Source organism: Notamacropus eugenii, chromosome 1 (assembly GCF_028372415.1).
Source record: "Notamacropus eugenii isolate mMacEug1 chromosome 1, mMacEug1.pri_v2, whole genome shotgun sequence".
Lineage (NCBI taxonomy): Eukaryota > Metazoa > Chordata > Mammalia > Diprotodontia > Macropodidae > Notamacropus > Notamacropus eugenii.
The window spans coordinates 37,281,406-38,401,715 of NC_092872.1; the positions used below are offsets into that span (position 1 = coordinate 37,281,406).

General features: G+C 38.0%; 3 protein-coding genes and 3 pseudogenes across 25 annotated transcripts; 3 read left to right on the forward strand and 3 right to left on the reverse strand.

Moving 5' to 3' along the window:
- Window positions 1–2,592: 2,592 nt before the first annotated feature.
- On the forward strand, window positions 2,593–8,228 carry LOC140500184 (kallikrein-14 pseudogene; annotated as a pseudogene).
- A 134,251-nt stretch (window positions 8,229–142,479) lies between these two features.
- Window positions 142,480–686,508, reverse strand: KDM4C (lysine demethylase 4C). Of its 22 annotated transcripts, none has more exons than XM_072596740.1 (25): window positions 686,240–686,508; window positions 682,046–682,099; window positions 647,099–647,545; window positions 587,688–587,808; window positions 584,844–585,004; window positions 561,705–561,880; window positions 547,225–547,339; window positions 521,385–521,578; window positions 503,120–503,169; window positions 485,521–485,624; window positions 478,050–478,187; window positions 398,477–398,667; window positions 395,688–395,926; window positions 392,795–393,162; window positions 381,578–381,698; window positions 354,638–354,819; window positions 352,873–353,086; window positions 351,725–351,801; window positions 316,467–316,522; window positions 311,759–311,867; window positions 246,642–246,827; window positions 195,999–196,169; window positions 165,888–166,007; window positions 159,056–159,148; window positions 155,240–156,394 (listed from the first exon to the last, which is right to left on the reverse strand). In XM_072596740.1, exons 3-25 carry the CDS (start codon window positions 647,105–647,107, stop codon window positions 156,218–156,220), a joined length of 3,372 nt encoding a protein of 1,123 aa, XP_072452841.1. In that variant the 5' UTR covers window positions 647,108–647,545; window positions 682,046–682,099; window positions 686,240–686,508; the 3' UTR covers window positions 155,240–156,217. The 22 variants fall into 22 exon arrangements, with proteins under 22 accessions (XP_072452954.1, XP_072452841.1, XP_072452851.1 ...); XM_072596750.1 differs by lacking the exon at window positions 686,240–686,508 and adding an exon at window positions 684,812–684,830; XM_072596853.1 differs by lacking the exons at window positions 155,240–156,394; window positions 682,046–682,099; window positions 686,240–686,508 and adding an exon at window positions 142,480–146,286 and having other exon boundaries at window positions 647,099–649,314.
- A 36,798-nt stretch (window positions 686,509–723,306) lies between these two features.
- GLDC (glycine decarboxylase) lies at window positions 723,307–840,367 on the forward strand. 2 transcript variants are annotated; one of them, XM_072596917.1, is made up of 25 exons: window positions 723,307–723,869; window positions 724,396–724,474; window positions 751,669–751,804; window positions 763,143–763,307; window positions 767,363–767,440; window positions 768,375–768,522; window positions 770,867–771,063; window positions 772,859–772,955; window positions 774,281–774,386; window positions 778,678–778,817; window positions 780,662–780,742; window positions 786,543–786,640; window positions 787,542–787,626; window positions 787,771–787,812; window positions 789,277–789,419; window positions 798,584–798,659; window positions 803,521–803,646; window positions 806,074–806,223; window positions 809,916–810,028; window positions 814,427–814,568; window positions 819,240–819,351; window positions 830,058–830,153; window positions 834,490–834,662; window positions 835,340–835,420; window positions 839,668–840,367. In XM_072596917.1, exons 1-25 carry the CDS (start codon window positions 723,582–723,584, stop codon window positions 839,809–839,811), a joined length of 3,096 nt encoding a protein of 1,031 aa, XP_072453018.1. In that variant the 5' UTR covers window positions 723,307–723,581; the 3' UTR covers window positions 839,812–840,367. The 2 variants fall into 2 exon arrangements, with proteins under 2 accessions (XP_072453018.1, XP_072453028.1); XM_072596927.1 differs by lacking the exons at window positions 723,307–723,869; window positions 724,396–724,474 and adding an exon at window positions 742,971–743,134.
- A 10,933-nt stretch (window positions 840,368–851,300) lies between these two features.
- On the reverse strand, window positions 851,301–1,009,273 carry UHRF2 (ubiquitin like with PHD and ring finger domains 2). Its single transcript, XM_072596937.1, has 16 exons — window positions 1,008,715–1,009,273; window positions 971,626–971,865; window positions 941,144–941,394; window positions 921,422–921,640; window positions 900,587–900,696; window positions 891,898–892,084; window positions 889,860–889,983; window positions 889,219–889,326; window positions 884,549–884,653; window positions 872,592–872,698; window positions 868,067–868,229; window positions 866,911–867,048; window positions 860,725–860,845; window positions 859,979–860,139; window positions 855,807–855,905; window positions 851,301–852,372 (listed from the first exon to the last, which is right to left on the reverse strand). Exons 1-16 carry the CDS (start codon window positions 1,008,865–1,008,867, stop codon window positions 852,226–852,228), a joined length of 2,433 nt encoding a protein of 810 aa, XP_072453038.1. The 5' UTR covers window positions 1,008,868–1,009,273; the 3' UTR covers window positions 851,301–852,225.
- Window positions 1,009,274–1,027,078: 17,805 nt separating this feature from the next.
- LOC140522556 (large ribosomal subunit protein eL32 pseudogene) lies at window positions 1,027,079–1,027,485 on the reverse strand (annotated as a pseudogene).
- Window positions 1,027,486–1,075,108: 47,623 nt separating this feature from the next.
- On the forward strand, window positions 1,075,109–1,076,528 carry LOC140522567 (phosphoglycerate kinase 1-like; annotated as a pseudogene).
- The last annotated feature ends 43,782 nt before the right edge of the window (window positions 1,076,529–1,120,310 follow it).

A 1,120,310-nucleotide genomic window follows, 5' to 3' on the forward strand; every position in this document is an offset into this window, starting at 1 on the left:
GATTTGAGTGAGGGACGGTTGTGCAGGTCACCAGGCTCACTTCTCCTCCAGAGCCATCTGAATCCAGAGACCAGATATTCATCAGGATGACTGGAGATGACCCAGGATGAGGCAATTGGGTTAAGTGACTTGCCCAAGGTCACACAGCTAGTGAGTGTCAAGTGTTTGAGGTGAGATCTGAACTCAGGTACTCCTGACTCCTACGCTGGTGCTCTATCCACTGCACCACCTAGCTGCCCCATCAGAATATGGAATTCTGCCTTGGATAATTAGATCCCTTCCAAAGTTAACATTCTTCCATTTTGAGTGGAGGCTGAATGCACACACTTTGAAGAATGAATTGGTCTGTTTTCCCCTCCAATTCTACATACCTGGTACCGTATAGATGCATGTCCGTAGGTATGTGTCCCTGATTACTCAGAATGCTTACCAGCTCTGATGGGAGCAACTTGCAAAGACCATTCACCATCATCTTATGCATTCCCACAAGACCACAAAACAATTCAAGCGTTTGTTTCCTTTATTTTTCCCTTCAAGCAAGCAGGAAAGGCCGAGGTGACTTTTGTTTTAGATCCTAAAAGCTAAGTCCATGTCATTTTTCAGAAATGCTTCAAATTGCCTTATTTCAAAAAAAATTGACATCTAAAGTGTTTTATCTTTCTTGATTTAAAACTTTATGCGGCAAATAATCCATATTTGCCCTGAGGAAGCCCAGGGCTCTACAGAGAACCGGAATCTTCCAGTCCTCCAGTGTCCTGCTGCTTTAGGAGGAACACAGTGAGCCTTTAAACAGACTGAACTTGGCTGGCACACAGAAAAGGGAAGCTTGAATGGATGGCCTCCATCTCCCTGGACAGCATGGGCTCCACCGCAGACTGGAAGCATTTCTGCTTAATTCCCAAATCCACGGAGAGACAGTTTCTATCAATAGGTTTCTGCTACCCAGCGCACAAGACCATGAGCCCATTCAGTAGAGATGTTAGTGACAGAAGCTTTGAAGTGAGAGCTTAGAAGGTAAGACAGTATTTCAGCCGCTTGACTAACAAGTTACTAGTTTTGTTTTCAAGGACGTCTTTCTACAATGACCCTGCCTCCGACTTTCCACAAATATATACTGGCAAAGCTAAAAGGAATGTCAAGGGAAGGCAAAACCGCCAAATGTTTGGTAAGCACTTACTATATGCCAGGCCCAATGCTCCACACTTCTGATACAAAGAGCCTACATTCTAATATGGGAGACAACACATAGAGACAGACAGATAGACAAATACATAGATAGATAGATAGATAGATAGATAGATAGATAGATAGATAGATAGATAGATAGATAGATAGATGATAGATAGATAGATAGATAGATAGATAGATAGATAGATAGATAGATAGATAGATAGATGGATAGATAGATAGGAAGATAGATACAAATAGAAGGTATGTATAGAGTAGATGGAATGTATTCTTGGGGTAGGTTCTTACAGTGGAGCAGTAATAGTATATATTGTAATATTCAGTGTCTTCAATACCAAAGTGAACATAGGAAAAAATGATAAAAACTATTTTGAAATAATGGCTCAGGATAAAGACATTAAGCAGCAATGGCTCAAGCATTGGACTTCCTAGAGTCAGGAAGTCCTGACTTCAAATTCCTTCTCACCTACTTAATAACTATGTTAATGATGGGCAAGTTACCTAACCTTCGTCCGCCTCAGTTTTCTCAGTATAATATGGGGATAATAAGAGCACCAACTCCCAGGGTGATCATGAGAGTAAAATGAGAAAACCTTTGTAAAGCATTTTGTAAACCTTGACACACTCTATAAATGCTAACTATTATTGAACTGGCTAAAGATGCATAGATTCCACGAGACATTTAGATGTATGCAACATAAATATTTTCTTCAAGAAGAGAATAAGAGAGCTTGGAATTCACGATGCAAAAATCCCAAAATGTGAAATTTATCTTAACTGGTAGGAAACTACTATTTCTGCCTGCATGAGTGATTTTCAAACCAATCCACAAGCATTTGTTAATCACTTATAATATGCCAGGCTCTGTGTTAAGTACTGTGAATACAAAGAAAAAGCAAAAACAATCTCTTCTCTCAAAGAACTTCTCTTCTAATGAGGAAGATGAAGATACACGTAGAATTGATCCAAGGTACCTGAGGGAAGGCAATGGCAGCTGGAGAGACCAGGAAAGTCCTCCTGAGGAAGGTGATATTTGAGCTGAGTCTTGAAGGAAACCAAGGAATCCAAATCATGTAGCTATATGCAGACAAACCATCAACTTTTTAGAACAAAAATAAAACCAGCATTAAAGCAGAAGGATAAAATGAGAAATCAGAGTTCAATCACAAAAACTTCGTCTTCAAACAAGATACTAACACCAAGAAATCTGAAATGGCACAGAGAAAAAACATTGCCATCATAAATTCCTATAGACGATTAACCAAGGTAAAATACTAGATTCTCCGAGGAGTCCAAATAAACTCAGAAACTGCCTCACCTAGCCCATCCTTGATCTTCTTGCCAAGTAGAGACCTGGAAGCCAAGGAAAACACCTGCCTAGAATATAAACGCTGGCAAAACACGATGGAAGACGGTAAAAGATGTGAACAGCACAGAATCACAGAACCACAAGGTGTAGTAAAGGAACAAAAAACCAACAACCAAGTTTCCAGAAATTTTAGCATGAGAATCAATTAGGCTAGATGATTCCTAGACCATTTAAAGATGAAAATGGAATTAGGGCAACAGACAGAAATGGAACAGATCTGTCAGCATTTCTAAGCAACTTTTTTTATCTGTGGAATCACTGGACTCTCAATGAAAAAGTGGAGATGCAACCAGAAAGACAAAGAACAAAAAGTCAGCAGGAGTCGATCAGGAAGATGAAGAAAGCCATGCTGGCAGCTACAAAATTTTTAGAGCGTTGAAGGGCTCGATTCTCAGCATATATGAAAGAAAATATCAAATGATTGTGGAAAAAACCCCCTCTAGCATTATTACCTGCCAAAAAAGCAATTAAGAGGACATCAATAATTACCAACCCTTATGCTTACTTTCTCCTCTCCATGAAATTTTTATGAGAATTCTCTACAAACCTATCCAGGCGATCCTCGAGGAAAATATGAGAAGCTGTTAACAGCAGAGGATCTAAGCTCAGGGATCATGGGGAACATCAAGGCAATGACAGTACATCATAGCAGCAAAAAAACACTTTGTTAAATCGATAGATTTAATGCAAAGATCTTACACTTCAAAAAACAGGGAAGGGGCCTTATCAAATCCATGCAGAGTATGCCAACTGCATGGAGAACTTGTAACATCATGAGTCTGAGCTGGGCAGAAGCCTCACTGAGCTACCTCAGAGCATTACTTTTTATATGAAATTGAGTTCTTTGTCTGGGAACTGGTTCAGTAATTGTATGTTGCAAGACAGGAGCCATCAAATTGCTCAGTACTTCAGAGTTGTGCAACACATAAGGACAAATTAGGGAATTCCATTGGCCAGGCTCAAGCAGAAGTCAATACACGTTTAAAATTCAGGGAGATCTTTTGTTCAACCTGTCACTATGTAAATCCTTTTGCAAATTGCCTGTTTGCAACAGAAGGACCAGGAAGGTTTTTGCATAAAATATTATATACCCAAACACATCTTCCCAGTCATAAGATTGGCCAAAAGATAAAGGAAATACAGCACCTCCCTATGCTTGTTCTGTTGATTGTAACAACAAAAAAACCATTTGTTAGAGCAAGATGCAAACTTCAAGGCTGTCCTCCAACAGGGTGTGTCCATGCACATGTTGGGACTTACATGATTCCCTGAAAGATACAACAGCAGAGGTAACATTTTTCAATGACCCTCTGATTATCCATTTCAAGAGACGCATAAATCAAAGATATGCCAGCTCATCAAATGTGTTTGTCATTGTCATGGACGCTGTCCAGCACAAAATTCAAATGACATGAATTCTCTATGAAATGGGGAAATCTTCCAGATTCTCCTCCTTATGGATGGCATTATGTTGATTGCAGAAAACCTCCTAAATAAGAACCTCAGCTACTCTGAGAGCAACCTAACAACCTATACAGTAAAAATTGCTCTATTATGATATGTAATTCAGTGGACAGCATTTGAGGTGGTACATTAGTATACATAGGTGGCACAGTGGATAGAACACTGGTTCTGGAGTCAGGAAGACTCATCTTTTATCATTCAAATCTGGCTTCAGACACTTACTAGCTGTGTGACCCTAGGCAAGTCTCTTAACCTTTCTTTGCCTCCGTTCTACCTGGAGAAGGAAAAGGCAAACCACTCCAGCAAAACAAAACAAAAAAACACGAATGGGCATCACAGAGTCAGTCACAACTGAAAAACAACTAAAAAACATTAGTATGTACCTTAGACAGGCATTGCATATGGACAATGAAAGGGGTTCAGAAAGGAACAGGAAGAAGGGGAAAAGCTGGATTGCCTTTGGGAAACCATGTAGTATTTTCTATGATCCCAAGCTGCCCTCTGAAACAAATACCCATTTTTTAACACTGGTGTTTCTTTAAGGTAAACCACTTTTTCATTGGACAAAAATCCACTTTCTCTCCTGTCCTCCTTCCCATTCCCCTGTACTATTGAAAAAGAAAGAAAAATAAAATCACTTGTAATAAATATGCATAGTTAAGCAGAAACAAATTCCCACAGAGGTCATGTCAAAAAAAAAAATCAACAGAAATTCAGTCATATATCAGGGAAGACTAAAGCTCTGAACAATCACAATTGCAGGTTACCTAAAGTACAGGGTAAAAATTACGTGGCAAATATAAGTAACCCATGGTAATGCCTATGTGCAAAAAGTTAGATTTTTAAAAATCATCTGAGGTTTCCCAGTCATATAGTCAGAGATAACAGCAAATAGCTGTGTAGCTCTTTAAAGTTCACAAAATTCTTGATCTAAATGTTATATTATCTTCATGGGGGCAGCTAGGTAGTGCAGTGGATAGAGCACCAGTGTGGAGTCAGGAGGACCTGAGTTCAAATCTCACCTCAGACCCTTGACACTCACTAGCTGTGTGACCTTGGGCAAGTCACTTAACCCCAACTGCCTCATCCTGGGTCATCTCCAGTCATCCTGATGAATATCTGGTCTCTGGATTCAGATGGCTCTGGAGGAGAAGTGAGCCTGGTGACCTGCACAACCGTCCCTCACTCAAATCAAAGTCAAGTGCAAGTCATGTCATCATTTCTCTGATGGCATGGTCTTCTTTGGCAACGAAAAACAAACACACATATTATCTTCATGACAACCTTGTGAGGTAAGTGCTGCCAGAATTATTCTCCCTATTTTACAGATGAAGCAATTAAGGATCACAAAGGTTCAGTGACTTACCCATGGTCACAGAGCTAGCAAATGTGAAAAGTGGAATTTGAACTCTGGACTCTTCTGATTCTCAATCTAATAGACTTTCTGCTATACCACACTCCTATTCCAATGGACAGTACGAATTATGCGTTAATACCCACATAGAGAGTGGCCTCCAATACACTATGTGGGTTCCCTGTGGAGGACACACAGATGGATATGCCAAGAATCACACCAGAGAAGGATTCTGACATGGCTTGTTATCTGTGCCATTAGCAGGAGTAATGAAATTGATGGGTCATGTGGTCCATGGAAGTAACCCAATGTATAGCACTATATTTTTAAAAATTGCTTATAAGTGTCTAAGTTGATTTTGCTGAGGACAAATATCTTTGAGTATCTTCCAAATTATGGAGCCCATATTAGTTTGGTCACCTACATATAGCCAAGTCATCCTCTGATCTGGTTGTGACTAACAAACCCTGTTTGCCAGTACTAATCGGCTAGCTTAAAGACATGCTCCCTCCCACTAAACTCTCTACAGAAAACATCTATTAAACACTTTTTCTTCTCAGAAAGCCAGTATGACAGTGTGGACAGAAAGCAATTGCTGGCATCATGAAGACCTACAGGCCTCTGATACATACTGTTTTGTGTAGGCGTGGACAAATCTTTTCTGCCAGAGCTTGGCAACTCTAAAACTACAATGTGCCGAGGAGTTATCTGTCTGCACTGGGAGAGGGATTCTCCCCACCAGAACTATAAAATCATAGGTCTGAACCAAAAGAAAATAGTAATGTTCAAGATGCTATATAATATTCTGGGGATATGAAGGCAAAAATGAAATAGTCTTTCTTCAAGGCACTTGTATTGTATCAGGCCAGTGTATATCCAGGTATACATATACAAAGTAATGAAAAATAATTTAAAGAGAGAGCAAGCACTAACACGAAAATTATCAATTCTTCTTCCTGAAATCCCCCGTAGCCTCATCTATGCCTAGGCCTCTCCTTTGCATTTGTCTCACTCTTTCTAGAGTTTTAGTTATTTGTGTACATCTTTTCTGGGCAGCTAAGTGGTATAGTGAATACAGTACTGGACCTGAAGTCAGGAAGACATCTTCCTGAGTCCAAATCTGGCCTCACATTCTAGCTATGTGACCCTGGGCAAGTCACTTAACCCTGTGTCTCAGTTTCATCATTTGTAAAATGAGCTAGAGAAGGAAATGGCAAACCACTCCAGTATCTTTGCCAAGAAAACCCCAAATGGAGTCCCAGACAGTCAGACATAACCGAACAAGTACATCTTTTCCCCACTTCTTGACTGAAAGGCAAAGTATATGTCATCTCAATGTGGGAGGTCCTGAAAGTCTTAGAGCAGTTTTAAGCTGTTAGTGGCTTAAAACTCTGAGACTTATGAAACACTCCGTATTTTATACCTATCTAGCAAAGGTCCTTGCATAAGCTAAATATTTGATAGATATTTGTTGAATGTTTAAAGGAAATTTGAGTTCTACCATCAGGTCCTGGTATACTGGGATAAATACTGCATTTGAATTCAGAAAATCTAGGTTTCAATTACTGCTGACACTTAAAAGGGAAGGAGTCAGAATGGGTTGAGAAGGATGTAGCTGTTGCTGATACTAAGAAGCAAAGGTATCCCTGTCCAACTCTTCTGTGTAGCCTATAATCTAGGACTTGGAGTATCTTGCAGCACAGCCTAATATATGATCCTTTCCTCAGGGACATAGGCATGATAAAGGGGAACACAAACCCCAACTCACAAGGAAAGCCACCTGGGAGCCAGACTTTCCAGAGACTCACCTGACATCTTTCCTACCCTGACTTCAAAAATGCACAACCCTCAGGAGACAAGAGGAAGAGACCTTCTCCTGGACCAGTCCTTCTGCCCTTTCTCCCTGTGGGGACATCTGGGTCTCGACCACCTCTTATCTGCTTGTATTTCCTTCTTCATTCAGCCCCCACATCCTCTATCCAGTTAGGGGCACTGTCTGTCTGCCTGTGGTACTCTGTCTATCCCACTCCATCCATTTCTGTATCTGCATTTCTGAGTAGAGTTGTTTCTGTTAGCCAATTTTTTTTCATCTACTTGTCCTTGGACCTTCCCAACCCCAATTAGACAACTCTTAAGAAAAGTTCTTTTTCTTCTTAACACGGCCTCTTCTGTGGGTCACTGCCAATGCAGAGAGGAAGGAAGAAAAGATCCTTGGTGGTCATACGTGTATTCCCAACTCCCAACCCTGGCAGGTGCACTCTTAGCCAACCGGCAATTCCACTGTGGGGGTGTCTTGCTGTCCAATCGTTGGGTCCTCACCGCAGCTCACTGGAACCACTGGAGTGGTCTTGGGAAAGCACAGTATTAGACTCCTGGAGCCCTGTCAGCAGTCAGTTGGGGTGGGGTGTGGAGTTCCCCACCCCTCCTACTGCCCCAGAACCAGCAACAATGACCTCATGTTCCTCTCTCTGGAGAAACCAGTGAAGTGGACCAACCAAGTCCAACCCATTCAGCTGGCAAAAAATTGTGCCAATCCCGCCACAGACTGCCTGGTGTCCGACTGGGGTACTGTGTCCAGTCCTTTCGCCAAATATCCCAGCACCCTCCAGTGTCTGAAGATCAGTATCTTTTCTGAGGAAAGCTGCAAAAATGCTTACTGCGGAAAAAGCCATCACTCCTGGTACGGTGTGTGCAGGGGACAAGAAAGGTAGCAAGGATTCCTGCCAGGGTGACTCTGGAGGCCCCTTGGTGTGCAATGGGGTCCTGCAGGGCCTGGTATCTTGGGGCATGGAACACTGCGCCCTGCCTGGGTATCCTGGTGTTTATACCAACCTGTGCCGTTACCGGACCTAGATCTTAAATGAAATGCAGAAGAATTGATGAGCTGCCTCAGCCCCACACCCTTACAAAGTAACCTCCCCCTCCCCCAAGGACAGGACTTAGCCCTCCTGATTTCCCTATCATGGGCCTCTAGAAGACCCAGATTTCCTAGACCCATTTCTAGTCTAGATTTGGATGGATGGGAAGGGAATCAAAAGGATTTAGAGATGTAAAGGACTTTAAACCCTCAAACAGCAGGTCTGAAAAGGACCTTTTAGAAAAACCATATACTTGAATTTTTACAAATGGGGAAACTGAAGGTAAGAGTGACTTCCTAATGTCATATAGCTAGGGTGTAACAATTCAAGACTAGTGTTCTCTGCCAATCCTGGGGTCTGAAGGCAGATCTATCCTCAACTTCCCAGGTATCCTAGCTCCTTTCATGAATCCACTGCCTTGCTCAGGTATCGAGAATGATAGGTAACTTAGCAGGTCCCTCTTGGTCACTCCTCCCCCAACAATTTTAGATTAATAAAACCTATGAGACTTACGTGAAAAAAAAATACACAACCCAACAACCACAACATAATGAGCACCCCTAACACCATCCCAGAAGTCCATTCTCTCCTTGCTTTTAAAAGCAGCCTACAGGCACGATCAGCAAATGGAGTGTGGGGCTTGGAGTCAGGAGAACCTGAGTTCAAATTCAGCCTCAGAAACTAGCTATGTGACCCTGTTTGCCTCAGTTTCCTCCCCTGTAAAATGGGAATCCTGGAGAAGGAAATGGCAAACCGTTCCAGGATCTTTGCCAAGAAAACCCCACAGAAGTCACAAAGAGTCAGACGAAAAACAAAGCTAAATAATTTACAACACGGACAACTTCAGAGAGAAGTTTGGTGCCCTCATTTGGACAATTCGTAGCAACTGCTGCCTTCTTAACCTGCTTCCCAATCGTGATGACTTCATTATGATTATTAGCCCATAGAGGCTACAGGAAATATTTTACGTTCAGGCCATAAAAAAAGGCAGGCAGCATATTTCCAGGGCCCTGCTGGAGAAGATGCTCCAGGGTTTAGTGGCTCACTAAATGAGAGGGGGAAGCTGTCTCTTATTGTCTACTGTCCTCCATAGGCAAATGTTCGAATTTGTAGCTCCTTAAAACCAAGTAGCTGAAGATGAGCCACTTGCATTTTTCAGCAGGATGATCCAAAGGGAAACATTTTTCCAGATAAAAAAGAAAGTGAAGGCACCATGCCATCAGTAACCTTCTCTGAGACATAATATCACAAGATACTTACCCACTGCATTAACCTCCTAAGTCTTTCCATATCCTCCCCCAATAAATACTCACTGTTGACACCTTTCACTTGCCACCTGAGTTAAAACTGAGGAGCTAAGGAGTGCAAGGGAGATGAGGCTTTTAAAATATGCACTGCAGGAGGGTTTATGCTAACCTCTGATAGAGTACAAGAACAGGTTACTCTACTTCAAGAGGGAGGTGTTCTGCTGTAAAAATGCATAATACTGCTAATCACTCTGTTTTCTAATCTGAATAAGATATAAACTGAAACACTGGGTGGGGAGAGGATTAGAGAATTGGATTGTAGTCCATGAGGTCTGCCATCTTTAGATTTCTGGTTCTGATCCCAGCCTCCCAATTCTCCAGCAAGAGAAAACAAAATTGAAAATGATCCCTACTTTTTCAGGGAGTCTGAGTTCCAAAATGGAACAGGGAAAATAGTAATTTAAAAGAATAACAAATGCTAACAATTCATAATACTTTAGAATTTACAGTGTGTTTTCCTCACAGAGGCCCTGTGAAGTAAAGAGTGCAAAGACGATAGGACCTATTTTAAATTGAGGCTCAGAAAGATTAATCTCTCCTCATATAGCTAGTAAGTGATAGAACTGGGACATGACCTCAAGTCACCCTAGAATAGAAAAGTCTAATTCCAAAGGTTGGAAGGATTGAATGACTCATGAATGGGCATTCAAGAATGCAGTCTACAGGTCAAATGCAACCTGCCTCAGTCCCTGTTTGTCACCAGGCTATAATTTTTAGAATTATAGTCTTTATTTTAAGATTCATCTCAGGTGTATGCTAATTGCAGAATAGTGCCAATGATGACTTCTGTGAGGGGGATTTCTTAAAAAATGTGAAGGATACAGAAAAGGACAAAAAGGAAGGGAGCCTGCTGTGTAGGAAAAATGAGGGATAATGGATAGACCATGGAAATACTGTGTTACTGTGTAAGTCGGTCATATCAATGACCCTTGAGCAGATCATAGTCTGTCTATAATATCATTCTTAAAGAGTTGTCTATGTCCATCTGGTCCACTAAGGTGGTAACTGTGTGAGTAGAGAGAAATAACTGGAAGTAAGAGATTTGGAGTTTAAAAATGGCAAAATTTGAAACTGATTGTATATGTGGGGTGAGGAGTCCAGGATAATGCCAAGATTCTGAATCTAGGATGGTGTGTGTTCATCCTTCGTTGCCAAATAAGACCATGCCATCAGAGAAATGATGACATGACTTGCACTTGACTTTGTTTTTGAGTGAGGGAGGGCTGTGCACATCACCAGTCTCACTTCTCCTCCAGAGCCATCTGAATCCAGTGATCAGATATTCATCAGGATGACTGGAGATGACCCAGGATGAGGCAATTGGGGTTAAGTGACTTGCCCAAGGTCACACAACTAGTGAGTGTCAAGTATCTGAGGTGAGATTTGAACTCAGGTCCTCCTGACTCCTGCACTCTATCCACTGCACCACCTAGCTGCCGCCTACGATGGTATCTGTCTTATACCTATGATGGTATAAGACAGATAAACACAGCACACTTGAGGTCTGCTGGCATGTGTTCACTCTCAATTTGGTCAGACAAGAAAGACACTTAGAAGGGGTTAATAATTTTTTTATTCTAGTCTAGTTTTCTCAGAAGAAGATTACTGATAACGGGAGCACAAACTCGTACAGCATGCCCTAATCACCCTTGTTGCACAGGGGCAACCAAGATGGGGGCAACTGCCCGTAGGTCAATCAAGACAGGCACAACTTGTGCTTCTCTTAAATCCCCTCAAGCCTCAATGGGGGCCAATTGATGCAAACACAGACTCACCCCAAGCCTTGATGAGGGCCAATCAAGGCATGCACAGCATTTGTGCATGAGCTCCCCCATTCTCTGTCTAGTGACCACCTGTTTTACAGGCCAACAGACAAGGAAGGCATATTGCCAGCAACAGCCTCACAAGTTTACATCACCTCATCCCTGTATCTCCCTGCGTAGCCACAGTGGATGTCTATATTATTTATCGTTATATAATACTGCACAAGTGTGGTGGAGATGTTTTGAACCATAACTGTGGGAATTCATATCTAGTATCTGGGAACAGGAAATTGTTATGGCTATGGATCCTGGGAAACTGAACTCTGAGAAATAATAATAAAAAATTTACTTTATACACACTAAAATCCACCTTACATAACATATGGATAGTAGTGCCTTGTTTAGAAAAGGGAAAAGTTTAAGGGGAAAGATAATGAGTTCAGTTTTAGTTTTAGTTTTAGAGTTAGATAAGTTGCGGGGATACACCTTTTAAAATGTCCCTTAGTGATGCAGTACTTAAGCTCAGGACAAAGACTGGATTTCTGAATTGTCTGCATAGACATAACTAGAACTTTTGGGAGCTGAGGAGATCACCAAATGAGAGAGTTACAGAGAGAAAAGAGAAAAGCATCCAGGACAGAACCTTTGGTGGCACACATAGTTAGCAGACTTATCTCAAAACCAAGAGACAGAGCAGTGTTATGAAGACATAAAGAGAATATTTAGGAGGAAAAGGTGGGCAACAGTGTCAAATGCTATAAAGGAGTGCTGTCGAACTCAAATGGAAATATTCCTGTAGGTTACATATTGATATAGAAAACCACAAATGAACATTATCTATGCTGTATTTTATTATATTATTTTGTTAAATAGTTCCCAATTACATTTTAATCTGGCTCCAGCAAAGAGTTTAGCAAGCTGCTTGGGGGCCCAGCTGGTGGTACACTTGACACCTCTGCTAGAGAGAATTCAAGAAGGATGGAGATCAATAAAAGACTGTTAGACTTGGCATTTAAGAGATCACTGGCAACTCTGGAGAGAGCAGTTTCAGTTCTGTGATGAGATCAGAAACCAGATTGCTAAGGGTCTATCAGTAAGTGAGAGGAGAGAAAGTGGAGGCACTGAGAGTTGATAGATTTTTTTCAAGTTTACCTGAGAACGAGAGAAGAGATGTAGGATGGCAGCTTGTGGGTATCATAGGATTTAGTAAAGGTTAATAACAGCGAACATTCACATAGTGCTTTCTATGTGCCCAGCACTGTGCTTTAAAATTATGATCTCCATCCTCACCACAACCCTGAGAGGTAGGTGCTATTATCATCCCAATTTTACAGATGAGGAAACTGAGGCAAACAGATTAAATGACAAATGACTTGCCCCAGATCACAGAGCTAGTAAGTAGTTGAGGCTAGATTTGAACCCAATCCAACTCCAGGCCTTTCACTCCATCCATTGTACCTCCTAACTGCCCCTGTTTCTCTCATCTCACTATTCTCTCCACTGCTATCCATCACTCTGCCACTCTCTCTGATTCTTTAGCTCCCTCCTCATTCTCTGTCTAGTTCTTTTTTCTTGATCTTGCTCTCATTTTCTCCCTCAAATCTAAAAAATAATTTGGTCTGTGATACAGATCTTGAATGTCAGGCTCAAGCCCTGCGAGAATATTTTCACAGCAGCCATTTCTAACCCTTGAAAATTAGAATCTACAGAGAAAATGCTGACACAAACCTTAACTACAATGACATAGTTTAGTTCAAGTCTTTGAGGCAGATTTATAATATAGGGCCCATATTCATATTAATTGTGCACTCAGAGGGGCAGTTATAAATAGTTCATGATCTGGGCCCTTCCCCTTTTCCCCCTTTAGAGAACATACATACCTTTTAACAATTGGCTGGGAATGGAGATCCCAGTCTTAGACAGGGAGGGGTCCTTCTCTCCCATGTGACTCCCATTGCCACAAAGAAAGGGAACCCAGGTGACATACAAGCAGAGTAGTCCATAGGTGTTTATGAAAAATAATATTAAATCCAGCAAATGTATTCTTTAATAGGATAAATTTAAGAAAAACACAAATGGAAATAAGACTGAGGCAGAGGAAAGTCAGCCTGTCCTCTCTCAGAAGGCTGATTTCTCTCTGAGCTCCTACTACTGGGGCAGGCATCTGAGACAAAACACGCAAACCACTGACAAACCCCTCTAGTATCTTTGTCAAGAAAATCCCAAATGGAGTCACACAGCGTCGGACATGACTCTGCAACAACAACAAACTTTCCATTTACCCCCCCATGTTCTTACAACCATCTAACACTTTGGGGGAGGTTTGATGGATTTTTTTTAAATGTGAATTCCTCTAAGGAGGTGAATTTAGCACAGTCCAGGAGTATGAGTTGTAGAAGCAGGATAGAGCAAATGCTGTTGAAAGCTCTAAGAATTGTATCAGGCTCACCGATACTCGGAGGCAGCATATAAATGTACAGGGAGTCTAGTTCTCCAAAATGGTGTTCCTAAACTAGACATTAAACTGTGGTTATGAACCTGATTGTGTTGGAAAGAGGAAAGACAAGTGAGTCAGAGGAGCCCTCTTCAAGGAACAGCATAGTGGTCCTAAGGGTTCCGGTGTTGTTGGTGTGGTGTAATAGAGCATAAGATTCCATACTGGGATATTGGGATGAGTCCAAGCCTTGATACTCTTAGCTGTATAGTAATGAACAACACACATATCTTCTCTGAGTCTTGGTTTCTCCCTCTATATTAAGTGGATAAAAATACATTAATAATAATAATAGTTGAGAGAGAATCATGGAAGAACTTACATAATCTAATGCAAAGTGAAGTAAATGGAACCAGGAAAATAAATAAACTATGATGACAGCCATATATTTGGATACAACAACCACAAAATTAGACACTGTAAATTTTAATGACCAAGCTTGACCTGGGACAAAAGATAAGAAAGAAAACCTCTACCTCTTTTTTGCCAGGGTGTATAATGGATATATGTTCAGACTTGATTACCATTTGTTTAGTTTTGCTAAGCTATTTTTTTCCTCATGTATTACAAGGAATGGGTGGGTGTCAGAATTAGGTTTAGGTTATCTTTGCAAACATGATGATGGGAATTATATGTGCCTGATCCTATTATCCCATAATCTTGGTGTTTTCTGCTAGGTCTCTACATTTTGAAGGCTTTTCATTCTGCATGGTTTAGAAATTAATAATATTATACATTTTAATTTAATTGATGATGGTAATTTAATATCCAGTAAAACTTTATTCTTAAGAGCTTATGAATCAATGTTATGTCTGCAAGACTATGGGCAACAGTCCTGTCTGACATAGTGGTCTAGTTTCAGCATAATTTGCATTTAATTCTCAAAGATATTTTGAGGTCTGTATTTGTAGGATGGGGATTTGACATCTGTTAGTTTATGAAAGATAAAATAAGGTTCTGGTGTAGAATTCTAGCCACTCAGGTCATGTCTTATTAGGTACTGAGTAGGCGTTAAATTTTTGTAGCCTGTGATGAATTATTGTGTAGTTTCTATCATTTTCTTGTATAATCCATTTGGATCAATATGTCTGCACTCTTTAACAATAATTCTTCTGTGCTTTCAGGTGGCAATTACCTTATCCTGAATTATTTTCGTAAACATCCTCTGTTTCTATAAAAAAAGACTGCAGGACTTAGCCGTTTGTGGAGCTTTTCTTTGTTGACACATTGCTGGTTAAGTTCATGTGAATGTTTCTCACAGGACAACTTTTTATTTTTCTCTTGGATATCAACCATGTCACAGACTCGATTCACTTTTGATAAACCACTTGTGGCAATATTTAACAAATTCAATGATCAATATTTACCACTACTTTGTGACATGACATCTGCTTCTTCCAAAAGCATTTCTGAATATCTTTGATTTGTTTATCATGTGCTCTGAGAAAATTTATCCACCATCATCCTCATTTTGATGAGAAAATATTCATCATTCCCTGCCTTAGGGTGGCGTGCTTTGTTTTAATAATATTACAAGGGATGTTATTAGAATACTTTCCAAATCTATTATTAGCTCATTTTATAGTGGCCAAAGGGTATGTTAAGACTGGTGATGTTTAGGTATTAATTTCTTTGAATATGTTCTCGTTGAACTTTAATTTGAGAATGCCAGTAAATCTCTTGACACACAGCAATAGTCTTCTCTTTGATAGCTTCATGCTTGATGTGCTTTGCCTAAAGCAAATCAAAATATTTGTACATATTGCATTTATCCATTGGTTGAGTTTGACCTCTAGGATCAAGTCTGAGGCCTTACAATATCTATTTTTTGGCATACATTAAAAATTTTACAGTGAGTTGTGTCTTCCCGAGGAAGTCTTACGTGCTGAACTTTGCTGTATTCTCCCTGAGGTCTTGGGAACAGAATGTCTGTGTCACAAGGGTAGCAGTAGTCCTTAAGAAGAATTTCTGAACCCTCTCTCATTCTATATTCTCTGGTCTGAGTCAGAGAACAGATTAATAGTTCCCTCTCAGATATAAATGAACTGTCCTGCATCCTTGGTAGAAACTGACAATCCACCATTAGTACCTAGTCTTGATTCTACTTTGGGAGCTAGTGAGGAAACTGGAGTGAGGTGCTCAGAAGAGGGAAAAATCCATGTCTGAGATTGAGAGAGAGGGAAACAAAAATGACTCATGAAATAAGATTTTAGAGACTGATTCAAGAACAGAAGTTGAGAAAACTCGGTCCTCACTCATTCAAAAGCCAAAAAGGTTCACCAATGACTGGTGGTAGGAATGAACATAGAGTTAATTTAGCTCCATCTCTTCATTTGACCGAAAAGGTAACTGAGTCTCAGACAAAGAAAATTACTTTCTCTGGATCAGATAGCTAATAAGAGGAGAGGCCTTAGCTTTAGTTCAAGACTTCTCAATCTTTTGTTCCCAAGATTTATTCTTTCCACAACTCTAAGCGTGTAAGACTTCCTTAGAAAGTTACTTGTAACTCCTCTTTTTATTTTTGTTTTTTAATCTCCTTTTTGTTTTCATAAAAACAGAAAACCTAAAGAAGGGTTGAATAGTTGTTTCAAAAAGATCTGAGAAGATACAGTTGAGAAGTAGCTTGTCATTCTGCAGAGAGCCTGGGAAAGAAGAATTCAAGTAACAAAGAACATGGTAGCAGTGAGGGTGTGAGCCAAGTCCCTGATGCCCAGGAAAAAAGAAAACAAGGGTGAATTAGAAGCAGCCCTGGTTAATGTGTTCACAAGTAAAATGAACATTTACTACATATTATGCATGAATAATATTACATTGTATATAAGTATATATTATATTACATATCATACATATAATATTTACTTATATATAAGTGCCTACTGTATACAGAGCATTTTACTAAATACTTGGGGAGATACAAAGCTCATCATATTGTCCTTGCCTGCTCTTGGGAGGTTTGAAGTCTAAATGTAAAAATACATGGAGATAACTGTAATGTGCAGCATTACATGAGAAACGCATTAGACATTTGCAAACAAAATGCTGATGGGAACTCCGAGGTCATTATGGATAGGTGGAATCGTTGTTCATTAGTTCAGTCATGTCCACGTCTTTGTGACCCCATGGACCGCAGCACTCCAGTCTTTCTATCCTCCACTATTTTCTGAAGTCTGTCCAAGCTTATGTTCATTGCTTCCATGACACTGTCTATCCTTCTCCTCCTCTCCCATCCCCTTTTCCTTTTACTTTCAATCTTTCCCAACATTAGGATCTTTTCCAATGAGTCCTGTCTTCTCATTATATGGCCAAAGTATTCAAGCTTCAGCTCCAGTATCTGTCCTTCCAATGAGTAGTCTGAATTAATTTCTTTTTAAGTACTGACTGATTTGATCTCCTTGCTGTCTAAGGGACTCTCAAAAGCCACTAGCACCACAATTTGAAAACATCAGTTCTTTGGCACTCCTCTTTCCTTACAATCCAACTCTCATTATCATACATTACTAATGGGAAAAATTCTAGTTTTGACTATATGGACCTTTCTCAGCAAGCTGATGTCTCTGCTTTTTAGTATGCTGTCCAAATTTGCCATAGCTTTCTTTCCAAGGAGCAAGTATCTTTTCATTTTATGACTGCAGTCATCATCTGCAGTGATCTTTGAACTCCAAAATATAAAATCTGATGCTGCATCCATTTCTTCTCCCTCTATTTTTCAGGTGGGATCAGGGGTTAATGTAAGAAGTGACATTGGAGTTGGCTTTCAAAGGAAGAGGAAAGAGCTCAGTAGAGAGGAGGAGCACATTCCAGGTCTAGGGAAAAAAGTTAGCAGAGGAGGGAGAGCACAATTCATGCTTCTGTGTTAAGTGAGTAGTCTAATTTGGCTGAAACATAAAGAGTGTGGAGGGGAGAACTCTAGCACAAGGCCAGAGACATAGGATGGCACTAGATTATGGAGCACTTTAGATCTCAGTCAAGGTAATCTGACCTTACAAGTGGGTACAATGTGTAGGAAAGGGGGTTGGATTTGGCATCAGAAGACCTGGGTTCTCTACCATATACAAGTCATTTAACCTCTCTGTCTCAGTTTCTCCATCTTTAAAAAAGAGAGGGTTGGAGTAAATGGCCTCTGGGGTCCTATTCAGCTCTGGATCTATGATCGTATGATCTCCCAGATACTTCCAGCACTGATTCTTGTCACATAGGTACACATAGGGCATGGCTCATTTGTGCAGCTAGCGGAGACAAGGAGGAGAAACCTACATGGAAAGTACTAACGTGAGCTCTTCTGCTTCCAGAGCCCAGTGTCTTCTCACACCAAGGCCTACAATACAGACACGATTTTATTAAATCATTGACGTTTTGGAGCAGAGTAGCACACAGAGGCCCTATTGCCCTCAAAGTAATGGAATCAAGATTAGACTCCAGATCTCCTGACTTTCCTGTAAAATCCACTAATCTCCATGGTTGGAAGTAACACATAAAGCAGCCATATCCAGTAATGCTACACTGACAGAATATCAGAGAAATGAAAACAAATGGTTGAACAGTCCCTGGGGCTATAGAGGAGTTCAGTTTTTAAGTTTCCCCACCAGAGACAGTAAGCCTTAGTCATCTAGGATGATTGTATTCCATCTTGTTTCACACAAATCTGTGTCTTATTACTGGAGGGAGACGCGCAAGAATCTCTGTTACTTTTGGCACTGAGCTGGTAGGCTGCTGCGTAGGAAAGCGTTTGAGTAAAATTAGCACCAGTCATACAGTATTAATTACTTTCTTTGAGACTGTTTTCCTGTGCTTTTTTTCCTTCTGTATTTATTTTTTAAAGGCAAAAGTAGCTTACACAAAGCAGGGTATGTGTGGAGGGGGTCATAGTAGGGCTGGAGTAGTCGGGGGAGACTATTGGTGACCTCCTTGGCACAATTAACAAACAGATTATAATGACATGAGCCTGCCTTGGGTGAACCTGTCATCTCCATTTGTATTCTCAGTACTGGAGTCCTGTCCCTCAGGGCAAATTTTGTGCCTAGTGCCAAACTAACAGATGGCTACAGCTAGTCTCAAAATAATGATGATATGATTATATTAGTAACGATGATGATGATGAGAATATTAGTTGTCATTTTAAAAGTGTTTTAGGATCTACAAAGCACTTTACACACATTATCTCATTTATTCTATGTATTGGCCAAATTGGCCTACTTCCCATCGCCACATCGCAGGGACATCTTCCATCTCCTGCTTCCATGCTTTTGCCCAGGTTGTCCTTTCAAGCCTAGAATGCATTTTTTCCCTCTTCCAAATATTATGTACATGCATATGTTGGAGATATTACAGGTTCAGTTCCAGACCACTGGAATAAAGCAGGGTGGTATGTGGAGAGGGTCATAGTAGGGCTAGAGTAGAGAGGGTGAGACTATTAGTGAATATTCAGTAAAGTGAATCACAAGAATTTTTTGGTTTCCCAGTGCATATAAAGTTATGTTAAAACTCCAATATAGTCTGTTAAGTGTGTAATAGCATTATGTCTAAAAAAAAAAAAATCAATGTACATGCCTTGATTAAAAAATACTTTATTGTTAAAAAAAATTTGCAACCATCATCACAGCCTTCAGCGAATTGTGATCTTTTCACTGGTGCAGGTTCTTGCCTTGATGTTGATGGCTGCTGACTGATTAGCATGGTGGCTGCTGAAGTTTGGGGTAGCTATGGCAATTTCTTGGAATAAGACAACAAGGAAGTTTGCCGTATCGATCGACTCTTCCTCTTGCTTGAATGCTTAGAGGCCATTGTAGAGTTATTATTGGCCTAATTTCAGCATTGTTGTATATCACTAAACAGTAAGACCTAAAGAAAGGGAGAAAGATAGAAATGCCGTAGGTGGAGCAGTCAGAATGCAGGTAACCTGTATAGATTGTTCACTGTCTTTTATGGGTGTGGTTTGTGGTATCCCAAAACAATCTCCAGTGTAACATCAAATATCACTGATCAGAATTCACCACAATAGATATAGCAATTATGCGAAAGTTTGAAATATTGCAAAAATTACCAAAATGTGACACAGAGACTTGATGCGAACACTTATTCAAAGAGTGGCACCAATAAACTTGCTCAATGCAGGCTTGCCACAAACTTTCAATTGGCAAAAAACACAAGTCTCTGCAAAGCACAATAAAACAAGATATGCCTGGACGTACTTATCTCTTTACATGTAGAATCCTCCCACCCCGACCCGCAAAACTCTCAGACTGTAAACTCCTTGAAGGGTATAACTGTTCCTTTTTTTTTCAGTTTGTCTTTGTATTCCCAAGGTATAGCTGAATAATCTGCATGTAATAAATGCTTTTGGGATTGAACTGTTGGAACCTCAAAGGAAGCCAGTACAAGAGGCATTTTTATTCTTCTGTAGATGAAGCAATTGAATTTCAGAGAAGTTCAATAACTTGCCCATGGTTACAAAGCTATTAGAGAGCCAAATCGGAACTTAGATCTTTTTTTTACACTTTTAAGTTTAATCATTATTAAGATTTTCTTAGTCACTTTTTTAAGTCTAGACAGTTAACAAAACAATAAATTGAATCTTGATTTGTAACATTTCCTGATTTCCAAGATGTAAGCATTCATGATGAAAGTTTATCAATTGTCTCTTTGAACCAGCATGAGCTGGCTCCAGCACACGTATTCTCCAAGTAATTTACATTCTCAAATGTATTGAAAATTGGGTTTTTAAGTTGAGTTTTGAACCCAAGTTTTAACCACCTCCAAGTCCAGTATGCAGAAACAGACTGCATCATGGAAGCCATTACTTAAAAAATGGGTGAAACAACTAGCAAACTTGAATAGCACTTTATACTCTTCCACTTGGCTTGGAGTCAAAACATGTTCATTCTCATACTTTGGGCACCTCTAGGCTCATCATTTCCCTATCTCTATTTACCTTCATTAAGGGTGGCACAGAATTTATTTACCTCATTAGAAAGGTCGTGTGGGGTAATGGAAAAAGCATTGGATTTCAAAGTCAGAAGGCCCAAGGTCTGAATCCTGCCTCCAATATTTGGTAGGTATGTGACCACAAGCAAGTCTCAAAGGTAATTTTCCTCATCTATAAAATAGTGATAATAAAATACACAATGCCTGTTTCAGAAGATTGTTTAGAGATTCAAATGAGAGAACATATACCTTGCAAACTTCAAAGAGCTACATATATGTTAGCTGTTTTTATTTGTAACATAAGAATAAAATTGACTCACTGGGTTGTTATGACTCCCTTGAGGAATTGTATGGGAAAATATATATTTAAATCTTATGTTTTTATCCATCAATACTAAGCATAAAAGAAGTGGTCCTTGAGCTGAGTTTTGAAGAATGGCCAGGATTTTCATAGGCACAGGGTCAAGGAAAGGGGAACACTAACAAAAGAAGGAAGTTAAGGATGAGTATGGCACTTTATGAAAGAAAAAAGCAACAGGTACTTATAACAAAATAGCAAGAGGGATGCCTGTTACATGCCAGGCACGGTGTTGAGTGCTTTAAAATAGTATACTGTTTGGTCCTCACAACCACCATGAGAAGTAGGTGCTATTACCATCTTCATTTTATAGCTAACAATTCTGAGATAAAGACTAAGTGACTTGCCCATGGTCACACAGTTGGAAAGTCTCTGAATCAAGATTTGAACTCAGGTATTCTTACTAGAGGCCCAGAAGCCTATCCACTGTGCCTTCTAATTGGGAAGTAGCTTGGACAGATAGAGAGGGATCAAATTGTGGAGGGCCTTGAAAAGTAGAGGCATAAGGACTTGATGTGCTAAGACACAAGGGGCAATTGATGGAGACATATTACATTTTCAGTTCTATTCACGGAACATCTATTAAGAACTTGCCATATATACAGCCTTGTGCTAACGCTGATGAGCCAAAGAGACAGAAGCAATATAAATTCTGTTGCTGAAGAGCTTCTTGTCTATGGAGGGAAAGGACAAGGATACAAATAACCACAGTACGTGGAAAAGAGGTCAAAGTGCAAAGGAGACATCAAGGGAACAAGGCATTTCAGAAATGCGATGAAGAAAACCAATCAAACATTGTTATGTCTGATAAAGCCAAGAATACAAACTACTGAGGCCAGGATTCGCCATTAAAAAAGAACTTTTGTCTAATAGGAAATCAGAAAGTAACTTGGCAGAAATTAAATTTACAGCAATTTACACTATATGCCCCCAATAAGCTTCAAATATAAAAAGATGCATTATTTTTAAAAATTAGAGGATAACAAGAGGAGATACCTTTCATATGTATGGCTAAAAGGAGACTTCTTAAGCAAAAGATACTGTGGTACAGCCATTTAGTTGTATCTGACTCTTCATGACTTCTAGAAGGGCAGGCCAGACATTTCTGTCCTCCACTACCTCCCAAAGTCTCTCCAAGCTCATGTTCATTGTCTCCATGACACTATCCATCCAGTTCATCCTCTGCCAACTCCTCCTTTTGCCTTCAATCTTACCCATCATCAGAATCTTTTCCAATGAATGCTATCTTCTTATTATGCTGTCAAAGTATTTAAGCTTCTGCTTCAGTATTTGACCTTCCATGGAAGAACCTGAGTTACTTTCTTTAACTGATTGATGATTTGATCTCCTTGCTGTCCAAGGAATTCTCAGAAGTCTTCACCAGTACCACAATTGGAAAGTGTTGATTTCTGCAGCACTCAGCTGTCCTTATAGTCTAACTCTCGCTACTGGAAAAACCATAACTTTGACTATATGGACCTTGTCAGCAAGGTGTGATCTCTGTTTTTTAGTATGCTGTCCAGGTTTGCCAGAGTTTTCCTTCCATGGAGCAAGTATCTTTTAATTTCATGGTTGCAGTCACCATCAGCAGTGATCTTTGAGCCCAACAACATAAACTCTGACACTGCTTCCATTTCTTCTCCCCCTATTTGCCAGAAAGTGATGGAATCGGGTGCCAAGATCTTAGCTTTTTTGATGTTAAACTTCAAGCCAGCTTTGGCACTTTCTTTCACCCTTCTCAAGAGGTTTCTTAATTCTTCTTCACTTTGTTCCATCGAAAAGCAAAGGACAGAGATTATTATAAAAATTAAAGATAATTTCATTTTGCAAAATTAATAAGTTTGTGCACTAACAAATTCAGTTTTAGCTAGGTTAAGAGAAAATTTCATAGCTAATGTCCCTTACAAGCTTAGATATTCAAGATAAAATGGTATAATCTATCTAAAATACACTTTAAATGTCATCTAATCCAACTTCCTCATTTTATAAATCAGGAAACTAAAGTTCGTGAGGGTTTAATGTCTTACCTGAAGTCATATATAGGTAGTAAGTGGCAGAACTGGAATTCAAACTCAGATTCTGTGACTTCAAGTTCAATACTTTTCCCACTGCCCAATGCTCCATAAAGAATACAAACACATAGGAAGAGCTGTCCACCAAAATATGAGTAAGTAAAGGATTCAGATAGACATTTTTTCAAAAGAAGAAAGGCAAATCCTTAACAATCCTATGGGAAAATGCTTCAAATCACTGTACTAAGATGAATGAAAATTTAAACAGCTATGAGGTTTCATCTCATATTCATCAGGTTGGAAAAGATGACAAAATGAAAATGCTAAATGTTGGAGAGTTTGTGAAAAGACAACATGCTAATGTTCTGTTGATGGATATGGGAGTTACATAAATAAAACAACTTCAGACCATTGTTTAAAAAATTAATAAACATACCAGATAGGAGAAAAATCATTAAACCAACAACATATAGACCCAACATACAATTTCGAGGCATATACTATAAGGAAGCCAAAGACAAGGGGAGGGCTTGTAGATTTAAAAATAGTTTAAAGCAGTGGTCTCAAAAAATTGGGAAAAGAGTGGGTGCTTAGCTACTGGGAAATAGTCAAATTCACTATAGTATATGAATATAATGGAATATTATTTTGCCCATAAGAAGTGATAAATATGAAGAATAAAGAGAAAGCTTTTTAAGACCCAAAAGAAGCAGAACCAAGAGAACAGTTTACACAATGATTGTAATAATAGAGAGGAAAACACTGAAATAAACTGTTAGAGTTATGAATTGGACAAAACAAAACAAAACTGGAACCCTACACAAAAAAATCACTAAATTGTGCATATTCTTTGATGCAGCAATACTACTACTAGCTACATACTGGAAATCAGTCTAAGGGGGATGGAAAGGATTCATGTGTACAAATTTTTTTTGTTTATGTGGGCAGAGAGGTGGCATAGTGTATAAAGCACTGGATTTGGAGTTAAGAAGACCTAAGTTCAAATCTGGCCTCAGACACTTACTAACTATGTGACCCTAGGCAAATCATTTAACCTTTGTTTGCCTCAGTTTTCCCATCTGTAAGGATTCAGAGAAACTAAGAAAGACTCATATGAACAAATGTAGACGGAAAAAGAGCAGACATAGGAGAACAATTGACATGATGATGACAATAATATAAAAGAAAACAACTTTGAAAGGCCAGACCTCTGATCAACACAGTAACTGATTATGATTTGAGAAGACTGATAATGATATATGCCTCAGATCTCTTGGGAGGGAGGTAATGAAGAAATGGAGGCAGACATAGGGGTTAAGTTACTTGCCCAGGGTCATGTAGTTAGTAAGTGTCCAAGGCCAAATTTGACTCTAGGACCAGAGCTCTATCTACTGCATCACCTAATTACCTAGGAATATAAAGAGAGATATAAACAAAAGAGGCTTATTTAATCTTTTTTGGAGGGAAAGAAAGAAAAATAAATTTTCTGAGGAGTATTTCCAGAAAAAGTCTTATGCAGCAGGTAGGATCTGAGTTGTGTCTTAAAAGGAGGGACTTCAGTAGATGGAGTTAGTGAGGATGATGACAGGTGGAAGGCCATTCCAAACATGGGAGATGCCATAAGCAAAGTCATGGAGATGGGAGAGGGCCTGATGAGAATGGGGTGAGAGAGAAGTTCAAGTTGGCAAGAACATGAAATATGTGGAGAAGACTAAAACGAAATAAAGCTGACGGATTACCTACCAACAACCTCAAATGCCAGTCAGTTTCATTTTTGGTAGCAATGGGAACCCACTGAAGGTTTTTGTGTTAGGTATAAAATAATCATATCGATGCATTAGGAAGATTACTCAGGCAGTACTATGAAGGACGCCTTAGAGGAGAAGACACTATAGGCAGAAAGAATGGATAAAAGGCTATTATAATTGTGAGGGGAAAAGCTGCAGGGTCTGAATTAGGGTGGCCATGATGGGAATGGAGCCAAGAGATACTGCAAAACATTTCAAAGAAGCAGCATGTTCTTCTCTCACGATGGAAGAATCTACTCTCCACACTGATTCCAGTGTCAAATACTTTATTAAATAGGAGAGAAAAAAAGCACTGAGTAGAATTCCATATAATCAAAGAGGTCTTTTGGTGAAAGTTCAGTTGAAGTCCAGAAGTTGAAATAGGACCAATGTATTGAGTTTACTGTGATTTCTTTATATGTTATCACTAAGGGAAACCCAGAGTAAATGGCTTGGTGGCCACCTGTTTCCTTGTAAACCTGGGTAATTCAGCTCATCCTCTCCTGTCTGTCTCCCCCTCCCCTTCCTTCTCCTCTCCAAAGGAAAGTAAATTTGGATAGTCAAAGGATGCCCAGTTAACTTGGGGTTCACTGGTTAGATTTCTTCCTTCTCTTCCCTCCCCTTTCCTTTCCCAAAACCTTAAACCTACTGCACTCCGAAGCCCATAGATTGGACAGCCCTAAACCCCTGCCAAAGCTCCACTTAAGGGCTGTTTTCTGGACCCTCCTGGCTTAAGAGTGATTATCAATAGTAACTGTTGCTATTTTCCTCTCAGCTTGATTTAGTTCTTTTTTTTTTTTTTTGCTCATTAAAGGGGCCATCCCCTGACTAGTTCGTAAACAGGCCTATTCACGGAATGGGCCTTACCTCACCCTAAGTGAGTACCTGAATAGGCCTTAGACTAAAGGGGCCAAGGTCTCCCATTGCATGCTGAAGCATCTCCAGTCATCCAGATGAATATCTGATCACTGAATCCAGATGGCTCAGGAGGAGAAAGTGAGGCTGGTGACTTTGCACAGCCCTCCCTCACTCAAAACAAAGTCAAGTGCAAGTCATGTCAACATTTCTCTGATGACAAGATGTTCTTCAAGAACAAAGGACAAGCATGACAACCTATAAACCTAGTATTCAGAGTTCTTGGGAAAAATCATCTCATCAAGAGAGAAGAGCCATCTTTATTAGACCTACAGCTTAAAAAACAGAAGAAATTCTCAATTAGGTCCCTAAAGGCAGTACCCTGAAGACCACTTGGTGCAAATGAAGCTTCCTACTGTATTTATTACTTGACTTGAAATTGTATTATTCTAACTGGATATTCTCTAAAATAATTTATTTGTATATGAGTGTGCTCATTGCCTCGCTTCCCACCCAAGAAAGATCAAGGAACATGCCAATGGATGCTTCCCTAGTTATGGATTGTTGTTGTTCAGTTATCAGTCTTGTCTGACTCTTTGTGAGCCTTTTTGGGGGGGTTCTTGGCAAAGATACTGGAGTGGTTTGTCATTTTACGGATGAGAAAACTGAGGCAAACAGGATTAGATGACTTGCATCATATCTTCACACAGCTAGTAAGTGCCTGAGGCCAGATTTGAACTCAGGAAGATAAGATTTCCTGACTCCAGTCTAGCACTCAATCTACTGTGCCATATATACTTATAGATTATCAATCCATAACTATCCTGTAGACAATAGGATCACAGGGATTTAGAGCTGGAAAGAACCTTAGAAATCTGGTCTAAGTTTCAAAACTTATTTAGAGGAGTGGAAATGCTGCTAAAGGAAACAGCTTCAGGCAGACATCAGCTGTCATCCCCGTAATGGCCCCTGCCATGCTCCCTGTAACCAGGAGTTCCTCAACAAATGTGCAATAGATCCATAGAGATTATTGTACTGGATAGTACAGTTGTGATAGCTGGGATTTATTCTTTATTTTAGAATTATATTCTTATCCTTTGTTTTTATACCATCATCCTTTTCTTTAAGTCCCTTCCCCCACTGAAGCTTCCTATATAACAAAGAAAAATATTTGAGGAAAAACAACAAACACAGAAACCCCAGCTGATAACTCATATTTCACATCTGTAATCTTCACCTCTCTACAGAGGGGACAGAGGTAGATTTCATCTCTAGTTCTCTGAGACCAAGATTATTACAATTAATCATTATGATGGCTTTCGTGTTATTTTCAATTAGATTATTATATAACTGTGCATACATTTATGTTTTGCATCAGTTCATACATATTTTCCTGGGCCTTTCTCAGTTCTTCATATTCATCATTTCTTACAGTGCATTACATTCATATATCTGAGATTGTTCACTAATCCCCCAATCGATGAATACCCATTTTAAGGTCAGTGTTTTGCTCCACAAAAAAATGCTCCTATGAATATTTTGGGTAGATACAGGGCCTTTCTATATGTGACCTCCTTGGGGTGGTGAGATCATTGATTTAAAGGACAGGATGAGTTTAGTGATTTTTTTGAATAAAAATTCTGTAAAACATCAGGAAAATGAATGGAACTTAGGCCTATTTGAGAAAGGCTTACTTGAATTTTACAAGTCAAAAACCTCTTTTTTCTCTCCCTTTCCATATTATAACAAAAATAGTCATTAGAATACCTTAGAATACCACCTGTTTGTTACCAGTCTTTCATTGTAGACTTAAGGGATTTTGGAGCTAGAGAAAGAACCTTACCAACCAGCTCCTCTCCTGTGCAGTATCCTCCTCTGTGGCTTCTCTAGTAGCAGTCTATCTTCTCTCCAAAAATATCTACAGTGATTGGGAGCTTCCAAGAAAGCCTTTTCTAGTTTTGAACAACTTTTGTTGTTTAGAAATCTCCTCCTCTAAAGATCCAGTCTCCTTGTAGTTTCCTTCCTTGGGTTCTAGTTTACCCTTTCCCTGAATTTTGTCAGGTTCATATCCATAATTCTTAGAAAAGTGATTTCTGGGGCTAGGTGGCATAATGAATACAGCACCAGCCCTGCAGTCAGGAGGATCTGAGTTTAAATCGACCTCAGACACTAGTGGTGTTATCCTGGGCAAATTACTTAACCCTGATTGCCTAAAAAAGAAAAGAAAAGCTGCAACAAAAACTAATTTCTTACGTGATCCTTTCAATAAATAGTTAACTAGCACCTATACTAAGCCCTGTGATACAATGAAGTTTAATCCATAGCTTCTGCCCTCAAAAATCATTTGATGGGGAGTCAGGAGGCATATGCTCACGAAAAAAATTACAAATCTTTTACATGATTAGATGACAGACAGTAAGTATTATAACAACTTAGGGAGCAAAATTTTTCTCAGATGGAGTGGTTGCCAAATCTGTCCTTGGAGGCCTTGAAAGAGAAGGGTGATTTGAATATGCTAAGAAGAGGCAAAACCCTTCAGCTGGAAACGGTCTGAGAAGAAGCACACAGGTGGAATGTGCAGGCTGAGCTGGAAGGACAGGTAGACCAGTTTGCCTGGAGTAGAGTTCTTTTCCAGGAATAATGAGAGGTAAGCTTAGAAAGGTAGCTTGGTTTCATTATCTTTCAGGTATGGGGAGTTGTTAAACCATAGCAGCCTGTTATTCTGAGCATCCAACCTTAGGGTGGCTCATGCATATTTACTGGCTCTTGCTTCTGAAGGAAGAACATAAGAGAATTCCATGGTCGAAACAGGCTTTACCTTAGTTTCAACTCCTCTGATTTCCAGCAAATTATTTCTGCTTTCTTGATTTCGGCCCACTGCATCCTCCACATTCAATTCAATTCAATTCACAAACATTTTTTAAGCTCTGTCTCAGTGAAAGGCAACTTCCTAGGCATTGAGGACACACATATGAAATAAAGCAGTCCCCTGAAAGAGTTTATATTCTGTTGGGAAGAGGGTAGGCAAGCATACTCAAACACTCTAATTCAATTTAACATTCAATAAGCATTTATTTAAATGCCTACAATGTGCCAGGCTGGGCTAGTTACAGAAAGATAGAAACAAAACAGTCCTTGCCTTCAAGGAGTTTATACTCCGGGCAGGGAGTGGAATATGTACATAGGTAAGTAAATTTTAAAATGTATACAAAAATCATTTCAGAATGGTAGAGAACCCTCTCGGGGGTTGAGCCAGAAGATGAAGAAAGGTCTGGCATAGCTAAATAGGAGGGAAACTTGAACTGAGTCTTAAAGAGGGCAAGAGATTCGAAGTGGAAAAGATGAGGAGAGTGTTCCAGGAAAGGGAGACAGCTATACAAAGACATGGAGGCAGGAGATGAGCTCAGCCCAGCGGCTGACACACAGTGGGCCCTTAATGAATATGTATTGATTGATTGAAATGCCTTGAACAAGGAACTGCCAACAGGTCAGTTTTCCTGCAGTGAGAGAGAGTGTGTGACAGATGGAAAATCAATCTCAAAAGAGGGCTGGACCCAGACTGGGAAGGGCATTAAATGCTGAGCAGAGGGAGTTTGCATTTTATTGTAGGAGCAAACCAAAGCTTCTTCAACAGAGAAATGCAATGGTCAGATCTGTGTGGTAGAACTATGAATTTGGCAGTTGTGTGAAGGATAGTGTGGAGAGGGAGAGAGATTAAAGACAAGGAGACCAATTAGGAGGCTGTTGGAACAGTCCAGGTGAGATGTGATGAGGGCCTGAAGGAGTCAATGTAAAATGCATTATGAGCAGAGAGGAGAAAAGAGGACTATGGATCTGTATCACCTGAGAATCGCAAGGACTCAGTAACTGATGGGATATGGGGAGTAAGGAGGAGGGAAGACGAGCATCTGATTCTGATAAAGCAGCACAGGTTCACAAAGAAACTTTAGGAAGGAGAAAGCATTAACACCCAGGGAAATCCAGGAAGACTGCCTAAGTTATCTGAGCTGAATCTTGATGCAAGATAAGGTTCTAAGAGAGTTCAGGGATGCAGGAAGGCCCACGTCCAGTGATGTCCAACTCAGTCCACCTGTTGCTTAACCGGAAATCAGAGTGTCTGAAAGGGAGCAAATATGTTGGGACTGGAAGCTCAAATCCGTGTGGACAGTCTCGGGCAGGTAAAAGTGGGACTTCTAAATCTTAGAGTCTTACGAGGCCCTCCATGAACAGCGGGGGTTCGAGAAGGTCAGACCGAGCTAGCTCGGCTAGCTCGGGTATTTCCGCCTCTCCCCCGGAGATACCTGATGGGTGGAGTCTCCCTGCCCTCGAGGTCGTCCCGGATTGGAGCACACCTAGTTACCTAACAGCATGGTATTGAGATGCAAACTGTGTGGCTGAAGATTAAGTAGGATTGAGGAAGCCTAAAAGCTCTCTTAGCACGTGTGGAGCCAAAGAGAAAAGTAGGGCTCCGCTTCTTTTCTTTTCTCTCTCCCCTCCCCCTCTCTCCCCCGCTTGTACTTCTACTTCCATTCCCTTAAGCTTAGCCTTCTTAGGAAATCTCCCCCTCTTCGTCCTAAGAAAGAAGACCCCCTGCACTTGTAACCGAAACCCTGTAATAAAGCTCAACCCCTGTTTGACTCTGGAACGTCCTTTCTCTCATACGTGCATCCGGCGTGGCCAGCCGAAGACCTGGACAGGTAAGAAAGACTCGGGTAGCCCAATACAGGCCTCTAGGCTTGGCACAAATAAGGCTGTGAAAAGGTGGGCTGGAGCTGGTCTGTGGAAGGCCTTAAACTTAAGCTCCAGAGCAAGGAGATTGTATTTTATCCTTAAAGGAATAGGAGGCCGCCCCATCCCCAAGCTGTGACCTTGCACCCTTTGCACCCTAGGCTCTGAGTTTTGCTTTGGCTCCTCCCCTGGCTGCTGGACTTGACCCCGGCTGGCCACTGGGCAGGGCAGGCAGGGCAGGATGAGAAGCTAATGCTGGAGAGAAGCTGGAATTAGGGGAGGGCCATCCAGGCAGCCCGGACTGATGTAGCAGCCTGCCCTGGGTTCAAGGACAGTGTGAGATGGGAGAGATCTGAGCCAGCCCAAAGCAGAAGGGGGAGGGGAGGGTCCGGCTTCTCAGAACCACCTGTTTAACAGTGGTTTTAGATCCCTTTTTTCTTTTCTGGCCTAGCTCGGGATGGGCCTCCCCTGTCCCACCCCATCCTCTTCAGCTCCTTTGCCCTCTAGGCCTGCAGCTCCGCCTCCTTGTTGTTTATTGGCATTAATTAGGTGTTTATGTGTGGACAGGGCCCAAGGGTCACTTTTCACCTTTGAGTAAAGTGCCCCTTCCCCCCTTTGGAGCAGTTCCATATTCCCATGATGCTTTGGGGCCCAGGGAGCCTCTTATTCTCCTAAGGCTTTGCATCAGCGGTCCCAGAATGTTTTGCTGGGGCTTGGCAGGATGCAAGACTTGAGAGATCCAGACAAACAAACAAACAAACAAATGACCCATCACCAGCAACAACAACTACAAATTGTGGTTCTGGATCTAAATCTTTGGACTTAGGCCCAAAGCGGCGATCTCAGAGAGCCCAGAATATGACCCCTACCAGTTTACAGATGAGGAAACTGAGGCCCAGAGAGGCCAGGGACTTGTCTGGGGTCACCCAGCCAGTAAAGCCTCTGAGGGCAAATTAGAAGCCAGGTGTTCCCCACTCTGTGGCCAGTGGCTCTAACCAGTGCACCACACTGCCTGCAAGTCTTGCCAGGGAGTAGATGTTGAAGAGGTCCGAGATCTCCCAAGGAGATAGATCCAAGAGGGGACTGGAGAGAGGTATAGAAGTGGGGAAGGTACGTGTGTGCACACGCATGCATCGGTGGAAAAGAATGGACATAGAGTCTGGACACAGAGAACCTCAAGGTTCCTCTTCACCCCAGGCTGGCTGTGCACCTAGCAGCAGCCAAAAAAAAAAAAAAAGAAAAGAAAAGAAAAGGAAGGAAAAGGCAGCACTTTGCAGACACAGACCTCCCTTACTGTTCAGTGCTGAGGAACAATCCCTTCCCCACCATGTTTGACCCTTGGAGAGGAGATCAGGGACTCCTGGGACGGCCAGCCAAGGAAGAGGTAGGTAGTTGGGAGTGGCATGATTTCCTCGTGGTTGTAACCTGGCTTGTTTATTTTGCATTCCCTTGGATTTCCGCCTTACTCTGATATTGTGTGACTAAATTCTGGCCCATGATGGGGAGGCTCAGAGAGAAAGGAGGAAAACTCATGCATGGGCAGTGGTTTGGAATTGAGGATGAATTTGGACAGGTCCTGAGGACCCTGAATGTGGTTTGGAGCACATTTCTATCCTCACTGGGAACGCAGAGGAAGGGCTTAATAAGCATTTGCTAAATTGAAATGAACTAAGAAGGAACATGCAGGGAGTGCCATGCATATATACTCTTCCAATTATTTTTACATATTATTATTATTTTATCTATTATTTCTGAAATTTTCCCTTAGGGGGCAGTGTAATAAAACAGAAAGAAACCACGGTTTGGATTCACATGACTAGTTTTAGTTCAAGCTTTGCTCTGAGTGACTTCTTACGCTCCCTGAGTCTCAATTTTGTCATCTGTCAAATGAAGGGATTGGTCCACATGATCTCTAAGGTCCTTTCTGAATCTTTTCTCTGTTAGCCAGTCTGCGGAAGTCATCATTAGACAGCTGATACTCTAGAAAACAGAATACAATGAACCCCTTTTCTTTCAGGTTTTCTATTACTCTATTTTAGCATGATGATGCTTGGCCATAGAACGACTTGAAGGTGCCCCAACTGCTAAGAGTGGTGGCTGCCCTGGGGAAGGGTGACCAGGGGAAATGGCAGCTAATTAGCTAATAGCTGGAGTGTTTTCTGTGCTTCCCTCCAATTAACCAGATTAAAGTGTGAATTAAATTAAATTTGTCCCTCACCACTTAGCTTTCTTCAAGGCTTGAGCCAAGGCTAAAAGCTTCCTGCCTTTCCAACAATTGCCTTCTTTCCTTGCTTATGAAGTCAACAGTACTTGAACAGAGGAGATTTGTGAATCATTAGAGAAGGAAGGAGATGTAAAGATCTTGTAGTTTCTACAGAAGTGGAAATTGAGGCCCAGAGAGGTAAAATTATTTTCCTAAGATCACAAATATAATAAAATTTCATAATTAAGATTAAGCATTAGGAAGAAATAATTGGGAATTTGTGAAAAGTCTAGATCTTCAGTCCTGGGTGGTCCTGAAGAGTGCCAAAATTGTTGCAGATCACTGTGTGGTGGTGACACCGTCTTAAAGAATTCAAAGTAAGATCATCTCTAATCCAAGTACAGACATATATTAATTGACACCTTCAGAAGCAGCCTAGGTTCCAAAGGAACCAGCAAAGTAGTAAAATAACACAGGAGAATTTGTAGTGTAATGATGCCAATTGCACAACAGAAAATATGAATATTAAAAAAGGCAGGAAGGATTAGGTTATAGGGAGGGGTCCCTTCTATGGCTCAGTGGTCAAACATCCTAGTCATGCTGCTCCTCTTTGGTCTAGCTTTTGTAGTTCTATCTGGTCAAGATCTGTAGGTATTAAAATCCTGTCTTGAGCTAAATGGATATCTGATTGTGGTTGAGTACAAGATCAAACTTGTTCAAATATGTAAATTGGATTGGGGGCAGTGGCTAGCTAGGGGCAGTGGCTGTATTGAGTCTGGGGATCTGTGGTGTGGTTAAAGTCAGACTGTGTGGTTAAATCTGGACATGCCTGCTGTTCAGTGGGACCCATAAGGAAGTTAGAATATTGGAACTGGGGCAGCTTTATTAGAATTCCATCAAAAATGACCTAGAAACTTAGACCCCAAAGCTTCAGGATCAATTAAACATAGGAAATGATGCCAAAGGGAGGGGATCCTTTGTTTTTGTTTGGGGAAGACTGTCAAACTGAGATACTTTTTAAGGAACATCAAGGCTAAAGGGAATTGAGTTCAAGGGCTCCCATGTCTTGACTCTCCTATTCAATGAATGAGCTGGAAGGAATATACTGTAACATTTTCATGTTAGGGACCAAGAGACATGAAGACTGTGGGTCTTTTCTGTCCTCTCCTTGTGTCTGATCCACTGTTAGAGAAGTACTTTTCCTAGATCGGTCCCATCCTCAGAGGCTTATGAGTATAAAGCTAAGAGAAGAACAACCAAGACAGGAGAAGACTGGAGACCGTAAGGGATCAGTTCAAGGAACTGGAGATACTTGGTATATAGCAAAGAGAAAACTTAGGGTAGAGGGGAGCACAGAGTGAAGCATTTGAAGGGCTGTCACATGGAAGAGGAATGACACTTGTACTTGGCCCAGAGGGAAGAACTAGGAATCATGGGTAGAATTTGTAGATAGACAGATTTTGATTTGATGTAGAGAGAAAATTTCGCAAGTTAGAGCTGTCCAAAAGCAGTGTGGGCTGCTTTGGGAGGTAAAGGGCTCTCTATCACTGAAGGTCTACAGGTAAAGGATAAATGTCAGTATGTGGTAGTACTACTTGCTGTTCCACTGCAAATATGGATGCATATGGATGCAGATAGGATTGACAGATTTAAAATAGAAAGTAGTTTTGATATCAAGACCTGGGTCCAAATGCCATTCTGTGTAGTCTTTGGCAAGTTACTAGGTCTCTAGGTCTCAGTTTTCTCACCTGCAAAATAAGGGAACTAGATCAGAGCTTCCTAAACTTTTTCCACTTGAGACCCCTTCAGAGCTCCTTAAACTGTGAGCGGAGACCTCTGGAAACCAGTTTAAGACCACAGTTTAAGAAGTACTAGTACTGTACTAGATGACCATTAAGTTTCTTTCCTGTTCTAAATCTATAATCTTCTCATCATCTGGTTCAGAGGCATCAAACACACATGGCCAACAACACTCTCAAGTACAGTTTGAACACGATTAAAATTTAACAGAAATATTTAGCAAAATGAAAAAAGAAAATAAAGCAAATAATGCTAATATGTGGTTTCCTAAGTCAGTATGTGGCCCATCAGAATTCTTTTATATTTGGTTTAATGGCCCATGTTTTCATTTGAGTTTGACACCACTGAGCTGGTTTTAACTCTTCATTTTATAAAAGACCGAGAGTGACTAAAGAACTTATTAAAGGTTATAGATATGTCTCTTTCAATCAATATCCCACAATTCTGTGCTTCTCATATTCAAACGAGACAGGAAAAATAGGAAGGGGGATCTTCAATGAAAACATGGTAAATTAAACAGTATAAATGAGAGGAAAACACTTTCTCTGGGCAAGGAGCTGTCCAGAGAGCAGATAGCCCATTTCATAGAAACTCAACCTTGCATTTAGTTTGCTTCAGGAATTTCCAAGTCATTTTGCCAAATATAGATTCACAATTAACGGAAGAAGGGGTGGACAGGACCCTGATGCAGGCCCTTGAGAGTACTGACCATTATACTTAAATATATTTCTCTAAAGAAAGAAACTAATTAAGTGTGTCCATGCTAAAATGATTATATGGCTTTTATCAACACACTCAGGGAACGAGACCCACTAAGTCTGAGAAACAAAAATTGGCCAGTAGTAGTATGCTTAATTGCTGTCTCTAATGAATGCCTTTTCTTTTGCTTTGTCCTCCATCAGAAACGTTAAGTGTTAATGTACACTGTATAATCTATCTGGTGGCTAACTAGTTTAATCCATCACACATCGTGGGAAAAAAATAAAAGCAGGCTATAGTGACAAGTTAATGGTAGATGCAAGAAATAAAGTGGGGAAATGCACTTTGATGGATGATGCAGAACTCTTTGGTGCACATATGGATGGCTGCTGTCTCCCTTTATAGAGTGGCCAATCAAAGCAAAACAGATCCACTAATTTAAAACTTGAAGCATAATCCCTCAATTAAAAATTTAAAACTCAAGTCAAGTCAACAAGCATTTATTAAGCACTTACCATGTGTCAGGCAGCGTGCTAAGGACTGGGAATGTAAATATAAGCAGAAACAAAAGTAGTCCCTGCCTTCAAAGAGCTTACCTGTCCATGGCAGGAGATGGCATCTCAAAGGAAGCTGGAAATCAGAATTGGGGGGAAGGAGAGAAGGTTCTGGGGCACAGTGGAGAAAGTCTGGAAAGTCAAGAATGGAGCTCAGGGAGGAATATAGACATGACTAGACTGGGCAGTCTTCTTAAAATAGAGTTTTGGGGAGGAAATGACCCATCAGAGGAAGGGATCCAAGAATAAAATAAATAATTACATCCAACTCTTAATTTTCTGTAAATAGTTCAGCCCTACTCAATTGGGCTTTCAGCTTCTTCTGCCAAGTTCCTTTGTTGTCATCAACCTCATTATTTTATCATTCTTACTTTTTTTATAAAGTCTGATAACTGCAAGCTAGAAGACTTAAAAAAAAGAAACCTTCTATGAATCATACCATTATCATTTCCCAATATACCCAGCCCCATCAAGTTTTCCTTGGTAAAAAAAAGAAAAAGTCAAACCATTTAACATAGCAATTATTTATTAGACCACGAAACATTTTGTGCCCCACCTCTGCAAAAAGGTTGGAACTGTGCAGTCATTTTCCTGGACTTGTTGGGCATCACTATTAATCACAGTTCATCTATTTTTCAGTGTTTGTGTTTATATTACAGTTGCTGATGGGAAAGTTCTTTCTGCTGATGCAAATCAGCAACTACACCCCAACTTAAACTCTTAGAGAATTGCCAAGTACACTCAGAAGTTAAGTGACTTGTCCAGGTTCACATAGTCTATATGTATCAGAGGTAAGACTTGATCTTCCCAAATCCAAGGCAGTTCTTTGTCTCCATGTTACATCTGAGGTAAGAGAGACCTAAAGAGATAAATTGACTTACCTACAGTTATACAACTGGTAAGTGTCAGAGCCGACCCTTAAACTCAGGTCTTCTGACGATAAGATCTACATGCTTACTACTACACCACACTGCCAGAAATGAAACAAAGAGTACAGAGTTGGCAGCTGGCTAGGTTGTCCACATCCTCACAAAAATTTCCCTAAGTCCTTGGTGACTATTAGACAAACCTTCTGATTCATGGTTGAATTATGGTCCAGGGAAGAGCTAAGTGGCACAGTGGATAGAACGTTAGCCCTGGAGTAAGGAGGACCAGAGTTCAAATCCATCTTCAAACATTTACTAACTATGTGACCCTGGGCAAGTCACTTAATCCTGATTGCCTCAAAATAAAGTTATGGTCCAAAGGACTCATATTTGGTACAAATTTATTTCTGTCCTCCATGAAGGTCTTCCTCCAAACTCTTCTCATTATATGGAAGCTGGGCTGTGCCAGTGGAGTATAAACCTTAGAAGAGCTCACCAAACTGGAAACAATTTGGATTCAGGGACAGACTATGCATCTATTGTCTGGAGTCCCAGCCTGGCTAAGTGAGGACATTTATCACCAAAAGGTTGTTCACCAGGCTATTTTTTTCTTTTTTGTCCCAGCATCCCATGAAAACTATCTACTGAAGCTAACAAGGGTTATGGTCTGTGATGGGGGAAGGAGGACCTACACTCATTAAATCACAACTTCTTAAAGTACTGAAGCAATGATTTCCATTTTGGCTTGCATAGTAAGCTGTTTCAAAGGTCAAATCCACTCTCCTCCAGATACTTACAGAGGGTGCTAGAAGAAGGATTGCAAAATGTACTTGGTGCATTATGCCAGAGTCAGCATCCTCAAATATAAATTCCTTCCTACATGTGCTCAGCTATTCAGTCTTGACAAATGCAAGACATATTGCCTGGAAAATATCCATCCATTTTGCATACACAACTTTTCACATATGAGAAAAACGTGAAAAGAAGGGATTTAGAAGTGCCTCTGACAATGCCCAGGTTTGTAAATAGGAAAGTACCAAATTCCAATTTCCACATTCACTGCACAGACAAATGCTGGATTGGCTATTTTCCCAAACATTTCATTGTTAAACATGGCACATATCTGACAGAGTTTCACATTAGCCTAATACTACAGATGGAGCCAATCCTGCACAAATCAAGAAGGTGCCCAGAGCTCTGCTTATTGCAGGCTTGGTGATTTCCCTTGCCTGTTATGTCACATTTGACATAAGGAGAAAGTTGATTAAGGAGAGCATGTTTTGTATATGCCATACCTGCAAAGAGCTAACAGTATTTTGCATTCCCATTTTGTAATACGTGTGCTGCTCAGCTAACATGTAAAATATTGGCATGTCCTCTCAGATGTTCAATGGTATAAGTCTTAAGACAACAGAAACCCCTAGTCTTCCTTGTTAATATGCATCCATTCAGTTTGTGTTCCAGTCAGAGCACTGTCTGGAAACACAGGCACCAAGGTGTAATGCTGGATAATCTTGGCACCATTGTTTAACCTCTGTGTAGCGCTACTTTCCCTACATGTATAATCAGCAGCCTACCTGCATTACCCGTGGTCTTACCCAGAAAGCCTTTCTCTCTGTATCTCACAAGACAATTTGGAAAAGAGGAAAGAGTAATGGTCTTCCGATCAGAAGGCTGAGTCCTAAATCTGGTTCTGCTTACTATCAAGGCAAGTTACTAAGCCACTTTGGGCCTGTTTCCTCCTTTATGACACAGGAATAAATAGTGCTACCATGTCCTACCTCATAGAATGATTGCAAAGGCCTTAAGGCACTATATATGGAAGGCATTATCATTTTATTTTGAAGAAAGATGTGCAATAATAACTAGCCCTTCTATAGCTCTCAAATCTATAAACATAAAGTGCTTAATATTTATCATCTTATTTGACCCTCACAATAATCCTGCAAGATCACAGTTCCACTGGTGTTAACTATCTCCATTTACAGATGAGGAGACCAGGGTTCAGAGGTTATATGACTTGCCCAAGGTCACATGATAGTAAGAGTCAGAGGTGGAATTCAAACCCATTTCTTGTAAAACCAAGTCTAACACTCCATCTACTACCCTAGGCTGCCTCCCATAATAGCAGACAGGCAATTTACTTCCCTCTGTTGCTCATGGGAGGAGACCAGTACCTCATTAAAGGAACCACTGATTTGGTCCTCAAATTTAGTCACTAGAAAACAACCCTTTAATATGGCTGGTCCCAGGCAAAACTGTAGGAGGGGGGTTGTTTCCTTCTCAGCTCCTTTGATCCCAAGTCCTAATTCCCTCCCTCTATAGCATCAATGTCTGCTGTCTGCTGTCCCCTATTTCTTCAGGGCCTTGATTTTTCAGGATTTCCCAAATTCATTTAAACACAATCATCAGAAAATAATGGTTTCAGGCAGGGGTTGATAAGCTATGGGTCCAAGGACTCACCTGTTTTTATATACCCTGTGAGCTTAGAATAGCTTTGACATTTTAGAATACATATTGTGAAAACCATTCTTGGCTTACAGGGCATACAACAACAGGTGTGTGCAGTTTGCCAGTCCCTGGTTTAAGGTATTATGCCTCTTAGGGTTAGCAGCATTTTAATCAAGAATTTTATGATCACTGAGAAAGATTCAAAGGAATGATGGCCATGGTAGAATTTGACAAATGGGTGAAGGACAGATTTATTGCTGAGGTGCACTCCAGTACTTGGTCAAATTATACCATGTGAGTGACCACCAATTCCACTAATACACAAAGAAGTCTTCCTCTTGAATTTGGTCTACATGGTCTTCCTTGATCCTGAGGTAAGGCCAGTATATTTTAGTGAGCTAGTCAAATCCTTTGAGTCACTTGACTAAGTGATAATAGGCCAGACTTCATGGTTTTAGAAAAGGTAAGGAGTAGGAATAACATAGATTCTGGTGCTCTACCCCATCTGCTAATTTTTAAAGAAATATATGGATGCCATAGAAATAAAAGGAGAATATGAACCACCTTGTTTAGATTCAATTCTGGCAGCTAAGGATTATTTTTTCACTGATCGGTTCTAATAACCTCAGACCCTCGTCCCTTCTCAAAAATGTGCCCAATGCAGCTCAGATCTTAGATATCTAGCATACTCGCCATCTAGAAGGTATTAATGTTACACCTTTTTAACTATAACTGACTACTTTTATTCGTTTATCTTTATTTTTAGTTTTCAACATTCAGTTTTTTTGAGTTCCAAATGTCCCCCCCTCCTTTCCCAAGACAGCATGCAATCTGACATAGGTTATACATATATAATCCTATCGAACCTATTTCCACATTAGTCATGTTGCAAAAGAAGAATTAGAACAAAAGGGGAAAACCAAGAGAAACAAAAAAAAAATTGTATGCTTCAATCTGCATTCAATCAGTTCACTCTCTGGTTATGGATAGCATTTTCCATCATGAGTCTTTTGGAACTGTCTTGGATTGGCTGACAAGAGCTAATTAAAACTGCCCTAAGACTTTTGGGACATCCCATATTTTTAGGATCATTTTCAAGGATTTTCTGTCTTTCTTAGGTAGTAATCGTTTTTCATAAGATTTCATGTTTACTGTTTAATCATCAAACTGGTAATTTCAGCCAATAGCTAGCGTGTCTAGTAATTCCTTTTAGAGTAAATTTATACATTTGTTAACTGAGTGGATCATTCCCCTGATATGGCCTCATTAAATACTTTTCTCTTCAAAGAGCAAAATCATGCCTTCGTTTTGTAGGGTTCCACTTATAAGTGCTCTGTGTTCAATGTCTGGAGATCAAAGAAGTCCTGACCCTCAGAGATTTAGGGTTCAACATACTCAGCAGCTGGAAGTTAATCGTTACTCCTCATTCAGTGTACTTGTTAGTCCATGGACAGTGTCTTTAACCTACAAATGCAGGGAGATATAACCTGTTGTCCTTCCTGATGTCAGAAATCCAATAAGTGACCTCTAACCTTTTATCAGCACCTCACTTCTCTGAAATCCAGTTTCTTCACCTTTAAAGTTGGCATCATGGTTCTAGCACCTTCTTCATGTGGCCATTATAAAAACAAAAAGTGCTCTGTGAACGATAAAATGCTTACTATAGAAATGTAAGTTATTAAAATGTCTTCTTTTTATGGGAATGTAGCATTAGTACACAAACTTCATTGCAAGTAATTTTCTTGTGCTGTTATATCATCTGATGAGACACTAAAGGAGAAAAAAAAGACACCCAACTGCTGACAGGAATTGTAGCTTTGAACTGATGTCATTAGACTCTGTGAAGGGAGAGGAAAATTATGGATTCAGTAAAATTCTTCATCTGCCTTTAGCTGATGACTCTCTAGCCTTATTTTCACACTACAGTCCTTCATGCATACCACATTCCATTCAGGCTAGATTATTGTTTATTTCTCAATTGTATCCTGCCATCTCCCAAATCTACATATTAGAATAGGCTCTCCTCCACCGGGGGAATACATTTCCTCTTCATTTTCCCCTGACAAAATTTTCCCCTTCCAGGATCATCTCAGGTGCTGCCATTTCCATGAAGCCTTCTATTAACCTCTGCCCCAACTGAAATTTTCCAAGAGCACTGGTGTCAAACTTAAATAGAAAGGAGGGTAGAAAAAGAGACTAAATTCTATATAAAGATCCCTGCAGGCTGCACATTAACTTAGTTTTAAAATATGATATTATCTACTGTTTTGTATTTTCATTTACTTTGCTAAATATTTCTCAATTACATTTTAATCTGCTTCAGGTCAGGTGAACCTCGTGTGGTCTTCGACTTAGATACCTCCTTTCTATAGCACTTTGAACCTCTCCTGGTACTTATCTGTGTACATTCCAAACCAGCCCTCTATCTGCCTCCAAAGCAGATGGCAAGCTTCTTGAAAGGAGGAGATGTTCTTCATGTTCTTTGTCTTGGAAGTAGTTGTTGTTCAATGGTTTCAGTCCTATGTGACTCTGGTGACCCTTATATGGTTTTCTTGGCAAAAACATTTGTCATTTCCTTCTCCAGTTCATTTTGGGAGATGAGAAAACTGAAGCAAATAGGTTAAGTGACTTGCCCAGAGTCACACAACTAGTTTCTAAGACCAAGTTTGAACTCACAAAGCTGAATCCTCCAGATTCCAGGCTCATACTCTATCCACTGCACCAGTAACAGCTAGCAGAATGCCCATACATAATAATAATAGCAGACTCTTCCCTAGTGTTTTAAAATTTGTAGTGCTCATAGTAGATGCTTAATATTTGTTGAACTGAGTTGACATTTTTAAGAGTTCACCTACTTTGTTTTCAGTTGTCACCCCAAAAGAAAATAAACCTCATCAGTACTAATTAAGCCCCAAAATATCAGAGAACGCATCACAGGTATAGATTTCTTTTCCCTGAAGTCAGCAGTAGATAATGTTCTTTCCCCTCTCCAAGCCAGAGAGATTAGAAGCAGATTGGAAGGACAAATGATCACATCCTGACAATGGAAAAGAAGCTGATGGATAGGTGGAACTACAGTGGCTTAGCTCTTAGCTTAGAAAAGCAAGAGGGTACATTTTGTACTTCCTACTCCTGATCTCTTCCTCTACCTCACTGTGCTTCCAGAGGCAGCAGATTTTTTCCAGGGTGTACTGCCTTCCTTCAGAAGTCACCTCAGCTGCACTTTTCATCTTCCCCAGGAAGGGCCAGCTTTCAACAGTTTAGAAGCCTCATGGTTTACTTCCTCCTCTGGTAGCCACAACCCAAGTGGCCTTCTCCCCCTAGACATAAAAATGTGCTAGGTACAGCTCAGATGATTGGTCAATTCAATTCAACAAACATTTTTTCAGGCACCTTCCTACTAAATGCTGTGTCCTATGTTCAGGGTTGGGGATGTAAAGAGGAAAAATGACCCAATTCTGGCCCTAAAGAAGCTTCTTATCTAAGAGGAAATGTGACAAATTGCTATATTACAAGGCATGATGAAGAGATCTGGACATGATGTTCTAGTCAAATTTTGGGAGAGAAAGAGGTTACTTTTAGCTAGAGGGATCAGAAACTCTTTACGAAGGAAGTAGAACATGACTTGGACTTTGAAGAGAATGTCGACAAATAGAAATGAAAAGGAAACATTTTTGGAAGTGGATAAGGGTTGGACCATAACACAAAACAGTCCAGTTTGGTTGGAAAATGGGATTCACGAAGAGGGGGGTAATATGAAATAAAACTGAAAAGGTAGGCTCTGGCCAAGTTTAAGGCATATCACATACCTCCCACAAGATTAAAGCAGATCTATACTGTAAGCTCAGGTAGAGTTACTAGCTCCTGACTGCAATACTCAGGAGACTTGTGGCTGGGCATTACAGGCCTGTTTCTGGTAGTAAAAAGATGCCAAGTATGAACTTTTGAGGAGCATCAGAACTCGTCCATGCTGCCCCCTTTCACTGTTTCCAATACCTGAGTCTTGGCTATAGACCATCTATATTTAGAAGAAAGATTGAGATTCTCCTACTTAGCAGGTTCCAAAGTGTTAAAGAGACAGCTTTAAAAATATCTACCTATCCTGGAAAGAGATATGGCAAAAGGTCCTCCAGCTACTCTACTAACTCCTTACAATAACTGGCAAGAGTTTAGCAAAATCAAACAGATGTCCTATTAAAAATGCTGCTGGTGTACTTATATCTAGCTTTCAACCATTATTTATACCCATGTGGAAATCTGAGCCTGAGCCAAGTCATTTTTTTAAAATGCAGGTATCGCCTTCCCTGTCACAGAAAGATGAGAATGGGTGAAACCATTTGACCGAGAAGCTTTTCCCACCCTTCATGGGAAACCTCTGAGCAAACCTCTGAGGGCATGGCCCCCAAATGCCAGCTCAGCTGTTCCTTCTGTAGAGGAGGCACATTTGTCCTCTCTTTTTTGGCTCCAATCCAAGTACAGGGGCCAAATGGCAATTATAAACAAGTGATTGCTAATGATCAGGCCAATATAACATTTGTGGAGAGGTTTTTACATGTTATGGTTCTAAAGCAGGAATTCTTAACCTAGGGTGCACAGACTCCAAAGGGGTTTGTGAATAGATTTGGGGGAGTCTTTGAACTTGAAGGAGGAGGAAATTGCATTTTTATTTTCACTACAATTGGATTCCTTTGTAATCCTGTGTATTTTCTTTTGTGTTTTTTATTTTGAGGAGTCCACCAGCTTTGGGCAACTACGTGGCACAGTGGATAGAGTGCTATGCCTAGAGACAGGAAGATTCATCTTCCTAAATACAAATCTAATTTCAGACACTTACTAGCTGTGTGACCCTGAGCAATTCACTTAACCCTGTTTGCCTTGGTTTCCTCATCTGTAAAATGGGCTGGAATAGGAAATGACAAACTGTTCTAGTTATCTTTTCCAAGAAAATCCCAAAGGGTGTCTCAAAGAGTTGGGCACAGCTAAGATGTCTAAACAACTGTAGGCTTCACCAGACTTCCAAAGGCGTCCATGAGATAAGATTTAGAATCTCTGCTCCAAATAAACAAGTATTTCTATCCCCAGAATCCCCAAAGGTCTATGTTTGGAATAATTCCTAAGAGAGATATGAAGTAGTAATAAAATGTAGAACTTGATCATATAATATTATAGCTAGTAGGGATCTTATACATTAACTTGACCAGCTCCCTCCTTTTACAGAGGAGAAAACTGAGGCCCAGGGAGGTTATATGTCTTACCTAAGGTCACACAGCTTATTGGTAAAGAGTTGAATCTAGGTCTTTTCACTTCAGTTCCAGAAATGAATTCTGGGATTGGCATTTGCCTGCAGAAAATGGAAAAGTTGGAATTTGACATCCATACTGAATTTCATGGGTTTGGGGGTTATCTATAGACAGAGGGGAGGTTTACATCTGACCTTCTAGATTGTGTATCCTTTGGCTCCTGGGTTATGGTTTACCTGTAAACAAAGGGTTTGGGTGTCCCAGTCTTGGTAGAGTTGAGGGTGTCCAATCCATACTAAGCGTTTGCTATACTTGTTTTCATTCATTTTCCCGAGCATTTACATAGTTCTTGAAGGTTTACAAAGCACTTTACAAATGTTGTCTTATTTGATCCTCAAGACAACTCAGAGAAGTAGATGCCATTATTCCCATTTTACAGAGGAAAAAGCTGAGGCAGACAGAGGTTAAGTGACTTGCGCAAGGTCACAGCTAGTAGATATCTGAGGCTAGGTTTGAAATCAAATCTCGTGCTCTATCCACCATGATACCTAAACACCTCTATCATGATTAAAGAGCTTTACACAGGTATAGCATATTTATGTGATTAAATTCTATTAAAATTTAGTAAAGATGGTGGAAGTATGGAGTTTTTTCCTAACAGGTAGGGATTGAGATAGAGTCTGTTGGATCACTCTATGCTCCCTAAACTTTTACTCTAACGAGATTAGCATTACCACCCACAAAAGAAACTGAACAGGTCAAAAGAGCTAGCTAGCTCTCAGAGAGCTAGAAATGTTTTCTGATATTGAATGAAAGGCACAATGTGTAGAGTGAGTATATTGACAGCACCTGACCCCTCTCACTGAATAAGGTCAGACACTTAGTCAGCAGTACTACTTGGTGATCTGTTGGCCTTGCCATGGATTTTCCCCACATTACGGTGATTGTTTTGGTAATTTCTGTGTTCTTGGTTATTATTCATGACCCTTCTCCATATCTTCACAAGAGTCAGAGATCCAGGGCTTTTCCCAGATCCCTTCCCCACTCACCTTATCTCAGTGTGATCTTCTCTCTCATGTGAACTCCTGTGGCACATGATGAGTACCATTTTTTTGGCACTTAGCAAATGTCCCCTTTTATTGTTAGATACTTTTTTAAAAGCCCTATCCCCCTATCTTATCTTATCAGGCAAGCTCTTTGAGGATACTGGCAGACTTTATAGGTTTTGGTTGTCAGATCCCTGTGGGTGACTGATCAAGTGCCAGTTAAGTGGAGAATTTAACAGATCCCGGTGGATCAACTAACCTTTCCTTTTCCTTCTTATGTCAGGCAGTCAGAAAGACATATGGGAGAAGGAAAAGGTGGGTGATAGCTTCAAATATAGTTGGCTTTGCCTCAGGTCACTGACATACTTCTCTCCTGTGACAGTTACACTGTAGAGCATGAGGCTGATAGAGGACTTAGAGAATGTTTAGGGAAAGAAGTATAACCTTTCTCAGACAGCATCAACACCCTCCAAAAAAGAATCAAGTCAGATAAATGTTGGTGCCCTGTGGTGAAGATATGCTTTCCTCCCATCTCTTACCTGGCCCAGTTCACTCCTGGATTCCCATTACATCTTTGTCCTGGCCCCACTTTCTCTAGTGTTCTACTGGTATGATTATACACAGCTGAGGTGGACTGGCCACAGATTGCCTGACTTGGGAACCCTTGTACATAGAACACCTGGGATCAGTAATGGGAATAATAATTATGGTGGTACATACAAGCCTCAGGGCATTCTGAGGTCTGTGTACCAGAATTACCAATTACAATTCTGAAAAGATATTCCAATTTCACCATCCAAGGCAGACTTCTTTTGTAGCAGTGGCATGGTAGCAATGCCCATTCATTCTTTGTTTCACTAAAAGATCACAGATTTAGTGCTGACAGGAATTTTAGAGGCCATCTAATCCCTTCATGTTGCCAGTAGGGTAAGTGACTTGTCATAGCCATTCATCCAACAACTTTCTCATTACTTCTAATAAGTGTCTGAGGGAAGATTCAAACTCAGGTTTTGTTGATTCCAAGTCACTACTCTCCGATGTGCCACCTAGTTGCTTGACACTAGAATTATAGTCATGAAGATGAGTCTGAGTCCCTGAACTGATAATGCCTGGCTGCCTGGCTACGTGACCTTAGTTTAGTTTCCTCATTGATAAGATAAGGATAATAACAGTCTGGCTACTGACTACACTATGAGGAATACCCTTTGTATATCATAAAGCACTAAACAAATATGACTAATTTGTTGATATTGATTGAATATCAGCTCCAATGTTTCTACGGACATCTGGACAAGATACACTAGGGCAAGGATGGGGAACCTGTGACCTCAAGGCCACACATGGCCTTCTAGGTCCTTGGTATAGCCTTTTGACTGAATTCAAGTTTTACAGAACAAATTCTTTTTTTTTTTTTAATTTTAATTAATTAATTTATTTTTAGCTTTCAACATTCATTTCCACAAGATTTTGAGTTCCAAATTTTCTCCCCATCTCTCCCCTACCCCCACCCCAAGACACCATACATTCTGATTAACCCTTCCCCCAATCTGCCCTCCCTTCTCTCACACCGCTCCCTTCCCTTATCCTCATCTTCTCTATTTTCTTGTAGGGCAAGATAGATTTCTATACCCCATTACTGTATTTCTTATTTTCTAGTTGCATGCAAAAACAGTTCTTAATATTTGTTCCTAAAACTTTGAGTTCCAACTTCTCTCCCTTCCTCCCTCCCCACCTATCCCCCCTGAGAAGGCAAGCAATTCAATAAGCTATATATGTGTAGGTATGCAAAAGATGTCCATAATAGTCATGTTGTGAAAGACTAACTATATTTCCCTCCATCCTATCCTGCCCCCCATTTATTCTATTTTCTCTTTTGACCTTGTCCCTCCTGGAAAGGATTTACTTCTAATTACTCCCTCCTCACATTTGCCCTCCCTTCTATCACCCCCCACACCCTACTTATCCCCTTCTGCCTGCTTTCTTGTAGTGTAAGATAGATTTTCATACCAAATTAAGTGTGCATTTTATTCCCTACTTAAGCCAAATTTGATAAGAGTAAGCTTCACTTTTTCCCTCTCATCTCCCCCCTTTTCCCCTCCATTGAAAAAGCTTTTTTTGCCTCTTTTATGAGATAATTTGCCCCATTCCATTTCTCTCTTTCTCCTCCCTATATATTCCTCTCTCATCCCTTAATTTTATTCATCCCTTCCTATTCAATTCACCTTGTGCTCTCTGTCTATATGAATATAATCCCTCCAACTACTCATGTATTGAGAAAAGTCTCAAGAGTTACAAATATTATCTTTCCATGTAGAAATAGAAACAGTTCAACTGTAGTAAGTCCTTTATGATTTCTCTTTCTTTTTACCTTTTCATGCTTCTCTTGATCCTTGGGTTTGAAAGTTACATTTTCTATTCAGCTCTGGTCTTTTCATCAAGAGTGCTTGAAAGTCCTCTATTTCATTGAATGACCATTTTGTTCCCTGAAATATTATTCTCAGTTTTGCTGGGTAGGTGATTCTTGGTTTTAATCCTAGTTCCTTTGACTTCTGGAATATCATATTCCAAGTCCTTTGATCCCTTAATGTAGAAGCTGCCAGATCTTGTGTTATTCTGATTGTATTTCCACAATACTTGAATTGTTTCTTTCTGGCTGCTTGCAGTATTTTCTCCTTGACCCAGGAACTCTTGAATTTGGCTACAGTTCCTAGGAGTTTTTCTTTTCAGATCAGTTTCAGGGAGTGATTGGTGATTTCTTTCGATATTTATTTTACCCTCTGGTTCTAGAATATCAGGGTAGTTTTCCTCAAAAATTTCATGAAAGGTGATGTCCAGGCTCATTTTTTATCGTGGCTTTCAGATAGTCCCATAATTTTTAAATTGTCTCTTCTGGATCTATTTACCAGGTCAGTTGTTTTTCCAATGAGATATTTCACATTGTCCTCTATTTTTTCATTCTTTTGGTTTTGTTTTGTAATTTCTTGGTTTCTCATAAAGTCATTAGCCTCCATCTGTTCCATTCTAATTTTGAAAGAACTATTTTCTTCAGTGAGCTTTTGAACCTCCTTTTCCATTTGGCCCATTCTGCTTTTTAAAGCATTCTTCTCTTCATTGGCTTTTTGGATCTCTTTTGTCAATTGAATTAGCCTATTTTTAAAGATGTTATTTTCTTCAGCATTTTTGGGAGTCTCCTTTAGCAAATTGTTGACTTGCTTTTCATGATTTTCTTGCATTGCTCTCATTTCTCTTCCCAATTTTTCCTCCACCTCTCTTACTTGATTTTCAAAATCCTTTTTGAACTCTTCCATGGCTTGAGACCATTGCATATTTATTTTGGAGGTTTGGGATGCAGAAGCCTTGACTTTGATGTCTTCCTCTGATAGTATGCTTTGTTCTTCCTCATCCAAAAGGATGGAAGAAAATACCTTTTCACCAAGAAAGTAACCTTCTATCATCTTATTTTTTTCCCTTTTGGGGGCATTTTCCCAGCCAGTTACTTGACTTTTGAGTCCTTTGTCAAGTTGAGGGTATACTCTAGGGACATGTAAGTTCTCAGTTCCTCCAAGGTGGCACAATCAAGGGAGAGGAGTCTTCTCCTCTCCTAGCCTGTGCTCTGGTCTTTGAGCAACCACAAGTACTCCTTTCTGCCCAGGATCTGTGAGTAGCATTCCCTCTCCAGATCCTCTACCACCTCCACCACGCCAGTGCTCTTCCTCACCCCAGGACAGCCACTCAGAACTGAGACCCAGATTAGCAGCTCGATCCCCCCAGGTCTTTGGACTGAGGGCTCCAAAAAATGGACCATCACCCTGGGTGATGGGACCTGGGACCATAAACCACTTCCCTTTCACCCAGGTGACCTTTGAAGCTGTCTTTGGCATTTGTGGGGTGAGAAGTAGTCTGAGAACTGCAGCTGCTATCCATGATTCCATGCCTTGAAGCTTGCTCTAGTCCTGTCTGTGCCACACTGCCTGGCCAATGCTGAGCTGTGCTCTACTCTGAGCCCGGTGCAACAGTCCTTTCCTGTAGGCCTTCCAGGCTGTCTTGGGCCGGAAATCTTTTTCACTTTGTCATTTTGTGGCTTCTGCTGCTGTACAATTTGTTTAGAGTCATTTTTTACAGGTATTTTATGGGCTGTGGGGATAGAGCTAGAGCAGGTCCATCTTTCTACTCCCAAACAAATCCTTTTATTAAGGAAATTTGTTCTGTGAAGTTTGGATTCTGTCAAAGGACCACACTTGAGGGCCTAGAAGGCCATATGTAGCCTCAAGGCTGCAAGTTCCCTGCCCTGTACTAGGTTATCACCTAATCACTGGGCTTCAACATGACCCAGCTGGGTTGGTTTCACCAGGGTCTGTGGGTATCTTTTCTAGTAATGCCCTAGCACCATGCTACGAAGGGACTCAATGTTTATTTGATGTTGATTAATCCCGCAGTTTGTGGCCAAGGGAGATTAAATGACACTCTTTTACCCTTTACACTTTGCTTATTCAGTCTCTTTGCTGCACTTACTGTTGCAGCCTCTAATGATCTGTAGACAAGAAGGTAACACTGAGTATTTGAGAAGATGCCGTCTGTCAGTCCTTAATCTCCTAAGGTCACTGTGTACCCTTTATTGCTTTCCAGATGAGCAAGCAGACTCAGTCATGGTAGCACATAAAAGCAATTCATACTTAGTATGTGTCCAGGAGAAGCCCCAACCCAGGTCTCCTGATCCCAAGAGGAGGAAGGGAGAAGAGAATAAGCATTTATATAAAGCTTATTATGTGCCAGGCCTTGGCTAACTGTTTTACAAATACCTCATTTGATCCTCACAATAACACTACTACTATCCCCTTTTTATAGTTGAGGAAATGGAGGCAAAGAGGAGTTAAATCATTTTCCCAAGTCACACAACTAGTCAGTATCTGATTTGAATTCAGATCTTCCTGACTCCATGTCTAATACTCTATCCACTGTGTCACTCAGCTGCCTCAGGATCATGAAAGAATCTTGAAAACATATGTAGTTTACTCACCTAGATAATCCTAGACAGATAAGTGTTTTTTAAAGTATTTTTTTGATGGTTTTTTTTTTGCATAACCATAATTTCCCCTGGTATCATTCCCCTTTTCCCTCCCAGAGAGTCATCTCACATAACAAATCATATTTTTAAGACAAAAAAAGAGGAAAAAATCAGCATAACTAATCAGTCCATTGAAAAAGCCATTTTTAAAAATAGGTGCAAAACAGAACACTTATTGACCTAAACCTCCACAAAGGGATGGGATAAGGGATGTCTCTTCTTTTAAGCTGAACCTGTTCTTTAAAAAAAAATTGTTTTAATATGTTTTATTGATAGACTTCCTTTTTTTCCATCACAATAGTTCTCCCAGTATTCTTCCTCTTCTACTCCCAGAGAGCCAACCTATACACCCACTGGTATTTTTTAAGACAAAAAGGTGGGGGGAAGCGAGGGAGAGGAGAATCTGTATTACTAATTAATACATCAAAAGGTGAGAATATATACAACATATAACACTTGTGGATCTCCCACTTATGCAAAGGAGAAATGTGGAAATGTTTTCTCATATCTCTTCTTTTAAGCCATTCTTATCCTTTATAATCTTACAACATTCAGTTTTGATTTTTTTTATGGTTGTTCTTTCCATTTATAACATTGTAGCAATGTATATATTTTCTTGGTTCTGCTATCTTTATATAAATCAGTTCATGTCAATTTTTTCAATGCTTTTCTGTGTTTATCAAAAATCTTTATTTCTTAAAGGACAATAATATCCCATTACGTTCATGCACCACATTTTGTTTAACCTGTAATCCTTAAATCATCTCTACACATCCTGTCTTCAAGATCAATATGCTTCACTTTATGGAGAGTTTGCTTTATTTTAAGATTATTCCTTTTTCCTTCCCTTCTTCCAGATTGTCTTTCATTTCCATGTATTCACATTCTTAATTGATCATCCTCTCTATTGTTTCTTTGGTGAAGCTTGCCACTGTGGATTCAGTTTTTTTGTTTTGTTAATTATTTCTGCTTTTTTAGCCATAAATTCTTCTCTTACAATTTCTTCTTTTCACAATTTTTCTTTTAAGCAATTCTGAATCATTCTGCTATGGTTCCATGCTTTTGGGGAATCCCCAGGGTGCTCTGCATCATCAGGTGTTGATTAATTTTCTTTTGTCTTGCAATATTCATAAATGTCTGGACTCATTTAGTTATTTTATTATTAATAACTTCCTGATTGGTTTATCTGCTTATGCTCAGGGTCTTTAACTGAGTCTTCTTCTTCTTGAGATCTTTGGTCATTTCATTTCTCTTCTCCCCCACATCCTATATTCCTTTAAAATTCATTTGCTTATTCCTCCCCCTTTGGTCGTTTTACAGAAGGCTAATTTCCATGATGGGAAATTCACATTTCACAGGTCTCTGTCCCAAGACCTGTAAAAGTGACTTTTAGTGAGGACAGAAGTGGCCCACCTGGATGCTGAGCTCTTTCCCTTGGGCTTAGTGAAGTGTCACAGTCATACACTGCTGGCATTGTACCCCAGTTCCCTCCATTTCCTTAGTTTTCTAGTTGAGCTCTATTGTAGCAAAGATCATTGCTCTACCATTATCCCAACTCAGAAAATGTATTCCTTTTGGTTTTTTGTGGCACTGGGAAGAGGCAAAGGTGAGTAGAGTTGAGTTCTGTTGCAAGCCCATGGTTGCAGTCATTAGTAAATGAATATATATATTTGCATTTCCACAAGCCTGATTAAATTTCCAAAGGGTCATATTTCACAGCAGGAGCAAACCTGAGAGTGGATATCTATGGGCTAACAATTTTAATTAAAGGAGGCCTACATTTTGTTCTGTAAGCCATAACTCAAAGGCAATTTAATATATTTCAGGTCTTTCCCATTCAAATTTTCAAAATATTCTTTTTCTCTGAGATTTACTGTCAAAAATATTTTGCAAGCCAGCTTTTCAACAATACCTCTTCTTGACTTAAAAAAAAAAGTTATCCATCCTTCTTGTAAGTGAATTGTAATAGCAAAGTGTTTGAGTCCAACTGTAATCACAGAAATGTCTGATTGGCAAAACAAATCCTCCCAGTGTGTTCTCCGCAGGACAGCAAGAAAGGAAAAACAAAAACCTTTCTGAAAGCTATGTAGTCTAATTGAGACACAATACCTCTCTAGCTTTTTTCATATGACCAATTCCCTCTGGCCTGGATGATCTTCCTTTTGAGTTCAAGAGCTGGGCCCGAGTTGTCTTAGATGCCTCAGAATCTAATCTCCTACCAGCAGAGGAGGAAATATCCAGGGAAATGTGTTGGTTAGGTTCTGCCTCCCGAGGAAATAGTAACCTTTTCTTTTCTGTAGCCTACAAATTGCTCACTGGGCTTTGAGGCCTTTTATTTCTTTTTAATTCTTCCACCCACAACTGATACAATAAAAAAAATAAAACCTTGAAAGAACCACCTCAGAGAGCCACTGAGCATGAAAATAAGCGCGGCAATAGTTTCTGAATTCAAACACTTCATTTTGTTCTTTCAAGTCTGGTTATGCCAGGGTGATGACTGGCAGTGCTGTTTGGAAGCACCCAGCCTGTGACTGAATGCTGCTAGCTTGCCAAAGGGTTAGCTACAAAATTCCCATTGGGGCCACCTAGGAGCCTGAGGAAGGAGAAAAATCCTCAATCTTCTCCAATTAGCTTGACTGCTTGGAATCTGAAATTTTGGTCCTTACATCTTTTGAGATCTTTTCCCTTCCTCATGCCCTTTTCTTCTCCCTAACCCTTCCTTGCCACAAAAATAAAATGAAAAGAGGGACGTGGGTCTGAAAGTCAGTCTGAGTTGTCCTCAGAGCACCAGATAGCCAGAAAGCATTGGATTCTGGGGCTAAATTGTAAATAATCTTGCCACAATCACTGTCATTTTTGAGACTTTGGATGTCTGCTGTATTAATGTACAGGGGAAAGAGTTTGTATATTTGAGACCAAGAGGCTGAAGAAGAATTTATTAATAACATACATTTCTATAGGCTTTAAGGCTTGCAAAGCTCCTTTCTTATTTACCAGAATCCTAAAAAATAGTGCATATGGAAAAGCCTGCCCTTGGAGCCAATGTGTATTCCACTACAAGATGCTGCCCCTCAGTGGTCTGTTAGAGTCACACAATAGTCTGTAAATTCCTTGAGGGCAATGGCCAGGACTTCTATTTTTCTGTGTTCTCTACCCACTCTAGCATAGTATTTGGTAAACTGCTTGAGGGACTATTTGCTTTTTTTTTTAATTTCTAGAGACTAGCACAGTGCCTGACGTATAATAATAATATGTAATGATTGACTAGTGGGGAATTCAAGAGAGCACACATTTTTTAACCAGTGTTCTAGACAGTAAGGATGCATAGGGAGGATACAGGTGCTGCTCTCAAAAATTTTACAATCTAATAGGACGGGAAGAAGGGACGAGTGCACGAATTACTGTGACACAAGAGAAAAGTAAGTGAAAGACAAAGGTTACTACAAATTAGCTATGAGAGACTTTCAACCAGGAGAACGTTCTAAGAGAAGGGAACATTGGATTGAATCTTGAAGGAAAGGGAGAGATGGGGAGGGGAGAGTGGAGAGGGACAGAGGAAAACAGCATGCTCCAAGCATGGAAAACAGTATGAGCAAAGGTAGAAGTTAGAAAGGAGGAAGGACAAAGAATGGAAAGTAATCCAACTTAGCTGAAATATAGAACTCTGAAAGGTGAGGAATAGATGATCAAGGTGGGCAGATCAGTTGGAGCTAGATCATCATAGAGGATAATTATAAAATTTCCAAATTACCCATGAGTTATTCAAAGACCAAAAATTTAGAGGGCCAGTGTCTTGTGGTATGTTACAGTGTACATCCAAAGAAGTGAAAGGTGGTAACTTCTGGAATGTATTTATACTTCATATATATTTCCTTATGATGTAAAACTTCTTTATTGATGCTGTATAGACAAAAAAAATCACATGCACAGTGCAATCACATGGTCCATTTGTAAGCTTACAATAAAGGACACACCATGAGGTGGAGCTGGAACAAGGGTGGGGTGAACAGAGCTTTTCTCCAGGAGAACACAATTTAGAGGGCACTGATATTTATACTCCCAGCGATGTTGAACCAATGGGGCTTAGCCCCTAGTTAGAAAAGATAATTAGTTAAAATTGGAAGCCTGATGATAACCATGTTCTATGTTCAAACCCCAGGTTTGGTTCTCTCATGGCAGCATCAGAGTGCCCTAGGATCTATCAATATCCCCTTCACAGGTCAGTGTACTGCCGTCTCCTCCCACAATCAGCTGATTTTGTCTTAAGAAGTTGACTGGTGGGTACATTCTGTGCTGACTTCCCTGGGAATCCAGAAGACTAATATATAGTTCTGGTTTAAGGTAAATTTTTATTGTATGATCTCTCCTATAACACAGATGGACAAATCTCAGACATTCAACAAGTATTCCTCTGGCAGTCACTAGGTTTTCAATGTGGCTGCACCAAGCAATGGTTGGAGACGTAGAAGTACAAGCATGGTCTCTGCCATCAGGACATGTTCAGGCTCAGTTGGAAAGACAAGACTTATGACTAAGGGCAGGAGACAGGTGTTTCAAGCTGGGTGATTCTGGAAAGTCTACCTCTAACGTTTACTTGGAGATGTTCCCCTGGTCGAGACTCTGAGACTCGCTTCTCCCATTTATGAAACAAAAGTAATAATACCTGCACAGCCCACGGACAGTGTTATTGTGAAGAAATTGCCATGTAAACCTCGAGGAACGTGAGGACATATTGATCGAGGTCTTAAAGGCACCAGTTTATTTTTTAAACCAATGTTAGAATGCAGAGGTAACAATACTAAAAGGCTTCTTTACTTTTCTTGGTGCAAAACCTAGAAATCTGAGTCTGGGAATTTGAATGTGCCCAACTCTGAATCAACACAGAGCCTAAAAGATTCATTTTAAGACTCTATCCCCCAGTCCTTTCACATTCTCATTCTCTGGGCCTTTATGGTGTGTGTGTGTGTGTGTGTGTGTGTGTGTGTGTGTGTGTGGTGCAGCCATCTGTGAATATCTTCATGAAACTAGTTAAAACCTTTTATGAGACCCTAAACTTCTAGTTAAACTAATCTCCCCACTTCCTCCTCCTCCCCCATGGAATTAGGACTTGAGTAAACAAAAGTCAGGCCTGATGATGGAGAGAGATTCAGGGAGTGTTAAATGATCAGTTTAATAGGAACTGCTGCATGTCTCTTGGCTCACAGACATAGCTCTGAAGCCCATATAACGCAGCCTTTATGTGGTAGTTAGTTAGAAAAGCATATTGACAGAGAGTTGCAGTCAGATCATAGCAATGACCCTTCCTTGTAGAAGAAGGTTTTTTCTGGAGTGATTTGATTACACATGCGGCACATCACCTGCCCACATGGCCAGCATGCACAAAGCTCTTTCTGATGCCATCACTCAGGCTGGGCCCAAGTCGTCTCTCCCCTAATATATGGTTGGATGCCTTTCTTGTTTTTATACCCTGTTGTCTAATAAAAAGGATAAATGTCCAGCTGGGTTGAGCTCACAGAAGAGATTGCTTCCTGAGTACCTGCTGCCCAAGGCTACTTTGGAGGATAAATCTGCCCTGGACCTGGCTGGCACCATAATTGGCAATTTTTGCCCCCAAGACAAACAGTATAAAACACTACCTCAATTGGAAGTGGGATGGAGAAAAAAGGTGGGGCAAGGGCTAACTCCAGTCTGCTGTCTGGTAGCTTCCCATTTTAACTGTTCTTACTAACTTGTGCTAAATTCTGATGTTTCAGCACTGCCAGTTTTGAACAAATTTGACATTGTCTTCATTGGACACCCTGAGGGAAACCCTGTTCATTCCAAACTAATTATGGATCTTTGGGGCTTGACTTATTACAGATTAGGTGTTGGGCTTTGAAGCTAAGCCACTTTACCATTTTGTGAGTGATAGCTTTTATAATTATAATTATTACATGTTCCATAATATAAATATTGTTATTAGCTCACCATTATACGGACTGATGGAAGCTGTAGTAGACACTGAATGACATACGGTGGTGTAATGGAAAGAGCGCTGGGTTTGTAATCTGAGGACCTGAGTTCCAGTGCTGCCCTTGCTTTCCATTACATGTGCAAGCACGGGTAAATCGTTGATCTCTATGGACCTTAGTTTCCTTTTCTCTTAATTGAAAGGCTAGAACTAGATGGTCTGTAAGATCCTTGCCTTTTCTAAACCTTATGGTCCTATAATGGTATAGAAGATCACATTTGGGAAGTTATTTATCACTTTCAATGATCGTATGACTTGATGCTTTAAAACACTCCCCATTTTTTAACACCAGTACAAGTCATGAAATGCAGTAATGACAGAAAAATCTAAAATGTTGGCCAGTTTTAATGAGATAATAGGGTCATAAAATGGGAGGTGTAAAGAAGCCATGCCATATCACCAGTGATGATATACTTTAGAAGATACATGTTAAAATAAATTATAATTATCATAAACAGATTGGGTTATATTTGAAGAATAAGAATTGACAATGAGAGTACTGTATTGATATCCCTGAACTGCCAAAAGAAATAGAGGAAAACCTCCCGCCCCCAGGGTGGACTTGCAGAAAGCCAAGGTCAAAAATCATTCAGTATGAGAAGACTTGGATTATATATTATGTATTACGATCTGCATTGATTGAGAGAAAAATCACATCAATAAAATCACAGATATATCAAGGAGAGGTAGATAGCATTCTAAGGATTATGAAGAGCATTAGAAATACTGTGTATTTGGTCCTGACAAGATGTGCAAATATTTTGATCCCATTTTATAGATCAGAAAACTGAGTTCTTCTAATTTGTGAATCAGGTATTGAGGTAGGATTGGGCAGCTAGGTAGCACAATGGACAAAGCACTGGGCCTGGAGTCAGGAAGACTCATCTTCCTCAGTTTAAATCTGACCTCAGACACTAGCTATGTGACCCTGGGCAAGTAACTTAACCCCGTTTGCTTCAGTTTCTTCCTCTGTAAAATGAGAAGGAAACAGAAAGGACAAATGACTGCAGAATCTTTTCCAAGAAAACCCCAAACTGGGTCATGAAGAGTTGAACATCACTGAAAAATGAGCAAATGACAACAAATCGAGGCAGGGCTAGCTTGAGGCAAACTTAGTAAATAGTTCTGTTTTTTTAAAAAACACCTAGTGGCTCAATTTTGGCCATTGTAACTCATGCACCCTGTTTGTTTTCATATATATGGCTCTTTAAGAGGATTGAGATTCACAGTGTTCTCTAGTCTTTACTTGGTTCCATTTGCCCTTATCAAATCTTAATTATCCTATGTCTGTCGAATTTCTTAACTATTTCTTTGGTTTTCTAAGGTGACTAGACTTATCTGAGTGAGCATGTTAGTGACTAATAATGGTTTCCCACTTCTACCCCTTTGCCCAAGCCCTGAGAGTTATTTGAACAGTGAGTGATGAAATTTTCAGGCTGTGGGACTGATATTTTGGAGCAAGAGGACCTTTTATCATGTTAAAGCAGTGTGATACTGTACTAAGTTTGCTGTATTTGGAGTCAGAGAATCTCGATTCAAATCCCTGCTCTGCTACTTACTATCTGTGTGAGTTTGGGCAAACAATCTCTCTAGTTCTCAGGTTCCTCATTTATAAAATGAAGGGATTGGACCAGATGGCCACTGGGGTTCCTTCTAGCTCTGAAATCCTTTGATCCTGTGACATTAAGGACATAGCTTTCCATTTAACATACATGTAAGACTGGGGCATCTAGGTGGTGCAGTAGATAGAGCACAAGTGCAGGAGTCAGGAGGACTTGAGTTCAAATCCCACCTCAGACACTTGACACTCACTAGCTGTGTGACCTTGGGCAAGTCACTTAACCCCAATTGCCTCATCCTGGTCATCTCCAGTCATCCTGATGAATATTGGGTCACTGGATTCAGATGGCTCTGGAGGAGAAGTGAGGTTGGTGATGTGCACAGCCCTCCCTCACTCAAAATAAAGGTAAGTGCAAGTCATGTCATCATGGCATGGTCTTCTTCAGCAACGAAGGACGAACACACACACATGTAAGACTACTCCCAGCGTTGGTTAATGGAGCGATCCAGTTGATAAACCCACTTTTTCCATATTAAGTGCATAATTGCACATGAAGCTAGCAATTATTTATCCAAGAAAATATTGATATGAACACTGTTTTCCTAGATTAGACAACTTCTGAGTTACTTTCAAGTTCTAAATCTGTGTTCCTGTACAGCAGAGTTAAAACAGAATGCTGAGTAATGAATGAACAGTAGGGCATTGCAAAGGCTGTCCCAAGTCACCTTCTTTTCTCTCTCTGTAACTTTGCCCATTCGTAATTTCATCAGCTGAATTCCAGTCCTACATCACTAAATGCCTGTTGGACGCCTACAAATGTATGTAAAAAGAATAACAACAGCATTTACGTAGTAATTGAAGGTTTTTCAAACCTTACACATGCTTTCTCATTTGACTTCTCAGATTCAGCACGTTCACAAAATGGAACCAGTTAACTTCCCTTCCAAACTCATCTCTCCTGTACATCTCCCTCTTTCTTTTGAGGTAACCACCGTCCTCCCAATTACTCTCCAACTTCCAATTTCTCCTTGATGTTTCCTTATTCCTTACCACCATAACCAACCAGATGCCAAGTCTCATCTATTTCAGTTTCATAAAATGTCTCACATGTGCCCCCTTATCTCCACCCACATGGTCACTATCCTACTTTAGGTCCTCACTGTTTCCACCTGGTCTGCTATATCAGACTCCTAGTAAGTTAACTCATCGTGGAGTTGATTTTATTCAGGAGTTCTGCTCCTTATCACTGTCTTGAAGTCACTTCCAGTCCAGTATTAGAAGGACAAGTCATGAACCAGCCAAGCAACACTTGTCCTCAACTATCTGGTTAGCTCTGGGGCTGCTGTTAATACACAGTTGATTTTCAAGAGAGGTCAGAGTGCACAAATGCTTCTCACATAAGGCAGTATCTTTGTGAAGACAATCTTCTCAGGTAACAAGGAATATACTCTATGAGACAGAAATTCTAATCTCTTTTTGACATGACTACTGCATAGGACCTTTGTGCCAACACTAAGATGATGTTAAATAATAATAGACAGGAGAAAAATTAGTTCTATCTTGCTGAAGACCACAGATTAGACCTAAAGTGTCTGTCATCCACATTGACATTATGAAAGAAACAGTGACTTACGAGAAAAATATGTCATTGGCTCCAAATTGTTTTTGATGATGGCGATGATGTGTGTGTTTAAGGATAATTATATGGTGAGTTTCCTCTTCTCTAATCTGTTTGTTTACAAAAAAATATTGAGCATGCATTACACATCAAGCTAAATAATTCTCCCCATATCTTTGTACTCCAAAATTTGCAGTTAATTAAACTAATTTGTCTGTTTTTGTGGGTTGGAAACTCTTACTGTCATCCTTTCCAATCACTACTTATTTAAATTTCATCCTTGGCCAGTTTCATGATAATCTTTATCTGCTCCAGAGGATTTGAAATGAGAGTAATACGCCACGATCCCATTTAATTTCTTCCTTAAAGCTGGAAAAAGCCAAGCATCAACTGGCCAGTTAGATAACACAATTTCCCTTGTAAGTTATTTGCTTAAGATAGCTAGGGGCTCATTTAATTCCAGAGTTGCTTATTTACTGGTTCTGTTAGGGATTCCCTGCAGTTAAGGGTGAACTGTGGACCATTTCTAGCTTTTTGTGAAAATTCTCTCAAGCTGACTTCTTAACTAGGTTTTTCAAAGCAAAGAAACTTGTTTTTGCTTTCTCTCTTCAAAATTCCCTACTCACTCTAGTTCTGGCTGGAAAGTAGTTCCCAATTATTCAGATATTTTTTACCCTGTGGAGAAATAGCACCTAAAGAAGAATAAAGGTAAAAACAAATCTTTGTTCATACTTCCAGTTGGTCCTCTTGTTAATTTCCCATCTGGAAATAAATGGATTCCTTAAATAACATCTTTTCAAGGGTGTTTACTGTCCCTTTCTTTATCTGATACGGACTAAGTTATTTGACAAACAGAATCAGTATACTTCAGTGCAGAGAGTATCTCTGAAGATTTAGTCTTCGTATCTTGATGGACTACCATGTGGAACAGTTGGACTTCTCTTGACTGGTCCAAGAGGACAGAGCTAGGAGCAATGGGTATTGGTTGAAGTGAGGCAGCTATCAGTTTTATGTAAAGAAAGCCTTCCTAACATATTAGGGCTCTCCAAAAATGGAAAGGGCTCTCTCTAGAACTTCTCTCTAGAATTTTTCAAACAAATGTTGGATGACTCCTTATAGGTGATGTTGTAGAGGGGAGGGGATTACTGCCTTGAGTGATTTTGAAATGCTCAGCATTCCCACACCAATAGATACTACAATATATTTAACTGTAATTGAAGTGTGCTCTTTAAGAGCTACAACTTTTGTACATTCCTTGGGGTAGTAATCATTCTTAAAAACCACCAGATTTTTTAAAAACAGCAAGAGAGAAGACTAGAACACATGTGTATAGCACAAAATCCATCACTCAACTGACAAAGAACTAACCAAGGGAGAGGAAGCTAGCTCAATCCAGCTTCACCATGTCAAGTTCAGATGTTCTCTCTCATCGCTACTAACGTACACACATGAGTACTTCATGCCACAAGTATTACTTTCCCCAAATAATTTTCATGTCCCTATAGGGAAAAAACACATTAAAAACTTATGAAGTTTGGAGGGGAAAGCCCTAGCTGGAAAGATGTGATACAGAAGGAGCACTAACGCTGAGCCCTGAAGGAAGCCAAGGCTACTAAGAGGTGAGGAAGTAGAAAGTTCTAGGCATGAGAGACAACCTGAACTAAGCAAAGAGATAGGAGAGAGAGTATCATCTATGAGAAACAACAAATAAGCCAGCGCAGTTGGAGCATGGAAGATATGTAGAAGAGCACTGTTTAAAAAGGCTGGAAAGGTAGGATGGGACATATACATTCTGGTATGAAAATGCCAAATACAGCACTTATATTTGATCCTAAGAAGGAGCCATTAGAGGGTGGTCAGGAGGGCAAAGTGCTGCAGAGAGCTCAAGGAAGATGAAAAGTGAGGATTCCTCATGAGTTTGGCAATTAAGAGATCAATGTTCACTTTGGAGAGAAGAGTTTTCATTCAGAACCCAGATTGCAGGAAGATGGAAGAGAAAAAGAAGAGAAGAGAAGAAGGGAATTTATATAGAAAGATTTTCAAGATGTTGCTTGAGAAGGGAAAAGAGATATATGATGCACTAGTTCATCGGGATAGTAAGATTTAATGAGAGTTTTTAAACACTAGAGAATCTTGGGCATGTTTTTTGAAAATACCCTTTAGGTAGGGGGAGATTGAAGATGCCAAGAGCAGGGATGATGGGGGCAATCTGTTATAGATGATGAGAGGGGAGAAGAGAGAATCAAAGCTACCTATAAAAAGGTTGGCCTTTGCAAGAACATCTTTCATCAAAGCCTGGAGTAAAGAATGAAATATTAAGAGATGAAGTTATTGGGTTGTGAGAAGGAACAAGGAGAGTTCAAACCCAATGGTCTTCATTTGAGAGGTAATAGGGGCTTATTGAGCAGAAGAATGACACGGTCAGACCTGTACTTTAGTCTCTTGTTACAAAGAACTGGAAATAAAATAGGTATTGATTGATTGGGGGACACTATGTAAGTTATTGCATACAAATTATGGTATACTAACGTAATAGAATACTGTTGGGCCATAAGAAATGATAAATGTGCTTGATGCAGAGGAGCATGGGAAGACTTATACAAACTGACACTGTGAAATGAATAGTTCTAAAGTAATTTAAGTGATGACCGCAACAATATGAATAACTGAAAACTTCTGAACTCTGATTCAAGCAACGAATAATGCTGGATTCCCAAGACTGATGATGAAATGTACCGTTTGGTGACAGGCTAGAGATGCAGAATGTGACCGGCATTCTCAGACTTCGGGTGTTTTGTTTTGCGGGACCATCCATATTATTAGAGAGAGCTGGGTGGGGAGTGGGAGTGGGGATTGTAGTAGTGAAGAAGAAAGAAAGGGACAGGTAGATAGTGATGTCTATACAGAAAAAGAGCATAAGTAAAACATTTTTAATGTATAGAAGAAACCAAAAAGAAGTGTAGTAGGGGACATGACCAAGTAGAGTGATTCTGTCACTGTTTGAAAATTTAATATATGCAGCATGTCCCAAAAGTCTTAGTGCAGTTTAAGTTGTTAAAGCTTGGTTTTAAAGCTGAAGAGATAGGTTTTAAAGAAGTATCAATACAGAATATCTCAAAAGTCTCAGTGCGGTTTTAAGCTTTAGTAGCATAAAATTATACCAAGATTTTTTTTGGAATACTCTATATTGATAATTTCTTAAAAATCAAATTATATGTAACATAGGTTCACAGTCTCTTATACAATCCTCTTTCTTGTCCTTTGTGTATTAAAATGCTTAAGTTTGTTGATTAAACTTGCAATAAAGATTTTTTTAAAAGAAAATCACCTTGACAGTTAGAGGGAGCATAGTTTGGAGAAAGATGAGACTTGAGGCAAAGAGACCAGTTGGAGGATGAGGGGTGGATGGAGCCTAAACTAGAATATGGGTGGAGAGAATGGGATAGATACTGGAGATGTGGAGGAAGAACTGGCAACTGATTGAATATGAGGAGTGAGTCACAGGAGAAATAAGGAATTTTGGAGGACAGTTGGGTTTAGGGGCAGAGATCATGAGTTCTGATGTATATACATTGAGTTTGAGATCCTGTGGGAATTATAAACAGGAGTTTGAATATAACAACATTTGAAATAAATAGGCAGATAGTGAAAAAAGATTGGAACTCAGGAGAGAGGCAAGGGCCAGGTAGATACTTCTGGGACCTACGTTTTTCTGTGTCTTTATTTTTAAGTTGTGTCTCTGGTATGGAACAAACTGGGGGATTTCATTTTCTTGTTCATTCTGTTTCATTTTATTAGACTGGTTAATCCATTCACATTTAAGTTTATGATGGTGGGGTCTGTGTTTTCCTCCATTTATTTCTTCTGTGCTGATTTTCTTTTCTACCTCCTTGAAGTCAGCATTCTGTCAGTGCTATTAGTTTTAGTTTTGATGACACTAATTTGATGTAGTCTGTTCCCACAGTCTCTCCCTCTGTTGAGTTACCTGCCCAATCTCAAGTTCGTAGAATTTACTTCTTATTCATTTCTCTGGCTTTTTTATTCATTTTCTTCCTTTTGATCCTTTTTCCCTCCCAGATAAGTGTGTGATTCAAAGTCTTTCCTGCCCCATCTCCATTCTCTTAGCTGAAGTCACTTTTTGCTTGTGGTGCTTTTCCCAAAACACATTAAATTACTTATTATTAATTACTTATTCTCCTCTTCACTTCTGTCTTCTTCTAGTCCATTCTGACTTATTTTCTCCTGTTGGTTTATGTCCCTCACGGGGCATTTGGTACTCTCTCTGGAGTACCAAATTTGAGGCATCTCCTCTATCTCATTTCAGTATTAGTTCATTTGTGGGTACCACACTATGTTCTTCCCCCTGTGTGTGTATGTGTGTGTGTGTGTATGTGTGTGTGTGTACTGTGTACTTGGTTTTGCAGGATCTTGTGCTGAACCTTATTGCTTAGAAATATCACTTCATGAAGGAAACAGTGATGTGTGGCACCAATCACTCTATGTCCCAAGTTATAGTCTCCTGTCCTTACCATGACTACTCATTACTCTTAAGACCAGTAATCCTATCTCTAGATCTCTTATCATCCTCAGTACCCCTGGGGAACTGTATATTTTCTTTTTTGAAACGAGGTCTATTCTTGGCAAATACAGCTCTTATTCAGAAAACGTATTCTCACATTCAGATGAAACCAATTACAAGGTTCCTGTTCCTCACTATTGACATAACACTTCACCATGCCATGGAAATGTTATTTAATTGCATCCATCAATTCTTCTTTCTATTCCTCCATTCCATTTTCTCTCTTTCAAGCTCCCATGCTCAATAAGAAACTGAGGAAGTGATTGCCTCTTCTTACCTTTCAGCTCTCCTCTATACCTTGCCTTCCTTCTCTCTGATCAAGTGGCTTCCCACAGCTATCTGCACTGCCCCCCAAAGGTTTTGAGTCACTTAAAGAGGAACATAAAATTTAGTCCATATAATATTGTACGGATTATAATATTCTATATTACTATTCTACATTATATATTGTATTATATGTAATATGTTATAATAATTATATAATATCAAATGATTATATGTTTATCAATTTAAAAGGGCAACTAGGTGGCACAGTGGATAGAGCACTGGGCTTAGAATTAGGAAAATTCATCTTCACGAGTTCAAATCTGTCCTCAGACGCTTATTACTAGTTATGTGATCTTGGGTAAGTCACTTAACCCTGTTTATCTCAATTCTTCATCTATAAAATGTGCTGGAGAAGGAAATGGCAAATTATTACCTTTGCCAAGAAAAACCAGATGAGGTCACAAAGAGTCAGACACAATTGAAAAATGACTAAACAGCATCCATTTAAAGCAAGAAGGGAGCTTGAAAATCATTTACTCCTTTTCAAATGAGGGACTTGAAGCCCGGGAGGTTAAACAGCTTACTTCAGATCACACTTATTAAATGGCAGAGCTGGATATGAGCCTTCGTCCTCAGCATTCTTTCCACGATAGCAGTTGGTATCAGTTCTTTTTTCTTTCCCTTCTCCTAACTTTAAGGTTCCCTTAAATCTTTAGCCTCCAAGATCCTTTTTGTCTCTTGATCCTAACTCTTTGTTCATCACCCCTCAATCCACTTCCTTCAAATTAGAAAAATGGCCTAGAAACATGAGAAAATTGATTTCATTGCTTAATCTTTTCTTGATAACTCTACTTATCTGTTTTGTTCTCTTGTTTGGAATTTTGCAAGACTAACGTGCTGCTCACTTCTGGGTTGTTTTATGGTGGGTTTTTTGTTTGTTTTTTCTATTTCTGCAGTAATGCCTCAAATGCTTCTTTTTTTGTTGGCAGTCCACCTTTTTTCATTCATAATAAGACTCAACTTTGTAAATTATGTTCTTTTGGGTTGTATCTTGTGCTGCTTTGTTTTTAAGAATGTCTCCTTATTCTTTTTCTCTCATGTGGAGAAATGGAGGAGAAATGTGGAGAGATCCTCTGTTATTCTCGTTGAGATTCCTTCATAGCTGAGGTCTTTCTGTCAGCAGCTTGTCTCTACTTTGGCTCTTCCCCTTTCAGTTGCACAGATAGTCCTGTGCTCCTACATGAATCCCTGAGTATCCTAAGGCTCTTTGAGTTGAGAAAAATAGGGACAGGTCATGTCAGGTTGAAACTCTGTCTCTGTCCCAAGTAAATTCTGTGGGGAGAGCTGAATTTCCAAATTCCAGTGCCTTAGACACAGAAGTCCCTTCCCTTTCAATTGGTTCAATGCTGCCATATCTATCTCTTCCTTTTCCTCCCCTCTTCAAGATGACCAATTGTTATACTCTCTTGTCTTCATGGGGCTGGGTAGAATCAATAATTTTTGGCTTTCAGTGTCAGCCAGTCAAAGCTCCCATAGCTACATGGGCTCAGGGATCCAGCTTTAATTTCTTTAGACTGAGCCCCTGTTTCCTTTTTTTTTTTTTTCTGCTCAGTGACTTATATAGATCTAGCCCTGTGGCTTGCCAGGTAACAATGGGCCACAGAAGCTGCCCACTTTTAACTAATCCCTGACCTTTCCCTGCCCTCAAGGTTCATCCTAAGTTCAGCACTCTGACATTACCTGTTTTCTCAGCAGTGGACCCAGGCTTTCTCTAGCTCTAGTTGCACTCACCTCAGGAACAATTTGGTGTTGTCTTCTGCATTGTTATTGTATATAGATTTTTGTTAATATGATGGATTTGGCTTTCTGGTGTCTGAATAAATGTTTTGGTTCTGTTTTCCATGTGAAGAGTCTGTTGTATTTCACGATTCAGAATTGCACTGGGATATTCATGGCCTCCATGGGCACTGTGAATATCGCATTGGTGTTAGACCAGCTGAGGGAGGAGGGAGGGGAGAGACGGAACAATTGTATTTTTAATTCTAATCTAAGGGGTCTTTGTAGGGGAGGTACTAGAGGGAAGAAAGTGAGTAAAGGTACCCAGAATACCAGCAAGAATCATGTTGGAACAGGTGATTATAATCCTGAATAAAGGGAATGCTGAGCAATAAAGAATCCTAGAGTGATCAGCCTTATTTGAGAGGCTAGTGCACAAGCTTCTTCTCCACACGTGTTGAGACCTTCACAATAAGGCTGCTTCTTAGCTGTTTACATTTATACCAACACCAAGCACAGTCCAATCAACGCCTAGGGGGCTCTTTCCATTGGTGGCTTCTATCACCCTGTGAGCTACTCTGTCCTTTCACCCAGTCTGCCCCTGTTGCTATTGCCATCACATCTCTTTGGCAGTCAGTCAATTAACATTAATTATATACTACAATGTGCCAGACACTGTGCTAAGTGCAAAGAAAGAAAGGCAACAAACTGTCCTTGTACTCGATGAACTCAGAGTCTAATAAGGGAGAGAACATATACAACTCTGTATAGACAAGCCATTTTAGGGATAAATTAGAGGTGATCAAGAGGGGAGGCACTAGCATGAAGTGGGATCAGTTAAGGCAAACGTGAAGAGGGAGGAAATTTCAGGCCTGGAGGATAGGCAGTGAAAATATCTAGAGTTGGGAGATGGAGTATCTTTGCAAGGAAAAGCAAGGAGGTCAGTATCACTGGATTTCAGAGCATTATGGGGGAGGAGAGGAGAATAAGCTGTAAGAAGACCAAAAGTAGGAATGAGCCAGATTATGAGAGACTTTGGATGCCAAAGGGCAGCTGGGTGGTTCAGTGGATGGGGTGATGGGCCTAGAATCAGGAAGACTCTTTTTCTTAAGTTTAAATCTGCTCTCAGAGACTTACTATGTGACCTTGGGCAAATCACTTAACCATTTTTGATTCAGTTTTCTCATCTGCCAAGAAAACCCCAAATGGGGTCACAAAGAATCAGACACAATAAAAAAAAAAACCTGAACAATTGAATGGCAAACAGGATTTTTTTATTTGGTCCTGGAGGTGACAGAGAGTCACTGGAGTTTATTGAATAGAGGGGTAACATGGTTGCTTCTACACTAGGAAGATTAATTTGACAGTTGAGTGAAGAACAGACTGGGGTGGGAAGAGACCTGAGGCAGGAAGACCAACCTGTGGCTATTGAAATAGTCCTGGCATGAGATGATGGGGGTATGGTATCATAGACCATACCCTTGTTGCTTGTGTACCTGGGAATAAGGTTAATGCCAGTTGCCTTTTGAGCTCTCACAAAATCCTATACTGAAGGAAAGAAGACATAAACAGGAGGCCCTCCCCCATACGTGCAGAGGCTTGCCAAGGTGGCCATGTGCCATGGCACACAGGGTGTGATGGAAAGAATGGAATCCACACAACTCCTTTTCCTTTTCACACCTTGAGGTCAGACAGAAGAAGAGAACTTAGGGGCAGGGATGGCTCCTTTAATATAACTGCAGAGATTGAGTGCATCAGACAATAGGAAGGGGCTGACCATCATGTACCCCCAAGAAGGGGGCCACATAGAAAATAACTACTTTGCTATCATGATGATCATGTGGCCTATTCTTTTTCTTCCCTTTTAAATAGTGTCTTATTTTTTCCAATTACATGTAAAAACAATTTTTAGCATTCACTTTTTTAAATGAAATTTTGAGTTCCAAATTTTCTCCCTCCTCCCTAAACTGGTGTAGCACCAATGTGATATTCACAGCAGCCATGGATATCCAGGTACAATTCTGAATCATGAAACACAACAGACTTTCCACATTGAAGACAGAACCAAAACATTTATTCAGACACCATAAAGCCAAATCCATCGTAGTAACAAAACTCTATACCCAATAACAATGCAGAGGGTAACACCAGCCCCAAGCTTTCCCCCTGCTAGGCTTCCCACAAACCAGCTCCATTAAACAAATTACAAGGAGGCTCCCTTAAACAAAATCACAAACAAGCTCGTTCACTCACACTAGCCAGCTGTCTGTGCTTCCCTGCAGTCTTCCTAGCTCTCACTAGACTCTGAACAATTTTTTCTCAGCTATGCTCCTTACCGAGGCAGGTCACATAGGCCTATTAATGGATGGGAAAGATCTTCCCATTAAGAAGCAAAATTACATTAACAATAAAAAAAATACATTATCAATACAGCTGTATATATGTACAAAATGTAAGACATTTTTCGAGATTAGTCATGTTGTGAAAGAAGAAACAGAACAAAAGAAAAAAACTATGAAAAAAATAAAGTGAAAATAGTATGTTTCATTCTGCATTCAAATTCCATTGGTTCTTTCTCTGAATGTGGATAGAATTTTCTGTCATGAGTCTTTTGGGATTGTCTTGGATCATTGTATTGCTGAAAAGAACTAAGTCAATCATGGTTGATCATCACACAATGTTGGTGTTACTGTGTACAATGTTCTCCTGGTTCTGCTTGCTTCAGTCTGCATCAGTTCATGTAAGTCTAGATTTTTCTGAAACACACCTGCTTGTCATTTTTTAGAACATAGTAATATTCCATCACATTCATATGTCACAACTTGTTCAGCCATTCCCCAAATGATGGGCATCCCCTCAGTTTCCAATTCTTTGCCCATGTGACCTAGTCTTAGTTTTAGAGTCACTTGATCCATGGCAATCCCCATTCATTCCTATGCTGCACATGGTTAGATAACTTTGAGTACTGAGGGGAAAATAGCACTTGGAGTAGGAAGAAAAGCTAGTTACCAGGGGCTAACAGAGTGAGATGGGGGAATATAGTCCAACCTATGAACCTCCTTGTCATCCCCACTGGGTTTAGAGTCAAGAACACTTAGATTCCAAACATGCCACAGACAAGTTGTAGCTCTGTAACCATGGGCAAATCACTTAACTTTTGTGATCCTCAGTTTTCTTCTCTGTAAAATGAGAGGGTTGAAATCTGTGGCCTCTAAGGCCCCTTCTACTTCTAAACTACAGGATCTATGAGTGTATCCTAGACATAGGAGACAACCAGTACAATAACAAGGAGAATGGAGATAGCCATTCATGCAAAACAGAATCAATATAATTGGATTGCTGAGTGTAAATATGGGTTGTTGTTCAGTTGTGTCCAACTCTTCGCAACCCCACTTGGAGTTTTCTTGGCAAAGATACTGGAGTGCTTTGCTATTTTTTCCCATAGTACATTTTACAGATGAGGAAATGGAGGCACACAGGGTTGGTTAAGTGACTTGCCCAGGGTCACACAGCTACTAGGTATCTGAGGACAGATTTGAATTCAGGAAGATGAGTCTAACTAACTCCAGACCCAACACTCTATCCATTGTGCCACCTACCTGTCCAATATAAATGGGAGTAAGTATCAAAATGCTGTAAAGGTGGAAAGGGGCCAGGTTGTAAAGAGCTTCATATACTAGATGAGAGTTTATGTTTGGTCCTAGAGATAAGAGGAAGTCACTGGAGTTTGTTGCGGGAAGGGATGGTGAGGGAGGAGGGTGACTTGATTAGACATGTACTTTAGGAGCATCAGTTTGGCAGCTTTGTGGAGGATAGTTTGGCATAGGGAAAAGGCTTTAGGCAGGAAGGCTAAATAGGAGGTTATTTCAGAAGTCCTAACAAGACTTTGAAATGCCCAGTAAGCAGTTGGTGATGTAGAACTGGAGAGAGACTAGACTAGGCTAGATGGATCTGGGAACTATCAGTCACAGAGATACAATCATTGAACCCATGGGAGCTAAGGGGGTCACCACAAGAGAAAATGTAGGAGGAAAATAGAAAAGGACCCAAGACAGAATTTTGGGGTACACCCACAATTAGTGCACCTGAAATGGATGATGAATCAGCAAAGGAGACTGAGAAAGAGCAGTGAGAGAGCAGTGAGACAGGGAGGAGGAAAACCGTAAAAGAGCAGTGTCCAAAAAACAATGGAGACAGTATCCAGGAGGAGAGAGTAGTCAGTAATGTTAAATGCGACAAGGTGAATGATGAAAAAAAGCTATCGGACTGGGAGATAGGAGGTTATTATTGGTACTTTTGAAGACTCATTTCAGTTGTATGACGAAGTTGGAAGCTGAATTGCTGGTGCTGAGGAAGAGAGGAAAAGAAGTGGAGACTAAATATAGATGGCTTTTTTCCAGAAATGTAGTTGCCATGAGACAATAATATATCCCTAATAGGGCAGAGCAATTTAAAAAACATTTATGAGGCAGCTAGGTGGTGCAGTGGATAGAGCACCAGCCCTGCAGTCAGGAGGACCTGAGCCAGCTGTGTGACCCTGGGCAAGTCACTTAACAGCAACTGCCTCAAAATGAATGAATAAATGAGTAGATATGTAAATAAATGAAAACATTTATCCTCTAGTACCTTGGTTGTCAGCACTTGAGCAGGGATTAGGAAGAAGACACAGAATGATACCCCTAGGGTGTTTGCCCAAGATCAGGTCTACATGGAAACCTTGAGGCTGAAAGAAAACCTGTTCTGGAAACAGGCATTCACAGGTTGTGTGTGCAGATGAGTGACACTGATGTGTGATGTTTGAGGAATCTTCATTTGGTATACAGGATAGATTGGAAGAAAGAAAGAGAGAGAGAGCCAGCCAAAGAAGATAGCCAGGAGGTGGTGACAGCCAGGGCTAGGGTCATGGCAGGGTGAATTCAGAAAAGGGGCCACGTAGGAGAGACATTTTGTTGGAAAAAAACAAAACAGGTCTTGGTATTTGATTGAGGAAGAAGGGGAAAGCAGGTTAGCAATGATGATAAGTTGTGAAATGTTTATAAATATGACTTGCAAAATATTGGAAGCCTACCCCATCTTCCCTGTGGTTGAGGAAAATAACTCAGAAAAATAGCCATCATTCCTTCTGAGGCTCTTCCAGGTGCTCTGATGCTTTCCTGTGGACACACAAGTTGTGGGCACTGTCAAAGGCTCTTTGTGGCCTCAGTGAGGGGAGGGGAAGGGAGGGAAAGATATGAGAAGTACAGGTGAGAACACCTTTGCTGGCACTGCAGCCAAGTGGTAATTTACTGCTGGTGGATGCTGTAGCCTCAGCTAGAGTGCTTTGTTAGCCACATAAACTTCTACTGCCATTCCCATACCACACGGAAGGATTCTAGCCATCCATTCTGAGAAGACCAATGTATCTTCGCCAGGCTAGCGGGCAGAATGAAAGCCACCAAAAATAGAGGGATGCTGATGGAGAAAGGAAGCTACAACCTCCTCTGAAATTTAACTTTCTCTGCTTTGGATCATACCCAAAAGTATGAATGGTGTGGGATGTCCTAGTCCAGGCTGATTCACTCTCCAAGGCAGCTGGCTCACATCGAGGGAGGCAGTGGGTGTCATTAAACAACAGAAGGCTTTTCTAGTAGACACACTTCCTTTTTTGGTTCAGTTTTCCTTTCTTGCTTCTGTGATCGCCTTCTTCCCTTTCTCTTTCTCTCTTCATTTCTTATTCTTCCTTCCTCCTCCCCTCTTTCTATTTCTCCTTTTTTTCTTTCTCCATCCAATCCTCTCTCCTTTTTTTCTTTCCTTCTTTCTTCCATCCTCCTTCCCTCCCTCTCTTTTCCCTTTCTCCACCTCTTTCTCTTCATCCTTTTCTTCCTTTTTCTCTCCTTCCCTCTTTTACATGCCTTCTTTCCTTCTGTACTCATTCTTCCCTTTTCACTCCTTTTCTTTTTTTCTTCCTTCCCTCCTCTTTTTCTTCTCTTTCATTTTTGTTTTTGAAAATTGTTATTATTGCTATTCTGTCTCAATGTCTCCCAGCTCAAACGCTCTCTTTCTGGAGTACTACCCAGGAAACTTGTTCATCTGTAATTTTGGTAAACTATGATCTAATTAAACAATTTAGAGTGAACATGCTAATGCAGAAGATCATTAAAAAAAGAATAATTACAAAGGGACTTCAAGAGGATAATTACAAATGGGAAATGAAGAATCTGAATAAAATTCCTATTTTCTTTAATTACTGGAAACCCCGTTTTAGCCAGAGATTGAGAATATCTTTATTTAAGCATTGTGAACCACAAGTGTCTATTCATGCACTGGAGAAAATACGATCTTGATTAAGCTAGCTTGCAAATCTAAGAGACTCTGAACGTCTAAAGCAACACTCAAGCCAGTTCCCTTAACCTGATCTGGGGCAAGTCTAGAAAGTTTGGAGGGAAACAGGGTTAAGTGACTTGCCTAGGGTCAACAGCTAGTAAGTGTCTGAGGCTGCTTCTGAACAGGCTGGTGCTCTATCCAGATGATCTTCTCACTCCCCCAACCCCCCCCCCCCCCACACACACACACACACATCCCAAACTCCCCCTTCTTCCCTTTAAAACCTTTGTGACTAGGGCTGACTCACTTAAAGGAGGAGGGAGCCATAACTTCAGAAATAAAGGTGATATAAAAACAAAAGATACCAATAAAAATATGTAAAAGATAAAGTCTAGTTCTAAGCAGAAATGTTGCCTTTTCAGTTTCCAGATAGGTTTGCATGAAGGCCCTGAACATGGTGGCTTTGGCTTCATGGGGATTTTAACCAAAGTTTCCATCTATTTCAGTTCAGGGCACTTTACCATCTGGGCTTTCAGTTCCTATTCGGTGTCACTCACGCTTTAGGTTGGAACTAACACTACAAGAGGAGAAGGCCCAGCTTAGCAGCTTCCTTCGGTTTCATTTCACCAGGTAACCCAAATGGACTTAGCATGGAGAAAGCTACCTAGAGAGACAGAGCTCTCCATCACTGTGGCTTCTTTGCACTCTTCACCCATGCTAATAGCAGATATTTATATAGCATAGTTTCCATTCTTTTACCATTACCCCCTTAAATTTCATCTTTTAAATATATATATTTATTAACATATTTGAAATCATCAACAAACATGAGTATTTTCACATACAAAGGAAAGAAAGTGAGGATTACATATTGTCATGAATCTAGAAACACAGATTTTGTTTAAAAGTTTACGTATTAAATGTAACATGGTTGTATTAGCACTGTCCTGATTGTCTGCATCTCCTCATTTCCTTCAGCTCTCTTTTTAATTTTTTAATTTTTAGAATTCAAAATTTTTTACTGATGTTCTTTGTAGGGGTTTTTTCTGTATTACCACTTTTCACATATCCCACAATTCCACCCCCAAGTAATTGTTCTTTAAATGTTTGAATGTTTAGTAGAATTCATTTGGAAATCTATGTGGAACTGGAATTTTTTGGTTTGTTTTTCTTTTTTTACTTTGGGAGTTGATATGTAACTCGTTCAATTTCTTTTTCCCAAGAATAGGTTATTCAAACTCTCTATTTCTCATTCTGTTATTTTGTTCTTTTAGTGTTTTTATAAATAGTTGTGCTTTATAAATAGTTGTGCATCTGTTTTGTTGGCATATACTTGGGTAAAATAGTTTCTAATAAATTCCTTTATTTTTTCATCTGTTAAGAAGTGTTTTTTTAAATTTTGGCATTTCACTTTTGTTGTCTCTTCTTTAAATCTAAGTAGCTGATTTATAAATTTTAGTTATTTCTCTCCCACCCCCTCAAAAAGCTCCTAGTTTTATCAATTCAATAACTTTTTTGTTTATCTCTGCTTTGTTTTTTAGAGGCAAACAGGGTTAAGTGACTTGTCCAGGGTCACACAAATAGTAAGTGTCTGAGGTCAGATTTGAACTAGGTCCTCCTGACTCCAGGGCCATTGCCCTTCCTCAGCACCACCTAACTCTCTTATCTCTGTTTTCATTTTAAGAATTTATATTTTTGTTTTAATTGGGAACGTTTAACTTGTTGCTTGTCTCTTTCCTTTGGTTTCATTTCAAGTTTTCTCTTTTACTCATGATAGTGAATAAAAATAGACATTTTTTTTCTCCTGAGGACTGTTTTGGTTACATCCTAAATTTTTTAAATATATTTTTTATTATAGTTATTGTCCTTGATAAAATATATCTACTTTGCTACGATTTGTTCTTTCACTCACATATCTTTCAAGATCTATTCTTCAAATTCCCTTTCTTATAATTTGTTTGTACTGTTTTCAGTAAAATATGTGTTTAATATGTCTACTTTTCTCCATTTGTTTATAGGTTTTTATGCCCTAGCAAAGTAGCGTCAAAGTCAGATAGAAATAGGAGTCGTATGTAAGGATACCTGTAGGCTGCATATTTACTTAGAAAACCACACATTTATTTTATCCATGTTCTATTGCATTTTTATTTCTTTTGTTAAAATATTTCCCAATTACATTTTAATCTGGTTCAGGCTGATTAGGAATTGTTGCCGGCTACATGTTTCATAGCTCTGCCCTAGCACATATCAATTTTTGTAAATGTGCTGGGCACAGCAGAGAAATACATGCATGCATACACATACGCACATACATGCATGCATGCATTCTTTTGATTCTCATTCAGTAATTTCCAGAGATCTGTCCTATCTAGCTTTTCCAAAATTCTCTTTAGAGAATTCTCCTTATTGTTTATCTTTTCATTAGGTCTAGGTCTGAAAGGTGCACTTTTAGGTCATACACACACACACACACACACACACACACATACACACACACACATACATATGCATATTTATGTTAATTTATTAATGTAATTTTATATGTTTTAATATTCCATTTCATGTATATATTAAGCATTGATATTATTTCATTATCCATGGTGCTTTTAAGCATAATGTAGTTTTCTTGCCTTTCTCTTTCAAGCATGTCTGATGTTCCCTGTTGCCTTCTCTGAGGTCATGACTGGCACCCATGATTTTTAGAAATTTGCCTGAATCATAACAAACTGCTCCAACCCCTCATTTTAAATCTGTATGACTATGTATTCCACAAGTTTCTTGTAAACAACATCTTGTTGGATTCTTCTTTCTAATTTATTCTGCCACCTTCCTTTGTTTTATGTGTGAGTTTATTCCATTCACATTCACAGCTATGATTGTTAATTGTGTTTTTCTTAGAATTCTTTGTTTTCTTCAAAACTCACCTTCTACATAAAGAAGACCCCTTTTCTGATCCCTCCCTCCCCCAGCTGTTGGTCCTCTCCAACAACAACAACAAATTGCCTTGTATTTATTTTAAATATTTTTAACATACTTATTTGCATGTTATCTTCCCCAATAGAATACAAAGACAATGTGGTCAGGGAGTCTTTAATTTTTTTCCTTGTAATCCCCAGGACCTACTTTTGGTATCTGATGTACACTCAAATGTTCAAATGGATGTGCCATCTCCAAGATGCAGATTGCGATCCACTGATGGCTGCCCAGAAGGTGCAACTCTTGTCAGTGCCTTCCCATGTCTAGCACACGGATCCACTAAATGTACTTCTTGTATGTTTTCTCCTGAAAAGCATGGTGACGGTCTACCTCTTATCCTTCAGCACCAATACCTGACCCGTCCATTTCTTTTCTATCATCAAACTTCTTAAAAATATCTTCTTTGGTGGTTTTTGTTTGAAGCTCCTTATTAGTTACATGCTGTAACATCCTCCCTCTCACCATGTACCTTTCCAAGCTCTGTGTGATATTCATTTTTAATTCTTTGCTGCTCTACAGCAACATCAATAGAATGCTGATCCTAAAAAGTTGGACCTATGCTTTCGTGGGATGCTTGGAGTCATTGAGGAAGTTTTGCAGTTTCCTGAACATAATCCAGTCCACTTTCCTCCTCTGCTTTAACTTGGATCTAACTCAATGTCCAGCTGTACTGCCTGTGCCAGATACATGTGTGTCTGTATATAAATATATATGCTGATGGATAAGATCTAAAGGTTATCCATAAACATACTTCATCCCCTTGGTTTTTTTCCTGCGTAGACAGTTAGGCTATATTCTTTTGAGTGACTTACATCTTTTTCAGGAGACTCTATACTATCTCTGTGCTTAATTAAATCAGTATAATAACATCTGTAGAACCTCACCATCCACAGAGAATCCCTTTTCAACCCAGACTCTGTACTGGATATTATTCATCACATTTGTGAACACCTTTGGTGAACATCCATCTTCCTGTTTTATTCCTTGCCTGATATTTCTTATCAGAGGGATGTTAAATTGTGATGTTTATATCTTTCAAGAAATTCAAGGTGATTATCATACCTAGATGACACATAATGTAGATAAGATGACAATAAATGTTTGTAGCTTTCTTGCTTGTTTGTATTCATCAGTATCTTAGATTTCACATCTAATTCTGGTTTTTTTAATCTCTCTGTGTGTGCATACATACACATATATTCATATATATTACATATATGTATATATACACACATATTATATGTGTGAGAATAATCATAACATAGAGAATAGAGGCCATCTTTGGAGTCATAAAGACCTGGGTTCAAGTCCTTCCTCAAACACATAATAACTGTATGACAATGAGTAAGGCAATTAATTTCTCAGTCTCTCCCCTTTTCTTCCCAGCCACATCCAGAAAATCCCTTAAGAACTGAAGTTATATGTTAAAGGAATTGGCAACTGATTTGGATGGAAGGAGCTTCTACCAAAGGAGTGCTTTATAGGAATGAAAGAACATATCCAGACCCTTCCTCCTTTCCATCTTCAAATGTTAGTCATGTATGTTTCTTAATTCACTACTAAACTAGAAACTCCATAAGTCCTAAATTTCCTTTCTTAATCAATGGCTATTAATGCTCTATTCACAGTAGGTATTTGGTAAATTTATTGAATTAAATTCTTTATTGTGTCCTAGTATTATCTGTTTTTATGTGTCATCCCCACAAAGTGTTATATAAATATGAGCAATCCTCATTTCAAAAATATATAGAGAACTGAGTCAAATTTACATGAATACAAGTCATTCCCCAACTGATAAATGGTCAAAGGATATGAACAGGCAGCATACGGAGGAAGAAATTAAAACTATCTATCATCATATGAAAAAGTGCTTTAAATCACTATTGATTAGAGAGATATAAATCAAAACAACTCTGAGGAACCACATCACACCTATGAGATTGGCTAACATGACATAACAGGAAGATGATAAATGCTAGAGAAGATGTGGGAGAGTTGGAACATTAGTTCATTGTTAGTAGAGCTGTAAGCAGATATAACCATTCTGGAGAGCAGTCTGGAACTATGCCCAAAGGGCTACAAACATGTGCATACCCTTTGACCCAGCAATATCTCTTCTAGGACTGTATCCCCAAGAGCTCATAAAAATGGGAGAGTCCCACATGTACAAAAATATTTATAGCAGCTTTCTTTGTGGTGGCCAAAAACTGGAAATCAAGGGGATGCCCATCAATTGGGGAATGGCTGAATAAATTATGGTATATGAGTGTAATGGAATACTATTGTGCTCTAAGAAATGATGAACAGGAAGACTTCAGAGAGGCCTGGAAGGATTTATATGAACTGATACTGAGGAAAGAAGCAGAACCAGGAAAACTTTGTTTGTGGGAGGAGTTTTTCTGGTAGACTTAAGTCCTTCGTAGCAATGCAAGGACCTAAAACATTCCCGATGGACTCTTGAGGCAAAACATCTTCCACATCCAGAGAAAGAACTATGGAACTGGATCACAGAATGAAGCAGATCATTTTCTCTTGTATTATGTTTTGTTTTGTTTTATGGTTTCTTCCATTCATTTTAATTCTTCTATACAACATGACTAAGATGAAAATGTATTTAATAGGAATGTATGTGTAGAACCTATATAAGACTGCATGCCGTCTTGGGGAGGGAAAGGGGAAGAAGGGGGGTAGGATGAAAGAGAGGGGAAAAAAATCTAATATATATGGAAGTAATTGTAGAACACTGAAAACAAATAAAATAATTCAAAATTAAATATGAGCAATCATCATGTCATTTGCTAATTTTTTCCATATTGATTCAGTTAATCCTAAGTCCTCTGTGTCTGCCCATGTAAGAGGCAGCATGGTTCTGGACCTGGGTTCAAATCTAAATTTTGTCATTTTACTTAAAGTCACTTAACTTCTTCATGCCTCAGTTTCCTCAACTGTAAAATGAAGGGGTTAGATGACATATACTTATTTTCCCTCATCCACTCCAGTATTTGTCATTTCTGATTGGTATAAGGTGATACCTCAGAGTTGTTTTAATTTGCATTTATCTAACCATTAGTGATTTAGAGCATTTTTTTAATGTAACTGTAGATGGCTTTGACTTCTGAAAACTGCCTGTTCATATCCTTTGACCATTTATCAGACAGTGAACAACTTTTGTTTTGTTTTTTATAAATTTGACTCAGAACCTTATATGTTTGAGAAATTAGGCCTTTATTAGAGAAACTTGCTGTAAAAATGCTGGCAATCATCTTTTCCTTGACATGGAAGCTCTAGAATTTGGCTATAATATTCCTGGGAGTATTCATTTTGAAATCTCTTTCAGGAATTGAATGATGAATTCTTTAAACTTCTGTTTTACCTCTGGATCTAAGATATCAGCCCAGTTTTCCTTTATAATTTCTTGAAATGTTATTTCTAGGCTCTTTTTTTGATCATGTCTTTCGGTTAGTCCAATATTTTATCTCTCTTTGATTTATTTTCAAGGTCAATTGTTTTTGCAATGAAATATTTCAAACTTCTTCCATATTTTTATATTCTTTTGACTTTTTTTGTTTCTTGATGTCTCAAGGAGTCATTAGTTTCCACTTGTCCAATTCTAATTTTTAAGGAATTATTTTCTTCAGTAAGCTTTTGTACCTCTTTTTCCATTTGGCCAATATTGCTTTTTAAGTTCTTTTCTTCAGTGAATTTTTCTGCCTCTTTTACTGTTAATTATCTTTTCATAATCTACTTTCTTCATTTTCATTTCTTTTCCCAGTTTTTCCTCTATCACTTTTATCACTTTCCTTAACTCTTACAGTAATTCTTGCTGACCTTGGGTTCAATTAGCATTTTCCTTTGAGGGTTTTTTTATAGTTGTCTCATGTTGTTTTCTTCTTCTGAGTTTATGTCTTGGTCTTCCCTGTCACTCTAGTAGCTTTTTATGGACAAGTTCTTTTTTCTTATTTGTTCCTTTTTCCATTTTATTTTTTTACTTTGAACTTTATGTTAAAGTTAAGCTTTCCTCATCTCGAGGTGGTACACTAAGCTTCAGGCTTTTTTGTGTTCCTATTGCAGAGCTAGTTCTTAGGATCTGCAAGTTTTTGGTGCTTCCAAGGTGGTGTGAGATGGAAAGATCTGCTCTCCTGGTCTTGTCTTTATCCAGGAAGGGCCCCTACTCCCCTGAAGCTGCAAGTGTTAATGCTCCTCTTGGCCCTGGAACTTTGGCCAGGTCTCCTGCTCTCCTGCAGCTTCAAGCTCTAGTGCTCCTCTTTACCTTGAAATTGTGACTAGAGTCTCATCTTCCCCACCTCACCCCATGATTGACCCCCAAGTGCTACTCTCCACCCTTGGAACTATGTCCCAGAACTGTTTTTGGGCAATAGATCTGTCAATCAGCACTAGTTGCACCTAGTACCAACAGTGTCCCCTGTAATCTCTTTTTGACCAGTGTCCAAGCCCCTTAGTTTCTCTGGGCTGAGAGCTCCCGAAGTTGCTGCTGCTGCTATCACACCTGCCTCCAAGGCCTGTAGCTAGTGCTGCTGCTTCCTGTGCTCCCACCCCACTGTCATAGTCTTCTCCTTCTGGTGTTCTAAATTGTCCTAGGCTAGAAAAATGTCTCTCCTTAATCTTTCCTTGGCCCTGTAGTTCCAAAACTTGATCTGAGGCATTTAAGTTGTTTGGAGAGGAATGTTGGCACAATTCAACTAGGTTGCCCTTTCCTCCTCTCCTGATAGATTGCTTCTTGAGAAGAGGGATTGTTTAACTTTTTGTCTTTGTATCCTTAATAAATTCTTGTTGAATGATTCATCAGTGGATAAGTAGTGCACATTTTATGTGCACAAATCTTTCTATTATCACAATATCCTTTGATGCCAGAGGTCCCTCTGAATCTAAAGCCAGTACCTTTCTCACTACAGAGAGTACCTCCACCTTAGGCTTAATGGGTACTCAGTGATCCCATTCACTGATCACTGAGTATCCATAGACTTTAGTCTCATTATACTCATGCTAAGAAGGTCATTGGGAGCAGCTAGGTGGCACAATAGATAGAGCACTAGACCTGGAGACAGAAGACCCAAGTTCAAATCCAGCCTCAGTCACTCTGTCAGCTCAGACAAGTCACTTAACCCTGTTTGCCTCATTTTCTCATGCGTAAAATAAGCTCGATAATGGCAAACTACTTCAGTATCTTTGTCAAGAAACCCCAAAATGGAGCCATGAAGAATTGGATGTGATTGAAAAACAATAACTAAAGGTGGTCATTGACCCCTGGTGCAGAACTTAGTTGCAAAATGGCATGATCTCTCATCTCACATGCCTTCTTAAAGTAATTCCTCTCATCCGTCCCTCTCTCCCTCTCACTCCTCTGTAACAGCCTTGCAGCATGATTGAAACCTTGCTGTATTCAAACTGGCATTCCAATCAGAGCACAGGATTTTAGTTATGCCTCCCACCCCCAATATCTTCCTAGGGGCAGGCATTCAGGGACCATAGGAGAGCCCATGTAGAATATATGACCCAGGATATGAAAGATCACAGCAGAGAAGTTCAGAAAGCTTTGGAAGGCTTCAGGTTGAAGGTTGAGATTGAGGTTGAGGTTGGTGTTAAGGTTTGATTTTGTTGGGGGTGGGTAGTGCCAGAGCAGTTTCATGGAATCAGGGCTATAGCTCTTGTTCCAGGAGCAGGATTCCACAGCCTGCTTTGCCTTAGATCAGCTGTTGTTTTCCAAATGCTTTTGGGACCACCTGCTGTCTGCACTAATTTAATAGCCACCACAGCACTGGGGAGCCAAATAGTTAGTAAGAGTGGGGAGGAGTCTGAGACAAACAGTCAGGGGAGAGGATGTTGAAATAGCAACACATCCCAGACATTAAGAAAAATAAGCACATAGATTACAAACCCTGGAGGTTCCTCTGCTAACAACCAATTAGCAAACATGCCCCTCTGGGGAAAAATTTTCTCTCATCCCATCCATTCCTATAAAGTAATACATAACATTAGTGAGGAGACTGCAGTTTTGGTTCTGGGTTTTCACTCCTACTACTCTGCATTCTTGACACTCTGTTTGGGGCAGCGGGGAGGAGGAGAAATGAGGGGAAGATATCAGCAAACATATCCTCGCTTCACCTTTGGAACCCTTGCCCTTTGATTCCACATTTGGTGCTCTAGATCCAACATGGCTATCACATATCAGGACTGTCTGATTGACTTAGTTTAGTTTTGTTTTTTTTAAGGGGGGAGCAGTTAAGTTTTTGCATTTTTTTCCTCTGGGATTTTGCCTTTTCAGCAGTCATTCAAGGCTTACATTCTTGTTACTTCCTTTTCCATGGCTTTTTAGACACATAGGCATGTACAGAAGCAGCATGGCTTGCTGACAAGAGCTCTGTGATGGCTAGCAAGTCAAAGATCCAAGGATGTCAAGGGCTTTTATTAGGATTGGAAGGGACCTTAACGATCATTTGGTCCAACCTCCTCATTATCACACATGATGAAACTGAGACTTAGAAGAGTGAACTTACCTACCCAAGGTCACACAGAGAACTTGAGCCCAGGTCTCCTGACCTACTATACAAGACCCTCATCCACTTACATCATGGGCTCCTCCATTTTCCCTCTTTCAGCCTGTTTCCTTATCTATAAAAATGAGGGTAATATTATTTGAACTATTTAGTTCTGAGCTGGGCCCAGAATTGAATGGTGTGAAGAGAACAGGTTGAATTGCCTTCAGAGAACTGCAAAGTTCTGTTAATGTCCTGAAGATTCTCCTTAAAGCAAAAGACATTTTTTAAAAAATGTTTATTTATTTTTAAAAATATTTCCCAATTACATGTAAATTTTTTAACATTCTTTTTTTTTAAATTTTGTGCTTCAAATTCTCTCCCTCCCTCCTGCCTCTCCCCACCCCCACCCCCGCCATTCTTTGAGGAGGCAAAGAATATATCAGTTATATATGTGAAGTCAAGCAAAATATATTTCTATATTAGCCATGCTGCAAAAGAAAATACACACACACAAAGAAAAAAAAGTATAAAAAAGTATATTTCAGCTCAGATTCAATTCAGCTCAGACTCTGTCTAACTGAGATTCTATCTGGCCTGCTTGTGAATACAAGCATCACAAATGCTTAGGCTCCTTAAGAGGCAACCCACTTTGGTAAATCTTTAATAAACTTTGTTTTCTTTGACTTTAAGAAGTCTTGAGTCAAATTCATTCGAGCACGACCCAGACTGTCGGTATCTTGGGGTCCCCATCACCCCTCAACCTCATCAAACATGCTACCTCATTTGATCCTCACAACAACCCTGTGAGCCTGCAGGGAGCTTACAAATTAACAAGAAAGAATATAATGGGATTCAAGGAGAAAAATAAGATTAAATAACATTGAAAGGAAAACAAGTTGAACTAGTGACGAGCAGAGCAGCCAATAATAGGGGGACAGAAAGTATGCTGATATCCAGGCTGCTTGAAAGGTATTGAAGGGGGTGGAACCAAGATGGCAGAATGAGAACAACTACTCACCTAAGCTCTTAGACAAACTCCTTCAGACACCTCTAAAAAGAGAATCTTATCAAATTTTGGAGGTGCAGAATCCAATAGGAGACAGACTGTGGCAGATTCACAGACCATGACAGACTGGAAGGTCCATGGGAAGGAGCTGTTCCACAGGTGTGAGCCCACACCACACAGCACAGTGCATCCAGCTCAGCTGAGCAGGAAACCCATGGGGCGACCTGAGGCAGTGGCAGCACAGAGGAATGGCAGAGTGGCAGCCCAGCTTGGGAGACCAGCAGAGCTGAGCAGTGACAGCTGCTGAGCACCAGGTATCAGCTGCAGCAGCTCCTGAGACTATTAGCCCACAGATTAAACATCTGTAAGTAACCTCCTTGAACCTCCAGGAGCCAAAATGGTGGAGTGATTGGTAAATGCTCTCTCCCGCTCCCCTTGTTGACCTCAAAAGAACCATAAAATATTTCCCTAGAAAAATCCTGGATCATGGGATCAGCAGAAGCGTCAAACAGCCTCATAGCACCTGAGGCTAGGAAAATCACCAAGGGGCATTCCTCTTACTGTGGCAGAGGTGAACTGGAAGGACAGGAGCCCCAGGGGTGGGAGAGGTGTGGAAACTCGCACTAGGACCAGGTGTGCTCACAGCCAGGTGTGAGCAGTGGGATCATCAAGCACTGAGCTTGCTTTTGTTCTAGCTCAGCTGAGGAGATCTCCTATGACCAGACCACCCCTCCCTTACACTTAACAAGCTAGCCCCAGGCCTAATACGGGGAAACACACAGAAAATAAAAAGACATCTGCCCTTTGCTGTCTCACACCAGCCAGTTCAACACCAGGTTGTCTAGCTTCTAGCTGAAACAACCAGAGGCTACAATACACAAAGCATCATCATCATGAGTAAGAAGAAGCAAAGCAAGAGGAAAAGATCAAAGAATCTTTCTATGAGGACACAGACCAAAACACAAATACCAAAGAGGTCAATATAGAGACTATATTCCCATCTGAAACTTCAGAAGGGACTATGAACTGCTCACATGCACAAATAGCTCTCCTGGAACAGCTGAAGAAGGAAGTAGAAGAAAAACTGACCAATGATTTTGAAAGTATGAAAAAAGAATTCACTGAAGAGAACAGCTCTCTAAAAAGGAAAATTGAACAAATGGAAAAGGAAGGCAAAACCTAACTGGGAAAAATGGACAAAAGGAAAAGGAAGTACAAAAACTAACTAGAGAAAATAATTCCTTAAAAGGAATAATTGGGCAGATGGAAAAGGAGATGCAAAGGTTAACTGAAGAAAACAATTTGATAAAAATTGAAAGATATTGAAGAGACACCATTCCATCATGTGCCAATTTCCTAAGCTGGTCTTTTCCTACTCTGAGGTGACCCTTCCTGCTTACAGAGGACAGAGAAACATCATTCTATTCTGCCTCCTCCACCCATCTCCTGGTCAGGCCTGCCACCCAGGAAAAGAGAAAAATGCCCTTCTATCAGTTCCTTTGCCACTGTTCTCCTCAGCTGCCCAATACTCCGAGAGGATACCATACTGAAGCTGAATCCCTAGTGAAATTGATCACTTTCCTGAACTCATTTGGCAATAATTGACACATTCTCACTGAGTTGTACCTTTCTCATTCCAGTGATTCTGAACCTTTCCTCAGCTGCCATTATTCAAATGCTGTTCTTCATTCTTTACTACCCCTCCTTTATTCTCATCCACACCCTAATAATAGCCTACTCTAAAGCTAACCAACCCTTCCACTGTGCTCTCTGGAATGCCTGCTCCATAGTTAACACACTGAATTTCATCTTAAATCTCTTCCTTTCTCACCTCCTCCATCTTCTGACTGTCCTTGAAATCTGGCTCTCTCCTGATGACATAGCCTTCATGGTCACCCTCTCTAGTACTGGTTGTACTTTTGCTCACTCTCCTTCCTCCTCCCCTTCCCCAAACCTCTCCTTACTGGTTATGGTAAGGGAGTTAGAATAGTCTTTATTTTCCGTTGCTCCTTCAAAGTTCACCCTCTACCACCATCAATCATAATTTATCCTTCTTTGAGGTTCACCCAATTCATATCTTCCATCCAATAAAAATTTTGGAAGCTCTTGTCTACTGACCTTCAGGACATTCTTCCTTTCCTCAAAGAATTCAGTGTCTGGCTCAATTCCTGCCCTAATACTAGTGGACTTCAACTTCATATTGATATACCCTCAAATACTCTAACTTCCCCATTCCTCAACTTACTCATTTCCCATGACCTACTCCTCCACCTGTCTCCTATAGACAGAAATGGTCATACCTTTGATTATGTCATCAGTCACAAAGTCACTGCTTTCATGTTCATCAATTCTGAAATTCTCTTATCTAATCACAATCTATTGTCATTCTACTTCTCCCTCTGCCTTGCAAACTCAAACCTTGTTCTTTATTCTTACCATGATTTCCAATTCCTTCATCCCTTAGCTCTTTCCCAGGCCAACACCCCTGTACTGGCTATACTATCCTCCTTTCCCTATAATGACCCTTTGATAAACCAATTCAACTCAATACTGTCCTATTCTCATGTGTCCCTTGTTCCCCTATTCTATTGCCAATCTTGCCCTGCCAAGTCTCATCTCTTAAGTTACTGCTATCATCCATTGTCCTTGGTTGTACTCACATGCCACTAAAATAAAGCTGGAGAAAATTTTTTAAAAAGTATATTTCAGTCTCCAGTCAGAGTTCATCAGGTCTCTCTCTGGAGGTGGACAGAATTTTTCATCATGAATCTTTTGGAACAATCTTAGATCATTGTCTAATCATAGCAACTAAAGATCCATATTTTTACAACCCAGATTCTTCTGATGATATTGTACAGCTCCATCATGGAATTCAATAGTCTCTGAAGAACTAAATGTGGATGCCTTTGATGGAAGCAAGCAGTTTATGACTCATTATAAACAAGGATTTATGCAGGAAAAGTTGCACAATGCAGGTTATATTCAGATATCCTGAAGGGTTGGTCATATAGCAACAGTGAGGGATAATCAACGGATAGACCATGAGCTCCACTGGTATCCATTCAATACCAACAGGATAAGAGGAAAGCCTCAAGCTTTTTGGGTGTACCCTTTGTTGTGAATTTATGGGAGGATATAGATGAGTTTCACAAGATAAGCAGGGACAGGTGGATTGGGCTCAGCATTAGTAGAGAGAGCATCTACCTCAATGAGATTATAGATACATCAGAGAATTAAAGTGGTACCTCTTCCCAGGATTAGTGTGAGGAAATGCTTTTTAAACTTTACACTTTATGCAGTGTATAACCATGGCTCAAGCAGGATCTGCACACAGCAGCAACAGCAACAACCATAACAACAGTTGGCGCTTACACAGTGCTTTAAGATTTATAAAGCACTTTACAAATATTATCCCATTTTATTCTAATAACATCCATGGGAGAGAGGTACTGTGATTATCCCCCAAAATTCAATTCACTGTACCACCTAGATGCCTTTCTTGATCTTAGGTCAACAAGTATCAATCCCAAGATATCCACATCCAGGCTAAGAGGCTGGCTTATGAGACTTTGGGTAGTACTAGAACCTTTGGTCAGAGCTGACTAGCAGCAAGCAGAGGAGTCTCTGGAAACTACACTATTATCCTTGGAGTAAAGGACTTGAAAGAAGACTTCTACCTTGAGGAGGACAATACAAAGCCAAGCTGAAATGTAAAATGTCTACTCATGAGTTCTACACGTTTCATTATGTTCAGATTTAAGTATTAACATCTTAGAAGAGTATAGTTGAAACTATTACTATCACTTTTAGTACCTAAATTCTTCTGGTGAAACTGTATGATTCCATTATGGAATTCCATAATCACTGGAGAACTGAAGAATATGTTTCTGTTAGACGTGCTTATGAATTTTGAATGTTCTGTGTTTGGCATTTCTTTTCCATGTAGTAAATGAATACCTGTCCCATACCTGCTTAATATTGTATAGTGAATAACTTTATTCTCCTGTCTTTGGGGAGACACTAGACATGAGCCAAAATCTTTTAAGTAAATTATTCCCAAGATATTGGGGTAGAGTTTTAACAAGCCAAAGAGTGTGAGAAAAGGGAGCCGGATACCTCTCATTAGAGGTGAGGTTCCTCCAGGACTTAACCCAGAAAGACCATTACTTGGATCCAGAATAGATTCCTGAAGGGAGACTGTCTCAGACCCATCACTCTAGAATTGATTTTTCTCTCTAAATCCAGCAACAGTTATTATTTTAGAAATATCATGAGTTATCATTGCTGTTCATATGCATATGCTAAGGTAAAAACATTAAATACATAACTGACATTTATAAAAAACTCAGAAATTTGCAAAAAAATGTTTATATACATTATTGTCTCCTTTGAACCTCACTAACCACCCTGTAAGGCAGGTACTGTAAGAATTACCATAAGAATTATTACCATTTTACAGATGAGGAAATTGAGCCTTGACGAGAATAAGTAACTTGTATATTTCATCACACAGCAGATAAGTGATAGGATATGAACCCAGGTCCTCCAGATTCCCAGTCCAGCATTTGATTCAAAATGCCAGGTTACCTCTCGTGCATGTGAAAGTGATTCACACTCATCTGAAGAACACTATAGCTAGGGTGGGAGAGCTCGGCTCATCAACAGAAAGGTGGTCTCCAGGTAATGGATTTTGGGGGGCCATAGCTGCTCATGGAAGAATCAGCTTAAGTGGAGAAGCCTTTTGGGCTATAGCAGTGGAATCAGTGTTCAATATAGATGAAATCACAGATTTCTGAAAAATGGACACTAAATTGTTTTCCCCTTTCCTTGTTTTCTCCCAACCCTTCCTCATTAATACCATTCTATATAGAGCCCTGATCTTAAAATTTCACCATCAAACTCTTCCCTTCTTGATTGCATGAAGTTGTGTCACTTCTGACTTGGAAGAGCCCTAGAGATCATTTATTTTAAACTTCTTGCTTTATAGGTAAACTGAGACCTAAAGAGATGATATGACTTTTCCAAGGCCATACATATATCCCCAGGATCCTTGAAAAATGTAGCTGCCAGAGATCTCTCTCTTTTATGTTTATCAAGGGTTTCTGTTGGCATTAAGTCTTCTATGGCTACTTCATTGTTTCTGCCCAACTAGAAGGCAGAAGGCAGCCAAGTTTTATATTCCTTTTGTATCTCACAGGAAAGACAATGGAAAGAGTGATATATTTGAGTTTGGAAATCTAGGTTCAAATGCACTTAGTGACTAGGTGGCCTTGGGTAAGTAACTTCCCTCTCTGAGCCTCAATTCCTTTGGGAAAATGGGGGGGAATACTTCTATGTACCTCACAAAGGCTCTGTGAGGTAAGTGCTTTGTAAACCTTAAAATGGTATAGAATGCAAGTGTTTGTTAATATTATGTCCTATGCCCAGGACTAGAACATAGTAGGTACTCAATAACTATTCATTATTAAAGAAGCTCCAACCCACTGTGACAATAACATGCTTCCTGCCCAATCTTCCAGATTGCCAATATTTTGAGTAAGGTAACTAACAATTCCCTCTTTTCTAGAAATGTTTGCTCACTGACTGTTTGACCTGCTCCACAATGCACCCTCCCTTTCCAGTTCCTTCTGACTCAGTCATAGCAAAGTCCTTCTTGGAGTGGGAATGCATAGGTTGCCAGTTGTCCCACCTTCACAAATTTTTCACCAAAAAAAACCCAAAAAACAAAAAACACTTTAAAATTTTTTTTACTTTATTTTGAGTTGAAAACGTTCCCCAACAGATTCTAATCTGTCTCTGATTTATATTTAAATGTTTTAGTGGTCCCTCTGATACAGACAATTCATTGCTTAAAATAGATGTGAATACCTATATAGAGTATGCATTTACCAAAAAAAAAAAAAAAAAAAGACAAGCCCAGAAAACCAAGTTCTAAAAATCATACAGTTTTCAGTTTGGGGGCTTGGATGTGGCCTCCTGCTTTTACCCCTTTGGGATGGACTCGGTAGGGCAAGTTCAAAGCCTGAACTTTTCCCCCTCATCAGCTCCAGTTCCTGGGTTCTTCCTGGAGCCTGACTCCTTCAGTTCTACAGTGACAAGAGGAACTTAAGGAGGTGATAATGAGGAGAGATTGCCCTGCCCTGTTCTTGGCCCTGTCCACACTGAACTGCTCTGTGCTAAACACTCCAGTGGAAGAGTTTTGTTTAGTTCAATAGGTTTTGTTTGGGGAAAAGGTACCATGGGAGGAAGTCTTAAAAATCATGGGGAGGAGGAATAAAATGGATGTTTTAGTCAGCACAGTTAGAGATGTGGTTGTCTCAGATCATGAGATAACATCAGTTTCTCTACTCAGAGCAACTGCTTTTTTTGGATACCTTAAGAGTTTATCGCTGTTCTTTGCTACCCAGCAACCCCGACTCCATAGTGATGTTTGTTAGCCAAGACTAGAAGAAAAGAAGGTTTCAGGGAGAGAACATATAAAGAGAGACATTTTCATACCCTGTAAGGTACTAATAGAACACAGCCTTAGAATACTAGCTCGCTGCTTCAAGGGGTCATTTTCATAAGAAGTTCAACCCAATAATTCACATATTTATTAGGCACCTACCATGTGCCATGCACTGTGCTACCTGAAAACAAAAACAGCAAACAGTGTTTGTATTCTATCATACTCCATCTCCTCCCTCATGTTCGGAATGTACTTTCTCTTCATCACTTAGAACCGTTAGCTTCCTCAAATTTTTTAGCTCAAATGTCACCTTCTACTTGTTGTGTTTTCTTCCAGTATTAGTGTCTTGCCACCCACCCCCAAAGTACCTTGGATCTATTTTGTTTATACACACACACACACACACACACACACACACACACTCACACAATCACACATACATTGTCTCCCTTATGTAGACTGTAAGCACTTTGAAGACAAGAACTCTTTCGCTTTTGTTTTGGTTTGTCTCTAGCACCTAACACAGTCCCTGGCATGTAGCAGATACTTAATAAGTAAGTACTTGATGAAGAATCAAGTACTGTGGAATACAATATGTAAGAAGAAGAATATCTGTGATCAGGATGCCAGCCCATCATGGGCATATTGGCTTTTGTTTTTCAGAACTGCCATTTGGTTGTTTTCAGGTGTGTCTGACTCTTTGGGAGTCCATTTGGGATTTTCTTGGCAACGAAACTTTAAATTCCCATACAAAGGCACCTCCTTACATCACCTTGGTGCAGAACAGACAGCAACATGTCCCTCCCAACGCCTTTATATTTAGAAATACTTTTTAATGATGATTTTGATAGAAGTGAAGACTAATCACCAAAGCTCTGAGCTGGGAGAGATTCTGAATGCAGTCTTGTCCCCCAACACCAGGACAGAAATCTTCTCAGCAATGTCTGTGACAATGGTCATTCAGCCTGTGTTTGAAGACCCACCTTAATGCGGGAGGTAGACTTCTGGAGGTAGATCGTTCTATTTAGGGATAGAAGGTTCTATGCACTTGTTAGAATTTTTCTTCACTTTAGACCTAAAGCTCCATCCTAATTCTTCTAGGGCTGACTAGACTAGGTCTAATCTCTCTTTCACATGATAACTCTTAAAGTCATAGAACACAGTTATCTTGAAGTCCCAAACCCTTCTTCAAGTTGGTATGACCCCTAGTATCTTTGGTCCATTTTTGTGTGGCACTGTCTCTTCTGCTTGTCATTCTAGTTGTCATCTATACGCTTGACTCATGAGCCAGACTACATCGGGTTATATGTGAGCTAGGGAAAGTAGGCATTATGAAACCCATTTGACAAATGAGGAAATTGAGCTTGTCTAAAGAGATTGTGACTTGCTTCACATCACAAACTGGTGGATCTTCAACTAGAATCCCAACCAACCTTGAATCCTGGCCAAAAGCTGTCTCCACTTTGCAGGTAGCCCACCAGTGGGTTTACACAGGGCACAGAGGGAAGGTATTGGGTATTCAGTAGGACTGGCACCTCTGGTATGAGGACTTGCTGAGCCTTTTCAGGGCTGCTCATTCACTTTGGTGACCACCTAATTCACCCAACTCTCACCTGTGACTCCAAGAAACTCCAGCAAGCACTACAGGCCATTGCCAGTCCTGACTTCTGTCTTGCCACTGGACTTCAATGATCTGTATCTGTAGAAGGAGTAGTCACACTGATGAAGTCATAGATCCTAGAAATATTAAATTATAGGTCACATTCAGGTTTTGTGCAAAGCAGATTTGGGAGGAAAGTACAGGCCAAGAACAACTATACTTGTCATATACTACCCCTTCTGCCACAACGTATCCACCTAGGTGACGTCAGTTCCAAATGAATTTTCAAGAAACATAGAAGGGAACAGGAGTCAGAAAAGGGCCATGTGCAGATTGATGTGAGCATGTAAGGGAAGCTCTGGGGAATGGAAAGGAAGGAGGGCAGCTGACCATGAACATGCAATCTCACCTCTGGTTTCTTTGGTACCAGCTGTGAAAGTCAACCTTTCCTTCCTCAGTTTTCTCCCTGACATGGTTTCGTAATATAAAGAGCACTGTGTCTGACTCCAGTCTTACTAGTTCTTTCATGTTGGATGAGTCAGTTCATTCTCTGTTCCTCAGTTTCTTCATCTGTCAAATGGGGATAATATTTGCACTACCAAGTTCATAGGATGATAGTGTGTAAAGCACTTTGTAAATCTTAAAGCTTATGGCCACATGCATGTTTGCCATTAGCAAGCTGTATATTACTGAGGCCACAGGGGTCCGTTCTTCCTTCCCCCACCCCCAAATATGAGCCTAAAGCAATTGCCCTGACTCGATGATCCCCTAGAGATCTCATAGGTGTTGTCAAAGGTAATCAGTGCCCAAAGCTGAGCGCCAAAGCCCCAAATCTGAGGGTGTTATTTTCCCATTGACAACCCTGAGCAGATATTCAATAATTCCAGACAGATGCTGTCATGATGTGGCAGCAAGTCACCATCAGATGACTTAGGAATGAGGTTACTCCAAACTGTGAGCAAAAGTAACATTTCCTTTCATCTGGAGCCATTCCCCGCATGGTCATATTTCTCTTTACAAATCTTCTGTGGGCAAGAGAAATCAAAGATGACTTCAATGTAGGGGCTATAACCCATTTCAGGGGCTCTGAATAACATTTCAGCCAAGTGTAAATATCGAGAGAATGGAGCCAGATGTACCCAGCCTTCCATGAGCCTCTGGATCTCAGTGAAGAAATTTCAGGCAAGGGCTTTTGTTAATGGCAAAGTAAATCCATCTCTGGGGCTACAGAAGCCACCCCAAACTATGGTTCAGTCAGCGTGCTGTCAAGGAAAGAGCATACTTTGGAGTTAGAGGAAACTGATCCCCATTAGATGACTTACTACCTATGGCTCTTGGGCAATCCTCACTTTGAATTGTATTTTCCTGATCTCTAAAATGAGATGATTGGACTTCTCAGTTGTTTTTCAGCCATTTCCAACTCTCCATAACCCCAGTTGGGGTTTTCTTGGCAAAAATACTACAGTGGTTTGCCATTTGCTTTTGCAGCTCCTTTTGCTGATGAGGAAATCAAGGTAAACTAGGCTAAGTAACTTGCACAGGGGCACAAAGTGTCTGAGATGAGATTTGAACTCAGGAAGATGAGTCTTCCTGACTCCATGCCCAGCACTCTACCAACCATGCCACCTAGCTGCCCATGGTTAAGCTTGGTGATCTCTAAGGTCCCTTTCAGTTCTAAATCCTATGATCTTCCATGATGGTTAAGAACATTTTTGGGTCTGCTCTTTGCTCTTCCATGTATGTTTCTCATTTTTGCATTCATCATCTTCTATAACAAGAGTTTCCATTTCTGTGATCCTTCAAGGTTCACAAAGTACTTTTAGAGCAAATGCTCTAGTCCTGGTCCTTGTTTTACAGATGGAAAAACTGGATCTCAGAGAACTTAAGGACCCGTCCAGGGTCACACCACAAGCATTAGCAAAGCCTTGAATCTACTCCTTTTTCTCAACTTCAAATTCTTGTTCCCACTATATCATTCCTATTCCATACTATATCAAATTACAAATTACAAAATACTGTTCCTTACTATATCACATTGACTTTGCAGGAGAAACTGTTGGGTATCGGGTACTATAGTAGTCTCTGCCCTCAAGTAGAGGGTACTCTATGTATGATAGGACACAAATCACTGCACTATTGGGCAGTATGAGTTAAATGCCATCAAAGTGATACAAATAAAGGCCTATTTCATGAAGTGGGAAATCACTTTTGTATAGAATGTCAAGGGTAGCCAGGTGGCACACAGTGAATACAGTGCCGGGCCTGGAGCGAGGAAGACTCCTCTTTCTAAGCTGAAATCCAGCCTCAGACACTTCCTAGCTGTGTGACCCTAGACAAGTCATTTAACGCTAACCTCAATTTCCTTACCTGTAAAATGAGCTAGAGAAGGAAATGGGAAGCCATTCCCATGTCTTTGCCAGGAAAATCCCAAATGGGGTCACAAAGAGTCAGATACAACTAAACTATTGAACCACAACATGAATGCCAAAAGCCTTCTTGAAGGGAATAACATCTGAGCTGTCCTTTGAAGTAGAGAGTACTTGTCCATGGACAGACTTCATCTCCCACAATGCTTAGAGTCAGGAGAACTTTGCTCACTTGGCAAAATCCTCTGGATGCACTTCCCAAAAGGCTATGTATGAACCCAACATGTGACCACCTTCCATGCTGCACATTTGATGGGGTGAAGAGTATTCTCAGCACAGGAGATTACTTTTTTTTTAAGGCTCAAAGGGTCTTAGAGACTATCATTGGATAGCAGGGTTGGAAAGGGTGAGAAGAAATGTGGAAAGAGACATAGACAGCTCTCTCCCTGGCAGAAAGGGAGCTGGACCAAGGCGCACTAAAATTCTAGCATCCCATTGAGGCTTTCATGATGCCAATGAGATCTGCAGACACAGGCTTTGGTGTTCATCCAGCTTGTGAGGAGTTAGTGCAGTCTAGACTACTGTTCTGAAGCAGAAAGGCAAGTACTTAATGAGTAATACTTTGGACAGTCTTCAAAATCAGTGCCATAAAAGATCTCACTAGTTTCCTTTCCCACTGTGTTGGGGGATAGGAAGATCAGCTGGATTTTGATTAAAGCTGTCCTACAAGATGGCCATCTTTGGTTATGGATGCAGGAGAATGTTTACTACCTCATCTGATTCCTTGTTAGTTGTCTTACTACCTTTTGTTATTATAATGCTTTTTTATTCTGAATTCTTGTATGACCTAGCATGGTTTGGTATAGAGATATATTGTTGGAGGCTCCAAGCTATAGCTTTGAAGAAATGATGATCCAAATAATACTCTTAACTTGGGGGTAGCTGTGAAAGGTGTTATAGAAGGGTGGGGAAGATATCAAATGTTGAAGGTAGGGTATGGCATTCTAGACTTTGGGAAGGGCATGCGCAAAGGCCTGAAGGCAGAAAGTTCAAAGAATATTTGGTAATGGAAAGTCATCCAGTTCGAATTTTACAGTAGTCAATAAACTTTGTATTTGAAATGGAGTAGTGGAAGATCAGGCTAGAAAGGTAGTTAGAATCTGAATACTGAAGGGCATAAATGAAAGACTAAGGAATTTGGACTACATTTGGAAGCAATGGGGAGCCACTGAAGGTTTGTGAATGGAGGTGAGTGAAGTAATATGATACAGCAGAAAGAGTTATAGATTTTGAGATCCCACCTTGGCTACCATTGGGCTCAGCTCACACCCCCTGTGACTTTGAGCAAACCATTTAACATTTCTGAGACTTAATTTCTCCATTTACAAAATAAAGTAGTCTCTAAGGCAGTAGTGTCACAGTCAGCAAAGGGGAGCACTAATCTCTGTATGTGTGTATGTGTGTGTGTATATACACATATGTATGTATACATACACATCCCTGTGAGCCGCATATCGACTTAGTTTTAAAGTGCAATGTTATCTATGTTTTATGGTATTTTTATTTATTATACTAAACATTTCCCCGATTAGATTTTACTTTGGTTCTGGTCATGTCTGACACCTCTGCTCTAAAGTCCCTCCTGGCTTGAGGTCTATCATCCTCTGGTTTCAGGACAATCAGCCAAGCAGTCGTGTATGGGGTTGGGTCAGAAAAAGGAAAAACTAGCAGCAAAAAGAGGTAGATTGCTATAGGTGAGAGGTAAAGTTGTCAGTATTTCTGCAGATAAAGACTTCTCCTCTGTGAACCCCTTTGCATTGCTGCAGGGTCCCGCCCACTCTTCATCTTCCTCAGAGGCTGTTTTAGTCCCCAGGAGATGTAAGGAGAGCCTGAGCTGGAAGAGGCAGTGAGAATGGCATTGTGGGGAAGGACATGAGCAAACACCATCCAACAGTCACCTTAAAGGATATGATGACTGGGTGAATGAGGAGAAGTCAGAGAGGTAAGAGGAGAACTTGGATGATTCAGTGGGGGAGAGAGCTTTAAGAAGTTAAGAGCATTTCAGCAAAGTCAAGGCCACTAGATTTGAAGATGAAATCACCTGTCATCTTTGAGATAGCCATTTCAGTACACTAGTGATGGCAGAAGCCATATTGCTCAGGAGATGCTCAGGCTGTGCCTCACTCTCTGAACTACACCTCCTGGCCAATGGCCTTCTCACCCTAGAGATGCTGCTGCCCTGAGTCCCTCTCTCCCAATTGGTGAATCCTTGGCCTGGGCCACGACTTTAGTAGGTGAACAGAACATGTTCACTTCACTCCTGGCTCCAGTCTTCAGTCTCTTGATTCCTTCACCTCCTGACCAACAGCTTTCTCCCTACCTGTGTATTTCCTCCTTCACTTCCCACTTCTAAGTGTTAGATTTCCCTCCATTCAGAATGTGAGACAGTAGAAACTATGGTTTTTTGCTTGTATTTGTATCCCTAGAGTTAAGCCAGTGCCTGGTCCATAGTAAGTGCTTAGTAAATGTGCATGTTCTCTTTCTCCTCCTCTCCTCTCCTCTTCCTCCCTCCCCCCTTCCTCCCCATCTTTTCGTCTACATACCTTCAGTGATCTGACCTTAAAGAGATTACTGGATATTTCCTAAATCTGGAGAGTTATCAAGGAGGTTCTAGTGAGTGTGTATATGAGGAGAATCAAAGCAAAATGAGAGGGATGACTGTAGAGCTCGCTCTGGGCCAGAAGAAAGCTGCGACATTCTGTGAGAATGAGGGGTGGGGCCACGGGGCTGGAGATGACAGTGAGAACAGGAAAGGTTCTACAGGAGTAAGGAAAATAGGAGGGGGAAAGGAAAGAAACATGCATTTATCCATTCCTACCAATGCTCAGCACTTTTTAAAAAAGCAAATATTATCTGTTTTGATCCTTACAACAATCCTTTGACGTAGGTGCTATCATCCCCATTGTACATTTGAGGAAACTGAGGCAAACAGGTTAAATGGAAGGATATGCAGTTGTGGCAATGGAGAGGGTTTTAGAACTCTTTCTTCTGGGTAAAAATGAAAAATGAACTACACTGATTGGCAGGCAAAATAGTTGGAAAAAGTTCCAAAGCAGAATTATTGGAAGAGTCATCAGTATGAATGTCAGAACCACAGCAGCTCATGGCAGGGAAAGAGTAAGATTGGGAATCAGATGCTTAAGTCCTTTAAGAATGGGGCACAGCGTCTTGGGAAGTCAGCAATCAACTATTCCACAGATAGAGAGAGAATGGTCTAAGCTAAAGGTGGGGGCTTAAGAAAAGGAATTGTTGAGTCATCACATCAGAACAATCATGTCGAGAAAGCACACCACTCTATTCCTCTAACACCTTCCGTAGCTCTTTTTTAAAAGGGTTATTGTATAAAGTTCAAATTCCACAGCTTGTTAATGAGGGCCCTCCATAAGTTGGCACCACCCTACCTTTCCAGCTTCATCTCACACCTCTCTTCACATCCTCATGTTCTCTACTGTCCTCCTCTACACTCCAGGCATGATGAAGTATTCTTCATCCATGAGGACAGGACTCTATTGTCATCACTTTGCTCTCTCTGTCCCCCATTGTCCTTCTCCCTCTTCTTCTTACCTGTTGAAAGTTATGTTGACTCTCTTACCCAGTGTTCCCAGCCCTGCTTATCAATCAGTGTTGGGGGAGGTTCTGATGGGGAAGCAAACACTAAGTCTGCAGATATTTGTATCACCTACTTTTCTATCACAAATTCCTACCTGCAAATTGTCACTATTCTTGGAGAGAAACTGAGATTCAGGGGCCCAACCCTTTTTACTGAGATGGATTGGATTGTCATAAAGTTACCTATAAAAGCTGTCCCCACCTCTGAAACCACTGCTGACTGTCAGTGATCAGCCTGTAAAGGTGTTGCTACCTTGATGTATTTATAATAAAATCCTTTAAATTCTTTTTGTCCTAAGTTTTGCCTCTTTTATCAGGGTAAAAGCCCAAATGAGTCATCATAGCATTTTCCTTTCAACACACTCATCCTTTAAAGACCAACTTCAAATGTCTTTTCTTCTCTAAAACCTTCTTTGATCTCTCCTAATTGGTAATGACCATCAGAATTTGGGTAGCACTTTGGTTATGTCCTTTGTGACACAGCTATCTTATAAAAGTGTGCAACAGGGTTTGAAAGGACATGGCATCATCAAGTGAAGTTGGGTACGTAGAAGGAGTAGGGGTAGAAAGTTCAATTCAGTTTACTAAGCCCATGGCACAAGCTAGGCTCTGGAGTTGGAAGGATGAGAACAATAGTCTCTGCCTTCAGCAAGCTTACGTTCTACTGGAAATGATAGAAGATATATAGGAAGTTGCTGCCAATAAGACCAAGGTTCCAGAAAGAAAACAAAATAGTGAAAAGGATGAATAGAGAGACAGACAAGAATGGATTGAATCTTCCTCTTTATCTCCCTCACTTTCGTCTTTTTTTCTGAAATTTCTTTTTGCTTTCTCCAAACTATACCTTCGAGCTGCCCATGTTATGCCTCATATGCCCATGTTATGCTTCTCAGGCACCTTCCAGGAATGTCGGAGCCAGTTCTGTCTCAGGAGAGCTAGTTGTTAAATTTGCAGCATGAGCATTGCATCTCATGTCACACACTACAAATCAGTTTGATTTAGCATTGTTGTTTGTCTAGACTTAAGAAACTGTTCATGCAAGTTAAACTTTAAAGTGTTTATATACACATTTTTTAGAGAGCCAGTTGTTAAATATATACTAGCATACTATTGCTCTTAGAGCTAAAAGTTTGCAGTCTATTACAAGCAAGGTCTGCGTTCAGCTATAGAACTACCAAAGAAAGGAAGCATTTTTCTGTCCATTTAATTAACTGGAGATGCCAGGGCACAGGCTGGCTGTGTATGGGAGAATTAAAGAATGACAATGAGAGGACATCAGAGATCATCTAGTTCATAGCTTTAGAGGTGAAAGGGACCTCAGAGGTCCAACTCTCTCCTTTTATAAATAAGGAAATTGAGGCCTGGGGAGCTTAAGTGATTTCTTAAGGTCACAAAGGTCATCCCTTTTGATAAAGGATTTGAACCAAGGTCTTCTGACTTGAGAAGCAGGGATTTTTCCAATGTGCCACCCAAAACTAAAGAAACTGAGTCCCAGAGAGGGGAAGGGACTTGATCAGGCTCACCCAGGTAGTTCATGACAGAGCAGGGCCTAGAATCCAGGTCTTCTACCTGCCAATCTGGTGAACTTTCCCCTATACCTCCTTATCCAAGATCAAATTTCATAGACTGCAAAATAAAAATGATGTAAAAATCCAATTCCATCCATCTTGGCGCATGTTACATTTGGGCTTTCCCTCTCTTGACTCTTGGAGCCTATAAACTCCTGCATAGTTTGGCCTAAAATGAAGAAAGAACATTTTTTCCTATTAGCATGCGTGTCTCCTAAGCAAAGAGCTTGAAATCACCTTCTGCACGCTAGACTTGGTCCAACTTTGACACCTGTATTCCCACTGACCAAGCCATAACCCCATCGGACTCCTTGCTAAAGCTCTCATTATAATAAGAACCAGGTTATTCATGAGCCGCTAATAAGGCCAATACATACACATATGCACACTTTCCCCATCCTCTTCCACATGTTCTCTCTCACTCATACCTCATAATGGAACGAGGAAATTTAATAACAAAACCTTTGTTCCAGGTTTCTTCAAGAGAAACTCCCAGAGCCACTATGTACATCAGCAAGCCTGTCTAAATGCTGTGTCTCTTGGTTGTCATGGGCATAACCCTTTGGTCATAGGATTTCAAACTGAAAGAGACTTCAGAGACTATCATTTAATCCAACTTCCCCTTTTTTAAAAAAGTGAAGAAACTGAGGCCCTGAGAGCTATCTTGGGGTCACACATTTTATTCAAGCTCTAAGGCACCTTCGAGGCCATTGGGCCAATCCCCAAGCCCAGAGAGGCTTGGCTTCCACCCCACTAACATCATCCCCACTCCCACCCCCAGTCCATCACCAAAAAAACTCCTAATCATGGAGTTTTGATCAATTTTGATACATCTCATCACAATCCTTGGTTGTCTGTGCTCCTCTGATTGGAGGGCTGAAAGCCCAGCCAAATCTTCCTTTCCTCCCAGCTTCACAGCTTGTTTTCAATTCCATAGTCATCATACCCTCCCCTTCTCCCTTCCAACTTTTCATCTTCCTTTTGTGGGTCATCTTTCCTGATTAGATTATAAATTACTTCAGGACAGGGACTGTCATTCTTTTTCTTATTTGTTTCCCTAAAGTTTAGCACATGTAGAGGAAGGAGACACTTAGTAAATGTGTATTGCATTGCATGGTATCCAAACTACAAGAATTCTCGTCCCCAGGCCTGAGAGTTTAATTGACTTGCCTATAGTCACTCTGCTAGAAGATTTCAAACATGAAATTTGGACCCAAATTTTCCTAGTTCCTGAATCCCAGACCAGAACTCTATCCACTACACCATCTTGCCAAAGGTGAAGGGACTTGCTGAAGGTCTCACAGGTGGTAACTAGCAGTAGCAGAATTTGAACATCATCTGGTTCCACATCTAGTGCCCTTTACACCATACCTTATCCCTGAAGAAAACAGCTGGAGATCAGTGATCCAATCTCTAGTGAAGCAAACTATGGTCAAGGAACTTAAACCCCAAAGACTGTCAGGATGGATCTGGAGCCAGGGGGACCCATTAGCTTAAAAGCTGAACTGCAGTGAGTACCCCTGCCACTCAAGCTGTAAGTTCCCTTCTAGAGATGGAGAAGCCATTTCCCTGTCATTTGGTGCTGGACACGCTTAGATCCTGCTAAACATAATAATTAGCCTGCAAATGGGCAGCCAGCAACCAGTGTAGGGAAATCACACAAGCTGTCTCTTGATGAAGCCTTTGTATAGCTCATCACCCGCCCACCCCCTGCTTTCCCTCCCCACATAGATACATGCACACTCTTCTTCATTACAATAAGTTTTTTTAAGATAATTGAGCCTCTCTTTGCAGAAATGATGACTATACTTATGTATGGCCCTGTAGAAAGTGAAACTGCATGGCTCAGTGAATTCCATCATCATTTCACCCCCTAATGAGGGCGATTGTTTGCAGGCAGATGAAATTAAATTGTAAGCTCTATTGGCTCCAACAACAGGTACCATTTGAGCAAATCCAAAGGGAACCATTGAATTGTCAAAAAAGATTTAACTCTTCCTGCCATGGTGGTATTAGGGATGGGCCTCTCAGTCTCACAGTGTTGATCCCTTCACAAGGCCAAGCTGAGAGAAATTTAGACCTGGTCATTCTGTCACATTCAGTCATGATGTCACTGGAAGGTGGCAGGGGAAGTCTCTGGCCAGGACAGCCCCTTAGAAGAACCAGAGTCAGTTTTCCACGGAAGTGGAATAGGTGACTTTTTACCTGATAGAATCTGAAAGAGAAAAGTAAGTCACCTCAATCAGCTTTGAAATATCTCCCAAACCCAAATGTCACACTGCTTGACATGAAAAGATTTAGGGTCAAAGGACCTGGGTTTAAGTCTTGGTGGTGCCCCTTCCTACCTGTAAGGACTTGGGATAATCACTTCATCTCTCTCAGTTTCAGTATCTTCAGTTGTAAAATGAAGGGGGTGTGACCTCATACCTCTCCTGGTAGACAGTCAGAGGAGACCTTCAAGTAGAAGCTCTGGAAATGGGACAGCAGGTATTCTCTGGTGGGGGGAGTGGGCTTACATCTCTCAGGGGGTCTTTCCAGATTGGATTCCAGCTCTATGATTACTCAGATCCATTCCAGCTCTGAATCCTATGGGACCTCTGCTGTTCATTCCTTTGGGGTTATCTCCCTGAAAGTCCTCTTTTCAACAGAAAATTGTGCTGAATAAAAGCACATGATTGGTCATAGAATGTTCGAGCTAGAAGGAAGCTTGGTGCCTTCATTTTACTGGAACCCAGTTTGCATACGTCTCTTCTCACTGGTGGAGAGAAATGTTGTTTTTGCTGTTAATAGCACCTGCTTTAAAGTTTGCAAGACACTTTACAAATGCCTCATTTCATCCTTACAACAACCCTGGCAGATAGATACTGTTTTTATTCCTATTTTACAGATGTGAAAACTAAGGCAAACAGAGGTTAAGTTGCTCAGCTAGCATCTGAGCTTGGATTCAAATCCAGCTCTTCACAATTCCAGATCCTGCATTCCATCCACTGCTAGCACAGCTACTCTGCACGCCTGTGTGAAGGAGGAGTTTGTGAGAACTTGAAACAAGCCTTCTGGCTTCTCTCTCCTGGTTGAGGAGATATAGTCTTTGCAGTGAAAGAGGGTCTTTCTACTCTCACTCTAGGGAAAATTCTCTGGAAGCTCTAGGGAAGCAGAGCTGGAAATCAGGGGCATGTCAAGTCACCACATCCTCTTTATATCTGCTGTTTCCTGAAGGAAGGAGGAGGATTATGGGAAGAAAATATCTTTATTTTCCCTCCTCAGGGCCTTTGTCCAAGGACTGGGGGCATGGGAAGGGAGATGTTGGAATGAAGACCATGCAAGGAGTGGTGCCATGCATAGAGCTAGATCAGAGTTCAGATCTAGCCTTAGTCACTAACTATAAATAGGCAAACAAAATGTGATACATAAATATAGTGGAATATTACTGTGCAACAAAGTACAACAAATATGACAAATTCAGAGAAGTACAGGAGGACTTAAATAAACTGATAAAGAATGAAGAAGAATCAGGGACATGATATATACAGTGACTAAAATAACATAAATGAAAATTACAAAAAATTTTTTTAAAAAGCAATCTTTAATATTGCATAATAACTAAACTTGGCTCCAGAGAAGGGTTAAGAAAATATATTTATCTTCATCCTTTCCAGAACTGAAGGACTAGGGGTGGAAAATTACCCCTAGTCACAAAGAGACCATATGTTAATTGGTTTGGTTGAGCTGTTTTTTCCTCCTTTCTTTCTAAACATTTGTTAGAGGAGATATCTGGGCAGGGGAAAAGGAAGAATTATGTGCAAAACTGAAGATGATATAAAAACAAAAGATATCAATAAATATAATTTTTTTATAAACTGGAAGCTATCAGATGATAGCTGCCCCACCCTGCCCTGAGCTACTAGTGGCCTTCCCAGAAGCCATGCTATTACATTGAGAACAAGAAGTTGTTTGGTTGTTTTTCAATCATGTCTCACTCTTAGTGATCCCATTTGGCAAAGATACTGAAGCAGTTTGCCATTTCCTTCTCCAGCTCATTTTACAGATGACGAAACTGAGGCAAAGAGGGTTAAGTGACTTGCCCCAGGGTCACATAGCCAGTAATCTGAGGCCATATTTGAATTCAGTTAGATGAGTCTTCTTGACTCCAGGCCCAGTTCTCTCTATTCCCTGTACCAACGAACTACCCCAAAAGCAAAGGGGCTAATGTTTCCAGCTGTAAGGGCTCCTGATAACCCTGGGAGTTGATTTATTCTTGGGGGTTTTATATTTCAAAATCAATATGGACAGAAAAAAATGAGAAGTTGGAATTGGGGGTTCACTGGCTACCCAGTTATTTGAGAACATGAAGCACAGACTGCTGCTTTAAATTCCATGTAGAACTACTCATCTGCCCTGTCAAACTACTTTAAGAAACGTCGCAGTGTTTCGTTCAGTGGTGCCTTGTCCCTGGATGGCTTGGACCACATTCCTCGTCAGACGGCCTGTCAGTCTTCACTATCTTACATCCTCTCCTTTTAGGCTATAATTTGATACTTCGCTGGTGTGAAGGACTAGCGTTATATAACTTCCGAAGTCCCTTTTGAGATGAAAAATATGCAAATGATCATGCCCATTATAGGTCTGCTCAAATTCTCTAATTTCAACTTGAAAGAGGAAAGATCTTGAGACAGCATGACGTTATTTGATCCAATGAAATAATCAAACTAACTTAGTATTGCTTGGATAGAAACTTATCTTCTCTGCCCGGAGCAGAAAGAGATTTCTTCATGGCAGTAATGGATTTATGTCATTTCTTCCAAATCTGTTTCTTTCCATTGGAGGATGGTATTCAAAATGTGAAGTCCTTTTAGTCCAGAGTAGCTCCAGGCGTGGAACAGTTCGGAGACTTTTCACAGATGTCCCCCCTGCTCACTTCAGTGACAAGGTTACAAGAAACAAACAGCTCCCTCCAATTGCTGGGTCTCATTCATTTCCTGAGTCCACAGAAAAGGAAAACGAGAGATACAACAATATAGGAGAATGATGGCACACATATGCATAGATTCCTTAGTTCTCCACCATCATTCTGAAGCCACAGAGCCTATGCAGCATCAAAGCTTTTTTCAGACTGTCCCTCCTCACACACATATGTGCCAATGTTGGGGAGATGTGCATGGGTTTACATGGGTACCTACCAAGTGTCCTTCTTCCTGAGTCCCTACAGCTTCTGTCAGGGACCCAGGAATCACAAAAACAGGCAAGGCACTGTGCAGGAAAGTGTGTTGTGGGGTACCTGGTGGGATAATGCTGATTTTATTCTGCTAAGGAGGAAAATGTGTTAATAAACGCCTGTGACATTTAATGATGTGGCTTTCATTTTGAACACACCATTGCCCTGATATTGAATCCATCCATTGCAGTAATAGACACTAGGCTGAGGAACTCAGTCTTTGTGTGGGTGGCTGAATGCGTAAATAAATAAATAAATTTGGGAGTGACTGAGGAAGGGGAAACTGTATGTGTTAGCATCTTACGAGCTTTGCTCTCATGCGCAGCTTTTCTTTTCCATTCATCTTTCAGGAAATCTAATTTTACTCTTGTGGGTTTCTCTGCCAGTTTTCAAAATTTCTGTTCATATCCCATATTACTCTTTGTCAGATCGGTTATTCAAAAACAAACGTTAAACTCTTAATACCTGTTAGTGGTGTTTTCAATCAAGCTGCAGACAGTCTGGCTCGAGCTTTTCAAAGGACAATAACTATCCCTTTATTCTCCAGCAGTCTTTTCCCCCATAGGCCCATCTGGGGTTGGTAAAGAAGAGGAGGTAAAAATAGGTAAGACAACGTGAATGATCAATGACAGTTGAGGGAAGATTACCCAAATATTAGTGCATGGGTCTTTAAATTTCTATTATTATCTACTGAGGGAAAATATCTAGTCCATATTATCAACCTTAATGTAGAATTCAGCATTTCATTTCCTTTCCTCTACATCACATTTCTCCCTCCAAATTAGACCTAACAGAAATCTATCTCTTTCTGGCCAGTGGCAGTATTCTGAGAAAGAGATGTCACATGGTTAGAACTCAGAGCATATACAAATGCTCACTCATCATCTTCATCTGTAGAACATAAACATATATGTATTTACTTCCATAATTCAATAGATCAAAGATTGTTATGAGAATAATGCTTCACAGTATAGATCGTGGTGCCAACTCGCCCCATACCATTCTTGTTTATGTCTGTCCATAAATTCTCCATAGGGAATTCATCTAACAGACTGGAAGCTTTTTCTCTGGTTAATACTCTGTGATATTAGTGGACTACTCAAGCTGTCGCTTGGTTCTATAGACATGATTCACCGGCTCACGACATGTTCTGGTGATACATCCTCCTTGTCATACTCTGTCTCACGTGCAACTCATCACTGGTTACACTGAAGGTCACAGCCTTTTTCATAAGCGTATTGTATTACTTTACATATAGGTATTCACTGCCCAACATTAATTGATCTCATGAAAATTCATTAAGTGAAACAACATTACAGGGGGGAGTTAGTTCCACAGGAACAATGTTTATGCAGAAGCATTAAGAAATATGGCTGTGGTAAGCACATTGGTGATAAGGGAATTAACACTGTGGAGGCTAAGCGTTCACTTGAACTGTTCATGAACCATCCAAGTCATATCTTGGGCAATTGACTAAATGATGTTACAGCTAGGTTTTCCAACTTACTGTAAGGTTTGGTCATAATACATTCATAATTTTTATTGTAAAATGGTATTAGCTGATACGTTATATAGAGTATGCCCAGACCATTGTTTTATATGTACATATTACACACGCACACACAATCCATAATCTTTTGTTGCTTTTTGTTGCAAACACTATTGTTTAAAAATATTGTTGGACAATCTAACAGTACTAGTAAGTGTACAATTTGGGGGGCAAGGTATTTATATTTAAGGAGAAAGCAAGGTTCTGCCTTTGGAGCAATTGCCCAGTTACCTGGAAGTAGTTTTGCAGCTTCCCCTTCTTCAGGCACTCCAATATTTATTTATTTACTCATTCGTTAGAGGACCAGTGAGGTGGTTTGTAGATCATTTTTTTCCTACATCATCTGTGTTTTTGTGACTTTCTGAAGCTTGTGCTGAATGGGCTAGGAATCCCTTCCTTTGGGATCTTTCTCAATTCACTTTCTTTGATACTATTTGTCAGGGTCCCAGAAACTCTGCTTCAGGCATACCCAAGAAGATGTAGAACGACTTAGAAGCTTCCACTGCCCTGTGGAACCAGACCCCTCAGCAACTCTGTACTTAAGACTTTAGGCAGCTTGGTCACATGATGTGGAAACTGATCACAAAGACACAGAGAGAGGACCACCCAGTAGCACACCTCCATAGCATAACTGTGAAGAGGGTTTACTTGCAAGTATGTATTTGGGGGCTTCTCTTGCCCTCTTTCTTCCTCTTATCTCTCCTCTCTCTCTCTCTTCTCCTCTCTCTCCCTCCCTCCCTTTCCTTCACCTATTGCTCCTGGATCTCTCTGGGGCCAGGCAAACAAGTTTAATCCTTCCATATGACAGCTCTTCCAATAACATGGCTCCCCAAGTCTTCTCTTCTCCAACTAAACATCCCCAGAACTCACAAATTCTGACACCTCCCTTATCTCAGACTGCAAATCAAACTTCTAATATCATTTTCAACACCACTGTTACAAATACTGATTATAATTTTTGTGAGTAATGGTATGACAAGTTGCATGTATTTTCCCAGGTGGCTTGAAAAAGGAAATTTTGGGGGTAGTATCAGCTTTGGAAGGGGTGGGAGGAAGAGAAGAGAAAAGGAAAGGCAACAAGCCTCTATCTAGCACCTGTGCTAAGCACTTTTGGCCAATAGTATCTCGTTTGATCCTCACAACAATCCTATGAAGTAGGTGCTATTATTATCCCCATTTTACACTTGATGAAACTGAGGCAAACAAAGTTAAGTGACTGTCTGAGGTCAAATTTGAACTCATCTTTCTAACTCTCCACCAAGCCATCTGCTGCCTCCAGACTGCCTTGTATGCCATCTCAGATTTGAGAGTCCTTAGATTAGACCCTTTAGAAAGAGGAATTCTGATACATCATGTTCCTTGGAGAAGGAAGAAGATAGTCCAGATAGTTCCTGTGCAGCTGTCACAGGTTCCCTGGGCTCATTTCAAGGCTTGAAGAAGTAAGCAGATCCTTCTCCTTCCCCAACATTTATCAACAAGTGCTTTCTACATGGCTAGTTATGTTGTAAAAGTTATATCTATGATACTAAAAGATGAAAGTCAAAAAATAATGTATGACTCATATATGTTCCAGAGGGGGCTAATGAAGTCTATATAATCTATATAGAGAGACTATAAATGAATGAGGAAAGATTATATAAAAGCTGCTAGTACCCACTCTGTGTATTTAGAGTATCTAGGCACACACTCTAGGACCTGCTGAATTCCTAGTCTTCCACTAGTCTTTGATACACAGATACAAGCCCAGCACTCATGTGAGACTCACAGGACAAGTCTTCAGAAGTAATGCAATTTTACTTTTGACTGCTTTTAATTATAACTTACATATAAGTTTGTCTTGCTTCACAATTGGCCTTGAAGACTGGCAGTGCTAATGGGTCATGGTATATGTGCCTGAGCTTGTGGACAGTCTTTGAGCAACCCAGATTTGGCATATATTTAAGACCTTCAGTGGTCTCATAAATAGATGCCTATTATCTTGCTGGAGGATCCCTATAAGGGACATTCTTCTAATAACTACCTTAAAATGATAATATATTTAGCAACCTTGTGTAATGTTAATGTAAGGTTAATGGTGGATGGGGGAAGGGGCCCCTTAATAGACCTCAATACCCTTTGTTAATTTTTATTGAAGTATATAAATACTGAGGTGAAGTTTTATTTGGGGGCTTACTCATTGGAAGTGTTTGTTTGGCCAGACAAGACTCTGGGTAGCCACTAAGGAGCTCCCCTGGCTTTGAAAACCCAGATGTTGGTACTTCTCTCTCTGGTAACTATGTATGCATGTGTGGCCAGGCAGTGGAATCTGCCTGTTGATCTCTGATGTATGTATTGCTTATGGTCAGACAGTTGAAAGCTGTCTGTTGGTCTTTATTTCTCTGTTTGTATTTTCTGTTGGTATATGTATTTGATTAAAGTGACTGTTGACCCCTCAAAAGTTGCTTTCCTTTTAGAAAAGTAGATCTAAGAACCTGTACAGCAGGCCCTCCTGTGTATGCTGATGTCCTTGCTGTTATACCTTGGGAGACAACAGTTACTTTGGGGTGTATAGTCTGCCCAGTTCAGATGCTAAACTTAATTCTGAGAATAAAGTAGAAGAAGCTACCATGATCTTAGAGCAGAAGAGATTGAGAGAGCAAAGACTTTTTTAAAAATTACAAAGAAAGTAGAAAGTAAAAACCCTGCTTGACTTTTGACATGCAAACTCTGATTTTACAAGTTGCTATATTTCAAGGAAAATCATTAACTCAACATACAAAAAAAGAGTTATAATAAATCGTACTTAATACAAATGTTTCCACTGCTTAGTAAAGGTATCTCCCACAAATGGAAGTCGCAATTACAGATTCAGCAAAAATAGATAGTTAATAGCAATAACAATGATGGGGATAGCTTGGTTTACCACGTAGCCAAACTTCTGCAGGTAGAAATTGAGATATCGGTAGTACCTCAAACCAGCAATCAAAATAAGGTATTGGTTAGTAAAAAAAAACCACCCAGCCCAACGGTTTCCTAACTTGGAGGGCAAATCTGATTTATTACTCGGACAAATCTGAAGGAATGGGGATTGCTTGCTCAAGAGCCCTCAACGTGTGGTTACCGTCTGTTGTCATTGAGGCATTTTGGTTGTGTCCTACTCTTCATGACCCCCATGGGGGTTTTCTTGGCAAAGATACTGAAGCGGCTCTGTCTCTCACTCGTTCTACAGATGAGGAAACTGAGGCAAGCAGTGTTCAGTGATTTGCCTAGGGTCACACAGCTAGTATATGAGGTTGGATTTGAACTCAGGTCTTACTGACTCCAGGCCCAGCACTCTATTAACTGTGCCACTGACTTGCCCAGTTACTGTATAGGGGGAGGCTAAAACAAAGGGTAGCATTATATGTTCAGAAGGACTCTGTGAGAGAAAGAATTTCATGTGAATGCCCACGTGTTGTTGTCCTGATAGCCTCCCCAAGTTCAGTTTTCTCTCCTTGAGCAGAGGAGGGTGGGGAAACTGATGGGTCTTTTACATGCTCTCTAGATTTCCGTATCTCCTTGTGGGCTCCTGTGAGTCCTTTTGTATTTTTTTTTTTTATTTCTGAGGGGTTAAATAAAAGTTGTCCCAGATCCAGTACCCATGTACTTTTTGTGGGAAATAGAGAAGACTTTAGCCCTGGGAAACCTGGATATGAATTATGCTACAAATATACTAAGTGATTTTCTGGTAATAACTTTAGATAGGGTAGTAAACTAAGGAGAAAAACCTGGATCTCTTAGATCAAGACCCCAGATTCTACGCACTCTGTGTAAGTCCAGGGTCTGTGAGTGGGTAGGGGTACACATTAAGGTGTCACTCATAAGTCATTTTGAGTCCTGTCTCTAAACTTTCAGTTTATGCTAAAATACTCAAAGAACTAAATGTGGGTCATAAGCACTCTTGGCCACACTATATCATATGCACCTATGAAATGACTCATATGCCTTTATAAGGTGGACATTACTAATAAGTGTCATAGCAAGAGAGGTTTCTTCCTATCCTCCTCAGACTGGCAGACAGTAAAAACAGATGGCTTCTTTTCAGCAGAAATCATTCAAATGGCACAAGACCTGAGGCAAGTCATTTCATCTCTCTGGGCCTCAGTGCCCTCTTATGAAAAGTGAAAGGTTGGGCTAAAGGGCCTGCAAATTCCCTTCCAGTCTCAGCATTCTTGGATTTGATGGTTCTAGAATGATATATGGCTACAAAAGGAAAAGTTGTCATCTAGCCTGTGTTTTTCAGTTCTAGGCAGAAAATAGTTACCTTCCACCAGACCTGAATTCTATGCTATGTGTAAGAGCAGGGGAAGCGACCTTTCCAAAGGTCATTGAGTACATGTGTGATGGTGTCTAGGCAGCATGGGGGATTAGAAAAAGTAGCAGACATGCAATCAATAGATCTATCTTCAAATCCAATCTTTCTCTCTCTCCTCTCTCTCCCTCCCTCTCTCTCCCTCTCCCTCTCTCTCCCTCCTTCCCTGTTTCTCCCTCTCTCTCTCTCTCTCTCTCTCTCTCTCTCTCTCTCTCTCACACACACACACACACACACACACGCACAAGCTATATGACATATCACTTTCCCTTTGGGAGTCTCAGTTTCCTCATATATAAAATGGGAATAGTGATGCCTGTGTTACGTACTTCACAGTGTCATTGAGAAGAATTTAGTTGAGTCATTTTTCAGTCATGTCTGACTCTTCACGACCCCATTTGGGGTTTTCTCGGCAAAGATATTAGAGTGATTTCCTATTTCATTCCTCAGCTCATTTTATAGATGAGGAACTGGGGCAAATGGAGTTAAGTGACTTGCCCAGGGTCATACAGATAGTAAGTGTCTAAGGTGGGATTTGAACTCAGGAAGATGAGTCCTCCTGCCTCCAGGCCCAGTATTCTGTTTACTTTGCTACTTTTATAAATGGTAAAACACAATAATATTATGAGTTCTTGTTAGGAATAAGTTTATGCAGAACTTTTCAGTGAGGAAAGGAGCAGCAGTAGTGGCCTTCCCTCTAAAACTTTACCCTGGACAACCTTGCTGCTTTCATAACATCTAGAGACCTTCTCTGTGTGATTTGTCCCACTCTGCAGTCGAACATCTGGAGAATTCTGTCCAGTTCTACACGCCATGTTTTTAAGAAAGGCATTGGCCCATCCAAAAGAATATCATCAGCCCCTGCACCGAGCCTGACACATAGTAAGCGCTTAATAAATAAAGGGTTTATCTGTTGATTGATTGATTGGGATTTCTGGTAAGACCATTAGAGGCCAGGTAAAATGCAGATCAGTTGAATGGCCTGAGGATATTTTGCCTGGAGAAAAACAAAAGACAAGGCTTGGAGGGGAAGGTGGCACAGGAACATGCTAGCTGTCTTCCTGTATTTGAAGGGATGTCAGGTGGGAAACTTACATTGCTTGCCCCCAAAAGACAGAATGAGGAATACTGGGTAGAAGTTGCCAGGACATAGATTTCAACCTAATGTGAGGAAACACTTATTAGTCATCCTTTGTTGTTGTCAGTTGTTTCAGTTGGGTCCAACTTTTCATAACCCCCTTTGGGGGTTTTCTTGCCAAAGATACTGGAGAGGTTTCGCCATTTCCTTCTCCAGTTCATTTTACAAATGAGGAAACTGAGGCAAACAGAATTAAGTGACTTGCTCAGGGTCACACAGCTTAGTAAGTATCTAAGGCCACATTTGAACTCAGGTCTTCCTGACTCCAGTGCTCTCTCCAGTGGGTCATCTGGCTACTGTCCTAGCCTTTCTAGAGTTATCCAAAAGTAGAATGGGGAACTGAAGGAAGGGTTGAGTTCCCTCCCTATCGAGACATGTCTTTACGTACAGGATAGATTGGACTACATAAATAACTTGTGAGGTCTTGTCTATCTTTTCAGGTCTTTTTTTTTGTGTTGAGATACTGATGGGAAAAGATGTACAGGCACACTCATATATATATATACGTACATACATGTATATATTACATATATACATTATAGTGTTATTACTATTTTAAACCTCCACTGAAGTCCTACTTGGCCATAACAGATGACAGTTTGGTCATGGATACTCAGGAAGACAGGCCACATATGCAGAGGATTGAGTCTGTATCACTGAAAAGCTTCTCTTTGCCTTCACCATCATAGGAAGCAAGAATATTCAAAGGAGTGTTATTTTTAAACAGCTTTGCTATTACATTCATTCTTCCGGAAATGACCAAGTACTCTGGGGTTTGCTGGGCCTGTTTTCCTGTAAACAATAATGGCTAATGCAGCAAGAGGGAAAGAGGATGAGAGATAATGAGAGAGACACACAGGGAAAGCCGGAGCAAAATTAAGATTCCATTTGCTTCTGCAAGCATTTCGAATGGGCTGGTACCCGTGTCTTTTCATCGATGCCAACCCCCCTTGGTTTGCTCCTAGTCATCTGGCTTCTGCCCTGTCTCATTACATTTCCTCTGCTTGGTTATCAGCTCCTGTGGAGAAAACAATGTTCACCCTTCCCAACAAGCTGCCAGAAGCCCCCTGAGAAAGGTATTTGCTCCCTGGTTCTCTGCCAACCAAAGGAAGTGACTCACAGCATTTTCCCCCCACCCTCCCCTCCCCAGCAGCGAAGCCAGAGCTGCCAGCCCCAGAGCTCCCCTTCGGGCTAATGGTCCCTGCCCGACCCCCCAGAAGGCCTGCCATCTTTGCCAGCCATTTCATTGTGTAGGTAATGAATCCCTGGGGTCATCAGCAGTACTCTGGCACTTTCAGAGCCTGGCATTCCTTCTGAGACGAGTGTGATCAGAAAAATGAGAAGTGAAGGTCTGCTACCTGAGAGGTCATTAAAGCTGGTGGCTCTTTTCATCCTTCCTGTCTTCACCTCTGTGCCTATTGTCACCCCCAGGAGAGACTGAGCTTTCTGGCTGCCCTCTGTTAACATGACTATAACAAAAGTGAGGAGCTTTCCTGCCACTTCAGTTGCTGATGAACTTTGTTAGTCTCATTGCATTTTGACTCCAGCCTCAAACCTCTGTTATTGTTGTGGTTTAGTCATTTCCAATTCTTTGTGAGTCCCTTTTAGGATTTTCTTGACAAGGATACTAGAGTGGTTTGTCATTTCCTTCTCTAGATCATTTTACAGATGAGGAAATTGAGGAAAACAGGGTTAAGTGACTTGCCCAGGGTCACTTTGTCTGAGACTGGATTTGAACCCATTAAGATGAGTCTTTCTGACTCTGGGTCCAGCAGTCCAGCCACTGTGCCTCCCAGCTGCCCTCAAACATCACCCAGAACTTTATTCTCTATCTCCCTAATGCACTTATCAAATGACAGTATATAGCATCTAATTCATTATGTTAATCTCTTATCAACCAACCAGATAGTAAGCCTCTTGAGAACAAGAACTCCCTCTTATCTCCTCCTTGCGTTCTTAAAACAATGTAGAACCCAAGGGACTTGGGACATCATCCAGACCAACATCTCATTTTACAGATAGTAAAACTGAGATTCAGAGAGATAAAGTGATTTTCCCCTGGTCACAAGGGATAGTAAGTAGTAGGGTTAAGATGTGATTCCAAGGTTTCTGACTCAGGAAAAAAAAATATACAACGTAATGAAAAAAGCCCTGGAATCGAAATCAGAGGACCTAGGTTTGTATCCCAGATCTACTATTCAAGTTGCTATCTGACCTTGGGGAGCAAGTCACTTAATTTCTCTAAATTGACCTCAGTTTCTTTCACTGTAAAATGAGGGAATCAGACTAAATTTCTGATGACACTCGCCATTCTCCGTGTTAGACTAGCACGTAGTACAACCCAAAGGTTGGTGAAGCTGCTACAGAGACTCCACTCAGTCCACAGTACCTGTGGTGGGCGCGGCCCCCTCTAAGCCAGCTCAGGCTCTCAGAGGGATTGTAGCTGATGTGTAGCCTTTGACAGGGTTACTGCTGAGGAGCAAAAGAACTGGGCTAGTCAATCTGGCAGACAAGAGAGGGGCTATGAGCTGAGAGGACTTGCTGAGGCAACAGAAAGCAGTATAATATGTTGCAGGCATTTAGCACCCGTTTGTTGAATTAAATTGGACTAGGTGATCTCCAAGGTCTCTTCCAACTTTAAATCTATGATCTTGTGACTCCCAAACCGCTGCTCTTTCCAATCCAATCCAGTACTTGAGCTTGGGCCTATTTGGACACATCTGAAAAGCCAGTAGGTCAGCCAGAAACTTCATGACGTGGAAGATCACTGGCTGTTTGGTTTGCGCCACAGTGTCTGTCACCTCACAGGTCTCTCCTGCACTATAATCGCTGTGGCCTTTGGAACTAGAGTTCCTTGTAGCAAAATGAGCCAAGTACGTTTTATGATTCCTTGTGACTTTGGTCCCATTCAACAGAAGCAGCTCTTACAAACAAAAGCAAGCTAGGAAATCATTTTTGTAAGGAAGGAAAACCATCTTGGAAGCATCTTTTTAAAAATGGACATAGGCCACCTGTAAATGAAAAGATCTGGATAAATCAAAGGTTCTTAGCCCCCCTTTTTTTGGCAGCTAGAAGGCTGGGCCTGGAGTCAGGAAGACTCATCTTCATGAGTTCAAATCTGAATAGCTTTGCCAAGGAAACCTCAAATGGGATCATGAAGAGTCAGACATAACTCAACAACAACAACAAAAAAGTGTTTTTTGTGCCATACCCTCCTTTGGCAATCTGGGGAACCCTACTGATCCCTTCTCAGAATAATGTTCTCAAATTCCTAAAATAAAACACATAGGATTCCAATGGGATATATTGAAATACAGTTATCAAAATACTGTTTTAACAAAATCAATGCATGGATCCCAAGTCAAGAATTCCTGGATGGTCCCTTCTACCTCTTGACCAGTGATGTCTGGTCCCTTTGCACTGTTGTCATTACTGTACATATTATTTTTCCCATTTTGCTTATGGTAGAGTGCTTATGGCACTCTTTTTTGAGTGCGGATGCATATGGCAAGTTAAAAATGAGTCAGCATTGCAATGTTCTGAAAAGGCTAACTTGACCTTTTTTTTTCCTGTTACATCTGTGAAAGGGAACTTCCACTGAGGAAAACCCTTAGATAATAAACAGCAAATCACAGAATTAGCCTTACAAGAGAGAATTCAGAAGTCCAATTCTCTCATTTTACAGATGAGGAAAGTGAGGCCAGAGAGGTAATTTGACTTATCTAACACAAACAATAAGTGACTGACTAGGGATTCAAACCCAGGTCTTCTGACATGAGATACAATTCTCTTTCTACTGTGTCCTCCACCATGGCAGATTAATTAATAATGAATGAAGAAAGTGATAACCTTACTGTCCTCTGGCCTGGTAAGGTGACATAAGGAGTATTCAGTTCTGGGTTCCACATTTTAGGAAGGATATTAATTAGCTAGAGAGTGTCCAGAGGAGGGCAACCAGGATGTCCAAGGGAACAGAGGTCTGGTTATATGAGAACTGGCAGAAGGAACTGGAAATGTTTAGCCTAAAGAAGAAAAGATGCAGGGGGCTATGACAGTTGTTTTCAAGTGCTTAAATGTTGTCATGTGGAAGAAGCTTCATTTTTGCTTGGCTTGGCTTCAGAACATGTGATGAGGAAAGGGGTGGGTTTCTAAGAAGTAGATTTGGATTCGACATAAGGAAAGACTTGTTTAACTGTTAAAACTGTCTAAAAGTGAAATGGCTACCTTGGGAAGTAGGGAGTTCTCTGATACTAGAGGATTTCCTTCGAGTGGAGGTTGGGTGAGCACTTGCTGTGGATGTTGTAGGGAAGATTTCTGTTCAGGTGAAGTTTGACCCAGGTGGTCTCCATACCCTCCCCTCCACAGCTGAGATTCTGAGCTTTCAATTTAATCTAATTCAGTAAATATTTGTTCAAGCCTTACTAGGTGCAAAGCTCCATACATAATAAAGACAAATATGGCATGTTATTGCTTTTCAGGCTACAATTTCATTCAACAAGTGTTTTAAGTACTTACTGTGTACAAAGAGCTGTTCTAGGTGCTAGGGATATGAGCTAAAAAGTGAAATCCAGTCCCTACCCTCAAGGTACTCACATTCTGTTGTGGGGTACAACATGTAAACAGATGCTTTGTTTAAAGCCCACCTGGCCATTCTCCCTTCTCAGTAACAAATTAATTCACAGTCTTCTCCACCCCAATAGCAAACCACTTCTCAGTTCCCTAACCTCCTCAGCGTCCATGATTTCTATCTCCTGTCTGCTTTAATCATGCCTGAATGTGGTCATACCTTAGCCCTCCCCTCACCCCTATCACCAACTGGATTTACCCCATGTGGGTCAGGTCTGATTCAGGTTGACCCAAAGGTCCAACTTCGGATTTAGAATAAATGGGCATGGCGTATTATAGTTAACCAAAGAAAAAGTTACTTAACTCCATCCATCTGTCATGGTGGAGCCCCCCGTGTCAAACCTGCCTCTTCACTTGTCAACCAAAAGGCCTTATATATTGTAGACTATTAAGTATGTACTGAAAGTTGTGTTTTGTGTGTGCTGTTATTTTGTGTGTGTGTGCACACACGTGCACGTACTTTTTGGTCCCTGGGAATTTGAAGAAGAAACAATTATATCTACAAATCTTAATCAGTTTCTGGAAGCAGCTGGGTGGTACAGTGGATGGAGTATTGGACCTACAGTTAGGAAGACCTGAGCCTCAGATACTAGTTGTGTGAACCCGGGCAAGGCACTTAACCTCTGTCTGTGTGCCTCAGTTTCCTGAACTGTAAAATGGAAATAATAGCACCTATTTAATAAATCCAGAAATGTTATTAAGAACAAATATTTGTAAATACTTTTCAAACCCTAAAGTGTTATCTATACAAATTATGTTAACTATATATAAATGCTATCTATAGAAATGCTAACTATTAATCATTATATTGCTTTTCATATGATAACCACAGAAAACAAGCTTTAGATGACCTATATGTTTAATTTTAATCTTTAAGAAATCTTGGTGTTATAAGCTGCTTGCTTACCATTATGTGGACGTTATATATTGATAGTATTTTTGGAGTTAGTTTTGTATTTTGTCTCAGAGGTGTGTTATACAATAGCATGGCACTCTTGGTCAGTGCAGAGTTCTTGGTATTTGAAGTCAGATTTTAATCCTGCCTGACCTAGGGCAAGCGACCTTGCTCTATGGGCCTCGGCTTCATCATTTGGAAACAGAGAGGACTGCATTACAGTAGACAATCTTTCTGGTCACTTCCAGCTCCAGACGCTCTGCCTGCAGTGAGTGAATCTCATTGATATACTAGGCAAGTCCCTGGGCCTCAGGCCCAAGCTAATGGAGAGGGAGAAGGTCAGGGAGAGTTTTTATGTAGTTTTGAGTTTTTACTCTAGATTTAGTGATTCCAGTTGTGGATGGGAAAGACTGAGGAGGCAACTGTACCTTGCTTTGCCTATTAGCAGTTTGTCTCTCACATCTCAGGCTTATAATAACGTACAGGTTTTGGCCTGAGGCCTGAGCCTCTGGTTCGAACCTCTGGCTTCAGTTTCTTGACTTTCTGCGCATAGCTGTCTAAATGCGGACTGTAGTCTACCAACCAGCCCCTTAGGAAGTTCTTCCCCAAAAAGAAATCCAGCTTCCTTGGCTCCTTTGCCCGAGGGTACCTGCTAGCAGTTCTTAGCCTTTTTTAATCTAGACAAAAAGGACTTATCTAGCCCTGAGTGACTTTTTTTTTTTTTTTTACCATTTTTTACCATGTATGTTTTCTTCTATTTTAGTTTGGACATGAGCCTGTCTGAGCTCCCTAAGCCTTTGTGTATTGTATTATACTTCAGCAATGATTTTATTTCCTTATCACTCAAAGAAATCATCTCACCATCAGGAGCCACATTCTTTGGTTGCTTGTGGCATACAGTAAACCTCTTGATAGATTTTTATTTTTATTTTCCATTTTCTGGAAAATCTGAGGCTTGTCTAAAGAAGTCCTAGTTTTCTCAAATTTGTCCACAAGGTGGTGAAGTCCTCTGGCCAAAGAATGTACAGCAGGGGTGGTATATACTTGTATTTTCTTCCTCATAAAGTTGTTGTGAGAAAAACTCTTTGAAAACTTTTGTCTCTGTGGCCATGTGAGTTACCATCACCATTTTAGTTGATACCACTGGAGCCTGAGTAACACTGGGCAGACATGAATATGGGAATATGGGAATATGGACTTGGGATAAAAGACTTAGAGATGAAAGGGAAGACCACCTAGTCTGACACCCTTATTTTACAGTAAGGAAACTGAGGGCCATGGGAGGTAATGAATTTGCCCAAGATCCTATAACTAAAGTGGCAATGCTGGAATCTGAACCCAGGTCCTTTGACTCCCAGTACAATTCGGTTTTCTCCGCATCATGCTGCCCCACTTCTATTAAGTCTCCAGTGCCATCTATCTTAACTCAATGGGTTAGGACATAGCATACTTAGGTGGTTGAGATAATAGGTAGTATGCTTGTATGGGCCAGAAACCTCACAAAATGTACCCGGCCCTGGGCTACAGATTATACTGCTAACTTGAACTGCTCAGCTTCTCTTAAAATTAACCTAAGGAAAATAGCATAGATAATTCAGTTTAACGTTGGACTATTACATTAGCTTCTTAATAGATTTTCCTAATCCTACTCCTCTCCTCCTCTCCTATTTATGCTGCACATGTCTCTGAATAATCTTTCTTACACACAGAGTTCATTCTATAAATGCTCTGCTCAAAAATCCCTTTCATTGTTCCCAACAGTTCCCTAAGTAAAGTTGAAATTCCCTTATTTGATATTCAGGACCTTCTGGAATTCAGCACTGCCTAATCTTCCTAACCTACATGCACTCTATGCTTCAACTAAACTCCCATTTCTATAGCATTTTAAGGTTTACAAATCGAACCCTTGTTCTGAAGGTGTTTGGCTCTCCTAGTCCCACTATAAATGGGTAAGATGTAATCCTGGGTAATTTGCATAACTGCGCAGTTGGAACAGGTAAAGGACAATTTGGGACAAGGGGACTTGGGAACTATTCTGAAACTGTAGACCCATGAGAAGTGAGGATGGCTTTGGAATTACCATGACCCAGCTTCTTGTCAGCGGTATACACCTGCTGGAAATTTATAAGGGACACAGGATTCCCGATCCCTTGAAAAAATCTTGGGTGAGGCCAGAGACTGGGAAAACTTCAGTGGGAGTTGTTTTGATCTAGAGTGCATTTTGAGCTACATTTAAAGGAAAAAAATAACTCAATTTTTCTTTGATTCTTTTTTCTTTATATTTTAGAAATAGCCACATAGAGCAATTAATTTGACAAATTAATTTAAATTAATTTGTTGTGAAAGGGGTTCTATTATAATGGCCTACCTTTATAAGTGACTGGTTTTATATACAGTACTTAACATCTCTGAGTGATATTTGACAACTCAAGTGAAAAGCAAACACTCAAACTGGGGACCAAAGCTGAGCAAGACTGGCTGAAAGGTGTTCAAGCAGGAAAACTTGAATTTAGGGAAGGGCTTGGTTTTAATGTTTTTTAAACGTCCACAATAACATTTGTTGAGGCAACTTGATGTAGCTGAACCAAGGTTTACTCTTTCCTTACTGACTATGTCAAGGGTATTATTGGTGCAAACAGCAGTTACCGTGATTTTTGTACGTGGATGGTACGTGATTATTTACAAAAAGCTTCCAGAAGTGAAGGTTAGTGTGTGCTAACATCCCTCAGGTCTGTATGGAAAGTATGATTTTTTCCAGAGATTTTGCATATTTACCTCTTTATAGTTTACTATCAGAATCAACTCCTATCACCCAGAAAAACAGTAGCAATTTTCTTTACACTATGAATGTTTGGGGACTTTTAAACCATACTGTCTCATTCTGAAACTTCCCTTAGGATCTCAGGCTTTTCTGTCCTGAAATATCTAATTACCCCTGCTGCCTTTTCAACATGGAACTTCCTTCCCTAAGGCTCAACCCTTCTCCCACTGGTGAGTTCTTGGACTCTCCATTTTGTGGAGGGGCACAGACTCGCTTTCATTCCCCCCTCTCAGCCTTGTTCCTGGTTTCTAGACTTCAAAACTGTGAAGTACCTTCTAGTTTTCAGCCCCACCACCCTTAGAATGTAAGTATTCTGAGACCAGAAACTGTCTTTCTTCTTGTTTATATCCCCAGTACTTAGCACAGTGCTTGGCACATAGTAATTACTTAATAAGTTCTTCTTTCCTTCCTAAGGTAACCCAAAGGGCATTGGCAAAAATAAACGGTGGGTATAAGGAGACTGGAGCACATTCCCAAGAAAAATTACACAAAATACATGATTAGGACTCATACGAATGGAAAAAGATGTAGGTTAGTCATTTGGAATTCCAAATGGACATCATGAATAACTACACTGATATACATGAAATATTCAAAGAACTACAGGAAGGTTTCTAGCACACTGTCTGTATGCTCAATGGAGTATTTATGTAACGACAGACAAGACTCACTCAGGATGGGAAGGCATGGACAATTTGTGATCCATATCAGAAGAGAGGTACCTATACAACAAGATTTCACTAGTGCATTGAAATATTAAAGCAAGTCTTTTCTAAACCAATGAGAATTATCTTCTTGAGCTAGATTTTAAATTAGAAATTGGGCAATTCCTGGGGTGCATACCCACACACCAGCCCAGGGAGAAATAGGGCTTTGCTTCACAGCACCAGTGTGGTACTTCCATCCTTTATGAACTGCCATCTCTGCCCCACTCCTCATGGTGCCCCATGACCTTGACCCTAAAGGAGCAACTGCCCATGGACTAACCTTGTATGTGGTTTCACCAGGAGAGGTAACTGAGCAGCTCTAACTCACTTTGCTTTGGGATAACGAGTCTTTTCTCCCTCAAAACTATTATGTCAAGGGTCGTACTGGCACCTTTTCTGGCACAACGTCTCCCCATGGTCAGATAGTCTTGGGTGACTGTCCCTACCCCTAACCCTCTTTCCCATCCTGAGCTTAACTATATTTTCTTTAGGTGAAGTTATTTCCACATATATCCTTGCTGGGGAAAGAAGAGCAAACACTTCCTCTAAGCCCCTTCTTGTTCAAAGATGACTATATGGAACCCTTAGGCTACTCTCCTTTAATGTGATACTTTTCTCCACCCAATCAAGGTACAGGATGGAAAGACTCCACTGGGATGTGTATAATCTTTGTGAAGTGCTTACATATATAACTTGGACAAACAAAGGTAGAATGCATATGCTATGCATATACAATGAGGGGAAAAGTACACCCTTACAAGACCAAAATCTAATTAAACTCTTGGAGATAATTTGGATTAACAACATTAAACCCAAGCTAAATACCATCATAAATGATCTGATACCAGAAGATCAGTTATTGATAAAGCAAAGAATTCTACGTGTTACAACCATATTGAGGCAAAGTGCTTGACTATGTACTCACTTGAGAGCGATTGGGCCAAAAACATTGGGATGCACTGGAGTGAGTCAGGCAATTATGGGGAATGGCCACAGAACTCCACTATGTCATCCCAACTTCTGGCTTCATTTCACAGGTGGCCAGTTGACAAGATGAAGTCACTGATGGCTTCATTCAATTCAGTTCAAAACACTAAGCCACATGCAAAAGGGCCTTGAGCTTCATACTCTGACAGCAATCTTGCACGCAAGAAGTTTGTAATCTAATAGGGGTAAAAGACATGTATAATGATAACTGGAGGTTGTTATCCCAGAGAAAAAGAAACGGGGGAGGGGGGCAGAGCCAAGATGGCGGAGTAGAAAGACACACATACGCTAGCTCCAAACCCACAGCCCATAAAATATCTGTAAAAAAGAACTCCCAACAAATTCTGGAGCAGCAGAAGCCACAGAACAATGGAGCGGAAGAGATTTCTGTTAGAGAGACCTGAAAACCTCTCCCAAAAGGTCCGTTGTGCCCTGGACTCAGAGCCGAGCCCAGCCCTGCCTTGGCTGCCCTGCACAGAGAGGAGCAGATCCAAGTGGGCTTCAGCGATGGAATCTCCAGCGGCCGCCCAGGTCCCTCCACCCACGGGCCCCAAAGGTTGGTGAGAGGGTCTTCTTAGCTTGCCGAGAGAGGAGTGGGGTGCCCCCATAACTCAGGCCCCCTTGGGAGGCAGCAGTGGAGGCGGGAGCAAACCAGGGCTCCCCAAGCAGGCAGGAGCCCAGATCCATTGTTGAAGCTCTCTGCATAAACCCCCTGAGGGAACTGAGCCCCATGAGGCGGCCCTGCCCCTACCTGAGCACCTGAACTTAATCTCACACTGAATAGCAGCCCTGCCCACACCCAAAGCCCTGAGGCTGGGAAGCAGCATTTGAATCTCAGACCCCAAGCACTGGCAGGGCAGATCTGGAGGCAAAGTGGGTGTAAAGAGAATACTCAGAAGTCAAGTCACTAGCTGGGAAAATGCCCAGAAAAGGGGAAAAAAATAAGATTATAGAAGGTTACTTTCTTGGTAAACAGGTATTTCCTCCCTTCCTTTCTGATGAGGAAGAACAATGCTTACCATCAGGGAAAGACACAGAAGTCAAGGCTTCTGTATCCCAGCCTACCCAATGGGCTCAGGCCATGGAAGAGCTCAAAAAGGATTTTGAAAATCAAGTTAGAGAGGTGGAGGAAAAACTGGGAAGAGAAATGAGAGAGATGCAAGAAAAGCATGAAAAGCAGGTCAACACCCTGCTAAAGGAGACCCAAAAAAATGCTGAAGAAAATAACACCTTGAAAAATAGGCTAACTCAATTGGCAAAAGAGGGTCAAAAAGCCAATGAGGAGAAGAATGCTTTCAAAAGCAGAATTAGCCAAATGGAAGAGGAGGTTCAAAAGCTCACTGAAGAAAAGAGTTCTTTCAAAATTAGAATGGAACAGATGGAGGCTAATGACTTTAGGAGAAACTAAGAAATCATAAAACAAAACCAAAAGAATGATAAAATGGAAGATAATGTGAAGTATCTCATTGGAAAAACAACTGACCTGGAAAATAGATCCAGGAGAGATAATTTTAAAATTATGGGACTACCTGAAAGCCATGATCAAAAAAAGAGCCTAGACATCATCTTTCATGAAATGATCAAGGAAAACTGCCCTGAGATTCTAGAACCAGAGGGCAAAATAAGTATTCAAGGAATCCACAGATCACCTCCTGAAAGAGATCCAAAAAGAGAAACTCCTAGGAACATTGTGGCCAAATTCCAGAGTTCCCTGGTCAAGGAGAAAATGTTGCAAGCAGCTAGAAAGAAACAATTCAAGTATTGTGGAAATACAATCAGGATAACACAAGATCTAGCAGCTTCTACATTTAGGGATTGAAGGGCGTGGAATAGGATATTCCAGAAGTCAAAGGAACTAGGACTAAAACCAAGAATCACCTACCCAGCAAAACTGAGTATAATACTTCAGGGGAAAAAAATGGTCTTTCAATGAAATAGAGGACTTTCAAGCATTCTGGATGAAAAGACCAGAGATGAAAAGAAAATTTGACTTTCAAACACAAGAATGAAGAGAAGCATAAAAAGGTAAACAGCAAAGAGAAGTCATAAGGGACTTACTAAAGTTGAACTGTTTACATTCCTACATGGAAAGACAATATTTGTAACTCTTGAAACTTTTCAGTATCTGGGTAGTGGGTGGGATTACACACACACACACGCACATGCACAAACATACACACATAGAGACAGAGTGCACAGAGTGAATTGAAGAGGATGGGATCATATCTTAAAAAAATGAAATCAAGCAGTGAGAGAGAAATATATTGGGAGGAGAAAGGGAGAAATGGAATGGGGCAAATTATCTCTCATAAAAGAAGCAAGCAAAAGACTTTTTAGAGGAGGGAAAAAGAGGGGAGGTGAGAGAAAAACATGAAGTTTACTCTCATCACATTCCACTAAAGGAAGGAATAAAATGCACACTCATTGTGGTATGAAAACCTATCTTACAATACAGGAATCTGGGGGATAAGGGGATAAGCAGGGTGGGGGGGGATGAGGGAAGGGAGGGCATGGGGAGGAGGGAGCAATTTGAGGTCAACACTCATGGGGAGAGACAGGATCAAAAGAGAGAATAGAAGTAATGGGGGACAGGATAGGATGGAGGGAAATATAGTTAGTCTTATACAACACAACTATTATGGAAGTCATTTGCAAAACTACACAGATATGGCCTATATTGAATTGCTTGCCTTCCAAAGGGAAGGGGTGGGGAGGGAGGGAGGAAGAGAAGTTGGAACTCAAAGTTTTAGGAACAACTGTCGAGTATTTTTCTTGCCACTAGGAAATAAGAAATACAGTAAGAAAGACAGGTAAAGGGGTATAGAAAGCTATTTGGCCCTACAGGACAAAAGAGAAGATGGAGACAAGGGCAGAGAGGGATGATAGAAGAGAGAGCAGATTGGTGATAGGGGTAATTAGAATGCTCGGTATTTTGGGGTGGAGGGAGGGGACAAAAGGGAAGAAAATTTGGAACCCAAAATTTTGTGAAAATGAATGTTAAAAGTTTAATAAAAAATAAATAAATTTTAAAAAAAGAAACAGAGGGGAAATGAGAACTACCTTTAAGGATTTGGGAACAGACTTATTCTGGTCGGCCCCACAAATCAGAAGTAGGACGATTGGGTAGAATTTGCTCTCTGTAACTTCTTACCAGTTTTGGCTCAATTTAAGGGGGGAAATTCCTCCTAACAATTAGAGCTAATCCAAAGTAGACGAGGTACAGGCTGAACTTGATGACTTCTAAAAACTCTTTCAAAACTGAAATTCTATGGCTCTGTGAATTATGATTTGAGAAGACAAAATGAGATGAACAGTTAGAATTAGAATGAAAGATGTATTTATTTTTCTCTTAGGGTATATTTTTAGTCAGAAAGACTTGGGTTTGAAATGGCTGATGGAGATGGGAATTATTTGTGACCTCTATTGGCATAGAAAGATCTCTGAACAAATATTTTTCTCCCACCAGGGCTAGAAAGGGTCTAAAATTATACCATTGGAAACATATCACTCACTAATATGTTCATCTGAATTACTTAATAGCACTGTTTTCTTCAGTGACATTAGAAATTCTCATATTCATAGGCCAAGATGAGAATCCCATGAGCCGATATGGGATGATGGAAAGGAGAGGGCAAACATTGGTGAGACTAAAGAGCAGTGGTTGAAAAAGGGGGAAAGAATAAAGAAACAAGATAGGAACAAGATTCGGAACTTTGGTTTGTTCAGTCATGTCTGACTCTTCATGACCCCATACTCTTCATGACTTCATTATGGGGTTTTCTTGGCAAAGATACTAGAGTGGTTTGCCATTTCCTACTCGACTGGATTAAGGGAAATGGAAGTAAAGTGACTTACCCAGGGTCACACAGCTAATAAGTGTCCGAGGCTGAATTAGAACTCAGGTCTTCCTGACTCTGAAAGAGGCCCTAAGGATCATCTAATCCAACTACCTAATTTTACAGCTAAGGAAACTGAAGCTAAGACAAATGTGATAACTTGTCCAAGGCTTGTCCAAGGCTAGGTTGTCCAAGGTTGTTCGTGGCTGTTCTCAGATTCAAAGATCTCCTGGCTCCAAGTCTATTGCTCTTTTCACAATACTATGTCTATTACATTTTTTCCAAGCATTACTTTTGGAGATAGACATGGCTTTTATGGAACCACTCATACATGAGGGAGAAGGGGAAGGTCCTAGGTGTCTCAGCTCCATTGAGCCATGTTAGAGGCAACTCCAAAATCACTGTTCCCCAGCTAATCCCCAACTACATCCACTCATTAAACTCTTAATTTTTTACCACATTTCAAGCACACAAATGTTTAATGGGGTAAAGTTGGCTGTGATAATTTCCATAAATACGGTATATCTTGTTTTTAACTTACCTTCATTTCATTCTGTCATTTACTATTTGTGACCATGAGTCAGTCAGTCAGTCAGTCAGTCAATAAACAAGGGTAGACAGTCCCTGCCCTTGAGGGGTTTTCATTCTAATGGGAGATGACAATAAATAAAAGGGAGCTGAAAATGGACCTTGAGGGACAATATCTGACTCTCAGATGCTCTCCTTGAACAGAAGTTCTAGGAAGAATCGTCCATCAGAGGATGAGGCATGGAGGTACTAGCGCGACCTCCAGAGACAACTGTTAGATTTTCAACATGAGCATTTACAGCTCAGAAATCAGCAGACAGATAAGGGCTTGAATTTTTGTTTTACTGATTATCTTGACCTAAATAATAGAGAAAATGTTAATAATGCAGATTAAACTTCAAATTGCATCATAAGAGCTGGTTGGTAAGCATTTACCCACCTTTCCCTGAATGAGAGGGTACTTCCAGTGTGGGAATTCCACAACTAGAAGGAGGTTTCCAAATGAAGAGCTATTCCATTGTAGAGAAAGTCTGGAGAGCAGGCTAGAAAGGCATGAGAGTCATTTACTAGTTATGTGATTAGAAGCATGGAATCTTTCTCTGTAAATTGGGCATAATAATGGTTGCACCACCTACTTCACACGTTTGTTCTGAAGAACCTTTAAAGGCCTAGGAAAATGAGTTATTATTAATAATAAGTACCTACTATAAAACAATGCACTATGAGATAGGAGGGAGGTAGATACATAAATTCAACTCAGTTTAATTCAACAAATTTTTAAAAGCACTATATCCCAGGCAACTTTGTAGGTACTGGGAATACAAAGCTATTCCTACCTCCAAGGATATTCCTATCCTTTCAATCTAATGGTGAGGACTCTGATGGGGCAGAAGAGTAATTCTGATAACCAACGTACTCCAGGAAAATGCAAGGAACATGAGGTCCATTATAAGAGGAATCATGGATGGTTCATGGAGAAAATGGCACCTGAGTTGGACCCTGAAGGAAGACTTCAACAAAGTTTGGGGAGAGACCGAGTAAGGCACTATCTCTATCACTAAGGATCTTACAATCCAGTACATTGCATGTGGATAGTAAAGAAGGTTGATAGAAAAAGTAACAGTTTTAATGAATATTCAAGATGACAAAATGTAAGTGAAAAGGTCTTTGGGCTGGGAGTCAGGACCTATGGAATCTAAGTCCAATTTAGCTACAGGCTCACCTATGACCTTGGTCCAAATCACCAATCCTCCATATTCATCATCTTTAAGGTTACTAAGCCTATTTCTCCAGACCTCACAAGAATGATGAGAGCATACAGGAACATTATGAAGACCATGCAAACAATACTTGTGAAAGCTCTGTAATGTCTTTGAAAGAAATATTTGGCACAGAGGAAAGAATACTTCATCCGGAGTGGGAGGATCTGCTTTGCTGTTTACTACTTGTGTGACCTTGGGCAAGCCACTGCTCTACTCTGGGCTTCAGTTTTCCCATCTTTAAAAGGAGGGTGCCTAGGTTAGCTATCCTTTATTTCCTAACCAACATCCTACCCACGTGTTCAACTTCTTTTTATGTTTGTCTTTACCTATTAGAATATAAGCTCCGGAGGGCGGAGCCAAGATGGCAAAGTAGAAAGACGCACATACACATAGCTCCGAACCCACAAACCACAGAACGGCAGAGGGGACTAACCCAGGGAGAATTCTGCACCCAGAGACCACGGAATATTGGAGCGAGGGAGATTTCTGTTCCAGAGAGACCTGCAAACCTCTCACGGGGGGTCCTTCGCGCCGTGGACTGGGCGCCAGGGCGGGTAGCAGAGAGCAACCATACCGCGGCAGCGACACCGTGAGAAAAAGATCCGAGAGGGCTAAGGGACAGGATCTCCAGCGGCCACGCGGGTCCCCCCACCCACAGAGGGACCAGCAAACCTCTCGCAAAAGGTCCGTCTTGCTGCAGACGCGGTGCCCAGCCTGGACCTGCGGCGGCGGCGGCCACGGCTCCGAGAGGCACAGATCTGAAAGGGCTTTGGAGGCGGGATCTTCAGCGGCAGCACGGGCCCCCCCCACCAACAGGTGACTGACGGGGGTAGGTGAGAGAGTCTCTTTGGCGGGTTGAGAGGGGAGTGAGGTGCCCCCAAGGCTCAGGCCCCCCCAGGAGGTGGGGGCTGAGAGGCGGCTGCGGACGGGGGCTCCCCAAGCGAGCGGGAGCCTGGATCCATTGTGGAAGGTCTGTGCATAAACCCCCTGAGGGAACTGAGCCAGAGAGGCGGCCCTGCCCCTGACCTCAGCACCTGAGCCTAATTTAACACTGAATAACAGCCCTGCCCCCGCCAAAAATACTAAGGCGGGAAGCAGCATTTGAATCTCAGTCCCCAAATGCTGGCTGGGAGGACCAGGAGGCGAGGTGGGTGTGAGGAGAACATTCAGAGGTCAGGCCACTAGGTGGAAAAAATGCCAAGAAAAGGGAAAAGAAATAAAACTATTGAAGGGTACTTTATCAGAGGAAAAACACTTCCTCCCTTCCTTTCTGATGGGGAGGAACAAGGCTTGCCATCAGGCAAAGACACAGAAATCGAGGACTCTGTGTCCCAGCCCACCCAATGGGCTCGGGCCATGGAAGAGCTCAAGAGGAATTTTGAAAATCAAGTTAGAGAGGTGGAGGAAAGACTGGGAAGGGAAATGAGAGGGATAAGGGAGAAGCATGAAAAACAGATCAGCTCCCTGCTAAAGGAGAACCAAAAAAATCTTGAAGAAATTGGCACCTTGAGAACTAGCCTAACTCAGCTTGCAAGGGAGGTGCAAGGGGCCAATGAGGAGAAGAATGCTTTCAAAAGCAGAATTAACCAAATGGAAAAGGAGATTCAAAAGCTCACTGAAGAAAATAGATCTTTCAAATCTGGAATGGTACAGATTGAAGCTTTGGACTTTTCGAGAAAGACAGATATCTCAGAACATACCGCGCAGATTCAAAAAATGGAAGATAATGTGAAATATCTTATTGGAAAAACAACTGACCTGGAAAATAGAATCAGGAGAGACAATGTAAAAATTCTGGGACTACCTGAAAACCATGATCAAAAGAAGAGCCTAGACATCATCTTCCATGAAATTATCAAGGAAAACTGCCCTGAGATTCTAGAACCAGAAGGCAAAATAAATATTCAAGGAATCCGCAGAACACCGCATGAAAGAGATCCAAAAAGAGAAACTCCTAGGAGCATTGTGGCCAAATTCCAGAATTCCCAGGTGAAAGAGAAAATATTGCAAGCAGCTAGAAAGAAACAATTCAAGTATTGTGGAAATACAATCAGGATAGTACAAGACCTGGCACCTTCTACATTGAGGGATAGAAGGGAATGGAATAGGATATTCCAGAAGTCAAAGGAACTAGGACTGAAGCCAAGAATCACCTACCCAGCAAAACTGACTATAATACTTCAGGAGAAAAAATGGTCTTTCAATGAAAGAGAAGACTTTCAAATTTTCCTGATGAAAAGACCAGAGTTGGAAAGAAAATTTGACTTTCTAACACAAGAATGAAGAGAACCATGAAAAGGCGAACAGCAAAGAGAAATCATAAGGGACTTACTAAAGTTGAACTGTTCACATTCCTACATGGAAAGACAATATTTATAACTCTTGAAACATTTCAGTATCTGGGCACTGGGTGGGAGTACACACACACACACATGCACACACGTACACATACATAGAGACAGAGTGCACAGAGTGAATTGAAGAGGATGGGATCATATACTAAAAAAAAAAAAAAAACGAAATCAAGCAATGAGAGAGAAATATTGGGAGGAGAAAGGGAGAAGTTATATGGGGCAAATTATCTCTCATAAAAGAGGCAAGCAAAAGACTTATTAGTGGTGGGATAAAGAGGGGAGGCAAGAGAAAAACATGAGGTCTACTCTCATCACATTCCACTAAAGGAAAGAATATAATGCACACTCATTTTGATAGGAAAACCTATCTCATAATACAGGAGAGTGGAGAACAGGGGCACAAGCAGGATGGGGGGGAGGACAGAGGGGAGGGCATGGGAGGAGAATGCAATACGAGGTCGACACTCATGGGGAGGGAAAGGACCATAAGAAAATAGAAGTAATGGGGGACAGGACAGGACGGAGGGAAATATAGTTAGGCCTATACAACACAACTAGTATGGAAATCATTTGCAAAACTAAACAGATATGGCCTATATTGAACTGCCTGTCTTCCAAGGGGAAGGGGTAGAGAGGGAGGGAGCTAAAGAAGTCGGAACTCAAAGTGTTAGGACCAAATGTAATGTTCTTACCACTGGGTAACAAGAAATACAGGTTAAGGGGTCAAGAAAGCTATCCGGCCCTACAGGACAAAAGAGAAGACGGAGACAAGGGCAGGGAGGGAGGATAGAGGAGAGAGCAGATAGGTCACAGGGGCAATTAGAAAGCTTGGGTCTGGGGGGGGGAGGGGAAAAAAGGGGAGAAAATAAATGTTAAAAGTTAAATTAAAAAAAAAAAAAGAATATAAGCTCCTTGAGGTTAGGGACTGCTTTATTTGTATCCGCTGTGCTTAACACATAATAAGCACTTAATAAGTGTTTGTTTACTGACTGATTGAGAACTGAACTTGTTGTTCAGTCATTTCAGTTGTGTCTGACTCTTCATGACCCCATTTGAAGTTTCCTTGGCAAATAACTGGAGTGGTTTCCCATTTCCTTCATTAGCTCATTTTATTTTTTTATATTCATTTTATTTATTTTTAATGTTCTACAATCACTATCATAAAACTTAGATTTTTCCCCCTACCTACCCCCGCACACCCCCTCCCTCCCCAAGACAGCATACAATTCTATATAGGATCTACACATACTTTCCTATTGAATACATTTTCACTATAGTCATGCTGTGTAGAAGAACTAAGATAAATGGGAGAAATCATATAACAAACCAAAACATAACACACACACACACAAAATGATCTGCTACATTCTGTGATTGAATTCCATAGTTCTTTCTCTGGATGTGGAAGGCATTTTGCCTTAGAAGACCATTGGGAATTTTTTTTATGTCCTTGCATTGCTATGAAGATCCAAGTCTACCAGAAAAAACTCTCACACACTGTGGTCATTGCTGTGCACAAAGTTCTCCTGGTTCTGCTCCTTTCACTCAGCATCAGTTCATATAAGTCTTTCCAGGCCTCTCTGAAGTCTTCCTGTTCATCATTCCTTAAAGCACAATAGTATTCCATTACATTCATATACCATAATTTATTCTGCCATTCCCCAATCGATAGGCATCCCCTTGATTTCCAGTTTTTGGCCACACTAAGAGCGCTGCTATAAATATTTTTGTACATGTGGGACCCTTTCCCATTTTTATGATCTCTTGGGGATACAGTCCGAGAAGAGATATTGTTGGGTCACGAGCTCATTTTATAGAGGAGGAAACTGATGCAACAAGGGTTAAGTGATATGCCCAGGGTTACACAGATACTAAGTGTCTAAGGCCAGATTTGAACTCATAAAGATGAGTCTTCCTGTCTAGACCAAGTGATCTGTCCTCTGCACTATCTAGTTGCCTCAAGAGCTGGACTAGATAGCACTAAACGATCTCTAAGTTCCCTTCTAGTTCTGTCATACAAAGATACTAGAAATCCAGGTTGTTTTCATTGTTTTTCAATCAATTAATGAACATGCATTTGTATATACTATATGTGAGACGTTGTTACAGTAGGCACCAGGAATGTTAAGACAAGCAAAACAGCTGATACCCTCAAGGAGCTTATATTTTAATAGGAGAAATGACATGTATGCAAGTAAAAGTATATATAATCCACCTACAAATCAAAGAAAAGGCAACCTTACATTGAAAAGACACTGGCAGCTGGGGAGACTGTGGCAATGGTCCATGAAAGAAGTGATAAGGGCCTGAATTAAGGTGGCACTTACATGAGCAGGGAGAAGGGAGCAGATTCAAGAGATATTGTGGAGACAGAAACAGTAAGATTTGGCAACTTACTGGCTATAGGAGATAAAGGAGAATAAGAAAACTACTTACCTCCAAGGTTCTGAACCTGGATTAATGGAAGGATGGTGTTGCCTTTGACAGATGTAAGGGAGTTTGGAAGTGGGGCAAATGTGGGAGTAAAAATTAATGACTTCTGGGTTTGCGGGGGGCATGTGGAGTTTGAAATATTTATAGGACATATGGTTCAAAATGTTCTATCCACAGTTGGTGATATGTATGGGTGATATGTCTCTCAGAAGAGAGACGAGAGCCAAACCATTAATGTAGCAATAATTATTAAGTCTGTGGTAGCTGGTGTCATCGCTAAGAGAGAGTATGAAGAGGAAAAAAGGACCTGGCCAAAGACAGGGTGTTAGGGTTTACCTATAGCGTGGGTTATGACATGGATTGTAATCCTGCAAAGGAGACTGAGAAGGAGGGAGCAATACCATGAAAATTCAACCAGGAGACAATGTCCAAGAGACAGAGGACCTTGGTGGGCAACAGTTTCAGATGATGCAGTGAAATCAGGAAAGGTGAGGACTGAGAAAAGACCATTAGAGTGTAGACTGTTTTTCAGGAGTTTGATTCAGAAAGAGAGGAAAGATATAGGACAATGGCAGGTAGAGATGATGGGGTCAATGACCTGAACCCAGATGCTGTCTCCAAAACCATCACTCTTTCCACTATATCATTTAAATCTCATTTAATTTGTCACATAGTTGGCTGAATATGTTATTCTGTAATATCTGGGACTCTTGGACCCTCCACAAGAGCAAAAAGATAGGACAGAGTCTCAGTTTCCTTTCAGCCTCAGCTATATTTTCATAGACAAATCCTCCTGGTACCTCTACCCTAGTGCAAGGCACGATATACAGCCAAAGACTAAGAGAAGATAATGACTCACAACTGTCCCCACTCCCCTTTCAGTTTAGCACACTTGTTGGATATACCAACAAAAGAGAAAACTGTGATGCCCCCACAGCCAAAGCTTTGCCCTTCTCTGCAGACTGATGGCTTACTTCTATCAGGGCCTTTCTTCTCTCCTAAACCAATTCTGCCAAAGGTAACAGGGTGGTGGCCAGTCTTACATCAACCAGAAGTAGTCACTCACTGGGTTTACTGAGATAACTCACATTTAACTAATTCTTTAAAGTCTGTAAAGTACTGTATACATGTTAACTCATTTGAACCTCACTATGACTCCAGGAAGTAGGTGCTATTGTTATCCCCATTTTATAGATGAGGAAACTGAGGCACAGAGAAGTTAGGTGATTTGCCGGGAATCATTTAGCTAGAAAGTTTCTGAGGCAGGATTTGAACTTGGGTATTCCTGATTCCAAGTCCCAAGAAGCCTTACCTTCTCTTTAAATAGTCCAGCTGATGCCCCTCCATATGGTGTAATGGAGGAGCAATATTTATGAAGCCCCTGACATTTTCCCCTGTAGTTCTCCTGGGATCCCCTAGTTACCTTGCTACCATTTTCCTCCCACCCATGACTTCCCACTATAATAGAAGCTCCTTGAGAGCTAGACCTACGTGATTTTTATCTGTGTCACCAGAACCCAACACAGTGTCTTACACATTGCAGATGCTGAGTTGCTTAGTTTGGTGAATTGAATTTTGTCAAATTAAACCATTCTCTATCTTTCTGGGAATACTAGACACAGTTTGTGGTAAAAATTGGGATCAATTTTGGGACTTACAGATCTGGAACCTCTTGGATTCATAAGGAAGAAAGTCATTTAAACCATAAGATTATCAAGACCCCAAAAAAGAAATTGCTTCTTTGTCTCCTCCATTGGAAGTAGCTTATGATCACAAATTAACATACATAAAGCAAAATCCATGACTTAAGTAAGCAGAGAATGCATGAACTGTGAGGTCATTACTGTTATATCCAGTACTAGTCAACACCTCAATGGTACACTGCATGCAGGGGTGAGCTCCAGCCAAAGGAGGATGTGGCTGATATTGGAAAGAGTCCAAAGAAGAACTACATGGTGGTTAATAGCTAGAGAGTTAACAGACATAAAGAAAGTCTACAGGAATTGGGATTATTCAGTCTGAGCAAAAAAAGGCTGAGGAACCATAGCATATCAGTGATGGAAGGTCCTTAGAAACCACTGCATCTAATCTCATCAGTAGTAGTTTACCAGTAGTTTTCAAATAGATAATGGATGGAAAATACAGATCAAGGGATCTCCATGTTCACAGGAGACAGAAGACAACAAAGATCTGTTATTTCCTTGGAGTGGGTTCTTCCTCCATTGACACAATCTGTCTCTACTTTAGTAGATGATATCATGGGTTCAACCATGCATGACATGGTGGCCAATGCAGCTAGGTTGGGCCTCAGGCAACAATTATACCATTTATTTATTGCCAAGCATGGCCATACTTGAAGTCTTTCCAGCTTCATAGGGCCTGCTTAAAGGCTCCTGGCATAGCCATCAAGAAATCATGACCACTTTCACCTCCACAATATCTAAGGACAACTTGAGTGAAGAAGAACAAGAAAAAATGACTTCAGTGACAAAAGACAGAATAACAGTTAGATAAGACTTCCAGAATGTGAGGTACCTGAGTGAAGCTATGGGATCTTCTTCTCTCAAGGGCTTTAAGAACAAAATTGATTCTCAGATCTAGGACAGTTAAGGAGTGGTTCTGCCTGAAGGCAAGGGAATTGAGTAGAGAGACAGAGTAGTATAGGAGAGACTGATGTATTTGTAATTTTGTTGTTAAGTCATTTCAGTCATATCTGACTCTTCCTGATCCCATTTGGAGTTTTTTGGCAAGGATACTGGAGTGGCTTACCATTTCTTTCTCTAGCTCATTTTACAGATAAGGAAACTCAGCAAACAGGACAAAGTAAGTTGCCTAGGGTCACATAGCTAGTAAGGTTCTGAGGCCAGATTGGAACTCAAGAAGAGGAGTCTTCTTGACTCCAAACCCTGGGCTCTATCCACTGTACCATTTAGCTGCCCCATATTTATAATTATGGAACATATTCAACCCTGACTTTGTTACTTACTAGTTATAAGATAACATCAAGCCTCAACCTCTCTGGACCTCAGTTTCCTTCTTTTGAAAATGAGAGTGTTGTTAGGTGATCACTGAGGGCATTTCTAGCTTTTTATCTATAGTTTGGGTAACTTTTAACTTTAAGAACTCCCTAAAAGAGTCAGACCTCCACTATCTGGCCCCTTGGCCTTGAGAGAGGAAAGTATGCTGAAAGCGCAAGGGGTCTCCAATGGTAGCATAGGGAATTCTACCTTTAATTTTTAGGGGAAAATAGGCAAGGGGAGGGGAGGGGAATGGAGGGACTCCCAAGCCTCAGTGTATTCCCTGTGGGAGCCATGGCAGCCTTGGCCAGCTAGTGGATTAAGCAGAAAGGACTTCAAGGTTTTGGGGGAAGATTGCCATCTACCAGCTGTAGATCATAACCATGGAAGCGCAGCACAATTGTGAGAAGCAGAAAGAAGGCAGAAAGGGGCTTACTTTCCTTTGTACTCCCTGTAGCACCTGCAGCACCTATGCATTCAAAAAATCTTTGATGAATGAATGAATAAATGAACGAAATCCTCACTTTCCCAACACAATCTGCTTTCCTTTTCATCCAACTTCACTTCCTTCCCATTCTGGGGCCTATGTTAATTGTCATGATCAAGCCAAGCTGACCTTCTGAAACTCGCCAAGGTGGCTAAGCAAACTTCTGGCACACTTTGCTCTCCCTCCTCCTGTTGCTCTTGTCCATCCCTTCTCATGCCCATGTAGAAGAAAGAGTCTGGATTTGGAATGAGAAGACGTGGGTTCCAATCCTGCCTCTGCTCACTGTGTGATGAGACTAATCACTTTCCTTCTCCAGGCCTCAGTTTCCTCCTCCGCAAAATGAGGAGTCTGACCAAGATGACAGCTAAGGTTCCTTTCAATTCTAAATCTCATAATCCATCTTATGTCTCATTCCCTCAGGAGTTTGCTGTCAGCTCTATGGCACAGAACATGAATTTCCGATGGTGAAATTTCAGGCACCATGATAGCAAGTGGGAAAGATATTTTGGGCAGGGGATTCTTCCTGGTACCTCTGGAATGACGCCTATTCTTTCTTGGTATGGAGGTAACTTATCTTCCAGCTTGATAAAAACAATTGTGCCACAGGAAGACAAACCACTGACCACCAATGGTCCCAGTTCTCACTGTCTTGTTATTTATTCAGTAATTCCTAGGATGCACTACCTTCCATATGTCTACTTTGCTCACATAAAGCAAGGAAAGAACACACAATGAGATTCGCTGAAGACACCAATTCATGACTGTGCGCCCAAAGTTTCTGCATCACAGGCAGCTTCCTAGCAAAATGAACTATGTGGACTGGGTAGCAAAATTCCTATAGTTAGAGATCCTGGGTTCAAGCCTAGACTTTCTTTTTAGCTTCTGCACTCACAGTGCCAACCTAGCAACTACCTGAATTCACCAAAGCGGAGTCTGGAGCTCTGAAGAGCTGTCATTTTCACAAGGGAAACTAGGCAAGCCCGGCCTGCCTTTCAACTCAGCATTAGCCAAGCAGCCTTCAGCCAAGAACTGGGCCAGATCTAGTTACTAGATTGAGGTTAGACCCTAAACTTCTCTATGCTTTAAGCAGTTCTCTTAGGAGGGATGTTGATACCATATTGACCATAGGTTTATTTCTCTTTAATCAGTGTCACAGTGCCTCTCCCAGTAGCAGGCTGTTTATGCAACAATGGGTTTCTTCACAACAACCCTATCAGGTATTATTTGTACCCATTTTACAGGCAAGGAAACTGAGTTTCAGAGAGGTTGAGTAACCTGCCACCAGTCACGCAAATAATAAGTGGGTGCCAGCAGGGCAATAGCTTATAAATATGTGTTATTTCTTACCCTTGACATGCCTTTCATCAGTGATATGTGTTCTTCCATTACTTGAATATAAATCATCACTGGGAACATGCTGTAGCCTAATTGTAATCGTCATTCATCTCCCTCTTGCCCTTTGCATCAACTACAACTGTGATTCCTCAGAGATGTGGGTAATCGAAGTTTCACAAACATACAGCTTTGCATAGTACCCATCTGCACTGAAAAGACAGATCTTAGCCCTTGGAGTAGCTTGGAATCATTTACACTGCACAATTTCCCCAATGTAACCCAGTTATCTCTCTGTCTACTCCTCAGCTCTGAGCCCAACTCATGGTCCCTCTTTAATTCCTGTCTCAGGTATATTTACTGATGGGCCATTTCGAAGTGCTAGCCATCCAACTGTTACAAGAAAAAAGGAAATAAACAAGCATTTCAAAAACAGCTACTGTTTGCCAGGCACTGTTCTAAGTACCTAAGAAATGTCTCATTGAGTCCTCATAAAGACCCATGGAACGTGGGTGCTAGTATGATCCCCATTTTACTGTTGAAGAAACTGAGATAGAAGTTCAATGATCACACACTGATCATTGAGGCTGGTGGCACAGTGGGTAGAATGCTGGGTCTGGTGTCAGGAAGACTCATCTTCTCGGGTTCAAATATGACCTCAGACACTTACTAGCTGGGTGACCCGGGGCACTGAGAAATTAAGTGACTTGCCTACGGTCACACAACCAGGATATATCAGAGGCAGCAATTGAACTCAAGTCTGTCTGACATTAAGGCCAGCTCTATGTCCACTCTATTCACCATGCTGATTCATAATAATGGTAAAATCAATTTGATGATGATGATGGTGATAATAATATTCATAATGGGAATGAACTTGTAATTCACCAAATAACTAATTCACATGTGGATAATGGGGCATTACAGTGTGGTGCTCAGATAGAAGGCAGTGACTCCACTGGATCTCCACAGGGATAGGAATGAGTGGAAAGAGGCTCATTAAGTCCTCAATGCACGGAGAGCCAGATGGTAGCTCCGAGAGGGTAATGATTTCTTCCTCCAGACAGTAGCCAAAGCTGCTCTATCCAATGCTTGCCTAATTGCTCTGGCTCCTTTGCTGGGTCTCCAGTGGTCCACTGTTGCCTTTGCTTCTACGGTGCTTACCTGACTGCCACTCTGGATGTTCGGAGCCTCTCTCGCTCACTTGCTCCATTTCTATTTGTAGGACTTTAGAGATTCGACTTTCCTTCAAAATTAAATTGAAAAACTTCCTCACCGATAACTCGGTCCCTCTGGTGGAACTCAACTCTCTGAGAAGCTAGCAGGAAAGAATGATGAAGAGTATGGCTGCCTTAGGCACTTCTGCCCCTGACTTTCCTGGAGATAGTTGTCTGTCTGTAGGCTGGACAGCTGGCACCCAGAGGGCAGTGGGTGTCACAAAAACACAAAGGTTGAGATTTCCATTGTCAAAGCGAGTCTCTTCACTTCTCAGAGACTCAGTTTCTTCATCTGTAAAATGGGGGTAATAATACATTTACCACCTACTTCACAGAGTGGCTATGGGAAAAAAAAAAGTATTTTTGTAAACTTTAAAGCCCTATAGAAACTATGGACTGTTGTTATTGTTACTGTTGCTACTAGGAGAACCTTTCCAAGATTATCCAGCTTAACCCCCTCATTTTAGAAATGGAGGAATTATATTCAGTTAACTTTGACATATTTAGTGTCAACTGTTTGACAGGGTTGGATGTCACACAGTCCCTGCCCTTGGGCTTACAGTCAGGTAGAGGGATAAGACACATGGAGAACTATAATATATCATATGACACGAGTGGTTAAAATTCATAGGATCAGAAATTTAGAGCTAAAAGAGACCTTTGGGATCACCTAGTCTAATTGCCTTTTGTTACAGGTGGAGAAACTGAGACCCAGAGAGGGTGAGTTCCCCAGTGTTACAAGGCAGCCTGTGGCAGTCAGGCTTCAAAATCAGGTCCTCTGACTCCACCTCCTGGGCTCTTTCCCCTGCAACACACTCCCTCGATTCAATTGAATTCAAATGAACAAACTTTTTTTACAAGGCACTTGTTTTGGGTATTGAATGTAAAAGATGAAAAAGTTATTCCCTTCCCAGCATTCTACTGGGAATAAAACATTAAGTGAGGTCATAGAAAAGATCAGGAAGATCAGTTTTGCTGGAGAGCTTGGCCTTCAAATCAAATTTTAAAAGAGAAGTGGGTAGGTTTTCCTTCACCTTTATGATAGGGCTGATGAATGGCACATGAAAGCTAGGAAGGATTTCAGCTGTCTGGAAATGCTGCAAAGGTGGTGGATCCTGTTTGCTCCCTTATTTCCATGTCAGAAGTGTTACTTGCCTTTTTTCCAGATTTTTGAGCATGACTCAGGGCAAAAACAGACTGGACTTCAAATCAGAAGACTTGGGGCTCTCCTACTTGACACTGATATATCTCAGCTCTGGCCAAGTCACTTCCCCAAAGCCTCAGTCCTCTCATCTGTAAAATGGCTATAATGATTACTGACTCTATCTCACAGGGATATTATATGGAAAAGTGCTTCCTGAATTTTAAATCCCAAGGGGAGTTAGCATTATTAACGTCATTGTCATCATTACCAGCATTATTAGTATCTCCTTTCAGGAAAAATGACCGAGGAGAGATGAAAGCCGTGGTCAAGAATGAGGGGAAGATGAGACTCTGAGAGCTTTTGTTCCTTCTGCTTCTCTCTTTGCCTTCTAGTTCCGATGCCCTTTAGAAAGCCAGAAATAAAATCTGACAAATCAAAAGATCTCAGCTTCTGGAAAGAGATGGAGAGATCTGGGGGAAAACAGGGGCAGAAAAGCAGCCCAGAGATCGTCTTTAGGAAAATCAAGTCACCCACAATTGCCATCTATTCATTTTCTAATTCAAGTGGTATTCTAATTGCATAAAACAACTAATTTTGTTCATTAGAGTTCAATTAAATGCATCTGAAATTCAGGATAATGGCATTGTTGTTGTACAGCTGTACTAAAGATGAAACATAATCTCTCTTGACTCTTTCCCTTTGACAAAATAAAGTTGAACTGCTAATGAGCTGGAGAGACAAGGCATCTTTTATAACCCAGCAACAAAGGTCGCAAATGTACGAACATCATTTTTATCATTATTATCACCAACCACCATGTCCTTTGTTAGAAAAGCACATGGCTGCGATTATGAGGCCCCTTCCCTATTATGATGCTTTTTATTAGGGAGGGAAAATATCACAGAATAAATAGGCTCACAATCATATCTTGAAAAAGTCATTCATGGGCGGCGGGCAGGTGGTGGCCCCAAAGCTGTACTTGAGGGTACTCTTTTGTCCAGGCAGACACTTCCATTTCCAGCCACCCTGGCAAGGCCTGGTCCCATGACAGACTGGTTCTGAAGATCAAACCCTGCTTTTTACAACAAGCAGAACCTTTACCTTCCTGGGCAGGCCACATGGTAGTGGTCCTTGTATATCTGTGCAGCCTAGAGGCTTATTGGATCCACAGGAGCTAAAGTTTGAAGGGACCTTAAAGACTGAACCCAAGCCCTTCATTTCACACAGGAAGAAACTGCAGCCCAGACAGGCAAAGTAACATAATGGTACAAATCATAAGGAACTGAGCAGAATTTCCAATTCAGGTCCTCATTCTATTTGCTCTTGGGAAGGGTGTAACAAACATAAAAACCTTGGAAGCATTGCTAGATGAACTATGGCGTTTCTTCCCAGGGTCCTCCTCTTCTACTGGCAACCCCAGGACTTGGCTCACTGGTACATACTCCGCCATCTCCTCTCTCTTTATGGGGCTCCCCAAATCACAACTTGTCTACAGGAGACTCAAATCAAGTCAATGAACATTTGTTAAGCAGCTAGATGGAGCAGTGACTAGAGTTCTGGACCTGGAGTCCCAGAGACCTGAGTTCAAATCCTGCCTCAGACAGTGCCACAAGGTTGATACTCAAACCATCCCACCACCCCACATGGAAACTAGATGGCACAGTGGATAGAGTGCTGGGCCTGGAGTCAGAAGGACTCATATTCCTGAGTTCTAGTCTGATCTTAGACCCTCAACAAGTCACTTAACTCTGTTTGCCTCAGTTTCCTCATCTGTAAAATGAGCGGGAGAAGGAAATGGCAGACCACTCCAGTATCTTTGCCAAGAAAACATCAAATGGAGTCACAGAGTCAGATGCAACTGAAACAACTGAACAACGACAACAAAAGGGAAATGATGGTGCTGTAGATGGGCTATCAGTGACAGGGAACATGAAACAGTCAAGGGACTGGGGACAGGAAAATAAATAGCCTATTGTGCGCAATAAGACTGCATTTCCTCCCCTTTGATGGCCAGTTATGTATTGTCTGGCACCACTTTTAAGCCTTATCAGAAACCATTGCTCTTGAGAGGTGATGTTCCAAGAATCACACACAGAAAAAGCTGGTGCCTCTCAAATGATCTCACATTCTCTTATGGGCCTTTTTAAGATACCAAAGACGAGACAGCCTCTGCCCAGCCTACTAACCACTTTTTGACAGGATCTCTGTTCCCGAATATAAGTAACCACTGTAATCCATTCAAGTTGTGTGTGGATGAGTTAGTTGCCTACGGCTCAGAGAGCCACTTTTGTCAGGTCCTAGGAGAATCAGTGCAGTTTTCTGAGATTCAGCTCCTGTGTCAAGCCTCTTAATTCATCAGGTAATGAGCAAATGCTCACTGAGCAAAAGTCCTCTGTAAGCCTCTGTGCTAGCCACTGTTGGGATGGAAAGAAGTAGAGGTGGGGAAGACAGGGCAGGGATCACAGTACCAGGCAATAGAGTCTAAGCACCACATGGACAGCAATCAGAATGATGACTCACATTTGTTTGGTCATAGCATTAGAGGTTTAGAGTCAGAATGGATCTTAAAGCACCATGTAATCAGATCATAAAATTGCAGAATTTGAGGGTTGGCACTAATCTCCCCTGCCATCTGATTCAACCCATTCAGCAAAGGAACAAGGGGTTGTCCAACCCCCTCATTTTACTGAAAAAAAAAACTGAGGCTCAAAGGGAAATTTTTTTAAATTAATTTACTTATTTAACTTTTAACATTCATTATCACAAAATTTTGGGTTCCAAGTTTTCTCCCCCCTTGTCCCCTCACCTCACCTCAAAACACCGAGCATTCCAATTGCCCCCATCACCAATCTGCTCTCTCCTCTATCATCCCACTCTGCCCTTGTCTCCATCCTCTCCTCTGTCCTGTAGGGCCAAATAACTTTCTATGCTCCTTTACCTGTATTTCTTATTTCCTAGTGGCAAGAACAGTACTTGACAGTTGTTCCTAAAACTTTGAGTTCCAACATCTTTTCCTCCCTCCCTCCCCACCCCCTCCCTTTGGAAGGCAAGCAATTCAATATAGGCCAAATCTGTGTACTTTTGCAAATGACGTCCATAACAGTCATGTTATATAAGACTAACTATATTTCCCTCCATCCTATCCTGTCCCCCATTACTTCTATTCTCTCTTTTGATCCTATTCTTCCCCATGAGTGTCGACCTCAAATTTCTTCCCCCTCCCCATGCCCTCCCTTCTATCCTCCCCCTCACCCTAATTATGCCCCTATCCCCCACTTTCCTGTTCTGTAAGATAGGTGTTCATACCAAAATGAGTGTGCATTTTATTCCTTCCTTTAGTGGAATGTGATGAGAGTAAACTTCATGTTTTTCTCTCACCTCCCCTCTTTATCCCTCCTCTAATAAGTCTTTTGCTTGCCTCTTTTATGAGAGATAATTTGCCCCATTCCATTTCTCCCTTTCTCCTCCCAATATATTTCTCTCTCACTGCTTGATTTCATTTTTTTAAGATATGATCCCATCCTCTTCAATTCACTCTGTGCACTCTGTCTCTATGTATGTGTGTGTGTGCATGTGTGTGCATGTAATCCCACCCAGTACCCAGATACTGAAATGTTTCAAGAGTTACAAATATTGTCTTTCCATGTAGGAATGTAAACAGTTCAACTTTAGTAAGTCCCTTATGACTTCTCTTTGCTGTTCACCTTTTCATGCTTCTCTTCATTCTTGTGTTTGAAAGTCAAATTTTCTTTTCAGCTCTGGTCTTTTCATCAAGAGTGCTTGAAAGTCCTCTACTTCATTGAAAGACCAATTTTTCCCCTGAAGTACTATACTCAGTTTTGCTGGGTAGGTGATTCTTGGTTTTAGTCCTAGTTCCTTTGACTTCTGGAATATCCTATTCCACGCCCTTCAATCCCTTAATGTAGAAGCTGCTAGATCTTGTGTTATCCTGATTGTATTTCCACAATACTTGAATTGTTTCTTTCTAGCTGCTTGCAATATTTTCTCCTTGATCTGGGAACTCTGGAATTTGGCCACAATGTTCCTAGGAGTTTCTCTTTTTGGATCTCTTTCAGGCGGTGATCTGTGGATTCCTTGAATACTTATTTTGCCCTCTGGTTCTAGAATCTCAGGGCAGTTTTCCTTGATCATTTCATGAAAGATGATGTCTAGGCTCTTTTTTTGATCATGGCTTTCAGGTAGGCCCATTATTTTTAAATTGTCTCCCCTGGATCTATTTTCCAGGTCAGTTGTTTTTCCAATGAGATATTTCACATTATCTTCCATTTTGTCATTCTTTTGGTTTTGTTTTGGTTTTGATTTCTTATTTTCTCATAAAGTCATTAGCCTCCATCTGTTCCATTCTAATTTTGAAAGAACTCTTTTCTTCAGTGAGCTTTTGAACCTCTTTTTCCATTTGGCTAATTCTGCTTCTGAAAGCATTCTTCTCCTCATTGGCTTTTTGAACCTCTTTTGCCAATTGAGTTAGCCTATTTTTCAAGGTGTTATTTTCTTCAGCATTTTTTTGGGTCTCCTTTAGCAGGGTGTTTATTTGTTTTTCATACTTTGCTTGCTTGTCTCTCATTTCTCTTCCCAGTTTTTCCTCCACCTCTCTAACTTGATTTTCAAAATCCTTTTTGAGCTCTTCCATGGCCTGAGCCCATTGAGTGGGCTGGGATACAGAAGCCTTGACTTCTGTGTCTTTCCCTGATGGTAAGCATTGTTCTTCCTCATCAGAAAGGAAGGGAGGGAATACCTGTTCACCAAGAAAGTAGCCTTCTATAGTCTTATTTTTTTCCCCTTTTCTGGGCATTTTCCCAGCTAGTGACTTGACTTCTGAGTATTCTCTTCACACCCACTTCACCTCCAGATCTGCCCAGCCAGTGCTTGGGGTCTTTCAAATGCAGCTCCCCAGCCTCAGGGCTTTGGGCTGGGGCGGGGCTGCTATTCAGTGTGAGATCAAGTTCAGGTGCTCAGGTGGGGGCAGGGCCGCCTCATGGGGCTCAGTTCCCTCAGGGGGTTTATGCAGAGACCTTCAACAATGGATCAGGGCTCCCGCCTGCTTGGGGAGGCCTGGTCTGCTCCCACCTCCGCTGCTGGCTCCCGAGGGGGCCTGAGTTATGGGGACACCCCACTCCCCTCTCAGCAAGCTGAGAAGACCCTCTCACCAACCTTTGGGGCCCGTGGGTGGAGGGACCCGCGCAGCCGCTGGAGATCCTGTCCCTGAAGCCTGCTCAGATCTGCTCCTCTCGGTGCCCCGCGGCGGAGGCAGGGCTGGGCTCGGCTCCAAGTCCGCAGCGCGATGGACCTTTTACGAGAGGTTTTCAGGCTCTCTGGAACAGAAATCTCCTCTGCTCCGTTGTTTTGTGGCTTCTGCTGCTCCAGAATTTGTTGGGAGTTCTTTTTTTAGAGATATTTTATGGGCTGTGGGTTCCGAGCTAGCGTATATGCGTCCTTCTACTCTGCAATCTTGGCTCCACCCTCCTCAAAGGGAAATTCATTTGTCCAAGGCAGTTAGTGAATGACAAAGGTAGAATCTGAACCTACATCCTCTGACTCCAGGGCCAGCCCATGTACCTTCTACTGTACCATACTGCCTCTCCCAGGTAATATTTCTTCATAAGGACTTTATGAGCCAAGTAGTTCAAATATGGTTTTTGTCCATTTTATAGATGAGTAAACAGAAGCTCAGAGAGGTTAAAAGACTTGCCTAATGGGAAACAATGTGTTAGAATAGAGGTCCAAAGGTATTAAATTCCCTTCTCTTTCAATATACTTTCCCTTGGTAGGTTCCTCTGCCCTCATGGTTTCAACTATCAACTCTTTGCAGATGATTTCCAGATCTAGAGCTCTAACACCAACCTTTTTTGAGAGCTCTGATTCCACTGTTATAACTGGTTGCTAAACATCTCCACCTGAGTGGAAATTAAAAAAAAAATTTTTATAGTTTTATTCAACTGGCATGGTTAGGAGTGACCAAAATCATAGAACCATATCAGCAAACTATTCCCAGCGGTTTTTTCTAATCAGACAGAAATTAAGAGATCTTCCTACTGTGAGATGGGGAAGGAATCTTCCAGGAGATAAGTTTTATCATCACGTCTCTGGATCTCTGGCTCTCTGATCACTGGGAACTATGACTGCTTGTCACACATATGCTCTTCTGTCTTCTCATAGCAGTTTATAGCCATGATACGATTTAAAGAGAGGGTAATTCATTTATAGAAATCTCATGGCATAAGAATAATTTCAATTCTTTCCATGATACAAAGATCCTATAAAGCCTGGACCACCATATTGTGATGGCAATATGGCCATGTGTTGTTTCAAGTGACCTTAGGCTTAGCTTTCCTTCCTTGATTTTAGCATTTACCTAAACTATATTGGTCAGAATGGAATTAAAAGATGAAGATGTTGATTTCCAGAAAAATAATCTCTGCTAATTCCAAATGTCTTCTGTATATTTGATATGAAATATTATCAGTCAAGTGAATGAGTTTCTGGGAATCCAAGAAAGCAAGGTCTAGTATTCTTCCCATAGGAGCCTGGTATGCCACCTCTCAATTCTGTGTGTTCAAAATTGAATTCATAATATCCTGAGCTGTGAGGAGTGGCTTTTGCTGGTGTTACCATTAATGCTTACAACTGCACCAAGATTTTTAGGACACTATAATAATTATTTCATAAATGATTGTTAGGGGCTTTTCCCTCTTTATTACCAAGAAAGGCTAGGAAGAGGAGGTTGGTATATTCATAAATGCCTAGGAAGTAAAAACAAAATACAGTAATAAAACTTTAAATCAATGTTGAATTGAGTTTGTCCAGAACAGAGTTATTTAAATCATAGTGCAAGAAGGAACTTGTTAGTTGGAGAATTGAGAGAGCAAAGAGTGTTTGGTGGAATCCAGAATTGAGTCACAAGTCAGAGCCATTCACTCAGTTCCCACAGGAGGCAGGAAGAAAGAAGAGTTCACATGACGAGATTGAGATGAACTCAATCCCAGGATTCTGAACAATTCAGGGAAGGTCTCTAAACCAGGAAGCCTGAAGGGCTAAGAGGTCAAGAGAGTCCTCAGCCTCCTTTGAAAGGTCTGAAATCCATGAGGTTCAGAAATTAGTAAAGGAAAAAGTCCTTAGGCAAGTCTCTCCTGGGCTAGTTCAGGGGATGAACTAGTAGTAAACCAGAGACCTGATGTATTTCATTAGTGTGTAAGGTTATCCCTTTTAAACTCAACTCCCTCTGATTATCCTGTAGCAGTGGTATTCTCCAGGACAGTGGCATCTGAGTTTACCAAGATCATTCTCTTTCAGAGATTATTATTATTTCTATAGCAATGGGTCATGGCCCAAGGGACCCAGTCCATCCTTCCTCTGGGTCACGCAGTGACAGCATCAATAGTCATCGCCTACAGCCCTCTCTGACCTCATGAGCTGATCTTGTAAAGACACTGGAGGTCAAATAGGTTTATGGGGTGCAGCCACTGCTCATTTCTAATGTTCAGGCCCTTAGTCCATTTGGAACTAAGTCAGAAATGTTCCTGAGTCACTAAAATTCAGACTATAAAAACTTAAAATTTGTATTTTAGAGAGATATAAGGCTATATCATTTTTACAATGGCAATTCTAATCCCCCCCTCTCAAAAAATTCTTCCCCTCTTCCCCATTCCTAGACAACAGAAGAGGGGTGGGTGTAGAGTAGCTTATACCATACCTCCATGTTGTCTCCATGTGTCGTAGGGAGTCTTTCCCTACAGGACTTTATATTTTTCTTCTCTCTCTTCAGCCCTTGAGGTAGGAAAAGATACATAAATCATATTGTGTATATATTTTATATATAAACTATACCTTTCCCCTCATTCATTTGGGTTAGGGAACTGAGTCAAGTCAAGAAGCATTTACATACACCTACTATGTGCCAGGCAGAGTACTAAGCGCTACTACACAAAGAAAGGAAAAAGCAGTCTCTACTTTCAGGGTACTCATAGTTTAATGAACGAGACAACATGCCAACAACTTTGTACAAACAAGATCAGTTGGAGATAATTCACAGGAGAGAATGCTGCAGCATTAAAGGGGATCAGGAAAGGATTCCTGTAGAAGGAGGGATTTTAGCTGGTTCTTGAAGACAGAAATATCCAGAAGGTAGAAATGTTGGAGAAGAGATCCAGGCATGGGGGCAGCCAGTAAACATGAAGAGAGGTAGGAGATTGGGTGCATTGTTAGGAAAACTTCACAGAGGCCAATGTCACTGAATTGTCAAGTCTGTGGGGGAAGGTATGAAGAGACTGGAGAGGTAAGAAGGTACTAGGTTATGAAGCACTTTAAGTCCCAAACTGAAGACTTTATATATGGTCCCGGAGGTGGCAGGGAGCTACCAGACTTTATTGGAAGGCAGCACAAAGGTGAGGCCAGCACCAACGTGGGCATCCAAGGGTTCATTCGTCAAACCTGTGCTTTTAAGAAGATAATTTGACAGCTGAGTGGAGGATGAACTGGAGTCAGGAAGAGACAGGACAGACCTATTACAAGCTATTGCAATAGTCCAGCCTGAGGTGATGAGGGCTTGCACCAGGATGGTAGCAGTGTCAGAGAAAAGAAGGGGGTGTATATGAAAGATGTTAAAGATAGAATCAACAGGATGGGGCAACAGATTGGGTTTCATGTGGAAGGATGAAGAGTCAGATTACACTTAGCTTGAGAGCCTGGTTGCATGAAGCATGGGTGATGGTGAATGGGTATTGATAGCACACTATGGTACCATCATGAGATGCCTAGGAACTATTTTTTGAGTGGCCTTATAATTAAAGATTCAAGGTCAAGCAGGAAAAACTACTTTCCTACTTTCTATCAAGCTAAGGATGAAGGTGATTTGTGGCTCCTAGGGCCAGTGTTCTTTATAGCAAGTTATTGCCTCGTTACGGTGAGGCTTGGCTATTAGGTATTAACAACACTATGGCAAAGAAACATCAGTTGGAGTTTCCTGATGCAGGGTGTATCCCCATATTCTTTTTCTTATAGAGCCAAGCCATTTCTTGATAAGTATTTTGGCTTGGGAATTCAGTTCAGTAAACATTTCTTATGCATATGCTATCTTTCCCCAGCTGAATGTGAGCCTCTTGAGAGCAGGAACTATTTCCTTTTTTGTCTTGGCATTCTCAGCACCTAGCACAGTGCCTGACATGAGAAAGTTTATTGAATGAAGTATGATACCTATTGTACATGTAGTAGTAGTAGCAGTAGTAGTAGTAGTAGTAGTAGTAGCAGTAGTAGTAGTAGTAGTAGTAGTAGTAGTAGTAGTAGTAGTAGCAGCAGCAGCAGCAGCAGCAGCAGCAGCAACAGCAGCAGCTAGCATTTATATGACACTCTTAAGCTTGCAAAGTACTTTATAAATATCTTCTCATTTTGGTCTCACAACAACTCTGGGAGGTAGGTATCATTATTATCCCCATTTTACAGATGAGGAAAACTGAGGCAGACAGAGGCCAAGTGCCTTGTCCAGGGTCACATAGACAGTGAAGTGTCTGAGAACTCTGCATTCATGGGTGTAGGGGTTTATCACTGGTGAGACTTTCCTCTAGCCATTCAAGACAGCAAGTTCTGCAGCTTCCTCAGTGCCAGGCACTGTGCTAAATATTTTACAATTATTCTCTTATTTGATCCTCACAACAACTCTGAGAGGGAAGTGCTATTATTATCCTCATTTTACAGATGAGGAAACTGAGACAAACAGCCATGAAGTGACATGCCCAGGGTCACACAACTAGTAGGTAACTGAGACCAGATTTGAACTCAGGTTTGCTTGACCCCAGGTCCTATTCTCTATCCATTTAGCAATCTAGCTGCCCCACAACAGATAGGACCATATCACTCCCCTGCTCAGAAAGCTGCATGGCTCCTAACTGCTTCTAGGACTAAATAGAAATGCTTGGCATGACTTTTAAAGCCCTTCCCAAGCTGGTTCCACGTTACCTTTTAAGACTTGTTGTATGTTACTCTCCTTCACATACTCTGTATTCCAGCCAAACTGACCTACTTTCCTTCTGGTCCCTGTACAGGAACCAGCGTCCACCTCCCATGGCCAAGGAGAGGTTATTCTCATGCTTGGAATGCACTCCTTCCTTACCTCCACATGGCAGAATCTCAGCTCAAGTATCACCTCTTACATAAAGCCTGCCTGAGTCCCCCCAGGTGCCAATTTTCCCCTCCACCCCCAACCAAGTACTTCTTCTTTTGAGCATCTTTTGGACCAAATTACCAGCATTCATGCTATTTCCCCCAACAGACGCAAGCACCTCGAAGGTAGGGACTGTTTCATTGTCTTTGTAGCTCCACTATCTAGGTGGCCATCCTAGCTTACTGGCTGCTTTACACAGAACTGTCTTCCCCTCTAAGGTTCCCTTCCTTCTACATTCTCTCTGTTAGGGACGTGCCTATTTATTTGCATGTAGTCTTCTCCTTTCACAGCATGTAGGCTCCTAGGGCAGGGACGGTTTTTGCGTTTTTCTTTGTTCTTTATACTACCAGGTGCTTTGCACAGTGCCTGGCACATAGTTGGTGCTTAATACGTGCTTGATGAAGCTCCATATTCCACTGGCCATCCCCATGCCTGGAATGTACTCCCTCCTCACCTCTGCCTCTTTAGGTCAGGACTCAGATCAAGCAGTACCTTCTACACGAACCTTTCCCCCTCCCCCAAACCTCAGCACCTATCCCAGCTTTTAGCGGTCTTCCTTTCCAAACTTTTTATCTTTGTTCAGTCATCAACTCTTTGTGACGCCACTTGGACTTTTCTTCGCAAAGATACTGGAGTGGTTTGCCATTTCTTTCTCCAGCTCACTTTGCAGATGAGGAGACTGAGGCAAGCAGGGTTAAGTGACTTGCCCAGGGTCACATAGCTAGTAAATGTCTGAAGCCAGATTTAAACTCAGGAAGATGAGTCTTCCTGACCCCAAGTCTGGCACTCTATCCACTGTGCCACTTAGCTGCCCTCCTCCCCAAACTACCTTGTATCGATTCTGTATATATCATGTATACTTATATATGAATATTTTGGGATGCACTGTGATGTCATGGCTAGAACTGGACTCTGCAGCAGTAGGACCTGGGTTCAAATTCACTTGTCTGTGTAACCCTAGGCAACCTATTAAACCCCTCAGTTCCCAAGGCAGCTCTCCAAGACTATAAATTGTGGAGAAGACCCTTATCTGCACTAGTGGAGGGACTTTCTTCATATGTAAGTTTCCAGTACCAGTAAAATCACAGGTCCAGTCCCTTTCCACATAATGCTGTTTCCTCCTTTATAACACTGGCTCCTCGAGCATAATTTTTCACTTTTGTCTGTATAAGCTCTTAATAAATGCTTATTGAATGAATGAAATTCATGTTTCCTAACTCCACATCAAGCTCTCTATCTGCTAAACCAGCAGTCAAATTTGTAGCCCAAGGTGAACAAAATTCCCAAGTGTGGTCCCAACCACATTAAAATGTAATGGAGAAATATTTGACAAAATAAGTAAAAACATAATGTTAAATATATCCTTTCACACACCCAAAGATAGCTTCTGGTGACCTGTTAATGTAAAAGTCCTGAATACAACCCTTGTAACTGCTTTCAATAAAAGCCATAAAAAGTGTCCAGCCCAGGGAACAATAAGTTCAGTATCTGTGAGCTATTGAAGCTACTGGTATTTGATTTTTAATAAGCATTTGACTGGAAAGGCCAACTGAAAGCTATAGCCTTGGGCCACTCACTAGTAAGGCTGAGCCCTGCAGGAAAGGCAGGTAAACATATGGTTTCACTCATGTTTCTATTTCTTAGGTATACTATACCCAAGAGGAGAGAGCCATGTTTCCGATCTGTCAGCACCCTCTGGGCTTTGGGAGAGTTTATGCTTTCACAGAGGGTCTGGGAAACATTCTTTCAGTCAGCAAGGACTAAACTTCTTTATCACAGCTGAGTGGATTATGTGTGAGAACATGTGGATCTTCTGAGTCCCTTGGTTTTGAATTCTTAGCACTAAGATCTGACTATGCCCAAACTTTGCAACTTATGTTGCACAATGAAAATATCTTCAGACCACTGGTGTGTAACTAGGATGGGCAGGGTGTCCTAGTAGACCCAGACCAGGCCCTATCCACACCTATGCTCATGTACTCAGGGTTATACTCAGATTTAGAGGTTGATTTAAGATGCCTGAAGACAACATCGTATCACTCTATACCTACTTTAAAGGCAAGACAATGTGACAATATTAGTTTACAGTGGATAAAGCCGCTTCCTATTATTGTTCTGGCCTCTAAGTTTTACTGTAACATTCTCAGTCTTATGTCAGAGCCATATTGAGGGGGAAGCAGCCAGAGGCCAGGACCAGGCTGAAATGGCATTCAATGTCACACAGCTGTCTTAGGTCTTCACATTTTCATTAAGTCTTCATGCCATGTGAAGATCAGTTGAAGGAACTAGGGATATTTAGCCTGGAGAAGTCATGGCTGATGTGATAACTGTCTAATTCCTTTCATGCAGAAGAGGAAGTGGATGTGTTGGCGTTGCACCCCAAAGGTAGCAGTGGCAGTTCCACTTACAATAGCTATGGGAGGAAGTTGCAAAAAAGGCATATCCACTAAGGTTTGGTATGAGGAAAAGTTTTCTATTAAAGAGAGCTATCTAAAAGTGGAATGGACTTTCTAGAGAAGTAGTGGGTTTCCCCTTAGTGGAGGTTTCATGGACTATAGACTTAGAGGTCAAAGGGAAATCAGAGGCCATCTAATCCAACCTTCTCCTTTTACAGAAGAGGAGCCGGAGGCCCTGAGATGCCCAACGTCACAGAGCAAGCTCAGGATTTGAACTTCTATCCAGTTCCGTAACCTGCACATCTCGACACATCCCATTGCATGGTCCCTGGTGGGTTTATGGCTGTTGCTAGAGTCATTCATTTTCAGTTTAGGATGAGCTAATGGAGCACTGATGGAAGTCTTTTTTCTCTTTCTGAAATTCTAAACGCTATTGCAACTCGTTATGAACTTATCAAGAGACATAATTGTTAATTGATCTGTCTTTGATGTTTCTCTGGCTGTGTAAAGAGAGGGAAAAAATCCACTAAGAAGGAAAACAAGATACATTTAAGTTTGCTTTTATTTCAAACATACTTAAAGAAACGGTTTTGATATATGCCAGGCAGATTTTATGAAACCCTCCAACTTCATGACAAAGAAATTGCAATTAGAATTACATTAGAATTGTCACAGCTAAGCAATTTTTTTAAGGCTAAGGGACTTCAACCCATTTTACGGTACAAAAAAAAAAGCAGTCAGTGTAACACCAAGAAATTAAAATTACAATTGAGGTGTCATACAACAAGTGAAAAGCTTTCTGAGAACTAAATAACTACTTCACAAAGAATGCAGTGAAGTAAAGAGATGAGTTTCTCAATAGCAAAGGAGCTCATTTATTCCTAGAACTGTTTTTCTAGCACTGTATACAGCTGTACTCAGTTAGGTATGACCATGAAAAACAGCTGTATTTCAGATTAAACTGGACTCTGCTCATTTTCTTCCTGTGGCAGCCAATCGGAAGTCCCGCTGACAGGCCCACTTGTCCAGAATGGATAATCCCATTTGGATGAAGCCCTCTAATGCCTTACACAGGCTTACATTCCTGGCAAACAACTGGAAGATTCAGGCTGGTTCCATTCAGAATCTGGGAGATTCAAAACCAAAGAAAGCAGACGGAACAGGGAAGCTTAATGTGGTACAAAAATAAAGTGGTAAAAGGTGCGTTCTTTGTTTAGGAACAGAAAAACCCTATTGTTCTGCCATTTGCACAGTTCAAAGGGAAACTTCATGTACGGAAGAAGTCCTGATTGGATTTGCTAGGCTTAAAACTGTAAGGGGCTTTAGAAGTCACCTAATCCAATGCTTTCATGTTATAAGAGAAGAAACTGAGGCCCAGAGAGGCTGAAAGATTTAACCAGGGTCACCAGGGTCATAGGTAGCAAAAGTGGGTTTTGAGCCAAATGTTGACAGTAAATCTAATATTCTTTCCACTAAATCAAAGCTAAGTAAGGAACTGTTCTAATCTGGTCTCTGCCAATAACTTGCCTCTGGCACTTAAAATCATTCAATTCAGTTCAATCCAATACGGATTTCTTAGGTTCCTATCATGTACAAAGCACTATTCAAGGCACTAGGGATACAAAGACAAAAATGAAACAGTCTGTGCCCTCCAGGAGCTTGCATTCTATTGGGAGATAGATGATTAATACAGGATAACTGGAAGTGGGAGAGAGCACTAGTAATACAGGATAACTGGAAGTGGGAGAGAGCACTAGCAACTAGAGTGCTTAGGAAAGACTTTTCTGAGAGACGGCACCTGAGACTAGCCTTAAAGGAAATAAAGGATTCTGAGACAAAGAAGAGGAGGATATGTGTCTCACACATGGAGGAGAGTTGGAACACTGATTTCAAGAAACAACTGGTAGGTCAATTTGGCTGGAACAAAGAACGTGGCGTGAAATAAGTCTGAAAGGGTAGGCCGGAGTCAGTCTGTGCAGTCCTTCAATGACCAGCTCGCTAAGGAATTCGCCTTCTATGCGAGAGGCAAAAGGCAACCACTGAAACTCCTTTAGAAGGCTAACTTTGGAAGCGGTGTGGAATGGGACTGGTGAAGGCAATATGAAAACAAGGAGATCATTTGGGAAGGTATTAACAATAGTTGAGAACAGAGGTGATGAGCATTCTCCCTAGGTGAGAGCTAGGAGGCTGGCTGTATGTTTGCAGAGAAAGGGACCACTGTAAAGGATGATGCAGAGTTTGAATAGACAGAATTTAATAATTTATTGTCATGTGGTGGGTTAACATGGAGTTAAAGGGTTAAAAAACTAAAGTTCTGAACTTGAGTGATTGGAAATACGGCAATGCCCTCAAAAGATAACAGGAAAGTTTGGAGGAAGGCTAGCTTTGTAGTGGAAGAAAATGTGTTCTGTTTTGGATATACTGAATTTGAGATACCTAGAAGGCAGGCAGATAGAGATATCTAGTGGGCAAATGGTGACTGGGGATGGACATATAGATTTGGGAGTCCCCTTTGTAGAGATATAACTGAACCTGTGGAAGCTGATGAGATAATACAGAGAGAAGAGAGTTCAGAACAGTCTTACAGGGACAGCTGCTACATGGTGGTGGGACTTAGGTCTAGCAAAATTGACTGAGGAGTGGTTAGACAGGTTAGAAAAAAAACTAGGGAAGAAGAGGATCACAGAAGTCAAAGGAAGAAAGAGTATATAAGAGGAAGGGGCGGTTAACAGTTTAAAAAGCTATAGAAAGGATATAGAGGATATTGAGAAAAGGCCATTTTATTTAGCAGTTAAATGATTATCAGTCAACTTGGAGACGATAGCTTCAGAGGATTGGACAGGGAAGAAGCTAGACTGGAAGGGGTTGAGTCATAAGAGATATAAAAATGAAAACAGCATGACACAATGGAAATAACAAGGGATCTTGAGTCAAAGGACCCTTGAGTCAAAGGTTCAAGTCCCACTTACTATCTACATGATGTTGGGCAAACCATTTAACTTCTCTCTGCCTCAACTGTCTCATCTGAAAAATGAGGGGGTTAGACCAGAGGGCCTCTGATGCTCCTTACAGCTCTGGCTGTATTCTTATAAGAAGTTTGCTATGAAAGATATCAGATATCTAATAAAATAGTTTGAGGGCATGATAGGATCAAGTGAACATCTGGTGTGTTTTTTTAAAGGACAGAGATATGGCATATACCACATGTCGGTAATTTATAGAGAAGGAAATGGCAAATGAAAGGAGACCGAAAATGAGAGAAGGGACGGCTGAAGGGGCAAGCTCCCCAAAGAGACCAGGGTCAGGGAGACGGCATCAAAGGCACAAGCAGATGGCTTAATATTAGTAAAGGCTCTTTACCAAAAGGTTCTCTTCATCAGAGACTAGAACAAAGTAAGACAAGATGGAGGATTATGTTGAGGGATTTGGATGTGTAGAATAGGAGGGAAAAGGAAGTTTATAACAAATGGCCTTTATTTTGTCAGTAAAGTACAGACAAAGTCCTCTCGAGAAGGAGGAAGGAGGGGATACAGGAGGCTTAAGGAGAGAAGAAAAGTTTTGGAGTAACTGCTATGGGGGAGTGCACTAGAGAGTCAATCATGAAAGAGATGGTAACATAAATATATAGTGGGCCTAGTCAGTGTGGCTGCGTGACCCTGCAGTGGTGCTGAGCAGCACATGAGTGACATCAGACAAGGTTCACTGGATCGTAGACTTAGAGCTGGAGGGACCTCTTGGACGCATTCTAGGCCAACCTCTTTATTTTACAGATTCGGAAACAGGCCCTACAGCATAGGTACCAGAGCTTGGATTGGAACCCCCATATTCCCGAATCCAAGTGCATGCCCTATGCACTACACTAATCAAAAGGAGAAGTCCACTATAAGCAGGGGTTAGGCCTTCAGCTGTTTCTAGGAAAAACCCAAAGTTTGGTTGGTGCTTTGGGAAAACATATTTGCTAACTTTTTCTAGAGTAACATTAAATCCCTAATCACATGCTGATACAAAAAATTTGTGGTAGAGAAGGAAAATCTTCTCAGGTCTGACAGTTGTTAATGCCATCAACCTAGAACCTCTTCCCACGACTGATTCTTTTTTTTTTTCTTTTTTTCTTTATTTACTGTAACAGAGTCAGGGAGGTAACTAACCACACCAGAGGACAGTGGGCTGGAGCAAAATGGAATTGTTTATTTTTAAACACTAGTACATTTGCAGGCTGTTTAAAAAGGAAAATCATATTATATTAGTTCAAAACTAGCCATATAAGCATATATATTTAAACTCTAATTTTACAAACACATAATGAAAGAAACCTGTATTTTACAAATATCTATTTGGAATAAGCATTACGAAAAAAAAGTATTTAAAAATAACTGCCCCAAATTTCCCTCTTTAAATATACAAAAAACCAAAACAAAACAAAAGCCCAGATAATTCATAAGAATTCTTCCTTAAAAGCCAAAAAAAAAAAAAAAAATTCACAAAGGCCAACAACGCAGTCCCCATCAGACACAATCAAGAGCAAGAGTGATATAAAAAAATGTAACAGCTTTTTACAAGTACAGCACAGGTGCATAATGTCTCAGCACCAGACGTGCTGCCTTTGTTTTAAAAATGTTTTATAAAAACTTTCATTTAAAACTAACAAGTTAAAGTCCTTCCCTGACTGTGGAAAATATTCAAATCTCTCTCTTCCTATCTTGTTGTATAAAGACTTCTGGCCCTCAGGGGAGTGAAAGGGAAAGGGAAGGGGGGCAGGGAGAGAGAGTCCAACAAAAGTTTCCTGCCTGAAAGCCCTAAGTCAGGCTTTGTCCAGAGTTCTCCCGTGCTTGGGGTTTCTTTTTAGATGATGTCTGTATTGACTATGATTCCCTCTCACTTGGGAAAATTGATCCGAAATTATACAACATCACTGCTTGTGGGTCAGAGGGAGATTGGGAATGATCTTAAATTGATGTGCCAAGTCCACAGTGTGTATTAAAACTTTCTTTGTGGCCCAAATCTAGAAGTCTGACTCCTTATGCTCAAAAGACACATCCTGACCCTCATCTCACTGAAGCATGTTGTTACGATGGCTGGCCATCCGTGGTCACATCTTTCCTTCCTTGGTGGACATTGTTATGATTCTCTGGATGGCCTAGTTACTCTACAGACCCTTCTGGCTCTTCTTCTGAAATGAACTCTTTAAGAAAGTGCGGTACACAGGGTCATCCACGTATTCGTTTTTAAACCTGGAGCTTAACATGCGCTGCCTCTTCTTTTCTCCTTGAATTATGTCGGCTCCATAAAATGTGTCTTCAAATCGCATATCAGAAGCTGTGGACTAAAAACAGGTTGAAGATTTCATTTTCTAAAAGAACGTGACATTTTGGCAAACACCACCCACAGAAATGGAAATTGATCTGATTTGTGCAGATATAAGTCAGTGTTCATTGGGGACAGCAGAGGAGACATGCTAATGAAGTCCTCGATATTGGGATCACAGAATTTTTGAACTAGAAGGTGCTCCTGCCATATTTTACAGATGAGGAAATTAAGGTCCACAGGGGTGAAGTAGACTGTATGGCTTTTTCCATGATGCTCCAATGGAGTTTCTTGAGGGCTACAAACACATTTTAGGTTTGCTTTCTTAGTCTCCTAAATATGTTTTCCAGGGTTGCTTGCTCAATTGACCTCAGACATTATATTTAATGAGAGCCAAGTACATAAAGGAGCATACGATATAACCCATTATTCAAGGTGACTGAGATGGATGTCCAGTTTAGGGGAACTCAGACAAATGCAGCCAGGACTGACAAAGCCAAAAATAATGGAGAGCCCCTGAGGAATCATTGCTGGCAATTAAATAATAAAATGACGAAAAGAATTAAAAACTCTCCCCTGCTGCGTAATAAGATAATTGTGTTTTGAAAGAGCAATCCACTTCCATGGGAGATTGCCAGATCTTACCAAGATACAAATGCTAGAATCAAACAAAGGGGTTCCATGGCGTGCTTCCCTTCTCTCCTCCCCAAATCAGTAGAAGGCATTTTAATTTTGCTTTGGCAGAATGCTGCTGCTGAACTATCTTTCACTTGTATAAGGGCTAGCGTTATCACAGGAGAAAATGAAACATCTCTGAAAGTGTTGCCACTGTGAAGGCACAGCAAAAGCCCGCTTCTCAAACGCAATAATAAAACCAATTTACCAGCAGCTACAGTTAATTATGCACTGTTGCTATGGTAATTCTCTGAGACAATAAAAAGTAATGGGGCTGTTTCTGAAGTTAGCAGAAAATAACCCGTCACAATCACTGAGGTGGACTGCTGCTTCTTGTGAAAAATGCCTCCTCAGATGAGCTTGTGTTAGAGAGGAGGGAGCAGAAGCATCTCCATACAGCCTGTTAACCCTTTAGGAAGCATGACGTTCCATGTAGTACTTGAGGAGGATCACAGCTTCACTGATTTTGACCTAGAAGGACTTCTAGACCTTAGAAGACCTTAAAAGACATCGAGTCCAATTCCTTCCGTATAAGATGAGGAACTGAAGCTTAGAGAGGTTAAGTGACTTGTTTAAGGTCAGAGAGGAAGGACACAGAGCTAGAATTTGAACTCAAGCCCTCTCATTCCAAATTCAGTTCCCTTCCCACTACATCTGTAACATTTCTAGGGTCCATAATTGATTATTATTATTAATTATTATTTGTGTGTGTGTGGCTCCAAAGTAAATCTGACTCATCATCCTCAAAAAACACATCTCGGTCCTCATCTCACTGAAGCATACTATGATAATGCCAGCTAGTCATTTGTTTGTTAAATACAAAAGAGAAGGAAAAGGAAAGTTCTCAACAATGGGAACATGTAATCACATGGGTCAATAAACTGAACTAAATCCACTTCGGGGATATCTGTTTGGCCACTGGAGATATTCAGTGAACCCCTTTCCATTTCTTTCTGAAGGTCTGCTTTTCTGACTGTGCTCAATTATATAACACAGAATGCATATCCAATAGGTCAGTGACACAACTGACTCAAGCTCTATGTGTGACATTACACAGATTCTCTCTGCCATGTTTTTGTCTTTTTGGAGGTGGATAGGTTTGAAATTGTTCTTTGAGAAGAAGAAATGAAGAGCAAAGGGGAATGTGTGAGCTAACTGCTCCAAATAACTCTTAAAAGCTGATTTGAGATAATGTCGACTATGAAGGGTTCTTGAAGGATCTGAAGTCAAATCTATTATGGAACAAAGCAATTATCATCTAAGTAGGAAAAAAAAAGAAAACATCTCATTTAATAGTATTAGGGGGATGACACTTTACATATTCAGCTCTTGTGACATGTATAGAAATGTGGATTTTTGTAAAGGTCTGGAAAATAATTTCAGAGGTCATCTGCTCCAGTCCTCATCAAATAAACTAGGTCTTTAAAAACAGGTTTTAAAAAAGGCAGTAACACAGAAAATGAGGCAACCATTTCTAGCATCTTAAAAGAGGAGGATTCCTTTCAAGGGCTATAGAAGATTTAGAACACTAAAAGGTCACTGAAGCCTGCTGGACCTTTGATAGAATGATGTCTGGATAATGTCTTAATTGGGGTGCCTGATTTTTTCTTTTCTTGCACCTCCTTCTCTGCAGAGAAGTTTTCTTTCACTCATGCAGATTCTCTATGTTTCCAAGGATGTATTTTTTTTGGGACAAGGTGAACAGCATTACTGTTAATCTCAGTTCTCCTGACTGCACTATTTTTAAAGAAATTCTCCTTAGTTCATAAATGAGGAAGCCTTTTTGCAACTGAGAGTCAAACAGTTAGGAAAATATTTGAATAATGCTCAGTGTTTAAGAAAGCCTTTATTTTACTCCAAGGTAGTTTACAGGAGCTTTTTGGGGGAGGAGAATTTGGTCCAAACTCGTGATTTCATCAGTGTCAGGAATTCTTAGTAGTGAGTGTAAGAAATAAAGGGGGAGAATGAAGACAAGTAGCTACATCAGACATTTTCTAGAACTTACAAAGCGAGCTTTCACTCTTTTGGGCAACTCTTCATCTAAAGTGTAGATGTCCTCTCTCTTCATTGCAATCTGGGATCCATCTTCAAATTCAACCTAACAAAAAACATAGATTAAACAATTACAAATCATAGGATGGAGGAAAGGAAAGGGGAAGGGGAAGGGGAAGGGGAAGGGAAAGGGAAAGGGAAAAGGAAGAAAAAGAAATACAGGCACCAATGAATATGACACAGGAAGTAGAAATCACTATCTTCTTAGTTGACTTTTTCTAACAAAAATTCATTTTCTTATACCAAAATTCTTGAAAATTAGCTTCTTGGGAGAGGAGGTATGAAAATTACATTCCCTAAAGCAAAAACAAAGGCGAAAAGTAGCTGCAACTCCAATTATTTCACAGAGTACATGATTATAGCAGTTCAGCAATCAGACTTGTTGCAAACAGGCTAGGCTGGCCAGTCTGGGTCATTTATTTATTTAATAAACTATGACAGCATAAAAAAGGAGGGCTATTTTTCTTTCAAAAGGAAAAAAATAACGTATATCATGGTATATGAAAATCCACCTAACCCAAATTCTATTTCAATTACAGTCACATTAAAATTTTAGCTTTCAACCTCATGTTAGCCAAGCTCTATCTAAATGGCTGGGAATGATCTAAGAATCTTATCATCATCTACTAAACCAGACTGTATGTGACTTGCTAAATGAATGAATGAACATCATCTAAGATGGAGATGCTGCTACATTGTTTCCAAGTTACTGAGAGCAGAAATTAATTTCAACACACACATGTCAAGATTATGGAAGGCCACTACAGAGAAAGGAAGAATTCACCATAGGGTAAATACCAGTTATTTTGAATCTGATGCATTTTCTTAAAAATGCTTACTGCAGATGAAGAACGTTATCCCACTTAAGTTCTGATTTAATCTAAAGTCATCTCTTTTGCAGAAAATGAGAATAAAAACAGAGCCAGAAGTAGGAATTGCTGTTTGTGGTAGAGAGGATGGGGAGCTGATAATTATGCTGTACTCTGCCCTGGCCAGGTCACATGTGGGTATTCTAGGAAATGACACAGAGCAGAAGACAAGTGACCAGTACGGTGAGAAGACTGGAGGATGTGCGAGGGTAAGACAGTGTTCTTCCTGGCTACGAGAAAACTTAAAAAGGGATAGGACAGCTATTTTCTATACTTGAAAGGCTGTCATGGGAAAGAAGATGAGATTTACTCTGCTCGGGCAGATGCTTGGAAGTCTCAGATCAGCATATTTACATGTGATACACAATCAGAGCCATACCAAAATGGATGAGCTTCTTCAGGAGCTAGGGCTTCCTCATCACCGGAGCTTGTCAGAAGAGGCTGGCTGACCATGATAGGAATGATGTAGAATGGATTCCTGGCCAAGTCTGCACTAAATGAGATGGCCTCTGGGTATCTTTGCAGTTATTTTATACTGTGAATCTTAAAATGATCCATCTTTGAAATAATTATGTCTTTTCAAAAGCTACTGATCTTTCCCCCCTTTGAAGACATCATCTATATGACTTCAATATTTCCTATTATCAGTACTATACAAAAGTTAAGGGATGATGTCATTATAAATAAGAAATGAATTTATTTAGAACAGATACTCCTTACTTGACTTAAAATATGCCGCAGCTTGAATAAACCTTATGGAAAATATTTCACAAACGGCTATACTTCATGCCATCCATACATTACAAAATGTCTTATTACCTTAAGTATGGTGGAATTAGGCCTCCCCAGATTCAGGATTCTGACCCATTTCATATAAATAAAGAGTGTTTGTTTTCACTTCTAAAGTTTTTTGTTTTCCGAAAAGGAAAAGGACTTTATATTTATTTATAGCAAAATATTTGTCGCTCTCTTCTGGTGGCAAAGAATTGGAAATTGAGGGGGTGGCCATCAGCTGGGGAATACTTGGACGAACTGTAGTATGTGATTATGACGGAATACTGTTGTGCTACAAGAAAAACATGAAAGACTTACATGAGCTGACGCAAAATAAAACGTACTGTGTAAAACGCACCAGCAGTGTTGTAGGATGATCAGCTGGGAATGGCTTCGCTATTCTCAGCAACATAATGATCCAAGACAACTCTGAAGGATTTAGGATGAAAAATGCTATCCATCCCCAGAGAAAGAACTGATGGTGTCTGAATACAAACTGAAGTATACTTCCTTTTTAACTTTATTTCTTTCTTGAGTTTTTCTGTCTGTTTTCTTGCACAGCATGACCAATAGGAAAGTGTTTTGCATGACTACACGTGTACCTTATATAGGATTGCTTGCCTTCTCAATGCAGGCTGGGGTGGGGAGGGAGGAAGGGAGAGAATTTGGAACTCAAAGTTTTAAAAATGAACATTAAAAGTTGTTTTTACATGTAACTGAGAAAAAATACAATACTAAATAAAATTTTTTAAAAGGCTTTTTTGTTTCCTTCAGTACAGTCATTCATTTAATTCTCATATAAAATCTAGTTACTCAATTTGATCCAGTTGAATTATTTACTTAGCACTGACTAAATGCAAAGCCCTACACTGCAAAAAGCCAACATTAAATCATACCAAAAAAACATTTACAAGTTCCCTCTCTCAAAGACTTTATTCTACTGGAAACTATGAAACCTAAATCTACTGTTCAGTTTAACAAAACGAATCCTTCTGTTTTGGGTCATTAAGAGATTTCAAAACCTAGAAAACGAGTCATTAAAATGGGGTGCTCTTGTTTGAACTTCTCTTTAATGGCAATGCATTTTTTTTCCATCTTCAAATGCTAAACAGGTCATCTTCAATAATTTTGGAATGGTCTTGTCATATGCTTTTTGCCATTTCATACCCACTTTCTCCCCCACAAAATATGCATATGTTACAGATAATTTTCTATAATGTGGGAAACTATCTAAAATAACATTGGTTAAAATTTGTATTAAAAAAAATTGGCCAAATTAGACCACTCCATCCCCAAAATGGCAGAAAGAATCTACTGCAATGAAAAGAAATGTTTGACTTATTTATGATTTAAAAAAGGAAATTTGAAAAAACAGTTAAAAAACATTAAGTTAATAAAAACCTCATGTAACTTAAAGTGTTAAATTTTTCAAACAACTCAATAAAGGTCTTTTTATGAACTTAAAAAAAAGTAAATTATTCACTCTATACCCTTTTAGTCATTTAAATGAGGTGAAAAAAAAGTCATGATAACAATAGGACAGGATATCTGTATGTGGAATTCAAAACAACTTTTGTAGAAGTGGTAATTCTTATTACTGGGCCACAAACTCCATGAAGGCAGGGAATGTATGCTCTCTAAATTGTGTGGCCACTCCAGGCTCTGCCCAAAGTAGAGATTTCATAAGAAATATCTTTTATGGAGTCACTTTAGTTTAGTTTTTAAACTATCAGTATACCTAAAAAGCCACTTTTGATATGTCACCATCAATGATGCGGATTACTGGTCTTCAATATACAACCTACTTATCTCTCTAACATAAGAGAATGTTCATACGTGATAGCTTTCTCTAGTCAATCACATTTTCATAGTCACATAACTATGTGCGGTGCAGAGATTAGAAGACCTCCAAGTCACTCACTTGCTCAATAAGCTCCAGTAACTCCCTACTATCCCCCAGGATCAACTAAGCAATAAGGAGCTTACATTCTGATTCTATCAAGTGAGACGTTAACATAATAAGGTAATGGTGGGGAGGAGGAGTAACTCCTGTTGGTCCTTGAAAGCTCTTTCCAACCTGGCTCCAGTCTAGCTATAGCGCATACATGCATACATGCATAGACACACACACACGCGCATATATATCCATATGTATATACATAGATATAGATAGATATGGAGTCCTTTTCAAGCATTCTAATATCCAAACACACTGCCTTTCTACTGTTCTCTATACACCACATCCCCTCTCCTCCTTCTGGGCCTTTCCCTTTGTTACCCACCAAACCTGAGAAGTGCTCTCAACGGAACTCTACCTCTTGGAATCACTCCTTCCCTAACAAGCTTAGCTTGAGTGCCAGCTTCAATGCGAGACCTTGTCTGACTCCCCTAGTGGCTAACACGCCCCTGCCGATGGCCTTTTACTCACTCTGTATTTGTTTCGTACGTACTTATAAGTACATGCGTGCTCTTTTCTGATACTAAGTTCTTGGAGGGCAAAAACTGTTTCCTTTTGTTTTTTATCTCCAGTACTTGGCACAGTGCCTGGCATACTACTTATTTATTGATTGATCCTGTCTGCTGTCTGTTGATTTAACATAAAGGATTTGAATCTGTAGAACAAAAGGCAACCTTAAAAGCTCTCGTTAAACAAAAATTCTCCCATGGGATCATCACAGTAATACAAGATTTTATGACAGCTGCTACCACAAAGAGAAATTTGTCTCGTGATCTGCTGAGAATCAATCTAACATATCAAGAGATTAAGATGATCACCCAAAGTGCCAAATATCTGACCATAAGAGTTATTTCCTTTCAATGTGAAGGTTCTCCAAATATCATTCTCAGATGGCCGATTCCTTTATAGCTACAGCGACTCCTCAATGAAATCCCTAGTGATTTAAAAAAATTCAGCTCGACCATTCATACTGGAAAAACAAAGTGAATGACAAATAACCTAATGCCCCAATTGTAATACCAACTGGATGTACAGCCCCCTATATTAATCCAATACTCCAGATATCTCATTATCTGTCTGAGATTCTTTTTTTTAACTTTTCCATTCTGCCTTTCTTCCAAGGTATAATACTAGTAGTTGTGTGTGTGTGTGTGTGTGTGTGTGTGTGTGTGTGTGTGTGTTTGTAGACGGTAAGTATGGAGGGGGAAGGTCTATTCCCCTTCGCCAACCCTAGGTACTTTTTACTGCCCTGTTACAGAAGCACATGAAAACAACATGTGTGAGACCACATAGGTTTTGTAACTATCCTTTGCTTCTAAGACAAGTTAGAGACCAGAGACAGGAGAACGGGCTTTTTCAGTTTCAAAAATGTCCCAAGCAGCTGGGGCAGTAATGGTATTATCTTGAAGAAGCACAAAAGCTACAGATACTTGCCCAAGTGCTCTGCACAATACCACTCCATCATTCCTAGCTGGAGGATGAGAACTTCCTCAACAGCTTAATCCTGACATCTAACTATGTAGTCAGCAAAGAGACTTTCTGAGTAGTCTCAGAATCGAGGATTGCCTCAAGAGTTACCCTAAGTTCAATAGTTCAGAGATCTGGCCTTTTAGAAAGAGAAAGTTGAACCTAAACAGCATACCTCTTAAAGACAGAAGAGGATTAGCCTCATTGCCCCAACAAGTAAAGGAGTAGTGAGGGACCATAGCCATAGTATAAGGGAACAAAAGATTTGTGTTTTGTTTCCTCCTATTACTATAAGTTATCGAGATAACAAAAATTCCAGTGGCAAGGGAGTTTTTGTCTGGGTGTCTGAAAATGTATGTGCCTTATGGGGCAAGTCCAAGTCACAGGATGGTATAATAAGTTGGTAGGAAAGGGGGAGAACTGGGTAATATCATGGAGGATACAGGGATTCACTAGATTGTCAGGAGCCCTCCCTTGTATCCCCCAATTTGAATCTTCTACCAAAGGAAGTTCAAAATACAGGGAGGAAGAGTCCTAGCCTATTGCCTTCATGTCTTTTAGGACCTTGGTGAAAAAGTAGGAGCCAAAGGAAAAGAAGAAGAATTGTGTTCATTTGAAGGGTTTTTTGATAGTTCATACTGTCTGCATTTGTTTATGAATTTCTTTATGTTCTCTACATCTTCTGCATTTTATACAGCGTGAGATAAAGGCAGTTCTGATGCCACTTCTTACCCTGAGTGATTGTATAGGAGAGGAGGACTCTGTTACCCAAATCTATGGAAACCTAGACACAAGTTATATACATTCAGAGATTTCCCAGAGTAAACACTGGATGGAGATGAAGATGATGATATGACCTTTAGAGGGAGACTCTCAAGATCAGAATTCATTTATGTGAGCCCAGGCTTTGGGGACCCTAGGACACAGGTTACACTTCTTGGATTTGATGTCTGTAAAAGAGGCAGCTGCCATATTCCACACATAAGAGCACTGGTTTAAAGTTCAATAGACTTTAGGGATCTAATTCAATTCCATAATTTTTAGATGAGGAAACTGAGTATGAGAGAAGGTAAGTCATTTGCCCCCAGTAGCAGAACCAGAATTCAATCTAGGTCTTCCAACCCCCTTCCACTACACAGTGTTGCTTTGACTTATCACAACTTAAACCAACTTGATTTTCTGCATTATGGACAACTTTATAGTAAGTGGTCCAGCAATATGGTGGAAAGAATGCTGGACCTGGACTCAAGAAACACCTGGGCTGTTGTCCTAGCATTCACTAGTAATGTAACTTTGGACAAGTCATTTGAGGGTCTCTGACCCTTAGTTTCTTCATCTATAAAACACTGACAATAATGCCTATCTCACAGAACAGTTGTGAGAAAAGTGCTAGATCAATTTCAATTAATTACTTTCTATGGCCTTATACCTGCCAATTAAAACATCCTTTCAATTTTCATTGGTGTCTCTGATATGAGAGGGAAAAATCGTTTCTTATTTGGTACATTGGCACCAAATGATAAAGCTCTAGCATTTATCTTCTCACTGTCAACCATTTAGTAATTGCATTTTTATTCTGTGTTTATTGTTTAGTTGTGTTTTCATCAGTACACTAAATTGCACTTTGTTTTTTTATTTTATTTCAGGACAAGGGAGTCCCACCTTGGTGCACAGGATCACACATCAAGTGCACCAGTTCACACAGAGAACTCACCCACCTGATACATGTGAGCCACATTGGTGCCCAGGTATTTGGCTCCATAGAGTTTCCCATCAGGCCACTTCACTTGAACAACTTCTCCCTCAGCAGGCGGGCCCAGCTTCAAGCAATCTCTGCTCTGTTGACAGAAAAAGACAGCAGGATTTTTAAAGTAAGTGACTAAGTTGCTGCCTTTAAAACTTACCACATTATCAACTTCTTGACAATTAGAGGAGTGTTATCTCTGTGCTTCATGCATTATGATCTTGTATGGGTCTTTTGGGGAAGGAGACAGGAGCCACAGGCGCACTTACAGCTATAGTCAGTGCCATAAAGTTTCAAAGAAGCCACAGAAAGACAAGCAAGGGAAAACTATTATTTACTTTTGGTATTTGGGCAAGGAATTATTCAGATGATAGCTAAAATATGCATAAAAATAAAGATCCACTGAAAGACAGACCTGATAGTTCTGTATACCTTTATCCTGGAATGTGCCTTTGATGGGTGTCAACCTGGATTTTCAAAACAACTATATTTCTTTTGGAATACTTTGCAAATGGGTTAAATAAAGAATTATGAAATTAAAAGTATGCAGGGTAACATGAGGAAGCTGAATATAGTGAAATTATACAGTTGACTAGTCTGGTAGATTTTTTTTGCTCGTTTAGCAATTCATATTTTGCTAATAGTGATATTTTTCTGATGAGGCCAATTTTACTGATTGAAAGGCACACTTGACCAGTCAAGCTATAAATGGGGAGATTGTAAGTTAGCTTTGTGGTTTCACTGTGAGGCACACATAAGAAATATTTGGTTATTTACAACTAGAAGTCTGCCATGTATTGCTTTTTATTATTAGCAGAAATTCCACATGATAGAAGAGATCCTATTTATCAGCAAAAAAGGCGACAGTATTATTGTTTGGTTCATGTCATGCATGGAAGGTTTGGCAGTCCATTTATCTGACTGCAGATCAAACACAAGAATGGATTTAGATTACTGTGGGCTGGGGCTATTAAAAAAATGCTGTGTTCAGTGGTCTATAGTCTATAAGACTGAGGAGCCGAGATGACAGCACCCAAGCCCCCAAACAAATACGGCATTTTACTTCACAGTAGTTGACTTCTGGGCAATAGCAATCTGGAGGAAAAAGTGAATGGAAATTTGTCTGTGAATGTTCCGGGGTCTGTCACCCTTTTTCCTTCTTCTCTATCTCATTTCCAAAAGTTTACATAGTAGCAATCAGTCAACAAGGATTTATTACTGTGCCCAAGCATTCTATTAAGACCAGTGGAAATTAGTTTCTAAAGGACACATGCTACAACTTCCCATGTTGGTCACTATCTTGATTTTGGTATGACTGGGCAGATATCTATCTAGTTATTGAGTGGAAAAGTGAAGATTTACACAGTTTGGACAATGGATGTGAGGGCTTTGTTCATCAACTGTTTATTTACCATAGTAGACAGTCTGTTTGAATTGTATAAGTTGGATCATGAAAACTAACTTAGCATGTAATTTTAGGTATTATGTCACCAGGTGGTAGTAGTGTGCCATAGCAAAATGTCTAAGCAATAAAAGGAGAAGTCCTCGATCTGTTTATGTAAAGATATTAACTTTTTATTATCTTTATTTATTATTTTATTTTCCCCAATTATATGTAAAAAACAATTTTTAACTTTTATTTTTTTAAAATTTTGAGTTCCAAAATTCCCTCCCTTCTTAGTCCCCCTCATTGAGAAGGCAAGTAATTTGATATAAGTCATATATGTGGAGTCATGCAAAACACATTTCCATGTTAGTCATGTTGTAAAAGAAAACATAAACCAATAGAAATAAACAAACAAACAAAAAGCAAGAAAAATAAAGTTTAAAAAAAGTCTGCTTTGATCTGCTCAGACACTATCAGTTCTTTCTCAGGGGATGGATAACATTTTTCAAAATAATTAACCTTGTAAAGAAGGGAGGTTGTACGGTACAGACTATAGAGGGTTAGGAGCTGGCCCCAGAGTCAGCAGCACCTAGACTGGAGTCTTGCCTTTGGCATACGTGAACTTTGTCTCCCCAGGAAACATCACATAGCCTCTAAGTGTTAACAAGCAACTCTCCAAGTTTCAGAGAAGGTGACACTCTCTACTGACAGGGGAAGTCCCTCACTAGCAGCTCTTTACGTTGAAAAAAATCACTGTTCTAATCCAAAAAAAGCACGAAAAACAAAAATAAAATCAGTTTCTCTCAATTTATTTTTTAAAGAGAACTTTTAAAGTAGCTAAATGCTTAAGCTTTAACTAGTTAGGAAGAAAATACTTTTAGAAGAAGCCTTAAAAAATGCTTATGATTTAATGTGAAACCTCCCTCCCTAATTCTTACCTTTTCCTTATCAGTTCATCTTGAAAATAAACTTGGAGCCAAATTAGTACTTTGTCCTCAGGATTTCATGGCTTTAAGCACACCTAAAGCTTCTTATCTTTCAGTGCCTGGCTAACCTTTCTCTAGGAGACACAAAGGTCTAAGCACCATATCAAGGTTGTCAAAAAATAAGAATAGTCAACATGTATGATGTATTTTCAGGTTTGCAAAGAGCTTTACATATATTACCTTATTTCATCTTTATAACCTTACGGGGTGGTTAACATAGGTAATGCTGTTCTCATTTTACAGATGAGGAACCTGAGGCTTAGGTTAAACAACTTCCCCACAGTTACAAAGTTTTTAAGTTTTAAAGGTGAGATCTGAATCCAGGTTTAGAGGGTTTTTTTATATTATACCATAATGTTCAAATTAATCACATGAAAGACCATTCTGTCCCTTGGAATTCCTACTTTCTTTCTTTACTAAGGAGGAAGAAGAGAAAGAAAAAAAAATCTATAAAAGAAGTTTTGTTGATTAGAAAATTCTGCCCACTTCCCTACCATGCCTTTTAAAAAAAATCCTAGCAAAAATTGGTATTTTCCCATATCCTCCCTCCTGTAAAAGATTTAGCTACAGTTACATGGAACTTGATTGCTAATAATACTTCTTTACTTGGTTAACAACCAGTTCCTACTAGCAAAAGCTTCAGCTCACACATGGTCTCAAATAGTTTGCTAAAAATTGCTTTTTGAAAGGACCCATATCCCTTTACACAGAACTGAAAATTCTGAGAAAAAAAATGAACAAAACCTTTGAACAGAGATAACCAAATATGAATCATCAATACAGTTATGGCTTTAAAAAATGGCATAAGGAAAGAAAACAAAATAGAAGAGACTGTGGAGTAATCCTTCTAAACTGGTCAGAGCCTTCAAAGAGCACTGACTGACTACAATTCTAGGCTTCTCAAATGAAGAAGGGGTGTCCTTGGCAAGGAGTGAATAGCAAGGTTGTACATAGTCAAAAAACTCAAAGACAGTGAGAAGAATCCAAGAATCCAAAGAACTTGTATCACCAGTGCTAAAGAGAACAGATGGCAGTACTACTTGCACAGGAGCAGCACTGCCTGCTCAAACCAAACACTGCATCAGGAAAATAGGCTTGCCGAGGTCACATCTCTGGCACGGGAAATGTTTATTTCATTACTTCAAGGGTCTGTGGTTTTATTGGTATGGCAGACACACTACCTACATAGATGGCAGCTGATGGTGTTCCACAGTTTCTATGGCAGAAAAAGATCACTTGACAATAAACTGGTGAGAAGCCTCCTGAACTTTGATTTGCTGTGGTATTCAGACAACACCTCTGCTATTGAAGCAGAGCAGCATCCTGAAAGAAGTTCTCAAGGACCCATGAAAATGTTTCGGTCGTGTCAGAGAAAGTTTGTAGAGGAATGTGGATAATAATATTATAAATAACAGAACTGTAGGACTGAGAACTAGAAGAGACCTTAGAAATGATCCCTCCATTCTACATGAGGCGAAGAGTAACTCAAATGTGTATGGTAATTAAGAATGCTATTGAGGTTAGTAGGAAGGACGCAAATAAGCATTTATTAAGTACCTACAATGGACCAGGCTCCTGTATCAAGCACTTTATAACTATCTGATGCTCACAATAACCCTCAGGGGTAGGTTCTATTATCTCCATTTTATAGTTGAGGAAACTGAGGCAAATGGAAGTTAAGTGATTTTTTAGAGAGGCTGGATTTGAATTAGGTTTATCTTGACCCCAGGCCCAACATTTTATCCACTGAGCCATCTACATCCTAATGTAAAATGCTGAATATACTTATTCTACCCAGATCTACTATTTCCCATCACAACAGACAGAGCCACTTCTCATATGGATACCCCCTTTTATGGAGTCTAACTTAGATTTTCCCTATGTAGGTGTGCCATTAAAATATTTGAGGAACTTAAGTGTTTACAATGTTTATCCTGGTGGTTCAAATAGGTACTCCAGGATGCAGTAATCAACTTCAGCCACTTAAAATTCCTTTTCCTCTGGGTCATGCTGGGCTGTAGATTACATACATTACCAGGAGAGGAGAAAGGAGAGTCAACAGAGAAAAAAACTAAATAGGATCACAAACATATAGAAAGTAAAGCAGCTCCAAACAGGAAGTATGGTTATAAAGTACAAAAAAATCAAACTGGTTGCTTAATAAATAACAGAAAGCATCTTCTTCAAAGCCCCCTTTTCCTAACGGTTGCCATTTCAAAAGATTTTTGGAGCTCTTCTTTTAGGAACTGCCTTCAGGGCCTGGAATAGGAAAACAAGTCTCATTGCTTATTAAAGCAATATTAAAGCTGGCATTAATACCCAAACTGGCTTTTCCCAGTGAACAAATCCACTCTAAAAGGAATAAAATTTGTGATCACTGAGGAGATTCCAAAATACATGCCATAGGCTCTAAAAGCATCCCCCAAAGAAAAGGTCTAAAAGTGTTTTCAACAATGGCAACAGATTTGGAATTAGGTAAGAACTTTATTAGGGACAACCCTAATTTGAACTTACTCATATTTTGTCATCCATATCTCACATACACAAAGGGTCAGGAACCTAACAGCTTAAGCTAACTCAGTCACTGGAGTTATTTCTCTCAAGTATCTCTTGAATTACAATAAATCCAGAATACCTAATGTACACTGGTCACATTGAAATGGCTGATAGTTTTTAGGCCACTTTCCTCTCATTTTTATATTTATAATATATACCATTGGAAAAGGGAAATGTGAATTCATCTATTTCCTGCTTTAGTGTCTAAATATATTTGTTACCGTTTATAGGAAATATTGTCTTTTTAGGTTCTAGATTAACGGATAGCAGCCAAAGTGTTTCCACAAAGACATTAATTATCTTTGGAAGAAACCAAGTCTGATTTGCTATTTTCCTTTTAAATAGTTTTTTTAAAAGATCACCATTTAATGTTACTCAAACCAGGTCCCACAAATAGCAATACTATGCTACAATGACTTCTATTTGGTTTCCTAAAGCATTCAGTTGGGGATTTTTAGTTTCTTTTCCAAAAGCATCATTTGGCACTTGACAAAATTCATTTTCTAAAATGTATTTTCTTCCTCGCACAAAGAACTTAGAACTTATTGATCAAATCCCCATGTGCCAATCAGAGAACAATTTTCCTTTAGGTTTCCATGACAAGGAATGAAATGCTTCAGAAATTCAGAACAAGTTTTAAAAATACATATCAGGATGATGGTATATTTTTATGCTGACATATTAATAAAAAACTTACAGAGGTATTGTGAAGTAAGGTCAGTCTCGGGTCTAGTAAAACGTGGGTTTAAGACCTGTCTTTGATACGTTACTACCTCTGTACTAGTAGACTTGCCCACAGGCAGGTCACTGGCCTCTCAGTGAAGTAGGCAGACAATCTGCATTATCATGATGTCATAGACTTGGACCATCAATATTAAAGCAGTAAGCTACAAAAGGTATACTTATAAAAAAAACTGGTAAGCAACCTTACATTATGAAAAACTACTAAGGATGTTACACACTGAATCTTCAAAAAGAATGAATTTGTTAGTTTTTTAAAATTAATTTTGGGCTGCTTCTTTTGAAGTTAGGAGAGAGACAAAAAGAAGAGTTATATTAATAAGCCGACCTAAATGGGTCACTGAAAAAGGGATTTAGAGGGCAGAGTTCACTTCAGGGCAATGAAGAGAAAGAGTTCTAAAAATGTGTTATGAACATGCACCAAATGACAGACTCATGGGGTACAAAGAAAGGAACATCGAGAAGTTCATCTGCTCCAGTTTCCTGCTTCTGAGTAGGCTATTCGGCAGCCTCATCACAACGTGCTACATCCTTCTTTGTAGATTTGGTACAAAGGGGAGCACCATGGGAGAATTTAGCTACCAGAATGCTACAGATTCCTACAGTCTAACATAGTTTCCTAGCATGGATTAAGACAGGGCAAAAATGAGCCACTAGGGTTTCCAGCTCTGGAAGAGCATTCTATATTTAAAAGAATAGCAGAAAAGGTAAGACCACAACTTCTTTTGTGTTTAACAGACTTGTCAAGATATTCTTTCTTCTGAAGCTTACCTAAACCACTCACATTCTAGTTTGAGCAGATAAAAATTTACTTGATCTGTTTTCAGCATGAAAACATCTGTGGTCATGTCACCATGAGAAGCAATGTGACGAAAACACTTTAAGATGGAAGTGTTGTGGTTTAAAAGTGCTGGAGATCACAAAATGCATGGGCAAAAGGCGCAGGTCTGCCTCCAAAGAATTCCACTCAAGCCTCCTTTCCATCAGAGACAAAGTTTATTAAAAGACCAGCTTGTATTGACAAGCAGGCCAGATTTTAAGAATGTGAAAAATCTAATGAGGGGGAGTGCTGAGATGGACCTTTTATATACAAAGACTGTGGAAAGATCTGGATGTGATCTAAGAGTGGCCAATAGCCTGTGGTGACCAGGAGGTAACAGAACAGGGGTCTGGATGGGATTAAGGGTGGAAAATAGCCTGGAATGGTTTAGAGGTAACAGACAATGAAGGGCTGGGTTAAGAAAGAGGTAACCAAGAATTGAAGGTTGGACTGGGTTTGGGTAACAGAGAATGAAAGGTTGGGAAGGGGGCCATAATGAAAGAACAGTTGAAAATATTATTGACTGTGAATGCCAGAAACTTGGTTTAGGGGCTTTAGGGTTCAGGTCCCAAAGAAATGGTTTTTCCTTTTAGGGATCCAGCTTGAACCCCATCATCATTATCAGCACCTAGTACAGCTTTATTCAGCCCTCACCTGTATAGTAAATTCAATGCTTCTGACCCTCAAAGAGTCTATATAAAACTAAATACCATCCACAAGCATATATAATTTCCATATCATCCTTTTCTGTGCCTCTTTTCATATTTTCATAACCCTTTCTACTCTATATTCAATTCAATAAACATCTGTTAAGTGTCTACTATGTGGCAAGCATTGGGCTAAGTGCTGGAGATACAAGTAAGAAAACTCCTGCCTCCCGAGTGCTTACAATCTTGGGGGGGGGAGGTGGGAAGGAGAGGTGTGAGACATACAAAAAGAAGCTGAAAAAGTAAAGTGGAGATGGGGGAGGAAAGCCACCAGGATGATCTACAGAGACCATACAGAGCAGGTGATGGAAGGGAAACTTGGTTAGAAAGTTGAAATCCTAGCTCTCTATAAAGCAAAGCTCTGGGAGAGTTTAGGATTCCACCCTCCAGCCCTACAATAAGTGGGGAGAGGAGGCTGAGAGAGTTGAGAAGGTGTTGAGTATCCAAAACTGAGTCATTCAGCATAATGGTGAGATTTCAGGTGATCAGTTTTATCCTAGGTGAGGCACAATGTTCCCTGGAGTCCAGGGAACATACATATATCTACAAAATTCTCTACCAACACATACACATGAGAAGATCTCCTGTAGATCATAAGGAAGGACTTTTCTTTCCTTCATCAATCAATCAAACATGGGATTATTAAATGCTCACTATATGCGATATAGTGCTAGATGTTAGTAATACAAAGACAAAAATAAAACATTCATTGTTTTCAAATAATTTATAATCACAGGAGATGACAGACTCATACAAATGTATTCGTATATATAGAAGAAATATACAGTGCAGAATCTGGGTATACAAATAAACAATATATACAAGGCAATTTATGGAGAACCGGTAAGAATGAGGAGAAGGAAGAGATCAAGAAAGGCTGCATATATAAGGTGGTACTTGAACTGAGTCCTGAAGGAAACAGGGAATCATCTTACAAGGTGAAGGTGAGAAGGGAGCACATTTTAAGCATGGCCACAGTTGGTGCTCAGCTAGGTTTAGTTCCTTCCTACATATCCTTAAGATCAAATTTTCTTTGAGTTTGCTTATTACGTGTCACTAAAGATTCTGGCAATAGTTTATTTATCAAATTCCAGAACATTTTACCTTCTTTTTTCAAAGAGTTGAGTGCTTATGCTTTATAATTTTGCAATATCCATATTTTGTTATTTTTCGAATTAGTCAATCTTTACATTTGTTGTAGACACACTGTATATGTTGTTTTCTTGGTTCTGCTTATTTTACTTTGCATCAGTTCATATTTATCTTTCTATGCTTCTTGATAGTCAATAGTCTTTTTTCACATTTTTACATTTCTTACAGCTCCATAACATCACTGTACATTCATATCATAATTTGTTTAGTCTTTCCCTAGTCAATAAGCATCTACTTTGTCTCCAGTTCTTTTGCTACCTCAAAAATGGTACTATGAATATTTTGGTGTATATGAAGCTTTATTTCTATAAATTAGCTCCTGAGGGGTATTTGCCTACTTTTGGAACCTCTGGGTCAGAGCATGGATGTTTAATTTTCATAATTCCAATTTGCTTTCTAAAATGGCTTTAAGGATTCACAATTCCACCAGTAACACAGTAATATGCCTATTTTCCCACAAACCTTCCAAAACTGACTATTCACATCTTTGCCAATTTGATGGATATGAAGTGAAACCTTAAGTTGTTTGTTTTTTTAATGGGAACATTTCTATTATTATTAGCGCTCTAGAACACATTTATATGGTTTTTTAATAGTTTTCAATTCTTTTGAGAACTGCTTGCTTATACACTTTTATGACTTATCTACTGGGAATGGCTTTTAGTTTGTTATACAGACATGTATGTATGTACATATATACATATGTATAAAAATTTTAGTTGTCTACATATTTTGGATACCTCACCCTTACCCAAGAAATTGTTACAATTATTTTCCACATTCAACCACTTTGATTTTTGTCTTATATTCATTTAATTTAATTTGTGCAAAAGTTTTTCAGTTTCATAGAATGAAAATTATGTTTTATTTCCTGTAATTGCTTCTATCTCGTTTAGTTAAGAATGCATCCTTATCCATAACTATGAAAGGTATATGATCTGCTTCCCTACTAATATCTGATATGAACTTTAACATTTAGGTTGCATATTCATTTTGGATTTATTTTGGGATATGGTGTAGCAGGTCGAAGTCTCATTTTCATCAGGCTATGCACCAGTTTTCTCAGCTATTTTAATCAAATAGGAAGTTCTTATGAAACTTATAGGGATTTTACTTGCTTATTGAATATTTTGAGCTTCATTGTTTCTGATTCTCCCTTGTCTGAATGATTTATTCATCTATTTTTTACCCAACACCAAATGATTTTCAAGACTGCTACTTTATAATATAGCTTGCGATCTGAAAATGTTAGTCCCTTTTCATTCCTATTCCCCCCCAATTATTTCCCTCCATAGTCTTGATCTTTTGCTTCATCAAATGAATTTTATTATTTTTATCAAGTTCTATAAAGTATTTCTTCGCTAGTTTGATTGACATAGCTTTAAGATCATAAAACAACATTAGAAGTGTTGTCATTTTTATTAAAATGGCACTGCACAGCCATGAGCACTAAGTATTCCTGCAGCTATTTAAGTTGTTCTTTATTTCTTTATGGGGAATTTTGTAAATGAATCTATACAACTACTTTGTGTGCTTTGGTAGACTGATTCCCAGCATTTTTGAGTTATTTAGAATATTTCTCTTCTATTATTTGCTTCTTGCATTTTATTATTATTTTATAATACTGCTACTGATTTGTGAGGGCTTATTTTTTGTAGCCTGCAACTTTGTGGAAGCTACAGGTTATCTGAATTAGTATATAGGCTAGTTCTTTAGGATTTTCTAAATAGACCATCATGTCATCCACAAAGGGTAGTTGTATCTCTTCTTTAGCTATTTTTACACCTTTAACATTTTTCCATGTCTTACAGTGACTTCTAGCATTTTTAGTACAACATCAAATAATGGTAAATAATCCATGGGGCAGGGCGAGGTTGGACAAAGTTAGGTTCTGCTGCCTGTTTCCATGGAATGGTGGGGTGAGGGCAGGAGTAAGGTGTGCTGGCAGAAACCAAAACAGTACCAAAAAAATTGCTGAGCTCAAAATCAAGAGCAGGAACCTGTGGGAATAACTCTATGGCCCTGCCTGAGTCTGGGAGGTGCTGGGGGTCAGGTCCTAAGTACATTAGAGAGTAGCATCCTCTTCAGGTTGCTACCTTGTTAGACTTTTTGAAGATAATTGCAACAGTTGCTTTAGCTCTTGTGCATAATTATGCTGTAAAGCTTTCAGAGGCTGTGAGGATCAGAGACCATGTCAAGTCCTTCATCTTTCTGCTTCTTATCAAGTCAATGCTCTTTAAATTGGCAGTCAGCTGGAGAAGTAGTCACAATGATGGACTTGGAGTTAAGAACACCTGCACTCAAACTGGGCCTCAGACACTAGCTGCAAAACCCTGGGCAAGGCATTGAACACCTGCCTGCCTCAGTTTATGGGGATAATAGTAGCATCTACTTCCTAGGGTGGTGGCGGATATCAAATGAGGCATTTATAAAATGGTTTGTAAATCTTAAAGAGCTATATAAATGCTAGTGTAAAATGAAAGGGATCTGCGGGGCTGTGGTCTCTTGAAGCTCTGTTAGTAAATGATTCTGTAAGATTTTTTCTCTATTGGAGTCCATCTCAGCTCTACCTCAATTTCAGTAAATTCTGAGTCTTCCTTGTGACCTTGGACAAGTCACTTCTCTTCTCTGGAGTCTCAGCTTCTTCCTCCATTAAATCAAAGAATTGAAAGTGATGATTTCTAAAGTCTTTTCCAGCTCTATTATTATGCTCTGATGGTTTTGTTTTGGTGGGGGTAAAGTTAGAGAGGTGGCATTCATTATGTAGAACTAAGGGAACCTAACATAGAGAATGCACCTCCAAAGTCAGAAATAAAATGTGAGCAGGTCCATTCTATTAATGCTCTTAATGCAAGCTGCATCTCTTGATGACAGGCTGGTGGACATTAATTTCAGCTTAAAATATTTAACTTACGAGCCACATTTATAAGTCTCATGAAGAGTAAGACCAGCATAATTATTACTGACATCTTCAGCTGAGGCAAGTTTGTCACATAGAGCAGACAGAAGACAATGAATCCGTTTATTTACTCAACATCACAACCCTTCGAGGGAAGGAAAATCTTTGGAAACTCCCTATTGATTCTTGTTCTGTCAAAAGCCTGTCGAGTGGTGGAAAACGTGATGTGCCATTGAAGAGACTTTTGCTTTTTGTATATTTGAAGGCATCATGAATGAAAATGAGCTGCAGAATAATGTACCACTGTCAGATTTTAGCCAAACGAGAGCTTTTAATCCACAGAGGCTTAAATTTAGCTTTCCCGAACACACTCATGCCTGGAATACATCATGCAAAACCACGTTAAGAATTACATCTTGCCCCTTTCTCTGACAGTTAATAAACCTTTGGAGAATGTTCTCTGCTGTTCTATTTTATGCAGGTAGGACATGAACAAACTATTAACAATGATTTTGCTAAATCTGACCTATTCAATAAACACCGAATAGCCAATCCATTACTATTTTCACAGTAATATGATCTTTTGCCAAACCTGCAGGAATGCAGAAGATATATATTAGAATCAAAAGTTATATAATGTCTTTGAAAAAGGTCCAACAGAACCAAAGAGGCACTGATTTCTGTGCAGACAATTCAAACAAAAGTCAAAGTCTGCCGAACGGAGGTATGAAGTCTAAAGTACAGTGCATCTGTATGCATGTGTTGGTGATTAGAGCTGAAACAACTTAACCTGTATTTAAACTTTTAATCTAAACAAAGGAAGAAACATAACGTCAGTGATTAGGATGTGAGGACAAAGGAGTCCTACAGAAAAAAATGACACCTGATTTACAAGAGGAAGGCAAAAACAGTCGCCATCATCACTGACAATCAGAGTGTAATCTTCAGCTTTCAAAATTTCCTAAGGCCTCCCAACTACACCAAAATATTTTCCCCTTGTTTTAGGTAAAACCTCAATCAAAAAATAAGTGTTTGAATACAAAGTGATAAAGTATTCTTTCTCAAAAAAACCTTTTTTTACAGTATATCCAATGTGCAGAGCATTTTAGTGAGTGAAAGATGAATAGGGGCAGGTGGTGGACCTATGACTTCGTTGTGGAAAAAAACTCCCATGAACAATGCAAATTAGCATCTTCTCAACAACTGAGAGTTGCTTTGAGCATTGAGAGGTTAACTTGACTTGTTCAGGGTCACACAGTATGTCTCAGAGGAGAGACTTAACATCAAGGCCAACTCTGTCTCCTATAACATACTACATCTTGAACTATAGGCATGTTGTATAAAATAATGGTTTCTGTATACACATACACACACACACACACATCTATTGGACCTCATTTTTTTCAATTCATAAAAAGAATAATAAGCTACCTGAATTAAACAAATTCGGGTTTAGGATTCATTAAGAGAAGCATAATTTCCAGGAACAGCAAGGTGATCATTCCAACTGATCTCATGGGACCTGATGTGGAGTACTGTGTTTAGCTGTGAGCACTCTGATTTAAAAAGGACATTGGTAAGCTGGAGAGTGTCCAGAGCAGAAAAACCAGGAGGACTTTAAATCAATGCTATGTAAAGTTTGGTTAAAGGAACTAGGCATTCTTAGCTTAGAGAAGAAAAAGCTCAGGGAGGATACAGTAGCTTTTCCCATGTATGTAAGCTAGCTGTCATGTGCAGTAAGAGTCGCACTGATTCTGCTGGGTCCTGAGGGAAGAGCCAGAAGTAATGGGGAGAAGGTGAAAAGTGAAGATTTCAGATTGACAGCAGGAAAGACTTCCTAATCATTACAGCTGTCCAAAGCTATCACTTCAGGTGGCTGCCTTCAAATACAGGCTGGATGTGCATCTGTAGGCTAGCATATTGGCAAATCACTGTGCAGGCTGGACGAGATGGTTCCTCAGTTCCCTACCAGCACCCAAATAACGTGATTCTGTGACCATTAGATTTTCTGAGTTCCTACAAATCACCAACAGATAAGAGAAGCAACTTGACGGTAGAGAAGAGAACCAGTCTCAAAGACACATAATGGCTTTGTGACCCTGGACAAACCCCTTAAGCTCTCAGTACTCTAGGTAGCTCTCTAAGACTATAGTATCAGAGAAGGTGGCAACCTATCTTAATAGAAGGAGCATGCTCACCTAGGACCTCTCTTTGGCAGCATGATGAAGATATGGGACCCTTTCCATTAAAGTTTAAGGACTTTCTGAAATCTATCAGGTTAAAAATTCCTGGTCAGGTCCAGTCCTGATCACATGTTTCACTCTGTGTGTGTACAAATGTGTGTGTGCAGACATATTTAAAATGTGTGTGCAGACAATTAAGAACACAATTTAAAGAGTAAAATGAACTAATTTTAATGTATTATGAAATGGGTAAGGCAGTATGGCATAATAAATAGATAGGAAGAGAGCCAGTCTCAATGTTAGGAAGACATGAGTATAATCCTACCTCTGATTCATATTGGCTATATAAGCTTGGTCAACTTACTTACTGAAGAAATTGCCATGGACAGCTCTCTAAGTGGCACAGCAAGTGCGTTGGTAGTAGGAGCTTCCCTGTAACAAATGGTCACAGGATCAATTGCCCCCAGCCCTCCCACATCTTGACAAATAAATGGTGCTTTAGAAATAATAAACCAGGGCATATAAAATTGTAAATGAAACGTTATCATCAAATTCCTCAGGCAATTTTTGATGAAAATATACAAGAAGAGGAAAAAAGAAAACTTCTAGATTAATACATATATTTATAGTTGCCCTCAGAGCATTATTTGTATTAGGTCTATTAAACAGTAAGAGCTTCAATTTAAAATGCATCTAATCTCCTTATAGCATCTCTATCATTATAGCTCAGATTCTTTCAATAGTTCTATTAGAGACCTTCTCTTACAGAGTTTTTAACATCTCATTAAAAGCTGAAACTTGACTTATCTTGTCAGTCACTTGTTCTAAGGTTATAAATCGGAATTGTTATTTAAAAGACTTGGTTTCATCTTCTATTCTGGAAAAGAAAGAAGTAAGTCATAAATGAAATGTGGGGCTTCATGCCTCTTTAGTAACAGGCTGAAAAGGGTAAAGATTTGACCTCTGAAAACACGTAACTTTTACAAATGTTCTTTTGGTAACTAGAACATATACTGTACATATATAATTCTCACATTTTTATTTCATAGGTCAAAAAAAATCATATATTTAGAGCTGGAAGGGACTTTTGAGGCCACTGAGTCTAAGTCTTGAACTGTATAGACATTAGAGGTACAGAGTGTTTAAGTGACTTGACCAGAGTTATATATCTCATAAGGTCTAAGGGGGAATCTGAATCCAGATCTTCATGACCACTGCCCTCTCCACTCTATTATGCTTCTGAGTCCACAAAGGGTACCTTAGTATTTTTTTCTCTAAAACACATTATTACATATGCTTATATGGATTGGAGAAAATTATCTTTGCCTAAAATTAAGGGGTCTAAAAGTTTGAAGATGTAGAAATTATCATTATAATACTGTATAATTACACTGTTTAGACTACACAAAGATTCTGTGAATATAAAGTATTTTTATAGAATTAGTTAAAAATCTAAAACACCTGTGATTTTAGGCGAATGCCAAGCATTATCTTCTCCACTGTAAGGACAGGGAAAATACACAGAGGATGAATGATCTGCAGGAACAGACGGACCAAGCTTATGATTACAGCTGAGACAAAAGCTTTTAAGTATTTTACTTTAAGCATTTTTTCTACACTTTGAAACAGGAACTTCTGGAATGTCCAGGAAATAAAAAATAAATACAATTTCTCCTGTCACCTTACCTCCCTTTTTACTACTTTCAACAAAATCCTTTTACTTTGGCATTTGTGCAAGATGAATTATAAAATGAACTGATGGTCCCTCCACTTACTCCATGAAAATCTGCTGACGTCTTTCAAACTAGGCACTCTGGGACATAAAGTGAAGACTTATTTATGAGTCATACTAGTACCAACATCTATTTGACATGTAATTAAACAATAATAATCCAAGTTCAATCTATTTTGAATATAATTATAAGCCTGTCTTTAAATGAAAACAGATATATTCTATTGACTGATAATAATTTGTTGATTATTTATGGACATCGTATCTTCTGGGAAATGTCATTAATTGAGTATAGGCAAAAGCTTTAGTATCTGGGGTTGAGATGAAGTTGGAAGATAACGTAGAATAACTTATAAACAGACTGGTGCCTGCTCACCTCAGGAATTTCATCTCCTTAGCTCAATATTTCAGAAGTCATTGTGCTTTTCTACATCAGAGAAAGAGGAAGCTGAAGAAAGCAGGCATTAAATAAAGGACCCAGCAGCCAGACAGTGATGCTCACTTGTCAAGGGTGGAAATCAGAATGAAGTCATCAGAGTGAGTTTTAAACCACACTTCTCAGACAGCAAATATGCTGCTTCACATTTCAGGAGGAACAAAAGGATCATTGTGACCACTGAGAGTTTCTGATACTACACAAACATGATGTGTCAACGTTTTCTGTCAATGAATTTAGGATGAGGAATAAGTGATTTTCATTCTGCTTTATTTTCCGATAAATGACAACTGACCCACTCTTGGGGCTCTCTTAAGCAGGGATTCATAAAATGATGCCAATGGGTCACAGCTCCACAGTAAATGTTCACAGAGGAGTCTGATGAGGTCACCCAAAAGCCTTTCCCTTGAGCTACTGCCTGAACCTGGGCCATTAGAAGTGAAAGGTAATAGCATTAATTCACTGTTTCATTTAGCCTTCTCTTTCTACTGCTATTATTAATGGCACAAATGGTGGATTTGTCAATGTCATGGAAGTGAAACAGAGCACAACATTAATGAAAAAAGGCCATTGGAGAATTATCTTCTGATTTCGTTTAAATCAATTTTTTCATCTAAAATGAATTTTTAAACAGGAAATGAGACTTTTGAATCTGATTTCACTTTCAGATAGAAATCCAAAAGGAATCTTTATGATCCTGGCTATAATTTTTAAGAGGAGGAAGAAAAAAAGGTGCTGTGGTAGTCTGCTAACATGTGACTTGGATGGATACAGAACAGCAGAGTTTGGCTCCCAGCTGCCACTACACCCTGTGAGATCTCAGTTGCTTTACTTCTAAAATTCCTTATCTGTAAAATTAAGGGGCATTAGTATTATATTCACTCCAAGAGACCTTCCAGCTCTATATATGGTGCACCTGTAATTTATAAATAAATAATTGACACACTGGCTACATGACCTTGTACCTGTGACCCTGAGTCACCAGTGCCCTGTGGTTTGGGCACTGTGAGCTGAAAACTAGCTGCCTATTTCTATTTTCATTTCCTTACAGGGAGTTCAATGAAATCGTAAGTCTGAACTATGTACATCATCGTACATGTATGCATATGTATGTGTGTGTGTGTATAATGTATAAGTATACATACTTTCACATGGAGATTCTATGTAGCAACTATTTGCATTAATTTTTAGATAATTCAGGAATATTATAAAATATAGATATATATTTTTGTTCTTTAGACGACTGAGAGAGTTAACACGTCGGTGTAAGAAGCATATGCCTTGTCACTTGTTAGTTCAGGCCTTTATCACCTCTTTCCAAGCTACTTAAATAATCTGACTCCTAACTCTTCTCTCTGCCTCCAGTCTCTCCCCATTAGATATATCCTCCATACAACTTCCGAAGCGATATAAGGACTACATCACTCCCCAGAACAGAGAAGCTTTAGTGGCCCCCTAGTGTCACCAGGCAAAAATACAAACTCCTCTACTTGACCTTCAAAGTCCTTCCTCCTAGATCTTTTTGGATTTCCTTCCCATCACTATTTTCATTCTGCTCAATGTCGAGTCAATTTAATAAGCAGCTATTGAAAGCCTGCTCTGTGCTGGGCACTGGGCTGAATGCTGGAAATACAAAGGAGGGCACACAGTTCCTGTCCTCAAGGAGCCCCTGATATAATGGGGGCATGGAGGGAGAGGCAACATGCAAACAGAATACACACAGGATAACTGAAAAGAATCTTACAGGGAAGCCGCAAATATTAAGGATCATGGGTCTTAGTTGCTATTAAATGTTAAATGCTGCTTCCCATACACCCCAGTCACATGCCTTTTGCACAGGTCACTATCTGAATGCTCTCATATCACAAACTACTCTTAGAATCCCTGGCTTCCATTTAAGATTCCCACCACACATGTGACCTTTTTCTGATCTGACACAAGGCACTCCAAACCATTTTGTATTTATCTTGTATATTTTTTCTTGTCCACTTACCTATGTAGATGTGGCTTCTTCTAAGTAGAAGGTAAGCTTCTTGTGGCCAGGGACCTTTTTTTGTATTTGTATATTCAGTGCCTAGCACAATACCTGGCAACTAGTAGGTGTTGAATAAATGTGAGTTGAACAAAACAATATGATTGTCACTTATGAGAATAATAATTGCTAAATGATAATGGTGGTTTCTTCCACTTCCTCCTATTTTTAATCCCAATTATTTTCTATGAAGTTTTATCCATTCTCCTTTTCTATAGCAATATATTGTTGTGGTAAAAGACTGCTGATAAAGACATCTGCTGTGCTTCAGCTAAAAAGCTTAAGTCAGGTTGACCTCAGTCACACATCAAGTTACATCATGTTCAGTACACTGCATGTAAATTTCAAATGGAACTAATGACCACAGCAAAATATTAAAGGAAAGCTAGGATATACACTACTCCAGCCTCGGTTATTTCTTGTCATTTACACGCACTGTATGATACAACTTTACCCCATCAATTACTTGTGACCATTCTTACTACTAACTCTCCTGCTGATGAAAACTCAATTCGTTAAATGCTCCTAAGACAGTGAAAGAATACTGAGCTCTTTTATCTCCCAGCTTTCACGCACATCCCATGACAGAAGCAGAGTTCAAACAAATACATACAGTGAATGTAATACAATACTTTATATCCATGCAGAATCATGGAATTCTTATAGCTGGAAGGTTACCCAGTTACACTCTTACCATTTAGAAACATGTTTTGTTTTGTCTTGCAGGGGGAAAGGCAAGGCAATCAAGGTTAAGTGACTTGCCCAAGGTCACACAGCTACTAAGTGTCAAATGTCTGAGGCCAAATTTGAACTCAGGTCTTCCTGACTCCAGGGATGGTGCTCTAGTCACTGAGCTGCCCCACCATTTAGAAGTATGAAACTGAGATGCAAAAAAGTAACTTATCCAAAGTTACAGAGCTAGGTTTGAAGGAGTAAAGAAAAGAATCATCTTCTAAATGAGTAGCCCAGCCCCCGGGGCTGTGTCAAGGGGGAATGTTTGCACCCCAGGGGATGAGACCCCAGGAACCCCAGAGGGTGAGGAGATGAGCTGCATTGTGATACCTAACCATAGAGCTTGTCTCTAATCAAGCACACCCCCTTCACCTACAGAAGTCCAATATACTCCCATCCCCAGTGCAACAGTTGTACAAACATTCAACTTGCCCTAAATTTTTAAAAGAAATTGACAATTAAGCATCTAGGTGGTGCAGTGGATGGAACACTGGGCCTCAAGTCAGAAAGACCTGAGTTCAGGTCTGGCTCAGATACTTACTAGCTGTGTGACCCTGAGGAAAGTCACTTAACTTCTGTCCGTCTCAGTTTTCTCATCAGTAAAATGGAACGGTTGGATTTAATGGTTTCTAATATCCCTTCTGGCTCTAAATCTATTTATTACCCTATGAATTCTGTCAATGCTTCTGGAAAGAATGGGTTATTAACCTACTCTCCAACTCTACCCTCTCTGTGACTACCCAAACCAGCATATCCTGGGCAATAGTCCCTCATTTTCTCAATGCCTCTAGCCACTGGGAAAATCACAATTTTGAGCAGAAGAGAAGCAGGAGTAGTAGATCTCTGTGCAAGAAAGATTAATCAGAGAACAGCAATAGCTGACACTGACGTGCTGCTTTAGCATTTGTGGGCTGCTTTCATACAGCATCTCATTTGATCCTCACAATTGTGCTATTATGAAATGACCTTTTCATGGTCAGACTCCTCCTAAGTGTCAGAGGTGAGATGTGAACAGAGGTCATCCTGATCCCAGCACTTGTATCCACTACCCCAAGCTGCCATGATAATGTGAAAGACAAAGAGGGGAGACGAAACAGAGGTGGTGAAGAGCTGTTAGGAGCTGACTGCTGGCAGGTGGTAATTAGATCCTATAGTAGGGTGGTGGCTATGAGGATACAGAGGAATGAGAAGATCAAGGGATTTGCCACAAATGGAACTGAGAGGATTTGATTTGATAACTAATTCAACGAGAGAGAAAGAAGAGCCAAAAGTACCATAATAAATTTTTCAACATGGGAGACCAGGTGGTGTTACTGACAGAAAGAGTATTTTCCGAAGGAGTAAAAAAGTAAAGTCAGAAGGTTTAAAGGGTAAGTATGGACAAGCTGACTTGGAGACTGATCTTGGCAGAAGTGGAAAAAATCTGGTTCTTAGTGGCAGATATACAACTGTAGTTTAAAAGAAGTTGAGACTGGGGAGAAAGATTTTTTGAATTATCTGTATAGAGCTTGTAAGGAATTGTGGGAACAAATGAGTTTAACAAGGAAAATCATTTAAAGAAAAGGAAAGGGCTGAAGACAGGAGTTTGGGGAACACAAGGAGAAGCCAAAAGAATGGAGCCAAAGTAGCAGAAATGCCCCAGACAGTGCAGTGCCTCAGAATCCAAAGAGATGGGAGTCTTCAGAAGCACTCGTGGGCTGAGTGGCAAATGCAAGAGGTCAAGGAGGTTATGAAATGAGAAAAGGTCAGTGTTTGTCATGAGTGAGTTTTCAGAAGAAAGTTTTAGCAAAGTTGTTAAGAAAAAGGTAGAGAAGGAGCCAGATAAGAGAAAGGAGTGAGTGATGAGGAAGAATACATCAAGATATTGATGACTGTTTTATAAACTATGGCACTGAAGAGGGAAAAGGATGGTAGCTGAATGAAATAGATGGAACAAGGGAAATCCAAATAATGGAAAAAGAAATGCTCTTTTGCTTCTTTTGACTGAAAAATGGATTATTTTGGAAGCTTCAGAAACTCCTTTGTCTTAGAGTAGCATTTGGTAAATTAGCGTATTTTGACGGCATCTCATGGCCTTAATAGTTACTGCAGATTTCCAAAGTACCTAACAACGATATTTTCTAAGGGTGGCTTATACGTTAAAGGAAGGTTTAGCCTAGTCTACTAGCTCATTAATTATCTACAAATTCTATGATTCATTATGGTTCATAAATGTGCATCATAATTCAGTTAAGAGGGATTCTTCATCCACTTGGGTTCTCCTGTTTGAATAAGACATTTAGAACTCCTTTAATGACCCCTCGAACTCCCAGAAACTGAGGGATCTTTTTATTAACAGTATTCTATCAATGTTGTATGACTGTGTAACACCTCACATACTCCCCTTCTCTCCTCTGATAGTGCCATCACTCCGGTGCAGGCCCTCATCATCCATATGTGGATTACTGGATTAGACTGCTGCAGGGTCTGCCTGCCTCAAGTCTTTCCTTACTCTAATCCATCCTCCATTCATTGACTAAAATGATTTTCCAAAAGAGCAGTTCTGACACTTGCCTACTCAGTAAACTCAAATGTCTCCTTATTGCTTCCAGGATCAAATATAAAATCCTGTTCAGCATTCAAAGCCCTTCCTAATCTAGCCTAGGTTCCCTCCCTTTCCAGTCTTCTTACACTTTAATCTCTACCACATACTCTTTGATCCAGACACTGGGTCCCTGGTTGTTCCATGAACAAAAATATGCCATCTCCTGGTTCCTGGCATTTTCTCTGACTGTTCCATGTGCCTGGAATGATATATCTCTTCACCTCTGCCTATTGAATTCCTTGGCTTCCTTTAAGTCCCAACTAAAATCCCACATTTAGAATTCTATCTCCCTTCCAGTTTATCTTTCATATGACTTGGCAGCACGGGGTAATGGATAGAGTACTGGAATCAGGAAGATTTCTGTGCAGATCTCACCAATGACATAGTAGGAGTCTGACAATAGACAAGTCTCTATGAAACTCAGTTTTTTCATCTGAAAATAATACCCATGATACATAGGACAACTGTGAATATCAAATTAGGTGATATATTAAGGCACTCTGCAAATGTTAAAATGCTATATCAATGTGAGCTACTTTCATTCTTTGACTAGCCTTTTTTAAACACAGATCTGGAAATGTCACTCTTCTGCTCAAAAATCTGGTGGGGCCCTATGGCTTACCAAATAAAATTTAATTCCCTTGTATGACTTTCAAGTTACTCCATAGTTTGTCAGCATCCTACCTTTCCAACCTTATTTCATGAAACTATCTTGCATACATAATGGACTTCTGCTAAACTAGATGACTTTGACGGGAACTGCATATTGGCCAACCCCTCTTAACTTTGGTATCTTCACCCTGTCAATTATTTCCTATTGATCCTATATACAACTTGTTTGTACTTATGTTTGCTTGTTGCCTTCCCATCAGATTGTGAGCCCCTTGTGACAGAGATTGTCTTGTCTCTTTTTGTTTCCCCCGTGCTTAGTATAATGCCTGGCACATAATAAGTGCTTAATAAATGTTTACTGACTGCCTGAATGTCCTGGAACACTAAAGTATCACTCAGCAGGCAATGGAGGATCTTATGATGGATGTGAGTGAGATGCAACATGTAAAAAACCATTAATAAGATCACAGGATATCAGAGAAGTATGACTGGAAGAAGATGGGTTGATTACTTGGGAGAGTAAGAGATGATCTACTCTCCGACCATCTATCAGGCACAACAAAGGAAGCAAGAGCGTAATGTGCCTGACTTCAGTGAGGACACTGACAGGAGCCATGCAGGATGGATGTGCAGAGATGGACTGTGACCTTCATCACTAGAAAGAAGACTGACATAGATGAGATCACAGACCCTTAGGAGAGTTGAGAGTCCAAAGAGCATTTCTTCTTATTTAGTTTTGACTGGGTCTGTTATTCCATAGCTATAGGGAGCTCCTGATGAGGAGATTCATGAACATAGACTGGCAGCTGTTCTGCAACTCCAGGTTTTCGAGACTGTCCTGAGGCACTCAGAATGTTAGAGGCAAGACTTCAACCCGGTTCTCCCTGAATTGGAGGCCTGCTTTCTATCACTAAGCACACTGCTTCTCACACTATCACTTCTACTAGAAAAGAAATCCAAAGCCTTTGCCAATTTGTATGAGTTGTCTGTCTGTGTCTGTGTGTGTCTGTATCTGTGTCTGCCCATGTCTGCATCCTTGGGGGTGGAAAGACAGTGCTAGGCAACTAGTCTGCAGTTCAGGTAATCATTTGTATACTTACCTGTTCACAGACACAGACAGACACATAACAGACAGAATCATAACCAACCTTTACTGTAGGCTCTTTCATGTGCAAATGGTAGCAAAACTTGTGAGAAATCACTACAATTAAGTAGAAATGGAATAGGCTGATAACTCCTATTAGGTGAAAAAATCCAAAAACCCAGTTAAATTTATTTTAATGATATTCCTGTAGGAAATCATCAATACAGGGTACAGTGTTGCACCACACTTCAAGAGAGGCTAAAAGTTTTCCTGTCTAAGTTTTGGTAAGACCAGAAGAGGACAGAATTGGTTAGGAGGTAAGGAGGTTCCAAAGCTAGAAGATGATTCCATATCTAACACTTGCACACAAATACAAACAGAAAACCACAGCTGTTTGAAGGGTCTAAAAGTTTGCTTTTTGCCAGTGGACAGTAACTTGACAAAGCTCCAGTCCTGCCCTAGTTCATCACCTGGGTGCTTCTTTTATATTTTAACAGATGTTGAAAACTGCAGCAGGCCACTGTGAAAATTCCAGTGATGGACTCTTGCTGCTGAATTTCTAAATGGCCCTGCTCTTCTCATGGCCAGTGGTGAATTTAATGTGCAGTTAGTCACAGAGTGATGGAGCACTGCCTTCAACATTCTCATCACACTGAATACTCTCTTGGGGCTGGCACTAAAAGGAGGTAGTCACATTAGTGTCAGCATAATCGTACTAAATGCTTCTGGGTTTGTCTGCTGGTTAAAAAAGGAACCCTAGTATTTCTATGCTTACTGAGTTCTTTCAGGTGGAGACACTTTCATTTCAGAGAATAGTGGGAGACACAAAAAATCATCAGTTCCTGTGTCAAAACTTCCAAGACTGACAGGTTGAGTTGTATAGCCATATATCTTTTATTACTTCATCTGACAGCTTCAGATGGCATGCCGAGTTTAACTGAACTGATATTACACATTCTACAGGTTTTTGTTGAGTGGAAAATTTTTAGCCAATTTCTGGATGACACAGAAGTAAAATACCTGGATATTAAATTTTGGCTTGTGTGCTTGTGTCTTGTCTACTTCTGTCTGTTAAATATATTAGGCCTTGCTTCTCAAGACAAATCAGACAACCTAAAGTCCAGGAAAGCAAAAGGAAGTACCTGTAAATCACTGCAATTAGAGTGAGATAGGTGGATCTCATTACAGTCATGTCTTGAAAAGAGTCCGTTTATCACAGTTGGTAGTCACAAAGGTTAGTCAAGAGAGGTACCAAGAAGAAGACACAGGAAACCTGTGGGATTTCTTTCAGGCAAAGACGGAGAGCAAGGAGAATTCTTATGTGACCTGTGGGGCACTATGCTTGTGGTTCTTGTGTCATGTCACACTCATGGATGTACAAAGGGCAAGTTGGCTCGATCCTCGCTAAGAAAGCAAAAAGGTGTGAGGATGCATTCCTACTCTCTAGATTATCCAAGGAAGTATTTTTTTAAAATTAAATTTATTTATTAATTTTCAGTTTTCAACATTCACTTCCATAAGATTTTGAGTTCCAGATTTCCTCCCCATCTCTCCCCTCTCCCTATGCCAAGAAGGCGAGTAATTTGCTATAGGTTCTATACATACATTCATATTAAACCTACTTTCCTATTAGTCATGTTGTAGAGAAGAATCAGAAACCACAAAAATGGAGACACCAAAAAGAGAGAGAGAGAGAGAGCAAATAATATGCTTCGATCTGGATTCAGACTCCATATTTCCTCCTCTGGGTGTAGACAGCATGTTCCATCGTGAGGCTTTTGGAGTTGTCTTAGTTCCTTCCACTGCTAAGAAGGGATGAGTCTATCAAAGTTGGTCATCACAAACTGTGGCTATTACTGTGTACAACGTTCTCCTGGTTCTGCTCACTTCACTTAACATCAGTTCATGTAAGTCTTTCCAGATTTTTCTGAAAGCACTGTGCTCATCATTTCTTACAGCACAACAGTATTCCATCACAGTTATACACCACAGCTTGTTCAGCCATTCCCCAACGGATGGGCATCTCCTCAACTTCCAATGCTTGGCCACCACAAAAAGAGCTCCTATAAATACTTTTGTACATGTGGGTCCTTGCCCTATTTGTATGATCCTTTTGGGATACAGACCTAGGAGTGGTATTGCTGAGTCAAAGGGCATGCAGTTTTACAGCCCTTTGGGCATAGTTCCAAATTGTTCTGCAGAATGGTTGGATCAGTTCACAACTCGAATGAAGTATTTCTTGAAAGAACAGAAGTATGTAAAGAAAAAAATGAGGGAAAAGGATGTAATGAGGTAGAAGGAAATCTTCACCTGTCAGGAAATTAGATGGTAGATAAATGTGACACAGAAGAAAAAAGGGAGAAAGATATCAATGGTTATTGACTATTTGGATCTACATGATAAGTATGATGCTCTCTCTGAAGCAGGGTGATTTGGACCACATCTGTAGGCAGTACAGTACCTGGGACATGGTAGCAGTTTAAGAGGTGTTTGTTAATGGAAGAAGTAGATTCCTGCGTTTCAAGAAATGATGCTGTAGATTTCTAGGGGTCATGAGATGGGAAGATATTCAACAATGATCCAAGAAGAGGAAGGGTAATTGGTGACTCTACTGAGAAGTAGAGGGACAAGTAAGCACAAGTCCACTGTCTCCCTGGGGCATCCATAAAGGACTGACTGAGGGCCTCATGAGATGAAGGCAACCCTTGATGGTCCACTGTGGTGAATAACAGGCAGAAGGAACCTAGAAAGCATTGCTAAAGATTAAGATGTTTAGGGCAAACTTTTCTCCTCCCCAAAGAAAACAAACAAAAACTGAAGATCTTGAGGTCCCAGGTACTATTAACTAAATAAGGCAGATAGGGAAGCAGAATGGCTAGCTAAAACAAGAAAAGGTTAGGATCTGGATGTCTGGATGACTGCTTAAAACACAGGAATAGTGGGCACTTCGCAAGAAATTAAGAACATCAGTAACTAAGCCTGATAAAAAACATAACTGCATGCAGTTTTTAAAATCTAATGAAGGGGACAAGGACAAACAGAAAACTACCCATAGATCTGACAAGTCTGGTAGACAGTATGATACAAAAAGAACAGGAGGAGACAGCACTAGCAATTCACATGAGACAATATCTAAGAAGAGAAAGTCAGCAATAAAGCCCATGGCCTAAGAAAAGATTTCTGTAAGTAAATGTACGTTATATGCAAATAAACAGGGCAGCCAGAGAATCAAACGCAGAGAAGAAAATCTGACTTCATAAGTATCACTGAGACTAGGTGGAACAGGACCCCAACTAGAATTTGGACCGACAAGGGTTTATTTTACTCAAGAAGAAACAGAATAATAAGGAGGTATTCAAACATCATATACCTCTGGCCAGTCAACAAGCATTTATGAAGCACTTACTCTATATATCAAGTACTGTGTTAACCTCTGGAGATATAAAGACCACAAAACCAGCTCCAAAGTAGGATACTGTACTAATAGTGGACTTCATTGATACAGAAATTTGCTGGTACTCTCTCTGTCAAAAACTACAGCATTAACTTATGTTAATTATAATTTCATCTTTCAAAAGGTTGGAGAAATATAGGTAAATGACTATTTAGATCCTGGTTCTCTTTTCCTTCAAGATGCTTTCCTTTTATATTTATCCTGAACATGTAATTATCTATGTTCTTGTGGTCATCCCCATTAAAATATAAACTTGTTGTGAGAAAGGATTGTTTCATTCATTTTATTTGTATCCCTAGCATAATGTCTGGCACATTAGGAAATTTTTATCGATTCATTGATCAAACAAGATGAAGTAGTTGAAGAAGTAAGAGCAGAAACCTGCAGGACAAATGGCCACTCTGACATAAAATTTGTGACAGAAGAGAGGTACATTAAATATAGACCATTTATATCTTAGATTTTAAGAGAGTAAATTTCAAAGGGTTCAGAAAAGCATAGATAGCATGCCTTCTTAAGCCCACCATCTGCCACTCCATTGCCCTATGGGAGATGGACAATTTTAATTCTTTAGAAATTATGATATTCCATACTGAGGCTAAACAGATGGGCCTTTTTTGAGAGAGAATTTTGGAGTCATTAAAAAGCACTGCATAGTTTCCCGAAGGATCTATTGATTTTGCTAAAAATGTGGTATAATATAGTTTTGTTTGTTCTTCATAGCTGATAAATGGTAAATGATTTAGATTTAGGGAATTTTGGTTAGTATAAAATTATCCCATCTTTGAGTTAATTGAAGTTTGTTATAAATGTTGCTTTTATAGTTATAATGATTTAGGCACACAATGTGTACTATTGTGGCAGCCTGGGAAATCAGAGCTATGAGGCCAGGAAGAGGGATGGGAGAAGAGGAGGACACTGGTGAATTTATTAAAAAGGCACCTAGAATGTATAGGAAAGCTCTGATTTACTAATTAAATGTCATTTGCATGTGAGTTTCCTGAGAGCTAGGGTTGTTTTATCCTTTCATCTGCATGCCTAATGATTAGCACAGTAAATTGCATATAGAAAGTACTTACTAAATGCTTTCTCATTCATTCATTCACTTGGGCAGTTTTAGGTGGTTGCCCTCCAATGTATACTTTTTGCATATAATAGAACTGTACTAGAGACAGTAATTTCTATCAATTACTTGAACATACATTCTATGAAACAATAAGCATTTATTAAGCTCCTACAATGGGCCAGGCACCAGGCTAGATAAAAATGAAAAAAGTCTGATTTCAAGGAGCTATTCTACCTGGGCATGCCTATACACACACACACGCACACACATATACATATGTGTACACACATATATGTACACATACACACACACCCTAAATATACAACTGGTAATTTTAATGCTTGGTGCTAGCAGCATAGGGATCAGGGTAATCCTGATGTACAAGGTGGTACTATAAGTGAGTTCTGAGATGGCAAGGGAGCACGTTCCAGGCAGGTGGAAATTCTGAGTAACAAAAAGACATCAGAGAAGGAATACTGTACATGAAGTACAGCATTAAAGGACAGTTTGACTGGACTGAAAAGTGTGTAAATGGGAATAATATGTAATAAAGCTGGAAAGATATGCTGGAGTCAGGTTATGAAATGGTTTAAATACCAAGAGCGCCATTTGTATTTGACACCAAGAGCCACTGGATCTCTCTCTCTCTCTCTCTCTCTCCCTCCCTCCCTCTCTCCCTCTCATACCTTAAAATCTGAACAGTCAGCTCTTTCTTACTGTTTTTGAGATCCAAAAAGGACAACAGACATTTCTTCACAAACTTCCACATGATACTCAACAAAATAATATATTTCTCTCCCCAAACCATGCAAATATTTCCCCTCAGATAGCTGCTCTCCACAATGCCCTAAAACTTTCTAAGTATTTCCTATCACTAAGACAACTCACTTCTGGGTGCTGTTTATGGGCAAACATCTGTTCTATTTTAAGGATGGTACAAATGAATTTAAAAAAGGAATTTCATATCATGATTTATGAAGACAGAGACCTGTGGAAGAAAGTACAAAGAGAACAGAAATATTTTCCCAAAGTGCGAGTCAAAAAATAATTCTTATGGGGTTTTAGGGTTATGTAGAAAGTAAGGGAAAGGTTTATACTGAGGCTGCCCGAAGGAAAAGGATCTGGAGGTTGAAGAAAGAAATCTGAATTTACAGAAATAGTCTTTCACTCAAGTATTCATTGTGCCTCCTTGTGTCTTAGGCTTCCAAAAACCATAGGATTTAAAGTTTGAAGGGACATTTCCGAGAACCTAATCCAACCTACTCCTTTTATTAGGCAGAAAACTATAGCTCAGATAGCTCAATGACTTGCTTGAGGTTGCACAGACAAAGCAAAACAAGTGAAATTCAAACCCACCTCCTCCAATTCCAGTGCTATGGCTTCTTTCACTCCACCATGCAATTCTATTCAATTCACTAAGAAGAAAAATTAGTAGGTGCTTGTCATGTACAAGGCTCTGTTAGTCTGCTAGGGATAAATGTGCCATGAAAAAAGACACATTTATTTTTTATTTTGCTATTGCTTCCTATTGGATTTACAATGAAGGTGACTAAAAAAAAAAATAGTGCTATGATAACTGGATTACATTTTAGTTTCGGTCATATAATTCGATCCTGAGTGAGTGTCTCACCAAAATGGATGGAGTTCTAAAGAACCACTTTTATTTAGGAAGGCAACTTTCTCTATAATGGAACAGCCTTTCCCCCAGGGAGCCCTTGTTCTATCCTTCCTGGCTAATATCTCAGGAACTTTCCCCATGTATTTTATCTGTTGTAGCCTCGGCACTGTCGTCTCTATCTTAGTGTCCAGAGAAAAGCCATCATCTTACTGTTTCTTGAACCATGCTTGTGCTCTGAGCAGTAAACTGCTATGCTGGACTAATAGCTGGACCATGCTTAACTACCACAGCCCCAATCTTGAGTCTAATAAATAGAGAGTAATTTACTGTCCATCAGTAGCTATGATTGTGTAGAAATGGAAAAGCCTAAGGCTTTGAAAAGAAATGCAAATGAAGGACTCTAGTGTATTGTATAGGTTGGTTTTGTTCCCCCATCTTTTAAACAAGGTCATTTGCGTTTATGTCTTTCTTAAAAGTTTAGAAATGTTAGCACAGCCAAGTGAGTAAATCAATTATTTCAAAATCCTAATGAGAGACAAATCATAGAGGTAGACACAAACAACTGTGTACGACCACATTCAACCCTAGCGTGTTATTAAAGAGTCATTAAGAAACTACTTTAAAGTACAGACAACATGAAAACATCAGTAAAGGTCTTTTTTCCCCTTGAGCCTGTTGTCTTGTACTTTTGTGATTACAAGAAAGGTGACTTAAAAAAGAGCAATAAAATGATCACTCTAATAAATTCTGGTTTCTGTTACGCAATTTGATGCTAGTTTCAAAGGTCTTTCATTACAAATATTCTTCTGGTAAATGGCTTGCCAAAATATGACTTCTTCTATTATTAACATACCATGTGTTCGCAGCCATTTTAAAAAAAAAATTTAAAGAGAGGAGGTACAAAATATTGAGGAAACTATGGTCTGCTTTGCATTGAGGGAATCAAATAAACTGCACATTACTTTCCCTTCATAGTTTTATCCTCCTCTTCCAATATTACATGGAACATCTATGTAATGTCAGTAAAGATTAATAAAAGTTGTATCACCCATTACAATAAAAAAATTAAGAAATGTGAATATTCTAAACAAAGAGAATAGGTGAATTCTTATTTCACCTTTTTTGGCTGAACACAATTCTCATTTAACTAATGGAATTTGGAAGATTAGTTTGAATTCTCTTAGTGAAAGAGTGGATACTAATTTCAATAAGAAGTCTGGGAAGACTTAGAAAATAATAATTCTTTGCAGCAGAAAATAACAAACATGAATTGAACGTAAGTCAAAGATCTCAAACATACTCACCACAATGTCTTCAGGGAAAGTATCTCTGCTGAAGGAGCCATCATCAAACACAACTTCATAAAAGGTCTGGGACGTCACCTCTATTACTCTGCAGCTGTAGTATCGTGTGTTCCGATGCTTTGAGATGACCGTCTGACCGACAGTGATTGCCTTTTCACAAGCTTTGGATCTCTTCCATATGGATGAAGGGAGAGCAAGGGAAAGAGAATCAATTAACAAATCTTATTAAGCACTCACTGTGTACAAGGCACTGTGCAAAATACTGAGGAATAACAAAGGCAAAAATTAAATAGTCCCTGCTGTCAAGGAGCTTACATTCTGCCAAATCATTAAAAGTATCTATTTCTATGGTGAAGAGATGTCTGGGGGTTTGTTTGTTTGTTTGAGGACCCTGTCTCCCTATCTCACACGGCTGGAAGTGCTGAAGCTACTCACAATCTCGCTTATGATCGGTAGGAAATGTTGACATGTTCTGTCCTTTACCTGGACTAGTCTGTCTCTTCTTAAGCAGCCTAGCTACCCTAGTTAGCCCTGACCCTGTTCCTGAGGACTCACCACACTACAGCCAGACAGTGCAGATACCTGATCACCATTAGCCCTATTATAGTTAAGAATTTCAGAGCTCATGTGATCCACAGCCTTTTCCTCCCCAGTAACAAGAATTACATGTATGTGTCAGCATATCTGACTAAAGAGATTTTTTTTAAGTTGTTCAGTAGAGCTGGGCTAATAGCATACAGGTTTCATGATCTGGACTAGGAAAACTTTAATCTAGAATGGTTTTACATTGTAATTAATCATTAGTTAAAATAATATTATTCTGTACTAAAATTCTACTTTGATATTTTATCTCAATATGAAAGTGACCCTAGCCCCTCAAGGGGCCACTTATGCCTTTGAAATACAAGGCCTGAAAAGTCATACCAGACTTTTGAGTTTGGGTTGAAAGAGCATCTGTGATCTAGGACCAGTCTACTTAAGGGTGAAATAACTTATCACTCAGAAGGCAGGCCTTAGAATCCCAAGAATATTGCCTAGTATGATGTGGAGGGCATACACACTAGCGAAATCATAGATCTTTGTGGTATTAAAACGAGACGAATACCTAAAAGATAGTTTTCCTAGCGTGGAGAATCTCTCCCTGCTATGCTCCCTGAGATTAGCATTCTCAAGGTAGCAGGGGAGAACAAGTGATCAAGTGCTCACTGCTGAAGACCAAGAGAATACATGATGAAATATATACACATGACTTAAAAAAATGTGTCTGGTATAGCTCAGCAAATGTATCCTCAGTATGTCTCCTACATACAGAGTGGACCGTGTCTCCTGGAGGAATGAAATTCAAAGTGTCTTATTAGGCTAATAAAAGTGTCCCCACTCTGCCCTTCACCTCCTCCCTGAGCTGGGAAAGTGAGCTATAAATCCTTTCCTATTTGTTCCTGAGTTGGTTAGGTAAAATTCAATAGGCTTCTGGCTGGAGCTAGGCATATAAACTTTTTGACATAAGATGTTAATAAGTCTGGAATGATTTAAATATTATGCCTTTTTCAGATCAAATGTTTTGAATTAGAAATCTTTACTGAAACAGCATGAAGATACTGGATGACAGATGCCAAACCAATTACCCAATTTCCTCCTTTCCCCCCTTTAGAATATGTCTAACCTTACAAAGGAAAAAAAAAGACAAGCAAATGCAATAATAAATATGAGCAGATAAAAATGTCTTCAAAATTATAAAATCTTTGCATTTGTATATTTTAAAAATCAATGACTTGGAGTTAGTCCATGTCAGTGCTTCAACTTAGCAGTATTTGTTCCAAACTGATGCTCGTCTTTGGAAGATACTCACATTGACCTCAGAGTTACAGTATAACTGTTGTATCCAGTCTGGGTCATTTCTCCTCCCCAGCACATGCTTTATCAAAACTGCCATCTATTAGACATTTATTGCATCTGAATGTATCTGCTTAGGATCTCGACAAAGCATATGGTAATTTAGTTCTACTTTTATTAAATTATCCTTTCTCTACATTATCTTTTCTTTAAATTCCATGAAACTATGATTGATTCATTAATCTCTACCCTGACTTTGGAAAACCATGGCAACCATATAGTCTAAATCAACTTGATATATTACTGTGTGCATACTTACAATGCTGTAACTTTTAAAAAATCATTAAGAAGTATTATATTAGGCGCTGGGGAAGATACAAAGCTGGGATAAGACACTGCTCTTACTTTCAAAGAGTTGAAAATCTAGTAGTGAAAGATAGAGACAAGCCCACATATACAGCTATAATACACATTGCTATATGGGAGCTATACTATAAAGTTATAAAACAAAGGGCTAACTGAAGACTGAGGATCAGGATCCTTACTGATCTGAGGGATAAGAGAAGATTTTATGAGGAAGGTGGTATTTACTGAATTAGGAACTTCATCCTCTCCTGAGTACAAGCATATTGCATTCCCTTTTTAGTTGTTATTACAACATATTTTGATTCCAGTTTTTTGATATTAAAAACATTGCTGCTACAAACATATCTTTATACATAAGCTCATATATATATATATGTGTGTATACACAAACACACACACACATATATGTATATGTATGCTACTAATTACTTCCTTGTAATGGGTGATTACTTCCATGTGTAGTTTGAGAAGTGAAATTTAAGTTAAAAAAATAAGTAACTTTTCTTGCAAAATTCCAAATTGTTCTCCAGAACAGAAGAATCCAAGTCACCGATCCAACAACAGTGACTTGATCAACCTAGTCTTAATCTTTCAACAACTATAACATTTTCCCATCTTTAAACAGATTTAATGAACATGAAATAATACCTTAGAATATTTTAACTTTAATTTCTGACTATAGCAATTTTAAACATTTTCAAGTGGTTATCAGCAATCTCTTCTTTTGAAAACTGTTCATATCCTTTGACTATACTTGTCTATTGGGGAATGGTTAATAGATTCAAATTTGTGTGAATTTGCCATAAATTTTATGTATCTGACTTTTATCAAATCTATAAGTGAAATGGTTTTTTTCCCCAAACCTCATTTTTCTACTAATGCTTGCTATATTTATTTCCAACAAAAGCATTTTAATATCATATGGTTGAGATGGTATTTTTATGATGTCTGGCTACAGATTTTTTTCCATAACCATAACTACCAAAGTTATAGCCTTCCATTCTTCTCTAATTTTGTTATGTGATGATATTCTATATTAAGGACCATAGAATCACAGGTTTAGAGCTAGTAGGGACGCTGAAAGGCATCTAATTCAATCACATAGTTATTAAGTGTCTCAGGCAAGATCTGAACCTGTTAAATTGATGCTTCTGTAACAACTGTCAAAGTCATATCTGCCTAATAAATTAACTCTGGTTTATAATCAAAGGAGACGACATTAATGGGGCTCGTGAGCTTTAGTACTAGAAACATCAGCCCCTCAGTGTTACCACTAGAACCCCGAGAAGGAGCGTCACCTACCTGCTAGGAACAGAGGCCACCAATGCCTTCAGGTAAGCAGTCCTGTAGGGATTACTACACTCATATAATAAAATCTGTTAATCCATCTAGATCACGTAAATGTTTTTTCTTCCAAAGTTCATTTATGTTGCTTGCTCAGTTTCCTCTTCTGAGGTTAGGTAGTTTAGATTCTCTATTTCCTATTTTGTCAACTTGGGTAATTATACTTTTTTAACTGTTCATTTCATTCTCAGATTTGTTGGCATGCAGCTGGGTATAACAGAGTCTGATCATTTACTTCCTTATTCTTCAGCAATTTTCCCTTCTCTTTTCAGATCTCAGTAATTTACTTTTTTCTGTTTCTTTTTAATTAACTTAGCTAATTGTCAATTTCATTTTTTCTTTTTAGAAAACCAACTTTTTGTTTTACTGGTTCAGTAGTGTTTTTGGTTTCAATTGTCTTAAACTTTTCTTTAATTTTCAAAATATCTTAACTTTGTGTTTATTTATGAACATGTTGATTTTTCCAGTTTTTTAGCTGGATGTTTTCTATTCATTGGTTTTCTCTTTCTCACTTTTGTTAATAAAAGTATGGAAAGACATATATTTCACAATTTATTATAGTATTTTTTGTTTTTCTTAGCTATTTAACAAATATAAAACTGTACCATAATTTTTATCAGATCCCTGCCTCTAGTGTCACTGAGGAAGTATTTGAGTGTTATTTCCCTAACCTCATATATTTCCCATAAGTCATGTTGCTTTTATTGTACAATCTTGAATAGCACAGTCATTTTTAGGGAAACATATTTTGTGTTTGAAAAACTGATTGTACTTAGAAACTTATTTGAAGCGTATATACATGTTTCATTATCTATGGTGCCTTTAAGCATAATGTTGATTCCCTACTTATCTGTCTTGAACATATTTCTTTTTAATATTGATTTAAGATCATGATTTGCATTCCTATCTTTTTGATTCAAATGAAGCATAATAGATTCAACTTCAAATCCTCAAATTTACTCTTTCTGTTTTAAGGTATGTATTAAATATAGCAAATTATTGGATTTTGCTTTAAAATTTATTCTTCCACTCTATGTTTCATGGATAAATTTATACCATTCATATTCATCACGATTATGTTTTCTCCTCCACAAAATCTTGTTATTATATAATCACTGCCCTTTGAAAAAAATAGAAAGAAATTAGCTCCAAGGATTTGCTATTTGCATTCACCATCTCACAGATTTAGAACTGAAAGGGTCACCATCCTTTTACAAATGTGTACGAGGAGGCACAGAGAGGTTACGTGACTTGTAAATTTCCATAATTAGTATGACTTTGAACAATCTGATTCCACTCTCCTCCTTTCCTCTTATCTTCCTAACTGGCCTCACCACTCAACGGAACCTGCCCTTCCCCAAGCTACCAATAATTTCTTAATTGCCAAATCTGATGGTCTTAACCCTAATTCTCTTGACTCGTCTGCTGCATTTGAGCTGCTGGCCTGAGCAAGAGTAATCAGATGAGGAGAAGGAGAACAAGGAGAAAGTAGTCTTTCCTCTGGATATCTGATGACACTATTTTCTCCTGGTTCTCCTCTTCCCCATCTGACTGCTCCTTCTTAGTCTTCTTTACTCAATCATCATTCATTATCATTCCCCCTAACTTCGGAGGTTTTCTAAGACTCTGTCCTAAGCCCTCCTTGGTTACTTCATCAGCTCCCATGGGTTGTATGACTCCTAGAACCTATTTTTCCAGCCCAAGAGCTTAACATCAGCAATTTTAAACTCTGTACTGGAGACATCTTCAACTCAACTTGTCTGAAACTGAATTCATTAGTTTTTACCCCAAATTTATCCCTTTTCTAACTGTGCACATTTCTTTCAAAATCATCACCATCCTTTCAAGGTCTCAGGTTTCTAATCTCAGGATCACTTTGGATTCCTTGCCCTTCCTCCATCCAATTAGTTTCCAAATCTTGCCAATATGACTACTGCTATCCACTCACACAGCTACTACTTTGGCTTGGGCACTCAAGATCTTTTCCCTAGATTACTGCAGTCTCCTAGCTACCATTCTTAATTTGTCAATTTTACATATGCTGTCGAAGTGATTTTCCTTAAGCACAGAGCTATGTGATCCCCCTACTCACTCAACTCCAGTGGTTTCCTCTTGCCCTTAGAATAAAATATAAACTCTTCTGCTTAGTTTTTAAATCCCCATACCTCCTGGCCTCAAACTATCTTTCTAGCCTCATTGGACATTATCCCCTTTTCCTCTACTCTGCAATCCAGCCAAAGTGGCCTGCTCTTTTCTTCTCACTCTGGACACTCCATCCCCTGTCTCCTTTTCTTTGTAATAGTCATTTACCACCCCTGGAATGCATTTCCTCCTTACCTAGACCTCATAATTTCTCTTCCTTTAAGATGCATCTTTTGTATGAAGCCTTTCCTAATCTCCCCAATTACAACTTCCATGCTAATATTTAAATTTACCTTTTATTCACTTTGTATATATTTGTATTTATCTATTTTATAGTTTGTGTATTTTTTGCTTAAAATGCAAGCTCATTAAGCTCATAGAGTGTACGAACTGTTTGAATCCTTAGTGCCTAGCACAGTGCCTGCTATGTAACAGGTGCTTCATCCATTTTGTTATCAGACTTCAGTTTAGGGCTTTTTCTCTCTGACACAACATCCTCTACCTCTACCTTTGTGTCTGAGTGACCTCATCTGAAGAAAAGTCACAATAAGCAGTGCGAAGTTTCTCCCTCCTCTTCTCAATACTTTCTTTTGGACACCCAAATTAAGGATGTGTCCAGCTTTCTCTCACTGACCCTGAGACTAGGTGTAATTTCCAAGGAGCTATGGTTTTTTGTGATAAAAGAATCATCAGTCTGATCCTTTCTCGCTATTTTATCTCTTTTGCCTTCTTTGTCTTTCACAGCTTATGCCCAGCTCTAATGTTCTCAAAAGCAAAGTTTAGAAGTCATTAAATCTTTTGAAGTCCATTTTCCTTTCTTGGAGGATTATGCTTTAATTTTTAGGATTAATTAATCTTCAGTATAAGCCATTTTTTTCTTGTTGGTGATTAGTAGTCCTAGATGATTCTTAGTGGAATTCTATTGTAAATAATTTGCCTTTTCCTGGGCCACTTGCAATATTTTCTCTTTGTTCTAGCATGGCCATTTTATTTGCCAGTATCTTAGTAACTTCTGTCATCTACAACTACTTTTATAACTTCTCAATCAGCTTACTAAATATTTAGCAGTTTTTCTTTTTCTTCATTTAAGCAAAATTATTACTTATCTCCACCCACACCCAACTCCAATGCTTTTCCAAAGTCATTCTCAGAATAATTATAAGAATCTGCCCTGGACAGGCTATTTACCCTGATATAACATCCTCCTCCCAGAGTCACTTAATGTGTGTCATCTTTATGTTAATTATGAGAAACTGCCTAGCACAGGCCTCCTAAGCAGATAACAGTCTTTTATGTCTGAGGCTATAATAATGAATGAAAAACACTTATTTTGTATTTACTGGGGATACAAATACAAAAATGAATAGTCCCTATCCTCAAGGAGATCACACTCTAATGCGGGAGACAACCCACACAGGGGAGTGATGGCCAGGGTGAAAGTTACAAAGATAATGAACAGAATAACAGGGCGGCATGATGTCATTCCCTTTCAAGGAGTGATGGTAATGCTGAACTGATTATAGTTGCGGTGGAAAGCTGGGATAAAGGAAAGCACGGGAGAAGATTCCTGGGGGCAGCATAAAAAAATGGGTCATGTGAATATAAAGATTCCTGGTGCCCAGGAGTGTAGACCTGAGTGTCTAAGTTCTCCCAGATATAGTCCAGTTTATGGTGGTCCAGTTTGGTGGAAAGGGCAATGATCACCAGCAACTGTGGCAACAGCGGGGTGGTAAATGGCTTGGACAAAGATTAGGCTCCCAGGGCTCTAGGGGAGTGTACCGCCAATGAGATACCCAGAGCAGCTGCTGTGAATATGCACAGGTATTACACACGTGATGATAATGGCACTGGCATTATTGGGTGACTGGCTTGAATTCTCCTAAGCATTGTTTCCAGTTATTCACTTTAGAGCTTATTATGGGTGCTGAATGGGTGCCAAGGATGAGTTGCCAAAAATATAAATTATAAATTCTGTCCACTGTTTCCAAAATTCTCAAGGCCAGTGAGACTGAGAAGCAACATTAAAGACAAGTGTTTTTTAAGAATAAGCCAGTTTCATATTCCATTGAATATTCATCCTGTGCATGTAAAGAAGGCCCCGGAAGGATATATTTTCCTTCTATTCAGTCTCCCTGATCTGTCTGACTGAAACATATCCTTCAATAAACCTCACAGAATTATACATGAATTGTGCATTGGGTTTTGCTTTCACTTTTTAGTGGCACGACAGTAATGTTTATCATATAACTATGCATTTAGAGAGCATTTTCATTAGATGTTGGAAATAGAGAGACTGGACTCCAACCCAAAGAATAAATCCCTCAAACATAATACATATTGGGAATTATGGCATCTGGAAACCCTATTTCTGGATGACTTTAAGATGGGGTTCATTTCAGTTGATGACCCAAGGATTCAATTGATCTACATTTTGCCTACTGGTTTCGCTACCTTGTGGTATTTAAATAAATTATTCCCTGAAATATAAGCCATTCATATGCCTTTTTGTTTTCTAGAAGGCAGTGGGGTTCTTTGAACCTTATTCTCCAGGTCAATTTTTGTTACTATAGATATTTCATCTGTTCTTAAAACTTTGCTTCAACTTTCCTCTACTACAGATTGTGTTGTTGAATTCTTGAAATCTTCTCCATTATATTTTTCAGGATGTTCACTGCTTTGCTGAGGTTTCTGATTTTTTTGTTCTATACCACCAATTTTCCTTTCAAGGCTTGTCTATGTAGAGTTCCTATTTCTTTTTATATCCAAATATTAGTAGATAACTCAATTCATGAAAGTTCTCTTGTAACAAAGTAAAACAGTTTTAAAAAACTGACAATAGTTACCTCATCTGAGAGTGCAAATATTTCACACGTTTTAATATGTATAGTAAAGCAAAACAAATGGGGTACACTCTCACTATATGTGTGTGTGTGCGTGTGTGTGTACATATACACACATTTATATAATATGTATATATACATGTGTATGTATGTATGTACACATATACACACATAGAATAAAATATAATATATAACATATTATATATAAAGCATAATAGTAATATAATAAATATAATAAAATAATAAAACATAATAGTAATATAATAAATATAATAAAATCCTATACCTTAAATCTATTGCCTCTTTGTAATGGATAGCCATTGTTCTGATCATGGGTTTTACAGTTTTTGAAGTTATTTGTTTTTAGAGACTTGTATAAACTTTCCTTCTGGTTCTGCTCATCTCCTTTTATGTCCCAAAGTCGTTGTTTTTATCATACTGATGTTTTAGTATAAACTATTCTGGTTTGGCCTACTTTATTCTCCATCAGCTCATATAAGCTTTACCATGTTCTTTCTTGGGTGGGGAGTCTACTTCCTCATTTCTTACAGCATAAGAGTGCTCCATATTCATGTCTGCTATCTTATTCAGTCACTCCTCAACTGATGGGCATCTTCTTGGTTTCCAATTATTTACCACCACGAAAAGTGCTGTTGTAAACATGTATTTTTAACACAAAGGACCTTTCCTTCTTTTTTGATCTCTTTTGTGCATATACCTAACAGTTATATAACTGAATCAAAGGGCATGAAGCATTTAGTAATTTTTTGTGTACAGTTCCAAATTGCTTTCCAGAATGATAGTACCCACAGGTCCAAACAGTGCTTATGACAGAATGTATGAAATACTTAGGAGTTAACCTTCCAAGATACATACAAGATCTATATAAATACAACTACAAACAACTGTTTACAGAGTTACAGACCTGAATAATTAGGAAAATAGTAATTGTTCATGGGTGGAATGATCCAATATAATAAAAATGATAATATTCTTCAATTAATTTGCTCAGTAAATGGCATAATCATCAAACTACCAAAGGTTTACTTTATAGAAATAGGGAAAAAAAGGAAAATTCAATGGAGGGGGGAAAGGTAAAGAATTAATAAGGTAAAGGTAAAGAAATAATAAAAGGAAATGAGAACAAAACAGGCTTAGCAGTGACAGATCTCAAACTACACCAAAAAGCAGTAACTATTAAAAACAATCTGGCACTGTTTAAAAAATTGATCATTGGAACAGCTTAGGTACATACATACAGAAAAAAAGGTATCTAATACTGTAGTATTCTCTTAACACAAAGGCCCAAACAACTGGGATAGGGACTTACTATTCAACAAAAACTTCTCAGAAAATTATACAACAATGGAAGAAATTAAATTTAGAAAAGCCCCCACATCTTGGGTCTGTGACTTCGATAATATAGAAGATCATAACACAAATAAATTAGAGAGTCGTGGAAAAAAATTACCTATCAAATCTATGGCTAGGAGAAAATTCCATGAAGGAAGGAAATAAGTACTTATTTCCATCCTAACAAATAGATGTGTATATATACGTAATATCTTAGAACATGCTATATGCAATAATACAGCATAAAAATATATTAGACAACAAATTAACATAATTGTATACATGTTAAACTATGCACACAACATAAATATGAACTATCATACACACACGCAAACATGGACTAGAGATCACAAAGGGAAAATGCATAATTTTGATTACATAAAATTAAAAAGGTTTATGCAAACAAATCTTATTAGATCTCACTGGCTAAAAAAAAAAATTAACTGGAAAAAAAATCTTTGCAGCAAGCTTCTCTGATAAAGGTCTAATTTCCAAGATATAGAAGGCCCTGATTCAAACTTATTAGAAAAAAGAGCCATTCCCTGATGGATTCATGATGTAGGAAATAAAGGAGAGTTCTCAAGGGAAGAAACCTAGACTATATTCATATGGAAAAAATGCTTCGCATCACCACTAATTAATGAAATGCAAATCAAAACAATTTTGAGATTACTTCTCAAAGAATGCCAAAAATGACCAAAAAAGAGGAATAATCATAAATGTTGGACAGTCTGTGGGGAAATCAGCACAAAAACTTCTTTATCTCTTTACTTCTTTTATGATGCCTTTCAACCACTCTCAGCAGCTAAATAGTACAGTGGAGAAATTTCCAGAGTTGGAGCCAGAAAGATCTGAGTTGGATACCTCAGATACTGACTAGCTCCTGGGCAAGTCATTTAAGCTCTCTCAGTCTCAGTTTCCTCATCTGTAAAACGGGGATAACAACATCTACTTCTAAGGCTGTTGTAAGGATCAAATAATATATGTAAAATACTATATAGATGTTAATTATTTATCATTAATAAATTTTGTTCTGGGATTTTAGTTTTAGTTGCAGAATTATTACCTTCTAGTAATTTTGTATTTCATACTACAAGGTCTGTGACATGCCTGCACTGAACAAGTCTCTCAGCACCATTTTTCCAACAGCATGTGGCTAACACTGTAGTCTCTGTGTCACATTCTGGTAATTTTCACAATATTTAAAACTTCTATTTCATTTCATTATTATTATACCTGTTGTGGTGCTCTATGATCAATGATCTCTGACATTACTGTTGCTATTGCTTTGGGACACCACAAACCACACCCATATAACACAGTGAACTTTAATCAATAACTGTTTCCTGTGCTTAAGTGTTCTATGGACCAACTTTTCTCCACTGTTCTCCCTCTCCTAGAGCCTCCCCTTCCTTGAGAAAAAAACAATATTGAAATTAGACCAATTAATAACTCTATATTGGCCTCTAAGTGTTCAAGTGAAAGGAAGAGTCAATCCATGTGGCATACTTTGTTGTTTTATTTTATGAAATTGCCAAGCCACTCCAACCTTCAGCAACCACCACCCTGATCACTCAAGCAGCAAGACCCTCCACCAGCAAAAAGATGAAGACTCACTGACGACTCAGAAGATTTTCAACATTTTTAGCAATAAAGTATTTATAAATAAAGGTATGTACCTTTTTAGACTTAATACTACTGCATGCTTAATAAGACTACACTAAAGTGTAAAAGTAACTTTTAAATTCACTGGCAAATCAAAATTTTCATGTGACTCTCTTTATTCCAATATTTACTTTACCATGGTGATCTGGGATCAACCAGTGATATCTCTGAGGTTGCTTGCATATCATTATTTTATAAGAAACTTTTCTTTGTTTTGTCTATCCAGCTTTCCTACTAGCCTCTGTTATTTTCTTCTAAGGGGATTTCCTTTGGGACATTCTTTTCTTCTCTCTCTTTTAGCAGCTGTTCCACCTACGAGGTGCATTTCTGCTATTTCTAAAAGATGAAGGGGATCTAGACGCCCAACAACACTCTCTCTGTGTACGTCTCACGGTCTTGCTCTCCTTCTTTCTCTCTGCTATCTTGTGAGAAACCTCCTACAATTTCTTCAAATATATTTGAACTATATGTGAAGCATCAATGAGGGTATACAAAACTTCGAGGTAGGTAAGCTTCTCCTGGTTTTCTGCCTACCCCTCTATTCTCTGAGGGTGAAATTTGTCATGCCTTACTATCACTCTGGTTGTCCATCTTCTAAGATAAATGGTTGTCTCTATAAAGTCTCAGGACCCCTCTTCTATCCATCTGATGCCTGCTCAGAGAACTCAGAATCAATAGATGTTTGAACACATACTGTTGAGGTCTGGAAAAAACTCAAAGTCCTTAAAAGTAATTATAAGAAACCTACGTAAAATAGGTTACTAGTCAAGAACATTGAACTGAACTTTGATAAAGGGAACTTCCTTCCCTTTTCTCCTCATGTTGCATGGTTTTTTGCTGCTTATTTTTTTTTTACGATCCTGTCTCATCTTTTTTAAAAACAGGAATCTGTATCATAGGTTCTATTTGACTTTTGTGTTGGTACTGTGTGTTCATCTTGCTTGAACAAGATCTCTTAGTCACACGCCTCTGGTTAATGTGTGTGGTTTCTCTTTTCTAATAGGTTAAAAATGATCTGCAGATGATTGTGCTGAGGCAGGAAGAAGTTAGGGATCTAGCTAATGCGCTGGAGTGGGAAGAGCAGTGGATTTGGACCCAGATTGGAATCCTACTTTGGCCACCTGCCACCTTCAGTAAGTCACAACCTCTCAAGACCTTATTTTTCTCATTTTGAAAATGAGGGAATTAGACAAGGTGACCTCTAAGCCTAAATTCCATGATGAAAGAGAACTTGAGGGGAGGCAGCATGCAAAGGAATGAGGAAAAACTGTGCTCAGTTTTTACCTAGGAAAGAGCAATGATGCAGCACATAGTACATTAAATGACTTTTCCTGAGTTGAGAAAAGGACACAAAGTCAGAGGGACTGTGTGGGAAAATTCACAAGGTCTTAAAAGGAGGCAAAGGGAGTAGAAAACACAAAGTAGACACAGTCTTGATCAAAAAAAGTTTGTGTTCAGGGCACAAAAATTTTCTTCTTATTGAGGATATGAAATTTATGTGCATTGGTTGATGGGGATGTCCAGAAAAAAAATTAAGTACACAACCTTCATCAAAATCAAAATGCTCATAAGCCTCAAGCATGACCATTTCATAGGGAGCACAAGGGGAAAGGCTGCTCTTCTGATAGGATTCTTGATTTATTTCTGCAGGAAAATTTATTGATAAGCACACCCTGTAACTGATTGTATGTCCTAGAAAATATTTCCTGTCAGAAAAGTCTAAGCGCTTATTGATGTTAAGAATGTCATTTCTGATCAGAAAAGACAGTCATTATGCAAGACATGCTATCAGATAAAAGGGATGGCTATGGTATTTTGAAGATTAGTGTGCAGGCTCTGCTTCTTAAAGGCAGAGTTTTCTTTAGTGCATGCTAAGCAGAGGTGAGCTAACCACAGTAGTAAAATTACTTTTTTAAGAGATTACTTTTTTTAAAAGGAGTTTTCTTGAGGACATCAACAAATTGTAACCAAGAACATTTCTACTGGAAATCTGTGGCTGAAAGAACAAAAGTTTTAGGAAATGAGGAGGCAGAATAGCAAAGCAGAAAGTGCCGAGTGGTTGTGAGGAAAGTGCTTCAAAGCCTTTAGAAATGTAAGCTACTGGTAATTCATCATCAAATCATCATCATTATCAGGATTGATTTACCTGCACTGAGAATATACGCTAAAAGAAATATGGATTAAAAAAGAAAATATGTGGGTCATGTGAAAGCTTTTCTTCCTCTTCTTGTTTTCATGGAATTCCATGTCTGTGGCTAATTTTGAAGACGTGTTATAGGTCAATGAAACTTTGGTGGTGTAAGGAGTACAGTAGCCTCCGGGATCTACTAAATGAAGAAGCCCTAGGAAAACTTTAAAACAAAAACAAAACCCTGACAGGGAAGCTGAGTCACCCAGTCACAGTATAAGACCAGGAGTAAGGGCCCCAAACCCCTTTTGAATATCCACTTTGAGTTTGAATATCCACTAGCCTCCAAATCCCCAGGAGTTTTTTTTCCTCTTATTAGAATGAATCAATACCAGTCTCCAGGTCCAGACTACTAGCACCTTCCCCTGGTCCTGCTAGACCCAGATAAGAACACTATACAAAACTACCAGACTTAACTAGTTTGGGATAGGGCTTCCATTACAATGGACCTATTTACCTTGTTCTCTCTGCACATTCTCTGAAAATATATATTTCTGAGTTTTGTTTTATTTTAGACTTGTTTTACTATCTTGTGAGCTCCATGTTTCATTGTATGGAACTTTGGTATCCCCTGAAGCGGCTTTAGTACATAGACTAGGGGGCCTAAAAGTTTCTCTATTTTGAAGTCTGATAACTTATCTCAAACTTCACTATTTTAAAACTTTAAGATCTATTTGATAGGTGCTCAGCAAATGCTGCTTCCTGAAGGACTAGGAAAGTCTCTGGGTCCTATTGCTTTCTTTAACAGAAAATCACAACAACAATCTTTGTTTTAAAACCTAGAAGTTTAAGGAACTGGGGGGCCTTTTATCAAAGCCTTTAGGCTGTGCTGACGCTGCAAAGAATACAGTACACAGAGAGCGAGGAGCCTTCAAGCCCTTCCCAGCATCTCCTTCCAGTTTGCTGGAATGCGAGATACAACAAACAACCAGAGAAACCACCACTGTCTACACAACTGTTCATAAGAACCAGTGGCTCAGCTGGGTTTGACTCCACCTACATCTTGTCCATGTAGCCCCCCCCTCCCCTTCCCCCCAGGAAAAGCTCATCATCATGGACATTGCTTCAGTTTTGTGACTCCCAATTCTTCTGGACCCTCAACTGCCCCTGCCTCTCTGATTGGAGGGCAAGAGTAAAAAATTCCTCCCAAAGCTTCCCTTTATAAAAGGCTTAGAAGCTCCAGACACCTCTCCCTCTCCCACTGGCTGTTCTGCTTGGTTTCAACTTGACCAATATCATGCGCAATGTGGCTCCCCCTTTTCGGCTCCCTACTATGTACTGCCTTCCTCCCTTAGATTATAAGCTCCTTGAGGGGAACTACTTTTTTCTTGTTTCCCCAGAGCCTGGCACATAGGAGGTGCTTAATAAACGTTTACTGTACTGTAAATGAGGACATAATTTTATGTTTCTCTTTCTTAATGATTATTAATTCTTGAGAACTTCTAGTTAAAATCAAAGACTTTTCATTTTCAAGTTTGGACATTTCTCCCCTTGATCTCTGCTTCCTGTGGAATTAAGTCCTTTTGGGGGTCACACGGAACATAACGTCACAACCCCTCACTCTTTGAATAGACAGAAAATTCACACAGCTCAGCAAAATCGCAGGCTATTTGATCAGATATATATCATTTAAAAAAATAAAGTCATGTTTTCCTGGAACAAACGCATCGTTAAAGGACAGATTTCTAAGATAATGCTGTTGAAACCTTTTACGGTGACAGATGAAATCTGTCCTTTACCCTTACAGGCAAAGAAGTGGATGAATTTAGAGTTTGACAAGTTTGGCGGGTACAGCATCGAGCCGTGCCCTGCCTTTCATGCTATCTATAAAAAAAAAGAAACCACACATAATTTTATCTTTAAGGGGTCAGAGTAACAATTCTAATCATCAAATTGGGTTCTCTATTTGAGTAGGAGCTTAGTGTGGAGTGTAAAAAGTATTAAGATACTTTTTATTTCTCACAAAATCTAACACACTTTAGACACATAGTAGGTAGGGTGGTGGTGGATTAGAAAGAATACTGGTTTTGGAGTCAGAGGAGATGGATTTAAACTATCTAGGTGAATTGGGGGGAGTTTCCTAGTATTTCTTGGCCTATATTCCCTGATCTGTAAAATGAAGCAGTTAAAACATGATCTCTAAGGTCCCTTCCAGCTCTTGGTACTAAAGTACCTAGCACATAAAAATAGGACACAACTATTAAAGAAATACTGTCTGACTTGACCACAGTTATAATTTTAGACCACCTTCAAAATAAGAAGGGCAGCTGATGAACAGTACTAAATGCTAGTTATTTATGTGAGGTCCCAGAGTAGAGAATTCCATAGTGCCACCTCTGCATTTAAGACAGGGGTGAAGGAGGAGACAGTGGGGGAAGAGCTCTGAATGACTGGAAAAGTGGGAGCTACTCCCACCTATGCCAGGTGCTCTAGCCAGTTTACCATAATGTTGGCATTTTTTAATCCTCAAGATACTTTGGAAAATACTTAGCTACGTAGAAAATACTGCTAATGTAAGCAAAACATAAAAACTAGGACATTTAATTTGATTAATTATTTAATTATGTCATTCAACATGAGCCATGTAGGAGCCTACCTGCTATGGATGCCCTAGCTACATAAAGTCTGCTCTAAAGGAACTTAGCAGGCCTACTATTCTGGAAAGAACTTTGAAGACGCCATAAAACTTGTCTGCCACATTTAATTCCATGAGTAACTGAAGCACCAATGGCAGGAGCATCTTGGAATACAGGTATGAAGGACTCACATCTGATATGATAAAGGGAAAATCTCCATCCTCCTTTACCCACCTATACAATCATGTTACTAGTAAAATTTAAAATATAAACAGGCATGCAGAAAGCAAAGATGGGAAAACCATCAGGATGGAAAATGTAGCTTTGGGACTTGCCCACTAAGGACACTAAGAAGAAAATGCTAGATTATAAGTCAAGTAATCAAATCTTGCTGTTTCTTAAATAATTTCTATAAGATAATACAGAACTGTAGGAAATTGTCTAATGTTTCCCCATTTTTCTGTTTCCTCATAAAAATGACTGTTTTAGGGAGTTAAAATATTTTAATTAATAAAATCAACATGTGCTATGCTTTATTTATAAAACTTATGCACAAAAGTCACTGAGTTAATGCTATCAATGAGCTGATTCATCTAAATTTTTGTCACAGAAATGGAAGCTTCATTACCTACCCAGGGCCAGACAAAAATTGTACATCCAGAAAACCTGAAACTTCTGTTATCTGCTAAAGAAATTCTACGGCAAATGAAGATGAACACTCATAAAAATGTCACAAAAAGTGAATTTTCTACATGCTTGTTGACGTATATGTGTCATCCGTTTTTATGGAGTTTTGTTTTAAATAGACAAAAAATATAATGAAGTGGGAAATGTTTGCAACAACTTCTCTACATGACTTCTAGGTCACATGACTTAACAAAATGGACAAGACGCTTTCTTCAAAAATCCTCATCTCTCAAATTAAACAATTTCAGCTGTTTCCACAATTTCTCAAATGACATTAAAAACACAATGAATTAGCAACAGAAAAGGCTAATCCTTACCCCTATAAGTGCTCACTCACCACTCCCTCCCTCACCAACTGCCAAGCTCTAGCAGGGCTACACAAGCTGACCCAAAGGCTTGCAACAGGATTTAACTCTACCTCCATACCCCACCAGCCTTATAGTACAGAAAATCAAAAGGTAAAGACTGCTCTGTCTGGGAATGCACTATGGCACCACTCCTTGCTAAAACAGAAATCAGCTGAAGAAATCAAGATAAAGAAATGAAGAAAACTGGGGAAAGATGCCAGTCACATGTGTAGCATGTCACTAAACATGAGGGACTCTATCCCCTCAGAAGTCAGCTGGGAAGAAACTGAGGATGGAAAAATGATTTACCCAGTATAGGAGAAGGCTGGCATGGCCTTAAGATATAGTCCCTTGGGTTACCATTAAAAGTTAGAAAGTGAGCAATAGGGAACTATGAAAGAAAAAAATGCCATCACATACCTTGAGCAGAAGCAGACAAACCTAAAAGAAGGAAATATGGCCTTCCAAAAAAGCTTAGTGAGTCCAACCATCTATGAATAAATATTGCAAGACAAAGGAAAATGAATACCCAATGAAGCAAAGGACCCTGGGAAATTCCAAGGAGAGCTTAGAATCATAACAGGATGTTCCCAAATGGTTTAAAAGAGAAGAACTGTGGAAGCAGAATTTATGGTCTGCACAGCAGAAATCATTTGCAGAACGGAAAAATTTGGATCCATGGTGGTAGAAGCAAGAGAGAAAATAACCAACTGGTAATGCAAATATATAGAAGTGAAGGGCAAACTGAAGTAGAGAAGCAAAAAGCAATAATTTTAAAGGAAAACATATCCATAAAAGCAAATCTTAAAGACAGGATATGTAAAGATAAATTTAAGGATTACATTTCAGAGTACACACACACACTTGAACACCATAATACAAGAAAACATCACAAAACATCTAAAAACAGAAGAAGTGCCAATCTAATGAATCCATAATTTACCCCTAGGACAATAAATACAACAACCTTTGCTACCAACTCCAAAGTACATTAGTTAAATTTAATAATTCCAATGACAAATAACAAATTCTTCAAGTGAGAAGGAGAAAGACCTTCAAATATAAGGCAAGGAAATCTGAATAACGTAAGACTACCCTTTACCCCCTCCCAAAGGCAGCAAGAAGGAATGAAATAACGTATTCAAAAGAGCAAAGGAGCTTAAGATGCAACTCAGGATGACAAAAGTGAAAGCACAAGTCAACAGAAGAAGTGATGGTGGAGAAAAGGTCCAGAACCATCCCAGACCATGCCTACCTGGGAATCAATATTGGGGAAGATTAAATCACAGAATGGGAGGGCCTTAAAGGGGAGAGGGGAAGAAGAAGAGAGGGAATACATGATGGGTTCTAAGCTGGTTAAAGATTAACAATGAAGGGAAAATAAATCAGGAAGAAGTGGTCAATAGGAGAATGGATAAGGATGCAAAAGGACTGAAACAATGGAAAATAAAGGGGAAGTTTTCATTTCAAAGGCAAGGGATCCCATAAAAAATTTTCTCCAGGACAAAGAGATGCTTTAGAGATGGGTACTTTATAATGGATATAACCTGCAGGGATTTGGTGAGGGTTTTGTTTGTTTATTTTAAAATAATTAAAATTTTTTGGTTACATTTTAAGTTCCTGTCTCCTTCCATCCTAGGAGGTAGGAGCCTCTCACTAAAAAAGGCCACTATTTGACACAGTTATTTACACATACACATATACCCCCCTGTGTATATCCATGTGTGGAACCATGCTATGCATACTTTTATTTTTCAGGTCATTCTCTCAAGGTGGATAGCATCTTCCTTCATACGACCTTTGTAGTAGATTTGAATATTTGTAATACTCAGATAGCTTAGTTATTCAGTTATTCTTCGAACAATGTTGCTGTTACTGCATATAATATTCTCTTATTTCTGTTCATTATTCATTATTTCATCCAAGACTTTCCATGTTTTTTTCTAAAATCAATCAGCTCATCATTTTTGACAACAAAGTGGTATTCAACACAATCAAAAACCAAAACTTGTTTAACCATTCCGTCACTGGGAATGGGCACCCATTCAATCTCCAGTTCTCTACCACTACAAAGAGAGCTGGTATAAATATTTCAGAATGAAAAGGTTTTTTTTTCCTTCTATTTTCTTTGATCACCCTGGGAAACAGATCTAATAGTGGTATTGCTGAGACAAGGGTATACACAGTTTTATAACTCTTTGAGCGTATTCCAGAATGTTCTCTAAAATAGATCAGTTCACAGTTCCACCAAGAGTGTATTACTGTCCCAGTTTTTCTACATCGCCTCCAACATTTGTCATTTTCTCCTTCTATCATTTTAGTCAATCTGACAGGTTGAGATGATATCTCAAAGTTGTTTTAATTTGTATTTTTCTAATCAACACTGATTTAAAGCATTTTTTCATATGACTCTACATAGCTTTGATTTCTTCTTTGAAAAACTGCCTATTCATATCCTTTGGCCATTTATCAATTGGGGAATTTTTCCCCAGGAACCCTGACAGTCTTCTCCCAGTTTGATTCTTTTTTTTTTAATTAAAGGGGCTATCCCTTCACCAACTACTTGAAGCCTATTCACTGAATGAGTATCTCACTCAAATTGAGAATGCTATAGGACCTTAACCTGAAAGTGCCAGGGTCTCACAGTGCATCCTGGGCCATCTCCAGTCTTCCTGATGAATATCAGGCCATTGGATCCAGGTGGCTCAGGAAAAGAAAGTAAGGTTGGTGACCTTGCATAGCCCTCCCTCACTCAAATCAAAGTCAAATGCAAGTCATATCATCTTGATGTTATGGTCACTTTGAGAACTAAGGACAAACCCAACCAACCAATTGGGAAATGACTCATATTCTTAGGAATTTGATGAAGTTCTCTACACAGTTGAGATGAGACATTTATCCAAAAAAATAGTCTATAAGATATTTTCTCCAATTTTCTGCTTTCTTTCTAATATTGACTACAGTGGTTTAATTTATACAAGACTTTTTAAATTTCATGTAATGAAAGTTATCCATTTTATATCTCACAATGCTCTCTATCTCTTGTTTATTCATAAATTCTTCTCCTACCAATAAATCTGATAGGTAATAAGTCCCAGATTCTGTCTATGGTTATTTTAAGTGGGATGTCTCTTACTTACCATCTCTTCTTGCAGGGTTTTGTTGATGACATATATATAGGGGTAAAATACATATATACATATATGATTTACATGGGTTTATTTTATATCTTGCTACTCTGAGAAAATTATTGTTTCAACTAGCTTGTTAGTTGAAACTCAAGGATTTCCCAAGTTTATTATATCATCCTATCCTCTGCAAAAAAGTTTTATTACCTCATTGCCCATTCTGATTCCTTCCATTTTTTGTCTTCTCTTATTGCTACTGCTAGCATTTCTAATACAATATTGAATAATATTGCTGATAATGGGCATCCTTTTTTTCGCTCCTGATTTTATTGGGAAGACTTCTGGCTTATCCCTGATTACAAATAATGCTTGCTGATGGATTGAGGTAGATGCTTCTTATCATTTTAAGGAAAAATCCATTTTTACTTATGCCTTCAAGTGTATTTAATAAGAATGAGTGTTTTATTTTGTCAAAAGCTTTTTTTTTTTGCATCTATCAAGATCATCATATAATTTTTTGCTACTTTTGTTATTAATATAAGAAATTATGTTAATAATTTACCTTATGTTAAAGCACCCCTGCACTCCTTGTATAAATCTCACTTGGTCACAACATATAATCTTTGTGATATATATTGTTGTGGAGTCCTAGAAAGTATTTGATTTAAGATTTTTACATCTACATTCATTAGTAAAATTGATGTAAATTCTTTTTCTTTACTTTTAGCCTTCCTCATTTAAGTCTCAGCACCATATTTCTTTCAAAAAAGAAGTTTGGAAACACTCCTTCTTTGCCTATTATTCCAAATAATTTATTTAATAGTGATCTTTAAATGGTAGGATTCCACAGCAAATCCATCTGGTACTGATGCTTTTTTTCTTGGAAAGCTCATTTATGCCTTGTTCAATTTCTTTTTATTTAGATATTCTATTTCCTCTTCTGCTAATCTAGGCATTTTATATTTTAGTAAGTATTCTTCCATTTCACTTAAATTTTTAAATTTACCGGTATATAATTAGGCAAAATAACTCCTAATAATTGCTTTGATTTCATCTTCACTAGTGGCATATTTATAACTCTTTTCATTTTTGATACCAGCAATTTGGTTTTCCTCTTCTTAAAAAATTACATTAACCAATGGTTTATCTATTTTATTGATGTTTTTTCTTTCAGAAATTCAACTCCTACTTTTATTTATTAATTCAATGGTTTTCTTCCATTCACTTTTATTAATTGCACCTTTAATTTTTGGATTTCCAATTTGGTGTTTAATTGAGGATTTTTAATTTGTTCTTTTCCTAGTTTTTTTTTTTTAATTACACACCCAAGTTACTGATCTACTCTTTCTCTACATTGTGATGTAAGCATTTAGAGGTATATTTTTCCCTCTGATTATTGCTCTTGCTACATCCCATAGGTTTTGGTATGTAGTCTCCTTATTGTCATTTTCTTAAATAAATTATTTGTTGTTTCCATGAATTGTTTTTTAACCCACTCATTCTTCAAGAATAAGTTGTTTCGGGGGCGGAGCCAAGATGGCAGAGTAGAAAGATGCACATACGCTACCTCCGAATCCACTGCCCATAAAATACCTGTGAAGAAAAGAACCACCGGCGAATTCTGGAGCAACAGAAGCCACAGAATGGAGCAGATGAGATTTCTGCTCCAGAAAGCCTGAAAAACCTCTCGTAGAGGGTCCCTTGTGCCCCAGACCCGGAGCAGAGCCCAACCCTGCCTCGGCAGCGCAGCGCCGAAAGGAGCAGATCCCAGCAGGCTTCAGGGATGGAATCTCCAGGAGCTGCGCGGGTCCCTCCACCCACAGGTGACAAGGGTCGGTGAGAGGGTCTCTTTGGCGGGTCGAGAGGGGAGTGGGGTGCCCCCATGACTTGGGCCCCCTTGGGGGGCAGCGGCGGAGGCGGGAGCAGACCAGGGTTCCCCAAGCAGGCAGGACCCTGGATCCACTGTTGAAGGTCTCTGCATAAAACCCTGAGGGAACTGAGCCCGTGAGGCAGCCCTGCCCCGACCTGAGCACCTGAACTTAATCTCACATTGAACAGCAGCCCTGCCCCCGCCCAAAGCCCTGAGGCTGGGAAGCAGCATTTGAATCTCAGACCCCAAGTGCTGGCTGGGCAGATCTGGAGGCGAGGTGGGGGTGGAGAGGACACTCAGAAGTCAAGTCACTGGCTGAGAAAATGCCCGAAAAAGGGAAAACAAATAAGACTATAGAAGGTTACTTTCTTGGTAAACAGGCATTTCCTCCCTTCCTTTCTGATGAGGAAGAACAATGCTTACCATCAGGAAAAAACGCAGAAGTCAAGGCTTCTGTATCCCAGCCTACCCAATGGGCTCAGGCCATGGAAGAGCTCAAAAAGAATTTTGAAAATCAACTTAGAGAGGTGAAGGAAAAACTGGGAAGAGTATTGAGTGACATGGAAGCAAAGCATGAAAAACAAGTCAACACCCTGCTAAAGGAGACCCAAAAAAATGCTGAAGAAAGTAACTCCTTGAAAAATAGGCTAACTCAATTGGCAAAAAGACATTCAAAAAGCCAATGAGGAGAAGAATGCTTTCAAAAGCAGAATTAGCCAAATGGAAAAGGAGGTTCAAAAGCTCACTGAAGAAAAGAGTTCTTTCAAAATTAGAATGGAACAGATGGAGGCTAATGACTTTAGGAGAAACCAAGAAATCACAAAACAAAACCAAAAGAATGAAAAAATGGAAGATAATGTGAAATATCTCATGGGAAAAACACTGACCTGGAGAATAGATCCAGGAGAGACAATTTAAAAATTATGGGCCTACCTGAAAGCCATGATCAAAAAAAGAGCCTAGACATCATCTTTCATGAAATTATCAAGGAAAACTGCCCTGAGATTCTAGAACCAGAGGGCAAAATAAGTATTCAAGGAATCCACAGATCACCGCCTGAAAGAGATCCAAAAAGAGAAACTCCTAGGAACATTGTGGCCAAATTCCAGAGTTCCCTGGTCAAGGAGAAAATGTTGCAAGCAGCTAGAAAGAAACAATTCAAGTATTGTGGAAATACAATCAGGATAACACAAGATCTAGCAGCTTCCACATTAAAGGATCGAAGGGCGTGGAATAGGATATTCCAGAAGCCAAAGGAACTAGGACTAAAACCAAGAATCACCTACCCAGCAAAACTGAGTATAATACTTCAGGGGGAAAATTGGTCTTTCAATGAAATAGAGGACTTTCAAGCATTCTGGATGAAAAGACCAGAGCTGAAAAGAAAATTTGACTTTCAAACACAAGAATGAAGAGAAGCATGAAAAGGTAAATAGCAAAGAGAAGTCATAAGGGACTTTACTAAAGTTGAACTGTTTACATTCCTACATGGAAAGCCAATATTTGTAACTCTTGAAACTATACAGTATCTGGGTACTGGGTGGGATTACACACACACACATGCACACGCACATGCACACACACATAGAGACAGAGTGCACAGAGTGAATTGAAGAGGATGGGATCATATCTTAAAAAAAATGAAATCAAGCAGTGAGAGAGAAATATATTGGGAGGAGAAAGGGAGAAATGGAATGGGGCAAATTATCTCTCATAAAAGAGGTAAGCAAAAGACTTATTAGTGGAGGGATAAAGAGGAGAGGTGAGAGAAAAACATGAAGTTTACTCTCATCACATTCCACTAAAGGAAGGAATAAAATGCACACACATTTTGGTATGAAAACCTATCTTACAATACAGGAAAGTGGGGGATAAGGGGATAAGCAGGGTGGGGGGGATGATGGAAGGGAGAGCATGGTGAGGAGGGAGCAATTTGAGGTCAACACTCATGGGGAGGGACAGGATCAAAAGAGAGAACAGAAGTAATGGGGGACAGGATAGGATGGAGGGAAATATAATTAGTTCTTACAGAACACGACTATTATGGAAGTCATTTGCAAAACTACACAGATTTGGCCTATATTGAATTGCATGCCTTCCAAAAGGAAGGGGTGGGGAGGGAGGGAGAGCAGATTGGCAGACAGGGGCAATTAGAACGCTTGGTGTTTTGGGGTGGGGGGAGGGGACAAAAGGGGAGAAAATTTGGAACCCAAAATTTTGTGAAAATGAATGTTAAAAGTTAAATAAATAAATTAGTTAAAAAAGAAAAAAAAGAATAAGTTGTTTCTCTCCAATTAATTTTTAATTCATGTTTCTAGGGTCCCTTATTAAATATAATTTTTTCTATTATGATCTGACAGGATATATTTAATATTTCTGTTTTACTGCATCTAGCAGTAAAGTTTTTATGCCCTAAATATATGGTCAATTTTTATAAAGGTGCCATGTACTACTGAGAAAACGTTACATCCCATTCTACTCTCATCCCAATCAGTTCTCTTCAGAACCTATCACATCTAGCGTATCTAACATGCTACTCCCCTCCTTGACTTCTTTCTTATTTATTTCTTGGTTTGAATCTGAGCTCCTGGGGACAACTGACAGTCAAAAGAATGGGTGGTGGGGGTGGACCCAAGGAGGAGGTTTCATGACAAACAGAAAAGAAGAACCATGGGAAGGACAAAGGGCAGTAACGACCCAAACAATGAAGGATATAGGAAAACTGCGACCACAGGAGAATATTATCTCTTCTATCACTTAAAAGAATTGCTATTTCCAAGAGTGAGAAACAATAAAACAAAAGAGCAAGAGCTGCAAGGCAGTAACACAGAAGCTGTTTATAAGAAGGAATCCAAACTCGACGCTTTAGAAAAGACAGAAAGGAAAGATAAAAAATGAGATAAAGAAATCCATCTTAGAAAAAGGCAGAGAAGGAAAATTGTTTTAAAAAAAACTAATGAACAAAACAAGTTGAAAGGGAGAAAAGGAAAGAGGTTTTTTATTTTACCCCTTAACAGAGAGCAGAAGGCAAATGGAAAAGAACAGAGAAAACTAAGTAGGAAAAAGGAACTAATGAATGAAGCAATACTAGGTAAATGGGAACAAATGGAGAGGGTTAAGAGGAAATGATTCAGTGGGAACAGACATGCCTCAAAGTAGAGTAAGCTAAAATAAATGAAAAGTAAAGTATAGTCTTTATAGAGAAAGAAAGAAAAATTATTAGGGACAAGTAGATGAAAATATAAACCTAACTTTCAAATAATGTGAATGAATCCAAAAATTTAATAAAGTGAAAAAGGACAACAATTTGGATAAGAAAACTCCCATAGTTTACATGAAACATGCCTAAAAACAAAGATATGAAAGAAAATGGTAATGATGAAACAGCATACTGCAATTTGGAGGACATAGGTCAAGTGAAAGATTATATCCCTAAAAACACACATTAACAAAACAGAAAAGGAAAGAATTAATGAAATGAATATTTTGAAAATATACAAATTCAACAAGCAGATAAACTTAAAATATGCACAAAACTGAAGCTATCAAAAGCTAGAAGAAAACAGAGAAATTGGAACACCTTCACTCTTAAAAATAACTCTATATGAATGACAGAACTAATAGTTGGTCCTCTGAAAACTAATACAATTGAAAGACCTTTCGCCAGCCTAATTAAAAGGCAGGCAGAACACCCACTCAACAAAATAGCAAGTTGAAATCACAACAAAATCCGAAGAAATTTTTTAAAATTATCAAATGTACAATTTATATGCTAATAAAACTGAGAACACAAAGGAAACAGAAAAAACTTCCAAAACATAAAATACTCACACTAACAAAAGACCAAATAGAAATCTTAAAAACTTGAATCTTAGAAAAGGAAATGGAACTACGTCTAAAAGAACTATCAAAGACAAAATTCCTAGACTTGATGGATTCACAGAAGAATACTGTAAAACTTTTAAAGGATAATTCATAACAATATTATACAAATTCTCAAAATTTTAGAAAAAATGCCTTACCAGACTCCTTTTAAGACAAATACAGTCCTAATATGTAAATCAGAGAAAGATAAACCACAGAAGGAGAATTATGGACTAATATCATTAGTAATTTTAAAAGTTTAAATAAGAAATTTAAAATCCAAACAGACTACGGTGGTTCATCTTCATTATCCAGACAGATTTACTCCAAGAAGGCAAGAATGGTTCACCATTAGGAAAACAATCAATCTAATCATGTTAAAAACAAAGATACCCCAAAGAACATGATTATTTCAACAGATGCTGCTGACAAGGTACAATATTTGGTTATGCTACAAACGCTACAACACACAGGCACAGAAGGATTTTTTAAAAAATCATCAAAAGTATCTAAAGGGGGCAGCTAGATGGTGCAGTAGATTAAATCAAGTGCCAGACCTGGAATCAGGAAGACCTGAGTTTAAATCCAGCCTCAGACAGTTACTCAAACACTGTGACCCTGGGCAAGTCACTTAACCTTATGTGCCTCAGATTCCTCATCTGTAAAATGAGCTGCAGAAGGAAATGGCAAACCGCTCCAGTATCTTTGCTAAGAAAATCCCAAATGTGATCATGAAGAGTTGGACACGGCTGAAATAACCGAACGATAACAAATCTATCTAAAACTACAAGCAACTTCTGTATGTAGTGGAGATAGCCCCAAAGCTTTCCAAATAAACATAGGATGCCTACTCACCTGTCCATTGTTTGATATAGTTCTGGAAATGCTGGCAACAGCAGTAAGAGAAAAAAAAGTGGACACAGTGTAAAGTTATCCATGTTTGCTGATGATATAATGATTTACTTAGAAAATTCTATGGAGTCCGCAGAGACACTAATTGGGATAATAGTTTCAGCAATGTTGCAGGCTACAAAATAAACCTTCCAAAATAAACAGCACTTCTATATAATAATAATGAAGTCCAAGAGTCCATAATAGAAAAAGAAATCCTTTTCCAAATAACTATAAAATGCATAAGATGTTTGGGTATCAATTTATCAAAGTCCAATAAATACTTCTATAAATTCAATTACAAAGTACAAAGAAATAAAGAAAAATAAATGTAAAAATTTAAAATAGCTGAAAGAATATTCAGTACTTCCTTCTGTGCCACACCAACATTAAAAAAATGATAATTCTACAAAATTTAATTTATACTTTCAATGGTACACCAATCAAATTATCAAAGGGAAACTTTATAGACCTTGATAAAACAAAATTCACTTGGAAAATTACAATATCTAGCAAAGGAAATAATGAAAAAAAGTATAGATAAAAGTGGAATGACAAAGATTATATACCCTTCACAGCTATAGGCAGGATACAAATTTTTAAACAAAGGATTGAGGACATACATAAAACTGAAGTCTTTATATAATTAAAATTAATGTACCTCAGGTATGAAAGCAAGCAGCTGAATAAGAAAATATCTTTTATCAAATATCTCCTTTAAAGGTTGCTATCCAAGATACATAAAAAATTACTGAAAATATAAGACCAAAAGCCATCCTCAATAGATAAATGTTCAAACGATATGAGTAACCAATTCTCAAAAAATTTTAAACTTATTAACAAACCATATGAAAGGATACTCCAAATCACTAATAATAAGAAATACATATTAAAACAACCTCAAATCATGAAAATAAGCCAAGATGACAAGAGATGGGAGCAGTCAAAGCTGGAGAGATTCTAGGAAGCCAGGCACACTAGTGCAATGTCAGGTGCAACTGTGAAAAGTACAATCATTTTTGAAAGTAAATTAGGATTATGTGAATAAAGTGATAAAATGACCATAGCCTTGGATATAGGGATTCCACTACAAGGCGTATACCTCAAGGATGCCACTGATAAGAAGACAGTCCTCATATACATCAAATTAATCACAGGACACTTTTTATGTTAGCAAAGAATTGGAAACAAAATAAACGCCCATTGATTGAGGAATGACTAAACAAACTGTGGTACACAGATGGGAGGGAGTATCACTGTGCTGTAGGAAATAAAATTTTGATGAAGATAGAAAAACGTGGAAAGATCTATGTGACCTGATACAAAGTGAAGCAAGCAGAGCCAAGTAAGCAATGTACACAATAACCACAATGAAGTAAACTGAAACCACAAAAGGAATTTACAAAATTACAAGGAGCAAGCATGGCTCCAAAGAGGAAATATAAGATACCCCACCCCAGCGCTCAGCAGAGCTAGGAAGTGCACAAGTGTGGAACATTATTCGCACTTTTAAATGTGTTGATCAGTTATGTTTATTTTTTTTCTTTTTTAATTTACAAAAATTGTATTTGTTACATAGGAAAGTTCTCATGGAAGGAAAGGAGGAGTTCCTTGATGGAAGTTACTTTGAAAAGAATTTCATTTCCCAACTGAATTAAGTTGCTGAAAGTGCACTTCTATGTTAACAAGAATCTCTCTCTCTCTCTCTTTCTCTCTCTCTCGCGCACACACACGTTAAACACTAATTTTTGTCCATAAGTGAAAATGTTAGGGAGATGAGTATTATTTGTATCTCTTAGGGAGATGAGTATTATTTGTATCATAAGGACTGAATCCAGAAAGATAACATATATCCACTGTATGCCTCTTACTTTCTCCATCTATAACAGAAACTTTTATGATCTTCCCTTTCTTGCATTAGAATGATAACGAATTAAAAGTTAAGTAGTGCTGATTTCTCCAGCATGAAATGGAACAAATGCCCTCATATTAGTTCATTTAATAATGGAAGGAAGGAGGGGAAGTAGCCAAAAGTCAAGTTCTGCCTTAGTTCTACCACTGACAACTTCTTTGATGAGGTTATCCAAGTACCTGGGAAGTCCTAATCCCAGGAATGTTTTCCTTCCAGTATTATTTCCTCAAATTTTGATGACTGGATTTGTGTGTTATCTCTTCACTAAATTATAAGTTCCATAAAGGTACAGACTCTGACTTATCTAACCTTTGCATCACAGAATCTAGCACAGCCTCTGCATACAGTAGGTGCTTAATAATTATGTACTGAATGAGGGCAAGAATAAGATACTTTACATTCCTTTTAATGGACAATATTTGACTGGAGTTAAGTGGGAGATTCCCAAGGTTGTCCCTGACTCATGGTGTGCCTATCTTTAGAGTTGAAAGGTCAAGCATTTGGAACACCACTAAGAACATTTCTGAGATAATCAGATCAAACTGGCATGAAACAAAATATGTCACTAGGAATATTTCAGAGAAACATGGCAAATGAACTGACCCAGGGAAGAATGCAGAACCAGAGGAACAATACACATAATAATAACTTAGTGTAAATGAACTCACAGTAAAATGCTGCCAAACTCAGGGGAAATAAAATTGACAATGTTAGTTCCAATTTACTGAAGTAAAGGCACACATAAAAAATGTAAATGTTACATGTACTCTCAATTGAAAGCACTGTATCTGATAGTTTTGTTTATCTAGTTTTAATGGCAAGTCACTATGGGGAAAGGAGACTTGTTTGCTGGGAAGTGACTTGGTCAAATCAAAATTATGAAGGGATTTTTTAAAAGAAATTTTCCTATAACATCAAAAAGATAAACCAATTCGAGTACTGGGGTGGAAAGTTGGGGTGGCTGTGGGAGAAGGGAACAAGGATTTATTATGGTGCTTAAAACCTGAGTGAAAGTCTCCAACTGGAAAAATCATTTATACCAACCTCCCATATTGCACTGTTATATTGGTCAGTTGTGGTTTCACTAAAGAAAAGTCAACTTAAATAAAAGGCTAATTTATGGAAAAACAAGTCTTGGTCACTCTCATGAGAGTGGCTGGTTTGTAGGTGTTGTGTTCAATTTCTTAGGTTTCACTGAATATTAATATAAATAACTGAATGGTGAAAGGTTGGAAACTTTCCACTAGTCTTCACAACTATGAAAGGAAATGGGAAAAGAGCAGTTCTGCAGATTTGGGGCTTGGAAATCTGATCAATGCTAAAAGTAAGTATCAGGATGTCATAACAGACATTAGCAGGGTTTTTCAGTGAGGTTTTCATGTACACTGTGGGGAGGAGAATTAAGAAGGATGGGAAAAGAGGGGTATGATGAGAAAAATTTTATAAGATTTGAAGAAGGAAGGGATTTTCGAGATGATTTATTCTAAGTCCTCCAGTTTTACAGATGAGGAAACTAAGGCCTAGAGAAGGGAAGCAACTTTTCCAAGATCATAAAAGTGAGAACTCCATTTTAATCTCTGGCCTTCTAACTCCAAGTCTTCTAACTCTTTCTTCTAAACCACATTAGGTTTCTTTTTAAATAAGTTACCACCTTCATTATTAAGACATAGAGAAGAACCAAACAGGATAAGAATGGTGTTGTTGCCATCTGATCTACTAGAAGGAGTGCCAACATCAATGAGAATATAGGTTCATCAAAATGCAGTATCTAAATAGTTCAATGAAAATTATCTCCTCCTTAGGTTGTGACCCTCTTGATTTCTCCACAGCATTTGTACCGTTGACCACTTTCTTCCTCCTGGATACTCTGCCTTCCCAATATTTTCACAATAATATTCCTCGTAGCTGTCTGACTATTGTTTTTCAGTCTTTTGCAGGATGTCATACATTTAAAATCATGCTGTCTTTGCAAGGGTATGCTTTGGAGCTCTACCCTGTACCTTTTCTCTCTCTGTCTCTCTCTCTCTCCGCTTATGGGTGATTCTCAGCAGTTACCCTCCCACTAGGACCTCCAAAGGGCATGTCAACTGACCACCCTCCAGCTATATTCACCAATTCTGTGAACTCCCAAATTGAAACACTCCTCAAATTTGAAATGTCCAAAAGAGAACTCAAAATCTTCTTAAAATCCCTTCTCCTCCTAACTCCTCTACTTCAGTTGCAAGCATCACCTCCTTCTAGTCACTTACACTTAGGTTCACAACCTCTGCCATCTTTGACTCTTCCCTTTCTTGCATGGCCAACATTCAATAAGTTACCAAGTCTTGTCAATTTTACCTCTACAATATCTTTCCAAGTAATCTCCTTCTCTGCACTTATACTGCTACCTCCATAGTTTAACCCCTTATCACTTCTTGTGTTTTAATAATGTCCTGATTTGATGCTGGCTCTCCAATTCATCCTTCATATAGTTTCCAAATATTCTTCCTAAAACACAAATCTAAGCATGTCACTTGTTTGCTCAAGAACCCTCCATCCCTCCCTATTGCCTTTAGGATAAATGACAAATTCTTCACCTTAGCATTTAAAACCCTGCACAATTTGGCTCTAGCCAGTCTTCTGGATTTCACCACTGTGATGAACACCTGGCAAGGCATGTCCTCTGCCAATGCAAAGCAATGATGTTCTCCTCAACTGACAGTTTACAGAATCATTCCAGGACACAGAAGGATTGAATAAGTGCTCAAGGACACTGAGACATTAGGTTTCAGAGGCAGGACTTGAACCCCAAACCTCCTGATTCCAAGGCAACCTTCCTTTCCACTATGCCATGCTACCTCCCCTTTCCAAGGTTAATTCATATCATTCCCATTTAGATGCACTGCATTCCAACCAAACTGGATTCTTGTTGTTTCCTAAATTTGATATTCCTTCCATCTCCCACTTTGAGGGCTTTGCACAGGCTCTCTGTCCCGTTACCCAGAATGCACTACCTCTTAGAATTCTCAGCTTACTTCGAAGGCTCACATCACGATCATATGCCATCTCCCATAGAAAGTCTGTACCGGTGGACTCAATTGTTAGCACTTGTTAGTCCTCTTCTATGCTTATCTATAGAAACTACATTCCCCCCACCCCCAATTCAGTGAAGGTAGAGATTATCTTTAAATTGTTTTTATGTCCTTAATATCTATTATAGGGTCTGGCATGTAGCAGATGATGCTTACTAAGTGTCTGCTGGACTAGATGAAATTATTTGGAACTCCTCTAGTACCTGGTACAGAAAATACTCTGGTCATGGGGTACTTAGTAGTGGCATAATAGTAAGGGTGAGGAGAATGGCAGTGTTCCAAGAGGTGTCAATATAAAAAAGATCGTTCACAGAAATGACAGCATAGGAAAGTCAAGCATTTGGAGTCAGAAGACACCTGGCTTTGAATCCTGGCCCTGTTACTTACTCTCTGTGACCTTTAGAAGTCATTTCACATCTTGGGTCTCAATTTCCTGAACAGAAAAAGGGGTAAGTAGGCTAGATGATCTCCAGATTCTTTCCAAGATATAAATCCTCTGATTTTAATTAATCATTAGCTACATATTTGGAAGCTCATGAATGTGTTCAAAATATTTTGCATTTCAGTCTACTTTAGGTTTCAACATGATACCAGGTGTTTGTTTTATGGGAAAGGAAAGGAAGGGAATTGCAGAACAAATTTAACTAGAGGTAAATTAGCCACTACAGTATCAAGCAAACTGGGAAATATTTTGATGGTTATCTGTTGCTTGATTAAAAACTGAAGTCTTAAAAGTAGCAAGGCTTGCTTCCCCCTCTGCCTTCTGTTCTGGGTATAAAACCCTTGACTGTAGATCAAGTTGACTGAAAGAAAAATAAAGATTTTTTTTTTAATCGAAAAATGTGGGAGCAAGAATTTCCTAGATTTGTTAGAATAAAACAACCTACAATTTCTGTTGACAGTCAATCCCTATTTTGGAAGGGGACTCAATAGAGAAGTTGCTTAAGAAGTCTCAAAACGAACAGTTTTAAGAATTTCACATAAAAAAATACTAGTCAAACTTCAGAATCTTATAATTTATAATTCATAGAATTTAGAGCTAAAAGGGATCTTATGTATAATTTAATCTACTTGCCAATATGTGGATAAAAAATAACAACAAACAGAACTACAGATAGCGTTTTAAGATTGGAAAAACAACTTATACACAAGTACTGTTGTTATCTTCACTTTACAGATACAGAAACCGAAGTCTAGAGGTTACACAGGTAGCACAGATCTTATTTTAAATGTAGTGGGAAGTATCGTTGCAATGTGGAACATACACCAAAGCCTAAGGTGCGTATTATGATTAATAGCAATATTAGTTTGTGTCTTCTGCTGGTGGCACATTTTAAAGAATGAGATTAGGGAAGGGTGGGATTTGTTTAATTATTTGGCAGAAATATTTTCTACATATTGCATAATGGGTCCCTGACAATCAAAAGAAAAAGATTTTTGAGACCATCATGCAATTATCTGGCTAAGGGGAAAGTGCCCTCAACTCTTTTTTTGAGGACTGGATCAAATATTAAATGTTTCTTTACTTGACTTTATCAAGTAAACTGAACAATTCAACTTAAGAGACATTAAGCAATGAATGTGGGAGAATAGTATACTTTGTGCAAAAGTCAACACAGAGTGAATTAATACATTAAGAATATACTATTTCATATGTAGAAGTCCCTCTCCCCCCAAAGGTCAAGATGGGCAAATCTCTGTATATTTCTTCTATGTGTACTTTCAATTTAATAAGCAATGATGACACATAGTGAGTTTGAGTCTCCAGGAAGCAGAAGATTTCCTAGTGGAATATGCACATGGGCCCACATTTATACAGCATTTTAAGGAAGCTATTTCCTCACAACAAGCCAGTAAAGGAGATTACACAAGAATTGTTATTTCAGTTCTTACATATAAAGAAACTGAGATTCAGATATTATACTATTTTCGGATGTTATTTCCCACACTTATGGAAGTAAGAAAAAGTTAATATATCTCCTGAAATAGTGAGCGCTGTGTTATTTTGGTTCTCTCAAGGTCTAGCCTAACATTCTACATATGCTAAAATATTTCTGAATATTTCAGTGTAAATTAAATTTTGGAAAACTGAAACTTAAATGTGCTTGGTGAACTCATTTTTAAAGAATTACTACTGTAATGGATTTTGTAAAGTGAATAATCACTACCTAATTTATCTTTTATGTAAATTTGGATTTTTTTTTTATGTGTAATACCAAGTAAGTAGCTTTCAAGATTGAAATGTTTCTTCTTCCTTTACAATTCAACTCATTTATTTGTTGTTGTTGGCATTGTTTTCTGGTTGTCTGTAGTGGTGGCCTAAAGGAGAGGCAGTATATTTCATCACACTTTATCGGTATCTATGGACTTCATTATGACTGTGCTATCTAATTACTGCTTTCTCTATGTACAGGAATAACCACATTCTGCCTCTTGTACTTCATAAGATATTGAAATGTCAAATACTCTTTGCTTGTTGTACCTTGGATGACATATTCCAATTCTCTTTCTATCACGTTCATTGCGCTTGACTGCAATACTAATGTTAGAAATGGGAGTACAGAGTCACTACTTACTTTTCTTAAGTAGCAGCCACGAAAGAGCAGAGCTTTCATTAACAACAATAACAGTAGCACTAAGAACATATTTCTGATAAGCATGAGAGTTCATGTAAACAGAGGAATGCTGACTTCATGAGATGAGAATAAAACCTCCTTACAGTAAAATGTAATGCCAGCAGTGGTTTTGTCAGAAGCTTAGAGGGAAGACTTGACTCTTGTAGCACTTCAGTAACTATGACCATTGCATTAACTGTACCTTGACTACACCTTTCAGTAGAACCTTCATGAACCAAGCTTCCTTTCTGGTGGTTCAAGTGTTCCACTTCCTGAAGGGTATGAATAAACTTGGAGTAATATGACAGTGACTATCTTCTGTGGTGTTTTTTGATGATTCTGTTCATGTTACACAGCCAAGATGCAGAGCTTTTATATAAATACATCATGGCACAGTTGGAAAAGAGCTCCAGAAGGAAAGAAAGAATCTAAAGAAGGAAAGTATAACAAAAGACGAAATCACAGAGCACTAGCAGAGACCAGAGAGGTGATAGAAATCTAAGCGCTCCTTTTATGGTTAAGCAAACTTACGTCTAGAAGTTAAGTGACTATCTCAAGGTCATACAGTGAATTGAAAGGTCCTTTCTATAACGTATCCTTTCTAAATCCTCTGACTTCTTAATAGACAGAATATATTGATAATTTAACATTTTATTGATGATTCAGGGGCAGTATTATCAACCTCCATGACTGCTTTATGTTGTACATAATCCAGTGATGTCCTCAGAGGTTCCTGAGGTAGGTTGTACTGTGTTAAATATAGCCTCAGACAGGTGGACTTTTGTAATTCTCTCCCTGGATTTTTATAGTGAGGATTTTTTTTCTTTTTGGGAGAAGGAGGTAGTGAATGTCTTTCCTGACAATCAGGCTATTGTACCACTTTTATCCAACCCTACTCTCTTTCCTGGATTATATACTCTCACATCAACAACTACATTTTGGACTTTTCCCATTGTAGGCACCTCAATTTTAACATGTTCAAAACAGAATTAGTGGCACACCTACAAGTAACACTCAGGTCTCCTGGAGATCAATCCATTTCTCTTTCTACTACATATCATGTTCTGTCTCTCACTGCTTAGCTATGAATTCATATCACTTTACTAGTAATATGGTAGACTTGTAGGTATGGTGTGATAAAAAGTAAACATGCATGGTTCTTTGAGTGTGCTTTCTGACTACTGTCATATCATGTTAATATTATTTTACCTCTTGAAAAAAATAGATCATTTTATGATTGTTTCCTTTCTCCTCTACAAAATATATGCTAATAAAGAATACTGAAAAATAACTATAAATTTTGCATTGATTATAATCTAAGAGGTATTATTTCTCTTAATTGCAGTTAATTGTCAAAAATTTAATGTGAATTTAATTAGTATTTATGAACCTACTTTCCATGTACACAGTTCTTCTTCGTGGTTTTTCTTTAATCTGGGTCACATTGTGGAGGAAAAAAAAGACCTTACCTGAGTTAGTGCAGTGAATACGCATAGTAAAGCATCTGAACAGCATGAGAAGTTGTTGTAACTAACAAAGGATCTCTGTAGAGTGATTTCCAGAGACTTGTGCAATGAAAAATCCTCTACAAAGTCCTTAAGTGAAGTGTTTACACTGGCATACCAACTTCCAAGAAGAAGATAAGATAGACTGAACAGTTCTGTTTCATGTGAAAAAATATGTTGTCTCATCTTAATCCTGTGTGTGAGATAGTTACTATTTAGAGAATGTTGTCAATGATGTTCAGTTCTAAGTCTACCTTTTCTCTTCTTCTGTTATATAAGCAGGAGAGTTAAGCCATTCATTCCTACCATTTGGTGATGAAGATATTTCGTATAAATCAATATGGCAGATAACAGTAATGATAAGAGCTCACATATATAAAATGCTTTAAAGTTTATGAAGCATTTTCATGATAATAATCCTGTGAAGTGGATAGTACAAGTGTTCACAAATTCCAATTTACAGAGGAGAAGTTAAAGGAAGTTCAGTCTTCTCAACGCAACTTCTTTTGCTGTTTTTAAAGCAATTTTTGATGACTATAGGATCACAAACTTAGAGCCAGAAGGACCCTTAGAAGCCATAGATTTTGACTGTCATTTTACAAACTGAGAGCCAAAGAGGTTAAATGACTTACCTGAGGTCAGAAAGGGAATAAGGAACAAAGTTAAGATTTAAACCCATGTCCTCTGATTCTAAATCTGTCATTTTTTGCACTGTATCCCTTCCCCAAATCCTTTCTAAATTGTGTGCCTTCTAAATTCTCTGACCTCTTAATAAATAGAATATATTGGTAATTTAACATTTTCTTGGTGACTCAGGGGCAGCATTATGAACATCCGTTATTGTTTTATGTTAGACATAATCCACAGATGCCCTCAGGAATTCCTGAGGTGAATTGTACTGCATTAAACAGCCTTACACAGCTGGACTTTTGTTGTTCTCTCCCTGGATTTTTATAGTGAGGATTTTATTTGTTTTTGGGAAGGGGGGGGGAGGGACGGGGAACCAGGGTAGGAGTGAGTCTCTTCCCTGACAGTCAGACTATTGGGTGCTACTGCTATCCAGCCCAACTCTTTCCTAAGCTATATACTTTCATACTGATGACTGACTATTGGACTTTTCCCATTGTAGGCATCTCAAATATAACATGTTCAAAATACAACTCACTGTTTCCCCCCTAAGTCTCTAACCTCACCCCCTTGCCACTTCAGAATTTCTCTGCTTATGTCAGATATTACCATCCTTTCAGTTACTCATGTTTATAATTTCAGAGTCACCCTTTATCTCCCTTGCCTTCTACCCAATTCTATATCCAATCAATTGCCAAGCCTTTATAGATCTGGGTCCTCAAGATCTCTCAAACCTGTCCCTTTTATTTTACCCACACCACAATCAACCTAGTTTAAGACTTTATCACTTTTCATTTAGATTCTGAAATAGCTTCCTAATTGGTCTCTCTGCATCCATTTTCTCTCCTCTCTACTCCATCCTCCATACCACTTTCAAAGCAAATTCCTAAAGTACAGCTTTAACTTGTCACTCTTATGTTCAAAAGTTTCCAATGGCTCCCTACTATTTCTGGGATAAAATACAAATACCCCTGTTTGTTATTCACAATCACAATCTGACTGTGCTTTCCCTTTCCAACCTTACTACGCATTATTTCTCTTCCTCCACTTTTTTCCAGACAAACTGGTCTACGTGCTCTTCCTTATACACAAAACTGCTTCCTGAGTCTCCGTGCTTTTGTACAGGCTATTCCCTTGTACCTAGAATGTACTCCCTCCTCACTTCTTAAAATTCCTAGATCTTTGCAACGCTCTCAGTTCAAGTCACCTCCTATAAGACCCTTTCCTGACCCCTCACTGCAGCCTGTAAAAACTGTAAAAACTTGCTCACTTTTGTCTTTGTACTCCTAGCACGTAGCGTAAGTGTACCACACAGTGTAGGCACTACACAAATGACTGTTCATTAACTCTTGCTGCTGCTGAAAACTCTCTTAAAACTCCAGTCCCCATCTTTAGCTTTCTATCTGTAACTTCTAATGTGCTGCTTTAAGATTCCATTTGGGTTTGAAAAACAGAAAAGCTAGCTTAAAGCTGAATTTAAAACAAGACTAGACAGTTTCCAAATAAGGGCTGGAGGAATTCTCCGATGAGTAAAGGTCATGAGATTTAATGCATGGACTTGGGGACATCTATTCTGTCTGCTCAGAACTTTTTAACTTGGTAATAGCTTTTTTAAAAATATAGTCTTAGGAATTAGAGCTGAAAGGAACCTTAGAGAATGTCTAATCTAATGATTTCATCTTAGAGATGAGGAAACTGTGGCTGCAAATAGTTTCTTGTGCCTGACTTTATTCAATTCTGAAAATAATCCTTTGAGTATATACACAGGTAAACCAGCTGTACAGCTGAGGCAGCTAGGGCTCAGAGATGTTAAGTGACTTGCCAAATATTCCAGAGCTAATAAGTGGTAGAGCTAGCATTTAAATTCATGTCTTACTTGAAAGCCAGGAATTTTTATATTACGTTTTGTTGCCTCTCAAGTGAGGGGGAAAAAAAGCTCATCTGAGACTTAAAGATAGGCAGATAGAGTCTGGTTGCTCAGTATGCCAGGAGCAGTAAAATGAGGTAGAGAAGGCAGGCTAAAACAAATGCAGAAAGAAGGGGGTCTAACTAAACAGCAGAAGTGAAAAATTCTCTGAGCATCAGTGAGCCAAGGGAGGGTCCTTCTGAATGGAGAAAGCAACAGGGAAGGTGGATGTAGAGTAATCAGTCCACTTTCCTTCACCGAGTAAAGATTCCCTCTATTGGGATGTAATAATGGAACCTGATACTCTACTAGGGAAGAGAAGAACAAGAGGAATCATTTGAGATGAGGTTAGCACTGGCAAGAATGGACATTTTTTAAAAGGACAAAATAATTTTTCAGGCAAAGGGAAAATTTCTTCCCCTGATATACACAGTTCAGATAAAGACTATATGAACCACACCTAAAATAGACTCCCCAAACACCATATTGTCTTGCAATATGAGATTCCAAGACAAAATGTACTTCATGTGTATCTAAGGAGTCATCAGCACTTCCAAAAGCAGCAACAGAAACATGGCAGCAGACTCTTTGTGGCTTCCACAATAAGCTGCACCATCACTTGGGCTTTCCATAGATACTTTTTCTTACTATCCTGTTTGAAAGCAAGTCAGACCATGTTTGGTAAAAAATATCAGATCTCCCTCTAGTGGTTATAGCTAATAGATAACAATATAAAATCTGCTCTGGGAAATTCATGGATTACCTACTTCTAGGGCACAAATATGGTTTTCAGGTTAACTTTCAAGACTATTTTGATTGGTATACAACTGATTTCTTTTTGAAAAAAATCTATTTTATCTCTTGTAAATGTTTAACACCTCACATAAAAAGTGGATTATGTATATGTATGAATGGAACTCCATATATTGTTTCCACAACTACACTGGAAATGGCTGAAATGGTACAATTAAAGCATACTTATCAATCAATAAATATTTATAAAGTGCCCACTATGTGTAGAGACTGTGCTAGGTGTTGACGCTATGAATCCAATGAATGAAATAATTCCTACTTTCAAGAAACTTACATTTTGACAGGAGAGACAAGTATATGTATAAATATATACAAATAAATATAGAAAGCATATATATAAATGAGTTAAATATAAGTAGTTTGCAAGGTAGGGCACAAGCAAATGAAGGGGACAAGGAAGACTTCATGTAAAAGATGGCATTTCAGCAGCATCTTGAGGGAAAAAAGGAGTTAGCTATAGGGAATGAGGCTAGATTGTAGGGGCAGGAGAGCATTCCAACCACTGAGATCAGTCAGTACAAAGGCTGGGAGAGGGACCGTTGTGGAAGGTCAATTTGGCTGCATAACTGTGAGAGGGGGAGTAGCATACAGTGGCATTAGAAAGATGTTGGGACTAGGTTGCAAAGGTTTAAAAACTAAACAAGGGAGTTTATATTTGATACATAAAGCAACAGGGAACCACTGGACTTGAATGAGTAAGGAGGTAACATGACTTAAGGAAAAAATCAATTTGGCTACAGTGTAGCTTGGGCTAGATTGAAGACATACTCAAAGTAGGGATCCAATTAGTATGCTTTTACAATGATGTAAGTGAGAAATAATTAAGGCCTGAACTAAACCGTGAGAAGAAAGAAGGGGTCAGATCTGAAAAATGTAGTGGGGGTAGAAATGGCAAGATTTGATGCCTGATTGGCTACGGGAGGTATGGGAGAGCAAAGAATCAGGTAAAATTGCAAGATTATAAAACTGGAAGACTAGAAAGATGGTAACCTCTGACAGAAATAGGAAAGTCTAAAAGAAGGGAGACTTGTGGTGGGGATAATAATGAGTTTTCTTTTGGCTCTGTTGAGTTTGAGACATCTCTGGAACATCCAGCTTTACATTTCAAATCGGTAATTGGTGATGGTGGATTGAAGTCCAGGTAGAAACTATGGTCAGGGAGTTATCAGCATAGAGATAATGTCACTAGCAAAGAGAGTTCAGATAGAAGCATAAAGAGCCAAGGACAGAAACTGGAGAATAGTTGGGGAGGTGGGGGGTGGGGGTGGGGGTGATATGGATGGCGATGAGCCAATGAAGAAGAACAGTCAGAGAGGTAGAAGGAGAACCAGGAGAGAATACCGTCACAAGACCCCAGGGAAGAAAGGGTGTTCAGGGGGAGAGTGGTCAGCAGTATCAAATGCAGCAGACATGTTGAAAACAATAAAGACTGAGAAATGATCATCAGATTTGGCAATTAAAAGATCTGTGATAAATTTGGAAAGAACCGTTTCACTTGAGAGAAAAGGTTAGGAACCAAAATGAGGAGTAAGGGAGTAGAGAAGAAATGGAGGCAGGAAATATAAGCAGCTTTTTTCTAGGAGTTTGGCTGACAAAGGGAAAAGAAATATAGAATGAAAGCTTAACTGAGTGGGTGGGATCTAGTGAAGATTTTTTTTTTAAAGAGAAGGGAGAACTGGGCATACCTGAAGGCAATACAGAGGAAATAGACAAGGAGAGGAAAGAGTTAGGTGATGACTGAGGATGCAATATGGAGAGGACATGAGGGGATGGGATTGAGGCAACATAACAACAATAACTAGTACTTATATGATGATTTCCAAATATTATTTCATTTTATCCTTACAACAACACTGGCATACTGTAGGTGACATCCTCATTTTACAGAAGAAAAAACTGGGGCAAACAGGTTAAGGGTTGAGCAGGGTCCACACAGCTAGTGAATGTCTGAAAGTGGATATGAATTCACATATTTCTGACTCCTGTCCAGTGTTCCATTCACTGTGCCATCTAGCAGCTAACAGGTAGAGACATCGACCTTAGGAAGAAAAGCTATCTTATCATCTGAAACTGGAGGAAAGAAGGAAAAGGTGGGGGATACTAAGGTTTTTGAGATTAAGAGAGAGGGGAAAAGAGAAAATTCATATACAATGCCTCAGTTTTTTCAGTAAAGCAAAAGGTGAGAGGAAAGAGAAAGCTAAGAAAAGTTTTTATAAGGAGTGACAGCAAATCTATTAGGAAGGAATAAAAGGATTGTCTTATTTATCCCAGTGAGGACCCAATTGAAGTCAGACAACATACTAAGAATTACCAGAGAAGCAGGTTGGTTTTCAAAGAGATAGAGGAACTAGCAACCAAACTGCCAACATTTACTGGACTATGGAGAAAGCAAGGGAGTTCCAAAGAATACATCTTCTTCTGCTTCATTGACTATCCTAAAACCTTTGATTGCTTGGATCGCAACAAAATGTGGCAAATCCTAAAGGAGATGGGATTATCAGATCATCTTACTTGTCTCCTGAGGGGCTTATATGTGGGTCAAGAAGACCAACAAAGCTGTATTTCGTCATTTTATTTAATTTATATGCAGAGTACATCATGTGAAATGCCAGTCTAGCTAGATAAATCAAAAACCAGAATTTAGGATGCCAGGAGAAATATTTTTTAAAATCTCAGATACTGCAGAATAAGAGCCAGAGTGTGAGAATGTGACCTGTGATTCCACAATTAATGTAAGCTACCTTAAACAAACAAAAGTAGTTCCATCCCACTGCATAACTTGCACATGACCCTGGGCTATCCCTGGCACTATGCCTTCTCGGTTTTGCTGCTATATAATAACTGTCCTGGCTTATGGAGTGGTGTGTATCACCAAGGCAATGTTCGATGGTGTATCACCAACATCGATGGTGACCATGAATATATGTGAATTGCAAAATATAACAGACTCTCCATACAGAAGGCAGAAGAAAAACATTTATTCAGACACCAGAAAGCCAAATCCATCACAGTAGCCAAGAAGTCAATACACATTAGCACTACAGGGAATAACACCATTCCCAAGCCTTCCCCACCCCTGCCCAGGCCTTCCCACAAGCAAACACCCACAAAACCAGCTGGGCCTGCCTGTGTCTTCTCTCTCCTCTGCCCTAACTGCTCTTACCAACTTCCTCCCTGCTCTGTTCCACCCTTCCTGTTCCACCCCTTCAGCAAGCTCCTCCCACATGTAACTTAAGCTTCCATGTGATTTAAGCAGTTCACATGGGCCTATTAATGGGTGCGAAAGATCTTAAATTAAGCAAAAATACATTAACAATATAAGGTGAGGGTGGGGGGTAGGGATCCACCACCCTGTCTAGTTGCTGCCTAGGGCTGGTCTCATGATTAAACTTCTCCAATTATCAAAATGCCATGGGCCCCTCTTTCTTCTGGATCTCAATATCTTCTTAGAGTGTCTGCCACCCTACAACTGGCATAATCAGGGCAGAACAGACCTACCCCCTTACAGATAGATATGCAGACAATACCACTCTAATAGCAGGAAGTGAAGAAGAATTAAGAAGCTCTCAGCTGATCAAACCACTCTGGAGAGCAATTTGGAACTATGCCCAAAGGGCTACAAAAATGTGTATACCTTTTGACCTAGCAATATCGCTTCTGGGACTCTATCTCAAAGAGATCATAGAAATGGGAAAGAGTCCCACATGTACAAAAATATTTATAGCAGCACTCTTTGTGGTAGCCAAAAACTGGAAATCAAGGGGATGCCCATCCATTGGGGAATGGCTGAACAAATTGTGGTATATGAATGTAATGGAATACTATTGTGCTATGAGAAACAATGAACAGGAAGACTTCAGATAAGCCTGGAAAGGCTTATATGAACCGATGCTGAGTGAAAGGAGCAGAACCAGAAGAACTTTGTACACAGCAACAACCACAGTATGTAATTTTTCTGGTAGACTTAGCACTTCATTGTAATACATGAACTTAAAAAATTTCCAATGGACTCTTAAGGCAAAACGTCTTCCGCATCCAGAGAAAGAACTATGGAATTGGATCACAGATACAAACAGACCATTTTCTTTTGTATTATGTTTTGTTTTATGGTTTCTCCCATTCATTTTAATTCTTCTACACAACATGCATTTAATAGGAATGTACATGTACACTGTCTCAGGGAGGGAGTGGGGAAGGAGCGCGGAATGAGGGGGAGAAAGTGGAAAAAAGTCTAAGATATATGGAAATTATTGTTGAACACTGAAAACAAATAAAATATTTCAATTAAAAAAAGAATTTAGAAGCCTCTTGATGAGGGTGAAAGAGAATAGTGCATAAATAAGCTTAAATAACATTTTAAAAAACTAAGATCACGACAACTGGCCCTTTCACTTCCTGGCAAACAGAGAGAGAAGAAATGGAAGCAGTGTCAGATTTCATATTCTTGGGATCAAAGATCACTGCAGACAGCAACTGTAGATATGAAATTAAAAGGTACTTGCTCCTTGCAAAGAAAGATATGGCAAACCTGGACAGTATACTAAAAGGCAGAGATATCACCTGGCCTACTAAACGCCATATAGTCAAAGCTATGGTTTTTCCAGTAGTATGGTGCTGTGAGAATTGGACTATAAAGAAAGCTGACCATCACAGAATCTATCCTTTCAAACTATGGTACTAGAGAAGTCTTTTGAAAAGTTTCTTGGACATCAGGAAGACCAAATCAGTCAATACTTAAGTAATTCAGATAATTCACTGGAAGGACAAATACTGAAGCTGAAGCTTAAATACTTTAGCCATATCATGAGAAGACAGCACTCATTGGAAAAGACCCTGATGTTGGGAAAGATTGATGGAAAAAAGACAAGGAGATGGAAGAAAATTAGATGGATAGATTGTATCATGAAAGCAACATCAATCTGGGCAGATTTCAGGAGACAGTGAACAACAGAAGGGCCTGTGTACTATGGTCCATGGAGTCACAAAGAATCAGACACAACTGAACAACAACAAATGATGCACCCAGTCAGAAGAGCTGTGACTTCTTCCAGCTCCTTTCAATAGGTAAGAGTGAAGAAAACAGATGGAAACAAGTAAAAAACAGGGTTCAGTTTTGGAAAGGGATAAGCAGTGTTAGAAGGGAACAAGAGATTTTAGAGAATAGTATGTAGCTGAACTGGCTAACTATCTGAGGATAGGAAGAGGAAGGAAAATGAAATCTGAGCATGTGTCAAGACTGAGAAAGCCTTCAGATGCAGAAGGTCGGTCTGTTTATCTGTCTGTCTGTGTTAGCCCTTTGTTTTCAAAGACCATGACATCAGAGAAATGATGCTATAACTTGCACTTGGCTCTGTTTTGAGTGAGGGAGGGCTGTGCAGGTCACCAGCTTCACTTTCCCCACCTGAGCCATCTGGATCCAATGACCAGATATTCATCAAGATGACTGGAGAGGGCCCAGCATGCAATGGGAGACCTTGACCTATTCAGGTACTCACTTAAGAGTGAGGTAACACCCAAGAAAGCCTTCAGAGGCAGAAGGACTGAAGTTCTCAATGGGTGGGTTTAGAAGGAATGAGGCAAAGGGAGAGAGAGAATGATAGATTATGGTCAGGTACAGGAATATCAAAGTTTTTAATTAGAGAATTGGAACACTTGTGTGTAATATGAAATCTATATGTGAAAGAACAATCCTGACCAAAACAAAGCCATTAAATGAATGGCCTCAGGCAAAAATAATAGGGATCAACTATATTCTTCTCATATACTAGGATCTCTTTGGGAATTCAACTATTGAGAGAATATGTTAGGATTTCACCTTTGCAACATCTGTCCCATAGGACCCTGTCTCTCTTTTGACACTACCACCACCCTGGTGCAGGTCATCAACTTGCACTTGGACTACCGCAAAAGCCTGCTGGCGTGTCTATCTGCCTTGTATCTCTCCTCTCTCCAATCTATCCTCCATTCAGCCACCAACGTAAATGACCCAGATTCACTTAATGTGGATGGCAAAACTATATCTAGGGATTTTTTGCATCTAGGCCAGACACATACACTCACCCTCAAAGACAAATTCATTTGGGAAGGGATTAGGCTAGATTAGGCAGGAATTGATCTGAAGTACAAAGACTGCACTGATGGAATTCTAGCAGTAAACTTCCTATTTTAATTAATTATTCTTGCTAACTAGGTGCCAAGTTCTATTGATTATGCACTCATACTGTCAGCTGGTCACTTTCTGTCCACCTTCTACTAACACACACCTCACACCTCTATTTATGGTTCTAGTAGACATTCATGAACACAATGAATACTTCTAAACAGTATTCTAGTTACCTTCCCTTAACAAAGTTAAAAGAAGCAATCTATAAGCATCACTTAAGATTTTTTCCCCATCCTCAAAAAGCTACCCTGTGATTTCTTTTCATCCTTTACAAAGCACACTAAGTCTGGGATGGAAATGAAGGGGCAGGGAGCAATCAGGTTTGGGTTTTTTTATTACATCAAAATCAAATATTTTCTTTTTCATCATTTATTAAACTACCAAGTAACCCCCAACGACAAAATCATATATACCAAAACTCCAAAGCAAAAGGATGCTGATTAAATGCTTGGAATGCATCTTACTTGTAAAAGTTCAATCCTAATATCAATAGTCACAGAAAATTTGAATATTAAAATGAAACTCTATAATCCCAAGCAAACTTTTATTTGAAAATCTTTAAAAAAATTCAGTTTTCTGGATTAAAGAACCAAAGGAACGCTGTATTCTAGAAAATGTGAAACTATCTTTAAAAGAAAAAAAAGGTACTCTAATATACTGTTTGTAGAATATAGAACATGCTAAGAAAGCTGAAGTATTTACAAACTATTCAAGTTTCAGAATGTGTTCAACAAACTAAAAAAATTCTAAATAATCTCATACTATGAAGGATCCAATAAGGAAAAAATTAAATGGTTTTGGAACAGTGGGTGACATCATTACATGCATTTTGGTAGCACTCACAAACAAATACACAGAGGCTCCCCAATCGCAAAATTGAAGCATCATTCTCAGATATCACTGATCTTGGGATTTACTGCATATAAGTCACGGGCTGTATAAACCAATATTAACATCCTGGCAATAAGCTTGAAAGACTGTGTAAGAAATATTTCACAAATATGCCGCCATATACATACGCAGCCACATCAGTTATCCGCTATGAGAAGGTCTCCCAGGAATCGAGAAAGAACAGAAAATTAACAAAATAGAACACTCCATATAAACCCTTGGCTGCTCTGGTAGCCAAATAAGACAAAATGGTTTATCAGAAAGCTGCCAAAGGCTTATCAGCCAGCTCAAAGTTGTCAAAATATTTCTCAGCATTTAAAATAGAAGAAAGGCTATAATATACCATATTCTGAGAATAAATAACCCAATTATATTTGAAATCATGTGGCATTTCACCAAAAGCACTTATTTCCCACTGTATGAATGAGCCATTCGTTTTCAGCATGCCTTCACCCCCCTGTAAAGCCCCCAGCCTCCTTTTTAGAGGAATTTCCCTCCTCAACGCCCTCAGTGCCTTCATACTACCTAGATTTTCCAGAATCCTCTAACACTAGGGGCTCTCCCCTAGCCAGCATACTGTGACTTAACCTTTCCTGTTTCTTCCCACCATCGAGTCAACCTTCAAAAATTACTCCTCTCTTTTCTCATCCCCTCTTTGTGATCCTCCTAGGGGACAAGACTCCTATGAGTAAAGATGGAGGGGAATGGAGAACAGAGATTCCCAAATGAGAAGAGTCACCCTTTTTCTGCCCTTCAAATCATAGTAAACAGGCAACCACCGATTTCTACCTAGAACCTATTTTGTCATCTTTTTAAAACTTTTTTCAATAAAGGAAAGTGCTTGCGGATAGAAAGTGGGCAACCAGAAGGCTGTCACTGGGGAAGAGTGAATATGCTTACACGCTTCTGATGGTAAGATGGGCTATGAGCTCATTGTTCCTTTCATCCAAGCCCCTCTAGGTCCCTATTCCCTTCCTCTATAAAACTCCAGCAACATGTAGCCAGACCTGTTTCTTTAAAGGGTGGGGAGTCTTTTCAGGCTAAAGGTCTAATATATAAAAAATGGTGACCAGGGAACACTGTGTATTTTCACTGATCCTGGGCAAATTTAGATCTTATCATGAGTTCCCTGACCTGGTAACTATGGAGGAAGAGGAGAGTAACTTTTTATCCTTTTTAACTCTGAAGTTATCCTTTTAATTCCTATTTAGTAAATTTGATTTTAATTAGATTTTATGGTCCCTAAGTACTTATTATATTTTAAAACTTGAACCTTAATTGTAAACTAAGCCTATGTTACTGCTTTTGCTGACTACATGGTCTCCAGCTTCATTTCAAATCCTGATCTATCCTTTACTAGCTGTGTGACTTTAGACAAGTAACTTAAACTTTCTGGGCCGTGATTTTCCAAAATGTGTAAACTGAGTTATTTGGACTAAATCAACTTTCCCTTTTAGATCTAGGATCCTTTGATTTGTTTTCCACGGTCCCGAAACAGCAGAATTAGAAAGCATTCCTGTTCAAATCATTTTTTAAGATTAACAATCTTCTTTAATGGACCCTATTCTTTAAAGAACTCAAGACAATTAACTAGAAAAAAAATATAACTTTTCCAACTTTTTTACAGGTTCTTTTGCAACCCCTAACTTGAGATGGAATCAGAAGGGATAGCATCAGGCAGGTTTTAATATGGGACTGGGGTTCGGAAGAGATATTAGGGCTAACTATATTGATTTAAGTGTCATCTACATAGATAGCATTTAAATTCTTGGGAGCAGATAAGATCACCAAAAGAAAGAGAGTAAATGAGAAGAGAAGTTGGCTCAGGTCCATTCTAAGGGTTTAGCAGATGGATGATGATCCAGCAAAAAAGAAAGATAAAGCATGGTGAGATGGGGAGGAGAACAAAGAGGGAATAGTGTCATAGAAGCCAATGCAGAAGAGAAAACATCCAAGAGCATGGTGTTATCAACGATGTCAAAAGCTGCCAAGAAGGCAGAGGACAGAGACTGAGAAAAAGCAAACTAGTTAAAAAACTTTGGAGGGAGCAGCTGCAGGCAAGTAGTGGAGACCAAAACTGCAAAAGGTGGAGAAGTCCTTGGGTAATGAAAAAGTGACTATAATATGATTATAATTTGTTACAGGCAAGAAATGAACATAATTCTAAGAATCTGGTAGTAATATACAGGACAATCAATAGCTTAAGGGTTAGGGTTAAGGTCTTACTTGACCCTATTAAGTACTGCATAAGACCAGAACATATTTATAACAACTGGAAAGATGCTGATACACAGGGAAATAATGGAGAGGGTGGGGAAGGGGAAGGCAATGAGGCAGGTATCAAAGAGGTGTGCAGTGATAACTGACGGAGATGGCTCCTGGGTGAGAGAGAGAGCGATGTGACCCAAAGCACAAGCACAGGGGTAGCCAGGAAAAGGATCACCTCTTTTTCACCTCTCCCTCAAAGACAGGCATGAAGGAGGAGGTGACAGGTGAAGAGACAGAGGGATTTTGAGGTATGAAGTAGCAGAGAGGAGGGAACTCACAGAGGATAGTTTTTGATTTTCCAATGAAGTAAGAGACTAGAACATTTGTTGAGAGAGAAGTGGTATTGGGGAACTGAGGTGAGAAAATAAGGTTTGAAACTGCCACTGACATCGTGGGATAAAGAGTCAATCAAGGAAGACTTAAGGGATTGTTGTACAGCAACGAAAGTCCAGTCTAAATCAAATGACATGAATCTGTAGTGGACCCAACACAGTTGTGACTTCCCTCAGTAGAAGGACAATGGTGGGGAGTGACCTAGAGTAAAGGACTGCTAAAGTACAGGAGAGGAGACAGAGTAGAGCTGACCTGGTCAACTCTAGAGTCAACACTGTGAAGAGAGAAAGGCCAGAACAAAGGTGACTGATTAGAACAAAAAGGGATGGAGGTTGTGAATGGTGTTCTGAGATGAAGAATGGATATAGTAAGAATATGAGAGAGGAATAGATGAAAGGAAAGGAGATTCTGATTAGAAAGGGGAGATATCAGAATTCACAAGTATGGAACTTGTCTAGTTACAAATGATACTGAAAGCTAAGATATGATCCTTCCTTTGGGGAACTGAAGTGGAGGGAACATGGAGGTCATGGGAGTTCATGTGAACACAGGATTTTTTTTTAAGATAAATCAGTATATAAACTTAAGCCCCAGATATTAGAGCAGGAGTGAGGGTACAGAATGAGACTGTGAGCCAAGCATGAGATATCATCCCAGAAGAGATTTTATATATATTCTATAACCTATAAGAATATATGGTTTTTTTAATAACTCAGTATACAGGAAAAGCAGTCAGTAGACATGGAGGAAAAGAGGACAGACCTAAAAAAAATATGACTCACAAAGATTAAGGTTACTAGGATGGATTCTTACATACAGAGCTGGAGGAAAATTTCTTCTATTTCTAGTTGAAGAATCTAGTCACTGAAAGTTTTATGTAAATATATCAACTGGACAAAGAAAAAGATAAACTACTGTCTTTTCTGCTCTTGTCTTTGATAATTAAATTAGTCACTGTTTCAGCTGAGCCACTAAATCACTGAGACCAGCCAAGAGATGCAATGATATACCATCACCACCACATCATAAAATATGGATAACAGAGAATTCAAGGCTGTAAGAGACCTCAAAAATCACCTAATTCAACACCCTTATTTGAACAATGAATAAATGAATAATAAATTCATGAATAAACTGAGGCCTGAAATGATATAAGTAATAAGTAGCTCAGCTAGGATTGAACCTGATACCTTCTAATAAAAATACAGTGCTTTTCACCACTAGGTCTCAGACATAGAATGGTGAAAAGCATATTTTGTCCCAGAATGGCAGAAAAAAGTTCCATACTTAGAGCTACACTTAGAGAAGGAACTTGAAAAACCTATCTCTGGGAGTTAGTATGAAGATACTGAAAACAAATAAAATAATTCAATTTAAAAAAAAAAACACAATTATGATCCAATACTAAAAACCCATAAAAGCCACAGATGGAAAGAAGTACTTACCACATTCTGGTTGATCTTGTGTCGAAAGCATGTTATATTAACTACGTAAGGCCAGTCATCAGGTTCCATCAAGACCCCAGTGGCATGAGCACAGGTTACATGAAAGGAAGCTGGGCAGCGTCCATAAGAGCACTGGATGCAAGCCCCAGAAACTTTCTTAACTCTCTGTCTGCAGAAGATGCATTTCTGTAAGAGCAAAACAGAAAATAATGTAAATGGAAGCACAGCAGTTCCACTGATTCCCACATACCACAGGATAAAAGTTATTTTAAAAAAAATAAAAAGGGAAAAGTCTGTTAAACCACCAACAAAGCCTATTCTCCCGGGAATCACAGTAGTGAAAACAGCTGTAACAACATGATCTACCTACTTTAAAGAAAACATCAGTCACACACCATAAGAAGCATGCTTAAACACTTCTGAGGGAGAAGGCCAAACCTGTCTGACCACACTTGCCTAGTTACACAATATAGAAATGAAACCCAAACTCATTTCTATGAATCAGCCTAGAATGCCAAGTCCATCTTTGTTTAACCAGCAGATTTTTATACTAAGAAATGTTCCTGGAGAGTGGGAACAAACACTTTAAATCCTAAGGGAACACTTCAAAAATACTGTAAGAACATATAGATGGCTGGGGATTTTTAAAATTTTATTTTCTTTACATGGAAACTGAGAATGTTAAATGATCTAATGTGGCAACTGAGGACTCAAGTATTTAATAATCCAAATTTGAACTCAAAGTGCCTAATATGAAAACCTGCTTCCTGATGTGAGTAAATTGAAAATCACCCCAAAGGGCATAATTCTGCCAAGTATTTGTAGCTGGCTGTGCCCAAGGAAGCTAGAATGAAAATAAAAACAGCCATAATGATTATCACAATTCCAAAATTAAATTGCAGACAATTAGTCCTACAGCATGTCAGCACATTTCTTATGAGAGCCAGAGAAAATCCAACAGTTTTATGTTATGGAAGCTTTGTAAATGAAACTGGAGGGTTAGTAATCTGGAGAACTACATTAGTGCCCATTAAAACAAGAGAAATGGCTAAGTCAGGTGGTGGGAAGGAGAGAGGGCTGGATCTGGAACAGGAGCACTTGAATTCCCAGCTCTCCCTATCTGACCTCCAGGAAGTCATTTCATATCTCTGGGCTTCAGTTTCTTCACCTATAAAATGAGAGGGTTCAACTATAAGAATCATAGTCACATTTCAACAGCCCCTGCTGTGTACCACACACTGTGGTAAACAAATTTCAAATATCTCACAAGAAACTGGTGAGGGAGGTGATACTATTACACTCATTTTACGATTGAAAAAATTGAGGCAAAAGATGTTAAGTGACTAGCCCATGGTCACACAGCAAATAAGTATCCATGGGTATATCTGAACTTAGGTCTTCCTGACTCCAGGTTCAGTTCTCTATCCAGTGGGCCACCTTCTGACCTCCTTACCTATCTACATAACCCATAAAGCTCTTTCTAACTATGTGTTTTTGAACATCCAGTCATGAAACTGTGATCAACAACAAACCAAGAGACAACTCCTGAAGGGAGGGGGCGTTTGAAAAGGAATTATATGCTGTCAAAAGGTAGACCAGCTGCTACTTTTTTCTTCTGGGGGAGAAAAATAATCCTTGAAACCCACCACCACCTCCGAGAAAAGTCACTTAAGTCAATGATCTTTTTCAAGGTAATAAGATTAATTACTTCAGAAGAGTTCATGCATCTTTTGAAAGGAGAAGTTTCCTTTGGATAACAGTTTTTAAAGACAGGACTTGGACTCTAAAGACAGAGAACAAAGAACAAAGGTTTTGCACCATTGTGGGGGTGGGGAAGAGAAGAAATCTATATATTGGGAAGAAACAGAAACAAAAAACTCCATGCCATACACAGAGAGATGATTTTACTCCAGATACGTACTAGATTCATCTGAATGCCTCAAAGTAATCACAAGTACATAAAAAAGGACAAATGAGTTTCTAAAAGTACAAGTAATATATGCTACATAGACAGTAAGACAGCTGAATGGCTATGTACCACTGGTTTATACCAAAAAGCATAATAACACTATTGAGATTATATAGTTACAATTATCTCTCAAATATGAGTTAATGAAGTAATTCATTAAGCATAGCATAATGTGGCAGAAAAAAGCTTGTATTCGAATTCAAAAGCCTTGGGTTCAGATCCTGTCCCCGCTCTTTATTTAATTTGTGAGACCTTGAGGCAAGTCTTAATTCAATCAATCCAATGTTTACTTAGTACCTACGAATCCTTGCTAGCAATTACAAACATATGCGACTATATATTACTTACCCATTATCTCCCTGGATGCTACTGCTGAAGATTCATTTGTTTTGAAGTGAACTGTACGTGCTCCAAGATCAGACATTCACAATGTCCATAAGAAACCATACCCTAATCTTCCCTTAGAAAGCACACTTGCCCATGCAGGTGCTGCTCTTGGTTATGCAGTTACTTAAACCAGTTAGAACTGAAGGGTACTAACGGGTGTTGGGTCCAGTGGAAGGAGAAGGGAAGACCTGGGAAGTCTGCTCAGGATGAAGCCTAGCTCTGGGACCTTGTGAAAGAATGTCTTCGAAACTTTATTGACATAGAGGTAAAGAGTTCTTAAAGTCAAGTAGTAGATTCAAATCCCTAAAGTGATCAAGAATTCCCTTTCCATGAGTTCTAGTTTTAGAGTTGGAATAATTCTCCTCTTTCTTCATCTCCTTTTACTCTGATGCCTACTCAGGAATGTCCCAATATATATTCTGTGGAATTAATTTCTGAAAGAATTATCCACAGTCATCTCTGGGCCTTGGATCCTCTGTTCTAGCTAAAGTTCATTTGTTCTTAAGGATCCAAGTGCCCTGAATAGCAAACCATTCCTGAAGGAATGAGAGAAAAATGGAGAGTGGCCTCAGTGTAAGCCAGAAGGAAGGAGGAGGAAATGCCTCTGAGAAATTAAGTAAATTAAAATTTAAAAGGCCAAAGGACAGAAATGGGTGGAAGTGAAGATCTTGGCAACTCTAAATCATATGAAAAGGAACTATTTGTAAATGAAATAGCTAACACCATTCTCTGGAATATTTTACATATACAGAAATTATCTTTTTAAAAGCACTAATAAACACATAGTATTCGACGTTTGAAGAATTTTAGACAAAACAGAAGCAAGAAATGAAGATCTGAGTGTCTCTCTAACAGAACTGATTCACAATGAAGTTATAAAATTCCACAGATCTTTAGGGGTAAAGGGATCTGAATACCATCTGAGATTTGCTACAGAATTTTTTTTTTCTCAAGTGGTAGTCATTGTATGCTCAACTCACTGTCAGGCTAATAATTATTCCTTCTAAGTTAGGAGACTCCTTAACTTTAGGAGGAAGAGAAAGTACTCTTAACTCTCCCAAAACTTTTGGATGGACAAGAGAGGAGGTGGGAGGGATGAGGTAAGCATTGGAATATGTCAATCTAGGTCAGGGAAACAGGGTCCTGAAAAACTAGTAAAGCAGTACGAGAGCATGCTGATCAACATGGAAGGTTGCATTTAAGGGGCCTATTTCAGAGAGTAATGTGCTTTTCTCTTTATAGAAGGCTATACCAGTGAACCACAGCAAGGGAAGGCATGGCAATGGCTGTTTTCTATCATTTGCCATTAACTTAGAGTCCCTTAGCTTGAATTGCTTTACTCTATACAGTAAAAAAAGAACGACACCAAGGAAAAGAGGATATGAGAAATAAATTCAGGATAAATACAAATATCAATTAATAATAAATAATATTGATAATGTGTATTGAGGATGTGTTACATGAACTCTCATCTCAGATTTCCCAACAATAAAATAGGAACCTTTTTTTTACCATTTCTACAAGGATGTTTAGGAAGAAAAGTCTTCAAATATTTCAACTATTTCGAGAACCTCCCAAGTTAAAAGACCACAGACCTTCCCCCCCACACACACATACCTATTCTTCCAAAGCCAAGTGCTGTGAAGATTCCTCAGGCAAGTATGATTTATACAGCACTGTGTTGACTCAGGGGACTGTAGATTTCCATATTTATTCTCTTGGCAAAGGCTATTAAGGCTACTAATGGATACAAAAGCTAACAAAGTAGACGGAAGGCAGATGTGTGAATCACCAGATTTCAGGATCCTTGAATGCATAGCGAGGCTGCCATAAGGAGCACTAAAAAATGTTGAGCTGCGAAGGTCTGAGGGCAGGTGTTTTGTTGTTTTCCTATTTTTTAAGTCTATTTGGTAATATATTGTGGTTCTTTTTATCATCTTGTGAGACTATTGCTTTCTTTTCTAAACAAATGACTCCAAACAGGTCCCTCACACTTCAGTGTTAAATTACGGCATGCAACGCTGCTAGCAACAATTAACAGTTCAGTGCGCTGGGTAAGAGAATACATTAAGAAGGAACTCTTGCTTTGCACTGGGGAAGGAAAGCTTCCTTCGCCACTGAATGAAACCACAGGTGCCCACCATCACCTGCACACATATGGATGTACCAAAATGCAAACAAACAACATGAAATTACCTTGTAAAATATAGTTCTATATATTTCTACAATCACTCACAAGGGAAAATCCTCTGCCCCCCCCCCCCAAATTATTTCAACATTTCAAGCTCAAAGCATTAAAAATAAATGGCTCATGATGCATGGAGTGTTGAATCAGACCTCTATTTATGATAAGTGTCACAAGCCATTTATCTTCACGTTTTCTGTTTGGCTAGATTCACTCAGCTTTGAGTGAGAAAACTAGAAACAAGCCAGAGAGGCAGCTAAAGGAGAAAAGGCCAATGAGATGAGCTCAGCGTAGCCAGGAGATGGAGAAGGAAGATCTGGCAGAGATTTTACTTGCAGAATAAAGCTGTGATTTATTAAAAACATGGATGGAGAGTTCTTCTTGTTCATGATCAAATGTGAAATAAGAAAAAAACAAGCAAAAAGACGCTAGAACAAAACTGTGGGCAAGCCAGGTCACAGCATAGCTGCTAACACTATTTTACTTGTGATTATAAACAGAAATGTCACTGGGGAAATCTTTCCATCTGCCTGAAATTTTAAAACATGATGATGGAAAAGCTGCTCTACCTCTTATTACGCTATTTTATTTTTTATATTTAACTTCTGCTTCATTTCCATGTTGCCATTCGTTAACACTCAGACTGTCAGAGCTGGACACTCTAAACTCCCCCTTACTTCTCATTTAAGACGAGGATGTTGCACCTCAGAAGTCCAATTAATGTAATTAATATGACTGTCTATACCCCATTGTTGTGGTGTTTGTCCTTATCAGATGAGAACACCTCTGAGTTAGAGAACCCATCAAGAGAAGGCAGAAATGTGCAAACAACCTAGTTAATCAAGGATGACCACGGATTACACAATATATTACACAATCAGACTAGACTGGAGGTCTCAGCTGACTTTCCAGCCACTGCTTCAAGGGTTAAACGCTGGGAGCACTTTCAGGAGTCAGTGACTTGCACCTGTAACCAGAAGGTGGGGGGTGAGTGATCCCAGAGGGAGCGTCATACTCCCAATTCCCCTTTCCACTGACTGGATCAATGTATAGGGCTAAGAGAAGACAAAGGAGGCACACTGAGGAAAGGAAGCTGTTAGGGATCCTGATCTCTTTGTGGCACTGAGATTTCAGGACACTACAAGGGGTGTTGGGGCCTAGCAGAAAGCTATATTCACTGAAGGGAAACTTTATGACGACCTCAAAAAGCGAGAGAAAAGACTTCTATTCAACTTGGAATCAAGAGATATCCCTTTACCACAAATGTATTTTGAGCCTAATTTTCCTTGGGTTTCATAAATGTTTATGGGTGAATGTGCCCCAGACTTTGGCGGGGTGGTGTTGATGGATGTTTTCTCCTGTTCTTACTCAGCAGGGAGGGACGGGGGCTCATGAATAGCACTACTAGAGAAATTCCACATTCCCTCAGTATTACTTATAGAATCTCTGGGAACCTGACCTACCAAAGTGAACGGCAGTTTGGAATTAGCCCTGGAGGAGATGCTACACAGCATGCGTGCAGAGGGCGGGGGGAGAGAAGAGGGTGCCACCACCATGATCTGTCCAAGGTTTACACAGTGGCAGGGATGGACTTCGAATCTGAATCTTCTGACATTAATTTCCCAATAGTTTGTAACCCTGTAAGTGGCTGCTACTTCACATGTCTAGAATGAAGTGATTTCAGCTTTTTGAGTGCCCAAGGCCTAGAAACCCAGGCAGTAAAGAAAAGAATGTCAACAGTGAGAAAAGAGAAGCAGTAATCACGGTACCACAGAACGATCATTACAATAGACACCAGGAGACCTGGATTCCATTTCTGGCTATACCATTCATTCATTCATGGTGTGAACTTGGGTAAGTAAGTTCTTGAAACTCCATGACCTGTTTCTTTACCTGCAAAATGAGGGAGACTGGAAAAATGTAACAGACAATTCTGACAACTTCTTGATGATTTAGAGGAAGAAAGGCAAACACCAGGAAAATGAACGCTCCATGTCTGTCCTAGAAGATATCTGGCACAGTATCTCAGTCAGAAAGAGATTCTCGATGTATGGTCAGGTCCTCCAAATGCTATTTCCGGAAGACACTGCTCTTACTGCATCTGGCTTTAGTATCATATACTGAGAGCCATAATCATGCAAAAGAGTTTGACTTGACTAGTCACATAAAGGGAAAAAAAGGGAAAGAGGAAAACACCAACTGTCTAGATTACACAACTGCACAGACAGCTCACAGAGCTAGTCCATTATGATAAATCTATAGATGCAGATACATACACATTTTATGTATATATACATGCATTTATACCACACATATGTACATACCATCTCATTTGACCCTCACAACAACCGTGGGATGCAGGTGCTATTATCATCTATTTTACAGATGAGGAAATTGAGGTGAGTGTCTTGCCCAGAGTCATGAAGCTATCAAGTTTCTAAGGCCCAATCTGAATGCAAGTCTTCCTGACTCCAGGTCCAGCGCACTTTCACTACATCACAAGCTGAACCTATAATTGTAAAGTGCTTGGCACAGTCCCTGGCACATTATAAACACTAAATAAATGTCAGCTGTGTGCAGAAGGCACTGAATATGTGTTGAACTGAAATATCTCCCAAACTTTTCCCTGAGCCAAAAGACCATCTTTTTCATATCACTCCTTCTAAAGTGGAGGGAGATAGAAATTGCAGGTGACTAGTCCCCAAAGAACCCAAGTTACATGAACCTGCTACTGGTGCACAAGTGAGCCAACAGATCTTATTAAAGGAAAACTAGGCTTGATGTCCTCAAGTGCTGGAGTCTGATGTCTGCAGTATATGTACCCAGAGGATTTACGGGAGGACATGGGCTAGAGAACTAGAGGGATGCATGGCCCAGCAGTGATCTCTACTTTTGGGTAGAGGAGATAGCTACAGCTTCTGTGAAGCAATAATCATACATATGAGAGGGAGAGGTAGAGAAAGAAAGAAAGAGAGAGAGAGAGAGATAACATGTGCATTAAATGTTTTCTGTAGGAGAGAAAGTCTGTGGCTACTTTTTTAAAAAGAAATGTATTTATACTAATTCAAAACACACACAGTGTCTAAGTCACTATGCTGCTGGTATAAAAATAAGTTTAAAAAAGTTCTTATGAAGCAAAGCAAAATTTGGTGTCCAAAATGCCTCTGAAAAATATCATTTAGGTCCTAAGATTTTGTACATTTTTAGTAAAGAAAAACAAACACAAGATACATACAGAAGTGGCTTTTAATAAGGATTCATCTGTAACAATACTTTTTTCTGGTGAAAAACAACCAGGAATATCAGGAGCACAGAGCATAAGGAGAGCAAGTGACTACATACGCTGAAATGATTAAAGACAAGACTGACCTATATAATGGAGAAATATTCTCCAGCCTCACTACACTACCTCATGGTTCAGTAGAAAGAGCACTGGACATGGAGTCAGGAAACCTGGGTTCAGACTCCAGATTTACCACTAATTCTGTGAACCAACTGAAGTCAGTTCCATTCTCTGTGAGCAGATTCCTCTTCTGCAAAATGTGGCACAGACCGGATGATGGTCCAGGTGTCTTCCAGTTCCAATAATCCATAATTCAATGACATATGACTACAGCAACCTCTCCTACCGAACGGATCCTGTTAGATTCTTTAACTTTTTTTAACCTTTGAGTATCTGTTTTTACCTCTTCCATCTTCTCCTTATAATGATTTTGTAGCTTTCCAGAGAATTTAATATGCTTTTATTTTTTAAAATATAGATTTTTATATTATCTTTTAATCTTTGATTATCTGATTTTGCCTCTTCCATCTTTCTCTTATAATGTTCTGCGTAGGGGAAGCGTGTAGAGACGTTTGTCGTTTTCTGAAGGATTTGTTATGCCTTAATCTTTAAAAATGCACTCTTCTAAAAATGCTGGGGTTTTCAAAGTACTTTCGTCACAAGCACCTACAGCATGGGGCAGTTAGGTGGCATTGGTTAGACATGAAATCTGGAAGACCTGAGTTCAGATTCTGCCTTAGACACTCTCTGCGTGGATTGGGGCAAGGCACTTAACCTTTCTCGGCCTGCATATGATGAGGTAAGAGGGGATGACAGGAGGTGAGCTGAAAACATGCCTAACTATTGCATTCTACCTGGCAGGCACATGAAGTACCCTTGGTCTTTCTCTTTTTTCTTCTTCTCCTACATAAAAAGTAATGAGCTGCAAGAAGAAGAATACCTTCACATCCACAGAACACTAAGACATACAAAGAATGAAGGGGCTCAAAACGAAAAAGGGACAGAGATGTCAGACCAGGCAAAGCATCCTGATGGATTATATGAGTCTACTCTATTTTCATATCAACTACTTGATTTCAGACCTTCTCCCTGAAAAGATTAATATTTGCAACAACAAAAAAAAGTTCAAGTGTCCAGAAGAATGATTTATACAATTACGCTGCTGTAAGATGCTAAGAACTTGAGAAGGATTGTTGCTGAAAACTTGCACTTACACAGAGGGAGGAAACTCACCAGGTATTGAAAGAAGTGCTAATAGAAAAAACAAATTAGATTTACAAAGCTAATGGCATAAAAATAATATATGCCTAATGTTTAGAAACTAGTAAAGTAAAAGTATATTATTCTAAAAGTCACCAAAAACAATAAAACAATAAAAATCTTCCATTCCACTTCACCCCAAGAAAATCTCCCTTGGAAAGTCTGGCTGAGAGAGGCATTTAACAGACCTGTGTCAGCATAGTATTGCTTACCTGGCCCAGGTGCCTTTGCTCAGGGTCAGAGCCACAGTATGACAATACCAGAAGCATCATTTTTTGTACGGAGGAGAGATCCAAATAGATGAACTCATCCTTCACTTCCCACACCACTAAGATTACAGAGTAATTAACTGATAGGCTCTTTCCCCTAAGATTAACATAGCTTTACCTGTAGACATAAGCTCCTCAACCCCTCAAAAAGCAAAGCAAAAAAAAAAAAAAAGGCAAATACATATGTGAAAAATCAAAATTCAAAAGGTTTTTTTGAGGTGACAATTTGTTCTACAAAAGGATTCTTTGATTTACTGAAGACTTCATTAGAGGATTCTTTCATTTAACATTTCCTTAGTAACAAATAATACTGATATCTCTTATAACTATATTCTTTAAAATAATCTTTACACATATCATTTGGTCCTCATAAGTCCTGAGATATAGGTAGTATACCTATTTTACAAATTAAGAGGAAAATTCAAGCTTGGAGACATCAGGTAATTTGCCTTAAATGACAATGCCAGAACTTGAACCCTGGTATACTGATTCCAAATCCAACTATCTCTCTACCACACCTTACATTGGCAAGTATAATTATTGTGTAGAGAAATTCAATTTGCATGCATTCTTTTGTGAATACACTGTTGGACAAAGTAAGGTCCATTTTCTAGCTCTGCACTGTTTGAGGGATGAGTGAAAAAAGGGAGCTCCATGGGAGTGCTCCTTTTTGTGCAGTATCAACAGGAGCCTCAGCGTCCTAATCTTTGCTCAGGTCCTATAGAGCTACAGGAGATCTAGTTCCTCCTGGACAACAACATGGCAAACCTAAAGGAATACTCAAGCTAGCACCATAATCTTTTTCTCCAAACAAGGAGGCACTTTCCTTATAGTTTACAGGGACAAGTGTCTGAATCATAAAATAGGGCTGTAAGAAACATTTTCTATTTTAGAGAATCTGATCACACATCATTTCTGGTTGTCTCCCAGGCTGTTTTGGTTGCAATTCTCATTCCAAATCCCCTGCAAAATTTAAAGGGCAAAGAAGACTACAATTAGTAAGCATGGAGAGATTTAGAACAAATTTTACTTATTAAGAGTCACTAAATATCTTTTGGCTGATATAAGAGAAAAGAAATCTGCCTAAGCCACAAAATAAACATCCTTTAACTACCTTTGCATTTGCATTTTTATCTCTTTTCATTTTAATATTAAGCAGCACCTGTTTCAAAGAAGAATTTTCATTATTTGTAATTGTTGTTTACCAAAGAGTGTACCAAAATGATTACTCTTTCTGAATTTGTATTTATAAAAGCATGTTATGTGTTAAACTCACTATATAATCTTTTCAAAAATACCCTTCTGTCCACCTTAGTATTTAGTTTAATTCTCTGCTCTAGGTAGGAAGTAACAGCTTCCTAAAATCTTTGCAACTTGTCTGTTTTCATCACTTTTGGAAAATAGTGTTAGAAGCCCAAAGGAATAAAGTCACTCACTCAAAGCATTACTTTAATACTTCAAAAAACCATCATTTCCTTGGAATGGAATTCCTGACACAGATCTAAACCGCCTCATGCCACAGTAGTTCTGGGGGAGCTACCATGACCCAAAACATTTATCACATGGTGGCCAGCACAATGACGACAAATCTCTCCAAAGTTATCTAATCTTGTCCTTGGATGACAAAAATACAGTCCATTTCTACACTTGTACTTTAAGCCTTTCTAAATTGGTAGGATGTACTATAGGTTGAACTTAGCTGGAACAGCATTCGAGAGCACAGGGAGATCACCTCCATACCACTTAAGGTAATTCCAGCCTTGGAATTTACACCTTGGAAGTACTCTCCACTCTGTGGTCCCTCTGTCTGGGCTCCTCCCAGAATCTCCATTTAAGGAAGGTGCCCCTGGTCATATTTTTATTTCCCACCAAGTGTACTCTTAGATTTCTTAGTACCCCACCAGAATAACATCTGCTCCTTCAATTCTCTTTTTAGCTTCCTTTTAAGTGTGCTCTTCTCCAGTGGGAAAGTAAGCTCCTTGAAGGGAGGGATTAGTTATCTTTTTTGTTGGAATTTATATTCTTATATCTGTATTTGTATTGCCTCGAAGAGCAAATACAAAATGCTCTGTTTGGCATTCAGAGCCCTTTATAATCTAGTCCCCTCCTACCTTTCCAGTCTTCTTATACCTTACTCCTCCATGTACTCTTAGATCCAATGACACTGGCCTCCTTGCTATTCTATGAACAAGACACTCCATCTCTCAGCTCTGGGTGTTTCGTTTTGTTTTCTTCTGGCTGTCCCCCATGCCTGAAATGCTCTCCTTCCTCAGTTCTACCTAATGGTTTTCCGGGCTTCCTTTAAATCTCAATCAACCAGAATCCCACCTTTCACAGGAAGCCAGTTAGCCTCTTACTTGTAGTGCCTCCCCTCAGTTAATTATTTTCTCTTTATCCCGTATATGATTTGCTCTATATGCATCTGTTTGCATGTTGTCTCACCTCTTAGACTGCAAGCTCCCTGTGGGCAAAGACTGACAAAAAAATAAACCTTGAGTCTTTGCTCTCTAATCAAAGTTGAGGTGATCTGTTCTACAGAAGGGAAACTAAGCCATGGAGATCCTGATTAGGGTAGTTTTCCTTGCACAGGCTGCTAGAGGCAACCAAGTCTCATGTCCACAACGTAGGGTTGCCTTTGACTTGTCAAAGGAGGTCCCAATTGATGTGCTGACAGAAGGAAGACATCTGGATTTAAGGGGACCTGGGATGTTCAGATGGAGTAATTGGTCACCAAGAGAAACCACAGCCTCAATTTATTGGTTATTGCTGGTCTAGCTAATAAATTGGTTTGTCACACCTGGAAGTCTCTCTTGAAATTTCATTAGTGACATTCATTTATGGTAAAAACCATACAAAGCATAATCTGATATAAAAAGGGGAGTGGAGAAAGCTGGGGGGGAAGGGGGTGGTCACCAGGCAGCACACTGGGCCTGCTGGAGTCACCAAGACCTTAGTTCAGATCTAGTCTCAGACACAAGTTGTGGGACTCTAGGCAAGTCACTTCACCTCTGTTAGCCTCACTTTCATCAACTGTCAAATGAGGATAATAACAGCACATACCTAGGAGAGCAGTTGTAAAGATCAAATGAGATAAAATTTATAAAAAACAGCACAGTTCCTGGACTAGTAGGTGCTATATAAAGGCTTATTCCCTTGTCTCCTCTCCCCTCTCTCCCTACATTTGCTGACATGATGCTTTACTTAGGAAGTTATAGAGAATCTGCAAAGAAACTATAATGGCCTATTTTTATCTTTTCTCAAGTCGCAGTATTCAAACTCCTAGAGGCATTTTAATTCAATTCAATTTAGCAGACAGATATAAAGCACTGACTAGGTGTCAGATATTCTGGTAGGAACTAGGAATACAAGGCCAAAACAGTTCCTGCCTTTAAGGAAGCTTATATTTTGCTAGAGAGAAACTGAATGAATACAGATAAAGAAAAACTATATATGTTTCATATTTATTTCATGTATATAATACATATGTGTGTGTATGCATGCATGTATGCATATGCAAACAAAGATACATGAACTAAATCCACCACTAACTGCAGGGTGGTGTGGAGGAAGAAACACTAAAAAGTGGGAAATCACAGAAGGTGGCACTTGAGGTGAGCCGTGAGAGGACCCGGCAAGGCCAAGAGGCAGAGCTTTCTGGGTCTCAGGGGGCAGCTGATGCAGGCACAGAAGTAGGAGAGAGGATAGGTGCTGTGCTCTGGGCTACTGGTGGGACTGGAGAGGTGACCGTGGCCCTCCCCCAACACCAGCTGGAGCTGTTAGGAGGAATAACTCTACAAGACCCACCTGGGGCAGTTTGAGTTAACTATTTTGGGTTGGTTTGGCAGCCAGCTGTAGGACCTTTGGACAAGGAAAATATATAGTGGTGGTTTTAGGACTTTACTGGAAGAACTCCTGAGACTCCTGGGAACTTGTCTGCTGACTGCTTTTAGTGGCCCTGTGGAGCTCTTAGCTGCTTTTTTACATATATGGATTTCATTTTACTGCGCAGTAAACTGATCTTTTACCTAGGAGTTGTTTAATGTTTTTATTAAAAGAATTGTTTATCTGAACCCTTAGACCTTGGATAATTAATTCTCTGTACCAGTGGTTGAACCATACCCGGGCAAGGAGAGGACAGCAAGGTGAGGACAGCAAGATATTTAATTTGACTGGAACATCATATGTAAAAGGGAGGTTAATATGAAATGAGCCTGGATAGGTAGGCTGGAGTCATATTGTAATGGGCTTTAAGAACCAAAACAGTTATACTTTAATTATATCTTAGAAGAAACATGGAACCACTGGAGTTTCCTGAGCAAGGGGGTAACATGGTCTGAGCTTAAGGAATTTCAGTTTGGCCACTGTATCAAAGATGGAGTGGCAAGTGGGTCTTTAGTAAGGTTTCTGAGAGTCTCTTCTCTTGCAACGTACACCAATAATTGGGGCAGCTAGGTGGTGTACCAGTGCAGGAGTCAGGAGGACCTGAGTTCAAATTTCACCTCAGACACTTGACACTCTAGCTGTGTGACCTTGGGCAAGTCACTTAACCCCAACTGCCTCATCCTGGGTCATCTCCAGTCATCCTGATGAATATCTGGTCACTGGATTCAGGTGGTTCTGGAGGAGAAGTGAGGCTGGTGACCTGCACAGCCCTCCCTCACTCAAAACAAAGTCAAGTGCAAGTCATGTTGTTATTTCTCTGATGGCATGGTCTTCTTTAGCAACGAAGGATGAACACAACAACAATAGCACCAATAATAAAGGCAGGGAATTAGAAGAGAAACAAGTCACATGAGCAATTGCTCGTCCCAAGAACAGCTTTCACACAACGAATGGCCTAGGAGATGCTCAAAGGCCCGAGTGTAACCAACCCTTGTTTGAAACAGTTGTTGATGAACTGTTTGGTCTGCATTATTCCTTTTCCAAAACACACCAGCAGTGCCTTACCATGCTGAGAAGTCATACCCCAGGATAAGAAATGTCCACTGTCCCTGTCTGTAAGCCAAACCTTTATTTATTTGGGGAGTAGAAAATTCTGTAAAATGAATTTATTTTAAGCATTTTATCTAGAGTTTTGGCTATAGTACTGGATCTTTCATGAAAGTTTTGCCCCAATGCCTCAGAGTGACACTGAGTTGCACACAGATTCCAGTCTAAGCTATGCCAGCACAGGCCACGCCCTGGCAACTCCTATCAAGCTAGACAGGCTTCAAGTACTGATGTGTTAACAGGTTGTTAGAAGACAGGTTCAGCTGACTGTGGAGAGGCTCTTCAATAGATTTGCCACTAGGGGATGAATTCTTAGCCAAGATAGTTCATGAAACTATATACTATTATGTGAATGGTTTTGGTGTGCATGAGTGGGGGAGCACCTATACTCATTTATCATTACTAATTATATCCACTCAAATATATACAGTGCTTTGAAGTTTACAAAGAACTTTTCTGAAAAAATCCCTGAGTGGACATAAGTATTATGATCCTCACCTTACAGGTGAGAAACTGAAGGTAGAGACCTTGGACTGCTAACTGTACTTTGTTAGACAACAGTGCTACCTGCACTGTCACTACTTTTCAGCTCCCTTATCCCCTGAAAAAACTGTGAAATTTCACTTTACATCCAGAAAATTTGCAAACAGAAATAGCCAATGCTGGATGGGGTGTGAACAAAGAAGCACAAATACCTTGGAGATGAAGCTATGAACTGGTCCAGCCATTCTTGAAAGCAATTTAGAATGGTGTGGAAAAAATAACCAAAATGCCATGCTCTTTGTTCCAAAGATAGTAAGAGTCAAAGGCAAAAAGAAAGATCCTATATTTACATATGCAAATATTCACCCCAGGACTCTTCTGGTAGTAAAGAAGTGGAAACAAATGAAGTGCTCATCAACTGGGTATTAAATAAATTGTGATCTATGGATGTAATCTCTGTACAATGAACACATGTAAAGAATTCAGAGAAACTTGGGAAGGCTCACAGGGACTGATGAAGAGCGAAGGAAATAAAATGAGGAAAACAATGTACTCAATGACCTTAGCAATGTAAACAGAAAAAACAGTAAAGCAAAACAGAATGTTCTGTAACTATAATGGCTAAGTTTGGGGGGGGGGGGGGGGGGGCGGGTGAGGGGGCAAAGAGGAAACAAGTGAGCATTCCTCTCCTCCCTTTATTGCAGAAATGAGGAGCCATAGATCCGGAATACTGTGGGGTGGGGGTGGGGGGGGGAGGAACCTTTGATACTAGAAAAGACAAGGTACAGGAAGGGACAATGACATATTTGGAAATATGTAATATAAAAATCAAAAAACATCCATTAAGCAAAACACACATCCATTCCTGTACTCATAAAAATCCATACAAGGTATCAAAATAATTGTTTCCTTGCTTTATATTCCAAAGGAGGCCAGGTGAGATAAGTAGTTAGATGCCACAAGAGAGCACAGTAGAAAGAAAAGCAGGTATGAGGAACCCTGCAATCCATGGAAGAAAATAAAGGGGGTGTTGATAGAACTGTCCCAAGGTTTTATATCTGCAGTAAGCCCATGACTCCTCACCCCACAGGGTCTCCATTTCTTTCCCTTATCTCACCACCATACCACAGTCCTCTTATCTGAAGTCAAGATGACTTCCAAGAACCACAGTACACAGTATAGAAGTACTAACTCATTTTCTCCACTGAAACACCATTTCACGTACTGTTTGCGCTCTACAGTACACTATTAGTAAAGTCAGTAATGCCAGAAGGCATACTGAGTTAAATAGATTTTATAAGGCTGACCTAAGACTAAACACCAAAGGAGAAAACGTTTACTAGATGAAAATATCTTTTAGGTTTCATACAGCTGATTTAACAAATAAACTTGCAGATTTGTTACTGTTCTTGCTTAGTTATGTCTAACTCTTCATGACCCCATGGACCACAGCACAATAGGCTCTTCCATCCTCTACTATCTCTCAAAAACCTGTCCAAGTTCATGTTCATTGTTTCCATGGAACTATCTATCCATCTAACCTTCTGCTCTCCCCTTCTCCTTTTTGCCTTTAATCTTCCCCAACATCAGGGTTTTTTTCAATGAGTCCCATCTTCTCATAATGTGGCTAAAGTATTTAAGCTTTAGCTTTCATTATTTACCCTTCCAGTGAATGGCCTGAATTAATTTCTCTAAGTATTGACTGATTTGACCTCCTTGCTATCTGTTCAAGGCATTCTTCAAAGTCTTCTCCAGCACCACAATTCAAAAGCATCAATTCTGCAGTGCTCAGCTTTCCTCAAACAGGTGATGGAAAGGTTAAACATGGACATCTTGGGCATCAGTGAACTTAAATGGAAAGAATGGTGAATTTAATTCAGGTATGATTACATATATTACTGTGGGCAAGAATTCCTTAGAAAAAAATGAAGTAACCTTCATAAAAGGTGAGAAAAGTACTACAGGAATATAATCTCAAAAACAACAGAATGGTATCTGCTCAAATCCAAAGCAAATCATTCACCATCCCAGTAACACAATTCTCTTGTACTAGCCACTGATGTAGAAGAGGCCAGACTTGATTCATTTTATGAAGATTTACAACATCTTCTAGAAATAACACCCCCTTCCCCCAAAATATGTCACATTCACCACGAGAATTGGAATGCTAAAGTGGGAAAGCAAAAGATAATTGGAACAATGGGTAAGTTTGGTCTTGGAGTGAGACTAATTGAGCTTTATCAACGTAACTCTCTGGTGACAGGAAACATTCTTTTTCAACAACCCAAAACGCAACTCTACACATGGACATCAGCAGGCAGTCAGCATCGAAATCTAAGTGATTACGTACTTTGCAGCCAAAGGTGGAGAAGCTCTCCACAGTCAGTAAAATCAAGACCTGGTTAGATCATCATCTTCTTACTTAAACTGAAGTAGGAAAACCCCTCAGACCACGTATGTATGACCTAAATAACATTTCTTATGAATATGAAGTAGAAGTGATGAATAGATTCAAGGGATTAGATCTGGTAGATAGAATGTATGAAGATCTATGGACAGAGGTTCTAATAATGTACTGGAGACAACAATAAAAACATTCCAAACATGTAGAACACAACCATTTATATCAAGCTGGACACTGCCTAAATTATTTACAAAAATAATAATTATTTGTATTTCTTAGCCTCAATTTACTGATGAGTATGGTAAAGTTCAAGGGTGGTGAAATGACTTTCCCAGGCAGAACTCAAATCCAAGTCTCTTGAACTTTTTCCCATATACTATGCAGCTAAATTCACACTGTATTTTCCTTTTTTCTCTACTACGGTAAAACTACACATATTTCTAATGCTCATTACTGTCAGTTGATAAGACGCAACAAAGAGAATAAGGGCCAGACAATTGAGAACAGGAATATTCCTGTTAACAAACAGACACATTCACACCTATATAACTCTTATATTTGTTCTTAGTTATACAATTTCTAATTACATAGAGTGAGGTGGTACATAAGGAAATATGTCAGACCACTGACCTTGCACAAAAGTTCATTTAAATTAAAAGGTAAATATGTTTTAGATACCAGGTTGCATCTTGCTTGTTCTTAGCAAAGTAATTTCTTTTTTAAGTTTCTCCCTATTTCTTCAATATTTAAAAATTCCATTTCTGTGAGATCCTTTTCAAACAGGGAAGTGAATTACCCAAGCAGATGTGTGAAAGAATACATTCACACTCAAAGAAAAGTTTACTGCTTGGGTTATGTCTCATTTGCAATCATAAAACTAAATTGTAGTCTTCTATCATGTAGATTACTTTTTACAAATGAAGGTAATCTGCATAGTCCTGTAATTCAAATACCTTTTTTTCCTCTACCAGTATATAAGACTCTGGGTTTTTGATGCTTCAGAATTTCACCAAATATTCTACAAATGTAAACTGCTTGTAATTTGAATATCTGTGTAAGAACATGTATGTTTAGATACATAAAAATATAGAGAGTAGAAAATGGAAAGTTTTCTAGTTTCAAAACTATTTCATTGATAAAACAGAAAACTGGGATTTAAAATGTTATTCTTTGCAATGTTGCATAAATGACCTAGCAATAGGAATGAGAATTAAGGGAATAAAAAATTACAAGGGCCCTGTAATTTCTCAGTGCCATATGATAGGGACAATATTTAAGAGCTGATAAAGTTTGTTGGTGGCCTGAGCAAATTCCCCTAACTGACTAGAAAACCATTCTTCCTCTCTCCTCAAGTCCCCAACAGCAGCATCATTCCAAGTTCTTTTTTTTCATAGCCATTCACCAAAAAAAGAAAAGAAAAAAGAGAAACCAGTGCACTCACTGGTACCAACTGCTACAAAGCCAAGATCCTGGAACCTTCAGGGATAATCCAACTCCATTTGGAGCAATCTGGCTTTCTAAAGAAACTGCTAATACTGTAACACTTCATGGCCAAGGAAAAGATATGCAGTTTTTCATAAATAATCAAAAACTGCCATCAAAACAAACAAACAAACCCAAAAAACCACCACCAACTGGCAAATTAATGAGGTCTTCACATTCTGTGTCAAATATTTTCCTAGAATCATAGAATGCCAGGTCCCCACGTGAACCTCAAAGTCATATAGCATGACCCACAGCCTCTACCATACAAGGCCCGGATTTTAGAACAGGGATTCTGAACCTTATCTAAGTTACAGACCCTTCTGGCAGCTGGAAGGAAGCTTATGGACCCCCTTTCAAAATAATGTTTTTAAAATGCCCAAGATTACAAAGTAAAACAATTATATTGAAATGCTTTTTTTTTAAAAGTTCATAGACACCACATTAAGAACCTTTGTTTCAGAGATAAGGAAACTGAATGCCATGAAGATGAAATGACTTGTGCAGGATCCCAGAGGACGTGAGGTGCACAACACAGACTCAAACACAGATCTTGTGAATCCAAATTCAGTGTACACTTCACTCTACTGCCATGTGCTTTCTTCATGTAACCAGGCTCATCTCTTAGGATTCCTTTATCATAGGTTCTGATATATTAATCCTTGGCTCCAAGGCTTCCCCTGCCATGACAAGTGTTATGACTACAGCTTAACCTTGTATCACTCTTCTGTGCTTTTCAGATTTATTTTTACTAGAAGGGGAATAAAATCTCTTCGCCAGACTCAAGGTTTCATTTGGGTATCTGCAGTATCTTGCTTGCTTGTCCTGGCATTGCTGCAGCACTGAAGTCACATCTAGTAGCCTTTTTTAAAAAGTGAGTGTAACTTTTAAATTTGATTAAAGATCTGAATCTGAACCCAATGTTCGTTTTTAATAGCAAAATCAATGGTACAGCTCAGACAGTGCCTATTTTCCATTTCTTTTTCCTTGGAAAATGTCTTTCTTTTTTGGTTCATTTTCCTGGGGAAGTAATTCTAGGTTCTCAAAGACTTACTATCATCACCATCATTATTATGGTGCTTTTAGATTTCCAAGGTGTTGTACATATCTTAATTTCTTTGATCCTCCCAACAACCCTGTGAAGTAAGTGCTATTATTATCCCCACTTTACAGATGAGGAAACTGAGGCACAAAAAAGTCAAGTCACCTACGAGGTAAGATCCAAACTCCAGCTCCTCAGGTCTCCAAGTTCTGGATGTTATCTATGAGGACCCCTAGACGTGGGTAGGATGGAACTTTCTGAAAGGCAGGAATAAAGTTTTGTCTTGTTGCTCAAGTACACTGCACATAATTCACTCTTAATGCTTGTTGAATAGATGAATGAATCAAGATGAGAGGCCTGATGAGGAAGAAGCCATGAGTAGCTAAGCTTAGGCAGGGTCAGGAACGGCTTGGTCGCAGGATGATGACTTTTTAGCCACAGCCACTCTCAGAGACCACCTACCAAGGCATTTGTAATCTGCCTAGTGGGAGGCTGTGGCTTCACTGATGAAACCACTGAGTATTCAAGTCTCAGAGGGCTAGCTGTCATCCAAACAGAGTCCCCAGAAAGGGGAAGATTGTTGTATTCACCTCGCACAGCTCTATTTTTTTCTGTCACTAGTGGCAGTGTGGAACAGCCATAGTTACCAGCTACATGGCCTAGGGAAAGTCAATTCTGGGCCTCCGTTTGCCCATATATAAAATGGGCATTCAATCTCATTCAGACTGCTGTGAAGACAGCATTTTATACATTTAAAGGTGCTATCAAAATGAGTTATTAGTATTGAGATTTGATGACTTAAATAATTCATGGACCTTTCTTAGAAACCTCAAGTTAAATCAGTAAGAGCCCTCCAATGAAGTTAAAAGCACACTTACAGAACCGCAAAACTTCCCAGTTTTCATTCAGAACCGTAAGTCTCACAGCTTTAGGAAAAGAGTAGTAACCTGATGAACTTCATCTGAAACACTAATGAATCTCAGTTTAGTTTTAGGTTAGAAATAATACGCCAAACTGGATAATTCCTTCCCTGTCCCAATTTTAGATTTTCTTATGGAATTTTCCTGATGGGGCACATTCGCTCTTTTAGTGCTTCTCTCTCCCTGAGCTGGGAATAAGAGGACTTGGATTCAGTCACTTACCTTTCCTAGGCCTCAGGCCCCTCCAAACTCTAACTAATGACTGCATTTTCTGTTTCCACAGAACTCTGCCAATGGAAAAGCAAACGCAGAACAAGCATGAGCTTGCTTTACTTTGGAGTTGTGAGAAAAGCTGCCCAGGCCATGTGCCACTTCTCTTCCATGACACTTTTCCTGCTGTTTTTGGATTAAGGGATCCTTCCCAACTCCAGTGTTCTCAAACCATTGTTTGGATCTCTTCCTTGCCTTTACCACATTTTGACTTCTGCCATATTTACTTGCACATATTTTCCTCCATTTGTCACAATTTCCCTTACTAGACTATAAGTTTCTTGAGGGCAGGAACTGTGCCATTAAAAAAAAAAACTTTGTGTTCTCAGTCTAAACTCAATGCCTCACATCAAACAAGTGGTCTTTAGTAAAGCTTTTTGTTAAATTTGAACATAAGAGAAAGCAGCATGTTGCCTGACAATCAGACACTGTAGTTAATGCTACCTGAGAAAATATGAAATTTAAACTAATGTTGAGGGCCAGGATGGAGTGCAGCTGGCAAGTTCAGGATAGACCTTCGGGGAAACTGTTCTTTGAGACTGTGCTCATTATCATCTGGAATGGCTAAACAAGAGAACTACAGAATACAAGGAATATGTAAAATAGATGCCCTCTAGGCTCACAGTCTTTAAGACAATAAGACTGGCCAAATCACTAGGACAGTAGAATGTCATGTAGACTTGCAGTTTCTGTCTATAAATACCCTGACCCTCAGATCAATAAACAAAGTTGCCTTATCTTCTACCGCCTGCCCGTGTGTCTTTCTTTTTCACCACCACTGTCACCAGCCACATGGGGACGCAGGCCGTCCACCACAAACTAAGACTTTCTCATAAGATCATAAGATTTAGAGTTGGAAGGACAGCTTCACCCAAATGTTTAAAGAAAATAATTAAATAAATCAGAAACATGAATGATAAAACTAGCAATCACCCATAAAATCCTCTGATGATTTATCATGGCATGGGAGTGACCTGTGTCAGACAGGTTCTACTAAGTTGGAAAAACCCAAATGCAGACTCAGAAATAGCATGTGATCAGTCTATGAAGAGGAGGAGCACACAAGCTCCTTCTGAGAGGCTTCTTACCAGAGACCAGCCTCACCGATGCATTTTTCAGCTACAGTGACTGAGGAAAGGTACTGCGGAACTGAGATCTGCATAAGTGGAAGTGTGATCAACATTAATAAAATTAGATGTCTCTGAAGTAAATAACTTGTAAAACTTCATTTTGGAAAAGACTAAGCCCATGGTTTAAGTAAAACAGACACTGATCAGTCAAAAAACATTTATTAATCACTTTCTACGTGCTAGGTACACAGTCTACACCCTCAAGGATTTAATATTCTAATGATACCAGAAAACAGGTTAGATATCCTAAACATTTGATTAGAACTGCAGCCAACTATTTCTTAGATTGCAACAAAATTTCCACCATGGTATTAGGTTTAGACTTACAAGGGATCACAGAGGACATCTAGTTCAAGACATTCATTTTACAGGTGAATAAACTTTGGCCCAAGAAGGCTGACTGATTTCTCCAGTCACAGAGGTACCAAGAGGCAAAGCTATATTCAAAGCCAGGAGTTCTGACCCTGCCCCAGAAGCAATTTCTTCCTGTCAACTTAATGCTCTCCCCTTCACAATCATATACCATATGTTCAGGTAATGCAAACTAATTTTAATGAGACAAAGTAATCCAAAGGAGAGGAGACATACACGCCAAAGTCAGATGGAGTAATTCTGAATTATATGTTATTGTGGATTAGGCCACTCCATTGGTGTAGATAATTGAGAATTAACTGTATATTATAAAAACCTAGTTCCAAAGCTTTTCCCTCACTTCACCATACTTTACTAATGCAAAGGAAGCTTAACCCTTCTGAAAACAGTTTAAACCAGATCGAATTAAAAGCAGCCCCAGAGGGATTATTTTCTTAGTAAGAACCTGCAAGCAATTTACTTGACTAGAGGAAAAAATGCAAAGAAATCCTTTATCACAAAATAGCTTCCTTCATCTCTTCACCCATAAACCTTCCATCCATTTGAGAACAGCTATCCTTTCTGGCGGATATCAACAAGCCACAAAGATAAATATTTTACTTTTCCCATAAAACTCTAAAAAGGTATTTTTAAAGTAAAATAAAATACAGCTAACACAAACCAGTGATGGAAATAGCCCTCAAAGAGGTATATGTCATTTAAAGGTTGCATGCTGAAATATTTAGTAATGGAAATCTACCCGTCAAGTTCTTACAGCAAGCTTGATAAGGATACAGGTTTTCCTATCAAATTTTCATCTACCTTAAGGCTGGCCTCACTGACAAAGCAGCATAATGTTTGCTCTGATGCTATAAAGGATTTGGAAAGGCTAGAGTTTCAGACCTCTGGGATGAAAAAGGGTCATGATCAATTATGAAGACTTTGGCTTTGGAGAGACACCCTGCAAAGACACACGCGTAACGCTGTGTTGGCAGTGTCTAGGCAGGCAGCTGCTTTCCTGCCTAGGCTCTCCTGCAGAGACTCAGCTGATTACAAAAAGCTGGAGTTACAGAAAAAAAAGGGAGAGCAGCATTAAGAATTGAGGCATGTGGTAGGAAAAGGCAAAGTCTCCCTAGGTAGGGAGAACTGAACTCAAACCTCTCATATTATGCTCCAGGACAGTTATTTGTATAAGTATTCATCAAACCACAGAAATCAAAAGGCCAGGAAAAGCAAAGCATAGGGGAAAAATTTTAAAGACAAAGTTAAACAGGCCTTGGAATGCCACCCCTTAGCGAATCATGTTCAGTAATTTTTATTTTAAACAAGGAAAATTTAGTTTTAAAGAGCTTATGGGAACATTTAACTTGTAGAGGTGAAGTCATCTGCTCAATGTTTGGCTAAAAGCCCAAATCCTTTTCACTAGAGATGACTTTAATATTTTACCTCACAGGAGTATTGTGTCATATAATCAGGCAGCAGTGATAAGCTGTATAGTTCCAGTATGACTTCCCCCTCAAAGACACATTCAAATGCATTTTTTAAAAATAAAATAGCAAATTCAGAAAATCTGTAAGGACCCAGTTAGCTTGATCTGATGATCTCAGAAATAGCAAATATGCTTTCATTTTTCTTGCCACAAATTCCAATGGGTAAATATTCAGAAGACTAATTTTATGGCAGCCCAGGGTGACGATTCTCTTAAAGTTATATGCTACTGGTCAAATTACTTCCTGTCTCAAATTTACTCTAACCTGGAATTTTCTACAACGAATCCACATTAAAAGTTGCAATGTGCTAATCACCAGGTAAGGAAATAAATAAAAAGGTCTGAAAAGATTTAATTTAAATGTATCTAATCTTTTTACTCCTTGGCTCCCAGGTAGCACAGACCTATGATTTCAGGACTATAGGGCGTATACCCTGGGTATACCCTCTAGCTATGCACATCACCAACTCATTTATAAATTTAGAATCTTAGAGGGTTGCCTTGGGGAACTAATCAGTCAGTAGCTTTTACTTAGGGTTTAGTACATACCAGGCACTTGCCTAGAGTCAAGCAGCTAGTATACAACAGAGACAAGCCTTGAAACCAGGTACTCCAGAATCCACCCATCCTTCTTACTCACTTTCCTATGCTGCCTCTAAATCTTATGTGAAAAATGACAAAAAAGTGTTAAAAGTGTACAACTGATTCTGAAGAGAGAGGAAGTTATACTTTCATCAGCTAACGTTATGCTGGCTCAGTAATTTTTGTCTTCTAAATCCCAACTTTGTTTACTAGTTCAGTTGCAGTCATGTAATGAGACAAATGTGTTTCATCTTGACCAATGTATGTACTTTCTTGAAGAAGGAAATGGCAATCCACTCTAGTATCTTTGCCAAGAAAAGCCCAAACAGAGTCAGAAAGAGTTGGACACAACAGAAACAACGCAACAACAACATTGTCTTTCTTGCACAAACTTGCCAAAGTGTGTGAAAACTGGCATACGTGGTGAGAGAAGCTCCAGGCCTACCATGAAAACAGCAGTCATTTCAAAATATTACAATTTCTTGCTGTGCACTATTGGCATAAGTGACAGCTTGTGAAGTGGACAAGTGAGGCATGGAAAAAAATTTAAATTAGTTCATTTATCTTACTGAAATCTAGGAAAAGTCTACACATTTCTTACGGATATAAGAAAAGACACCTTTCACCTTCACACACATACACCTAGCAACCAGGGTGGTTCAATAAGCCAAATCCTACATTATTTCATTTTTCCTATTGAAGACCTTACCTTGAGGACATTTTAGCATTATAAGACCCAGGAAGAGGGCAACATATTGCAGATCGATTTAAAATTTATTAAATTTAAATGTAGTCAAATGATTTTAGAAATCAATGTTTCATTTTTTTACAAAAAAAAGTCATCACAGTAAAATTGACTCAGAAATAAACAAAAATTAAACAGAATAATGTGATAATTCTCTGAATAAGATTTTCAAATCTGAACTATTTACACTCCTTTAAGAAAAAATAACTGCACATTTAACCAAAATAAGAAGAGTCTATATCCTTCTACTTGTATTTACTTAAAAACACTTACTTATAAATTACTGTTGTTTCTGTGTGATGTGAAAGTAGTTAGCATTGTTGTTTTCATTCTGCTGACTCTGCTTCAAACCACTTCACATAAGTTTTCAATTTTTCTCCCTTAACAGTAGGCACATAAATCTTAGACTAATATTAATCACAAGAGGAAAAGAACATTGTGGTAAATTCTAATGTTCAGTAAGAGCCTATGCTTAATCTCCACGTTTTAGGATAACATGAAGAGAATCCTCTCATCCCCCAAAACCAAAAATGAAAAAAAAAAATAGCAGAAGTAATATGTGGTGGATCCTGAGATTCTAGAGAAATGATAGGAATGATTCCGTGCAAAAATATGGCTCCTAAGCAGCTGTGGAACTTTAGCTGCTGCTGCCGCCCCTGGCCGTGGCTTGTTCTCACTCCTGTTACCTACTTGCCTGTTAGGAAGATACTCACATTTTTGTAGCATTTAAAGTTTTCAAATCACTTTCCTCCCAACAATCCTATGAGGCAGCTAATGGGAGTGCTATTATGCCCCCTTTTCCAGATGGGGAAACTGAGCTCAGAAAGGTTAAGTGAGTGATTTCCCATTGGTCAGAAAGCCAGTATCAGTCAGTAGCATCTGAATTCAGGCTTCCTGATTCCAAGTCCAGGGCTCTTTCTACAGTCTAAGACTACATCCCGTCCTGTCCTGTCCTGTCCTGTCCTGTCCACAGCCTATCACAGCTGTGAACCATAAGAAAAAACATCAGGTGACTGAAGCAAGGAGAATCCAGGTGCACAAAACATGATGGCAGAAGAACAAAATGGGCTGACAAGCTAAGAGGGAGGGGCTGCTTGTATGCCTACCCACCAGACATGGGGAAGCATGGTCTTCTTAGTAGTGAAGGAGGAGGAGGAGGGTGAAAGTGGCTACCTATGCTGAGGCTGAGCCTTTAACATAGACTGCATTCCTTAAGACTCCTATTTTCAGTGGGATTCAATTACAATTACATTATATTCCATTATAATCCAAGGTCCCCAATGTCTTTATCATTATATTAACTTCTGTGGTTTAACGTATGCTTTCTCACTGGAACAACTACTATTATAAAATGGGTACTGTAACAATCTGTGTCTATGAGGCAGTTAAGTGCTGCAGTGCTGAGAGTGTCCGAATGGGACCTAGGACAACCAGCACTAAAATGCTTCCACAGTCACTCCCGGCGTGACTCTGCGCAGTTTCTTTATCTGTAAAATGGGAATGATGACAGCAGCACCTCCCCCCAGAGATGTTGTGAGTAGCAAACAAGGCCATCCATCCATAGTACTTTGCAAATTTTAAAGTTCTACAGACTTGCTTCTATTAGCTATTATAGAAAAAGGGTTATTTAAAAATATCACAAAACACAATTAGGGTTGATGTGAGGGAAAAATTGAGCTTAAAAATACACAATATCCCTTATAAAACTGTACAAGCTTTTTCTGTCTGCTTTGGGATTCAAACTGAGGAAAAACAAAATTTAGTAAAAGAAAAAAATATAAGCTGGAAAATCAAAAAAAGATTAAGTGACTCCTTTCATCTTCTGTTCACCTCAGAAGGTGTTAACGTCCAAGCCCAGCAGGGAGTACCATTTACTGTAAATGCTAAAATTATCACACTAGGAAGTCTAAGGAAGAGGGGAAAACAAAGAAACAACCATATCTAGACTAGAACAGGGGGAAGGGAATATCCTATGAAACCTAAAATTACACATGTATCTGAGGAAGGCATCTTGAAGCATACTGTCCACCTACAGCCATATCAGATGTGGGACCCCAGGGGGTGAGACATGGGCATGCATTCAAGGGTAGGTCACTGACACATTTAACCCTGCTTGAACACTTTAAAAGTTCCTGTCAGTAACAGCTATTAGGCCGCCAAGGGCCAGATTTGGACAACTTCTTTTCCTCTTACTTTACCAGAAGCTATTCTAATCTATTGAAAATGGACCTTCAGCGCAGCCTCTTAGACTACAAGGCAGAAGCTGAGCTACATGGTTAGATGGCAGATTGAAAGGAAACTAGAAAATTCAAGGCACCTCAAATATACACCAAAGTTTTAGGCCACTTCAGAACTGGCTCGAAATGGTCAGAACCAGTTTTTCTGAGCAAAGAGCAGTTTCCAAAAATACCACAAAAATACCACAGAGGCAGTACATTTTTTACAACAACATTAATGTAAGTTTTTATAAGTATATTATTTTACTGAAAGCCATTGCTCAAGGGAAAAAATCATACTGTATTCAAATGTATTACTCAACAAGAATAACAAAAAAAGATTTATTAATGTTCTCCTTCACGGAGAATAATGCGCTAGGACCTGGAGGAGATAATTTTTAAAAAGACACAGTCCCTAAGTGCAAGGAGCTTACTGTCCAAGAGAGGGTTAAGGCACAAACAGTAACCATAGTAAACACTATCGTATAAGAGCTGTAAGACAAAATGTTATGTGAAGTGCCATCTGAATTGGGTTTTAAGTATGGATGAGAATTCAAAGAGGAAGGAGGCAAAGGAGGTAGAACTCTGCTGGACCTAAGAAGCAGCCTGAACCCAGTCCTGGAGGAGGAAGTGCACAACAAGTGGTGGGAACAAGCTAGACTGCGTGGGGGAGGAGTGCCGAGGAGACTGGCACCATGAGGCTTTATTCTACGTCAGGGCTGGGCCACAGGTGGCCCTCTAGATCCTCAAAGGTGGCCCTCTGACTGAATCCAAACCTCAGATAACAAATACCCTTAGTAAAAGGATTTGTTCTGTAAAACTTGGACTCAGTCAAAAGACTATACCCAAGGACCTAGAAAGCCACATGTAGCCTCAAGGCCACAGGTTCCCCAACCTGGTCTATATCTTGGGATGATTATCTCAAGCATCTCCCATCTCATTTATGGTCCTAGAAATTGTTTTAAAAAAAAAGGCAATGAGACTGAAATAATGTAAGGAGGCAGTTTGCTAGGTTCAAAAAGGGTAAAAGTATTATCTGCCCAATGCAGAAAGAGTAAAAATTCACATCTGTATAAGCACCTTAAAGTTTGCAAAGCTCTTCTATGATAACCCTGGGAAGTAGAAATTCTACTATATCTTTTTTAAAATAACCCCTTATTACTTACAGATCAAAGTTCTGCTTCTGGAGGCAAAAATTTATTGGCAGTAATTCATTATTTCCAAACTATGTATGGAAGGCCTAACTATTTTTACTTTACTAGGAAAATTGAAGACAAAGAAATTAGAGGCAGATTTATAGCAGAAAAGAGGCCACCAAATTTAACACCCTAAAGCACACAGAAGATAAATTATTTGCTCAGAGTCACACAGCTAATTTGAGATATGAACCCAGGTTTTCTTGACTCCAAGACCAGCCTTCTAGCTACTATGCAACACTACTGTGTATCATACAATTAGAACTGCCTAAAATCAAACATCAAGCAGCAGAAGTGTAACTACATATCAGTCTCCCACCTATTAGGAATAAACATAAGCACTTACTTTTGCAAGTCACAGTCTAAGGCCACACAAAACCAGGGTATGCATTACAACACTATGACTAAAAACCTTGCTACGAAAGGCTACCTCTGATATTAATATGGATGAGCTTCAAGTGTACACTTGATGATGGACTGGTGTGCCAGCTGTCTGACGAAGGGCCCAGTTAAGGACAGAGGCACATTGCCAAGAAACTGGCCACCAGATGATAAATTGTTTTGTTCGTGGCACTCATGAAAACTTTCTGTGACCTATTCACAATGAAAAGAACACCAAACTATAATGAGATCAATAGCTAGTAATTCTTAAGAGACCACTTTCTTTGTTAGGGGAGGCGAAAGCGTTAAAATGTAAAGCAAAATAGTCAGGAACCTGTTGAATCAATTGTATGTACATTTATAGTGCTTGGCCTAAAATCTACTACCTATGTGCTCTAAAGTCATTTCATTATACAAATACCCAATCTTTATGCACTCTATGCATCTTTAAAAATCCGTCATTAAAATGCTCCTTATATGTTTGTATTAGCCAATAGCAAGGGTAAAGCTAATTTAGATGAACTGATAAAAAGCTTTTCTGAAATAGCTCCTTTTGAAAATGCATAAATTCCTCCGATTATCAAAAGGGAAAATTACTATATGGAAGGAAAAAGGGTTCTCTCTAAAATTTAATAGGGAGAAATTAACATGCTTTCTAAGCACGCTTTGTAATCACTATGTGAAATGCATGTATTTTTGAAAAATTAAATATTGTGAATATTCCTTCTGAATACAGATATCTAAGTCACTTTTGACTTGAAATCAACACTAACCAAGCAACAGACATTGCTTGAGATCTTAACATTAAGCATGAAAGATAGTTCATAATGTTTGGCATTTAAAAAAAAAATAATTTCTCCTGAATTTGACAAATTCCTTCCTTTATTATGTATAACCTGATCATTCTCTTGAGCAGCAAACATAATGCTACTTTGTCTGCTTTGGGTTTTGCTGCTATAAATTCCTGACAAAAAGGCCAACTTCAATCTTTATTCCCCGTAGGTCCCTTTACCCTCCAGGCAGCAGATTTAAAGCACAGTGAGATCTTAGGGCTCCACATGACAACTGAGTAACGCTGAGAACTGTCAGTCATCAGGCAAACACATGCTGCAGGAGCTATGGCAAATATTTCAGAAACAGCGCGAACAGCAGCTCCATTAGATGGATTCTGGGGATCAGAAGTTAGAAAGGACTTGGTATTTTAGGCTGAAAAATGTCAATAAGAAAAGTCCTAGTTTTGCCCTCTTCATCACCAGGACACACTTGACTAACTTGCTGTAGAAGTCACAGTTCACTCGGACAGTGCCAGTTTAACCTGTGGTGACTGCACTCTCAATAGGTAAATGGCTAGTGCCATCTCCATGCCTATGCTTGTCCTGGGTTTCACAACACTCAATTAAGACCGCAACATTTATATAATACTTCGGGGTTACAAGGTGCTTTCCTTGTCATTATTTAACAGATGAGGAAACGGAGGATCAGTGACATGCCTAAGGTCAAGCAGCCAACAAGAGTCAGAGCTAGAATTGGAACTGCAGTCCTTCAAGGGCCCTAGTTCAATGCTTTTTCTAGTAGACTAGCCTGCCTCTTACCCTTTAATGTGATTAAACGTTTACCTTTAATTGGTCATTTTTCATTATAGTGACTCCAGGCTGACTGCAGGTGAGCTATTTGTTTTGAAATTAGATGTTCAGCCTTAGAGTTCATTTTGGCAGTCCTCTTTTTCATTTCCAGTATTTACAGATATCAGTTATCCTAAAATCATTTAAGTTTTATGTCAAATTTAATAGCGTCACTTTAAGCCAGCAGCTAGTAATTTCAGATTTTGCCTACTAAACTAAACTAATACAGTCACTAAATAAGTTCCAGGATCTCATCAGCTCCTTTCATCTTAACTAACCCACTTCTGATGAAGCACAGTCAAAAGGGATGTGGTGGTGTATATGGAAGTGGTGGTGATTTCATGGATTTTCCATCACTAATCTTTTTGCCTGCAATTTGCTGTTTTAATTTATTAACTTTGAAAGTCATCTCCCTAATTTTTCAGCCGACTTCCTTTGCCAGCTCTTAAAGTTTAACAGAGTAGTCTCTAACCACATTAACAAGCTTGTCCTTCTGCTTCCTACTGAAGTGGGGTGCTTCTGCTCAGGGTTCTACTTCTTGCCTTCCCCACTATTCTTGAAGCCTACAGGAGGTGTCTCCTTTTTTTTTCCAGTAGAAATGCCAGGTGTCTCTCTGGCATTTGTGGGTTTCCAACATGTTGACAATGGAGGAATGCCAGTGGAGCACATTTTTAGTCAAAAAGCATGGCACCACAGTGTGAGATCTGGTAATTTTCCATGACATTTTAGCAGGCTGATAATGAGTGACAATGTCAGTGGCCCCTTTCTGCTGTTTCCCATTTTTCTGGATCTTTCCATGCTGCTGTAGAAGAGACCAGGTATATGTGTAAGAATATGTATACTCAACTAGAATTGTTTAAAACCCTAAGGATGGTAGAAGAGCAAAATTCTAAATTCAGGTAATTACATTCTGTTAGACTCAATCTTTCCTGCAGCATTTTTGTAAGATAAGTTATTCTTCATTTTTTCTCCAAAAACGCTTGTCCTGTTTTTTCCATTCAACCCACGTGAGTATCTCTTTAACATATCCAAAAAATATTCAGAAAAGGCTGAGAATGATGGTATTTCTTATTTACAGGGAGAGGGAGGAGGTGGTTTGAAAAGGGGAGCACAGCAGGAGAGAGTCTTCCACTGCTGAGGAAGCATGTGATATGCTGCTACCCACTCCCTCATCCCAATGCGTTTCCTTTTAAGAGAATATTTGCAATCCTTCTATTCAACTTCTTGATGACAACCTACGAATACTTGAAAGAAAATCAATGAGAAAAGGAAAGTCATGAGAAAGATTTGAGTTCAGGTGTTATTCACTGAAGTTTCACTTATACAAAACCTTTTACCCATTGTTTTAAAAGTGGAAGGAAAAGACCTTTGGTTTTCTTTACTAAGGAGAAAGTAGTACAATTCTGGGAGAGACCCCAGAGGGTCAGTACTCACCAGTCTGAGTTCTTGAAGTAGGAGTCAGATAACAGTATGGGGACAATTAAGAGGGACACCAAGTGAGACTGGCCTAAGAGGTTCCTTATATACAATTTTCTGGGCAGCATTCATAAGCTGTACCATTTAATGAAATAAAGAGAAAAAAGATGGCTATTCAGAAAACACAGGTAGTTATACAGAAATAATATGCAGTCTACTTGTTGAAGAAAAATGTATATGATTAATTACAGGACAGAGATAAGGGCATTCTCATTTTAGTAGAGCTAGTTTCACCAAATCAAAGAAAACTGCCCACTGGAGCAGGAAGAGAGGGGAACATTCCCAAGACTCTGGAATCCTCCATCTTCAGCCGCAGTCTTTTTGTGCCAATAAGAGAAAAGGAGACAGTGAAGGTGATCTTGTAGTTCACTCACTAGTGGTCATTTACAGGAAAATGGCTGACACAATTGACATGACTGAGTCAGCATGACTTGAAGCAGGGCTGCTTCTGAGGAGGGGAGGACCTGTGTGCTACACAAAAATGTCAGGGAAGTTCACTGTGCAGTAACAGGGGGTTTGATGAGAGGTATTAAGGCAACGGCAGTGAAGAAGCTCACTGGAAACTGCCAACTCCAGGATACTTGGCTTGAGGTCAGTTTCTGAGGTTCCTGTCCCTCTCCCTAGAGTAATTCTGACCACTTCTCCCACTAGAACTTAATGAAGGCTCTACTAAGAACAGTATAGTAAACAGCGCCAGGCTACAAACCAGGAAAGCTGCATCTTAATTCTGATTTTTCACAAAATGCCTATTAACCTTGCACAAGTCTCCTAAGCTCTCTGAGCCTCAACTTTCTAATCATTCAAATCCACTGGACACTTATCTATTGAACAAACATTTCTTTAGTGCCTACTACATACAAGGCATTGTGCTAAACAAGGGAGAAGAAACAAGGAAAAGACATGACTGTCCTTATAGAATTTAGAATCTTTTAGATAATTATAATAATTTCAAGGTCCCTTAGGGCTCTAACATGCTATGATTCTATGACACAATATAATATACTAATACAAAGTGAGATTCTTCTAAATAAGCATTCTGTAAAATCTCAGTTTCTGTGTGTGTGCGTGTGTGTGTGTGCGTGCGTGTGTGTGTGTGCGTGTGTGTGTGTGCATGTGCGTGTGTGCGTGTGCAGGCATAAGTATGTAGAAAGAAAAAGAAGGAGGGAGAGAAGAGGTAGGGTGAAGGGATAGGGGGAAAAGAAGGTCTCTAACGCCAAAACACACATACACATAATCACAGTTTATAGCTGGGAGAGGCTTCAGAGAGATCTAGTCCAAAGCACTCATTTTACAGATAAGGAAACTGAGACCTACAGAGGTTACATCACAAGTCCAAAATTATATAGGGTCAGGATTTGAACTCAGGTCCTCTGGTTCCAAATCCCAGCACATTTGCTGCTACACTATGCTGCCTCTCACCTATTCTACTAAAGCAGATTAGCAACTGTTAAGAACTAATGAACAGTTTAAGAATTTTGCTTGGAACACTGAGAGGTTGTATTTTCCCTGGAGTTGCAAAGCCAATGTTCCAGAAGTGGGTCATGAACCAATATTATCTTAACTCCAAGGTGAGCGAACTATCCTGTCATAACAAACAACTCCTATTCTACTAAAATGCCCATCATTAAGCTATTACTGAACATCAGAATAATTCACCACTCCCACAACACAGTCATCACTGACAAGGTCTAATTTCTGAAGGTGGAGTAGAACATCACCCCACTAAGCTGTCCTCACTGTATGCATTAAATGTAAATTTATTTCTTGGTTTTGTATGTATAGCTATCATTTGATCAAAAATCACGGCTCACTTTTTAGTGAGCCAAGAACAAAACGTGTGTAGGAAAGGATGGAAAATCTTATCATGACTTGATTTTAATGGTTTACCTGGTTATGAATTCCACAAGGAAATATATGAGAAACTTATTGAAGTTAAAAAATTGACAGGTAATAACTAAAACCTTCACTGTAATAAAGATCATTTTTATGATGGTGAGCAAAACAGAGAGTCCATGTCAGTTATTTCTAGTGCATTCAAGGAAAAGAATCATCTGTATTTTATCAAATGTGATAATTTGCATAAAGTATTTTGCAAATTTTAGAGGATTATATAAATGATGATTATCATATAAAATAAATACTATACATTTTTCCAATCTATTCCTCATACCATGGCAGAACAGCATTTTTATTTGCAAAACTGGTTACAACAACCCTATTAAAATATCTTCAATGGTTCCCTACTAATAAGTAAAGTTCAAACTCTGGCTAGATATATGTCTTTCCGTGATCTGGCAATATTCTTCTAACTTAACCTTATCTTATTCTTCACCACAAAGTCTATGTTCCTGGGAAGGTGGACATCTTTCTGTTCTGTGAACATAATGAATCTTCAAGTCTCCTTATCTTTGATCAGACTGCTGACCATGACAGAACGGCCTTCCTTCCTATTCTTGACCTACTGAATTCCTACCCTTCTTTAAAAACTCAACTACAACAAGCATATTTTTCAACATGCCTTCTCTGGTCACCCAAGTAAATGATAACTGCCCACCCTCCTAATCTCATGGAGGACTTTTATAACTTTAATGCACCTAGCATAATGTTGTGTAACAGTGGTATCAAATTAAAACCATACATCAGGCTCCCCATGGGCTACATATTCGCATATAAAACTATATATTAGCATTATCTATGTTCTGTTGTACTATATGTGTATCTATTGTATTGTATTTTTACTTATTTTGTCAAACATTCCCCAACTAAATTTTAATCTAGTTTGAGCCCACTGACAACAGCAATGAATACTCAGGCTGTGTATTTAACCTCTGTTGCATAACATACTTGTCTGTCTTGGTGTCTTAATATTATTCTCTCAGTTTAGTCATTTAAATTATTCTTAACCTATCTGTACCATTATCACCAGCATTTTCTATTCCTCTTAGTGAAGTGTCCATCATTTGGCTATCAATGAACATAAAGTAAGATTTATCCAACACTTTCACAATGTTGCCTATCAGTAAACACTATGGAATCCTGAGCAACAGTATCTTCTATTTATTTGGATGGCATGGGGCTAGACATTGGCACTTCATCAGCATACAGAACTCCAACATGCCAAACATCTACTGAGTATCAAAATTCAAAGGAACAAGCACCTTTCATTAACAGATTTCAGGCATTTCATTTTGAGTGCTAATGACCTATCTTCCAGCAACATGTTTGATAACATGAGCTTCAACAACAGGTCCACTCTCAACATGTCAGTCTGGTTTCCACATCTGTTTTCAAAAATACTCATCACACAGACAGAACTCTGATGAATGAGCAATGGTTTCACCTAAACTGAAAAGACGCTCAAATGCTTTGAAGTGCAGCAGGAAACTGATTCAGGCAGAGAGAGACAAAGTAGATTCCCGAGGCAACAGCCCTTCAGGCGTGGGATGTGCTCTAATATTAACAGCGATACTTCTGACAGTCTTAACAAAATGCCTTTATGTTAGGGAAGAGGATCAGATGATGTACAAAATGCATTAATACAATGTTCCTTGGAAAGACTTTGATTTAGAATCACAGTTGCTATGGATCTTAAAGGGATGGCCAAAGGAATTCACATGTGGAGCTCATTCACAAAAAGAAAAGGAAGACAGACAGACAGACAGACAGACAGACACACACACACACACACACACACACACACACACACACACACACACACACACACACACACACACACACACACACACCCCCATCCCTTCATGAAAAGTATAAAATGAGTTACCTGAGAAAAATTTCCAACTCTGGCTTCAGTCTCTCCATCCCAATAAAATAGAGGACTGTATGGGTTTGGAGAGCATTAGACTTGGAACTGAGAGAGAAGAAGTTTGTAATCCTGTCTCTGACACTGAATAGTTGTAAAAGGCATTAGCAATAATTACACCACCTAGAGAGTCAACGAAAAAACTAACTGAAACAATAAAAAACTTCAGCAAAGTTGCAGGCTATCAAATAAACACAAATTATCAGCATTTCCAGGTTACCAACAAAACCCATTAGGAAAAGATAGAGAAATTCCATTTAAACTATGGGTAGACAGCATAAAATACTCAGGAGTCTACTTGCCAAGATACACATAGGAACTACATGTACACAAATAAAAAACAATTCTTCACACAAATAAAGATCTAAATAATTGGAAAAGTATTGGCCATGGGTAGGCTCAGCCAATATAATAAAAATGAAAATGCTACTTAATTTACTTATTCAGTGCCATACCAAACTACAAAAGAATTATTTCATAGAGGCAGGAAAAAAAAATAAGAAAATTCATCCAGAGCATAGATTCTCAAATGGGAGAAACTGCCCTTGGGCTCTTCCCTGCCACCTCTTGCTGGAACTATACAGGGGGTGGTAGAAGCCTCTGGTACAACTGGAGGGCATTGAATAAAAATAAAGGGGAAGTGAAAGCATAAGGAAAGAGAAGAAAATTTTGAAAAACCATTCCTACATGTTTTATCTGTTGTGTAATGGAATCAAAGCAGTAGTGATTTAAACTATTATCGAAATAAACACACAAAATGCAAGTTATAATGGATTAGCGGTCAAGACTGCTGACAGGTCTTACTAAGCCAAGTGTTGGCAGGAAGTTGACCATGCACCAGCAGGAATATGTGTGTGTAATGACTTGTTTACAATATGACACTAGATGGTTACATATTATAATACTGCCTCATTAAAATTTAAATAAAGGAAAAACCCAACAAATTTATAGTGAATTATCAAATTTAAGATACATCATTTTTTCAAAATGTTTTATATTTCTTGAAATGATATATTTTTTTAAAAAAAAAACTATTAAAGGATTAAAGAAAGTAGATTTCGAGGGGGGTACTAAGTAATTTTTTCTTAAAAAGGTGTGGCAAGCCAAATAAGTTTGGGAACCTCTGATCTAAAGGAACCAAAGGTCAAGAATATCAAGAGAATCAATGAAAAAAAAAGGAAGAAAGAAAGCCTATAGCAGTTTCTAATCTCGAACTATACTATAAATTTGTAATCATTCAAATAATTTGGCCCTTGGTAAGAAATTGCAAGATTGAGTAACAGAACTGATCCTGGGGCCAAATGCCATACTAATTATACCTAATACTGTTTAGTATTAATACTTGGTAATAATACATATCTAATCCCAAACTTAGTACACAAAAATAAATGACCACAGTAATCAAGTTTTTTATAAACCCAAATCCCAGTTTTTGAGGCAAGAATTCACTGTGTGACAAAAACTTCTGGGAAAATTGGAAAGTAGTATGGCAAAAACTAAGCACTGAGCAATATTTCATACCATATACCAACATAAACTCAAAATGTATACACAATTTAGATAAAAGGTGATATAAGCAACTTAAAAGAATAGAGAAGAAATTACCTAATTGATCTATGGAGGGAAAGAGTTCATGACCAAACAAGAGATAGTCACTGGAAGCAAAATGGGTAATTTTATATAAATTTATATAATTTTTATATAAAATTATGAAGTCTTTGTAAAAACAAAACCAGGGCAACTAAAATTAGAAAATAAATAGGAAACAGAAAAAAATCATTTTCAGCAAGTTTCTCTGATAAAAGTCTAATTTGTAAAACATATAGCGTACTGATTAAAAATTACAAGAATAAGAGTAATTCCCCAATTGATAAATAGTCAAGGGGTATGAATTGGTAGTTTTTAGATGAAGAAATCAATGTTAGCAGTTATATGAAAAATTGCTTTCAATCAATAATAATTACAGAAATACAAATTAAAACAAATCTGAGATACTACCTTACACCCATTTAACGGTTGTAATGATAAAAAAAGGAAAATGACAAATGCTAGAGCGTTTGTAGGGGAACATTAATGTACTGTTGATGGACCAGTGAACTAGTCCAACTACTGTGAAAAACACTTTGGAACTATGCCCCCAAACCCATCAAACTGTGCATACCTTTTAAACTAGCAACGCTGCACAAGGCCTGTCATACAAAGAAATAAAAGAAAGAAGAAACAGATCCATGTGTACAAAAATATTTGTAGCAGATCTTTCTGTGGTTGTAAAAAACTGGAAATTATTGGGAAGAAACTAGATAACCAACAAGTGGGGAACAGCTGAACGAATTACAGCATATAAACATGACAGAATGTTATTATGTTCTAAGGAATGATTTCAGAAAAATCTAGGAAGAGTTTCACGAGCTGATTCAAAGTGAAGTGAGCGGAACCATTAAATAATTCATGAAGTAAAAGCAACGTTGTAAAGATAATCAACCTTGAAAGACAGTGATGCAAAAACAAAACAGATCAATAAAATATTTTAAAGAAATTTTTTGTAAATCGTTTTGAGAAATTTGGAAGAAAGATGCTGGGCCAGAAGATAATTACGTGTATATGACTTTTTTCTATACAAAATTCTTAGTGGAATACTGAGGTGTTTTTTAATGACATTAAAAAAGCAACAAAGTAAAAAGATCTCAATTATTTTTAAACATTTCAAGGTGTACATAGTAAGAATAATGAGGTGCCTGACTCAAATATGATATTCTACTTTGTTATGAGCAAAGAATGATTTGAAAGTTTATGTTAATACTATCATAAGTGTGAAAGAAAATCTAGTTGCTCTACTACAAGTGTTTATTTTCATTTGTAGGCCTATTGGATGAAAAAAAAATCATGCATGAAAAAAACACTACCAGATCTTAAGGTATATACTGTAAATTATATACATTATAAGAAGCATAAAAATAAAGAAAAATTGCTTTATGATGTCTATCTTGAAGAAAGTTTTTTATTAAAAAAAGTATATTCTGGCCTTTCACCAATGCCTCACTAAAATGTTGAACAAAAAGTACAAAAGGCAGAATGGATTTTGAGTCAAAAGACTGGAATTCAAATTCAGACACAGGAACTTACTAAATACTTGACCCTGGGCAATTCAGTTCATGGAGAATCAGTTTATTCATCTATACCATGGTGCTATTGTAACTTGCACTACTGATCTCACACAACTGATGTGAGGAATGAATGAGGTAAGGGCTACAAAGCCCTATACAGAAATTTACATTGTAATTGGTAGTAATAAAAATACCTTAGCAGTTCAGGTATTCATCATATCATCTGTGTGGGCTCACTCAACCAATACTAGGAATACTCCTTTATACTGAAAAGGAACATTACTCATCTTATGCCCCACGTGGAGATGATGGGCAATTATAATAATATAAGGAATATACGTACCAAGAAGTCATGCTTTTTATACCATATATTTTCTCCAACTAAAAGTCTATGAGTGGATTTCCTCAAATTTGAGGAAAAGCACATATTTCATGGCATTTCACATTCATCGGTTACTAGCAGAGAACCTGCTAGTAATACCAAGAGCCTTTGGTGTGCATCTTCCCTCAGCCTACACAGCTATCACACACAGGGCGCCAGGGACATCATTTGTGGCTTCCAGAGGAGAAGACAACTCAACTGCAGAGATCTCTGACAGTGGTTGGTTGTTGTTTTTAAAATCATGATGGCTGATTTACTGCATTTCAGAACACTCACAATTTTTAGAATTAAATATGGGTCAACAATCACTAGACACATCAACAAGTGACACTCATTAAAATAAATCACATGAAATAGCCTGCACATTATAACATGTTGTGACACTACCACTGCTTTCATAAATAAAGAATGAGAGCTAAACTTTCACAGCGAAGTATTTCACAGTCTAGATGGCAAATTTTGACAGAGTAAATTCATCATTGTAAAAATCAGACAAAGCTCAGCCTGCTCTAGGCAGGAAGCTCATTATTTTATTAAAATTATACCAGAGCAGGGTTTCACTACTCTTTTTATTAAAAAAACAATCACCACCAGGCAAAGGGTAATTGGCAGCCTTATTTATTAATTTTTTTATCCAAAGCTAAAGCCAAAAGTTAATGAACCACAACTCCTAGGACCTCAGAGGACAACTACTCCAACCCATTCCTTAACAAGTATACTCTCTAGAACACCAGTGTTAAACTCAAATAGAAATGGGGCCACTAAAGCATATGTACAAATCTCTATGGATACATACTGACTTAGAAAACCACATATTAACATCATCTATGTTTTAATATATCTTTATTAATTTTGTTAAATATTTCCCAATTACATTTTAATCTGGTTCAGGCCACACTGGGGAGTTTATGGGCTATGTGTCTGACATCTCTGTTCTAGAACATACCTTTAAGTGAAATAGAGAATTCTAGGACCTAATTCACACTGTGGTGCTTTAAGGTTTATAGCCTTTAAAGATAACAATTTAATCCTATCTTCATTTTGCAGATGAGGAAATTGTGGCTTAGAGAAGTAACAGTGAGTAACTTGCTCACCATCACAAAGCAAATCAATATCAGAGCTGAAATCTGGAGTCAAATATGTGACTCCCAACAGAATTTAGAAAGGCCATAAGTTTTAGTTTATCTCCATTTGTGAGGACAACAATCCACGGGTGTGGAGAGAATTTGTAAGGCATGGGTCCTTGGTTTATTGCGAATACAACTGTAAGCTTTGTATGGATTTACAGAAAACATGTGTGAAAAAACAGACTTAAGTGGAATTTAATGGAATTGCCACTTTTTGAAGATGTCACTTCTTCTGACATACTGTATCATTACTAATAAAACCTGCTACTTATGCAGCCGTATGATCCGAAGAGGATGGAAATCCTACCACTGCCTTCAGCGGAACACAGACAAAAACTATTACTTGTTTATTAGAACACATTTGGGTAAGTCTTGGGTTTTAGTAGAGCTTTAGTGCTTTAGTAGAGCAACTATTACTGGTGCCAGCAGTAAGTTTTATGAAACATAAAGAAGCCAATTTTTTCAATTTAATAGTCACTAGATTGAAATGACAAAGACTGATGCACAAGAAATTGCAATAACTATTTCTGCATAGCTCTGGTACACAAAGGAAGAACTATTTGATTCTATGTACTCCAAAAGAAAAAAAAATCCTTATTCTAAAGACTGACCATAGAGACATTTTTCCAGAAAATGAGTAGCAACAGAATTTTTAATGGATGGCTATACATCTCCTAAAATATTTAGATTGTCACTTGCACTAAATGAATTATGGATATGGATAGTCTAGTCAATATGTGAAAAATTAAAGTCTTGGACTTAAAAGACTCAGTATGAGTGAATTTGAGTACAAGCAATAACTTTTATTAGTAACATGATAATTGGCAAATAATTTCCCATCTAGACTAATAAGTCTATAATACCTATTTCATAAGGCTGTTATGAGAAAAGTATTATGCCCATACTAATAAATGCTTGCTGAACTGAACTGATTAAGGTGTAATGGAAATGTAGCCTCTCGGAGTTCTCTATTTTATTGACAGCAAACATATCCTATGTGAACTTGAGGGACAACATAATAGATTCTTAAATTCTTAAAAAAAGTTCAGATACATATGTGTGTATGCATGTGCATGGATACATATATACTTCAGATACACACATATTCAAAAATACTTCTGATATATCACATATTTGCCAATTGCCCAAAATGCAATGTTAGCAGATGGATGACTGACTAATGCAAAAGATTGTGGAAATGCATCATTAGACTTAGACCCTCAATCTGTACCCTGGCTTCATGAAGTCTTGGAAAATGACAGTGATGGTCAAATTAGTTGGTTTTACATTCAGTTATCTGTTAAAATGTCAAGAAGACAAAAAGATGATCCTTGCTACCACAACAGATGTCCAGAATCAGCTGATAGAGAAAAGGAAATGACTCATCCTTTTCTAATTCTTTTATGCAGACTACAATGTCACCTGGAGAAATCAAATACTCATAGATGTGAAACACTATTCACACTCAAAACCATGTCTTAGATGTGTTTATACATTGGTTGGTTGGTTGTTGTCCTTCGTTTTCAGAGGACCAAACTGACATCACTCTGATAAAGTGAAGTTTCAGTGTGTCCCACTGTGGCTGATCAGACCAATAGGAGTTCGGAATGCTCTACCACAGGTTAGGCACAGATTAATGAGTTTTTGGGGTGGATTCTCCAAATTGGTGCATCCTATGTTTACTTTGTGCTGTTTCAATTCTGCTTTGCTCATAGAGCACAGAACCCTTTCTTCTGTGCGCATGCCACGCTGAGTGGTCCTGCGCCAGTGTCTCCCATGTTGCACAGTCAAATTCAAAGTTCTTGAGAGAGCTTGAGAGTGTCCTTGTATCACTTCTTCTGACTACCATGTGATCACCTGCCCCATCTGAGTTCTCCACAATACAGTCTTTTTGGCAAGCGTACATTTTGCATTCAAACAATGTCACCAGTCCATCAGAGTTGTGCTCTCTGCAGCATAGTTTGAATGCTTGGCAGTTCAGCTTGAGCAAGGACTTCAGTGTCTGGTACCTTATCCTGCCAGGTGATTCTCAGAATCTTCCTAAGATAGTTCAAATGCAAGCGGTTCAGTTTTCCTGGCATGGTGCTGGTAAACTGTCCATGTTTCACGAGGACAACACAACGGCCCTGTAGACCTTCAGTTTGGTAGTCAGTCTAATACCTCTTCTGTCCCAAACTTTTCTTCGGAGCTTCCCAAACAGTGAACTAGCTCTCTGGCAATGCGTGCATCAACCTCATTGTCAACATGTACATCCCTGAAAAGTACACTACCAAGGTAAGTGAACTTATCCACAGCATTCAGAACCTCTCCATTTGTTGTAACTGATGGTTCCACGTATATAACTGATGGTGTGGTGGTGGCTGATGAAGCCCCAAAAAGGGCTCGGTAGCCATCACACAAAATTACTGGTCCTCCCTGAACATACTCTACACCCCTATTTATACATTAAATAGACCCTCTTCAACCATATGTCACTCAATTATTTATTAGTCACTAAGATAGCTATAAGTTTCAGATTATAACTTATTGTGGAGGGTGTAAGTTATTGATGAGTTATTGATCTGTATCAGTACATGGAGTTTCTATAATGAGAATTCCCATTCTGAATCAGAAGTCAGAAGGAAAAAAAAGCCAGTTAGAAAAGTTAATCAATTCTTTTTCACTTTGGCAAGAACACCAATTAAGAAACAACAGCAAAACAACTCAGTAATATTCCTTTATAGCAGAGGTTCTTAACATTGTTGTGTGTTCATGGACCCCTTTGGCAGTTTGGTGTAGTCCATGGATCACTTCTAAGAATAATGTTTTTAAATGCATAAAACAAAGTAACAAAGGAAACCAGTTACACTGGAATACAGGGTGTCCCAAAAGTCTTCATTCAGTTTTAATGCTTTAATAACCTAAATAGCTTTGGGGCATCCTCCACAGTTATTAAAATAACTTGGTCATTATACACAGTGTCCAGGGGTTTTGTTGTTACTGTTCCTTTTATCCAAATTGTTACAGTTGTGTATATTGTTTTTCTAGCTCTGCTCATATCTCAATCTCCCTTGCTAGTTCTTCATCAACTGTACTAACCATGGAAGTGTAACTTCTACTAACTGTGGGTGTCCCAAGTGTATCTCTTAGACCTTCTCTCTTCTCTCTAAACTATCTCACTTGGTGATGTCACCAGCTCTCAAGGCTTCAATTATCATCTCTATATAGATTATCCAAAATAGGCATATCGTCCTAATCTCTTTTCTCAGCTACAGTCCCTGTATCGCCATGACTTCTGGATATCTCCAACTGTACGTGCCATTGGCACCTCAAACTCAACATGGACAAAATGGAACTATCTTCCCCTCCTCTCCCTTCCCTCTTCTAAACTCCTTTTTTACTGCTGAAGGAACCACTAGTCACAAGGCTGGCCACCTTGGTGTCATCCTCAGCTCCTCCCTCTCATTAATTCCATAAATCCAGTTTGTTACCAAATCTTGTCTTTTCTACCTTTAGAATCTTCAGTGACACCCTACTACTCTAGTCCCACAACTTTTTCCAGAGAGGAGTAGCCTGACCTCCCTCTAATTGGAGCAGATATAAAGTAAAACTCAAACTGGATCCTTTTCATCTTTTCAGACTTCCTTCCATCTTATTCACCCCCATGTGTTCTCTACACCCCAGTACTGTTAATCCTATTTGCTGTTCCTTGTGCACGACACTCCATCCCCCACGTCTGCAAAGTTCTCTCTCCTTACTTATCTCTCTAAGTCTCCTGGGCTTCCTCCAGTCTCAGCTCAAATCCCATAGTGCCTTCAAGTTCTTCTCTAAGCACTGCAAATTCCTCACACCTTCTTCTCTAAGGTATTTCTAGTATGTACTCAGGTCCTCCTGACTCCTGCACTGGTGCTCTATCCACTGCACCACCTAGCTGCACCTCAGACACTTGACACTCACTACCTGTGTGACCTTGGGCAAGTCACTTAACCCCAACTGCCTCATCCTGGATCATCTCCAGTCATCCTGATGAATATCTGGTCACTGGATTCAGATGGCTCTGGAGGAGAAGTGAGGCTGGTGACCTGCACAGCCCTCCCTCACTCAACACAAAGTCAAGTGCAAGTCATGTCACCATTTCTCTGATGGCATGGTCTTCTTTGGCAACGAAGGATGAACACATACGTACATCAGATACATAGTATGTATCTAATTATTTACATGTCTCTCCCATTAGACTGAGTCCCCTGGGGGCAAGAACTCAATTTTACTTTCTGGGGGTGGGGGAATGTGGAGGGGGTGGTATGCTCACTGTTTGCCATACAGGCAGTTGGTAGCACAGTGGATATCTTGTTTGGTCTGAGATCAGGAAGATGTTAGTTCAAGTCCAGCCTCAGACACTTAATCGCCTGTCTGATGCTGGGCAAGTCACTAAATTTCTGTTTGCCTCAGTTTTCTCAACTGTAAAATGGAAATAATGATAGCACCTACCTCCTAGTGTTGTTATGAGGACCAAATGAAACACTACTTGTAAAAAGTGCTTAGCACAGTACCTGCAGTAGGTGCTGCATAAATGCTTACTCCCTTTTCCCCTTCCCTAATACCTGGTATATTGTAAACACTCACCAGATGTTTTTTGATTGACAGACTGTCTTTAATATTTCAGTTTATATTTCTATCTTTATCTTCTATACCTATATATGCCTAGGAACAGGATGTCAACAAGACACTGACATTTTAGTCACTTTCCAAGCGTAATTCCAAACCGTTTTTCAGAATGACTGGATGGATTCACAGTGTACTGTGTGCCAGTCTTTCCACATCCCTTCCCAGTATCACCTATTGCCATTTTCTGTCATCTTTGCCAATTTTTCTTAGACTGCATTTCTCTTATTGTTCATGATTTGGTGCAGTATTTTTTATGTTTATTGAAATAAATTATTCTCATGTATATTATATATAATGATATATGTGGTCAGAAAAATTTTATTCATTCAAATCCTAATAACATGACATTTAAAATAACTTAGATATACTATATTTATGGAGGAAAAAGTTAGGATTAACATTTTCTTCTAAGAATTTTAGGCTGTTCCCTATGGGCAAAAGAAAGCAAAGCCTAAAATCAATGAACATTTAAAAGAAAGGTTCAGGTTATTAAGAATCCCTCAAGAATGAGACTTCGACTTTCGGCTCAAGCATCTGGTTCATAATGGTAACATAATAATATTAAATAATAGCTACCATTCATGTAGTGCCTTAAGGTTTCCAAGGTGCTTTACAAGTATTTTCATTCTCGTATCTCAACCCTAGGAGGTAGATGCTACTATTATCCCAACTTTACAGATAAGGAAACTGAGGCAGATAGAGGTTAAGTAATTTGCCCAGAGTGACACAGCTAATAAGGATATGAGATTAGGATATGAACTCAGATTTACCTGACTCCAGGTCCCACACTTTATCCACTTCCCAACCAGCTAAAGCATTCAAAGGTTTGTAAAGTACTTTACATATCTTATCTCATTTAATCTTCACAACAATTTTTATGAGGTAGGTGTTGCAGATATTATTATCTCTATTTCACAGATGGTGAAACTGAGACTGGAAGAAGTAACCTGCCCACAGTCACAAAGCATCAGAATCCCATGGTCTATCAACTATAAATCCAACACTGGACCTACCATCTGCGATACGACTTGAAGGGTCTAGGATTTTGGTGTAATGTAATTGACCGTCTTTCCCCATGCCTATTCCAGTTCATGCCTGAGGTTCAGAGAGGGTAAATGATTGTCACATGGTCACAAGCTAGTCAGTGTCAGAAGAATATGAACCCAGATATTCTTGACTTCACTAGATAATGTTGCTTTTCCATGTCTCCCTATGCTGAACAATTTTTTTTTTAATTTTAAAGTTCTCTTGTACTTTATTTTTTTGTAAATAGTATTTTATCTTTTTCAATTACCTGTAAAGATAGTTTTCAACATAAATTTATAAGATTTTGAGTTTCATAATTTTTTCTCCCTCCTTCCCAAGACAGTAAGCAATTTAATATAGGTTATACATGTGCGATCATACTACACATATTCCTACATTAGGTATGTTGTGAAAAAAGAAAAAGAACAAAAGGGAAAAACCACAGAAAAAAACCCCAAAAGTGAAAATAGTGGACTTTATCTGAATTCAGATTCCATAGTTCTTTCTCTGGATGTGGATAGCATTTTCCATCATGAGTCTTTTGAAATGTGTCTTGGATCTCTGAATTGTTGAGAAGGGCTAAGTCTATCAAAGATGTTCATTGCACTATGTTGCTGTTACTATGTAGAATGTTCTCCTGGTTCTGCTCACTTCACTCACCATCAGTTCATGTAAGTTTTTCCACATTTTTCTGAAATCTGCCTGCTCATCAGTTTATGGCACAGTAGTATTCCATTACATCCATGTGCCACAACTTGGGTAGCCATTCCCCCATTGATGAGCATTCCCCCAATTTCCAATTCTTTGCCGCCACAAAAAGAGCTGCTTTAAATATTTTTGTACACGTAGATGAGTCTTTTTCCCTTTTTTAATGATCTCTTTAGGATACAGACCTAGAAGTGGTATTACTGGATCAAAGGGTACACAGCGGTTGATTTCCTTTGGGCAGAGTTCCAAATTGCTCTCCAGAATGGCTGGATCTGTTCACAATTCCACCAACAATACATCAGTGTTCCAATATTGCCACATCTTCTCCAACATTTTTCATTTTCCATATCTGTCATATCAGCCAATCTGATAGGTGTGAGGTGGTGCCTCATAAAATGTTTTAATTTGTATTTCTCTAAACAATAGTGATTTAGAGCATTTTTTCATATGACTATAGGCAGCTTTCATTTCTTCATCTGAAAACTGCCTGTCCTTTGATCATTTATCAATCAGGGAATGACTTGTATTCTTACACATTTGACTCAGTTCTCTATATATTTGAGAAATGAAGTTTTTATCAGAAACACTTGGTGTGAAAATTGTTTCCCATCTTTCTACTTTCCTTCTAATCTTGGTTATGTTCGTTTTGTTTGTGCAAAAACTAATTTAATGGAATCAGAATCATCCATTTTGCATTTTATAATGTTCTCTATTTCTTATTTGGCCATAAATTCTTCCCTTCTCCACTGATCTGACAGCAACCTATACCTTGCTCTCCTAATCTGCTTATGGTTATCACTCTTTATGTCAAAATCATGAACCCATTTTGACCTTATCATAGCATAGGGTGTGAGATGCTGATTCAAGGCGGAGAACCTGCCACCTCCAGGTCCTCAAATGTGCCCCTTTGTCCGAATCCAAACTTCACATGAATTTCATTAATAAAAGCATTTGTTCTATAAAAGTTGGACTCAGTCAAAAGGCTGCACTCAAGGACCTAGGTGACTTGTGGCCTAGAGGCCACCCCTGGATGATGAGCAATTATTTTTAACATACTATTTTGTAATGTTGGTCTATTTTGAAGACATAAACAGAAGCTGTGGCAAAAGCTGCAATTGCAAAAAGGAGGAGGGTGCTGAGCTTGGGAAGCAAAGGCAGTAAAATGCTGTGACTACTGAAAAATAAAGGAAGGAATTATTTTTCCCTCAAATCCATCATTATTATAAAAAAATTCAAGAATTTATGGACTAAAATCACAGAATTATAAAATTTTAGAGCTACAAATTACAAATGAAGAAACTGAGACCTGAAAAGATGAAGGGTTTGACTTAGTCACATTCCTAGTAATAGCACAGACAAATCAAGCACAGAGCTCAGTGTCCTCACTTCCAGTTCAGCACTCTTTCCCATATATCACATTCTACCACCAATACTCTCCTTCCTGTGCCCATGAATAAATGGTCAGATTCAATTCTTCAGTGTGTGGAAGGTAAAACTAAGAATGGAAGGAAAGATGGAGAAAAGGCAGTCCAATTAGCTCAGAACTTAATGACATTCCTAGGCTCCACCCTTTCTATCTCACTTTCCACAGAACCACAGTGTTGTCACAAACAAACAAACAAAAAAAAATGACTTACAATCATTCTGAGCAAGTCCCTTTTCAGTCACTCTTTTAAAATGGTTTGGGAACAAAATTAGACAATGGTCCTCAATAATGATAAGTCTTTTTGCAAAAAGAGGTCAGAACTGATAATCTAATAACAATGCAAATAAAAGAAAGCTATGGGGAAGGGGGTTGGTGACAAAATGGTGAATGTAAAAGGGAAGAAAGCCTATAGAAAGCAGATTCTATTGCTGTGACAGAATACTGCTGTTCCTGCATGTCCCAAGAGATAATCTCAGCATGACTGAAGCTATATTTACCCTCAAGCAAAGGCTATTCAAAATTCAGCCAAATTATTTCTGGTGTTGGAAAGAAATCAAAAGAATCAATTCCATTCGATTTCATATAGCTAAGTGCTCTAGGGTAGCAAGATATGTGAAGGCAAGAAACAGATGTGCTTTGAAATTTAGATCAACATATTCAAACCATCATTAAAAACTGTTACTGGTAAAACCCACATTATGCCTGTGTTTAAAAAGTGTGTTATTAGACAAAGCTACACGGGATCTTGTCTACTCCAAGTCTTAGAGAAGGTTTAAGCTATTAAAGTTATATATTTAAAGGGAAATTATTTAAAAGCAATTGAAAGTACGAAAATGATCTTACCTCAAACTTAAAGTTTGTTATATCTTTTTCATTGAGTTGTACAGCTCTTTTCTAATTTTGCAAGAGGTTAGGTATCATAATCTAGGTTTCCAAATGTTCTAACCATATATCTCTATCACTAACATTTTTTAGGATGTACCTTAATATGTGTAATTTACTTATTTGCAAATTATGTACTGTATTACTAGTACATTATAATAATGACATTTTACAAACAAAAATATAAATTAAATAAAGATCAGAAAAAGGAGAAATAATAGAGAATCTATAGGAATGAGCCACTGGAGTTTAATAGCTATGGGAGTGGCATGGTCATACCTACACTTAAGGAAAAGAGCCTCCTTAACTGTTGGCCAAGGATAGATTAGAGTGGAAAGAGGCTTGAGGCAGAAGGACTAATCAGGAAGCTATTGCAATAATCTAGTGAAAGCTGATAAATATCTGAACTGAACTAATAGTCACATGAATTGAGAAAAGGAGAAGGATGAAAGAAATGTGGATGTAGATTGGACAAGACTTGGCAACTGACTGGATACAAAGGGTTAGGGAAAGTGAAGAGATACAAACTGCCAATAAGTGAGAAGCTAAGTGACCAGCAGGATGCAGTGCCCTTTACAATAACAGAAATGACTGAAGAGGGCTGGGTATGAGGGAAAAATGATGTCACCATCCCTGGGATTCACACCACAATTCATTCATGCCTGTTCATCCTTTCTATTCTACTCAGTGGCCATAGAGCTAGTGAAGGGGATGAAATCTGAACCATGGTGTTTCTTCTTCTGGCAGGTTGGTATCAGATGGCTGACCAACACACTCTGTGGGAAAGGGGAAAGGGACTTTCAGCTGTCACTGCTCCTCTGCTCCCTGAGGAGCACAGCACCAGGAGGCCAGAGGTGAATCCAGTTCGAGGTCCAAGGACATAGGCAGGTCTAGTCCAGTGTACTTTCTAACATTCCCTAGAGACTGTGACCCAGTGACACTGGTCTCCTTGCTTTTCCATGAACAAGACACTCCATCTCTGACCTCCAGGCATTTTTACTGGCTGTCCCCCATTCCTGGAACACTCTCCTTCCTCATCTCTACTTTCTGGCTTTCCTGACTCCCTTCCCTTCAAGTTCCAGATAAAAACTTACCTTCTACAGGATTGCTCACCATCATCGTCATCTGTTGCCAGAATGATGCTCCAGTTTGCTGCCTTGATTTGCCAGCAACAATTCAGTTTGCATAAGAAATCACATCTCCATCACCCCAAGGAAGAGCCAGTTTAACTATGCCATTTTGTTATTGATCAGTCCCCACATATAAACATGTGAAGAAGAGAGCTGAGAGAGATCACAGAGATCTTTTCCAACTCCCTCATTTTACAGACAGGAAATTAAAGCCCAGAAAGTTAAGTGACTTGCCTAAGGTCAAATAGGGAGCAATCAACAGACCCTGTCTTCAAGTTCAGGTACTCTGACTCTAATTTCAATACTATTTTCCACTGAAAAAGATCTTTAGACAGCAAAGTGGCATAAACATCATTATTTTTTATTTTATTGGTTATTCATTAATCACAGACTATCTAAACCACCTACCAAAAAAAGTTTTAAAATGATTAATAAGAAAAAGAGATTCCAAAATTAAAATTTTAAAGTTTAAAATCAATTTCCTTCAGGCAAGAAGTTTTTGCTGGTATATAAGAAAAAATCTATAGTAACAAGATAACACTTTATACATTTGCACAATTTCTCCTATAGAAATCTACAGTCTTCAGAAAGTATTATTTGCTGTTATGTCTATTTGACATTTTCCATTTTACTCAAAAGATTTTATGGTTTGGTATTACAGCAGTATACGAATTTGACAGCTTGCAACAGCATCTCGTCACTGTACCAAATCATTCTGACAGTTAAGTACCATATAGCTGGTAATGTACTTTTTTTTTATACAGCTCTTATCAAAAATCTTACAAAGACAGGAATATGTGTGTGTTTAGAATTTGGACCACATAATCTTAATGAGCTAGGACACTTTTAACGGGTCTTATAAATCATGACAGTAAGCAATCATTTCATCATCTGTACTCTCTTCCTGCTGTTCCTGATTTATTTAGAAAAAAAGGAATCGATGATACCAGCATTTCCTCAACAATGTTGAAACCATGAAGACTGCCTGTGTCTGTCTCTGCTCTTTATTTCTTAGTATTTCTATATATATTTACAAAAAAAGAAAAGAAAAGAAAAGAAAAAAATGTGGATAAATCAGTCCCAGGTAATGGGGAACACAATGACTTTTCTTGATTGCCTGTACAGCATTTTTTACATGGGCTGAAAGGCAATCGATATGTCTACATTTCCAGAAATGCATTAATGGTCATGTTTTCAAATACAGAACTTCATTACTCTGGGAAAACAACTGCAGTTATCCCCTAACATCACTCTAAAATTAACTAAATGAGCTGGATGGTAATATTAAGACTCAAAAGGTAAACCCTATCCTAATCTTTATGTAATTCTAATTTTAGCAAGTCTAACATGTACCAGTTCGCAACTGAACAAGTAATCTTCTTTGTAGAAGTAGAAACCTCACTTTTTTTCTCCTTTGATTCAACGCTTCTCTTGGAATATCACCATGAAACCACTCTATTTTCAGAACTGATGTGCCTTTCAAAACTATAATCTTTGGCTTTCAAGCTCACTATTATTTGCCTTCAGGTACAAATTTTAAAGTGCATAAAGGCTTCCAAACAGAATAGTATTGTTTCAGTCAGATACTGAAAGACTTGTAGATCAGTCATCACAGCAGTGTAAATTCCTTTTCAAAATATTGTTCCTCACTCAAAGTACACTTGTGCTTATACTCTGTTGAATTGTCAAATATAAATTTGAGGTCATCAAATGCCTGGGAGCAACACCAGCTATTCCAAAATTCATTCCTACTTCAATTCTGCAGCAGAAATAGGATTTCAAATGTAAAAAATAATAGGAAATTCTACAGATAAAGAAACAAATGGTACATTATGATCAAGCATGCCATACCTGCCTGAGTGGATAAAGTCAAAATGTAATATTCAGGCCTTGTAGGCACTGGGAGCAACAAAGCTGATACTGAATTGACACATGGTGTTTTAAAAACATTAGTTTTTAATATACTATTTTCAAAAGTCTGTTCCATTAATAGGAAGAAGAATGCCTCTATATAATAGATGTGTTTACAGTACTCAAGAATATTTTGTAGGAAATGTTACATGGTCTTTACACAGGTCTTTCTTATATTAATCTGAACAAGATGGCTGCTTTTGGATTTCCCATTTACCAAATTACCAAGTGTGCAAAGAGAAAACAAGAAGATTAGTGAGCTGTGGCCAAGCCCCTAGAAATGCTACAAAGTGGTTCACTAACGAGTGTGTGCACACAGGCAGCCTTTTGGGTACTCCCTTCAATCAGGCGCTGTGCTATAGACAGATTTACAATTGTTCTTGAATTGTGTGATTTTCTTATGGGTATAATTTTCATTTTTCTCTACTATCATGTTCCCAAAATGCCTTTTCTCCTTTTGACATCCTTCTGTCCTATATATTCCCTCTCTCAGCATTCCATTCTCAATTTTAAGTGCACTTTTTCTCAATGCAAAAAATGAAAAGTAGATATTTCAATGAAATTTCTGTACGTTTGCTCCCCTTTTCTCTACTCTTACTTAAGATTCAGTTTTCATCACAGCTAGGAGACCATGCTAAAAGAGATCAGATATTATATATCAAAGGAAAACTGAATTACTACAAATCAACCCTATTTCCTACTATTCTTTTAACAGTAGTGTGCCCCTTACTTTGCCCACCATGCATCACTGCCGTTTACTTCAGTCTCTAAGACTTCTCTACCCTCCACCTCCTTCAGTGCCGGCAAAGCCAAGCAAGACTTTGAAGTAGGCAGAGTCTGTCTTTACCACATCTCTCTTCACAGAGGGGGAGATATAGAAATAAATATAATCTATATACATACACACACACCTACTCCAAGAATAAAGATCACCTCCATATATATGTAGGTAAGTACACACACATATATATACATACTCATATAGTACGCACACATACAAATAAATCTATACACATATATAATACATCTATGCAAAAATACACGGGGCAGGGAGGTGGCACAGTGGAGAAGCACTGGGCTTGGAGTCAGAAAAACCAAAGCTCAAACCTGACCTCAGATGCTTAACAGCTGTGTGATCCTGGGCAAGTCACTTAACCCCTGCCCACATAAAACTGGAGGAGGAAATGATACAACACTCCAGAATTCTTGCCAAGAAAACCCCACGGACAGTTGGTCTACACAGTCATGAAGAGTCAGCCATGACAAAGACTGAACAATAACAACGTGTGTATATATATATACATATATATATATATATATATATATATCTAGATAGATAGATAGATAGATAGATAGATAAGATAGGTATAGATGTATATATATAGATAAATATATATATTTGTGTGTACGTCTTTCCTTCTCTGTACCCTCATTTATTCAAAGTCCCCCTATTTTCCTACTGTCTCAAGCTCTGACACAGAAAATAGCATTTGCCTCACTCATTCACGTTTAGTTGGCCAAGGGTATTTTATTTAAAAACGGCTGCTTTAATCTCTAATGGTGGAACTTAGGGCATTATGATGCACAATGGTGATGCGTACCCCCTCATAAAAGGGACCAATAACTCTGCACACCTGTAAGGGCAGGACTGCCTCACCTTAATACAGTCTGGGGAGCCACTAGGCTAGCAGTGCCTCACAGCAGAAAGAACTGACTGTGGTCATACGGGTGTGGAACCTACTGCAAAACACACTAGACGATGCATTACTCCATTATGATAATGCTCAGACTGGAGAAACACTGGTCCTTTCCATCCTCTGCACCCTCTGCGTACTCACACGTCAATCTAGACCATCTCCTTTCCCTGGCAAGGTCACCGTGCACAGCGTTAGCCTGTTTACATGGTGATTCCCAGCATTTGTTAGTTACGGGCAGCAATCGCTGCACTTGCCACTGAGATGTAGTGCGTCCCTCAGCGCTCCAGCAATTCTGCACAAGGACTGAATCTTTTTTAAAAACAAAAGAAAGAATAACTTGACTGCATGGAAATTACTGTGGGTACTAAACCAGTCAGTCACCGTATACACGAAAGAGGTGATCGTGAACATCTTTTGATTGTTATTATTCAGTTATCTTTTGTGTTTTAAATTCTAAACATTGTACACTTATTTTTAAAAGTACTGGGGCACAGAAAAATAAAATGAACCACTGATTTAAGTATTTGAAATAATCAACAGCGTGAATAAAACATCAGATTAAAACAGCTTTAAAAGCCCAGTCATATCAGGTTTCCATATCATTAACGTTCACTTTATTCCTAAAAGAGCATGAACTCCAATCTTATTTTATTTATTAGTATCTGAAGTGGTCGCTGGACACCAACAAGCTAGTGAGGATTCAGTCTATTTGTGGAGACTGTCAATTCAGAATCTAACTTCCTGAGAGCCAACAGGCACTGCCTCTACTTTATTTTTGTCATCCTGTAACACACAAATAGTGTATTTGTATTTGGCTCTGTAGATACAGGCAAGAAAAATGTGCCCATGTAAACAAATACTTTTCATCATGTTTATTCCAAATAGGTTCGAGCAGGTAGATAGTTTTCCAGAAAAGCTTTACAAAAACTACATGTTGTATTCCTGAACAAAAGGACAGAAGAAATACTAAAATAATCAAATAGCTCAAGAAACGTTTATTACTACTGGAGTGAACAAGCATTTTAGTTTAGAACTTCATAGTGAGGATGCCCAACCATCTGCAGCAAAAAAGGGAGGACGGTGCTGCTTTTTTGGATGTTTGTGACTTGGGACAGTGTTCTTTTTAACTGACAAATCCAAAGTAAAAACAACCAAAAACTACTGAATCCAGTGCTTTCATATCATCACAGCATTTTTTTAATCACCTTGACACCAAATTAGGGAATATCCTTAACATAACCAGAAGCAGACAAGCTCTGATATTAATCTGGATAAGGGAGCTGGGTTAAGGGTTCCATTCAGAGACTGGTATAGCAGTGCCACCTAGTGAGCAAGACGGAAATACTCTGGGTCACAACAATGCTCGGATTCAGCTGAAAGAACAGCTTGTCCTCATCGTGGAAACGGCCCTGCAACCTAGTTTTCAACATTCATTAAGGCATAAGTAAAATTATTGAAGATTTCAGAATCTGAACTCTCACTCACCAACTCCTTAGCCAATGGAAAACAAGGCGATGCATAGTAGCTCTCAATTTCCAAAAATTATTACTAGGCCTTATAAATCAAACACTTTCTCAGGTATCCACCTCAGACAACTAATTTCCTATTTATTGTACAATTTATGGTTTACTCATCACTATTACTGAGAAATGAAAACTGAATGGTTCACAAAGCCAGTCTTGCAATATAAAATGCATAAAGAATGACCACATAATACTGGACACTCTGCAATATCAATCTGATAATAAATATCCCACTCAACAAAAAATGAGAATGACTATTAGCAAAGCAACTTCAGGCTACAAAGTAGGATAAGCGTACTGCTTTTCTTCATTAGCGTTAAGCAGGTATATTAAGGATTTCAAGTTTATACTGGCATATATTTCATCCCTTGGTCTCAAAATTTTATGAACAAGAATGTCAAACAAATCACATCTAACTAGCTAAAAATCAATTTAAGTATTTTGTCATAATTTAATTATTGAGGACAAATGCTTACTTAAATCTGTTCTTTAGTTATTTCACAATGAGCAAGGTATTAAAGTAGTTAAGGGGTCAAAGAAAAGAAAACACAAACAAAAAATAATAGATTTTACCCCCAAATGAAAGCATTTCTTTTTTTGGCTAATTTCTTTAGCTAATATTGTTCTCTACCCAAACCCAAATTAACATAAAGTACAGACAAACTCTCTACTAAGAACTCATCACATAAGTAGTTCTGCACAAAAATTAAAAAAAAAACCATAAAATATAATCCTCATTTTCAAGGATCCTAAAATACAGCAGGGAGCTGAGACACACACAGATACGCACGTGTATATATACACAAATGTATATACTCACACCCCAATACAAAGAAGTGCCAAAGGAGCAACAGAAAGAATTGTTATTATATGCACAATAACTACCTACCATTAGTCTTTTCATGGACAGTTTTGGTTTCAAGGAAAAATAATCCTAAGGGAGGTTTTACAAAAAGACATTTTTTATCAGATCATGTAACCCAATATTTGGTTCTGAAAATGTGAGTAGCGCAGCTGTTTAGAGATAAGCGATTACTGTGGGCTTCATTAGTCAGAAGACTAGGTAAAGGAGGTGACACCTAACTCTTAAGATCCTACTTTTATCATCTTGTCCATTCCTCTCATTCTATAAATGTGAAAACTTAGGTCCAGAGAAATTAAGTAACAGACACAAAGTCCTGCAGGTAATAGCTTTAATTTTCCCTGAGCTTCTCTGGCTGCGATGCAGTTCTCTTCCACTGAACCACAGGCTTTGCTCATCTGAGAAGTGGGGAAAAGGAGATTTCCTGTAAGTGAGGAGTGGAGGCAGCAACAAAGTGCACTCCGGTAACAAAGGAGCAGAGCAAGCCAGCCAGAGAAAAGGGCTTGTTTTTGGAGCCCTAAAGTGACAAGGCTGGAAAGACAGAATCGTGACTGGAGAGTCACAAGTCATTTTGTACTTCACCGAGTTAACCCCCCTATATCACCTGTCAAGAAATGAGTACTTGGTGATGTTAAATGTTTTGAGAAAGGTAGAAATAACACCAGAGAAAGAACTGGAACCCATGACTCCTGCATCCTAGTCCACTCTTACCTCCATTACACCATACAGGTTAAGTGGTCCAAGGCCTTAAAAGTCATATAACAAACGCTACACTTAATCCTATAGACATCTGAGAGCAACTGATATAGGAACTTTCAATAAATGAAGAGGCATATCATGATCATAGTTATATGCGAGGAAAAACAACCTGAAACATGATTTGCAGAACAACAAAGAATATAGTAGCTCTTCCTATAAACAGTCCACATGCAAAGCAATAAGAACCCTGTACAGAACACAGCAGGCGAAAAGGACATCAAGGGATAGATGTAGAAGACCACGCCCTAAAGTAGACAAAAAACCAAGACTTGCTCAATGATTAGATTTGTGGGCCAAAAGACAGGAAGAAAGAAAAATGGCACCAAGATTCAATTTAGTTGACTAGAAAGATAAAATTCAATTCAATTCCACCATGTCTGCTGAGAATTTAATGACAAAACAATGACAGGATCCCTATCTTGAAGAAAACTATGTTCTATTAAGGGGGTATGACATTTAGATTAGATTAGAATAAGATAGGGTATAATGTGGTAAATGAAATATACAGAGTATTCTAGGAAGATTTGAGTAGAAAAAGAGTATTTGAATTTAACTGAAATAGTTGGGAGAAGAAGTGAGTTTGGTTTTAAACAAAATTTCAAGGTATATCCCAAGAAACATTTTTAGTACTAACTTAAAAATATGAGGCTGGTGTCTGAAGGTGGAATCATGGCTGAAGATAAAATTTTGAATTCATCTTCATAGATGATCCAGTTGAACAGAGGAAGTTCCTGAGGAGGATGGTGTAAAACAGAGCTCCAAAAGCCCTAACCAGATTAAAATGTGAGTGGGAAATGTTTAACAACAATATAAAAATATAATACAAAACAGATGTTAATAGGGGGTTTTCTAAAGTCTTGAAACAGTCTGCAGAGATTTCTTTTTATTTGAGTTTGACAGTGTGAATATAGAAGAAAAGAGAGTTGAGAGGTAACCTTGAAAGAATGTGACGTTATGGAAGCAAAGGAGAGAATTCCAAGAAGAAAACTGTCAACAGTGTCAAATGATAAACTGGAATAGAAGACAATAAGAAAAATTATTTTTCATCCATTCATCAAGATGTATACAAATGTATACAAAATGTATCCAACATTACCACATACTGAGCACTGTGGGAGGCATTGGACAAGATATAAATGTGAATAAGAAAGAATTCCTTGGACTCATGTAGTTTATAACCTAACATGGGAAAACCACAAAGGCAATACTAAAGAAAGTCATAAAATATGATATGACTTTTAGGCACATTAGAGAGCTGCAGAGCCAAGAGCAGTGTAAAGTTCAAACAGGAAAGAAGGTGTGGAGGGCTTCATGGAAGAGTAAATATTAAGCTTCTTAAAGGCGAGAATTGTTTCTTTTTTTGTTTTTGTATCTCTATCTCCCAGCACTTAGCATAGTGATTTGCATACATTAATTACTTAGTAATGTCAGTTGATTTGAGGCATCTGAATTGTTTATCAAAGGACAGAGAAAAACAAAACAGAAAAAGGGAGGACACTTCAGTAACAGGGAACAGTTCATGATTAATGAAAAAGTAATGAGATCAAGGAATGAAAGTGTGTGTACAGTATTCAAGAGAGATATATAAACAGATTATAAGATTAAGGGTTGCTCTGTTTTTTCAAAGGTAGTGGACAAGGTTTTAAATGATTGATGAAATACAATTTTCTTCTTTCTCCTATCTTCCATTTTATCCACAAAAGGACTAAGGATGACTTATATTCACAAAAACTTTAAAAATGTCTTCTTGAATGCTATTTTGGACTGGTAGAGTCATCCTCCTTCCACAGCAAGGGCAAGAGGGTAAGGAGATTTTAACCTTGAGAACTATGCAAAGGATGAATTACAAGGAATGCAATAACATGAATACTTTCAACAAGTTCCTACCAGACGCTGCTTCCCAAGAGTCACTGACTCAGCGGAATGAAGCCAGTACATCTTCACACCTTTAAGTAGCTGCTGTTTAGATACTTAGGTGCTTCTTGGAGCCATTCTCTCTTTCTCTATCCTCTCTTTGCACACTTAAGAACTGAAGAAAAGATTAGCTAAGAAGATAGAGATCCCTACCTTCAAGGAATTACATTCTACTGGACAGATAAAACACAAACACGGATATCTATAATATTTGTTCAAAACAAGACCTAAAAAAGGGCTTCACAAAGGAAGTGCCATTGCAATTGTGTTTAAAGTAACAAGTATTTATTAAGTGCTTACTATGTGCTAAGCACTGGGTATATAAATAATGGCAAAAACATAGTTTGTATCTTCAAGGTTAAGGCCAACTACAAGGTGTAGTGGAATGTAGTGGATAAAGTGCAAGGCCTGGAGTCAGGAAGACTCAGCTTCTTGAGTTCAAATCTGGTTTCATAAACTAAGTGTGACCCTGGGCAAATAACTGAATCCTGTTTACCTCAGTTTCCTCATCTGTAAAATGAGTTAGAGAAGAAAATGGCAAATCACTCCAATATCTCTGCCAAGAAACCCTCAAATGGGATCACGACGAATTAGACACAACGGAAATGACTGAACAACAAAACCCTCACTGACCTCATAGTTCAACAGGTTAAAAAAAGGTGAGTGTGGAACATTCGAGTATAAGCAAAGGCAGAAAAAGGCCAGAAAGCAGAGGGTATATTTCAAGGTAGAGTAGGCCAGTTTGGCTAGAACACAGCTTGTTCCTCCAAAATAGGCGTAAAGTGGAGTAGGAGGAAGCCATGAGGTCTACAACTGCCCATCTATCCCACATGATGTCTGGATATTAGTAAAAACTAGGCACTACTTGAACTGACATCTTCTTCAAAATCTAAAATTAGTCCAACTTCTTTTATGAAATCTTTACTACCTTCTCCAACTCTCAAAGACAGTCACTTTCTCTGACCTTTTAGATAAAGGACTGGACTAAAAGATAATTACTATGGTACTCTCCATTAAGGAAGAATGGAATTCTATCTGTTACCTTTTAGGTATTCTGGCATTCTAAAAGGAAGATGGCTATTTACAAATAATTTCATTTTACCACCAAAATGATATACGAACTAACAGAAGCATGAGAACTAAATTGATTTTTCCCTGTATCCAGCTGCTAGAAATCCTGCAAGCTATCCCCTCAAGTTCAGTCAGAACCTATAAACCTTGAAGACCAAGGAAATTCCATAAAAATGTATGATATATAATAACAATTAAGCAGTGATCAAAATAATGATTCTGAATTTTCAAATGCAACCATTAAATTCCAAGGAAGGGATCAACCACATAATTTGGTTGGCATGTTCCATGTTGAATCTTATTGTCATTCCATGGAGGAAATGTGCTGGACTCAGTGACATCAAATCATTACACAAGCTTTCAAGGAGAATAAGTGCAGTGATGCAACCCCATACAAACGAAACATTAAGAATAACGATTGCTTATTTCAAAATGAATAAATGCAATCAACTAAGACGGGCAGAGGTAAGTTTGAAATTTAAAATTAAGACTACATTATAGTCTTTCTTCATAATAACACTGTGGGCTATAATACTGTCTTTACAACAGCACCCTTTTAGCAACGGCTTCTTTCATTGAATTCAAATTCTTTCACTGAGAAAACCCTTTCACTCCAGCATACAAAATTTTTTTTCTCTCCACAATGAGTATGCTTTTAAACATGCATCCCTTGACAGAAGCACCTAACGGCATACCTGATCTGTCCAGGGAGAGTATGAGATGGCCAAAAAATCAATCAATAAAAAAATGCATTTATTAAGTGCCTGCTATGTGCCCAGAACTAGGTTAAGCACTGGAAATTGAGAGAGTATGATAAAACTTCTCTAGAAAAAAAATGGGAAGATAAAACAAGAACTTAATGGCAGAAAATAGGCAAAAACACCAACAGAGTTCGTCATTTCCTTTTCACCGTAAAACAACAGCTTTCGTATTTTACCCAATGTTCTACTCATTTTCAGCTTTTCTGGTATTCAGCCTTAATCCTGAAATACATTCTTTCAAGATGTAGCAATGAAATAAATGAGATCTCGGGGAAAGGAGCAGAAGTATAAGTAGGAACCTTTACACCTTGGTCTAGCAACACAGAGAGCACCTTGTTTGGCTGGAGGAGGGAAGGACAAAGGATCTATTCCAAAATGGAAGAAATCACTGCTAGGAGATCAAAAGGGACTGGGGAAAGTGCCTCCCACTCCTACTTCCTATCCTAATCACAGGAAGACTGACCATCCAGGAGTGTCCTACTTTAGCTGAGTATTCTTAAAACTTAGGTCATAATATTATTGTGCTATAAGAAATGACAAACAGAATGATCTGAGAAAAACCTGGAAAGACTTACATGAACTGACACAGAGGGAAGTGAACACTGTACACAGTCACAGCAATACTATGCAATGAACTGTGAATGACTTCGCCATCCTCAGCAATACAATGATTCCAGACAATCCCAGAGGACTCATAAGGAAAAATGCTATCCACCTCCGGAGTGGGAACTGATGGCATCTGTATACAGACTGTCCAATACTATTTGTTATTTTCTTTCTTTTTCATTTTTCTTGGACTTTCCTTCCACAACGTTTTACATGATTACATACGTATAACCTATACCAGATTGCTTACTGTGTCAGGGAAAGAGGACAGCAGAAGGAAGGGACAGAATTTGGAACTAAAAACTTTGAAAAAATTAAATATTATTAAAAAAGACTCAGGCCACTGTCCTCAATCTCAGCCAGAAAAAAAAAGAAAATTAGGTCCTACTATCAGTTGTTTATGCACATTTGGTATCTAAGAAGCCTTATTATTAGGGAAAGACGTGAAGTAGTAACCCTTACAGTAGAGGACAGAAAAGAGGACAGAAAAAAACCCCAAAACAACCCCCAGTCAACACCATCAAATTACTATAGTAAAACTAGAAGGGGCCTTGGAGAACATCTACTTCATCTCCTTATTTAGCAGGAGAAGAAATTGAGGCCACAGGGAGAGGAAGTGACTTGCCGTCTCCCTAAAGTAAACAGGAAGGTTCATTTACCTCTTACTAAAATAGAGGCTGAGCTGAGGTAAAGCTAAACAGATCTGGAGGTCATGTGAGCTGCAAGAGACTACAGAGACCTCTTTGTCCAACCCCTTCACTTCACTGATCAGGAAACAGAGGTCAGTGTTAGAACCAGGGCACAGAGTGTACTCAGGTCTCTTGATGCCAGTCCAGCTCTCTTTCAGCCAAATGTTTCAATTCAGCATCCACTGGCAGTGCTGCGTCTTAGTGGACCACTCCTCTCACAACAGAATAAACAACTCAGCAGAGTGGGGGCTTTCAGTCCTCCTAGACACAGGTTTACTCTCCTTTTTTTCCATACTTCTTGCCAACTACAGGTTAGTTTGAACAGCCGAGGAGGGCAAAACTTCAAGAGAAAAGGTATTCCCAGAAAGATATAACCCTATAACCCTGAAGCACAGGTTGGAAGGCCTTCTTCATTTTCTAGCTGATCCAACAATTGGGGAGAACAACTTGGAACCATACCCAAAGGGCAATCCAACTGTGTATATCCTTTGATCCAGCAATGCCACTAGGTCTGTATCCCAAAGAGATAATCAAAAAGGGCAAAGGACCCAAATACACAAAAATATTTATAGCAGTTCTTTTTGTAGTGGCAAAGAATTGGAAATTGAAAGAATGCCCATCAACTGGAGAATGGCTGAACAAGTTGTGATATGTGAATGCAATGGAACACTATTGTGCTACAAGAAATAGTGAGCAGGCAGATTCAGAAGAGCCTGGAAAAACTGAACTGATACGGAGTGCAGTGAGCAGAATCAGGAGAAGCTTGTACACACTAAGAGCAACATCATGCAGTGATCCATTATGACAGACTTAGTGTTTCCCAGCAATATAACCATTCAAGATCATTTCAAAAACCTCATGATGGAAATTGTTATCCATATCCAAAGAAAGAACTATGGAGCCTGAATCCAGACTGAAGCATACTGATCTCATTTTTTTTTGTTTTCTTCTTTCTTATAGTTTTTCCATTTTGTCCTGATTCTTCTTTCACAGCATGACTAATATGGAAATATCTTTAACATGACTGCACATGTATAACCTCTATCAGACTGCCTGGTGCTTTGGGGAGGGAGAAGGAAAGGTAAGGAGGAAGAAAAATTTGGAACTTTTCAAAATCTCACAAAAATGAATACTGGCAACTATCTTTACATATAAAAGGAAAAAATTTTTTAAAAATAGTTGTAAAAATACCTTAAAATTTTTTATTCCATCCACAGGTAAATTTCCTGTCCATAGGCAGGGACCCAAAATAGGTAAATCTCAGCCATCCAATATGGCTTATATCATAGGAAAGGAGCAAGTCTATTTTGATAACCTTTATTAAAAATACAGTGTATTATCTAATCAAAGTATTATCTAAATATTTCCCATTTCCAAAACTGCAAAGATTTTTAATGATTTTTTTAATGATTGCATTAGCATAAGAGTTTACTTGGCTTTTTGGCATTCAGAGCCTTTGAATCGAGATTTCCCACCCAATCAACATTTCCAAATTCTTTTTATTTCCTTCTCTAAGCAGTTCAGTCAAGATTCTGGGAGAATTCCTACCTACCACTCCAGGAGAGAAAATTGCCTTCTTTTCCCTGGACAGTACCTACCCTTCAAAAGGCCTCCATGTCTGTAGTCAAGGTAAATCATTCTATGATGATACTCTATGCACATACATCAAGTATTATTAATTTTCTTGGTACTTAGTGTCCATTCTATAAAGCCAAAATGCAATGTACATTTCATGTTTGAACTTTGTATCTTCACCAGCATTTAGCACAATGCTTTTCTGTACTTAATAATGTCTGCCAAAATTGTACAAAAAGACCCCACTAGCTGATGAGATCTTCACTTCCTATAGTCCTATGAATGTTGCCTCATTACAACACACCCAAAATAACCAGACGAATTTATCAGCTTGAGATATTGTAGGCAAGAGGATGGATAATATAAATAAATCAGATTTTAGTAACAATCTAAAATAATGAGTTATCGTCAAAAAGTTTTAAATGTGCTATACGGCGTAAAGAGTTGAGGCTAAATATGATGATATATATGTGTGCGTATGTATCTATTTCTATACACACACACACACACATATATGTATACACACCTATATACACATACGTATGTAGAAACCCAAAGTATCAAACACACTTCTCAGATAGGCTTCTGCATTTTAAAGTAAGGAAATTCAACATTAGGAAGAATTCTCACTAAATAAAAAGCCTAATGGTCTAAGCTAATGATCTAGTGACTTAAATTGAACAATCTTGGAAGGCTGCCTCAGTGTTAAGTACATCAACGGCCTATCCTCTCAACCAGACTTATATTTATGAAAGGGAATCAGTGAAATGGTTTTCTAAAATAATTTCTAAAGTAGCCAGGTCATCTGCTATACCGTTTGTCAAGTCAAATGAATTCTATCCATCTTAAGCGATGAAATCTTTCAGATACAATAAAAGTCGTTTACTTTGTTTCATAGCAAACTTCTGGTTAAGGAACAAAAGATAATGGAATCAGCTGACTTCCTTATTCTTAAGGTCCAGAATCTGGACAAGAGAAAGGGAACTATAAAAAAAAAGAGGAAAGGAGTGAGTGTGTGTCTGTGTGTGTGCGCGCGCGCGTGTGTGTGTGTGTGTGTGTGTGTGTGAGTGTGTGTGTGTGAGTGTGTGTGTATGTGAGTGTGAGTATGTGTAAGTGTGTGTGAGTGTGTGTGTGCATGTGTGTGCGTGTATGTGTGTGAGTGTGTGTGTATATGTGTGTATGTGTGAGTGTGTGTGCGCGCGCACACATGCATGTGCATTCCTCATAAAATTTTTTTCATACTTATAGACTCTCTAGATTTCATCTAATTTGAAAATTTATAAAGAAGCTGATAAAGTATGTATCAAAATACAAAACACTGAGACAGTGAATATCGTTTGTTAGGAATACATGAGGTTTTTCTACTTACCAATTTTAACCTCTGTAAAGGTATTCTGCTAATGTCTATTGGTGTTCTTTCTGTGACATTAACAAATCGAACTTCTGGGATTGCAACTGCACACATTACATGGGCCCACCTATCAAAAAAAAATGGCATATTAATAACAAAAAGGAATATAGTCATTATATAAAAGTTCAGCTGATTTCTTTACCTGACTAGTTTAGTCAACCAACCCAATTTCTTTTCACAGCCCACACACAAACCATAAGGCCCTTCTTTGTTTACCTTCCAGAGTCCTTGTTCTCTTGGGAACGTAAGAATAAGATGTATCTTAAATTTGAGTTTATACAAAATAATGGCGCACCCTTAATCAAATAATCCCAACTTTGAAATCGAGGTAATAGCAAACATAGAAAAGAAAAAACAAAAACCTGAATTCACTTTTGGCCTGGTATTTTTTGAATTGATAAACCTGATGCTTTTGATATATAAAAAATTTTGATGAAAATTATCTTAAGCAGTAAAGTATTCAGTAATTACGTGGAGAGAGAAGCTGTACAGATGCTCAGTGGCAGAGGCTCCTTTACAACTACAGCTGAAAAAATATTTAAGTCCAATTTTTCTACTTGAATCTTGTACTGTACTACCAATGTTTAACATGTGTGTCCTTCACCATGCTGACCAAGGATTAGTGTAATGAGTAGTACAGTAGCAACTGAGTATATTAATTAGGCAGCACTTAGACATACACACACACACACACACATACACACATACACACATACACACACACACTCTCTCTCTATCACTGGTTTAAGGAAAAATTCTTCAGAGTTCATCAAAGTCTCTGAATTTCCCTAAGATCAAACCACACAAAGATCATTTTAAAGATAATATAATAATATAAATCAACCTTATTCATAAAGATTCAAGGTGTTGGCAACTATCAGGAAATTCTTCCATATCCTCAAGTACAGTGCCTATCACACAAGTAGACACTTAATAAATATTTATTGACTGAACTACTCAGTCTCTAATGTTATAGTAAGCACTATTTTCTCTGGTTTTACTCTAGTGGGAAAAAGATATACAGCTAACTTCCTTTGTGTGGCAAACTGTGATTTTCATAATATTTCTAAGGTTTAAGAAGATAATTTAAAGTTAGAGCTAAATAATTTAAATATATATAAAATTTATACTTTGATGGTCCAAATCTTGTCATTTAAGAAAGGAAATATACTACACAGTGCATAGTATTTTAGATTCATGCACAAAAATGAACTGGGAGAATTGACATACATCCAATTGTAGGTTCACAGTCAATAAAAAGGAATCATTTCATTATTTCAAACACTGACTGTGTTAAGTATAGTTTCTCCTCACATTCACAGGTATTAAACATTGGGACAGAAAGATGGGGAAGTCACACAGAAAGAACGAGAAATGATGTTTTTTTCCTTCCATGACATAATCACATCATGAAATCACCCAGGATTCCCCCCCACATTCTTTATGCTGTTCCATTTAACTCTTAAATACCAATGTACTTTTTTCTATCTTTTTCTTTTAGTGAGAACTATTATTTGGCTTATTAATTTTAAATACATGATATCTATATAAATCATTTTAGTTTTGTGGTCACAATTAAAAACATTTATCTGGGTCTAACAGATTCCTTTACTTTCTTCTGGACTATTTGGTAAGTTCCATAACAAAGGGACAGATACTTGACATCACCATTAATGAAGGGTCTCTTGATGAAACCTGGGCATACTGTGGACTAGATTCAATTTTGAAAAGATCATTGTGCTAAGGATTCTGGGAGGATGGTGGAATAGGTCAGAAAAATCCAAGGTCTCAAGACTTTCTCCCACAAAAGAGATGAAACAGTGTCTTAGGGTGAATATTGAGCAGTAAAAATAAAGAAGAGAACAGGTAGAACAGCGGTCCTCATGGGACAACTGGGGAAGATCTGAAGAAAAGTCACAGGACGAGGTTTAGTCCCCCTGAAGAGCTAATACCTTCAGGTTAGTGCACTCTTCAACAAGTCACAAGCCCTGGGGTTAGCTGGGTCAGGAGGCTGCCTAAACTCCAGCCACAAGTGAGCTCCAGGACAGTGAGGGGTGTTGGGCATCTGAGCCAAGAGACACAGAGGGGACATCTGTTGATAAGGAACACCAGACCCAGTTGTCTGTCGAAACTAAGAACAGGGTGAAAAGAAAGCAGTACATGTCCCTGCAAATGCAGAAGCAGTGGGGTGGGATGCCACTGGCTATGAGCACTTAAAGGAGGCTGGAGGTCTTGGTTCCAGTTCCAAAGGGAGAACTGAAGAAGGATCTACAGTCAGAGGCACCATCTACCATATCCCAGGACTAGAGGTGATTATAAAAACTGAGCTACTACAAATTTTTTTTTTAATGTATAGGCAAAAGAGAAAATAATTGAACCACTGAAAGTAATTATGGGAATAGAGAAGACCAGGGCTCATCTTCAGAGGATACGGAAACAAAAAAACTCTCTTCTGCCCCAAAGAGTAACTCCAAATGGTTATCTGCTCAAAAAGAATTCATAGAAGAACTTTAAAAAGACTTTAAAAATCAAATGAGAGAGATTAAAGAAAAACTAAAAAAAGAAATAAGAACAATCCAAGGAAAACAAGATCATGAAAAGAAAGTCAACAAATTAGAAAAGAAGATTCAGAATTTAAGGGAAAAAACAACTCCTTGAAGACTGGAATTGGGCAAGGCGAAGCCAGTGAAGTTATAAGAGATCAAGAAAAAAATAAAACAAAATAGACAGAATGGGAAAATAGAAGAGAATGTGAAACATCTCACAGGAAAAACAATTGATCTAGAGAACAGATCAAGAAGAAAAAAGATAAGAATAGTTGGACTACTTGAACACTATCATCAAAAAAGAATTTTCATACAATAATAGAAGAAATAAGTAAAGAAAACTGACCTGAAGCATTAGAACAGGAGAATAAAGTAGAAATAGAAAAAAATCTACCAATCACCACCTAAAAGAGAAAACCTACAGGAATATTACAGTCAAATTTCAAAATCCCCAGCTCAAGGATAAAAATACTATAAGCAAAAAGAAAAAAAAAATTTAAATATCACACAAGACCTAGCAGCAGGTCTTAGAAGACTACATACTGGAGGGCAAAAAAAAACTGGGGTTCTGGCTGAGAATACCATACCCAGCAAAGCTAAGCATAAACTTGAATGGAAAAAAAAAATGAACATCTAATGAACTGTCAGACTTTTAGGACTTTGTCCAAAATAAACAAATAAATAAACGAAATAAAACCTGAACTAAATAGAAGATTTGACATACAAGAGTCGAGAGGTATAAGGTACATGCCAAAGACTAATTATAAGGACAGACTATTTACCTTTTAAGTATATAAAATGTAAAACATATGTCTAAGATTGTTATTAGTACCTGGGTAGTTGGTAAGAAAGCTTGGGGTACACCCGACTATGATATGACTTTAAAAAGTAAATACATTTAGGAACAGCTAAAAAGAGTAATTATTTTATACAAATGAGGCGCAAGACGAAGAACTGGCTCAAAGGTATTAGACAGGGCAAGATAGCTGTTAGCTCTGAAAACTTACTTTCATCAGGAATGGTTTAAGAGGGAGAAATACACATATATTTAGAAGAGTAGAAAAGTCTTCTAAATTCAGAAAGAAAGAAATAAAAGGGAAGAGGGAAGGGGGTGGGGACAAGGGAGGGATCTTTAGAGGGGAGGCTGAGGAAACAGGTCAAAAGAGGGTATAGAACAGCAGTTAAATTTAAGGGAATGAGAGGATAAGGGAGAGATGCTTGAATGGTGGCTAGGTTAAGTAACAGGAGGGCAAGGTAAAGAGGAGAAGTAAAGTAGAGGAGTTAGGATAAGAAATAAAGAGATACACAAAAACATAAAAATAAGGATCAGACGTAGAATTTGTTAAGGAAAGTATATGCCTACACATGTATGTATAAATGTATGTATGTGTATATAAGCATATGTTTATCTAAATATCTGTATATACATATATATCCGCACTTAATTGTAGATGGGGGTAGGGGCAGGAAGGGTGAAAAAAAGAGCCAAGTAAAAAGTGTACAGCAGAGAACAAAGGTAACAGAGAAGCAAAGAAAAGATAGACAGTTCTCAACACAATACACAGTACTTATTATATAGGCTTTCTTAAAGGGAGATTTATTGCTACATATTTTGAATCCTCTCCTACATTCCACTGTGTACATGACATGCTTTCTTTTCTTTTCTTATTATGAATCTAAGTTTCAATATTTAAGTTTATGGTTCCTTTTCTTATTGCATATTTAAGTTTCAGTAATAAAAAAATCCCACCAAAATCTAAACAAACAAATAAAAATCACTGTGCTATTAAGTCAAACTCAAAATAACTGAAAATTTGCCTAAATTAAACTGTCAGTACTTGAGTTCAGGATTTTGGGAGGGACTGGTTGGGCAGGTGGCCTATTCTTAAAGTCATTATATGCATTTAACACAGTAGAAAGAATCAGTATTGATTTCAATAGCTGTTACAGGAAAAAGTGCAGACATTTAACTTTCTGGGGGGTGGGGGGGAGGAGCTTTGACACCATTGGTTTAATGATGATAAAGTAAATGGTCAAACAAAAGGCATCCCCAAGTCCTCTTTAAGTTCTTTCTATAAACAAGAAAGAAATTTAGCGTAAGGGTAAGATTTACCACTTACTTCTTGTTCTTAGTTTGCTTGAGTGCACCACCTCTCAAATTACAGAGACAACATTCCTGGGGAGAAAGGAGAGAAAAAAAGGGAAATCCATATTAGACAAATATAAGGTATTATGATATTTAAAGATAATTTGTCAATTTAAATATCTATATACACAGAAAATCTCAGCATTTAAAAAAGATAAAACAGAGGTGGAACCAAGATGGTAGAGAAAAAAGTAGGGACTTGCCTGATATCTCTCCAAAGCCCCTATATAAATCAATTCCTAGAGTGGCAGAAGCCACAAAAGTATGGGATGAAATAATTTTACAGCCTAAGACAACTTAGAAGGTTGGCAGGAAAGATCTGTTACACCAGATCAGAGTAGAGCACAGTCCAGTGCGGGCTGTACAAGCATAGACCCAGCCCCAGCAAACCAGGAACAGGCTTTGAGAGACAATGAATCAGCAGCAGGAACAGCTGCATCCAGAATTCTCAGCCCACAAATGCTAAGGGGGTCAAACACCTGTTCAGAAGGAGATTACAGGGGTCTTTTTGCAGGTACTATGGGCAGGACTCTGCTGCTTTGCCTACAATTGAATACAAGTGACAGTTCTGGGTCGCAGTCCCAGGGCAAGGAGAAGCACTAGCACACCAGAGGTTGTGGCTGCAGTGGAGCAGGAACCTTCATCTCAGTTCCACGACAGAAAAGAATGCTTGGGGTTGCTCACAGGTCAGAACACAGACCAGGAGAGGAATAAAGGCACGTTTCCTCAGATTATAACACCTTGGAAGAACTGAAAACTTACAGTTTCCTAGAAGTATCTCTAAAAGCAGCTGCACACAAAACCTGAAGCTTGAGATGCTGCACCCACCATCCTGAAAGCAGAGCCTCACATTAACAAAGAGTCAAAAAAGTCAAAAAATAGGCTGAAAAATGAGCAAACAGCAGAAAAAATTCTGACCAAACAAAGTTACTATTGTGACAAAGATCAAAACACGATCAGAAGAAGCTAACAAAGTCAAAGCTCCTTCATGCAAAGCCTCCAAGAAAAATATGAACTGGTCTCAGGCCACGGAAGAAAGAAATCACGTAAGAGGCAGAGGAAAAATCAGGAAAAGAAATGAGTGATGCAGGAAAACCATGAAAAAAAGTCAACAGCTTGGTAAAGGAGATGCAAAAAATACTGAAGAAAATCACACCTTCAAACTGTTAAGGAAAACTGCCCTGATGTTCGAGAACCAGAGGGCAAAACAGAAATTGAATGAAACTGATCACCTTGTAAAAGAGATCTCAAAATGAACACTACCAGTAATACTACAGCCAAATTCCAGAGCTTCCAGGTCAAGGAGAAAATACTGCAAGCAGACGGAAAGAAACAATTCACATATCATAAGGCCACAGCCAGGATAACCCCAGATTTAACAGCTTCTACACTAAGGGATCAGAGGCCTTGGAATATGATTTTCCAAAGAAAAAGGAGCTAGGATTACAAAAGTCATTGTAGTAAATCCCATAAACTCTTATGTTGTTTTGTATTCTAAATAAAGGTTATTTTTCCCCATTTTAAATGAAAAAAAGAAAGATGTATAAAAGGATTGATGAGTAACAGTGTGCATGACTTTGGATTTAATAACTTGCTCTAGAATTCTTTCAGAAAAACCCAGAAAAACTCACATAGGCTGAAGCAAAGAGAAATGTACTATGTACAAAGTTAACAACAATAGTATAAGACGATCAGCTGTGAATGACGTAGCTATTCTCAGCAATACAATGATCCAAAGACAACTCTGAAATACTTATGAAAAATGCTATCCATCCCCAGAGAAAGAAGTGATGGTGTCTGAATACAGACTGAAGCATTCTTTCCTTACTTTATTTTTCTTGAGGGTTTCTTGTCTTTGTTTTCTTTTACAACATGACTAATATGGAAAAATTTACATTTACACATACATGACTACACATGTATAACCGATATTGAATTGCTTGCCTTTTCAATGTGGGGTGGATAGGGAAGAATGGAGAGAATTTGGAACTCAGAGTTTTAAAAATGAACGTATACAAGTGGTTTCACATAAAATACCAAAGAGAAAAACATTGAAAAACCTACTTAACTAACAAAAAGCCTTACTAAGTCTAACATTCTTCCTCCTAACCCTTCAATGCACCTGAAATAAGAATGCATTACAGAAAGTACCCTTAAATACCATATCAGAAAGCACAGTGTTTTCTTTATAATTCCAGAAGTACTTAAAATTGTTGGCATTAGGGTAAATGGTGAGACGTACGTATCCTGGAGAGTCTTAATTCAGCTACAATTAAAGAAAGTAGAAGTTGGAGTTCATAACCTGGGTGGGGTCCATAAACTATGAGAACTTGGGATGGAAAAAAAAAACATCATTTTCACTAATCTCTATCTAAAACTTAGCATTTTCTTCAGTTATAATTTAAAAAAACAACAACATTTTCTGAGAAGAGTCATAGGTTACACAAGACTTACAAAAGGGTCTAAGGGGTCCTTGACACAAAAGGATTAAGAACCTCGGCCTGGACCTAAAGGCTCCCTCACCCCTCCACAATCCCTGATACCAGGGCCTCTTTCCCCAGATTTAGCAGACAATAGAAGGATAATGGATCAGGACCCTTCCTCGTGATATACGTGCCCATTTTTGTCAACGGGGGAGACGAGAGGAACTATTTTAAAATGCACCATTATTGTTTAAAGCAACCTTTTGGGTAATGCTATTTTTGTTGGGCAAAATGTTTCTTAGATGACTTTTTATGGCAAGGAAACATAAAGCACCAGCTTGTACTTAAGTCTTGGATTCAAAAAGACCAAAAAGACCAGTCCTGCCTTAGACACATACTATCTATGTTACCCAAGACCTTTCAATTCTCTCAAGGTGTCTTAAATTACAGATATGTGTTGATCTATGGAGTTCTAAGAAGTTCTTGCACTGTGAATTCCTAATGGCAATAAAATCACAGATCTGGGACAGACAACAAATAAACACCATTTTCTAGTCTCAAATAATAATAGAATTTTAATTTCTTTCAAACACACACATCATATATTACTTTGTCTCCTATGTATCTGGGGCTGGTAGTCATCTACTTTTCCACCCCATTACTATGACTATTTGTACTGAACACTGGCTATTTCTTCATCCCTATGAAATAGGCAAATGAAGAAGTACAAACACAGACACCAATTCCTTACTTTCTACTGACCTGGCTGTTTACAAATTAGATGTATAAGCTACTTTTTTCCATCTTTAATTTCAAGCTTGTCTACTCAGTTCTTTGTCTTGCTTACATTTTAAAAGGTTTGCAAGCTTTTAGCACATGTTCCCTGGTCTACTATTCTCTGTGTTGCATACTTTAAAACTCCTTCATACCTCAAGAAAGTCATATCTCTAAAGGATGTTGAATCATTTTATCTGTCTTTGCTAGGTCTCTCTCCAATTTTTCAGCAGTTGATTTATAACGAGTTTTAAAACCACATAGTCTTCCCTTATACTAAGGACTGTGGTGCTAAAGAGACAAAGGAAAAAGGCCACCAAAGGCACAAAAATTAAAAATCCAACAGTGGTGCTATATTTTGAAATCCCCGAAGCTTTCAACTACAATTTTCTGGTAAGTTGTCTAAGGTGACATTAAAGCCACATAGCTACAAAGGTGAATGATTTTGGCTAAAGAAAAAAAAAAGCACCTCAGTTTAAGTAGAGAATTTGGGAAAGTAAAGGAGGCGCTTTCTATCACCAACTCCAAGGGCATATTCAGGAACTATACAGTAGGACTGAGGCTGCTAATTTGATTATGCTAACAGTAAAGCTAAAATAAATTCACCTTACAAATAGGTAGCAAAATAAAAATATATTTGACTAAAGTGTTGAGAAATCTTATGCCATTCTAATTACTAAATAATAAAGGATTAAAAGTAACATTGTTAGTATATGGCATGAAGTAGGGACATGGGGAGCTTAATATTCCAATCTATGAACACATTAAACTGTTACTGTAGGATTCTTTGCAGATACCAGAGTGGCACAAGACAATGATTCTGATAGGCTATTTTTCTTCTTTACATTAGGTCTACTGTGATAAAATGGGGGTAACCAAGTTCCCAGAAGCTATTCCAGTAGAAGACAAATTCTGGCAGATACTATGGAAATTTTCCTGGAAATCTGCATGAATGGAGCCTTCCAGACTTGCTGGCAGACACACAAGTAGCTGAGCGTAAGAAGACATCATGACAAAGTTGAACACAATAACATGTGAAGCCTGTGCACGAAGGCATGAAGAGGACTATAATCTGAATCACCAAAGAAAGTACCCTAACTGAGGAAATCATTGTATCCTTCACATTTTTTTTGTTGGGATAGGCAAAGGATTAAACTAATGAACAAGGTGGTCCAGGAAAGGATATGCTCAAGTTTAAAGTCACAAAGTCTATGAAAGCACTAGACAGCTGACAGCTTAGGATAGGCTGTGAGAACAGTTCTTGCTAACCTTTGGCTGACAGGGGATATGGCAATAATCTAACAATTTCCTCTGATTCCAACTTTTGGGGAAACTGGAAAAATGATACTGATGATGATGATAACTGACATTTAAAGAGTGCTTTAAAGTTTACAAAATGCTTAACATGTAGTAACACTGGATCCTCACAATTCTCTAAAGTACACAGTGCAGATATAATGGCTCCCATTTTTAAGATGAAGGCATAAAAACATAATTGGTGGCTCAAGGTCACATAGCTAGTATGGGGCAAAAGTGGGATATGAACCTAAATTCTTCCAATGCCAAATCGAGTATTCTATCCATTACAAAACAAGTGCTTATCTAGCCCATACTCTGCCAATGGTACCCTATTCTGAGATGTTCATATCAAAATGTGCTGCTGTTGTTTTCCAGTCATGTCTGACTTTCATGACCCCATTTGGGGTTTTCTTAGCAGAGACAGTGTAACAGTTCGCCACTTCCTACTCCAGCTCATTTTACAGATGAGGGAAACAGGGTTAAGTGACTTGTACAGGGTCACATGGCTAAGAAGCATCTGAGGCCAGATCTGAGCTCAGGAAGAGTCTTCCTTCCTGACTCTGAGCCTGGTACTCTTATCTACGGTGCTACCTAGGAGCTTATTAGCAGCTGTAACTGAACCCCCCTTAGGACATGATTCATCATTAGAGAGTCAAACTTGTCAGTAAGTTCATGTTCCTCAAAACAGAGTAAGAAATGGGTATCATCAGAATGAGTTCAGAAATGTGAATACAAGCAATAAAGCTAGAAAAAGAATTAAAGGTATAAACAGAGGGAAAGGAGAACAAATTAATCCCATCTGAACACAACACAACTTTGAAAAACTCAGAGAATCAGCAAAGAAGGTAACTTGGATAATACTTTCAGTAAAGTAATATGATGCAAAACAAGTACACAAAAATTAGCAAGAATTTTCTAGAGTAATAACAAAATTCAGGAGTAAACAAAAGGGAGGGAAATTCCATTCAAAATGTCTACAAAATACATTACAACATATAGGACTAAATTTACAAAAGTACATTAAAGATTTACTTTAAAAAATATAATTATTAAACATTTTTCAAAAATAATGATAAATATTTGTAGGTTAGCCAATGCTCAAGGTTCATCTGTGCCAATAAAATAACAATGTCAACATACACAAGCAAATGTATGAAGTTGGCATAATGCAAATCAAACTAGAGAGAGAGAATACAACTAGAAAAAATAACAGAATTGATTTGGACGATCTAGAATTTCCAGGGAAATAATGGGGAAAAATACAAATAAGGGGGAACAAATCTTTAAGTCCTCAACACATAAAGCAATAATCATTAAAACTATTTACTACTGGTGGAAAAAAATAGGAATATGAATTAGTGAAACAGACTTGGAAAGCCACACTCAGAAACAATTTAACTCAGTTACCCAGTAAGTGAATAAACCCAAAAATAAAAAATTAATAGAGGCAGAAATTCTTAAGTGGAAAAATATCCTGAGAAAACTCCTAAGCAGTTTAGCACAAATTAGTTTTTACCTAATATCTTACACTGTTTACTCCAATAAGCCCAAAGTAAATATTCAATCTGAAAATGACAGATTGTACCTTTTACATAAAATTAATGTTTTGGGGAAGAGCCAAGATGGAGGAGTAGAAAGATACACATATGCTAGCTCCTAACCCACAGCCCATAAAATACCTGTAAAGAAGAACTCCCAACAAATTCTGGAGCAGCAGAAGCCACAGAACAACGAAGTGGAGGAGGTTTCTGTTCCAGAGAGACTTGAAACACACCAGACCTGGAGCAGAGCACAGTCCTGCCTTGGCCACGCCACACCCAGAGGAGCCGATCCCAGCAAGCTTCAGGGACAGAATCTCCAGCCACGGCACAGGTCCCTCCACCCACAGGTGCCAAAGGTCAGTGAGAGGGTCTGCTGAGAGGGGAGCAGGGTGCCCCCATAACCCAGGCCCCCTCGGGAGGCAGCAGCAGAGGCAGCAGCAGTCAGGGGCTCCCAAAGCAGGCAGGAGCCCAGATCCATTGTTGAAGGTCTCCCGTCAACCCCCTGAGGGAACTAAGTTCCATGTGGCGGCCCTGCCCCGACCTGAGCACCTGAACTTAATCTCACACTGAATAGCAGCCCTGCCCCCACCCAAAGCCCTGAGGCTGAGAAGGAGCATTTGAATCTCAGCCCCCAAGCCCTGGCTGGGCAGACAGGGAGGCGAGGTGGGTGAGGAGAGAAAAATCAGAAGTCAAGTCACTGGCTGGGAAAATGCCCAGAAAAGGGGAAAAAAATAAGACCATAGAAGGTTACTTTCTTGGTGAACAGATATCTCCTCCCTTCCTTTCAGAGGAGGAAGAACAATGCTTACCATCAGTGAAAGACAGAAATCAAGGCTTCTGTATCCCAAACATCCAAAATAAATATACCATGGGCTCAGGCCATGGATCTTCCATTTTGAAAATCAAGTTAGAGAGGTGGAGGAAAAACTGGGAAGAGAAATGAGAGAGATGCAAGAAAAGTATGAAAAGCAGGTCAATACCCTGCTAAAGGAGACCCCAAAAAAATGCTGAAGAACATAACACCTTGAAAAATAGGCTAACTCAATTGGCAAAAAGACATTCAAAAAGCCAATGAGAAAAATGCTTTCAAAAGCAGAATTAGCCAGATGGAAAAGGAGGTTCAAAAGCTCACTGAAGAAAAGAGTTCTTTCAAAATTAGAATGGAACAGATGGAGGCTAATGACTTTAGGAGAAACCAAGAAATCACAAAACAAAAGCAAAAGAATGAAAAAATGGAAGGTAATGTGAAATATCTCATTGGAAAAACAACTGTCCTGGAAAATAGATCCAGGAGAGATAATTTAAAAATTATGGGACTGCCTGAAAGCAGTCAAAAAAAGAGCCTAGACATCATCTTTCATGAAATTATCAAGGAAAACTGCCCTGAGATTCTAGAACCAGAGGGCAAAATAAGTATTCAAGGAATCCACAGATCACCTCCTGAAAGAGATCCAAAAAGAGAAACTCCTAGGAACATTGTGGCCAAATTCCAGAGTTCCCAGATCAAGGAGAAAATATTGCAAGCAGCTAGAAAGAAACAATTCAAGTATTGTGGAAATATAATCAGGATAACACAAGATCTAGCAGCTTCCACATTAAGGGATCGAAGGGCGTGGAATAGGATATTCCAGAAGTCAAAGGAACTAGGACTAAAACCAAGAATCACCTACCCAGCAAAACTGAGTATAATACTTCAAGGCAAAAAATGGTCTTTCAATGAAATAGAGGACTTTCAAGCATTCTTGATGAAAAGACCAGAGCTGAAAAGAAAATTTGACTTTCAAACACAAGAATGAAGAGAAGCATGAAAAGGTAAACAGCAAAGGGAAGTCATAAGGGACTTACTAAAGTTGAACTGTTTACATTCCTACATGGAAAGACAATATTTGTAACTCTTCAAACTTTTTTCAGTATCTGGGTAGTTGGTGGGATTACACACACACACACACACACACACACACACACACACACACACACACACACACAGAGACAGAGAGCACAGAGTCAGTTGAATAGGATGGGATCATATCTTAAAAACATGAAATTAAGTGGTGAGAGAGAAATATATTGGGAGGAGAATGGGAGAAATGGAATGGGGCAAATTATCTCTCATAAAAGAGGAAAGCAAATGACTTTTTAGTGGAGGGAAAAAGAAGGGAGGTGAGAGAAAAACATGAAGTTTACTCTCATCACATTCCACTAAAGGAAGGAATAAAATGCACACTCATTTTGGTATGAAAACCTATCTTACAATACAGGAAAGTGGGGTAGAAGGGGATAAGCAGGATAGGGGGGATGATGGAAGGGAGGGCATGGGGAGGAGGGAACAATTTGAAGACAACACTCTTGGGGAGGGACAGGATCAAAAGAGAGAATAGAAGCAATGGGGGGGCAGGATAGGATGGAGGGAAATATAGTTAGTCTTACACAACACGACTATTATGGAAGCCATTTGCAAAACTACACAGATATGGCCTATACTGAATTGCTTGCTTCCCAAAGGGAATGGGTGGGGAGGGAGGGAGGAAGAGAAGTTGGAACTCAAAGTTTTAGGAACAACTGTTGAGTTCTGTTCTTGCCGATAATGGGATATAGAAAGTTATCTGGACCTACAGGAGAAAAGAGAAGATGGGGAAAAGGGAAGGGAGGGATGATAGGAGAGAGGGCAGACTGGTGATAGGGGCAATTAGAATGCTCGGTGTTTTGGGGTGGGGGGAGGGGACAAATGGGGAGAAAATTTGGAACCCAAAGTTTTGTGAAAATTAATGTTAAAAGTTAAATAAATAAATTTAAAAATAAAATAAAATAAAATTGATGTTTTTACATATAACAAGTTAAAGGAGCTAAGAAGAAAACTGGGGAAAATCTTTGCATTAAGTAACCCTGCTAAGAGTATAATATGCAAGATCTATATGGAGTTGCAGCAAATGAAATAGTTCTAAAAAGAAGAATTACAAACAGAAAAAAAATAGCAAAAGGGAGACTGCTTCTAATCACTAAAAGAAAAAAAATTTAAAACAAAACACTGAGGTTTCATCCCACATCCAGGAAACTGGCAGTGTCAGTTTTGAAGAGGTTGTGGAAAAATAGGCACATATTTCTGGCAAAGTCATGAAGTGATTTAATTGTTCTAAAAAGCAAATTATTTAAATATTAAGATTAAAATGCCCATATCCTTTGACCCAGTGATTGCCTTGCTTGATATATGCCTCAAGAAAGATGAAGAGAAAGAAAGGCCTAATATACAACAAAACATTAGCAGCAGCCTTTTCAGTGGTGGCAAGGCCATAGAAGGAAAGTAGATACCAGAAATGGGGAAACGGCTGAGCAATCCAAAAGCACAGAATATTTCTGCACAATGAGAAACAATCTCTGAAGAAATCAGAGAAGCCTGCGAAGACATAAATGAATTCATGTAGAGTAAACTAATCATTACTAGGAAAACAAAAATATATATGACTACCATCATGTAGACAGAAATGACAACAAATATGAAACTGAATAATGAGCAAGCTTGACTCCCTTTCTTTCACTGCAAAGATGGGGGGAAATAGTGTAAAATATTACGTATGTTGTTAGACGTGTTTGCTGTGTTGACTAATTCTATGAAGCTATGTTTTTTTTTCCTTTTTAATCATTGCTACAGTGTAGGCAGAGTCAATGGGAACGGAGAAGCGGTGATACAGATTCAGAAATAAATGGGATATCAAAACAAGAGGCATCAACCTAAAATGAAAATTTTATCAAACAAATACCAATATAAAAGATCTCCATAAAGAGAAGCAAGACAAGAAAGATTGTGGGTATGCTATTTTATAGGAAGGGAGAAGGATACTGGAGAGACAGCCTGAATTTTTTCATTGGAAGGCCTAAGTACTTTCAGTAGATTGTCTGGGGAGAATTCTATTTTAATAATATTTTTCCCAATTACATTTAAAAACACTTGAAACATTAAATTTTTAAAATTTTGTGTTCCAAATTCTATTCTTCCCTCTCTTTCCCCTGCCCCAAGATGGTAAGTAATTTGCAATAAGTTATATATATGCAATCAGGTAAAACATATTTCCATATTAGTCATATTGTAAAAGAAAATACATACAAAAATATGAAAAAATTAAAGAAAGTGAAAAATAGTAGGCTTCAATCTACATTCAGGCTACATCAGTTCTCTCTCGGAAGTGGATAGCATTTTTTATCATGAGTCCTTTGGAAATGTCTTGGACAATCGTATTGCTAAAAATAGCTAAGTCATTCCCAGCTGATCATGACACAATACTGCGTGTCAAATGCTCTCCTGGTTCTGCTCACTTCACTGTGCATCAGCTCATGTAAGTCTTTCCAGGTTTTTCTAAAATCACCCTGCTCCTCATTTCTTATAACACAGTACTATTCACCCATCCCCCAAAAGAAGGGCGTTCCCTCAATGTCCAATTCTACACCACCACAAAAAGACCTGCTATAAATATTTTTGTACAAATACCTCCTGTTCCCTTTTGTTTTTATAACTCTTTTGGGATACAGACTTAACAGTAATATTGTTTGATCAAAGGGCATGCACTGTATTGTTGCACTTTGGGAGTAGTTCCAAATTGCTTTCCAGAATCATTATCATTCATTTCCTTGATATTCTTGACCTTTTGTTCTTCTAGATGAATTTCATTATTGTTTTATCTAGTTCTATGAAATAAATTTTGGTTGTTTGATATGGAAGTGAATAAGTATATTAATTTAGGTAGAATTATCATTTTTATTATATTGGTTCAGTCTACCCATGAGCAACTGCTATTTTTCCAATTGTTCAGATCGGACTTTATTTCTGTGAAAAATAATTTGAAGTTGTGTTCCTGGGTTTGTCTTGGCAGGTAGCCTCCCCAGCATTTTCTATTGTCTACAGTTATTTTAAACATAATTTTTTTCTTATCTCTCACTGATGGACTTTGTTGGTAATATATAGAAATGCTGATGAATTATGTGAATGTATTTTATATCCTGAAACCTTCTTAAAGTTAATTATTTCCACTGGTTTTTGATTGATTCTCTAGGATTCTCTAAGTATACCACCAAATCATCACAAAGAGTGATAGTTTTATTTTTTCTTGCCTATATTGATTACTTCAATTTCTTTTTCTTCTCTTTTTATTGCTATAGCTCACATTTCTAGTACAATATTGAGTAACACTGATGACAATGGGAATCCTTGCTTCACCTCTGATCTTACTGGGAAGGCTTCTAGCTTACCCTAGGGAGAATTTATGTAAAGAAATGAACATGAGTCTCCCAAGATAAGATGAGTGAAATGTTAGAGAGTGCATATGTGTGTGTGTGTCTGTGTGTGTGCATGTGCATGTCTGTGTGTGTTCATGGATCCAATGAAGTATTAAATAAACTCATAAAAGAAAGAATCATAAAACAAGATGAGTGAGTTGAGAAAAGAGTATTCATATTTAAATAAGTGACAACAAATAGTACAAAATTTAAAAAAAAAAGCCAATTAGAGCTATGGCCATGGATTTAGAACCAAGTACGGTACTCAACATTTATTAAGTATTTATAAAGGTTTGTTAAATTGAATTCAACTCTGATGAATGTACCACAGAAACTGTGTGCTACTTATCATGGCAAGGACCTCTGGTCCTGTAATCAACAAAAAGGACAACTAGACATTTTCTCCTAATCAACCCTTAAAAATCCCAAATATAAGAATTATGCAAAAGAGATAAAGTAATTACAACTGTTTCTTTATAAGATGTGAACCTGATAATTAGTCAGTCAACTAGCATTTATTAAGCACCTACTATGTGCCAGGCACTACGCTAAGGGCTGAGGATACAAAGAAATGCAAAAGACGGTCCCTGCGGTCAAGGAGCTCACAGTTTAATGCGGTAGAAGACATGCAAACGACTATGTACAAAGAACATACGTACATGATAAGTTGGAGACAGTCTCAGAAGGAAAAGACAGTAAAATTAAGGAAATAAGGAAGACTGTGAAAGGGTTCTTGAGGTAGGTAGAACTTTCAGCTGAAATTTAAAGTAATCCAAGGAAGCTCAGGGCAGAGGTAAGAAAAATTCCAGACATGCACAGTGAGGTAGATGGGGAAGGCCAGTGAAAATGCTCAAAGCTGGGAATGCAGTGTTACATAGGAGGAAAAGCAGGGAAGTCAGTGTCACTGGACTGGAGAGAATGTGGAAGGGGGTAAGGTAGAACAACACAGGAGAGAAAGGAAGGGGGCTAAGTTATGAAGAACTTTAAAAAAACAAGGGATTTTATATTTGATCCTGTAAGTAATAAAGAGGTACTTGACTTTATTGAATAGTGGGATGATACATGGTCAGATCTGTGTTTTAGGAAGATCAAACTGACAGCTGAGTGTAGGGTGGATTGGAGTAGTGACAGACTTGAGGCAGGAAGATCAACCAAAAGGCTATTGCAGTGCTCTAGACATAGAGTGATGAGGTCCTGTATCAGGAAAACAGCAGTGTTTAAGGAGAGGATACAAGAGGTGTTACAAAGGCAGATACTACAAGAAGTGACAGATGTATTGGGTAAGGGGGTAAAAATGAGGAACAGAGGCTGACAACCAGGTTGTCCGCCTGGGTGCCTAAAATGATGGTGGTAGGAGCAAACTTTGAAAGAGCGAAGTTTGGGGGAGAAAGATAATATGTTCAGTTTTGGACATGTTGAGTTTAAAATGTCATTGGGATATCTTAGTTCAAGATGTCCAACAGGCAGTTAAAGAAAAGAATGGAGGCAGGAGAGAGGTTAGGGATGGACAGGTAAATCTGAGACTCAGCACAGAAATGTTTATCGTAATCTTGGGAGCTAATGAGATCACCAAGTGAAATGGTACAGAAAAAGAAGAAAAGAAGTCCACAACAGAGCCTTGGGAGTTACCCACATTTATCAGACATAACCAAGATGAAGATCCAGTGAGGGAGACAGAAAAGAAGTTGACATATAGGAATGAAGAGAAAACCTCAAGAGTAAAGGGTGTCAGATGTTGCAGAGAGGTCAAAAGGAAGAGGATTAAGAAATGGCCATTAGATTTGACAATTAACATCACTGACAATTTTGAAGAGAACAGGTTCAGTTGAATGATGAGGTTATTATACAGACTGCAAAGGTTTAAGAAGAAAATGAGAGGGAAGGAAGAGGTGGCAGCTATTGTAGATGGCTTACTCAAGAGAAAAGAGATGGTGGCTAATGGGATGGATGGATCAAAGTAGGGTTTTTTGAGCATGGGGGAGACAGGAGCATATTTCTGAGTAGCACGGAAATAGCGGTATATGAGAGGGGACAGCCCAGAAAAGAACTGAAGTTTGTGGTGAGAATGACAAACAAGTCCTGGAGTTGCCAAATGTAGAGAGGGAATGGTAACAACATATGATCAGATCAAGGACTTTCACAGAACATGGACATGGATATGGAACATCTGTGAATGATGATCAATACCTCTGTGTATAGTTGTGGTGGGTGGAGCAGTAGGTCATGGGAAATTAGTAAGGTGAAGAACCAGGAAGTTGAGTGTTTGAGAAAGTATCAATACGTATACTGAAATCCCCTACTATGAGACCAAAAGTCATGGAGGACGAAAAGTTTGTGAGCCAGGCATTGAATCTGTGGAGGAAGAAAGAAGGAAGAAGAATGTCCAAAAGGTCTACAGACAACAGCCACTAGAATCATGACTGGATAACAAAAACAAATTGAATGGACCTCAAAGGAGGAAAGGTTACTGAGTGATAGTGGTAGGAGAGCCTCCTCAACTGCCATGACCAATGAATCAGGCCAAGGAAGGTAGTCAAGGAAACTGTGTCATGAGGACAGAGCCAGTCTTAGTAAGTATGAGAAGATGCAGAAAGCAAGAAAGGAAAAGATTTAAGATGAAAGCTAGCTTGTTACCTGAGAGTAGCCATTGCTGAGAGCAGGATAGCTTTGATGAGACTTTGCAGAGACTGGTTGAGGGAAATGGGAATAAGAGGATAGTCAATGAGGAATTGGGAAGTGGTAGGCATAAACAAGCTAGGGAGAGTACATGGATGGAAAGGAGGCAGCAACAGTGAAGACAAGCCCTGTGGCCAAAAAGGATTCCTGGATCACCTGGAGAGAGAGATGGAATGCATGCTCAGGGAGGCAGGCAAAGAAATCCTCAATGAACATCAGAGAAGACCTAGGCAGCTTAACCTAGGCAGCTGATGGCTCAATTGTAGTTTGTCCTTTATTCTCAAAGGGAACCAATGACACCAGGAGGATGATGATATTCTGACTTGCAAGTAAACTGGATTTAAAAGAGACAGAGCTGTGCAAAATCATCAGACTCATCAGAATCCAGGAACAAGACAACAGGTCAGGATGACAGGAGATGGCTCTGGATGAAATAGGAGATCTTGGCCTTTTTAATCTAAGGTCTTTCCCAGGTTTCCATTTTTCTGAGACAATACCCATTCAGGACTTAAAGGCTAGGTAAGAAATGAGGTAAAAGATGGTCTAGTGTGCCTTCACAAAAGACTCAATCTGGGAAGGGAAGATCATCACAAAGTAAATTTCTATTTACTCACTCTGAGCCATCTAAATCCAAACAACGAGCAAGTAAGGCTTGGGCTGGGGCCTGTTATTAACCAATCAATAAGAGCCACAGTGATGTGGGTTTAAAGACATAGTCAAGTAGCTCTATTTGAATCTCAATGGGTTTATCAAAGCCTGATTTTCCAGAGCTGTATTTCAAGTAATCATAAATGAAAACTACATGAAACAAATGAGTTAATTGTTCTAGTTTTTTGGAAAACAAAACAAAACACAGAATAAATAAGTAGGGAAGAAAAAAATCTAATCCCCAAAACTCAAGTCAAGTATAAGTAAGCAAAATTTATATTGCTTTGGACAGAGTACCCACATGTAGAGGTATGATTCCCCATGTGGACAGAGGGAGGGAAAGGAGGGAGGAGGAGGAGGAATGAGGAGGAGAAAGCAGAACTGTCCAACCCAAACTGGCCTTCAAGGGAGATGACATGGTTTGGAACAGCCACCATGAATGAGTTAGGTAAGAACAGAATCATTGCCTTATTTCACGGAAGACTTGATTAAGATTAGGTAACATGAATTTGAAGAGAACCCAAACAGCACAACTTTTGTGATATTTCATTAGCTGGGTCAAGACAACTAACAATGGTCCAGATTCAGTGGAAGACCTTGGCCTTTTTAAGCTAAGGTCTTTCCCAGGTCTCTGTTGGTTTGAGGCAATACTCATTCAATAGTTAAAGGCTAGAAAAGAACTGAGGCAAAGATGACCTAGCATATCTTCACAAAAGAATCAATCTGGAAAAGGGAAAGATCCTCAGAGCTTCTAGGCAGAAACTCTAAGGCTGGCTCAGTGGATAAAGCCTGGAGTCAGAAAGACCTGTATTCAAATTTGGCCTCAGATACTTATTAGTTATGTGACTCAGGGCAAGTCATTTAACCTCTCTATGCCTTAGTCTGCACAACTATAAAATGGGGATAATAATAGTATCTAATTCCTAGGATTGTTGTGGGGATTAAATGAGATAATGTCTGTAAAGCTTTTAGCTCATTGCTAGGCACATAGTAGGCACTTAATAAATACTTATTCTCTTCCCTCCCCCCTCCTCCCTTAATCTCAAACACAATCATTCATTCATTTTCCAGGAATGGCTTGGATTAGATGACCACTGAGATAATTTCCTGCTCTGAATTCTGTGATTTTCTGAGTCTACAATCGCCCTCCTCTAATCCATCACGGCTGTTGGGAAAAAAAATCAATGCACAAGGAACCATAAAACAATGAAGAAGAATTCCTAAAGAAACACACCCAAGCAAAATCCTATAACAAATATAAGGAGCAAGATATAATTTCACTCTTTGAGATATGAGCTTTCATGATGGGAAGACATTTGAGTTAGTCCCTGAACAAAAGGAGGGACTTGAACAGGCAAAAATGGGAAATGCAGGATCTGGACCCCATCACAAGTTTTTTAAAAGAAATGGTAATAGGAGAGAGGGAGTGAGAAGAAAAAAGAGGCCAGTCTAGTTAGGTTGGAATACAGAGTCCACAAGAGGAGTGGATAGGGCTGAAAGGGTGAAGCAAAGCTAGACTTTGAAGAGCCCCTAAATGAGTATGTACTTGAGGCAAATGGATACATCTGAATGTATGTTTTTGAGGAAAAGAGTGGCATAATCAAGAGCAGAGTTTCAGGAAGATAACCTAGGTAGATAGGAAAAGAACCAGCTGAAGGACACACAGAGTAGAGGCAAGCAGTTCCAGAAGATGAAGATCTGAATGAAGCTAAGTGCTGTGGGAGACAAAAAGAGACTAGAAGAGTTGGTGTTGTCCCTCTCACCAGAGGTCTTCAAGCAGAGATTGACTGACCATTTGTTGAGCATGTTATAGTAGAGATTCCTGTAGCTGCTGAGGTCTAATCCAAGTCTAAAAAAACTGTGTAAAAAAAAAAGAAGTTACTAAGTGATGGAGGGAGGGAAGCTGGGGGAGTGGCAAGTGTGGCCCAGTGCTAGGGCATGTGAGGAGAACTCAGTCATGGAAATGGTGGCCAGGGATGTCTGATGTCCAAAGATGCCAAATTTCTACAAATATGAGGAGATGCCATGTGTTAAAAAGATTCAAGTTTACCGGTAGGCTTATTAATGACCCACCAGGAGATCTAGAGCACCATACTTATTTGTAACTTTTAGCCTGTGAATTTAAAATCCTGAATTTACTCTATGGAAAGGAGCTATCTATTCACTAGCATAACTACAGAGGATGGGACAAGGAACAATTCATGGTCTATCCAAAGTGCATTCTCAGTGCACTGGGGTTCCTAAGCCCATCTCTTTTGCATAACAGCATATCATCTTCCTCATCATGCTCTGCTTAGACCAACATTAAGCTTAACTTTTCTTTCCTTAGCATATCATTCTGGTTAGCAGGGAGAAGCACCTGAGGAATGCGTTGCATGGGCATGAAGAGAATTTAAGTACTGGGTCTGGATAAACTACACATACATGGTTAATAGATCCAGATCTCTAAATAAAGCATAAAGATCTGAAGCTAAGTAAAAGTGTCCATTCATGCAATTCAAAAGGAAAAGAAATATTAATATATATTATTATATGAACATTACAGAATTGTAGCATTTGGAACTGTAAAAGATCTTAGAGATCACATAATCCAACTGTTACATTTTTGAGATGCAGAACAGACCCAGGGAGGTAAAGACACTTACCCAAGGTCACAAAGGTTGGCAGCACAAAGTATGACCTGTTCATACCTCAAGGTGCCGAAATCCAGATTCTTCGATTCTAAATTCAGCTTTTTTTCCATGATAAAACAGCTGCATCCTTAACTTTACTGTTTTATTCATTTTTTACAGTATTAAAAAGAGGAAGAGATAAAATATGCATATCTGCCTTGAAAATGATTATGCCATCTTTGTGAGTAGGTTAATTTGGAAAGGCAGAAAGAGGAAGTGGAAAGACCACTTAGTTTACAAGATGAACTGCAAAGTCCACATTCCAGTATTATGTGACCATGGCAGAGTCACAACCTCCTAAACTTCTGTTTTCAACACTGGTAAAATGGCAATAATGAGATCAGTTTTACAGGGTTGTGGTGAGAAAAGGGCTGTGAAACCGCAAAGGGCTAGGTAAATTTCAGCTGCTATTACAACACGTCTCCCAAGAAGACTTTTCTCTCATTCTCTCCCAGTATCTCTTTTCTTCATTTGTTAGGTTATTTATTTATTTTTTAGCACAGTGACGGAAGGTGGATACACTCTGCTGTGGCATACAGTTTCTCATGCTCCCCATAATGTCAGTCATTATTCTTCCTGACATTACTGGTGCTTTCTAGTTGAAACACTGAAGATTAATGAGGCATTTGTTCTCAATCAAGAAACTGTTTATGAATACAGCTCAAAGAGCTATGTGGAATGTTCTCTCTCTTTCATTAAAGTCTTTATTTTGAGGTGGGAGCAGGGGAGGGAAGGAACAGAGGGAGACAAGAGGAGACTGAGTTGTGACTTTTACCCCCTAACATTAAGTCCCACAATGTCACTGCTAGCTAATCACGATGACTAATACAGAAAGATGAGAAGTAAAGTAATATACTGACCTTTGCAAGCAAACTGGATGTGTGCATTCCTCCTAAATGATTTATTCACTGACAGAAGCAGCTTATGGACCAACAACAGCATCAGTCCCCACTTGTGTGCTTTCCTCCCTGAAGGCTACGTTTTTTACTAATGACAGACACTCCCCTCTCCCCCACCTTTTCTTAACCTAAGACAATCTGAACTAGCCTTGTCTGCTTCTTACTGCCCAACCCAGTCTCACCACTATGACCCTAAAGGGGGAAAATCTGCACGAAGTGATCCAAGAGTGCAGCAGCAGCACCATCATGGCCCTCAAAGCAATAGGACAATTTCATTTATTTTATCAGTTGCCAGGATCTGTAATATCAAATTAAAAGTTTTCACATGAGAAAAAGTTAATTCTTTTGTAAAATTTCTACAGATTTTCCAACTGTATGAGAGATTTACTGGACAGAAACTAAGGCAAATATGAAAGAGACAAATTGTTTTAGGTGCCTATTAGTTCTTTAATGATGCTAAATATTCTGGGCCAAATTCGAGAATTTCATGAAATACACTCATATTTATCACAGCAGGTGCAATGGGGGGGAAAGAAGATACTGATGAAGTCCATGTTTGTCTTTCTGATTTCTCCCTCCTACCATGAACCTACTGTATAACTGCAACAAACAATGATTTAGCTCCTGCTACGCTTAGCTGGTGTGCCAGGTATGTCCCAGAAGTTTCTTAAGCTTCTCCTCCCTCTGGTACGTTGGTGACAAAGTATGAATTCCCCCACAGTGAGTCTTCATTGTCTCTTTAACGAATCTTTTTAAGTACTGACTCAAGGGCCAGGTCACATTCATGAGCTACATCCTGAACTTGTCCTTTAAACATGAGCCACCATGAATTCAGGAAAAGCATGAGGGAAATGCTGGAGACTGAGAGAAGAATTACACGCAGAAGGAGACTTGCTTCCCTAAAGGAAGCCCTGTACACTCCTAAGGCCTTTCCAAGTACCATAAAGAAGGAACTAATATCAAATGGGGAAAGAATAATGAGAAATCAGAGAGGGAGTCATATACTAGCAATGTGACAAAGAAACAACTGTCTACATCCTCTTCCCCCAAACCTCCCAATGACAGAAGAAACCACTAGGTACGGGGTTTTGAAGGAGGGAAGGCAGACACAACAGATGAGAACACAGGGGAAAAAAAATCTGAACAGCACGAACCTCCAATGCTGATTTGCAAAGGGGATTGATCTTGTAGCTGGTGCTGTACAGGTCCTGAGGGAAAGGAGATACTGAGAGAAAAACAGCTAAGCTCCAGTTCTGTTCCTGCTGTATTTCAAAAGTTTGCATTTGCGTTATTTTTTACCTGTAGACCATATGTTACAAAGATTAACACTGAAAGTCTGTGAAAGTCAATTCTCTTATGGGTCACATAACAATGGTGATGTAGGCATTACTGGATAATCAATGTCACCACTGGGGAAGGAATGAAAACAGGAAAGATAGAGGACTATTTTGTTTTTCCTCAGGGATAAGGGGGAAATGAAGAAAGTGAGGGGTAATAGAATGCTCAATAAATCAAAATTTGATATAGGCAAAGACCACTGCATTTGAATCCAGGCTCTAAAACAGGGTAATTATAAGAACAATTAGTTTCTCAGCCTTCAAATTAGACAAAATAATCTTTAGGATCTGTCCAATCCTCAATCACAGAATTCCAGGACTTGAGAGTTGGCAGGGACCTCAACAGTCAAATCTTCTAATATATGAAGACATCCCCACTATATATAATACAAGCATCAAGCAACTATCTAGCCTCTGCCTAAAAGTTCCAAGGACAGAGATTCCACCACCTGTGAAGACAAAAAGACTTTCTACTTTTGGATAACTCTGGTTGTTAAGAGGGTTTTCCTGAAAGCAAAATTAAACTGGCCTCTTTGTAACTTATATGCATGGATCTTGGTTTTGGCTCTGGGGCCAACAGAATAAGTTTCATCTCTTCTTCCAACAACAATCCTTCAAATGCTTGCATGTAACTATTATTCCCTGTTTCCTCCAGGTTAAACATACTTAGTTCCTTAAAAACTTCTCTCATATGTCATGAACTCAAGATTCTTCTCCATCCTGGTTTCCCTTCCTTGGACGCTCTCCAGTTTATCAATATTCATCTCAAACGATGGTGCCAGAAACTGAACACAGTATTCCAGACAAGTTCCAACGAACACAGAACACAGGACTTATCATACGATTGCCACCTACCATGCTTCTCACATACTATGTTAGTGTAAATGCAAGTCTTTACATCTATCCGGACTGAAATTCATCCTAGTAGGTTTAGCCCAATGCACGACCTTATCAAGCTCCCTTTGAATTCTGGCCGTACCATCCAGGGGATTAGCTATCTCTCCAAGCTTTGTGTCACCTGAAAATTGGATTAACATACCATCTACACCTTTATCCAAGTTGCTGACAAAAATATAAACTAGTCAAGTTGTATTCTCCACTAGAGACCTCTTACCACATTGACACTGAACCATTAAGTACTACTCTTTGAGTCTGGTCATCCAAACAGTTCTGAAGTCTTCTAACTGCATTACCTTTTAATCTATACTTCCCTATTTTCTCTACAAGAAAAGTATGAGATACTTGGCCAAAAGCTTCGCTGAAATCTAGACAAACTATATCCATAGCATTCTGCTCATGTACTAGTTGGGGAGATGGTGAAAAAGGAAATAAGAATAGGCTGTTCTTGATGAAGCCATGATGGATTTTTGGAATAGCCACCTCTTTTCTAGATCATGGTCCCTATCACATCCACAAAAAGTTTCTCCTCTTCTGGGTAAAATGCTTCTCACAGAAGAAGGCAGAGGAAGAAAGAGACCATTTTAAGGCTGAACTCTGTGACAGGAATCAAGGTCATGCCTCAATACAATGGGGACAGGTAGAGACAGCTCTCAACTAACAAGCTATCCTGCTGATGAAGTACTGTCACCTACAAGTGATCAGCAGAGGCTGAGACACTTTGAGCGGACCTAATGCCTTTTTTTTCTTTTTGGTAAGGGGATGTAGGAGTTTGGTTAGCATTAAAGCACCTTCCAATTCAAAGACTGCATTACTCTTTGGGAGAGAAATGACAGGAAGACATAGGAAAAAAAAGCTTAAGAAGGGTAGATAGCTAGAAAGACAGAGACAGGAAGGGAGGAAGAAAGGGAGGAAGAAAGGAAGGAAGGAAGGAAGGAAGGAAGGAAGGAAGGAAGGAAGGAAGGAAGGAAGGAAGGAAGGAAGGAAGGAAGGAAGATCTCTTGAAGTCTTGGCTTTAAAGTCTGTGTACTAGTTTATCCACTAGTCCTAGTCCTTTACTTTTAGGAGTCATCCCTGTCCCAAAATGACAAGTTGTAGCTTAGGTGAGTAAGGCTCATTAGAGTCACAGGCATCACACAGAAAAAAACAAGTATGTCACTGTGAAGTAGTCAATGGGAGAAACCATGAGAAAGTACACAGTAATAAATGGTTTTTAGGTAATCCATAAGAGTTAATACTTTTTTTATTATTCCAGTTAGTGATGAAACTTCAGGCAAATCTAGAAATCTGAATTCTTCAAAATATTTGATAAAGTAGAAGAAAAATGCAATACTTTTTGAAGCAAAATAAAAACACAATGCTTGCTATACATGAAAAATTACAAGAGATTTCAAACAAAACTTTTTTCCTCATTTTAACTGCAAGCCTTTATTCATGAGGGGAAAGTTAAATATAATACAGTCCTAAATATTCACTGAAGCACCCAAACATCAATGTTCCACTTACTCATTCAGAGTTGTCTTTTAAAGTAACATCCCGAAAAGGGACAGAGCAGAGGTACAGGGGCCAGCTGAATTCCAATCTACTGTCTGGGGATTTTTTACCATTATGACTAAAATGAAACTGATTGTTTATTATGTGTATTCATTATTATACTTTCCCTATACAATAAAACTTCCTTTATTCCTCTGCAGAGTATAATAAATGCTTTTGGCTAGACAGTAAATGTGGGCAATGACTTGGTTTATGCATTTCATTACACAGAATAAGAATCTGAATCTAGAATAGTTTTTATTGTGAACCGTACTTCTTCATAGCATGACAACTTCTACTAAGAACACAAAGCATTAGAGAGGTATTTCTACGTTGTGGCCTCTATCAGGGTAAAATAACGAATCTGTTCAACTAGCAAAACTGGGTTGGAAGAGATAAGTTTGCATAAATAAGAATACAGATTAATGATTCAATTCATAATGTATAAAATTAGCTTCTCCTACTAGCTCCTCCTGTAGCTTAAAGAAGCCTAACAAAGAATAAGGAATTAAGCCCACCAAAACTTTACTGAGCTGCAGTATTGCATCCTATCATCATAACAATGCCTCCTCCTCCTCCTAATTAACTGGTCTGCTTTTTACCCCTCCCTTAGTGCTCGTTTAATAAGAGCTAATATTTGTATAGCATTCTGAGGTTTACATAGTGCTTTCTATTTATTATCTAATTTTATCCTCACAGCAACCCTGGGAGGGAGATGCTAGTTTTAAGAGTGAATAAGCACCTGCCTGTAGCAAATATTCTCAATTCCCATAAAGACAGAAATTTATATAATAATCTGACACATAATTTAGACTACAGTTATTATATTAAGATCAGGCCATGAGCACATGTGGGTTACTGGTTAATTTCACAGCTTACATATGGTATTAACAATTCTCCTTAGTAAACACATATGAAAAGTGAAAATGTATTTTTAACTATATGCAAAAAAAAAATCACAGCATGATTTTATTTCTTGGCTATAAATATGGGAACTAATTTTCCAAGGGTAGAATGAAGACTGCAATCTGGGCTTCTATGACAGATAGCTAGATGGTGCAGTAGATAGAGTGATGGATCTGGCCTGAGGAAGATAGGATTAAAACTCAAATGTGGTCCTAGATACTTAATAACTGTGTGACCCAAAACATGTCATTTAATTTCTGTTTGTCTCAGTTTTCCAAAACTTAAAATGGGGGTAACAGTAGCAGCTACCTCAAAAGGTTTTTCAAATAATTTTTGTAAAGTGTTTAAAACAGTACCTGACACACAGTAGGTGCTTAATAAATGCTTGTCCCGCCCCCCAAGGTTATCCATTTACATAATACCTACTGTATGCCAGGCACTGTGCTAAACACTTATTGCTTGTGCACTTTTACTCCTATTCATTGGAACAGAAGTTTGAACTAAATAAAATTTGAATTAAATAAAATTTATACTAAATAACAATTTCTGAGGGATAATAAAGAACAGATAATAAAGAACAGTATCACTTTTCAATCTATTTAACTGAATAATAACCTTTAAGTTTAGAAACATCCCAAGGTATAAACTAACAAAATGATAACTGAAGGAAAATTTATCCACACAAACATGATATAATCAAAGCTGGTCAGTGTATGAATTTAGGCAAGAATTTTAAATTAAATCAACCTGGAAACTCTATAGGTGTTGAAAGAAATGGTTCTCCAAATATTTACTTACATCTCAATTTTTCCATAATCTTTAAAACATTACATGAGAAATACTCCTTTTAATCATCAGGATCCTAATCATTATAGTCTCAACAGAGATTAAGCATTTAGTTAACTTGAACTGTGAAGCCAAATTCCAGTGCCTGTGTAGGTGACCAGTTTATTCCTTCATGTGGCTTAACTCCTTCATAATCAGAAATGCAGCCCTAAAGTATCGTTCAGACAAAACTGAAATGTAAGAGATCACAGAGAACTAAGAACTAAAAATCAATACAAGAATAAATCAGGAGTTAGTGAAAAGAAAAGAATTGGATTTTAGTACCTTTAAAGGCAAGGCAATAAGCCTGGTAATGATATTTCTAATTCATGCAGCCTGTTATCTTCTGACAGAGATACCTGAAACAGTGGTTAAAAGTGAATGAGAGTAATCGAGTCAGGAAATGAAGAGATTCAAAAAAGTATCCAAACTACGAGAGATTCTGTAGGTGGCAGAAAGTCACTTTTTAAAAAAAAATTATTTTGAATCAACTAGAATGTGCACTAAATTGTACTAAATTGTCTCTCTCTCCCCATTATTCCTCCTCCCCCAATAAAGACCTAATTCTCAATTCTATAAATATTTACCTAAAAAATGATTCCATATGAAAAAGAACTGAAAACAGCCAAATCTATAAAGATTGAGTTACAAACCATTAATTAATGATACGGGCTTTCATATTAAATAAAAGGCATTTTCGTTAATCAAACAAGAAGCGCTGACATCAAGGGGAATTGTTCAGGTAAATTACATGCTTCTACACAGCCAGAACTCTACGTACAAAAGTAGACTCTGCATGCACCATTACAGAACCTTCTCAATTAAGGTCCGTAATCACTCCAAAAGGGTCGTCCTAACTGTCTACTGAGAAAATGCCAAGAAGATGGAGAATTTCTGTTTTTAGATCATGACAGCACAAGCCCCAGAGCTGGTCCATCTGTACGTGTATTCTGGTCAGACACGAATGAGAAGACAAAAGCAGGCTAGAAAGCTTTTAAGAAGTGACCCAGTATTTAGAATGACCCCAAGCTTCTCACTGAAACAAACATCTTTTAAAAGGCACTACACTCTTCTGATGATACGACATGGCTACAATAACACAATCTTCAAAGAAACAAAATTAAAGATCACCTGAAGGACAATGGTGGGAAAGAAAAGGCTGCAAAATATGACCATTTTCCAAGCAGAAACAGCTATGAAAAGTATGTCAGCAGAGAGACAGATGTCTGTGATTCAGAAGTCTGTCTAGGAGAAAACTCCCTTCCTGGCTACCATTCCCTAATCCATCATCCCTATACATCTTGGCTCCAATACATTCTACACTGTCCTTCCACTGGGCCTGTAGATGCCCACTCTATCCCTAACAAATTATTCTTCATATTAGACCTTTCCTCTCATACTTATTGTAATCACAGACAACTTCTTACCCCGCCCCCCCCAAAAACTGTATCATGATAGAGAGAGGGAATAAGAGCAAAAACCGCATTAAGCACTTACTGTCCTCTAGACACAATGCACAGCAGGGGGGATGCCTACAGAAGTTAGACCTGGCCCTCAAGGAGTTTACATTATGATCAGGGAGGATAACACAAAAAAGCTTGGGGATGGGGAATAATCTTGGCAAGAAAAGGGGAATGCTCACAGGACCCAGCCCACTCAGTGAGGGCGTGCGGTAAGAAGATGATGGTAAGATACTTACTTTGAAGCTTCCCAAGACAATGGATCAAGAAAAGAAGTGGGCTCACTCCTTGCTCCTCACGGATCTCATCCTCTCTCATCTGGTCAATCACAAAAGCCTTCTCAGTATTTTCCTTGCCTTAAGTATCTCCTCTCTCTGAACAACTGTTAAATTGATATTCCTAAAGCACAGATTTGACCACTTCACTTTCCTTCTCAAGAAACTCCAGCAGCTCCTATTTGCCTCTAAAATCAAATTATAACATCCTCTGTTTGGCATTTAAAGCTTTTAAAATCTGATTCTAACGTCTCTTTCTGACATGATTTCTAACACATATCTACATATCAGGTCAACTGACTAACCTTCCATTCCCCTCACCCTTTTCACCTCAGTGCCTTTGAACAAGGTGCTCACCAAGTGAAAGAATTCCTTCTTTCCTCTTCCACTTGGAATCTTTCACTTTCTTCAGGCTTCAGCACAGGAACCATCTCTCTCAAGAGGACTTTCCAGATTCCTCACAAATTCTCTTCTATAAATTCTATATTTACTTATTTGTGTACCTCTACCACTGACAGAGTGTAACTTCCTTGAAGACAAAGACTGTTCTGTTTTTGTTAGGGTATCCTCTGCAACTAGAACACTGGCTGGCACAAACTAGACAGATAATAAATTTTCAAGTTATTTTAAAAAGATGGGCTGTGTGCAGTATAAAAGATGAATAGTCCACATGCTCCAAAGATATACACATAATGTCAAGAAATCTGGAGGACTTCTCTCTGGAAGATGCATGGAAAAGATACTGAACAAGGGTTACAGAGGATATGAAGGTATGAAAGGATTATGATGTCAACCACTCAAAAAGTCTTTATCTGATATCTTTTAATTCCACAAAGCACAAAATAGAAAAAAAATAAAAATTCTTGTAATACAAATTACTGAGTGTTAAAGTCTGAATCAAACCATTCCTAATGTAACATGTTTACCACTGGGAATTTCAACAATTATAACACTTTTACTGTTTTAAGGCTGGGTAAGACTGGGAAAACAAATGTAATGAGGAAATTCTTGACAAAAGAATTCAACGTAAGAAGGAAACTTAAAACTAATGAAAGAATTAAAAGAACAGGATGCACTAGAAAAAGGCAGAGAAGTTGTGGAGTTCTCTACCATCTTCAGGACATGCCACTGTGTAGGGGGCAAAATGATTTGCTGGTTCCAAGCTACAAATTTCTAGGAGAGGTAGACAAGCACTGAACCTTTCAGTATATGTTTGCTAATTTAATTATCAAGGACTAATTCATGGGTCAAACACTACATGAAGACTACTTTTATTATTGCACATGAGCCTTTCAATCTTGAATATTTTCGTAACATCCTGCCTGGTTTTTTACACTGTAACTTGTGTTGCACTTTGTCTAAATGCCTTATTTCCCCTATTTAATTACAAACTCCTTAGGGATAGACAGGTGTATTTTTTTCACTGACAATTTTTCACTAACACCTAGCAAAGTGAATTCCTTAAGAAACATTTGTTGAAATGAAATAAATTACTATTTTCATTGCTTTAGTACCTTGTCAAACAGGTCATGATATATAACATCAAAATTAGTAATATTATACTTGCTGGCTACAAAACAGGTTCATCTCTATGTGCTCTAGGAAACTCCGTATTACAGATTTATGAGTCTCACTCTCCTACAGTATGTAAAAAGCAAGATGAAAATCAGAAATGACATAAAATGAGGATAAAATCAACACTGTAACATCACTGTGCCTAACTTATGCTGTTAGAGGATCTATTTTTAAAGAAAATCTAACAAGAGAGTTGCTGACTAACTTCAAAGCACTGGAAACTGATGTCATCATAAGTCACGGACTGGAAAACAATTTTTAAACTCAATCACTCTGTCAACCGAATCAATCTGAATCTTATTTATTAAGTGTTTAATAAAATTAATATTGTGAGTCATTGCAATACTAAACAAGATGCTTAAAGTCAGTCTATCAATATTATCCATTACCACTCTATATTACTTTATGAAGCAATAAAGTGATTTTCAAAAAAACACAATAAAATGAGGAGTTTTATTAATAAAGCTTATTCAAAATTTGAGAGAGCTAAATAGAAAAATCTTTGGCCTAGTGATGAATGTGTGGCTAGTTACAATTAAAATGTAAATACTTAAGTGACCCTCTTATACTATGGTGTACGAACTTTCAAGAGTTCTAATTCATTTGTTTAAGCTAGTGTAGACTGCCATCCAGTTCTGCAAGACTCCATTATAAAATTGTAAATGGTATATTTTTTGGAAGATAGCATTTTTTCAAATTCATAGAAGGTAATTTTTTTATAAGCTCAATTCCAAAAGAATAAATACTGAGAATATTTTCTTCTTAGTTTCACAATAAATGACAGATAACACTGGATTAAGAGGAAGAACAAAGCTCTGGTCTGGGCAATGCTATAAATTATCTTGAAGATAATGTTGAGCATCACAATTATCTTGAGTAAATCACAATTTCTCTGGACATCAGTTTCCTCTTCTGTAAAATGAGTAGGTTAAATGTATTTCCCCTAAAGTTCCTTCCATTTAGAGAACTCGATTCAATCATAAAAAGTAAGCAGAATAGAAGGCAAAAATTCTGAATAAAGTCAGATCGCATAAACAACAGCAAAAATGCTAATGGCAAGAAGGCTTTGGTGAAAGCTCTGCTGTGGCAAGGAAAAACAATAGGCAAGGATTAAAGAGATAAGGACGGAGGCCCAGGATATTTCCCCACGTGGGCAGCCGGGCAAGACTGACACCTGGAGATTCAAGAAGATCAGGAGCCCAAATCCTGCCTCAGACATGAACTTGGGAAAATAAGTCACTTCCCTACTTTCTGCTGTAGTTTCTTCATCGATAAACTGGGGATAATAGCAACCATCTCCCAGGACTGTTGTAAGAATCAAATGACATACTGAGACACATAAAGCTGAATGTAATTGTCAGCTAGTAGAACCATGTTTGTTACAGAAATCTTTAAGATTCTCTCTCAAAGATTTCGGTGAAATGAAAGATTTAAAACTGAAGCATTATTCTCACATAATAAAAGCCACTTATTTTTGATAGTGATATTAGAGAACAATAGGATCTAATCATTTAATTCAAATGCAATTCAAAAGTAGGTGTTAGGCACTTAGGCAACTGGTATGACGTCAGAAACTGTGTGGGGCAAGTATCTTTTGTAATTTCATTCATTCATTCATTCATCCATCCAAGAAACACTCATTTACCACTCACCATATACTAGGCAATGAGCAAGGTATAGAGAATGCAAACATGAAAACAGCATCACTCCTGCTCCCAACAAGGTTAATGGTGAATGTGAATGAAATACAAGATTGATGGGATGGGGCAAAAGGCGTATCAAGAAAAAGTGTTCCAGAATACATAACTGCAAAAATACTGCTGTCAGGTCAGAGAGTCAGGAAAGGCTATACTAGCTAGGAAGATGGCACCAGAGCGGAGCTTAAAAGGAGTAACATCTCCAACTTCCTCTAAGACATCTTGAACTGGAGGGCCTGTACACATCTTCAATTCAACATGTCCAAAACTGAACTCATTATCCTTTCCTCCAAAATCTGGCCACGATCTCCTTCCAAACTTCCTACGACTCTAGAGGACACCACCATCCTCCAAGTTCTTCACGCTCACTCCTGGGACTCCTCATTGTCTCTCATCCTCCATATCCAAGCTGCTGACAAGGCCACTTGGTTCCCCCTCTGTAACATCTCTCCAATATGCCCCGTTGTCTCCTCTGACACTGCCAACACTGATGTAGGATCACATCACTTCACACCTAGACTCTTGTAATATCTGGTGGGTCTGCCTGCCTTCCATAAAGCCATCAAAGTACTTTTCATAAAGTACAGGTTTGAACATATCACATGCCCCTCCCTCTTTCTATAAATTTATCACCTCTAGAATAAAATACAAAATCCACTGTATGACCTCCAAAGCTCTTCATCTTCTGGTCCCTCTCCCCACTCCCGAATCTTTTCAGTCTTCTTATACCTCCCCACCCTACCCCCAATTCTCATCTCTGGCTGTCTCCCATGCTTGGAACACTATTCTCGTCATCTCTGCATCTTTTCTTTCCTGGATTCCTATAATTTCCACCTTCTACAGGAATTCTTTTCTACTCCTGCCTAATTATAGTGCCTTGCCTCTGTTGATCATATATTGATTTCCCTTCCCTTTCCCATCCTGTCCCATCCTGTCCCCTGTGCTCTCCCAAAACCTTACACCTACTGCATTCTGAAGCTGGGACACCAATGGTTCCCTGCCTGAGGGCTCCTCTGGACACTCCTGGCTTCACAGTGATTATCAATGGTAACAGTTGCTGTTTCCCACCCAGCCAAAGTCTTTGTTTCTCTTCACCTCATTAAAGGGGCCATGCCCTGGCTCCTTCTTAAACATGCCTATTCAATGAATGGGTGTTGTCTCACCCTAAGTGAGTACCTGCAAAGACCTTGACCTAAAGGGGCCAAAGTCTCCCAGTGCCTCCAGGGTCATCTCCAGTCATCCTGAGGAATGTCTGGTCAGTGGATTCAGATGGCTCTGGAGGAGAAGTGAGGCTGGTGACCTGCACAGCCCTCCCTCACTCAAATCCAAGTCAAGTGCAAGTCATGTCATCATTTCTCTGATGGCATGGTCTTCTTTGGCAATGAAGGATGAACACAACACAAACAATGTATATACTCGTCTGCTTGTTGTCTTCCTCCATCAGACTACAGTTTCCTTGGGGGCAGTGGCTCTTCTGCCTTTTTTTGGACCTCAGGCATTCAGCACAGTGCCTGTCGCCACTAGAAGCCAATTGGTAACCCAGTATATACAGCACTAGGACTGAGTAAGGAAGAATTCAAATACAGCCTCAGATACCAGCTGTGTGACCTTGGGCAAGTCTCCTAAAGCTCTGTTTGCCTCAATTTTCCTCAACTGTTAATTGAAGATAATAATCGTATCTACGTTGCACAGTTGTCTGAATCAAATGAGATAATATTGGTAAAAAGCACTTAGCACAGTGCCTGGCACATACTAAGTCCTATAGAAATACTTCTTGCTTTCCTTCCCTTGCTGGTGAATAACAGGCACTTATTAAATGCTTGTTGGCTGGCTCACTACAATCTAGGCAAAGGAGACAGTTTATGCTAATACATAGACACAAAAAGTTAAATGGGCAAAAGAGTTATATATGTGAAACAATTAGAGAATAAAAGAATATAATTACATATTAAAATCCATGGTGAACAATACATACAAATGTATTTCTGTGTACCAAAGGATTACAGGCAAGTGTTATGAATGAGAATAAATTTAAGATGAATTTTGAAAGGATTAGCAGATTTATCAAAAACTATTTGATAGTGATTAAAAAAATTTTAAAGTGGATCAATGGAACACACTAGACAAAGATGGATCAGAAATAGCTGAAAGATTAGGAGGGAAGCAGAAAACTGGGAAAGAATTTTTGCAACTAGTGTCTGTGATAAAGGCCTCATTTCTAAAATATATAGAGAACTGCGTCAAATGTACAAGGTTACAAGTCATTCCCCAATTGATAAATGGTCAAAGGGTAAGAGCAGGCCGTTTTCAGAGGAAGAAATTAAAGATATCTGTAGTCATATGAAAAAATGCTCTAAATCACTACTGATTGGAGAGATGCAAAGCAAAACAACTCTGAGGTACCACATTACACCTGTCAGATTGGCTAGCATGACAGAACAGGAAGATGATGAATGTTGGAGAAGATGTGGGAGAGCTGGAACATTAATTCATTGTTGGTGAAGCTGTGAGCTGATCCAACCATTCTGGAGAGCTATTTGGAACTATGCCCAAAGGGCTATAAAAATGTGCATACCCTTTGATCCAGCAATATTATTTCTAGGGCTGCATCCCAAAGAGATCATAAAAATGGAAAAGGGTCCCACATGTACAAAAGTGTACAAAAATATTTATAGCAGCTCTTTTTGTGGTGGTGGAAATCAAGGGGATGCCCATCCACTGGGGAATGGCAGAACAAGTTGTGGCATATGAATGTCACGGAATACAATAGTGGTATAAGAAATGATGAACAGGAGGGCTTCAGAGAGGCCTGGAAGGACTTGTATGAACTGATGCCGAGTGAAATGAGCAGAACCAGGATAACATTGTACACAGTAACAGTTACAGTGTGTGATGACTGTTTCTGGTAGACTTAGCCCTTCATAGCAATGCAAGGACCTAAAACATTCCCAAAGGATTCTTGAGGAAAAATGCCATCCATATCCAGAGAAAGAACTATGGAATTAGAACGCAGAATGAAGCAGACTATTTTCTCTTGTGTTATGCTTTGTTTTTGCTTGTTTTTTCTCATGGTTTGTCCCATTCATTTTTTAATGCCATTTTAATTTATTTTGTTAAATATTTCTCTATTATATTTTTTTTTGCTTTTTATTATTTATTTATTTTAATGTTCTGCGATCACTACCATAAAACTTAGATTTTTACCCCACACACACACCTATCCCCCTCCCCCCCTCCCCAAGATGGCATACAATTCTATGTAGGATCTACATATACTTTCCTATTGAATGTGTTTTCACTACAGTCATTTTGTGGAGATGAACTAAATAAATGGAAGAAATCATATAACTGTCCCATTCATTTTAATTCTTCTATGCAACATGACTAATGTGAAAATGAGATTAATAAGAATGTATGTGTAGAAGCTATGTAAGATTTTATGCCATCTCAGGGAGAGAAGAATGGGGAGAAAATCTAAGACTTATGGAAGTGATTGTAGAAAACTGAAAACAAATAAAGTAATTAGAAAAAAGAATTACGGGGAAACCTATATTCAGTCAAAAACTGCATTTAGACTAACATCATGAATGATGTAGAACAATAAACTCTAAATGGATAAATGTCTAGAACATTAAGGGTCATCCCATAAAAAACCAGAAGAACACTGGCTGTTTCCTTTTACAATTACAGTTAGTAGGTAAATTTCTTAATCAAACAAGAGACAGAGGCTATTAGAAAAGATAAAATAAATAATTTCTATGACAAGATATGCAGAAGTTACTGTGCAAACAAACCGAATACAACCACAGAAGGGAAGTTACTGATTGAGCAAAAAAATCTTTGTATCCAATGCCTCTGGTAACGATATAACCCACAAGATGGACAGGTAGCTCACAGAACTTTAAGAATAAAGGTAGTGCCCCAACAAAGCAGTGGTCAAGGGATAGGAACAGTTTCATAATAACCACTGCAAACTATTAAGCACCTAGGAAAGACTGCTTCTCACCTCCAATAATAAGAGAAATGAATATCAAAGCCACCACTGGGCTTTACTTCACATCTAACAAATGGCCAAAGATGACAAAGGAGGGGAAGAGCTGCTGTTTTAAGAACGATGCAGAGGTGAGCACCTGATGGAGCTGTGAACTGAGCTCACCATTCTGGAAAAAGCCATTAGGAAATCACATGAAAAAAGTGACTCTAATGCCCAGAGATTTCTTTGGTAAGTACATCACATAAGGAAGTCAGCGATAAAAAGAAAATGCCCATATGCACCAAAATATTTATTCTGTGGTATTAAAGAACTGAAAAAAAAATAACTGGGGAAGTAAGTGGTTTATAAATGTAATGGAATTAGGACTGCGCTTTAACAAATGCCGAATGCAGAGAAGCAGGGAAGACTTGCATGAACTAACGCAAAGGGAAATGATCAGAACAAGGAAAACAATAGATGCAATTACTACAATAATGGGAATGGAGAGAATAACAGCAGCAATAAGAAAAACCAAAATGTTAAGAAAGATGATTAAAAAACAAAAGGCATCCATAAAAGGCATTTAAAAAAATTAAACAACAAAAAGAGGGAAAGGCTGCACAGAGAGGAGGGGAGCAGTGTGAGGGAGCCACTCAGACATCCCTCTTCCATACCAAGACAGATGTCCTGACTACCCCAAGTCTTCTATTCAGATTAAACAGCCTCATTTCCTCCTTCCTCACACAGCATGAGCTCAAGGCCTTTCACCATTCAGGCCACCTTCCTCTCAAGCTTATCCATGAGCCTCCCAAATGGAACATCCAAGAATTCACATAATACTCTAAATGTTCATCAAAGGCAGAGTAAATCAGAACTGTCACCTCTCAAGTCCTCGACTCTAGTATTCCCCTACTCCATGGCCCAGGAATAGATTAGCTTTTATTATTCCCAAATAACACTGATCACATAGATCGAGTCTGTAGTGTACTAAAACCCACAAAGTGTTTTCAGACGAACTGCTATCTATCCCATATTTTTTAAGTTTATTGTCTGAACCAACAACAACATTTTACATTTATCTCCATTAAATCTGCCATAATAATCTAGCCAATCAAAATCTTTAGGAATCCTGACTCTCTCACATCCTGTAGGAGACAGCTGGATGTAGAGGACAAAGCACTAGTTCTAGCATCAGAGGCTGGCTTCAAGTTGTTCCTCTGTATGCCCAGGGCCTCAATGTCCTTATCTATAAAATTGGGAGGCAGAACTAAATGCCCTCTGAGTTCCCTTCAGACTAGAAATCTATAAACCTAACATCCGTGTCAGCTCCTCTCTGACTCAGTTTTATTTCATCTGCATATCCAGGATCTAAATCATCAAGGAAAATGACAAACAATAAAATATTTTCAAGGACAGACCCTGGGGATAATCTACTACAGACTAACTTCTAAAATGATATGAAGTTATCAGTGAAGAAATCAGACAGTTAACAAGCATTTCCTAAGTAACTATGTATCACGGGAGGCAGCTGCATAGCAAAGTGGCTAAAACACTGGGCTTTTGAGTCTAAAAGACCCAAGTGAAAATACAGCCGACTGGCACCTAATACCTCACTCGGCAAATCACTTAACTTTGCCTTAATCCACTGTAGAAGGAAAGGGCAAATCAACCCAGTATCTGCCAAGAAGAGTCTGGCATGACTCAACAATGAATGTGCCAGGTTCTAAGTGCTAGGGATAAAAAGAGCAAAAAAGAAAAAACTAGTCCCTGTCCTCAAGGAGCTCAGAGTTTAACGGAGAAGACAACATGAAAGCAACTACATACAAACAAAATAGAGATGAAATTAATTAGAGATAATCAACAGAGGGAAGGCCCATTAGCATTAAGGAGGATCAGTTAAAGGCTTCTTAAAGATGCTGTTATTTTAGCTGGGACTTAGAGGCAGGGAGAGAAAAGGTGCATTCTAGGAAGGGGGACAGTCCATGAAGTGCCTTCAGTAGGGAGATGGGGTGTTCTATGCATAAAACATCAAGGAAGCTGGTGTCGCTGGATCACACGATACATAAAGAGAGAAAGAAAAATCTTCAAGGATTCTGAAGACCAAACAGGATTTGATGTGACTCTATAAATGATAATTAGGAGAACTGATGACTACACCTTACACGTGGCCACCGAAGCCATGGAGAAGCCAGCCAAGTGTACTGGCTCTGGCATGCATGACAGCAGAACGAGAGGGCCTCAAGTACAGACTGGTGCTATCATATACAAAAGGGGGACTACCGAGTGATGACATTTCCTTTATCCACAGACACTCATGATGTCATACACTGAAGCAAGGACTGCTGCACTGTGACTCCAGGGAGAAGCACTCACACTTAGGAATCGTGGACCTTTGAAGGACTCAAGTAAATGTGGCAATTCAAGGATGAAATGGAGTAGAAAAATGCCAGAAGTCAGGACCTCTCCATTTGGAATGAAAAGCAAAGAAATACATCTATTTGTAAAAATAGAGCTTTTTAAATAGGTGCAAGCAGGAAGATGGAGGTAAGCTACTTACTGCCGTCCACGCGCTTCTCTTGCAACGAGAACACAGCCATCCATCACGGATGTCCTGAGAAGGAACCCCGTAGCAACCTGTTTTTAAAAATCAGGCATATCCATGCGTTAGCTCGTTGAGGTCTCCGACACCCTTCACACACTTGAGCTATTACTGCACAGCAGTCAGAAAGACCACCTAAGTCTCCCCATTACTTAAAACTGATGCTATTTATAGCAAAAATGATCAAATGGCTTCAGAAAAGCATTGGTTCCCATCCCTCATGGCAGACGTTTTAAAGGCCACTGCTGCCTGAAGACCGCATGACTGAGAAGGAACTTCAGCTCAAAGATCAGCTTCTGAAATGCTAAGGAAAATACTGGAAAGACAACAGCAAAATTTCTTAAGTGTCTAGGTTTAGCCATTTACCCTCTAATCTACCTCCTTGCACAGCTGATGTGATAATATGCAGCTGTCTATTCTTTACAGTGCAAGAGAGTCTAATGGATTAAATTAAAATGTAATAAAAGAAATAAAACTTAGCTTCCATTCTAATTATAGGAGACGTTTACTATCCATGGCTTCACCTAAGAGATCACAGATACCAGGTACATAAAAGAGTATCTATTCAATGTTATTGATCAGCATTTCAAATTTACATTAGAGACCTAGGAATTAAATTCGGCTTCACCACTTACTATTTATGTCTCCTAACCTTTTGAGGACTAATTTTGCTCATTTATAAAAGGAGTGGGTTGGATGAACGACCACTGAGGTTCTTTTTAGCTGTAGCTTTCTGACTTCAAGGTTTGTAAAAAACAATTCTTTCCATTTATATAAAAATCAAAATTGCTTTAGGTTTATAGACAATTTTGACACCTTAAGCAAAGTACAAATTCATCATGCCCTTTTAGGACCTAGGGAAGTAGGAGGAGGATTCTTTCTATGGCCTCGTGAAGAAAGAAAATAAGCCTGGCATTTATTGGCTCTCAAGAGAAATAAAAAATAATTTCTCCTTAAGAAAATGACCAAGAAAAATCTATAAGACTGTATAAAAATTGCTGAGTAATTGCCAATTTTAATAATTGAAAACTACAACAAAGAAGAGAGCCACATTTTTTTGCAGAGACTAGAAAGCCTATAAATTATTGAGTAATCCATTTATTTACTTGCATGAACCTGTACACAACACTTTGCACAGGAAATCAGAAGACTTGTTCCATCTTCTTCAATGAAGGCATTGGATGGAGAATGTTCTGTGTTTTCCTCACTATAAATAAAACACATCTCGGGAATGAGTGGCTTAGTCTTTTCCAAGGCAGAAGTCACTTCACTGGATTTAGTCTCCCATCTACAATAACTTTCTTCATTACTGTTGTCTGGCTGAAAAATACAATGTTTACTTTTCAGTGACAGGTAGCAAGACTTTCGTTATCCCTCCTACTATTCTATCCAGTTACTGATTTATGAAACTTGGACACCCTGAGGGTTCTCAATACAGAAACCACAACAATGTAAATGGAAGGAATAATAAAGCAACCAAACGATCAAAAACGAATGCTTCAAAATTATAATGACCAAGGTTGGCTTGAAAGAAGAGACAGGAGAAGCCTCTCTTCCCTGTGCTCTTTAGAGAGGCAGGAGACCATGGAAAAGGAACACTGTCTATAACATTGACTTCTTAAAGGCATATTCTTTGATGAAAGGAGCTGATATAGGGCCAAATGAAATGAAATCTGTAGAGTGTTTTAAAATAATGTCTAACACATAGCAGGTCCTTAATAAAGGTTTGTTTCCATCCTTGATCTCAGACAAGTAGGGGAAGGATATGATGGGAAATGTAAATGAGATAAAACAAAAGACGTGAAAAAAAATTTTTTTAAATGCCTTCTGTTTTCACTTCGATCTCTACAACTCTCATATATTCAAGGACCTTATCTAATTATTTCCAAGCATCTTTCAATTTGTGACAATTGAAAAAAAACAAACTTTTGACAGCTGAAGAAATTAAAAAGTGGACTAGTAAGGGACATCGAATTTCCTAGAGGTCAAATGGTTTGTCCCACACTTAGGATATAGTCAGTGGCAAAATGAAGAGAAATAAAGCTTTCCTAATCATGATGACGTCTTATACATATCATGTACAAGAACAGTGGGAACAAAATATTTCCCTTTAGAAGAGTAACATATCATTTATTATACTCTGAAAATGCATGCACAGAATCAATTTTTCAACATACAAGTCTAAGAAAAAAATTATGTTTTGAATATTTCTCATATATTATCTATAAATATAATTTACCTAAGGAAATGTATCTTATTTATGGATAAATATAAATTACATATGATTATGTTTTTTATTATTTCAGAACCTGAACTCCTACCAGGCAAGAACTGTCTGTTCAAATTATATTGAATTATGTTCCAAATAGGGTCACTTGAAAGACTATGTTTAAAGTTTAATACTAATCAAAAAGCATTTATTGAGCACCTAGTGTGTTCATAGTTTCAAATGTTTAAAATTGATGAAACAATACTAAAAATAAGAATTCAAAGTTAACACATACAATTTGAAAATTTCAAAATAACCATCATAAAATGAGTATTTTTAGTTTTTCAAACTTTTAGATGTTTAAACTTCAGCTTCATATTTCCAAAAAAAATTTGTTTAAAAAGGGTGGGAGGGACTGGGGAAATTATAAAATTATATAAGTACTGGCTGTTTCTTGAAATTTACTTAAGAAATTTTATTTTAAATTAGAAAATACTGACATGGAAATGGACACAAACAATAGTTTATTGATGTATGACTTCCTCTCTTCACCAAGCCTATAATTAACAAATATCCCCCTTAATATTACCAAAACATTTTAAATCCAAATAAAAACAGAGACTTTAATCACTATTTATTTGGGTTCCTAAAACCTATCTTACCTTATAGTAGGGCATTAAGAGAGTGCAAATAGCACAGTGTGGTTCCATTTTGGCAACAGCTGCATTGTACTCTTGCTCGGCCACAAAATTTGGTGCTTTGGTCTGCCAAAGGTGGACAAGAGGCTTGGCCCAGGATTCCGTTTCTTGTACTTCCTCCTCAACTGATGGAACCTCAGGCAATTCTTAAAGAAAAGAAACACCTAAAAATACTGGGTTCTTGCAAACTAGAGAAAATGGAATTATATCTTGATCTTTAAATGTTGAGATCTGTCCATGACACGAACTAGCAATACCATGTAGTAAGTTTAATTTTTTTTCCTGTAGTATCTATATTAAATATCACATACCAATACATTGAGGGACAATTTTACTACCTACCATTCATTTTTGTTTTTACAAGCAGGGCACTGGGATGCCTTTTGTCAAAGTCACCTAGCATTCATTCCAAAATGTCTATCAATCTTAAAGGGATCAATGTATTAAATTTAAAGGACCAAAAGAAAGCTATACAGACATACAAATATTGGAGGGGGAAAGAGACGGGAAAGATAGCATATATTATCTGTAGATATATATATGTATGTATGACTTTGCCAGAAAGGCCAGGAAACGTTCATCAAGTCAAATCAACAAGCACTTAATATGCACCAGGCAGTGGGCAAAATACCAAGAACAGCAAAAATCAGTCCTCACTCTTAAGTAACTCACAATCTTATGAAGAGAAACAGGACACATACAAGACAAATAAGAAGTAATTGCAGAGGAAAGGGGCTTGAGTTAAGAGGACTAGGAAAGGCTCAAACTGAATGAAAGAAGCGAGGGGAATCATGGAGCCAGAGATGAACAAAGAAGGGCGTTCAAGAGTGTCTAGAGTCTGTAGAGGGAGCGTCATGTATGGGGAAGACCAGGGAGACTGCAGTCAGCGTACTACAGAACAGACAGAAGGGGAGGGTGAGATGTAAGGAGATTGGAAAGGCCAAACAGAGGAGTTTATTTTTGATCCTGGAGATGACAAGGAGCAATTAACTGAATTTCACTGAACAGAAAGGTGACCAGTCCTGGACTATAATGGCAACAATCAGTTCAATTCACAAAGCATGAAGTAAATGTCTGTTATGTACAGAAAACTAAGGTTAGAAAAGGCACAATATTGACCTAAGTCATGGTCTTTCCTTCACACACCTTAGAATAAGTAAGGGGGTTATAGTGCACACACATAGGTCACAGAGAGAACAATCTAAACATTGTTAATGTTTGATGATATTCAGGGTTCTAAAATTCTAATTAGCAGATTCTTCAACCAAAATAAAAATTACAGATATTGTGAAATGTTTGTAAGGTCCTCAGTAACTAGTAGAAAGACATTCTTGACAGCCTGTCTCTCCAACATCCAAACTATTGACAAAGTTGACTTAATAACTTAAGAAGTAGGCACTTCATCAACAGAAAAAATTTGTAGGAGGATAGAAATAACTAAAAAGTTTTAACAGAATCAATGAAAATAGAAAGTCTTTGTTCCTAAATTTAATTAAAAAGTGGAAATATAATCAGAATTTTTACCTTATAATTGAAAGATATCTTAGATGTCAATTAGACCAACCTACTATCCCATGGAGGAATGCCCTATATAACAGAGCCCATACAGTAGGAATTTAAATTCAAAAAAATGTGTTAACTAATAAATATTTCCTGAATTGAAATTAGTAACCCATATGCTCATACATTACAACTTCAACATACAATATATGTGATCAAACTACTTTGAAGCATACAAAGCAACTTTTTTGCAATTCAAAGTGATATCATAAGGTCACAAATGGGTAGTATCTAAAAGCATTCTATTTTGAGAGCATACTATTTGAACTGAAATCTTACAAGCTACTAATAAAGCACTTAAAATTACAATTATAAGCTTTTACTTGTATTTTTTAACTTGGCTTTATACATTTAACTACATGTGTATGCAAAAGATATTCTTTTCCTTTACTATTGAAAGTGATAATCATTTAATATAAATTTTGGTCTTTAATAAAGGCCAGAGTTTGAATTAAGAAGATCCTGGACCTAACAGTCTCTGAAGTAACCTCAGAGAATGCCTCTTCCTCTGTCAACAGAGCCAGATAGAACTGACTTAGGATTCCTTAAGAGACCTTTAACCCAAGACACTTTCTTGAATAATGGGACCTTTTTCATATCTTAATATTTTATAGATATATACTATGTTATGGCATGTTAATGGTAAAGAAAACACAGGCATCTTGGGTCATAATTTCAATTGAAACTTTGTCAAACTCTGTTATCTTATTGTATTTACAACCTACGCAATTAAGAAATTCCTTTCTAATGGTCTAGTTAATCATTCATGGAGACCATAAATCTGAAGGACACAGACCACATTGGATTGTTCTAAAACAGATTTAAGCCTGATTGTTCCTGTACCAAGTAGCCAGATCTAATGGCTGGCTCCATGAATCCATGTAACCATTACTTTAAAGGGAATAATAAGAATAATTTTAAAAAGTATGCATTTAGCCTGTTGCCTTTTCTTTAACCAAACTTTCAGGTCAAAAAAAGCAGCCTCAGACACAGTATTCTGATTTTAAGCAACACCTACACTGGAGGACACAGACCCTACACAGTGGACAGATTATAGAAGAGATCAGGGATTGGCTAGTAGTCTAGACCAAACTGGAACACTGAGCATTTCAAGCAGAACACTATAAAATAAGGCTAGAAAGATAGACTGGAGATTGTCTTCTTGGGTACAAGAGAAAACACAATTACTTCTTGGTCTTTTAGAAGAACAAAGTCTGTGAGATCTTATTTCATTCCATAGGCAATAAAGAGACCTGATGGAAGTATCTGGGGTAGCTCTGGAATGGTCAAACATCTGCATCAGTAAGATTATTTTAGCAGGGAGTAAAATGTGGGTCAGAGAAAGGAAGAGGCTAAAGCCAGGGAGAGCAGTACGGATCCGCTGCTACAGCTCAAGTAAAAGGAAATAGGGACTTTAACTAAAGCATGGACAAGATGTTGTGGAGGTAGAAGACTAATGACTTAGAAAGTCAGTGAACACGGAGAATGAGGAGAGGAGGAAGAGTCAGAGATGGCTCTGAGACGAGGGTGGCTTGGTAGGATCATATCAGAAACAGTTAAGTTCGGAGGAGGATTAGGGTTTTGAAGGAGAAATTGTTGAGCTGGGTTTTTTATGTGTGAAATTTGAAGTTCCACTGAAACATTCAAATGGGGACAGCCAAGAGGTATCTGAAAAACAAAATAGCAGGAGAAGAGACAGGACCTAGATATATGGATCTACAAATCATAGAAAAGATAACTGAAGTTTTGGAAGTAGATGGATTCACTGATTTAATCCAAACTAACAAACATTTATTAAATACCTAGTACAAGGAAACCACTCAGCTAGGTGCTGGAATTATAAAGACAGTAGAAATATTTCCTATAATCAAGAAGCTTGGCATATACCAGGGGAATATAAAATGTGAGGAGAGAGGTAGTATATGATTATTTGAGGAGGAGGGAGAGAAGCAAGGGGACAAGCATAGGGTAGCACAAGGGAAAGCTTCCAATAAAAGCAGGCACACAAGCTGAGCTTTGAAGGAAGTCAGGGATTCTAAGAGACAGGGGTTAGGAGGGAGCAGATTCCAGGGACTGAGAACCATTCAGACTAGAATGTAGACTGCACTGAGAGAAATAAAAATAAATAAATTTTGAAAAGTAGGCTGGAACCAGGCATGAAAAGCTAGGGGAGGGGTGGGGGAAAGGAAGAAGTAAGGAGGTGGGGGGGAGATCAGAAAAGAGGACTACTTATATCTTTAAAATTGGAGAGAAAAGAAATTATTGTGGATAGAGGTTTTGAGATGTGGAAGAAAGGCAACATCACTCAAGATGTACGACTTCGATCTCTTCACTGAAACGAACGAGGTTATGGGGAGGAGCCTACAGACAGTGAGAAGAAAAGTTGCTGTGGTGAGTCTGTCAACTGGAGATGAATATGGTGTAAAGACTGCTGTACAACAAGCACATACAGCAAACAGCATTTTGAAGTTCCCTTCAGAGGCGCAGCCCTTCATTAGGGTGTCATACAGGAGATTTCTACACTGGGTTGCAGTAGAGGACTCACTCCTATTATTTCATGAACCACTTTAACCCTAAAAAATGGTTCTCTTGAAATCCGCCTTTGACCAGCAGCCAGATTTTTCCATAATTCATTCTTAATTTTGGCCTTGTAGCTTCTCAAATCTTGGTTTCTATTATTACAATGATTTTCCAGGCAAATTTGAATTTTTTATAAATCCATGGCCTTAAAACATTAAAGAATCAAGGCATTCCCTAGACAAATTGCTCCTTTGCTCTAGTACCCTTTCTCACCCATTACCTATTACCTTTCTTAAACTAAAGAAATACCATTCTCTTTTCTTCCTACAACAATGTCTTACTTCTCTCATTTGATATCTATTTAGTCAGGCCTTCTCTCATTCACTATTTGTTTTGAACTTTGCCCAGATATACAACTGCCCTATCTTCAGATGTCTAAAAGGGTTGGAAAAGTATGTGATTTTTTCTGTGGAGCACTAAACCTGAAAATTTCATTTCTTTCCTTAATTTTTTTAACTAAGCTTTTTTTCTCCTAAAAAATTCACTGTAGTCTCCAAAACACATCATTACCTCACTACATAATACAATTTACAAAATAATACAGAATAAAAATATACCATACTGCTCTAGTTTGCAAAGCTTTCTTAATCTAACTTTTATAACATTTCTATGAGGTATACAGGCAAAGGGACAATTATTAAGTCTATAAGCAAAGGAAACAAAAGGATATTTAATGAATGGCAAAACTATAATTCTCTTAACATTTCATTTTCCTGAATATTGTCATCTTTATATTAAAAGCTTGGGGAAATCACTCTGAATGTTGTCATATATTTCAGAATCAGAAAAAAGCAAAAAGAGATAGTTTTTCAGCAAACTTTATACTACTTTCCAGTAATCCAAGAATTTTAATTCATCATCAGTGGTACTCCCTCCATCAAGGTAGACTGCAAACACTCCTTTGTTTTAGTATATAGTCTTTGTGAAATTCTGTAGCAAGAAAAAAAACTCATTGCCCTGTGTCCAACTTTCCAGTGATGAGACACTTGGGACATAGTTAAGAGGCTGGTACCTAATTAAGAGACATACAATCTGTCATTGAGCTAGAACTGGAAGTCTTGTCAGTTTGGCAGCATCTATTTATATTTTATATTATCTTGTATTTGACCAGCATAGGATCTGTGGTATGAGAATATGTCTTGGGACAAGATTTTTGTTAATGTGGTGATTCTGGATTTCTAACATATATCTTTAGGAGGAGGGCGGTAGGAAGGAAGGGAAGGAGGGGGGAAGGAGAGAAGGTGGAAGGTAGCGAGGGGAGGGAGGAAGAGAGGAAGGGAGGGAGGGAGGAAAGAAGGAAGGAAGGAAGGAAGGAAGGAAGGAAGGAAGGAAGGAAGGAAGGAAGGAAGGAAGGAAGGAAGGAAGGAAGGAAGGAAGGAAGGAAGGAAGGAGGGAGGGAGGGAGGGAGGGAGGGAGGGAGGGAAGGAGGGAGGGAGGGAGGGAGGGAAGGAGGGAAGGAAACAAGCATTTATTAAGGTACTATGTGACAGGCAGTGTACTAAGCCCTCAACAAATATAATTTCGTTTGATCCTCACAACAGTCCTGTGAGGCAGGTGCTATTATGGTCCTCATTTGACAAATAAGAAACTGTCAGAGACAGGCTGTGACTTGTTGAGTGTCACACAGCCAGCTAGTAAGTGTTATAGGCTACCACTGATCATAGGTCTTCCTGACTCCAAGCCTAGAACTCTACCCACTGCACCATCTAACTGCAACCAATAAGTTTGTTAAATATTCTTCTATAAAAACAGCCCTTTCAGCTGTATCAAAATCAATGAACACTACATGAAGACAGCTCGAGGGCTCACAGGGGAAGAAGCATAAATCAAAACAGTTTTCATTTTCAAGCCAGCTTCACATGGGCAATGACAACAAGTGGATGACTGAGGAAACTTCATGTGGGCACCAAGCAACTCTTTCAGTAAAATACATTTCCCATTCAAGTTATGATCCTTAAGCCAAAAATACAACATGACTTCGCAATAAAAATGCCTCCTTCCTATATAAATTCTTTTACTAGACTGCAATTGCTACACAGAGCTTGCCAGCTGCAAAGGGGGAAAATGCCACTCATTTTTTATTTTGTGACACTGTTTCCTCACTTTTAAGTTCCTTTCTTAATTATAAAAGCCTAGAAATTCACTCTTCAAAAAATACTCAAATTACTCTGGAGATGAAGACACAAGAGGCAGCTAACACAAGTTACAAGCCCATAAGGAACATCACCTTGAACTAGAAGTACCATATCTGTGTGTGGTGCTCCACATGAATACTATTTTCATAAAAGCAAAGTGAGCATCTCACTGACAGGAGATATACCATCAGCAGTAAGAGGTTAAACAGTAATCATAAAAGGCTTCAGTTTGCATTTTCTGGTGCACTGGTCAGCAAATGAACTCACAGATACTAAGTCCATGGGCAAAATCCCTGAAAACCGAAGGCATCATCAGAAGCAGAGTCCAGCATGGAAAACTGTGTCCCTTAGACAACAGCAATTGTGGCTGCCATTATCTTGATCAAGACTATATTCCATCTCTTGAAACATATTTTACATGATTACACATATAATAATGTATATCAACTTGCTTACTGTCTTAAGGAGGGAGGGAGAAATTTTGGAACGCAAAATTTTGCAAAAAATCAATGTTAAAAATTTATATTACATGTAATTGGAAAAAATAAAATATTTTTTAAAAGACTATAATCTATCTCAAAAGGGAAAAAAATTATTTTTTGCTTACAGGGGCTGCTCAACTTAAGAAAAACAGATGAGTCACCAATTTTACATAATCTTTTTGATTACTTAGGATTATACTTTGTCACTTTTGGTTGAATTCAGAACAGGACAATGTCAAATTGCTATAAGCTAATGAAGTGATATTAGTCTACAGGAAATGTTCCACTATTCACCCGCCACTCTGATAAAATGAATATTAATTAAATTATGTCCAAAATAACATCCTCCAAGTTACAAATTTTTTTGTTATATATGAAGTTGTCAACTAAAAAAAAAAGGAATAACCCATAGTTTTACATTAAAAAATCACATGTTATTTCAACAATGTAATTACTAAGTGGTACTCAGAAAAACTGCTAACATAACACTAATAATTATAATGAAAACATAAGGAAAAAATACAAAAAAAACCCTATACATAAACAACATAGATGAGGAGGTGCAAAAGTAAAGATTATTATGCTTTTTAAAATTTAAATCTTTTTTTCAAACTATTAAGACTTTATAAATTTATTGATCATTCAAGTCTAAATTAGGTTTCTGCATGATTTTACATAATTTATGTAAAATTATTTTTAAAGTATACATATATATAAAATAAATTGATCATATTTCTGTACTGCTCTCATTATTTCCCTAATACTAATCTAAAAAAACAGGAAGAAAAATTAAAGTTAAATCACTAACTTCGACTTTCAAGGAAAGGAGGAAAATGCAGCAGAGTCAAGTGAAGAAACAACTTCAAAATTACCATATCTGCTGATGGTTAAAAACCATGGTCCAAACAGACTTAAGGGAACAACATAAGACTGAAGAATGACCTCAAAATTAAATTCCGTTTAAAAGGCTGTAGCAATTATTTAGACACCTCACGTGCTCTATTTGAATACATTTTGCTTACTGAAGTTAAAGGGCAATTCTGGGCCTGGAGAAGGGCCTGCTTGATTCCAGGACTTGCTGGCCCACCCTAGCAGATGGGAAAAGCCACAGACTTTAAAACAAGACAATTTTCTTTTGCCAGTCACATCAGTGATTTTGCTGCTTGGGGTTGTGTTCCACTGATGTTTTCTGGCTAGGTACAGAACTATCCTATGCTATGAGGAACACAGCAGCATCTGTTATTTTTCAGGTACTTGGGCAAAATCTCAGTCTTGGGAGGCATTGTATGGTTTCAAATGTCCTGGAGGAGATAAAGGGGGAAAATGAGTCACTCAGACAGAAAAGAAGTTTCCACTTTGGAACTTTAGCCTGCAAACCAGATTTCTAATACTATATTTCTTTCTTTCTTTTTACTGCAAGATATCAGAAATTCTAGCATACATACAAGTTTCAAAGAGCATGCTTGATTAAATCCTTTTCAACAATGTGGGTTTTCAGTACAATAATTTTGTTGGGTTAAGATAGCATTCAGGAAAAAAAAGGAAGCCAACTTCTACAGTGTCTTTCATTAATATGAGTAGGTATCCACGGAAAAGCATATTTTATCTGAATCTTCAATTTCATCAGATAGCAAACTAGATAAGGCCTACAACATTTGGAAAAGTAATCAGACGGATCCATGTTTGTCATACAACAGAAATGTCTTAAGTGAATAAAAGTGTCCCAAAAAATCCATCTGTTTCATACCTCTATAGGAACTGTATTAGGAACAGAAGTTTTCAAAAAATTTACGGTCAATATTCTGAGATACAAAACATAAAGAAAGAAAGGAAACAAACGTTTATTAAGAGCTCACAAGGCTGTGAAACATTCTGGTGACACAAACACAAACAAAGCCTGACCTCTAGGTGGGAGCTGATATTCTTTCTTTTTACTCGGTATATTTCTTTTTCTTTTGATGATATAATCTTTTTTTAATTTATTTATTTTTAGTTTTAACATTCCCTTCCATAAGATGTTGAGTTCCACATTTTCTCCCCATCTCTCCCCTCCCCCCACACCAAGATCGCATGCTAGAATTCTAAGAATTTACATTTTAAGGATGAAAGATAATAAACTTTTTCTTAAAACAGCTTAAAAAGCAAAGACTGGTAGTGAAGAGAATGAAGGGTCCTAGTGGGCACAGGACATGGTTCTGGAGCCTAGAAGACAAGAAGAGGATCTAAAGAGGAAAACGAACCTGCGCACTTCCACAAAATGGAGACTCCAGGAAGTACTTACCAATAGGAGAAGACAGAATACTGAGAACGACATAGAGGTGGTTAGATATTGCAGGGTGAAGAGAACCCAGGGACTGAGGGAAATTTCATGAAAAGACAGCACATTTTGGAAGATGAGGAACCAGGAACAAAGCCACAAAGGCAAAGATTATGCCCTGCGTTCACAAGTTTAAAAGCTCCTTGAGGACAGTCGCTATCTTACACATCTATGCACTCCCAGTACTATCAAGAACAGTGCACACACATTATGGAAACACAATGACCATGTGGATTTGATATGAGAAGAGCAGTCATTTGAAAGCACTTTTATACCTCAGTAATCAAATTACATAAATTTAGCAAATGGATTTAAATGAGAAGGTCCCTGGATTTGAGAATGCTTTTAAATTCAGTTTTTACTTGCAATCCCATAGGACTTCAGTATTCCACAACTATCTCATTCTATAACTGCAAGCAAACCGTCTTTAAGAGTTAAAAGGAAATGACAAATCAGCGGTTTCTCAAATATCATTTATGAGGAAAAGAAGAAACTCTGCACAGGATCACGGGTGACTACATTAACCTTTAAATATTAAAAATAAGACAGTAGGAATATGGCAAATGAGAGTCATGGACTGGCGAGTAGGATATAGAAAATGAAGTTCATACAGTGGTAACAAGGGTCACTTACTTTGTAGACTATATCGAAGAAGCCCAGTACTATTTCCCATAACCCGCAAATCTCTCACTCCCAATACACACAAGTTGTAGTTGAAACTAGAAATACTAACACCAAACTGACCAAGGACTCTACTGGAGGCAGTATTTGAAAGCCTCTGAGCGTACACAAAACAAAGACAAAATGATTCGACGTAATGAAGTCCTTTATACAAAGTAGGCATTCAAGAAACATCTGATGAATGACCTAATGAATGAACAACTATGACACTGCATAACCTCCTGCTCACTTCATTTCCCACCAGCTGCCTTCCTTAGACTCACCTCCACCATCACTGTGCCCCCAAGAAAGGTATCCTCCTTGGAGACTGCATTAACTTTGGGACTCCCAGATCGATTGGCCCTGCTTTAGCAGGTACCCCTTTGATTGGAGGGTGGACCCAAGAACTTCTCACAAATTCTCCATTAAAAGAGCACTCCCAGGCACTACCTCTAGACTCCTGAGAATGGACTCCAACATGCTCTTGCCTACCCAGGTTCCTTCATGCCCAGCTTCTCCCTGCACCTGCCTGTTCAATTTCCTGTTGGGTGTTGCTTTGCCCCATTAAATTATAAATTCCTTGAGGACAAGGATGGTCTTTCTTTTTCTTTTTTATATCCCTAGAGATTAGCACAGTACCTGGCATATACTGAGGCTTGATATATGTAAGCCTAATTAAACACTAATTCTACCTATAAATGGAGGACTATGTTGTCTCTGAAGAAACAAGATTTTTCTCTTTCATCCCTTCATGTCTTCCTATAATTCACTGATGCTTTGAAAAATTTTATATAACAACTATAAAGAGGAACTGAGTTTAAAGGAAACATTTCTTAATAAACCAAATTCCTTCTTTTACACTAACAGAAACTGAGGCCAAGAAGGATTTTATTATCTACATGCAGCCAAATAGGAAATGAAGGAACAGCTAGTCTCACAACAACCCGGTGGGAAGTAGGTGCTATTATGAACCCTATTTTCAGATAAGACACTGAGTTAGATAGAAGTTGACACATCCAAGGACACACATCTAGTAGGTGCCTGAACTTGGATTTGAATTTATCTTCTTGACTCCAGGGAAATTTTGCTTCTTCATATTATTCTTTATCTAATCTGATCCTCTGATCAGCTTCATCAGTTGCAAATTGTTTTAATGATTACTTTTTTACAGGATAATTTGAGGTCTAGAAATTCTCTTCATGCTTCATGGCAACCCCTCCCCCTCATTCCTTACATTTACTTTCTAGATCTTTGTTCCACAGAGCTACTATTTACAACTCCTGGGAAAGGAAACTTATATTTTTAGAAAAAACCTAGACCAAATACATTTCACAATTAATGGGAGAATTCTTAGCCCCACAAAGAGTAAAGATGATCATAATAGATTAACAATTGATTAAAACAGATATCTAAATTACATAAAGTTGAACTTTTTTTGGCATCAAGAAAACTGACACAAAAAAGGTAAGATGGGAAGATGATAATTGGGGGGAAAATCTTTCCATCAAATATCACTTAATAAAGGTCTTGACATCCTAGGTCTTGACATAATTCACACAAATGTATGAAACCAAGTCATTTGTTCCTCAATGTACGATACTGAAGAATACGAACACACCAAATACAAAAAGAATTTCAAGCAATGAAAGGTCATATTTTAAAATTTTTTTCAGATCATCAATATTGAAAGACATGAAAACAAGTCTAAGGTTCTACCTCAATACAACAATTTGCAATAATGACAACAATTTGCAGGCAAAATTGGAGGTGCTACTGAAAGACATGTACATTGATATGTTAGCCATGAGACAGTGAAGTGCTGTCACAGTTCTCAAAAGCAATCTGTAATTGTGATACAAAAACAACTAAAATGTACCTTCTAAGTCATAAATCCTTGTGCAAGGCATTTACATCAAGGACACGAATGATCATATGATAGTTTCCCATATACCAAAATACAAACAGAACCACTTTTTTGTAGTAGCCAAATACTATAAACAAACTGCAAGTTCACTGATTAAAGAAAAGCTAAGTAAAGTGTGGCAAATGGATGTAACAGAATATTACTGTATTATAAGAAACTCTGAATATGAAGAATACAAAGCACAAAAAAACCTTAAATTAACTGATCCAAAGGAAAATGAGCAGAACCATGAAAATAATATATTCAATGAGCACAATAATGTTAATTAAGAGAATAATGGGGTGGGGGGAGGGGGCAGAAGGTCATAAGTGACCACTGTGAAATTATAATGACCAAGCTTTGTGCCATATAAAATATACCAGAATATGCCTTCCTTCATTGTAGACAAAAGAAACAGCAGATGAGGAATACTGTATGACAGTATTAACTCTGCTGAACTGCTTTTTTTCACTCTCTTTTTTATTCTGGGTCATAAGGGATAGGTTACTTGGTAGGAAATGAGAGAAAGGATATAATTAAAAATGAAAGTAATATAAAAACAAAAAATATCTATTTAACTACAGGATGAATCTAGTCCAAAATAAATAACCTATGAAGATACTCAAAACTTATGTAAGTAATTCCAAAATTACTCTATATAGAATAAAAGAATGCAAATAATTGGAGAAATTGACATAGTTTTTTTAGTTGTTTCTGAACTAATACAATAAATTATTTTGATACTACTGAAAGTAACTTTTACATAGTACTATACAAATCAAAGGACTTTTGTGGTAAGGTCATTGTGGAACAGATATACCAGTAAATAAAAAGTATAAAAATAAAATGCATCAAAAAATTTTAAAAGATCAAATTTTTTGCTTACATTATAAGAGGGATAATAAGTGTTTTTGAGATCTGGACTTACACAAAAATAGATCCCACTAGTGTAATTCATAGGACTTTGGGAATTAAGATCCCTGACCTCTTCAGTTATCTAGCATTCATCAGTTTACTTTATCAAAATACCTGAAATCCCACTAAATAATATGTTCGTTAGGGTCGTCAAATGGAGAAAGAAGTCAGTGTCAGTCATTCAGAGGGAAGTTCTGCCTTGGAGGAAGGTCAGTTTATAATCATAAACACCTTTGGGTGGTCAGGTCACCAAGAGTGGGAACCCAACCTATCTGCAAAAAAATTTAATGGGCATAGAAAAAGTTATACGTTGTGAGTAAATGTAAATTATAATAATTTAAGTAACAACATCATTGAAGACTAAAACAGAAACAAATGGATAATCAGTGACAAAGGATCCTGACTCGTTATGGGGGGGAAAGGCTAACAAAAACATCAGGCATCACATCATCAAAACAGTAACTGTCAGTTACAGCAATCATTGTGCTTTGAATTGAATACAATCTCCTTAATTCCTTCAGATGCTATTTTTGATGAATGAACGTCACTGATTCAGTATGGCTGATATAATGTGAAAAGAAAGCAAGATTGTTGTTTAAAGTAATGACTGACAGTTATATAATGATTTAGCGCTTACAAAATATTTTGTATATGCTACTGTATTTGATCTTTCCAATGACCTTGTGAGAGCAGTACAACAATCCTATGAGCCCCATCGGACAGGCTCAGAGTTTACAAAGGAGTTGTCTGTGCACAGCCAGCCCCAACTTGCTGCTATTTCTAACACGGGAGACGAAGCAGGGGCAGACGCTGCAATCTGTAATTTCAATCCACCTCTTCTTCATGATGTCCTCTCGGAATTGATACGAGACGTCTGGAATTCTATGGACTGGGTTTAACTTGCAGCGATGCTACTCAAGCTTCTACAGTAGCGTATGGAGAACGGAATCACGCAAAACTAAGAGTTACAATGTATAACTACACATAGTGCTCAAGGAAATCTATGTGAGCTGGTGAGTAGCACCCAATGTTTTGTGTCCACATAATGCAGGAAAATATGATCTGCAACCAATCAATTAATAGTCTAAGCCAATATACTTAGTAGTTCTGCTGAATTTGCTGTTTTATTGCCTAAATGTGCAGAATAATAACTGTTTATACGAAAGTAAATTATCATAAGTTAATAAGAACGCATTGAACAAAAAAGAGACCATTATGTAAAAATATGAACACTTGGAGCATGACATTAATATATACATAACACTTTTTTCCCCCAATACTTGCAGAATAAGTTTTTCTGAGAAGGGGAAAGGCTTGTTGGCAGGAGATACTCCTGTCCTTCACTACTTGCTTTCAAAGTAAATTCCAATGTAAACAAAGAAAGGGGGGTTGGGGGAGGGGAGGGGGAAAGAAGGCTCCTCTTCTCATGCTTTTTCAGGAAATCATAAAATGTTAAAGCTGGAAAGGGCCCGAGAGATCATCTTAGATATCTGAGAGATCACCAAGAGATCATCAACTCTCTTGTTTTACGTGTGAGGAAACAAAGGCTCAGAGCGGTTACTTGAGACACAAAAAGGCAAGTATGTCAGTGGCAGAACGGAGGCTCCTGACTTGCAATATAAAGGCATGAAAGGATAAGAGCAACACATATTCCAACAGTGTTTTGAAGGATAAAAAGTACTTTTTTCACAACCTTAACGTGTAAGAAGCACAAATATTCAGGGCATTCTGGAGCTACAAAGCACCACTGAAATGCTTTTTTCCAAACTCCTTAATTTAGAAAGAAGGAAACCAAGGCCCACAAACTTGCCCAAAGTCACACTAGCAGGATATTAAAATGAGGATTCAAACCCAGGTCCTCTTGACTTCAAATATTGCTTTTACTTTCTCTCCAGTTTTGTAGATGAGCAAACTGAGGTTTAGTGAAGTTAAATGACTTGCCCATTTTTGCAGAGATATTACTAATCTGTCTGAATTTAGACCTTGCTCTCTTGACTTTAAGCCCAGTGTGCTGTCTCTTATATTATACTTGTTTTCACAAAGAAAACCATTAAGTAACCAAAATAAAATCATTAGGCCATATAACAGAGGCACTAATCAACAAAAGATATAATTTCTAATACTTTCCAGCATTTGTTCAACTATATGTTAATACAAATTCAAAATTAAAATATCATAATTAGATCTTAAGCAGCAAACGGCACAGTGGATGGAGAGTCACCACGGCTCTCAAAAAGGACTTGGTTCCAATCTTGCCTCTACATATCTGTATGACCCTAGGCAAGTCACTTCAGTCTTCAGTGCTATAGGAAACTCCCTAAGATGTAACATACAAGAAGATGCAGATCTGCTTTACTGGAGAAAGTTTTCTATACCATAAGATCCCCACACAAATTAGATGTCAGATCTAGACGTACTGAAGGGCATCAAAAAAAAGTTTTTTAAATCTAAATAAACAAGTCTGTCTCACAAGTAAAAATATATGGGTGCATTATGCTGAGAGAAGGGCATAATGCTACCACAAAATATCTATTGAAGTAAAATGAAACAAATGAATTCCAAATCACAGCTATTAGGCTACAGAATCGTGAAATGGATGGCCACTAACCAGATTGTACTTGAAACTGCAAAGTGTACCCATTTCCAGTTACAAGGAGATTTTGAAATGTTTTTTTTCCTTTTCAGAATGAACTAGAAAGTAGTTGTTAAAAAAAAAAATCACTGGTGGAAATTCAGGCAACCTATTAAAAAAAAAACAACCATCAAAAAACACTAAGAAATCCATGATTAAAATCACTGAGGTAAATATCTGTATACAGTTTGCACAACCAACTTAAATTATAAGTAAGAGAACTACAGAAAATGGGATGCATAACAAATAAAGGCTCACAAAACTTTTTGCAGGCAAATGTAACTAGAAAATGATAAAATGTGCATTTTTCTTCACTGCAGCTGAAAATAAGGGTAAAGAGTAGTCATCACATAACCAGAATAACTTCCAATGAAAAAACAGCCCTTTCAACTCATCTCCTTGACATATTTAAATCTTTAATTGCATTACTACATGAATTCTAACATTAATATAGGCAATCTTCTTTTAAACAAATTACTGTAACATTGTCTGAAACCCACTCTCATTTAAAACCCTAAAGGCATGCAAACGTTATATAGATATGGATCATAGGCCTAAAATGTCTCTAATTTCAAAAGAGATGCTTAACAGCTAATTGAAATACTATACTTGCTGACACAGAGACAGATTAAAAAATATGGTTATTCAGACATTTTCATATCAAAGCTGTACACTCAGGCCATTAAACCTGGTAAATGTTCAAGGACCTACCAAAGTTTTCTTTAATAATGATAATGATAGCTGTTGTTAGAATACTGTTATAACACCACTGCAGAGAGGTTTCTCGGAGGATGAGATTACAATGTAATATTTTTATTCAGCTGCAAAAAATAAGTATTTTGGTCACCTACATAACAGAATGTGAAATGAAAAGAGTAATGGGGGACCATAAGTTAGTCCAGATTCATTTTGATCTGAACCCTATCAAAAGCTGAAAAGAATGAGATGATGATGATAACAATGCTGTAAATTGGCAGTCATCATTATATTTGTTGAAGGTGATTGAAAGTGGCTTATCTCTAGATAGAATCTATGAAATGGCAAAGATTCAGAAAAGAGAATCAAAAAGGCCCCAATGCTTCACCATCTGCATGAACTAATGTAAGAATATGATGTCAAGTAGCTGCCAAGAAGATTTGCTTGTGGAGACCTAAGTGCCCAGGTCAGTACCACAAGAAATCACAAACCTGTTATGCCAAAGGGCTGCAGATGAGTGATCAATGCAGACTAGATAAAGAATTTAGTACAAAGTATAAAACATATTACCATAGGGTCTACATACATGGCTCCTAACAGAGACCTGAAGCAGTCCTGACTCGGACTTGATGTTGGCATGAAATAAGGAACTTGCAGTCTCATTTAGCAGTTATTTCAAAAAGGAGATTGACTTAGCCATAACATAAAAAGGATATTTAGAAAGGAAACTGCAACACTAAACTTGGGGAGATATGGTTACCTTGTCATCATATTGAAAACACATGTGGTCAAGAAGGCAGGGGTGTAGTAACTCATGCTGTTTTGGGGAATCGCATCTATCAGGTCAGAAAGACCCTGATTCTAAATGGTGGTCTTTTTCATGCCCTTAGATGACCAAGAAGCAACGTCAAGAGAAGTATAGCTTGAGTAATAACTTTGGGGTCAATAAGGTCTCAGGGACAGCTCTGTCATCTTTCAAGGAAACACTAACTTATCCCATGTTGGCAGGAGCTAAAGGGAACCCTGGTAGTTAATTTTCCTATCAACCCTAGCCAAGCATAATTTAGGGGCTAGAATTATACATCAGAAAGTTGTTATTGTTCAAGGAATGACATACAACAAACCATGATATTAAGATATTAATTAAGATATTAAAATTAAGCTATCCCAAATACCCTGGAAAACTCAATAAACTGTATCTGAACAAGAACACCGTAATAGTTAAAACTGTGGTCCATCACGTAAGCCTAGAGAGAACAATGATTCACAGAAAAAAAAATTTAAGGGAAAGGCCTTTAAAGGAAGGCTAACATTCAAATCATTCATAATCTCTAAGCTACGGGGAACAAAAATATTTTGAAATATAGAGAGGCCTAGCAGAAGAGACCAAATTTTTGTGGAATCAGGACCAAGTACATCTGGTATCACTGCATTTAGAACTGGCAGGGACCGGAGAGGTAACTGACTTAAACGCTCCTACTTTATAGATGAGAAACCTGAGACTGAGTGATTTCTCCAAGATCATAAAGGTAGGGTCAGGGCTGGAAAAGGAAGCCAGATATTCCGAATTATAAGCCTAGAACTTTCTCCTTTCATCTTACAACATCATCATTCCTGTTCTGTCCTGTCTGCTGTTAGAATTGTGCCAAGGATGCTTTCAATGAGCCTTCCAAGAAGGAGGTTACATCCTAATAATGAACTACAAAAAACTGATTTTAACCACAACAATGCTCAGAATATTCATCAGTAAATAAGCACTTACTAAGTGTGTACAGGAGTGTCAGGCACTGTGCTAAGCACTGGGTATACCAAGGGAAAAAAAAGGTAAAAATATTTTCATGCTGTGCCCAGTGTCAAGGAGCTCAAATTATAACAGGAACATAAAACACAAATACCTAGGTATTATACATAAAGTACAAATGAGAGGCAAACTCAGAAGGAAGGCACCAGGAGGAGGAAGACTGCCAGGAAAAGCTCCTGGGGACGGCAGAATTTGAACTGAGCCTTGAAGGAGGTCATAGAGACGAGGGATGAGATCTATCTGCACCAAGAGGAAGAGAGGTATGTGAAAAAAGAAAGAAGAGGATGTAGAGAAAAGAGGTTGTGGAGGGTGAAATAACAAGACTTCACAGCATATTTTATGTGCAGAATAAGTTTGAGAGTTGAAGATGATACCAAGGTTGTGAGTCTGAGTGACTAGGAGAATACTGGTGCCCTTAAAACGAACAGTAGGGGTGCCCCCATAACTCAGGCCCCCTAGGGAGGCAGCAGCTGAGGCGGCAGCAGACCAGGGCTCCCCAAGCAGGCAGGAGCCCAGATCCATTGTTGAAGGTCTCTGCATAAACCCCCTGAGGGAACTGAGCCCCATGAGGTGGCCCTGCCCCCACCTGAGCACCTGAACTTAATCTCACACTGAATAGCAGCCCCGCCCCTGCCAAAGCCCTGAGGCTAGGAAGCAGCATTTGAATCTCAGTCCCCAAGCACTGGCTGGGAGGATCTGGAGGCAAAGTGGGTGTGAAGAGAATACTCAGAAGTCAAGTCACTGGCTGGGAAAATTCCCAGAAAAGGGAAAAAAAATAAGACTATAGAAGGTTACTTTCTTGGTGAACAGGTATTTCCTCCCTTCCTTTCTGATGAGGAAGAACAATGCTTACCATCAGGGAAAGACATAAAAGTCAAGGCTTCTGTATCCCAGACTACTCAATGGGCTCAGGCCATGGAAGAGCTCAAAAAGGATTTTGAAAATCAAGTTAGAGAGGTGGAGGAAAAACTGGGAAGAGAAATGAGAGACATGCAAGAAAAGCAGGTCAACACCCTGCTAAAGGAGACCCAAAAAAATGCTGAAGAAAATAACACCTTGAAAAACAGGCTAACTCAATTGGCAAAAGAGGTTCAAAAAGCCAATGAGGAGAAGAATGCTTTCAAAAGCAGAATTAGCCAAATGGAAAAGGAGGTTCAAAAGCTCACTGAAGAAAAGAGTTCTTTCAAAATTAGAATGGAACAGATGGAGGCCAATGACTTTAGGAGAAACCAAGAAATCACAAAACAAAACCAAAAGAATGACAAAATGGAAGATAATGTGAAATACCTCATTGGAAAAACAACTGACCTGGAGAATACATCCAGGAGAGACAATTTAAAAATTATGGGACTACCTGAAAGCCATGATCAAAAAAAGAGCCTAGACATCATCTTTCATGAAATTATCAAGGAAAACTGCCCTGAGATTCTAGAACCAGAGGGCAAAATAAGTATTCAAGGAATCCACAGAACACTGCCTGAAAGAGATCCAAAAAGAGAAACTCCTAGGAACATTGTGGCCAAATTCCAGAGTTCCCTGGTCAAGGAGAAAATATTGCAAGCAGCTAGAAAGAAACAATTCAAGTATTGTGGAAATACAATCAGGATAACACAAGATCTAGCAGCTTCTACATTAAGGGATCGAAGGGCATGGAATAGGATATTCCAGAAGCCAAAGGATCTAGGACTAAAACCAAGAATCACCTACCCAGCAAAACTGAGTATAATACTTCAGGGAAAAAACTGGTCTTTCAATGAAATAGAGGACTTTCAAGCATTCTGGATGAAAAGACCAGAGCTGAAAAGAAAATTTGACTTTCAAACACAAGAATGAAGAGAAGCATGAAAAGGTGAACAGCAAAGAGAAGTCATAAGGGACTTTACTAAAGTTGAACTGTTTACATTCCTACATGAAAAGACAATATTTGTAACTCTTGAAACTATTCAGTATCTGGGTACTGGGTGGTATTACACACGCACACACACACACACATAGAGACAGAGTGCACAGAGTGAATTGAAGAGGATGGGATCATATCTTAAAAAAATGAAATCAAGCAGTGAGAGAGAAATATATTGAGAGGAGAAAGGGAGAAATGGAATGGGGCAAATTATCTCTCAGAAAAGAGGAAAACAAAAGACTTTTTAGTGGAGGGAAAAAGAGGGCAGGTGAGAGAAAAACATGAAGTTTACTCTCATCACATTCCACTAAAGGAAGGAATAAAATGCACACTCATTTTGGTATGAAAACCTATCTTACAATACAGGATAGTGGGGGATAAGGGGATAAGCAGGGTGGGGGGGATGATGGAAGGGAGGGCATGGGGAGGAGGGAGCAATTTGAAGTCAACACTCTTGGGGAGGGACAGGATCAAAAGAGAGAATAGAAGTAATGCGGGGCTGGATAGGATGGAGGGAAATATAGTTACTCTTATACAACACGACTATTATGGAAGTCATTTGCAAAACTACACAGATTTGGCCTATATTGAATTGCTTGCCTTACAAAGGGAAGGGGTGGGGAGGGAGGGAGGAAAAGAAGTTGGAACTCAAAGTTTTAGGAACAACTGTCGAGTACTGTTCTTGCCACTAGGAAATAAGAAATACAGGTAAAGGGGTACAGAAAGTTATTTGGCCCTACAGGGCAAAAAAGAAGATGGAGACAAGGACAGAGAGGGATGATGGAAGAGAGAACAGATTGGTGATAAGGGCAATTAGAATGCTCGATGTTTTGGGGTGGGGGAGGGGATAAAAGGGGAGAAAATTTGGAACCCAAAATTTTGTGAAAATGAATGTTAAAAGTTAAATAAATAAATAAACAATAAACAAACAAACAAAACGAACAGTAAAAGTGGAAGAGGATTTTGAGAAGAAAGAAAATGAGGTGGTTGGTACATGTTAAGCTTTAGACATTTGTGGGACTTCCAGTTTGAGATGTCCACTGGACAGTTAGTGATACGACAGGAAAGCTCAGAAGATCTGGGAATCCCATGGGACCTGATGAGATCAAGAAGCAACAAACCACCTAAGGAAAAGAGGGTTCAGGACAGAACCTGGAGCGACCACTTTGAGTGGGCATGACGTAGGCAAGATCACACACACACAAAAAAAATTAATGAGAACAGTCAGGTAGGTATAAGGGAAGGGGCAGCATCCAGGGATCATGTGACTGGACTGAAGAGTGCACATCAGTGCAAAGGTGTAAGAAGACTGGAAAGAGGGGAGGGAGCTAAATTATGACAATCTTAACAGGGAATTTTATATTTTTTGCTGAAGGCAATAGGGAGACACAAGAGTTTACTCAGTGACATGGTCAGAATTGTGCTTTAGACATTGAATGAAGGATGGTTTAAAGTGGGGGGAGATTTAAGGAAGGCAGAACCAATAACAGCCGATTGTTATAATCAAGGTAATTATGAGAGCCTACAACAGAGTGGTGGCAACGTCAGAGAAGAGATATTACAGAGGTAAAAGTCACAGGCCTTGGTAACAGTTTGAATGCTGAGGGTGAGGGACAGTGATGAATCCTGAAAGGACTCCTAGGTTGTGAGCCTGAGTGACTGGGAGGGTGGTGGTGCTCTCTACAATAATAGATAAAGTAGAAAGGGGGCAGGGTTTACAGGGAAAGAAAACAGATTCTGTTTTAGACATAATAAATTAAAGATGTCTACAAGGCATGCAGTTTGAGATGTCTGAGAATGGGACTGGAAAAGAACATCTGAGAATCATGAACATGGAGATGGTAATTAAATCCAGTGGAGCTGGTGAGATCACCAAGTGAATCAGTAGAGAGGCATAAGAAAAGAAGAACCAGGACTGAACCCTGAGAGACACCAGGGATAGAGGGCATGATCTGGAGGAGGAGCCAGGGAAGGAGCCAGAGAAGGAACAGTCAGACAGGTAGGAGGAAAACCAGGAAGGAATGGTGTCCCAAAAATTAGAGAGAATGAGGGAGAGGTCAATACTGTCAAAGGCTGCAGAGAGGTCAAGGTGAAGGAGGATTCCAAAAAAGGCAATTGGATTTGGCAACTAAAAGATTATTAGTCCAGTTATCCATCATCTCTATATAAATGATGACCAAATTCAGATATCCAGCTCTCATCTATCTCCAGAACCATAACTTCTACCTTCTGGGCTCCTCAGCATTCCATCAGGACTTGAAATTCAAAAAGCTGAAACAGACAGCATGTGGGAAAGGGGGAAGTGGGATTTAGAGAAGCGACCTCATTGCCCCACTGAAGCCTGAAAGAACCATTACATATTCACTGAGTGTCTTCCTTTCAATCCCTTTCTAAAACTATTTCTATTTAGTTAACACAGTATAAGGAAAAAGATAAATTTCTCAATTAGTATCATACCAGAGAATAAAGTAGTGATTTAACAATTGAAGCTTCAGGAAACACCTAACTAAATCAAAGCCATAGGACAGTCTCTATCCTCAATGTGGAATCAAAATCAGGTAATTTTTGGATATTGTAATTACTGATATGCCACATTTATGAATTTAAGACTATACAGATTGCAGTCACTCTTCCTGCGACATCTCTCAGGATCTTAAAAATCAGACCTGCCTTATTTTGACGGGCATCCTGATGTTTTATATAGAATGGTAGACTTATTCAGGACTGCCAAGGTTCAAATGGAGGATCTGCCACTTACTGACTATATAGCCATAGACAAGACACTTTAGCTCTCTTAGCTTCAATATTTTCATACACAAAATGGAGATAATGGATGAATCTCACAGTGTTGTTGTGGCTCTCAAATAAGATATTGTATTTAAAGCAATTCACAAATTTATTAAAGTTGTTTAAACACTTAGAGGAGAAGGAGAGAGATGTAGTTTTTCAAAAGTTTAAGTGACCTTTGAGGTCCTTGTTACCTGATAATATGATACACTGGGTAAAAGAATGTATTTTCATATTTTTATTAACAAAAAAAGAGGCAGTGTTGTATAACATGCTAGACTTTGTGTGTGTTCATCCTTTGTTGCTGAAGAAGACCATGCCATCAGAGAAATAATGACATGACTTGCACTTGACTTTGTTTTGAGTGAGAGAAGGCTATGCAGGTCGCCAGCCTCACTTCTCCTCCAGAGCCATCTGAATCCAGTGACCTGATATTCATCAGAATGACTGGAGATGACCCAGGATGAGGCAGTTAGGGTTAAGTGACTTTTCCAAGGTCACACAGCTAGTGAGTGTCAAGTGTCTGAGGTGATATTTGAATTCAGGTTCTTCTGACTCCTGCACTGGTGCTCTATCCACTGCACCACCTAGATGCCCCCTGCTAGACTAAGGACCCTAAGCAAATCACTTAGTGCTTTAAGTAATTCACTAAGACTAATTTGCAGAGAGATTGTCTATCCGCATTGCTAGAGAGAATTTCAGTACTAAGCACTCTAAAGTAATGAAATTAGGGGTCTGCGCTCTACTCTCAAATACAGATAAGAGAATCCTGCCTTTTTTCAGCTGCACAACTTAGAAGTAGGTACTCATTAAATAGTATCTGCATTTCTTTCCATCTATCTACCTACTTACCAACCCAACTACCTACACACTCACCTCTCATAGAGATGTAAATGGTTGTTGCCCATCCTCTTAGAAGAGGATCAAAATGACATCACCATGATAAAGTGAAATTTCAGTGTGTCCCACAGTGGCTGATCTGACCAATACAAGCTCAGAATACTCTACCACAGGTTGGGCAGAGACAGTCCGTGCGAATATTTGGGGTGGATATCCCAAATCTGTGCATCCTGTGTTTACTTTGTGCTGTCTCAATTCTGCTTTGCTCAAAGAGCACAGTACCCTTTCTGATATGGGTATGCCATGCTGAGCAGTTCTGTGCCTGTATCTCCCATGTTGCACAGTCAAATCCAAAGTTCTTGAGAGAGACCTTGAGCACATCCTTGTATCGCTTCTTCTGACTACCTTGTGATCACCTGCCCCATGTGAGTTCTCCATAAAAGTCTTTTTGGCAAGCATACATTCTGCATTCGAAAAATGTGGCCAGCCCATCAGAGTTGCACTCTCTGAAGCACAGTTTGAATACTTAGCAGTTCAGCTCCAGCAAGGACTTCAGTGTCTGGTACCTTATCCTGCCAGGTGATCTTCAGAATATTCCTAAGTTCAAATGAAAGTGATTCAGTTTCCTGGCATGGCGCTGGTAGATTGTCCATGTTTCACAAGCATGTAACAATGAGGTCATCACAACGGCTCTGTAGACCTTCAGTTTGGTAGCTAGTCTAATACCTCTTCTTTCCCAAACTTTTCTTCTGAGCCTCCCAAACACTGAGCTAGCTCTGGCAACGCGTGCATCAACCTCATTGTCAATGTGTACATCCCTGGAAAGTACACTACCAAAGTAAGTGAACTTATCCACAGCATTCAAAACTTCTCCATCTGTTGTAACTGATGGTTCCATGTATGGATGGTGTGGTGGTGGCAGATGGAGCACTTGAGTTTTCTTGGTGTTAATTATTAGGCCAAAATTAGCACAGGCAGCAGAGAATTGAGCAATACTTTGTTGCATCAGCTTCAGAGGCTGCATTGAGTTCACAATCATCTGCAAACAGAAAATCATGCACCAGCACTTCCTCCACTTTGGTCTTGAGTTGTAGCCTTTCCAAATTGAAGAACTTACCATCAGTATGGTTGTTGACCTTGATGTCATGTTCATCCTCTTTGAAAGCATTTGTCAACATGGTTGAAAACATCATGCTAAAAAGCATGGGAGCAAACACACAGCTCTATTTCATTCCACTGGTGACCGGAAAAGCACGAGAGCATTGTCCATTATTCAGAACCAGGAAAACATGTCATCATGAAATCGACAAACAATACTGATGACCTTCTCTGGGCAACCAAATTTTGACATAATTTTCCATAAACCCTCACAACTAACAGTGTCAAAGGCCTTGGTGAGATCTACAAAGGTTGTGTACAGACCTCTGTTCTGCTCCTGGCATTTCTCCTGGAGTTGTCAGGCAGCAAACACCTTACTGACTATTCCTCGGCGCTTTCTGAAACCACGCTGGCTCTCAGGTGTATGCCCATCTTCCAGGTGAAGGATCAGCCTGTTAAGGAGGGCTCTAGCACGAATTTTACCAGCAGTGACTAAGAGAGAGATGCCCCTGTGATTGTTGCAGGACAATCTATTCCCTTCACCCTTATAGCGATGGACAATGGAGGCATCCTTGAATTCCTGGGGGATAACCTCCTCTTACCATATAACCTGGAAAATTTCAGTCAGCTTTTTTGTGAGCAATGGTCCCCCTACCTTGTAAATCTCAGCAGGAATAGAATCAGCACCAGGTGCTTTGTCACATGAAAGGAGCCTAATGGCCCTCAAAACCTCTTCTTCATTTGGAAGATCAGCTAAGGAGGGATTGACTTCAACCTGAGGTAATGGTCAATGGCCTCAGCATTGATTGGTGATGGTCTGTTGAGAACACTGTGGAAGTGTTGAGTCCTTTTCTCTAGAATCATGTCCTTATCACTAATCAATGTGGCTCCATCAGCACTGAGAAAATATAGATTTTTGTTTCATAAATAACTTTCAGGGAATCATAAAAGCGTTTTGGATTTTTACTATCAGCATAAAACCGAATTTTATCTGCCTCCTTACTGAGCCAAGAGTCCTGCATCTCTCTAAGCTTTGCTTGCACTTTACTTCAGATGGAGTTAAATGCTGCCTTCTTAGAGATGGATTACCTATCCTGTTGGTAAATCTTGTAGAGTTCTTGTTTTTCATTTAGCAGCTTCTGAATTTCCCCATCATTTTCATCAAACCACTCTTGGTGTTTGCAAGTGTTCCGACCCAGATGAGCAAATGCACTGCTGTACACCAAAAATCTGAAAGCTGCCCTCTCCTGTTCTGCTCCACTGTTGCCACCTGTGTTGGCTCAACTTTCCCTCCAAGTTAGCAACAAACTGTTCACACTCTTCTCGTAGTCATTTTGCCTTAGCGGGGGCACTTTTGATGAATGTGAATATTTAGCTTGGAAAAGATAAATCTATGATCAGTACAGCACTCTGCATCACACATTGCCTTTGTCAGTGTCACATCTTGTCTGTGTCTTCTCCTTACAATCACATAATCTAGTAGATGCCAGTGTTTGGTGCGAGGGTGCATCCATGAAGTTTTATTATGTTTAGGTAAACAGAAGACAATGTTGGTGATGAGGTCAAATGATGCACAAGTCTTCAACAGTAAATGACCATTGCTGTTTCGAACACCACTCCTCCCTAGAATTCCCTGCCAAGTCTGGTAGTCTGAACCTACGCTAGCACTGAAGTCACCCAGAATTATAAGAGATGTAAATAAAGTAACACAAGATCCCTAAAATAAAGTCCATTTAATCTTTTTTGCTGATAAATTTTTTCCATTGATGGAAATTTGGCTCAGTAAATGCAGGTCTAGCAAATGTGGAAGACTTGGATTCCGGTCCCACCCATAGCCTGTGAGATTACATCTCTTAGGCAATTCTCTAAGACTTTAAGTCATAAATAAGGTGCAAGACAGATCTGGGAGAGAAGGTTCCCTGTTTCAATTAAATCATAAGAACTATTCCCTATCTTTAATCTTAACTGTTCAAACTCGTAGGTTGAATAAAAACCCAGAATCTAGGATATGTCTCTGCCATTATTTTCAGATACAGATTCTCATTCACTCAACAGGTATTTTCAGCTCTATCAGGAGGATGTGGCACAGTATTTTCAGAAAGTAGGCACTTAATAAATGTGAAATGGATTAGGTAGTTTGTTTTGAAAATAATGATGTCAAACAAAAATTGGGGAGAGGAGGGATTCATCTACCAAAAGTCTAAAACTCAAGATTTCAAGAAAGATCAGTCTCTTCAACAGTTAATGGTTAGCACTATTTCTAAATTTAAGTTTTACCTAATGAGTCATGAACCATGTAACTATTTCAAAAACCCACAGTAAAAGTAGGTTTTGTTTTTTATTCAAGGACTATTTAACCATACAATACAAACAAACGTTTTAATACAATATAGATGTACCAACTTTAGGTTAATTTTAGGTTATTAGCAGTTAAAATGACTTTTATCCCCAAAGTAAAGAGCTTGCAAACACAATGGAGCACTTTAAATTCTATTATTTGATAGTTCTGTAGAATTTGCCACAAAGTCAAAACATCTCTCTCTGCCAAACACTTTTATCCACAAATAGACTTGGAAATCACTTCAATAAAAAACTCACCTTCATCACTGGCTGCCTGCTGCTTTACTAGCGTCATTGGTGATCTGGCTGGAGGTTTACTGAGTGGATGGCGCCAACTCTTGGAAGTTTTTGTTTCACCTTCTCCTCTCTGACTACAGAACTAAAAAAAAGGGAAAAACCAGAGTTTAAGTCAGAGTTGAGCAGTGAACTATGCGAGGAAACATAATGAATTTCATTTGTTTTACTACCTCTATCTCCCTTTGGGGAATATGAGCTAGGGTACTTTTTTTACACTTATTAGCAAGACAGGCTAAAGGTAAAAGAAATAAAAATAAAGTCCAAGTTGTCTAGCTCACATGAAATTAGGAACATTTTCAGTAGCCATTTTACCAAGAAGACGTTGAAGCTACCTTTCATTTCCTCCTCAAATACTTACTGAAGGGCGGGTTAGGTTTGTCAGATCTGAAATGCACTAATAAGCTCTCAAGTTCTCAGAGTTCTGATTGAAGCAGAAAAAAATTTATAGCTTTCTTTTTTCAAATGAAATTAGTTAAAATAACTGTTCGTGTTATCTCTGTTTTTCACTGACATCCTATGGGTGTCTTCATCTTTCCACTGGAGAATCTCAAAGCTCTTGGAAACCTGTTTCCTGTCCTAACATCTGTCCCATTCCCTCACAGATACAAAAATTAACAACACTACAAGAACTGAAGAATAATTCTGCTGCTATGAATCCATTTTAAATTTATTTTCCAAAATCTTGATTAGGTTCAGTTTGAAAGTGTTTGGCAAAAAGGATAGGATCTCTGCAAGAATATTTTCTGAGAGGTTTTATATTAGTAGAAGTTTTTGAGTCCAAGCTAGAGCTTAAAATAAAGATCAGAATGAAATGAAGTTACAACTCTTCATTAGTTCTGGACAAGAAATAGCTCATGGGACATAGGAAGAGGTTTCACACCTTTAAATCAGAAAGCAATGAATCGCTTCCTTCAGACTAGAGAGACACATAATGATTTATTCTCTCTTTTTCTACCACAAAGAAGGCAAAGGGAAAACAGGATAAACTGGGGATCAATTTTGTCAAATCCATCACAAGCAGTAAGAGAAAGCAGCAGTAGAAATGAGTCTAGTTACCTGAAAGAGAAATGGCTTTTCATAAAGAGTATATTATAGCAATCTAATAAAAACCTGAGAATAACACCAAGATGAAAGTAAGTTGTGGTTGAAAATAGTTTAAAATTAAACATAAAATACCAAATTATTATCTACATGTTGATTTAAAATTTGCTGTAAAATAGATTCAATTTCTGGTTAACATTTGGCAATGTTGTTTATCTTAATATAGTTTTCTTTGTTATAAACAAGACTTCAGTACCTTGAGTGGTCTGTGATCCCTTCAGAGTATCCCCTCCAAAGATGTAGAGGGAAACTCATCTAAACCTTTTCATTTTCTACAATTCTTGCCCATGGCCTTCCATAAAACCTTCCCAGAGGGCTATCCCATGGACTAAAAGGGTAACATTCTCTGGCTGACATGTACAACAACAGAGTACAAAGGATATCTGTAAGTTATCCCTCATGCTTGCTATGTGACTGCTACTTTTCTGGTCACACATCTCTGCTAGCATCCATTATGTTGATTCTCATACACAGTTATTGGCTGGTAATATATTTTATTCACACTCACCACGCATTTTCCCAGTTTATATTTTATACTACCTTCAACTTTAATTCTTAGGAGACTGTTGTATTCTATAACTCACAGTCATAAAGCAACAATGGAAAATTATTGTTTTAAAAAATATATAGAACTTTGTATCAAAAAGGAAGCTTGGCGGGTAAGAGCGGGGGGAATAATTAAAAACACTGAAAACTTTCCCAAGAGTAGTCCAGCACACTCTATTCCTCCACTTCAATTATGAGGCCATCTTCTCACCAACCACAGTAACTAGCAAGAATAAATGTACTGAGGAACCAGATCTGTTGGTTATACATCTGACAGCATACCATAACCTGGACAAGGTATATTATCCATCAATTTGGTTTTCCTAATGGGGGTAGTTTGTGTACATTCTACATATAAATGGAAAATAAGAAATACAGGTAATGGGGTATAGAAATTTATCTTGCCCTACAAGAAAAGAGAAGATGGGATAAGGGAAGGGTGGGGTGTGATAGAAGGGAGGGTAGATTGAGGGACAGGGTAATCAGAATGCAAGGTATTATGGGGTGGGGGAAGGGGAGAGATGGGGAGAAAAATTGGAACTCAAAATTTTGTGGAAATGAATGCTGAAATATAAAAATAAATAAACAAATAAAAGAGCTGATAAGGTCTAAAAGCAGATTGAAGCAAACTTTTTCTTTATTTTTCTTATTTTTTTAATATATGTTTTCTTTTATAGTATGACTAACATGTAAATGTGTTTTGGATGACTGTGCTTGTAAAACCTATATCAAATTCCTTGCCTTCTCAATAAGGGGTAGGGGAAGGGAGGGACAGAGGGAGAGAATTTGGAACTCAAAAATGTTTTAAAAATGGATGTGAGAAATTGTTTTTACACGTAATTAGGGAAAAATAAAATATTAAATTAAAAAAAAACTTGGAATAAAAAAAAAACCCTAATAGATAGAGTGCCAGACTTCCCTTCCAGAGTTCAAAACTGGCCTCAGACGCTTACTCTGTGACCCTGGGCAAGTCAATTAACCCTCTATTCCTTAGTTTCCTCATATGAAGAAAATGGCAAACCACTCCAGTAGCTTTTCCAAGAAAACCCCAAATGAAAAGTCAGACACGACTGAAATAACTGAAAAATAACACCACCATACATCAAGCTGACTGACATTGACAGCCCTCATCACCTGACCCCTCCTGCTTTTCAAATCTCATTAGAACTTCCTTCTCTCCATGTACTCGATCATCCATGGATGGACTTTCTTGCTATTTCATGAACATGACACTTTATTTCAGGATTCCATGCATTTTCGCTGCCTGTCACTCATTCCTAGACTATCTCCCTCTTTGTCTCTGCCTCTTATGTATTTGGGATTTCTTCAAGTCTCAATTAAAATCCAACCATCTATAGAAGCCTTTCCCAGTTCTCTTTAATGCTAGTTCCCTGCATCTGTGTTATCTTCAACTTATCATGTATATTGACTTTTGCATAGATGTTTATATGCTATCTCCCCATTAGACTGTTAGGTCTCTGAGAGTAGGGGACTATTTGCCTTTCTTTGTATCCCTAGCACTGAGTACTATACCTGGTATATAATAGACTTGTAACACATGTTTGACCCAGCTAGTTGAGTTCTTCAAGAAATCAGAATTAGAACATTAGCATTCCAAAAAAAAAAAAAAAGGCTTGAAAAAAAGGACAAGAGGGATAGATATGGATATGTTATAGCCAAAAGAGAAAAAAGACCACAGAGTTCACCGTGTTCACTTTAAAAACTTGTAGTGAATTGCAAAAGAAAAAGAACTATATAGTCTTACCATGTAATTCTCCTCAAAGCCTATTTTCTCAGATACTCAAATCCATGCCACAGCAACAGTGTTAAGAAATTGTACCTCTTGTGACTGTTTTTTGATGAAGTGCTGGAGACAAGAGGTTCAAGGTACAACACTTTTGTGAAATTTTCCTCTTTATTCAAGTCAAGGACTAATATTAACCATCATCTATGGGTATTTACATGAAGGAGAGAAGTACTAAATTAAGACAGCCTCCAGAAGTGCATATATAGTGATAATAAAAAGTAATCCAAAGGGTTTGTTCTAAGGGTTCTTTTCTTAATATGGTCAGTGCATGGAGAGGGTTTTAAAGGTGAGAAAGAAATGATACTAGGCATGTTCATTTGTTTAAAGATATCTTTGTAATTTAAAACTATGCCACAACTGTCGCAAAAAGTAATCTATAAATTGTATACAAACACATTAAAGAAATGGTTAGGTATTCCAAATGATGAACTGTAAATCCTATGTATACTCTAGGTCCCTCTTTCCTCACCACTCACTTCCTACTGTCTTCACTCCCTTATAAAAACTTCTTTCTCCACCCACTACTGCACCGAAATTCCTCTCTGAATGGTCACCTGTGACATTACCTAATTACTTTCTTTCAACCAACGACCATTCCATAACTGCAATGGAAAGACTATAGGGCTCAGAGTTAGAAAAGATCTGAGTCTGGATCCTAAGTCTGATCTGTAAAACAGTCTTATGACCATGAAAAGGTTACTTGTGAATACTTCTGTATTTGCAGCTATAAAAAAGGGAGGATGATAAAACTGATCTTTATAATACTTTGCATACATTAAGTATGCAAGGAATTATTCTCTCCATTTGACAGATGAGTAAAATAAAGAACAGGGAAGTTGAGACAAAGATATATGTATAAGGGCACACTAAAAAGTCATTGGTCTTCTGACTACAATGTGCATTGTTTTGCATACCAAAGCTGCTATACTAAACCAGAACACCCTAATTTTTCACGCCTGGACACACAGCAAAGAAAGATAATTTGTTAACTAAATATATAAACAGAAGTGTTTGAAAATCATGTCATATGAAGAATAAACGGTGGTAACAAAAGACTAAAAAGGGCCTTAACAGTCATGTGAAGGACTGTCTTGTAAGACAGGCAGCAGACTCGTTCAGTATAGCTATACAGGAAAGAATTAGAAGCTGAAGTTGGAAGCTATATATGGGCAGATTTCGGTTCAACGTAAGAACTTTCCTATACACAGAAATGTCTTCAAAAGAATGGCTGCCTCACTAGGGAGTAGGAACTCCCATCACTGAAAGTTCTCAAAGAGAGGTTGGTGGATGGATGTCCTGGAAAGCAATCCTGCAATAGATGGAAGGTTGGATTAGATGACTATAGTCTCATCCAACTCTGAGTCTAGTTTCTAAACTCTCGGAAAAGGAGGAAAAAGAAATTATTTTATCAGGAAGAGAAAGATCACTGTGGCAGCAGACACCACATAACAATCTGACAAAGTTTTTAACTTGAAACCACAAACAATTTTGTAAAGCTTGCTAAATATAGGAGATTTAACACATAGACCAGTTCATTTTGTGAGCAACTTAATGAAAAAACAAATAACACCCACATTGTTTTTAAGGCAGAAAAGCAATCCCGGCATCTGAACTACACATCTCATTTTTTTCCAGTGTTCGTTATTTTAAGTCTTTTCATGTATAGGTAATATTATCACTGTATCTACTCTTCTCTACTGACATATATCATAGTTTCTGTGTGGCTCAGTTTTAAACAGTATTCATGGCTTTCCATGGTTGAAAAAAAAATCATAAACTGCTTGCAAGACATTTGGTGAATGCCTCTCTGAATTAACCAGATTAACCTCAGACATAGGTAAGATGTCTATCATTGGGCTAATGATAATCAAAAATCTTTACAGCTTGGTAGAACCTGCTAGAACTTTTGCAACACTGGCATGACCTCCAAGAATTCAGGGTAATGCCTATGCCAAAATACATAACATGAGAATAAGACTTTAGCAAAGACCAAGGTTTATTAAAGAAAATGAGTGAGGTAAATGATGGATGATTATTAAATTATGCTTTCAAAAATCTATCAATATGAAATAATTGAACATTTCCTAAGAGGAAATATTGTCGGGGAGGAGCCTAGATGGCGGAGTAGAAAGATACACATATGCTAGCTTGAAACCCACAGCCCATAAAATACCTGTAAAGAAGAACTCCCAACAAATTCTGGAGCAGCAGAAGCCGCAAAACAACAGAGTGGAGGAGATTTCTGTTCCAGAGATACCTGAAAAACTAACCCGAAAGGTCCCTCACACACGGGACCTGGAGCAGAGCCCAGCCCTGCCTTGGCCACGCCGCACCCAGAGGAGCAGATCCCAGCAGGCTTCAGGGACAGAATCTCCAGCACCTGCGCAGGTCCCTCCATCCACAGGTGCCAAAGGTGAGTGAGAGGGTCTTTTCAGCTCGCCAAGAGGGGAGTGGGGTATCCCCATAATGCAGGCCCCCTCGGGAAGCAGCAGTGGAGGCGGCAGCAGACAAGGGCTCCCAAAGCAGGCAGGAGCTCAGATCCATTGTTCAAGGTCTCCTGTAAACCCCCTAAGGGAACTAAGCCACATGTGGCAGCCCTGCCCCCACCTGAGCACCTGAACTTAATCTCACACTGAATAACAGCCCTGCCCCCACCAAAAGCCCTGAGGCTGGGAAGCAGCATTTGAATCTCAGACCCCAAGTACTAGCTGGCCTGATCTGGAGGCCAGGTGGGTGTGGAGAGGACACTCAGAAGTCAAGTAACCAACTGGGAAAATGCCCAGAAAAGGGGGAAAAAAATAAGACCACAGAAGGTTACTTTCTTGGTGAACAGATATCTCCTCCCATCCTTTCTGATGAGGAAGAACAATGCTTACCATAAGAGAAAGACATAAAAGTCAAGGCTTCTGTATCCCAAACATCCAAAATAAATATTCAATGGGCTCAGGCCATGGAAGAGCTCAAAAAGGATTTTGAAAATCAAGTTAGAGAAGTGGAGGAAAAACTGGGAAGAGAAATGAGAGACATGCAAGAAAAGCAGGTCAACACCCTGCTAAAGGAGACCCAAAAAAATGCTGAAGAAAATAACACCTTGAAAAATAGGCTAACTCAATTGGCAAAAGAGGGTCAAAAAGCCAATGAGGAGAAGAATGCTTTCAAAAGCAGAATTAGCCAAATGGAAAAGGAGGTTCAAAAGCTCACTGAAGAAAAGAGTTCTTTCAAAATTAGAATGGAACAGATGGAGGCTAATGACTTTAGGAGAAACCAAGAAATCACAAAACAAAACCAAAAGAATGACAAAATGGAAGATAATATGAAGTATCTCATTGGAAAAACAACTGACCTGGAAAATATATCCAGGAGAGATAATTTAAAAATTACAGGACTACCTGAAAGCCAGGATCAAAAAAAGAGCCTAGACATCATCTTCCATGAAATTATCAAGGAAAACTGCCCTGAGATTCTAGAACCAGAGGGCAAAATAAGTATTCGACGAATCCACTGATCACCGCCTGAAAGAGATCCAAAAAGAGAAACTCCTAGGAACATTGTGGCCAAATTCCAGAGTTCCCAGATCAAGGAGAAAATATTGCAAGCAGCTAGAAAGAAACAATTCAAGTATTGTGGAAATACAATCAGGATAACACAAGATCTAGCAGCTTCTACATTAAGGGATCGAAGGGCGTGGAATAGGATATTCCAGAAATCAAAGGAACTAGGACTAAAACCAAGAATCACCTACCCAGCAAAACTGAGTATAATACTTCAGGGGGAAAATTGGTCTTTCAATGAAATAGAGGACTTTCAAGCATTCTGGATGAAAAGACCAGAGCTGAAAAGAAAACCTGACTTTCAAACACAAGAATGAAGAGAAGCATGAAAAGGTAAACAGCAAAGAGAAGTCATACACACCCCCAGACCGAGAGCATAGAGTGAATGAAACAGGATGGGATCATATCTTAAAAAAATTAAATTAAGTGGTGAGAGAGAAATATATTGGGAGGAGAAAGGGAGAAATGGAATGGGACAGATTATCTCTCATAAAAGAGGAAAGCAAATGACTTTTTAGTGGAGGGAAAAAGAGGGCAGGTGAGAGAAAAACATGAAGTTTACTCTCATCACATTCCACTAAAGGAAGGAATAAAATGCACATTCATTTAGGTATGAAAACCTATCTTACAATACAGGATAGTGGGGGATAAGGGGATAAGCAGGGTGGGGGGGATGATGGAAGGGAGGGCAGTGGGAGGAAGGAGCAATCTGAAGTCAACACTCTTGGGGAGGGATAGGATCAAAAGAGAGAATAGAAGCAATGGGGGGCAGGATAGGATGGAGGGAAATATAGTTAGTCTTACACAACACAACTATCATGGAAGTCATTTGCAAAACTACACAGATATGGCCTATTTGAATTGCTTGCCTTCCCAAAGGGAATGGGTGGGGAGGGAGGGATGAAGAGCAGTTGGAACTCAAAGTTTTAGGAACAACTGTTGAGTATTGTTCTTGCTACTAAGAAATAAGAAATACAGGTAATGGGGTATAGAAAGTTACCTGGCCTTACAGGACAAAAGAGAAGATGGGGATAAGGGAAGGGAGGGATGTTAGAAGAGAGGGCAGATTGGTGATAGTGGCAATTAGAATGCTTGGGGTTTTGGAGTGGGGGGAGGGGAGAAATAGGGAGAAAATTTGGAACCTAAAATTTTGTGGAAATGAATGTTAAGTTAAATAAATTAATTTTTAAAAAAAGAAAGAAAACCAATAAAATAAAATGAGGGTTTTGGACTAAAACAAAGAAAAAAGAAAAGAAAAGAAATGGTTAGTGCTCCTCAAGGAATAGCGTATTCATCAGATTTATGGAGAAGGGAAGAATTTTTGGCTAAACAAGAGATAGAAATCATTATGAAGTGCAAGATGGATAATTTTGATTACATTAAACTGAAAAGGTTTTGCATAACCAAAGCCAATGCAACCAAGGTTAGGAGGGAAGCAGAAAACTGGGAAAGAATTTTTGCAACTAGTCTCTCTGATAAAGGCCTCATTTCTAAAATATATAGAGAACTGAGTCAAATTTACAAGAATACAAGTCATTCCCCAATTGATAAAGGGTCAAAGGATACAACAGGCAGTTTTCAGAGGAAGTAATTAAAGCTATCTATAGTCATATGAAAAAATGCTCTAAATCACTATTGATGATGCAAATCAAAACAACTCTGAGGTACTGCATCACACCTATCAGATTGGCTAATGTGACAAAACAAGAAGATGATAAATGTTGGAGAAGATGTGGGAGAGTTGGAACACTAATTCATTGTTGGTGGAGCTGTGAGCTGATCCAACCATTCTGGAGAGCAATTTGGAACTATGCCCAAAGCGCTACAAAATATGCATATCCTTTGATCTAGCAATAGAGCTTCTAGGACTGTATCCCCAAGTGATCATAAAAATGGGAAAGGGTCCCACATGTACAGAAATATTTATAGCAGCTCTCTTTGTGGTGGCCAAAAACTGGAAATCAAGGGAATGGCCATCAACTGGGGAATGGCTGAATAAATTATGGTATATGAATGTAATGGAATACTACGGTGCTATAAGAAATGATGAACAGGAAGACTTCAGGGAGTCCTGGAAGGACTTATATGAACTGATGCTGAGTGAAAGGAGCAGAACCAGAAGAACACTGTGCACAGCAACAACCACAATGTGTGAGGAATTTTTCTGGTAGACTAAGTACTTCATTGCAATGCAAGGACTTAAATAATCTCCAATGGTCTCTCAAGGCAAAATGCCTTCCACATTCAGAGGAAGAACTATGGAACTGAATCACAGAACGTAGCAGATCATTTTCTCTTGTATTATGTTTTGGTTTGTTTTATGATTTCTCCCATTCGTTTTGATTCTTCTATGCAACATGACTAAGGTGAAAATGTGTTTAATAGGAATACATGTGTAGAGTCTATATATAACCGTATGCTGTCTCAGAGGGAGGAGGGAGGTAGGGAGGAAGGGGGGGGGGGAATTTAAGATACATGGAAGTGATTGTAGAACACTAAAAACAAACAAAATAATAATAATAAAAAAGAAAAAAAATATTCTCCTTATGTCCCACTAAAGAGGTTGGGGAACTTTCAGAAATGATGCTTCAGAGACCTAATTCCTGTTTATCACGGGATGCAAGGGGAGAAAATGACAATTCTTAAATGACTACATCACAGGGAGTTGAGAAAGAGAGAAGAGAGCAGACACGCCCCTAAGCCACTGTGCCACTGAAAGCTGGCGTATCAGGGAATAGTATCTCTCGCTGACAGGCCCTAGAAACTCCAGGCTAGATTTCATGAAAACTAGGGGGGAAATATTAATGTTCATTCTAAGTTTATTATAATTCAGAGAAAAACCTGACCTTCAGGCTAAAGAAATTTAATTAAAGGAGGAGCAACTCTTGGGAATCATTCTTGCCCAGGATGGGGAGGCTGAGCTTCTTACCAGTGCCAGTCAGGAGCCAACATGATCAAAAAGACACAGGTCTGAATTCTGACTTTGTCACTTACTGTGTAACCTGGAACAAGTTCCTTCACCTCTCTGGATCTCAGTTTCCTCTTCTGAAAAGTGAGGATTTTGGACTAAGTAAACGCAAAAATGTCTTCAAGTTTGAAATCCCCTTGTGGCAGACAACAAAAGTTAAGTTTCCACAGAAGTTATTGAGAATAAGTCAGATAATAAGAAGGCCAGCAAACTGAAGGTGGACTCAGCCAACTGGGAGACAGACAGTGGCCCTCAGGAAATTACAAAGTTTTTGATAAGGAACCAAATCTACAGCTCACTGGAACTAGCCAAGAAAAATGACCTAGAAAGCTTTCCTCCACTGCGCTTGCTTAATGAACCTCACACATATAAGCAGACACATCCCACATAAAATTATCCCTCCATTATCTGACTGTGGGTCCTATGTTTGGGAGGTTCCATAATGGGCGTGCAGAGAAGATGGTGACTCAATGGACAACAGAGCAATCTGCCTCCTGGTGAGAGGATGTGTCTTGGACTAACAGCATGGAGCCCATCTTGCTTCTGTATTTGGCGCTCTTGCTTCCTAAGCTGGGGACAGGTTGAGCCCGCTTTTGGCCAGCATGTTCAATTCCTCTGAACTCTGCTGCAATAAATTTTCTTTGATACCTTATTGGTGTCAAGAGTGTCTCTAACACCCAAAACAAATCATTTCTAGCTGGCAAGACAAAAAGGTGGAAGAATGAAGGAAGAGGAAACCTGCAATACCAAGTGCCCCCTACAAGGGTTTGCTATGCTAGAGTCAAACCAAAAGTGAACTGCACACGGGAAAGGACAGCAAAAGCACGATCCTAAACTGAAAATGTGAAGTCTTATGCCCTTGTGGAAGGTGTTCAAAGGGCAGTGCCTAACAAAGTATACAGTAGGCACTTGATAAATATTGGTTGAATAGAAGTGAAATTAAGGAACAGCTATAAAATAAAATTATCAAAATAAGAGAATGTTTCTAACTATGAGCACAACAAAATCACTGCTACTCAGAACAATTAATTTCCATAAATCAATGGAAATATAATTATATGCTGGTGATACTACAAATAGAAAATCCTATCTATTTCAAAATTTGAAAAATATATTTGGCAAAAATATATTTTGTTATATTTCAAACATTTCAGAAATGTTTCACTAGATTATAAATGCAGTAAAAGCAGAAAATTTCCACATACACTTGGAATTTTCAAGACATTTCTTTCTCCTTTGGTTACAGCTGGGATTTCTCCTGGTTCTAAGCCACTTTCACTGCTTTCAAGGTCACTGTCATCTTCTTCAGTGGAGAGGCTACTACTTTCTTCTTTTTCCAGGCTCTCAGCTTCAGAAGAGACAGATGCACGTGACTTTGGTCGTGAAACAGTCTGCTCACATTCTCTCTCAGATTTTAAACTGTCTTCTTTTATACATTCAAAAGAGGGAGGCATAGAGGCAGAAGATTCCATGGGATCAGATGCAGCAACAGCGGGATCCACTTTGTCATCCTCAGGTTTTACTTCCTGCTTTACAGAATCAGGGTGGAAAGATGTGCTTAAGCCACTGCTTCCTGGAGATGAAGAAAACATGGGTTCTTAATTAAGGTTGCACCATGTTACTGTCATATGGCATTTTTATACCCACTAAATATTAACTTCATAATTGCTCTTAGCTTTATTAACATCACTGGTTATTTCAGCAAGCATTCTTGCACTAGACTAGATGGAAGATGAAACAAGTCATTTTTTATCAAATGATCAATTAAAGGAATGGTAAGTTATCTGGGGGCCACTGGGCTTTTAATGTTAAATTTATTACTGTTATGAAATGTGCTAGTAAATAAAAAACTCAGGTAGAATACTTAAAGGCTATCTTAAAGGCACTGAGAAACTTGAAAATCAGTGATGATGTCATTAAGTTTGTGGTATTAACTTTGTGGGGTTTTGTTTTATGAGATCTACGTCCTTTTCTCTTTTCCCCAAATTGTACATGTTTAAGTAGGACACAAAGTCACATAGTCCAGATCTGCAGACTAGAAGTGTGGCCATCAATTATCTTTACTATTTATATATACTGTTAGTATTTGTTACAGGGGGAAGCAAAATTGAGAATGTTATACTCAGAAAACAGTAGAGCAAGAAAACGTTCTCCTAGATACTGAATTCCCAAAGCTGTCGCAGTAACCATTTATAATTTTATACTTAAATAGGGCATTCAGATCCACAGACATCCTTTCCTAATCAGTAACCCAAAGAACTATCAAAACTGCTCAGCCTGGAAGATGAAGACTGAACAGGATGGATGAAGGCATAGAGTGTCACCACCTGTGCCTACGAACTTCCTACAAATGGTCTGAAAAACTGCAACAATATTTTTCACTCAGGTACTTATTTCTTCTTCTCACGTAGTTTATGGGGTTTCTCTTTCTCCCTCCTTCCTTGTCCGTGTGTACACACACACACACACACACACACACACACACACACACACACACACGTGTGTAACACCATCCTGAGATTGAGTAACAGACTGGTAGAACATCCTAGATCTGGAGTCAGAGGATCTGGGTTCAGATCTTAGCTCTGTCATCTTACTATAATGCACTCTCTCGAGTTAAGTCCCAAAGTTATTCAACTATAGGAAACGAAGCCCCATACCCTCAGCCGTAAGATTAGAAAGTTAGACCAAACGACCTCCCTTTCTTCTCTCAGCGTAAGATTTCATGATTGTATGATCTTGCTATGCTCAGTCCCAGGTTAGTCTATCTCAGACGAATGAACAAATTGTATGCAATGTATCAGAAGACAAGGTACAAAATGATTTTGCATAATAAGGACCACAAAGTCAATCAATTCTGGCAGAGTAGCAAAAATTTCCTCCTCTGACATGGCAATAATTTGGATCACAGTGGCTCATGGCACCCAGATTTAGCTGCTGGAGAATGAAGAAGACGCAATATTTGTTTAAACCATTGTTTTCTACTTTCAGATTTATCCTAATTAGTGTTTAAAATTCTCAAAAATAGGCTTGGGTCTATTAAAAAGCAAATTTTGTTAAAAGGAGGTCCCATGCCCTGGTAAGTGACTCAAAAATCACAATGATAAAGCCTAAGCAATTTATCCTAAAATGGGAAACCAAGCTCCAATACTTACCCAGTTATGTGATGATCACCTTGCTACACCTCAGCATTTCTCTGATCTGAAGAAATAGAGATACTTACACTACCTAACTCACAGAGTAACTTACGAAAAAAGCTATTTGTTTACTTTAAACTTCTGTGTAAAGATGAGGAATTATCACATGCAAATAATTACAAAAGAGAAGAAGGCCAAATATTGAGTTTTACTGAAGAGTGACTTTTTTCAAAATGTGCATTTACAAAAAAATCTATGAAATTTAATTTGCCATTTGACTATACCCTTCCATTATGTTCAGACTAAAATTCAGTGAATTACAAAACATGGTAGTTAAGAAATTCTTTTTTAAAGATTCACTCAAAACATGCCGTGTTGAAGGACAGGGATCAAATACCTTCCCAGCTATTAAAGAACTTTGTTTGTTTTAAGAAGTTGGATTGAAGCAACCAACAGCAAACAGTTTTATGTAAGTGGATGAGAACATCTGCTTTAGTGAGTCTTTACGTAGTTTATTATTTTCTTTCTCCTTTAAGACTCATCAGTAAAATGCTGGCCACTAGGCAGTGGCACATTTTGGCTACAGAAACTGAAAAATATTATCCATGAAAAATAAAAGATTAAGATCTATATTTGTCATACAGGCCAGAGAAATCACAGACCTTTGAAGTAGTTTACGTTTCAAATTCTAGCCAACTAAAGGAATAGATAAAATCTGGGATCAAATTATTGAAACAAGTGTTAAGTAATAAAGCTTCATTCCTCATTTTGTTCAAAATTTTACTTTATGAAGATGGTTAATGCTCCTAATGCTTAGATTTCATTTCACATGCTTGGTTACACACTTCCTCCTAAACTTCAAAATGGAGTTAACTAGATATTCTATCATACAGAGATTTATGGCATCCTATAATCAATACCCTACAACTTGTAAGTGAAATAGAATCAGTCTTTATCTCACCTGAGACTTTAATATTATCCAGTAAATTCTGATCCACCTGCATTATTTTCATCGTATTTTCTTCCCCAGAAGGCATTCCGGTGTTTACCAATTCCTTCTTTTCTGCTGGCTTTTCATTGACCTTCAAGTCATCTGTAGCTGCTTCACTGGCTACAATTTCTGCACCAACTACCATGGCTGATATTCTTTCATCCTCTGGAGTTTTAAGTTTTTTCGATCGAGATCTGGTATGCTGGAGGCTGTTATAAGAGATATTGCTGTCAAAGCAGAATGGCTGTCATGGATAAGATAAAATGTCTACCAATATAAATATCCCTTTCAACTACCTAAAGTAGCAAAGGAAAAAAAGTGACAATTTTTCATCTTTTATGCTGACAGAGTTTGCAGTTTATTAAGTGATAGATCAAACAACTAATTAAATCACTCACTCCCTTTTAATTACTATTCTTTGGAACAAATTATCAAATTATAAATCTAAAGCAATCTCAAGGAACTTTAATTAAACAATATTGAAAAATGTGTGTGTATTCATCCTTCGTTGCCGAAGAAGACCATGCCATCAGAGAAATGATGACATGACTTGCACTTGACTTGGATTTGAGTGAGGGAGGGCTGTGCAGGTCACCAGCCTCACTTCTCCTCCAGAGCCATCTGAATCCACTGACCAGACATTCATGAGGATGACTGGAGATGACCCAGGATGAGGCAATTGGGGTTAAGTGACTTGCCCAAGGTCACACAGCTAGTAAGTAAATAGTCCTTTGAAGAAAGGTATAGGCAAATTCCAAATCAAAATATTTTTATTAAATGCCTATACGAAAGAGGCAGCAACAAAACTGGGCCTTAAAGAAGTCTAAAAGGCAGCCACGACAGATTCTCTAACCTCAAGAAATTAACAGTCTTTGGAGAAGAAAACATACAGTATGTCTCATTTTGCAAATGTCCAAGTCAAGAACATTAATCTACTATGCTCTGGAAAAGAGACACAACATAAAAAACAACAACCAAAAAACCTCCACAATGCCAGAGACTCCTTTAGGTCAGCACATATAACTTGACTTGTGTGATTTCTGCCAAAGTAGGAGAAAATACTTGAGGAGTGAGAACTCAGAACAAGCCCCTTGAATACCACTCATTTGAAGGGAGAGATAGAAGGAGAAGGCTCAGGGAAGGAGGGAGAAAGAAAACATGCAATGTCAAAGAGAGAACCCTTTTCAGTCTTTTTAGAGACAGAACCACCTGTCACAAGGAAAATTATCCAAATCACCAATTCTGGAAATGTGTAAAAGACTCTTGAAGAGGTATCTAAGCACAGTCCTCTTAAGTGCATCCCCAGAGAGCTGATTCAGGCGCAAGAAAGTCCATGCAACACAGTTTCCCCACATCCCACATTTTCCATTTTGAAAAGTCCGAAGCTTTCTTCATCATTTTACAAAATTACTTATTCCCCATTCACACACATATTGCATGCCCTCATTCAAAATACCAACAAAAAAAAAATCCTACAAACTACCAAACTTGACAATGGCGTCAATTTTATGTGACCTAATTTCATTAAAGTTTGGAATGCCTTTAGTTTTGTCATTTTCTGCTGGAGTGAGAAGGTAGAACCCTTAATCTCTCCAAATTTAATCCCTTCCTGCTGATTCTAAGGTATGCTGAGTTCTAAGGAAATCCCTTAAAGGATTTGTGTGCCTTTCGTCTTGGTAATTTAAGGGAAATCACCAAGACGAAATGCACACAAATGGCACACAAATGGCAGGCCTTGAGATTATGACCATCCTCTACATACAAGGAATTTTACAGCTTCAACCTAATTATCTATTTTCAGGCTATAGTTCTGAAAGGCACAGAACCTATTTACATTCCTTTCTAGTTACTAATGACCTCAAACAGTTAAGTCTCTAATTCCTAAAGGTTTTCAGAAACATATCACTGTAGGAAATGACCACTGCCACAAGAATCCTAAGAAACGCTCATCCTCCCTGCCCTTCTCCCACTAAAATGAGCCTGTTCTATTACAAAGCTGCCAATTAGGCCAACTGTTGCAGGTCAGGGCATACCACGTCAGGACTTTGGTAGTTTCGGTTGTAAATGGTAATGAGATACTTATAACCCACTAAAGAGTTAACAAAAGAGAGGCAGGTGGATATTCAAGAGGGTTAATCAGTGAGGACAAAACACCAAATCATCTTAGAGCAGTTCAGTTCAGAACAAATGCAAATTCAGGGAAGAAATGCAATGTCTTGTGGGATTTTGTACCTCAATCAATCAAGTTTTTAAAACAGTTTTAATACTTTTGGTGGCAAAGGAACCTGCCCAAAGGACTTTTTTTAACTAAAATACAGGGAATTTTTTAATGAAACTTAAGAGTACACAAAGGTTTTTTTTCGTTCCTGTTTCTACACTTTAATGAGAAAACTGCTACCATCTTTACTGGAAGAAGAAATCTTTAGGCGGAATTGAATTGCGATGACTACTACTATACTGGAAACACAGATGGATTAGAGCAGAATTAAGGAAATGTGTGAATAATGTTCTCTGTGCTATATGAACCACTCATAAGAATATCTAATTTTCAAGCATAAAATGTGCCTCCAATTATATTCTCTTATTACAAGTCTTACAAATTCAGAATTTTTTACTCAAATTTTCATTTAAATATTAAGTAAATGTAAGGTGGATAAATTTTTAAAAACAAGAGAAGATACAAGGAGAAAGAAATGTTAAATGAACTATTTTATTAGAAAAACTGAAACTTAATAGGTAGGTGGGAGAAAAGTAATTACCTTCTTGATGGCTTTTTAATCTTTTTCCTCTGCATCCACAATCTGACTTCTGGTGTTGTTTCTGGAGTGGGGAGTGTATGATCAATGGTGTATATATCCTTGCCTTGTTTCCAAAGATGGTATCTGTCTGGCTGAAATTTCTTCACAAAAATATCCATTGAAATTTTCACCATGTCTTTCCGGCAGGTACACTTCAAGAAAAAAAAGATTCATCATACTGGAGAACCCTAAAGCATTTCTAGAACAAAAATAAAAAATTAATTTTTCAGCTATCCCCAAACACACTAGCAATAAATATTTAGTGACTACATAACTCATGGTAATGATTTACACTTTCAAACATTTAGTTTTCACCCAAGAAAGTTTCCTAGGAAGATGACTGGAAAATCACATGCTGCTCTTTAAAATTAGAAATGGAATTAAATATATACATTTAATATTTATATTTTAATACATTTAATATATTAAATATACTTATCTAATATATTAAATATTAAATGCACATGTTTAATATATTAATATAAATTTTATATATATATATCCCACAAGTTCACTCTGAATTTGATAACAAAAATCAACCCATAATGAAAGAAACAATTTGAAAATTTGGCCATCCATACTGTGAAAAAGTCTTTATGTAGTAAGACCTAGTAACAAGCTTGAATTTTACCCTATTTTGAAGCATATGTAATGCAAAAATTATGGGACTGAGAAAAGATGACCTATGTGAATGTAGGAATGATTTAAAGTATTTAACAACACCTTTCCTGCACAAAATGAAATCTTTACATCCTTCAAAATATGAAAGAATCAAATTAGAGGGTTTTTTCAATTACTTCTAATAAACAAGTCCTCATTAATGAAAGCAATGCCAAATAAATTTAGGAGATTTTTTTTTTTAATTCCTCAGTTCAAAAATAAAGAATTCAAATCAACAGGAATTTATTCTGTTGATAGGATATGTAAGATGTTATGCTAGATGTTGGGGGTAAAAATACAAAAAATGAAATAATCCCTGCTCTCAATACGTTTATATGCTACTGGTGATAAGAGCAGCAATTTTAAGAGGGATAGTGTCAATAACTAGGGTTGTGGGAGAGGAGTCAGAAAGGACTCTTGTAGGAGGTCATCCACTGAGCATGGAGGGAAGCTTGGGATTTTCCAGGATAAAGGGTAAGTTCACTGGAGATTTGGAAGAGGAATAATGCAAAAGCATAGAAACAGGAGGTGAATAACATGTATGAAAAACGAATAATGGTCTACTTTACCTATAATGGAAAGCATGTAATTGTGATGATGATAATAATAGCCAGCATTTATATAGTGCTTAATATATGCCAGGTGAGCAGGTAGGAGGCAGATAGAGTGCAGGGCCTGAAGTCAGACATCTCAGAGTTCAAATCTAGCCTCAGACTCTAACTAGACATGCGACCCCTGGGTAAGTCACAACCCTCTTCATCTCACTTTCCTCATCTGTAAAATAAGCTGGTTAAAAAATGGCAAATCACCCCCAGAATCTTTGCCAAGAAACCCCAAATGTCACAAAGAGTTGGATACAACTAAAATGACTGAACACCAAAAGTACACCAGGCATCGTGCTAAGCCCTTGACAACGATCACCTCATTTGGTCTTTACAACAACCTTAGGGAGGAGATGTTATCATCATCCCCACATCCAAGGGTCCCACAGCTAGTGAGTATCTAAGGCCAAATTTGAACTTAAGTCTCACTGACTCCAGGCACAGCACTCTAATCACTGCACCAACAACAACTTCATTTTATATGAAGTAATGACTAACTGCCCAACCTCAAAATCATTTGACTTTACAATGAATGCTTTTTTTCATCAAAATATCTTAAATATTTATCACATGCTACGCACTAAGCCAAGTAATAGGAATGCAAAGACAAGTTCCAAGTTATAGTCACAGTACTCAAGGATTTTATAGTTTAATGGGACAGACAACATGTACATACACAGATGTACAAAACAGATGTAATTTTATAGTAGAAGGAACTGGCAGCTCCAAGGGAAACAGGACAGACACCCTACAGAAGATGGATCGTGAGCTACATATTAAAGGAAACCAAGGATTCATGGAGAAGGAAGTCATTAAGTATCACATGCAAAATTCAAGGTACGGCCAGGGCAAAGGCAAAAACAACAAGAGCATGTTGTATGAGGAAGAACAAGTAAGCCAACAGAGCTAAAACACAAACAGAAGGAAAGGAAGTAACATAAGACCAGGAAGATAGGAAGGAGTCAGGTGTAAAGAACTTTTAAATGCCAACGGTAGTGCTACTTGAAGCTAGAGGTAATAGAAGAAGTTGGTAGAGTTAACTGCAAAAGAGGTGAGTGCATTCACTCCCATCTTGGGATGATTCCACTCCAGCACTTCTGCTCCTGATGAGTGAGTTCAGGCTGGGACTGGGAATATAGACATACAGGTCATCTACACAGAGAGGATAGTTAAAATCGTGGGAGCTAATATCACCAAGACAATACAGGAGAAAAGAAGAGGTCCAAGGACAGAATATGGGGGAATCCAAACGTTTAGGGAGAATGCTATAGATGATAAACCAGCAAGGAGATTGAGAGGGACCACTCAGAAAGGTAGCAGAAAAACCAAGAAAGAGATTTATCTTATTATTTTTAAGACAAACTAGCAAACCTACAACTCATTTAGGAAGCATGCGCTGATAAATGGTGGGAAATAGATAAGAGCAACTAACTACCTTTCTGCCTGTGGGTGCAGCCTTTTAACCGAGACCAAGTTTTACAGAACAAATGCTTTTATTAAGGGAATTTATTCTCTGAAGTTTGGATTCAGTCAAAGGGTCATACTTGAGGACCTAGAGGGCCAAATGTGGTCTTGAGGCCACAAGTTCCCTACCCCAGGAAGCAATTAATAGTTTCAACTAAGAGACAATTACAATGACCAAACTTCAGCCCTCAAGAAGAAATATGAGAAGGCATCTCTCCCTGCTTCTTTGTAGAGGTGTATACTATCACATTGTAGAATGTTACATTTGATGCCAGAATTTTTCACATTTGAGGTCATTTTGGTAAATGAGTCTGATTGAATTGTCTTGTTTCTTTCTTCTAGTCTTTCTTACAAGGGCTAGATTGTTTGGGAGGGGTAAAGAATAGATGATATATCAGGAAATAAAAGCAAGCAAAAAATGAAAAGTTGCTGCCATCATTGCTAGATCTACATCTTTTATCCCAATTCCTTTTCTCTACACTTATATGGTCAACACCTAAGTTACCTTCTGATCTGCTCTTACCAGAAAAATTGAAATAGCACCCTAATTAATCTCTATGCTTCTAAGTTCTCACCGTTCCAAGACATACTTCACATAGACACCAAAATAATATGAAAGAAAAGATCTGTAATCTTCTCCCATCCCTTATTTGGTCATGAACTCTTCTCCATCTGCAGAGCTAAAAATAATTCTCTGCTCCTGGAATTTATGATATATCCTTTTTAAATAAATTATGTATCTATTTGGAGCTTATCTATCTATGTATATACACACACACACGCGCGCACACACACACACACACACACACACACACACACACAAAATGAGGCTTTTGTCTAAAGCTATTTTCTGTCAGATTGCTTTCCCATTACACCAGATATTTTTGAGGAACACTAAATCTTTATTCCAGTAGCTAGGGTCTTTGAAAAAGGGTCAAAGGGTACAAAGAGAAAGTTGTCAAAAAAAAAAAAAGCTACCAAGAGTAACATGCGCACACACACGCACAAAAATGCTTCAAAGAATCAATAATCACATAAAGTGCAAATTAAAGGAACTCTGAAGTTCCGCCTCACACAAAGACATTAAAAAAGGAAAACAAATACTGATGTGACTATGGGAAAATACGCACACGAGAGCAATGCTGGTGGAGCCATCAGGAAAAGTGATCTGGAACTCTGCCCCAAATGCACTAAATCGGGCACACATAGCCTTTTGTCCAACAACACCGCTAGGAGGCCTACACCACACAAAGAGATGAAAGCAAAAGGAAAAGACCCACATATACAAAAAATACCAGAGACACTGGTGGGAAAGAACTGGAAACTAAGGCAGCCCCATCAATGAGAGGGCTGGCTGAGGAAATTGTAGTATATGAAAGTAAAAAATTACTTCACCATAAGAAATGATGAAAGGGATAGTTTTGGAGAAACCTGTAAGAACTGTATAAAAAAGATTTTTAAAAATGAACAATTTATATATTAGAAAGAAAATTGTAAAGACAAATAACTTTGAAAGTCTTTAGAAACCAGATCAATACAGTAACAAATCTTGATCATAAAAGGCCCAAATGACAAAACATTCCACCCACCTTCTGACAGAATGGTGCTAAGAGTCAAGGTCAGCCTGCCTTTCTTCCTGTTCTGGCCCTGCTCCTGACCATCTAAACTTCAGACTCTTCCACTCAACCTCACTTTTCAGCTCCCCTTGGTGTGAAGTCCCTCAAGGGGGACAGACTTCCTTTTTGCCTATATTTATATCTCAGTACTTAGCCTATCTGGCACGTACGAAGCACTTAAAAGGGCAACAATCTATGGATAGAGCATCCAGGCTTGGAATCAGGAAGGCCAGAGTTCAAAACTCATCTCAGACACTTTTATTAGCTTCTGTGACTCTAGGCAAGACACTTACACCTGTTTGCCTCAGTTTTCCTCATCAATAAAATGAGCTGGAGAAAGAAATGGCAAACCATTCCAGTATCTTTCCTAAGAAAATTCCCAATAGGGTCATGAAGAGTTGAACACAACTGAAAAACAATACACTCAGTAACAGATACTTGTTTTAGTTGTACTGTATGAATGTAATGAAATACTATTGTGCTATGAGAAATAATGAACAGGCAGACTTCAGAAAAACCTGGAAAGACTTACATGAACTGATGCTGAGTGAAAGGAGCAGACCCAGGAGAACATGATACACAGTAACAGCCACAGTGTGTGAGGACTGTTTCTGGTAGACTTAAGCCCTTCATAACAATGCAAGGACATAAAACATTCCCAAAGGACCCTTGAGGCAAAATGCCATCCACATCCAGAGGAAGAATTATGGAATCGGAACGCAGAATGAAGCAGACTATCTTCTCTGGTGTTATGTTCTGCTTTTTCACATGGTTTCTTCCATTCATTTTAATTCTTCTATGCAACATGACTAATGTGAAAATGTGTTTAATAAGACTGTATGGATAGAACCCATATAAGACTACATGCTATTGTGGGGAGGAAGGAGAAAATTTAAATTTAAAATTTATGGAAGTGATTGTTGAAAATTTTAAAAAAAATTAATTGCAAAAAAAGCAAAAATAAATAAATACAAGTTTTCCTCCTTCAAAATGAGATACATATATTTGGACAATGACAATTTGGGAACTGCTTTTGCTTAATAATGCCCATTTGTTAAGAAGGGCTTTTTTTCTTTTTTTCAATGGGGAAAGGGGAAATAGTTGAAAGGAAAACAAAATAAATCCTTTTAAATTGAAAAAATAAACTAAATTTCAAGGTCTTACTAATTCATTCTCTTGCTCAAAAATCTCAAGTCACTTTCTATTGCTTCTAGGATAAAATATGAACTCTGCCAATGATCTTGTATTATAGGCATCCCAGGCGTTATTTCTACTTCAGAGAATCAAAAAACTAAGGTTTATTACTGTGACTAAAGGGAGGAAATCCTCTTAATTTTGGTGATGATTAGGATGGGCTAAAAGTGAATCCAAACTTCTTTGGGTTAAAGCAAGATGGACTCACAACAGCATTTAAATGTTATCAAGTCACAGGAAAGAGGAAAATATGCATGAAAGATAGAGCATCACTTATAGCAGTGAAAATGGTCCCTTTGTAAAGATAGGTTGATAGATTTACTTAGTAATAAAATATATTAAATCAAAATAAGTTTATAAGGAGATAGCTGGAAAGCACCATGCAGAACACAATTTTTCTCAGCTGCTGCCTACTAAAAAGAATCTGCACATGTGTTCGCAAAACACTATCAATAAAAGAGTTATCTTCTACTGGAAGTTGTGGCTTAAAAACATTAGGCACAGAAGGTTGTGATTAATGCTAATCGGCACCAAGATGAAATGCTGCAAGGACACCTACAGATCCCTTCTCAGTGGTAAGGAAGAGTGAAGAATGCAATATTAGGTTAGGAAGAGGACTGCTACCAATAAATAGTACTTCATATTCCACAGTTTGTACCTTAAGAGACCCATTTGAAAAATAAAGGGTGAGAAATTTCAAAAGCTCACAAAGACTGTGGATATTAGGAAAGTCAACAACAAAACAATCAATATCAGTTTGAACTCTGAAGGCATCACGTTCTTCACTCAAGCACAAGATGAGCTAAAGCAAAGCTGAACATATACGTCTGTGCTAAAAACCAAAGGAACACCACCCACTGGCTGTGCATATCAACACAAGGACAAAAGCAATGTCCACCTGGTGTCCTTGGCTAGTTCTGACTTCTGACAATGGAAAAGAAAGCCAATTAAGTATGGAGAAAAGGAGGGATAATGAACAAAAAATAAGTGCAGAGCAAACATTTCGGAGTATATTGCATACCTGGGAAAGTAAGTATGGTCTGAAAGAAGTGAAAATAATATACTTTGGGCAAGTATTTTAAACTCATGGTATGTTGAGAAAATTCCCTAATGATATAAATGCAAGTAAGGTATGCATAGATAGACAAAGTTCCTCACCAGGAAATCCATATTGATGAAATCATAGATATGTACACAAAACACAGAAGCACAATATATTTTTGTCTTAACTACAAAAAATATTAAAATACATTTTCAATATGCTCAAGAATGCATCAGTTATTTGAGATTAAAAACTTGTTAAAGAAATTAAATTTTATATAGCAAATTATGAAACTTTGATAAAGAGACATCACTCTCCCCCACCACTAAGTAAATTTATTAATCACAGATAATAAACCAATTAGAGAAAAGCCACAAGAGTAGTACTGTTCCATATAAAGTGGAAAGCTGAAAAAAAATGTCACCTGCCAACATTAAAAGTCATTACACTATTTAAGCACTACATAATCCTCTTAAAAACAGACAAATATAACTTCCCTGGGGAATATGCCTTATAATGAAATCTCTATATCAAATGGCATAAAAATTTTAGTCCTTATTATTTGTTCAATTACAAATTATTATCCAAAATGTTTGTGCTGATTCACAGCTTCACTAACAATAAAAAAGTGTAGTTATTGTTCCACAATCCTTCCAATATTGCTTACTCTCATCTTTTGCTATTTTTGCCAATTTTCTAGGTATGAGATGAAACCTCAGGGTTATCTAGTTTGCATTTCTCATTTTAGCAGTGATATGGATCATTCTCTCATAGAGTTGTTAATATTTGATAATTTTTTTGAGAAATCTGTTCATATCCTTTGACCACTTATTTAGTGGATGAAGAGCTTTTGGTGTAGGTATGCAACCAGGTACATGAATATATGTAAGTTTTTCTATATGTGCATCTGAATATATATACATTTGTATTATATATGTGTATATACCTAAACATCCCTACACACACACAGAAGTCTTAGATATCTAATCCTTGTCAAAAAAATATGATACAAAGGGCTTTTTCCCCCATGAGCATTTTCCTCCTTATCTTAAATACATTTAAACTTTATTTTGTGCTGAAGCATTTCAGTTTCACATAAATGAAGTTCTTTTGTTTTATATCTGCTTCTATTCCTAACTGAAATTAGAATACATTTCTTCCTTAACCAAAAGATATAATTAAAAAAAAGATAAAATAGATCACTTTGATAAGATGTGGCATCTGAGATACATAAACGATTAACAGACACACATATGTGTATGTAGATAAGTAGGCATTTAGAGGGGTGTGTGTGTATACACACATATATGTCTTTAGGATTGAGAAGCATGAACCAATAGCTAAGTGGATAGGAACATACATCTCCAAAGAAGAATTGTTAACTGTTAACAAAAAGGCACTAATAATAATTAGGAAAACTGATCAAAATAACCCTGAGGTTTTACCTGTACAAACTGACAAAGATGACAAAAGATAGAAACAACTAACATTGGAAGGAGTGAGCAAAGACAGACACACTAGTAGTTGTTGATGGAACTCTGAATCAGTTAACCATTTGGGAAAGCAATTTGGAATTATTCAAATCAAGCAACAAAAATGCCCATACATTTTGACTCAGGATTCCACTGCTTGGCTTATACTTCAAGGAGCTACTGAAAAGAAAAAAGAACCGATATGCATTAAAATATCATAGAAGTATTTTTTATAGCCAAGAATTGGAAATAATATAGATGTCCATCAACTGGGGAGCAGCTAAACAAATTATGGTGCATCAATGCAATGAAATATTACTGAGCAGTAAGAAATGATATGTGATAGATACAGAGAAGCATGGAAAGATTTATGTGAACTTATGCAGAATGATGTAGAAAACCAAGAAAACTACATACAACTACAACAAGGTAAAAGGAAAGGCTAAAAAAAAAATGTTGGAAAATTATAAAGCATAAGCATGTCTTGAAAGAAGTAATGAGAAGACACTCAAATGCCACCCCTTGGAAGAAGTGGAAGGGCCACACGTTGCACTCCCATTTGTACTTTTTCAATTGTGATTTTTTTTCCCTCTTTTTCTCTTTTTAGATTTCAAAATACTTTTTATTATATGGAATGGATCTCTGGGAAGGAAAGAAGAGGAACATAGAGAAACTATGGTGATGTAATAAAATACATCAATACCAACATATCTTAAAACAGAAAAAATAACAGAGACACAGAGACACATCTCTTGCCTCTGTTGAGAAAAGCATATTATCTGCTTCATTTCTAATTTTTCATGGTATAATCCTTAATATTAGTCACATCCATTTTAAATATATAATGTATAAAAAAAAATGAGGTATAGAATAAGATGTTGATGTGAGCCTAATTTCCGCCAGAGTACTTTCTAAGTTTCCCAGTTTTTATCAAATACTTTTCAAAGCAGTTATGCTTTCACGTTCACCAAAAACTGGTTTACTGGATTCCATTATTACTCATCCTCCACTGTCTACTCCTCTCTTTGTTGTTGTTTTCACTGTGGTTATTCTCCAGTTGTTTCAGTCATATTCACATCCTTCTGTTCCAATTTGGAGCTTTCTTATTGGAGATACCAGTTTGCTGTTTCCTTCTCAAACTCATTTTACAGCTGATGAAAGTGAGGCAAACTGCAGTAAATGCTCTGTCCAAAGTCATACAGCTGTTAAGTGTGGTAGGCTAGATTTAACCACTCAGGAAGATGAACGTTCCTAACTCAGGGCCCAGCCCTCTATGCAATGAACTACCTAGTTGACCTGCTCTCTCTCTTAAATAATACCAAATGGTTTGGATGACTCTTGCTTTTTAATATAGTATGATGTATGCAATTGTTACTTCCCTTTCTTTCTGTATTAGCAAGCATCCTAAAACAACCAGGATGGCCTGCTAGCACAGGTCTTTTGATCTGCTTTTCTAAGGGAAAGACAACTTCAAAGGGGTCAACAATCTTACTTTAATTTAATTCTAGATAAGTAGAAACAAGTGAGTATAGAATATACAAGCAGGGAAATTAGCACGGAGATTCAACACACAGGGCTCCAACTGTCTGAACAAAGTAATACAACCACACACATACACCACCAGACCAAGAGAGCACCAACATCTGAGTAGTCAGCAGGCTCTTAACAAACGACTACTCAGAGTCTTGTCCAGGGAATCAAAAGGTCCTTCTCATCAGAGAACCCCCCAAGCAAAATGCAAACCTCCAAGAATGTATAACAACATCTTGGCCCCTGATTGGCTCAGGAGCTAGAGGGCAGCAAACCTATGTGACTCAGCACAGCTGTGAATTATCAGGGTTCAAAGGAGATTAATTCTTCAGATGTTTACAATGTAGCCTGACTCTGGGAAATTGAACTCCAAAATGAAAACAACAAAAATCCCACCTTGCTTGCACTTGCACATTGCTAATTCTGTAAATTATTTCTCTTGATATCTTACACCTTTCGTTTCTCAAAGTGAAATTTATAATTTTGAGTTCTAATACACAGAAAGTTGTAGCAATAAAACTTTATCACTCCTAAACATTACATATTAAGCAAAAGTAATAAAATAAAACATAAACATAAAAATATAAAATAATATAAAAATATAAAATATAATAATAATAATAATAAAATAACAATAAAAGTAACAAAAAGTAAATAAAATAAAAATTGAATATTGTATTTGCCCACTAACTACTCTGCTTCTTTTTGTGAAAGGGAGCCATTGGATGCTTATCATAAAAAATATATCCATTCATAAAATGTGTGACACCCAACAAAAAGACCAACTGACAGTTTTAGCCACTTCACAAAGAAACAACCTAACTTCTGAAATGGAAAAGCATCAATTAATCACACTACCTAACCCAGAACTGATAAAAAGATCATGATTGTTCTCACAAACTTTCATCATATTCATAGCACAGCCCTCTGCAAGTTTTGAAGAGCTGCTCTCAGCAAGCAGGAATCTGTTTTTAAAGATTGTATTCTGTATAAGGAAGGATTTCACAATGCTCAGACCCCAGTTTTCCACCTAGAACAAAAACAGTTAAGGGTGGTTCCAAAGAACAGTTCTCTCCTTTCTCTCTTGCTCCCCTAGCTTTTGACAAATGTATATCCTAGGGCAGGGTGGTAGAAAATGAATGAGGTTTGAAGACTAAGCTCTCCAAGCAGGCACACCCTCCTCCTATCAGTATCAAAGACAGACATACCCGTAACAGAAAGCACCCCAACATGCAAGGGGCCTGCTATCACAGGTTCTTAAATCTGCATTTATAAAAGGAAAGGCAACTTTTGAGGGGTCAACAATCATTTTAATTACATTCAACATACAGAACAATATAAGCAGAGAGATAAAGACCAACAGACAGAGCTCTTACTGCCTGAATCAAAGCAACACTGCCATACTATGAAATACTAGAAATACTACTATGCTACAAGAAATGAGAAGGGGCGTGGTTGTAGAAAAATCTAGGAAGACTTATATGAACTGATGCAAAGTGAAGTAAGCAGAACCAGGAAAACACTATACACAGTAACAGCAATACTGTAATGATGACCAACTGTGGAGACTTAGCAATTCTGATCAAGATAATGATCCACCACAATTCCAAACAACCTATGATGAAAAATGCTGCTCACGTAAGGAGAAAGAACTGGTGAACTCTTACAGACTGAAGCATTCTATTTTAAACTTTTTTTTGCCATTTTTTGGTAACATGACTAATATGGAAATGTGTTTTACATGAACTCACATGTATAATCAATATTATATTGTTTGCCTTCTCAATGGGTGAGAGGGAATCTGGAACTCAATTTTTTAAAATGAATGTCAAAAAAATTTTTACATGTAATTGGAAAATATATAATGAAATAAAAACAAAAATACATCTGAAAAAAGAAACAGAAATACCAAAATCAAGTCAAAACAGGAAAGGGAGCACCTTATAAGGGTATGAAGTGGCAAATGTTCCCAAAACTATTTCTTAGTTAAAAATAACAAGAAATCTTATATCATCTTCCCTCTGTATTTACTTCTGTCATTGCTAGGGCAACTTCAGTTGTCCTGATCCCTATAGGGCCAAAGGACTGGTAACTTCGAATAGCCCTCCCTCACTTAATCCAATTCACTTTCAAGTCAGGGCATCATCTTACTGATGTCATGGACATCTTCAAGATCCAAGGACAGGGGGCGGAGCCAAGATGGCGGAGTAGAAAGACACACATATGCTAGCTCCAAATCCACAGCCCATAAAATATCTGTAAAAAAGAACTCCCAACAAATTCTGGAGCAGCAGAAGCCATAGAACAATGAAGCGGATGAGATTGTTGTTCCAGAGAGCCCAGAAAACCTCTAGCAAAAGGTCTTTCGAGCTGCGGACCCTGGAGCCGAGCCCAGCCCTGCCTTGGCCACGCAGCACCAAGAGGAGCAGGCTTCAGGGACAGAACCTCCAGTAGCTGCGCGGGTCCCTCCACCCACAGGTGACAAGGGTCAGTAAGAGGGTCTCTTTGGCAGGTCGAGAGGGGAGTGGAGTGCCTGCATAACTCAGGCACCCTCGGGAGGCAGCAGCAGACTGGGGCTCCCCAAGCAGGCAGGAGCCCAGATTCATTGTTGAAGGTCTCTGCATAAACCCCCTGAGGGAACTGAGCCCTGTGAGGCAGCCCTGCCCCAACCTGACCACCTGAACTTAATCTCACACTGAATAGCAGCCCCACCCCCGCCTAAGCCCTGAGGCTGGGAAGCATTTGAAGAATCTCAGACCCCAAGCACTGGCTGGGTGGATCTGGAGCCAAAGTGGGTGTGAAGAGAATATTCAGAAGTCAAGTCACTAGCTGGGAAAATGCCCAGAAAAGGGAAAAAAATAAGACTATAGAAGGTTACTTTCTTGGTGAACAGGTATTTCCTCCCTTCCTTTCTGATGAGGAAGAACAATGCATACCATCAGGCAAAGACACAGAAGTCAAGGCTTCTGTATCCCAGCCCACTCAATGGGCTCAGGCCATGGAAGAGCTCAAAAAGGATTTTGAAAATCAACTTAGAGAGGTGGAGGAAAAACTGGGAAGAGAAATGAGAGACATGCAAGCAAAGCATGAAAAACAAGTAAACACCCTGCTAAAGGAGACCCCAAAAAATGCTGAAGAAAATAACACCTTGAAAAATAGGCTAACTCAACTGGCAAAAAGACATTCAAAAAGCCAATGAGAAAAATGCTTTCAAAAGCAGAATTAGCCAAATGGAAAAAGAGGTTCAAAAGCTCACTGAAGAAAAGAGTTCTTTCAAAATTAGAATGGAACAGATGGAGGCCAATGACTTTAGGAGAAACCAAGAAATCACAAAACAAAACCAAAAGAATGACAAAATGGAAGATAATGTGAAATATCTCATTGGAAAAACAACTGACCTGGAGAATAGATCCAGGAGAGACAATTTAAAAATTATAGGCCTGCCTGAAAGCCATGATCAAAAAAAGAGCCTAGACATCATCTTTCATGAAATTATCAAGGAAAACTGCCCTGAGATTCTAGAACCAGAGGGCAAAATAAGTATTCAAGGAATCCACAGATCACTGCCTGAAAGAGATCCAAAAAGAGAAACTCCTAGGAACATTGTGGCCAAATTCCAGAGTTCCCAGGTCAAAGAGAAAATATTGCAAGCAGCTAGAAAGAAACAATTCAAGTATTGTGGAAATACAATCAGGATAACACAGGATCCAGCAGCTTCTACATTAAGGGATCGAAGGGCATGGAATAGGATATTCCAGAAGCCAAAGGAACTAGGACTAAAACCAAGAATCACCTACCCAGCAAAACTGAGTATAATACTTCAGGGGGAAAATTGGTTTTTCAATGAAATAGAGGACTTTCAAGCATTCTGGATGAAAAGACCAGAGATGAAAAGAAAATTTGACTTTCAAACACAAGAATGAAGAGAAGCATGAAAAAGTAAACAGCAAAGAGAAGTCATAAGGGACTTTACTAAAGTTGAACTGTTTACATTCCTACATGGAAAGACAATATTTGTAACTCTTGAAACTATTCAGTATCTGGGTACTGGGTGGGATTACACACACACACATGCACACGCACACGCACACACACATAGAGACAGAGTGCACAGAGTGAATTGAAGAGGATGGGATCATATCTTAAAAAAAATGAAATCAAGCAGTGAGAGAGAAATATATTGAGAGGAGAAAGGGAGAAATGGAATGGGGCAAATTATCTCTCATAAAAGAGGCAAGCAAAAGACTTATTAGTGGAGGGATAAAGAGGGGAGGTGAGAGAAAAACATGAAGTTTACTCTCATCACATTCCACTAAAGGAAGGAATAAAATGCACACTCATTTTGGTATGAAAACCTATCTTACAATACAGGATAGTGGGGGATAAGGGGATAAGCAGGGTGGGGGGGATGATGGAAGGGAGGGCATGGGGAAGAAGGAGCAATCTGAAGTTAACACTCTTGGGGAGGGATAGGATCAAAAGAGAGAATAGAAGCAATGGGGGACTGGATAGGATGGAGGGAAATATAGTTAGTCTTATACAACACAACTATTATGGAAGTCATTTGCAAAACTACACAGATCTGGCCTATATTGAACTGCTTGCCTTCCAAAGGGAAGGGGTGGGGAGGGAGGGAGGAAAAGAAGTTGGAACTCAAAGTTTTAGGAACAACTGTCGAGTACTGTTCTTGCCACTAGGAAATAAGAAATACAGGGAAAGGGGTACAGAAAGTTATCTGGTCCTACAGGACAAAAGAGAAGATGGAGACAAGGGCAGAGAGGGATGATGGAAGAGAGAGCAGATTGGTGATAGGGGCAATTAGAATGCTCGGTGTTTTGGGGTGGGGGAGGGGACAAAAGGGGAGAAAATTTGGAACCCAAAATTTTGTTAAAATGAATGTTAAAAGTTAAATTAATTAATTTAAAAAAAAAAAGATCCAAGGACAAACTAACACACAATTTCTGTCATTCAAGACTATGCCCTTATCTTCTAACAAAATATTTCATATCTCATTTCTTCTCTAATTTAACTTTTACACAGTTGTGAGAGAGTGATCCTCATTATATATCAATCTGGTACTGTAACACCTACTCAAAAATCTTTAATACTCTACTGTTGTCCAATGAATAAAATTCCAACTCCTTCTTTTGCAAAGACTCTCTACAATCTGCTGCCAACTGCCTTTCTTTAAAAAAAACAAAACAAAACCAAAAACCACAGAATCACAGAATCTCAGAGTAGAAGGGATATCAGAATTTATATACCTTCAAAACTTACCAGTGTTATCTCATATAACTCCTTTCCATTCAGTAAAACTACACAGCACTAGTATCTGTACTGGAACCCATTATGCACAGTTCTGTCTTCATGCCTCACATATGCTGATCCCAATTCCTGCAGATATATATGTCCACCTGATTAATTCCCATACATCCATTAATATTTACCTCAAATACCACCTCTTCTGCAGAGGCATCCTTAATCCTTACTGGTGATTAATATATTTCTACTTACATTTTGTCTCAAAGTAAATAGTTATCTTGTTTGGGTCTTATCCCTCTTCTATACTATAGGTTCCATTAGAGTAGGATACAGATTTTATCTGTGCACCCTTCTCTCAAACCCAAGTTCCCATCACAGAAGTCTACACACAGGAAATATTTAACAAATGTTTGATGTTGAAGTGATAAACTATTCTTAAAGGCAAACATTTTAAAATGTCAAAAGGCAAAAAGTATTCCATAAATCTGTTTCTTCATCTGTAAAATTAAAGGGTTGGATTAGATGACCTCTAAGTGCCTCTTTTAACTCTAAAACTACATAATCCTACAATAATAGACATGGAATAAAAAGTTTGAAATGGACAGTCGAGAATAATCCTAGCTCAAGCATTTTTAGAGCAATATAAGAAGTAAATGGTCTAAATAACTCCAAAAATTCTTCTCAGAGTCTCTGTTCCATGAAACACTTTCATGCCTATTCCAGCACAGAATAAGCACTAAACAACTCTGAGTAAAGATCAGTGATGCACATCCAGAAAGCAAATTCTCTCATAGCAGTGGGAATAGAAAACAAATTTCTATGACCATTAAAACCTAAAAATGTGTTTTGAGTGGTTATGATTTTATATCGTAATACTATCAATTCATCATAAGCTTTAAGAAAAAAGGAAGGAGGAAGTATAAGTTCAGTGGTTTAAAGGCACATATACCCTTGGAAAATATTATCCTACTAATAGAGAAGTTTCTTTATAATATTTTTGAACATTTATTAGTATATCTCCCTTTTAGGTATATTAGGGGGTATGGTGTTTACAAAGCTGTTTTGGTAACCTAAACAAATTTTTTTTAGAAAGTAGTTGGCTTTTTCCTTTTTTGTAAAATGTATCATGTGGTACTACTCCCAAACACAGAATAAATGAGGATGGAAAAGAGACGTAAGTTTTCATCTAAGCCAGTTATGCCAAAGGGAGAAAGAAAAAAGGAACAAATGTTTTAAATGTTAATGGTGAACTGCCATTCTATTTTGTTTCAGGATTACCATGTTGCATTAAAGAAAATTAAAACAGAAAATACGTAATTTTTCTTTTTAAATCATGTCCTTCAAACAAAACCAGGTTTCTAAAATAGGATGATAGCTATTTTGACTTGAAGAGCTGGGACAGATATTACAATGACATGACATATTTAGTTTTGAGGCCATATAAATCAAATCATCTAAAATATTTTCTTTTTTAATGTCAGAATATGAACTTCAGCTATTAGGATATTTAAAAGACAAATTCTTTTGTATAAGTAATTTGCTACTGAAGTGATGCTGGGAATCATTACTGTTCAGTAATGATCACATTTAAGTCCTAAAGTTGAACTGAATGACAATGAACTAGAGTACAAACGTATCTATTTTTTAAAAAATACATGTCAAACAACATTTGTTAAATAGTTTATATATATATGTATCTGTATATATCTCCATTCTGTGAAATGATGGACAAGGGGGAAAAGTATATATACCAGATGTAAGAGTTAGACACGGGTCAAGTCTCCACAACTGTGGGTTCAACACCCATAGGTGTTTCTAACACAAAGAAACCATATCTTTGCAGGTCCCTACAGCCAATCAAATTGAAGCTAGTGGCTTTGCCTCAATCTCAAAATCAAGATATAGACTAATCCGGCTCAAACCAGTCAGGGCTAACTAGAAAACTAGGTCAAACTGTAACTGCACATGCTTAATAAGCTTCATTAATATTAACTGACACATGCTAAAGGTGGAGATGACCACCATTTTTGAACACAGGATGTACGATGAGGCGGGGATTACATGCTTACACATGCCAAGGGAAAACATGAGAGGAGAGTATAAGGAAGCTTGTAACCTGGAAGAAGCAGGACCAATCTGGTGTCTGAAAGGAGGAACCGTGCCAAGCTAACTGCTTCAAAGTCTTCTCGCTTCTGTACTTAGCGCTCACTCCTCCAGAAGAGGAGTAGAGCTCACTTCTGGCCAGAAGTGTCCATTGTGTGGACTTATTCTGAGATTTGGTGTCAGGTGCACTTCTAACACCAAATAATTATATCTTCTTCTTAACTTCCATGAGTTCTTATCAGGATACTTAAACAATTACTTCCTTATGATTCAAGAACATTACATACAGGTTAATAACTGAAGGAAGTCAATGTATTCTATGTTCTAGAATGAGTGTCAAAGATGAAAAATATAACAAATATAGCACTAAAATAGTTATGTGTGATATGACTGGAATCTTGAAAAATAGGATAAATCAAAAAGCATTTGTTAAGCACCTAGGGTGCACCTGGCACTGCTGTGCTTAAGCACTGTGCTAAGAGTAAGGTCAAAACTCAGCCCAAGATCTCAAATGGTTGATATTCTAATGAGGATACTATGCAAATAACTACCTACATACAAGATATGTAAATTAGCAATATAAAGTAATCTCATAGTAATCTCATCTGGCTCCACTGCTTTGAGATTTTTTTTTTTAACTTTTCCACCATGCATGCAGGAAACCCATTGTTGGGAAAACTTCATCATCCTGAAAGATCCCATCAGCCCCAGTACTCCACCTCATCACTATGCTCTGTCCTTCCAACTGGAGTGTGGAGTCATGAGCTCCAGAACCTCCCTTTAGCAAGGGAACTCAGCTCAAAACATGCCTTTCTCCTATATCACCCTCCACCTCCACTGTTCACTTTGATGTTTTGTGTTTTCTCTATTAGATTGTAAACTCTAGTGCAAGGAATGTCTTTTCTTTTTTTTTTTGGGAGGGGGGGCAGATTTGGATTCCCAGCTCTTAGCACAGTGCCTGGCACATATCAGGCACTTAATAGATGTTTATTGGTTGTTGACTGATTGACTGAGTGACCAAAAGGCCAAAGAAAGGCCTCCCACAAAAGGTAGGATTGAAAGTTGAGTCTGAAAGGAAGCAGGACATTCAGGAAGAGGAAGAGAGGAGGGAGAACACTCCAGGCATGGAAGACAGAAAATATAAAGGTACAGAGCTGCAAAATGATGTGTATATGGTATACACGGAAGAGCAAGTAAGAGAATACAGTTCGAGACAGGAGGGAGGAAATGATAACCAAAAAAGAACTTTTTAAATACACAAAACAGAGAAGAAATTAAGAAGCAACTACAGACAATAAAGACACCTTAGAAAGTCACATACTGAAAGCATCATACAGTTTCAAAGAAAAGTATGTTATACAAAAGACATTCACATTTTCAAGTAAAATTATTTTTTTTTCTGCTCTACTCAGTACAGAAAGGTGCTCATCTTAGTGTTTGCTAAGGCCAGAATTACAAGAAAAAAAAATTAAGTCAACCTCCCAATGTTCCTCTGATTTATATTATATTGAGTCCTGGGGGGAATATGCTGTTTTTAATACAAATAATAAGAATATTTAAAATCTGTGGAGTATATAGTTTATCTTAGTTATAATACCTTGAAATTCTGTAGCATCTTTCTGAGATATTTAAAATATTCCATTTTCTAAAGACATTGAGATTACAGGGAAAAAAATGAACTCTACAGTCTTCAGAAGCAATTTAGCCTGAACAATTTGAGAATGTAAAAATTGAATGATACTATCATTTTAAATAGTGCTTTGAAGTAATGTTGATGGGAAAGCTGGATAGCAACTTGTAAACTTGTAAAAAGCAACTTGTAAAAGGTATTAGTTTTCAGTTTTTTCATTTGTAGATCAATACTTTTTAAAAGGGGGGTCAATCAGTGAACAGAATATATATACAACACAGAAGCAAATGCAGCAGGGATAGTGTTTGATAATCTCAAAAATGCAAGTTAGTGAGTTAAGGAATCATCACAGAACAAAAACTGGTGTGAAAACCACACAGCAATTTGGCAGACATTAGATTTAGACCAGTACCTTTCATTATACATCAAGATAAGTTCCAAATGGTTGACCTACACATAAAAAGGTATACTGTAAACAAATTAGAGAAGGAAACAAGAAATTATCTTTTGGATTTATAGAGAAGGGAAGAGTTCATGAGGAAACAAGTACAAAATATCACACAAGATAAAATTAATTTTGATTATATAAAATAAAAAGGTTTGCAAAAACAAATTTGATGTAGTAAAAATAAGAAAGGAAATAGGTAACTGAGAAAAAAATCTTTGTAACCAGAACCAAGTATCTCTGAAAAGGACAGCTAGGAAGAGCAGAGGATAGAATGGTGGGCCTAGAGTCAGCAGGACCTGAGTTCAAATCTGATGGAGATACTTCCTAGCCGTATGACACTGGGCAAGTGTCTGTTAGTTAACACTGTTAGTCTCAGTTTCTCATCTGTAAAATGAGGTGGAGAAAAAAATGGCAAACCAATCCAAGTATCTTTGTATGTCCGGTATCCAGTATCATATCCAAGATCCATAAAAAACTGATTCAGATCAGTTCTGCACAGGTAAATGCCATTCTCCACAGGTAAATAATCAAAAGATATAAACAGCTTTTAAAGGAAAAAAATCTAATGTATCACTGTGGAGCCAAGATGGCAGAGTATAAGGATGGACCTGATCTAGCTATCCACCCACAGCCTATAAAATACCTGTAAAAAATGACTCTAAATGAATTCTAAAGCAGCAGAAGCCACAAAATGACAGACTGAAACAGATTTCCAGCCCAAGACAGCCTGGAAGGCCAACAGGAAGGGTCTACTGCACTGGGCTCAGAGCAGAGCACAGCCCAGTCTTGGTCACACAGAGTGACAGGACTGGAGCTGGCTTCAGGGCCCGGAATCACCGGTAGCAGCTGCAGATCCCAGATTTCTCAAACCCACAAAGGGCAAAGACAACTTAAAAGGTCAGTGAGTGACCTGGGTGAGAGGGGAGCAAGGTGCGGCCCCAGCCCCAGGGCAGTAGCAGCCGCTGCAGCAGCAGAGTTCACTTTTGAAGACCTCTAACTAAAGACCATGGGGGAATAAAGGGGGATCTGGGTTTCAGTCCTGAGTAGTGGTCCTGGGATGAGGAGGAGCGCTGGCGTACTGGGAGCTGGTGATAACAGTGGAGAGGGAATCCTACTCACAATTCCAGGGCAGAAAAGAGTGCTTGTGGTTGCTCCCAGACCAGAGTCCAAGCCAGGGAGAGGAGTAAACTCCTCTCCCTTGATTGGGCTACCTTGGAGGAACTGAGAACTTACAGGTCTCTAGAGATATCTCAGAGAACAGCTGCACAAAACCTCTGAAGCCTAGCGTAGGATACGCTCCACTTGACAAAGGACTCAAAAGTCAAGTAACTGGCTGGGAAAATGTCCAAAAAAGGAAAAAAATAAAACCACAGAAGGTTACTTTCTTGGTGAAGAGGCATTTCTCCCATCCTTATTGCCTTGGGGATTGTAGTCTGGGGTAAGGGTACAGTGTTTCTACCCATTAAGCACACACCGTCTCACTGCTGGAGTGCTGGGGCCCAATTCTCATAAACATCTGCTTCTACACTTGTAGTTCCCCTTGACTTCTTGTGGCCTCCCCTTTTCCAGATCAATGACTCTTTTTTGCGTCTGATGAGGAAATATGTTCCTCCTCAGGAGTGGTTCCTGCCTGTGTTCACTCTGTGACAAATGAAAAGTTCAAAAGACATAATTTCTGGGTAATTATTAATCAATCTCTTAATTATGGCTAGCAAATAATAAAATGAAGTCAATGGCACTCGAGGAAATGTAAGACATCCCCTGGAGAAAACTGAATACTCCTTTGGAAAAGGAGGTATACCTGAGGGTAGAAATCAACTGAGACTGGTTAATAAGTAAGGAGGAGGTGGACATATTAATGAGGAGGTGGGCAAATAGTCTTCAGCTCCTCCTGATGAGAATGTGACCAAATCATGAGACTCAGCTGCCTCCAACAAACTGGACAAAAGAATGCATCTTGACCCAGACCACTCTGGCTGGATTTTCTCTTCATAAGCTGGGTCACTCTAAATCCTAATTGAAAAATGCAAGAACAGGGGTTTATTTCCTAAAAGCCAGATTTTGCCTAGACTGGATTCTGTTTGTAAGGTTTTCTAGTTGGATGGAGTCCCACCCAAGATCAAAAGGCATGCAGCCCAACAATTTGGGCAATCTCATCTATCAACAATTCCTCCACAAAATGGAGGAATAAACTACCGGGGTTGGTTTCTGAATGAGGAAATAGAAAGGGACAATCTTAAATTTAATTAATAATTTGTTATAATAATTTCTCTTTCACACTAAAACTATTTATCCACTTTCAAAGATCATGCAGGGGCAGGTGGCAGAGGTGAAATTCAATTCAGGTTTTCAGACTCCAAGTACATTCTTTTTAGCTATCCTTTTTTTTCATGTGCATTAACTAATGTCCCAAACTAGATTATGAGTTTCCAAAGTCTTGGGAATTTATATCACAGTAATAATGACTCATTTACACTACACTCTAAAATTTTCCTTACAATAGCTCTATGAAGTAAGTAGGTGATACAGATCTTGTGATCCCCATTTTACAGATAAGGAAACAGGTCTAGAAAGGAAAAACTTGAATATAGCTTTTTAGCTCATAAACAAAATTATAAATGTTAAAGATGTCAAACCTAGAGGAGACTTTAGTCTGATTTCCTGCTCCATAGATGAGGAAATTGAGACCTAGAATGGTCAAATGATTTGTCTAAGGTTAACACTGATAGGTGAGTTGTTTCAGTCATTTTTTTAGTTGCGTTTGCCTCTACATGAGCCTATTTGGGGTTTTCTTGGCAAAAATACTGGAGTGGTTTGCCATTTCCTTCTCCACACATACAAAGACACAGTAGCACGAAGACATAAGTTCAAATCATACCTCTGAAACATATTGACTATGTGACCCTTAGAGACATCAATAAACCTCAGTGCACTAGGAAAATCTCTAAGACAAAATTTACAGAACAGGAACTAATCTGTATTGATAGGAGTTTCCTCCCTTGGAGTTCCCTTTGCCAATACAACTATACATTTGGTTTTATGCTCTCCCCCACAAAGAAAAAGAACAATAACTATTACCAAATATAGTAATAGAACCAAAATCCAGGTCTGCTATCTCTGAGTTCAGTGAAATTCTTGTTAGACCTAAGCGAGATCTTAGCTTAGGCAGCTAAGATGGTGTAGTGGACTTGGAGAGCTGGTCTTGGAGGTTAGGAAGATGTGAGTTCTAACCCTGTCTCACACTCTTAGCAGATTCTGGGACTCTCTCAGCCTCAGTTTTCCCATCTATAAAATATGGATAATAATAGCACCTGTCTCACAGAATTATTGTGAGGACCAAATGAGATCACAAATATAAAGCATTTTGCAAAACCTTAAAGTAGAATGTAAAAGCTATCTGTTGTTAGAGATGGTACCCAAACCCAAGTCTCCTGTCTCTGAAGCCTGGTTCTTTTCACCCCACGATACCTTTATGTCTTTTTCTTCACAAGGCCCAGCATAATGGGATCCATGAAGTTAAAACATTCAATAACTCAACTTGTTGATGAATGAGAGAACTCTGTCTTTCAGTTCTTCACAACAGCTCTTAACCTGGGTTCTATGAGCTTTTTAAAAACTTGTTTTTGATAACTGTATTTCAGCATAATTTATTTCCTTTGCAAACAGGAATGTTCTGTATTTCAAAGCATTTTATCTTAAGAGGGGATCCACAGGCTTCACCTGACTGTCAAAGGTGTCCATGGTAAAAAATAAAGAACCCCTTTCTTCGACCCTGCTGTAGACACATTTGAGGTTCTAAAGTCAGACTCTGTGTATCCTAATGGTCAATAATGTGGAACATCCCTTTCTGTTAATAGAATCACAGAATTTACACATACACACACACATAAACACATATTCCAACCCCTTCATTTCATAAATGAATTAGCTTTTCTTGTGCTAGGATATGGAAGCTATGGGAATTATATCCCCTTCCTCCTTACATAGACACCCTTCTGCTCTCTTAAGATACATGGAGAGAACAACTGGGTCATATTTTTCTATTATTAAATATACTTTCAGGGATTTTGCTTCCTAAAAAAATATATAACCTAAAAGTTGAACTATAAATGATTTTTTTTTTGATGATAGAGATGTTTCTTCTTAAGAATAATGGCTACTTCTGAATTCTCTATCTATCCTAGTGAGAAATTTCAGCCTGATGAATTATTAAAAGGAAGACTTTTTAAAAAACATTCTTGGAATTAAAGGATCCTTTGAAGATAATACAAGGGACAGAAAAATGGGGAACAGGACGATCAGAAGCAAGCACTATTGTGGGAGGACAGGTCAGGGGAGAGAATGGAATAGACTGAGGGCAGAACAGGACAGAGGGAAATGTGGTTAGTCTTTCACAACATGACTGCTATGGACTGCTCTGCATGGCTACACATGTATGACCTATGTTGAACTGCTTGCTTTCTCAACGAGGGTGGGGAGGGAGGGGGGGAGAGAATATGGAACTCCAAGTTTTAATAATGAAAGTTAAAAATTGTTTTAGCATGCAACTGCAAATTAAGCTATACAGGCAATGGAGCATAGAAATCTATTTTGCCTTACAGGAAAATAGAGGGGAAGAGGGATGGAAGAAGGGTGAGTAATAGAAGGGAGGACAGACTGGAGGAAAGTGGGGATGGGGTGCATGCTATCCTGGGGTGGGGGGTGGGGAGAGATGGGGAGAAAACTTTGAATTCAAATTCTTATGGAAATGAATGTTAAGAACTGAAAAATAAATAAATTGTATATTTAAAATTAAAAAAAAAAAACTAATCTATCAACAATCAATGACCAGTAAAGTGAAGGTGTGAATTTGTATTATGACTAAACTGAAAGGTCAAAAATATACTAAAACTATTTGCAGATACAATGACATATACAGGTTTATTAATAGAATTTTTCTTCATATATATTAAATGAAATCCAGAAAAATGTAATGATTGAAAAACATACTAGCTTTCAGTAGCTTATCTAAGTAAACATATGCCTTCCTGCACTTACCTGGCACAATAGAATACTAGTGCGTAAATGTTATTTTTGTATACATATAAAATTAATGTGTTTTTAATCACTGAAATAAAAAGTTTATTCAGTTTCTGTTGCTCAAGAACTTTACCAAGTCAATAGATCTGAGTCTTGTTTGGAGTATACATACTAATTACATACATACTTTTGAATATACATACATACATACTAAAGCAAACAATGACACAGAGAAACACTATATTAACATACAGAAATAAAGATATTTCTGGCCAATATGGCTATCTACAGGGGATGCAAACAACACAGCTTACAATTATTTACTCCATGAAAACCCTGAAGTTTATACTAAAAGAAAGAATGATGAAGAAAATCAATGAAAACCTATATAAAGCAGATACTCAGAGTAAAACGTAATTTTCCACAACAACATGAATACCTAGAAGAAATGAAGAGCTAAAATAAATAAAGTTTCTGATGAATTAGGAAAACAAATAGCTAAGATGATAGTGGAAAACTCTCCTCAAATAGTATACTCCCTGAAAACTAGGAGTACAAATCAATGCCTGCTGTGAGACAGCAGTTTCTGCTTGAATATTTTCAGTACATTACAAGGGAATCCATTCATTTTTAGGTAACTCTTTGTATTACAAAAGTCTGACCTAGACTGAGATGATTTTAACCTTCCTCTGTTGTTCCTAGTCTTGCCATGAATGAATAGTAAGAATTCACTCCATCTTCATATGACTGCCCTTTTCAAATATGTGATAGCAATTACTACATACCCCATAAATCTTCTTTATCCTTAGTTTCTTAATGTCCCTCAAAGAATATTCTTCCTAGACAACATCATTATAATCACCATTTTTACAAGATTATACAACTTGTCAATGTCCTTAAAAATACAATGTCCTAAAAATGCCCAAACAATACACTATTGGAAGGGCTTTACACTGGTTCAATTTTTCTTCAAATTAATTTAGAATTAAGCAAAGAATTTGACCAATAGGTAGATCCTTTTGTGAGGACTCCTCCCCCAGGCTAAGCAAATAACCCAAGGAGTTCAAAGTAAAAAAGAAAAGTCTCACACATATTAGTGCCCACCCCTTTTGGAATCACCAAACAAATTAGGGCACATGACTATGATAAAAAAATTTTAAAGCAGAAGAAAGTGGAGTATAATACTTCCAGGGAATAAATGGTCATTCAATGATATAGAGGACTTTGAAACATTCATGTTGAGGAAAAAACCAGAACTGTATAGAAAATCTGACTTTCCAATACAAGAATCATGAGAAGCATGAAAAGGTAAATAGGAAAGAGAAATCATAAAAGACTTTCTTAAGCTGAACTGTTTACATTACTACATGGAAAGAAAATATTTATAACTCTTGAATCTTTTCTCAGTATGTGGGTAGGTGGAAAGATTGTACATACACACATACATACACATATATACACACACACACACACACACACAGAGTACAGGTTGTGTTGAATCAGAAGAGATGATATCCACACAAAAAAATAAAATAAAATAAAAATTAAGGAGTGAGGAAGGAAAATACTGGGAGGAGAAAGGGAGAAATGGAATGGGGCAGGTTATAACTCATAAAAGAGTTAAGAAAAATCTTGTTCAATGGAGGAGAAAAGAGAGAAGGGGAGAGGAGGAAAGTGCAGCTACTTTCCCCACATATGGCTGAAGGAGGGAATAACATGCTTACTAAATTTGATATGAAAATCTATATCACACCACAGGAAAGTAAGGGAGGAGGTGACAAGTGGGGTGAGGGGGATGATAGAAGGGAGGGCAAATGGGAGAATGGAGTCACTAGAAATAAACACTTTTGGGAATGGACAAGGTCAAATGAAGGAATAACAAAAAATAAGGGGGGACAGAGTAGGATAGAGGGCAATAAAGTTAGTATTACACAACATGATTATTATGGAAGTCTTTTGGAAAACAACAAATATTTAGTTTGTATTGAATTGTTTGCCTTCTCAGTGGGGATGGGTAGGGAGGGAGGGAAGTTGGAATTCAAAGTATTAGTAACGAATGTTGAGAATTTTTATTGCATGTAACTGGGAAACAAGAAATACAGGGAATGGGGTACAGAAATTTATCTTGCCCTACAAGAAAAGAGAGAAGATGGGCATAAGAGAAGGGTGGGATGTGGTAGAAGGGAGGGTATACTGAGGGAAGGAGTAATCAGAATGCAAGGTATTAGGAAATGGGGGAGGGGAGTGATGGGGAGAAAAATTGGACATGTTACAAAGTGATGTAAAAGCAATTAGTATTAAAACAATTGATTGAATTAATTACTGAGAATAAACCAATAACATGTTTAGTTTGGTCTTAATTTCCTAGAGGAAGGTAACCTTGGGTAAAATTTGGCACTGATGGAAAAGTTAAGGTTTTAATGGTAAATCTGATTTTATGATGGCTATTTAGTCAGAAACTAGAACAGGTATAGAAAGGCATGTAAGCCACTTAAGACTTGCCTCAAAAGATGTTCCTTAGCCAAAGTGAAATTATAGTCATATTTGAAACCTGGTTATTGGAACTTGCCATTTTTAGATGCTATGGGACTATTAACTGACTATTCTTCTGAGTCTAACTCCAGGTACAGATGGCAAGAGAGGCAGTCTGAGCCTCCAATCCATGATGCCAGTAAGCCTGTGAGATGTTAGTATGAACTGCAAAAGGTGATCTCATAGGAACGGTGGGAGAGCGGCTGTTCAGTCTGGGCTGAGGTAGGATTCTCCTGACTCAATTTCCCCACTGACACCTGGCAGACTTTAAGCCTGACTGAATGCAAGTTGACAATCTACTCCTACCTGGAATTGACATGAAGTTGGGGAGATACCGGTTCCCTGCAATGTCCCTACTCTTAGTGGCAATTTCCTACATTCAAAAGGTTTGTAAGCTTAATACCAGATCTATTAAATTATAGATTGTTGGTAGGGGAACATCTGAGGTTAAGTCTAAAATCATGCTATTAAGCTTAGGACTTTAGACCAACAACAATAACTTAGGGTCCTTTAATTCTTAATAATACTGTGGAGACAATTAGGTCAAGAGCATGTGAAGTTAGCATACGTAAATATTATGTGTCTCAGTTGGTTAATGTTTAAAAAAAATTCTTTTGTGGTCTATATTGTAAATGCTTTAAAAAGAAGTATCACCTGACCAAAAGTTGGAATTGTTTTATGTGATATGAACTGTGTTAAAAATGAAAAATTAAATTAAAAAAAAAAAAAAAGAAAATCTAACCTAATAGTTCACCTCTTTTATTCAACCCTCAGACAGTTATTAAATCAATGAGATAAAGGGTGCCACTTAACAAGAAGTGAGTAGCTAGAAACCTCCATATAATATTTGACTGTGATGACATAATTATCAGGCAATTAGAAACTATTATCAGTCAATAAACATTTATTAAGTGCCTTCTACCAAGCACTATGCTAATTAAGCACAGGGTACACAAAAAGAAGAAAAAGACAATCCTTGTCCTCGGGAAGATCAAAATCTATCTAGAGCCCCAAATTATTTTTCATTCATATCCTAAAATAGTCATAAATTACCCCCATGCAATGGCATTCCTATGTGTTCAGATGCTAGCTGAAATGGTCAAATGAACATATAATTGCAGCATGAACTGATGTCTAGAATGAGAAAGATAAGAATGTTCTAAAACAAAATATCATCCCAGCTCACATTTATAAAAGTGCTGTAATCATTACAAAATACTTTCCCAGTGGTTGCTCTTGTTGCATTCGTCCTTCATTTCCCAGGAAGACCACGAAACAAGAGAAATGATGACATGACTTGCGCTTGACTTTGTTTTGAGTGAGGGAGGGCTGTCAACCTGGGCCATTTGAATCCAATGACCAGATACTTATCAGGATGACTGAGATGGCCCAGGATGCAATGGGAGACCTTGGCCTTCTTAGGCTGGCCTTTTCAGGTATTTGCTGAGAGGGAGGTAACACCCACTGAGTGAATAGGTCTCTTTAAGAAGTAGTCAAGGAATGGCCCTTTTAATGAACAAAAGAAAAAAAAAAGTAAATCTAGCTAGGAGGGAAATAGAAACTGTTACTATTGATAATCAGTCTAAGCCAGCCTTTAAGGGGAGCTTGGGCAGGGATCCCCTGCTGTCCGGTGTATGGGCTTCAGGTTTTGTGAACTAAAAGGAAGGGAAGGAGGGAGGGAGAGAGGACATCCAGACAGTAAACCTCAAAGGAAGGGGAAGGGGAGACAGAAGGGAGAGTATGAGCTGGGTCCCCAGTCAGGCAGCTCAGTCTACTCAGAGGTTGTGTGCACCCTTCGTTTTCAAGGAAGATTATGACATCAGAAAAATGATGACATGGCTTGCCCTTGATTTTGTTTTGAATGAGTGAGGGATGTGCAAGGTCACCAACCTCACTTTCTCCTCCTGAGCTATCTCACTTTCCCAGTAACAACTTCATGAAGTAGGCAGATACAATTTGGGTTGAATGTAAAGAGAACTAGAATTGATAGCCCTGGCTAACCTTGGCTAAATCACTTCCTTTCTCCATTTCAATTACCTTGTCTCTAAAATCAATGGACTGAAATAGCTGATTTCCAAGATTTCATTCCTCATCTAAAATTTTATTATTCTGAGATAATTATTCTTCTATTTACTTAAGGTGTTCCTGAATAGAATACGTTATATAATGTTACCAAGTGGCATTGACAATGTATACTCTTCTTTCACAGCCACTTGGAAATTCCTCTTCAAAGCAACAAAATATGTTAACATCAAGGTAAAACTCTAAAGAAGAAATAAACAAAACTCTAAAGCAGAAGCAGAATAACAAATTACTATAAGTTCTATTAACAGAATAACAAAATTTTTGAATTGAATTCTGAGATTCACTTCTATGAGATAATAATCAATCAAATAAAAACATAAGAATGAAAAAAATAGAAGAAAATGTAAAATACCTTGTTGGTAAAACAATGACCTGAAAAATAGATCCAGGAGAAACAATTTCAGTTACTAGTCTACCTGAAAGCCACAATGGAAAAAAAAACCCTAGACAGCATCTTTTAAGAAATCATCAAGGAAAACTGTCCTGAGATTGGGAAGTTAAAACAGTCTTTGAAAGAATACACCAATTACCTCCTGAAAGAGATCCCAAATTGAAAACACAAGGAATATTGTAGCCAAATTCCAAAATTATCAGGTCAAAGAGAAAATACTTCAAATAGCAATAAAAAACTTTAAATATCATGGAACCATAGTCGGGATTACAAAGGACCTTGCAGCTTCTACATTAAAAATTGGGGGATGTAGAATATAATATTCTGTAAAGTAAAGGAACTTGTGTTACAACCAAGGATCAACTACCCAGTGAAACTGAGTGTAATCTTTCAGGGGAGGAGATGGATGTTCAACAAAATATAGGACTTCCAAATCTTTCTGATGGAAAGACTAGAGCTCAACAGAAAATTTGATCTTCAAATACAACATTCAAGAGACCTTTAACTTACATAAAAAGGTAAACATGAAAAGAAAAAAACAACATGTTTTTAATAAGGGCATACTCTTTACATCCCAACAAGGGAAGATGACATAACTTTTGAGAACTATATCCTTATTACAAGATTTAAAAGGGGTATACGTAGACAGAGAGTGTGGGTATAAACTGACTGATGTCATGATTAAAAAATCTAATTAAGTGACGAAAAGGGATTGTACTGGGAGAAGAGGAAAGGAGGAGGTAGAAAAAGGTAAATTATATCACATGAAAAGGCACAAAGAACTATTACAGTAGCGGGAAAGAAGGGAGGAAAATGAGCATTGTCTGAACCTTACTGTCATCAGATTTGACTCAAAGAGAGAACAACATAATCCTATAAAAATCTAACTTACCCCGTGCTAAGTTTTAATAGCAAGCACCCTAGCACGCACAGGAGGGGCACCTGCACACAGGTTCTTAGATCTACCTTTCTAAGGAAAGCAACCTTAAAAGCAGTAAACAATCTTACTTTAAGCAAGAACATATATCACTCACTTATTTCAAGGGGAAAAGTTAGCATCCTGAACTTCAGAGAAAATGCAAACAAATTACAAGCAGAAACACCAACAGACAGGGCTTCCAATTCTCTGACCTTAGATAATACACACATTGTTACCAGAGAGAGAAGTGCTAACATATGGGTTTTCAAAGCCTGGGGGGGACAGGCAGCAGAAGGGAAGAGAAGAGGGGTCTCCTTAACTGCTACCTGGAGTGTCTTGTCTGGTCTAATCACATACTCTTCCAGTGAGTGGAGCCCCAAAGCAAAACCTGACTTCAGAGTACACAGATACTTTTCAGAGCAGGAGAGCACCCCCTCATGACCCAGTGCCTCATTAGCAGTCAACAAAAGGTGTGGGCCTTCATACAAAGCAAGCCTCCCCAAGCTTCCCTTAATAGCCCCACCTGAGGCCGATTAATGGGCACTGAAGATTTTTAACTCCTATTACAAAAGCAGGAGGTGAAAAAAGGAAAAAAAAGGGAGAGGGTAAATAGAAGGCAGGGAAGAAGTAGTAAGGGAAAAGGGAAAGAAAAGAGAAGGGGCTTATAGAAAGGAGGACAGAAAAAAGGAGCTGCTGGTCAAAAGCAAAACTCTAGTGAGGAAGGAAAGGGAGAAAAGAGCAAGAAAAGTATAAACAGAGGAGAAAATAGGATGGAGACAAAGACACAGTAATCATAACTGTCCATGTGAATGGAATGAACTCTCCCATAAAACAGGAGTGGATTACAAACCAGAATCCTACAATATATTGTTTATAAGAAACACATATGAAGTAGATGGAGACACACTAAGTAAAGTAAAAGACTGTAGTATAATATACTATGCTTCAGCTGAAATTTAAAAAAAAAACCGGGTACCAATCTTGATCTCAGACAAAAATGGCTAATAAGGGAGGCAAAAATAGATGGAATTAAGACACAAGGAAAGAAACAATATCTTCCCAAAAGGTACCATAGACAATGAAGTGATATCATTTCTAAATCTATATGTACCATGTAGTATAGATCCAAACTCTTAGAGAAGTTAAGGGAGTTACAGGAAGAAAAAGACTATAAAACTATACTAATAGGGGACCTCAATCTCTAAATCTAAGCACAAAATAAACAAGAAAGAGGTAAAGGAGATGAATAGAATTTTAGGAAAGTTAGATATGACATACTTCTGGAGAAAACTGAATTGGGGATAGAAAGGAATATCTTTTTCTCGGTGGTACATGGCCATGGGAAGATAGACTAAAAATTAAATGGAAACTAAATAATCAATCCTAAAGAGTGAGTGGGTCAAAAAATAAATCACAGAAACAATCGATATCCTCATCCAAGAGAATGACAATAATGAGACAACATATCAAAACCTATGGTATGCAGAGAAAGCGGTTCTTAGGGGAAGGTTTCTATCTCTGCTTATATAAATATGTAACTATTTATAAGAATAAAATAAAGAAAGAGGAAATGAGGCAATCTAGACAAAGAAGCTATATTCCCTATCCAAACCTGAACTACGTGGGTGGAGCAGTAATATCTCGAATTAGGAGAATGTTAATCCTATAGTCCATCAGCCCTCTCCTTGCTCCCTAGGACAAGGAAATAGGACAAAGAAAAAAAAGCTTGGGTCTCCCCAGTTTTAATAATGGAGCAGCTATGTGGTGCAGTGGATAGAGCACCAATGCAGGAGTCAGGAGGAACTGAGTTCAAATCTCACCTCAGACACTTGACACTCACTAGCTGTGTGACCTTGGGCAAGTCACTTAACCCCAACTGCCTCATCCTGGGTCATCTCCAGTCATCCTGATGAATATCTGGTCACTGGATTCAGATGGCTCTGGAGAAGAAATGAGGCTGGTGACCTGCACAGCCCTCCCTCACTCAAAGAAACTCAAGTGCAAGTCATGTCATCATGTCTCTGATGGCATGGTTGTCTTCAGCAATGAAGGATGAACACACACAACTGGCTGTTAATGAGAGAGAAATAATCATTTCTTTCCAAGCCACAAGGTAAAGAACAGCTCACACACAGCCAGGTGAATGGGGTGGCCACCTCAAAGCTGGGGCTCATGCACTGAGCGCCTGGGATTTTACTTCTGGGACTTCAGTGAAATCAAATCTAAGCACCTTGTGATTCAAGTACAAGCAATGACACACAGATTTGCCAGACAATATATCAGCCAACAAACAGAGGTGCCTCAATTTAAATGCATCTGATATATGAAAATATAAGTTTGCACAAAAGCTAAGTTAGCATTCTTCACTTTTGAAAAGGATTCACTGAACAATTAATTTCTTAGTCAAGTAATATAATAACACACATTACCAAAACATTACCAAAAAAATACCTTTTTTGTCCAATAAAGCATTTCTAGAATTTTAGTCAATATGTCATGGTTACTATGTTCCTAACATTGTGACTGATATAATGATGTAAAGCACTAATAAAATAGAATCACCATAAAACTATGTTAAAAAAAAACTTTTCTCTTCAAAATATGTAAATGCAGTGAAGGGACTTTAAAAAAAGGCAACAAAATTAGTTTTAACACCCCAGATGCGGACTGGAAAAAAAATATAAAATCAAACTGATCTGAGCTCTAAAGAAACGAAAGTCAGGGCAGCAGGAAGGGCAGGAGGAAAGGGAATGGGAAATAGGGAAAGGAAAAAGTCCTCCTCAAAGCGCTTGTGTAGCTAGCTCCACAAAAGAAAATCTTCTTTCTTACTTAGCCATTTGTTAGAAAGAACACAGAGAAAAAAATGGCATAATAATCAGTTATACATAAAACAGTAACAGCTCACATCTATAATGCTTTACAGTTAACCAAAACAAACCTTTCTCAAAATTTCATGTGATAGTATTATTCCCATTTTACAAAAGAAAAAGCCATCTAAAGAAAGGAGGCTAAATTAATTGTCTACAGTCACACAGCTATCTTGTTTTAAAGTTGAGAGTAGTCCATGTAACATTTAGAAAGGAAGGGAACTTACAAATTATCTATACCAATCCACCCTGGTTTCTGAGGGTGCTACTGCTAGGACTCATCATCAGGCCTAAAACAATCAACTCTGATTCCGAATAAAAGATGAGAATCTGAAGCCCAATATGTTCTTATAAGGAAGAACTGCTTACAATCTGAAAACATCCAAACATGTACCAGAGGTAAGAGGAAGGGCAATCGGGGCTCTGCTCCCCCATTCTCCACAAGAAATCAGGTCTGGGGCTAGGTTTTGCTGTAGAATTCATCAGCAGAGTTAATGCAAAGGTGATGCCTCGGTCTAATGAGACAAACAGACAGCTAAAAGCATCTTCAGCAGTTGTACCATGTTGGAAATTGGCACAAATAAAAATCAGTTACTGATTTGAGAAAATATTAAAAACAATTTTCTAAATCTAGTTTAGTCATAGAAATAAATGTTTTCCCAATGATATTTAATACAATTTTATTTTGTTGATTAACAAGTTTCTCTTCTCCAACCTATATCCCACACACACTTAAGAAAACTTTAAAAACTGATAAAGGGAATGGTTTTAGAAAAACCTGAGGAAGACTTGTTATTAACTGAGGCAAAGTGAAGTACACAGAACCAAAATAATAATTTATACAATAATGGCACTACTATAAAGATAATCAGCTTCTAAAGACTTGAACAATACAATGACCGATCACAATTCTAAAGGATTCCTGATGAAATACGCTCCCCACTTCCAGACAGAGAACTGATGGTCTCGGAATGCAGACTGAAATATATTCTCTTCTCTTTATTTTTTGGAATTGCAGGCATGGCAAATGCAGGAACACATTCTGTAAAACTACGTATTTGTAATGAGTTTTATTTCTTATCCCCTCAATGGGAGGGCAGGGGAGATAATTTGGAACAAAAAATAAAATTGAAACAAGGAAAAAAAGAAAAAACTCATAACACGTATATATACTAAAGAGAAACAAATTCTCACATTGCCCATATCCAAAAACATTTGTCTTATTTTTTTACTTATTTTTATTTTATTTTTATTTATTTTTACTTCTCAGTCAGGAGAGATCAGGCTTCATTGTGGGACCTCCAAAATCATGGCTGATCACTGACAAACAGAATTCTTAAGTCTTTACTTCAGCTGAAGAATAATAAATTTTGCTCCAGCCCCTTACTTTGAATCTGTGGGAATCTTTATTCTTCAAGTGTGTTTCTTGTAAACAATATACTGTTGGATCCTGTCATTAAATGAAGTTCAATATTTTTCTCCTTTTTGAGTTCATCACTTTCACATTTACAACTGTATCTTTCTTACCCTCCTATTTTCTTATAATTTTCCTTCTGTTTGTTTCCAGGGAGGGGTCAGAGAGGAGTGCACTCAGTCACAGTGCTCTAAATTTGTTACAATCTGCTTTAGCTCCCTGTATCCTCTTCTCTTTTCCTCACCCAGAGCCCAAACGCAGGTTCTCCTTTCTTTCTTTTCTTTCTCTCTCTCTCTCTCTCTCTCCCTTTCTTTCTTCCTTCCTTCCCTTCCTCCTTTCCTTCCTTCCTTCCTCTTCTGTCCTTCAGTAACTCTGCTTAGGACTAATCCTTCCTTTAATTTACCTTCTCTCATTTCCTGCTCCTTCTCCACCAGCCTCTTGTTTTCCTGTTAAGTGAAATATATTTCTGTACTCACCTGTGGGGTGTATATGCATTCTCTCTTCTTTTGATCAATTCAGAAGAGAATTCAGAAGGTTCAAGTTTCTCCCCCTTCAACCATTTCTTCCATATTTATATAATCTTTTCCTTACCTGCTCTGATTATATGAGATATTTTTTCCCATGCTTCCAATTCCTTTTTTTCCTTTAGTGGGTTCCTTTTCTCCTCCTTCTACATACTTCAGTTAAGATCATCAAAATATGATAAAATCACTCCCAAGCATTACGTTTTATCAGGTTCTCTATATGCCCTCAGATGATGCTAAGGTTTTGAGGGGATGTCTGTATCATCTCCCCAAGTAAATGTGTAAAGAGTTGATCCCTGACTATTAATCACAACAACATTTTAAAAGTTCTATATATGTGTGGCTAGATCCCAGGACCTGGAGTCAGGAAGACCTTAATTTAAATCTGGCCTCCAACACTTTCTAGCTATGTGACTCCGGGTAAATCACTCAACCTTAGTTTGCATGAGTTTCCTCTACTGTAAAATAGGGATAATTATATTACCTACATCAAAAGGCTGTAGTTAGGATTAAATGGTGCCAGGTACAAGAAACTATTTAAAAGCTTTCCTTTCCTTTCCTTTCCTTCCCTTTAAAATTTGCAAAATACTTTTCATATATCTTTCTTTAAACTCGCCAGCACGCCTGGAAGGTAAATGCCACCATTATCCCTACCGCTTAAATAAACAAGAGGAATACCATCCATAACACAGTCCCTAAATTCGAGTGGTTCCTAAATTTCTGACCTGGTCCATAGTCTATCTCTACACTAGCCCTCTACTTCATCAGCTTCTACAGGTTTAATATCATCTCCAAGCAGAAGACTCACAGATAAGACCACACTCAATACAGCTACATGTAAGGCCACTTTTTCAGTTGGAAGGGAGGCCCTTCTTTTACTACCCAAGCTAGCAGGCCAAAAAGGTTGACCAACTCAATATCTATTACTCAAAAGCACTTTCTGAATCCAACACCTCAGAAACTATTAGGCATACTGCAAGTTAATTACAAGTTTCTAATCTGAATAATTCATTTTAATCTGAATAATATCAAGGTTGGATCATCACCACATCTAAAAATGCAAAAAAAAAAAAAGTCTCACCTATGAAATATTAACATAATAGGATTTATGAATTATTAGTGTTGCTATTACTAGAAAATTTTACCCTCTTAATAGCACCTAGCAGAAAATAAAACTGTTTTTTCCAAATTTACACACAATATTTTCTCAGATTTTAAATGACAGAATTACCAGAGAGGAAATAAATACCTGCTCTAAGATTTACAGCAAGAAAGTGTGAAAATTCATACTTCCCTCTGCTGAAAAACAGCACAGAACTAATATAAGTTTTGAGAAAAAACATGATGCTAATATTGAGCGCTATACTCAATATAATTTTAACAGAGCCTAATTTTTAGTTTGGGAATTATGAGTGAATGATCTTAAATCAATAAGTCTGAAAAAAAGAAAACACAAGCCAACCAAAGGGAATGGAAAACCCAATCTATATTCTAAAATATAATTAAGGTACAAAAAAATGTCACTTGAAATAACTATACACATCTGGATTATGAAAATAACAGAATGCTTATTACATGCTACTGTTTTACACTGCCTTTAAAAATGAATTCAACACTGTAGCATACTACTAACATCACGTCTTTCCAAATATACTATTTTAATAGCATCCCAACTAATTTCCCTGCTCTCCTTTCTCCAAACCATCCTTCACATTTCCAAATTAATTTTCCTATTTATTAGGTTTTGTCAATAGTAGGCCACATGATCAGAATACCTATGTGTGTTGGTCTCATGTGACACTTGGTGGCATTTGGTTGTGCTGTCTTATTGGTAGACAGGTAGTTAGGTCTTACTAAGACATGTACATATAAAGTACTTTAACCTTAAAGAACTCTATAAATGTGAAGTATTATTGAAAAACAGGTTAAACTTTTTAACTAAATAATTTCATTCTCCCAGTGTCAAGTAAGCGACACTGGGTCCACTAAAGGTATTTCTAATACCTGAGGGCTATAGGATAAAACATAAACTCTTAACCCCAGCCCTTAAGGCATTTCATGATCTAGTTCTAACCTACACTCCCAGGTGTATTTCACATTATACCCCTTCCCACAGTCTATGTTTCAGTCAAACTGGATGGTTCGTTGTTGTTCAGTCACGTCTAACCCTGTGACCCCATTTGGGGTTTTCTTGGCAAAGATACTAGACTAGTTTGCCATTTCCTTCTCTGGTTCATTTGACAGATAAGGAAACTGGGGCAAACAATGTTAAGTGCCTTGCCCAGGGTCTCACAGCTAGTGAGGCTAGTAAGATGAATCTTCCTGACTCCAGGCTCACCATTCTATCCACTGTGCCATTAGCACCTCTAGAACACCTACATGTGGGGCAGCTAGAGTGCCAGGCCTAGAATCAGGAAGATCTACGTTCAAATCTAGCCTTGGACATTTACTACCTATGTGACCCTCGGCAAGTCACTGAAACCTGTTTGTTTCATTCTCCTCATCTGTAAAATAAGACAGAGAAGGAAAAAGAAAAACACTCCAATATGTTTGCCAAATAAACCACAAATGGGGTCGTGAAGAGTCAGATATGACTGAACAACAACTGGGTTAAAATAATTTTTCACTGCAAAGAATGAAATGTTGCTTTCTAAAACAAGTATATTTATAGACCTGAATAAAATTCTCCCTAAACTACTCAATGGTCATGGCAACTTTTTTCAAAATCTTAAGAAGAAAAGCATTCAATATTCAATGATTAACACTTATAATGACCAATATCAAGTGAATCAAGGACACTTTTATAAATGCTCTGTCATGAAATTCAAAGTATCATTTGGTACTGGGGACTTATAAATAAGCCGCAACTCGGTATACGCTAACATAATCAAGTCAGTACACCAATATGATGAAACTATTTTCAATTCCTATTTTTCTTTAAAATTTTCTATTCCATGGTATAGGATATGGCAAATCATGCAATCTTTCTAGCTGCCATCAAAAAGAGCAGAGTTCAGTTACAAAAGAAAGATGGGATTTAAGAGAAATAAAGAAATGAACATGCCATTTTCATGGTCTTTGAGCATTCATTCTATGTTATAAATGGTAATAATACGTTATACCAGTTTCTTTACAAGATCCACTCTCACATCACCAAAACATAGGGGAGTAAAGCTTCATAAGATTAACAGGAATAGTACCATCTGTCTTTATTTGAACACATACATCCATTAGGAACACTAGACAGGTACATGAAATATGCTTCTTATTTCTAGGATTAGATTTCCAGCATTTATTGTTTACAGGTATTCTGATTAACCAGGAATGTTTTTCTTTTCATTGTGAGAATCCTATTTGAATTTCACATCATTATACAGCTGTTCATTGCATTCATTTAGTTTTTTTCCTCAGTTTTTATCTCTGTGAAAAAGATTAATTATCTGCTGGATCTGAGAACTTTGTTTCAGTAAAGAGCATTGAGCCCTACTGCATTAGCCAAAATGACTTTATACGGTCTGTAGTACCACGCTGTTGATGGAGCAAACAGTACAACACAATCTTCTAGGGGACTCAGAACTAAGTGTCTTATACAAAAGGAAACTGAAATTTTGCAAAATGGTTTTAGTCAGTAAATTAAAAAATGGAAAAATACAGCTAGTCCACCAGACCATCTGCTGTGCACAGCAAGGATGAAAATAGAGCAATGAACTAGCACAGCCATCCTCAAAGTCCTGATTTGTTAACAAGATATATGCAGTGAACTCTTAACGCACCACTGTGCTTCTCTGGTGCCCTTGGGCAAAACTGTACTGTAAAGCACCTATAAAGCTTAACTAAAAAATATCCAGAAAATTTTTCCAATAAACATTCAGCTCTATAAAAATAATCCTTTTTAAAGGATCTGTCTGCAAAGGTAGCATCTTTCAGTAAGTTTTATTATTTTGCCAGAACTCATAAGTGAGACAACTGATATCTGTAAAAATTATTTTAACGCCTGACAATGCTGAAAATTTATTCGAGTACAAAAACTAAGATGTTTGCCTAAAAAAGTGAATAAACACATCTACGGAAAGAGTAAAAATTCTAGAAAGTTTCATTGGAACATGTACCATGAATAGCATCTGAAGACACCTTTACTAGTTGTTAGTCCTCTTTCAATCAAAATCCTAGAACAACAACATTTATATACATCTTTAAGGTTTGCAGTATCATCTGACCTGTTTCTCACAACAACCCTCAGAGGCGGGGCTGTTACTCTTTCCATTTAACAGATGTGGAAAATGACAGCTAGTGATCTGAGGCTGAATTTGAACTTGGGTTTTCCAGCCTCCAGATCCATCTCTCTATCCACTATGTTCCTCAGAAGCTTTTGGAAAGCAAAGGTACATGAAATGTGCTGAATATTTCATTAAAATTAACACAATTTACATCAAGTCATTTATCAATAATCTATTACATCAATGATGGGCTTTTTTTTAAGATATTGAAAATACAGGCTTTCAGCCACAACATAAGGTACTACAAAAAAGAACTGTTACATGTCTAAAGAGATGCAAAATAATCCCTTTAAATGCCTCCTCTCAGCAATCTGACAACATAGAAGTACTGACTGCCTTCAACTTGCTTCAACTCTTTTTATTCTTCCTGTCCTTATTTTGTTTGGAAGGTAGACAGAATGCGAGATGTGAGGAAAAATTTATAAAGTCCCACATACTGTTAGCAGTTACTACTAATACTACTATCATACCTGCTGCTTCTCAGACCCTCCAGTTCACCCTTTACCTTTCATTCTAGGATTTAATTAAATACAGGCAATACTATTGATCGGCTTCAGACTCTGGGGGCCTCCTTGAGCTCCCCTTGAGCTTCCCATTTGATCTGGCTTTTCTTACTCAAATCTAATCTTCCCATCTGATCTGACAGTCTCCAGAAGCCCATGGGATTTTCCTTATGGCTGTGCCCAGGTGTCTGTTGCACTCCTCACCCTTTGATCCTATTACCAGTCACTTCCATCAGGATCCTCCCTGGCTTTGAGGTAGTCACCCTAGACTACCAAGACCACCCCCAGATGCCTCCTATAGTCTCTTCTGTATTTAAGTTCCATCTCGCCTCCATGAAGGTGCTCAGATTCAATCCCCCCTCAGACTCTGTCTAGCTGAGATTCTACCCGGCCCACTTGTGCATACAAGTGTTTACAAATGCTTAGGCTCCTTAAGAATCAATCCAAGGTGGCGAATCTTTAATAAACTTTGTTTTCTTTGACTTTAAGAAGTCTTGAGTCAAATTCATTCAAGCAGGACCTGGCGTGTCAGTATTTCAGAGTGCCCCAGCAGCCCTGAGCCTCAACACTGTGATTGCCTTTAAAAAGATATAAGTAGAGAGAAATCTGGGAAAATGACAAAGTAGGTCAGAAAATTCCAAGCTCTCCATATTTCTCCTACAAACAAGACAAAATATAGTGCCTCAGGGGAACTTTGAGCAGTAAAAATAAACAAGAGTTCCAGCAGAAAAGAATTCCTACTGAGACAACCAGAAAAGATCCAAGGTTTAGTCCAAGGTTTAGTTCCAGTGAAGTGTAAACATCTCCAGGCTAGTTCCCCTGAAACAGCAAGTGGCAAGCCCTAAGGCTGAAACGGGGTCTGAATGCAGCCTTGGCCCCAGCCACCAGAATTGTCATCTCCAGGACAGTGTAAGGAGTCAGCATTTGAACCAGGAAGATTGAGGAAACCGCTGCTGATGAAGGACACCAGCACTAGGTGTGCTGCAGAGACAAAGTCTGGGTGAGAAGGAATCAGCACACAGGTGGTGAGCCCAGAAGCAGTGGGGTGGGGACACTGCTGCCTGTGGGCACTTACAGGAAGGAGGAGTTCTTGGTTTAAATTCCAGGTCAGAGGGGCAAAGTGAAGGAGGGTCTGAGGCAAGAGGCCCCAATCCTAAATCCCAGGTCATTACAATAATAAGCTGCTACTAACAAAGAGCAGGCAAAGGAGAAAAACCCCAACTATTAAAAGTTACTACGGGAATAGAGAAGACTGGGGTTCATCTTTAGAGGAGAATACTGCAGCAAAATAAGGCTCTCCTACCCCAAAGAGTAATGTCAAATGATCACCTGCCAAAAAAGAATTCACATAAGAACTTAAAAAAGAAACAAAAACAAGATGAATATGAAAAAAGGCAACCAAATGGAAAAGAAGATCCTGAATCTTAAGGAAGAAAACAGCTCGTTAAAAATTAGACTTGGGCAAGGGCAAAACGGTGGAGTAATAACAGACCAAGAAATAATAAAACAAAATACAAAGAATGAAAAAAATAGAAGAGAATGTGAAACATATCATAAGAAAAACAATTGATCTGGAGAAGAGATCAAGAAGAGAAAACATCAGAATAATCAGACTACCTGAAAGTTATAATCCAAAAAAGTATCTTGATACAATATTACAAGAAATAATTAAAGAAAATTTAATAAAAGCATTAGAACAAGGGGAAAAGAGAAGTAGAAAACAATCTACCAATCCTCACTTGAAAAAGATCCTATGAGGAAGACCTACAAGAATATTATACTCAGGTGTACCACATCACACCTATAAGATAGGCAAACATGAAACAAGAAAATGATAAATGCTGGAGAGGATGTGGGAGAGTTGGAACACTAATTCATTGTTGGTGGAGCTGTGAGCTCATCCAACCATTCTGGAGAGCAATTTGGAACTATGCCCAAAGGGTGACAAAAATGTGCATACCCTTTGACCCAGCAATATCGCTACTAGGACTATATCCCCAAGAGATCATAAAAATGGGAAAGGGTCCCACATGTACAAAAATATTTACAGCAGCACTCTTTGTAGTTGCCAAAAACTGGAAGTCAAGGAGATGCCCATCAATTGGGGAATGGCTGAATAAATTATAGTATACGAATGTAATGGAGTACTATTGTGCCATAAGAAATGATGAACAAGAAGACTTCAGAGAGGCCTGGAAGGACTTATATGACCTGATGCTGAGTGAAAGGAGCAGAACCTGGAGAACTTTGTGCACAGCAACAACCACAGTGTGTGAGAGTTTTTTCTGGTAGACTTGGAATTTCGTAATAACGCAAGAACTTATTAAAAAAAAAAAATCCCAATGGTGGTTTTCTAAGGCAAAATACCTTCCACACTCAGAGAAAGAAATATGGAAGTCATTCTCAGAATGTAGCAGATCATGTTTGTGTGTGTGTGTGTGTGTGTGTGTGTGTGTGTTTTTGTGTATCATGTTTTGATTTGTTATATGATTTCTTCCATTTATTTTAGTTCAACTACATAGCATGACTATAGTGAAAACGTACAAGTATATGTAGAACCTATACAGAATTGTATGCTGTTGTGGAGAGGGAAGGGGGTAGTGGGGGGCAGGTGTGGAGGGGATAAAATCTTAATTTTATGGCAGTGATTGTAAAACATTAAAAAATAATAATAAAATTAAATTTAAAAAAAAGAATATTATAGTCAAATTCTAAAATCCCCATCTCAGGAAGAAAATATCATAAGCAAGAAGAAAAAAATGATTCAAATATGGTAGAGACAAAATTAAAATTACACAAGACCTAGCAGCAGCTATGCTAAAAGACCACAGGTCGTGGAATACTACATACTGATGAGTAAAAGAAGTGGGGTTGTGGTCAAAAATAGCATACCTAGCAAAACTGAGCATAATTCTCAATGGAAAAAAAATTGCCAGACTTTCAGGATTTTCATGCCAAAACCCTGAACTTAATAGAAAATTTGACATATACAATCCAACAGAAATATAAGGTACACATAAAACACTTAATTATGATGGACTCGATAAGGACAGAATTTATTTTTTATATGAGGAAATGTAAATTGTATGTCTAAGGCTATTATTAGTAGCTGAGTAGTTCAAAAGAAAGACTGAAGTAGACCTAAGTATGATGTAATTCAAAACTGTAAAACCATTTAGGAAAAGGAAAAAAGAGTAATTATGTTATACAAATGAGATGTGAGAGGAAGAACTGATACAGAGGAATTAGATGGGAGATGAGGGATGGTAGATCTGAAATCTTATTCTCATTAGAAATGAGTTGTTAATACACATGTATGTAGAAAGGTATAAAAGTTTCCTAAATTCAGAAAAAAATAAAAGCTAAGGGGATAAGGAGAGGGGAGGGAATAAAGGAAGGATTTTCAGAAGGAACCTTAATTCACATCAGATCTGGGTTAAAGAGAGAAAAATATATACATATCGAAGAGAATAAAAGTCTTCTAAATTAAAAAGAAATGAGGGTAAAGCAACAGGATACGGGGGGATACAGAAGGATGTCTTGAATATTGGGAATAGGATAAAGAGAGAATAACATATATTTGGAAGGCTATAAAAGTGTTCTAAATTCAGACAGAAACAAGAGGGCAAGGAGCAAGGGGTAAGGGTGAGGAGGAGTGTAAGGAAGGGAGGGTTAGAGGAAGGGTTAGGTTAAGTAAAGGAAGTAGTAGGCAGAAGTAAAATAGAGGAGTGAAGAGGGACAGGAAATAAGAAATACACACAAACATAACATAAAGTTTAGGAGTAGAATTTATTAGGGAAAAAAAGCAAGGGTAGTAAACTTGATCTCAGTCAAAGTTAAAGTTAAAACAGATTTAATCAAAAGAGAAAAATAGGGAAACTAACACTATGTCAGCCATATTAATCAGTATTGATTTATACTATTTAAAATAACTAGACAATATAAGGTTAGAATTTTACTGTGATTTAAAGGAAATGATGAGTTGGTGGACTTAGAAAAATATGGAAAGACTTGGACTTACGAAGGAAGAGGTTAGTTACCCTCAGAGAAAAAGAGAACGACTAAGAAGAGTATGGTCTTCCACAGAAACATATAAATTTACATGTCTATATGTGATTATGAACAGATATCTAAGCAGACATGTGTAAGTGTACATGTGCACATGTTTGCATCTCCATGCTTAACTGCAGGGGGGAGGGGGGGAAGAGAAGGGGAAAAAAGAATAACGTCAAAAGTGCACAGCAGAGAACAAAAGAAAACTGACAAGGAAGCAAAGAAAAGATGGACAGCTTGAATACAACGTATACAGTATTTATTATACATGCTTTCTTGAAATGGAAATATACTGCTGTATATTTTGAATCCTCTCACATCCTGCTGTGCACATGGCAATGTGTTTTGCATTTGGTTTAGTATTGACGTTTATAATTGGTTTCTTTTTTTCAATTTGTTTATTTTATTTTAGTTATTTATTTAAAATATTTTATTTATATAGCATACATAAATATATTTATTATTATATGTACATGTGTATATCATATCATATAAATATATTTACTTTATTTTTGTTTTGAACATTCACTTCCACAAGATTTTGAGGTCTAAATTTTCTCCCCATCTCTCCCCTGCCCCTACCCCGTGACTGTGAGCATTCTGATCACTCCTTCCCCCAACTTGCCCTCCTTTCTATCACCCTCTCCCTTCTCTTATTCCCTTTTTCTTCTATTTTCCTGTAGGGTAAGCTAGATTTCTACACCCCACTGCCTGTGTATCTTATTTCTCAGTTGCATATAAAAACAATTTTTAAAATCTTTTTCATGAGGGGAAGAGCCAAGACGGCAGAGTAGAAAGATACACATATGCTGCTCCAAACCCACAGCCCATAAAATACCTGTAAAGAAGAACTCCCAACAAATTCGGGAGCAGCAGAAGCCACACAACAACAGAGTGGAGGAGATTTCTGTTCCAGAGATACCTGAAAAACTAACCCGAAAGGTCTCTCGCACAACGGACCTGGAGCAGAGCCCAGCCCTGCCTTGGCCACACAGCACCAAGAGGAGCAGATCCGAGCAGGCTTCAGGGACAGAATCTCCAGCAGCTGCCAGGATCAAAAAAAGAGCCTAGACATCATCTTTCATGAAATTATCAAGGAAAACTGCCCTGAGATTCTAGAACCAGAGGGCAAAATAAGTATTCAAGGAATCCACAGAACACTGCCTGAAAGAGATCGAAAAGAGAAACTCCTAGGAACATTGTGGCCAAATTCCAGAGTTCCCAAGTCAAGGAGAAAATATTGCAAGCAGCTAGAAAGAAACAATTCAAGTATTCTGGAAATACAATCAGGATAACACAAGATCTACCAGCTTCTACATTAAGGGATTGAAGGAATATGATATTCCAGAAGTTAAAGGATCTAGGACTAAAACCAAGAATCACCTACCCAGCAAAACTGAGTATAATATTTCAGGGGAAAAACTGGTCTTTCAATGAAATAGAGGACTTTCAAGCATTCTTGATGAAAAGACCAGAGCTAAAAAGAAAATTTGACTTTCAAACACAAGAATGAAGAGAAGCATGAAAAGGTAAAAAGCAAAGAGAAGTCAAAAGGGACTTTACTAAAGTTGAACTGTTTACATTCCTACATGGAAAGACAATATTTGTAACTCTTGAAACTTTTCAATATCTGGGTAGTTGGTGGGATTACATACACACACATACACACACATACACACACACAGAGCACAGAGTGAATGGAATAGGATGGGATCATATCTTAAAAAAATAAAATTAAGCAGTGAGAAATATATTGGGAGGAGAAAGGGAGAAATGGAATGTGGCAAATTATCTCTCATAAAAGAGGCAGGCAAAAGGAGGGAAAGTGAGAGAAAAACATGAAATTTATTCTCATCACATTCGACTAAAGGAAGCAATAAAATGCACAGTCATTTTGGTATGAAAACCTATCTTACAATACAGGAAAGTGGGGGAGAAGGGGATAAGCAGGGTGGGGGGGATGATGGAAGGGAGGGCATGGGGAGGAGGGAGCAATTTGAAGTCAACACTCTTGGGGAGGGACAGGATCAAAAGAGAATAGAAGCAATGAGGGGGGCAGGATAGGATGGAGGGAAATATAGTTAATCTTACACAACACAACTACTATGGAAGTCATTTGCAAAATGACACAGATATGGCCTATATTGAATTGCTTGCCTTCCCAAAGGGAATGGGTAGGGAGGGAGGGATGAAGAGAAGTTGGAACTCAAAGTTTTAGGAACAACTATTGAGTACTGTTCTTGCTACTAGGAAATAAGAAATACAGATGATGGGGTATAGAAAGTTATCTTGCCCTACAGAACAAAAAGAGAAGATGGGGATAAGGGAAGGGAGAGATGTTAAAAGAGAGGGCAGATTGGCGATAGGGGCAATTAGAATGCTTGGGGTTTTGGGGTGGGGGGAAGGGAGTAATGGGGAGAAAATTTGGAATCTAAAATTTTGTGGAAATGAATGTTAAAAAGTTAAATAAATTAATTAAAATAAACAAAAAATAAAATCTTTTTCTTTTCTTATTCCGTATTTAAGTTTAAAATAAATTAATGAAAAATTTTCTAATGAAAAAAAGATATACAAATACTGAGGGCTTTCTGTACCATTGTACCATAGGGGAAGTCCTAACTTGGAGCTTTCAGAGAATCTAAGTATTCTGAAGAATATGAATTTATTAAAAAACTGGGATGTAACGTAAAGAGCACTGGGCATGAGTCAGAAAAGTCAAGCTGAATTTCCACTGAACTGATTATCTATATTGCTTGGGACAAGTCATTTTACCTGAGCTTCAGTTGCTTTAAGTTGGGATTAATAAAACCCAAGTACTTATTAACAGGATTGTTAAAGGGAAGGTAATTTAAATTAAGATGAGGAGAAGCAAGAAGGTCTAACACTAGTAAGAGTCCTACTAGTAGTTATCATGGTACATGCAAAGAGCTCAGGGGAAAGAAACTAATCTGGGAAAGTTTCCCAGGTACTCCTACCCAAAATATCTTAATAAATAGCCTTAAATTTAATTTTATCAGATTTGTTTTTACTTTATAAAGTATTGGAAAGATTTCAAAATGTGTCTTAGTTTAGTCTTTTCCTAAGGAAAAAAAAAATTGAGAGTGGTGATTCAGAGAGAAAACTGATAGAAAAATCAGAAAGAAGGAAGGGAGAGATAAAGGGAAGGACAACTAGAAGCTGGTAAGGATGGCTAGTCACTTTCCCCTAGGAGTTGCTTCCATGCACTATTCTAGGCCTAAGCATTAGGGTCTATTCGGTAGTGAGGTACCATAATACAGGCTTAGGTTATTATGAGTTAATAAGTAACTCAAGGGGATGAAGGGAAAGAGAGAGAGGAATTCAAAAAGGGAAAATACAAATAAATATAAACTTCACCTGTGTCAAAATGTTGCTTCTAGACTGTCTCTATACAGAAAGCTCAAAAAAGGACAGAAAGGTCTCTTTTCCTCCCTAGAACACATGATTTTCTCTGTGCTAGAAGATAAGACAATATGTTCTACTTTTAGATGACTTCAAAAGTCTTTTACAGAAGTGAACATCAAAAAGGAATGGGAAATTGATTAAATTTTATAAACATAATCTTTAAATATTATGTAAAGGGCAGAGGGTGGAGAATAAGAGAAACAAATTCTAATCCTAGCCCTGCCTGTAACTCAGTGCTGTACAACTGAAACAGAAACAGGGTCACTAAACGGCGGCATACACTGACTTAGAAAACCACATATTAATATTACTGTATTCTACTCTATTTTTACTCACTTTGTAAAATAGCTACCACTAACATTTTAATCTGGCTCAGGCTTTACTGTGGAGTGTTAGACAAGTCTTTGACACTTCTGTCCTATCTAGTTGTGTGACCTGAGGCAAATTATTTGACTAGACATCAGTTTTCCTCTCTGGTCTCTCAAATGAGGGAGCTGGAACAGATGCTTTGAGATCCCATTTCCAGTGATAAGACTGTATCATATGAAACTGATGCTCTGAGATGATATAATTACGTAATTATATAATTTGTATATATATTTTAATGTATTCATATATATTACGTACTACATAACATATATAATTATATAATATAAAAACAGATGCTGTGAGATTCCACTTACAGCGATAAAATTATATAATATAAAAAGTTTAAATCTGAAATTCATTAAAACTGACTTTATTAGGCATCTCTTAACAAAGCAAGTGATTATATAATTCAAAACTGTTTTGAATGAGAGGAAGCTCCCATAAAATTCTATAAAAGTTATCAAAATCAAGACTTTGCTTTGCAATACTAGCTTCTGGTAGTGTTTGAAATGTATGAAACTTGTTAATACTGACAAATATTTAAAATTTGGATTCATTATTATTCTTTAGTATACATCATTGAAGTTATGTCTATTTATATATTATGCATGTTTAATAAACTTATTCATGAAATTAATTAAGGAGAAAAGAGAAGAAGAAAAATAAAGGAGTAGAAAATTTCTGAGCTCACTAAAAAAAAAAAACAACATATTCCAATATTCCATATCCTTAGTGAACCTGAAAGAGACCCAAGACAGGAGAAAAGGACACATATGTAATAAATTATTGAAATCACTCTTTAAAGAACTGGAAACTAAGAGGATACCTCTGAACTGGGGGATGAGTGGACAAATTATGATGTATATATACAAAAGAAAATATTGTTGTATCCTAAGAAATAATGAAAAAGAAAAAAACTAGAAAGACTTCTATGAAACTGATGTAAAGTGAGCAGAACCAGGGGAACAATTTCTATAACAAGAACAACATGTAGAAAAACAACAGCTTTGAAAGACTTAAAAACTCCCAACAATGCAACCAGCAAACAAATCACAGAGGACTAACGCTAATGCAAGCTACCTGCCTGGCAGGGCAACAGCTGAACTGGAGATGCAGAATAAGGCAACAGGTGTCATTATAGCAAGCAAAAAATCAGAATTAAATTTATTTTTAATTCTCAGACACAGTTTTTTAATAGAGACCCTTAATGCATAAATCTGATATGGATGCATCTACATCTCCCATTATGCCCCAGACCAAGAAGAAACTTCTCATAGGAAGGAGATACTCAGGATCCTCCATCCAGAACAGAGGCAATCCTTTCACAAGGCTTGGGCTCTACCAGGCTGATGTGAAGATACTTCGAGCTAGAAAAAGTAAAAGGTCAAGGGAGTAAATTTTCAATGGTGCCATCCTGGAGCCCAGAAATCCTCTCTTGTTCCTGAGATCCACAGAGCAAGAAGAGGAGATATGTAGGCTGTGGAGACATGAAGAAAAGGGATTCTCTGGATGGAAATACAGGAACTGCATGTGTCAAGCTGAGGCACACACCTCAGGAATAGTTGTGCCACAGACTGTCAGAATTTTCTCCACTTGTAATGTCAATCTAAGCTGCAAAGATAGCTAGAACAGTCTTATACCTCAAGGAAGCAGGGGCTGCAAAGGGGAGTCAGAGGCATAGAGGAAGGGGGAAACACAGTGTACACAGTCAATAAGCATTTATTAAGAACTTACAAACTAAGTGCTGGGGATACAAGGAAAGGAACAAGCTTTTTTCCTGTCTCCGAAGAGTTCATATTCTAATGAAAGATACAGTGAGTAAATAGTTATGTATACAGAAGATGGATACAATTTAAACAGAATGTAATCTCAGAGGAAAGGCGCTGGCAGTTGGAGGTAGGGAAGGTTGAGGGATTCCACAGGAGAAGTCTCCCTGTAGAAGGTGAGATCTGAACTGAGTTTTGAATGAAGGAAGCCAAGGAAGTCAAGTGGTAAAAAGAAAGAGAACATTTCAGAAATGCAAGACTGCTACTACGAAGGCACAAAAGAGTCAGAATAGTCTGTCTGGAGAGCAGCAATAAGCTGATGTAGCTGGATCTTGGATTATGTGGAGGGAAGTAAATTGTTAAGAATACTGGAAAGGGAGCAAGGGTCCAGGCTATGAAGAACTTTAAACAGTAATGCATTTTATATTTGACCTTGGAAGTAATGGGGAGATGATATGGTCAGATTTACACTATAGGAAAATAATACGCACACTTTTTTCCAAATCAGAAATAGTATTTAACAAAACTTCTCTTTAGAGATACTATTTTCCCAGTCTTCTCCAGTAAATTTGGAGAAGAGCTGCTGACTAGGAATACGTGAGGTATGTTTTCCAATATTTTGCTGTTCTTTTCCTGGTTCCAATTAAATGCCAAAGCATTCAAATGCTTATTTCTTTTTTTTTAATTGCGTGTGTCCTGAACTACTTCATCAGCAGTCACTGGGAACTAAACCTGAACGTTATTTGAAGGGTTCCTTGATGAGCTGTAATAAAAGCTTGAGTAATGAGTGATATTTATTTCCCAAAATATCTCAAACTGAACCCAAGCGACATGTGAACTGCACACACCACAATTCTCTCTTTTAAAGGATTGTCTATCTACCCATACTTATGGAAATGGGGATACGGTGAGCAAAATGTACAGACCCAGTCCATCTGCAGCATACAATCTCTATGGTTTAATGACAGTAGGAAACATCTGTCAGAATAAAGAATTAGCAACGGGTTTAAAGGTTCTATGCAAAGTTTCTTATACAACATTCACTTTATGATGTTTGTATACTGAACTTTTAACATGAAGATCTCACTACTTGGAAAAAATGAGCTAAACAATAACCAAATATGAAGTAAATCAACATATGACTCATTTATAATAACTAGTCTTCTCCATAAGCACAGACCATAGGACTTGTGCATGTGTGGTAAAAAATCAAGGATTTGGCATAAAAAATTTCCACTCATGGGGGCAGCTAGATGGCACAGTGAACAGAGCACTGCCCCTAGAGTCTGGAGAACCTGAGTTCAAATGCGACCTCATTCACTAGACTAGCTGTGTGACCTTGGGCAAGTCGCCTAATCCCGATTGTCTCACTTCCTCCTTCAGAAAAAAAATTTTTTCCACGACTATTTAAGTAATGCCATCACAATACTGTGATGCGAAAAGAAGTCTGAAATGATCTCTCAAAAGTAAAGCCTCCTCAAGGGGTGGTTTCTTGTATTATTGAAACACACTCCCTTGAATATCTGCAGCTAGCTAACCTTGAGGAGAAGCACGCTTTGGAACATAACTTGTACTGTGCCCTGCACCCCCCTCACCCCACTTTTTTTTTTGTTGAGCAAACAGTTTCGTGCCTTTTTGTCCTATGTTCTTGGGGAGAAGTTTCCACACTTAGACTATGAGCTCAGAGGCCCAGCCAATGGGAGGATGCCAGTGGGATGGGTGGGGTTTCTGCCTTTGGGTCTATATAAATTTGCTTTGAGCTGTGTACCCCTGTACTCCCTGGCTATTAGTCCGATGATGGGGGGGGGAGGGCCAGGTACCCTTTCTCATGAGAAAGCAATAAACTTCTTTTTGCCTTTCCTAAGACAAGTCTCTAATCGATTATTTTCGGGCATCTCAAGACCCATAAGCACACAGAAGGAAACGTTATTATTCACTGACAGAATGTACTCATAACCTTCCTTTGTTAGCAGTATTTCAGGTAGAAAGCGAACACTTTACATTTAAGAACAATGGTATATTTAAACAATCCACAACATATATAAAGTTTGCTATATATCTTGGAATTATTTTTTTTCTCAAAACCTGCTTCACATATATTCACATATACTCATGTTTACAGATATTAAAAACTTTAAAAAGAGCTTCAGCAAAGATAAGGATCCTCAAACTGTCTAAGGAATTCTAATTATTTGACTTTATTAAATATTTAAACATTCCTATGATCCTAATGTGCCCTCCAAAAACAGCAAAAAGGTATTCTAGGAAAGAATCAGGTAAGTTAACATGGCACAGAGGAAAATAAGCTGCTAAACACAATAATACTATCAATTCTTATTTCACACACAATTCTGTATGAGCACTGAAGCAAAATTTTCCTCAGGAACAAATTGTCAATTACCTTCCTTTAGTAGGTAGATTTTTCACAGATTGGAATTCCAACCTGAAACTACTCTACATTTCACAGTCATTTTCTAAAACAAAATGGACCCCAACAGCTGACTTCTTTGAAATACACACATAAAATATTTTATACAATTTCCTAAAAATACTTGCTTACTAATTATGGATGGCAAATTTGTTGACTCTATTTTTTAAATATGATCATGGAGGGTTAAGACTAAAGATTTTTTTTAAGAGCCCTCACATACCTGAGTATGCTTTATGTTTCATAACTTAGCTTTTTTTTTAATTGATTTTATACTGAATTGGTTATTGAAGCAATTTTGCTTTTTAATCCACTAGACATGAATACCTGGTTATCCCACTTATACTTCAAGTATAACAATTACAAAACTGAAAGCGTCATGTTCCCAATGACATTTATCTTCTAATAACCCTGTTTCCCCCAATAATACCAATCCTTCCTTCCAGTCACTTAGGTTGACTATGGTGAGTCAAACAACAAGGTAGTAAAGAAAGAATACTAGATGGAATCAAAAGCCTGATAAGATTTTGAGAAGATGACAGAGCAGGTCAGAAAATCCCAAACTCTCCAGAAGTTCCCCAACAAAAGGGTTAAAAAGCACCTTGGGGCGAACGAAGTGTGGGTGGAGATAAATAAGAATAGGAGCCCAACAAGGGTCTTCCCAGGACAGTTCAGTAAGATTGGAAGAAAAATCCTAGGACTAGTTTAATGCAAATACCTCCAGGCTAGGTTTCACTTTAACAACAAACAGCAACCTCCATAAATAACCAGCCCAAAACCCTGGGGTTATTTGATGTGGGAGACTGAACAAGCCCCAGCAACTAGGGGAAGTTGGGGGAACATCTGCTGATGAGGGAGGTCAGAACCAAAGGGGCTGTAGAATGGTGGGAACAAGAAGGAACCAGCACTGGCACAGTAAGCGCAGAAGCAGTGGGGCAGAAAGCCTCCGGCTGAGGGCACTTACAGGAGCTCAGAGGTTTGGCTTTGGTTCCAAGATGGAGGGGGAAACTGAAGATCTGGGACAAGAGGCGCCATTCCCATAGCCCAGGGTGATTAGAAAAATTAAGCACAGGCAAAGGAGAGATCCAACCACAGAATGCTATTAGGGGAACAGAGAAGGCCAGGGATCATCTTCAGAGGAGGATAGTAAAGTAAAGAAACCCCCAAAGAGTAACGTCAAATGGTCACCTGTCCAAAACGAAGATCTTTAAAAAAGACTTTAAAAATCAGATGCAGATGGAGAGAAAAAAACTTGAAATAAAAAAAAGGAATAATCCAAGAAAAACAAGAAGGTTATAAAAGGAAAGTCAACCAATTAGAAAAGAAGATCCAGAATCTTAAGGAAGAAAATGGCATCTTGAAAATTAGAATCAGGCAAAGTGAAGCCAGCAAAATTATAGAAAATCAAGAAATAATTAAACAAAATATGAATAATGAAAAATAGAAGAAAAAGTGAAATAGCTTAGAAGAAAAACAACAGATCGGGAGAATAAACCAAGAAATGAAAAGATAAAAATAATTGGACTAACTCAAAGTCATGATCAAAAAAAGAATTTTGATACAATAATACAAGAAATAATTAAAGAAAATTGTCCTGAACATTAGAGCATTAGAGCATTAGAACAAGGTGGGGAGGAAGGTGGTAGAAATAGAAAAAATCCATTGATCACCATTTAAAAGACAGCCTATGAGGAAAACTCATAGGAATATAAATCAAATTCCAACCCTCCAGCTCAAGGATAAAATATTAAAAGCATAAGACTAAAACAATTTAAATATGAGAGAGCCACAATTAGAATCACACAAGACCTAACAGCAGAGACATTAAAAAAGACTTCTAGTCTTGGAACACAACGTATCAAAGAGAAAAAGAACTGGGGCTCCAGCCACAAATATCATACCCTGCAAAGTTAAGTATTATTCTGAATGAAAAAAAAAAAAGACATTTAATAAACTCTCAAATTTTCAACACTTCATTTTTAAAAATTCTGAACTTAATAGAAGATTGGACAAACAAGAAACAAGAAAAATAAGTTATACACCAATGACTGATTATAAGGGATTCATAAACACAAACTGTTTACCTTTTATATATGGAAAATGTATGCCTAAGATTCTTATTAATAATTGGGTAGCTCATAACAAAGATGGGGTAAACTTGACTATGATATTTAAAAAGTAAAATTAGTTAGGAAAAGCTGAAAAGAGTAATTATTTCATACAAATGAGGTCCAAGAGGAAGAACTGATACAGAGGGATACAGAGAGATGGGAGAGGAGGGCTGGTAATTCTGATAACCTGCTTTCATTGGGAATGGGTTTAAGAGAGAACTAATAAATATTTAGAAGAATATAAAAATCTTCTAAATTCAGAGGAAATAAAATGGTAGAGACATAGGGAGTGGGAAAGGTCAAGGGAAGGAATCTTTAGAGGGTTTGGTGAGGGAATAGGTAAAAGGGGGGTATGGAAGGGTGTTTTAGATTTGTGGGAATGGGAGGACAGGGGAAGGATCCTTGGAGGAGGTAAGGTGGTGGGTAAAAGTTAAGTACAGGAGGCAGGAGGGATAGGAAACAAGAGACATGCACAAACATAAAAACAAAGATCAGGAGTACAGTATTGTGTGTGTGTGTGTGTGTGTGTGTGTGTGTATATACATGTATACATGTATATATCTACCACTGTAGAGAAACATCTAAACATTGTGTCTTTCTGGGGGGACGGCAGAGGGGAAAAAAGAACAATGTAAAAAAGTGCACAGCAGAGAACAAAAGGAAACTTAAAAGAAAGCACAGAAGAGCTGGACAATTTTCCACACAAGGCGTATTATTCATCACACAGGCTGTCTTGAAATGAAAATTTATTGTTGCATCTTATGTTCTGCTATGCACACGACAAGCTTTTTTTTACTTTCTTACTTTCCATTAAGTTCCAATATTTAAGTTTATGATATGTTGTATTTTAGCCCTTGAGTCCAAAATTTAAAAAACAAAACAAAACCCAAATGGGTTCAAATACAGGCCTGGCCACATATTACCAGTGTGACCTTAAACAACTCACCTAACATTTGGAGGCCTGTTTCCTTATCTGCAACATCAGAAAACTGGGCATGACCATGAATACTGTGCATTTCTAACTGCCAAGCTTGGCTCTGGTTCACTTTGCTGAGCTTTTTTTTTTAAATGTTTGTTACAAGAAAAGGTTAATAGGATATGAGTCATATTATATTTGGAAATGAATGTGATATAAAACCACAAAGCATCAATAAGAGCTGTCACCCCCAAAATAATGAAGCTGGTGGACTGGACTATCTCTTATATGGCTCTACGATCCTATTCTCTTCACCTCTCCCCCTCTCTCTGATTGCATAAGTCTTTTACATTATAGTTCCAAAATACTTCCTAACTTCATTCCTTCCTCTCTAGATTCTCACTGCCATCAGCCTATGTCAAAGCCTCATTACTTCTCAATCAAGAGTCTTAACTATTATGTCGATGCAAATGACTCCCAGATCCAGCTCTTTTTTCCCACATCACAAATTGCTTATTGGATATTTCAAATTGGATGTACTGCAGACACCTTAAATTCAGCATATCCAAAAATGAATTCATCTTTCCTTCTGAACCCTCCTTTTCCCCAAATTTTCCTATTTCTCTCAAGGAATGACCAACTTTCCACCCTCCAAGGTTCATAATCTTGGCATTACTCTTGACTCCTTACTCTCCTCATGTCTCTCGAATACAACCCATTTTCTCTACTCATAGAGTCGCAACCTTAGTTCAAACTTTCATCACCACTAGCCTAGAATATTGAAACAGTCTTCTGAAAGCTCTCTTCCTCTCATCTCTTCCCCACTCTAATTCACTCTACATGTAACTGCCAAAATAATTGTCTTTAAACATACATCTCATCCTTGACAGCTTTGAACTCAATCAATCCTAGTAGGTTCCTGTTGCCTCTAGGATAAATAAAAACTCCTCTATTTAGCTAAAAACACTATACAATCTGGCTCCCTCAGTTTTCCAAACTCAATGGACATCATTCCCTTTCCTGCCATTAAACAATCTAGCCAAATTGGCCTTCTCTCTGTTTTTCACACATAATAATCTGTCTCCTATCTGTGTGCCTTTGCATTGGCCATGCCCCACGTCTGCAATCCTTCCCCACCTCCTTCTCATAAATTTACTCTCTTTCTTTAAGATGCAGTTCATGCACCATTTTCTTTATGATGACTTTCCTGATCCTCCCAAATGTTAATGTTTTCTCTCTCAAATTCCTTTGCATTTTAACTATTTTGTATATATTTCTATTTATTCACTTTATATTCATACTGTGACTATGTTATGTGTATTTGTTATATCTGCCTTTAGAATGCAAAACCTTTGAGAGCAGAGATTGTTTCATTATTTATACTTGCATTCTCAGAGTCTAGAATAGTGCTTGTTGGATTAGATGCTTGGTCACTAAAAGAAGTAAAGACTGCTTTTCTCCCATCCCACCTTCATACCACCTTCTTAATATACAGATTTGGTTATATATATATAAAGGTTTTGTTTGTTTTTATTTTTAGCAGGGGAATGAGATATGTATATATAAACCTTTAGCTGCTCCTAATTGTCCAAAAAATTAAGTAAAAACTCCTTGTACTGGTATTCTTTCCAAATTTATTTCATACAACTTACCTTCAGGTACTCTATACTCCAACTAAATTGTGTCTATACATAATTTCACAATTTGGTAAAGCTTCTTCCAATAACTGATGCTTCAAGGTATGCCATTCCCACTGCTTACAGAAAGCTTCTCCCCATACATTTCCCCATACATCTCTCTGGGAATCCTTATCAGAGGATTAGAGGAATTAAACTGGCAAAGACCTTAGAGATCAGCTAAGCCTGTACTTTTTATTTGCAACAGGATTTCCCTCTGAGGCCTGGCTCAGGTGCCACCACCTCCAAGATGCCTTCTGTAGAAGTGATCTGTCACCTCAGATTTTTCATGCTACTCTGTGAGACTTCATCTATTCATTTCATCACATTCTAATGCATTATAGTTAATGCAGTACATACCACAAACATATTATTAGGCTGGCAGTTCCTTAAGGACAAGGAATCTGCTACTTGTCATTTTACCTCCCCAGAGCTTTAGTGACAGAATAGGCTGGTGCTTAATTAATGTTTGCTGAAGTGAATTGAATCTATTTAACCCTAAAGACCCTCACATATTAGTAGGAGCAAGTTTCTAACAATGCAAAATTAAAGAAAGATACAAATGAATACAGATAGTGCTGTACTAATAAGAAATATCTGCATGATTCCTGCAAAAAAGGGAGTTATTTGTACACTGATTGATTTTGGCAATTGCTTTTCTAGTTTTTTCCCAGTAGAAGAAATCTAGAAAACTTATAACAATTATTCCCACAAACTAAATATATTCATATTTATCATTTAAATAAATTCCCTATTTTATCATTTTATTCATAATGAGATTTACTTTTTCAATAACAATGCAACTGAATGTTAGAATGTCATTTACTGAACTACTCATTCATTAGTCCTACCTGACTACATTAATAATTTTTAAAATCTAGGATAAAAATTATGTATGTCAAAATGGTTTTACATGTTCTACTTTTAAGCAACAAGGACAGCGTATTGGCGTTGCTATCACTTACATTCAATAACAAACAAAATACAAAAGTGAGCCCTACAGATGAAAGACAAAAGCCATTTCCAGACAGTCTTAGCCATAAACACCATATTTTATAGAAAGTCCTAACCGAAATTTCATTAAGAGATCCGAGCTACATATAAAACACACATACACCCCGGATAATTATCCCATTTACTATGTACCAAAATGACAAAATTCAAGTCAAACAATTTTGCTTTCCTACTTGGAGAAAGAAGAGAACATTTACAGACTAGGTTCCATGATGAAAGGGAAAATGAAGTCATAATAAGGATAAAAATCATCATAAAATAAAGGTTATTACTAAATTATTAAATACAATGTGCATATTTTCAAGTAACAAGAGTAAAAATTCTTAAAAAGTCTTAAAACGACTTGATTCAAACAGTGTTCTCTTATTCTCAAAACTTTATGGAGAATCTCTGTTTAACATTATTCCTCAATTCAACGCTGCTAACACTGCTCTGGCTGTTGTCACTTTTCAGTCACATTAGTCTCTTCACGACCCCATCTGAGGTTTCCTTGGCAAAGATACTGGAGTGGTCTGTCATTTCCTTTTCCAGCTCATTTTACAGATAAAGAAACTGAGGCAGAGTTAAGTGACGTGCCCAGGGTTACACAGCAAGCAAGTTTCTAAGGCCAGATTTGAACATGGGAAGATGAGTCTTCCTAAGGTCAGGTTCAGTACTCTATCCACTTTTATTCACTCTACGCACTCTATACATTAAGTAGCTCTAAGTGTCGAGGAATACTGGAATGCTATCAGGGAATTTTAAATCAAATAGAGGGGAAAGACATGCACTCCAATAACTAAAATACAAAGGACAACAATGATAAGCAAAATCTAAAAAGATTCAGGCAAAGTACTGTATAAAATTTAAGGATAAGAGATCAATGGGGAAGGAAAATGTCAAGCAAGGCTCCCTACATTAAAGAGGTGGTACCACAGTTGGACAACAAAGGACAAGGACTTCAAAATATAGATACTGAGCCGAAGAGACCATTCCATATTGAGGAATGAGGAGATGTTGGAATGACAGAGGCACAGAGATGGGACACAGCATAACAAGAAAGAAAAAAAACCAGAAAGTAATCCTCTTGGGCTGAAATGTATAAAATGGAAAGAGGTAAACAGTATGAGAGATATGGTAGATGAGGAATATTGGGTTTAACAGTTTTAAGAGTTTACAATTTAATCAGAATATAATAGGAAACAATTGAAGTTTTTGATGCTGAAAGATCAGTTAATAAGCATTTATTAAGTACCTGTCATGTGGGAGACACCATTGGAGATACAAAGAAAGGCAAAAGCCAGTCTGTTCTTGAAGGGTTCTCTAATCTAAAGAGTGAGACAACATACAAATAATTTATGTACAAACTACCTAAAGGATAAACAGGAAATAATCAAGAGAGAGAAGGTACTAGAAAGAGTGATTCAGAAAAGCTTCCTATAGAAGGTAGGGTTTTAAGTAGGAATTGAGGGAAACCAGGAGGCAGAGAGATGAAGAGGAAGAGTGTTTCAGGCACAGGAACAGCCAATGAAAATACCAAGTCAGGATATAGAGCATATTGCTAGAAGAATAACAAGGAAACAAGGGTCACCAAATCACAGACCACCAGATACATGTGTAAGAAGACTGGAAAGAAAGAAGTGGCAAAGAGTAATACCTTGGAAGATTTACTTAGGCAATGTGGTATGGAGGAAAGAGAACTTAAAAGCTATGCGACCTTGAGAAAATAACTTAAGCTCTCTGACCCTCAGTTTTCTCACCTATTAAACAAGAATTGCATTACCTAACCCACAAGGGTATCGTATGCTTTATGTCCTATATAAATGAATACTAAGTGGAGAGGAAATAGCTTAGAAGCAGAAATATATCAGAAGGTAATTAAAACCGCCCAGGCAAATGGAAATGAGGGAAAGAATTGGGATGGTTTCAGAAGGAGAAGGATGAGGGAGATATTGTTCAGGAAGAAATGACTTGGCAATTAATTATGTGTAAAGAGGGGCAACTAGGTGGCACAGTGCATAAAGTGCCAGATCTGGAGTTAGGAAGACTCTTTCTGAATACAAATCTGGCTTTAAAGAAAAAGGAAAAGGACCTATGTGTACAACTATGTTTATAGAAGCTTTCGGTGATGGCAAAAAATTGGAAATCAAGGTAACTGAGCAGAATAAGAACAAAAATTCCAAAATAGAATTTATACTCTTTTCCCTAAAATACTCCCTTCTTCTGAACTTCCTCCTATTTACCATTAGGGACACTATCATCCTTTCAATCACTCAGGTTTGAAACTTCAGTGTCATCCTCAACTTCTCTCTTTTGCTCACCCTATACATACAATCATTTGCCAAATCTTGAAATACCTTTATCAACATCACCTGTTGTGCTATTATACTGTTTTCTCCACTCACTCAGCCACTCAGCTATAACCTTAGTTCAGGCCCTAATCATTATTCTCCTGGAGTACTGCAATAACCTCCTAATTGGTCTCCCTGCTTCAAATCTTGCCCCCTTCCAAAGCATCCTTCACTCAACTGCCAAAGTGATTTTAATAAAGCATAAGTCTGACCACTTTATCCTCTTATTCAGTAACCTCCAATGGCATTCTATCATGTCCAGCATCAAATATAAAGTCCTCCCTTTAGTATTTAATATTATTCACAATCTGGCCCCATCCTGCTTTTCCAGTCTAATTACTCCCTTTCATTCATTCTACATTCCAGTCTTACTGGGCTACCTTGTTAAGAAAAACACTCTACCTTCCCATTTCCGTGCATTTGGGCTGGCTATTCCCCATGGCTGGAATGGTCATCCCTCCCCAGCTCCAACCTTTAGAATATCTGTTTCCTTAAAGATTCAGCTAAGCACAACGTCCTCCAGGAGGCCTTTCCTGGTCCTCTGCTGCTATCATCATCTCCTCCAAGATCACCTTTCATCTACTCTCTCTTTATTTTGTACATTCTGACTTGTATATATTGTCTCCACCAAGACATTTCCAAGCTTCTTACAAGCAAACACTGTTTTTGCTCTATCCCTAGTGTTTAACATAGTACTTGACACAAAGTAAGAAATTAATGAATTTCTGTTGAATGACTGGGTGATCTTGCTCATTCTACTTCTGAATCTGTGAACTCTTATCTATTTCTACTGTCATCATCGAGTAGAACTGGCCATAACCATCTGCCTGAAAAATATCCACATCCTTCCAGCATCCACTCTCTTTCTGCTGCCCTCCACCTTTCACAATGCTGACAAAGAACTCTTGTTTACAAACAAATCTGGTTTTATCTTGTACCTCTGCTGAACAGACTGTGGATTCAAAGTTCAAAATCAATGAATTCCCATTCAATAAAGTTCAAATTCATTAACCTACCATTCAAGGACACACACACCCCAACAATTTATTACTACCCTATCTTTCCTGGACTACAGAACTCCTCCTTTGTGTATACTGTACTCCACTCAAATAGAACCCCTCTACAGGGGAACCATGATTTCTTGTCTCCTTGTCTTTGTTCAAACTGCTCCACAGCCCAGAACAATTCTCTCACCACTCCTACACTTGCTGAAATTTTACATTCCTTTAAAGCCCAACTTAAATGCTTTTCCTGATTTCCATACTAATCCCCAAAGTTCTTTCATTTGTTTCATTCTAATTTTTAAAGAAGTATTTTCTTCAGTGAGTTTTTGAACCTCCTTTTCCATTTGGCCCATTCTGCTTATTAAAGCATTCTTCTCCTCATTGGCTTTTTGGACCTCTTTTGCCATTTGGATTAATCTATTTTTAAAGGAGTTATTTTCTTCAGCATTTCTCTGGGTCTCCTTGAGCAAGTTGTTGACTCGCTTTTCATGATTTTCTTGCATCACTATCATTTCTCTTCCCAGCTTTTCCTCCCCATCTCTTGATTTTCATAATCCTTTTTAAGCTCTTCCACAGCCTGAGACTATTGCACTTTTTCTTGGGGGGGGGGGGGGTGGTTTGGATGTAGAAGCCTTGACTTTGATGTATTCCTCTGATGGTATGCTTTGTTCTTCCTCATCCAAAAAGATGGAAGAAAATACCTTTTCACCAAGAAAGTAACCTTCTATAGTCTTATTTTGTCCCCTTTTTTGGGCATTTTCCCAGTCAGTTACTTGACTTTTGAGTCCTCTGTCAAGGGGAGGATATACTCCAGGGACTTGTAAGTTCTCAGTTCCTCCCAGGTGGCACAATCAAGGGAGAGGAGTTTACTCCTCTCCTGGCCTATGCTCTTGGTGTGTGAGCAATCACAAGCACTCTTTTCTGCCCTGGAACGGTGAGTAGGATTCCCTCTCCACAACCACCACCAGCTCTACCATGCCAGCCAGTGCTCCTCCTCACCCCAGGACCACCACTCAGATCCAGATCAGTGCCCAATTCCCCCAGGGTCTTTAGGCAGAGGGCTCCAAAAGTGGATGCTGCCCCAACCTGGGGCCAATTCACAAAGTTCTTATGTACCATAGATATCACATAGAAACTTAACAGTATTTTAAAATGTTTCAAAAACCAAAGTTGTCCCTGGTTTTTGTTAAAATGAAAGTGAAGTATATCCCAATTCAAATTTCTCCTTACTGCACAATTGTAGTCCTTTATTTATTCAACAAATACCTTCTGTGTGCATATTAATTGCATCTTTATTTTTGAGGGCCCAAACCAATTGCTCTATTTCTCTTTTACCTAGGGCTGGTATTCCTTGTCTCTTTGCCATAATAAGAATGGCTCTCCCTTCTTCCTCCACTTAGACGGAAACATTTTACGAAAAGGAAAAAGCAATATAGGTGACAATAAACTCTTTCCACATATTCAAAGGACTGAAGAAAGATTAATTCATATTTTAAGGAGATAGTCTGACTCAGCTTCCAAATGTTCTGGGTATTATTCTAGCAGCAGCATAAGCAGGCTCTTTGGGGGTTCTAGAAGAGAGTAAAGGAGAAAGCGATCAGCAGAAGGAAGCAGCTACCTCCAGACCACCCTTCTCCTCTTTCTCACTCACCCAGAATCACTTTTAAAACAACCTGAGACCAAAGCTGGGATTAGGAATAGGGCAGGTCAGGGGCAGGAACTTAGTTGATCATTTGCATTTTTTTAAAAAGGACAATTCTAGGCAATAAAAAATCAGCAAGAGAAGGAAAAGTCAGTAACAAACTACATCAGCACTGTGCTCTAAACACTCCAGACCACAAAGCTAGAGAAGCAATTCACACGCATGGCACCTGTACAATGAAGGCATCATTACTCAATGCTTTTTAAAATTTCCTCAGGTCATTATTTTAGAATTTTTAATAAGAATGTATAATAATACAATCGTATGTCAAAGCATTAAAGCATGAATGAAAGATTGCCAAATCAAAATCTTCTCTTTCAATGAAATCAAGGATAACTACCATTGAATAATATAAAACCATCACACCTAGAAAACTATAATTGATTTGCCTCAATAAATGATATAAATGGTATTCTAAAGAGGTACAATTCTTTAAAAATACCTGATATAAGTGAAAATAGTACCTAATTCCCACTTGGGAAAGTAATAAAAAGGACAGAGAAATAAATTTGTGACCTTGGTTTTGTACTATTTAAATAATAAGAGACAATGTGGCATAATGAAAAGAGTCGTGGGCTAGGAATCAAAGACCTAGTTTAGAGTCCTATCTCTGTCACCACCAAGGTAGCATTGTATCCCATATTTTAAAATGGAGACAAAGTTGCCCTGCAAGCTGCTTAAATTAAATGACCAAAGGTACATGAAAATATGGGGGGGGGGGGGGGGGGGAGTGAGAGAGGTGTGTGTGTGTGTGTGTGTGTGTGTACTATTCAAATGAGGCATGGGTTTAATACAGAAAGCTAATTATATTAACAAATGAAACCTATTCAGGTCTAGTAGACATCCTTTGTAAGAAGTACCAAACAGGGGTTCTCTGTTGTCTTTGGTAAATCTCCCTTCTTTTGAACATTTTTTTCTGCACTGCAAAATGCCTGATATTATATATACTATCCAGTTCTGTTCAAAATTTTTCCAATAATTTCAATAAAGTTTTAAATGGCATATTTATTAAATTTGTACATGACAATGCGAGAATGAATAACTAGCATACTAGGTAACAGAACCAGAATTTTAAAAGACCATGGTAGACTAGACAGATGAGTTAAATCCACTAAGATAAAATGTAATCACTGTAAATACATGGTCCAAAGGGGATTCTAGACATGTCCTATACAAGGACGAGTGGAAGAAGCATGACTAGGCAACAGTTCAAGTGAAAAAGAACTGCCTGGGAAGAGGGGTTAAAAAAGCAGAGTGTTTAACAGACTACAACTTTAGCATGAGTAAATAATGTAGGACAGAACAGACAAAAGAACTAAACCAAATCTTGTACTTCATGAATAGGAGTGATGCTCAAAATTTTATTAAACCACTGTGAGATCTTTCGTGGAATATCATATTTGCTTCTGGGCACATTTTAAAGAGAACATCAACAAACTGAAGTAAATCTAGAAGATGGTAACCAGGACAGTGAGGAGACTTAGGAATTTGACAAAGAAACTAGGAATGTTTAACCACGCAGGAGAAGACTTTAGAAGGAACATGATATAAATATCTTTGAAGTATTTGAAGATATGAACTCCTTAGCTCCAGAAGACAAGAGTTAAAAAAGGTATAAACTGTATGAAGGCAAAATTCCAATTTTATAGTTGTTGTTGTTGTATGTCTTTCATTCTCAAAGAGGACCGACCACGCCATCAGGAAGACGATACCAAGTGAATTGGATTTAAGTGACAGAAGGCTATGCAAAGTCACCAGTCTCACTTTCTCTTCCAGAGCCATCTGGATTCAGTGGCAAAATATAGGTCATGATGACTGGAGATGGCCCCCTATTATCTAATTATATATACTACCATATTATTTTTATTATCTTATTATGTGCATTACAATATTACATCATATTATACCATATATCATATCACAATGTAACTCCTTTGTTACTCTATGATGTTTTATAGTAGCCTACTCATATGCAGCATTATAGTTCAGAAGTCACCCTGGCTTCTCAAAGGCTAAGCCAATACAATGCAAGCTCTTGCAAGTCTTACAAAGCTAGAAAAACTTCCAGTAGAGCCTCTGAGATAGACAGCCAGTTGTTCCATCAACAGTTCAGACAATACAATGAATTTCTATGTCCACAATTCAAAAGCACCATCTACAAAGACTTGGAGGTGTTGATCCCTGCATCAGCAAAACCAAAATCAGTATTTAAACATATACAAATATATCATTTTGGAAATATGCAAAGAAAGTTACTAAAATTTCCCAACCCCTTTTGCCCAGAGACTATTAGGTATAAATTCCAAGGAGGTCAGTGATTCCATATATCCAAGTGAGGAAAGGTTCCATATATGCCAGTATGTTTATGGTAGCACTTTTTATAGTAGAAAGGTAGATAACCATTGGCTGGGAAAGGGCTAGATAAACTGTGGTGATAAAATGTTACTATACTGTATGGAACAATGAATATGATGAATATAGAGAATATGGAAAAACTTAAAATGAACTAATATAAAATAAGGCAGAACCTTATTCTATGGTTTAATAGAAGAAAACAGTCATGACTAACACAATAACATGCATAAAGAACAACAAAACTACTGAACTGAAAGCTATAAAATTATAATGCCAAAGTTCCAAGGAAGACGTATAAGAAGTTATTTCCCTCCTTTCCCTTTCTTTAAAGCAGAGGGAAGTTTGGCGTATAGAAAAATGCATATAAAGGCAGACTTTACCACATATTGACATATTCTATGTTTTCTGTTAATCGAAATGACTCTCTGGGAGAGGTCAGAAAAGGACATATAAATTATGTAAAGATAAAAGATATCCAAAAAAGTATTTAAAAGATTTTTTAAATAAGGGCTATTTTTGAGTATCACCAACCATTATCATTTCTTCTAACAATACATTTTTTTAATCTCATCTTAAGAATCTCACTCTGAATATACAGTAATAATTATACCACTTCTGAGAGTTTAAGCTAGATATGGCTGTTCCCAAGACAATACTTTTTTTTAAAACTCAAAGAAATCAGTGTAGTAAATAATTTTTCTTCCCTTCAAGACAGTCACAGAGCTTGAGGCTACTGCAGCACAAAAACAAAATCTCTGCAAGAATGTCTCCAAACAGTCAAGCTGAAAATCTAAGCCAAAGTTTCATTTAACAGCCTGTCAGTTTTCTGATGTGGAGCTAATGAATGCAGTGGCAAACAAATCCATCAAACCTAACATCAAAACAACTGCACGTCATCCCACCAAAGGGAAAAATGAAATACAACCTGCAGGCCACCTCTCTGATCTAACCTCTCAACAGAAAACAGATCTCTAAGCAACTACTGCAGTAAAAGATGCTAAGCAATTATGAACTTAATTTCATTCAATCAAGCAATAATGTTTAAGACTCTAAAGACAGCAATGTAGAAAGATGATACATTCATTCTTTCTGGTATTAAATGATCAGCAAAAGAAAAATTTCTACCAAGAAAAAAATTTTTGACACTATGGACTGTTTTGACATTCTCATATTAAAAATTATCCAAAATGTCATGATCTCTAATATGACGTTTAAAAGTCTTTCAAATAAAATATTTCTGTGAGTACCTGTTTAAGCTCACCTTCTTCCTGGACGTACAAATAGTTAAATATGTTAATACTGAATATTTTTCCTCAGACCTCATGATCTATTACTTCCCCAATACAAATAAGCTTCTTGTGCCAGGAATAGCCTCTCCCTGACTTCATTTATTCAATCCAATTTGATTCAATACATATTTCTTTTATTTGTTAGTTTTATTTTATTTTTAGTTCTAAATTCTTTTCCTCCCTCCTTCTTCTCCCGTATTCATTGAAAAAGCAACAAAATCCATTATAAATATGTATAATCAAACAAAACATATTCCCACATCAGTCATGTCCAAAAGGGTGTGTGTGCGTGCATGTGTGTGTGTGCATGTGTGTGTGGTATGCATATGCGCATGCGTGTGTGTACATGCATGCTTCAGTCTTCACTCTAAACCCATCATTTCTCTCTGGAGGTGGACAGCAATGTTACCTCAAGAGTTCTTTACAATTTGATTTATTTCACTGCATTGAACAGAGTTCATAAGTCTTTCAAAGCTGTCTTTAAAATACTGTTGTTATTGTATAAATTGTTCTCCTGGTTCTCTTCGTTGCACTTTGGATCAGTTCCTCTGATACACACATACAAATGGTTCCAGGTTTTTCTAAAACCATCCATTTCATCATTTTTAACAGCAAAATATCCTATTACATACATAAAAAACCTGTTGAGCCATTCGCACTTGATGGGCAATCCCTCAGTTTTCAGTTATTTGCCACCAAAAAAATAACATGAGTCCTTTTTCCTCTTTCTCTGATATCTCTGAGGTATAGGAGTGATAAGAGTATCGCTACATCAAAGGACAGGTATAGTTTACTAACTTTGGTATAGTTACAAATCGCTTTCCAGAAGCAATCAGGCCTGGTACAAGGCTCTGCGCTAGGCAATAGTGAGATATACATTAAAAGGCTATAAGTTCTGAGTCCAAAAGCTAACACTCTGCTGGGAGGTTGAATTCTTATTTGTCCTCTGTAACATATCTCAAATATTTCCTTTTCATGAAGTTTCTCCTAATCATCAATTAATAATTCTCTCTCCTGATTTATTTTCACATGCTCTTAAACATTTCACCATACACTTATGACAAAAGGCAGAAAAGATAAGAAGAATCGAAACAGGCAATTTTATATAGGGTCTATTATGTGCCAGGCATGATGTCAAGCATTTTCTTTCAAAAAGATAGCATCCCATCTGATCCTCACAACAATCCTGTGATATAAATACTATGATTAGTGACATGGTATAACTGAGAAAAACTGAAGCAAAGAGAGGTAAAGGAACTTGCCCAGGGTCACACACATAGTATCTGAGGTCGAATTTGTATCCATCTTCCTGATTCTAGGCCAAATGTTCTATCCACGGCGCCAACTAGCAACATCATATGATAGAAAGAAAAATGCACCTAAGGGAATGAGACCTACAGCACAACAGCAGTCCACCACTCACTGCACACTGGGCTTAGGACAAGTCACTCAATCTTTCTAAACCTGCTTCCTCCTCTCTAAAATGATAAGATTAAATTAGATGGCTTCAAAAAATCCCTTTCAGGTCTAGAGAGGCTTCTAATGTTTTGTACGAGTTATATGTCTGTGTCTTATCACCTTACTAGACTATAATCCCTAAGAGGGGACTGATTACAGTTTACCTAACTTTGTTCCTCCTCTCTCAACAACAGACTTCAACACCCAGCTTGCAATAAATCTTTCTAAAATGAATAGCTGCAAATCTCCCTTAAAAGGGAAAACTCAAATTTTACATGTATGAAGCCATACTCACAAAGGCCCCAATTCTGGTCAACAATACTTAAGACTATATTTAAAGAATTGTTATCCTGAAACATCAAAAGTAATTCCTTCAAAAATTAACAATGTACTCCTTAGAGAATGTCAGAGCTTGATCGCTCTTAAAGTAAAGGACAATTCTCATCTATCAACTAACCAAAACAAAGAAAAACTGGGATATAATCAGAGGAAAAAATTTTAATAAATTTTAGGGGAACTGTTTCACAATAGAAATAATTTTTATAACTTTATTCCTCAGGTAAAAAGTCTTTGTTTATTGTCTTGAAATAAGGGCTAAAGGAATGCAAGCTCTGGAAGGGCTGATTAAGCAGCGCAAGTTTCAAATCTAGGTCAGCAACAGATCGTGTCCATCAATCAAGGATCCAACTACCTGAGACTTGGAAAGGCTCATCACAGAGCACAGGCCAACAGATGAGGGACTATCCTGGAAAAACAAATTCATGAAACAATTTACTAACGTATGAGTAGACTGTAATTCACAGCACTGATAAGAATATTCCCATGGGTAAAATCATGAATCCTTCAAACATGAGAAAAGAGCCGTTCCACCGTTCTTTGATTTCTTCATCACAGGTTCCAAAAGTGGGCAATACTGTCCCCTGGGGGGTGCTGGAATGATTGGGGGGGGGGGGGAAGGGAGGGTGCCTGTGTATTTTTAATGATGCAAATCTCCCCTCCCCCCAAAAAAGTTACAGGGATAAAGAAAGAAGATTTCCAGGGGATGTACTGAATATTTTTTAAAGGGGGTGGTGGGCCAAATCAGTTGGGGGGCTCTGCTAGACTCGCTAGCTTTTCAGCATCTTTCTTGAACTACGCTTCTCAAAACTGAACACAGTATTTAAGATGAGCAATCATGAAATCAGAATACAGAGGGGTTATCACTTTCTGGCTCTCTGCCTCTCTCAATGCAGCCAAGATGACATGAACTGGCCACAGAACAGGGGTTCCAGACAGTCACAGTGTGGCTACAGGAGATGGAAAGCATGGTCTGGTCTCATCTGGGCTGTGGGGCCATCTAAGTATAATCGGCTGACTCAACTACTTTTGACAATATGGGCAAATTAAATGAATCTGGGTCCTCACTTAGGCAAAATGCAAAAAGACCCATGCTTGAGCTCCTAAGTATAAGGAGTATATATATTAAGCATAACCATCATCATTTCAAAACAAAACCACCACAAAGCAAAAGAAAAGAAGAGAGGAAAGGAATAAAATAGCAACAAAGAAAATATCCTGGGAAAATAGGCAGAGTCTAAAGAAACTGGTAAAAATAATGAGTAAGTACTATGAGTAAAAACAAAGAAAGAAGACATCTTCAAAGAAAAGAATAACACCAATAATGCCAACGAGTCCCCCACTCCCCTCAATAAGAAATGCTACATGAGGTTGAGATGAATGGAATAATTACAAGAAGATATGAAGAAATAACTTAAGAGCTGCTAAAGACTTTTAAAGAGAGAACGCAAATTCTAGGAAGTCTTGATAAAGCAGCAGACACTGAGGTCTAAGAGCAGTAAGAAAAGGATTAAAAATAAACAACAGACCAGAAACAGAACAAAGAAATACTGGAAAAAATACCTGAGGCCTCAATAAAGGGACTAGTCTTGAACAGAGAACTCATTGAGACATTTTGAAAGTGGCCATTTTCACAGAGAAACACAATAAATTATGCCAGGAAAATTGTCCAGAAACACTGGAACAGGAAAGTACAGACTAACAGAATCCACAGAACTCTGTCAACAAAGAATCCCAAATTTAACTCCCCCAATAAATGTGGCCTTCAGTTACCAGAACTTCAATGCAGAGAAAAAAAATCTCATAAGAAGCCAGAAAGAAGTCATTTATAAATCAAGGAATACAAGTTCAAATTGTGCAGGATGATGCACCGATGATGAAAAATTTAATCTTAAAAACTGAAATATAAAATAGAAACTAAGCAAAGGAAACTGGTTTACCCCACAGGATAACATCATAAAAGGCTTACCATACTAACATGAAAAGAAATACTCTTGTGACAATTCACTCAGTCAACAAGTATGTATTACTATTACTGTGTGCCAAGAAATGTACTAAATGCTGGAATAAAAAAGAAAGGCAAAAATACTGTCCCTGCCCTCAAAAGGAAGGCATTAAAAAGGCATCATTCAAAATGCTTGATGTGAGTTGAATCTTAATAGAAGCCATGGAAAATAAGAGGTAGAGGTGAATATGAAGAAAATTCTAAGGATGGGGACCAGTCAGTGCAAAGGGATGGAGTCTTAGGTGATATGAAAAACAGGTAGGTTAGACCTGCTGGATTATAATGTGTGTGGAGAGCAGTGGTAGAAGAATAGGATCAGAAGAGGACAGATGGCGAAAAGCTTTAAATATCAAATAAAAGATGAGAGAGAGTAAGTTATGACCCTGCAAGTAATGACGAAAACTTAAGTTTGTTGAGTAAGGGGTAACATGGCCTGACTAAGCTTTAAGAAAATAATTTTGATAGCTGAGTGGAATACAGATTAGAATGGGGACAAACTTGAGGCAGGGAAACGGTGAGAAGTCATTAGGGCCTGCACTATGGTGGCAGCTGTATATAAGAGGTTGTGAAGATACAAATAACAAGATGTGTTCAATACAATGGGCATACAGGATGAGTGTAACTAAGGAGCTGAAGATGACACCAAGATTATGAATCTGGATCACTGGGAGCATGATAATAATAGGAAATGTAGAAGAACAGAAAGTGTGGGGGAACATCAGTGAGTTCTATTTTAGACACACTGATATAGTGATCTGGGACTAGATTTCTGGAGAGAGATTAGGCTGGATAAATAGATCTTGAATTCTTTACATAGAAACTGAAAGCAAATCCACAGACACTGATGAGATCATCAAATAACCCAGAATAAAACAAAAAGAAGGGAGTGTCCAGGACAAAACCTTGGGAAAGGCTCATGATTAGGAGGAATGACACAGAAGAAAATCCAGCTAAGGAAACTGAAAAGTGATCTTACGGTAAGAGGAGAGGAAGAGGAGAGAGGGTAAGAGAGAGAATGAAGGGAAGGAGCGAGGGAGGAAAAAAGAGGCAGAGACACACAGAGAGAGACAGACAAAAGTATCCAGAGAAGGGGACAACTAGCGTCAGTGGCTACCGAGAGGTCATAAAGAAAGAAAATTGAGAAGAGGTCATCACATTGGACAATTTAAAGATCACCGATAAGGTGGGGGAGCACGGTTCCATCTCAGGTAGGCTATTAGTAGCCAATCTAAAGAGGATTTGGAAGTGAGAGTAAAGGAAATGGAGACGTCCAGTGAAGATAACTTTCTCATGGAGTTCACATGAGAAGTACAGACAGATATAGGATTGTAGTAGTTGAAGATGGTAGATTCTTGAATCAGGTAATGAGGGAAGGAGGGAGACAGGGTAAGAGGAAGAGATGAAAGGAGGGAAGAACAGAGGAAAGGAGGGAAAAGGGTAAAGAAAGTCCAAGAGAGTAACAGACACAGTAACTTCAACAGTATAGCTAAAGGTAGCACTAAAAGGCAAAAAACATAAAATACAGCAATAACTCACGTCAAATAAAACAGATGATTTTTCAACAACAGTTTAAAGTTCTTACATTAAAACATCTATCATCATATTTTTCTGTATACAACAAACTGCAAAAATTAAAAGTGGCAGTACTATCAGTCACAAACATTCTATCAGGCAGTTTTGCTTAATCTTTTTAAGGGAATGAACTGAGAAGAAGTTAAGTTGTTTCATCAGATCTGCAGTGGGAAACTCAAATAGAAATAGATAGACATATTAGAATATGTGATTAGAAAATCACATATTAACATTATCTGTATTTTATTGAATTTTTATTCATTTTGTTATGTATTTCCCAACTGTATTTTTATCTGGCTGCTACACTATGGAATTCTGCAGACTGGGAACAGAAAGTTGGATACCTCTGCATTAGATGTTGTTTAGAAAGCATCTACAATGTAATAATATTTTCAATTTTTGGCAAAGGCGGAAAGGAAATGCTCACAAGAACTTTTTTTTAACTAAAATATGCTAAATAAAATGAAAAGGTATTATTGTTTTAGGCCAAGATTCATCTCAATGGGAATTTTTATAGGCTTTTAGAACCTGAAACCAATCATCATTCATGATTAACATAGAAAAATAAACACAATTCCACCTAGCCCTCTGTACTCAGGTCCTAGCCAGTTAAACGTACTTCAATCATCCTCATTTCTCCATATTTCCATTCCATCCTTACCGCATACATCGTAACTGCCTACATATATACCATATGTTTATGTACAAATTGACCAAGATGTGTTTTCATCTTTGTAGACTTAGATTTTTATGAGGAAAAAGTACAGGATTTGGAGTTAGAGCACCTGGGTTCAACTACAACTTTTGTCACCTACTGACTACAAGACCTTATATAATTCCTTAGCATCTTAGGTCTCAGTTTTCCCAATGCAAAATGCAGCAAACGGAAGAGGTAACCTCTTGGTAATTTCTACCTCTAAATCTCTGATTCCTATGTTTCTAAGAAGGATAACAGATATGCATTCAATCAAGGCAAAGAGAACTGAAAAATGTTGCAGTTTTCATGACACCAAGTACAGCATTATTGTAATAAAGGTTTCACCACAAAGGATTCAATAAGTGAATTAAACATAACTAATCTCAATTCTGTCAATTTTGCTTTTATGAAGCATAAAATAGTATGAAATAATATTTTTCATTGCACTTAAAAATTAATAACTTATCTAGAGCTACCACACAAGGATCCATGAATTAAAAATTTCAAAAAATTGATTTGTACATTTAGTAAATATATTCTATTTTACAAGAAAAAACTAATATAATATCAATAAACTATGATTGCTTTCCCTTTACTTTAACTCATTCAGCCACATTTGAAATCTGTAGTTTATACTCATATTCATAGGTTTGGCCTTAGAACGTAGGCAAGCTGTTTTCTAACAGATGAAATACCAATTTTAGCACTGATTTCTTATATGATTTATTCGGTAATGCTGTTATTGTGTCTGTGATGAATATGTAAGAACAAATTGGCCCATTAGTTTTAGTAATCATCATTAACATTAACTAAAAAGATCAGATGAGAATTAAGGAAAAGGGAATGGAACAGAGTAGGGGCACAGGGGCCAGACATCAAGGAAGCAAAAACAATCAACAGGGAAATAGACTATGCTAGCCATCTGAAGTACCAGGACTTTTAAGTTCAGAATCACTGAATGGGCACCTCCTGAGAATTGAATTCAACCAAATTTTAATTTCTGTTCTTTAGCATGGTGAAAAATAAGCACTAGGCCAACAGGTATTGTAGTCAAGCAAGAATAAAGATAACTGAAATATACAGAATCCAGGGCAAACCAGGATAAATTAAGCAACTTTCAAATCTACAGACCAATCCTCCAATAAAATTCCTTAAAGTCCAACTCAAATGCTATCTCCCTCTTGAAGCTTTCCCAAAAGCTGGACCCTCCATTCTTCAGTTCTACAACTGCCAAACTAAAATGTGGTGAGATCCGGCCATTATGTCATCTAATTTTGCTTGACTATTTCTCTCTTTGTATTAAAAGGTGGGAGAAGGATGTATCAGAAAATGTCCAGGGTATAAAGTTCTCAATAAAACTTTTTTTGAACTACACAAAAAGTTGATGCAAAATATTTAAACAAAATGCTTGCAAAAGGCTGCAGCAATATATTAAAAAATATTTCCTATGAACAAATTAGATTTGTATCAGAAATAGTATATGGTTTCAATATTAGGAAGACAATATAATTAATCACATCACGAGATACAGAAAAAGCCTTTGAAAAAATAAAAGGTACATATAACAATGATAATCATAATAATAGGTAACATTTATATGGTGCTTTAAGATTTGCAAAGTACTTCACATACATTGTTTCATTTTATTTCACAACATCTAAGGGAGGGAGATGCTATTACCATTCCCATTTTACAGTTAAGTGAGGCAGATAGAGGTTAAGGTACCTCCCTAGGGTCACAAAGCTATTAACTATCTGAAGCAAAATCCAAGGACAGATCTTTCTTTGATTCCAAAAGACTGATATTCTATTCAGTAAGCCACCTACCTTCCCCTTTGCTAAAAATTCTAAAATTCAGATGCGTAAAAGGGTCATTTTTTTTAATATGATAAAAGAGGAGACAATGTAACGTAGTGGACAGTGAATCAATCTCAGAGCCAGGGAGACCTGGATTAAAATCCAAACTCTAACACATACTGGTTGGACAAGTCACTTAGGTAACTCTCTCAAGTGCAAAAAAATTGAATTCCTCAAAAGAAATTTTTGGCCTGCATTGATTGAAGGAATTTCCTTTTCCTTTAAAGGAAGCTCCCTACATAACTCTTTTAGAGTAGTTCTCCATACCAATGCAATCACACATCGATTTCCTACTCTTGTGCTAATACACACTTACCTCCAAAGGCTTACAGTTTTGTAATGCAAAAACATGAGAAGCTTTCCCAATACATTTCCCCACAACAATGCAAAATTTCTAAAAATGGTATTGATAGCTATAAAACATGGTACATGTTGCAGTATTAAATAATTAATCATATCACAAACCAAAATCACAGTAGTAAATCAATATACATTGAAAAAAACCTTTTGACTAAATGTAAAGTTTATTTATACTAATTATAATAAAAACAGCTAATGTGCATATAGCGCTTTAAGGTTTACAAAGCACCTTACTTACATCATCAAGTAATTTCTATTAACAGACCCATTTTACAGATGAAAAAATTGAGGGCAGACAAGATTAAGCAAAGTAAAAAAGAAACTAAAATTATAGTATAGTTTCAGTAAGTAGTAGGCTACAAAATCAAACCATAAAAATTATTTTTATTTCTATGCAGCAATAACAAAAACTGAAAACTTTTAAAAACTCCATTAAAAAACATTCATATTTACGAAACACTGTAAAAAAAATAAAAAATAATATGAATAACTGGAATATTATTCACTACTTGGAGAGGGACCTTACTATTCAGTAGGAATGGATGAGAAAACCTGAACGCCATTTGGCAAAATACAAGGTCCATAGCAGGAGTATACTTGCCTAATATGTCAGAAATAACTGACTTAATTACATAAAGGATTTCATCATGTACAAATAGAGAATGATGAATGAAGGCACCTTTTATAACTATATCTAAGGAGAGAATTCTTAAGCACACAGGGGATGGAGAAATTCACAAAATATAAAGTAAATAATTTTGACTGCATGATATTGTAAGCCATTTCAAAATGCATGTCAGAGACCCTTTCAGCAAATCTGCATCTGGTGTTATCACACTGATTTGAGAAAAACTTTTTGTGTGGAAGAGAGCGAGGTATGTGCCAGACATCATGCTAAGAACTGGAGATACACAAAGAGGTAAGGACAATCTATTGCCCTAAGGAGCTAATAATCAATCAATTAGTCAACAAACATTTATTAAGCACCTACTACGTACCTGACAATCTAATAGAGGAACTCACAACCACCTGAGAACAACAACATGGACTCAACCATACGTAACCATGGAAAAGTAAGGACTGAACCTAGGACCACAACATCAGCCACTAAGTCAAACCATAAGTCAGGCCCATGAGTACTTATCTTCAGAGTTTATATTAGCCTTTGAATCTTGGAGTGGCAAAAAACCCAACAACAACAACAAAACAAAACCACCCCACCCCTGAGTGTGGGCCACAAAAGCAGGCACTAACTGACATAGTCCTTTGCCTGGCATGTGAGACAGTCAGACCAAAGGCACAGGACAAAAGATGGAACTGCAAGTAAGGCACAGGATACAGATCAATACAGCTGCAATGCTGAGTTCATGAAGGGGAGTAATCATGTACTAGGCAAACTTTTACATCCTCTTCCCCCAATAATCTTTGCATTTCAAAATCACCATCTGCCAAGATGGAAATCCCAGGAAATGACTCTAGAATCCATCTAAACCTTAATCTTCCTCTTGAAAAATAGTTTAATGTCATCAGCTGCCTGCTGAAGAGGCTCCTCTAAACCCCTCCTCTCAATCAAACTTCCCTGTCTCTACTGAGAATATCATCATTCATCTAGGGTCTACTATCACATCTTCAACTCCAGCCACCACCCCCTTTATATAGAGTCTCATCATTTCCCACTTGGACCATTGTAACAGCTTCCTAATTGGTATCTTGGGCTTTTACCTTTCCCTTCTTCTACCTATCCTCCTACACAACCACTAAAATTATCAAGGAACAGATCTGCCCACACCATCACAATGGTTAAAAATGTTAAGTAGTTCCCTATTCTATGATAGAAGAGAGAGAGAGAGAGAGAGAGAGAGAGAGAGAGAGAGAGAGAGTGTGTGTGTGTGTGTGTGTGTGTGTGTACACACAGTTTTAAATGGGATTCTCTTTCTATCTCTTGCTGTTGGGCTTTGTTAGTAATATACAGAAATGCAGATGATTTACATGGGTTTATTTTGTAACCTGCAACTTTGCCAAAGTCGTTTATTATTTCAAGTAGCTTTTTACTTGATTCTCTGGGATTCCCTAAGTATATCATCATATCATCTGCAAAGAGTGATAACTTAGTTTCTTCTTTGCCTATTCTAATTCCTTCAATTTCCTTTTCTTCTCTTATTGCTACAGCTAGCATTTCAAATACCATATTGAATAACAGTGGGGATAATGAACATCCTTGTTTCACCCCTGATCTTATTGGAAATGCACAAGCTTGTCCCTACTGCATATAATGCTTGCTGATGGTGTTAGGTAGATACTGCTTATTATTTTATGGTAAGTTCCATTTATTCCTGTGCTTTTCAGTGCTTTCAAAAGGAATGGGTGTTATATTTTGTCAAAAGCTTTTTCTGCATCTATTGAGATAATCATGTGGTTTCTGTTAGTGGTGTTGTTGATATGATCAATAATGCTAATAGTATTCCTAATATTGAACCAGCCCTGCATTCCTGGTATAAATCCTACCTGATCATAATGTATTATTCTCATGATAAGCTGCTGTATTCTTTCTGCTAATATCTTAATTTTTTTTGCATCTGTATTCATTAGAAAATATAGGATATATGGAAGTGTTGAATGCTGAAAACAAAAAATAATAATTCAATTAAAAAAACAAACAGGGCTTTTGTTAAAAAAAAAGAAAGAAAGAAAAGAAAATGGGACTCTTTTCACATTTCTTTGTAACTACAGACCTCAGCACAGTACCTGGCACAAACAAGGTGCTTTAAAAAAATTCTTTTATACAACCAGGTGTCTTAAGTAAGCATTTGCTAAACTGTTCTTTTGATGATAAAATAAAGTTAACTTTAATAGAGGAGGATTTAGATCAAATCTAAAAATAAGATTAAAAAAAGTTACCACTGATGTAGATCTTTACGTTTTCAAACAGCTTACTAATCTAGTCTGATCCACTGATCTTTTTATTTTTTAAGTAGTACTAAATAATTTTGATGATTACTGCTTAATGTCTAGAAGAGCTATTTTTTCCTCATTTCTATATTTTTTTCACTGTTATTTTGAGATTATAGGTCTTATTATTTTAGCTCTAGAAAGTAAGTACTTGATAGTTTTAGTTTGTAGTTTAGTTTACTAAACTTGTAAATTAATTTAGGTAGTACAGTCTTTTTTTCTAATTACATAAGGACATCCCAATCACAAGTAATGATGATATATGCAATTATTTAAATTGACCTTAATTTCTATAAAGTATTTTATAACTGCAAATATGTGTCTTGGGAGACTGACTTTCAAATGTTTTGTGAAGTTTTATAGTTATTTTGATTATGATTTCTCTATAACTTTCTATTAATTTTGACAATAACTAAAAATTATAGGCAAAGAAGTACTATTTTAATAGTAAAAAAATCATATCTAAAACCAAAATTGTAATAAAGAAACACTGCCATCTTCACTGACAAATATAGGGGTAATATAAGGATTATTCCTCTCCCCCATATAGTTCTAGAAATTCCAGCAACAGAAATAAGACACAGAAAAGAAATCAAAGATGTAAACACTGCCAAAATACATGGAATAATTCATAATTTTACTCAGAAAACTCTATAGAGAAAACAGTGAGAAAACCAATGAAATAACTACTAGCCTTAGTAAAATATCAGGATTCAAAATAAAGCCAAAAATCCTTAATAAAACAACTGCTTCTCAGTCTAATAATACAGTTACAACTAGAGAGAATAGGCCTAATCAAAGGACAGCCAGGCATCAATTTAAAGAATAGGATTATTCATTATGAATAATGAGAATTAGGTTACAATTTCATATTGAAATTATTCTTCCATAAACAATGAATTTTGAATATTAAATAAATGTAAAAAACTTCAATATCAATATAAGCACTCTACTCAATTATTTCACTACTGATGCAAGTGTGGTATAAAACAAAATCCTTAGTGGATTACGTTAAAAATACATTATTTAAATAATTATCCAAATTATTCAAATAACTTTATCCTATTCAGAATTTTCAGTATGTATTATCTGAAGTAGTATACCTATTGTAGCCTCTAAAAAAAATTATAAAACAGCAGTTGTTCTTTAAACAATCTCCCTAGGTCAACTGGTCAAAACAGAAAAAAATAAAAACCCTGCAAATAGTCTCTTGTTTCACTTAATGTCACATACTAATTCAAAATTCATTAGACTATTATCCAGCTAAACTCTCTTTTGTTTTATTTGCTATCTTATTCTATAATTAGGCATGTAAATAAATGCCATATCGTTTCTCAAAAGAGAGATTTTAGCAATTTTCACAATAGTTCCATGAGAAAAAAATTTATCAATATGCAACAAATTATATTTCATACTTTGGATAAGTGGAAACTACAAACACACTATATAAATGAAAGCCTTCTGTTTGTCTTTTGCTAACTCTACACAGCTGATCTAAATGTAGATTACAGAAAACATCATACAGATACATTTAGAAACTTCTCATTGCCAGGATATGCACCTCCACCAAAAAAAAAAAGTCACAGGGGAAAGTAATCAAACTTAATAGCAGTAACCATCATTTTGAAGCCACCCTCAATTTAAAGCCGCAGGGAAGAAGTAATTAAATTTAATAGGAGTTGCAGCTCGTGAACGAAAATACAGAGGATGTGAACAGAATGGAAAACACCGGGCAGGAGATAACATTGCATAATAACATAAAACTAGATTTGTTCTGATAATGTATTCCAATTTCTGAATGATGAGAAAATATACTACCGACAGGAATCAATCCATTTAACCTCCACCCATATCTCTCCTCCCAATATTTACCTAAATTTTGAATACAACCTACGACCTTAAGGAGCCTTTTCTGCTACATTTTTATAAGACACAGCCCATTTTCAAGAATTTGTCTAAACTGTGAATTTCCAATAAGTAGAAGAGCAAAATACTGTGGAATGAGAAGTTCATGCAAATTGCCTATCAGGAAGAAATATGACTACAGGACAGACATAAACTAAAATAATGCATGGATAAAATTATTTCTCAGTGTAACATACAGGTCCTCTACAAATATGACAATAGGAAAATGCTTCCACATAACTATATTTTGCAAGCAGTAAATATAACAAATCTGAAATAAAGGACAAGTGAAAATTTTAAAATACACATGACAAAATAAAGTTAAAAAACATTTCACATGTTAAATTTGTTACACAATACTAGAAACAACAGATAATTTTTTATTTATTTTTGTAACATAACTCACCAATTTAGCCACTTTTCCATAATCAATCCATCTGACGGTAGCAAAATTTGTAGATTCTGCACAGTTGAATCCATGGTTGAAACCAGCATGGTATCCATACGGGAAAGTGATCATAAATTCTCCAGCCTCCTGAGTGACCTGCATCATAGAATAACAAGTAATACGTCCAGTTTTAAAAGGAATAAAATGAAAAGTATATGATATTTTAAGTACAGAAAAAGTTCCTCCTAATATAACTTTCATAGGTCTCATGTTCCACTTAATTACTTAAAATTGTTTCACAACTAATCTCCTGAAATCATTTTTTAAACTCTAAAAAGAGGAAGTAAACTGGGGGTGGAGGGGAACAGGATTTTGGTTAAAGGATCTCAATCTACGTTTCAAATCTACTACACTGAAAATCTTGAAAAATTCCTCTGCTCTTGTTAAGCTACTTAGATAATCTTGGCCTTGCTATTCACAAATTCATTTTTATAATCAATAACCTTAATGATTGTTAAATATTATTTATATTATGTAAATACTATCCACTATTATTGGTAACAAAACTATTACTGGTTATAATAGTTGTCATTCTGTTTTTTCAGCTATGTCTAACTCTTTGTGACCCCATTTTTGTGGGGTTTTCTTGGCAAAGATACTGAAAAATGTTTTACCATTTCCTTCTCCAGCTCATTTTACAGATGAGGAAACTGGGTCAAACAGGATTAAGTGACTTGCCCAGGGTCACAAAGCTACTAAGTGTGCTGAACTCAGGTCTTCCTGACTCCATGTCCAACACTCTATCCTCTGTGACCTAGCTATAAAATAACAGACTGAATTATTCCTAATAGAAAAGTCATCTCTGAGAGAGGAAATATGTGCTTATGTGTGCACATCTGCATGTGTATGCATTTATTTAGGGTATACATACATTCAAGCCCCATAAGAAAGCTTACTGCCTAGAAACACTATTAGGTAGTCCTCTCAGTTGCCAATCTGATCACAGCTCTCACCGCTAGATCATTTTTACATTTAGATTACTAACACAATTTTTATTTCATTCCTTTGCATTTATTTTATTATTTGTTGTTTATATTACATCATGCACTATATGCTATATAATTATATATGCTATTATGTTTTATACACTATATATTATCTCATTTGTTTTATTTCATTTTTATAACAAATTAGATTTATTCAATGAGCTAATGCAAAACAATCCATATAATTAAGGAGAGTGTCTAAAGATAATTATCATTATGGCATTTGAGGGGTGTGGAGCAGGGATTGTTTTGAAAAATAGTTTTTATTGGCATCAGACCCGTCAATATAGGTCCTACAGACATGGAAAATGGGAACAAAGACAAGAAAAATTCTTAGAAATTTAATTCTGGAAAATTTACTTATCCAAATTTGGATTAGGAAATTTCCATTTATTCCTTGAGATTAACAAAATATGTGAGTTCTTTTCCTGGTGAGTTGCATTTAGCCCATTTCCTCCCATTTTCTAATGAATGCTAACATTATAAATTATAGCCATTAGTGCTCCCCTCACATCTCAAAGTCATCTGCATGTAGAGTTCTACAAGAGGTAAGCATTCATTACAAAAATAAGGAACCTAATGTAAAGCTTAATATAATAAATAACTAAAGAGCTATTTTACCCATTAAAAAAAACAACACTGCGACAGTATTATGTCGTGGACTTTAAATTTGTTAGAGTTCAGTGAAAATTAAGATGTAGCTCTGAAGTTCATGAACACCCTGAAAACTATCCGCAGACTCCCTGAAGCCATGTGCTCAGGTTTAATTCAAAGTGAGGATAAATAGAATATATTTGTGCAATTTCGGATAACAGCGTAAATGGTACATCTTCATTCTAAATATGGTATATTTGGCCACTGCAAAGGAGGAAAAGCCATTCTAGTCAAAGTTTTATTATTTTTTTCCCTAGTAAATATGAGAATGAAAATTACCAAACTGGTTTAAAATCCTTTGTATATTCCAGGCTTTAGACACTACCATACTGAACTATCAGAGACTTGGTCAGCTCTAAGTTCAAAGGGCCATCTGGACCATTCAGAACCAATCTGGCGGGAATTTGGAGGAGAGAGCTCAACACACACTGAAGGTTCCTGACCACAATATGAAATCAACCGTATGTCTTAGAGGTTGACAGCATAGGCTTTTGGCCTTTATCAAATAGTTTTATAATCACACTAGAATGATGGAATATGACATAAACTTTAGTGGAATGTGGGCACTTACACACAAATTTTTTCTCAGTGTCACCAACTAAATGAAAGCTAAACATATCCAGAAAATTCAACCTATACTAGATGCCTACCACATATCCTCCATAGCAACCTATATCCTGTCACAACAAAATTTTTCAAGAGTACAATAGTAGAAACAGGTCAATGAAACTATCTTCTGGGGAACTAAAAATGGCTCTGGGGAACTAAAAATTAATCACCTAATATTTGATTGATGATCAAGAACTCTATCTCAAGGTTAATCAAGGTTAATATACACCTCCAAAGTATAAAGTTTCATATAAAACACCTGATCTTTTTATAGAATTTAACATAATAATGGACTTCCTATCTGGGAGGCAGCATGGTATAGGAAAGAGAGAGAAAACAATTTCTAGCTTTGTAGTCAGAGGACATGGGTCATGGCTAGCTCTGCCTGTCACACAACCTTCTAGTCCATATCAATTCACCTTTCTGGCCTGTTTTCTATCCTATTTACATGACTGTTCTAGGGTGAAAAATCCCTTTATTCAATTGTTTTTGTCATCTGGGTAACAATAACTTCACATAACTTTTGTGGCTGTTCTGTTAGGGAATATCGCTTCTACAGTAATAGAATTTAGAGCTGGAGAGGACATTAGATCACTGGAAAAGTCATATAAAAAGGAAAGGTCAGCTGACATATTTTATTTGGGAACAAATGAGGAAATGAGATGCAAACTTGTCACCCAACTATGGGGAGGTTATCAAAATTCAATAAAATATTTACTAATTTACAGTATCAAGACATTCTTCTTTATGCTTCATCTCCATCTTTCAAACTGATTTAAACAATGAGTACTACTTGAAGGCAAGAAAATGAAAAAACATTGTATAATTTCTTCAGGTTTAAAAATAGTATGATAAGCATATGTGCATAATTATATATCATATACAGGCATAAATACAGGTGTACAGATTGTGATCTTAACTGGAATTTAAATGACCCTAAAATAACACAGTACAGTAAAAGTCATCTCACCACCAGCAATTCCCAAATGTACCTCAATACCCAGCCCCTCACTACGGAGGGATGTCATGGTAGCAGGGGTCCTACTGCAGTAAGAGGAACAGCTCAGCTGTCGCCTAGTAAGCGCAAGGTCCCTTATCAGTGGACAGCACGTTTCCCATTCCATTGCTCCAAGCCAAGAGAGATCCCAGTCTGATTCTCTCTATAGTCACATTCTCACTGAATCCCATTAATTACAGCTACACTTGGGAACAGGCTGCCTCCTCCTTGTACGGATGACACTACAAAATTCATTCTTTTTAACTATTTTTAGCACTTCTCATAAAATAAGGATAAGAAAATCACCTTCATTACTCAGTGGAACTCTATATGTTCGCCTTCTCGGCTCCCCCAAAACAAAACAAAACAAAACAAAACAAAACCCACCCTGCTTAAAAATATCATTTGTTCCAAAAGAATGTGCTTCAAAATTATACTCCCCTAGTGTTTGTACAAGCATGAAATATCAAGTCAAACTACTGCCAGAATAAAAGGTTGACTTACTTTGCCTCTTTGCAGACATACTCATGATAAACTACAAGGACAAAAGAGCAATCATTTACACTGTAATGTAATAGTGTAAAATTATGTTCCCATAAAATAATGCATCTCTAAAAAAGATGTAGATAAAAGTGTAACAGTTAAAATGTGGTAAACTGAGGCACAAAAGCTCTGAGCATAATCAATTCATTAGTAAAACATGAATCTACCAATCACTCAGTCAGCTGAGACCCTGAATGAAGGGGACAGCTTTGTTTTATAGGTTTGGGGAAGTAGAGCACAAAGAACAGAACAGAATAGATGACATCATGGCATAACTGAGGCACAGGGAATAATATGATTGGTTATAGAGCTGAGGTGCAGGAAGCTTGGTAATTCTTTCTTTCCTGTGACTAAGTCCACTATTCAAGTCCGCCCGCAAGAGTACTGATGATGGCTCAGCCTTTTGGACAGCAAACCAGTCCTCTCTGAACAACAGCTTGGTATTATACAAATACCAGATCCAACTCCCTTAGGTTCACACACATCTCCCAAGGTCAGTTAAGTTCCTTGAGGCAAAGATAGATCCATGAATAGCAGCAGAGTCAGATTTCTGAATTTAACCCATTACAAGCTCTCTGAATCTCCAAACTTAAGTTTCACAGGCAAACAGCCATGACTTATGAGTGACTACAAGACTAAAACTAATTAAATGTGAATAGGACCAATAAGAAAATGATACAGAATCAATATTGATCATTTCAAAAGCTAATGTGTTTGCACGTGCACTTAATTTACCTTGTGTAGCACACTCTAACTGCAAACAAAAGCCTTATTTTTTTTTAATTTTACAAAACCCCAAAGAAAAGCAAAGAAATGAGATTTTTGTAAAAGTTATCTACCAAATCAGGTCATCTGAGACAACATCACTTTGTTTGTGGATGACAGCAATTAAGATCTATGAAGTATAGCTCCATTTGGGGATTTTATAATGGAAAAGATTATTTACTGAGTAGCGAAGTCATTTAAATCTTACTCTCGGGAGTCCTAAGTCTGTTTTTTCACTTTTTAAGAGTCTCAGCATATCTAAAGATGATAGTTTTATGAGTGGAAATGTCAGGCACAGAAAGAACTCATAAAGAGAAAAAGTTATAATCCCAGTCCCCTCTGATGTGACAATTTAAAGGGTCCAATGACTTTTCTCCTTCCTGCATTCCATCTAAAGAGAAACTCCAAATCAAATTATCTTCTATAGTAAAATAAAGGAAATATCTGGGGAATATAGAGTCAATGCCTATACATGCATAAGTCAGAGGGAATCTAACTCTGAAATTCTGCTATCAGAAAAGTAATTCCCAACCTTACTGATCAACACACTAGCAAGAAATAATATCCATTGAAGATTTGGAAATACAAACTTCTTTACCACATGAAACACCATTCCACTGAAACCCTACAAACTAACCATCAACAATGGCCATTGCATAAATGCTACTTTTCTATAGGAGTTGGCTTGCCTAAAGTCTTAATTCCCAAAGTCCCATCATGTGACTTGACAGTAAGGAAAAGGGCAAAGTTTCATCTAAGCAAATTCCAATGAGAAGACTTGTCCCTACACAGACACCATCCTGTTTACACACCTATATTAACTCCCATTTAAAAATGAAAGAAAATATAATAGATCTAAAAGGCATCTCCAAGGTCACCTAGTCCAAACTATTCATTTTATAGACAAGGAAACTTGAGGCCCAAGAGGTAATCCAAAGGTCACACATGTAGTATCAGAGCTAAGACCCAGCTTCTCTGACTCCAGAAACACTGAATATCCTTTCTACCATACCAAATGACTGGCCTTAGAGTGAGGATGAACTGGGGATTTAAGTCCTATGTCTAATACATATAGGAGCTATACGACCATGGGCACATCACTTAACCAACTCTCTAAAACTTAGTTATCAACAATCTGTAACAGTGAAGGGGCTTTCCATACAGGGAATTCTCATTCAATGATATCACAAATAAATAATCTCCTAGCCACACAAACCCCTTCAAAAAAATAAAATGGTTCACTTACTGAGCCCACAAAACCTGGCAGGACTTAATTTTAGAAGGTTTCAACTCACCATTTCTGTGCCTATAGCAAAGACACAAAATAACAGAATTTCAATATGACAGAGTCTCTGTTCTCCATTCACTTATGCTGAACTTTGGATTCTAGTCTACAAAAGCTCTTAGTGCTTCCCAGCTGCCCTGGACACCTGAAGGGCCCCTGGGATATAAGGGCCACCTTCCCAGTGTCCTAATGCTAGAACCATTGCTGTAATCACTGTCTTTATTATTCAAACTGCTCCTGATGACCAAGGGCCTTAACATCACTAAAGGAAGGGAGCAGCAATATCTATGAAAAGTGAAAGGAAAATAAGGCACCAAGAGCCTAGGATCTTCTTAGCAGGCTGCATGAGGAGGATTCAGTCAAGAGCAGACATGTCACCAGGGACAGCTCTCTACCCAGTAGGAAAGAGTTCAAGATTTGGGCTTCATTGCATTCCATTGTACAATGTACTGTGGCTCTTCCTTCATACGAACTTCTCACTTATTCTCTACTGACAGATTTATTTAAAATAGAGTCACCTATAGTGGGATTTTAGGCTTTGGTATTTGTGTTTTTATGCTTATGGTAATTTACAAGCTTATTTCCCAAATACTTTAGCTAGTTTAAAAAAAAAAGTACATTGAACAAGAAAAGGAAAAAGGTTTTGTATCAAGAACTATTCAGGAAAGTACAAAAATATTGGGAAAGTAGACCTTATACAAGAAATCCAAGAAATGGAGTTTTCCGAGGACAGCAATATAGTGAACGATTAATAGCATAAAGAAAAATTCTGCTTTGAAAAAACTAAGAGTAGTACTTCCACTGCCTGGGAGTAAAAAGAGGTGCTGATTTAGTCAGAAGTGAAAAGTTTCCAAGGTAGAATAAAGCAGGATTAGGGTACGAAACATCAAGTAAAAAATAAAGAGGTAAGGACACATATGTTAAAGTGGCTAAGTACTTAAACTTTCTCAAACGCAAAGAGATTTGATTTATCTGGGTAAGTTTTTTCATTTCAGTTTGTTCACATAAAAATGCCCATATTCTGTAAAATGTTATGGGTGAAACACAACCTATAGGAAAAAAGAAAAACCTGATATGGACCCAATTTTGTAGAAATTAATCTGGAGAAATACTCTGAAGAAATAAAACAATAAAATCCTCCCATAAGTTTAACCAAAAAGTCCACGTCATATTATATATAAAATTCATTGTTTATCTTAAAATCTCTAATGCTAAAATGTAAGATTCCAATCATAGAATTAACAATCACTACTTTATCCTACGCCAAAAAAATCATATAAATGCAAATACAATGTTGCTTACCGAATAGGACAAATTTTAATGAATGTTTTATTCAAATTTAATTTTATTCAATTTAACTATAGATCACCATGAAATCTATATTAAATAAACTCTTTAAAAAATCAATAATTAACACTTGATCAACAACTGAAATATCAGAGACAAACTTTCTCTAAGAAATCCATGGTTTTGGAATATCAACTATAACTTTGAAATTTAAATATAAAAAAAATATCTTTTTGTCTCCTTTAAATTCATGTTAAACAAAAATTATAATGGTAGAATTTTAAAAATAATTTCCAGGAATACCTTGTCAAAAGGAATGCCATATTTCTTCAGTACTGAAGGAGATATCAGTGTCATCTTGTGGCGAAGAAACGCGTCACATCCCTGAGAGCTGCTGGGGAAGAATCCTAAAGAGGAAACAAGAAGCAACCACAACTGACTCAATCACATTCACAAAGCTGAGCTCCAGGTTTTCTTTTGTTTTGTCTTCTTCAAAGTCCAGTCCAAATGTAACACATTTAGAAACTGTTACATTACACAGTGTGGTAACTATGAGTCATGAGGAGAGCGCTCCAAACAATACTGTAGAGGTGGAAATGAAAAGACTGACAACTGATTGGTGATGTAGGTTAAGGACAGAGGACAACCTTAAGATGGTCAACCTGGGTAACCAAAAGCATGGTAGTAGTATTAAAAGAAATAGAGCAGTTCAGATCCCATCACTTTACAGGAAAAGAAACTGAGGACCACAGAATTCAAGTAATTTGGCCAATATCACAGTGATAGAAATGAAATTTAAACTAAGCACTTGACTCTAAATCCAGCACTATTTCTACTGCATGTGTTCATTTGTAGTACAAAATGATGGCCTGACCTGCAAACTACTTTTAAAAGTTTGTACCATGAAAATATATAAGATAAATCATATTTAACAATTACATTTGTACATATTTTGAATTAAACCAAGATTTTGCATAAGATGATCTGTTAAATATAGTAAAAATATTACTAAGAAGCTGGGCATTTTAGGGCTACAATTAATTAACAGATCTTCTCATTTACATACCTCATTCTAAAAGTAATCTACCTAACTACCTCTAGGGTAATGAGGCAGGAAAGTCAGCATCTACTAGGATATATAGTCCAACTCCTGTGTCAGCCTTGGTCAAATACTGAGTACCTATGTCCCATATGCGTGAATAAATTTTGGGTTAAGTTTTAACTGAGGAAAATAAACTTTTACTTGACGACATATTACATATCCAAAATATACCATGTTACTTCATTCTTTTGGGTCTTACTCAAGAAGAATTCCATTAACTAAGCTTTATTAATCCCATCAATTAAGAGAAAAAATGTACCTGTGTGCTGATTCTCCTGTTCACCTAGCTAGCACTTCCTCACTCATAATGAGGACTAACAAGCATCAGATTTCAGTACTAAAAAATTGGAAGAAGACAGAGAGTGGAAAGGAGAGGGAAAGAAGGAAGAAAAAAATGGTAGAGAAGTAGAAGGCTGTAAATGGAAGTTTAGGAAGCAGAGGAAGAAAACTGGGGAAAAAACAGAGAATATGGGGGAATTGTAGAATAAAGAATGGGGTGAAGCTTGAACAATGTGATTACTGGTCAGAAGTTAATTTAAACTGAAAAAAAAAGCACTGAAGGAAGGTAATATGCAGTGTATGCATTAAGTATGTCATATTAGTTTAGAATTTATACTTATGAGATCTTCAGAATTAATGATTCACTTCACTCTGAAAAAACATTTTGCATAGTGAAAATTATGAGTTAAAACTCAGTTTCATCTCAAAATAGATGTATCAGAAATTAGACAAGTATTTTCAATGCTTGCTACCCATACCTGTTCAATTGAAATGTATTTTGATCAAGTCACATACCAATCTTTAAATAAAAATTAATATAATCACATAGCATAAGATAGATTTTAAAATGTTTCATTAAACATGCAATAATTAAAGCACCTTGAAATGATTCAATATTTTTAAAGGTACTCAATGGACATCCATGCTGAATAAAACTGAATGTTCTATCTGACTAACAGACAGAAAAAGTAATCACTAGGCTTAACAGAAAAAATTAATCTGGTTATTTTTTAAGATCCTTTAGGGGCTAGCAACATTTTAAAATTACTCACTAAGGAGGCAACTTAAAGAATGTGCTTTTACTAAACTTACAATTATATATAAATACAAGTACACAATTGTATTTATCCATATGTAATTGTATGTATTATACAATATATACAATTATACACACACAGACACACATATACACATATCATATCAGCCCACCCTCCATCAAATCAAAGTCAACTGCAAGTCGTGTCATCATCTTGATGTCATGGTCCTCTTCAAGAATGAAGGACAAACACAGCAATTATATATTAATTTTAGACTCACTTCTGCAAAAAGATTTCCTATAAAAGTATAATATAGCATTTTGATGCTACTACTGCAGTTTTGTTTTGTTTTTAATTTATCTTTAAGAGTTCTTCAAAAGCATTTAAAATTTCCCAGGTCACCACTATTTAGGAGATGATATCATACTCTCGGTGGAACACAGAATAACAGGTTCTAATATGTTTTTTAAATTGTACTGATCTCATTCTAAGATAGCAATAAAGCCTGTCCAACTGAATTGGCTGGTTTCTTAATCAGCCTTGATGTCATCTTCAAGTCCTTATTGTCACTTTCCCCAAAATTCCAATCTGCTGTCAAGTCTTGTTTCTACTTTTGTGACCTCTCTTGCATACTTCCCCTTCTCAGCACTCACACATCCACCACTTGCCTGGACTATTACAACAGGACTTCTAATTGGTCTTTCTGTCTCAAATGTCTCCCCACTCCAATCAACCCTCCATTCATCTACCAAAGGGATTTTCCTAAAACTTAGATCCAACCACATTCCTCTACTCCCCTAAATCAGTAAACTTCCGAAACAAATACAAACTCTGCTTAGCATTTAAAGCTCTTACTCTTCCTTCTGTCTCCCCCCTCCCTTTCCTTTGGGATTTACTGGCTGGATGTCCTTCCTCGTTCTCTCCCTCCTTCTCCTCCTCCTTTGCTCCCTCTCTCCCTCCCTCCCTTCCTTCCATCCTCCTTTCTTTCTTTCCTTCCTTCTCTTTCCCAAAACCTTAAACCCAGCGCACCCTGAAGCCCATACACCGGACGATAGTGAATCCCTGCCAAAGTTCTACTTGATGGCTGGCTTAGAGTGACTATCAATAGTAACAGTTTCTGTTTCCCTACTAACTTGATGCATTTTTTTCTTTTGTTCATTAAAAGGGCCATACTTCTTAAAAGAGGCCTATTCACTAAAGGGCATTACGTCCCTCTAAGTGAATACCCGAAAAGGCTGAGGCCTCCCATTATGTCCTGGGCCATCTCCACTCATCCTGATGAATGTCTGGTCACTGGACCCAGATAGCTCTGGAGGAGAAGTGAGGCTGGTGACCTGCACAGCGCCCCCTTCACTCAAAACAAAGTCAAGTATAAATCATGTCATCATTTCTCTGATGTCATGATCTTCCTCAGAACAAAGGATGAACACAACAACAATAACCTGGCCCCTTCATGATTTCCAGTCTTCTACACCTCATACCACTCCTCACAGTCTATGATTCAGTTGCACCAGCCACCCTGAAGTTCACTGAGCACAACAGCTCATCTTGCACCTGCATCCTGTGTACTGTTCTCCATCCCTGCCATGCTCTGCCCTCTTAAGTCTACTTCTTAGTTTCCACGATTGCTTTCAAGACAACTCAAATTTCAACTTCTGAAAGAAGCATTTACCAGTCCTCAGCCACCTCCAGGTGTTAGAGCCTTCTGTTTTCAAATGACTTTCATCTATTCTGTATATAGTTTGTACGTACCTAATTATTTACATGCTCTCTGAGCACAGGGACTATTTTTTGCCTTTCGTGGTTTCCCTAGGATTTAGTAGAGTACCTGACACATAGTGCTGAAGAAATGCTTGTTGAAGGATGATGATAAATGTTGAAGAAGATGTGGGAGAGTTGGAACACTAATTTATTGTTGGTGGAGCTGTGAGCTGATCCAGCCATTCTGGAGAGCAATTTAGAACTATGCCCAAACGGCTACAAAAATGTGCATACCCTGTGACCCAGCAATAGCCCTATTAGGACTGTATCCCCAAGAGACCATAAAAATGGGAAAGGGTCCCACATGTACAAAAGTATTTATAGCAGCACTCTTTGTGGTGGTCAAAAACTGGAAATCAAGGGGATGCCCATCCATTGGGGAATGGCTGAATAAATTGTGGTATATGAATGTAATGAAATACTATAAGAAATGATGAACAGGAAGACTTCAGAGAGGCTTGGAAAGACTTATATGATCTGATGCTGAGCGAATGGAGCAGAACCAGGAGAACTTTACACATAACAACAACTATAGTATGCAAGGATTTTTTCTGGTAGACTTAGTACTTCACTGCAATGCAAGGACTTAAAATATTCCCAATGGTTTCTTAAGGCAAAAGAAAGTTTTTTCCAGAGAAAAAAACTATGGAATTCAATCGCAGAATGTAGCAGATCATTTTCTTTTGTATTATATTTTGGTTTGTTTTATGATTTCTCCCATTCATTTTAATTCTTCTATGCAAAATGACTAAGGTGAAAATGTATTTAACAGGAACGTATGTGTAGAACCTATATAAAATTACATGCTGACTTGGGGAGGGAGGTAGAAGGGAGGGGGAAAAAATCTAAGTGATATGGAAGTGACTGTAGAACACTGAAAACAAATAAAATAATGGGGAAAAAAAAGAAATGCTTGTTGACTGACAGAAAGAAAAAGAACAACTTTGTGTGTGTCTCCCATTCAATAGTAACAATAAGATATTTTGCCTGCTCTTCACCTTTACTGGCTTTCACCATCCAGATTTACTGAAATCAGTCTCCTGCTTCTCCAAAAGCAGAAACAGAATGGAGGAGCTATCATAGATGTCAGTGTAAGTAGTTTCCCGGGTCTCACCTAACAACTTTCCCAGACCCATCATTCCTCAAGTGTGCAAATAAATTACAAACAAATGCATTCTGGATTTTAACTTTATGGAATTATTCTATTGCCTATTGAGCTTTCATTGTTTAATTACTCTCCTTTACTCTGCTATTTTGGACATGAAATTTCTATCTGGACTGCAAACAATTAACAAGTTAAGTTCAAATTAAAGATCAGTAAGTTTTGTAAATTTTCATTTAAAAAAAAGGAACACAAAATAATTCATTTCCAAATGTAACAAATACAACTAAGGAATTATTCTCATACTTTAAAAATAGCTCACAGTCCACACTTCATATGCACCCCACTGAAATAAACCTCATCAGAATCAATAGCGTGAATAATACTGCCCTTAATAAGATAACAATGAGTATGTATCTGTTTTATGTAAAAATAATTTTTGGAAAAATAAGCCATAAACCCAATAGAATTAATAATACTTAAATTTACAAGGTAGGAAATACTCCCCTGAATTGCTCTTAGAAAAAATAGAGTAAGTATTGCATAGCATATGCAAAGTACATAAATACTTATTTAAAAGAAAAGACTAAGGGAAGAAAATGGTATTGTGTCCTATTCACACTTCACCAGCATAGCATCACCAAAATGCTAAGTAATCTTTGAGAAAATTAGGTATTTGATCTATGTCCTTTTTCACCTGTCTGCAGAACAGAGATAATAGTATGTCATTTTTTTTACTATGTTTGATATCTTAAAAATCCAGGTGTTAAAATTAAATCAAAATTTTAATGACCACATATTATTGTTATACCTATCAAAAAGCAAGTAGAAGTTTCTCCTGGTACTCACAATATATTGGGAAAATGGCATATAAGATATATGATATATAAAATATAGGTGCTCCTAACAATAATCTAAAGCTACATCTAAGTTCTACAGTATCTTTTAATAAAAACTTTTATAAGTTTAAATTGTTCCTATAATTTTAAGTAGTAAAAATAAATGCCTTGTGGAAAAAGAGCATCTTTTTCCCCCATTGAAAGAAAATCCAAAAAGGTAACCATTATCAAATAAAGTTGTGAAATATGTATATATATTTTCCATACTTAACTCAAAAAGACTTAACTAGGGTATTTCTAAATTACAAAAACTTTTAGATGAATATAAATAAATAAGTTTGGGTGATTATATTTTTGAGGGCATTCAAGTAAGAATTTCAGTCTCTCTCCAAGGTCTCCTAGCTGCTTCCTGCTACTTAGGAATATGCTCATATCTCCTCTATACTTAAAAAATTCTCAGTTAATGCAATCATGTCCCTATTCTACTCCCTTTCATGATTAAACTCCTTGAGAAAGCTACCTCTGTGCCTCCACTTCCTCTCCTCTCACTTTCTTCTAATCCTTTTGTAGCTGAGCTTCCAAACCTTAGCAGTTAACTAAAACTGCCATCTCCAAAGTTATCAATGATCTCTTAAAAACAAACCTAACTGCCTCTTTTTGATCTCTCCTGATTACAAACTAGATGTCTCATCCTTAAGTCTCATCCTAAACTCAGTACATCCAAAAGATATATTCTTTATATTCATGTATTTCCAAACTTTGCTGTAACTGTCAAGGGGCCCTACTATTCTTCCTATCACTCAGAGTCAAAACTTAGGTATCATTTTCAACTCCTCACTCATGTTCATCCAACACATTAAATCTGTTATGATGTCTTGTCATTTCTGCCTTTGAAAACTCTCATCTATGCTCCGGCTCTCCATGTGCATAGGTGTCACCTTGGAGCAGGTTTTTAATTACCTAATGCCTAGAGCAGACAATTAAATTAGCTTGTTGAATGGTTTCCATCCTTAAATTTTTCTCCCATTCTCCACTGTACTGCTGAAGTGATATTCCTAAAGTAGTGGTTTGACCATATCACTTCTCAGTAAACTCCAGTGGTTCCCTATTATCTCCAAGATCAATACAAAATCATCCAATTTGTTTTAAAAGTCCTTAACTGTCTAGCCCCTTACTGTCTTTGCAGTCTTCTTATACTTCACTTTTCTCCAAGTACTTTTTGATTCGGATATACAAGCCTTCTTCCTATTCCTCCTATCAGATACTCCACCTCACTTGACTTTTCACTGCTTATCCCCATGTGCCTGCAATGCTGACACTCCTTGCTGCTGCCTTGTGATTTCTCTTTCTTCAACACTCACTTGAAATCCCAGCTCTAGGAAGAGGCTTTTAATATGTCCAATATTCCCCAGTCTCACACTGCTAATGCCTTCCCTGGGATTACCTCCTACTTAACTAATAAATATCTTATATACACACATAGTTGTTTGCATGTCTTCTCCCAAATAAAAATGTGAATTCCTTGACACCAAAGACCACGTTTTGCCTTTCTTTCTTTTGCTAGGATGTAATGTGGTATAGTACCCAATAATATACAATATGGTATATATTTATACATACTAAACCCATAATAAATGCTCATTAATGATTTTTTTTATAAAAAGATCATTCAAAATGAGTTAACTAGCTTTATATAGTGCAGTTAAAAAAATTATGCATTCATATATACAATGCGTACATATATACAATGAACTACTGCCAACCAACTTTCAATGTTGGTTTTTACTAATATACTATAACTGTATACATCTAAGTTAATTTTCTGTTGAAGATATTCATCAGAATAGCACTTTACTCTTCAGTATGTGCACAATGATTTTAAAAGAATTCTATGAGTGGTACAGAAGCTTTAAATTAAAACAGCCAAAAAATAAAAACAAGAAGGGGAAAGTATTGAACAACTAACATGAAAGTACTTCAAAATTCAAGGTTAGAGATTAAAATATTTAATTCAATGCATTTGATGCCAAGATCAGACTAATGATACTATAAAATATCATACACTGAAATAATTTACCCAAAACACATATGGAGACAAATTAGAGTGAAAGAAGGCAGTTAAAATTTTTTCATTTTTGCTAGGTTGAGACCCTTTCAGGTTTGTCATTTAGAACAGATTTCTTTTATTATATTATCCTTTTAAAAAGTTGGCATTTTAATAATATTTTTAGACTATCAAGTGAAATAAATGTGTAAAGGGATATGTATTTACCATGGCGACAGTTAATAACAGTACATTTTCCTCCTTTAAAATCAACAAGTTCTTCGTAAGCTATATCTGTAAGAAAATATTAAGAATCTCTTCACAAAATTATATGAACTGTCTTTCACTACTTTGCCTATTTTTTTGTTTCGAAAATATAGTCAACAATATTATGCCAATTTTCACTATTCTACCTATATTTCTTTCTTCCATAGGGCAAGAAAAATTATTATTTTTCACTGGAGGTTAGTTCACCCTTTTCATTTTTGATACTGGTAATTTGTTTTCCTCTTTCTTTTTTTTAATCAAATTGACCAAAGGTTTATCAATTTTATTGGAAAATTATTATTTCTCCCTTATATTAATAGGCAATTATTGATTTAGGACTGAGTTTCCCTTTCTTTTGCTCATTTAGAAGTCAACCTGGGGGGTGGGGGTGGAGCCAAGATGGCAGAGTAGAAACAAGGACCTGCTACAGCTCTCCCCAAAAACCCCTCAAAAAACCTGTAAAAAATTACTTTAAACAAATTCTAGAGCAGAAGAAGCCACAAAATGACAGGCTCAAGCAAATTTCCAGCCCAAGACTGGAAGGTCGGCAGGAAGGGTTGGAGCAGGAGCAGCCCTTAGGGGACTGAATCAAGGGCAGCAGCTGTGGATTCCTGACTTCTCAAACCACAAACGATAAAAACAGCTTCAGAGGTCTGTGGGAAAAGTCTTCTCATCTGGCTGAGAAAGGAGCATGATCCAGACCCATTCTCAGACCAAAGGCAGATATAGCCACAGTTGAAACTGAGGCTGCTTCTGGAGACCTCCACTTAACAAAGCTCAAAAGTCAAGTAACTGGTTGGCAAAATGGACAAACAGGAAAAAGAGACTATAAATTCTTACTTTCTCAGTGAAGAGGTAATTTCTTACAGGACTGATGACAAGGAAGATCAAAACACACAGTCAGAAGAAGACAACAAAGTGAAAAGCTCCTGCATCCAAAGCCCCAAAGAAAAATATGAATTGGTCTCAGGCCATGAAAGAGGATTTTCAGAAAGTACTTTGAAAATCAATTGAGAGAAGTGGAGGAAAAACTGGGAAGAGAAATGAGAGTGATGCAAAAAAACATGGAAAAAGTCAACAGTTTGCTAAAGGAAACCAAAAAAAAAAAAAATGCTGAAGCAAATGATCCCTTTAAAATTAGACTAACCTAAATGGCGAATGAGGTCCAAAAAGCCAATGAGGAGAAGAATGCCTTAAAAAGCAGAATGGGTCAAATCGAAAAAGAGGTTCAAAAGTACACTGAAGAAAGTAATTCCTTAAAAATTAGAAGGGAGCACATGGATATTAATGCCTTTATGAGAAATCAAGAAATTATAAAACAAAACCAAAAGAATGAAAAAGTAGAAGACAATGTGAAATATCTAATTGGAAAAAAACTTGACCTGGAAAATGGATCCAGGAGAGATAATTTAAAAATTATTGAACTCCTATCAATAAAAGAGCTTAGACATCTTTCAAGAAATTATAAAGGAAAACTGCCCTGATATTCTAGGACCAGAAGATAAAATAGAAATGGAAAGAAATCGTCCATCACCTCCTGAAAGAGATCCCAAAAGGAAAACTAATAGGAATCTTGCAGCCAAATTCCAGAGTTCCCAGGTCAAGGAGAAAATATTACAAGCAGTCAGAAAGAAACAATTCAAGTATTGTGGAAACACAATCAGGATAACACAGGACTTAGAAGCTACTACTCCAAGGGATCAGAGGGCTTGGAATATGATATTCCAGAGGTCAAAGTAGATAGAATTAAAATCAAGAATCACATACCCAGCAAAACTGAGTATAATACTTCAGGGGAAAAAAATGGTTTCTACAATGAAACAGAGGATATCCAAGCATTCTTGTTGAAAAGACCAGAGCTGAATAGAAGACTGGACTTTCAAATATAAGAATCAAGAGAAGCATGAAAAGATGAGCTGAATATGAAGGAATGATAAGTAAAAAAGAAAATTAAGGTTTGAGAGGAATGTACTAGGAGAAAGGAAACAGGAGAAACAGAATGTAGTAAATCACCTCACATAAAAGAGATAAGAAAAGGCTTTTATAATGGAGGGGAAGAAGGGAAAGGTGAGAGGGAATAAGCGAACCTTCCTTTCATCAGATGTGGCTTCAGGAGGGAATAACATGCACACTCAGTTGGTAATGGAATTTTATCTGACCCTACTGGAAAGCAGAAGGGAAGTGAATAAGAGAATAATAAGAGAGATAATAGAAGGGATAATCAGCAACAAACACTTTGGGAGAGGAACAGGTCAAAGGAGAAAACTGAATAAACCAAAGGCAAGCAGGACAGAGGGAAATACAGTCAGTCTTTTAAACATCACTGTTATGGAGGTGTTTTGCATGACCACACATGTATAACCTTTATGAAACTGCTTGCCTTCTCAATGAGGGATGGGGAAAGGGAGAGAATATGGAATTCAAAGCTTTAAAAATGAATGTTAGAGTTTGCTTTAATGTGCATTAAGGAAACAAGATGTATAGGCAATGGAATATAGAAATTTATCTTGCCCTACAGGAAAACAGAAGGGGGTGGGGAATGAGAGAAGGGAGGGCACATTGGAAAAAAGGGCAATCAGATTACATGCTGGAGGGATGGGGAAAGATAGGGAGAAAATCTGAAATTCAAAATTGTGTGGAATTGAATGTTAAAAACTGAAAATAAATTTATATTAAAAAAATAAACAACAAAAAAAGAAATCAACCTCTACAGGATATCTAGTCTTTAAAGGTCATGGTTAGTGATAAGATGAAATCTTGGGCAGACACACACCACACTGGAAAAACTCAGATCCGATAAAAAGGTAAATAAATTCTAGTTTTGGTGAATTGATAGATTCAGGCCCACTGTGTTTTAGTCAGACTGGTCTAGGTAGAAGACGATCCCCCCTTTTTGTTAGATGCACCCTAGACAGGATGATACAGTTATAGACACTTCATGCCTTTGACAAAGACTGAGTGATATGCCCAAGACCTTCAACAGAATAAGGCAACCTTTCATTATAATGTTCATTCTTTCACTACTTGTTAACCAATCAGAGTTGATTTTCACCCTCGGATGGCATTCCCATCTCCAAAGGCTCTATAAGTATTTAAGGTTCCACAGATCAGGTCTCTTTGATCACGCAGAGGAACAAATGAACCCATTGTGTTGATTACTTGTTATCTGTAGTTAATAAAACCAATTATAATTTACCTAGAAAACTCTTAGAAATTTTCACTTGCCACAGTGGTTAAACTTAACGTTACTAATAAAAATACAACAAAGATGGCAAAATGCTTTTAAGTGCGTTCCAAATTTATTTAATTCCTTTGCTCACTACTGCTGATGATAATAACCACTGAAAAATGTGTGACAATAAATAGGGAAGGACGACATATTACAAGCAAAATTGTACTACATAGAATGAAAGAAATCCAATATGACCACCACAACAAGTTTACTTAAGAAAAACCCCCGTCCATCATAGCTTGCTGCTTCTATACCTGCTCTTAAAGGTTTTAATCCTATGAAGTATTCAAGGGTTCAGCAATTTTCAGTAAAATAAATATTCAACCATGGCTTTATTAATTATGGTAATGTATAATTCACAGAATGGTGAAATATGCATGAAACTAAATATTTTCCTTCACATTTTAATCCTTTTTTATTGGTATAATAGAATACAAAGGATATTATTTCAGTTCAAAATAAACATTCAATTAGCAGAATTTTTTTTTCACTAAAAACTACTATACTATCTACTCAAATTTGCCACTATCCTTTTATTTTCTTTTACATTTTCGAACTGATTTCAAAGGAAAAATTTTAAAGAATTCAATGGCAGTGCAAATGAACATAATGAGTTTTAAAACTGCAATAACAGTTTGCTTAAGATTTTTATTACATTTATGTCTACAAAAATTGAAAAAAAACACATAAATGAGAAAGCAGCTGAAGGGCAAAATCAAACTGCTGCCTTTATTAGATGCAAGTCTAATGTCTTTGAGATAAAATAATTGTGGATGCCAAGGCAATCAAGATTTCAGTGGAAATCCAAGATGAAAGCATTCATGCATTAAAGGCAAGGGTGATAATTATGATGTGCAGACAAGATAATGGAAAATATCCTCGCCTTCCTTTAATTTTCTATTATCAAGTGCTGCCTTGACCTATACAACCTGTAATACTTTGTCACATGTGTTGTAATTTTATCTTTTCAATTATTTAGCAGTATTCAATGAATTTACAGCAAGGCTGGTCAGTGGAATTATATATAAAATTTATATACATACAATCCACTATCCTATGGCAGCTTTTTGTTGTTTCATTTCTAAGAATTACAGTGAAAACAGTTTTGCTTAGAAGTCAAATTAAATTTGAATGTCCCATTCATGCTTTAAGTTTTTTAACCTTTTCCTGATTAAATAAATTGCACCATTTGGATGGCATGTCATTTTAAGACAACATACTAAAAGAACCTGGGCAGTGTTTTTACTGTTCAATGATGACAAAATGAAGTATAAAGATGCCTGTTCGTTATATTTCTCCTGTGATGAAATAATAGGAAATGTGGATGTAATTATCACTGGAAGGATGTTAGCATACAGTTTTAACACAAAGTTCTTTACTTATGTATTTAGGATTATGGTAATCGACTTTTAAGCTCTTCTCTAATCCACCATCCAGACCCAGAACTCATCCATGTTAATACTCATGAAAATAAGTTTTTCCCTGACAAAGATCAAGATCACAATTACAATGGTCTTAATGCAATTGATTACACTATAGAAAAATCACTGTGGATTTGTAATTATTAACATATGAGAACTTTAATAATTCAATAAAAAAGCATGACTAACTCTACTATATAATCCCTTTTTAATTTAGATAAGAATAACTTTCAGGTTTCATCTTAAAACTGTCTTGAAAATTTACTGACAAGGCAATGAACAGGATCTTTACAGGTCACCTTTAATTATTAAATTAGTCATAGACAGATAGAAAATAAAACATGGGGATGAACAAATGATGAAAAAATTTCACCTGATAGAAATCACAAATAACAAAAGATTCAGTTAACAAATGAAGACAGAACACCTGCCTGTTCTTGATTTTTGACTCATTTAGAATTCAATGTCCTTCTCAGAGTATTTGATAGTCCTCCTGGAAATGAAACCTTTCCTGCAGTAGACTTATTTATTCAGAACAGTATAATGTAAGCCTTTGTATTCAGAGGGATGTCTAACGTAATTGGAAAATTGAATGTAATGTTAGCCCAGAGAATTCCTTCGTATTCTTGAGAGGGGAGGGGAGGAGTTGAGAGACAAAGCAATCCCTCAATTCCTGATATGGAATATGGAAAAGGAAAGATCGTGTCTTCCTTCTACACCACCAGTCCCACAGAGGCTGGACCAGGCCCGGAGAACAAGTGCTAAAAACAACAATAATAACAGCAATAATAATGTTAATAATAGTACCTCAAAAGGCTTGCAAAGCATTCTACATGTCTGACATCTCATTTGATCCTCAGAGGTAAGTATTTTGATTGTACCCATTTTACTGATGAGGAAACTGAGGCTAAAAGAAGCTAAGTGACTTGCCCAGGATCGCACAGCAAGAGGTTAAGGAAGAATTCAAATTCCTATCTTCCTGACATTAAGTCTGACACTATTCACTTCATGAACTATACTGTCTACACCTAAAAGGAAAGACCAGTCACTGTTCCAGAAGCTGCGAGAAGAGACTTCCTGAACATGACCAGGCTATTCTGGCTATGAACACAGAAAGTGCTTAAGGAGTTTTGAAATAGATGGCAGGAATCAGAAGGGATGTAATATTATTGTTAATAGCAATAATAGCTGAAGGAAAGAGTCAAGACAGTAGAGCAGAGAAGCAATCAGTTGATCTCTAACAACATTCCCCTCTAAACAACATTAAAATAACGCCTTAAATTTTAGAGCAGCAGAACCAACAAAAAGAGTGAGGCACTCTTCTAGCCCATGACAACTCAGGAGTTCAAAAGAAAGGGTCTGTGACCCTGGGCAGAGGCTAGACCGGGACACACATGGAAACAACACCAGCAGTGTGACTTAAGCAAGACAGAAACAGCAGAAGCTTCAGGAGCAAGAGATAGCAAAGAGACCTGGTACCTAGACAGAAAGAGATTACAAGACAATGACGTGACTTGCAGTTGACTTTGAGTTGAGGGAGGGCTGTGCAAGGTCAAATGGAATAACATAATACAAAAAGAAAAAACTCAAGATGCAACCCGAAATGACATACACTTCAGCCCAACTGTCCAAAAAAAAGCAGGGGTGTAGTGTGAGGGTGGAGGATAGGGTACACACTAAATAAATGAGAGGCATCTGGTACATTCTTGGCTTTAAAAAAGAAAAAAAGTGACAGAATATTTAAGTTGCACATACACCAAACAACAAGAATAAAAACAAACAAACAAAAAAGAAATACCAAAAAGTACAATGACAAAGGAAATAATAAGTAATGAAATAAATTACACCATTTTTACTGACCCAGAGGTTGAGGGGTAGGGGGAGAAATAAATATTTTTTCAAAGTATTAAAAGGGTTAAAAAATGTAACTGGAATTTAAAGTGAGAAGTTAACATGGAGGATCAGAACTGAAGCACTGTAGAATAAATGCTGCAACCCCATTACCAAATAAATACATATATTTTGTGGGGGGGAAATCACAGGGAAGAACAAGGCAGAATGGACAGACTGAAAACAGGAGAACGAAAGGAAGAAGTCTTAATTCAAATGATGAAGAGTATCTCAATGAAGAGAGCTCTCCAGTGAAAAAAAGCGTATTCAAGCAAAAGGAAATGGTGACCTTCCCATGAGCTTAATTTAGGCAGGATTGGTAGACAGTAACATAAGCGTCTCTGAGAGAATAGAGTCCATCAACATGGACTACATTGTGCTTTAGGAAAAGGCAAACTGGAGGTCCTGGTGCAACATGGACCCATGGAGGAACAGGGCAGTGAGCCCAGAGATGGGATAATTAGGCAATGGAAAGAATAATGATAATGAGGGAAGCATGGGATAGAATACTTGGGACAAAGGGGTAACTTCTAACATGGGGTACTATTTTCACTCACATTATTTCTCATGGGCACTATTATGTCTAAGAGTTAAGCACAAAAGAAATAATAGTAATGATAATAAGAGCATTTATATAGTACCTACTATAAGCCAAGCACTTCACACAAAACAGGGAAAAAAAACAAGTTCCTTTGATTCTCACAACAATCCCATGAGGTGCTATTATCCTCATTTTACAGCTGAAGATCCTGAGACAAAGAGGACTGAGTGATTGGTCCAACATCACATTGGAACTCAGGCTCCCAACTCCTTGCCTAGTGAACTATTCCACCACCTGGGCAAGGTGGAGCGGGAGGACAGGGAGTGAGAAGATGACGGGACAAGTTCTATAAAGGACAAAACAAAGAAAAGGGACCTGGTGCTTCAGAAGCTCTAAGTTCATGAAGGGAAAAAAAAGAGATTAAAAATAAATTTAAACCATAGATGACAAATCAGAAAATGAAGGTTCATAACTTTCATACAAGAAAGAGAATGAAAAGAAGAAACTAAAGAAATTCTTTTTTAAACAGCAAAGAGGAAAAAAACAAAACTAAGAAATAACTATGTAGCATCTTAAAATTTGTAAAATACTTCAAGAATTTACGGAGGACTATATCACATCTTAAACATTTCTAAAGGTGAGAAAAGAGTGACCAAATAACATGGAAATACAATAGGTTTCCTTTATATAGATATTTAAAGTTTCTATCAATAGCCAGGCTGGCTTTAATACCCCTAGGATTGAAGAGAACACAAGAAAGTCAGAACTCCAACCAGTGAAATCTCCTTGTACCCATGGTGAGCAGGTAAGTGGTTGTCTTAAAAGTAGCATACAATGAATGAATTTGGCCAAATCAATAGTCAGCAAAATAGTACAAAAGCACATACAAAGAAAAACCTTAACTTCTTAAATAAAAACTTCAGCAGAAGACATAAAAATAAACAACTTCTGGGGTAAAAATGGTTATGATAGAGGGAAAGTCCTTCTCCAACTGCTAAGAAGGATGGGAAGAAATATTCAAATAAGCCACTGTGGTTGGATTTTTAGTTTTGACATTTCACTTTTAAAACTTTCAACCTCAATAAAATAATAGCTCCAAGGGCAGCAAAGTGGAGCAGTGGATGGAGTCAAGAGGACCTGAGTTCAAATCCAGCCTCAGACACTCACTGTGTGACCCTGGGCAAGTCACTTAACCCTGATTGCCTCAAAATAATAATAGTAATAGTTCCCTTGAAGGTAAATTCTATAATAAATTTAGGGGAAATTTTCAATCCTTTGTCTTACTGATGATTGCAAACCACCCCACCCCAAACTTCCCATGGTGCCTTGGTAGAAAGCAAATAAATGTATGAATTTTTTTTTAACTCACCATTAAGTATTTGGTTTCAAATACTTTTCAATATGAAAAAATTCTGTGCATAATCCCTGTCCCCATCCCCTCACGTGGTACTGGTATAACTTTAACATCCATTAAGAAAAAATAAAATGGAAAAAGTGACTATGAAATTTGGAATGCTTTCAAATGAATCTGTATTTTATTCATCACAATAATATCTGTTTTTTATTGGCAAAATAGCATTACATGTGCAAATCATTCCATTCACAGAAGGGATGTTTTGCTTGTCTATTTTGGAAATCATACTGACATTAAATAAATAGCAAAATAATGTTGGTACACATATGAATTCATGGATTCCTTGCAATAACTCCATGGTCCATAGGCTAGAAAACACTGTAACATACCAAATATATACAGCATGATATAATTCAGCTTTTCAAACAGACAAAGCAATTATCTCCATAATGACTTTTTTCAAAGTAATATCTTTGCCTTTAAAAATGTTTTCTCCCTCCAGTTTTTTTCTCCATGCTTCTCTCTGAACACCTGATAGGTTACTTAAGGGAATTCCTATTATTTCTGACAGCAAATGCCAAATTTTATTTCCAATTCATTGAAGTAAAGTTGTTCTTGATATTCATGATAAAAATATGCTTTTTCTAGCATCTTATCATGCAGTTGTATTATATTTCAAATACCAAAACAAGTGTACATGAATTATGCTTAAATAAAGCATATTCATAAAACTTATTTTCTAAAATATTGGAAATATTGAAATATATCATGTCTCCTTAAGACAGTACTCAATTCTACTTTGTCAAAATACTGTGAGGAAAATCAGCATTTCAGGAACTCTGGGTGAAGTCATCAGAGATCTTATCAAAGGAACGATGCAATTAGTACTAGATTCCATTAATAATAAGAAATGTATAATTTATCTATTATGCTTCATCTTTAAATATGCCTTTACATTTACCCTGGACTACATTCAATGCAGTAAGATTCTGAGGATATGGATAAGTAGAAGCACTGAAATGAAAGGGAAAAATAACCATTGCAATGTGTCTAAATCAGAAAATTGAAGTCACATGATCCACTGGGACACAGGAGCCCTTCAATGAATTAGATATATGTGTAAGCTAGACTTCTTATGAAACGTACCCAGTATAGTGACATATAATAACAGAAGTATTAAAAAAGACAATGTTTGTAAAATAATTAAACCATGACAAATAAACTGGCAATCTATACTTAATTGCAAACCATGAAAGAGAAATGAGGAATTTTTGACAACTGTTTAGACAAGAAATGTTGAAAATAATTTTACCTTGAGCTAGTCGTTCAAGTCGCTTTCCATGCTCTGGAGGTATAGCATACCTAAAATTGAATAAACAGATTTTTAAAAGTTATAATTTAAGACTGTGATCTAAAGAAAAAAATACAGTTATAACCAGAAAACAAATTTCAAATAACAAACCTCTGTTTCAAAGAAAACTCAATTTCATTAATAATTTTAAATGAATATAATTTGTGGCTTTATAAAATAGGCTGCCAATTTATCCTACTATAAAACTAGAATCTGAAATTATTAATATTTCAATTAAAAGACTGATAAAAAGAATTTTTTATGCTTTGTCAGGTATGACAGAACAATTGCACAAGCAAACATTTTCCTATTAATGTTAGTTTTCAAGCATATATAATTTACCAAAATTTATCATTCTTAGAAATAAACCCATTTCTTATGTATATTATTAAATTCTTTTTAAAAATCTTAATTATATTCATTTAACACTTCTGTAAAATAGAAATACTCAATTTTACCGTAGTTTTTAAAGACAATATACTTTAAAGTGTTTCACTGTGTATTTACCAAACTTATAAAAACAATTTCCCTGTACTATGAAAAGCATGAACATTTTCATGTTTAAGGAAGTTTTAAGAATAAAAATTGTTATTTCCCAATTTAAACATACTATATCTAATTTCAGTTTTTCTGGCACTAGCAATTACTATATTTATTAGCTCACATTTATAGACAAAAATACATAAGATCACAAGATTAGGAGATAAAAGTATGTAAAGGACAAAGCCTGCCCTGAGCTGACATAATTTCTTGTTCATACCCCAAACTGGAATCCCTCCTTATCCAAGGAAATCAAGACAGATGGCAGTCAACCAGTACTAGACTGAGAAATTGCTTGGACTGCTGGGACCTTTACAGATAAGCAGATCATCCTATTTTCTTGGTCTTCTTTTGTTCATCCATCGCTGCTGAAGGAAGAAGACCATGCCATCAGAGAAATTATGACATGACTCACACTTGACTTTGTTTTGAGTGAGGGAGGGTTGTGCAGGTCACCAGCCTCAATTCTCCTCCAGAGCCATCTGAATCCAGTGACCTGATATTCCTCAGAATGACTGGAGATGGTCCAGGATTCATGGTGCAATAATTCCCAAGGGAAAAAAAACTCTCCTTTAAGAAGGACTTAGTCCTTTACCAACCCCTACTGCTCTCTTCCTCCTCCTAGGCCACTTCCATTTAGGAGATTTCTGTCCTTCCTCTTCCCTTTGTTGCAATGTCATAAATATGTGGCCTTCCGTTTGGATGTGAACTCTGGGCACCTGGAATTTCACATACATGTTCATTTCTCTTATAATAAATCCAGTTGCAACATGTCTCATGGACTTGTGATATTTTTTTTTTTTTTGTTAGGACAAAATGGGCTAAACAGTGGGCTATGAGAGAAATGAAAACTGTTAAACTGTCCAGAGGATGCAACTGCAAGACTAGGTAACCACAAGGGGCACATGTGTGCCCCATTTGTTTCAGATCTCTCGTTTGAGGAGTGTCATTTCTCCACTTATATCTCAGACTCCTATTTCTTTCAGCTGAATTCCCTATTACAGCTGAAACTCCTAATTAATCTTAACTCTTAATATTATTAAACTTCAAGTGTGCATTTAATGCTCCTGATAATATACCACAAAACTTAACTAGACTCACTGAAATTAGCCAACTAAATAAAAGTAAATTCAACTGTGCATTTAACTTAGAATTTATCATTTAAATATATATATATATATACACACACACATATATAAAACTAATTCAATATAATTCATTTCCTTTTTTATGCATTTAAAAACATTATTCTAAGAAAAGGTTTATAGGTTAACCAGATTGCCAAAATGATCTCTGAAAACAAATAAAAGTTTAAGAACACCTGCTCAGGGAACCGGCTTGGAGCACTCAGAACTTCAGTGACCTGCTTATGAATGGAAGACTGACCTTGTACCCAGAGATTTCTGTCTTTCAAGACAGCTCTTAATTCACTCCAAGTGTTCTTAACCATTTTTCTCCTCAGTCATGGAACCTGTAGGATAAAACCTACAGGCCGGCCCATTTTCATATTAACATTTTGTTGTCTACATTCATTATTTACAGAAATGTTAAAATTTCACTTAGGGGTCAGTAAAAATATAGTTTTCCCACTTACAAGTACATGGACCTTGTCTTCCTCAACCCATGAACCTCAGCTTAAGAATTTGCATTACAGGGGGAAACAAAAAACAAAAGCCTGCTTTTAGCCTAGACACACATCAGCTCAACTTAAAGATCTCTACCTTCTGACTGAAAGAACCAAAAGCTACAACACTCAGCCAACATCATGAATCGGAAAAAGCAGACGAAAAGTGAAAAAACCATAGAATCTTTCTATGGGGATAAGGACCAAAACACAAACACCAAAGAGGTTAGAGCTGAGACTGTACTTCCATCTGAAACCTCAGATGGGACTATGAATTTCTCGCAAGCACAACTAGATTACCTGGAACGTCTGAAGAAGGATATAAAAGAAAAACTGGCCAATGATTTTAAAACTATAAAAAAAGAATTCACTGATGAGATCACCCTGAAAAAGAAAATTGAAGAAATGGAAAAGGAAGTTCAAAAATTAAATGGAGAGAATAATTCCCTAAAAGGAAGAGCTAATCAAATGGAAAAGAAAACCCAAAACCTAATTGGGAAAATTGATCAGATGGAAAAGGAAACCCAAAACCTAACTGGGAAAATTGGTCGAATGGAAAAAGAAGTACAAAAATTAAATGGAGAAAATAGCTCCTTAAAGGGAAAAATTGGTCAGATGGAAAAGGAGATGGAAAAGCTAACTGAAGAAAACACTATGATGAAGATTAGAATTGGGCAAGTAGAAACTAATGACTCAATGAGGCAACAAGAATCAGTCAAACAAAATTTAAAGAATGAAAAGATAGAAGAAAATGTAAAATATTTAATTGGAAAAACAACTGACCTGGAAAATAGATCCAGGAGAGAAAATCTAAGAATTATTGGCCTGCCAGAAACCCATGATGAAGAAAAGAGTCTGGACAATATCTTCCAGGAAATCATCAAGGAAAACTGTCCAGAAATACTAGACTCAGAGGGCAAAATAGTCATCAAAAGAATCCACCGTTCCCCTCCCGAAAGGGATCCCAAACTCAAAACCCCAAGAAATATAGTTGCCAAATTCCAGAGCTATCAAGTGAAGGAGAAAATACTACAAGCAGCCAGAAAGAAACAATTCAAATATCAAGGACACACAGTCAGGATCACACAGGACCTTGCAGCTTCTACATTAAAAGATCGAAAGAACTGGAACCCAATATTCCGTAAGGCAAAGGAGTTGGGACTTCAACCAAGGATCAACTACCCAGCAAAGTTCAGCATAACATTTCAGGCAAGGAGAAAGTCATTCAACGAAATAAGGGATTTCCAGAGCTTCCTGACCAAAACACCAGAACTCAATAGACAATTTGATCTTCAAATGCAGGTCTCCAGAGAATCATAAAAAGGTAAACAGAGGGGAAAAAACAAAAACAAAAACTTGCTACTCAATTAGGGCAAACTGTTTACCTCCCTATAAGGGAAGATGATACCTGTTAATCTTGAGAACTGTGCAGCTATTATGATAAAAGGGATATATGTAGAGGGAACGGGCATAAAGTAAATGATGTCATGTCAAAAATATGATTTAAGTATGAGAAGGGAATGTAATAGGAGGTGTGGAAAGGGGGAAGCAGAAAATGGCAAATTATATCACAGGAAGAAGTACAAAACTATAGTAGAGGGAAGGAGGGGAGGGAGATGAGCATTGTTTGAGAGGTACTCTCATCTGATTTGTTCAAAGGAGGGAACAATAATCTTAAGTAGATAATCCTAACTAGCTCTATAGGTAGTAGGAGGGCAAGGGGGAAGAAAGGGGAGGGTGGCTAAAAGGGAGGAAAGAAGCAATAAGAGTAAAGGGAACTAAAAGGGAGGGGGGTCAAAAGAAGGAGGGGAAGGCTGCAGGAGGAGGGGGAGAAAAGTGAATACTATTGAGGAGGGGAAGGGAGACGGGAGAGCTAAAAGCACAAATGGTGGGAAAGAGGTTGGAGGGAAATACACAGATTGTAATCATAACTGTGAATGTGAATGGAATGAACTCTCCCATAAAACGGAGACGGATAGCAGAATGGATTAAAAGCCATAATCCAACAATATGCTGCTTACAAGAAACACGTTTGAAACGGGGGGATACACATAGGATAAAGGTCAAAGGATGGAGCAGAATATATTGTGCTTCAGCTCATGTAAGAAAGGCAGGAGTAGCAATCCTAATCTCAGACAAAGCAAAAGCAGAAATAGATCTAATCAAAAGGGATAAGGATGGAAACTATATCCTGCTAAAAGGCACCATAGACAATGAAGCAATATCATTACTAAACATGTATGCTCCAAGTGGTATAGCATCCAGATTCTTAGAGGAGAGGTTGGGGGAGTTGAAGGAAGAAATTGATAGCAAAACTATACTAGTGGGGGACCTCAACCTCCCCCTCTCTGAACTAGATAAATCCAACCTCAAAATAAACAAGAAAGAGGTTAAGGAGGTAAATAAAACTCTGGATAAGGTAGATATGATAGATCTTTGGAGAAAATTAAATGGGAATAGAAAGGAATATACCTTTTTCTCAGCGGTACATGGAACATTTACAAAAATTGACCATGTACTAGGACATAAAAATCTCACAATCCAGTGCAGAAAGGTAGAGATAATCAATGCATCCTTTTCAGATCATAATGCATTAAAAATTACATGTAATAAAAGGCCATGGAAAGAGAAACCAAAAATCAATTGGAAACTAAATAATCTAATTCTAAAGAAGGGTTGGGTTAAAGAAGAAATCATAGAAACAATCAACAATTTCATTCGAGAGAATGACAATAGTGAGACAACATACCAAAACTTATGGGATACTGCAAAAGCAGTTATCAGGGGAAGTTTTATATCTCTGAATGCTTACATAAATAAAATAGAGAAAGAGGAGATCAATGACTTAGGCTTGCAGTTGAAAAAGCTAGAAAAAGAACAAATTGAAAATCCCCAAGTAAATACCAAATTAGAAATACTGAAAACCAAAGGAGAGATTAATAAAATTGAAATTAAGAAAACTATTGAATTAATAAATAAAACCAATAGTTGGTTTTATGAAAAAACTAATAAAATTGATAAACCTTTGGTCAATCTGATTAAAAAAAGAAAGAAGAAAACCAAATTACTAATATTAAAAATGAAAGGGGTGAACTCACCTCCAATGAGGAGGAAATTAAAACAATAATTAGAAACTACTTTGCCCAACTTTATGCCCACAAATTCGATAATCTAAACGAGATGGATGAATATTTTAAAAAATACAAATTGCCCAGATTAACAGAAGAGGAAGTTGAATACTTAAACAACCCCATCTCAGAAAAAGAAATTGAACAAGCCATCAATGAACTCCCTAGGAAAAAATCTCCAGGGCCAGATGGATTCACAAGTGAATTCTATCAAACATTTAAAGAACAGTTAATTCCAATACTACATACACTATTCTTGAAAATTGGGGAAGAAGGAGTCCTCCCAAATTCTTCCTATGATACAAATATGGTTTTGATACCCAAACCAGGAAGAGACAAAACAGAGAAAGAAAATTATAGACCAATTTCCCTAATGAATATAGATGCAAAAATTTTAAATAAGATTCTAGCAAAACGAATACAGCATCTTATCACGAGATTAATACATTATGATCAGGTAGGATTCATACCAGGACTACAGGGCTGGTTCAATATTAGGAAAACTATTAGCATTATCGATCACATCAACAACAAAGCTAACAAAAACCACATGATTATCTCAATAGATGCAGAAAAAGCTTTTGACAAAATACAACATCCATTCCCACTAAAAACATTGGAGAATGTAGGAATAAAGGGAACTTTCCATAAAATAATAAGCAGTATCTATCTAAAACCTTCAGCAAGCATTATATGCAATGGGGATAAGCTAGATGCATTCCCAATAAGATCAGGGGTGAAACAAGGTTGTCCATTATCACCACTATTATTTAATATGGTACTAGAAATGTTAGCTGTAGCAATTAGACAAGATAAAGATATCCAAGGAATTAAAATAGCCAAAGAAGAAACTAAGTTATCACTCTTTGCAGATGATATGATGATTTACCTAGAGAATCCCAGAGATTCAAGTAAAAAATTACTAGAATTAATAAACAACTTTGGCAAAGTTGCAGGGTACAAAATAAACCCACACAAATCTTCTGCATTCCTGTATATTAGCAACAAAGTCCAACAGCAAGAGATAGAAAGAGAAATCCCATTTAAAGTTAGGGTAGACAGTATAAAATACTGAGGAGTCTACCTGCCAAAACAAACCCAGGGATTATATGAACACAATTACAAGACACTTTTTGCACAAATAAAGTCAGATTTAAGTAAGTGGAAAAACATTAGTTGCTCATGGATAGGCCGTGCTAATATAATAAAAATGACAATTCTACCCAAATTAATATACTTATTTAGTGCCATACCAATTAAACTATCAGACAATTACTTTCTAGAGCTGGACAAAATAATATCAAAATTCATTTGGAAAAACAAAAGGTCCAGAATATCAAAGGGACTAATGAAAAGAAATGCTTGGGAAGGTGGCCTAGCACTACCAGACCTCAAACTGTACTATAAAGCAGCAATTATCAAAACCACTTGGTATTGGCTAAGAAACAGAGAGGTAGACAAGTGGAATAGACTTGGCACTCAAGATGCAGTAGGCAAGGAATATAGCAACCTTCTGTTTGATAAACCCAAGGACCCCAGCTTCTGGGATAAGAACTCATTGTTTGACAAAAATTTCTGGGAAAACTGGATAACAGTGTGGCGGAAATTAGGCATAGACCCATGCCTGACACCGTACACAGGAATAAAATCCAAATGGGTACATGATTTAGGTATAAAGATTGATACCATGAATAAACTGGAGAAGCAAGGAATAGTGTATTTATCAGATCTATGGAGAAGGGAAGAATTCTTTACTAAAGGAGAGATAGAAAGCATTATGAAATGCAAAATGGATAACTTTGATTACATTAAACTGAGAAGTTTTTGCACAACCAAACCCAATGCAACCAAAATCCAGAGGGATGTAGTAAATTGGGAAAGAATTTTTACAGCTAAGCTCGGGGATAAAGGCCTCATTTCTAGAATATATAGAGAACTGATCCAAATGTATAATCATACAAGTCATTCCCCAATTGATAAATGGTCAAAGGATATGAACAGGCAATTTTCAGAGGAAGAGGTTAAGGCTATCTATAATCATATGAAAAAATGCTCTAAATCACTATTGGTTAGAGAGATGCAAATCAAAACAACTCTGAGGTACCACATCACACCTATAAGATTGGCAAACATGACAGAACAAGAAAATGATAAATGCTGGAGAGGATGTGGGAAAGTTGGAACACTAATTCATTGTTGGTGGAGCTGCGAGCGCATCCAACCATTCTGGAGAGCAATTTGGAACTATGCCCAAAGGGCTACAAAAATGTGCATACCCTTTGACCCAGCAATATCGCTACTAGGACTATATCCCCAAGAGATCATAAAAATGGGAAAGGGTCCCACATGTACAAAAATATTTATAGCAGCACTCTATGTAGTTGCCAAAAACTGAAAGTCAAGGGGATGTCCATCAATTGGGGAATGGCTGAATAAATTATGGTATATGAATGTAATGGAGTACTATTGTGCCATAAGAAATGATGAACAAGAAGACTTCAGAGAGGCCTGGAAGGACTTATATGACCTGATGCTGAGTGAAAGGAGCAGAACCAGGAGAACTTTATGCACAGCAACAACCACAGTGTGTGAGAGTTTTTTCTGGTAGACTTAGATTTGTGTAATAACACAAGAACTTCTTACCAAAAAAAAAAAAAAAATCCCAATGGAGGATCTCAAGGCAAAATGCCTGCCACACTCAGAGAGAGAAATATGGAAGTCACTCACATATTGTAGCAGATCATGTTTGTGTATGTGTATGTGTTTGTGTATCATGTTCTGATTTGTTATACGATTTCTTTCATTTATCTTAGTCTGACTACATAGCATGACTATAGTGAAAATATACTCAATAGGAAAGTATATGTAGAATCTATACAGAATTGTATGCAGTCGTGGGGAGGGAGGGGGGAGTGGGGGGTAGGTGGGGGGGATAAAATCACAATTGTATGGCAGTGATTGTTAAACATTACAAAATAAAAAAATAAAAAAATAAAAAAAGAATTTGCATTACAGCTTTCAACTACCACAAAGAGTGCTGCTATAAATATTTTTGTACATGTAGGACCACTTCCCATTTTTATGATCTCTTGGGGATACAGTCCTAGAACCAGTGTTGCTGGGTCAAAGGGTATGCACATTTCTGTAGCCTTTTGGGTATACTTCCAAATTTCTCTCCAGAATCGTTGGATCAGCTCACAGCTCCACCAACAATGAATTAGTGTTCCAACTCTCCCTCATCTTCTCCATCATTTACCATCATCCTGTTTTGTCACGCTAGTCAATCTGATGGGTGTGATGTGGTATCTCAGAGTTCTTTGGAATTCAACTGCAGAATGCACCAGATCATTATCTTTTATATTACATTTTGGTTTGTTTTGTGATTTCTCCCATTCATTTTAATTCTTCTATGCAACATGACAAAGGTGAAAATTCATTTAATAGGAACGTATGTGTAGAACCCGCATAAAACTGTATGCTGTCTCAGGGAGGGAGGAGGGAAGGAAGGGGAAAAGAGGGAAAGGGAGGGGGAAAAGAATGTAAGTCATATGGAAGTGACTGTAGAACACTGAAAACAAAATAACAAAAATTTTTTAAAAAGAATTTGCATTATATGTCACTGCCTCCCAAAAACATACAATGCCAAGACTAATACTCCAAGAGGGATACCTTACAATTTGATAATATAATGTTATAGATTATTTATGTAACACTTTACAAAGAAAGAAGGGAAGTAATACCTTCATTTCAATTTATCCAAATTTCCATGCCAAAACAAAATCACTCTGCTACAGGCACTCCTTTTTTGCAAACACATGCATTGGGGTGAACACTAAGTTTATTTCTGTAACTGGAAAAGGTCTATTTGATTGTTTCTTCAAAATTTTTCAAAACAGCTTTCCCTGAGCCAACATTTGGCAACATCAGTCACAACCCAAAAAGAAAAGAACTCACTACAAGCTATTCAATGGATACATCTCCAGTTTAGCAGCCTGCTCATCATGCCAAACTGCTCTCTTCATATTTGTAGTCAGCCTATCATACACTAATTAAAACTAAATCCATTCTTTATATGTTTTCTTTAACAAATACTGTAAATGGCACTCTCTGCTCTTTACTCAATATTACTGATGCTAATATGACAAAGAAAGTTAAAATGAACACTAAACTTTCATGGACAAGTACAAAGGAATCATAGTATCTATAATTATAACCTGCAGAGTAGGTACAATATTTTTTAAATCAATCAAATTAGCACAAGAATGCATGCTCAGAGTCAAAAAGAAATTAGAAAATCTAAGAATCAGCGTATGGACTACTAAAAAAATTACAACATGAAAATGCAGCTTAAAGGGGGGAAAATCTTCTAATAATAATCTCTATTGGACACCTATTATTAATCCAACAATCATTAATTAAGCACTTTCTCACAATGTGCCATGCTGGGGATATAAAGGCAAAAAAAAAAATAGTACATACCAACAAGAAGCTTACTTTCTATCAGGACAGACTACATGTTCATAAATAACAACAAAAATAATAATAAAAGGCAAATATACGGGGCAGCTAGGTGCATAAACTGCATGACCTACCTAGAGACTGGAAGATTCAACTTTCTGAGTTCAAATCTGGCCTTGGATACTGACTAGCTATACTACCCTGGTTACGTCAATTAACCCTGTTTGCCTCAGTTTCCTCATTTTTAAAATGAGATAGAGGGGGGAAGGAACCTTTCAAGTAGAAGGACGGACCTGGAGAGGCTCCCTCCCACAGCCCATAAAATACCTGTAAAAAATGACTCTAAACAAATACTAGAACAGCAGAAGCCACAAAATGACAGAGTGAAGGAGATTTCCAGCTCAAGGCAGCATGGAAGACTGACATGAAAGGTCTATCACACCAGGCGCTGAGCAGAGTTCAGCCCTGCCAGCAGGAAGAACAGGATAGGAACAGGCCTCCAGGGCAGAATCCCCAGCAGGGAAGGTCTCAGATCCCTCAACCCACAAGTGACAAAGGAAGCTTCAAAAGTCAGTGACAGGGCTTTCCCAGCTGGGTGAGAGGGGAGCAGGGTCCCCCCCAGCACAGGCTCTAGGCAGCAGCAGCACCATCAAGGAAAACTGCCCTGATATCCTAGGAGCAGAGTAAAACAAATACTGAAAGAATCCACCAATCACCTCCTGAAAGAGATACCAAAAGGAAAACTCCTAGGAATATTGTAGCCAAATTCCAGAGCTCCCAGGTCAAGCAGAAAATACTGCAATCAGAAAGAAACAATTTGAGTATTGTGGAAATACAATCAGGATAACACAAGATCTAACAGCTACACTAAGGGATCGAAGAGCTTAGAATATTACATCACAGAAGTGAAAAGAATTAGGATTAAAACCAAGAATCACCTACCCAGCAAAACTGAGTATAATATTTCAGGAGAAAAAAATGGTGATTCAATGAAACAGAGGACTTTCAAGCATTCCTGATGAAAAGACCAGAGCTGAAGAAAATTTGACTTTCAAACACAAGAATCAAGAGAAACATGAAAAGGTAAACAGGAAAGAAAAATCATAAGGGACCTACTAAAGTTGAACTATTTACATGCCTACATGGAAAGCTAATATTTGCAACTCTTGAAACTTTTCTCAGTATTTGGGTAATTGGAGGTATTATACACATATATTATGTATATATATATATATATATATAGAGAGAGAGAGAGAGAGAGAGAGAGAGAGAGAGAGAGAGACAGAGACAGAGACAGAGACAGAGACAGAGACAGAGACAGAGAGAGGCAGAGAGCACAGGGTGAGTAGAATAGGAAGTGATGATAGCTATGAAAATAAAATTAATGGGTGAGAGAGGAATATATTGGGAGATCAGGAGAAATGAAATGAGGCAAATTATCTCTCATAAAAGAGCAAGAAAAAACTTTTTCAATGTTTTTCAAAAATCTTCAAAAGGAAGGAGATGATAGGGGAAAAGCGAAGCTTACTCTCATCACATTTGGCTTAAGGAGAGAATAACACTGCATGCTCAATTTGGTTTGAAAATCTATTTTACACTACAGGAAAGGAGGAGAGGAGGGGATAAGTGAAATGGGGGAATGACAGAAGGGAGGGCAAATGGGAGGAGGGAGTAATTAGTAAACTTTTAGGGACAGACAAGGTCAAAAGAGAGAATAGAATAAATGGGGGGAAGTATAGGATGGAGGGAAATACACTTAGTCTTTTTTTAATTGTTTTATTTATTTTCAGTACTCCACAATCACTTTCACATAACCTAGATTCTTTTCCCCTCCCTCCCCGTCCTTCACCCATATCTCCCCACTCCTTCCCCAAGACAGCATACAATTATATTCTACACATACATTCCCACTAAATACACCCTCACCTTAGTCATGTTGCATAGAAGAATTAAAATGAACGGGAGAAATCATAAAACAAACCAAAACGTACTACAAAAGAAAAATGATCTGCTACATTCTGCAATTGAATTCCATAGCTCTTTTTCTGGATGTGGAAGGCATTTTGCCTTAAAAGACCACTGGGAATTTTTTAAGTCCTTGCATTGCAATGAAGTTCTAAGTGAACCAGAAAAAAATCCTTGCACACTGTCCTTATTGCTGTGTTCAAAGTTCTCCTGGTTCTGCACCTTTCACTCAGCATCAGATCATATAAGTCTTTCCAGGTCTCTGAAGTCTTCCTGTCCATCATTTCTTATAGCACAACAGTATTTCATTACATTCATATACCACAATTTATTCAGCAAGGCAAGAAAAAGCTTTTTCAATGGAGGGGAAAAGGGGGGAGGTGAGAGGGAAAAAGTGAAACTTACTCTCATCACATTTGGCTTAAGAAAGGAATAACATGCACACTCAAATTAGTATAAAAACCTATCTTACACTACAGGAAAGTAGGGGAGAAGGGGACAAGCAGGGTGGGGGGGATGATGGAAGGGAGGGAAAAGGGAAGAGGGAGCGATTAGCAGCAAACACTTTTGGGGAGGGTCAAGATCAAAAGAGAGAACAGAATAAATGAGGGACAGGATAGGATGGAGGGAAATATAGTTAGTCTTACACAATACAACGATTATGGAAGTCTTTTGCAAAACTATACATACATAGCCTATACTGAATTCCTTATCTTCTCAGTGGGGATGGGTGGGAAGGGAGGAAGTGAGAGAAGTTGGAATTCAAAGTTTTAGAAATGATATACTGAGAACTCTTTTTGCATGTAACTGGGAAATAAGAAATACAGGTAATGGGGTATAGAAATTTAGTTTGCTCTACAAGACAAGAGAGAAGATGGGGATAAGGGAAGGGAGGGGTGTGATAGAAGGCAGGGCAGATTTGGGGAAGGAGTAATCAGAATGCACGGTGTTTTGGGATGAGGGGAGGGCAGAGATGGGGAAATTTTGTGGAAATCAATGTTGAAAACTTAAAATAAATAAATAAGTGCTTTAACAGGTGAAAGTAATAGAATACTATTGTGCTGTAAGAAATGACAAACAGGTGGACTTTAGAAAAACCTGGAAGACTTATGTGAACTGATGCTGAGGGAAATAACCAGTCAGAATATTATACACAGAAACAGCCACAGTGTCTGATGACTGATTTTGATAGACTTTACTCTTCACAGAAACGTAAGGGCCTAACACATTCCCAAAGGACTCATGATGCAAAATGCCATCCACATCCAGAGAAAGAACTATGGAGTCGGAACACAGAATAAAGTGACTTTTCTCCTTTGTTACATTTTGTTTTGTTTTGTTTTTCTTGTGGTTTCTCTCTCATTCGTTTCAATTTTTCTATGCAACATGACTAATGTGAAAATATGTGTTAATAGGAATGTATGTATAGAACCCATATAAGATTGCATGTCATCTTGGGGAGAGAGGCGTAGAAAATTTGGAATTTATTGAAGTGATTGCTAAAAACTGAATAACAAATAAATTAATAAATTTGAGGGTAAAAAAGAAATCCAGATAAGCCTATAAGATTAAAATACCTTTAGGAGAGTGCAAAGCAACATGCTGGAAATTTTCCCCATTTCCAATGGGCCTGGAAATTTTTTGTCATTAAAGAAATGATGAACTATGATAAATATATTAATGTAATGAAAAATAAAGTTGTTCCACAACCACAGAAATTGACAAATGGAGTTAGGATAGTATCACAGAATTTTCCACTATACAATACTTCATAAATACTTCAGAAATTTATTCAGGATATAGATTAACATGTTTCAAAGTCCTAAAAATCCAGCTGACCTCAGTTCTAGTGAAAATTAACAGGATATTATCAGGGCTAGATTTGAAAAGATGAACTGTCAGTAATACATACAATATCCAATGTGACAAAAGTGTAGTTTCATAATAAATTAAAGAATGTATCAAAATCCTGCAATCTCAAAACCATATCATTTTTAAAACGTAACTGCAGCAAAAAAAGAGCAGATTGCATAGTAAAGGTTTTTTTAAAGATGCAAAATGTTGGGAGGTTCACTGAAGTTAATACATTTAATTATTTTATTTCAACCCTAATTGGCCAATCACTACACAAATGCAGTTTATCTCTTGCCTTCTCCAATTTTTGCTCTTTTATATGAACGTAATGGAATACTATTATGCTAGAAGAAATGATGAACATGCAGACTTCAGAAAAACCAGCAAAGATTTTTATGAATTGATGCTGAAGGAAGGAAGCAGAATCAGGAGAACACTGCACACAGTAATAGGCACGGTCTGCGATGACTGATTCTGATAAACTTAGTACCTAAAACAATTCCAAAGGACTCATGATGGAAAATGCCATCCACATACAGAAGAAGAACTAAGATGTCTGAACGCAGAGCAAAGCAGACTATTTTCTTTACTGTTTTGTTTTTTATTTCTCATGGTTTCTCCCAATCCTTCTATACAACATGACTGATGTGAAAATGTTTAACAGGAATGTATGTGTAGAGCCTGTATCAGATTGCAGGCTATCTTAGGGAAAGAGGGGGGAGGGAGGGGGACAAAATGTAAAACTTATGGAAGTGAATGTCTAAAACTAAAAACAAATTAATTTATTTTTAAAAATATGCTCTTCAATTTATCAGAATTTGTTTTATTATATTAATCTTTCTTGCTATTTATTGTTTATAATCTTTTAAACAAAATAACCTTTGACATACGAATAAAGCAAATATCAAAGCAACAAAAGAAAATAACAAGAATAAAGCTTTGGCTCCAAATCAATCAGAGCTTGCATTTATACAGCCCCTTCAGGCTTGTAAAGTGCTTTACAAATATATCTATTCTGACCTTCATAGCAAGCTGTGAAGGAAGCTGCCATCACCCTTGTTTTACAGGTGAAGAAACTGAGGCGGACAGAAGTTAAGTGCCTCCCCCAGGGTCATGTAGCTCACCAGTGTCACTGGGATTTGAAACCAAGTCTTGCTGACTCCAGGCCCAGCACTGCCTCACTAACTGCCTAGCTTATTAGTAGTAAAGCACAATGAAGAGCTGCAAAGAATCATGACCTAAGAAAAATGGTGAACTATGAACAAGCACATGCAATACTGATCCAAGTCATTAACAATAAGAGAAATGCAAATAAAACATTTCTGAGATTTCACCAAACAGGCAGAAAAGTAGAAAAGCTGCAAGAAGACAAGTGCAGTGAGAAGCTACCGGAAGAGCTTTTCATTGTTCCAACTATTCTGGAAAACTGTTTGCAATTATGTGAAAGAAGCAATTCAACTATTCATAGCTTCTAACCCAGATATTTCACTATTAGATATATTCCTCAAGGAAGCTGATGAAAAAAAAAAAGACCCCACAAATACCAAAATATTTATAGCAGAACTTTTGTGGTATTAAAGAAGTAGATGTCCATCTCCAGAGAAGTAGCAATACACTACAGAACATGATTGTAATATGGTGTATTATTTCACTACAAGAAATGGTAAATACTCCCCCAAAATCAAATTATCAAGGGAGAAAATCCAAGCAATAGACAACCATATTAAAAAATGCTCCAAATCACTAATAATTAGTGAAATGCAAACTGAAACAACTCTGAGCTACCACCTTACACCCATCAGACTGGCAGAGGATTAAAAAGGAATTGTTGGAGACAATGCAAGAAGAAAGGCTTATTAATGCACTGTTGACACAGCTGTGAAACTGGTAAAAAAATAATAATAATAATCTGGAATCATGCCATAAAATCACTAAGCTGCATATGTCCTCTGTCACAGCATAACCATCCTAGGCCCATACCTAGAGAGATCAAAGAGAGAGGAAAAGTTCCTCTGTCTGTAAAAATATTCATATCATCCCTTTCTGTTGTAGCACAGGATTGGAAACAAATGGAGTAACAAGTAGCAAACAGCTGCACAGATTGTGTCTCACAAAGGCAAAGCAAGTATTGCATCGTAGCACTGAGTGGTCAAAGGGATGGTTTCAGAGAAACCTGGGGAAACTTGCAACAGAAAGAACAGTCTATACAGTAACAACATTATCATGAAGAAAAACTCCAAATGACTTAGCAATTCTGCTTGGTGTGATGACTAACCACAATTCCAAAAGACTGATGATGACTCATACCTATGAACTGACAAAAACGTGACTAAGTCAAGATGCAGAAAAAGATGTATTTTCAGATATAATCAAGGTGGTATCTGTTTTGCTTGACTATGCATACTGGCTATAGGGGCTTTGTTTTTCTTTTTGTATTTCAATCAAGGTGGAAGAGGGGAGATAAAAATAGGATAGAAAGAAAAAAAAGAAAAACAGAAAGGGAGGAGGGGCCCTAAAGCATCTTTTTAAAAAAAGAAAAAAAGAGAAGAAAAAGAAATCCAGCAAAAATTTCTATTAGATAGAACAGTTTTAAATATGACATGCTGAATTCACCTTATCTATTGTTTTAAAAAGGAAGTTCTATATGAGATCCAAAGTTTCATGCAAAATTCTCTTTTTCTGTTCTCCTATGTATATGTAAATGCACATTTTATCTGGTATTTGGTAAATACAGAATTTCTTTAAAATAAATTAACAGAAGAAAAAATTATGAATATGAATGCAGGAGCACGGGAAGAATTAATGAATTAATACAAGAAGCAAACATGACCTTAAAACAACATAGAAAATGGCAGCAAGCGATTGCAGCAAAAAAGGACATACTGCATGTTAAAAAATTTTTAAAGATGCAAAAAGCTGTATGGTTTGTTCTTTAAATAAATCTCTGCAAATGGATAAATAAAATAAAACAATCAGAACTGAATGTAATATAATTATGATCAAGTTTGGCCCCAAACAAAAGAAATGAGAAGACATTTTCCCTCTTCTTTACAGAAATGGGAAGCTACGAGTATAGCACACTGCATATGAAGTCAGACTTCTTTAATAAGTTGTTTAGTTTTGCTGATCTTCTTTCCTCTTTTTATTCTTTATTATAAGTAATAACTTGTTAAGAAGAAATATGTGAGAGAAATGAGGGTGTTAGAAAAACTAAGACAACTGATTTTAAATTTTATTTTAAAAAAAGATATTTGACTTGTGTAAGAAGGTGAACAGAACTGCACTACATATGCAGACATCAGAAACATCATTTTCTGGACTGTCAAGTTATTTTCATATACGATTTTTTTTATCTATGCGTTGTTCTACAGGTGAATGAAATCTTGAAAACTAGATTAGCATATAATAATCATCAAGCTAACAAAACATTTTCCATCATTTAGCTGACTGATTATAAATGATAAAAATGATAGTAAATGTTTTTTGGCATTCATTGTAGCTAATGCAAAATAAAATGCAGTTTGCAAGTAGCAAGATGCTAAATGAAATCCCTAAATCAATGCTGAGAAAAATGAGAGTAATCCTTTTAACAAAGTGAATTTAGAATCAAAAGAATTTCTAAAGGCTAAGCTTTACTTCAAATGTTTCCCAGTCAAACAGGGCTAAAAGAACTACAAAATCATTCATCATCTCTCTCCCCCAAGTCTGTTGAACTCATTAATGTATTCTCACAATGCCTCATTTCCACAGACCTTAGGCCAAACTTTTTTAGGCTGAGAGATAATATATTAGATCCTTTCCAATTTTAAAAATCTCATTTAACCTATTAATTTCCAGAAAACAGAGTTAAGCAGAAAGTTAGGTATACTTCAAAACAGGCACTGCGATTACAACAACAAATGAAAAAACTGGAGCTCTAAGGTTTACATACTGAATGTCACAAAGCTAATAAATATAAGAATCAAAACTAGAATTTGAACCTACATCTACTGACTCTAAGTCCAGCACTCTATTAAGCAGGCTTACTTACAATATAAAGAATAATTTACTTAAATATTATCATAAGTTTTCATTTTCCCAGTCATTATTTACTGTCTTTATAATCTGAGTTCAATTTGCCCTAAGAGTGTACATGCAAAGATTGACAAGTGTAATAAAGACTTGTTCACAATGAACACAAATATAAACACTACACCAAACTCACAAAAGAAAAAGAAAATGCACTATTTTCATTTACAATGAACACAAATGTGAAAATAAACACTGCAAAACTCAAAAAGATAATGCATTCTTTTCATTTTAACAGACATGCACACACTCATGCATGTGTGTACACACACACACACACACACACACACACACACACACACACACACACACACAGACTTATTAATACTTGGAGTAAGGAGGACCTGAGGTTTGAATCCTGCCTCAGACTCTTACCAGCTATGTGACCCTGAGCAAGTCACTTCACCTCCCTAGGCTTCAGTTTCCTTATCTCTAAAATGGACATCATAACAGCACCTGCTTCTCCCAAGGTTTTTGAAGGATTAAGTGAGTTAACATAGGTAAAGCATTTTGAAAACCTTAAAGCATGGTATAATTAATATGAGGTATCATGAACTTCATCATTATAATAAATAAATATGTAACTTGCCAAGACTTGGGCTCTCCAAAGTGAAGATAATTAATGCTGTACAGATCCATATCCTCAGTGTGCCATGCAAATGTAGTTTTCCACATGCCAAAGTAGAGATAGGGGGTATTCACGCCCTCAATAGAAATGCCACACTCTTCTCCAACAACGTCCAATATGGTGTTCAAGTGAGCTATGTTCCACTCATCCACACCCTAGAAACAAAGGGGAAATGAAACATATCAATAATCTATTAAATATAAAACAGAATCTAGGAAACTTATAACTCATATTCAAATCTGTTGATAGAATAATAATTCAGAACCTATGTACACAAACTGATCATGATGAACCTAAGATTAGTAACATGTAAAGGCCTCGGTGACTGGATGTTTTTTAGCTAGTGGCTGCCTGATTCAGAATGGTAAAAAAAAAGTTAAAATACTATATTTAGTACAGATTAAGCAGAATTTTTTAAGCAACTGTTTAATGATCACAAAAATGACACTGGTCAATAGCAGCATGTCCAAGGGAGAGCTACTAGAAGACTATGTAGTATAAAGATCAATTCACAGAGCCAGGGATGTTTAACCTCAAGAAGACCTCTGGAGAAGTAAAGAGAAGGGGAAAAAGGTGCCATGACTTTCTTAAGGTACATAAATAAGGTATTAAACTTGTTCTGACTGACCCCTATGAGCAGAGGACCAGTGAGAAAAAGTTAGAATCATGTACCTGTCAAAGGAAAATTATTTTAACAGTTGTCCAAAAATATTAATATATTTAAGAAGTAGTTTCCTCTCACTTCATATAGAGGTTGGATGACCACTTGTTGGAGATGCGATAGAGTGGATTCTTATTTCAAATGGACTAGGTGACCTACAGAATCCCTTATAATTCTGAGATTCTGTGACTGTTAATCCAACTTCTACGTACAGTTTTCATGATTATAACCTTGGCACACAATTTCTAAAAGCCAGTTTCAAGTCATGTTTGACATCAGCAGCCTGCCATATCTAAAAACACATTTGACCTTCCATCCCTCTTCCTTCACCCAGAAATCCCAAATTCACTTTTTTTGCCCATAGTATACACACATTCTTAGAAATTCTACAGACACTGACTTGTCACTACAATAAATATCAATTCTACATGCAGTAGACATGGGGCTGGGCCTGCCCTGTCTGGGAGATGGGCCCCAGAACCCACCAGACACAGAAGATTAAAATTTGCAGAAACTTCAGAAAGAAGACATAGGGAGTCTTCATCTCAAGGAATTTTAGATCTATTCTGTAGAAGAGAAAAAGAAGAGAAAGGAAAAAAATGCAAAAACAGTTATCTGCTGGTGGTTCATCCCAAGGAGGGCTTCAATGGACAGCTTCGTAAATGATGTTCCAAACGGAAGATAAGACTACTGCCAATAACCTGTGGAAAACTGAAATCAACTGGGGCTTTGTAATACGGCTTTTGCATATAATAAATTAACACTTGTTTTAATGAGATAAATTGTAAGTAAACTGTATAATGAAAATCATTTTTTTTTTTTTGAGCAGAAAAACCTCAGGATGTTTAAAAAGATGGCCAAAACTTTTCACAATATTCTCTTTATTTTTGCTCAAGTAGCTATCCTGAAGGCAGGGGCTGTTATTTGTGACTTTTCAGAGATAAAGTAGTACTGCACAATAATATATTTCTGTTTTGGGTAGCAAGGATTAAATCTTTAATCAGCTTTTTCAATTACATTATCTCCTTTGCAGAAAAAAATTAAGTAGCCATTTGCGGCTCTGCAAACATACATCATGTTTATCTCGTATTTATACTGACAATGTTTAAACCTTTCAATTTAATGACTAAGTAGAAGGAAATACCTAAAAACTACCTTGGGGGCTCATATAAAATGAACCTTCCTCATACCTTTTGATTCACAGGATATTCATCTGTAAGTAAATAAAAGATTTAATCTCATTTTTTATTTAAGTTTTCGAAAAAAGTTTTGTAGAAATGGGGGATTTTTGCTAAGCTAAAAAATTTTACTTGCTGAATTTAAAACTTGGTCCTCTTGGTGCCATAAGAGGATAGTGCTGTGCTTATATAGATAACAGATCAGATTTATTTTATTTAAAGATTTTTGTTGTAATTAGACTAATTACTACCATTTGTCAAAGTATGAGCTTTATTGTCATTTTTAAAATATCTATTAAATAATTATCATAAGAAAAAAAATGACCAGAAATTCTTACATTTACATCCAGGAATCAAATAAGGACTGAATGTTTAGAACACTATGCTTATTACAGGGCTACAAAGAAAACAAAGGCAGTCTTCATCTTCATGCAACTCATAATCTGGCTTATCCTTGGTACTGACAAAAGTAATTCATTAGAACTGGTGAAAAATTTACAAATGATAAGTGTTCTCCAAAAAAATTCAGCCTAATTTAACGAAAATGAGTCCAGGAAGAACAACCCAATCTAGCAGGTGAGGAGGAAGAATGCTGAGCAATCACAAGATGCTTTCTTATGACTATATATAACAACAAGGACCCCAGCACACACCAGAGGGCCTGATGCACAGGTTCTCAGATCTGCTTTTCTTAAACAGAAGCAGCTTTTGGGGGGAGAATTTACTTTAATTATATTCAACAACAGAGAAAATACAAGCAGAGAAATAAAGACCAACAGACAGGGCTTCCGGTTGTCTGATCAGAAGCAATACATACATCACAGATCTAAAGACTTATGCAACTACCTATTACCAGAGAGAAGCACCAACATCTGGGTTTTCAAAGCCAGGGGGCTCCTGAGTGGCTGCCCAGAGTCTCCTCTGGCCAAACAAACACTTCCAGTGAGCAAGCCCCAGAGTAACACCTCACCTCAGAGCTGGAGGGCAGGACCCTCTGACCCAGGCTTCAACATAAATTAACAAAAAGGTACTGAGGCCTATTAATAGATGGGAAAGATCTTTAACTCTTCCCTCCACCCACCATTAGCCTTACATTAACAATACACTATATAATGGAAAAAAAACACTTTAGGGCAAGAACAAAACAATTTTGGATTTATAATTGTCTTTTACTAAACTGGAAAGTCTGAGTGCAAGCACTTCTATAAAATGAGACAAAAGATAATCTCTTCAGATCAGACTTGACCAATATAAAGCATTCCTAGATGAAGACAAATTTATAGCAATTTTCAAGTTACTAAAAAGGTCAAGGATAACTATTTGGCTAGACTAACTGCTGAAAAGTGGTGAATTTCCACAGACATAATGAAAGCTTTTAAAACTTGTCTTAGTGAGGATTAGTACTTTAAATAATGCCTCAGACATGTATAACCTATATTGCACTTCTTATCATCTCAGGGGAGGAAAGGAGGGACAGAATTCTGAACTTACAACATTTTTTAAGTGTTAAAAAATTGTTTTAACATGTAATTGGGAAAAAATAAAATATTGTGTAAAAATGAATAAATGTATGAATAATATCTCAGCTCTAAGGGCACTTATTGATGAAGTAGTTAATTAATGAAGTCTAGCCTAAGGAAAGTTATCTGAAAGGGTTAGACCAGATAATTTAATTCCAGAATCCCTTTGACTGCCTGATCAATCAGTAACTTAAATCTAAAATTTAAAAATACCAATGACTTGGAAAAAGGTCAAAGTAATATTATTCTAATGATGAACCGCAAAGCTAAGTAAACATGTATTAGTGATCAAAGTTATTCAATCAAATTATCTAAAAATAATTATTTCATTCTATATCGGGTGATGCAATTTCCTAACTCTAATCCAATCACACCTCAAGAGTTATACATTCTAATAACAGGATTCTATTTAAAAGACATTACTGTAACCATGATTCTACAATAATAAATGAGAGTCTTATTATAGGGACCATCTTTAAACTAGATGGCTTTTAAAAGGTTCTTGCAACTATAGTCATGAGCTATTCTCTCCAAGATTCATCAGTTTTAGGAAAAATTGTAGCTCTATTTCTAGCTACTGTAACTTTTAGAGAGCAGCACTAGATGATTTCCTAAATCTGTTTTTTTTTCTATGTGAAATTCAAATAATAATTAAGTCAAAATGGGATGTTAAGATTTGGGAACTTAGCTCATGGTAGCTGACACATGGTAGGTACTGAATAAATGTTGATTGAATGATTGATTGAATGATTGAAAGATTGAATGACTTAATGATTGATAGGGCTGGAAGATATCCTAGAGATGAAATGCCAAATCAAAACCTTTTGTTTTATAGGTAAGAAAAATGAAGCCTAACTTATCTACTTCCATGAGGACAAAAAGTAGCAAATAGCAAAACTGAGATTCATATGAAGTGAGTTAATGATTATAAAAAGATGCATCATGGCATGGAGATAGAAAATTGACCTTGGAGTCAAGAAAAACTAAAATCAAAGTATGGCTCAAATACATATTGTCTATGAGATTCTCAAAAAGAAAAATTCACTTCACTTATCAGTGCCTTATTGATCTTCTCTCTTAAGAACCTCATATCTTTCCATTGGTTTAATTATCACTTCTATGCAGATGACTCAGAAATGCATACTCTCCCGAGTTGCAGTCCCACATAATGAACTATCCACATTTCACTTGGATGTCCTAGAGACAGTTCAAACTTAACATGCCAAAAACAGAATTTATTATCAATCCACGAAAACAGACTCCTCATCCAAACCACTATTTCTATCAAAAGAATCACCAGGACAATTTGGGCATTATCAGCTTCTCACTCTACCTCACTCTCACATATAAAACTAATTGCCAAGTCTTGTTGTTCCTACTTCATCATTATTTGCAATTATTACATATTCATTTAGTCCAGATCTACATGTATATAAATATGTAGACATGTACACTTACATACACATGTACTTCTCTCCCCTACCAGAATATGAGCATGTTTCAAGTAGGGATTTTTTGTTCTTCATATTTTTTAGCCCAGCACCTATGACAGAGGCTGGCACAAAGAAGGTACTTCTTAAATGCTTGTCAAATAAGTGATCATTCTTTGCACCAGCTAAGAATGCACACTACCATACGATGCTGTACCAAAAGTTTCTAGTTCTGCTTGGGGAACACTAGATTTTCATGGCGGCCTCAATGACTTCCAATTAAATATATTTACAATTCTACTTCTACCTGCCTGAAAATTCTAATGTTTTTTTAGATGTGATGTCAAATTGCTTAATATAAACTTTTACACGTGAAATCATACAAAACATATTTCCATACTAGTCATAAAAGGCTAGAAAAATAAAGTGAGAAAATTATACTACAATTCGCACTCAAGAGTTCATCAGTTTTCTCACTGAAAATGAATAGCAATTTTTTTTAATGAATCCTAGGGAATTGTCTTGGACCATTACATTGATAAGAAGAGCCAAATCTTTCACAGTTGAGTATCATGACAACATTGCTTTAACTGTTCACCATGGTTCTCCAGTTCTTCTCACTCCACTTTGAATCAGTTCACATAGATCTTCACACATTTTTTTCCAAAACCATGCCCCTCATCATTTCCCACAGCACAACAGCACTCCATCAAAAACATATGCCACAATTTGTTGAGTCATTTCCCAATTGATGAGCATTCCCTCAATTTCTAATTCTTTGCCACCACAAAGAGATGCAATAAATACTTTTGTATTTATAGCTCCTTTTCCTTTCTCTTTGCTCTCTTTCAAGATACAGACCCTGAAGTGGTATTGCTGGGTCAAAGGTATGCCTAGTTCCAAATTGTTCTTCAGAATGGCTGTATCAGTTCACAATTCACAGACAGGTATAATAAATAATATAATAAATAAGTGTCCTTATTTTTCCTTTATCCCCTCCAGCATTTAACATTTGTGATATATGTGAGGTGGTACCACAGAGTTGTTTTAATTTCCCTTTCTCTAATCAATTTAATTTCCCTTTCTCTTAATAATAGCAAATTAGAGCATTTTTTCATACAAATTCTTGGTCTGAAAAATGCCTATTTATATCTTTGATCATTTATCAATTGGGGAATGGTTTGGGTTTCTATAAATTTGACTCTGTTTTATACTCAGTTTATATTTGAGAAATCAGATTTTTATCAGAGTAACTTGCCATAAGAAAAAATTCATGACTTCATTACCTATGATACCTTTAAGCAAAATTTAATTTCCCTTATCATTCCTCTTAATTAGGTTTATTTTTGCTTTTGCTTTCTCTGAAATCATGATTGTTATTCCTACTTTTTTTAGGTTAGCTGAAGCATATCCAATCTGCTCCATTCTCTTATTTTAATTCTGTGTATGTTTTTCTGTTTCAAGTTTGTCTCCTATAAACACATTGTTAGATTTTAGCTTCTAATCCATTCTATTTTCTGCTTCTCTTTTATGGGTCAGCTCATTCTACTTCTTTTCAGAGCTATGATTACTAATGGTCTTTTCACCTCTATCCCATTTTCTTCTGTTTCTTCTTCTCTCCTCAAGTCTTTTGCTTCTAACCACTGCCTCCCTTAATCTACCCTCTCTTTTTATCACCACCACCACCCTTTCTCTTATCCCCTTCCCTACTGGGTAAGTTACAATTCCATACACAACTGAACTTATGTATATATTGGGGGGGGGGGGGGGGGGGGTCTGGAGTCAAAAAGACTTGAGTTTAAATCAGGACTCAGACATTTCCTAGATATGTAACCTGGGCAAGTCACTAGACCTCTGTTTGCCTCAGCTTCCTCCATGTAAAAGAGCACATACTTTTCAGAGTTTTGTGAGAATCAAAAAAGGTTAGATTTTTAAAAATTTATTTATTTTTAGTTTTCAATGTTCATTTCCACAAAATTTTGAGTTCCAAATTTGTTCCCCATCTTTCCCCTCCCCCCACCCCAAAATGGCAAGCATTCTGTTAACCCCTTCCCCCAGTCTACCCTCCCATTTATCCCCTTCCCCTTTACTTTCTTGAAAGGCAAGATAGATTTCTATACCCCACTGCCTATATATCTTATTTCCCAGCTGCATGTAAAGACAATTTTCTAACATTTGTTTTTCAAACTTTTGAGTTCCAAATTCTCTCCCTTCTTCCTTCCCCATGCACCCTCACGAAGAAGGCAAGCAATTCAATATAGGTTATACAGGTGTAGTTATGCAAAACACTTCCATAATAGTCATGCTGTGAAAGATTAAATGTATTTCCCTCCATCCTATACCACCCCCTAATTATTCTATTTTCTCCTTTCACCCTGTCCCTTTTCAAAAGTATTTGCTTCTGACTACCACCTTCCCCAATCTGCCCTCCCTTCTATCACCCCCACCCTCTTATCCTCTTTCCCCCCTACTTTCCTATAGGGTAAGATACCTAACTGAATGTGTATGTTATTCCTTCCTTAAGCCAAATCCAGTGAGAGTAAGGATCACTCATTCCTTCTCACCTTCCCCCTAAAAAAAGGTAAAATTTTTAAAGAGCTTAACTCTCTGGCACATAGTAGATGCTTAATAAATGTTTGTTCATTCCCCCACCACCCTTAACCCCAAGAGTAAGCCTTCTACAAAATGGAGAAACACTTGATATCTTTTCTATGGATTAAAAGTAAAACAAGAATGTTCGTTATCACTATTTTTACTTGATATACATGCAATTATGATGGCTATAGCAATAAAACAGGTACAGGGAAATTGAAGGTTTAATAAACATAGACAAAAAGGAAAGAAAATTATCACTTTTTCCATCATATTATTGATGGTCTACTTAGAAAATCCTACATATAAAGCTAAAAAAATTTAATTGAAACAATAACTTCAGCAAAGTAGCAAGATGTAAGTCAAAATTAAAATATCAGCCTTTCTATATGAAACCAACAAAAAAATAGCTGATAGAAATAGGAAGAAAAATTCTATTCAAAATAACTGAAGAATTTATTAAAATATTAGGGAATTCACCTAAGAAGACATACAGAAAGTTTGTGAATACAATTTACAAAATACCATACAGAAACACACTTAAATAACTGAAGATACAAATTACTTGTGGATAGTGTCAACATAATAAAAAATAACAATACTAAATCAATATACACACTACTACGACACCTAACTTCCAAAAGGCTACTTTAGACAGCTAGAAACAAACAACAATTGATCTGAAAGAACAAAAGAACAAGAATCCAAAAGAAATAATGGGAGGAAAGGTGGGAAAGTAAGGAGCCTACAAGTGCCATATCTCAAACTGCATGACTAAGTAATAATAATTTTGTCCTCATTAAAAATAGGCAAATTGAATGGTGAAGCAGATTAGGTACACATGATTCAAAAGGAAATAAACACAATACTATAGTGTTCAATAAACTCAATGATTTCAACTATGGAGCTAAGGACTCACTATCTGACAAAAACTGCTGTGAAAATGAGAAAGGCTGACAGATATTAGATTTGCAGCAATACGACACACTACATGCTATAATAAACTCTAAATAGATACATAACTGAGATATAAAAGGTCTCACCATAAATAAATAAAAGGAGGGAAGAAGAAATTACCATTCGCAACCTTAACCTTGACCAAATAAGGGACCAAGGAGAACGCAGGAGATAAAATGAAAAATTTTACTTAAATATAATTGAAAAGCTTTTGCACAAATAAAATCAATGCAATTGAAATTAGAAGGAAAACAAATGGGAAAAAAATCTTTGAAACAAGTTTCTCTAATAAAGTTCTGATATGTAATTTATATAGGAAACTGCTTCAAGTACACAATAGTAAGTCATTTCCCAAATAATGATCAATGGATATAAAAAGGCAGTTTTCAGTAAGAAAAAAAAAGCAATCAACAAACATATACAATTGTCTACAAATCACTAGCAATGAGAAAAATGCAAAATAAAACAACTCTAAGGGCTCTACCTTATTCCTAGATTAGCAAAAATGGAAGGAAGGAAGGAAGGCAGGAAGGCAGGCAGGCTTTATGAGCGTAACACTGAATTTACTATATACTTAATTTTTAAAAATCAAGTTACACATAGACATTCGCATTTTCACAAAATTTTCCATTCTACTTTGTATTTGAAAATATTGATTGAGTTCATTAAATGAAATTCAAAAATGTAAAAATTTTGAAAATTAAATGGGCAAACAAAAAACACTGCACATTATCCTTTCTTTCTATGCTAAACCTACTATAAATTTTAAAATTTTTAAAGTAACTCAATATCTTATATGACATGAGTGCACATTAGAACATTACTTTTCTGTATTAAAAACAAATGTATTTTAAGGCTAAATTAACCTTTTCTTAGGTTGGTTTTATGGTATGAGAATGTCAGGAAAGCTCATTTCTCATGATTTTCAGACATTTCTACCCGCCTAATTATCTGTGGCCTTTACCAAGGCACAGCAAAGTTATTTCCTTTCTGAGCTACAGTGAAGCAGGTTAAATGAAAGGTCATTTATCCAATCTTCACTAACTTGGCAAATCTTCACTAATTTGTCAATGCCTTAGAGTTTACTTTAACTGATGTCACTAGTTCAGATGGCTGTTATTGGCCTTTGCATAAGTTCCACACATAAGGCCTGAGGACCATGTAAAGGAAAAAGGTTTTACTTTCAAGGTTTACATTCAAGATTTCAATCAATTGCACATTGGTATAGTTGAGTCTTGCTTTTCTCAGATACACAAAGAAAACTGCAGTTTTCAACAAATAAGAACTCTTATAGAGATCATTTTTAAAGGCTGATGATTTGTTTACCTCAAAGGAAGACCATAAGAAATTCATTTTGCTACCTTAACGTTAATTACAATAGTATTCTATCAGTCTCCTAACAGGCCATGCAATAAACACTTTCCTCTAAGGCTCTTTCTACAAAATCTACTGAGAGAACTTCTAAACTATCCAAATCTAAGATGGGACATCAGTAACAGCAACCTTGGGATACAGGATGTAAAAACAGCATTGCTATGTGACACTCTTCTCCTATTTACAGTTAAATTATGTTATAAACTCTAAAAAGAAAAATGATTGAAAATATAGAATTTTCAGAGAAATTTGCTTAAATTTTTTAACTTAAATTTTACTTAAAATAAATCCAGATTCTTTTTTTTTTAATCTCTTAAACTCTTAGTGGTGTCAAAGAATTGGAAACTGAGGGCATGCCCATCCACTTGGGAAGGACTAAACAAGTTATGGTATAAGAATGTGATGGAGTACTACCATGCTGTAAGAAATGATGAGCTGGTTAGTTTTAGAAAAAGATATAAAGACCTGCATGAAATAATGAAGAGTAAAAAGAGTAGGGCCAGGAGAAGGTTGTATACAGCAACAGCAACACTGCTGGAAGAAGGACTGAATAATCAGGTGCGCCCCATCTCTCTCTTCTCAGTCTTTTCCTCATCATTTCACCCAAACTGCTCTCTCCGAAGTTACCAATGATTTCATTGCCAAAACCTGTGGCCTTTTTTTTTAATCCTCGTAACTCTCTTCTTGATACCATCTTCTCTCCAGGTTTTTAAAACTCCAGTCTCCTGGTTCTTCTGTCTATCTAACCACTCCTCAATCTTCACTGCTGGGTCATCATCCAAGTCACTCCAACTAATCACATGTATCCTACAGGGCTCTATTTTGAATGCTTATCTCTTCTACAGTATTCCATTTGCTGATCTCATTAACAACCAGTTGTTCAATTATCATGTCTGCAGTGATTATTCTCCTCAATTTATCCAACCCTAAACTCTCTGATCTCCAGTCTTGCCTAGTAGACATCTCAAATTGAACACCCAATACACACCTTTTTTTAGAATGTATTTACTATTGGCATTTTCTTCATTTTGCATTCCAAATGCTTTCCCTCTCCTCTATCCCTCACCCATCTAGCAAGGCAAGAAATATGATGGAAATTATACATGTGAAGTCGTGCATAATATATTTCCATATTACTCATATAATGCCCCCCCAAAAAACAAGAAAAAATAAAGTGAGAAAATTATACTTTGATTTGCACTCAGAGTTCAACAGTTCTTTTTTGGGAGATGGATAACATTTTTTCATCATGAGTCCTTTGGAAATGGCTTGGATCATTGGACTGATCAGAGAAGTTGTCTTTCACAGTTAAACATCATTAATATATCACTGCAATTGGACAATGATCTCCCAGTTCTGCTCACTTCACTTTGTTCATATAGGTGTGCATATGCTTTTCTGAAACAACCCCCCATCACTTCCCACAGCACAAATATATTCCATCAAAATCATAATCTACGAATTTGTTTAGCTACTCCCCAACTGAGAAGCATCTCCTCAAATTCCTAATTCTCAGCTATCACAAAAAGAGCTGCTGCAAATATGTGTGTACGTATAGGTCCTTTTCCTTTCTCTTTCTCTTTGGTGGTATTGCTGGGCCAGAGAGTATGAACAATTTTATAGAACATTGAGTACAGTATCAAACTCTTCTCCAGAATGGTTGCACCAGTCACAATCCATAAACAGCTCGTCAGAGTACCGATTTTCCCTCATCCATTTCAGTATTTCTCATTTCTGATGGGGGTCAGGTGGTCATTTTAATTTGCCTTTCTCTAATCAACAATGATTTAGACCATTTTTTTAATGTCTAAAGAAAGCTTTGATTTCTTCTTCTTTAAACTATTTATATCCCTTGACCATTTATCAACTGAAGAATCGCTTCTATTTTTATAAATCTGACTCAGTTCTATACTTGGCATATATTTGGGAAACAAGGCCTTTATTAGAGTAACTTGCTGTAAAAAAACTTCATTGCCTATGGTACCTTTAAGCAAAATGTAATTTCTCTGGTTATTCTTCCCAATTAAGTCTATTTTTGCTTTTGCTTTGTCTGAGAGATCATGATTGCTATCCTTTTTTTTTTAGGTTATCAAAAGCATATTCAACTCTGTTACAGTGTCTTATTTTAATTCTGTATATGTCTCTCTGTTTCAAGTGTGTCTCCTAGAAACAATATATTATTAGGTTCTGCTTTCTAAGCCATTCTGCAATTTACTCCATTTCATGGGTGAATTCATCCCATTCAGATTCACAATAATTACTACTAACTGTGGATTTGGGCAGCTATATATTATATTAGGTAGATTATTCCTTTTTTAATTTATTTATTTTTAGTTTTCAACATTCACTTCCTTAAGATATTGAGTTCCAAAATTTCTACCCATCTCTCCCCTCCTCCCCACACCCCACGATGGCACATAATTTGATAAAGACTCAACATATACATTCATATTGAATGCACTTTCACATTAGTCATGTTGCAAAGAAGAATTAGAACCAATGGGAGAAACCACAAGAAAGAAGAAAGAAAAAATGGGAAAAAAGAGAGCAAAAACAATGATTCAATCTGCAATTCTTTTTCTGGATAGGAACTGCATTTTCCATCACTGAGTACTTTGGAGTTGTCTTGAACCCTAGCATTAATAAAAAGAGGTAAGTCTATCAAAGTGAGTCATCACACATTGTGGCTGTTCCTGTACATAATATTCTCCTGGTTCTGCTCACTTCGTTCAGCATCAGTAAGTCTTCCCAGGTTTTTCTGAAGTCTACCTGCTCATCATTTCTTATGGAACATAAGAAACTACATTCATATACCACAACTTGTTCAGCTATTCCCCAAATGACGGGCATCCCCTCAATTTCCAATTCTTGGTCACCACAAAAAGAGCTACTATAAATAGTTTTGTACATGGAGGTCCTTTTCCCATGTTTATGATCTCTTTGAGATAAAGACCTAGAAGTGGTACTGCTGAGTCACAGAGTATGCATATTTTTATAGGCCTTTGGGCATAGTTCCAAATTGCTTTCCAGAATGGTTGGGATCAGTTCCCAAGTCCACCACCAGAGCATTCAATTTTCTCACATCTTCTCCAGCATTTATAATTTTCTGGTTTTGTCATGTTAGCCAATTTGATAATGTGATGCAGTACCTCAGAGTTGTTTTGATTTGCATTTCTCTAATCAACAGAGATTTAGAGCATTTTTTCATATGACTATAGATAGTTTTAATTTCTTCATCTGAAAACAGCCTGTTCATGCCCTTTGACCATTTATTGATTGGGAATGATTTATACTCTTGTACATTTGACTCAGTTCTCTATATATTTTAGAAATAAAGTCTTTATCACAGACACTAGTTACAAAAATTCTTTCCCAGTTTTCTGCTTCCCTCTTAATCTTGGTTGCACTGGGTTTGCCCATTTGTCAATTAAGTAATGACTTGTTAGGCAGATTATTCTTGATTGCAATCCTAGCTCCTTTGCCTTCTATCATATTCCAGGCCCTCTACTCCTTTAATATGGAAGTTGCTAAATCATGTGACTTCCTCACTGTGGCTCCGTGGTATTTGAACAGTTTCTTTCTGGCTGTATGCAATACTTTCTCCTTGACCTGGGAGCTCTGAAACTTGGCTACAATATTCCCTCCCTTTGGGAATCTCTCTTAAGAGGTGATTGGTGGATTCCTTCAATTTCTGTTTTACCCTCTGGATCTAAAACACTGGAGCAGTATTCCTTAATAATTTCTTAAAATATGATGTCTAGGCTTTTTTCTTGAGATTGGCTTTCAAGTATGCTAATCATTCTTAAATTAACTTTCCTTGATCTATTTGCCAGGTCAGTTGTTTTTTCCAATGAGATATTTCACATTTTTTTCTATGTTTTCATTCTTTTGGCTTTGTTTTATTTCATTGTTTCTTTTTTTTTTATTATTTAACTTTTGACATTTATTTTCACAAAATTTTGGGTTACAAATTTTCTCCCCTTTTATCCCCTCCCCCCCAAACCCAAGCATTCTAATTGCCCCTGTGACCAATCTGCTCTCTCTTCTATCCTCCCTCTCTGCCCTTGTCTCCATCTTCTCTTTTGTCCTGTAGGGCCAGATAGCTTTCTTTACCCCTTAACCTGTATTTCTTATTTCCTAGTGGTAAGAACATTACAGCTGATCCTAACACTTTGAGTTCCAACTTCCTTACCTCCCTCCCTCCCCACCCCTTCCCTTTGGAAGGCAAGCAATTCAATATAGGCCAAATCTGTGTAGTTTTGCAAATGATTTCCATAATAGTTGTGTTGTATAGGACTAACTATATTACCCTCCATCCTATCCTGTCCCCCATTACTTCTATTCTTTTATGATCCTTTCCTTCCCCATGAGTGTCGACCTCGAATTGCATTCTCCTCCCCATGCCCTCCCCTCTATCCTCCCCCCCACCCTACTTGTGCCCTTGTCCCCCACTCTCCTGTATTGTGAGATAGGTTTTCCTATCATAATGAGTGTGCATTTTATTCTTTCCTTTAGTGGAATGTGATGAGAGTAGACTTCATGTTTTTCTCTCACTTCCCCTCTTTATCCCTCCACTAATAAGTCTTTTGCTTACCTCTTTTATGAGAGATAATTTGCCCCATTCCATTTCTCCCTTTCTCCTCCCAATATTTCTCTCTCACTGCTTGATTTCATTTTTTTTTTTAAGATATGATCCCATCCTCTTCAATTCACTCTGTGCACTCTGTCTCTATGTATGTGTGCGTGTGTGCATGTGTGTGTGTGTACTCCCACCCAGTACCCAGATACTGAAATGTTTCAAGAGTTACAAATATTGTCTTTCCATGTAGGAATGTAAACAGTTCAACTTTAGTAAGTCCCTTATGACTTCTCTTTGCTGTTCACCTTTTCATGCTTCTCTTCATTCTTGTGTTAGAAAGTCAAATTTTCTTTCCAGCTCTGGTCTTTTCATCAAGAAAATTTGAAAATCCTCTATTTCATTGAAAGACCATTTTTTCTCCTGAAGTATTATACTCAGTTTTGCTGGGTAGGTGATTCTTGGTTTTAGTCCTAGTTCCTTTGACTTCTGGAATATCCTATTCCATTCCCTTCGATCCCTTAATGTAGAGGGTGCTAGATCTTGTGTTATCCTGATTGTATTTCCACAATACTTGAATTGTTTCTTTCTAGCTGCTTGCAATATTTTCTCTTTCACCTGGGAATTCTGGAATTTGGCCACAATGTTCCTAGGAGTTTCTCTTTTTGGATCTCTTTCATGCGGTGTTCTGTGGATTCCTTGAATATTTATTTTGCCCTCTGGTTCTAGAATCTCAGGGCAGTTTTCCTTGATAATTTCATGGAAGATGATGTCTAGGCTCTTCTTTTGATCATGGTTTTCAGGTAGTCCCAAAATTTTTACATTGTCTCTCCTGAATCTATTTTCCAGGTCAGTTGTTTTTCCAATGAGATATTTCACATTATCTTCCATTTTTCCAATCTTCTCGCTATGTTCTGTGATACCTGTCTTTCTCACAAAGTCCTTAGCGTCTATCTGTACCATTCTAGTTTTGAAAGAACTATTTTCTTCAGTGAGCTTTTGAATCTCCTTTTCCATTTGGCTAATTCTGCTTTTGAAAGCATTCTTCTCCTCATTGGCTTTTTGAACCTCTTTTGCCAATTGAGTTAGCCTAGTTTTCAAGGTGTTAATTTCTTCAACATTTTTTTGGTTCTCCTTTAGCAGGGAGCTGATCTGCTTTTCATGCTTCTCTTTCATCCCTCTCATTTCTCTTCCCAGTTTTTCCTCCACCTCTCTAACTTGATTTTCAAAATTCTTTTTGAGCTCTTCCATGGCCTGAGCCCATTGGGTGGGCTGGGACACAGAATCCTTGATTTTTGTGCCTTTGCCTGATGGTAAGCATTGTTCTTCCTCATCAGAAAGGAAGGGAGGAAATGTCTGTTCTCCAAGAAAGTATCCTTCAATAGTTTTATTTCTTTTCCCTTTTCTGGGCATTCTCCCCAGCCAGTGACTTGTCCTCTGAATATTCTCCTCACACCCACCTCGCCTCCTGGTCCTCCCAGCCAGCGTTTGGGGACTGAGATTCAAATGCTGCTTCCCGCCTTAGGGCTTTTGGCGGGGGCAGGGATGCTATTCAGTGTGAGAATTAAGTTCAAGTGCTCAGGTTGGGGCAGGGCCGCCTCTCAGGCTCAGTTCCCTCAGGGGGTTTATGTACAGACCTTCCACAATGGATCCAGGCTCCCACCCGCTTGGGGAGCCCCTGTCTGCAGCCGCCTCTCAGCTTCTACCTCCCGGGGGGGCCCAAGACATGCGGGCACCCCACTCCCCTCTCGACCCGCCAAAGAGACTCTCTCACCGACCCCCGTCACCTGTGGGTGGCGGGACTTGTGCCACCGCTGGAGATCCCGTCCCTGAAGCCTGCTCGGATCTGTACCTCTCGGAGCCGCGGCCGCTATAGGTCTGGGCTGGGCTCCGCGTCTGCAGCGCGACAGACCTTTTGCGAGAGGTTTGCAGGTCCCTCTGTGGGTGGAGGGACCCGCGTGGCCGCTGGAGATCCCGTCTCCAAAGCCCGCTTGGATCTTTTCCTCACGGTGTCGCGGCCGCTGCAGGGCTGCACTCAGCTCCCAGTCCCGGCGCCCAGTCCGCAGCGCGAAGGACCCCCCGCAAGAGGTTTGCAGGTCTCTCCGGAACAGAAATCTCCCTCGCTCCAATATTCCGTGGCCTCTGGGTGCAGAATTCACCGTGAGTTGGTCCCCTCTAGCCGTTGTGTGGGTTGTGGGTTCGGAGCTATGTGTACGTGCTATCTACTCCGCCATCTTGGCTCCGCCCCCTATTTCATTGTTTCTTAAGATCTCATGGAGTCATTAGCTTCCACTTGCCTAATTCTAATTTTTAAGGAATTATTTTCTTCAGTAAGATTTTTTTTTTTCTTTTTTACCTTTCTCTATTTGGCCAATTCTACTTTTTGAGCTCTTTTCTTCAGGAATTTTTGTGCCTCTTTTCTGTTTTTTAAGGTGTTATTTTCTTCAGTATGTTTTTGTACCTCTGTTGCCAAGCTGTTAATTCTCTTTTCATAATTTTCTTGCATCCTCTTATTTCTCTTCCCAACTTCTCCTGACCACTTTTTATCTCTTTCTTTATCACTTCCAGGAATTCTTGTTAGGCTTGGGTCCAAACAGCATTTTTCACTGAAGCTTTTGCTTACAGTTGTTTTCACATTGCTGTCTTCTTCTGAGTTTATGTCTTCATCTTCCCAGACAACATAGTAGCTTTTTATGATCAAGTTGTTTTGTTGTTGTTCGCTAATTTTTCTAGCCTATTTCTTGACTTTGAATTTTACATTAAAGTTAGGCTTTGCCCACCTTGGGGTGGAAAGCCACTATCCCAATGTTCAGGATTTTTCATGGTGCTGTTTTCAGAACTACTTCTCAGTTTTCTGTGCTTCCAAGGTGGCATGACTGGGGGAAAGATGTGGTCAACACTCTCCTGGTCTACATTCTGGTATTTTCCTAGGATGGGCCCCCCTACTCCCATGTAGCTACAAGCACTAGTGCTCCTCATGGCTCTGGAACTGGAACCAAGTATCCTGTTTTCCTGCAGTCACAAGTGCTATCACTCTTCTCCACCCTGGAACTAAGACTCAGAACTGTGATAGGTAATAGAGTTGCCAATCTGCCACAACCATACTCAGAGCCAGCAAAGAGGGTCCCTATACTCTCTTTGTGACCAGTTGTTTGGCGCCCTTACTATCTCTGGGCTGAGAGCTACTGAAGTTGCTTCTACTGCTGCCTGTGTCACAAGTCATGAAGGCCCACCAAAGGTGCTGCTGCTATGTCCACTCTGGCCTACTCTTCAGCTGGGTATCACAGACCTCTTCTGCTGACTTCTTAAATGTCTTAAGCTTGAAAAAATGTCTCATCCTGACATTTTGTTGGGTTTGTCACTCCAAAATTTGATTTGAGGCATTATTTTTTGTTTGGAGGGTAATGTTGAGAGTTCAGCTGGGTTGCTACATCTACTCAGCCTTTGTGGCTCCATCCCTACAACAGACATCTTAAATGCAGTATATATAATGCTGAACTCATTATCTCTCTCACCATCTAACCAGACCAAAAAAAATTACTGAGTTTTCACACTCCCTAGGCGATAAAAACACAAGAAGGAAAAACACATAAGCAACCAGGGACAGCAACAACAAAATAAGAACAGAGAGGCCATTAAGAGAGTTCTTTCTAAAACTAAAATAGGAGACAAGGGTGTAGAAACAGACCTGAAACACCAGAAACAAAACTCTTCCAGGGATGGGGAACCTATGGCCTCAAGGCCACATATGTGGCTCTCTAGGTCCTCAAGTGTGGCCCTTTGGCTGAATTCAAACTTCACAGAATGAATCCCCTTAATAAAAGAATTTGTTTTGTAAAACTTGGACACAGTCAAGTCAGACTTAAAACAACAGCCAGACAACAGGTGAATAATCTCACAAAGAAGAGTACCTACAGACAAATGGGTGAGGAGGCAAAAAGAGAGACTGAAACAAGGGGGATGTTGTTTCACTGGTAAGAGGGACTACTGCTCAAGAATCCTCTCACAGAGAAAGAGATATATTCTATAAAGGAAACAAGGTCATTATAAAGGTCATAATCTGCAGATATTTGGTATTTAGAGTGACCACTTATCCTGCCTCAGGAGAAGGTGAACCAAAAAAAACAAAAACCATGGAGAGGGCAAAAATTAACAATGAACGATGTAATTAGAGACTAAGAAATTTCCTCCACTGGGGCAATATCCTTTCCCCTACTTGCATGGTATTTCTAAAGTAGGCATGACAGAAAAAGGAGGTCTGGGGGGAAAAGCTGTACCAGGCAGTAACAAAAACTATTTGGATGAGGGAAACCAAAGTAGATACTTTAAAAACTTTATTTCTATGACAAATGCAAAGAACATACAAGGATCATGAATCAAAAAAATAAAAGTCTTGAATATGCAGAAAGGAAAGACAAACTGACGAGAATGAGGGCGAAACAACAGTAAATCACTTCTTCCAGTTCTGGCCCTTCAGCCAAAAACCCAGTGGCAATAAGAAAGGGCAGAGGGAGGGAGCAAAGCCAGCAACAGCCCAAGTTAGCCTCCCATTGCCAGCAGGCATGGACCAGAAACAGAAATAACCTTCAAGGGCCTATGTCCTGAGAAAATAGAACTTCAGAGAAAATCATCTACATTGGTGAGGAAGCCACAAGATGAGGATCACAGAAACCCCATGAAGCAGCAGTGCGAGGCTAGGGCAAGACAAGAACATTTGAGAATAATCAATATAAAGACAGCAAATTTATAGTGGACCCAGTCAGAGTGGTTGCATCATTTTCTCTACCTTTATTCAGTAGTATGTGTGTAGGAACAAAGCCAGCAGATGCTGGGAGTGATCCAAGGCTAAAGTCTGGCTAGGCAAAGCTGGTGAGATGATAAAAGGGCTAAGGATTCCAGAAAGGAGCACAACATAGAGGAGTCAAGATGGGAGGAAGAGGACAGAATGACTAGTGCAGTCGACATGTCCTAGGAGAGAAATGAAGGGCCAAAGGACTAGAGGTCATGGGACAGATAAAGAATCCAATTACGTACAGAAAGGCAGCAGGAAAGGTGAAAAGTCAATGGATTATGTTCAGATAAGAGGATTTCAGAATTATTGAATGATGGTGGTGGAACATTTGTGAATGATGACAAGATCAAGAGTATGAACAACTTTGTGTCTAAATGAGGTGGGACAGAAGAGTGCCTCATAGAAGAATAGGTTGAGGAACTGAGTAGTTAGACTATCTGAAGGAGAATCAATGGGTGCTCTGTTGAAATCTGCCAGTATGAAGACAGTAGTTGAGAAAAAATTTAAGCCAGGTATCAAACTCAAAAAGAGGGATTAATCTAAGGAGTCTGCTGACAACAACTACTAGTATTTTTGATTGGGTGACAGAGATGAATAACATGACTCTCAAAGGAAGAGAGAATCTGGAAGTAGCAATGGGGAGCAAAAAGTTTTCCAACTCCCCTACCTTGACCAGTGAGCCAAGAATGAGTAGAGGTGCAGCTAACACCAGAAAAGGTAGCCAGGGAGGCATGCCATCAAGGGGAAACCAAGTTTCACTAAGGGTTGGTAGATGGAAAGAGGGCAAAAGGAAAAGATTTAAGATAAAGGAAAGTTTTATTTGCCTATGGAACAGGCATTTCAAAGTGTGCAGTAGAAGGGTTAGGTAGAGTTAGGATGAAACTTTGGGGTGGAAGGTTGAAGAGGTATGGGAATGAGGAATCAAGTGGTATAAAGTATCGACTGGGGTTTGAGTGATGATGTACAGGAGTTCAGAGTCACTGGGATGTGAAGAGAATGACAAGGTGAGAAAATGTTCATCATAAAGGGAAGGACATCATTCTTCTATCTTGAGAAGACAGACGCAGCAGGAGATGGGAGGCCTGAAGTCAAAGGGAGGATTCTTCTTTACCTCAGAGTTTCATCACCTCCCAGGTGAAAAATTAGACTGGCATCAGGAGGTAGAAGATGGGTTTTGCTGGTACAGACAGATATGGTTGTTTTGGGATAGACGAAAAATCCCTGGCCCAGCATGTGGCCATGGAAAATATGGAGGATTCCAACTCCCCTATCTAGACTACTGAGTCAAAGACAATAAATGAAAGTGAAGCTAGTGCTGGAAAGTGTGGCCAAGGAGACTGTGTCTTCACAGGAAAGTCAGAAGAGCAAAGGAGGAGGCAATGAAACTTTTAAGATAAAAGAAAGTTTGTTGCCAATGGATGAGATATTCCAGAGAGCAGAGTGAAAGGGGTGGTATACCACTTAGTTGAGGCTTCGAGAAGAAAAGGGAGTGTTGAAAGGAAGAGGCAAGAGGATCTGGGTAGTGGAAGATGGGGAATATGGAATACATGATGATCTACAGGAGTTCAGAATCACTGGGGTGTAAATGAATGACCATAATGACCAAATCATTAAATGAAAAATTTAGAGAGATTTTCAAAGACAAGTTACTATGACTTAAGAGTGGAGTCCTTTTAGCCTTGGGCAGCGTAGTTGAGAAGGCAAGAACTTGGAGAGAAAGGAAGAGTGATATTATCCTTCCCCAAAGCAAGAGATCAAGCTAGAAATTTGATCGAATGGTGTCCTTTCCTCACCCCTCAGTGAGAACAGAAGGAATGACATATTTCATCTTTCCACAGGAGGTAGTAGACCAGGCAAGAGATGCCAGGGCACAATGACAAGGTGCCCACCTCTCCACTCCACATTCTAAGAGGTTGTAAATCAGGCTGGAGATGTGAAAGAGACATTTGCACCATGTGGAAGTCCCCTTTCTCTCCTCATCCTAGTAGAGACAGGGAGATTCATAGTATGACAACTTAGCACAATGCTAGGCTTATCGTAATAAGTCCTTTATAAATCCGCATTGACTAACCATCCTGGTCACTCCTTCACTAGAAGAACTCTAATTTGTCAATTGTCCTTCAACTATGATTCTCCAAATGGAATATGACATTCTTGATGTGGATAAAGAGTACATTAGGACCTCTTAATTGTACACTGTACAGTGGCCTAAAAACACAATAGTTCTATATAGCCATTTTCAGGTTTGTTCTGCTATGCAAAAAGTATACAAGTTCTGTTGCTCATTTCTAACTAATTCCTTACGTGGGGACAAACAGAAATCCTATGATCATATATACAAACTAGAAACTCCTATATTCCTACATTACTTAAATTTAGTGCTGATAGAAACAAAAGCTTTTGGAACAATTTCTTGCCCAATTGCACCATCTGGTGGACACAAATAATTTTAGCCAAACCATTACAGAGAAGGAAAACTTTAACCAGATTAAAGCCCATCAGGAAAAGTCTTACTCTTAAAGGATAGCAATACCCTAAAGTAGATAAGATCTAATCTTGTTCCAATTAAAATAATATTGATTCTCCTTTAAAGGCCAACATACCTTGATATAGAAAGAAAACGCTTTTCATAATAATTATGAATGATAAAATTTTAGAGTTAAAAATTATCATTATAAATCACTCAATATAACCATATGATCTAACATATAAAGTAACTTGGTAGTATCCTAGATAATTCAAAGTTGAATATATGAATAAATATGATGACCCTTTATCTTGTTATGTTTAGAAGCTTCTATTTCAAAAACTTTAAGGATACAGGTAGGATCTTTTTGTTTTTCCTTTGTAACAAATTACAAAGCATAGTTCACTGGATAGAGGAAAGAAGAAATGCTGAGAAGTGAATGTGAAGTAAAAACAAACCAACAATAATTTTTTAAAGGGATAAATAAAAAGAAGAAATGGAACTTTGGCAACTATTATACTGTCTTGATACTCTAGTAAGATCATGACCTTGCACCTTGAGATTAACTATTACTCAACACTAAAAGTGTGATACCACTAAAATTTTAACTGTATCAACTTCTCAAAGCAATGAAATTCAAAACTTCTAAGTCACTTTTTAAATCTTTTTCGTAGTTACTCCACATGAACTGCAAAGTTACTGCTTTCCCCTATTTCATTCCATTAATTCTTTCAGTATTTATTAAGTGATTATTATGCAGCATGAATCCATACTCCACGGGGATTCTTGACAAAATAAAATGCATTCACAGATGATTAATCTCTGAAGCGACCCACTATTTTCAAGTGCTGCCTTATTTCAAGTTAAGCTGAGTTTTAGTATTTCAAGTATTCACACACTTCTGTTTAAGATTTGTGACAGATTTAGTTAACGGCTAGCATGAGGAAGAGATCAAAGAGAAAGGAGAGCATAGCAGTAACGAGGCATTCACCTTTGTTAAAAATACACAGACCTGAGGAGGGATGTGTAAGGCATTACAGTACTCAGACAAATATGTGTAACAAATCTAGATAATGATCAAAAGGAGGGGGAAACAGATGTCACATTATTACAGGAATACACTAGAGACACTTGCCTACCTGGAGAAAATGAGTATGCTCCTTGAGACAGCACGAAGCCAGGGAGACCTCAGAAATCTAAATATTTGCTCAAACATATATTCTGCTAAGAAGAGAGGATTCTTGATATGCCGTATTAATCATGTCCCCTAACCCTGAGTGGGCCCTCTTCTTTTCTCTCTGTTCATTGGGTAATTTTGTGATCTCATCAGCTTCCATGGATTCAATGACCATTGCTATGCAGGTGAATCTCAGACCTATTTATTTAGCCCTAACCCCTCTCCCAACTTGCAATCTTCCCTAATAGTGAGTCTCCAGCAAACTACCTATTGAACATCACAAAGTGGATATTCCATAAGCATCTCCAAGTCAACATGCCTAATACTGACCTCACTGTCTTTCCCTCTTCCTAATTTCTTTATTGCTGTCAAGGGCACCAGTACTATCATCCTTCCTAGCACTCACACTCACAATCCAGTTGTCACTCTTCAGTCTCTCATTCATGGTATCCAATCTGTTGCCAAGGACAATGTTTTACCTTTACACCATCTCCCAAATATACCCTTTTTTGCTCCTCTGACACAACCTCCACCCTAGGTGGTGCAAGTCTTCATCATTTCATGCCTGAACTATTACAACAGCCTCCTGGTAGCTCTCGTGCTGCAAGTCTCTCCCCATTCCAAACTATTCTTCAGAAGTTGATGTTCTTGAAGATAAAAGTCTTTAGCTTTGAAATCTCTACCCATCTTAAGAGGGCAAACAAACAGAGGTCACTTTCTAGTATTTTAATTTAAGTACCTTGAATAGCAGGAGTATTTTATTTTTTCAAATATATCAGTAGCCATAAAAGCAATGAAAATGTTATTAGATTTCAGGAACTGTTAAAACTGCTGGAGTCAATCAAAATTCTCTTTTTGGAGGAGGTAGGGGAATCAAGGGCTGCATCTCACAAACTTTCTAAACTGAAAGTACAGTAGCAACTCACAAGCCTCATCCTACCATTCATCAGGATGAAGTGTCTAATCTGCTCTCTTTCCAGGCTGGACCAATTAACTCCTCCTCAAGAAGCTTCATGGCCCACCACCTCTCAGGGGCTCATCATCTTTGATGCCACGTAGGACACCAGATTAGCTCTATCCCTACTGCAGTTCAGGATTCCTAGATTCATCATCCAACAGTCTCAGTCTTCCCAGCAACAGGACTATAGGTATGGAACAATAATACACAAGTTGACAGTGGAGAGTCCAATGAATCATGTATCTTGGAGGACCAAAATATTAACCATTTGTTTCAAAATATGTAAACAAGGATGCTGCGATAAAACTACATTAAAAAATCAAGAGCTTCTCTTCATTTTAGCTCCTGAGTATTTAGCATCCTTTCAAAATAATATCAATGTATTATGATTTACAGAAACAAAAACCAAAAGGATAAAGCTTCACTTTAATATTCCAAAACTGTCATTTGTTACAATGAGATATTTTCATTGTATTTTATTCCAAACAACTTGAAAATGCCCCTAAATTTGGTAACTCTTGGTTATATGCAACAAAAAAAAGGAATTAATCCAAAATGGCAGCTACCCAAAAGATTCTGTCCATAGATCTCCTTTAAAAGTGCACTACACTTCGTTTCGTTTCCTTTCCTGGCTTCCAAGAAGAGGAGGAACAATGGGTGTGCCAAGAACAATGGGTGCCCATCAGTGCCCTAACTGTGCCTGCTGCATGCCCAAGGACAAGGCCATTGCTGCCCTGACTGTGCCTGCTGCATGCCCAAGGATAAGGCCATCAAGAAGCTCATTATCCACAACATCCTCAGGGACGTCTCCCGAGGCCGATGCCTTCAAGTCCTATGTGCTGACCAAACCCTATGTGAAACTACATTACAGCTTGAGCTGCTTGATCCACAGCAAGGTAGTGAAGAATCACTGCCGGAAGACACGAAGGACCAGACACCAAAGGACCAGACACCCCCACCCCAACACCCTCCAAAGCCACGTAAAGAGCTATCTGCCCATCAACATTCCTGAACTGATCAGAGGAAAACAAAATGATCATTAAGACAATAGAACCATTCTCAGGCCTTCTATCTAATTAGATTCTATGGTCACAGAATGATATTGATGGGATTTAGAACAGACACGCATTATCTCATTATACTGGAAAGTAAACAGTTTACCCTTAGTCCCTTATGATTGTGTTTGCCTTTTTATGTTTTTCTTCTGCATTTGGATTTACAGGTTTTTACACAGCACTGGATTTTAAATAAAAAATACCTGAAGGTCCTGTTTCATTAAAGGTAACACAGCACACACATACACACAGCACCCACAACTTTTTGCTCCTCACGTCTATGTAATTCCCACACAGCTGTTATGCTTCCTTTATCCAAACTAGGCCCAAAACAGATGTTCTTGTGTGTGCTCAGGAAATAACTTTCAGCTCCACAGTGGAGAAAGCTTTCTTTGAACACACACATACACAACCTTCTGCTTCACCTGGAAAGAAGTGTTAATACAGTAAATGAATATGATAAACATTCATTTTTAAAAGTCTCTATCTCCCCTAATGTATCATCACATGCCCAATCTCTATATAATGTCAAACTCAAATAGAAATAGGGCCACTAAATGATACAAAAGGATCCCTACATGACTAAGAAAAATAATAATAATAATAAAATAATAACATTATTTAGGTCCAACTGTATTTTTACTTGTTTTGATAAACATTTCCTAATTACATTTTAAATTGGTTTTGGGTAGCCAAGAATACGGCAGACACTTCTGACCTAAAATACATAGCTCATCTTGCAAACAGTCGGTACTTCATAGTAATAAGAACTATTGCACATGAAATTCAAAATATTTTTAATAATAACTGATTCAAGGGCAGTAAAATTGATAATTAAAGATTAATCAATAATATCTAGTATTTGCTTAATTGTGTTTGTCACCAATTGGTACAGACGTTCAACAACAAAACTCTTAACAGTGATTTCTTTTATTTCCTTGTATTTTGTACGTTATTAGCAATAGTGCATTATTCAAAGAAAGATAAATCATTTTTCTCAACTGCTGAAAAGACAATACCAAATGGTCTCTGACAAAAGCCACTATGTACAAGAACAGACATACTTCATCATATATGCTTCCATTGATATCTGCTCCATAGATTGGTGCCACAAATGTCAAATTCTTCCAGTACTTGCGCTCCAAATCTTCATAGTCTAAATATCTTGGGGTGCAATACCTATAAGAAAGATGAAAATAAGTTTAAAGATTTTTAAAGGATATAAATTTATAAATTGTAATTTATCCAAATGATTCATCTCTTCAGTGTAGACACTATAATAAACTTCTCAACTTGTCATTTTGGCATCTAGTCCATCCACTCCACTGATTTCTCACTTCTACTAAAGTAATCTTCCTCAAAAGCCAGCTCAACCAAATAAAGTATAAACTCATAATCTTATCATGCAAAGCCCACCACAAATTGGCTTCAACCTATAATTCACAACTTTTCTCATATTACTTCTTTTCGAAATGAACTAATGTGAAGCTGATGGTACAGTAGGCAGAACACTTGGCTTGGAGTGCAGAAGACCTGAGTTCAAACATGATCTAAAACACCAGCTCTGCAACCCTGGGCAAGTCACTTAACTTCCATTTGCTTAAGATTCCTCAACTTAAAAAAATGGGTATAATAATAGCACCAACCTCACAAGTTTTTGGGAAGACCAAATAAGATATTTGTTTTAAAAAAAAAAATGCTTAGGGACTGGCACATAGTAAGCACTATATAAAGGTTAAATTCTCCTTCCCTTGCCCATCCCCATGCATTCCTCCTCCATCTCTGTGTCTCAGCTTTCATTCACTTTGTGGAGGAGAAGGTAGCGGATGGGGCATGTGCACATCCACAAGCACACACACATGCACACTCTGGTGCACTTGATTCTGTGGCTCTCTATCTCATCTACGCTGGAAATGCCCTCCAATCAACTACTCCCAGTACCAGGGATTACAACCACCAGCCCAAGTTGTTTTTCAGTCATTTCAGTCGTGTCCAACTCTTCGTGGCCCCTTTTGGGGTTTTCTTGACCAAAATACTAGAATGGTTTTTCCATTTCCATCTCCAGCTCATTTTACAGATGAGGAAACTGAGGCAAACAGGTTGACATACCCAGGGTCACATACCTAGTAAGTTTCAGAGACCAGATTTTAACTCAGGAAGATGAGTTTTCCTGACTTCAGGCCCAGCACTCTATCCATTGTGCCACCAAGCTGCCTAAGACCAACCCAGTGCTATCCCCCCAATTTTTTATGGACTCCCTCCATACCAGTCACCTTCTACTGAAATCTGTCCCTTCTTTTTTGACACAACTCAAGTGCCACTTTCCTTGATAAAACTTTCTATTACCATTTTTGCCAACTCCAATCAGTTAAAACTTCTCCTGCATTCCTTAGATGTTTCACAGAGCTTTTCCTGAAACTTTCCAATTGCATTAGTCTTCTTTATATTATATATTCACAAAAATCAAAATGTTTACCCTCTGCACACATGCAACACTATGAAGACTCTAGAGACCCCTAAAAATAGGGTCTGTATAATAGTCATCTTTGTATCACTGGCACTTGTATAGAGCCAGCACTTAATAAAACTGCTGAGCTTACTAGTATCTACCTAAAAATAAAACCAATTCAATAAACATTTCTACAGTTAATAAGAGTACATTTCAAATGTTCATGACAACAAGAATATACCACTCAAATATATCTCTACCACAGTTTCACAACAGCATTAAATCAAGAAGTTGTTTTTCTTCTTCAATAATTTTACTTCTTTTTTTGATGATGGCTTTCAAGCAGTCCCATAATTTTTAAATTGTCTCTCCTGGATCTATTTTCCAGGTCAGTTGTTTTTCCAACGAGATATTTCACATTATCTTCTATTTCTTCATTCTTCTGGTTTTGTTTTGTAATTTCTTGATCAAAAAAAGAGCCTAGACATCATCTTTCATGAAATTATCAAGAAAAACTGCCCTGATATTCCAGAACCAGAGGACAAAATAAATATCAAAAGAGTCTACCAATCACCTCCTGAAAGAGATTCAAAAAGGGAAACTCCTACAGTTTCCAGGTCAAGGAGAAAATATTACAAGCAGCTAGAAAGGCACAATTCGAGTGGAAATACAATCAGGATAACACAAGATCTAGCAGCTTCTACATTTAGGGATCACAGGGCTTGAAATATGATTTTCCAGAAGTGAAAGGAACTAGGATTAAAACCAAGAATCACCTACCCAGCAAAACTGAATATAATATTTCAGGGGAAAAAATGGTCATTCAATGAAATAGAGGACTTTCAAGCATTCTTGAAGAAAAGACCAGAACTGAATAGAAAATCTGACTTTCAAACACAAGAATCAAAAGAAGCATGAAAAGGGAAACAGGAAAGAGAAATCATAAGGGACTTACTAAAGTTCAACTGTTTACTTTCCTACATGGAAAGATAATATTTGTAACTCTTGAAACTTTTCTCAGTATTTGGGTAGCTGGAGGGATTATATACACACAGACACACACAGACACAAACACACACACACAGCACAAGGTGAGTTGAATAGGAAGGAATAATATATAAAAAAATAAAAATAAGGGGTGACAGAGGAATATATTGAGAGGAGAAAGGGAGAAATGGAATGGGGCTAATTATCTCTCATTAAAAAAAAGTCAAGTAAAAGCTTTTTCAACGGAGGGGAAAAGGGGGAGATGAGATGGAAAAAGTGAGGCTTACTCTCATCACATTTGGCTTAAGGAGGGAATAACATGCACACTCAATTTGGTATGAAAATCTATCTTACACTACAGGAAAGTAGGGGAGAAGGAGATAAGTGGGGGTTGGGGAAATGACAAAAGGGAGGGCAAATGAGAGTAGAGGGATAATTAGGAGTAAACATTTTTGGGGAAGGATATGGTCAAAAGAATAAATGGGGGGCAGGATAATATGGAGGGAAATATAGTTAGTCTTTCACAACATGACTACTATGGAAGTCTTTAGCAAAACTACACATATATAGCCTATATTACATTGCTTGCCTTCTCAGTGGGGATGGGTGAGGAGAGAGGAAGGGAGAGAAGTTGGAATTCAAAGTTTTAGGAACGAATGTTGAGAATTGTTTTTGCCTGTAACTGGAAAATAAGAAATACAGGTAATGGGGTATAGAAATCTATCTTGCTCTACAAGAAAAGAGAGAAGATGGGAATAAGAGAAGAGAGGGGTGTGATAGAAAGGAGGGCAGATTGAGGGAAGGGGTAATCAGAATGCAAGGCATTATGGGGTGGCGAGGAGAGAGATGGGGAGAAAATCTGAAACTCAAAATCTTGTGGAAATGAATGTTGAAAACCAAAAACAAATAAATAAATTGAAAAAAATAAATAAATAAGAATAGGGGGGAAAAAAAGGAAAAAAAATGAAATTTATTGCAGAATTAGCCCCCGACATTTGCAATCAAAATTCCTACAACAAAATTCTTCTCTGATCCAAAGGAACCACCATTTGCTTTGATTTTCTGCTAAAATCTGTTTGTATTTTATAGATCAGGGCTTCTTAAACTTTTTCCACTGGTGACTCATTTTTGAGTTTGAGCAGTCTTCTTTGATGTTGCAAGATTTGAGGGCATGTACAGCGCAGAGTGTGTTCAGAATCAAGGATGGAGTAAAGTTTTATGATGCAAAAATTTGCAAAAGCTGCCAGAAGCACCTCTAATTCATTATGCATTTGATTTTTAATCAATTTTTGGTCGTTGTACATTCAGAAACCTTTTAATGTTGCCAAATTTTTCCAGACCCCATATGGGGTTGCAACCCACATTTTAAAAAGTGCTGTATAATAGATTATATAGTGTTTAATAAATCAAAGGACATTGGTAGCCAATAGTAAAACATAAAGATTTACAAAAAGATACAGATTATAGCCTACTAACATTAACCTATCACTATAAACCGTACCTATTCTTTGGAATCAGATCCTAATATTCAATATGAACTACCTACCAACGTTGACTCACCAGATTCAGCTGAGAAGTTAAAAAAAAAAAATTTGAACAGAATATCCTTGGTACCTTGTTTCCACTGAAATAAACCTGACATGCCCTTTACCTATGTAAGAGTTTTTCCTGGACAGGAACAGATGGATGAAAAGACAGAACACCTCCTGTTACCAGTGAAAATTATTTTGCTTTCAGCACAAATTTCCCAACTGTTCTGAGGACCATATGGTTGTTAGGAAGAACATTAAGTAGACTGTAAAGAAATATGGGCTTATGATTTAAATGCTAACTTCACTGAGAGTTCTAATGAACTGACACTTCATTAAATATAATACAGAATTTTGTGCTTTGTACAGCAATTTCAATGGCTAATGATAGTTGTAAACCTTAAAAACATAAAAGAACATAACAAAATTGAATCAGATAAAAGTCTTAAAATATTTTTCAAAGCTCTAAGTTTTATAATGTAAGAGGATTTCAAATGCTAAATCCCTATGTGGAAAAAGATTCCCCAACAAAGTGACAAAGGGTCTTCCTGCTTCTGCTAGAAAAACCCCACAGAGGAAGCCACCATCCTCTGAGAACAGCCCTAATCAGATAGCATAAATCAGAAGTTTTTTCTGGACACCAAGACTTAATTTGTGTCTTAGACATTCTATCCATAGCTCCTCACTTTGCTCCCTGGGATCAAGCAAAATAAGACTAATCCTTCCAAGACAGCCTTTCAAACACTTAAAGGTATCATGGTCACACTAAGTTCTCTCTTCTCCAGAGTAAAGGTAAATACTTCAGTTCCTTCAACCCATCCACACATGCCCAATGAGATGGCCCCAGGAACTGCCAGGACCCCACATTCCCACACACTTTTCCTCCTGATAGAATCACTGCTCTTTGGATTTTCATTACTTAAAACTTAGCCTTCCTACACTGACTTTCCCAATAATATTTCTGCACATAATATTCTACTTATCTTTCCTCTTAAATCTTTAACATCTGTTCCCAGAAAATGTAGGATGCTCATTAGACTATTCAAAATTTCTTTCTCCTTTATCACCGTATCTAAGATAGGGTGACCACTTTTTCCTTAAGGTTTCCAGTATTTTCACCAAAGCAACCACTTCTTTCTCACTGGTAAGAATCAGATCCAAAAGAGAATTTTTTTGTTTTGGTTCTTCAACCTTTTTAAAAAAAAAAACAAAAACACACAAAATAACAGCAACAACAGCAATAATGGCTAGCATTTATATAGCACTTTAAGGATGGCAAAGCATATTACATACATTATCTCATTTCATTTGACAAAGTAGGTGCTTGATGAATCTACCACTAATTCAGGTTCAGAAATTTTTAACTGATCTGCTTTCATCAGAGGCTAGCAGACATCCAGGAAATTAAGCTCTTCTTGAGTTGGATGTAAAAAGACCTATAATTGTGTTAAAAAAAAAGAAAGTTTTTTTTTTCCTAAACACTTTCTAGACCGACTATCTCTAAGTTGCTTCAAGGTCAAAATAGCACCTGACAATTTATAATATGACCTGAATTACCTACTCTACAACAAAATCATTAACATTAACAAACCCTAGTCAGATCTTGTATCTGTTCTGAAAAATCAAATCACTTGAAGGGGCTCCACATGTATTTGAATTCATACAATTTGAAACTATAATTATGCAAAATATGGTAAATGATTCCTGTTCAATGGAAATGCAGTAGAAATTCAAATAATGCAGCAAATTCAGAAGGATTCATTATTATAGTAATCAGATCCTAGATATAAGAAAAAGTAAAGGAATATGCAACATTTCCTTACAAGGGAAATTTAATGTCTCTAACCACATTTTAAATATTTTAAATTGGGGGGAGAATGGAAAAAAGCAGGGACCTCCCTGAGCTCTCCTCCAAATACCTGTAAAAAAATGACTCTAAACAAATTCTAGAGCTGGAGAATCCACAAAATGATGGCGTGAAACAAATTCCCAACCCAAGACAACCTGGAAAGTCAACATGAAGTGTCTTTCACACTGGGAAGGGAAAGGAGTGCAGTCTGGCATGGGCCACACTGGCACAGACCAATCTGAGTAGGCTTCAGGGGGACTGAATCACTGGCAGCTGTGGCAGTTTCCAAAGTTCTCAACCTACAAACACCAAAAAGGTCAGGGTGGTAAACTCTGTGGGACTTGGGTGTAACAAGACAGCAGCAGAGGGTGCTTCCTGAGCTGTGGCCTTATACACCATGAGATATTGAGGGGCTGATACGAAATCCCTGAAGCCTGTACACCCACCCCATCGCGTACCCCCACTGGCAGCAGAATTCTACCTTGGGAGTTAGAAAGTCAAGTGACTGGTAAGATGAGTAAACACTGTAAAAGAACTCAGAATCTTACTTTTGTGACAAGGAAGATCAAGGCATACAAGGAGGACAGCAGAGTCAAAGCTCCTACATCAAAAGCCTCTAAGAGGGAAGTGAACTGGTCACAGTCCATGGAGGAAATCAAAAAGGATTTTGAAAATCAAGTAAGAGAACCAGAAGAAAAATTGGGAAGAAAAATGAGAGTAATGCAAGAAAATCAAGAAAATTGAGTCAACAGCTTGCTATAAAGTAGACCCCCAAAAATAGTGAAGAAAATAACACTTTAAAAAATAAACTAACCCAAATGGCAAAAGAAGTCCAAAAAGCCAATGAGGAAAAGTGTGCCTTAAAAAGCAGAATTGGCTAAATGGAGAAGGAGGTTCAAAAATTCAATGAGGAAAACAATTCCTTCAAAATTAGAATGGAGCAAATGGATGCTAATGCCTTTATGAGAAATCAAGAAATTATAAAACAGAAACAAAAGAATGAAAAAATAGAAGACAATGTGAAATATTTCATTGGAAAAATCACTGACCTGGAAAATAGATACAGAAGAGATCATTTAAAAATTATTGGACTACCTGAAAGCCATGATGAAAAAAATGACCTATATATCATCTTTCAAGAAATTATCAAGAAAAACTGCCCTGATATTCTAGAACCCGAAGATAAAATAGAAATTGAAAGAATCCACCCATCACCTCTACAAATACTAAAAGTAAACTCCTAGAAATAATGTAGCCAAATTCCAGAGTTTCCAGGTCAAGGAGAAAATATTACAAGCAGCCATAAAGAAATAATTTGAATAACTATGGAAATACAATCAGGATAACACAAGATCTAGTAGCTTCTACATTAAGAGATCTAAAGGCTTGGAATATGATATTCTGGAGGTCAGAGGAGCTCGTATTAAAACCAAGAATCACCTACCCAGCAAAACTGAGTATAATTCTTCAGGGGAAAAAGTGGATATTCAATGAAATAGAGGACTTTCACGCATTCCTGATGAAAAAGACCAGAGCTGAATAGAAAATTTGACTTTCAAATAAAAGAATCAAGAGAAGCATGAAAAGGTAAACAGGAAAGAGAAATCGTAAGGGACTTAGTATTGTTTAATTGTTTACATTCCTACATGGAAAGATGATATTTGTAACTGATGAGACCTTTCTAAGTATTAGGGTAGTTAGAGGAGATAAGATAGATACATAGATAGATAGATAGATAAGACAGACAGACATCTAGACAGACAGACAGACAGATAGCTAGCACAGAGTGAGTTGAATATGAAGGGATAATATCTAAAAAATAAAATTAAAGGGTAAGAAAGGAATATATTGAAAGAAGGAGAAAGAGAGAGATAGAATAGGGTAAATTATCTCACATAAGAAAAAGGTTTTGCAATGGAGGGGAAAAGAGAAGAGGTTAGAAGAAATGAGTGAACCTTACTCTCATTGGATTTGGCTTAAGGAGGGAATAATATACACAATTAATTGGGTATCTTACCCTATAGGAAGGTAGGGAAGGTAGGGGGATGATAGAAGGAGGGCAGATTGGGGAGGGGTAGTCAGAAGCAAACACTTCTGAAAAGGGACAAGGTCAAAGGAAAAAATAAAATAATTGGGGATGGGATAGGATGGAGGGAAATATAGTCATTCTTTCAAAACATAGCTATTATGGAGGTGTTTTTCATAACTACACATCTATAACCTATATTGAATTGCTTGCCTTCTCAATGAGGGTGGGGAGGGAGGAGAAAAGGGAGAGAATTTGGGACTCAAAGTTTGAAAAGCAAATGTTAAAAAATTGTTTTTACATGCAACTGGGAAATAAAATATACAGGCAATGGGGTATACCAATCTATTTTGCCCATCAAGAAAGTAAAGTGGAAGGGAATAAGAGCAGGGAATGATAAAAGGGAGGGTAGACTAGGGGAAGGGGCAATCAGAATGCATGTCATCTGGGGTTGGGGGGAGTATAAAGACGGGGAGAAAATTTGGAACTCAAAATCTTGTGGAAATGAACGCTAAAAACTAAAAATAAATTTAAATCTTAAAATATAAAAATTTAAAAACTGAACATTAAATATTCTAAACTTAGTTTTCAATGGAATTCAGAGTAACATTTATTTAAATAAAAAGAATAAACAGTGCCTGTTCTCACATATCATATATTCTAAAGGAAAGGATAAGATTTAACATGATAGTTAAAAGATGCAGGTTCAAATCCTGACTAACATGGTCTGTCCTAGCAAGTCACTGGATCTCAAAATAAGAAGCCCAAATTAGAATATCTCTAAGGTGCCTCCCAACTCTGAAGGTCTGCATAATAAACAAGCAGTCAATTAGCATTTAATAAGTGATTACTATGGGTCAAGTCCATGGGTTAGGACAACTAGGTGGCACAGCACATAGTGAGAATGGGACATCAAAGGTTGCGAACCTTGGTGACTGGGAAGATAATGATATCCTTGGGGAGATAACGATATCCTTAACAGAGGGTTTGGAACAGGGGCAAGATAATGAAATCAGTTGTAGATATGTTGAATTTAAAGTGCCTACAGGACATCCAAGTTTGAGAAATCTAATAGACAGTTGAAAATTTGAGAGTGAAAGCTGGCAAAGAAATTAAGGTTAGACAGGTAAGTCTGAGTCATCTGTATAGAGATGGTAACTGAAATCGTGGAAGGCAATGACATCTTATCAAGTGAAACTGTACAGAGGGAAAAGAGAAGGCCAAGGACAGAGCCTATGGGGATCCCCATGTTTAGTGGCTGTGACAGGAACAAAGGGCCAGAAAAAGGAGACAATACAACAATACTGCATGTAAAATGTTCTTTTAGCTTTCATAACACTGTTCTCTCCAGATTCTTTTACTAAATTGACTATTCATTGGCTACATTATCACTCATTCACCCAAACAACAATTATCACTGAATGTTGGGTCCCTAGTGCTCCTGGGTGTCTTTCCCTTTCTCCAGGTTCTTGCTTGAAAACATCATCAGCTCCCATGGGTTCCATTATATTGATTATGGTGGGTTACTTGCATCAGAGATTCCTTCTCCCTGTTCCTAACATTCACTCTGAACTTGACTCTGCCAATGCAAAACAACACTGGCCAGTTTAGAAATACTCAAAGCTTATCACCAACAAATTGCAGTTTTTCAAAATTCAGGGTTCATTCTCACAAACAGAGACAGTATTATCGAGGACGGCTTCCCAAAGACATTACCCATGGACATTTTTCCTTCTCTCAGCTCTGTGACAAGATCCACTGCTTTTATTTTCTATGTGCTTTTTACCCCTACAGTCTCCACTGCAGCCAGGTGTTCTGCTTATTTCTGTTTCTGTATTCACATGCAGTTTAGGCTGTGGAAAAGGCATTATTTTGGCAACTCCATTTACAAACAACATTCGGTTACTTTCTTCAAGATTCAGGCCTTTCCTGACCTCCCTAGTTATTAATGTTTCTCCAAAAGCTAATTACTAGGTTTGTTATATATATCCCTACAAATGCATATGTACATATATACTTAAGTATGTATGTATACATGCACACGTACATATAAAAGTGTTAACTCTCTGAAAGCAGGGACTTCCATTTTTGTCTATGTAGCCTCCATTTAGCACAATGCCTGACACAGAGTAGGCAATAGATACTTCACAAATGCTTGTTAACAGTCTTTCTGCAGATGACTCCCCAGTCTCTTTCCTGGGAACAAGTCTCATATTTCTAACACCTTGCTGATCATCTCCACCTGGATATATCATAAGCATCTCAAACTCCAGAGATCCAAGATCATCCTCTCCCCGCCACCCCACTCAGGGATAGGGAGCCTGCAGCTCTGGGGCCACATGTGGCCCTCTAGGTCCTCAAGTATAGCCCTTTGGCTGAATCCAAACTTCAAAGAACAAATCCCCTTAATAAAAGGATTTGTTCTGTAAAACTTAGACTCAGTCCAAAGGCCATATCAAAGGATCTGAAAGTCACATGTGACCTGGAGGCCACAGGTTCCCCACCTCACTACTCCTCTGTCCAGGACATCACCAACTTCCATCTTGGTTTAACTTAGGAGTTAACTTTCACTCTTCCCTCTCCCCTTATCCAATCAGTGGCCAAGTATTATTATCACTATAGAAGGGTAGAGGATTCTCTCTACATTTCTCTGAACTATCAAAAACAAAACAAACTACACGCAAAGATTTTACATTTTACTAGAGGGATTCAACACACATATAAACGACTTAAGCACAACTTCATTAACTTAAAACTAGAACACATTGAATATTCAAGATAATCTCATTCTCAGTAACCCACTCCTAACCCCCATATCAGTCACATGGCCACTACCTTAGTTCAGAATATTATTACCTCTTGTCTATACCGTTATAAAAGCTCTCTTGCTTCCAGTTCCTTCAATATCCAATCTATCACCAACCAGTCAAAATCATAACCCTCCCTCCCCGCCGCCATGTCCAGGTCTGCCCATGACTAGCCGAAGCTACAGTGCTCCACAGCCTCTAACTTTTTAGACATGTAAAGCCCTTCACCATAAAGCAGGCATACTTAAAAGGTGGTCCTTCATGACTAGGCACCTTCATACATTTCTGGTGTTCCTTCATTTGACTTTCCTTCACATTCTAAATTCTAGTCATAATGTGCTACCTGCTGATTCTTGAATTCATCTCTCAATTCTGGGCCTTTGCCCTGGCTGCCCCCTTGCCTAGAATGCTCTCCCTCCTGAAGGGCAACCCCTGACTTCATCAACACTCATCTCAAATCCCATAGTCACAAAGAGACCTTTTGTAACTCACTCTACTACTGTTTCCATCTGGAACTACTTCCAATTTACACACATTCTATATACTCTCACAGTTATTTCTATGTCGTCTCTTCCATTAGAATGTGAGTTTCCTGAGGACAGGGACAGTGCTTTTGCCTTTCTTTGTATCACCAAGGCTTAGCAGAGTGCCTGGCAAAGTAACTGAGCACTTAATAAATACTTGTTGACTGACACTTTGTTCCTCTCATGCTTGACAATTTAACCAACTTAACTACTTGTTGTTTCCTATAAAGTACATTCCATCTTTCCTTTGCCATTACTCTGATTAATGTCCATTCTGGAAATGTACCTTTCCACATCTCTGCCTCTAGAAATCCCTAGCTTCCTTTAAAGCTCATCTCCAGGGATACTTCTTACAGGCTTTTCCTGATCCTCCCAATTTTAAATACTCTCCCTTTCCTCTCCAGAACTGACAAATACTTAAGAATGACTGTTCCATCGATTGTACCCATAATATCCAAAGTAATAAAAGTATGATTTCATAATGAAAAACTAAAGAATATGTCAAAATTTTGTAAACTGAACGCTCAATCATTTAAGCACAGTGACTACAGCAAAAGGAAGATATACTGCTTAAGTTTTACAAAGATATAAAAAATAAGTTTATTTCTTAAGTCAATAAATTCATTTTTAATTACCAAGTGGTTATCCTGCATGAAGTTTATATTTACTTATCTCTATGCTATGTCCCCCAGGAAAGACTTTGTCATTTTTATCTTTGGTCTGGTACGTACTTGCCATAACTGACACACACTAAGCACTTAATAAACAAATGTTCTTGAACTGTGAGCTCCAAAAAGAAAAAATTTACTTGGGAGAGAATAGGGGGAGAGGAGATAAGGAAAGTAATGAGATCAAGAAAATGAGTAGAAAACAAGTGAGGAAATTAATAAAAGCTGGTTATTGTCCTTCATTCTTTAAGAGGACCAAAATGATATCATTATATCAGAGTCAAGTTACAACACATCCAACTGTGGCTGATCAGACTAATTAATACAAGCTCGGAATGCTATACCACAAGTCAAACACAAAAAGTCCATGTGAACATTTGGGGTGGATTCCTTAAAACTGCGTATCTTGCATTTCTTTTGAGCTACTTTAATTCTGCTTTACTCATAGAGCACAACACCTTCTCCGATGAGAGCATGCCACGCTGGGTGGTCCCATGCCAGTGATTCCCACATCCATCACACAACCAATTACAAAGTTCTTCAGAGAGACCTTGAGAATATCCTTGTATTGTTTCTCCCATCTACCTGTGTGAGTTTCTCCATAAAAGTCTCTTAGGTAAGTTTGGCCTTTGAATAACACAGCCAGCTCATCCTAATTTCACTCTCTGCAGTAGAGTTCAAATGCTTGGGGGGTGGGGAGTAGGGGTAATACATGATTAAAAGTTTACACAAGTGTAATTTTAATTTTCATTAATATATACGTATGCAAAACAAAACGTTAATTGACAAAGTATTACCAGGAGTCCTACTACAATAACATAAATAAAACATTCACTGATAATTAGCACTTTAACTACTTAAACATTAAAAGATTAGCTAGAATACTTAAAACTGTATTTCTTATATAGGATAAACATTTTCCTTTCCATCTTGTTTAATGGTTTGCCTTAAAGAACCTATTCTTTATTATCAATACAAAGATATATCTAACAATGCAATTCATGTGAAATCCCCACAAATTCTCAATCTATTTAAATTATTATAGAGCTTTGTGCTATTATTTCCAAAAAAGACACATATCAAAAGAATACATTAAAATTAAATTTAAAACTAAAAATCTGGTTTCTTTTGTAGTGCCAAGAGATTTCATAAGTAGAATTTTACTTAAATTTTTAAAGGTATTTTGAACAACAACAAAAAATTCATTTAGAAAAGTCATAGCTTGAAGGGATGCCCATCAACTGGAGAATAGCTAAAAAAGTTGTGGTACATAATTGTGATACAACCCTACTGTGCTATAAGAAATTATGAGCAAGTTTCAGAAAACCCTGAGAAGACTTATATATGCTGACTGAAAGTGAAGTGAGTAAAACCAGGACAAAAAGGTACACAATTACTGTGTCATTACGACAATATTATAACAATAATCAACTGTGAAAGCTGGAGCTACTGAGGTCAAGATAATGATCCAGGACAATTTCAAAGGACCCGTGATGAAAAATACTTTTATTTAGGTTCAAAGAGAGAACTAATGAACCCTGAGGGCAGATCAAAGCACACATTTTCACTTTATTTTTCTTGGGTTTTTGTGAATATTTTCTTTTGCAACATGGCTAATATGGAAATGTTTTGCATGAATAATGTATATATAATGTGTAATCAATATCACATTGTATAATGTATATATGTATATCATAATCAATGTATACCAACTGTATAATCAATATCACATTGCTTGCCTTCTCAAGGTGTAGGGGGAGAGCTGGAAGGGGAAAGATAACTCCAAACTCAAAATTTTTAAAATTAATGTTTAAAAATTTTTTAACACAAATAAGAAATTTAACAAAAGAAATAGAAATTTTTAAAAATTACATCAAAATAAAAAAGCCATAACAGTCAAAAGAACTCAAAAGACCTTTCATGTTGCTGTGATAATATTAAATTCCAACCACAAAAAAAATAAACACTAAGAGTTGTTACTAACAGGAATTATTTCCAAAATGACCTGGTCACGTAACAGGCATGACTATTTTTTTGGTTTCTTTCAAATAAAAGTTTCTTTTACAAATAAGGAAATCCAGATTCATGATGATCAAATCACAATTTAGAGCTGTTCTACCTCCAGTGTCCAACTTTAGCATCTCATATCAATTAAAAGATTCCTATTAGAGAAGACTGTGCTAAAGAATATAATGTTCTGCATGCTGTCATCATTCCTCTGATCCCATTCATGTTTTTACATATAAATGCTCATCTTAAAGTATATACAATGAAAGTATTCATTCACTTACCATAATTTGTTCATCCACTGTGAAGTGATGAGCACTCCTTAGTTTCCAGTTTTTTCCCATTACAAAAAAAGCTACTATATATATTTATGCATACCTAGGAACTTTTCCCACTTTCTTTCGTATCTCTGGAATCTAGGTACCATAGTGGTATCAGTGGATCAAAGGGTATGCACAGTTTAATAAATTTCTGGGCAGCGTTAAAAACTGCTTTCCATCTAGGATAGCTATTTTAAAGTTGTCTATCAGCATTATATTTTGCATTCAACATAAAAATTATTTCTATTATTTTGACTTAGTTTTGCAACAAAAACACCACCAAAAATTACTATTCTTAAAACTCAGTAGGAGGAAAGGGTTGGACATATTAAAACAAAACAACAAATTTACATACAAGTGGAAATCAAAGATACCTACTTATCACTGTTAGCCAGCTGCCTGAATTCTTTTACAGTCATTGGTTTTTTCTGGATGTTATACTGGGTAAAGAGTCCAGATTGTCCAGTGACCATCTGCTGAATAGGAGCTGGAATGACCAAATTATCTATGTCATCATAACGTTGTCTTGGCTTCCATTCCTTTGGAGGGATCACCTAAACACAAAAAGTAAGTAATGGCTTTAGAATTACACTAACCGGTAACATTATGACACAAAAAAAATTAAAATATTTTGTAGATCATGTATAAAGACAAGGGAATTTTTATTATATAAATCATTCACCTTGTTTCTAGGATGTAAAGGAGATGAACATGACTATAGAAATTAAAGTAAGCAACAGTATAAGTTACATGCTTCTTCCTTTCTCGTAGTGCAGGGGTTCAAAATCTTTTTGTGTGTCAAAGAATGACATTCTCAAAACAATGTTCTTAAATGCATAAAATAAGGTACATAAGATTACAAAAGAAAACAATTATATTAAATACAGTTATCAAAAAAATATTTAAAGACAAGTTCACAGACCCCAAGTTCAAAAGCCCCTGCGTAGAGATTCAGTCTTTTCTGAACCCTGAAAAGCCAGCTAAGATTGAAGTTATCAAAAATTCCTCTGGAAAGAAAGCCTCAACATTTAGCCAAAGATTAATTTTCCCTTAAACTAATGTGTAAGGAAATGTTTTTCCACTTCCCAAAAAAAAAACAACCTATTGTCAACTTAAACATTCAACTTTTCTAACACAAAACAGTAGTTACTTATATAAATGGCATTTTAGAGTAGTTTTTCCATTTTACATTCTCAGAATCTAGTAAACTATTATTTCTTCTCTTTCACACTTACCCTTACCATTCATTGGTCACCGTATTTCATTAACACTGCTGGGTTTCTCAATTACAGCAGACTACATTGTCTTGCTCTCCATCTATTTATGTGCTCGCTAACATTAGATTATTAAGCTTACTAAATGTGGGAAAGGCAATATGGCAGAAGGGGAAAAGCATTTCACTGAAATTAAAGGGGCTCGGCTTGAATCTGAGGTTAGCAAATTGCTATGTGATCTTGAAACTTTTCTGAGTCTGCTTCCTGTTTTGTGAAAGTAGGAAGGCTAAAAGAGATCTATGTGATCCTTTCAAGATATAAAGTAAATTTATAATTAAATCTAAATCAAAAAATCAGGTGCAATGTGTAGAAGTTGAAAATGCGAATTTAAGTTAATAGTCAGAAAATTTTTTCCTACAATTAGAGATATCCAAAAACAGAAGAGAACCTATCAAGAAATGATTGGTTACCTCGCAATCAATGACATCCAACAGATACTGGATGACTACTTGCCCAGTATTTTCCTTTTAGAATTCCTTTTAGGTATCAGTTGGGGAGCTGCTGAGATTCTGCCATCTCTAAAATTATTTGATTCTATATATAAACACATTTCCAATTTAAAAGAAAAAACTGACAGAATTATCAATATACATCACTTCACTGATCTAAAATAGGAGAATGTTAACTCCTCTCCTTACTTTGTAGGGTTGTTAGAATATAATCAGATTGTGTGTGTGTGCACACACGTGTGTATACGCTCAGAGACAAACATATCCTAGCATCAATATTGTATTAGGACATACAAAGTTCTAAAAGTGACCGGCTTTTTCTTGACTTTTATTCTCCTTGTACACAGAATAAGGATTCAGTCTCTATGTGCAATGTATATACTTAGACACAAAATAAGAAATATAAATGTGTATGTTATATAAAACATGTATACACATAGATATGTACATAGGTACATCATGAAGATATTTTTTTCAACTCAAAGGATGGCACTTCTTTTTCTGAAAGTAATACTACATAATCCTAAAACAGATACAAAATAAGGTTTATTCAAAGGCTTCAGTTCAGGTATAATTATATCCTTGAGTATAAATAACATACATTTTAGTTTATGCTTTATCTGCATGAATATCTCAACCAATGAGTATTTATTAAACACCTCCTGTGAACCAGGCAGATGGGATGCATCCACAGCAGGTAGGTAATGTGTGAAAACTCTCCATCAACAAATATAAGCAATTCATCACTAACATCACTTCACAGAGTGGCTTGAGGCACTGAACTGTTAGGTAACTTGCCAATAGTCATGCAGCTTATATGTGTCATGGTTATTACTGAACCCAATTCTTCCTTAACCGAAGGCCAATCCTCTAAGCACTTTAGCACCCTATTATGTATATAACAGATTTTACTTCAGATATAGGGAACTGATGTGTATTTTTCCAAAAGGCAAACAGACACACAATAGAAACACCTGATTTCATCTTTATATATGAATGAGTCATGAATAATTAAGGTATCAAATGAGACAAAAAAATCAGATTTCATAATTCAAACTAAAATCAAAGGTTACACGTTTTTAAGTTTGAATTTTAAGTATTTAATTTTAAGTATTCATTTGAAATATTTCCATTAAAAAAAACAAGACAAAGGAAATGGACCATCAAATTCAATGCTTTAAAAAAATTCTATCACTTAACCTTTGAACTCAATCTGAGTGATAGAAACTAACTGTTTCTAATTTTAAAGTTTGCCTTCCTGACAATAAAGTCAATTTATATTTCAGTGTCATTATCTAAAATAAAATGTGTATTTATATTTCTAGACATCACGGCATTATTAGCCATCTTATGTACTAGCTCCCTTATAAGCTCCTACACCACATTTCTAAGCATAGATAAGGACACGAATACTCTACTCATGAAGGAATATAGTCTGGAGTGGCTTTACAAAAAAAAAATCTCCATGAGCTCCACTGCCCTGTCTTACCATAGGGAAAACTGTTCTCAAAGAGTCAGTTTTCTTTCCACAATTCCCCAACAAAATGTACTATGTATTTCACCAACGAATGAAATATTAATGTCAAAGGAAAAAAATACGCTACCACAAACATACAACAACTACCATGAGCTAATATTGGTTCTCTTAAATTTTGATTTCTTTTCATCTACTTGATGGAAAGAAAACAAAGGTTCTACGGAGATTACCTGAATAACCATAATGACAGACCTATTTATAAACTTATGTTCTAAGAACAGTCTGGGTAAACACTAATTTCATCCTTTTAAGAGATGTTTCCCGCTTGATTCCACAGAAATGAAGAAATGGTCTAGGGGGACTCTAGGATTTTCAGACATTTTATTCATCTTTTTCTTTTCCACTTTTGTCCTAGACCACCTAATTTAATGAACAAAAGGCTGAATGTCCCTTTTTGTCATAGAGATTTGAAATTTAAAACTCTAAACACATGAGAAAACAGAGAGAAAAGCAAAAAGCACTCAATCTTTGTACCAAATTACTGCTATTACAAATATCTAACTTATTCAAGTCTACACACTAATTTCAGAAATCTCCATTAATTTGTGGCAAAGGCAAAATGCAAGATGTGGTCCAAGTCTGCCATATCTTCTCCAACACATATCTTCCTGTTCTGTCATGTTAGCCAATCTGATAGGTGTGATGTTGTACCTCAGAGTTGTTTTGATCTCTATCTCTCTAATCAAAAGTGATTTTAGAGCATTTTTTCATATGACTATATATATCTTTACTTTCTTCCTCTGAAAACTGCCTGTCCATATCCTTTGACCATTTATCAATTGAGGAATGACTTATATTCTTGTACATTTGACTCAGTTCTCTATATATTTTAGAAATGAGGCCTTTATCACCAACACTAGTTGCAAAAATTCTTTCCCAATTTTCTGCTTCCCTCCTAATCTTGGCTGTATTGGGTTTGGTTGTGCAAAAACTTTTCAGTTTAATGTAATCAAAATTATTGATTTTGCACTTCATAATGCTTACTATCTCTTCTTTAGTCAAAAATTCTTCCCTTCTCCATAAATCTGATAAATACACTATTCCTTGCTCCATTAATTTGTTTACAGTATCAGTCTTTGTACCTAGATCATGTGCCCATTTGGACCTTATTTTTGTATATGGTATGACAAATGTTGGAGAAGATGTGGGAGAGCTGGAACACTAATTCATTGTTGGTGGAGCTGTGAGCTCATCCAACCATTCTGGAGAGCAATTTGGAACTATGCCCAAAGGGCTACAAAAATGTGCATACCCTTTGACCCAGCAATACTGCTTCTGGGATTGTATCCCCAAGAGATCATATAAATGGGAAAGGGTCCCACATGTACAAAAATATTTACAGCAGTTCTCTCTGTGGCAGCCAAAAACTGGAAATCAGGGGGATGCCCATCAACTGGGGAATGGCTAAATAAATTGTGGTATATGAATGTAATGCAATTCTATTGTGCTAAAAGAAATGATGAACAGGAAGACTTCAGGGAAGCCTGGAAAGACTTATATGACCTGATGCTGAGTGAAAGGATCAGAACCAGGAGAACTTTGTACACAGCAACAACCACAGTGTGTGAGGACTTTTTCTGGTAGACTGAGGACTTCTTTGCAATGCAACAACTTAAAAAATTGCCAATGGTCTTTTAAGGCAAAATGCCTTCCACATCTAGAGAAAGAAGCATGGAATTCAATCACAGACTGTAGCAGATCATTTTCCTTTGTATTACGTTTTGGTTTGTTAAATGATTTCTCCCATTAATGTTAATTCTTCCATACAACACGACTATGTTGAAAATGTATTTAACAGGAGTGTATGTGTAGAATCTATTTAAAATTGTATGCCATCTTGGGGAGGGAGGGGGAGTGAAAGAAAAAAATCTAGGTTGTAAGGTAGTGATTATGGAACACTGAAAATAAACAAACAAATAAATAAATAATGCATGATGTGGGCACTGTATTCCCCAAAGCTACCAAGAAACAGAAGAGAAAAGGGACAAGTGAAATAATGGAAGGTATTTTTTTTGTCAATTCCACGAATTTACGGTGTCAGAGACATCCAGAAGAATGTGAAAAGAAATAAATACTGAGCTTTGCTAACTAAACTAAGCAAAAATTAACTAAGTAAATTTAATAAAGTTCATTTAGTAACATGATACCATTCTTTTATATATGAGAAAAATTTGAAAAAGCAGTCCACTTTTTTGTTATTTTGAAGAAAACCTAGAATTTAACAAACCCTAACCCTTCCAAAATCTACAAGAAGTCCCAGTTTTCAAGACATAAAGTGGTCTGGTCTCAGGTAGTTTTCCACCTTCAAGAAAGCAGCTGTGGGCTTCCTAGCTCTTTGTCATTGTCACCATCATTGTTACACACTATCAGCATCTAAGCAGGTGTACTCTCAATACACAGAAAAACTCCTGAGAAATATTGCTGTTGATTCTTTTAACATTACGAGATATATAACCCTATCAGATATCATTCTAATTTCAATGGAATACAGTAAAACAATTATTCAAGAAACAAAGAACCGTCTTCAGAGAAAGAAAAAAAAGTGCTTGCTGAGGCCACATTTGAAATCAGAACTTCCTAATTATAGGTCTAGCGATCTTATCCACTGCATCACCTAGGACCTTTCTCTGTAGCTATACTTTCAATCACCCTCTTTTCTCTCTAGTTTTTCATGACACTGCTCCTTCCAAGTTCTCCTCCTATCTGGCCACTAGATAATCAAACCGCTAGATCATTATTCAGGTCACTAAAAATGACTTTATTATGCATCCCACATGGTTCCCCTGGGTATTGTGGGCCCTTTTCTCTTCTCCCTCAACACTATTTCACCTGATGATTTTACTAGATCCCATGGATATTGTTACCAACTAACTGAATCAATGACTTTCAAATCTATTTAACCATCCCCAACCTTTCTGCTGACCTCCAGTCTTGAATCTTCAACAGCCTGTTAAGACATCCTGAATATATTTCCCCAACTGATAAATGGTCAAAGGATATGAATGGGCAGTTTTCAGAGAAAGAAATTAAAGCTATGTATATAGTCATATGAAAAAATACTCTAAATCACTGTTGATTAGATAGATGCAAATCAAAACAACTCTGAGGTGCCACATCACATCTATCAGATTGGCTAACATGACAAAACAGGAAGATGATAAATGTTGAAGAAGACGTGGGAAAGTTGCAACACTAATTCGTTGTTGGTGGGGCTGTGAATTGATTAAACCATTTTGGAGAGCAATTTGGAACTATGCCCAAAGGGCTACAAGAATATGCATTCCCTTTGACCCAGCAATATCTCTTCTAGGACTATATCCCAAAGAGATCATAAAATTGGGAAATGGTCCTACCCACATGTACAAAAATATTTATAGCAGTTCTCTTTGTGGTGGCCAAAAACTGCAAATCAAGGGGATCCCCATCCATTGGGGAATGGCTGAACAAGTTGTGGTATATGAATATAATGGAATATTATTGTGTTAGAAAAAATGATGAACAGAAAGACTTCAGAGAGGCCTGGAAGAACATAGAATCGATGCTGAGTGAAAGGAGCAGAAGTAGGAGATCTTTGTACACAGCAACAACTACAGTGTACAAGGAATTTTTCTGGTAGACTCAGTCCTTCACAGCAATGCAAGGACCTAAAAAATTCCCAATGAACTCTTGGCAAAATGCCTTCCACATTCAGAGAAAGAACTATGGAACTGGATCACAGAATGAAGCGGACTATTTTCTCTTGTGTTATGTTTTGTTTTGGTTTTTTTATGGTTTCTCCCATTCATTCTAACTCTTCTATGCAACATGATTAAGGTGAAAATGTATTTAATAAGAATGTATGTGTAGAATCCATATAAGACTGCACGCCATTTCAGGGAGTTATAGGGGAGGAAGAAGTGAAGGAAGGGGAGGAAAACCTAAGATTTATGGAAGTGACTATAGAAAGCTGAAAACAAATTAATTTTTTAAAAAAGACATCCTGAATATGAACAGACAGGTTTCAAAGGAAGAAATTAAAGCTATCTATAGTCATATGAAAAAATGCTCTAAATCACTATTGATTAGAGAAATGAAAATCAAAACAACTCTGAAGTACCACATCACACCTATTCAGATTGGCTAACATGACAAAACAGAAAAATTATAAATGCTGGAGAAGATATGGGAGAATTGGAACACTAACGCATTGTTGGTGAAGTTGTGAACTGATCCAATCATGTTGGAGAGCAATTTGGAACTATACTCTAAGAGCTATAAAACTGTGCGTATCCTTTGACCCAGCAATACCCTTTCTAGGTCTGTATCCCAAAGAGATAATAAAAACAGGAAAAGGACCCACATGTAGAAAAATATTTATAGTAGCTCTTTTGTGGTCACCAAGAATTGGAAATTGAGGGGATGTCCATCAACTGAAGAATAGCTGACTAAGTTGCAGCATGCTATACTATTGTGATGAAATACTGCTGAGCTTTCAGAAACGATGAGCACAACGCTCTCAGAAAAAAACCTGGAAAGATTTACATCAACTGATGCTGAGTGAAATGAGCCAGGAGAACACTATACACAGTAAAAGCCACACTGTGCAACTTTGACAGACTAGCTTTTCTCAATAATGCAAAGATCTAAGACAACTCCAAAAGATTCAAGATGGAAAACACCATCCAAATTGAGAGGAAGAACTGTGGAGTCGGAATGCAAATGGAAGTAGACTATTTGCTCTAACTTTCTTTTGTGGTTTGGTTTTGTTTCTTCCTCCTCATAGTTCGTCCTATTAGTTCTAGTTTATCGTTCATGACTAATGTGAAAATATGTTTAATAGGAATGAATACGTGGAGCCTATGTCAGATTGCATGCTGTCTTGGGGATGGGGAAAGAGAGGCAAAGGGGAGAAAATTTAAAACTCAAAATCTTATCGAAGTCAATGTCGAAAACTAAAAATTAATTGGAAAAAAAGAAGTTACAGTGAACATATCTGATAGAATAACACTGTCGTGCTGTAAGAAATGATTTCTCTTTATGACTGAGATATTGAAGACATTTGTTTTGGTTGAAAAGAAATGTTTGAAACAAGAGTTTTAAATTTATTCTCAATTGTGAGTGGGGAGAGAGAGGTAAAATATTTGTGGTTTGAAAAAATAAAATTTAATTAAAATACCCTAAAAAAAAAAAAAAAAAGACATCCCAAACTGGATGTCTTGAAGATATCTTAAACTCACCATGTCTAAAACTGATCTCCTCATCACCCACACACACTTCAAATCTTTCCCTCTTCCTAACTTCCATATTGATGTTTAGGAAACCATCATCCTCCCAGTAATCAACACTTATAACCTTGAAATCATCCACAATTCCTTACCTTCTTTCACAACCCCCCACCCCCAAACAACCAAACTCTTGCCAAAACCTGTTGATCTGACCTTGTAAGGCCAAGCAAAGTAGAATCTTTTGCTGTTGTTCTTTTACTACAAGTGTCTCTGACTGAATAACGTGATTAAATAAGATCTTCCTCACACATTGGGCCTGCCCATGGAGGGAAGCTTGACTAGGGGAGTCGTTTTAGAAGAGGGTCCCAAGTACCTTTGGCTTCTTCTATTAAGGCACTGGGTCAGAGGGTCTGAAAGGTGTATAAATACCCTCAGGGTGAGGTTTTACTTTGGGGCTTACTGACTGGAAGTGTTTGTTTGGCCAGACTGGGACTCCAGGAAGCACTAAGGAGCCCACCTCGTGGCCCCACCCCCCCTCACCTCCTTGAAAACCCAGATGTCGGAGCTTCTCTCTGGTAACTATGGTCAGACAGTTAGACCTGTCTGTTGAATTGTGATGTATGTATTGATTATGATCAGACAGAGGAAGCTATGTCTGTTGATCTTTGATTCCTCTGTATTTTCTCTGAAGTTCAGAGTGCTGACTTTTTCTCCTGAACTGAATGATACATGTGCCTGATTAAAGTGATTGTTAACCCCCAAAAAGTTGCCTTTCCTTTTATGAATGCAGATCTAAGAACCTGTGATAGCAAGCCCCCCTGTGCATCTTGGAGTGCTTACTGATACAGACCTCTATGACATCTCTCATGTATGCCACCTTCTTTCTCTCCTGACACTGTCACGACCACTCTAGTGCAGGGTCTCATCACCTCACACCTGGACTGCTGGTTAAAAAGCCTGATAGTTAGTGTCGCTGACACAAGGCTATAACCACTCCAGTCCATCCTCCACTCAGCTGCCAAAATGATCTTCCTAAAAGTAGAGGACACACACACACACACACACACACACACACACATTCATCCTCCCTCTCTCTCTCTCTCTCTCTCTCTCTCTCTCTCTCTCTCTCTCTCTCTCCCCTCCCCTTACCACCCCCAGGGCCATCAGCAGTAGCCCTGATGAATATCTGTCCACTGGACCCAGATGGCTCTGGAGGAGAAAGTGAAGCTGGTGACGTTGCACAGCCCTCACTCACTCAAATCAAAGTCAACTGCAAGTCTTGTCATCATCTCCCTGATGTCATAGTCCTTTTTGAGAATGCAGGACAAACACAACAACCTCTCTCCTTCCCTAGTCCTCCACCTCCCTCCTTCCCTCTCCACCCCTAATAAGTCACAATAGCTAAGACTTCAAGGATCAAATATAAAATCCTCTGTTGGCATTCAAAACCTACCATTACCTACTTCTATACATACATACCTTTCCAGTGTTTTCATACCTCACATGCCCCCATGTACTCTTTGATCCAGTGAAATTGGCCTCCTTGCTATTCCTCAAGACAATCTATCTCCAAATGGGTGTTTTCAATGCTGTATCCCATATCTAAAATGTTCTCCCCTCGTTGTCTTCTCCTGAATTACCTGGCTTCCTTCAAGTTCCAGTTAAAATCTTACCTTCTATAGGAAGCCTTTACAAATCCCCCTTAATTCTAGTGCCTTCCTTCTGTTGTTTATTTCCACTTTATCCTGTATATAGCTTGTTTGTACATAGTGGTTTGCATGTTTTCTCTCCCATCAGACCATGAGCTCACTGACAAAAGGAACAATCTTTTGCCTTCCTTTGTATCCCCAGCACTTGGCATTGTGTCTGGAACACAGCAGGGGCTTTATAAATATTTACTGACTGACAATCACCTCACTACACTTAATGTAACTAACAAGATACTCTAGCCTTGACATCTTTAACAGGTAAGAATATCTCTATTCAATGGACCAATCCCAAAGGTATTAAACTAGGGTAAACACTGTCATACTCTGCAAATTTCCTATATAACATGCCAGGACAAAAATGAAATAATTAGAGAGTCTGCTGTCTAGAGCAGGGAGCAGTCCAGCCAAACTCCTGAAAAGGATTCACTTGGGGGAAAGTAAAAGATTAGACTCAACAGACCCCTGCAGGCTTAAAATAGGAATACTTGATTCATCTCATTTGGTAATATGATGGGCACAAGCAAATAGATAACCATAAAGATAATCATTACAACTTACAAGCAAGTAGAAAACTCCTAATAACTTGAAACTATTTCTCTAAATAAGATCAGCACAGATCTTTATGACTTCAGAGAAAAGGTGAGCACAGGTTTACAAAGGGCTAGAAAATAATGCTTGGGGTCCAAGAAACAAAAAAGGCCAAATGATTATATTCAGAAACCTCACACCTATATAGAATGAGCACGCTCTGAAAGAGAGCTGACAGCCCCCAGATACTACAAAGAACCAAAAAATGAGAAAAACAAAAGAGAACTTTAAGAACTTTTAAGACACAAAGTGACTGGCTCTAGATGTTGTAGCCTCTTTCCCATGAGGCACGTATAGTCGCTTTGCTGGCCAACCAGAACAAAAGTTAGAACAAGAAGCTGGAAGGATTAAAAAATGAGAAGGCAAAAGTGAATGTGATCGTAGCAGCTCTCATCTTACCATTTAAACAAACTGTGGACTTAAAAAGGAAATCAGAAAAGTACAGCACTATATGCTAAAGGAATTTAACTAAATGTAAAACCACTGACATGATGAGAGGTGGAAAGAGCCCATAAACTACCTCAAGAAGTACCATCAGAGATTTTAGATGTGAAAAAGTTTAAGTGGCCTGACTGACTCTTCTCAAGGTTTAAGGTGTGACTGCTACATGGAATTTCTACCTGAAAATGAAGTTAAGTTATATATCAAGTCAATATTTTTACTGTAATCATGACTTACGGTATACTGAAACAGCATGCTAAACACCCATTTTGGTAGATTGGTTCTAAGTAGAAAAAACTTTAGCACTAGACCCAATGTATTATAATCCTTTTTTGGGGGTGTAGGGTATATTGAGGGAAGACTAGTACCTCTGCTGTGAGGTCTGCCAAGCCCTTTTCAGGGCTGTTTTCCGTGCTTGCTGTCTCTTCCCCCCCCCCCCCCCCCCCCCCCCCCCCCCTCCATTCACCCAACTCTCACCTGTGGCTCCAAGTTGCAATATGTAGAGATCACATCCCGGTAAACCATTTTCACACATAGTCTAAACCAGGTTGAGGGTAACCAAGGGGTCTCAAAACATTCAGTGAGCTAAGGGAAATATCTATTACAAATATGTGAAGACTTCCCCCAAACAAATGTGCAAACAAGAACCATCTGTTCCAAAGGCCAGGAAGGCAGTTGAAGCAGGTACAGTGGAGAGCTAAGAACTCAGTCAGACATCTAGAATGCCACAGTCATCCACCACATCCAAGCCCATAACCAGTTGTCTGGATTTTGTCTTGCCACAGGACTCCAATGACTCTGAAAGAGAGTGAAGCTGACGACTTCACCCAACTCTGCCTCATTTACATCCAAGTTATGTGTGAGTCAAAAGACATCATCCACACTCTTTTACCATTTTTATCTACTTCAAAGTCCTGTGGTGACAAGCACATTAGGAAGCACCAGGCATGGACAGAGTGGGAATTTTAGCCCTCCACACAGGCAGCCCAGGCCACAGACTCGTCTCGCTGGACTGAAGTAGCAGTGGGATTAGGCACACCCTTGAGTGGTCTGAGCAGCCTTAATTAAGAACTGCATTGCTCACCACCTGGTGTGAGGAACGGGTTAGAAAAGGTGCCCTAAAAACTATGCTTCACCCAACCTTGGTCTGCTTACCACAGCAGTTGGGGATCCCACCCTGTAGTCAAAACACAAAAAAATGTACAGAAACTTTTCCAAAGGTGATTCCACTCACCATCAGTACATGTAATGTGTGCACATTTATGGACAACATGAAATCCAGTAGACCTGTAAGGTGACAGCTCCAGGTGAAAGAACTCAGCAGGTATCACATCCAAATAGCACCCCGAGTTAAATGAAGCTAGCAAATGATTTACTGTCTTCTGAGCTGGATAGACATTTTTCTGGAGTGGCAACAGTGACAGGCAGTGCCATGAAGCTTGTATAGGTATTGCAATCAAAACTAATCTATTCAACAAGCTTGCACGCCTATCAAAAGAAGTGAATGACAGCCTCATGACAGTGCAATTGCCACTTGCAGGAAAGTATCATACCACCATCATCAGTGCCTAGGCTCCCACCATGACAAACCCTGGATAGGTCAAAGAAAAGTTTCAGCTAGCCATGGAGACCCTCATGATTAGTGAACCAAAAGAGGCCAAGCTTACAATTCTGGGTAACTTTAAGGCAAGAGTAGGCACAGATTCCCAGAATGGCAGGGAGTCCTTTGGAGGAATGGAGTTGGAAACAAGAACATCAAGAATCACATCCTACTGAAAACTTGTACATAATATCTGCTCTTTTGTCGTTTTGTTTCTTCTTTCTCAAGGCTCCTCCCATGGGTTCTAATTCTTCTTTACCACACTACTAATGGGAAAATAGGTTTAATGTGAGTGTACATGTAGAGTCTATATTAGATTGCACACCGTCTTGGGGAGGGATGGGGGAAGGAGGGGGAGAAAATTTAAAACTTAAAAGCTTATGGAAGTGAATGTTGAAAATTGAAAATAAATAAATTAATCTAAAAAAGAAGGTAGCATTTAACTACATCAAAAGTAAAGTGCAATGTTGGGATTGGAAGCTCAATTCCGTGTGGACAGTCTCGGGAGGGTAAAGGTGGGAGCTTCTAAATCTTAGAGCTCTCACGAGACCCCCCCCCCCAGGAAACGGCAGGGAATCGAGGTGAACCGAGCTATCTCAAGTAATTCCGCCTCTTCCCATGAGAAACGTGATGGGAGAGAGATCTCCCCGCCCTCGAGATTGTCCCGGATCTGGGCACACCTAGTTACCTAACAGCACGGTATTCAGATGCAAACTATGCGGCTGAAGGTTAAGTAGGATTGAGGAAGCCTGAAAGCTCTCTTAGCACGTGAGGAGCCAAGAGGACAGTAGGCTCCGCTTTTCTTCTTTCCTCTCTCCCCTCCCCCTCTCTCCCCGCTTGTACTTCTACTTCCAATCCCTTAAGATCTTAGCCTCCTTAGGAAATATCCCCCTCTTCCTCCTAAGGAAGACCCCCCTGCACTTGTAACCGAGACCCTGAAATAAAACTCAACCCTTGTTCGACTCTGGAACGTCCTTTCTCTCATATGAGCATCCGGTTTTGGCCAACCGAAGACCTCGGAGGTGAGGTAAGAAGACTCGGGTAGCCCACAGGCCTCTAGGCCTGGCAGTGCAATTTGAAAGTTGAAGAAATGCAAGATTCTTGACTGAGTAACAAGGCAGATGAAATTCAGTTTTACATTGATAGTAACAATCCAGAGTGCTTTTATGATGTCCTGATCACTATTTAGGAGCCAAAGATCTATGGTGCATCAGTGCCAATAGAGCCACATTGATTAGGGATAATGATCCTGAAGAGATGGGCTGACCACTTTCCGTAGTATTCTCAACAGACAATCAACCATTAGTGATGAAGCCACCAACCATATGAATACCTCAGGATTAAGTCAATGTCTCTCTAGCCAAACTTCCAACTGAAGAAAAGGTTTTAATGCCAATAGGCTCTTCTCATGTGGCAAAGAACCTGGTGCTGATTCTACTCCAACTGAGATTTACAAGGCAGGGGGTCCACCGTTCATACAAAAACTGACAAACACTGTCTAGGTTATGTGGCAAGAGGAGACTAATCCCCAGAGGAATTTAAGGATGCCCCCACTGTCCATCCCTATAAAGATAAAAGAAATAAGTTATCTTGTGACAATCACAGAAGGGTCTCTCTCTTAAGTCACTGCTGGTAAGAATCTTGCGAGTGCTCCTTAATAGGCTAATTCTTCTCCTGGAAGATGGCCATCTACCTGAGAGCCAAAGTGGCTTCAAAAAGGGCCGAGGAATAGTTTAGATACTACTTGCTGCCCGACAATTCCAGGAGAAATGCCAGGAACTAAACAGGTCTGTACACCACATTCATTGATCTGACCAAAGTCCTTGATACTGCCAAGAATGACGGTTTGTGGAAAATTATGCCAAAATTTGGTAACCTGTAGAATTTCATCAGTATTGTACATCAGTTTCATGAAAGCATGCTTCCCCAGGTTCTGGATAATGGATGATGCTACCACACTTTCTCAATCACCAATGGAGTGAAGTAAGGCTGTATGCTTACTTTCACACTTTTTAGCATGATGTTTTCAGCAATAATGTCAGATACCTTTAATGAGGATGAACATGGCATCAAGATCAGCTACCACTGATGTTAAATTATTTAACTTTAAAAGGCTACAAGCCAAGACTAAAGTGGAAGGAGAACAGGTGCATGATTTTTTTTTGTTTGTAAATGATTGTACACTGAAAACAGCCTCTGAAGCTAAGATGCAATAAAGTATGGGTCAATTCTCTGCTGCTTATACTAATTTTGGCCTAAAAATTAACACCAAGAAAACACAAGTTCTTCACCACACCATCCATATGTGGAATCATTGGTCACAGCAAATGGAGAAATTTTAAATACTATGGACAAGGTCACTCATCTTGGCAATATACACACTGTTAACAAGGCTGACCCATGAGTTACCAGAGCTCACTAAGTATTTAGAAGGCTTCAAAGGAAAGAGCAGAAGAGAAATTAGATTGCTTACCAAACTGAAAGTCTACAAGGCCAATGGACTGACATCATTTTTGTATGCCTGTGAAACCTGGACAGTATATCAGTACCATGCCAGGAAACTGAACTGCTTCCATCAGGAAGACTGAAAATCACCTGGTATGATACCAAACACTGAGGTCTTCTTCTGAGCTAAACTACTAAGCATTCAAACTCTGAATGCTCAGCATATATTTACCTAAAAAGATTATTTTACAGAGAACTCACGCAAGGCAAGTGTTCATACAGAGGTCACAAGAAGTGAGACAAAGACACTCTCAAGGTCTCTCTTAAGTACTCTAGAACTGATTACATAACATGGAAGACACTGGCAAAGAACGAACCTCCCAGCATGGTGTGCCTGCATCAAAGAAGACACAGTGCTCTATGAGTGAAGAAGTGCAGCAGATCAAAAGAAACAGGAGACTCACAAATTGAAAGGAATTTTCACTTGAAATGTTCCTAAGACTATTTTTTTCCCCAACACAGGGTAGAGCCTTCCAAGTTCTCACTGGTCTGTTCAACCGTACTTGGACACACTGTACCTTACCTATAATATAATGAAGTCATTTTGGTCCTATTCAAGAACAAAGGACAACAACCAACCAATCCTTTCTTTGAAGCATAACTGCTTAAACAGGAAAAGTGATAGGGCCTGGACCTGTGATTTCATTAATAGAGGGAACTCCTAGAGAAGGTAGCACCTCATCTGCAATTTATGGTCCCAGAGTTGCTAAAAGCATTTAGGGGTTTAGTGATTTGACCAAGGTAACGCAGCCAATACATCAGAGGGGGGGATGAAGTCAGGTCTTCTTAACTCCAAGGCCATCTCTCAATCCACAACACCATGCTGTCTCCCATACCTCTTATAGAAGGGTAGGCTTGAATCCATAGACACCCATGGGAAGCCAGAACAGATTTCAGGTTTATGAATTTGTATTGAAAAAAAAATTGAAGATAACATTTTCATTTTCACTATCTTCTAACTAAAAGTTAACATTTCCTTCAACTGTGTAGGCAACAAACATTATTCTGAAAAAGGAATCCATAGCATCACCAGACTGTCAAAATGTTCCATGACACAAAAACGACTAACAACCTGTGACACAGGAGGTGGAGCCAAGATGGTGGAGAAGGCAATTAGTTGCCTGAGCTCTCCCCATATTCCCTCAGAAACATTAAAACAAGCGTCTAAATGGATTCTGAAATGAAGAGAAACCAAAGAAAAGATGCAGTGAAATAATTTTCCACCTGAAAATAACTTGGAAAGACTTCAGGAAAGCTCTGTTTCACTTGGACAAAAAGGGAGCACAGCCCAACACAAATGGTGTCCGGACAATTCAGCAGAAGACTCTTAACTGCAGCACAGAGGCCCCTTGGTCCTGGCTCAGCAGGCTAGCAGTAAGTCTTTCAGCTCAAGGATAGAAGGCAAATTGTAAAACCCAGAATCTAAGGTCACCCCTAACTCAGTGGAAAAGACGGAAGCACCTGAAACCCAGAGGTGGAAAGCCAGAGACCAGACTCCTAACCCCCAGCATAAGAAGCTTGGGATAGTGCTCCCTGGGCCCCAGGAGCAAAGCTTAACTTTAAAAGTCAGGAAATAATGTGGAAAATGATTAAGAAAAAGAAAAGCGTCCTGACCATAGAAAGCTACCATGGTAATAGGGATGATCAAAACACAAACTCAGAAGAGGACAACATCAAAATGTATACATGTGAAACCTCAGAGGGCAATATGAATTGGTCTCAAGCTCAAAAAGTCCTCTTGGAAGAGCTCAAAAAGAATCTTAAAAATCAAGTAAGAGAGGCAGAAGAAAAATTGAGAAAAGAAATGAAAGATATGCAATAGAATTATGAAAAGTGAGTCAACAGCCTGGAAAATGAAATATAAAAATTGACTGAAGAAAACAACAACTTTAAGAAGCAGAATTGACTAAAAAGTCATCTGAAGAAAATAATTCCTTAAAAATTAGAATTTGGCAAGTGGAAGCTAATGACTCTAAGAAAAATCAAGAATCAGTCAAAATTAAAAGTATGAAAAAATGAAAAAAAAAGTCTCACTGGAAAAACTGATGTAGAAAATAGATCCAGGAGAGATAATTTAAGAATTATTGGACTACTTGAAGGCCATGATCCAAAAAAAAAAAAAAGAGAGCCTGAACAGCTTTATTTCAAAAAATTTTTAAGAAAAACTGCCCTGATATCCTAGAACCAGTGGGTAAAATAGTCATTGAGAGAACCACCAATCACTTCCTGAAAGGGATCCCAAAATTAACACTCCAAGGAATACTGTAGCCAAATTCCCAGATTATCAGGTCAAGGAGAAACACTGCAAACAGTCAGAAAGAAACAATCTAAATATCATAGAGTCACTGCCAGAAATACACAGCACTTAGCAGCTTTTGTATTTAAGGATCAAAGGGCTTGGAATATTTAATTCCGGAAGGCTAAGGAACCTAGATTCCAACCAAAAATCAAATACCCAGTAAAACTGAGCATAATATTTCAGGGGAAAAGATGGACATTAGATGAAACAGGAGACTTTCAAACTTTCCTGATAGAAAGGCCAGAGATAAACAGAAAATTCAATCATCAAATACAAGACTCAAGAGAAGTATAAAAAGGTAAAAAGAAAATTAAAAAACATCTTATTCAATAACATTTAAACTGTTTTCCCTACATGAGAAGATGATACTTGCAACTCTTGAGACTGTATCTCTATTAGGGCAGTTAGAAGGTGTATATATAGGCAGAGGGTATGGGTTTAAGTTGAGTTTGATATAATGATCCAAAAAAATTAAGGAGGCAAAAAAAAAAAATGTACTGGGAGAAGAGGAAAGGGAGAGGCAGAGTAGGGTAAACTACATTACATGAAGAAGTACAACAGATCTATTACAGTAAAGGAAAAGAAAGGAGGGGGTGAGCATCTATTTTGCATCTATTTGCATCTATTCTCATCAGATTTGGCTCAAAGAAGGAACAACAGACACACTCAGTTGGACATAGAATTTTTTCTTACCCTATAAGGAAGTAAAAGGAAAAAGGGGAACAAAAAAGAGAAAGGAAAGGAGTGCTGATAGGGAAGACAGAAATAAGAGGGGAAAGAAAAGGGGGGCGAATAGAAAGGAGGGCAGATTGACAGAAGTGGTGGTCAGACACAAAACTGGTGAAGAGGGACAGGGTAAATGGAGAGAGAAAAATATAAAAAGGGGGGAAAATAGGATGGAAGGAAATACACATTTAGTAATCATAACTATCAATGTGAATGGGATGAACTCTCCCACAAAATGGAAGCAAATATCAGAGTGGATTAAAAACCAGAATCCTACAATATGCTGTTTGCAAGAAACACATCTGAAGCAGAGGGATACACACAGAGTAAAGGTATAAGGCTGGGGGAGAAAATACTATGCTTCAGCTTAAGTTAAAAAAAAACAAAAAGCAGGGGTAGCAATCCTGATCTCAGACAAAGCAAAAGCAAAAACAAATCTAATTGCAACAGATAAGGAAGGAAACTACATCTTGCTAAAAGATACCATAGACAATGAAGCAATATCAACACTAAACATGTATGTGCCAAGTGGTAAAACATCCAAATTCACAGGAGAAGTTAGGTAAGTTACACTAGAAAAATTATACTAGTGGGAGATTTCAAACTCCCCCTTCTCAGGACTAGATAAACCCAATCATAAAATAACAAAGAAGTTAAGGAGGTGTATAGAATTTTAGAAAAGTTAGATATAATAGACCTCTTGAGAAAATTGAATGGGGATAAGAAGGAATATACCTTATTTTAGTGGTACATGGCACCTACACAGAAACTTGATCACATATTTGAACATAAAAAACTCACAATCAAACGCAGAAAGGCAGAAATGTTAAATGTGTCATTTTTGGATCATGATGCAATAAAAATTACATGTAATAAAGTGCCATGAAATGATAGGCTAAAAATTAATTGGAAACTTAGAAGAATGAGTGGGTCAAACATCACATCAAAGGAACAAAGAACAACGTCATCAAAGAGAATGACAATAGTGAAACAACGTATCAAAACTTGGAAGATGCAGTCAAGCAGTTCTTAGGGAAAATATTATGTCTAAATGCTTACATGAAAAAATGGAGAAAGAGGAGATCAATGAATGTGACATGCAATTAAAAAAAAAGCTAGAAAAAGAACAAAGAAACAAAATTTTAAAACCCCAATTAAATATCAAATTAGAAATCATGAAAATCAAAGGAGAGATTAATAAAATTGAAAGCAAAAAATCTATTGAACTAATAAACAAACATAAAAGCTGGTTTTATGGAAAAAAACAAAATAGGTAACTATCAGCATAATTGATCAAATCAATAACACAGAAATCATATAATTATTTCAACAGACTGAGAAAAAGCTCAACAAAATAAAACACCCATTCCTATTAAAAACATTAGAGAGCATAGGAATAAAGGGAGTTTTCCTTAAAATGATTAGCAATATCTATCCAAAACCATCAACAAGCATTATGTGCAATAGGAATAAGCTAGAAGCTTTCCCAATAAGATTAGGAATGAAACAAGAATGCCCATTATCACCACTATTTTTTTATTCAATATTGTACTAGAAATGTTAGTCTTAACAATAAGAAGAAAAAGAAATTGAAGGAATTAGATTAGTTAGGGAGAAAACAAAACTCTCACTCTTTACAAATGATATTATGTTATACTTAGAGAATCAACTAAAAAACTACTTGAAACAAATAACAATTCTAGCAAAGTTGCAGGATATAGAATAAATCCACATAAATCATCAACATTTCTATATATTACCAAGAAAGCCCAGCAGCAAAAGACAGAAAGAGAAACTTCACTAAAATAACTGTAGACAATAAAAAATATACGGGAATGTACCTGCCAAGACAAAACCAGGAACTATATGAACAGAATTACAAAATATTTTTCACACAAATAAAGTCAGATCTAAACAACTGGAAAAAGATCAAATTCTCATGGGTAGGCCGAAGCTAATATAATAAAAATAATAATTCTACCAAAATTAATTTACATATTAAGTGCCATGCCAATCAAACTACCAAAAAAAATATTTTATGGAGCTAGAAAAAAATAAAAACAAAATTCATCTGGAAGAACAAAAGGTCAAGAATATTAAGGAAATTAATGGGGAAAAAACACAAAGAAAGGTGGCCTAACCATACCATATTTAAAACTATATTATATGTTTCTGGGTAGGAAATAGAGTGTTGGATCCGTGGAAGGGGTGAGGTGTACAAGACACAGTCATCAATGACTACAGTAAGTTATTGTTCAAAAAACCCCAAGACTCTACCTTTTGGGCTCAGAACTTAGTATTTGACAAAAACTGCTGGGACTACTGGAAAATAGTATGGAAGAATTTAGGCAAAGAACAACATCTCATACCTTATACTAAGATAAGATACATAGGTACATGATTTAAACACAAGGGTGATCCTGTGAGCAAATTAGGAGAGTAAAGAATAGTTCACCCGCCAGATCTACGGAGAAATGAAGAATTTATGCCCAAATAAGAGATAGAATATGAAATGCAAAGTGGATAATGTTGATTACATCAAATTAAAAAGTTTTTACACAAACAAAACCAATTCAATCAAGGTTAGAAGGAAAGTAAAAAGCTGGGAAACAATTTTTATAGCCAGTGTTTCTGATAAAGGCCTCATTTCGAAAATACACAGAAAAATGAGTCAAATTTATAAGAATGCAAGTCATTCCCCAACTGATAAATGGTCAAAAGATATGAACAGGCAGTTATCAAATGAAGAAATTAAAGCTATCTGTAATCATATGAAAAAATGTCCTAAATCACTATGAGAGATGAACTATGAATGCAGATTGAATTATAATTTTTTCTCTTTATGTTTCTTACTTTTTATTGTTTTGTTTTGGGTTTTTTACAACATGGCTAATGGAAATATGTTCTCCATAGCTTCATGCGTATAACTGATATGATATTACTTGCCTTCTCAATGGATGGAGAAGAATGGGAGAGAGGGAGAGAATTTGAAACTCAGAATATTTTTTAAAAATAAGGAAAAAAAAAGTTGTTTGTGCTCAGTGTACTGTCTTTTCATCCAAAATCTAGCCAACTGCTAATCAAGTCCTTCAATAACCCAAAAAGGGATACACATTAGATGTATGCTTGATTATATGTTCACCTTTTAGTAGCATGAATGTAAGGCTTATTACATAACTATTTATTTACCAGGAGCCTGCTGCAAAACTCTGGGAAATGAGAAGAATAGCCTAACCCTTGGAATTAGTTCTACAAACCTAGGTCATCTAATCAGAATCACGTGCTTTACAGATGTGCAAAGCACCCCTCCCCCCACAAGAGGTGAAATGATTTTTCCATGGTCATACCAAGACAAAGAATTGGAGATGTTTGCCCAATAGTAAGAAACAGCAGCCAAAGGCAACATGAGTTTAAAGCATAAGCCCATTTAAAAAAATAATATAAAGGGGACAATTAAAGCTTATAAACAACATCAAATCACAAAATAGCAAAAAGTAATTGAGAAGACCGGCCTTCAGAGCCTTTTACTAAGGCACTTTCCTAAAAGCATCTGTACATGACGCTAGAACAGAAGACAATAGAAACAGATGTGGAAACCTTTTCAGAGTGACTTACTTTCATCAGTAATAAAGGTAGAACTATCGCATTTGAACTCTACCATCTCAGCATCCAATGGGTTATGTAAAGAAGTTATAAAATGAAAAGAAGGAAGGAGCCACTAACCTCTTCTAAAAAGTGGGTTTTTTTCTATAAAGAAGAACCTGTGCTGAAGGCAACACAAGTACTTAGGGGAATGGTTTTTTTATTCCACTCAAAAAAAAAAAATACATGCATACATACACACACATACATGCACACATATAACATATATTATATATCAGAATTTATTTCTGTTTTATATATTATATTGACACATATGATATGTGAACATATAGACACTCATACATCTCAGCAAATACTGACCAATTTGCCTGTTTTCCCATTGCTGTAAAATCTACAAAAATCCATGCATGTTTGGATTAAAGAAAACACAGTAGAGTAAAGGCAGAATTTCACAGACTACTTTCTACAGTAGAACATATCTTTATATTTGTGCACCTAATACGAAGAGATAACATAAGGCCTTGAAGTGTTTATTCTTTACTGATTTGGGGGTGACCTGGTCTACATGGGGGAGATGAAAGGGGGAAAACCTCATGAGATGGCTTCTGTTTTTCTAGCCAAGATTGCTAGAGGCAGCTGGGTCTCATAAAGCAGCTAGCATTCCTTAAGTGTCAGAGAGAGGCAAAATCTGCCATATCTGAAGGTCAGCCCACTTTCCCTAGCTGCAAAATAATCCTGTCACCTAAGGGATGTAGTCTAGCCTCCTTCCCTCCCCCACCCTCAACTATGATGAAGTAATAGGGAGGAACTGAGAACTATTCAAGTACCTCCTCATTAAGATGTGCACCAATCTTGCCTTTGCTAAGAGAGGTCTAAGTGGTCTGTGAGGCCATTCGAGAAAGATTAGGGTCTTTGGCACAAATAGAGGCAGACCAGAGACTCTTTCATTAATAGGTGTGGAGCTCTATTAATAAATTGTTATCTTTCTAGGAGAAGTGCCTCAATTTATCCTTCTGTTAAATTTCACTGGCAACAATACACTACAGTTTCAGAAGTAAAATCATAAAAATACCAAAACGGTAAAAAAATAGACTCACAATGAGCATAAGCAGGCTCAGTCATGGTCTCTACAACTTGTATTTAAAAATTATATGAAAGAAATTATATCAAGGACATGCAGAGTTGTGAAAGCAAGTGTTCTAGCCATATTACAAGCCTGAGAGACAACATCTGGACCGCTCAGTCATAGAATGATACAGGCCCCAAGCTAACTGATACAATAAAACATCACAAAGGATAGGAAGATATCTATGGAGGTTGTGATCTCCATCAGAGTAGGGAATATCCAAAGCGACAAATTCACCAAACTAATAAAGTTATAACTAGATAAGGAATAATATTTTGAAACTCTAGTGAATCTGTGATATCATTCAAAAACAAGAATATATCAAACACTTTCTTTTAGGATGTAATACACAGTAACTTCCCATATCAAGAAACAGAAGACTAAAACTTGAAGAGAAGCAAAAAATTATTTGTAATTCTAAAACCAAAATAACTGAATAGTTGAAGGTTTTCTTACCTTCGCAAGTCCAGCTCTATGTGCTCCTTTAGACTCCATATATGCTAAATATTTGTTGAACTCTCTAAATTCATCCATAGAAGGTCTGAAAGTCATGATCTTACAACTCAGATTTGGAGGGCTATCCACCTCTGCTGCCTCCATGTTGACTAAGTTTTGCCCTGTAAATGAATTAATATGTCATCAGTATTCAATCATTCTGTACCTATTAATACATTACTTTGTTTTAAATGATTTACCATAGTATGGTTAGATTTTCCTAACCAAGTCAAAACCTTCTCATACTATGGCACAGTCTTTTTGTTGTTCAATCATTTTGCAGTTCTGTCTGACTCCTCTTGAACACCTCGTGGGGGTTTCTTAGCAAAGATACTAGAGTGGTTTGCCATTTCCTTCTCCATATGATTTCCTTCTCCAATGGCATAACCTAGTACAATTCAATTCCCCATCTATCCCTTGCTCAAAATAATTTATGTAGGAAATTACATGTCCATAAATGTGCTTTTATTTATCATCTTACTCCGCTCAATGTCATTCACCTTATCTCTGCCTAACTAAATCTTACTATATCCTATAAGGCCCAGCTAAATAACCACATCTTTGATGAGGATTTCTGACCATTCTCACCCCAAAAATGTCTCTTATTTCCATGAACTACAAAACTCACTGCTATACACATTGTAGAGTCTGGTGCGCTGCACAGGAAGTCAAGATGACCTGGGCTCAAATCCTGAATCAAACCTCCTTTGTGATGTTGAAGCAAGTCACTGTCCTCTCTGAGCCTCTTTCCTCATATGTAAAAGGAAAATAATAACTGCAGTACATCCCTTACCAGGTTACCATAATGATCAAATGAGAAAAGAAAGCATTCTGAAAACTTTAAAGGGCTATCAGGGTGTCCCAAAAGGTTTAGAGCAATTTTTTGCTATTAAAGTTTAAAACTACACTAAGACTTTGAGGACCCTCCTGTATGAATATCCATTATTATATTAGAAAGAATACTGTATTCTTATCTCGAACCTATTACAGCTGTGAAATTAAGCAGGTCCCATAACCTTTCCCAGTCTCAGCTTCCTCATTTTCAACATGGAAATAAATCTAAAAAGCCCTATTTCACAAGGGTGTTGTGTTTTGAGGAACAAAGCAAAAGTCCTACCCTCATGCATCATCATGAGCATGGAAGTAACTCTGGGTTCCTGGTGCTATTCCAGCGAAAAAGAATGAGCACTTCCTGAGGAACACCCAACCTAATTACAAAAAGGTTCATCACAAACAGCCAGGCAAACGGATGGCTATTTCTTTGGTTGTGACAACCCATGCTAAAAAGAAAAATACTAAACACTCTCAGTCCTGGGCAGCCCTACTACTTCTACACTAATAACACTAAATTAAAACGATAAAAAAGGGGACAGAGGGTGCTGAGAGTCACATGGCTGTTTGACAATCAGCAAGTATTAACTTAGCTGCTGGAATTCTAAATATAAGGCTTTTGTCCAATGACCGAACAGATATACTAGAAGAACTGAGTCATATCAACCTTGGTATTCTTGCTCTAAATGAAGTTGGAAAACAAAGGAAACTATAGCCACAGGGCAGGAAGGTTCACACATTCTCCTACGAAAAGCAGGTAAAGAAAGGAAGGGGCAGACTTCATTTTATTCTGCACATAAAGGCAACAAGAAATGACATTTCATGGGCTGTGTTACAGTGCTCATTACAACCCTTTGCAAAAGAACTTCAAAATAAGAGCAGCTAAACATGCAAACACCTGTTAGAAAGAGGCACAGAACTTCTACAAAGAACTCAAAAAGCCTGTTCAAATAAAATTAATTACCTTGTTATTCAATGACTTCAATGCAAAGGGAAGAAAAGGTGAAAAAAGCAAAAATTGTTTTGGTAAATATTGTTCAGGAGGAAGGAATGAGAAAGGCCAAAGACACGTAAGAGGATTTGTGACTACTCAACATGGATATTTTCTTAATGAAAAGAATCAGAAGACACTAGGCCTCGGCAAGCACTAAATATCATACTAAGTAAAACTGATAAAAGTTTAAGAGAAAAGAAAAGACTTATTACTAATGTGGAATTCATTCTAGAATGAGTTGTGTGCAATAAAGTCACTGAGCAAAGATCAAAGCTGATATAAAGCTAAAGTATAAAAGTGAATAAAAGATATGGCATGAAACTAAAACCATAACCCAATCTAATAAAGCAAATTATTAATGATGAAATACTAGAAATGGGCAGAAGAAAGGAAATTAACACAGATTACGATTAATTTTATGGAGGTTTAACTTATATCAATCAAATGACAATGAAGAGTCTAGACCTCTACCTGACTTGGAAAACACTTGACCAACTTGCCAAGTGAAAAAGAAATGGCAGGTTCAGAGCAACATTTGCTTAGAAATATGAACTCATTTGTAAAATTTTACAAAGAAAGTGCGACAAAATGCAAGGCACTGCCTCATAAAACAGCTTAACATAATTAAGGGAAAAAAACAACTTAAAAAATTAAGCCTTCCATATTCAAATGCTTGGTACAATATCATCAATTTGGATTTTGCTTACAACACATAGTAACCCATCCCAGCCTGCCCATGCTACGTCTCTTGGTCAGAGCCCTCCACAATTTTATACCAAATGTCCTGGATGCCCTTCTAGTTGTCTCCCAACATAGCAAGGATATCCATGAGCACTCAGGCTGTCAACCTGTCATACCTTCCTCTCAACACATGACCAGCCCATCTTTTTTTCTACCATACATTTCATGATGAAATCTTTTATTCCTGGTCTTCTTCAAAGTTCCCCATTTGTTCTATGCTGCAGCCTGTTCACACCCACCATGCACCTCTCCATTGCCCTTTGTGTGATATTCACTTCCATTTCTTCGGAGACTGTTGTGTTCCATGTCTTGAAGCCATACAACACCACCGGCAGAATATAAAAGTATATGACGATGAAACTAAAAGGAAGACAACAAAGAGACGAAAGATGGTGAAGATCTACAAAGATTTTCACAACAAACACTTTTCACCATCAAGAACAGTGAACGTATCACACATTGATTCTTAACAACACCATCCCAAATGTGCTTTTGGAGGAAATGGAAACAGCACTGAAGAAAGCAAAGACAGGAAAATGAGCTGCCCTGGATCAACTCTACACAAAGGAGGACCACCATCCTGTAAGAAATACCACTAATCAAGTATCTAAAAGGGGGAGGACTTTAAGTTTTAGGGAGAAAAAATTGCAATTACCAAAAAAAAAGGACAACCAAGAAAACATCAATAATTAGCAAGGTCATATACCTAATTTTTCAGGTACATAAAATTTTATGAGAAAAATTTACATGTTATCAAGGATACTTTTCATATACATAAAATTTTTACAAGAAGGGGCCTACACCTGCATCAAGGGCATTTTTAGAGGATTTTAGAAGCAAATAGGCAGGCTTTCTCAAGTGATACTTCATAGAGGACCACATCTTTACCACTATCCAAGTGACTGACAGATACAAAGAAACAATTCCAATGTACTTAGGACAAAAAAAATTTTTAATCTGGTACAGCAAAACACTGCCTTTTGAGGCTCTGCTCCAACAAGATGTCTTTCATGCATGTATCAAAATCATACAAGAATCAGAAAAAATATAACAGAAAACAGGCAAACTGTATTCATAATGCATTATATATATATATATATATATATATAAATTTGTTTTAATATAATCAAGTGCCTCTGATTGAATAATGTGATTAAAGAAGGTCTTCCCCACCCATTAATGGTTCTGCCCATTAAGGGGAGTTTGATTAGGGAAGATTTGTAGGAGGCTCACATCTTTTGTTAATGAGGCACTGGTTCTCAAGGGTTGTGATGCCCTCTGGCTCTAAAAAATGAACAAAAACTCTGAGGTGAGGTTTTACTTTGGGATTTTCTCTTCAGAAGTGTTTGGTAGGAGAAGACTCTGGGAAGCCACTAAGGAGCCCCCTGGCTTTGAAAACCCACATGTTGGTGCTTCTCTCTCTGGTAACTATGTATATATGTAATGGTCAGACAGCTGGATCTGTCTGTTGTCCTATGATGTATGTATTTCTTATATCAGACAGCTGGAAGCCATGTTTGTTGATTTTGATTTCTCTCTATTTTCACTGAAGTTCAGAGTGCTGACTTTCTCCCCTGAGCTAAGTGAATAATACATGTGCTTGATTAAAGTGATTGACCCCTCAAGTTGCTTTCCTTTTAGAAAAGCAGATCAAAGAACCTTTGATAGCAGGCCCTCCCGTCAGGGTGCGTGCTTTTACACTAACAACTCTCTGATCCTTAGTATCAAAAAAGGCAGAAAATCAGAATATATGCTTTCCAAAGGTGGTCATTACGATGACCAAAGAGATCAAGCACTACGTCCAAAACAAAAAATAATTCCCTTCAGGTGATGAAGCCTTTAAGACGCTCCTATTTGCACATTGTACTGTACCTACATCAAAGTCCTCAAATCACACAGGAATAATTAAGTAGATACTAAGATTGTCTACTGCCTAAACTATGATACCCAGTAGGTTATATGACCTATTAAGTATATACGTGTGTCTCAGGCTTCATGAATATGGAGACAGATAGGACAGGACAATGCAGTAGACAATACTTGGGCCCAGAATTGGACAGAAGAAAAGCAGGATGGAGCAGGGGGAGGAGACATTGAAAAACTGCAATTATAAAGACCTCAAGCTTCCTCCTGAAACTAGGGTCCGTCTTTTTTTAATACCAATACTCTTCTAGTAACACTACATGATATGCTTAAGTCTTAGAAAACCACAGACTACAAAGAGCTGAAGTCAGCGATCAACTAAATAGCAACATTGAGACAAATACTGGGTGTGAGAAGGTGGGACAACATTACAAACACGAAATTAGAAAAAGAACAGTAGCAGGATATCAGAAAAAGATAATGTTGAAAAAATGAGTTGTGTATGAGGCAAAAGCAAGGACTGAGTTATCCATTAATATACTGGCTACCTCAAAAGAAAGATACAAGTCCCTACTCCAATTTAGGTGGACAAATGTGGGGAACTTTGACTACAGTCACGTAAGATGGGCAGCCATAAAAGACTGCCAGCTGCATTACTGGCAAGAATACCTGCAATGAAGAAATCACAAATTTCTGAAGAATTGTCATTATAAAGAATCAACTGGACTATAACCACAATGAAGCATTTTGGAATATGTGATATCCAGCTCTAAGCTATTATCCTATTCTCCTACCCTAAATTCAAATTTCCCCATCCTTTAAAAAAAAGGCAAACCCATGATCTTTTTATATCATCCAACTTCTGCAACATCTCTCTCCTCTTTTAATATCCATTGTCTTGGGAAAAGCCATCGAGACCTGTATTTCTACTTCACCGTGCAACTCACTCCCAACACCTGGCAATCTGGCTTCTACCTCTACCATTCTACTAAATCCACTCTCAGATGCTTACCAAAGGATATTGCCACTGCTAAGTCCAATATCTTTCTTCAGTCCCCATCTTTCCTGATCTTACATTTGGGACTGACAATATTCTCTTGAATATATTCAAGCGTATATTCGCTGTCTCCTTGAATATATTTACTCTCTGTGGCCTATGTTAGTTGCTCTTCCTCTTTCATGCTTTTTAAATTAATCTTCCCATACGTCTGGTCCTGGGACCTCTCTACCATTTGAGGCTCACTATACATTATTTTCTTCCATGCATGTTGTGCTCCAAGCAAACTGCTCTTCTTCCTGTTTCCCATAAACAATAACCTATCTCTCTTCTTGCCTGTGCACATTCCCCCCCTGTCAGGAATGCATTCTCTCCTAATCTCTTATCTAGGAATTTTTAGCTTTCTTTGAGGCTCAGATCAAGTAATCTCTACATGAAAACTTTCCTGACTCCCTTCCCTTCTAGGGTCTTTTCCTTCAAAAAATAACTTCTGTTTTACATATATTTATATATGTTCATCCTGTCTCCCCTAACAGAATAAGGTCATTTAGAGAAAAAATGTTCATTTCAGACTTTGTATCCTTGGTGCATAGTACCTAGCCCATAGAAGATAATCACTGCTTACTGACTAATTTCAATTTCCTTCCTTGTCAATTTCCTTCACACTGACAGCTTTAATTATTACTTCAATATAGATAGCTCCTATATAGTGCTACTGGCCATAATCTCTCATCTGAATAGTTCCATAGGAGAGTTACCCAGGTAACAATCCATTTTACATCAGCAGTTCTGTTCGGTTTAGATGCCAAGGAATATCACAACTACCCCTGGATAAACTGATCACCTGAAATATCACCATGCAGACTGACTCAGTTTTTGATACTCAATACTTTCTCAATACCTCGCAACTCCTTCAGTGACCTCAACCCTCCAACTGGAGGGCTGGAGGGTGAAGATAACTCCATTTGCCACCAACAGCTCTTCCTAGTTTTAACCCCCTGACTGTTCCCCAACCTCCCCACACACACCTAACACTTTTCAGCTTCCTTTTGGGGACCGTCTCCCCCATTAGACTGTTAAGCTCCTATCTTTCTTTTTCCTATTTGTATTCCAGGGTTTAATACAGCACATTAACCTGGCAAAGAGCTGGTGTTTAATATTTACTGTATTGAATTGAATCAAACTCTACTGAATTACACCTATAGGACATCTCCAGTGTCATTTACCAATAAGGATCTTGAACTCTTCTTTCCCATGATACCTACTGCTTATGATTTCACTAGTTCTTTTAGTGCCAATACCTTCATTTATTCACCGAGTATCCAGTGTTCAAAACTTATATGTTAATTTTGACTCTTCCTCCTAATATGGAGTCAATTACCAAGTCCTTTTGATTCACCTTATGCAAAATTTCTTACATCTATCTCTGCTCTCTTTTCTCACTGACACCACTTTTATGTACAGTATAAGTCCTTATTACCACCTGATAAGGACTAAACCAGGAGTAAGGAACCTGGGGCTGTGAGGCCACATGGGGCATTCTAGATCTTTGTGGCCTTTTAACTGATTCCAAGTTTTACAGAATTTGCTCTGTGAAGTTTGAACTCAGTCAAAAAGCCATACTCAAGGACCTAGAAACCCACATGTGGCCTCCAGATTACAGGTTCCCCATCTCTGGACTAAACAAAGTAACTCATAAACAGTCATTCACACTGCACCTCTCCCTGCTCCTCTTCCAGTCTATCATAAAGTACCTTCATCATTCCTCTGGTCAAGAATCTTTGATGGCTCCCCACTGATTACCAAATAAAGTTTGAGCTCTCTGGCTTGAAATGCATAGTCCTCACACCACTCTAATGACCCTCTAAGCTTTCCACCCTTACCTTCCATTGCTTCTTGTCATGTACTATCAAACTAAAATGTTCTACTCTTTTCCCAAGAATATATGTCACATTTTCCTACCTCTATGTTTTTGCTGATGCTGTTTCCTAAACTTGAAATGCCTTCCTCTGCCTCACCTGCTAAATCTTTAAAATACAAATGAAACTTCTTACTCAATAAGGCCTTCTAGATTGTCTCTCAAACCTCATAGAGCACTCTATTTTGTACCTCTTTAATGATCCTATGTAGTCCTATGTACCACTGCAGCAATAATTATCAACTAATCAACAAACATTTAAGTGAATACTACATGCCAGGCATTGTGCTAGGTGCTATGGATATAAAGACAAAAACAAAAAAGTCTTTACTCAAGGATTTATGTTCTGTCTGAGCTGACAATACACACACTCTCACTCTCTCTCTCTTTCCCCCCCCTCTCTCTTTCTCTCTCTCACACCCCTCTAATATATATGATAGTAATACATTTAACATTTTAAAAAGAGGGCCATGGGGGATCAGGAAATGTCTCATGTAAGAGAGGTAGTGTTTGAGCCAAGTTTTCAAGTAAACTAAGGATTCTAAAAGGCATAAGAGATACCCTTTAAACAGACAGGGATATGAGAAATGAAATGCTGAACTGTGAAAAACAAAAAGCAGACTAGTTTGGCTAGACTGCAAAGTGCATGAAAGGAAGTAAAAATTTATATGCCTGGCAAGGTAAATTGGAGCTACAATTATAGATAAATACAGAAGGCTTCTGACAAAATCAAATACGCATTTCCACTGGAAAAAAAAAACCTCTATTTAACATGAAAAAATGACAGTTTCCTTAATATAGTACATGGCATGTAGGTAGCAAAAGGCAAGAATCAACATTAAATGTAATCAGTAAAATCTAAAGGAATTTCAAATAAGATCAAAAATAAAGTAAAGATGTTTGTTACGACCACTAGTATTTTACTTAATGCTAGAGATATCAGCCAGAGCAGTAAGTCAAGAAAAAGAAATCAAGGGAATATTGACAAAGAAACAAAACTGTAACTTTTTGCAGATGATGTAACAGTCTACCTAGAAAATGAAAAGAGATAACTAAAAAGTAATTGAAATGACAACTACAATAAAGTTGCCAAATATAAAATAAATTCACATAAAGCATCTTCATTTCAATAGAATACCAATAAAATCCAGTAGGATAAAAAGAGATTCCATTCAAAATAAAAGAATATATAAAACACTTGAAGTCTACTATCCAATACATTAATATTAATGAAACTACAAAATTCTTTACATAAAGTCAGATCTAAATAATTGGGGAAATACTAATTGTTCATGCGTAAGTCAAGCTCATAGAATAAAAATGACAATTCTAAGTAAATTAATACACTTATTCAGTGCCATACCAAACTACCAAAAGATGATTTTATAAAGCCAGAAAAAATAAGTACAAAATCCAACTAGAATAGGGAACAGGCACACTATAACCTGCAGGCCAAATACAGTCCTTCGCCTGTTTCTGTAGAGTCCACAAGCTAAAGGTGGTTTTACATTTACATAAAGAGAATTTTTAAAATTTGTACAGAGAGTATTACAATTACCTTAAATAGAGAATTTTAAAGTATAAAAAATCAATCTTAGTACATAGGCTATACAAAAACAGGCAGTGGGTTAAGTCTGACCCCCCAGGATATAGTTTGCTGACCCCTGGATCTAGAGAAACAAAAGGTCAAAAATCTCAAAGGAAATGATTAAAAAAGTGAGAAAGAATGTAGCCTAGCAGTCCCTTATTTCACACTATTCAGTAAATGTAATCCTGGGTAATGATTAAAAAATAGAAAGTCCAATCAGTGGAAAACATTAGGTATACATCATACAGATGAAAATTATATAACATCAGCGTTCAAAAGACACAAAAAACCTCAGATATTACAGAACTTATTATTAAACAATAACTGTCCAGGAAATTGGAAAGCAGTCAGGCAGAATTAGGTTTAGACCAACATTCACACCATATACCAAGATAAGCTCCATTGGATACATGTCTGAGAGATAAAAGATGGCATCTTAAATGAATAGGAGAAAGGGAAAAAATTTATTTTGATCTATTAATTGGGCTAGAGGTCATAACCAAGTAAGAGATAAGAAGCTCACAGAACATTAAATCAATAGCTTTGATTACACAAAATTTTAAAGTTTTTGCATAAAATAAAGCTAATATTAGACAGGAAATATAGGTAAATGGGAAAAAATCCTTATGACAAGTTTTTCTGATAAAGGTATCATATGTCATATGTGACAAAAGCCATTCCCCAAAAGACAGATGATCAAAGGATGAAATCCAAGCTATCAAAGACAAAAAAATATGTCCTAAGCTATTTATTATTAAATAAATTATCAACAAGCAACTCTTGAGGTTCTATCTCACTTCCATCACATGATAACAAAAGAAAATGATAGTTTTTATGGAAGGAATTTGGAAAAGCAGAACAAACTAATGCCTTCCTGATAGAACTGTGAAATGATCCAACTATTCTGGAAAGCAATTTGGAACTATGCCCAAAAAGGGACAAAATTGTGCAAACCCTTTGACACAGCAGCTCCATTTCTAGGCCTATTCCCTAAATAGATCCAAAAGAAGAAAAGGACCCACAAGTATTAAAATATTTATAGCAACTATTTTTGTAGAAGCAAAGAACTTGAAAACTAAGAGGGCAGTTGGAAAACAAAACTAATTATGGAACATGAATAAAATGTTACTGTGCCACAAGAAATGATGAAATAGCTGATTTCAGAGAAAATCAGAAAGATCTGTAAGAATACAGTGAAGTCAGAAGAACCAGGAGAATAATTTATACAATAATAATATATTTTTAAAAACTTTGAAAAACTTGGAAGTTCTGACCAACACAATGACAAACCACAATTCCAGGATAGAATGTTATCCATCTACTGACAAAATGATAATGGAATAAAATTGCAAAAGTAATAAACAAATTTACTTACAACCAATACAGAATTTGTTTTGCTTGACTAGGCATATTTGTTATAAAGGTTTTGGGTTTGATGGGTTTTTTCCAGTTAAGGATTGAACAAGAAAGAGATAGGATAGGGCAGAGAGGAAAAAAGAGAAAAAACAAGAGGGTCATTAAAGCATCTTTTGTATAAGGTACACTGAAGAAACCAGAAGGTCAGAATCACAGACAAGCAGCATAGTTTCAAAAGTTACATTTTGGTTATATATTTTAAAATAAAAGCAAGTGGTATGTGATACAGATCCAGATTCATGTATAATCCTCTTTTTTCAGTTCTACTATAAAAAATGGGGGAAAAATTTTAATTCCATCACAGCTAGGTTGAAAGACATACAAAAAAAATCCCTCATTGCTTTATAGTCATAACAGTCACAATATTTTTTTTATTAAACATGATATGTGCCAGTTAAATGAACTACTCTATTTACCAATCTTACCTCTGAATCACTCTGGGAGTTCCTGAAAACCAAATGTAGTTTCTAGAAATGAAATTTTCCACCATTTCTGTGTCAGTTTGTTTTAGTGAACTCTTCCCCTCTGCCCCGATTCTTTTTTATCCTTAATTATAAAAAATGATATCAATAAAAATAAGGTTTAAAAATATACTACAGGCAAGAAATTCAATAATGAGAAATTTCATGAAGTGATTTGAACAATGGAAGTCACTTTGGAATTACAACATAGCCACTCAAGGAAAATTCTTTAAAAGGAGCTAACATTTAATAGTATTACTGTCCCATCCACATCCACAAAAGGGCTTTGAAAAATGAAAGCTTTTGATGTCCTTAGTTTTCCCCAGCCTCAGCTCATTTTGAGCTTCAGCATTCCAGCTGCTATTCTTATAAGACTATGCCATGATTTTGTGCTACCTCACTTCCACCTTCAGTACACCTCTTTTAAAATCCAAGTTGGTAAGTCAATTCTCTGTGCAGCTTCATTTTCTCTTCAGACAATCCCCTTTTTCTTCCTAATCAGAATTTTTGGAGGTCTTCAAGATTTCATTTTAAGAACTTCTCCTTCCTCCTGGTCTGACTTCCCCATGGCATCCTACCTAACTTCCCTTTTCTCCCCTCTGAAATCTTCTTTTCCACCATCTGTGTTAAGACAATTCCTAGGTCTTCTTCACAAACTATAAGATACAGAAACCACTTCCTCACAAAAACTCCCATTATTTACAACCTATCAGTTGCTTCATGATTATGATAATTAGATGAAGAATAGATTTATTCTACCTTTTAAAAAACAAAATTATCACTTAAGCAAGTCAAGATAGCATTAGCCACTCTTTTTTTGGCAGAAAAAGCGACAACAGATATCCATAAAACTAAAGTACCCCATCATGACTTTGTGCTGCAGTTTTGATTCATTTACCAAACTTCTCATCTTTTTCTTCTTCAATCCAGGTGGACTATAAGTATGCTCTGATGAAAAGATTGTTTCTATTACGTCTCCACTGATCTTCATTCTAATGCTTTCTACCATAGTTCCCCCCTTTCCTGTTTCTAGATTTCCTCATGTGTATCTTTTTATATATACAATGCCCTGGCTCCCCCCAGTAGGAAAGTTACAATTAGACTTGAGAGAGCATTCAAACCAGTGACATCACAGGTCCTTAACACAGGAAAGTGGTAAAAATTGTTTTGACATTTAACTTTTAAAAAATTATACATTATAGAAAATGTTATTTAAACCAAAACCTCATTGTGTATATTCTGAATTTCTTTTTAATGCTACTTTAGATGGTTTACCAAAACTCATCAGTGTAAAATTTGATGACTCAGTAACCTTGTCAGTCATTAAACCTGTCTGGGCTGTCTTTGATGAGAGAATTTAGGCAAAGGATAATACAGTTAATGGATCTTTTGTGCCCCCAAAAGATCTCACTTTATATAATTTGTTATTTCCCTCTTCATCTGTGATGCAATAAATAGCAAAATGGCACTTAGTGTCATATGCCAGAAACATTCACCAGTCTTCTCAATGCTGATAACATCCATAAAAACCAGAAGAGTCTAAGTCAGTGAAGGTCATCAATCATAAGCAATCATTACATGCATCCACCTAGACATACTTGAATATTTTTTAAAGGAAGATGAACAGAGGCACTCCCCCAATTTGTGAGGGCCTAGGGATTGTCTTGGAGCAAAAATGTCATGGGAACTTATCCAGAATTCAGCGTTTTGGGGCTGCTACATTGTTCAGATTCTTCTCAGGACCTCATGGCATGGCTGGACCAAGATGGGGGGAAAGTCCTCCAGATTATTTTCACCCATATGGTTGTGAAGATATGCATTATTCACCTAACATTTGTGAGGTTGATTTAATTCAAAGGTAGGATTTTATGTTTATCAATTTTAAATTCCATATTGTTAGATTTGGTATAGATCTTTATACCTTTCTTCCAATTGGGAAATTGGGCTAAATTGGGCTAAAGAAAAATCTCTGAGGCCCTGCCTACAAGATTACAGTGACCCATACTGTTTAGCTATAATCATCCAACCAGTTCTAACTCCAGCTAACTTTATCATTAACACTACCTCTACACCATTTGTAGACTGATTTCATGAGCTGCTATAACCCCCCCCAAAAAAGAACTGCCTAGTGACTACTGCCTAGTGAAGAGTCTTACTGATGCTAGCCTTCAGATAAAAGATGTTATGTTCCATCACTGAGTAAAAGTCAAAAGCCTTTCTAGTTTGTAAAGATTTGCATAAATGTCACTCCAACTCACCATAAGACATCGGAATAGTACTTTAGCTAGACCCTTTGTCCACAGCTATTTATAAAAATGTTAAACAAGAATATAAAGGGATTCAATGAAAAAAAATATGGATTAAAGTGATCTAGTCATACCAGATCTCAAACTGTATTATAAAGGAGTAATTATCCAAACAATTTGGTACTGGCTAAGAAATAGAGTGGTGGATCAGTGGAATAGATTAGGTACACAATGCATTGTGTACATAACCATGGTAATCTAGTATATGATAAATCCAAGCATCTAGGCTTTTGGGACAAAAAAATCATCATGTCCCAAAAACTGCTGGGAAAACTGAAAAATAGTATGGCAGAAACTGGGTAACAGACCAACAATTCACATTGTGTATCATCAATTTAAGGTCAAAATGGGTATATGATTTACACATAATGGGTGATATCATAAGCAAATTAGGAGTACATGAAATAGTTTACCTGTCAGATATATGTTTAAGGGAAGTATCTGGAAGCAAAGAAAATACAGAGAACATTACAAAAAGTAAAATATTAAATTTAAAAGTTTTTGTACAAACAAATCCAATGCAATCAGAAATAGAATGAAAGTGGGGGAGGGGAGGGAAAAAATCCAAGATATATGGAGGTGATTATAGAACACTGAAAACAAATAAAATAATTATTCAAAATTAGAATGAAAGCGGAAAGATGGGAAACAATTTTTATGGCTAGCATTTTCTGATAAAGGCCTCATTTCTAAAATAAATAGAAAACTGAATCAAATTTGTGAGAATTCAAGTAATTTCCCAAATGATAAATGGTCAAAGGCTATGAAGAGGTAGCTCTCAAATGAAGAAATTAAAGCTACCTATAGTCATGTGAAATAATGCTCTAAATTACTATTAATTAGAGAAATGCAAATTAAAACAACTCTGAGGCACCACCTCACACCTATCAGATTGGCTAACATGACAGAAAAGGGCAGAGCCAGGAGAACACTTCTACACAGTAACAACAACACTGTGCCACGATAAATTATGATAGATGTAGCTCTTCTCAGCAGTACAATGATCTAAGACAATTCCAAAAGACTCATGATGGAAAGTGCTATCCACAACCACAGAAAGAACTAGGGAGCATCTGAATGCAGACCACAAAGCACATTATTTTCACTTCTTTTAAGTTTTTTTTTCTCTTGTTCAGATTATTCTTTTAAAGCATGATTAATTTGGCAACATGTCTAACATGTAACACTAACAACCTATATCTGACTCGCTGCTGTTCTGGGGTGGGGAAGGGGGAAGGGAGAAAAATTTGGAACTCATAATCTTATAAAAATGAATGCTGAAAACTAGCTTTACATGAAATTGGAAAAAATAAAATACTATCAAGTAAGAAAGAAATTTTAAAAAAGAAACAACAAAAAGCAATGATAAGCAGGCAGAGTTCAGAAACATCTGCAAAGATTTACAAGAACTGATACAAAGTAAACAGAATCAGAGAACGGTGTTACTCAGTAACAGCAACATGGTACAATGATCAGCTGTGACTCACTTAGCTCTTCTCAGTAATGTAATGATCAAGACAATTCCAAAGGACTTATGATGGAAACTGACATCCACATCCAGAAAAAAAAAATCTGATAGCATCTAACTGCAGACCAAAGCATACAATTTTCACCTTATTTTTTTCCTTTTGTTCTACTTCTTATACAACATACTAATAAAGAAATGTTTTACATGATTGCCCATAGATAGCCTGTATCAAATTGCTTAGTACGTTAAGAAAGAAAAGAGACAGAAAATGTGGAACTCACAAATTTATTTTTTAAAAGTGAATGTTAAAAACTGTCCTTACATGTAATTGAAAAAGAAACACTATTTAAAAGGAAAAAGGACCTACTTTTACAAAAATATTTATAGCAGCTCTTTTTGTGGTGGCTAAGAAATCAAGAGGATATCCACCAATTGAATAATGGCTAAAGAAATTGTGATATATGATAAGCTATGAAATGAAAAGCAGGATGATTTCAGAAAAATCTGGAAAGACATACATGAACTGATGCAAAGAGCAGTGGGCAGAACCAGGAGAACACTGCACACAGTAACAGCAATATTGTACAATGATGAACTGTGAATGACTATAACTATTCTCAACAATATAATGATACAAGACAACTCCCAAAACTCAGGATGAAACACACTATCCACTTCCAGAGAAAGAACTGATAATGTCTGAATACCGACTGAAGCATGTTTTTCACTTTCTTTTTTTTTTTTTTTGAGTCATCTTGTACAAAATGACTAATATGGAAATGTTTTACAGGATTGCACATGTACAAGTTAAATCAAATTGCTTGCTGTGTCCAGGAGGGGAAAAAAAGGGGAGGAGGGATGGAATCTGGAGCTCAAAACTTTTTTTGAAGTTAAAAATTGTTTTAACATGTAATTGGAAAATATTATTTTTAAAAGTTAAAATTAAAAAAAAAAAGAAATCCCATAGCCCTTTCAGTGGTATTCTGAGAACCCTGAGGGAAAGATACAGCCAGCTTTAAACTCTGGGGGACCCAACTTGACAGTGTAAGTGAGGGGTGGATAAGGAGCCAATCAAGTAAATGCAGATATCCCTTCCACATCACAGGGGTTGGGATCAAAGACCCATGACCTGAAATTTGTATAAAATATTTTGGTCCTCCTCTTCGTACCAGAGAAGTCAGAATTTTTCTCTTTTTCTTTTATGGGGTGTTTACACTATATTATTGTAAATTTGGGTTAAATATTTTGGCCATAGACTATATTATACAATACTATACATATGTTTATGCATTTCTGAGTTTTGAAACTTTGCCTGTGTTGTCTGCTGGCCTTTGTAATGTTGTCTGGGGCTTCTGCAAAACCCCCAAAAAATTCCCAATTAATTTCTTATGCCAACCAGTAATATATCAAAACCGTAATGGGGAAAATTGCGATGTGAAAGGGATAATTATATGAAGCCTAGACGTATATTAAAAATTAATAAAATAATAATGATACATAGACTAAAACTGGACACTACTTTCTGAAAGGCTAGAGCTCCATTAATGCTCTTTTGGTACTACCATTCAACCAACAATAAATCCACTTAATTAGACTATCATTCAATTCACAAAGAAACCATAATTCAAATGCCTTGCATATATATGTATAAGAATTTAAGTATATACACTTATAAATAAAATATATATTGTAATATATTAATATAATAATATATTATTAAATATATATAATATATACATATATATTATCTAAGTATTCATATATATGCATGTATGTATGTATTACTTTTAACAGAATATTCCATCAAAAAAAAGGTACATAAAAAAGCGTTAGTGTTAGAAGGAAGAAAGAACACTTCTTACTCTGAGACAGGAGTATTGTAGGAAGGACAGTTGAATAAAAAATAAAAGTTTAAAAAATTAATAATTGTAAGTTAAACACAGATAAATAACACCTCTCAGTCACATAACTGATATCCTCACCACTATGACAAACCAATATGAACAGAATGGGTGGGGAGGAAGCACACAAAGATTTGAAAATACTTCAGAAACTATAATTGCCATAAATCAAATTTCATCCTTTCAGAGAACCTTTTAATAATAGGGTAGAGAAAGAAAAAAAAATGTTTTGCCATATATGAGTGGAAATAACACCCACACTTCAATGGACCAGAGATTTCAGTAATATGAGAAATAATAGTGTAGATCACAATTCACCCACACTTCATTTGCATGATTCATCCAAAAGGGAAGGGGACTTTCTCTAGTTAATCTTGACTAATCATACATATCACTTGGGTATGCAGGCTGGTCTCTCATCATCCCTCCAACTAACTACATGACTTCTTTTTCCAGATCTACTTTTCCAGTCAGGTATTTCCTGATAATAAACTTTATACTACTTCTCTTGTGCAATTTCATTTCTAATGTGTTACAACCTACTCAAAACTTCCTTGAGCTTCTCCACTGTTTCTTGGATGATTTTCCTTGGATACTACAGACAGCGTTCTGCAACTCAAAGCATCACCAAAAGAATAAGAGTATTAAAAACATAGGGCTTTGCTTCTCTGAAAAAGTGAGGATCATTTGAAACTGCACATTTTGCAAATGAAAGCTAACCCACTCTTCTATTTGGTTCTCAGTCTAGCTCATTATCTATTGACTTGACAACCATTTTTCCAAGACATAGGTAGAGATGAATGGCTAAATATCATTAATCTGGACATATGGTATTCATCCACTTGGTCTTCCCTGCATGAATACTCAGGGAATCTTTTTTTTTTTTTAAAGTAATTATGAATCTCTTTTAGCAGATTCTGCAGTGTTGCAAGATGCAATCATCCAAATGTCATTTCACCCTCAAAAAGTGATATCGCCATTTATAAAGGATCCCTCTTCTATCAGGCTTCTGCATTAGGCAACTTCCATGACAGTTGTAAATGCACTTATGCAACACTAAAAAATTAATAATCAGAAGATTAGATAAAATTGCATTTTATCCTTCAAGGAAACATATGCATTTTTAAACTTATGCATACAAAATACCTTATTAGAGAAGAATCTTTAGAGGAGAACTTTTTAATGCTGTCTCATTGTAAGCATTTAGACAAGCTAATAAAGCCCTCCAAACTGAATCCATATATATTTCTAAACCAGGTGTCCCATGATATATTTCTTGTTGTCTCTGGACAAAAACAAACAAAAACATAACATAACAAAAACAAACTTTTATTTGTCTCTCCAAATAAAGCCTATGAGCTAATCTTCCATTTATCTTCACCTTCCTTTTGTGTTCTGGTTTCATTTATGGTGAGAAAATCATAATACATTTCAACTTCTCAGATAGTCACTGAACAACAATCTCCCTTTCAAAGTACCAATAGCTAGTTAATATTAATAAGTGGTCTAAAAACTGGGTAATTCTTAGGGCCCTGTGCCCCAACTTATGCCATTCTTAACACCATGACTGCATAACTGGAAGGGAGTCACACAGGACTGAGGCCATTTTGTGTTTTTCTTTGCTTCATGGGTGGCCATGGCCAAATGACCAGACAATTAATTATAAATCTCTCAACATTTATGTTGGCTACTCCTCCTCAGAAAAGAAAAATCTATTGACAAAAAATATATACTCATCAAATCAGAATCTGCCAGAGCTTACACTTCATTTGCATAACCTCTGGAAAGCCAAGGTCAATTCCATATCATGATGAAGACATCAGAGTAGTAAAACGTCCTAGAGCTACAAACAGTTGAAAATAGAATTTAAAACTCTAAGCTCTCACTATAGTACTGAAACCAATGAACTGCCTTAGCATTGTGTTCTCTGGAACCCCTGTTTTACTACTAACAACTCTTCCTCACATATTTTTTCTATACCCTTGCAATAATATAAAACTGACTCTCCCTAAGGGATTCTACATCTCTGGTGGCCTCCAATATTAGGTATACGTCATGCCCCATAACATAGTGGATCATCAGAGGGCATGAACACCCTTTTTGCCCCTCACTTCAACTTCCAAACCCAATCCCTAAAATTGTTACCAAGCAACCTCTCCTCCTTTGAGCTTCACTTCCTTCAGATATATAATAGTCGTTCCTCATGCCTACTACTATTCTGGTTATTCTTCCCATTTTTTCAATGAGTTTAGTAACCTCAAAATCTTCCAATCCCCTCCCCTAACGCTTAAACTTCAGGACTTCAGTTTTATAGGTTAATGGACTCTCCAATATCTTTGTTTCTCATATAACACCCTCCAATCACATGCTCCCCTCTTTGTCCTTGCTTCCTGGCTTCCTTCAAGTCCCCCCCCTAAAATTCCACCATCTACAAGAAGCCTTTTCCCAATCCCTCAATTCTAGTGCTTTCCATCTGTTTACAGTTGATCCTCATTATTTGCAAACTCCATATTTGTGAATTCCCCTACTCACTAAAATTTATTTGTAAACCCAAAAATCAACATTTGTAGCACTTTCACAATCACTCATAGACATGTGACAGTGGCAAAAAAACTGAGTTTCCTGACACACAATCACAGGGGAGTTCAAACAAGGTGCCGCCTTCTTTCAGTTCTCATGTTGTAAACAAGTATCCTTTTGGTGGTCTAATTAGCACTACATTTTTTGCATTTTTAATGCTTTTTTTTTTTTTTTTAGAGATTTCACTCTTTAAAATGGCCCCCAAAAGTAATACAGAGGAGTTGTCTAGTGCTTCTAAGCAGAAGAAGTCTATGATGTGCCATACAAAGAAAATACATGCGTTAGATAAGCTTTACTCAGGCAAGAGCTATAGTGCTGTCGGCTGTGAGTTCAACGTTAATGAATCAACAATATAGTACAGTCAGAAAAAGGAAAAAGAAATTTGGCAGAGTGTACATGAGGCTGCTCTGAAAAGGGTTAAAGTAAATGTGGCCAGAAGTTTACATGAACCTAAACCTGCATTTCCCCTTGGAAAAATGGTTCAATATTTGCTAATTCAGCTTTCCTGGCAACTACAGAGCATAACTAACACAAAGAGCAACACTGGACTGTACTTCCTGTTTATTCTGGATGCAGCTTGTTTGTACACATTTATTTGTTTGCTGCTTCATCCATTACATTGGGAGCTGACAACTGGAACTGTCTTGCCTTTCCCTGTATCCCAGTGCTTAGCATCTAGCACACAGCAGGTACTTCAAAGCTCACTGACTGACTGATCTGCACCTTCACCAAAGATGGTCATACCCTTAATCTTATCAAAACACAAAAGTTCCACTTCCACAATTTATAACCCTGAAATTCCTCTGCCCATTAACTTCCAGTCCTTCCAAATACCTGTGTACTTTACCCTTTCTAAACTTATCTGTCCTGACCACAAACTTTACTTTTGCTTTGATTTTCTAAGTATTTGTAAGTATTCGCTCCAGCTCTAGCCTCCCTTTCCTGCCTTTAAAACCATCCCCATGAAGTAACCAACTCAACTTTGCATTGTCATCTACCCTTAAATTCCCTGGACCATTAGCAGCCCTAGTACTACTCCATCAATTTCCAAACCCCATCACTGGATTATTCCCACAATCTCCCTACACCTCTCCTGCCAATATGCTATAGTAACCTCTAGAGGAAATCACACATTCTGTGATAACTGAGTACAATACTCCATCTCAACTGGGCCCTCACTACTGCACTCCAATCTCCTCCCCCACCAAATTCTGAATGACTGTCTATCATACTCTTCACCACAGCTGTTTGAAACCTTCTCTAGACACCTATATCATTTCCCTTATCCTTCCCTTCAGTCAAAAATGCCATACATTATAGATCTCAAGCAGGAAGCAACTTTCTAAAAGATAGCCTTGTCCAATCCCCTCCATTTTTTCAGATGAAGAAACTGAGACCCTGGAAAGTTGATTTGCTCAATAATCATTCTTCACAAATTCTCTCTCCCTATCCCATTCCATATTTTAAATTATTTCAACTTCATCTCCTGATTTTCTCCTCCTTGGTTCTAGTACTGAAGAAGTAGACCTACCTCCTAGTCAAGCTCAACTCTATGCATAGGTATCTTTCATCCCATTAACTCCTATCTCTTCAAGATGTTTGCCCATGTGAGCTACCCTTCTTTCTAATCTTATTTTAAATGACTTATTGGAATCTTAATATTGAATATCAGATGTACAACCACCTAAATTTGTTGAGTTATTATTCAAAGTTAAACTTCAATGAAGAAAATGTCTTCCCCATTTTTCCCCGCTGCTCTCATCACTCACCAACTCACCTTCCTCTCATGCCTAAACTGAAGCATGCTCTTACAGCAAATATTCAGGTAAAACAAATCAACACATTGGCCTTAACCGAGAATGAAGGTCTGGTTAGGTACCTCTAGTCTACCATCTCTTTGACAAAAGTTTGGAAGGTATGTTTCATCAAAGGTAATCTGAAGTCAAAATTAGTTGCTGCTTTAAACAAAGTTCAAAGGTCTTTCGGTGTTTTCCTTCACATTATTGCTGTGGTCCACTATAAACATTTCTGATTTTACTTATTTCACTCTTCATTGTCACTTTCTAATCTTTACTCTCTTTGTCTATTGACTCATTCTCTGCTACCCACAAATATATTGAGACTTCTCTCAATCTTAAAAATCAAAATCACATAATCTCTCCCATCCTCTCTATTATACTTCTAGATCTTTCCTTTGACAAACTCCTGGCAGAAAAAAGTCAAAAAGTATTGGTCCACTAAACCAAAAAAATGAAACAGTCCCTGCCCTCAAAGAACTTACAATCTATAGGACAATTTATACTTGTTACCTCCACTTTCTCACCTCTCACTTTTTCCAACCTTTTGCAATCTTGCTTTAACCTACCACTTAACTAACGCTGTTCTCTCAGATCAACTGATCTTTTATCTCACTGCTAAATCCAAAGGAATTTTGTCAATCTCATCCTAACTCTCTGTAGCATTTGACACCTTGTTCAACTCTCTCCCCATCTCCAATTATTCAAAGTGAATGAAATTCCTAAAGCAAAAAGTCTGACCATGTCATTCCTGTACTGACAAAGTTTCAGTAGATTACTATCGCCATTATGATAAAATACAACTACTCTATTTGGCATTTAAAGCTCTTTACAGTAGAAACTACCTTTCTATGTTCTTTACCTCTTACTCTCCTTTACACACTCTAGATTCCAAGCTAAACAGGCCCATTTACTGCTCATCATACATAACAATTCACCTCTTATTTCTGTGCCTTTCCTCCCTGCCACCTTCTATGTATGCCTGGAATGCTCTCCCTCTCATCCCTCCCAGCTTTTGGAACCCTTTAGCTCCTTCAAGGCTAAAGCTTCAAGTACCATCTCAAGGCCTCCTCCAAGACATCTTTTCTTTCTCTGCCCCTCCCCCACAAGTTATTAGGGCCTCCTCTCCCCCACCCCAAATGACTCTGTATTTGTTTTGTATATATCCTATATTTACTTATTTGTGAACAGATACACAGACAAGAAAATGTACACATGTACACATTTGTTTTGTATGTATCCTGTGTGCGTGTGTGTGTGTGTATGGCTGAATAAATTGTGGTATATGAATGTAATGGAATACTATTGTGCTATAAGAAATGATGAACAGGAAGACTTCAGAGAGGCCTGAAACAATACCAATGGACTCTTGAGGCAAAATGCCTTCCACATCCAGAGAAAGAACTATGGAATTAGACTGCAGAATGAAACAGAATATTTCCTCTTGTATCTCTTGGGTTCTCTTCATTTTGTTACAGTTTTTCTCATGGCTTCTCCCATTCATTCTAATTCTTCTATGTAACATTACCAATGGGAAAATGTGTCTGATAAGAATGTATATACAGAACCCACATAAGATGGCATGTCATCTGGAGGAGGGAGGAGAGAAAATCTAAAACTTATGGAAGTGAAATGAAAACAAATTAATAATAATAATAATAAATTCTTTTAAAAAGGACAATGTGTTCTGGTAAACTGATACCAATTATTTTGTATAAGTTAAAAATATAAACAGTTGTCCTCCTCTCCCAATAACTATACTATGGCAACACAGAAAAAAAAAACCCTGAAGTTGGAACAACTCCTATTCAATCTAGAAGTGAAAGCGAATATGGTGTAATTTTCCACTTCAGTAACTACTCAATGTCATATATACTATGTCAACTATGTTCAGAATCTTTCTGTTAATATTTTCTTTTTTCCCAATGCAGAAAATAAAATTCCTGAAATGTTGTCTGAATTGATCCTACTTTAGTGATGTTACATTCCTTTAAGCACAAATCAAATAAAGGTGCTTCGGATGGAACATGCAAATATATTTAAGAGTTCTATCCCTGATATAAAGAGATGCAAGCAGCATAGTGTAGTTGAAAGAATTTATCTTGAAATCAGAAAGATCCAGACTGAAAGTTCCACCTCTGACAGATACTGGCTTCCTAAGGGTACCACTTAACTTCTCAGCAGCCTCAAAGCAAGTCTCAAAACAACCAAAAATTACAGAGAAGTTACGATTTACATTGGTAGATGGGATTCTCACCAGGAGAGCCTTACACTGCTAAAATTACAGAACCAGTAAAAAAAAAATTAAAACCAAAAATACTCCTGATAAAATCTTATGCAATAATCACTTTCTCAGCCACGGCATCCTTAAAAAGACTGGCAACATCCTCTCCAAAACTTCTTTGCCCCTGATTCAGCCATTGCCCAATTGTGAAGCTTCCCCTCAATTTCCAGTTATTTGCCACTATAAAAAGGGATGCTATATTTTTGGACATGTAGGTCGTCCTTTTCTCTTTTTTATGACCTCTTTGGGATACAAACCTAGTAGTGGTATTGCTGAATCAAAGGGTATATATAGTTTGGTTGCCCTTTGTGCATAGTTCCAAATTGCTTTCCAGAATGGTTAGACCAGTTCATACCTCCACCAACAGTGCACCCTAGTGCACCCTAGTCCCAATTTTCCCACATCTCCAACATTTATCATTTTCCTTTTCTATCATGTTGGCCAATCTTATAGGTGTGAGGTGGTACCTCAGAGTTGTTTTAATTTGCATTTCTCTCATCAAAAGTGATTTAGAGCACTTCTTCATATACCTATAGATAGTTTTGATTTACTCATCTGAAAACTGCTTGTTCATATCATTTGACCATTATCAACAGGGGAATGGCTTGTATTCTTATAAATGTAACTCATCTCTCTCTCCTCTCTCTTCTCTCTCTTCTCTCTCTTCTCTCTCTCTCTCTCTCTCTCGACAAAAAAGAATTCTGGTTTTTGATCCACTCTGCCATCCATTTCTGTTCTGAGAGAGTTCATCTCATTCACAAGTTATGCTGATTACTGTTTATTTCCCTCCACCCTATTTTTCCTCCTGCTTGTCCTCTCTCTCCTTTCACTCTTTCCCTCCCAGACAGTATTTTGCTTCTGTTTACCACTTCCCCCAGTCTTCCCTTTCTTCTGTCAGTTGCCCTCCCTTTACTTAATTTCCTCTCTTCCTCTTTTCTGGTCAGGTAAGATAGATTTCTATATTCAACTGATCTTTTCCTCCAATGTAATAGGTTTTTCATGTCTCTTCCTGTGAAATAATTTACCCCATTCTTTCTCTCCCTTCCCTATGAACCCAACGTACTTCTCTTTCTCATCCCTTAATTATTTTTCAATGTCATTTCCTCAAATTCACCTTATATCCATACTTCTTGTCTTTATGTATATTCCTTCCAACTATACCATTACTGGTACAATTTTTACGAATTACAAGTATCATCTTCCCATGTAGGGAAATAAACGGTTCAGCTCCATTGAATTTCTTATGTTTTCTTTTCCCTTTTTATTCTTTATATTTTTATTCTTTTCTTGGGTCTTAATGTTGGAGATCAAATTTTTTTGTTCAATTCTGGTCTTCTCCTTATGAAAGCAATGAAATTCTTCTATTTCATTGAAGGACCATTTTTTCCCCTTGAAGCCATTACACTTAATTACACCAGGAAGGTGATTCTTGGTTGTAGTCCTAGCTCCTTTGCCTTCCAGAATATCATGTTCTATGATCTCAAACCCTTTAACAATGCAACTGCTGAGTCCTGTGTAATCCTGATTGTGCATCCCAGATATTTCAATTGTTTCTTTCCTGCCACTTGCAGTATTTTTCCCTTGATCTGATAGTTCTGTGAATTTGGCTATAATGTTGCTTGGAGTTTTTATCTGGGTATCTCTTTCCTGAGGTATCAGGGGAATCTTTCAATGCCTATTTTTCCCTCTGGTTCCAGGATAACAGGGAAGATTTCCTTGATAATTTCTTAAAAGATGCTGTACAGGTCTTCCTTTTGATTATGGCTTTCAAGTCGTCCAATGATTCTGACATTTTCTGTCTGGGATCTATTTTCCAGGTCAGTTGTTGCTCCAATGAACTATTTTATATTTTCTTCCATTTTTTCATTCTTTTGAATTTGACTGATTCTTGATATATCATACTGTTATTAGCTTCCTCTTGCCCAATTCTAACTTTTAAGGAGTTGTTTTCCACAGTTAGCTTCTGTACTTCCTTTTGCATTTGGCAAATTCTGCTTTTTAAGCAGTTATTTTCTTTTTCCAAGCTATTAACTTTTTTCATCATTCTCTTGCATCACTCTCATTTATTTTCTCAACTAATCTTCCAGATCTCTTATATGATCTGGTAGATAAGAGTGCTTGAAGAAATGTGGACAGGGATTTGCAATACTGTAAAGAAGGTAGCAACAAAAAATTTCAAACAACAAAGAAAAGCAAGAAATCAAAATAGCTGTTTGATGAAGCTTTGCAAACAGCAAAGGAAAACAAGGAAAGGGAAAGCACAAAGATAAGTACAACTGAATGCAGAATTCCAGAGAATTAGCAAGGTTTTCTTAAATGTGCAATGCAAAGATATATAAGAAAACAATAGAATTAGACAAATTTCTTCAAAATAATTAGAGACATCAATGCATAGTGTCTGCAAAAAAGACAAAAATGGTAGGGATTTAACAGAAGTAAAAGAGATTAAGAAAAGGTGGCAAGAACTATCATACACACATATAAATTTCATATACAGAAGACAATGCCAGAGACAACTGATATCCAAGATGGTGTGGTTACTCATTCAGAGTCAGATATTCTAGAGAATGAGGTCAAGTTGGTCTTAGGTGGGCATTGCTAACAACAAGGCTAGTGAAAGTGACAACTCCTGCTGAGCTATTTAAAATCCCAAAAGATGATGCTGTTAAAGTGTTACACTCAATATGCCAGCAAATTTGAAAAATTCAACAATGATCAATGCATTGGGAAAGATCCATTTGTGTCCCAATCCTAAAGAAGGACAATGCCATGGAATGTTCAAATTACCAAAAAATTGCACTCATTTCAAACGTTAACAAGGTTATGCTTCACCTAAATGCACACAAACGAGGCTTCAGCACTATGATGTGAACCAAGAATTACCAGAAAGACTGGTTTTCAAAGAGAAACTACAGACCAAAGTGCCACCATTCACTGGATTATGAAGAAAGCAACGGCGTTGCAGAAAAAACACCTACTTGTGCTTCAATGACTACACTAAAGCCTTTGACTATGTGGATCATAAAGAGATGGGAGTAGCAGGATCATCTTACTTGTCTCTTGAGAAGCAACTGTTAGAACCAAACATGGAACAACTGATTGGTTTAAGATTCGAAAAGGAGTATGACAAGATTATGTATTATACTCTGCATTTGGCAGATCATCCAGCTGGATGAAATCAAAAGTCAGAATTAATGGTGTTGGGAGAAATATCAACAATCTCAAATATACAAATGATACCACGCTAATGGAAGAAAATGAATAATTAAGAAGTTTCTTGATGAGGGTAAAAGTGAAGAGTGAAAAGGTGGTTTAAAGCTTAACATTAAAAAAACTAAGATCCTGGCAACTGGTCCCATCACTTCCTGGGGAAGAGGGAAAAGAATGAAAGCACTGTCAGATTTTATATTCTTGGGCTCAAAGATCACTGTACACAGCAAATGCAGCAATGAAATTAAGGCACTTGCTCCCTGAATGGCAAATCTTGACAGCAGACTAAAAAGCAGAGACATCACCTTGCCAACTAAGGTCTGTATAGCCAAAGCTATGGTTTTTTCTAGTAGCAATATATGGCTGTGAGAGTATGACTGAGTACCACAGAATGGATGCCTTCAAATTGTGGCGAAGACTTTTAACAGTCCCTCGGATTGCAAGATCAAATCAGTCAATACTCAAAGAAATTAATTCAGACTATTCACTGGAAGGAAAAATACTGAAGCTGAAGCTTAAATACTTTGGCTACATAATTGAGACTCACTGGAAAAAACCCTGATGTTGGAAAAGACTGAAAGCAAAAGGAGATGGGGCAGCAGAGAAATGAGGTGGAGAGTGTCAAGCAAGCAAGGAACATGAGCTTAGACAGACTTTGGTAGACAATGGAAGGACCTGATATGGTATGATGTATGGGATCACAATGAATCAGACACAAATGAATGACTGAACAAGAGTAAATCTGGAATAGTAATAATTAAATTTAGTTTTCTCATTTGCTGATTAACCAAAAGACTTTCTCTCTTCCTCCATTTGTTTACAAATTTAAACAAGTAATCTAAAAACTAGCTATACGAGTTTCAAAGCTGTTAGGCTGTATTTGTTACATGTTTGGCATATTGGATAGAGAATGGGCTATGTAACTAATAAGACCTGCATTCAAGTGCTACCTCCAACACATACTAGGTGTTTGAGCCTAGGAAAGTCAATCCACTCACAGTAATCTAAGTAATTCTCTCACTATTGGAATTATTAACCTTTTTTGTGTCAAGGACTCCTGAAAGGGGTAGTCTGGTAAAATCTGGGTGAGCTCCTTTTCAGAATGTTTTTAAATGCATAAAACACGAAGAACTAGAAAAGAAACCAAGTGTGTTAAAATACTTTAAAATTTTTTTGAAATTTTTTTTTTTTAATTAATGGACCTCAAGCAAGAATGCCTAAGATTACAAGATACGGAAGAAATGCTGACCTGTAACAGTAGAGGGGATTTCTCACCAGAGACTTCCTTATATTACTGAAATCAACAGTCTAATTCCTATTCCTTGCTATATGCATACTATATTCAGCACTACCATGTACTCCAGAAATGAGTTAGGTTTTTCCACTTTCATAAGGCTTTCCAGTGCCCAGAAATATGCTGGACATCTTTTGGGGTATCTTATATGTTAATCTGGCAATGAAAAAAGAAATAACTAGGTAACAAGGGATCTTTTTGAGTTACAAGAATTTTTTTGTAGTGCAAATATTTCTGCTTTCACTAAATTTCATACCTAAAATTTGCTCATTTCCACTTCTTCCCTTACTCAACTCAAGCTCTTATAATCACTTTTCACATGAATGACAATAAAATTAAGTTTAATTTTTATTGCACGGACTTTTCAATTTCTGCTTTGACTGTATTTTACTGGGAAAAATCAGTGTTCTTTATATTAAAAAGGATGCAACATCTTTTAAAACTGAGTACATGGTCTCTAAAGACTCAAAAGAGACTACTGCAATTGCAATATTGCATATTGCAAAGGAAACTCTACACATGCTTTAACAATGCTAAATTTTCAGGGGTGCAGAATAATCTACACATTTTTTTCAGAAATGACCAATGTTGGGATTCATTTTGTCCATGCCTCTTTGTTATAAGATAGGTTTGGAGCCTACTGCAAAGTGAAGCTCAAAAACCATGGGGCCTCTGCCCCTTCCCCCCCCCCCCCCCCCAAAGGCTCTCTTCTGGACCCTCCTGGCTTCAGAGTGATTATCAGTGGTAACTGTTGCTGTTTCCCTCCCAGCCTGAGGTCTTTCTTTTCTTTGCCTCATTAAAGGGGCCATGCTCTGGATACTTCTTCAACAGGCCTATTCAATGAATGGGCGTTACCTCACCCTAAGCAAGTACCTGCACAGGCCTTGACCCTTTAGGCCAAGGTCTTCATTGCATCCTGGGTCTTCTCCAGTCATCCTGAGGAATATCAGATCACTGGATTCAGATGGCTCTGGAGAAGTGAGACTGGTGAGCTGCACAGCCCTCCCTCACTCAAAACAAAGTCAAGCACAAGTCATGTTATCATTACTCTGATGGCATGGTCTTCTTTGGCAACAAAGGACGAACACAACAACAAGGTTTGGGAGTGGAGTTTGCTTGTTTGTTTAACGGGAAAGAGAATTAATGCCTAAGAAGAGTTCCAGTGATAATGATAATAAAAAAAGAAAGAAAAGAGGATTACTAGTGCAATTTTTTTAAATGCACAGAAAACTGAAGGAATTTTAGAGGAGACAGATTTGCAAGGGCATCTTAGAAACTAATGTGTTCAATTTCTGATGTATGTTTTTTAAAAAGCAAGCTGAAAACAACAGAACATTTATGTCCAACTCAGAAAGGTACCACTAAACTGGACATTAAAGATTCTCTACCAGCAGCACACCTATTAATATATGTTCCATAGCACTTTTATTTATTTTTCTTCCAGCTGTGATCAGCAGGCCCATTGTTTACAACTCTACAATACAGACTAAGTTTCATATATAATCCCTTTTCTATTCTTTGTATATAAAAATTTCCTATTTGTTTCAAGTTCAGATTAACAGTAAAAACTGTTTTGAAATAAATTCAGTTCTCAACAAAGGAAATTTTGCACTTAATTTGTCATTTATACTAAGTGATGCAAGTGTCCTTCCTTTTGTACTGTTCTGACTGTGATGATTGTTTCCTAACAATTCAAATGATTGGAAAAACCTTCTTAGGGATCAGAGTCAAGCATTTAGAGAGAAAAGGAACAGTTCTCCCATCGACAGCCAATTCAGAACTCAATCCTACTGAAATGGCTGTTAGGTGGTCATCTAAGACCACTATTCCGGGCCCAGACTCTGTCTTTCTCTACACAGGTTTTCTAAATCTGTTTTCGTTTTTGTTTTTTTTTTTGTCTAGCAAGCATTTTATTTAAACTTCCTAATTCTACTTATACTAAAACAAAAATAATGATTTAGTTCATTTACATCTGGAAATAACTTTTTTTCCCATTTCTTATCATAAACTAGAAATTACACAGAAAAAAACTCTTAAAACTGACATTTACACAAATTAAAGTGAAAAAGAATGACTATAATTTAAAAAAAAAACTTTCCCTCAACCAATTACAAGAAACCTTCCATATTTTAGAATATTTGTGATTTCTTAAGTGTAAATGCAAAGGATAGAGGGGCTAGATCTTGAAAAATGAAGTCCTGGGTTCAGAGCCCCTTCAAATAAATATTTACTAACTACTCTACCAAAAAATAAATCCCTTTAGCAAAACAGGAATAGTAATAACAATGTCTATTATCATCCCATTACAATGTGAACTTCTTGAGAGTAATATCCTTGATTTTGTATTTGTATCCTTATCATTTAGTACAGTGCTTGACACATAGTAAATGCTTAATAACTCTCATTTATCCCATTCATTCAGGTATACATAAGATAATACAGAAAATACAAAAATACCCATCAATACCAGACAGTGAGAGAAAGAGGACACCAGCAGCTGAGGGATCCAGAAAGCCTTCCCCCAGAAGACAGAACTTGAGCTTCATCTTAAAGGAGTAATTCTATGAGGTGGAGTGAGGATGGGATGCATTTCATGCAAGAAGGAAGACCAGCTAAAAAGACACAGAGGGGAAATCAAGTGCAGTGCGTACGAAACAAGAGATAAGAAAATTTGGCTAAATTGTACTTTCATGAGTGGTAAAGCCATACATGTGTACTCTTATTATCACAGTAAAGGATGACTCTCTTGAGCATAGGTTCTATATATGTGATCCATCCACAATTTTTTCTCTAAAATAATGCAATAAACTGTATTTCAATACAACTGGTTTCCTTTCAGGTCCTATGTGTTTTATCTCATGTGTTTAAAAACATTATTCTCAGAAGGGGTTCACAGGCTTCTCCACACTGCCAAAGGAGTTTTTCAAACCAAAAAAAAGTTAACCCCTGTTCTAGTTCTAGGCAGTTTTCAGAGGAAGAAATCAAAGCTATAAATAATTATATGAAAAAATTCCAAATTACTAATAATTCAAATTAAAACTTCAAGGTACCACTACCCCAACAATCATCCAGTTGGCTAACATGACAGAAAACGAAAATGACAAATGTTGGAGATGTGTGAAAAAAATGCACTAATGCACTGCTGGTAGAACTTTTGACAAATCCAACCAGTCTGCAAGACAATTTGGAAAAATGCCTAAAGTGCTATAAAACTGTATATACCCTTTGACCCAGTAATACCACTATTAGGTCTGCTTCCCAAAGAAATTCAAAGGAAAAAAAAAGGAAAAGGACACAAACAAAAATACTGATAGCAGCTCTCTTTATGGTGGCAGAACTAAAAACTGACAGAATGCTCATCAACTGGGTAATGGCTCAACAAGTTATGGTAATGGAATACTATCATACTGTAAGAAATGATGTGATGGGGGAAAAGTTTTAGAAAAATATGAGAAACAATCTGCAAAGTAACAGTAATGCTGTAGTAATAATTGTGGATACAATTGTCAATTTTAGTGATAATCAATTGTCAATACAGTCAGTGATTTACCACAACTCCAAAGGACTCATGATATAAAATGCCATCCACCTCCAAATAGAGAACTGATGGACTCAGATTGCAGGCTGAAGCATTTTTTTTCTGAATATGGCTAATGTAGAAATATCTTCTGCATGTCTTATTAGTTACAATGGGTATTGTATTTCTTGCCTTCTCAACAGGTAGAAGAGGAGTAAAGGGAAGAAGAGAATTTAGAACTGAAAATAAAAATTAAATTTAAAAAATTAAGAAGAATATCTGTTCCAGAGGGAAAGGAAATAAAATAACACTGAAGAAAACAAAGAAGCGAAAAAAGCAGCTTGTATTAGATGGAAGTATGAACTGGACATCTGTACTGAAAACAGCCAAACTTCAAGGGTGTATAGCAGTCAATTCTCAAGATATCTAAAGAAAAAGAAATGTCCAGAGGTATAGAAAACAATCTCAGATCTTATACCTACTGACTCTGAATTAAATAAAACTCATACAAGATTAACACCAATACATATAAAGAAAATTTTTGAGATATTAGAAGGGATGAGGCATATTTTCTAAAGCAATGTAGAGAATATAAGATCCTACTATAGTTAAATAGTTCACTGACTATGGAAGAAAAGAAATAATTTGATTTGGTAAAGCAAAACATCATAATCAAGGCTTTCCACCAACAAGGTGTCATCCATGCATATGTAAAAATTGTGTAATTATACATTTGTGCTCTTAAAGATATAACAACATTACTCTCAAATGAGGCCTTATAATACTGTTCAGAACATTGTCACCATCAACACAGCTAACATTCATATAGTGCTTACTATGTGCCAGGCACTGTACTAAGTATTTTATAACATAAACATGAAAGCAGTTCCAGCACTGTCATGGGAGAGGCTAGGTCACATAACCAGCAAGATGGAAGACTAGTGGTTTTCTGATTTTCACAATTTATCACACCTCTCCAAAATAGAAATTAAAACAATTTCTGCAATCTCCCTAGGACACAGCAAGAAAAAAAAGATAAAAACTCTAAAAACCAAGCCTAACTTCTGCACAGTCACATCCCCTCCCCTACCACCCAGGACACTCCCAGCACAAGCTAACCTGACCCACCCACTCATGGGCTAGGCTACAGCAGAAAGCTCCAGACCTATTCCTTCTTTCTAATACCTAGAGGTACAGACTCCAAAACGTGGAAATTTTCCAAAGCCATGTACCCCACAGCACTCTGTGCTGCAACAGACCCCTGCAGAACGGAAAAAGAAAAGGACCCATGCACGATACTTGTCTGAGCTTATAATAATATAGCTCAACTCAGCACACTGACTAACAGATTATTAACACACCAAGGAGCAGAAATTTGGTGAGGCTGCAATAGCAGCAGGACGGCAGGCTCTCTATACACAATACACCAGAGAACTGAGGAAAAGAGGGAACAGGACAGAAAGATAGCTTTTGTGTAGAGAGTGACAAGGAGCCCAGAATCTAACTGGGACCATTCCCTCATCTTCCCTCATCAAGTCATTCTGGAGCAGCAAACAGTTCAGCCAGTGAACTGTGAACTGCCCAGTCCGGGAAGAAAGTGGGACAATTGGAGATCCAACCTCTTGGGGAGCCACTATCAGAGGGGATGAAGGAGGTGAGGGGGAGTGGGGGAGGAGAGACTGAAATTACGAAGGAACTCAAGCAGAAGAAAGACTCAAGACTTTAAAATATAAGTAATAAACCAACAGGAAAAACATTAAGAGGAGCAGGAAATAGGGTCTCTAGATCTACTAAGAGCTCAGATTATCTAAAAATAAATGCTGCAAAACAGAAGAAAAGGATTCAACACCCGATAAGGCAGGCAAAAGATCCATGGATTTTAAGGAGAGCACAGAACCACAATATGATGTACATTAATGTTTTAAAAGAAAAATGAGAATCAGGAAAGCAAAACTCAATGGCCTATACAACAGAAATAAATGGTAAGATAGAAAAAACTAAAATCCAAAGTGGCAAATCTCACCAAAAGAAAAAAAGAGAAAATTAACTGGGAATGCAAATACATAAAAGTGTGGGAAACAAAAGGAGGAATTCTGTTTTCACAGGATTAAAACTCCCAGCTTTGAGTGATAGTAGAATAAAAGTCAGAGGTGACTGGTTCTAATCAGAGTTGTGACCTAGCAAAACCGGGATTCTGACCAGGTAAAAGTTTAGAAGTTTGTACACATGCTTAATGAGCTGTCTGAAGGAGAATTTATGAGGGAGGAGAACATGAAGTGGGACGTTGAGGAGGCTGCCTTTAACCAATGGAGAGCAAGGCAGGAAACAGCATAAAAAGCTTTGCATCTGTCTGAGAGGGAGAGACCCATTCACTAGGAATATAGAATAAGTGACTAAAATAAAGTGACAGCTTTTCTGGCTTCACAGTGAATATTGTTCTTTGTTTAGAGAGAGCACATTTCCTCACAAAAGTGAAGAAAAATTTGGAAGAAGAAAAGCAAAAACAAAAAAAAACATGCTCTCCATGTAAACAAAAATAATCATTTCAAACACAAGGTGCATGCTCTCAATTTAAAAACTACAACGCTCCCAGGAAAAAGGATGACAAATCTAGAAACTTAAACACAATGCAAACACAGAAAACAAAATGCCATTTGAAAGTGCCATAGATCATCTCCCCAAAAGGGATCCAAGGCAGAAAGATCTGAATGGGAGCAGACTTAGCGAAGACTTCTCAGTAATATGGAGACTCCTCCCTTACAGTAGAAGACACTTTAGGCCCAGGTTTCCATTCCTCCAATCAGGTGATTTCCATATAAGGCTATACAGTGCATTAGGATCAGTGATTGGCTATGGCTCACTAACTTACAGTCTGCAGCTCTCACTTTGGTCCACCTGATTTGCATAAAATTCTCAATGCCCAATTCGCATGAGTCCTCAATGCTTTGTTTGCATGTTTTCAATGTCTAATTTGCATATGATGACTTGTATTTTCATGGGCTTTATAAGATCTGGGGAGTGGAGAAATTTGAACCAGGTTCCAAAACAGACTGGTTAGATTTCCCGCTTAGAATGTAAGACCGTGCTTTTCAGCCAATGAGAATAATGGTCAGTGGTGGGAGGGGGACTTCTGCATCAGAGTCTATATAAGTTGCCACTCTGCTTCTGTAAGGCGAACTTCCCACTCTGGCTTTACTGGAAAAGGGACTGCCCGCTTCTCGAGAACCTCTGAGCCGTCAATTTGAGTAAGGGGGGAGGGGGGGTCATTCCATCCCACACAGATCCAAGACACACAGCTGTCAAATTTGATAACTCCATTGAGAAACAACAAATTCTACCAGTATCCAAGAGAGACATTCAAAAGGAAAGGAAAGGAAATTTAAAGCACAAAATATAATTCTGTATCCACCAAAAAACAAATGGAATGCCCAAGAGTATTGGAGCCCAAGCTGTGGTCCAAGATGCCCTGTTCTGCAAATCTGAATCTGACAATAAATGGAAAAAGTTACTCAATGACAAGTAAGCATTCAAAATATTCTTAGAAAGAAAATCAGACCTAAAGAGATCATGTATTTGAACACCACAAAGGTAAGTAAATGCAAACTATAACAAAAGATAACAACTAAATAACAACAGAGACTTTTTACATTTTTAGTAGGAGACAAAGGTGAAAGCAGAAGACAAACAGTACCAAGCCATAGTAGAGAAAAATCTTAGGCTAGCGTCACAATACCCTGCCAACTGGTAAACAGATCAATGTCTTCTGCAGGACTAAATTACAGAATAAGAGGACCTAGAAAAAGTGAAAGGGAAGGGAAAAAAGAGGGGAATGTGCAATGTATCCTAATCAAATCAAAGGCTGAGGAGGAAGGGAAAATAACTCCTGTGGTCTCTTGAAAGCCAACAGGAAAATGAAAAGGCAAAAGAGGGTTGGTCTCTGCATGACTATATCTATTTTTAACAGACTGTACTTCTCTGGTTTTTTCAATGGATGGGGGAGAAGATACAAAGAGGGAGAGAATTTTTAAATGAAAATAAAATGAAATTGAATTTTTAAAAAAAAGGATACACAGGAAGACTATTTAATAGTTACAGGAGACTTTAATATCTCTCTCTCACACAGATGTTTGAAAAAGGAAACTATATAACTGAACACATAACTGGAGAAACTAGAGCCAAAAGACTGATGACATCTTCTAAAAAGGACTATGTATATACATATTTCTCAGAATCACCCAGATCTTTAACAAAAAATAACCATTAGAGAACTACTTCCATTACAAACAAATAATAAAGGACAGAAATAGTAAATGCATCTCTTATAGACCATTATGCAGTAAATATTCATTCAGGAATCACAAACAAAAGACACAAATCCAAATGAGATACAATAGAATCCTAAATAATAAGTGAGTTAAAGAACAAATCATAGAAATAATAAGTACACGAAAGAAATTGATAATAATGCAACAATAAACCAAAATTTCTTGGACACAACTAAACACTCCTCAGGGGAAAAATCATGTCCCTATAAACACATTAACAAACAAGAAAAAGAAAGAGTAATAATTAAGTAAATATGCATTTAAAAAATTAGAAAGCCAACAAACCTAAAATAAGCACTAAAGATATTAAACATTAGAAAAGAAATAAACTAGGAACTCAAACTAAAATCATAGAAGGTTCTTTTGAAAAATTGAATTGAAAAATTTTAGCCTATTTGAGAAATCAAATCATTAAAAGAAAAAAATAAGAAAAATGAAATCACAACAAACCCAGAAAAAAACAAAAATAATTAGTAGACATAAACAAAACTGAGGGGGGAAACAAGAGAGGAATACCTTCCAAAAAAAATACCCAAACTGACAGAAGACCAAGTAAGGGTTTTTTTTTTTTAATTTCACCTCAGAAAATGAGACAGAACTAGACGTAAAGAAATTACAAAGAAAAAAGTCCTCTACATATGAGATTCACAGCCAAACTACATCAACTCATATTACAAAATTATTCTAAAAACTGAGAAAGCATTCTACTAAAAAACTTATAAAACAATTTATAATACTTAAATAAGGGAAGGGAAAAACAAGGAAGGAAGGCCATAAGACAGTATCATTAGTGAATATCAATTCAAAAATTTTAGAGAAAATACTATCCAATAGACTAAAGTGATTTATCTAAATCATCCATTATAATCCAGTTGGATTTACACCAGGGATGTAGGGGTAATTCAACATAAAAAAAACAATCAACATAATTAATTACATTAAAAATCAAAGCATCCACAACCAGGTTTATCTCAATAGATGGCAAAAAAAAAAAAAAAAAAAGCCTTTAACAAAGTACAATATTAATTTATGCTTACAACTTTGCAAATTACAGGCACAGATGGACCTTTTTTTAAAAAAACTCAAAAAAAGCATCTATCTAAAAGCAAAAGCAAATATCATAAGCATAAGCATACAGTAAAACCTTTTTCAATAAATACAGGAGCCAAAAAACAAGGTGTCTCTCCACTATTACTTCATACAATTCTGGAACGTAAGCAACAGGAATAAGACAAAAGGAAGAAATTAAAGGCATTAAGAGAACATAAAAGCAGCCTCATTTGTTTATAATAACTGCAATCCTATTGAACAAAAGATTGTTTTCTCACATTAATAACCAATTATTGCATTAGGACGAAAGATGGGCTAATAAAGAGATTGAATCCTGCAGCTCATCCCACTCTGATAAGTTAGATCTGATCAAAAGGTAGATTCTAGTCCTATAAAATCTGGCCCATAGTGTTAATTTAGTCAGTCAAGTCTGAGTAGAGGTGGACTCTCTTTTGTTTAGACTGCCCAAGGCCCAGGTAGTCTGGATAAGACCTAAGTCTCTTGGTCCAAGACTGAGTGATCAGAATCAGCTCCCTAGTGCCTCATTAGAATAAGCTCATCTCTCATTATAATATTCATTCTCTCATTAATTGTTAACCAACCAGAGTTGATTTCCACTCTCTGGAACACCCACTCTTCCAAGGGCATATAAGTGCTTAACACTGGGTACCATGTGGGGTCTTTGGCATTTGAAAAAGCCACTGACCCCTTTTATTATCTGCTATTATAATTTTTTAATAAATAGTATTTTAATTGTTTCAGTTTTATGTAAAGATAGTTTTCAACATTCCTTTCTATAAAATTTTCAGTTCCAAATTTTTATCCCTCCCTCCCAGCACCCTCCCCAAGACAGCCAGCAATCTGATGTAGATTATACATGTGCAATCATAAACATATTTGCACATTAATCATGTTGTGAAAGAAACAGATCAAAAAGGAAAACTCACGAAAAACAAAAGGAGTGAAAATAGTATGCTTCAAACTGAATTTAGACTCCATAATTCTTTTTCCGGATGTGGGCTAGTTATTATAATTAATGAATATCTAACTAAAATGATTATTTACCCAGAAACTGTCTCATAAACTTTTTGTATGTCACACTACATAATGATGGAATACAAGAGACAATAACAGAAAAGAAAATTCCATTCCAACTTAACTACAAAATACATAAGGTATCTGGAAATCAGTCTGTCAAAACAGAAGACTTACATGGATTCCATTACAAAATGTTCCTTCAAGAAATAAAGAATAATTTGAATAGTAAGAGGAAAGTGATCTGACTGGACTATGCCAATGTAATAAAAACAATGATACTAAACTGAATTTACACATTTGATTCTATGCCAATCAAATTTGGCAGGGAGACGTTTATAGAACTTGGTAATATAAAAACAATTTCAGTTAATTTTAACTTGGAAAAACAAAAGATCTAGAATATCAAGGGAAATGATGGAAAGAGAGAGGGACAAAAGGAATACAGCATTTCTGAGTATTAAGCCATATTATAAACCAGAAGTCATTAAAAAAACCATCTGTATTGTCTAAAAAAGAGAAGTAGATCAAAGGAATAGACTAGAAGAGGGAAAATCAGAAATAGTGGATCTCAATATTCAAATAAAATAGAAAACATAAATAACTGAAGATAAAAATTTCAGTATTTTATTTTTTAAAAACTGAGAAAACTAGAAAGGTATCTGGCAAAAATTAGTCAGACCAATAATTTACACCTTATTTCATAATACATTACTAACAGATGACTCTAATACTAAAGATCAAATTGTAAAAAAATTAAAAGAACCTATCATGTACCTTTCACAGGTAGGAGATGTGTTCCTAACTAAACAAAAGATAAAACAAATAATTTGATTATATGGAACTGAAAATCCTATCACAGACAAAATTAGTGCAACTGGGATAAAAAGGGAAGTAATTTAAGAAGAAAAAATCAATAGCCATTCCCCATCTATTAGAGAAGTGGTCACAGTTTATGAACAAACAGTTCTCAAAGAGAATCGCAAAGTATTCACAATCACAAGAAAAAAATATTCCCAATGACAATATTAAGAGAAATGCAAATGAAAAAACCCTGAGATTTCATCTCACACTATGCAAACTGGCAAAGATGAAAAAAAAAATGCCAATACTCAATATTGAAGGGGTTATGTGAAGATAGACACATTTGTGAATTGTTGCTGCAGCTATGAATTAGTATAACCATCTCAGAAAACAATTTGGAATTACACAAATAAAGTAAATCTTTGACCCAAAGATTCCATTACTGGGCTTGTATATAGCCCAAGGAAGCCACTGATAAGAAGAAAGTCTCCATATACACCAAAATATTTATGGTAGCACTTTTTTTTGATAGCAAATAACTGGAAACCAAGTAGATACCCATCAACTGGGGAATGGCTAAACAAATTGTAATACATGAAACACTGTGGTACACGAATATATTGGAATTAAACTACTTGTCCAGGGTCACAAAGCTAGGGTCTGAGATCAGATCTGAATTCATGATGATGAGTCTTCCTCACTCTATCTACTTGGCCACAATGGCCCCAGCCTCTCTCCTGACCCTATCCTTTCCAATTAACTGAGAAAAAGGAAAAAAGCCCTCATGACAAATAAGCATAATCAAACAAAATTAATCCACATAATAATCATGTCCAAAAAACATTTGTCTCTGCACTCTGGGTCTATCAGTTCTCTCAATATCCTTTGCTAAGCATGTCTGGTTAGAGACTTGGAGGATCTTTCCCTCCTCCCAGATTGATAATTTTGTGAATTTTCTTTTGTTGTACAGCCATTTTTTTTTTTAGTCTTGTGACCTCTTTGTTATCCCAATGGGGGTTTTCTTGGCAAAGAAAGTGGTCTGTGATTTCCTTCTCCAACTCATTTTACAGACAAGGAAACTGAGGCAAACAAGGTTAAGTGACCCCAAAAAGGCCTTTCTCACCTTAGACTGCGGCATCAGGCCACCCAAACCCACCCAGATGACTTAATTAGCTTACCTGATGCTCTTCAATTCCATCTAGGACCCTTTCTCAGTTACCTCAGGGCCACCCATGGCTATCTGCTATCCCTTGATCCAGATTTTCATAGTCTTTTTCTGTATAAAAGGACTAATTTTATCCCCATCAAATTCACAGATTCCTTAAGACTCTGCCCCACTTGTATTGACATCACAGACTCACTAGGAATCTCGCCCACCCAAGAAGACTTGAGTGGTTGAATTCTTTAGAGGCAGACACCCTCCCTCCCTCATCCCCACTCACTGCATACCTTTGCATTTTGGCGTTCCTGGCACCCCAGACAGCATCACTCAGATCAGAATACCCAAGATCAGGGGTTTTTAATACTGTTATCCTGAGATACCAGGCCCTAAAAATCCAGCATTCTAAATCTCAAAGATCCAAGGAAGCTAAACAACAGAAAGTAGAGGTCGATGCAAGAACCCAGGCTAGACCAAGTAGAGAAGAACATCTCATCCAAAGAAGAGGGTGCAGTCTGGCCCTGGCACAAAGCTCCAACTCAGGAATTGAAGCTGGAATGATGAGTAAATTAAAAAAAAAAAAAAAAAGTACCAAAAATTATTGCAAATCTAAGCCACAAAAAACTGCAAACAGAAATTTAAAAGAGAAATTTTTTAAAATGGATTTTGCACAAGAACTACACATATGTCTAGAAAAATTTAGCAAGTGATTAAAAATGAAATAAAAGCTCTGGAAGAAAGAAATGTATGAAGTAGCATAAATACCTTAGGAGAAAGCTTTATACTTTGCCCAAGAAATAAAATCCTTGAAGACAAGAATAGATAAAATGAAAACAAATACTCTATGTAAGAATAAAACAAAATCAAAAGGTTAAAAAAGAAAAATATAATTTAGATAATATTTTTAAAATACTTAGAAAAGAGATAAAGAAGAGCTAACTTAAGAATCACTAGACCTCATGAAAGCTATGATTTTTTTAAAAGCTTGGACATTACATCAAAATTCATGAATGAAAACTGTCCATATCTATTAAAATCAGAGAACAAAGTAAATATAAAAAGATTCCACCAATCACTTCTCGAAAGGAACCCCAAAAGAAAAGCTCCCAGAATCAAAAGGAAAAAATTCTCCAAGCATTCAGAAAACAGTTCAAGGATCAAGAAACTAAAGTAAGGATCACACAAAACTTGGCAGCTTCTAATAAAAACCAGAGGAAAATTTGGAATACATTTCAAAAGATAAAAGAGATAATAAATGGCTTACAACCAAAATTAACTTACCCTACACAAAGCTAAGTACAATCCTATAGGAGGGAAAAAAAAAAGATCTTTAATGGAACAAAGGACTTTCAAGCATTTCTGATCTAAAGACCATAGCTGAGTAGGAACTTAAGAAATACAAATAAGAGAGTCCAAAGAAAACTAAAAAGGTAAATTTATTTGAATAGACAGAATGATGCTGTAGTGATATAGCAGAATGACAATGCAGTGCCAACATTCTAATACAGAAAGAAGAGGAAAAAAAATTCTTCCTTCAGAAGTTTAATGGCTTCAAAGGATATTAAGAGAATAAAATAAGAAAAAGAAAGGTCCTAGAAGAGGACCTGATCTGTTCTAAGGTTTTAGAGAAGAAAAAATAATAAAAGAAGGAATATACTAGAAAGGAGGAAGAAGTAACAAAACTTGCTATTTTTCATAATTGGGATGTGTGAGAAGAATACAAAGATGGAGGAAAGGGTGGGGAAAATGAGCATCAGATTAGCTTTAACTTCACTCTTATCTAGAAGGAACAAAAAGAGTTGAACGCTGGAACTTGCAGTTTGCTGTAGAAATACATCAAACTCAACCTGGGAAACAAATCAGGATGGTGGCAGGAGTATACCTGGGAGGAAACTGTCACAAGCAAAAGACATGTCATAATCCTGAAGGAGTGGAAATGTGTCAGGAAAAAGGAAAAACTAGAAAACCTAAAGGGTGCCCTTAATTTATCTCTTGGACCATTATTGAATGACTGTGGTAAACGAATATAATGGGATACTACCGTGCTGTAAGAAATTATAAATGAGAATTTCATTAGCAGCTAGCAGCACAGCAAATCAAGTTCTGGTCTAAAGCCACTAGGATCTGAATTCCAATTAAGTCTCCGATACTTACTAGCTGTACGTGACCTTGGGCAAGTCTCTTAAACTACAATCTTTCTCAGTTGCTGCAACTGTAAAATGGGGTTCATAATAGTAGCTACCTTACAGGGTTGTTGTGAGGATCAAATGATACAATATTTGTAAAGCACTTAGCACAGTGTCTAGTACATAGTAGGTGCTGAATGAATGTTTGTTTCCTTCCTTCCCCCTTTCAAAGAAACCTAGAAAGATTTTTATGAACTGATGCAAAGTGAAGTGAGCAGACCAGAAGGATTTATACAACAATAACAATACTATAAAGACAAACAACTCTGAAAAACTCTGATCAACACAAAGATCCATCATGATTCTAGAAGAGCTTGGATAAAGAATGCTCCACACCTTCTGACACAGTCATTAGGTATTTAATAGTTCAGGTTCAACAGTGGAACAAAATAAAGCACTTATAGGATAGTTAACAGTTAACAAAAGAAGGTTTACTTAGTCATATCATAGATTCAACAAGGATATGCCAAGCACTTAACCTGGACAGAAATCAGGCCCCCTTACCCCCATGTAAAAATGCATCTGGTCAGTTGGGCAAGGTGAAATAATTTATGCAGTCCTGGGACATCTGCCAAACCTCAAGGATGGGTCTTTTTATAGCCCCTTAAGAAGCCAAGTCAACATGGCCAGAGGCTAGCAGGAAGCTGAATAAAAGGAGGTGCAGCTTGAGCCTTAGCCCTCTAGGTCTATCAAGTCCTAGGGACAGTATTGTCCTCTTTCGGGGGAAAAAAGCTAGCCCCTAACTCGTGAAGGAAGAGGGAGTTGGGGTAGGAACCCTCAGAAATAGTGTTCCTATCACAAACAGTAGTAATATCACATGGACTAAATTGTGCAGTATGAGTAAAATGTGCAGTTTGGGAAAGAGCCAATAGGGAATTTGTTATGCCTGACAATGCATATGGTGTTGGGGGGGAGGGGGGGCGCACCAGAGCATAGAAAAGAGAGGAGCAGGTATATGGGAAACATAAAATAAATGCTTGATAATTTTTTTAATTTTCATTTTAAAAACTGTGCAAATATGAATAAGTGAATTGAGTAGGATTAGATGAACCATATTTGTTTTTGTCTGAAAGGGACAAAAAGGTTGAACACATGCACACACTATGTACAACCAGGTTCATTTCCAAATATGATTAGGGAAAAAGGAAAAGAACCTATATGTTCTACAATGTTTATAGCTGCTCTTTGTAATGGCAAACTACAGTTATGCCCATCAACTAGGAAATGGCTGAACAAATTGTGGTATATGATTGTGATGGAATATTCTCTCTCTTTATGTGCTTATGCATATATGCATATACACACACATATACGTGTTGAGGTTAGGGATGCTCAGAAACCCCAAATACTAACACCACAGGTCCTGCCTGAATGCATTTGATTTCTTTCAGTCAAAGAAAAACAAAGTTTATTAAAGATTCATCATACTGGCCAGACTCTTAAGGAATCTGCACATTTGTGGTGCTTATATTGACAAGCCGGCCAAATGGAATCTAGATTGAATTTGAGCACTTTCATGGAGGCAAGCTGGAGTGTAAATACAGAAAAACTGTGGGAAGAGAAGAAGGGTGTAGGGAGTATCTTGAGGAGATGAGTCTAAGGAGGAGGTTGATGGCATTGGGTTAACTAGAGGTTAGAACCAATAAATTGTGGGATTTTGATGGAATCAAGGGTGGGAAGCAGTCAGAGAGGCTACCTGGAGGTAACAAAGGAGGACTAGGCTCAGTTAAGGGTAATAGAGCTTGGAGCATAGTGATAATGAAAAGCTTATGGCCTCAGATAAACATAAGATCAAGTAAGGAGAGTTCAAGTGGGTTCCCAGACCCTGTACCCCATCTTACATATGTATATGTGTGTACATACAGTGCTATAAAAAATTATGGGCTTAACAAGTTGTGTATAGTAGATTTGCAGTTTCATGTGCCATCATCTTTTTTATCATAGTATGTTATTTTATCTTATTCCATAAATTTTAAATAAGAGAAAAAGAAAAAATTCAATGTAGAAATACATTAAATGAGAAACATTAAAGATGGAGGAGAAGATACCCGGGAGGATACAGTTACAAACAAAACAAAATTCCAGAACCTGAAAAGGAGAATAAAAGGGAAGGAATTAAAAGTTGCCTCTTAAGACAATCAGGGAATGGCTGAACAAAGTGACATATGAATATGATGGATTATTGTAGCTTAATAAGTAACAAAAGACTTTCGGAGCAAACAGAGTGGTACAAACTAACAGAAAGAGATATGAGCAGAACCAAGAGAAAAAGTTACGTGAGGACAAAAACTGTCTTTAAGGACAACAATGTAAAGAAAAACAACTCTGATCAGTAGCAATGACCAACTGTCTGCACAGGACCTAGCTCCTTCTTTCTCAGAGGACTATGACATCATGAGGGTAATGTCTGGACTTTGGAGGCAGGGCTGTGCAAAGTCATCCCCCTCATTCTTTCCTCCAAAGTCATATAAATCCAGGAGAAAAACCTAAGCCAAGAGCAGTAGAGAAGCCTGGGATCCAGCGTGTGACCATGGCCTTTCTAAATGAAGGTCTCACCCAAGCCTCAGTGGATCAGAGACAAAGCTTCCCAATGACTAAGGGTTAGGTAAGAATTGAGACAAAAGATGGTCTAATTTAGCATCACAAAAATATCAGTCTGGAAGGGGAAAACTCTCAAAGTTTCGGGCGTGAAAAGAAAACAACTGCTATTTACACTCAATGTAAGCCTTCCAGACTTAGGAATTTCAGGGGTAGATTTCTTTATAAAAGCTGAGACTTTTTTATTTATATACTTAGCAAAGAACATTCAGAGAATAGATCAACCCGACTAGCAGAACCAAACATTTCTTGGTTATAGCTATTACGGGGATTAATTTTGCTTGGGGACGGGGGGAGAAGAGGTTCCCTTTTTCCTCTCTTAAGTGGAAAGGGTAGGGCCAGAAGAGAGGGTAGGCCATTGTAACAAATTTTAAAATTCACAAGAAAGAATAAGAATACGAGGAAGTTTGGAAGTAAGTACATACAAGCAAGAGGGGAAAGTTTTGAAAGTAACCTGTAAAGATTCTGTATATAATTTTGATGGATTTTATGGTTAGTTTTAGACAGTATGAAATGGAGAGAGCAGCTAAGTATTGTGGTAGATGAGAATGCCAGGCCTGAAGTTAACAAGACCTGAGCTCAAATCTGACATCAACCACTAGCTGTGTGACTGGTGAAATCACTTAACCCTGTTTGCCTCAGTTTCTAACCATCTGTAAAATAAGCTGAAGAAGAAAATGTCAAACTACTCAGGTGTCTGCCAAGAAAACCTCAGAAGGGGTCACAGAGTTGAATACAGTACAAAACTACAATGAAATGGAGATTCATGATTTCATATGGAATGTATTTATGAATGTGCTATGTGTTTTAATTCAGAATAAAATTAAATTTCAAAAATTTAAAAAGAAAAAAGGACAATATGAGAAAAATATAAAAATAATAGTCACAGTAGCGAATTTGAATGTGATGTATTCACGCATAAATCAGTAGGCTGGCAAAATGGATTAGAAAGAAGAATCTAACAACGTACTGTGTATAAGAAACAACTGGGACAAGAGGATTTGCACAGTGTTAAAATGAGGGGTTGGACTACAATTTATTATGATTTGCAACAAATTCATTCAGAAGAAAAGCAGGTGTAACAATTACGCTAAGACAAAAAATGTAATTAGAAGAAATAAGCAAGGCAACTACATTATGCTTGAAAGGACCATATATAATGAAATAACATCTATACTTAATTTATATCCACCATATACATGGCAGAGCATCATAAGTATTTAAAGGAAAAAATTAACCAAATTGTAAGGTGAAATTAAACTCAACATGCCCCTTTCAAGACTAGATAAATTTAACAAAAAGATCAACAGGGAGCATTTTTTAAAAATGGAATTTTATAAAAGTTAAAGTGATAGATCTGGCAATTAAAGAAAGAGAAGAAAAATGAAAATGTATATTTTTTCAGCTGGGCATGACATGTTTACAAATTATGTACTTGGGCATAAAAACATTAAACAAATGCAGAAACATTAACTATATTCCTTTACTGATCACAATAGAATAAAAATGATAATCAAAGAATGGCATTTGAAAAACTCAACAATTCAACCCTAAAGAACTGTTAGGTCAAAGAACAAATTATGGGGGGAAAAAATGATAAATTTAATAAAAGAAAATGTCAATAATAAAACATGATACCAAAACTTTTGTACCACAGCCAAGGTGATGGGGTGGTTGTGGTCCTACGTTCTCCAAGAGGATCAAAACGACATCATATGATAAAGTGAAGTTTCAATGTGTACAACTAAGGTTAATCAGACCAACAAGAGCTAAGATCACTCTACCACAGATTGGGCACAGACAGCTCGTGTGAACATTTGGGGTAGTTAATCCAAATTTGTGCATCCTATGTTTCCTTTGTGTTGTTTCAATTCTGCTTTGCTCATAGAGCACAGCACCCTTTCTGATGTGGACACACCCTGCTGAGTGGTCCTGTGTCAGTGTCTCCCATGTTGCACAATCAAATCCAAAGTTCTTGAGAGAGACCTTGAGAGAGTCCTTGTACCACTTCTGACTACCATGTGAAAGTCTGCCCTACTCCATAAAAAAGTCTTTCTGGTAAGCCAACATTTTGTATTTGAACACTGTGGCCAGTCCTTCGGAGTTGCACTCTCTGAAGCACAGTCTGAATGTTTGACAGTTTAGTTCCAGCAAGGTCCTCAGTGTGTGATACCTTATCCTGTCAGGTGATCTTCAGAATCTTTCTATGACAGTTCAAATGGAATCCATTCAGTTTTCTGACATGGTGCTAGTAGACAGTCCATGTTTCACAAGTATATAACAAGGAGGTCAGCACAACAGCTCTGTAGACCTCCAGTTTGGTAGTCAGTCAGGTATAGACTCTGGGAACCCCCTAGAACTCTCTCACTTGATCTGATGTTTGCCTGAGGCCATAAGCTTTTCATTATGGCTGTGTCCCAACCTCTGCTACTCTTAACTGAGCCCAGTCCTCCAGTCTGTTATCTCTGGCTGTTAGCCTCTGGCTGCTTCTCATACTTGATCCCATCAAAATCCCAAACTCTCTAGGTTTTGACCTCTAGTCACCCCAGTCCCATCATCAACATCCTCCTTAGACTCATCTCCTCAAAAGCCTCCCTAGACCCTACCTCCCATTCTACTAGACCACCCCAGATCCTTCCCAGAATCTTTCTGTATATAAATTCCATCTTGCCTCCATGAAGGTGCTCAGATTCAATCTAGCTCAAATTCTACCTGGGACCCTTGTCAATTACAAAGGTCACAAATGGTGAGGCTTCTTAAGAGTCAATCCAATATGATGGATCTTAATAAAAGATTCTTTGGCTAAAAGAAGGCTTGAATCAAATTCATTAGGGTAGGACAGCCCCACTCCCTGTGTCAGTATTTGGGGTCCCAAATACCCCAAACTTCAACCAAGGTCTTTAGAGAAAATTTCACTGAATTGTGCACTCACCTAACAAAAAAAGTAAAAAGCAAGAAAACACAAAAATTGAGAATCAAAGAAATTAACAAAATTTTCAAAATTAGGTTGAAAAAATCAAATTAGAAGCAGGTTTTTAAAAACTATTAAAATATATACTCTAGTAGCAAATCTTACAAAAAAGGTTGAAGAAAGCAAATTACTATAACTGAAAATGAAAAAAAAATTCAACAAATGAAGCACTAGAAACTATTTTGCTCAAGTACATTTCAAAAGATGATAATTTAAACTAAAAGAACTAAAAGTTATCAAAAAATACAAACTATCTAGATTAATGGCATAAGAAATAGAGAATTTAAATAACCCAAACTCAGAAAAAGAAATATTCAAACATAAAGATACTCCAGAAAGCAACAGAAAACAGATCTGATGATTTTACAAGGGAACTTTTATCAAATATTCAAAAAACAATACCTTTCAATACTATACAAATTGCTTACAAAAACAGGGTATGAAATGATCCTACCAAAATACCTTCTCTGAGAAACAAAGCAGAGGTAAACACAAACTATAGACCTGTTGCAAACAAATACTGGTGGTAAAATGCTGAATAAAATTTTAGCAAAGGCGCCATAACAACATATTAACAAGATTATACACTATAACCAAGTTGAATTTATTCCAGAAATGAAGTGTTATTCAATCTTAGGAAAACAATAATAAGCAGAACGGATCACAATAATAACAAAATACAACACTTACTTCTGGTTTTAAAAATAACATGTTAAAAGACAATATTAAAAGGACTATTATTTAACATGATAAATCATATCTAAAATTGAGAGAGCATTATCTTTAAAGGAGAAACAATAGAGGTCTTTTCATTAAGATCTGGATAAAGGAAGGATATTTAATTACCAACTATTATTTTATATAGTTCTAGAAATGTTAGCTAAGCAAACAAAAGACAATGGAGTAGGAACTTTATGATTTCACTGAGACAGAGAACTTCTAAATGAAGACACTTCCTTGACCAATACAAATCAGCAATTTCTCTGCAGTTTATGGTCATAGAGGTACCTAGAACAGGGAGAGGTTAACTGACTTGCCCATGGTGAAAAAACCTGTATGTGTCAAAGGGGGAACTTGAAACCAGGTCTCACAATAGCCATAAAACAATAAAACTGAGGGAATAAGCACACGCAAACAACGAAACAAAATTATCACTTTTTACAGCAACTATAATGATTTACGTGGAGAAGCATAGAGATTTTTTAAAAACTCAATGAAATAATTAGTACATTAAGCAAAGTAGCAAGATATAAAATAATAAGCTTTTCTACTTATCACCAAAAACAACCAATAGAAATAGAAAGAGAAATTCATTTTAAAATATCTACAGATATCTTACAGATATTTTAAAAAATTTGAAAATTTACCTACCAAGAGACACACAGGAACTATATAATTCAAATACAAAACACTTTTTACAGAAACAGATTTGAAAATAACTGGGAAAGATATTAACTGCTTATGCTTAGGCCATGCCAATATAAAAAAACATGACAATACTATCTAAATTAACTTATTTAATGCTGGCATACCAATCAAACCAAAGTATTATTTTATGTAACTACAAAAAGCAATTAACAATTCACCTGGTGAAACAAAAGTGGAAAAGGGGAGAAAATATTGCAAGCAGCCAGAAAGAAACAATTCGAATACTGTGGAAATACAGTCAGGATAACACAAGCTCTAGCAGATTCTACATTAAGGGATCACAGGGCTTCGAATATGATATTCCAGAGGACAAAGGAACTTAGATGAAAACCAAGAATCACCTACCCAGCAAAACTGAGTATAATACTTCAGGGGAAAAAAATGATCATTCACTGAAATAGAGGACTTTCAAGCATTCTTGATGAAAAGACCAGAAAATCTGGCTTTAAAACACAAGAATCAAGGAAGCATGAAAAGGTAAACAGGAAAGAGAAATTATAAGGGTCTTAACTAAAGTTGAACTGCTTACAATCCTATATGGAAAGATCATATTTGTAACTCTTGAAACTTTTCTCAGTATTAAAGTAGTGGGAGGGATTATACACATATAGACAGAGGGCACAGGGTGAGTTGAATAGGTAGGGATGATATCTTAAAAAGTAAAATTAAGGGGTGAGAGAGGACTATATTGGGAGAAGAAAGGGAGAAACAGAATGCGGCAAATTATTTCACATAAAAGAAAAAGCTTTTTCAAAGGAGGGGAAAGGAGGGAGGTAAGAGGGGCAGAGTGAACCTTAATCTCATCACATTTGACTTTAGGAGGGAATAACATGCAGACTCCATTTGGTATGAAAATATATCTTACACTACAGGAAATTAGGGGGAAGGAGATAAGGGGGGTGGAGATGATAGAAAGAAGAGCAAATGGGAGGGAGTAATTAGAAGTAAACACTTTAGAGGAGGGACAGGGTCAAAGGAGAGAATAGAATAACTGGGGGCAGGATGGGATGGAGGGAAATATAGTTAGTCTTTCACAATATGACTGTTGTGGAAGTGTTTTGCATAACTACACATGTATAATCTATATTGAATTGCTTGCCTTCTCAGTGGGGATGGGTGAGGAGAGTGGAAGGGAGAACAGTAGGAACTCAAGTTTTAAAAACGAATGTTAAAAACTGTCTTTACCACAATTCAAAACAAGGGATAATATAGGACCCCAGACAGTTGTCAGTCATGTATAATTAACTGGAGACGCTAAAATGATGAAAGAGCACTTTGTCCTAGTTCTAGAAAACACTTTTCTGAAAATTCCAAGTCTTGCATTCTAATGATTTTCTCAGCATAACATTTTCTAAATGAGCATTTATTTAGATCAGGGGTTGTTAACCACTTTTGTCATGGCCCTCTTTGGCAATCTGGTGAAGTCTATGGACCTCATCTCAGAATAATCTTTTTAAATGCACAAAATAAAATATGTAGGTCAGAAAAGGAAACCAATTATATTGAAAGGGTTGTCAAAATATTTTTAAGGTCAGTACCTAAGACTAATTAAGAACCTTTGATTTAGATACATCTTCTATAAGCTTCCCTGAAACATACATTTCTCATTGTAAAGATCAAGTTGCTAATACTCATTTCTGACTCAACAAAAAAATTTCCTCAATATTCTACCAAGAGTCATGGGAAATGGCAGCCATTTCTATTTCGAGAACTCAGAATCTTCAAAAAAATTTTCTAAAAATTCATTGTGGGAACAGAATTAAAGTGCTTAACCTGAGGGTGGAAGGCATTAACCACACGGTAAAACCTGAGAAGCCAATCTGCTATACACTTGTGCAATAAACAAGAGGGTCAGAAAAGAGGGATTAAAAAAGAATAATTAAAAAAATTAAAAATTGTCTTCACATGCAACTGGCAAATAAGATACACAGGCAATGGTGTATAGAAATCTATCTTGCCCTACAAGAAAATAGAGAGGATGGGGATAACGGAAGGGAGGGGTGTGATAGAAGGGAGGGCAGACTGGAGGAAGTGGTAATCAGAATGTACACTGTCTTGGAGTGGGTGGAGGGGAGAGATGGGAGAAAATTTGAAACTCAAAATCTTGTGGAAGTGTCTGCTGAAAACTGAAAATAAATGAATAAATAAATAAAAAGAAAAAAAATAAAGTGAGAAAGGAAGGTAGTACCAGATCTCAAACTATATTACAAAGTAATAATCATCAAAAATATTTGATAATGACTAAAAAAAAAGTCAGTGTGAGACAGATTAGATATATAAAACATAGAATCAAAGAGAAATTTAGGATAGTGCTAAATAAAGGGCCACAACTACAAGATAAGGACAACAAAAAAAACTAGGGAAACTGGAAAACTGAGAGAAATTAGGTTTAGACCAACATCTCACACGATATACCACAATATAAATACAGAGGCTTGACATAAAATATCATATTGTAAACAAATTAGAGAACTAAAGAAGATAACTTTCTTTTACAACTATGGATGGGGGAATAAGTATTCCAAAGTATAACCAAACAAGGGACAAAAAGGATCATAGGAGATAAAATATGTGATTTTACACAAATAAAACTGAAGTGCTTTTGTACAAACAAAATTAATGTGCAGCTGAAATGAGGAAGGAACAGTTAAAATGAGAAAAGATATCTTTACAGCAAATGTCTTTGATTTAGGTCTACTATCCAAGATATACAGAGCATTGATTTTAAGTTTTAATAACCTAAAACTACACAAACACTTTTAGGATCTTTATATAAGAACAAGTATCACTGTCAAAAATAAGAACAAATAGTGATCCAAAGAAAAACAAATTTTCAACAACCATATGGAAAAATGCTCAAAATCACTAATATAAATTTAAACAATTCTATGGTTGCATCTCATACCTATCAGACTAACAAAGATAACAAAAAAGGAAAAGGAAAATTGTTTCAAGGGATTCAGAAAAACAAGTGGATTCATTCACTATTAGTGGAGTTATGAATGAGTCCAGTATTTTGGAAGGCAATTTGAAATGTACTAAATTTATATCAAAGAGAGAAAGGATCTATGGGTTTTTCAAAATGTATATAGAATGTTTCATTTTAGCAAACACCTGCAAAGGGGGTACCTATCAATTGGAAAATAGTTAAACATATTATGATATATGAATGTAATAGAAAAATAGAAATTATCATTTATATAGCACTTACTATGTGCCAGGCTTTGTGCTAATCACTTTACAGTATTATCTCATTTGATCCTCACAATTCTGGGAGACAGGCACTATTATTATCCCTATTTTAGAGGTGGGGAAACTGAGACAAATAATTTAAGTCACTTACTCAAGGTCACACAGCTAGCAAATATCTGAGACAGGATTTGAATTGATGATTTCCTGACTGCAGACCCCATTGTACCACCTAAGTGCCTCAATTACTGTGCTATTTTAAAAAAATTCTAGTCATAGAACCCTAGGGATGACTTCAGAAGACTGATGGTGAATCACACTTCCCACCTCTTGACAGAGAGATAACAGCCTAGAGATGCAGAAGAAGAAAACATTTTCTTACAAGGGCAACAGTCAATTTGTTTTGTTTCACTACATTCATTACAAAGGAGTTAATCTTTTGAGGGGAAAAATGCATCAAAGAAAATGCTCCTCAAAAAAGAAAGGAAGCATCGATTTGACAATTATAAAACAGAAGAGTAATAAGAAGTTCAAAAAGAGACAATGGTAATAAGCAGGAGAGTATTGGAATTATTATGTTTAATTATTATATTCTTAAAAACTATAAAATTCTCTTTTTGTTCTTTGCATATGGAAATGATCACGTTTGTTGCTGTCTTTCAAAAAATCATAATAGCATCTACCTCCTTAAAGTCAATGCGAGATTCAAATAAGACAATGCACAGAAAACCCTGGGTAAGACAGCAGTATTATTAAGGAGCTACTAACGAAAGGGCCTATCATAAAGAAATAAGCCTATATTTATGTACTATCATATGCATTTTACCTCCTTTAATTTTATGATAAATTTTATATAAAACAATAAATTCCATTTATATTTCAATGTTCATTAAAAAAATGAGCATTCAAAAAACAAAACACCAGTTAACTAAAGTTTTAACCTACTTCATTCAAATATATTTACAATAGGTATTAATGTTTATTATTTAATGTCCCATGAAATTTAGTGTTTAAGTTCTAAGTGTATTCATTTAATGAATCTTAGTGCTTTGATAACTGAAAAAAACTCTATCACTAAGTAGCTTTAGCAAGTTAGTTTATCAGAATTTATATTATAGGTTAGAGGCAAATGGTGGGGGCTTTCCCATTTGGTCTGGTAGACTTACTCTACTGAGACCTGGGAAAGACCTTAGCTTAAAAAGGACAAGGTCTCCCACTACATCTGGGGCCATTTTCAGTCACCCTGACCTATATCTGGTCACTGGACCCAGATGGCTCAGGAAGAAAAAGTGAGGCTGGTCACTTTTATATATACAACCCTCCCTCACTTAAATTCAATTTGTTTGCAAGTCTTCAAGTCTCCTTCCTCTTCAAGAATTAAGGACAAACAACAACAACTGCCCTTGCTACTCAGAAAGGCATTGAGTACCCTCTTTTTAATCACATTTGAAGAATTTAGTTAACAAATACAATGGACGACCACCAGATATCATCTATTGGTGACAAAAAACTGACTAACACAATGATGAAAAATACTACTCATCTACCAATAGAGGTGAGAGACTAAAGATATAGAATGAGACATAAATTTTTAGACATGGCTAAGTCAGGAATTTGACTTTCTTGCCTATGTACGTTTGTTACAGGGAAGTTGTTTTTCTTTTTTATTTTCTGAGTGGGAAGAAAGGTAGGAGGTCAAAAAATAATGGTAATTTAAAAATAAAGATTATTTTTTAATAGTTAAACACACTGATTGTGTTTTCCTTTCCTTTTCCTTGTAGTCAGGTCAATGTACTTGCTGTAAAGAACAACACCAGACGCATTATCAGTTATTTAATATCATCTCAGAGAGTTTGAGGGTTGGGTTGACCTTGCTGAATTTCAAATCTGTCAGAATGTTGATACCTAAAATAAGTATTCTATATGCATTTATTCCTACATAGTATTTATAAAGCCCGACATGTCTGGACATTTTTCAAATGTTTAATATCAATTAAATGTAGCCTATAAACTCTTACATCGCAGCTTGTGTTCATCTCCTATCTCTTACCAGATGGCAGATTATGACAGGGCTCTTTAGCCCTTTGCAAAATACAGGACTAGACAAAATCATAATTAGATATTATCAGTGAGCCAAAAAAGGGACGGAGGTACAGTATGTAATCCTTGTTATCAGTGATGCAGATAAGATTTAGAGTTGGAAAGGTCCTTAATGATAATCTTGTCTAACTCCCTCATTTTATAGAAGAGGAAACTAAAGCCCAAAGAGTGACTAGTGTTTCATTCAAATTAACAAACAAATATTGAACTGAAAAAGTGAAAAGTTGAAGAACTCAAATATGAACTACGATCCTTATCCAAAAGTTTTGTTCTTTTTACTACACCAGGTAAAGGGGTGAGCAATATAGTGCTTTAAGTTGTCCAAACTAAAAGTCACAGAAATAAAAATTATACAATCTTGAAACTGAACCCTGAGGTACAGTATAATCAGAAGCACTATAAGTGAACGAGAGATTAAAATTCTTGTGGTAGAGCTTCTGGAATATGTAGGGGACATGATCCCCTACAAACCAAACTCTGTGTATGTGTCTCTATCTATGAGAAGTGTTCCTTTCCCTTACCTTTTAGTTAAGTCATAGAATAGGTAGAGTAAGTATACAGAAAAAACAAATCTTGCATCTGTATGGGGAACTTCCAGTTTGGAAACTCCTTCCAACGATGCAAGCACAGATCAATGAGAGGTTAAAGTGACTTGCATGGTGACAGAATCAGTAGATACTAGAAGCATGACTTGATCCCAGGGCTTCTTCACTCCAAGGCCAGTTTCTACCTCTGCTAGGCTACTTCTCATTATTTACAAATACAAAGACACACACACACACACACACACACACACACACACGCATGCACGCGCACACATACACAATGAGGTTGCCCAAGATCCCTTCGGTGCTTGGGAAACAATGAATAGGGAAAATGTCGCACAAACTCTGGAGCTGAAGACTTTTGGGTACCGTATTTTTAGTTGAGATCTTCCATTCCATTCATTCTTTTAAATCATTCCACTAACATTTATCAAATGCATATTATATGCAGAGCCCTGCCAGGGGAGGAACACAATGTATAGATAAGATAAGATCACTACACTCTTATGGTACTAACTGTACAACGAGTAGAAGGATAAGACACAAACAAATAATTATAATGTATGTGATGGTCCCCAGATAGTAAGTTCAGCCCATGCTGGCCAGAAGATTCTCCGCTATCAAGAATTGGTGGGTATCTTGGGAAACTTACAGATAAAAGAAAGAAGAGTTTAAAGAATACTACTGTGTCTATGTTTTAATGCCTTACTCTACCACATCTTTAAATAGCTCACATTTATATAATATTTCTTAGATTTTACAAAACATTTCCCTCCTACCCATTCCACAGCCTTGAGAAGTGGTTAGTACAAGTACTCTCAGGACATTCTGGTAACTTATTATTTTCAATCTAGCACTCATTACGTATTGTATAACTGTTTCCCTTCTAATTCAAGGTTTTTCAACAAGATTACAAGTGCCTTGAGGGCCTGATCCTGTCATATTTTGTGACACTAGTATGAGTCACTGAAGTGTTGAATGAATTTTGAAATCACTTGTTGAATAAGTGAATGAACAGTATCAGTTTCATTTTAAGTATATATGCTTCAAAGTTTGGTATTCTAAGATTCTGAAAATCATTTTTTCTTTCTTGATTTGGTTTAATAATTAATTGTATATTTTATGTGTAACTGAATGTCACATAAAAATTGAAATAAACACAATACTATCCTATCTTTCCATGAGTTTGCTTCCTCCTCCCCAAAAAAAAACAGCCATCCTACTTGATGTTACCTATCAGATACATGAATAATCTTTCTAATGTATACTTAGGACTTCATTCCACTGCTCATAAACATTGAACATCTCCTGTCTACTGAATAAAATCCAAAATCCTAAGCCCACCAGGCTCCAATTTACCTTGTCAGTATAATTTAGAGCTACCTTTCCTTCTGGATTGCATAAAGCTTACCACATGATTCATTTCTCAACAGAACAGATTCAGTAAATCAAGATATCATCAGGTATCTTAAATACTAGCAAATAATACATAATAAACATTCCATGCCTACGTTGTGCTAGACTGTTGTATGGGCAGGTAGGATGCACAATGGAGAGAGTGCTGGGCCTGAAATCAAGATGACTCATCTTCTTGACTTCAAATCTGGCCTAAAACACTTACTAGCTATATGACCCTGGCTAAGTCACTTATTCTGCCACTAACCCAGATTACAATCAATAAGTATTCCTATTAAGCGCCTATGTTGTGCTAGATACTGTGCTAGAAGCTAAAGATGCAAAGACAAAAGGGAGATAGTTCCTGCCCTCAAGGAATAATAAATATTCTACTAAAGGGGACAAGTATGTATAAAAGTCTATACAATTATATGGTAATTTAGAAGACAGGACACTAGTAGCTGGGTATACATGGTGGGAGGAAGGAAGATCAGGAAAGACCTCATTAAGATAATGCTTCAGCTAAGCTTAGAAGAAAACTAGGGTGGAGTACATTTCAGGCATGCAAGATTAATCTTCATCCAGTAGGAGAAACATCAAGGACATTGGGGGGCGGGGGGGAGGAGAACACTGTGGATCACACACTCTGTGGAGGAGAAATATATGTAATACTCCTGAAAAGTAAGGCTGAAGCCAAATTAAGAAGGGTTTTACAAAGAGTTTATATATGACCTTTGAGGCAACAGGGAAACACTGAAACTTCTTGAGCAGGAAAATGGCAAGGTCAGACCTTCATTCTAGGAACATCACTTAATGGATGATGCCTTCTAAAGGGGAATGAATTAAAGGGTAACACTCTAGGAGGTTACTGAAACAGGTGAGAGGTGATTAGGGACTAAAGGAGCCTGGCAGCCTTCAGTGGAAAGGAGACTAATACAAGAAATGTCAGAGAGGCAGAACTGATAGAACGAGACAATTCATCAGATGTAGAAAATAAGGAAGAATGAAATTTCTCTCCAGGAGCTAACCAGGTTGTAGAGAGTACATCTGAGAGAAGAGTAGGGGGCTTAAGATAGAGTTGGAGAGTACACCTGCACTTAAGGCACCTCTCTACACAATTCACCAAACAAGTTAAAAGGAGAACTAGGAGAGAATAAGAAAACCCAAAGGAGAGAGTTTACAGAAGTAATAACTGTGTCAAATCAACAGAGAATAAGGACTGAGAAAAAAAATCAGATTTTGAAATTAAGAGAATGTTAGTAACTTTAAAAAGAGTTTCAGTTGATTGTGAGGTCAAAACACCAGATTTGCAAAAGGCTGAAGAGAAGACAATTGGGAGGCAAGGAATGTAAAAAAGCTTTATCCTAGGCTGACTAAGAATGAAAAGAGAGATATAAAATGATAGTTTCACCAGATGGTAGAGTGGAAGACTTTTTTAAAGGAAGAAGAGGAACCTGGACATATATAAAGATAGGAACTTGATATCTGAATTAAATTTATGGTAGCAAATCACACTTTTTAGAGTGCTATATATTGAACCAACAGCCAAAGAGAAATAAGTTGCCCTATAGGCAAGTTTTACACCAAAATATTTGGCATGCTGCTGCTACACATACAAAAATCACCATGTTTCCCATGGAAAGAAGAAAAAAAGACCAGAAAAAATACATAGTTCTGTTGTATAAGGATTTAATTTATACAACGTAACATTCTCAGATGCTAGATCATCTGCTCTGAAAACCAGTTTGACACCAATATCAAACCCCTTCTAAGCAACAAGACCTATGTTCTATCCATACTCTCATATGTATATTTGTATCTTACTAGAACCTACCATATCCCAAGAACACTAACTGAACATATTCTTTTATTATAATCTACAGAGTTCAGAAAAAACCTAACTTCTCGTAGGTTTCAGAAATCTTAGCTTAAAACCAATTACATTAAAAGAAATATACTATAACTGCAAAGTATGTATCCAAATGAATGTCACCCTTGTTCTAAGAATACTGCCATTGCTGGATGAATTTCTGAATTCTTTTGGAATTGTCTTAGAAGTTTATGATATGGTATCTTAAATATCTTTAATGGCAACAAATTATCTTTTAGGTGAAATTAACTTGTATGTTCTTAAGCATGTCACTATTTCTACAGGCTTCAATTTCCTCATCTGCAAAAAGAAGGGATGAGTATAAATGACCTCTAAGGCCTCTTTCAACTCTTACGATCCAGACAAAATTTGGCTCTAAGTAATAAAATTTCTAGTTAAAAACAAGATTATTTTGAGTGATGAGTCTGATTTTCTTCTACAAAAGGAAAATGACAATTTTAAGTGCTAACTATATTTATAACCAATATGCACACACCAACAAGATAGCACTTTCTCTGACCTCACCTTTGGGATTTCTAATACTGTTCACCATCACCACCCCCTTCCTCAATATTCACTCCTCCCTAGCATAGCTTTCTCAGGAGCTCTCTGGATAATCATCTACCTCCTTTCCACTAAGTATGCATGTTCCCCTAAGGCTAGGTCCTAGGCCTTTCTCTACACTTCTACTGATTTAGCACTACAATCTCTTCAGGTCCTCAAGAGTTCAATTATCTCTATGGAGATGCCTCTCAAAGATACAGCAATCCTACTATTTTACCTGAATGCTAGGACCACAAAACCAAATGCCGCTAGATATCTCCACTTGAAAGTTTCACAGACCTCTCAAATTCAACATATCCAAAAAAGAACTTATTGTCTTCTAAAACCTCTACTTCAGGGGCAGCTAGCCATGCAACTGATAAGAGCACTGGCCCTAGAGTCAGGAGGACCTGAGTTCAAATGTATACTCAGACACTTGACACTTACTAGCTGTATAATCCTGGGCATTAACTCCAAATGCCTCTCCCTCCAAAAAAATCTAAAACCACCATTTCCCCAAAGTCCCCTATTTCAGCTGACAAGCACCAGTATGTTTTATTTACCCAACTTTAAGACCTCAGACTAATTCTAGAGTTTTCCCTCCCTGTGCATCCTTTATGCAAACAACTCCCAAGTATTATTGATCCTGTCTCCAGACACAACCCTAAAAAATTCCCTTCTCTTCAATCACATGACCACTACTCTAGTCTGAAGCATTAATCCATCTTCTCTGGACTTACTGTAATTCCCAAATGACTCCTTGTGATCAAGGACTATTTTTTCAGTTTTTCAGTCTTTTTTGTATCCCCAATACATGGCAAGCAAATAATAAATGCTTCTTGACTGGTTCAACTTCTTCCCTCTCCCATTTATCTACTCTCCACTTCAGCCAAAATAAAAGAAGAGGTATGACTGTCACTGCTCTACTCAAAAATCTTCAGTGTCTTCCCTACTATATCTAATGTAAAACACAAAATTGATTGAATTCAAAACACTTCATCATCTGGCCCTATCTTTCAATTACTATGCCTTAAGGAACTCAATTAAGGCTAAACTGGCCTATTTATTCCTTCCCTTCCTCTGAGTGCCCCAGACCTAAAATATATACTCCTAGAATCCTCAGCTTCTCCTGAAAGGTGCTATTTTCTGTAAGGAACTAACACTGATCCTCCCACACACCTCTCTTCAAGTGGTGTTCTCTCCCTCCACCAATTCCTAATATTTAATTATCTACTTTCATTTTGCATTCCCCCAGTAGAATGTAAGTTTCTTTTTTTAATATTTGGATCTGCAGTCCTAACTCAGTGCCTTCATACAGGTGCTTTTAAAAGGTCCACTGAATTGGGCTAAGAAAAAATTGCAACTAAAAAATATTTGCTTTTAAAAACTATAGATTAACTCTAAAAAAGGAGTACCACAAAGTTAATTTTTTGAACTGAGATCTAAAATGACCTAATGGAAAAGGTTCATTTTTTGGTTTAAGCCAAGCTTGCTTAGTAATATTTACTTTTGCTAATTTTTATTACCTGCTTCATCAGAATGCTGTAAAGATTACACAAAAAGTCCTTTTAAGAATCGAGTATGATAAAATATTCCAGAATAAACCTTCTACCTGGGAGAATTGGAACTTTTTTAATTAACTACTATAATACATTCAATAAACCAGCCTTATTTGGATTTTTGGTGGGGTTTTTGCTTTTGCTTAGAAAGTGAAATTATACCGTCTTCTAACAACTGCAAACCAACCACTATGAATCGAAAACAAGTATCACTGATCTAGCTGTGGAAGGAATCTTCAAAGTCCTGTAATTCAATTCCTTCATTTTACAGATAACGTAACTGAGGACCAGAGAAGTTAATCCACTTTTTCAAGGTTGCACAAGTAGCTAGTGCCAGAGCTGCGATTTGGACTTCGGTCTCAGGACTCCAAATTAAGCAGTCCTTCGGTTAACATTAAAAGTTATAACTGTTTTCATAAAGAGCAGAAAATTTGATCGTGGTTTAAAAAATAAAGCTAAATTACAGCAGGTGCAACGAAGAAAACTTTCCAACGAAATGCATCTAAGTAGCCTCAAAAAGAAACTGAATCCGAGACACCCGACGCAAGTTCATAAACGGCAAGCAGTAGACAACCCTTCAGGGGCAGAGTTTTATAAATGAACTGAGTGTTATGAATAAAACAAGATGGAAGGGGTCGGGGAGTTCATCAAATATCGAAAAGTTTCCCGTGCCTCCTGGGGGAGGAGCCTAATCACTCAAAAATTCCCACGTACAACAAAAACCAACTCCACGAAAAAGCCGGGGAGGGAGCAACAACTCCATGTTGGGCTGGCAAAGGTGTAGCTACGGCTGGTTACATTGGCCGAAGGAAACAATCGGGTATCAGCCAAAAGTCCCAGAGCCTGTGTCCCACCCCCACCTCCCCACCTTTTCATGCTGTCAGGTTGTAAGTGCGCCAGTGGAGGAGGGGGAAAAGATAAAATAGGACATACCAGGAAGGAAGCTGGCAGGGTAAAAACGAAACCGGGCAGGGCAGAACGAGACTGCAGGGTCAAATGCAAGTTTAGTTTGTCTAATAAGGGCATTCCCCCGTCGTGGTTCTAGTGTGTAAAAGGAGGGAGCGGGACTCTTCTTAAGAGCCTAGGCTCCCAGACTCGAGTTGGAAAAGCCCTCAGGGACCATCGAGTCCAACCTTCACCAGCACGGGGAAGCATCCTCTCTATCCATCCTTGACATGTGCTCATTCCGTCCACTGGGATCTCTACAGGGATGGGGAACCTGCCCACTGGTAGCACCCATTCTACTGCTGTCCACCACCGCCTTCATTTTAAAGACTGAGGAAACTACGCTGGGTCCGCCTGGGGCCTGAGGAGGCCGAACCTCCAGCCTCCACGGGCCAAAAGAGGACGACACCGGGGGCCGGCTCCTCCCGGACCTTAGACTCCACGGGAGCAGCCCACGCCCCCTCGGGGCAATTCGGGCCAGGGACTGGAAGAGAAGCACGGAGACAGAGCGGGCGCCCCGACTGTCAACTCCTCTCCTTCGATCGCGACTGTCGCGACAGCGGACATAGACGCTCACCTGGATCCACCATCCCTCCCCCTCATCCCATTCCATCCCCTCCCCACCCCCCAGCAGCTCCCCTCCGCCGCCACCCCAGCACCCCTGGGGAGCGGTGGAGCAGTTGCGGGGAGCCAGACGTCCGGCCCCGGGGGCCTCCTCTACGGCCGCGGCGCCATCCCCTCCCGGCCCCCCCACCTCCCCGCCCCGGCCGGAGCGGTTACCTGGGCGCGCGGGCACGGCGGGAGAGGTGAGGGAGGGGCCGGGACCCCCGAGGAGGAGCAGGGAGAAGAGTGAGGAAGGTCGCCTACCGGCTCAGGGGGGAGGGGGAGGTTTGTATGACTTGTTGTTCCGCACAGGGTGACAGCTGTTTCCTGCGCAGGCGCGCCGGGCCCCCACCGCCGCCGCCGCCGGCCAGATCTCGCTCGCTAGTGACACACCGACAGGCGGGGGAAGGGGAGGGGAAAGAGACGGAGTGGGAGGAGGAAGGAGCGCGCAGCCCCGGCCACCCACGCACATACACACATACGCATACACAAATACACAGGCATGTCTGCTCGGGGCGAGGAGCGCGCGCGCCTGCGCGCACACGCGGAGGGGGCCAGGGTCACGTGGCCGGCCCTGCCTGGGCAGCTAGGTGGGGAGGTCACGTGGGCCGCCCGCCCGCACGGGGCACAGCGCGAAGGGCGGCGCTCGCGAGCCGGGGCTTCCCGTGACCCCCGCACATCGCTAGTTTTCCGGCACTTCCCCCCCTACCCCGCAAACTTCCTGCACTCCTACCCAGAAGCCTCACCAGTCCCATTCCTGACCCCTTGGGGGCGAAACGGGGCCAGACGAGGTGGGCAATGAGAGGGCCCTGGGGCCCTGCACGTCAGCCACGGGGGGGCCCCGATCCAGAGCGGACCAGACTAACAGCCTTCAGAACACGCGTCACAAGCATAGTCTCCAGCGTGACCCTATTGGTTGCCGGTTTGTGACGTCAGAGCCGGTGCAACTTGTGCGAGGTTTCTGAAAGGCCCTTGGGAGGGAGCGCTCAGGTGGGGGCGGAGCCACGTCTCTACTGCTGCTGCCGTCTCTGCTAATGGTCCAGTCTGAGCGTCAGGACGGAGAAGTGGACGGCTCGTCTCCTCCTGCGGAGCTAGGGTTCTCCAGGCTTAGGTTCCACGTGAAGTCCCCAGGCACTTTTGGTGTTGTCAGATCCTGTAACGGGCTGCCCCAGGAAGTCAGCATCCAGCAAGCACTGGAGAGAGAAAGAAAAGATGTGCTAGGTCCTGGGGTCAAGGGAAATTATTAGAATACCAAAAAATGTTTCCTCTTCTCTTCAGATAAGGTTTGGACTAAGTAACCTTCGAGTTCCAACTTTGGGATTTGGGGATGCAGTGCCATTTATGATCTAAAAAGGAGGCCATCCAACCTCAAAAGGAACCTTCATGGAACCTCAATGGGCAAAGGGAGAAGTGGAAAGTCATAGTTTCCCTGTGCAAAAATTCTTGAATGCAACAATCATTCAGTGAACTTTGGGGACAAGACCAGTACTACCTCTTTATTTAAAAACTCTAAGATGTAACTTTTGCTGCAGAGAAGTGGACACTCTAGTAACATTGTTGATAATAGCTACAACTAGTGCAAAGTTTTTGAAGGGCCATCTGGAAATAAACATGATGTCATGAAACTATTCTTACCCTTGGACCAGTGAATCTCATGGTTGGAACTATGTATAAATCAATTGCTAAAAGAAAAAAAAACCTGTAGAAATGGTACATTTCCTTGTGCAAGTGTTTTGGAAACAGTTCAGTAAATTATTGTATGAATTTTGTAAAATACAACAAAATGAACAATTGTGAATACAGAGAAAGGTGGGAAAACGTTTATGAAGTGATACAAAAAATGCAGCCAAATTAAAAACAAGGAAACACTAAATATACAGATTCAGTAGTGTTATTGTTTTGCTAAAATTTCCAATGTTTTTTTTTCCTTACATTTAGGACTTTTTTTGTATGGAAACTTATTCCATGCATGACTGTTGATAAGTTTGAAAGAGTTTAATTTTTTTTTTAATTTAAAAGATGCATATTGTTAGAAGCAAAGTTATAAATGATTTTTGAGGGTGAGTATGCCCTCATCTTATTATGTTGTAAACTCTTGGACTTCCTCCAACACTGAGTGGCTGACGCCAGCCTGAATCAAGAAAACTTAGAAGTAACCCATGTGGGAAGCTCAGTCTGAGAAACTCTCATACACTTTGGTACTGAAGAAAACTCCTTGACCTAAAATCCATCAATGAAAGTAAAGTACAGACGCCCTCTAAATTCACAAGTTAGTCAATTTTGCCAAAGCTATTGTTTTTACTATACTAAGTTCATCCTTTTCATTGTGTCAGTAATAACTGAGCATGGGAACCATGGAATTAGTGGAGCTAAGAAAAAAATGATTAATTAAAAGTTGTTAGAAATGTTACTAGTAATAATATTTAATATAAATTTTGGACTTTAATAAGGGCTAAAGTTTGAGTTAAGAAGAGCCTAGACCTAATTGTCTTTCTTGTTATCATAAGTAAACTCAGAGAATGCCTTTTGTCAGAGAAGCAAAGAGGGCTGACTTAGTAATTTCCTTAGGAGACCCTTTCCCTGACATCTTAGTGATAAAGAAAAAATACAGATGTCTTGGGTTGTAATTTCAACTGAAACTTTGTTAAAGGTACTCTTTCCTGTGTCAGCAGGAGGCCTGCCATCAGAGTGGTGGGTTTTTCTCCTTACCTTATGTCGCAGAGACATATGCTACAGAAAGGAAATTCACACAGCTTGGGATCATAAATCCCAACCAAAACTACTTTGTTAATTGTCTTGTCTTACTAAATTTATAATTTGTCCAACTAGGAGAGTTCCTTTCTCACAGTAAAATGTATATAAGCCAGAAGATTTCTGTACCAGGCAGTCAAAATAATTTTCTGACTCCATAATGCATTATGTTACTGTTTTCTTTAAAGGGAATTAATTAATTAAATCATAAAATGTATGCATTTAGCCTGTTGCCTCTTCTTTAACCAGTTTTTCAGGTCAATACTAGCAATTCTTACCTTAAAGTTTTATAGTAGGGTTTCCTCACTGAAGCAAAACTGCACTGGAAAGAGCATTGCATTCTGCACCGAAACACCTGGGTTATAATACCAGTTGTGCCATTTACTGGCTGGATGATCTCCAACAAATTTCTTAACTTCTTTGTACCTGTTTCCTGCAGATAAAATAATATCTCCACTATCTATCTCACACTCTGGTTTTGATGGTGAAAGAAAATTTGCATCTCTTATTTTTCTGATGGTTTTTCAGTTCTTAAGGTTGATGAGAATTGCCATGTTTTCCATCTTTAATTAATGAATGCCCTAATAAAAATGTTTAAAGTTTGGTGTGGTGAAAAGTGCATTAGCCTTCCAGAAGATCTGAGTTCAAATACTAGATCAGACTTTTTACTAACTATGTGATCCTGGACAAATATATCACTTAACCTTTCTATGTGATGCAAAATATTTGCAAATAGCTGAATCTAACATTCCCGAATAACTTTTTTTAAGTTAGCTCCCTTTTTTAAAAAAAGTATCTGATTTCTCCAGTGTTACTGTAAAGGTGAGGGTTGGGAAAAAGAAATTAAATTACTCCACCCCATTTAAAGTAAGTGATAAAATGCTGTATCATAATGCCCTAACCAATTGAGAACACATGTCAATCAATCAGTCAATCATACCCCTATCTAAAAGCTAATTAAGTACTATTGATTAATTAGTCATCATAATGGAAAGACCACTGGTATGAGCTCAAGAGCTACAGAGCTAAAAAAAATCCCTCTTCCCCACAGGCCTAGCCGTTTTGGAACATGCCATTTCTATTCACCCACCTACCCAATCATCCAATCACCATCCCTGGTGGCCAGGTTGATATCTGGTATAGACTGATATTCTTTGCCTGTTTCTGGTTATGTATGATAGAACCTTGAGAGTATGTAGCTAGCCTAGATAGGACTAAACTTGTCAGAAAATAGAACTTAGTAAAGTCACTTCAAAGCAAGAGCTTAACCCAGTGAGAGGCATTGTGGCCTTATTGAATTGAGACCTGCCCTTAAATAGTCAGATCTTCTAGGACTTAAGGCTGATCTAACAGTCATCTTTTACACTGTTGACACTGCCTTCTTGAATTGAGAGGGACCTCCAGGCCATAGTGAGGCATTGTGAAGAGGCTTTTAAGAGAGAAACAATCCAGATTATCACCTAAAAAAAAGATAGCCTAACTTTTGGCCTAATTTGTAAGAATAAGCAAATGTTTTGCCACTTTCCTGAAGAAATGAGAAAGTTTAGAATAGTATATGTCATTTTCATTTTCACTATTGTGTTTTTGTAGGATAAGAATCTGTTCATGGCATGTAGACACAAATGTGAAGTGGAAGGCGGCTTTTATCTTTTTCTATTTTTTAATTTCCTAATTTTAATTTAAGGTAATGGGACATGCAAGGATCAATACTTCAGTTGCCTAGAAGGAAGATGATTAAGAAACAGAAAAGCTGTCCTCAATTCTGTTTTTGTTTTACTTTTAGTGATATGGATATGTGTCTGTAAAGAAATTCCACATTGTTTTGTCTCTATAGTCTTCTGTCCAGTATGTGAATGCTTTGAAAATGTCTGAAAAATTAAATTAATTTCTCTTCAACAAACCCGAAAGGAAGAATGAACACATTTTTACTCATGGAGAAAGGCAATAGAAACGGCATGGCCAGACTATATTATTAATAAAATGCCTGTCTCATTGATAGGACTTTCTCCCACCATTAAGGCCTATTTCTAACTAATAGCAAGAGTGATCTTTTTGTTCTGGTATATGTAATAAGCTACACCAGAATTTCTACAACTCGAAATTAGGGCGATTCATTTCTTGAATTCACCTTTTATAGAATCTTGGAAAAGTTCTTGAAAGCTGATCTAGTTCATCCCCTAGGCCAGAGGTGGGGAACCTTTAACGTCAAGGCCACTGTGGCCTTCTAGGTCCCTGGGTGCAGCCTTTTGACTGAGTCCAAGTTTTACAGAACATCCATTTATTAAGGGGATTTGTTCTATGAAGTTTGGCTTCAGTCATTAGGTGGTTTAGATTTAGACACTAGCATAAGTCTAATCTGCCTCCTTGCTTGCAAGCCACTTCCCTCACTTTGAAATTAAATTTCTGTTTGATTACTGACTCTGCGGTCTCTAGCCTGCTCTGTTTGGCTCTAGCCACCTATAAGTTAGAGGCTGGTTCTATTCAGTTGACATTAATTGGTATGAGAAGTGGAACTGGAAGCAGAACGAGACTATTGGACTGTCCGGTACCAATGGGAACCAACAAGGCACCACCTGAGATTTATTTCTCCACAGTCTAACCCTACCTCATATGGTGAGTCCTCTGCTCTTGTCTCTGCTCCAACCCTCTGAGCTCCCACCTTGGTTGAGCTCAGCACTCTTTGTGAGGAAAATTCCAAGCCCCCTCACATCACTCTGGTAAGGATATCCTTTCTTAAAATCTATACCTCTCTTAACTGGTCCCTCTGCATGCCTCTGATGTTTTTTAAACTGATGCCTCTATAAAGTTGAAACTGCACACTTTGTAACAGTGTGCCCCTGTATAGACTGTGACTACTTACTGTTAGAATTGTTTGTGTTTGTACATCTTGTCATTGTTCCCATTTGTGTTTTTATAAAATGTCTGTGTTGTGTTTGTGTTGTGAGCTAGATTCTGTAACCTTGGAAGATTTAAAATGCAGCTATCCAGAAAAATTTCTAAGGGCTGTAACCAAAGAATTTAGAAGACTAGGAAAAGATTAATGAACTTTCATACTTGAAGCAATTGTCCCAGTAAGCAGGACTAACTCCCGCTTTAGACTTTCCAAGGGAGATTAGGTTATGAGAAAAAAAAAACCTACAAGACACTTTTTTCTGTCCTTTAAGCTTTGGTCATGCTAGAATTACAGAAATAAAGTCAAATAATCAAAGTTGGAGAACTGCTGAAAACATCTTGTTAGAGTTTGAAGGTTTGAAAATTTACCATTTTTAAGATTGCAGGGGAGAACTCCTAGGATTTGGGGTAATTCCAGGAATTTCTTCCTTTTTGAAATATCTTAGTAAGTTTTGGGGTACAACTCTGTAGAATTTGTTTTAAGGAAAAATAAGTGTTAGATTTTGCTCAAGTTTTCCAAGTAAATGGCAAGATTAATAGTTTCATTTTTCTAGGCCAATGAAGGAAGGAAACTAGTTGGAAGTAATCCCAAAATGAAGAAAGGGGGAAAAAAATCAGGTAAATGGTTTGCACTTTATAGCAACCTCTTATTAACCCTTCCTTGCATGATTGTTTATACCAGAGATCCTCTTTGACTCTCCCAGTTCAGAGACTCTCTCCCTCTTCCTGTCAACCCCTCTCATCTTAGATCAAGATTTCTAAACACAGTGAGGATTGTTTCTGATAAACTAAATCCTTTACAGTAATGCGAAGACATAAAACATTCCCAAAGGACTCTTGAGGCAAAATGCCATCCACATCCAGAGAAAAAACTATGGAATTGGAACGCAGAATGAAGCAGACTATTTTCTCTTGTGTTATGTTTTGATTTGGTTTGGCTTTTCTCATGACTTCTCCATTCGTTTCAATTTTTCCATGCAACATGACTAATGTGAAAATGTGTTTAATAAGAATGTATGTGTAGAACCCATGTATGATTGCATGCCGATTCGGGGAAGGAGGTAAAAGGGAGGGGGAGAAAATTTAAATGATTGTTGAAAATTGAAAACAAATAAATTAAGTAAATTAAAAAAAGAAAAAGATTTCCTAACACAGGTGTTGGAAAAAATGTGGTGAAAAAATATAGGGAAACTTGAATTATGTTTCAGTTGCAGAAATTTTTTAGTTGTGTAATCTTAAGCAAACTGTATTATCTCTGTTTACTCCAGTTTCCTGATCTATAAAGAAAAAAAATAATGGTACCCACCTCCCAGGGTTGTTATGAGATCAAAATAATATGATTGTAAAGTGCTTAACACAGTGACTGGCATATGCTAGAACTACGTTATTTCTTTAATTGAATGTAATTGTTCCATATTTGATAACTCTAAAATGGGTTTAAAATGTCAAAAGTAATAAGATTAATGATTTTTACATGGGATAATTTGGAACTTTAATTGATATTGTCTGAAATTTTGTTTCATGTTTTAAATACATGATATTGTTTCTGTTATTATTTTATTTTTAAATTCTCTTATACTGTGAAATTTGAGAGGCCATTGTAACAGAAATGCTGTGAGACCAAACACCTTTTTAATCTGGATGCTGTCACACATGAATTGGACTTTTAAAAGGATATGATAAAAAAAATTTTGAAAATTGTTAAATATTTAATGAGGTATAGTGTGCTATAAAACAAGTAATAATACATAATAGTAAATTTTCATTTGAAATTTATTGGCTATTATGAAAATGTATGTGGTGGTTTAAAGATGTAGTTTCAACATATTAATGAGTCAACCATCAGATATTAGCTGATGTCTGTAGTTTTAAGTAAAGGATAAATGAAATGTTAACAGTTAGGGAAACATCAGGAAAAATATTCAAGCTCTAAGCTGTGGTTAATGAAATTTTACTATTTAAGGTAAAAATTTCTAAGATTTTAACTTTTGTTTTGAGCTTTGATTACTGGGATAATTGTCTGAATTGTCATGAAGCCAGTAGTAGAAAATAGCATGTGGTGAAGTCTGGAAACTGCTAAAGGTGGATGTCTGCTCCTGTGAAAAGTTTTTGAAATGACTTTGACATGGCCTAGGTAGAATTTATCTAACACTATTTTCTTTCTGAAAATGAAATTTCCCTGCCTGGTTAATCCTGAGCCTTGCTTTTAAAACCTTGTGACTACATGATTGGCTGTCAAATATGACTATGCCTGGAATCAAACAGAAGTAAGGAAGTTTTCCCCTCTGTTTTGATATAACTATATCCTTTGTCCTTTTGTAGCAAATTTCTATAATCAAGTTTTGTAAGTACAGTACTAAATCTATTAAATAATAAATTGATACTGGAACATCTGTGAGTTGCTATAATAGAATGCAAGTATGAAAATCTTACAAATTTAACCTGTATTTGTTGTCAAATTATACTATAAGGATGATATCCTTCAAAGGGGAAAATGGTTAGGGGAAAATGAAATAAGACAAAGATATATTAACTTTTCTAAATAAATAGAATAGTAAATTTTGAGAAAAACAATAAGATTAGATTTTTCTCTAAGAACTATATACAAATCTATATGATTGGCTCCCAAAATTTATCTATCATGGAGATTCAGGCTTTGAGTAATAAATTGTCAAAATTGGATTAAGATTGTACACATCAATTGTATGGATACTAGTAAAGAAAGGGAAATTATTTTGCCATCATTAAAGTATCTGTCTGATAATCTTAAAAAACAGAAGAGTTCATTTTGTAGTTGGACCCTCACAAATTTTTAAAAGATTCTTACATCAGGTACAGGATTTACGTAAGAACAGAAACAGCAAATGGTATATAAACTGAAAATCTCTGAAGTTTTAAGATTGGAGAATCAAATTTACTAAATTGTATTAAGTCTTGTTACCAGCAGAATTATCTGTGAACTTCTAGATTTGGAATCAGAGAAACAACAGTCCTTTTCAGAGCTGTCCTGAAAATAAAGACTATTGTCCAGAAAAAGATATACAGTGACCAGATAACTACATGAGACAAATGTACTGATTAATGGACATTGAGAATGGGTTACTAGGGTACAAGGATGCTTGATTTTAGTTATTGGTGATAACCATTGTATTGCTTTGGTCTTTTGTTTCAAGATGTTTATTTTCTAGGTTACCTTGGTGATATGTATATCTCCTGCCTCAAAACTATACCTTTGTGAGCCCTCTAAAGAGTTTGATCTATAATGTGATGTTAATGTGACCTGACTTAATGTAGTTATGATAATGAATTTATGAAAAACTTTATTGCATTGTTTGAACCTAGCCTTGCATGACTGAGAAATTGGACTATCTCTATGTTCTGTTTAGAGATCCTTAAGCAAGGACCAATGTTATGTTGACCAGAAACTCAGATCCAAAGATTGATGCAAGTTTTCTCACAATTATTAATCAATCATTGTTTCTAAGGGCCCCTACCAGGCCTTTCTGACTGCTCCCACAGCTGTCAAACTTGTAGATGTGGACTCCTGGATCTTCCAAAGAAAGCCCCTGTTCGTGAGTCAGTGATAGAACCATCCAGGGACCTCAAGGTGCACCAGAAGCAGCAGACAACTGTCCCAAGATTCCAGATGAAGGATGAGTAAAAACTGTCTTGTTTTTTTTCTCTCTTTTGTTATATGCCTAACCACCAAAGCCCTGATTGAAGTGTGTGTTCCCATTTTCTACCTCTGCGTTCTTGCACCACCCCCACCCCCCACCCTCACCGCTTTCTGCTTGCAAGTAAACAATGACTAGCAATGATATCTGGGACCTACTTAAATAAAGGGACCTAAAGGTATGTTCCTTTAAGGAACTAACCACTTGGGCAACATCTCCTCCTGGTCCTACTGGCCTCTCCAGGTATCTTGGTTTATACCTGCCTCTCTTGTATTGACACCCCCCACCCCCTCCCTTTGGCCAAAAAGGGGAAATGTCAAGATATTAGGAAACATCCTGTTTTCCAGAGCCAGGTCATCATAATATTTTTTAATAAAACAAGTTTACAGATCCCAGGTTAGCCCTGGATTAGAGCTAATTAAGTATACTGACTGATCATTAATGGGAAACACACCAGTTTCAGGGTTTGTGAGAGACGGCATAGAAGTAACTTCCTGAAGGATTACTCTTAGAACCCAAAGTAGCAGTCATCCCCTCTGAGGATCCAACTTGAGAGCATCAAATGTGAATTTGAGGGACTAGCCTCGAGGGAGTATTTCATACATACAAGGTAAAAACCTTAATTTGGAGTTATGGGAACACTAACAACTTGAAAACTAAGGAAAACTGAGACCTAAGAAAGACCTTAATTTAGAAAAGCCAAGGTCACCCACTGCCTCCTGGGCCATCACCAGTCATCTGGACTCTTTTCTTGCCACTGGACTCTGATGACTCCAATTAACACGCAAGTAAAGACATGACCCTTGTGACCTCGTGATGTCATTGGTCTTCTTTGAGAAAGAAGGAAGAACTCAACAACAGCTTCCTGTGTCCTCCCTTTCCCATCCATCCTTTATGCAACTCACCACATCGTGCCCCTGATCAAAAATCTTAAGGAACTCCTGTTGATTCTTTAATTAAATACCAACTCCTCAAACTGACACTTAAAGGCTTCCACAATCTGGATTCAGCCAATTTTTCCAGATTTGTTTTACATGACTCCCATTCTTAAATTTCTAGCCAATCTGGCATACTCACTGTGGGTCCATCTCCCCTTTCCATGCCTTCACACAGGCTACTCCCCATACCTGGGATGCATGAAAGGGTACGTTGGAGTCAGCTCATACTAGCTCTCCAAAGATAGTTGTCAAATTTTAAGTATGGGCTTTTACACCTCAGAAATCATCAAACTACAAATCAGGGCTTAATTTGTTATTTTGTTAATTATCTAGACTTAAGAAAGTGATAGAGAATATGTTAATGCAAGGATAACACTGAACTATCCCAAGTGCTTTTTATGTGCAGTTACTAACCATTTACCAGCACCCCCATGAATATATTCCTTCTTTTCCTCCTCCTTTAGAAGCTAAGCTTCTTTCAAGGCAGCTACAGTACCATCTTCCTTCTATCTAGAGCCTTTCTTGATTCCCACCCCCCCACAAAAGCTCTTTTCCTCCTCAAATATCTTGTATTTGCTTCTTTGGTATTTACATTTTCCCCCTTTTGAGTGTAAATTTCTCCTGGGCTAGTCCTGTTTTGTTGTTTTAATTTTTATATCCTATGTACCTCAGTAGTGCCTTTTAACATGACAAGTACTTGATATATGTTTGTTTAATTGAACTGAATGTGAGTACTTGAGGGTTTCTTAAAATAAGAAATGAAAACTAAGAAGATGATTTCAAAGGTAAAGGTACCTTGTGTTTTGAAGCAAAAAGAAGACTTTGCATAGGAAAATTTGCTCGTGGAAATCAGAAAAGCTATTCTATGCTACAGGTGGAAAATTTCTGCTATATTTGAATTCAGGTCTTCCTGGCTCCATGCCCAACACTACCTAGCTTCCCCCAGGCTCCAGTACTATCCTAAAATTATTTTGTACTATATAATCTAAATAGGGGGAAGGAAGAACAGCTAGGTGGCACAGAGGATAGAGGGCTGGGCTTGAAGTCAGGAAGACACCTTTACTAAGTTCAAATTTGACCTCATACATTTACTAGCTATGTGACTGAGCAAATTACTTAATCCTGTTTGCCTCTGTTTCCTCATCTGTAAGATGAGCTAGAGAAGGAAATCTCAAACTAATTCAGTACCTTTGCCAAGAAAACCCTAAATGGAATCGAAGAGAGCCAGAAAGGACCGAAAAAACACAGAATAACTACAAAAAAACCTAAATGGATGGTGGGGGTGGGGGAGGAGTTTAGTATGCTTTCACTGAATAAAGGTGGTGTCTGTCAGTGAAAGTTTTACCTAAAAACAATAGATGAATAAAATAGAGATTAATTAAGAGGTAGAGTCAGCTTTAACAGTGAGCTAGTGAATTTTGTGTTTGTCCTTAGTTTTTCAAAAATGATCATGACATCAGGGAAGTAATGACATGACTTGCAGTTGACTGATTTCAGTAAGGGAGGGCTCTGTAAGGTCAACAGCTTGTCTTTCTCCTCCAGAACCATCATACTGAGGGTGAACTAGACTTATCAGAAAGAAATGGGTCAAGGGTGAGAACAGGACTTTGAGAAGTCTTCTACGGAGATCTTAGGGAGTAGGGGAGAAGGCAACAATAAAGTTAGATGTGCAAGGCTGCCTATTTCAAAAGAAAAATCTTTGTAAGATAGGTCCAGAGATCAGAGAGGACATACAGGAACCAAAGGTGCCTTTACAGTAGAAATAGGACAAAACCAAAGGCCTGAGAAGATGACCTGAGGGCCCCATATTTGGAGAGAAAACATGAAACTAGGTTTCAAGAAAATGTAAGGATACCACCTGATCTGGAAACAAGCTGTGCCAAAGCAAAATTACACCTCAGGATGAAAGATTGAGTATTTTCAACTTCCTGGCCAGACACAGTTATGGTAAGGGAAAGGAATCAAGGGCCAGATGGCTCACTCTGTGCCAGCCAAGTCAACTTCAGGTAAACATTAACGTTAGGATCAGAGGCCTATGCGCTATAAACTAATTTATTTCTATGCTTTTGTATTTTGGTTTGGTTTTCATTGCATGCTACTAAAAGTTTCTATTGAAAAATACTAGTTTTATCTTGGCTAAACTCCAAAGGAAAAAGATTTTCCAATAAGTTAGGGTGGATGCTGGGAAATCAAATCACTGAGCCTGGAGACCAGATATGGTGGTGGCAAAAGATTCAAATATTCCAGAATCTGAAGAAAATCAGAAAAAGTAAGCTGCTTGGGAATAAGAAACCTAATGGTCTTTTCTCAGTCCTCAAAATTCTTGACTTCTTGGTAGATTTTGACACTGTTAACCCTCTTTTCTCATTACTCCCAAGGGTTTGCCTTACACCCTCTTCTCTTTCCATGGGTATTTGGTAAGTACCTTCAATATATAATGCACTGTGACAGGCCCTTTAATTACAGAGACAAAAAAGGGAACAATTTCCTTCCCTCAAGTAGCTTACATTCTATTGGAAGATACAACATATATGTATGTATATATGTACGTATTGTCGGTGAACTGGACAATAGGGGGGATTCCTTGGCGCATGTATAAGATATTTTCTGTCAGCCATATGGAACTTTGGAGGCCTGCTTCCAGTCATGTGTGACTGGGAGCGTTGGGCTATGTGATGGTAAAGGTTCCTTTACTTGTCTGCTAATCTAGAAGAGCATGAAGACACAGTGGATAAATGAGTCCATCCCATTTGCTTGTCCTGTTACTATACAATGGATAGACTATTTCAAACTAGTCCCAAACAAGTCATGTTACTGTTGCCTCTATGAAGACAGAAAGGACTTGCAGGTCCTGAAATGCCAGATGCTGTGAGTTACCCTTTGCCACATGTATATCCTACACGTATGTCTCACTAACATTATTCTCTAAGTTTGAACCTACTGTTCCAAGGGATGCTATGTGTTTGTGAGAAAGTGTACTCCAGCTTATAAAGAAGTGCTTTTGTAACTATTGCTTTATGACATTTGAATTATAATTCAAATTCAAAAGAAAGCATATATGCTTTTGATTAAGCAGTGATTCTTAAACTGTGGGTCATCATTACATAACTGAATGTGGGGTCATGAAAAATTTGACAACAATAAAAGATTTCTGAACATGTAGTAACCAAAAATTAATTAAAGATCAAACATATAATGAATCTGAAGTGTTTCTGGCAGCGCTTGCCTGTGTTGCATCGAGCAACTTCATTGCAGCCTTGGTCCTGAACACACAACATGCACACTTTGCATACTGTCACATCACCACACAGTGCCAACAAACACTGCCAGAAACACCTATGCTCAGATTGGAGACTATTATATATTATGAATTTCAGTGTTTTTACTATGCATACGAAGTTTTCTGCTCTTACAGAAACATAATAGTTTAATTATGGAAAATAAAGATTTTTAATATTTGCCTACTGTCATTCCTCAGCTTGTCAGTATCAAATTGGGCAGCTAGGTGGTGGAGTGGATAGAGCACCAGTGCAGAAATCAGGAGGACTTGAGTTCAAATCTCACCTCAGACACTTGACACTCACTAGCTGTGTGACCTTGGGCAAGTCACTTAACCCCAATTGCCTCATCCTAGGTCATCTCCAGTCATCCTGATGAATATCTGGTCACTGGATTCAGATGGCTCTGGAGGACAAGTGAGGCTGGTGACCTGCACAACCCTCCCTCATTTAAAACAAAGTCAAGTACAAGTCATGTCATGTTCTTCTTTGGCAATGAAGGACGAACTCATACACACACAAAATATCAAATTAGTGTATCTTTGGATTATTGTGTTAAAATGTTTTTGAAAATTATCATCTTCTTTTACAGAAACAAACATGTTTAATGGTAGCAAGTAAAGATAAAAGCCCTTTAATGTTTCTCTACCCCACCACTGTATGTGTATATAAGTGTGAACATCAATTTTTTAAATTAAACATAAGCAAATGTAATTTCCATAAACTAAAGTGAGTATTTATTTGAGAAATTATTAGCAATATTTATGTTTTAGAATAAAAATATTTTTTGGTTATGGATAAATGGCTAAATTTAGACAGAAAAGGTAAAAATACTGATCCCAATGCAGCAGTCTTCACTACCAGGTTCAAGTACACCTAAATTGACAAGAAAAAGAAAGTATGTCAAATCATTTTTTGCAATAGGGATTTACTTCTAATAATGATGATGGTGTGGAACAACCTCTTTGCTTAATTTGGAATGCAATGTTGGCTGCATAGAGCATGAAACCAGCCAAACTAAAATGACATCTTCATACCAAGCATGTAGTGTGCTGCAATTAACCAAAGGAATATTTTGAATGACTTTAAAATCTTCAAATAAAGAAAAACAATGTTTTGAGAAATTTGCTACCATCAAAAGTATTTACTTGTAAGTAAACAAGCACATCCATCTCATTAGTATGCAAATTTGTTTTCATCTTTAATAAATGGTAATATTACATATATACCAAAGAATTGTTTTAAAATAAATTTCTTTATAATTTATTATCAGTAAATGTTTGATTTGTATACCTATTTTATATCCATATATACCTGGGGTCCCTTAAAAATTTCTTGGGCAAAAAGGGGTGGAAAGTAGAAAAAGTTTAAGAAGCCCTGTATTTATTAGAGCAAGGGTTAACCTTTTTTATTTCATGAACCCTGATTTGAAAGTCTAGTGAAACCTTTGTATCCTTTCTCACAGTGATGTTTTTAAATGCGTAGGATTTTTAAATACATGACATTCAAAAGGAAACCAATTATATTGGAATACAGTTATTTTTTTTAATAAAACAAGTTTACAGATCCCAGGTTAACCCTGGATTAGAGCTAATTAAATCTACTGGCTAATCATTAATAAGAAACACACCAGTTTGAGGGTTTGTGAGAGAGAGCATAGAAATAACTCCCCGAAGCATTACTCCTAGAATCCAAAGTAGCAGTCATCTCTTCTGGGGACCCAACCTGAAACTGCCAAATGTGAATTTGAGGGACTAGCCTATAGGGAGTATTATATACATACAAGGTAAAAACAGTAATTTGGAGTTATGGGAGCACTAACAACTGGAGGGGTAAGAATAAAAGGAAATAACTGATATAGGCATTATTTTGCCACATTCTAAATATGAAGACATACCCTGGAAGAGATTATATGAACTAGGACGTACTTGGTTTCTGTTTAGATTAAGGCATATGTCACTAATATTGATAATCTCCATTCCTCAAAAAATAAATGGCAAAATGACATGAACAGAAAGCTTTTAAAAGAAAATGCAAGCTCTCAACAACCTTATGAAAAAATGCTTCAAATCACTACTAAGTGAAATAAAAATTAAAACAACACTGAAATTCCACAACATGCCTAACACATTTGCAAAGATGACAATAAAGAAAAAAATGGTAATTGTTGGAGGAATTTCAGGAGAAAAGACATACTATGTAAGATACTATTGGCAGTTCTGGGAACAAGTAAAACCATTCTAGAAAACAATTTGCAACTATACCCAAAAAGTCACTAAATATTCCATATCCTGCTACCCAGTAATACTACTGTGAGGCATACATTCCCAAAGAAGTCAAAGACAGAAAGAACCCATGTGTACAATAGTATTGATGCAGCACTTTCTGTTGTAGCAAAGAAGTGAAAATAAAGTGGATGCCCATAAACTGGGGAATGGATAAACAAATTATGATGTATAAAAGTAATGGAATTTTATTGGGCCATAAGAAATGACAAGGCAGATTCAGAGAAGCCTGAGACAACGTATTTAAGCTGATACACAGTGAAAATGAACAGAATAAGAAAAACAATTTATGTTGTGACAAAATAGTTGAAGGTGCAACAATGTTGAAAGACTTAAGAACTTTGATCAGTACAAAAGCTAATCATGACTCCAGAAAAATAATTATGAAGCAAGCTACCCATGTCTTAGCAGAGAAAGGATGATTTGGAGGTACAGAACAGGACCTACATTTTCAGACAGGACTTAAACTGTGTGAACTTGTTTTGTGTGACAATACTTATTTGTTACAAAAGAGGGCTTTTATTGTTTGGGGGATGACAGAGTTGTGGGGGGAAGTGAGTATTATTAATAATGATGCAGAAAAAAAAAGAAAAGAATATCAATGAAGCATTTTTCAAAATATACCAACAGAAGAAGAAAATTAAGGAGAAAAAAAGTGTTGGTATTATTGTGATAAATTACATATAGATATATGCACACATATGCATATATGTATGTATTTTTTAAAACTATGTACCTAATAGAGATTCACCGTATTATATATAATCCTCTTATCTATTCCATATGGAAATGTCCATGGTGTTGAAGGTTATTTAAAAAAAAGAAAAACAAAATGCCCCCAATATAACTTTTGAAGTAGAAATGAGAAAAACATGGATAGAACAAACCTGGTCAAGCCAAAAGTGCCCAAACGACTCTGAAAATTCACATTTGATTAGATAATGCATCATTACTTATAAATCTTTGTTTCAGCATATATCTTTGGTTAAGCTGAGGGCACCATCTGCTATGTCTAGAAAGGTTCTTAGGAAGCACATGATACTAAATCAGCTTTTATCACTGACCCAAGCCCTAAATAAACAGGTTCAGGTGATAAGGGAGAATGTCATGTCTCATTAGGGAGTTGACCAGATAATTATCTAAAACAGGTGGTGGGAGCAATGGAAAAAAAATTATTGATGGACTTTTCTCAGTTTATTGAAAAAGGAAGTCTCCACTATTTTTGACACAGTGCTAGTTAATTACCTAATTAGCTCTAGCACAAATCAACAACAAAAGAAATTAAGAAAAGAAATATAGGCAAAGAGGAGACAAGACTGTCTCTAAAACAATAATAATGGTTTTCTTAGAAAACCTTGAAGAATCCACAAAAAGACAAGAAATAACTTCTATAAAGTAATGCGATAGCAAAAAAATGACAATCTTAAGTATTTTTTTTGTATATTACTAACAAAAATTAGGAAGAAAAAGAAAGATTAGTTCTTTTTGTAATAAAAAAAATCATATATCCACAAGATGACCTACCAAAACACACAGAAGACTTAAAACTTATAACTACAATATAATTTTCACAGAAATAAAAAGGAAGGCTAAAATTCTAGAGAGATTTTTAATGTTGATGGTTGGACTGTAACAACATATTTTAAAATGGTGTTAAAGATTTAATGCAATACTAATCAATTTACCAAGGGCTTATTTTACATAATTAGAAAAATAAAATTAATTTGGAGGAATAAAATTTCAAGGATATCAAGAGAGAAAATAACAAAAAAACTAGAAGTAAAGACCTTGATATTACAAAATATCACAATTTATTACAAAGGAGTAATCACCAAAATTTTCTTTTATTGAGTTTAAAAATAGGAAATCAACAAACCATATAAAATAAGGAAGACTTAAAGACTTATGTACTGTAATCTAGTATACGATAAATCCAGGACCCAAATGCTGAGGAAGAGATTCTTTATTCAACAAAAATTACTGAGGGAAAATAGAAAGCAGTTTGACTGAAAAATAAGTATAACAAAATATCTTACACTATCTACAACAGTAAATTTCAAATGAACAAACAATAGTAATGGTTTTGGCAAAGTTAAAACATGAAAAAAACATGAAAAAAGGTAGTTTCTATTTTTCATAGATGTGGATTAGAAAGTAATAATCACACATAGAACAAAGGAGATTATAAAAGACAAAATAGACAATTCCAATTTTATCATGATTGAAAGAACAGAAGCAAACAAAAATTAGAAGAAAATAGATACATTGAAGAGAAAATCTTTACCTTAAACATTTCTGAGTAAAAATGTCTAACATCAGAAATCTATAGGAAATGGACACAACTTAGAAGATTAACAGTCATTTCCCAATTGACAAGTGGTTAATGGATGTGATCAGTTTCTCCAAAGAAATGCAAACTATCAATAGAAATCTGGAAAACTGTTCAAATTCACTAATAATCAAAGTAAATTAAAATTAAGTAATTCTGAGGTATCATTACCTCCATCAGATATAAATCCATCAGATTTACAAAGATAATATTACACGAAATTCCAACAAGGACTGTGGGAAGACAGGCATGTTAATTCGGTACAGTGGAATTGATCCATTCATTTTCAAAAACAATTTGAAATTGTCCAAAAAAAAGTTTCTCAGTTGTTTGAACCCTTTGACCCCTAAGCTCTCATTGTAGTATGTGTACCCCAGAGCAGTTAGTGACAGTTTATATATATATACACACATATATTCATATACATACACATATATACATATATATGTAGGAAGCTATATCTACATCTCCCAAGGTGGTTAATACATCAAAAAAGCACAAAACATTAATAGCAGGATTCTTTTTGATTATAAGAATCTAGAAAGAAAAAAAATACCACAATTGGGCTGAACACATGGTATACAAATATAGTAAAAAATAAGATTCTGTAAACAGAAACAATGAATCTGAAGATTTCAGAGAAACATGAAAAGACTTTTTGTCTAGTAGTTTTAATCCTGTTCTACTCTTTGTGACCTCTTTTGTGGTTTTCTTGGCAGAAATACTAGAGTGGCTTACTATTCCTTAACCAGCACATTTTACAGATCAGGAAACTGAGGCCAATAGAGTTAAGTGACTTGCCCAGGGTCCCACCACTAGGAAGTATCTGAGGTCTGACTTGAACTCAGGAAGTCTTCCTGACTCCAGGCCCAGGTGCTCTATCCACTGTACCACCTAGCTGATGTATGGGAAAATTATGAACTGATAGTGTAGAAAATAAAACCAAACGAATTATGTATAGGATACCTCAGAATTGTTTAATTTTAATTAATAATCAAATTTAAATTTAATTAATTTTATTTAATTAAATTTAGGTTAATTAAATTTAATTAATAATAATAAATTAAATTTAATTAATAATCAAAGATTATTAGTGGATTTGAACAATGACTACAATACAAAATAAAAACAAAACTAAAAGTCAGTAAAACAAATCAAAGACCACAGACAAGTACCAAATAACTAAAAAGAATACATACTGCTGTTCTTTATGCTAAGATTCAAAAGTAATTGCTCTGATAGGCAGTACTTTCTCATGGAAGTCGGGAATTTAATATGTGGAGGATTTGAAGGTTCTGATGTTTTAGATCAGACAAAATTTACAATAAAGAAAAATGTTAAAGATAAGCAAGCTAGAAGAAGAGGATGAAAATGTATGCCAATTTGTATAAAACAAACTTGATTTTTATTTTTTTTTTAAGATTGGATATGCCTATCTCACCCAGGTTGGAAGTCTGATACAACTGCTGATTGGTTGATGGGCACAGAAGCTTTGACTTATTCTGTTTCCAACCTTGGCTGGTGGGACACTCCTTCAAAGTCTTGAGTGATCCCTTTCTACTCTAAATCACTAGTGCTAGTAATATAGATATCCTACAGCCTCAGCCTCAGGTGTGGGCTACCATACCACCTAAGGATCCAGACTTGAATTTCTGTAGTCTTGGCTGACTGCCATCTGCATGTTTTGAAGTCTTGAAATACAATGATAGCTATCTCTTTTATAAGGAAGTCTATTCGGTAAACCAATATATTTTTTAAAGCTTTACTGGGGTCTGTCTGAAACCTGACCTTGGAAACACAAGGCAGCAGGAAAGAATTTTTGTTAGTAAAGAGATTGGTTTACTTCTTCCCTCCGGGTGTGACATTGTTACAACAAATATATAATTCTGATTTGCAAGTCAGGAGAACAGGTAAATCTGTCTAATAGATTCTACTGCCCTTGTATGCAATTGGATTCCATTGCTACCTGAAGCAGTCATTGACAGGCATGTCTTGAGGTCTTCTTAGTGCCAGAAACTGAGTCAAGGGCTAAGGATACAAAGAAAGACAGAAACAATGCTACCTTCAAAAAGCATCTAATGGAAAAGAAAATATATAAATGAATAAGTACTTAGAAGATGCTAACAGAATAGACAGTAACAGCTAGGTGGCCCAGTCCTCTTTCTGAGTTTAAATCTAGCCTCAGACACTTAGTAGCTAGGTTATGCTGGGCAAATCCCTTAGCCCTTTTTGCCACGGTTTCCTCATCTGTAAAATGAGCTTGTGAATGAAGTGTCAAACCACTCCAGTATCTTTGCCAAGAAAACCCCAAATAGATCTCTCTGAATAGGGTCATAGTCAGACAAGAAGGAAAACTTTAACATGGGAAGAGTTTGGAGGTGGGGGACTGAGGAGGGGAGGCTCAGGGAATACAAAGGCATGGGCGACAGAAAGTAGGAGATGGGAGGTGGAGTGTGGTACAAGTGCCAGTATGGCTAGATTTTAGAATTCGCGGAGGATGACAGGGCGTAAGAAGACTGGAGAGGTAGGAAGAGGTCAAACTGTAGAACTTTAAATGAAAAGGAATTTATATTTAATCCTGTAAGTAATAAAGAGTCAGTGGATTTTGAATAGGTAGCAACATGTACAATGAAAAGGACACTAGATTTGAAACCGGGGACCTGGATTCATGTCCTATCTCTGCCATTTACTAGCTATGTTACCTTGGGCAAATCATTTAATCTCTAGTGTTTCATTTTCCTTATCTGTGAAATGGGATAATCATGCCTGTTTTACCTATCTTGTCAGGCTATTGTGCAGAAAGTGCTTTTTTAATTTGTTGTATAGGGTAAATAAGCTATTAATCATGCTATATTCTAAAAAAAATTTGATATCCACTGAAACACCACAGAAAAAGAGAGATTGAGGGACTTATTTGTGTCATTTAAAAAAAATCATAGTTCTCTGGACTCGATGGTGAAATATGTCTTCTGCATCTCATTAAAAAGAATTGTGAACAGAAAGCTGGCCTTTAAGTTAGGGTTGTAAGAAGAGATGCCTTGGTATCTTGTTTTGCTTCCACAAAAGTTATTGGGAGATAATCAAGAGTAGCGGGGAAGTTCACTTATTTTATTTTACTAAGACAATGACCATCATGGACCAGGGGGACTAAAAAGGTTAAACTGGAAAAACTGGTTCAAGTATGAGGGGTCATACCCTGGTCACAAGTACCCTTATGACCACACCTATATAATCTACATACAGAGGGAATGTAGGGAAAGAAATCTGAGGAATTTGACTAACCCTAACTCTAACAGGAGAGACAGAATTATGTAACCTCATTCTTACCTCTGTACTGGTGTGGGTGTTCCTAAGTGATCCCCATACCTGCTTTCTTGAAAAGCTTAATAAATGCTTTTCTCTGCCCACTCTGTTTCTGAGTTCTTGCAGTGAGAAGGGGTTTGTTGTGTATGCTAAGAGGCATATCATGTGGATCTTCTTAAGGGCATACAGCCAGGGAAGCAGCAGGTAGTTCCCTGAACCTGCCTGGGAAGTCCTGTGATCCTCACACCCGAGTTTCTCACAGAATAACCTGGTTTATGATCCACCTAGGGAACACATTCATTATGTGACTCTAGGCAGCTTACTTAACTTTTGAGGCCCCCAAGCAACTTTCTAAAACTATAAATGGCAGAACAGTTATGGCCAAACTGTAATGGCACAAGAAGATTTCTCATGAGCTCTCCCTTCACTGATGAAACCATAGGGCCAGACAAACCAAAAGTACCTACAGTACTGCTTCATAGGGTTATAATGACAGTCAAATGAGATAATGTATGCAGAGCACTTTGTAAATTTTAAAAGTGCTATAGAAATGGCATGCTTATCCTCCTTCACCTACTCCTCCTCCTTCTTCCTCTATGGAGGATTTGCAGAAAGACATGGAGAATTTCAGTCAGTCAATAATTATTTATTAAGTGACTCCTACATGTCAGGCACTCTGCTAAGTGCTAAGAATCCACGGAAAGATAAAAGACAGCCTCTGCTCTTATATTTCACGGGATGTTTGCTTAGCTCTTTTTCTTTGTTATGAGGGAAGATTCAATATGGAGGGGAGTATTTGGGAAAATGATTGTGATATAAAAACAAAAGACCAAAAAACATCTTTGAAAAATTACATAGGATGAGAAGGTGTGGATGAGGGTGAAAAGGTGGAGAAGTATTCACAGACTAGAAATGAATCTAAAATATCCAATTATTGCTCAGGTTGTAAATCTAAGATAGCATTTTATGTTTCACTCTCTCCCTGGCTGCAAATCTTGACCTGCATGAATGAGCATATTCATAATGACAGAACTCTCCTCTGCCATCCCCGAATAAATCCAGAGAACTAGCAGTACTTTTCATGAAATGAAGCATTCTGCTTTCTATTGTGATTCTCAGAGTCTGTGTTTTCTCTTCCTTCCTTTTGCTTACTGTGTTTTAATACCTTCAGGATAGGAACCCTGTCTTTACCTTTGTATCACTCTTCCCAACTAGAACAATTACTGGCACAGAAGTGTTCAATGAATGTTTATTAAAATGAGTTGAAATAGACCTGTGTCAATTAGGCACCTGGATGACGCAAAGCTATGAGCATGTGATGCAAGGTTCTGAAGCGGAGGCTGTGTTCCCTGCTGTATGTAATTACTTCATGTTTTGACTTACAAAGGAAGTCATTAATGAATTTCTACAATTTATTTACCAGAGCTGTAGTAGGTAGACTGTGGCACAGTGTGATACTTGCAATATTTTTGAAACCTATTAAATAGTGTAAATTGACTTTCAGAACACTTTTGATTTGGCAGTTAAGTTAGATTATTATTAGTAGTAATGAGAATATATTCTAATTTTGTTTTGTATTGAATACCAATGTGTATTTGCAAGATAAAAGTTCTTAAAAAGACTAGTAACTTTATATCCTGGTTGTTATTCCTAATTACCTAGATATATTATTATGAATCAGGTATAGATTAAATAGATTAACTCTAAAGCCTATGAGATATCAGAATGGTATTTAAGAAAAATGTTTTATTATTTATTATTATATGTTTGTTGAACTATTTTCTCAAGCTCCGAATTATGAATATTTTTGTTCAGATAGGTCTTTTCTTATTATAAATAACCTCTTTATATGTAAAACCCAGTAGTGGCATTATTGAACCAAAGGGCATGAAATATTTTGTAACTTTTCTTGGATAATTCTAAATTGTTACCCAAAGCAGTTGAACCAATTCACTGTTCCAACAGCCTTAAATTAATATGTCTGTTTTCTGTATTCTTTCCAGGACTGAATTTTTGTCTTTTATCATTACAACATTTTGGACTCAGAAACTCAGCTCCTAGTTTACAAGGCCTGGGTTCAGTCTTGTAGGGTTTATGACAAATCTCTTTCTGACTTGGGTCTCCATTTAGTTTTCCCTGGGAACCTTAAATTTTGGTGCACTTTGCCCCTAGTTAGTGTTGCCCTGTTGATGTGGATAGAAACAGTGCCCTAAGAGTTAAAATAATTGACTTTGTGAAGTCCTTGGTGCCCTAAAATCTCCCCTTACCACAAAACTTTCCCTTATCCTGAACCATAAAATTCCCTGTCTCCACCCCTCATCCTGGGGAATGGGATTTCTTTATCTTGTGTCATTCAGCGGCCTCACCCTGTGCCTTTATCTTGCAAGACTTCTTTATCTTGCAGGATTTATCCTAGATCTCCAACCTCCACTAGGAAACCCTAAAATCATCCTATATAAGTCTGGTCCTTTTCCTATATCATTGCCTTCGTTTAGCTCCTTGCTTAATCTCAGGCCCGCTGCTTTGCATCGATAAAGCTCCCAATGGCTACAGAGAAGGTCTAAGTGAATTCATTCACATTTTGAACCAGCTCTCCCATCTCTCTCTTCAACACTGTGAACATCAAAATATAGCTCATAGAATGTGGTACGTAGTAACAGCAATATTGTGCCATGATCAGAGGAATGACTTAGCTCTTCTCAGAAATTCAATGGTCCAAGACAATTCCAAAGGACTCTTGATGAAAAAATGCTATGCATATCCAGAGAAGCATCTGATGGAGTCTGAATGCTGATAGAAGCATACTGTTTGCATTTTCTTTGTTTGTGTTTTATCTATTTCTTCTTTCACAACCGGACTAATATAGAAATTTATATTTTACATGATTGTAACCTATATCAAATTGCTTACCATCTTGGGGGGAAGGGAGGGAGAAAATTTGGATCTTAAATTTAAAAACAATGAATGTTAAAAATTATCTTTATGGGTAATTGGAAAAATTAAATGCTATTTAAAAAAATAATCCAGCTCATTCTTGGTAACTACAGATGTGGATAAAAGGAGCCTTCAGCTTTTATGAGATGATCACTCAAGCTAACAATATATATTAGGTACAGGATAGCTTTTATTTCACAGTAAAGAAGATACAAAATAGATAAAGGCCACTAATAGTTGAGATAATAACTTTTCCCTCTGAGAAGTCTTGTCTTCCAGGTGAACCTTCGCGCCACAGAGCATTTGAAACTCTCCTGAGAAAGTAATATACTTGTGGTTCTTAGAGACAATCCCTTTGCCATCCAACTAACAGTGTATAATTAATTCATGGCTAGCAAAATCCAGGCTGGCTCTACTTTGTGCTACTCTCTTTTAATTCATGTCTAGGTCTGGGACCATGTAGTTGCTCCTTCTCTTTCCATGAGTTCAAGACCTTGAGTAGTAATGTACCCCACCCCCAACCTCCCAAGAGGTTAAGTTCTGAGGATATTATCACTTCACCACTGTTTCTCCCTGCTGCCATCTCTCCAGCCAAGAAATTCCAGGGGGAGTAGGGAGGGAAAGGGAACTGTTTGCATAAACAGACTTCATCTCCCCCTAGATCCCGAGTCTGGCTTCTGGTTTCTTGTTGAAGCGTTCAGCTCTCTCTCTCTCTCTCTCCCTCTCTCTCCCTCTCTCTCCCTCTCTCTCCCTCTCCCTCCCTCTCCTTCTCTTTCTGTCTCCATCTCTCTTTGTTTCCCTGTCTCTGATCAAAATTTTACTAGATAAGGCCGTTTGCTGTTACAAGTCTGAGTCTAAGGGTACAGTACAGATCTACACTAGTGGAAAGAGAGGCCATAAAGGAACTCCTGAGAGAGTAGAACTCCAACTGTGATCAGTAGCATCTTTAACTTTGACCTCTTGTGAATGCTCCTCTTTTGTGATTATTTCATTCTTGGGGGCTAGAGGAAGTTCACTAAACCAGGAGTTTTTAACTAAGATCCAGAGACCCGTAAAGAGTCTATGGGTAGATTTCAAGGGGTTTGTGAACTTGCCTGGGAAAAACCTATTATCTATTTCAATGTAATTGGTTTCCTTTAGAATATGATTTATTTATTTCATGCATTTAAAAACATTTGTCTGAGGAGTCTACAGGCTTCACCAGACTATGAGAGGGGTGACTCCACAGAGGTTAAAAATCCCTGCCCCAGGCATACAAAGTATACTGAATTGACTTTCCTCAATTCTGTTTTGATCTTGAGTAAAGTCAGAGTCCAGAATTTCATCCATGTAGTACATCCTCACCCGCTCCAAGGGATAGAAAAAATAGGCCTATATTCTACTAAACCCCCACAAAATGAGTGGGGAGTGGAAACAAAAGGAATTATCATAGAGACTGCCTCTGCCATGCTCCTACAGACTTTCCTCCATTCAGGGATTTGACAAGAATATTCATTCCACTAAGATATCTAGTGCATATTTCATTACCACAGTGATTCAATAATTTAGTTTTTCTTTGATTAACTTTAAGTTTCATTTATTTCAGCTGTCCTAAAAAACAGGAATGTTTATTTACCTTTTATGGTATTTGATATACCCACATATAAATAAACCTGCTATTAAAATCAGGATTTGTAAGCTTCATCATCAGATTTTCCCTAGTACATTTAAAATAATTTAGTTAAAGTTAATTTAATCAAAATGTTTTAAGAAATAACTGTTGCTCAAAGCAAAGTACGTCTATTTATTCTTGGAGCATTTCTTTTGTTTGGAACAAAATGTCATTTCATTCTGTGTTGTATTTAGATAGAGCATTGGGTTTGGAATCGCGAAAGCTTATCTTCCTGAGTTCAAATTTGGCCTCAGACCCTTACCATCTTTGTGACCACGGGCAAGTCACTAAGCCCTATTTGTCTAAGTTCTTCATCTGTTAAGTGAGTTGGAGAAGGAAATGGCAAACTACTCCAGTATCTTTGCCAGAAAACCCCAAATGGGGTCACAAAGAGTTAGACACAACTACATTGACTAAACCACTCACCTGCTCCATTGGTGGACTTAAGGCCAGTTTTTCTGACTCAGTCTCAGTCAAGCATTCAATCAACAAATTCAACAAATATTCATTAAGTATTTTTTAAAGTAGAATGCTAGGTATTACCTATTACATGCCATCACCAATTTGGCAGTAAGGTGGTACGGTGGATAGAATGCTAGATCTGGAATCAGGAAGATTTTAATTCAAATTTGACCTCAGACATTTACTAGCTGTGTGATTCTGGGCAAGTCACTTAAGCTCTGTCTGTCTCAGTCTCTCCAACTGTAAAATAAGGATGGTAATAATACCACATATAGTACCAGAGTTGTTGTGATAATCAAATGAGATAATAAAAGTACTTTGAAAACCTTAAAGCCCAGCTCTTAGTTCAGTGTCTGACTCACAGTAAGTGCTTCATAAATGCTTGCAGGCTTGAGGCTCCTTTTTGCATCTGAATGACTTGAGGAGAATCATTGCTGTTCATTAGAAAATAGTGATGGACTACAGACTGGTGACTAGAGAAAAGAAAAAAGCTAGAAAATGGGGAGCAGTGACATCCATGGAGAGGAAGATGAGTGGGGGAAGGGTTGCCCTCATCTTGAAGAGGGGAAATGACACAAGATGGGCTACCTTAGAGACTTGTCCTTGTCCTCCCAGAGAAACTATAAAGTTCTAATGAGCCATGCCCTCGTTGCCTCTTCCTGCTAAAGAGAAATACATGCTGGGCACAAAATAAGTTTCTACTGGTCACAATGGAATCCTTTGGCTTGGCATAATCCACAGACTGAAGAAGGATTTTGAGCTTTAAAGTGACAGGTAGTTTTCTTCTCATCCAGAAGGGTAGAAATCTGAAGGATTGAGGACAATAAGAAAAGAGGTTGAAGACTGAGTTACTCTGAAGCCTCATGGGAGGCATTCCAAATCTGAGTTTAGTCTAAGATTTGAGGAAAGAGATGGAATGCAGGCATCAAGTGTAAGTTTGCACAAGCAGGTCCATAGTACCAAAGAAGTCCAATGGGAAGAACCTAGGCATAAAGGTTAATAATACTGCCTGACACTTCTATAGTGCTTTAAGATTGGCAAAGCAATTGTTATTCATTATCTCATCTGACCCTCTGAGAAGCAAGAACTACAGATGGACTGAAGTGGGCAGAACCTGGAGAACATCGTACACAGTAATAGCAACACCGTGTGATCACCAACTTTGATAGACTTAGCTCTTCTCCTAAATGCAATGATCTAAGACAATTCCAAAAGACTCATGATGGAAAATGCTATTCCCATCCAGAGAACTGTGGAGTCTGAATGCAGATTGAAGCATACTATTTTCTCTTTTTTTCCTCTCTCTTGTGGTTTTCCCCTTTTGTTCGGATTCTTCTTTCACAACATGACTAATGTGAAAATATGTTTAATTTGATTATACATATATAGCCTATGCCAGATTGCATGTCATCTTGGGGAGGGAGGAGGGAAGGAAGGGGTAAAAAGATTAAGAACTCAAAATCTTATAAAAATGAATGTTGAAAATGAAAAATAAATAAATGTTTTTGTTTTTTAAAAAGAGTTACAGATGTTGGAGCCCTATGACTCTGTAGACAAGAGTCAAAAGAGCAGCTCAGAGAGAAAGGAAGACTTGGCTGGCCCAGGCATCCTCCTTAAAATGGAGGTACTAGAAAGAGTCAGTCAGTAGAAGGGGGAAATTGAGAATGAGGTAGTATTTCCCACGTTTGTTCCGAGTCTGTGGATGGAGTGTAGGAAAACGGAGGTACTAGGAAGAACCAGCCAATAAAAGGGAGAAATTGGAAGTGAGGTGGTACTTTTCATGCGTTTGTCCAGAGTCTGTGGATGAAGTGTAGGGGTGGACTGAACTTCCAAGTCAAGAGGTTTTAGGGACGTTGTAGAGAAAAAGTGAAATAGACTTTGACCTTAATGAGCCTGCATTTTATTTAGGTAGGCAATATGCATGTTTGTAGGTATATACGAGCTACACTTAAAATAAGTACCAGGTAATGGGCAGGAAGGGGAAAGGGAGGGAGGCACTAGGGGCAGACTGGGGCAGAGGCTCGGATTGGGAAGTGAGAAATTATTTCACTTAGAGCAGGGGTTCCAAACATGGTGTATGCATGCTCCCAGGGGCATGTGAAGCTTATCAGCAGGGATATGGGGAATTTAGCAGAAATAATTATATTATCCTGTTAAAATATTTCAAAAGTAGTAGTGTTAATGAAAAAAATTGTGTATTAGAGGGGGATGGGTGAGATAGGAAAGGGAATGTTGTAGAGCATCCAAAAAATTTAAAAGCCTGGAATAATTCCTGCTGATAAAAGCCAAATGAATGAGGTTTAGATAGTAAATCTTTTTCATATTGCTCTAGAAAAAAAAATCAGCATCAAAAATCCAGTGAATACAAGTTGATTGATCTTCAGAATAATGAGAGACTTTAAACTGATTTCCTGTCAATGAAGTTACAAAATGTTTGGAATGTCTTTGGAGAAGCTTATCTTTACTTAATACACTTCCATCACTTATTCAGTTTATAATATTGATTCTGTGAATCAAGATTCTCAGGTCTGTTCTTAATCAAATCCAAAACAAGGAACAATTAGAAAATATGATACAAGGACATTTCTTTCAACCTCACTTTTTTGTGTTAAAGTTTTTTCTTTTTAATTAGCACAAATCTTTTCACTCTCCTTCCATCCATCATCCCCATTGAAAAAAAGAAAAATGAATTCCTTGTAACAAATAGTCAAGTAAAACCAAGCTCCTCATTGGTTATGTTCAAAAAACGTTTCTCATCCTGCACTTTGACTCTGTCCCCTCTCTGTCAGGGGGTAGCATGCACCTCTCCTTGTGAGGCCTCTGGAATCGTGCATGATTCATGTCAGAGTTCTTCAAGCTTTCAAAGTTGTTTGTTCTTGTTGTTACAATATAAATCGTTCCCCTGATTCTGCTCATTTCATTTTTCATCAGTTTATAAACATCTTCAAAAGTGGTATTTTAACTGTATATTTTGTAAGTATATTTGTAATATGTAAACATAGTAAAATATAGTATATGTAACATGTAATCTAACAAATATAAACATAATTTATATTTATTAATATAAATATTTTATTAATATATCTTATGTTAATAATATAATATAAATTAACCTCCTACCTCTGCTTGCTTCTCTCTGTATCAGATCAGATAAGTCTCTTTCAAAAATGTCCCTTTCAAAAACTCTAAGATACAATTCTTGGCTGACAAAAACCACAATTTAACTTATTTGACTTCATCCTAATATATATTTAACAGATTTATGATCCTTAAAATGTTATCTAACAAATAAAGTTTTCATTATGAAAAATTAATCTTGAAAGTCCAAGCTGAAGCAGTCAAAATACTGACATCCCAACCTATGGATCTGGGGATTCTTAATCTAGGGGATTCCTATTTAATGGAAGAATAAGTCTAGAATAATCCTTCAAATATGGATTAGTCAGTAGCCCTACATGTGAAGACTAGAGGGTCTGGGGAAAGTATCCATACAGATAATGACCAAATATAGTTTTTTTGGTGGGGGGCCAAGGCAATGGAGTTAAGTGACTTACCCAAGGTCATACAATTAGCACGTCAAGTGTCTGAGGTCAAATTTGAACTCAGGTCCTCCTAACTCTAGGGTGGGTGCCACTTAGCTGCCCCAAATGAACGTCTTTCAACTCATTATTAGTGTCATAGTAAAATATAGTGTTAGTCCTTTTACTGAGAGGCAGTGTTGCCTAATGGATAGATAGTTGTCTAATGCCTAGAATTAGAACACCTGGGTTCCAGTCTCATTCTCAATGTATATTAGGTATATGGCCCTGGGCAGGTTGCCAAATCCCCAAAACAATTCTGTAAAACTGTAAGTTTCATAGAAGTTACTGATCTCCATTGATAGAAGAAACTCCTTCCTAGAAATTCCCTGTGTTGATAAAACCACAGGTCTGGTCAAAATAGACCTTTATTCCCTTTTGCTAACTAGTGTTTGAGGATGTGGTGATTTATAAATTGGTATAAAGCAATGAGTGCTGGCCTTGGAAGCAGGTTTTATTTCTGGTTCTGCTGCTAACTTGCTGTGTAACCATGGGCAACCTGTTTCAACCTTTTTTGATCCTTGGTTTCCTCATGCATAAAATGAGGGGCCACATTAGGTGATGGCGATGTTTTTTCCATGTCTAACGCTCTGTGAGTTTGACATTATGACTCAATCTGCAGTAGCCAATCAAGTCTGGCATCTGGTTATGATTATTTCTCAAACTAGTTATCATCTGAATGAACCTTCAAGAGAATTTTTTTTTAATTAGTTAATTAATTTATTTTTAGTTTTCAACCTTCACTTCCATAAGTTTTACATTTTCTCCCCCTCCGTTCCCCCTTCCTCCCCAAGACAGCATGCAATCTTTTATGGACTCTACACAAACATTCCTATTAAACACATTTTCACATTAGCCATGATGCCTAGAAGAATCATAATAAATGCGAGAAACCATGAGAAACTAAACAAAACAAAAAAGAAAATAGCCTGCTTTGCTCTGGATTCAGACCCCATAGTTCTTTCTCTGGATGTGGATGGCATTTTCCATCATAAGTCCTTTGGAATTGTTTTAGGTAAAGGGAATTTTTTCTTCATCTATTCCCAATTGTGTTTAAGAGAAAATCATTTTATACGCAAAAACAACAGAACAAATCTCTTCTCTCTCTCAACAGAATGCCCTGTGTGAAGTACGCCCATATTTCCTGCTTGCCACAATCACAGAATCGAAGAATCTGAAAGTCCTAGGAGGTGCCTTAGTCAGAAAATCCTGGCAAAGATAGGAGGTCCAGCATATTGGACAACACAAAATATATTACTTTTCAGTGGCCAGTAACAATAAGAAACTGGACAGCGGGAGGAAGGGATTATTGGACTTGGACTTGGGTGGTCTTTGCTACAGTCACTTTCCAGGGCTCTACTCCTGCTTTGGCATGACAGTAATAACTAAAATAATAATATAATAACTAGAATTTATATAGTGCCTACCATGTGCCAGCAATCCAGAGGCAAAAACAGAAGACTTCTTACCCTTGAGAAATTTACAATCTAGCCCAGGGAGAAAACATTTACATATCATATAGAGGAAATGTAACATAGATAAGTGATCATTTGGATGGAAAGCTACCAGCAACTTGGGGAAATCAGGAAAAGTTTCATGTAGAAGCAGAGTTGTAGAAGCAGCCCAGAGGGAATTCCAGGCATGGGGCAGAGGTATAGAGTTAGGACATGACCCGCAGCGTATGAGTAATGTGCATGTCAGGGTCTTGCTCTGCCGTGCAGGGGAAGTGGAGGGGATAGATATTTATATAGCACCTACTTGTTAAGCACCTTACACATATCTCAGTTGATCCTTACAACAACCTTGTGAGGTAGGTGTTGTTGTTATTTCCATTTTATGTTTGAGGAAACTGAGGTAAATAGGTTATAAGTGACTTGTCTAGGGTCCATCACACAGTTATCCTAGGGCAGATTTGAACTTGACTTTTCTTGATTCCAGGTCCGGGACTATTCCGCTGCACTACCTAGCCACCTGATAGCCCCTTCTACTAAGGGACCAATCAGACAATAGGGACCTAGGGATACAAGAAAGGTGTAGGGTAGTGAAAAGAATTTTAGCCTTTACGTCATAGATTTATAGGATTCACTGAGTACAACGTCTTCATTTTACAAATGAGGAAACTGAGGCATATAAGACTAGGTTCAAATCTTGCCTCAGACACTAACTAGTTGTGTGACCCTGGGGCAAGTTGCTCTGACTCAGTTTCTTTATCTGTAAAATGAGGGGGCTGGGCTTGATGATTTATGAAGTCCCTTCCTTCTCTAAATCTCTGACTGAAAAATAGCAGAAGCAGTACCTGTAAGGTCTAAAGAGCATTTTGTCTACTCTACTTAAAGCAGCAGAGAATTTTCAAGATGAGGAAGCCAAGATAGTTCCCTAATGAAGCCTGAGTCAGAGAAAATGATTTTGTATAACTCTCCCTCCTTAGAGATCTTCTGACTAATCCCTATCACTTTTAGGGAGAGATTTAGAGAAGAAAATGAATTTCAAAGACTTTGATGCCTGGATGCCCATGGATCTGTCAGCAAGTCTAGAACAACTCTCTCATTCTCCCATTTGATCTGCTTGGCCTCAACACCCTTGTGTCTTAAGTGATTGATCTGAAGCAGGCAGCTTGTGGCTTTATTTTAGGAAGTTCCTTCCCTCATAGATATCTAGGCCTCCTCAGTAAAAGATTGCATCCCAGTAAGTAGGGAAGTCTAGAACACAAACCATATATAGGTTTCTAGAAATAGTCCAGAGCCTAATCTTTGACACTTTTTACCTTGACAATCCTGTATTGGCTAATCATGAACTTGCTCACTATACATTAACACCATCAGAGATTCAGGGCCATTGAGCTATGAGAGGAAAAAGTCATCAGCCACAACATTCTTGATAAGGGTCTTGGTCTTTGCTACTGTGAGAATGCCTGTAGGAAGCAGATAGAATCAAGGAGATCCAAACGACTTGTCTGATTTTCAGTCTGGCCAGTAGAAGATGGGTCAGTTGTGTTGATAGGAAGGAGAAAGAGAAGAATGAAGTGGAATATCTTCATGGCAAAGCACTGAAGCTCCAGCAAGTCTAGACTTTCTTGGGATGACTTTTCTTTTTCTCATTCTTTATCTCCAACATGTCTTATATATGTCTCTGGGGCAGTCTTGTTTGTTGAGCCATGCTACAAACTGTCTTGGGGACAGAAATCACCAGGTGGAGGAAAAATGACTTCACCATGAGGCCCGAAACTATTGTGCCTTGGTGAGATCTTCTAAGACCTTTCTCATTGTTTTGGATAGAATTCCTAGACCCCAACACCATCCCCCTGTCTCCTTCCCACTTCAATCCCTTGTACCAATAAGGAACTCAAACTGTGTTGGCTTAATTTTGGAACTCTCTTGAGGCTTTCTAATCAAACCTTGCAAACAAAAAATTTCTGGATATGCATTCTGTCCATCATCCCTTGTTTACAATATTGAAAAAAAATTGTTAACACCAGCCAACAGGCCATACCTAATCCACTTCTAGGAATCAGCTTCCCATTGAGCCTGGCCAACTCTTGTTCACATCAGGCAATGTACACCAAAAACAGAGGTAATCACTCAACTAACCAAATGCCCAGAGAGTCATTTATAAATTTCTCTTGCACTAAATACTCAGTCTTTTCTGACAGAGGACTTTTCCATCAGAACAAATTGTCTTTTCACTATGTGTATTGACTTGTAACTTATCCATAACAAAATCCATTTGTATGTCATAACTGAAGTTATATCTTCAATTTTTTATGGAGAACTGCTATAGAGTTGGCTTTCAATCATCTGTATGAAATAAATGGCCAAAACGATATTCCTGTAATTGAGCATGAATAACTACAAAGTGGAAGTGGGGAGAGGGACCTGAGCATGAATGGGTTGAGGTGCGTTAAGCAGAAGAGACCTAGAGGGCTGAAAAATAAGGAAGGTCTCTTGCTGGGGTCAAAGAAATTCATAAATAAGCTGTGGCCATTAATGATCCTTCCCTGCTCTCCCCACCACTTCCCCCAACCTATCACATACCAATAAAAACAGTAACATATATATAAAATGCTTCAAAATCTGAAGAATACTCTACAGATATTATCTCATTTGATCCTTATAACAACCCTGGAAGGTATCGGTATTAACTTTATTTTATTGTTATAACATATATAGTTCAGTCATTTCAGTCACACCCAACTCTTCATAACCCTATTTGAGGTTTTCTCATCAAAGATACTGGAATGGTTTGCCATTTCCTTGTCCAGCTCATTTTACAAATAAGGAAACTGAGGCAAACAGAGTTTAAGTGACTTGGCCAGGGTCACACGACTAGTAAGTGTCTGAGATCAGATCTGAACTCAGATCTTCCTGATTTCAGGCTCTACACTCTATCTACCACATGACCAGCTGCTTCTACAAAGAGCTAAGAGAAAATGCTTACTAATCCACACTGAAAATGAATACAGACACCAAGAATTAACTGAGCATCAGCATAAAACACATCCACACAAAGGTGTGTTAGCCCAAGAAGACTAGAAAAAAGATGGATTATTTGGTAATTTGGAAGAACATCTAAACTAATCACTAGAACACTTCCGCATATCTTAACATTAATTAATTCATTTATTCCTCCAACAACCAGGGATCTATTCATTATCCATTCCACATCTGAGGGCCTACTTTTATCAGAGTCCTCAGACATCTGATTGCAAAGGACATGATCACTGGCACAGGAAAGTCAGAAAAAACAGAGAAAGGTTCAGAGGATGTAGTCAAGGATGCAGTCATCCATATGGCACAGTCATCTCTGACCAGGGCCTGAAATACTTACTACCCCCAGCAAATTGCAATGCCCCCCACCACAGGGGAGTCTCCCCAAGGGTTCATGAAGTACAAGGGCACACAAGACAGACACAGGGAAACGTGGGCAGGTAACTGGACTACTTGGAGTTGCAATGCTCTGAGAAAGAGTTTTCACCTGGCTGTCTTGCTCTCCCAGTAATCCTGACAATATTATCATTTCTGTAATCTGAGAGCCAGTGAAGAAACAGCAACTCAGAAGACTGAGCCGGCTCAGCTTTTGTAGGATGGCTTTGAGAACCTGGTACTCTCATGAGTGTTATAAATTAGTTTTTAAACTGGAGGATTTAAGGGAGGAAGCAGGGAGGTTCCTTATCCTAAGTCCCACTCACACGGATGAGGCAAGAACCCCAAGAGAAAGGCTAACGACCTCTCCTTCTCTAGGTTTTAGGAGGACCCCCTGAGGACAGTGAGAGTCTTCTCTCATGATATCAGTTTGAGCCCACATAGTGGTCCCCAAAGTATGCCAACATTTGCTTAAGCAATTAATATAATTAACTTTTTAAAAGGGATATTTGCTGAGAAGACGATGAAGTAAGAACAGAAGTACAAAACATCCCACGAAACTGTGGGTCCACTCTTTCCCTATCTGTCCTCCTTCCCTGGGGAGAGTGGGTTCAAAATGTATTTGCTCTACCAAGTTCCCTTCCCAATGTGGCAAAAATGAATGCTTAAGGAGCTCCCCCTGGCTGTGGCTAATGCAGGTTTGGCTGCTAGCATACTCTGGCATGGAATAGAACTCCGGGCCCCTTGGTGTTCTCTTACCTTTTAAAGCTCATGATGTATCAGCCTGATCCGTCTCATCTATCCATCTTTTACCTAAGAAAAGAAAGAATATAAACCACAGGGGCAAAGGCATTGTGCACAAGTCATCATAACAGGTTGGAAAGCAGATTGCTAGCACTTTCCCAAGGGCAGTTAGGTCATGTAGTGGAAAGAGAACCGAGACTGGAGTCTGGAAGACCTGAGTTCAATTGTGACTTCAGATACTTGCTCACTGTGTGACCCTGGCCAAGTCACTCAACCCTGTTTGCCTCAGTTCCCTCATCTGTAAAATGAGCTGGAGAAGGACATGGCAAACTACTCCAAGTATCTTTGCCAAGAAAACCCCAAATGAGATTGCCAAGAGTTAGACTGAAGCAACTGAAAAACAAGCACTCTCCCAAATCAGTAGCTTACAATAGCTTTTACCCAATCATGCGAGCAGCCAAATTCCATTCCTGACTCTCCAAATTTCTCTACTATGCTAGAGAAGCCTCCTCAGTGGGAAGTTCAGACAGTGCTTCATAAATGTTTATTGACTGAGTGTCCTCCCAGTCTTGGAGACTTTTATATACACAACTAGTTCCATCTCAGCAGCTCGTCAAAAAGATAAGGCAAACTGACCAGAAGCAGTCATAGAATACCTGTACATGGTCTGAAGTATTGAGCTATGCTTCTTAATCTATGTCATCACAACTCTCCAGGATCAGGCACATCCCCATCCTCTGAATGGGGGATTGTAGCCTCCAAAGAGTTCCTGTGCTCAAAGGAAGAGGTTCTTACTGATCAGTTCTGCAAACTCCCATAGTAACCAAGTTACCATAGTAACTCATGCCTTCCTGCTCTGCATCAATTGCCCAGAGGACACCATCTCCAGTCATCCTGATCTATATCTTGGCACTGGACCCAGATGGTTCTGGAGGAGGCAGTGAGGCTGTTGACCTTGCACAACCTTTCCTCACTTAAATCCAATTCACTTGTAAGTCATGGCATTACCTTCTTGATGTCGTGTTCCTAAAGGACAAAGAACAAATCATAGCAAACAATTGCCCAGAACTCTTGATCGCATGTAGCTTTGAGATGTATAAGTCAACCCTCAGAGCTTATAGTCTAGTAAGGAAAATGAGAAGGACACAGATGACTCTCTTTTGTATTTAATTCTAGATGGCGAGTCATCTCAGAAGGGTTTTCTCAAAAATGAGCAACAGTTCCAGTGAGGAAGAAAAAGGAATTTCTAAAGAGACCAAAGAGACAGAGAAAGCTAGATCATCAATTTAATTCAACTTAACAAGCATTTATGAGAAGCCTACCATGTGCAAGGCATGCTTAGATGAAATATTAAACTAGGACTTTTGTCAATTTTATCAAGTGTTAACTTTTCTACATTTTTTACATTTGCACCAGATTAGCTATTAATGCCTCTGCAGGAAGTACCCACAATGATGGCCCATGATCTTTGTCAAGGCCTTCTAGGATACTTCCCTGCTCCTAGACATATTAGCTCTTCCTTCCAGTTTAGTGTGCTCTGAAAAATTGATAAGCCTGCAATTCATGCCTTCATCCAAGTCACTGAGTAAAATATTCAATAATACAGGGCCAAGGACAAATCCCTAGGGTTTGAAGCTAGAAATCTCTTTCCAGGTAGATAATGATCTATTAATTTGTTATATGGATAATTAAATTCATGAATAGTATTCATATTTACACTTTCACTGTCAAGGTAAACTTCAATTTTTAAATATTTATTTTTTTTGATGCTTTTTTGTTTTTACATAGTATTCATTTCTGAATAGATCTACCAACACCCACTTCCAACAAGACATCTTGTGCAACAAAGATTAAAAAACAGAAAAAAAAGTAGCTCAGCAATTTATTGCTGCTGAGCTGGAACTAGTTGTGCATATAAAAGACTACAAGAGTGGGAGGGCTTTCAGTCAACAAACGTTTATTAAGCATTGTCTGTGTGCCAGGCACTGTGCTATGAGACTGGGAATGCAAATACAAGCAAAAGTAAAGAAAGCTCATGTCCTCAAGTAGCTTCCATTCTAAAGGAGTAAGGCAACATATAAAAAGGAGCTGAAAAGTGAGCTGGCTAGGTGACACAGTGGACAGGGTGCCAGGTCTGAAGTCAGTTAGATCTGAGTTCACATCTGGCCTCTGACACTAGCTATATGAGTCTGCACAAGTCATTTAACCTTGTTTGCCTCAGTTTCCTCATGTAAAATGAGCTAGAGAAGAAAATGGCAAAACATTCCAGTATCCTTGTCAAGAAAATCCCCCAAAGGGGTCATGAAGAGTTGGACATGACTGAAACGACAACAAAAAGTGAGGAGGGTGCGCAGAGGAGGACGCATCCTTATGTCTGACAGTATATGCAATATTTCACACCCACAGTCCTCTACCTTTCCAATGAAAAAAGGGCAACACATGACCCCAATATCATTTTTCATAGGCTTAAGTTTTCATCCCTATTTCTGTCTCCCTCAATCACCACACCCATTAGTTACCAAGTCCTCTAGATTCTGTCTTCATTACTTCCCAGGGTCAAGTTTGATTATGATAATTACTCATCATTCAGTTTTATTATTATCATTTCCATTTAAATCAACAGTTCTGAATAAAAAGCTTCTGTTTTGATTAGGAGCATTGAGTGATTTCACAATAAGGCGAATTATATTATTATTTATTCAGCTGCTCATTTGTTTTGCCCTATAGGCAGTTCTAATTTAGTGTTTAATTCCAATTAGTCTTTACCTAGAGAAAACTTACCTGGTTTCACAGATAAATAAGTGTAAATAATTTGCTGTGTGGGAAACCTCAATTCAGTAGCTTTAGCTGAATATACTGTTGCGTCTTATACAGAGAAAGACAGGAAATTAAATTTTGAGAAATAGCGATTCAAATCAAAAGGAAGACTGATTACAAAATGGTAGCACCTAATCGCAGAGCATATGATACAAGGCTGTGAATCCTCATCCCATCAGTATGAATCATCCAATAAAATGGATTGAGACAAATAGTTCTCTATGATGTCAGCATGCTGATTGTTTAGAATAAAACCTTTGAATATGTTGCTCCAAATTTTAAGATTCTAATTTTTTTTTTATCAGACATCGAAGTCCTTTCCTATTAGCTTAGCTGGTCTTGAGGAATGTAATTTCTAGAAAGGGACACTAGATGGGAGGCTTTAGCTAGATTTGCCACCACTATACTTTGCTCAGTAAGTCTGTCCAAATCATTTTAATCTCATCAGAATGTACAACATTCATTCCTCAGGAGATCAGACTGCCTCTCAGGGGGCCACATGTGAGAGATTTAAGAGACTGGTTGCCAGGCAGCCAAATCGAAGCAGATAAAGCACCTCTGGATTCTTCTGGTGAGAGAGAGAGAGAGAGAGAGAGAGAGAGAGAGAGAAAGGGAGAAAGGGAGAGACGGAGAGAGAGAGGGAGAAGGAGAGAGAGAGAGTATCTCAGTCTCAGTTTCTTTCTTGGTGTAATTTGTTTTCTTTTTCAGATCTAATATATTATTTCTCATGAATTTGCATCGACTCAGCAGACATTCAAATGACCCCAATTATCTCCATGCTGTTTAATTTTTAAGATGTTATCTCTCCATCCTTAGTCTCTCTCTTCCTCTGAATTATAGAATCTTAGATTTACAAGTTCCCTCAAAGGTTATTTAGTTCCACCTACCCCTGAATGGAAGGGGATGAGAGAGGATGTTGGCACATTCACCAGGGGCTACCAATGCTCCTCTTCCTATGAAAGAAACTGGGCAGTCTGCTTGCAAGAGAGAAATATACGTTTGATCTGGGCATACCTACAGTAAATTCTATAGGATATTTAAATATTCCTTTGTAAAAACTAATTGATGTTAATTGACTAAATGGAACCACTCACTAGTGACTAACAGTTTGGAAACACAATCAGTAGAGGCTTAGCGGATGTCATTAGGGAAGAGACACCCAAAGCCCTTAGGAGCTCCCCTAGTACCTCGATGAGGAGATTTAGCATCTAGGCCCTGAGATAAGAGTCCCAGTGAGTAAATGCTACATGAACAAGAATCTTCTCTATAACATACTCCCAAAGCAGTCACAAATTCTATCCAAAGACTTCCAGTGAGGGGGAACCCCACTATCTTTAGATACAGCCCCTTTTAGTTTGGAATACTGCTAATGTATATGAAATTTTCCCTTACATTGAAGTCTGCATCTTTCAGCTTCTGTAATATGTGTCAACATCATGTCCTCTTCTTTTTTGAAATATGATTTTTCTCTCTGCACAGGGTACTGATAATTTGGGAATAAATTGGCTTCTGATGACCTGGATTTCCTTCTCACCCCACTCCCCCATACATACTTCATAGATCTCTGTGAGCATGTGTGGGAGGATGATGGAGGAATATGAAATCAGTATAGTGACATACAGATTTGTCTGGCTGATTCTTCTTTCTTCCGATGTCCTTTTAAAAGTTGGACTTCCCGATTTCCATGAAAACCATGGGGACAAGTGAACGCTGCCAACTGAATTCAAACTGCCAGGCTTCTATAAAGTAGGCAGTTAGGTAGCACCATGGATAGAGCACTGGACCTGGAATCAGGAAGACCTGAGTTCAGGTGTGCCTTCAGATATTTACTAGCTGTGTGACCCTGGCCAAATCATTTAACCTCTTTCTGTGTCAGTTTCCTCATCTGCAAAAATGCAAATAATAGCAACTACCTCCTAAGGTTACTGGAAGGATCAAATGAGATAACATTTGTAAAGAACTTTGAAAATCTTAAATATTGTAGAAGTGTCAGCTGTTATTAAATCAGAAGGACATGAACTCTAGCTGTGGTAACAGTTGGAGCTACAGTTTCCTCAGCCTGAGACTGGAATCGATAGTGAACAAGACTTCTGTAGATCAGTCTGCTGAAGTCACCCAAAATTCTGGAGCAGTGATAGGACTGGAATTGGAGAAGGAAGGATCTCAAGCCCCAAAACTGGCAACTTTTGAGAAATCTATCGGAAAAACAAAGACTGATTTCTGCCACTGCTTTTCCTGTTGCTTTCCTTATCATGGTCTGTGATTCCGAGCTAGATTTGCAGTCTGGTGGTCACACTTTTCCCTTTATTTCTTTCCTCCAAGTGGTCCTCGAATTGCCCAGAAATCCCCACATCTAGGGTCGGGGATGGGGAGAGGTCACAAGTGAGAGCTGAATTAGGAGATAGATGGAGACAGTCAGCTCCATGTTAGAGTGCTTGAGAGAGCGCTTGATTACGGGGCTTCTGAAGCTTCTTCCAACTCTACATTCACGATTCTATGATCCTTCATTTTCACTATCTTCAACAAATTATGTGGTCAACATCTCCTCCACCCCCTACTTTCCCAAATATGTTGAATATCTGAGTCTTGTGACCAGAGGGAGGAGGGCTCAGACATGGGGCAGGGTTTCCAGGGTGGGAGTTGAATGACTTACAGCTAAGCAGTTTTGAAAGATTCCTCCTGTAATCCTTCATGTCTTGTGCATTTTCCATGATGGGAAACCTAATATACTTATCACAGCAAAGGTTTAGTAACAGGGGAAGTAGTTTAGATGGCTTGAGGTGACACATCCTCTGATGGACAGATAAGATGTTGTTGCCTCTCAGGAAGGCTATTCTAAGCATGCCCCAGAGAGACTAAGGAAGTAACCTGGTGGGTGACTGAAATACTGCACTCTCCTGTTGGATAATTAGTATGATGACATACTGCCTAGGAACACCAGAACCTATGAGCATGAACAATAGCTCAGAGAATAGCATGCTTTCCTCACAACGGCCACATTAGGTAGGAAGTACAAGTAACAGCTCTCATTTTACCCATTTTAGAAATGATTTGGGAATAGTAGGAGATAAGTCTGTAAAGGTAGGTCAGGACTAGCTTGTGGAGGAAATTGGCTGAAGATTTTGGACTTCATTTTATGGAAAATGGCAATGTAATGGATAAATTTAAAAAGGAAGAATCTGATGGCAGAAATGACAGTTAAGAGAAATAGTCCCTAGACCCAAGATGAATAACTAAGTTTTATGATCTCTGATCACCCTCAAACTTCAGCCACAAATGACAACCATTCCCTATGATGTCTACAGACAGTCTGCCTGATGAGAAAAAATGGAAAACAAAAATAGAAATCTAACATCTGATGTCATCGTTAAAAGTGGTGATTATATTTTTGTACATGTATGTGTATGTGCTACCTGTGTGGGTAGCACAGAATAACTAACATAAGTGCTTACTATGGCCTAGGCACTGAGCTAAGTGCTTTACAATTCTTATCTCATTTGCTCTTCACAACAGTCCTGGGAGGGAAGTGCTATTACTATCCCCATTTTACAGATGCAGAAATTGAGGTCAATAGAGATCGAAGAACTTGCTCAGGATCACATGGCTAGTAAGAATATTTTGAATACAGGTCTTCCTGACTCCAGGCTACACATGTAGCAAGAAGGACATTTGATCAGCTTGTCAGTATTGCCATAATTGGCTTTTTTTTTTTAAGACAAGGGCACCTTTAATGAAACTAGACATATACCTTAAGCTCCTTACTGAGAGGACACAGTGAACCCCTCTGATTAGTCCCCAGTAAATGGGTTTAATGATTGATGATTGGTTCTTGAGAGACTGTGTGGACTTTTGGAGGAGCTATTCTGTCTCCATCCCCTACCCCATGGTCTATAAATGTGACCCTTATAATAGCTACACACACACACACACACACACACACACACACACACACACACATTTTTTTGAAGGGTTAACAATTACTTTAATCAAGCACAGGTATCAATCCTTTAACCAAGCGCATATATCATTCACCTATTTCAGGGGAGTCAGCACCCTGAACTTCAAAGAAAATACAGAGAAATTAAAGATTAACAGACATGGCTTCCTGTGCCTGAATTCAATAGACAGTTGGATCCCAATTATCTGACCACAGATACCAGAGAGGGAAGCACAACATCTAGGTTCTCAAAGCCTGGAGAGCTCCTTAGAGGCTTCCCAGAGTCCTCATCTGGCCAAACAAACACTCTTACAAAAACTTAACCCTCACTCACAATTTTTTTAAACCTTTTTTTTCCCTTGGACTTTCAAATCAGAATGTAACAGGAAAGTGGGACAGGATTTCTTCCTCTTGTCGCTAGAGCAGCAATAAAAAAAAAAAACCCAACCTAATAGCAGAAACACATGGTGAATGTGGCCTAGGCTTGCTTAGTGCTACTGAAACTGAAGTCCCAAGACTTTCTAGTTCTGACTTCTTTCTTTTACTGTTTCATTTTCCCTTTGGAGCTCACATCAGAGATCATATCCTGAGAATGAATGTTTTCAGCTTTGGGATTATCTCATAGGTAATCTCTAATCAACTGTCTGGAGAGAATCAATTTTTTTTTTTTTAATAGAATGATTCTCAGAGGAAAGAACCAACAGAATTACCTTGAAGCTGAAGAATGAAAGCCATCCAGTCAGGCCAGGATCACTGGCCACTACTAGCCCTCCATGATAAATGCTGGGAGTTATTAGGATAGTGTAGATCAAAGGCAAGTGAATAATATCTGTTCAGCAGTCCCACAAAAGGTCTTTATTTTCTAGGCTAGTCTAACAGATTATTTTATGTTTTAATATGTGTTCATAGGTTCCCATATACCTTTTTGTCTTATGAATTTTTTGCGGTGGAGGAAATACAAAGTTGTCCAGTACTGAATATCTGTATTTTACACTGAGTACTTTTATTGGAGGGGAGCCATTTTGGAAAGAAGAAACCCTGGTCATGAGCCACACCTAAACTTTATTTTAGAGATTTTCCTGGAGTTTTACTTTGAGATTAGGACAGAGTCAGAGATGGAGATAATGATATCACCACCTTGGGGTCAGGCCCCTCAATCCAACCTGGGTCAGTATGAGAGGATCCCTTGACCATAGGTTACACATATTTGTAATTTGTAGACTGTTGTTCTAGACTCTGGGATTATATGGACTGGGTTAAATCTTGCCTGGCAGCCTCCCTAAATCCTCTCTTTGGCTTGTATGACCCCTATCTGTAGTAACTTCTGAGAAATCTCTCCCATAAATTTCCAGGGATTAATGAGGGTGAGAAGGAGCAGATTATTGCAGGTGTGGGAGTTTGGAAGAGAATATGAGATTTTTCAGCTATCCAGAAGTTGGTTTTTTGTTTGGTTTTTTATTTTTTTGGAGGGGACTAGGAAACAGGTAGAAAAAGAGCAGAGACTTATCAAATGAGACCAGATATTCACCATAGCAAAAAGGATACCCACAGCCTGAGTGACAGTGGAAAAGGAACAGTTTTCCTTACTGCAAAGTCAAGGGATAAGTCACATCAGAATATAATTTGAATATAACTCCTCATCAAAGTTTCCAAAGATTTGGGTAAAAGGATCCTCAGCTTCCAATCTAACGTTCAAGCTAATATTACTTGTTCATTATGGGCAATCTTTATTTTATCCCCCAGAAAATGCAGAACACTTGCAGCAGCCTCCAACACATCAATTCAGTTCTCCTTCCTAACAAGCGACTATCCCTTCTCCCCCAACCTCTAGGACTCCACATAGTCTCCTAACTCCATACCATCACTCTGTGGTTTGGATTCCCCTCAGAAGAGGAATGAACTTGGGGTTCCTTCCCCTGACATTCCAGTGTGTCCCACTTTCACCCCAGGAATGTATATAGATCTTCAGCATGATGACACTTCCTTATGGACTAAATCTCTTGGAAGGGAAATGAACTTTGGATTTCTGAGGGATAACTCCCTTCCTATCAAATTTATAGTCTGAATAACTCATGGGAATAGTCAAGGTAAAGTCCAGATCTCTTCCTCTCCTCCTCTCCCTCCCTGCCCCCCAGCCCATCATGGGTAAGTCCTTTGTTGTTCCTCTAGCTCAGAGTTTCCCAAACTTATTTGGCTTACTGCTCCCTTTAAAAAATATTATTTATTGCCCCCCTGGAAATCTACTTTCTTTAACCCTTTACCAGTTTTTTAAAAATTTGCATCATTTTTAAAAAATAATTTTTGAAATAAGATGGCACATCTTAAATTTAATAATTTATTGTAATTTTGTCGTTTTTTTCTTGCATTGAAATTTTGATGACAGTATTATATCATGTAAATGTATAGTATTGTATGTAAATAAGTTATTACATGCATATTTTCCTGCTGATGCATGCTGGACTTTCTGGCAAGGTGCAACATGTTTGCCTGCCAACATTTGCTTATTGAGACCTGTTGGCAGATTTGACTACCAATCAGTTACAACTTGTGTTTTGTGTGTTTATTTGGAAAATAATGTGATTACTATGACTTTAACTTTGTTATACAACAGATGAAATATATATGAACAGTTTTTCAAAATTTTGCTCTCTTCTTTTCTTATGTTTCCACTGATCCTTATTTTTATTCAATGCCCCCCCAACTGCACCCAAGGCTACTACTGCCCCCCCTGGATAATTCCAGTAGGTGGGAATCTCTGCTCTAGCTACAAATTCACAAGAGGTTGGTACTACTCAGGAATTTCCTTTTCTCCCTCTAGACAGTTGAATCCTTAAATCTAAGTTTAGGTAACTTAGGTTATTCAATGAACGCATGCAACTTTCTCTGCCCCAAAACAGTCTTGAGTGATTTCAAGCAAGTATAGACTGTATGCATATACACTCTTTCTGCCCCCCACTCCTGAATGCTGGCCTATACCTTTATCATTCTCTGGTCTGTCCAAAAGAAAAGGACAACTTCAAGATCGACATCCTTTTATTATAGCCCCACTATTAAAGAGTGACTGAAACCCCCAACATTCCAAGTCTATCAATTCACCTCAAAAGATCCATATCAACCTCTGTGCAATCAAAGACCCAAATAAAGGCTTACCATTTCATGAGTTTATCAAGTTGGTCCAAGAACTCCTTGAGTCACTTTATTTACCATAAAACAAATTGAAATTTGAAGGACAAAAACTTAAATGTTATTGTGGAATCACAGAATTTCAGAGATGAAGGGACCTCAGCAGTCATCATATCCAATCCAGATCTGAAGAATTCCCATCTTTGGTAAAATTATCAAGTGAGACCAACCTTTGATTTCTGTGGTCTTCTTGCTTTCCCCAGCCATTCAACTTGTGCCACAGACACATTAGACACTCAGTATCTTTCTACTCTCTTTACTCTTCTTCTAATCAAAACCTTTTTTTATTACAAACTTGAATTTTTTTATTATGAACTTTTTATTACAAGCTTTACTATACATATCAACATGGACATTTCCATATGTAAAGAATAGGAAAAGAAAATTGAATATGAAATTGTGAATTTCCATTATGTACAACTTGCTTTTTAAAAATAGAATTTTATTCAATTACTTGTAAAGATAGTTTTCAATATTCATTTTTTATAAGATTTGAGTTCCAAATCTTTCTCCCTCCCTCCCTCCTCACCCCCCTTCCCAAAACAGTAAGCTAACATAGTAATTAAACATGTGCAATCATGTCAAACATATTTCCACATTATTCATGTTGTCAAAGAAGAAACAGAACAAAAGGGAAAAATAATAAGAAAGAAAAAGAAAAAAACAAGTAAAAATAGCTTGCGTCAGTTTTTCAGCACGGGTCTTTTGGCATTGTCTTGGTTCATTGTAATGCTGAGAAAAGCTCAGTCTATCACAGTTGGTCATCACACAATGTTATAGGTTGCTTTTTTTTTCTGAAGGTCAATAATCACTTTAATCAGCCACTTGTATCATTCACTTAGTTCAGGGGAAACAATCAACACCCTGAACTTCAGAGAAAATACAAAGAAATCTAAATCAACCGACAGTGCTTCCAAACTATAGCTTGCTTTTTAAATTTAACATAGTGGGACCAGCACTGACCTGACTGTCCATATCTGTTTTTGAACTTCCGTCTGTTCTCTTCTGTGTATTTTAAAAATTTTTCATTGATGCCCTCTTCTTTTTTTTTTTTGCATCATTGCTGCTACCTTGCCCTTCTCTCTGTCCAACTCTTCTCCTAGATAATAAAAGCCCTCCTTGGTATCAAATAAGGACATCACACAAAGAAAATGACTTTATGAATCATGTCTGAAAATATATGTTTCATTCAGCACCTTCAAGAGATAGGCTATGTCTGTCTTCTGGAGTTGTGATTGGTCATTGTATTGATCAGAATCCCTAAGTCTCTCAAAGCTATTTTCCTTCGGGATGTTATGGTTATTGAACAAATTATTATCTTGATTTTAAAATCTATTCTTAAGTAAGGATCTAGTAATCTTTTCCTTTTTTTTAAATGACTGGGCTTAATGACAATGCATTTCTTCTCCTGAAACATTTGTGTTTTTAGCCTTCTCTTATTAATTGTTGCAATTAAAATGTGTAAAGAGAGATGTGGTGATATGGTGCCATAAATAAGGTCTGTACCTTGGTGTGGTCGCCAAATTTGTAGAATCTGATTCTCGGTTTTGCAGGTTCAGAAACTCAATTTTGTTACTTCACCAAGAGGCAGGACTTATTCCAGTTCTTTGTAGGTGCTTTACAGATATATTTTTATCTTTATTTTTAAAAATTTATTTATTTTAGTTTGAGTTTTCAACATTCTTTTCCAAAAGATTTTGAGTTCTAAATTTTCTTCCTTTCCCTCTCTTCCCCTCTCCCCAATATGACATACAATCTGATACAAGCTATATATGTACAATCACATTAAACACATTTACACATTAGTAATGTTGTAAAGAAGAATTAGAACCAATCAGAAGAACGACTATAAAAGAGGAACTAAAAAAAAAAATAGTCTGCTTCACTCTTCATTCAGATTCCATAATTCTTTTTCTGGATGTGGATAGTATTTTTCATCGTGAATCTTTTGGAATTGCCTTATATCCTTGCATTGCTGAGAAGAGCTAAGTCTATCAAAGTTGGTCATTGCACAGTGTTGCTATTTTTATGTACAGTGTTCTCCTTGTTCTGCTCACTTCACTTAGCATCGGTTCATGTAAGGCTTTCCAGGTTTTTCTGAAGTTTGTTTGCTCATCATTTCTTATAGAACAATAGTATTCCATTACATTCATACATTTAACTTGTTCAGTCATTCCCCAATTGATAGGCATCTCCTCAATTTCCAATTTTGGCCTCCACAAAAAAGAGCTGTTATAAATATTTTTTTACATGTGGGTCCTTTTTATGATCTCTTTGAGATACAGACCTAGAAGTGATATTGCTGGGTCAAAGGGTATGCACAGTTTTATGGGCGTAGTTCCAAATTACTCTCCAGAATCGTGGGATCAGTTCACAACTCCACCAACAATGAATTAGTGTTGCAATATTCCCACCTCTTCTACAGCATTTATCATTTTCCTGTTTTGTCATTTTAACCAATCTGATAGGTGTGATGTAGTACCTCAGAGTTGTTTTTAATTTGTATTTCTCTAATCAATAGTGATTTAGGACATTTTTTCATATGACAAAAGATAGCTTAAATTTCTTCATCTGAAAACTGCCTGTTCATATCCTTTGACTATGTATCACTTGGGGAATAACTTGTGTTCTTACAAATTTGACTCAGTTCTCTATATATTTGAGAAATGTATCAAGATTTTATCAGATATACTGACTGTAAAAATTGTTTCCCAGCTTTCTGATTCCCTTCTAATCTTGGTTACATTGACTTTGTTTGTGAAAAATCTTTTTAATTTAATATAATCAAAATTATGCATTTTGCATTTCATAATGTTCTCTATCTCTTGTTTAATCATAAATTCTTCCGTTCTTCATAGATTTGACAGGTAAACTATTCCTTGCTCTCCTAATTTGCTTATAGTATCAGCTTTTATATCTAAATCCTGTACCCATTTTGACTTTGTCTTGGTATATGGTATAAGATATTGGTCTATGCCTAGTTTCTGCCATACTATTTTCCAGTTTTCCCAGCAGTTTTTGTCAAATAGTGAGTTCTTATCCCAGAGGCTGAATCATTGGGTTGATCAAACAGTAGATTACTGTAGTCATTGACTACTGTGTCTTGAGTACCTAACCTATTCCACTATTCTACCACTCCATTTCTTAGCCAGTCCCAAGTAGTTTTGATGACTGCTGCTTTATAATACAGTTTTAGATCTGGTATGGCTAGAGCATCCTACCTTGGTTTTTCTTTTTTTCATTAATTCCCTTGATATTCTGAATCTTTTGTTCTTCCAGATGACCTTTCTTTTTTTTTTTTTTAGCTCTATAAAATAATTTTTGGTAGTTCAATTGGTATGGCACTGAATAAGTAAATTAATTTAGGTAGAATTGTCATTTTTATCATATTAGCTCGGCCTTCTCAGCCAGATAAAGTTTTATAAAAGTATCAGAAAAACCCTTGAAAAGTGATGCTTTTTCATCTGTGTATTCAGTCAAGAATTATAGCAATAATACAGCTGGTGTTTTTATTAGAGTTTAAAGTTTACAAAGTGCTATAAATATATTATCTCATTTAATCTTCATATCAATCCTCTTATATAGTGCTATTATTAGCTCCATCTTTGTAGCTAAGTAAACTGAGGCAGAGATTTATTTATCAGCCAGCTTGACAATCCTCCACTAAAGCCTCCTTCTAATATTCCTCTTGAAATGTAGATAATTCTGAGATAACAGGGTGATGTGGACAATTAGAATTACAACAGTCCTTGGTAGCTATAGAATCACTTTACAGATAAGGAAACTGAGGCCTACAGAGGGAAAGTGGTGTATCCAAAGGTCACACAGGTAAGTAGCAGAGCTGAGATTTGAACTCAAGTCCTCTATATAGATCTTTTATGTTTGCAAAGAGTTTTACATGTGTTATCTCTATTATTGAGCATCCTTTTATAGATAAGGATGCTGATAAGACAGGTGGGATAGTGGGCCTGGAATGAGGAATGAGGAATAATTGTATTCAAATTCATCTGAGACACTTACTAGATGTATGACCCTACACAAATAAGTCATTTAGCTTCAATCTGCCTCAGTTTCCTTATCTACAAAATGGGGGAAAAAATAGCATCTGCTTCTCAGGGTTGCTGTGAGGATCAAGTGACAATATTTGTAAAACACAAACCTTAAAAGTTTAATATCTAAAAAGCACAAACCTTAAAGTATGATACAAATTAAGGGGCCACATAGCTAATAAATTTCTGAAGCAGTATTTGAACTCAGACCTTCCTGGCTTCAAGTCCAGCCAGCTGCTTTGGTGCCTCCTCTAAATTCCACCCCTGGAGTACTTCCTAGTAGCCATGCTGTTTCCTACAGTTTTAAAGATTATGTCATTGGAAAGCACAACCTTTGGCAATCCTTACAAATGTGAAAAATCTAGGCAGATTCTGGTGTCCAAGGGTACATTAGACCTCCAAGGACCAGATTAGCTGTTGCTGTTTCTAGACAGGTTCATCAACAGAGGCTAGTCATCTGGTGATATGTGTTGTTGATCCAGTGAATCATTAAAACCTGTTAAAGCAGAAAGGGATTAGGATCTGTATGAGTAGAAGGAGGTGCTCATACTGATGGAATCAGAAGTCCCTGAAGCACTGAAACCGAACCAGACAGGATGACCTGTACTAGTTCTTTCCCCAGAACACTTTCTTCTGTAAGGTATGCCCACTCAGGAGAGAAGATTTCAGATCATAAATTTTGCTTGAGGGAGCATAGCTTTAGGGCAAAGGGAGTTGATTATTCGTTATTTTTTAAAAATACATTTTTAATTCACCAATGCAGACTAGCAACCAGTCTGTAACTTACCATTTTAGAGAGTTTCTTGGAAGGTTATGAAATTAACTTGACCTTGGTTACACAGTCAATGTGAACCATCAGAGGGAGGACTTGAACCTAGAGTTTCACTGACTCTAAGGCCAGCTCTGTCTACTATTCCAAGTTGCTTCTCAGGACCTGGAATTTCACAAAGGGGAGTTCCTGGTGTGGACACTTACTCCTTTGATGCAGACCACATTCCATCTACATAGATAAATAGCAGTAAAATTTGTTGAATTGAATTTTAAGTTATTTTTAAAAAATACATTTTTAATGCACTTTGTCTTTGTCTCACATCATTTCAACTCTTTTCCCCAAACTGAACCTTCTCTTGTGACAAAAAGAAACTATTAAGCAAATATCTGAATTGGTGATCCTATCTGACAGTGCACATGATATTATGTCCTAGAAGTCCCATGCTCTGCTCTCTTCACAGAGTTAGGAGTATACAGATTTATTCTTGAGAGAGAAGTAGGTTTCACTATCTGAGTTGGTTGTTCTTGGGGCATGTTTCCATTAATATAAGGTATCTTAAGGAATTGATATTTACCACTCTGAATAACCAGCGTTGGTGGTCACCAAAACATCATTTGTTAAACACCTACAACATACAAGGTGATATGCTAAGTGCTAGACAAGAAAAGCCAAAAACAAAATAGATGAGCATACATTCTACCCGTTTCCTTGCTAGTGACCGTCAGAAACTATGACCTCAATGAACTTCACCTCTGAGACCCCACTTTCTTGAGTTGTAAGTGCCCCTCACCCAGAGATGTCACCTCAACAACTATTTCAAGAAAGCCCTTGTCATGCTTCACTTTTTGCTTCCCCATTTGTCCACCCCAGTTCTGGAACACTTGAATCATGATCAAATCAACTCAGCCATTAATATTTTATGAGCTGTGTCAATCTACTCCCCTATGGCTGGAGACATTATCCTTGTAACTTCTGAACCGAAGTGCCCCTTCAGGGTCACCATTGTCCTACGTGTGTTGTTACTTCATTAGAATGTAAGTTTCTACTTCCAGGTCATGTAACTGGCATGATGGAGGAATGGATTATTTTCTCCCATCCCCATAACCTCTCAAATTTCTCCAAAACAGAAATTAAACACAGGATATAAAGCTATTTTAGCTGTTTCCATAGTAAGACATCTAGAACTCAAAGAAGGTTGAACTCCAGGAACTAATTAATGCCTAACTCATATTCAGCACCCCCTCTTCCATCACCTAACACACTCCTAGCATCCAGACTTTATCAGCTGAACTGAACCATAGGATTGAAACAGAATGCAACCCCCACACTCTGACCCCTCCCCCTTTCTTTTTCAGGTGCCCAGAGATTCAAACTTCAAACTGCAGAAGTTTATTGAGGCCAAGATAGCCACTACCTTGACAGCATCCTGTGCTATAATAAAACTTTGCGGGAGAGCAGAAGAACAGAGGGAACGTGTGTCTGGGCTTGTAATAGAGCTCAATTCTACACCCTGACCTCTCGTTTCTCCAAGTGTGGCAGAGATCCAAACTCCAAGTGGCATAAATTTGATCAGGAGAGCATGACAGCACTTTATACCCCTGGGCTAGAGAACTGAGGGACAGAGGGAACAGGAAAGGCCACTGCATGTGTGTGGGAGGGTGCTGTGTGACATTTCACTAGGTCTAAGGGAAGAGCCCTGATCCAATTCTGTCCCTCTAAAAGTTACTTGGGGCAGAGACCTAGGTTAGTAAACTGAGGATTGCTCAGAATGAGGGGAAGCTGGGATGTTTTGAGAGTCAGTCCCTAGGGAAATCACCATCAGAGGAGAAAGATCCAGAAAGTGAGCAATACAGGAAAATAAGACTGAAATTACCAAGGCTCTTAGGAGGAAGAAAAAGTCTCAAGGACTTTGAATATAATATAGTAAACCAATAGGGAAGCAAAGGAAATATAGCCTCCAGATCTAGGGAATGAGTTCAGGCATCTATGAATAAATACTTAGAGGAAAGGCATTCAAAACCTGATGAGGCAGAAGACCTTATGAGTTTTGAGGAGAATGTGGAACTGCAACATATTCTTCTTGAGTGATTTAAAAGAAAAATAAGAATTGTGAGGGCAGAATTTGTCCTTCATGGAAGAAATAATTGGTAGAGTATAAAAACTTGAATCCATGGTAGGAAATCTCACTAAAGAAGCAAAAGAGAGGACAATTGATAGGGAATGCAAATACACAGGAGAGGAGGACAATCTGGAAGAAGAGAAAAAAAACAACATAAGAGAAACCATGCTTTCCGTACAAGTAAAACGTAATGATCTCAAAAACATGATACATAGGGACAACCTAACACCTACCAGAAAAACATAAACTTCTTAGAATATAAACTCCTTGAAGTCAGAGACTGGTTTTGCTTTTATATTTCTATCTGCAATACTTTGTGTATAGTCAGTAAGTGTTTAATAAATGTTTTTTAATTCATTCATTCTCTTGGGAGGAGTGGAGGTAGAAGAAATACAGTATGTACACAGAAAAGTAAATACATGATAATTTGGTGAGGAAGAGACCATAAGAATTGGGGGGATCTGGGTAAGGTTTCATGAAGAAAGTGACAATTAAACTAAAAGAAAAAGAGGATTTTAGGAGACTGAACTGAAAAAGGAACTCTAGAACCATAACACCAAAATGATAAACTCCAACCACTTAAGTCTAACCCTACAGTCCTGAGAGGTGCCATGCTCTGGGTCCCATTAATTTGAGTGGGAGTAAAGATAAAGATCCTTCCACCTTTCCCTGCTCTAGTATGTGTGGGGTACAATAGAAATGTAAAATCACAGAATTTCAGAGTTGGAAGAGACCTCATTTGGTATCTTGTCTAATCTATATCTAAAAGTTCCCTACACTCTAGCATGCAGTGCAGAAGAAAGTAAGCCTGAATTGGCTCCTGAATTGGTGTTGATTCATGCTTCTAGAGATGGTAGCTTCTTAATGGGAGGCACCCCTTTCCCTTGGGAGATTAGAGAGTAAATTACCTATGGCCATTCAGCAAGGAGATATTACTAAAAGTACTAAATTTAATGTTAATGAAGAAATAGGTTCAATTAAGGAAAGCTCTGCTTAACCTTGAAATCTAGGAATCTACAGCTGTACAGGACCTTAAAGGTCCTCTAATCAGAGGATCATAGAGTTGGAGTAGAAATTATATTCCATATAGTACAACACTCTCATTTTACAGATGAAGAAACTGAGGCACAGAGAAGTTAAATGACTAACTTAAGGTCATACAGGCAGTAAGTGGAAGAGCCATAGTCTAAACCCAACTCTTATGACTTCAAATCCAACTCATTTTCCCCACTGCACCAAATAAGAATGCATGCAGAATGACAGAAAAGGAAAATGATGAATTTTGGAGAAGATGTGGGAAAATTGGGACCCTAATGCACTGTTGGTGGAACTGGGAACTGATCCAATCATTCCTAAGAGCAATTCGGAACTATGCCCAAAGGGCAATCAAATTGTGTATACCCTTTGATCCAGCAATAACACTTCTGTATCCCAAGGAGAACATAAACGAGGGGAAAGGACCCATATGTACAGAAATATTTATAGCAATTCTTTTTGTGGTGGCAAAAATTAGAGATTGAGGGGATGCCAATCAATTGGGGAATGACTGAACAAGTTGTGGTGAATGAATGTAATGGAATACTATCGTTCTATAAGAAATGATGAACAGGAAGACTCGTAAAAATCTGGAAAGACTGACATGAACTAATGCTGAGTGAAGTGAGCAGAACTAGGAGAATATTACACATAACAGTAACACTGTGTGATAATCAACTATGACTGACTTAGCTCTTCTCAGCAATATTATGATCCAAGACAATTCCAAAGGTTCATGAGGAAAATGCTATCCATATGCAGAGAAAGGGCCATGGAGTCTGAATGCAGATCCAAGCATAGTATTTTCACTCTTTTCCACCCACGGCTTTTTTCCCCCTTTTATATTCTGTTACTTCTATCACAATATGAGTAATGTTTTACATTATTACACATGTATAACCTCTCTCAGATTGATTGCCACCTTGGGGAGGGGAGAGAGTAAGGAGGAAGGGAGAAAAATTTGGAGCTTAAAATCTTTCAGAAAATGAATGCTGAAAATTGTCTTTACATCTAATTGGAAAAATACAATGCTATTTTTAAAGAAAAGAATGCATACGGATAACTCACTCATCTCTGACCAAAGTTACTCTAGACATATGTCCAGTTCCCTGCATGCAAAGGATTCTTTGATGAATTTCCTGAAGGTCTCCAGTTTGGGAGTCCGTAAATCTAAGTCAAGCCTTTTCACTGAATTAGATTTAGGAAAGTGTACCTAAAAACAAAGTAACCAAGAGCTATCTGTATTAAGGAGTGTGAAATAATTGGCAAGAAAAAATATTAAATTAACAGATCTCTATAGGGAGTGAATTAAATCACTCTCTGCTAAAGTGAAAATTTTAATTAAAAATGGAACACATGACCAATAGCATTGATTTTGTACTTCCTAAGGCACCTGTTCATTATCCTCAGCTGCCAAAATTAGGACAAATATGCTATTATAAAGAGAAAAATGTCTATGGATTCAGTGGATTTTTAAGCCTGAAGTTTTTACCTTGAAAATATTTATCTCAATAGCAGAGTCAAGATGGCAGAATAAAAAGAAGCATTAGATTCTAGCTCACCTACCACACCTCCTTGATAAAGATCTAAAAAATTCACCACTATGAATTCTGATCAGAGAAGCCAGAAAAAAGTGAGTTTTTTTTTTTCCAGTTGAGGATGGCTTAGAGGGACAGACAGAGAGCTATGTGATCACTGGGGCTGGGGGCTGGACAGAAGTGCCCATGGTGTAATAAGAGGACCAAAATAGGACACTTAGGTAGTACAGGACAGAAAGGGATCCCAGAGTAGTCCTGACCAAGTACTGGGTGCAGGAGCAGGTGCCATGTGGCAGTTCTGTTACCCACTACTTCTTTCCAGGGCACGGATCTAAGACAGAGTTGTCAGTGTTAGCCTTAGCTGTAGACTAAGCAACGAACAAATTCTAGGGAGCACAGTAGCTCTGTGACTCTGATCTTAGGAGCAGAGTGTAATATCCCACCCATACCAAAGCGGAGATAGAAATTTAGCTGCTCCGAACCTGTAGAACCTCCCAACAGAATAAGAACCATTCCCCAGTTGATAAATAGTAAGAGGATATGAACAGGCAGGTTTCAGAGGAAGAAATCCAAACTGTCAATACCCATATTAAAAAATGCTCTGAATCATGAATAATAAAAGAAAAGCCAATTAAAACAATGTTGAAATTCCACCTCACACCCATCAGATTGGCTAAAATGGTATGCAAGGAAATAATCTATACATCCAACCTCATCTGTCTCAACAGCTTTAATCCTGAATCACCAATTGCCTATGAGACACTTCAAAATTCCAAAGATGGCTCAAATTCAACAAGCTGAAAATAGAATTTGTTATCTTTTCTCCTAAACTCTCCCCTCTTCTGAACTATGCTATTTCTGTTGAAGTCCTTCCAGTGTCTCAGGTTCATCATCAACTGCAAATCTTGTTATTTCTGCTTTCACAATTTCTCTCACATTTGATGCTTTCTTTTCACTAATACCAACACCACCCTAGTTCAGACTCTTATCACCACTTACATAGTTTATTGCAATAGCCTTCCTAATTGACCTTTCCTGCGGCAAAATTCCATCCTACACAAAATTTTGCCAAGCACAGATTTGACCATATGATTGCCCTAGTAAACCAACTACAGTGACTTTCTATTGCCTTTGGTATCAAATATAATTCTTCTGTTTTAGTTTTCAAAGCCTTCCTTAACCTGGCCCCAATCTATTTTTCCAGCCTCATTGTATATGACTTCCCCTCCAGCCATGCAGAACTTCTCTCTGTTTTTCATTCACAACACTTTCATCTTCCATCTCCTTACCTTATAGTACTGCCTGTCCCTTATACCAGAAATCTAATCTCTTCGTATCTTTGCCCATAGAATTCCTCTCTTCTTTTGCAATGGAGCTTTGGCCTCATCTTCTGCATGAAACTTTTCTTGTTGTCACCCCTCCCAACTTTAGTGTCCTCTCCCAAATTAACTTGCATTTAGCTATTTAGGATATATTTTTTGTTAACTTTATGTGTGTGTGCATGCGCGTGTGTGTGTTTGTATTTGTTCTCTCAGTTTGAACTTCAACTCTTAGCCAATAGGGATTGTTTTACTTTTTCTACATGTATCCCTGGTTTTTAGTATAGTGCCTGGCACATAACAAATGTGTAATAAATGCCAAGGACAGATATGAATAAGGAAAGATAGTCACCCAAGGGAGGAAGCAACATGACCCCTTGTAGTAGAGAGAAATGCCAGCTTTAGACTTCTAATGCCAAAAGTTGTGAAATATTATGTCATATATGTATCCTACTAGTGTGACTTATTACAATTGTACTCTAAATGTATATTCAATCTTCCTAAAGACTCTGTGTGTATTTGTAAGAAAGTAAGTTTCACACTTTTAGGGGTAACATTTTACCCCAATTTTTCTTATTATGCCACCTCAGAAGAATGCCTTTGATAAAAGCAAATTAAGCCTAATGGCTGATTGTTAATGGAAGTATACCAGTCAAGACATGAAATGCAATGGTAGTAGTCACCTCCTCCCAAAAGGGTTACTCCTAAAACCCTGAGAAGAGTGAAAGTCACCCTCTGGGGTGTTGGAGCTAGTGCAAGTTAAGGAGAGTGTCACAGAAAGGGGTATTGAATATACATAATAAATTTTGAAGAAGGTGTCTGCATTGGGTTAGAAATGAAGACTTGGGTGGAGAGTCACACTTTCCCAATCAATAGTAATACCAGTCCTCCTCCTACAATAAACAATTTCTCACATTACAGCCAATTCCTATGCCTTGAAAATTTAAGAAGGAGCTAAGAGTATGAAGTCAGACAAAGAACCCATGGACCTATGGACTCCACTTCAGTTGATTTACAAAGTATTAAGGAGGAAACAATGGCTTTGCCCTCATCTGAATCTGGTGGAGGAACAAGGAGCCTCAGGCTAAAAACATCAAGTACCCACTAGATTTGAAGGAAATGTCATTTTATCAACATCCAATCTCTTTCCATGGGTGACAAAGTACAAGCAGAGGAACACATAGCCTTGTAGACACAAGTGTTTCTTGTGGCTTGAAGCAATATTTTCATCTCTATTTTCTACCTTTGTTTTTGATAATATTCCTTTCTGAGTTTGTAAAGGAAGATCCTTATTATCATCACATAAAGTGGTTTCCTCAAGAATTTGGTTTTATTTGTTTTTTCACAGGCTTATCATCAATCGACCTTTGGAATTTACTTTCTAATACTGACCTACCTGATGAGTAACTCTGATTATGTTGCGTTTGCCGTGAACTCTCACAGCTCTTTCTTAGTACTTCTCTCTTTTGGATAACAGCTATTTCTGTGCCTCTGTGATTCTCATCTACTATACTGTAAGTTCCTCAAGAGCAGCAATCATGTTCAAGATGTCTTTGATATCTTCTCAAACTAAGTACATTAACTTTCACAGTGTAGCTACTCATTAAATGTTTATTTAATTTAGTTTTCCCTACAGCAATCATCTGATCCTCCATTAAAATTATTTTCCAATGCATCATCAGTGGTGGGCAAATGATCCTATTTTTGGAAGCTGTGGAAAACTGGGAGTTCCAACCAATCTTGGAAGGCTTCTGGCAGAGGTTGATATGTTTGTGATCTGCAAACTAGCATATATTCATCACTTAAAAGTTGACCATTTGACATAGAATCCTCATATGACGTAGAATCAAGGCTATTCACCATTTTGGTTGCCATCCTCTAGATCAGGGGTTGGGAACCTGCAGCCTTGAGGCCATATGTGGCCCCTTAGGTCCTCAAGAGAGGCCCTTTGACTGATTCCAAGTTTTACAAAACAAATCCTTTTATTAAGGGGATTTGTTTTGTGAGGTTTGGATTCAATCAAAGAGCAGTATTTGTGGCCTCTAAGGCTGAAAGTAACCCATCCCTGCTCAAGATATTGTAACCCCAGGATACATGCTCTTCTCCAATCCTGTAGTATCTCTCTTTTCGTGATCATTCATGTCACTGATGGTGACAGTCTTATCACCTAGTTCTTTTAGGACTCAGGTAAGTAATTATCTGGGTTAAGTGACTTGAATTCATCAAGCACAGATAGGTGCCCTGTACTCCTTATTAGTAATTTCTGCCATGCCATTTCCAGTGAAAAGGTCATTAAAATGTGTAGAGAAAAAAGAAGCAAAATCAGAATGGAGGAGCTCTGCTCCTCTCTGTTGTCAGTTTTCCTCGTCCTCTCCACCCATACTCCTACCTCTTCTTTGCTCTTCCCTTTTCTTGCATTGCAGTTAAAAACAAAGCAAAGCAAGGTAAACAAACAACAAAACCCTTTTTGTCATCCTTAGCTTTCCTCATCCTCATTTCTTTCTGAGTTTTTGACATTTCTGACTCTTTTACAGAACTATGGTTATTTTGTCTTGCTTCCATCTTCTCTTGCATTTATCCTTAAAAACTGAAGTTCTTCGGTGAGTTTCCTGTGCATCTACATTGGTCTCTTCCCACAAATTCCACTCTTCCTTCTCACTGGAATTGTTTTCCTTTGTGTCATCTGGATTTCATTCTTGAGCGTCTCCTTCCCTCCTGGGTTGACTTCCCCTATAGTATTTGATTTCATGGGATCCTACCTATCTTTCCTCTGAATCTTTTTATATTACCTTTCTCCAAATCTCTTATGCATGTCAGGTTATATCCAGATTTCCTTTCTTTCTCTGCTTCTCCGCAGGGTTTCCAGAATTTCTATTCCAGCAACCATTTTCTCTCTGTTAGTGAGAATCAGATCCAGAATAGAATATCCTCATTTCCTCCACTTGAAGGGTAATTTAAATGATTAATAAGGTAATCCAAGAAGTTATTAACTACTTTGTTCAAGAGAAAGAGAGAGAGAGGGAGAGAGAGATGGCAGCTTTCTATTTCTCATACCTCTCATCTATTTCCTCTTTCAGTTTTCAGGTGAATAAAGAGACTCCCCAACCCCTACCTCCCCCTCGAAAAGGATCAGAAACAAAAGACAAAAAGCACCCCATGTTTTCCAACATATTTTTTGTTTCTGATCCTTTTTTTTTCTTTTTAATATGAGGGTGGAATGTCTTCATCTGCTTGAAAACTGACATCTCTCACTATGGGTAGGACTCACCCCACCCCCTTGTCTCTGCCTCATGTACACAGGTTCAATGCCACTCACTTTGGACTTTCTCTCCTTAACTTGCCATGTGCTTGCTCCACACATCACTTTCAATCTGGGAGCCTTCAGAAGGTTCCGAGCTGCTGTATTCCCTAAGCAGAGTCAGAAGGGATGTAATCTTAGAATCACAGAGCTGGTAAGGACTTCAGAGAACATCTAGTCTAACACCTTCATTTTACAGAGGAAACTGAGGTCCAGACAAATTAAGTGCCAGGATTAGGCCTCATATTGCTCTGGTTCAGGGATGGGGAGCCTGTGGGCTTGAAGCCACATGTAGCCTTTTAGGTCCTCAAGTGCAGCCCTTTGACTGAATTCAAACTTCACAGAACAAATCCCCTTAATAAAAGGATTTGTTCCTTAAAATTTGGACTCAGTCAAAAGGCTACACCTGAGAACCTCGAAGGCATGATGTGGCCTCTAGGTCACAGGTTCCCTAACCCTGGCAGTTCTTTATAATCTATGAAGCATCAATAAAGAACATACATTATATTATCTCTTTTAAACTTTATAACAATATTTAGAAAGGTAAGAAATTTATATTTTTCTCTACTTCATATTTTCCCCTACCCTCTGTATTATTTCTTGATAATTTAAGACATTATTTAATTTAATTTGATTACATTTCATTTATTTTCCTCTCTCCCCAGAATTAAGAAAGTAGGAAAAGCAAAACTTTATTACAAACACATACAGGAAAGCAAAACAAATTCCTGTGGCATGTCCAAAAAAGCATGTCTCAATCTGTACTCTGAGTTTATCACCTATCACGAGATGGTAGCATGCTTCATCATGAGTCCTTTGGAATTGTGGTTAGTTATTGTGTTGATCAGAGTACGTAAAGCTTTCAAATTTTCTTGTCTTTGCAGTGTTATTGTTATTGTATAAATTGTTCTCCTGTTCTCACTTTACTTTGTATCAGTTTATTCAAGTCTTCCCAAGTCTCTCCAAAATCACTCCCTTCATCGTTTCTTATAGTACAATAGTATTCCATTCATAGATGATAACTTGCTCAGCTATTTCCCAACTGATGAGCACCCTAGCACCTCACTGTTGTTCACAGGCTCAAAGGACTCATAGCTGAATGAGACAAAGGGAGATCATATATTCCTAGCCTCTCATTTTACATCTAAGAAACCTCAGTTTACAGATGAGTGGTGATTTATCCAAGCTAAGTGATTTGTCATAGCTAAGTAGTAGGGTTGGGAATTTAAACCTAAGTCATTTGACTCCCAATCCAATTCCTTCTTCTCTATAACTCTTGTTTCATATCTTTTGAATGACATAAAATATCATTTTATTAAATCCATGTCATATGTCTCTATGTATTTGACTTTCAGGCCAGTATTTCAACAAGATACAGTCAAAGAGGTGCAGTGTATTGCATCACATTGATTGACTAAAGGAAGTTTTGAAATTGTAGAAAAAGCAAACAAAGATGACAATCTTTTTAAATATTTGTGCTTGAATAGATTAGCACATTCACAGTGACAGAAGAACAATGCCCCTGCTGTCACTGTGTTAACCACAGTCCTTGGCTAAGCAGAGATAGTTGATTACCTTGGCAATTCCTCTATTTGACCAAGAAATCCTGGACAGTGGTACTAACAACTTTGGCATATGCACATTGTCTCACAGTGGTGGCATGGCCTCTTCTCTAGGCTCCTGTTCAAGAATCTCTGGAAAAGCAAGCATTGTATAAACTTTACAAATAAATGACCTGCAGGCTGTGGTGCTATATCAGTAAGCACTTCAACATACACTGGGAGGCCTGCTATCATGGGTTCTTAGATCTGCATTCATAAAAAGAAAACAACTTTCAATGGATTAATAGTCACTTTAATCAAGCACATGTATCATTCCTTTCACTGAGTACATACATCATTCAGTTAGTTCAGGGAGTCAGCACCCTGAATTTCAAAGAAAATACAGAGAAATCAAAAGATCATCAAACATGGCTTCCTCTGTCTGAATTCAACAGACAAAGGACCCCAACTGTCTGACCATAGCTATCAGAGAGGGAAGCATGACATCTATGTTCTCAAAGTCGGAGTCTCCTTAGCAGCTTCCCAGAGTCCTCGTTGGGTCAAACAAACATTTTCAGTCAGTAAGCCCCAAAGTAATCAACAGACATGGCTTCCTCTGCCTGACCATAATTCAATAGATAGGTACAACTGTCTGACCATACCAGAGAGGGAAGCATGACATCTGGGTACTCAAAGCTGGGGGCTCCTTAGTGGCTTCCTAGAGTCCTCAGCTGGCACTCAAACCTTTTTACCAAAAACTAAGCCTCAAAGTAAAGGCCCTCAGAGTATTGATACCTTTTTTAGGCATCACAACCCTTTGACCCAGTGCCTCAAAAGAAAGAACAAAAGCTACTTGGGACCCTCCTATAAAATTACTCCCCTAATCAAGTTTCCCACAATGGGCAGGCCCATCAGTGGATGGGAAAGATCTTTCATCACATTAAAATAATTAACAATACAAATGCATACACTGTTTCTAGTTAAAGAAACTCTTGTTTCTGTACTTTACTCCCCTAAAGACTCTTGATTGATAAAGGCAAGATTCCATCAGAGGCACTTAATTATACTGAAACAAAACCAGCAAAAGATCCTATTTTGATTGCCATCACAGGGGCCAAAGGACTCACTTAGTTCTACGCCGAAGTTTTTTCATCTGTGAAATGTGAATATTAATACCTCTTTAATATACTTAATCAGATAGTGCTATGTCTGCCTGATAAATACCTTCTAATCTTTACCTAATATCTATACTGTCATTAGGTAATATTTCTATAAAGTATACGACTTGTCCTTTTCAAGGAGACCCGTAAGTGAGTTATATCTGAGCTTTGTTTTAGAGATTTCCCTGGAACTATTCCAGGGTGGAAACTATGAGACACAGAAGCAAGAAAGCCTGACTCCCCTCTCTGAGGTCAGGCTTTACTCCCCATACCCCACTTCAAAATGAAAGTAGTTCATGAATTTAGAGCAACAGTCCCCTGTTGAAGGGAACTCTCTGGGCTCCAGGTCACATGAATTTCAGATTTACAAATACAAATACCATGGAGGAGGAAAAAGTAAGATTAAGAACAGTTCTCACTTAGGAGTGAGATTGTTGATTTTTTTGAACACTGGACATTTTAACATTGAAAAGTCATTAAGAAATAGCCTGCAGAAAGTTTAGCATGGAGCTTGGCTGAGATTGATTGCTTTAAGGGAAAAGAATAGCTTTGCCAGCATGTCAGTCTCTATTGTCATCATTTAGAGTGGAACGACATCGAGTTGGGGAGCATGACCCAAAGCTTAAAAAAACTCTTCTCCAGCAGAATATATTTCATCCACATGTTAAAATAACACAAGATTACTTCAGAGAATTACTTCAGTTTAATAGGCATGGCCAAGGAAGATCATCCCTAGCATTTAATTTCCTTTTATAGTTGGCCCCAGAAACCATTAGGAGAATCACCCATTAGGAGAAATTCTCTGGACTATATTTCTCAAAAAGCTTTATGTCAGGCCACAATTTGGAGGTGTCACTGGGTACAGATTCTGATTTAATGAATGTATAAATGAATGAAAAAGCATCTGAGTGCTTACTATGTGCCAAACGTTGTGCAAATTGTTGATAATACGAATAAAAAATGAATCAGTCCTTGTTCTCAAGGAATTTACACTTTAAAGATGGAGACAAAACATATAGAGGGATAGTGGCTAAGGAAGGATGTTTTGATCTGGGAAGTCACAGGAATGTTGAATGAAACAGATTGTTGTTGTGCTTGTCCTTTGTCCTGGAAGAGGACCATGACATCAAGATGATGACATGACATCCAACCTCCCTTCTCCTCCTCAGAATAATGAATAGACTTCTTTAAGTTACCCCTTTTAATAAAAAAGAATTAAACTGGGAGAGGAAGACCCTCAGAGTTCCTGGGTAAAAGAGAAACAATTACTATTTAGTTATTAAATTCACTCTGTGCTAGGTGGGTGGGCACTTGTTATCCAGTCTATGAGGTTTGTCACTTGACAGGACCTTTCCAGAAACAGTGTTAGTGTTGATTTCATTATAGCTTTTACAGTAAGAGGTGAAAAAAGAATGAGAGAATTTGAGTGTAGTGGCAAGGTGGGAGATGATTGAGGTGAAGAAACATGATCCCATGAAGTTCGCAACTAGTGTATGATTGGTATGGAGTATGCTGAAAGGCAGGAGGATTAAAAAACAAGGCTTCCCAAGCTGGGCTGGTGGTGGTGAGTGGAGATAGTGAAGAGTTTTCAGTAGCTTAATGTTACATTACTGGGACCTCATCCTGGATGTTTATGGATTAATTAAGGGTGTTACAGTATTGGACCAAATTAAAACTAGCCATTTTAACATTTCAATAGTTTGTTTCTCGCAGGAATGGGAGAGAATCGTAGGCTACATTTATATTTCAGAGTATAGTTTGCGTGCTCTATTTGCCTCACCACCAGGCAGAGGGTAACTTGTTTATTTCAGTATACTCAATTCTGGTAGAATATATTGAAAAAAAATATTGGCAGCCCATTTTTTTTTTTTTTAGTTTCCAGCATGAATTCTCTTCCCAGACCAAGCAGTTTGATTCGAGTGTGATTGTTTATCAAGTCTAATTGTTTCTTTTTGTTTATTGCTAAAGTGACATTGCATACCGTGTAGAGGATATCTTGGTGAAATGAAGAACAAATGTGTTGAGGGGTGTTGTGTGTTTATGTCTATTGAAATGTTTTGAATGACATGCCAGGATGGATCATCACCATGGCTTTTCAGTTACTGGGAAATTGGCATGCAGTAGCAGGACATAACGGTCATTGACTATTATTGAATATGATGATTAAGGCAGGTAGGTGGTGCAGTGGACAGAATTCTGCAACTAGAATAAGAAAGACCTGAGTTTAAATCTGACCTCAGACACTTACTAGCTGTATGACCTTTGCAAGTCATTTGACCTCTGTTTGCCTTAATTGCCTCTATAAAAGGGGATAATAATAGTACCTAATTCTCAGAGTTGTTGTAAGGGTCAACTGTGAAATCCGGAAAGTGCTTAGCATAGTGCCTGGCACATAGTAGGTACTATATGAATGTATCTATTGTTATTATCAATGATGATAATTTTTAAAACTTTATAACTTACTATGGAGACCACGGAGGAATGACAAGTCTACCTACTAAAGTATGTGAGAAGTCCCTAGGCAGAAAAGATTATGGGACTGATCCAGGGGTTATTTTCTTATGCCATTGCATTATAGGATACGTGTTGGGAGAGCAGGAGGGCAGGAACAGTAGAAAGGAGATCCCAAGTATTTCCTCACTGGGATAATAAACCGGAAAGGACCTAGAAGGAAGGTAGGAGCAGGGGTATGAAGGAGACAGGTCAGACTGGATTATAACAGCAGAAGAATTTTCAGAGTGAGAAGTTACAACTCAGAAATTGGCAAATGCTACAAATATGGGTTTTATTTATTATTTTGTTTGTTGACTTAAGAAAGTGAAGGGAAAAAATGATAAAACACCAATTCAAGCTAAAGAGTGTGCCAGGCACATTTATTTTTTTGGGGGGGGGGTGTCTTTGCTAAGCATTTACAGAACACCCCTGGGAAGGAATACGATGCCATAGAAGGCAAGGCAGAAGGGAGTATTCAGGAGGAAAGGCTGGTCAAAAGAATAAAAAGCCATAGAAAGATCGGATGTTCTTTTTGAAGAAAAAGTTGTCATTCAGGCATGTCTATTATTTCTTGACTCCATTTGGGATTTTCTTGGAAAAGATTATGGAGCAGCTGGCCATTTAGCTTCTCCAGCTCATTTTACAAATGAGAAAACTGAAGCAAACAGGGTTAAATGACTTGGCCACAGTCACATAGAGAGTCCGTTTCTGAGGCTGGCTTTGAACTCAGAACTTTCTGACTCTATACCCTGTGCTCTATCCATTGAACCACCTAGCTGCCTCATTGAAAAAAGTTAGCATTAGTGATATAAAGTCAAAGGTAAAGCACTTCCTGCCCTCAAGGAACTTATATTTTAAAGTTATATCCTCTTCTATTTCTTCCTCATCATTAGGAGTCTCCCACATAGTTTACAAGCTTTAAGCATTTTTTCGTTTCTTAATCCTGAATCATACTTTCCAACATTCTTCTCCTTCCTTCCCTATGACCAAGGGTGTGTTGGAGTCAGCTCTAACTGCCTTCTAATGGTTAAATTTTCAGTGTGAACATCTACACTTTAGAAATCCCCACAAATCAGGCCTTGTTTTACTGATTTAGACTTGAAAAAATGCTAATAATGCAGATTAAATATAAAGTATATGTGCACATGTCTACCCTTGTTAAACATTTACCAGTACACCCAGACAGAACATCTTGTCTCCTTAATGTCCTATCAATGCAGTGAGGCTGTTGTTTGTGTTGCAGCATCATGTTTTAAAGATAGGTTTTTTACTTAGTTCAGAGGATCTTACATAGTTTTTCATAGCACTTCTCAACTTCATTAAAACATATTGTGGCACATGTTACAATTATTTTCATGGTAGTTATATATTATATTTATGTATATTTATATTTATTATATATTCTGCTTATGTTTATTCTGAGTACAACAAGTCAAGATTCCAAGAATTCCATGAAATAAACCTTATTATCTTTGGGCCTGTGAGGCAACCCTGTAACTAACTCCTTTATTTGTCTCTCTAAGGAAAACTCATGAGACATCCTTTCATTTAGCTGCAACTCATCTGTAAAATGAAGTGGTTAGACCTCATTAGTTATTGGACTGGACAGATATAGTCAGGTTTATGCTGGAGCCGGCTCAAACCTGCTGGTGAGAATTGATTGCTAAATTTTCAGTGCAAGCATTTACACCTCAGAAACTATCAAATGCTATAGACCAAGGCTTGCTATTGGTTGGTTTTTCTTTTTGTTGTCATCATTTTCTAGACTTAAGAAGGGGATGGAGAAAATGTTAATAATGAAGGTTCAACTTAAGAGTGTGTTGTATATAATCCCACTCCCCAAAGTCAATTGTTAAACATTTACCAGCACAACCCTGAACTGTTAAAAGGACAGTGAATTGGAGCTATAGGGGTGTACACTGACACAGTCCTTCCAGAAGCAATGGCTAGGTTAATTTGATTTCCATTCCAGAACTGGAAAGGAGTGGGGATACAGGAGGGCGGTGGGGAAGGGAGATTAGAATAAAATATTGTGAGAAGTACAAAATGCTTGAGAGTTCATAGGATGGAAATATTACATCTGATTTTGAGGACTTGGAAAGGTAGCATTTGAACTGGGCTTTAAGGAATTTTAACTGTCAGGAAGGACGACAGAGGTGTGGAGGTGGGCATGACTTGAGGAGGTAAGGGCATTTCTGGAACAGAAAAGAAAGAAAGTGACTAGTGAAATTGATATAGGAAATCAAAGATATTCTTAGGAAAAAAGGACCAGTTTGTCTTGAGCATAGGAAGTATGAAGGCAAATAGAATGAAATAAAGCTGGAAAGGTAGTTGAGAGGCAGATTTTAGAGGACATTAATTGCCAGGCTGAGGAGGTTAGTCTTTATATGGGGAACTTGCTGGAAGTTTTTGAGCAAAAAAAAGTGATTTTATTAGAGCTTCCATTAGGAAGATTAATCAGGCAAAAGCATGTATTGGAAGAGGAACACTAGAGGTGGGTAGGCTATTACAATAGTCTGGAATAGAGCTAATGAAAACCTGAACTAGGATGATTCAAGTATTTAAAGGAGTATCATATGAATGAGAGATTTGACTTGCTCATCTTTACCACAAAAGGCAGAACCAGGTATAATGGATAGAAAGATGGAAAGATGCAAACTTGGGCTTATCATATGGACCAACTTCCTACCAAATAGAGTTATCCCAAAGTGGAATGGGCTAAGTTGGTAGTGAGTTCCTCTTCAATGAAAGTCTTCAAGTACAGGCTGAATACTCACTTGTTGAAAAGGGTTCTATTTTTACACATGCACTGTGTTTGCTTACATGCTAGTGTTGAAAGACATAAAAGGGGGTGAAAAGCAGGGGGTTTGATATATTGGTAAAGGGGCATTGAAAGATAAAAAATGAAAGATGGCTACTCTGGGACCTTCCTCAAAATAGAGATTCTGGGAAGAATTCACCAGTAGGAGAACAGGGGCCCAGAAACAGAAGGAGAATACATTGAAGAATGGTGAAGAAGTCCAGGTGCCAAACTGAAAAACCCCTTCCTTGACCACCACTCCTATAATACTTGGCACAGTGCTTATTACATAATTACTTAATAAAAGCTCTCCATTAATTCAAGAAGGGTCTTTTGGGTCTATTTAAGATATGTTGAGTTCAAAGTATCCATAGGGTATCCCACATGAAATATCTAATAGGTAACTAGGGACTTGGGACAGGAGTTCAGGAGAATGACTAGGACTGGAGATGATAATTAAACCCTTGAGAGCTGATAAGGTCATCAAGTGAGGTCATAACAGAGAATGGAAAAAGGGGTCCAAGACAGAGTCTTGAAATACACCCACATTTAGGGTGTCATTTATGAATGACAACCCAGCAAAAGAGACTAAGGAGTGGTCAGGCAAGTAGGAGGAGAACCAAGAGAGAGCAGTGTCATGAAAAGTGAGGAGAGAGTATCCAGAAGAGAAGGGAATCAACGGAGTCAGGAAATTACAGCAATGTAAAAAAAGAAAACCAGTCATATTGAATATTTCAAATTTGTTGGTTCATAATTTAAATGGAAAAATATTGTGAAAGTATCAAGTCTTGGGTAAGAAATAAAAATTCTTTAAAAAGCAGATGGTATTGTCCTTAGTACTGCTATAGGAAGGTGAGGACTTAAGAAGACTATCACTCATGGACCATACCCAGCAAAACTGAGTATAATGTATGAGGGGAAGAAATTGATATTCAATGAGATATTGGAATTTCATGCATTCTTGAGAAAAAAACCAGAACTAAATAGAAAATTTGACTTTCAAATATGACTCAAGAGAAACATGAAAAGGTAAACAGGAAAGAAAAATCATAAGGGACTTGTAAAGGTTAAATTGTTTACATTTCTACATGGAAAGACGATATTTATAACTCATAAGACCTTTCTCATTATTAGAGTAGTCAGAAGGTATATAGACAGAGGGCATAAGTGTGAGTTGAATATGAAGGCATGAGATCTAGCTAAAAAATAAAATTAAAGGGAGAGAGAGAGGAATGTACTGGGAGAAAGAAAAAGGGAGAGGTAAAATGGGGGACATTATCTCATATAAAAGAGGCAAGGAAAAGGTTTACAGTGGAGGGGAAGAGGGGGAAGATAAGAGGGAATAAGTGTACCTTACTCTCATCAGAATTGACTCAAAGAGGGAATAACATACACACTCTGTTAAATATAGAAATCTATGTTACCATACAGGAAAGTAGAGTGGAAGGGGATAAGAAAAGGAGGAGGTGATAGAAGGGAGGGCAGATTAGGTAAGGAGATAGACAGAAGCAAAACACTTTTGAAGAGGGAAAGGATGAAAGGAGAGAGAGAATAGAATAAATAGGATGAAGGGAAATATAGTTAGTCTTTTACAACATGCCTATTATGGAAGTGTTTTTCATGACTACACATGTATAATCCATATTGAATTGCTTGCCTTCTCAATGAGGGGGGATGTGGAGAACGGGAGGGAGAGAATTTGGAACTCAAAAGTTTTAAAAATAAATGTTAAAATTGCTTTTACATGTAACTGGAGAAAAATAATATACTAAATCATTTGTTTTTTAAAAAGAAAACTATTACAGAACTACTGAATTTCAGAATTGGAAATGGCCCCAGTAGGAATCTCATTCCCTTCCCCCTAGTATTGATTTGTTATTCCCTACTCTATGTGAACTTCCTTTTTTTCTTCCTTCCTTCTTTCCTTCCTTTTTTGCTTTCTTTCTCTCTTTATTTCTCCCTCAGTAGGTTCAACTCCTTCCTCTTTGGGAAGATCCTTGTATCTTTTCCTCAGAATAAACATTTTTAATGGTCATTTCTCTTCCATTCTTTCTTGCTGTCCCATTCTTCTATCATTCAATTTCCTGATGAGGTAGAATTTCCTTCTGCCATTTCAGATCCCCTTTCTTTGTTTTCACAGCAAACTCAGACTTCATTTTAAAAAGGAACATTTCCTTCTCCCTGATTACCTGGAAAGTGTAGTGGTGTTCTTCAAGCCCTTGTACCTTCTCTTCCCTGCTAGGGGAGACCAACCTGTACTTTAAGCATTAATGACAATCAAATCTGCCTTTTATTGTACTCGTTAGGGGTTTTCTTGTCTTTCTTGTCTAGTCTCTCCACAATCTAATCCATCTTCCATGAAATTGCCTAATTGATATTCTAAAATATTTATGTGACCATGTCACTATTATTCTTCCCCTCCCTCCAAAAAAGAAGTCTTTAGTGGTTGCCTATAGAACAAAACACAAAATCCTTAGCCTACCATTTAAGGCCTTCTTGCAATCTAGCAGGTCCACACACTTTCTAGTCTTATTTTTTATTATTTCCCTTTTACATTCTCTGTTCTAGTCACTGAATTGTTAGCTGCACTCCATTTTCAAATTCTATTTCCTGTATTCATTCCCTTGCTTAAGAGGACATGTGTCTGGACTTTTGAAATCTATAATGTCCACCAAGGTACAATTCAGGGGCGACTCCCTACATAAAGCCTTTTTAGATACCTATAACAGTAAGCACCCCAACATACACAGGGGGGTTTGCTATCACAGGTTCTTAGATCTACATTCATAAAAGGAAAGCAACTTTCAAGGCGTTAACCATCACTTTAATCAAGTACATGTATCATTTCTTTAACGAAGCGCATATATCATTCACCTTATTCAGTAGAGTCATCAAAGAAAATACAGAGAAATCAAAAGTCAACAGACATGCTTCCAAAATGTCTGACCATTAACATACATACATCTTTGCCAGCGAGGGAACATCTGGGTTTTCAAAGCCAGGGGGCTCCTTAGCAGCTTCCAGAGTCCTCATCTGGCCAAACAAACACTTCACTTTCCTCATCTATGGCCCCAAAATAAAGCTCACAACTCAGAGTCTTTATACACTTTTTAGAGCCAGACAGTATCATATCCCTTGAGAACCAGTGCCTCATTAACAAGAGACATGGACCTTCCTACAAATCTTCCCATGCCTGACAATGGATGGGAAAGATCCTCCTTAATCACATTATTCAGAGGCATTATACTTCTTGATTATATTAAAACAAAAAGAGCAAAAGATCCTATTTTACTTGCCATTACAATACCTTGAATTGTCAACACTTTCTCTTTTGAAATTATTGTAAACTATTTTGTAGCAAGGTAAATAAAAAGAAAACCAGAAGAATAGAATATATAGCAACTGCAAACATTTGAGAGGAAAGATTAATGAGAATGAATGGACAAACAAGGAATTACCGGTAAGACTCAAATGGAGTGGCTAAAAATGATATGATTCTTTATGTATTATAATTAATTTAAGTCTATGTAATTTCTTGTCCAGTTTAGGGTCTAGCACATAATACATTCTTAAAGATGCTTATTGCTGCATTAATGTTGTGTTGAGCTTTTAATAAAACATTTAATCATATAATTTAAATAAAATAATTTGTATTATTTTTCATTTACTTAATTATGTGTACATGTTGGAACTTTCCAGCAGAATGTAAACTCTCTGAAAGCAGGGACTATTTTATTTTTATCTTTTTATCTGGATAGAAGAGTGCCATGCATGTAGTAGGCACTTGATACAAATGTTTGTTGAATTACATTTGAATTGTGATTAATTCCTTGTCAACTCTCTTTACCTAGTTAGCCCCTTCTCACTGTTAGTCACTTGACAGCACACTTCCTTTCCTTTGTCTTACCAATTTCTTTACTCAGTCTTTCTTTTTTAGTGTAATTCTTTCTCCTTTTGCCAAGTTTTTCTTTTCTTCCTGAGAGAGCCATCCCCAGTCATCTTGACCTGTGTCACTGGACTCCAGTGACTGGAGAAGAGAGTGAAGCTGATGACTTTGCACAGCTCTGCCTCACTTAAATCCAATTCACTTGCAAGTCAAGATATCACCTTCCTAATGTCATTGGTTCTCTCCGAGAATGAAGGATAGACAACAATAATAACAATCTTTTCTTGGAATATTTCTGTCAGTGGTGTTTCATACCAATGCCTCAGGTATTGCAAACGGTTCTGACTTCTGGATTGAATCAATCAATTAATCAATCAAAGGTAGGAATTAGGTGTGAACAAGACTTAGATATTTATATTGAATTAATCAGTCACTGAGTGGCAATTAGACCAGCTGCAAAAAGTCCTTGATCAGTTTGTAAGGAGTAAAAGCCATGGATGAAAAGGAGTGATGTTTCGCAGGAGGTACACTGGGATTGGCTGACGAGAGTCATATCCTGTGGATCTTTCAGTTTGGAACCCAGCTGTTTGGCAGCCTAGACGAGAGAGAAGTTCCAGCCAATTCTGTAAGAATTAATCACTTGAGAGAGTGGGACAGAGAAGAGCCTTTGGTCTCTTCTCTGCCCCATGTTTTGATGAAAGGAGGACCTTATAAAGATCTCACTCATGTCCTTACAGCATCCCTGGGAACAGCTGACCACAGTGTTTGCATTCAGAGGCAAGGATAAACTAGATGCATTGAGGAAAGGCAGCTTTGATATCAGTAGCAAGATACACTATACCTAAGGAGAACTTCAGGGGGGCCACTGTTCAGGTGTAGTGAATCACCCTCTTTTGTCATGCCATCTATTCTAAGCCTAAGACCACTCGCCACTGGATTTTTGGGAGAGTGTGCCCCTGGTTTGGGGAGAATGTTCTTACTATACTACCAGTTCTGAAATCTAATTAAGTCTATCTCTGGCTAGTTGATATCGACTGATGATCATTGAAGGAAGAATACTGGGGGCAGTTCATGAACCACATATTACTATTAGAAAAATAATCAGACCCCCTCAGAGGTTACTACTAGATTCTAGAATAGAAAAGTTGCCACACTCTGCCCCAACCTGGTAGTCCAAATGTAGGTTGGGAGAGTAAACCTCAGAGCCTGTGCTACATTTCTAAATTTCCCTACCACAAATGTCACAATTTCAAATTTCTTTCACAATTCTTTCCTTTTCATCTCAAATCTTTCGCCTGCACTTTTTTCCTCATACCCTTCTATCTAGAGAGGGTCATGTCTAGTCACAATTAATTAAAAGAAATCAGCCTAGCAATCTATTCAGAAAGAATCAAGTCGATGAAAACTATATATTGCATATGACATGCAGTTCTATGGACAATCCATTGAATTAGCCCATCATTATGTATGTCTTAGAAAGACACTGACAATGATTTTTTGATGGGTGAAAGTATCTCTAGAGCACTTTTAATGATCCCAAGTTGCTTGCTGTTGCAGAGTCCTTTTGACACTGATATTCTGGTGAAGTTATATGTTTGAATATCATGGAACACCTCTATGTCTAAGTAATTAAAATTGTGAGTACACCAAAGGACAATGCAAAGATGTGTGGTGTGTATAAGTTAGCTTCAAGATAATGCCAATGACAATGCTGAAAAATGTTGTAAAAGGCAATATTCACACTTAAATACTTTTCAATTCATTCATTTTGTATGACTGGAAAAGGAGATGGGCTAACTAGAGGAGAGAATGTTAAGGTGGTAAAATGGGAGTTGAAGAGAATTGAGTCTAAAAAAACTGAATGCTCAAGTGGTTGAAAGCAGAATTAGATCTAGTGTTAGGAGCAAATCCTCTTAAAGAGAAACTGTTGGCAGTCCTTAGCTGATGGCTATGGTTCCTCCTGGATACTCAGTTACAGCTTGGATATGTCTGTAGATCTCAGAAGGCGGAATGCATTTTTGGCTGGCTAGGACCCTGAGGCAGTACAACTGGTTGCAGCCAGTTTTCCTGGTTGCTAAATTAGGGATGTCACTGAGTCCTGGATGCAGAGCACAACTCCAAAATTTATCCAAAACAAATACACTTCAGAGACATGAGCATCTGCCCTGTCTACAGCTTTATGATTTCCATAGTTTTCTGATGAAGAATGAAAGAGAGTGGAGGAGAAGATGAAAATATTCCTAAGATCTTCATAAAAGCTCCCTACATACTTTTTTCTTTCCAATTTGGACTTTCCCAGGCATTTTATTCATTGTAACTATTTGATCCAGTCATTTCGCTTCTATCTTTGCTTTTTCTCAATGGATCACTATTTGTCAAGGATATGTAGATAGGATTCATGATTTGGGTAGGGATTGTATGAGATAACCTTTTACCTCTTTTCAAACCCTGAGATGTTATGAGATTGTGTGACCTCAGAGCCTTCTTCCAAAGCCATACTTTATTGTCCTTCTCTAGTCCCATATTTTTTGCACTCTTCATTGCAACTTAGATGTTAACTCCTATATGGAGATTTCTACTCATGAAAAAAGTGGTGTTCATTCCCTGCCATACTTGCTACTCACATAACTTATCTTTCATTAGCTCACCAAATCCCGTCTCATTTCATCTCACCATTCCCATTTTACCACTGAATAATCTCACATTACCCTTTGATTTCTTATACATAATCCAGAATGTTAGAACCAGAAGAGAATTTAGAGATTATGTAACCCAAATCTATGAGCATGAAGATCCCTCTTTAATATCCCCAAACATATAAATGAATGTAATCCTCTGCCTCCCTACCTCCAGCTCTTAGAGATGCTAGAGCTTTCTCCTACAAGGTCACATACCTTCTTATCTACTCTGGATTTATCTTGTGTGTACCTAATCACTTACATGTTGCCTTCTCCACTAGAACTTAAGATCCTTGAAGGTAGGGTACTGTTTTTGGCTTTCATTTTACCCCCAGACCTTAAGTACAATGCCAGACTCATAGGAAGTGCTTAATGAATGCTCAGGAATTTGTTAATTGATTGATGGCTATACTTTTATTTCTTGATTGAGAAAATACAGTGACAAAAAGTTATCTGTCAAAGAATTTGCATTATATTCATCACAATTGCATCTACATATATTTGAATAACAGTAGTACTATATCCGTAACACAGTATTTAACTCTTCTACACAAAGTATGTTTGTTTTTTTAAGCATTCTCAGAACTCTGTTTGTTTGTTTGTGTATGTGTCTTTTTGTTAAGTCTCTCATTAGATTGTGAGCTCCTTGAGGGAAAGGACTTCTTTTGCCTCTTTTTGTATCCCTAGCACTTTGCAGAATGGCAGGCATGTCATAGTCACTTAATAAATATTTATTGATTATTGATTTATTATTATTATTGATCTTGCACTGACTCTGAGGCTTCCTTAGGAGTAGGGACTCATAGGTAAGAATTACTGATGTAGTCCCATGCTTACCTGCCTCCCATATTATTTATCAGAAAACTGAGATCCAGAGGAGTAAAAAGACTTAAATCTATGATGTGTTGGAGTAGGACTTGCAACTGAAAGTTTCATATTCTATTACCGCATAATTCCTCACATATGTCTCTATCTATATTTGATCATAGAATCATATATTTGTATCTAGAAGGGAACTTAGAAACCATTGAGTCCAAGCCCTTCATTTGGAAGATGATTAAATTGAGACTGAAAATGGTTAAGTGGTTTGCCCAGAAGCATCTGAGGCAGAATTTGAACTTAGATCTTCTTGCTTCCTAGCCAAACACCGTATTACTTGGCTGCCTCAGAACTGAGACTTTAACTGTTAATCATAATGCTAAAAAATCATTGACCATAGAATGTTAGAGCCGGAAGCAACTTTGGAGATCACTGAGTCCAAACTCATCATTTCACAAATGGGACACTGAGTCCCAGAACTGTGAAGTGACTTGCCTGAAATCACAAAGGTCATTGAACTATGGTGTCCAGACTAGAAACAAGGACTCTTGACTAATAGTCTTTTTTTCCCCCTCCCACATTAGAAGATATGCCAGCCCGAAGAGACCTGAGGGTCTCAGAGTTCCTAAAAATCCAGATACAGGTATAAGATGTGTGAAGAAGAGCTCGGATGAAATTGGTGAGAAACTTCAAGAATGATGGCAAGATGGTAATCATGCCGTCAAAAACTGTTTAATGGCAAAGACCTTTTCTTCCTCATGAGGTCAATAAATTCATTTCTATGTGATTTCCTTTTCAAATGATGTAAGACTGGTTTCCAAATAGTCTGAGAAAATTAAATTCCTGGTAATTATTCACCAAAATGAAGTTTAAATTTATGTTATGATGAATTTTCCAAATAGTTGTTTTTAAGACTTATCATTCACAACGCTTAATTTTCAGATCTACCTAATTCACAGGGAAAATACTGTATATTACAGCCTTCTAGAGGACTGTAAAAACAAAATTTGCTTTTAACCAACGGTTAGCAAATAAAATTCATTTCCAAAAAAATTCAAGTTTTTACCTCAAAGAAACTTTGAATATTGTACCTCCGAATAACTGTTATTGAACCATATCCTGTGGAAAGTAGCTATAGGCTAAGTTATTACAGAATAACAGATATATACATGTGTATATATGATGTAACATACATATGTTATAGTAACAGATATATGCACATATATAGTGATGAATTAGAAAGGCAGTAAGTTCTTAGGAGGGAAAGCAGTGTATATGAGTTTAAATCTTGATTTTGCCACTTCTGGAATGGCCTTGGACAAATCACTTTTCCTCAGTTTTCTCATTTGTAAAATGACTCGTGGAGCTGCGCTAGATCTCTAGGGTTTCTAGTTGTAACTCAATAGATCAGTGAGAGAGTTTTTTTCTCAGAGCACCAAATGTAGGGCTTTAAGAATTACTTTAAGCAGAAAGCTACCATCTCTCTCTCTCCCTGTTTCTGTCTGTCTCTCCGTCCCTCCTCCTCCCCTCACTTCTCCCTGCTGTTCTCACCCCCACCCCTGCATTTTAGATTGGATTCATCTGGAAGTCGCCCCGAGGTATCGTCGTGTACTGGGTGATGCAGGGTAAGAGTGGAATGAATTGAGGGGATTGGGGGTGGAGGCAACAGAGGGGGCGGGGGCTACACTGGCCCAATTCCCCCCTACCCCTCCGTGTCCTTTCCTATTGGCTAAAATGCCCCAGAAGGGCGGAGCCCGAGACCCCATTCTCCACCTCAGCTTCTCGCAGTCTGTCTGGCTCTCTTTAAGTGAGCCGGGCAGGTGCCTTGGGCTGAGAACTTCGCTCAGTGTTGGTGCCCGGGCTCTGAGTCTTCCCGCCCGCTCCATCCTTCCATCCATCCTTCCATCCCTCCATCCATCCATCCCTCCATCCATCCATCCCTCCATCTCCGCCTCCTGCCATTCTCAGGAGCCGGACCCATCCTTGGCTTAGGACCCGACGCAGACTTGGGTCCAACCGCGGAGAAGGCGGGGGCCGGGACGAAGCGCCTCTCGGAGGGGAAGGACAGCGGAGAACTCCGGCGGTGCCTCCGCCGGGAGCCTCGGCCATGCAGAGCTGTGCCAAGTGGTGGGGAGGACTGCGCCTCGGCCGGGGGGTGGCGGCCGTCACCGGGCGCCGCTTGCCCGCGGGTCCCGCAGGAGCGAGCTCCCTGGGGGGACGCTGGGCGCAGCCGGGCCGGCGATGCGGCGGCGGCGGCGGGGATCGCGGCCCCGGAGCCGCGGTGACCTCCCGCCACATCGAGCGGCTGCTCCCGAGGCACGATGACTTCTCCGAGAGGCACATTGGCCCGAGAGACAAAGAGCAGCGGGAGATGCTGCGGACCCTGGGGCTGGCGGTAAGGTGCCGGGCCCCGATCCGCTTTGCGCCTGTCATCCTTTGCTCTCTGCTCCCCTCGGTGGCCCCCCGTCCTTCTGTCCCCGCTCCCCCTTTCCCCCTCTCTGCCCCGCCACCCAGTCAGCCCTTCGGGCCCTTCTCCCCCAGGCAGCGCCCCCGCCTCCCTCTCTGGGGGGGCTTCTCCCTTGCCCCTGGCTCTGCCTCTTAGCCATGGAAACCTCCCCTTGCCTGTTTCCTAGGTCTCTTAGCTAAGAAGGCTGTTGCCTGAGAAAGCGGTTCCTTTTCCAGGAACGAGTTTGGGTGGTTATTCCCGCCTGGTAAACTAAGTTCTGTTCGCGGAGAGAATCGGCGCTTTACAACTCCTGATGCACAATGAGGGCTTTTGTTGAGTTTATAAAGTGTTTCAAACTACTTAAGGGAATTCTCCACAAGCTTTTAGGGATTTAAGAAATGCCAAAGCAATTCCCAAAGAAATAGGCCTATTCATATTGCCTTTTCTCTGTGTTCTGGCTCTCTTTTAAATCTAGAGTGTTGAAGAATTGATTGAGAAAACAATCCCTACCAACATCCGTCTGAGAAGACCCTTGAAGATGGAGGACCCTGTTTGTAAGTGAATTGTAGCAGTATCAGACGACTTGTGAGAAGTCTCGCATAGTTCTGCTGCCTTTGGTATAACTAGTCTTTTTCACAATGATTTAAGAGGAAGGATTTATTCTCAGTTCAGATTTATTTATTGCTGTGTACCGTGTATCTACTGATTAAAATAGAGTACCCAAGAGACAAATTAGCTTTAATGTATGGGGTGGGGAAATGAAGGAAGAATCCCTGAAATGAATCCTCTTATTTCTCAATCTCTCTCTCTCTCTCTCTCTCTCTCTCTCTCTCTCTCTCTCTCTCTCTCTCTCTCTCTCTCTCTCTCTCTCTCACACACACACACACACACACACACACACACACACATTCTTTCTCTCCCATTCTCTATCTCTCACATACACACACACATTCTCTTTCTCTCTGTCTCTGTCTCTCTCTCTCTCTCTTTTCCTCTTCCATCTAGCTCTTCCCTGCCCCCCAATCCCCAATGCAAAGCCATTACAGGGCCTGTTAAGAAGTACCATTGATTGGGAAGACTAACACATTCTAAATATCAACATTTTAACTCCTAGAGGAGAGTAGGATGAAGCCAAAGCTGGTTTTGGCCCACAAGCATCTGTTTAGAAGCAAACATGAATGAATTATGAAGGAAGCTGTGTTTGCTTCCTTGTCCCTCCACTGAAGCTTTGAACTATTTTAGATTCTAAAATTTTAAATAGTCTGGTTGATGTTCAGAAGCATTTATCTTCTTCAGAAGCATTTGATGACACAGTTCTATTGGATCCAGACAGACTGTACTAGATCCTCAGCAGAGTATTGTCTTTTAAGCAGTGCCGTTGAGAAATAGAAAAGAAAGGAAGCCGTACCCAATTTGAAATGACAAAGATAGTATCTTTTCTACCTCAGAATTTCTCTAAAGATAGATGGCAGCTGGTTTTTCAAGTTTTAGATCCAGATGCACACATTAAACTCACATACGCTACACTGGACCTGGGAGTCAGGGAGACAAGTTCAAATCCAATTTCAGACACCAGCTGTATAACCCTGGACAGATAACTTAACCACTTTCTTAGTTCTTTCATCTGTGAAATGGGGATAATAAGAGCGCCTACCTCATTGGGTAGTTGTAAGGATAAAATGGAGATAATATTTGTAAAGTACCTTCAAACCTTAAAAACCACATAAATGCTAGGTCTTATTACTGTACAGATTAATTTCCTTTGATAAGTTCCTAATTCAAAATCCTGCCCCTCTGTGACAGAGCTCTGGATAATCATCATAACATTTTTATAGGATTTCAAGACTTGCAAAATGCTTAGTATTCCATTTGTTCTTCACAACAAACTTGTGAGTTAGGTAGGTATTAGAGGTATTATAATACAAAAAATAGGTGGCTTGTATCTGTACTTTAAGATTTGCAGAGGTCTTTTCATATTTATTGCATTTGATTCTTGAAACAATCCTGTGAGGAAGGTGCTAGTATTCCCATTTTATAGCTAAAGAAACTGAGGCACAGAGAGAGATTAAATGACTTGCCCAGGATTTGAACTCAGGTCTTTTTTTTACTCAGTCTCCTATACCACTTTGCCACCTCAATGACTCTTTTCCAATCCAGATCATTGAATTTGAGGCTCAGAAAAGGCTGACTTGCCTATGATCACACCGGCACATATTGACTTCATTTCCATCGTTTTACTCACTGGGCATATTGCTCCTTTGCATTTGCCGTCTTGACTCTGATCAGTACGTACACCCCTTCTCACACATAGGCACGCTTGTAGGCATCCAAGGTAGGATGTGAACACAAGTCTCTGCTGATTTTAGGTCTAGCACAATTGCTATTACATGTCCCTGTCTCTCTATTGTTGTCTGGTTGTAGCACAGTAAAGACTTGATTTTAGGTTCTTAAACTCCAAGTCCAACACTCTGTCTACTATGCTATTTATAAATCTGGGTTCAGGTGCTTATCAGTCTGGGGACTTGGATAAGCCACTTTCCTCTTGGAGCCTCACTTTCCTCATCTATGGCATAAGGGGCTTGGATGAGAAGCTCCCATCATAATGGCTGTCTTTAATGTAGTATTTTGAAATCTGTAAAGTATTTTACACGTAATATCTCATTTGATCCTCACAGCAACCCTCTGATGTGCGTACAAATATTGTCATTTATAAAACAGGCCCCTTTCACCTCTAAAATTCTATGACCCTCTTTTTTAAAAAGTTAATTTTTTCCCATTAACAAAAATATTTTCACCCTCTCATTTCCCCTTTTGACCCCACTGGGGGAAAAAGAATAAAATCTTTGTAACAAATATGTATAGTCAAGCAAAATAAATCCTATACTGACCAGGTTCAAAAAATGTGTCTCATTCTACGTATATGGTGATCATCCTGTCAGGAGATGAGCAGCATTCTTCATCAGTTCTCTGGCGTCATAGTGAATAATTTCTCCACAGTATTAAAGTCTTTTGAAGCTGTTTGTATTATTGAAGCTGTTGTAAAAAAAAATTACCCTGGTCCTGCTTCACTCTGTATCAGTTCATACAAGTCTTCGAGGATTCTTTGAAACTATCCCCTTCACAATTTCTTATAGCACAACAGTATTGCATTAAATTCATATACCATAACTAATTCAGTCATTCTTCCACAGATGGGTACTCCCTTATGTTCCAGTTATTTGCCACTCTAAAGAGCTGCTTAAAATATTTTGTGTGTATGTGTACATACATACACACACACAGATATATACATACACATGTATATACACACAGATATATACATATATATGTGTATATATAATATGCATATATGTATATGTTGGTTGTTTTCCTGTGTTCCTGAATATGTCCTTTTCTTCTCTCTGCTCTTTTTGGGATATAGACCTGGTAACAGTATCACTGGATCAAAGGATATGCCCCGAGCCTATCTCAATTGACCGATTTACCTTAGAAATAGATTTTTGTTCTTTAAAAAGTCCTGGTGATACAAGACAAGCAGCCCTGGATTCGAATGCTGTTTTTGCTGCTTACTACCTTTGTGTGATAAATCATTTCACCTCTACAGGCTTGTTTCCTCATCTGTAAAATGCGAGGGTTCTTTAGGGTCCCTCCCAGCTCGAAATCCTATGTTCATTTCAAGAAACTTCTCTGGAATCTTAAAATCATTTTAAGTATGAAATATTATGCTTTAGAAAAGTCGTCCTGCACAGTGGTACCTTCATGAGAACATTCTATCAAAGAACTTGTAGATTATGTATTTAACCTGGTTAAAGTATTCCTCTAGAATACTTGAAAAGCTGTCCTGAAGAGTATTCAGGTTTTTGGAGACCTGTCAAAGTTGTCTCATTTTTGAGATCCATTATGTTTTGTCTTGCTTGAATAATTTGAACGTAAAGGGGATTCAGATCCCCCCTTCTCCCCAGCTTGCCTCTTTCTCTCCAGTAGTGTGCTTGCTCATGTTGAGCAATGTGCAGTTTCAGTATAAACTTTAAACCCTGCAACCTCTGTGGAGTTCTGGGCCAGTTTAGTCTGGTTGGCTCAGGATGAGCTCTGAGCACAGAGTACTAGATCCTGGAAAAGTCTGGTTTTGTTTACGAATAAAACACTTGGTAAATAGCTGGTCTTTCAACTCAGGTACATCAGAAGTGCATTGTCCCCCTTGATTCGGAGACTGGGCCTGAATCATGACTAATGATGACTAATGAAAGTTTATGTCTTGGCAAGAGTAAAATATACGTGGGCATGGATGGCATTGTTTTAGGTCAGTAGCAGAACAAATTTTGATTTGATGAAAAACTTCACTAACTGGGAATCCTGGACCAGACATTTATAGGAGTAGCCCTCTTTCCAACAGCTTTTTGGCTGAGGATAAGAGAGTGAGAGTTTTAAAACTGAGTGCTAGAAGGGATATTTGGATCATCTAATCAGACCTTCTCCCCCACCCCCACACCATTTTATACTTGAGGAAACTGAAGGCTAGAGTGGTAGATGACCTCATGAGGTCACCATAGATAATCAATATTTCAGGACATAAACCTAGGTCCTTGACTCCAAATCCAGTGTTTCCTTAAAAAATGTATTTATTCCTAACATTTTTAAGGTGGTTGGAGGCAGGGGAAAGGAGCACTAACTACTATGGAGAGGTCAGGAAAGGTTACATGTAGGAGGTGGCACTTGATTAAAACCCTGAAGGAATGTCAAGGATTCTGAGAGAGTACTGGTGGCTTGGTGGTGAGAACACTGGCCTAGCAGTCATGAGTTCAGGACCAGCCTTAGGCACTTACTAGCTGTGTGACCTTGGGCAAGCCCTTTAATCTCCCTGTTTTTCAGTTTTCTCATATGTAAAATGAGGACAGTAATAGCATTTACCTCCCAGGGCTGCTATCCGGATAAACTGAGATAATCAACTTAGCATAGTTCTTGGCACAAAATACTCTTTTCCCCAGAGGTGAATGCAGGGAGGCTGGCCTGTGCAAAAAGTCAAGGAAATAGGAAATTGAATGTGAAAAGTATGCAGCAGTAAATAAGATAGTTTGACTGGGATATAAAGTATATGAGAGGGAATAATGAGAAATCATTTTAGAAAGATATATTAGAGTCAGATTGAGTTTTTATTTTGTCCTGGAGGTTTTAGGAAGCCATTGAAACTTCTTGAGTAGAAGAATGACCGGCACTTTAGGAATACCAGTTTGGTAGATGTGCAGGTGATTATTCTGAGGGGAAGAGGGGAGGTTGGATGTTCTAGTAGGAGGCTTATTCAGTACATGTGACAGATGATATGGGTCTCAATGAGGTAGGTGGCTGTGTGAGGAGAAAGAAAGGGCTAGATAAGAGAAAGTTGCATAGATGTAGTTGACAACTTATTAGATATAAGGGTTGAGGGAAGTCATTCAGTCAATAAACATTAAGTGCCTACTATGTGCCAGGCAGGGAGAGTGTAGAGCTAGGGATGACTCATAGCTTTTGAACTTTGGTAATTAGAAGGATGGTGGTGCTCTTTATAGAAATAGGGAAGTTAGAACAAAAGGGGTTTGTTTGTATAGTGAGTTTGAGATGTCCATAGGACATCTATTTGGAGATGTTCAAAAAGCAGTTGGTATTGTGGGACTGGAGCTCAGGAGAGAGTCTATACCAGTCTGACTCTCATTCATGATATGTAGACAACATAACTGTCTAAGGACTGCTCATATCCCACTTATTGCTTGTATGTCTCTGGGCAAATTCCTTATCCTTTCTGGGTCTCAGTTTCCTCAAGAAGTGAGATGGTTGGAATAGATGATATAGAAGGATCCTTCTTTTGAGGTTTAGGGGTTCTGGGACCCCAGAATAGCGACATGCGGGTCCTGCCCAAATGAATTTGACCCAAGCCTTCTTTCAGCCAAAGAAAAGCAAAGTTTAGTAAAAATCCCCTATATTGGACAGACTCAGCATTGGCTAGACTCTTAAGGAATCTGACAATTGACCAGACTCTTCAGGAATTTGATCCTTGGCCAGATTCTTAAGGAATCCCGAGCATCTGTGACACTTGACAAGAGGGCCTGATTGAATCTGAGGCTAAGATAGATCTTTGTACAGAAAGACTGTGGGAAAGATCTAGGCTTGGTCAAGTAGTCTGGGATGATTAGAAAAGTCTAGGGAGGATCCTGATAGGTCAGTAGTCTGGGGTGACTAGAATTGTTGTTTGTCCTTCATTCTCAAAGAGGACCATGACATCAAGATGATGGCATGATTTGCAATTGACTTTGATTTGAGTGAGTACAGGCTGTGCAAGATCACCAGCCTCTCTTTCTTCCCCTGAGCCATGTGGGTTCAGTGGCCTGGTTTTCATCAGGATGACTGGAGATGGCCCAGGATACGTTGTGAAACCCTGACCCTTTCAGGCTAAGATCTTAATCACATTCTCACTTTGAGTGAGATACACTCATTCAATGAATAGACTTCTTTAAGTAGTTACTCAAAGGATTGCCCCTTTAATATTAAAAAAAAAAAAATCCAACGTTAAACTGGGAGGGGAAGACCCTCAGAGTTCCTGGGTAAAAGAGAAACAATTACTATTTAGTAATTACATTCACTCTGTGCTTAGGTGGGTGGAGACTTGTCCAGTCTCTGACCTCCAGAGTAAATTGAGTTTAAGGCTTGATCTTTGAGCAAGAAATATACCTTCCCCTAGTTCTATTAGAACTCCAGAGGAGAGAATAGGGGAGGGGAGGGGAAGGGAGAAGAGCTGCTATGGAGGCAGAGCAGGGGCAGGGGGAGCTGCCAGCATCTTCTGGGATAAAGTTTTATTAAGTTTTAATAAAAATTAGGAAAAAGTATGCTCAAATGTGAGTGAGGGCCAGCCACTAGCCTGGGTCCATTGGGTGACTAGAATAAGATTTTAGGGAGGGTCTTGATAGGAGTGGCAAGTAGGTCCGGGACCAAAATAGGATTAAGGGTGGGAAGTAGCCAAAAGCGATCTGGAGATAACAGATCAATCTGGAGATAACAGACTGTGGAGGGCTAAGTTAGGGGTAACCCAGAATTGAGCATAGATCAAGTGGGGAAATTCAAGGAGAGTTCTAGGTGGGGTTTTCCAGGGCCCATAGACAAATGGGACCCAAATTTTTTTTGGGTAAGGGGCAAAGGTCTCTCCCTGAGCCTATACCCCATCACATCTAGCTCTAAATTCTAGGACCCTAAGTGGATGCAGTGAGTATAAGAGTTGCCTACTTCTACCTTACCCTGGGTACCCCAGGATTGGAGAGAAATCCTGTAGTCGCTGGGACAGTTAGGTGAGAGAGAAAGACAGTATTGTGTAATCCTGCTGGAACTATTGTGTCATACAGCTCTAGTTCTCCTGAGCTGACCCTGAGATTACTGGGATCAGACCAGTGCCTCTCCCCATCCTTTAACCCCAAGGCTGATTGCAGATTTATGCTATGGCCACTTATTAACTTTTTCATTAGAAAAAAAATGATTCCCAAGAGCTGTCTGACTGTGGGTTCTTTAACTGGTGGTAGAACCATTTCCCTTAGCTACTCTTGCCATTCTAACACTCAATCTGTGAGAATTATTATTTTTTGTTTTTACATTCATATTAATAAGACCATAGGTCCACAGTAGTAACAAGAATAAATCTGATGGAACTTTACCACCTTTTTGGCACCTTGTAGTGATCAGATTGTTGGGACAGATCATAGGATTTTAAAGCTGGAAGTGACCTTAAGAGACCAGTTAATGGAAACTCATTATTTTACAGATGAGAAAACTGAGGTCCACAAATGGAAAGTTACTTGCTCCACATTTTCCAGCTATTACATGGCAGAGCATATGCTTGAATTTAGGCTTTTGAATTCCAAGGCCAACTTCTTCCTGGATGATGCCCTTAGTCTTGGTGGTAGAGGTGATCTCTAGCCTTCTCTCTGAGCCAGCTTAGTCATATGGTAAATACTGTTCTAATGACTTTGACCAATCAAGTAATCAATAAACGTTCATTAAGCACCTACTATGTGCCTTTGTGCTGAGCCCTGGGGATACGAAAAGAGGAAAAAGACTGTTCTTGCCCTCAAGGATGCAAACAAATATGTAAAAAGCCTCATACATACAGGATAAATAAAATTCCTAACCTAAAGCAATTAGAAGCAGCAAATTAAAAATGAGAGAGGGTGTTTCTGGAAGTACACATCTCGTGCTGCTTTGATGATTGTAAAAAATCGTAGCTGACAGTCAGAATGTTCTTTTGATCTTTTTGCTTTCTTTTAAAAATAGACTCTCCATAAGAAAGGATAGTAAATCATCAGAGTAAAACTATGGAGAGCTCACTCTCCTTTTTTTAAGTGAGGAATGTCTGTATTATTCCCAGATCATTAAATTGCTGTCCATCATCTTCTCCCTTCTAACATGTGGGTTCTTATTTCAAACCGTATGTATAGCCTTCTTCTGCAGCAATTAGCTGATCTGGAGTTGGGAGTTTCAGCATGTCACCAGCAGCGATACCTGCCTATAGTCTTAGAAGAGGTGGAGAGGTGCTTCAAGACAGCCCCAGGGAGAAGGTGCTGAACTGTCCTTAGAAGCCCCCTAAGTCAGAGGAGTGATGTGTGGGTGAAGAACAGGTCTTTCCCCCACATAGAAGATCCTGCCTATTCCTGACAGCTGTGTAAATTTGAATCTTAACATCTATTTGAGAAGAAAAGCAGAGGAAAAAGGGAGAAGTAAAAAGCATAGATTAGATGCCTTGCATTAGAGGGAAGTCCAGTTCAGAATTCAAACTCCAGGAGACTGGGAGGGGCATGTGAACAGGGAAAGAAAGAGATGAAAACATCCCATTATGGCACTTAATAAACCATGATTAAGTGTACCACCAGCAACCACAGACTTGTGGTAATTAGAACCAGAAGATACCTTAGAGATTATCCATTCCAGCTTCCTCACTTTGAAGACAAGGAAATGAACATTCACCCAAGTAGCAGAGCTGGAATCGGAACACATTATCCTCCTAACGCCAAACTCATAACTTTTCATTGAATTAGAGTGACTTTGACATTCACAAAATTTATTTCTAAAGCAAATCAGTCAGCCAGGAAAGAGATTCACAGGGGGTCACAGCTGAAAGGGACTGTAAAATAACAGTAGCTGTATTCCATACTAGTTTGCTGGGAGGATCAAATGACATAATATGACAAAAGCTCTATACAAAGATTCAGTATGATGAAAGGATTAAACAAACAGATTGAGGAAACTTGATTTAAGGATAAGATTAGAATTAGCATCTGGAGACATGAATTCAAATGTTAGCTTTTTACATTTGTTATTACTGTAACTGCAAGTCACTTCTAAGCCTCAGTTTCCTCAACTATAAAACGGGATACTAATGCTTTCACCTACCTACCTAATACAGTTAATGTGAAATGTCTTATAAAAATTTTAAAATTATAAAAACATGGTCTACACTGCAGAATTTATTTTCTTTTTATAAGTTATTCATTCTCCTTATAGGGAAATGACCATTAATTTTTCCGTTTCCTTATATCCCCTTCACTTGCAATGAAATGACTCATGAATTGCAGTATAGGATAATAGGAAGAACAGGGAGATGAGCTCACATTCTACCTCTGCTATTTTTACAAGCGAACTGTGTGACCTTGGCAGTGCCTCAGTTTTCTTATCTGTAAAGTGGAGATAATAATAACCTCTATTTTACAGGGTTGTTGTGAGGATCGAATGAGATAACATATGAGAGTGTTTTGCAAACCTTAAAGCACTGTATAAGTCACTTCATCTCCTGCAACTTCAGTTTTTTCTTCTGTAAGATGAGGGGCTGGGCTAGGTGTTCTTTAAAAGTCTTTTCTAATTCGAAATTATATAGTGCTCCTCCAGTTTAATATTAGTTAGGGAAAATACCAGCAAGGAATTCATTAGTGTCCTAGTAGATTTCTGATGTAATGCCTTTAAAGAGGAAGCCTTTTCCAACTCAGTAACAATGGTCTGGGTAAATTGTATGTATGTGCTTGCGTGCTTACACTTATATATATGCATATGAAGTAAGACCACAGAACTGGCAATTTCCTTAAAAACTTTTTTTCCAGTAGAATGGAAGGGACTGCAAATATTGTTTAGTCCAGGGTCTCATTTTTCAGAAAATGAAACTGAGGCCCGAAAAGGGGAAATATTTTGCCCCACACTTAAATCAAGAACCAAATCTAGTGCCCTTTTCCACTGCACTACATGGCCAGGAGTGATGTATTAAAAAAAATTCTGTGATCTGTAGTTGAAGAGGTAAATGGGCAGAAATTTAGGTACTTTAGAGATGGATAGAAAAATGGATTTCTCTAGCAGAAAAGCAGAATGGTAAAGTGGAAATGCTGTTGGATTTGAAGTCAGTGGACGTTCTGTGTAATCTTAGCTCCGCCACTTACTACCTATGTATGTACTCCTTATCTCTCTAGACTTCAGTGGCTTCATCTGTCAGTTTTGGATTCATTGATGTCTAAGTCCCCTTCCAGCTATTTATACTGTAAGTCTCAATCTCAGCTCTATACTTCACTAGCAGTGTCCGTGGGCAAATCACTTTACTTTTCAGTTTTTTTATCTGTAAAATGGGATTAATATTGTTACTATCCCACAGGGCTATGGTATGCTAAGGATGTAACAACAATTATTAATAAAGGCAGTAACAACAATTATTTGAGAGGGTATGATCTTAAGGTGAAGTATTTAGGCAGGGAAAGTGAAGTGAAATTCAGGCCAAAATTGTATTAAAGAAAAAACATTTGTCTGGATTTTCAAAGACTATCAGAGCAGAGAGAGACTTTAGAGATAGTTTAGTCCATTTTATAGATAAGAAGACTGAGGTGATGAAGTGACTTACCCAAAACCGTGTAGCTAGTAGGTGATAAAGCCAAGACTCAAACTTAGGTCTTCTCTTTCTAAGCTTAGTCTCCTTTTCATTACATCCTGCTGCCTCTTTTTTTTTTTTTGGTGGAAAGTGGGAAAGGTATGAAGGAGGAGGTAAGTATATATTTTTGTGTGGTCTGGAATTTCCATTTTTATTTGCTACTTATCTGTTGCTGAATAGATATGGAGAAAGTCATTTAGGTAAATAGTCAATTTCCATTGGAAATTTGTTATCTAATCTCAACTGACCATTCGTTTCTTTTCTTTATTTTTTTCATGTTGTTCGGTTTTTTCAGTCTTGTCTGTCTACTTTTGACCCAATTTAGAATTTCCTTTTTTTCCACTTTATTTTTAGTTTTCAACATTCACTTCCATAAGTTTTAAATTTTCTGCTGCATTCCTCTCCAAGACGACATGCAATCTGATATGGGCTCTATACATACATTCCTATTAAACACATTTTCATATTTGTCATGTTGCATAGAAGAATTGTAATGAAGTGGAGAAACTATAAGAAAGAAAAAGCAAAACAAAACAAAATAAATCAAAAAAGAAAATAATCTGTTTTGCTCTATAATCCAACTCCAGAGTCCTTTGGAAATGTTTTAGGTCCTTGCATTGCTGAGAAGGGCTAAGTCTATCAAAATCAGTCATCGTATACTGTGGCTGTTTCCGTGAACAACGTTCTCCTGGTTCTGCTCACTTCACTCAGCATCAGTTCATATAAGTCTTTCCAGGATTTTCTGAAGTCTGCCTGCTCATCATTTCTTACACCATAATGGTATCCCATTGCATTCACATACAACTTATTCAGCTATTCCTCAGTTGATGGGCATGGATGCTCTCAATTTCCTGCTCTTGGCTGCTACAGTGAGCTGACTACTCATTTCTGCAAGTTATTCCTAATTGATTTTCTAGACCATTCCCCACATTATCTATTCTAAACCTTCTCTTCTTTCCAGAAACCTTCCACACTACCCCTTCCTCAGCCTTCATAGCTAAAGACCAAATCTTATGCTGTATTGGGAAAATAGAGGTCATTCACTGTGAGCTCTTCTCTCCTTTTCATCTCACAGCCCCTTAATATCATCACCCATTTTCTCCTCCTTTACCCCATTTTCTAATTCCTCTGGTATATTGTACCCATCATGATCCTTTTCTCTCTCTAATCTTTAATATCTCCCTATCTTCTGGTTCCTGCTTGCCCAATTTCCCCCCACCCTTAGAAAACCTTCACTAGATCTTACCATCTTGCAAGCAATCATTCTATGTATCTCCTCCCCTTTTCAACCAAACTCCTTGAAAAAAATTTGTTGCCTTTACTTCCTAAATCTAAATTTTTAGCTTTTAAATCTAGTTTCCTACCTCATCACTTAAGTGAAACTGTGTTTTCCAAAGTCACCAGTGATACCAATTGTTAATTCTGATGATTTTTTCTTCATCCTTATCCTTCTTTTAATCTCTCTGCAACATTTGGCATTGTTGACCATTTTCTTCTACACATAAAATTGCCCTGTCTGAGTCTTCTTTGCTGGTATGATGTCTTATAGCTGTGAGAGTCCTCCAAGGCTCTGTTCTGACCTTTCTTTGCTGATGATATTTCTAGCCCTTGTCCCTCTCTTGAGCTCCAGCAGTAATTTCTGAATAGGCATTTCAAGCTGAATGTCCAGATACATCTCAAACTCATCATGTCCCAAATTGAACTTACTATATTTTCCCCAAAACTTAGTATCTTTTGAACTTTCCTATTTCTATAGAAGACACTGCCATCTTTATAGTCACTCAGTCATGACTCCCATTGATTCCTAACTCACTTTCATCACAAATATCCAATCACTTCCCTATTCTTGTTTCTGTTGCTACATCTCTTTCTTCTGTTTCCTTCTCTCCACTCATGCAGCTACCAGCCTAGTTCACGCACTATCACCTCTCACCTCAACTATTGTAATAGCTTCGTTGTTGGTCTCTCCCTTGTCTAATCCAGTCTTCCCTCAGTTGCCAGGGCTTTCCTAAAGTAAAAGTTGGACCATGTCACTCCTAGGATCAGTGAACTACCGTGGCTCCCTGTTACCTCAAGGATCAAATATGAACTCCTTTATTTGGCATTAAAGTCTTTTCTAACTTGCTCCCAACCTATCTTTCCATCCTTCTGGCACGATTCTGCTTCTGTATACATTAAAACTCAGCCGAACTGTTGTTACTCATAAATGTCACTCCATCTTTTGTCTCTGTGCCTTAGCGTTGTTTGTCCCCCCATCTGGAATTTTCTATGCTTCCTCCTTGACTCAAGCACTGCCTTCTTTGTGAGGTCTTTCCTTATGTTTCTCCAACTGCTGTTTCCTATTTGTGTATCTGTTTTTCCCCTTCCTTCCTTCCTTCCTTCCTTCCTTCCTTCCTTCCTTCCTTCCTTCCTTCCTTCCTATCCATCCAAGCTGGTTGTCATCTCTCCCCAGCCAGACTATAAGCTCCTTGAGGGCAGGGGACTGATTCATTGATTAGTACATAATAGGTGCTTACTAACTATTGGTTGATCAAATTGATTGTCTCTTCTAGAGTATCACCATCCTACTCAACATTTGCAGAGCAAAGATTTTTACATTTTTTCAAATTATTTAAGCCTTACAGCAGCTGTGAAGTAGAAACTACAGGTACCATTTCCATTTCCATACATCACCATTTTATAGATAAGGAACTGACTTACTCATGGTTACATACCTACTTAATATCAAGACATGGGATTATTGTTGAAACTTCCATTTCACTTGACATTAGAAATAGCTTCTATTGATAAGTGCATTTTGACTTTTCCTTCAGGAGTGTTTAACAGCCTAATCAATTCATTACTGCCAGAAAGCATTTTTTTGATTTTTTTTTTTTTGATATCACATCATGTACTATGGCAGCTCAGTTCTAGTAAGTGCCAGAAGGAACTTTTCTCTCTTATTCTAAAAGCTTCTATAAGCAGGCAATATAAGAACATTAACTCAGAGCTTTTGAAAGAGTCAGCACTGATTCAACATTCACACATTCCCCTCACCTATGAATTCTAAGGTCAGAGAGATCAATGAACTGTGTTCTTGGTACATTCAGGCCTACGTGTTTTCCTCTGCATTACGAAATGCACTGAGTTAGAGAAGTAAACAAGGTCAGGAGTAGTCATTCATTCAACAAGGAAAGAATTGGCAGGTCAGGTTCTTGAAGGATTACTTGACTACTTTCAAGGGAGGGAGCACATCATTTGGGCTGCCCTAGAAAACCGGAGCAAGGATACTGGAAATAATGGCAGCTTTCCAGGTGTATCTTAATGGGTCCTTACTTTCTTTTCCTCTCTTGTTTGGCTACATTGTGTTGATTCACATTCTGAAAGGGAGCCGTTTACAGGAATCGGAGTCACCAAAAGGAAAGGATGTTTTTGTAGAATGTAGAGTTATCAGCAGAGAATGTGGATTGCTGTGAATTTCGCTTAGGAGATTTTTTTTTCCCTTTTATGTTGCATTGTCCACTTTGTTCATAGAAGTGAGGATAAGAAGTCACATACCAGGGATTTTGATGATACTTAAAACAATGATCTTTCTTACAAGGTGGGAAACAAATAGAACTGGATTAAATGACATCAAATTCTTTGAACAAGAAACTTCTTGGGGTAGGAGAAAGAGAATGTAACTTTAATTTTAACAGAGCATTTTTTTCTTTGGTTTTGGGGCTTGACAGAGATCTGATCAGTGGATTAAAAACTTTTCTTTGAGTGACTGGTCAGTGTCAGACAAGTTGAGCACGTGATCCTGTCTTCCTCATATTCTCTTTTCATTATCCATCCCTTGTTCTCTTAGAATTTTATTGAAACATCATGTTATGTATGGGATTTGTAGTTTTGGCCTAGGACCCAGTAAGGCATTCGTCCTCCTTAAGTTCCTGGGCAAAAATTTATTTTCCTGGCTTCCAAAACTTACTTGTTTGGCCTTATTTAGCCAAGGTGAACTAAAGTAATGCCCAGTGGTCACCATCAGATAGCATTGATAGTGCCAGAAGAGGAGGATTTCAGTGTCTTTTGCCATAAGATAGGAAGATTGTATTAGGTAGTCTCTAAGGTTCTCTCAGGTGAAAATCTGTGATCCTATGAATTTATTTCATTGTCTTTGGTTAGCTCAGTTACATAGAGTATCTCAGAAAACCAGGATCATGGGTTTTATTTATTGCCAGGAGTCAGTTAACATCACCACGTTCACATTGTTGCTTCACCCTGCCCTCCAGCTAGCCGTCTGACACGTGAAATGTACGCGGTCACTATAAGGAATGAATGTTAATAGCCTGCCTCCGTGAGCCTCTGTAGTAAATAATTTCCCCTTCTGCTTAGCTGAATGTCTTAATTGCACCTGTGGTTTTCACATCATGAATTACAAGAGCCTATTTCATTCTGTTTGTCCTAGGTACTAAAATTGTACTCTACGAACATAGGAAGGATTACACATGACTTCAGAAGTCCATAGTATGCCTAGATTCTGGACGTTTTTGGGAAGTCATTATTATACAAATATACCCCAGGAGACATAAGCCAAAGAGCAAAAAACTTTTAATTGATACAATAATAGAGTAAATAACAAACACAGAGAGGTACAATCTCCTACATATTCCCGTGCTGTTGGTGTGAGAGTTGTCATAACTCCCAGTTAAACTCATGATCCTACAGCTTTGTACATCCCCCCTTGTTCTGCCTCCCAGGAGTCAGCTCTGCCTAGGTTATTTACTCCAACTGCTAAGGTCCCCTCCTGTTGTAACAGTCAGTATTTTAATGCTAAATAGCTTCATACTTCCATATTCCAGGGTTGGAATTTCCTGGAATGTGGCTTCTTTCTCTGAATCTGGGTTTGGAAAGTATATATCTGAAGACTCCCTAGAAATTAGGGGACTGCAGTTGGATGGCATTTCACAGCTAAGGGCATAGCAGTGGTATCAAGAGCAGTGAATTTGAGGTAAGCAGCTAGATATCAAACCGAATAGATAAATTGTGGAACGTGGAGTTAGGAAGATCTGAGAATGAATCCTGCCTCAGACACTTACTATGTGACCCTGGCAGATTATCTCTCTCCATTTCTTCATCTATAAAATGGGGATAGTAAAAATAGTCCCTACCACGCAGGGTTGTTATGAGGATCAGAGATTAACATCATTAACACTTTTTTTGTGGAGAGAGGTACAATAGGCCTATACATAAATGATGGTAGTTTGTTTGGCTGGGACGATGGCAGTTTGATGTCAAGCTCCATGTATGTATAAAGATGTTCTCTTTTCCCTATTATTTCAACTAATCCTGTTATTTTCCCAACAAGAAATAAGACCCAGTTAAAATTGGCAGTCAGGTTAGCTCTCAATTTAAGCGGGTGAAGAATAACATGACATCCAAACTAGATGTTTTGCAACGAGATCGCTCTCCCATGGAGAATCAGAGCCAAGCAGGCTTCAGCTGTTCCAGCAGTGCACAGCTCAGGCCTTTGTCCTGGGTTCATTCTTGGCTCAGAGAGGGTGCCCCTAAAATCTCATGCTATTAGTCTCAACTTAGGAGAGACCTGCACTCTAGCAAAGAAAACAGAAAGATTTTCCAAGCAAGGGTTTCCAAAATAGAGTTTGAAGGCTTCTTTTAAAAAAGATTTTCTTATGGATATCTTTTCATTTTAATAATTACCTAAAACTCTCCTCTGTATATTTCCTCCTTCCTTTCCTAGAGAATTATCACATTTAACAAAGAATGTTTTAAGAGAAAAGAGCCAGAAGGGGGGAAGACACCAAAGTGAATTGATACTTATTTGGAACATTGATCTTTTTTTTAACATCATCATAGCTTTCCACAGTATCTGGCCCCCTCCCTCCCAGAGAGCTATTCCATATGACAAATACTGTTTTTTTTAAAGCTCAAAAAAAGAGAAAAATAAGGAAAAAAATCAGAACTGATCAATATACTGAAAAATCATAAAAACATGTAATGTACATTATCTGGGGAACTTGCACCTCTGCTAAAAGCTATGCTTGCTCTTTATAATTTTGCAATAATCACTTTTGATTTTTGAGTTTGTGTGGTTGTTCCTTCCATTTACATAATCAATATATTTTTTAAAAAGCTGAATTGGGGGCTTTTAGCAAATGACAAAAAGAAGAGAGAAAAGATGGATTTTTTGGCTTCTACGAGAGGGCTATGGGGTTCTGACTTTCACTCTCAGACATTCATAAAATTTGAGGGAAGGATAAATCTGGGTAAAATCTTGGTATTCAAACAGTTCTGTAGGCTATGACGTGCTGTAGCAGATTTGGCTTACCAGTAGACCATTGAGATAATGAGATTAGCACATGTGAAAAGCTTTGCAGACTTTAGAGGTAGCTTTGTATGTCTTAGCTAGATTGTTGTCTAGTCTAACCCCCTCATCTTACAGAAGAGAAAACTGAGACCTGACAAGTGAAATGGCTTCCCCCAACATTTCCTGAACTCCAAATCCGATTAGTAGCTATGCCCCAAACTAAACGTTCCATCTTCTGCCTCAAGGTTATTTTCACTACTTCTCCTACTCCCCCTATCTCTCCCTTGCCAGTACTCGAAGCCTAAAATGCACTGTCTCCTCACATTCGTGTCTCATAATTTTATTTTTTATCAAGGGGTCAGTTCTAGGAGAAGCCATCTATAATCACCCCAGTTTTTAGAGCTCTTACATCTCAAAAAGGCTTGTATTTAATTTTCTTTATATATGGTGTATTGCATGCAGTCTTACAGGGTGAGATCTAGTTCTTCTTTTAAAATAAATTTTAATTGATATTTTCTGGTTCTGTTACTATGATCATCATAGTACCCCAGGTATACCTACCTATACACTACTACGTATATATATTACATAGTATATACATATATATATGCTACTATGTGGTATAACAAGTATACTACTCCTCCCGTATGACAAAGTTTTTTAGAGAGGAAAAAAAAAAGTCAGTCAATATATTGAAAAAATCCAGAAATACGTGCTATGGACCTCCCACCTCCATAAAAGGGTAAGTTGGGGGTATTTTCACATCTCTTCTTTTGAGTTTTACTTGATCTTTATAATTTTGATACATTTACTTTTGCTTTTTTCATGTGTCATTGTCTTCCATTTACATTATTGCAGCTACTATGTATGTTGTTTTCTTGGCTCTGTTTGCATCCATTCATATAGCTCTTTCCATGTTTCTTTGCAGTCATCATACACATAATTTCTTACAGCACAGTAACGTTCATTACATTCATGTATCACAATTTGTTAGCCATTCCCCTGTTGATAGGCACCTACTTTGTCTTCAGTTTTTTGCTATCACAAAAAGTACTGCTATAAATATTTTGGAGTATATGGAGAGGACAAGATCAATTTTATCATTTTCTTTGTATTCCCACCACATAACACAGTCTTGCACATAATATGTTCTTGATAGATTTTTAATGAAGTCAAATCCACATCCTTTGATTTCAAATCCAATGCATTTCTTTTTTTCAACATTCTTTTAAAAATTTACTCATTGAAAAAGTGATATGATACCCATTAAACATGTGAAGTCATGCAAAATATATTTCTGTTTTAGCCACATGAGAAAAACAAAAAATAAAAAGGCAAAAGAAAGTGTAAAAAAATGCTGCAGTCTACACTCAAGAGTTCATGAGTTCTCTCTCTGGAGGTGGACAGCATTTTCTTCCTGAATCCTTTGGAATTGTATCCCAAATCCAATTCTCTTTCACAATTACGCTGCCCTACTGAGTGCATTGCTTCCCGTATTTTATCACTGTTTACCAATGGCTCGAAACAAGATAGCTTCCCCACTGGCTGATGATAATATACAATATATTCAGCTTGGAGGAAAAGTCTTTTCTACTTCTTACCCTTGATAAAGAAGAAAACTATTTGATATTTGACTGCAAGTTAAAATTGCACAGTAATCAATAATAATAATGATAATGGAACTAAGTGTTTCATATTTCACACATTACTATCCATAAAGCAATCTCACGACACATGCAGGGCTAAATTATCCCTGTTGAACTGCTGAGAAAACTGAGGCTCCAAAGGGTTAATGGTGTGCCCAGAGCTATGACCTTGGTCTTATGGTTCCCAAGCGATTACATCATACAGCCTCTTTTCAGGTTTTGTAGCACTAGTAACTGGAGGGGAAAAAAGGGATTTAAGGGGAAGGATTTGGTTTTCAGACTGAAATACAGAGATGGGGCTAAAGTTCAACATAGATTAAAGAAATGCTGTGCCCTTTGAACTTGAGTGGGAGCCATTGGAAGTTATAAGGTCAGTGACATAGTTCCCTAATGCTTATCATTTGGTTTCTTGTACCCTGGAAAAAAATATGCATTTGTGTATACACAGAAAGAAACATAATACATATCCATAGGATCGTATTTGTTCATGCATTATTGGGTTTGAATTTCATTGAAGAAAGCTAGCTTTTCAAAATATACTTAAAGCAAACAGCTCTAGGTAACAGAAGTGGGAAAAAATGTCAAAAATGAAGTTCCAACATTCCTTTTTCTAAAGTTTGAGCCCCTGACCTTTCGTCCCCTTGGCTTCTAGTATGTGAACCCCAGTGGTGCTGCGCCATTCCTTGAAGTCTAATTACAGCTGGCCCAGCTGTAGTACAGGATGCTTGCTTCTGCCTAGCAAGCACCGCTAATTAAGGTTTCCTTCCTGTGAAGCTTCTGTATTACCCCATCCTCCCCAAAGAGGAAATGATACTTTGCTATAGCAGTGGGGAAGCAATTGGCCTTCCTGTGTGATATCTGTGTAGGTGAATTAGCAACGTGACTTCTCTGACATTGCCTTGAAATTCCTTAACTCCCCTTGTATTAGCCAGTAATCCCTCAAGCCAAGCTAGAATTCTTCCCCAGGATGAGTGTCTTGTCTGGTGGCCGGTCATATGTTCTATTTACTTAGTGGAAGGAGGAGGGGAAATCTGAGGCCTATGAATCAGCTAGCTTCTTTAATTCAGTCTGGCATAAAGACACATCTGTTTGGAATTAATTCCCCATGAGTTCCTCTTGTGGGGGAAGGGGAGATGTCCTTTTCCATGAGGAAATTCCAGGGAAAGGGAGGCAGTTAACAGGTTAATGATATTCAAATTGAGTTTAATAAGGTTAATAGTTAGCCTATTAATTATTAATAGGTTAAAAGCCTCCCATAGTGTCTCTGTTCTGCATATGGTAGGCTTTTTTTGTTTTGGGATATAGACTTTTCTCTGCCATTAAAATAAATATAAGATCAAGAGTAAGCAGGTAGTTTTCCAGTCATAATTAAATGGAAGTGGAATCTCTAGTTTCTCTGTTGTTTCTAGAGTAAGAGCACGGTGTTTGTTGAATGAATTAAAAAATGAATGAATGAATGGATGATGGCAACACTTCACCCCAGGAAAATGGCCTCATGTATCAATAAATTTTTGATACAGCACTTTTTGCCTAAGTATCTAAGTCAATCAATATGCTAAATTAAAAGAGGTCAAAAAGTGGGACTTATTTCTGCTGTTCTAATTATTTCTACTAGTTCACATTGAAAAAGAAGAGTCAGAAGTATGTGTTTTAAGTAACTGGCTAACAAGTTCTGGGTAAGCAATCCCTTCTGTCATGAGAGTTGAATAGGCTGATTTCACAGCCAAACTGGATTATGTATTAAATATTTAATGCTCCCATCTGCTTCTGAAAGGACTTGAAGCAGCTTAAAATTTAAAACAATTGAAGAGATTTAAGGAAAAAAAACCAGAAAAGAGATTATTTGAACAAATGACTAACATTTTCTTTTTTAAAAAATTTAATTGTTTTTAGTTTTCAACATTTACTTCCATAAGATTTTGAGTTCCAAAATTTCTCTCCCTCCTTCCCCTCCCCCCACCCCAAGATGGCATACAATCTGATATAGGGTATACATATACATTTATATTAAACATATTTTTACATTAGTCATATTGTAAAGAAGAATTATAACCAATGAGGGAACCACAAGAAAGAAGAGACAACAACAACAGAAAGCAGATAGTATGTTTTGATTTGAATTCAGACTCCATATTTCTTTCTCTGGATGTGGATAGCATTTTCCGTCATCAGTCTTTTGGAGTTGTCTTAGATCCTTGAGTTGTTGAGAAGAGGTAAGTCTGTCAAAGTTAGTCATCGCATGATGTTTCCTGTTACTGTGTACAATGTTCTCCTGGTTCTGCTCAATTCACTCAGCATCAGAGTTCATGTAAGTCTTTCCAGATTTTCCAGATTTTCATCTGCTCATCATTTCTTATGGAACAATAGTATTCTGTCACATTCGTATACCACAACTTATTCAGCCATTCTTCAACTGATGGGCATCCCCTCAAATTCTAATCCTGGGGCTACCACAAAAAGAGCTATTATAAATATTTTTGTTATGGGTTCTTTTCCCATTTTTATGATCTCTTTGGGATACTGACCTAGAAGTGGTATTGCTGGGTCAAAAGGTATGCACAGCTTTATAGCCCTTTCAGCATAGTTCCAAATTGTTCTCTAGAATGGTTGGGTAAGTTCCCAACTCCACCAGCAGTGCATTAGTGTTCCAATTTTCCCACACCCCCAAAACACCGAGCCTTCTAATTGCCCCTATCACCAATCTGGCCTCTCTTCTATCATCCCTCCCTTCCCTTGTCCCCATCTTCTTTTTTGTCCTGTAGGGCCAGATAACTTTCTATACCCCTTTACCTGTATTTCTTATTTCCTGGTAGCAAGAGCAGTACTTGACAGTTGTTCCTAAAACTTTGAGTTCCAACTTCTCTTCATCCCTCCCTCCCTACCCATTCCCTTTGGAAGGCAAGCAATTCAATATAGGCCATATCTGTGTAGTTTTGTAAATGACTTCCATTACAGTCGTGTTGTGTAAGACTAACTATATTTCCCTCCATCCTATCCTGTCCCCCATTGCTTCTATTCTCTCTTTTGATCCTGTTCCTTCCTAAGAGTGTTGACTTCTAATTGGTCCCTCCTCCCATTGCCCTCCCTTCCATCCTCCCCCCATCCTGCTTATCCCCTTCTCCCCCACTTTCCTGTATTATAAGATAGGTTTTCATACCAAAATGAGTGTGCATTTTATTCCTTCCTTTAGTGGAATGTGATGAGAGTAAACTTCATGTTTTTCTCTCATCTCCCCTCTTTTTCCCTCCACTGAAAAGTTTTTTGCTTACCTCTTTTATGAGAGATAATTTGCCCCATTCCATTTCTCCCTTTCTCCTCCCAATATATTTCTCTCCCAGCTTAATTTCATTTTTTAAGATATGATCCCATCCAATTCACTCTGTGCTCTGTGTGTGTGTGTGTGTGTGTGTGTGTGTGTGTGTGTGTGTGTAATCCCACCCACTACCCAGATACTGAAAAGTTTCAAGAGTTACAAATATTGTCTTTTCATGTAGGAATGTAAACAGTTCAACTTTAGTAAGTCCCTTTTGACTTCTCTTTGCTGTTTACCTTTTTATGCTTCTCTTCATTCTTGTGTTTGAAAGTCAAATTTTCTTTTCATCTCTGGTCTTTTCATCAAGAATGCTTGAAAGTCCTCTATTTCATTGAAAGACCTTTCCCCTGAAGTATTATAGTCAATTTTGCTGGGTAGGTGATTCTTGGTTTTAGTCCTAGTTTCTTTGACTTCTGAAATATGATAATCTACGCCCTTCAATCCCTTAATGTAGAAGCTTCTAGATCTTGTGTTATCCTGATTGTATTTCCACAATACTGGAATTGTTTCTTTCTAGCTGCTTGCAACATTTTCTTCTTGACCAGGGAACTCTGGAATTTGGCCACAATGTTCCTAGGAGTTTCTCTTTTTGGATCTCTTTCAGGCAGTGATCTGTGGATTCCTTGAATACTTATTTTGCCCTCTGGTTCTAGAATCTCAGGGCAGTTTTCCTTGATAATTTCATGAAAGATGATGTCTAGGCTCTTTTTTTGATCCTGGCTTTCAGGTAGTCCCATAATTTTTAAATTGTCTCTCTTGGATCTCTTTTCCAGGTCAGTTGTTTCTCCAATGAGATATGGTTTTGTTTTGTGATTTCTTGGTTTCTCATAAAGTTGTTAGCCTTCATCTGTTCCATTCTAATTTTGAAAGAACTCTTTTCTTCAGTGAGCTTTTGAATCTCCTTTTCCATTTGGCTGATTCTGCTTTTTAAAGCATTCTTCTCCTCATTGGCATTTTGACCCTCTTTTGCCAGCTGAGTTAGCCTATTTTTCAAGGTGTTATTTTCTTCAGCATTTTTTTGGGTCTCCTTTAGCAAGGTGTTGACCTGCTTTTCATGCATCTCTCTCATTTCTCTACCCAGTTTTTCCTCCACCTCTCCAACTTGATTTTCAAAATCCTTTTTGAGCTCTTCCATGGCCTGAGCCCATTGAATATTTATTTTGGATGTTGGGGATGCAGAAGCCTTGGTTTCTATGTCTTTCCCTGATGGTAAGCTTTTTTTTTCCTCACCCGAAAGGAAGGGAGGAGATATCTGTTCACCAAGAAAGTAACCTTCTATGGTCTTATTTTCCCCCTCCTTTTCTGGGCATTTTCCCAGCCAGTTACTTGACTTCTGAGTGTCCTCTCCACCCCCACCTCACCTCCAGATCCACCCAGCCAGTGCTTGGGGTCTGAGATTCAAATGCTGCTCCCCAGACTCAGGCCTTTGGGTGGGGGGTGGGGCTGCTATTCAGGGTGAGATTAAGTTCAGGTGCTCAGGTGGGGGTAGGGCTGCCTCAAGGGGCTCATTTCCCTCAGGGGTTTTATGTGGTGACCTTCAACAATGGATCAGAGCTCCTGCCTGCTTTGGGAGCCCCTGTCTACTGCTGCCTCCCGAAGGGGCCTGACTTATGGGGGCACCCTGCTCCCCTCTTGCTGAGCTGAAAAGACCCTCTCACTGACCTTTGGCACCTGTAGGTGGAGGGACCTGCACAGCTGCTGGAGATTCTGTCCCTGAAGCCTGCTTGGATCTGCTCCTTTTGGTGCCACGTGGCCAAGGCAGGGCTGGTGTGGGTCTGGTGGACCTTTCGTGTCAGTTTTTCAGGTCTCTCTGGAACATAAATCTCCTCTGCTCTGTTGTTCTGTGGCTTCTGCTGCTCCCGAATTTGTTGGAAGTTCTTCTTTACAGGTATTTTATGGGCTGTGGGCTCGGAGCTAGCATATGTGTATCTTTCTACTCTGCCGTCTTGGCTCCTCCCACCAATAACATATTTTAAATAATAAAAATAACTCAATTTTTTTCTTTAAAAATATTTTTAAATTAGCAAACTTCTTTTTTCTCCCTCCTAATTTCCCCACCCCTTTTGTGATTGCTATGTGGCACAGTGGATAGTGTGCTGGGCCTATCAAAAATACCTTGAGTTCATATCTGGTCTCAGATACTACCTGTGTGACCCTGAGCAAGTCATTTAACTCTGCCTCAGTTTCCTCAGCTGTAAGACAGGCATAATAATAGCACTGACATCCAAAGTTTATTATGAAGATCATTGAGATAATATTTGCAAAGCGCTTACTATAGTGCCTGGTACATAGTAGGCACTTAATAAAAGCTTGCTTCTTTCTTTGAAAAGAAAAATACAAACAAAACCCTTCTGACAATAACCATAATCAAACAAAACAAATTCCCATATTGTCATATCCCAAAAATTATATATTTCATTATGCATTCATTTCAGTCTTTTGGAGGTTAGCGTAATGGCTTACATTTATATAGCTTTATATTTTGCAAAATTCATATTTTTATCACATTCTATCCTTACAACAACCTGGTGAGGTTGTAACTATTATAGTTTACAGATGCAGAAACTGGGGTTCTGAGAAGTAAAGTGAGTGGCACACAGCTAGTAAGGTCTTTGGGTGATTTAAAGTCAGTTCTTCCTGAGATCAAGACCAATGATCCCTCCACCCTCCCTTTTAGACAGCAGCTTATTGACTGTGTTGGGCAGAGGTCTTTGGGGGCTTTCTGATTTTCTCACTGTGAGAATTAGGGGCAGCTAGGTGGTGCAGTGGGTAGAGCAGGAGTCAGGAGGACCTGAGTTCAAATCTCACCTCAGACACTTGGCACACACTATCTGTGTGACCTTGGGCAAATCACTTAACCCCAATTGGCTCATCCTGGGTCATCTCCAGTCATTCTGATGAATATCTGGTCACTGGATTCAGATGACTCTGAAGGAGAAATGAGGCTGGCGACCTGCATAGCCCTCCCTCACTCAAAACAAAGTGCAAGTCATGTCATCATTTCTCTGATGGCATGATCTTCTTTGGCAATGAAGGATGAACACACACACTGTGAGAAATGGAGACTAATAACTTTGTTCTATCACCTTTTTACTTAATCCTACCAACATTTATTAAATGGTAACTATGTTTCTTTAAGCTATAGTTTCAAAGCACCTTCAGGCATATATATTTTAAGAAAATATATTTCCTTTCCTTTGCTTAAATGATCAGCCCTAGATTATTCAGGATCTTGTTTGAATTTAATTCAATAGACACTTGTATTATAGATTATAATGAACTTTCTTGTGGCAGCAAAATAGCACACCCATAGAATTTTCAGAGAATCTTCTTATTACTGGAAGATGCTTTCGAAGGACCCAAATCGCTTATTTTCCCAAAACCAAGCTGTTACCACAACATCCTTCCTTTGCATAGATATTAAAGGAGTTTTCCTTTTGTTTAAAAAAATGTTTTATGGATGCTTTTTTTAAATTGCTTTCACTTTTGACCCCTTCCTGCCTAGAAATATCCCTAGTAATTTATTACTCTTATGATAAATAAATATGGTCAAGCAACACAAATGAGCTCATTGGCCATGTCTGACAATGGAAGTCTCATTTTGTATCTGTAGTCCACCTCTCTGCTAATAGACAGGAGGCTTGCTTCACGGTTAGATAAGGCAGTGATAGGCATTCTAATATCTTTCTTTGCTGTCTTCCTTTACATTTATTCTAGTTGTCAAGTAAATTGTCCTCCTTGACCTACTTATCTGCTTTTTTGGTGGTTGGTGATAACATTTATTAACCACTTACTAAGTGAAGGGCCCTGAATCAGGTTCTAGAAAGAGAGAAACATCCCAGGAGTTAGTGGTGGAGAGAAGAACCTGTGTATTCAACTGTGCATCAGTTTTTACTTTTTCATAAAAAATAGGATTCAATTTAGTAAATGATGCTTTTCCATTTAGAAAGCACTTTTACCTCTACTATCTTATTTCATAGGATCCTAGGCTCTCCATTAAGAAATTGAGGTGATATTAGAGATTGTGTAACCCATTCCCCTCCTTTTGCCTCATCCTGTTGGATCTACTTCCACATCTCTCACTTATCTACTTCCCTTCATCACCATCATGATAAAGCATTTCAAACTCAACATGTCCAAAACAGAACTGATTATTTTTCCCTCAAAAAAAAAAATCCCTTCCTCTGAACTTTCATATATCTTATAGAACTCACTTTGCCATAGACAGGTAGATGATATAATCAATATAGTCCTGGGTCTGGAGTCAGGAAGACCTGAGTTCAAATCCTTTCTCAGACCTTTACTAACTCTGTGACCCGGGCAACTCACTTAACCTTTGTCTGCATCAAGTTCCCCAAGCATAAAATGGGGATAGTAACGGCACCTATCTCCCAGAGTTATTGCAAGGATCAAGTAAGATAATATTTATTTAAAGCTTAGCGTGATGCTTGGTACATAGTAGGCATTTAATAGATGCTTATTTCCTTTCTCACTCTTATGAAGCGCATCACTATCCTTTATGTAGGATCGCTCTCCTCTCTTTCCTCTCCTTAACTCCTCATCTCCAATCAGTTGCTAAATGTCATTCTACCTTCATACCCTTCTCTCCACTCAAAAAACCACCACCTTGGTTCAGGCCCTTATCACCTCTAGCCTGCATTATTTCTTGTCTGGACCTGCTTGTGATTTTTCTAAGGGTCAGTGATTGGAGAGCAGAGGTCTCACAATGCCCAGTTTGGGAAGCTAGTCCATACTGAACTCTGGTTAAACTGATGGAGAAAGAGAAGGTGGAAATTATTGGCTAAAGTGGAAAATGTAAGATTACCTTAGGTTTTATGCAGTCAATCAATAAAGCCCTTACGGTATACAGAATGCTCTTCTGAGCACTGGGGAAGATCCAAAATTTCAGTAAGATATGATTTGTATCCTTGGGAGCTTACCATCTAATTGGGGAATAAGTGGCATACACATATAACTAACACAAACTACATGATCAATCCATTTGAGAGGTATGAAATAAAAGTGTCATGTGAAGTCCAAGAGGGGAAGGTTGTTATTGACAAGGGAGGATCAGGGAATACACATTTACTCTGTTCAAAACATTTTGGGAGATAGAAGGTATACAGCAAAGGTATCAAAATTCGGGAGTGAAGCCAACCAGATTACAATGTAATTGGTAAATGTTTAGCAAAGTAAATAAGAATGCAGCACAACGTAGTTAATATTAATTTGTGTTTTTCTTAGTCAATTTGCCAAACAGGGATCTGTTTCTGTTTGAGTTTGAAACCACTGGTACAGTGATTCATATTTTCTGTTAATAGGAACAGCTTGGTTATAGTCTTTTCTCATTTTAGGAAAGTGACATGTATATTCCTTCTCTGGAACCTTGCACAGTGCTGGGTCTCCATTAGAGGTTCAGGGAATATTTCCTCATTGCCCTGTGGATTAAGTTAATGTGTTGACTTGAAAGTCAAATTAAGATTGACTTTCTGTAAAGTACCTATGAAACAAGGGTTTCCTAAACTATAATTAGCATTCCTTTCTAAGATCTATTTGCTATTCCTAACATTTCTCCTTTTCTCCACAATCAGGTGAAAATGAAATCCTTGCAACCCTGCATAATATTGCAAGTAAAAATAAGATCTGGAGATCCTACATTGGCATGGGCTATTATAACTGCTCGGCACCTCAGGCCATCGTCCGGAATTTGTTGGAGAATTCAGGATGGTAATGTATTTTCTGAGTAACAACAGATTGGAAATTCAGCAAACACCTTTGCCATTATTTTATTTTTAAATTTTATTTTATTTTCTCTTCCCATTTTCTTTCACCTCTCCCATTGGAAAAAAGAAGAGAAAAAAATCAAACCCCTTATATCAAATACACTTACTAATGCCAATCAAATTCCTGTATTGACCACTTATAAAAATATATGTCTTATTCTATATCTTGAATCTATCACCTCTTTTTTCAGGAGGTAGGCAGCATGGTTCATCAGTCTTTCAAAATTATTTTTCTTGTATAAATGGCTCTCCTGGTTCTTCTCATTTTGCTCTATTATCAATTCATACAAGTTTTCCCAGGTTTATCTGAGATTTTTTCATAATTTTTTATGATTTGCTATTATTTCTAAGGAGGATAATGGGCTATGATTTAATCAGAACTAGGTCCAACTTTCAACTCTGTTTCTGTGTTAATTCTGTGAGTTTGGACAAATCACTTCATGTATTTGAATCTCATTTTTGTCACTTATAAAAGCCAAGAAAATGGACTAAGTGATCTATACTGTTGCTTCTCAAAAGCCTATAATTCTATGATGGTTGGTCATAAAGAAGAGTGGATGCTTGGCAACTCATATTGTTATTTGAGAGACTCTAGAACTGTCTCCCGATCCCCAAATATCTCTCCTATCCATTTATTATTCTGCTCAAAATTCTTCCATTAGAGATTCTTTCCTTTGAGTCTTACTCCTTTAAGGATTTCTTTGAAAATGCAAAACATCCTCAGAAGAGTAAGACGTGCATCTGATGCATACCAAGTTGGTAGTGATCTATCAGATCCTTCCTAAGGGAGCCAGAGGATCTTGGATACTGGTCTTGGGGTTGGTGAAAGAAAGGGAAGGGAAGAAAATAAGTATTCCTATAGTACTTACTGTTTGCCAGGCATGTTGTTAAGCACTTCTTATTTTTTTCCAACTATTATTTCATTTGGTCTTCACAACCACTCTGCTACGTAAGTGGGAGGTGCTATTATTATCTTCATTTTACAGCTGAGAAAATTGAGGTAAATAGAGGTTATTTGCCTAGTTTCACACAGCTACGAAGTATCCAAGTATCCAAGACCAGATATGAACTCAGGCCACTTAGGAAACCAGCTGTGGACCATTCAGTTCTCCCTCTCTACTCCTGAGAAGAACCTTTCCCCTAGTCTACTAATCTCAATTCCTTTGGCATGGCTCCTCTCAAGGCTATGACTGGGTGCTATACTTCCTGTACTACCCACATGATTAGTAGACTAGTGCACATATGCTGTCCTTCATAAAGGAAAGTGGGTTTCTTATTCACCAGTGGTTAGCAATACATTTTGAGTTGTTTTCCAGTTTGTAGAATCAGTTCGTCTTTATCTATGCATGTAGATGGATCCATCTCTATATCCACCGCTATGAGATTTAGAGCCCCATAGTTGAGAGGCAGTAATTCAGTTGAGTCAAGAAGGAAGAGAAAGATTCTCTCTAAGGTCTCCGTTCTAACTTATATGATCCTATACTAAAACAACAAATATGGCCATTTGATCTGTTTTTTAGGCTGCTGTTTTTTAGCTGTTCTGTCTGGGAATGTTGCCTTTGATTGTTTCTGGACATCAGTGGGGTATCTTTAAATATTAAGCCTGGTCCCATGGTGTGATCATAGTTGTTAATCAGCTGTAATTAGAATTGGGCAATAGTGATTTTGGTTTTGTCCCAGGGCACTGAATGCTGACAAAAAGCACAGTCCTAAGCTGCATAAGCTCCTCCAGAGGTTCTCTCTTCCCCCTGACTCATAGCCTCCTGGTAGTGATCTTACACTGATTTTATCAGTCTCCCCTTCACCCCATGGGATGGTGCCTCCCATCATATTCCTCAAACCGAAGTAGCACTTTGTGTTGCTTGCCTTAGACACAAAAATTCCTAGTTATGGCTTGGCCCTGATATAGCACCTTCCATTTTGGTATGCCCAAGTGGCTTGTTAGTAACTGTTAGATCAGCCTGCTCTTATTAGATAGGCATTTTTTTCAGGCTGGAGAAGTAATTACAAGAATAATTACAAGAATAGGTTTGAATTAGCCTTCTGAAATGGTAGTTTTTAGAAAGAGAGAAAGAAGATGAGTGTGTGTGTGTGTGTGTGTGTGTGTGTGTGTATGTATGTGTGTGTGTGAGAGAGAGAGACAGAGAGAGAGAGAGAGAGAGAGAGAGAGAGAGAGAGAGAGAGCACAAGAATGTGCTGTTAAGGGTTTCTTCTTGGCTGTTTCTTTGAATGGTAGACCCCAAGCTTTGTCAAAAAGCAAATGGCTTGTCTTTTTCCTCCTTCAAAAAAAAATCTGTCTTACCCAGTACAATGAATGGGTTGCGCTAGTTCAGCAGTCTTAAATCCTGGCCAGCAGTATTTGCTTTGCTTTCCAATACAGATTATTCACCATATTGCTGGCACTGAGTGAGTGTTTTCACTGATTTTAAACTGACATTTCAGAGGGAAATGACATTGTCTCTTGCCTGCCAGTCATATCTGGTTCTGTACATCTCACAGCAGGTCATGCTGCTCTCCTAAAGCTCAGTATAAACTGGGTGACAATTTTGTACTGTGAAAGGAGGTGGAGGAGCATGCTTGCACATGTTTCCTGATAGTCTTCACATTATCACAATTCTGAATGGTTTCCATAGAAGCAGGACTAACAAAATCCGGTGACGTGATGTGAAAATAAATGAATAGCTTAGCTTCGAAAGAATACAAACATTTGGCTTGCCAAGAAAAAAAAAAGGACACACCAAGATTTAATATTATGGGAATCCAGTATTTCAGATGGTAAAAGCTTTGTAATTTTAGTTACTTACACGAAAGTGTGTGGGTGGGTGATTTTCTTTGGAGCTATTTGGCTCTTCTGTAATTTTGCTTCCAGAATGGCAGTCGGGTGTTACTGGTAATGCCTTGCTGCTTCCCCTTCCCAATTCTAAAGGAAAGCTTAAGGCAGAATGATGGGGAATACTGATTACTTAAAGTAAATGAGGATGCTATATTAAGTGTCTGATTTTCAATGGAGTCTGTAACAGACTGACTTTTTATGTGCGTTGCTTTCTTTCTTAAAGCCGAAAACCTATTTAGGAAGCAAAATAGTGATCTTGTAGGCCTCCTTTAAATAACCAGTTGTAATATAGCAATAATGGACCACAAACTCAGGTTCTGATTCATTTTGTTTTGCTCTGTTGAAGCAGCTTTATCCCCTAATTAAAAAGTGCACATGCCTGTGGGGTCTTCTGCAAGGTTTTCTGAAGAGTTACGCTAAAAACTTAGATAAATTAAAGTAATAGTGTCAGCCACTGAGAAGAATTTGACTGTCCTTGGGTCTGAGATTCTGTTGGGCCATTTGTGAGATGAAATTTGTTTACTTGAACAACTTGAACACTTATATACAATTTCTTATACAATTTTATGTAAAAAGATGTAGGGTATTTAGGGATTTGGGGAGGAAACTCCAGATGTCTCTAAAGAGCTTTAAGATTTGCTCAGCATTTGCAAATGAGAAAATATAAGCACCTGTTTGCTTATAAAAAGCTCTTTTATTTTTCACCTTGAAAGGAGGCTTTCAAATACTGTTTACTTCATCATGCCAATTAGCAGAAATTCAGGACCCAAACTAAGGAAAATTGAAATCCAGTTGAGCATCAGGAAATGGCAAATAAGCTAGGGCAAATTCATATTGATAAAAATTAGTCTGTTATGAAATCCAGTGCCTGGTACATAGTAGGCACTTAAACACTCCTTGGATTGGGTTGGAAGGAAGAGGGAACAGGAATTAATTAGTCATATTACCTCTGCTTGTTGAAAGTCCCCATTCTTGTGATAATCAAAAGTTGAGTAAAGTTATACTCGTTCCACATAACTTTTCTCATTATAAGTTCTTATTTTATGCTTTAGACAGGAAATTATAGATAGTATCAACATTTTTTCATAGAACTCCTCTTTACACCAGTTAGGGTTTCATGTATATATATATATACATATGTGGGAAGAATGCTTTAGACACATATATTTGTATATATTTTCTATGGGAGACAATATGAATTGGAGAAACATTGAATTATGTAATATTTCATTTTTATGGCTTTCTTACTTTGAAGTACTTATTCCAACAGAGTTTAGTAGAGGATGCTGGGAACCTCCCGTATTTATTTGACATTGAAACACATCTTTCATATTTTCTTGATCCTTTTTTATCTCCTTGATTGCATATTTAACATGAATTTGTTGCTGTTATTTTTGTCTTTTTATTTTTATTTTTAATTTTATTTGTTTTCAGTGTTCTACAATTACTTCCATATAACTCAGATTTTTTCCCCCTTATTTTTGTCTTTAACTATATTTGTCATCAGTGTGTCTTGTTTGGTTCTGTATTCTTGCTATCACTTTATGTATTTTTCTATTTTTCTTTGAGATTCTCCATAGTCGCTGTCATTTCCTAACTGATGGTCTTCCAGTTTTGTTTCCAGTTATTTTATATTAGCAATAATGGTATTAACAGTAATTTGGGGGATATTGTCCTAATATTGGGACCACTGGGTAAAAGATAGTCTTGTTTTTATATTCTAACTGTCATTTCATAGTGCTTTCCAGAAAGGCTGGTTCAGTTCACAACTTCACTGATAGTGTGATAATAGCACATCTTTTTTTTTTATGACTGCATCAAATTTTGTAATCTTTTATCTTTTTTGATGGGTGTCAGGTAGAATTTTGGTTCTTTTAAATTGCATTTTTCTGAGTTTTTAAAAACATATTTCTCTTGTGATAGTTTCAAGAATTATATTTATACTCTTTGACCATTTCACAACCAGAAAATAGCCATTAGAAATTTATATTAGTTCTTATAAATTTTAGATATCAAACTTTTATTGATCATTTTATATGAAGTTTTTTTTTCGTATTCTGGATATATTGTTTGTTGTGTGAAAGATTTTTTAAAAATTATATAAAGTTCATCTCTTTTATCTCTTAGTTCCTTCTAAGTCAAAACTTGCTATTAATTCTTAAAAGCTCATAACCTTAAAATAAACAAACACACAAACACAAACCCCTTGATTCATTTCATTTCCTCCTCCCTAAATTCTGGTTCTTCTTTCTCCAGCTTCTCCCTTTCTCTGAAGCTCATACTCTGCCCCCTCAGTTCCTGGAGAGTTGCTGCCTTGAGGTTATAGTGTGAAGTCTGAATGGAGATATGATGATTGATGCTAATGGACCTCCTTTCAAACAAAGGAGTAAACTGTGGCCATGACTTACCCAAAGTCACACAAACGTCCACTGAAGCGCGATTAGAATCAGGGTTTCTCTACTTCCGATACAACGCTCATTCCATTATATAGTTCTAGAGAATTATCTAATGCAGCCTTCTCAAACTTTTTGATCTTTTTGGTCCTTTACACTCTTAAAATTATTGAGAACCCCAAAGGGCTTTTGTTTATATGGGTCATACCTCTTGATATTCTAAATTAATTATACATTATAAATTAAAAGATATTTTAAAATTATTAATTCATTAAAATGTAATAACCAACCCATTACATGTTAATGTAAATAACATTATGAAAAATATATATTTGAATGAATGAAAAATGAAAAGTATACATTTCTAAAACAAAATTTAATGAGAAGAGTGACTTTTTTTTGCATAGTTTTGTAAATTTTTTTACTGTCTAGTTTAATCAAGGGCAGCTGGAGTCTCATAACTGCTTCTGCATTCAATCTTTTATTTTGTTTTGTTTGAAGTATGTGAAGAAAATTCAGTCTCAGATATGTAACTGAAAGTGAGAAAAAGTATTTAAATAGGTATTATAGTCTCTTAGTGTTATTTAGGAAAATAGATTTGGTCTCATGAACCTCCTGAAAAGGTTAGGCTTTAATGGGCCATGCTTTGAGAACTGCTGATCTAGTAAAGGTTGTGACTTTAAACAAAACAGATGTGTTGGGAATGAAGTGAAAGAACATTGGACTTGGAGTCTGAGGACCTGCGTTATTTGCTTGGCACCAGCTACTTAACCTCCAACACCCTCAGTTCCTTATCTAAAAAAAAAATACTATTTGAACTACATACCTCCCAGGACTTTGTAAAGGGTTACGTAGATGTAATACCACAAGTGACAACGTAGCCTCTTTTAGCTGACTAGCAGCATTTTGGCCTCTGTGTTTCTCCACTGTTGAATTTATAGTGAAATACATTCAGGAATGGCCTGAATTATATACAGTGATGAACTTTAATTCCACGGCAGGTTTCTCATTGTTAGGGAACTATTCTTGATTACATAAGGGCTTTCTTTGGAAGTAAAGAAATGTCCCCCTTCTTTTGAGGGAAATTAGATCCTAAAGATTCTTACCAAAGGTAAAGATAGCAGTGTACTGGTGGAAGGTAGGGTGGGAAGGTTTAAGATACAAGATGTGAAAGGAGAAAGATCAGTGGTAGGCTACATAAAAGTCAAGAATGGGCAGGTTTTCTAAGATCTTCTCATTTTCTGTTTTCACTCTGACCCCAAGTATGGACAGGTATATTCCTTCTTCCAATCCTTAGTGTATATAGAAGACAGTGCTAGGAGATACCAGTTGGTGTTGGGGTAGGGAGGGGAGGGAGGAAGAAGGACAAAGTTGAGATTATATACTATCCTGACTCTCAAGGAGTTAGTCTTGTAAGAGGGATGAAGAAAGGAAACAAGCATTTATTAAAAGCCTACCGTGTGCCAGGCACTGGGCTAAGTGCTTTGCAGTTAAGTCATTGGATCCTCATGAGAACCCTGGGGGGTAGGTGCTATTATCCCTATTTCACAGTTAAGGAAACTGAGGCAGAGAGATTAAGTGATTTACCCAGGGTCACACAGCTAGTATCTGGGATGAGTGGTGGCGAGATTTGAACTCAGACCTTTCTGACTCCAGGCTCAGTACCCTATCAGTACCAGCACAAATATTATGCCAAAATATTTGATAAGGCCATTAAGATTAGGAGACTCCCAGATGATGCAAATACTTTTACCAATGCAGACTGCATCTTCATTTTATATTGCCTAGCACTGAGAAGTGAAGTGACTTGTTCAGGGTTACACAGCCATTAATGGGGCAGAACTTGAACCCAGGCCTCTCCGGCTCCAAGGTCTGATCTCTACCCACACAGTCACTTTGGGTCATGCCCTGCCTGCTTTAGAGAGTCAAAAAATCATGTGAAATCTTTTTTGTAATAATAGCTAGCACTTATTTACAGAGTTAAGGTTAGCAAAGCCCTTTACGTGGATAATCTCATTTGATCCTCATAACAATCCTTTCAGGGAGGGATCATTATTATCCTCATTTTATCAGTAAATCAAAAAATTTAATAAACACTGGGGATTGGTTGCTGTCCTTCGTCTTCGAAGAGGACCAGAGTGACATCGCCATGACATTACTAGGGATACCAAGATACCAAAAGAAGCTAGATAATCCCTTCCCTCAAGGAGCTTGTCATGTAGTGCCGACAAATATATGCAAAGTGAGCCTCCTGCAGGATAAATGGGAAATAATTAAAAGAAGGAAGACCTTGGAATTGAGATGGGTTAGGGAAAGCTTCCTGTAGAAGGTAGAATTTTAGTTGGGCCTTCAAGAAAGCCAGAGAGGTCAGTAGAAAGAACAGAGGAGGGTGTTCCAGGAGCCCAGAGTCACTAACAATATGGGTAGGGGAGTAAGGTGTATGAAGGATGGAAAGGCAGGAGGGGTAGACTCTGAGAAAGGTTAAGTAATTATCCAGGGTCATATATCTAACAGTTGTCTGCTGCAGGATTTGAAGTTAGGTCTTCCTGACTCCCAAGTCCAGTGCTCTCTCAGGGAAAGCTTCATGGAGCAGGGAGCATTTCAGTTGGGCTTTAAAGGATGAATAGGACTGGTTGTTGTTCAGCTTTGTCTGTTCTTTGTGACCCCATTTGGGGTTTTCTTGGCAAAGATACTGGAGTGAGTAGTTGGCCATTTCCTTCTCCAGCTCATTTTACAGATGAGGAAACTGAGGAGGGTTAAGTTATTTGCCTAGGGTCACCTAGCTAGTTAAAGGTCTGAGATGAAATTTGAACTCCAGAAGAAAGTCTTCCTGACTCCAGTATCCACTGTGTCACCTAACTGCCTAGGATTTGATAGGCCTAATTTTTAGCTTTTCCAACCTTTTCTTCATCCCCAGAAAGCTAAGTAGTGAACTTTAGAACAAACAGACTAAATTTTGGAGAACTTAACATTCAAAGAGTTTGACTTGTAAGTCCCTGAAGGAGAAAATCCCCCCAGAAAATGCCTCAGTTATACAGTAACAACAAGAGATTTGTTTGGTTTCTTATTTCTATGGGCTTTGCAAACACCCACTAAATATCCACAAGTCTACTTATAAATTTTTGGATGGTAAAAGAAAAAAAATTCCGGCTCTCTTGCCATTGTGTTGTTCTCCCCCAGCCTCCCACTCTCACCCCAGATTCTGCATGTTTTGCTTCTTTCCACTTTGTGAGAGTTCCTGGTTGTATAAGAGCAGGACTCAGACCAGCTTTGGTTGCAAAAGCTTTTGTCTGACCCCTGCTACTGCACGGGGTCCTGGGGTGAATTCTCCCCTCCGCTTGCCTGCACTGTCTTGTTGGCCTGATTCATTCCAGTTCACCAAGTCTTTGGAATTTGGCAACTGGCATCTCTGTTGCTGAAACACCAGATTGTGCAGGATGTCAGTTGAGGCGCAGAGTTACTAGACAGTTCCCGCCCCTCCCCCTATTTTTAAAAAGCCTCTTTTTCCAGTTAAAATGCCTGAGAGTTATTTCAAAATTTTTAACTTTTTACCTCTTGTTGACTCAACTTGAACAGAAAAGAAAGATGCCATATATCACAAGTCATCTTTGGACTTCACTCTAAACAAATTAAGGAGAGGGAGCTAAGAGCATACAGGGAGAATATATTCATAGTACATACATACATAGCTTGTTTAACACATTCCAGGGCTTAAACAAGAAAGGGACTTAGGAAAGGAGAAAATTTTATTCTTAAAAATTTCCTAGTTGTTCAGGATATTATAATTATACAAGATGTCCTCAAAGTCTTAGACTTGTATTTAGGCACACCCTGTATAGAACTCATGGTCCGCATAGTTGAACAAATTGGAGCAAGTGGGAGTAAGTGTTAAGCATGGTCAGCAAATTGGGAATATATTAATTTGATATTAATAAATTGTTATTATAATAATTATAACAAATGACATTAGACAAGAATATTACATACCTTAGTGAATATATTATATAACAATATTATATTATAAGAAATTATAATACAGCAAACTATAATAATATCATGCCATATGATCTTATTTGATTCCCAAAAAACCCTTTGAAGGAGGTAGTAGAGATATTGTCACAGCCATTTTATAGAGTAAGGGACTGAGGTCTAGAGAGGTAAAATGATTTGTCTGTGACCATGGATCTAATAAGAGTCAAAATTCAGATTTAAACTCAGGTCTTCTCATCCCAAACCTAGTTTATGAAGGCCATGAGCTCTAGTTCAGTCGCATTTTGTGGGCAACAAGAAATGGGTTGACTCCCATTCTTCCATCACTCTAAAAGAAGGGGGAACCCCCCGAGTTACGAGGCGAGTCCCCAAGCTCCATGTGAGCTCAGATGGGACCTTCCAAGCACCTCCGCATTATATCAATGTGGGATCAGGGCAGGGGGAATTCTGGAACCTCCTCAGATGTCCTCCAATGCCTCATCATGGTGTGTCTATAACCTGGGTTTTTGAGGGTTATGCTTTTGGAGTACAAATTTTGGCCAAATGGATACTGGACTTGGTCCTGAATTTGAATCTTACCTTTAAGTCTTCTCAGGATCTTACATTTAGATCTGGAAGAGACTGTAGAGAGCTCTGTCCTAGAGGGATTAAGTAACATATCCAAAGTCTTTGAAGGACTAAGTGGAAAAGCCAGGATTTGAATCCAGGTCCTTTGACTCTAAATCCAACAGCCTTTCTATTATGCTACTAGCTCCATGGCCATGGGAAAGTCACCTGGCCTCTCAGTGTCTCAGTTTTTCATTTACAAAATAGATGTAATGATACCTATAGTGCCTATCTCTCAGGGTTGCTGTGAAGTTCAAATGAAATAGACTATGTAGGATGCTTTACAAATCTTACCCATATTATTATTATTAAACTTCAAAGTGTTTGTAGATGACTCTGCCTGCCTGTTGGACAATTCACCCTACTTGGCATTGTAGGCACCTCAAACTTGTCATGTCACACAACACCATTATCTCTCCCACAAACTCTTGTCCAAATTTCCCCCTTCTGTTGAGGGCACACTCAGGTTTAAAACCTTGGTGGTGGCATTGTCTTTCCCAGTCTTTCCCACCCCATGTATACAATCAGTTCTAAATCCTGTCAGTTCTACCTCCACATATCTCCTACCCTCCTTCTCTCCTCTCACACAATCACCATCAAGTTCATTCCTCACCACCTCTTAACTAGACTTCTCTTTGGTCACCCTGCCTCCAGTCTCTTAGTGGTACAATCCACACAGCTGCACAGTCTAATGTCCTAAAGCACAGGTTTGATCATGTTACTCCCTACTGCTTTTAAAATCAAGTAACCAGTTCATTTGGTAATTAAAGCCCCTTACAGCCTCTGTAGTCTTATGGTATATTACATCTCTTCACTCTGTACAATCTAGTCAAACGCCTTTTGATGATGATACCCTTTTTCCTATCTCTGTTCTGAATATTGGCTGTTCCCCATGACTGGAATGTTCTCTCTTTGCACCTCCACCATTTAGAATCTCTGATTTTCTTTCAAGTTCAGCTCCTTCATGCACCACTTTCTACATGAAGCCTTTTCTGATCCCTTCAGTCATTGGTGCCTCTCTCCCCATAATAATGATAGTAGCTAGCCTTTCTATAGCACTTTGTGCCAGACACTGAGCATTTTTGCAGTTATTTTCTTTTTTAGTTCTCACAAACAATCCTGGAAGATAGGTGTTATTATGATTCCCATTTTTCAGTTGAGGAAACTCAGGGAAACAGGGGTTAAGTGACTTGCCCAAGGTCATACAGCTATTATATGTTTGAAGCTGGTTTTGAACTTGACTTTTCCCAACTCTAGGCATTCTAACCACTGTACTATCTACCTGTCTCAAATTATCTTGCATTCATTTTGCATATACTCAGAAATGCATGTACATGTTGTCTTACCTAATAGAACCCAAACTGCTTGAGGACAGGGACTGTTTCATTTAAATCTTTATCTCCAACATCTGGCACAGTACCAAAGTGACAACATGGGTATATGTTTTGTTTTCCTCACAGGGTTACTCAGTATACGCCTTACCAACCTGAGGTGTCCCAGGGAAGACTGGAGAGTTTACTCAATTTCCAGACCATGGTGTGTGATATCACTGGAATGGATGTAGCCAATGCCTCCTTGCTAGATGAGGGGACGGCAGCAGCAGAGGCTATGCAGTTATGTTACAGGTAAGGCCATTCCCTATGAGTGCAACCATCTCCTGATGTGAAGTCAGGGCTAACTGGAAGGAAGTTACACAACTCTGCCAACCGAATCCAGTATGAATATATATAATCTAAAATGCTTTGAATGCCAAGCTGAGGTATTTGCATTTTATCATAGCAACATTTGGTAACTGCTAAAATTTCTTGAATAAGAAAGTGTCATAGTCAGATTTATGCTTTAGGAAGATTAGAGGTTTCAGTAGGGAGAGGTTGGGAGGCCAGTTAGGAAGCTGTTTGCAATCGAGCCCTAGCCTATGTCTTCATGTTCATTATGCATTACTGCCTTTCATCCCCTCTGTGTTCCCGGGTAGATTATTACTACCCCTATGCAATATGATAAACATTTAAGGTCTGCTGTATGTCACAGTGAGAAGGGCTAAGGATGCAGATTCAGAAAAGTACTGTCCTGGCCTCAAAGAGCTTACAGTCTGAGGAAAGACAATACATAGAAGGAAGCTGGTTCTGCTTCCAGACCTTTCCTCCTCCCCTTAATTTTTAGTGCTCCTCCCTCCAATTATAATGTATTAGCATATCTGTTTATATCCTGTCTCCTTCCCCTTTCCGAATTTAGTAGAACATGCGCCTTGAGGCCCTGGACTCTGTCATTTTGTCTTTGTATTTTCTATGCTTAAGCAATGTGCCCTGACCATCATAGCTGGTACTTGAGTACTTTTTAGATTGAATAGAAATAGATTGAATTTTTAAAAATTGCCCCAAAGCTCAAGATGCCTTGTGGGGCACCTATATTTTGTGTAGAGTTCTAGAGCATTCTTCTACCCCCGTCTTTTAAAATTTATTACTTGGTGAGCACATTCAAAAACTATCTTCTTCATGTCTCTGACTACTCTAGCACTTCTGTGATACAACTGCCCTAGCTCTGACCAGGTTACTCCTACTCAAGAAACTTCACTGGCTTCCTACTGACTCTCTTACAAAAGACAAACTCCTTTGACGTTAAGAACCCCTTATAATTTGGCTCCAACTTACCTTTGCATTCCACGTTGTTGTCACACACTGTTGTCTCCAGCTACAATGTGCTATTAACTGTTCCCTGTGTTTGTTTTGTACCTCCCCACCTCAATGCATTCATGTAACCTGTCATTCAGTGCCTACAATGAGTTTTTTCCTCATCACTCCCAGCTGAGATTCTTCTTTATTTAAAGACAAGTTAAGGTAGCTAGTTCATAACAGTGGGTAGAGTGCTGGCCCAGAGTGAGGAAGACCTGAGTTCAACTCCAACCTCAGACACTTATTAGCTGTGTGACCCTGAGCAGGTCGTTTAACTGCTCTGTGCTTCAGTTTCCTTCACTGAAAAGTGGGAATCACAATAGCACCCACCTCCCAAAGTTGTTGTGAGGATCAAATAAGATAATATTTGTAGGATACTCAGCACAGTGCCTGGCACATAGTAGGCACTATGTAAATGATAACTTATCATTGTTGTTAGGTACCAGCTTGTCCATTAATCCTCCTCTGATTACCTCCTCCTCAACCCCATTAGAAAGTGGTTTTTCCTTCCTTTGATTTTTTTTTTTTTAAAGAGCACTTTGAATTTTTGCTTTCCATTCATCACAGTCTCTTTCTCCCATATTTATGCCTATAGTGCCTCCCACCTACTAAAGTCTTTAAAAAAACAAAGACTGTTCCATTTATTGTCTTTGGTTACAGCTGGTAAGTGTATTAGAATTCGTGTCTTCCTGACTCCAAGCCACTGCTCTATCTATCCACTATATCACCCGGCTGCCTCTTATTGTTACGTAATAATTATTAAGTGTTATCTCATTTTATCCTTAAAATAACCTTGAAATAGGTGCTATTAATATCCCCATTTTACACAGAGGGAAACTCAGGCAAACAGAGGCTAAGTGATTTGCTGTAAAGCAGTTTTGTGAACTTCAACATAGTATTTAAATGCCAATTATTATTAAGAGGAGACAGACTTACCCAGGGTCACACTGCTGGTCTTCCTGACTGCAAGTTCACTGCCATGTCCTCTGTTTTTCCCCATCTCATAGGACAGCTAATGCTCCCCTTACCTTTTTTTTTTTTTGATTTAGGGGATGGGGAAAGGATGCATTGTTGGTGGATGAACTATGAGGAGGTTGTTTAATTATCACTGAGTTTCTCCAGTGTGGGAACATTCCTAATTCATAATTTTCAACTTTACCTTTATTGTGAAATCTCTCTCTTGTATATCTCATGATCATTTTGATCCAGATGACTCTCTATTCTGTTTCTTAAGGATCATAAGAGTGCTCTTTGGTTTCTTCTTTGCATCTTTTAAAAATATACTTCTATTCATTTGGTTAAATATTTCCCAACTTCATTTTGACATTCATTTTATATTTTTACATTTTTAAAAAATTTAGTTCAAAATTCTATCCCTTTCTCATGCTTCTTCCCTATCACTTGAGAAGGCAAGCAATAGGATAAATTTATTATACATGTGAAGTCATTCAAAATATATTTCCATGTTAGGTTTGTTGCAAAAGAAAACACACATACAACAAGAAAACTGGAAAAATAAATTATGAAAAAATTATTCCTCAATCTGCACTTAGAATTCATCATTTCTCTTTGGAGATGGATGGCATTTTTCATCACGAGACCTTTGGAGTTGTCTTGGATCATTGCCTTGATCAGAGTGGCCAAGTTTTTCACAGTTGATCATCTTACAATATCATTGTTACTGTATACAATGTTCTCCTTGCTCTGCTTACTTCACTTTGCATCAGTTCATGTGTATCTTCCCAACTTCCCAGTCTTGCTCATCGTTTCTTTATAGGTATTACATCACCACTTGTTCAGCCATTCCCCAATGGATGGGCATCCCCTCCTCTTTTTATCTTACAGATCTCCAACTCATTTTCTGCCTCACCAACCATTTCTTCTAGAGTTGAATTTTTCAGTTTGTGTTTAATTCTTGACTTTTTCTTCTTAACTGATGTTAACCCCCTTTTAAAAAAATTATTTGGATACTTTTTTCACTTACAAAGTTGGGATCAGAGACTCATGAAACATAAGGAAGATGTCTGGCAGTTGAGTTGTTGCTCAAGCCCTTTGACTTTAGGCAACATATACTCCAGGGCTCAGTTTTCTCATATGTAAAGTAAGAAATGTTAACTAAATGATGCCCAAGAGTTCCTCTGGTTCCATATTCTATAACCCAATGACTTTGGAATCCTGAGCAAGAGATTTCTGTTCTTTGTTTCTTTATCCTTCAATTATGGGATTGTATTGTACTAAGTCAGTGGTTCGTAGCGTGGGGTCCATGGACAGAGTTGAGGAGATCTGTGAACTTGGATAGGAAAAAAATTACATCTTTATTTCAGTATAATTGGTTTCCTTTGCAATCCTGTGAATCTTATTTTAGGCATTTTAAATTTTATGAAATTTATGTAATAAATTTAATTTTTGTAATTAATTTGTGTAATTATGGATGTGTCATTATGTATTCTGTAATTAAATTATGTAATTTAATTTATGTAATTAATGTAATAATTTATGTAATAAATGCCATTTAAATTCATAAAACATTTTTAGGAGGGGTTTATAGGTTTTCCCAGACTGATAAAGGGCATGAAGCAGCTGAGAACACAGTAAATAGAGCCTGGGGGCACAGAGCCAAGAAGACAAGTTCAGATCGGGTCTCAGATACTTATTTGCTATGTGACATGGACAAGTCACTAAACCCCTGCCTGCCTTAGTTTCTTTATCTTTAAGACGTAATAATAGCATATTAATAGGGTATAATAATAGCATTTTCCTCTCAGGGTTGTTATGAGTGTAAAGTGAGGTATATGTAAAGTGCTCCATAAATGCTAGCTATTATTATTAAATGGGTCTCTGACACACAAAAAATGTTAAGACCTCCTGGTTAAGACTAGATGATTTTTAAGATACCTTCTAGTTCTAAATTCTGTGATCCTATAAAGTGATCTTCCTTTAACTTTCTTACAAGAAAATGACCTTTTAGTTCCTTATGTGTTTTTATGCAATTTTTTCTTTTTTTTTAACAGACACAACAAAAACAGGAAATTTTACATTGATCCCCGGTGCCACCCCCAGACGATAGCTGTCGTCCAGACTCGAGCCAAGTAACTCTTTTCCATTTGTATTTTGGAAATAAAAATGCAATTTACCCATGTTGTTTTTCTTTCCTGTCTTTCAAACAGATTGGCTTACCTTCGGTTACACAGGTTGGACGCCGAGTCCTATGATGGGATACAACCAACTGTATTCTTTTCACTTATACTTTCTTTTCTACTCTGTTTTACATAAAGAAAAACTAACTACCAAACAGTTTCTGCTTCCTTTGCCTTTGCAATAAAGTGTTCAGAGAAGAGGAATCTTTTCGGATACAAGGTTCTAGAAGTTTCCAGAGCCCATCTACAGAGCCTTTACTATAGGCAGACCCAACACTGGACCCCCAGACCCCATTTTATGTACTTTGTCTGTGGGAGCAAATATTTGTTAGTTTATTTTCCTCTAATTTGTCTTGGTAATTTATAGTTTGGTTCCTGGTTAAGGATTTTCTTATGTGGAATGATTTTGGGGAATCCAAGAAGAAAATGCTGCTGTAGTCCCAAATCTCCTCATTGTCCTTATTTATATCCCAGATTTCATCATTACAACTTAATTTCTTTAGCTTAAGACTTTCATCTTTGTTACTGTGGGTCCTGTCAGGGAGTAAAACTTTAAAAACTGTTTATATCTTCTGGGGCATTAGCTTTAGATCCATTCCTAAAGGCAGATTTTAGTAGAAATGAGAGAGATTACTAGTGCACTAAACAGCTGAGGGAGGGTGAGAAGGAAGTACAACTGAAGGGGACATGATGCTGAAGGGGTCCTTCAGGGCAGAAAACACAAACTTCTCCAGCTTCATAGTATCACTCAGGGCTAGTCCCACCGCCCAACTTAGGCACCATTGGGCTTATTTAGAAGAAATTTTTTTTCCAATACTATTTTCCTTTCTAAATATAAGATGTAAATACTCTAGGTGTAATCTGATGGCTGTTCTTTCTTTCCCAGTTACAATGGGGTCCTCATTGAGTTGAAACTGCCTCATGAGATGGACTTCAGTGGTAAAGATGTCAGTGGAGTGCTGTTCCAGTATCCAGACACGGAGGGGAAGGTGGAAGACTTCATGGAACTTGTGGATAGAGCCCACCTGCATGGGGTAGGACCAGCGCTTACTTTTGTGTATTTCATCTGTCTCTTGGCTCTTAATTTCCCTCTCTGCAAAAGGAAAATGCCCACTGATGGTTTTTCAGCAACAGCAACTTTTGAAGACCTGTCCTAAATCCGAGGAGTTGTGATCAACATGGCGGGGAGGGAGCACCTATACTGTTGAGGTCATAGATTTCTTTTATGAAAAGCACTTAATAGACATATAGTGAATAGAATGCTGGGTTAGCACTTAGGGGAGGCCTGAGTTCAAATCCTAACCGTGTGGCAAGTTGCCTCACCTTTCTGATTAACCTTTAATCCTCACCTGGAAAAGATAGGGTAGTAATAGCTCTGATTTCACAGGACAGTGTTGAAGACCAAATGAGATCACATATGCAGAGTGCTTTTCAAACCATAAATTCTTACATAAATGTTAGATGTTATTATTAAGGATAAGGGTTCGTCCTTCGATAGGATAATTTGGGATGAGGAAACTCATTGTACCAAGGCAGGGCTTTAGTGGGACTTCCTCTATGGTCAAATTGTAAGCTTCTTTTCCTTTATAATCATTTATGTTTAAAAACAATCTATTTCAGTTGAACATTCTGCAGCTCTCATGTGCAAGGCACCAGCATAGTTACTGAGGATAGGAACTGCCAATACTTGTTGGTACTGAAGTGGTGACTTGCTCAAGGTCACACAGCAGCATGTATTAGAGGTGAGACTTGAGCCCAGGTCTTCCTTGTTACAAGTCTACCTCCATCCTTGATACTCTCCATTGTCATCATCAATCAGCCAATAACAAACACTTAATAAGTGACTACTGTGTGCCAAGCACTGGGCTAAGAGCTGAGGATTCTGCCCTCCAGGAGCTTATAATCTAATGGGGGAGACAAATATATGCAAAGGAAGCTATATCCAGGATAAATGGGAAATAATTAAAAGAAGGCACTGGAATATGGGACGTACAGGAAGCCAGGGAAGTCAGTTGGTGGAGATGAGGAGGGAAAATATTCCAGGTATGGGGGACAGCCAGGGAAAATACCTGGAGCCAAGAGAGGAAGCGTCTTGTTCTTGGAAAGCTAGGAGGCTAGTTTCACTAGACTGGAATACATGTTGAGGAAAGCGTATGAAGACTGAAAAGGTAGGAGGGGACTAAGCTATGAAGGTCTTTGAATGCGAAACAGAGCATTTTGTATTTGCTCTAGAATAAAAGTAGTGAGGATGGTAGGACTCCACCCTTAAGTCACATAACTATCGTTCAAAAACATGACATGACATACATGAATAAATGTTGAAAAAAGGCACTAAGTAAACATAAGGTTTTATTAAATCTCTTTATTAAATGAGCATTTATTAATGAGTATGGTATTAGGGCATTAATTTTTTAAAATTACTTATTAATAAAATTTTTGAAAGAAAAGAAAAAAAGGAAGGAAAAAGACTGACGTTGGATGTTCTCCATCTGTGAGCCAGTCTCCCCTGCTGTTTTGCAAAGGGTGAGTTGAGAGGAGGTGTCTTCTCATATCTCCTCTTTTGGATCAAATTTGTTCTTGATATTCAAAACTTTCATTTTCAGTGGTTTTGTGGTGGTTGGAACATAGACTATATATCTCCATATCTATATATATTTATATATAAATATTTGTTAATTTTGAGTAAAATGGGCATTTTGCCCTCTTCCGTACAGAAAACAAGTATTATAGCCCAACTTTGGGATCATCTGAAATAATGCCTGAGTTTGGTTCACATGTATATGATGGAATATAATGAATCATCTGTCTTACTGTAATTGAATTAATTGCTTGTCATATATAATGGATTATATGGAGAATAATCTTTGTTTTGTCCCCTCCAAAGAAATTAAGTAAGAGAGGGTTGATTTAGTGGTATCATATGTGGTATTTTCAGTCCATGAACCAGATATTAAAGTAAAACAAAGACTTGTTTCACTCTTTTTACAGTTGATAAGAAATAGAAAGAAAGAAAATCCAAATTTCACAAATATTTATTAAGTTCCTACTAAAAGCATTCTTAGGCAGCGAGGGAGGCCACAGAATCGTACCTCTAGAATTAAGCTCTACACCTTAAGTTAGAATTTATCTAGTTCAATCTCCTTATTTTAGAGTTGAACAAAGTGAGGCTTAGAGAGGTTAATTTGCTTGCCTGAAAGTCACATAAGTAATAATAAGAAAGAACCAGAATCGGAACTCGGGTCCCATGACTAAATTTAGCATTGCATCCTGCTGCTTTCCTTTGGATATTCAAGAAAATACACATACCTATGTGGGTTAAATAAGTGCTAGACATATGCTTTATTGGTCAATTCCGTACTTTCTCTTATCTCATTTTAGGCTCTGGCTTGCTGTGCTACTGACCTGTTAGCTCTTTGTGTCCTGAGACCACCAGGAGAATTTGGGGTTGACATTGCCTTGGGGAGTTCCCAAAGGTTTGGGGTGCCGTTGTGTTATGGGGGACCACATGCTGCTTTCTTTGCTGTCCGGGAAAACTTGGTGAGAATGATGCCTGGACGAATGGTGGGCGTGACAAGGTAAAGCCTAGATTCTCCCTTTTTCACGTTTAGTACTTTCTCTTGTTTCTTCCCCTAAAAGACAAGACCAGAATGTGCTTTGCACTTTTGCTATGTTCTCCTGTTCATTTGTACTATGTGGATGAATGAAGGCAGTCCCTAAGAAAGAGGTAAAGGAAAGAACAGCCTTCCAGTCCAGGAAACACCATCCTACTTTCCAGCCCCCGAGCATGTGCATGGCTGCAGTAAAACAATGGGATTACTCAGCCACAGCATCTTTTGGGAAGCACTTGCTTCAGTTTCCACTATAAATTAGCAATAGATGTTTCATGGTACCTCCTAAAAGGAGCTACAGTCTCTGACCCATTTGTCGCTTGCACCCAATTTCTTGGCAAAACTGGTTCAAGGAATAGGGCTGGGCTGTTAGTTTTATCTGACCACGTGATTTCCCTCTCAGGATAAGATCCTCACTCCCCTGCTGGACAGCCAACTTCTATTCATGGCCTCTTATTTCCTAGTCCAGTGCCATCCTAAGCCTGCGTTGGATTTGGCCCAGATAATTCCCAGTAGGTGTAGGCAAGTCTGCAGGTTCTCTTAGAATGCTTTATTATGGACTCCAGAAGAGATGCAGATAAGATTATGCATGTGCAGACCCACTAGAATTTATTAGCATTGTATTTAAATGCTAGTCATTCTGAAAATAATCCAACTCAAATATCACCTCTTGTGAGAAGCTTCCCTTAAAAATGCCTGCCTTCCTTATTCCCCAAGGAATCACCTTTCTCATTATACCACATATTTTGTATTTCTCTGATGCACATGCCAGGTAATGTCTATATTATCTATTTTTGTTTTATCTTAGAGTGGATCCTATTTTATCTAACCTTTTTGTCTCTCCTAGCACAGAGCACTGTGTCTTGGACACAGTAGGTTATTAATTTTTGAATGAACAAATAAATCAATATTAATTTAACTTAGGAAATTTCTGAGCTTTGGAGGTGGCTTCATATTTATTTATCCTTCTTCTTTCATCATATTGATACATCTTACAAGTATTTGAAGCCAAGTGCTTTTAGAAATTTTCCCAGCATTAGTTTATGAGCCTGAACCATAGGATGTCTTAAGGGCATCGACAGGACTTTGACCTTCATGTAGCTTTTTGTGTATTTCTTGAGGGTTTCTAAATCGTTCAGGTGTCAAGCTGTGTCATTCCTGAAACCCCATGACAGTTACTGGGAAAAACTGGCCGTATCTGTTAGACCATGTGCTAGCAGCTGAGCAAATAATCCCTGTAAGCAAATAGCCTAGTTAGCTAACATTGTAAAATTTTGGAGGTATTTTGTTCTGAAAACATTCATTTTTTTTTCACTAAGGATAGAGAGGGGGAAAAGCTCATTAATTTTTCAATTAAGATAGAATTAAATATGAAAATCTTTGAAGCATTCTTATTTTGGAGGTCCTGTAGTGATATCTACACAATAGACCAGATGACAGGAATTCTTTTCCAACTATTGAAAAATTCCATCTTTGTATCTGAACATTTTTGCATCTATAGAACCATTTCCTTTGGGGCTAAATATAACACTTAAGGTTGGTTTTGTTTAGGTAAATATAGAGCTAAACCTCTGGCCATTCCTCTTTCCTTCCTCAAGGTTTCTTGATGCAAAGGGAAACATTTGGATTAAAGATAATGGTCCAGAGAGTGAACCCCTCACGTGGTACAGGGCAGTGCCTCTTTCCTTAATGAGGAAAGCAGCAGTGCAGATAACCCCAACTGGTGGTGAGTGAGGCTGACCAAATTCTTTCTTTGACCCAGAGATGCTACAGGAAAGGAAGTATTCCGTCTCGCTCTGCAGACTCGAGAGCAGCACATCAGGAGAGATAAAGCTACAAGCAACATCTGTACAGCTCAGGTACAAAACAAACGAATGTACCTGCACAATTAAATGTTCTGTAGCAGTAACTTGCTGCATGAAATGTTTTATTTTTAAAATTAAAAAAATTTACATTTTCTGTTTTTCTGTCCTTGACATTTCCCAATATATTTTCTCCCTGTCCTCCTCCCAGAGATCTGTCCCTTATGACAAAGACAAAAAAAGGAAGTGAAGGAAAGAAACCAGTTCAGCAAAACTAATATGTAGATAAAAGCTGATATTACATGGAAAATCTGATTTAAATGAATGATGGCCCCCAGAGCTCATACAGTTTGTTGATGTCCATTCAGTTGCATCTGACCCTGTGGACCCAGTGTCCATAGGGTTTTCTTGGCAGAGATTACTGAAGTAGTTTGCCATTTCTTTCTTCAGTAGATGAAGGCAAACAGAAGTTAAGTGACTTGCCAAGCTTAGTAAGTAACTGAGGCCAGATTTAACTCAGTTCTCTCCTGACTCCAGGCCCAGTGCTCTGTCTACTGAGTCATCTAGCTTCCTCTTTATGTAGTTTAACCTCCCCTTATTTTGCAGAAGATAAATTGAGACCTAGGGAGGGAACTTCTCCAAGGTTACATAACAAATTGGAGGCAGAGTGAAGAGCCGAATATTAATTAACAGTTCATATTTTTCTAGGCTATCAAAGTTTACAAAGTACTCTCCTTGTCTTGGCCCTGGAAAGTTGGTCATAATCCATAAGTTTTTGCCATTTTACAAATGAGAAGACATAGCAGCTTATCCAAGATCAGCAGGTCATTGGGTCAGACTTGAAATCTCTTGGCTCCCACTTGTGCAGTAGCACAGTGTGCAAACATCTGATCACAGGATCATGGATTTAGAATTGGAAGGGATGCTAAAAGTCATTCAGTTCAACTCTCTTACTTTACAGAACAGGAAACTGAGGACCAGGGATGTCAAATAACTTGCTCTAGGTTGCATAGGTAGTGTCAGAGCCAGGATTTGAACTCAGATCCTCCAAATCTAGATGTAGCATTCTTTCTGCTGTACTATGATGCCTTTCTCATGTATAATATATGAATATATGTATATACGTATACACATATACATATACATCTAAATAGATGTATATGTATATGGGTATGAGGGAAAAGCCCTCTTCAGTTTATCTTCATGCTGAACTCTTAAATGAATACTCCAACGGTCATCTCTTAAAGGTCAAACACAGGGAATTTCAGTACAGAATTCATAACATCAGCTGGTTTTCAGATGACCTCCAACATTCAGTGATCATTAAATCACTTTTGGTTGCACCTGGACTGCAATTCCTGAAATGTACTTGTCTTTTTTAGGCCCTTTTGGCTAACGTTGCTGCCATGTTTGCCATCTACCATGGCTCCAGTGGGCTCAAGCACATTGCCAGGAGGGTGCATAATGCCACCTTGATTCTAGCAGAAGGTGAGTAATTTGTCTGCTGTAAACCCTATGGAATGGGAAAGAATCTCTGTCATTGGACATGGCTGCTTGATCACCAGCCACAGAAACTAACTAGCCTTTGCTATTTGCCATCAGAGTAATGTCCTATATTTCCATAGTACTTTATAATGTTGACAGGGTCAGTAACCCTGTGAGATAGGTCATCCAAGTATTATTATCTTCATTATTTCCATTTTATATTTGAGAAAACTGAGAGTCAGAGGTGATGTGCCCTGTGCATCATAAATGTTAGAGCTGGGATTCAGTCTTAGTTCTGACTCCAAATCCATGTTTAATTCCAATATTTTATACTGGAGTTGAATTTTTAAAATGTTCAAAAAGCAGAATCTTATATTTGTAAGGGTCATGAATATTATGGTCAAGGAGATTTGGGAAGTAGTTTGGAATCTTACATTTTTTCTGGTTAACTTTACTTTTAAGGTATTGAAAGGCACGATGAATGCTAATATAAGCTAATAATAATCCATAATCATCACGTTAGAATCTGGTGGGAGGGGTTGTTTTTTATTGTTTTCTTTGTGGGGTGGGGAAGGGGTGGAATTTGAACCTGTGACTTCACTGGTTGAGGGATTTCCCAGTCTGGAAATTCCCTCTACAAATGCAGATCAGCAATTATTCTGCCAGTAAATACTATTAGAGAGTTGCTTAGGGTACTGAGATGCTTAGGGACATGTCCAGGGTCACATAGCCAGTAGAAGCCCAAGAGTCTGGGTCTTCCTGAGGCCAGCTTTCTATCCACTTCATAGAAGTTGCTTCTAGATTCATTTTACAGAACAGTCTACTAAAACACCTCTGTAGTTTAGTCACTTCTCCCTTCTGTACCATTTCCATGTAATAATGAAAACTGACATTTGTACATCATTGGATCATTTAGAAAGCACAGTCTTCTGAGACACCGTCCCAACCAGAAGCGTGCTGGGTTTTGTTGTTGTACAATGTAAATACACATACTCAGTACTAATACTGAAAATTTCATAGCCTGCTGCTCTTTCAGGCAGGTACAAGCTGGCTCTAGCACGCTACATCGTGTAGAGGTAAAGATATTGGCTCAGCTAAATGAATTGAGTCACATATGGGCCCTTCTAGCTTGGTTTTAAACATATTTTAAACTAGAAAATTACCATTCATGTATCCAAATAGTACTGCTTCAGTGATGACAAGCTTTTATACTTTGCAAATCTCTTTTACAGTATTTAGCATTTCAGTTAAGAAAACTTTTGAAAAAAAGAAACTTGAAAACTCCTACATCAGGAAATAATATTTGTAGAATAGGATGATAGAATATAGAGCTACAACGGTCCTCTCATTTTAGAGATGAGGAAATGGAGGCCTAGAGAGGTTAAATGCCTTCGATAGAGGTGACACAGTAGCATAGCCAAGATTCCAACTCCCTAGCTCCAGAGGCAATTTCTCTTTTCATCATAACCATGTTGCTCTATATTAAATTAAAAGAAGAACGAGGCACTGTGTTAAGTGCTGAGGATGTTAAGGTGAATATCAAATCGTCTCTGTCTTAAGGAGTTTACATTACACTGGGATACGATGGTGCATAGACAAGGTGAGAGCATTAGTAATTGGGGTGGGTGCTGCCCATGAGGTGGAGGAAGCTAGGAATTCTTCCAGGCACAGGCAAGGAGGGAAACCAGTTCAGACATGGGCATTTGTGCAAAGTCAGGGAGGTGGGGGACGGAATGTCCCATAATAACTCACATTTATATGTTGCTTGAGGCATTATAAGGTGCTTTTCTCACAACAGCCCTGTGATGGTAGGGAGTAACAAAAATATATACTCATTTTACAGATGGCTGAAACTGAGGTTCTAAGAGTTCAAATAACTTTCCCAAGATCATACAGTATCAGAACTGGTGTCTAAATGCAGGTTTCTTGTCTTCAGGTCTAGTGCTCTTTCTGCTACTCTGTTAATTCTTTTTTTTTAGTAACTGAATACTGTGCAAAAGTTATAAATGCACTAGATACCTCTTTTATTCTACTAGTGTGGGGCTATAACCATGATTTATCAGATTTTTCTTGTATGCACAGTTATCTTTTTTCCTTTTTAAAAAATCATTATTCATTTATTTTAAACATTGTTTTAAAATTTTGAGTTCTAAATTCTGTTACCCCTCTGCCACCCACTGAGAAAAAGAGAAATATGATATCAGTTATGAATGTGAAATCATGCATCTTAAGTTGTTATCTTCTAAGGGATATGATTTGACCAATTTTCTGTCCTAATCCATGTAATGCTAATTTAATGCTTCTACAAGTTCTGTGTATTTTAGTGTCCACTAGGGGGTGTCAAATCCACAAAACTAAGCTTAAACTATCTCTCCCAGTCTGCCCCATGGCCCTTCATCATGGCTTGAAGGTGACCTTGGTTTCTCAAAGGTAATGCCAAGGTTTTTTGTTTCTTTTTATTTTTTTATGAGGCAGTCAGGGTTAAATGACTTACCCAGGGTCACACAGCTATTAAGTGTCAGATGTCTAAGGCTGTATGTGAACTCAGGTCCTCCTGAATCCAGGGTTGGTGATCTATCCACTGCACCACCTAGCTTCCCCCTTTTTATTTATTTTATATATATATATATATATATATATATATATATATATATATATATATATACATACATATATATATGATATTATAATATATTATTATATTATTGTTACTTGGGAGTCATTACTTTCTAACCATTAAAGGTTTCCAAAGATTAATTATGTTTTTCATCAAGTTTAACATTTATATTAATTCATGGTTTTTTTTAATTGCCAATGTTTCAATCATCCACACTACCATCAACCCAGAATTCATAAGCATGTACCATGTGCAGTCTGGCAGCAAACTAGGTAACTACCAAGAAGCTCCCCAAATACTCTTGCTTAGGGGGAGACATTGAGCACAACATGGTCTCATCATCTGTCTGCATCATCTCAGATTAACTGGTTTCTTTAAATATGCGGCTTCTTATTCTTTCCAGCAGTCAGTGCTCAGCCGGTTGTGTTGGGCTTATTGATGTGTTTAGGTGGACTCCTGAAATAGTTCACAAGAACTTGGTCTTTCTTCTTCTGCTCTACAGCTTCTTCTCCAGTAACTGCTTCCTTCTTCTCTTGCTCCTCTTTGGCTTCCTTGCCTTCTTCTCTAGCTTACTCCCCTCATCTTCTTTCTTACCTTCCTTGTCTTCAGATTCATCCTTAGCACTTTCTTCCTCTCCATCTCCTTCCTCATCCTCTCCTCCTTCAGAAGGGGGCTTGTCTTAACCATCCATGCAGGGTCTGGCTGTTTCTATTAAACTGCAAAGGCTTTTGAGTATGAACCACATGACAGACTAAGAGTCTGTTGTTTTGAGCATCAGTCTTATCCCATTTTAAAGAAGTTCATTACCAGAAGGTTGGCCACCTTGAATTTTTTTGGCCATAGCAATTTGGGCAGGCAGGTAAGCAACAAGAGTTGATTAAGCATTTACGATGGCACTGTGCTAAGATCTAGGGATACCAATGTAAGCAGAAGGAAAGTGCCTGGCCTCAGGGGGCTTTCATCCTTATGAGGGAAGTCAGCATAGAAAAAGAAGTTGAAAGAGATATGTGTGTGTGGGGGGCCGGGTAAAGAGTAGGAAGCACAGCTGGGAGGGGAATGAAGCTTGTCCAGCCTGGGTCCTTCCAAATTCCTGGAAAGAATTTGGCAGTGGGAGAAGGGGGCCAACATGGCTAAGAGACGTTTCAAGGTGAGAACTCATAAAGGTTATTAGTTAAGGCATGGATGATACAATCTGCATTGGTAGTCAGAGCATCCCCAAGCTGATGTATTGATATACCCTTGGATATTGCAATATCTTTCCCAAACTTTAATCCTTCCTTCCTTTCCTCCATAGTTAAACAACATAGACTTAGGAAGGAGAAGAGGAAACAGTTTCATGGTACACTTGGACAATCAGGGCCATGAGATAGCTCAATGAGTAGAGCACCAGGCCTGGAGTCAGAAGGACTTGAGTTCAAATCCAGCCTTAGACACTTATTAGTTCTGTGATCTGGAGCAAGTCATCTATCCTTTTTGCCTCAGGTTCCTCCTATGTAAAATGGTAATAATAATGGCACCTACCACCCAAAGTTGTTGTGAGAATGAAATGACATAATTATTGTAAAGCACAGTACCTGGCACGTAGTAGGCACTAAATAAGTGTTAGCTTATTATTTGTGACATCCATGGAGGAGCTTTCTGTCCTGTTTTTTGTTTATTTGTTTTGTTTTCACCTAGGTCTTAAGCGAGCTGGTCACAAGCTACAACATGACTTATTCTTTGATACCTTGAAGATCCAATGTGGTTGTTCCCTAAAAGAGGTTTTAGATAGAGCTGCTCAGCGGCAGATCAATTTCCGGGTTTTTCAAGATGGCGCGGTAAGTGGAATTAAATTCGTTGGTCTTTCTACAACCTCTTTGTCACTTGGAGTCACATCTTTGAGTCTTTTAACAAGTACACCTCTATGTTTTGGAAACATCTTTCCTCCCACTGAGGTTGGTCTGTCTTAATTTTGCCACAAGCTAAGCATCTCCTATTTATTGAAGAGTTTTCGGTGTTTTCAAACATGGAGAATAGAGGCATGGTCTTCTTTGGCAATGAAGGACGAACACAAGAGACATATATCTTCCACACGACACTTGGTTCTTAGTTCTTAGGGTTTTATATTGTCCTTTATGGCAATTTCTGAATACTGACTTTCCTGAAGATAGGGATTTCTTTGGGAGAGGGAACTTCCAGGTGAGGAAACTCCCCCACCCATGCAATTTGACCCCTTCCCTGCAATTTGTAGTCTTAGACATTTCTTGGAACACTGACTTGTTCAGGATTACGCAGCCAGTAGGTATCAGAGGTAGTCCTCAAGCCAAAGTCTTTCCAGTTTTGAGACTGGTTGTGGCTGTGTGACCCTAAGTAAGTTACTTAACCTCTTCCATCCCAAGGACCTCATCTATAGAATGATGATAAAAAGAGTTGTTCAGTTATTTTTCATTCATATCTGACTCTTCGTTACCCTTTTTGGGTTTTCTAGGCAGAGATAATTGAGTGGTTTGTCATTTCCTTCTCTAGCTCATTTTATAGATGAGGAAACTGAGGCAAACAGGGTAATGTGATTTGCCCAGGGTCACACAGCTAGTAAGTGTCTGAGGCCAGATTTGAACTCAGGAAGATGAGTTTTCCTGACTCCAGGACCCGCACTGTATCAACTGTACCACACAAAGTTGTTGTGAGATAACATATGCAAAGCACTTTGTGAAAACCTTAAAATGCAATGTAAATATTGTCATCATTATTTTGTAGTAGTAGACAGCAGCAGCAGCAGCAGCAGCAGCAGCAGAAGCAGCAGCAGCAGCAGCAGCAGCAGCAGTAGTAGTAGTAATTATTGCAGTCTTAGTTTATTTCCATGATCAGAGATGGAGGGTCATTCTGTTGTACCATTCTTCTTCTGAGGTATTCTCCTTCAAGGCTGAATTTCTCCCCTAACTATTTTAGGGGAAGGAATATCAGATTTGGGTCAGAAGAAATTCTAATTCTGACTTGTCAATTTGCTAACTAAATTTAGGCAAGTTACTTAACTTTGTTCCACCTGTAGGAAAAGAATAAGGGAAAAGCCCTATCCTACTTGCTATTGCCTGACCTGGAGTCAAAGCCATATTAGAATTGGGTGCTGATCTTTGATCATCCCAGTGCATCCAGACTTCCACTTCTGACCATGACTCTCACTGAATGCCCTGGGGGGAGCGAACAGCCAGAATACAACACTCCATCGTTTGTCTCTGCTACCACTGAAGTCTGGAATGAACCAGAACTCAGAGGAAGTGAAGCTATGGGGGGCAGCATCCCTCTAATACCTTTCAGTGCCCCTTTCCTCACGGTGATGTGGGTGAGCAGATGTTGTCTACCTTGAAGGCCAAGTAGATTAGAATAAGTGTGGCAGTTGTGTCATAATGAAAGGAACAATGGATTTGGCAGCTGTGTGACTTCAAGCAAGTCACTTAACTTCTCTGGACTTTTATTTCTCCTAATGGTTAGAATGAGAACATTCAACGTTACTAGATATTATCTAAGGATCCTTTAAGGTTTATATCTTTTGTTGTCTTCATAACTAGCTGTGTTCCATTAGGCTAATGAGGATGTTGTCCAGCAATTTGATTCATTTGGAATTTCTCTAAAGGTCCTGGAATTCCAAGTTAATGATTCATTTTTTTTTTGTTTGGGCTTATAGCTTGGCATTTCCCTTGATGAAACCATCACAGAAAAAGATCTGGATGACTTGTTGTGGATTTTTGGCTGTGAGTCCTCTGCCGTAAGTCAGATTGAAACTTAGATACCTAAAAATTCTCCTTTGGGGCTAGGCTAGTGTGGGTGGTGGCAGAGCATGTGAACAACAAAGATGTAGCTCCATCTTAAGATAAGAATATAATTAAACCGATGAGTCTTTGTTGGGAGAATATTTACAAGGGTATGACTCCTTGTAAGTGGTCACTTAGTGGTCTTAATGTAAGAAAACAGAGCAAGATGTACATCTTAAAATGATTAAAAGCATTGAAAGTAATTGGCCAATTTGGCCATAAGCAGGTGCTTTGCCTCTATTAAGAGGGACATGATGTTCAGTGTGAGGGAGGTGAGGGTCCTCATGCATTTTGCAGCACTCTGCAGAGAGGCGATGAGGGTGTGACCACACATGTACTACTGTGTTCAGTTCTAAAGTCACTGTTTTAGAAAGGACACTGGCAAACTGCAATACATCCCAAGGAGAGTAACCAGCATAGTGAAGAAGTTAAAGACCACATCATATAAATATCTGTTGAAGCAATTAGAATGTTTAATCTAGAAAAGAGATAATTTGGGGAGGAGGGAGGGGAACAATGATCAAAAAGTATTTGAAGGGGTATTGTAGAAGAGAGATTAGATTTATTCTCTCTGGCTTGAGAGGGCAAAACCAGATGTAATGGGTAAAAGTTACAGTCAGGTTTCTGCCTGATAGAAGAAAGAACCTTATTAATGGTTTTGTCCCAAAATAGAATGGGTTGGGGGCAGAGCCAAGATGACAGAGTACAGGCAGCAACCCAGCTGAACTCTTCCAACATTACCCTTTAAAATAGTTCCTCAAATCAAATTTAGGAAGGGAAGAGCCAATAGAGGTCAAAGTGAGACATTTTTCCAGTTTGAGATAATTTAGGAGGATGGCAGGAGAGGTCTGTGATGCTCAGGTAGGAGCCTGGAGAGAGACAGCAGTACCCCCTGTTGTCTTGGAGGTGGCTGTGATAGTGGCAGTGGCAGCAGCAGCTTTTGGGAACTCTCAGCCCAACATAGTTAGGGGGGTGGTGGTGATGATGGAAGCTGGACAGCTGGTCAAACAGAGATTACAGAGGATCATTTGATGACACTGCTATGGCTGGTGCTGATTGGCTGTTCTGCTGCCCATAAGTAGTTCTGGATCATAGTTTCAGGTTGAGAGGAGTTCTTGTGGTCAATCACAAAGGAACAGGGGTCCTGGTTGAAGTTCCAAGGCCAAGAGGAGTGCTAGCACTTGTGATTACAGGGGAACAGGGGCCCTTCCTAGGTAAAGGATTGAGTGCAGACCAGGAGAGCAGTCACCATACCTCTCCCTGGAAGCCCCTTGGAAGCACCAAAAATTAGCTCTGAGCCACTCCAGAACTAAATCTGAAAAAAGCGGCATGAAAAAGCCTGAAGCTTGGCACAGTGCCTTCCCATCCCTAGGTGAGCAAAGCCCAATTTTAACCTAAAATTCAAAGTCAAGAAATAGACTGGAAATGAAAAACAACAATAAAAAAGAACTTGACTGTAAAAACTACCGTGACAGCAAGGAAGACTAAGGCATAAACTCAGAAGAAGACAATGTGAAAACAGCTATAAACCAAAGCCTCAAAGAAAAATGCTAATTGAATCCAAGCCCAACAAGAATTCCTGAAAGAGTTAAAGAAAGGGATAAGAGTGGTAGAGGAAAAAAATGAAAGTGATACAAGAAAATTTGGAAAAGAGAATTAACAACTTGGTAAAAAAAAGGCACAAAAGGAAAGAACTCCTTAAAAAGCAGAATAGGCCAAATGAAAAAAGAAGTATAGAAGCTCATTGAAGAAAATCATTCCTTAAAAATTAGAATTAGGCAAGTGAAAGCTAATGACTCCATGAGGCATCAAGAAACAATAAAACAAAGTCAAAAGAATGAAAAAATAGAAGAAAATGTGGAATATTTCATTGGAAAAACAACTGGCCTGGAAAATAGATCAAGGAGAGATCATTTAAAAATAGGATTACCTAAAAGTCATGATTAAAAAAAGAGCCTAGACATCATCTTTTAAGAGATTATCAAGGAAAGCTACCCTGATAGCTTAGATCCAGAAGGTAAAATAGAAATTAAAAGAATCCATTGATCACCAACTAAAAGACACCCCAAAATGAAAACTTGCAGGAGTATTATAGCCAAATTTCAGAGATACTAGGTCAAGAAAATAATTGCAGGCAGCCAGCAATAAACAAATCAAATATCATGGAGCCATAGTGAGGATCACATAAGATTTAGAAGCTTCCATTTTAAAAGAGCAGAGGGTTTGGAATATGATGTCCCAGAAGGCAAAGGAGCTAAGATTACAACCAAGAATAACCTACCGAACAGAATTGAATATAATTCTTCAGGAGAAAAAATGGATATTTAATGAAACAGAGGATTTTCTGTCGCTCCTGATTAAAATATCAGGGCTAAATAGAAAATCTGACATTAAAACAGAATACTCAAGATAAGCATAAAATGGTAGACATGAAAGAGTAATCATAAGGAACTCAATAAAGTTATTATTCCTACATGGGAAAATTATATATGTGTAACTCCTAAAAATTTTATCCTTATGAAGGCAGTTAGGAGGCGTCTACATAGGGGGCTTAAATGTGTGTTTATTATCTTAGGATGATCTCAAAAAAATGAAGGGATGAGGAAGAAGGACTCACTGGAAGAAGGGGAAAGGGAGAGGTAGAATGGGAGAAATGTTAGGAAGAGCTTAGAGGGGAAGATGGGGGTAGGTGGGCAATGCCTGACCCTCACTGTCATTGGAATTGATTCAAAGATGGAAGACTACACACACACACACACACACACACACACACACACACACACACACACACACACACATAGTAATTGGGTATAGAAATCTATTTTATCCAATAGAAAAATGAGAATGAGATAAGGGGTGGGTGGGGGAATGATAAAAAGGGAGGGCTGATTTTGGGAGGCAGTGGTCAGAAGCAAAATAGATATTTGAGGAGAGACAGGATAAAAAAAGTTAACAGTGAACAGAAGAAAATAGGATGCAAGAAAATACATAGTAATGATAACTGTGAATGTGAATGGGCTGAGCTTACTCATAAAACAGAAGCACATAGCAGAATGGATTATAAACCAGAATCCAACAATGTGTTGTCTGCAAGAGACACACTTGAAACAGAAACACACACAAACTAAAGCTCTGAAACAGAATCTATTACTTTTCAACTGAAGTAAAAAGAAAAAGCAAAAAGAGACCTAATTAAAAGAGATGATCAGGGAAACTGCATTTTGCTAAAAGGTACCATAATGAAGCAATATCAAAATGTTTTACAAATTTCTCTGATAAAGGCTTTGTTTCTCACATTTACAGGGAACCGAGGCAAATTTATGAAAATAAGAGCCATTACCCAAATGATAAATGAACAAAGGATAAGTTTTCATAAGAAGAAATAAAAGCTATCTATAATCATAGGAAAAATGTTTTAAATCACTATTAATTAAAGAAATGGAAATTAAAACTGTGATACCACCTTACATGTATCAGAAATGACATGCTGAAGGGGATAAGAGAAAATAGGTACACTAGTAAACTGGTGGAGGTGTGAACTGGTTCAAGTATTTTGGAGAACAGTTTGGAACTATAAAACTATTCATATCCTTTAACCCAGAGATACCACTCCAAGGTTTATATAAAGAAATCAAAGGGAAAGGAAAAGGACCTGTATGTCCAAAAATATTTATAGCAGCTTTTTTTTATGGTGGAAAAGAATTAGAAATTGAGGGGATACTCATCAGTTGGGAGAATGTTTGAAGAAGTTGTGGCATGTGATTTTGATGGAATACTATTGTGCTATAAAAAGTGAGGAGAGGATTGGGTTCAGACAAAACATGGTAAGACTTAAAGTAAACCTGAAAAATGTAGAAGAACTTGGAGACCATTGTGCATAGTTTAACAGTATTATAATGATAATCAATTGTGAAAGACAGCTACTCTGATCAATATAATGATCTAAAGCAATTCCAAAGGACTCATGATGAAAAAATGTTATCTATCTCCAGAGAGAGAACTAATGAACTCTGAGTGCAAATTGAAATATATATTTTTCTAGCTTCCTTCCTTTTGTGATATGACTAATATGGAAATATGTTTTGGATGCTTTCACCTGCATAATTGATAATCATTCGCTTGTCTTCTCACTGTGTAGAAGAGAGCAGGAGGGAGGAAGAGAATTTAAAACTCAACATTTGAAAACAAATAATGCTTTAAAAAATAATAATCTAATTTTTTAAAATAAATTTTTTAAAAAGTAGAATGAGTTGTCTTGGCAATAGTGACCTCCACCTCCTTGGAGGTCATCCAGGGAGTGTATGTACAACTTGTCAGGGTTGTTGTGGATGTAGACGGTGTTATTGCCCAGGTTTAGACCAAACTAGATGGCCTCTCAGGCCCTTTCCAACTTAAGGTTGTGATTCATTTTTTTTCTTGTGACCCAGTTTTTAAGTTGTAGACATCCCCAGAATCTGGTCTGTATTTGGTTCATTCTTAATGGATGCCAGTAATTTCTCATGGTATTTTGACCTTCTTTTATGTACTTATCATGTTCTGTCTCATATCCAGATATCTGTGTATATATCATATTTTTTCTTATTAAATATATAAACCTTAAGGGCAGGAAACATATCCTTCCTCTTTGTCCTAAGCCGTGCCTAGGCTAGTGCTTCGTAGTAGGAGCTCAATAAATAATCATTGATTAAAATGAAAACAACTTCTATTTTTCCATGTAACTGTGTAGTATAGAGTTGGACAGGTGGTAATCTCTTCTTTCATTCACCCTATCTCTTGGGGGAATCTCTAGGGGCAGAATAGAATCCTTCTCAGGCCTTTCCTAAATTATCCTTGGTTTTTTAGAGTTTGACTTTTTCTCCAATCATTGCCTTCTCCTCTCTAATCCTTTTCCTTTCTCTCTCTCTCCCTAATGTCAACTACATGACATTAAAACAATTAGCCTTCTTTTAGTCTAGGGGATATAAAATGGCTTCAGGTTAACATGGTCCCTTTCTCTAATACGAATTTATATCAGAAGAATTATTAATAACTTTAAAAAATTTAAATCTTAGTAACTCATCATCTTCTAACATTCAGACAGAGGTTTGACTCTCTGCCTTAATTTAAATTTTTGCTTAACTCTAGTTAACTTTCAGCTATTTTATGTTTGAGGCAGAAATAAGGATAGTAAATTTTTATGTAGGATAAATGAGTAGACTATATTATAGTTTCCATAACTGGATAGGCTCAGGGAGAGGAGCCTGGAGAAAGAGCAACTGATAGTTGCAGCCCAAGCCTTCAGTTCTGAGATACCTGTGTAGAGATCCAAGGGCCTTTTGGGGCTACGTCTTAGCTCTTCTTTCAGTCTCTCTGTTTGGACCACTTTGATTTCTTCTTTTGCACATTGCCCCTGTGCCACAAATTTTTAAGTCCTGGGCATGGCTGGGTCTGCTGTCTCCCCAATGCTCAATTCTTGAAGTTTATACTTTTTTCCACTTAGTCCATATTTTGTAGACTGTTGCCCTATCGGGACAGTTCTCACAATCCAAATGACTGTTGCCACATTATACATAGTTGCTTATTTCAAATAAATGGTGACAAATAAATAAATTAACTTTATAGGAATTGTTAAAATAATGCAGAATGAAAAAATATAAGATGTCCCAGAAACTTGACTTTCACATATTTTTAAAACCAGATAGCTCTGTGAAAGATGTTCATTTTCCTTCTCTTTTCTTATCTAATCCACAATTTTTCTGTGTTCTCTTGGAACAGGAACTGGTTGCTGAGAGCATGGGAGAAGAGAAGAGGGGTATCCTCGGGACCCCATTTAAAAGAACCAGCCCATTCCTGACACATCAAGTGTTCAACAGGTTCCTTGACATCTGTATTTTGCATTGTGCAAGCAGTTTGAGTTTGATCACAACTGATATTTTGTCTACTTGTATGCAGGCAATTAGTGATTAATTCACACTCTTTAAAAGTATATTCCTCTTTTTTTCTTTAGCAGAGCATTTCTTTGCTTAACAAATATAGAGGCCCCAGTTTAATAAATCCTTGAAGTATGTTTTAAAATAGGGTATTAAGCTTCAGAAATTTTGTGAGCTTCTAACTTCACATTCCTTCACCATCCTTCTCCCAGATATCATGATTTTTCCTTCTTATTATGCCAAACACCATTAACACCATACTAAACCTCAGGCCACTAATCCTTTAGGAGTTATCCTGTTTCAGAGCCCCTTTCTCCTAAAGTTGAGTACTTAACCTGAAGCCCATGACTTCATCTAGAAAATGTTTTGATAAGTATATTTCAACATTCCCCTTTAATCCAATGTACTTGTTTTACACATCTAAAGCACCATTCTGAGAATGACTTCACCAGACTACCAAAGGGGTCCAAGACATACACGTAAAAGTTAGGAACCCCTGTCTGCAGTAACATGTTGGAGGATCTCACATATATGTAGGTTTACCAAGCTTCCTCTTCACTATACCTTGTGAGTATAAATATTATTTCCCTCATTTTACAAATGAGGAAACTGAGGCAACTCTGTGACTTCTCAGTTGTTAACTCAGCTGATATACATTGAAGCTGGAATTTAGGCTCTTATCCCCTATGTTCAAGTTCAGCACCCTGCCCATTCTGTTACGCTGCCTTCCTGTTATATTGTCTGATACCTCATCTGATATCCTTTGGGGTAGCAGTTACATCCTAGCATCTTTTAGAAGGTTGACCCATTTGGTTCTGAACATGAATTCTGTATTCTATCACAGCTATCACTCGGAAACTAATATTGTTCGCTACATGAAGAAGCTGGAGAACAAAGATATTTCTCTCGTCCACAGCATGATTCCTCTGGTAGATATGACCTTCTCTGTTGTTTTCTTGGCTTGTCCTTAGTCTCTTGTTAGAGTATGGAAGTAGAGGCCATAGGTGGGATTGAGGGTGGACAGAAGGAATTAAAAACAGTAATAATATGTTGCATTTTTTTGTTTCTTAAAGGGATCCTGTACAATGAAGCTCAACAGTTCATCTGAACTTACAGTAAGTAGATCAGTTTCATTGAATGTTTACTTAGTGGGGCATCTTGCATTCTAGTCACTCTTAAGCCCGTAACTGTCTGTCTTCTGCTTCACAGCTGCTTACAAATCCCTTACATCAGGGATTCTCAACTTGGGATCCATGAACTTGCTTTTAAAAATATTTTGATAAATTATATTTCAATATAATAGGTTTCCTTTGTAATCCTATACATTTTATTCTGAGGAGTTCACAGGCTATACCAGCCTGCCCAAGGGGTCTAGGATATAGTGAAGGTGAAGAAACCCTGCCTTGTAGTGATATGTGAATTGGTATTTTTTAAAATGGTATTATATGTTTTCCAATTACATGTAAAGATATTCAGCATTCATTTTTTATAAGATTTTAAGCTCCACCTTTTTCTGCCTTCCTTTCTCCCTTCCCTTTCCCCAAGATAGCAAGCCCTCTGATATAGATTATACATGTACAATCATGTTTCACATATTTCCACATTAGCCATGTTATGAAAGAAGAATCAGAACAAAAGGGAAAAACTGTGAGGAAGAAAAAACAAAAAACAAAAAAATGAAAATAGCTTTGATCTGCATTCAGAATCCATAGTTCTTTTCTCTGTATGTGGTTTGCATTTCTATAGTGAGTCTTTTGGAATTGTCTTGGATCTTTACGTTGCTAAGAAGAGCTAAGTCTGTTCCAGTTGATCACTGCACAGTGTTGCTGTTCCTGTGTACAATGTTCTCCTGGTTTTGCTCACTTCGCTTAGCATCAGAATGAAAGGGGGACTGTTGAGGGATATTCCCCTTTTGCAAAGCTTTAGGGTTCCGTTTTATGAGTGAGACTGAAGGTCAGAAATTTAATTTCTGAAAGTATTCTTTGACACCCATCCTGCCTTTTCCTCTGTTTTTTTTTAAGTTGTCTCGTTAAAGGCTGTCATTTCACAAATATATATTCATTAATTCCAGTTATTATCAAGAACTGTAAAGCTTTCTACCTGACTTTGTCAGGAGAGCAGTGATTTGAGGCTGTATTTATAAAGTATAACCACAAAAGTGTTTGCCTCCTCTACTCTCGCAGCCTTAGAAGCACCATAATTTATAAAACAAAGAAAAAGCCTCAACGGTGGGGAAGCTCCCTTCATATATTTATGGATTTAACGAATATTATGATAAACATGTTGTCATAATTACATATTATAACATTTTATAATCACAATAATTTATAATTATTATAAGTGCATAATAAATATACATTCATGTAAGTAGAGAATAGTTGTGTTTTGGCCTCGTCTCTTTGCTACAATGTTCACTTCTTCAAAGAATGTAAGAAATCGTATTGTGTGCAGACAGTGCCTGTAAAATGACCTGTCATTCATGTGTGCTTGCCATTCCTACAAAGGCAGAAAATTTTCATGTATATAGACTTTAAAGAGAATCATAATTTAGATGTGTTTTCTTTCCTCCTCTTCTTCAGCCAATCACATGGAAAGAATTTGCCAACATCCATCCCTTCGTGCCTCTAGACCAAGCTCAAGGTTATCAGCAGCTTTTCCGAGATCTGGAGAAGGATTTGTGTGAACTCACAGGCTATGACAACGTTTCTTTCCAACCTAATAGGTGAGTGGATTTTTTCTTCCTCATGTCAGTGATATGACTTGAGAATAAGAACCCAGTTGTCATTGGTTTGCACCTAGTGAGTCAACAATAATAACAACTGGCAAATCTATCATTTAACCTGTCAGCTCTATAAGAATAAATCACAGAAAAGGTGCCAATCCACACTAACAGAAGGAATTCCTGATACCAGTGAAAGCACAGATCCATCCTCTTCCTCCTATCCTCACCAAAACTACTGGACCTCAGTTTTGTTATCTGTCAGATTAGTTGTAGGGAGAAGTTGTTAGAGGAAGGGACCAATATTTGAATTGGATGATGGCAAAGCCCTCTTCTAGTTCTAAGTTTGTGTTCCTTTGACCTCAATAGAGGGGAAGCGTGTTGTAGCAGATAGAAAGACTTCATCTGGACACAGGAAGACTTGGGTTTTTATTCTGCCTTTGAAACTTACTAGCTGGGTGACCTCGGACAAGTTTGACTGTGGACACTGAGGCTCTTGGTTACTGAATCTTTAAAATGTTAATAATATTTATAGTCCTACCTCACCGGGCTATTTTGATACTTCAGTGAATTACGTAAGGCACTTTGCAAACCTTTGCATGCTAGATAAATGGCAGCTATCATTAAAAGAACAGCAACTCTGTGAAGAAAGTAATGCAAACATTATTATCGCATATAAAAAAATGATAAGGAGACTTGAGGCTAGTAGAGTTCATAAATGATTTGGTCATCTCCAGTCAGCTAGTGCTACAGTTAGGATCTGAACTGAATCCTCTTGACTCAGTGTCTTGGTTATTTTCTGTGCCCCATACTTCCTCTTCTAGCAGAAATAATTCGGTTTGTGGTTCTGGTTCTCCCAACATCTGCGTGAACTTGATAACATCATCTTCACTGTCTGGGCTTGTTCCTTTATTTGCAAAATGAGAAAGGCCCATTGTCTGATCTTTATGGTTTCCCTATTGTGTTGTCTGGCTCAGATTATGATTTGAAATTCCAGATAACCTACAAAGCTGTTTCTCTTGCTGGTATTGGACTAAGAAAGTTATCAATGTATGAGTTAATGCTTAGACGCTTCTAACACAGCTACCCTGATGTAAGGAGGTGGATCATTTTCCTTATGTAAAGCTAACTTGGGTAACAGAATGGTCCAGTGAAGCCAGGGAGGCAGATGGAAGGCACAAGAAAATTGTGTTCTACTTTTCCTTACATGGCTAGTACAATGGTGAACATCAGACCTAGAACCCAGATCATCTACCCATCTCCTACAACTGGTTGCTTCTGTCCTTTGACGTTTCGTGAGATATGGGGGGCACAGTGTTATTTTTTCTCTCCATATTCCTTGTTTTCTTTTTACATTTGTTTTTAAATTTTTCAATTTCAAATTCTCTCCTTCTCTAATTCATTGAGAAGAAAGCAATATAATACTCATTATACATGTGAAGACATGCAAAAATGTTTAAAAAGAAAAGCAAGAAAAATAAAGTGAAAAAAATAAGCTTCAATTTGCATTCAGAGTTCCTCAGTTCTCTACTTGAAGATGGATAGCAATTTTTCATTGTGAGTCCCTTCAAATTGTCATTGTATTGATCAAAGTAGCTAAGTTAACTGTGAAACAGCTGATTATCATTATGATACTGCTTTCTCTGTGTTCAATGTTCTCCTGGTTATGTTCAGTACATTTTGTATCAGTTCATATGAGTCTTCCAAGGTTTTTCTGAAACCATCCCCTTTGTTATTTTTTATAGCGCAGTGGTTTTCTATTACATTCATATACCACAACTTGTTCTGCCATTCCACAGTTGATGAGCATCCCCTCGATTTCCAATTCTTTGCCTGCATTAAAAAAGGTGCTATAATTATTTTTGTACATATGAGTCCTTTTCCTTTTATTTCTTTAGGACATAGACCTAGTTATAGTATGCACAATTATATAGCCCTTAGGGCATAGGTCCAAAATGTTTTCCAGAATGCTTGGACCAGTTCACAGCTCTATGAGCAGTGCGTTAGTGGTGCCATGTTATTGTTTAAAAGAACCTGCCCAGTCAGAGAATGGCATTTATGATAATTAGTTCACATTTCCACTGGGTTGTAAGGTTTATTAAATGCTTTTCTTCCCACAGCCTTGAGAGGTAGAAAGTACAGGTATTATGATCTGTTTTACAGAGAAGGACACTTTACAGAACTAGCAAGTGTCAAAACTGGGGATCACTGCACTCCAGGCTCCCCGTCTTCAAATCATCAGTGATCTTTAAAGACTTGTTTTCATGTATACTAAAAATGAGGAGATTTGCCCTCTAGTGGTTAAATATGGACATATCTGCAGTGCCTTGTTGGAAGGGAGATCTCGACGTAGCCCCTGATTTCTGTCCTGCTTGTTTGTGGCCAATGACTTTTTACTGTTTCATAGAATCATGGAGCTGGTACCATTCCTACTTCCTGTCAGATAGAGGGCAGCCTAGTCATTAGATCTTCACTCTCTTCTTGGCCTTGCCATTGGTGAATGAAATGGAAGCTGATTTCTATTTTTCTGAACTTCCTTTTCATCATGATTTGGAGATGAAAATGGGGTTCTTTGTCTCTGTCTCATGTGGAGGTGGTAAATCTTGGTTGGATGACATTTTATACCAGAATGAGCCTTCTTTCCCATGAAGATGCAAGAGTGAGGAGTGAGATGGTCATAGGATCAGAGGTTAGATCTGGAAGAATTCTTAGAGATGATCTAACCCTAATTGTAAATAGAAATGAGGTCCAGAGAGGTTAAGTGGCTTGGCTAAGGTTATACAGCTAGTGAGTTAATAGGGCCATCATTCAAGAAACATTTATCAAAAGCCTACGACCATGTATACCATAAGATATTGGGCACCAAAGATACAAAGACAAAAGTTAAATAATCCCTCCACTAAAGGGATAAACATGCAGATATAAATATAGTGTAAGAAAAACTGAGCATTGTTATCTGGGGCATCAAAGAGGTTTTATAGAGGAGGTTGTACCTGAGCTCAGCCTTGAAGGAAGTTGAAGACTCTGAAAGGCAGATGTGAGAAAGAAAGCATAGAGTAGAGGCTGTAAGAATGTACAGAGGCAGAAGATGGAGTGTTGGGTTGAGACAACGTTAAATAGTGTAGTTTGACTCAATTATATGGATGGGTTGAGAATGAAATAAGGTTACAAATATAGGAGAGAAGCATATTATGAAGGCAACTTAAATGCCTATCCAAGGACTTTTAATTTTATACTATAGGCAAGGTGGAGCCATGTAAGATTTTTGAGCAGAGGAGGTAACATGGTTAGAACTGTGCCTTAGGAAGATTATTTTCTCAACCGGGTGGAGGATGGACTGGAAAGGGGAGAGACTTGAAGCAAGGAGACATCAATTAGGATGCTATCCTAGTAGGTCATGTGATATAATAATGTACTAAGGTAAGTAGTTTGAATGAATATGAGACAAATATAGAGATGTTGCAGAGGAAGAGTTTGATGAGCATTGGCAACTGCTGGATATGATAGGTGAGGGAGAGAAGAGTCAAGGATGTTTCCAAGGTTATAAAACTGGGTGGCTGGAAAAATGGTGATTCTTCTGCCATCCATCATCAGCATTTCACCCATACCCGTCTCCATGCTCATGCTCACTCTTATCCGTTCTTTGTTCCTTCCCCAAGGAAATCCAGCTTGCTCCTCCCCATTTTATGGTCCTTTGCTTTTCTCACCAGCCTCAGCTCATTTTGAGGCTTACTCCTCCTGGCGTTATTCTTAGAGGACCATTTTACATGTTTTCATTTATCTGCCATAATCCATCTTTGCAACTATCTTATGTCTGTGTCTTTAAATTTTGAATTGTCTGAGAACTTTCCTGTGCATCTTTGTCACTCACTTTCAGTAGTGTGCTCTCAAACATTTAGCAACAGGTGATATGCAGGAAAACATTTAACAACAAAATATATGGGACATACTTTTAAGATCAGTCTACATTATTAATATTTCCTCTATCACTTTTCAATGTCTAGACAACCAACAAAACTAACTCAAGCCCTGATTTGTAGCATTTTCTGATTTCTGAGGTATGAACGACTCACGTTGAAAATTGAACAACCTTCTCTCACAGACTTGTACATGGTGGCATCAGTGTACTACTGGACTCATTTCAGACAAGTGCCCTTTCTTTTCTACTCATCACAATTGTTTCTCTTTGGTTTTTTGGGGTTTGTTGCTTTGCTTATTTGGAGTCTTATTCTTGAAATCTTATTCATCCTGGCTAAAACTCCCCTGCAGAATTTTAGTGCACAGGCTCCTCCTTTTCCTTTTTCAGAACTCTTAGATATTTGCTCTCCCTAAATCTAAAGTACACATCAGATTATGTTCAACTTTCCTCACTTCTGTCACAAACTCAGAAATGGAGTAGTCACTTCCCTTGTAGGTAACATCATTTCCACCGCCATAATCAGATCCAATCTGTTGTTAGGAATGAGATCCCAGAGTCAAATTTTTTCTTGTTATCATACAAATTGTTCTCCGGGTTCTGCTTACTTCATCTTGCATCAGTTCATATAAGTCTTTAGGTTTCTCTGACACTCTCCCACTCATTATTTCATATAGCACAATGGTAGCATTCCATTATATTTATGTATCATAATTTGTTGAGCCATTCTCCAATTGACGGATACTTTAATAGTTTTCAGATTCTTGCCATTACAATGAGTGTGTGTGTGTGTGTGTGTGTGTGTGTGTGTGTGTGTGTGTGTGTGTGTGTGTGTGTGATGGAAATGGGTCTCCCTTTTTATTTCTTTGGGGGATAGACCTAGAAGTGTCTAGGTAAGCATGTGATATTTTTAATAACCTTTATTAGTTTTGCTCTGTTTCTGGCCAGGAGCCCATCATTCCTACATTTTAAGCCATGGTTCAGAAATCCAAATTCCTTCTCAGATGCTATATTCTTAAACAGCTGTCTGCTTATGTATGTATATGTGGATGTAGTCATGTGTATGTGTGTGTGTGTTTATTACCAAACTGAAATTGATGATACATCATCTTGAATCCATAATGGGTAAAATAGGTATTAAAATGTAGCATCAAAATGAAACCATCTTCTAGACTTTCCATTTCTGTTTTCATCTGCCCGACTGTATCTGAGAGCTAAAAAGCCCAAGGAAAAGGAAGCTAAGGAAATGTAATTCTTTCTGCCAACCTAGACACCTGGAACTTGAGTCTAGAAATCCCATGTAGTCACTGTTAGCTGTGTGGAAAGAGTTGTCTAAGAATACTGAATTAACATTCTGTTTCTCATCCTTTCCCACTTGCCTAAAACAGTCTGCTCATACTTGTTGCCGTTGCTTCTAAACAGTCTCTATGTTGAATAGTGTGGAAGCAGACTCATCCACTTTAGAAATCTGTGATATAATTAAGGGATAATATTTGTGTCAGAAGAGACGACAGCAGTAAACACCTTCTGTGAGTGACTCACACGGAAGAGGGTGTTTGATGGAGGTGTTTGTTTTTGTTTTTTTTTCAAAGAATATTACAAACTGAGATGTTTGAAAGAATCACAGAATCAGAACCAGACCGTCTCAGAGTTGGAACAGACCTTAAGGACCATCTAGTCCAACTCAGAAAATACCCTCCAAAAAATCAGCCCTAACAGATGGCCACGCGTGCAGCCTCTGCCTGGCTTATGGGAGCCGACATTGAATAAAACGTATCTGTCAGCGAAGGCTCCAACAAGGGATAAGACAGATGCAAATTTGTCTCAATTCACAGTTACTATCTTACTATAGAACATGGGGATTGTGAAGGGGTCTCGTATTAAGGGTAAACATTAGACAAAGGGGACCAATGGCCAGAGATGTCAGAGATGTCAGAGATGGAGGCTGGGGGTGGAATGTCTGGATGTCAAAGTCCAGAACTAGTCCTGGGTTCTGGGTTCCATCAAGGGTATCATGAAAAAATCTAATTAGAGTTTAACTATAGTTCTATTATATAATTATGTAAAATTTAGGTATACAGAGGTTCATAGGTTCTAGAGCTTTCTCTAGTCCAACATCCTCATTTTACAGATGATTCCATCCAGCAAGTCTTTGTTCAGTGCTTACTTTTCTGTGTGTTAGGAGCGCAAAAACGAAACAAAAAGAGTCATTTCTCTAAAGAAACTTATGTTCTTCTAGGGATACAACATGTAGACAGAAAATCACATGCACTATAATGTCACACACATATGTGTATATATACATATATAAATAAAAGGTGTATCTATTTTTATAATACAAATGTAAAAAACACGATGTATATACTGTGCATACATTACATACAATGTGTATGCATATGTATGTGTTATTATGTATATGTTTTATGTGTAAATATGTATGTAAAACATGGTAATTTGAAGGAGAGTTAACCTCATCTGAGGTCATACAGGTTGCAAATCTCAGAGCCTATATTCAGACTCCAGACTTTTCAAATCCAGTAAACTTGCCACTTACATCAGGCTGCTTCATATTTCTGGTGTTTTAATGATAATGATTATTTGATCATACCCAACTATATAAGGTTTTAAAGCAAAGAGCTTCACTGACGTCCTTGTTGGACTCTCATGACTAACCTTTTGAAGTAGGTCATATAATTGTTACCTCCATTGTATAGATGAAGAAACTGAAACTTACCCAAGTCTCCGGTAAGCCAGAAAGGGGAATTTTGGAACCCAAGTCTCCCTGACTCCAATTTCAGCATTCTACTTCATGCCTTAAATGTCATCTCATACTTTTTGGAAGGACAATATTGTACTTTTAGAGTGAATATATTGGATAAAGTGTAGCCTGAAGGAAAAGGTTCACCATTTTCTTCTTTTAAAAAAGTTATTCCTCTATTTTCTACTCCCTTCACATACCTATTATTTTCTCTGAACATCTTCCTATTTGTGATATGCAAATGTTTTCCACCTGTAGGTGGAGCTAGTGGTCCCTCTAAGGGACCCTTCTTCACATTTCATTTGAAATTGGTATCATTCTTGCCTTCCACCTCTGAAGTTGAAACACTGCTGAGTTTATGAGGTTCTAAGGCCAAAGGCATCCAGTGTTTCCAGTTAAGTCTTTTAACAGGTCATACCTTCTCACTGCCCCCTTCTTGGATGACCATGTATGTTCCTCACCTTCCCTCTCACCCCCATTTCTCTCTTGGTCTAGCTCACTTTTCCAGCTTCTCTGCAAAAGAAGTATTAATAGAAATCACATGAAAAACTCAGGGGAAAAACAAAACCCGAGAGAAGCTCCCTTACCGTGGTTAGCACAGAGTAGGCAATGAATGTTGACTGATTGAAAAAGAGGTGCCTTTGTTGTGGCTGAGCTGCTTTGTATTTCCAGCTCCGTTGTCTATTAGGCTCTTAACTCCATGTTCTCAGGATGTTGTCCTGATCTCTGCCGTTTGACCTCTAACCCTAGGACCAGGGCTTTTTTTAAAAAAATGCTTCTTAATGAGTAATTTAGAATAAAACTTTAGGGCCATTTGTGGCAGCTGTGTGCCCTAGTGGAACATGCATTGGATCTGAAGTCAGAGCATGTTGGTCCAAACCTCAGTTGTTTCTGACTAGCTGTGGGAACTTGGGGAAAGTGTTTGCCTTTTGGGAGACCTCAGTTTCCTCATTCATAAAAAGCTGACTGGACTAGATAGTCTCTTAATGTACCTTCTAATCAAAAGAAAATTCTCCTTTATTTTTAAACACATTCAGTCCTGGGACTACCCTCTAGTTTTATTGCTTATTTTGGCTTCTTTTTCATTCTATAAATGCTGCCTGATTGATTGGTTTGGCATCTTTTTGTGCAGAAAATTGTGCCAGGAACTGGAACATATTCAAGGTTTAGACAAGACGCTATCCCTGTGTCCTTAATAGTCAGCTACTTCTTCTGTGTTTTGGAGGGAGATATTCCCCCCTTCTCTTTGCTTTTTCTTTGTTGTTTTCCGAGGCATGTGCTATATATAGTCACTGCCAACTTGACTGGAGAGCGGGATAATTATCCTAATCATAGCTAACATTCACATACCACTTTCAGAATAACAAAAAACTTTACAGACGTTGTCTCATGTGATCCTCTCAATACTCTGGTAAGGTAGGGTGCTGACGGTGGTGGTCGTGGTGGTTGCTGTTGTTTTAAACAGACAAGTAAACTAGGGTTTAGAAGGTCACGTGCTAGTATGTGACAGAGCTGGGAACTGATGACAGGTCCCTGATTCCAAATCTAGTGCTACCCCATGGACCAACTTTTGCAGACCTGAGCCTGATTGCTGTATTCCTAAAGGCATGACAGAATCCAGGATTTAAACCAGAATTTAGAATTCACTTCCTCTCCGGGGGGGAAGAAAGGGGAGAACAGTAATGTGAGAGTCACCTCTATAGAAATTGCTGTGGTTGACTGAAGAGAGACACTCAGGGACATCTTGGGAAATTCTCCCTTGAGTGTTGGGGTCTCAAAAACAAACCCATTAAACCATTTAATGATGGTGGGTTCTGAGCTTTGGAAGATGCTTGTTTAAGCCCTGCCTTAGTTGCTTGGGGCTGGCTGTAGGATTAGGCAGAGGCCCTTGGGTCAGGCTGCCCCCTTGCCCAGGCTTTGTAAAATCCATATGCCTATGGGAAGGACCACACCTTAAGTAGCTCTCAACTAACACTTTCCTTCAATGAACTTGTTTTATTGGGGATTGTTTCATTTTTATTTTTATATTCTCATCACCCCTATCCTGACATATCGTAGAATCTTAATAAACATTGGCGGATTCGTTATGTGCAGAGCACTGAGTTGGGTCCTTGAGGTGACATAAGATTTAGAATAGGATCAGACCCTATGTTCACAATAGTGGTTCACTGAGTGACAGCCTGAACTTTAATAATCTTAAAGCTGCAGAAGGACTTTCAGGCCACCCCGTTTATGCTCTTTAGGGACTCTACTTAGTTTATGACACCGATTGGTGCTGTTTCTCCAGAAAACCTTTTGAGGTTATATCCTGATTTCAGATAGGTGAGGTTGTCCCTTTAAATAACCTCTGAATACTATGAGGTGGTATTAGTGTAGTGTTAGTACTGTATTCCCCCACATGGTAGAACTGTGTTGAAAAATATTGAATGAATTAATGCAAATGAGAGAGACCTGAAGCCTGACCTCTGTTCTCTCTCCTTGTTCTTTTTGCAGTGGAGCCCAGGGAGAATATGCTGGATTGGCTGCAATCAAGGCTTACTTAAACAGCAAAGGAGAGCATCGCCGAATTGTGAGTGTGAACACAAGATAGGCTTGGGGGAGGGGGAGAGGCAGCAAAGGCATGAACCTGCCCAAGCCTCCTATCTCTGAAACGGGGGGTGGTGGCACTTGCCTTCCAAACATCTCATGGAGCCATTTGGAAGAACATAAATTCAATCGAAATTCTCCCAGCCTGCCTCTGGATTTCCTTAATAGTACCTGCCCAGCATGGTTTTGGGTGCACAATAATTGCTTAACGAATATTTGTTGAATGAAGGAATGAATCACTTCCTGGTAGGTAAAGCTCATGCCCACAGAGTATGCAGCAGAAAGAGAACATGGTTTTGTATTTTCTGCTGAGTGCTTTGATCTTACCCTGCCCTGCTGGCCTTCTCATGTGTCTCTGGCCTCCCGCTACCCTGAGTGCACGTTCGGTGCTAGTGAGCCAACATTGTGTAGGAGCTGCTGATACAATTGGGTTCTATTGTTTAGACCAGCAGGTGCTAAAGTCTTCTATGAATTTAGTTAATCTCTAACAGCAGTTGAATTATATATCCATTTGGCAGGGCATTGTATATCCCAAAGTTTTCAGATGTGGTAGGGAGACTAGGATCGGTTTGTAACTGATTCCGAGCTAGAACTTCTATTGAATTATTAATGAGACTACAAATGGCGGTGTGTCCAGATGGCTGTTGTTAGAGGGATGGCAATTGTGAGGGGATGGCGCATGCAGATGCGCGCACACTCCTGGTGGAATATGCTTACTATTCCCTTCATGGTTGATTTTGTTTGACCTAAACATTTAAAAAATTTCAAAATTTTCTCCTTAAAAAGCACAGTAAAAAGCAAAAAGAACATTCTGTTTTCTCTCTGTCTTTCCCCTGATCACTTCTCCTGCCCTTACGTGCCATTAATATGTGTCTTGATTACTTTGCCCTGGTTGAGGAATTGAAATTGGTTTAAAGACTTCTCCAAATTTGATTAAATTTTTTTTAATCACAAATTTGGGATTTTTTTATATCTTGAGCAAGAGCACAGCTCTCATTAGGGAATTCCAAAGCAAGTCAAAGCAAATCTAGTCTCCTTCTTCCCCAAGGACAAATGAGGGAATTGAAAATCAGTAATGATGTGTCTTGCCTAGGATCACATGGGTAGTTAGTGACAGAGCTAACAGAGTTAAGATCTTCTGACGAGTAACTCCCTCTGTCCTGTAGACCGTACCATGCTCCATGCTTCCCCCGCACTTCCACAAAACTTCTAACCTAATGCCACACAAATAGCCATGAATGTCCATGAATTGGGGAAACCAAAGAGAATGGTGAAGAAAGAAAATCAAAGACCTTGTAATTTTTTTAACCAGTTTCATTGGTTTATGGGAATATCAATGAATAACATTTTCAGCCATTTTTATTCTCTTATCAGAGCTGTCTTCAGCATTTGAGGTGAAGTAACTTTTCAGGGTTACCCAAGCCAGTATCTGTCTGAAGCAGGACATAATTTACGTTTAAGAAAAATCTCCTATGGCTCACTGGACCTCCTGCCCTTCCTTTCTTTCTTGTTCTACCTTTTGTGGTCCTACAAATTTTTTTTGTGTATAACATATTTCTCCTTTAGCACTCTCATCAACACTGTTAGAAATATCTAAGGCTTTATTCGGTTCCATTTTATTCTCAGTCATGTATAAGAGAAGTCCAGTCTTTTGTCTCCTCAATTCTGGGAACATGACGTTTTGTACTGCTGCACAAAAAAAGCAGGAACAATTCCTAATCTTTGTAAAAAGAGACGTAATAAGCTTGAAAGTCTGTGGCCCTTTCTAGATCAAAGGCTCCATTTGAGGCTGGCTTTTCCAGTTGTCAAAGGGAAAGATAAGGAACGACGTGTGCACTTGTGCAGCTGGGGAGGATTTTTTTTTCTCTCATATGCAGCTCTAACATAGCATGCTATAGTGACTCCCAAGAAATACATCTTCCTTTGGTAAGATCATGAAGCAGGGATGAATGTGGTTTAGGGAACCACTCAAGTTTCTTCTAAATATCTCTGGTGAAATATAGGGGGTTTGTGTGTGAGTGTGTGTGTGAATGTATGCATACATGCATCTATGTTCCAGGGATGTGCTGGACCCAGTTAGAACAACTGTGGAGAGCCACATGAAGAATTTTCATTGTGAGCATTTATATCTTAGACATTTAGAAATACCACAAATCAGGGCTTCATCTGTTGTTCTGTTGATTGTCTAGACTTAAGAAAGTGATAAAGAAAATGTTTAGTATCATTTATTTACTTAACTTATTTAATCACTTACATGTTAAAAAAAAAAAAAGTACAGTCCATTTGGGTTTTTTTGATGCAATGGGGTTGTGACTTGCCCAGGATCACACGGCTGAATTTGAATTCAGGTCCTCCTGACTCCATGGCCAGTGCTCTGTCCCTACCCCCTAGCTGCCCCTGCCATCTACTTTTAGTGAGCCAGTTATTAAACATTTTCCAGCACATCCTCCATTCATACATTCTGTCAAATGCTCAGTTACTAGTTAAGGAGGGAAATTAAATAGTAGCTGTTATAGTAACAGAGTTAATATTGTAGTTATCGTCATAGTAATAGCCGTGGTAGAGGTGGCAGTAGTAAATGATAATAATATTCATATTTAAAGGTTACGAAGCATTTTACATGAACTCATTTGAGCTGTGAAGTAGCTAGCACAGGCATCATTATTAATTTATAGGTGAGGAAGAAGTTCAGTGACTAGCTCAGGGTCCCATATCTGGTGTTAGGAGTGAGATCAAAACCTATGTCTTCCTGAGTCCAAGCCCAGACTTCTCTAAACTATGTTTTTGAAAAATTCTATTGAAAACATTAATAACGAATTGATATTCATATGACATTTGAGCCCTACAACATCCCTGTGAGGCAGGTGCTGTAATATTATGTACACATTATTATTCCGGCTTTATATATGAAGAAAGTGAGGCTTGTCCCTAGTTACAAGAGCTAGTAAGTCACAGACAGGTCTTGGACTCAGATATTTCTGACTTCGAGGCTGGCCCTCTGTCCAGGGTGCCACATCTAGATTGATTGCCCTTGTTTGTGAGATCATTATTCTTATTTAGAGAGGCAGTAGATGAAACACTGACCTTGGAGGAATATATGAATGAAAAAACAATTTTTTACACTGTGCAAAACCTTAGGGATACAAAGGGAAATGGGAAACAGTCTTTCCCACTCTAAGGGGTAGGGAATTTCTGCTGAGAGTCAGATGGAAAGACCCAGTGGATCCTGAGGATGCAGCAGCCACGTAAATGGTAATACATGCTCTTTAGTGCCATTTTGCTTGATAAAACCATCTCTGTTTCTTATGTTGGGACATATGATAGTGCTGAGGGTTTTAGTAATGAGCCTATTATTTTTTAGACTTGAAGTAGCTGTGGGTGCTGAGGAGGTAGGGTTACATTATTTTCAAAGGTAGTTACTAGGTCTTACCTCCATAAAGGTTGCCTCCATGATTGACAGTCAGGCTGGTAGGAGGGCTGGGCAAATGGTGGTGGTTGTGGGAGAAAGGGGGTGGGTGTTGCTAATCCTGGAGCTCTAGGGCTTACCTGGCCAATCAGTGGTGGCTGGTTAGTGGTTGGAGGTGGGAGTTCTCCTCCTGGACAAAGTCTGTGGGGTCCACAATGGAAACAGGGCCAGTAGTTTGGGGAATCATTCCAAAGACTCTAGGTCAGAAAGATCTATATTCAAATCCTGACCCTAACGCTAAATAGATATGTGACCTCTTTGTACATCAAGCAGATCCCTGGGCCTTGCCTATTAAGAGCTGTCCTGTAGAGAAAGTTCCCACACTGGAAGCATCCTAGTTTCACTTTTAAGGTCATCAGAGTGTGTATTGCTCTGATTCTTCACTCTGCAGTCACTACCTTTACATATGTCTTTGTGTTATTCATAATCATCCTTTCTGATGGCACAATCACCTGCCTTTTCATTTTCTATAATTCTGTTTTTCCCTAACAGGGGATTTTTAGGCATTTTTTGGTTTGTTTTGCTCTCGCAAATAAGGCCTTAATTAAGCTTATGCTTCATTTGTGTACCTTGCACATAGGTGTTCAATAAATATTAATTAAGTAATTACCGTGCTGAAACTGGAAGATTCTCTGTTTTCCCCCTTGTTTTCTCATAACTTTCAGCGCATCCTAGGTTAGCCAGTGTTTGCGTGAACCCAGAAAACAGGGAATGCTTTTTTAAGCAACGATGGATTTGACATTTAAGTCTGAAGGATTTTGCTTGTGGCATTGTGGTGTTTCTGATTAATTGAGTTTATAGAGTACCTCTATCATGGCAATGTTTGAACAAGTGAAATTGAACTTAGGGAAAACCAGCTGACTCATTTCCCTGGGGTAGCAACAGACTTTTGATCTAGAAAACTCAGATGGGAAAGAAGTTACGTTTTTCAGTTCACCTCCATTGTATTTACATGTTTTCTGTATAAGACAAGATTGAAATGAGGCCGTAACAGTTTGGGGGGGGGGGGTTGAATGGGAGAGGGGAAGTTGTACTAATATTCTGAACATCTGCACCATCTTTAAGAAAAATAAAACATTGAGGGGGAAGGAACTGAAATTAAAGCCACTCCTCTCGCCTCTGAACAATTTGTAAGCAAGAGAGCTTATCAGCTCATAGCTTACAGCTCATTATAACACACCATTCAATGGGCCACGCTGGAATAAAAAAAAGCCCCTCATGGTAAGTATTTGCGGTTCATTTCGTTACTGTTTGTGCCAGACACATCTGGATGAATTTTTCATTCTTCCTTAACATTACTTCTTTATAAAAGGACGATTATAGGCTTTTTTTTAACCTTCATTCTTCTCTCCTCCCTGCCCACTTTTCATTTTCTAAGGTCTGCCTCATTCCTAAGTCTGCACATGGCACCAACCCTGCAAGTGCCCACATGGCAGGGATGAAGATTCAGCCAGTGGAGGTGGACAAAAATGGGAGTATTGACCTTGTGCATCTCAGAGCCATGGTGAGTATAATTCCTACTGTTAATGACTCTTAGAGGCTTTGGATGAGGAAAGGGGGCAAGAAGGGGAAGGGCATCTGAGAATGCCTTCTCTTCACCTTGGGTTCCTAATTTCCAACTGGCATCTGTCTTCTGAGCAGATTTAGGGAAAGTGACCCAAAATTAGAAGCCAACAATCCACACTAACATGTAAGAAAGTGGCAGGAAGGACTTTTGGCTCTGGATTCACTTGCCCCTTGACTTTCCCCCTCCTCTTCTCCAGTTTAGAGAAGTGTGGTGAAGATTATTAGACTGTATCCCCTCCTCTAATTCATGAATTTAAGGAGTCTGTTTAAGCAAGTCAGTCTGGTCTTTAGCAGTCTAAGGTTACTCTGATCTGCCTCCTTCTCTCCTCACCCCTTCCTGCTTTTAAGGTTGGCACACATATTTTCAAACCTTCTGTTCAAGACTTGTGGTGGGAATAAAACATCTTTGCAAATTACCCAGATGTCTGCAGCCCGGCTTCAGCCTTCACCTGCTGAAAGTTTCAGGCTGCCTTCCTCCTTCCTCCCTCCCCCCACTCCCAAATCCCTGGTAAAGACGTTGCTTAGCAACCATATCTTCTTGCTGCCAGTAGGCTAGCAAGCCGGGGAATCTTGAGAGTGTGAAGAAAATCAGTTGAATAGATTTGCCTGTTCAGGTTATTAGGCTGAGGGGCTAGGAGCTTCCTCTGGCTGCCTTCCAGGGGAAAGAGAAGATTCCACAGTTCTGCACATCCCTTCTAGCCCACCCCCATCTTTCTCTTTCTTTTTCTTTCCTCTTTCCTTCTTCCTTCCTTACTTTCCCTTCCTTCATTCCTTCTTTTCCATTTATTCCTTTTCTCTTTTCTTCCTTCCCTCCCTCACTCCCTCCTTCCCTTCCTCCTTTCTCCTTTCCCTCCTACCTTCCCTCCTTTCTACCTTCCCTCCTTTCTACCTTCCTTCCTTCCTTCCTTCCCTCCTTTCTTCCTTCCCCGGATCTCTCCAATTTGAAGGTTCTTTGCCTTTGGGTGCATTTTATAAGACCACCAAATGTAGGATGTAATCATTTGTTTTTTGGTTTTTTTTGGCCCTTACTTAATTATCCCATGAACCTAGGTCTAATAGCTTGACTAAACCTATTTGCTTTTCTGTGTATCTGTGATTTATCGGGAGGCCAAGGCTAAGAATTCTCCTTCATTTCTCTTCAGAGAAAGAAGAGAAGGAAATACCAGGGTGGCTGTGGGGGTGGGGGTGTGGGGTGGGAGGGATGAGGATACCAGATTCACTCTACTCAAATAAAGGAGAGTGGAAGGTTGAGACAGTAATAATGATTCGGTGCCTGTTGTCTTTTTAATTAGGCCTATGATTCCTTTGATTAATAAGGAAACTTGCAGTGAGGAAACACTGGATCAGCCATCCCCAGCACTTAGGTTAGTGCTTGGCACATTAGGAGGTGTTCAGTAAATGCTTACTGGCTGACCAGCTCACCTTATAGACCTAACAAGTTGCAGGGCAGTTAGACTAAATAAGTATTTGACTGTTATTTGGATTTTACAAATTTACAAATGAAGACTTGAGGCTTGGGTGAAAGGATTTGCCCAAGTCATGACCCATGAGGTGGTGAGTAGCCAAGCCAGGATTCACATCCAGGTCTCTTGACTCTGGGTCCTCCGCTCATTTCCATGACACCAAGAAAATCAGATTAAAAAACAAACCAACCAACCCTGCTTTAGAGATTTGTGTCCAAAAATATTGAGCAAATCACATCAACCTCCTCCAGCTGAGGCTGTTCAGAACTAACTAGAAGAGGTGTTTTTGGTTTTCTTTCACAGTATCTTCATGCAGGCATAGGGGGAGGGGGTAATTGTGGCTGAGATGTCCTTGCTACTCATGGGAATTCAGGCAATTTTAAGAAGAAAAATTCTAAGACTGTTGTCATAATAGCAGCTAGCATTTATGTTTTACTTTTAGATTCACAAAGCATGTTACAAATATTATCACCTTTGATCCTCACAACAGCCCTAAATAGTGGATGCTCTTATTACCTCTATTTCATAGATGAGGAAGTAGAGGCAGAGCATAAATGACTTTCCCAGGGTCACACAGCTAGCAAACGTCTGAGGGAAGGAATGAAATCAGGACGTGCTGACTCCAAAGTCCAGTGCCTGATCGGTTGCTCTACCTACCTGCTTAGGTATCGTAGAAAAGGTGTTGCTTTTGAAGTTGAGACCAAGTTCCTGTTCCCATCTCTGCCTTTTCTTCACTGTGTGACCTTGGACAGATCACCCAGTCATTTTGGACGTCAGTTTCCTCATCTGTAAAATGAGGAGTTTGGACTAAATGACCCAGATTCTAAATTCTGTGACGCCATTTTCCTTTCTATTCAGGAGATGCAAGTGGTTTATTTCCCTGCACTTTTTCTGTTCTATAGGTAGATAAATATAAAGAAAACCTGGCAGCCATCATGATCACTTACCCATCTACCAATGGAGTATTCGAGGAGAATATCAGTGATGTGTGTGACCTCATCCACCAACATGGAGGCCAAGTTTACCTGGATGGAGCAAACATGAATGCACAGGTGCGACGGTCTATGCCTTCCTTTTCATTCCTTCTTGGTACATCTCCTCATTACCACCGGAGTCTAAGATTTCAGGAGCCTCCTAAAGGATCTTTTATTCTCTCTCCAGATCTTTTTCCTTACTCTTGCTACAATAGTTTTTCTTAAAATTAAAATTTTTTTGAAGCTTTTGTTTTTAAAACACCACTGTTCTGAGATATACTTACTTTAGCCTCTCACCTAGTCATGCTTCCCCCTTAACAAGGGGCAAGCAGTTGAGCAAAGCTAATGAATATAGTGAACACATGTGAGAGCACGTGCAACATTCTGCATTGATTGTCCCCGATCTCCGAGAAAAGGTCAGAGTTGCCTTCATCTCTTTTCTGGGGCCAAGATTAGTCATTGCACTTGCACAGCTTTTAGTGTTCGTTTTATTTAGGTTCTCTTAGTTTTTTCTGTATTGATGAATAATCTTTTTTTGTATCTAGATCTAGTCTGGTTATGTCCTTGTTCGTCAGGGTTTTTTGGTGGCTGCCTACTGCCTACTGCTTTCCATTTCCTTTGCCTGGCAGTCAAGATCCTTCCCAGCCTGATTTTTGAGGCTCTATCTCATCACTCTATGACTTTCTCTGTTGCTGACGGCGTAGCATGACTTTGCTTAGGCTGCGTCTGACTCCCAGAAGATCTTTCCTCCCTGGCTTTGCCTACTGAATTCATTTTAAAGGCCACCCCCCACCCACCATGGAAATTCCTCTTTTCCCCCAGGACTTTATGTAACAACTGTGTTTTGAATTTGTCTTGTAAATGTTGTATTTCTGTTTAAGATCTTGGTTTAGGAAAGGGACTAACCCTTCCTTCACGGACCTGACAGACTAATGGGAAATGTGTATTGTCTAAATTTTATATCTTCACCAATACCTAGCATATTAATCTGCCCACAGTAGGTACTTGATAAATGTGTTTTGCATGGATGAATGTAAAAGAGTTCTCTGTGAATTCTGAGTCATCTCTGATAAACCTGCAATTTCAAGGCAAAAAAAAAAATCGTACTTTATTTTTCTTCTTACTTCCTACATTGGTTGAATTTCATAGATTTAGACCTGAAAGGGGCCTTGGAGATCATCTAACATACCCTTTCCTTTTGTGGATGAGGATCCTAAAGGGATTAAGCATCTTCCTCCTACAGGTTTTCAGTACCTGAGCTAGGATCTGAACCCAGGTCCTCTACCTTCAAAGATTACATCCCACTGCCTTTTTTCTGTATTCTCAGCTCCCCATTTCAGTAGGGTATCAAATACTGGAGTCCTGCTGGGAAGGAATCCAAAATGGATATTTCTCCAGCAAGCTTGGCCGGTGGTGATGGAGCCCTGTGGGGGCAGCCTCTGGGGGCAGCCTCTGGCCAGATGAGCTGCTAGAGCCCCTTCCTGAGCTCGAGGTACTTGCTGACTTCTCAGTGGCCTGAGGCTCCATCATCTACTCTCTCAGCTGCTCTGCTTTTCCATCTGTAAAGTAGAGATGGCTGTGCATGTCCTAGGGGGTGACGCTGATGATTTCTTCAGTTTTTGTAACATGCTCTGCTGATAAAACACAGTAGGGAGTGGGAGACAATCCTGAGCTGCTCAATAGTCTCCTGAATACAGTGAGCTTTCCCCCACCCATCATCCCCCTCCCTTCTCTATGTTTCCCACTGACTCTTTTTAAAGATACAGTGCACTGACAGCATGTTGCTTTGTAGTCTTAGAGACAGAATACCTAATCCTGGGCCCATTCCTTTGTTAAGTATGGAAGCTTAGTATGGTCACCCTCTGCTGTGTTCAAAATAGGAATGACTGTGAAATGACTTGAACTGGCATTGAATTTTGGAGTATGCAGTGAGAATTATCTTTGTCCTAGCTTATTGGGACAATTTATCATTTATTTCCAGGCCATTTTCTTCCTAACAGGGAGAGGCACCCTGGATTTAAATCTCAGCTTTTCTTCTCACTACCTACAAGATCTTAGAAAGTCCATTTCTCTCGGAATTTCCTCAACCGTAAAAATGAGATGGTTTTGGTGGGAGATTGTTGAGGGCCTTGAATGCCAGGATATGCAGTTTGAATATTCTGGAAGCAGTTAGAAGTCTTTGTGTAGAAGAGTACTGCGATGAAAACTGTGCATAAAATGGGTTGTATAGTGGTTGTACAAAGGATGGAAAACTGCATCAGAGGGAGAGATTAGAGATAAGACCTGAAAGGAGGCTCTTACAGGAAGGAATGTTAGTAAGCATCCTCAGCACCTGTCACAGGACGGTGTTAAGAGGAACATGACAAGGATGGCATGATCTTGGATCCCTTCCCTTCTCCAGCCCTTACTTTTCTCATCAGAAAGGATGAGAGAGCTGGACTTGATGACCACTAAAGATCCTTGTGACTCTACATTCTATGATTCTAGAACCTTTCCATCCTTAAGTCTTTGATGGATAGTCTTTGGTGGTTCACTCCTTCTAATTAAGCTCTCCTAGCCAGTTGTGTAAAGGCAGCTAGATAGCTCGATGGAGAGAGTGCAAAGTTTAGAGTTAGGAAGATCCAAGTTCAAATTTAGCTTCAGATACTCACTAGCTGTATGACTTTGGGCAAGTTATTTAACCTCTATTTGCCTTAATCCATTGGAAAAGGAAATGGCAAACTACTCCAAGTATCTTTGTGAAGAAAACCCCATGGGCAATACTGCCATGCTGTGGTCCATGGGGTCACAGAGTTGGGCATGATTGAACAGTGATAAGCCAATGTGTGTGTCCCCAAGAAACATGTCAAACTTAATTAAAAAGCTAGCTAGACTGAAAAAAATATTCTAGGGATGTGTTCCCAATAACAAGTTGGTAATTTTTGCCACTTTGGAAAATTGAGACCTTTTCCTTTTCACATAGACCTGATCACTGAGTATGTAACTGAGCATCAGCTACACAAAAGCCTAGGGGTTAGACCTATGATTTCATTGATAGGGAACTCTCAGGTTAGGAAGCTCCTTCTACTAACGCAGGTCAGCATAACTGTGGAGAGTGCTCTGGGGGCAGGTAAGTGATGAAATGACTTTGCTTAGGTGACAAGGCAGTGGGTATTAGATGTCAGTTTTGGACCTAGATTTTCCTGCCTTTGAAGCTAGCTCTTCAGCCACTATACCATTCTTCCTCTGAACTGTCAATCAGTCCATCTATGAACAAATGTTTTTAGTGCCTGCTATGTGCCAGGTAATGCTCTAGGTGTTAGGTTCACAGATACAGTAAATAAAATAAGCCCCATGTAAATCTATATCATATATGCAAAACATATCTCTCTCTCTCTCATTTGTGTATCTTCAATTCTCCCTTTAAGCAAGCACATCTTCTTGCTTTTGTAGCAACCCTAAGCCTACCTGATTGTAGAGATGTCCAATATTAACTAAAGGGAAGGGTCAGTATTGATAAAATTTCATGAAAGCTCATAAGATGATCCCACTTTTGGCCATTCTCCCTAGATCAGCACTTTTGTCTTTCTCTGATGGGAGAAGAGGGTAGTGTGATCAACATTGACTTCCTACTGCTGATTTACCAATGTCTTTGAACACCGCTTGTGCATGCACACAGGTGTTTACCTCTAAGCTTCTTTTGTGGGGTTGGGGGGGGGGGTGTTTCTTGGGTAGGAGGGGAGTTCTTTCAGCATCCAGTGATTGTTTCCTCTGATCTTTCTCTCTGACAGGTGGGACTCTGCCGTCCAGGAGACTTTGGCTCTGATGTCTCACATTTAAATCTTCACAAGACGTTCTGCATTCCCCATGGTGGCGGTGGGCCTGGAATGGGGCCTATTGGTGTGTGAGTTCCTAGGCATGGCTCTGGGATCCCAGTGGGAGGAATACAATATAACAGATAGCTGACTTGCTGATCTTTCTTTCTGAGGATTTGCCATGCCCTTTTCCTTTACCTATCTAGTTTTCAGACTGATGATAGGAAGACATAAATGAGATGACATTGGAGCAGAGTGGGAAGAGATCTAGAGCTGTTGTCAGAGGACCTGGCTTTGAATTCTAACTCTTGTTTTACTACTTCTGTCATCGTGGATAAGTCCTTTCCTCTCTCTCACTCCTAAAGCTCTTAAACCCATGAACCTAAAGGCAAGGTAGTTGCTGTAACCTATCTGTGACTACTCATGAAGGTAACAGAGGATTGCCGCGCCTATTTTCTTCTTCCCAAAAGCACACATAGAAATGTCGATCTTTGCCTTTGCAATAAGCACCAGTACTTCTTAACCATTTAAAACTCCTGTAGAGAAAAAGGTTGGTTGCTCATAATGGACCCTTATTGTATACAATTCTAGGATAGTCTAGTAATGAGGACAACAGTTTTCTCGAAATTAGCCTAAGTCTACAAAGTATATGGGTTTGATTTTTTTTTTGTTTTTGGAGACAGGGAAGCTAGCTGGTGCAGTAGATAGAAGACCTGAATTCAAATCTGGCCTCAGACACTTTCTAGCTGTGTGACCCTGGGCAAATCACTTAACCCTGTTTGCCTCAGTTTCCTCATCTGTAAAATAAGGTGAAGAAAGAAATGGCAAACTACTCCAATATCTTTGCCAAAAAACATCCCAAATGAAGACTAAACAACAATTTTTAGAGAGAGTTTTAGTTCAAACCAGATGTCCTTAGATAAATGTTGAAATTCTAAAGGACTGGCAGCTAGTAGAAGAAATGATTTAGATGCAAAATAATTAAGAATACTGAGCTTGGCAAGCAGGTCAAGAATTTGCATGGGCTGTTATGAATCGTAATTGGCATTTAGATAATAGGATTATTATATGATATATATTTATAGATGAAGAGAATCTTAGATATCATTGAGGTCTGTCCCCCCATTTTGCAGACTAATTAATGAACAAGTGTTTGTTAAGTGTTTAACGAAACCTAGAGAGGTGAAGTGATTTGCCAAAGGCCACACAGGTAGAATCACATCTCATATCCAATTACAGATGACATCCTATCGGTTGAATCTCTGCTACACAAGATATGTCCTTATTCCAGTTGTCTCCGTTACAGTACAAATCTTCATTATTACCTGCCTGGATGATTTCAGTAGGAAGGTCTTCCCACTTCCACCCCCTTCCCCTGCATTCCTTCCCACTACTACTGATAGAATACTTTATCATATTTAAATCTGATCATGTCGCTCCCACTTTGGTGGCTCCCTACAGTTAAGCGAACCCTTCTGTGCTTGCCATTCAAGGCCTTCTATCCTATTATTACAGTGACTTTCTAGTCTTATGTCCTATTATATCCTTCATGTGTCCTGTCCTTCTGTCAAGCTGGAGCACCCCCTGTTCTTCCATCAAGCTGGAGCGCCCCCAGTCCTTCCCACCACCTCCACGATCCCATACATCTTCTGTTTTCCTGTCTCTTTACCCATGTTCATGATGTTCCTTATGCGTGGAATATCCTCTTTGACTTCAAAACTCAACTCAAATGATACCTCTTCCACGAAGCCTTCCCTGATATTCCTGTTGGTACAGAATTTCCCTCCCTAGACCTCACGTAGATTTTTGTTTAGCAACCCTTCAGTATTCTGTGTTATAATTATTTTTGTATCTTTTGTTCTCCTGTTATAAGCCACATAAAGTTAAGGGCTGGGTCTTAGTGACCTTTTGTCCCTCTTTCTTCACTGAGCTCAATAAGTACTTGACAATGGGGGCATAGGTGGTACAGTAGATAGAGCACTGGTCCTGGAGTCTGGAGGACCTGAGTTTAAATCTGGTGTCAGATACTTACTAGCTGTGTGACACCTGGACAAGTCACCTAACCCCAGTTACCCCTTTTCCCCCACCCAAAGAAAAAGTGCTTGACAAATGTCTGTTGAATGAATGAATGAGAGTAGCCAAGTCAGTATTTGAGTTTAGGCCTTTTATCTATTCATGCCTAATTCCCTGCCCACAATAACCCAATGCTAGTGTCAGTAGATGAACTTCATTTCACATCTTAGTAGCTGTAGCATTTTTCTTATTGAATAAAAACGATGCCTTTTCCCTAAAAGACTCACAAATTAAGTGAAGCTTTTTTACCAAGCCACTGTTAACACTGACCAATGACTTGGATCCCCAGAATTCACCTTTCCTCAGCCTCAAGTCTCACTCTATATTTGATGAGCTGGGAGGAAAGGGCAAAACAAAGTACAAAGCCATACCAAACATCAAGAAATGCTTGTTAACTCACTCAGACTGTGAAATTGAAATTAACAGTGTGGACAGCCACTTCCTGAAGGCTTTGAAAAGAATATTTAGTTCCTTCCTCCAGAAATGTGCTATACTGCTGATGGGAGAGTGGGTGGATGATTGACCACTTACTTATGTAGCTCTGGACCTGTAATTAGGATTATTTATTTTACGATGGGGCTGCTAGATGGTTCCTGAATTCCAATCTGGCCTCAGACACTTACTAGTTGTGTGACCCTGGGAAAGTCACTTAACCCTGTTTGCCTCAGTTTCCTCATCTGTAAAATGAGTTGGAGAAGGAAATGGCAAACCACTCCAGTATTGTTGCCAAAGAAGCCCCAAATGGGGTCACAGAATTGGACACAAATGAGCACCAATAAAAATCTTAAAATGATTGAGCTCTCCTCCTCTTATGGGAGAATAAGGTGAACCTTTTCGCATTTGGACGGGGTTGTATATGTGGGCTCAAGCTTGTGCAAGGTTCTCAGTCTGCAGATGGAGAAGAGTATGGCGATGGTGGGAGGATCGTTCGGGGTTGTTTCTTGGCAGGATTCCATTTGGCAATGGAAAGACAGTTGAATTTGGAATGAAAGTTCAGATCCTGCCTGGTTCCTATCCTGACCCTGCTACTTGCATTCATTTGTTTCGATAGTATGAATGACTTTGAGCAAGCCCCTTTCCTTCTGAACCTCAGTTTCCTCATCTATAAAAGGAGGGGGTTGAGGGATGTAGAGGGCAAGGAGGGTTTGTTACTACAGTATGGTATAACAGTGGATATAAATATATGCATACATACACAGATATATCTTTATATACATATGCACATATTTGCATATATATATATATATATACATATATATATATACACAGCACTTTTTAGTTAACTATGTCTCCTTGCTTCCAGTCACCCAAGGAAGGCCTGAGTTCAAATCTGGCCTAAGAAAATTACTAATTGGGTGATCACCTGGGCAAGTCACTTGACATCTCTTTGCCTCAGTTTACTCTACTGTAAAATGGGGATAATAACAGGATTGTGTTGAAGATTTGTGCCAAGATGACTCTTGGCACATAGTTGGTGCTTACTAAATGATGGGTTCCTTCCTACTTCTTTCCTTAAATTCATTGGGGCATAGATTCTGAGTTAGAAGAGACTTTAGAGGTTGTTTAGTTCAACCCCCTCATTTTATAGATAAAGAAGCTGGGGCCAAGAGATTTAATTGACTGGACCAAGAACACACAGTAAGTGATGGACCTGCGATTCAAACCCAGATTCCCTGGTTCCATGATAGGGAAACGTGGTCCTTTCTTCTCTGCACTTTGTGGAATGTCCAGTGGCCAGTGGAAGGCACATGTGAATCCGTCCATATGAATACTAATGTACCCTTGCTGTGGTGGGGGGAGGGCATTAATGAAGAGTCATGTGACTTCTGCTGCAGAGTTTCCAGTGAGAGAGTCCTTCTCTTTGACTTCCAGGGCTTGTGACTCCTTTTTGCTTTCTACCCGAGAGTAAAAGCCGGAACCTTATTTAGCAGATAGGTGGTGCAGTGGATTGAGTGTTGGGCCTGGAGTCAGGAAGACCTGAGTTCAAATGTGACCTCAGACACTTACTGCCAAGTCACTTAACCTCTGCCTGCTTCAGTTTCTTCAACTGTAAAATGGGAATAACAGCACCTACCTCCTCGATAGCTCAGAGGATCAAATGGGATAACATTTGTGAAGCATTTAGCATAGTGCTTTGCACATAGTAGGCACTATGTAAATGCTAGTAATTATTAAAGCGGTTAGAGGGCTGGGCTTGGAGTCAGAAATCCCTGGGTTCAAATCCTAACTCTGACAGTTAGTTATCCGAGCCTGAATTTATCCTTTTGAGTAGAGGTTGGACTAGCGAGCCTCTAAAGTGCCTCCTCGCGTCAGGTCTATGATCCTTTGATCTCTTTCCTCGGTGTCAGCTATGGAAAGGAACTGCTGTATTTCTTTGTACATTTTTTCAACTTGGTTTTTTTTTCATTACCTAGGAAGAAGCATCTTGCTCCTTTTCTACCAAGCCATCCAGTCATCCCAATAAAGCTGGATAAAGATGGACATTCCTTGGGTACTGTCAGCGCTGCTCCCTGGGGCTCCAGTGCCATTTTGCCAATTTCTTGGGCATATATTAAGGTGAGGAATATATGCATAGTCAGTAGTATGGAGTGTATTTGTGTGTGCGTGCATGCGCGCACATGTGCATGTGCTCCCGTGAGTGTAGGCAAATAGGGATATGGTGGGTTGTACTTGGGGACCTGTGGGCAGGGGGCCCTTTTCTACTGGTTTGTAAATGAGGAAATTTTCTATTTAATCCAATTCAACAAACACATATCAAGTGTTCTCAGGCTAATGGTAGCAGGCTCTGTGCCCAAGGACCTGTGACAACAAAGGGAATAAGGTAAGGACAGAAGACAGGTCTTGGGAAATGGTGTGAGAGCAACTTGAAATGGGAGAGGTCAAGAGAAAAATGGGAGATGAAATCGTAATAGATAGTACAATTGTAGATTTAGAGCTGGAAGGAAACCCACAGGTCATCTAGTCCAATCCTCTTACTTTACAGGTGAGGAAATGAGGCTTTGCAGTGAGAAGTGCTTTGCTCAAGGTCATACAGATAATAAGTGGCAGAGCCAAAACTGAAACCCAGGTCTTTTGACACCCAATCCAGCACTCTTTCTATTATGCCATGTGGTGGTGAAAGGGAATCTAATGACAAGGCTAATGACCAGGGACCTCTGAAACTTGATCATGAAAGACCCTGAATGCCAGAAACAGGAGTTACTTAGAGAAACCATAAACTGATATGGGCCATATTGTTGGCAGGTGGATCTCAGTGATTTGAAAAATCTTTCCAGAGATGGTACCATGATGCTTCATCATCCCACATCCCCCACAGGTCCATTATTATACAGTTTTCCATTTGTGCTCTAAATATTGGGTAGAGAATCATGAGTACTGTAGAGTCCCTCTACATATGTAGAGTACATATGTCCCTCTGGGCTGGTAGTTGAGGTACAGACCCACACCAATTAGACAAGGTTAGGCTACACTGTTTGTGTCACCCATTTACCATTTTAAAGTAGCACCAGTGCTCATGGGTGCTGGAATAGATTGCCCCTGGGATCTCACTCCCAGCTCTAAATCTATGATCTTGTGAACTTCTTACCCTCACATATCATTCTCTGAGCAAAATCCCGAAATCACATTTGGATGGCCTTGCTCCTTATTTTACCTTATTTTACACTAAAATGTTTTACATTTACATATTTGGCAGTCTGCTGAAGTCAACCCCTTGCCAGAGTCATGTTTTTAAATTCCTAAAATAATACACAGGATTACAGAAGAAGCCAATTACATTAAATACAGTTATCAAAGAATTAAAAAAACACCCCACAAATTCATGGATCACAGGTTAAGAATCTATGTCTGAGATGATAAAGACAGACAGTACTGCAAAGTGTCGTAGAAACTTCCGTACTGATTCCCTTTGTATCTTCAGAGATGGGGAGCCGCAATCGTCAGAAAAATTAGACTTTCCCTGGAAGCTTTGCCTTTATTATTTGAAAAAATAAAGTGAAAGAGCTTATTGGAACTGGGTGTTTCTTTAAAAAAATTTAATTTGTAACTCCCATTCTGTTTTATCTTTTCCTGCATTGCCTCACTAACTGCCTGGTGAATGCAGCCAAATAGTTGATGAATAAATAGCGTGTTCTTACTCTGTAAGGGCTTTTCCCACAATAATCTCGTGAGGTAGGTAGCATAAGAATGATTACCCTCCTTCCCCTCCATTTTACAGATCAAAAGACTGACTTGTTGTAGGTCAGACAGTTAGTAAATGTCAGAGCTTTCAAACTTAAAGACAAGACTTCTGACTCTTAAGTCCAAGGCTCTTTCTCTTACCCTGCACTGTTCTAGTGAGGTCCGTTCATTGGAAACGAGTCATTGACTGTGGTCTCAGATAACCATGATGAATTAGTCCCTTGTTTTGAGCCATTAACTTTAGCACCTCCACTATCCACCCAGGGATTTTTTTAAAAAAGTTTTTTGTATGTTTCGTATAATTTTCACTTCTTGATAATCTGTTTATCCCCTTAGAAAAAATGGCTTGCCACACACTGCTTCCAGGAGCCAGGAGAGGGGAATGGAAAAGTAGGGAACAGTAGTTCACAATGTTTTCTGGTTTAGCCATTTTTCCCATCTCCTATTATAGTCCACGAGTTTCTTTTAAAAATATTTTAGTAACTATTTCAATATAATTGTTTTACTGGGTAATCCTATGCATTTTATTTGGCATTTAAAACAGTCTTGAGAAGGGGTGCATAGGCATCATTAGATCATCCAAAGGAGTGCATGGTTACACAAAAAGTCAAGGACCCCTGCCCTACTTGAGTGCCCACTCTGGATCTTAGTAAGATATGGCTCTTCTTTGCCTTAAAAACCCAGGATAAGGTGGGGGAGGTGCCCAATGGCACTGACCATATAAACTGCCATCATGTGACAGCAGGTGATCTGGTATACAAGGCAGGAATAATAAATAACCCTGGGTATCCCTGAAACAGTGCTACAAACAGTAAGAGCTCTGGGGGTTAAGAGGTTGTTAAGATTTGATGGATCATGGAAGGCTTCTGGGAGATGGAAATACACATATATCCTTGGCTGGGAAAATTAGATTTTTACTTTTCATATTATATTATAACAAATAATCAATTATCTGTCCTAGTGGAGGGGATCACTGGCATGGTTAATATAAGTGGTTCATGGCCCCGTCATGTTTATTACTGGAGCTGTAGGGGAAGCCTTTCAAGACATGGTTCAAGCACTGCCTTGTACATGAAGTCACGTCCATAAGCCTTTATTAAGTACCTACTACATTGGTGCTACTACACTGGCAAGTGTTGGACCAAGCCTTTCCAGATCCCCAGACTGCTAGTGTCCTTCCTTCCTAAGTACCTCATATTTATTGCTTCAGTATCTATTCTGTATGTACTTATATATGTCCATGTTGTCTTCCGTAATAGGATTTAAGCTCTTTCAAAGTACGGATTGTTTCATTCTTTGACTGCATCTCCAGTGCTTAGCACCAAGCCTGGACCACTTAGTAAATATCAGTTAATTGACTAGAAGGACCTTCTGAAGTTAATACTCCATTAATATATATAGGACAGGCAGCATGGTGTAGTAGATGCCTAGCTGGCTGCCAGGGAAGGAAGACCTAGGTTTTAGTCTCACCTCTGATTCGTAGTGGGTGTATGACTTTGGCAGGTGACAACCATTCAGTGCCATAGGAAATTCTTTTAAGACTATAAGGTACAGGGAAGGTCTCAGCCTGAACTGATAGAGAAAGCTGCTTCATCTGAAAATTCTGTATACCATGAAATCACAGGTCCATTCGTTTTGGAGGCAGCTGTGTGACCCAGTGCTCTATCTACTGGAGTGAAGAAGAACTGAGCTCAAATGTGATTTCAGACAATTAGTAGTGATGATCCTGGGCAAATGACCTGACTACTGCCAACCTCAGTTTTCTTTCCTATAAAATGGGAATAATAGTAGCACCTACCTCTCATCGTTGTTGTGCAGATCAAATAATATCTGTAAAGCATTAAATATGGTGTTTGGTATATGGTAGGTGTTTAATGAATACTTGTTTTCTTCCTCCCTCACTCTTTTTATTTTTGGAGGGGGGAGACGAAGCAATCAGGGTTAAGTGACTTGTCCAAGGTCACACAGCTGGTGTCAGCTATCCGAGGCCGGATTTGGACTCAGATTCTCCTGACTCCAGGGCTGGTGCTCTAATTCACTGCACCATCTAGCTGCCCCTCTCCCTCACTCTCTCCCTTCCTACCTTCATTCCTTCCTCCCTCCCTCCCTCTTTCCCCCTCCCTTTCTCCTTTCTTTTCCTTCATTCCTTTCTTTCTTCCTCCTCTCTCTCCTTTCCTCTTTCCTTCTTTCCTCCTTCCTTCCTTTTTCCCTCTTCCCTGTCTACCTTCTTTCCTTCCCTCTCTCTTTCCCTCCTCTGTCAATTTTAACTTTTGCTGTATATGAAAAAATAAAACTTGGCTACAAATTGATCAGTTAAAATTTTTAATTGCTCTTAGTATTGGAAGGTACTGGCCTGTAATTATTAATTGATCATAGGTGATCCTGTATCTGGATGCTCTAGCGATGATTATGTATCAGATGGCAACATTTATTAAACATCTCTATGCAGAGTACTATACCATTAGATAATCTGGAAGGACAATAAAACAGGTCAAATGGTGATTCAGATTCAATGGATTTTTTTTAAGGAGATGTTGCTTACACATAAAGGAATTTTTGTAACATGGTAGGATTTTGTTAGTGTACCAGGAGAGTTCATTTTAAAAAATGGTGACCTTGGCACTTTGTAAAGTTGTCCCAGGTGAGCACTTAACCCATCCCTGCACCTCAAACATTAAATCTGGTCATAATAAACCTCTCCTTACTTAGGAACAAATCTTCCTCTGCAGGTGATACTGTAATGAGAACGTCTGTCTCCCTCTCTGTGATTCTATCTCCCTAACTATCTATGACTGCCTATCAGTCTATCCCTGTAGCTCCCTATCAGTCTATCCCTGTAGCTCCTGTCTGTATCTATGAGATAATATTTGTAATGTACTTCCCAAACATGAAAGCCCTAGCTGCTAGTATGATTGTTGTAAGACTCTAGGGGGCCTGAATAGGGGTGGGAGGTAGGGGAGGAATATAGGGGGGTACTTTTGGGTTATTGGTCACTTAGGGAAAACTGACATGCTGGATATTCTGTGACCATTTTGCTTCCCATTGCAGATGATGGGAGGCAGAGGTCTTAAACACGCCACAGAAATCGCAATACTAAATGCTAACTATATGGCCAAGCGACTGGAAAAGCATTATAAAGTCCTTTTTAGAGGTGCAAGAGGTAAGTGTCAGTCACACCAGATGCGTTGTGATCTGCCCTGCCCTGCCCTGCCCCAGAGATATTGGGTTGTAGGATGTGATAATGGGGTCAGCCAATGGGAAGGAAGGTGCCCACCTTTATTTATCAGCACAGTTCTGATGTGCAGCAGATATTTGTGGAAATCATCCTGAGTGACCCGAAGGAGTTCATGAAGCTTCAGGCTAACAGGTAGGTGTGTTAGAGATGATTTGGTCCAATCCCTTCATTTTACAAATGAGGAAATGGAGGCCCAGAGTGGTAATGTAGGTAGTAAGTTGTAGAACTGGAATTCATGGCTCTGGTGCTGGGCTCTGAATATAGGAGGAGGGTGAAGATTTTGAATGGAAGGGATCTAACATTTTATAAATGAGGAAACTGAAGGTTAGAGAGGGTAGACAGAAAGGTAGGTAGGTAGATAAATAGGTACGTTGGTTAGGTAGAGCATTTAAGGAATAGCTAAGAGGTATATTAGAGTGCCTGGCCTGAAGCAGGGAGGTCTGAGTTCAAATCCAGCCTCAGTTACTAGCTGCGTATTCCTCAGCAAGTCACTTAACCCTGTTCCCCTCAGGCTCCTCATCTGTAAAGCAGAGATGACAACACCACCTACCTCCTAGGGTTGTAAGGATCAAGTGAAATAATTGTAAACCATGAGCACAGTGCTTGGTCCACAATAAGCAGCATCTAAGTTATTATTGATTAACTGCTGGCTATGTGCCAAGCACGATGATAAATACTGAGAACACAAATTCACGCAGCTCACCTGGAGCTGACGTTCTAAGAGTGGAAGACAGTGCCCAAAAGAGGAGCTGGAAAGAATGTGAAGTAGCGTAAAGAGCAGAGCCAAGGGACTGTACTGCCGGCACCTCATGAAATGGTGCTCTGGGCTGGGACCCATCACTCAGGGGAGCAGGCCCAGGGGCAGAGGCATATCTAGGGTGGGAAGGAAGGTCAGGTGGCTTTGCTGAGTGTCACAAAGCTAGCTTATGACTGAGGCAGGATTTCAGTCTAGATATTCCAAATTCCAGGTCCAGGGCTTGAACCACCTGGTTCTCTGAGTCCAAATCCCATGTGCTTCCACTACTCTGTACTGTCTCCCTCTCTCATTAATGGCACAACCAGATCCTTGAGTAAGAAAGATTAATGAAACAGAGGCATGAAGGATGGATTGGAGAGGTTGGCAAAGAGAAATGAGACCTATCAGGAGGCGATTGAATAGACCAAGTAGGTGGTAATTAGGGTGGTGTCAGTGGCAGCTGAGAAAAGGGAACAGATGTGAGAGATGCTACAGGGGAAGACTCAGTAAGACCTGGAGACTCAGGGAGGGAGGGGGAAAGCTAAAACCATGCTGAGGCTTTCACACTGAGGTTTTTAACCCGGGAGACTGCAGGGTTTCTCTGCTTCACAGTCAGTGCAAAAGATGAGCTCAGCTCAGAGTCTGAAATATTGCTGGAACATAACTGTAGGTAGCTGAGGTCGCAGGGGTGGTGCTCAGGGCTGTAGACAGATTTGGGTATCCCCTGTATAGACACTGAAGCCAGGAATGAATGAAAAAGCATTTATTAAACCCTTATAATGTGCCAGCCCCTTTGCTAAGTTTTGGGCATACAAATCCACAAAAAAGGAAAGACCTCTGCTTTTAAGGAAATTACATTCTAATGGGGGAGATAACACCCAAAGGGGAAGTGGTGGCCAAGGAGGGGCACTTTGTTCTAGAAAGTGAAACCCTTGATGAGGAGGCAATAGGGGTGTAGATAGACACATTCCATCCAGGAGCAATGGCAAGGTTGACTTGAGGTTGGGTTGTGTTTCTAGAACTGGGGGTCAGAGAAGAGAGGGAGGGAAAGAAGGAAGGGTATTGAGGCAGTGCTCTGAGGTTATGGAGATAAGGAATGGGGAGCGAAGTGAAGCATGTCTGGGGCTTTTTCTGAAATAATGGTCCAGGAGAGGGTCACCATGGGGGTAGTGAGGTCACTGGGGAGAGAGATCAGAGGACCAGCAGTAGAATCTGAGGGAACACCCAGTACTTAAGAGTCAGGAAGAGAATGAGGAGCCAGGAAAAGAGACACACCAGGAACAGGGAGAGTGGTCAGGGGAGAACTAGGAGACACATCTCCCGGAAGCCAGATGGAGGGAAAGTATCCCCTAGGAGAGGGTTGTTAATAGTGTCAAGTACTTCAGGAAGGAGTGAGTTAAGGCCACTGGAATTTGGAGAGTTCCATTTCCGCTGGACTAGAAAGTTGGCAAAATATTTTTCTCAGAACTATCTGTTTTTAAAGACTCAAACTCAGATAAGGTAAGATGACTTGCCCACAGTCATACAACTAGGAATACAAGTTTGTGTTAAGGACTAGGATATAAAGGCATAAATGAAATAGTGCCTGCCTTCAAGTAGCTTATAGTCTGTGGGAGTGGGGAATGGAACACCATGTACACAGATGAGTAAATTTTGAAAGATACAAAGTCATTTCAGGGGGTGGAGGGAGGGGAGGGGAGGCACTCTCCAGTGTAGGATGTGGCATCTGAGCCTTTAAGGAAGTTAGGGATTCTAATCAATGAATTGATCAACAAGCATTTATTAAACTACTGTGTGCCAAGCAATGTACCAGGCTCTGAAAATGCAGAGACAAAAATGAATATTACTTCAGCAGCTGTGTAGAGGACAGATTGAAGCAGGGAGAGATTAGTCGGGAAGACCAGTGAGGAGGCTTTTATAACTCTTGAGGTGTGAGTGGCCTGGAGTGGGACAGGACTCAGACAAGGTCTCTTGTCGTCAAGTCCTGTTCCCTTCCCATCTTTCCATGGCAGCTCTCATCATTGGTCATCTTTTATTGGATAGCTTCAGTGAATGATGGGGCTAGAAGGGGATGTAAGAGGGGATTGAGAAGAGAGTAGATAGAGGAGAAAACAGAAACATCACATATTTTATCTGTCAAGATGTTTGACAGGGAAAAAAATAGAGAGGAGAGGTGGTAGGTAGATGAGATAGAAAGGTTAAGAGAAGGTGGTTTGCTTTCCTGTCTGTTGAACAGACCAAAGCTTATTCATGGGCAGATGGAAAGGAATTATTGGATAGGACAGAGACTGGAAAAGATTCATGAAAAAACAGGATGATTGCTGGTACAGGGACTTGGAAGAATTGGGCAGCAGTGGGGTCAGGAGCACAGGGGAAGGGGTTAGACTTAGGGAGAAGAAAAGGATGCCCAGGAATCTTTTGTTTCTCTGGATCCTCTAGTGAGGCTGAGAAGTTTTGAGGTATGGAAGAGGGAAATTGAGGGAACTCAAAGGGAACGCGGAAGATGGCTTCAGCAGGAGGCAAAATAACCTGTTGTAATAATTGTGCAAAGTGCAGTTGTGGCTGGAGACTTGAGCAGAGAGGGAAATGTCAGGGCAAGGGAGGAAGGCATTCCTATGGGAAACACCAGGGCAAATCAACCATTTGATCAACAACTATTTGTTTGATTGAGTTACTTCTCCCCCTGGGCTTGCAGGGCACGGAAGGGGTGAGTTGGCATCACTTGACGCCAGCGTACAATAATTAATAGCATTTTAAACGTGGAGCAGAGATGGCTTAGTGACTCCAGCTTTCATCGCTCAGCCCTAATGTTCAAGAAACTAAAAATCTCTCCTGCTTGGTCATTAGTAAGCTTATTAATAAAATCATTTAAGCCTCCACAGTTCAGAACGTGAGAAAAATCCAAATGCAAGGTTACCTCCTGAGGGGTAAAAAGTTCCTAATATTCGTTTTGGGCAAATGTTTTATCAAAAATTCTGAAATACATAGTAAGATGTTGGTTACATAAAGGTCTTAGTTTTTGTTAGGAACTGGCTAGCTTTCTTAATTTTAATCACATTTACTTGCTATAAAGAAGATTATCCTTCATTGTGGATAGCTATGCAGCAGTTAATAATATTTTAATGAAATCCCGGCTGGGCTTTTGTAAACTGACATGGCTCTGTTTGGAATTGTCTCTCAGGTGTGCCGCTGTTCCAGTCCATCAGTCAGCCGATAAGCATACAGTAAATGCTTTTTGGTTGTTCAGTTGTTGTCAGTCGTCTGACTACTTGTGACCCCATTGGGGTTTTCTTGGCAAAGATAATGGTTTTGATGGGACCCTAATGGAGCTGCCCTCAACCCCAATATTCTAACTTCATTACAGGCCCCCTGTACTTACCTACACCCTTCCCCCCTCCATGTCCTAACCTCTTCATAGGCCTCACTGCTCACGAGAACAACAGGTGTGTCCCTGAATTGTTAGTTCCCACAGAAACAGCAGGTGTCCATGGACACACCTGCTGTTTCTGTGGGAACTCAGCCGCTGCCTCTGCCTAGCTATTGCCCCCAGACCCAAGCTCACGTATTTGAACAGGTGTGTTCTTGTATTCAATCACATCTTCCATCTAGCCCAAGACAGGACCACAATATCTATCTATCCATCTTGACCAGACAGGACCACCATAGCTAGCCAATTGGGAGACAGTATGACCAGAATGTTTAACCACCGAGCCACAGATGGGACCCCTCCTCCATGACCTAATCCTATAACAAACTCCTCCCACCTTTTTAATATTAATCATATTCCTATATTCTATGTAAATTTCCGTTATGTAATTACATCTTTGTGCTTTAAAAAATCCATCTTGCTCTCTCTGAAGTTTCTTGTTCCTCTTGGAACTTAGCCCACTATATGAGAGGCAGCAATTTCAGTAAATGCCTCTACATGGATTAGAGGTGGTCTGACTCTGAATTCCTTGAGACGGTGCTACCCCAATGCATCATGAAACCCCAACAGTTTTTGGTGCCCCAGAGTTTAAACCTCAGTAGTTTGCCATTTCCTTCTCCAGCTCATTTTATAGATGAGGAAGCTGAGGAAAACAGGGTTAAGTGACTTTCCCAGGGTAACATAGCTACTAAGTGTCTGAGGCTAGATTTGAACTCATGATGAATCTTCCTGACTGCAGGCCTAGAGCTCTATCCACTGAGACACCTAGCTGCCCTTATTAAGTACTAATTACGTACCTTTGGCCAGGTGAATCAGTTTTCCTCCTGTCAGGGAGTACAGGTCTGCCAGGATTTCAGTAAGATGTGGGAGGAGGAACAGAAGTAGTGTTTTATAGAAATAGTGTTTGAAAGGGGAGGCAGCTGGATACATCAAGTACAAGGAGGAATGTTCAAAACTTCTTATGGGCATCTATAAAGCAAACAGTTTTTAAAGAACAAACACAGCTTTCTGTGAATCCTAGCTATCTCTTCCGTCTGTGTTTCCAGTTGGTGAGATGAGGATGAGTTTTGTTTATGCTTCACTGTTGTATGCATTATTGAATTTCTTAATTTGTGCCCATCCTGACAAAAATAGCCTCTGGTCTGGACAGAAATCAAGGAAAGACGAGAAGCCAGACCCCAATTCCCAAAACCTGACGCTCTGATGTTTTCCTTGGGCAGGCCAAACTCAGTGGATTGAAAATTCCTGTTCCTTAAATGGTATTTTTACCTTTCTCCCATGATAGACAGGAGGCTGAGAGCAAGTCACTCACTGTAGATCAGCGTTCTTAACCCTTTTGTGTCCTGGACCCCTTGGGCAACCTGAAGAAGTCTATGGATCCCTTCTTGGTGTACTTTTATATGGATAAAGTAAAACACAAAGAATTATAAAGGAAACCAAGAAATAACTATCAGAAATGTTAGTTTTAAGTTCTTTTTTAAACAGCTCTTCAGAGAAGGATCAGGATTAGGTCCTTGGCCCCTGAAATCCAAAGGATTTCCCAGGGTCACACAACTAAGTGTCTGAGGCCAGATCTGAACTCGTGAAGATGAATCTTCCTGACTTCAGGCCTGGTGCTTTATCCACTGCACCACCTAGCTGCTCTTATTAAATCAGTTTTACTCCTGTCAGGGAATACCTGTCCTCTAAAGCCCTATTAAGAGCTCACAGGACCAAGTAACTGATCTGGGAGTAAGGAGTCCTATTTCACTAGAGGACCACACGTTCATGGGAACATAGGACTTTGAGCTGAAAGAAATCTTAACAGATCATCCTATCAAACCCTGACATTTTGCTGATGGGGAAACTGAAGCCCAGAGAAGTAAAATTACTTGCTTGTCACATGGCAAGAATTCCAGCCTAGGTCCTCCAACTCAAAACCAGTGTTCTTTTCACTAAAGCATGTTGTGGGGGATTTTTTATTTGGTGTCTGCTGTGTGGGCGTTTTTCCCCTGTGGTAAGGGGAAGGCCCTCTGGGTTTTAGTCCTTAGAAGATGATCATGGTAAGGAGACCTAGTTTGGAGTTTACCTAATTGATTTTTGCCTTTTTGATCTTTTCTCCAGTGCTTAGCACAGTGGCCAGCATTTAGGAGATACTTAATGCCTATTGACTGACTGCCTCCATATGTGTTCTCATAAGTTCTTGCTTTTAACTTAGAGAAGGAACCTTTGACCGTCACCTCAGGTCATGACTTCCTAAGATGATTCTGACTGAACAACATCCCAGTTCAAATGAACCCCCCCTCCCCACCCCAGTCCATATAACTCGACAGACCAGACCACATGTCAGAGAGTAATACCAATCTTTTTCTTCTTATCGTTTCTATGTCCGTGGCATCTTTTACATCCACCCCCAGCTCTCCATTGCAACAGCCTGTATATTGGTCTGACCCACACTCCCCATCTATCCTCCCTGTGATTGCCAAAATGATTTTCCCAAAGCCCAAGTCTGCCATGTCACTCCTCTGTTAGTAAACTCCAGTGGTTCCTTATTACCTCTAGAATCAAATATAATTTAATTCAACACAAGGCCCTTTTGGTGGCCTGTGGCTGGTTTCTCAGGAGTGGGAAGAATGATGGGATAGTTCAGATTCCTGGATGCCAAACATTCCCTCTTCCCATAATATCCTGAGGTATTATAGGAGGGTTCCCTTACTCTCTCCCCGCAGCTGTTTGTGCCTTGCATCTTAAATACCCCTTGTATCTACCTTGGATATACCTCTATTTCTACATGTCTTCCCTTGGCTAGGCTAGAAGTCTCTGCAGCAGGGGTGGGGAAGCTGTGGCCTTGAGTTTACATATGGCCCCGTAGGTCCTCAAGTGCAGCCCTTTGACTGAGTCCAAACTTAACAGAACAAATCCCCTTCATAAAAGAATTTGTTCTGTAAAACTCAGACTCGGTCAAAAGGCCACACCCAGAGATCTAGAAGAAGGCCACATGTGTCCTCAAGGCCACAGGTTTCACACACACCCCCCCCTCCCCCCAACCCCTCCCTGCACCTTGCCAGGAGGGAAGGAGCTAGCAACCAGTGCAGTGCTTAGGAGCACTTTTGAACTTAAGAATATGGGAGGTGCTTAATAAATGTTGATTATTCGCATAGTACCTTAATATTTGCAAAACCCTTTACAAATAGTTTGTCATCACTAGGTATCGTTCAGTCATTTTAGTTGTATCTGACTCTTCATGATCCCATGTGGGGTTTTCTTGGCAAAGATACTGGAATGGTTTGCCATTTCCTTCTCCAGCTCATTTACAGATGAGGAAACTGAGGCAAACAGGGTTAAGTGACTTTCCCTGGGTCACATGACTAATAAGTGTCTGAGACCAGATTTGTACTCAGGAATCTGAGTCTTCCTGACCCCAGGCTTGGTACTCTATCCACTGCACCACCCAGCTGCCCAACAACCCTAGGAGGTAGGTACTACTATCATTCCCATTTTACAAATGGGGAAACTGAGGCTGAGGAAAGTTCAGCAACCTGCCCAGGCTCACAGAATCAGTAAGTATCTGATGCAGGCTTTGAACTTAGGTGTTTCCAGCTCCCAGTCCCCCCTGCACTATCCACTTGCTGCCTCAATTATTATTAATTAAAAAAAAAGAATTCTCTATTCAGGGAGCCCCAAGACACCACCCAATTTTTATTTGCCTTTCTTTTCATAGTATATGTAGTAAGGAGAGATGGAAGCTTTCTTTCTGTAGTGACTGGCATGTGAAGACTTGAGAATGTGGGTTTCTGGAAGTTACATCTGAGTCTCATTTGGGAGATTCCACTCTTTGGAATGCTTTCCAGAGTCCTTGGCTCTGGTGCTGGGCTCCGAATACAGGAGGAGGATGAAGGTGAACAAACCTGGGTTGGGTTCAGCTAAATACGGACTTTGCTTAGAAGGCTCGGTCCTCGGCCAGCCTGCTGGGACAAGCCCTCGTGCCTTCCCTCAGCACTGAAGAGAGGGCAAGTTTATCAGGTCAGGGGATACAGACTTATTGCTCAGGGCACAGGGCTGGAGAAGGAGCAAACACGGAGGCTGGTTTCCCGGGTTGGGGAGAATGATGGGAAGGTTCACATTCCTGGACATTGAACATGCCGTGGAAATCCTGAGTGTTTAACTGAATTGTTTATTTTTTTTCCTCTTTGTATATTTCTCTTTTCCCCTCCTACTCCTTACCACCTTTTTGTATTAGATTATTTTAGGACTGCTCAAAGATTAGTTTGGGTTGTGGTTTCACAAGATGATAGCCTGATTTAGCAACTTTTAAAACAATCAGTTGTAGTTTATAGTTTTTCTAAGTGCTTGAAAATAAGCTGTTGTATTATTGTAGGATCCTTCCTGCAGACCTGTTGAATAATGGGCACTGTCTCCTTCTTCATTTCATCAGACTCACATTGATAGGATCATAGATCTAAGGATGGAAGAGATATTAGAGGCCTTCTAGCCAAATCTTCTCATTTTACATATGAGGAAACTGAGGATGGGAGAAGGGAGTAACTTGGATTAAATGGTAGAGCTGAGAATTGAACCCAAAGCTACTTTCTCTTTCTTACTACTACATTCCAGAAGAAGTACTTCTTCAGATCAGTATTTTCAAGAATTTTCTGATGGCTGGAGGTCAAAGTCTGAGGCAAACAGGCTCACACGACTAGTAAGTGCCTGAGGCTCCTAGCCTCCCATAAGAATGGAGAAGCCTTGTCTGTCCTGCTTTATCAGTGAGTAAAGTCAAAGATCGGCAATGCCAGCTAACAAGGATACACATGCTAGTCTCAGGGACATTTGCCTGGGAAGTTCTATCAGTTTTGTCAAGCCACTTTTTGTGAGCCTTTAAAAATTTATTTTTTATTTTTAAAATTGCTGTACTTGTACCTAAATATCTTACATCTAAATACAGTAATACCAGCCTACTACCCCTTAGCTTTGAATCTGTATTTGTTTTTCCCTGAAGGGTGATAGGTGTGTGTTTGATCAGTCTGTACGGAAACCAGGAGCTCCCAGCCCTGTGTTAATGATGCAGTCAGTGGCCATGAACTTGACAAAGCTAATTAACCTTCATCAGGACAGAATTGTGGGTTTGGCTTCATCATCAACACCGTTTTCTGCTTCGTTGTTTCCCAGAAGAGCAGCCAGGTGACATAGAGGGTGGAGCACTGGGCCTAGAGGAAGACCTGACTTACTAGCCATGTGACCATGGGCAAGTCCCTTAATCTCTGTTTCAGTTTCCCTAACTATAAAATGGGGATAATAATAGCACCTGTCTCCCAGAATTATTGTGAAGATGAATAAGATAATATTTGTAAAGAGCTTAGCATGATGCTTAGCACAGTGTAGGTACTTTAACAAAGCTTGTTCCCTTTATTTTCCCAACCCATAGCATGTAGTTAGGATGTATCCTCTGGGAATAGTGTGGTATACAAGAAAAAGTAACTAGATTTGGAGTTAGGAGACATGGGTTCAAACCCTGACACCTCTCTTTATAATCTGTGTGACCGTGGGAAGTCACTTTTGAGGAGATTGGGTCTTGTAGAGATTGAGACATGACCAGGTCAATATTAAGGAAAAATCATTAGAAGCAGTATAAAGGATGGATCAATGGAAAGATGAACTGTTAAGAAAGCACTGCAATAATTAAGCTCTCCCTGATTTTGAAGTCAGAGCATTTGGCTATCAATTCTGTGTGACTTTGGGTAATTCACTTCCCTTTTCTCATCCTAAATTTCTTTTCATAAATAAAAGTGTTGGACTAGGTGATGCTCTAGCTCTCTTCTAGCTCCAAATTCTATGCATCTATGACTACTGAATTTTGGTGGCTTTGGATGTGAACTCATTTCCAAGTTGGTAAGACTCAAACCCTGAACTCAAAAGTGCCTTTGAGGAATCCTATAAGTAAGTGATTTGTATAGGTGAGAACCTATGTAACAGACGATCATCTGTAGGCAGCATGTTTTGTCTGGGAGTGCTTGGAGCAAACAGCCTCTTAGAAGCAGAAACTCTTTACAGTTGGTATTGGGTTTCTGCTTTCATCAGTTCAGATAAGGCTGTTTCTGCTTTCTATATTGTTGATGATGATTTCCTCAAGGAAACATGGTTTCTCCCTCATTCTTTCTTGATACCATTTTATTCTAATGCTTTATTTTTATTGATTATACTCAGTTTATCCTCATAGACATTTTATTTGTTCATAGTGGTTTTTATGTTGTCTCTCTCATTAAACTCTGAGCTCTTTGACAGCAAGGATTGTCCTTTGCCCTTTTTGTATCCCTGGGGCTTAGCACTGTGCTTGGAGGATAGTAGATGCTGAATGAGTGCTTGTTGACTGAATAGCTTAAAACTCAATTGATAAAGTTCTATTTTTAAAAAGAATGTTTGCTGTGTCAAGTCAAGGCCACTGATGGTTCATGTTCATAAAACAATTTTGGGATGACCAGTGTTTCTCAACAGGCTACGTGGCTCATGAGTTTATTTTGGACACAAGACCCTTCAAAAAATCTGCCAATATTGAAGCTGTGGATGTTGCCAAGAGACTTCAGGATTATGGTGAGTAACTCTCCAACATGGATATTGCAACTCTTTCACATTATCTTCCATTTTTTCATTCTTTTGGTTTTGTTTTGTGATTTCTTGGTTTCTCACAAAGTCATTGGCCTCCATCTGTTCCATTCTAATTTTGAAAGAACTATTTTCTTCAGTGAGCTTTTGAACCTCCTTTTCCATTTGGCTAATTCTGCTTTTGAAAGCATTCTTCTTCTCATTGGCTTTTTGACCCTCTTTTGCCAGTTGAGTTAGCCTATTTTTCAAGGTGTTATTTTCTTCAGCATTTTTTTGGGTCTCCTTTAGCAAAGTGTTGACCTGCTTTTCATGCTTTTCTTTCATCTCTCTCACTTCTCTTCCCAGTTTTTCCTCCACCTCTCTTATTGATTTTCAAAATCCTTTTTGAGCTCTTCCATGTCCTGAGCCTATTGAGTGGGCTGGGATACAGAAGCCTTGACTTCTGTGTCTTTCCCTGATGGTAAGCATTGTTCTTCCTCATTAGAAAGAAAGGGAGGAATTATCTGTTCACCAAGAAAGTAACTTTCTGTAGTCTTGTTTTTTTTCCCTTTTCTGGGCATTTTCCCAACCAGTGACTTGACTTCTTAGTTTTCTTTCTACCCCCACCTCGCCTCCAGATCTGCCCAGCCAGGGCTTGGGGTCTGAGATTCAAATGCTGCTTCCCAGCCTCAGGGCTTTCAGCAGGGGCAGGGCTGCTATTCAGTGTGAGATAAAGTCCAGGTGCTCAGGTTGGGGCAGGGCCGCCTCAGGGGGCTCAGTTCCCTCAGGGGGTTTATGAGGAGACCTTCAACAACGAATCCAGGCTCCTGCCTGCTTGGGGAGCCCCTGTCCGCCGCCTCCCTCCCCCCCACCACCACTGCCTCCCCGAGGGGGCCTGAGTTATGGGGACACCCCACTCCCCTCTTGATCAGCCAAAGAGACCCTCTCACCGACCTTCAGCACCTGTGGATGGAGGGACCTGCATGGCACTGGAGATTCTGTCCCTGAAGCCTGCTGGGATCTGCTCCTCTTGGTGCTGCGTGGCCAAGGCAGGGCTGGGCTCCGCTCTGGGTCCGGGGCGCGATGGACCTTTCGTGTCAAGTTTTCAGGTCTCTCTGGAACAGAAATCTCGTCTGCTCCATTGTTCTGTGGCTTCTGCTGCTCCCGAATTTGTTGGGAGTTCTTCTTTACAGATATTTTATGGGCTGTGGGTTCAGAGCTAGCATATGTGTGTCTTTCTATTCCACCATCTTGGCTCCTCCCCCTCTATTGCAACTCTTCAAATCTAGTTTTCATTATTTTGAGTGAGTATAAAGTTAGGTGTGATGTTTAATTTACTCCAGGCCAGAATCCATCCTAAGGCACCATTTTAGGTGTTTCATAGTGCTTTAAGGTTTATTCATTTGGTTGTCACAAGAACCTGGGGAAGTACATGCTGGTGTTATTCCCATTTTACAGATGGGGAAAGTCATGCTCCGAGAGGTTAAATGAGTTGTCTGATGTCACAGAGGTAGTAAGTATGTGAGGTGGGATTTGAACTCCTTTCCTTGAATCCAAATCCCATGGTTCTGCCACTCTATCATGTTCTTTTCCTAACAGTATTATCTCTAGTATAAACCAAAAAGGGCAGGCCAAGTGGGTAGCAAGGTACCATAATAGGTAGCAGGTTCATAAACAATTAACAAATATACATATGACTAATAGCCATTCCCCAATAGATAAGTGGTCAAAGGATTTGAACAAACATTTTTCAAAAGAAGAATTGCAGAAAATTCATAAGCATATGAAAGAATGCTCCAAATCATTAATTATAAGAGAAATACAAATCATAACAACCTTGAAATTTCTCTTCACGCTCTACAAATTGTCAGATGACAAAAAATATATTGAATAAGTTGTGGAATAATAGGCACACATACGTTGTTGGTGGAACTGTGAAATGGTACAAGCATTTTGGAAAGCAATTTGGAAATATGCAGATAAAATGGTTAAGATGTCCTTATCTTTTCAACCAGAGATTCTATTACTGGGCATATACTCCAAGGAAGTCATTGCTAAGAAGAAAATCCTTATATAAACCAACATTATTTACATTTTTTGGGATAGTAAAGACTTGGAAACAAAATAGATGCCCATTGATTGGATTAGGGATAAACAAGTTATGGTATATGAATATAATGGGACATTACTATGCTATAAGAAATGACGTGATTAATGCTGAGAAACAGAAACTTCTACAGGAACGAATGCAGATAAAGCCAAGACAACAATGTATACAGTAATTACAACCATGTCAATGGAAAGAACTACACATAAAAAAATCAAGTGACTAATAAAATTATAAAATTATAAAAATCAAGCCTGACTGGAAAGAGAGATGACAAGACACTTCCTCCCCCCCCCTTCATGGAGGTGGGAGGTCCACAGGTATTACACATTGTACCTGTTTTCAGGCTTTTAAAATATATTAATCAATTGTGCTAATTATTTTCTTTTTAAAATTTGTTTGTGATATGGGATAGTTCTCTGGGAACGGGATGGGGAGAGATACCAGGATTAACTGTGATGTTCCACAAATTAGAATATATCAAAATCTTGTTAAAAAGAAAAATAATGTCATCTTTCTGCTTCAGCCTTTCCGCTTCAGTGTTGTTGTGAGATCTACAAATAGGGCTTGATTTGGTTCTTCATGTTATTCATGTTCTCATCTGAGTGGCTACTCCTCATTTCCAACCTCCTCACCCCCCTAAAGAACACAGCCCCTCCATTCCTTAGGACACCAGGTTTTACTATGACAAAAAGAAGTAGTATTACTGTCCTACCTTCTGAAAATGAATCTCCCTAAAACCTAGCTTAGGGGACAGGAGTTCATTCTGTCACCAGGTGCCTTCACCCCATTGGTTGGATATGCCAGGGTTTATGTTTGCTCCACTGGCATCATCCTTGAGAGCCCAGGGTCGTTTTTACACCACATCACATTAATGCATTTGCAGAGAATCTAGAGGAGAAAGTGTGGGTAGCTGTTATTATTAGCATCCTTCAAAAGAGGGGGAAATGAAAAGGAGAAATGCATCTCTAATCAATAGAGAAAGAAAAATCTTTTTCCTAGCCAGAGATGATACTTTGAAGTAAATGATGGGGAATCCTTTGGGTGTGTTCCTGCTAAATCACAACTTTTTCTGGCATAGGTCAGGTGAACCACCTTTTGTGTACAGGGAGTAGAGAAAGCAGAGATGTTTGTACGTTAGTGGAGGAAAGATAAAGGGACAACATGTAGGAGTGAGGAAGTGGTGTCAGTTTAGTATCTGTTGGGGAAGATACTTATTATCTAAGTCTGTTTTGCTAAATGGTGGACTGCTAATGGACTTTACCTGAGGGTAGAGTACAGTTTTCTTTTGTGGATTCTGAAATTTTGATGAATTTTTTGGGCCAGTCTGGTGGGTGTCTTTTTTCAAGTGTAAGTGCATTTTTAGTTCACCACGGAAGCTTACACGCACAGCCCATTAGAACTGGAAGGGATTTTAATGATCCTTGATCCATAAGATTTTACAGATGAGCAGACAGGCCCAAAGAAGTAAAATTATTTGCTCAGATTCTTGTGAATGATGTTAAAAATTAATTCTTTTCATTTTGACATTTCTTTAAAGATTGGAATTTTTTATTTTTGAACCGAAAATTTGTGTTCTTTGATCTGCTTTTTATCGCCTTGAGGACATTTCACTTATTAGGGAGAAATTTGTTTTGTTTGATAGGGAGCCTCACAGATGAATGCGGATCATTTCAGTATAATTTGGAAAATAAAAATGTGAACATTGCCATTGTAACGTAATGTATGCAAATCTTAAAATTCTGAGATACTAATAAAGGCAAGCCCTAAATCCCTCCCACTCCTTGCCTACTCCCTGAGGTCAGTGAGTGACAGGTGTGTCAGATTCTGCACAGGAATGGATTCTCATATTAAGTGAATAACCCTTAGGCACCCAACCATTAACCTTAAGCATCCTGAGATATTCCCTCATTGGTGCAGAATTGAGTAAAAATGCAGTTTTGCTCTTGAAAATGTTTTTGTTGCAATTGTAAATTCTCCCCTTTCCCCTTCATTATTTCTTAACTAATATTTTCTACTCAGAGACACTGTACAGACATATTCCACTAGTGAATACTTCTGGGAAATGTAACCAGTTTTGGAGGAGTGGTTCTACACATTTGGCTGTTGCTTTAGAAGAGGAATTGAGTCATAACATTCTAGAATGTCTGGAGTGGAAAGTATTGTATGGATGAGAGTCCAACTCTCTTGTTGAACTGAAACACTTAGAGATGTTGACTTCCTTGCTTCTGTTTCTAGGATTCCATGCTCCCACTATGTCATGGCCAGTGGCCGGAACACTTATGATTGAGCCCACAGAGTCTGAAGATAAGGCTGAGCTGGACAGGTTTTGTGATGCCATGATCAGTATCCGTCAAGAAATTGCTGACATAGAGGAAGGTCGCATGGACTCAAGGGTTAACCCATTGAAGGTAAGTTAGTACTGAGTCTATCCACTCCATCTACCACACCGCACTGCCAAGGAGATAGCATATTATATTGGATAGAGCATTGAACTTGAAGTCAAGTGACCTAGACTTGAGTCCTGCCCTAGATACTCACCAGCTGTATGATTGTGGGTGAGGTAGGCATTATGACTCTTATTTGATAAATGAAGAAATTGAAGCTTGGAAAGGTGATGCAACTTATCCAGGGTCACCCAGGTAGTATAGAGGAGGAGATCATAGAATCTTATGTAAAAAGTTGGAAGGGACCTTTGAGGTCATCTAGTCTAACTCTCTCCTTTTTCAAATGAGAAAACTGAGGTCCGAAGAGGTACAAAGCCAGAATTCAAATTCCTAGGTCTTTTGACTTCAGATTCAATGCTCTGCTCCCTCTGCCATGAATGTCCTTGGAAACTTGTGCATGGCCAAATCTTTGTCAAGGCAGAGTTTTGTATTCCAATGGGGGACTTATTTCCCTTATTTTTCTGGATATTTATTGTTCTTTTGAGATTCAAGGTGATTTTTTAAAATATAGGAATCAAAGAATTTTGTAGCCATGCTCATGTGGAATACTTTACAGTATGAAAGAAAAAGGGAATAAGGAGAATCCGTATTCTTTGGAAGTAACTGCTCTACTTTCTTTCCTCCTTGTGTCCTGGTATTAGATGTCTCCACATTCCTTGACTTGTATTACCTCCTCAAACTGGGATCGGCCTTATTCCAGAGAAGTAGCAGCTTTCCCACTCGTGAGTAATTCTTCTTAAAAATTTTAATCTTTTTTTAAAGAGCGAAAATCTATTTTTCTCACACTCTCTCCTATACTATCCCTAACCCCCCAAAACAAAAGCAAAAGTGCTGTTTTGGTCAAGCAAAACATATTCCTACATTGGTCATGTCTAAAGATATGTCTCATTCTGTATCTTGAGCCCATCACCTGTCTGTCACATTTTAATAATCACTTGAAAAAATATTCAATCTTGCAAATAATGAGATGCAAATAAAAATAATTGAGCCCTACATGATAGGATCAATTGATATGAGAAGAAATTCATACTATCAATAGCTACATGAAAGAATGTTCTAAATCGCTAATTGGAGAAATGCAAATTAAAACAATTCTGAGGTTCTGCCTTGTACCTATCACACTGGCAAAATAGACAAGAAAAAGAAAATAACGAATATTGGGAAATCAGACACACTAATATATTAATGGTGGAGCTGAGAATTGGTTTAACCACTCTGGAAAGCAATCTGTGAGCTATACTACCAGAGTTATTAAACTGTACATACCCTTTGATCCAGCAGTACCACTACTAGGTGTGGACTTGTATACACAAAAATATGTCTAGAAAGCAATTTAATGTTGAGGATGTGAATGGTAGCCAGTACTGAAATAGGATCACAGAGTCATTGAAGGGATCATAGAGATCACAGCGTCATGATCCTGGTGGTGGAAGAAAGCTTAGAGGACATGTAGTACAACCTCCACATTTTATAGATGAGGAAACTGGTGCCAGTCGCACAGATGGTAAATGACAAAGCCAAGATCCAGGTCCACCCAGGTCCTCATACTCCAAACTGAGCTCTCTTTACATTGTATCACACTTGCCTCCTTTTCTAATTTCTTAATTAGAAGAACAATCCCATGCTTGGATCTGTGGGGAAACATGGACCACCATGAGTGAGGATGATGAATGTTAGATAGAAAATGCTGGCTATGATCCTGGGCAAGTCACTTAACTTCTGTTTTTCCCAGATTTCTCCACTGTAAAATGGGGATATAATAGCACTTATCTCACAGGGTGGTTGTGAATATTAAATGAGGTAATTGTTTTTTTCTTTTTTTAAAGCTTTCCACAATGTCTGGTGTTTAGTATGTGCTCTATAAGGGACAGCTAGCTGCCTCAGTGGATAGAGTGCCTGGCCTGGAGTCAGGAAGATGAGTCTCCTTGAGTTCATATCTGGTCTCAGACACTTACTAGCTGTGTGACTCTGGCCAAGTTACTTAATCCTGTTGGCCTCAGTTTCCTTATCCATAAAATGAATTGTAGAAGGAAATGGTAAACCACTCCCATGTCTTTGCCAAGAAATTCCCAAGTTGGATCATAGAGCCAGATGTGACTGAAACAAATGAATAACAATAACAAAAGGTTCTGTATAAATGCTTACTTCCTTCCGTTCCCTCTACTCCCCTTAAGCCAGATTTTCATAGAATTTAATTCATTTGTGCTAGGTGGTTACGAAACAAGACTAAAATACAATCTCCCAGGGAACTTCAAGCCTAGTAGGGTGCCTCTAAGGGACTTTAAAATTCATTTAGTTTAAGCCCCTCATTTAAAAAATGAAAAAATTAAGTGAGGCCTCAGGAGGCAAGGTGACTTGCAGCTACCAAGTCATAGAGCTGGGACTCAAAGCCAGGGCCATTGACTCCATATCAGGTTGTCTTTCTGCCTCATCATCCTGCTTCCTTCTCAGGACTGTGAGCTCCATATAGCATACACTGTGTGCTAGAAACAATACAGAGTCATAGAACAGGTTAAAGATTTCCTCTGATACAAGGAGAGGTACAGAGCAAAGGTGAGCTGAGCAGAGATGCAGAGCTGTGGCAAGCATGGGTACAGGAGGGACCTTATCAATGATGCAGTGCTTCTACAACAGGCAATGCAGTGGGGCTGTACAATGATGGACACTATTGGGGTGGAATGAGACGAGGAGCCTGGAGGAGAGTGATCCTAACAAGGGCCCAGATGGGTTTTGTCCAACGTTGGATCCCTAACTTTTTTATTTCACAGAAATTAAAAATAATTATATTTTCTATGGACAATTTTGCAGTAAATACTTAAAAGAGACTTGTGGGTTAGACTAGCAATTAGGTGAAGTGTGAGACTTTACTAACTTTTCCCCTGAAATCTTGAACCAAAGTAGCCAGTATTTTTTCCTCCTTTGGTGATGAGGGGAGAGGAGAGGCACAAGGATGGACCTTTTCAGTCTGAGGCACATATCTTGTTTGACTTAAGATTAGAAGTACCCCTCCAAGTGACACCTCTAGACATTTTGCAGTTTATTATTCACTAGGGAGGGTGGTCAAGGCAGAGCAGTTCTTAGCTATTTCAAATTTAGATTTGTCAGGGGACTCTTGTAGGTTTTCAGAATTTTCAATCATTTTTTGTCTGTTTTCCTCATAAATAGATAAGGGGTATGTTTAGTTTAATTTTAGCTTGACAGAAAACATGATGAGTTATAGCTGGTCATTTGATTTTGTTTTTTAATAAAATTCACTATTGACTCGTTGGGCAGACAATTGCCTTCATGAAGGGCAGGTAGGAGGTCTAATAGAACCAGGAAAATCTGAATTCAAGTCTTGCCTCTGACTTGGATAAGACAGTGGAAATCTTCACCTCTTAGTGCTCATGGCAACTCTAGAGCTAAGTTGTAGAGATGCCAGTCTGCAGTAGCAGAGGGGAATCCTCCCCATTCAAGAACTAGGTCCCTGTCCCTCAAAGTAGGGACTAGGAATAAGCTAGGTAGGTAGCTACTCCTGGGCTCAATATGCAGAGTAACATAACAAGTGAATTTTTAATGCTTGGAAATATCTGTTTGATTTTGTTATAGTCAAGGATCAAAGCTCTTAATGGGCACTAACACGCAGGAACTCAATTGCCAAACTTTTCCTAGGATGTCCACATATTTTGTCCTAGTTTTGGATGAAAGTGGGCCAGATTTGGGTTTAAATCCTAGCTCTGCTACTATTACCTATGTGACTTTGGGCAAATCATTCAGCTTTCCTGGGCCTTCATTCCGCAGCAAAAAAGAATGAGGGAGTTAGATTAGATCCCTTGAAGTCCTCAGCAGTTTAAATTTATGATCTTGTTATAATAAAATTTGGTTCTGTGGGGTCTGCCATTCCTACTATGTTTTGGTTGCTCAAGCAACATTAAATCATGATATAAGTATCAAGGATAAGGCATTTTTTTTTGGCCACATTTTCCATTTCGTGAGAAACAGAAACTTTCTGTTTTGTTTTTTTTCCCCAAGTCTTTCTAAGGGGTATGTCACTCTTATTCTTTGAATGAAGGTGAGGTTCATTGCAAAGGGCACTGGCTCTGAAGTCTAAGGTCATGGTTTCAAATTTTGCTTCTGACCCTGAGAATGGCAGCCTCCTTGGACTTCAATTTTCTTCCTTGTGAAATGAGGGGGATTGGTCCTGGTGACATCTGAGATCCCTTCCAACCCTACAATCCTGTGAATAAGATTAATTTCAAATAGATGAACATCCAGAATGAAAAGTGCCCCACACTATACTTTCTTCCCCTTGATCTGGCAGAAATAGAATGTGTGGGCTCATCACCATTGGCAGAGACCACTCATCAGATGAAATTGTTCTCTCTTTTGCAGTTTTCTAGTGTGAATGTTACTCTACCAGACTGAGTATCTTTATATTTAACCTGCCTGCCTCAGTTTCCCCACGTGTAAAATGAGGATAACACCTATGTTGCAGGGCTGTGAGGATAAAATGAGGATGTCTGTAAAGCACTTTACAACCTGTATAATTCTATAAAAATGTTAGCTGCTATTATTATTATACTTTTCCAGTCCTCTTATAGCTTACTCTCCTCCATGTTCTTGAAAAGTCAATCACTCTAGCCTACTTGTAATTTCTCCTGCACATCCTCATGCCTTTGCCCTGGCTGTTCCCCGTACCTGGAATGCTCTGACTTCTCACTTCTTTCAGGAACCTCTGGCTTCTTTCAGAACTTATCTCAAATGCTAGTCTGCATTTACTTGGTCTCCCCAGTTACTGGAACCTTCCCTTCTAAAGTTACCTTTCATCTACTCTCTCTTTTATGTACGTAATTATTGACAAGTTTTCCCCACTCCCCCCTCCATTATTTGTCTCCCTTTCCTGCCTTTCTATGTATCCCCATCGCTCGTCCCAGTGCCTGGCTCAGAGTAAGTGCATAATAAATGCTTTCTGACTGCTTGTTCGTTGCAGCCCTTCGTGAAACCAGACAGCAAATTCTGGCCCACAATTGCACGGATTGATGACCTCTATGGTGACCAGCATCTGGTTTGCACCTGCCCACCCATGGAAGTTTATGAGTCTCCATTTTCTGAACAAAAGAGGGCTTCATCCTAGGCCCATCTCTTCCAGCTTTCTGGTGACTCGAATCGGTGCCTCACTGCAGCATTTTTCTAGCCAGTTGTATTTTTTTGTTCCCCTTCCCCAGACTCAAGTAGGGGATTTATATATTGTGTATATTTTTGTAATCTCTGTCAAGGAAATGTAAATACGATCAGGGAAGTGGGTGGAAGCTGCTTGTTTAAAAACTGACATGTTTCTATGCCTCATATTTGATGTTAAAGTTCCCTTGAGTGAGTGTGTGTGTGTGTAAGTGTGGGTGCATGCATATATATTTAGAAATTTGGTCTGATATGCGTTACACTTTTGGAGTGTTACAATTTTCCAGGCTTCTTGATGGCTCTGGGGAAACAGATACGTGTCTGTTCCCAAAAAGGCCTCAGTGACTTGCAGCCACTTGAGAGAAATCCCAGGGCAAATGTTTACATTTTGTATAAACAGAAGCCATTTTGGGGGTTACTAATTTGATTTCTGGTAGTGTTTTCCTCTTATCAATGTTTTTTTTTTATTCCCCTACATTAATATTGCAATAAAAAAATCTTCACAGTTTTAAGAGTATCTTTATTCTGGGCTTATTTGAACCCCATAAAACACTCCTCTTCTTGCCATATTCATGCCACTGGGAGAGGGGAACCTTGGCGAATCATTAATACTTAATTTAGAATGGGAATATGGCTAGCAAAAAAAGTCCTTCAACACCATCTTGGACCCACCTTCAGAAGGCAATTTTTTGCCTTGGTCTCATGCAATGCAGGCTCCTTCTCATCCTCCACAGCAACAAATTATGCACAAGAGCGGTTTGTTGCTGACTAACAGGCCTTCTCTGACTTCCCCGGTGCCTTCCATCTACTGATTATTTCCAATTTGTCTTCTAGATCTTGCTCGCATGTCCTTTCCCCTGTTAGACTGAGAACTCCTTGTAAACAGGGTCTGTCTGGTACAAAACTGGCAATTAACAGAATGTTGACTGACTATACCCAGTCTGGGTCCAAACATAAGGAATGGAAGACTTTGTACTTTTATCATTACCTATAGGGTGTATATATAGAGAGAGCTTGAAAAGATGACCTTATTTCAGTAAAACTAAGTAGCAGAGAACTCAGATAATTACGCTTCCTTTCCCATAATCATTCTTTTATTCATTTAAACTCAGAAGTTCCTACAGATAAAGAGACCTTTCTCTGATGTTACTGAGCAGGAAGGGTTTTTGCCCACAGACTGCATATAAATATACCCTAAACATAGCCTCTCTGCCACAGCTGGTACATCAATAAATATTAAGTGCCCGCTATGTGCCAGGCACTGTGCTAAGTAGGCACTGGGGGGATGCACAAAGAAGCAAAAGATAGCCCCTTGCCTTCAAGGAGCTTACGATGTACAAACATATGCAAAGCAAGCTCTAGACAGAATATGAACTAATAGCAGGAAGGCACTGGAATTAAGGGGGCTAGTGAAGGTTTCCCATAGAAAACGGGATTTTAGTTGGGACTTAAAGGAAATCAGGTGAGTCAGCAGTTGGAGCAGAGGAGGGAGAGCATTCCAGGCAGGAGGGACAGTCAGAGGAAATGCCTAGAACTGAGAGATGATGTGTTTTGTTGATGTGCCAGCAGTCAGGCAGCCAGTGTCAGCAGATTGAAGAGTGCATGCCTGGCAGCAAGGTATAAGACTGGAAAGATGGGAGGGGGCTAGGTTATGAAGGGCTTTGTATGCCAAGCGGAGGATTTTGTATTTCATTTTGGAGGCAACAGGAAGCCAGTGGAATATACTGAGTTGGTGGGAGTGACTAATTGGATCTGCACTTTAGGAAGCTCACTTTAGTGGCTGAATGGTAGACTATAGTGAGGACAGATGAGGCAGGGAGACTCTCCACCAGGCTATTGGAAGTCCAGGTGTGAGGTAATGATGGCCTGAACCAGAGTGCTGGCAGTATGGGGGCCAAGACAGGCTACAAAAGTGCAAGTGACAAGCCTTGGCAGCAGTCTGGATATGGGGGATGAACCACAGTGACAAATCCAGGATGTCCTCTTGGTTGCAGGCCTGAGGGACTGGGAGGATGGTGTTGCCTGCCCTCTACAGTAATAGGGAAGGTAGGAGTGAGGGAGGGTTTAGAGAAAAAAGGTAATGATTCCATTTTGGACATACTTGTTTAAGATGTGTACTGGACATACAGTTTGAGATGTCTAAAAGTCTTTCAGAGATGGGAGATTAGAGGTTAGCAGAGAGATTGGGACAGGAAAGGCAGATTTGAAAAACATCAACATAGAGAGGGTAATTAAATCCTTGGGAGTTGATGAGATCACCAAGTGAGGTAGTATAAAGGGAGAAGAGGAGAGGGCCCAGGATACCACCCTGTGGGACACCTACAGTTAGAGGGCATAGTCTAGATGAGGATCCAGCAAAGGAGACGGAAGAAGCAGTCGGCTAGGTAGGAGAACCAGAAGAGTGCAGTGTCCTGAAAACCTAGAGGAGAGAGTGATAATGTCAAAGATTGCAGAGATCAAAGAGAATGAGGATTGAGAAAAGGCTGCTGGACTTAGTAACTAAGAGATCATTAGTAACTTTGGAAAGGGCAGGTTCAGTGGAATGGTAAGTTTAGAAGTCAGAATGTAAAGCATTAAGGAGAGAGGAGAGAAAGTGGAGGAACAAGAAAGAGTTTGGCTGAGAAGAGCAGAAGAGATACAGGACAATAGTTATTTGCAAGTATGGAAGGATCAAGTGGAGTTTTTTTCAGAATAGGGGAGACATGGACATGTTTGTGGGCAGTAGAAATGAGCCAATATAAAGAGAATGAAAATAAGTGAAAGAGTGGGGATGACAGGAGACAATCTGTTGTAGGAGAGAGGAGGAAATGGGATTGTAGCCTTAGTAAGGAGAAAGACTACTTCATCATATGAGAAAGCAGAGGGAGGAGTGGTGGAGGGTACCTGAATGATAGATGAAGAAGAGGGAATTCACAGAAAATGGCCTTTTTTTTTCTGTGAAATATTAGGCAGGGATTTTGGCTGAGAGTGGGGATTGGGAGAGTCATGGAAAGTTTGAGAAAGTTTGGAGAGTGGGAAAGTGAGTTGATAAGGGAGTGTATAGTAGGACTGCCAAGCAGAAGCGAGGGCCCAGCTGAGGTCATGTAACAAATTTGTAGTGGACCTAATCAGAATCATTTCGTGACTTTCTCCATCTTTGTTCAGCAGCATGTGTGTAGCAGCAAAGTTGATAAAATGGTGGGAGTGAGCTAAGGCTGAGGTGGCTGGGCATAATTCACAATAAAAGCGGACTAGGGATTCAAGAGAGGCGGAAAGTGTAGAGTTGAATTAGCTCACCAAGAAGTCAAGATAGAAGAGACAGTGACTAGTACAGGGGAGATGGGCTGAGAGAGAACTGAGGGGTCAAAGGATTGGATGTCCCAGTGTGGATGAAGAATAGTTTTATAAGGGAAGGGAGAGGTGAAAGGCCAACAGATCATGGTCAGATATGCAATTTTAGTATTCAGTATAGCGGTACATTTTATAGGTGATGGCAAGATTATGGGGATATCATCTTTGTGTACAGCTGAGATAGAGGAACTGCATGGCTAGGGTGTTTGAAGGTTCCCTAGTATGAGGAGAGAAAAATTGTGAGCCAGGTACTGAACTCACTGAAGGAGAAGGGAGTGTCCTGGGAGTTGAGGGGGGAGGTGGCTGGGAGGGAGGGGGGTGTGGCTTGAGGTTATTTGGATTGGGTGGTAGGTATGACTAGCCTAAACCTCAAAGGAAGAGGGGTTACCGAGTGATGAAGGGGGAGACTCTGAAAGAGGCAACAGGGAGCCTTCCCTGCCCTGACTAGTGAGTCAAGGAAAACAAGCCCATACAAATCAAATCAATAACCGATCATGAGTAGTTTTTTATCTTACTGTTAGATTCTACATTGTTAATCATGGAGAGTTAAATAATTCAGCTGCATGTCTGCTCTTGGACTGATTTTATTCTAAATTATTCTTTTTACAACAAAACAAACATGTATGTAGGTGAATTTTTTAGTCACCATTCTATTCACGATTTGGGACATAAAGGACATCCCCTTAACCCTTTCCCATTCCTATTAGGTATCATAGCTCTGAAGAGAAATCTGAAAACCATGAATCAATCCACCAGTCTTCACTGGCCCTGTATGGCTCCAACCATAGCTCTGACTACTCTCCCACAGCACTCCAACCAAACTTGTTTACTCACTCCTGAATGTGCATCTTATGCCTTGTACCTGCAGATGAAGCATTCATGACTGTACACACGGATTCAATGACAGGCTGCTAAACTCTGATGAAACTTGTAGGGGGCCATGAGATTTTAATCCATATAGTTAAATATGTGAAGCAGTATTAGAAACCACTTTTATGAATTTTGCCTGTGGCATCCTCCTCTCACATGGAGCCTCCTCAGAACAGCTACCTACCCCAGGGTCAAGGTACCGTATGGGGGTTTATATCGGAAAACAGTATAGCAACAATTGCAATAGGAAATTCCCCCAGTCCGTGTAAAGCACATCCTCCCCCAGATATCCACATCACCAGTGGAGAAAGTGAACATAGAGCACACACAGCAAGGGAAACAAGTGTTCAGCTCATCCCTTTACTGCTAGAAGACTTCTGGTGACACCCTTACACGGCATTCACTAGGCCTCTCTTCCCTAGATGGCTTTTCTGTTGGGCTGGTGCTTCTTTGGGCCCTCTGCTCTGCTGGTCTTATAGCGATTCAGCTTGCCAGGGTTAAGAGTTAAAACCTTTTCCCGTAAGGGCAGGTTCCCCAAAACTACTACATCTTTACTATTGGTGAAGATTGGGTCTTTAAACCCTTTTCTCTTCCTACTTTTGTGATTTCAGTTACAGACATCTAGGGTTTGGATAATACAACACACCCTCCAAGATCCTTTGGATTTAAGCTAGAGCAAAAGAGTAGGCTAAGTAGCCAAGGTCAGAGGTTACCACTCACCTAGCCCTAGTTCTTCTTCATTATCCATATCTGTCAGACCAAGTGTCTTGGTGCTGTATTTTTGATGAACTGAAAATTCAGATTTACACAAAAGCAAAAATCATAAGATTAGAACTGATGGGGTGCTTGTGCTTGGACCCCAATTCCAAGACTGTATTTCTCTCTAGTCTCAAAATACTATCCCTGGCAATTTCTCCCCAACCCAAGCACGCTATGCCTAGCAATTACTCATGAGTGGGTCCCAGTAAAACACTTGTCTACCTGGTACAGTAACAAACGGCGCCTGCAGGAATTTGCGTGAACTGGCTTTGTACTGTCTCATAAAGGCACATGGTACCCACTGGACGATCTGTACCAACTCCCTTCCTCATTATATCGTATCCTAGACTTAAGACATATGTACACTCCCTATAAGGGCAGCTAGGTGGTGCAGTGCATAGAGTACCAGTGCAGGAGTCAGGAGAACCTGAGTTCAAATCTCACTTGAAACTCACTAGCTATGTGACCTTGGGCAAATCACTTAACCCCAATTTGCCTCATCCTGGATCATCTCTAGTCATCCTGATGAATATCTGGTCAGTGGATTCAGGTGGTTCTGGAGGAGAAGTGAGGCTGGTGACCTGCACAGCCCTCCCTCACTCAAAACAAAGTCAAGTGCAAGTCATGTCATTATTTCTCTGATGGCATGGTCTTCTTCGGTAACGAAGGACGAACACATGCACTCCCTACATGTACCTTGTCAAAGATGACACTAATTAGTGGAAGACTAGATATAATCCTCAGTAGGTCCTGACCTAGTTAAGTGACTTAGCACACCTAGAAATCACACCTCTCTATCCCATCCCTCCCCCACCCCACCTAAGGCTTTTCCTAGTGAACTCTGGGTAAAATGCCTTCGAAGGAGATACAAAACTGTACGTTCCTTTAAGAACTGACCACTTCTTAACTACTTCCTAATCCTGCCCTGGAATCACCTAGTTAGCACTCCTGCCACGTTTTATGATAGTTTTGCCTGTATAAACTTTAGCTGTACTCCTCTAAGGTTGCCGGTTCCTTAAGAACTTTTGCCCGCTGAATAGTGTAACAATAAACCTTTGCCAACTTAACCATTGCTCGAATCTATGAATTCTTTCCAGATGACCCTGTCCTGCTCCCCGAACTCCTCAAAATAGGCAAGATTTCTGGAAGGGATCTCAGGGTCATTCAGTCCAAAGCCCTTATTTAACAGATGAAGAAAATGACGCCCAGAGAAGCAAGGACCAAGTCTTCCTTGGGCTCACACAGAGGACGTTCTTCCCAGGATCTCTACTCCAGTTCCAACACTTCCCACTGCACTGTTTCTCAAATACTGATCCTCGGGTCTTTGTTGATCACATTTAAACACCTCTTGAAACATCATTTATACAACTTTGGATATGACATTTTGGTTAGAGAATAGTTTTAGTCAGTAAAACACCATGGGTCTTAGATGCTTTAAGTAATGGCCGCCAAAATAATACAATCCCTTAAGCTAGGGAGGATTCAGACAGCACCAGACAGGAGAGTTGGTCATCCTGAAAGTATTCAAACTTTCCTCAAATGTTTCTGCTGCTGAGAACTTGATCCTGATGGCAACTTGATGCTGTTAATGGTCTGAGAGGAATGAGATGCAGATTCTTTCTTTGTGGGCTGAGAGACCAGTAAAGCAGTTACTCAGAACAAGAGCCTGGCACTCTGGGTGGAAAAAAAAGGAAAACTCACTTGCCCTGCAGAAGATGCTTTACTGAACATGGACTACTACATGAGCATTAAAGTTCCCAAAATAGATCCTCTGGATGTTTTTATTGGTTCGAAAGACTGTTTTGAACACATTCCAAAGACAATGAGGAAAATACTTTCCATGGAAGGAGAGACAGCTGGATTGACTGTTAGAAACGGGCAAGCAGGCAGTACAATAAGGAGGTGGTATGTGGTGGCTGCCTTGGGGAATGAATTGACACTGATGCTGCTTCAAAATAGTCTCATTTGACACACTCTCCTATTCAGAACAAGAGTCCATTTGCAGGATCTACATTTTTTCTTTTAAACATGGGACTATTAAGGATAGAGGAACCTGAAAAAAAAGAGGAATTATTTAGCAAAGGTCTTTATAGATTGTACTTAAGGGGGACCATAACTTTGTATCACTTTCAAACCACCAGCTATTCAAGGGCCAACGTTGCATGAGTTCTAAGCTCGTTATTAAAATGGAAAGAGAACAAAAACACACTTATGCAACCAGAATCTTTCAGTTAAGCTACTTTTATGGGAAAACTGGCCAGGTCACAACCTTTGTTCTACTTGGGATAAATATGTTTCTCTGAATAGAAGGCAAGGAGAAACAGTACTAGGAATACGCCCTAGAATATATATACATCCTAGTGTGGACAACTAATTATGGTGAAGTCTGACTAGGAGACCACATCTATTGCAAACCTGCCAGGGTTTCTTTATAAACTTTATAAGTAACTCACACCTAGATCCCAAAGCCTGATAATGTGTATGCATGTTTGCAAGCTGGACTGCAGACTGTTACTTTGTAGGTTTCTGAAATTCCTCTGGAAGCATGCCAATTAGATATTTATCTAGAGGTGTGGTTAACACTTCATTTTTTTCTACCCCAAACTGAGTGGATAAAATTGAGATGCCTAGGTAGAAAGAAAATATTTTAAATTTATAAATCTCTCCTAAAATTTAATTTGGGGTAAGAGTAGAAAGGGGTGACTAGGACCAGCAAATTTGTAAATCTCTTGGTGACACGGTAAATTAGGTGAGGTTCAGTGTGGAGAAGACAAACCTCATCTACACTATCAGGGCTGGCACTAAACAATGAATTAAATCCACACATCCTAACACCAGGTCAGGAGCTGGGCAGACATAGGTAATACTTAGGGGAAGCTTTTCATATAGCTCATCTGTCCCTCATGCTATCCTGAAGTTTCGCAGGGGCCAAGGACTCTTCTTTTTAGGTCCTCATGGAGAACACATGGGTAGTAAAGAGCCAATAAATCAGACTGAATTTTTAAAGAGCTTTAAAAAAATTTTACTGTGGTTGGTTAGGAAATCACAAGAACAAGTGAATCCTTTGTGAAGGCCCATGCCCTTCGAATCAACTACATAGCTGGTAACCTTGACTTGTGCCAGTACTAAATAATTAGTTATTTTGAGGATCATTTTGTCTTTAAGTATATCTTATATGAACAATAAAAATTATAGTTCTCGAAAGGGTATATAAAAAGGCCACAAAACGAGCTTTCTGAAAGGAACATCAATGCCCTCACTTTATATAATTCTAATTTAATATAGTTACTGCTAGGGCAAAGAATTTAGGAAGGAAACTATAAAACTTGGGGGTAATAGCTATGAAAGCTAATTTTTAATACTTCTTTTCTAGTGCAGCATATTAATTAGGTCTTACCTACAGTTCCCATGAAATCATTACTCTTCATGTCTTAAAATAAAAGGTTATCTCTAGACCAGGTCTTAACTTGGAATAAATCAACTTAAAAAAAAAATATTATGACTGTCTTCAGTACAATTTCCTTTGTAATCCATGTATTTTTATTTATACGTTCAGAGGCCCACTTGAAGGTACAAATAAGTTACTTACTGATAGGCTATAGGGATAAATGTAAAGTCTAAGTGTGGGTTCAAAAAAAATCAGTATGACAAGTACAATTTGGAAAGTTTAGAAAGCCAAAGATCTGAAGAAAGACCAGGGTTTGGTGTTTTGCTTTGTTTTTTGTTGTTGTTTTCGTGAATTGCATGGTCAATGAGTCAACAAGGTGTTATGAAAACAAAAAATGCTAATGTGATCTTACTTTTTTTTTTTTTTTTTAAAGAAAAGGGATGATTGCTGGAATTAGGGGAAAGACTGTGCCTCTTTCTGCCCCAGCAAGACACATCTTTTTTCATGTCTTTATATCCATTTTAGTGAACACACTGATAAGCTGGAGAGCATCCAGAGGAAGGCGACAAAGATGGTGGAAGGCCTAAAACTTATGCCACATAAAGATCAGTCAAAGGAATTAGTATTCTTTTTTTTCCATGGAGAAGAACAAACTTGATTGGGAAGATAGGAGGTATTACACCTCCAGGAAGAAGGGTGAGGCCCTGGGCAAGTCACTTGACCCTGTTTGCCTTAGTTTCTTCACCTGTAAAATGAGCAGAAGGAAATGGTAAACTACTCCAGTATATCTGCCAAGAAAACCTCAAAAGGAGTCATGAACAATCAGACATGATTGAAAAATGACTAAAAACCAGCAAATGGCCTTGGAAATTCCCTTCCAGCACTGAGGCTGCATTTCATGGCACAGAATGAGAATAATTTAAAACTGAAATGCTATATAAATGTCAGGTATCATTATCTATGAATTTAAGTTCTACATTAAACACTCCAATTCCAATTTCACAATGCTAAGTGAATATTTAAAACACAAAGGTATGTTTTGTTAAAAACTACAATTCCTAGCCTGATAAAGGGAGCATTTTGGGTCCTTAAAACCACTAAAACCATTTTGTTGTGTGTGTGGGCACACATTTATACACTCCTATACCAAAAAAAAAAAAAAAAGATTTTTTAATGAAGTGCCATGCCTATCCTCCGAGTTTGGAATGAAAATTACTTCTATCACGATGTTTTGGTGAGCATACTTCAAGTGGATCTGTGACCTCATTGATTTCAGCAGTCCTTCTTGCTTGGGGATGCACGCCCACAGAAATTGAAAAAGGGATGATAATCCTACAAAGGAGACGGAATAGGAAAAAAATACGCACATGGGCTGGTAATTATTAAGGTTCTCTGGACTGCCGTTTTTGGGTAATAAGATTTGAAACATATTTCCCCCAAACATCTGGTATCATCCCCTTTCTTGATATGCCTTAATGCCCTCAAAACTGTGGTGCCTCCAGGACGAACCTTCTTTGTACATACTTAGTTTAGTTCAGCTGTTTATCTCATCTGTTTTCTTCAATGTCTCTTCCACCTCCTCAAGATTCCTGTTTGAACTGAAAGAGTCCAAATGTGCTTGTCTCCGTTATCCTTTTATAATGAAAAAAAAATGTCATAAAAACTTTGTAGATCTCTTCCATCATTCATTTGCTGTCCTCCTGGCAGTGTCATCCTGAATTGCCCTTGGTATCTTAGATATCTTCTCTTGCCAAACTTTCTTTGAATTTGTTTTTCCTTCTACTGTTTCTTGCTATTTTAGAAGCAATACTGTTTGTCATCTTCCATCTTCCTTTTCTGTAAGATGTTACAAACTGAGTTTATAATCTAGACTTACGTTGTCCTTCATTGCCACATCATTTAAAAAAAAAAGCATTTCAAATACATGTAAACAAGAATTTGTCTCCTAAGTCTGATTAATTTTTGGAAATTCCTGTCATGATTTTCATGTGTAAGTAAATTTAGGTTATCTTCATTCCTAAACATTGAAATGTTGAAAAACAGTGCAGTACCTGAAGTCACATGAGGCTGTTTCTTCTATGTTTGTTACTTCCCTTTTAAAAAGCTTCTATTCATATTCTTTATCACAGAAAAAGAAAATGGAGGGAGCAATAAATGGCCAGTCATTTTTAGGGACACTGGTATGAAGCTACAGGAAAAAAGTCAAATAATTTTCTGATAGTTTCAGCCAAACCCAAGTTTATCCGTGCTTGAATTTTTCTGCTGTTATGAATATGACATTACAAAAAGGTGGGTAAATTTATGAGCTACTTTCTTTAAAAAAGTACAGAGATTTGCTGTTTAAAAATTTTAATAATAATCTTTAAAAACTAAGAATATTAGCACTGCTTATAATATAGGTTACAGGAACTGATGACTAGTTAAGGACTTTAATATCCTGCCCTATTAGCATAAGATTCCTTTTTGTAAAGTGATTTTCTCTCTAAAATTTAAGTCCTCTTAGCAGTTAAACGAAGCCTAAGTGGTACAAAGAATAAGCTGTAGCTATTTCACAATAATAATGGAAAAGTAAAATGTAATCTATTTGAAGTAAATGACAAGAATTAAAATTCTGAGCAGCCCCCAACTCCCGGTTGCTAGGGGAGAACCCCAAGAGATGAATGTAGCACATTATAAACTGGAGATGTGGAGATAAGTCATCTCTAAATGTATTAAGATATGTTTCTCCTTCCTCACGTTAAAAAAATGGATCTTGGTGAATATTCCAATGTTTTAAATACATGAAGTCTCGCTTAAAATGAGAATTGTGAAAAAGATGGCCCTAACTTAACTGTATTTTGGGAATCCTGGAGAATTTTTCATACTATGAACTTTGTGAAGTCAGAGAGAGTAATTTACAACCAAACTCAAGTTCAATTTTCTCCAGTTAACCACTAGACAATGCAAATGATTCTAGTTCTCAACAAAAATTTAAATATAGTTTTGTACAAATTATCTATCCCATAAAAATTCTTCATGGAACAAACTCTTGAAGTGAATACTTCTTAAAATTCATGATGTCAGCAAAGATGTACAACTCAAGGCAACAAAAATAATGATTTTTTTGAATCATAAAATATTTAATAAGGTATACTTTGGGGGAATATACTGTATATAAAATTTAAGATCACAATATGAAGCGATTTCAACCCTCTCCAAGCTAGCACTGCAATGCGCTGTAGATGTATTGCCACTGATAACAAGACCTAGTGAAAGCATAAATTTTTAACTAACACAAAAGTGGCTTGTTTAATGAAATCGTTTTTACACAATGAGAATGTTTTGAATACCTCTTTAAGTGCAAAAAACACAGATCACATTACACTAATGGAGCAACAATGCATTCATATTGTTTTCATTAGTCATTAGTAGTCAACTTGCATAAGATACAAGAAAGCACAATGAAGCTCACAAAAATAGACAAAAATCAGCCCATTCTTGCAAAACAAAATAAAAAAAAACATGATGGAAGAAAAGATGATTTAAAAAAGGATTATGCACACCATATAATCTGGCTTAAGTGCTAATTATCTTTCTGGAAAATCAAATTGCATGGACCAGGCAAACTAATATTTGGGAGGCGATAGGAAGCTAAAATTTTGGTTGACCAATTAGCTTTTTAAAAAAATTCCCCAAATCCCTTTCCTCTGTCCTGAGGTAGTTGCAAAATAAAACAAATCATAAGTTGTGCATCAACTAGGCTGACCAATCAGGGTTGAAGCCTCCACTTTTATTAATACTAGTTGTCAATAAATAACAACTTGGGCCCTACCTTTTGGTGCTGAAAGACAGTTGATAAATGGATTTTTTACTACAGAAAAAAAAAAAAAAGATGGTGGCAAGGTGGGTAAGAGGGGAAGCGGCTTCAGAATGTGAAATCTGCTGAGTCCCATTAAGTCTATTGGTCCACTGTTGTCTTTTTCCTCATGATAGAATTCTGTATTATTGTCTATAAAGTCATTGGAGGAGTACAAGCTGGACATGTCATCGTCCTTTGCTATAGCCAGGGAAGAACTGGTCAAGTAACGTCTGCAGGATCTTGTTAGGAACCATAGTATAGTCTCTTCCAAGGTCATGACGACAAGCAGGACAGGTGAAAACTTCAGCTCGAAAGGATCGCTGTAAGCAACTCTAAGACACACAAGAGACAATCAATTTGAAGCTTGAGAGTAGTTGCCAGAGAAAATATATCCAAGATTTACCTACGTTTCCCCTAGTATTTATTGGAAATCTTCTTTCAACCCCTCCCCCCGCTGTAAATGATCTCTCCAGTTTTTAATTTTGTCTAATATTTACCCTAATCTTTCCTCTGCATTCAAAGTTATTTATATACTTGTCCTATTACCACTATGTTAATTGTGAGTTCTTTTAGAACAAAGCTAATGTTTTAGGATGATCAGCTCATAGATTCAGAGCTAGAAGGGAGGTCAGAGTCCAATTCTCTCCCTCTGTCTCTGCTGAGAGAAGAAGTAAAGTGAGGTGGATAAAGCTAGTCTTGAAGGGAAGGAAGACCTGTGTCCACATCTTGCCTCTGACACACACTGGGCCCAATTACAACCTTTAGGTTTAGAGAAGCTGCCAACTGGTGCTGATAAAGGGAGCTTCCTTAGGTAGGAGTCCTCTAACCCAATGAGGTCACAGGCCCAGTCCTTATCCTACCCTCAGTGACTCTCTTGGGGCCTTGTACATGGTAGGTATTTCATGTTGAAATGAAATCGATTGTATTGTTAAACATAAAGGAGGAAGAACATAAAGGAAATGACATTTTTTATTTGACCACAGAAGTCCCATTACGCATGAACTATTTGTTCCTCTTCAGATGACACTAACTCCTGACCTTCCTCAATAACACTCCAGAAATCTCTTTACCCTGGAAGTCTGTTTCCACCCTCAGACTTCACGTATGGAATCCTCAAAGGCCAGTCATATCTTCATTCCTTTCCAGGCTGTACTCATGTTCTCATCCTTAAAAAGCCTTCTCTCAATTCATCGATCCATACAATTGTTCCACATCTCTCCTACCTTTTGTGCCCAGACTCCTTGAGTCCCTACTTCCTTTCCTTTTTATTTTCTTCTTATCCTCTAATGTCTGGCTTCCAACCTCTTCATCGAACTGAAACTGCTCTCTCAAGTTACTAACAATCCCTTCAATGACAAATTCATTGGTTTTTTCTCAGAGTTTGTCCTTTCTAATCTTTCTTCAGCCTGACACTGTCAGTCACCCTCTTCTCTACGTTTTTGGATCCCCACTTTCTCCTAGTTCTATACTGCTGTCCTCTCTGACTGCTCTCTTTTTGTCTCCTTTGCTGGATCCCCATCCATCCAGGTCACCTGCTAACTATGGCTATTCCACAGGGCTCCATCCTGGGCCCTCTTCAATCAACCAGTATTTATTAAGTACCTGCTATGCTATACCACGCACTGTGCTAGGCACTGAGGCACAAACAGAGGCAAGAGACAGTTTCTGCCCTCAAAGGGCTCACAATCTCATGGGGAGACAACCTGCAAACACATATATGCAAAGCAAATTGCCTACAAGATAAAGACACACGAAGGCAGGCACTGGAATTAAGGGGAGTCAGGGAAGACTTCCTGAGGAAGGTGGAATTTTAGTTGGGACCTGAAGGAAGTTGGTAGGCAGTCAGAGCAGAGGAGGAAGAGCATTGCAGCTATGGGAGACAGCAAGAGAGAATGCCTGGAGCTAAGAGTTCTCTTATTTCTCCTCCCTTTCTCAACCTTCTCTACCTATCCAGCACTAGTATTTCTGCTGACCTCCAGTCTCCCATCTCTTCCCAACTGCCTACTGGATATCCTGAACTGGAAGCCTCACGAATATCTTAAAACCAACATGTCTAAAACTGAACTCTCATCTTTCCTCCAAACCTTTCCCACTTTCAAATGTCTCTATCGCTGTCAAAGGCACCACCATCCTTCCAGGTACTCATTCTGCCATGTGTCCCTCTTTTACTCCTCATTTTAGTCTGCTGCCAACGTCTGTCAAGTCTACCTTTGTCACAGCTCTTGAACACACCCTCTCTCCTCTGATGCCGCTGTCCCCCCCAGTGTAGGCCCTATGGCCTGCCCACTGATCTGCCTGCCCCAGGTCTTTCCTTATCCCATTCCATCCTCTACTCCACTGTCAAAATGATCTTTCTAAAGAAGGTCTGACCACACCAACCCTCTCCTCACACCCCACTCAATAAACTCTAGTGACTATCACTTCTAGCATCAAACAGAAAATCCTTTATGTGGAGTTAAGGGGTATTCACAACCTAGCCTCTCTACCTTTCTAGTCTTTTTAGACCTGATAACCCCTTATGGAATCTTTGATCCAATGACACTTTTTGTTGTTCCCCAACACAAAACACTCCTAAGTATTGTCACTGACCGTCCCCCATGCTGGAATACTCTCTGCCTCTTGCATTCTCTGGCTTCCTTCAAGTCCCTAAACTAAAATCTCATCTTTGAGTGGAAGCCTCTTCCAAAACTATTAACTGAAGTGCTCTCTCTCTAATGATTGTGTCCACCAGGTTCTTCATATGGCCTGTTTGTACATAATGTTTGCTTGTTTTCTCCCTTACTAGCTTGTGATTTTCTCTAGAGCAGAGACTATTCTTTGCCTCTCTTCGTACCTCTAATGCTTTTAACACAGTGCCTGTCAGTCAAGCATTTATTAGGATTATTTTCTGGCTGACTATCCTGGACTCTTCTCTACCACGCCCTTGCACTGGGTACCACAACCCTTCTTGCACCATTCCTCCCCACTGTTTCAGTTTCCTTTTATGTGTTTCTTTCCCCATTAGAAAAGTGAGCACCCTGAGGGCAGGGCATGCCGTTGTTTCTGCTTCTATCTGTCTTGCTAGCACTGTGCACATCATCCGGCATACAGTAGATGTTTACTGACTTGACTTTGGGTTACTCCTTTTACATAATAACAATTTTAATCACTGAATGAAAAATGTCTTTCTTCCTATATGTAACTCTGCCCACCTCTAGCTATTAGTTATGATATTTATACACGTTAGCAACTCGGTAGATAACAATTTTAAGTGGTTTGAAGTGACTTGGAATACAATGTTAATACTGATATGTAATTTCATATTTATTTTAGATCCCTTCAAAAGATGTTGGTCCCGAATAGGCCTTCTTTATGGCTTAACTTAAAATGGAATGATGTGAGCCAATTCGACATACAGATCATGCTTATAAAACAATTCTATACAGCCTTTTCCAGAGTGTCCCAAGAGTTTTACTGCAGTTTTAAGGTGTGTGTGTGTGTGGTTTTTTTAAAGCAATTTTGAAGCTTTAAACTCTATCTTTTGGGATATCCTAGATCAGGCCGAAAATTGAAAATCAGTTCTTTGCAGAGTAAAACCAGCAAGTTTCTACTAGCAAATGTAACCACACTCATTATAGCACCTAGCAAAACCTCATCAATTAACTGTTCTGCTTCAAAGAAAAGATGCTTTTTTCTAATCTTCCCCACAAAACCGAAAACTAGCTCAGAACACGGGGTTTTTACAGCAGAAAAAGCCCCGAGAGCTGAGGCTGTCAACTAGACTTACTTTACAGACATTGTGGAGGCACTCCGTTGTCACTGGCTGGTAGACCAACTCCTGGCAGCAGACACACATAAAGGACTGTTCCAGTATTTTCAGAAAATTCTAGAATGGTACCCAAGAAGCAAGGGTAGAAAAATTAGCATTTTCTTATAGTTTCCGAACAAAATTTTGAATGAAAGAAAAATCCCTATCTGCAGCTAAAATTTCCTATGAGATGAATTTTTAAAGTGGTCTTTCTAACTTCCTAAATCATAGGTATATTTCAATAGCAATTAAATAAAAAAAATCTGCTTCTATATATTACAATTGGCTTTAACCCCTAGGGCAGACATGCAGGTGGGAGGCCAGGCTAGACAGAGCCTGCTGCCATTCCCAAGCACCCTGTCTTGGTCTGTGGGGTGGGGCTCAGCTGTGACTGGATTTTAATTGAGGTATTTCATGTCAGCCTTCTGTAGGAAGTCTCGGGCTGCTGATTTGACTCTTTTTTCAGTTTCTACTCTTCAGACAGTGCTGGGGAGCTGAAACGTCCCAGGCATATCTCAAAGGCCAAGGACAAGAACAAGGTGGCTCCCCCTGATAAAAATCGTTTGTAGGAGAAGACAGACAGGCAAAGAGTTTGCTACTGCTGCATTTGGCGGAATGCTCATCTTCTGAGGAAGAGTCCGTCAAGACTTTACAACTCCTGGGATGAATAAGAAGTGGAGTGCTCTGTCTGCTTATAACTTTAGGGAGAAGAGGCACTGCTGAAAGGACTATTCAGGAGACTAGGACTCAGAGTTTCAACCCTAAAAAGAAGTTACAGAATTGGTTCAAGTTGCTTGAAACATTTTTATCTTCAGAAAAGAGGCAATAGCAGAAAATCCTTTTAAAGACTTGAAGTTAGAAGACAAGGCCAAACGATGACTTTTTGCCCCGCCCAAGGAACATTAGATTCATTTCAGAACTCAGGAAATGTTTAAGGAGAGAATGTAGCGCCTGCAGAATTAAGGGAAGACAGGGGCTTATATAAATGACTTTCACACACATTTCATTTGGCCCTTAAAAACCCGGTAGGTAGTAGAAGTATGTATATTCATGCCTGTTTTACAAATGGGTGAGTATGCTTGAGGGTCAGAGACAGGTCATACAACTGGCAAATGATGGGGCTAGGACCTCAAGTCAAGTTGATTCCAAAAGTCTTGTACTTTTTCTGTTATCCAGTGTTGTTCCTATAACTGGGTTCATTCAATCTTTTGTATGGGGCAAAATAAAATGGAATCTGTAGTCCATTACTTAACTGGAATAATTTGCCACACACATTTTAAGGGAAGTTGGAGAAGGAAAAAAAGTAAAGAGAAGTGATGGACTTTTTGTTTTAAAAATAGAAGAAGCAGCTGTGTAGGGGGGGCAGGGTGTATGTAATAGGAGGGAGTTTTTTTTTAGTACAGTCGCAAGGTTGATTTAAATATAATTCTATATATCATATATACATATGTACGTAAAAATCAGATTAGATTTTAACTTTGGTAGATGGGGAGTAAACATTTGTTCCTTTATATTTTTAGAGAAACTTTAATTTATTAAATTAAAATATTTTGGAGAAACTTTATTAAAATTTCTAAGGATTAGTTAGTTGCAGGGTAGAGATCAAAGATAATTTATTTCAAAGAGTGGTATATTTAATAGTCTTAGGACACTCACAACTGAAACCACGGTGCAATGGAAAAGAGTAACAGGTCTGGAGTCAGAGTGATGGAGGTGGGATTTGCACTAGACCCCTAAAAGGAAAAAACCATGTCTTTGGGACCTGGGCCCCAAAGCCCCTGAACCAAGTCCCTGGCACCCATCCCAATCAATAATCCTTTTAACTGTCCTTTCATTGTGGCCCTCATGGTCTGTACCTGGCCCCAAACCAGGCTATTAGCCATCTATATCTTCCCACAGTCTGTGTGTCTGTTTTGCCCCCTTAAATTGCTCAAATTTTAAAAATCTTGTCCGCTTCTAATGGCAACCCAGTACACCTGGTCTCTGACTGAAAGAAGGCTTGAGTGGTCAAATTCTTCTGAGGCAGACCAGAGCCATTTGCCTTGCCTTCTCAGCTTCCCTAGACCACAACAGAAGGAGCAGAGTTTGAATCCTGACCCTACTACTTACTCCCTAGCTCATCTTGGGGAGGTCACTTTGCCTCTCCTCAAACACATCTGGTTTCATTCCTAAAATGTGTGGGTAGTGTGAGATGATTTCTACAGCCTATTCCAGCTCTCAATGAATCATTCCTTGACCCCAGGAAAAGGAGAGTGTGATGGCAATCAAATTAGGATCTTCTGCTGTTTTTGCTTTTACTAAGAGTGCCTCTGATTGAATGATGTGATTAAAGAAGTTCTTCCCCACCCCCTGATGAGCCACCCATTGGGGGAAGCTTGACTAGGGGAGTTGTTTTGTAGGAGGGTCCAAAGTACCTTTTGTTTTTTCTATTGAGGCACTGGGTCAGAGGGTCTGAAAAGTGTATAAATACTCTGAGGGTTAGGTTTTACTTTGGGGCTTACTGACTAGAAGCCTTTGTTTGGCCAGAAGAGAGGAGGAGGGGGGAGCAGCACAGCAGCTTCTCAGAGTCCTATTCTGGCCAATATTCAGGCTTTGAGAAACCCAGATGTTCTCTCTCTGGTAAAGATGTACGTATGTATGTTAATGGTCAGACATTTTGGAAGCATGTCTGTTGATTTTTGATGTCTGTATTTTCAAGGTGCTGACTTTTCCCACTGAAACTAACTGAATGATACACGTGCTTGACTAAAGTTATTGTTAACTCCTCAAAAGTTGCCTTTCCTTTTATGCAGATCTAAGAACCTGTGATAGCAGGCCCCCCTGTATATGTTGGGGTGCTGTTACAGAGAGGGAAAATATTCTCCTCTTTTCCCCTTTCTTAGACTCCTTCATATGCAATCATTAGCTGGGCATGGGAGAAACAAGAGAGAAATTTGCACAGCCACAGCCTTTAGTGCCATGCAGATTCATCATATTTTAGAGCTAGAAGAGATAATTCAATTAGGAAAATATTTAAATGTTTCTTATGTGTTATGATACTAAGCTCATAAATGTGAAAGGGCTTAGAGATCATCTTGTTAAACCCATTCATTTTAACAACATGAAAGCCAACTTTTGGCTTCTTAGGGGCAGAGTCCAAGTCAGAGCTTGGGCCTCGGGACTCCTGCTCCAGATCTCTTTCTGGCCATCTGCAGGCCTAATTCGTATACCTTGCTTTCCTGTGCACATAAATGTTATGTCTACAAGAATAAAGATGCACTTTTAGGATACTTCCTTAATACTCATCTAAAATGCTTGAAATGTCAACCGCTATTTCTTGATTTCCCCCCTCAAACTACCCTGTAAGTTGAATTTATAAAGCATTAATGACAACTCTATAATCTGGGGTAAATGAGGATGCAACAATAATAATAATGAAAACAAACATTTCTAGAGAATAAGGTTTAGAAAATGTTTTCTCTCACAAATAACTTTGTGAAGAAATTAGGTGGGGCAAAATGATTATCACTGCAATTTACAGATGGGAAAATGGAAAATCAGTGAATTTCAGTGACTTGCCCAGGGCCATGGAGTTAATAAGTATGACTACTAGTATCTGAATCCAGGATCTCTTTCAAATTCAACACCCCCTCCACCACACTGCGCTGCTTTGTAAAGAACTACAATGTATGAAAATACTTTCAAAGTATGTTTACATGTGTGGTGTGTAGCTTTTAAAAGGGATTAGTTTCTACAAGTTGTACATTGAGGTTTTCTAAACTGTACCTAGTTATATAAATGAGTAAAATGCGAACAACATAATTTAGAGAAATTTTCCTGGACTTTAGAAGAAGAAATCTAAAAAAAACTTGGTTTCTTTAAATTTCTTGCCAACATGCAGCTACATATAACGAATTGCTAGCTAAAGAAAATTCAAGGGATAATATCCAAAAGACCTAGTAGTATAGGTAAAAACAGATCTCATACTCGGCTATTATCTCTGAATAGAACTACACAAGCACCTGTAATTTCTACTTCTTAATGTGATTTCTTTGGTGAATGAGTAGCACGAAGATAGTCATCTGTAAGAAAGCGGAAAGCACCACAGCTCAATAGAGGAAATGTATATTTTTGTAATTCTTAACTGTAATTTTAAATGAATTTGAACATACTGGTCCTTCCTTCAGAGATGAAAGCACTTCATCCCATAGCTTCTGGTTTGAACAGTCTTGTCTGATCAGATTCTGCTGCTGTGTGGTCAGTTGGAAAGTCTCAACTTTCCCTCCCTCTGCCATTCTTCTGGTTTTGGAGCCACTCCCAGGTTCAACTTGACCTGTTAAAAAATACTGTCAGTAGAAATAGCAACATGATGGGTCTAAGCAGCGCCACGAAGCAAAAGTCTATCAAGTATCAGGAGCTTCATTCATGGAACAAGTCTAATTATCTAAATAACTGTACTTTACCTTGGGCAATGGTACAATTTCAGGTAAAGGTCAATTATAAGAACTGGCTCAAAAAAAAAAAAAAAAAAAAAGAATTAGAGATCTACAGAATTTTGGAACTGCAGTATGCTGCAAGGTCTGTCCAAATCTCTCATTTTATTTGTAAGAGAAATGAGACTCAGTGGAGTGAAGTCCATAGTCATGTAACTAGTGGTAGGGCCAGAATTAGGGCCTAGCCATTTTCTTTCTTATTTGTTTGTGCCTATTAACCACATGTAATATTTGTATTTTTAATTACCTTCAAAATAAAAAATAAATTAAAAATACATGAAAAAAAACCCAACATTATTTTGACATTATATCCTTAGGCTAAAAGCAAAAGCAACACACTTTCTTAAATTCCTCAATAATCAAAATTGTTTTCTTTTTAGTTTGTATAACTGCTTTATGATGCTTCCAGGAATCATATGACATACCATCAATTGACCTTTTCTGTTTTTCACTGCTTCGTTTGTTTGACCCCTTCACCACAGGTGGCTTTTTGACGTTATCTTTCTTTTCTTTACTTGCCATGGCTTCTTCATAGCCTGGTGGATACTAAAAGAGAACAAAACTGAGTTTTAAGTATGGTTTTTTTTTTTTTTTTAAAAAAGGGCTATGAATTCTGGAAGGGAACTAAAAATATAAAAAATCAAGAGACTAGGAGAAAACAAACTACTTTCATATCAGAAGTCTTTAAAGGGAACAAAGTTACCTAAAACTTTAAAATAATCTGAAGAATTCACAGAAACCAGAAAGACAGCAAGGTCTCTAATTTTGCTCGAAACAAAAACATGATTATAAAGAAGAAAAAGGTAAATGTGTCCCAATGCACAGTCCAGGTATCTCTAAGGGTGATCAGAATGGAGAGGTAAAGTGACTAAAGGTGAAACCTGGAATTTAGAAGAATGATTCTGAACTTTTGTGTGGGGGGGGTGTTAGGAAAAAGGAAGGTAGTTCACAGAAATAAAACCCATTAACTGTAGTCTCTTAATGGCATCAGACCAAACGTACAACATGAAGAACAAAAACATGCATATATGATTTAAGTACATATTGATAGAATTATTCCAAAATGTCTTGAGAATCAGTCTAATATGATTTAAGCTTCAGTTGCTTCAGTGACAATGTTCCCTTATTAAGTTGGCATGCTCCAAAAAGTCCCAAATTTTACCTTCAAGAATCTAGGGAGTAAAATGTGTGTGTGTTCGTCCTTCATTGTTGAAGAAGACCATGCCATCAGAGAAATGATGACATGACTTGTGTTTGACTTTGTTTTGAGTGAGGGAGGGCTGTGCAGGTCACCAGCCTCACTTCTCCAGAGTCATCTGAATCCAGTGACCAGATATTCATCAGGATGACTGGAGATGACCCAGGATGAGGCAATTTGAGTTAAGTGACTTGCCCAAGGTCACACAGCTAGTGAGTGTCAAGTATCTGAGGTGAGATTTGAACTCAGGTCCTTCTGACTCCTGCACTGGTGCTCTATCCACTGCACCACCTAGCTGCCCCCAAGGAGTAAAACAGACATTGGAAGAATCCACCTATCACCACCTGAAAGAGATCTCCAAATGAAAACTTCCTGTTATGTTACAGCCAAATCCCAGAGCTTCCAGAGGTCAAAGAGAAAGATATCGAGCAGTAAAAAAGACACTATTCAAATACTGTAGAGTCATAGTTAGGATCACACAAGATCACATTAAAGGAGTGAAAAGCTTGGAACATGATGTTAAGAAAGTCAGAAGAGCTGAGATTACAACCAAGAATAATGCACCCAGCAAAACTGAGTATAATCATTTAGGGGGTAAAATGGATATTCAATGAAATAGAGGACTTCCAAGCATTCCTGATGAAAAGAGCATGCATAAATAGAAAATCTGACTTTCAAATACACTCAAAATGGAATCAAAAGAAGCATAAAAAGGTAAGTATGAAAGAGAAATCATAAGGGACTCAAATAAGGCTAAACTGTCTACCTTCCTGTGGGAAGATGATACATTTATCTTCCAAGAACTTTATCATTATTTGGGCAGTAAGAAAGATTCTACATAGAAAAAAGGAGCCAGAGTGAGCTGATTATGTTAGGATGACGTTAAAAAAATCCAAATGGATAGGAAAGAAAGAGCTTTGCCCTGGGAGAAGAGGAGAGAGGAAGAACAGGGAAAATTATCTCACATAAACGAGTTAAATAAGGAAGAGTTTTTACAGTGAATGGGAAATGGTGTGTGTGTGGGTGCAATGCTTGAACCTCACTCATATCTAAACTGGTTTTGCCTAATTATATGCCAGTAAAACTGATGACATAGATGTAAACTGCCCAGATTAACAGATGAGGAAATAAAATACTTACCCTATCTTAGAAAAAGAAATTTAATAAGCCATCAATGAGCTGTCTAAGAAAAATTCCCCAGGACAAGGGATTTCCAAGTGAATTCTACCAAACCTGAAAGAACAATCAACTGCAATACTATATAAACTATCTGGAAAAAGAGGAAAACAAAGAAGACCATCCAACTCCTTTCATGACACAGGTGTGGTGCTGATCCCTAAGCCAGGGAGATTAAAAACAGGAAGAAAACGACAGACCAATCTTCTTAATGAACATTGATGCAAAAATTTTAAATAAAATACTAACAAGGAGATTACAGCAATACATCACACAGATCATACACTGTGGCCAGGTGGGATTTATAACAGGAATGCAGGGCTGGTTCAATACTAGGAAAACTATCAGGAAAACGGATCACGTCAATAGCAAAATAATATATGACATCAATGGAGAAAGAGCCTTTGACAAAATACAACACCCATTTCTATTAAGAAGCTAGAAAAAGCATAGGAATCAATGGAACTTTTCTTAAAATGCCAAGTAGCATCTACCTAAAAATGAGAGCAAGAATGGGGATAAACTTGAAGCCTTCCCAATAAGACTAGGATTGAAACAAGGATGCTTATTATCAATATTATTTTTCAATATTGTAGTAGAAATGGTAGCTATATTAGTAAAATGACAAAAAAGGAATAAAAATAGACAACGAAGAAACAAAAGTATCACTCTTTGCAGATGATGATGACATACTTAGAGAACCCTAGAGAATCAACAAAAAAACTAGTTGAAATAATTAACAACTTCAGCAATGTTGCAGGATATTAAGACATACCCACATAAATCATTTCTAAAGCCTACTAACAAAACTCAGCAGCAAGAGGTAGAAAGAGAAATTCCATTTAAAATAACTGAAGAAAATATAAAATACTTTGGCGTCTACCTGCCAAAACAAACCCAGGGATAACATGAACACAATTACAAAGCACTTTTCATAGAAATACAGCTCTAAACAACTGAAGAACTATACAGTAAAAATGGCAATTCTACCTAATTTACTTATTCAGTGCCATAACAATCAAATTATTGGAGAAAAAAATAGTAACAAAATTCATCTCAATGTACAAAAGATCAAGAATATCAAGAGAATCAATGGAAGAAAATGTGCAGGAAGGCAGCCTAGCAATCCCAGATTTCAAATTATATTACAAAGTGGTAATTATTAAAATAATCTGGCACTGGCTAAGAGAGTGATAGATCAATAAAACAGATTAGGTACACAGTGGCAGATAGCCAAAGCATTCTAGTATTTGATAAACTCAAAGATCCAAGCTTTTGGGGTAAAAACTCAACATTTGACAAAAACTGTTCAGAAAACTGAAAAGCAGTTTGAAAGAAAATAGACATAGACCAGAATCTCATAATATAAATCAAGACAAGATCAAAATGGATAAATGATTAGACATAAAGGGTGATATCACAAGCTAATTATGAGGACAAGGAAAAATATACATTAGGTCCCTGGATAAGGGAAGAGTTTATAACCAAACAACAACTAGAGAGGATTACAGGGAAGTAAAATAAATAATCTTGATTATATAAAATTCAAAAGCTTTTGCACAAACAAAACTAATGTAGCCAAAATTAAAAGGGAAATATGAAACTGGAGAAAAATTTTTATCGTGTTTCTCTGAGAAAGGTCTCACTTCTCAAATATATATGGAACTGAGTCAAATTTATAAAAAAAATAAGAGCCATTCCCCTGTTGACAAATGGTCAAAGGATATGAACAGGCAGTTTTCAGGAGAAATCAAGGTTATCTTTAGTCACATGAAAAAATGCACTAAATCACTACTGATTAGAGAAATGCAAATTAAAAAACTCTGAAGTACCACTTCATACCTATCAGACTGGCTAACGTGACAGAAAAGGAAAATGATAGACGCTGGAGGGTATGTGGAAAAACACTGCACTGTTGGTGGAGTTGTGAATTAGTCCAGTCTTTCCAGAAAACAATTTTGAACTACGTCCAAAGGGTTATAAAACTGTTCATACCTTTTAATCCAGCAATACCACTACTAGGTCTATATCTCAAAGAGATCAAAGAAAAGGAAAAAGAACCTATTCATACAAAAATATTTATGGCATTTTGTGGTGGCAAAGAATTAGAAACTGAGAGGATGTCCATCAATTGGGGAAAGCCTGAACAAGTTGTAGTATACGATTGTGATCAAATACTATTTAGTTATAAGAAAAAATAAGCAGGGTGGTTTCAGGAAAAACCTAATAAGATTTATATGAACTCAAGCAAAGTGGAGTGAACAGAACTAGGAGAACATTGTACATATTAACAACAATATTGTAATGATGATCAACTGTGAAAGACTTCGCTACTCTGATCAAGACAATTCCTAAGGAACCATGATGAAAAATGCTGTCTATCTCCAGAGAAAGAACTGATAAACTCTGGATGAGACTGAAGCATAATTTTTTAACTTTTAAAATTTTTATTGTTTTATTTTGTGTTTTCTTTTGCAACATGGCTAACAAGAAATACGTTTTGCATTACTTCATGTGTATAATCAATAACCATATTGCTTTTCTTCTTAAGGATGGGGTGTGGTGGGAGTGATGAAGAGAACTTGGAACTCAAATTTTTAAAAAATGCTTGTTTAAAATTTTTTTACATGTAATTGTGAAATATTTAACTAAATAAAATGATTTTTTAAAAAGACACTAGGAGAACTGTATCACAGTCCCAGTTTAATGAACAACAAAATGGGACAGAAGATAGTTTCTGAAAGTGACTTTTTTCTATAATGTTACTTTTCTTTTTAAAAAAGCAAATGTTTTAATATATTTAATTCCAATGACGATTTTAACATAAAAAATGAAAATAGTGTTTTGTGACCAGTTGGAATTAAAAAAAAATGGATTAGCATTAGAAAATATATATATTTACTTGCCTGGATGATCAAATACTTGTCCAAAGTCCAGTCCCAACACATGTTAGTAAGGAATAGAGCACCAAGGAGGAATGACAAGCTGGCCATCCTTACTGAGGATGGCAGATCAAAAGTAAAGTCATACTGTGGGGACAGCACCAGGGACAGTCTAGGTTATGTGAGAAGGGGGGTAAAGGGCAGGCAGGAGAGGAGAAGGGAGAGCATGCAGAGTCACATGTATTAACAATACCTAACACCAAACAAAGCAGGAACTAAGGTCTTGTGAGTTATTATAAAACATGACCATAGGGAAGAGGGAAAAATAAAACAAAAAGTTGTAAAGGTGAAGTTGCAGAGAAACAGATGTACAGAGAAGAAAGAAGAGGTGTGAAGGAAAAGGGAGAGGCAGAAAGCAGACAGACCCCATTAGTCCAAATCCTCTCCCAGAGGCGCTCTCTCGTCCTACCAGAGAAAATTTCCATTTGGGGACTCTCACCCTTAGGATACCTTAATCCCTTTCTTTCCTTCAAATTCCCTGATATTTATATCTCTAAATACTAGAAACATCTGACTCTTTACTGGGGAACTTTGCTTCTCTGTTCCCACTTGGACTGTCTTTTTACTTTCTTTTTTTAAAATTTAATTATTTTAACATATAATTTAACTTTTTTTTTTTTTGAGTTAAGCTCTCTCCCTCCATCTTATCCCTCCCTTATCCCCTGAGAAGGCAAGCAATATGGTACTGATTATATACATGGAGCCAAATAAAATATATTTCCATATTATCTATGCTATAAAAGAAAACACACAAAATAAGAAAAATGAGGAAAGTATGCTTCAATCTGCACTGAGAATTCATCAGTTCTCACTGGAGACAGACTGAATTTTTCATCATGGGTCCTCTGGAACTGTCTTGGCTCACTGTCTTGATCAGAGCGGTAAAGTCTTTCAAATCTGATTATCCTTACAGTAAAGCTCTCACTATGCACAATGCTGCCCTGGTTCTGCTCATTTCACTTTGTATCAGTTCATATAAGTCTTCCCAGGTCTTTGTGAAACCATTCCCCTTACTTCTTATAACACAGCAGTAGTCCATCACTGTTATATACCACAATTCATCCAGCTGTTCCAAGGACTAATACTCTTAGACTAAATTTCTATTCTTGGGACACAATCCTTTCTCTTTTGTTCCCAAAGGCATTCCTCTATCCGTCACCGAGCTCCTTCACAATTTCCTCTCATGTTCACAGCCCAAATCACCTCAGTAGGTCACAGTTAGTGCTTGATAATCATGTAAAAGGCATAACAGAGCCACACTTTTAAAAAGGTGAAGTCTGTAAACAGAATCTGACCTGAACACTTAGACGTAGATTCTTCGATCGTTCTATTCCTTCTGCAGTCCAAGGTGCAGGTTCAACATCATCCCTTCGCAGAAGATAGCGCCAAACCAAGAATCCACATTTTCCAATTTCTGGCCAGTATTTCACCACCTAAATCATATAAGAGCCTAGGACTTTTTATAATGTTTGCCACATTACTTGTTCAAATTTAAGCAGGGGGAAGGGATTTGCCAAAGTCAATACTTTCATATTGGCAGGCAGTCATTATTTTATAAAACATATACAAACACAAATACTAAAAAGGAGAAAAATTATTTTGTAGAATAAAATGCTTTTACCTGTTTAACTTTATTACTGTCACTATTTGAATATAAAATATATCTGTTTTGCTAAAATAGATGGATTTTGCATATAAAGTGATGAGGACATAGAGTTTAATACTGTAAAACTTTTTCCTTTGACCTCTTTAACTTCATTATATTATTTTAATGTAAGATGTATCTACTTTGTTAAAATTGACACATTTTGAGTACGCAGTGACGAGTATACAATGATGTATGGTAGACAATTATAATAGTATATACATTGAAAAAATGATTAAATATAAAGTCAATTTCCCAAAAGATTAAAAAAAAACTCCCAAGCACACATATATTAAGCAAAGACTATGTGTGTATTTTTAACTAGGTCTAATAAAGCACAATTAGTTTTGGATATATTTATAAATCTAACTTTTTATTTCACTTCCAGAATGGAAAAGAAAACTATAATAAAAATAAAATTCTTCAATTATAGTTATTACACTTAAGTTATTCTTTTAAAATACAACAAATATATGCAGTTTAGGAAATGTAAAAGCTCCACTACTGTCCTTATTCCAAACATGGAAAATCTGTAAAAAAAAAAAAACAAAAACAAAAACCTTACCATTGACCATTACCAATTAAAGTAGTCATGCTTACTGTACGCTAGTACTTTACGAAAGGTTTGCTCTACATTCATTTGTTACACTTCTAGAAACTTACAAAAGGGACATAAGCAAGTTCCCAGAAGAAATGATGTTTTGCTATTCTTAGGTTCTCCCTTAGTGTTTCTGTAATGGCAGGCTGGGGATAGCAGCCAGATAGCTGTTTTAATGAACAAAACAATGTCATGTTAGATTGAGCACCTTGTAAATTCCATCATATCTGTTGCCTTCCTCAGGAGCGTATTTGCTGATCCTCCGTCCTTTTGCACTGCGTATCACTCGAACTGGCTTACCGGCTCTCCAATTCTTTGATTCTCCTCCATTTTTATTATCCAATGGAGCATCACAGTTTAGGGCTAATGCCCTAAGGAAAACATACAGAAGTCTTCTTCATACCATATAATTATGCTTCCACAAGTACATGATGATATCATATTATTAGCCAAATTAAAAGGTGAATTTTTGCCTTACCTGATGGCTTAGATTCTATGATTCCTTCCACATTATTCCAGATATTAGGATTATGCTTTCCCCAACCAGCAGAGAAGACAGAGAAATCAGTTTTCTGATGCCATCCCCAAAGCCAGGGGAGTGGTTCCCAGAGAGCCTGTGGGTTCTTCTGAAAGTAGTAACATCTGTGCCATGTATAATAGAAAACAACTGGAAACACATGGAATTTTTTTCTTAAAATAATTTGTGTTGAGAGAATGGGAACCTTGGAAAACTAAAGCAAGCAAACCACTTTTCAGTTAAGGGATTTTATTCAAGTTGTTGTTTGATTGGGGAAGAGGGGATTGTTGGAATAACGTGGAAAGAATTCTGGAAAGCCAGACTTATCAAATAAGGCAAAAACGACCTTTCTAAGCTTCCTTTCCACATTATTCCAGACAATAGAGACTTCTAAAGTAACATTTGTTAGAAAAGACTAAAGCCAAATAAAACTTATTTAAGAATAACTACCTAAAAAGGCCTTCGTCAATAGGATGCATTTGAACGGAACTTAAGCACCCAGATGAAAATAAAAGCAGCTCCAGATCTTTGGTAGATCTAGATATTGACAATCCACAAATATGGTATGGGGAAGGTGGTACATTTTATGAAAGAAACATTTGATCAGATGATCAACTAATCTAGCAAGGAAAATTTTTAGCTTCTAAAAGACCTTTAATAGATAAAGAGTTTATTAGTTTTAAGTATAATTAACTAGAAGTTTTTGAGATGTTATTGTTTACTCTCCTAATCTATAAGAATACCTTTATTTCTTGATTTTAGAGAAAAGAGAAAATTAAGACTAAATTTTAAGGAGGAAAATGTAGCTAAACTTTCATTAAAAAACGAGCACATACCAATGTCAACCTTGGACAAAGAAAGAGGAACGTTTTTCTTACAAAGGACATAGTCCTATTGTTTGCTAACAGGAAGTTTCCAATATTCACATTGGATCAATAACCTACTCAAACGATAAGTCTCTTGAATGGAACTACAGTTTCAAAGTAGAACAAGGTAAGGAGCTTTTTTGCCTTTAACAGCATCTACACCAGTCTCAGTAACAACAAAGTAGGCCAAGCTAGTGGTCCTCTGAAGGTTTTTATAAAATACTGATGAGTAAATTATGGTGTAAGAATGTGTACTTCAAAGAATAAAAATATTCTCTAACCTTCGGTTAACACTGAGCCTTGTTTTTACAGCATAAGAATTTTAAGGGACAAAATTACAAAAGCAGGACAAAGTAGAGAATCCTCACTCTACACTTCACTGAATCTTTTTTGTACAGAGATCGGTAACTATGCTATTGCAAGTCCATCACATTTAATTTCTTTAACATAATACCTATGCAACAAGATACCTGAGGAACTTCTATGTACTCTGCTTCAAATTAAGTTAAAAAAATGTTGGCACATACTACCTAACAAATTATTATTAAGTCTATGGTTATTTCTCTGTGTAAGAAAAATACTGACCCATTTACTAGTTGAAAAGGACCAACGAAATGATTCACTAAAAAAGACAAGGGTCTGTCCATATACGAACTATTTAAATTTATCTGTTCTGTGATGACTACCAATTTTCAATTCTTCTCACGTGAAAAATCTATCTTCAGTTTTGACATGCCTAGCGTAGTGATAGCTTGATATATTCTAATTGTCTTGAAATACTGATAGGCACCATAAGTATAATCTTGATGATTACAATTCTGAAAGCATATTTTTCTCAAATGACAGGTTCCTCTCATGTACCTGCAGCTATACAATTTTTTCTTTGCTATAATTAAATGGCATCACTGAGTTAAGTATTCTGTTTTTTTCATGTTACATGGAATTATTTCATAATCTTAAAATAAGTATCAATTCCTTATTCATTATTTCAAAGGAGTTGAGATGGAAAAAGAATAAACAAACCAGTAGTCAATACGCTTTCCCACTGCTTGGCTTGGTACGGTAATGGTAACTTAGGCATCTATCTTTTTCACTGCTTTTTGACAGTAGAAGGCAGTAGTGATAAGAACAACAGAATCAACCAGGCTCAAAGCTTTATTTCTTATTAACCCTTTCACACTAGAGCTAGAGACAAAGAGGCACGACTCCTTATCCCTCCTGTTAGTCAGAGAGCACACTTCAAAATGATTACTGACTCTGGATGCCAAACACGTTCCAGATTAGCCTGGTCCAATGTCCAAAGATAAGGTCCTGTACATCAGACAAAGCTTGAAGTTGGAAGACAAAACACCAGTGAGCTGGACCAGATCGTCTTTAAAACTCTAAGATTCAAGGGACATGTTTATATTTGTCCTCCAAGCCTCATGAATGTGAACCAGAGGTTATTATTATTCTGATCATACAAAATCCTAGAAAGTTGAAATGTTCAGATTGATGACTGTTTAGAATGTTCAGTTTTGTATTAATTTCTGGCTAGCTATTTTAAATATATTGTGGTAAACTAGACGTTAAACTTATTCTGTCACCGATGGAACTTGAGAAGAATTTAAAGGATAGTTTGTAATAACAGATTTGTATGATTCAAGTAAAATGATCTTGCTACATGTTTGAGGAAAGAAAGATGCACTTTTCTGAAGAAAGCTTGAAAAACAAATCTTAGGGAAATTTCTATGAAGAAAAATGTCCAACAAGGATTTAAAACATGCAAGAACAAAACTAAAACTCTCCATGGAAACACTCCCAACACTGAAAAAAAGGATTATTTTGGCTAAGGAGAAGGTGTTGTATAGAAAAAAAAGAAAGAAAAAAATGAATGTAGGCTCAAACTCCTGCTTGAGAAATACCACCCCTAATAGATTTTTCCTGTGTCCTTGGCTGGTTTAGAAAAAATACAACCTTATTGTCTGGAATAATGTGGAAGGAATACCCGGAAGGAGTACAGGTTTTATATAACCTGATATATAAATCTTTGAATAATTCTCTGAAATTATGTTGATATAATAATCAATAACAAGGGAACAAAACTGTGATAATTCTAAGCCAAGAAATATTGTAATTATTGAAAAGTGGTTAACAATTTGGCTTTTGCTCAGTTACCCACAAAATTTCTTCAGCTAGAAGAAATGTTATAGACAAAAGAATTCCCAACCTTATTTCTTTATTATGATAAAAATTCTCTTAGAATCACTTAATATTAAAACTTTAAACCTGTAAGTGATAATGCAGTCATTTATTTACACATTTGCCAAAGTATTTACTGTATCTAACATATATATATATTAATACTGGAATAAAAACATCAAATATAAGTCAAATAATTAAAATCCATTAAATATACTGTTACCAAGTATACTAGCACCTACTAAAAAGACTATTTTCTACAGGTTGAGTCATTTAATAATAAAATGGTTATGGTCTATCATATAGAAGTACGTTCAAATGTTACATTCAATAGAGGTAGTAAATGGAACCTTTTCAGATTCTCCCTAGAACAACATCATAGGTCCAGTCTTTATCCCCTCTCCCTATGAAAAGGACATTATTACTGGCAATTTCACTTAAAAAAAGCCCCACTGCATCGATTCAAAGGATTACGTTAGAATAAAGTTCTAGTTTAACATATAAAATTATACGAAACAATCTAGGTAATTAGTTTGTCGCATCTATGTCTATAAATATCCTACTTCACAGATTAATAAGCTCGCAATATAAAATTGTAATTCCGCTATTCATATACATTTTTAAAGTAAATTTAAATTTAATGGAATGTAAGTTTAACTTCATTGGTATTTTTATTTCTACAGTATCTATATATCCAAGAATTCATTCAAGAATAATAAAAATTAGTGGGCTCTAAATTATTTCACTTTAAAAATATAATGTAAAATCTTCAAGGAACTTAAAAATATTTCCATGTGCATTAACTTCATTTTTATATTTATAATACAAGAAGTAGAGGAAGAGGGAGATGACTGGGAATCAACCTAATAAGTGAAGATTCTTGTCTGTGGTTCTAGAATGAAGCAATGTCTCAGCAAGGGCTAAGTATCAGTACATTCCCCTAGCAGATTGTAAATTTGTGGGCAGGGACTAAACGATTTTATCTGAGTTTTCTTAGCACCTAACACAGTCCCACTCAATCAGCAAGTACTTAATGTTCTTCTATTTTAATTGGAAACACAATTTCATATTCTTTCCGTTAATCTGTTATGTACGATGAAAGTATATCAGAATTCATTTTCACAAAAGTGAAAATGTGAATATCTTAAAAGCATACAAAATCTCTTTACCTGTTCATGTTTGTTAATGTCTGATCAAATGAATGTTCTCCAATCCTTTTATTACCAGACAGATCTCTACCGCCACTTCCAGTATAAGTAAATTCATCGCCTCGGTCCTGTAAGTAAATTATGCTCCCATTACAAACATTCAAATTAAAAATATCTCAACTTAAAAAATTCACCTGGTTCTCTCTTGCGAAAACCAGAACATTTATCTATCTGGACAGCAAAGTATTTAATGTATGAAATGATGGCAGAATTTAAGAACAACTGAGCTCCAAGTTACACCTTGGTTAACTCATCTTCACTTCTCTCTACCTTAAAAATACAATTTCCAAACACGGCTGTTCTCATGACAACATGAAGGGAGGGGGAAGAGCTAATTGAGAGATTATCCTTTTTAAAAAATTCAAATATTCTTTTACTTTTACATACAACAATTATAAGACTGAATATACATGATACTGGCATGTGGAGAATTCAGCCTGAAATGCATTGTAAAGTACTCTCAGTAATAATAATACAGTTTTATACTAAAATTTCAGAGATACAGAATAGTTGGTCATAAATAAAAATTTAATAGGCAAACATTTATCCACATCCTCTTTCCACTCTTCTTAATGTTCAGAAGTTATATAAATAATAAATAAATATCATTTCTTATGGGTTTATGTTTTGCTACAGATGAAATGCAAAGTTGAAAAAGAATTAGAAAATCAGGGATAGTATCAAGCTGACAGTGAATATAGAAAATAAGACAAAAGACTGACATACAGAAACCTGGATTCTGGTTTTCTTCTATATTAACTTTTAAAAGAAATTACAAACTTGTGATTTTACTGGTGTGGACAATTTCCAGTACAGAGAAACTCCCTCCAGAGAAGCACAGGAGCAATCGCGCTCTCGCTTAGAGCCCTGCCTACGTCGCAGACAAGGCCAGCCACCTGCCTTCCGGCCTACAATCACAATGGAGCTCACGGGCACGACATGAAGGGAGGGCTTCTCAGCTCCAAGTCCAGCCTCTACGTGCTAAACTAACTTGTTTCTATTTATAGTATTCTCTCTTCTTAGAATGGATGGTAGTTCTACATTAAAAGTTATTTGGTGTTACAGAAAGGTATTGGTTCTAAAACTATAGAGGAAGACAGCTCTGATCTGACCAAACCATCCAAACAAAGCACCCTACTGAACATGATGTCGTCATCATCTCACACCGTACTTCAAAGGTGCTAAGATTTTTTTAATTTAGATTTCCTGGACTTGTTAATTCATTCAACTAAATAAACACTTATTTAGCATTGCACTATGCTATGGAGGGATGTGGTAAGGGAGTAAAAATCTAGATGAAATGTGAGTTTTGTTCTCACGGAGAACGTACAGTCTGGTTGGTTGATGTGACATCATGTAATAGCGTAAGAAACAACGTCAAAATAAAGGGTTATATGAAATCAGAACAAGTAGCGAGGTGGCGCAGTGGATAGGATGCTGGGCCTGGAGTCAGGAAGATCTGAATTCAAATCCAGCCTCAAATACTACTAGCTGTGTGACCCTGGGCAAGTCACGTAACCTCTATTTGCCTCAACCCATTGAAGAAGGAAATGGCAAACACTCCAGTATCCTTGCCAAGAATACCCTACACGGGGTCACAAAGAGTAGGACACAAGTGAGTAACAAGTTTCAGGGATGGCTAGGTGGTGCAGTGGACAGAGTATGAAGCTTGGAGTTAAGAAGACCAGAGTTCAAATCTAGCCTCAGATACTTACTAGCTGTGTGACTCTGGGCAAGTTACTTAACCCTATCTGCCTCAGTTTCATCTGTACGATGAGATGAAGAAAGAAATGGCAAACCATTTTGTATCTCTGCCCAAAAATCTCAAATGGGGTTGCAAAGACTGAAATGACTGAACAACAAAAATGAAGTCAAGAGGAAAAGTGAAAGCCACCTGGACCAGATGGTATCTGCGTGGGTTTTAAGGGACAGAGTAAATCAGGCAAAGAAGAAAAAGGGCACTCCTAAGAACAGAGTACAATATGCAAAGGCATGGCACAAAGCAGGACTCTGGCTTGGGCACAGCACAGTGGAGACCGGTGTAAATTCAGAAGAAGCCTGGTACCAGATTGTGGAAGTCCCTTCTATGCCAAATTTTTACCAGATCTATTGGTATGAAAGATGAGTCAAGGAGGAAGATGAAATCTAACGAGCAAGAGGGTGAAAATTACTGTGCTGGTACAGGCTTGTCTAATGAGTACTGCCAGTGGGAATGAAAGGGGAACAGATTTAATTCAGAAAACATGTATTAAGAAGTACCTGCCACATTCAAGGCACTGAGCAAGGTGGGAGGAGGAATAAAAACATCAAAACAAACCCACTTTTGCCCTTAAGAACTGATGACGTGGTTGGATGAGAGATGCTACGGGCATGGCATCAGGTGGACATGCACGTCACATCCAGTTACAGCACTCTGCACCTCTATTTTGCTCTTAGAATCACACAGAGCTACAAGGGTCCTTAGAAGCCATCTAACATAACCGTCTCAGTTTACAATGAAGAATCTCAAGTCCACAGAGGTGAAAAGTCACTTGTCCAAGGATACTCCACTATTAAGTGGCAAAGCTGGGGGTTTAGAACCAGGCCCGCTGACTCCACATACAGCATATCTTCCATTGTGCTACAGGTGAAGTGACTTTTCCAAGACAACAAAGATAGTGGCAGAGGGAGAGGTTAAGCTCAGGTCCTCTGACTCCAAATCCAGGGCTCTCTACTATACCATGCCTTATTCATTCATGTACTTGTTCATTCTGCTCTGAATCTCAATAATTCCTGCATAATTCATCCTCCTTCCATCAAGATATTTTGCTCCTCGAGTTCATTTCTGATTCCCTGTTACACGTACACAGCACAGTACCTAGACATTTGCTATTTGTTGAATTAAATCATTTTCTGAAGAGAGACAGCATACTAGGGAATTTCCTCTTGACAGGACAAGCATTCCAACTGAGGGATTCTGCTAAGTTACAATAACTCAAATATAATTTAGAATAGCGAGCAACCAGGATAATATAGATGTATCAGACACAGGCTTGCAATACTCTCGAGTGTGGCCTAAACCAGATTAAAACGTAACAAATCAATAGAAATACCGTAAAACACCGACAATATTACATTTTAAAAACTAAGTCAGTACGTGACCCACAGGGATCCTCAGGTACATTTAGGTACAACTGCCACTTCATGGGGTAGCTAGGTGATGCAATGCACAGAGTGCTGGCCCTGGATCACAAAGACTCCTCTTCCTGAGTTCACATCTGGTTTCAGACATTTACTAGTTGTGTGACCCTGGGCAAGTGACTTCACCTTGTTTGCCTCAGTTTCTTCATTTGTAAAATGAGCTGGAGAAGGGAATGATAAACCATTTCAGTGTTTATCTTTGTCAAGAAAATCCCAAATGATGTCATACATGACTGAAACAAATGAACAACAACACAGCTTTCATGAAGTCTCTTGTACCAAAGTAAACCAGTTAAATAAAGCTAAGTACCTTAGTGGTCTCATCTAATAGCGCATGCAACATTTCACCTTTGTAGCAGGGCCAGGTTTATTTTCTAACATTAAGAACATTTTAAATTTAAATACAAAAATTTAATTTGAATGAACAGAAATCTATTTCTCTCCCACCCACTTCCCAACCTGTTAAAAATGCTTATGCATAATCAAAACATACTCCTCCAATGATTATACACAAATGTTTGTGTATGAATTTGGGTACACACGAGCATGTGCTCAAGTATGAGTGTTTCTTAATCTTTTCCCTAAATTCATCACATCTCAGTAATGAACAGCATGTTTCATCATTGGTTGTCCACTATCAAGAATGGTCACCGTCCTAATCACAGTGCTTAACAGTTTTCAAAACTGCTTTTAAAGTGTTGTCATTTTCCTAGCAGTGCCAGTACTAGGTCTGTATTCCGAAAGAGAAAGAAAACCCAAAACAAAATGGAAAAGAACATATATGCATAGAAAAAAATTGTAGCAAGCTCTTTTCTGGTGACAAGGAGTTAGAAATGAGGAGGATGCCCATCAACTGGAAAATGGCTGAAAAAACTGTACATGCGATGGTCGTGGAATACTATTGTGCTATAAGAAATGATGAGCGAGCTGCTCTCAGAGAAACCTGGAAAGATTTACATGAGCTGACACAAAGTGAAATGTACAGTGTGATAGCAACACTGCAAGATGATCAGCTGTGAATGACTTACTCTCAGCAATACAAAGGAGCCAAGACAACTCTGAAGGACTTACGATGAAAGATGCCACCCATTCCCAGACAAAGAACTGGTGATGTCTGAATACAGACTGAAGCATACTTTCCTTACTTTCTTGAAGGTTTTTTTAGTTCGATATTTTCTTTCACAACATGGCTGATATGGAAATGTTTTGCAAGAATACACATGTATAACCAATATTGAATTGCTAGCCTTCTCAATGAAGGGAATGGGGAGAGAGGAAGAGAATTTGGAATGCAAAGTCTGAAAAAACATGTTAAAAATTGTTTTTATATGTAATTGGGGGAAAATAAAATACCAAATAAATTAAAAAAAAAGAAAAAGAGAACAAAAAAGTGCTTTCATTGTATAAATTGTCCTTGTCTTTTAAAAGGTTTATGAATCCTCAAAATTATTGTTTTAAAATATTGATCTTAACTGTATAAATTTATCTTCTGATTCTACCCATTTCACTCTGTATAAGTTTGTGTCAGTCTTTTCATGTCTTTGAAATCTATTTCCTCATTGCTATACCGTAACACACATATTAATATACAAGTTATTCAGCTGTTCTTCAACTATTGAACATCCTCCTATTTTCCAGTTTGCTGCCACCTCTGAAAAGTTGCTATAGATCTTTTTGTACATGAAAGGCCTCATCTTTCTTTCATCTCTTTTGGGTAGCGGCCTAGAAGCGGCATAGCTGGCTTAAAGGCAGAGGTGTGCTGGAGTCAGTGCTGTAGAACAAAGAGCCAAATGTTAATGGACAAATACCGCAATTCAGGGATTGAAATATTGTTTTGTTGACTGTCCAGGCTCAAGTGACTGAGAAAATATTAATACAGATAAAATTTTTAAATGGGTTTTTGGGGGAAGAGAATCATTAAACATTATCCTTAGGGGCGACTGGGAGGCAGAGTCAAGACGAATTTCCCTTTCCATATCCTCTTGTTGGACTTTGTTGTCTACATACAGAAATAGTAATGATTTACGTGGGTTTATTTCCCGTCTGGCAACTTTGCTAAAACTGTTAATTATTTCAACTAGTTTTTTAGTTGATTTTCTAGGATTCTCTAAGTAGACTATCATATCACTGCAAAGACTGATAGTTTTGTCTCCTCATAGTCTATTCTGGTTCTTTCCATTTCTTTTCCTTCTCTTATTTCTATAGCTAACATTTCTAGTACAATATTACAGAATAATGATGATAACGGCATCCTTGCTTCACCCTAATAATACTTACTGATGGTTTTAAGGAAAGATTCATTCATTCCTATGGTCTCTAGTGTTTTAAATAGAAATGAGTGCTGTATTTTCTCAGAAGCCTTTTCTGTATCTATTGAGATAATCACCTGATTTCAGTTGGTTTTGTTACTGATATGGTCAATTATGCTAATAATTTTCCTAATATTGAACCAGCCCTGCATTCCTCGCATAAATCCCACCTGGTCATAGTGTATGATCCTTGTGTATTCTTCTTGCTAGAATTTTCTTTAAAATTTTTGCATCGATATTCGTTAAGGAAACTGATCTATAGTCTTCTTTCTCTATTTTTGTTTTTCTCAGTTCAGGTATCAGCAACACTTTGTGTCATAAAAGGAATTTGGTAGAACTCCATCTATTTTTCCAACTGGTCTATATTGTACTGGGATCAACTGTTCTTTAAATGGTCAGTAAAATTCACTTGTGAATCTATCTAGCTCTGAGGATTTTTTCTTAGGGGGTTCCACTTGTTTTTCTAAGATGGGGGTAAGTAGTCTATTTCCTCTACTGTTAACCTGGGCAATTTATATTTTTGTAAATGTTCTTTAATTTTGCTTAGATTGTCAGATTTATTGGCATATAATTGGGCAAAGCAGTTCCTAATAATTGCTTTAATTTCCTCTTCACTGGTGGCGAATTCACCCCTTTTCTTTTTGATAATGGTAATCTGGTTTTCTTTTCTCCTTTTTAAAATCAAATTAACCAGTGGTTTATCTATTTTATTGTCTCCCCCCTCCAAAAAAACCACAAAAACCAAAAAACAAACCAGCTTCTAGTCAAGTACAATATCTTAAGGACAGGGTATTTACAACTAGTGAACAAAGAATACCTTCATTCAAACAAAGGAGGACATCAGATGATGACAGAAGTATAATCGTAACCCAAGTTAATGTTTCTTAAGTTCGTACCTGGTTATACAATATTGCCCCAAATGCCCCTTTCTTCCTTCTCACAGCCCCTCCTCACAACTCCCTGAGATTATCACCCATTTTGTACCTCATTTTCTGAAGTTAGAGGTGGCCCTTTCTCAACAAGAACCATTCAATTCACCCTTAATCCCATTTTCTTCTGTATTCCCCACCAAAATGATTCCTATATCATATCTTATTTTCCCTGAATCCACTAGGTTCTTTCCCTGTTGCCTGAAAACACACCCAAGTAATCATAATCCTTGAAAAACCTTCACTAACTTCCACCATCTCCCTAGCTATAAGCCTATCTTTTCTCCCTTTCTCAGTCCAACTGATCAAAAAGCCTACATCTATACTGCTTCCACTTTCTCTCCTTTCTTTTCTTTACCCAGCACAATCTGGCTTCCACCTTCATCATTTAACTGGATGTTTTCACCAAAGTTAAACAATCTCTCGATCGCCAAATCCATCAATCTTTTTCAATTCCCCCTTGACCTGTCTGCAGCATTTGACATAACAGACAATCTTTCCCCACTGGCTACTCTATGCTCTGGATTTTCATGATACTGATCTCTCATTTCCAAACACAAATCTAACCCTCAAGTTCATCCTCAGCTGTCAAAAATGATTTTCCTTAAGCGCAGGACTGACTATCAACTTCCTAACTCCATAAATTCTAATTGCTCCCTATCACCATCAAAATGCAACATAAAAATCCTTTTTTTTTTTTTGGCACTCAAAGCCTTTCAAAACCTGTCCCCTCCCCTCCTTTTCCAGTCTTAAAACATATATACCTCATGTATTCTGTAATGTAGTGATATTAGCCTCCTTCCTGTTTCCCACACAAAACACTATTCTCCCAGCTCTGGGCATTTCTACTTGCTGTCTTCCAAGGCCTGAAAATCTTTCTTCGTTTCCTAACTTCCCTGAATATCTTCAAGTCCCAGTTAAAATCCTACCTTCTATAGGAAGTCTTTCTTCAAGGCCTTTAATGCTAGTATCTTTTGATCTTCAATAAATCCTTTATGTATCTTTTGTGTATAATTGTTTGCATGTAGTTTCCCTCTTGAGCAGGATTTTTTGGCCTCTCTTTGAATTCCTAGTGCCAAGTACAATGGGTTGCACATAGTGGGCTCTTAATAAATGTTTGACTGACTGGCCTGACTGAAAGAGAAGCCATTTTATTGTATATATGTTCATGTCAACTCCCCTATTACAATATGATCTCCTTGAGGGAAGAGCCTTTCCCTTCCATCTCTGTATCCTCAGGGAGGTGCCAGGTGCAGAAGCTGCTACAGAGCAACAGCGTCAGATCTTGCAGGCCACATATGGACTTAGAAAGCCACACATGAACATTATCTATGTTGTACCGTATTTTAATTTTGTTAAACATTTCCTAATTACGTTTTAATCTGGTTCATGCTGAAGCTGGGAGCTTTGCCAGCCCTTAAGTCTGACACCCTCGGGGTAGTGGACAGACCACTGGACTTCTGATTCAGGAAGGCCAGGCCTAAATCCTGCCTCAGACACTTACCATCTCTGTGACTCTAGACAAACCACTTAACCTCTCAACTGTAGTTACCTCAACTGTTATTTGGAGATAATAATAAGCATCTACCACATAGGATTGTAAGAACCAAAGGAGACAATACATGTATGTCAAGTACCTGACAAAACTCCATGTGATGTCAGGTCAGCTAACATTTTCAAGTGTTCGCTGAATGGTTTGAAATTATTTCTTCTGATCTAAACCAGGAATTTAACTATATTTGTCTATGTTCATGGGGTCACTTCCACAAAGAAGATAAACTTCTAATATATTAAGTTTCACAAATGTCATCTCTCTTCTTATAAGTTACTCCCCTCAAGGTTCTATCTATGTAAAAATTGTAGTTTTGCTCACATGTTCTCATATTTAACTCCAATCAAAATATGCCTCAGACCAAAGAAAGAAGCATCTATTAGCTCTATTTGTCCAATGAAAGCTGAAAGGGGAAAGAAAGCCTGAAATTTCTTGTCCTAGGTTGTGAATGTCAGTGCTAAAATGACAGACTCTATAGATACAGGGAATCCGGAACACAGTTAGCAGAGACCCAATCCAGCACCTCTGAAGACACTCGCACTATTAAGAAGAAGAAAGGGCGAATTTTTTATGAGAAGCCGACCCAATTTAAAATGTGTATTATCTTCAAAGAACACATCTTAATTTTACATGAAAAAGTCCAGCTTTTAAATAAAAGGATCTTCAAACTTTTCCAGAGAAGAATCAAAGTTAGTATTTAAAGTCTCTAAAACTTAAAATCTAATTTTCATTATGGGTTATATGTTTTATCTATCAATGAAAGTTACTAGGCAGTGATGAGATCTGGGAGAATCTGAGTGGGAATGTGGAGAAAGTTGGGACATTATTATTCAACTTATAAAGCCCTCCTAATTCTTACCCCTTTTATTTATAATATGGAGTAAGCTAATTTTTCCCTAAGACCCTTTCTCCAAATAGATACTTATATTGTTATCCTCTCATTAATCCTCTAAAGAAACAGGAAGATGACATAAGTTTTCCATGTTATTTTCAACCACTCATGATTCTTTAGAATAGAGAAGCTTGAAATACAAAAAAAATCGTTATTTTTAATGGCACTGCTTTGAACATTTCTTTTACTCCCTTCTCCTTCTTTAAGGACATACCCAATGACGACAAGTTGTCTTATTTTTTGTCACTTATCCTTTTTTTTTTTTTTTTGAAAGATCTGAGAAACAAGGATGATTCTCTTGTCTCTCAAAACAGGGCATTGGAGAAAATGTGATTAACTTGAGAAAAAAAATTACCAGTAAATATTTCTCAACTTTCTCATTTTCTGACACAAAACTAGCCTTGCATGAAACAATTAAATAGTTACAATGTTAGCTTGCAGTTACGTTGTGTTTTAATGTTAACAAAGCTCAATAATACCTCATTTGGTCTTCACAATAATCTGGTGAAGTACATGCCAAAGGAGAATAAGAAATGATTAATTTGAAATATTCAGTAGTTATAATATTCTAATTTTAGCCCCTGCTAAAGTTTATCTTTCCTAGGCAATCTGAATATGGGAAATGATAATAAGGTTAAATAAAGAGAATATCTCTCATTACTTCAGTTCCTAGCCCATATTAATTATGGTTTAAAAATTTTCTATGAAAATATATTTAAAATTCCCTTTATAAATTAACAAAATTACATGGCTAGACGTAAGGTACATATGAATTGAAGTAAGAATGGAAATCAGAAGAATATGGGCTACTCTGCTTGAGCTCAGGCAAATGGGTTATCTCAAGATGATGGGAGGAGAGGGAACACAGAGGGTTAAGGGTGGGCACTGCCTTCTACTATGGCCAGAAATGACTGGACTTATTGGTATTGCATTTTGAAGTCTTTGGCTTCCCTGTTAACAATTAGTATGCCCCAAATTAACCTTTGTTTTGGCCAAATGTACCAAGAATGAACTGCAATTCACAGAGAATGAAAAGCATATAAATCAGAGACCACATTCTCTCTAAAGCTACTTGCAAGCTCAAGGTCGCATTTTTATGGTTTTTCTATGAAAGCAGATTCATTTAAGAACATTTTAATCTGTTTCTTTTTACAACCAGTATTCCCCCCTCCTCTGACATTGTAGTTGTAATATTTACAAAGAACATGTTTTTCTTTCATTGTCCTACAAGCATATCATTAAGAGGACAGTGCAGTGCAAAGAATTCTTACTCTACAATCCAATTATATTGAAATACAGTTATTAAAATACTGAGAGAAATAAAGAAGCAAGTTCATGGACCCCAGTTTAAACAACACTGGAAAAAATGTTTTCTAAGCTTCCTACCAAATCTAAATCTGCAATCCCATTACGAGCTTAATTTTCTGTTGAATGCAATCAAAAATAAAAATCCCATGTTGAACAATCACACTTGTGTTCAGTAAGAGAAAATAAATAGACTACTTCATAACTTTGTAAATACTTAAAGCTATGGTTTTCCTAACCAGGAAGTGACGAGTTAGAGTCCCAAAGGTTCCCAAACTTATTTGGCAATCACCCCTTTAAAAAATTACTCAGTGCTCGCCTGGGTTAGGTTAGATTAGATTAACCCTTATTTTTATTCAATCCCTCCCCCCCAACTGCACCTGAGGTTACTACTTCCCCCATCGTCCCAGTGGCCCCCAGGAGGTAGTATCTCCCACTTTGGGAACCTAGGATTTACATTAACATCTAACGTGTTCAATTCAGATACTAGTACAGCTGCCCCAGAGGACGGGCACTTCTAGAGAGCAACTGTTACAGAAATGGCAGAAACAGCCATTGGGAAATGGCAAAATAAACACAAGAAACAGCAATACCTTAGCCCTCAGGTAGTCCTATACGTACGCAGCAGCATATTTATCAGGATTGAACAAATATTATGAGGGCTGGGCCTTGGACTGATTTTATTCCAGGATTATAGCCAAGTCTGAACACAAAGAACCCTTTAGGAGACTCCTCCATCAGAGAGGGAAACCCCTCTAATGGCATCAACTGGGTGAACACTGGGTGAAGAAAAACTAGGCATGTTATGGTGCTATTTAATGTGTTCATTTCTTCTGTTTCTTTAATGGCTATTTGGACTTGATTATAAAAGATATAAAGAAAGGCATCTTTCTGCATACTTTGCTGTTCTTCTATAAGAGATTCCTGAATTCTACAGCACTGAATTGTACAAAGACATAGCCATATAAAGTTTATTTTAATTTTAAGAGTGAGTGACCTGTTCCTACACAACACAGGCATCTGGGTCAGTTCAAATAAAATTATAGTTACACTGGAATTCCCAGTAACTATTTTATTACTTTAGCTGGATGCAACTAAACTAAAAACTTATAGTAAACTACCTTGTACTGGTGATCAATGAATATTAATATACGATCAGCTCTTATTCTACCATGCAGAGGTATGAAAAAGCTATCAAGCCAAGCCTACTGAAACTAACAGTTAACACTCTGAAATGCGTGTCTTTAGCTCTCTTACTAAGGATAAACTAAACCTAAACCTGTTGTTTTCAATTGAAGCTGCTATTAGGTTACATAGTAATGACATACCCTCAATTTCATACCCATAAGATCTGCCATGATTTCTAAGTTTTTCAGATATTTTCGTTATTTTATAAAGTAACAACGTGAAGAATATATTTCAAATATTTTATAACTCTAAAATAAACAACTAATTTTATTTTATTATAGTTCATTTAGCAAATGTTAATAAATATGTCAAATTATTACCTTTATTGTCAAATTTTCCAAGATGAAACATTTTAATTGAAAGAAGTCCTTTTCTCACAATATCATTTAAATATAACAGAATAGCAATTTAATAATATAACTGATGTAAAAAGAATCTGTTCAATTTTCCGCTTAAACTAAGACCAAAGTGATTTAAATAAGACATTCATATTTAAAATAATGAGCAATCAACTTATTGCTAGACTTAGTTAAGATATTTTTATGATTTTTTCTTGGACTTACTACTTCATCCTCAAAACCTCCAGCCAGCACAAGTGAATAGGCCCCATCGTTGCTTCGTCCATGAATTCCACCAACGTGGGGTCTGTGGACACCTGCCTCGCTCACCTTTAAATTTAAACAAAAAGAAATTCTGTAAAAGAACTGAGGAATCACTGATCTTTAACAAGTAATTCATTAACTAGAACAAAAATGTAACAAACCAAGAATTTGATGTTGAGCTTTAGGATGTGATAATGCTAGGAGCATCTAAAACTGGCAATTATATTTAATGGCAAAGTTATACTAGTACATGCATATAGTTTTGGGGATATTTAGGACATGGTTCCCACCAAATAACAATCCAGCATTTATACTAAGTAAAAAAAAAAAATCTGCATTTCTTTAAAATTTAGAAACATCAAAACCATTTTAGAAAAATATTTTACATCATATTCTTTAGGAATTTAATGAATATTAACTTTTCTAAGAGCTTTTAGGCTGAAACTATGTATTTATTTATCAGTCTTCTTGGGCACAGAACTCAAGAAACTGATTTTTAGTCATATAAAAATTGTAAAATCCAATGTTGGATACAAATGCTTGATGGCTATTCATATAAGCTGGTTTGCACTATCCTTTTTTTTTAAATCAAGATCAGATACAGTATTATATTTACTTCATGAACATAAAATATAAGTTGTCAAAATCTAATGCTTGAAAATGATTCATTTGTCCTGTGAAAGTGACCTAGGGATTTTGAAGTTTAGGTCACTGGCACAAAATCTGACAGATTTTACCACAACAGACACAAATCTAGGACTGGACTAGGTAAATACAGAAATGCCTCAAACTCAAATTCTGGCTACCAGGTGATGACTTACATAGCCACAGCAACCCTCAAAACTAAGGTACAGAGGGGTCTTAACAATGGGTTTTCGGGGGGGGGGGCAGAGCCAAGATGGTGGAGTAGAAGGATGGACCTGCTGTAGCTCACCCCTCAAAGACCATCAAATACCTGTAAAAATGACTCTAAAAAAATTCTAGAGCAGCAGAAGCCACAAAACAACAGACTGAAAGAGATTTCCAGCCCAAGGTTGCCTGGAATGCTGACAGCAAAGGTCTACTGCACCAGGCTCAGAGCAGAGTGCAGCCCAGCCTTGGCCATGGGGTGCAGCAGAGACAGGAATAGAGTAGGCTTCAGGGTGAAGAATCTCAGGTAGCAGCTGCGGTTCCCAGACTTCTCAACCCACAAACGCCAGAGATAGATTCAAAGGTCCATGAGAAAGCTCTTTCACCTGGGTGAGAAGGGAGCAGGGTCATGCCCTGGCCCCTGCCCTAGGTAGCTGTAGCGTCCATTTTTGGAGCCCTTAGCTTTAAGATCCTGGAGGAATCAAGTTGCTGATCTGAAACTCAGCCCTAAGTTGCAGCCCTGGGGTGAGGAGGAGCACTGGTGTGGTAGAGCTGAAGCGGTTGTGGAGAGGGAACCCTACTTGCAGATCCTGGCTAGAAAAGCTTGTGGTTGCTCCCAGACCAGAGCTCAGGCCAGGAGAGGAGGAAACTCCTCTCCCTTGATTGTGCCATCTCGGAGGAACTGAGACCTTACAGGTCCCTAGAGTACACCCTCCACTTGACAAAGGACTCAAAAGTCAAGTAACTGGCTGGGAAAATGTCCAAAAAAGGGACAAAAATAAGACTATAGAAGGTTACTTTCTTGGTGAACAGGTATTTTCTTCCATCCTTTCAGAAGAGGAAGAATAATGCATATCATCAGAGAAAGGCATAAAAGTCAAGGCTTCTACCTCCAAAATAAATATGCAATGGTCTCAAGGCATGGAAGAGCTCAAAAAAGATTTTGAAAATCAAGTAAGAGATGTGGAAGAAAAACTGGGAAGAGAAATGTGAGAGATGCAAGAAAATCATGAAAAGCAAGTGAACAGCTTTTGGAGACCCAAAAAACTACTGAAGAAAAAATAACACCTTTAAAAACAGACTAACCCAAATGGCAAAAGAGGTCCAAAAAGCCAATAAGGAGAAAAATGCTTTAAAAAGCAAAATTAGCCAAATGGAAAAGGAAGTTCAAAAGCTCACTGAAGAAAATAGTTCTTTAAATATTAGAATGGAGCAGATTGAAGCTAATGATTTTATGTATAAAACAAAACCAAAAGAATGAAAATATTGAAGACTATGTCAAATATCTCATTGGAAAAACAACTGATCTAGAAAACAGATCCTGGAGAGACAATTTAAAAATTATGTGGCTACCTGAAAGCCAAGAAAAAGAGCCTAGACATTATCTTTCATGAAATTATCAAGGAAAACTGTTCTGATATTCTAGAATCAGAGGGTAAAATAAATAGTGAAAGAATCTACTGATCACCTCCTGAAAGACATCCCAAAAGAAAAACTCCTAGGAATATTGTAGCTAGATTCCAGAGTTCCCAGGTCAAGGAGAAAATACTGCAACAAGCAGCAGAAAGAAACAATATGAGTATTGTGGAAATACAATCAGGATAACACAAGATCTAGCAGCTTCTACATTAAGGAATTGAAGGGAGTGGAACAGGATACTCCAGAAGTCAAAGGAACTAGGATTAAAACCAAGAATCACCTACCCAGCAAAACTGAGTATAATACTTCAGGGGAAAAAGTGGTCATTCAGTGAAATAGAGGACTTTCAAGCATTCTTGATGAAAAGATCAGAGTTGAATAGAAAATCTGACTTTCAAACACAAGAATCAAGAGAAGCATGAAAAGGTAAACAGGACAGTAGTCATAAGGGACTACTAAAGTTGAACTGTTTACATTCCTACATGGAAAGATCACATTTGTAACTCTTGAGGCTTTTCTCAGTATTTGAGTAGTTGGAAGGATTATATACATACAGACAGAGGGCACAGGGTGAGTTGAATAGGAAGGAATGATATTTAAAAAAGTAAAATTAAGGGGTGAAGGAGGAATATATTGGGAGCAGAAAGGGAGAAATAGAATGGGGCAAATTATCTCATAAAAGAGGCAAGAAAAAGCTTTTTCAATGGAGGTGAAAAGGGGGGAGGTGAGAGAAAAAATGAAGCTTACTCTTATCACATTTGGCTTAAGGAAGGAATAACATGCACACTCAATTTGGTATGAAAACACTACAGGAAAGTAGGGGAGAAGGGGATAAATGGGCTATGGGGGGGAATGACAGAAGGGAGGGCAAATGGGAGGAGGGAGTAATTAGAAGTTAATACTTTGGGGGAGGGAAAGTTCAAAAGAAAGAACAGAATAAATGGGGGACAGGATAGGATGGAGGGAATATAGCTAGTCTTTCACAACATGACTTATGGAAGTCTTTTGCATAACTACATATGTATAGTCTATATTGAACTGCTTGCCTTCACATGTGGATGTGTGGGGAGTAAGGAGGGAGAGAAGTTGGAACTCAAGATTTAGGAAGGAATGTTTAGAACTGTTTTTGCATGCAACTGGGAAATAAGAAATACAGGTAATGGGGTGCAGAACTCTCTCTTGCCCTACAAGAAAAGAGAGAAGATGGGGATAAGGGAATGAGTGAAGCGATAGAAGTGAGAGCATATTGAGGGAAGGGGTAATTAGAATACAAGGCATTAATGGGGTGGGGGGAGGGGAGAGATGGGGAGAAAATCTGGAGCTCAAAATCTTGTGGAAATGAATGTTGAAAACTAAAAAAAAACCAAAAACAAAAAACAACGGATTTTCTGATGTATGGATGAAACTTGGTTTCAGAAGACCATTTAGCAAAAACTGTCTTTTATCTTCAGTGAAAGAAATCCAAAGACGGTAAAGGGATTATTTTGAAAGCCATAGTAATATGTTGAAAGTTGACATGGCTCTGAAACCAGAAGACAGACAGACAGACACACTGCTAAATATATACAAAATGAAAGGTAGGTGGGTTCTTAGCAAGAGCTTAGGATTTGGTGATTTTTATTAACTAAATTAATCACTAGTGTTTCCAAACTACCTTGAGATATACTTATATCTTTTCGTTACATAGCCTAAGAATAATAATTCAAAGACATATCAGCATCAATCAAGAAGTAATGAACAAGAAGATGCCTTTAAAGTTGAAGACTTTGAAGTATAAAGTCATAGGTTGCCAATGGGGAAAAAGTCTGCTTTAGACTTTTTTCACAGTTAAAGATTTTTATTCACTGACAAATGTAATTTATCAAAAGCACATGGGGAAGCTAAGAATAAGCTGACTGAGCCTCTGGGGCTTTCTCTAGAAGAAGGATGCTGGGTAGATTTTCTACTCTGTTTGCAGATGACCACTTTAGATTTCCCAAACTCTTGACTCATACTTATTCATTTAGGAAGGATATTTTATGAGCCCAGGTGAAGCTAACAAAACTTCCATCTTAATAACAGACTTACTTGCACAAAGTTATGAAGTCATTAAAAAAAAAAAAAAGAGAAGTTATATAATTGAAAAGGCTGAAAGGCAGATGTTTTCTAAAGCCCATACATTTTACTTTGAAAAGCTACCTTCTAAAAGTCTATTCTATGATATACTTCACATTGTGCTTTTATTGGATCTATTAAATCCCACATGGTTGTGGAAGAGATGCCCATTTATTTTAAAGGGTGCTTAAGCAAAATAAATGTTATCATTAAATGCTAAAAAGTTTTTTCTTTAAATGATTCAATACGATAATTATGAAGCAAATTACCTGAACTCTAAATTTCCATGTGGTTCCAACAGGAACACCAGGTATAGGTCCATAGTGGTTAGAAGGAACCAGAGTACACTGCGTAGTTCGACCAACACAGGCCATTCCCTTTAAGTCACAAGACATAAATTCATTATTAGAATAACCCACTGTGCTAAATCAGTCTGGAAACAAAACTTTTACCATTACTCATAAAATACGAGGAACAAAATTTTAACACGCACACATTAAAGAAGATCAAAGTTTGGTGACAATCTTAAGTTTTTAATCTTATCTACTACTCACTATTTCTAAATGGGGCAGCTAGGTGGCACAACGGATAGAATGCCAAGCTTGGAATCAGGAAGACTCCTCTTTGTGAGTTCATATCTAGCTTCAGACACTTACTTGCTATGTGACCCTGGGCAAGTGACTTAACCCTGTTTGCCTCAGTTTCCTCATTTATAAAATGAGCTGGAGAAGGAAATGGCAAGCCACTCTAGCACTTTTGCTAAGAAAACCCCAAATGGGGTCACAAAGAGTCAGATAAGACTGAAAAATAACAACAAAATTTCTCAATGTAGAGATGACCAGTAAGTATGAACCTGTCAATAAATAATATCAACATAATTTTAGAAGTACAAAAAGCTGTTTCTCTTTACCTTGCCCCAGTCTCTATGGCTTTCAGTACTAGCAGATGGCATCTTTGCTTTCTTTTTACTCTGTTTGAGTTTTTCGCCAGCTTTTACAACTTCATTTGAATCAATTTTACAGGAAGGACAATACCTTAAAAAAAAAAAAAAAAAGAGTAGGGATAGAACTGTAAAAGTTTGATATATTTGGTGTTGACAAAACCCAACAAACCCAGCAGAGTAAACTGATGTAAGAGAATAAATAGAACAAATTTATTTATTTTGACAATTATGCTATGGTGAGCATATATCAAATGGGTGATTTTTGATATTAAAAAATTTAACCTATTCTTAAAAAAATTTACATATTTAAGTCAGAATAATAAGAACATTCCATTAGAATAATTCAAAATCCTTGAAATAAAGACATGACTAAAATTACGAATTTTCATAAAATGATTCCGATTTTTAGAAAAAGTCAGAAAATTATCTATCAATAAGACATTGCTGTTACAATGCAGCAATTCCTGGGACATGTTCTACAAAAACAAGACTGTTCTTTGTTGTATTTAGCGTAATGGGATTTTACATAGATTACCCAATGAGCTTTTGTGCACCACCAAGGATACTATTTAGCTAGAAAAATTCTGTACTTGTCAGTTCAGCTTTATTCATTGCTTTTTAAAAAAATTTTAAATTATTTTATTTGTTTTCAGTTTTCTACAATCACTTCCATATAGCTTATATTTTTTCCCCTCCCTCCCTAAGACAACATACAATCTTATACAGGTTCTACACATACATTCCTATTAAATACATTTTCACCTTAGCCATGTTGCATATTAGAATTAAAATGAATGGGAGAAACCATAAAACAAAACATAACACAAGAGAGAAAGGTGTGCTTCATTCTGTGATCCAATTCCATAGCTCTTTCTCTGGATGTGTAAGGTGTTTTGCTCAAGAGTCCATTGGGAATCTTAGTTTTGCTCATTGTAGGAGAAAAAAAAAACACAACCATCCCAACTATTAGCAACCCAAGCAATATCAAAACCCTATTTCCAAGGGCTAAAATAACTGGGTTCATGAGCCTTTTTTCCTAGAAGCCCTAAGTAGAGCTGTCAACTTCATTAAGATTGGAGGTCTGAAGGCTTAAATTGGGGTCTGGATCCCTAGGGAGGATATTAGAGAAGTTTGAGGAAATCAGAAAAAGCAGAGCCAAATAACTTCTAATTGTTTAATGATATCAGCTAACCAGAGACACAAGAAAGAGAGAATGTTTTGGGATCTCTTGTCCTCAATAAGAGGATAATTAACAGAAATAAATCTGTCTTTGGAATGAGGAAAAGCAACCTGAGCACTTGAGGCAAGTTTAAGATGTTATCTTTGATAGGACAGGGTCAGAGGGTCACAGTTCTTGAGCTAGGAGGGACCTAAGAAGCCATCTAGATGAATTCCCTCATTTTACAGATGAAGAAACTGAGAACCAGAGCAATAAATCAAATTGTCCAAGGTCACGCAGGTAGTAAGTGGAAGAGTCAGGAACTGACCCAGGATCCTATAGCTCCAAATTCAGGGTCCTTTTCATTGTGTTAAGATGAAACTAAGTACACAACTAAGATAAAACTTAAGGACTCCTCAAACACCTGCCATCTCAGGATGCTATCACAACCCTGAAAGGAAAATATTTCTCTAAAGAAATGAATAAAAGGCCTACACTGATTACCTAGTGAAGCAGAGTAAAAAAACTGTAGAGTAATCAAAAGAAATAAAAATGACAGGGATTCTCATTCTTTCCTGCTAGAAAAGTCATCTTTTCCATCATTTGAAAAATAGGGAAATAAAATAGTGTGCACATGTGTAATACGCATATATGTATACTTACAGAGAGACATACCATGTAGCTAATAAATACTGAATAAAAAACTTAACATTAAATAATCATTAATAGATGTATTTGCATGATACACAGTAGTATCTGAATTATTTTGAGAGATAAACTTGACTTTGAAATTCCAGGGATGTATTCCTTGTGCTTTTCTACTCTTAAAAATGTTGGCATATTTACCAGTCTTCATCTTCTGGAATCTTACTTAGAGGAGGATTCAGGCAATAGATATGATAGGCCATGTTACATTCATCACAGAGAAGCTGCTTAGGTGCATCTTGCTTGCCACCACATAAACAACAGGAGCAAAAACGGCATTCCTTATCTGGGTCTGCATCACAGTGTTTGCACTCAGGGCCACTCTTTCCTGTTATGAAAGAATGTTGTAGCAAGGTCAAGCTTAAAAATATGATTGTCAGTAAATATTTATACATAATATGCGGAGAAGTAAAACACCCAAGTTTGGACATCATCATAAGAAGATAATAAAAAGGCAAACCTACTATGGGCCTTTCCTACCTTACTGTTAACATTTATTGACCAAAAACGAGAGGCACAATATATGACAAGGCTGATTCAAAAGTATTTCATGGTATTTGGTGATAGCACGCTGATATCATTGATTATGATGTTTAGATGCTAGGGGCACAAACAGCTCCAAGACAAAATACCTCTCTTCAAGGAGCTCTTCTTGGCCGTAACAATGGCACACTTCAATATCACATATACTAAGTGCACAAATTGAGTGGTACAGGCAATAAATGAAGACTATATGCTCCAAAATAACAACCTCAGTGACAGTTTTGTTATTATTGTATAAAAGCAGATATTTTCTCATGTGACAGTAAAAATATATGGAGCATACTTCACAAAATATTGCTCTAAATTTATTTTATTCTCACAATTCATTATAGGCATTTCAAACTACTCCAATAACCACAGATTCCATCAAATGACTGCAAATACAAAATCTTGCTTAGATACACATTAAACAAGCACCAACCACAAAATAAAATTTAGATAGCTGGAACAAGCACAATATCATCTTTAAATTTACATGCTTAGGAAGTTATTTCTGTAATATACTTTTTTCCAGGTCAAAACCATCTGTATTCTTAGATCCAGTGAAACTATAAAACCACTAAGATGCTATTTTGATTTCCTCTTATAAACCCCCAAATCTACAAGATCACTAAATTTTTTACAGACAGCAAAATCTATATTTTCCTCTAGTATGCTTCAACTTTGATTTATTTTGATTTTTTAAAAGATTTTAACCGCCAGAACTTTAAATGGTCTTACATACATCAGAATATAGTCAACCAACAATCACTTATTACGTGTCTACTATGGGCCAGGCACTTTGCTAAATGCTGGGGACAGAAAGTTAAAAAATGAAATGCCTTTTGCCCTGAAGGAGATCACTTTCTACTGGAGCAGATATAGATATAAGTAAGTATATATGAAATAAACACAAGGTAAATTGTTTGAGAGAGAAGGCACTATTAGCTGGGGGAATCAGAAAAAGCTCCATAAAGAAGAAGGCAGTTGAACAGTTGTGAAGGAAACAATGCATTTTACGAGGCAGAAGGAAGAAAAACATTCTGTTTACTGCTTCACCTACAATTTCTTTTTTCATCTTTGTATACTGAAATATTCATGTTTGTTGATGAGTGCTAAATTTATAATAAAAATTAAAATATTGATGTGGTAGGCAAGTTGATGATGCACCTATGGGGTGTATTCTCTATGCTGCTTATTGAGGTACTTATGAAAAACAAACCAAATATACAATATGGTTGTGAGCAGCTCATTTGAAGATTGCAGACATCCAGGTAGATATTTAGGAACAGTAGAAAGAACTGGAAAAATTTTCTCATGAAGGTGGTGGCAAGTCCCCATGCTTCTTTCCTAGGAAGAAACAGTGCTTGCCTCCTCCTACCTGTTTGACCACAGGCTTAAATAAAACCCTACAGCTTTAAGACATGTTACATGTCAAGTATTCATCTATGCTCCAAGTTACTGCAGAGTATAAAGTAATCTTAAAATAAATGGAAGAATTAGAAATGAAATTAGAAATGAAAATGACAAAAGATAGGAAGTCGAAGGGAGTTCTGACCTGTGTCAGGAGGCCAGAAGGATGCAGAACAGAAAGGATTCCAGAAGACCATGGACTGCTCTGGGCTAAGTAACAGATTAAAAGGCAGCAGAGCTTAATTCTGAGCATGAAGCAGCTGTTGCTGCTGCTCTAAGGAATGAAGATGCGGCTGCATGTATACTGACAGATGAGAAATTGTCTACTAAGTGTCTTAAGAGGAAAATAAGTAGAGATGATTGATAGCCTATAGAAAAGGTATCTGATACATCTCTTTGCCAACCTGAAATTAGAGAGAGGTCTGCTATCTTCCTGGGACTATTTAGGACATAAAGAAGAATGCTCCATAATGTTACACTTGATATCAAATATCCAATTCTGATAATTCATGACACAAATTTTCATAACACATCAAACTGGCTAATACCTATCACACAAGAAATAACTGAAGAACTGGTGTTATTAGTACAAATGAAGTGACCAGTAAAAAAAGATCTGTAATTAGTAAAGGAGTAAGAGTTATAAAATAGAACAAGACAAAACAATGGAGAAACCTGCTGAAAAGGTAAATTAAAATACGTACACAATAAGCATGGAAGAGCAAAAAGAGTTCTAGACTTGGACTCAGAAGGCTGGCATTGGAGCTCCACCTTTGTAACCTACATGCTGTGTGACCTTGGACAAGCCACTTAATGCTCAACTTCAGCTTCCTGATCTGTCACATAGGAATAGTATGATCTATAGTACCTAACTCATGGGATTACTGGTCATTATGGGATCAAAAAGATAATGTCAACAGAGCTTTGCAAATTGTAAAGGGCTCTGTGAATGCCAGCTATTATTATTATCTTTTTCTTCTCATATTATTCAATGGGGTTCAAATACAAATGACCCTGGACCCAGTCACTATTCGGCCACTATGATTATTCTTTTGTATTTAATGTTCTAAGGAGCACTGAGCAGATTGATAAAATATTATTTTTGTGGCAGAATTAAAGCATTAGGAAGTTCATCCTCTGTACGGCTTGCTGAGAACACCCTTGGTACAAATGCATTAGCAGGTAAGAAAACAGAGACATGTGTCTACATGATGTAACTACACTATGGATGCTTTTTAAAAACTTTATCTAGCTTGGAGATGATCAGGGTTCAGTACGGCGAAATCTACAACACACAATCTTAAGGTCTGATGAATCGGAGTTATGCCCGTGTGATTACGGTCAGCAGTTTTAGTATGTGGTCATCATCTAGTTGCAGCAGAGTTTACAGGTTAACTTCTCCAGGATATTCTGAGGTCTGTATTGTCATCTGGAGGTCTGTCATTTGTCAGTCTACGAAAGTAGTGAATATCTAACTCTAACTGCGAGGCTGCGTCTTGCTAAGTATTACTTTTCTAAACTTTTACAGTCTGCAGAGATATGCTGTACTGTTTTTACTGTTTACCTATATAATCTACATTTTTTCCCATTAAGTCTGAGCAATTTAAGGATAACCCTTCAATAACAATAATTTGTTTGATGTTTCTTTCTCAACATTATTATCAACTTGGTTTACATAGGTATTGCTCACTGAGAGTCTTTTGAGTCTCCTCTAGGACCTTAATTTAATAAGCTTCATCCCGAGGTTAACCACTTTTGGTTGAGCAGTACATACCTATTATTATCAGCCTTTAATACTGCTTGATCAAATGACATCCACTTGTTCCAAAATTTTTTTTTTGATTTATCACGTTTTAAGAATATCTAACAATCCCCTTTGTTCTCTTCTTTATTTTTTTTTTTTTTAAGAGAATGTCAATCTTTCTTGTCTGGCTTAAGGTGATAGTTGTTATATTTTATTAAATAGATTTGATATAGATTTGATTAGGATACTTTCCAAATCTGTTTCACAGTTCCAAAGGGTTACATTAAGACTGGGAGATGTTAACTGATCATCTTTCCTATTCAGTTTTAATTTCAGGATGCAAGTAAGATTCTTACCATATTCAGTCATAGCCTTCTCCTTGATATTTTTATGCTGTGTTTGTTAAAATACCACATTTCCATGACTGCTGTGAATATTATTGTCCCATTGGAAGACAAAACAGCAGACATGGTGGGAGAAGTATCAAAATAAGATCAAAGAACAACTTAACTGAAAGTAGAAGAGCTCAGAAAGATCATTTATGAGTTAATGAATTCACTTAAAAATGTGAAATCTGACTCGACATTTCAGGAAATTTGCATGTCCCCTCCCCACCCCAAAACTGCTAATATTTCAGGGACAGAATCCAGGTCAGTGGAATCTGCAAGATGCTAAGAGAAGAAATATTATAATCAACTCACTTGGATATATTGTCAAATGCTAAATGTAGGAGCCATGCTGACAGATAATTTTTACAAGAAACCGAGAAGAAAAAAAATAACACTTATTAAGGGACACAAGTCCAAACTGAAATCAAGATTATTCATCAAATATGAGAAATAATAGGAAAAATTAAATATAACAAAATAAATGTAAATTATGTTATTAAATATTATTCAATGGAAATATTATATTGAAAATAATTACATCCTAGGATAAACTACTCTACCACTACTACAGGAATGGGAAGATTAATATTTAATTCTTTAGAATGCGTCCAAGAATTTCTTCACGAAAATGTAGGCTTTGATGTGTAAATTAACCTTAAAGCTGGACTTCAACAAATAAAGGAAGCTAGATCTGGTTAGGAACTTCGATATGGAAATGAATTATGTAATTTAAAAAGGCAAAGCCTCAGAAAATTTGAAAACTTCCTGTCACTAAAAAGGAATTTAATGTAAAAAGTTGCGAAAGATTATTAAAACCTGGGATTATCATAAACTATAGTTGTCTAAAGTGGCTGGGGGCATCACAATGACAAAAATATACTGAAGAATATCAAAACAAAAATTCACCTAATAAAGACCAGAAAACCCTGAGAGAAGAAAAAAAAGGGCAGCAACAAGCCCATCTGGATTGGCTTGATTGGCCACTAACGAGCTTAGGAGAGGAAGAACAAAATTAAATAATGAAATATACTTAAAATGACAACAATAAACCTGAAGGAAGGAATGAATATGGAAATTATTTGATAGTATCACAATTAAGCAGTAAGAAAATCGAAAGTAGCAAAGAGCAGATAATCCCAGTGTTTAAACACTTCTACCTCTGAAAAGAATGGGGGTAGGGCAGGGAAGTTAAAAGCGATGAAAAATTTAAGAGGTAACACCAGAACTTTAGAGTTGTGAAAAGAGCTATGCATGGAGTTTAAATCTGTGCCTGACCAGTTAATAACAGGGATTGGACCAGTTCTGGTGCAATTATTACTGTGCCAAAAGGATATAAGAAGAATTCTTATGAATTCTAGGAAGACTTAGATGAAATGATGCACACTAAAGAAAGTAGATCCAAACGCATAATATCAATATACTTTATGATGAAAGCCAAGAATACACATACACAAAAAAAATCAATATTAACTATAAGAAAAATATTATTCAAAGGTGTCTAAAAAACACATATAGGGAGAAGATTTTGAGAAGATGATGGAATAGGTCAGAAAATTCCAACCTCTCAAGATTTTCCCCCACAGAAGAGATAAAACAGTGTCTCAGGGCAAACAAAGAGCAGTAAAAAATAAATAAGAGTATTGGAGATGACCTGAAGAAAAATCCCAGGACAGGAACAGGCCCAGTGAAGAGAAAACACCTCCAGCCTAGGGTCAGCTTACACAACAATCTGCAAATCCTGGGGTTAGCTGGGTTGGGAGGCTGCCTTGGCCCTAGGCCCCAGGCACAGGAACTTTTATTCCTAGAACAGTAAGGGAAATTGGGTTGTCCGAGCTGGGGAAGACTGAGGGAATCTCTACTGACAAGGAATGACAGACCCAGCTGTGCAGTACAGATCTAGGGGTGAGAAGGAACCAACACAAGCTGATGAGTGCAGAAGCAGTTGGGGCGGGGGGAGGCTGGAGGTCTTGGCTTAGGTTTCAGACCAAAGGGGAGAACTGAAGGAGGATCTAGGGCCAGAGGCACTACCCCCATACTGCAGGACTACACCTGATTACAAAACTTAAGCTACTACAAATAAAAAAAATGCACAGCAAAGTGTGCCTCTGGATCACAGAGTTAGCTGCTATGGGAAAAGAGAAGACCAGGGTTCGTCTTCAGAGGAGGATACTGAGGCAGATACCCTCTTCTACCCCAAAGAGTAACGTCAAATGGTCACCTGACCAAAAAGAATTCCTAGAATTAAAAAAAAAAACTTTAAAAATCAAATGAGAAAGATTGAGGAAAAACTAAAAACAAAAAAACCCAACAAGATTTATGAAAAGAAAGTCAACCAATTAGTAAAGGAGATCTAGAATCTTAAGGAAGGAAACAAATCCCTGAAAATCAGAATTGGGCAAGGGGAAATCAGCAAAGTTACAAGAGATCAAGAAATAACAAAATATAAAGGAAAAAAGAATAGAAGGGAATGTGAAACATCTCACAAGAAAAACAACTGTTACGGACAAGAGATCAAGAAAAGAAAACATTAAAATAATCGGACTACCTGAAAGCTATGATAAAATAATGGATATGATACAAAAAATAATTGATGAAAATTGTCCTGAAGCACTAAAACAAGAAGGGAAAGCAGAAATTGAAAACAAATCTACTGATCATCAGCCAAAAGAGATTCTACAAGGAAAACCCACAGGAATATCAGTTAAATTCTGAAATCCCTAGCTCAAAGATAAAATATTATGAGCAATGAGAAAAAAAAGTAAATATGGTGGTGCCATAATTAGAATCACACAAGACCTAGCAGTGGCAACATTAAAAGACCACAAGTCTTGGAACACTATATATTGAAGAACAAAAGAGCTGGGGTTGCAGCTGAAAATATCGTACTCAGCAAAGCTAAGCATAACTTTGAATGTGAAGAAGATGGACATTTAATGAATTGTCAGACTTGTATGGCTTTGTTTTAAAAAACAAAACAAAACATAACCCCCAAACCTAAATTTTATAGAAAATCTGACATATGAGTCAAGAGCAACATAAAATATGTACCACAGATTAATTATGAAGGCCTCAATAATGACAGTGTTTCCCTTTTATGGATGTAAAATGTAAAACATATGTCTAAGATTGGTATTAGTAATTGGGTAGTTTGTAAGAAAGACTGGGATAGACCTGAATATAACTTTAAAAAGTAAAACTGTTTAGGAATAGCTAAAAAATATAATTATCTTATACAAATGAGGTACGAGAGGAAGAACCAACACAGAGGAATTAGATGAGGGACAAGGGCTGTTAATTCTGGAAACCTACTTTCACTGGGAATGTTGTTCCTACTTTGTTCAAGTAGGAAACACACACACACACACACACACACAAACACGCGCGCGCACGCGCATGTCTTCTAAATTCAGAAAGAAATAAAATGTTCAGGAGATAGGGAGGGGGGAGAGGCCAAAGGAGCGTAATGTTAATTAGAGTTGAAGACCTACCCCACCCATTAATAGGTCTGAGATGCCTTTTTTAAATTTCTAATGAGGCACTGTGGATGAGGGTCACACCCTCCAGCTCTGAAAAGTGTTCATATACTCTGAGGCTTTGCTTTGGAGAGCTTCTTTGGAAGAATTTTTTTGGGTCAGATGAGACTCTGGGTAGCTGTGCGCCAACAAAAAAGAATTTGCGGCTGAAATAAAACATGGTGGAAGCATTGGGAAATGACTACCAGACATGCTGAACAAAATGTTTCAACCTTTTCTTTGTGCACAGAAAAAAGTTATGCAGGCTGAGGTAATGGTGACCTGCTCTCTGTGCACTGGTTTCTCTAATGAAGACATCACAAATGCTGGGAACTAAGTTTTGGGAAAAAGATATACTAAACACCATTTTGTCTTAAGCTTTTTACTTCAAAAATCTCATTCCGTTATTACACCTTAAGATCATTTTGTTGCCATATCGCTTCAGTGATGTTTTTATTTTGTCTTAGCGGAATGTAAATTGCTTGAGGGCTATTTCATGTTTGTCTCAGTATCCTTGAGTGTCTCACCATATTGTAGGTGCTCAATAAATAGTTGTTGCTGAACTGTATACACCCCACACTCTTTGTTAAATACACTCAATCCAGAAAACCTTATAATAAAAGAAACTCAGCACAAAGGATGTCTTAGGAAAACTAGTAACTTTACAAAATGACTGAAATAATTTAAGCCAAACTGGAAGTTAGGCTAAATTTAACAGAAAAATCAAATATCTGATAACACTGGCACTACCCTGCTTAAAAAGCTCCCTATTACTACCCCTAGGATAAAATACAAACTTGTGTTGAAAGCTCTTCAGCACCTGGCTCCAGCCTCATTGTGACCTTGTTGTTCTTTGTACACGGCACACCAACTCCTGTCTCAGGAGCAGGAATGCACTCCCCTCCTCATTTTCTCAAAGGCATCCTGCATTTTTTCAGTGGATTCCCCCAGTTGCTACTGCTTAAGCCAAATGACTTGCTTTTCCTTTGTATACGTTTTGTTTTTACTCAGAAGTGTATATGACATTTACTCTAATAGAACGCACAGAAATTGTGGCCAGGGACCAATGTGTTCTCTTTGTAGCCCCAGCATCTGGCTTAGTGCCTGGGCACTAAGGAGAAATTGAACTGATGCTTGCTGAATGAATGACATTTTTTCCCTCTACCTTCCATCTCTTGCTTGTCAATCTTAGGTCAGTCATAGAATATCAGTAACTTTTACACCACTGCCCCAAAAGAAAAACATCATACTTGTAAAAGGTCCATCTGCAACTGAAAGTGGATGAGCTCCAGGTTTTTCAATCTTGTATATTTCTTCTATAAACCGTATCTTGCAATCATTTATTATATCTTCTGGTCCACTGTAAAAAGAATAAATAAAAGGTCTTTTTACCAGTAAAATCCAAAGTATCAGCAAATGGTAAGAAAAATGCGCCACAATAAAATGAAACAAAACAAAACAAACTCATCATTTTTATCTGCTATATGTGCTGGTAAAGCAATTACCATCAATTTTGGGGGGGAAAATAAAATGACATCTTTGTGTAAACCACTTATTTTTGTGACATCACAAATACAGCTATCAGTTCTCACAGGGTTTTTAAATTATGAAGCAAAATTTAATATAGTAATTAGTATTCTTAAAGGATAGCCTTATATATTTTTAAACAGGGCTATAAAAACAATTGGATTCTGAAACTTCTCATGTTTTTTTTTTTTTTGGAAAAATGACAGTTGGTTACATGAATCTGATTACTCTGGTTAAAAACTGATAGAAGATTTGATGAAATTCAAACTGTCGATTAAAATGAAAAGATTTAACACAATTTCCACCCTGGGCTGCAAAGTACTAATCCTCTGTAACTGAACAGGGACAGTTTTCAAAAATTATAATCTAATTTAAATGGTCAATAATCCCATTTTAGTTTACTAAACAATAACCATTAACATTTTATTGTAATAATTGGGAATTTCTACAAGGGAAAATTCTATTTTGATAACATAAAACTCTTATGCCAACCTCACTTGTTAAATTCTGAAAAATAGGCTGTTTATTCTTTGGGAAGGAATGTCAAAACTTAATTTGTGTAAACAGCCTTTGTCAGTTTCTTTGAACTTGTGTTACCTTAAGATTGTTCTTCATTGAAATCAACATTTTAATCATTTTTTCTAAAAGTAAGAATGTGGCAATACTGTCACAACGGTTAATAACTTTTCCATTCTTTGTCCTGGTAGAATTCACTTCCCTGTTCATCCTTCATTGCATCCCATGGTTTAACAATTATCTCTACATAGATGACTCACAGAGAGATATAGTCAGCCCTTGCCTCTCCACTGAGCTTCGGTTGTTTCTCCAATTGCCTACTGAACATTTCAAATTGCTTATCTAACCCATTTTTTTTTTTAAACAGGTGCAAACCTGACCTCATTATCTTCCCCCCCAAACTTTCTGTCAAACGTACCAGCATCCTCCTAGTCTTCCAATTTCACTATCTGTTTTATTCCTGACTCCTCATTCTCCTTCATTCTACATATCTGATCAGTTGCCAAATCTTGCTGTTTCTACCTCTAAAACATTTCTACCAGAGGACACCTTTCTATGAACAAAGTTATCACCTTGGTTAAAGCTCTCATTACCTTGTTTAAGGGACTGCAAAAGATTAGCCCTCCCTGCTTTGAGTTTCTCACCATTCCAGCCCATTGTACACAGTACTGCCAAAATAATTTTCCTTAAGCATATACCTGACCATTATTCCCCTATTCAATTAACTTCAGTATTTCTTATTGCTCTTACTAACACACACACACACACACACACACACACACACACACACACACTGTGTGTGCGTGCGCATGTGTGTGCACTTCTGTTTAGCTTTTAACGTCCTATACAACCTGGCTCTGATCTACCTTTCCAGCCTCCCTGGATATTACTCTCTACCTACTGCACACACTCTGCGATTCAAACACATTGGCCTTCTCCCTGCTCCTCACACAGGACACTCCATCTCTGTCTCTTCATGTCCTGTGACTGCTCTGGTGTCTTATGTGCCTTGAATGTATTCCTTCATTTCCAGCTCATTCCATTCTTCTCTTCCTTCGAGATGAAGCTGAAGGAGTAACTTCTACACGAAGTCTTTCCTGATGCCTATGACTTTCTTTCGTTCCTAATTACCTTGTATTAAATTGCATGGTATTTATTTTTATTTATACATCTTCTATTTATGCTGCCTGTATTTGTATATGTACCTGTACCTGTCTCACTCGTTAGAATACAAGTTCCTCGCAAGCAGAGTTTGGTCTTTTTTGTACTTATATCCCTGCAGCAGGGGATCTTAGGCAGCTGGGTGGCATAATGGCTAGAGTACCAGGTCTAAAGTCACATAGACTCAACTTTATGAGTTCAAATCTGGCCTCAGACACTTATTAGCTGTGTGACCTGGGCAGGTCATTAAACCCTGTATGCCTCAGCATCCTCATCTGCAAAATGAGCTGGAGAAGGAAATGGTGAACCATCCCAGTATCTCTGCCAAGAAAACCCCTAATGGGGTCACGAAAAATAAGTGTAAAATGAGGAAATAACAATAACACCACATATCCCAAGGCCTAGAACAGTGCTTGGTCCTTAGTAGGCTCTTGATAAATGCTTGTTGACTGACCCCTCTCTCACCGTACCCTCCCCTCTTCTTTGGGTTCTTTCTACGTAAAGGAGCACTCAAGCACGCTGTGCTCAAGGTGCAGGAATGCCTAATTCTTCTTCATTCTGCCCCTTTTGCCTCCGTTTTCCAGCCCAAGTAAGGTTTCAGCAAAGAAGCAAAGGCTGGTGGACTTCACCATAATGGAAGAGTTTGGATCACAGCCCTGGCAACAGATTGAACCTGCTTTCTGAGGTCCCACTTGATTAAGTATATGGAGAAGGCTTTTCACCAAGGCTGGACACACGACAAATTCTTTAGTCATTCTAACGCATTAAACCACACAGAAATGCTATTGGTATCTGACCAATCGCTTACCTTGTTCACACTACTGTACCTTCTCAATTTTTCTCCCTCTTAAAAATTTTGGCCAGCAACTCACTGCTACCAAGATTTCTTTTAAACTATGTCTAAAATAGATGAAATACTGTTTAGAAAAGAAGTGTTCTAATTGCTATTTAGCTAAATATTTGTCTAGATTTTCTGTGGCTGCTACCATGAGAACGAAATCTTCATGTCCTACTTATAAAAAACAGAAAAGACAATTTATTTCCAAATAAATACATCTGGTTATAAAATTCCGTAACACGTTACACTGACAAAATATTATGGGCTACTTCTTGAATGACTTGTTACATTTTACATTTGAGTACATGTTAATATAAATTACTAATGATTTTTGGAATAATTTTAAATATTTTTTGTAAACTGAGAATTGTATTCTCTAAACACTTTTTGAAGAGTAAATTTTTTAATATACCAAAAAATCATTTAAAATGCTAAAAAAAAAAAATCTTAAAAAATTAAAACACTGTCTGATTTGTCAGGAAGCACTTAACTGGTTGCCTTATGCCTTTTTTTCCTTTCTCCTAAATATCTAGCATGGTGCTGAGTACACAGCAGGTACATGATAAAGGTACTTGGGTATGGGTGGAAAATAACTATGGATGATTAAAGTTTGATATCTTGTAAATCTGTCAAGCCAAGGAAGGTGACAAAAACTTCACATCAATATCCACAGAAGTAGAAAAGACAGAGCAGCTACAAAGCAAAAAGTAGCGATACAGACACTCGAATTTCCAGGAGACAAAATGCTCTTGGATTTTGTAAATAAAATCTCAGATTTCTATTCACATATGCACAAAGTCTTAGAAACAAAGTGAATACAAGATCCTATGACAAGGAGGCAAGTTTGAACTCACAAATATCAAGACTGGCATGATGAGAACTCTGACTGCAATATGGCTGTAGAAGGATAAAGCTTATTCAAAAGGAACAAGACATAGGTCAAATGATGAGAGGACCGTACCAAGGTACTTTTCTGAGTAGGAACTTGGACAGAGTAATAAGTAATACTCCAATAACTCCAAAGGATCTTGTCAATGCAGGTATTCACACCAGTGATGTAGATGGCACATCATATACGCCTGTTTTTATTATGTAACTTATCTATATCCTTCCAAATTTTTGCCACAAACAATTCATTAAAGCTTCCCTCCATTTCTCTTGACATTAGGATACCAATAGAACAGACAGGCTATACAATTGCCACACATTTCAGTCCTATCTTCTTTTGTTAACATACTTCTTTGACAATATATCATTCACATTCTTCTCCCTAATTCCTCATTTGTCTAATCTGTCATAGCCCTTTCGTGCCCACTATCGACCTCTCCACTGCCCTCTAAATGAGCCTGATCTTTACATCTTTAGAACCTTGGTATGTGTAAGGGAGCAGGGTTGGGGAGGAAGGATAGGAGTCGTTAAACTAATGTTGCAATTCTCAGCCAGCAGTACTCCTAATTAAATTCTGGGTCTAATTTGTTGCCTATTTTCAGTCTTTATCCAAAACATATACATCTACAAGTTTAGTAGGTTAGAGCTATAAATCTGATAATTGTAACTGGTGAATGTATGTCAATCTGAACAACAGACATTCTTCACTCACTTGATTTTTCCAGTGTAGACGATCAGGCCCAGTTATTTTGAATAACTGTGGCTCTCATAATCTCTCTGTGACAGGCACACAGGCGTAATGGGCAGATTTGGTCTTGAAATCAGAAAGACAGAGGGGTTCAAGTCTGAGTTCCGACACCAAGTGGCTGTGTGACCCTTGACAAGTCACTTAACTTCTCAGTCTACTAGATTAAAAGTGTGAAACTTAAAACAGAAATGGGGAAACACTACTAAACTGCACATAAGGATCCCTGGGGGCAGCACACTAACTTAGAAAATGACATTCATAGTATAAGTATTTTTATTTATTGTGATTGGGAAATAATTAACATCTTAATCTACTTTGGGCTGCACTCAGGAATGCTGCGGTTGTTCAAAGTGTGTGTTTGATGCATTGTCTCCCTCAGGCAAGTCTCCACAACTTAAGTGGCAGAAAAGGAAGAGATTAATAGTGAATGCTTCTCAATGGGAGCTCTCTGAGCTGCTAAAATTATAGGTCTGATTTTTTTTTTTTAATGAATCTAACTTAGGAGACTACAATATTATAGAGTTTGATATAATCAGCATAATGCCATTTGCAAACAGGAGCTACAGCAGGATTTTATCATCTATTCCTCTCTCACTCAGTGAAAGTAGCAAACACTTTTTTTTAATTTTTTGAATTTATTTAAATTTTAACACTCATTTTCATAAAATTTTGGGTTCCAAATTTTCTCCCCATTTCTCCCCTCCCTCCACCCCAAAACGCCAAGAATTCTAATTGCCCCTATCACCAATCTGCCCTCTCTTCTAACAGCAAACATTTTTAGTAAGCATGTCTCCCTGCTATTAAAAAGCAGATCACCGAATAAACTTAACTTTGGAAGATACCTTTAAAGTGGCATTTTTTTTTATACCAAATTTAAAGCCTTTTAAAAAAGTAATAAAACAAGCATAGAGATAAACTCAATGCTTCCTACACCTTACAGTGAACTGTATAATAGGGTGAAAATGTCTACTGTGGAATTAATATTGTTTATGAAAGCTATCTCTTTCCTCCTAATACCTTCAATCAAGGATGGTCTCAACGTGTGTGCATATACATATGGACATGTGTGTGTGTGTATTTCATAAAATATGTCTAAAAATATATAGATCTAAATTCATCTCAAAATTTTATGTAGATGGCAAAGTAGGCACATGAGTTGATAGTTACTGATGTTTTCTTGGTCTCATCTTTTTCTACATGTCAGTGGTACCTGTTCCTTCCTTTAGAGCATCTGAGAACCAACCTCAATGCCTTCACAATATGTTGTCTCACTCATGAACATCTTCTGTGGGCACCTGGTCTCCATACAGAACTCCTCTCCTAATCTGTATTTCTTTCAATGCCATTTCCAGTTCCTCAAGAAGCATTCCAGGATTATGTGAAGAGTCCAAATGTTCACTGTCCAGTTTTGTTATAAAACCTTGGCAGATTTTTTCCCCCATTTTCCATTTGTCTTTCAGTAGCATCTTTAAATGTCCTAGGGAAGACACTTATCAAGTGGGTCTCTTCTTGAGTTTTCTTTAAAAAGATTTTTCCTCTCACTGCTTCCTGATGTTTTGTGAGGTTCATAATATTGTCACCATTCTAAGATTTTATAAATGACAATATAGATCCTAACCATATGTTCGAGGTTACCAAATCCTTTTGTTTGATAGGAAGATAAAGTATTTGCTAGTTTAGGCACTTTCTTGGGGGGCTCTTCTCCATTCCTCTTTAGAGTAACTGATTTACTTCAATTAAACTTTTTCATGAAATGATTACAATTGTTAATATCCATTGTTCATCCATCTATGTTTTTTAAATAACTTAAATAGGTCAGATTGAAACAGTTTTAATTTCATGTTCACTTTTTAATTCTTAATTAAGTTTTACATTAATTTGAACTTTGATCGTGTTCTGACTGCTGATTCAGAAATCACTACCACATTAACAATGAGGTGTCTCTGAACTATTACAATTAAATTCATTTTTTGGATGAATGTTATATGGTATCGATTGTGCTCAGTGCCTGGTGAAGGTTTTCTAAAGATGTTCAGAATATCTCATGTAAGGATTCTGTATACTCCACAACTATTTGGCATCTCTCATTCCTTTCTCCTGAACCATAATTTCAATTCTCATTTTTGCAATCCTTACTTATATGTCTACCATATTGAAGTTTCAGTGTGGAACATCTTAATCAATTCTTTGTAAAACAATTTCCCAAAGATCTTTAGGAGTTCTGTCTAAAGAAGCTGTTCAGTCATTTCAGTTTTCTGACTCTTTGTGACCCTTTTGGGGTTTTCTTGGCAAAAACACTAGAGTGATTTGCCATTTCCTTCTCCAGCTCATTTTACAGATGAGGAACTGAGGCCAACAGGATTAAGTGATTTGCACAGGGTCACACAACTTGGAAGTGTCTGAGAATGGATTTTAACTCAGGAAGATGAGTCTTCCTAATCCTATGCCCAGTGCTCTATACATTGTGCCACCTAGCCACCAAGCATAGCTGCTAATAATTTCTTAACTTGCCTTCAAAAGATGGAAAAAGTAATAATAATGATCACAGATAACATTAATATAGCAATTTAAAGTTTGCAGAGAGCTTCACACTGTGAGAGACACACTATTATTATTCATATTATACAGATGAAGAAAATGGGCTTGAGAGGGGTTAAATCATGAAGCTAGTAAACGTCTGACTCCAAATCCAGACTCTACCTCATTAGATCAATGCTGTCTCCCAGGATAGGGAAATTCTATTTTGGATTTACTCTTACCAACAAGGAGAAACTGATAAGCATACATTATAGGAGCCCTTTGGAGAAATAACCACTCCTAGAATTTGTGCAGAGAGGAAGGCTGAGTATAGTTTGACAAGAGTTTTATACTTGAGGATAACTAATTTTAAAGAGCTTAGAGAAAAGACAAATAGGCTCTTATGGACTAAAATTCCTAGGAGTGAAGTCAGCCTAGAAAGTAATGGGAAACCCTCAATAACAAAAATCTGAAAACAAACAAATAATTCTGACCAAGAGGAAAAAGTAAATCTTGTTTAATAAGATCAATGTGGATGCACTGAAAAATCATTAAGCAATCTGGATTTTTAAAAAGTATGTATTTAAATAGGAAGTAAGATCAGAACAGTAGAAGAATATAACATCGCATGATCTTATAAAAAAGTATCAAGAGTATAAGGACTCAGATTGAGATGAGGCAAAAATTTTAAACATAGAATTTTAAAAATCTATTTTGAATGAATGGAGAACACTCATTAAGCACTTATCCTGTGCTAGGCACTTGGAGAAAAACACTCAAGTTAGACAGTTCCTATTCTCAATAAGCTTATATTCTAAAAGGCAAAGACAACATATGCAAAGGAGCAGTGGCCAAGAAATGGAGTGACGATTTGGGAAATCCACAAGAGAGTAAATGGAACAAAAGGCAGATCACTTTTCTGCTTGCCACCTCCTTTCCAAGAGCAATAACTTGCACTGGTTTGATTACTATTTCTAGAGTAAGAGTTGAAAGGGGAAAGCAGTAAGAGAAATGGTCTGAGACCAGGTAGACATAGTGGGGAAGTTGTTTGCATTCACTCACTCACCAATAAGAACAACACAGAACTCTAACAGCTAATGGATTAACTCAAGGGGGTGGGGCGTGGTCTTGGCAGATCTGGTTTAAAGGATGCTATCTTGGTGGGGAAAGGAAAGACAGCGACAAGACAGCTGACAAGTTGTATGGGCTACATGGACAAGGGTATCAAAATAAAACAGGACTATTGCTTGACAATGACAACAGATAAAGAAGGAAGACTTGGCTCAACTCTTACGTTTTCCCCCTCATCTTCAAAGCCAAGGAGAACAGAACACAAATGCCTAATGGCGAACTGATATTTAAGAAAAAGAGCAAAACAATGTGCCCTTAAATGAGTTCAGGGCACTAGACCCAGATGAACTACATTCTGGATTACTGAAAGAACTGACATGTGATTGCTGACACACCAGTGATACATGAAAAATCAGAGATTGAACAAAGACAAATGCTTCCTAATTTTCTGAAAAGGGAAGAAAATGCAATCTACAAACTATAAATCAGTGAAGCTTTATGTTGATTCCTGGCAAAATTCTAGAATAAATCATTAAGAGAGCATCATTGAAGATTTGGAAGATGAAGCAGCATTTGCAAAATCAGCTTGACTTTGTTAAGAACAAATGTCAAATTAATTTGATTTTATTTTATGACAAGGTTACTAGATTAGACAGATTACTGACAAGTGAATTCTTTAGATATAATTTCCATAGATCTGACAAAGTTGTTCACATACACTTTATTTTTCCATATAATTTGCAAGTTCCTTAGTCCCAGGATATACTACCAGGATATAACTAAGCTGCAGATGAGGAGAAACTCTTTAGGGTTATTTTTTACCTTCTAAACTTTAAATTTTGGACTCAAATCAATGAGGTACTAAGGAAGATAGTCACAGTTGAGCTCAGCTATTCTTAATGTCTGTCTTCTTCAGGCATAGCTGATATTACTGACCAGGCCAATATCAATGAAGCTGACCTTTCTCCAAGACCATGAGTTGTTTTAGGATTAAGTTTAGCTTCAACTCTTATCTAGGCATGGCTATCTTCTTCAATGAGGGGAGAATAATTTGACAGACCCTTGCTCATGTGAGAGAACAGGACTGGAATTAAGCATGACACAAATGGATTATCACAGCTTTTCTTGCTGAGGATGTAAACCTGATCTCCACCTTCCGATGGGGATGAATGGAGTCCAGTTTGACCAACGTCATACTCCAGCAAATGTCTTCCCTCTAGCATCCTCATCTCCAATCCAAGTTCTGGTGAAACTTTTCAATATCTGTTAATACAATATGTATCTTCTTTCTATGGCCCAGGAATTCATGTTTATCTCCTTTTTCCTTAGTCCCAGTCACTACTATGTCACAGGCTGGGAAAGACTCCACAGAAGGGCTTCTTTATAACCTGAGTGGGCAAAGGAATATGAGTATCCACAGCATCCAGTGGATTAATCACCCCCAATTCTGGCTGCTACTGCATAGTGATAGGAAGCTTTCCTTGTTCCCATAATAGCTAAGTTCAGTGAACAGTTAAGCATATTTCTAGCTCTTCTAGCTTCACCATCTCTGTGTCCTGGATAGCATCTGCCTGATTTGCAAACATGATTATGTTCTGCTGAGCAATAATCAAGTATTCCCTCAACTGAGCATGAGGTCATCACTGGCCATCACCAGGATTCAGGGGCTGTCCTTATGTTCATGTTTTTGACATAGGGAGCATGGCCAGGACAGTGAGTGTGAATATAAGTGTCAGGTGGCTGTATTCCTATATGGCTATATTCCACAAGGGCTGTACTGATACCCTGGGCCATTGCTGGGCCATCTTCATACTTACAAAACTTGGCCCTACATCCCTCTGCTAGAATCTTAGTGATGGTTGCTGTGAAAGTATGCTTGCCATGATCTACGTGAGGCCAACATTAACATGGGATTTGTCTCTCACAAAATCTCTTTAGCTCTGGTAGCAAAAACGATTAAAATGAAGGGAAGGGAGGAGTTACAAAGGTGAGCCTCCTTCAGAACTGAATGTAATAAGGTAAAATTTAATAAAAATAAATGTAAAGTCTTATTTTGGATTAAAACAATGTATTTTAAAAGTACAAGATGAACTACAAGATGGAGAAGTCTGTTTAAAAGGCAATTCATGCACAAAAAGCCTGAAGATTTTAAGTGGAATATAAATTCAGTATGAATCAACAGTGTTTTAATGGCAGCTGAAAAAGTTAATGATATGTTAGGCTCCACTAAGAGTGCCAAAGCATTCTTAATGTTAAAAAAATAAAAAAAAAAAAGATCTGTAAAGAGATCTTAAGTCCAGAACCTATACAGAATATATAATCTATATAGAATCTATTTATATGCAATTGTCAAAGGATATGAACAGAAAATTTATGAATAAAATATTATCTTAAAACTGCATGAAATGACATTCCAAGTCCTTCATGAATGATAAAATAAGAGATAACTTTATACCCATTAGAATGGCAAAAATATTAACAAATGGTAAATTCCAATGTTAAAGCTATAACGAAAAAGGAACTTTAATATATGGTTGGTAAATGTTTGATAGTAATATAGTAATATGTAATAACAGTCACAAACCTGATCATATCTTTTGACCCAGCGATTCCATTGCGAGGACTCTAGCCTAAAAACATCATAAAAAGGAAAAAAGAAACTATCTGTACAAAAACATTCATAGCTGCTCTATTTGCCACAACCAAAAGTGGAAAACAACTTAAATATATCCAAAAATTGGAAAAAGTCTGAATTATAGTATAATAATTAAATGGTTTATGGAGTAAAAATGATAATAAATTATTAGAAAATTCATTGAAAAGCTTTATGAGATGACGCAGACTGAAATCAGCAGAACTATATGCACAATAACCACCTCAAAAATAAAGAAGGGTGAAAAACATAGCTACATGTGGTACAACTTCCAACAGGTCATGAAGTGGACACAGAATAGAAACATAGGAGATACTGTTTAATTTTTTACATATATCTCTTTAGCACTTATCACAGCAGATGGCACAAAGTAGACTTACTAAACGCTTATCGTCTGCTTATCTGATCGTTAACTTTTCGGATCTGTCTTGCCAAAGGTGATTTAAGAATGAATAATTTTGTCCCTAGTTTTATATTTTGGTTGTTTCTTTGATCATTTCTGTAAAAAGGTTATTAAGTTCAAGATTTAAAAAAATTAAATACAACATGGGTCTCAAGCATTAAAATTGTGAAGTGTGTCTTTCAACAGGTATAGGAAGAGGAGTTTTAGAAAATCTCTCTTGAACACACAATACAATATTATTAATAATGAAATTAGAAGAGACAGGTCTGAACTGACATTTACATACCCATGATATGCTTCTACTCTCTACTAAAAATGAGACATGCATTCACAGATAAGATTCCAAAGTAAGAATTAATAACTTTAAACTGTATTTTTAGATGATTATGTCAACTTTGATGATTACATATTAATGATTCAAAGTAATTCATTTAGGTAAAAAAATTTATTTTGCTGCTTTATAAAAATTTAGTGTGACCGTAGCTAGTTATTCTGGTATAAACCCGACTGGGAAAATGATAGGGTCAACCAAGTTGCATTAAGAAGAAGTCTAATGGTGAAATTTTATTGATACTATTTAGGAGCAAAGTCAATTTTCTTTCAAATAAATCTTGAAAAATTATTTACTAGGGATAAACTAATAAAAAGTAGTGATGTACACAACAGGGATGAAGGCAAGAGGTGGAGTTTGTGAAAACAAGACTGAAGAATGTTCACTAAGATGTGTGAAATATTTTTAAGGTAGAAGACAATAAAAAGTATATCAATTGCAGATAAACTCATTAATAAGTTGTTCCAAATCTCTTGGCAAAAAGCCAATGAAACATTCTTCTATGAAGCAATCAGAAAGAGTGACTACCAAATATCAATGGTAAGTAAGGGTATGTGATAAAAAATATGGAGGTGTCAATAACCAAGGTGTTTCCAAAAAAAAAAAAAAGTGAATGTTAGAGGGCATGAAGTTCTACATGAGGTAATTTCACAGAATTTGTGTGAGGAAAAAAAATGCCATGTTTCTTTTTGTGACATGGTACATTTTTACCAAACCAAGGGGAAGAAACTGGTTGGTTTAAATAAGAACAGCGAAAAATGGGATAGGATTATTTACTGGGCTGGAAAAAGAAAAGTATATGAAAATGTTAAATGGGTAGGAAGCAAAGATCTTCAAAGGATGTTACTTAATACAGATTCAATGAATGTCAGAGCCGGCAAGGCGCTTAGTCCTTACGGTTCATTTATAGATAAGTGAACTGAGGTCGGCATGGGAACATAAGTAACTTGCCTAAGATCACCTAATAGTCAATAAAAGCTCATGCAAGGTGCGCAGGGATCTGAAAGTTGACTATTAAATTCACTAACTCTAAAACGTGTACACACAGTTCCCCAAAGCCACATGTTTTAACTAATCATCGCCCCCCTTTCCTCTTACTTGATTAGCATTTGAACACCCAAAACCAATCTTAATAGTCTTTTATCATTCCAAAGGAACAAATTAGTTTAATTTGTCCAAAGTCACAAAACAAGCCATAGTATTGTACCACTCTAACTTGGAGTGACCCTATCCCTAAGAACAAAGCTTCTTGTTTAACAGAATCACTTAGAAACTAACCAAGGACTGATTCTTTAGTTTGTAGATTAGCTATTCAGTTTCTTCTCTTCTTCCCTGAAGTTTCCGTAGTACTTTCAATACAGAATGGAAGGCAAAGAAATAGCAAATGAACTGCTTGCCTGATTCAAAAAAAGGGGAAGCGAGTGGGGTTAAAGGAGAGTTTTGTAAAGAAACATACTGGCAACTGAAAATCACACTGGCCATTTTGAAGTTAACACTGAACCAGTTATCTTTGTCCCCAGATAAAAAAATAAGATTAAATACTATGCCTGCCACCTAATGTTAACTTCATGACGTTAATCACATGGCTGCTATCCATAGTATTTTTTCCTAGTGAAGCTTAAGGTTCATGAAGTACACTAAAATCAAGGTGAAGGAGGAGAAAGTCTTTTATTATGGTAAACAAAATACAAAGTTGAGTGATCTATGGAAAATTTTTATTTGTAGGTTTAGATTCAAAGAGCAGCCTTTAAAAGTAAGACAATATCTCTCCCTTCCTGTGGAAGGTATAGAATACTGTAGTTAATATTAGATTAATATATATTATATATATTAATATATATTGATATATTGGGTGCATATGAAGAATTACTTTTTTCCTATCTTAAAAAAAATTCTTTATTTCATGGGATGATTTTCTGAATAGCAAAGGGAGGAGAGGCATATCTGTAAATGAAGATGGTATAAAAACAAAAGGCACTAATAAAAAATTTTAAATTAAAAATATAAGTATAGAGAGAACTAGGTTCAATGAGCAACAAGTGTATCTTCTATATAATACTGTTGTTATCTGATTGTCATCAAGGCTAACCTAATGTCTAATTTTGAGATGGTATAATTTAACTCTCTAGGTAGAGAGTACTGCCTGGAGCTAGAGGAATTGCATTGAATTCCAGCTTTTACTTATTTGTGTGACTTAGAGAAAGTTACCTAACCTTCTTAGGCCTGCCTCAGTTATCTTATCTATTAAATGAAGGGATTTAATTACAAGTCCTCAGAGTTTTCTTCTGACTATATTTCCATAAAACTAGGATTATACCTCTGCCAAATGGGCTGCACAATCAATCACAACCACAGGGAAGCCTGGGAAAAAATGAGACTGACAGTTAACAATATAGATAACTGCCTCCTTGTATTTTAGGGAATAATCTATCAGTGACAATACCATAAAAGAATTTCAAAGTGGGAGGGGTCATCTACATCAACTAGGCCAATCCTCTATTTTATAAAACAGGAAACTAAGGCCCAGTGAGAAGTAATATCCCACGATAGTAGAAAAGAGATCGAAAAAACTTGGAGAAAAAACCATTTATTATTTCTGTAAGTGAAGTTACCAGAAAAAATGCAAAAAAAAAAAAAACCTCTATGACATTTCTAGAGCAATTCAGTGAAGTCTGAGACAATCTGATGCCAAAGATGAAAGAACTAGGGTTAAAAATCAATAGAATGTACTTATGAGTGACTTTACAATATAAGAGGCAAACTCATACACAGAAATGGAGCATCTCCTGTTCAGTACGTTAAATGTCAAAATACTTCCTTGAAGCAACAACTGGAACTCACTGAAAAACACTTCCAATCTTAAGGGTACTAAAGGGGAGAATCACCAAAGTTTTCACTTAGAAATGTTGGTTAAAAGTCCTATCTCAAGAGAGACATTTATAATACATGTAAAGCACCTTTTTATATATTCCTGTTAGAAGTACCACTTTATTTGTTCGGATCTTAGTTCCCCAGCGAAGTGCTTGTAAGGGGTTTGTGGTCCACGAGGATTCAACAGAAGATAGAAGTAGTTAAAATGATGGTCTGTGGCTTTCTAGAACAAACTGACAATTCAAAAACTGGGAAACATTGAACTGCTTTCTTTCAAAATTTAATTATTTTATCTTGATCTTTATGTAGTTTTACAGCATATGTTACATTATTTTTCCAACTATGACCCAATCTAGTCTTCAAGCTTTGACAAGTTTTGCTTATATCCTTTATATGGCAAACAAATTAAGGAAAATGTATTAGTTACACTGCACCTAGCACAGTTATTCCTTCCACACTGAGACTTTCCCCATCCAAGGTTAAGAAATTAAATGGGATTTTGGTGGGGAGTTTTGTGGAAGTCACAGATGACATGCAAAGGCCAGCAGACAAGCAGAAAAAGTTTACAGATTCAAAAATATGCATATTATATATATATATATAGTATTGTATAATATCAACATTTTTCCTTTTAATACCATAATAATTCAGACTTCTTTGGAATGAAGGGAGAGCCAAAAATTTTTCCACATTTTCCAGATCGTGGGGGTGCCAAGCCTCTAAAAAACCCCCATGAAGTGGAAGGGATAACTGTACTTTATAATATTAGTTATACTGACATGATACTACTTTTTTTTTACTCTATGATTCACTAAGTTTTCAGATTATGCCCTTTTTTTATAACACAAATCATAAAGTCTATGTTAAAAGTATTAGTGGAATCTACTATTAGCCATTAGTTAATGACTCAGGGGGCACCTAACAGAAAAGGGTGGATTATATGCTCTGTGGAATTTGAGAAATTAATTTCTTGTTCTAAGATTCGATTCCTTGGTTCAGTTTTTCAATATGTGGGGCACTGAGCTCACTAAATTTAATTTCATGAGTATACAAAACTAAGAAATTTTAGGCAAAGGACCAAGTTTTAAATAAGCTTCTTAGATAGAAATAATTTCTTCTCAAAAAATGAAATAGGTAAGTTGATAGAAGATTTTTAAAAACTGCATAAATTTTACACAAGTGGTTTTCCCAACAATTAACAACAAGATTTTTATGCTTAATATAAAAGGGCATGAATCCATTTCATGAAATTTCAAAGAGATACCAAGGGTAGACATTAACATCTCACATACTAACTGTAATATTTTACATACTGGAACTGTGCAACCTGGTGGGATACAGTTAATATTTCCACAGTGCTACAATAATTTGGAGGTAATTCAAGGCTGAAATAAAAACACAAATGTTTCTCCCCCACCCCCATTTTCACAGTGTGTGTGTGTTCATCTTTCATTGCTGAAGACAGTAGAGATAGAGCTTTAGACCCTAGCTAGATCTCAAAAATTTCTAAGTAATTTTCTTTTCCTATGAGTACTTGCAAATCATGGTGTCTTCTATGAAATACATACTTATTAACATGTTAAAACTCCACTTCTTGTTTAAGATACTTTGATCCTAAACCAATTTTGCCTTGTCTATACATGAAGTCTTTCCATTGCGTTATTCAGTTTGCAAAATGACTGACAATCAGTATGACTTTTTTAAAAAACACACGGCTAGCAGTCAAAATTTCCTTCTTAACTAAGGGCAAAGATAATTCACTAATTCTCAATTAACTGGAATCTACTTAACAAAAGCTCTCAATTAATAGAACTCCCTATGTGTCCCCCTTTTCAAGAAAGATCTGAAGATCTAGAACAAGAGGGAACCACAGCAGTCCGGTTCAAATTCTTAATTTGTCAGACAGAAAAACCAAGACCCAGGGCAGTTATTAAATAATCTGACTAAGATCATACAGGTAGTAAACAAAGAAGCAATTCCAACCCAGGTGTTCTGCCTTTAATCTAGTGCTCTTTCCACTAGAAAACAAGCTGGCAAAGGATTTAGTTTAAAAAAAAATTTTTAGGGCACATCTTGGTCTAATGCTGAACCTAACATCCAATATCTAAAGACATATATAACTATTATGCCCTTTAAGATATCATAAGATCTAATTATCTCCACTATATCATATTTATTAGAATGGGGCAGTAGACCAACACATTCATTTTAGGACCATTTTTATCAAGTATTAAAATGAGAGGATTTTCTATTTGTGCAAAGAATTCAATTAAATCACCTTATTTCAAGTTTATTTAAGGTTTCATCATTTGATTACATATCAGCGACAACACTGGTTATAAAGCTACAGGTAAAGAGAATGCAGCAAAAAAGGGCAAGGAGTTGTTCTGGAAGAGTGACATTGCCACAAAGTGATGCTTTTAGTTCCATGGGACATGCACTTTGGGCTGGTTCATACATGCAGTGGAATGCAAACTCCAATCGAAGGCCTCAAAGTCATTCAGGGTTAAACTTTCACAGAGTTTTTAGACAAAGAGCTGACACGGCACAATGGGAGACTGTTCCATCACCAGTAAGGCAAGGCAATGGAACAGTCTGGACCACAGGCAGCCTAAAAAGAAATGAGGGGCAGGACCCAAGAAACTTAACTCTAACTGTGCCACAGTGTAAAAGCAATTGGGCACCAGTGAGACTCCAGGGCTCTGGGGTCAGTTAAGCAAGGTCAAACCAGTCTAAATGGCTAACAAAGACAAACAAAATAGAATTTTTCAGACCCTGCAGCAGGTACATGGATGAGCCAATAAAAGTGCAAGAAGGTGTGAGGCAAGAGTGTAAGGTATAGAAAGTTCAACCTCGAAATGAATTATGCTCAAGGTTCAGTTATAAGACAATTGTGTGAAATTCATACTTTTCTATAGACATGCTATACATAGCAAGACTGTATAGTACTATTAATATTAATAATTCTATAGTACTATTAATAAAATATTAGCATTTTCCTCCTACTTTGGACTTATGATTTCACCAGTGTAGAAAAGAACTCACAACGCTAACTCCTTCCACAGATGAAGATCTACAACTCGTACGGTGGCAGGCCTGGAAGCAGGAAGACCTGGGTTTAAATTGGATCTCAGATGCTTACTAGATGTGCGACCCTGGGCAAGTCACTTAAACCGTTTGCCTCAGCTTCCTAATTTGTAAAATGGGGATGACAATAGCACCTAGCTCTCAACATCTGTAAAGCACTTAGCATGGTGCTGGGCATACGAGATGCTGTATAATTGTTAGCTATTACATTATTATCATCATTGTTTTTCTATATAACTTACCAGTCTTTAATCTATTGATTCCTTCTCTGTTGCCTTTCTATATAACCAGTAAATCTAGTTCTGATTTCAGCCCTCAACTGAAACTGCTCTCTCCAAAATAATCTCTTAATTGCCAAATCTGACAGTCTTTTCAGAGGTGTCATTCTTCTCACATTCTCCCTACCTGACTGTTCCTTGACCTGCTTTATTATCTTAGCTCTATCACACAACCTAACCTTATTATAATCCCAGGCTCTGTCCTGAGACCTCTTTTCCTTTCTTTTTATATTCTTTCTTGGTGACCTCAGAAGAAATTAAGTATCATCCAAATGAAAATGGCTTTTAGTTCTGTATGTATCCAGTCCCACTCTCATTTTTGAGCTCCAGGCCTGCAATATTGCCTACTGGTTTTTTGATTTGGATGTTCTAGTTATGTAGTATATACCTGAGGCTTAGTTCATCCAAAACAGAATTCACATTATTTCTCCCCAAATCCATCCTTCTACTGAACCTTTTTATTTCCACTGAGGGTACCATCATTCTTTCAGTTTCCTAGGTTTGTAACCGTGGTATTATCCTTGATTCTTCTTTTGCCTTTGTCCAAATTTACTATTCACATAGCTTACCTCCTTAATTTAGTCCCTTATCATCTCTTGCCTGGACAAAGGCCTATGTTTAAAATTTTTATTCTACCTTTTCCAGTCTGAAGACCATTCCTCATAACAGGAAAAGCAGAAATCAGGTAGGACTTCAATCACCTCAATTAAATGTAAAGGTGTGCATACCAAGAAGTGGGCCTAGTTTTTCCTTGTTCTAAAGAATAATACAGGATACAGACAGTAAAAAGGAAAAACTTCAAAAAAAGAGCAAGGAGAATTCAAATGAAGAGTAAAGGATAAACAAGTGACAAAGAGGAAACAGGGTGAGTTTCTTCAGGAATATGTTGCTTTCCACATATGAAGACAATAGTGAAAAACGCAACATAGTTAAGGAAGGTTAAAGTTGTTATTTCACTTATACAACCAATACATAAGAAAAAATAATAAGGCCTAGGCAGGTAACTTAGTTGTTTCTGCACAAGATGATCCATGCAAAATACCAGCTCTGTCCATGTATGCACAACTGTAGGCCAGGCAAGAATTTTAACACATAAAAACAGAAAATGTGTCCTGAAATGCCAATAAAATAATTTTTTAGGTTACTATAGTTCTATGCCATCAGATAAGTTAATTAGAGACTTAGGTGTTAATGTAGGAGGTGCTGGTGAAAGTTTAAAATCAAAAGATTAGTGGGACTCATCTGCATGAAATCATACACATGCATTATTTTTGGTGTTGATGATAGACAAAGGAGTGTTTCAGAAAAGACAAATTTGAACTATGATGACAGGAAAATAGTCTTAGTGCTATACTAACTAGTGTAAAATAACAAGGGTACACTTCTTTTGTATTATTTCTTATATATAATGAAAGTCTGTGAAATGGTTACAGTCCATGCTAATGTCTATATTCATTTCCCAATTTCCTATTTTTGAGTTGATTTATTTAAATAGGTCAGACAGGCACTGTTTTAATTCAAGCTATGCAATTTCATTTTTATCTTCTAAATACGGTATATTTTTTTCTAGCAAATCAATGGACTACTTAAGACATCTGATTCAGAAATGACATTAGTAATCAGTAATTTCCTTTTTGTTAGGGATAAGGATAGAGGCTGGACTTGTGATTTCACTGATAAAATGAACTCCTGAGTCAGGAGTGTGGAAACTTCTTTAACAATACGTGTTGGCACATTCTTTGTAACTTATGGTCCTAGGAAGTTGCCTAGAGTAATGAAAATTAAAAGACTTTCTCAAGATTAGAGTCATTACAAATCAGAGACAGATAGACCTAGATCTTCCTGACTCTTCAATATCATAGCTGCCTCTCTTCCTATTTATTAAGATATGGTAAATTTGGGGTTTTCTTTGTGATGTTCTGTGCTTGTCATGCCCAGAAAATTCCAGCTCTTTTCTTGAAGAAATTATTAATAACATAAAAAGTCAGGATTCTATCTAGTCTAAAAGTCTTTAACCTTTTCATTCCTATATCTTGAACTATATTTACCCCCCAAAATTTTTTTGCCAACTTCCCCTAAAACACTTCTGTAAAGATAATTTAGTTCAGAGAGTCTTATAAAATTCTTTACAGAAGTTATCTTCTCATCTTCTGCAACAGATGAAGACACACACTGCATTTTTTCATGGTATTTTTTACTTATACTCATCATAAATACTGGAATATTGGGATGAATGTGTCTTATTGCCTTGAGGAATAGGAGAGAAACAACTCCTGCACCTACTAATTATGTGTTGCCCAAAGGAGAACCTCATTCTTCCATTTAGCTGCAAACGTCCTATATGTTATGCTTTCGATTACAGTGAAAATGACAATGTTAATATAATTCAGTTCCTTGCATATGACTCATTAGTCACTGGAAAGCGATTACACATTCAGAGTGCCAGCAATGAAACTGATGTTTTTAGACGCTCATAAAACCACATAATTCTTCCTCTTCTATACCCCCCCCTTTTCTGCCATTCTTTCACTGTCTCTGCAGAAGTGAGAGACTCTTGTAGGGTAGGCCAATGTAACATCAGACCTGGCATAGTCTATCAGGCCAAAAAGACTTCAAATATTTTCCTGGCAACAAAAAACATCTAAGAACAAGCTTAGCCAAGTATGGAGAAGCTCAACAAAAGTAGGCTGGACTAGGCAATAAATTTTTTTTTTTGGTTAAGGCAACCTACAAAACAAACAATGGATCTTAGTCCTATGAAGCTGGGGAGGAAAAAGAGCTAAGGGCAGAAAACTTTAGTTCTAACCTCATAAAATTAACTACCAGATTTTTTTTCTGAACATATCAAACAAAACCTTAGTAACTGTCAAATGTCAATGCTGTTGGCAATCACTATTCCTTTACTACACCAAAACACAAAGTCCTAATTTCATTTCTGGCAAAAAAGCTTAGTCATTGTTCTTTAACACAAATATGATTCTTAATTTAGGTATAAAAAGTTTTAACACTGAGAATTCTTAAGAAAGTTTGAAAATTTTTGAAAAAGATTGCTGACCACTCCCACGAACAAGACATTCCAATTGCATTATAAGATGACATTAGGTCCAAATATCACAGCGTGCTACTTTGAGAGTTCAATACTTAAAATATACATGCCTGGATTAATTCTGTAGGTGTAATGCAAGGTAAATCTTACCCTAGCATAATTTTTGCATGAACTTCTTTGTTAGTCCTCGAGATTTCCTTCAACATGGTAATCTCTGCATCATACCAGAATCCTCTTTCTTCAGGAGTATCTACATTGTAGTTCACCATCACCATATCCCCTACATTTAATTCATTCCACTTCAGAATTTTTCTTGCTCGTGGTCGAAGATTTTGGGGAGGCATTTCTAGAATACCATTTTCTGGATATCTAGGAGACAAAAAAAAAAATGTAAGAAGTACATCTATAACTATCTCCATATAAGACATTATGAAACAAAACACAAGACACATAACACAATTACCTATACTGAAAATTACAGTTTCTAATTAGAACATTAAAATTAGGCACAATTAATTAAATGAGGGATAAAATAAATTATAGAAATCTCCAACTGAATCAAAACATGATAATTTCTAGGTTAGGACCCTCATTGTATCAAGCTCTCCTACTTTTCTTATTTGAAATTAAGTCTAAAATTTCTGTAGGTATATAGAAGCAAAATTCTTTTCATGATCAACGTCTTAATGACTAAGAGGGAACATAACACTGCATTTTTCCAATAAGATAACTGTCTCTTAGAAAATAAAATTTCTAAAACTGAGTCATTAATATCTATTTTTTCTTTTAAATTCCATCTTACCTGCACATTTAGAAGGAGCTTTTTTGATTGTGAAGCCAACACTTTTTGCCTATAGTCATATTACAAAATCAAAGCTCTTTCTGTCTACTTGTACTATGATGTGAACCACTGAATAAAAAGGTTTACTTACACTGCTGTTAACCAGGAAGCAGTCCATTGTAATTAGTAGGATTTTAATCCTAAAGACTTAAGGCCTTCCCACATAAATCATCAGCATTTTTATATATTTCTAACAAAGCCCAACAAGCAAGAGATAGAAAGAGGAGTTCCATTTAAAGTTATGTAGACATTATAAAATATTTGGGAGTCTACCTACCAAAACAAACCCAGGAACTATATGAACACAATTACAAAACTTTTCACAAAAATAAAGTCAGTTCTAAATAACTGAAATAATATTAGTTGTTCATGGATAGGCTGAGTTAATATAATAAAAATGACAATTCTACCTAAATTAATTTAGCGATTCAGTGCCATACCAATCAAACTACCAAAAATTACTTTATAGAGCCAGAAAAAATAATTACAAAATTCAACTGGAAGAACACAAAAGGTCCAGAATATCAAGGGAATTAATGAAAAGAAATGCAAGGGAAGGTGGCTTAGCCATACCAGATCTTAAATTGTATTATAAAGCAGCAATCATCAAAACTACTTGGTACTGGCTAAGAAATAGAGTGGTGGATCAGTGGAGTGAGTTAGGTACACAAGACAAAGCAGTTAATGACTATAGTAATCTACTGTTTGATAAACCCAAAGACTCCAGCTTCTGGTATAAGAACTCACTATCTGATAAAAACTGCTAGGTAAACTGTAAAATAGTATGGCAGAAACCAGGCACAGACCAACAAATTACACCGTATACCAAAATAAGGTCAAAACTGGTGCATGATTTAGATACTATAAGCAAACTGGGAGAACAAGGAATAGTTTATCTGTCAGATTTATGAAGAACAGAAGAATTTATGACAAAATAAGAGATAGATAACACGAAATGCAAAATGGATAATTTTGATTACATTAAATGGAAAAGTTTTTGCACAAAGCCAATGCAGCCAAGATTAGGAGGGAAACAGGAAACTGGGAAAGAATTTTTACAACCAGTGTCTCTGATAAAGGCCTCATTTCTAAAATAATAGAGAACGGAGTCAAATTTATGAGAATACAAGTCATTCCTCAATTGATAAATGGTCAAAGAATATGAACAGGAAGTTTTCAGACGAAGAAATTTAAGCTCTGTAGTCATATGAAAAAATGCTCTAACTCACTACTGACTGGAGAAATGCAAATCAAAACAGCTCTGAGGTACCACATCACACCTATCAGATTGGCTAACATGACATAACAGGAAAATGATAAATGTTGGAGAAAATGTGAGAAAACTATACTAATGCATTGTCGGTAGAGTTGTGAGCTGATCCAACCATTCTGGAGAGCAACTTGGAACTATGCCCAAAAGAATTTACAACTCTGCATACCCTTTGACACAGAAATAACACTTCCAGGTCGGTATCCCAAAGAGATCATACAGATGGGAAAAGGATTCACATATACAAAAACATTTATAGCAGCTTTTTGTGGTGGCAAAGAATTGGAAATGAGCGGATGACCGTCTACTGGGGAAAGGCTGAACAAGCTGTGGTGTACGAATGTAATGGAATACTATTGTGCTGTAAGAAATGATGGGCAGGCAGACTGCAGAGAGGCCTGGAAAGACTCGAATGCGCTCACACAGAGTGCAGCGGACAGAACCAGCAGAATGCTGAACGCAGTGACACCCGCCATGTGCGGTGACTGACTCGGACGGACTTCCCAGATGCCTCCACAGGGCTCCGGAGGAGGAAGACGCGTCCGTGTCCAGAAAAAGGACAACGGAGTCGGGATGCAGACTGAAGCATGTTACTTGCTTTCTCTTTTCTTTTTTTGTTTGTTTCTTGTTTCCCATAGTTTCTCCCACTGGTTCTAATTCTTTTTTACAACACGATTAATGTGAAAATAGGCTCAATATAAACATATATGGAGAGCCTATTTCAAATTACATGTCGTCTTTAGGTGGAGGAGGGAAGAAATGGAGAGAAAATTTGGAACTCAAAATCTTATGGAAGTGAATGCTGAAAACTAAAAATTAACAAATTTTAAAAAGACAAGTTCTTTAAGGAAAAAAAAAAGATGAAGTCTGCCTGTGCTTAGGCAAGCTAGATGCTAGATCCCACTTGTTTGCATTCTAACTCACAAGTAAACATCTAGTCATTACTCCAGTTACCAAGGATCAATGAAAACAAGAGCCCAAGAACCTGTCATTTTTGAAGAAGACAGAATAATAAAGTTTCTGTTTTTGTCCCAACTATAGGGAAAGCTTACTCCATAAGACAGACTGACACACCACAAAAACAAAGCCCTATAGCTCTCTGAATCAAACTAATGCATTCTCCTCCACACAGCTCTGTTTGAGATCAATACCCCACAGGCTGCTACATATTCCAGCTAAGCATCTCCTTTCTTTTCAAAATCAAGTGAAGATCAAGCTTCCAGATGACACTTGGAAAGGCAAAACGTTCGACCCATCTAGGTACGTTACACTAGAGTCCTATATAAATATGTACCTATCTGGGCACCTTGAAAGAGAGATGGGATGCAATTTTTGTCAGTTCCCTGAACCTAGGAGCTTTGGGAATAACCAGGTCTGGTTCTTGCCCTCAGTCATTACTGAGATCAGAAATTATTGTGAAAAAGGTGTATATCTTCCTTAATCACTACTGATAATAACCAACTGCCACCAACAGGCAAATAGACAAAAGAGTCCTAGAAGTGGCAGAACCCCCCCAACATGACTGGTCCGCACCTCTTTTGGAGAGGGGGGTCAATAACCCTTGCCAACTGCAACGTACTGTGAAAGCAAACCAGCCTAGCTGAACAAGAGGCAGTATGTGCCACAATAGTCAAACCTGGCCCATCATCTCCTGAGACCCTACTAGCGACTGTCCAGGACTATGAATTCAAAAGCCTTTGGAAGAACAATATTTCCAGGCCAGGGAACATCATCATGGGAAACATCCCCATTAGAGATATTTGTCACTAAAGTTCAAGGCACTATCAAATAGTTTTGGCATAAGAAATTGCTAGGATTTTATCAGTGGAAATAACATTTAAGAAGAAGCCTTACCATCTGCTTTGCAAGTTAGCTCTAAGTATTATGAGACCTTTTCATCACCTGATTTGCAGCTGAAACCTTCCATGTGTGTTATCTCTGCCAGATTAGAATGTGAGCTTTTTGGGAAAAGGGACTGTTTTTTTCTATTTGTATCAGTAGCTCTTAGTACAGTATTCTGTACATAGTAAGCACTTAATAAATACTTAATTTGTTCATTCATTCACACAAATATGAGTTGGAAACCTAGTAAAAGCCGGATGATAACTAAGTGGCATAGTTCACTTATGCCTCTTGCAACTCAACCCACATAAGCCACTCTGTTGTCAAATTTAGTCATTTTTACCTTCATAATATCTCTAATGTTCTTTCTATTCACACAGATACTACTCTAGTACAGGCCCTCACTGCCCCCTTTTTTGGTGGTATATCTATAATTTCTTATTTTTAAAAATTTAAACAGTATTTTATTTCCCCCCAATTACCTAACAATAAAATGTTTAGCATTCATTTTTACAAGATTTTGAGTTCCAAATTTTTCTCTCTTCTTCTCCCTTCCCTGTTCTGAAAATAACCTATTAGTGTGACAATAGGTTGGAGGGAGCTGAAAGCATAGAAAGAGTTGAGCATCTGACATGCTTGGGTGAGAGATACATTAATACTCAACATTTGTGTGTTATACGAAGTCCAGATAAAAAGGATTTCCCTAATGACAAAAATATCTTACAGATGCTCCTGCTTTCAGTTGATGTGCTCACCACATAGAGCCAGGAATGCTCCAGGGAATTCCCAATCAGATTCTATGGTTCAAAATTCAAAAGAAGATGGCTAGGCACTTATTTTGTTTTTCCCCATGCTCCTTCACTGATGTAAAAGTCCATTAAAAAAAAAAGTTTGTCCCACAGATGTGTTTAGCATGAGCAAGAGAATCACGGAATGTCATGACCTCAGGTGAATCAGAATTACAAATGACACAAAGGGCAATGGAAACATGACCAAGAGTTAGATGACCACAGAATAGCATAAAAGAGATCCAGGACATATATCTGAACAGGTGAGTTATTCTTACAGCCAGAATGGAATCTAACAGATAAACTATGTAAGTGCTATCTGAGAATTCATGAAATATTTAAAAGAACCAGAAGACCTAGTGTGCTTTGAGTGAATTCCCTCTAGCGTAATCACAGAAAGATTTATATGATTTAGAGCTAGAAGGGCCCTCTGGGTTTAATCCAACACCCACATTTCATAGCTGAGGAAACTTAAGGTCCAGCAAGTTTAAGTACCCAAACCAGGGCATTCAAACCCAGATTATATAATTCCTAAGACTATGATATTACCACTATACCATGGACTAAATGAACAAAAAACTTTCAGGACAAGAGCATATGTATGGGTTATCATGGATATCCATGATGGGAAGAAGAATAATTTTTCCCCCCTTGAATTAATGGGTCTACTGAAACTACTTACTGTATTTGTTCTCCACAAGCACCTCTGGTAGGAAAGGGAGATGAAATGGAAAAGGAATTTTTACACTTATAGACAATAAGCCACAATTTATAATACCATTTTACCAATATCTAATCTAGATTACTATACAAAGAAATCATGTCAATTTAGAGACATTTTTCCTTTTTATACTGAAGTTCCACAAGACAATCTAAAATGTACAAAAACTTTCTACTGCTAAAGCAAACTAGTGACTTTGTTTCTAAGTTTAAATATTAATACTCGAACACAAAAATTCTCATGTGGTCTCTCATCACCATGGAAACCTCTCTTAGCAATCAGTTGCCCATGTCTGAAGATTCCAGTTTTCCTTTGCCACAGAAAATATTTGTGCATTCCTATGATATGATACAGAAGTATATTAATTCTGTCCACATGTGAGCTCTTCTAATATTCTTCCCCAACATCATTTGGAGACAACGGAAGATTTAAAATCCATATCCAATCTCTATAAAAAGTCACATACATGTTATATGTAAAAAGTTAAATGTTATAAATTTTGCAAAGCACTCTATACACATTATTTTATCCTCACAGCTCTCTTAGGTCATCACTATAGAGGTTATTATTCTAGTTTTATGGATGAAACTTAGAGAGGGTGAATAACTTATCCAATCATTCCTCTATCAAGTTTTGGATGTAGATTTTAACCCAGGTCTCTCCAGATTTCAAATTTTTTCACTCCACCATTCTGCCTTTTAACCAGGGGCCCACTAAGGAAGAGAGGGATCTTATTCTATTGACAAAAAGGCACTTAGATGTACATCTGCCTTGGTTAATAGTTTTCATTGAAAAAGAAAAACTAAACTGAAAAACCCTATCGAATATTTCTTGCCCCCAAATAAAAAGAGTCCTTGCAAAGAAAAATGTGAGTTTTTAAGGTTGTTTTTTTCCCCCTAGGAGGGGGGCTGGAGGTTATATTAAACATAATATTAGTAAGTATCCTCCATTAAAGCCCTACAGACCTCATCAAGACATTGGTTTTGGAGGTTTTTGAAGGTTCTGCTTTGTTAAATTCGGTTCACTTCACTTCAACCAGTATTAAGTACTTACTACAAACAAGCCACTGTGTTAAGGGCTGGACACAGAGACAACATGAAATAGTCCCTGCCCTCAAGGACCTTAGATTCCACTCAGGGAGATATAACATCTACATAGATTAAAAAAAAAAAATGTATAAATGGGAACATGAAGTAATTCAGAGGTTGGGGAGAACTAGAGGAACTGAGAATCGTTTTTGTAGGCTGAGTCTTGAAGAAAGATATTCCAAGAACAGAGGAGAGGTTATAGTTCACAAGCATCAGGTTAGCAAAACCATGAAGATAAGAAATATGTTTGAAGAACTGGGAATATGTCAGTTTGGCTAGAAGAACAAAGAACATATTAGGGGGGAAATAATGATAGATTTGGAAATGTGGCTGGAAATCAGATTATGAATGTCTTCAAATGCTAAACAATGGAAGATACTCTTTACTGGAGAGGCAACAAAGTCACTGTAGCTTGAAGAGGGGATTAACCCCATCAGATCTGTGGTTGCAGCTGTGAAGAAGAAGGATTAAGAGATGTGAGACTGAATGCTGGGAGAACATGTAAGAGCCCATTCCAATAGTTCAGGTAAGAAGTGATGAGGAACTGAATTAAGGGGTGGCCATGCGAATGAGAGAAAAGGACAGATATGAGATGTTCTGGAGGCATAATCCACAAGACTTGGCAATTTTAGAAATGAGAAATTAGGGGGTCAAAGAGGGAATGGCTCCTAAGGATTATTAGTCTTCCTGACTCCAGGCAGGCCCAGTGTTCTATTCACCCCATCACCTAGCTGTCCACAATGTACTAACCTCTGTTTTGGACATGCTGATGGAGTTCAGAGGTAGAGATATCCAATAGTCAGTAGACTGGAGCTCAGACCAGAAATGAGAGTCAGATATATAGTTTTAGAGTTGATTATATCACCAAAAATGTATGAAATGAGAGAAGAGAAGGTTCATGACAAAGCCCTGGGGTACATAAACATTTAGGGAACAATTACACAAAGGAGCAATTAAGAGAAACTGGAGATGTGGGAAAGATCAGTAACACAGATACAAGAGAGGAGAGAGCATATTGGAAAATACTGCAGAGTTCAAGATGGGGACAGAGAAAAGGCCTTTGGATTTATATGGGTGGGGGGGATGGGATAGGGGCATGCCATGTGGAAAGGAGAAGGCAGTGTTGAAGGGAGCAATGTAAAGTATTTGAGTGATGAGGTCAAAAGGCCTGTTTCAAGGAGTAAGTGGGAATAAGGGACACCCATTTTTCTAGGACTGTAGTTGTTAAAGGGATAGAATAGTTTTGGGGAAGGGAGGGAGAATATTAGAGGGGGAGGATGGGATCAAAGGGTGTGTGTGTGCGTGTGTGTGTGCCAATTGACTATTATTTTTGCTTTCTGCACACCTGTTGTCTTCCCTGTTACCTCCAATCTCTACACCCCACAATTTTCTCCCACAGTCTCAGAATACTCTCATCTGTTGCCTTTCCCTCCTACTCAGGTGCTACTGGATGAAGGTGGAGAAAGTTATGAACCAAAGATGACTGGGTTTACTACAAATTTCTGTTACATGATCTTAATTGGGTTCTCACTGCGCCAAGTAACTTTGTAACAAATCTCCCTAGTTAACTGGACACTCACCACAGGGGGTCTTCCAAACCTTTACATCTTTCCACAAACTTCTCATGGCTCCCAACTCTCCCTATACCCTCAATTGAGAACTCTGCTTCATTTTTACTGAAAAACATTTAGATTATTTGCTGCAGGGTCTTTCTTCTCTCCTCCTTACCTTACATCACCCAGATGCCTTCTGCCACTCTTTCTTTCTTCACTGTTTTCTCACATAATCCATCCCAACTCTTCCAGCAGATTGCCTCCTCTACCATCCCTACTGTTTTACTTCACTCTCTTCTTGTCTACTAGCTACTAGATGTATATTGACTAACTTTCCCTCTGTCAATCATTTATCCTACACAGAACTTGTTTGTACAATTTTTTGCTTGGTTTCTCTGCCATTAGTATTAAGTAACACTAGTATTAATAATATCTTTTGTCTACAAATATGACTAGTTCTCCATTCTCAAAAAAACTCTTACTGGATTTGCCATTTGTGCTACTGTCCTATATCTCTCTGCCTTTTGAGGCTAAGCTACACTAAGTGCTTCCATTTCCTTTCTGCTCATTTTATCTTAACTCTCTATAGTCTGGTTTCTGACTTTATCATTCAAATGAAACTGCGCTCTCCAAAGTTACCAAATCTAATGGCTTTTCCCACCCCACCCTCAATGCTCATCCTCTTGAACTCTCCAAAGCTGTTGACACTACCATCCTCTTCTTGACATTCGTATCTTTAGTTTCTATAACACTACTCCATGCTGGCTGTCCTCCTATCTGACTGCCCAGTGTCAGTTTCCTTTGCCAGATCTTTGCTGCAGTCATGTCTAACCAAAGGTATCCCACAGAGTTCTCTCTTGGGCCTACTTATCTTTTTCCTCTACATAATTTTACTTGGTGATCTCATCTTTATCTGATGATTCTCAGATTTACTTATCCAGCTCTAGCTTCCCTGAATCTCCAGACTCACATCTCTCACTGGATGTCCTATAGATATCTTAAAATCAACATGTTCAAAATAAAAATAATTCTCTATCTCCCAACCACTCCCTTACTCTAAATTTCTGTTACTGTCAAAGACACCATTGTCATTCTAGTCATCCAGGTTTACAAGCTAGGCATCATCCTCAACTCCTCACTCCCTTATCCCTATGTCCAACCTGTTGCTAAGGGCTGCTGATTCTGCCTTTGTGGTATCTCTGGCATATGCTGCCACCACCCTGGTATAGGCACTCTTCTCACTCCTGCTATTGCAATTGGCTGATTTTCCTGCCTTAAGCCTCTCCCCACTCCAGCCCATCCTTCACTAAGTGGTCAGAATGATCTTCTTAAACAGAAGATTCAAGGTTGACCAAGTCCCTGCTCTATTCAATCAAGTCCAGTGGCTCCCCATCACCTCCAGTTTCAAATAGAAAATCCCGTTTGGCATTCAAAGCCCTTCTCCACCTGGACTCCTCCTTCCTTTCTAGTCTTAGTAAGTCTTAGTATCTACCTTCACACCTCTCTGCCATATATCCTGTGATCCAGTGATACCAGGCTCTTTGCTATTTTGGAAACAAGATCCATTTCTCGACTGGTAATTTTCACTGGCTGTCTCTCACTCCCTGCAGCCTCCCATACCTGGAATGTTTTCCTTCCTCATCTCCACCCCTTGATTTCCTTTGAGTCCAAGTAAAATTTCACCTTCTACAGGAAGCCTTTCCTGATTCCCCATTAATTGTATTGCTCTACCTCTATGGATCATGTCCAATTTGTCTTGTATATAACTTGTTTATACATTGTCATTTGCTTGTCTCCCCCCATTATACTGTGAGCTTCCTGAGGTCAAGGGCTACCATCTGCCTTTCCTTGTATGCCCAGGGTTGAGTACAGTGCCAGCATGTAAAATGTGATCAATAATATTGGCTGAGTATGAAAAGCCTATTTCATGAATCAAGATTAGTAACATTAAACACAATAAATGTTGGAGATGCTGGCACATCAACCCCAACCATTCTATTCATCTGTAACAAGTTAGTTCGACAGCATCCATAAGGTAAACCAGGCATTTCCTTACACCCACACTCAGAGGCCACTGAATAAGCATGAAAAACTTTCTTCCCTTTTCATTATTCAAATACCTACCACCTTAGTTCAGGTTCTATCATCTGGTCTATGACAACAGGTTTCCTAATGGTCCCCCTTCCTTAAATCTCTTCTCTAATCCATCCTCTAGAGAGATTTGACCAAGGTCTCTCCCTGATAGACTCTAGTGGTTGGTTCCTTATTGCCTCTAAAATAAAATATAAACTCCTGTTTTGCCTATAATGCCCTTCCTAACCTGGACCCCAATCTGAAATGATTCCAGTTCCTATACTCTACATTCTAGCCAAACTAACCTTCTTTATGTTCCTCAAACACAGCACTATACTTCTATTTTGGATCTTCATTTCTCTGTATTTGCAATTTGTATCTTGAAAGTACGCCTTGCTCACCTTTCTCTCTCAGAATCCCTATTTCCTTTAAGACTCAGCTCAAGAACAATCTTCATATCTTTCATCATCCAATACTAAGTTTCAAGATATCATCTCTTAATTCTGGTAACACTAGCCTGAAACATCATCAGATTTGGAGATTTTTATTCAACATCCCCCAAATGCACCTGAGGTTACTACTGCCCCCCCATCATTCCAGCGCCCCTTAGGGGCAGTACTGCCCACTTTGAGAACCTCTTTAATCCATAGATAGGTTCCTTAAGTTATCGTTAAAATTTCAAAAACTGAATAGAATCTTTCTCCCCCATTTCCTTCCACAAACCCTGTTTTCAACAGACTAATGTATTTGGATCTAACATTCCTCCTACCCCCCATGCCTTTGTTCATGTCACTTTATATGTATTCTTTTTTATACTCTTCTTTAGTTACTTAAATTTGACTCATCCTTCAAAACACAGATTAGGTAACATCTCTGAGGTATCAGTCTCTAACAATACTGCTACACTGAACCTGGCACACAGAAAACACTTAATAAATGTTTGTTAATTGACTACTATATTTAAATACAAAGATGTTAAACTTTGGAAAAAGCCCTACTTAAACATTTTTGCACTCTTTCCCCGAGAAGTCTTTCATATGCCAGGAAGTAACTGCAGTTATCTGTTGATACAGACACTCCAATTATGGTAACAAAGTTGAAATCCTTAAGGACTTGCTCACTATTAAACAAAAATTCATTAAGGTATTGTGATTAATATATGAGATGTCTATAAATAGTTATTTTTGATCAAGTTTTCCCAAGAATTAGAAAATTTTAAGTCATAGTTATGTAAGTTTCTCTTGCAGATGTGTGGTTATAATGATACATATTATATTAAACAGCGATATTCTCAAAAGATATTTGTACAATGGGCTTCTTCTATTGCATTACTGAATCAAAGCCCTTGAACTAGACAGTACATAAAAATGATCTCATTCAACTCCCTTATTTTATACCTAAGAAAATTTTGGCCTGAAGAAATGAAAAGATTTGGTCATTTACAAGTAACTCATGTAGCTGAGATTCGAAACCAATGCTTCTGACTCCAAATTTAGCTCTTTCTTCTTCACTTAGATGAAAAAGACAGAGTACACTACCACACTTGCTTAGAAGACAGCAGATCCCTCTCCTTTTTATTAGGTCCACCTCTCAGCAGGGAGGCATTAACCACTACTGCTCATGTGCTATTCCTCTGGTCATTTCTGAATGGCTTCTCTCCTGGTGGCAACTGCAGATTCACATGATCATTTCCTGAAGTATAGGAAACAGTTTCATCCTCAGAGCATCCAGGTCTATGTTCTACAGTAAGATTCTTCTGGCTATTAAAAAGCCCCAAATTTACTTTGGAGCTCGTTTTTTGTTTTTTGTTTTTTTTACTTGCTGTGTGTCTATGTCACATCCTTCTACTCTCTATCCTGATGCAGATTAGCATTTTTCTTTCCCCTTTCATGACAGAAACATACAGTGTGTCAGATCATTAAGGACCTTTAATGCCAAGCTAAGGAGCTAAATCTTTATTTGAGCAAAAGGAAATCACGTAAGGAGCAAAAAAAGACATTTGAGATCAGTTCATAGGACAGAGGAAGTAGAGAGTGAAGGTGAGGTCAAGGAAGGCCAATTCTGTAAGAACAGTCTAGAGGTAAACTGGTATCCTTTCCTTCAATTACTATCATCTCTTCTTCCAGATTAATCTTAAAATATTGTTTTTCCCAAATTAGTACCTTAAGCAAAAAGGAAATCTAACAACTCTGAGGATTAGTGCCTGGCAGAGTAAAGGCAAAAATTGGCAGAAGAGGAAGGGTTAATTTGAAGTATTATATAAGTCAAACTTCAAATAGGATGACTTTGATATAATGGTACAGTAGTGATGTAGAGCTACACAGTAGACATTTGGAGATTGGAGACGACTAAAAGAAAACAAGGCTAGAAGAAAACAGGCTCGAAACTGAGTCAGTCATCCACCGAAGTGACAAAGACCTAAGAATTGATGAGGTCATCTAGAGAACAGTGGAGACAGAGGCTAAGCGGCAATGCAAATTTGGGAAACACCCTTATTTAGATGATGGGAAAAAGAGAAGCCAATAAAAGAACATGAAGAAAAGTTGGAGAGATCTAAGTATGAAGATACTGCAATGTCAAAGTCAAGGGAGGACAATTTCAAAGATGGTAGTGGTCTAGAGATTAAGTGCTCATTGAGGATAAGTATGTCTCTCTACTAGACAGAATACAAAGTTTTCTAAAACTAGCTTAAAGAAATTAATATAAATTGATCATCTCCACTTGATGGAAATGTGATATAAAATGTTCAGCTGTTATTGATAGACAATTTTCCCTTAAGACTAAACCTATAAAGATCAAATCATGTTAATGGTACTGATAACAGCACTGCTGTTTCTCTTTTGAAGTTTAAAAAAAAAATCAAAGCTATGGTAAAAATAATCACTCACAAAAACATTATACTGATTAAAAATTAAACAGACATGAAAAGAACTATAAAGCATACTTGCCAATTTTCTTCTTTAGAAATTTATATAATCATAAGTTTCTACCTTAGGCCATTCTCAAACCTATTTAGCTTTAGAAACCATAACACAACAAGCATTTTACATCATGGGTTTCCCAAGTGGTCAATTCAATAAGCATTTTTCAAGTGTTAATTACATACAAGACCCTGTGCTAGGTGTTGGTTAATGGCATGTTAGCATCCATTCCTTACCCTACTCTACCACAGATGGCAAGAGGGTAATGTTCATAAGGAAAGTAAGCTTAGAATCTAATGTTAAGGCTTCTTACCATTCTGGAGCTGGTGTGAAATTATTTTCATGATTAAATCTTTACAACTCTCGGGATATCTTCAATTCCCAATTATGATAATAAAAATTGAAGTGAAGTTCAGAGACTTTAGAGATCATCTGGTCCAAACCCCCTCTTTGAAGAGGCAATGAAATGAATCAATGCCCTCAAGGAACTTACATTTTACTGTGGAGACACAACATGTACTCAGAAACACGTATAGAATATTTTGAGGCAGAAGACAGCACTAATAATTAAGAAGACAAGTGAGGAGCAATCTTATCCAAACTCTAACTGAATAGGAACTTTTTCAAGAATATCCTTGATATTAGATAATATAACTTTTGCTTGAAGACTTCTAATTAAGGAGAATCTACTACCCTACCCAGTTTTTTTTTTTTAAAGGAAACTAGAAGTTTCTTCTTCTTGAATTGATTAATAGAACCTATCACTCCTGATGCTTAGGTACTTTTAAAAAGCAATAGAAGTTTTGAGATTTTCTCCCCCTCCTCAGTATTACTAACATATATTTAATTGAAGCAAAGATACTTGTCATCAGCACCACATAAAATATGATGCCAGATGACCATACAACATCTACCTATACAGTTAAGCTAGTTAAAATGCTAGCTTAGCTAGTTAAATGATGTGGCCCAAATGAATTTATTTCAACCTGGAAAGACATATCTAGTGGAGTCCCCTAAGAATCTATCTTTGCCGCTGTGTTGCTCAACATTTTCATTAAAATAACAAATAAAGTAATGGTTTAAGTTAAGAGACACTTATTCTACTCACAAATAAAAATTCTGGGAAGAATGATTATGTGAGATGATGAAGTAAGTGTCCAAAAAGATTTATATATGTTACAGTGATCACATGAATGTAATAAAACATTCAATAAAAAACACCATAAATATTCTACATTTGTGTTTTAAGAAAAACCCTAACAAGGTTCAGGAGGTATGGCTAGACAAAGAGTTCTGGCAGTGGTGATGGCGACAATGAAGGAGGAGATAAAAGACAAGGCAGACAGAAAAGCTGAAGAGACCTTAGATTGCTTTTAATAAAAGCAGTGGGTCTAGTTTCGCTCTACTCTGTACCTTAGTCAAATCATAAATGGGAGTAATATGTTTGGACCTCATCTCCCATATACTAGGAATGACACTGAAACTGATCTGCATCAGTTGGAAGGTGATTAATAAGACAAAAGGGTTAGAGACCACATATATAACAATCAGCTGAAGGACTGGGTGGTATAGATACAGACTATGGAAGACTGAGAGGCATCAAACATGATTTTTGTCTTTTAAGTTTTAGAAGAGTGATCATATGGAAAAAAATTTTAACTTGTACTGGCTGGACCCAGAAGGGCAGAACTAGAAATAAGTAGATCAACTTCCAAATAATCGTTGCTATCCAAAAGTGGAATAAATAGCCTCAGGAGCAAGGGGTTCCCCATTACTGGAGGTATTCAAGCAGAGACTAGATAACCACTTATCAAGAATACCTTAGCAATAATCTTTGAAGTATCTTCCAATTTTGAGTCAAGGCTAAAGCCTGGAGAAAATCTACTCTAGACCCCAAAGATCCTAAAATGTAAACATAAAAGCTGCCTGTCTAAAGACAACAATTCTTTTAATTCAAATTAAATACTATTTTCTGTAATTACATGTAAAAACAATTTTAACATTCTTTTTTTCCCCAAATTTTGAGTTCCAAATGATCTCCCTCCCTTCCTTACCCTGACTGAGAAGGAAAGCAATTTGACATAGGTTATACATGTGTAATCATATAAAATGCATTTCCATGTATGTCATGCTGTGAAAGAAAACAGTCAACCCCCGCCCCCCCCAAAATAAAGATGGCAAAGAAAAAGTATTTTCAATCTGCATTCAGGCTCCACCAGTTCTTTCTCTGGAGCCAGACAGTACCTTTCACCGTAAGTCCTTCAGAACTGTCTTGAACACCTGAACTACTCACAGTAGATCATCGTACAACACTGCTATTACTGTGTACAATATTCTCTTGATTCTACTCATTTCACTTTGCATTAGTTTATGTCTTCCCAGTTTTTTCTAAGAATATTTTGCTCATCATTTCTCACAGCATAACAGTATACATTCACAATCATATACAACAACTTGCTCAGCCATTCCCCAATTAATAGACATTCCTTCAATTTCCAATTCTTTGCCATCATTAAAAGAGATGCTATAAATATTTTTGTACACATAGGTCCTTTTTCTTTTTTAAAAAATCTCTTTGAGACAGACCTACTAGTGGTATTGCTTGGTTAAAGGGTATGCAAAGTTTTATAGTCCTTTGGGTATAGTTCCAAACTTCTCTACAGAATGGCTGAATCAGTACACAACTTGACCAACATTGCATTAAGTGTTTTAATTTTCCCACATCCCAACATTTGTCATTTTCCTTTTATGTCATATTAGCCAATCTGATAGGTGTGGGGTGGTAGCTCAGAGTTGTTTTAATTTCCATTTCTCTAATCAGTAATGATTTAGAACATTTTTTCTTGACTGAAGTCAACAATTCTAAGAAAAATTCAATTCTGAAACATTTATCACTCCTCCTGGACTCTGGAAGCTGCTTCTTTCCTGGTGCTACTATAGGCACCTGTGTGACGTTTGAAAGCTGTCATTTCTCTGACTTTAACACAAGTACCTCAAATGTCCATTTTCACCAAGTTTCTTTTAAAAGGCACTGGAACCGATGGTTTAACTTATATATGTGAGACCTGTGATTTCAAGAAAACTTTAGGCTTAAGACTTTACTCGATTTTGAACTATGCTCAAAGGGCTGTAAACTGTGTGTACCTTTTGATTCGGTAATACCACTACCAGGTCCGTTATTCCAAGAGATCAAACCAAAGGGAAATGGGCCTATTTATTAATTTAAAAAAAAAAAAAAAAAGGACAGCAGCTCTTTTGGTGATGACAAAAAATTAGAAATTGAACAGATGCCTATCAATTGGGGAATGGCTTAACAAGTTGTGGTGTATGATTGTGACAGAATTCTACTGTGTCAGAAGAAATGATGAGCAGAAATGGTTCAGAAAAATCTGAGAAGATGAGTGAAGTGAGAAGAACCAAGAGGACACCACACAGTAACAACAATAATGTATGATCTACCATGAATAACTCAGCTATTCATCTCCAGAGAGATGGTGGAGCCTGAATGCAGATTTTAGCATATTTTTTAAAAACTTTCTTTCCTTTTCTTGTTCTGTTTTGTTGTGGCAACGTGGCTAATATGGAAATGTTTTGGATGACTGCAAGTGTATAACCTATATAACATTGTTCACCTTCTCAGGAAAGGGGAGGGGGAGGAGAAAGAAAAGAATTTGTAGCTCAGAATTTTTAAAAAATTGATTGTTAAAGCAGTTTTTTACACATAGAAAATATTTAATGAAATAAATCAAAATATATTGGGGAAAAAAGACCTGACTAGAGGTACCAGATTACTTTGGGACACTGTTTCTCCAACATTCACCCTAAATAGCTGAAGAAAGCTCAATATGTTTTTTTCTAGACAAAATGAGAGCAATATGCTGAGCCTGAGAGTGAAGGATGACTATATCCCTGAAAGCACCCATCATCTTCACCAAACTTTACTTTTCCTAGCTGCCCTATTTCTATCAATAGCTCTATCATTCTTCTAATTACCCTGGCTAGAAAATCTGTAGTTATAGGAACATAGACCTTGAGAGAAACCTTCTGTAATAGCTTCCTAACTTACGATTTGCCTCCAATTCTTCTTGTACAGCACTGGTAGGTTATAAAATATCTCTATCATACCATTCCCCATGCTGAAAACCTCTAGTACCTCTCTACTGCCCCCAGAATAAAAGGTTAGATTGCTTAATCTGGCATTCAAGGCCATGGAAATATATTACCAATCTATTTTTCTGATCTTATTGTGATAAACTGCCCTCATACTTGAGCCAAATTGAATTTTTCTTTTAACTTTAATTTGCTCTGGGTCATCATTATGAACACTGATTACTGTGATATAGTTCAATAACCAACAATAAAGTGAAACAGTGCAGTGTTACAAAACATTATACAGTAAGGAATGCCCCTTTAGAGATCCCATTGAACTTTGTTTTCCGACTCTGAAGTATTTAAGTAATGCTGTGTATGAAAGTTGTCTTTGTGTTATCACACTGAGATTATAGACTCAAGAGCACAGAGACTTTCTTATTTAAGTTTTCTATTTCCCCAGGGTTTTACACTCAGCTCTGTGTGATACTGCAGATATCAATATTTTGTAAATATTTGTTAAGTCAAAGAAAAAGCATAAATTGTTATGAATCAGACACTGGGTTAAAGGCTGGGGAAATTAATACGAGAGTTAAACAATTCCTATTCTTCAGGAGTTTACATTCTAATAAAAATGAGTGATGGTTCTGGGGAATCTTCAAGTTACATAGGCCATTTGTTTCTACAATAAATAACCCCATACTATTGTTTCTCTACTTGGTAATTTTGTGGTCTCTTCTTTCCAGAGGATTTTTCCCTCATCCCTACTCTTTCAGATGAGTTTGACAATATTGGCTGATCTCGCCATTATATTTTCAGAGATAGAGGGAAAGCTTTGCTAATTATGAAGAATGAGAGACTTTTTTTTATCAACTTCATGCAAAAATCATAATATACTCATTAGGCCAAACAGTGCCAGTATATCTTTAAAAGAGGTTTGATATACACATAATCTTAAAGCTATGATTGGCGATTTTAGGCAAGCAAAACTGCAATGGGAAGAAATTTTTCCACAAGACTTCACATTTATAGAAATCAGAAAACTTCAAGAACCTAGAAGAAATGAGAAACATTTCAAGAATACTTTAACTAGAACAAAAGCTACATATGATTGAGAAAAAAATAGATCAACTAAAAAGTAATCAATCAGCAAATGTTTACCATGAATAAAAACAGTATGCTAAGAAATGAAGACCACTTCTCTAAGTGTATTTTTTCAAGTGCCTATGAATGTTCATGAATGATACAATACTACATAGGTAAGCGTAATTCTTGGTTAAAAAAAAACAAAAACCAGTTGTCTTGTACTTGAAAGGATCCTGACTTGGGAATTCAGAACCCCAAGTTCAATAATTACATTTACTGGCTATGTTAACCTTGACAAACACTCTCTCTGAACTTCAGCTTTCTTATTTACAAAATGAGGATGATATTTGTACTGTGAAACTCAAAGGGTTACTTCTAGAAAAAACTGTGTAACCCTTAAGGCACTATATAACTAAACTGTTCACAAGGAGTTTTAATTTTAATTGGGTTGGGCAAACCACAGTGCTCAGTCCCTATTGCCAGTCCTTCTTTTAGCACAGTCCCAACTCTTTGCCATTGTTACCATTCCAAACAAAATCACAGCCACTTATGCTAGTCTGGTATGGTGCTGAACTTCATAACGGTTCAAAAGAATCAACAAGTAGGGCTCACAATAGTAACCACAAGAATCAAAGAGCCAAGGGCAAAGGGAAGAGGAACAACTTAAACAACAGGTAGGAAAAGCTTGGAAACATGTCTTTCTGAATACTACTACATTAACTTGGAAATCTAAATTGATGGGCACAGATCTGATATAGATTATCTTCTGGGAGAAAAACTATGTGTAAATGGTTCTATTATTTCTTATTCTAACTATTACAGACAAAAAACTGTTATTTTGAACAAAATATGTTAAAAATGATTTAGGTTATTTCTTATTACTTAGGTGTTAACAAGCAGAAAAATTTAAGGCCTCTTTTCCTACTTTATTTTTGGATACAATATCTGTACCAACAGCTGATCTTTAGCAGTGTTTTAAAATACAAAGGTATAAATGTCAGGGATTTTTGTCAAAGGAAAAATATTATTCATTTCCATTTAGAAATCATTCTCCTGGTTTAGAATGATTACTATCTCCAGAAACACAATGTGCTTACTTCATTACAATACTAAAAACAATAACTCTTACTTCACTTGTATTATATGACTATGTTATACATTTGTGCCACTTCGAGCCATTTAAATGTTTCCTTTAGAACTCTAAGAAAACAGAATTGTATGTTTTTCTATGATGATATTTGCCATTCAACAATACACACTTATCACAGGGTTAAGGGAACTACGCAAATACCGTCTTACATAGTTTTATCTCAAATTTCAAGGCAAGGTAGGATGGACATTGATCATATAAGAAAACCACTTAGAAGTAAAGAACGATTTCAATATTGAAAGCTATCTTCAGGTAATCCTTAATAATCATTAACTCAAATTCCTCCCTTAAAAAAACCTAAAAGTTAGTTTTTAAAACACGATTCCTTGAATGTAATTTTGAATCCTAACACGGATCTTTCCATGTTAAGATGACTTTTTTCTTCAAATTGTTGCTTCTACAAACCAGAACAAAAATGAAGGAAGTCTACATGAGAGCATGAGCACTTACTCATCATACTGGATGTGATAAACAACATCTTCATTATTCACAGAATGAGAGTGAGATGTGGAGGGTGCGCTGTCCAGCTTATTTGTGCTGCCTCTGGAATGGTCATGATTTAAATTTCCATTAGTCCTTCTGCCACTCTTTGCTTTAGCTTTGCCACTTTTGTGTTGTTTTGCTGCAAGGGACACACTCTTTATATGAGCTTCAAACCAAGAGCCAAGGGCATCATCTCGAACATCCACCAGTTCATTTATCTAAAAGACAAGTTTGAAAAAAGCATTAATGAACAGTTTAAACTATAATGTGACTGTGGAATTAGAGTAAATTAACATACTTAACTACATTTTCCAAAGAACTCTGGACAATAAGGAAGAAATAACTATGATATCCCATGTTATAATAAATTAAGGAGAAATTGCACTTTTCTTTTTCCAAAGCAAAACTATCTAAATTTTTTCGAAATATCAAAAAAACAAAGATATCAATAAAATGATTTTAGACAATCTATCTTTTAGCCCATATTCAAGATTTGCTAAGTTTTCCTAAAGATTCTATAAAATGAGGATGATACTTCTCCCAAGATATTCTCAAGATAATTGATCATAATCTGATTTTTTTTACATATCTTGAAGATATGAAGATATGAGACAGAAAACTGAAACAGCTTTCCTTTATAAAAGCAGTAAGTCAAAAAACATTAAATATCTGCATATTAAGATAATGCTAGAAAAACATTTTCTTCCAATGAAATTATAAAATTTTAGAGAAGTAAAAGGGAATGTGAAAAACTGGAATCGTGTAGTTTGGTTCCTGTTTAGGAAGACTAAATAGAATAAGTGAATTGATTCTGAAGTCACATATTGATTTAATCCCAGTAAAAATTTTATAGTAGCATTTAATAAAAATTGTCAATATATAATTTTTCATATTCTTTCAGTGTGCAACAGAATTACATTAGATAATATATGTAATAACGTTACCTAAATGATAAAGAAATATATAAATGTAAAGTTATTGCTGTTATTAATCAGGCAAAAACAAAAATGTAATGATGATTTATCTTCTTAAAGACAAAAATTATCAAAAACATACTTATTTGAAACCAGAAAAATTGATCAGAAATTTAATTTTTATTATTACTATTTCTATCATCTTGTTTTCATCTTTTCCCAGTGGAGTTCAAATAAGTACAGTCCTAGAATAATGAGTGTAATAACGTTTATTAAGAGTTTACTTTGTGCCAGTCAGTAACCATTTATTAAGCACATATTATGTGCCAAGCAAAGAAAGGCAAAAAACAGTTCCTGCCCTCAAGGAACACACAGTCTAAATAGAGAGCTAACATGAAAATAACTACGTATAAACAAGTTATAAACAAAATAAATTGTAAACAGGCCTTAGCATTACAGGGGGAATCAGGAAAGGCTTCTCGTAAAAGGTGAGCCTTTAGCTGGGATTGGAGGGAAGCCAGAAGGTAAAGATAAAAAAGAGCATTCCATGTAGGAGGAATAGCCTGCTAAATGCCCATAGTCGGGAAATGGAAAGTCTTATTTGAAGAACAGTAAAGAGGCCAAAGTCACTGGATCACAAAATGGGTGGAGAGAGAAAGGGCAGGATATAATAAGACTTGAAAGGCAGGGGAGTGTCAGGTTATGAAGGGCTTTGAATGCCTAAGAAAGGATTTTATATTTGATCATAGAAATGGCAGGGAGCCACTAGAGTTTCTTGAGCAATCATGGTCAGATCTGTGCTTTAGGAAGCTTATTTGAGCTGCTGAGTGGCACATGAACTGGAGTGAGAAGAGATTTATGGCAGGGAGACCAATCAGCAGGCTACTACAATACTCCAGGAGTGAGGTGATGAGGGCCTGCCTGCACCAGGATGCTGGCATATTCAAGAGATGCTACAAAGCTGAAATTTAAAGGCCTTGGCAGATTGGATATGGGGGTTTGGAGTGTGAAGATTCAAGGATGACACATGGGCTTTTAGAACATAGGTGACTGGGAGAATGAATAGTGGTGTCCTCAATAGCAAGAGGGAAGTTTGGAAGTAGAGGAGGGTTTGAGGGGGGAAAGACAATGAAGTCAGGTTTGGACTTGTTGAATTTAAGATGTATACAGACACAAGCAAGAGGACAGCTCCTGCCCTGAGGGAATTTACGTTCTACTAAGGGAACACTGAAAGTCAATCAACAAGTACTGAGCTCACAAATGCTCACTTGTGCCAGGTTCTGTACTGAGACTTAGAGATGTAGAAAAAGGCAAAATAAAGCACAACAAAAATTCCAGTCTTTGCTCTATAGGAATGAATATTTTAATAGGTGAAACAGCATACATGGAACACATAAAATACATGTAGAGTATATAAAGGCTATCTGAAAGGGGAAGGCAGGGGCAGTTTAGGGAACCAGGAAAATACAAGTAACCCAAGTTACTTTTTAACATCAAAAATTTAATGAAAAAAATTAACAAAATCAATCAACACATTGAAACAATCTGACATTAAATATGTTTTATCGGAACTCTTCCCCTCCCCCTCCCCATTTCTGCAAAGACATGGTGAGATACATCTAATATTTCTCCTTTGGGGCTAAGCTTATTCTTCATACTTTAGTAAGATTCAATTTCAGTTGTTTTACAGCGGCTGTTCTTCCTATTAAATTGTTGTTTTAAAAGCCAAATATACAAGCATAGCATGAGTGAGGCATGATTTAACAAAAGCAGTTCATAAGAAAACAACCTACTCATTTTTGGTTCAATATAAGTTCACTATGAGGCTGCAATATTAAGTGGCTGTCAAAGGCTAAATGCTTATATTGCAGTAAAAAAATGTAGTGTTCAGAACAAATGAGATAATGGTTCCCTTGTGTTTGTTCACTTTTCTGAGCCTCAGTTTTCTCTTTTCGAAAATGGGAGAAATGGACTAGATGGTTCAGGTTTCTTCCAGCTCTTAGGTCTATGATTCTTTTTCATACTACACCCAAAATTCAGTGTTCAGTTCCAATTTTAAAAGTTATATTAATAAGATACAACGTATCTAATGGAAAGTGCCCAGTTCCTTCAACCAATCCTTATATGACAGATTCAAGTCCTCATCCCCTGGCTGCCCTCCTCTGGATACTCTCCAGTTCATTAACATTCTTCTAACAAAGCTTTTCCCAGAAATGAACACACATTTCAAAAGAGTTTGGACAAGGGAAGAATACAGTGAGACTATCCTGGAAGTTTTGTCTCTTACATCACAAAAATCATATTAGCCATTTTGGCCACCACATTACTGATAAGTCATATTGAGACTGTGTTTTCATATGGAAGTAATTGTAGAACACAATTCTAGAAAACAAATAAAATAATTTTTTAAAAAAAGACACCTTAGGCCTTTTTGAGAGGTGCCATCTAACTCTCTCTCAGAACTTATATTCGTGAAGCGAACTTCCTGTTCTTAGGTGAGAGACTACACTTCACCTTCTTCAGTTCCACTGATAAAGAACGATTCAATTTGGTTGAGATTACTGGTAACTTTGGAGAGTAGCTCCAGGTGAATGATGAAGTCGGAATTCAGACAATAGAGAGTTTAGAAAAGAATAGAGAAGAAATTGAGGCTCTAATTATTGAGAACTTAATTTTCTCAAAGGTTTTAGCCAGGAAAGAAAGGGGAGAGGTTGTGATGACAGCCAGCAGGATGGTCAAATCAAGTGATGGTTTTTTCTTTTTTTTTTTTTTTTTTAAAAGGATAGGGGAAACATAGGAAAGTTAGTAGGCAGCAGAGAAGCAGCTAGTAGAGACTTTGAAAATTGGAGAGAGTGGGGAGGGAGTGACAGAGGGGGAGATCTGCTTGAGAAACAAGGATGGAATGAGACAAAGGAAAAATAGAGGTAAAGGGTCACCTTTTCACGTGACAGGTGAAAGAGGAAATGGGGAAAGACATCCAAGTGATCTGCGATGAGGAAAATGAGCCCATAGGCTTTACTGTTTTACTGCTGGCTCTTTCATTTTGTCTCTGGTTGTAGGTGTTTCAGCTTCTGTTCTCCCTCTGTGGCTACTCTTTGTAGTCTCTAACCTCTAAGATTGAATATAAATAGGCAATCTTCTTCCTTCCCCATTTTTTTTTTAGTTTACTGTGATCCAGAATTCCAATCATATTCTCAGAGTCGGCTATTCACTCCAAAATTCATTTTTCTTTTCTCAATGAGGAAAATACAACCTATACCCTCACGGTCTTTCAGTTTCTTCCCCAAGACTTCACTAATAATTGCCAATACTTTTTAAGGTTCTTTCTGGAAGTGTCACCTGTGCCCAATTGTATTTAAAAGTCTTGGTAGGACATATTAACCATAGATTTGGGAGTTGGAAAGACCCTCGCAGGCTGTATTAGTTTAACGCCTCTCATTTTTTAGATAAGGAACTAAGGCCAAGAAAGATTACATAACTTAAGAGTCCTAAAACTATTAAGTGTCTACGATGAAATTTGAATTCAGATATTCTCAACTCCAAATCCAACATTCTATCCTCTAAGTATTCTATTATATTTCAGATGCAGGTAAGGTGGTACGGTGTATAGAATTGGCAAATCACTTAACCTCTGTCTTCTTCAGTGACCTCATCTGTAAAATGGGGACAACAATAATGCCCATCTCCCAGGAGCGTCGTGAAGATAAAATGAGATATCTGTTTAGCGCTCTGCCAACTTTAAGTGCTATATACATGCTAGCTATTATTATTTCTTGAATACATGTCACAGAAGTCAGTAGATTACTACTGTTATCAGTTCAGAAAACAGATGCCTTGGATTCCTATGCAAAGAATCAGGACCTACTATAACCAAGCTTTTCTTCCTTTCGCTCTTACTGCACAATCTGTCACTTGACAGCTTCTGGAGTTCTACTGCATTATTCTTTCAAAGTCATGCAGCTCAATCTTCCTCAAAGCACAAGACAGGTGACTATGATCACGGCAGACAGGTATTTAAGGTTTTTAGAACACTCTTCTTTGCTGATGCGCCTTACCAATCTTCTAAACTAAGCGGTGTGCTACCTGAGGGATATAGGAAGGAGTAGGGAAGAAATGATGATGAGGAGCTTCTCCCAGGGTAGGATCTGAAGTAATACCAATATTATTGAATACTTTTACTTCAAACTCTACAATAGTCACTTTTAAAAATGAAAATAAATTCAACGGTGAGCTTTACATAACAAAAATTACTCCAAATGATAGCGAACACAGCACAGCGTATAAAATGCTGCAGGTGTTTAAGGTCAGATGTGAGTCAGTACGTAACTCTTCCCTATGTTAGTAGATGTAGACTCATGATACCAATGCACTTGAACATGTGTGTAAACTCAGAATTAAACACATTTTGTGTGTCATTTAAAAGTATATCTATTATCTTTCTCATCATTTATTTTTACAAGTACAACATAAGCTCAATTCCCCAAAAAACCTGTAAGAAAAAAAATTAAAATAACTTATGAACAGATATGGATGACCATTTGAAATTTAACAATTATACTTAAATTTAATTTTTAATTCAACATCTTTAACTTTTAACAAATGAAATAATAACTGTGGGAAAAAAAACAAACACATAAATGGTTTGATGAGAATGCTGCCATCAGAAGTGTAAACACTGAAACATACAATCCAAATACAGAAAACATAATCCACTACATAAAAGCCACTTAATAAATGAATGGAAACCTTAAAAAAACACACACAAATTTTCAGATAGTACTATCTGAACACACCTTTATGATCAGTTCATTGAGAACCAAACTTTTCTATTTTGAACTGCAGGTGGATGAAACAACAGACATAGCTTAAATTGTTAATCTGATTACATATGTAAGATGTGCTGAAATTGAAATGAAGGAAAAATCTGTTACTTTGCACACCTACTGTCAATTCCACATCCAAAAAAATTTCAATATAACAGATTTTAAAAATTTAAATTATACAAGAGACTCATTAGATTTTAAACCAATGGAGCACAATTAATGCCAGGATAGCACGCAAGACTAAAAACACTAGTTGAAAAATATAAAACATTGGTCAATTCGGATACAATGTCATGCTGTGTGATCATCATGTTTTAAGGATATGTGAGTGAAAAGCAACAATTTTTAAAAATGTCAGAAGAGAAACCAACTTTATTTAGAACAAAACCAAACCATCCAGTACATTACATGGAATATCCTTTGAAAAAATGCCTGATACGATGCAAAAATTAGGGTCTTTCTGTATTACTGCAAAATATACTAGCTTTCTCATGCCAAGGACTATGTTTGACCCAGAAGAAGCTGCTGCTATTTTTTTTTTTGGGGGGGTGATAAAGATTTTTTAAAAAATTCCTTTTGTGAAAAAAAAAAAAAAAACACAACACAATATCCTCTCCTTCAATCAGTATTTGGCATATATTTTTCAAAATTTGAGTACTCCACCCTCAAATTCACAACACAATCCAGAAGGATAAAATGATTACATTTATGAAAAAATTTATACCCTAATAAATTTATAAAACAATAGATTTTATATATTTCTTATATCAGGAACTAGATGCCCCAAGGCATATTTTATTAGACAGTTCACCTCGAAGTTAGGAACCCCCTAGTTCCAATTCTGCCTGAGATGTTGCTAGGTGTGTAAATTCTCTCAGTTTCCATTTCTTCCTATATAAAATCGGCATAATAATAATAGCACCTACTTCTCAAAGGCTATTACATGGATCAGGTAACACGTACAATACTCTGCAAACCTCAAATCAATATGTGAATGCTAACTGTTATCTACAACTTTAAAAAATACTTGCCTTCTGGTAAAGTTAATCACAGGGATGTTCTAAAAAATTAATTCTCATTTTATCTTAAAGAACTAGCTGTTTCCTCAACATGAACGGATAAGGGACTTGAACATGGATAGAGAGGACATTTAACATGAAAAGCAGTGTGATCCAGCAGAAAAGCACTGGCTCTGGAGCTGTAGAACCCAAGTTCAAGTCCTCCCGCTTTCACTTACTACAAATAACTTTGGAAGAGCTAATAACTTCTAGGTGCCTCAGCTTCCTCACCTGTAAGACAAATGGGACAAGATGGCCTCTGAAGTCCCTTCTAGCTCAAGATCAATGATCCTACGATATGGTGATTTGGCACGCAATGCTAAAATATGTTTGAAATGAGTGTTTGAAAGCAAAAATTCTAACTAGTGAACAGAGTTGATGTAGTAGTGTGTTAATGATTTTTTTCCTGTAGCTGTTATAAAGAGAAAATACGGCTTTTGATTAATGTATAAAAAAGAATTATGAGTAAAATTGACAGCATCACATTTTGGAGAAATCATGACAAAAACCAAGCCAGACCATCAAATTAATGATGTGTCTGAGTGGTTTTTTAAAGTCATAATTATGAACATTCAAAGGAATTTTACCAATAAATCAATATGCTACATTATTTTAATTATATGTCTGAGATTATGTTATGAAAATTGCAATTAATTTCTAATTTTACTTCAATAAAATACTAGCCAAGAAGATTGTGTAGACTCAAGCAAAAGAGGCAACAATTTTGATTTGCAAAAAAAAGCAGGGGTACTACCATATGAAGTCTAAACCCCAACGTCTTACCCTGTGTTCCAGCCTGTCTCTCCTGGCTCTAACCTCCAGTGTGTCCCTGGCTTTGGCTTGATACTTTTGATTTTTACCTTCTATTTGTTGCATGTTTGGGCCAGATGTTTAGATCTCTACTCCAAATTCTAGTAATCTAACTCTAGATTTTCTTCATTTAACAATTCAGCTGAGCATTCAAATCAGACAGGCCCTCATTAATTAAAGCACACCATAGTTAACTAAAAAGGCAATAGGATTTCATTTAAATCTAATCCAAATTTCATAACAATGTTAATATCTCATCAATTTCAGTAAAAAGGACCTTTTACTTGCATGGCATTTAAAAATTATAACTTTAAAAACCAATTAATTCAGGAGTAATTTTCTTATTATATAAAAACTTTATAGAAACAATTTCTCTACTATTTAAAAGACTATTAGTTTCTCTCTAGGGAGAAAGAAATTAGTAATCGAACAAAATCAATTATCAATTAGAGAGCAAAAAGGAAAAAGATGATAGAAAGACGGACACTGTCTAATGAAGTACAGGCATTTAGGTTTATTGATTTACTACTGGTGGAACTGCAAAATGATAAAAATGCTCTCAAAAACACTATGGACTACCCATGTGCAGTCACATACTGCAGCAGCATCCAGACAACAGACAAGACCGAAGATAAAGGACTCGCACTCTATCCAAGAGCATGGGAGTGGGCACCCAATTCCAAAGTAGGACCCGAGTCTGAAAATAGGAGTAAAGAAAACTACAAACATAAAGGAAATATTATGGAATCACAGAAGGCCAAATGATAAACCCAGAAAAAGAGTAAAATTCTAAAATACCTACAAGTAGGTATAAGAAAAAGGAATGACTTGGTTACAAGGACTCCAGAAAAAAATGAAGCGAGAGGAAAAAATGAAATTAGAGTTCTTGAGGAAAAAGGTGGAATGGATAAATTTAGAAAAGGAAACAGAAAACAACTCAAAGAGTGGCTTCATTTAAAAACAGAATGAAATAAACAAAATTCAATGAGACAACAGATATACTACAACATAGTCAAAAGACTGAAAAATCAGAACATTGAAAAATCTCTGGCAGCAAAAATAACTGACCTACAAAATAAGCTGAAGAGAAAACTTAATACTAGACTTTATGAAAACTATGACCAAAAAAAAAAGACACCATAATTCATGAGACCACAAAACTGGCCAGGGCAAAGAAATAAAAAATACAAAGATTACACCTGTAACTTTCTAGAAACAAACAAAAACAAACCAAAAACCCTAAATTGAAAAACCAAGCAACGTTATAAACAAAAGTGAGAAAGTTCAAGAACACAACAATTTTCCTCTGCTCCAATTCTGAGAAGAGTATGTCCACTCGGAGGTGTGAGGCGGCAGGTATTTCAAACTTCTCTCATAATTCAAGAGGGCAAAGGTGAGTCCCACACAGAGTGGGATAAAGAAGTATATTAAAATCAATAGGCCATCAAGTGGAGCATAGACAGAAGGAATAGTTAAAGCAAAATAAACTTCTATTTTGAAGGGTGGATCATGAATAGGGGAACTGAAGAGGAGAGAAATAAGCTGTAAGAATTACTAAGTCTAAGAGAGGTGACAAGAAACTGAGGAGGCTGAGCCTACTTCAATTGCACAGAACCAGCAATGGGCATTTTCATTCTCTTTTGCTACTCACTTATTACAGTTTGTATAATAAAAAGAAAGGATAAAGTAAGAGGAAAAAATGGAGTGGAAAAGCAAATGATCAATCATGGTCATGGATATAAATGAGATAAGTTCTACCACAAAAGCGAGGAAAGTAGCAAAAATTATTAGAAAGCAGAATCCAAAAACATATTTTCACAAGAAACATACTTGTAACAAAGATTTATGAAGGTTGGAGAAGAATTCACTATGCCTCAGTTGAATTTGAAAAAGCAGAGATGAAAATCAGCAATTAAAATAAGTATGACTAAAAGAAATAGGAAAAATTAATTTTCCTTAAAAGCATATGGACAGTTAAGTAATGTTAATACCTTACATGGAATCACTGAACAGCAGAAGATGTAAGTCCTTAAAGTAAAAGGCAATTCAAGTATAGGGAGAAATAGACACCCCAAAGCTATAGTAGTTAGGGATATCTCGAGGTGCCTCTATGAGACTCGGACAAAAAGATAATGAAGATATGGGTCTGAATAGAATTTTTCAAAAAAGAAAAGATTTTCCCCAACTGAAAAATGGTTAAAGGATATGAACAGGTAGTTTTGAGAAGAAAATATCAAAATACCAGACACATGAAAAAAATTTCTCTAAACATTAAAACAACTCTGAGGTACCACCTCCTATCAGGAAATAAAAAACACAGATGATGGAGGGAATGGGGGGAAAATAGGTACACTAATTCACTGCTGGTGGAACTATGAACTGATCTAACCATTTTGGAGAGCAATTTAGAACTATGCCCAAAGGGCTATAAAACGGTGCACATACCCTTTGACCCAGCAATACAACTACTGGTACTGCTGTATTCCAAAGTCATAAAAGGAAAAGAACCTTTACGCACAAAAATATTTATAGTGGCGGCAAAGAATTGGAAACTGAGTATATGCCCACCAACTCGAGAATGGCTCAATGAATTGTGGCATGATTGTAACAAAATACTATTGTGTGAAGTGGACGGTTTCAAGAAAATCTGGAAGACTTATATGAACTGATGGAAAATAAAGTGATCAAAATCGGACACTGTACACAGTAACAGCAATATGTCAACTGTGTAAGATTCAGTTATTCTAATCAATACAATAAACTATAACCATTTCAAAGGACTCCTGATAAAAAATGCTATCCAAATTCAGATACAACTGATAAACTGAGTTCTTGCAGACTGAAGCATATTTTTTCAATTTAGTTTTCTTGCTTTTTTTTTTTTTGCAACATATTAACATAGAAATAGTCTCCCATAACTTCTCTCTCTTTCTCTCTGACACCTACATACACCCACCCCACCCTCCCACCCCCTGTTATCATACTGCTTGCTTCTCAGAAGGGAAGGTCTGGAGAAAGAGAATTTGGAACTCAATTTTAAAAAAGTTAATAGTTGGAAAAAAAAAAAAAAGATAGATCTTTGAAGGTTAGTCAATGGGAATCAAAAAGTATATTAATCAATTGTGCAAGTCACCTTTATAAAGTATGACTTTGAGTCAAACTATAAAAACCTCATCAAAAATACAAAAAATTAGAAATATTAAACATTCCATCCTGCCCACAATAGAGTGACATGTTCAACTTCTCACCCTCATTCATCCACCATGTCTGATCAGTCACCAAATCTTGTTCCCATAACTCTTATATACATCCTTCTCTCCTCATACAACCATCACCCTAGGTCACTGGGTACTTCATTATCTCTCATCTAGACCAGAAGTTGGCCAAGTACATGCTCTTTCTGTACAGCCCACAAGTGCAGAATGTAATACCATCATTTTATTTTAAAATGTAAAAACCATTCTTAGCTCCTGAGCAGGTGGAGGGCCAGATTTATGTTTTGAGCAGTAGTTTGCCAAACCCTGAATGCCAAGAGATTTCTAGTTGGTCTCCCTGTATCAAGTATCCCAACTCTAATTCATACACCTGACAAAATAATTCTCCTAAAGTGAAGATACCACCATGTTACCCCTATTCAATAAACTGCAGTGCTCCCTATTACCTCTAGGATCAAGATTCACCTCAGGTGCCACCTTCTGCCAATGACGTTTCCCAATACCCTAAGCTACAAGTGCCTTCCAAGTTGAGATTCTCTTCTTGGCCCTTCTTTGTATGGGTCTTACATAAACACGTCTTCCCCAATAGAATGTCAATTCTTTCAGGTCAGGGGCTGTATTATTTTTGTCTTTGTAGCACCTAATATAGGATTTGGAACATAAATACTTGGCTGACTGATTAATGTACTTCAGATTTTATAATAGTATATAAATTCATTGGATACGAGGCAGAAAGCTAACAACTTGAGTACCTATTGTTAAACTTCAGAGAAAACTTAAAACTCCGATTCTCTATCCCACTTACTGCTACTCTATCACTGCGGAAATGGACTGTCACTTTAGAAATGGAAGTCAATTAATAAACATTAAGTGCCTAATACGTGCCAGGATCTGTGAAAAGCACTGAAGACACCAAGAAAAGTAAAAGACAGTCTCTGCTATCAAAAAGCTCTCAGTCGAATTTGGGAAACAACATGAAAGGAACTGTATAAAGAAGACATATATAGGATAAGTTCTGAGCTAGGCAGCAGAGCCAAGATAGTGGAGTAGAAGCAGAGACCTGCTAGAAATCTCCCTGCAAACCCCTCATAAAACCTGTAAAAGATTACAAACAAATTCTAGAGCAGCAGAAACCACAAAATGACAAACTGAAGCAAATTTCCAGTCTAAGACAATCTGAAGTATATCACACCAAGCTGGAAGTGGAGTGCAAATCAGTGAGGACCATGCCTCTGCAGACAGAGCTGGTCCCTTAAGGGATCGAATCGCTGGTGGCTGATAAGGTTTATCCACAAACGCCAAAAACAGCTTTGAAGGTCAGTAAGAATGGTCTTTCACCTGGCTGAGAGTATGGACTGGCCCCAGTCCCAGGGCAGCAGCAGCCACTGCTGAAGTGAAGGTGGCTTCTGTAGCCCTCCAGTTAACAAAGACCTGAAAAGTCAAGTAATTGGCTGGAAAAATGAGCCAACAGGGGGGAAAAACAGACTACGGATTCTTACTTTCTCAGTGAAGAGGTATTTTCTAATGTCATCGGTAAGGAAGATCAAAACACACAACCAGAAGAAGACAACAAAGCCAAAGCTCCTGCATCCAAAGACTCCAAGAAAAATATGAATTGGTCTCAGGCCATGGAAGAGCTCAAAAAAGATTTTGAAAATGAAGTAAGAAGTAGAGGAAAAATGGGAAGAGAAATGAGAGTGAGGCAAGAAAATCATGAAAAATGAGTCAAGAGCCTGCTAAAGGAAACCCTCAAAACTGCTGAAGAAAATAACAGCTTTAAAATTAGACTAACCCAAACGGCAAAAGAGGTCCAAAAAGTCAATGAGGAGAAGAATGTTTTAAAAAGCTAAAGGGCCAAATGGAAAAAGAGGTCCAAAAGTACATTGAAGAAAATAATTCCTTAAAAATTAGAATAGAGCAAATGGATGCTAATGCCTTTATGAGAAATCAAGAAATTATAAAACAAAACCAGAAGAATGAAAAAATAGAACACCATGTGAACTATCTCACTGGAAAAACAACTGACCTAGAAAATCGATCCAGGAGAGAGAATTTTAAAATTATTGGACTACCTGAAAGCCACGATCAATAAAAGGGCCTAGACATCATCTTTCAAGAAATTATCAAGAAAAACTGCCCTGATATTATTGTAGAATCAGAGAGTAAAACAGAAATGGGAAGAATCCATCAACCACCTCCTGAAAGAAATTTCAAAAGGAAAACTCCTAGGACTACTGTAGACCAAATTCCTGAATTCCCAGGTCAAGGAGAAAATATTACAAGCACTCAGAAACAATTCAAGTATCGTGGAAACACAATCAGGATAACACAAGATTTAGCAGCTTCTACACTAAGGGATCAAAGGGCCTGGTATATGATATTCCAGAGGTCAAAGGAGATAGGATTAAAACCAAGAATCACCTACACAGCAAAACTGAGTACATTACTTCAGGGGAAAAAAGCAAAACTTCAATGAAATAGAGGGCTTCTAAGCATTCTCGTTGAAAAGACCAGAACTGAACAGAAAATCTGACTTTCAAATACAAGAATCAAGAGAAGCATGAAAAGGTAAATAAACAGGAAAGAGAAACCATAAGAGACTTATTAAAGCTGAACCACTTACATTCCTACATGAAAAGATATTTGTAACTCATGAGACCTTTCTCAGTATTAGGATAGTTGCAGGGAATATGTGTGTGCATATATATGTATATATGTGTGTATATATACAAACACACACACATACACATGTATGTGTGCGCATATATATAGGTGTGTATATATTTGTATGTACATGTATGTGTACACATATAGAGAGAGATATAGAGAGACAGGGAGAGAGGGGGCATAGGGTGAGCTCAATATGAAGAGATAATATCTAAAAAGGAAAATTAAGTGTTAAGAGGAATGTACAAAGAGAAAGAGAAAGGGAGAGGTAGAATGTAGTAAATTATCTCACATAAAAGAGGTAAGAAAGAGCTTTTACAATGGAGGAGAAGAAGGGGAAGATGAGAGGGAGTAAGTGAGCCTTCCTCTCACTGGATTTGACTTCAGGAGGGAATAACTTACACACTCCATTGGGTATGGAAGTTTATCTTTTCCTATGGAAAAGCAGAAGAGAAGGGAATAAGAAGGGGGTGCAGATAACAGAAGGGATGGCAGATTAGGGGAAGGGGTAACAGAAAGCAAACCCTATGGTACAGGGACAGGTCAAAGAAGAGAATAGAATAAATGGAGGGCAGGACAAAAGAGGGAAATACATAGTTTGAATCTTTCACACCATGATAGTTATGGAAGTGTTTCGCATGACTACACATGTATAACCTATATGGAATTGCTTGCCTTTTTAATGAGGGTGGAGGGGAGGAGGGAAGGTTTAAGCTTTACAAATGAACGTTAAAAACTGTTGTTACATGTAACTAGGAAATAAGATATATAAGCAATGGGGTATAGAAATCTACCTTGCCCTACAGAAAAATAGAAAGGAAGAGGATAAGAGAGCGGTGGGTGTGACAGAAGGGAGGGAAGATTGGAGGAAAGGGTAATCAGAATACACGCTGTCCTGGGGTGGGGGGAGATGGGGAAAATTTGAAATTCAAAATATTTGGATGAAAGTGAATGTGGAAAATTGAAAATAAATAATTTTTAAAAAAAAGGATAAGTTCTACATCGTACTTTAAGTCATTTTATATTTTTCTTTTTTTTTTCCTCATAGATTTCAATTGTCAAAGATGTCATCACCTTCTGGCAGTCCATTGGTGACTGGTCCTTCCATACTGACTCAGAGAAAACTCAGTATCTCTAAGAACATACTAAAGTCTTTCCAACATGATAGAAGCTGCCCGACCATAGCCTTTCAGAACTGAGGGTCATCCTCCCATGCTACAATGAGGCATGATAGTAGAACTCTGTGGAGACTTCAATGTCACTTGCAAAATAAATAAATAAGTAAACCTTACAACATGAAAAATCCTACCATTATATCCTATCATTATATCATGGTAGGCATCATCCTACCAGCATATCAACTATATCATAATGATATCAATTACATCATTACTCTCTTCAAAAAAGCAAACAAAAACCCCTTTTCTTGATTTCTTGTTTTCCACGAGGCAGTCATTTCCCAAAATAGCCTTCATCCCTCTGATCACACCTCAAACCCTCTCTTGTAATGAAAGATAACCAACTTTTCTATTCATATAATCATTTTTACATCACTTTCACTTGTTACTTCTCTGAAATCTGAACATGACAAAGGGAAAACAGTTAGAAAACAATAGTTTAAACATTAGTAAATATAGCATGCTCCCCAGAAGGGATGTCCAATATTATAAAAAAAGAGAAAGTTAAGAACTAAAACCAATCAAAAACATTTCTTAAGGATCTGCTATGTACTAGGTATCGTGCAACTCGTGACAGATAAAAATGAATCTTCCTATGCTCAAGAAGCCGGAACTTTTTTGTATAAGACAAGGAAACTAGAAATTTTAAGAGGTAGATCATTAATTCCTGGTAACAGTAAATTTCCAATTTAAGGTACCAACTAACCATCTACTACTTAAGACTGATAGAGCCTTAAATAATTCTTGTTAAGCAGTAAAATATTTTTCTTCTAAGTACTTTTGAGGAGGAAAAAATGAACGCAACAAATTTAAACAACCAGCGGGACCAGCAGAAATAGCAAATGGCACAAATGACTGAGCTTGGGTGGGGAGAGATGGAAGGAGATACTTTGAAACTTAAAATGTAACAAAAAATTTTTTTTTAAAGACAAGTGATTAAGGTAAAATACTGATTTTTTAAAAGCTAGAACTCTTTTCATTTATTATATATTAGTGTTTCCTTCATTTCTTTCAAAGTAGCATCTTATTTATAATTCTACTAGAACACAATGAAACTAAAAATCAAAACCAGTACAATATGAATTTTGAGGTTTAGCTTTCCTCGTAATATTACTAACATTAAAAAACCATAACACGTAGCATTAAAGCAATCAGTAGGGGCTACCAGCCCTGGAGAGTTTTAACCCCTAAAAAAAAATAAAAGAAATCAAATCTAGCCAAGAAGGTTTTTGTTTTAAACCTTTGCAGCGCTTTATTGTAGTACTCTGACCTGTTCATTTTTCTATTCCCATTCCACACTGAGCCCTGATCATCAGTGTACTCAACTTAAACATTAGCAATGCCTGAACTTTAGCTATAGCAGTATTCGGTTCAGTATCAGCAAATTTCCATAGCAACTGAATATTAACTGAGATGAGTAAAAGGGCATTTAGAGTTACAGCCAAATCAAGCCACTACCGCAACACTTCTAAGAAATTACATAATGAAAGGAAGATGGGGGGAGGGGGGAAGAAATTATACAAAAATACTTTTAAAAGAGAGATGTATGCAAGTATTCAAATCTAAAACAGAAACTGAAAACTCTTGTTATGGAAATACAGATCGGACTTGTTTTATAGAATGTTTCTAAATAGCCATATAAATCAGATTTCCCTATATTAAATAACATTAAATTTTGAAAATAATGAGTTTGAGACAAAAAAGCAAAAACTTTTATAAAAGAAATTAATCAGTCCTTAATTTTGGGGGGTTTGTATATCTGATTTTCTTAATGTGGGTCATATCTGTTTTGATAATGTTGAGCTAGATTAAAATTTTTTTTGCTCATTATAAATATTGTCATCATTGCCACCAAAGTTCTCCTCAAGTTCCTCATTGTGGCCTTGAAGTAAACCCTGTATTCTTAAAGGATATGCCAACGCAAGATGAGCAGCAAAGGCTTCAAGCATGGCCCTGCCTGAGGACCAGCCTAACCAGATAAGCTAAGTTTTAGAAAGGTTCACCAGGTTGGTCATGGGGTGAAGAAATTTACAGCCACAGCAACAAACTTTCAAAGATCTTTTCCTGTATCACAAAGGTGCTGCAATAAGCACTGGTGCAAGGTATGCTCACACCAACCTAGTCAAGTTTGTAAAATCTATTAGATATCAACAAATGAAATAGTCATAATTATGACAGAAACAAGAGAAGTCAATGAAATCCAGAAAATATTTTAAAATCTTAATAGTCTAAGTCTCTCCTTTTCTACAAACCAAATCTTTTTCCAAAGTGACTAACGTGTAGTCAGCCTCTGTGTAAACTAGATATTTCATTGTTTCGCTTCTCTGAACCTTAGTCTACACACCTGAAAAATACAGGGTTGGGACTGTATCCCTAAGATCTTTTTCAGTTCCTAAACCCTATGATTCTAAAAGAAATGAACAGATTTTAAAATTGAATTTCAACTGAAACTGTTAACATCTTTAGAATATCTAGCAAGCACCCAAGTTGGCCATTAAAAAAAGGAAAAAGAAAAACAGACCTAAATTGCATTAGTCACTTGAAAAAAAATGTACTTTTCTTCTATTCAAAATATCTAACAATCAAGTAAGACTCAATTTTGTAGGACTTTGGGAAAACAGACTGGTGGGGCAAAGCAATTTGACAATATAAAAGCATCACGATACTGATCATACTCTAGTGTTAGCAATCTCACTGCTCCGGCAATATTCTAAAGATATTCCAAGAACAAAGCACTTCCACACAAAAATATTAAATCTGCATTATTCTTAATGTTTAAAATTAGAAATATCATCCATGTCCAAATATTGGTAAGAAGTGATTCAAATGGTGATCAGTGAACTAGAATATTTTAAAGAGTAGATTTAGAAGAAAATATACACTTATTACCTACACCTGCATAAAAGCCAAAGACAACAATATTTTCAGTACATAGATGGAAAAGATTAAAAGGGAAAAATAAACTTAATTTTAATTAGGATGTAAATGATTCAGAATCTTTATTTATTCATATTATTTACCTGTTAAGAGTATCATCTGAGGGGATTTGATTAAACTACTTTGATTTTTTCCTTGCCAAAAAATTCTATGACTCTTTGAAATAAATTATAAATAGGAATTTATGTTCCTATTTATTATTTACATTATTATATAACTACATTTATATAACAACAAATATTGTTATTTGTATTCCTATTTATATAGGTCCCAGATAATGAAAAATTCAATCCCGCAAATGTTTGTTTAGCATCCACTACATATAAGGCACTATGCCAGGTTCTAGAAATACAAATTCAGAAACAAAATCGTCCCTTCCTGAAGGCACTTATGTTCTTCTGGGGGAAACAGAGCACAAAGGCAGGGGCAGCGTGGGAGGGGGGGCATATACAGTCGAAAGAGTGTTTGATTTAAAGTAGAAGACATGAGGTCAAATTCTGCCTTCTCAAAGCCTATGTGAAGCCAGGCAATTAACTTCATCTCTCAGTTTCCTCATCTACAAAATGAGGAGCTTGGCCTAATGACCTGAGAACCCTTCCAGCTCTAAGACTATGGCCCTATGATCTTACACACACAGTAAAAGGAGTACAAAATAATTGAAAGACAGATAAAAAACAACAAGCAGGACCCACTGAGCCTTTGTGGAGGGAAAGCAGTACCTGAACTGTTTTGAAGGCATCATTTTACAGAACTTGGGTGAAAAGAGACCCATACCCTAAAAGGAATCCCCACTATAAAACATGAGAAGTTGTCATCCGTTCTTTCATGGAAGACATACAAGGAGGGACTTTTTTGAGATCTAAAACATTCCCCTCCATTTTGGGGAGATTTAACTAGGTAATTTTAGGTTAGATAATTTTCTCTGACATCAAGTTTCCATTTACCTCTTTGCAATTTCCATCCATTGCTCTGGAAAGCAATTTGGAACTGTTTGCCCAATGGGCAAACAAACTGTGCATACCCTTTGATCCAGCAATACCACTGTATCCCCCCAAAGAGATCATAAAAAAAGGCAAAAGGACACATGTGCAAAAATATTTATAGTAGCCCTTTTCGGTGGCAAAATATTGGCAATTGAGGGGATGCCTATCATCAACTGGGGAATGGCTGAACAAGCTGTGACGTAATTGTGCAATAAGAAATGATGAACAGGCAGATTTCAGAAAAACCTGTACAACTGATGCATAGAGAACTGAGAAGAACCAGGAAAACATCGTACATACACAATCAGCAACATTGTATAACGATCAACTATGAATTACTCAGTTTTTATCAGCAACACAATGATCTAAGACAAGTACAAAGGGAAACAAAATGCTATCCATAACCACATAAAGAACTAATGGGCTCTTGAAGGCAGAACAAAACATACTTTTTTTCCCCCCACTTTATTCTTTTCTGTGTTTTTTTCCTTTTGATCTATTTCTTCTTTCACAACTGGAAGTGTGTTTTGTATGACAACACATGTATAACCATATATAACAAACTGCCTACAAAAATTTTAGAAAGAAGGGAAGGGAGGGAGAAAAATTTGGAACTTAAAATCTTGTAAAAATGAATGCTAAAAATGGTCCTAATTTGGTAATTGAGGAAAAAATGAAATACTACTTTAAAATAATAGCCTATTTTTTCCCCTACAGATAGCTAGTGGGCCAGTTTGGTTAGAAAATAGTGTGTAAGAGAAATAATATGAAGTTAGGTTGGAGTCACATCGTGAAAGCTAAAGATAGGTATCAGACCTAAGGTTTTAATGATTTATTTTAACTCCTGGATGAGGAAATGCCTTTCCTATTACAAGCGAGCACCTTCCTTGCAAATGATTACTTTTTTTTTTTTTTAAGTTTCCCAGAGCATTGAGAAGTCGAAGCAACTTACTTCAGCTCCCAGAGTCACTAGGTTTCAGAGGTGAGACTTGAACTCTCCTGCCTCCAAGGTTGACTTTCTGTCCACTACTTCACTCTGCCTAAGGAGTCTGTATTTTAACATAAAAGCACCAAAGCTTTCTGAGCAAGGCAGTGACATGGTCAAATCCAAGGCTCATAAAGTATTTTGGTAGCTATGTGGAAGACAGTTTAGACAGGGACTAGAAGCAGGGAGGTCAAGAAAATAATAATATTTCAGACAAGAGATAATAAATAAATGCCTGATCTAAAGCAATGGCTCTGTAAATGGAGAGATGCAGAAGTAGAATTGACAAACTATAGTACTTGACTGAATATCATGCTAAGGGAGAGAATAATTAAGAAAGACTCCTTAATTTTCCTGGTAAATAGTGCTATATTTAAAAAAAGTGTGGAAAAGAGACAGGAAAATCTTTAAAAAAGAAATACAGCAAAATCTTTTAGAAATTAAGTAAATGTTTTAGGAAGTATCATTGAGCTATCTAAGAATAATTCCCTTAAAATTATTGTGGAAAATAATTACACATAAAACTAAATAATACAACCTAATCTCCAAGGTCAATCGAAATAATAGCATACAAAATTTCCATAAGACTATACAATAATAGTTTTTATCAGAGAAAAAATACTTTTGTGATTAGTAACTTTAAATCGAGATTCACATTATTTTTATTTAAAAGCAAATTCATTTTGATAAGTCTTCAGTACTAGTTGCTTACTAGCCTTACAATTTTGATAAATTTTATAATTAGGTTAGTACATTTAATTAAAAGGTTAAATAATTAGTTTTTACTAAGTTTTATTGCTCATGGGAAGGCCCACTAAACAGCTGGAATCTGAGGACATCCTTAACATGGGGAAAAAAGGGCAACTGAAAAAGAAACTATCCGAGTCAAGGTCTATCAGTTTCATAGGCAAAAAAGTAGATGGGAAAAATAACACTTCAGCTTGAATCATTTTTTTCCCCCAAGCCTTGATTAAATTTTATCTATCAACAGATCTCAAAATTTAAGACTCTTCAAATTATCCCTCAATACTTAAAATTATCAACATTAAGCAAATATTAACCACAGTATTTGAAGTTCCTTAGGTGACCACTTGTAGCATCTTTCCAGATGGTTGCATTTTCCCTAACTTGTCCTTACACAACTCTGCTCTGACCGCTTGATTAGATGCTTCCTGCCAGTGAGAAAGGCATCACTCGGGAAAAGGTAGGGTGTTTCTAGCCCAAGAGAATTCATCTCTTATTTGTGGTGCACCTATTATAACATCATTCCCTATTATCTTTTCATTGCTTACTATTTAATGTTTTGGCTAATTTTTTTTTTATATAAAAGTTCTACAAAAAGGTAGATCCTTCACCTTCAGGATCCTGAAATCTTAATATCTGATTTGACTTAGTGATTTTATTTTTAAGGCAGATTCATCTGCTATTACTTGAACCTAACTTTAAGAATGAAATTTTAACAAATTGTTTCAGTAAGCTCAGGAGTTGCTATTTTGCGTAAGGATTAAACAACTTCAAGACTAATTCCGAGGTAATTCGTATCTTTAAACTACTTCAAGTTTTAGTATATTTGCATAAATATTTTTTAAAATACATACTTGGTATAACAAAGGCAATAGCTGTTGTGTAATAAATGCTTAAGACATGAAAAAGGAAAATTATCTCCCAATCTCTGTCTTCCCACATCCTCTGGATTTCTTTTCCACTAGTCTCCTTACAAAGAAAACAGGCAAAGATGTTTGCATTTTTGCTACCTGCTCCAGCTAATAAGAAAGAACCCATCCATTTTCCCAAGAAACCAACTGTATATGGCATGGAAGGCCTAATCAATTTATCTTGTTCCCAGCTCTTTCTTTAGCAGCAAAAATCCGAGATGGTGGAGTCCTTTCCACAGATTCTACAAAGTAAATCACGGCACAGAGAGAAGCCCTGCTCCCAGTCAGGCTTCTCAAAATGTGTTATAAAACAAGAATGGGTAAAAGAAAGTATACAGATATTCAGCATATCAATACCTCAAGTACCAATCAATCCAAAAGCATATGAAGTATTTGTGATGCTTACTCACTATAGCTAGCCAATTATAAACATCATCAAAATTGACTTGGCTGGTTTTCATATGCCAAGCATTCAGTCTATGATCAGTTGCAACCTTGTCCTGGTCTGATCAGCCCCAGCTGGCCACATTGTAACTTGAATGTAACACAGTGACATCATTTTGGTCCTCTTCGAGAACCAAGGACAATAACCAACCAGTCCAATCTTTGAAAGCTTTCTCACTTTTCTACCTGTGCTCCACTGGCGTAGCCTCCAGGAACCCAGGGCCACTTTCAAATCACAATTAGGAATTATTTAAACAACTCATACGCACACTGTATTGATGGCAGGAACATTTTAATCCTATCAGTTTGATGAAAGGAGTCAAGAGTATTCATTAAGAGGCAGATTCCCTACTTGGACATAGTGAGCCCTATTCTAGAATGAACATGAAGCTAAAAAGAAATTCTTCAGTTACTTCTTGCCTCACACCAAAACCAAGCTTTACAGAATGCTGTTATTAAATGTAATATCAAAATTCACAGAAAGCAATGAGACAAGTAATGTTTTCATTCATATTTTTAAAAAAGTGAGAGAAAGAAGCTCCTTTTCAAATAGTTAGAAAGACTATAGGTAGAGACAAGATGGTGGAGTAACAGCGCACACTTTCTGGAGCCCTGCCCCCAAGACCAGTCAAATACCTGTAAAAAAAAAAAAAAAAAAGGCTCTAAACCAATTCTGGAGCTGCAGAATCCACAGAATATAACAGCCTGGAAGGTCACCAGAAAATGTCTATCGTGCTACGCAGGGGGCAGGGCACAGTCCCAGCGTGGGCCGCAGACAGGACCTGAGCAGGCCTTGGGGAGACTGAATCTCTCATACCTGGGGCAGTTTCCAGACTTCAGGACCACAAAACACCAGAGGACAAATTGGAAGGTCAGTGGGCCTGTGGGACCAATGTGGGAGAATGGAGTGGTCCAGCCCCAGTGTGGTAGAGGTGGAATGGGGCAGAGGAACCCACAACAGCCACAGCAGCAGCAGGGTCAGAAACACCAACTGCTTCCACAACTCTGGGCCCACGGATTGTGGGGGAATCCAGTGGCTGACAGTACACCCCTCCCACACCACTGGAAGCAGAGATTCACTTTGACAAAGAGCTCAAAAGTCCAAGTACATGGCTGGGGAAATGAGTAAAAACTGGAAAAAGAATCAGACTACAGAATCTTATTTTGGTGACAGGAAAACCAAAACATACAAACAGAAGACAACAAAGTCAGAGCTCCTCCATCCAAAGCCTCCAAGAAAAATATGAATTGGTCTCAGGACATGGAAATGCTCAAAAAGGATTTTGAAGATCAAGTAAGAGAAGTAGAGCAAAAATTGAGAAGACAAATGAGTGATGCAAGAAAATTATGAAAAAATGTGTCAACTGCTTGGTAAAGGAGACCCAAAAAAATGCTGAAGAAAGTAACACTAAAAAATAGACTAGTCCAAAGGACAAAAGAGATTCAAAAAGCCAATGAAGAGAAGAATGCCCTAAAAACCAGAATTGGCCAGATGAAAAAGGAGGTCCAAAAACTCATTGAAGAAAATAATTCCTTAAAGATTAGAATGGAGCAGATGGAAGCTTTATGAAAAATTAAGAAATTATGAAACAAAATCAAAGGAATGAAAAAATAGCAGACAATGTGAAATATCTTACTGGAAAAACAAATGACCTGGAAAATGGATCCAGGAGAGAGAATTTAAAAATTATGGGACTGCCTGAAAGCCATGATCAAAAAAAAAGAGCCTAGACATTATCTTTCATGAAATTATCAAAGAAAACTGCCCTGATATCCTAGAAGCAGAGTAAAATAAACATTGAAGGAATCTACCAATCACCTCCTGAAAGAGATCCCCAAAGGAAAATTCCTAGGAATATTGGAGCCAAATTCCAGAGCTCCTAGGTTAAGGACAAAATATTACAAGCAGCCAGAAAGAAACAATTTGAGCATTGTGGAAATATAATCAGGATAACACAAGATCTAGCAGCTTCTACATTAAGGAATCACAGGGCTTGGAAAATGATATTCCAGAAGTCAAAGGAAAGAGGATTAAAACCAAGAATCACCTACCCAGCAAAACTGAATATAATATTTCAGGACAAAAAATGGTCATTCAACGAAATAGAGGACTTTCAAGCATTCTTGATGAAAAGACCAGAGCTGAATAGAAAATGACTTTCAAACATAAGAATCAAGAGAAGCATGAAAAGGTGAACAGGAAAGAAAAGTCATAAGGGACTGACTAAAGCTGAAGTATTTACATTCCTACATGGAAAGATCATATTTGTAACTCTTGAGACTTTTCTCAGTACTAGGGGTAGTTGGAGAGATTATATACATATAGACAGAGGGCACAGGGTGAGGTGAATAGGAGGGGATGATATCTAAAAAAATAAAATTAAGGGATGAGGAATATGTTGGAAGGAGAAAGGGAAAAATAGAATGGGGCAAATTATTTCTCACATAAGAGGCAAGAGAAAACTTTTCAATGGAAGGGAAGAGAGAGGAGGTGAGAGGGGAAAAGTAAAGTTTACTCTCATCACATTTGGCTTAAGGAGGGAATAACATGCATACTCAATTTGCTATGAAACTCTATTTTACACTATAGGGAAGTAGGAGAGAAGGAGATAAGCAGGGTGAGGGGGTGGGAGGATGATAGAAGGGAGGGCAAATGGGAGGAGGGGGTAATTAGAAGTAAATACTTTTGATTAGGGATAGGGCCAAAAGAGAGAACAGAATAAATGGGGGGCAGGATAGAATGGAAAGAAATATAGTCATCCACAACATGACTTTTATGGAACTCTTTGCATTATAACATATTGAATTGCGTGCCTTTCTCAGTGGGGATGGGTAGGGAGGCAGCGAGGGAGAGAAGTTGGAACTCAAAGTTATTTTTTTCTTTTTTTGTATTTAAATTTATTTAAGTTTTCAACATTCATTTCCACAAAATTTTGAGTTCCAAATTTTCTCCCCAATTCTCCCCTCCCCCCACCTCAAAACGTTGAGCATTCTAATTGCCCCTATCACCAATCTGCCCTCCCTTCTAACATCCCTTCCTTCCCTTATCCCCATCTTCTGTTTTGTCCTGTAGGGCAAGTTAACTTTCTATACCCCATTTCTTATTTCTTATTTCCTAGTTGTATGCAAGAACAATACTCAATAGTTGTTCCTAAAACTTTGGAACTAAGTTTTAAAATAGAATGTTAAAAATTGTTTTTACATGCAACTGGGAAATAAGAGATAGAGGCAATGGGGTATAGCAATCTATCTTCTCCAAGAAAATAGAGGGGAATGGGGAAGAGAAGGAAGGGGTGTAATAGAAGGGAGAGTAGATTTGGGGAAAAGAAAAAAAAAGACTGTAGAAAAGGCATAGTTTCACAAGGTCTTGAAACAGCAGTGTGTAACTGGTAACCTCAGAGGATAAAAGTTTTATAAGTATGTAATAAAGAGAGAGAAGTAACATTATTAGATGAAGAAAAGGTGAATGAGCTTTTTGGTAAAGAGGCAAAAAAAAAAAAATTAGTGTGATAAAGGCTTTGAAGATATCAATTCATTGAAGTTTTTCTGACCATGGATCAAAACCTACAAATCTGAGGAGTGGGTACAAATGGTATGGTTTTTAAGAAAACTTCTGAAAAAAAATCTTACATCCTACTAAAAGATTATCAAAATAAGACATCACATTCATTTTGTCTCAAATTTTCAAGTTAAATTTTCTAACATTAGCATATTTCAGATCATAATATGAAATTTCCAGCAATATCTTGAAAGTGTTCCTGCAATAGCAAAGACTAGGTCAATTTGAAGTTCTATGCAATACTAATGGGCATTTTAGTATGAAAAATCACTTCAAAAGGAAAGAAAACTCCAGAAAATTTTTAAAAATTTCTACTGAAAACAAAGTTATTTTCCTACAGTCTCCATTACTGCATATTTTTAGAGTGATGCACACATTCTTTTAAGTAATGAGTCTCCTTACCTGGGAGGGACATTACTGGGTTATTCCCAAAAATTAACTTTTAAAAGATGGCTAAAAAATATATTTGTTCTTTCTAGCCTCGGAATTTCAATTTAGGCCACTCCTTCCATATGTAATGTCCTCCCACTAATCCCTACCTGTCAAAGTCCTATGTACTCTTTAACGTCCAATGAATACCACTTCCTACAAGAAGTCTCTGCTTACTCAAGTGGGAAGTAATCAAGATCCACTGACTTGACCTTTAAAAATCTAGTCACCTTGTTGTTGTTGTTGTGTTCATCTTTTGTTTTTGAAGAGGACCGTGACATCAGAGAAATGATGACATGACTTGCACTGAAGTTTGTTTTGAGAGAGAGAGCGCTGTGCAGGTCACCAGCCTCACTTTTCCAGAGCCACCTTGATCCAGAGACCTGATATTCATCTGGAAGACTGGAGATGGCACAGGATGTAACGGGAGACCTTGGCCTTTTCAGGTACTTACTTAACATGAGGTAATGCCCATTCAGTGAACAGGCCTCTTTCTCTGAGGGGAAGCAGAAATAGATAAATGAAGAAAGAAGAATTTGACCTAGGCCTTGTGAGACAGAGAGGAAATGGGGGGAAGCATAGGAAAATAAGTTATACTTCCATCTCCTGCATAACAGCAGAAGAATTAAGCATTTACAGACAATATTTAGGCCAATTTTCACTTGATGACACTGATTAGTAAACTCTTAGACAAGGAAATGACCCTATGGTATAGGTCCTCTCCTATAAGTCTGTTTTTTATGTACTGTTAGCACTGATACTGTGCTAACTGATATTGAGTCTTGTCACCTGCATTATTTTAACTCAGAATTTACAAATCGTTCTATTGTCTGAGATAAAGCGATACATTAGCTAATTCCAAGCCCTTTAACTTAAATATCATTCTAAAGCCATTTATTCCCTTAACAACATTAATATTTTTGATGAGAAAAAAAGTTTTTTGGGCACCACTAATAAATAAATGGCAATTTCATCTCTATTTCTTTTCAAAATGAAAAAAAAAATGAAAATTAAAACCAAAAGTATAAACAGACATCACCAAATGGTCAGTTCAAGAAAAGCACTGAAGGTAATCGTACGTAGTAATAGTCGCTTTTTTCAGCCCTGTCCAACTCTCTGTGATGCCACTTAGGGTTTTCTTGGCAAAAATACTGGAGCAATCTGCCATTTCCTTCTCCAGCTCATTTTAAGCCAAGGAACTGAGGCAGACAAGGTTAAGTGACTAGCTTAGTCACACAGCTAGTAAGTGCCTGAGGCTGGATTTGAACTCAGGAAGAAGACTCTTCCCACCTCTAGGAGCACTGCGCCACATATCTGCCCCTAAACAATTAGATACTATTTGTCTAATAATTTTAGATAAAATCAAATTTAAACCGACATTCTGTGAAATAGACAAACATGTGTGAGTGAATAAAGTATTGAATAAAGTATTTAAAGTGAATAAAGGTGCTAACAAAAACCTCTGAAGTTAAACTCATGAAAGAAAAGTCAACACCTGCAACAAGTAGAAAGAAATTAATGATAAGGGAGTCACAATCTATTATCATCATAATTTAAATAAAAATATTTTAAACAGTATGATAATTTAAATTTAAGAAGTAAGAACAACTTAACAGACTGGAATTGGGAACAATCGGAAGAGAACCCAGCGGACAAAGGATAAGTTTTGTTTACTCACAAGTCTCAAAAAAACCATCTTCATGATGACTTTTGGAAAAGGAGAAGAGAGTTCACAAATTATAGGACAATAAGCTACCATATATTCTACCATGTATTATTCAAGGGATAGAGGATATTGAAGTCAACGAAAATCATCAAGAGCCAACATAGCTTCATCGAGGACAAATCTCATGCCAGACTAGAACTTCTCCTCCTTTTGACAGGTTTACTCTAGTGGTAGATCAGAGAAATGCTATAAATGCAGTTAACCTAGATTTTAATCAAAGAGCTTGATAAAGTAGCTCACACCATTCTTAGGGAAAACGCAGAAAATGTGGGATAAATGTAGTAAATTTAGATGGCTGAATGGCTAGCCCTGGGGTTAAGCTAAGATCTATGAACTTGATTTTAAAAGATATATATTTTGATAAAATGATTTCAATATAACTCGTTTCCTTTATAATAGTATTTCATTTTTCCCATTTTAAAACATTCTGAAAAGATTTCCATAAACTTCACTAGACTGTCAAAAGGATCCACGACATAGAAAAAGCTACGACCTGGGCTAGACAATAGGACTAGTCAGACTAGTCATTATTAATGGCTGAATGTCAACTTGGAAGGAACTTTGTTTAACTTTTTAAAATAACTGTATTAATTATTAAACTCAGTACTGTGATAAGTGCTAGAGATACAGATACAAAAACAAAGGCAGTCCTTGAACTCAAGGAGCTTGGTTCTAATAGACAGATAACATTTACCGGAAAGGGTATTTTAGTTTGTAGAGTTAGAAGGATGGTAAATAAGGGCTACAGAGTAGATCGACATATCCTTTTGAGGGGAAAAATAGCATTATTGATTTAATTGTGGTTTCAGAATTGGAAGAGATATGAGGGGCAAGGATGTGCATGCATCAGCAATGCAGCTTACAAGAAAATGGCTGGACAACAGGGAGGAAAGTGAAGCTTCACTAGGACTTCCCTGATACAGCAGGCGAGGTGGGATTTTTACCAATTAGGGTAGCAGGAGCCCTAAGGTGAGAATTCTGCAACTGAAAGAGCCAAGACTTCCAAGGTATGGACTCTGGTTTCAGTTGCAAAGAAGCTGGTGAGAATGTGACCAAGGTCTGTCTCAAAGAGTAAACCACATAAGACACTGAGTCAGTATGGTGGCAGCCCCAGAGCAAAAGTTCCAACTATTTGAATAAATGGGAATATTTAGGCTGAATAAAAGAAGATTTAGAGGGTACATGATGGCTATCTTCAAATATGTAAAGGGTTGGTAATTATTTGTTTTTGCTAGGCCACCAAAGGTGGATTAAAGTTGCAAAGAGATCAATTTAGACTTGAGATAAGGTTAATCTCTTGACAATTAGTTACCAAAAAGCAGAACAGGATGCCTCAGGACAGGTTACTTCACTTGCTATCTTTAAGGGTGGATGGCCAACCAGATATGTCAGTCAGTCTAGACTTAGAGCTAGAAGGGACTTTTAAGGACATCTAAGCCAGTGATACCATTTTACAGATAAGGAAACTTGAGGACCAGAGAGGTTAAATGACTTACCTAAGGTGAACTAGCCATAGTAGCAGTAACAGTAATAGTAGTGGTGGTAGAATAGTAACGTTATGCATTATTATTGTTACTTTAAGGATTTATGTTAGGTATCCCACCAATGACATTTAGTAGCTACGTTTACTCAGAGACAAACAACAAACCTGTCTTCCACATCATCCATAAAGCCTCATAAAGTATAAAGTATTTTTAAAATTTTAAAGCTCTTAATGTCAGTTATCACATTTTCCTCAAGAACAAAGGACAACAACCAGGTTACCTTTCTTCCAGTAGGAATAACATCCATCTTCAAACAGTGTTTTCTTCTGACTACAAATCGCCCCTTCCCTTACACCACACCAAAAATATACCTTATGAGAACTGGACTAGTGTCCCAGGCTCTCAATCTTCAGATTACAATCCCAGTCATCTGATTTACTAGTTGCCTCTTTCTCCACGTTATCCCAAACCCCAAGATGTCCATCACTTCAGAATTCATTGTTAAAAGTGTTGAGCAAGACCGCCACAGACAGAGCCCTGAAGTGCTCCCTGGGTATGGTCACTGAACAAATTCCACCTAACTGGGCTATCGAGGAGTCTATATCTTTCCATTTCACCCTACAATAATATTATGAAAGACCTGGTTACTTGCTGAAATCCAGGTATAAATCTACATAATTTTCCTGACATATCACCCTAGAAACTTTAAAGAAAAGGAAAATTAGGTCAATTTTGGCATGAAGTTTCACACTATCACTCTAAATAAAAAGGAATACTAGATTTATCTAGCCTATTTCACTGTCAGGGGCTTACGTGCATCAAATCCCTTGGGCATAAACAATACTGTTTTTTGGAGTGATCTTATTTCCATTTTTTCTACTTCTTCACAATATAGTTTTTCTTCTTTGCTGCTCAGGATAAAGAGCTAAAGGGAAAAGGAGGTAAAGAAAAACATTTCTATTCCAAGGCTATATGTTTATAGTATGATATTTTTTAAGGAAAGTAAATGAAAACAGAAGTTTTCATGCCAGTACTGACTTTTAGGGGGAAGCAGCATGATGAGATAACAGAGGAGAGGGAGGAGAGTTTTGCAAAAATGGAAATTAACTATATTATAGTTACTGAATAGATCAACACAATTTTTTTAGAAACAAGAAATGAACATTTTCTTTCAATCTATATTTCCCTACTCTGATGGTAAACTGTATAACCAAAAAAAAATTGGCTACAACTACAAAGAACATATTATATATTGGTCTTTTCTATTGATACTCTGACATCCTAAGAATTATATTCTTTAAAATAATTGCCAAGCTTTGAATAGTATATCCTTAAGAGCAGAAGACTGCTGTCTTTCAAACATGATCCTAATGAACTAAAACCTGTATCCCAATTCATTCAATATGAGGAATAACTCTCACACTGGCCCCTTTGTGCAAATTAGCTGAAAAACAGGACATTATTCAAATACTTACTTTTCAACAGATTTCTTACTGTTTTAAACATTCAAATATAGTCAGGGAAGAGACCAATAGTTCTTATACTTGTATATCAATTTTTAAAACATGAAAATAACACTTACCTTATATACTCCAATCCCTGGATCAGTAAGAGATGAACGAGTTGATGTAGAAGGCTGATTGGAAAATCCACTACTTGTTTTCTTGGCTTTATTTTTGCTGGTACTCTTAGAACGGGATTTTACCTCACCACCCTTAGTCTGTACTGAAGTGGTAGGACCATCAGGTTCAGAACGTATCAGCAGCTGAACTATATCATTCAGTCCAACATTATAATCAAATAAAGTATGTCCATCTTCCAACTGTTAAGAAAGGAAAGACAGGAAAACCATGTCAGTCAGTATGAACCCTGGAAGATAGATGCTACATTACTGTCCTCATTTCACAGTTTAGGAACAGGTTAAATAACTTGCCCAGGGTCACTGAGCTAGTAAAGTGTCTGAGGCTAGATTTGACCTTGGAGTCTTCCTGACTCCAGACCCAGCACTCTATCTACTATACCATCAGCTGCTGCTGTTAGTGTGACTAAAAAAATAAAATTCCATAAATTAAAAAGTTTAAATCTTTCTCCTCTAATTACTAACTTTCTAAAAACAGAAGGCTGAATTCTAGTTTAACCTTGGAGCACAAGCAAGGTTAAGCTCTTAAAGCCAGAAGAGTATGGCATAAACATGGCTTAAGTGGAATCTGAAGTCTTTCTTTAATATTCTCCACAGAAAGACCCTAGAGAAAGCTTGGATTTCACCAAGGTGGGAAAGTCTATCAGTTTTCTACCGGACTGAAACTGGAATTTCTGTCAAATTAGGTTAAGTCAGAGACTTACATTACAGATTTACTGATTACAGCAAAAATGCTCTCACACACATTTCTACACAAGAAAATTCATATAAAGATGACAAATGTTTCCTACCATTTTCCAAATTATAACAACCTGCCAACAACAACAATCTTAAAATATACTGGTCTCTTGTTTCCATTCCACATGTTAGATAATCAGTAAAAGAAGTACCGTATTTAGAATCACAATATCAGAGTTTAGTCACAGCTCTGCCACTTGTTACTGGTGTAACATTAAGGACATTATTTTACTTCTCTGTGTCTATTTCCTCATCTGTAGAATGAAAGGGTTGGTCTAAATGAGTTCTAAGGTCCCATTTTGCTTAAAATACTGATTTTATATAACACTTCCCATGAAACAGGAGTATGACATACAATGTAAATTGTTTCTTTAGCCTTCTTAATCCCCCAAAAGGGTCAAATTACTTATCAGATACATCTATTTCTGACTGCTCTCTCAAGACTGACTCCCTTCTCTCAAGAAGTTATAGAAAAAAAAAAAGTTATAGCCAATAGGCACCAATATTTTCCCCTAAGTAGGGAAAAATGTCAACCACTCAAAAAGTATTTATTAGGTGCTTATTATGTGTCCAGGCACCATTGTTAAACTGTGGGAATACAAATACAGGTAGAAAGACATTCCTTGTCGATTGGAAGCTTAATTCCATTGAGAAAAGACAACACATTAAAAAGAAGCTGTGGTGGGGGGATGTAATGGTAAGGCAATTTGAAGATCTTCTCGGCCCCTTAATAGGTTCATGTGACCTGCTTTGAGCTTTGGCTTGGCCCAGCCCACAGTTTGAGTCAGATGAAGTCCATGGTGGAAGGAACTTGCCTAATAGGTGGAGCAGGAAGGGCAGAACTGAAAGAGAGTGAGGCAGAGCTGAGACAGAGCAGCTAGCCTGAGTGAGAAGGGGAGTGATTTTGCCTAAGGGAGCTTGTTTGTGAGGAGGCCTGACTGAGGGAAGGCTTGGGGATGGCCATTCTCCCTGCACTGATAATGTGTATAGATCTTGGTTGCTATGACGAATTTGGCTTTCTGGTATTTGAATAAATGTCTTGGTTTCTTCTTTGAGGAAGAGAGTTTATATTTTGTGAATTTACCCTGGAAACATGCATGCATATCCATAGCAGCCGTTATGGGTATCACACTAGCGTTACAGGGAAGTGGGGTATGAGACACAGAAGTACCCTTCTGGGCATGTAGAGAAAGACCAAAATGCAGCCTGGAGAGGAATGAAATAAGATTAGCCTAGGCACCCTCCTTAACATGGAGGTTCCATAAGGAGCCATTCACTCAGAGGAGGGGCTACAGGGGTGAAGATTTTTTAAATAGAGAAAAGTGGTCAGGTCTGTGTTTTAGCAATATCAATTTGATAACCACTAGACATTATTACAGCAAACTAGTCAGTCAACAAGCACTTATTAAGTGTCTGCTATATACAAGTACTGTGCTAAGCACTGGGTATACAAAGCAAGGCAGAAGACAGCCCCCGATCTCGAAGAGCTCAAAGTCTAATGGGGGAGAAAACAAACAAACAAAAATCAATGTAAAAATAAGCTATATACAGAATAAATTAATAGAGGGAAGGGACTAGCATTAAGGGGAACCAAGAAAGTCTTCCCACAGAAAATAGTATTTCAGCTAGGACTTGAAGGAAGACAAGAAAGACAGGAAGTGGAGATGAGGTAGGAAAGTATTTCAGGCATGAAGGGGACAATCAGTAAAAATGCCCAGAGTCTGGAGATAGACTATTTGTGTAAGGAAGATTAGGAAGTTCTGTGTCAATGGATGCCAAAGTATGCGTCAAAGAATAATGTATTAAATGATGAGACAAGTAAAAGGGAGCCAGAATGTGAAGGGTTTTGAACGTCAAAGAGAGGATTTATGTTTGAACCTGGAGGTGATAGGGAGCCATTGGAGTTTACTGAATAGGGGATGACATACCAGATCTGTACTTTTAAGATAATCAATTTGACAGCTGAGTATAGGATGTACTGAAGAGAGACTTTAAGCAGCGAGATCAAGCATCACGTTATTATAATAAACAAGGTCAGAGATGAGGGCCTGCATTAGGGAGAGAGCAGGATCAGATATGAGAAGGGACATCTGAGGGATCACTTCCGAAGGTAAAATAGACAGGACTGGCAACAAATTGAATGCAAGTGAAGAGTCTCAATGTGTGAGCCTAAGTGACTTGAAGGATTCAATGGTACTTTCAGTAGTAACAGAGATGTTTGGCTGGGATGGAGGGTTTAGGGGGAAAGATAATTATTTCAGCTACTCAAGGATCATGTAACTAAACTAATTTTTCTTTTTCTTTCTTTTGAGGTAATTGGGGTTAAGTGATTTGCCCAGGGTCACACAACTAGTAAGTGTCTGAGGTCACATTTAAACTCAGATTCTCCTGACTCCTATAGGGCTAAGTGCTCTATCCACAGTGCCACCTAGCTATCCCTAACTAGAACAATTTTTAAAAATACAGCTACTAGTCATTATATCCTCAAGTTCCATTCTTGGTTGTTTCTACCTATTTACCCTCTCTATCATCTCATAATTTCCCATCGTTTCAATTAATGTCTCTATGGAAATAACTTCCAAATCTGTATCTAACCAGCTCCATTTTCACATCACCATCTGCCTGTCAGGTATCTCCAACCGCATGTTTCACATGCATCTCAAACCCAATATGTCCAAAACTGAACTCAATATCTTTCATCACCATCATCAGACTATAAACTCTGCTCTTTGATGGAGGGCACCAACAAACTGCAGAAAGCCAAAATTACAACCTTTTAGGGGCACCCTTGTCTCCTCACTCCTCCACATTCTCCAATCAGTTGTCAAGTCCTGTTTTTGTATATTCAACATCTCTCACATTCATTCCCTTTTTTCTACTTGCATGGCTAACCATCACCCTATTTTAGGACCTATCATGATATCCTCTCAGACTACTGTAAAAGCTTTAGATTTCCAATTTAGAGTCTCTCTCTCTGTCTCCTCACACAACTCTGTTTTCCACACAGCTACCAAAATAATCTACCTTAAGTACACACCCACTTCCTGCCTTGAGAACCTTCAGTGGCTCCCTACTACCTCTAGAATAAAATACAAACTTCTCACTTTAAGATAAAAAAAACTTTTTACAACCTGCCTTCACACTACCTTTCTGGGCTTCCTGAATATTATTCTCATTCATGCATCCTACATTCCAACCATACTGGTCTACTTGTTATTGTCCAAAGTCAGCACTTCATTTTCTATCACAGAGCCTTTTCCAGAGGCTGCTCTCATTCCAGGAATGCACTCTGCCTTTTAGGATCCCTTTCAGGGTCAACTTACCTCTTACAGAAATCCTCCTTAATGCAATTAGTTCTGAGTATTCTTGCTCCTCAAATAATTATACATTCTAACCTGCTGGCATATTATATTTTACCTGCATTCTTGTAGAATGTAAGCTTAAGGGCAGTTTTGTCTTTGTGTACACCAGTGACTCAAATTCAGTAAGTACTTACTGAATGATTGAAATAAAATTCCTATAAGTCACTGACTCTTTTTTAATCTTCCCCTTACATCTCCCCTACTCCCCAACTGAACCTTCTGCCACTTTGGAAACTGTATTATTTCTAAGAAAATAGAAAAGGCTTTGTAAATATAAGCAAAAAGAAAGTAAGAGAGGGTATGCTAAAATAATTTCTTTCCTGCTGGAGAACAGAATAGGAGGTTGGAGTGTTGGGACTGTCCTTATGATTTCAGACATTCCCCAAATAAGGAAATCCCTTCTAAAAATACAGGTTGGTACTTGCTCTGCAACTTAGGGTCTTAGGAAGTTGGCTAAAATATTGATAAGTTAAATGACTTTCCCAGGGTCACAAGGCCAATGTGCAACAGAAAACTGGGACCCAATTCTTCCTAGCTGCAAGGCCAGTTTTTTTATCCACACTGCCATAACTGCCTCTCAAAAGATCAGTGTTGTTAAACTGAATTTAACAGCAATTTAAAAAGATATATTTCTAAAACTTTTTGCAACCAAGGGGCAGAAGCAGTACTGATAACTAAAACCTAGTATCCTCATACTGAATTCTAATTAACCCTAACCTACAGGCCCTTTTATATCTCCTCTTCTTCTCAGCTATACTATCTGAAAAAGCTGTCTACAGCTACCTCAACTTCCTCATTCATTCCTCAACTCTGCCATCTGACACTCAACTGAGAGTGCTGCCTCCAAAGTTACCAATGAAAATGCTTTATTTGCTAAATCCAAAGGAGTTCTCAGTCCTCATCTTTCTCTACCAATACCCCTGACCACCCTCTCTTCCTAGATACTCTCTTTTCCCTGGATTTTCCCAACACTGGTTCTCTCACACGCCTGGAATGTATTCTCTTCGTTATCTCCACCTCAGAGTCCCTCTCTCCCTTTAAAAGATACAGCTCAAGAACCATCTTCTGCACGAAGTCTTTTCTGATGGTCTCAATTGTTAGCTAATGCCCTCACTCACAAAATTTTAATCTAAATACTATGCATGCATTTGTATTATTCACCTTATATTTATGCAATATATATCTACGCGTGTACTTCTCGTTTCCACCATTAGAATGTTCAAGTACTTGCGAGTAGAGTTTGTTTCATTGTTTGTATTTGTGTCCCCAGCAACCAGTAGAGTATCTTACATACAATGTGAGCTTAATAAATGTTTGTTTTGAATAATCTGCTTCCTCCTCCAATTTTTTACTAGTTTCTTTCCCACAAAGTCTTAAACCTATTTTTTTTTTTTTTGGCCAAACTTACCTAACCAGTCATTTTGGCTTTTATTATACTTAAATATAGATATACAAGGCTATTTTTTTTTTTATCAACTATGAGAGAAACAAGTACAAACTTTTGAAAACATCAAATTACAAGCAAGCCATTTTAAACACCCCCACACCCTCCCACCCCCTCCCCCCCCCACAGCATTTTTAAGTACAGGTCCAGCTAGTCTGTCTTGTTTTAACAAATACTACATTTTCATACCAACTACGTGCTGAAGTCCTTAAAAACATTTTGTTCTATTAAAGATTAAACGTCTTTCCCTGAAATCTTCTCTATACTCTCAATTTACTTACCAAACCTTTTTTCATAGACTATTAGAAACTTGGCTAGTTTTCAGTTGGGTTACTACAAATCAGAATTAGTTGAGCCCCATTTAATGTCTACTTAATGGCTCAAAAAAGAAAAACAGTAAATTTCTTTTTCAATTTGGCATTTGGTTGTACATATTAAAAATCCAATTCTTTTAAGAATTCCAACCATGAAAGAAGCCTTTCATTCACAGCACTTTTTACTCTCTATCATGCACTCATTCATCTTTCCCCTCCCCCACCAGATGGTAAGCTCTTTCAGGTCAAGAGATGTGTCTTATTTACATCAATCCCTACCACAAATCATTGCACAGTTCAGGTTTGATATTCCATGAAAGAAAGCTTAATGAAATCCTAATTTCAGACAAGCACATATAAGGATCAGTCTGATTCCTCATTCTACATGGACTATAAAACCAAAAAGTACACTCTAAAAGTTATATCAGTTCCTTTATTTACACATTTAAAATAACCTGCTTAAGAATGGATCAAAAGTCTTACGTAACTATGTTTATCTCATAGAAAAGTAAAGATGCCCTACAGTTTAAAAGAAAAAAAACCCAAATTCACTAATCTTGAAATTATCAAGTGGAAGAATAAGATTTGTTGTTTGGTTAGAACAGACAGAGCGCATTTAGTCAAAGTGGAAAGAAGGTAGATTAACCTGATATCTTTTTTAAATCCCTAAAACTTAGAGCTATCCAGAAATATAACAGGTTGCTTAAGAGGACTTCAGCTACTAAATGATCTGAGAGATGATACTGCTGAGTTCTTTTCAGTCATCTTTGAAAGATCATACAAAACAGGAGGTGCACTAGAGAATTAGGAAGAGGAGATGTCAATTTTTTCAAAAAGGGATGAAAATAGAATCCATAAACTATAGGTTAATGATTTTTATCTGAATTCTTAGCAAAATTCTGGAATATGTCATTAAAAGGAGCTATTTAACTAGAAAAGTAATCAATTAGCACCAAAAGCCAATATGACTTATCAAAAACAGGTAATCGTCTTTTTATTGATAAGAGTTACTAGACCAGTAGGTCAGGAAAATGCTGCTGATCTTGTCTGTATTTAAGACATTTTTTAGAAGTCTCTCATGGAAAATATGGAGAAATGTGCGCTTGATAACAGCATAATTAGTATAATTACGTCAATGCTGCTAGCTGCATAGCTAGACTTATCTGTTATTAATGGTTTGATGTCAACTTGGAAGATCTTCAGTACAGTGCGCCTCAGGGATCTATTCTAGGTCTTAAGCTGTTTAACATTTTTATCAGTGATAGGGCCTGGTTACTGAATTGGCAGATAGCACATGGCAGGCAGAATTAAAAAAAAAAAAAAAAAGACAGGCTAGCAAGTTGAATCAAATGAGCTGAAATTTAAAAGGATAAAGGGTTTTAGGTTAAAAAAAAAAAAACTTCACCAGTACAAAATGGGGTACATCTAAGTCAGAGAGCAGTTCTCTACTCAAAAAAAAAAAAAAAATCTGGGGGTTTTGCTAGACTGCAAGGCAACTGTGTATGATAATAGCCAAGAATACTAATGCAAATATAGGCTGCACTGAGAAATGTACCATACAGGAATAGGGAGGTGATAGTGCCACTATATTCTGCCCTGGTCATATCACACATGGAGTGCTGCATTTTAGGAAGGTCATTAAAAGTACATCCAGAGGAGAGCAACCAGGATGGTCAAAAGCATCAAATTCATGCCATAGGAAGATTGGTTTAAGGAAATAAGGACTTTTAATCTGGAAAAAACTTAAGAAAAAAACATGACAGCTGTTGTAAGTGCTATCTCACAGAAAAGGATTTGATTGGTTTTGGTCTGCTCAAGAGGGAAGAACTAGAAACAAAGGATACAGGGCTGTCCTTGTTCAGCAGTATCTGACTCTTCATGACCCCATGGACACACAGCACACCAGGTCCTTCTATCCTCCACTATCTCTTGAAGTCCGTCCAAGCTCATGTTTGTTGTCCAAACTCATGTTCATTGTATCCATGATATTATCTATCCCCCTCATCCTCTGCCATCCTCCTTTTCTTTTTGCCTTCCATCTTTCCCAACATCAGTCTTTTCCAGTGATTCCAGTATTCTCATCATGTGGCCGAAGTATTTAAGCTTGAGTATTTGACCTAGCAGTGATTAGCCTGAATTTTTTAAAGTATTGACTGACTTGATATCCTTGTTGTCCAAGGGACTCTCAAAAGTCTCCAGTACAATATAGTCCAACTCTCACAATTTTACATTGCTACTGAAAAAACCACAGCTTTGATTATATGGACTTTTGTCAACAAGATGATGTCTCTGCTTTTTAGGATACTGTCCAGATTAGCCATAGCTTTCCTTTCAAGGAGCAAGCATCTTTAAATTTCATAGCTGCAGTCATCATCATCAGTGATCTCTGAGCCTAGGATGGAGGCAAATATTGGCTTGATATAAATTTCCTAACAGTAAGAACTATCGTGCCTTCCACCCCCCCCACCCCACCACCCCCGCTTTCAAATGGAACAAATCTGCCACTAGAGGTAATGGGTTCCCTATCATTAGAGGTCTTCAAGCAAAGATTTGAAGACCACTTGTACAATATATTGAAGGAGTTGTTACTCAAGTATAAACTGAACTAAATAACCTCTGAGATCTTTTCTAACTGTAAGAATCTGCTATTTTTCCCCACAAGACATCTTCAAAAGCAGAAGCTTAAGACCATTTGTCAGTAATGTTGCAATGGAGTTTCTATTCAAGTAAGTATTGAATTAGATGACCTCTGAGGTCACTTCCGACTCTTAGCTTCTGTGATTTTTTTTTTTTGCCAGTTCAAACTGGCTCCAGTCTTTTCTCTCTCTCACATCACAATTTTTTTCTATTGTTCCTTACAAACAGTGACATCTTACAATAGTTAAGTCAGTGCAAGACTGGTTAGAATAATTTTCTTTAAAATGGATGCCAGGATGAAAAATCTGAATATGAAAAACAAATGCATAAGCCTTGCAGAAATTAAATATAATTAAATTATCAAATATAACAATTTGGTTTCAACAAAATGATGTGGTGCTCCTGGTCAAGAGCAAACATTTGATTAAGAATGTGAGCAATGGGTAAATTTACTAGTGTGGAAAGTTATAAACCTGATATAAATTTTCCCAACACCCAGTTGCTGTAAACACTATCAGAATACAAAGCTCTTATTCAGACTCAAATTATGATGGCAACTTTTATTAAGCAGATAATGACAAATTAAAAACACCAGACTGAAATAAGTTACTATGTAGAATCCACTTGCATATGTATATATTTTATACACACACACACACACACACACACACAGTAAATTATGTTTAGAATCCTCTAACTATGTGACATTCTTCACGTTACAGCAAAGTACTGGATCAATGCCTTATATCCTACACATAGATCCATAATGCTTTCATTTTAGGCTGGAGTTAAGAGCATCAAATCAAAAGGCACATATAGAAGCAATATCCACAATTCCATCAAACTGCCAAACCACCTTTCACTCCCTCTGGTTCAAATCCAGAGCTGCTCCCAAGGATGTAACGTAGTAAGTTTATGTCATGGTAAGTCAAGTTCAGGGTCCTGCCACCACTCACCTATTGATACAATTGAGGGAAAAAAATAATTTATATCTCTAAGCCTTTCCAAATAAATCACCAAATAAATCCTAAGAACACTTGGAAACTCAGTTTCAACTTATCATCTTTCTAAGCTTCTCCAGATTACCCAGCCAATAAGCCATCTTCTTCCTGGTCTCCCCATGTTCATCTTACTTGGAATCCACTGGAGACAGATAACTTATATTTAAACCTCTAATGTGCATCAAGTTACATGAAGTCACTAAATACGGAAATTCAAACTTATGCAGTCTATGAAGGCATTTTCATCATGTCCTTTTCAAAAAAAAAAAAAAAAAAGATTCACATGAACCTGATTCTCACGTTCATTATGTATTTACCTGATTTTTCCCCTATATGGTCAAGCTATAGCTACTCAAGTTAGGAGAGAAATTCATTTCTGTGCAGATTTGTGGTTCAGTTCAACTTCTGTGGCAAATTTTCAAGTTTAAAAACCACAAGATTTTTATAACTATTTGTTTTTCCAGAAGTGTAACTAAAAACCAAAAAACCCATACTTTTGCATAACTTGGCTTATATTTTTTAAAATAAAAATGAAGAATGAACAAAGAATTTCATTTCTTTCCTACAAAGTGCTGAATCTGCATCTTAAATTCAAGGTTTTATTCTGCTTCCATGATATGGCTATTAGAAGGAGAATAATTAATGAACATCATCCTATACTATTTCGCAAACACTCCTATCCACAAATCCATGTTTTTAACTGTCGTCAAGGTTAAGGTTTTTCTCCTTTAAGTTGGCCCTATTTAGCTTTACACTCTACAACAATTATTTCCTTATTTTATAAGTTTCCAACGTATTTGGACCTAGCTTGTAGAACACTGCCTTATCCTGTGTTTTCTAAGTGCTTCATGTTTGTCTCCAGAATTAGAATGAAAGCTCCCTAATAGGACTGTACTTTTAATTTATCAGTCAGTGAACAAGTATTCAACTAAAGCTTTTGGATGAGGTCAGATGTTGCCGTTTTCAGGTCCAAATGTTAAATCAATAATTACTGAATTCCTACTACATATGCAAGACACTGCTAGGGACTGGGAATACAAAGATGAAAAGTTCCATTCCCAGACTTTAAGGAGTTTACAACTTACTAGGAAAGAAAACTTGTGCAAATTTAAAAAGACACTGACTATATCAAATGCATGAGGTTGATCTAGGAGTTGGTACCATAGCAGCTAGGAGGCCTAGCAAAGGCTTCATGAAGCTGGTGGTACTTGGTGAGAAAAAATAAAAGCACATAAGTTGGTATCTGCCTTTTTAAAAAAAAATTAAATGATTTAGTCATCAGGTACAGATATCAGGTAAGACTCCATTTGAGAGGGATTTGAGAGTTGAGCTTTGAGTGGTTTCATCTTACCAACAACTCTCATTCATTTGGGCACAAACCCCTGTGGTCTGATGTAGCAAAATGTGGGTAAGAAGCCCACCTACTGGAGCTGAACACACTGGGAGCAGAAGGTGAAATCTGGAAAATACTTTCCCAGAACAATGGCAAAGCAGCTATGGATTTTACCACACTGCAAATCAGAGACGTTTCCTAGCGGCCCCTTCTCCTTCTACCATATTCCATTTGGATTGAAAAGTGGGAAGAGGGGAGAAATGATGACCAGTTCCCTCTAAAAATGTAGCTCAGGAAGGGGCAGAGTGAAGATGGCAGAATAAAAGCAGGGACTTACTTGAACTCTCCCTCAAACCCCTCTAAACACCTGCGAAAAATGACTAAACAAATTCTGCAGCAGCAGAAGCCACAAAATGACGCCAAGAGAAGCTAGCAAGTCGACAGGAAAGGTCTGAGAGAGGAGCACAGTCCAGCACAAAACATGCCAACACAGACAGGTTCCAACGAACCTGGAGTAGGCCTTCAGGGACTGAATCACTGACAGCTGCGGTGGTTTCCAGCCTTCTCTACAAGGTTAGTAGGAAAGGTCTGTCAGACCTGGGTGAGAGAGGAGCACAGTCCAGTCCCAGCCTCAGGGTGGTGGTAGTGGCAGCTGTTTCTGGAGCTCTTCGATGGTGGTGATGGGGGGGAGGGATCAAGCAGTTGATTAGGAGGGAGATTGTAGGGATCTCTTTGCTGGCACTGAGGAAGGATTCTCTTGCTTCGCCTATGCTTGGATCTGGGTTGCAGTCTTGGGTGACAGTCCTGGGGCAAGGAGAAAAACTGAGGTGGCAAAGCTTGTAATGGCAGTGAAGAAAGAATCTTCCTTAAGGTTTCAAGGCAGAAAAAGAACACTTGTGGTCACTCACAGAGCAGAGCACAGGACAGAAAATGAATAAATACCTCTCCTTTGACCATATCACCTTGGAAGAACTGAAAATTTACAGGTCCCTAGATGCATCTCTGAAAAGAGCTGCACAAAACCCCTGAAGCTTAAAACAGTATAACCTCAGCACTGGAAACAGAGTCCTAACTTAACAAAGAGTTTAAAAGTCAAGCAATTAGCTGGGAAAATGAGCAAAGAGCAGGGGGAAAAAAAACAACTCAGACCACAGAATCTTACTTTCGTGACAAAGAAGATCAAAACATATAACTCCAAGAAGACAACAAAGTCAAAATTCCTACATTCAAAGCCTCCAAAAAAAAAAAAATAAGAATTGGTCAAAGGTCATGGAAGAGCTCAAAAAAAATTCTGAAAATCAAGTAAGAGAAGTAGAAGAAAATTTGGGAAGAGAAATGGGAGTGATGCAAGAAAATCCTGAAAAATGAGCAAATAGCTTGCTAAAGGAGACCCCAAAAATAGTGAAGAAAATAATCTTAAAAAAAATAGAGTAACCCAAATGGCAAAAGAGGTCCAAAAAGTCAAACGGGAGAAGAATGCCTTAAAAAAGCAGAATGGGCCAAATGGAAAAGGAGGTCCAAAAGTTCACTGAAGAAAATAATGTCTTAAAAATTAGAATAAAATAAATGGAAGCTAATGACTATGAGAAATCAAGAAATTATAAAAGAAAATCAAAAGAATGAAAAAATAGAAGCCAATGTGAAACATCTCACTGCAAAAGCAACTGACCTGGAAAATAGATCCAGGAGAGAGAATTTTAAAATTATTGGACTAGCTGAAAAAGCCACGATTAAAAAAAAAAAAAAAAAAGGAGCCTAGACATCAACTTTCAAGAAATTATCCAGGAAAACAGCTCTGAAATTCTAGAACCAGAGGGTAAAACACAAATTGAAAGACAAAATTCACCTGGAAGAACACAAAAGGTCCAGAATATCATAGGAAATAATGAAAAGAAATGCAAGGGAAGGTGGTTGAGTCATACCAGATCATAAATTGTATTATAAAGCAGCAACCACCAAAACTATTTCGTACTAAGAAATAAGACCTTTCCTATGAATCAGTGGAATAGGTTAGGTACACAAGACACAGTAGTCAATGACTACAGTAATCTATTGTTTGAGAAACCCAAAGACCATAGCTTCTGGGATAAGAACTCACTATGTGACAAAAACTGCTGGGAAAACTGGAAAAGACTATGGTAGAAACTAGGCATAGACCAACATCTTACAGTATATAGCAAAATAAAGTCAAAATGGGCAGACAATTTAGATACTATTAGCAAATTGGGAGAACAAGGAACAGTTTACCTGTCAGAATTATGGAGAAGGCAAGAAATTTATGAGCAAACAACAGATAGAGAACATTATGAAAAGCAAAATGGATAATTTTGATTACATTAAGCTGAAAAATTTTTGCATAAAGCCAATGCAACCAAGATTAGGAGGGAATCAGGAAACTGGGAAAGAATTTTTACGAGCATCTCTGCTAACGGTCCCATTTCTAAAATATATAGAGAACCAAGTCAAATTTATAAGAATACAAGTCATTCCCCAATTGATAGTCAAAGGATATGAACAAGTTTTCAGATGAAGAAATTAAAGCTATCTGTAATCATATGAAAAAATACTCTAATTCACTATTGATCAGAGAAATGCAAATCAAATGCAAACAAAAACAGGAAAATGATAAATGCTGGAAATGTGGGAAAATTGGAACTAATGCATTATTGGTGGAGTTGTGAAATGATCCAGCCATTGTGGAGAGCAATTTGGAACTATGCCCAAAAAGGCTACAACTGTGCCCAGAAACTATAAATAAAACAATAAAACTTTGATCCAGCAATATCACTTCTAAGGCTGTATCCCAAAGAGAGCATAAAAAAAGGGAAAAGGACCCATATGTACAAATGTATATATAGCAGCTCTTTTTGTGGTGGCCAAAACTGGAAACTGAAAGGATGTCCATCAATGGGGGAATAGCTGACCAAGTTGTGGTATATCAATGTAACGGACTACTACTGTGCTATAAGAAATGATGAGCTGGAAGACTTCAGAAAAACATGGAAAGACTTACATGAACTGATGTTGAGTGAGGTGAGCAGAACCAGGAAAACACTGTGTATAGCAACAGCCACACTGTGCGATGACTAACTTTGACAGACTTAGCCCCTCTCAGCAAAGCAAGGACCTAAGACAGCTCCAAAAGACTCAGGACAGAAAATGCAGAGGGTTATGGAGTCTGAATACAGACCAAAGCATACTATTTGCTCTCATTTTCTTTTGCTTTTTGTTTTTTCTTCTTTCTCATGGTTCCTCCTATTGGTTCTAAATCTTCTTTACAACATGAATAATGTGAAAATAGGTTTAATATGAATGTATATGTGAGCCTATATCAAATTACACACCATCTTGGGGTGGAAGGAGGGGAGAGATGGGGAGAAAATTTGGAACCCAAAATCTTATGAAAATGAATGTTAAAAACTAAAAATAAATAAATTGACAATAAATTTTAAAAATTTTAAAAAAGAAATTGAGGCACATAAAAAGTAAGCTCTTCTCCTTTAAAAATGGATGAATGTTACATGTAAACATGAAAAGAAAGAACAAGCTATGCTTTCTAGTCAAAGTTCCTATTAGTAAATATTTAATTATCATATTAATCTAACCTAAGCAGCAGACAGATTTTAAGTTTAATATACATAATTTTTGATAATAAACATTTCTAGATAATTTGGTATTAACTCTACAACAGGGCAGACTTTTTATATGCTTTTCCTCAACACCCAATAAATGCAAGCTGTTCTTTTCTTCTGAAATGTAAAGAAAATTTTAAATTCTTAAACCCTCATTAATTTCTAGTCAATTGTAAAAATTGTTTAACTGACTAATCTTAACCATCATCATCTTCTAATGAAAGGCGACTGGTGACTCAGTGATGAAGGAAAACCAGAATTCAAATAGATGCGTGACTGGTGAAGTCACTTAATTTGTGTTTGCCTCAATTTCCTAAAATATAAAATCAAGATAATAATGCTGTTATATTTGAAAACTGAGGTAAACTTCAAAGGTCCAAAGATAGTTGTTCAAGGATAAAAGACCATCAGAGAGGGCCTACTAGCTTTCATATAGTTTTGGGAAGTACAAGAGAAGAACAAGGATCATCCCAGATGGCAAATAATGTGACTGGTGGTAGGGCTGACATTACAGGGGCTGGAACATTATGACTGGATTTCCTGAGGAATGTGAGTTAGTACACCTGTAAGGTTAGTGACCACTTTCCCTCTTGTCATTATGGAATGCTGATTGATTTATGGGATCCATATCTGCATCCTGTAATCTTTGCTGTGGATTGGAGTTAGCAGACTCTTTGGCATCTAGAAAGGTTTGTTAGTGGGATAACAGCTTTCCTTAATGGTGCAAGGCCAGTTCAGGGACAATATATCTCTTAGAGGTAGCTTCAGGACTTAAAGATACAGAAGATGAAAAGCTTTTCCTTTTAATTACAGCGCTTTATGGTCAGGCTGACCTTTAAATTAGCTCAGAGGGGAAAGCTAAATTCCTGAACTTAACTAAAGTACACAGAGAGAGGTGACTTAAGCAGATATAGAATCAATTACAAAGTTGAATTAATACAAATTTCTGAATAGCATCTACCTTGCCAGGTTGTTGTGAAGATCAAATGAAATATTTGTAAGAAGCCCTTAGCACAGTGCACATAGTAGGCACTATATAAATGCTTATTTGCTTCCCTCTCCACTAATCATCAGTAAAGACAACTATTTTTGCACTTATAATTTAAAAGAAGTGGTAATTATGAGGATTATATTTTAAATAATGATTTTAGCTTAAGCAATGTTTATAATACAAGGTAGACATGCTAATTTTAAAAAGACAACTGCATGTACTCTCAAACTATGACAATTTATCACAATGCAGCTCTCAATTCGTATCAAACAGTGGAAACAAACCAGAAAAGATCCAAGTCAATGCATCTGGGAGTTGAGTGTGACTATTATCTGACGAGGCAGATTACAACTCATCCAGAACTTCTTAGGTTGGCATCTCACTGCTTCTAGCTTATAATCACTGCAAGAATGCTGCTATTAAAAGCGGGCTTGGAGTCTGAGAGAAGTTTGCAATTATCAGAAAGACTACATTAATTCCCCAAAGGCAATCCAGATCCTCTCTTGTCTTGTTCATTTCTAGGCCTAAAACCTATTTGGAGAATCTGCCCAAGATCTAAGCACTGATGGACCTTCTCTATAGGCTGCCCATTCAACCACAGAGCATCATCCAAACATTAGGATTATTTATCCATGTTTTTTTCCTGGGTGGCTAGTTAGAATTCCCCCCCCCCCCCCCAACTCTTCTCCAGAATGGTTAGACCAGTTCACTACCCTACCAACAATTCATTAGGGTACCTATTCCCCCTCATCAACACTTTTTTTTTTTTTAAACTAAATCAGTGATTTCATTGGTATAGAGAGCTCCTGGTAAGGAACCCCTTCTACCAATGCAGATTTGCTCTTATTCTGAAACAGAATTGTCTTAGGGAGTTGTCTAGTCCACTAGGAAATTATGCTAGTATACATCAGAGGTGAAACTTCCCAGTTTTTCCTAACTCTAAGGTTGCTTCTCTAGGCTAAAATTTTTGGATTATGCATCTCATTTAAAAGACTACAGTGTTGTGTGATAACATTACAATGGTATCCACAAAAGAAACAAGTAGGAAACTTTACTATTCATAGGGAATCTATCTTCCATTTGGACTCTGAAATGGACATGCTTGAGCTTTATAACACCAACCTCCTTGGTAAGGATGCATTTTCTTCCCAGTTTGTGCACCACTTGATAATACTCTCCAGCACATGATAGGTGCTTCATAAATGCTTGCTGACTGACTGGCTGGACAGAGTCAAAGTTCATGCAACTGTTATAACTTTCTGACATATGCAAGATATAGAACTTTTTTGGAAGAGGGTCTTTGAGACTGCACTTTGGTCTACTCCATTAATTTATGCTTTCTGTTAAAATGTTTTTGTAAAAAGCATAAGAACGTGAAATTTTTCATTTACTACACCTTTGTAGTGTGTGACTACAAACTGTGTGACTCAAGACTGCCAAGTCAGCTTGCTCCTTCACAAAGTGGATCTTCACAGAGATCACTAAGTCTCAGAAGCCTTTGTCCCTTTTGGGGGAGGGAGGTGATGGGGTGTTATAAGACCCTTGACCTTTCCCCCTTCTCCAATTCTCAAGATTGAAGTCCTGACACCCTCAGAATTGTGTCTCCTTTGAAACAGTCCTTGTGTGACTGAGCCATCTAGCGTACTTGCCCTTCCTACCTTGATTGGCTATGTTTCCTCAAGGGCTGCTACTGGGAGTCCAAACATGGCAGTTGCATTGTAACAAATCCCTACAGAGGTTTTTTGCTGTCTTCCTTCCAATTTCATCCTTAAATACCTCCTAATTTTAATTCATTGGATCTGTCATCAAGCTTTCAGTAAATGTTTCTTCGGTACATCTTTCTGTTTCAGGCAATATAATCAATAATCAAATACTCACCTGCATACGATTATACAAAGAAATTATATTATAAAATGGCATTTCTCTTTATTTAGCAAAGAGATCAAATGTTTTCTAGCTTAGGTAGTTTTGAGGCTCTTTTGTTCTCATTGTGGCAAATGATTTTTTCATATCAGTGAAAATTTCTTAAGAAATGGGGATAGCCAAAGTTTGTTCTTTAATCCATTTCACATTTTTTATCATTAACAGCTTATTAAAATAGGTCAGAAAAGAGCTACCTCAATTTCATGCCATACTTTCTTCTCATTTTCACTTTTTTTTCCTAATTTGAAACTGGTTTTGATCTTAAATTATTGGGAAACTATAAATTTGTAACCCGCTTTTTCCTGACTTAAAATAATCACTTTCATTCCTTGTGATACTATCTGGTACTACTAGATCTACTCCAGTACCTCCCAACTCTATCCTCAAAGAAAGTACAACTGATATAACAACAGGAGGCTTATGCCTACTCTCAAAGACTGTCCTCTCTTGTTTGTTATCGAAGAATCAAGGTTTCCAACAGATAATTTTGTTATCTTCCCCTATGCCCATCTTTGTATTGAAGTCATCAAATATTAAAGTATATAGAGGCATTCACATGTCCCCCACCCAAAAAGAGAGAGAATTTTGACTGTATGAAATTGAAAAGCATCCACACAAACGAATGCAACTAGGACAAGAGAGGAAGCTGAAGACTGGGAAAAGATCTTTGCATCAAAAATCTCAGATAAGGGCCTGATGTTCAAGATGCATGGGACAATCACAATCACACACACGCCATTCCCATGTAGATAAGCCAAAAGATATGAACAATTTTCAAAAAAAATTTCAAATTATTAACAACCATTTCAAAGAGTGATCCAAAACACCAGTTTCATATTTTACCCTATCCCCAGCAAATTAGCGAAGATGACAAAAGAGGGAAACAGCCGATGTTGAAGGGTAGCAAAATAATATGCACACTGATATGTGATTGGTAGAGTTATGAATTGATAACAACCACTCTGAAAAAGAATTTGGAATTATGCTTAAAAAAAAAAAACAGCCTTTATCCCAGAATTACATATTCCAGAGATGTCGAAGAAAATTCTCATATATATCAAAATATTTATAGCCGTGGGGGGGGGGGGGGGCCACAAAGATGTGGACATAAAGTACATGCCCATCAATTGAGAAATGGCTAAACAAATTGTGATACATCCTCTCCTGGCTGTGCTTCTGACTCTGGACTCTGCCACTCTGCTGCCTTCTCATCCTGGAACTTCCCTTAGCACCCAGAGACCTTTTCACTTTGGCACATTCCTACACACTATGCCAGCTACTTCCTCCCACTGGGCACTGAGGAGTTCCTCAGGGATAGGGAGGGTCAGTCCATTTCAAGTAGAGGCCCAGCCAGTCAAGCTTCATTGGTTTCTTACCTAGCACAAGCACTTCCCTTTGCTACTGCCTTTTCCAGATCTCCGTTTTTTCCCCCTATTAGATGTAAGTTCCTTGAGAAAAGAGATTGTTTCTTTGTATTTGCACTTCAAGCCTTAGCACAGTGCCTGACACACAGAAAAGGCTTAATAAATGCTTGCTGTCTTGTACATTAATAAAATGGAATACTACAACATGCTAAGATACAATGCAGAATATATATATAAAGATCTTTTTAAACACACAAAAATTGAGCAAAAGCAAAAATATGAAAAAACATATGTACACAATATCTACAATCATGTAAATGTCAACAGAACCAAAAAAAAAATCAAAGTTTAAGGCTGTACCATTATAGCTGATTTGCAAACCACTTTAAATGTATTTCATTTGATCCTCATAATATCCTTGTGAAGTGCTAGCAGCCACCCCATTTTTAAACTTATGATGAAACTGATGCCTATAGAAAAGTTAAGTGACTTACCCAGGATCACAGAGCTAGTAAGCATCTGAAGAAAAATTTGAAATCTGATCTTTCTGACTCCCAGTCTAGCATTTTATTTGCTACATCATCTAGCTAACGTCAAGAAGTTGAACACTAGCGAAGAGAAAATGCACCTGCCTCTTGAGGTGTTAGAATGGAGGGTATAAACTATTGCATATTCCTTCACTAACCTGTGCGTTTTGAACTCCCTCTCCTTTCGTTGTAATAGATGACTTGCTAGATAGAAGAGGGAGGGAAATTCATAGATGAAGGTGAGAAAAAATTAACATAGAAATAAGTTTAAGTACATGTTGATTTAACTCACAGAGTCTTAGCCAGTTTTTTCACAATTTTACCTTCTACAAGAGGCAATCATCACTATGTCCTTTTTCCCCCAAACATATATCTTGAGTATTGTAATATAAAATGACCACGAGTCCCAAAAAGGATCTTTTCTGTTGCCCTCAAATGCATGATGAAACCAGTTCTGCCAATTCCTTTAATTGCCTCTCTGAGGAGAAGCAGTGAATTATCCTTTCATTTGGCTGCAACTTTTTGTGTCTCCTGGTTAACATTTAGTCAAGTTTCTTTATTACAGGGCCTTATTAAGTGGTAAGTTTGCATATAGATGCATTCTACTTTTTCTAAGATCTGACTGATTCATACTGAAGTAGAGTCCCCAATGCTGCCATCAGGCCTGAGGAGTGAATGCTCTTGGGGAACTGACCTTTCAGTTCTGGAACTCTTACTCTGGGGCCTACATGGTTAACCAGGATCCATTCACCAATTAGGACATCACTGATGTTTAGGCCTCTCCTTCCAACGATGCAGACTGCAACCTATCTTCTGTTAATATAACAAACAAAGGAATGAAGTCAACGAGAAGCTAAGGAATTAGTGAGACTTAATTCACCTTTATGTGCCATCCAGGCCTTCTTGTTTCTACCTGCCACTAGGGTCAAGCTTCTCACCAAATGTCCCAACACTAGACCTCTGGAATCTGTGGATCCACTATCTCTCTGGAGGAGTTAATCCACTCATTTTAGGGACTCCCCCTTTGAACTACCAACTTGACTGAGGACCGAATAAGTACCTATTAACCTCAACCACTTAGATCTACCTGACTCTGGACTAATCCCATACCAACCCATGCTTCACCTTCACATCCTATATAGATACCCATGTGAATGATCTGACCATTCCTATAAAAGTTTAGACACCCCACCCTCCTGCTCTAAGCAAAGAAACCAAAACAGCACCACTGCTACCAAAATGTGTCAATGGACTGCTCACTGGATCAAACCCCTATCCCCTAGTAATCCTACCACTCACCAAGAATTTGTCTTCCCCAATTAGAATGTAAATTCCTTTAGGGAAGGACCTTTCTCATCTTGAATGTTTGAATCCCTATCTTTAGCACAGCACATGGATAATAAGAATTTAATAAATGATTTTTACATTTATTCTGATTTTTCCTTTTTAGCCAGATAGTCACAAATATGTGATTCAGTTTCTCTAACTGTATGACCATTAGTTAGTCACTGGGAAAGTATCTGACATTTATAAATATGAACAGGTACATTAATATTTACAGATGATCTAAAAATTGAGATTCTTAGCACCTCTGACCCCTTTTACTATCACTATCATTGTCAATGCAAAGGCAGAATTCATACAAGAATAAGGGCCATTTTACATTTTTGTTTCACGGGTTTCCAAGAACAAAGAATTTAATCACCAAATGGTCAGGCTCAGGTGATGAACCTCTCCATATTTAGCTTAGATGGTTATTGTAAAACAGATGTAGTTTGTCAGTCAAGGAACATTTATGAAATATCTTCTATATACCAGGCATTGTGCTAAGCACTGGGGATACAAAGAAAGGTAAAAAAGGCAGTCCCTGCCCTCAAGAAATTTATGATGAGGGTGGTTGCTCAGTTGTGTCTGACTTTTTATTGAACCCATTTGGGGTTTTCTTAGTGAAGATCACCACTGAAGTGGTTTACCATTTCCTTCTCCAGCTTATTTTACAGATGAGGAAACTGAGGCAAACAAGGTTGAGTGAGTTGCCCAAGCTCACAAAACTAGTGTCTGAGGCCAGATTTGAACTCAGGAAAACGAGTCTTCCTGACTCCAGGTCCAGTACTCTGTCCATCATGTCACCTAACATGTAAATAACTACGTGCAAAATATCCAGGATAAAATGGAAACAATCAACAGACAAAAGGCACTAGAATTAAGGGATTGGAAAAGGGTTTCTATAGAAGGGATTTTAGCCGGGACTTCAGGGAATCAGGAGGCAGAGATGAGGAGACAGTGAGCATTCCATTCATGAGAGATAGCTAGTAAAAATGCCGAGAATTGGCAGATGAGAGGCTAGTGTCACTGGATCTTAAAACTACATGGCGGGAAGTAAGAACATATATAAGAAGACAGGAAAAGTAGCAAGAGGCCACGTTATGAGGGCCTTTTAAAAGTCAAACAGAAGATGCTATATTTGACAGGGAGCCATTAGAGTTGCTTGAATAGGGAGGTGATGTGGTCCGTCCTGTACTTTAGGAAGATCACTTTGATAACTGAGTGGAGAATGGACAGGAGTATGAAGAGATTTGTGGCAGTCAGGCACCAACCAGTAGAAGAGATTATCAAGGAGAAGAGGGTGGTCAAAAGTGGCAAGGGCTGTAGAGAGGTCCAAAGGTTGAAGATCAAGAACAGCCCATCATGTTTGGGAAATAAGAGATTGTTAGTAACTCTGGAGAGAGCACTTTCAGTTGAATGATGATGTCAGAAGCCAAAATATAAAGAGTTGGGAGTGACAGGAAAGGAAGAAGATGCACTTATAGGATGGCTTTCTCAAAAAAGTTTAGCTGAAAAAAGGAGAGATATGGGAGGATAGCAGTGATGAATTTATCTATAATTGAACAGATCTGGTATTAAGCTTATGAACCTTTTGACTATAAGAAATTGCCACCAAGAGTAAGGACATTGCAGGGATACAGTATCACCCCAACTAAATGTCAATTCCAGGCAGGATTAGATTATCCACTTGCATTCAGTCAGGCTTAAAGTCTGCCACGTATCATTGGGGAAATTGAGTCCGGAGAATCCTACCTCAGCCCATGCTGAACAGCTGCTTTCCCAGCCTTCCCTTGAGATCACCTTATGCAGTTCATACCAGTACCTCATCAGCTTACTGGCATCATGTATTGGGAGCTCAGATCGCCCTTCTTGCTATCCATACCTGGAGTTAGACTAAGAAGAACAGTCACTTAATAGTCCCATAGCATCTAAAAATGGCAAGTTCCAATAACCAGATTTCAAATATGATTATAGTTTCACTTTGGCTAAGGAACATCTTTTGAGGCAAGTCATAAGTGGCTTACATGCCTTTCTATACATGTCCTAGTTCCTGATTAAATGGCAATCATAAAATTAAATTTACCATTAAAACCTTAACTTTTCCATCAATGCCAAATTTTACCTGAGGTTACCTTCCTCTAGGAAATTTAGACTGAAATTCTTTTCTCCAAGCTAAAGATGTCATTGATTTACTCTCAGTAATTAATTCAGTCTATTGTTTTAATACCAATTGCTTTTACCTCACTTTGTAACATGTCCAATTTTTCTCCCCATCACTCCCCTCCCCCCGTTTCCTAATACCTTGCATTCTGATTACTCCTTCCCTCAATGTACCCTCTCCTCCAACACACCCCACCCCTATACCCATCTACTCTCTTTTCTTGCAGGGCAAGATAAATTTCCATACCCCTATCCCTGTAGTTCTTATTTCCCGATTATATGCAATAAAAATTCTCAACATTCATTTCTAATACTTTGAATTCCAATTTCTCTCCCTCCCCAGCCCTACTGAGAAGGCAAGCAATTCAATACGGACTAAATATGTGTTGTTTTGCAAAAGATTTCCATAGTAATTGTGTTGTGTAATACTAATTATATTGCCCTCTGACCTACCCTATCCTCCCTTATTATTCCCCCCTACAACTGACCTTGTCCCTTATCGAAAGTGTTTATTTCTAGTAACTCCCTTCTCCCATTTGCCCACCCTTCTAACATTCCCCTTGCTCCACTTGTCACCTCCTCTCCTACTTTCCTGTGGTGTATATAAATTTTCATATCAAATTTAGTGAGCATGTTATTCCCTTCTTTAGCCACACTTGAGGAGAGTAGCTTTATTCTTCCCCCTCTCCCCTTCTCCCTTATCTCCTCCATTGAATAAGATTTTTCTTATCTCTTTTATGAGTTATAGTCTGCCCCATTCCATTACTCCCTTTCTCTTCCCGGAATTTTCCTCCTTCACCCCTTAATTTTTGTGTGTGTGTGTGTGATCTCTTCTGATATAACAGACCATGTACTCTCTATGTGTATGTGTGTATGTATGTATGTATGTACAATCTCTCCAACTACCCAAATACTGAGAAAAGATTCAAGAATTAAAAATATTTTCTTTCCATGTAGTAATGTAAACAGTTCAGCTTTAGAGAGTGTCTTTTATGATTTTTCTTTTCTGTTTACCTTTCCATGCTTCTCTTGATTCTTGTCTTGGGAGGTCAAATGATGAATTTATCAAAGGGGTTTGTTTTTTTTTTTTTTTGAAGACAAGGGAGACTTGGGCATCTTTGTAGGCAGTAGGAGAGCAACCAACCAGTAGGCAGGGAGACTGAAGAGAAGTGAGAGAGGAGGTGATGGAGGAAACAATCTTGAAGATGAAATGGAATAAAATCCTTTTTGTAAATAGGGAGCTTAGCTTTGACAACGATAAGGGCCACCTCTAAGTCCAAGGAGGAATAAAGGAACAAATAATGGCAGAAGCTATCTAGAAGAAAAGAGAAGAAAGGTCTTGGTAAATGGAAGGTCTCCATTTTTTCCAGTAAAACATGAGGCAAGGTTCTCAGCTAAAACGATCAGGAGAGGGGGAGCCATGGAGGATTTGAGAAGGGATGAAAAGATTTGGAAGAGCTGCTGTGGGAAGGGGAATAGGGAGTTAATAAAGTATAACAGGATTTCCTTGCAGCAGCCAGAGCCCAGCTGAGGTATGTAACACACATTTGTAGTAGATCCAGTCAGCACATTATACCATTTTCTCCACCTTTGTTTGGCAGCACACATGGAGGAGTAGCAGCAGATGATGGAAGTGATCTAAGGCTAGGTGGGCAAGAGCAATGATATCATGGGGGCAAAGGATTCAAGAGAGGAAAGAAAGAGGTGAACTGATTCACCAAGGTTTCAAGATAGAGAAAGAAGAGAGAAACCAGTGCAAGACTGATGGCCAGGAGAGAAGTTAGAGGTTGAGTAACTAGTGGACATGGTGGGAATGATGGGAGAGGGTGAGGTAGAATGGCAAGAGACTGATCAGAAAAAGACAGTTCATGAGTATGGAGGTGATGCTTCTGTGGGTGATAATACGAACAAGAGCATGAGCATGGCTGAGGTGAGGCAGAACAGGTCACATAAAATGAACAAGCTAAGAAACTATGAGGTTAGGATGCTTGAGGGAGTATCTGTATGAGGGCAGGAGTGGGGAAGGAAAAAAAGACTGGAAGATAGACAGCGAACTCATTGAGGAAAGCAGGAGAGTGACTTAGAGTAATACTTAAAACCCTTCCAGCATGGTAAAATATGTCAGAGTTCACACTGCAGGGGCATAACCCAAGAACCCACAGTCAGCTCCACACAATGAGTATCGGATTCTGTGGAGGTAGGTTAAATGTAACAAAAATCAATAAGCACTTATTATACACCTACTATATACTAGGCACTGTGCTAAGCCCTGGAGATAACATAAATGATAGATGAAATTTTATTAAGACACGTTAAGTCTTATACTTGGGTTAAAAAATTAATTTCATAAGTAAAAGTTTAATTAAAGAGCATTTCACCTGAAAAAGTTCTGGGGGTTTTGTGAACAAGTTCAATTTGGGTCAGTGTTTTATAGTATCCCAAAAAGTAAAAGAGATATAGTGCCAAGTCTGTGAAGACAGTCCAGTTGTGCTGTCCTGTTCAGTCTACATCTAAAATGTTTTCAATCAGGATGTCACACTTTAGGCAGGAAACTGATAACCTGAATAGTGTCAAGACAAGAGTGACCAGGATGGTGAAGGGCCATCAGGCCATGCTACTTTTCTTCAAGGAGGAAAAAAAAGAAAGCCTGTCATAAAGAAGACACATGGAATACTTATTATACATGGCTCCAGAGGCAACAACGAACAATGCTGATAAGGACAGTGATCAAGCAGCATATTTAGAACAAAGACTGGAGTGTAACCTTGGGATGCCTTGATGTCCTTTCCCTGTAAGTTCTGTCATTGCTATCATTTTTTTTTTTTTACTTTTCTCTTACTTTCTCTCCTCAGTTCCTTCCTTTCTCTCCTCCCCAATTCTCTTCTTAAATTTTTTTTTTTTATAAGACTTGTGGCACACTAGTCAGCCAGATTTAATACTCCTAGGAATAGTCAGAAAAAAAAAAAGGTCTAAAACTCACATACTTTTTCAGCTTTCTAAAATGAGGGGGAAGGTTGGACTGGATAAAGTCTCTTCTAGCTCTAAATCTTATGATCCTTTGAAATTAAGCTTGTGGATTTAACAATTTTGAATATCTGGTTTCTCTAACTTTTCCAAGGCTAAAAGATATAACAATACTGAAAAAATGAGAAATGGTATCTTAAAGAGAGACAGTTGAATCACCAATTAAGGTAATTAAGGACACAAGCTTAATAAGAAATGGTTTCAGTTTACAGGACACTTTATAATTTGAAGAACCCTTTTCCCTCCACAACAATCTTGTTCATAAATATTATTTTCCTAATTTTATAAATGAAGAAACGGAGGCTCAGAAGTTAACTTGTCTGGCCCCCAGTCATGCAGCTAGTTATTCTCAAACACAGGCTTCTGAATATAAGTCACATGTGTTTTCTTCTATCATAGCCACCAGCGGTAATTCCAATATAACCCTGAGACACTATCATCATAGGCTACCCAAACTGTTCTCTCCAAAGTTACCAATGATTTTAATTGCCAAATCCAATAGCCTTTTCTCAACCTTCATTCTCCTTGAACTCTCCACAGCCTTTGACATTTTAAATCACCTTCTCCTTGATAGTCTCTTCAGGTTTTCAGAACAGGGCTCTTCTGGCTCTCCTATCAGATGGCTCCTTCTCAGTCTCCTTTGTTGGATCCTCATCACACCCTCTATCCATAGCGTCCTCAGGTTTTGTCTTGAGCCCTCTTCTCTATACTACTTCACTTGATCTCATTCGTTTTAAATCTTAGGAGTTTAATTACCATTCTAGGCTTATTCTCAAATCTACCTATTCTTCCCTAACTTCTCTCATAACCTCCAATCTCACATCTTCAACTGCATTTAAGACATCTTAAACTCAACATGTCCAGAACAGAACTCATTATCTTTCCCCCAAAAAACTGTTCTCCACCTCCTAACATCACTATCACTACATAGAGTTAGATCATCCTCCTAGTAATCCACACTCAAAACCTAGGTGTTACCCTTAACTCTTCACTTTTCTTTCACACACCCCCTCCCCATCAAATCTTTTGCCCAAGTCAACCAATTTTACCTCTGTAGTATCTCTCAAATATTCACTCTCATCTCCTGCCACCACCCTGGTACAAGTCCTCATCTCCTCATACCTGGACTCCTGAAATAGCTTGCTGGTGCTATCTGCCTGCCTCAGGTCTCTCCCCATGCCAGCCCATCCTCCACTAAGTCACCAAAGTGATTTTTTTAAAGTGTGAAATTGAAAATTGATTTTTGATCCTATTTTGTTAAGACTTAATCAGCTAGATTTAATATGGAAAAAGAAAAACCTAGACCTGGGGCCCAGGCTAGATGTTTCTACTTTCTGAAAGGAGGTCATGTTGTTAAGAATTATAAAAATAAGAGGTGGGTGTATCTACGGAATAGACATTACATGAAGAAAGATTTGAGGAATAAAGACTGTCCATAAGATAAAACTAATCCTGGGAAAAATAGATTATTACAGTTGAGCTTAATTTTTATGGTGTCACCCACATTTGACAGTTTATGTCTTTAAAGCATACTGTGATCAAGATTTTTCTACACTGGTTTTGAATCAAATTCATTTAGAAAGTCAAAAATTAATATTTAAAACTGTATGGCACAGTGGATAGAGTGCCAGGCCTGGAATCAGGAAGACTCATCTTTCCAAGTTCAAATGTGGCCTCAGACATTCACTAGCAGCCAGGTCACTTAACCTTGTTGGTCTCAGTTTCCTCATCTGTAATAATCTGGAGAACAAAATGGCAAACAACTCCAGTATCTTTGCCAAGAATACCCTAAATGGGGTCACAAGAGTAAGACAAAACTGAAACAAATGAATAACATTGCAAAAACCATTGTATGATATATGTTAAGAATTGAAAAATGCAACTTTCTTAATTTGAAAATTACAGAATATTACACCTCAGTATTTTAAAGAAAGGAAGGGAATACTGAATCTACAGAAAAAACTAGAATCTGAAAAGTAAACAGTGGGTCACCTTTTAATTGCTCTTTCCCCAGAGTGTGACTTGTTTATTGTTTTAAAGAGGTAAGAGAAAAAAAGGAAATTTGAACCTGTTTGCAAGTGTTGGTAGAAAGATTGCAAATGACTCTTTTGGTGTCAGTGAATTTTCAGGAACCGCTGGCAGTCTGAATTTATCTGGCTCTTAAAAAACTGTCTCCACCAAAAGAGAAAGACCTGTGACCAACTCAAAAATAAAAGTAAACTTCAATTTGAAAGATTGTTTTGTGAATTTAAGTGAACATCAGAAACAAAAATCTAAAGATATAGTCATTTAAAAGAGTTTTCTAACACATATGAAGCCAAATATTTTAAAATCATGTTTTTAAATATAAGGACAGCTAAGGGGAATAACTAATAGATATCAAATGCTTTACTCAGTCTTTGAAAATAAGTCCATTGGTAACACTAGCCTTTAGATTTAAAAGTGGGGTATCTAATGTGGCTGAGGAAATTGTGGTTTTGATTTGTCATGGTAAATTTGACTTAATTTCATTAAAGTTGATCTTAACACTTAATTTAAGGTGAGATATGTTTCCCTATTAGGGTAATTGCGGTAGATTAGAACTTTTTTATATCAGTTTATTAATCTGTTGGCTGGGTGTTGTCCTACATTCTCTCAAAGAGGACCCAAAATGATATCACTATGCTGGAGTCAAGTTTCAGCATGTCTGGTTGTAGCTGGTCAGACCAATACAAGCTCAAAATGTTGTCCTACAGGTCAGACACAAAATAGTCCGTGTGAACATTTTGGGTGGATTCTCTAAGTTTGCACATCTTGTGTTTCTCTTAAGCTATTTCAGTTCTCTTTTGCTCATAGAGCAGCACACCTTCTCTGATGTGGGCACATCATGCTGAGTGGTCCTATGCCAGTGTCTCCCATGTCACACAATCAATTCCAAAGTTATTAAGAGAGAATAAATCTGTACAGTGGGTAAAGGGCAGCTAGGTAGAATGGATGGAATTCTGGGACTGGCTGGAATCAGGAAGACTCGTCTTCCTGAGTTCAAATTCAGCCTCAGACATTTACTGGCTGCGTGACCCTGGGCAAGTCACTTAACCCTTCTGACCTCAGTTTCCTCATCTTGATGAGCTTGAGAAGAAAAAAAAAATGGTAAACCATTCCAGTATCTTTGCCAAAAAACCCTGAATGGGGTCATAAAGAGTTGGACATGATTCAAATAAGTGAACAAAAAGTAGATAAAAACGCCTACCCCCCAGGATTGTTGGGAAGATCAAATAATATAGTGATTGTGAAGTGCTTAACATAGCGCCTAACAAAAATTTAGTAAATCATTGTATTAGAAATACTGTTAGAAAAGTAAATTCTCTTTTAATATAGATTTTCTTAGATTATAGGTTCGACTGTTGAAAGAATAATATAAAAGTAGTTGAAAACTATTTAGAAATGGATAATGATGATAATTTTCTACAAATTTGATATAGCAAATATCTTTAATATGTCCATATCTTAAAAAAGAGTCTTAAGATCTCACCAGCTCTGCTAACGGTTAAAGTAGTTACACTTGAGAAACAGTGCTGGAGTCTTGCAATATACTACCAACTGGGCAAAACTTCAGTACTTTAGATTTCAAGAACCAGTCCCACACCCAAGCTAGAGTGTGGAATTCTAACTTTAGTTGGGAGTAATAAAATATATTTTAATTTCCCCATATCCATAAAATCATGGATCCAGCTAGAAATTATAAAGAGATTAAATTCATATCTCTGCCCATTATACAAAACTGCCCTAAGAGACATGAACTCTTAATTTCTTAGCATACTAAGTAACTAACTAATCTATGATTAAAAACTATGAGGTAAACCTTGCTAATTTGTGGAAGAAGCCGTTTAGAACATTTGACATTTAAGCCTACTTATCTCACTAGTAAAAGTGGGAGAAATTCTGATGAAAGAACACATAGTAATTAAGAGCCTCTCCGCGTCCAGCTCATTTCTAATAAGTACATTTTAATTTTAATTAGAATTCAGTACATAAGAAAATTTAGTGTGATTTAAATTGTTATGTTAACATGAGATAAATAATAATAAACAGTTAAATCTTACTGTAGTCCTAAAATGTTCCACTGATTTCCTGAGGTATTAGGGGAGAGTTGACAAGTTTTCTTAGAATATGAAAGTGATTTTATGATTTGTGACTATGAAAACAAAGGTAATTGTCCTAACCCTGCTCTGTGATTAGTGAAATATTGCTACTTAAGGTAAATCTCTAAGGTAAGTTTTAATTCAATATTGTTTTAAGTTTTTATTTCAGCTATGATTGTCTGAATTGTCATGAGGTCAATAGCCCATCATTCAAGAGTAATGCCATAAGCTGCCCAAAGGGAATACAGTCTGTGAACTGCTACAGGTAGATATACGTTCCTGGGGAAAGTTGAGGGGACAACCTTGACATGGACAAAGGTAGGATCCCTTTGACTTCGTTTCCCCATTTATAAACAGGAAAATTTCTCATCTGTTTATTTCTGAGCCTGGTTACAATACCTGTGAATAAATGCGGAATTTGCCACCTGACTGGCTAATAAATATGACATGTCTAGAAATCAAACAGAGCTAAGTTTTTCCCTGTTATGTCAAATCAGTCTGTGACCTTTAGGGAAGTCTTGATATTATCATAACTATGTCCCTCCTTTTCCCTTTCTTATCAAATTTCTATATTCAAAGCAGGTGACTTATAGCACCTGGAGAAGTGCTAAATCTATTGCTAATATTCATTAGAATACAAACATCTGAGTATGTTCTAAGTTCTACTGTACACCATCCACTTGCTAGGGTCACTGCTGATCCTCTCAGTAAAGCACTTCTTTCTCCTCATGCCAGAATTTCCTGTTATTTTACCAGTATTCCATGCTTTCCAGATGGTTCCTTGTCCCTGGAGATTCCTGAGGACTCCCTTTCCCTTGAATGCAAGGAGTCTAGGGTGTGGGAACTCCTGCAGGTAGCTCACTGCCCTCCCCCCAACACCAGGTGACACCTATTAGGCATTTAGCTGCTCTTTAGTTACTACTTCACTAGTTGGCACTCTACATATCCCACTGTTTTTTTATTATTATAGGGATAATCTCCTTCCAAGGGGGAAATTAAGACTCATCCTTAAAAATCAGTTGAACACTAAGGCATCTGACTCACTTTGGGCTCATTAAAAACACTAAGATAAATAGGTAGTATCAATTCCAGATCCTAAACTCCTTAACAATTGTGTGTTAATGTATGAAAATGTTTTCTAACTTAAATCACAGAAGTAATGAAACTGAAGGTTTTCTTTTAATGCACCCTAGCTTACATGTCTTCTCTGATAAATATATATCTTTACTAGAGCGGCTCATCTTACAGGTAAGGCCCACATGGATGTCTTTTTAAGATTCTTCCTTTATCTGGTTGATAGTAGTGTCTTTATGAGGTACAAGATTTAGGTAACAGTGGGTGAGACGAAAAACCTTAAATTCTCTTAAGTTTTGGGGTAAATTATGGATTCCTGATGCTTAAGCTGGTTAGAAAACCAAATTAAGAAAGGTGCACTTAATTGTATCTAGGTCTGTTTCACAAAAGATTATTGCAGAAACATCTAAGAATCTTTGCCAGCAACCTGATCCAGAGAAGCAGAACTTCTAGGAGAAGCCAGGCCATTCCAGAATACTCAAGAAATGTTTTTGGAAACTGGATGACCGCCTGAAACATGTGAGCCCTGAGAAATCATGTGCTGATGAAAGGGACATTGGGAATGAGTTGGAAGGAGACAATCTTTAGCTTTCCTTACTTCTCTGTGCACTTCCCTTACTATAAGACCTACTTATTAAAAGAGGGCTGTCCCCAACAGAGTTTGTCAATGCATCTGTCATGGGTGGTCTCAATGACCAAAGGGTAAGCCGTTGTAAGATTGAGCCTGATGGTTTTGGAGCCATCTCCCCAAAGTAGACTATCTGGGATAAAATTCTGTCAGTACTTATTTCTATATATTGGAGTTACAGCATTAGAACAAGTGGAAAAGAAGCCCAAACTAAACACAGTGGATAGAATGCCAGGTCTGGAGTAAGGAAAAGTAATCTTCCTAAGTTAAAATCCAGCCTCAGCTACTTACTGTGTGACCCTGGGCAAGTCATTTAACCCTGCTTGCTTCAGTTTCCTCTATAAGGTGAAATGGAGACACAAAAGGCAGATCACTCAAGTACTTTGCCAAGATAACCTCAAATATCACAAAAAGTCAGAAATGACATAACTACAACATGACTGAACAACTCAAACAAATGAACCAGTCAGGGGTTCATACCATGTTATGGCACTCTCCTAGCCCTAGGTCTCTTAAGTGCCTTTTGGTTTTTGATAAATTCTTAAGAAACCTATGATGGGTTTACGATAACACAAATTTCTTATTCACCACGTTTTTACTTCTGTAATCATTACTTCAACTTGATTAAACTTTATGGATTGATAGACAAACAGGATTTTAATTCTATTTTAAGACAAGCTAGATTTAATATTCCCCTTCATCGTTCCTTATTCTTGCAAGTTTACTCAGGTAACCTCACCTGTAGACTGATGCCATCACCTGAGAACTGATCTCATCTCCCAATGGTGTACTGTAGAGGAGCTGAGATTACACATTCCACTTCCTCATTAAAACATCCAGCCAATTAGAACACACACCTGTTCTATTTTGCTCTGTCCTCTTGTTAATCACTGTAAAAGATCCTATCAATTCAGCATCTTTGACTACTGAGAAGTCATTGACCCAATTTATTGGCTACCACTCACCAAGCTAATAAATTGATGGCATTTGGATCTTTGCTTCTTCGCTCTACCTTTATTTCCATCTAACAAAACCAAAGGTCCAATAATATCACATTCCTACTCAGTAAACTCTAGATGCTTCTTATCACCTCCAGAATAAAATAAAAAATCTGGCTTGGCATTCAAAGTCAATTCAAGTCACTCCAGACCTTTCTAGTCTTCTTATACCTTATCACCCCTCCAATGAACACTGGCTGTTCCTCACACAATACACTATCTCCCAACTAAGCATCCTCACTGGCTGTACCCCCACACCCAGAATACTCTCCCCTCCTCACTTCCTCTACTTGAACTCTTCAAGTCCCAGCTTAAATCTCACCTTCAAGAAGCTGGTCCCAATCTCTCTTAATTCAAGTGCCTTACATTTATTATTTCCTAGTTGCCCTATATCTCACTTATTTGTACACAGTTTGTTTGCATGCTGTCTCCTTCGTTAAATGGGGAGCTCTTTGAGGGCAGGGACTGTCATGTGCCTTTCTTTGTATCTCCAGTTCTTAGCATAGTGCTGGTACACAGTAGGGTACTTAATAAATATCTATTGACTAACTACTGGAAATGAAACTTCCCACCTCCATAAGGTCTCCCATTTTATTTCCACTATTACCACCCAAACGCCTCCTAGCTCGCTGGCCTTCCTTCAGTTTCTCACACCCAGGCCCAATTCATCTTTTACATTGTTGCCAGAACAATCTTCCTAACAACACATCTGATACTTTGTCTCTTCTGTCCAAAAGCTTTCCACCAACTAACTTTTTACTGAATTAAAAGTCCAAATTCCTTAGCTTGGTACTTGGAAGTATGTCACAATCTCGCTGCTACCTTCCCAGCCTTCATGATTCTCCTCCCAGTGCCCTAGACCATAGCACAAAATGAACCTTTTGCCATAACCTTGTACACATACAGCATACTCCCAGCTCCATCTTTGGTTTTTACTATTCCTTACGTGGGAAATGCATTAACTTGTTTATAAAGCCTAAAAATTAAGCTCACCCACAATTTTTGAAATTTAAAACAAAAAGGATCAGTATTTTAATATATACAAACTGCCCCCCCCCCCCAATATTACTGTTAGAACACATCCTGTAGATTTTGTCCAACTAGATTTGGTTTTAAAGTAAAAAGAACACATGAACCCAAGTGAATAGAGGCCTGGCTTTGAGGACCTGTGCTAGTCCTGAAGAGCTTTCAGAACCTGGACAAGTCACTTAAATTCTGAGTTTCATTTTCTCCAGCTAGGAAATGAGAATACATCTGCCTCCCAATTAGCATGACTAACAGATCCCAACATAGTTGTATGAATTTAAATCTACACTAGTCATAATTATGTAATGAGCAGTCCCGTTGGTTCAAGACCAATGGAATCATGCAATTCGAATTCAAATAATGCAACCACTTCAAGGGATCCTTATTTGCACTAATAGGGACCTAGATGTAATATTTATAATACATACCTCAAAGGTGTGGGATGGGGAAAACACTTCCTAAGCCTTAAGCCAGAGGTAGGGAATCTGTGGCCTCAAGGCCATATGTGGCCCTCCAGGTCCTCAAGTCCAGCCCTATGAATCAAACTTCAGAGAACAAACCCCCCTAATTAAGAGATCTATTCTGTAAAACTTGGACTCAGTCAAAATGCCTCAACCAAGGACCTAGAAGGCCACACGTAGCCTGGAGGCAGCAGCAGGTTCTTCCCCCGCCAAGCACTAGAGTCAAGTTACTGAGTCATGATATTTGGACCTTTTGAAGCTGCCCAACCAAACAAGAACAACGATAAAACACCCAAAAAAGGACCAAATGCTGAATGCTACAAATATGTTCAGGTATCAACTTAATAAATGCTTATTGATGTAATTTATTTAAGTGCCTACTCTGTGCCACGCTTTATCCTGAGGATACAAAGACAAAAATGAAAACAATCCTTGCTCTCAAGGGGTTAATGTTCTATTATGGAAAACATTTTTTTTACATACTTAAGGACAATTTCTAGGGGTTCTGAGGAGGTAGGTGGGCTAGGGAGGAAATCAGGAAAAGCCTCATGTAAAAGGTTGTACTTGGGTTGAGCTTTGAAGGTAACTATGAATTTTAAGGGCAGCTATGTGGGAAAGTAGATAGAGCACTGGGCCTGGAGTCTGGAAGACCCAAGTTCAAAATGGCCTCAGACACTTACTAGCTGTGTGACCCTGGGCACTTGTTTGCCTCAGTTTCCTCATCTGTAAGATGAGCTGTCGAAGGGAATGGCAAACCACTCCAATATCTTTGCCAAGAAAACTCCAAATGGCGTCATGAAGAGTCGGATGAGACTGAAACAAATTTGAACAAGAATAAATGAATTTTAAGAGGCATAGCAGTGCATTTCAGGAATGGGGGGTCATGTATAAAAGTACAGAAAACAGAGATGGAACATCATTTGAGGATTAGACCATAAAGTGCATGAAGGGGAGAAACAGTAACGTGTAATAACCCTGGAAAAGTAGGCTGGGACCAAGTCCTGAAGGGCTTTAAATGACAAGAGTTTGTATTTTCTTCTTCTATAAACTTGACACTGTTCGAGACAAAACATTCATTCTCCATGTACATAAAATAAGGGTAGAATAGTGACAGTAAATCTAAAAAGGAATCACAAGTCATTCAGACCTTTTCTACCTGTGGGAAAAACTACTTCCTTCCCCACTTCTAACCCCCACAAAAGCTTTTATTAAAGGTTTACTATGTGCCAAGCACTGTGTTTTTTTTAAGTGCAGAAGACATATTAAGACCAAAATAAGCCCATCTTTAACTTTAATACTTATTAAAATGAGAGCTCCTTGAGGACAGTATTTTTGCCTTTCTTTGTATCTGGCATATACTAAGCATTTAATGTTTTCCGACCAGCGAAGAAGGAGAAACACAAGAGATAAGTACAAAACAGTCTGAAAAAAGAGGGAGCATTTAACTTCTCAGCTGAGCTTTGATGGAAGAAATGGGTTGTGAGAGGCACAGGTGAAATAGGTTTCTGGCAATTAGCAACACCTTGTGCCAATGAAGTCTAACATGAGACAAGTGGTCAGAATTTTTTTGGGGGGGGGGGGGGAGAAACAGTGAGAGGAGAATATAGTCATTGGAGATGTGTCTTGATTATTTCCAAGGGTTGAAAACGATATAAAAGCATTTAAGAGGGCATAGGGTTACTGGGGGAGTTGGCAGTGACTCGCAGGGGCCAGACTCAGAGGGCTATCCGTACACACTTAAGGCAGCGGTCAACACACCCTATGAACTCTGGGCTTCAAATTATCTTAAGACCCTCAAAACGTTACCTGACGCGTGAAGGCACAGTTAGAATTGGAAATGGGTAAGGAAAATAGGATGTATTCCAACCCACAGCCCGGGCGTGCCCCACCCCGCCAAACCCTTCCTCTATTCAGCAATGAGGAAAAAAGAAAGGAAAACTCTGCGCTGGTCCCAGCGGCAGCAGCTCTTTTCCACAGAGGGGGGTCCGTCCAGGGAGGCGGCGGAGCCCCATTTGTTTTCATGTGGAAGGGTTCAATTAAACAAAAATAAAACCAGGCCTACACATGGAGTTCGGGGGAAAACCTGATGCTCCAAACCCCGCCGTACGTCCCTGCTCCTCCCCGGCCCTACCCCATCACCTCACTGAGCGCAGCCACCTACAACACGTGCCCGTTTCACCCACCCACCGTACTTCCTCGCCAGCACTCTCCGGATGGGCTTCCCCTGCCATCCCCTCGCCCCCCAGACACACACCAAAGTCCGGGTGGGGCCTAGGGAAATACCAAGTCCAGGCTGGGCTTTCCTCTTCCCCTACACCTCCAAGTGGATCCCACAAGAGAGCGTCTTAGATACCCCGGGAAAAGCCCCCGACACATGGTCTGGGCATCCGTACCATTTCTCTCCGTAACCTCCACACCACCTTCATGAATGTGGCGGGGCGAAGGTGTGCGTGTGTGTGATTACCTGTGTGCGTGTGAGATGGGGGGCTGGGGGACCGGAGGAGGGGTGCTGCTACCGCAGCGGCCCCACGGACGCAGACACAAGCCCAGCGAGGGAGCCGGCCTTCCCGGCCCTCCCTTTCTCCACCTTTCCCACCTGATCAAGTGGAGCAGCCAGCCTCCTGCCCCAGGCTAGCGGGGCGGGCGGAAAGATGGACCGGGTCCACAGGTGCGCAGCGCCGGGACTCCCCCTCCCCCTCCCCCCCCGCTTCCCCGCTCCCGGCTGGGGGTCCTGACGCACAAAACGAGGGGTGGGAGGCACCGCCGCAGCGCCCAGCCTCGGGACTGCTAGGTTTCCCGGAGGGCCCCCCGCCCCCCGCCAGTCCCAGGTGAGGTTCGCGGCCTCCCCGCGCACCTGGAGACGGAGGGCCGGGGGCGGGGGAGAAGACAGGTGGCCAGGTACGAGGCGCGGAGGAGGGACGGCGGTCCCGGGCCGGAGCATCTCTCACCTGCTTGCCCCGGTAGAAGAGGCGCTGGCGGTCCGGGGCCACGTTGAACAGCTCCCGGATCTTCTCCCGCAACGTCTCGATCTTGGTGAGACGCGACAGGTCGTCGATGGTCCGCGTCTCGGTGCCGTCTATGGTGCGGACCTGGATCCACATCCTGACCCGAGTGGGGGGGTGCGGAGCGGGGACGGGGGGGGGGCGCCGGTGCCTCCCCTCTTTGTCTCCCCCTCCTCTCGGCCCAGGCTCTCCCGCCCCCACGCGCGCCTCCCCAGCCCCTGGGGACCCCGAGCGCGCGAGGGAGAGCGCGAGCGAGAGCGTGCGCGGAGCGCCCGGAGCACTCGCGGTGGCGGCCGGCGGTAGCCTGAGCGCGCACACCCCACAGGGCGGGGAGGGGGAGGAAGCGGGGCGGGGGGGAAGGAGGAGGAGCGGAACAGCCGGAACTGGGAGGAGGCGGGGGCGAAGAGCCGAAGAGCCGCTGACAATACCCCACGCCGCCGCGGCTTTAAAAATAGGAAGGAGCCGTAGCGGACCGGACTGACTGGGACTGTTTATGAAGAGCTCGCTGCTCTCACATGGAGGTCACGGCGCCAATCGGTTCTCGCGAGATCCGCGAGGATCCGGTCTTAAAGAAACAGCGGCCCACGAAGCGAGGGACCGGCAGAAGAGTGACCTGTGGGCTCGCGGGCTGAGGAGAGGGGCGGGGCCAGCGGGATCGGCCGGGCCCGCCCCCGGCCCGCCCCCGGGCCCCGGAGCCCACGCCCGCGCGCCAGTTCCTCTCCCCTGAGCGCGCGGTTTGGCGCCCGGGGGTGTGCGGCGCTCCGCCCCCTCCTCCTGAGCAGGCCGTCGGCCCTGGGCGGGAGGGGCCTGGGTTTTCCCTTCTCCAGAAAACTCCCCGACGAACAAAAGACACTTCGGGCGCGCAGGGTGCGCACGTGGTGCTCCTGGGGCCCCGGAGGGACGTCGGAGGGGCCCCAGAGCGCCAGGCCGGGCTCGCCCGTCCCAGGGCCCCGGAGAGCCCCTCTCTCCCTTTCCCCGTCACCCAGCCATGCCCCTGCCCTCGTGGCCTGCTCCGGGAATTTCCCGCCACAGGCCGGGCCGGACCGAGGCCGCCGGGTCGGCATTGCCGGGTCGGCACAGCCGTGCCCCCGCTGCTCGGTGCCCTCCCTCCGGACTTCCCAAGGAGTTTTCGTTTCTTTCCAAAGCGGTGGAAGGGCACCCACGGCCACAAGATTTATAGGCTCGTGGAAAAGCCTTCTTTTCCCCCAACTGTTACATTTTTAAACCACACGCTCAGAGCCACCAACTGCCAAGGAAGACAGCGGAGCCAGAAGGGCCTGTGGGGGAATGGCGTTCTCAGAAACAGGCCTTGCATAACACCCAACTGGAGGTTTCCAGTGAAACTATGTATCCGCTTAGGAAGAAGGGGGAAATTTACAAATAAAAAAAAAACAACCCTTTCATCTCGTATTTATTAAAATCCAAAACTGTGGGGACAAAACATTTTGCCAAATGAGGGAGAAAAAAATTCACCTGAATTAAAATCCATGAGATTTTGGCAGTATGGGGTTTGGTTCTAATTACTGCGAAAACAAAGATTTATTAATAGTTACCGGAAAAAATGTAAAGCTTGTATCCTTGGGAGGAGAGGGAGGAGGACTACAGCATCGTTGGATATGACAGAGGGCATTTTCATTGAACCAGAAAGGGCAAAAAGTAACAGAATGAGGTGATGTTCTCATGATAGCTAGTAATAATGGGTTATGTTGGTGTAGAGCTTTACCTATTTATCTCATTTGATCCTTATAGAGGGAATATTATCCCCATTTTATAAATGAAGAAACAGGTTGAGTGATTTACCTACAATTCATAAGTATCTGAGGTAGGATTTGAACTCTGAGCTTTCTAACTGGCAGTCAGGAGCTCCGTCAGCCTGGAAGCCTCTCTATTGATCTGTCCAGCTACCTATGCTGTTGGTTAAATTAACATTCTTTGTTCAACCTGCACATTAAGTAAAAGTCAAGACTGAAATTCAAGTCTTTTACCTCGAAATCAGAAAGATTCTTTACATCATATTTCTCTGACTCTTTTGCTTAAAAAATAGGTAGTGTAACTCCCAAAAATGTGCAATAGGTAGGGTTTACACACAATGGAACAGGGGTGGGAGGGTGGGAACCCACACTGTGTAGGGCCTCACACTTCTTATCCAGTCATGTTACCTGCTATCACCCTCCCAGGGCTAAGTTCCCAGAATGAGACCACCACCATACATTTTCATTCAAACTCTCCCCAGGCCTTAAAGTTAACCCTGTTGAAGGGAAATACACTTCTCCTATTTGCTACTGTTGCTCTTAAGCCCCCATCTAGTGTCTTTTCTATCTCTGCAACTAGCCTCCTTGCAAGGTAATACATCTCCATAATATGTTTATATCGCCAGCCTCTTACCATGACACTTTTGTAGTTTAAATATTACCATTTCCTTAATAATAAAGCAACAAAATAATAAAGTAAAGCCAGAAACAATGAAATACACCACAATACACACGTTAACCTGGATCTTACTCTCCTATCACTGCACTCAATAGCTGTGTTGAAGAGTGTGTACACACTTAGGGGAACCTGGAAACGGAAGCACATGAAGGAGGAAAACTCATATGCTTGGGGTAACACACAACTCTAGACTACAGGGTTCAATGTTATTGCTCCATTCAGGTTTGATATTGGAACCAAATGAGATGCTCCTAGGTCATGCAACAGTTAACAAAAGAGAGATTTACTTGACTAGAGAAGGATATTCACCAAAGACAGGCATTGAAGACACCTTGAGTTGATTCAGCTTCACAAAGCTTGAGTTGCCCCTACTAATACACCAATCAAACATTAGAAAGCCTTTGGAGCTCCTTGGAGCTGCTTTGTATTTTAAGGACTGAAGAAAGTCTGAGCCTTTAGTCCCCTGGATATTAGGTCTAACTAAGTCTCAGGGAATGTCTCAATACCTTTTAAGAAAAAACTAGTTTAATTTACCTGGGGAAAGGTGTTAGGATGTTGCTCCTACCACAGCTGTAAATCCAGGACCCCAGATGTTCCTGCTCCAGATCTAGTGTTTTTTCTTTTTCAGAAGTAGTCCATACAACTTTTGGACAGCTTCATTTCTTTTTCCTTACATCAAACCTTGTTTATTGTTTACTCTTTTTTTTTTTTTAAAGCACTTGACTTGGAAGGCAATAGTCAGTAAGTCAAGAAACATTTAATAAATGCTTGCTATGTACCAGGTACTGTGCTAGGAGTTGGGAATGCAAACAAAAGAGTCTTATAGTCTCCCAAGTACCGGCATACTGTATTTTTTGTGAACAGTGGCTGTATGTCATCAAAATGGGCATGGTCCCAGCAGAAAGGAGGTGGGGGTGGAGCAAAGGAACAAGGAAGAGAATCACAATGGAACTGAAATGATTTTCTGAGTTTTGGTTGTTGGTCCGCTCTTCAAAAAGGAACAAGACATGATCACTTTAACCCTTAACTGAATTTGAAGAGGGAGAAATTCATTATTATTTTAATCATTATTAATTTTAAATTTAATTGTCATTAATCAATTTAATTATCATTATTTTCAATGAGTGAACAGAATACTGCTTTAGCTTCCTGATTTGTCATTAAACAAAAGAAATAAACAATTTAAGATGATTTTACTTTAAGTTTCACTTCTACCGTGAAATCTCTTATGCAGCATAGTTAGGAAGAGAATTATCATTTTTACATCATACATGCATTCCTTATTTTTAAAGAATTTGAAATTCAGTGAAAACTACTTGAAAATAAAATTATGCTAAACCAAATTTGATCATTCTTAGGTGATTTAGAAGACAATTCCAAATCAACTAACCAATCAATGTTTATTGGGCACATCTCCAATATTATTTCAGTAGGAAGTCACTACTCCAAGCAATAGCATTCACTAATTTCCCATACCAAACATGCTGACCCGCACACTTTGATTGTCCTGTTTCTCTTAGGATACTCTATCTAACTCTTTACTACTTGAGTAAATTCTAATTATTCTTTCCAATGCAGTTTCAGTGCCAGCTCTTCTTTGAGTGCCACCCCTTCCTTACATTCTATATTTTACTATTTTTAAAAAATATGTATGTATCATCTCTCCCCCAATTAGATTATAAGCTAATAAAGCAGGAATCTTTTATCTTTTTGTTTCCCCAACTTCTACTAATAGGAGTAGGGATTGGATCTGAGGGTTCATTGATACGGAGAACTCTCAAGAAGGAAACTCCCTATACCATGGGAGGATGATAATTTCTCGGCAACAAATAGTTTTGAGTTGCTTAGAGTACCAGGAAGTGACTTGCCCAGGGTCATGCAGCCGGTATTTCAGAGCAGTGATTGAATACATTTCTTACTAATTTAGAATATAGGTAATAAATATTTACTAATGCTTTCCAACATATACTCTTTACTCAAAGCATGCTTGTTTCCTGAACATGCCTTATTCATTTCCGTCTCATCCCTTATTCCTATCTCATCCCTACTCATTCTCTACTTATCTCTCCCCTGAAATGCCCTCCTACTTTCATTCTGTCTGTTCAGCTCTTACCTATCCTTTAAAGTCCATAAGTTCTGCCTCTTCCAAGAAACCTTCCTTAATTATTGTATCCCATACTAATCTTTTTCTCTGAATTCCTGAAGGTCTAATCTAATCTGTATTAGTTATTTTTGCACTTAACCACCGAAGTGTTTTGTATTGCTTTCTAATTACTTCATTTCATTCTTATCTCTCTTTATAAGATTATAAACTCCTTGAGATCATGAACTTGTGTGTCACACTCTTGTTTTGTTTTTAATCCCTACAACACCTAGTCCACTGCTGGGCATATAGTAAATGTTCTACAAATACTTATTGAAATGAACTGAGGAACAGCTCCCAAGAAAACTAGGAAATCCTCTGTCATTTCTACCTCCAGAAAAATCCAGGGTTATCAGGCTGGTTTCTGATTAATGCTGGTAAGGTATTAGTATACTGAGAGTAGAAGAAATAACAATATAAAGGCTATCCATAGATCTTGCACTCTAGTATGAACACAAAATACCTACAACCTTTCTTTGCTGTTCTCTCCTCACTTTTGCCTCTCAGAATCCTTTTCTTTAAGGCTCAGCTGAGGTCCTCCATGTCATCTCCTCTATGAAACATTCCCAGATCTTCTCAGTAGTTAATGTTTTCTCCTTCCACAAATTATCTTTACTTCAGTGTGTACATATTTTATCCCCACATCAATTAGAATAGAAGCTCCCTAGGACAAAGACTGTTAGTTTCATTTTATTAAGCAGCATGAAAGAGTGGTTAGAATGCTGGACTTGAATTCAGTATAACCTGTGTTCAGATCCCGGGACTGACACTTAATTAGCTGTGTGACCTCAGGCAATTCCACTCTAAGCCCCAGTTTCTTCAGCTGCAAAATGGAGATCATGATAATAATACTCACCTGACAGGGCTATTGTGAGGCTTAAATGAGATAATGAGATAGATGAGATAATAAAGCACCATACAAATTCCAAGTAATTTTTGCTGTTAGTTCACCCTGCTCCCTAGCACAGTGTTTTGCAAATGGTGATTAATAAATATTTGTTGAATAGAATTGAATTGTGTGTTTAGAGGGAAGTGTATATTAGTGAGGGATAGAAATGTTAGCCTAGCTATATATATTCTTGTAGCTTGATCCATATGATATAGTCTCTTTTTATTAAACAAAAATAGTAATAATAAAAAAGATAACAATCCTTGAATCACAACACATTTGTCACTGTGACATTTTTCTGTGTGGCAATAATATTAGGAATATATCTGCCTGTAAAATAGTTCTATACTCTTTATATTTCTTCAAGTTGCCTAGTACCATGCTTTTTGATTTGCATATTGCTTATTCATCCTGTGTCCCTGTACCCAACTCCTACGGTTGAATGATTACCATGAACATTCCTAGGCGCACAATACTTCACAGAATTCAGGGGTATGAAAAAAATAAAGGATGCTGAAAAAATGATTGAACTCATTTGACTAGTCCTACCCAGAAGACAACCACCACAATCACAACTACAAACAATCAAGAAGACCATCTTCAGCAGTGCTCTAAAGGTCAACTAGGAAAAGGAAAGGCAGGAAATCACAAAGCTGAGGACCAGCACAAAGGGATTTTGATTCCTGCCTCTTATGATGCAAAACCCCAGGACACCAGTCAACATTCTAGAGAAGTGAATTGGAAGCTGAGGCCTCAGGAGTTTGAAGAGTAAAACCAGCACTTTGCCAGTTAGTTGAAACACAATAGCTCCAGGCAGCCTTGGTTGGAAGTCTTCCCAGGTCAGAATGTCAAAGCCATTCGGGTTCCAGAAGGAAATTCTGAATATTCAGTACTTGTGACCATGTGGAATACCAGCTTGTCAGCACTAGGGAAATGTGCTATACATATATAAATATAAAATTAATTAGAAGCTATTACTCTAGTCTAGATCTCTACAGCCTGAACCACCATTTATTTGAAGAACCAATATGAAGTTGATTTTTAGGCTTAGTCTTTTTAATGGTTATTAGGCACTAAATATAATTTCTATTTAGCTGAACATATATAGATAATTTTCACACCCATTTGATATTGATTCTGCCTCTGATTTAAGCAGGAGTAGGTAACCTTCCTTTACTTGAAATTTGACCCTTGTGTACCCACATGTTTATATCCCCCTTTTTATATTAACTAGTAGGTTTTGATTGGGGAATTTAGATGATTATTGCTTTTGCGCTTCAATGGATCTGTGATTTCTTTGACTTGGGTACTCCTTCTATTTGTGCAAACTTACACATGATTCCCAATCTTTGCAATGTGTGTCCATATATTTCAATAAGTCCCCAGAGAAGATTCAATCAAGGCACTGGAGGCTATTCTTTTCGGTCTCTTAATGGCACATGCATACAAATACAGAACTTAAGTTATCAATTATCCCCAGCTCTCAATACACTTTGGCCCACTCCCTATTCCAATCACGCTTTTCCCAGATCTCTTTTATGTCATTTTTTGCAATACATAAACATTGGCAGCATGTTGCAATATAATTATGCCCACCATGACTCCCTCCCATTGCCCTTTGCTTGACATGCAATTTTGATTCTTCAGAGTTTATGGAGTTCTAAATTGTGGTTTAATAAGAGTTTGTTGCCTGTTGAAGTCTATGATACACAAAAGACTCCCTATTCACCTTTTCTGTGATTACAGCTTTACTGTAAGAATAGCAGTGTTAACTAGATGAGTTTTAAAATATATGTGTAATGATTATAATAATGTAAATTAAAAGAAAAAAGTGAAACCAAACACTGAGTGCATAGAGAATAGTGGAAGGAGTTCTGACTGAAATCAGATGTCCTGACTTAAAATTCTACCTCTGTAACTTAGTACCTGTTTGTCATTGGGCAAGTCACAAACTGGGCCTCAGTTTCCTCATGTGTGAAATGAATAGATTGGACTAGATGATCTTCGAATTTCTTTTCAGTCCTAGATGTATGACCTTAAGATCCTTCTTTGAAGGAAGGAGGTACTATATAACTATAAACCAGAGAGAAGGTAATGAGATCATTTAGCTAGAGGCTTGATTATAGGGTTACTTGGTGGTCAACTCACTTATATTCTCTCAGTGGATAATTAATATGTTTACATAATACCTTTCTATAGGCTTAAGGAAGTGGGTGTATAAGCTGGTCCATGATGCTTACACTAAATATTAAGCAGGGTACTCATCAAGTACACACACAGCCTTCAGGGATCCTATGTGATAGTTTAGAATTTGCTATGTCAAAAGACTTCCAAAAGAAAATACTTGTTCTTCAGTTCATTGCTTCAAAACCCTAAGCCTTTCATTTCTTAAACCCAAACTTTATTTTCCAACATATTTCAATCTGGTTTCCCTAGCTAGCTTTGCACTGAAGTCACCAAGTATCATATTTTGTGACTTTGGGTAGATCATTTGTCAAGTTCTTTGTAGAATTTCTCTATGTATTTTACACCTTCTTTACTCTCCTCACCTTTGCATTACAGCTAACAAGTATTAAAGTACATGCCATTTTAATTTGAAAATATTACTGGACTCTTCATAGAATTTCTCTACCTATCTCCTTATCCCTGCAGCAAATGTTGCTTATCCTAAGCATGAGATTTTCAAAGAGAGATGACCAAAGTGTTCAAATTACTAAACAGTTGTACTCATTTCATACACCAGCAAAGTTATGCTTAAGATTCCGCAAGAGGCTTTGGAAATATGTAAACTGAGAATTACCAGAAGTGCAGGCTGGATTTTGAAGAGGCAGCGTTGACTAGAGGTTAAATTGCCAACATTCATTGGATTATGGAGAAAGCAAGGGAGTTCCAGAAAAAAAACTGCTTCATTGATTATGCTAAAGCCTTTGACTGTGGATCACAACACAATGTGACAAGTCTTCAAAGAGATGGGAATACCAGATCATCTTACTTGTTTACTGAGGAACCTGTATGCAGGCCAAGAAGCAAATGTTAGAACTAAACATAGAACAACTGATTGGTTTAAGATTGGAAAAGGAATACAACAAGGCTGTATACTGTTACCTTTTATTTAACTTATATGCAGAGTACGTCATGTGAAATGCCAGGCTAGATGATCAAAAACCGGAGTTAAGGTTGCTGGAAGAAATATCCACAATCTCAGATAAGCAGAGTTGATACCACTCTGATGGCAGAAGGTGAAGAAGAATTAAGAAGTCTTGATGAGAGTGAAAGAGGAGAATTAAAAGCTGTCTTGAAGCTTAACATTAAAAAAAATAATAAATCTAAGATCTTGGCAACTGCTCCCATCACTTCCTGGCAAACAGAGGGAGAAGAAAATGGAAGCAGTGTCAGATTTTATATTCTTGAGCTCAAAGACCTCTGCAGACAGCAACTACAGCCATGAAATTAAAAGAATCTGACTCCTTGGAAGGAAAACTATGGCAAATCTAGAGAGCATACTAAAAAGCAGAGACATCATCTTGCCAGCAAAGGTCCGTATAGTCAAAGCTATGATTTTTCCAGTAAATGAGAATTGGACTCTAAGAAAAGCCAAGTGCAGAATTTATACTTTCACATTCTGTTGCTGGAGAAGACCTTTCAGAGTCCCTTGGACAGAAAGGAGATAGAATAAGTCAATACTTAAAGAAATTAATTCAAGCAATTTAGTGGTAGGTCAGATACTGAAGTTTAAATTCTTTGTCCATATAATGAGAAGATGAGACTCATTTGAAATGACCCTAAAGTAAATTTTCCTTTTTATTACAAATTCTAAAAATCACATGGAAGAATTTATAGTTCTAATATGGACTCTTATTTTTTACGAAGAAAAGTATTTTAATCTCAACTCATTTAGTTTTACATATTGGAAACTCATTTTTTAGCAGATCACTTATAAGGATTATTGTAACATTATTAAAAGGGACAAAGACTGAACCACTCTATTATGAAACAAATTTGATTTTAATATTGGAAGGGGGAAAATCTATATCCTCAGTATGACAGAAAAATTTTATCTTTTTTTTTTTTTTTTAAAAAAAAGCACACACATATTTACTTTGAAAGATCAGATCAAACACATGAAAATGAACTGGAGACTAAAGAACCTAATCTTAAAGAATGAATGGTTTAAAGAAAAAGTCATAGAAACAATAAATAATTTTATTAAAGAGAATGACAATAATGAGACAACATACCAAAACTTATGGGATGTCGCAAAACTAGAAATCAGAGGAAATTGTATTTCTCTAAATGCTTGTCAATAAAATAGAGAAAGAACAGACCAATGAATTGTGTATGCAATTAAATAAACTAGGAAAAGAACAAATTTAAAATTCTCAATTAAATACAAAGTTGAAAATCCTAAAAATTAAAGGTGAGTTTAATAAAATTGAATGTAAAACCATTGAATTAATAAATAAAACTAGGAGTTGGTTTTATGAAAAAAAACCCCAATAAAATAGATAATCTATTGGTTAATAGAATTTTTAAAAAAGAGGGAAGAAAACCAGTATCATTAGTACAAAAAAATGAAAAGATGAGTATACCACTACTGGAGATAAAATCAAAGCAATTATTAGGAGTTATTTTGGCAATTGTATGCCAGCAAATTTAACAATTTAAATGAAATGGAAGTCTACTTACAAAAATATAAATTGCTTAGATTAACAGAAGAGGAAATAGAATATCTAAATATACCTATTTTAGAAAAAAGAAATTGAACAGATCATGAAGAAGTTTCCTAAGAAAAAAGCATCAGCACCAGATAGATTTGCAAGTAAATTCTACTAAACATTTAAAGATCAACTAATTTCAATATTAAATAAATTATTTGGAAAACCAGGCAAAGGAGCACTTCAAAGCTTCTTTTACAAAACAAATATGATGCTGATACCTAAATCAGGAAGATCAAAAACAGAGAAAGAAAACTAGAGACCAATTTCATGAATGAATTTGGAGACAAAAATCCTAAATAAAATACTAGCTAAGAGACTACAATATATCACAAAGATTATAAATATTGTGGCCAAATGGGATTTCTACTAGGAATGCAGAGATGATTTAACTTAAGGAAAGCTATTTAACATAATTAATTATATAAGTAACAAAAAGTATATGATTATATCAATATATGCAGAAAAAACTTTTGATAAAATACTACAACAATTTCTATTAAAAAAACACTTGGAAGCATAGATATAAATGGATTTTTCTTTTAAAATGATAAGAAGCATCTACCTAAAACCATCAATAAACATTATTTGTAATGGGGATAAGCTATTGGGAAGTAGCCTCCCCAATAAGATCAGAAGTGAAACAAGGATTCTCATTATCACAAATATTATTCAATATTTAATTAGAAATGTTAGCAATAGCAATAAAAGAAGAAAAAGGAATTAAAGAGATGAAATGAGCAATGAGGTAATAAACAATCTTTTTGCTGACAATATGATGTTATACTTGGAAAATCCTAGAGATTCAACTAAAAAGTTAGTTGAAACAATTAATAATTTTAGCAAAGTAGCAGGATATAAAATAAACCCATATGAATTATCAGTGTTTGTATATATCACCAACAAAATCCTTCAAGAAGAGATAACAAGTGACAATCCAATTAGAAATAACTGTAGACAGTATAAAATGCCTGGGAGTACACTTGCCAAGACAAACCCAGGAACTACATAAACATAATTATAAAATACTTATTTATAAAAAATAAACTCAGATTTATATAATTGGAGAAATATTAACTTTTGTTCATGGGTGAGCAAAACCAATATAATAAATATAACAATTCTCCCTAAATTAATATACTTATTCAATGTCATCCCAGTTAAATTACCTCCAAAATTATTTCATTGAGCTACAAAAAAATCACAAAATTCACTTTTATTTGTTTTTTTTTAAAAAAAATTATTTATTTTCAGTTTTCAACATTCACTTCCACAAAATTTTGAATTTCAAATTTTCTCCCCATCTGTCCCCTCCCTTCACCCCAGGGTAGCATGTATTCTGATTACCCTTTCCTCCAAAATTCACTTTTAGGAACAAAATGTCCAGAATATTAAAAGAATTAATGAAAAACATGTAAAGAAAGGAAATTTAACAGTACCAGATCTTAAACTGTTTTATAAGGCAGTAATTATCAAAACTACCTGGTACTAAGAAATAGAAAGACAAATCAGTGAAACAGAGAAGACATATGATTCACAGTAATAAATGATTTTATTAATCTTGTGTTTGACAAATGTAAAGATTTAAGTTTTCGTATAAGAATTCACTATTTGGTAAAAATTGTTAGGAAAACTGGAAAGTTGCCTGGCAGAAATTGGATATAAACCAATATTTTATACCATTTACCAAGTTACAATCAAAATGAATAAATGATCCAGGTATAAATGAAGCTATCGTAAGAGAATTAGAAGAACATGGAACATATTACCTATTAGACTTATAGGTAGGAGAAGAATTTATGAATAAACAAGAAATAGCATTGTGAGGTATTAAAATGGATAATTTTGGTTACATTAAATTAAGAAGGTTTTGTACAAATAAAACCAGTATAGCCAACATTAGAAGGAAAGTAGAAAATTAAGGGTGGAGGATTTAATAGACAGGTCATTGGATAAAGCTCTCACATCTCAAATATATATATATAAACTTTGTCAAATGGATAAGACTATGAAAGAAATCAAAGCTCTGTCATATGAAAAATGCTCCAAATCATTATTGATTATAGAAATGAAAATTCAAAAAGCTTTGCGATACTAGCCCACACCTATTGATTGGTTAAAATGATAGAAGGGGAAAATGACAAATGTTGGTGAGATATGGAAAAATTAGGACTCTCATACATTGTTGGTAGAACTATGAACTGATCCAACCATTTTGGAGAATAATCTGGAATTATGTCCAAAGATTTATAAAACTACATTCCCTTTGACCCAGCAGTATCATTATTGGGTCTGTTTTCCAAAGTAATCAGGGAAAAAAGGAAAAGAACCTGTATGTTCCAAAATATTTATAACATCTCTATAGTGGCAAAGAAATTGAGGGAATGTCCATTAATTGGGCAATGGCTGAACAAATTGTGGCATGTAACTCTGATGGAATACTACTGTGCTGTAAGAAATGATGAGCTGGTTGATTTTAGAATAATATGAAAAGACTTGCATGATATAATGAAGGGTAAAATAAGCAGAACCAAGAGAACATTATACGTAATAACAGAAATGTTGTTCAAAGAGCAACTGTGAACAACTAAATTATTCTGAGTATTGTAAATCCTCAAATTACAAAGGAAGATGCTGTCATCTCCAGAGAACAAACTGATAGATATAAGTGTTCATTGTATGGTTTTATACACACACACACACACACACACACACACACACACACACACACATACATAAGGTACTAACACATACTCAAGGAAGAAAGGGAAAATATAAAATTAAATCCCAAAAAGATGTATTAGAAGAACTGGGTATGGCTAAATTGTCATTGGATGATATAATTAAGGAACTTATCAATTAACAAAACAGCATAGAAAATATTGTGGGAGCATATAGTACTAAGGTCTCTTGTGTTATAAAATATTAAGACTATTATCACGGTTGTCCTACAAACCTTTTCTCTGACTTGTGAAACTTGAAACAGTCTTCCTTGAAGAGAAGATGATCAGTTGCAGAAAGGGATCTCAACTTCTTGAAATTAAGAGAGTTAGTCTTGTTTATTTCAGATTGTAAAATGTTTTTGTTTAATTTGGTTAAGATAAGTATCTATTTGTTTACCATTGACCAGATTCAAAGTGGGATAGTTGAAAAAGAAACAATGAGGAGTTGAGAAGATATTCCTCCAAGGGTAGCCTAACATTACTATTGCTTTTTTTAAGTAAGCAGATAACTCCAAATGTAAACTATGTACTTTTGTTTCACCATGTTGCAAAATTTTCTTTCTTTTTTTGAAGATTACTCTAAAATATAAGTAGAAATTGATTGGAAGAAAGAATTCCAATTAGCAGGGAAACCTTTTGCATACTAATAAGTTGTCTTTGATAGGCTAAAATGCAGAGTACAATTTTTATTCCACAATATAAAGCATCAAAGGAGTAACTAAAAGCAGAAATCTTGTATGGGAAATCAGAATGGTGGGGACACAATTAAAGCAATTAAGTAAATTATTAATTACTTAATAATTAACAATTATTAAGTAATGACTATTTGCCAGGAACTGAAGTAGGTGCTACAAAGATGAAAAAGAAAAAGTTCCTGTTCACAGGAGTTCACATTCTTCTAGGGGAAGACGTACATATATAAGCATTTACAGAATAAATAACAAGATAACTTAGAGAGGTAGAATATTAGTGGAGAGGTAGGAAAAGCTTCATGTGCAAGGTAGTGCTTGAACCAAGTATTAAAGGAAGTCAGAAATTCTGTATTCTTTGGAGACCAAAACAGAACAAAACAACCCCTAAACTCAAGAACTGAGAGCTGTGTAAGAAAGAAAAATTAGGGGCACTGAAACTAAAAAACATATACAAAGTAGAGCTGTCCATTGTCACTATTACTTTTTGACGTAGCTTTAGATAGGCTACTGTAGCTAGATGGCAAGAAAAATAAGGAGAATAATCATTGGTAAAGACATTAACATATATCTAATTGTAAATAACGTGATTATATATTTTGGAAATCCAAGGAACGCAATAAAATAATTCTTAGAGATACTAAATGACTTTGGAAGGATATAAGAATGTAAAACTAAACTACAAAACTATCTGCAATGGAGTTGTAGCTTATGTGCCCTAGACTTAAGGGAATTGAGCTATACCCAGGAGGAGCAAGGGAGTGAAGGTGAAAGGAGGAGAGATATTAAGACAGAGGGAAGGGGGAGAAATATTTAAATAGTATGGTACTTATGTGTACCCACATAAGAAAAGGTGATGTGCTCTTTGAGCAAAGCAGAATTGAGACAGCACAAAGTAAATGCAGGATGTACAAATTTGGGATATCCCCTCCAAATATTCATATGGACTATCTATGCCCAACCTGTGGTAGAGCATTCCAAGCTCGTGTTGATCTGATCAGCCACAGCTGGACACACTGAAATTTCACTTTACAATAGTGATGTCATTTTGGTTCTCTTTGAAGACGAAGGACAACAACCAACCATTCACTTATGCCTGCCATTATACTCAGTGAGCCTGAGTGAGATGGAAGATGTGAATCTGTTATTTCTGAGTCTTTCTCATCTTCATAAACTTCTCATAGCCTCCTTACCTTCGTTGAGAATGATTCTAGGATGTCTTCTATTATTCATTTTGGTTAATCTAGTAGAAGTAATTAGACCAACTGATCTTCCTAGAAGGTCCCTGTCATATTTCCTTTGCCTTTCTTTTGTCCTTTCTTGTCTCATATTGAAACAAGGAGCAGGTGTGATCACCATCTATTATAATGATATACCTATGCAAAACCCTTTCAATAGTATCTTGTTCTAAATCTTTATTTTCCTCCCAGATATGCTGTTACCTGTGTTTTTTTTCTTATGTTTGAGTAGAAGTCTTGGATCTTGTGTCTCTCTAGTTTAGTTGGCTATGTGCAAAAATAAAATTTATATTCACTTATTTGCATAGAAAGCATCTCAGATCTATCTATTCTCTGAGACCACCATCTTTTAAAGATAACCTGGCCTCTTTCTAGCTGTTGATCTTAGATACATTGTTTATGATATGATACTACTGTATACCAATTCATTTTTGTTAAATTTTGTGTTTTCAATTAGAAAGTTTTTATTTCCTCCCTCCCTCACTTTCCCTGCACCACCTGAAAAAGAAAAGAAAAGAAAGATAATCCTGGTGACAAGATGTATGGTCAAGAAACACAAATTCCACGTTGAGCATATCAAAAAAGGAATGTCTCCTGCATACTAATTCTTCTGCATCATCTCTCCCTCAGGTAATAGGTAATATTCTTCATCATTAGTATTCTGGGATTAGGATTGGTCATTGATGTTGATAAGAATTCTGAAGTCTTTCCAAATTATTCAGTTTTACAATATTATTGTATAAATCGTTCTCTTAATTCTACTCACTTCACTGTCTTAACATTTTTAAATTAAATTAATTTTTTTAATTAATGAAAATCTCTCTCACTCTCCATTGAAAAAAGAAAGAAAAACAAAACTTTTATAATACATATACACAGTCAAGTGAAACAAATCCCCACATTGCCCATTTCTAAAAATTCATGGATCCTCTGGAATTGTGGTTAGTCATTGATCAGAGTTCCAAAGTAATTTGACTTTACCATTTTGTTGACATTGTATAAATTGTTTCTCTGGTTCTGCTCATTTCACTCTTTTAGTTGATATGAGACTTCTTTGAAACTATTCTTTTAAAAGTACTTTTTATAATAATTTCAGAAAGTATTCCATTACATTCATATATCATAATTTGTTCATCCGTTCTCCAATTGATGGGCACCCACTTAGTTTTCATTTCTTTGCTGCTACAAAAAAAAAGAACTGCTATAAATACTTTTGTACATATGAGTCCATCCCCCCTGTCTTTGATTTCTTTGAACTAGTAGTGGCTCTGTACGGTCGAAGGGTTTGCACAGTTGAGTAACTTTGGGAGCTTCTCAGAATGGTTACAACAGTTTATAGCTTCCCAGAATGGCTAAACTAGTTTATAGCTCTAACAACAGTATATCAATGAGCATGTTTTCCCATAGCTCCTCCAACATTCGTCATTTCCCTTTTTATTTTGTTAGATGAGTATGAGGTGGAACTTCAGAGTTCCTTTAACTTGCATTTCTATATTTTTTAGTGTGGGAGGATTTTAAAAAAATGACAATTCACACCTTAGATTTTTTTCTTTCAGCATATTCTTTGACCATTTTTCAATTGAGGCCTAGTTTTTGTTTTTATAAATTTGAATCAGTTCTTGATATAGCTTAGAAATGAGAAACTCTCTGTAAAGACCTTTGTTCTCAGTTAATTGTTTCTTTTTCTAATCTTAGCTACACTGACTTTGTTTATACAAAACTTTTTTAATCTTATGTGATCAAAATTGTTCATTTTATCTTCTGTGATCCTCTTTATACTTTTGGTCATGAACTCTTCCTATATTCATATGCCTAAAAGGTGTTTTCTTCATTGTTTTTCAAATTGGTTAATTATTTTATTCTCTATGTCTAAGTAATGTATTCATCTGGAACTTGTCTTGTTGTAGACTTAGATTCTATTGGACTTTTTTCCAGTTTCCCCAGCAATTTTTGTCATGAGTTTTTACCTCATGCAGTTTATTTCCTCAATAGCTGCTCATTATGCCTATTTGCTTCTGAATATTATATGCCCATTCTATTCCACTGTTTGACCTTGCTATTTCTTAAGTAGTACCAAATCATGCTTATGCCTTTATGGTATAGTTTCAAATCTGGTACTGCTAGGCCCCCTTCATTTTCCCTCTTTTTTCATTATTTCCTTTGAGGTTTTTGATCTTTTCTTCCTCCAGATGAATTTTGTCATTATCTTTTCCAGTTCTATAAAGCAATTCTTTGGTAGATTGATTAGTATGGTATTGAATAAGTAAATTAATTTAGGTAGTATTGCCATTTATATGATATTGATTTGGCCTATGAATGAGCAATCACTATTTATTTAGTTATTTAGGTCTATCTTTATTACCTTAAAAAGTATTTTATAATTGTATTCATATAATTTCTGTGTATTTCTTGATAGAGACTCAAGTATTTTATGTGTTCTGAAACACATAAAGTATTTTAAATTAGCTTTCTCTATATTATCTTTTCTTACTGGGCTTTGTTGATAATATGCAGAAATATATATGATTTGTATGGATTTATTTATATTTTGCTACTTTGTTGAAGTTACTGTTTCAATTAAGTTTTTAGTTGATTCTCTCAGGCTCTCTAAATAAACTACCATATCATTTGCAAAAAGCAATGTATTTTTTTCCTCTTTGCTAGTATTTATTCCCACTATTTCTTTTTCTTGTCTTATTGCTATAGCTAACATTTCTAACAATATATCAAACAGTAGTGGTGATAACTCAGCCTTGGATATATTCAGAACCTTTCCTACTCTTTCTGCCTCCTTTCTCCTCTGATTGGAAAACTGGAGAGTGGAGCATTAAATTACCTAAAGCTTTCATTTATAGCAGGCAGAACCTAGACTTTGCAGATCACTCTGCTTTCCATCTGCAGCGCTGCTTGTTCTCAATGTACAGGGCATCCCGTTGGTGTCCTGTCCTTCCTACCCCTTATTCTCTTTCCAGCTGTGTGTGTGTATATGTGTTTGTATGTGTGTGTATGTGTGTATATGTGTGTATGTGTGTATATGTGTGTGAGATCTTCTCCCATTAGACTACACTACTTGAGGGCAGAGACTGTTTTCTTTTTTATTTGTGAATAAAGAACTAACCAAGTCCTGTTTCTGACATATTTATTGTGTGTTCTGCATGGCACATAAGATAAATGGTCATTGAATTGAATTGAACAATTAATACTCTTGCTTTATTCTTGATCTTTTGGGGAAAGCCTTTAGGTTTTTGCATTACATATAATGTTGGCTCTTGGATCTACATATTAAGAATGATCCATTTTTTCCTATGGAAAAACAACATCAGCAACAACCTAGAAATGATAGTTTTGTCAAAAGTATTTTCTTCACCTATTGATATAATTATAAAATTTTTATTGTTCTTGGTATTACTATCATCTATTATGGTTTTTTTATGGTGGTACTTTGAGAGTTTATTTAACACAAATAAAAATGTGCAAAGCTTTTTACTCATTTTCTTCACTCCTCAGTCTAGCATTTGGATTGGTGATCTTGATGGCTGCTGAGCCGCTCTCTCAACACTGACTTTCTGATTCTTAGAGGAAACATTGTGAGTAATTGCAGCCACAGTAAGATTTATTACACATCAGGGGCACTTCTAGCTCTTTGACATTGTGCGCCAAAAAATTCCCAAACCCACTTGGTAGCATGTGTTTTGTCTTCTTATTACTTCCATAACAATATTGGCCATCAAGATCTGGCCCTTGAATCGTCTTCGAACCCTGTTGTCAGTGCCTCTTGCTTTACGCCAGTTTCTCTTGATCTTGACGTATCTGTTGAACTGGGGCTGGATGAACTTCTTGGTCTTCTTCTTGACGATTTTAGGTTTCACAAGGGGTCTAAGGGCAGGCATGGTGCCAGCAAAGAGATAGTGGCCCCTCCACATGAAGCACTGACAGAAAGGTATCATCTAGTATGTTTATAATTTTCCTGATATTGAACTTATCTTACATTCCACTCATAGTATACAATCTTATTGATATGTTGCTATAGCTTCTTTGCTAATATTTTATTTAAAATTTTTGCATCAGTGTTAATTAAGAATATTGGTCTATAGTTTTCTGACTCAGTTTTGATTCTTCCTAATTAGGTTTCAAAATCATATTTGTATCATAGAAGAAATTTTGTGGGATATCGTCTTTTCCTTTTATTTATAAACAGTTTGTGTAATATTGGAATGAATCATTCTTTAAATGTTTGATAAAATTCTCTTGTAAATCCCTCCGATTGTGGATTTTTTCCCCTTTTGGTATTTCGTTTATGGTTTGTTAAATTTTTTATTCTGAGACTGAATTAGTTAAATTATCAATTTTTGTTCTGTTAAACTGTGCATTTTATATTTTTGTAAATATTCATCTATTTTATTTGAGTTAGTTTTATTGGCATACAGTTGTGTAAAATGATTTCTAATAATTTCTTTTATTATATCTTCTTAATTTTTGTGAATTCTTTTTTAATTTTGGTACAGGTAGTTTGGTTTTCTTTCAAAAATCAGTTTAGCTACTAGCTTATCACTTTATTTTTTTAAAAAAAATCTAGTTTTATTTGCCAATATGATAGATTTTTTACTTTCAACTTTGCTAATCTCTTCTTTGCTTTTCAGAATTTCTACTTCAGTGTTTGAGTTTTTAAAAATTTTTGCCGATTTTCTAGTTATTTTATTAGTATGCTCAATTCACTTATTTTTTTCTCTCTCTTTTGTTAACTAAAGTTCTGAGAGATATAAATTTCTCCCAAAGCACCACTTTGGCCATAGCACACAGATATTGAGATATTGTCTCGTTGTTATTACTTTCATTGAAGTGATTTATTGTGTTAATGATTTGTTTTTGTTTTGTTTTTGCCCATCAGTTCTTTGGATTAGGCTATTTAGTATCCAGTTAATTTTTCATTCTTTCTTCAATGGCTCTTTTTTGAATATAATTTTTATTGCATTGTGATCTCTAAAGGATATATTTATTTTAGCCCAATAAACATTTCTCACCAACAAAAACCAACAGACATTGATAGAAATAGAAATAACATTTAAAATAGTGATTATACATATCAAATATATGAGTCTTAGCCTACCAACACACACATAAAATCAGTATCAAATTGCTATAAACTACTATTGAAGACTCCCTCCTTCAGGATACCCTTTCCTCTCTTGGTTTCCATTACATTGATCTCTCCTGGTTCTCTTCTTATCTGTCTAACTGCTTCTTATTCATCCTTGGTTGTGTCTTCCTCTCACTAACAAGAAGGAATATCCTCTAAGCCTCAGTCCTAGTTCCTGATTTCTCTTGCTACACCTTCTCCTTTGCAGATCTCATCTAATCCTATGGATTCAGTTAAGATAACTGACATTTACAAAGTACTTCACATTATCTCAGAGAAGTGCATGACAAAGTGGATAGAAAACTTCCAAGTTCTGTTTCTGACACATACTTGCTGTGTGGCCAGCATTTAGCACAATGCCTGGTAAATAGTAAGTGCTTAATAAATGTTTACAGGAGTTCAAGGATGCCTCCATTGTCTATCTCTATAAAGGTAAAGGAACTAGATTGTCCTGTGACAATCACAGCGTGGTCTCTCTCTCTTAGTTATTGCTGGCAAGATTCTTGCCCCAGTCCTCATTAATAGACTGATTCTTCACTTGGAAGATTGTCATCTACTTGAGAGCCAGTTTTCCTTCGAAAAGGGCTGAGGGAGGACCGATCAATATGGTGTTTGCTGCCCAATAATAACTTCAGGAGAAATACCAAGAACAAAACAGAGGTGCATACACAACATTCGTCACTCTAACTAAGGCCTTTGACACTGTCAGTCATGAGGGCTTATGGAAAATTACGTCAAAATTTGGTTGCCCAGAGAAGTTCATCATTATAGTATGTCAATTTCACAACAGCATGCTTGCCCAGGTTCTGGATAATGGACAATGCTCCCATGCTTTCCCAGTCACCAATGGAGTAAAGCATGGGAGCAAGCAAATTGAAATAGGATTTTCTCACTTTATTTTTCTTGCTTTGTTTTGTAATGTGGCTAATATGGAAATATGTTTTGCCTGATTTCATATGTATAATTGATATCATATTCCTTGCCTTGTCATTGGATGGAGGAGGACTGAGAGGGAGAAAAAGAATTCAGAACTCACATTTAAAAAGACAAGAATGTCAAAAATAAATATTTTTCTAAAAGTCAGCTTGACTGGACCAAAAAGAAGAGTAATACATAATAAGGCTAGAAAGCTAGAATGGTATCAGGTTGTAAAGGGCTTTAAATTCCAAACAGGAATCCTAGGATCAAAATAGAGAAGGGAAGCTCTCACGAAGAGAGGAAAGAATAGGCAATTGGTCAGTCAACATCCCTGGGAGATATCAATTCATCAGGACATTGTTCTATCTGGTCCATGTTTCTGATGGAGGGACCTGGTCACCAGATTTAACAATGAAGACATGAGTGCCTCTATGGGAAATCCGGGCAATTCTTCTCTCTAATGGTCTCAGAGGAGACCTGATCCTGTCCATCTTTCCACAATAGCAGGAGTTCTGTTAGGGAGTAATCTTTCAAGAGGAATTGGAAGTTGCTAAAATGAGGTCTGAGGGCTGGGAAACCTGGCCAACATCCTTCCATTCAGCAGAGAGTGAGAAGATTTTATATGTGGGAGTGAAGAATAAGCCCATCCCAGTAGACAGAACTTCTTTATTTAGAAGTTTTAAATTAAAAAAAAGAAAGAAACCTTGTATGGACAGACCTTAGCAAAAAAACATCAGAGAGGTTAGGTATTCTTCTAGGTATTCCTAAGCACAACTCAGGCCTCTGAGAGTAAGTCAGAGAGGAGGGACTACAGGAAGGTCTGGATAAGGCTGGCTGGATAAACCATCAAAGCCTTTCTTTTCCCCAATGGAGACAAGTGAAGCAATGGAATATCAGGTGTTCATCCCTGAGCAAAGAATTTTTGCAAAGGCAAGAGAGTTCCTTCTCAAGAAGAGGAGGAGAATGGTGAACCTTGAGGTGCTGTAGGGCTGGGAAAGGCAGAAGGGTAAATACCTCTATTTTCTTAAAAAGATTCTTTCCACAATTATTGCCATAGGGATGACTAGGAGGGAAGTGATTGCTTGCATGCATGCATGAAGATGCAAAGAGGCAGATTGTGAGTATGTGTGGCAAAATATGATGGATATGAGGCAATATGGGTATAGGAGGTCTGGTTGGGGTAGAGAACAGTGCATTTGTAGAGAATGAACATTTGAATGTAGAGGAAATAGCCATGATACTGTATGTCATTGCATTGCCAGGGCAATATTCACAGCATTGACGGCAGCTATGAATATGCTGGCATAGTTCTGAATCACAAAATATAACAGACTCTCCATATAGAAGGTAGAAGAAAAACATTTATTCAAACAACAGAAAACATAATCCCAAAAAAGCCAGAAAGCCAAAAAGACCCAGAAAGCCAAAATCAATACATATTATCACTGCAGGGGATACCACCATTCTCAAGTTTTCCCCCTCCCCTACTGAGGCCTTTTCACAAGAAAACACTCACAACTCTAGCTGTCTGCGTGCCTGTGTCCTCTCTCTCCCTCCACTCTAATTGCTCTCACCACCTTCCTCTCAGCTCTGATCCACCCTTCCTGTTCTACCTGCTCAGCAAGCTCTTTCCATGACATGTGACTTAGGCTTCCATGTGATTTAAGTAGATCACATGGGACTACTAATGGTGGGAAAGATCTTCAAATTAAGCAAAAAATACATTAACAATACATTTGGCCCCAAGATCTTTCTTATCCTTTACAAAGGTTAATGAGGCAACTGGTGTCAACAGAACTTTACAACAATGTAACAGGGATCACACAATATAAGCACATAAAACAATATCTTAGAGTGGGACTTGAGCACAAGCACCCTATCATTTCCCCCTCGAATGAATGAAGCCTAAAATCTTGGGGTAAGGAGCACAGGTCTCTTCTTTTATAGCTACTTCTGGCTTAAGCAATCAGGCATCTACAGGTTGAGGGTGCTCTAAGCCTACAGGAAGCAGATCTATCAAACAAATTTAACAGATAAAAGGCCAAAAAGAAACCAGAAGACAATAACCAGAAGCGGGGTAGATAATAGGGTCAGCCATGCTTCTGGAGTCCATGAACCCACTGTCATAGCCTCATTCACAGTAGAACATTTGAGTTAAGGGTACAATTTGGTAATCATCTTTTCCTGAGTAAACAATAGTTACTGTATTATCTTTCCCATGTGCTATAATTTCCACAGTCTTTGGAACATCATCTGGCTTCTGTTTTATCCATACTTTAGCTCCCAAATTTATGGTATCAGTAGAACCCAGTCCTCCAGTTCCTCTGCTAGTTATTTCAGAAGGAGGGTCAGTTTTCACAAGGGGTATTGTATCACAAGAAATAATAATCACTTGAACTATTCTATCATTTTTACAAAACCATGTGGATTCTTCACTTAAATTTTGGAATGTCACAATAATTTCTCCTTGATAATTAGAATCTATACCTCCAGCCAATACATGTATTCCTCAAGCTGCTAATAATAATTTAGGTAATATCCATCCAAAATTATTTTTAGGGATTCTCATACATATTCCAGTAGAGATTTTTCTTATTTCTTTTCTATCCAACCAAAAGTCCTCTAAACAATATAACTCATATTCTGCTGAACCAGGTGTCCATGGATACAGCGCAGGGACATCTGGCCTCATAGTCCAGTATTCAACATGTGGGATCTTATGTGTTTGTTGTTTTCTGATTTGCAGATTTGGAGTTATCATTCTGGCTAGAGGTGTACTTGCTTCCAATGGTCTATTATTCAAATTACATAAAGCAGTGAACAAATTATGTTTCCAACATTGATAAGAATTATTAGAACTTGACTTCCTTAACTGTTTTTTCAATAATCCATTCATTCTTTCAATTAACCCAGATGCTTGTGGATAATATGGAATATGATATATCCATTCTGTATTGTTTAATACACAATATCTCTTCATTTCATTACCTTTGAAATGTGATTCATAACTTTGAATCTGCATTGGTGTTCCATGATAGAGACTTATGATATCTAGAGTTTTACAGGTGTTTTTCTGGGTCACATTCTTATAGGAACAAGCCACTAGTATACCTGAATAGGTGTCAATCCAAGTATATATACATTTTCATCCTTTATCTTGGGGTAGGGGTCCAATATGATCTATTTTCCAGATTTGGACTAGTAATTTTCCCCTTATTATCTCTCCAGTTACTACCCAAGCAACAGTGTGTTCCTTTTCTGATGGACATATATAGCATTCCTCTGAAACTTGTTTTAACAGTGAATGAGAGATACTAATACCTCAGTCTTGTGCCCACTGGTGTGTGGCCTGGACCCCTAAATGGCTGGCTGTTTGATGGACCCATTTTGCTAGTACTGGATCATTAGTTGGTGTCAGACTAGGGACAATATGTTGAATAGTAATCTTTATTTGTCGATCAGCATGTGCATTACACTCATATTCTGGAATGGTGAAGGCCATGTGAGCATCTACCTGGAAAACTGACAAATTAGTAACCGAAGACATATCCCATGTATCTTCCCATAATTCTTTGCCCTAGACTTATTTGCCATAAATTTCCCAATTTTGGTTTGTTTACATGGGCATCCATGTAGCTAACCCATTAGCTACTGCCCATGAATCAGTGAATATGATACTGTCCTCCTTGTTCTATTTTGATAGCTTGATGTACTGCCATAAGTTCAGCATATTGACTACTTCCACCTGTCCCAGTACTTTCCAAAACTGCCTGATATATGGGTTATAGGCTACTGCTTTCCAGTGTCTTTTGTGGCCCAAATATTTTGCTGTTCCAACAGTAAACCATGTAAGTCTCTTTTATTCTTCAGTTAATTCATCATATCCCTCATTCCACTTTACCAAGGATTGTACTAGCTGTTGCTTTGATTCACGGTAAGAATGATGTGTATCATTTCCCTCTGTATGTATGTTTGCTATAGATTCACGTACAGCAAAAACTCCACTTTTGCCTGTTTTAGATCTATTTTGACTATACCATTTCCATTTAATTATGCTAGCCTCTTGTGCACATCCTATTTTGTGAAAAGCTGGGGTATTCATTACCTAAATCATAATTGGGATTGCAAGCCTTAACATTACCTCATGGCCCAGAATCAGTTGTTCAGTCTCTACCAAAGCCCAGTAAGCAGCTAACAACTGTTTTTCAAAAGGGGTATATTGAACTCCAGATGAAGGGAGTTTCCTAGATCAAAATCCTAAGGGTACATCTCAGTTTTATTGTTTTTGCCATAAATCCCAGTTTGCATATCCATCCTGTACAGTCATTTGTCATTTCACTGAAACACTTTGCATAGGCCATAAATCTAGGGCCAATTGTATAGCAGCCTTTGCTTCTTCAAAAACTTTACTCTGCTCAAGTCCCCAGTCAAATTCATATTTTTTTCTTAACTTTATATAAAGGTTTCAAAATGTGGTTCCTCCAATATTCAAGTAATCCTATAAATTTTTGAGCCTCTTTCTTATTGGCAAGTATGGGAAAATCCTGAATCTTTTGTCAGACTTACAGGAGAAACTCTTATAGCCCTGATTCCATTCTATACCCCAAAACTTTATGATTTGAGCTGGCCCTTGAATCTTTGCAGGTTTAATTTCCCACCCTTTGCTTTTCATATGCTCAGTTTAAAGTGTCAAACTCTTCTCCACTTCTTCTATAGTTTTCCCCTGTATCATAGTATCATCTGTGTAGTGGGTAAGCTGTACACCAGGTAGCTCTAATTCATCCAAATGTTCAACCACAATCCTATGACAAATAATGGGGCTATGCAGATATTTTTGTGGCAAATTTGTAAAAGTATATTGTTGGCCCTGCCAAGTGAAAGCAAACTGGTCCCATTGTTTTGAATCCATTGGGAGAGTAAAGAAAGCATTGGTTAAACCAATAACAGTGTACCAAGTCCCATCATATTTCTGGATCCTTTCTATTAAAATAATGGTACCTGGGACAGCAGTATACAAGGGAGGAGTCCCTTTACTCAATTATCTATAATCCACTGTCATCCTCCATGTCCCATCTGACTTTTGTACTGTCCAGACAAGATTATTCCCTTGAATGGTTATAGGGACTAACACTCCTGCCTCAACATAATCCTTCATAATATTGGTAATTTCATCTTGCCCATCTGGCACATGATACTACTTTAAAGTAATCACTTCAGAAGGTTCAGGTAAAGTGAACATTTTTATTTTACCCACTAAAACTGTATTAATTCCTTTCTTCCTTACTGAAAATTGGTATCTTCCCTCAGGTAAACTTAAAATCATACCTCTCAATACATCTATTCCAATGATGTATTCAGGAATGGGTACCATTGCCATGGTATATTTTTTCTTAGGTAATTGTCCAATTTTCATTATTAGTTTGATTTGTCTGGCTGATATTTCAGCCCCTCCCAGTCCTGTGATAGTAATAGGAATTCTATGTCTATACTTATCAGGGTTTCCATATATAAGGAAGGTCTCTGCCTCAGTATCTATTAATGCCCTAGTTGCAGTATTTGATCCATTTTTCCAGTATATGGTCAAATTGATATGGGGTCTACAATCCCATCTGTGTATTTCTTTAATCTGAACTGGGGCTTGGCCAATTTCCTATTCTCCCTGAAGGTGTGACAAAGTTGGATACAAGGGTTCAGGAGTATCCGTAGGGGTAGTTCTTACTTCTCTATTCTGTCTAGTATTAAGCCCCTTTTCTTGGTATATATTGTATAGTTCATTAGTTGGAATACCATCTATTCTTCCAAAATCTCACCTTGCTCTTAATAGAGTAGTAAACAATTCTTTCCTTGTCAATTTATTCTGACTTTGAATACTCTGGTTATTTACTCTTCTTACTCTAGGAATTTTGTCTTTTCTTCAGTCCCCTAAGTCACTTAACTGTGAAATCTTTTCCAGCACCTCCCAAAGAGGGTGCCCTATTTCCCCAATTATTAGAGTCAAGATTAAGAGTTTGTAATTAGGAGGAGCAATCTTCACTATTATATTCCTGTGGTAAACTGCAAAGGGAGTATCACAGTATGCATCTGCATTTCTTATCATTATGGCAGTCTTCATTATCTCTTCCTTTAACTTTCTCATACAGTCCCTAAGTGAATACCAGGTTCTATCTCCACTAGGCCATATTGAGTCTGCAGCATATTGCTTATTACATCCATCTGCTGCTAAAGCTAACAGATTGGTTGTATTGTTACCTTCTTGCATGTTGTAATCTCTAAAAGTTTGCTGTACAAAAGGATTCTGACTAATACATAGAAATTTCAAGCAATCCACGCCATCTATTGATAATCCTCCAAGCACTTCATCATTGATTCTCACCATCCAGGATATTAATGATTCTCCCATCCTTTGGGTGAACCTACTCAAAATATATGAGAAATCTTGCTGAGTAAAATCCTCAATTATCTCCCTAAATACTGTGTTGCCCCCCTGGTTCTCTTGATTTTGTCTTAGTATTGGGCATGCTTCTGCCTGAGAATCCTCCTCCTCTAACATTGTTTCATTTTCTACTCTGACTTTGTTACATTTTTTTCCCCATGCACCCTCCTAGCATTTGCCATGGCAACTAGCCTCAACCTGTACAAAGGCCACATGCACACTCTTTTTGCTAGGCTTTTGCTTATTCTTCTGAGTTAAATAGACAATATTGTTTTCTGCCACCTGAGAGCCTCTTTTAAAGGAGAGCCTGAACACTGACAATTACCATGCAAACTAACTAACTCTTTTTCCATTGGAATTTCTTCCTTCAACAGCTCATCTCTGCTTTTACATATAATACAGTAACCTGTTGATAAAATCCAACCTTTCCCATACACTCCTACCAGTTCTGTCCCTGGTTTTATTGGTACTTCCTTCAAACATCTTTCCAAATCTCTAGGTTCTCCTTTCTGTAACCTTGGTTCCCAGTTTTCACAGAGTCCTGTGCTTTTAGCCCATTCCCTTGCTAGGGAGGAATAAAGTAGTTCCTCCCATCTTGGGATATCCATTTCTTCCTCTAAAACTCTTCTGCTTCCAATGTGATCTTGTGCATGATGTCAAATGTATCCCCAAGGCAATATTCACAGGACCAATGGTGACTATGAATATGTCAATATAGTTCTGAATTGCAAAATATAACAAACTTTCCATATAGAAGGCAGAAGAAAAACATTTATTCAAACGCCAGAAAACTGAATCTCAACACCAGAAAGCCAAATCCATCATAGTAACCAAGAAGTCAATACACATTATCACTGTAGGGGATACTGCTATTCCCAAGCCTTCCCTGCCCCTCCTCTCTATAGGGGCTTTCCCACAAGCAAATACTCGCAACCCTAGTTGTCTTCCTGCCTGTGTCCCTTCTCTCTCTCCACTCTAACTAATCTCACCAACTTCCTCCCAGTTCAGATCCACCCTTCCTGTTCCACCCATTCAGCAAACTCTTCCTACCACATGTGACTTAGGCTTCCATGTGATTTAAGCAGGTCACATGGGCCTATTAATGGGTGGGAAAGATCTTCAAATTAAATAAAAATACTAACAATACAATCATCTATAAACATTTTTTGGCAAAGGCTTACACTCTGTTGGCCCAGACTTCCAAGAAATGACAAAAGAAACAAAAGAGAAGAAAAGACAAAAAAGAACAAGGAGGCTAAGGGAGATAAAGCTTTCCTCAGAAGATAAAGCAAAGCAAAGAAATTAAAATAAGAGCATGTTCCTTATATATGTAAGGGGCTCAAGATGACAGCAAGCAAGCACATCCTAATGTACTGTACTGCAAGCCCATTTGATCCACTGTGGTTCCTATTGTGTTCTCAGCCTTAAGAACAAGTACCAGGGAAGTTTCCATGGTACTGTGTACCTACATACAGAGAAACATGAGTGTATGGAGAAATTTCTGTGAAGGAAGAATAAGAAAAGACTTGGTGTAGGGGACAGGGCTGAGTCTGCAATGGTTCTGTGTAGAAGCAAGTCTTGATATATTCCTGATATCCACAGAGCAAGAAGAAAGACTCCAGAGAAGCTGCCAAGGTTAGGGAGCCAAACTAGAGCAACCTGATGTGTTGTCTTCAAAGTGGGAATGTCTGCATCACATGCTACACTGAACATGTTTTGGCTCCAGACACAGAAGATAAAAGCCATCCAAGCATCTGACTCCACTGGAGAGAGAAATCAGCTCCCAGTGAACCCCTCCCATAGTATTACAATTTTGGGAGTGTTTATGCTATTTATAGATGTGTATGGTATGATATTATGTCAGATCAGGAAAAAGTCACAATCCACTGTCTATACATTTATTTGACACTGGGAAGGGCAGTGTCTAGGCTACATTTTTTTTAAAAGTGTAAATTGTTTACACCAACAACTTTATAGCAGTAAATTGCACAATTAGATGATCTATACTACTGGCACTGAAGACTTTTTCCTCTCCTTAAAGTTTTAGGCTATAATCCGGTCACATTCTTTTCAATATTGACTATACTGGCAAGTCAGATAATTGATTCAAAGAATCACTGCATTTTAAAAGCAGACAAATTAATTAGCATAATAACAATTAGAAAAAAAAGTATAAAAAGATTCTCTTAAATTATACAGGGCATTAGCCTTTCATCCTACCAAAATTGGGTTGGAGGGAGGGTAGGAGAAAGAAGATGGACTTAGGGAACAAATCTCTGCAAAACTCATGCCCTGAGGTGAGGAGTGCAATGTAAAGTACTTGCCACAGGACTGGACAGAAGGTTCAGCAAGTTCACCAACTTGGTGATGGCAGGAGGATTCTCTCTCTGCTCCCTTCCATTTCCTCTCAGTGGCCATTAGGAAAGTTGAGTTGTGATATGACATGCCCTGGTCCTAGGTACTGTTTGCTCCTTCCAAGTGGAAGCTCCTGGATTCTTTTCTGCTACTATCCCCGGAACCAGATCATCATTAGGGTGGCTCAAAATGCAGACATCTCTGCTCAGCAGACCATATCCCATGACTTCAGCCTGTATGAATTTGACTCCCTGTCTCAGAAACTCAAAAATTTTTTCCTTCCTTTCCACTGAACTCTTGGATGGTGCCATTGTTGACTCATTCTAGCAGCTTCCTGCCCCCCAAACCCCAGCCTAAGTCTTTTTTCTTCTGTCTTCCTCCCAGAAATCTCTCCTTCTCCTGCTAATGCAGTTACCCTGTATCCAGACATACAAGGGGAAAAAAAGAATATGAAGAGGTAAAGAGGAATCCTAAATTGTGTCAAAAGGTTAGAGGGTGGAAGAAATGTGACAGAGAAAGAAGAGAAGAAAGACCACATAATAGTCATAGCATTATAATAGATTATGATGCTTTCTGATTGAGGACAGAAACTTCTCATGTTCCAAGGAACAATGAAGATAATCCCCCGGTGCCACAAGAGAGAAGATATTTATTACTAATTAGAGGAAGAAGAGAGAAGTTAGAGTTGGAGACTTAGCTTCGTGATACCAAGATACCCATATATTAACTTGACATGAACAACCCAAATTGTCTTCCTAAGGTAAATATCTCAGGTGTGACAGATTTCAGAGGTAATGTGGAATAATTTAAAGATCCTGGACTTTGATTCTAAGAAAGACTGGATATCAATAAGTGTGTAATACTGGGAAAGTCACAATCTCTCTGAGCCTGTTTCCTCACCAACAAAATGGGGATGATAATATTTGCCATATCTAATTCACAAGGTTTTTGGGAGAAGCAACTAAAATGGTGTACATGAAGCTTTTTGAGAAACATGCTGTTTCACAGGTAACACCGACTGTGCCAGTTGTTAGGTAAACACCTGGTAATACAGGAGGATTGCTAACAGGTATTCTAGCACAGGTTCACTCATTATCTGGGCAGACAGGAAGACAGGAATGGAGTCATAAATAAGGGGTTAAATAAGCTACCTTTCTTTGTTCAGTCCATTCTTCCCAAGAGGGAGTGTTGGCTCAGATTCAATTCAGCTCAGACTCTGTCTAGCTGGGATTCTATCTGGCCCGCTTGTGAAGCTTGTGAATACAAGCATTACAAATACTTAGGCTCCTTAAGAGCCAACCCAATTTGGCGAATCTTTAATAAACTTTGTCTTTCTTTGGCTTTGAGAAGGCTTGAGTCAAATTCATTCGAGCAGGACCCAGCATGTCATCATTTATTGTTCCCTGACCGGGAACAGCAGCTAATCTCAAGTTCTTCTGCTAAGACTGGAAGGTATGTAAGCCTCCCCTTCTCCCTATGTCCTTCTCACTCTCCAGGCACCTTGAAGTGGATTTATGGACCTGGCTTCAGGTCCCAGTATCAGGCAAAGTCTCTGAATTTCCTGGGCACTAGGGAGTTAGAGACTCAGGTTGTTGGTCCAGTGGCTATGTTTGAGGCAGTGGACCTGGGCATACTCTCCAAAGCAAGTGTGCACAATTTTCTTAAGTGGGTGCCCAATTCTCTGGATTTCCTGGGTGCTAGGGAATCAGGGAAAACTCAGTTACTTTTTTTTTGTCCTCTTGTTTTTTTTTTTTTTCTCAAGGCTTACTCCCACATCCTCCTTTACAGAGAGAGGGACTTCCAACGCCACGCCAAGTAATGGGTCAATCCTCTTCAATTCCAAAAATTCGCCTTTGGGTTGTCTCTTACAAAATTGGAAAAAAATTAGCTTCTCTAAAGAACTTCAAAAGAAAGAGTTGATGTTTTTTGGCAACACAGTTTGGCCTCAGTATCATCTGGAGGACCAGGAAATATGGCCCATATTTGAGACCTTACAATATAATACACTTTTACAGTTAGAATTATATTGTGTCCAAAAGGAAAAATGAATAGAAATACCTTACATAAGAGCCTTCTTCAAACTCTCTCAGGACCCCACTCTCAGAAAAGATTGTAAGATGCTTGTAGCCAGAGCTGCCCCACAAAAGGACAAAGGGGGTGAATTGGACATTAGGGTCTCAGCCTCACCTCCTTCCCTATCTCCATTCCCAACTCCAGCTCAGTTCCCTGTCACAGGTCTTGCTGAGGTGCCTCCCTCTGCAGCCTCTCTCGCTGGGACAACATTCACTCAGGCCTCAGGCCCCACCCCTACAGCAGTCTCTGGGGTATCTCCCCCTCTAACCCCTTTCCCTCCTCAGGTGCCAGCTGATCTTTCTCCTTGCCAGTCAGATGCCCTGGCCTTGCAGCCCAAACCAGTTGAGTCAGCATTCTCCAGTCTCTCCCTCATGAAAACTGGGACTTCTTATCTCTCTAACCAAGCCCCTGCCCCCACAGCACCTTCAAGGTTTTTTCCCTTGAGGGAAGTGTGTGCTCTGTATCTCATTCAGGCTAAAGAAAAACTAGGGAGATACTCAGAAGACCCCACTAGGTTTACTGAGGGTTTTAGGGACATATCCCTACAATTTGAACTTTCTTGGAAGGATCTGCATTTTCTTTTCTCCGTTTGTTGTACCATTCAGGAGAAGGAGAGAATTTGGGAACATGTCCAAAAGTTTGGGGATCATATGGCTAGCAATGATCCTATAAAATACCCCCCAGGAGCAGCTGCTCTTCCCACTAGTGACCCAGGATGGGATTATCAAGGGTGAGGATAGAGGAAAGAGAGACCTTATGGTAATTTGCCTGTTAGAAGGCCTAAAAACTGCATTTCAAAAACAAGTACATTTTCAAAAAATTAGGGAAATTACTCAGGGAGAAGAGGAAAACCCTGCCCTTTTTTCAGGACAGGCTAGTAGAAGCTATTAAAAAGCATACAAATTTGGATCCTGACTCCATAAAAAGGGCAGCAATCCTTAGCATGTATTTTATTAATCAGTCTGCCCCAGATATTAGGAGGAAACTGCAGAAATTGGCAATGGGACCCCAAACACCTCAGGCCCAATTACTGGAGATGGCCTTTGGAATCTTTAACAATAGAGGCCTCATTGCAGCAGAGGAAAGGGAATGAAGGAGAAGGGCCAGGGCCAGGGAGCATGCTCAATTCTTGACTGCTGCCTTGGCCAGGAAAAGACCGAGGGAGCACCCCTCCAGGGCTCCCCCTTGGAGGAAGACTGGTTACTTGGGCAGTGGGAAAACCTGCTTTTGATGCCACAAGGAGGGTCACTGGTACAAGGAGAGCCCCTCCAGCATGTCCTCCCAGAGGGAGCCCCAGGAACCGACACCTGTGGAACCATGCCCATGTGACCAGGAGGGACATTGGAGGAAAGATTGTCTCTCAGGTTGGAAAAATGGTGGAGCCACCCCCCCAGTACCCTGTCCTCCAGTCTTCTCAAGCCTGGGTGCTGCCAGTGCTCCCACTTTCTCCACCTCTCTCACCAAGCCCTGGGGAAAAACGAAGGCTGAAGGTAAAGTTACCCACTTTAACATGGCTAAGTTCTCTGCTTTAACCAGTTACTCTGGCCCTTGATCCCTTGTGTCATAGGCATTGAAGGGGAAACTAAGGAATGTCTCCAGACATACCCCCTCCCTAGCCTACTTGAGGATCTGTTGTTTAAACACTCCTTCCTTATGCACTCCTCTGACCCTGCCCCCTTGTTAGGAAGGGACCTGATGGTGAAATTGAGGAGCCAGTTTTCTCTAGTTAAACCTCCCATCTCCCTTTTGCCTCTGTTCACTAGATCTTCCCCAGTTTGCTTGAGAGTGTGGAAGACAGTCAGGATAAATATTTGGGATATTGAAATTCCATGGAGAGCTACTTCTGCCACCCCAGCCATTGTTAGCTTTCCAGACCCTCTTCATGGCCAATATCAGATTAAGCCTGAGGCCTGGGAAGGACTACAACCTTTAATTGAAAAATTCCTTAAGTATAGAATTCTTGTCCCTTGTTCATTTCCTTGCAACACTGCAATCCTTTCCATAAAAAAGCATAATGGAGAATACTCACAATTTATTTTTGCTTTTGAATGTACTTTTCCTGGGGAATCAAGTCCACATCAGCTAACATGGACAGTCTTGCCCCAAAACTTTCGAGATAAGCCTCATTTATTTGGCCAGGCTTTGGGAAGGTATTTAAGGCACATGAAACTAGCAGATAGTAGCTTAATTCAGTATGTGCATGATATTCTTATTTGTAGCCCCACCCAGGTGAGTTCTTTGGCTGCTGCCATAGAAGCCCTTAATTTCTTGGGCATTTGAGGCTGTAGGGTCTCTTTGAACAAAGTCCAGATAGCATGCCAGTCCATAATGTATCTGGGCCAAGAACTCATGCCCACCTCTCTCTTCTTAACCTCTGAGATCAAAAGGACAATCCTGTCTATCCCTGTTCCAGCCACTAAGAAACAAATTCTAGTGTTCGTAGGCATGACTGGATTTTGTAGACTCTGGATTCCTACTTTTGATTTTATTGCTAAACCTCTTTATGACCCTACTCAGGGCACTGACTCAGACCAGGCTAAAGCTTTTGAGACTGTGACTACACCATCACTAGACCTACCCAATCTGGGAAAACCTTTCACTCTGTATGTTGATAAAAGGAGAGGACAGGCTTTGGGACTCCTAACCCATTTCTTAGGACCTGACCCCAAGCCAGCTGATGTTTTTATTTACTCAAAATATGCTTTTCTTGTTCTACATGCCCATAGAGCAATCTGGAAAAAAAGGTGATATCTGACAGCAAAAAACTCCCCTATCAAACATGCCCTTCGGGGGACAGAGCCAAGATGGCAGAGTAGAAAAATACACATACACTAGCTCTTCCCCTATAGCCCATAAAATACCTGTAAAGAAAGACTCTCAACAAATTCTAGAGCAGCAGAAGCCACAGAACAATGGAGGGGAGGAGATTCCCAGCCCAGGGTAACCTGAAAGGCCAATGGGAAATGTCTGTCACACTGGAAGTGGAGTGGAGCCCAGCCCAGACTTGGCCACACTTCACAGCTTGGGGAGGAGGATGCCAGCAGGCCTCAGGGGCAGAATCCCCAGCCAAAGTAGCAGTGGTTCCCAGATCCCTCAGCCCACACTCGCCAAGGGTGAGAAGGTTTTTTCAGCAGGCTGAGAAGGGAGAAGGGCCTTCCCATAGCTCTGGTCTCAGGTAGTGGTGGCAGAGGCCACATCTGGCAGGCAGCAGCAGCTCCTACAGCAGCCCCTACAGCAGCCCACATCCATTGTGGGATCGTAAAACCCCTTCGGGCACTGAGCAGCTGATTCTTACCACAGCCCTGCCCCCACCTAATGCTCCTGGGAGATTTGAGCAGCTGATCTTTATCTCACACTGAATGGCAGCCCTGCCCCTGAAGCTTATCTGAATCTCAGCCCCCGGCGCTGGCTTGGTGGAACTGGAAGCCAGGTGGCTGTGGAGAGGGAACTCTACTACTCAGATTCTGGGCACAAAAATTTCTGGTTGCTCCTAGACCAGTGTACATGCTTAATTGTGCCACCTTGGAGGAACTGAGATATTACATATATCCAGAGTATACCCTACTCTTGACAAAGGACCCAAAAGTCAAGTAACTAGTAGGGAAAATGCCCAAAAAAGTGAAAAAAATAAGACTATAGAAGGTTACTTTCTTGATGAACAGATATCTTCTCCCATCCTTTTGGATGAGGAAGAACAATGCTTACCATCAGGGAAAGACATAAAAGTCAAGGCTTCTGCATCCCTAACATCCGAAATAAATATTCAATGGAAGAGCTCAAAAAGGAGTTTGAAAATCAAGTAAGAGAAGTGGAGGAAAAATTGGGAAGAGAAATGAGAGAGATGCAAGAAAAGCATGAAAAACAAGTCAACAGCTTGCTAAAGGAGACCTAAAAAATGCTGAAGAAAATAACACCTTTAAAAATAGACTAACTCAATTGGCAGAAGAGGTTCAAAAAGCCAATGAGGAGAAGAATGCTTTAAAAAGCAAAATTAGCCAAATGGAAAAGGAGGTTCAAAAGCTCACTGAAGAAAATAGTTCTTTAAAAACTAGAATGGAACAGATGGAGGCTAATGACTTTATGAGAAACCAAGAAATCACAAAACAAAACCAAAAGAATGAAAAAATGTAAGATCATGTGAAATATCTCTTTGGAAAAACAACTGACCTGGAAAAGAGATCCAGGAGAGACAATTTAAAAATTATGGGACTACCTGAAATCCATAATCAAAAGAAGAGCCTAGACATCATCCTTCATGAATATATTAAGGAAAACTGCCCTGATATTCTAGAACCAGGGGCCAAAATAAATATTGAAAGAATCCACCAATCACCTCTTGAAAGGGAACCAAAAAGAGAAACTCCTAGGAACATTGTGGCCAAATTCCAGAGTTATCAGATCAAGGAGAAAATATTGCAAGCAGCTAGAAAGAAACAATTTGAGTATTGTGGAAATACAATCAGGATAACACAAGATCTAGCAGCTTCTACATTAAGAGATTGAAGGGTGTAGAATATGATATTCCAGAAGTCAAAGGAACTAGGACTAAAACCAGGAATCACCTACCCAGCAAAACTGAGTATAATACTTCAAGGGATAAAATGGTCTTTCAATGAAATTGGGGACTTTCAATCATTCTTGATGAAAGGATCAGAGCTGAAAAGAAAATTTGACTTTCAAACAAAAGAATCAAGAGAAGCATGAAAAGGTAAACAGGAAAGAGATATCATAAGGGACTTTCTAGAGTTGAACTGTTTACATTCCTACATGGAAAGACAATATTTGTAACTCTTGAAACGTTTTTTAGTATCTGAGTAGTTGGTGGGATTACACACACACACGCACACACACACACACACACAAACACACAGAGAGAGAGAGAGACAGAGACAGAGAGACAGAGAGCACAGGGTGAGTTGAATAGGATGGGATCATATCTAAAAAAATGAAATTAAGGGGTGATACAAGAATATGTTGGGAGGAGGAAGGGAAAAATGGAATGGGGCAAATTATTTCTCACAAAAGAGGCAAGAAAAAGACTTTTCAATGGAGGAAAAAAGGGGAGAGGTGAGAGAGAAAACATGAAGCTTACTCTCATTACACTTGACTCAAGGAAAGAATAAAATGCACACTCATTTTGGTATGAAAACGTTACAATACAGGAAAGTGGGGGAGAAGGGGATAAGCAGGGTCGGGGGATAATGGAAGGGAGGATAATGGGAAGAGCGAGCAATTAGAAGTCACCATTCTTGGGGAGGGACAAGGTCAAGAGAGAGAATAGAGGAAATGTGGGGCAGGATAGGATGGAGGGAAATATAGTTAATCTTTCACAATATGACTATTATGGAAGTCATTTGCAAAACTACACATGTATGACTTAAATTGAATTGCTTGCCTTCCCAATGGGGATGGGTGGGGAGGGAGGGAGGAAGAGAAGTTGGAACTCAAAGTTTTAGGAACAACTGTTGAGTATTGTTCTTGCATACAGCTAGGAAATAAGAAATACAGGAAATGGAGTATAGAAATTTATCTTGCCCTACAGGACAAAAGAGAAGATAGGGATAAGGGAAGGAAGGGATCTTAGAAAGGAGGGCATATTGATGGTAGAGGTAATTAGAATGCTTAGTGTTTTAGGGTAGGGAGAGGGGAGAGGTGAGGAGAAAATTTGAAACTCAAAATTTTGTGGAAATGAATGTTGAAAACTTAAAACAAATAAATAAATGAAAACAAAAATAAGCCCAAGGAAGTGCTAACTTGAGAGAATTTTCTTTTCGATGTTGGAGGAAAGGCATCAGTTTTAAGACAGCAATGTTAATAACAAAGAATGACCTTCACAGTCACGAAAAATGTATCTGGAAGTGCAATGTATACAGAGGGCAGATGATAGGAGAAGGTAAAAAAGAGGAGAGAAGAGGAAGGGGAAAAACAAAGAGACACAGAGAGAAAAAGGTACAGAGAGGGAATGAGAGAAACAAACATAAAGGGGAGAAAAAGAAGGGAAATGAGAAAAGAAGAGAACTTTTGAAAGCACTGTCTCTATTAGTGAAATGTCTATATTTAAATACTGGCTCAGTGTCACCACTTAAAACTTTGTCTACATTTATTCCCTCCTATCTTTGCAAGACAAAGATGCTGTTTTGCTCTTTTTTTAAGGATAGCATGTTTTCTTAATTTTTAAAATGTTATTTGTCAGTTTCTATCATTTAAATTTTCCTCTGTATATAATGTACAAAAGTATTTAGATTTACCACTTGTTATGTGTTCAACAAAATGAACATAATAGTTGATTTTCTAAAAAAAAATGCTCTTCTATGTTTTGGCCTTGGTCATTTTTAATTCTCTCCAGAGAAATTGTCTTTTATGCCAGGGAAATTGTCTTTTCTTTATACTCCTTTTGTCCTTGTTTGGTGTGTGTTTGCCTAACCTCCTTGCCAGGTTTGTCTTCCAGAGTGCAAGCCATCAACTTCCAGGTGACAGCCTAGGCTATATACCAACCTCTGACTAAATCCAAGGTCTCCAGCCCACTGGACCTGGCACTGCCCAGCTTCTGAAGGCTGACCCTTTGAACAGGACCCATCAAGATAGGTACAGCTCTATGCCCCTTGCCAGCAGGAAGCAGTTTCAGAAGCTGAGACCTTTGCTCTTTACCCCAAAATAATTTGAGTCCAACATGTTTGAGGGGGCAATGATGGAGTTCAGACTTTGGGAACTTCCTTGAATTCTCCTTGAATCTCCCCACTTAACCTGGCCTTTTGTATTCAAATCTATGGCCATTCGTACTCAAATCTATGGCCATTATCTGTTACCTCTTGATTGCCCCACCTGCTTCCTACCCAAACCCTCCATTGTCTGATATCTCTTGATTGCCTCCAGCTGTTTCCAATCCTTGACCAGTCATTCCCTCCTTGGACTTCTCCTCAAGACCCTCCCTAAACCTCTCCTCCCATCACCCTATACTACCAGCCCACCCCCAGATCCTTCGTATAGTCTTTTCTGTATTTAGTTACATCTTGCCTCCATGAAGGTGCACAGATTCAATCCAGCTCAGACTCTGTCTAGCTGGGATTCTATCTGGACCTGCTTGTGAATGCAAGTGTTACAAATGCTTAGGCTCCTTAAGTCAACCCAATTTGGTGAATCTTTAATAAACTTTGTCTTTCTTTGGCTTAAAAAAAAAAGAGGGAGTGCTAATAATGGGAGCACCAACTCCTAAAGCATTCCCTAATTGCCTTTCTTGCAGGGGCCAGCAAGAAGAGAGGAGGTAATAACCCCTATGTCTCGATGGAGCCAGTTGAGACAAGTATGGCATTCCAGCTTGTGCACTCCCCTAAACCCCTTCAAGTTTCAATGGGGACTGATTGAGACAGATACATGCATTCTTCCATGCATACCCAAATCCCAAATCCCCAAATCCCCACTTACTGACCAGTGCCCAATTGATTTATAGGGAAACAGATAAAGTAGGTATTTTGCCAACATTAAGCTAACTGGTTAACTTTAGCAATATCATCATTCAGTGCAAGCATAGTAACTATTACTTATGTCATCCCATATCTCACTGAACAGTTGCAGTAGGACTGTCTATCACTATGATTCTAGGAATTACTATCCAGGATCCTTGGAGCTATTCTATTAGAGTTATTATCTAGCACCTGGGCACTAGAGATTGTTATGGCCATGGATCTTGAGAACTAAACTCAAAGAAATAATAACAAAATCTTCCTTACTTACGCATGTATACATTAAGACTTTAATAAATTTGTGATCTTATCACAAGTAAGTATAGTCTCTGACAATGCAGATTGCCCCATGATCTTTAATCTGGTGCAATTCTAGAAGGTCTACATCTTCCCATGTGTTGTCCATAAGAGAACCTATCCAGTGTGATAAAGGGCTTCCTCTAGGTCAGAATTCTTAATCTGAGGTCTGTGAACTTGGTTTTTGTTTTCTTTTGTTATTATTTTGATCACTGTTTTTCAATATGATTGGTTTTCTTTCCAATCCTATGTAGTTTATTTTATAAATTTTAAAATGCTTCTCTGAGAAAAGGTCCATAGGCTTCATCACATACCAAAGGGGTTCATGACACACACCCCCAAAATTAAGAGTTCTTCCTCTAGATATTTTATCGTTCCAAGAGTACAAGTTCAACTTTCAGGCAGTCTCTCTGTTATTTCTGGCTTTCCTGGATATTTGCTGAATAGCTTTTACTCATGTCATCTTTACCAGAGTGATGAAGCCTACTTAGACCACCATCTCTCCATTTTCCTTTAAGTCACTACAATTTTAACTTTATGAAGATTATAGTGTCCTTTGATTTATAGTCATATGTAGCCATACTGGAAGAATATTGGTGGTTTCTTTTTCATTCTTTGATATCTGGGATGACTCTGGGTAGGGGATGGGGAGGAAGCAATCAGAAATAAAAGTGATGTTTTTTAAAGAAATTTTTTAATTTATAAAGAAAATAATTTTTTAAAAGAAGTGGATTTCTCTGATGGGAAATAGTTTGGTATCTTAAACCACTAGGCAATTTCTTGAATACAATCTAGAATACTTTGTTCTTCCTAGTCAATGAACTTGAGTCTTTTCATTATAGTCTTTAGGATTCCAAATCAGTAATCTATATTTGGAGTATGACAGTATAAAAAAGTGTGTATTTCTCCAAGTCACTCAAAAAGACAAATAGACATATACACACACACATACACACACACATCGTATATTTTGGCACATGTGTTTTTGTTAGAACCTAATGAATTTCTTTATTGTAGCATTGTGTGACAGAGGATACATAGTTGGTTTCACAGACAGAAAGATTTGTGTACAGTTTCTCCCTCTGATACATACTATCTATGTGACCTTGGGTAAGTCACTGAAGGTCTCAATACCCCAAACAGCTAACTCGCTGATCCAAAAAGATGCAGATCTGTATTGGTATAATGAGTTTGATCTTCAGGAGTTCCCCATACCATCTAAATCACAGACACAGTACCAAAAACAAACAACAAAACTTTCTACACATCCTAAAATATATCCTTATTCTTCTCATTTGAAATGTGCCCCTGGTTTTGGATTTTCTGATTTTTTAAAAAGAATTTATTGAAATACACCTTTTCCATTAAAAGAGGTATTGGTATAATATATAGAGTGAAGTAAATAAAAAGCCAAAACTTCAAATCCTGTCTCAGATACTTACTAGCTCAGTGACCCTGGGCAAATCACCTCCCTTCTCTTCATGTTCAGTTTCCCAATCTATAAAATAATGATAATAATAGCATCTGCCTCACTTGTAAGAATCAAATGAGATCATATATTAAAAATACTTTGCAAACCTTGAAATATATGTGTGTATTTGAGTTATTATAATTATTGCTACTTAATATCATTGACTGAAAATTGCCCAATCCTGAATTTGAATACTAGTTTTTTTCATTTCCCCTTTTCCTTTTCTTTCATCCTGATAGCATAAAGGGAAAGGATGAGGGTAAGGACCAGAACTGCATTCTTCTAGAAGCACCAAACAGACCAATTAAGTGGTATGTTTCAGGTGGTTTGGTGCATAGTTAATTAATATGCTACTGCAGCAGCAGTGTGGTTTAAAAATCTAGGCATTGCTAAACTCAGCTAATAAGCTGCAGGGACCAGGATGGATTTATCCTTTGGATTGTTCCCATTTGGCTGTGGTCATAATCATTTAAGAGAATACATTTGTATTATTATATTTAACACTTAATAACAATAACTAATAGAAGATCAGGCCAGTGTAATAGCTGGATTGGTGTACTTCTTAAGATTTCCAGGAGGGAGGGTTGATCCTAAAATATACCAAAGCATTTAAAAATGCTAATTAGGCCAACTGGTAGGGACAATGGTGGGGGTTGGGAGGCAACAATGCCATTTTGGCCCTAATTGAATAAATCAATTGATCAGCAAACGTTTATTATGAATCTACTATTTTCCAGTCACAGAGGCACTAAGTATGCAAATACAAAAACCAAATAGTTCCCGAAGACAAGCTTACCTTTTGAAATTTGAGGTTTTATAACAGCAACTTTTGCAAACTTTAATTTTAGCTGAAATACCTGCAAACATCATTGCTCTTCACTTCAGTAAATAGTTGTGAGAATCTACATTTAAGTATATAATTCATGGATTTGGAGTACATTATGAGGCAGCAAAGGAAGACACATACAAATTCAGTACTCTGGTATACCACAAGAGAAGCCCAAAGATTGCTGAGGTTTGGTTTGGTTTGTTTTTCTTTCTCTAATTCTTCCATGAACATCCTGACTGGGTTAGAATATCAACTATACTATTTTCCTTACATTCAATCAAGGCAAAACTTCTAGGTTTCTTCTTAACAACAGAGCCAAAACAAAATCAATTCTTTTTAGTAGTTCTTTGATGTCAGGAGAATAGTTTCAGGGCCCTTATTTAGAACACAGGCCTGAACTTATCATGAAAAGTGCTTATCTACCTCAAGAGGAAGAACTGATAGAGTCTGAATACAGATCAAGGTATACTATTTTTCACTCTATGTGTTTTTGTGGTGGCTTTTTTTCCTCTGTGTTTTCTTTCCCAATATGAGTAATATAGAAATATGTTTTATATGGTTGCACATGTATAACCTATATCATATTGCTTACCATCTCAGGGAGGGGTGAAGGGAAAGAGAGAGGGAGAGAATTTGGTACTCAAAATTTTAAAAAATGAGTGTTAAAAATTGTTTTTACATTAATTGGGAATAATACAATATTGTTTTAAAATGGGTCTGGGGGAGGAGCCAAGATGGCTGAGTAGAAAGACACACATATGCTAGCTCCGAACCTACAGCCCATAAAATATTGGTAAAGAAGAACTCCCAACAAATTCTGGAGCAGCAGAAGCCACAGAACAATGGAGTGGAGGAGATTTCTGTTCCAGAGAGACCTGAAAAACCAACACGAAAGGTCCCTTGTGCACTGGACCTGGAGCGGAGCCCAGCCCTGCCTTGGCCACACAGGGCTGGGAGGAGCAGATCCAAGCGGACTTCAGGGATGGAATCTCCGGTGGCCATGCGGGTCCCTCCACCCAAGAGTGCCAGGGGTGAGTGAGAGGGTCTCTTTGGCTGGCCGGGAGGGGAGTGGGGTATCCCCATAACTCAGGCCCCCTCAGGAGGCAGCAGTGGACAGGGGCTCCCAAAGCAGGCAGGAGCCTGGATCCATTGTTGAAGGTGTCTGCATAAATCCCCTGAGGGAACTGAGTCCCGTGTGGTAGCCCTGCCCCTACCTGAGAACCTGAACTTAATCTCACACTGAATAGCAACCCCGCCCCCACCCAAAGCCCTGGGGCTGGGAAGCAGCATTTGAATCTCAGACCCCAAAGCCCTGGCTGGGTGGATCTGGAGGCAAGGTGGGGGTGGAAAGAAAACTCAGAAGGCAAGTCACTGGCTGGGAAAATGCCCAGAAAAGGGAAAAAAAAAATAAGACTATAGAAGGTTACTTTCTTGGTGAACAGGCATTTCCTCCCTTCCTTTCTGATGATGAAGAACAATGCTTACCATCAGGGAAAGACACAGAAGTCAAGGCTTCTGTATCCCACACATCCAAAATAAATATACCATGGGCTCAGGCCATGGAAGAGCTCAAAAAGGATTTTGAAAATCAAGTTAGAGAGATGGAGGAAAAACTGGGAAGAGAAATGAGAGAGATGAAAGAAAAGCATGAAAAGCAGGTCACCACCTTGCTAAAGGAGACCCCAAAAAATGCTGAAGAAAATAACACCTTGAAAAATAGGCTAACTCTATTGGCAAAGGAGGTTCAAAAAGCCAATGAGGAGAAGAATGCTTTCAAAAGCAGAATCAGCCAGATGGAAAAGGAGGTTCAAAAGCTCACTGAAGAAAATAGTTCTTTAAAAATTAAAATGGAACAGATGGAGGGTATTGACTTTATGAGAAACCAAGAAATCACAAAACAAAACCAAAAGAATGAAAAAATGGAAGATAATGTGAAATACTTCATTGGAAAAAACCACTGACCTGGAAAAGAGATCCAGGAGAGATAATTTAAAAATTATGGGACTACCTGAAAGCCAGGATCAAAAAAAGAGCCTAGACATCATCTTTTATGAAATTCTCAAGGAAAACTGACCTGATATTCTAGAACCAGGGGGCAAAATAAGTATTCAGGGAATCCACTGATCACCGCCTGAAAGAGATCCAAAAAGAGAAACTCCTAGGAACATTGTGGCCAAATTCCAGAGTTCCCTGGTCAAGGAGAAAATATTCCAAGCAGCTAGAAAGAAACAATTCAAGTATTGCAGAAATACAATCAGGATAACACAAGATCTAGCAACTTCTACATTAAGGGATCCAAGGGCATGGAATATGATATTCCAGAAGTCAAAGGAACTAGGACTAAAACCAAGAATCACCTACCCAGCAAAACTGAGTATAATACTTCAGGGGAAAAAATGGTCATTCAGTGAAATAGAGGACTTTCAAGCATTCTTGATGAAAAGACCAGAGCTGAAAAGAAAATCTGACTTTCAAACACAAGAATGAAAAGAAGCATGAAAAGGTAAACAGCAAAGAGAAGTCATAAGGGACTTACTAAAGTTGAACTGTTTACATTGCTACATGGAAAGAAAATATTTGTAACTCTTGAAACTTTTCAGTATCTGGGTAGTGGGTGGGATTACACATACACACACGCACACACACAGAGAGACAGAGAGCACAGAGTGAATTGAATAGAATGGGATTATATCTTAAAAAAATGAAATTAAGCGGTGAGAGAGAAATATATCAGGAGGAGAAAGAGAGAAATGGAATGGGGCAAATTATCTCTCATAAAAGAGGCAAGCAAAAGACTTTTTAGTGGAGGGAAAAAGAAGAGAGGTGAGAGAAAAACATGAAGTTTACTCTCATCACATTCCACTAAAGGAAGGAATAAAATGCACACTCATTTTGGTAGGAAAACCTATCTTACAATACAGGAAAGTGGGGGAGAAGGGGATAAGCAGGGTGGGGGGGAGGATGGAAGGGAGGGCAGTGGGAGGAGGGAGCAATCTGAAGTCAACACACTTGGGGAGGGACAGGATCAAAAGAGAGAATAGAAGCAATGGGGGGCAGGATAGGATGGAGAGAAATATAGTTAGTCTTACACAACACAACTATTATGGAAGTCATTTGCAAAACTACACAGATATGGCCTATATTGAATTGCTTGCCTTCCAAAGGGAATGGGTGGGGAGGGAGGGATGAAGTGAAGTTGGAACTCAAAGTTTTAGGAACAACTGTCGAGTACTGTTCTTGCTACTAGGAAATAAGAAATACAGGTAAAGGAGTATAGAAATTTATCTGGCCCTACAGGACAAAAGAGAAGATGGGGACAAGGGAAGGGAGAGATGATAGAAGAGAAGGCAGTTTGGTGATAGGGGCAATCAGGTATTTTGGGGTGGGGAGAGGGGACAAATGGGGAGAAAATTTGGAACCCAAAAATTTTGTGAAAATGAATGTTAAAAGTTAAATAAATTAATTAAAATCTAAGCAAAAAAAAAAATACTGAAAGATTTTTTTAAAAAGGAGACCAGTCATCCTTGAGAGCAGTTTGGAACTAGGCCCAAAAGGTTATATTAAACTGGTCATACCTTTTGATCCATCAAAACTGCTACTAGGTCTCTTCTACATAGAAATCAAAGAAAAAGGGAAAAATAAAAAATATTTATTGCAGCTCTTTTTGAGGCAGCAAAGAATTAGGAATTGAGAAGATGCTCATCAGCTAAATAAATCATATGGTTTAGAATGAAATACCACTGTTCTGTACAAATGATGAAGGGGGTGGTTTTAGAAAACCTGGGGAGATTTAAATTAATTAATGCAAAGCAAAGAGAGCAAAACTAGAACACTGTACACATTAACAGCAATATTTTAGTAATAAATAGTGAAAGACCTAACTACTCTGATAAATACAATGATTCATGATAATTCCAGGGGATTCACAATGAAAAATGAAACCACATCTGGAGAGAGAACTAATGGCCTATGAGTGCAGATTGACAATTTTTCTTTACATATTTTTGTTGTTTTTTTTTTTAACACCATGGCTAATATGGAAATATGTTTGCATGGCATCATGTGTATAATGGATATTGTATTTCTTGCCTTCCCATTGAGGGGATGGGGAGGAAGAGAATTTGAAGATGAAAATAAATTTATAAAAAAAAATTTTGAAAAAGAAGAAAAAAATAAAATGGGTCTGAATACAAAATAATTGAATGCAGTATGACTCATCAGTTCATTTCAGCTCTTAACTGTGGTGAATTATGATACAATGGTACTAGGAAGCTACATCCCAAGCTTGATAAATACAATTTTCATGATTGAACTGGCTAGCTGTGGTCCAGTTCTCTGACTGTGCCTAACCACAGCTTGAGATTTCACAGTCCTATATCTCCTTCCCTTAAAGAACCCATGTATCCAAAAAAACGACAGCTTCCCTTCTTGTTCATGTTAATACCACACCCTTATTTAAATTACTGTGTGGAGGCTGGAAAGGACTTATGTCTAGGTCCTTGGGACATTTTCATTTCAATTTACAATTAGCAGGAGATCCTATTGAAACTAGCATTACTGATACATTATCATTCTTAAAAAAAAACACAGAACTTTCAGAAGATCATAGAATTCAAGCTCAGAGATCTAGCCCAGGTCTTCAATTTATAGATGAAGAAATAGAACATCAGAGGGGTACCTCAGGTAATAAAGGAAGGAAAAAGTGGAGCAGAGAGTCAAAACCACTTTGATTTCAACTTTAAAAGTTGTTGTGTAGTAAATTTAAAATCTTAAACCCAAACTTCAAGAACCTCTTTCATATAGTGTAATGTAAACATGTTTCTAGTTTCCAAAAGCAACTAAATGTTTGGAAATACTTCAAGGGCACAAAGTAAGAGAGTGGATGGGTCATTAGTATATTCTTTCTACACAGAGGATAGCATACACTTTTCAATTAAGTCCATTACACTCTGTGTAGATCACTGACAACTGCTTTGGTTATTTGTTTTATCCTAGTGCCTACTACAAGACATTAAAGAATTTTTAGGGAGTAAAAGTACAATTCTGTAGGTATGTTCTATAAGATAAAAACATTTGATTTAATGGCTCACCTTTCTTCTAAAAAAAAGTTTGTTATGAAAGGAAAAAATTGTAATGGAAAACAAAGACATACAGCACACATTTACACCTTTCATGGCTCTGAAATAATTGCTTTTTAGTTTAAGAACTTAAAATGTATTCTAATTTGACTTGATTAGATGATTATAATTACTATAAGAAATTTAAGATACTTCAATGAATCTGTGATCATATTGATATGGGTATTCTCAGAAATGATGCAGATTTCAAACCTCCTCATACAGTCTCATTCTTGTTCATGTCTTCCCATAAATTTCAAAGGCTACAGGCCTTCTCTAACACTAGTAGGGTATCAATGGAATACAGAAAACATCCTTCTTTTGTCCCTTGCTCTCATTGCATTTGACCATCGCACCACCTTTTCCACCCATACATCATTATAGATGATGTCTTTCAAGAAAGAATCATAGATTTAGGCTAGAAGGACCTTAAAGGAAGTCTAGTCCATCTCTCTTTTTTAGGAGATATGGAAACTAGGTCTCAGAAAGTGAAATCATTTGCCCCCAAATCATATAAATAGTAAATTACAAAGCCAGGATTTGAACTCAGATACATTAAGTCCAAACCCCAAATTCCTTCTACTGTACCATAATGCTTCTATACTACTACCTCTAATCTTATACCTCAAATAGTCTAATAGATGCATGATTTCATCAATTTGGGAGCTCCCTTTAATAATGTAAATCTCAACCCATCCGTGCCTGTTCATTCTGTGTAACTCCTGTCCCTAGCATCCAAAAGGTTTGATCTAAGCCTTCCACCTAATATGCTGGAGAATTTCCTTGATTTTTCCTGATGTTGCTCAGGAAACCAGTAGAGCACTTGGGTTCTTCACTTGTCATCATTTGATTTTTTGGTATGATCAGCCCATATTTTCTATGTAGCATACAATTCCTTGATGATATTCTTTTCTCCTACTTTCTGGAGTTCTTGTTGGTTATATTGCTCAGACCCAACATATGTCTCCATTCCTTCTGGGTGATACTCATTTTTAGCTCTTTAGAGGCAGTGTTCTCATTGCCATATAGGAACACTGGTATAATGTTAGTATTGAAAAGATGGGCTTTTGATGTCCATCTGTATTGTCTTCCCAAATATATTTTCTCTTGCATAAGATCTAGGTGTTCATCCAAATGCGTGTTCAATTTGGACCATATGCATTTTTATCTCCTTGTTCTTTCATGTGTGGTTGAATGGGACAAACTCTTTTGCGTAATTGCAGATCTATTTTAGGAATGTCTTCAATGTTTGAGGGTTGATGTAATTAACACAATAGGGACAGGAACTGGACTAGATGTCACTGGTATATAGGATAGGAAATTTCCTTTGTGAACGTATATGATCACCTCTGGAATTTATAACTTTAAAGAGTTGCCTACAGCACTGAGAGGTTATATGACTAGCCCAGGGTTATATAGCCAGCATGCATCAGAGGTGGGACCAAAGCCCAGATCCTCCTGGCTCTGAGGTCAGCTCTCTATCTACTATACCACAGTGCCACAGAACATAGTATTGTTTCCACAAAGGAGAAAAGAAGGATTATTTCCATATAGAGCATACCCTGTACTGCATCTCTTCCACCACAGTAACACTCCATCTCCAGACTTTATGTCTTTTCATAAGCTGTCCCCATTGCTTGTATGATTTACCTCCTGGTTTCCTTCAGCATGATTCAAATCCTACCTTCTGCAGGAGGCCTTTCCTGGTTTCCTCCTTCCCTTTTTCCTTTGTTTTCCTTTGAAATATAAATGTCTTGTATGCACATACTTATTTTCATGTTATCTCTTTCATTAGAATGTGTGCTCCTTGGGGGCAGAGCCAAGATGGTGGAGTAGAAAGACACATATACTCTAGCACTTCCCCCACAGCCCACAAAATACCAGTAAAAAATGACTCTCAACAAATTCTAGAGCAACAGAAGCCACAGAACAACAGAGTGAAAGAGGTTTCCAGCCAAAGGTAACCTAGAAAGCTGACAGGAAAGGTCTATCTCATGGGATGCTGAGTGGACCAGAGCCCAGCCCTGACCATGACACTGGGAGGAACAGGACCTGAACAGACCTCCAGGGCAAAATCCCTAGCAGGGAGGGTCTCAGATCCCTCAACCCATAAACACCAAAGAAAGCTCCAAAGGTCAGTATGGGAGGGCTTTCACAGCTGGGCAACAGGGGAATGGGGTTCCCACAGCCCTGGCACCAGGCAGTGGCAGAAGCAGAAGCAGGTGGCAGATGGCTATATGGAAGCAAGCTGGGTCCATTATCCAGGCAGCTCAGCTTAAAGCCTCTAGTGGAATTGAGCAGCTGATTTGAACCTCAGCCCTCAGTGGTGGTCCTACCCCCACCCAAAACCCCTGGGGGAGTCCAGCAGCTGATCTGAATCTCAGCCTTGAGCATGGTTCTGGGGGGAGGAGAAGCACTAGGACCCTTCTCTTGACAAAGGATTCAGAAGTCAAGTAACTGGCTGGGAAAATGCCCAAAAAAGGGGAAAAAAAATAAGACCATAGAAGGTTACTTTCTTGGTGAACAGGTGTCTCCTTCCATCTTTTCAGATGAGGAAGAACAAGACATACTATCAGAGGAAGTCAAGGTCTCTGCTTCCGGTACCTCCAAAATGAATATGAAATGGGCTCAGGCCATAGAAGAGCTTGAAAAGCATGTCAGCAGCCTGCTAAAGGAGAACCAAAACAATGCTGAGGAAATTAACCCCTTTAAAAAGAGGCTAACTCAATTGGTAAAAGAGGTTCAAAAAACCAATGAGGAGAAGGAGGCTTTAAAAAGCAGAATTAGTTAAATGGAAAAGAAGGTTCAAAAGCTCACTGAACAAAATAGTTCTTCAAAAGACAGAAGCAAGTTCAGGGAAGCTAATGACTATAAGATAAACCAAGAAGTTAGAAAACAGAACCAAAAGATTGAAAAAAATAGAAGATAATGTGAAACATCTCTTTGGAAAAACAACTGACCTGAAAAATAGATCCAGGAGAGACAATTTAAAAATTATGGGACTACCTGAAAGACATGAGCTGAGACATTATCTTTCATGAAATTATCAAGGAAAACTGCCCTGACATTTTACAACCAGGGAGCAAAATACATATTGAAAGAACCCACCAATCACCTCCTGAAAGAGACCCCAAAAGAGAAATTCCTAGGAATATTGTGGCCAAATTTCAGAGTTCCCAGGTAAAGGAGAAAATGTTGCAAGCAGCTAGAAAGAAACAATTTGAGTATTGTGGAAATACAATCAGGATAACATAGAATCTGGCAGCTTCTATATTAAGGAATTGAAGGGCTTAGAATAGGATATTCCAGAAATCAAAGGAACTGGGATTAAAACCAAGAATCATCTACCCAGCAAAACTGAGTATAATACTTCAAGGGAATACGTGGTAATTCAATGATATAGAGGACTTTCAAGCATTCAGAACTGAAGAGAGAATTTGACTTTCAAGCACAAGAATCTAGAGAAGCATGAAAAGGTAAACAGTAAAGAGAAATCATAAAGGACTTTCTAAAGCTGAAATGTTTACATCCTATATGGAAAGATAATATTTATAACTCTTGAAACTTATCTCAGTATCTAAGTACGTGGAGGGATTACACACACACACACACACACACACACACACAGAGTACAGGTTGTGTTGAATCAGAAGAGATTATATCCATAAAAAAAATAAAATAAAAATTAAGGGGTGAGAGAGGAAAATACTGGGAGAAGAAAGGGAGAAATGGAATAGGGGCAGGCTATCACTCATAAAAGAGATAAGAAAATCCTCGTTCAATGGAGGAGAAAAGGTGAGAGGGGAAAAGAGAATCTTACTCTCTTCATATAGGACTTAAGGAAGGAATAACATGCTCACTAAATTTGGTATGAAAATCTATCTTACACTACAGGAAAGTAGGGGAGGAGGGGACAAGTGGGATGAGGGGAATGATAGAAGGGAGGGCAAATGGTAGAGGGGAGTAACTAGAAGTAAACACTTTTGGGAAGGGACAAGGTCAAATGAGAGAATAAAAAAAGAAGGGGGACAGGGTAGAATAGAGGGCAATATAGTTAGTATTACACAACATGACTATTATGGAAGTCTTTTGCCAAATGACACATATAGAGCCTGTATTGAATTGCTTGCCTTCTCAGTGGGGATGGGTAGGGAGGGAGGGAAGGAGAGAAGTTGGAATTCAAAGTATTAGAAATGAATGTTGAGAATTATTATTGCATGTAACTGGTAAATAAGAAACACAGGTAATTTCTTGCCCTACAAGAAAAGAGAGAAGATAGGGATAAGGGAAGGGTGAGGTGTGATAGAAGGAAGGGTACATTGAGGGAAGGGGTAATCAGAATGCAAGGTACTATGGGGGTGGGGGGAGGGGAGAGATAGGGAGAAAGATTGGAACTCAAAATTTTGTGGAAATGAATGTCTAAATCTAAAAGTAAATAAATAATACAAAAAAAAAAATAAAAAAAAGAATGTGTGCTCCCTAAGGGCCAGACCCATATTTTTGCCTTTTTTTGTTTGCATTCCCAACTCCTAGCACAGTACCTGGTACATAGGAAAAATTTATTAAATGTTTCATGACTTACTGACTATTGTCTTCCAAGTCAAGTGCTTTTAAAAAAAAAGAGTAAACAATAAACACAGGTTTGATGTAAAGAAAAAGAATTGTAGCTGTCCAAAAGTTGCATGAACTACTTCTGAAATAGTGGGTTTTCCCACAGTGGAGTTCTTCAAGTAAATATGGATGACTACTTGTCAGGTATGTTGCAGAGATATTCTTTTTCAAGTATTGTTTGTACTATATGGCCAGTGAGGTCCTTTACATCTCTAAAATTCTACAGTTTTGTGACAATTCCATTCAACAAGCATATATTAAGAACTATGCTAGGTTCTAAGGTTTTAATTTTTTTTGTATCATCTATCCCTTTGGCAATCTGGTAAAGCCTATGGAGAACTTCTCAGAATAATGTTTTTAAATAATTGAGGGAAATGCTAAATTTCAGTTAGAGGTTAGTGAACAAAAATTTGTAATTTTTCCACAGCCAAGTTCATGGACCGCCAAGAACCTTTATTCTATGTATACAAAGTCAAAAACTAAATAGTCCTGCTCTCAAAGTATTAACATTCTATTGAGAGAAATGCAACTTATATACAGAGAAGTAAATACAAAATATCTACAAATCAAAAATAATTTATCTGATCAACACTAACAGTTGTGAAAGGGTGTACATAAAGCCATTACTCATACTTTTTTGAGTAGTACTTTCCTATCTCTCATCATGAACTGACCCTTGTTTAATATCTCTGATCACTTCTGTGTTAAAGCCTTACTTTGATGCCTCATTAAGGTGTGGAAATGATCCTGAATTTTTTAAGGCTCTGCCAATAGAGTGTAAACTTTGGAAGGACCTTCCAAAATGGAAGGACTTCAAGTCCAAGTTCTATGGCGAATTTCATGTTGATCATATGAGTATCCAACTAGCAAAGTTCATTGTTATGTATATTCCCACAGTTGTGGAAATTGTGACATAATTCACAACTCACCCATGGATTAATAGATCTTATTTGTTATTTTCCAGTATTTAAAAGTGTTAAGGGATCTCTGTCCTTTTTGATGGGGAAAAGATGGTGCCCCAAAGTTGTTTTAATTTTCATTTCTTTTATTATTAAAGAGTTCATTTCAACTGTGTAAATTTCTTAAGTGCCTATAACATGTAAGCAGATATTCTAGAAGATGGGAATATAAAGATGAAAAATATTACAGATTCTAGGCCCTCAATGAGTACACATTCTGCCAAGGGAAATATAATCTATACAGACATAAAGTATAATTTAAGGTAGAAGGTAATGGGGCAAGGAAGGTATCTAGACAATGTGTCTTGAAAATTTTGGTGGACAGAATACCAGTGTAGTAGGGATGGGGACAAGAAAACATGAAAGGGGTGAGCCTGAGCTAAATCTTGAAAGTAGAGATTTGGAAAAGCAGAGATGAAGAATGACAGAAAATTTAATTAGAGGAACAGATAGTAGTCTAGTTTGGACATGATATAGGATGAATAAAAGAAAATAATATTAAATGAGACTGGAAAGCTAGAATAAAGCCAGACCTAAATGCCAGGCTAAGGAGTTTGTATTTTAATTGATAGATATTATGGAGCCATTGAAGTTTCTGAGATAGGAAATGGCATGGTCAGAGATACACATTAGGAGCATTACCTCTTAAACAATTTAGAAGATGAATAGGAGAGGGGAGTTACTGGAACCAGGACGACCAATTAGAAGCCTTTTATGGTAGTACATATTAGAGATGAGGGCCTGAAACTAGGACAATGATAGTGTGAAGAGAGAGGAGATGAAAGTAAGAGATGTTGTAGAGGTGGCCTGATTAAGTATGGAGAGTAGGAGGAAGGGGGAAGAGTCAAAGATGACTGAAATTTTGAGCCTAGGTAATTGGAACAGTGGTGGGTTCCATCATCAAAAGCAGGAAATGTGAAGGAGGGGTGGGCTTGATGAGTTCAGTTTTTGATGTATTGAGTTTGAAGTACTAGTGCAATATCTAGGAAAGCTGTCTAAGAAACAGTTACAGGTCTGGTACTAGAAATTAAGGAAGAGATTAGGGGCTGGGAGTCCTTTGCATAAAGACATTATTATGTATTGGACTAAGTGTTAGACTTGGAATCAGGTGAAGCTTGGGTTCAAGTTCTTCTTTTGACACTAGCTATGCCACTATAGGCAAATTATTTAAACTCATTGAAACTTATTTTCCTCATATGTGAAATAAGGATAAAATACCTACCTCACAAGGTTTTTGTGAGGATCAAATAAGATCATATAAAGCAGAGGTTTCAAATTTGTGGCCCACAAAACTCCTGAGTGTGCTGGAATCGATTTGAATGTATTTGGGAAATGGTTAATAAAATAAATAAAAATATACTATAACATAAATAATGTTAATTTGTGATTTTCTGAGTCAATATGTGATCCATAACACTGATATAAAGGATGTCGATATGGATTGGATCTGTGATTTAATTGGTGTGTTATTCCCAAGTGAGGAAACTCCTTCTACCAATTCAAGTCAGTACCTTCTTTTCTCCACTTTTCTCTATAATTTTAGAAAGTCTCCTAGAACGTTGAAAGTCAAAGACTTGCCCAGGGTCAATCAACCAATAAATCGGTTGGTTGGTTGGTTGCTGTCTTTCTTTCTCAAAGAAGACCAACATAACATCATTGTTGTGGAGTTAAGGCACAGTATGTTCAACTGTGACTCATCAGACTAATATGAGCTTGGAATGTTCTACCACAGATAGGGCACAATTAGTCCACATGAACATTTAGAGTGGAGATGTCTCTAAATTTCTTCATCTCCTGGTTTTTTTTTGAGCTACTACAGTTCTGCTTTGCTCATAGAGCACAGCGTCTTCTTTGATGTAGGTACACCATGCTGGTTTGTCCTTTGCCAGTATCTCCAACATCATGCAATTGATTCCAAAGGTGTTCAGAGAGATCTTAAGAGTATCCTTGAATAGCTTCCTTCAGAGAATTGCTGGGGGTGAGGGTGGGGAGCATTCTTCTAGGTAACGAAGACTTAACCCAGGGTCATAAAGCCTTTGTTAGAGGTGAGGCTGGAAACCAGGTTTTCCTGACTTTGAAACCATTAACAACAGAAAGCTGCCTTTCCAGATTGAAAGTATAATGCAAAGGAGAAAAATACCCAAGGAAAGAACCCTTAGTAATAACCCCACAGAATGGGGTGAAACAGGGGCAGAGCCAAGATGGTGGAGTAGAAGGATGTACCTATAGAAGCTCTCCTCCCACATCCTATAAAATACCTGTAAAAAAATGACTCTAAACAAATTCTAGAGCAGCAGAAGCCACAAAACGACAGAGTGAAAAAGATTTCCAGCCCAAGGCAGCCTGGAAAGCCAACAGGAAAGGTCTGTCACATTGGGTGCAGAGTGGAGCGCAGCCTAACCTTGGCCTCCCAGCAGGGACAGGGCTTGAGCAAGCTTCAAGGTGCCACTGGCAGCACCTGTAGGTCCCGAATTCCTCAACTCATAAACTCTAAAGACAGCTTCAAAGGTCAGTGAGAAAGCTCTTTCTCCTGAGTGAGAAGGGAATGCAGAGGTCTAGCCTGGCCCCAAGCAGTAGCAGCTTCCATTGTTGGAGTTCTGGCCTAAAGACTCTGGGGAAATTGAACAGTTGATCTGGGTCTCACCCTTGAGTGGTGGCCCTGAGGTGAGGAGGAGTGCTGGCTGTAGTGTTAGAGCTGGTGGAGGCTCTGGAGAGGGAATTCTACTTGAAGAAAAAAGTGCTTGTAGCTGCTCCTAGATCAGAGCGCAGGCCAGGAGAGGAGCAAACTCCTCTCCCTTGATTGTGCCACCTTGGAGAAACTGAAAACTTACAAGTCCCCAGAGTATACCCTCTTCTTGAAAAAGAACTCAAAAGTATCCTTGCATAGCTTCTTCTGATCTCAATGTGAGCATTTGACTTATGTGAGTTCTCCATAAAATAGTCTTTTAGACAAAAGTGCATTTGACATTGTAACAATGTGGCCACTCCATCAGAGTGCTCTCAGCAGAGTCTGAATGCTTGACAGTTTAGCTTGAGAAAGGACATCAGTGTCCAGTACCTTATCTTGTCAGGTGATCTTCAGAATCTTCCTAAGACAATCCAAATGGAAGTTCTTCAGTTTCCTCACATGGCGCTGGTAGACTGTCCAGGTTCCACAAGTATACAACAATGAGGCCAGCACAATGGCTCTATAGACCTTCAGTTTGGTAGGCAGTCTAATATCTCTTCTTTCCCACAGATTCCTTTGGAGCCTCTCAGACAATAAACTACCTCTGGCAATGCATGCATCAACCTTACCATCTATGTGTATGTCCCTGGAAAGTATACTGCCAAGGTAAATGAACTTATCTATAGTATTCAAAATTTCTCCATTTGCTGTAACCAATGGTTCCACATATGGATGGTATGGTGCTGGCTGGTGGAGAGCCTGTGTTTTCTTGGTGTTAATTGTTAGGCCAAAATTAGCACAAGCATCAGAGAATCAATCCATGCTTTGTTGCTTTACAGTTTCAGAAGTTGCACTGCATCTGCAAATCATCAGCAAATAAAAGTCATGCTCCAATTCTCCGTCCACTTTAAATTGTCTTGTGGCCTTTTCAAGTTAAATAATTTAATACCAGTGAGGTAGCTGACCCTGATGCCATGTTCATCCTTGTTGAAGATGTTTGACAACATTGCTGAAAACATAATGCTGAAAAGCATGGGAGGGGCAGCTGGATGGAGCAGTGAATACAGCACTGGTTCTGAAGTCAGGAGGACCTCTGTTAAAATCCGACCTCAGACACTTGACACTTACTAGCTATGTGACTTTGGGCAAGTCACTTAACTTCAATTTTCTTGCCTTTGCCCCTCCAAAAAAAAAATCATGGGAGCAAGCACATATATACTTAGTATATATTTGAGAAATGAGGTCTTTATCAGAGAAACTTGCTGTAAAATTGTTTTGTTGTCTATAGCATGTTTTAGCCAAATGCAGTTTCCCTGATTACCTCTTTTAATTAGGTCTATTTTTGCTTTGGCTTTGTCTGAGGTCATGATTGCTATAGCAGTTTTTTTCTTTTTTTACTTCAGCTGAAGCATGTTTGATTCTGCTTCAGCCCTTTATTTTAACTCTTTGTTTCAAGTGTGTCTCTTATAAACAACATGTTGTTGGATCCTGGTTTCTAATCCATTCTGCTGTTTCCATGTTATGGGTGAGCCCATCTCATTCACATTCACAGTCGTGATTATTAACTGTATATTTTCCTCCACCCCAATATCTTGTTTCTCTCTCTCTCTCTCTCTCTCTCTCTCTCTCTCTCTCTCTCTCTCTCTCTCTCTCTCTCTCTCTCTCTCTCTCTCTTCCTATCCCTCCACAAAAGTCTATTTCACTTCTAACCACTGCCTCTCTTAATCCTCCTGCTTTTTGACCTCTCCTCCTTTCTTTTTCTTCTTTTTCCATTGGGTAAGTTACATTTCTATACACAACTGATTACATATACCCACACATATATGTTCTTCATTCTTTGAACCAATTCCATTGCATGTCCAACTTTCTCATCCTTCCCCTCCATTTAAAATCTCTTCCTTGTGCACCTTTTTTGTGTGAGAAAAATTTCCCTGTTCTACCTCTCCCTTTCCCCTTCTCCCAATGCACCCCTTTTCCTCACCATTCATTTTTTTGGGGGATCATTCTAACATAATCGACTTACATCCATGCCCTTTGTCTATGTAAATTCCTTTTAATTGCCCTAATAATGATAAAAGTTATAGTTATATAGGAGTTATAGGTATCACCTTCCCTTATAGGAATGTAAACAGTTTAACCTCATCAAATCCCTTATGATTTTTTTCATGTTTATCTTTTTATGCTTCTCTTGAATTTCCTGTTTGAATGTCAAATTTTCTATTCAGTTCTGGTCTTTTCATTTGGAATGCTTGAACATCCACTATTTAGTGAAATATCCATTTTCCCCCCAGAAGGATTATACTCAGTTTTGCTGGTAGATGATTCTTGGTTGCAGCCTTAGCTCCTTTGCCTACTAGAAAATCATATTCTAAGTCCTCTGCTCCTTTGATGTGGAAGCTGCTAAATCTTGTGTGACCCTGACAGGAGCTCTGCAATATTTGAATAGTTTCTTTCTGGATACTTGAAGTATTTTCTCTTTGATCTGGGAGCTCTGGAATTTGGCTGAAATATTCCTGGGAGTTTTTATTTTGGGATCTCTTTCAGGAGGTGATAAATGGATTCTTTTAATTTTTATTTTACCCTCTGAAACTAAGATATTGGGACAATTTTCCTTGAGAATTTCTTGAAATATCATGTCTAGGCTCTTTTCTTTGATCATAGCTTTCAGGTAGTCCAATAATTTTTAAGTTTTCTTTCCTTGTTCTAGTTTCCAGGTAACATATTTTCTAATGAAATAGTTCACATTTTCTTCTATATTTTCATTCTTTTTACTTTATTTTATTGTTTCTTAATCTCTCATGGTATCATTAGTTTCTGCTTGCCCAATTCTAATTTTTAAGGAATTTTTTTTCTTCAGTGAGCTTTTGTACCTCTTTTTTCATTTAGTCAATTCTGCTTTTTAGGAGTTCTTTTCTTCAGTGGATTTTCACACCTCTTTTACCATTAGATCAACTCTGTTAATTTAAAAGGTATTATTTTCTTCAGTATTTTTTGTGCCTCTTTACCAAGCTGTTAATTTCTTTTCATAATTTTCTTAAATCAGCCTCATTTCTTTTCCCAGTTTTTCCTCTTCCATTTATATCTTTCTTTAATTCTTCTAGGAATTCTTGTTGGGCTTGGATTCAATTAGCATTCTTCTTTGAGGCTTTGTTTGTAGCTGTTTTTACATTGTTTTCTTCTTCTGAGTTTATGTATTTGTCTTTTCTGCCACTATAGTAGTTTTTATGGTCAAGTTATTTTTCTGTTCTTTGCTCATTTTCCCAAACCATTTCTTGACTTTGAACTTTATTTTAAAATTGAGATCTGCTTAGCTGCAGGTGAGACAACATTAACCCAAGCTTAAGGCATTTTTATGCTGCTGTTTTCACAGCTTGTTCTGGAGGGGTTGCAAGTTTTTGATGCTTTCAGAGTGGTAGGATCATTGGAGAGGTATGGCCACTGCTCTTCTAATCTGTGCTCTGGTCTTTTCTGTTCCCCTTCAGCTATATTCACTAGTGCTTCTCTTTGCTTTGGCACTGTGACCAGGGTCCCTGGTCCCTTGTGACCAACCACCAGTGTGTCTCTCCACCCAGAATGGTCAACAGAGTTGTCAATCAGTGCCAGCTGCACCCAGTGCCAACAAACAGTCCCCTGTAATCTCTTTCTGATCAGTTGTAAGACTCCCTTGCCATCTCTGGGCTGAGAGTTGTAGTGCTTGTGATACAGCTCCAACCACAGAATGTGTGGGCTCTGGACAGATCTCCACCAGACCATCACCCTCATGTTATAGACTTCTCCTGCCTACCTGTTAAGTTTACTTAGACTGGAAAAATATCTCACTGCAACTTTTTTTTTTTTTAAATTTGAGGCATTAAAACTGTTTGAAGGGGAATGTTAGGAGAGTTCAGTTAGGTGACTGTCCCTAATCTACCATGTTCTAAACTGGGCTTTTTAATTTTTCTTGCCAATAATAATAAGTTGTCTCTTGGGTTTAGAATGTATTCTCTTATCATCTCTATCTCAGAATTTCAAGTTTCCTTCAAAGTACAACTCAAATACTACCTCCTACAAAAAGGTTTTCCTGACACTCCACCTTATCCAGATACCTTATCCAGATATCCCCCATTACCTATTATATATGCTTATATGCGTGTATATAGTCTCCCCCTTTGAAATGTAAAGTCCTTGAGAGCTGGGAAAAGTTCATTTTTGTCTCTGTATTCCCAATACCTAGCACAATGTCTGTCATATAGTTGGTGCTTAATAAATGCTTATTGCCTGATTAATTAGGACTACTGACACAGGCAGTCCCAATGACCAGGGTCTCTGCACTGAAAATATACCTAGATCTCAGATACATGGACTCAGAGCACATCTGTTTATACTCTCCCATCCTTCTGATCACATACTTGCCTCTTTCTCTCTTATTCCCTTCTATCATTTAACTGGATGAGTAAATGTATCAAACCAATAGATTATTTAGAGTGGGTTTTCCCATTAAATAAATTTGGATTTATTCATTCTTGCCCTTCTTAAAAATCTACACTCAAACTGTCTTCTAGCTCCAAATTACTTTCAAAACTCCGTGAAATAATCAAGAAAAGCTCTCTTACCTGCAGAAACTGAGCAAGAAAATTCAGAAGTGCCTTGCCTATTTAGAATTCCAATAAATCAGTTCTGCATTTAATTGGAAAATTGTTCAGTCTTAGATATCTCACAAGGATGTAAGTAGAGAGGAAGAAAATTCACTTCTAAGCACCATAATTTAGGAAAGACATTGGTAAGGTGGAGAGCATACAGAACAGCATGATCAGGATGATGAAAGACTTGCAATCATGACAGATGACTATCAGTTGAAGGAACAATACAGAATGGAATTGGTCTCTATATGATCAACAAACCAGATAATTAACCCCTTAATAATTCAAAATGTTTACATTTCATGGAATGTTCAGTTGGGAATAACTACTCTACAGGTCCTGGACATGTAACACACAATCATTTTTCTTCATTGCTATTAAATAATAATTGCTAACTTTTACATGGAGATTTAAAGTTTGCAAACCACTGTACATGCATTATTTTACTGGATCTTCCCCTCTGAGATGGGTGCTATCAATATCCCTTTTTTTACAGATGAAGAAATGGAGGCTGTGAGAGGAACTTGTCTAGGACACACAACTAGAAAGTGTCCGAGAGAGAATATGAACCCATGTCTTTGTGACTCAGCCAAAATAATTGAAGATTAGGTGGATCCTGGAAATGCTTTCTCATTTACCAAAAAGAAGAAGTCTTTGGAAACACATTAATAGAGGTTACATAGGCACTTAAATATAAACATACATATGTACATAAATGCAAATAGAAGCTAATTCTTCCTCCTGGGAACATGTATTCAAATAAACGAATAACAATCACTCCCTAGAGTATTCATAAATAGAAGCTTATTTGCAAGACCCCTTCTCCATCCTGTACAAGTCCCAATTTAGTGCATAGCTTGGAAGGATGACACCACTGGAAGTAAAGCAGGGTTTGGGCAATAGACTATGTTAGCATGGCATTCCCCAGGTCACATTCTCTAGGTGAATGCAACACTCCCAAAAGGTCTATATTTGTGTTGGACGGTGAGGAAGTCACTCAAAATTTAAGTGCCTGTGTGCCTGTGTGCCTGTTTGAAATAGGGCAAACAAAGCCTGGCCAGGTTGATAGACCCTTCTCCACATTAAGGCTGGCCATTGCCAGTTGTCTTGACTTTTGTCTTGTTACTGGACTCTGATGACTCTGGAGGAGAGGGTGAGGATGATGACTTTGCATAGCTCTGCCTCAATTCAATTCAATTCACATGCAAGTCAAGACATCACCCTCATGATATCATTGTTCCTCTTCAAGAATGAAGGACAAACAGTAACGACAGCAGGAAGGCTGGATGAGGGGAGAATGTGGGAGGAGAGAAAGATTTTTTCCCATTTTCTCATGTCCAGGAAAGAACAGAGTTTAATCCATTATACCTACACTGAATAGAGGAGGGCAAAGGGACTGGGTGTATTGTTTCCATGATCTCCCAAAGGATTCCAAAGCCATTTCACGTACTACTTGTTCATTTGCAGATGTCTTTCTGTGCAACATTTGTAGCTATGGAATGCCCTAAAATAAATATCTCATAGAGTCAGTAAGCAGATGCTAAAGAGAACACACCTAGATTGTTTCTAACTACCTTTTCCCTCCCATAAAATAAAGATCTGTAGAATTTTAGAGGTGGAGGAGACATTAAAGGTCATCTAGATACAATACTTTCATTTTATAAATGAGAAAACATTTAAAACTCAGGGAGATCTCAAAACTCTGAGGATATGCAGAGTGAAAGGATTGTGGTTTCATTACCATTCTTTAACTGGATGAAAAAAAATTCAAGTCTTCTAGTTCTAAGAATTAAATAGTACCCACAGAATCTGAATTTCAGAGTTGCTACAGACCTCAGCATCCATTTAATCTAACCTGCATCTGAACAATAATCCTAACTACAACACAGCCAACAGGCAAGTGATTATCCAGCCTTAGATAGTTAATAGACAGATGACAGATAGAGCATTTATTAAGATCTAATAGAGATGACGAGGTGATGCAGTGGATAGAGTGCTGGACCTGGAGTAAGGATAGATCTGAATTCAAATCTAACCCCAAACACTTAGCAGCTGTGTGGGAAAACAGGAAGTAAGTTTTATTTCCACACTTCCTGTTGATGGGAGGGGGTGACCTAGTACAGTGAGGTGAAGGTCGTGTTGATGGGAGGGGGTGACCTAGTACAGTGAGGTGAAGGTCGGAAAACTGCTGTGCATGCTCAATAAATTGTTTGAGGGAAAGCCTATCAGAGGAGAACATGAAGTCACATGACCAGGGGATGGTATCTCAGGAAATCCAAAGTTTGGAATTCTACAAGGGTCCTGCCTCATCCTGACCTGGTTGTAGTCCTTCCAGTGGCCGTTCCTTCAGGGGAAGGAACATAGAAGGCCTTCCCTCCTTTGAACTCCATTTTTAATAAACTTTTCTTGATACTTTTTTTGTGTGTCAAGTTTGTCTCTGACATGTGTGACCCTGGTCAAGTTACTTAACCTCAGTTTCCTCTTCTGTAAACTGAGGAAAATAACGGCACCTACCTCCCAATGTTGTTGTGAGGATCAATGAGATGATCATTGTAAAGTATTTAACATAGCACTGGTCCATAGTAAGTACTTTAAAAATGGTAGCTATTATTATTATAACTATATGCCAGGAATTGTGTTAAGCAATATAATTGCATATTCCATAGAAATGTGAACAAGAGATATAGCCCCAGCCCTTACAGAGACTATGTTCTTTTTCTTTAATGTGGAACTTCAAATCTAATATGTACAACGTGCTATTTCTTTTAAATATATAATCAAGTTATCATGTCAATTTCTTCTCCCACCCCAACCTAGAGATGGCTACCATTGGACACAAATATGTGTTTATTTATATGTATATATATATATTTAAAATCATTTTATATGTACTTCTATTAATCAGTTCTTTCTCTGGATATAGATGGTGTCTCCTTCACATGTCCTTTGTAGTTAACTTGGGTATATATAATAGTCAAAATGACTTATTTACTCAGAGTTGTTCTTAAAACAATATTGTGTTACCATATGCAATGTTCTCCTGGTTCTGCTCATTTTGCTTTTCATTATCTTGTACAAGTTTATCCATGTTTTTCCAAGATCTTTAAGCTCCTCTTTTTTTTATAGCACAGTAGTATTCGTTCAGTCATATACCATAGCTTGTTTAGTTCTTCTCCCAATTGACAGGCATCCCTGCAATTTCCAGGTCTTTGCCACCACAAAGAGAGCTGCTATAAATATTTTAGAACATATAGGTTCTTTTTCTTTTCCCCAATTATCTTTTGGAATAGATCTAGTAGTGGTATTGCCAGATGGGAGCTTATATTGTAATGGGAGAAGATAATATCTGGAGGGGGTAGGGAAGGAATGATGGAGGAACCTGGTTAGGATATAGCTGGAAAAGTAGAGCAGAGTCCCAGGTAAGGCAAAAGCTCACTTTAGTTTGAAGGTATCCAATAAGGGGAACCCACTCACTTTCAAGGCAGCCCAGTTTTGTGTAGTCCAGATCACAGACAGAATCTTAGTTTGAGAGCAGAAAGGGAGCCCAGAGGTCATTTTATGGATGAGGACACTAAGGCCCAGAGAGAAGAAATGAATGGGACATCCAGGTAGGAAATCCAGAGCCAGGATTTGAATTCCATTCTGCTAATTCCAAATCTAATGCACTTTTTACTACACTACAGAAAACTTCCTCTCCATTATATTAATCTTTAGTTAAAATGATGGAGACTGGATCTGTGTGGGGAACTCCTGGATAAGGAAACTAACTCCCTCTGCCAATGCAGGGCAACACTTTCTCTGCAATTTATAGTCTTAGAGAGTTGTCTGGACCAGTGGTGTCAAATTCAAATAGAAATGGAGGTCACTAAACCTTATATAAGGATCCCTTCAGCCATGTATTTATTATACTACTAAATACTAATGTTGATATTATTTAGGTTTTATTGTGCTTAATTTATTTTCTTAAATAATTCCCAATTACATTTTAATCTGGTTCAGCCTTCACTCAGGAGTGCAGCAGCTAGGGACCTAGATTTGGTGTATCTGGTCTAGAACACTCAGAAGTTGTATATGTATTAATTAAATTAATTAATCATACAATGACATTTTTCTTTCTTTTCTTGACTTCTAAAATAAGTTAAAATAAAATATTTTAAAGTTTTGAAAACAGCTGATTTTTTCATTTTTATGTTTTTCATTTGTACCAAAAATGTGTTCATAGGAGAAAAAAATAATACCTATGTAAATTAATAGATTATTAGAAATAGATGTCATTTCATCTAGCACCCTCATTTTACAGATAGGGAAACTGAGATTTAGGGAGGCAAAGTGACTTGTCCAAGGTCACACAGCGATTATCCAATAGAAGCAGATCTCAGTCTAAGACTCACTACTTTTCCCTACTATACCATGCCGCCTGCACATAAGAAAATGCAAATATATAAATCATTTGTGCTCAGTAATAAAAATTTCTAATTTTGAGGCCAGGTCTTGAATAAATTCTGACAATAATTTCCTAGGCACAATGTGCAAAGTGTAGCATAGCCATCTGCCTGCTGTGAGGCAATTAATAAAAGTTTGTTGAATTTATGAATGAACACATGAAATCATAAAAGCTATTTATAAATGCTCCACAAAATATTAAAAGTTCATCAAGTTGTCTTCCTTTCCTTTCTCTTTTAAAATTTTATTTATTTTTTTGTTTCATTTTGAATTTCAAGCTGTTTCCCTGCCTCCTTCCCAACCCTGAACTAGAGAAGACCATCATTTGATGCAGATATGTGTGTGTGTGTGTGAGAAATCATACAATACTTGCTTCAATGTATCAGTTCTTTCTCTGGAGGTAGATAGCATCTTCCTTCGCAGGTCCTTTGCAGTTGATCTGAATATTGATATTATTCAGAGTAACTTTGTGATTCATAGTTAATCTTTGAATAATATTGCTGTTACTATGTAGCACTCCAAGCAATCTTTACCATTTATCAAACACAAGATTGTTATAATAATTTGCCACTTTGTATCACATAGCTACTCTGTTCTTCTGATTCACCATTTTATTTCTTAGCAGCACTGGATCATTTTGACCGTTACCACCTTATTAGTACAGTTTAAGATCTGGTACTACTAAACCTCCTTTGTTTACATTTTTTGTTAATTCTTTTGATATTCTTGACATTTTGTTCTTTCAAGTGACTTTTTTTTTTTTTTTTACTTTTTCTAGCTCAATAATTTTTCTTTGGTAATTTAATTATGATGGTGCTGAATTGTTGATTAGTTTAGGCAGAACTGTCATTTTGATTGTATTGACTTAGCCCACCCATAAACAATGAATATTTCTCCAATTCCTTATTCTGACTTTGTTTTTTTATAATATTTTATTTTTCCACCATTACATGTAAAACCAAATTTTAGCATCTAAAAATATTTTTGAGTTCTAAATTCTCTCCCTCCTTCCCCTCCCCTTCTTGCCTTTCCTGAGATGGTAAGCAATCTGATATAGGTAATATATATATACATAATCATATAAGACATATTTACATAGTAGTCATGTTGTGGAAAAAAAATGAGCTGAGAGAGAGAGAGAGAGAGAGAGAGAGAGAGAGAGAGAGAGAGAGAGAGAGAGAGAGAGAGAAAGAGAGAGCGCTTCAGTCTGCATTCAGACAATATCAGTTCTTTCTCTGGAGACAGACAGCATTTTTCATCGTGAGTCTTTTGGGATTGTATTGGATCACTATGTTGCTGAGAATAGTTAAGTCATTCGTAGTTGTTCTCTGTATAATATTGTTGTTACTGTGTACCATGTACCATGTACTTCTTTCTGTATCAGTGCATGTAAGTCTTTCCAGGTTTTTCTGAAATCATCGTGCCTGTATCTGACTTTATTTGTATAAAAAGTATTTTTTAATTGTGTCCACATTTTTCCTGGGTTTGTCTTGACAGATATGCTCCCAAGTATTTTATATTGTGTATGGTTATTTTAAATGAAATATTTCTTACTATCTCTTCTTGCAGGACCTTGTTGGTGATATATAGAAATGCTGGTGATTAATGTTTATTTATTTTATAACTTGCTACTTTGCTAAAATTATCGTTTCAACTAACTTTTTAGTTAGTTGATTTTCCAAATATATCATCATATTGTCTGCAAAAAGATAATTTTATTACCTCATTGCTCATTCTGATTCCTTCAATTTCTTTTCCTTCTCTTATTGCTTTTGCTAGTATTTCTAGTACAATACTGAATAATACTGGTGATAATGGGCATTCTTGTTTTAATCCTAATCTTACCAGGAAGGCTTCATGCTTGCTGATGGTTTTAGGTAGATGCTTCTTATCATTTTAAAGAAAAATCCATTTATTCCTCTGCTTTCAAGTTTTTTTTTTTTAATAGAATTGAGTGTTGTATTTTAACAAAAACTTTTTTCTAAACTTACTGATGTAGGCACTAGGCAGTAGGCTCTGACCCTGGTATGCAGAGCACTTTGTAACTCTGGCAAGCCGAGCTCCAGCCACCGCCACGCTGCTGCCCTGCCAAGCCTGCCATCCCACCAAGCTCCCCATCTCCTTACCGCCAACATGTCTCTTTCCAGCAAAGTGACCTTGGACAAGGTGGACCTGAAGGGGAAAAGGGTCATCATGAGGGTGGATTTTAATGTTTCTATGAAGAACAAAGAGATAACTAACAACCAGAGAATCAAGGCTGCTCTTCCTAGCATCAATTACTGCTTGGATAATGGAACCAAGTCTGTTGTTCTGATGAGCCACTTGGGCTGACCTGATGGTGTCCCCATGCCTGACAAATATTCCTTGAAGCCTTTGGCTGCAGAGCTCAAATCCTTGCTGGGCAAAGATATTCTGTTCCTGAAAGATTGTGTGGGTCCAGAAGTGGAGCAAGTCTGTGCTAACCCACCTAATGGTTCTATCATTTTGCTGGAGAATCTTCCCTTCCATGTAGAAGAAGAAGGAAAAGGCAAAGATGCTTCTGGGAACAAGATCAAAACTGAGCCAGCCAAAATGCCTTCAAAGCATCCCTCTCCAAGCTGGAGGACGTCTATGTCAATGATGCTTTTGGAACTGCTCACTGTGCCCACAGTTCCATGGTGGGAGTGAATCTGCCCTAGAAGGCATGTGGTTTCCTCATGAAAAAGGAGCTGACCTACTTTGCCAAGGCTCTGGAGAGCCCTGAGAGGCCCTTCCTGGCCATCTTGGGCTGAGCTAAAGTTGCTGACAAAATCCAGTTGATCAACAATATGCTAGACAAAGTCAATGAAATGATCATTGGTGGTGGGATGGGTTTCACCTTCCTCAAGGTACTCAACAACATGGAGATCGGAACTTCTCTTTTTGACGAAGAGGAGGCCAAGATTGTCAAGGACCTGATGGCCAAGGCTGAGAAGAACGGCGTCAAGATCATGTTGCCTGTTGACTTTGTCACAGCAGACAAGTTTGATGAGAATGCCAAGACTGGCCAAGCCACACTGGCCTCTGGCATCCCTGCTGGATGGATGGGTTTGGACTGTGGCCCTGAGAGCAGCAAGAAGTACGTGGAAGCCATGGCCTGGGCCAAACAGATTGTGTGGAATGGACCTGTTGGAGTATTTGAGTGGGAAGTCTTTGCTTGAGGAACCAAACAGCTAATGAATAATGTGGTGGAGGCCACCAAGAAGGGCTGCATCACTGTCATAGGTGATGGGGATACTGCCACTTGCTGTGCCAAATGGAACACTGAGGACAAAGTCAGCCATGTGAGCACTGGGGGTGGTGCCAGTCTGGAGCTGCTGGAGGGCAAAGTCCTTCCTGGGGTGGCCGCCCTGAGCAATGTCTAATGGACGCCACTTTCCTGCCTGCTGGTTCCTGTGCACAGTCGTTCCAACATGACCCTGCAGTGCTTCCAGTCCCTTTCCTTGGCATTAGGCAAGTTTCTCCCTCAAGACTCAGCCAGTGGCCAGAAGATGGGGCAATGAGAACCTCAGAAGCAGCTCAACTCACCTTGTTGTTAGATCTCACTTGAACTTCCTTAGTGCGTCTAAACCATTGTTGTGATCTGTAGAGTATATATATTTTGCCTTTAGAAAGAAAAATGAAAGCTAAAGCTGCCTTTAGCTATACTCTCTTGAAATAGTCTGTTCTGTTCAGCTTTCTTAGCAGCTGTTTTTGTCATTACCTACACACAGTATGGAAACAAGAAGAAGTTCCAGTTTGGGGTGGGGGGGAAGGTTGACCTGTTAAATAAACATTTCATAAAAGTGCCAGCTCAAAAAAAAAATTATTGATGTATTCATAAGATTTTTCTTACTTTTGTTATTAATATGATAGATTGTATTAATAGTCTTTCTTATATTGAGCCAGCCCTGCATTCTTGGTATAAATCCCACTTGGTCCCAATATAATCTTTTTTGATATATTGTAGTCTCCTAACTAGTATTTTTTTTTTTGGATTTTTGCATCAATATTAATTAATGAAATTGATCTATAATTTTCTTTCTCTGTCTTTGCTCTTCCTGGTTTATGTTTTAGCACCATATTTGTTCCATAAAAGTCGTTTGGTAGGATTCTTTTTTTGCCTATCATTCCAAATAATTTATTTAATATGGGCATTACTAGCTCTTTAAATGTTTGGTAGAATTCACTTGTAAATCTATCTGGTATTGATACTTTTTTTTTTAGGAAGCTCACTTATGGCCTGTTTAATTTCTTTTTCTAAAATAAGACTATTTCTCTTCTCCTAATCTAGGCAGTTTATTTTTGTAAATATTCTTTCATTTCCTTAAATTGTTAAATTTATTGGCATAAAATTGGTGAAATAACTTCTCATAATTGCTTTAATTTCATCTTCATTAGCAGTGTATTTGCCATTTACATTTTTGATACTGACTTGTTTTCTTTTCTCTTTTTTTAAAAATCATACAAACCATTGGTTATCATTTTATTTTTTTCATAAAACCAACTCTTAGTTTTATTTATTAATTCAATGGCTTTCTTTCATTCACTTTTATTATTCTCACCTTTAATTTTTAGGATTTCTAATTTCATTTTTAATTGGTGATTTTAATTTGTTGTTTTTAAAAATTTTTAAATTATACACCCAATTAATTGATCTTCTCTTTCTCTATTTTATTGATGTAAGAATTTAGAGATATAAATTTTCTTTTGATTACTGCATTTATTACATCCCATAAACTTTGGTATGTTATCTCATTATTATCATTATCTTTAATAAACTTATTTATTGCTTCTATGACTTTTTCTTTAACCCACTCATTCTTTAAGATTACACTATTTAGTTTCCAATTAATTTTTAATCTGCTTACATGCAACTTTTGTTGCATTATGATCTGAAAAGGATTCCTTTAATATTTCTGCTTTTCTGTATGTAATCATAATGTTTTTATTCTCTAATACATAGTCAGTTTTTGTAAAGGTGCTACATGCCATTGAAAAAAGTTATATTTTTTTCTCTATTCCCATTTCATAGATGTCTATCATATATAGCTTATCTATGATTTTATTCAACTCTTTGACTTCTTTTTCATGTTTTTGGGTTAAATTTATCTAGTTCTGAGAGGAAAAGGTTGAAGTACTCCACTGTTATAGTTTTGCTATATATTTCCACTTGTAATTCATTTACTTTTTTTCCTTTAAAATTTTGAATACCATATTATTTGATGTGTCTATGTTTAGTATGGATATTACTTCATTATCTATAGTACCTTTTAACATAATGTAGTTTTTCTGCTTATCTCTTTTAATTAAATCTATTTTACCTTTGTCTGAGATCATGATTGCTACCCTTTTTTACATTAGTTGAATTATAATAAATTCTATTCTAGCTCTTTATTGTTATTCTGTCTCTCATTTTAAAGTACGTTTCTTGTAAACAACATATTGTTAGGTTCTGGGTTTTGATCCATCCTTCTGTCTGTTTACGATTCATGGGTGAATTAATTCCATTCACATTTAAAGTTATAATTACTGGTTGTGTGTTTCCTTTCCTTCTATTTTTCCTCACAGTTTATCCTTCTCTCTTCTTCTACCCTATCTCTCCTCACCCTAAGTGAGTACCTGCAAAGACCTTGGTCTAAAGGGCCCAAGTTCTCCCAGTGTATCCTGAGTCATTTCCAGTCATCCTGAGGAATATCAGGTCACTGGATTCAGATAGCTCTGGAGCAGAAGTAAGGCTGGTGACCTGCACAGCCCTCCCCCACTCAAAACAAAGTCAAATGCAAGTCATGTCATCATTTCTCTGATGGCATGGTCTTCCTCAGCAATGAAGGATGAACATGACTACCCTATTTCTCCTCAGAAGTCTAATTTACTTCTGACTACTGCCACCCCAATCCACATGCCCATATCTCTGCCCTCTTATTTCGTAATCCACACACCCTTCTAAGAGTCCCTCCCTTATTCTATCACCCTACCTCCCTATTTTCTGTAAGTTAAGAAGACTTTTATAATGTACTAAATGTTTATATTATTCCCTCTTTAATCCAGTTCCAATGAGAATAAAGTTCCTGCACTAACCGCCCCCCCCACTGTAACATTTCATCCATATGTGCCTCTTTTGTGTGAGATAATTTGCTCCATTTTACCTCTCCCTATCCAATTTTATTTTTTAGGCTCATACCATCATAATGAACTCAATTCCAAGCCTTCTATTTATGTATATTCTTTTGAACTATCCCAGTAATGATAATATTCACAAATGTTACACACATTTTTCCAATAAAGATTTTTTAAATATTTTTCTTTTTTTATAGTGAATTTAATAAAAAAAATACAAACCTGTACATATAGACATAGAAATGTATACACAGAAAAAGATTGTATAAAGAACTGAAATGTTACCTATGGTTCCTTTCGTAAGGTCTGTGTGTGAGTATTGTATGTGAAATTTGAGCAAGATAGTAACACAATTGCCCTAGTTGTGTGTCCCCTTCTGTACTTTGTTTTGTTTTCTGCTGTACATTTTAAAGACTTTTATTAATGTTCCTTCCACCTCCCCCACCCCCCATAGCTCTATTATAATTTCCTACATCAATGTTGTGATGGAGCCCTTTGGAGAAAAAGGAGAGATGGACAACTACCAAAAATCTGGACAGCAGGCTGATTTTGTCAGACAGCAATTAAATAATTAGTTCATAGAAATGAAGAGAATGGCTCCTGGAGAACTCTCTTCCTCTCTGTTGAACACAGATTGTGAGGGATTTGGGGTGCTGAGGGTTTGGGAAGCTGAGAGGCAGACTTTTCTGCTATTGTTGTGTTCGTCCTTCATTACTGAAGACCATGCCATCAGAGAAATGATGACTTGACTTGCATTTGACTTTGTTTTGAGGGAGGGAGGTCTGTGCAAGGTCACCGGCCTCATTTTCTCCTCATGAACCATCATTCTTGGGGAGAAGAGACCATTTCCTCCACCACTGTTGATGCTGTAGGAGCAGATGACAAGGAGAGTGTTCGATGGCACTAGCATTTCTGAAGATATGTTTAGGGGCACCAGGAAGTAAGAAGACTATTGATATATAAATAGGGGTAGATACAGAAACTAGATGTTACTTGGGGACTGAGGATGGCACTCTGGGTGAATGTGTGCAGTGAATCGGTGGTAAGTGTCTTAATAGGTGTGAGCAGATTAAGAGTTCAGGGAGGAGTGCTGAGGAAGAGGCTTTATCAGCATACCAGAAATACTACAGTGTCCTTTCTCCCACATTCCTATGCAGCATGATCAAAACCAAAAATTAAAAATATAAGTTCACAGACCTAGCAAACAGTATTAGCTTCTCCTACAGCCTCTGGTCATTATGTAGAAAGGTCAGTGTTTGGTTCAAATCCAAAAGGGTCAGTACTTTCCCAGAATCCAGATAGCTGGCCCCTTACTGCTCCAGTTCAAGTTTGAGGTTACAGGTTCAATGCCGCAGCACTGGTCTTGGGTGTCCTTTCCTGTGTGATCATGATGGTATGGGCCTGGGAAGGAAGGGGTGTTGACAGCTGTGAGTGTTGGCCTAGACCAGTTCTCTTATTCTTCACCTGTTCCATCGCTCTACTTCCTTACTTTGCTTTGTCATTCAATACATTCATCATGTAGGGGTTCAAAAGTTGTCCATGTCCAGGTAGGTAAAAAGGTTCCATGCCTGGAATGTAGAGAACACTTATAAATTCTGATTTAGTTGACTTGCTCTTCTTGTGTTTTAGTTCAGTCATTTCTCTGATGGCATGGTCTTCTTTGGCACAAAGAACAAACACAAGTTCGATGAAAATCACCATCTAAATTTGATGAAACCACTAGGTGGTGCTATAGACTTGAAGAATGACTCTTCCAGTCAAAGGAAAGCCTTCAAATGTTTACTTCTGCATCTTATAATGATAAACAGATCAAAAAAACTTCCTGGGACAAGCGAGGCTTCATGCCCCTGCTAATGGACTACGAAAGCAACTGTATAAGATTGTATAAGCAGAGTAAATTTTATAATTTACTACTTCTCATCTGTTTTTGGAATATATTACCGAAAAAGGATAACTCTTCGCTTGAGCCTCACGTGGTGGAGGAGAGAGAAAGCATTTTTTAACTACCTACCATATGCAGGCATTGTGCTAAGCACTTTACAAATATTATCACATTTGATTCTCACAACAACCCTGGGGAGTAAGTGCTATTATTATCATCCCAATTTACAGTTGAGAGAACTGATCCAGACAGAACTTTAGTGACTTGCCCAGGGTCACCCAGGTAGCAAGTGTCTGAGGCTGGATTTGAACTCACATCTTCTTAATCCTAGGCCAGTCGTTCTATCCACTGTACTACTCAACTTCCTCTGAAGTTCTGTTCGGCATTAAAAATACTTCTTCCTAGCCTTTGAAACCCTCATAGATTTCTTTTAGTTTTAGAGTTACTTATAGAAGTACAATCCTTATAGAACATCTTAGTTCTTAATTTCTGTTTGGCGAGAAATAGTTGGCAACATGGCAGAGTTATGGATGTGGAGACTTTGGATTTAGGTTCATATCTTCCCTCTACTACTTGTATAATCCCTTGATCTCTTTGGGATTTAACTTTCTTGGATTGGATTGGATGACCTGTGAGGTTACTTCTGGCTTTATGTTCTTACTGCTTGGTTTCTACCATTTTTTTCAGAGATGCAGCATGGTTGACAGTACAGTCCTGTTCAGGCACTCTGGACCTCTGAAGGAAACTAGAATGAAATGACTAGGCAATTCTGGGGGGATTGGAGCTTAGACAAAGCAATGGGTGGGTTATAGTGGAAGCTGTGGTGGGACCTTTGCTATTGAAAAACCCTTCCCTAATTTAATCTTTCTTATGATCATAGGATTTGGAGTTGGAAGGGAGCTTAGAGATTATCTAGGCCACATCCTTGTTTTCCAGATGAGCAAACGAGGGCTCAGGAAAGTTAAACCATTTGTCCAATATCACCCAGATAGTAAGCTGTAGAGCAGAAACTCAAACTCAGTTCTATTGACTCTATATCCACTTTTCTATGTACCATGAAATGTTTCTCTAGGCCTGAGACAGAAAAACAAAGGAACCAGAATAAGTACTCCATTCTTGACATTGCCTGTGATAGTAAAAAGAATGATGATGGTGATGATGATGATGATAGCCAGCATTTATATAGTGCCTTAAAGTTTGCAAAACACTTCAGAAATATCACCTCATTTGATCCTTGCAACAACTCTGGGGGGAGGTGCTATTACTCTCCCCATTTTATTTTATTTATTTTATTTTTAAAAATTATTTTATTTGTTTTCAATGTTCTACAATCACTTCCATATATCTTAGATTTTTAGATTTTCCCCCTCCCTCCCCGTCCTTCCCCCCTCCTTCCCTGAGAGAGCATGCAATCTTATACAGGTTGTACACATACATTAGTATTAAATATATTTTCACCTTAGTCATGATGAATAGAAGAATTAAAATGAATGGGAGAAATCATAACAAAACAAAACAAAACACAACACCAAAGAAAATGGTCCGCTTCATTCTGCAATCCAATCCCATAGTTCTTCCTCTGGATGTGGAAGTCTATTGGGAATTTTTATGTCCTTGCATTGCTGTGAAGGGCTAAGTCTACCAGAAAAATTCCTCATACACTGTGGTCATTGTTGTGCACAAAGTTCTCCTGGTTCTACTCCTTTCACTCAGCATCAGTTCATATAGGTCTTTCCAGGCCTCTCTGAAGTCTTCCTGTTCATAATTTCTTATAGCACAATAGTATTCCATTACATTCATATACCACAGCTTGTTCAGTCATTCCCCAGTTGATGGGCATCCCCTTGATTTCCAGTTCTTGGCCACCACAAAGAGTGCTGCTATAAATATTTTTGTACATGTGGGACCCTTTCCCATTTTTATGATCTCTTTGGGATACAGTCCCAGAAGGGATACAGCTGGGTCAAAGGGTATACACATTTTTGTAGCCCTTTGGGCACAGTTCCAAATTGCTCTCCAGAATGGTTGGATCAGCTCACAGGTCCACCAACAATGAATTAGTGTTCCAACTCTCTTACATCTTCTCCAACATTTATCATCTTCCTGTTTTATCATGTTAGCCAATCTGATAGGTGTGATGAGTACTCTCCCTATTTTAGAGATAAGGAAGACTAATTAATAGGATCATAGGACTAGCAAGTGCCTGAGGAAGGATTCCTTCTCAAGTCCTCTTGACTCAGGTCCAGCTCTGTATCCAGTTCACCACCTAGCTGCTAGTATGTCCTCCTTTTCCTCTAACTCTCAATTACTTTTTGGGGTTTATGTGTGGGAGAAGAAAAAATAATAAAGAGGACAGAACAGAAGAGTAAAAGACAAAGGAGGAAAAAATGCTTCAGATAATTTTAGATAAGCCAAAATTTGGGGAAATTAAAGCTACTAGAAAAAAAAAAAAAAAAGAAACTAGAATATCTCCAATTCTGAAGTGAAGCATTAAGGTAAAGAGCAAAGAATACTAACTCTGAAGTCAGAGGAATGCAGGTTCAAATCTTGCTACCTGCTTCCCAAATTCCTTTCGCCTCCGTTTCTTCATCTATAAAATGAAAGTATTAGCCTTGATGGTTTCTGAGGTCTCTTTCAGCTCTAGATACATACAATCCTGATCAGGATCAGAAACCCTGCTGGGTTTCTTTCCTCAAAACATTAATCAAGCTGAAGAGACTGGGTGGGCGGGAAAGAGGAGGAAAGAAGTTGTCTTTTGGAAGACAGAAAGTGTAAAAGAGGTGGAAGGAATTTCATGGCCAGGGTTTGGGGAAGGCAGCAGTGGCCACGAAAATAGATAGAAAACATTACATAGCTTGCTATTTACTTTATTGTTAAATTGATCCTTCTGTTTTCATTTCAAACACTGGTTTAGTAAGATGCTGAATGACATATGCAAGCAGCAGGTGGCGCTGAGGAGCTAGGCAGACAGAACTGCTGTCATCCACTGAGCTGGCAGACCTATTGGGTACGTTTTTGGGTATAACGTTTATTTCTTCAATCCTAGAGTGTGGGCAGAGCTCCACTAGCAGCTCATTCTTTTTCAGGATTGTGATCTCCCTTTCCAAATAGCTTAATTCCCCTCCTTACACGGGTTATGACTTGCTTTTCAAAGACCTATGCATCTGGAAGTGGTCACTGTCAGAGAAAAATAAAAGGAAAGGAAGAAAACGCTTTTGCATCCTGCTAGGTTTTCCTTTTTGTTTCTGGGTTCTGGCTGTTGTCTAGATTCATCAGAATCTTATTTCTAGGGGCATCCTTGGCATGCTGATATAGTCCAATAGTGGTCTCTTTTCTTAATTGTACTAAACTGGTTGCCAGGTTCAGTTCAAACCAAATATTTTCTCTTCCTAGAATAAAGAACACTCTGTTTGTAAGCCTTGAATAAAACACACACACTACCATTTCTGTTCATCAATACCATTGCCACATTTGCCAGACTAAGATACAAAGTACTTTTAGAAACAAAGGTTCATGCTTTCCTGTTACTAAACCCTGCAGATTTAAAAGGAGTAAATGACTCACAACACAGTCCACTCTCTCTGGAGAAAGAGAAATGAGAAAAGAAAGGAAGGTTAATACTCCCTATTTCCAGTCTGAGCAAGATCAGCTGTGAATAATTTACCCCAGAGTTTGGGCTTGCATTGTCCTCACTGCCTTGGCTCAGAACTATTGCAACCTTTCAAAGTCCCCATTCACTCTCCAAGGCAACCACTTCTTCCTTTTCCCTGCTTGCTTCTCCATGTCCCTTACCCACACGTTCTTTGCCAAGGACAGGGTCAGTGGCATTCTTTATATATATATATATGTGTGCACATATACACACACATGCAATGTATATAAATGCACAGTGTATATTATCTATACACATACATATACACATATGTATGCGTGGACATCTCTGCACATAATCATGTATCTGCTTTCCAACTTCATCAATGGATTTAAGTGCTTTTTCTTGAATTGGTAATAATCTAATTGCCAAATCTAATAGCCCATAAGCATATCAAATGCAAAATTTCCAAACTAAGTTCATTACTTTTCCCCTAACACTTAACCCTCTTCTAAACTTACCTATTTCTGTCAAAGGTATCATCACCTTCCAGTCATCCAGGTTTGCAGCTCTGGATGTCATCCTTACTTGCCTTCTCACTCTCCATAGCCACTCTAACTGCCAAATTTCATACCTCTAAAACATCTCTCCATTAAAATCCTCCACCATGAAGAGTCAGGCCCTCATCATTTCTTTTTTTAAAAACAAAATTTTATTCCCCAATTGATAAATGGTGAAAGGATATAAATAGGCAATTTTCAGAGGAAGAAATTAAAGATATCTATAATCATATGAAAAAATGCTCTAAATCACTTTTGATTAGAGAGATGCAAGTTAAAACAACTCTGAGGTACCACATCACACCTATAAGACTGGCAAACATGACAGAACAAGAAAATGATAAATGTTGGAGAGGATGTGGGAGAGTTGGAACACCAAATCATCATTGGTGGAGCTGTGAGCTCATCCTACTATTCTGGAGAGTAATTTGGAACTATGCCCAAAGGGCTACAAAAATGTGCATATCCTTTGACCCACCAATATCGCTACTAGGACTGTATCCCCAAGAGATCACAAAAATGGGAAAGGGTCCCACATGTACAAAAATATTTATAGCAGGGGGAGGAGCCAAGAAGGTGGAATAGAAAGACACACATATGCTAGCTCTGAACCCACAGCCCATAAAATATCTGTAAAGAAGAACTCCCAACAAATTCTGGAGCAGCAGAAGCCACAGAACAATGGAGCTGATGAGATTTCTGTTCCAGAGAGACCTGAAAACCTGACGTGAAAGGTCCATTGCACACCTGACCTGGAGCAGAGCCCAGCCCTGCCTTGGCCTCGAGGCACCAAGAGGAACAGATCTGAGCAGGCTTCAGGGACAGACTCTCCAGCAGCCAAGCAGGTCCCTCCACCCACAGGTGACAAGGGTCGGTGAGAGGGTCTCTTTGGCTCATCGTGAGGGGAGTGGGGTATCCCCATAACTCAGGCCCCCTTGGGAGGCAGCAGCAGGGGCAGTGGTGGACAGGGGCTCCCCAAGCAGGCAGGAGCCTGGATCCATTGTTGAAGGTCTCTGCATAAACCCCCTGAGGGAACTGAGCCCGTGAGGTGGCCCTGCCCCCACCTGAGCACCTGAACTTGATCTCACACTGAATAGCAGCCCCGCCCCTGCCTAAGCCCTGAGGCTGGGAAGCAGCATTTGAATCTCAGACCCCAAGCCCTGGCTGGGTGGATCTGGAGGCAAGGTGGGGGTGGAAAGAAAACTCAGAAGGCAAGTCACTGGCTGGGAAAATGCCCAGAAAAGGGAAAAAAAAATAAGACTATAGAAGGTTACTTTCTTGGTGAACAGATATTTCCTCCCTTCCTTTCTGATGATGAAGAACAATGCTTACCATCAGGGAAAGACACAGAAGTCAAGGCTTCTGTATCCCACACATCCAAAATAAATAGACCATGGGCTCAGGCCATGGAAGAGCTCAAAAAGGATTTTGAAAATCAAGTTAGAGAGATGGAGGAAAAACTGGGAAGAGAAATGAGAGAGATGAAAGAAAAGCATGAAAAGCAGGTCACCACCTTGCTAAAGGAGACCCCAAAAAATGCTGAAGAAAATAACACCTTGAAAAATAGGCTAACTCTATTGGCAAAGGAGGTTCAAAAAGCCAATGAGGAGAAGAATGCTTTCAAAAGCAGAATTAGCCAGATGGAAAAGGAGGTTCAAAAGCTCGCTGAAGAAAATAATTCTTTCAAAATTAAAATGGAACAGATGGAGGCTAATGACTTTATGAGAAACCAAGAAATCACAAAACAAAACCAAAAGAATGAAAAAATGGAAGATAATGTGAAATATCTCATTGGAAAAACCACTGACCTGGAAAAGAGATCCAGGAGAGACAATTTAAAAATTATGGGACTACCTGAAAGCCAGGATCAAAAAAAAAGAGCCTAGACATCATCTTTCCTGAAATTCTCAAGGAAAACTGCTCTGAGATTCTAGAACCAGAGGGCAAAATAAGAATTCAAGGAATCCACTGATCACGTCCTGAAAGAGATCCAAAAAGAGAAACTCCTAGGAACGTTGTGGCCAAATTCCAGAGTTCCCTGGTCAAGGAGAAAATATTCCAAGCAGTTAGAAAGAAACAATTCAAGTATTGTGGAAATACAATCAGGATAACACAAGATCTAGCAGCTTTTACATTAAGGGATCGAAGGGTGTGGAATATGATATTCCAGAAGTCAAAGGAACTAGGACTAAAACCAAGAATCACCTACCCAGCAAAACTGAGTATAATACTTCAGGGGAAAAATTGGTCTTTCAATGAAATAGAGGACTTTCAAGCATTCTTGATGAAAAGACCAGAGCTGAAAAGAAAATTTGACTTTCAAACACAAGAATGAAGAGAACCATGAAAAGGTAAATAGCAAAGTGAAGTCATTAGGGACTTACTAAAGTTGAACTGTTTACATGCCTACATGGAAAGACAATATTTGTAACTCTTGAAACATTTCAGTATCTGGGTAGTGGGTGGGATTACACACACACACATGCACACACACACAGAGACAGAGAGCACAGAGTGAATTGAAGAGGATGGGATCATATCTTAAAAAAATGAAATTAAGCAGTGAGAGAGAAATATACTGGGAGAAGAAAGGGAGAAATGGAATGGGGCAAATTATCTCTCATAAAAGAGGCAAGCAAAAGACTTTTTAGTGGAGGGAAAAAGAAGGGAGGAGAGAGAAAAACATGAAGTTTACTCTCATCACATTCCACTAAAGGAAGGAATAAAATGCATACTCATTTTGGTATGAAAACCTATCTTACAATATAGGAAAGTGGGGGATAAGGGGATAAGCGGGTAGGGGGGATGATGGAAGGAAGGGCAATGGGAGGAGGGAGCAATTTGAAGTCAACACTCTTGGGGAGGGACAGGATCAAAAGAGAGAATAGAAGTAATGGGGGACAGGATAGGATGGAGGGAAATATAGTTAGGCTTACACAACACAAGTATTATGGAAGTCATTTGCAAAACTACACAGATATGGCCTATATTGGATTGCTTGCCTTCCAAAGGGAATGGGTGGGGAGGGAGGGATGAAGAGAAGTTGGAACTCAAAGTTTTAGGAACAACTGTCGAGTACTGTTCTTGCCACTAGGAAATAAGAAATACAGGTAAAGGGGTATAGAAAGTTATCTGGCCCTACAGGACAAAAGAGAAGATGGGGACAAGGGAAGGGAGGGATGATAGAAGAGAGGGCAGATTGGTGATAGGGGCAATTAGAGTGCTCAGTGTTTTGGGGTGGGGGGAGGGGACAAATGGGGAGAAAATTTGGAACCCAAAATTTTGTGAAAATGAATGTTAAAAGTTAAATAAATTAATAAAAAAATAAAAACAATTTTTTTTTTATAGCAGCACTCTTTGTAGTTGCCAAAAACTGGAAATCAAGGGGATGCCCATCAATTGGGGAATGGCTGAATAAGTTGTGGTATATGAATGTAATGGAGTACTATTGTGCTGTAAGAAATGATGAACAAGAAGACTTCAGAGAGGCCTGGAAGGACCTATATGATCTGATGCTGAGGGAAAGAAGCAGAACTAGGAGAACTTTGTGCACAGCAATGACCACAGTGTGTGAGAGTTCTTTCTGGGAGACTTTGAACTTCGTAGTAATGCAAGAACTTAAAAAAAAATAATTTCCAATGATTTTCTAAGGCAAAATGCCTTCCACACTCAGAGAGAGAACTATGGAATTCATTTGTAGAATGTCATAGATCATGTTTGTATGTGTGTGTGTGTGTGTGTGTGTGTGTATCATGTTTTGATTTGTTATATGATTTCTTCCATTTATTTTAGTTCATCTACACAGCATGACCATAGTGAAAATGCATTCAATAGGAAAGTATATGTAGATCCTCTACAGAATTGTATGGCATCTTGGGGAGGGAGCGGGGTGGTGGAGGGGTAAAAATCTACGTTTTTTGGTAGTGATTGTGGAACATTAAAAAGTAAATAAAAAACAAAAACAAACCAAAAAATCTTTCCATTTCTCTTTTTACATCATAATACTCATTTCTTATAGCACAATAAATAATATATCTCATAAATAAAATATCTCATATTTATCACAATTTGTTTATCTATTCCCAAGTTAATGAATATATGCTTTATTTTCAATTTGTTGATACCACAAAAGTGCTGCTATAAATATTTTGCTATATATTTCTCATAAATATAAATATTTTTGTGTATATCATTGACCTACTTTAGGTATAAGTATAGCGGTAGACTCTCTGGGTCAAAGTATAAGAGCAATAAATTTTTTTTAAAAAAATTAAAAAAAAAAACCCCAAAAAACAAAATTTTATTACTATTCGTTGCATTTGTATCCCTTGTCAAATTTGGCCTGGACTATTGCAATACCTAACTGACCTCCCTGTCTCCAATATCCTTCCTTTATCCATCCTCTACAAGCTGCTAAGGGGGCAGCTAGGTGGTACAGTGGATAGAGCACTAGTGCAGGAGTCAGGAGGACCTGAGTTCAAATATCACCTCAGATACTTGACACTCACCAGCTGTGTGAACTTGGGCAAGTCACTTAACCCCAATTTCCTCATTCTGAGTCATCTCCAGTCATCCTGATGAATGTCTGGTCACTGGATCCAGATGGCTCTGGAGGAAAACTGAGTCTGGTGACCTGCACAGCCCTCCCTAACTCAAAAATAAAAAAAAGACAAAGTCAAGTGCAAGTCATGTCATCATTTCTCTGATGGCATGGTCTTCTTTGGCAACGAAGGACGAACACACACACACACATACAAGCTGCAAACTGACTTTCTTTTTTTTTGAAATTTATTTCTGAGATTGACAGTCATTAACAAACCGAACCATTTCAATATACAAAGAAGAAAAAGGAAGAGAATTGTGTGTGAAATTGTGACCTGTTATAAAGTTTGTGTTTTAAAAGATATATACACATACACACGTATGGTATAAATTTAATAAGGTAAAAACTATATTTGTTTTGTTTCCTTTCTCCATTTCTTTTTGTTTTCTTCTGTGCCTTTAAAAAATACAAAAATGATTAATGTTTTTCCCCAAAGTGCAGGCTTGGTCATGTCCACTCTCCTGCTCAATAAGCTTCCGTGGCTCTCTGTTATCTTTAATATCCAGCTTTATTATATTGGTTCCCTCATGCATGAAATCAATTTGTAAAACCACCTTTTTTGTTGTTCCTCCCACGCTATACTTCATCTCCTCTCTGTGTACTCTGTTTGAAATGCATATCCTCCTCACCTTTGCCTCCTGTAATGCCTAGTTTCCCTCAAAACACAGCACAAGCATCATCTTTATGTGAATTCTTTTCCGATTCCCCTCTGCTTCTAGTTCCTCCTTTCCTCCATTACCTTGTATTTTTAAAAATATATTTTATATATACTTATTTATGTACATATTGTTTCCACAGGTAGAATGTAAGCTCCTTGAGGGCAGGAACTTTTTCATTTTTGTCTTTGTATTCTCAATATCTAGCAAAGTGCTGTGCACATTTTAGCTGTTTAATGAATGCTTGCTGATTAATTGATTTATTGATGGTAAAATAGCATCATAGGGGTACTAAGGTAAAATTGGCAAGAGCTCTGAATTTGACATGAGGATATAGGTTCAAATTTGTGACTTTGAAAAAGTCATGTGATCTTTCTGGCCTTATTTTATTTAGCAGCAAACCCTCTTCTACTTTGTCTCTGAACTGGATATCCTTGAGGATAATGGCAAAAGCCTTTGTAAAGCATACATATCTCTGTTTATGCCTTCTTTGACATAATAATCAGATGGTTATTTAACAATTATCTCTACTGTTCCATCTTTTAAGGAACTTTTTGAAGGTGAATAGATGAGAAGAAATAGAAAGCAGGATAACAGAGGGGTGGTGGTCATCCTCCGCAGAGCTGTGGGTGGCACTGGCCCTAGAAAACTGTAAGCATAATCCAATAGATTTGAGGTTTCAAGAACAAATAACTAGTGTTCTGGCTGTGGAGGCAAGTGACCAGAACTGACCAGATCAAGGGTAAAAAGAGACTACTAGGTGCTATCAGGGAAGGAAACAACTGAGAAACACCAATGAGAATGAAAGGAGACTTGTAGGTTGCAAACTTCTCACCTTTTTATGAGTTTAAACTGTCTCTCTATGTCCCATACATCAACTAGAAGCCAGAATGTTTTTGACTAAATATTGATTTTCTATGGCCCAGTGATCCATATCTTGCCTGGTAGGAAACAGATGTTGATCTGAATAAGATTTTCCCTGATTTGGGAGTGTTCTGGGATAGATTGGGGTTAGGACTTGGGGCATGAGTGGTATGTTGTGTTTTGTAAACCTGAGTCCTTTCACTTGCATTTTATTTCATTTTTAATCAAATTGAATTAATTTAATGCTTACTCATGTTTATGACCTTGTGTAGAGGTAAGTGAAATAAAAACATGGTGCAGAAAAGAAAGAGGCTTAGCTAGGAAGGTGGAGACATGGTTGAGGGTAATGGAGAAGTGTGGGCACAGAGTTGAACTGATAGATAGCTACTGCTGTCCATGGTCCTGACTGCTGAGAGAGGACCACACACACTGCTGTCAGAAAGGACATTTTTAACAAAAATATGTAGGGCAATTATCTAGCTGGCATTTTCTCTAGGATGACTCTTTTGGGTAAAAAAGATGTGCAATTTTTCACGTGTGCAGCGTCCTTGCCTTTTTCAGCTATCTTGAGAGTCAATACCTTGATGCCTGTGTTTTGTTTTTATGTTACAAATATTTACAGATTACTCTTACTTTGTCTTTTTGGGGTCTTTTGCAACAAAGTAAGACGGTTAAGTAAAAGTAATAATATAGTGATTTTATTTGAAAGTGAATGCAGCATTTCAAATCTATAGCACATCCTAGCTCTCATTTTATTTTTTTCCACATTTGTTTCAAAATCTCCTAAGTCCATTCTCTCCCACTCCTCTAGGTGCCCAGAGGTTCATGTCATATAAATACACTTCTTTACATGTAGTATAAAGAGACTTTTCAAGCACCAAATCCTCCAGGCCACATGCAGGGTAAGTTCCTCCATTTCCCTTCACAGGCAATTTCTCTTTACTTATAGGATCATTCATCAGTGGAACCATCTCCCAACCACCAAAGTATACCATGATTCCTTTTCTCTACTTTTCAATTCTTTCCCTCCACCTCCTCAACCACTCCCTTGTAGGTTCTTTTCTTTCTGAGACCACAGAAGTCACCATTTCACTCCATGAATCATATACTCTTCTTTATCCCTTTGCTTTCCTTCTCCCCTTTCATGATGCCTGTGTAGTCCCACAAAAAGAAAATTGATCTACCTGTAAGGAGAGTATCATGAGGTTCTGTCCATAATGCTTCCTGTTGACCTCTTCATGGTTCCCTCTAGCAGATTTCCACCTTCACCCATCTCCTCATGTATATTTAGAACTTCTCTTACTGATTTTTCTGTTTACTGTTGTCACTCTGTTGCTGTTGATACTCTAATTAATTATATTTATCCACTCCTCCTGCATTTCTATTCCTTGGGGTGTTTGAGAAACAAATAATATCATATTTGAAGGGGAGAGATAGTTCACCCTTAGCTTCATCCCAGCTTCATTAGAACATATTATTCCATTTGCTCCCTCTACAGTGTGCAAAATAATCTTTCATTATTGGATGTCTTTTCCTTTGCATCTGAAGATCTTTTCCTTGATAACTTGTAGAACTTGTTTCTGAAATGAATTGTTCAGTTTAACCACTCTACATGTTGAAGTTTGCATCCTTGTATGTGTGTGTGTGTGTATGTATGTGTTTGTTTTTCTGGAGTGATTTGTTAGTTCTTTCCATTGGTATTTCATTTTCTATGTTCAAAAGTTCTGGGAATTTCTCTTCTATTATTTCCTGCATTATGATGTTAAATTTTTTTTTTACCCTGTACTGTTCTTCTGAGAAACCTAAGACCCTTATGTTATCTCTACACACCCTTTCTTCAAGATCTGTATGTTTAACTTGCAAAGTGAGCATATTTTCTTTTAATGTTATTATTTTTGTTTTTCTTCTTCTACATTATCCTTTACTTTTGTGGATTTGCCTTCCCAATCTATTGTTCTTGTTTTTGTTCTTTGGTGAGGCTTGCCATTGCAGATTTCAGTTTTTCTCTTCTACCCATTGTTTTTGCTATGCAATCCATGAATTCTGCTCTCATAATGAGCTCTCTTTTGGATCATTCAGGAGCAGCAAGCTGTGGTATCATGTGCTTCTCAAATTCCACAGGGTCTTTTTACTCATCATGTTAGATTATTTCCTTTGTTTTGCAGTATTTATTCTTAGATGTCTAAGCTTGTTTCCTAAACCAGGGGCCCATATTTTCCTCTGTTTTTACTGTTTTTTTCTGTTGATTTATTCATTTACTTTCAAGGTCTTTGTTTTCTGCTTCCTGAAATATTTAGTAATTTCAGTTTCCCCCTGCCCCTACTCCCATTTTCTCTTATTGCTCATTTTCTGACTCTCTCCCTTCTGATTGTGGTTTCCTTGGGGAATGAATCTCAAAGTTTCTCAACATTCTTCCATACTGGACAATTCATCAGTCTAGATTTCTGCCCAAAGTGGCCTTTGAGTGATCAGAACTGGCCCCAGATGGATGTTGTGCTCTTTTTTTTTAGGCTTAGTGAAGTGCTGCAACCCTCTCCTCCACTCCCCCCGCCACACACACATACACACAGTGGTGTTTCATTCCTCTCCTTCTGTGACTTAGTTCTTTAGCCTGGCACCGGAAGTTTGGAGTTTAGCAGCATTGATGCTGTGGGTTGTGGCCTCATAGTAGGCTTTTACTTCTGAGGGGCTGTGACTGTCTGACTATTTGTTATAGCCAAGACAAATTTCTGTTTTGGAAAGGTCTGAGAGGTCATGTAGATCAGAGAGAATGTCTAGTCCTCTATCTCATTGCTCACATAACCTAACCTCCATTATTTTAAATGAATAGAAATCTATTTTCTTTCCTTCCCACATTTCAGTCCCATTAAAAAGAGAAGAAAAACACAATTTTATGTAATAAATATGAATAATGAAGCAAAATGAATTCCCTCAATGGCTGTATACTACATGTGCATTACATGTACAAATAGATATAACACATATGTACACATGTATTACACATTATATATAAAATACATACATGTGTGTTTGTGTGTATAATTCTGTTATTTTTTGCAAACAATTTGTGTAATATTCGAATTAGTTTTTCTTTGACCATTTGATAGAATTCACTTGTAATTCTATATTATCCTGGAGATTTTTCCTTTTCATAAAAAGTCATCTTTTTATGACGTGTTCAAATTCTTTCTCTGAAGTTAGACTGTTTAATCCTTTATTTCTTGTTCTGTTAATTTGGGCATTTTGTATTTTTGTAAATACTAATTTCATTTAAATTGTTAGCTTTGTTGGCATGTAGTTGGGCAACATTATTTCTAGCAATATCTTTTATTTCTTCTTTATTTGTTGTGAATTCTCCTTTTTCATTTTTGATGCTGCTAACTTGTTTTTTCTCTGTCTTCTTTTTAGTCAAAATAGCTAATGTTTTATCTAATATATTGTTTTAAAAATTTTTATTAGTTTTATTTATTTTGCTAGTTTATTAATTCAGTGGTTTCTTGTTTTCAGTTTTGTTACTTTTTTCCTTAAATTTTTGAGATTTCTATTTGGAGTTTTCTTTGGGATTTCAAAATTTGTTGATTTTCTGGTAGCCTGAGGTTCAGATCAACTGCTCAATTCCCCCAGGGTGTATAGGCAGGGGCGGGGCTGCCACTCAGGCTGAAGTTCAGATCAGCTGCTCAATTCCCCCAAGGGCTTTACAATGAGGCATCCAACAATGGATGTCAGCTGCTGCCTGCTCTGGGAGCTGCTGCTGCCTGCTGAGGCCTCTGTCTCCATTGCCTGGGGCCAGAGCTATGGGGGGGGGGGACCCTGTTCCTTTCTTGGCCAGATGAAAAAGCCCTCTCACTGACCTTTGGTGCCTGTGGGTTGAGGGATCTGCGAATGGCTGCTGCTGCCGCCACTGGGGATTCCACACTGAGGCTTGCTCTGGTCTTCCTCCCTGTACCATGGGCTCAAGGCTGGGTTGGGCTCCTCTTCGCATCCAGTGTGACAGACCTTTCCTGTCGGCCTTCCAGGTCATGCTGTGCTGGAAGTCTCTCCCACTCCATCCTTCTGTGGCTTCTGTTGCTCTACAATTTGTTGAGAGTCATTCTTTACAGGTATTTTATAGGCTATGGGAGAAGAGCTAGAGTACATGCATCTTTCTGCTCCACCATCTTGGCTCCCATAAGAAATAGTATTTAAAGAAACATCCACCCCCAAAAAAGATGAAGAGCAAAAAAAAAGTTAGCACAACGGATCAATACGTTGAAAAAAGCCAAAATATATGCTATGTGTAATACTTGTAGATGTCCTAGTTCTATGAAAGGGTGAGATGGAGATGAACTTTCACATCTTTTCATCTAGTTGATTTTTAATACTTTTTTTCAGTGGATTTCAATATAAATTTTCTTGCGTTGTGATCAGTCAAAGCTGCATGTGTTTTGTTTCAATAATTCATTCTTTTTTTCATACATTTCTTTGTGAGGTTTTTAACACTCTAAAACATGATCAGTTTTTGTGAAGGTTCCATATGTGGTTGAGAAATTTGAATACTCCTTTCCATTTCCATTCAACAATTGCCAGAGATCTATAATATCTAATTTTTCTATAATTCTGTTTAGGGCCTTATCTTCTTTCTTGTTTATTTTTTGATTAGATATATCTAAGACTGAAAAGATAAATTGAGGTTCCCCATTATTATAGCTTTATTGTGTATTTCTCCCTGTAATTCATTAAGTTTTTCTTTTATGTATTTTGAAACCGTCATTGCCTATAAGTTAAATATTTAAAACAATTCATTGTTTGTTACCTCTCAGAAAAAAATGAATTTCCCTCTTTATCTCTTTTAATTTTAAGCCTATTTTTACTTTTGTCTTGTCTGAAATCATAATTACTATCCTGCTTTTTTGTGTGTTTAACCGAGGCATAATAATTTTTTGCTCTAATTGCTTATCTAAACTTTGTATAAGTCTTTATGTTTCAAAAGTGTTTCTTATAAACTATTTTTGTAGATTCTAATAAATTCTGCTAACCTCTTACATTTTATTGGTGAATTAATTCCACTTACATTTGTAGTTATGGTACTCAATTGTTTATTTCCCTCAATTTTATTCTTTTACCTTTTTCTCCTCTATATTTTCTTCCTGTTTGTTTCAAATTATTAATCATTCTTTTTTCCTCTTAAAACATTTTCTTCATGATCCCCTCTCCTAACTTGTTTTGTTTGTTTTAATTTTGCTTATGACTAATCCCTCCCTGAATTTATTCTTTTAATATTTCCTTTTTCTTTATTTCTTTCCTATCTGTATCTCTCTTGGTTTCTTTTATACTGAGAGTGTCAGTGTTTATATGATTGATATCTTTTAGTAGTATGTCCATTCATTGATCACTGGACAAGCACCTCACATTTAAAGTACCTATTATTATTATTTTAAAATATATATAATTTATTTATTTTTCAGTTTTCAATATTCACTTCCACAAGAATTTGAATTCCAGATTTCTCCCCATCTCTCCCCAGCCCCCACTCCAGGAGCATGTGCACCCCATTCACTGCTTCCTGCAGTCTGTCCTCCTTTCTATCACACCCTTTTCTTTCATCCCCCTCTCCTCTATTTTTTTTGTAGGGCAAAAAAAGTTTCCATACTCCATTGCCTGTACATCTTATTTCAAAGTTGCACTCAAAAACAATTTTTAACATTCATTTTCAAAGCTTTGAGTTCCATATTCTCTCCCTTCCTTCCTCCCTACCCATCCTTGTAGAGAAAGTAAGCAATTCAATATAGGTCATACATGTGTAGCTATGCAAAACACTTCCATAATAGTTATGTTGCAAAAGACTAACCACATTACCCTGTGTCCTGTTCTGCCCTCCGTTTATTCCATTTTCTCCCTTGACCCATCCTCCCACAATAGTGTTTGCTTCTGATTATCCCTTTCCCCAATTGCTGTCTTTTCTATTATCTTCCCTATCCTATCCCCTTCCCCCCTGCCTTCCTGCTGGGTAAAATAGGTTTCCATACCCTTTTGAGTGTGTGTTATTCCCTCCTTAAGCAAAATTCCATGGGAGTAAGGCTCACTTATTCCCTTTCATCTCCCCCCTTAAAGTACTTATTGTTACATCAGTGCTTATAAGCAGTCTACTAACTTTGTGATTCTTGCCACCTTCTGTGCCTTTTATGTCAATCTGCCTCCTCAACTGCAGAAGCAGAAGCACAGAAAACAAGACTGATGTTGTTGTGAATTTCATGGCCAAACAATTCATCACCAAGTAGCCAACCTACTGGTGATGAACCACTCTGTACTTATCAAGATTGGGACTCAGAAAGCAAGTACCCTTCTTAAAGCCTTTCTAGCAGGGTAGAAACTGCCACAGCAAGTGCTATTGGCATAGTCTTCAAGGATCTTGGGCTACTTCTACACCATGGTGAAGTAACTGAACAGGACTATGTAGGGTAGACAAATGAAAGAAACAAAAATCAAACAAGGTAAACATTTTTATTTTCACTGTAGCTTTGGATTGATTTTGGATAATGCTTTGCTAGTCATCTTCCTCAGAGATTTGGTGGAATGGCCTTTTTCTTTTCAATTAACTAATCCTTGTGCATTATTTTTCTTTATGTTCTATTGCTTATCAGTTCTTTACTGGACAGCTGCTTTTTCTCCCCAATATAGTATCTCCCTCCAAGGTCTGCTTCTTCTTTTTAATCTCTGCATCACTCCCAGGCAAGCTATCAGCTTTTGTCTGTCTTTCTCTCCTTGCCCTCATACTCAGAATAGCTATTATTCAAGCTATATATCATTGATTTAATAACTTTTTATATATTTTTATTTGATCATTGTCTTATCAGGTTGTTATGAGAAAATATTCATCATTTTAGAAAACAATTTCTGTCATAAGATGAAATTTTTGTATCTCTGACCTCTGTACCAGAATCAAGTTATAATGGTTTCTAGTTACATTGGATTTAAATTCACAGGACTATTTTAGAAAATAGAATATTTGTGGGATTAAGCAAGTTTTTGTGTGGGAAAGAAAGAGAGTAAATAAGAGTTGTTTCATCACTTTAATCCTTCTTGAAAAGGTGGACAAAGAATTCCTGCTTCTGACACAGGAATGTCTAGGAGACATTTCTCTTTGGAGTATTGCCAATTACAGGGGAGGAAAAAACTATGAGAAGAGAATGGAAGAGTAAAAGGGTGTGTGTGAAAGGCTATTATTTGATTAATTACTCATAACAGCCTATCAGAGTAGGTAAATCACATCTAGCTGAATCAGATAAATGAATCAATGAAAAATAAGTTATTAAATACTTAGTACATGCCAGGCACAGTACTAAGCAGTGGAAATATAAATACGGGCAAATTAGATAGTCCTTGCCCCTAAGGCATTTATATTACAGTAAAGGAAGACTCTTATTAAGGGAATGGTGGCCAGGGTAGAGTACTTTGATCCGAGAGAATGGTGGTGAGAGCAATGAGGTCATTTATTAACCCACCTTTATAGGGGATGGTAATGTTGGTTTGAAAGCAGTATTCAATTAAGGACAAAAATCTTTTGAAAGGCTTTCAGCACCATATTGTCTTCATCACAACTTCTAGTTACTGATTAAAAAATCGCAGAATCTCACTGTTATTGGGAATCTCAGTTGCCAGTTAATCTAAGCCATATCTGAACAGGAAGTCCCTCTACAATTTATACATGAATAATGGTGCTGCAGTCTCATCTTCAAAACTTCCAATGACAGAGAACCAATTATTTCCCAAGGAATTTTTGGGTATATCCAATTATTAGAAAGATTTTCCTTACTTGTAGCCAAAATCTATTATTATCCGGTACCAAGCAGAATAAGTTCAATCTCTTTCCTATACGATAGCTCTTAAAATATTTGAAAGACAGTTATAATGTGACCCTTCTCTTCTCCAGTCTAAATAACCCCACTTAATTCAAATGATTCTCTTATGACAAGGTCTTCAATAGACCTCATTATTCTAGTTCCTTCAGTTTATTAAACCATCACTGTAAGTTTCTGGGAATACAATGGAAAAAAATGAAACAATCTCATCCCTATGGAGTTTTTTATCCTGCTAGATGGAACTGAATGAGTTCATAGAGGAGTAAATACAAAATATGTACATGGCAATTTCTGGGTATATTGGTAGTGAAGAACACTAATGCCTTTGGAGATCAGGAAAGGTGTTGTATAAGAGGCAGCCCTTAAGTTGAGTCTTGAAGGGATATAGATATCTCAAGAGGGATAGGTGAAGAAGATGAGCTTTCCAGGCATGGAGGGAAAGCTATAGAAAGTCATGGAGACAAGAGATGCAATGCACTATACAGGGAGTAAGTAGCATGTAGTCCAGCATTTGGAACTCAGAGTATATGATAGCATTCAGTGTGAAATAAGCCCAGAAAGATAGATTGGAGCTATCTCATGTAGCCTTTAAAAGCCAAATAGAAGTGGTTGTATTTTATTCTAAAAGCAAGAGGGAGCCACTTTAGTTTCTTGAGCAGGGAGATGAGACAATTAGACTTGTACTTTAGGAATGTCAATTTGGCAGCCTTGTGGAGGCTGAATTGGAGCAAAGAGAGACTGGGGTCAGGGAGATCAGTTAGGAGGCTACTGAAAGGCAGTGAAGGTCTGAAGTAGGAAGGTGACTGTGTGAGTGGAGAGAAGGGAATGAAAGTGATATATGTCATGCACACAAAATCAATAGGGCTTTTAGGCTTATTAAATATGGGGGAGGAGGGTGTGGTGTGAGGGAGAGGGAAGATTTAAATATGTCTCCAAATTTAGGAATCTAGGTGACTGAAAGGATAGTAGCACCATTGACAGAAATAAGGAAATTTAGAAGAAGGATTTGGGGGTGGAGAGGTTGAGGTGGGGAACATGGAGATGATGAGTTCTGTTTTAAAAAATGTGTTTGAGAAGCTAATAGAACATCCAAGTGGAGCTGTCCTGCAAGACATTGGTAATGAGAAATATCAGCTGAGGAGAGAGATAAAGGTTGCCTTTGTACCTCTGTCCTTTTTCTTACATTGTTCTCTGTGCTTAGAATTCTGTCCTCTGCTCCATCCCAATCCCATCCCCATCTGCTGAAATCTTATATACTTTTTTCAAGGTCCACATAAAATTCTGCTCCCTAGTGGCAGTCTTTCTTCATTTCATGAGTCAGAACCAAAGTCTTTCTCTCAATTTTTATAGTACTTTGTATCTCATGTCCTTATTATACTCTATGGGCTCTCTGTTTGCTTATGTCTCATTTATTAGAATGTAAGCTCTCAGTATTATTGATCTTTGCATCTCTCTCAGGACCCAACACATTATATTGCATAAAGCAGGTATTCAATAAATGCTAGGTGAATTCCAGTTTCTAGATTGTGTTCCAACATTATCGAAAGAACCCTGACTCATTCCCTTATGGAATGTCTCTAGTAAGGCTACACAAAGGTTGTAAGGCTTTTTACTAAATACAAAAGGCTAAAAAAATAAGCCTGATTACACATAGCATTGATGAAATATTTAATCAACCGGTGATTATGGTGGCATGTTGGGATTGGAAGCTCAATTCCGTGTGGACGGTCTCGGGCGGGTAAAAGTGGGACTTCTAAATCTTAGAGTCTTACGAGGCCCTCCATGAACAGCGGGGGTTCGAGAAGGTCAGACTGAGCTAGCTCGGCTAGCTCGGGTATTTCCGCCTCTCCCCGGGAGATACGTGATGGGTGGAGTCTCCCTGCCCTCGAGGTCGTCCCGGATTGGAGCACACCTAGTTACCTAACAGCACGGTATTGAGATGCAAACTGTGTGGCTGAAAGTTAAGTAGGATTGAGGAAGCCGGAAAGCTCTCTTAGCACGTGTGGAGCCAAAGAGGATAGTAGGGCTCCGCTTCTTTTCTTTCCTCTCTCCCCTCCCCCTCTCTCCCCGCTTGTACTTCTACTTCCAATCCCTTAAGCTTAGCCTCCTTAGGAAATCTCCCCCTCTTCCTCCTAAGGAAGACTTCCCTGCATTTGTAACCCGGACCCTGAAATAAAGCTCAACCCCTGTTTGACTCTGGAACGTCCTTTCTCTCATACGTTTATCCGGTTTGGCCAACCGAAGACCTGGGACAGGTAAGAAAGACTCGGGTAGCCCAATACAGGCCTCTAGGCTTGGCAGTGGCAACTAGAATAGCTTTTTGTTCTCCATTTGTCAAGTCATGATTGCTCTCTTGCTAAAGCTGCGGTGACAGAGAGAACATATTCTCCAGGAGTTAAAGGCATCATGTCATTTTGAGGGGCAGCATGGAGTAGTGGCTAGAGTACTGGAGTCAATAAGAGCCGGCTTTAAATCCCACTCCAGATACTCACCAGTTCTACAACCAGGGACATGTCAGACACTCAGTTTCTTCATCTATGAAATGGGGGTAATAATAGTCATAGTGCCTACCTCACAAGACTGTGAGGTTCAAATAAGATGCATATAAAGTACTTCAAAGTGCTACATAAATATTGGCTATTATGATTTGTAGACATGTTTTATTATGAATAATTACGACTAGTCATCAAGTGTGCTAAGTAATAATATCTTTCTCACTTTTCCAGAATGAGTCTTCATAATGGGGCCGTTTCTCTTTTATTCAATAGAATATAAGCTTTAGACTAGGGATTAGTTCAATATTGCCTTCCCATCTGCAGCAGTGGGAACAATGCCTGGCCAGGAGGAGTTGCTTAAAATACTTGTTGAATGAATGAATATCATTTTTTTAAGAATCCAGGAAGCCTGTATCTGAGTAGAAATCTCAGAACTGCAGGGAAAATGTTAATAGCTTTAGGCTAGGTGGTCAAGTGTTAAGCATGCTGCCCTGTTCCTGGAAAAGTACTTACGACACAGAAGTGGAATTATCTGAAATAAAGTGCATGTGTAATAAAGTACAGAATTTAAGAATCTAGGTTAACTCAATGAGCACATGACTCTGGTTCTAAGTTGGTTGATGGGACATCTTTTGCCAAAAGCGATCACTATTTCTAACGTGGTTTCCCTGAAATTACTCAAATTAATTGTCTAGTCTGGAAAACCTGAACTCCAAACGGCAAGCCTTAGTGTCACTCTGAATAACTAGAAGTCTCAATATGGAGGCAGGCCTCTTCCTGAGAATGTTGATATTCCCCATGCTACCACTCAAGACCTGGAAGACCTGGGTTTGAACCCTACTAACTATCGCTGTGACTGTGAACCAGTCACTTTGCCTTGCTTAGGCTCAGTGTACTTACCCCTAACATGGGTATAATAATCCTTATACTACCTACCCTATAGACTTTTTGACAGGATTAAACAAAGTAATGTATACAATAAACACTATCAACATGTTACTATTAGTAATAGAGACAGCAGGATATAGTGTAGTGACATAAAACACAAATAGATATAAATCCTTGCCAGTAGCATATTGACTTGGAAAGCCACAAGTTAACATATCCATATTTTATTGCATTTTAAACATTTTGTTAAACATTTCCCTTTAAATATTATACTTTAATCTGGTTTGGCCTCCACTTAGAAGAGTTGTGGGCCCAAAGGATCCAGGGCGGTAAGTTTGACACTTGTAGTAGTAGTATGTAATGTAATCGATAGATAACTGACCTTGGAGCCAGGAAGCCCTGGGTTCAAGTTCTGCTTCTGATATATACTGGTTTTTGAACCTAGGAAAATCACTTTACCTCTCAGTTCTCTGGTAAATTCTGTAAGATTATTAATTTCAGACAAGGTGCCAACCTACATCAGTAGAGGGAATATCTTATACTAGTGAAGTCTCAGGCCCAGTCCCCATTTCTATCATCAGTAGTCCCACATTTCTTCAGCATATTGAACTGCTAGAATTCTGATATGAAATAAAAGTCATCAGTACAGCATGGTGGCAAGAACATTGGACTTAGAACCAAAACCCTACGTTCAAACCCACATTCTATCACTTAGTCCTTGAGTAACTTTGGACAGGTCACTTAACCAGGGTCTTAGTTTTCTCATCTGTAAAATGAAAAGGTTGAGCTATATGGCCTCTGAGGTCCCTTCAGTTTTATGTTCTTATTAATTCCTTGTTGAGCATCTATCATTTGCTCAAGTCTATGCTAGTTGCTATAGGGAAAGCAGAAATAAAAGATATGGTGCCCATAAGGACCACATCAACTGACTGGGAAAGACAGGCTGCATGAAACAAGTGAATAGTACAAGGCAATCTACAGTTAATTGCCTACATCCCTAGTACAAGATACTAGGAACTTAGATGAGAGAATTGAGAATTGAGTTGAGAAACTGAGAAATCTTTATAAAAAGGCAGTGTAGTTTTGTAGGTGGAGTAATGGACCAGGAGTCAGACAGACCCTATTTAAAATCCCACCTCTAATTTTTACTAGTTTCGCATGATGGCAGGCACAAGCCACTTTATCTCTCTGAGCTTCATTTTGCAAGGATGAAAATGTTATATAAATGGCAGCAACTATTATTCACAAAGAGGTGAGTCCAGTTGGGTCTTTAAAAAAGAAAAGAATTTAGACAGACAAAGGAGAGAAAAGGAGGTACAATGAGATGAGGTATCAAGGCTGATGAGGGTCCATGGTATGTTCTGGAGAATAGTGGGATCTATAGTTAGATAAGTAGAGTGGGATCATATTGTTTAGGGCCCTGGAATCAAGGCAGAGTTCAGAATGTGATAAAAAAAAGTTATTCAAGGTTTTGAGTAAGTACTCTTTAAGGAAAGCATTTGACAGCTATGTTCAGGATAAAATTGTGGGCTGTAAGGAAGTCTAGAATGTTGATCACTTTTTGGAAGGGTCCAGACTTGTGATTTCTCTGCGTAGGCTGCTCATGATATGGAAGCTCCTTCGGTCAATGGTTTCCATCTTTAATTTTTATTCTTAGAGAGATGCATTTGGTTGTTTTTGTTATTCAGTCATTCAATCATATCTGACTCTTCATGACCTTATGGACAATAACATACCGCACCCTTCTATCCTCCACTCTCTCTTGAAGTCTGTCCAAGTTCATGTTGGTTGTTTCCATCTAATCCTCTCACATCCCCTTTTTCTTTTGCCTTCAATTTTCCCCAACATCAGGGTCTTTTTTTTCAATGGATCTCATTTCCTCACTATGTGTTCAAAGTATTTAAGCTTTAGTTTCAGTATTTGACCTTTCTGAATTAATTTCTCTAATTATTGACTGATATGATCTCTTTGCTGTCCAAGGGACTCTCAAAAGTCTTTTCCAGCATCACAATTCAAAAACATTATTTCGGCAAAGCTCAGTTTTCCTTATAGTCCATTCTCACAGATATACACTGCTACTGAAAAAAACATATTTTGACTCTACTCTCTTTTGTCAGCAAGGTGTCACCTCTGCTTTTTAGTGTGCTGTCCAGATTTGTCTTCCTTCCAAGGAATAAGCGTCTTTTAATTTCACTGCTACAATTGCCATCTGCAGTGATCTCACTGCTTCCATTTTTTCTCCTTCTATTTGCCAGGAAGTGATGGGATCAGTTGCCAAAATCTTTGTTTTGATTTTGTTTTTTATACTAAGCTTCCAGTCAGCTTTTAATGCTCTTCTTTCACTCTCATCAAGAGGTTTCTTAAATCTCCACTTTCTGCCATGAGAACGGTATTTTAACAAAATTTTATTTTCTCCCCTTTTCTCCCCTCCCCCCCCAAACACCAAGCATTCTAATTGCCCCTATGACCAATCTGCTCTCTCTTCTATCATCCCTCTCTGCCCTTGTCTCCGTCTTCTCTTTTGTCCTGTAGGGCCAGATAACTTTCTATACCCCTTTACCTGTATTTCTTATTTCCTAGTGGCAAGAACATTACTCGACAGTTGATCCTAACACTTTGAGTTCCAACTTCTTTACCTCCCTCCCTCCCCACCCCTTCCCTTTGGAAGGCAAGCAATTCAATATAGGCCAAATCTGTGTAGTTTTGCAAATGACTTCCCTAATAGTTGTGCTGTATAAGACTAACTATATTTCCCTCCATCCTATCCTGTCCCCCATTACTTCTATTCTCTTTTGATCCTGTCCCTCCCCATGAATGTCGACCTCAAATTGCTCCCTCCTCCCCATGCCCTCCCTTCCATCATCCCCCCCCCCTCTTATCCCCTTATCCCCCACTTTCCTGTATTGTAAGATAGGTTTTCATACCAAAATGAGTGTGCATTTTATTCTTTCCTTTAGTGGAATGTGATGAGAGTAAACTTCTTGTTTTTCTCTCACCTCCCCTCTTTATCCCTCCACTAATAAGTCTTTTGCTTGCCTCTTTTATGAGAGACAATTTGCCCCATTCCATTTCTCCCTTTCTCCTCTCAATATATTTCTCTCTCATTGCTTGATTTCATTTTTTTAAGATATGATTACATCCTCTTCAATTCACTCTGTGCACTGTCTCTATGTGTGTGTGCGTGTGTGCATGTGTGTGTGTGTAATCCCACCCAGTACCCAGATACTGAAATGTTTCAAGAGTTACAAATATTGTCTTTCCATGTAGGCATGTAAACAGTTCAACTTTAGTAAATCCCTTATGACTTCTCTTTGCTGTTCACCTTTTCGTGCTTCTCTTCATTCTTGTGTTTGAAAGTCAAATTTTCTTTTCAGCTCTGGTCTTTTCATCAAGAATGCTTGAAAGTCCTCTATTCATTGAAAGACCACTTTTTCCCCTGAAGTATTATACCCAGTTTTGCTGGGTAGGTGATTCTTGGTTTTAGTCCTAGTTCCTTTGACTTCTGGAATATCCTATTCCACGCCCTTCAATCCCTTAATGTAGAAGCTGCTAGATCTTGTGTTATCCTGATTGTATTTCCACAATATGACAACGGTATTATCTGCATATCTGAGACTGTGGATATTTCTCCCTGCAACCTTAATTCTGACTTTTGAGTTATCCAGCCTGGCATTTCACAAGATGTACTCTGAATGTAAGTTGAATAAATAAGGTGACAAAGTACAGCCTTGTTGTACTCCTTTTCTGATCTTAAACCAATCCGTGTTTGGTTCTAACTGTTGCTTCTTGACCTGCATACAGATTCCTTAGGAGACAAGTAAGATCTGGCACTCCTGTCTCTGGTACTGAAAGATAAAGTAACTTTCCCAACAGAGATAGGACATCAGCCTAGTTCTTCCTAGCTCTGAGGCTCCTAGACTTTCTGATTTTGAACATTACACTAAACAATTTCTCTGTTAATGACCCTGTGCCTTCAATTAATAATATTCTAGGCACTAAAATGTAAATTGCCCAAACCTTTAAAGTCCTGACCATCCTGTTTCTAGATTTCTTGTCTCTCATCCCACAACATAACGAAACAAGTCTTATACCAACCATAGTGTTGCCTGCAGGGATCTTGCAATCAAGGGACCTTACAGATCATTTACTTCAGAAAGTGCTATTGTTTTGAATACCCTCAAATAACACAAATATCCAAGTTTTAAAATGTACAAATGTGCTGTTTAGCTGTAATAGTGCTCAGAAAATGCAACATTTTTTTTGGACCTGATGTTTATTCCCTCCACATTTTAGATCACGACTTTTTTCTCATTTGTATTGTGTGTTTTTAAAAATAGCTACTCTGAAGCTTACAAGCATGGAGTTATGGAAAACAAAATTTAATGTAACATTCTATTCAGAAAGTCATGTTGACAACTAGTTCTGTCACTGCTGTTAAAACTATTCAGTCAGGTCAGACGCTGGAAACAGGATTTAATGCACTGAATATGTTATCATTCATATTCAAATATGTTATGGGATTCCATTCCTGTCTAAGCAGGCTGAGACTCAGCAGGGTGATGGAAGGGGTGCTAGATTTGGAGTTAAAGGAACTGGGTTTGGATCCTGGCTGTGCTTTTTTATACCCGTGACCTTAGACAACTGCTTCTTTGTTTGTTTATCTGTAAAAAGGAGCAGGGGTAGACAGGATCACCTCTAAACTCCTTTCCAGTTCTAAATATATAATCCTTTCCCACGTGGCTACTTTTTTAATGTGCCCCATGACTCTTTCTGAAGTCCTATTAATATAATATTCCTGTACCACACCCCTGATGCTGTTTCCACCTGTAGGATATGGGATTTTGTTCTTTTCCTCTCAAAATAGATTTCCACTAGACCACACTTGTGGCAAACAGAAAATATTTCTGGCATTATAGTTGGAAGGAGGTGAGGTTATCCTAGATTTCTTCTCCCTGGCCAAATTCCTAGAAAAAGTTGTCAGCATCTGCTACTTCCATTTCCTTTCTTCTCGCTCTTCTGCCCCTTGCATTTTGGCTTCCACCCTAATCAATCAACTGAAACTTCTCTCTCCAAATTTACCATCAAATTTGAATTCCCAAGTTTCAATCTCAGGTTTTCACACTTCTTGGCCTCTCGGTGGCATTTGATACTTTTGGCCACCTTTTCCTGTGGGAATGTAGGCAAATAATTTTGTTCTTCCTGTCTTAGTTTCCTCATCAATACAATGCGGAGAATGATACTTGCACTGACTAGCTTATAGGACTGTTTTGTAAGTTGTGAGGAGTTATAAAAAAGTGAGCTACTTTTATTATTACTGTTCAAGAACTCAATGACCTTTTCATAGGATCTCAGATTTAGAGTGAGAACGGACCTTAAAGGCCATTAAAACAGATTTTCATTCTACAGATGAGGAAACTAAGGCAGAAAGAAGTTAATTCTTGTGTCGTAGGGCCACAGAATTAGTGTCTTAGGTAGAATTTGAACCCAAATCTTCCAGATTCCAAGTCTAGCTCCATATTCACTATGTCACCCCTACAACCTTAGTGTATATTGATTGGATAGTATTGGTACTTCTCTCCCTTTATTTCTGTGGTCAAATTGAAATCATCTCCAGCATTTTTCAACCTATCATAAATTCCCTCACTGGGCAAATCCCCCAAAACTTTGTTAAGTTATGAATATCCTTTCTTGAAATGAGGATGGATTACAAAGAACTCGTGGCTGTTGATCAGTAGTCAAGTTAAGCCAATAAAACCACTAAGGACCAATGAGGCAACTAGGTGGGTCAGGGGATAGATCACTGAGCTTGGATTCAAGAAGCCCTGAGTTCAAATCTAGACTCAGAAACTTCCTAATTGTGTGACTTTGGGCAAGTTACTTAACTTGTTTTTGTCACTGGAGAAGGAAATGGCAAAGATACTGCAGTATCTTTGCCAAGAAAATCTCGTGGATATACTGGTCCATGGGGTCATGAAAAGTCAGATATGACTGAAATGATTCCACAAGCACCAACAAACATTTATTAAGTCCTATTGTGCCATGTACTATGCCATGCTAAGTTCTGTGGATACAAAGAAAGGCCAGAAAAAAATATCCCTGTTATCAAGGAGCTCATGGTCTAATGAAGAAGACCTGAAAACTATGTACAAAAAATATATATATATATATGATAAATTGGAGATAATCTCAGAGAGATTGGGAAGGGCTTCTTGTAAAATGTAGCACTTTAGCTGAGAATTGAAGGAAGCTGGGGAAACCAGGAGGCTAAGATGAAGAGGTAGAGGATTCCAGGCATGGGAGACAGATGGTGAAAATACATAGATTTGGGACAAGGAGGATCTTGTGTGAGGAAGTGCAAGAAATCCTGTGTCACTGGACCACGGAAAGCTATAAGAAGACTGGAAAGGCAGGAAGGGGCTAGGTGATGAAGAGCTTTAAAATCATTTCCGAGGGTTTTGTATTTGATCATGGAAATGATAGACAACCACTGAAGTTCAGTGAATAAGAAGGTAACATGGCTAGCACTTGAAATTGAGGAAGAATACTTTGAAAGTTGAGAGGAGGATGGCTTGGTATAGGGAGAGATTTGAGGCAGGGAACCCAACTAGCAGACTGTTGTGACCAGTCCAGGCATGAGGTAATGAGCGCCTGTAGTAATGAGCTGGCAATGTCATAGGAAAGAATGGGGCATATATGAGAGATGTTCAACAAACCGAACTTGGCTGTTGATTAGATATGAGTGAGGAGTCAAGGATGATAGGAGATTTCAAGCCTTTTAGAAGATGCTAGAATCCTCAGGGGATGGGGAGCATGCTTGATTGGTTTTGGATGGATATTTTTGGACAGAGACTGACCTAAATCTATCTGTCACCCAAATGAAAAAGGGTGGAACCTATACTGATATCTGTATTGATTCCTTTTAAAATGAATTTTAGAATCGTAAGATTGCTTGCTTTTCATGTTTAACTCATTGCCATGAAAGGAAAAGAAAGTTGGAATGGTAGCCAGAAGACTTGATTTCTGGTACTGGTTCTTCAACCATCTAGCTGTGTGACCTTCAACAAATCACCAAAGAGAGGGACAGATGCCAGTAACTGGCAGATCAGAGGCATGGTGGTGAGAGAAAAGAAAGAGATAACAGCAGTGGGGGCTAGGCGAGCCTGTACCATCTGTACATGACTGGTTTATTGATCTGAGGGTCAAGTTTATATACTCTCTCAAGCAAGCAAGCAAGGTTATTCCCATGAGAACATTTTTAGTTTACATCTTTTACTTCCGTACCTTAGTTTCCTTCTCGGGGCACACAGTCGGGGTCTGGATGTTCTTATCCTTGCATATCAAGAGTGGGATTTCCTGAGAAGATCAGCCTTTATGCTAGTACAAGTCTCAAGTACCTCACATTCCAGACTCCATCAGTACTGGCCCTCTACAGAGAGACCACATGGTGCAGGAAATAGAGAGATGGACCTAGAGTCAAGTTTCTGGATTCAAATCTTGCTTATGGCACTAAGCTGTGTGATATCAACGAAGTCACTTATTCTCTCAGAGACTCCATTTCCTTACATATGAAAGGGGATAATAATCCCCTTTATCATTGTGAGACTTGAATAAGATAACAATGCATATAAAGTATTGGGTTTTTTTAAAAAATCATTTTTAATTTATGGAATAAAACAAACATTTCTATAACATAATACAATAAAAAGATGATTGCATATGAAACTGTAAATATACTATGTACAACTTGTTATCCCTTTCATTTAAATATTCAACAAAATTATCATGTAAATTTTTTTTTGCCTTCCCTCTCCTATGCTCCCTCACCCTAGGGATGGCTACCATTAGACACAAATATGTGTGTATATTTAAATTTATTCTATACATACATCTATTCATTAGTTCTTTCTTTAGATGCAGATATTGTCTTTCTTTGTATGTCCTTTATATTTAATTTGGGTATTTATAATAGTCAAAATAGCTTATTCGCTCAGTTGTTCTTAAAACAATATTGCAGTTACTGTATACAATATCTTTTGCTGTGCTCATTTTACTCTTCATTATTTTGTGCAAGTCTTTCCATGTTTTTCTAAAATCACTAGATTCATCATTTCTTATAGCACGGTATTTCATCATAATCATATACCACAACTTCTTTAGCCATTTCTTAATTGATGGGCATCCCTGCAATTTCCAGTTCTTTGCCACCACAAAGAAAGCTGCTATAAACATTTTAGAACATAAAAGTTCTTTTCCTTTTCCCCCAATAATCTTCAGAAATAGACCAAGTAGTGGTATTGCTGGGTCAAAGGGTTTAGGTAGTTTAATAATTCTTTGGGTATAATTCCAGATTGCTCTCTAAGATGGTTGGATCAGTTCACAATTCCACCAACAACAAATTAGTGTCCCAATTTTTCTACATCCCCTCCAACATTAATCACTTTTCCCTTCTATTATTTTAGCCAATCTGGTAGGTGTAAAAAGATATTTCAAAGTGGTTTTAATTTACATTTCTCTAGTCAATAATGATTTAGAGCATTTTTCATATGACTATAAATTGTTTTGATTTCCTCTTAGGAAAATAGCCTGTTCATATTCTTTTATCAATTATCATTTGAGAAATAACTCATATTCTTATAGATTTATGTATTTTAGATATGAGACCTTTATCTGATAAAGTGTCTATAAATTCCCCCCCCCCCCAATTTTCTGCTTTCTTTTTACTTTAAAGTTCAATATGAATGTTACTTATTGTTATTATGCCCCCATCTGGGCTTTGCTGTCAAATGAAAGATGATGATATCTAAGGTTCTTTCCAATTCTAAAGTTCTAAGACTAATTTATTTCACTTTTTATATGTATAGATAAAGGAGGAGTAATGTGATTTTTCCCACACTCACAAATAATAAACTGGTTCTAGAATTTCAAATTCTAGGTAAGAGTAGGCAGCAGTAACTTTGAGAAATCAGTCAGTGCTTTTAAATGACCGTGAGCTTTTACCCGAAACAAAGACTTATCTTTTTAGCATTAATATTATTCTAGCAATGTCATAAATTGTATGACCTGATTTTTAGGATTACTTCTAAAATTGCAACTTCTTAAACAGAACATTGTATACATTGTTTACCTATTTTCCTATGCATTTTATTTTGTCTTCCATTGATAACCAGAGGTTTTCAGCTAAATGAGAACGTAAGCAAACAAAATTAAAAAAAAATATGTTGTAAATGTGTTTTATGTCTGTAATCACTCATTATGTCTTCAATCATTTTTAGCTCCAACACAAAAGATGTATCTGTTGACTTTAATAATATTCTTATTTTCCTGATCCTTTTTTACTTTCTTTTTATGTGTTTAACACAGATTTGTTGCTGTTACTCATGTCTTTACATAATAAGAGTAATTGTACATATTCTTTCAGTTCTGAATTCTTCACTCTAAATTGCTTCATATGTTTTCCTATATTTCATTGAATTTTTCTCATTTTTTATGTTATAGTGCGGTAGCATTCTGCTACATCAAATGTCATAATTTCCTTAGCCATTCCCCAGTCACTAAGCATCTATTTTGTTTACAAAGTTTTTTTGCTATTACACACATAGTGATGTCAGAGGTATTTTTATACTCTTGGGTTTATCAGATTCATGGATGGGGGGAAGTGGAGCCACGATGGTACAAAAAAGTCAGGGACTTGCCTGACCTCTCCCTTAAACCTCTCTGAACACCTTAAGATAATGCCTGGAAACAAATTCTGGAGTGGTCGAATTCACAGAAAGACAGGGTGATATAATTTTTCTGTCTAAGACAACTTACAAGGTCAACAGGAAAGGTCTGTTGTACCGGGGTATGAGTGGAGTGCAGTCCAGCACAGGTTGGGCCAGCATAGATCCAGCCCCAGCAAACCAGAAACAAGCCTTGGGAGTAACTGAATCAGCAGCAGCAGTGGATGCTTCTGGAGCTCTCAGACCACTGAAGGTAATGGCATTGAACAACTGGTCCAATGGAGACTACAGTGGTCTATCTGCAGGTACTGTGAAAAGAACTCTGTTGCTTTGCCAATACTCAGAGTAAAGAGGAACACTAGCATATCAGGGCTTCTGGCTCCAGAGGAGCAGGGAGCTTCAGCATACTTCCAGGGCAGAAAAGAATGCTTGTGGTCACTCACAGACCAGAGCACGGGCCACGAGATGGGTGAACATACCTCTCCTTAGGTCACACCATCTTGGAAGAACCAAAAATTTATAGGTCCCTAAAAGTATCTCTGAAAATAGCTGCACAAAACCCCTGGAACTTGAGACAGTGCCCCCTCCACCTGGGAAGCAGAGCTCCATCTTAGCAAAGAGTTTGAAGTCAAGAAATAGGCTGGAAAAAATGAGCAAACAACAGAAAAAGTTTCTGACCATAGAAAGTTACTATTGGTGACAAAGAACATCAAAACATAAACTCAGAAATAAAAAACAAAGTCAAAACTCCCACATCCAAAGCCTCAAAGAAAAATATTAATTGATCTCAGGCCTCAAAAAGTATTTTAAATATCAAGTTAGAGAGGTAGAGGAAAAACTGGGAAGGGAAATGAGAGTGATGCAAAAAAAAAATCATGAAAAATGAGTCAACAGCTTAACAAAGGAGACACACACACACACACACACACACACACACAACATTAAAGAAAATAACATCTCAGAAAACAGACTAGACCAAATGGTAAAAAGAGGTACAAAAATCCAATGCCTTGAAAAGCAGAAATGACCAAATGGAAGGAGATGTACAAATGCATGGATGAGAATCTATCAAAGGAGGCAAAAACAAGTTGGCCATTGAAGGTAGGAGAACCATAAGAATACAGTCACATAAGCCAAGTCAACAAATAGTTATTCAGCACTTATTCTGTGCCAGGAAGCATGCTAAGAAGATACAAAGAAAGGCAAAAGAATAGTCCCTGTACTTAAAGAGCTCATATTCTAATGGGGAGACATGTAAACAACTAGGTATACAAGATATACACAGTTGATGAATTCACTTTGAGAGGGAAGGTATTAGTTGCTGAGGATGAAGTGAGGAGGGGAGGATGCCAGAAAAGACACCTGTAGTAGGTGAGGTTTAAACTGAGTCTTGAAGGAAGTCAGACAATCTAAGAGGCAGAGATAAGGGACAGAATTTTCTAGGCATGGGTGATAATTATTGGAAAATTATGAACACCTAAGATGGAGTATCATGTTTAAGTAGGCCAGTGTTGCTAGAACATAGAGTACATGGAGGGGTGTAAAGCGTAAAAAGATTATCAATGTAGGAAAGGACTAGGTTTTGAAGGGCTTTAAATGTCAAATAAAGGAGTTTATATTTGTTCCTGAAGGTAATTGGGAGACCCTGAAGCTCATTGAGAAGGGAGGTGACATGGCCAGATCTACACTTTATAAAAATTGTCTTGGCAGCCAAGCGAAGGATGGATTTGAGTGGGATAAGAAAACCAACCAGAAAGCTATTGCAAAATGGTACAGGTGACAAGCAATAAGAGCCTGATCTAGAGTTATGATTGAGTGGAGAGAATTAGGACATATATGAGAAAAGTGAAAGTAGAAATGACAAGTCTAGCAACAAATTGGATATATGGTATGAATGAAGGTGAGGAGCTGGAGATGAACCTAGATTATGAGTCTGGGTGATTAGGTAGATGATAGTGCCCTTAAAAGTAATAGAGGAATTTGGAAATAGGAAGAAGAGGGGGGCCTGAGGGAAGGGGAAGGGAGATAATGAGTTCTGTTTGAATGCATTACATTTGAGATGCTGATGGGATGTCCAATTCAAGCTGTCCAAAAAGCAGTTGTTCACTTATGACTGAAGCTCAGGGAGAAATTAGGGCTGGATTAAGGGATCAAAAAGGTATTAAGGAAGAAGAGATAGTCCAGTTAGGATCACAGAATCTAAGTATTATAAAGGAGCTCAAAGATCATATACTCCAACCTATTTCTGACCAAAATTCCTTTTATAGTATAGCCTATATCAAATTCCTTGCTGTCTTGAGGAGGGGAAAAGAGAGGGATGGAGGGAGAGAAAAGAGTTTGGAACTCAAAATTTTGCATAAAATGAATGTTTAAGACTGTCTTTGTATATAATTTGGTTTTTTATGATTATTTATTTATTTTTAGTTTTCAACATTCATTTCCACCAAACGTTGTTTCCAATTTTCTCCCCATCTCTCCCCTCTCCCCACCCCATAATGTCTTGCATTCTGATTAGCCCTTCCCTCAATATGCCCTCCCTTCTATCACACCCCTCCCTTCCCTTATCCCTATATTCTCTCTTCTCTTGTAGGGCAAGATTGATTTCTATACCCCATTATCTATATTTCTTATTTCCCAAATTTATTTTTCCAAATTTATTATTTGTATGCAAAAACAATTCTCAACATTCATTCCTAAAACTTTGAGTTCCAACGTCTCTCCTTTCCTTCCTCCCCACCCATCCCCACTAAAAAGGCAAGCAAGTCAATATAGGCTATATATGTATAGTTTTGCAAAAGACTTTCATAATAGTCAAGTTGTATAAGACTAACTATATTTCCCTCCATCCTATCTTGCCCCCATTTATTTTATTCTCTCTTTTGACCTTTCCCTCCCCAGAAGTGTTTACTTCTAATTACTCCCTCCTCCCATTTGCCCTACCTTCTATCATCTCCCCTACCCTACTTGTCCCCTTCTCCCCTACTTTCCTGTAGTATAAGCTAGATTTTCATACCAAATTGAGTGAGCATGTTATTCCCTCCTTAAGCCAAATGTGAAGAGGGTAAGCTTCACTTTTTCCCTCTCACCTCCCCCCTTTTCCCCTCCATTGAAAAAGCTTTTTCTTGCCTCTTTTATGAGAGATAATTTGCCCCATTCCATTTCTCCCTTTCTCCCCTCAATATATTCCTATTTCACCCCTTAATTTTATATTTTTATATATCATCCCTTCTTATTCAACTCACCCTGTGCTCTCTGTCTACGTGTGTGTGTGTGTGTGTGTGTGTGTGTGTGTGTGTATAATCCCTCCAACTATCCAAATACTGAGAAAAGTCTCAAGAGTTACAAATATCATTTTTCCATGTAGGAATGTAAACAGTTCAACTCTAGAAAGTCCCTTATGATTTCTCTTTCCTGTTTACCTCTTCATGATTCTCTTGATTCCTGTGTTTGAAAGTCAAATTTTCTATCCAGTTCTAGTCTTTTCATCAAGAATGCCAGAAAGTCCTCTATTTCATTGAATTACCATTTTTTCCCTTGAAGTATTATACTCAGTTTTGCTGGGTAGGTGATTCTTAGCTTTAATCCTAGTTCCTTTGACTTCTGGAATATCATATTCCAAGCCCTTCGATCCCTGAATGTAGAAGCTGCCAGATACTGTGTTATCCTGATTGTATTTTCACAATACTTGAATTGTGTCTTTCTAGCTGCTTGCAATATTTACTCCTTGACTTGGGAACTCTGGAATTTGGCTACAATATTCCTAGGAGTTTCTCTTTTTAGGTCTCTTTCAGGAAGTGATTGGTGGATTCTTTTAATATTTATTTTGCCCTCTGGCTCTACACTATCAGGGAAGTTTTCCTTGATAATTTCATGAAAGATGATGTGTAGGCTCTCTTTTTTTGATCATGGATTTCAGATAGTCCCATAATTTTTAAATTGTCTTTCCTGGATCTATTTTCCAGGTCAGTTGTTTTTCCAAAGAGATATTTCACATTATCTTCTATTTTTTTTCATTCTTTTGATTTTGTTTTGTAATTTCTTGGTTTCTTATAAAGTCATTAGCTTCCATCTGCTCCATTCTGATTTTTAAAGAGCTATTTTTTCAGTGAACTTTTGAACCTCCTTTTCCATTTGGCTAATTCTGCTTTTTAAAGCATTCTTCTCCTCATTGGCTTTTTGGATCTCTTTTTCCAATTGAGTTAGCCTATTTTTAAAGGTGTTATTTTCTTTAGCATTTTTTTTGGGTCTCCTTTAGCAAGCTCTTGACTCTCTTTTCATGATTTTCTTGCATAGCTCTTATTTCTCTTCCTAATTTTTCCTCCACCTCTCTTTTTTGATTTTCAAAATCCTATTTGAGCTCTTCCATGGCCTGAGACCACTGCATATTTATTTTGGAGGTTTTGGATGCAGAAGGCTTGACTTCCTCTGACAATACGCATTGTTCTTCTTCATCTGAAAGGATGGAGGAAAATACCTGTTCACCAAGAAAGTAACCTATATTCTTATTTTTTTTCCTTTTTTGGGAATTTTCCCAGCCAGTTACTTGACTTTTGAGTCCTTTGTCAAGAGGAGGGTATGCTCTGGGGACCTGTAAGTTGTCAGTTGCTCCAAGGTGGCACAATCAAGGGAGAGGAGTTTACTCCTCTCCTGACCTGCACACTGGTCTGGGAGCAACCAAAAATTTTCTGCCCAGAATTTGGGAGTAGAATTCCCTCTCCACAACAGCTCCAGCTCTACCACACCAGCATTCCTCCTCACCCCAGGGCTACACACAGGTCTGAGATTCTGATCAGCAGCTTAATGCCCCCAGGGGCTTTAGGGGGAGGGCTCCAAAGATGGACTGCGATGCAGTGGCTGCTGCTGGCGGTCCAGACCATGTTCTCTTCTCCTGAGTGAAGGAGTTTTCTCACTGACTTTTGAAGCTGTCTTTGACATTTTTGGGTTGAGCAATCTGGGAACTACTGCTGCCAGTGGCTCCCTGAAGCCTATTCTGGGTCCTGTCCCTGCCACGCCTCACGGCCCATGCTGGACTGCACTCTGCTCTGTGTCCAGTGAGATAGACCTTTCCCGTTGGCCTTCCACGCTGTCTTGGGTTGAAAACCTCTTTCACTCTGTCATTTTGTGACTTCTGCTGCTCTAGAATTTGTTGAGTTATTTTTTACAGGTATTTTATGAGCTATATAGGGGAGCTTCTACAGGTCCGTCTTTCTACTCTGCCATCATGGCTCCACCCCCCTTTGTATGTAATTTGAAAAAAATACTGTTAAGGAAAAAATTAAATGAGGGTATTACACTAGAAAAAAATTGATTATTTGAACCCAGGTATAAAATTTACATTTATGCGTATTAAATTCCATCTTTTTAACTTTGGCTCATTCAAAGAAAATCTCTTCTACACTATCCTTGCCAAGTGGCCTTTCAACTCTGCTTAAAGACATGCTTTACCCCCCATGCCCCAAGCCTAGTGAGGGAGATCCTCACTCTGATTTTATCTTTTTCCTTACATTGATCCAAAACTTTTCTATGTTGCTCCTAATTTTGCCCTCTGGAGTCAAACAGAACCCCTTCAAACACTTGAGGATAGTTCTTATATCTTCCCATGACTTCTCTTTTCCAGGTTAAACATCCCCAATTCCTCCATTTGATCTTCATTCTAGTAGGGTCTCCAATCCTCTTATTTTCCTAGGACCCTTGCCCCTTATATATTCCAGTTTGAAGACAAAGAAGTGATTCGTCCAGGGGCACCAATGTCAGAGTCAGGATTCAAACTCTGGTTTTCCTGAATCTAAGTCCATTGCTCTAGCCACTATGCCATCAAGTGACTCGTTTTGAACAGAATTGGAAAATCATGCCCTTGCTGAAGAGGTTCTCGTTAAAGAATTATGATTATAACACCCTATAATACTTTTCCTTACTATGTGATACTATGTCATAATGCTAGAATGGTTGATTGGTGTAGGATTGTAATTCAGTTCATTCAGTGCATCACTTTTCCTTAGACAGTGGTTTCCCAAACTGGAACAAGGCTAGAGAAGAACCCAACTGTAATTGAGTGAGATGAGGAGATTGTGAAGACTTTTCATAATAAAAATATGGGGAATATTGGATTTTCTAAGTAAGATTTCCCTTCCATGAGGCCTCTCTCCTTGGATACCTGAGTTTCAGGTATCCAGGGCTTGTGGATGGTCAGTTGGTCCCCTGCCCCTTACCAGCTACCAGCTTTCTTTGTGAAAGTGCTGTGGGCTGTAGCTGAAACTTGGAAGTCATTCAAATCTCCCCTTTGTTTGTTGTACTGTTGCCACATCAGCACTACCAGCTCCTGCTTCTCCCCCTCCCCTCTTTTCTAAAGCCACATCAGTAGTTAAGTTAGATATTAGATGAGGTAATTGTGTTGGGATAGGTGAAGATTTCCCAGTGTTTGTCTAGTTTTTTGCGCTTAGATTGTGAGCCTGCCTCCCAGCCAATGGAGAGGTGGGATAGTGGGGAGGTGGGATTCTGTGCATTAGGGTATAAAAATTGTGCTTCAATTTCTGTAAGTTGCCTCCCTCCACCAGGTTCCCCAACCTGGTGGAAGGATGTCCCTTTCTTGAGAATTGTACTAAGTCTTTTTCTTTCTGTTCTTATTGAGAAGCCTCTTCATTTATTTAAGGTTTTGAGTAAGGGTCTTTTTATCCCACACATAATTGACTCCAGTTCAAGCTCTAGCACTGAACATCCAGACACTAGCCACTAAACTGCATGTTTTCTTACTTCATAGGACACCACCAGCTCCCAGGAGAAGCAGAGGTTGTCCTGTGATGTATTTTGGAGTATTCAGGCATCTGGGGCTTAGAAATGACTAACAATTGATGTTTCTGTATTTCTGTTGATTATCCTTACCAGCACCAGCACTAATCAACCAACTGATGAGTGTGGACTCCCTCCTAGGCTCAAATTCAAACCCTGAGTAAAGGTAACCACTGGATTGAGCATAGCTGATACAATTAGCACTTTACTTGGTGAATTAGCCAGGCTTGCACATTCATCCCCAAACATTAACTATTCTCTCCCCTTGCCCAGTTCTGTTATCCAATTCAGTGCAATGTATTTCACCATATGTTTAGAATCTGCAGACCATACCATCAAAGATCTAGAAAGAGGGTACCTCAATGGTCCCCTAGTCCTACCACCTTATTTACGAATGAGAAAACTGAGGCCCAGGGAGATTTAGGGACTTGCCTAAAGTCACACAGGTAGCAAGTAACAAAGGCAGATTGGGAACCTAGAGTCTCTGACTGGAGTTCTTTCTGATGCCCTGTGCCAACTAAGTGTCTAGCTGGGGGAAGGGAGTACAGGGAGAAAAAGCTGGGTGGTGTAGCTAGGCCTGGAATCAGAAAGACTCATCCTCCTGAGTTCAAATCTGGCTTCAGATGCTTACCAGCTGTGTGACCTCCCTTGTAAGTCACTTAACCCTGTTTGCCTCAGTTTTCTCAGTAAAATGAGCTGGAGAAGGAAATTGCAAGCCACTCCAGTATCTTTGCCAAGAAAGCCCCAAGAAAATTCCATTTGGGGTGACAAAGAGTCAGATAGGACTAAAGCAACTGAAAAATGGGGGGCGGAGAGGAAGGCTATAAAACTTATGAGGAACTGAGGTGAACAAGATTAAGTGACTTGTCTAGGGTCACACAGCTAGTGCGTGTCTCAAGCCAGGATTTCAACACCGAGAGATGAATCTGACTCCAGGTACAGTATTCTATCCACCATGCCGTCTAGCTGCCTCCAGGCACACAGTGGAGCAAGTAAAAACTTATAGAAAGTAATTATGAGGGTGTGGAGGGGCCTGGAAGGGTGGGTGGGGCTCTTTGAACTGAGTCTGAATTAAGGCCAGCTGGGGGGAGAGCATTCCAAACGCGGAGTGATACACACTTTCTTTGTTTCTTGACCTTGTTATCTGAGAATTAGGTAAATATACCACTTAAGCCTTCAAACAACTAAGTGGTGTAGGATCAAAGTCTCTTTCACCTAGAAGTTTCTAAACTCTGACTTTCCCCTCTCCAAGAGAAATAGTTATAGATTGGTGCTTAAGTCATATCTACCTCAGTGAAATGCAAATGTGCCACCTGGGATTAATT

Excerpts from the sequence above, each read along its gene's own strand:
- KDM4C (XM_072596740.1), bottom strand. Across the intron at positions 521,579-547,224 it reads ATGGAAGCATATATGATGAA|GGTGTGGATGAGTGGAACAT; the intron begins GTATGTCTGTTC and ends CTTTGTTTCTAG. Across the intron at positions 503,170-521,384 it reads TTTGGAGAGCCCAAGTCTTG|GTATGCTATACCTCCAGAGC; the intron begins GCAAGTTACATA and ends ATTCAATTTTAG.
- GLDC (XM_072596917.1), top strand. The coding sequence starts at position 723,582 with ATGCAGAGCTGTGCCAAGTGGTGGGGAGGACTGCGCCTCGGCCGGGGG. Across the intron at positions 771,064-772,858 it reads CGAATGGTGGGCGTGACAAG|AGATGCTACAGGAAAGGAAG; the intron begins GTAAAGCCTAGA and ends TCTTTGACCCAG. Across the intron at positions 834,663-835,339 it reads CAAGGGTTAACCCATTGAAG|ATGTCTCCACATTCCTTGAC; the intron begins GTAAGTTAGTAC and ends TCCTGGTATTAG.
- UHRF2 (XM_072596937.1), bottom strand. The coding sequence starts at position 1,008,867 with ATGTGGATCCAGGTCCGCACCATAGACGGCACCGAGACGCGGACCATC. Across the intron at positions 872,699-884,548 it reads GAGGTTTTGAGGATGAAGTA|GACCGAGGCGATGAATTTAC; the intron begins GTAAGTCCAAGA and ends ATTTACTTACAG. Across the intron at positions 855,906-859,978 it reads CATCTCTGAAGGAAGGACCA|AATTTTCTGAAAATACTGGA; the intron begins GTATGTTCAAAT and ends GTACCATTCTAG.